At 45.1% G+C, this 1153433-nt stretch overlaps 2 protein-coding genes across 4 annotated transcripts in view; both read right to left on the bottom strand.

The window, feature by feature from the left end:
* Positions 1 to 353740, bottom strand: part of LOC144813848 (solute carrier organic anion transporter family member 1A2-like) — a 1137838-nt gene extending 784098 nt beyond the window's left edge. For 2 of the 3 annotated variants that reach the window (XM_078674057.1, XM_078674059.1), the window contains exons 1-5: positions 353559 to 353740; positions 124704 to 124824; positions 94683 to 94824; positions 47412 to 47544; positions 36556 to 36659 (exon numbers count right to left, since the gene is read on the bottom strand). In XM_078674057.1, the coding sequence (XP_078530183.1) occupies positions 36556 to 36659; positions 47412 to 47544; positions 94683 to 94824; positions 124704 to 124763 (439 nt within the window). In that variant the 5' untranslated portion in view covers positions 124764 to 124824; positions 353559 to 353740. Of the gene's footprint in view, positions 1 to 36555; positions 36660 to 47411; positions 47545 to 94682; positions 94825 to 124703; positions 124825 to 219653; positions 219732 to 353558 lie in introns of those variants that run through there. The other variant, XM_078674058.1, reaches the window with a different exon arrangement.
* A 290852-nt stretch (positions 353741 to 644592) lies between these two features.
* LOC144813832 (solute carrier organic anion transporter family member 1C1-like) lies at positions 644593 to 1135149 on the bottom strand. The gene is made up of 15 exons (XM_078674055.1): positions 1135036 to 1135149; positions 1121235 to 1121373; positions 1030574 to 1030715; positions 1001943 to 1002075; positions 993807 to 993928; positions 969115 to 969261; positions 835170 to 835268; positions 831768 to 832004; positions 820591 to 820755; positions 799693 to 799888; positions 748758 to 748923; positions 729346 to 729530; positions 683941 to 684005; positions 666638 to 666755; positions 644593 to 644975 (listed from the first exon to the last, which is right to left on the bottom strand). Exons 2-15 carry the CDS (start codon positions 1121352 to 1121354, stop codon positions 644762 to 644764), a joined length of 2109 nt encoding a protein of 702 aa, XP_078530181.1. The 5' UTR covers positions 1121355 to 1121373; positions 1135036 to 1135149; the 3' UTR covers positions 644593 to 644761.
* Between the last annotated feature and the right edge of the window lie 18284 nt (positions 1135150 to 1153433).

Here is a 1153433-nt window from a genome sequence, read left to right as displayed (position 1 = left end):
CCAGGATAGCTTGACTCAAGTGGCGCAGTGAGCACAGGACCCACGTCTGGGCATACCCTTCCCACATAGGGTGAACAGCAAAACACACAAGATGATGGACGGAATGTTGCACAATGGCAAAACATTCACCCCAGTGACAGATCTGGGTTTATTCCATCGTTATTTTGCTCACCAAGCCACCCCAGTTCAGACATGGCCATATGCAAATCAGTCTTGACCCTGTGCCTCATGGGAACAGTCCAGACTGAACTGCCAAGCCATGTCTTCCCTGGACCGGAGTCAAGCATCCTAGGACCGGTTTCTGGCTATCAGCCGTCTTCATCCAGAATAGCTTGACTCCAGTGGCGTAGTGAGCACGGGGCCCATGTCTGGGCATACCCTTCCCACATAGGTTGAACAGCAAAACACAAGATGATGGACGGAATGTTGCACAATGGCAAAACATTCACCCCCTGTCGTTTACTTTCCATATTCATCAAGTCTCACAACCTGCTCCACCCCTCACAAACGGGCTTTCCCCCACGCCTTATTAGCGGTTGTGGAAGAATCAAGAAAGATCCTGGACGCAGGAGGCTCCGACACAGTGAACCATCAAACTTTGATTCACCGTCTCTGGAGCATTGGTGTGTCCGGCACTGCCTTACAAATTTTTTTTAGAAGACAGACGTGTCCAGGATTTTGAAGGAGACACCTGTTAAAAACCCATCCCCCTCCAGTGTGGAGTCCTTCAGGGATCCTCCCTGAGTCCAACCCTTTTTAATATATATTTATATATATGTCCCCATTGGCAGAAATTACCTCCCCCTTTGAGATTAATATAGTGACGTATGCTGAAGGCACCCAGCTCGTTGTTGCACTAAACCAGCGCAACAAGACGCCCACTGATCTCGATTCTTGCCTCGATAAAGTAGCCGAATGAATGAGCCTATCTCATTTAAAGCTCAACGGTGACAAAACCCCACTGCTGCTGTTAGGCAACCATTTAAATTTCAAATTAAACACCATGTGGCCATCACGTATAAGTCCAGCACCATCCCCAAAAATAGGGATCAAAAGCCTTGGCATCTGGTTAGACCAAGAGCTATCATTTAAAGCACAAGCCAGGAAGACAGTAGCATCTTGTTATGGGCTGTTAAAAATGTCACGTAAGGTGCTTCCCCTCCTACCCAGGCAAGTCAAAAAACTGCTGGTCCAAGCTTTAAGTGTGTCCTGAATAGATTATGACAAACTTACTGAGCCGCTCACAAACTTACTACTGCCTGGAAAGGAACTCTGCACAGCATCGGAAGCGAGAAGCGCTTTTTGTGCAAACACCTGCCTTGTCTCCAGACTCCATCGAGGTCGCGCTGCTGGTGGGAGCTCTTCCGTGGTCGACGGAGTGCCTGTCAGCTCCCAGCGAGCGCTTGACCCCATTTCCATTGGCTGCCTGCACCGGGGGACTGCGAGGCCCAGAAGCCTTTGCTTCTTCCACCTGGTGCCTCTTCCCCCGGCGGTAACGCCCCCTATCTGCCGCCTTTAACTTTTCGCGACACCCGCTCCGCGGGTGCCGCTCACAAACTTACTACTGCCTGGAAAGGAACTCTGCACAGCATCGGAAGCGAGAAGCGCTTTTTGTGCAAACACCTGCCTTGTCTCCAGACTCCATCGAGGTCGCGCTGCTGGTGGGAGCTCTTCCGTGGTCGACGGAGTGCCTGTCAGCTCCCAGCGAGCGCTTGAACCCATTTCCATTGGCTGCCTGCACCGGGGGACTGCGAGGCCCAGAAGCCTTTGCTTCTTCCACCTGGTGCCTCTTCCCCCGGCGGTAACACCCCCGTGCACAAACCTCCCCTTAAATTAAACCGCATTACACGCAACGCGGGACGCGCGCGAGGAGAAGCGCGAGGCGAAGCCCGGGCCAAGGGCGGGCCCGTTTCAGCCCGTTCCAGACTGTGAGAGACTGGACTGGGCCACGGTATTTGTGTTTCCCCCTACCCATTTGTAGATCTGTGTTGGTAAAAATTTGTGGGGTCTTACATCCTAGCCAATATTTCAACAGTGAGACCTGTCTGCTCGTGACCTAGCATTTATCACGTCTGAGACGCACAGCGCGCGACTATGACTAGAGCTACTAGAAGCAAAAAGACAGATAAAACCACTGATATAACTGGTCCACTTGACTTATTTATAAATAAGGCCAATGCAGCCATTGATAATACCATCCAATTGATAGATCGACGGGTGTCTCATGAATTGGAGATGGCCAGAAAAAGATCGTCAATGGGCCCCTTGGCTTTAGCACAAACCCCAATCCATAAGGGTCCGATTATTCCCCTGTTGAATCAAGCAAGTGCACTAGTTCACACAGTTCCAAATACTGTGGACCTGTCGGCAACGCAATTGTCATTAGGATCTGATTCTGTGGAGGATCTGGAAAAAACACCGGACTTACATCTTATACAAAATCAAGACACGGTGTTAGAACCTAACTCCACGGGGGAAAGGGAGGGTGCTATACCTAAGAGGCTAAGCAAGGGATTGATTACACACGAGATCACACCGGTTCCACCTAATTGTGTGAACCTTTGCAACCTGAATAAGAATAGTAATAATATTGTAGTGCTCCAAACCCCACCATCCACCATCAGTGTGATCCCTAACATGCCCCCACAGATTAAAGCGCCACTGGGGAACCTGGATGCACTAGGTGCAGCAGGTGGTATACACAAACCATGCACCACATGTGTGACATTACATGACTTTCTCACTAATAGCATGGGGGAATTGCTAAAATACCATCTGAAACCCCTGGAAAAAAGTATAGGGATAATTGAAAAACAACTTGCTAAATTGAATACTCCTGCTTTCATCCAGAAGTCATTGAGTACCCTAGACACGGGGGAGGGGAAAACCAAACAGCCAGTTATACCGGCTAAACCGGCTCAACCACCTACCTTACCTGTGGTGTGTCCAAAGCCCCATGTACAAGATAAACAAGGAAACACCCAGACTAAAAGTATCAAACAAAATACACAAAATACCCCTAACCCCATAAATGTAGAGTGGAATGGCCAACTCAATATTACTAGCGATAATGCACAACCCACCCCAGCCCTAGTGGCTTTAAACACACAATTAGCCAATCTTAAGGATATGACACATAAACCACAAAAAACCCAGTCCTTCCAATCGCAGGGAAAACAGAGGACGGGTACTAGGTTCAGGCGGCCGTTCCATCTCCCACCTGAAGCTACCCCGTACACTGTTGTTCTAACAGGGGTGTCAGAACTGCCAGAGGGCTCGGAGGAGCCCCCGTGGTCACTAAGGAACAAAGTTCTGCAATGGCTAAGTCAAAATAGACCTATTCAGCCATCGCATCTTAGCAGAATAAATTCAGTCAGAAGAGTGTTTTGGATTGGGGACACGAAAAAAAGCCTACAGGGTGACTGTGTTATAGTCAAGTGTGACGATCCTGCCATGGCTGACTATATCGCTTCTTGGCCAGCGCTAGAAAAAAGGGGGGGGTGGACGTACAGCGTCTCTCCTTCTTTTATCCACCGTTAAATATTCCCAATTATGAGAATACAACTGGTTGGGATGAAGTCCAAGACTGGCCTTGGACACAGGTGGGGTACACTAATAGAAGCAGAAATAGGAACAACAATAATTACTGGAACAGAGGCTGGGATTCTCGCCCCTGGCACCATAGTAGAGGTAACCCAAATCCTGACTATTGGGGGGGGGTTCCCATAAGGAACAGATATGACTGCTTAGACATGGTCGATTGACCAACAAAGGTCATTACAGGGGTATCACAAGTTCCAGCCCCCCAATTAAAGATCTATGATGTCTCTTCCCACTTAGAAAACACTAACCCCATGATGATAGAGATTACATTAGAGCATGACACGGGTAGTGGAAACTTGTCAGGCCAGCATCTAATAGAAAAACTTAGTAAGCCACTGAATGAAAGCGGACTTGAGTTTACAACTGAACCCATCAGCACGCATCCATATCAGAGCACAGTAGACAAGACTAAGATTAAAATTGTAAATGAGATGGGAGCCCTGCCCGTGGGCATTGTCTCACTAACTAGTCAGGAAGAATCCAGTCCAACCAATGGGGAGAAATGTTCGTTAAAAATAACATCGTGGAACATTGCAGGGCTGGCTAAAAAAGTGCGGGACCAGCTATTCCTAACTTTTGTGGAAAGGCAGGACATAATCTGCCTACAAGAGTGCTGGGACTTAGAAGAGACCCACATCGAGGGTTTTAGCACTTTTTACGTTCCCTCGATCCAGGGCAACAGAGGCAGAGGTTCTGGGGGACTGTGTATCTTTACTTCTAACCTCTGTAACGTAGAACAGAGTATGCATGAGGCAAGCGGGCCAAAAGCAGGCGTAGGGAGCTTGTTACAAGGCCTGTTTATTAAATCAAATGGGCGCTCCGTTTATCTGGTCAACCTTTATAATAACGCGCCAAGAGTTGAGGTTAAAACCTTAATAGTGGAATTGGACTTACTGTTAAAGAGAGGTGGGCAGGCGGCAGACTGCTTACTTATAGCAGGGGATTTTAATTGTCACCTATGCCCCTATAGTCAAACAAAAAACTGTGGCATTTTTGACTTAAAAGGGGACCCTACCACGCATTTTGAACACTCCATAGGGGGAAATTTGTTAAATCAATTCATGCATGAATGGGATTTGGCTTTTGCTAATGAACTTTGTCAGCCACCCGTAGCGTTTCAGACAACTTTTTTTGGCCACGGGGCAGGCACTGTAATTGACTTTATTCTGGTCTCCAATAGAAATCAAGGCTGGGTGAGGGGTTTTAATACGGAGGATTTAGCAATAAGCGACCATTTTCCTATTAGCATCTCCCTTAGACTAGGGAAATCGGGGACTCAGAAAATAAGCACTATGAATATACTGCATGGCCGTTCAGTGGCGCTGGCCAGAAAAAATGGCTACGCCATCAAATGGGCAAAAATTGAACCCACAAACTTCTTGAAAGATTTGGTGCAGAAAGAATCTGGACAATTTGCCACCTGTCTGGAATCAAACACCGACCCCGAGCTAATAATACAGGCGTATGAAGGGATTAAAGCCACAATAAATGCCAAGTTAACTAAAAAACTAAAGGTAGGGGATGACACGAGATTATATGGCTGGTTTAATCGAGCCTGTACCAATGCACATAAAGTCCTTTAACAGGCTTTAAAGACCGTCCCTAGGGATACCGGCCGAGTTAAGGAGGCCAGACACGCTTACAAGCTGACCCTCCTGACCAGAAAGAAAGAACTAAAAAATGCAGCGTGGGAAGCCCTGTTAAAGGCAAGCGCCCTAAGGGATAATACGTCGTTCTGGAAAGAAATCAATGCCCCCTTCTTCTTGGATAGGAAGGTAGATTCCCTGGAAATAGGCATATCAGAAGACGTCTGGGTCAATTATTTTACCTCCCTTTATAAGAAAGAATCACTTGCTTTGGGAGATGAGATGGATGTGGGGCGAGAGGTTCTTTCACAGCTTCAGGGAAATTTCCCACTAAAAGTAATGTTTACTCCTGCAGATCTGGAACAAGCGATTTGCCAGAGTGCTAGTCTAAAGGCCCCGGGACCTGATGGAGTCCCCATTGACTTGTTCAAGGGGAATGTAGATCTTTGGGCCCCCTTACTAGCAAATGTATTGAACGCCTACACTAAACTAGGTTTCCCCCATACATGGAATGAAGCAATAGTCATCCCAATATTTAAAAAAGGGGACAGACAAGACCCAAAATGTTACCGCCCTATCTCCCTGCTAGACAACCTAATGAAAGTGGCAGGTAGGGTGTTGCTAACCAAATTGCAAACTTGGTCCAAGAGCAATGGGATACTTTCAAAATTCCAGTATGGGTTTAAGTCGGGTTTGGGAACAATAGAGCAGGGTTTAAATGTGTCCCTTATAATGAATAAATACATTGGTTCAAAAAAAGGGAACCTGTTCCTAACATTCGTCGACTTAACCTCGGCGTTCGATTGTTTGGATCATGGAATACTGTGGAAAACCCTGACCACAATGGGAATAGATAAAAACATTTTAAGCTTTATCCAGGAGCTGTATAGAGACGCAGGCGCTACAGTGAGATTTGGCAAAAATGGCGAGCGAACTAGAAAATTTCCAATAGCAAAAGGCGTTCGCCAGGGCTGCATTCTTGCGCCATTTTTATTTAACCTATATATTAACGAGGTAGCAGCTTTCTTAAATGATCTGGAGGTGGACTACCCCAAGATAAACGGTCTCGCTGTCCCATTATTGTTATACGCCGATGATGCGGTGATTATGGCCCGCACTCAGCGGGGACTTCAAAAGGCATTAATGGGCTTTGCAACCTTCATGAGCACTAGAGGCCTAAAAATAAACGTGGGGAAAACTTTCACGATGTCATGCACCACCAGAAAAAAAGCACCGGACTGCAAAACCTTTGTTAACGATTCGAAGATAGCATTGACTAAAACCTTTTCTTACTTGGGAATCATTTTTAACAATAGGGGGACATGGTCCACAGCGATTACCTCCCGGAACCTGGCTTTTGCCCGCTCAATAGGGGCGGTCAAGCAATTTGCTAAAAAGCTTGGCGGGAAACCGGTAGACACACTACTTAAGATTTATGCAGCAAAATGTGTGTCTACAGCTGTCTATGGGGCGGGGATCTGGGGACTTGCAGATAGCTCGGAAATCCAAAGGGTGGAAAATGCTTTCCTGAGGTATCTTTTAGGCGTCCCGCGCTCCACATCTACTACTATATGCCACAATGAACTTGACAGATCCCACATTAGTGATCTGATAAAGTTAGCGCCAGTCATGTTGTGGCACAAGATTTGGACATGCGAGGACATGACCTTTAATAGGGAAGTAATTCATGACTGCCTGCAGCAAGCTAACGGCGACAAACAGCCATGGCTGGCCTATGTTAAAAAATTTCTGAATTCTATCGGTCAACCAGAATTCTTTTTGAACCCAACCTCATGTGCCCAAGTGTCAAAAAAAGCATTAAAAGAGACATGTCTTGGTCTACTGGAGGAGAGGAGATATCATCTAGATGGGAATAAGCCTACCATCATAGCCCATCGCCAGATCCTCCATGATCATGGCCTTCATCCTTATCTGGGGCCTAATTTTGCAAGTTATCATAGAATGCTTTTAGCACGATTGAGGACGGATTCTTTTTTCAGGCTAATAACGTTCCCTGTCCCAAATGATTGGTCTGGGAAATTGATGAAATGTCCGTGTGACGGAGTAGCCACCCAGTCCAATATACATTGTATTCTTTTCTGCAAGTATTATCAGTGGGGGAGGAAAAAACACCTGCTGCCACTATTAAAGCTGTGGGGTTTGAGAAGCTGTAAGACTGCCCTTCATAGATTGTACTTGCTCCAAGATGAGCTCACTATCGTAGTGGTGATAAAATTCTTGTCGTTCATTATAAAATGTAGAGGAACCATGAGAAATGATTAGAAGGCTGAGGGTTTGTTGGAGTATTATATTGTGCCTAATAACATCACATAATACATAAATATGTCATATTTACCTCAACCCTCTTAATAATCCTAGGAATTTATTTTTGTATTAACTGTTTTATGAAATGTTTTTAGGGTTTTTAATATTAGGTTACTTGATTGACAAGTGTAACGAAGAAGAGCTTGTTGCAGTGATTTCCCTTTTTAATCCAAGTGTTAAAATGTTGTGTTCCTATTGTATTTTGTGGTGTTTGCTTATATGGTGTTTGTCAAATACCGAATAAAGCTATCTTTTGACTTTTTGACTTTGACTTTGATTATGGCAATGCCCTCTACTTAGGCGTCCCTAGCTCAGCTGTTATGAAACTACAGATCGTGCAGAACTCATCCGCAAGGCTGCTCACTGGGACCCCCAATCGGTGCTCAGCAAGACCTTCTCTGCACGCCCTCCATTGGCTCCCGGTGCAAGAAAAAAATAATTTTAAAGCCCTGTGTGTATCTCACAAGTCTCTGAGAGGAACTGGACCACCTATTATCAAAGCCTTACAAAGCTAATAGAAGGTTACCCTCAGATGAGCTTCACTTAGCAGTAATCTCCAAGATCAAGAAAGCCAGAAGCGGGGGACAGCTATTTTCTTACAAACTCCAGCTGAACCTCCGTAAAGAACCCACCACCTCACGTTCCGAAAACATCTGAATACCTGGCTTGTAGTGTAGTTCCTCCATTCCCAATAGTTTCTGCGCATTGGAATAATATATCCTATAGATTAGACGTAGGACTGAGGTCTACTAGGTCTCTATCGAATTTACTAGACTTAACTGTGAGTGTCAGCTAGCTCAGAGGTCACTAGAAACGTTCTCGAATTCACAAGAAGGGGTTAGTTTCTGACAACTGCATAAACATGACAACTTGGTTTCCCCAAGATAAAACTGATAATCAGAGTTGTGGAAACAATAGATATATATTTCACTCAGTCAATCGTGCATGCTTCGTTTCACCAGAGTTGCAGAGAAATAGATAGATGGGCGTTTTCAATAAAAAGATCTATTGAACAGTCTTCTTTCTCGAGCATAAGAAATGAACTGCTACAATCGTAAAACTGGTTGTAAAATATAACGCATACAGTATAAAAAGTATAAAAAGTAGAACAAAATAATACTGTAAGATCATTGTATGGTTCCTAAACTATAGAAAAATACATACATAAAGAACAGAGGCTAAAAGTACTCAACTGGTGCTTCTAAAATACGCCTACCCCGGTGTGCCTAACCTAAGCTTAGTACGAGGGAAGAAGTAAGTGAGGTGCAGCATAAATGTAGTATTCTTTTGCCAAGAATCTGTCCAAGATTTCTCTTAGGGTCTAATCAGCTCCGTACCTTAGTTTAGAATGGAGAAGGTCAGTCTCGGGACTCGATTTCCCAACAACACGCAAGGGTAGCTTGGAAACACTGGAACTGGATTTCTCTGCAGGAGGAAAGACAGCGACTCTCTCAGTGCGTCTGCTGGAGGGTCGGCTTCCTTCGGCACTTGCAGTAGCAGGGCGCGTCGGGCAAGTAGATAGTCGAACTGCTCCAAACCACCGAGTGTTTGCTATGGCAAGTGTGGGCATATTTATACCTTGAGGTTGCCGAGTTTGACGTAAAGATGGAGATAATAACGTCATTAAAGACTCTCGGTTCCTTGAAAACTCCATGAGTTCTTGGACAAGTCAGTTCTCGAGCAAGGGACAGTCCCTAGCTGCTGAAGCCGAGTTTTCCAAGAAATCGTTGTAGATTTTCGGAACTAGTGGAAGTAGCCCTGCCGTATTTGGATTGCATGAGCAATGCCTAATATGGTTATGATTTCTATGCCTATATAAGGATATGTTTGGTCACGGTAGTTCACACAATTCATAAAATCATTTTCAAGTAGCGCGAAAACACAACAAAGAAACAGGGTGGCTGTTCATTCCACTATTGTATTAATATATTCATACAATGGGTCTATGCAGTTATTTCCAAAGCATTGACAGCAAAGCCACAAAATTGCTCAATTTCTACTAAATATTCACTATTATACAGTGCTCAGAAGGTGAAGGGAGAAGGAATCAGGATAAGGTGATCAAGTGTGGAAGGGGGGACAGGGAAAGGTGATGGTGACATATATACATCAACGGAGTTTGTTGTATACTTTTCCGTGAGATATCACAATGTTCCCATTATTGTACATAACTAAAGGGGGCCCATATACAAATCGTATGGTGTCACAAGAGTTTATACAGTGGTAAAAGTTGACGTTTCGACCCCTCTAATCAGGACAAATGGTAATCCTTGGGGTGGGGTCTTCTTCAGGACAAAGGGAGCACCTAGGAATATTAAAAATGTGGGTGAGTCTGGGTGAAGTGGGATAGTGTTCGCTACTGATAAAAATGTAGAAAATACCTACTGATGGAGCGGACAGGGACCAGCCTCAACCGCATTCAAATTGGAAAGAAGGGGGTTTGTAGATGCTCCTAAAAAAAGAGGAAACACTATAAGAACGGTATCTGGATCTGTCCAGAAGTGTTGAGTGCGCAAAGCAGTAATTACTCACTTCCGTACACCAGTGTTGTGGATTAACTGGTGTCCATCTTAGAAATGGTTGTGTCAAAAAAGAGGGGACAAACTGCAGCACTGTCACGCTTGCAGGTCCTAGGGAGCAAATCCCTGATGCCTCTGTATAAAGTTAAAAGAGATCAATCAAATCATTATTGACCAATACCTAACAGTGGTGACATTAAATCAATGAAAAGCAATAGAAACGAGGGCGTAGGAATTGGGGCCCTGGTTATGTGAAAAAAAAAGGGGGTCGCATCGAGCCACTGGTTGTACTGGCGGTGGATGCGGTGCGAGGGCTGTGACATGATATGCCAGAACGCATTAAAGGGAGGGCCAGAGGTGACTGAGATCGTAGTGGGACTAATAGGATGCAAACTGGCCCATTCCCAACAAGGTGGGGAGATCGCTTACCTCTGGTGACGTCCGCGGCTCGTAGGAGAGGAAGCAGATCCGGCCCGGACTGACTCTGTATATAGCGTGAGGACGTTGAGACGCGCTACGCCATCTTCTCAGAATGGGGCAGCGTCAGTACAAGTTCTGGCTCTTGCAATCATGCGCGCGTCATGACAACGAGTAGAGTCAGCACATGTCCATTTGCAAGACTGTGTCGTATAAATCCCATGTATCTTTTGTACCTGATACTGGATGATGGCCACAGACCTATAGAGTGGTATACATTCTGTCGACAAAATTAAACTTCTGGAAACAAAGGCATACACTTGTGTGTCCGTAAGTTAAATGAACACTATTGAACCTGATATCTGATAAGGTCAATGTATGACCATAAACGGGGGTGTAGAAATACCCTGGCTAAACTGTATATTCAGTCAAATCTCATAAGTGTCCACATTCCTGATAGATTGTGTGATCATATGATATGTGAACCCCTGGTCCATTGTTGATTCTTAAACCATGCACATATAAACCAATCACAGAAATAGTCAATACATAAATGTTTCGTAATGGTTTCAGCATATTCATTTACATATCAGACAATTGTTGTTTGAACAGGTATACATGTAACAAGGAATGTACTCAATCAGTTCCTGGCCAGGTCTGCCAGCTGTGCATTAGAGCCTTCCAGTTCATTGAGTCCGTTGTTAATTGTATCAAACAGAAACATCATCTTAGATTCCCTGACATTCAGAATAGGTCCTATATCTCCTCCATTGGCTCCCGGTGCAAGAAAAAAATAATTTTAAAGCCCTGTGTGTATCTCACAAGTCTCTGAGAGGAACTGGACCACCTATTATCAAAGCCTTACAAAGCTAATAGAAGGTTACCCTCAGATGAGCTTCACTTAGCAGTAATCTCCAAGATCAAGAAAGCCAGAAGCGGGGGACAGCTCTTTTCTTACAAACTCCAGCTGAACCTCCGTAAAGAACCCACCACCTCACGTTCCGAAAACATCTGAATACCTGGCTTGTAGTGTAGTTCCTCCATTCCCAATAGGTTCTGCGCATTGGAATAATATATCCTATAGATTAGACGTAGGACTGAGGTCTACTAGGTCTCTATCGAATTTACTAGACTTAACTGTGAGTGTCAGCTAGCTCAGAGGTCACTAGAAACGTTCTCGAATTCACAAGAAGGGGTTAGTTTCTGACAACTGCATAAACATGACAACTTGGTTTCCCCAAGATAAAACTGATAATCAGAGTTGTGGAAACAATAGATATATATTTCACTCAGTCAATCGTGCATGCTTCGTTTCACTAGAGTTGCAGAGAAATAGATAGATGGGCGTTTCCAATAAAAAGATCTATTGAACAGTCTTCTTTCTCGAGCATAAGAAATGAACTGCTACAATCGTAAAACTGGTTGTAAAATATAACGCATACAGTATAAAAAGTATAAAAAGTAGAACAAAATAATACTGTAAGATCATTGTATGGTTCCTAAACTATAGAAAAATACATACATAAAGAACAGAGGCTAAAAGTACTCAACTGGTGCTTCTAAAATATGCCTACCTCGGTGTGCCTAACCTAAGCTTAGTACGAGGGAAGAAGTAAGTGAGGTGCAGCATAAATGTAGTATTCTTTTGCCAAGAATCTGTCCAAGATTTCTCTTAGGGTCTAATCAGCTCCGTACCTTAGTTTAGAATGGAGAAGGTCAGTCTCGGGACTCGATTTCCCAACAACACGCAAGGGTAGCTTGGAAACACTGGAACTGGATTTCTCTGCAGGAGGAAAGACAGCGACTCTCTCAGTTCGTCTGCTGGAGGGTCGGCTTCCTTCGGCACTTGCAGTAGCAGGGCGCGTCGGGCAAGTAGATCGTCGAACTGCTCCAAACCACCGTGTGTTTGCTATGGCAAGTGTGGGCATATTTATACCTTGAGGTTGCCGAGTTTGACGTAAAGATGGACATAATAACGTCATTAAAGACTCTCGGTTCCTTGAAAACTCCATGAGTTCTTGGACAAGTCAGTTCTCGAGCAAGGGACAGTCCCTAGCTGCTGAAGCCGAGTTTTCCAAGAAATCGTTGTAGATTTTCGGAACTAGTGGAAGTAGCCCTGCCTTATTTGGATTGCATGAGCAATGCCTAATATGGTTATGATTTCTATGCCTATAGAAGGATATGTTTGGTCACGGTAGTTCACACAATTCATAAAATCATTTTCAAGTAGCGCGAAAACACAACAAAGAAACAGGGTGGCTGTTCATTCCACTATTGTATTAATATATTCATACAATGGGTCTATGCAGTTATTTCCAAAGCATTGACAGCGAAGCCACAAAATTGCTCAATTTCTACTAGATATTCACTATTATACAGTGCTCAGCAGGTGAAGGGAGAAGGAATCAGGATAAGGTGATCAAGTGTGGAAGGGGGGACAGGGAAAGGTGATGGTGACATATATACATCAACGGAGTTTGTTGTATACTTTTCCGTGAGATATCACAATGTTCCCATTATTGTACATAACTAAAGGGGGCCCATATACAAATCGTATGGTGTCACAAGAGTTTATACAGTGGTAAAAGTTGACGTTTCGACCCCTCTAATCAGGACAGATGGTAATCCTTGGGGTGGGGTCTTCTTCAGGACAAAGGGAGCACCTAGGAATATTAAAAATGTGGGTGAGTCTGGGTGAAGTGGGATAGTGTTCGCTCCTGATAAAAATGTAGAAAATACCTACTGATGGAGCGGACAGGGACCAGCCTCAACCGCATTCAAATTGGAAAGAAGGGGGTTTGTAGATGCTCCTAAAAAAAGAGGAAACACTATAAGAACGGTATCTGGATCTGTCCAGAAGTGTTGAGTGCGCAAAGCAGTAATTACTCACTTCAGTACACCAGTGTTGTGGATTAACTGGTGTGCATCTTAGAAATGGTTGTGTCAAAAAAGAGGGGACAAACTGCAGCACTGTCACGCTTGCAGGTCCTAGGGAGCAAATCCCTGATGTCTCTGTATAAAGTTAAAAGAGATCAATCAAATCATTATTGACCAATACCTAACAGTGGTGACATTAAATCAATGAAAAGCAATAGAAACGAGGGCGTAGGAATTGGGGCCCTGGTTATGTGAAAAAAAAAGGGGGTCGCATCGAGCCACTGGTTGTACTGGCGGTGGATGCGGTGCGAGGGCTGTGACATGACATGCCAGAACGCATTAAAGGGAGGGCCCAAGGTGACTGAGATCGTAGTGGGACTAATAGGATGCAAAGTGGCCCATTCCCAACAAGGTGGGGAGATCGCTTACCTCTGGTGACGTCCGCGGCTCGTAGGAGAGGAAGCAGATCCGGCCCGGACTGACTCTGTATATAGCGTGAGGACGTTGAGACGCGCTACGCCATCTTCTCAGAATGGGGCAGCGTCAGTACAAGTTCTGGCTCTTACAATCATGCGCGCGTCATGACAACGAGTAGAGTCAGCACATGTTCATTTGCAAGACTGTGTCGTATAAATCCCATGTATCTATTGTACCTGATACTGGATGATGGCCACAGACCTATAGAGTGGTATACATTCTGTCGACAAAATTAAACTTCTGGGAACAAAGGCATACACTTGTGTGTCCGTAAGGTAAATGAACACTATTGAACCTGATATCTGATAAGGTCAATGTATGACCATAAACGGGGGTGTAGAAATACCCTGGCTAAACTGTATATTCAGTCAAATCTCATAAGTGTCCACATTCCTGATAGATTGTGTGATCATATGATATGTGAACCCCTGGTCCATTGTTGATTCTTAAACCATGCACATATAAGCCAATCACAGAAATAGTCAATACATAAATGTTTCGTAATGGTTTCAGCATATTCATTTACATATCAGACAATTAATGTTTGAACAGGTATACATGTAACAAGGAATGTACTCAATCAGTTCCTGGCCAGGTCTGCCAGCTGTGCATTAGAGCCTTCCAGTTCATTGAGTCCGTTGTTAATTGTATCAAACAGAAACATCATCTTAGATTCCCTGACATTCAGAATAGGTCCTATATCTCCTCCATTGGCTCCTGGTGCAAGAAAAAAATAATTTTAAAGCCCTGTGTGTATCTCACAAGTCTCTGAGAGGAACTGGACCACCTATTATCAAAGCCTTACAAAGCTAATAGAAGGTTACCCTCAGATGAGCTTCACTTAGCAGTAATCTCCAAGATCAAGAAAGCCAGAAGCGGGGGACAGCTCTTTTCTTACAAACTCCAGCTGAACCTCCGTAAAGAACCCACCACCTCACGTTCCGAAAACATCTGAATACCTGGCTTGTAGTGTAGTTCCTCCATTCCCAATAGGTTCTGCGCATTGGAATAATATATCCTATAGATTAGACGTAGGACTGAGGTCTACTAGGTCTCTATCGAATTTACTAGACTTAACTGTGAGTGTCAGCTAGCTCAGAGGTCACTAGAAACGTTCTCGAATTCACAAGAAGGGGTTAGTTTCTGACAACTGCATAAACATGACAACTTGGTTTCCCCAAGATAAAACTGATAATCAGAGTTGTGGAAACAATAGATATATATTTCACTCAGTCAATCGTGCATGCTTCGTTTCACCAGAGTTGCAGAGAAATAGATAGATGGGCGTTTTCAATAAAAAGATCTATTGAACAGTCTTCTTTCTCGAGCATAAGAAATGAACTGCTACAATCGTAAAACTGGTTGTAAAATATAACGCATACAGTATAAAAAGTATAAAAAGTAGAACAAAATAATACTGTAAGATCATTGTATGGTTCCTAAACTATAGAAAAATACATACATAAAGAACAGAGGCTAAAAGTACTCAACTGGTGCTTCTAAAATACGCCTACCCCGGTGTGCCTAACCTAAGCTTAGTACGAGGGAAGAAGTAAGTGCGTTGCAGCATAAATGTAGTATTCTTTTGCCAAGAATCTGTCCAAGATTTCTCTTAGGGTCTAATCAGCTCCGTACCTTAGTTTAGAATGGAGAAGGTCAGTCTCGGGACTCGATTTCCCAACAACACGCAAGGGTAGCTTGGAAACACTGGAACTGGATTTCTCTGCAGGAGGAAAGACAGCGACTCTCTCAGTGCGTCTGCTGGAGGGTCGGCTTCCTTCGGCACTTGCAGTAGCAGGGCGCGTCGGGCAAGTAGATAGTCGAACTGCTCCAAACCACCGTGTGTTTGCTATGGCAAGTGTGGGCATATTTATACCTTGAGGTTGCCAAGTTTGACGTAAAGATGGACATAATAATGTCATTAAAGACTCTCGGTTCCTTGAAAACTCCATGAGTTCTTGGACAAGTCAGTTCTCGAGCAAGGGACAGTCCCTAGCTGCTGAAGCCGAGTTTTCCAAGAAATCGTTGTAGATTTTCGGAACTAGTGGAAGTAGCCCTGCTGTATTTGGATTGCATGAGCAATGCCTAATATGGTTATGATTTCTATGCCTATATAAGGATATGTTTGGTCACGGTAGTTCACACAATTCATAAAATCATTTTCAAGTAGCGCGAAAACACAACAAAGAAACAGGGTGGCTGTTCATTCCACTATTGTATTAATATATTCATACAATGGGTCTATGCAGTTATTTCCAAAGCATTGACAGCGAAGCCACAAAATTGCTCAATTTCTACTAGATATTCACTATTATACAGTGCTCAGAAGGTGAAGGGAGAAGGAATCAGGATAAGGTGATCAAGTGTGGAAGGGGGGACAGGGAAAGGTGATGGTGACATATATTCATCAACGGAGTTTGTTGTATACTTTTCCGTGAGATATCACAATGTTCCCATTATTGTACATAACTAAAGGGGGCCCATATACAAATCGTATGGTGTCACAAGAGTTTATACAGTGGTAAAAGTTGACGTTTCGACCCCTCTAATCAGGACAGATAGTAATCCTTGGGGTGGGGTCTTCTTTAGGACAAAGGGAGCACCTAGGAATATTAAAAATGTGGGTGAGTCTGGGTGAAGTGGGATAGTGTTCGCTACTGATAAAAATGTAGAAAATACCTACTGATGGAGCGGACAGGGACCAGCCTCAGCCGCATTCAAATTGGAAAGAAGGGGGTTTGTAGATGCTCCTAAAAAAAGAGGAAACACTATAAGAACGGTATCTGGATCTGTCCAGAAGTGTTGAGTGCGCAAAGCAGTAATTACTCACTTCAGTACACCAGTGTTGTGGATTAACTGGTGTGCATCTTAGAAATGGTTGTGTCAAAAAAGAGGGGACAAACTGCAGCACTGTCACGCTTGCAGGTCCTAGGGAGCAAATCCCTGATGCCTCTGTATAAAGTTAAAAGAGATCAATCAAATCATTATTGACCAATACCTAACAGTGGTGACATTAAATCAATGAAAAGCAATAGAAACGAGGGCGTAGGAATTGGGGCCCTGGTTATGTGAAAAAAAAGGGGGTCGCATCGAGCCACTGGTTGTACTGGCGGTGGATGCGGTGCAAGGGCTGTGACATGACTTGCCAGAACGCATTAAAGGGAGGGCCCAAGGTGACTGAGATCGTAGTGGGACTAATAGGATGCAAACTGGCCCATTCCCAACAAGGTGGGGAGATCGCTTACCTCTGGTGACGTCCGCGGCTCGTAGGAGAGGAAGCAGATCCGGCCCGGACTGACTCTGTATATAGCATGAGGACGTTGAGACGTGCTACGCCATCTTCTCAGAATGGGGCAGCGTCAGTACAAGTTCTGGCTCTTACAATCATGCGCGCGTCATGACAACGAGTAGAGTCAGCACATGTCCATTTGCAAGACTGTGTCGTATAAATCCCATGTATCTATTGTACCTGATACTGGATGATGGCCACAGACCTATAGAGTGGTATACATTCTGTCGACAAAATTAAACTTCTGGGAACAAAGGCATACACTTGTGTGTCCGTAAGTTAAATGAACACTATTGAACCTGATATCTGATAAGGTCAATGTATGACCATAAACGGGGGTGTAGAAATACCCTGGCTAAACTGTATATTCAGTCAAATCTCATAAGTGTCCACATTCCTGATAGATTGTGTGATCATATGATATGTGAACCCCTGGTCCATTGTTGATTCTTAAACCATGCACATATGAATGTCAAATAAACCAATCACAGAAATAGTCAATACATAAATGTTTCGTAATGGTTTCAGCATATTCATTTACATATCAGACAATTGTTGTTTGAACAGGTATACATGTAACAAGGAATGTACTCAATCAGTTCCTGGCCAGGTCTGCCAGCTGTGCATTAGAGCCTTCCAGTTCATTGAGTCCGTTGTTAATTGTATCAAACAGAAACATCATCTTAGATTCCCTGACATTCAGAATAGGTCCTATATCTCCAACCCTGGGTCCCAATGTAACCTTTTCTATTACCAACCATTTGATTGATTCTGGTGGGTGACAGTGTTGTTTAAAGTGCTCTACAAGGGGTGCCCCAGGGGTATTACAATGGATCCGGCTGCAATGTTGTAGTATGAGTGCTTTTACGTTTTGTTTAGTTTGCCCTACATATAGTAGGTTACACGGGCACAGAATACCATAGATAACATCTTGGGAGTTACAGTTAGCGAGTGTCTTAAGGTGTATATCATGATTTCTGTAGGAAAAAAGTTTGGTCTCTATTGTCATCTTGCAAGCTTTGCAGTGCGTGCATTTGAAATGTCCAATTATGTTGGGAAGGTTCCACATGCTTGCTAATGTGGAACTTGGTGGTGTCTCAAGCAGAGAGCGGACAACATGATCACGTATGTTCATGCCCTTCTTGAAAGCGTGCATGGGTGGGTCAAGAATTCCTACTTCATCTGATATAAATTGCCAGTGGCCGTTGATGATTTTCTTTAAAATGTTGCTCAGTGTACAGTTCGTGGTGACACAAATCATTCTTTCCGGTAACTCTCTTGAGATTTTTGGAGTAAGAAGTGTTTCCTGATGTTGATACCAGGTTCTCTTTCTCGCACGTGTGACCAATCTTCTGGGATACCCTCTTTCCAGTAGACGGACAATGAGGTCATCGGATTCATGGAAAAAATCTTCCTTGCGGGTACAATTCCTCTCCTGCTAGGCCGTTTCCTCCGCATCCGGAGGAATTGTACCCGCAAGGAAGATTTTTTCCTTTCGGGTCATCTGATTTTTTCCATGAAACCAGTAGGAGCAGCATGACAAGCCCCCCTGTTGCTGAGACACGGAGGAGCAGCAGGCTCCATGGTGCTCCAACAGCCCACACACCCAGTGAGGACAGCCAGCAAATTTCATCTGGCACCGGTAGGCGTGGCCAAAAATGACTAATGCTGCCCACACTCCATGACCTTTAATGGGGAAGTGAGCCAGGACTACCATTATTAAATGGATAACATTTGTGTTGCACATTTGTGCCCTTGAGTACCTGGTAGTGCCAATGATTAAACTACGTTGGGTACATACTCCACCTGTCTGTGTCTCATTACTTACTCAAAAATAGTTCAGTGTGATCTCTGCCCATCTCTGTCTGCCATCTGTTGCTGGCGCAACTCCTGCTGTGTTGAGTTCAGGCAGTGCATGTTCATCATCGTGGTCCTCATAGTCACTCAATTCCACCTCTGTGCCCTTCTTTGAAGCAAGGTTGTGCAACATTGCGCAAGTAGCAATGATCTTACAGCAGATGAGTGGTGAGTACTGCCGTGCCCCTCCGCTTTTGTGGAGGCAGTGGAACCTGCTTTTCAATAGCCCAAAGGTGCGCTCCACAACGTTCCTAGTGGATTTGTGTGCCACATTGTATCGTCTCTGGCTCGGGGTTGAAGGGTTGAGGTAGGGTGTCAGGATGAACGAGCGGACGGCATATGCGCTATCACCTATTTGTAAATGAGAGAGCCATTCATCACATGCACACAAACACATACATCTGCAAAATCTATCAGGGTGTGTCACAGTGTTTTACCTAGCAGGTCGTCGTGCGTGTGTAGATCCCACTGTTCTGAAAGATGTAGGAGTCGTGGGTACTTCCTGGGAACTAGGCCACAATGTCTGTGATAATGTTGTTGGCATCACAGATTACCTGTACATTGATTGAGTGGGTTGACTTCCTGTTTCTATAAATGTACTTTGTGGCAGCAGGTGGGCATATTGGGACGTGGGTGCCATCAATACAGCCGATGACGTGTCTGAACTGTGCAATTTGATAAAGTCAGTCTTGGTCTTGAGCAGTTCCGCGTGTGTGTCAGGGAAGCAGATGTAATGATGCATTACCTGCATCATGGCCTCTAGGAACTTCCGGAAGAAACGGGACAGGCAGCTCTGGGACACCCCACCTACCGCAGCAATCACCCCATGGTAACTCCCAGATGCAAGCAGGTGTAGGCTACAGAGCACCTGCACATGGGGTGGGGGGTGTGCGCCCTTGGGGTTTGGTGCCCCAAAAGTGGGTGCAGGTCCCTGATCAAGTCCAGGATGGTTTGGGGGTGTAGCCTGTACCTTTGCAATATCTCTGGCTCAGTGAGTTGGAAGAGCGTTATCCTCTGTCTGTAGACTTGCTCCTCCCTTCTCCAGACCCTCTCTCTTGCTGCCTGTAGCTGTAGCCGCCTTGCTATCACGTAGAATGCCACCATTCTGGTCACACTGTTGCATTTTGGGGCCTTTTTTATAGCCTGCATCTGGTTACCACCTGCTTTCAATCCATGGTAATTACCAACTCTTAAATACCAAATTTCATGAAATTCGATATTTTAGAAGTTTCCTACATCTCAAAACTCATTTTTTACCATTTCTTATTTACCGATTCGGTAAATAAGAATTCGGTAAATTCCGAGTTAGTAAATTCCGATTCGGTAAATTACCGACTCCTATTTACCGAATCTGTCTTTTTTGGGCTCCTACATCTCAAAAGCCCAATACCGGTCAGTAACATCTGTAATTCGTTATTTACGGCCGTTAGCGACCGGTATTTGGCTACCTACATCTGGCCCATGGTGGTTTATACCTATATAAGGGAATGAATGGGGACATTTACAATAGTATCCTAAAATGGTTTACAACACCCACTCAACGCTATTATGTTCATCTAAGAGTAAATACTAAAACATAGAAGGCAAAGTACGTGTTTTTATTATCCCACCCAAAAAATACATGAAATGTATTTTTTAAAAAAAAGAAAAATGGTTGTACACAAAATGAGCATTTGTAAAGTATGCATCTAAAAAAGAAATGATTCATTGTAAGCATATGATATTATATTAGAAATGCTAACCAAATGAATCACAAAATTTATATTTATGCAATGGCTCTAGGTACAGAAGAGAAATTCGAGACCATCCCATAGCAGAATATCCAAGCTAGTTTGATTTGTGCATTAGATCAATGCCGCTGCGCTTGAAGAGACTGCGGACGCATTTACGGGGCTACAACTACTGGTGTAGAGTGTTAACTGACGTTCCTTTCCTTACCCGTGGTCTTGCTGGGTGAAAGTTCCGATATACAGCGCCCTGACTGCGAGTGGCGCTATCAGGTCATTTCCTGCCTTCCTGTGGGGGACTGCAAGTCCCAAGACTCTCTTTGCCCCAGCACACCTGGCCCGGACCTCCGCCACGCCCGCCGCTTCAGGCGCTTCAAAACAGCTTGCCGCACCCGCTGTCGCGGGTGCCGCTGCGCTTGAGGAGACTGCGGACGCATTTACGGGGCTACAACTACTGGTGTGGCGTGTTGGATTAACTGACGAACCTTTCCTTACCCGTGGTCTTGCTGGGTGAAAGTTCCGATATACAGCGCCCTGACTGCTAGTGGCGCTATCAGGTCATTTCCTGCCCTCCTGTGGGGGACTGCAAGTCCCAAGAATCTCTTTGCCCCAGCACACCTGGCCCGGATCTCTGCCACGCCCACAGCCTCAGGCGTGATTTAACGGTCATACCATCTCCATGTCGCGGGAGCACGCGGGTGCGCCCGGGCTAAGCCCGGGACAAGGGCGGGCCATCTGTGGCCCTCTGAGGCCGGGAGAGGCTGGGCTGGGCCACCCTCCTGTAATGTAAGACTTTGGATATTGGCCTTTTGTGCATTACATTTTGTATTTCTGTTATACCCTATGGCTGTAAACCGTAAGAACGCACAGAAAGCGGGGGAGGGAGTTGTGGGCACAATGGATGCCTTTCTGATTAGAGCTGAATCAGTCTTTCAACGAGAGATAGCCCTGACGGAGAAGAAATTATCGCTAGGTACAGCTGAGGCGCAGAAGAGGTCCTCCTTGGGTAAAATTAGCAATGCGAAATCCCCTGCAGTAAATCTTTATCCTGTAGCCCTTATCAACATGCAGGGTACCGAACTAGGACCTGGTAATGGACACGTTGTGGATATATCCGCTAAGGATACAAATGATCCCAATTCTAGCGGTCAGCCTAATGTTTCAACATCACCTCTTTTGGTCACAGCTCGCATACCTCCCCCCAGCCCAATAGAGGTTTCACCTAACATATCCCGTTTGTCTATTACCCCAACGACTCCTGTGGCTACTTCCTCTGATGAAGATAGACCCAAAACTAGCCCTACTCTGGCTCCCATAGACTAGCTTCAGTACACAAGGTACAAGATCAGGGACCGAAGAAAAATATGGTAATCCCTTTAATAAAGAACAAATGAAATAGCAAGGAAGTCGGGGGTGCTGGACCAAATACTGGGAATACCTATGTGAGGGGGAGGCTAATGGTCTTAACATAGACCATTAGCACACAAACAGACAATGGAAGCACTATGTGTGATATAGGGTTGGAGAGATGGCTTGGGACTTTAGAAACAACATTGAAGAATTCCCTCGAAGTAATGCTAAAGGAGAAAGTGGAGGGACTCGAGAAAGATCTGATAGCCAGCTTAATGCAGTTTACTGCGAGAATAGAACATTTGTGTGAGAAACAATGGAACGTAGAACGAACTACTAGCCGGGAAGGGATTAATCCCCCATCTCAAAACAATCTAATAGTAAGGGAAGTAGAAGGCTCAGTGATAGATTCTCACCCCCTCCTGAAGGTTGCTTGCCTGAATGAGGGTTGAAAGGACCACACAAATAAGACAGCATGTGGTAACAATGAAAGGGCAGACAGACTGACAGCCCATGGAAGCCCGGGTAAAACCCCAGGTATGACTAAAGTATATAGTCCAAAAGGAACTGATTTGATGCCAAATTCTGACGTCCTACAATTACCCCCGGCATCTTCGCCATATGTAATAGTTCTAACAGGGGTACCCTCCTTAAAAAGGGATCAACAAGAATCTTGGCAAAATCTCCGTAATAAGGCAGCTGACTGGTTGGTAAAATTCAAGCGGTTCCAGCTGGGTGATACCCAGGACATTTTGATGGTCCGCAGGGTAGGGTGGCTGGGACATTCACCTAAAGACATAAGAGGAGACTGTGTGGTTATCAACTTTAGGCGCCCACAACAAGTCAGGAGGGTCTTGCAATGTAAGGAAGAACCACAGGGTGGAAATACGCTTATTAGCGCACTCCCCTTGAGTTACTTCTACAAGGCAAAGTATGATGGGAACCGAAGACAGCAGTCTCTTCTTGTCCCCTTGGAGAATAGATTTGACGGTTTTACCAACTTAGAGGAGGTAGATTGACTACTTAAACATAGTTCAATTACGATTTCCCAGGAAGATTATAACAGGGAGTTTAAGTTGGGTAAGGTAACTGAGCCTTGCACTACTAAGCAAGTGCCAAATATACTGGGACGGAATGTCTTGGACTTTGATGATGACCCACTACTTCTATCCCGTGACAGCAGCACCGAGTTAGAAATAAATAGCATTATTAAAGTCCTAAAAGGAGGAATCGGTGGCACACTTACCACAGCAGAGGGAATAGCTGCTCAAGCCAGTCAAGTGGATCCACTACCAATAACTTCCCATGGAATCCCTGTTGTAAAACTAATGTCATGGAATATAGCAGGCCTATCCAGGAATCTCCGGGATACTGCTTGGTGTACTTACACCGACGATTATGATGTAATTCTCCTGCAGGAGACCTGGGCCTTAGATATCACACACAGGCTTGGTTATAAAACTTTCTATTGTGAAGCTATCCCCTCAGTAAGAGGAAGAGCGTCTGGGGGCTTAGTGATTCGGATAAGAATCACTCTGGAAATTGAAGTTACCCCTCTCTCTATTCCTTCCAAGGATCTTCTAGGTGTAACGATAGTGACAAAAGACAAAGAAATTGTATATATAATAAATATATACAATAGGCCAAATCCCCTAAATAAGGAATCCAAGGTGATAAAGCGATTGGACTCTTATTTAGATACACTAGGATTCAATATACAAGTGATTATAGTTGGGGATCTTAATTGTAGATTTGAGCCAGTACTGGGCCTTGATATTCTATTTGAGGAACAGGATAATGCAAATGACATCCCAGCTCTAGATAGTACTGGGGCAGTTAAAAGTACGGTGGCAGCAATACAGATCCTCCAGTTAACTGTGGCACATGACCTAAGGGCATGTAATGGCCGCTTTCAGACAGACAGACCATCAGCACCAACATTCTGTAAAGGTATCTGCAAGTCGCATATAGATTTTATATTGGTTTCCCTAAGTCTATGGCACTTAATCACTGATTTCAAAGTAGACTTTAGGACAGAGAGCGATCACCTACCGCTTCAATTATGTTTAGATTCCCAGCCTTTTTCAACTAAAACAGCTACAGATGCTGCGTTAAATAGTAATGATAGTGACCTTCAGGTATCAAATAATAGGCGTGCCCTGAAATTGCCTCATATTTTGGCTAAAGAAGCAACAATGGTAAATATTTATAACACCTTTTCAGACATTGTTGCATCCTGCCAGAATCTTTCTTTCGGTACCCAAGGTGTTCTAGATATGCACTATCAGTTGATAGATGCCTTAACACCTCTTTTGAGTAAATTTTATGATAAGGACAAGAATTTAAATAGTAGTCACTCAGAACTAGGTAACCCCTGGTATAATAAAGAATGCCGTTTAGCTAAGTCCCAGCTAATTCAGGCAGTTAAAACCAAGAACCCACAGGGCATAAGAGATAAGAGGCATGCGTATAATAAAATTCTTACACAAACAAAAAAAGTGTGGGACGAGGCCATTTGGGAAGATCTCCTAATTGCAGTTAAAATGAGAGATCATGGTACATTTTGGAGCCTAATATCAAAGGGAATAAGACAGGCAGATCATCTAAGGATTTTTACCTAGATGAAAAAACATGGTGTGACCATTTTTCCAAACTATATTCACAAAATGAAGAGGGTTTGTGTATAGAAGAACAAAAGGTCGATTCAGCCCCTAGCACAGTTTCTCTATATTTTAGTTTAGAGGAGACCTCTCAGGCACTTCAGGCTATTAAAGCAGGCAAAGCCCCAGGACCTGATAAGATCCCTGGTGATCTTCTAAAACATGATATGGAAGTCTGGGGGCCTTACATAAACTTTGTATGCAACTCCATAGTGGCAAGCACACCTATCCCTGAGTCCTGGAAAGGGGCGGATATTGTAACAATTTTTAAAAAAGGGGATCGTTATGACCCAGCCAATTACCGACCAATTAGTTTAATTGATCTTTTACAGAAAGTTTTTGCCAGACACATTTTAAATAGACTTTTAGGATGGATGGAGGAGACTCAGATATTGTCTAAATATCAGGCCGGGTTCAGAACAAAAATTAGCACTGTGGACAAAGTATTTAGGTTCACATGCATCTGTTGGAAATACATTAACATAAGGAAGGGCAGCTGCTTTCATGGATTTGAGGGCCGCCTTCGACCTTGTCCCTCGCACCCTCTTGTGGGACACATGAAGAAATATGGGGGTCCCTGGCGAACTTCTTATAGAACTGATTAGACTTCATACAGGGAATTACGCCAAAGTGAGATGGGGGAAGGGAGGTGAAGTTACAAAAGCCATACCCGTGAGACGGCACGTGCGTCAAGGCTGCGTGTTGGCACCTACGCTCTTCTCGCTGTATGTTAATGATATACCTACATATTTGGGGGATTGTAGCCATGACTCCCCGAAACTGGGAAATAAAGCGATTACGGCATTACTATTCGCCGATGACACAATCCTCATTTCTCCGACTCCGAAGGGACTCCAAAACTTGGTGAACTCATTTTACAGTTATTGTGTGGAAAAGGGACTGGAAATCAACTCATCCAAAACTAAATATATGGCCATAAACCCGCAAAAATCATTTAAAAATAACTTGGCCTTAAACAACCAAAACCTGGAATATGTGTGGAGTTTCAATTATTTAGGTATTACGTTGGATAGTAACCTATCATGGAAGTGGCATCTTGAAAAAAGTAGATTATCTTTTAAACAAAACTCGATGCCTATTCTAAAAGTACATGGTGGAAGCCTCTCTAAGGCTATTACACCAGCCTTGGAGGTGTTTAAGGCCAAGCCCCAATCAGCGGCACTTTATGGTGCTGAGGTTTGGGGGCCTTCCTGTAAGAGGAATTTCGAACGGGATGAAAACAACTTTATACGTAGGTTACTTAAAATACCGATTAGAACTCCCCTAGTTCCAGTGTTTTTGGATATTGATATTAAATGCACAGATCACCAAGCTACTTTAAGGCCACTACTTTATTGGGTAAGGATATGGACTACTCCAGAGTTGTGTAATTATAGAAGCAGTCTAATAGAAATCATGCAGATTGATGAGTACAAGAATATTGAATGGTTAAAATATATTTCATTTTGGTGCATTAGGCTAGGGCTATCCCACTTTTGGGAAGATCCTTTGAGTATGACACCTCATTGTAAAAAGCTTCTAAAGTTAACTTTCTGGTCCTACATTAATAGCGAAAGATTACATAGTTCATCTTTTGGTACTTTGACTCAGAAGTTTCTGATTGTAAAGGATAGTGCTTTCTTCGAACCTTTTAGGAACGAGATAGGACCACCATTAGCAAAATCTTTATATTTGCAATTTAGATATGGGGTCCTGCAGACGAATGCTAATACTTGTAGATGGGGGTGCAATAATGAGACTGACCTTTGTACCCTTTGTTCACAAAAGGCGAAAGAGGATGGTGTACATTTACTTTTCTTTTGCCCGGTTTACAAGTCTCCCAGGGCTCGATGGATCAGATCTTTATGCAACAATGTGGGCGTAAGATCCTATAAAGAAGCTGAACGTATAATTAAATCTAATACTTCACAACTGGTAGTATTCTGCATAAGTAGGTTTCTATTTAATGTATATCTGATTAGGAAGAAGCTCGGCCTCAAGTTATAGCGTATCTAACCTGTTTCGAGCCTCCTCCATTGCACATAGTATATTGAATGTTTTTTTAAGTAATGTATTTAAATGTTTTATACTCTGGCTTTTAAATTAAAATTTTTATTTTATTTATGTAATGAGATTGTTGGTTTTAGCGTGGTAATTGTAAATATGTATAAATTGTATACTTGTCTCTTTCCAACTTACTTTAGCTCGATCATACTTGTTAAAGGCATTGTGGATATATGCTTGTAAAATGTTTTATATTTTGCTTTTATGGCTAGATAGCCGAAACAAACAAGCATTAGATCAATGTTGTTTCCAAGTAGTCAAAGAATTCTTGTTCTCTAAGAATAGTTCTACTTTAAGCAGGTTACTTTGTGCCAAAGTTCAGTCTGTTTTGGAAAAAAACAAATTTAAATTGTAGTGAAATAGAGTTCCAAACTTGGAAGCTTTTATCTTGAAAAGAGTGAAGGTCGAATTTCAGGAGTTCCAAAAGAACGCTGTGTGATCATTTCAAAAGTTATTCTCGGTGTCAGGAGAAAACATTAAGTCATCAGGCTGGCAAAAAATCTTCTACCACAGTAGGTGAAAGTTCGACCACTTCATTAAGAAGGTCAATTGTGCCCAGATGTGAAGCATCACCATCAGCGTCATCCGCGTTAGCAATGTTCATAGCAGATGGTACCGGTGTGCCTGTTGGTCCGCATATCTCACCTCCAGTTGGATTTGCTGGTGAGAGCTCAATGAATTCCTTCATCAGGATTTTTAGCCGTTGGTCGCCACAAAACACATGAGCCATTACCGTACCCAGTAATGCGTCAGCATCCGTTGGCATAACTGACTGGACAGATATCCAACACACATTCCTCTCCACAAAGCAGGCATCGTAGAACAGGTAAGATGCAATCTTGCCAGATTGGTCTGGCTGACAGGAACCATGTGGTATTCAGATCTCTCAAACGAGCCAAGCCAAGGATCTGTGTTATGCATTCACGATACCTCATGGCCTGGAGCGCATTCTCCATGCTGACATGGGCATCTATGGTGGCCGGATTTGCCATAACGGAGCAGGAGAAATAAAAATAAGATCCCTGCTACGAGTCCAAAAACGAGAGGCAGGCCGCCAAACACAGAGTGTACGAAATTAGGAAAACTGCCCAGGACTGCTTCAAAGGGTGCTAACAGTCCCGAAAAAATTGTCTTAAATACATGTGCATCACCGCTGGTATCAGACATGTTAAAGATACGACCTAATATTTCTGAGAAATGTATTGGGCAGTTTGTTGATAATAATGCATGTATCTCTGCAGAAATCCTTGCAACTTGCAGATCATACGCCTCTTTGGACGAGGTCAGTGGCACAGTTTTTTGCAAAAGAATGGCTTTCATTCTGCTTAAAGTATCAATTCGTATAGAAGAGATGTTCAGTGAAGGCCATAGTGGCGACTCCCCGTCTGTCTTGGTTTTAGGAAACAATACTTGCATACAACAAGTGACCCTGGCTGACACTCTAACGAGATAGCCTATTCCTGGCATCATTCCACAACAACTGTGATCATTTAACATAATGTAGCTACCATTGGAAAGCTGCCTAAAAACTGGATGTATCACCGCTGTGAGCGAACCTTGCAGGTTGCAAGAAAGGTTATTGGAAGAACCCTCGCAGGCTCCGTGTAAATTAATACCTTGACATAAGAATGTACCTCTTAGTGAGTTTTTACAATTTTTACCACTAAGAAATACCTCCTTTCCCCCACTCCAACATTTGTGTGTATGGTAAATCCCAGGTCGACTTAATGTATTCTTTACCCAACCTTTCATACAGACCTGCTGGTATGTGTTTTAAGCATTATTGAAACTGGAAAGTGGTCACTGGTATCGTGATGGTGCCATGTATTATCCATTCAACTGATGGTTTCTCAGAAACGGTCAATGGTAATCTCTCAAGTTTTTCTATGCTCAGCACCGTATAGTCTGCTCCCCTCTGTGCCAACGAGATTTGTTTATCTGTTAGGTTAAACACAGTAAACAACGGCATAGTGTTGATTATACGCCAAGGCACATAGCCAGAACAAAGGTTTTGTAACGTCCAGCCTAACAGCATTATAGAACGTAATTGAGACTGGCCATGTTGTAACATTAGCAAATCCTGTTCCATTATGTCTAAGGCATAGGATACAATGCTGTCCAAAGAATATATTCTGGACAACAGAGTTGTTAACCCATTGTCAACTACAGAGAGTGATTTCTCTAAATTAATACGATCAATTTCTCGTATTCTTTCAGCTGTTTCAATTTGCGTGACTTTCCATGCTTCATTGTATGCAGCGTATATACCGGCGAATGTGAAACGTTTATGGCGTGGATTATGAGGTCCCAGTAAGAATTCTCGTAAATCAACGCCATCTTTAAGCAAAGATAAGTGTTGTTTTATTTCTGGAAGTGTGGATCTCTGCAGCCACTGAAGGCATAGTTTTCCTACACTATAAGTTGTTATTATCCTTGGATGTTGTCTTTGACTATATCTTGGATCTGGCCTAGTTACTGTAAACCCTTGTGTCTTGTTCAGGAATCTATCTTGACAGTTATTCTGGTCTGTTGGCCAGATTACCCATTTTTTCCATTCAGGATTTGTTCTGTTCTGTTGAAAAATATAGTTTACGTCTACCTCCACACCTGAAGTTAAATTACTATCAGGTGTGGGCTTCGGTATGGACGGTTTGTTTAAATCTTTTATCTTAGCAATGCCAAGACAAGATGTGTGTTGAACAGTGTAATTTAAAAACATAATTTGTTCTGGGATGATGCAGGCTCTGAACAATGCTTCTAAACCTTGAACCTGCCAGTCCTTTGTGCCCCAAGCAGTTTTTGTCTCAATGTTGTCTTTCCAAAAGTCAAAGCCTAAGATGGACTATTGAGCAAAAAAGGCTGCAGAATACATTTGTTTAGTATTTGTCAACATACTTTTCATGCCTGTCTTTTTCACATTTTTAAAGTAAAAACTTTCTGGGTTTGTAACATTAAAACTTGTAAAATATGGACATTTTCTAATAAATGTTTTAGAACTACCTTTTGGAGGTGTTGGGCAATGTTCCCACTGATTGATTATAAGTTAAAACATTTCTAGGGTTTTCAGATTTATGCAAGTAATGATGGCCAAAATGATTAAAACAATACATTTCTTCCTAATTTGATGAACCTTCTAAGTATTCATGTTTTGAAAATGTTGCTGACATTTCTAAGTCTGCCATCATGTTATTAACAGTTTCAAAGTCCCAATCATCAGAAAATGTGCTGGGTGAAACAAAGTCACTCAAGAAAACCTTAAATTGGTGTCGAATTTTCAGCAGCTCGACAGGGCCATAAATGTCATAATCAGTTGTATCCCACTCTACTCCACCTGGTAGAGGAACTGCTGTGATGTACACTTATGACAGGTCTCGTTGTTCACGATGAGATGATTTGTGCGGCTTCAGGAGCAAGTTGATGTTCTTACTTGCTGTGTCCATTTTAATGTGTTTTCCATCTATCAGCTTTCCCAGACTTAAAAAAAAAATGAGCCATAGCAGGAGAAAAAAAACACCTAACACAATCCAAAATTCAACACATGGTGAAACCAGATATGTTTTAGCAAGCTCTTGACCAAGTTCCGTTAATTTTTCCTTGAAGGTTTTATTTGCTGGCGAGGTTTCAGGTTCACTGGTATCCTCAGAAAAGTTATCAAAGTTGATCAAATAGCCAGAGGCAGTTCTATCAATAGTTGGTATTGCATCCGGATTCTTTGAAATCGCTGGAGTTGCTTGTTCCCTTGACATGTTTGTATAGTCTGATGCTACATCATTGTAGACAGGAGTTTCTTGAAAAAACGTTATTTGGGTTTCAAGAGGCACAAGTTCCATGGCTTTGTTAAATAGTCCTTCTTTTCTCACTTCAGAATCTTCAAAGGTGATGAGTCTTTCAGTTTGAACCTCTTGGATGGTAGCAAGATTTGGTCATCTGCTACATCTTGGGAGCCCACTGGGCCTACTACTTAATATTGGCCACATTGTGTGGTTTTACCAGGTCAATTGATACAGACAGGTTCTCCTTTCTTCTAGCAAGGGGAGGCAGTAGCACTGTTTTTCATCCGTGGATTGTTAGTACAGGTACTGGTTTTCTGTAAGAAGGCCCAAATTCCTTCTTGTCCGCTATTTTCTCCCTGACTAGATCCCCAACCTTTGTAATGCAGACAGGTCTTTCTGGGACAGGTGGTTTTTCTTCAGTGGTCGTTGGCTTTTCACTGGCATTGCTTAAACTTCTTCTTGTTTCATTTAAGTCCTGTAAAACAGCCAAACGATCTTTGATATTAAATGGTTTTTGTTCCACCACTGAAGTGTGACGATCAAGATCTTCAACCAACATTCTAGTACCAAAAAGGATTTCATATGGAGTGATTCCACCCAGAGAATTTCTTGGCAGGTTATTAAGACTACGTTGGACATTTATTAGATGTTTGAGCCGCCCATCGCCCAAACCTAATACCCTAGCTGTTATAGATTGCTTTATGTCACAGTTTTTTCTCTCCACAACCGAATTTCACTCAGGATGGAATGGACTAGAAAATTGCAATGCAACGCCCAAGCTGGCCATGGCCTCCTTATAAGCCCTAGAGCTAAAAGCACGACCCTGGTCAGAATGTAGGGTGCCGATTGCGTATGTGCCGATAAAGACTCGGGCGTCAGCTGAGCACTGAGGCCACATCCAAATGAATCTTGTCTTAATATTTGTGGAACTGCAATAGTCCATTCGGACGTCCTCATGTAGATAGCCTTATGCTGTCTAACAGTGGTGTCTGTACTGGGCTGGCTATGCTGTAGTCAGAAATCTGATGGTGTTCAAAGCTGTGGTATTTGTAACAGTCATCGCAATTAATTCCATATTCGTATACGTGAGCTTTCATCCCTAGCCACCAGTACATCTCTTCTAATTCTAATAGAGATTTAGAGATCCCTTGATGTATCTGACCCTCTCCCATATGTGCTTCGTGAATCAGAGCACCTCTCCAGTTCCTGTTTGGAATTACCCTATCCCCCACTCCCGGAATTCGAGCAAAAGGAACAGAGTTTGCATCAATTATGTATTTATATTTGAGTGGATAATTTAGCGGTAACGTGGCTCCGCTGCCTTTGCTCGTGGCATTGACAGCGAGCATGGTTTCACCGTCTATTGTTGTTTTTGAATGATTGATTGGAGCTACGGAAGCCGTTTGCCCAGCTGCCTTCTCGGCTTCATCAGCCAATGAATTCCCTGCAACGTGAACGCCATCACGCTGATGACTCATTGTATGGATCACGTGAGTGTTTTGTAGTTCTTTCTGCAAAAGAACTACTTGTTCCCAAAGCATTTTATGCTTGATTGTTCCACCTTTTGTGTCTTTAAAACCATTTTGAACCCAGTTCTGCAGATATTCATTGTAAGATTGGACGCAGTAATACGAATCGCACACTATGAGTGTGGGGAATTCGCGATCGGTATTTTCAAGTGTCATCTTAAAAGCTTGGAGTTCAGCTCGCTGAGCTGTACAGTCTCCGAGAGATTGAGCTTTTGTGACCATAGGTCTGAATTTACCATCGCGCCAGCTACCTTTAACAATCGCACACGCTGCACTATAAGCTTGTTTACCCCAATCGCGGGCTGTGCTGATCCATCTGTAAAAATTATACAGCCGTAATGTTCTAGAGGTAGAATGTTAGTAGGCAGAGGACATTCTTGTTCGTATTGGAGAAATTCTTGTGTCTTCAAGTAAGGATCAAAAATGTATTCAACGTCTGTTGCAGCAAGAGAATTAACCCATTGTATCCATCTTGGATGTAGAGCTTTTGCATTTGGAATGCTTGCCTTTGTCACTGCCTCTAAGTCAGGTACAGTTGTAACGACTTTAATGCGTTTATCCTGTGTGAGGGCTCTTTCCTTTGCTACATCAGTCTGAACCGCTGTAAGAATTTTTTCTGCTGAAGTGAATATCATTTCAGCTTGTGTGTACCTTTTCACCTTCATTAAAGATTAGGTATGTGAATCCGCATCTCCCTGGGATGATTCGGATTACAAGGTTGCGTACATTATCACGTGTTTGTAAATGTTTTGTTGCAAACATGTCTGTTTATACTGAACGCAAAATTTCGGTGTCTATTTGAGTCCAATTAGTTGGTTTGAAATCAGGTTTGATTAGTTCATAGAGAGGTTTAACCCTTTCTGCGTAATTTAAAATGTAAGTTCTTCCGAAGTTTAGGAATCCTAAAATTGACTGTAAGTTTTTCAGCGTTTTTGGAGGTTGGAGCAGCGCACATTTTTCTAGAAAGTTTGCTGCCAGGCTCTTGCCTTCACTTGAAAGTTCGTATCCTAAGAATAGGACATTGAGGTGGCCAATTCTTGTTTTTTTAAAGTTTAATTTATACCCTTCAGAGGCGAATCCAAGTATTATGGTGTTCACCCTGCTCAAGTGCCTGTCCAAATCATCATCTGTAAGATAGATGTCATCGATATAAGATAATGCCTCATCATAATACGTTTGTAATAACTCTGTTACTCTGGCTGAAAATAATCCAGGACTGTTCTTGAATCCCTCGGGGAGACAACAAAAGTGTCAATGTGTCCCCATTATTGAGAAAGCGGTCAAATACCTGCTTTCTGGTGCAATGTTTTGACAGAAGAAACCGTTTGAAATATTTAATGTAGTTTTATATTTTTTGCGAACAATGTTATTCATCAGTGCTGCACTGTGTGCATTTTGTACTGCAAAAGTTTTGGAACAAGAGTTTAAATGTCTAGACGATATGTATTGTCTGGTTTGGAGACAGGAAAAAAAGGATTGTTCATTTCACCCCTTGGTATTTAAGTTGATCTAAGATCTCCCTGACTTGTTTTTTAGCTTCCTGCTTTACTGGATACTGCCTCTGAGCAGTAGGTGGATTTTTCAACTGGATTTTATGGTGAGGAGAGTCCTCATCCCATCCCCCATGATTTTTATATAATGCTGGAGCCTGGGCCACAGCCCATTTCCTGACATACGTATTTGTTTTATGAATAGGAAAATGATTGGAGAAAGCGGGCATCATTATTTCTTCGCCATGTGGGCACTCCCTGACAAATTCAGGTGGCCAGTCTTTTTCATCCAGAAGGATGTCATAATCCTTAGACAGTTTTTCCCAAAAGAGTGATTTTATTTTTCTAGTTATGTCCCCCTCTATCCGGAGTGTTACTTCATATAACTTGTGGGGTACACTAACCCTGGTGTCGGCAGTTTCAACCGGAATGTATTCATTCAGATCCACTGTCTCCAGGTGATCTTTCAGGATCCTACGAGCTATGGTGACCTCAGCATTGTCTGGGCCCACTTCCCGTTCTTGAGTTGTGTCCTCAGGAACCTCGGCGTGTCTGATTTTAGTACTTGCTAACTTCTTTTTGGAGAATTGAGTTTTCTTATTTTTTGGAACGTGTTGATCGTCTTTGGACTTCACGCGTTCTTCTTTGTGTTCTGATCATCCTCTTCTTTTGGATTTCTGCGAGGAAGTCTGAAAGGTACGAGAGGATCGTGTATCAGTATCTTGATATCTATCAGGTTTTCTCAAATTATCCCTATTTCTAAGGATATACCTCTTTTCAGAGAGCTCCTTTTGAGCTAGCTGCTGAAGCCGAGTTTTCCAAGAAATCGTTGTAGATTTTCGGAACTAGTGGAAGTAGCCCAGCCGTATTTGGACTGCATGAGCTATGCCTAATATGGTTATGATTTCTATGCCTATATAAGGATATGGTGATTTATACCTATGTAAGGGCATGAATGGGGAAATTTACAATAGTTGCTAAAATGGTTTACAGCATGCTCTTCCTGTAGCGGCGGGCTCCCCCTCTGGTTACTGTCACAGCGCTGGGATGCCTCCGGGTAGCCATGCACTTTATAAAAACCCTTTTCATTTCATTCGTAGCATATCTATCTATTGTAGCATATTTTATATTTGAACGTTTCTTTTTATTAATAAAAAATCTTTTTATTTACTATAAGTCTTTTCCCTTATTTTTATCCTCTCTCTGTGGATATATCGATAGCATGCAGATACTCTTCAGAATGTCTGATTGATTGATTCAATAGTAAGTGGAGCTCTGCCTGATTTGAATTAATAGGAACCAAAGGGAAACTTCCTGTTTTTAACAATGATAGCTACTGCAGTGTCTTTGAAATTTGCATTATGTGGCCAATCGACATTACTGTCTCAAGAGAATATACCTACAGCACAAACAGACAATAAGGGGGATCTTGTCTGTAGGTTGTTGGACAGATTACATTAGTCTTTTTAGTGGTTTTTAGTGTCTGGCAAACTGAGAGCCCCAACCTCTTACTGTGGGCCATCACACCAAAAAACATGAAACCATGGCAAAGACCAAATTAGCAAAGCTAGTGGGTGGGAGACTTTCATCTTCACAGACTATTATATCATTACCACATTTCTGTCTGAGGTCACCCAATCAGTTTCGAATTTTTTTGAAATATTAAAACATGAAGGCTATCTTTAGGGTATACAAACTCAGTCATTAAAGCGTTGATAATGACATTATGGGCAGACAGCGCTTGATTGGTGTCAATAGTTGCAGGTTATGAGCATGGTCTCTCATTTATTGTTCTGCCAGGGACCTATTTTCATCATAAGACTTTGACCCACAAAGGAGGAAGCAAGGCAGAAAATTGAGAAATAAGGTGGAAAGCAACAAAGGGAGAAAACAGGAATATGAAGGAACCTGTAAGGGTAATATGAAGAAACTAGAAGGGCAGGGCAGTTGAAGAGAGAGACATGGATTTGAGTCAAGAGAGGTAGATATGGTATCTAGCAACTCTGGTGGTTGTGCATGAGTAAACTAAGCACAGACATAGTGTGCTACAAAAATATCATGTCACAATATTGAATATCAAAATATTGCAAAGGAAAGCAACTATAGGTAACTTTTAGGGGGTCAAATTTACAAAACGTTTTCACAACCCAGTGCAGTAAGTAAATTTACTGCTCTATGTTGCATTAATGGAAGAGGGCAGAACCTCACCATATCTACTAAAAAGTGGTGTAGTTCTGCTCTTTCCCTGCAGTGGCACACTTTTGGTAGCCATGAGCCAGTACAGGAACCCTCGCTCTCCAGCGACAGGATGTTTGTATCTTGGTCATCATATTTTTTGTGCAGTAAGGGGTACAACAACTATGCAGTAAAGAATTTTCCTCTCTGTATGTGTGCTGTAGAATGCAGTACACATTAAAAGAGTTAGAAAAAGAGACATTAAATCAATATTCTTTGTTACCCCTGCATTAGAGAGTCACATGTTTTTGGCACAAATCCCTAGGGATTTGCATTGAAACCGATGGGTGGTTGCATGGGAACGGCCATGCACCACCTTGGAACGCCCCTGAACGTAAAGTAATAAAAGGCAGTACAATGCATTGCATTTCGTTACTTTGGGTTACAATCCAACATAAATCACAATTTGCATTGGCTTGTAAATTCCCCCATTAGACTTTGTGATGGGTCAGCATTAAAAAAAAGTACAACAAACTCAACACAAAGTCTTTGTAAATCTAGGCTTTACTATTCTTAATGCCAAACCAATGTATTTGAATATTAAAAAATTGTCAACCTACATTCATTTGAAGGCACATAGAGTAAATCTACATTTTCCTATATATATATATATATATATATATATATATATTCCCTAAACTAAATATCCAGGTTGTATATCGACCCTGTCAAAGGCAGCTCCAGCACTGAACACACAAACACTTTACACAGAACTCTAATGCCGGTGATTTGACTTATCTCCTATGGTGTTTGATACATATAATAATTGTGCAATACCTTTCGATAACATTGGTGCATCCTGATGACTGTCATTTGCAAAACAAAGTGACATGCTGGAAGAAGAGTTGTTTGATGAGGTAACTGCTCTTTCATATTGATACCTGGAAAAACATGGATACAATATGTTATATACATTTCCTGTAGAAGATCAACTTCTGTGCATAAACAATAGTACACTTTCACATCGACAAACTATGCTTTAATAGACTATCAAGAAAATCACATAAGGGAAAAAACACAAGGTATAATTCACTGTTTTCTGCATCAAACACATTGGAATGTAATTTGTATGATCCTGATAATATCACTGCTCTCTCTGATCAGTTTTAAGTTGCTGTTTGTAGTGGGTATTGATTTACATGGGCATTCAGTTAATAGAATGTGAGGTATATTGAGCTAAAGTGTAGTCCCAGGTTTCCATTTTTATGCTAGACATGCAATGCACTCCACCTAGATATATCCTGTTACTTTGGCCCTCATATGTTCCGTGCCACCCAATCCTACTAAAAACCACTCATAGCAAAGCACAGTCCAGTAAAAAAGAAAACTGATGAATGCATCAAAAAAGTTGTGAAAGTGGTCTACATTCAAATTGTTTTCCAATATTCAAAGGCATAAACATATTTTAAGGCAAGACTACTGCTAGAGGAAGAAAAATCTAACAAAGCAAAACAAATTAGATGCATTTGATAATTAGTGCACTCTATAAGGTGCTTGCATTGTACAATTAAAGTTTAGTGTGGTCTTTCTCTTGCCATCCAATTACTCAATGATTTTCAGAGGACTGTAAAAATCGATGGTGGAACAACTATATTTCACAACAAGTATATGAAATGCAATACCATAGTTAGACTATCAATGCACATTTTCCTACGTGCTACAAGCACAAATCAAAACAGCAAACCAGTCCCCACTTAACTATTCTATCACTTGTTAGCTGTCAGCGCAACATTTGTTAAGCAAATCCTCACATTTAAGACTGCTCATGTGATTGTCTAGAACTGAAATATCTTCCTCAAAAGACTTCAAACTACCTTAGAAGGATCTGAAGGAAACAGTTTTGTCACTAGATTAAAGTGTGCTTGTTCCTTACTCACTCCAAAGGCTCATTTTTAGAATTTCTAACTGCTACAGAGGGGAAGATCAGGTTTAGACACAGATACCAGTGTATTTGTTAGATCACTCCTTTCCTCTAAAGTCCTGACTTCAGACAATCCAAAGGAAAAAAGATAGAGGGGGATTTAACTTAACAGAAAAGATCCTGCAACTATAGCTGATAAAATAACCTCATCCCTCAAGGTTAGCCCATGCTAACAAAGCAGTACTCAGAGTCCATACGAAATATGTTAGGCAAAAAAGGTAAAAGAATCACTCAGAAAATAACAAACAAATCAGCAAAATGGGATTAAAAAGACCTGATTTGTTGGTGCAACAATCCAACATTAAACATTTTAGGCACAGAGACACTCCTTCTTCAAGCCCCCATCATTCAAACGTGAATCACTACGGTGGTGCTCTAAGGATCTTGATTTTATCCCTCCAAAAATCAAGACCATATTCTTGCCCTAGTTATGACTTTACCTTAACCCTACAAGGTGTGCTTTCCCACCTACAGGTGACACCTGCGAACTTGGTTCAATGCACCAGTGATGAATGTGAAAGACAGGTTATTGTAGCCCCGCAAAACACTATTCAATGTCTAATGGATATTGAAGCATTGCTTTTGGGATACTAACAATCTATAAATGCATTAGGGCACAATGGAAGCAGCAACAAACCTTATTTTCTTATTCACCATATCACACACACTACACTAACAAGAATGAATACTCTTAAGCTAAAAGCACGTATCACTTCAGGAACAATCTGTTTCTCAGTACATCTAAAACAACCCAACACAGTTGTTAGAAATATAAGGTCAGGAGACATCTGCGTCTAATAGCAGCTATTCCCATAATACTGCATAAATCAGGAATGATGGCGATTTCCCTTGTTTGAGAGGGAAGATGGCGATCTTCATTAATCAAGATAGAGTTGAGACCTATATAAGAATGAGTCGGACCTTAGGGACTTTACAACAATATCTTCTTGGGATACATTTAAAAAAGAACTGAAATGCATAACTTCGCCACAACACCTCACAACTAACTGAGAAGCTAAAATGTAGATTAATTTATAATGCAAGCACTCCTCCCCTCACCTTTAGTGTATTTGATGTACCGTCGAAAGTGGCAAGGGAATGCCCAGATATGGGTCTCTTGCTCACTGTGCCAATGGAGCTAACCTACACATGACTGACGAGCCCTAATTAGGGTAAAACCGGCATTGGGGTGCTTATGTTCTGATTTAGAGATGACCTCACAGTACGGGCCCAACAGTCCCAATTGGAGAAGCATCAAGACTCATTTGCATGTGATTGCCAGTGGAAAGACAAATTGCAAATATTACCCTCAGCAACTTTTGTTAGTTGAATTAATATATACTGTTACAATTATTCAGCGCTATATCTATTATCCACAGCATATTATACTATATTTCACTTGCCTTGAAACCCCTCAGGTGAGCAGTCACACCTAACAAATACTGATTGATTGATTGCTAGACTTTATTCCTATTTTAACAGTCAAGCCCCCTTGGGCACCTGTAAGTGATGTACATTAGATACTAGTTTATGCTCTTTATTTATGTGTTATTTACTTTTATAATTTATGTAGTATCTTCATTGTAACCTGCTATTCGTAACATGCTCTAATGACCTTATGGGACGTTATCAGTCACCCTGTGAGGCTGGTCCATACTATAGAAAACTGTTAATAAACCAAAAAAACAAACACATTTCAAAAGGTTAGGCAATTTTGCATTTTCTACGGTAGAGAATAGCATTTTTAACTTATGGCGGAATAAGGTCCTAGCTTTAATGTAAGCTATTGCTTACCTCCCACAAAGTCAAAACAAAATAAAAGCAATCTAAATCTAATTAAGTAAAGAGTTTTCTGTGAGCCTGACAATTCTCAGAGAAATGTGCATGTATTACATGAACATCAATACCAAAACATCAATACATGATTACCTTTATGAAAGACGCAAGTGACGTTTCCCAAACCAGTCGAGTTAGAAAGACCTGAAGTTAATTATCAAAAAGACACAAAAGTCCTGATGTATCTAAGGGTTTACCTATTCTGGCTCTGATTTATGGTTTGAAGGAGGTACTCAATCCATCAGGGTAGTAGAGGACATTACATGTGGCATCATAATGGACAAGCATTCATCAAATTTAAAGATTCTGCTCTTAAAAAAAAAATCCCCATCATCATTAGAGTTTTTTCCAGGGTTTGTGGGGTTATTCTTTTCTGGCCCTCACCACAGGGTTTTTTCTGATGGAAACAGACTTAAAAAAAAGACATTACACCATACACTCAAACTAACGTGGGCAGTGTCATGTCATTCCTTTGACACTCCTTACTCAATCAGGCTGTCAGAGGAAAGTTTCCATTGGTGAAGCCAATAGGGTGACAGAAAACGTAATCTCCACCCATCTCTTAATGAGGCGGTCATTCCTAGGGTTTGGCAGACAAGGATTTTGTTCATATCGGCTATATAGTCTATCAAACTCAAAATCGGCCTCTCTGTGCATATGAATTAATTGAAAGTAGTCATTCAGCATTATTAAAAAATGAATTGAGGTGCTTTTGGAAGATGGCATATATGCCTTTGTTTTTGACGGTTTAATAAAGATAATTTACTACTCCCAAGAAATTGTAAACAGACACTCACTTACTCATATCCGAAAATCTTCTTGTTTAGAAGGCACCTAGTAAAAATGTCCACATCTTCAGGATTGTCTGAGTAAAATCTTTCCTTACACTCCAAAAGTTTCCAAACCTTCACTGAAGGTTTCTTGGATAAAAGGTCATAGATTCAATTATGAAAATATCCTTCAGGATTTGTGTCAGATCAACATCCAAACGTGCCAACATCCAAATGTGCATTAATTCCTGATTTCTTTCTAGATAGATATAGCTATCGCTGTCTTCAAGATATTCCACAATTTTCCAGCCTTAGTGGCGAAGTCCCAGCAGCATGCATGGGCCTCTAGTTAAGACCTATAACCAATTGTCCTCATGGGACAGCAATAAGCTGGCTCCTTTAGCCACCAGACTTTTCACATACACAGATTTGGGTAAAGCTTGGAAAACCTCTTCACAGTCCTTCACAAGGAAAATGAAAATTGTAGATGATAGCAGGCAGTCTTCATTTTATCTCTGTTTGAATCACTCCATTCCTCAATGTGAAGTAGTAGCAGATTATGAACAATGAACTGAACTTTTGTGTAAAAAATCTATTTAAATATCTTATACATTTTCCAAAAAGGTTTGCTTAAGTGCAACCTAGCTCTTGTTTCACTAAGATATCTCACTATAAAAACGATCTCTGATAGCTTTCTCTTCTTCTTTTCAGTTTTTACACTGCAAACTCAGATATGTTTTGAGAAATACCTGCTAGAATCTAGCAAATTCTCCAACCAGGTTAACTAGAGTGGGAATATGTTGCTGTCTCTCAGTGTACTGTGCTTCAGCTTCCTAAATTGTCATTTCTCATGCTCTTACCACCCCACCAAAGGCCAGCCAACTCTTGACTCCAGTGGATAAAAAAATCGACACCATCTTGAATATTTGTTCCTTTAGGTCTTGAAGTTCACTTTCTCTGGAATTAAAAAAATCTACTGGCATTTTAATGTCGATTAGGATGTGGCTGCACTGGCAAGATTTTCATTGTATGGAGAGGACGGTGGAGATTGCAAGGGAGTCACCTTTGTAGAGAGGTATAAAATCAGAAATTACCTCAGTGCCACCAAAGACCCCAAATAAAGAGACAGGATTATGTCACCAGTTGTGACAGGTCAAAGTCTTTGGCAGGTTTTTGACAATTTACCAAGAGTCATCGAGGCAGTATAAAGATAACATAACAAGACAATAGATTTCCTCCAGTTAGAATGTGAAGACACCATTACAGATGACTATTAATGTATGTTGTGCATAAAACAAGTACACTTGGCTTTCTATTATTACTTATGCTGAAAATCGATATCAATTAACTGGGGGCATGATAGCTTAAATTGTCTCATGGTCTTAAAGCCTTAAAAGCAACAACTCTTGCAGCACCAGCCCCATTTTGATGCCTAGAAGCCAATTCCATTCCAGTTATAACTATCAGAGAAACCATTGTGAACTGAAAATGTTTGCTGTATTTGGTTGTATGTCAGAATGTTAACAACAAATATATTGTGACATACAAATATTGTCCTCAAAATATTCTTAGCACAAATATTGATTTTACATGCTGTAAAGTAACGGAAAAAAGCTCTAGGATCACTTCCTTCTTTCTCCTGCAGTATGCCAAAAAGCCTTAACTTGTTACACCTTTGTCTGTTTTCCAGGTCCTCAATGTTACACTGAACAGAGGCCAGGAAACTTCTCTGCTCCTTTCTTGTCTTGACTGCTGCTGTTCCAACTTCCTCTGTCCCTGCTACTTATTGCCGGAGGTTAGCAACTTCAGACAACAGCGAGACAATCTTGCTGGTAACTTCCATTAGAGCTTGATGTATTACTAGATTGTCTGCTTTGCCTGGCACATAATGCTCAAGCGCTTCTGTCCATTGAATCTGCAAGAATTGAAGGATTGTGGTCAGCAAAGGCTCTCTACCTAGGGTGTCGATTCTGATCCGAGGCGATGGTGCCAGATATTCTAGATATTTCCTACCTCTCATTAATGAATGATCCAGGCAGGCTCAACGAAAGAGGAAGAAGGACAAGAAACTTATGAATCCTTGCCACATTCAGAATTCTCAGTATTGGTAAATCCAATCCCCCTCTTTGATATTCCATCAGTTTAGTGGCTAACTGACAGTGGGGATTTGAAAGAAGGGTGCATCTCCGTTCCAGTAAACACTAATAGGTCTACTCATGACTGCTAAATATACATCTTCACAATGTAAAAATTGCATCACACTAGCATCCGTATACGTATGAGAGCAACATCTGGAAATTTAAATCAGCACTCAACCACTTGCAGTCAAATTATTGTGAACGAATTATTTTTCATTTCCAATTACATGTGTATTATTTCACATCTGTCAGTTTCAAAGACAGAAATACAGAAAGAGAAATATATGTGGCGAAGAATAAAATGTCTTTAATTTAGAGGACAATTTAGGAACACCTCCCAGATATACATGCACACCAAATGTCCCTGACGACTATATTTTATTGCATTCCGTAATGTAATTACTGGAAACTCATGTTGCATCTTGCCTCAGTTCTGTTTTTAGAAGCATCCAAGTTCCTGGACAGTCACCAGGCAGGTTTCTGCCCTGCGTATTCCAACGAATCTCTGATCCTACCAGTCCTGGACGATCTTAAATGACAGGCTGACATTGATCACACTCAGGCTCTGATCCTCCTTGACCTGTCTGTGGCATTGACACCGTAAACCACAACATTTTGTTGGACCATATTGCTGCAGCGGGTCTTGGTTTGGGTCTTTTTTAGAGAACCGCAAACAATCGATGTGGCTCTCACCCCACAAATCCAACAATGTTGAAATGAGCTGTGGCGTCCCACAGGGTTCCTCCCTTTCGCTGATCATTTTTAATATATACATACATCCCCTACTCTCGAGTCTCGACAGATGGGGTAAAAATCTTTAACTACGCTGACGACATGCAGCTGATTTTTACGCTGAAGAACTCCACCGAATGCAAACATTTTGTTAGGAGCTCTCTGATGTATGTAAAAACCTGGATGGATAATAATCAACTAAAACTAAACTCTGAAAAAACTGAGATAATTATCCTGAGCAACAAACTTACTCACTGGACACTCTCTTACTGGCCACCTGAGTTAGGTGCAGCCCCGAACCCTAAACCAGCAATTAAGAGTTTGGGTCTTCACATTGATTCTGACCTCTCTATGAACGCCCAAATTAGAGCAGTTACTTCTGCCTGCTTTGTACAACTTCGTAAACTGCGTAAGATCAAATTCTTCATTAGTAAAGAGGTCAGCATTCAAATTGTGTTTGCCCTCATCCTTTCAAAATTAGATTATGGAAATGCCCCCTATCTTGGCATTCCAATATATCTGAGACACCATCTTCAGATGATTCAGAATCAAGCAACCAGAATCATCCATCTTAAGGATAGAAGATGTCACATTACTCCGCTACTTAAAGATCTCCACTGGCTTCCAGTGGAGCAGCGTGTGATTTTTAAAAGCGACTGTATCATTTTCAAAGCCATTCAAGAAACCGGCCCAAGTTTCATTCTCTCATGTATCAGTAAACACCTGCCTCAGCGTAATCTGAGATCGAAGCATCTGAATCCCTTGATGGTGCCTAAAATTAGACAGAAACGCATGGGAGGGACCCGGTTTTCCTATCTGGGCCTGAAGTTTTGGAACTCATTGCCTAATTCTATTAGGCTGGAGGCTGTTCTCCCTGGTCTATATTTAGCTGATCCTCTATCTGTTTTCCCTTTCTTTTTCTGCTTAAACTCATCAGCGCCAAGAGACCTGTAGGTGAACGTGCGCTTACATAAATTTTCATATAACATAACATAACATTTAAAAATGTATTTTGAATTTCTAATTTCTAATTTAAAATGCTTGTAAAGCGCAGCATACACCTTGCGGTTTCTTGGCGCTGAAGGTTCAGTGGCTGAGGGGAAGGAAGACCGGGGAGAAAATTTAGGCGGGGAAAGCCTGGCTAAATAGGAAAGTTTTCAAGTCTCCACGGAAAGAAAGGTACTGAGTTGCGGAACGGAGGTTATCAGGGAGAGAGTTCCAAAAGGAAGGGGCCAGAGTAGAGAAATTGGATCCACCCCATTTTTTGCGCGAGAAACGGGGGATCAGGAGAAGGGACTTGGAGGAGGACCGGAGGTTTCTTGCAGGGACGTAGGGTTTGATAAGTGAAGTGATGAAAGCAGGGGCAGTGCCCTGACGGGCCTGGAAAACCATGCACCCGATTTTGAAGAGGGAACGTTGTTTCACGGGGAGCCAGTGGAGTTTCTTTAGGAGGGGGGTGGAGTGGTGATAACGTGGGAGGCCAAATATCAGTCTGGCCGCCTGGTTCTGGATGGCTTGGAGTCTACGCAAACTATAGGCAGGGATGCCATGGAAAAGAGCGTTGGCGTAGTCCAAACGCGAGATTACCAGGGCGGCCATGATGGTCTTGAGGGCCTGAGGGGTGAAGAAGCGGGAGACAGAGCGGATGGTTCGAAGAGTGAGGAAACAGGAGGAGACCACGGAGCTGATGTGTGAGTGAAGAGTGAGCTGATTGTTCATTTTTACACCCAGTGTTTTGACAGTGGTGGAGGGGGAGGGTGCAGGGCCGAGAGAGGGGGGCCAGAAAAGAGAGTTCCAGGGACTGGACGAACCACCAGTGAGAACCAGCTCAGTTTTATCAGGGTTCAGTTTAAGGTGGTTGTGATTCATCCAGTCCCTGATGAATGTCATAGTAGACTGGAAATTGGAGACCGAGAGAGAAGAGGGGGACAGATCAAAGATGAGCTGGAGGTCATCCGCGTAGTTGAAGACGGTGACCTCCAGCTGCTGGAGAGCAAAGATGAGAGGAAAGATATAGAGATTGAAGAGAAGGGGGGAGAGGGAGGAACCCTGGGGAACACCGCAAGTGACAGGGAGGGGAGTGGAGGTGAAGTCGCCTAGACGGACCGCCTGGGTGCGGTCCCTCAGAAAGGAGGAGAGCCAGACAAGGGCTGATCCCCCGATGCCAGCCGCCTTGACACGGGTGAGTAGGATGGTATGGTCCACCGTGTCAAAGGCGGCGGAAAGATCGAGGAGGACCAGTGCCTGGTGGTTGTTGTCATCCATGCCCTTTCTGAGGTTGTCTAGGACGGCGACTACGACCGATTCTGTTGAGTGCCTGGGGCGGAATCCTGCCTGACGAGAAGCCAGCCCCCCATTAGCCTCAATGTGGGTGCTCAGAGCCGCGGTAACATGGCGTTCCATCACCTTGCCCAGAAAGGGCAGCAGGGAGATGGGGCGAAAGTTGGACGAGATAGAAGGGTCCGAGCCGGGTTTCTTCAGCAGGGGTACGATGGTGGCTGCTTTTAGTACCGGGGGCACCACACCCTGTGCCAAGGCGCTGTTAAGGAAGGCAATCGGGGGATCAGGGCAGCTAGAATAGATTTGCTGTAGGATGCGAGCGGGGCAGACATCCGCCGGGGACCCAGATTTAACTTTGGGGAGAATCGACAGAAAGGATTCCTGAGTGAGGGGAGGGATAACAGTGAAATGATTTTGTACTGGGGGGGGGGAGGGATCGACGAAGGTAGGCGAGGGTAAAGGGATATTGGCCTTGATATTGGTGATCTTATCCACGAAGTAGTTGTTTAATTGGTCGCAGAGAAGCTGGGAGGGAGGGATTTGGGGCGAGGCTCGATCTGAGAACGCCAGGTCGTTTACGATGTCAAAAATAGCCCTGGGTTTGTTGGCGGCCGACATTATTCTCGTAGAGAAGTAGTCGGTCTTTGCAGCTAGGATTGCTGATTTGTAATCAGCCAACAGTGTCAGAAAGTGGGTTTTTAATAACGGGCAGTAGTTCTTCCTCCACTGCCTCTCCGCCCTTGAATACAGTTGCTTAGCCTATAAGATCGATTTGCTTTGATCTGAATCATGCAAATATTCTTGGTAACAGTAGATATTCCTGGGATTAAAATAGCTTGTGAAAATGGAAGATGTAATTGTGATGTTTTGTTGCCCTACGTATGAAAGTACATCGTTATTAAGCCTACTTTGATCCAAAGTGAGGTGACAGAAGTGCCTTCAGGAGAATTTGGACGCTGCAAATGCTATTGCTGTGGTCTACCGGGTTGAACTGGCATGATAGAAAAAAAGTCTGAATTTCTATAAATATATTTACAAGATAAAGTTTCAAACCATTAGTAGAGGTGGACAGCACCATTTGATGCATAGAATGTTTGTATTTGAATGCATGGTTAAATCAAATATTTAATATAAGTTCTAAAATATTTCTTTGAAAAAAAGAATACAAATAATCCTTACTATTAGAATAATGTTTTTGAAGACAGGGTGAGCTGATATTAGAGAGTGAGATGAAGGAACTACAAGTATGAATGAACCAAAAGGTATGTTGTCAGAAAAGCTATGGAATACTCCTATTTTGAGTGCACTGTCCAAGATGGCCGTTACATAACAAAAAGAAGCAGTCACCAATGTGGGTGGGAATTCTAAAATGAAGCTTAACTGGAATCGCTGTATCTTATTAGTATAACTTTTTTAAATGAAAAAAACATGTTTCACAGGTGTTTCAAGATGACATTTTCAACATTCAGGTAGTAAAGGTGAATTAAGACTCCTGTGGAAATGCACATTTGTTTTTATATCTACAGCGGAGAACGATCCTCCCATATACACCCCACAAATCAGGAGGTGATCGGTATTTCTTTTCCACCCATTATTAGGATGGGACGAGATTGGCTAAATGTTTGGGAATGCCCACAAATGTGTGTGAGTGTGAGTAGTCCCAAACCTCCTCGACAAACCATGCCATGAAATGCTCACTTCCCACCTCTTGAGTGGGATTTACCACTACAGATTTCTCTGCATACGTGGAGGAGAAATCCACAGGAGTGAATGCATTGCAACTGCTAGGAATCCCTTTGTGAATTCCTTGCAGGTGTAAACAATGTTTTTTTAGCAGTAAACGTATATTTACGGCAGAAAATGTCTATGTAATTAGACCCCTTTGTCTTAATAGCACAACCCAAACCAGAAAGTGGTTAAAAAAGTAATCACAGAACACCGAAATATTCCACTTACCTTCCCATCAGCAAATGAGGTAATGCTGCCAAACAGCATCCCAAACACATAAGTAGGCATCCAAAAGCAATTATTCTTGGCCTGTGCAACTTTGCTCCGAAGTAGCTGACAAATGCTATCACCAACAGATTTCCTGAAATATTTTGAAGATTTGGAAAGAGAGAGAGTAAGAGAATGAGAGAGATAGAGAGAGAGAGAGAGAGAGAGAGAGAGAGAGAGAGGGCATAATGGTTACTTTAGAAAAACTGTTGTTTTGAAACAACCAAGTAATGGTGCTCACTCACTAACCCATTCTAAATACTATTCAGCTTTTTATTCTACACACATTAATATATGTTCTCCCACATGCATCCAACTCTGATTTGAACTGCTTCTTTCACTGCATCTTATTCCATCTATCTATTCATATGGATATTGTATGAATTGTCATATTCAATAAAAACAGTGATCCCCTTAAGTGGATGAGCCTAGCACCTGCAACAGGAATGGATCAAATTGGGGACAATGCAAAGACAAATATGGTCCCCAGTTTGATTAGTGTTCGGCACAAGAAGCATACTGCCGCACATCAGAAGTGTCGGAATGCTAGGTGGTGGGTGTGGTATGGATGCCCACAGATAGAAAATGTCTAGCATGTAAATGTAAGGAAAATGTGCGATTTTAGCCAACATTTAAGGCTTGCTATGAATACTGGGTAGGAAATCATAGTGGGAGACATACAAGTCACAACACCCTGGACAATGTATTAGTTTAGTACAGTTCTCTATCATTGGAAGGTTGATTATTTTCAGGGGTAAACATTCACCTACTGCTAGCAATAGATCCATCAATGCAATATAAGGCCCAGACAAGGTCTCAATAAATTATTCCCTTGCCCAACCTTTGGTAGCTGGCACTGAGCACACAGGTGTGTAGAACACCAATACACTAAATAAGTAATACACCACACACAATAGAAATCCAACACCAATTTATAAAAAATAGACAATATTAATATTTGTGCAGCTAAAATGCCACCAAAACCACAAAAATCCAATGCAGAGAATCGGAAATATGCATTTTGGAAAAAATAACCACTTTCTGGTGTCTATAAACCAATAGAGCGAAATCTGAATTCTGGTCACGCTTTATTTGAGACAAAGTCAAAGTTTGAGTCTGACCACGATGAAGCCATGGTGGGATACACTAAGTGGAGGCCCTAGTCAAAATGATACCTACACAATTAGTAACTTTTCTGGAATATTTTCTGTCACGCGATCCTCTCTAGCAGGCCAGATTCACAGTCACTTCATAGGCTTGGTTTAGCAGGTGCAGTCAACTCCTAAAAGTCTTGAGCTCCGGAACTTTCCGCGGGACCAACCTGAAATCTAGGACGTGTCGCAGTTTGATGTATTGGGATTGACTTTCGGCGTCGGGTCGGTCACCTCATGGAGCATTTTTTTTAAAGTTGCTCCAAACTTCTTCAAACTTCTGTAACTTCTTCCTGAAGTTCTTCTCGAGAGTTCAAAAGAGTTTGAAACACAAATCATAGGTTCCAGAGTCTCTGAGTTTCTCCTCAGAAGTTGGTCCTACACTTCCCACTATGCACCTGGCCAAATACTTTAAAGTCCAACTGAAGGAGGTCAGCTGGTTTCTTCTTGCTGGATATGATGCAGGTAGAGCTCTTTTAATCTTTCACTTTCAGGGAGTCCACTCTTTCTCTTTTTGAAGCAAGGCAAAGTTCTTAGGGCGGTAGTTCCTTAGTGTGCAGCAGTTGCAGTCATTCAGAGTGCAGTCCCCATGGTGCAGGCCATGGTTCTTCTTGTAGTTTCAGGCATGGGATCCTTTCTGTCCTGCTCTCTTTAAAGACCAGTTTGTTTACCCAACCCCCTTCCTGGTCTGTCTCTCTAAAGCTGCAGATCCACCCCACTGAGTATCCTCTGACTCAGTGTAGGCCTCTTATCACCTCATCAGAGCAATTTTGCTCAGCCTGTCAAGTCTGACCAATCAGGAGAGGCAGCTAAAAGGCTGGATTTTGACTCACAGGAAAGAAAGTTCTCTAACTCATTTTCGGTACTAGTACTATACTAATTCTGTACTTGTTATTTTCTGTACTAGTTAATTTAACAGTAGCAAGTTATTGGATTTATCGTTACCAATCTACTAAGTCTTTAAAATATTATTTTTGTTCACTCCTGTCAATAGTTATACTTTATTACAGTATTGTATGGAGCAAACATGCTACAATGGGGAAAAACTAAATTGGTAGTTTTCTCCCCCACTCGGGCATATAAAACAAATATTATCATGTCCCTGCTTACTTGTGCATGGCACCCTGCTCTGGGGGCAACCGGGTGGACCAGAGGGGTGATGTATATGTAGAAATAAGGTAGTTTTATACTTTGGGACTACCTTTAAATCCAAAGATGCACTTGAATATAATTTCAACTTAAAGGTAGACAGCAAAGCAGGCTGACTTTTAAAATGACCACAGACAACACAGCAGTGCATACTTGAGTGCATTAAATCTGCTGGGCCGCTACACGTACATGACCTACCATATAATAGGAACTTACAGGTAGGTTGTCAGTACAGATTGTAATTGCACAAAATTGCCATACACCAGTTAGTCAGAGCACTGTCCCTGGGCCTGGTTAGAAAGGCCCAGGCCACTGTCAGTTACCACCAGTACCAGTCAAAAAATTGGGCTGATCAGGGCCACAAAGGATACATATCTCTCACAGCCACCCACTCCAAAAGAAAGGTGATGGGTAACTAACCTACAACCTGATAGTCCTTATCAGTAAAGTGGACAAACCCGGATTGGCATGGGCAGTCCCAGGTCTGGTTTCCACAGTTAAATCCATCCCCTGTAGGGGAATGGACCACCTCAACAGCTTTGGATTCTCCCCCCTCATCTGCATGAGCCACCTGAGAGATCTGTGTTCAGGTTGAGCACAGAAGTGAGTGCCAAACAGGTATGGTCTTTTCTTCTTCAGGGACCAAACCATAGCAAAGGTACTCCATTTTGGGGGAAAGTTGCCGGCTAATGAAGGCAACTGACTGATCACGCCCCCCCATTTACTTTTGCCAACACTGCCCCAATCCCTTCTTCTGAAGCATCTGTATGAAGCACCCATTATTTTGTTTGGTTGGGAGCCAGTAATAATGGTGCTGAACACATAGCTTATTTCCGAGTGTCAAAGACCTTCTGACACTTTGGGGTCCAAACAGGGTGGAGAAGTGTGGCTCACTGGTTAGAGGAGGCAGACCCTGATGCAGAGGTCAGACCCGGGACCAGGGTTCAATTCCCGACGCGGCAGGGTCTTGAGCTCAAAATGTCCACGGACTCGATAATTCTCGCCTCGGTGCCTACTCGATTCATGGGTTCACACGGATGTATGACGTTACAACGCATACTTTTACCACGCATACCTTTACAACGCGGTTTTTACCACACATACCTTTACAACGCTTAGCGCTTAGAGGTGCTGGATAGTGGTAAGTATAATTTTCTATTCCAACTCCAGTCCCCGTGGACACTAGGGAAGGTGTTGGATAGAAAATTAAACTTATTTCCTATCCTAGAGCGCCCCCCAGCGCAATGCGTTGTAATGGTTTTCGTTGTAATGCCTGCGTTGTAATGGTAGTGCGTGGTAAAAAATGCGTGGTAAAGGTTGTATACCGTTCACACTCTGCAACTCTGGGCAATAGCTTGCTTAATCTCCACTATGGCCCCACTGCGATGGGATGCCTGGTCTTCACCTTGGGGATGCCCAGTAGGGGTTATCTCGCAGGGAAAGCCAGGACGGGTTCCCAAAGCAAGCGCTGAGAGACCTGTCAGTGATTTGGCGCTATATAAATCGAAATTAACATAACATAACAAACACCCTTCTAGGGCTGCATTTTTTGAAGTGAGTTCTGTCAGGGGAGTCACAGTGTTTCCATAGTTCTGAACAAATCTTCTATAGTACCCAGTCTGACCAAGGAATGCCCTGACCTGTGTCTGGGTTACAGGGCCTGAAGCACTCCCTGAAGTACTCCCTTCAGGTGGTTCAGTTGGTCCTCCCAGGTGGATCTGTACATAGCTATATCATTCAGATAAGCTGTACTGAACTGTTCCAGCCCAGGCAGGACCCTATTCACCAACCTTTGGAATGTGGCAGGTGCTTTCTTTAAGCCAAAGGGCATTACTTTGAACTGGTAATGTCCCTCTGGGAGAATGCTGACCTGTCTCTTGATCCTTGACTGAGGGTAATTTGCCAGTAGCCTGGGGTCAAATCAAATGTACCCAGTCACTTTGCAGACCCTAACCACTCAATGAGCTTGTCATCTCTAGATATAGGGTGAGCATCAGTCCTCTGTAGTCCACACAGAACCTGAACTCTTTATTTTCCCCTTAAGGACTAGGTTTGGGTAACAGCACCCCTGGACTGGCCCATGGACAGTCAGAGGGTTCAATTACCCCTAAATCCAGCATCTGAGCTAATTATGCCTTGATGCTGACTCTTACCTGGTCAGACGACCAGAACAACTTGTTCTTGATGGGTAGCCTGTCACCAGTTTCAATATCATGTACACACCAGCTGGTGATACCTGGGGTCAAAGAGAACAGTCTGGGAGAAAGTACAACTCCCCCCACTGACCTAGCTTTTAAATTGGGGGAGAGGACATCTGAAAGTGACCCAGTCATCTTCTCCCTTACCGCATCAGTGACCATAAATGTGGTCATGTCTGCCCTGTCTTGGTGGGGTTTCAACCTATTGAGATGCAGGATTCTGTATGGGTTCATGTGGGTGTTAAGGTCTAGCAAGTAGGTATCTTCACCCCTCTTCTCTGTGATTGGATAGGGTCCCGTCCACCTATCCTGGAGGGCTCTAGGAGCCACAGGATCCAACACCCACAACACCTGCCCTGGATTATACTCAGACAGAGTAGCCTTTTGGTCTTACCAGAGCTTCATGACCTTTGGTTGGCCTCATGTTTACTGCTTGCTTTGTACATGTACTCTACCATGCAGGATCTCATGCCTGGCACATATCCCAGCACATTGTCATTGGTTTCCTTGAAAGGCTTTTCCCAAGACTCCCTCATTGCACACAATGGGCCTCTTAAAGGGTGCTCAAACAATAATTCAAATGGGCTGAAGCCAACTCCTTTTGTGTGACTTCCCAGTATACAAACAGTAGGCATAGGAGGAGAATATCCTATCTCCCCCTGAGTTTGTCAGACAAACCCATGATCATGCCCTTCAGTCCAGACCATTAGTCTGATACTTGATATGGGCTGGTAAAACTGTAGGTAACACCACATTCACTTAAGATTGCTTTCAGATATGCAGAAATGAAATGTGTGCCTCTCCCTCTATCTGACACTACCTTTTTATGGAAGCCACTCTGGTGAAAATACCAAGCAAGGCCCTAGCCACTGAAGGAACAGTGACTGTTCTGAGGAGTATAGACTCAGGACACCTTGTGGCATGGTCCACTACCGCAAAGATATATCTGCTCCCTGAAGCTGTGGATGGGTCTAGGGTAAGCATGGGCTGAAAATTTGTTCCGCTTGCGAAATGTGCGGATTTTTGGCAATTTTGCGTTCCGCGAATCGCGCAAACTTGCTAAACAATCAGCAATTCGCAAGTTTGCGAATTTTTTATGCTTGTTCACGCTTCAAAAATACAATCTCGAGCGCGCTGTGTTGACTTACCTTGATTCTGAGTTTGCCGAGTTGTTTTCCTCCCGCGAACAAGATGGTCGCGCCCAAAAACGACTGAATTCGCAAATTTCGCCCATACTTAGTCTAGGGGACTAACATTGTCCAGCGCCACTCTCTCAAAGGGAGTCTCAGCCACAGGCAGTGGTATCTTTGGATACTATTCCTTTCCTTTTGTCTTGCTACCGGCCTGATGAGAGTTTTTTGGTTTTTTTATTTGTAAAGTGTTATTCAGCATATCATATACATACAACATATACATTACAAGTCATCAAATAGCAGCTGAGTAACATATAGTTAACTTCAACATAACAAAGCCTACGATCATATTTTTCGTTATAAAGGTATAAGCACCACTCATATTGTCAAACAAATTTAAGCGCCACAGTTTGCAATTTTCTCCCTCCTCAAACAGTTCAGGATGACACCGCAGGTAGCATAAATTACGAACTTTTCTGACATCATCATCATTATCCGTTGAGCTCATTCAGAATCCATTGCACTGCAAATCAATAAATACTCCCTCAGCGGTGCCCAGATGTCTTTTGGTTTAGAGGAAAGTGGGAGCTCTTCGGCATACACCTCCAACTGGTCCCTGCAAAATACCATATCTTTCAGCCATTTGTCTACTTTGGGGCACCTCCTACTGTCCCAAGTGAATAGTATGCATCGCTTTGCCAAAAGTAGGGGCACCTGAATAAATTTCCCTATCCTGCCTTTGAGCTGAGGAGCATGGGCTAGTAGACACAACGACAGTATATTCTGTAACGTTACCCCTGTCATATCAGTAAGAAGAGCTAACACCTTTTCCCAGTACTCGAAGACCGATCTACATTGCCATGCTAGATGAAGGAAGCCAGCCTCTCTCGCACTACATCGTTTGCAGTTATCAGTTGCCCTGAGGCCTATCCTCCACAGCCTCTACGGGGTGTGATATGTTTGGTGCAGGAATTTTAGGTGAATGATGCGGAGATTGCTGTTAGATGTTAATCTCCCTGTTATCGAGCATGCTTTCATCCAGTCCTCCTCTGTGATTCATGGATCTATCTCATTGTTCCAGCGTGTTAGACTGGCAGCAGTGTTGTGCAGCGTGTCTTTCTGTATGGCCTTATATAACTTGGTGACTAGCTTCTTTCTCGTTGGAGCTGTGATAATCAGTTGTAGAGCCGGCAGTGTCTCCGGCTCCTCCGGGAAGTTAGTGTAGTGACCCCCTATCGCCCTTCTCAGTCTATAGCTAGTGAATTGGAATAATAGTCTAGGGTTGCGTATATAAGATAAGTCCTCCCCTGTGAGGTATGTACCATCTGAGTATAAGTCAATCATGTGCGCAATGCCCGCTTCGCGCAGTGCCAGGACGGAGCTTCTGTCTTGAGCTACCGACAGTGCGGCATGTCCCTCAAACGGCATTGCAGGTGCATATAAGGGAAGTTTGTTCGTGCAGTTTCCAATTGCCTGCCAGGCTGCCACTGTGACATCAAGCGTGTTAACCTCAGCTCTTGGGGTATGTCGTTTGGTATGTGTAATGATACCTCGCAAGGGGACAGGGTGAGCGTCGCCTTCCTCTACCGCCACGTGTGGAATGAAGTTGTGTGGTTTATACCAATAGTATGCGTATTGGGCCTGACAACACAGGTAGAATACTTAGAAATCCGGTGCATTAAACCCCCCTTTCTCGTACGTTAGCGTGAGTGTGCGCCAGCTGATTCTTGCTTGTTTGGTTCCCCAGACAAGCCGCAGCAGCTGAGTCTGAATAGTCTTAAAAAAATGCTTAGTCAGTGGGACCGGCACATTGGAAAACAAGTACAACATTTTTGGCAACACCGCCATCTTTATGTTTGAGATCCGGTCCGCCAGAGACAGCGGGAGACGTTGCCATCGGTCTACTTGCTTGACTAGAGCTACATACGCCGCTCTGTAGTTTTCAGAAATAACCACTCCGGGATCTCTATGAATCCATACCCCTAAATATTTAACGGGGTCCGCAGACCATACCAGCGGGTATTCAACTGTAGGCGGCCCTGTTATTGTCATCAGCGGGATGATGACGGATTTGTCCCAGTTTATGGTGAGACCGGAGAAAAGGCCAAACTTAACATATTCTCGGAGGATAGGGGACAGGAATCGTTGCGGTTCACGGACATAAATGACCATATCGTCCGCATACATGGAGATCCCTACCGGTCTGTTGTTGAAGTTGAGGGCCGCCGCTCTGTGTAGCTGCCGAATTTTACATGCCAGGGATTCCAGCACAATGGCGAATAAGAGCGGGGAGAGAGGGCAACCCTGGCGTGTACCCCTACCAACATCAAATGGTTCAGATGTGTCACCTCCGACGAGGACCCTCGCTGATGGATCAGTGTACAAAATCTGGACCCATCCTAGAAAGACTGGAGGAACCCCATCCGGCGCAATATATTCAGCATGTACTGCCATTCTATGGAATGAAATGCCTTGGCGGCATCCAATAATACCGCTACGGCTGGTAAATCTGGGTTAAGCACATGCAACATGGCATAAATGGTGCGCAGGTTGAGGGATGTAGAGCGGTCTGGGATGAACCCTGCCTGGTCGGGTAGTACCAACAGTGGCAGTCTATAGGACGCCCACTTTCCAGCCACATTGTCTTCAGTTGTCTTAGTTAGGTGAGTTTCTTGTAGCAGCGCAATTTTCACATTGTGCCTGTCTAGTTGTGCCAGTACTTGCCTGATTTTCTGTGGTGTATTACGCCCACGGACATTCCATGTGGCATAATTATAAGATGATCCCATCATGTGTAGTGCGGTAGTACCCTGCAATGTCTAGCATGTGTAAAAGCATGGAAGCGCTTGAAACTTTCGGTATCTTGTAGTGCAGTGTTCTTAAAATAGAGTACCTTAGGCATACAACAAACATACCCTCCCCTACCTCCCCGCTCCCACTTCAGCATTCCCGAACTGCTAAAGACATATCCCTCAATCAACACCCATAATAACTTTAACTTGGTAACACACATTTTCCGTCGGGGAATACCCATCGGGGGTCGCAGTGGCTGCGTCCACTCCCAGTTAGCATAGGGAGAGGAGCCATCGATCAACAGTCAGTTCCTCCAACCCTGTAGAACACAGCATCCCATAATGGCATGCCATACATCTTGAAAAAAAAACTGTCTCGATTCCCCCCTCGAAACTGCTCCGAAAGAACATTACCACCCTCTCACATCCTCTGGTGAGCAGTATACACTGCCTCATGTGCTAACCCTCATGTACCCCCTTACTGTTCATTAATCGATGTCCGATGTAGGAGAGGAGGAGGAGCGCCGTCGCCGGTTCCACAGTGTTCGTGCATGTTCCATCGCGTGTTTTGGGTTTGCAAATATTTTCCCATTTTCCATTGTGCCAATTCGCAAACGTGCAGGGTAAAGCATTGCATAGGGGATTTCTTCTTTTTGTAGTAACTTCTTGACGTTCTGGAATTCCTTGCGGGCCGCTTGCACAGTAGCTGTGAAAACCGGGTAAAATGATAGTGCGTTACCTTGGTACGTTATTGAACCCTTCTGCCTGGTTTTGCGTAGCACAGTGTCCTGATCTCTAAAATTTAGCAGGCGGGCTATGATTGGCCTTGGTGGAGTCCCCGGTGGGGGGCGCGCTGCCAAAGACCTGTGCGCTCTTTCAATTGTGAATAAAGGTGACAGTTCGTCCTTACCACACACTTCTTGTAGCATCGATTCAATATAATTATCCAGGCGCCCCACATTTATAGTTTCCGGCAATCCCAGGACGCGAATACTGTTGCGGCGAGACCGCGCTTGGATGTCCTTATTATTGGCCTGGATGACTACCAGCAGTTTAGCAATATCCGACGTCTTTTCTGTTACCTGTCGCAGTCCATCTTCCGTGTCATTTATGCGTTGTTCTGCTTCCCCGATGCGTACTGCATGCTTGTCCAATTTTGTTGAGAAGTGATCGATCCTACCATTTAGTGCCTCAATCTTTCCATCTATGGCCTGAAGGCTTGCCTGTATGGCCGCCAGCGATTTCTCCAGCGCTGTGGAGGGTGGTGTCGCAGCTTCCGATTCAGTGTCCGATGCCGCACTCTGCCCAGGTTTACTTCCTTTGCGTAAGTCAAATGTAAGGCGAGACTGTTTTTTTTCTGGCTTCCCCATTGCGCCTGTTCTCCGTCGCTGTCCTCCTCGTATCGTGTGTGCTGCAAGGGCGCAGTAACAACCCCTGCTGCTAATCCCTGCAAACTCGTCTTTCAGTGGGTCCTGGGTGTGGCATACAGTCCGCAGTTAGCTGGCTCTTAAAAATGGCGCTGATCTCCCTGCCCAGGCTGGAATTTATGGGGCTTTCGACCCTTCCTACTCCCTCGCCAGCAGCCTGGGGCCTCAATTCCGCACTAGGATTCTCACATGTATTTCTGGTGCGCGATCTGCTCCCAGTTTCTAGTGTGTCATCCACTATCTATTTGCCCTTGTGTATGGCTTCTTCTCAGAGAACGGGGGGGGGGGAAAAGCGGCAGTCCGTGAAAAGCCTCCACTCTTCGTGTCGGAAGAGTTTACTGCCTTCTCTGTGTTCTCTCGCAGTCACTCACCGGCCTTTCAGATATTCTAGCGCAAGTGCCCAGGGGTTGATCATCCGTGTGCAATGAAGATTAGGCCCGGTCCAGAGGTAGGCCCGCTCTTCCACCCGGGGGCCGCCGCTTCTTTGAGGCACCCTCCCATAGGCACCGACCCTTTTCCGACCTTCGGCTTCACCAGGTCTGCATGCGGATCAGAGAGGAGAGGGGGGGGCGGACAGTGTGCGGTAGGCCAGCGGTCCGTTACTCTGCCTCGTCTCGGCCTGCTCAGTTCCCCCACGCCGGTCGCTTGCGTGATTGCGCTCTCCGGACCTCCCTCTCCACAGCCGCGTCCCCTCAGTGTCACCTGCCGTGATCCGGTGTGCCAGCTTCTATATCCCCAGCGCGATTCTTCGCCAGTCGAGCAGGTCGCTTTTAGGTCCTCTGTGATTCTCCGATGCTGTAAGCACCCTCCTGGTCTCCGATTCTGGTCACGCCGCTTACATGCGCGCCGCCATTACCGTCTGCCCTTATGCGGCCGCACGGTTATCTGAAGTCCGAACTATCGGATCGTGATGCCTCACAACGGGTATTTTCTGAACCCGCCTGGTCGCGGCAGTGCAGTCCCGGGGGGGAATTACTAAAATGTCAGGGTTGGGGCAGGATATTTGCAGGATGTCAAACTATGGCTGGCAGAGCTGCACTACAGTGCGGCCATCTTGCCGAGCTCCAAGCCACGCTCCCCGACCTGATGAGAGGTTGCATAGGATCTTCAGAACTCCTTTACTTTAATAGTCATATTGGCCCAATGGAAATGGTTAACCCAATATTGTCCATGTCTCACTCATACCCAATTGAACTGCCATGAGGATGTCATGGCTTAAAGTCATGAGGAGTTCTCTGTATTTCTGAGGGACCACCATCTTCCTGGTAGCCCCTTCTTTGAGACCTCTATCCTCAGTGTGGAGAGCTCCATCCTCCTAGTAGACTTTGTGAAAGGCACTGGCATTACCTTTCTCTTGTCTGGGACAATCTCTTTGTCCCTGTCATAACTTCTCTCTGGAATGCCCACCAGCACATTACAATTCCGCCAAGTTGCACAGACCTTGCAGGGGTGGAGTCCTTTCATTAGAGGGCAGATACTCTCCCTCAGGGTTAGATTCCACCTGCAGCTCTGGAGTTTTTTTAGCCTGGTTCCCCGGACCCTGTGCCCATTCTCTTGTCATTGGATGCTTGGCCCATTGTTCCAGGGTACAAGTGTCTAGAATTTCTCTTCTGTGCAGTCTACCATTTAGTCACATCACATACCCACAAAGGGAGATCCATTCTTGTGTGGACTGTTCTCTCCAACCCTGACCAGGCAAACGCTTCAAGATAATTGCCTACTAGTCACTCTGCTGGGAGTACAGGAGACACAACTACCTTCTTAGGGCCTGTCAAACCTCCCCATTCCAAACTCAGCATTCACCATGGGATGTGGTTTGGTTCAGCTGTCTGCACAGGTTACTTAGACACACCATGTATGATCTATTCTGGAGAAATCAGTTTCTCTGTGACTATAGTCACACTGGCTCCTCTATCTCTCAGAGCTTCCACTTCTCTCCCATTGACTTTAGGCTGCGTTCTACATGTCTCCAGGGAAACTAAGGTTGCCTCTGTGAACAGCTCACCAGTGTGGGGACTTATTTGTGCAGACAGCATCTCCACTTTTGTGTTCTGACTGATCACAGTCAAAACACTTCCCCACCTTTGAGGGATCAAATGCATTTCCTGCCTTTGCAGAGTCCCAAGACTTTCCTTGATACCCCCTTCCCTTGAGGTCTCCTCATTTCTTCTGATCACCCCCTGTTGTTGAAACCTGGGTTTTCACTCACTTATCAGCCATCTCCCCAGTTCCCTGGGACTAGACAGCTTAGAGTCCACCAAGTGCTGGTGTACCTTCTCTTGTACACATTGAGCCAGGATGGGCTCTTTAATTAATAAAATGTGCAGCCCCGCAGAAGTATTCACTTGATTACCTTGAATCCAGCCCTATAGTGCTTTCACTGAAATGTCCTCAAAGTCCATCCATGACTGGGTATGCGCCTTCCAGGTACCCCTGAACCTCACCCTCTACTGCTCTGGGGTAAGCCCAAATTTCCTGGCTAGACATTTCCTCATGTGCGGGTAGGATTCTGCGTCAGCCCCCCTAGGGTCAGGAGTCTATTCCTCCCAACTATTGTGATCAGCTCCCACAGGAGTGAACCCCAGAACTTGGAGTGGACCCTTATCATCTTAAGGCCCTTTCAAATACAGGCAGCCATTTGTCAATATCAACCCCTTTACCTACTGGGGAACTAACCCATTGGGAAGACTGGGATCAAAACAACCACTCATGGACATCTCTTCATTTCCTTCTACTTCACTGCCACCATTTCTTCTCTCTTCCTCCCTTGCACACTGCTTCTCAGCTAGGGCCAGCTTCCTCTCTTCCACAAGTATGTAACCTAACTGAGCCTCAAGTTTCTGCCTTATAAGGACCTTATCTGTATCCTCTGTGGAGGAGACTCAGGTACTTCTGATAGATGAGTGTCAGAAACTGGTACTACAGGGAAGGTACACTTTGTCATCTCTCTCCTCCTGGACGTTGTCAGAGGGGTCCTCTTCCCCTTCCCTTCATTATCTGGACCAGACTCTACCCAGGCCTTAAATTACATAACCATCTCTGCCTTTCTGATTCTATTAACAGCAGGTAGACCCCTCACACTACATTTCCACTAAGCTCAGCTTCTGTGAGGTTACCTAGATTACCCAGATCCAACTCCATAGTATCCCTTGTTTATTTTAGGTTACATAAAAACTTTGTAAACAGAAATCTAAAACTTAATTAAAAACAGTTTTGTCCAAATCTCAAAAATAAAAAAAATAAAAGGGTTTGTTCTAAGTATTTTTATAGATGTTATCTTTATTGTATTGCACCACTGCTACCAAATGTTGGAAGGTAAATTATTAGTAGGGATAAGTATGCACCTACCACTAGCTAATAAAGCCAACAACACAATATAAGGCCCAACAGGGTCTCAATAAATGATTCTCTTGCCCAATATTTGTTAGCTAGGACTGAGCAGGCAGGCTTAACTTAGGAGATAGGTGTGTAAAGCATTTAAAAACACCAATACACTAAATAAGTAAGACACCAAAATAACAACAATCCAAAGTAGGGAACCGGAGATATTAATTTTTAAAGAATAGCCACATTCTAGTGCTTAAAAAACGATAGCACCAAATTGGGTCATCTGGTCACACTTGAACAGGACAATGTCAAAGTTAGAGGCTGCCTGCGATAGAGCCCTGGTCAGAAACACTAAGCGGGAGGTCTCAGTCAAAATGTTACCTTCGCACTCATTAACTTTTCTAGAAGCATTTCTCTTGACATCGAGTGAACCTCTCTAGCAGGCGGGATTCACAGCAACCTCGTATGTGTGTTTCAACGATGGTCCCTGGTCAACTCCTGGAAGTCTTGTGATCCGGAGCTTTAAGTGGGACGAATCTGAAATCTAGGACCGGTCACGGATCGATGTAGTCGGTTTGACTTTCCACGATAGGTCAGTCACCTTATAGTGCTTTTTTCAAAAGTTGTTCCAAACTTCTCCAAAATACTGGAATTTCTTCCTCAAGTTCCGATTGGGGGTTCATGGTTTCCAAACCACAAATCCAAGGTTCTCGAGCCTCTGAGTTGCTCCTTGGAAGTTGGGACTGTAGCTCCCACAATGAACCTGGCCAAATCCTTTAAAATCCGGCTGAAGATAGTCAGCTGGGATCTTCTTGCTGGATATGGTGCAGGTAGAGCACTTTTAACCTGTCGTTTTGAGGGAGTCTAGTCCTTATCTTTTTTAATCAAGCCAAAGGCTGTAGTTCCTTAGAGTGCAACAGGTGCAGTCATTCAGAGTACAGTCCTCTTGGCACAGGCCGGGGTTACATTAGGGCAGTCTTTCTTTTTCTTATAGTGTTAGGCAGGGGAACCTTCCTATCCTTCTCTCTTAGAAGACCAGTTTCTTTTCCTAGTCCCATCCTTGTCTGTTCTCTTCAACTGCAGATCTCTTCTCACCAGATGTCCTTTGTCCCTGTTAAGTCCACCTATCAGCTCATTAGAGCACTTTTGTGCAGCCTGTCAAGGCTGGCCAGCCAGGAGAGGCTGCTAGAAGGCTGGATTTTGTCTCACAGAAAAGAAAGTCCTCTAACTTTTTTCTGTACTGTTTTTGACAAATTCAACAGTGGCAAGTTGTTGGATTTATTAGTACAACTTGTTTACGTCCTTGAAATATTATTTTTACTCATGCCTATACATAATTATACTTTGAGTATTACCATGTTAGTCTATAGAGCTGAAACTCTACAATGGGTAAAAACGAAATTAGTAGATTTTCCCTCATCAGGGCCTATAAAACATATTTCATCTTGTCCCTGCTTACTTTTACATGGCACCCTACCCCGGGGGCACCTGTGATAGGCCTTAGGGGTGACATATATGCAACAATAAGGTAGTTTTATACTTTGGAAGTACCTTTAAATACAAAGTCGAATATTTTCAATTTAAAGGCAGCATGCAAAGCAGGGCTGACTTTTAAAATGACCACAGGCAACACAGCAGGGCACACTTAAGAGCATTAAATCTGTTGGGTGACCCTTGACCCTGTTCACAGGATAGGCCGCTCCCCACGCTGCACAGCACCACCTGTGTATTCATGTTCCCATCCCACTGCTGCTGCAAGTTCGCCGCTACTGTTGGTATATCTGCTGTGTATTTCTCTGTTCATTATCTGCTCCTGTTTTGCCTTTTCGTCAACTGTATCTCTGTATTTATTGTTTACTCCTGTCTTGCCTCTCTTCTTGGTTATCTGCTGCATTTTTACTTTTTTTCACCCGCTCCTCTCTTTCTCCTGCCGTTTTTCCTGCCTCTGACACTCCTGCGGCCCGCCCCCTATGTGCCCATTCAACACCCCTCTCCCGCCACCCAGCTGCTCCTCCCACCCACCCCCCTTTTATGGCGGCCGCTGGCATGACTAAGGCAAGCCTGTCCGCACCCGTCCGCGCCTGGACCGCACCCAGTACCAGAACCCCTGGCCCCCGTGTATGCCACAACGCCTGACTCCGCTACAATGCCAGCACCCTCCATACACTCAACCCCAGACAGGAACACACCTACTACAGGGCCACCACGAAGCGCACCCAAGGACCCTTAACCTGATGGACCTGCTGCTTCACCAGCATCCACCCCGCCAAGCCACCGCCAAGGAATGAACCAAACCACCTCAGATGTATCCTCCTCAACATCCTCTCCGCCCGCAAATATGCTGTTGAACTCTGGGACCTACTCGACACTACCTCCCCAGACGTTGCCTTCCCGACGGAGACCTGGCTGAACCCCACCTCAGCACCCAACATCGCCATAACCATGCCGGAAGGCTACAAGATCACCCGCAGGGATCGCAACAACAGAATAGGAGGAGGAATCACCATCATCCAAAGGAACACCCTCAGAGCCTCGACCGTCACCGACAACACCCTCAGTACCACCGAACACCTGCACTTTCAGATTCACACCGACCCCAACACCACCCTCAGAGGAACCCTCATCTACAGACCCCCCGGACCCCGACCACAGTTCAGCGACTCCATCGCCGACTTCATCGGCACACACGCCCTCGCCTCCACGGACTACATCCTCCTCGGGGACCTGAACTTCCACCTCGAGAACAACAATGACACCAACTCCACCACCCTGACTGACAACCTCAGACTCAAACAACTCGTCACAACACCCACCCGGGCCGGCGGCCACACGCTCGACCCCATCTTCTTCGCAAGCTCCCACGTCTCCTTCTGCCACACCGCTGAACTCCACTGGACTGACCGTCGCTGCATCCACTTCACCTTCAGGAAGCCCACCACGCACCATAGCACCCAACTGCTGCTTCTGCGCGGCTGGAGCAAAGTCACCGATGACCAGCTAACTGCCACCCTTGCCCAGAGCCCACCTGCTGACCTCACCGACCCCGACACCGCCGCCCGCAACTTCGGACAATGGATCCACAACTGCGCCAACACTCTTGCCCGCTCAAGAAACCCTCCTACAATCACACCAGCAAGAAAGCCATCTGGGGGGGGCGTGGCTAGCCGACAGCCAAGATGGCCGCACTCTGAGAGAGCTCTGTGACTAACGAGCCTTCCTCTCAACATCCGACCATTTATCCGCCTTTTCAGCAGTAGCCCAATAGCGTGACCTGGTGTATCTAGTTCCCCGGTGCACTCGGCTGTAATCCGGATCTCCCGGCGACCTTCCCCTGTGAAGCGGCACTGTGTTGAACATTGCGTCCTGGTTTGGCGCCTAAGACCGGGGGCTCGAGTGCGAGACGTTCCCGGTAACGTCCCAACACATCAGCCACTGTCACCCTAGATGTATGAGCAGCGCCCCCAGGGCAACAGACGAACGTACCTCTGATCCGTCAGCCTACTGGAAACCCTACCCTGGTGTAACCTTCACCCACGCACGCTCCAGACCGCGCCAGGCGGGTGCCTGCAGGTACCAGCGCAGCCCCTGCGGCGGCAGGGGAAGGTAGCGAAGACAGGGTACAACGCGCGCCGCCGGCCGAGAGTAGACAGACCAGAGGGTGTACCAGCGGCCCCTTATCTCACTCTCCCTGTGCCCGGGATCCAGCGTGGAGATCAGCCGCCATAACAGCCCCGTCGCAGGGACCTTCCGCATCGGAGACACACTGCCTGGAGCCTTCCCACCCGCCTTCTCACACTTGGCGACCACCAGCGCCAGCATCGTCTAGCCCTCTGACACTCCCCCGGGGACGCCGCACTGGCTGGAGCGTTGCGTCCCGCCGGGGACTCGATTGGAAGACAGACCCAGCGGCAACCCAGCACCGCAACAGCGGCAAGTACACTACACCAAGAATAGCAGGCGAAGGCACTTCGCATTGGGCAGCCAGCCGGGAACCCCACCCAGACAGTGCCCCCACTCGACCACAGTCCAGAACCTGCAGAGGGGACCCGGAGGGGGTCGGTGCAACATCGGCAAGAGTTCGTCAACGTATCAGGGGAAGGGAAGAGCACACGGCACCGGTCAGAAGACACACACCTGCGACTGTACCGTAAGCCACTACTAGCACCCTCTCGTCACGTTCTCCCTGTGGCTGTGACACGGCGGTAACTTTACCTGGTGGGCACAAAATCACCGCAGCAGACCTATTCAGAGACTGCGGGAAGCAGGGACGGGGAGCAGGGACACACGCATTGCGACTATCCCACGTAGCGCCCCCGGCCACAGAAGGGGTGGGGGTACGCCAGTAGTGTACAACGAGATAATCACTCTGACCAACATCTATACCGTGATGAACGGTTGAGGTACAAGAGGCCAGCAGGCCCCGAAACTGGACAAATACGCCTACCAGAAGGCCCCGACGGACAATGCAAAGGGAGATACTCCCCGGACTTCGCCCCAGCCAACAAGGGAAACAAATACAGCGGACGAAGTTACCCTTCATGATGTCATGGCGGCCCTGAACACAATGCAGTCCTCAATGGGCACAATCACAACGGAGCTCTCCTTGATCAGAGCGGATTTTGCAAAAATGTCCGACCGAATGGTGGAGGTCAAAAAAACGACTACCGACTTAGTGGGGGACACATCTGACTTGCAGCGTAGAGTCCAAAAACTTGAAGAAGACAACCATATGCTAAAGACGAAGCTGGACGATCAAGAAGGTCGATCAAGACGTAACAATATACGCCTGATTGGCGTACCGGAGTCCGAACGTGGCCCTGCCCTAGACCTCTACGTTGAAGACCTCATCTACAAGCAACTAAAACCAAAAGGCCTGTCGAACTATTTCTCAGTTGAACGCGCCCACCGGGTACCGGGAGGGCAGCCAAAGCCCGGAGCGCCACCTCGTCCCATATTAGCCCGCATTTTCAACTTTAGGGATCGGGATGCCATCTTACATGCAGCACGCACTCGCCCGCCAATTAAAATTGACTACACCGAAATCCACTTCTATCCAGACTACACAGCGGCAGTAGCCCAACAACGACGAGGATTCACAGAGGTTAAAAAAGAACTGCGAGCTCGGGAGCTCAAGTATTCTATGATTTTTCCAGCAAAATTACGAGTGGAATCTGAAGGCAAAACTTGGTTCTTTGACTCACCGCAAGCGACTCAGGAGTGGCTGGAGGGTTGGAGGACGGCAAAAGGGTCTAGGAATCGAGATGTGCAACGGAACCGCGGAGTAAGAAGCCCCCACCTAACAGAAGACACAGAATAGGACTAATATGACACACAATGGACACCGATACTAACAGTCACCCCCGTGCAGCTGACCTCTTAGAATAAGTAAGTTACTTACTCCTTATACAAAGGAGAAAATCCTAATAGCACGCGGGGAGAAGATGCAACAGATAGCCGCAGAACGTGGCTTTCCAAATGGGGTGACACTCCGATCACGCACAAACAGATCCATGCAGGTAGGACGTTTGACTACAACGGGCACTGCATGTTCACTCTTGGAGGGGAGGGCTCAACAACGGACACAGAAGTCTTACCCCCAAGAACGATTTTCTTTAGTTGGGAATACAAGCACTCTGCTCAGTTGGGGAGGTGGAAGGTTTATTGTCCGCCGGGCAGGGAGGCAGGGAGGGGGGTATGGGATTTCATTGTTATGAGTTTACTATGTTTTAGTTTTTGTTTCATGTTTCTAACCTGGTTAGCTTTTCCACGGCACTTACCGCTACCACCCTGGGCCCACACCATACCCTTAGACACATGGCCTACACTGGAGCGACCGTACGAGAACATCCAAACACGGGCCATACGACCTGACACACATCATATCAGCAAACTAACACAAACCCTGGAAGCCACTATAGGCTTGGGTACGCACCAGTCCTCGATACTTGGACAGATCCAAAAGGCAATAATACATTTCCTGTCCAGAGACTATGGCTGAAGGACAGTTCAACACTCGATCCCCAATCACAACCATTGATATCCCCCCGCTAACGGTCATTTCGTGGAACGTAAATGGATTGGGCCATAAAATTAAACGTGGACTTGTCCTACAATATCTAAAGAGGAAAGTACCCACCCTGGCGTTGTTACAAGAAACACACCTAGTAGGTACATCAAACCAGGCACTTAATCGGTGGGGCTTCAAGATGTTCGCACACGCGGAGTTCTCCTCCGGCTCCCGCGGAGTGGGTATCCTCATCCAAAAAAGCGCTCACCTAGTGATCAAACACACCTGGGTGGATGACAGAGGGCGGTTTGCAGCGATCAATTGCCAATGGGAGGGAAGGCCTTACAATATACTATCGGTCTACATTCCACCAGCACTACACCAAGAGACTTTCCAGGACCTGGGTAAGCTACTGCTCGAACTCCCAGAAGGGGAATTCAGAATTGGAGGCGATTTCAACACAGTATTGAATACCTCTGTAGACCGGCAACCCCCGCGGGATGCTACAAGACCTGCCCACATATTTAAAGATTTCCTGGAAGCACTGGGACTGGTGGATATATGGAGAATTAAACACCCTCATGAACGCCAATACACATTTCATTCGGGAGCACATAATAGTTCCTCCAGAATAGATTACATGCTGACCCTAGCGATTCCCCCAGAAAAGATTACAGTCATAGAACACCTCCCCCGAGGGATATCGGATCATTCCCCGATACAACTCACCTACACGGCGCTACCCACACGGCGCCGAAGAGTCTTCCCGATCTACCCAGGGTATCTAAAAAATAGACAGATTTTGAAGACACTGATAACCTCCACCACACAATACTTTGACGAAAACTTACACTCAGTAGACTCACCATCAGTCCTCTGGGAGGCATATAAGGCAGTGATTAGGGGCCAAGCTATCTCCAACATTACTAAGCACAAAAAAGACCAAAGGGCGAACATTGAGGCACTAGAAACAGCTGTCCAAACTGCAGAGTTGGCCCACGCATCAGACAACTCGGAAGACACGACACGCACCCTAGCGCTGGCCTCTCAGGAATACAGGGCATACGCAGAGGACATGACCAGATCGAAACTGACTGACACAGTGCACAGGGTCTATGAATTGGGGGACAAAACAGGGAAAATGCTTGCCTGGCTTGAACGAAAGGAAAGGGCGAATAGATGGATCGCTACATTGGAGCTCCCAGACCGCACACATACGACCTCTCCCACACGCATAGTAGAAGAACTGGCCACTTACTACGAGACGGTATGTACTGCGCGCGGAGGGGTAACAGAGGAAGCTAGCACGACATTCCTCCAAGACGTACCTCTGACCACACTGTCCCCGGAAGACGCGCAAGCACTGGAGAGTGATTCAACAGGGGAAGAATTAGGGAAGGCCCTGGCAGCACTACATACTGGGAAGGCCATGGGACCCAATGGTCTGCCAGTAGAACTTTTTAAAACACTTGCACGACAGCTTGTCCCGCACATGCTCCCCATGTATCACGACTGTTTGGACAAGGGTACACTCACGGCGGACCAGAGACTGGCAACCATTGTATCGGTCCACAAACCTGGCAAACCACCTGACCTCCCGTCCTCTTATAGGCCTATCTCCCTAATGAACATTGACGCAAAAGTCCTGGCAAAGCTCCTAGCCCTCCGACTACAGCCCCACCTCACAACATTAATCCACCCGGACCAATTGGGCTTTATGCCCGGGAGAAACACGTCTTTGAACCTCCGACGAATCCATGGAGTCATGCACCGCATCCCTATGCTACGGGAAGACGCGGCCATTCTCTCCATGGATGCAACAATGGCCTTCGACCTCGTGGAGTGGCCATTCCTATTTGCAGTGCTTAAGAAAATGGGGTTTGGACTGAAATTTTGTAGATGGATTAGACTACTCTACGCCGAACCCCTCGCGCAAGTAGTTGCAAATGGCCATACCTCGCGTACATTCACACTGGGACGCGGAACAAGACAGGGTTGTCCACTATCCCCGCTCCTATTTGCCCTAATATTAGAACCCTTAGCGGTGAAAGTCCGCCTTTTCCCTCTAATCAGGGGGATAACTTGGGGGACGGGATGGGAAGACCGCATCTCTCTTTATGCGGATGACGTGTTAATCTACTTAATGTCCCCTACAGCCTCACTGGCAGCTCTGATGAACATACTTAAAAACTACGGAGAGGTGTCAGGATATGACATTAATTGGGCAAAATCACTACTATATGTTCTCCTAGGTCGGCCGCCCTTACTACCCCCCGGCTGCGCACTGCAAACGGTCACTAGAGGTTTCAAATACCTGGGAATATACGTTACATCTCAGGAATCAACCTTTGTGGAAGAAAACCTGGTTAAACCTCTACAGAGGCTGAAATTGGATGTCACCCATTGGCGCTCCTTACCACTAACGCTGCTAGGGAGAGCCGCACTATTTAAGATGCTAGCACTCCCGAGGTTTTTATATGTTTTACAAAATACGCCCTTTCCGGTCCCTCTCACATATTTTAAATCCATAGACTCAGAAATCTCCACCCTACTTTGGGACGGAAAACCGGCCCGCATAGCACAATCCAAACTGTGCCGCTCCTGGTATGATGGGGGTATCGCCCTGCCCTGTGTAAAATTATATTACTGGGCTTCACAGCTGATGGTAGTGAATCAATGGATCCATGCCCCACAACAGGACCCAGCCTTCCGCCTCAAGAGAACTGTCCTGCCCACAGACCAGCTGATGAAGGCGCTTTAAAACCCCAAAAGACGCCACAAATTATCGCGCCCAACTTCCCATACGGTTCGGATCTGGCACGCAGCACAGAAGGCCCTGGGATGGGAAGGGGTACTCAGAATGGCCACACCACTTTGGGACACACGTCGTCTGGGCACTCTGGCAAATACTAAGGGTTTCAGGCAATGGGACCTCATTGGCATCTCTAAGATAGGTGACCTATGGAAGAGGGGTGAAATAGTCACGTTCCCCACCCTTAAAGAACAATACGGGATGGCAGATTCTGAACGGTATAGATATACACAAATCAAACACGCTTTACAAAGTGCCATTCCGACAGGCACAACACTTGCTGAATCCTCCCCGCTAGAGGACAGACTCCTTACGGACTGGCTAGACAAGAAAGTGATCTCCCTCACATACTGAAAACGAATCAACAATCTCCCAGATCCCACGGTGGTTCTCCGTAGCAGGTGGGAGGTAGAATTAGGAAATATTGAGGACGAAGACTGGTTACATGCACTAGCATCGGCAAGAGAGGCAACCATACCATCACGGCTCAAACTAGTACAATTGAAAATATTACACAGAATATACTACTCCCGCACGCTCCTGCATAAATTAGGCCGTATCCCAGACCCTAATTGCTTACGGGGATGTGGCCTCCCAGGTATGTTCTATCACATCATATGGGACTGTCCAAGGGTACGCAAATACTGGGACCACGTACTATCTGAAATCTCGGAAGCATCGGAGGTGTCCTACAGAGAGAACCTAGATGTTGCCTACTAAATATTTGGTCCCCTACTGATATGGATCGAGGTATGCAGACTTGGGCGACGCTGGGTCTAGCTATTGCAAAGAGAAACGTCGCTAGGAAGTGGGGGTCGGGAGTATTGCCATCACGTACACAATGGGGAAACGATATGGACACAGCGATGGTGGCAGAAAAGGCTGTATATGTACATAGAGGATGCCCCAAAAAATGGTCTAAGATTTGGGGGAAATGGAACGAGTACCGAGGACACTTATGTGAACCACCACGAGACCTGTCTGACTGTGAAGCAAGTTCATAGAGGGAGGGCTCATTAAAGACTGTTGGGACATCGTAGTTATGATTTTTGAGGGAGGGGAAATGACATTACGTTATTGCCAGTCGATAGTATTGATTGCAGGGAAACATGAGTGAGGAAATGTAAATTGATAAGAACTGCCTCGAGGACCTCCAATCCTTCGAGACTCAAACTGGTGAATACCAAGGGTGCCGCACGATTAGAAGAAGAATTTGAGAGACAAGGTTATGATAACTAATATATGTAAATCTGTACACAGTTGAACTGATGAAATATCTCCTATGTAATGCATTTCAATGAACATGGTATTGTGTAACTTGATGGAAAACTCAATAAAATGTTAATAAAAAAAAAGAAAGAAAAAAAGAAAGCCAGCTGGTTCACCAAAGACCTCCAGGCCTCCAAACAGACATGCCGAAAACTGTAGAAGGGCTGGCTACGCGAATGTACACTGGACAGCTACGCAGCCCACAAGAACACCACCCGCAGACACCTTCACCTCATCAGAACTGCAAAAAAGGGCCTCATTCAAAGACCGCCTAGACAACAACGCACACAACAGCAAAGAGCTCTCCAACATCGTGAAGGAACTCTCCAACCCCTGCTCCAACACCAATGACATTCCAACCTTTGAAGACCTGTGCGACTCATTGGCCACTTTCTTCCACTGCAAGATCGCCGACATCCACGACAGCTTCAATGCCCCGACCACCCCGACAACCACCGAGACCCCCACCCCTTCGACCACCACCAGCACCAACCGCCTCCTGTACTGGACCACAGTAGGTACCCACTTTTCTTTTTGTAATACTAATAGTGGACTATGATTACTCAACCCAGTTATTGATTTACATCTACATGTTTTTAGGTGCTCACACCCCTACACTTGTCCTGAGGAAGACCCCAAAATGAGGATTAATTAACCCTTTACCAATAGGGGTCAAAACGTCGACAACACCTTTCAAGCAACATACACGATAGGACTAAAAGAAGCTATTACTGCCCTATGTGTAATGTTGTATTATGGGAACTCATGATCAACAGTAGACTGTAAAGGTTCCATCATAGATTACTGAATTGTGTTTTTATCACAAAGCCTTTACCCTGTCCCTCACTGACCTAACCACACCAATCTTACCTTAAGTACTTTCCTTTTCTTGCACTTCTAAGCACTGTATAATAGTGTATAAAAGACTGTGTATTTCCAAAAGTGTTTCTGATACAGAAGTATGTATTGACACAACCCACTGAATGAATTAAATTCAGGTTATATCAGAGGAACACATGTGTATATAGTTTTGTAGTTACCTATGGTCCACTGTTGAGTTGTTTTTATGAATGAACACTGCGCCGACCATTTCACATTTGTACTTCTGTACTGCACCAACATCAACCTGCAAGATCATGAACACCATCCAATCCGGATCACCGTCAGACCCATTCCCACGCCACTTGTTCAACAAAGCCAGCAAAACCATTGCACCCCATCTCCAGAACATAATCAACATCTCCTTCGAGACAGCAACCTTCCCAGATAGCTGGAAGCACGCCGAGATCAACCCATTACTCAAGAAACCCAAGGCGGATCCCGAGGACCTCAAGAACTTCTGACCCATCTCCCTAATCCGTTCCGGGCGAAGTTCATCGAGAAAACCATCAACAAACAACTGACCTGCTACCTCGAGGAGAACAGCATCCTGGACCCGTCCCAGTCTGGCTTTCGCAGCAGCCACAGCACCAAAACCGCCCTCATCACCACCACCGATGACATCAGGACTCTGCTGGACAACGGAGAAACAGCGGCCCTCATCCTCCTGGACCTGTCAGCGGCCTTCGACATGGTCTGCCACCACACACTACGAACATGCCTCCATGACGCCGGGATCCAAGAGAAGGCCCTTGACTTGACCACCTCCTTTCTCTCCGGCAGAACACAGAGCGTCCGCCTCCCCCCTTCCGCTCCGAGGCCACCGAGATCATCTGCAGCATACACCAGGGCTCATCCCTCAGCCCAAAGCTGTTCAACATCTACATGGCACCCCTCGCCCATGTCCCCCGACAGCTCGACCTCAACATTTTATCCTACGCCGATGACACCCAGCTGATCCTCTCTCTCACCAAAGACCCCCACACTACCAAAACCAACCTACACGAAGGAATGAAGGCCGAAGCCGACTGGATGAGGAACAGCCGGATGAAGCTGAACTCAGACAAGACGGAGGTCCTCATCCTCGGATCAACCCCTTCGGCTTGGGATGACTCCTGGTGGCCAACCGCACTGGGAACAGCTCCAACACCCACCGGCCACGCACGCAACCTTGGGGTCATCCTCGACTCCACCCTCTCCATGACTAAGCAGGTCAGCGCCGTCTCCTCCTCCTGCTTCAAGACCTTCCGCATGCTCCGCAGGATCTACAAGTGGATCCCCACCGTGATGAGAAGAACTGTCACCCAGGCCCTCGTCAGCAGCAGGTTGGACTACGGGAACGCACTCTATGCAGGAGCCTCAGCCAAACTCTTGAGATGGCTGCAAGGCATCCAGAACACCTCTCCACGCCTGATCCTCGACATCCCCTGCCACAGCCACATCACACCCCACCTGAGAGACCTGCACTGGCTCCCCATCAACAAGAGGATAACCTTCAAACTCCTCACCCTTGCACACACAGAACTCCACAACACCGGACCAGTGTACCTTAACAGACGACTCAGCTTCTACACCATCACCCGCCAGCTCTGCTCCACCGTCCTCGCCCTGGCCACAGTCCCATGCATCCAAAGATCGACCTCCTGAGGCAGATCTTTCTCCCACCTCACCGCCAAGACCTGGAACACCCTCCCAACTCACCTTCAGCTGACCCAAGACCTGCTGACCTTCAGAAGACTCCTCAAGACCTAGCTCTTCGAGCAGTAGCAGCACCCCCCACCCCCAGCGCCTTGAGACACTCACGGGTGAGTAGTGCACTCTACAAATACTTTGATTGATTGATTGGGCCTCCAAACCTACATGTCCCACCATATACTAGGGACTTACAGGTAGGTTTGCAGTACCAATTGCAATTTCACCTAATACCTTCGAATCAAGTCAAGTCAAATCACTGTATTCCATTTCTCATAATAAATCATAAAAGCACATACAGTTAATGAACATTGAAAGCATTAAAGATCAATTAATACATTTATCGGGAGAAATGGAAAACTCTTGCTAAAAACCAAGACTTGAAAACAAAGAACTGTATAACTGTCTAAAAATTGTAGGTAAATCAAAGCTGGTCTTGCTTGTGCAAAACCCACTGGTTGCAGTAAAAGGGCGAAAATATTTAGATTGTAATTTAATGGGGCAAATAAAAATGACATGTAAAGCGTCTAGTACGGTAATTTTATCACAGGTACAAGTTACAGATTCTGAGGGACTCTGCCGATGGACTAGTAACTGGGGGAACAGATGAAGTGAAAGATATTACTAAAGACACTTGTGAAAAAGCAGCACATCAAGTGTTGAATACAATTCACGTTCGCATGAAAGTATGACCACTATGTAATGCCGACAAGCTTTTTTGGACAGAGATACCTATGCCCTTCTTTCCTGCATTTACAGCATAGAAGACTCCTTGACCCAGCTCACATCGGATTTCAAGATTGTCTCCAGATGAGGGAACAACTCTGGATTACCTAGGGCCCCATAGTATCTTTTATGTACTGTACTCATGGAATTCAATGTCCATAATCCAACCCCAAGCAGTCTTTCAAAATTGTTCCATTAAATTCATGATTTTTTTTTAACCAAAGGGACTGCCATGAAAGAACAGGGTGGATTTGAATAAAATCTGAAATACAGCCCATGCCCGTTCCTCATGGACAACTTCTGTTGGAAACAACTTTGTTAATCTCGGAATCCTCCTGAGAAATGTGTTCTCTGCCACCTGAAGGGGGTTGCAAAGCTTATTTCCCCAGATCTCTGTGTCAAAGGATACCGTAGGCACACTCTTGGATTTCTAAAGAGCCAGAATAGATTTGACATGTGAACGTCCCAGCCTTCTTGCAAAAGCATCAATGCCATGGGTCGCTCTGTTAACCTCTTCCACGCTCGTGACGGAACGGTTCCGTCACGAGCCACGAGTGGGCTGTGCTGGTGACGGAACGGTTCCGTCACGGCCCTGCCGCCGCGCCTGTGCGGCACGAATTTTGCGCCTGCGCTAAAGTTCTGAAGAACGGGCGGGGCCGTGACGGAACCGTTCCGTCACAAGCACAGCTCACCCGCGAGCCGTGACGGAGCGGTTCCGTCACAAGTACGGAACCGCCGCGCGGCCGCCCCACCCCCTTAGCGCTGCGGTGGAATAGCCGCCGCAGCGAAGGGGTTAATGGATACCAACTTAAATTTTCATCTATCCAGAAGACTAAGTAAAAAAAATCATCCGTCCTGTTAAGCTGCTTGCCCATAATCACATGGTTTCTGGTTTTTGCTTTTTAAGGCCCCAACACCACCATATATGATATAGAAATTATTCATTTTTATTCCTAACTGCCCATAAAATCATTACTTTAAAACCTGTAAACTTTTCACTGTGTGACCTATAAGAACGGTGTTGTCTGCATATAAAAGGGCTGGCACCCTCTTATTTCCCACCCTTGGGACATCCTTGCATTGTGCTACTAAATACTGATCATATATAAAATAAAAAGCATGGGAGCTAGGATGCAGCCTTGTTGCACCCCTCTCCCTAGCCAAAAGTGCAATGTGTATTCTCCCAATTACCGAAATCTTACAACGGCTTCAAGCCCCTCGTGCAAATCAATCAAGAAGTAGATAAGAGGCCTCTCTACCCCCAAGAATCCGGGCACACACCACAGCTGGGTTCTATCTACTATGTCAAAGGCTGTGCTGAGGTTCATGAAAGCCAGATGTATCACCTCCTTTCTCACCTTGGTGTATTTGGATATTATTAAGTAAAGATTAAGATTCTGCTCAATCATCCCTTTGCCGTGCCTAAACCCATATTGAAGGTCAGAGATTAAATTTGCCTGCTCTGACTGGCCCTTCAAACAATTGAGCAGAACTCTCCCAATGACCTTTACTTTGGCATCCACTATAGAAATGAGATGATAACAGGCAGGGTCTGCACAATTTATGTTTTAGGTTTTGCATGCACAGGGCTTGCGCTGGGCTTGTCGAATGTCTTGTATTTAATATATCTTGAAAGGGGGCTCTTGTCCGTTCCCAAATCTGAACTGTGTTAATTCGCTTTTGTGTGGATCTTTCCTTTTAACTTCCCCTGGCTGCACACGTTTACGAAACGTCTACTAACACTATCACACTGTTTAAGCACCATTCACTGTCAAAGTAAGATCTCTACCCAGGAAAAAGGCAGATAGCTTGTAACAGTATGCTGGAATGATTGCTGTTTATTAATTAGTTGTGTAAAGCAAATACTTTTGTCTCTCAACTTCGTAGGCTTTGATTTTTTGAACTCAATCTATTTGGTCATTATGATCAAGTTCTAACTGTTGTAATAAAGATTGCACGTTATAAATAAAGTTAATATACAAGAACATTGCTATATTTTACTACTAAGCAGGCAGCTATACGTACAGTAACCTTGTTGACAATAGGGTCATGTGTGCAGCAGGTACAGTTGCACACAGCCAAAAATATGTCCGAACTCCTCTAACCACCTAATATTGCTATATTGTACTACTAAACATGCATTCACAATTGCAGTTACCTTGCCGCAGAAAGGGGCTTGATTTAAATGGCGCAGCAGGTGAAGTGGCACCAAGGCTAAAATCTGTCATAATTCCTCTAAACACCAAATATTGCTATATTTTACTACTAAAGAGGCAGCCACAAGTGCAGTTATCTTTCAAGCACTAGGGTCATGATTTGAATTGGGGCATGAAACGCTAGTGAAGCATGAACTGTAAAGGCTGAAAAGACATCAAGGCATGCTTTCCCTGAGGCATCCCAAGTCTCCTGGAGATAGACAATGTGAGAGGAGCTCAAAACTTTAACCTCATGATCAATATTGAGGACAGAGCTCACCCCTGCAACATTCCAGCTACGTAACCTAAGTTAGCTTGAGGAATTTGAACTCTATTGACTGCTAGCCCTCACCCTCTGCCTCCATAGATAAATCCTGTTCACTGAGATAAGAAAGGGCTTCAAACCTATTTTTAGGCTATATTCCTAGCTTAGTAGCTCATTGGAGGTGGGCCCCTTGTTCTGAGCTCCATGTCATGTTGTCTGGTATACACCAGCCCCTCCTCTGCTTTCTTGATGAGTTGAAATACTAGTCTAACAAAGAAATCCCTGACCTCTGTAGTAAATCATTAGAAAAATGTTGCAGAATCAGTTCCACCCTCCTAGGGTTCCTAAAATTGATCACAATGCATGATTTCCTTTTTTCTAGTTTCCCCACCCTACTCACTCTGCAAACCATGATGATCTCATTATACAACAAAGAATGAGATAAGCACAGCTGACCCGCAAGCCAATAAACAACTTTTTTGAGCACATTATAGCTCTCTGTAGCACCATAATTCAAGGAAGCACATTTGCCAAAACACAGACGAATGGTGTAGCTGCTGGGGGTAACTGTAGGGTTGTCTTGGCTAAAGATAAACCTTTGGTAGATAGCTCTAAGGGGTCAGATACCTGGGCAGAAGCATGCCCACAAGACTCTCGAATTCCCTACCCTGCCCATGCCTCCGCCCAATGCAATAGGGAGGGAAACACACCTTTCTCATTGGACAATATGTCTGAGGACTAGTCTGCCCTCTATCCTTCCCCTGCAATCCTTCCCTATGTGAACGTGGCATATTGTTGTCCACAAGAGTCGGATCAGATAGGTTCCGCTAACAGGGCTGACAAAAGGACGGGGAACCTCCTCTGCGGTGGTATAAGCATTGACTGACCCACTTCCAAGTTCCTTCTCTAGCAGAGGAGCGAGTAATAAGGGTAAAGTGGGGTCCGATTCTAACGAGATATTGCTACAATTGAGTTATTCCCCTGTGTGTCCTTATAAGGATTGTGCCAGCATACCCTTTCCATAGCACCAGGATTAGTCTGACTGCAAACAGTTACATAGGACTTGGGAAAATTCACCAATTGCACCTCTGTAGCAACCAGGTGCTCTTTGATTGGGTCTCGTGAAGGATTACGAAGAGATGTCTGCACAGAATCTCAAAACTTGGTATATCCCCTAGCGTGCAGATGGGACCCATGCCTGCTTTTGGCTTATTTTACTGTGATGTGGAGTGCAAAGCTCGGGTATTAGTTCTCTTGCGCTTGGCAGCAGGTTTAGAGGAAGAGTGAGCATTAATAGTGCTAGGAAGTGCCAAACAAACGTGTGGGTTGACCCCTGCAACTGAAGCCCTATTTGCATCTCCTTCATCTCCCACAGGGCAGGGAATAGAAGCCCCTTCTACTTTCCTCGCTACTCCACCTAGCGTAGGCTCACAGGTCTCGCCCTTGGTGCTGATAGTTTTTGAGGCATTATCTCCATGACCCCTTCCATTATCCAGGGAGAGTCTTCTCTCTGCCAGTGCCATCTCATTTCATACCATCCCAATGGTCCTCTCGAGCATGGCGTCTATGCTCGCCTGTCTATGGAATGATGTAGTATGGCCCATTGCATTGCACTTTTCCATAGCTTTAGTTGTGCCCGGTCAGCAAGGGAGACAGTTCCTGCACTTATATGTAAAGAGAAGCCCTGCTCTAGGCAATAACACCCATCCAAACAGCAGAGGTCATAAGGGGGAAAAAGAAAGCTGCCAGGGCCCACCCTGCTAAGTAGCGATGACCCGTCAGCTGAATAGGTTGGAGGCCTGTCGCTTAGGTGAGACACGATTAAAAGTGTAAAAATAGATCCTCAGAAAATTAAACATGTCTTAATCCTGGACGGTTGATGCTATAGGGGTGGCCCAGCCTGGGTGCATCCCACATGTGTCTCATGCCGAGGGATGACTACAGACACGCAGAAAGCGGTGAAGTCCTGGCCCCTCCTCTGGGGTGGCAAAGGCGTCTGAGACGTACAATCCCTTACATATTTTGGCCCACAACAATGTTGTGTCCTGTGCAGCAGGATGACTGCAAGAGCTTTGTAGCACTCCGTGTGGGAAACAGTGAAGTCCTGGCCCTTCTTCTGGGGTGGCAAAGGCGTATGGGACCTGCAGTTCCCTCCGTACAGTGGCCCAACTACGATGCTGTGTTCTGCACTGCGGAATGACTGCAGGCTCTTTGTAGCACTGCGCTTGGGAAGTAGTACATTCCTGGCCCCTCCTTTGGGGCAGAAAAGGCATGTTGGAACCGCATTCCCTTCTGTAAATTGGCCCAACGCAATGCGTTTTTAATCATAGCCCTGGCCATGGGTAGCAGAGACCAGGACACAGTCAATCAGTTACCACTAGTAAGAATCAAAAAATGGGTGTGATCAGGATAAAAGGGTAAAAAAGGATGACATTCTCTCACCTATTTGCCAGCTGACTCTGGGGCAGAATATTTTTAATCATTCAACATGGAAATTGAGAAGTAATTGGGGTTTATCCCCACTATGTCGACCTATATGTCAAAGATATATACAAAACAATTCAAATTTCCCCCTGCTTTCCATGAGGGATACAGTGGGCCTTATGTATGCAGAAAGATTGTTGAGGGTTTGGTGAAGGGGAAAGGACTGATTCCTGGCCATCCCATCCCATCCTTATATGAGTCCTTAAAAAATACATAAATTTATAGCTCTGTTATCTAGTGAGATTTCAGCTCTCCTGAGGGAAGATTCTTAGTAAACCATATAATCAGTCCCCCGGGAGTTAAAAAGACTGTTTGTTGGGGCATGCCCAATGAATGAGTAGTCCTCACCAACCCTTTTTCTTGATTACCAAGCAAAGTTGCTGGTGTCTAGAGGGCTTTGTATCTCCCAGGGGGAAGGATAAACTGGGGGCATACCTGAGTATGGGGAGGACTGGCCTTTGCCTTAGGGTCTTCTCCCCTCAACCTGACAAAAGAAATCCCTGGCACCACTTAGTTGGTCTTTAGCCCACCGGGGGCTGATTGGGGCAAACCCACTATCTGCTGCACTTTTGCGATGGTGGCATTGCTTGATGCTAGGGTGTATCAATGCTCTTTCTTTGGCTTTAAAGTATCTGGTGTCTAGTGAATTTCCGCTGCCCTAGAGGGGTAGATTGGGGGAAAGACTGTATTTCCCGTGACATTGGGAATCAAATGCCCTTGAACAGGCGGGGCTTCCCCTCTGCAAGAACGTAAGCTCTGGGGTCTGGAGTGGGTGGATTCCTACTTGCAGATCATCCTCTGAGGGCAATCCCCAATCTAAGATCCACTAGGGGAAACATAGTGCTGGAAAAAGGACATCGTCATATTTCCAGCACTGCCTCTTCTGCAGAAATCAGTACTATTGGCCAGAGTTATGCTCCCTAACACAGATCAAAGTCAAAGTAGACTGTGCCATTAGCGCAGTCTACTTTCACTTTGTTTTTCTGTGAACTTTGCAGTGAGCACGCTGGGGTTACGGCAAAACAAAAGCTCTTTCTGAAGTTGTGTCTTGACTTTCCTTTTTGAAAAGAAGTGCTTCTGTTTTTTTTACAAATTACATATTTTCTATTCTAGTTTGTGAGGTAATCTGAATGGTAGACTGTCAGAGATAGAAATCAGAGCCTTGATCTGATATGTCACCCTCACTGACTGTACAGAAAACTCACTAGCATAAGGTATTTTTGATCAAGAGTATTCTTTGATAGGAACAATGGAAAATGGAGAGAGGACATTTTAGAGAAATGTGAGTTGGAGGCTGGGTGCAACAAATCAACATTGAAGTTAAAGAAGTAAAGAACGTAATACAACAATCAAATGTATTTAAAAGGATGAACCTTTAGAGTGAAAAAAGCCACAATTATAAAGTTTAAGACTCTGGAGAGTGCTGCAGGCTACTGGATACAGTGAGAAACAGTTGTCAGTTAGCTGTAGGCATCTGGGGTCAAATCAATGCTCTGGAAGGATGCAAGAGCATTGAATGTTCAAAGGCAAATTGGATAATCTCAGTTGTGTGTTGGGTATTTTCTTGAAGGTTTATTTTTTCTGTGTGTATCATGAAGTGGTCAGTCAAGTGGCTACATCCATGGTACAAGCTCAAAGGTACATACCCTGACTATGATTTATTGAATTTCTTTAGCACCAACCACACCCACCTGGGAAGCACTGTTATACCTACGCCCTACCCAGCTTACAACGATGTATAACTACTGTGTAACAAAACAACTGGGATAGGATGGAATGCGATTGAACTTATGTACTGGGTGACTAATTACAGCACCCCTGTGATTTAAACTTACGGACTGTTATGTTATGTTATGTTATGTTAATGTTATTTTTATAGCGCACAGCTGCCCCAGCAAAGGGGCGTCCTGGCGCTTAGACAGGTACCGTAACATAACACACAAAATGCAAGAAGGAGAGGGGAGGCGGCTACTGGGAAAGAGGGAACAGGAAAGTTTTAATGGCCCGCCTGAAAAGGGACAAATCGTTCAGAGCTCGAATGTGTACAGGGAGGGAGTTCCACAACCCCGCAGCAAGAACCCAGTAAGAGCGGCCACCCATTCTACTGAGTTTGAAACGGGGGCAGACCGCCAGATGAAGAGCCTCTGATCTTAAAGATCTCAGTGGGATGTAGGGGGTAATCAAATTGGCAAGAGCCGGCGGCGAAGACATTTTTAGGATTTTGAAAGCCAGACAGAGCGCTTTAAACTTGATCCTCTGTCTGACCGGTAGCCAAAGTAGGGCCAGGATGGTACCCGAGACCGAGCAGTGTCTGGGAAGACCCACGATGGCCCGCGCTGCGGCATTCTGAACCCTATGAAGCCTGGATGCGTCAGCCTGGTTTACGCCTAGCATCAGCGCGCTTCCGTAGTCCAGCCGGGATAAAATCGAGGCTTGGACCACGAGCTGCCGAGTGGGAGGATCAAAATATTTCAAAATCGGTCTTATGCCACGTAAGATACCGTAGCAGGTGGCTGCAACCTTCTTCGTGTGTCCTGTGAAAGTGAGCGCGGGATCCAGCCAGATTCCTAGATTTTTCACTTCGGATGCTGGGATAGGTATAATACCCAGCTCTGGCGGCCACCATTGATCTCCCCATAGCTCAGCATGTTTCCCCAGGACCAACACTTCAGTTTTGGTGGCATTCAACTGCAAGCAGTTGGTCCGAAGCCAACTTGCGACTGCCACAAGTCAAGCTCGGAATCTGGGGGCCTCCACTTCTGGGTCTCCACTAAGTGTCACCGCCAGCTGCGTGTCGTCCGCATATGAGGTCATCGTCAAACCCCACTGTTTGGCGACAGCAGCTAGCGGTTTCACAAAGAGGTTGAACAAGGTGGGGCTCAATGAGGAGCCCTGTGGGACCCCCAGGTCCAAGGGATGAATGGCAGATTGGCAGGGTGGTATTGCCACTTTGAAGGTTCGATCAGAAAGGAAAGATCGAAACCACTGAAGGGCGGTGCCTGCTACTCCAGCTTCCTCTAGGCATTGAATCAATATGTGATGGGACACAGTATCGAAAGCAGCGCTCAGATCTAATAACAGGAGCGCTGCCGTGCGACCAGAGTCAAGCACCTGGCGGAGATGTTCGATGATGTAAAGCAAGGCAGTCTCGGTACTGTGTCCCGGCCGAAAGCCATTTTGGCTGGAGTCCAGTATCTGGTTTCGGGCAAGGTGGTCAGACAAGATCGAGTTAACGTGGGCTTCTGTAACTTTAGCAGTCCAAGGCAGAAGAGATATGGGGCGGTAGTTCTCAGGCAGAAGGGGGTCAGAATTTGCCTTTTTTAAGATAGGAGTAACTACCGCCTGCTTCCATGAGGAAGGGACCGTCCCAGTAGACAACAACATATTAATTAAAGTAAGTATTGGGGCACGACATAGCGGGGAAAGCATATTGAGAAGAGCAGGCTTCAGCGGATCCAGGGGGTAACCTGATTTAACTCTGAGGCTAAGTTTGTCAAAGGCCTCAGTAGACATATCAGGTAAGAGAGACAAAGTCTCATACCCCAAGGAATTAGGATCAGCTGGCTCTGGATTCAACCGATACAAGTCAAACCCTCGGTAGATTTTTTTGCACTTTCTCCAGAAAAAAGGTCGCCAAATTCTCGCAATGGGAGTCAGTGCAGATCTCTGCCGAAGTAGCTCTTTTATTCATAAGGTCTTTCAAGACCTTGAATATTAATTTAGAAGGGTTGGTGCTGGCATGAAATTCCTGAGCATAGAATGCGGCCCGTGTTCTGCAGATTGCCCTGTGATAGGACTTAAGTTTGGCAAAATACAGGGTTTTCAAATCAGGGTCGTAAGATCTTCTCCATTCCCTCTCCGCTTTCCGGCAAGTTTTTTTAAGCTCGGCGAGGGAATCACTATACCACGGGCTGGGTACCTTCGAGTTACCTTTCGACCAGCCTTTAGGTATAAGGGCATCAAGAGCATCTGAGATCCATGTACAGAACAGTTGGTACCCATGGTCCACATTCAGAAAAGCGCTCAGGGGTTTATGCTCCAGCAGACTATAAAACTCTTCAAGTTTAAGCTTATGCCAGTGTCTTTTAAAAATTGGTCTGTCCACAGGTTTGAATGGCTTTTCATGTAGAGAACAAAAGACTTCCACCAGCGAGTGATCCGTCCATCCCATCAACTTCGGGTCAGATACCTTCACCCTCTCAAGAGTGGAAAAAAAGGGATCAAGGATATGACCTCCAGTGTGAGTAGGGAGAGTGACTAGCTGGACCAGTTGAAGAGCTTCAAGATCCGCAAGCAAGGTGTTAATAGATATGGACGCCCTATTATCAAAATGGATATTGAGGTCACCCATGATGTTAAAGTTTGTGCAATTAAGCGCTAAAGAGCTTACCATATCGGCAAGTGCGGACTTAAAGACTGAGTCATTGCCAGGTGGGCGGTAGATGAGCATACTGCTGAAAGTAAAATGATGGCTAAAAGCTACTTTGAAGAGGGCACTTTCACAAGTAGGCAACCCAAGAACTTTCCATTCCGCAGGAAAGCAGGATTTAACTGCCATGGCAATACCACCTCCCCTTGTAGTCCGGTTCAAAGTATAAATCGTGTAATTCGATGGAAAGGTGAGATTCAGAATGGCAGCATCCGCGTCCTGAAGCCAGGTTTCGGTAAGGAGAAAAAGATCAGGATCGTCTTTTTCAATAAGGTCATGTACAAGCTGGTGATGTTTGACCAGTGATCTTACATTCAAACTCCAAATCCGAAGTCCCCGGCCAGCATTGATGTTGCGCTTAATAGGGGTAACATCAGCCAGGGAGCCGATCCTAATAGGGCTATCAAGAGACCATTTCTTACAGGCCCAGACATAGGGGCCAGATAGGGGGTCTACAGGATCGCATCGACAGACCTCAACCCTATTCCCGATAGAAAGCAAATCTGCCCGTGAATAGGTCAGCATTTGGAAATACGTGCCAGATGACAGTGGCCACGAATGCACAGAGCCCTACCGCGTTACTGTTGTTATATCACATGCAACTTTTACAACTGTCCACTCACTAACTTACCCTCACAAACCTTCTTTCCTACGATACTTTTCCCCCTTTCTCCTTCTCATGGGCACTAATATAAATGTGGATTATGTATTGCACATGAAATGTAATGACTAAGAGGATGTGAATAAACCAATTCCTCTTCAAACTCAGGGTACGAGTAATATGTATCTAAAGTTTATTAATTCTTCTGTGCATTTCAGTTCTAATTAGTCTGGGACCCCTTTCTCTGTACCACCTGGGAAGCACAGCACCTTACACAGAGGCACATTTTTCCATTGGAATTATTTTTGTGAGTATCCTTCAAATGGAATCTGTTGGAAACCGGCTATTTCGGGTAGGCTAAGGCTGACGCCAAAGCCAGGCCGAAACAACCATTCCAGTCAGGGCAAGGAAGTCACACGCCAAGATAACCCCGGCTCACCCTCTAGGTAGCATGGCGCGAGCAGTCTAGGCTAAACTCGGAGGCGATGTGTAAAGCATTTGCGTCAGCGCACAACAGCAACAACATACTAGGTACACCACAAAAGAGACTCCACACAAGGTTATATTAAAATAACTTTTGTATTGTAAAAACATATCAGATAGAAATTACACATGTACATTGTGCCAACTGGCACGGCAATATTCACAAGGGATTATTTACAAGACAGGGCCACATGGGCCACTGTCTGAATCAACACTTTGCAGATATAGAAATACTTGTCAGAAATTAGAATAAAAGTATATAAACTTCACTGTAACACCAAGTAACAGTTATAGATCACATCCAGTAACTACGGGGAACAGGTAAGTACCACCTACGTAACCCTAACCCCTTAGGAGACTGTCACGCAGGGGACCAGGACCTCACTAGGACCACCTGTACTAAAAAGAACAACCACCTAAGTATCACACAGCATTTAGGGGTCTAAGAAAGAACACATTACCCATGATGTATGAAACACATTCAGAGGAGTAGTAAAGGAAAACCACCTAAGTATCACACAGCATTTAGGGGTCTAAGAGAGAACACATTACCCATGATGCATAGATATACATTCAGAGGAGTAGTAAAGAGAAACACATAATGTATAAACCTGCACATTCAGCGGTGTTAAGAATAAAGCACATGATGCAATAAAATTACATTCAGAGGTACCAGAATAATACAGTAGCGCAATAGTCACATAATGTCTAAAAACATTCAGAGGTGCAGGAATAAGACATGATGCAAGAAATCACATTCAGAGGTGCAAGAACCATACAATTGCGCAAAACCTACATAAGCCACCACCTGTGGCAGTCCCTAGGCCAACTGGCCTTGTTGGGGCTAGAACGCCCTGAGTCTCAATGTCAGGGGCCTAAACGATGCAGGGGCCCACTACTTGCTGGGCACCTGGAAACACTCACAAGGGCCTAAACGCTGCAGCTGGCACTAAGTGCTGCGCAGCTGTGAAGGCCGGGCACCGCTGTGCCCTCGCTGTCCCACGCAGAGACTCTCTCCTGAAATTGCGCCTAAACGGTGCGGCTGCCCACTAATTGCTGGGCAGCTGGAGAATCATCAACACTGCGCCAGGGCCCTCACTGGCCCTCAGGCGCAACCTGCGCCACGCTGGAGCCACACAGGCTCTACACACACCTATGTCCACGTTGGAGCCACACAGGCTCTGGCATTACTCTGCGCAACGTTGGAGCCACCCAGGCTCTGCCACCACACTGCGCCGAACGCGGGAGCCTTCTGGGGCTCTTAAACAACCATGGTGCTTTCACTGGCACCAGCACTACACAAGCCCAGGAGGGGACGGGCATCGACAATATGCCCCGAGGTGTCCCAGGAGCCATCTAGACTCCTTAAACAAATATGGCCTGCGTTGGAGCCTCTCAGGGCTCGTAGGGGCGTCACCCACTCCGTTGGAGTCCCACTCGGGGGACTCAGGATTACGACATGCCCCCTGCGCCTCCCGGGGCGCTCAAAATAAATAGGGGCTTTGGAGCCTCAGGCTCCGTTGAAACCTGGGGGCGTCCCACTGTCAGCTGGGGCCGCCCTACCTCCACTCCCGCCCAGGTGCCACTCTCCGGCACCAACAGCAGCTGCACGGAGCCCTCCCCAGCCCTTCCGACTCACCGGGCTGTCTTGGGCGGGCTCCTCCGGGCGGCGGCTTCTCTGCTGGGCGGCGGCTCACTCTCGCCACCTCCTAGCAAGTCCGGTCTCCCTCTCCCCACGGGAGACCGGCGATGAGGCAGCCAGGCTTTCCCCTTCTCTCGGGGCTCCCTCTCGGCCACGGGAGCCCCGCAACGGCGGCCATCTTTTCCTCACACGCGGCACCGCAGCCTTCCTCAGCTTCCCGGGGCCGCCTCGACCGGCCAATCCCGTCGCGGCCCCGATGACGAGTCTCCTCTCCTCCTCCAATCACGGCCCGACAGGGGCCATGACGCTGCGCCGCACGGGCCTATCCCGTCGCGGCGTTGGTGAGGGGGCTCGGCTCTCTCAACCAATGAGAGCGCGGCGCCTTCCGTTCTGCAGGCGCTTCCAAGCCCGGGCGGCGGCGGTGACTGGGAGGCAAATGCCGGGGGGCACCGGCCAAAACCCACCAAGCGCCCCCCAGCGCTAGGACACAATAAAGCGCTCCTAAGCGCTATGGCCAAGGATAAAGCGCTCCTACGCGCTAGGGGGAAATCAAGCGCTCCAAAGCGCTAGCAAACAGGCAGAGCGCTCAGGGGGAAGCTCAGCGCCTCCGAGGTGCTAGAAACACAGTTCCAGCGCTCTCCACAGAAAAATGCAGCTTCTCCATGCTGCAGCCGCCCCAGAGCTTCCCAGGGGTAAGCCAAGTCCCCCCATCAGCCCAGGCAGGGCAGAGGGGTCCCCCAGGAGTCCAGGAAAGTCCATCAGGAGTCCAGGGGCTGAGCAGGACTCAGGGAGTCCCCTGAGCCCAAGCAACAGCACGCCCCTGGCAGATTCAAGTCAGAAAACAAGAACAAATTGGAAGGGAACAAAGCCCCTTCTTATACACAGAAAAGGCCTTGAAGTCTTTTGAAGTCTTTGTGTAAGCGAGCCCTAAGCCCTGGGTGTATCTGGTTTCCCTCTCCTGTCAGCCTCAGGTCAGAGGTGACAGTGGGTTATCAGGAGGGAGAGGCAGCAGGGTGGGCTGCCAGGCACGGCCCGGCACCACCAGAGCTCTTCCCTCCCATCCGTGACAGCAGATGGGGGCCTTTCATCTACGGCTGACTCAGACCCCCTCCTCCAGACAGTCCATCTACCAGCAGGCCCAGGCATCCAGGGCCAGGCCCATCAGCCAATCACGTGCTAGCAGACTCACTACACAATTATGCCAACTTCTAAAAGTGGCGCTTCTGGACTAGATACAGCCATGCCGCATATACCATTATGCAGCATTCACTCTCACGAGTTCACACATATCAAACTCGCCCCTGCACTCCCCACGCATCAGGAATCTACCATGGGCATACATATTCCCCATTCATTCCTATGGGAGGGCAGGGCGCTCACCATCCATACACAGAGAGCACACGCACTTTACACTGTACCACAGTGAAAAAGTGCGCAGAGGCCTAAAAATCACCAACCCAGGTTCCAAAAACAGGCTAGGAATAGGCAAAAAGTCACGGGGTGAACCTGCCCAAAGGACCGGGTCCAACACATCCCCCTTCCAGCCAAAACGCAGGGTAGACCAATCACTACACTGATGGTCTTCACTGCTTTGGGCGACAAAAACCACGGACACGGGCCTGCACGGCAGGGCCAACTTCCAGTTTTTTTCGCCACTCTGAACCCACATAGATTTCCCTCAACACAGCTCTCGGGCACAACTAGGATACCCCACTGGTACACACTAGTCATCCACAGCCAGGGCCAGGCCGTAGGCCGTCCAAAGATCACAGGTCCTAACCAATCCACAGAGTGGGGGCAGAAGCCCCTGGCACACAATAGCCAATCTCCACTCTCTCTCTCAGGGTAGCTACACTACCACTGATCCTACAACCTAGGGACCACACCCTCAGGCTGACTAGAGGTCACGGCAAGAATGCCCGATCCTACCTCTACTCCACCAATGTTAGAACTGGGGGTCTCTAGTTGGCAGAGGTAAGTACCTTAGACCAAGTAGGGACCCTTGCTTCCAGTCAGGGTGAAGGAATAACCCTCACAGGGAAGCACTCACCAGAACACAACTCTCCTACCAGATCAGGACCTCACTCCGTCACTGGTCTACCACCTGGAAACAATTCCACTTCTGAGGTACAAAGCATACAGCACAGTCCCTCTTCAAGCAGGTGGGGGGACACAGCACACAGCAAAGTCCCCTTTCCTCTACCTTAGTGGAAACAACAAACTGCAGGTGGGCCCCCGAACACACAGCAAGGGCAGCCCCCTCGGTCTCTTCAGCTGATCCACTTTGGTAGGGTTCCTCTTGACCTAGAAGTTTCCTAATCTCCCAACCTAGGATTTAAACCCTCAAGTTGCACCGGGGTCAGAAGTACACCGTCCTTCTGCACCCCCTTCCAGTTCCACGATTACAGGCCCAGTATGTCTCAGGCTAAACAGAGCACACGCCAGCGGCGTAGCAGCGACACACTCTCCTCCCACCGGGGTCAGAAGTAAGGACACCGTCCCTCTGCACCCCCCTCCAGAGTTCTGCACCCTCCCACCTGGGAGCGGTACCCCTGGAAGCCAACAACCGGTCAGGACTCTGATCACAGATGCCCTTCCCTCCATGTCAGGCTGAACCTGAACCTGGCCTCCCCCCTCCGTGGGGAACAACCTCCAGAGGCCCCCCAAAAAAATGGTCAAGCACTCTAGACGGTCAAATGCCCAGCGAACCAGGACTTCTGCACCCTCCACTTAGGAGCGGTACAGCCCAACACCAGGACCGCCGGAGTTCTGATTACAGACACTCCCCGTCCTCTAAACACAGGAAGATTTTCCTCAAATGACTTATAAGTACAGCCTAGGCCCCTGACCTGACGCTCCCTTAGGGAACCCTCCAGGCCCTGAGATACGGTTTCGGGCCAACGTGGGACACACCGTCCCACACTCACACTCCGCCTCCACTGAGACAGGACGTGAGCCCCTACACCCCTACCATCCTAATGGGACCTAGCTGGGCTACACATGAACCTCTTCACCTACACAGGATCATCAGATACACAAGCCACTACTTTTAGAATCACTCCCTAATGTCTCTGCATGACATCCAGCACACCGCCAGACATCCACCTTCTTGTCCAATGCCTCTGCAGGATCTCCTGCACACCACCAGAGGTACACCTCACGTGCAAGCTCCTTAAAAAAAACTCACACCAACTCCTCCAGTTCAACACAGCACTCATCCACACACTCCCCCTCCAGACTGGTGAGACAGTTCCTCACTGCCTCTGACTCTCAACCTGTCACCCTCTTACTGAGCACCAGGCACCATACTCTGGGACTGGGAATGGGAATTCACGCGCTGGACACATTTAAGCTGCCACCACTGGATCCTACCATACTGGGGAATCCAGACACACACACTACACTCAGGGAATAACCACCCTCCTGAGCAAGCAATTTCTCCTCCACCCTCCCTCTCTTCCATCTACCCACACAGAGACAGGAACGGGAATTGGACACTGGACCCAGCAAGGGATTCCTAATCTATGGGAACCTCCCCTCTCTACTGGCGTCCCGCCCTGTCATTTTCTCTCATCTGCCACTAAACATAAAGCGCAGGAACACCATCTGAAAATGACACTCTTGAGGAAAAATAAAATCAAAAACAATAATCCCAAATATGTGACTATCTGAAAAACGCAGAGTTTTTGTAATGTAGCCAGTTGTGGCTATGGCACTGGGCAAACGCAAGTCCAAATCCCACCGCTGCCACCAATGTTGGAAACCGGCTATTTCGGGTAGGCTAAGGCTGACGCCAAAGCCAGGCCGAAACCACCATTCCAGTCAGGGCAAGGAAGTCACACGCCAAGATAACCCCTGCTCACCCTCTAGGTAGCATGGCGCGAGCAGTCTAGGCTAAACTCGGAGGCGATGTGTAAAGCATTTGCGTCAGCGCACAACAGCAACAACATACTAGGTACACTACAAAAGAGACTCCACACAAGGTTATATTAAAATAACTTTTGTATTGTAAAAACATATCAGATAGAAATTACACATGTACATTGTGCCAACTGGCACGGCAATATTCACAAGGGATTATTTACAAGACAGGGCCACATGGGCCACTGTCTGAATCAACACTTTGCAGATATAGAAATACTTGTCAGAAATTAGAATAAAAGTATATAAACTTCACTGTAACACCAAGTAACAGTTATAGATCACATCCAGTAACTACGGGGAACAGGTAAGTACCACCTACGTAACCCTAACCCCTTAGGAGACTGTCACGCAGGGGACCAGGACCTCACTAGGACCACCTGTACTAAAAAGAACAACCACCTAAGTATCACACAGCATTTAGGGGTCTAAGAAAGAACACATTACCCATGATGTATGAAACACATTCAGAGGAGTAGTAAAGGAAAACCACCTAAGTATCACACAGCATTTAGGGGTCTAAGAGAGAACACATTACCCATGATGCATAGATATACATTCAGAGGAGTAGTAAAGAGAAACACATAATGTATAAACCTACACATTCAGCGGTGTTAAGAATAAAGCACATGATGCAATAAAATTACATTCAGAGGTACCAGAATAATACAGTTGCGCAATAGTCACATGATGTCTAAAAACATTCAGAGGTGCAGGAATAAGACATGATGCAAGAAATCACATTCAGAGGTGCAAGAACCATACAATTGCGCAAAACCTACATAAGCCACCACCTGTGGCAGTCCCTAGGCCAACTGGCCTTGTTGGGGCTAGAACGCCCTGAGTCTCAATGTCAGGGGCCTAAACGATGCAGGGGCCCACTACTTGCTGGGCACCTGGAAACACTCACAAGGGCCTAAACGCTGCAGCTGGCACTAAGTGCTGCGCAGCTGTGAAGGCCGGGCACCGCTGTGCCCTCGCTGTCCCACGCAGGGACTCTCTCCTGAAATTGCGCCTAAACGGTGCGGCTGCCCACTAATTGCTGGGCAGCTGGAGAATCATCAACACTGCGCCAGGGCCCTCACTGGCCCTCAGGCGCAACCTGCGCCACGCTGGAGCCACACAGGCTCTACACACACCTATGTCCACGTTGGAGCCACACAGGCTCTGGCATTACTCTGCGCAACGTTGGAGCCACCCAGGCTCTGCCACCACACTGCGCCGAACGCGGGAGCCTTCTGGGGCTCTTAAACAACCATGGTGCTTTCACTGGCACCAGCACTACACAAGCCCAGGAGGGGACGGGCATCGACAATATGCCCCGAGGTGTCCCAGGAGCCATCTAGACTCCTTAAACAAATATGGCCTGCGTTGGAGCCTCTCAGGGCTCGTAGGGGCGTCACCCACTCCGTTGGAGTCCCACTCGGGGGACTCAGGATTACGACATGCCCCCTGCGCCTCCCGGGGCGCTCAAAATAAATAGGGGCTTTGGAGCCTCAGGCTCCGTTGAAACCTGGGGGCGTCCCACTGTCAGCTGGGGCCGCCCTACCTCCACTCCCGCCCAGGTGCCGCTCTCCGGCACCAACAGCAGCTGCACGGAGCCCTCCCCAGCCCTTCCGACTCACCGGGCTTTCTTGGGCGGGCTCCTTCGGGCGGCGGCTTCTCTGCTGGGCGGCGGCTCACTCTCGCCACCTCCTAGCAAGTCCGGTCTCCCTCTCCCCACGGGAGACCGGCGATGAGGCAGCCAGGCTTTCCCCTTCTCTCGGGGCTCCCTCTCGGCCACGGGAGCCCCGCAACGGCCGCCATCTTTTCCTCACACGTGGCGCCGCAGCCTTCCTCAGCTTCCCGGGGCCGCCTCGACCGGCCAATCCCGTCGCGGCCCCGATGACGAGTCTCCTCTCCTCCTCCAATCACGGCCCGACAGGGGCCATGACGCTGCGCCGCACGGGCCTATCCCGTGGCGCTTCTGGACTAGATACAGCCATGCCGCATATACCATTATGCAGCATTCACTCTCACGAGTTCACACATATCAAACTCGCCCCTGCACTCCCCACGCATCAGGAATCTACCATGGGCATACATATTCCCCATTCATTCCTATGGGAGGGCAGGGCGCTCACCATCCATACACAGAGAGCACACGCACTTTACACTGTACCACAGTGAAAAAGTGCGCAGAGGCCTAAAAATCACCAACCCAGGTTCCAAAAACAGGCTAGGAAAAAGCAAAAAGTCACGGGGTGAACCTGCCCAAAGGACCCTTGTCCAACACAATCATAAAGGTCAATTTTATAGAGTAGATTAGAGGACGTAAATTGTGACAGTAGGAAGGACATACATAAACACAATAGTTTCCATAGTAATAATATAATGATTATGCTATGGGAGTAATTGTGACTTGATTGCAAGTAATTGGATGTTGCTTTAAGATCTTTTCATTACAAAAAAATGGTATTCAATTTCAAAGTCTTTTCAGCCGTAAAGTCTTAGAGGTATATCAAATTTGTAAAAATTAGGGTATAGTTCTGAGTTCACAATTGATTTCAGAGAGATGTTTTTGTGACCTGTTCATTATTTAGTCACAAATCCCATGTTATACTTAGTGACTGCTGCAGGTGAAGGGCGTAGCAAGCTCAGCAATACTCCCAAAGTTTGCTGCTGGGCATGCACTTTTACTGCATTGGCACCCTCTGATGTCATAGCAGAATATGTGTTTGTTATATGTGATGTCCAAGCAGCGAATATGTGGATTTTCTGTGTCCAACCTAAATCTCAGATTATCGAGTTGGAGGGGTATTCTCAGTAAGAAAGTATTAAAACTCTAAGCTCATCAACGCCTCTCTTCAACAGGGAGTCGTCCCCCCTAGCTGGAAAGCGGCCGTCGTTAAGGCGCTGCTAAAAAAACCCTCCCTAGATCCAGCTGAACTGGCCAACTACCGACCAATATCCCTCCTCCCCGGGACCAGTAAGGTTGCCGAGAAACTGGTGAATAAGAAACTCTCCCAATTTCTCGAATCCAACAAACTGCTGAAAAACTCGCAGACAGGCTTCCGCCCTGGACAGGGCACCGACATCGCCCTCCTGGCGGCAGTGGAGGAGGCCAGAACACTCTTAGACGAAGGAGGATCAGTGGCAGTGATCCTCCTCGACCTGAGTGCGGCCTTCGACACTGTCAACCATCGATTACTGGTCAAACGGCTCAAAAAGGTAGGAGTAGAAGGTACCGCTTTGTCCTGGCTCTCCTCCTTTCTGGCCCACCGTTCCTTCCAGATATGGGAAAATAACACCTGCTCCTCCGACACTTCCCTCCAATGTGGTGTGCCTCAGGGCTCCTCCCTGAGCCCCACATTGTTTAACATCTATATGTCCCCATTGGAGGAGATCGTCACCCCATTCGGAGTGAGCATTGTCAGCTATGCGGACGACACACAACTAGTCGTCTCCCTTTCCCACCCTAGCCAGCAGCCAGCGGACCTATTCAACTGCTTGAAGGAGATCCAAGGGTGGATGAACCATTCAGCATTAAAACTCAATGGTTCTAAAACTGACATTCTTCTTCTGGGCCAGAAAGGACTCACCTTCCCTGCAAACATCTGGCCACCCGGCCTAGGACCCCCCCCTGTCCCTAAACAGGAAGTAAAAAGCTTAGGAGTATGGATCGACACGGACCTTACATTCACCACGCAGGCAAAAAAAGTAGCAGGCACATGCTTCGGCCTACTCAAATCGATGAGAAAGATCCTGCCCCTCCTCCCATCCACTTCGCAAAGACTTCTCATCCAAGGCCTCATATTATCCAGGCTCGACTATAGCAATGCTATATACCTAGGCGCCCCCGAAGCCACCCTAAACAAACTACAGAAAATTCAAAACGCGGCCGCCCGGATTCTCATGCACACTCCCGTCAGAGCTTCGGCCAAACCGGCCCTGAAATCCCTGCACTGGCTCCCTATCAGGGAACGAGTAACATTCAAAGCCCTAAGCCTGGCCCACAGGCTACTGCAGAATCAGGGCCCCCCCATTTTGAGGAAATTTATACAACCCTACAAAGCCCCCAGATCTCTTCGATCAGACGAGGAGTCCCTCATTACCGTGCATAGATTCAGGAAGGTCCGCACGGGCGGTAGACGTTTTTCGATCCATACAGCGCGTCTATGGAATGCCCTTCCTCGAGACCTGCGGAAAGAACCGAACTACTTGAGATTCAGGAAACTACTCAAAACTCACCTGTTCCCTTAAACCATGACCCCCCCGACTCAATACCGCCTCTACCCATAATGATTATGTTAAAATCACTCCTGCCCTCATTTTCCCCCATGCCTCCTCTGGTTGCAGGGTTCTTCAGCGCTGGGATACCCCAGGGTGACTACGCGCTCTATAAAATTTTTTAATAATAATAATAATAACCAGAAGTCATAATTATCTTTACGTAATGGGCAAATTCGACTTTAATGTTTCTATCCTAAGAACCTTTAAAAGGAGCTTGATGTCATCTCAAACGTTAAAATAGCTATATTATGCTGCTAAAACATAAAACAATAGTACTAGACACACACACAGAACAAAAACACATATACATACACCACCCCAAATGCTATGGTAAATATAAGTGTGTCTCATATGAAAGTTGCACAATTAAAGAATTACCAATTTCAAAGCTTGCATCAATGAATCCAACAAGAGATGCAGGGATATTAAATCTTCTCTCCAGTTGTGTGATCATGTTTTTGGAGTAAACTCCTACCATTCCTTTTGTCAAATAGGCATACGATAGAGCCAGAAGAAAAACCTAGAAAATAGGAAACTACGTCAAATAATACTGTCATATTGATGTCAAACATCATTAGTCAGTGGTTTCAAATTAAGATTTAGTTTTCTCTAAAATCTTCAGCAAATTAATCAAAATCATACATAGATCATATGGACACACTTCAACTCAGTCATAAATAGTTACGATTATTGAGACCTAAGGTCTTTAAAACAATAAAGCAACCCATTCATAAGATACAATAAAACAAGAGGCACACATAAAAATCCATATTTTCTAATACATATCACAATAATATAGTAGCACCATTAAAATTAGACTAAGAATTTAACTATAGCATCTCTTCCTTTAAAATTTCGTCGACCACAGTTAAAAACAGTCCAATTGCAATTCTAAATATTTCATTTCTTTCACAAGCTCCACTGCTCATTTACACTCACATATCCCATAAGCTGCTAAAAACCTGAAACAATCTAATAAAACATGCAAATAGACACACTTTATAGTGAAGAATCACACTTTATATTCAGACCATTAGTACATTTTTCTTTGTCATTTAGTGCCATTAAGGTGCCATGTATCGTCTTTCCTGGTACAGCTTCAATACAAAACATGTAGCTCCCTTTCAGAGGTATTCATTTCAAGGGTGCTAGCCTCGAGTATTAAGGATAATCTTCTACAAGTTTCACCCAAACATTTTCTGCTTTCTTTCGCCCGGCTGAAATCACTGTGCCAAACTTAAGTTTTTACAGACAGTAGAGGTTTTTTATTTTCCCTCCCTCATCCTTCCTAGTCACATCTCACCACCCCAACATATGCTAAATAGTTCCAGGCTGGGAAACGGGTTCCATTCTTATGGCCACTACCACAAACGTAATGGTAACAATCTCTTTGCACACATTTTCCAATTTAAGTACAGCAATTCTGCTTCTTACTAGATATGAGGACATGATCATAGCAAGGCAGGCTATTAAGTTGTGGTATAGTGAGGATCCTCCATTGTAACTATTGAACTTTCTTAATCCACAAACGTAAGACTGAGCAATTGCTTTTAGGTATTCAATACGATCCTTCCAATTTAGGTTTACATTAAACCACACCCCTAAGTATTTATACTTTTTAACAATATATATTTTATTTCCCCCTGATGTTTAGACCATTAATTTGGTTTTACCACATTGACTAGAAGCTTCTTCCATGTACAATTCTTATGAAACACATTCAGTTTCCTTTTTCAGAACACCTCCATCATGTCTCTTACTACCAAATCATCAGCATATAAAAGACAGCGGATATGACAGACTTTCATCTTTGGGCATAATCCTTTGGCATCGTTTAGGGCAGTTTGCAAGTCCAGTAGCTAGGTGGCAAACTGGCTCTGGCAAACTGCTCGGCTGGACCCCCTGGGTTGGAAGTGGGGGGTGCGGCTGCGCTGTTTGCTAGAGCCGGTTTTGGCCGATTTTGTTACAGGGGCCGATATTGCCGACCACCGGTAGCAAATATGGCCCCCAGGGATCCAAAACTGGCCCCCACCAAGATGGCCCACCAGGGAAACGCCCAGTGCCCCTATGGTCAGTCCGGCTCGGTTCGATGTTTGAATTACCCTCATTAAAACCTCTGTGCTTTTGCAGGTTTATATTGTAGGTTTAAACTCAGACTTTCATCTGTTGCAGCAGGATCTTTGAAAATAACGTTTCACCAATATCTGGAAGGCTGATCAAGCCATAGTTTATCGCAATTGCAGCATTATCTTTCTTATAAATGGGTCTTATAATTGCCCCCTTCCAGCTTCCTTGGAAATTGCTGGACACTAAAACTCTTTGAAATGTCACAAAATGGAGTTTTGCACTTATTTCAAACATTTCTGTTCTGGGTACCTCCTCACTAACTTTACCATATAGTTCCTTTAGGTAACAAAACCAAGCACCTTCAACCACCATGCACTTTAAGCGCCCCATCATTTCCTAATCCTTCCTGCACCAACTGCCAGAATTTCCCAACATTTTTTGTTTCAATGACCTCTAGCATTTTGTTCCCAACATTTCCCCTGGTTTTCCTCTTTTTCTGATCTGTAGGATGTTATAGTTCCGTGTATCCCTCTGTAAAATACTATGTTGCTCTTTGTCAAATGTTTCCTGAAGTTCCTTTTTTATTCCCTTTCTGTTGTTTTAGCCTTCTGCATTCCATATCAAACCATCCATTTTTATTCCTTAACCTGCTTTCCTCTAAATTAACCTGTCACATTTTCTTTTTACTTCAACCAGTAAACATTCTACAACTTGGTTAACAATTGCCTTATGCCATGTTAAGAAATCCTTGGGCACCTCAGCCCCCTAATTAAATCTTGTTGTTGCTAAAAGGTACACCGAAATGTTATATGCTTATCTTATATTTCGAAGGTGAGGCACCTAGGGTATTCAACATGCAAAGGGCGAACTGTTGCTCTAAGTTCTCCTTCCCCTAGATTTATCACTAGGTGCAGTAGCCCCTTGTTAGTTCCCTTTGGCTTCAAAACTCAAACATTCTCCACTTTAAAAAGAATCACAATTAGATAAAGCCCCCTGATTGCCATATTTAAAAGTTTGCCTTTCGGGGCAATCGGTGTCAAAGAGACCATTTGTACTGAGCTGTCCTATTGATGTTAAACATTCTTGCAAAGCCATATCCCGGCATCTGAATTTAATCTTTGGGAACCTGGCTATGTTAATTTTGTAGTCACACAACCTATCTTTATGTAATAAACCACGATAATGGGGATCCAATTTATAATTGAAATCCTCCATTAGTACCACCATTTGTGATGTGTATTGGAGTTTAATCTTTCTAGCTCTGCCTTCATGAGCTTGAGCTGGAGCCCATATTCATCCCTGCTTAAAGGCAGAATATATCAATTATGGAGGCAACTTGTTTTTCATTGTATGTAATTCAACTAGACACATCAAAATCCATGTATTATTCACAGTTGTCACAGAGTTTTATAGCCAGGGGTTCTATGAAGAAGGTGAACAATAGGGGGGACAGCGGACACCCTTGTCTGGTCCCACTATTGATATTTACTATCCCTGCTTTGTTTGCATTTATCACCACTTGAGACTGGGTCCCCAGGTAAATAATCCTAAGCATTTCTATAACCTGGAAATGGACACCAAAGTTGCCCAGACCGTAAAAGAGTGCGTCCCAATTAAATAGGTCAAATGCCTTTTTGGCGTCCACCATCATAATAAGCGCTGGATTAGAATTTTTGTTAAAAAAGTCAAGAGCCTGAATTAAAACCCCAGTATTAGAGGACATCGACCTCCCAGGACAAACCCAGACTGATCTCTATGAATCACTTCCTGTGCTAAGGGAGTGAAACGCTGGGCGCAAATTTTCCTTAGAAGCTTGTAGTCAGCATCACAAAGCTTGCAATTATTGACTCTTTGAAGCTTGAGGGGACGACACCATCCATCTTAATATGATTAAACAGCTTCATCAAGAAGGGGATCAATGCCTTATAACATTTTATAGGTAGCCCATCATTTCCACAGGCTTTCGCTCCCACAAAAGAGTTCAGAGCTGCCAAAATTTCCGCGCCTGATATATTGAGTTGAATCTGTTCCGCAAGTGAATTAGATAAACTCGGAAGATTTACACTCTCAAAATATTCCTGAATTGAGTCCTGTCTAACTGCGTATTTGGTAGCATAGAGCTGTTCATAATGCTCCATGAAAACCTGGGAAATTCTATCCCTATCCATTACCGCAGCTCTAGTCTTGGGATCCATGACCTCGGTAATTAAGGCTGCTTCCTGTCTGGTCGTAGTTAACCCGGCTAACAGTTTACCAACCATTTGGCTTTTCTCGTACACCCGTTGTTGGAAAGTCCGAGAGCTATTTATTACTTTAATTAGGAAAAAATCCCTAAGCGCCTTTATAGCCCTTTCAAGCTGACTCCCTGCTACCCTGTCTCCCTGTAGGGTGGCATTTCTCTGATTCAAGGCACTGTTGTTAGCCTGCTGGAGTTCGACATTTTTGTTACGGCATATATTGGATTGAGCAGTCAAAAAGGCTATCATTTGCCTATGTACAGTCACCTTGATCCCCCCAGACTGAAAAAGGTTCTGCTGTTCCTTTATTGATCTTAAAATAATCCATGATCTACTATCCTAAATTAGTTACCTATGGAAAATCCAGGAGGAGGAGACGATCCATTTGCCACTTGGATCTCGTCCTCTTCCCTTTTCAATTTCCAGATTTAGTTTTACATAGGAGTGGTCAGAGAATAAGTTGGCCCCAATTTCTGCACCAACATAAGTCAAAGACCGAGATGTTAAAATAAAGTTGTTGCAAATAGCTGTTAGAAATTGAAGGGCGTGGCATGTATACTCATGTTTTGTGTGGTTTGCTTTAGGCCAGGGATCTATCATCTGATACTCCTGTCTTATGGCATCTAAGACTTTTATTAGTCTTTGATTTCAGTTGCTTCTTATTTGTGTTAGAAGTGTCTTTTCTCAGATCTTGGATAAAATTGAAATCCCCACCAACAATAATCTGCTTAGGCGCGCCCCTAAGTTGCTTGCTAACCTTCATTAAAGCTGAGAGATTGTCTATAACCGGGCCTTAGTAATTCACAAAATGTAATATCCTACCATTTAATTTCACCATGGCCGACAGCCATCTTCCATGAGGGTCTCTACAGACTTGAACAAACTCCCATGCCATACTTTCATTTTAGCTAGCCCGGCAGCTGCAAAAAAGGCATTTGAAAAGACTTTTGGGGAGAAAAAGCTTAGGAGAGTTTGTTTTGAGGTGGGTCTCTTAAAGAAATAACATGTGCGGCATAAAAGAGGCCAGCCACCTTATGAGCCCTCCATATTTTTGTTTGTTTAACTTCCTATTAACATTTACCGACATGATACAACATTTACTAAGCATTTCTAAAATTTAAATTGAGACAAAAATGCTTTAAATTCAGAACCCTGATTTCCTTGCCCCACTTGTAACTGCTGTTTTTGCTGCTATTCACCCCCCATTATAAGCCACAACCCCAACCTCCCCGAGTAATGTGGAAACCACCACTGGCCACGCTAGCCACATCTCACTCCCCTACTTCCCTGATGGGTGTCATGGTACTACATCCTGAGTGACCCGCCTCCCCCGGCAAAAAAGAGCTTTTACATCGAACTATATGTAGTTTAAATTTTGAGAAGAGATCTCTTTCAGCAAACTCTGAGCGTCCTCTATATTTGAAAACATATGCCATTTTCTCCTCACAAGGACACAAAGCTTGGATTGCTGGGCTACTGAAGCCTGAGCCCCATGAGCTTTGAAGAGATATATAAGCTTTAAAAATTCCTTGCGCCTGTGTGCGGGTACAGCTGACATATCAGAAAATATACCATCATTGATAAGACCAGTCGTGGAGTTCATACCAGCCAATGATGTGCCTAATGGTAGGGAAAACTCCATTTAATACAATGAAGGGACACAAATCCAGGTAAAATTAGGAGAAGCAGGAAAGAGCGAGTAGTGCAAAGGTATCCCAAAGCCTGGGCAAGTAAGACAAGCAAGAAGTTAGGTCTATAGAGGTTGGAGAGACCAAGGGGGTAGATAAATCATCAGCGCAGTGTCTCTTGATGGGCAGAGTCTGTTCATGTACTTTCCTGGCTTCTACTGTACAGCATGCTTTGTGTGCTGATACTGAACACACTGCTTCTGACATTGAGTTCATCCTGCTCGCTCGAAGTACTAAGCAAAAATTAACTTCTTCGATCTCAAATGTTTTAAAAGACATATTTGAGTCATCTTGCTGATTCTCACGAGTTGACATAACTCATGTTGGTCCTAGAGCAAATCCAGAATTATGTGAAGTAAGTTCTGGATATAGGTTTTCAGTATGTGGCACTGCATTTCTGTGTGCTTCCTGGCACTTTATGCCACAAGTAACTGAAGGCTGCTTGCAGATTTTCATTTCTCGAGGTAATCTAAGCTAAAAAAGCAGAGGAAAAAAAGAGGGCTTAGAACCAAGATATTTGTATTTTTTGTGACCCTATAAGACTTGCCATCCACAGCAAGGCTGTTTGTGGCAATGTGAACCTCTCATTTCTAGACGACTAACCCAGTGAAACACTGCACCTCATACACTTGTAGCTGCAAAGTTCTGTGACCCCTCACCTCTGACTGCACAACAAGGTCTAACACTCGGTGCTAGTTCCCCTCCTAGGGTGCCAATTACAATAGCATAATGCTCAAATAACATGTTAAAATAATAGATTTAGTTAAGCAATATTTTGGAGTCACTTAATTTGAAACTAATAACTAACACATGCCCTACTACATAATAAGTTAGAAACGATGGCATCCATGTTTCTCCTCGCTCTTTACTCATATCCATTACCATGTCTGTCCATGGGGCCACATTTAGAGAGATCTAGTCCTGTTAAACTCAAACCAGCTTCTTCAAGGGGTTCTCTCAATGGAGTGATGGCGGCATACTGGCGTACACGCACAGTGCTGGGCTTCTCATTTCCAGAATGTATTCATGCGGGTACGCCGCCCTCACCGCCCTCACTCCATTGAAAGAGAAGATTTGCATCATATAGCAAACCCTGACTGCCGACCTCGAATGGAAATATAGACCCCACGGCCAACTCACTATCAGCGCCTCTGCCGGCTTAACATACATCCCCTCTAGATTATTTTGGATTAGGTGCATATTTTATGACTGGTGATCCCGGCAATCCTGGGGCGGTAGCGCGTTGTCTTGCCCACACTGCAATACTACAGTAAATTACAGGCAATTGTTTTCAGGCACTATAACTGAAAGTCCTGTTGATGATCATATATCCTTGGTTAAGGATTGAAACGCCGTTGACAAAGTTGTCAACCTTATACACAGTGCTTTATATATGATAATATGTGTAAAGGGGTCCTTTTTGCAATTGTTGTTTGTTTTATTGTAATTATTTGATACAAACAACTACAAGCTGCCTGAGCCTTTCACCGTGTTTGTTTGCTATGCGAATTCATGGATACAGGCTTGTGTCCCACTGTAATTAATTCACATGTTTGTTTTATTTCATTTATTTGCATATTAAACTGCCCTTATCCGGCTGGATAATGGCTAAAATATAGTATAGATTGGGGCTATATTGATTTCAACTTTATTTCTCACTAACTCAAGGACCACTGTCTCTTATAATAATTCCAACTGCAACATAAATGCGAGACTGATTGCATTACTCTCGCATTTTTCAAGTTATAACTGTTGGCTTTGAAAATGACAATGTTTTTTACTGATGCTTTTTTATACCATTGGCAATAGTGCTGTGCACATATAATAGTTCCACTACAAATAAAAAAACAAAAGTAAAAACATTGTTATTTTCAATGCCAACAGCTCTAACTTTACGGTAACGACGCCAAAAAAAACCTGTGATTCTGGGCAAATCACTTAATCTCCCCGTGCCTAAAATGAAAGTGTGTCCTCATGTAACGTAACTGGTGCTATGTAAAGCGCTCTGATAACTGATTCGGTTCGGTTCTAGTTCGCGCTATATAAAACTCTGCAAAAAAAAAAAGCGAGTCCTATTGCATTGCAAATTCTTGTTTTTTTATGGATTCCCACGTGAATGGGAATCTTTTCCCTTGTACCTCTTGACAATGAGTGTTTAGAGCACTTTGTAAATATATATATAAAATGTAAAAACCTATTTGTAAAGCGAAACTACTCACCCTTACGGGTCTCAAGGCGCTGGGGGCCGTTGTGGAAATTAAGTGAGTTATTGCCCAGAGTCACATGGTGCTGAGCTGAGCTGCCGCTGGAGCCGGGGATCGATCCATGAACCCTGTGCTCCGAAGTCATCTGCATCACACCTCTCCACTTTAAAAACCTTCATTGCACCACTTACATCCATTTCAGTTAGGTGTACATATAGAAGTACCATGAAAGGTGGCAAAGGGCATTTCCAATAAGTTGCTATGATAGATGAGTGAGCTAAATAGTTGCTGATGTGACATTAACGTCCAAACTTCAAATCCCACCTAGTCCAAATCTGCCTCTTATCTTTTTAGGTCGATAAATTGAATACCATTAAATTGGGTAAATGATCTTCGTAGCACTAGGAAACTATAAATCTGTTAAAAATCAGATATAAAACAAGTTGATAGGTCTGGCTTTAATGTGCCAACACATGCAAACACAAACATGCATAAATGTATGCATGCCATTATTCGTACTGTGACCCCGTACACTGATCTGTGAAACTAAAAGTTTGTAAAATAAAAAACAGGCAACCGACACAGAAGGCACAAAGAGAGGTGGGTATCAGCCAAGAGACAAATAGTATGTGCACTTTATGCACATCTGTGTTTGCATGAGTTAGCATATTAAAGTCCGACCTACTAGCATTGCTAATACCTGCTATTTATTAGAGCAGGATTAGCATCAGGGACGATAGGTAGGCTTGAAAGTTTATGAGGACCAAGGAGAAGCAAATTTAGGGACTAGAACAGGATTATCTTCTGCATGGTAAACAGATGTGTAACCTTGCCCTGAGTGCCCAACTGATTGCGAGACTGATCAGCGCCAGGATGCTCCTTTTGGAGCGACAGCTGCGCTTTACAAATACACAATACAATACAATACAATACAATGCTAAGTGCCATACTAATCTAATGTGTGCACAGAGGCCTAGGCCCGTCCCTGGTAATACAAGGTTCAGAGTCTGTTTAGTGATCTGAAGGGAGAAACAAATTGCTCTCTCTTAACTACTGTCCATGCCTGCGGTGCATCACATAAAGTGGTGCTGACAGCGCACCACGTTTTGGGAATCAGTAATGCGATCAGACCTTTTTCAATGTGCCAGGGGAAGGTAGGTCTACTGGTCCCTTCCTAAAATTCCACTGTTATGTGAAACCCAGAACATTGCGCTGCAATCCCTTATGTATGTTGAAGTTGTGTTTGTGCAGTGAGTGTGTAGCACTTGTATAGTGCTTTTTGTAATGCATAAGTATGAGTTCTTAAGCCAGTGGGATCTATTTTAGAATTACGTAGTTTAGCTTGGCACAGGATAGAAGATCAGGGCAGATTCTCCCAAATAGGGAAAGTGTTTTGGCTGCATTCCTGTGGCTGATGATTCAAGATAATGAAGTAAGGGAGGATGGAGACAGAGGTATATCTAAAATTTCAATGATGGCCTTTTTAGCCAAGGACTGTTGATTGGTTATTCCTGAGCATTGCCATTTGGTAGATGCTAGGGGTGAGGAATGAGTCTGTTGTTCACGGTGAAGACATTTCTAGGATGACAAAGCCCTTTAGTCTGTCTCTGATTACTGCTATTAGCCAGGTGCAGAGATTTCACACTTCTTAGTGTCCTTGTTTTGTAAATTCCTGTTTGAAAGCAGTACTATTGTAACTTGCTATGAAAGCCATAACAATGCACCAAAGCTGTGTCTGAGAAAAAAGATTGAAAATTACATTTGAAATGGAACCAACCAAACCTGTTCTGAAACCTGATGAAATAGATACATACTCAGTTCAGTTCAGTTCAGTTCACTTTATTCGGATACAATAGTACCCATGAAAGTACAAATCATTAATACATCACAAACAATCCATACAAGTATAAAAATTCACATATCTAAAATGCATAGTGCAAAAAACGAAGCCATCATATTTACATAAAACAGTTAAAACATTTCCCAAATTATGTCACAAATGCTAAGGGATCCATCATAGACCTGCGTGTTCTGATGGCGATTTTAAGGAAAGTGCTAGTGCGGAAAATCAGTTCTACGTCATCTACAGCTAATATACACTGATATGCTACATCCAGAGTATTCGGTCTTCTTTTTTTAAAATAAGGGTGAAGAAACTGCTTAGAGTATTTAAAATAATATTTACAAAAGAATAAAAAGTGTATAATAGATTGCTCACTCCTCTCGTCACAGGGGCACAGGTTTTGGTTCAAATTTGGGCTATAGCCCAATGGAAAACAAAGTGCAAATCTAATTGTGCCTGCTCTTAATCTGAACAATAAGCTCCTCTCCCAACGGCTCATGGTTGGAGTCAAATACATATGAAGCGGGTGGCAATGCTGTTCAATAACCATATAGTTGTGCAAAAGTGTTTTCCCTGACTCCGCAACATCCCGTTCTCTGTTGTAAAGGGAATATAAAGCGTCCCGCAGTTCCTTCTTTGGAGCTGCTTCTGCTAAGATGGGATCTAGGAAGAGATTCTCTGTTTTAACACTACGCAAACTTTGAAGCACGCCTCTAAGCCATGGAATTTCCAGTCCTTAATCACATTTTAGACAATCAGTGATAATATGCCGTGTCAGGGATGCCGCTTCGTTCTTCCACACTGATATCCAGAAAAGAGCAGGTCATGCACGAATAAAATCAGTTATAAAATTAATGTTGAGCTCCTTATGACATATATCTTGAGGGGTTGAGATTGGGGTGCTCAGCAGTTTCCTACAAAACCTGTTTTCTTCCTGTTGAATACCTACAGGTTTAACTATTCCCCATATCTCTGCACCATATGTAGCCACCGGAGTGCACTGAAGTTTATATATTTTCTGAACTGCTAAGAGGTCCCCAGTAGTCTTAGGACGGGGCAAGCTCAAGATCGAATTGATGGCCTTCGAGAACTTGCTCCTGGAGTGAGCTGAATGCTCACTCCATGAGGCGTTCGCAGCAAAGGCCAACCCCAAATAAACAAATGATCTAACACAGGTCAATTTTTGGCTATCTATTGTAATAGTGCCTATCTCACGTTTCCCTGGCCCACTGCAGATTAAAAAAGATTTATTAAAATGTACCGGCAAGTCCAACTCTTTCATGTAATTATTAAAAGTTTGGACCAGGAGACGTAAAGAGTTTGGAGTGCGGCCTATAAGGACCGCATCATCTGCATAAAGGAGCACAGGGATGGGCTTCCCATTTATGTAGGGAACATCTTGAGTGGCTGTTTTCAAGGAGCTATTCAGCCCGTTGATGTATATGATAAAAAGTAGGGGGGCCAAGACACAACCTTGTCTGAGCCCCCTGCCTACATCAATAGTCCCCGAAACCTCACCTCCCATGCCGAGCCTTACTTATGCCTGGAGGTCTTTGTGTAGGTACGCTAAAAAATGTACTAATGGCTCATCCAACCCTCCGGCCAGAAGGATTGAACACAGCTTTGCCCTATTCACTAGGTCAAAAGCTGTGGACAAATCCATAAAAGCCATATAAATAGGAGACCTCCGTGCGATAGTATATTTCCCGACGATTAGATTTAGGTTGAGACATTGTTTAATTGTTCCAACCTTACCCCTGAATCCCAACTGACATGGAACTAAAATAGCATTCGCTTCTGTCCATACCAAGATTTTATTGTACCGAGGAATGAGTCTGTTGTTCACGGTGAAGACATTTCTAGGAAGGCAAAGACCTTTAGTCTGTCTCTGATTACTGCTACTAGCCAGGTGCAGAGATTTAACACTTCTTAGTGTCCTTGTTTTGTATATTCCTGTTTGAAAGCAGAACCATTGTAACTTGCTATGAGAGCCATAACAATGCACCAAGGCTGTGTCTGAGAAAAAAAATTGAAAATTACATTTGAAACGGAACCAACCAAACCTATTCTGAAACCTGATGAAATAGATACATACTCCTTGTCTGGGAAATGTGTAAAAAAGTGTGATTCAACCTCCCTACTTTGTTCCAGTGCTAGCTGCTTCTTGCCCAAAAAAGTGAATGCCTTTGGACATCGTCCTAAAATCATGTTAAAGGTGAATGGTTGTCCTACAACTTTTATTATATACAGTGGTGCGTTGATAAACATCATGCCAGCAGAAAAGTACAGAGAACTATCTCTGATATCAGGTCGCACACCATAGAAAACAAAGGTGTATACCTGGGCAGCTTCTACTCCCTTGCAGAGTCAAGATCCTTTGTAGCGTTCATGCAGCACCAGAAAACAGCAGTGCAAGTACCAATTAATGTCCTGCAAAGTACTTTGTTGAGTGCATGCTTATTAATGTTCGATACTGCTGCTGAGATGGAACTGATCTCTATTAACTACAACTTGAATTCCCATTCTGAAATAGTGAGTCAATTCATGATATTCTTAAATGGACTTGGGAAACTTAAGATAATGAAGGTGCAGCTTCATATTAATGAAGACATTCGCTCTGTTGCACAGTGACACCATCAAATTGCATTTCATTTACAGGAAGTTATTGAGAAAGAACTAGAAACACTGTTACAGCATGACATAATCGAGTGCTCTACTGGTCCAAAGGCATGAGTTTCACCCATTGTGGTGGTGCCAAAAAAGGACAGTGGAGGATCAGTGTGCATTTGTGTTGATATGTGAGAGGCCAACAAAGCAACTGAAAGAGAAAGACATCCAGGTCCACACATTGTCGACATGATCATGCAACTCAATGGTGCCAAAGTTTTCTCGAACCTTGACGTGAACAAAGGCAACCATTGACTTAAACTGGAAGAAAGCTGCATGTACAGAACTACTTTTTCAACTTATGTTGTTTTTTTCAGATATAAAAGAATTCGTTTTGTTGTGTCGTCATCTGCAGAAATCTTTCAAGATGTCATTTGTTGAATAATCCAGTCTGTCACGCATGCTTTTAACTACAGTGATGTTATTTTGGTGTTTAGGGCTATATGAACAGAACATGATAAAGCACCTACACAAGTATGCATCATGCAGGTGTCACGCTAAATGCAGAGGAGTGTGACTTTCACAAAAACAAACACATTTTTTGTTCATATTTTCTCTGAGAAGGGAATGACTCCAGATCCCTAATTGTCATCTACTTGCCCTATAGAAGAGGTAACTATGATGAACTCCGTCTTGGGCATGGCCAGCTACTGCTTCAGGTACATTCCAGATTTTGACACTGTGAGTGCCCCTCGAAGAGAACTAACAAAGCAAGATGTTGCATTTGAATGGTCATCCGAATGTGGCCAAAGTTTCAAGTAAATAAAACATGCAATCGAAAATTCAACTGAAAAGGCTCACTTTGAGCTGAAATTACATACAGAGATTGTGGTAGATGCAAGTCCAATGGGGTTGGGTGCAATTCTTGCTTAACACAATGGATCGCCTGATGCCCAGGGACATATTGTAGCCTATGCTATCCGCAGTCTATCTCAGAACGAACTTCCTTATTCTCGACCTGAGAAAGAAAGATTAGATGTAGAATGGGCATGTGAACACTTCCATGTGTTTCTATATGGAAAGCATTTCACCCTTGTCATGTATCATCAGGCATTGCTCACCATTTTTGGAAATCCAAAATATATAATGCTCCCTAGTATCGAGAGGTGGGGGTTGGGTCTGCAGGACTATGAGTACACCATTATGCATAAAACAGAAAAAGGAGCAACATCCTGACCCCAGGACACCCCCACGCCACATGGCCCACCAGCTGTAGGCGCGTCTCAGCCCCAGCGCCACAGGACCTTCCCTGACCTCGGTGCCCCCTCGCCGCTGCTCGTTCCTTTCCTCCCGCTGTTGCCCTTCTGCGCTATTCGTTTCTACTGTATTTCTATTGTATTTATTGTATTACAGTCTTTTTTCCTATGTCAGTAGGCTTGTGCACTTTTTTGTTATTGTACCCCTGGTGTGACCCCCCCTCCACTCCCCGCTTCCCGCCTCTGCTCCCTCGCGGCCCGCCCCCTTTTCTTCTGTTACCCATTGGCCGCCCCGCTCCCGCCTCTCAGCTGCTCCTCCCTCCCACTTCGCCATAAATGGCGGGGACCGATTGCACGCCGAAGGCGCGCCAAAGGCAAGCCCGTCTACGCCCATCTACGCTCGTCTGCACCTGGACCGCGCCCAGCGCCAGGACCCCTGGCCCTCGACGATGCCAGCCCGCCCGATGGACTTACGACGCCACCACCCTCCACACACTCAACACCGGCCAAAACACCGCCTGCTTCCAAGCCACTCCGAGGCGCACCCACGGACCCTTCACCTGCCAAGCCTGCCGACTCACCTGCCTCCGGACCTGCACCGCACCCGCCAAGCCGAGCACCAGCAACAACCACCTCAAGAGCATCCTGCTGAACACCCGCTCCGTCCACAGGCACGCCCTCACCTCCACAGACTACATCCTCCTAGGGGACCTCAACTTCCACCTGGAGAACAACAAGGACTGCAACACCGCCGCCCTGCTGGACAACCTCGCCAACCTCGGAATCAAGCAACTGGTGAACACCCCCACCCACTACGCCGGCCACACGCTTGACCCCATCTTCTCCTCCAGCAAGCACATCTCCTTCAGCCACTCCACCGAACTTCACTGGACAGACCACAGCTGCGTCCACTTCAACTTCAGGAAAACCACGACCCACCACCACCCGCAGCAGGTCCCCCGCAGAAGCTGGAGCAAGATCACCGCCGACCAGCTCACCACCACCCTCAGCCAGAACCCACCCACCAACACGACGGACCCCGACAAAGCAGCCCGCAACCTCACACAGTGGCTCACCGACTGCGCTGACAAACTCGCACCACTGAAGAACCCTCCCAGCAGACCCAGCAGCAGGAAAGCCTTGTGGTTTACCAACGACCTCAAAAACTCCAAGAAAACCTGCTGCACCCTCGAGAAAGCCTGGCGCCACGACCAGACAGCGGAACACATGACCACCCTCAAGAACGCCACCCACAAACACCACCAGCTGATCCTCAGCACCAAGAAGACAGCATTCAAAGAAAGACTGGACAACAACACCCACAACAGCAAGGAGCTCTTCAGCATCGTCAAAGAGCTCTCAAATCCCAGCGCCTGCAACACCGACAGCACTCCCTCGCAAGACCTCTGCGACTCACTCGCCTCGTTCTTTCACCGCAAGATCGCCGACATTCACAACTGGTTCGGCGCACAAACCACGCACCCAAACGCCAAACCAGCGCCCCCAACCACCACCCTCTGCACCTGGACCCCTGTCAGCACCCAAGACGCCACCTGCATGATGAACACCATCCACTCCGGCTCCCCTACCGACCCCTGCCCACACCACATCCTCAACAAAGCCGACTCCATCATCGCACCCCAACTCTGGAACATCATCAACAGCTCCTTCGCATCCACCACCTTCCCGGAGAGCTGGAAACATGCCGAGCTGAGCGCCCTCCTCAAGAAACCCACCGGGGACCCCACGGACCTGAAGAACTTCCGTCCCATCTCGCTCCTCCCCTTTCCAGCCAAAGTCATCGAGAAGACCGTCAACAGACAACTCTCCACCTTCCTCGAGACCAACGGATTCCTCGACCCCTCACAGTCCGGCTTCCGAGCAAACCACAGCACCGAGACCGCCCTCATCGCAGCCACCGATGACATCAGCTCCCTGCTCGACAACGGGGAAACGGCTGCCCTCATCCTCTTGGACCTCTCAGCAGCCTTCGACACCGTCTGCCACCGCAGCCTGATACAGCGCCTCAGCAACACCGGAATCCAAGGAGCGGCCATGGAGTGGATCATCTCGTACCTCGCCGGAAGACGCCTCCCCCCGTTCCGATCCGCGGCCACCGAAGTCATCTGCGGCGTCCCGCAAGGATCCTCACTCAGCCCCACCCTCTTCAATGTCTACATGAGCCCTCTCGCAGCCATCGCCCGCAAACACAACCTCAACATCATCTCCTACGCCGACGACACCCAGCTGATCCTCTCCCTCACCAATGACCACGCCACCGCCAAAGCCAACCTACAGGAAGGAATGAGAGACGTCGCAGAATGGATGAAGATCAGCCGTCTGAAACTGAACTCAGACAAGACGGAAGTCCTCATCCTCGGACCATATCCCTCTGCCTGGGATGACTCCTGGTGGCCCCCTGCCCTGGGCAGCGCACCCAAACCAATGGACCACGCAACCAACCTGGGCTTCATCCTGGACTCCTCCCTCACGATGACCAAGCAAGTGAACGCCGTCACATCATCCTGCTTCAACACTCTGCGCATGCTCCGAAAGATCTTCCGATGGATCCCCACCGAAACCAGGAAGACGGTCACCCAGGCCCTCTTCACCAGCCATCTGGACTACGTGAACACCCTCTGTGCTGGAACCACAGCCAAACTCCAGAAAAGACTCCAGCGCATTCAGAACGCCTCAGCACGACTCATCCTGGACATCCCTCGCTGCAGCCACATCTCCGCCCACCTGAAAGATCTGCACTGGCTCCCCGTCAACAAGAGGATCACGTTCAGACTGCTCACCCACGCACACAAGGCTCTCCACGACATGGGCCCAAAGTACCTCAATAGCCGCCTCACTTTCTACACACCCACCCTCCAGCTCCAATCCGCCAGCCTCGCCCTCGCCTCCATCCCACGATTTCGGAAATCCACCGTCGGAGGAAGATCCTTCTCCTACCTGGCAGCCAAGACATGGAACTCTCTCCCCACTCACCTACGGCTGACCCTGGATCACCTCTCCTTCAGGAACCAACTCAAGACCTCGCTGTTCGAGCAGTAGTAACCCCCCCCCCCTCAGCGCTTTGAGACTCTTACGGGTGAGTAGCGTGCTTTACACATTTTTGTGATTGATTGATTGATTGATTGATTGATTGACTAATTTTCCTGAGTGCTGCTACAGCGTCATAGTACAATGTCCAAAGCAGCTGAGGTCTACATCAGTCATAGTAAAGTCATGTGCACCTGCAGCTCTTTCTGTTTAACATATTATAGCAGCTACTAGTACTGACAAAGGCATGCTCAAGCTTAAAGAAATCCTTGCAACACAGTCATGGAAAACATTCTTGACCTCTAACTTTCTGTCACACTTTATGGTGTGATACTAAGAGGAGAGAGAGTAGTTATCCCTGTAAGTCTGAGGCAACAAATTATTAAACTGGTGCATGAAAGACATCATGGCATTGCCACCACTGAGAGAGCCCTCAGGGATCAAGTATGGTTCCGGGGCCATGATGAATGAGTTGAAAGGGAACTGAAAGCTTGTCATCTGTGCAATTGTCTGTCTCCCAAAACAGATCAGCCCCCTCTAAATATGTCTCACCTCCCTAAACAGGCCAGGGAGAGGATTGCATTTGACATCTTTGGACCCCTCAATAACGGACATCATCTCATGGCAGTTGTCAATGAATACTCATGTTTTCCTCTAGTGGAAGACTTATAGTCAATCACACATGACAAAGTCATCAAGAACCTGGATGACATGTTCACAACATGTGGTGTTCCTTCCAGTCTCAAATCTGGCAGTGGTCTACCCTTCAATATGAGAGAATTCAAAGACTTTCCTAATTATTTGACCATCAAACATCAGAAAAGTACATCTCTCTGGTACAGGCAAATGGCTTTGTTGAACTATATGTAAGTACTTTGGAAGGGTGGTTCAACGTGTTGCGCTGGAAGGAATCAACATCAAGTCAACTCTGTGCACAGCCCTCCGTGTCTCCCATTTTATTCTATATCCCATGACAGAAGATAGCCCTGCGACCTTGCTTTTTAGGAGCTATGGGCTAATGCATAATTCGCAAGATGACCAGTAAAAATCTCTCGTTCTCTCTTATCTGATTCCATTATTTTAAATGAACTAGGTTTAGTGGTAACTGGTCAGCACCAAAGTAACATGCTCAAAGTGACTCTGGGCCAGATGTAGGTCGGTCGGTAACGGCCGAAAATCGGTATATTCGGCCGTTACCAACCGGTATTTGAGTTTTGGTATGTAGGGCCACATATTTTACAGAATCGGTAAATTTACCGATTCTGTAAAATACCGAATCGGTATTTTTACCGATTCGGTAAACTTGAAATGTAGGTGGGACTCTTCAGAGTCCCACAAGCCGTACAGAATCGGTATTTTACCATCAAATCTATTTGATGGTAGAATACCGATTCCGGTGTGCATGCACACCTGTGCCATATGACAGGCAGACCTGCCCAGGCAGACCTGCCCTTAGGGCAGGTCTGCCTGCCACATGGCACCCGAGCATCTCTTGGGGGTGCCAGAGGGTGTCAAAGTGACACCCCCTGCACCCTTGTGTCAGTCGGTATTTACCGATTCGGTAAATACCGAATCGGTAATGCCCATTCATTCCTATGGGCTTCAAAGCCCATAGGAATGAATGGGCATTACCGGTCGGTATTTACCGAATCGGTAAATACAGATTTTTACCGATTCGGTAAAGGGAACATCTGGATGCTCCTACATGTCCCCCCTTCCTATTTACCGATTCTTATTTACCGAATCGGTAAAATTCGGTAAATAAGAATCGGTAAATGAGTCCTACCTACATCTGGCCCTCTATCTTTTTTGCTTTCAGTTAGTCATCTCCAAAAGAAAGCAGAAATTACCTAAATAAATTAGGTAAAGTGATCATGTTTTCTTCCTAGTACAAATTGGTATCTCTATCTGAGAATTCTCTCTGTAAACTCACCTTTTTTTTAAAGAGAATATGAGTACATTCTGTTCATGGTGGTTCCCACCCAACTTCTATTTGTACTGATAAAATCCACCATTTCAAACCCCTCAGGCATCTGGGAATGTCTGTACCTCATCCGGTGGTAACAGGTTCCTTGGACTTGCCTATGCTGGTGCTTTTCGATCTGTTATCAGTTATTAGTAGCAATATCCATGCACTTTACATTTGAAGGTAGCCTCACCAGGTTCATGGTATAGAAGGCCACAGCTACTTTTCCCTGCTGCATTTTCACAGCCTATTCACTATGCTTAACCATTTAATTCATGTGCTAGTGGCAAGGCGGCAAAAAGTGGTTCCCCACTTGTCGATTATTCCTGGATTGGGTAACTTGGGCATTAAAAGTATATAGGGGCACATGAATCTTATTCCACAATACTAGCCTACAAGCAGGAAGCCTTGTGTGGCCTTCTCCTTCATAAAGCTCTTCTGCCTAGAGGCAAGCTTATGGTACTCACTTGTGTGGAGCTACACTCTGTGACTGGTCTCTAAATATAATGGAACAGGATATACGATAGGCTGACAATGTAATAAGGAGTTGATTCAGTCCATGGACACAAATGATGATTGGCCAAGGCACTTAACTTCCCCTTCATCACTATTAGATCGCTGCTCTCCATGATTGATCATCACTTTGGGTTAAAAGGTTTAAACATATCGTCATGGAATGAGGCAGGTTTACAAAGGCTTCGGAATGACAAGGGTACTAAGAGGTTAAACATATTTATATAAAGGGGTCCTGTGACAGGGAGGCATTTATGAAGGTTTCACGGTGTCTTAGTGATTGCCACACATATCCAAAAATATTGGAGTATTGTGGGTAGATTGACATATGTGCCCACAAGCATAGACGTTAGAATAACGAAAGATACAGTGAGCAATGCCAATGTATTAGATGTGAGAATAAAAGGATGTGTCAGGTCCATTAGTATTGCTGTTGGTTAACATATATATTAGCCCTATTGACAGATATAAAACACATTGAAGGTCCAATTAACCCGATAGTTTATGTATTGTTATTGACTAATAAATGTTATGTTATGTTATGTTATATTATGTTAATTTGTATTTATATAGCGCACGGCTACTCCGACAGAGTGTCCCGGCGCTTTCCAAAAACAGCTCAATGCGTAATAACATAACACGAAACAATACAGAAAAGAAAGACCCCCAAAAAACAACTAAGCATTAAAAAGCCATGTCTTTAGGCTCTTCCTAAATTGAAACAAATTAGGAGTACTGCGTAGCGCCAGTGGTAAGGAGTTCCACAACTGAGGTGCCTTGAAGCCAAAGGAACGGCCCCCAGTGCGGGCCTTGTGCACGCGAGGAACCACGGCAGTAAAAAGAGCTGCAGATCGCAGTAGGCGAGCAGGGCGGTAAAAGACCAGCCTGCGCCGTAAATATCCGGCCCCAGAGCCAAACAGAGCCTTGTGCATCAACGTAAGGGATTTGAACATAATCCGCTTACGGATAGGCAACCAATGGAGCTTCTGGAGCAGCCCCGAGGCTCGCGATCGCCTATGCAGGCCAAAAATCGCGCGGGCAGCAGAGTTTTGCGCCACCTGTAAACGCTGGACCAGATAGTCTGGGAGGCCGAGGAAAAGGGCATTGGCATAGTCCAGCCTGGATCCAATGAGCGCCTGCACGGTAATCCGCCTATGCTCCGCAGAGAGCAATGGTAGAAACTTGCGGAGCATCTTCAGAACACCAAAGCAGGTGCCCACTAGACCAAGTATGTGGGCTCTCAATGACAATTTATTGTCAAGTTTAACCCCGAGATTTTTGGCAACCAAAGATGACTGTGCCGGGGGACTCATTTCAACCGGCCACCATTGTCGCCACTCAGGGTCAGTAGCACATCCAAAAAAGAGAACCTCCGACTTGCTGGAATTGGCCTACAAGTTGTTGTGCTGGAACCAATCGAATACCATGGCCAGACAGGCCCGAATACCCTCTCCATCAAATGGCTGATCTTTGCCACATGTGAAGAGGAGTTGCGTATCATCGGCGTAGGACACAATCTGGGCCCCATACGCCTCCACCGCCGCCGCCAGAGGGGTCATAAAGATGTTAAATAATGATGGGCTCAACACAGAGCCCTGTGGAACCCCAACCCCAAGAGGCGGCATCTCGGCGGAGCGCTGCGAGACCCAGATCGTCTGGCGGCGGCCTTCCAAAAAGATGTAAACCATTTGAACACCGTCCCTCTAATGCCGATGTCATGAAGCCTGGCGAGGAGCGCCACATGAGGGACGGTGTCGAAGGCCGCCGACAGGTCCAACATGACTAGCATGGCCTTGCCACCAACATCCAAAGTCTCCCTGATGATCTCAGAGACCTCCAACAGTGCCGTTTCCGTACTAAAATTAGGACGGAATCCGGATTGGGAAGGATGGAGCAGATGGTTTGTTTCTAAAAAGCTCGACAAGACGCCATGAACATGTTTCTCGGTGATCTTAGCCAACGCCGGCAAGAGTGAAATTGGCCTATAATTGGCCAGGACCTCAGCATCAAGACCTGGCTTTTTCAAGAGGGGGATGACCATCGCCTTCTTCCAGGTACAAGGCACCTTCCCTTCCCTCAAGGAGGCATTGAGGATAGGATTAACCAGAGGATTCACCACCGCCGCCATCTCAGCCAAAAATTTGGCGGGACAGGGGTCAAGTGGCGAACCCGATTTAAGGCTGGCAAGCAGCACCCGCGACGCCTCGCTCGTGACAGCAGGAAAATCTGTCAAAACAGCGACAGGCGTGGGCGGTAGCTCACATCCCGCACCGGGGCCGCAATCACTATCCACAGGGCTCTCCGAGAAAGAGGCTTGAATCGCCTTGATCTTATTGGTGAAAAAGCTGGCAAGATCACAAGCCCACGCCTCCGATGATACTAACGGGGGTGTCTGGGAGCTGGGGGACGTGAACTCCTTCACCACCGTGAAGATCTCCTTGCAGGAGTTCGCCGCTGCCTCAATCCTCCTAGCCAGGTATTCTTTCTTGGCCTCCACGATGTCACGATGATAGGCCCTGATAGCCGCCCTGTAGGCAAGTTTAGCCTCCCCATTATACTGAAGGCGCCAGGCCCGCTCAGCAACCTTACACTGGCTGCGAGCCACCCTCAACGCCTCTACATAACAGCTAGATGGATTTTACTACATTCAGACTGCCTCTTTTTCAATGCAGGATTTTTTTTGTTGCTTTTTTTAAAAATAGTGGTACATTTCAGAATGTCTTACAGCATCTAACACTTGGAGGATTAAGCAGTAGGATTCCTTCAGATCTCCATTACTGTTGACCCAACCTAAAGCCCATGCCCTGTGGCTCTGGTAACTTCTTTTGTTTATTTATCCTTTGTAAAACGGTATGAACATTTTAGAAAAGACATTAAAGCAATCAATTGCAGTAAATTATCACATTGCAACCTCCAGCTTAAGGAGAGAGAGGGTGCCGAGTCTTTTGAAGAGACAGAAAAGGAGAACTGCAACAGGGCTACGTTTTTATGACCTCAAGGCTGACTGGGCGAGCACCTTTATGTGCTCAGAGTACAGCGCCTTCGTTACTGATTTAACCCTCATATATTTATTATTATAATCAATCAATCAATCAATCAATCACTGTACTTCTAAAGCGCGCTACATACCCGTGAGGGTCTCAAGGCACTGGGGTGGGGGGTTGGGAGGGCTGCTACAGATCGAAGAGCCAGGTCTTGAGAAGTCTTCTGAAGGCCAGCAGGCCCTGGGTCTGTCGTAGGCTGGTGGGGAGAGTGTTCCAGGTCTTGGCGGCGAGGTAGGAGAAGGATCTGCCGCCGGTGGTGGCCTTCCGGATGCGAGGAACTGTGGCGAGGGCGAGGTTGGCTGAGCGGAGCGGGTGGGGGGGTGGAAGCTGAGTCGGTTGTTGAGGTATGTAGGTCCGGTGTTCTGTAGTGCCTTGTGTGCGTGGATGAGGAGCTTGAAGGTGTTCCTCTTGTTGATGGGGAGCCAGTGCAGGTCTCTCAGGTGGGATGTGATGTGGCTGCGTCGGGGAACGTCGAGGATCAGTCGTGCCGAGGCGTTCTGGAGTCGTTGTAGTCATCTCAGGAGCTTGGTTGTTGTTCCTGAGTAGAGGGCGTACCCATAGTCGAGTCTGCTGGTGACGAGGGCGTGGGTGACGGTTTTTCTCGTGTCGGGGGAGATCCATTTGAAGATCCTGTGGAGCATTCGGAGGGTGTTGAAGCAGGACGCGGAGACGGCGTTGACTTGCCTGGTCATGGAAAGGGTGGAGTCGAGGATGACCCCCAGGTTGCGTGTGTGGTCTGTTGTTTCCGGGGGTGCGCCTAGCGATGTGGGCCACCAAGAATCATCCCAGGCTGATGGGGTGGGTCCGAGAATGAGGACCTCCGTCTTGTCTGAGTTCAGCTTCAGTCTGCTGTCCTTCATCCAGTCAGCTACGGCCTTCATTCCTCTGTGGAGCTTGGCTTTTGCGGTGTGGGGGTCTTCGGTGAGAGGTATGATCAGCTGGGTGTCGTCGGCGTAGGAGATGATGTTGAGGTTATGTTGTCGTGCGACGTGGGCGAGCGGTGCCATGTAGATATTGAACAGCGTCGGGCTGAGGGAGGATCCCTGTGGGACACCGCAGATGATCTTGGTGGTTTTTGAGCGGAAGGGTGGGTGGCGGACGCTCTGGGTTCCGCCGGAGAGGAAGGATGTGGTCCAGGCCAGGGCCTTCTCATGAATTCCGGCGTCATGGAGGCGTGCTGATAGGGTTCGGTGGCAGACCGTGTCGAAGGCTGCTGATAGGTCCAGGAGGATGAAGTTGGCTGTTTCTCATTTGTCCATCAGGATCCTGATGTCATCAGTGGCGGCGATGAGGGCGGTCTCGGTGCTGTGGTTGCTGCGAAAACTGGATTGGGAAGGGTCCAGGATGTTGTTGTCTTCGAGGTAGCGGGTCAGCTGTTTGTTGACAATCTTCTCTGTCACTTTTGCCAGGAACGGCAGCAGGGAGATGGGCCAGGAGTTCTTGAGGTCTTTGGGGTCCGCCTTGGGCTTCTTCAGAAGGGCGTTGATCTCGGCGTGCTTCCAGCTTTCCTGGAAGTTTGCTGTCTCGAAGGAGCTGTTGATTGTTTTCCGGAGGTGGGGTGCAATGGTTGTGCTGGCTTTGTTGAAGATGTGGTGAGGGCAGGGGTCGGATGGGGATCCAGAGTAGATGGAGTTCATGGTTTTGATGGTGTCTTCGTCGCTGACGTAGGACCAGGCTGTCAGAGGGCTGGTGCGGGTGGTGATCGCAGGGGTGGTGGTCTCCGTGGTATGTGCGGGGGTGTCGGAGTTGAAGCTGTCATGGATGTCGGTGATCTTGCGGTGAAAGAAGGTGGCCAAGGAGTCGCACAAGTCTTGTGATGGTAGATGCCGTTGGTGTTGGAGCTGGGGTTGGAGAGTTCTTTCACGATGCTGAAGAGCTCTTTGGTGGTGTGGGCGTTGTTGTCTAATCGGTCCTTGAGGGTGGTCCTCTTGGCGGTCCTGATGAGTTGGTGGTGTCTGCGGGTGGCGCTTTTGTGGGCTGCGTGGCTGTCTGGTGTTCGGTCGTGGAGCCATTTCTTCTCCAGCTTCAGACAGGTGCGCTTGGAGATCCGGAGGTCTTCGGTGAACCAGGCGGCTTTCTTGTTGGTGTGGTTGGTTGTGGAGGTCTTGAGAGGGGCGAGGGTGTTGGCGCAGTCGTTGATCCATTGTTTGAGGTTGGTCGCGGCGGTGTCTGGGTCGGTGGGTTCGGTGGGTGGTCTCAGGGCGAGGGTGGTAGTCAGTTGGTCCTTGGTGACTTTGCCCCAGCAGCGACGTGGTAGCTGTTGGGTGCGGTGGTGTGTGGTGGGTTTCCTGAAGGTGAAGTGGACGCATCTGTGGTCGGTCCAGTGGGGTTCGGTGGTGTGGTTGAAGGAGACGTGGGGGCTTGTGGAGAAGATGGGGTCCAGCATGTGTCCAGCGGCGTGGGTGTGTGTTGTCACGAGCTGTTTGAGCCTAAGGTTGGCGAGGTTGTCGATCAGGGCGGTGGAGTTGACGTCGTTGTTGTTCTCGAGGTGGAAGTTCATGTTCCCGAGGAGGATGTAGTCCGTGGAAGCAAGGGCGTGGGTGCTGACGAGGTCGGCGATGGTGTCGCAGAACTGTGGTCGTGGTCCGGGTGGTCTGTAGACGAGTGTTCCTCGGAGGGTGGTGTTGGGGTCGGTGTGGATCTGGAAGTGCATGTGCTCGGCGGTGGTGAGGGTTTCGTCGGTGTTGGTCGAGACTCTGAGGGTGTCCTTGTGGATGATGGCGATACCCCCTCCAACTCCGTTGGTGCGGTCTCTGCGGGTGATCTTGAAGCCCTGTGGGATGGCTATGGCGATGTCTGGTGTTGAGGTGGCGTTCAGCCAGGTCTCCATCAGTAAGACGACGTCGGGAGCGGTGGAGTCTAGGAGGTCCCAGAGTTCGATGGCGTGCTTGCGAGCGGAGCGGGTGTTGAGGAGGATGCAACGGAGGTGGTTGGGTTCTCTGGTTGATGGTTTGGCGGGCCGGATGCTGGTGAAGCTGCAGTTCTGGCAGGCGAAGGGCCCTTGGGTGCGCTTTGGGGTGGCCCGGTAGCAGGAGTGGTCTCATCCGGTGTTGCATGCGTGGAGGGTCCAGGAGTCATAATGCAGTCTGGCGTTGCGGGAGGCGCGGGGTCCAGGGGTCCTGGCGCTGGGCGCGGTCCAGGCACGGATGGGCGCAGACGGGCTTGCCTTTGGTGCACCTTTGGAGCGCCATCGGTGCGCCCGCTTCGCGCGTCCGCTGCGCGGTCGCTGCGCGGTCTTCATATGATGGGCTGTGGGAGGGAGGAGCAGCTGGGAGGCGGGAGCGGTGCGGCGAATGGGAGCAGCGGGGACGCAGGGATGCAGCGGCGGGAGAGGAGGAACAGAGGGACAAGGGGGAAAGGACACGGAGGAAATACAGGGGTAGGGGGGCACAGAATGCACGAAGGGAGTACAAAATATGCCAAAAAACACAATGCAGCAAGACAACAAGGGGGCACAGAAGGCAAGGGGGGTACAAGAAAACGGCAGACAAAGTTCAATAAGGCAGCAAGAGAACGAGGGACGAGAGCAGGGGCAGGGGGGCTCACAAAGCAGCAATCAGCGGCGGGAGCAAGGCAGCAGTACAGGCGGCGACACAGGAGGACCGTGTGGCAGCTGGAGGGGCGACCTGCCTGAGGACAGGGTCAAAGGATATTTATTGCTTCCCATTTTTTTATTTAATCCTGGCACAGTATTGTAGGTGCCCAGAGAGGGAAGCTTTAGACTAGGAACCATGGGATCCCTGATCTACATCTTTCAACTGTGTGTGGTATTTGATATGGAATGCTGATAGCGGATTTAACTAATGTATAAAAAAACCAGAATATATAGGGGCAGATCTACAAGAAAGTCCTGCAGCGTGGCACTGCAAGCACTTTGGCTGTGCCACGCTGCGGCACTTTCAGAGCACAGGAATGCTACATATTTACAAGAATGTGTCACATTCCTGTGCTCTCCCCTGCGCTGGCACACAAACAGCTGCCAAGCGCCGGCGAAGGCACCCTTGCACCATGGTGCAAGGATGCCTGCACCATGGGGAGATTGTTTTTGTGCAGGAAGGGGCACCTCCCTGCACAAAAACAATCACTAACAGCTTTTCCCTCTTTCAATGCATGCTGTGGAATGCAGCACGCATTGAAAGAAGAAACAAGCATTGGCATAACAAATAGGTCTCGCTTTTGGGACCTTATAAGTATTTAGTTATGCAGCACAAAATCCTTGGTGCAATAACATCAACTGTTGCATGGCTAAAAACTTATAAGGTCCCAAAGGCGAGAGCTATTGGCTATGCCGATGCTTGTTGGATGTGGTAATGATACTAAAGAAGTTAAACTTTTGCCCAGACATTGCTAACGTGTAAAAATGAAATAAAAAATTAATAAGATCACAAAATATGTTGCATTAAGCCTCATTATGTGTTTCCTTGCCTCATAATTTAGTCAGCCCTACCGCATAATTTGGTCATCCCCTCCTGCATAATTCTAGTGGCCCAGCCAATAGGTGGTCATTGCCTGTATAGTTGTACTAAGTGAGGAAGACCAGTCTGAGCCATGTGTACTTTGGGGGTGAGCAGTTGTTCCTTCAAACATAATGTAGGTAGGGTGAGCGAGGGACTGCCACCCTAAACGTGGGTCAGTGTATCACTCTCCTGAACTATATCTATCAATTCGAACCCCGTTTGACACCATGTTCATGACACAGTGTTCATGGTTGTGAAATATCTTACCATGAGACGTAATGTTGTAATGGTTTTCCATGTATCCATTCCATTGTTACCTGGGCAGAAGGGAGCAGAATATTTTACATGTGGGTAGTTGCGTGGAGAGAAGGCTGTAAACTGAGGAGTCGGCGCTGCACCCTGTGATCTGCAGCATGCTACGGGTGGCGTGACCTGTTCGCCCTTTAAGTGCTCAGTGTTTACACCTGAAAGAAGACGTCAAGGTAGGAATGGAAGGACGGTCTGGCACTGTGGGTGACCCGGGGAACGATGACACTGACCACTACATCGGACCCCGACCCTAAACCTCAGTACCACTGCCTACCAGTAAGTCTCTCCGCATGCTGCTTAGGGGAGTTGGCCTGGGAGAGGTACTGGGGCAGCTCACGCTGTGATGCTCTGCGGCTTTAACACTTTGTTGTTCACACTGCCCACATAGAAGGCGGCCACTTCCGAGGAAGGGATTGAGAAATACCCAGTGTTGACTGTCATTTCGTCCAGCCATAGTTTCTTGTATGTTATAAGCCCAATTTGTAGAGTGTGCTTAGTCCAATCATGGACTGTAACCCAAAGCTGTTTTTTTATGCCCCTGATGCAACTGCACACATTTGCTCTCTAGTATATAAAAGACATGCAGATAAAGCCTTGTTTACAGTCCCTGCCAGGCAGGCCCCCGAACTGACCGCCCTACCTTTATGTTATCACATGCTTGGTGCAACTGGATGGACTGAAAGCAGTTGCCGTCATATGACAGGAAGCCACAGACTTCTGTTTAAAATATAGTTTGCTGGGCTTCTACTGTGTTCTTTCTATACACAACGTTACATCAACACCCCTCTTTCACTGTTAGGAAAAGCTTCTGCTAGCCGGATGTAATGGAGACCCTGGCCCCTTAGCAGTGAGAATTTCAGAGGTGATGGGGAACGTTCCAGCACTTCACCTCTCCCCCACTTCCGTTCCTATCTATGACGCCCCAGGTGTAAGAGACAAGGCAAAAGTACATTCCCGTATGTTTTTTCTCACCCTGGCCTCTGAAATGTCACTGCAAACCTGCTTTTCCTCACTGCAAGCGATTTATAGAAATGTAGCATGACCTTCAAGCTAGAGTAGAAAATCTGGCTCTGCAATTCCGGCGATTCTTTTAAAACTTCATTGTGAGCAGCAGAGCTTTAAGTAGGCTGTAGACTCACCAGTAATTAATAAGCATGCACCTGGCGCTGAAGGGGGGAAAAAAATGAGGCGAGGAGGAGGCAGCAGGGGGAGAAGAGAGGATGGGGCCTGGGCCTGTTTCCCTTGCGGGAGCGAACAGGAACCATATGTTTGTAATTAACACAAGGTTTGAAAGCTCGCTCCCGCAAGGGAATCGACAAACTTGCACGTGTTGCACTCAAAGCAATGCAATGCGTGCACGTTTTTGGCAGCAAAGCTGAAGCAATTGCTAAAGGTCTTTTCCTATTCAAAGCATGCGCACTGCATAGGTGTGACCTAAAGCGAGGAGAAATGAAAACATTTCCCTGGTTGCGCTTCCCTACGCCACCTCTAGGATGGCATAGCATTCAGACGCATCTCCAGATTTAACATTTCTCGTAAATCTGGAGATGTGTACTTGTTCCATGGGTGTTACATGGAAACACCCACAGCAACACCCATGGAGCACCCCTTCAATGCAAACTGCTGCGTGTGAAGGGGACGTATTTACAAGGAAAGGATAAGTCATGCAGGGTGGCTTTTCCTCACCTTGTAAATATGGAGGAACCCCTGTGCCAATAGTACGTCACGAAAAGTGACGTACTGGTGGCGTAGGGGGCTTGTAAATCTGCCCCACAGTGACAATGGTGGGCAGAACTTGCTGAGTTTCACTCTGCATAAACAAATCCATGAAGTCCCACGGAGGTCTGCCTACAATCGGAAATATGCATTTCGTGCAGCTCACACTGTATTTTAGCATAAGTAGCATGAACAGCACTGAAAAATCTGCATTAACAGCACCATGCAGTGGGCCATTCGAGTTGATTTTCCTGCCGCTCAAGTAGAGAACCTGCTGGAGTGGAATAAATCTAGTCAACAAGCATCCCTCTGACCTGGACCGCCTGCAGAAGAAAACGGCACCAGAGAACGCCAAATCTCGCTCGCATTACATTTTTGGAAATAAGTTTGCCACTTGCCGATTACCGAAATTTGGCTGGAATTCTGCATTACAAGAGCAATGTGGAGTTGCCAAATTCTGCTAATTCCGTAGGCGGAATGAAACATGGACCAGATTAGCAGAATGTCTGAGGGGGTCAAATCTGGAACTCACATGGCTCTTTATTTATTTTCCTTTCCACCCTAAACAGTCTCCCACCCACAGTGTAGTCACTTCCATAACTGCACGACCCTTCTTGTAAGACTCAATTCAGTGCCCATTACCATTCTCCTAAGGCTGTGTCCACGCTCCCACTTCCTTCTACCCCTTCGTCTACATTACCACTCTTAACCTCCCATAGTGAACTTGTAGGTGTTGCCACCGGTGGTATTGTATGCACTGCAGCGGTAACTGACCACTTCTGTACTGTTGATAAGCATTTTCACTGATGTGAATTTTCAGCAGTGCAAATGTATATTTACACATGCAAATGTATATTTACAAAGAGTAAAAGTGACATTTGAACTGAAGGAAAATGAAAACTTGCACTGGTCGATCAGCACAAAATTGCAAAACCAACAGAGCAAAACAACTTATTCGTCACTGTTAATTTGGTCTGAGAGCTGATAAATATGGGGTTGACTGAGAAAGAGGAAAATAAGTCACACAGCAGGAACCAGCATTTACAGTGCTGCCATTCCATCGTGTTACCTTTACAACACGGTCGTTACAATGTTCGTGTTGTAAGAACGCAATACCTTTACATCACAAGTCATTAGATCGACTTGCTGTAGGGGGCACTCTAACCTAAGGAAGAGTATCATTTACTATCCCAACACCTTCCCTACTGTTGCGCAGGCTGGAGTTGGAATAGAACATTTTACTATTCCTAAATCCAGCGCGCCCCCTACAGAAAGTCGATCTAGTGACTTGCGATGTAAAGGTATCGCGTTCTAACAAGGCGGTCGTTGTAACGACCGCGTTGTAAAAGAACGCGATATAATAGCATGCATTGTAACATGCTATATTCCACACAACACCATGTTCTACATAGAGGTGTCTACTTTATTGATATAATGTCTATACCTTTAGTTTTGAAATGCCCCAACTTCTCCGTTTTGAGGTAGATTTGTTTGTGACTTTCATCTTGATTTTCAGAGGAAGTGTAGATTTTTATTTAACGTATTCTTCTTTTCGTTGTAGAACTCTAAAAGAGAAAACATGACGTCATATATACAGACAATATAAATTACAGCTAGACTCAGAATCAAAATTCACAAAAAAGGACCAGATTTACATGCACTGGGGAAAATTAACTCTTTCCACAATGATAAGTGATAGACAGCAGAGCTTTAATGTAGAATTCCCGAGTAATGGGATTCATAGACCACAAGCAATGCACAACATTTTCTGAAATATGCCATCACCACTGTTCCAAACGCCTCGGTTTAAACTAGTAAGATCCTTTAATTGAACATATTTCATTGTAAAGCGAGCTATAATTGTTTAGATTTCGTGAATTTATTAAAAATGTTTTTCAAATGCAAACATCTGAGGTGGATTTAAATATTTTCTACAGATTTTAATTAAATCTGTGTCCTGCATTGATGAAGCTTGGTAAGCTGTTAAGGTCAAATGATACTTCAATGAGATAAGACCATGGGGCCTATGAAAAACGTATTTTGTAGTATGTTGTGTAGTACTACAACAGTACTACAAAGTTCTACAAAATATTATTCACTAACATACGTGAAGAGTTTTAGCCTCCAAACAGTGGCGGCTGATGACATTTCAAAGTGGTGAGTAAGGAGTAAAAGTTGTGGATGAGTTTTACGTAGTGAACGACCAAAGTGAGAGCGCCCAATTGACTAAATGGAAAGATAAGGGGGTTTCCTCTGAAGAAACCTTTGGAAAAAAGGAGGGCCAAATGTTTTTTTTTAAAGTTAATTTCAATAAAGAATTGTGTGAAATGCAAGATTTATCGTTCCTAATTTGTGGTCTTGAAATATGTCAAACCATTAAAGAAAGTCCCAAATCTTACTAAATTCTGCCTCAACAGCTGAGAAGCAATTGGAGTAGGTTTGCAACCCCTAAAGTGGGAGTTGTAGTCACAAAGAAGAGTAATGTACACGCTGAAGAGCAATAAAAGTGACTTCAGCAGTGGACAAAGTTACATTTCCAAATGTGGCAGCTGAAAGGGTCAAGGTCATGAAAACTTTTGTCAATGTCAACAGCATTGAGCCAATACTAGGGTGGGGTTGAGCACTAGAGCCAGTGTGAAAGGATAGATCTGCTAGCCATGCACAGGTTACTGAGGTCATACATGCTTTAATTGTAGATAATGTCATCAATGACACAGGCAGACAGTAGTTGTTCATATGCCAGTCAGTCTCTGTCTTACTAAACATGTTTCATCATTAAAAGTACAAGAAATCTTGATTGCACGATCAAAACAATGACTTTTTAATACAATGCCCAGGACTGAAGCCTGGTGACCTGACCAGAAAAATGATGTTGTGCAACCGAAACATGAATGCCGATGTTTAAAAAAACTAAATTTCAAAAGTAGCTCGGATGTAAATCAATCCAGGGTCATCCCAGGTACAAAAGGAAGAAGATACAGTATTGGTGTCAGAGGGTCTGTCTTACCACATGTGCTCTGATCCTAAACCCGGTGTGCTGTAACCGGCGCTGTCTTTGGGCTTATGGAATGGTGAAAGGATAAAGTAATGGATGAAGCCGGTCTGAAAAGTGGACGGTTCCATCATAGTATAAATATGCCTTGGGGGGGGGGGTTCAGAGTGGAAGAGGCCGAGTGAATCCCGAGCCAAGTGAAAGAAACCAGTGCGGAGGTTGAAATTAAGTTCAAGATGAACGAGTCATGAATGCGACACAAAATGTGAATTGTAAGCCGGCAGCCTCGCATCCTGTTGTTCAGAGATCATGCAAGTGTAGAGTCACATTTCTTTGTATACAGTCTGAAGAGGCAGCCCAGCTCCCTGAGGCAGAAGGCGCCTTTCAGAGCTGCCATTGCTATTCATTTAAAACATGATCACACCTGCTACCCCAACACACAATCAGAAACTTCCATATCAAATCCACTTGTAGAAAAATTATGCCGTGATACGAGGTTTGCATTTTCCATTTTTTGACAGTGTATGGCCTGCACAGGGCCTCCTATAGGTGACGACACAAATCATAGGTTGGACTCATTGCTCTGTACTCCCTGCTGACGCACTTAATGTAAACAGCTGACGTACATCATGTGTCTAGGAGGTTTTATTTATCTGACTGTTTCACCAACTGACAATTTTATGAGTAGCCGAAGTTAAACGGTGCTCTGTTGACTTTTTACAACAGACTTCGCCCTCATTATAACACCATCTTTGGAGTCGAGCCCTCTGGTGTCGCGGGAATAACTGCAGACAAGGGGGCAGATTTACAAGCCTCTTGCGCCACGTTTCCGTCAATTTTAACATGGGAAAAGTGACGCAAAAGTAGCGCAAGGGGCTTGTAAATCTGCCCCAAGGTATTCAGGTAGATAGTGATGGACCAGCGTAGCTTTACTGTGTTGTTGAAAAAATGGGCCTGTGAGATGTTTTTATAACATACTGAGACAAGCATTTGCAATGCTATCGGTCTCGCCTTTTGGACCTTCTAAGGGGCTTTAGCCATGCAGCATAGGCCGGCAGAGCTGTGGAAGAGTCAGTCATATGTCAGGCTTAGGTATGTAAGGCTGGCTGAGCTGTAGGAAGTGTCAGTTATATATTAGGCCACGCACTGACACTGTGCAGTAAAACGTCGTTACTCCCACATGGTACTTAAGATAGCCTAGACTGAAGTCTGCAGTTACAATGTGTTTTGTGATGAATCGACAATGGAATCTTGGAGAAGGGGCCACGGGGTGTGTGGTGGCTGTCGGGGTTTGTCTGCTTTTCAGTTTAGTCCACAGAATGATAACTGACAGGCCCACAATAAGCAAACTCAGCAGATCACAGATGTGAACAGAAACCTATTATATCGCACACCTGAGCTTACTGAGCATAACCTTATCCACATCTGCATCACTATGGCTACTCAGAAAAGATCTACGGGTTGATTGCCCCTGAAAAGATTTGCCTGACATTTGAAGGTCAGATGATTGCATGTTCTCTTTAATATTAATATAGTACCAATACTAGGGTGACAAAAACATCCAATATGTAGGCCGTGCGCTGGTTATGTGTACTATGTAAATGGCCAAGAATAATGGTGATAACAAATACCCACTAGATCTACCTTTTTTTCTAGGAAAATGTATACATATGATGGTTGCTCTTCATGTGAAGGTGGTGTTTCAGCTGCAAGTAAACTGCGGGCATATTCTCAAGCAACTATCACCGAGTTAACAGCACTTTATCGCAGCGAAAGTTGCGATAAAATAATCGCCTCATTCACAAGCTGGTGCTAACATTCCATATCACCAGTTTACCCGCGATAGCAGCCGCAAAAAACATCGCCACAGATGACCCCGGCAACTATTGCTAATGAGATGCAGAGTAGGCGTTCCCGTGCCAAATGCCGCGACAACACCACTCCGCAACATTCTCAACGACCTGCCAGATCGGCGATAAGGTGGTGAAGGTGGTGTTTCAGCTGCAAGTAAACTGCGGGGCATATTCTCAAGTAACTATCACCGAGTTTACGGCACTTTATCGCAGCCAAAGTTGCAATAAATGTATTGCCCCATTCACAAGCTGGTGCTAACAGCCCATATCACCAGTTTACCAGCGATAGCAGCTGCAAAAAACATTGCCACAGAGGACCCCGGCAACTATCGGTAATGAGATGCAGAGTAGACGTTCCCGTGCCAAAAGCAGCGACAACACCACTCCGCAACACTCTCAACGACCTGCCAGATCGGTGATAAGAGCACAAAAGAGGCGATAAGGCGCGTTAGAGGCAGGAAAGTAACACCTGCTCTGACCTGGTGTAAAGTCGAACTACAGCCTGCACCACAAACAGGAGCCCAGCCCAGAGCCACACCTAAAGGGCAACAGATGCCTTGGAGCCACTGATCATGCAGGCGGAACACCCAAGAAGGCCACAACACCCACCGCTACCGCCACCATCCCCAGAACCACACCTCAAACCCCCCCCTACCCCGGCACCCCCACCTCCCCCAGACAAAATACTGCACTTCAACGGTGCAAAATCATGAACAAAAGCACACGCCTGATGTCGCACAATTACAACAATCAACATACATATGAGTACAGAAAACCTGAATCATTAATTCACCATTGAAAGTCCAAACAAAATATCACATTCAAATTTGTTTCCAAACAACTATTTTGAAGAGTCATGGCGGGGCATCCCTGGACAATCTGTGAGTCACAGCCTGCAAGACAATATTCAAGATAAGAAGGTGTGTCAGGCACTCATCAAAGGACAGAGAGAGAGAGAAAGAGAGAGAGAGAGAGAGAGAGAGACAGAAAGAGCAAGAAAGAGAGAGACTGAACAAGGAGCTCAAGGCCAATCGGGCCCTTGGCTCATTCAAACATGCCAACTGCTGCGGGTGTATTGTAATTGGTGCACCCCAAATCACAGACATGACATCAAAGTCAGCGCGAGGCCACATCATATTCAAGAAATGCAAGCAGTAGTCAGACTAAAATTAGGTATGAAAGCCCCTTTGTCTCAATACACATGTTGGAAGGACAACCGAACCCCGGACCTTGGTCCTGAATGTAGCTGGCACACCCTGCGTGAGATACCATTCCAGCCTCCGAAGACTCCCACACCATGAACTGCGCTAATGAAAGACCAACATGTCCACATCCCACATACACTTGTCCCTGCTGGAGCTACACCTCCAAGGGATGCCCTTGACACATTGGTTAAAAACAACCCATACGTCCAAATGTTGCACACACATACGACTCATTGCCCAGAGCTGTGGCATATCGTCCACCCAACTGCCGCGGGTTTGAGGATTGCCGGTGCTACAAGACCAACAAACGCAACGGCAGCCCATCCGGGGCACATGCACAACCCCTGTCACGTGGAACTGTACCATGCCCAAATGCTGCCTCTGTTGAGATCTGTGCCAATGGCAGCGTTGCAAATCAGTTTCCGTCTGAGTTTCCGTCTTGCCTACATCACCTGCGTCCAGCCCTGGTTTCACTGTCGATCATGCACATTCGAGTGGCCAATGGAGGTCTGCCTATCCAATGTAACGGTAGCTGAATTGGATTATGACCTGACAGTGTGCCCCCTGTTGGCCCATGAACAGGAGTGTTACTGTGATACCCTTGCATGCGATGCACTGATCTTTGGTGTATGTGCTGGCAGTTGTGCATGGGAGATTGCACAACTCCTCGTGTCCAGTGACCACATCGAGACGCTCCCCCATTGGGCTGTGTTGCAGATTAGTGAAACAGCATTGACGGAGCACATCTGCCCAAACCAGTTAATGGATTGTCTCTCCCTGGTGTTCCTTGAACTCGACAACGACGTACTATTGGACCAAATTGCCCAAGAAGCTGCGCTCGCATGAGGGATAAAAATTAGATTTTTCATACATGAGGAGTATCGAACATATAAATATTGTATTACCATGATGTATCTATATATCCTCTTTGCTTAATATACACACAACATAACCCATATGTGCTTTAGCTGGTAGGAAAAGGTTTATTTTTCGTTTGTTCAATACTAATAGAGTAGGCCGAGAACCATACAGATGCCATCTTCTTTCCTCTGTGACAGAACACAAGCTGTGATCACGTATTACTCTCCAGTAGTTGTCAAGTCCCAGTTTATTTGAGTTACTGAGAGCAGCTGGAAGTAACTGTTTTCCCTCTTTCCTGGGACTCAAGGTCGCATCTGGCTTTGGGTGCGATAAGCGCATTCCTGGAGGCACCTTGCCTACACTCCCATTCACCAGGACGAAAGGGAGTCACCCCTCCTGACCTTCCCAGTAATAAATAGTAAAGCTTTGACCCAATCATGTGTGCCATATATGGTCCTTCCTTAGGGCCCAAGGGCCAAGTGGTGTTTTTCCACTTACGGTGACTTCATGTGTTGAACTGAAAGTATATATGTTTGGTTTTGACTGTAAGCCAGCAGTCTTCTCCGCTCACCTGATGGGTGAGGGTCGGAGAGGTTCCTCTATAGAGTATTTGCTTAATAAACAATTGATCCTTCTTCACTGCCAACTGACTGGGTATTTGGTAATGATATTGGGTTTTTTTGGTAGGTATAGCCCTTTATGTTTTTTTACTGTAGATCACGCCTTCATGGACGAGTAACTACATTCCTGCAGCCACATTGGATTATCACCCACAGCACAGGTCCCAACAACTTGTTGCATCTTTGGAAATGCTCACATATCCCACCACAACAGTTGACGTCTGCTTTCGTCTGGACTCCGAATGCATGTGGGTGGAACTACGCGTGTGTACCCACACCTGTGCAAGGTGATGCAGTTCCATGGTCGCAGCAGCAGAGTATCGTTTGGCAATGTTCCCAATTCGGGCATGCTGCTGGGGGGAGAGTACACACATGGCAATGTTGCACAACATGTGACCTTGTTGGACCCTTTCACCTGATCACTGTCAGCAGAGCAGGCAGTCGGCGCAGTCTGGTGGTACAAAACTATGCAGATCCCATTGGCTGAGAGTCGTGTCCCCTCACACGTGGCAATGAGCAGACGCCAAACATCACATGACTCTTCCAGCAAGGCAAGGTGGGCTGAGATATGTGCCATCCGTAATGATTGTGTGTACATTTGTGCCTCCCCATTTGTTACACCTCAACATGTTCCCATGCTGCGTGTAAGTGTCTTAAGCATTTCCCTGCATGTTGTGGCAGTTGCCTTGTCCGTACTGACACGCACATGCCGATAAAATCTACGCAACTTCACGGGTGTCTAACTGTGATGAGTGTTGATTAGAATGACAAATCGAGTGCCACAATGAGGATCGTCCCTACACTGGGAGGGACTGACTGAAGCATGTACAATGGGGTGGGTCCCTATTGACAGCTCCACCTCTGTGAGCCAGACATTGTGTTTGGGATAGATACTGGCAGACCTGTGCACTTACGTGTCTTCAGCAATGTGAGTATTGTGTCCTAACTCTGGCCATGTGGAGCAATTTTATACATTAAAAATAGAATGTGTCCACACAGATGTGTGTGAGTAGGTATGTGAAGTGACATTCTGTTGTCAGATGTAATGGAGGACACCACTTCTGGCCTGCTACCGATTTTGTCCTTTCTACACACAGCCGTATTTAATTCATGGCTGTGTGCCTATGATGGGGGGTTGCGAGATTGTTCATGTGCAATGAGGCCACAGCTAGTTCACACCTTCACAATAAACTAATTGGCCATGTAGCTCAGGGTCATACATGCACATTGATGTCATTTACCAGGGTGTACCTTCTTGTGCAATCAATGTCCCTACATCCATCCATACTTTAATACTTGAGTGAACATAGACATGACACATCTGAGTTATTTCGAATGTTTTATTCACATTCTGGTTAATGCCGGAGCTGTACATGGCCAAGCCAAGCCCACATTAAATGGTAGCCCAGTGGTGGGCCAACGAGAGTCCTTTGGGGATTGAAAAGTGAATTGAAAGAGGCAGAGTGCAGTCCGCAGCAGGATTGCTGTGTAAACGCCAACCAGTGAAGATATGGCAGTCCATGTCGGGGTCCAGGTGAATGTCGCAGAGTGTTCCGGGGGTCAGTGGGAGGTGTTGTCCCAGAGAATGCTGCATAGGACTGAACCAGGCAGGGACAGGCCATATGGTGGGGATGGATGCTACTACCTCCTTCCTCACACAGTAATTACCATCCACATCTTTCTTCTCTGATACTTCTTCTGTGTCCGGTATGTCCGGTGTGTCCTGTGTGTGGTGGTGTAATAGCTGATTCACTGCGTGCCTCTAACACATCAGGGTGTGAAGCTGATAGGGCTGCATCATTGTGTGCTACTGACACATCAGTTGTGTGTGTCGAAGTTCCCACAGCAGTTATTTGGGACAGGCTCAGTGGCAGCAATGGCAAGATGAGGAACTGCAATTCATGGAATATCCCAGCTACATCTCGCTGGTGTATACTTCTTGTATACGAGTAATAGCCCAAGCGATGTCAGCCATGGATTGTCGGGAGCATGGTGCAGACAGTGGGTGTCCATTAGGGACTCTTAGTTGTCCCTGATGGGACTCAGACACACGCGTATGGCATCAAGTTTGGCTTCCACGAGCTCGAAACCCACTCGCAGCTGGTCAGCCACCTCCACGTGGCCACCCAACACATGGAGTTGGAATCCCATGTTGTGTTCCGGGGTCCTGTGGGACAGCCATGCTGGTGTGTGTTTCCTGCTGTGTGGTCTGTGCAGGGGGTGGGTTCACCTCGATGCAGCTGGGCTGCCCTGCTCCTGGGGGTGGGATGTGGAGGCTGTCCATTTGTCTTTGGAGAGAGTCCTCTTCATCATCACTGATGAGATTTGTTGTCTGCTCTGCAGTAGGTGTTGATTGTCCCTCTGCAATGTAAAGGGGAGATGCAGGTTAACGGAGTGTCCCATGTATGTTGACGCTTTGTAGATGTTTGAATACAGACTGCATGACAATGTACATTCTGACTGTTTTGGTGGAGCTGGCTATTTGATGGCAGTCAGTGGGAATTTCGACTACATGATGGATTTGTGGTTGTACTCGTACATTATCATCTCACAGTGTCAGGCAATGCCAGATGTTAGTGGCCAGTTACTACACACAAGCAGAACCTTTTGTGTCATTTGTCCTGTGGGGTAGGTGTTGCACTCTGTTCCACATTGCCGTCAATGTTGATGTGCTGTGATTGCTATGTGTGTGTGCTGCATGGTGGGAGAGTCGCCCCTGCAGCTCTGATTTGGCATTCCCTTATCTATTTGCGCAGTGTGCCTTTGAATTGTGTGCTTTTCGGGGGCTGATATGTTTGCGACTTGGGTCTTTTGTGATCTTGGACAGATTTTGTGGTCCCCTGCATTGTTTGTTTGCTGATGTGTAATGGACGTCAAGGGTTGTAGATGCACAAGGACGTGTCAGAGTGGGACCTGCTCCTTTACGGATGTGATCCACACTGGGCCACTTCAATGTCGAATTGTGCACCATGTCCTGTGTTTTGACTACAGCCATGCTATCAGCCATGCAGTGTCACTTGCATAGTCAGTGTGGCTCACACAGATGCTACTTTTCTGGATTCTGCACATGTGCGTATGTAGGTTGTGTTAATGGTGATATGGAGGGGGCTCATATGTGCACATAGTGGATGGAGGCCTACTTGGTGTTTCTATGTGTGCTGCAGTGTGCCAAGGGTATCAGGGACATGTTCCACTATCATTGTGCGTGTGCAGTGTGCTACAAATGTTTGTGCATGTGTGCCATTGTGCCCATCTGCCCCCGTCACCCCAGTCCCTGGCGGTTACTCACGCCATTGCTTTTGGGTAAGGTCATATAGAGCTATGTGCAGTCCCCCAACTCCTGTCACCATCTCCACACTAGTGACTGTGGCCACCTCAAGTTCATCCAGCTCCTCCTGTGGAGCAGGACTCCCACCTCCAGTTGCCGTTGCTGCCTTCCTGTTGGTGGCGAGTTTCTGTTTGGTCTGGCTTTGCACATCATGCCAGCGCCTCTTCACCTCCTCCATTGGCCTCCTCGACACTGCAACCTCATTGACGTTATTGAAGATGGTCCGCCATATTTCCAGTTTGGGTTGCCTGTGCCACATTGGAGGTGATGAACAGTTGTTGGTAGTTTTCTGTCACCTCCGTGATGATGATCCAGTCTTCCTGCGGACTGAACCCTGTCTTCCTCTTCCTCTTCTCCTTGCCATTCCCCAACCACGGGTTCCTAGGCACGCCATACTAGGGGAAGAGGTACTGCCCATAGAGGTATCCAGGGTCTGATGAAAGAGACGATCCTCAAATAGGAAGAGTTTTTCTGTTAATGCAACTTTTTAAATATTGCTTCCATGCCCCCTTGACTTAACCATATATGAATCCTTGTGTTCTTTTAGAGGACACGCGCACAGCTCCCCAGTTAACATATGTACATACTGATAAAGTTTAATTCAAACCACTACCCCAAAGATGGCTGCTCCGGTTATCAGTCAAGCTCCCTGACGCTTCCGATGTTCCCTCGTCAACAAAAGCAGTGGAACCGGAAGTAGCCAGTACAGGGCCCAGAGCAAGGGTAGGATAGACAAGTGTCGGTTTGCCACCCATTCCACAGAGCAACAATGTGCTCTGCCTCCCCCGTCAGCCGTAGACTCTCATACTACGGGTGAATTCAAACACGCTGCTATGGATGTCCACACGACTTCAGGACATTAATTATTTAAGCATGGGCATCCACTGCTTTTAATCTTAATCTAAGTGTGTGCATTGCTTAGTTTTATGCACTTGCTTTTGTCCTGGTTACATACGATCAGTCAAGACTTTGCGGGTGTCTTTTGTCTGAATGTTCATTTTGCCGCTAATGCACACAGCAACATTTGGCACCCTATGCCATACATCAGCATGTATCACGTCGCTACCTGGGCATGTATAGAAGCAACATATATACAAACTGTGGCACATACAGCAGCAAAGTGCAAGTTTGTGCACTTCCCCGCATATGTGTATGACTGTAGTTTTACCATACTATTCCAGCTTGGTTAAACAACTTCGAGCACTTTCATGCACATTCTAATAACACCGGTGAGTACTTAGTCACCTACAAATGTCTCTACTAATGCCTAGCTATCATAACAGGCATACCTAGCCTGGTATAAGTCTACTAGGGTACATACTACTGCGCCTTGTCATCAGATAAAATTATGAGAACCAGACCAGCAGTAGTGCACTACTCACCTTTAGCTTTTCTTGGTCCTGATGAAGTGCCTCCTGACCTGTTAGGGGCAATGTAGGCACAAAACATGTTCACCCACCACACCAAGACAGCCCTGTAGGAACATTACATCCATTTAGGGTATCCACAATATTTAATTATGCCTGAGCTACCACAGTAATAAAACATAGGACAGATCTAGACTTATTTTAACCCACTTTCCTGTGCACTACCCAGCCCTCACACCCGCACGCACCCTATGGCTTCTTCAAAAGATCTCCGCCAAGAGCCCCGTTAATGGAAGCCCGTTGGGCATTGCAGTGCCGGCCCGACCAGGAGCTTGGCTTAATGATGAAGCACAGCATCCTTCCGGGTGTGTGAGGGCATCACAAAGAACGACCTCCCTTTCCCCGCCCCTCTCACTGGGAACTGCACACCCCCTTTATACACAGTTTACTTCGGAGCTCGTTTGCAGGACCTGTTTAAATACGGCTCCTGATCCCCCTTGCTTTTGATATACCCTTTTTAATCAACCTCATTTTGAGAGCATAAAATGGCGTTTATTTTAATCCTTTAAGCACTCTAAATGGCCACTAGTAATACATGTATGTCACCAGTTCAAAGAACCTTTCCCACTCCCCCAAAAATATTTCTCCAGCCTCTAACTTTATCCGATCAATCTACAAAACTAGAAATTGTCACTAACCTGGAGCCTGCATACAGAGTAATGAGGAGGGTCGGCCTCCAAAAGTAAAAGTTAGAAGTAACCTGGAGGCTGCATCGGTACAGAGTAATGAGGAGGGACAGCCTCCACAGCTAGAATTGGCACTAACCTGGAGGCCGAAGTAATGAGGAGGGCCAACCTCCTAAACTAGAAGCATGCACTAACCCAAAGGCTGCATAGGTACAGAGTAATGAAATACCAAAATATCACACTGTGGATCCTACAATACAAAGGTAAGGCAGACTTTTTCAGGTTTAAAACACAGTTATGTTTCTCCTACACAGAAACAATTCAACACTTGGAACATTTTCTGGGCAAAAATCATAACATGGGTTCCTAAGGGAAAAACGTAGTTAGCAATTGCAGGTAAGTAAAACAGTTTACAGTAGTGAGCTTTTGGGTGCTGGACCAGGGTCCAGCAAAGTTAGGTTCTACAACGAAACTGCCCTCAGCTGTACTGCGGTGGCCGGGCGCACATTGAAAATTTGGCACTGGGGCCAATGTTTTCCAATTGGGCTAGGGGCACCGTGTGTTGAGGCTGCTCACAGGCAGGCCAATCGGGCTACGGTGAAGATCTTCTGGGGATGTGTTGAGGGCAGAGGGGGACCAAAGGATGCACCAGTATTGCACCACCAGCGGAACAGGGACGGCCTGGTTCAGGGTGCTTGCACAGCTTCTGGCGCCCAATGCTGTCCTACGAGGATCTTCAAAATCGGTCTTGAGCTGCAGGCGTCAGTCAGAGGGTCAGACGAGGGAAATCATCAGCCAGGTACGTATCTTCAAATGCAGGCGGACATCAGGATCCCTTTGGAACTGGGCATTTGGACATAGGGCAGGAAGCAGCAGAGGTGCCTTTTGATGTTGGGTTTTCTTCTTACCGGTAGGTCGCAGGTGTCGACACTGGGCCTTGGAGGTGACACCCCTCGATGGTTTGGAGGTCAGGACCACTGGGGAACCACTTCAGGACCAATGGACCCTCTGGACACTGGTTGTGGACAGAGGGTGCAGATGTAAGTCCTGGAGCAGGGTTTCTTAGTTTTGCAGCGTTTTTACCTTCTTTTGTGGACATTGACAATATCCTCGGGAGTCTTGAGACTTTATTGAAGTTGGTGATCAGTCCTCACCAAGTCTGGGGGTTTCTGATCCTTTTTGAATCTGTTATTTTCTCTTGCAGGGATTTTGAAGCTTCAGGCAGGCCAGTGGGGCTGGAGCCAAGTCATTTGGGCCTGGAGTCTTCACAGCTGTGCCGTCGTCAGGTTCCAGTCTTCGTAGGTCATCAATCCTGCATTCCTAGGTTCAGGGTTGCCCTGAAATACTACATTTAGGGCGCGTTTTAGGAGTCTCAACATAACTACACACATGACATGCTCACCCCACGTTGGGGAGTGAGCACATTCCAGCACTCTAATTGGGCCTAATTCTCCAAACCAAGATGGAGAATTCTGGGTGAGAAGTTCACCTCTGCTCCAGGCCACCTCAGGGATGTGCCAAGCCTAGGTGAACACTCCTACCCTGTTTACCAAGTTTCCCACCTGTTCTGCTACCAAAAAGCGGGGCGAGGACAGGGGACGGAATCTCCCCTGTTTGGAGCGTCTCAGATCAGCATAACACATGGGGAAGCCTTTGAGGCTCACCAGGAGCACCAAGGATCCCATCCAAGGAGGTCAGAAATCTGTCTGTCGGGGGCTGGCTGGCCGTTTTTCAGGGGGGCATCTCTAAGATGCCCTCTGGCATCAGCGTGGGTTTATTATGCTGAGAAGTTTGACAGAAGTCAGTAAAGCCATTGTGGCCCTGTCGAGTTTGTAATGAAAAATCCCAAACCAGCGGCGGCCAGCACGGATCGGAGGTAGCAGCAAGGGTCGAAGGGGGCAGGATGCAGGGGAAGTGGGTATTAAAAAATAAAATAAAAAAACGTACCTTCTTCTCCGCTTCCTCATTGCGCCTCTATTCCCTAGTCCTCCCTGGCTGGCCTGATCAGGAAGCACACCCAGGCTCCCAGTCAACCAATCACAAAGCTAGAGGGGTGACTTACCTATACATAGGCTGTGGGTTCCAGGCATGGCACACATGTATGTCTGCGGGAATAGACCACCCTTGCTAAACTTGGATAGCATCAAAGGGTGTGCCTTTGGAACATAGAGCAGCGAACAAACTGCGGGAATAGAACACCCTTGCTGAACACCCCAGTACACATGTATGTGTGCCATGTTGACTCTTCATTTTTCTTTGCACCAAAACTCGCAGCCTGCAATGGGAGTGTGGGTGTTAAGGTACAGGGCCTCTAAGAGTGGCACAATATGTGCTGCAGCCCTGAGAGGCCGTCCCTGGTCAGTGGGCCCTTGGTACCCATGGTACCTTATACAAGGGCCTTAACTGTGGCCAAAGAAGTGCCAATTGTGGCAACAATGGTACAGTTTTAATTGAAAGAAAACATGCGCTGAGCACATGACTAGCAGAGACCCAGGGCACATCAAGTCAAAGTGCATCAGAAATCAGGCAAAAAGTGGGAAGGTTACTGCACTAGAACCCCTCTTTCCTACAATGGCCTAGGCTTGCCCAGTAATAGAGTTGATTCATAGTTCATAAAGAGAAATGTTTACTGTCTTACTGCTCAACCTGTTCTCTGTGACAACCATTATCTGTAGGAGTGAATCTCTTAATATAAACTGCAGTTTATATCTGTGTTTAAGCATGTCTTGTCTTGCTTCATTGCAAGGTACATTACACTGACGTCAACTGATGTGACCCACACACTACACAAAACCAAATATAAATAGATAAACACAAGGGATGCTTTACTGTCTACCTCAACTCCAGGCACAAAGCGTTCCAGAAGTCCTGCAAAGGCAGTCACATGTCAGGAGGGGCAGCTGGAATATCCGCCATTTAAAAGTCTGCCCAGCTGTGTGACCTCACTTCATGTCTGGCAAAGAGTGCCAGCTATGTCCACCGGGGGATATCTGACGAGAGGTTCCCGAGTGCACACGTCCTATGGTCACCAATGTATGACGTGGATGTAACCACATGACATGGAAATGTGGAGGCTTAGGACATGTAGCTTAAGGAAGGAAGTTACGCTACAAAGAATGCCACCACTGAACCTTTAAATATAATATTCATGTTTGCGTACGCCAGGAGCATCATTTATGGGCACCATATGGGTGTGTAATAAACATATTTAAGTCCCTGGCCTAGGCTACTCTTCCTGTCACTCATGCAATCATGAACTGCAGTGCAATGCATCTGTTGGTTTAGAGAATGCAAGAGTGCAAAAAAAGTATAAAACTGAACGGCAGTGCAGAGTGCACGTCACACACTCTGTGGTGGAAAGACTCACCTGTTGGAAAGGAACACAAGTATTTCTAGAGGTCAGGTGCAGTGCAGCTTTCTGATTGGTGTGATCCAGTGTTGGACTAATGGTAGATCCTGTCAAGTGTATTATTCTGTGGGGCAGACACAGAGGCCAATAGAAATCCAGGAAACACACACACACACACAGAGGACTGCCTGGGACATGTACTGTCCACAGCACAGTAATTCAACGCTACCATCTCATTACTGCCACTGTTTCTGCATTACAAAGATTACAGTGACAGTTCTACCAGCTCGCAGCACCACCCACAGTATTACAGGAATACCATATCACTGCACTCCCACTTCAGCCCTCACTGCAGCTGCAGGGCACTAACCTGCCAGCAAACTTTTTGTCAGAATTGTATATAGCGCAATCTCAATCGGAAGGTCTCAGAGCGCTTCACATGAGCACCAGTTACATTACAGACAAACACATTCATCATTTTTTTTGTTAGGGACTGGGAGATTAAGTGTTGTGCCCAGAATGACATGATATTGAGAATCGTTGCCAAGACTCAAACACCAGTTCCGCAGTGGACAGCTCTAACCATTAGGCCACATCCTCGCCCAAGGATGTAGAGCTTCATCACTACAGTATTGCCACTGCGCGTCTGCTACTACCATTTATACCACATATCTCTCAAACACACCATCTCTTCCACTAATACGCTACAACCCCCTCACACACACTACAACTACCAAGCAAAATCCTCTTCCGAGCATTATTCTCCAGACATCAGCACCACACGGAGTGCCACACACCAGCACCAGATTATTAGCTCCAAAAGAGACGCTACCATTGCCCCTGCACAATAACTACACCCTCCACATTCACTTAACTGTTGCCCACCTTCCCGAATTACCACCCACATCAGATGTTCTACTGAATTTCTACCCCAGCACCCAGCTACCACTGCCAGAACTACACTGCTAACCTCAGGGCCACCCTGCCGGCCCAAGGCATGGTATTACCCCAACCATACAGCTACTGCTCATTTACCGCACTGACACTAGTTCCACGCTATTACATTATGTTATGTTATATATTTAGTAGAATTAGCGATGTGAAATCAAGTTGGTTCATGTTGGCGCTGCGCTAAACCATTAAATAATTTACTCTGGATCAATGTTTTTCGTTTTAGCGAAGGACGCAAAAGTGGAGTAAAATGTATGAGGCAACTACTTTCGGAAGAATATCACTATGACGAATGGAATTGTCTCTGAATTTTCAGTTTTTGCAAGGAGTTAAAACCATTCTAAAGACTCCAGGCATCGGCTCGTTTCGGTGGATGAGAAAAGTAAGAACAAGCATTTGCAACGCAATAGCATTTACGCAAGACCTATTGCATTGCATCACGGACAATAGGGGGATCAAGGGCAACAGAAGTGTTGGTGGGGGGAGGGGGAGAAAGGGGTGGGAAGGCACAGACAAAGTAGGGCTCACAGTCTAAATAACACGTACCGTACCGTGTAACACTCGAAGTAAAGGGGCCAGTAGCCATTGGATGGTTCAAATGATGACATGGTCATAATGAGGAGGGACTAACAAGGCTCATAATCAATCAGTATGCAGCATTTACAAAAGACAATGAAAGAAGCCAATTAAAAATATGGGCAGCGAGTGGGCCGAGCTTCCAATCCATACTTCATTACTGCATGCCTCGCAGAGCGAGCAGCGCGTGTGTGCTGCCGCTATAGGCTCAACCTGAACATGACGGGCAAGAACATAGAGTCACTTGTGTCATCGTTTGCAGCCTGTTCATTCAGTGGGGTTTACCAGATTTAGCAAGATGTAGCACTGTAAACAACAAGCGCTAATATGATTCAATGTGGTTGATGACACACTGGCTTCGGCACTGGGTTGGCCACACAAAAGGAGGCTCCCCTGTAAAATTCAAATCTTACCTCTAAACATTTTTTTTTCTGTGAGGGGGTTTACATGTATGTTTAGGATCTGCATAGTGTCCACGATCCAATAAACAGTAAGGGTGATGGACAGCATTCTTGAATTATTCACAGACACTGGTGAGTGTTGTTCACTCCAACTAGTACTTACTTCTTTTGTAGCAGTTGCCCGAGCTCCCCAGCCAATCCAAGCACTGCTCTTATGCTGCATATGATGCTAAGCAGTGTAAGAGCAGTGCTAATATTGGCTGGGGCATGCAACCCTAACGCTCCATGAAAGACCGATGGGGCTGTGTCTTTGTTGACGCAGCTCCATGGTAGTCTTCAATGTGGAAGCCTGAACTGCGCGTATCTGGCTGGCCAGAGTGCAGTCAATTTGACATTAGCTGCTTTGTTTCAGCCTCAGCTGCTCCTCCCGTCCTCTGAGAGCTCCTTTGCCCTGCCCATAAGGAAATGAAATGAATGCAGATATGCAGGGAGCTAATTTGAATCGACAAAAAGAGCCTGGAAGGTAGTGGCTCGCAGTAGCATAGGGTCAACACCCCTGAGCCCATAAGAAGGCACTGCTGCTGCCTCCACCTCACCTTCTTTTTTCTGTGCTGAGATCTCCATCCCAACTGTGGAGTCTCAGCACATGCAAATATATGTTTTAATAGTTAGTGTGGGAGTGATGGGGGAGCGGCTGAAAAATCAGGAATGCTTACTTCGAAAGGACAAGAGTTTAGGGAGGGCTAGGGAAGGTTATAGGGAGGTATGTGTACCCAACTACAAAAGAATAAGCCATTATTATTTACAAACTGCCCTTCTAAAGTTGCTACAGCCAGAAATGGACACAACACAGTAACAAATTACTCCATGTCAGAGGTGAAAGTCCTGCACGACACATGGTCAACCACTGTGGAGGTATTGACTGAAAATAAAGGGTGTCTGAGGTTGAGTATTTATACCTGGTGCCTCCTGTGAACTGGGAAACGCTTCTAAATGCTTCCCTTTGAAGTGCACAGGGTTCCTGCCTCCCCTGTCCTGACTAACCACATGGGATTTGCAGCCTTTGTGTGAAGGCAGGATAAAGCCTTTTCAGGTGTAAGTGCGGCTGTACCTACCTCTGTTGTCCCATCCTGCAAGTGATGGTGCATCAGGCACATCTAAGCTCTCTATTGTCTGTGGCTGTCTAGCAGGAATCCATAAAAGCCAACTGCCAACTACATCCAGTAATGTGACCCAAAAACAGGCTGCAGGCACTGAATGCCTAAGGCAGGAAAATGCCAACTTTCCAAACTTGGGAGCTTTGGAGGTTCATAGCTTGAATAAATTTAAAAAATCTTATGAAGATTTTTAAGTCTTAGTGCTCACTCTGTGACGGGGCTCTACCCTGACCATAAGCATATAAATATTTAGGATTTCTCGTACCAATAGTCTAGACACAGTGTGTGCTAATATGTTCTCAATCTGGGTTTCAACATTATACAACAATGATAAACACTATTAAACAGAATGAACAATAAGCCCAAATAAAAATTATGCTCAGCAAACAATGTGGCGCACAGTTGACTGTGCCAATTAGATATCTTTAATCAAGTAAATTTTGTTCCAAAGTCGAGATTTTTGTACATGATTCATCCATATAACTGCTGGTCATAACTAAGCTTCCTCGAAAGAGACAGCCTAGAGCACACTCGGCTGGGAATCCAGTGTTTGCTTATAATGTATACCGAGCCATGAATACAGCTTTGCCGTACAAGCAGAGATTCGATCTTCTAAAGATACCCCTGATGAAGGGCTCTTGCATTGGCCCGAAATACATTGGGTTGGAATGAATTGTTAGTCTTACAAGACTGTTATAACCAGCACTTATATGGATTAATCATGTACAAGAATCTCATAAAAATGGCAGTTTAAAACTTCACACACAGGCTGAAATGGTAGGGCTGAGACATTTGTAGAGGGCTTCTTAACTGGGTGGCACAATCATTGGTGAGGGCCCAATAATAGCATTTCGATTTCATGCCCTGGTCATAAATAGACGCAGTTACCAGGGACATACAAGTGGTCTCGGGACCAACCGACCTCCATCGGCGATACATACACCTCAATTACAATGCACCCACACATGGTGCAGACTCATACTCCCATTTCTCTAAAGGAGCTTCTGCTGCGGCCATAAACCAGCGGTAGAACAAGCTCCCATAGAGAAGTGGGAGTTTGTGTAAACCCCTTCACTGTGTTGCAGGCACCTCATGGAAAGGCCAAGATAGGTTTGCTCTCAGAATGTAGCATCCTAATTCCGAAGGCGGAAACGTCTTCCTCACAGGATTGTGCAGCCTTTCAGAAGTCTGTCAGATTGATCGGCTGGTTTGAATTCCGACCGCTGTAATTGTAATACGGTGGTCGGAAGTCACACCAGGGATGTTGATTAGCCCCTTAGCATTTTAATTGGGTCTAGGCCAATTCTACCATGTTTTAAGGAGAGAGAACAAGCACTGTAGCAGTGATTAGCAGGGGTAAAGTGCACAGAGTCCTTAAAGTGGTGACCCCGCTACTTAAGAAACCCACACTTGATCCTCTCTGTCCATCAAGTTTTAGACCCATCTCCCTGCTTCCATATGCAATAAAAATCTTGGAGAGAACAGTTAGCAAATCAAATCTCTCTCCCACTTCCTGGAAGAAAATCATCTACTAGATGAGGCACAATTCAGGTTTCGTTCTGGGCACGGAACAGAAGCTTCCCTAGTGACAGTACTCGATAACATTAAAATGCGGGCAGACAAAGAAAATCTGACCGTATTGGTGCTATTGAATGAATGAATGAATGAATTGAGAATTTATATGGGCGCAACTTAACCCGAAGGCATCAAGGCGCATCAGATGGAAAAAAGCAAACAGCGGAGTGGTCAGAGGCAAATGAAAGAAGCAGATATTACAGGTAGGATTCTGCAAATAGCCAGGTATTAAGATTCTTCTGGAAAAGGGTAAGAGATGTCTGGCCCTTGAGGTCAGCGTGAAACGTGTTCCATAGTTTGGGGGCGAGGGAGAAAAAGGCTCTCCCTCCCCATCTGGCCTTGAGGATCCGGGGAGTCGCCAAAAGGTTTTTGTGAGCCGATCTCAGGGCCCTGCCAGGGGTGTAGAAGGATACGAGAGATCCAATATCCTCAGCACCCAGGCCGTGTAAGGCACGGTAGGTCAGAACCAGAACCTTAAAATTAATTCTGGCCTGGATCGGTAACCAGTGAAGACTTTTTCTGATTTCTGTAACAGAGCACGCCTAGGGGCATTCACCACAAACCTGGCTGCAGCGTTCTGAATGATCTGGAGGCGCTGAATAAGCTTTTTGAAAATGCCAAGATAGAGGGCATTGCAATAGTCCAGGCGAGGTGAGATGAGGGCTACTACTACATATTTCCGAGCCTCAGGGGAAAGGAAGTGTACTAATTTCCTGAGTATCCTTAAAACCCCACAACAGGTCGAAACTGTTTTGTTCACTTGTTTATCAAACGCCAGTGTGGTGTCAAAAGTGACCCCCAAATTTCTGGCGGCCAAGGACGGCTTGGGACAAGTTCCAAGGGAGGGAGGCCACCAATCATCCGACCATAGATCTTGTTTGCCACCAAAGATGAGAATCTCGGTTTTTCCCCCGTTGAGCTTGAGGAAATTTGCGGACATCCAACCTGCCACGGCTTCCATGCATTTCTTAAAATTAAGGGCCGTGGACTCCACAGAATGAGATAAGGAGATCATTATCTGGGTGTCGTCGGCGTACGATAGGACTTCCAATCCATAAAATCTAACAAGCTTTGCAAGTGGGGCCACATATATGTTGAACAGAGTGGGGCTCAAAGATGAGCCCTGCGGGACCCCAAAATGCAAAGGCTTGGGAGAGGAAAGGAAGTCACCCAATTTGACCTGTTGGGCGCGTTGGTTAAGGAAGGATGTCAGAAGACCGAGAGCCGGTCCTTCCACTCCCATCTCACCGAGCCGCCTAGACAAGATGGATGGGGACAGGGTGTCGAAAGCGGCTGTAAGGTCGAGCAGGATCAGGATGTTAGAATGACCTCTGTCGACCTTAGCGCGGATGTTGTTGACCACCACTGTGAGGGCAGACTCGGTGATGTGCGCCTTGCGAAAGCCATGCTGTGAAGAATCAAGCAGGCTAGCATTGTCAAGAAAGGCGCTGAGATGGTAGTTGAGGTGGGCCTCAAGCATTTTGGCTGGGGCAGGGAGAAGGGATATAGGGCGAAAGTTTTTAAGAGTACCCGGATCCAAAGTTGGCTTTTTTAATAAAGGTTTTACAATAGCCAGCTTCCATGATGCCGGGAAGACGCCATTAGAAATTGCCATATTCATTACTTTCAGGTAAAGGGGAAGGAGGACTTCCCTGCAGTCTTTCAATATTTTGAGAGGGCAGGGGTCCAAAGGGGAGCCCAATTTAAGTTTATCAAGAAGAGCATTTAAGCCTTCATAGGATTGGGGGGGGAAATTGGACAAGCGTCCTGGGGAAACCGAGGTCGGAACAGGGTGGGGCAGAGGATCCAACGGCAAGGCAGAGTCATGAATAGAATTGAGGGCTTCTAAAGCAGAGTGAATATCCACGATCCTGGTGTGAAAAAACTTGGATATCCGATCACAAAGTTCTTGGGAAAGGACAGTGGGGTCTGGAGAAGGGGTGAGGGATAGCGAATCCACAATTTTAAAAAGATCTCTTGGTGAGCTGAGGGAAGTGGTCAGGTCAGTGAAATAGGATTGTTTAGCCACTAGAATAGCGGCCTTATAGCCTGTTATAAGACTTTTATGTTTGATCCTTTCATCAGGGTCAAGATGAGCTCTCCAGAGTCTTTCTTGTCTCCTACATTCCTGCCTACGTAATCTAAGGGAGTCAGAGAACCAGGGGGCTGACGGGCGTTTCCTGGCGCAGTAGTGGAGTTTGACAGGGGCAAGAGTATTAACTGCTTCCGAAATGGTGTTAATCAGCTCCTGCGCTGCAGTATCCGTATCAGCTTTGGAAGAGGAGATGAGATTGGCAATAAAGGGGCTAAGGGTTACGTTGTTGAGGCCTCTATAGTTCCTTTTGAGAATCCAGGCATTATGTTCCTTTGGAGACAGATCCTGTTGCCCGGGATCGAACTCAAAGGGGACAGCCTTATGATCAGACCATGAGACAGAAATGGGAATGCCTACTTCCAATCTAGGGTCATTTGTGAAGACCCCGTCCAACGTATGGCCTGCTGAGTGGGTGGGATATCTCACTTTTTGTAGAAGCCCACAAGAGGCCAGGGAATCCACCAGCGATATGGTATCGGGCGAGTTGGAGCTTTCTAGAGGAAAGTTGAAGTCCCCAAGGATAGAGAAATTGGGCAGATCAATATAAGGTTCAAGGACTTCCAGAAGATTGGCATAAAAGGCCGACCTGGGACCAGGGGGTCTGTAAATTAAAACACCCGTGAAGGACACAGTGGGAGAGGGGCTAAGGGTAAAAAGAACGGCCTGGAAAGAGTTTAGAGGGGAGGGGAGGCATTCGATTCGGCAACTAGACGAGGTTTTATGCAAAATGCTGATGCCCCCACCTCCCCTCCCGACCCTATCAAGTCTCACGAGGGCATAGCCATCGGGAAAAGCATCAATCAGGTCAGGACCGGCTGAGTCAGAGCCCCAGGTCTCAGTAACAAAGACCCACGAGGGCATTCTGTCAGAGACAAAGTCACTAAAAGCGATATTATTTTCACCAAGGAGTGGGAATTTATGAGAAAGGCCGCTTCTCCAGAGTGGAGAGAAGGGGTGTGCATCTCAGCGACAGTCGTAGCGACCGGGGGTGTGGGAGAGGAAGTATGTTGCATCTTACTAAAACACTGACAGTTACATCCCTTAAGCAGATTCTCCGGCCGATGTTTATAATGACAGGATAACCTCGGAGGGCGAAGTGCTCTCAAGGTGTTAAGTGAATATGCTGTGTGTATAGTGAGGGAAGGACAAAAATCAGCAGTAGGACTGGCCCCTGGCGCCTCCTTGGCTCTGACGGGCGCAGACGGGCAGGACTCTGGCACGACTCCGGCACGTGACTGGCACGTCCGCTGCTCGCGTCCGCTGCGCGGAGTCATGGTCTTTCCCTTTTAAAGAAAACTAGAGCGCGTCACAGCGCCAATTCTATCCCAATATGGCCGCTAAGAATCAGAGCGCCCTGCCGAGACCGAACAGCCAATTAGTCGAACATGTCGGCAGCATTTGATACAGTGAATCATAGCATCTTGTTGAAGAGACTTGAGAATATTGGAGTGAAAGGATTGGCCCTGAAATGGCTATGGTCATATTTGACAGGCAGCAACAGGCGGTGACAATTCCTCCTTTTACATCCCCAGAGACTCCTGTGTGCCATGGGGTACCACAGGGATCAGCAATCAGCCCAATTGTATTCAATATCTATCTGCTTCCACTTATCCCTATTACCAAGTCCTTTGACATTAAGGTAGTCAACTATGTAGATGATACACAATTGGTGTTTTCTCCAGAAGGAGACCAGGTAGTCTCTCTGCATAAATTCCAGGAGTGTATGAAGTGTACAACAAAATGGCTCAGAAATAACTCCTTACAATTCAATGGAGATAAAACGGAGATTGTTTATTGCTCCACGACTAAAATGGTTCGTCCCTTCCCCTCTGAATTTAGACAGGTAAACCACTGACACCAGCCAGAACAGTATGCAATTTGGGTGGTATGCTGGATGATAACCTCCAGTTGGAGTCACAAGTTAATAAGACAGTGGGCACTTGTTTCTCCCTGATTAGAGCCTTACAAATGATCCTTCAACTGCTGCCCACTACTACCAGGTCACAAGTAGTGAGGAGTGTAATACTGAGCAGATGGGATGACTGCAATTCACTGTACCTGGGTGCACTAAACTCAGTAAGACTGAAGCTGCAAAGGATTCAAACTATAGCAGCCATACTGGCTATAAACAGGCAGCGTAGATCCTCAACATCGCTGGCCTACAAGGACCCTCATTGGCTGCCAATCTGTCAAAGAATACAATTCAAATCACTCTGTATGGTGTTCAGAGCAGTACATGGGTTGGGCCAGAAATCATTGCAGAAAAAATTCATGTGGTACGCTCCCAGGAGAAATTTCTGCTCATCAAGTGCAAATTTGGCGATCACTACGAGATTTAAGAAGACTAGGACTGGTGTTAGAGCCTTTGGCGTAGCAGCCTCACAGCTATGGAATGATCTCCCCTTAAATATTATACAAATCTAAACCCTACTCCCATTCAGGAAGAGGTTGAAGACTTGGCTCTTCTCGAGGGAGGAGTAATATGAATCGTCTTCTATTCTTTTGGTACGTCTTTCTGTATGCACACTGATAACAGGATAAGTCTAAGCTCTAGGATACCCGTGGGGTGACAGTTTTGCCCTATATATGTTCTTTTACATTTACATTTACATTACAAAAGTCAACAAAAAGTTTCAGAAAACAGGATGGTGAAAACGTTTGGGTATGACCCTGCAGAAAGGGGCCAAGCGCAGCACTCTATAATGGACTTTTTGAACTATTTGGGGGAAATCTAATACTATGCATCATAGCCTTCAAGGAAACTAGGCACATCAAGTCAAAAGTAGGGGTGGGCAGTACTCGTGGAGTTTTACTCTGGAGAATTCCATGGAGTTCTGTGAGAGGCGGAATTTCAGTACCTCAAGGTGCTCGCACTGATTTATAGCTGCAGAGCTTCTCCCATGCTGCAAAATCAGCGCTAACAGCATCAAGTGATGGCGGGGGGAGCTGCTTATTCCTGCACAATTTTCTACTCGAGCGGTAGCTTTCCCAATGTGAGTGGCAGCTTTCTCAATGCAAGTGTTGGCAACCTGCTGCAAGCACTCATGTTGAGAAATTGCACCGGTACTCATCCTAGCGCTCGATTTTCTCACTCACATTATGCAACTTAAGGTTGGTGAGCCGTGCACGAGATAAACTCATCCAAGTGGCTGTTGGCAGAGTTCTTCTGAAACTCTGCGCTAAAGGCAGCCTGTGGAATGGGCAAAACTCAGGAAACTCTGTTGGCAGAGCGGAGTTTACCGCCCACCCCTAGTCAACAGCTTTCTCTTGAACGTGCATTGTAGTGTCAGAAATATTTTTTTGCTTCCAGACACTATCATGTAGAATTTATTAGCATAAATTTGATGGGTAAATATGAACTACTTTTGTCCTGTTTCCACACTATCCTCCTCCAACCTTGGAAATCATGTTGCTTTAGTTTGCATATAGATTTTTTGCATATAATTTCGATAGAGTGAGAGGCAACATGCATCACATTTACGTCTACCCACATTTAGTTTTAGAAATATTATAATTAATTTCCCATCAACTTTTTATTTCTCAACATATTGACTCTGGAATATACAAAATCTTATTGCCAGAGGAAACATGGATTACTAAAAAACGAATCAACAAATGGGGCTCTATCCACACTGAATCTGAAGGGCCCGCAGTTTCCACGTCTAACTGGGTCAGCATATGGCATTCACCCTTCACAGTATTAGAAATCTAGCAAGCTGCTCTACCTGTATATTTGTAAAAACGCAGTTAAGTCGTTAGATGAATATATCACTCAGGCTAGGCCATGTATTTACACAAAAGAATAAATGAATCAATTATTGAGACAGCATTTTATTCTCCTCTCGCTATTGTTCAAAAACAGCAAATCAATGCAAAAATCAATTCTCATTACAAAAATATAATATATACACAACAGTAACACTGGCCCTAAGTTGTAACACTTTTCATGGACGACCTTGCATACAATATTCATACAATCAAACATTCAAATGCACACATTCAAACCGTGAACCAACACTCAACATTCATCATCAGTAGGTCTATCTTGGTCTGATACGGTGTCCCAAAATATATACAATAACAGAGCTAATATCTCCTCCAAAGGCAGTCTAATTAATCATGTGCAATTCACTGTTTAAGGGATTGAGCATCAAAACAATAATAGGGTATCTTTGTGAAGATGATTTGAGACCATAAGCTGAGTTGGCACAGGTTGGTTTTAACATACGTAAGGGACACAAGAAAAAAGAGAGACACGCCGACTACACCACAATCTCACTGGGTATCTTCACAGAATCACCAACCACTTTCATTAAACCCCAATGATGTGTTTCTAATTGGCCTGTCCGTAATCTTGGCATCAAAACAATAATTAATTGAAAACTCCAAAAACATATCAATGCACACATTGTGGGCTTAGCTTTGCTTTACCACAAGTCCTGGCAACATTCTATTCTCAAAAATACACCTAATCGATCCCTCAAAATGGATTTGGACTCTACTTAGCAGGAATGTAAACGTCATTGATCCAATTGCCATATAACACCATCCCAACAGCCACCTCCCACAACTGTATATATAGGTCAACCATGTTCCTCCCAACATTCCCTGCACATCAATTCATATACAAGACATCCGATCTTTGTCCCCAGACTGCCACCACACCACTTCCTCTGTTCTCCCACTGGTTCCTTTCTCTTCTGCCACTTATCATTCAAGAATTTCTCTTACTTTCGCAGCCATTTAAGTGGTGTACCTGAAAACAGTTGGCTCCCTCGTTTCTGGCTTCTGCTCCTTACCCCTTTTAAACCCTTGATGGGATACTGTTCTCCGAGTCATAGTTCTGATTCAAGCAATTTTCACACCAGCCTGTCCCACGGCATTGCCAATGGTAGCGGTACTTTCATTAATATGAAAGCAATCTAATGTTTTTTTATAGCATGACAATTCCAAATATCCATTAACAATGACTTAACAAATTTCCAAGTATGTATCCATTATCTTATCTGATTTGAATCTTGTTCATGAAACATGGAAAAGGGATTTAGATAATTGTTTCTACTAGCTTTTTCTGTATATTTAAAAATGATAGAGAAAATCAGAACTCATAGATTTTTCGTCATGCATGTACATTTTCAAAAGCTGTAATGTGAGTTCTAATATTTATGAATCGAAATTCCACCAGCAGTGCAGCAATGGTGATAGGATCAAATATCCATTGCCGAGTGCTACAAATACTATTTGTCCCAATAAAAAGGTTGGAAAAACACATATTTTGTGCTGGTGGAATCTCTACTACCTCCACCAGAGTACAGTAATGGGCAAGTACCATTCACCACAGAGCTACTGCCTCTACAGCATTAGAATGCCTGGCCCACTTAAGGTCAAATGTTTCTTCCTGGGTCTGCCATACAAGGCAAGGCCACCTGCAGTACGGATTATAAACTGTGTCTCCCACACTCTGAAAGAACTCACCCTGCATGGCACAGACACTGTTTTTTTCTCAGAAACAAAGTAGAGGCCATGGCATAGCAGCCCATCTTTCATTCATTTCTGTTGGAAGAGCTGCTGCTGTGCCAGGAAAAACACTTTGGGCCTGAATACAACTGTGGCAGTGGTGCCTGTGCAGGGTGCACAGGCACCGCTGTGGGACCTCCAAAGAACCACCCACCAGGGACAAAAAAATTGCATTCTGGTGGGCGGTGCACAGGGGTTTGGCAGTGCAGGAGCGGGTCACCGTTATGGTAATATCGCTCTACCAAACTCATAACCAGGCCCTTTGTCAGAACTGAACCACGTCTGCAGTAGTTCATTCTAAACAATGTAGGGTATCTAATGCAGGATGGGGGGTTTATTTGTAAGTTAGGTTCCTGCTCATTTAAGACCAAATCCACCATACCTAGAGTAGAAAAAAAGGGATATGTGGGGTACAGCTACTTTAGTGTTGTTAATGTCTAAGATCAGTATTCTATGTTTGCATTTGCTTCCCAGTCTGCTTACATTGAATTACAATATATTGTCACTGATTATAGCCTAACACAGCTCTTTGTGTTTTTAATACTCCTCTGACAGATGCAACTGTCGTGGCCAGACCGTGGGCACTAGGACCCTGGGTCTGGGGCAAAGGAAAGGGGGACACCGGACACCACTTCCGGTCAGGGGAGCAGGGCGGGACAAAAGATTACCAGCAGGGCAAAGGGCAAGACGCAGGTAGATGCTGTACCATAGAAGATAATAAAGTTACCTTATTGCAAGCCACCGTGTCCTGTGATCCTTGGGGCTCTAGGATACGACAACTGGCGACGAGGACACGCGTATCGAGTGCCCAGCAGGAGTGCAGGAGCTAGACCAGGAGCCCACCCTGGGTCGCGTCGAGTGACCAGCGACGACATCAGCGAGACCAGGAGCCCACCCTGGTTCGGGTGTAAGTGAAGAAAGCGGTGCAGGAGCCCACCCCGACCGCTACAAAAGAGGAAAAAGAAGCATCCCAAGATCACCAGTAAGCCGGATTGAATGAGCCGAGTGAGCGCGAACATCGAGCAATTTGAGGGCGAGCTCTTGTGAGAATCCCGGTGGCCATTTTGAAGTCAGGCGGATGGGCCAATCAGCGCGAGAGAAGATCAGGCGACCATTTTGAAGTCAGGCAACGCTCGGATTGGTCCCCAAGTCTCGCGAGAATCCCGGTGGCCATTTTGAAGTCAGGCGGATGGGCCAATCAGCGCGAGAGAAGATCAGGCGACCATTTTGAAGTCAGGCAACGCTCGGATTGGTCCCCAAGTCTCGCGAGAATCCCGGTGGCCATTTTGAAGTCAGGCAAATGAACCAATAGGGGAGCGGAAAAGACCGGCGGCCATTTTGAAGTCAGGCAAAAAAGGAAAAAGCCACAAGAGTGCCGAAAAGAGCACCAAAAGAAGGAAAAAGAAGCACAAGGCAGTGCAAATGAATAAATAAGTAAAACAAAAAGAAAAAAAAAGAGTGAAAAAGAAAGCACAAACAGATGCAAACAAGGGACACATTAAAATAAAAGAAGGATCAGAGAAGAATAGTGAAACAATAGAGAAGCAAGTGCCACCAAGAGCACAAAGAAAAGCAAAATGGCAGAGCCAAGGAGTGAAAGGCAGAGCGCCCAATTTCGCAGACCTCTCCCATTCAACCTGTCAGAGCCGCAAGTGGGTATAAGATGGGAGAGATGGGTCAGGAGATTCGAGAGGTACATGGAGGCCACGGATGTAACAGAGGCCAAACAACTTGGGTCTGTTCCTCAACCTAGTGGGCGAAGAAGTAGACGATCTACTAGTGACCCTACCAAAAGTCGAGATAACGACGTACAAGGGACTAATAAAGTGTCTAACGAACAAATTTTATCCGCAGAGGAACATTGATTTTGAGCGATATACCTTCACGATAGCGTTTCAGCACACGGAAAAATCGTTGGATGATTTTGCAATGGGACTGCAGAAACTAGTAACGCACGGCGAGTTCGACAAGTACGACAACGAGCAAGCGATTCACCTGCGCATCATTGAAGGATGCCGTGACACGGATATCCGTGCGAGAATCCTGAAGGAACCAACTTCCCTGGAAAAGATCCTGTCACTAGCAAGGGCCGAGGCAAGAGCGACAGTGCAGGCAAAGCAAATGGAGCGAGGAAAAGAACGGCTAGTTGAACAAGCCCACCGCATGACAGAGAGCAGCCGCACAAGCAGCTGGAAAAAAGGGCAAAATGAAAAGGCGACAAGGAAGCAACCTGAAACGACCAGCTACAGATGTGGGCTTGAGTTTCCACACAGAGGCACGTGCCCGGCATTTGGCCAAACATGCAGGAAATGCAACAGAAACAACTACTTTGCCAGCGTATGCCAGGGACTGCAATTTAGAAGTAAAAAAGGAAGATCGGGAAGACCGCGAATGATGACGAGTAGACATGTCAGACATGTCGAAACAGCAAACAGAAGCTCCTCAATAGAGTCAGGAGAAGAAGGGGAAGAAGAACAGTAGAACGACTCAACCTCATGTCAGACGTTGCAGCCATGTCCACAGATGAAGGTGGAAATCAAGAAAGCATTTGCCTTGTGGACAAGAACACAATAAAGAAGACGGAGTCCGTGACCATAGATGTAGGACCAGACAAAGCAAGGTTTGTGCTAGACAGCGGCGCAACATGTAACATCATGTGTGTGTCGGAATATGAGAAGATGGAAGTGAAGCCAGTGTTGAAGCCGTCAAGAGTTGAAGTATTTACATGGGGGTCAAGAAAACCAGTGACAAACATGGGAAAATTCACAGAGAACCTGACATGCAAAGCTCAAACGATCAAAGAAGAGATTCACATGCTGAAAGGTGACATTCCAGCACCGTGCCTACTGAGCAACGTCACAGCCCAGGTGATGGGCCTCCTCGAAATGACGTACAACATGTCAGAGAAGAAAAGCATCGTGAAGGAATACCCCAAGTTACTGCAAGGACTAGGGAAGCTAAAGGGGTGCCAAATAACACTACACATTGATGAAGCAGTAAAACCAGTAGCTCAACACCACCGGCAAGTGCCAATACACCTGCAACCGCAAGTAGAAGAAGAGATTGAAGCGCTGCTCAAGCAAGAGATAATAGAACCAGCAGAAGAACCGCCGCCCTGGCTGTCACCAATAGTGGCAGTACCGAAAAAAAACACATCCAAAATTCGTATCTCTGTCGACGTGAGAATACCGAACACAGCGATCGAACGTGAGAGCCACCCTGGACCCCATCTTGATGATATGATCAGTTGCCTTACAGGCACAAGACGCTTTTCCAAGCTAGATTTGTGCAAGGGATGTCATCAGCTAGAGCTCGACCCTCAGTCCAGGTATATCACAACGTTTTCCACGCACCTGGGTCTGTTCCGATATAAACGGCTGAGTTTTGGAATATCGTCCGCTGCTGAGATATTTCAGGAAACAATAAGGCAGGTAATAAGGCCAGTGAAAAATAGCCTGAATTACAGTGACGACATTCTGGCGTTCGGCAAGTCAGATGAGGAGCACGACAAGGCATTGCGAGATGTGTGTTCCCAACTAGAACAAGCGGGGTTGACGCTGGATGAGGACAAGTGTGAACTGGGGCGAGACAAACTGGTATTCTTTGGCCACATCTTTTCCAAAAAAGGAATGCGGCCAGATCGCAGCAAAGTGGACACGCTGGAAAGAGCAAGTCATCCAAGCGCCATCGCAGAAGTGAGGTCATTTCTTGGCCTTGCCAGCTACTGTGCAAGGAACATAAAAGATTTTGCCACAGTGAGCACACACCTGAGAGAACTGACAAAACAGGGCCAGAGCTTCACATGGACAGAAGAATGCAGCAAAGCATATGAAGAGATCAGGCACACCGTGACAGTAGTAGATCACCTGGCGTACTTTGATCCGCTGCTTTGCACCGAATTGACAGTAGATGCCAGCCCAGTGGGTTTGGGGGCAATACTGGCACAACACAGACCAGGCATAGACTCACCAAGGTGTGTAGTGGCTTATGGCAAGCAAGAGCCTATCAGACGTCGAAAGAGCATATTCTCAACCGGAGAAAGAGAGTCTGGCAGTAGTGTGGGCATGTGAACATTATCACATGTTCATCTACGGGAAACCGTTCACAATAATCACGGCTCACCAAGCACTAATAACAATTTATGGAAATCCCAATGCAAAAATACCGCCCCGGATAGAGAGGTGGGGGATACGGCTAATGAACTAAAATTTCAAAATAATACACAAACCAGGAAAGGAACACAACCCGGCTGACTACATGTCAAGGCATCCCCTGCCACATGCATCTGAGGCAACCACAAAGGCGGAGGAATACCTGAATTTCATACTAAAACACAACACGCCGGCATCAATAACGATGGAAGAACTGGAATGGGAAACGAAACAAGACGCTACCATGCAAGCAATACAGAAGGTGAGAAGACAACAAAGGTGGAGGCATGTCAATAACAACAGTATCTTGGAAGAAGGAATAATAAAAGATGAACTTTTGGCATTTAAAAAGATCCATGAAGAGCTCTCAGAGACAGAAAATGGCATAATGATGAGAGGAACAAGAATAGTGATGCCACGAACGCTGCGGAGACAGACGATAGAGCTAGCGCATGAATCACTCCGAGGAATGGTAGCAACCAAGAAAATGCTACGGGAAAAAGTGTGGTTCCTGGGACTTGACAGCATGGTTGAATCAACTGTCATGCACTGCCACATCTGCCAAGTGACGGGGCAGCCGCCCAAGCCGGAGCCACTTCAGATGTCTGAACTCCCGAAAGTAGTATTGACAGAATTGGCAGCTGATTTCTATGGGCCCCTGGAGACAGGAAATTACCTGCTGGTGGTAATAGACAAATCCTCCAGGTTTTCAATTGCAAGGCAAGTAGCGTCAACCTCGGCAAATGCAACATTACCAGTCATGGATGATGTTTTTGCAGCATCGGGCTCTCCGCAAACATTAAAGACTGACAACGGGCTGCCGTTTTCTGGAGAAGATTTCAGAAAATGTATGGAATATCTGGGGATCCGTCATCAGAAAATAACACCTCTGTGGCCACAAGAGAATGGGATGGCCGAAAGATTCATGGGAACGATCAAGAAGGCGATACAGCGAGCAAAGATAATGCAGATATCGATAGGGCAGGCTCTATGCCAGATACTAAGGGACTACCGGAACACTCCTCACAGCTCCACAGGCCAGTGCCCCGCCGAGCTCCTGCTGGGACGCTCGAGCAGGATAAGGCTACCGTAATGGAATGCGATGACAAGCGTGGAGAGAAGCAACATAGCTGCCAGAGACGAAGAAGCGAAAACAAAAATGAAGGCATACGCCGATCGAAGGAGACAGGCCACTAAAACAAAAATAAAAGAAAGAGACAGAGTTGTAGTGCGGCAAAGACAGCTGCGGAAATCAGATAGCGTGTTCTCAAAGGATCCACTGACGGTGACGGAAGTGAGAGGACCTATGATAACAGCATCAGCAGGGCGATATCACATCAGAAGAAACAGCTCACATTTTAAAGAACTAAAGACAAAAGAAGAAGAACAGCAGGCACCAGCGCTGGGGGAAGTTAAACAGGAGAAAGGAGCACAAGTGGAAAACGGAGAGACACGGCCGAGAAGGGAGTGCAAGAAACCCCAGAGACTGATTGAAGAGATGTAAAGTGACGGAGGCCTGTGAGGATATCTCTCTCTCTCTCTCTCTCTCTCTCTCTCTCTCTCTCTCTCTCTCTCTCTCTCTATCTCTCTCTCTATCATTGCTTCTCTATCGGTGACCACAGGCAGCGTCACGGGAAATATTGTTTTGCAACAAAGGGGGAGATGTCGTGCCCAGACAGTGGGCACTAGGACCCTGGGTCTGGGGCAAAGGAAAGGGGGACACCGGACACCACTTCCGGTCAGGGGAGCAGGGCGGGACAGAAGATGACCAGCAGGGCAAAGGGCAAGACGCACGCAGATGCTGTACCATAGAAAATAATAAAGTTACCTTATTGCAAGCCACCGCGTCCTGTGATCCTTGGGGCTCTAGGATACGACAGCAACCTTTTCCCTTTTTCTACTTCACTAAAACCCTAGCAACCTTTACGTTAAATCCGATAAACATATCATCTACCGTCATCACATAAACCCTCCCTTGGGGGGAACCCTTGCCTTGAGACACAGATGTCATCTCTTCCAACTATTCCCACCAAAGGTTTTGAAATACATTGTTTACAATAACATGACTTTTTTTGAAGGGGGCCTAGAAGCAAGTACTAAGCCCACACACATGCCTCCTTTTTAGGTTGGGTGGATAGATCAGCAGTTAACCAGATCTTTCAGTTGCAATGCACTGAGAGTGGGCTTTGGGTCTAGCCCTTTAAACATTGTTTTTTTTTACTGGCCTCTTTCCCGGGGCAGGTAAAGCAGCCACTTTACGTTAGGAAGGAAACTGACCAGTTGACTGGGGAGTTAATGACTTCCTGATGATTGCCGACTTTGCCTTGATGGGAACCTGAGGAGGAAGAGCAGCAGTGTCATAGTATTAAGGGAGCAGGGCTGAGAGTGCTGATTCGTGGGGGAATTATTGAAGAGAGGGGATTTAAAAAAATTAGGGAGGGAACCTTGGAGGAAGAAAATTATGCTGTGACAAATTCACTCCCTGTCTTATACCCACAGGCATGAGAGGGAATTAATATCTACATGGAAAGACCTATCTGACTGACCTACAAGAGCTATAAAAATGGCCCTAGGGAGGGTCTTGATGATCGGCGAAAACAAGACAAGTGAATCCTCAGAGACTTTACACATTGATGATTGCGTAAGGTTTCATAATTGTGTAGGTATGAGTATAATATTTTAAGAAGGAATATGTATTAGAAGATAAAATAAAAGAAGCATGTTAACACAAGCGCATCGTTACTTTGAGTGAATTATCACAAACTCCTTAGCATAAATTAAAGCAACAAATGCCAGCCAGCGGCGTAACTAAACTTGAGGGGGGCACCTGCAAAATATGCTGATGGGGTCCCCATCATATGTCTCACAATTCCAATAAATCCAGCAAATATCCCTATTTACCTATAAACCAACACACCTGACTTCTATTTATTATATTTCTATTTTGTTTTCAGGTACACAAAACAGAAAAGTAAATATTTTACAGAAAAAACAAATAAAACGGTCCAATTTAAAACACATGATATCTTTAACTACAACATACCACTTGAATACAAATGAATTATTTACGTAACAGAACCTAAAAACCAAACGATTTTGGATTCCTGGCCCTCTCTATTCACATAGTCATAAGGTTCGCTACCACAAAATGACTTTTTATTATGGACTAAACACATTTTGTAATTCAGTAAAGCCTTTCAGACTACCCTTTCAGCAATAATTCTCTTACTGCTGTCTGGCATTGCCATCATTTGCCCAATAGCATTGTGTGTTTCTTATCCTTCCTTGCAAGTCCGTAGACAATGATTTGGTATTTCGGACTGAGAGAGGGAGTGTAGTTTAGAGACTCAAATTGCAATGCTGCTGAACATTCCTGGTATTTCACTATGAAAACACAATCGTACTTTGTGGATACAATAAAGGAAACGGCTTTCATGCTGGATATGTACTAGAAATCATCCATTTGACCCTACATAGTGACCTCGCATTTCTCCATTGCAAGTGTGAGTAGTTGATATATTGCATTCTGGTTCTTGTGATCCTCTTTATAATGGGAAAGGCAAAATAACAAGAATCAAGTTGCAAAAAAAGATACATCAAGAGAGGGTGAGATTTCTTCTTTACAATCCAGCATCTTAAAATTGGTATGTACATATTGAATTCCCTGAGGGGTATATTATCAAGGGGTTTTATCTCCGCTTTTTTGGCTTTAAAAGCCAAGAAAGCGGAGATAAAATTATCTCCCTCTTACCAAGCTGTCGCTAACACCAGTTAGCGACAGCTAATAGGAGATAGCGACCATCATGGGCCCCACTTTGCATGTCAGTGATATTTATCACTAATGATATGCAAAGTGGGCGTGCCAAGATGTTAGCGACTGGAAACAGTCGCTAACATCGCTATCTCCTATTACCAACTTTTGGAGATATTTGCGCTAAGGGCGAATATCTCCAAAAGCTAACACCTGCCCTGAGCAGTTCTTAGCCATGTTATCCAATGGGAGGTGGATAACATGGCTAAGAGCATTTGCTCGATAATGCATGAATTTCGCTGACTTTTCAGCGATATTCATGCATTGCGGGCGTTTTTTATCGCATTTGCGATAAACCTTGCTAATAGCAAGGTTTATCTGCGATAAAAATCGCCGATGTGCGGCGATAATTTTTGTCTCTAAACAAGTTAGAGACAAAAATTATCGCTAGTTGTTCATAATATACCCCTGAATCTTTTTATATAACACAAAGGCAATCTGCTTTGTAGACTACTTAGGCATAATACAAATACACAAAGCGCTTGGAGATATTTAAGGAATACTGATCTCTTCTGTTGCAAAATGTTGTGCTTTTATTGACATATATTTGGCAATTATTTTTAAACTACCTGTATTGCATGTTGCTTTTAACTTTTACCTGACACCTTATTCAAAATATGCCTGAGGTAATTAACTCTGGGGTTCTATCCAGATCCTTTAATAGAAAATGGGAAATCACTTCGGAATGGATAGCATTTATTTTCCTGGTTTGTATTTTTTTCCTTTTATCAGAACATACCTTTAATAGTTAATGCAAGACGAAAACACTTTGGGCCTTATTTATGAAGGACTTGCGCTGCCGGTGCGTCACTTTTAACATGGGGAAAAGTGACTCACCGGTGGCGCAAGGCCTTCATAAATAAGGCCCTTTAAAACGTGTTGTCAGCTGCCCTAATTACCCCTGACTGATAACCCAAGTAAACAAAGACAGAAAGGCAATGATTGAATAAAAACAGATTATTTCATATAAAGTCCTACTTAATAATTACCTGCAGGCCTCTGCAAAATCTCAAAACCTGAAGAGAGAGACTGGCATTTTTCTCTGAGTAAAGTGGCAGCCCTACCTCTGCTTCAGTTAGTTCAGTTCTTTCTCTTCTCCTTCTAAGACCAGCAGTGCTCTGTTGAGAATGCTCTCTCTCAGGGGGCCCTACCGAGTCATGTAAGTTGCCTGGCAAGCACAGACTGAAGAGAAACAAGGTATTTTGTTTCTTTTCAGGCCTGGGTCAAAGCTGTGTCAGCTGAGAGTGGGCTGCACACTGCAGCTGCTTTAGTGGGTCATGCTGAACAAATATACTAAGGGGCCCCGTCAAGTACAGAGAACTCTGGCCCCACCACAAGCTGCGGGGCTGTTGTGGTGTCCAAATGCCATTGATGCCAACTCTTACCCCTTTCAAAACACACAAATTTGTAGAGATCATTCTCCACCCTCCATCCCTGTGCCTTTCAACTCCAGAATAAGTATTTTGATGGATCTGCATTTTAAGAATATCTTCTGTTAGTAGTCCATAACATAAAGAAAACATTATAGAAACAGCCTGATGGTAGTATCACACACACACACGCACCCGCACATACACACATTTGTGAGGAAACCAATGGTAATGAAACGTCATCTAAGTTACACAGATTAAAGATAGAAATGTATGCGTTATTGTACACCATCACGGAACACAGTCTCTATTCCCAAAGGGTTGTGGGTGTCTCCCTGTCTTTGTTTGTTACCATATGTAATAAATAATTCATAGAATTATTTTTCGAAATAATTGGACACATAAAAAAGTTGTGAAACCACATGACACAAATAAGTTATTAGTAAATTGCATTTTACTTCTCATACTACAAGTATTAAAGTGGTCAAGTGAATGAAGAAAAAATCAGATGACAAAGTGTACTTGCAATTCAGGTGAAGTCTCCACTTGTAACCAAAAAATGTTGTTGGCATCATGGGTGCCAAGCAAAGAGTTAATCCTGTAATGGCAATCACAACATTTTCCATAATGTTGTGGCCAGTAAATCAGATCTTATCAGATCTGGGGGGGCGGAAGATGGCCGCTTGCTGATCGCACTGAGCTAGCAGTCGGCATGTAAGCCTACATAGCCGTCATAATCCGAGTACCGACAGAGCATCCAGAGAGACGAGACTGCACCGGAGTGTGGCGGCGAGTGGCGGCCGAGTGTCCGGGCCGTGTGCAGAGAAGCAGCGAGCGGATTTCAGCAAATGCAAGAGGATAAGATGGCGCCCGCCGGGGAACAGTGAGTGGAGTCCTCCGATCCCACCTGGTCATTCAGCAGGGCAGAAGTGGCCTGGCCCCCGGGGCATTATTGGTGGTGAGACCGCTGTTGGGGAGACAGCAGTAGAACGCATTGGAGTGCGGAAGACCCAGTCGCCGGGCGGATCGAGCCACGTCCGCATTTCAATAAAGCGGCAGTGGTGGGCTCCAGCTGGTCCGGAACCCATGGCTACGTGAGCGGTGGGCCTGGCAAGTGCAGGCGTGGTCACCCTCCTTACGGTGGCGGATTCAGGCTGAGGCATCATGTTCCCTGGGTACACTAACGGGAGCAGGACGGTGTGAGACCCCTTCCCCATTGGCAGCTCGAGTGACTCAGAGGCAGCTGCAGACAGTAGGTACGTCCAAAGCCATTGGGGGGCACCTTTGCCTTGGACATTGAAACGTAGGCTGTGAAGGGAGAAGCGTACACCTCCGTGTATGGGAGTGGCATTGACAGTGCTTGGCGAGGTGCACGGAAGCAGCCGGGAGGGCCTATGATTGCTGTGCCGATTCGCCTGTAGTGTGTGGACACGAAGGCCTGCTGACACGCCCAGCTCCACTCCTGGGCAGCGTTCTGGGGCCGATGTAGCAAGTCCTCCTGGTGAGAACTCCGCTGACGCAAGGACCTCTCACCAGGGCAAACGTGAGGCACCCCTGGACTGGCATTGGGGGTGAGAAGCCGTGGCCTACAGTAAGCAATTGACCCTGCAACAACAGGTCCTGGCAGAGGCCTGGTCGATTCGGGGAGGAGTTCACGGTGTGACATCACTAAACAGTCCATACCCAGACAAGGCCCCTTCAGCTCAAAGTTTGCTGCTCGAGACACCTCGTGCCCTCCGTCATGGGCTGAAATAAAGCAGCAGCCCTGGCCAGGCTAAACCAAATAGACAAATATACAGTCGTCGTGGGATGCAATGAGGTGGCGACGGATGGGGGCCCACAGGAAGATCCAGAAGACAGTGGTCTGCACCCCTCCTTGAAGGACATAATGCGGGCCATCAGAGATTTTAGGGGGACCCTGGAGCCTAAATTGAACTCTGTGACAGAGGAGGTGAAGCTCCTGCAAGCGGACTTCAGGACAATGTCCAAGAATTGGGGGCCTACAGTCCAAAACCAAACGGCTGGAAGAACAAGTTGCCCCCTTCACAAAAAAACAAGCACGGCTGGAGGACCAAGAAGGGAGAGCCCAGCGTAATAACATCCGCGTAGTGGTGGGACCGGAGGGGATGGAAGGACCACCAATGCACTGGTTCATAGAGGACCTGGTGTTGAACCACCTGAAGCCCAAACGTCTATCGAACTTCTTCTCCGTCGAACAGGCTCACAGGGCACTGGGAGGCAAGCACTGACCTAGGGCCCCTCCCCACACATTCATCGCCTGCATCCTTAGTTTTAGAGTTAGAGATGCAATCCTCCAGTCTTCACGAGTGCATGGCGATCTTCAGCTGGAGAATGCCACCATCCGCTTCCTCCCAGACTTCACGCTCTGAGTTCAGCACCATCAACGCTCCTCCAATGGAGTGAAGGAGGCCCTCAGTGATCAGGGAGTGCAGTACATGATGCACTTCTCGGCCAGATTCAAAATCCTGGATGGAGGCAAATCGTATTTTTTTGATGCACCGGAAGAAGTCAGCGATTGGCTGGAGGGTTAGAGAACTGTTGGTCGTAAGGGTGGACGGCAACGCCCTGAATTAGGCCCAAATGGCCAGGAAACTGAGTTTGACAAAGGGCAGCTTTCTGGTAGCTGAGGCAGGAGCAGCGGACAGATAAGTGACCCTGGGGCAGTCAGAACATTGCTGAGTTTACACATTGTCTTTAAGCGTGCCTTTCCTACGGGTTCTTAAACATGGGGAGGGGGCAGTGAATAGTGAAGTTTCTGGGTGGTTAGGGGCCGGTGGTCCCCCAATTGACTCCGACAGAGACGCTTCACCTACGAGCAAAGGCGCAACGTTTGGGGGCACTGTAAAGGACTCTGAGGCCCAGGAGACCGCGGGGCCAACACCAGTCCGTAGCTCAGCCCCTTCTTCACCGGGGCTTCATCTACTGCTCGCGCCTCCCGCTCCGCGGGAGACGCTTCGCCTACGAGCAAAGGCGCAACGTTTGGGGGCACTGTAAAGGACTCTGAGGCCAAGGAGACCGCGGGGCCAACACCAGCACCGTAGCTCCGCCCCTTCTTCACCAGGGCTTCATCTACTGCTCGCGCCTCCCGCTCCGCGGGAGATGCTTCGCCTACGAGCAAAGGCACAACGTTTGGGGGCACTGTAAAGGACTCTGAGGCCCAGGAGACTGCGGGGCCAACACCAGCACCGTAGCCCCGCCCCTTCTTCACCGGGGCTTCATCTACTGCTCGCGGCTCCCGCTCCGCGGGAGACGCTTTGCCTATGAGCAGAGGCGCAACGTTTGGGGGCACTGTAAAGGACTCTGAGGTCCAGGAGACCGCGGGACCAACACCAGCACCGTAGCTCCGCCCTATCATCGTCATAACCTTAAAGGTCCGAACAGTGACGCGCAACGCGGGACGCGCGCGGGCGGGCGCCGGGCTATGCCCGGGCAAAGGGCAGGCCGTCTGTGGCTGTCCAGGGCTGACCGGGGCTGGGCTGGGCCATGGACTTTGGTTTTTCCTGCCCACACACACCCCAAAAACTGTGAGACTTTTTATGTTACGTATTTTGAATTATCACATGTGTATGCTTAGTAGTCACAATTGCTATCAGAGCTCGCTATTTGCAAAAGCTACGGTGCCTTTAAAATATTGTTCCGTAATTGTCATCTTGAAATATAATAATGTCCAAACTTAGATCGGCTAAAACCCCCCTAGTGACGAGCCCAATGGATAACTACTTGGTCAAAGTAGTAAGCAAAATTAACAAAGAAAGGCTCCTTTCACTAAACCGGGTAAGCCCTCCGGCTTCACCTACAAGCTTGTATGTCCCCCCAGATGCTCTTGTCTTAGATCGTAGCTGCACTGAAGGCTCACAAATAATTATTGATAATGAAATAACTGCTCCTCCAGTACAGAGCCAGGTAGTGCTGGATAACCCCCTGGATACTTCACTACAACTTTCCCCGACATCTTCGCCGGCATCCTCCCCGGTACGAAGAGTAGTAAGGGCCTGCAGGAAGTTACCGGCTAAGCGGGGGGGGACAGGAAAACTAAAAGAGCTGGCACACCCCCTATAAGCACAGGGGGAGTAAATGGGACCTCAAATAAGGCCGAGATGACTAACCTGAATCCTGACCAAATTGATTTGCTGGCCAGTATTATTGAATCCAAATTGGAACTTATGATTAAACCTCTTATGGCCAAATTAGATCAGGTTACAAAAGGAGTAACTAGATTGGGCGGCCTTTTGAATTCTCATTTAGCCATGACTAAAACAAATAAGAGCATAAAGGTTGGCAATAACGCAAACAAGGATGCAGCTGCCCCCTGCAATGGGGGAATAGGATCACACAAACTGAACAAACTGTACCAGCCACTCAACTACCCCCTGTTCCAGCTATTCAACCACCCCCAGTGACTCCTAGTAACCAACCGGCCACAGCAGGGGGGAACAACGAGGGGAGGAGTGGAGCAAAGAGAAGACCCTCAGTTAATCTCCCCCCAGATTGCGCTCCATACATAGTAGTATTAACTAATGTACCTGGGGTGGACTCCCATCTTACTGAGTCTCGGCTAGAAACCCACGACTCCCTGAAAAATAAATCAGTATCGTGGCTGAACAGAAATTGTGGGTTCCCTTTTGCTTTCTCAAATGACATAATATCTACCCGAAGAGTTAGCTGGATAGGAAACTCTAGGAAAAATATTAGGGGGATTGTATCATTGTTAATTTTAAGCATCCCCAGCATGTCGCCACAGTTCTGCTTAGAGCAGCTTCCCTACCAATTGCTGATAATACTGTATGTGCACGCCCTCTTGGTTTCTTTTATAATCATCTTAGTAATACTCCACACTCACATATTAATCAGCTCAAACCATTTTTATCTCTACCTAGGCGTGGTTTTGTTACTTCTCCCCAAATTGGAAATCAACCCCCAAATAGACTGGACCCATATTGTTATAGGTTGTTCAGGCCACATAATCAATTTGATCAAGCCCTCCCACTGGCCAATCGATATGCCCCTCTATCATCTCTGGAGGAAAATGACTGACTGTCAAATAATCCGAGGACTAATGTACAGCCCCCACACTCTACTTGTAGGATTATGACTTGGAACATTGCTGGTATTAAGGCTAAAGCAGGGAATGACACCTGGAGTAATTCATTAAAAACCTATGATATTATAGCGCTCCAAGAGACCTGGGACCTGACAAACAGTTTCTCTCTGGATGGGTAAAGACATTTTTGCATTCCAACAACTCGTAGTGTGGCAGGTAGAGCTAAGGGAGGCTTACTAAGTTTATTTAAACTTCACCTAAAGGGTACATTAACTCAGTGTAACTCAGGATGCCAAAATTGCCTAATTGTTGAACTATCTCCTTCTGACACCCCTAAGATTTTATTTATAAATTTTTATAATTCATGCGTCAATGAGTGCACCAGTCTTAATCTGGACCTATTAGAGAAATTTCTGTCAGTCTATAGCACTAATGTGAATACTTTTCAAATAATATTCCTAGGGGACTTTAACATCCATCCCTGTAACCAACCGTGTGCCAATATAGAAGAGGAGGGCCCCCCATATTCTTCACCCATGCATCTTGAACATTCGAAACGGGGGGAGGCCCTTGAACACTTTTTGGCAAGATGGAACCTTTTTGAGTCAGGTTGCGGGGAAGGTGGCTCTAGGACCCCCACATTCAAAGGAACAGACGATGGTACTATTATTGATTATATTTTTATGTCTTCTTTTATATTGTGTAAAGTTCTAAGGCATAAAACTGAGGTCTCGGTCTTCAGTGACCACAACCCGGTGTTAATAGAGATACTACCCGCCGACTTATTAACCCTCAAAACTGTGACTCATAAGGGTGGCCTAAACATGGTTGTTAAAGATCAAGGACGTAGGCTAACTTGGTCAAACATAGTCCCTGAAACTTTCTTGCAGGAAGTACTGGAAAATCGTAAATCAACCGCTATTTTCGGGTGAGGAGAATTCTCCCCTTGAGTCCAACATCCCAGACGAGAGCTGGATAACACATTTTGGGAAAATATATTCTACCCCAGGTCCCGAGAACCGCATGATTAATACCCTTTCTAGATCTGAGGGCTCCCATGTGATTTTTGAGGACATAGAGGTAGAAAGAGCGATTGAACAGACCCTAAAAAATAAGGCTCCATGTCCTGACGGGGTTCCTGCAGATGTTTTCAAATGTGCACTAAAATTCTGGTCTAAGATCTTGTGTAGTGTTTTTAACGCTCTGAACCAAAATAACATACCGGTGTCCTGGAAAAAATCTATCATTATCCCAGTCTTCAAGAAGGGAGACAGGCAGGACCCCTCCTGTTATAGATCTATCTCCCTAATAGATTCCTCGGTCAAAATCTTGGGACGGGTTATTTTGCACAAATGAATGGACTGGCTAGACGACAGAGGGGTTCTGTCGAATGTGCAATATGGGTTTAGATCGAAAAGGAGCACTTTAGACCAATGCCTTAATCTGCAACTGCTACTGGACAAATATACCAAGGCTAAAGAGAGGTCAATGTACCTGGGGTTCATGGACCTCTCTTCGGCATTTGACCTCGTAAACCGGACAAAGTTATGGCAAATTTTACTCAACATGGGACTTGATTGGGCCTTAGTTAACCTCTTGGCGGACTTACATTCTGGTCTATTGGCTTCCGTCAGGGTTACTGCTGAGGGGCGCTGCTCTAGCCATTTTAACTCAGAAAGGGGGGTCAGGCAAGGGTGCAGCCTGGCCCCTCTTCTTTTTACGGTATATATCAATGCCCTAGAACCTGCACTAAAGGAGGCAACTCTTGACATACCGCGCATAGGGGAACTTGGTATTCCAGTTCTCCTATACGCGGATGACGCTGTCCTTCTCTCACGGACAGGGGTTGGACTACAACGGCTGCTAGATGTCTTTAAGAATTTTATGGGATCCCTGGACCTTAAAATAAATGCAAAGAATTCACAAATTATGATTATGGGGAGGTGCTCTAGGAAGAAGCAATTTAAACATTTTTATTGCTGCGAAGAAGAACTCTGCAGAGTGTCCACATTCCCTTATCTGGGGATTACCTTTGATGAGAGAGGGAATTGGGGCCCGCAACTCAAAAACAGAAACATCTCCTTTGCAAGAACTACTTCTGCACTCCAGGGCTTCACAAAAAAACTGGGGGCAAGGCCAATAGCAGCATTAATGAAGATATATAAAGCAAAATGCCTCGCAGTAGCCACATATGGTAGCTCAATATGGGGCTACAGTGACCCAGATTGCCTACAGGTGACCGAAAATAAATTTATGAGATCTGTCCTATCAGTGCCACAGTCCACTCCCTCATATACTATCCATTCTGAATTGGGGGCAGGCTTCATTCTGACATGATAAGAATGGCTCCCTTAATATGCTGGATGAAGACCTGGTTGAACCAGGAAATCTCCTTGAACCATATTATCATGAAAGATTGTCTCCTACTAGAAAATTCCAGTAAAATTCAGTGGCTGACATACATCAAAAACAGTTTTCTTAAACTGGGGAGACCTGAGCTTTTCTCCTCACCAGAGTTAATAACATCTAAGGATATTACACAAATTAAGGGAGCCATGGTACAGATGTTGACTCTGGAGAGAGAGGAACTAGAACTCAGAAAACCCACTGTAAGGGCTAATCTCATAGTAGCCAGCTTACCAGGACCTGAAATGTACCTTACTATGGTGAACCGTCCCTACCATAGGTTTCTTTTAACTCGTTTTCGCTTTAACCTGATCCATTTGAATCTAGGTCACTTTTCTAATTGGAGTACCCCTGAAAATGCAATGCCGTGTTCTTGTGACAATTTTTCCATTCAGAACACAATGCATTTTCTGATGTTCTGTGGTCACTATACGGAATTAAGAATGAAATTCCTGGTTCCAATACTTAAGTCTCAAGTCAAGCCTGCTCTCTTGTACTTACAATTATTAAAGACCCCCCGGATCATCTTTCACGTCGCTAGTTTTCTAGTGGGCGCTGTCAGGATTAGGAACAGGAAAATGATTAATTGTACCCAAATGAATTTGGATGTAAATTAGAACGATGTTTGCACTGTAAAAAATGGTAGTGAGGGTAATTAAATTGGTTGATGCTTTTATTCTATTTATTGTTATTTTATAAAATCTCATGGAATTCCTGGGAAATTTTTTAGTAGCTTAATATTCTTCTTTTACTGTGTGTAAATAATGTATTTAATGTATGTTTTGTACAGTACCATTGTCTTTTTATGATATTGATTGACTGACTGACTGACTCCGACAGTACACGGCCTGCTTACTCTGGAGGATACTTCCGCAGCAACGGGGGGTTGGGTAACCCGGGTGGACTGGTGCTGGTGGGTGCTATTTCAAGGTTTGCAGTGGGGGCATGCAACTTTCGTTAACAGACACATAGTTCTTCCTGCTGAATGCAAGTCCACGATGCCTTACAAATGTTGTTTTTAGGATTATTGGGGCAACAGGTACTCTGCAAGTTTGGATGGTGGGAGGTTGGGGTCTCACCTAGCACGGCGTCAGGGAGGGGGGAGTTAGGCTATTTGTTTTTATTTTGTTCAGGGGGTGGGGAAGTTTGCTCAAAACTGTGATGTTCATCCGTTCCTGGGGTCTGATCCTGGGGACACAGCTGAGACGAGGGATTATCTGAAAATGCTGGGACCCCTCTGCGATTATGGGTGATCCAGCAAGAATTCATGTATGGACCTGGAACGTGAATGGGCTTGGTTATAAAATCAAATGACCACTAGTTCTACAACATCTAAAGAGGCACTCCCCAGATGTAGTCATGATCCAAGAATCACTCGTATGGGGGAAAAGGTGTAAGGCCCTAGATCGCTTTGGTTATAAAACGGTAGCCCATTCCGGGTTTACAACAGGGGCATGAGGGGTAGGAATCCTGGTAAGCAACACCCTGCCCCTAATTATCTCAGTCACATGGGCGGACCTCACAGGCTGCTTTGCTGGGGTGGCGGGAACTTACCAGTATTCTGCTCCTGTTACATACCCCTGGCCTACACTCCACAAGCCTTCCAAAGTTGAGTTCCTTTTTGGCGGATCTCCCCTCTGGTGTTCTCCTTATTGGTGGAGATACAAATGCAGTCATGAATCCGGAACTGGATCTTTTCAGTTCCTAGGCAGGCAGGCAGGGAGAATGTGGCCTGATTGCCTTCGTCACAACTCTGGGACTGGGCGACCTATGGCGGGCACATAACCCCTCACTCAGGCAGTACACGTTGGGTCCTTTTCCAGGATTGACCACTTCCTCACCCGCAACAATCCAATGGGGGACTTCACCAACCCTAAACATATGGCACAGGGGATTTCAGATAATTCCCCCGTCTGCGTCAATCTCAGAGGTCCGGTTGTTAACAGGGCGACATTCCCGAGGATAGATCCTTGGTGCCTTCGAGACCCGGTAATAGGGGAAAAGCTTTGTGAGGTTTCTCAGCTATATTTTGAAGGGAATCGGGGGTCTGTGGAGTCCCAAACAACACTGTGGGAAGCTTATTAGATGGTGCTAAGGGGATTGGCTCAGGCGCTGATTGGGGCACAGAAAAAGGAGGAGTCCCTCCAGATCCAACAGTTAGGGCGAGAGATTGAGCAGCTTGAAGGGGATAGTGCACTGGCCACATCTGTGGGCTTACACCACAGATTGACACTGAAACAAAGAGACCTTAGGGCCCTGACCGAGGGCGATGCATGGGCCTACGCGCTGGCCATACAACACCAGATTTATGATGTAGGGTACAAAGCACTGAAGCTACTAGCGTGGCTGGAATGCAGTGATAGAGATCGATCATGGGTGTCTGAAGTGAGGGATGCCTCTGGGTCTCTCTGCTCGACCAGTATGGATATAGCAGAGGCTTTGCTGCACACTTTGAGTGGGTACACTCTCCACTATGCACTGGGACGGAAAATGATTATGCAGAATTTTTACGGGACTTCGCACTACCCACACTGTCAGCAGAGATGTGCGAACGGCTCGAAGCAGCTTTTACGGAGGAGGAGCTTAACAATGCTCTAAATTCCCTGCAGTCAGGGAAAGCATCCAGGCCTAACGGGCTTCCAATAGAGATTCATAAAAGACAGGCCGCGATCGTAATAGCCCCTCTTCTTAAGATGTTCAATGAAGAGCGCAAGTCCAGGAGGCTCCCTCCTGAACAGAGAGAAGCTATTATTGTAGAGATTCATAAAACGGGAAAGCCGGCGGACCAGTGTACTTCGTACTGCCCAATATCTCTAATAAATGCGGAAGCCTAGGTCCTGGCCAAATTCTTGGCGGATAGGCTGGTATCCGCCATAACGGAGTTGGTGCACGTTGACCAATCTGGGTTTATGACCCTTAGAAGCAACCACCATAATTTACGGGGATTATACGGGGTGCAGTACATGACCAAGGATGTCGGGAGTACTCAGACTGCACTGATGGTGCTGGCCGCTTAAAATGGCCTTTGATAGCACCAAACGGCCCTATTTGTTTATGGTTCTCCAGAGGCTGGACTTCGGTCCGATCTCCTGCAGTTGGGTAAGACTCCTGTATGAACTACCCACGGCCAGGGTGCGGCTTAATGGGGCAATATCTAGGGCTTTCCCCTTGTGGAGAAATACCAGGCAGGGCTGCCCCCTGTCTCCTCTCCTACTCGCTCTTGCTTTGGAACCAGTGGCTCATTGGATTAGGAGAGACCCCGCGATGTGGGGACTTGTGGCGCCTGAGGGTAGGAAGAGCGTATCTCCCTCTACGCTGATGATATCTTTCTGTATCTGGCAAGACCATACCACTCAATAGCCCAAGTGCATCATATCTTCAAACTATTTGGCAGCTGCACCATTAACTGGTCGAAGTCAGTGATTTTCCCACTGTCGGGTCTCTCCCTCGGACCCCATCTCGGTGCTTGGCCCCGGTGGTCATCGAAGGTTTTGAATATTTAGGCGTTTACGCTACACGGGAGACAAGAAAGTATTTTTTTATAAGAATCTTTAGCCCCAACTGAGTTGTCTGGGCGCTGATGTGAGTCACTGGCGTACACTTCCACTTTCCCCCATGGACAGGGCGGCCTTATTTAAAATGCTCACATTGCCGAGACTCCTCTACATTCTGCAGAACACACCATACCTTGTCCCCCCGTGCGCTTTCAAACAAATATCAAAGGCGGTGCGAACCTTGTTGTGGGACCGAGGGTCCCAGAGAATTGCGTTGCACAAGCTCGACAGGGGAGTGTATGATGGAGGTCTGGCGCTCCCAGATGTCAAGCCATGCTACTGGGCTTTGCAGCTTCAGGTGATAAACGACTGGGTATATACGGACAGTAGTGAACCTACCTACAGGGTGGATAGGACGGTTATGCCTGGGGGCAGCTGTAAACCTCTCCTTTATGCCCGGAGGTTGCAGGCGAAGGGGCCAGGGTAGTACTGCAGTGCTGGAGAGAGGATATTAAACTCCTAGGGTGGGTGGGCAAACTGACTGGGAGAACCCCACTGTGGTTGGGGGAACAATTGCGGAAGGTTGCTACTTTGATGGGATTCAAGGGGTGGAAGTTGATAGAGATCGAAAATTTAGGTGTTGTCTGAAAAGGGGATTGCCCCCGCTTCTTTGAGTACCTACAAAGGGAATACAACCTACACCAGTCACAGAGATACCATCATATTCGACTCTTGCATGCCCTATGATCATATGTACAGAGTGTTACGTCTATTCCGGAATACTCCCCGATGGAGGATAGGTTGTTGCTTGACCCCATAACAGAGAAACCCACCTCCACGACTTATCGCAAACTGATAAACAACCTCCCTGAACCCCTAATCACTCTTAGAGGAGCTTGAGCCAAAGATCTTGGAAGCATAGACGATGAGGAATGGCAGAATGCGTTGCAGAGTCCCAGAGAGATTGTAATCCCGTTCTAGGTTCGGACTTGTGCAACTAAAAATCTTTCACCATACCTACTATCCCCGCATGCACCTCTAAACAAGGGGCAGGAGTCAGTTCGCTTTATGCATGAGGGGCTGCCAACAGGAGGGCACTTTCTTTCATATCTTGTGGTATTACCTGGAGATTATCTCCTTGTGGACAAAGATCACTGACACCATGTCTAGTGTGGTGGAGGAGGTGGTTCCATTGGAGCCAAAGTGGCTTTTATTGATGATTAAAGGTGACACTGAATGGTCTAGGTATGTGGAAATATGCTTGGTCCTGGCCGGGGGAGTGACAAAACAAAATATAGCTAGGGGGTGGGTGGCACAGACACCCCCACAATTGGAGGAATGGAAACGTGACCTAGACTGGTGCCAAAGAGGCGAAGAAACTGTGTACAAAAGTAGGGTGTGTACTAAAAAATGGAAGAAAGTGAGGGCGCCCCGACAGAAGTACAGAGAATCGGGGGCTGTCATGGAGGGGTAGGGGGGATGGAAATTGCTGATTGTCCTTGTTGTTCTCCAACGAATATTTTCCTATTAACCTTTGTGATATCTCCATGTGTGGTATATGGACAAGACGTTGTGCTGTATGGTCTCATGAGCATTGTTAATAAAAAGATTTAAAAAAATTAAATATTAATCTTATCAGATCTACATATCAAAATTGCTGACAGGAGAAAAAGTACACTTGGCCAATAGGATTCAAATTATTTTACAATTTTGCAACCTGAGAATATCCAGGAATACTTATTGGTCCAGACATCTTTGAAATGTAACCTTTTCATGCTCAACACAATCACTTATTTCTGGAAACTTGCCAAATTAATTTCTACCTAATCAACAACAGTACTGTCTTTGATGAAAATCTTATGTTCATGCCAAGTTTGTTGTAATTCTGTGAAGCCAGTAATTCTGTATCTATGAGCAAATTCCGATAGGAATTAAAATGGGAAATCTCATGTTCGTGTCCCATCCATTTTTCTTTGCCCTTACTTAACAGATTGGCATGAAAATTGCCATGAAAAATTCAAAATGGCTGAATGTTTCATGCAGATTCGCCAAATGTCAGCAAAAGTTATTAAGAACACAAACAAAAACACCTCTCCTCTGGAAACTCAGAGTGCACCTTAACGTCCTAACTGGAAAGTTTTGAGATGTTCCATTAAGAATAGGTTGAGAAAAGGGGGAAGGGGGCAAAATGTGTTTTCCCCCATACAAATCTCCCAGCTGGTTTGTGGGGACCTTTTGGACTTGGCCCTTTCTGGAATGACATCGGTAAAATTATTGCCTTCACCCTCCTCTGTTTTCTGAACCCGTTTATGTTGACTTTTAGGACTTTGATCCCTTAAGCACTGCTAACCAGGGCTGAGGTGCTAGGACTCACTCTTTAAAACATGGTGAAATTGGCTGTAGCCAATAGGCATGATTAATTTACATATAAGTCCCTATTAAATTGATACCACGTGTAACCCAAGGCCTATAAACTAAATGTGTTGGACTTGGCCCTTCTGGCAGGTTCACCCCTGAACTTTTTGCTTTTTATATGTGACCTGGGAAATGTGATTCTTGGTTTCTGCGCACTTTCACTGTGTCCCAGTGGAAAGTGCGTGCGCACTCTGTGCGTGTGGTGAGATAGGCCTGCCCTCCCATAGGAATGCATGGGGAATGTATGTGTTCCTGGTAGTTCCTGATGCGTGGGTTGTGCAGGCTCGAGTCTGGTATGTGCGGACTCGTGTGATTGAATGCTGCGCAATGGTGTGGGCAGCGTGTCTGTGTCTAATATGGAAGTGCCACTTCTAGAAGTGTGCCTGTCTGTGCAGTGAATGTGCTGGCTTGTGATTGGCTGGAGCTGGCTGGTGTGCCAGGCTCCATGGGTCTGCCCCGGTGGTGAGTGTTGAAATTAGCATGTGTGATGTGAGGGAGTGGTGCACCTGGGACCTGAATAGGGCTGGGCTTTCCCCACACAATGCTGGCTCCGCCTCCTGTGGTGCGACTTATGACCCTAGCCTGCCTGGTGAATGGAAAGGGTGGCTGAGGAAAACCAAGTACTCCAAAACCAGCTGCGACTGGTTTTTCCCCCACCCTGCACCCTGCGACAAAGGTTTTGACTGTATAAAAAGGGGCTGTGTCCCCTTACAAAATGTTTTTGTTTTCAACTCGAATCTACCAGGGGCGTGCTGCTGCTAGGGCCCAGGGGAAGGCTTGCCTCCCTGGGCCCTGCCCAGCCCCTGGACTGCTGATGTCCTGGACTCCTGAAGGACTTTGTTGCTCTCTGGTTCCCCCTAGCGCTGGAGAGCGCTTTATTTTACATTAGCGCTGGGACCGCTTCTACTTTTGAGCCACTAGCGTCTGGGAGCGCTTTATTCTGCACCTAGCGCTCTGAGCTCTTTATTTCCCCTTTTGCGGCTGCCCACACCACTCATTTCCGTGTTCCCCCTTTTTTTTACTATCCCCGGATAGTGCCCGTGATTATCGTCGCCTGGCCCGCAACAGGAAGTCAGGTAGGCCGGGGGCGGGACAGCGCGACAGACAGGATGCGGACGGGAACCCACCCCGCGCTCCTGTGACCCGGAAGTACTGAGGAGCAAACAGGAAGCGGACAGGAGCCCACCCCGCGCTCCGGTGCTTGGAGGAAAATTGTGGCAGCGTCTCCCGGGGCTCCTCTAGCGAGGGTAGAGCCCCCGCAGCCCAGGAGAGGAGCCGCTGCCTGGAGAAGCAGGTGGGGCTCCGGTGTGGAGAGGTGAGCCGCGGCCAGAAGACCGAGCCCCTGTGAATGGGGTTCCCCAACGCAGTGCGAGGCCAGAGGCGGCAACCAAAGAAGACCTGCAGCATACCGGAGCATGTGAGTACTGCCCGGTGTTGGTTATTGCAGAGGGGGCGTCGGGGCACATTGCCGGTGCCCGCCCCCCCCCCCCCAGTGTTCCCTCTCCGCGTGAGGGCCTTTGTGTTTCGAGCCAAGAGGCTCCTAGGGGCATTTCTTCTAAGCCCCGGCGCTCCAACAGGGGGGCCATTGTTTTCAGAATCCCCAGAGGGGGGGCTCCAACGACGCCGCATTTGTCTTTAGAGCCTGCGAGGCTCTTGGGGGACATTGAGGGTGGTAGAGCGGCCCCAGCTGGCAGCGGGCCGCTCCCCCCAGTTCCCAGTAGTATTTCTCGTGCCCCCCAGAGGGGGAGTGTTAGACCTGTCTGCATCTGGGGATACTCTAACCAACATTATTTATTTTTGTCCCCCTTAGCCTCCCAGAGTTTCGGTTTTTATTTTTTATATATGTCCACCAGGATTTTTCAGTGCTGTCAGGGGGCTAGGTGTTCCTTGGTTATGACGCCATTTTCCCCTCATAACCTGTGAGGCCTAGTTATGCCCCTTGAAAATCTAGGGACACCCAGAAACCTAAAATGGTGTCCACCAACTGCCATAACGGACACTACTGGAGAACAGGCCTATAGGCTAACATGAGGAACTTTCTAGAAGCATCCAGTGACTTCTGCAGGTCTCAGGCCACCCTATAAAAGGCCAGTGACCAGCAGCTATTTTGTAGTAGTCTCAGGAGTGACCAGTGAGGAGAGAGGCGACTTGCGGAGGAGGATTGCGCACCAGTGGTGACCAGATCGACCTGAGGGCCGGCTGTCGCGTGTTGGGAAGTGCCCCCTTTCAGGCTGACCGAACCCCACTGTCACACCAGCCCTAAAGTGTGACCAGAGACTTTGTAATTAATTTGGAGAGCCCGGGTCGTGTTGAAAGGAGACCTTGATAATCTACAACCCAAATCGACCCTTGTAAGCGTCCTGCTCACTTGCCCTGAAGGCTGTGGGCATCCTAAGTGAGCATCGGAACTGAGCTGTGCTGCACGGCTGAGGAGCGTATGTCAGCTTCATTAACCTGGTGACTGTCCCTCTACCCGTGAAATAAGGCAGTGACGCCGGCAGAGACTCCTACCTGCGTGAAGCGCCGTCTGCCCGACTGACCCACACGAGTGCAGAGTGTCCAGCTGACCCGACTGTTGTGGAGAGGAGAGGCGGTATCTGAAGCTGTGTGGGAGGACTCGGCGCGTCGGAAGAGGTGTGCCCAGAGGCGGTGTCTGAGGCTGTGTGGGAGGACTCGGCGCGTCGGAAGAGGTGTGCCCAGAGGCGGTATCCGGAGCTGTGAGGAAGAACCCGACCGCGTCACAGGAGGTGCGCCCAAGGTGGAGCTCCCATCTGAAGCGACGCGGGAAGAAGGAAAGCGCCGCCATGGTTCCGCCAGCGGAGCGTCCAGTCAGCAAGTAAGCTCTCCCGATTCCCCATCCTGGAGTCGACACTGCTGAGGCTTCGTCGTCGGCGCGGAGTGAGGAGAACTGAGCGAAGGGGTGGCTACAGAAGGATCCCTGCCCCGCACAAGTAAGCAGGGATAAAGGGGAAGCGGGAGGCGGCAGTGCCAGCTTGCCAGGAGCCCAGAAGCGGCCTCTATACACCGAATAACTGGATAATTGAGTTGCTGCTGGGGATTAAGACACAAGAACTTGGCCTCTGACTCACATAGTAAACTGGCATTGAAATTACCAAGTCCGACCAGAAAAGGGGGAAAACAGCAAACAAGGGGAATAAAGTGTTAAACTCCTATACCTGACAGAATAATAGCGCAAGATTGGGTAAAAGGGTGTCAGTAACTAACAGGGCCAGTCGCATCTAACCGACTAGTTAGACTTATGCCTAACAACAGTTCCCTTCAGGAAGGTGTAGTTATAGTTGGTATATAGGGCAACACTATTAACGTGCCTTATCTTTTCTAGCCAATTAGCTGGCTGCCTGAATTGAGAGAAGCGCGGCTGGGGGTGAAAACCTATTGAGCTGCTCTGAAGTCTGAGAGGAGAGGGTAATGTACAGGCCAAGTGGCGCATTGAAACTGTAATGTGAATTTTCCCTTCTGTAACCAGTGATTGAAGAAGTAAACTTGTGGAATTAACAGTAACTAATCTCAAATGTAATGTACCTTTGATTCTTATGTACTGACTAGGAAAAGTATTGGATGTGATTTGAGATCCATAAGAACTGTGTAAATTATTTGTGTACTGCTGTTATTTAAAACAAGAACAAGAGAGAATATTATTTTTATAAAAGGTACTGGTATTTTCCTAAGACTGGTGTAGTGTCTTTTATTTTAGTGGTCAATCATTGGGTTACTGTGAGTGAGTTTTGTAAGCACTTAACCAACGCCTGAGAGTTTAGCTATATCCACTACTGTGCCAGGCTACCCTATGTAGTCTAGGATCCCCTAGGTCTAACATAATTGGTGTTTCAGCGGTGGGATTGCGGATTTGTGCTTACACTCACTTAGTAGTAACGCAGTGCCTACCACGGGACCACACCTGGAGTTTTCTCCCTGCGGCCCTCCTAATCTGAATTTTGTTTTTTTCCTAAATTTACTCCTGGTGGTGGGTGGAGGTGACCCTCAGAGTTTCCTATCCTTGTAACTTACTTCGGGGTGGCTGTCCACACTCTTCACTGTCAAGATGGAATTCGAAATGTCAGAGCTGGAGACCTATACTGTGGCACAGCTCAAGGATTTCTGTCAGGAAAGGGGAGTGTTCGTTAGGCGAGGGGCCAAAAGAGAAGAGCTCCGTACTAGTCTGCGAGCCTGGGTGGAAGCGCACACGGAGGGAATGGTAGAGGAGGAGGAATCGGACAGAGGTACTGTCATTGATAGGACTGCGGAATGTCCCCCGGGGGTGGGTGAGATGTCAATCAGCCCCAAGGCAACCTCAAGGGAGGGCAGCAGTGTGTCATCGAGAGGGTTGTCAGAAACCGAGTTAGCTGACAGGAGAGAGGAAAGACTGTTAAGGTGGGAGATAGCAAAAATGGAGTTGGAAGAAAGGAGGGAGGGGAGGAGGTTGGAACACGAGTTCAAGCTACGAGAGCTCGAATTCCAGGCCCCTAACATCACTCCAAATGGTGGCAGCGAAACCAAGGTGAACACTAGAGAACCCAGACCCTATTTACCCAAAGATGTCATGGCAAACTATGTACCAAGTGATGATATTGCAAAATGGCTAGCCGCCTATGAGGTCTCATTGAGGGCCCATGGGATCTTGGAAGCCCACTGGGGGGGTGGGTTATACAAATACATGCCACCTGCTGGCAGGGATACCTTATTGGCCCTGGAGCAGAGTGAGCAAACCTACTACCCTGCCATGAAGGTGGCGCTGATAAGGAAGTTTGGGCTAATCCCTGAGAAGTATAGGCAGAAGTTCCGGGGAAGCCACAAACTGGGCACGCAGAACTGGGTGGACTTTTTGGACTATGCCCGAAAGGCCTTAGAGGGTTGGGTGAAAGGCAGCGAGGTAGGGGACTATGAAGGTTTATATGACCTCATACTCAAGGAACACCTACTCGAGAAATGTCTTCCCGAGCTACGACAGCATCTGGTGGACAGCAAGCTGACCAGCCCCAGGAAGCTTGCTGAGGAGGCGGACATCTGGGTTAGTACCCGGGTGTCATCTAGGGGGACTGGAGGGGATTCCCAGAAGTTTGGACAGGGCGCCCCCCAGAAGAAAGAGGGCGGGGATAATAGGAGGGAGTTCTCAAAAGGTCCACAAAATACTTCACAAGGAAGGGGCAGAGGATTCATCCCTAAGAGTAACCCCCCTCGCAACCCTAATCCTGGCCCAAGCCAGCAGCCAAGGGTTGTTCATTGTTTTGAGTGTGGTGGTGTGGGACACTATAAAGGAGATGTGAGATGCCCAAAAAGACCACCCCCTCCCACTGGAGGAAAAACCCCGGGAATAACTAGTGTAGTGCTCGGGGAGGAGATGCCTTTGGGTAACGGAGGGGAGCGGGCGGGTGTCACTTTAGTGTCCCTGGGAGATAAGGAGATGGTTCCAAAGACCCAACTGCCCTCTAATACTACTAAGTATGAGCAGTGGGTCACCATCAACGGCCGTAGAGGGGAGGCTCTGAGAGACACAGGAGCCAGTATGACTATGGTAAGGAGTCAGCTGGTGTCTCCAGAGCAAGTCATCCCAGATGTACTCCATCCCGCCGTGATGGCTGACGGCAGATTGGGCCACTACCCTGTGGCCGAGGTTCCCTTTGAGTGGGGAGGGGTTGCAGGTCCACTTCGAGTTGCCGTAAGCCCTGCCGTGCCTGTTGACTGCCTGTTAGGGAATGATATGGAGCACAATGCTTGGAGGAGGGTGGAGTACCAGACTCACTCTGAGATGCTGGGACCCCCTGACTGGACTTGTGTCAGCACAAGGTCCGCGACTGCCCGAAGGGGGAGTTCACTTACGCTGGAGCCTGGAACAATGGCCCAGCCGGCTGCCAGAGAGGAGAAGGACAGGAGGCCGGAGGACCCTGCCTCGACATCTTCACCTCGTGAGACAGACGGGCCACCTGCGGAGGTGGATCTGGAGTCCACAGGGGAGAATGTTGCTTCCCTGGAGAACCTACCCATCCCCACTGAATGGCATGTGGAGGGAGGTCCTTCCCGGGAAGAGTTCTGCAAAGCTCAGAAGGAGTGTCCTACTCTCGAGGGGCTGCGGCAACAGGCCAAAGCCCAGGCAGCAGGGAACATTGTAGGGAGCTACCAGATTTACTGGGAGGATGGACTCCTCTACAGTGAGCCCAAGGCACCTGGACATGGTTCAACCAGGGCCTTGGTGGTCCCTCAATGCTTTAGAGCCTTTCTTTTGGAACTGGCTCATGAGATACCATTGGCAGGACACCTAGGACAGGACAAGACCTTTGCTCGGCTTGTCCCCCACTTCTACTGGCCTCGAATGAAAGTGGCGTCTGATACATATTGTCGGACGTGTGTGTCTTGCCAAGCCAGTGGGAAAACAGGGGTGAAGCTAAAAGCTCCCCTGGAACCACTACCTGTCGTTAGCACCCCCTTTGAGAGGGTGAGCATCGACATTGTAGGGCCATTGGATCCACCAACTTCAGCTGGTCACCGGTTCATCCTGGTTTTGGTGGATCATGCCACCCGGTACCCAGAGGCAATACCTCTGAGGACCATCACTGCACCTGCAGTGGCAAGGGCCCTGATGGGGATCTTCACCCGAGTGGGTTTCCCCAAGGAGGTTGTGTCCGACAGGGGGACTAACTTCCTTTCAGCATACATGCGGGCTATGTGGAAGGAGTGCGGCGTTACCTATCGGTTTACCACTCCTTACCACCCACAAACCAATGGTCTTGTGGAAAGGTTTAACAAAACCTTGAAAGGTATGATAAGGAGTCTACCTGAGAGCCTGCGGAGGAAATGGGACGTCCTCCTACCCTGTCTCTTGTTTTCCTACAGGGAAGTGCCACAGAAGGGAGTGGGCTACAGCCCCTTCGAACTTTTGTACGGGCACCCTGTACGGGGACCTCTCAGCCTGGTGAAAGCTGGATGGGAACAGACTCCCAGGAAGCTTCCCCAGGACGTGGTGAGCTACATGCTGGCCTTCCGGAGCCAAATGGCTAAGTTGTGGAAGCAAGCTTCAGACAACTTGGAGGCCAGCCAAGCAGTTATGAAGGAGTGGTATGACCACAACGCTCACCCGGTGGAACTGGAGCCTGGACAAAAAGTGTGGGTGATGGAACCTGGAGAGCTAAATGCCCTCCAGGACCGTTGGACAGGCCCCTTTGAGGTATTGGAGAAAAAGGGTAAATCCACTTACCTGGTGGATCTTAAGACCCCGAGGCAGCCCCACAGGGTGCTGCATGCCAATCGCCTCAAGCCACATCATGAGAGGCCCGAGGTTGTCTTAATGATGGTGACCGATGGAGCAGAGGAAGAGGAAAGCGAACCTCTCCCTGATCTTCTCTCGTCCCAAGAAAAGGATGGGTCGGTGGAGGGAGTGATTCTCTCGCCATCCCTGACTCCTGAACAGCAGAGTGATTGCCGCCAGATCCTGGAGCAATTTTCTTCTCTGTTCTCCCTTGTCCCGGGTAGGACCCACCTCTGTACCCATGACGTGGACACAGGAGACAGCCCACCTGTGAAGTCTAAGATCTACCGGCTGTCAGACAAGGTGAAGGCCAGCATCAAAAATGAAGTCGCCAAGATGCTGGAGCTAGGAGTGATTGAACCTTCTAGTAGCCCTTGGTCTAGCCCGGTGGTTTTGGTACCAAAAGCTGCCCCACCAGGCACCACACCCGAATTGAGATTCTGTGTGGACTACCGAGGCTTAAATTCAGTAACCAAGACTGATGCACATCCCATCCCACGGGCGGATGAGCTTATCGACCGGCTGGGAGCTGCCCAATACTTAAGTACCTTTGACCTAACTTCAGGGTACTGGCAGATTTCCCTTACCGAGGGGGCGAAGGAAAGGTCAGCCTTCTCTACACCTCAGGGACACTACCAATTTCGTGTGATGCCCTTTGGGCTCAAGAACGCCCCTGCCACTTTTCAGCGGCTGGTGAACAGGGTCCTTTCTGGTATGGAAGCTTTTTCTGCTGCTTACCTGGACGACATTGCTGTCTTTAGTAGCAGCTGGGAGGACCACTTGCAACACTTGCAAGCTGTTCTGCATGCCCTGCAACAGGCTGGCTTGACAATCAAGGCCAGCAAGTGCCAGATCGGACAGGGGTCGGTGGTGTACCTAGGCCACTTGGTGGGCAGAGGGACGGTGCAGCCCCTCCAGGCGAAGATTGAGGCTATCATAGCCTGGGAGCCCCCCAAGACTCAAACTGAGGTCCGAGCCTTCCTGGGCCTCACTGGATACTACCGTCGCTTCGTGAAGGGGTATGGCACCATTGTGGCCCCCCTCACTGAACTTACTTCCAAGAAACAACCCCGACGGGTAGTCTGGACGGAGGCTTGCCAGCGAACCTTCATGACCTTGAAGCAAGCATTGTGTTCCGCTCCAATTCTCAAGGCCCCTGATTTTGCTAGAGAATTCATTGTCCAAACAGATGCGTCAGAACATGGCATTGGGGCAGTGTTATCGCAGCTAAATGATGAGGGCTTGGATCAACCCGTGGTCTTCCTGTCTAGAAGACTACTCCCCAGGGAAAGGAGGTGGAGTACAATTGAGCGAGAAGCCTTTGCGGTGGTTTGGGCTCTGAAGAAGCTGCGGCCATACTTGTTTGGCTCGCACTTCCTGGTTCAGACTGACCACCGCCCCCTTCGTTGGCTGATGCAAATGAAGGGGGAGAATCCCAAGTTGTTAAGGTGGTCCATCTCCCTACAGGGAATGGACTTTAGGGTGGAAAACCGGCCTGGATCGGACCATGCCAATGCAGACGGTCTATCCAGGTATTTCCGCCTTAGTGATGAGAACTCCCAAGGGATTGGGTAGCTCTCCCCACTTTCAGCTGGGGGGGACGCGTGTTAGACCTGTCTGCATCTGGGGATACTCTAACCAACATTATTTATTTTTGTCCCCCTTAGCCTCCCAGAGTTTCGGTTTTTATTTTTTATATATGTCCACCAGGATTTTTCAGTGCTGTCAGGGGGCTAGGTGTTCCTTGGTTATGACGCCATTTTCCCCTCATAACCTGTGAGGCCTAGTTATGCCCCTTGAAAATCTAGGGACACCCAGAAACCTAAAATGGTGTCCACCAACTGCCATAACGGACACTACTGGAGAACAGGCCTATAGGCTAACATGAGGAACTTTCTAGAAGCATCCAGTGACTTCTGCAGGTCTCAGGCCACCCTATAAAAGGCCAGTGACCAGCAGCCATTTTGTAGTAGTCTCAGGAGTGACCAGTGAGGAGAGAGGCGACTTGCGGAGGAGGATTGCGCACCAGTGGTGACCAGATCGACCTGAGGGCCGGCTGTCGCGTTTTGGGAAGTGCCCCCTTTCAGGCTGACCGAACCCCACTGTCACACCAGCCCTAAAGTGTGACCAGAGACTTTGTAATTAATTTGGAGAGCCCGGGTCGTGTTGAAAGGAGACCTTGATAATCTACAACCCAAATCGACCCTTGTAAGCGTCCTGCTCACTTGCCCTGAAGGCTGTGGGCATCCTAAGTGAGCATCGGAACTGAGCTGTGCTGCACGGCTGAGGAGCGTATGTCAGCTTCATTAACCTGGTGACTGTCCCTCTACCCGTGAAATAAGGCAGTGACGCCGGCAGAGACTCCTACCTGCGTGAAGCGCCGTCTGCCCGACTGACCCACACGAGTGCAGAGTGTCCAGCTGACCCGACTGTTGTGGAGAGGAGAGGCGGTATCTGAAGCTGTGTGGGAGGACTCGGCGCGTCGGAAGAGGTGTGCCCAGAGGCGGTGTCTGAGGCTGTGTGGGAGGACTCGGCGCGTCGGAAGAGGTGTGCCCAGAGGCGGTATCCGGAGCTGTGAGGAAGAACCCGACCGCGTCACAGGAGGTGCGCCCAAGGCGGAGCTCCCATCTGAAGCGACGCGGGAAGAAGGAAAGCGCCGCCATGGTTCCGCCAGCGGAGCGTCCAGTCAGCAAGTAAGCTCTCCCGATTCCCCATCCTGGAGTCGACACTGCTGAGGCTTCGTCGTCAGCGCGGAGTGAGGAGAACTGAGCGAAGGGGTGGCTACAGAAGGATCGCTGCCCCGCACAAGTAAGCAGGGATAAAGGGGAAGCGGGAGGCGGCAGTGCCAGCTCGCCAGGAGCCCAGAAGCGGCCTCTATACACCGAATAACTGGATAATTGAGTTGCTGCTGGGGATTAAGACACAAGAACTTGGCCTCTGACTCACATAGTAAACTGGCATTGAAATTACCAAGTCCGACCAGAAAAGGGGGAAAACAGCAAACAAGGGGAATAAAGTGTTAAACTCCTATACCTGACAGAATAATAGCGCAAGATTGGGTAAAAGGGTGTCAGTAACTAACAGGGCCAGTCGCATCTAACCGACTAGTTAGACTTATGCCTAACAACAGTTCCCTTCAGGAAGGTGTAGTTATAGTTGGTATATAGGGCAACACTATTAACGTGCCTTATCTTTTCTAGCCAATTAGCTGGCTGCCTGAATTGAGAGAAGCGCGGCTGGGGGTGAAAACTTATTGAGCTGCTCTGAAGTCTGAGAGGAGAGGGTAATGTACAGGCCAAGTGGCGCATTGAAACTGTAATGTGAATTTTCCCTTCTGTAACCAGTGATTGAAGAAGTAAACTTGTGGAATTAACAGTAACTAATCTCAAATGTAATGTACCTTTGATTCTTATGTACTGACTAGGAAAAGTATTGGATGTGATTTGAGATCCATAAGAACTGTGTAAATTATTTGTGTACTGCTGTTATTTAAAACAAGAACAAGAGAGAATATTATTTTTATAAAAGGTACTGGTATTTTCCTAAGACTGGTGTAGTGTCTTTTATTTTAGTGGTCAATCATTGGGTTACTGTGAGTGAGTTTTGTAAGCACTTAACCAACGCCTGAGAGTTTAGCTATATCCACTACTGTGCCAGGCTACCCTATGTAGTCTAGGATCCCCTAGGTCTAACATAATTGGTGTTTCAGCGGTGGGATTGCGGATTTGTGCTTACACTCACTTAGTAGTAACGCAGTGCCTACCACGGGACCACACCTGGAGTTTTCTCCCTGCGGCCCTCCTAATCTGAATTTTGTTTTTTTCCTAAATTTACTCCTGGTGGTGGGTGGAGGTGACCCTCAGAGTTTCCTATCCTTGTAACTTACTTCGGGGTGGCTGTCCACACTCTTCACTGTCAAGATGGAATTCGAAATGTCAGAGCTGGAGACCTATACTGTGGCACAGCTCAAGGATTTCTGTCAGGAAAGGGGAGTGTTCGTTAGGCGAGGGGCCAAAAGAGAAGAGCTCCGTACTAGTCTGCGAGCCTGGGTGGAAGCGCACACGGAGGGAACGGTAGAGGAGGAGGAATCGGACAGAGGTACTGTCATTGATAGGACTGCGGAATGTCCCCCGGGGGTGGGTGAGATGTCAATCAGCCCCAAGGCAACCTCAAGGGAGGGCAGCAGTGTGTCATCGAGAGGGTTGTCAGAAACCGAGTTAGCTGACAGGAGAGAGGAAAGACTGTTAAGGTGGGAGATAGCAAAAATGGAGTTGGAAGAAAGGAGGGAGGGGAGGAGGTTGGAACACGAGTTCAAGCTACGAGAGCTCGAATTCCAGGCCCCTAACATCACTCCAAATGGTGGCAGCGAAACCAAGGTGAACACTAGAGAACCCAGACCCTATTTACCCAAAGATGTCATGGCAAACTATGTACCAAGTGATGATATTGCAAAATGGCTAGCCGCCTATGAGGTCTCATTGAGGGCCCATGGGATCTTGGAAGCCCACTGGGGGGGTGGGTTATACAAATACATGCCACCTGCTGGCAGGGATACCTTATTGGCCCTGGAGCAGAGTGAGCAAACCTACTACCCTGCCATGAAGGTGGCGCTGATAAGGAAGTTTGGGCTAATCCCTGAGAAGTATAGGCAGAAGTTCCGGGGAAGCCACAAACTGGGCACGCAGAACTGGGTGGACTTTTTGGACTATGCCCGAAAGGCCTTAGAGGGTTGGGTGAAAGGCAGCGAGGTAGGGGACTATGAAGGTTTATATGACCTCATACTCAAGGAACACCTACTCGAGAAATGTCTTCCCGAGCTACGACAGCATCTGGTGGACAGCAAGCTGACCAGCCCCAGGAAGCTTGCTGAGGAGGCGGACATCTGGGTTAGTACCCGGGTGTCATCTAGGGGGACTGGAGGGGATTCCCAGAAGTTTGGACAGGGCGCCCCCCAGAAGAAAGAGGGCGGGGATAATAGGAGGGAGTTCTCAAAAGGTCCACAAAATACTTCACAAGGAAGGGGCAGAGGATTCATCCCTAAGAGTAACCCCCCTCGCAACCCTAATCCTGGCCCAAGCCAGCAGCCAAGGGTTGTTCATTGTTTTGAGTGTGGTGGTGTGGGACACTATAAAGGAGATGTGAGATGCCCAAAAAGACCACCCCCTCCCACTGGAGGAAAAACCCCGGGAATAACTAGTGTAGTGCTCGGGGAGGAGATGCCTTTGGGTAACGGAGGGGAGCGGGCGGGTGTCACTTTAGTGTCCCTGGGAGATAAGGAGATGGTTCCAAAGACCCAACTGCCCTCTAATACTACTAAGTATGAGCAGTGGGTCACCATCAACGGCCGTAGAGGGGAGGCTCTGAGAGACACAGGAGCCAGTATGACTATGGTAAGGAGTCAGCTGGTGTCTCCAGAGCAAGTCATCCCAGATGTACTCCATCCCGCCGTGATGGCTGACGGCAGATTGGGCCACTACCCTGTGGCCGAGGTTCCCTTTGAGTGGGGAGGGGTTGCAGGTCCACTTCGAGTTGCCGTAAGCCCTGCCGTGCCTGTTGACTGCCTGTTAGGGAATGATATGGAGCACAATGCTTGGAGGAGGGTGGAGTACCAGACTCACTCTGAGATGCTGGGACCCCCTGACTGGACTTGTGTCAGCACAAGGTCCGCGACTGCCCGAAGGGGGAGTTCACTTACGCTGGAGCCTGGAACAATGGCCCAGCCGGCTGCCAGAGAGGAGAAGGACAGGAGGCCGGAGGACCCTGCCTCGACATCTTCACCTCGTGAGACAGACGGGCCACCTGCGGAGGTGGATCTGGAGTCCACAGGGGAGAATGTTGCTTCCCTGGAGAACCTACCCATCCCCACTGAATGGCATGTGGAGGGAGGTCCTTCCCGGGAAGAGTTCTGCAAAGCTCAGAAGGAGTGTCCTACTCTCGAGGGGCTGCGGCAACAGGCCAAAGCCCAGGCAGCAGGGAACATTGTAGGGAGCTACCAGATTTACTGGGAGGATGGACTCCTCTACAGTGAGCCCAAGGCACCTGGACATGGTTCAACCAGGGCCTTGGTGGTCCCTCAATGCTTTAGAGCCTTTCTTTTGGAACTGGCTCATGAGATACCATTGGCAGGACACCTAGGACAGGACAAGACCTTTGCTCGGCTTGTCCCCCACTTCTACTGGCCTCGAATGAAAGTGGCGTCTGATACATATTGTCGGACGTGTGTGTCTTGCCAAGCCAGTGGGAAAACAGGGGTGAAGCTAAAAGCTCCCCTGGAACCACTACCTGTCGTTAGCACCCCCTTTGAGAGGGTGAGCATCGACATTGTAGGGCCATTGGATCCACCAACTTCAGCTGGTCACCGGTTCATCCTGGTTTTGGTGGATCATGCCACCCGGTACCCAGAGGCAATACCTCTGAGGACCATCACTGCACCTGCAGTGGCAAGGGCCCTGATGGGGATCTTCACCCGAGTGGGTTTCCCCAAGGAGGTTGTGTCCGACAGGGGGACTAACTTCCTTTCAGCATACATGCGGGCTATGTGGAAGGAGTGCGGCGTTACCTATCGGTTTACCACTCCTTACCACCCACAAACCAATGGTCTTGTGGAAAGGTTTAACAAAACCTTGAAAGGTATGATAAGGAGTCTACCTGAGAGCCTGCGGAGGAAATGGGACGTCCTCCTACCCTGTCTCTTGTTTTCCTACAGGGAAGTGCCACAGAAGGGAGTGGGCTACAGCCCCTTCGAACTTTTGTACGGGCACCCTGTACGGGGACCTCTCAGCCTGGTGAAAGCTGGATGGGAACAGACTCCCAGGAAGCTTCCCCAGGACGTGGTGAGCTACATGCTGGCCTTCCGGAGCCAAATGGCTAAGTTGTGGAAGCAAGCTTCAGACAACTTGGAGGCCAGCCAAGCAGTTATGAAGGAGTGGTATGACCACAACGCTCACCCGGTGGAACTGGAGCCTGGACAAAAAGTGTGGGTGATGGAACCTGGAGAGCTAAATGCCCTCCAGGACCGTTGGACAGGCCCCTTTGAGGTATTGGAGAAAAAGGGTAAATCCACTTACCTGGTGGATCTTAAGACCCCGAGGCAGCCCCACAGGGTGCTGCATGCCAATCGCCTCAAGCCACATCATGAGAGGCCCGAGGTTGTCTTAATGATGGTGACCGATGGAGCAGAGGAAGAGGAAAGCGAACCTCTCCCTGATCTTCTCTCGTCCCAAGAAAAGGATGGGTCGGTGGAGGGAGTGATTCTCTCGCCATCCCTGACTCCTGAACAGCAGAGTGATTGCCGCCAGATCCTGGAGCAATTTTCTTCTCTGTTCTCCCTTGTCCCGGGTAGGACCCACCTCTGTACCCATGACGTGGACACAGGAGACAGCCCACCTGTGAAGTCTAAGATCTACCGGCTGTCAGACAAGGTGAAGGCCAGCATCAAAAATGAAGTCGCCAAGATGCTGGAGCTAGGAGTGATTGAACCTTCTAGTAGCCCTTGGTCTAGCCCGGTGGTTTTGGTACCAAAAGCTGCCCCACCAGGCACCACACCCGAATTGAGATTCTGTGTGGACTACCGAGGCTTAAATTCAGTAACCAAGACTGATGCACATCCCATCCCACGGGCGGATGAGCTTATCGACCGGCTGGGAGCTGCCCAATACTTAAGTACCTTTGACCTAACTTCAGGGTACTGGCAGATTTCCCTTACCGAGGGGGCGAAGGAAAGGTCAGCCTTCTCTACACCTCAGGGACACTACCAATTTCGTGTGATGCCCTTTGGGCTCAAGAACGCCCCTGCCACTTTTCAGCGGCTGGTGAACAGGGTCCTTTCTGGTATGGAAGCTTTTTCTGCTGCTTACCTGGACGACATTGCTGTCTTTAGTAGCAGCTGGGAGGACCACTTGCAACACTTGCAAGCTGTTCTGCATGCCCTGCAACAGGCTGGCTTGACAATCAAGGCCAGCAAGTGCCAGATCGGACAGGGGTCGGTGGTGTACCTAGGCCACTTGGTGGGCAGAGGGACGGTGCAGCCCCTCCAGGCGAAGATTGAGGCTATCATAGCCTGGGAGCCCCCCAGGACTCAAACTGAGGTCCGAGCCTTCCTGGGCCTCACTGGATACTACCGTCGCTTCGTGAAGGGGTATGGCACCATTGTGGCCCCCCTCACTGAACTTACTTCCAAGAAACAACCCCGACGGGTAGTCTGGACGGAGGCTTGCCAGCGAACCTTCATGACCTTGAAGCAAGCATTGTGTTCCGCTCCAATTCTCAAGGCCCCTGATTTTGCTAGAGAATTCATTGTCCAAACAGATGCGTCAGAACATGGCATTGGGGCAGTGTTATCGCAGCTAAATGATGAGGGCTTGGATCAACCCGTGGTCTTCCTGTCTAGAAGACTACTCCCCAGGGAAAGGAGGTGGAGTACAATTGAGCGAGAAGCCTTTGCGGTGGTTTGGGCTCTGAAGAAGCTGCGGCCATACTTGTTTGGCTCGCACTTCCTGGTTCAGACTGACCACCGCCCCCTTCGTTGGCTGATGCAAATGAAGGGGGAGAATCCCAAGTTGTTAAGGTGGTCCATCTCCCTACAGGGAATGGACTTTAGGGTGGAACACCGGCCTGGATCGGACCATGCCAATGCAGACGGTCTATCCAGGTATTTCCGCCTTAGTGATGAGAACTCCCAAGGGATTGGGTAGCTCTCCCCACTTTCAGCTGGGGGGGACGCGTGTTAGACCTGTCTGCATCTGGGGATACTCTAACCAACATTATTTATTTTTGTCCCCCTTAGCCTCCCAGAGTTTCGGTTTTTATTTTTTATATATGTCCACCAGGATTTTTCAGTGCTGTCAGGGGGCTAGGTGTTCCTTGGTTATGACGCCATTTTCCCCTCATAACCTGTGAGGCCTAGTTATGCCCCTTGAAAATCTAGGGACACCCAGAAACCTAAAATGGTGTCCACCAACTGCCATAACGGACACTACTGGAGAACAGGCCTATAGGCTAACATGAGGAACTTTCTAGAAGCATCCAGTGACTTCTGCAGGTCTCAGGCCACCCTATAAAAGGCCAGTGACCAGCAGCCATTTTGTAGTAGTCTCAGGAGTGACCAGTGAGGAGAGAGGCGACTTGCGGAGGAGGATTGCGCACCAGTGGTGACCAGATCGACCTGAGGGCCGGCTGTCGCGTGTTGGGAAGTGCCCCCTTTCAGGCTGACCGAACCCCACTGTCACACCAGCCCTAAAGTGTGACCAGAGACTTTGTAATTAATTTGGAGAGCCCGGGTCGTGTTGAAAGGAGACCGTGATAATCTACAACCCAAATCGACCCTTGTAAGCGTCCTGCTCACTTGCCCTGAAGGCTGTGGGCATCCTAAGTGAGCATCGGAACTGAGCTGTGCTGCACGGCTGAGGAGCGTATGTCAGCTTCATTAACCTGGTGACTGTCCCTCTACCCGTGAAATAAGGCAGTGACGCCGGGAGAGACTCCTACCTGCGTGAAGCGCCGTCTGCCCGACTGACCCACACGAGTGCAGAGTGTCCAGCTGACCCGACTGTTGTGGAGAGGAGAGGCGGTATCTGAAGCTGTGTGGGAGGACTCGGCGCATCGGAAGAGGTGTGCCCAGAGGCGGTGTCTGAGGCTGTGTGGGAGGACTCGGCGCGTCGGAAGAGGTGTGCCCAGAGGCGGTATCCGGAGCTGTGAGGAAGAACCCGACCGCGTCACAGGAGGTGCGCCCAAGGCGGAGCTCCCATCTGAAGCGACGCGGGAAGAAGGAAAGCGCCGCCATGGTTCCGCCAGCGGAGCGTCCAGTCAGCAAGTAAGCTCTCCCGATTCCCCATCCTGGAGTCGACACTGCTGAGGCTTCGTCGTCGGCGCGGAGTGAGGAGAACTGAGCGAAGGGGTGGCTACAGAAGGATCGCTGCCCCGCACAAGTAAGCAGGGATAAAGGGGAAGCGGGAGGCGGCAGTGCCAGCTCGCCAGGAGCCCAGAAGCGGCCTCTATACACCGAATAACTGGATAATTGAGTTGCTGCTGGGGATTAAGACACAAGAACTTGGCCTCTGACTCACATAGTAAACTGGCATTGAAATTACCAAGTCCGACCAGAAAAGGGGGAAAACAGCAAACAAGGGGAATAAAGTGTTAAACTCCTATACCTGACAGAATAATAGCGCAAGATTGGGTAAAAGGGTGTCAGTAACTAACAGGGCCAGTCGCATCTAACCGACTAGTTAGACTTATGCCTAACAACAGTTCCCTTCAGGAAGGTGTAGTTATAGTTGGTATATAGGGCAACACTATTAACGTGCCTTATCTTTTCTAGCCAATTAGCTGGCTGCCTGAATTGAGAGAAGCGCGGCTGGGGGTGAAAACCTATTGAGCTGCTCTGAAGTCTGAGAGGAGAGGGTAATGTACAGGCCAAGTGGCGCATTGAAACTGTAATGTGAATTTTCCCTTCTGTAACCAGTGATTGAAGAAGTAAACTTGTGGAATTAACAGTAACTAATCTCAAATGTAATGTACCTTTGATTCTTATGTACTGACTAGGAAAAGTATTGGATGTGATTTGAGATCCATAAGAACTGTGTAAATTATTTGTGTACTGCTGTTATTTAAAACAAGAACAAGAGAGAATGTTATTTTTATAAAAGGTACTGGTATTTTCCTAAGACTGGTGTAGTGTCTTTTATTTTAGTGGTCAATCATTGGGTTACTGTGAGTGAGTTTTGTAAGCACTTAACCAACGCCTGAGAGTTTAGCTATATCCACTACTGTGCCAGGCTACCCTATGTAGTCTAGGATCCCCTAGGTCTAACAGGGAGGCTCCACCGTTCTTGGTCCCGGCCAGTTGTCGAGAGCCCACGAGTCTCGTGGGGGCATATTTGTGTCAGAGCCTGAGAGGCTCCTTAAGGCGCCGCAGTTGTCCCAGAGCCCCGAGAGGCTCAAGATGCCACAGTTGTTCTTGAGTCCCCCGTGAGGGACTCCAACGTAATCGGGGGCATTGTGCATTGTTCCTGGTGTGGTAGAGTGGCCCCAGCAGTCAGCGGGCCGCTCCCACTCGCCACCAGTTCTAGAGCCACGAGGCTCACAAGTGCTTTGGTGGCCAGAGCCTGCGAGGCTCCACCGTGTTGGCCACCTCTTGTCTTCTACAGCTGCCCAGCACTTAGTGGGCAGCTGCCACGTTTAGGCTTGTCCTTGGCTGCCTGCCCTGACATTTTGGACTAAGAGCATGTGAGCCCTTGAAATGCCAGTTGGCCTGGGGGACAGTTCTAGTGTTGGGCCCATGTGCACCTTGCACAATTGTAATTCCTGCACCTCTGAATGTGTTTTGATGCATCATGTGCCTTGCTCTTACACCTCTGAATGTGTTGTTTATGCATCATGTGTTCTCCTGTGCTGCACCTCTGAATGTGTTTTGATGCGTCATGTGCCTTGTTCTTACACCTCTGAATGTGTTGTTTATGCATCATGTGTTTTCCTGTGCTGCACCTCTGAATGTGTTTTGATGCATCATGTGACTGTTCTTACACCGCTGAATGTATGTTTATGCACCATGTGTTTTGTTCCCATGCCTATACCCCTAAATGTATGGTGATACTTAGGTGGTTGTTTTCTCCTAGTACAGGTGTTTCTAGTGAGGTCCTGGTTCCCTGCGTGACATTCTCCTAAGGTGGTTAGGGTTGCGTAAGTGGTACTTACCTCTTACCAGTGATTACTGGTTGTGTGCTACATGATTATTTGGTGTTTAACTATCTCCAAGGGCTTGATACTGAGCTTGCCCCCTGACCAGAGCCCCAGGACCAGTGGACTCTATTGTGCCTTCCCTGACAAATTGCTGGGACTTGTCTGATCTCCTTGGGCCACTGGGGCCTCGCCTGAAGTGTGCCTCGCTCACTCCCCGGCAGCTCGTGCCTAGCCGCCCCCGCCAAGAGCTGCACCGCTCCTTGTAAAGCCGTGCTCTGCTCCGCCTGGGCCACCCGCATCCTGCACCTCGGCAGCTTGTGCCTGGGCCGCCCTCATGCCTCGAGCCGCGCCGCTCTCCTCTGAGCCGCGTCCGCTTCGCTGGGCCGCCCGCACCCTGCCCACTCCTCCTCTGAGCCCACACCTTGGTCGCCCCAACCAAACGCTTGTAGCGTGCGGGTCGCTACCGCCCTCTCAGGCTTACTGAGGAGATCACTCGCATTATCCTGCGCAACCAGAACGGAAGGTACGGTCCGTATCCACCGCCAGTTATTATATGTTCTATGTTCTAAAAGTGTTACTTCTAAAAGTGCTTATTCCTGACAGTGGTCCAGGTGGCCCTGTCCTGTACATATCCCCTGTAAATTCTGCCCGTGCCTGTTGGCACATTGTAAAGTGTGTGTTTTTATCTAATGTGTTTTGGTGTAAAACAAAGGCTATTTTTATACATAACCTTGTGTGGAGTTTCCTTTGTGGTGGGCCTTGGGTGTTGTTGCTGGGGGTGCGTGCGCAAACACTTAACTCACATTGCCTCCGAGTTTAGTCTTACTGCTCGTGTCACATTACCAAGGGGGTGAGCAGGGGTTATCTTGGCGTGTAACTCCCTTGCCCTGACGTGGGAATGGTGGTCTTTGACTGACTTTGGCGCAAGCCCTGGCCAGCCAGGTATCCCATTTCTAACATTGGCTGGCAGCTGACAGGATCCGGATTTGTGTTTGCGCTGTACCCCAGTAGCAGCTGGCTGCACCACAAAACTCTGTATTTTAGATAAATCACATTTTGGGGATTATTGTTTTAAGTTGCTAAAAATGTCAATTCTGGGGAAATGTGTTTCTTGTGCACTGTGAGTTAGATGTCCCTAGCTCGGGAGGGTAGATCATCCCCCTAAGTGCAGTGTGTTTTCTGGATTCACCAGAAGGGTGGGATCCAGTGGTGGCAGCATAAATGTGTCCAGTACATGTGTCCCCCGTCCCTGTCCTGGAGTAATGGTACATGTGTCACGTGTGGTCAGGTTGAGAAATCAGGGGTGGTAGAAACTGCCTTACCAGTCTGGGGGGGACGTGTCTGGATGAATGGTGTGAGTTCTCTGGAAGGGGAGCTTGCTGAATACTTGTGTGCCCTTGTTTTGCTCAGATACCTAAGTTCCGGGTGTTAAACTTTTCCGAAGAACGTCTGCAGAAGTGGAGCCTGCTTTTGATTTCTGTTGTCTGTTTAGATACAGAATTTTGGAGTTGGTAAGGTTCTGGGAGGAGGGAGACATAGGGGATGGAGTGATTCTAAAAGGAGTGGCTGAGGTGTCTTCCAGCCCAGTGTGGTGGAAGAGGTTCAGTGTAGCCCAGCTAGGTCTCGGTGTAGGAGCTGACGTCCTGTCTCAGAGGAGAAGGAGTGGGTGGGACTGCGTGTCTGCAGGTGCCCGAAACCCAGTGTCAGGGCCTGGAATGTTTCTGAAGGGAACGTCAGGTCGGGGGCCTAGGCTGTACCAATAGGTCATTTGAGGAGGATCTCCCAGAGTGTTTGAAGAACGTAGAACATCAGTTAACAGGATTTCAGTAGTTCTGGTGTCTGGCAGTACCGCTCCAATAGGCAGGGTGCAGAAGTTCAGATGGAGGGGTGCGAGGGGGATAGGTTCCCCAGTGGAAGAACCAGTGGGTCAGGGGCCAGCCAGAAGGGTTGTGTCGCCAGGGAGTGACCATGGTGATGCCACTTCTGTCCTGAGTGTCAGGCAGACTTGTACACGACACATTAGTTGTGTCACCATCAAGGAAGTCCTGGTGCGCCAGGCATCTGACCAAAGGGTAGCGTCTCTAGGTTAGGGAGCCAGGTTCAGGTGTTTGCCTGTCCTGGACGGCAGGGCGACTGTAGCCAGTGTCCTGGCCGGTTTGTCTTCTAGGGGTACCCCTGTGAACACAGGTGGGGCTCATCTTAAGTGAAGAGACCCTGTGTTTCCCAGAAGAGGTGGTACAGGCCTAGCAGGTATCTTTAGGGTTCTTGGCTGAGTGTTGTGGTACTACCCTGGGAGCAGGTGGGGCCTACCTTAAGTGGAGGGACCCTGTTCTACAGTGGAAGGGTGCAGAACTCTGGAAGGGGGTCAGAGGGAGTCTGACCCCTGTGCATCCGGTGAATTTGGATCCCAGGTGGGAGAGTTGTGTTCTGGAGGGTGATTCAGAAGTAGAGGTAGGGTGGGGCATTCTTGCCCGTGACCTCTGGTCAGCCTGAGGGTGCGGACCCTAGGTTGAAGGATAAGTGGTAGTTTGGAACTACACTGAGAAGAAGGGTGGAGAATGGCTATTGTATGCCAGGGGTTACCACCCCCCACTCTGTGGATGGGCAAGGACCAGTGGTATCTGGGTGGCCTAGGGCCTGGTCCTAGCAGTGGACAACTAAGGAGTACCAGTGGGGTAGCCTGATTGGGCCTGTTTTTTTTTAAGTATGTGCTTGTCTTGTGGAACAACAGGGTGTAGAACCGGAGGGTGTCCCTGCAGTGTGGGCCAGCGTCCGTGTTCTATCACCCAAAGCAGGGAAGTCCATCACAGTGGTGATTGGTCTGCCCTGCGTTTTGGCTGGAAGGGGGGTGTGTTGGACTTGGCCCTTCTGGCAGGTTCACCCCTGAACTTTTTGCTTTTTAAATGTGACCTTTGGATAGCGATTCTTGGTTTCTGTGCACTTTCACTGTGTCCCAGAGGAAAGTGCGTGCACACTCTGAGTGCGTCTGCTGAGATAGGCCTGCCTTCCCATAGGAATGCATGGGGAATGTGTGTGTCCCTGGTAGTTCCTGATGCGTGGGGTGTGCAGGCTCGAGTCTGGTATGTGCGGACTCGTGTGATTGAATGCTGCGCAATGGTGTGTGCAGCGTGTTTGTGTCTAATATGGAAGTTCCACTTCTAGAAGTGTGCCTGTCTGTGCAGTGAATGTGCTGGCTTGTGATTGGCTGGAGCTGGCTGGTGTGCCAGTCTTCATGGGTCTGCCCCGGTGGTGAGTGTTGAGATTAGCATGTGTGATATGAGGGAGTGGTGCACCTGGGACCTGAATAGGGTTGGGCTTTCCCCACACAATGCTGGCTCCGCCCCCTGTGGTGCGACTGATGACCCTAGCCTGCCTGGTGAATGGAAAGGGTGGCTGAGGAAAACCAAGTACTCCAAAACCAGCTGCAACTGGTTTTTACCCCACCCTGCACCCTGAGACAAAGGTTTTGACTGTATAAAAAGGGGTTGTGTCCCCTTACAAAATGTTTTTGTTTCCAACTCGAATCTACCAGGGGCGTGCTGCTGCTGGGGCCCAGGGGAAGGCTTGCCTCCCTGGGCCCTGCCCAGCCCCTGGACTGCTGATGTCCTGGACTCCTGAAGGACTTTGTTGCTCTCTGGTTGCCCCTAGCACTGGAGAGCGCTTTATTTTACACTAGCACTGGAAGCGCTTCTACTTTTGAGCCACTAGCGCCTGGGAGCTCTTTATTCTGCACCTAGCGCTCTGAGGACAGAAAAAAGAGCACAAGATACAGAAGAAAAAGACAGTGGCAAAAGCAATGGCAGCGAGGGGGAGACAGGGACAAAAAACGGGCACAAGATACAGAAGAAAAAAACCATGGCAAAAACAATGGCAGTGAGGGGGAGACAGAGGCAATAACGGGCAGAAGATACAAACCTAGGGCCTACCATTGGCCACCAGGGATGAGGCGCAGGTGGTAGCCTGCGGGTGGAGGAGGGCCTTGACTTTCAGCAGCGTCAGGGCACACAGGCGGAGCTGTGTAGTGGGGGAGCGACCTACCAGCAGGTCAAGGGTCACTCTCCTCATCGCGCCGCGGCCCCCTTATATGGGGATGTGGGAGGGAGGAGCAGCTGGGAGGCAGGAGGCAGGGGCAGCGAATGGCAAAGAGGGGGTGCGGGGCCGCAGGGGATGCAGCGGCGGGAACGGGGCAGCGAGGGGGAGACAGAGGAGAAGAATGGGCACAAGATATAGCAATCAAACTGACTACATTGGGACTATCCTCTTAGCAAACATACCCTTCCTTCCAAAAACAGAGGTGTTGTGTCTGCTTGGTTTACGCCATCACTGGTGAGTCTGCAGTATCCTCTCTGCTCCATTTCCCAGTCAGGCCCTCGATGGACGAAAGACAACCTTCAGTCACAAAACTAGGGGCCCGATTCACAGAATGAACTTAAGACTCAATCCTAAACTTACTACTATTTTGGTATTCACAGAACACACTTACTACTTTTGGCATTCACAGAATGAACTTACTACTTTTGGTATTCACAGAAGTTAGGAGTTTGTCTTAAGTTTGTCTTAAGAAAAACTTAAGACAGACTGACAGACTTAAGACAAAATCCTAACTTCTGTGAATACCAAAAGTAGTAAGTTCATTCTGTGAATGCCAAAAGTAGTAAGTGCATTCTGTGAATACCAAAATAGTAGTAAGTTTAGGATTGAGTCTTAAGTTCATTCTGTGAATCGGGCCCAGTGAGGTCAACTATGCGACCCTCCTGCACTTTCGGTTGGCAATGGCACCTCGAGCAGTAAGACACCTGTCAGGGCTATAAACTGCACCTGCACGTTGAGGGAGAAATCCTTACATTGTGAGGTGCTGGGCACAAGGCACTGTGAGGAGAGAGGCAAATCTTTCAGATGCCATTCCGAAGCTGCACTTCCCCAGCATCACGCTGTCATGCTGGGCGAGCCCAGCTTTTGGCATATTTACACACTCCAGCCTTGATGGAGGAATTAGTCTCACACCCTCCTACCAGGCCGTGTAATTTCACGCACTTCAGCACGCTGGAGGAGGCCCTTGTCACAACGATGCTTCTGGAAATCTCGCTAGATACACTTCGCAGTCGAGTGTGACCAGGATTGCACACTCAATGAGTGACGAGGATGCCCACACTTTCCTTTCTTTGCTTACTACACCTGTCATGTGCCCCCCAAGCCTTCCGGGAGCAGCAAGCATTGTGCACTGCCCATGCATCTTGTATCATTGCATTATTTATTATATGGGAGCTCCAGGTTTAACAGCTGAGGAAGCGCTATTATGCATGACTTTGCAATTCAATGGGGTGGTGCGGACCACCACACTGAAATGCGTTAGTCTAACGCGTGATGTGTGCAGCGCTGCAACCTACTGGACGGCACTCCTGTCCTCCAGCCCTACAGTGTCCCTGAGGGGCTTCTGGTCAGGTCAGGCTGATCAGCAACAGGATGTTTTCATTTCAAATTCCTGTCAGAACAAAGAATTGTTTCTGCAGCTCGCAGAATTAATAAATTAAACAACCTCCATGGCCTCCTCAACAGTATTCCCCTCCCCTGGTCGAGCGGGTTCACGGATGACCGTACAAGTCATGGTGAGACTGAGAGCGGGCACATATGTCTAAAGGTATAGGGCACAGCTCAGAAAGCACGCCACGCCATGACCTCTCACCCTTACTAAAATCTACATACAGCTGCAGATGGTCCAGTTTTGCCCCCAGTGCATCACAACACTGTCAGATCACGTGTCTGTAGCAAGTGACCCCACAGACTCCAGTTACAGAGACCAGGCTGAAGAGCAGGAATGAATTACTCAGCACTTAGTTAATCCGTGGGTAAGTTTAAGATAACGCAGTGATTATTCATGTTCCTGCTACAGAGAGATCAGAGTTCTCACATGCAACTTTTGACTCCTTGGCAGCTATGTGTAAAGCACACTTCGTGCTTTTTGGCTTGCTGCAGCCAAGCCTCCTAAAAGTTATACACAGCAGTAGTTGCTGCCAGATTGTAAGCTGTGCATGGAGATAGGCTAAACGGCTGCTGCCAGGCTTTGCTGCATGCCGCTGACTATACATATAATGAGGGTGTTATCCTTGTGTGAAGAATTGAATGCAGGCAATGGCAGAAGTGTCTCCATGCAGATAATCCCTTTGGCTGAAAGCTGTGCCCTGGGCCTGCCCCAGATCGGTGCCCACAGCGGGCACTGACTTGGGGTGGAGGCATCATTTTTTGCAAGTATATTAACATTTTTAAAGCACCTGCGTGTTCCTGGCCTCCAGCAATTTTCAGGCATCAATTAAAATGTATAGATAACTCCAGTGATTAATCGTCTTCCTGGAAAGAGACCGGAGGTTTGTCTAGTGGAAGTTTTGACTCATCCAAAGGTCGCTCAGTGGGTTAAAATGCCTGCACAAGGCCAGCTCGTCATGCAGTTTACTGGACCTGTGCTTATGACGAGCTGACCTTGTCATGAACAATGGGGAATCTCAAAGCTCAGCACCCAGCGGGAATTGCCTTAGCATTGAAGGTGTTAAGAGAGTTCATTTTGTTACTTGTGGTGTATAAGTCAAAATCCTAATATAAAGCATTAAGCTATTAACTGTCATCAAACAGCTGAGTGTTAACTGCAAGTATTATGTTAGAGCAATATGTATTTTTGCCCAGTCTTTCATTATTCTAATCTTGCTAAAAGGGTTCATTTGGGTAAAAACAATTCTTGTTTTCAAAGCGAACCTCTAACAATGGTGTTATATTTTAAATTGTGAATTTGTACTTTTCCAGAATAAGCACTCTTAAACTATATTGCCTACTAGTATCCATGACATGTTACTTCTACACTGGACCTTGTAGTCTTGTCTGACGTAACACTTCCAATACAATGGAAAGAACTCTGGATAGTTCCCAAAAATTAGGGGGAGAGCTGTTCCTTTTGGAATTCATACACAGCACCAGTAGCACTCTAAATCTGACCACCTTAAATGTCTGTTGTTCCAGCAGAGTAGCAAAGAATTAGAAACGTCCTATCCATGCTGAAGTAGAAAAGAAACACAGCATTTTGCCATCCATTTTTGCAGCAAAGTCTTTAGGCATAGGATTAGCTAGTGCTGAAAAATAACAGCAGTCTTTTACCACTGTAGGCACAGTATTACAGGTCTGGAAATGGTAAAATACAAGCCAATTTATCGGATATTGACTGACTGACTGACAATGGGTCAGAATGTGACCAGTATACCCTCAGAGAAAAAACTCAACCTCTACCAATTGGGGGCATATTGGCATAAATCCGATTTAAGTCTCTAGCAACCCCAAACCTAAGTGACACAAACGAGCCAAATGAGCAATTTGCCAGTGCAGGATTCGGGCAAAAATCCATCGCTAAAAATCAGTTTAGAACTGCTTTCTTTGAATGTTGCAGGGGTCAGGTCCAAGCTAGGAGACATTGAATAGGGAACCTTTATTTACTAGCAAACTATCATCTTATTGCTAGAAACTTGAGCAACAGAACTAGTCTTTTGATCCGGGTACTTACTTTTCAACTGATTTTGTGAACGGGCTGCCCAACGTATCTGCCCAACTTGTTGTCCTACTAGAGTCTTATGAGCTAGATGTAGTGAATGGTGCCACTCCCTCTGATCTCCTGCCACATCCAACATTTAGGAGTGGCTTGTGCTTAAATAATTTTCATTACATTTTCTTAGACACCACACTTTGGTCCCATATGCTAGATAAGAAGGTAGTTCCTAGGCCAGACAACAACTATGACGAACTCAGAGCCCTCTTCCAAGTAGACACATTTAGGAACACTAAACTTCCATGTGATAAATTTGGTACAGAGCTAGAATATTGATTTATAAATATCAATGGACAGAAATATCGAAGTAAAAATATCGTGGGATAGAATATCGATGTAAAAAATATTGTGGTCAAGAATATTGATTGTTAGGTAAGTAATATTGATTGCAAAAATATCTAAGTGTTAAATATTGTTTACAAAAATAAAGTTGTTAAAAATATCCATTTATTATTAATGTTATGTATTTTAGTATTTTGTATGAGAATTGTTTGTAATTTTAGTATATCTGTCAAAATTGTAGTAGTTAATATTTTTAAATACAATTTTGCGTTTTTATTACCGTAGCGGGTTGTTGGTTTTATAGGGGAATAGGGTGAGAAGTAATTTAATTATATGAAATGTATTCAGTAATTCATATTTATTCATAATTGTATAATTGTGATGTTATTGGGTTAAATGTGTACATTAATGTATTTATAATTGTTTGATAATTAGTTATTGATGAATTTAAATTAAGTAATTATTAATTAATTATGGTAATTGTTTCATTAATTTTAGGTGTGTTTTGTGGTGTTTGTAGGTGTAAATGGTGGGAAGGGTGGGAAGGGTGGGAAGTAATTCATTTTTTAATTGATGAATTGATAATTATTTGTTAATTGATTTGTATAAATGAATTAGTAATTATTGATTGTAATTGTGTAATTCATTTTAGGTGTGTTTTGTATATATTATAGTGTTAAACAATGTGTATATTATAGTGTTAAACAATGTGTAATTAATGAATGTGTATTATCTTTTTTAATAATAATATATTTTAATTTCAATATTATTTATGTTAATAATGTAAATTAAATTTAATAAAATATTGATTTTGTTTTTATTGGTGTGGTATCCAGCACTTTCTCTACTGTTGCACTTACTGGAGTGGGAATAGTAATTGTTACCCCTCCGCTATCCAACACTTTCTCTACGGTTGAACTCACTAGAGTGGGAATAGTAATTTTTCCCCCTCCGCTATCCAAAACTTTCACTACTGTAGAACTCACTGGAGTGGGAATAGTAACTTTTACCCCTCCGCTATCAAGCACTTTCCCTGCTGTTGCACTTACTGGAGTGGTAATAGTGATTTTTACCCCTCCGCTATCCAACATGTTCCCTGCTATTGTAATTATTGTGTTGTGAAATGTATGTTTTTTTAATAGTTTAATGTGTTACTTAACTATAGGATGTTTTATTTTGAATTATTGATATATGTATATATTTTATTTTTATATAATTTAAAAAGTTTATAAATTAAATAAAGATAATAGTTAATAAAATGTATTTCAGTAAATATATGTATATGTACACATTTTTGTGTGTTTATATTTTTTATTACGTTTATTTGTTATATTTAGTTAAAATATATATGAAATGTAATTTAATTTGTTAAAAATATTAATATTATTTAATACATTTTGTTTGTTATATATATTGTTCACGTCGATATTTTTTACATCTATATTTTTTTATTCAATATTTTTGATTCAATATTATTTTACTTACCTGTTTAAGTATAGGGAATCAATATTTTTGTATTTGATATTTTTACATAGATATTTTTGTAAACTATCTGTTTTTACATCGATATTTAAACATGGAACTGATAAATATATAAGTTCAATAATAGTATTAATAGAAGATGTGTAAGATGGCCCGCACTAGCAGCTAGTACCAAAGTTTAGCCTCAAATATGCAATCTATTTGTGGAAAAATGGGCTCCTCTGAAAGCCATGGGCAAGGCCAAAATAAATTTTGTGAGCACCAACTATGAATTTAGGGCTTTCAGAAAAGTGGTGCAAAGGGGACACTATGCATCAAACCCTCCAGGATGGTTTACAGGAGAATGTAGGATAGCTAAAATGAAGCAGTCAAAAATGGTAAAAGAGATGAGTTTGCAGCCATAAAAGAGTATAGGACTACCATGACAAAGTAAAAAGACATTGGGAGAAAAAACAAAAGGAAGAATTGGCAGATGTCTTATAGGACAAAACAATATGTTTTTGTGGAAGCTAGTAGCCGAGGAATTTCCCACCATATTCAGAAACAGTGGTAGAACAAGAGCCCTAAGTAGCCCACTTTGGTGATCTCTATAGGTAATGGCACAAGGATGTAATTGAGAGGGTGTCTGATTTCAGGCTTGACCAGCAAATAGGGGCAGTGACACTGAGGGAGTTCCCAAAGACCTAGATCAGATGGAGATGACTTTCTCTATAATTTACACGACACCTTCTGCAGGGGGCAGCATTGGCGATCACTAGCTTTTAACGTAGAGGAAACAGAGAAGGCCTTAAAACAAATGAAAATAATTGATGGCACTGGGTCCTGATGACATTATTGGTGATATCTACCTACCACCACCAAAATTTGGATCCCCTACCTGAACGTCATGGGAAACACTATTGTCAGCAAAGAGAAGATATTCCCCCTCCAGGAAGGAAGCTACTTTTTTTTGTCCTCATTTGACTTCTTCCCACCCTTCTTCTAACGTAACCGACCCCATGTTTCAAGCCTCATGTACTGGATAGAAGGGGGGGAGTTATCACAAAGTGAGGTTTCCCACCAAGACACCCTCGTATTAGTTCAGGGAGCTCTCATCCTTTGTCTGACCACCGACCAATCCCCAAATCCTCCTGCTTGCTCAAGGAAGACTAAAAACTAGCTGAGGCAGATGAAAGGCTTAATCATTGAACCATTTTAAAAATACCCCAAGCATCAACCACACCAAGACAGAAAGGGAGTCCAGAATTCATATCTCTCATCTGATCCGACGTTTCCAACTTAGCATTGTTCTTCATCGATTGTATCCGGCCACATTCCATTGAAGAAGCAGAAGAGCCCCACAATTTACATATTTCTGTATGAGTCAAAAGTATAGCATAAAATACCAAATTTGCACCGTCCTTAGTAGCGCCATATTTTTCACAAATATTACCAGCTCAGCGCTTACATTGATCCTCACTTTCAGGAGATTAGACAGACAATTACTTGTAGTGAAGGCAGGGCCCTGCTTGCGCACATTGCTATGTTAGCATAGGCTTATTAGAAGTTGAAATGCCATTTTGCCTTTTTGCCACGTTTGCACACGGCACTGCATGTAGCTGTTGTTGTAAGTTTGACCGCCTGAATATCTTCACATGAGACTGGCTTGTTTTTAGCATCCCTAGACTTTCATAGCGACCTTAGTCTACACAGTGAGTGCTGAAGCCTTCAGGGTTATCATAACAATGTTAGCTGTTATTCTGGCTGATCGGCGCACTTGGAGAAAATCCATTTCCAGAGAGAGAGAGCTTTTGCAGATCGTGATGTTATTCAGCTCTGCTGATATTGGAGGTATGGGGTCCCCATTCAAGCCTAAGAGACCTTCTATATTTTATAAAAAAATAGTTCCTAGCTAGGGAGGGTGGCATACAAGGCACTATAGGACCTACTTCCACTGTCATTATTATATGATTTCTCCTTTTGTGTTTTATTGAATTGTAACAATGCTGATCGTATTATTTTTAATCATATGTCTGCTTATGTTAGCAAAAATACTGCGTCTTAGAGCACGTTCTTAAAATAAACGTTTTAAACTGTATTGTGTCCCTTTTTACCCATGTTGTGGGCTGGTATGAGAATAACAAACGAAAGAGTGTTCTTGATTCCCACCATTCCTGAGAGTAACCTAAGTCGCATGTTCTGAGTTGTCTAATCATTGGTACCTTTGCTATAGGACGAAGAGCTAATGTGACACTGATGCTAGTCGGTTAGGGTTTTTAGGTACTGAGGTGAGTTTTTGGTCCACCACAATTCACTGAGGTCCTGGGTCTCTGTGCACAGTTCTGTGTATGAGCAGAATCCCTGCAACATAGTGCAACCAACAATGTGGTCTTATTTTGAGACTCTCCAGCAGTGCTTATATCACTCAACGACACCCTTACTATTGTTTCCGGTTGACAGTGGTGACGGAATAACCTACCTATAGTTACATAGGTTTTTTCAAGTTTGATCATTTAAAAAGGTTCGTACTCTGAGTTATTACCCATTAGTGCTACGCTACATTTTCTTTGTACTCCTTCTCTACTGTGTCCTTATGGCTGACGTTGAGATCACCCATCATAGTAAGGTGGCCGTCGGCAATCATTTGCAGGCGTATGGCATCACTGTAGATGGCATGTCGGTAGTTTTCGTGGTGAGTGCTGAAGCGGCATACCCGATTGAGCTTTTCTATTCATGGGTTACCTTTCCTGCGGTTAATGTGGATTCTGAGCTGTTTCACATTTATACTCCCACATCTGTGCCTCAGAACTACACCCCATATAGGACGCTGGAGATTCCTATTCCAGCCTAGCAGCATCGATTTTGGTTTAATGGCACCCTACCCCAATTGGTATTGGCAGTTCAATTGGGCCCTTTGTCTATTCCCTGGGCCACGTGGCCTGTTTTGGCTGGTTACACACCGCATCCGCGTTACCTCACAGTCACTATAGATGAGTTACGTGTGCTCTATGCCTCCCTCGTCGTAGTGCATTGGGCTTTAGTGCAATACTTAACTCGCAACGTCCAGGTGGGGCCACCTGGTGCTGCGGCGCAACCAGCTGGACCGGCCCGGATGAAAATGGATCTTATCATGGTTAATTTGGTTATGAGCAAGCGACCCCAAGATAAGGATGATATGCCTTCTTGGCATGATCAGAAATTTGACTAGCTGGAAGCAGTATGTCCTAATGCAACTCCTGTTGAAAAACACAGGATTTTAACAATAAGTTTGCAGAAAGACTTAATACCTGAGGTGCCTGATTGTGAGACCTGGGGTAAGATTTTAGCGACAGTCTGTACTAAGTGCTTCGGCACTCCGTCTATGGCTGTCCTGCCCTCCGTCATTAAGCGTGTACAGGATGAACACGGTGCGGAGGCGGCTGTTGAATTGGGAATGAGACTCGTGGGAGTGTTTGAGGCAGTTTCCTATCTCGTCCTCGCTAATGTCAAGGTGTTTAATGCTCTATGCGATGTTACCAATGGCGATAACCCAGACAGTTTCCGAAAATTATTAAGGAGGCTTATAAGACCATTGGCCACAATAGTTTGTGTGTTAAGCTTTTTGCTAAGACAGCAGCCCAGAAGCCAACTAAGGTGGCAAGTTCAGATAAAGATGAACGCCCCAATTTTCCAAAGCAGAATTGGACTAAGAATAGGAAACAGGGGAAAAATCAACAGAAACAGGGGACACGTCCTGCCAATACCTGTGTCTACAGAGTGCACATATGATCGTTTTCAGATTCCTGAACAACGTTTTCCTCCCTCTTTGCCGGATACATCAGTAACACCAACTGTTGGAGGAGACAGCGGCAAAGGGTGGGGTGCCCAGCCAAGCCGTGAGCAGCCCTGCAATACTGAAGGGAAAGGCAAGCAAGACGACTTTCAGCATCATCGACCCCTGTTTCAGAAGAAGAAAGTTGCCGCTTTACCAGAGAGGTATGCCACGGATTGTGAGAACACAGTTTCTGTACCTGACATGGGCTCTGACTCTGTTAGACAGTGCAGCGGAAATTACAGTAGTGCGGGAAGCATTGCGTCCATTTCTGAAGGTGACAGCAACTGACACGTTCGTTGCTGTTGAGACAGCTGACACTAGAGTGGCTCCCCCTGAAAGACTCTATCAAATAGTTCTTTTGATTGAAGGTACACAAAACGTACTGTAAAAGGGGTATTTTGGGAGAATCTTACAACTACCTATGACATTTTGTTAGCGGAAGTTGATTGGCCCCTGCCTTTCATTCTAGCTGCTCCGCTAGGCCTTGCATTTTGCGGAAGAGTGGGCTAAGGTGCTTGCACCAGCAGTGTAACGTACTCAATGTGGATCGGACAAATTTTCACCCAGACATGAGATTCCATTGTGGTCTATGCCACAGCCACAGCCTCAACCCCAATACCCTATGCGACATGAAGCGAAAGCTCCCGTGGCAGAAATCCTTGAACAATTGGAATATCAAGGTGTTATTGAAACGTGTGTGTCTCTGATGAATAATCCTCTTTTAACTGTGACCAAGACTGATGGCTCGTACCCTTTGGTATTGGATTACCGGCACTTGAACTCCCATTGCCGGAACTCCGCGGTACAGAATGCTGACAGTTATGCCCTTGTGGATAGACTCGTACGTACATGGTTTAAAACCACACTTGACATATCCAATGGCTTTTTTAGCCATAACCTGTCCTCTATTAGTAGTCAATGGACAGCTTTCACCTGTGGCGGCAAACAAAAACAGTTTCGAAGATTCGCTATGGGCTATAAGAACAGTCCTGGCTTCTTTTCTGCCCACATAGTCTCTCTTTTGGAGAGGCTCGACCCAGATGCGTGCTCGTATGTAGATGACATTTATCTCACAGACGACGAATCATGGACGCATCTTTGTCACGTTGACCGCATCATTTGCATGTTTGCGGACTTTGGTTACAAATTTAACTTTGCAAAATCACACATTGCAGAGTACACAGTGTTGTTCTTGGACTATGAGCTCAACAATGAGGGTCGAGGTTTGGCACATCACTTCTTGGAGAAATGCGCACAACTGCGCACTCCTTCAACTCCGAAAAAACTACAATCTTTACTGTTTTTTTTATTTCGGGTGTACTTACATTCCCGATTATGCCCAGTGTATCAAGCCGCTTTATATCTTGGTACAACCTACTTACTCCAAATCATGCTGGCTGCTTGAACATTCTGCAATTTTGCAATCTTTGCAGTCTTATCTTCTTGAATGTAAATTCTTACTAACTCGTGACAACCACACCAACCTGGTATAAAAACTCGTACCTGGGGCGATGGGTTTCATGTACCTGACATTTAATGAGGGTGACACCGTCCCTATCGCTTACAAGTCACACGTGTACACTTTTGCTGAAATGCGATTTTCCTCTGTGGAAAAAGTTTTGACTGCAGAGCGCGATTCTAACAGGACGTGCCCTGTCGCAGGGGAAACGCATGTTGGTTGTTACACCATATCCTGCCTTGGAGGCAGTGACAAAAGCCAGTGTACCAAATTGGAAAGCTTTGCATCCTCTGTGGATTCAATGGGCAACATCTTTGACATCTCTGGATGTCACTTTCATTTTTGATTCCTCTTTGCAAACTCAGGAGTACTTGCAGTATGAATTTGTTCATCCGGCTCCTCTGAACATGCGCCCGCTGGAGGATTTTGATTGTATCATTTACACAGACGGATCGGGGCAACCCGGGATGGCGTCAAAACATGCATATTCAACGGCCTGCGCAATAGTGGTTGATACTATGGTGAATGGAGAATTCAAATCCGATGTCGTGCATACACAGACATTAGGGGACTGTACATCCCAATTGGCAGAGCTACGTGCTCTGGTTCCTGCACTTGAGTACGCTGACCCTTGTGTGACTACTCTTATTGTAAGTGACTCTTACTACTGTGTACAGTCTTACAACGACAACTTATTCTTTTGGACTCAGAATGACTATCGTGCTTTCAAAGGTAGAACAATTAAACACAAAATGCTATGGGTTTGAGTGGCTGAGCTTAAAGAATGGCTCCCACTTGTCTTTGTAATTCATACTCTTGATCACCAACGCGTGGGGGTACATGCTGTTGGTAACGGTCTAGCTGATGAAGCAGCAAAGACGGAAGTTGCGACAAATGTAGTAGCAGCAGTTACACGTTCCAAAAGTAATATTGATGTTGACATCTTGGCAGCTATTGCCGCTACCGAGAAGGTAGGTAATTACCCTAGAGGTTTCCCTTCTAAATACTCTTAGCATTTAATTCCCGATAAAGTTCCCTATGTGAGAATTACCGATGTTGGTACCAGGTTGATTCCCAACCCGGACCGCAGGCAAGCTTTGATAACAGCGGCTCACGAGGGCATGGCCTCGGCGCATGCCGGTGTGTCAGCTACTGTATCTCTCCTACAACAGTGTTACTGGTGGCGTGGATTGTACAAACAAATACAAGATTATGTCCTTCATTGTGACATATGTCAGCAGATTAAACCTTATACTGCTGCGCGCCCGCGCCAGACACAGTTGTACATATCTAATAAACACACTTGGGTGTGTTTATTTAGATCACTGCAGTCCTTTCTCCTGAGATACTGCGTATAAGTACATCTTAGTTGCAGTAGATTCGTGCACATGCTTTGTTTGGGTGTGGCCACAAAGGAGTGCTGATGCCACACTGTCATAAGGGATTTGCGTGTCTTTGTGGGAATTTTTGCATGTGGTACCCTTCATTTGGACCAGGGTCCAGCGTTCGCCTCTAAGGCGTACAAGGATGCCATGGCTTCCTTGTGGGTCCAAGTCAAATTTTTGTCTCCATAAAGGCCTGAAGTCAATAGTGTTGTGGAGCGAATGAACCGTGACTTAAAGCAATCCTTCACAGCTAAGGTTTTAGGTACAGGCCGTAACTGGCTAGCCCATCTCTATAGCATTCAACGTGCACTTAATTATCTCCTTAGAAGGTCTATGTGTGGGCGGCACCCATACGAAATGCTCTTTGGCATCAAAATGTTTGTTCCGGACTTGAGGGTTCAGACATGCTGGCATCTGCTGCATCCTTTGACGTAGATGAACATTCTGATGTTTTACAGAAATTACAAAAGACCAGAGACAGTCTTGCAAAGGAACACTTGCCCTCCACATCTGATGCTGCACTTCAGATTCCGGTAGTTGGCTGGCTACCCCGAGTTGGTGACCTGGTCTGTGAGAACAAGAAGGAGTTTGGCCACTCATATCGAGCACCAGTTACTGTACTTGGCGTTCAGGGCACAAGAAGAGTAATTTTACCTCCACTTTGGTCGCAAGGAAAGCAGGTACATCTCCATTAACAATGTCAAATTACAGCGAGTGGCCGATTCTTCTTAGTATGACACATGTGGTCTCTTATTCAGCGATGCTGAGGAATTCTGTTTTGGCTCCGGCAACCTACCACCAGGCCTGACATTGCCTTCGAGATGTCTTCAGTCACAAATCCTTTGTTGAATCCACTGGCTGGTGATCCCCTTGATGATACTGAGTATACTTACCCCACATATTTGTCAAAGCCTGATTTGCAAACACGTGCAGTTAACCAATCACACTTTTCATTTGACACTGACTATACTACATCAAAGTCCCCATCAAAAGTTTAAATTTTTGCTGTTTGTTTTAAAAAACATTTTATGATATCCCCATTGACTTACATTTAGCTGGCACTCATTTCAATTTTTTTATTCATGTTAATTGGATATGTGGTGTATTTTGTTCCGCTTTGTGAATGGTCATTATGTTAAAGAAAGATCTACAATGAAACTAATTGATGGACCTTTGGCACCCCACTCCTCATCGCATAGAATAAAAAGGGACCAGACTTTTGTGAATATCACTGCTTGGATGGGATTGTGTGGGATGCTGGTAAAGTTCAGATTCATGGCCCCACAGAGGTTGTAAATGTTCCCAAAGCACTACGTGTTTCAATGGGGGATGTGGTGAAACAAAATATATGCTCTGATGATTGGGATGTCCAAGCCGTGGAGGCTCTGTTTTCTGATTTGAAATATTATGCTGCCTTTGATGCTGAAGATTTGTATTTGGATTCAGCCAATTGTGCAGACTTATTTTGCTACCAACATTATGGCAATGACTTTCTGCATAAAGCTAACACGTTTAGAAATGTGGTTAATTACACACAATGGGAACATTGTCCCTCTCTCGTTGAAGGCAGCTCGAAAACTCTTTTAAATAATTTTACTTATTTTACTGATTTTAATCAGTCCAATCCTGAGGCATTTTATTTTAAGATGACTGCTAAGTCCTCTTCCAAAGTTAGACTTACCCACACTAAATTATTGTATTCGGAGTCCTTTATCAACCAATTGGCTATAGGCGGCTATGAGCTGTGGAAAGATACTGCTGATCTTAAATCTGTTTGGGATTCTAAAGGCTGGCAGGTACAAGGCACTGAGGCTTTGCATCATGCATGTCTCATCCCGAACCTTATGTTGTTTTTTAATTCAACTAGTTCACAAACCACCTGCTTTGGATTGGCTACGCCTAAAATCTTAAAGGCTCTTTCTCTTCCTGATTAGGGAGAATACCCTACTGGGTACAATCACACTGATAGGTCCCTTACTGAGTTACAATCTCCGATACCAAATTCCTCTTTTAAAATTTTCAGTTTTGATTCCCAAGGTTGGTTGCTATGGCAAAAAAGTTCAGATTTGTGTCAACATCATGTTCTGGGTCTGACCCCGGGCTATAAACAGGTTAGGGTGGATCCTCGTTTTGAAAGTGACCATACTGTTACTACCTATTCAGTAGGCAAATTATGTCAAAGGTGGCTCAAACATTCCACCTTAGCATCAGTTAAACTCCATTTGTCCAAATTGACTGAGGATGTTTATCTAAATGATTTTGTTAAAGGCCCTGCAGGTGGCAGGTCCAAATAATGGATTTATGGATTATATGCAGTTTACAAAGTAGTTTAGAAGCTATCTCAAATAGAAGCTACCTCTAGATTACATGCTATCGACCAGGCTAATTTATAAAAAAGTGCTTGCAGTTGTTGATAATAGTATGAACACCCTTTCTTCCCAAATTTACACATTGGATAATATTGTTTCATCTATTGTTGATATCGTACAGGATGAAGTGTCTGTTTTGTACCATGGTCAAAATCAATTTCGTTGAATCATGCAATTTGCTTGGACATTACAAATGTTAAAGGCTGGTAAGGTACCATGGGACTACATGAATACCTCTTCTCTATTTTTACCATTCAATTTGACTGTAAAACAACAATTTATGTCTATGAAAGATGCTACGTATTCACTGTTGCATATTGAAAAATTGGAACCTTTACCATTTTTTGTGGCCAAATATAATTCAGCTGTATGGCTCATTCATGGGTTAATAACGTTGCCTTTTCCCTCGTTCAAATTCAATTCATGTATGAAGTACTATGCCATAGGCAAATATGAACCTTTGTGAAGTGCCTATCTCCATGAAGTTTGGTCTCTGCCATTTACCTATAGATGCCTGAGGGAGGGTAAAGAAGTTTATTTAAAGGGTCAGGATTGCACTTCAACACCTGATCACTCATTAGTTTGCAGGAACATCCAATTGCACGGCTCTTGTAATTCTGACGCTCCGAATTTAGCATGCATTTTAAAAGGAAATCCTGTTCCGGCTATAACTCCGACTTTCACATTGAGAGCAAACGATAGTTATTTGCTTTTAAATAACGAAGATTGCTGTGGAATGCTGGCAGGGATTCCATACATTGTGACTGTTTCCCAAAGTGTAGTCTGTTGCAAAAATGTGCTATTCCCTCCTCCCCATGGGAAGCTCGATGTATCCATCTGGCCTTCCATTCCAACCTTGAAAGCAGAGTTCAACAAGATGAGTTGAATAAGGGCTCTATAGTCTCAAAAAGAAGTGGCCCTTACTTCTTTGAGTGAAACATTTGTCTTTCACGTGGCAAACACTAGCACCGAGGTGCATGCTCTTTTGAATACTGATCCCCCCCTTCATTTCGGTGCTTCAATGCCTCGTCGACCACAGGCTTGGCGCACTTTTTTAAGATAGTAGGTTACACGTACTGGACTCATGATTTTTATTCATTTTTTCTTTCTAGACATTATATGTGTTGAACGCAATACAACTCCTGCTGGGTTTTGAAATTTCTTGTGGTTACTAATTCTGAATTTTACTCCCAATTATCCAGTTTGGCAAAATTTTGAACTTGGTTCTGTCTCGCTCGAACTTGAACTCTTCGTTCCAAAATTGCCCCCCTTCCGGTGCATTTTCCAATCAAGGGGGGGTATAGTGAAGGCAGCGCCCTGCTTGCGCACATTGCTAGGCTTATTAGAAGATTAAAAGCCATTTTGCCTTTTTGCCTTTTTGCCGCTTTTGCACACGACACTGCATGTAGCTGTGTAAGTTTGACTGAGTGACTGAGTGAATATCTTCACATGAGAATGGCTTGTTTTCAACATCCCTAGACTTACATCGGGACCTTAGTCTGCACAGTGAGTGCTGAAGCCTCCAAGGTTATCATAGCAATGTTAGCTGTTATTCTGGCTGATCGGCTCACACTTAGACACAACATGCATGAAGCTGCACCTAACGCCTTTTAATATTGCACTGCATGCATGATTGATAGTCACTTGGAGAAAATCTGTTTCCAGAGAGAGAGAGCTTTTGCAGATCTCAATGTGATTCACCTCTGCTGATCTTTGAGGTATAGGTCCCCCATTCAAGACTAAGAGACCTTCTATATTTTATAAAACATAGTTCCCAGCTAGGGAGGGTGGCATACAAGGCACTATTGGACCTGTTTCCACTATCATTATAATATGATTTGTCCTTTTGTGTTTTGTGGAATTGTAACAATGCTGATCGTAATATTTTTAATCACATGTCTACTTATGTTAGCAAAAATACTGCATCTTAGAGCACGTCATTAAAATAAACATTTTAAACTTTATTGTGTCTCTTTTTACCAATGTTGTGGAGTGATCTGAGAATAACATACGAAAGAGTGTTCTTGATTCCCACCATTCCTGAGAGTAACCTAAGTCGCATGTTCTGGGTTGTCTAGTCCTTGGTACCTTTGCTATAGGACGAAGAGCTAATGTGACACTGATGCTAGTCGGTTAGGGGTTCTAGGTACTGAGGTGAGTTTTTTGGTCCACCACAATTTAATGAGGTCCTGGGTCTCTGTGCACAGTTCTGTGTATGAGCAGAATCCCTGAAACATACTCATGGCCTCCCAGAAGGAATGGATCTTCGAGCAGCATAGAAACATGTGTAGGTCATCTTCATTTGGACTGCCACACTTAGGACACACCACCACTCCTCCTGACCCAAATTTTGACAGCCTTAACTTAACTTAATCCCCTTAACTTTTCGGAAAGAGTGGTTCATAAAACTGCAAAGCGAAATTAGTTCATTTATTTGGGTGTCAAAAGGACCACAGCTTTCATGGAAAAAATTGAGAAGGAGATTGATCAAGGGGGGCTTAGCTCTGCTGGATTTGTTATTTCATTCATGGGCATTTCTTTTGAAGGATGGAGGCATGTTATTTGATTCCCCGACAACAACAGAGATAGGTAGGATGCTTAAAGAAATGCTGAGAGAAGAAGAGGGAGCAGAAATGGGATGTATGTTTAAATTTGCTGATCCGAAGTATTTTAAGAAAGTCAGATTAAAGGTGCTAAAATCTATGGCTTAAAAATGGTACAGAATCAGATGAGTTTTAAAAATTCCGTATTTAAGCTGGTCAGCCCCGATTTGGGATGCTCTCCAATGTGGACTAAGGATCTCTTGGCTCTACCACTTAAAGAGGCAGGAATTTTAAGATGGAAGCAGCTGTTTCCAGATGGACATCTAGTTTTGTGGGGCTGGTGTGAGCAGGAGTTAGGTATAAGGTTCTCAAAATATAAATTCCTTCAGATCCAGAGTTGGCATATGGCGACTGGTGAAGAAACAGGTGGTTCTAATTAACTTGAGGAAAAGCTTCTGCCCAGTTCTGTGTTTTAAAAAGAAATTGCACGTTGGTATTGGTTGCTGTTCGAGACGGAGGACAGAGCTTTTACATAACCTGAGAATCTGTGGGGAAGAAATTTGCCCGAGACTGCACTGGAAGATCAATGGCAAGTATCTATATCTATACAAAATAGTCAAACCTGCGTATCACAGGAGGAACCATTTCTTTACCATGCACAGGCCCTACTGGACCCCACAAAGGCTGTCGAAAGAAGGGAGATACTTTTGTACCAATCTACAAAAAGAGGAGGAGGGACACGCCATCTAACTACAGACCAATCAGATTGATTGACAATATTAAAAAATTCAGGCATGTGTTAGCACATACAATACTCTTAGGCTATTAAGCAGGATTTAGGTCAACATTTAGTACCATCGACCTAGTCTTTCATTTTGGAATGACCCTCTGGAGGTATGTTACCATCAGGTGGAACAGTCTTTATGTTGCCTTTATTGATTCAAGGGCTGCATTCAACTTAGTACCAAGGGACAACCTTCCAGAGGTCTTTGACTCCTATGGCATTCCATTTTAAGAATTTTATGGCTTTTACATATAGACACATATGCACAGGCTAAGTGGAACTCTGGAGGGACCTTACCCCTAGGATAACAATTAATCACAGGGTCAGACAAGGATGCATGCTTGCTCCCATGCTCTTTCGTTTGTACATAAACTGATCTCTTGAATAATGAGCCCAATGCAGATATGATGCCCCCAAATATTCAGAAATTAGCCTGCCAATACTGACAACACTATCCTTATCTCTATAATACCTTTAGGTCTCCAAGCACAAGTGGGTACTTTTTCTAAATTCTGTTCTGCAAGAGGCCTAGAGATGAATCCCTCCAAATCTAAATTCATGGTGATAAATCCACATCAGTTGTTAAGAAGCAGGATGATGCTGGACAGGGTGCCCTTGGAGCAAGTTAAATTCTTTGACATCTGGGGGATTAGCCTTGCCTATATATTGTCCTGGGTCCCCCAGGTTGGGAAAAGTTCAGTCCTTTACCAAAGGGAATTTGCCATAGCTAGGAAATGAAAGACCACTTCCAGTGGCGCTGTTTTCCCTGCCCTCAAAGAGTATGGGGCCACTGCTATCATAGGTGCCCTGTGTGAGAAGAGCTATGTTTATATACTGACTTGTCTGTGCTTACACTCATTGAAAATAAATGTATTAGGTCATTGTTCAACGTTCCCCAAAGCAGCCCACTTATCCCTTCCGTATGGACCTCTCCCTACAAAGAATTGACCATGTTCTCCTAAAACTATTGATATGCTGGGTGGGCCAATGCTCCATAGAGGATTTGGCTCTGTATAGGCAAGCACTGACTGAGTTGATTTTGACAAATGTGTACAAATCCAATGGCGGAGTCAAAACCAGTACTTAAGCAAAGCCATTCAGATTAGCTGCAGCAAACTTAGAATGAGCAAAAAGGGGGTAGCATTACAGAAAAGATTTTATCTCACAAATGTTTCTTTAGCTTTGACTCCTACCTGGATAGGATAAGCCCTCCCACAAGCAGAAACCTTTTATATGAAGTTTAGATTTGGTATCTTGCCTTTGGGATCCTTTACAAACAAATGGTACAGGAAAGAATCTATATCCCCAAATTGCCCTCTTTGCTTGACCTCGCCAGAAACATATGACTACCTTCTGTTATTTTGCCCAAACTACATCTTACCCCTAAAGAGGTGGATCATTCTTCTCTGTGCACATTCTTCTAGGCACAACTTATTTTTGAAAGTGAGCAGAATCCTTTGATGCAACACCGAAGAACACATTGTTTTTGCCGTCTCTTGATTTTTAACATAGAAATGGAGAAATTGCACAACCAAATTGGCTGGGAGGGGAAAGGGCATGATATAATCACTGTACTGGCTTACGCTGATAGTTTTTAGGTTTTAGATACATGGTAATAAATGTTTCATTGCATAAGTGGCCAGTGCAAAATGTTTTAAGAAAAACTTTAAAAAAAAGCTTGATACTCTTATGCTCTGTACAATTTTTTAAACATATTATATGCTGTATTTTACTCAGTTAAATGTTTTTACTCTTAATGTATGGTCTATGTATGGAATGCTTTAATGTTTTATACAAACCAAAATACAGATGCAATATATATGTTACCTACTGGCGGTCACCAGTAGGTAGTTATAGTTAGAATGCAGTTTCGCAAGGAAGAGCATTTTTTCATTTACCAATAACTCTGGCTTCATTTGACAAATCCTTGTGGAATTTTAAAAACTAATTTGATGGTCACTTCAGCCATTGTCTCGAAACGTTCAGGGTGATCCATCAACGGGGGGATGAGAAAAATGGTGGGCCCCAAAATGCTTTTTCTCCATGTTAATTTCCATAAAAAACTTTAGACAATGCTACAGCCCAAACTGCTGAACGGAATTACATCAAACTTGGCAAAAAGGTAGCAGTTTGCCAAGAAAGCGACTTTTTTGTTAAATGGTGTCAGCCTGTTCAGTAGTTGCCGAGAAATTTAAAGAAATTCCCAGTTATATATCTAGGGAAGTGAAGGATCCATTAGCCCTCCCGATCTCATGCCTGAGATCTGAATGGCTGCCAACACTTAAAAAAGTAAGTCTCCCCTGCAAATATTAACTCACTGCCCAGGAGAGGTGATAGTCCTCGGGGCTAAGGGGGGGAGACCATGAGGCCTCCCCCATCTTATTTTAATAATTAGATTTATGCCCCAGGAGGTGGCATCCCCAGGACAGCTGGGGAGATGCAAGGCTCCCTCGCATATAATAAACCTACTGTCCCGGGGAGTTGGCAGTCCCCACAGGAGCTCAAACTTGCTTTTTTAAAACATTTTGATGCAGATTTGCTGATCCACCTTACCCTGCCCCTACTTCTTTATTTTTCGTTTTTTTTCTAGGACTTAGCTTCAACCCCTATCTCAAGATGGCTGCCAACACTTGTTTGAATTGTTGACAGCCAATCAGATTTTAGTAGGATTCATGAGTCCATTCCAATGACTTGCACCCCTACATTGCTATATATTTTTTTAAGTTAAATATCTGGAAAACTATTGAATGATTTACACCAAATCACAAAAAGCACGCTTTCTGCCAAATTTGGTGTAATTCCGTTCAGCAGTGTTGGCTGTTGTTGTGTTCAAAAAATGAAAAATCCCCATAAACATAAAATGAGGAAAACACGGTTTGGGAACCCCCCTTTTTTCTCAGCCCCCACTTGACGGATCACCCAGAAACTTTCAACACAGCAGCTGAACTGTATTTCTAGAAGAGTTTTTAAACACAGGATTAGCTACTGCTATCCACGCTGAGTTAAACAATGGTTGAAGTCCTTTACTAATGCAGGCACAGCATTACTGATTTGGAATGATAAAATAACATCCAAGCCAACCTGGAATTAATAAAAGTAGCTCCTGACACATGTTTTTCTCTCTCATTAGATCTCATCAGAGAAACATACCTTTGTCTCAAGATAAGGGGGCCTCAATTATAGGTCAAAAGTGAACTCTCACAAATATACATCTAAAAAAAATGCAGAAATTTACCAGTTGTAGTTATCGGAGATTACTATAACTTGCGCCCCCCATGCACAGCTTATGACCTCACCTACTACATCACACATACACTTCTATGACATCACTGATGACATCTATAATGATATAATTTATAACATCACTGATAACATCACTCAGTTCAAACTGTTAATGTTGTCACTTACATATAATGCCACTTAAACTTTTGTTTTTTCAGTGAATTTCTTAAATTGGTTTTAAGCAAAAACAGAAATTTTTATCAGACTAAACAATAACGTTACTTTAACCTTTGTGATTTATTCAGTGAATTTAAATTTTTTTGTAACATAAAGTAATATTTTGTTGCCATACATAAAACCTTCCCCCTAACGCACAGTGAGGCCCAGGGGCAAACCCACCACACACAGCCAACACCACATTGGGCACAGCCTCCGTGAGCAGCCCGGATTTGGCCACATGACTTGGCCTGATGCCTGGCCCTATAGCCAAACACCCAGCAGGCTGCCAACCCTATTCTCTGCACAGCCTTTTGACCATGCACAGCTGGGGGTTGGACACAATGCTTGGCGTGCCACCAGACCCCGTGGCCAAACCCCCAGCACTGTGCCAACCCCAGGCTGTGCACTGCCTTTGGCGTGCATGGTGTAGGCTTGACAGTCGCGCCCTTGGGACCCCATCCCCTGACGCTAAAACATATATATTATCGGGAGGGGGTGTGCAGACCCCCTCTCTGAGCCTTAATTGGCCCATGCACCCCATCTCCCGGGGCCAGTTCCAAAAAAAAGGGAAGGGGAAGCATGGCCCGACTTTATCCCCTGTAATCCAATGAAAAATAAAACAGGAGAGGATGCTGCAAACCCCAATCCCGAAGCTTTATTGGCTACCAAGCGTTGCTGTTGCACTCAGTTTTAAGTTACTGAAACCTTTGGCTGGACGTGGCTGGACGTGAGGTGACGTTATTACTTGCAGAGGACTACCATCCACCCCAACTCATAATTCACTTTGTTGCAAGCAATGTTTGAAATAGCGACTCAGATGCCATGAAACCGCCAGACCGAGCCATTCACAAATATTGTTTAGAATCACAAACCACGCATATTTTATACATGAGGCAGTGATCATTGATTACTGTTATCTATACATGCACACACTACAACATACGTGAAAACCTAAGTAGGCATTTGTTAGCATTGCCTGTTAACATTTCAAAAAAATAATTACATTTAACATACTCACCGAATTCGGTACAGTCAGCCAATGAGCCTCCGGAAATAATTTTACAAAATCAAAACTCTGAGGCCTCATCTCACCTGCTCACAGAATTGTTTTCATGTGGCACGAAAGCAGCCTTGATCTGCGAGCTGGAGTACATTCATTAAATTCCCGAGGCTGTTAATGCGTCAGGAAACAGACTAATGAGTAGAAAAAGTAAGAAGCCGCCTTGTTCTCTCTTTGTAGTTTGTGGAAAACTATGCTCTAAGCTGTTTACAGGAAAAACAGCCTCCTGGGGTAGCACACTAAACCCCTCGGTAATTAATGGCACCCACTGGTCAGTCTCTGGCAATTAAGAACGTTTGAACGTTAGATGATGATTACGAAACACAGGAGGGTATTTTTTTTGCCGAAAGGAAGTTTGGGGTAACGACTGTGAGGCAATAGTACATGAAAGAAAAGAACAGTTACCGTACTATGAACAATTATGCTCCCAGAAGGACCACGTTATACAGGCTAAGAGGCAACACCAAGTGACCGCAGATAACCGTGTTTTTTAAGTAACGTTTTTGGATTACATCAACTCGTAGATGCATATTGGGAAGCCCCTTGCGACGCCAGTGAGCCACTTTTAGGGGCTGATTTACAAGCCCCTTGCGCCACATTTGTATCACTTTCAAAATGGGAAAAGTGATGCAAAAGTAAATCTGCCCCTCAATATGGGGAAAAGTGAGATACTTGCGGCGCAAGGGGCTTATAAATAAGCACCGTAGTTCTTACCAAACAAAATTAAAAAAAGCTTCTCCGCCACAGAAAACTGAATGGAGCAACAACGTATGGATTTTCTTTTAGCCCAATCATGAAATACATGAATTAATTTTGTTATCAGTTTTGTGGCCTAATTTTATACAACAGACACGTGATAAAAAATGTCTTGGTCATGGCACACTCTTTTCCAATATTCAAATTATCAGAAGTTCCATTGCCTACGCTTATGCCTACCGTCTGGGGATTCACCACAATTGGATGTATTTAAGTAAAGCTCATATTAACCTATTAGCAGTCTTGACTCTGGGAGTGATACCGATCCCAAATAGCTGTGCTAGGTATTGCTGGATTGATGCTGGATTAATGTGATATTGCCCCTGAATAGGAGTACCCCCAAGATACTGGATACACCATCCTACGATACTTTGGTATTACATATTAAGACATATCTCACCTTTCTCTACTCCCCTCCAACTCACTTCATATGACAAAAAATAGATTTATCTATGTCATTATTCATGAAAGAAAACATATCTGGCAACATTCACCAGTCCGAAAAAGGGAGTGCAATCACAACCCACCCACTACGCCGGCCACACGCTTGACCCCGTCTTCTCCGCCAGCAAGCACATCTCTTTCAGCCACTCCACCGGACTTTACTGGACCGATCACAGCTGCGTCCACTTCAGCTTCAGGAGAAACACGACCCACCACCACCCACAACAGGCTCCTCGCCGGAACTGGAGCAAGATCACCGCCGAGCAGCTCACCACCTCCCTCAGCCAGAACCCTCCCGCCAGCACAACGGACCACAACGAAGCAGCCAGCAACCTCACACAGTGGCTGACCGCCTGCGCCGACAACCTCGCACCACTAAAGAACCCTCCCAACAGGCCCAGCAGCAAGAAAACCCCCTGGTTCACCGACGATCTCAAGGACTCCAAGAGGAACTGCCGCACCCTCGAGAAAGCCTGGCGCCACGACCAGACCACAGACAACAAGACCGCCCTCAAGCACGCCACCCGCAAGCACCACCAGCTGATCCGCACCACCAAGAAGACAGCATTCAAAGAACGACTGGACAACAACGCCCATGACAGCAAGAGCTCTCCAACCCCAGCGCCAGAAACAACGACATCACCCCCTCGCAAGACCTCTGCGACTCACTCGCCTCGTTCTTCCACCGCAAGATCACCGATATACACAACAGCTTCGGCACACCAACCACGCACCCACCCACCGAACCAACGCCCCCTACCACCACCCTCTGCAACTGGACCCGATCAGCACCAAAGACACCATCCGCACGATGAACACCATCCACTCCGGATCACCAACCGACCCTTGCCCCCACCACGTCTTCAACAAGGCCGACTCCATCATCGCACCCCATCTGCGGGACATCATCAACACCTCCTTCAACACCGCCACCTTCCCGGAGAGCTAAAAGCACGCCGAGCTCAACGCCCTCCTGAAGAAACCAACAGCGGACCCCACCGACCTCAAGAACTTCCGCCCCATCCTGCTCCTCCCTTTTCCTGCCATCGTAATTGAGAAGACTGTCAACAGACAGCTTGCAGCCTTCCTCAAGACAAATGGATCCCTCAACCCCTCGCAGTCCAGCTTCAGAGCCAACCACAGCACCGAGACCGCCCTCATCGCAGCCACCGATGACATCAGATGCCTGCTCAACAACGGGGAAACAGCAGCCCTCATCCTCCTGGACCTCACCGCAGCGTTCGATACTCTCTGCCACCGCACCCTAATACAGCGCCTCAGCAACATCGGAATCCAAGAGAAGGCACTGGAGTGGATCATCTCGTTCCTCGCCGGAAGAACCCAGAGAGTCCGCCTCCCCCCCGTTCAGATCTGAGGCCACCGAAGTCATCTGCGGCGTACCAAAAGGATCATCACTCAACCCAACCCTCTTCAACGTCTACATGAGCCCCCTTGCAGCCATCGCACGACAACACAACCTCAACATCATCTCCTACGCCGACGACACCCAGCTGATCCTCTCCCTCACCAACGACCCCGCCACCGCCAGAATCAGCCTACACGAAGGGATGAAAGACGTCGCCGAGTGGATAAAGAACAGCCGCCTGAAACTGAACTCAGACAAGACGGAAGTCCTCATCCTGGGATCATCGCCCTCCGCCAGGGACAATTCCTGGTGGCCCCCTGCCCTGGGCTCCACTCCCAAGCCAACGGACCACGCACGCAACCTGGGCTTCATCCTGGACTCCTCCCTCTCGATGACCAGACAAGTCAACGCCGTCTCCTCATCGTGCTTCAGCACCCTGCGTATGCTCCGTAAGATCTTCCGTTGGATCCCCACCGAGACCAGGAAGACGGTCACCCAGGCACTCGTGACTGGACTACGGGTACACCATCTACGCCGGAACCACAGCCAAACTGCAGAATAGACTCCAACGCATCCAGAACATCTCCACACGACTCGTCCTGGACATCCCCCGTCACAGCCACATCTCCGGTCACCTGAGAGACCTGCACTGGCTCCCCGTCAGCAAGAGGATCACGTTCAGGCTCCTCACCCACGCACACAAGGCTCTCCACGACCAGGGCCCCAAGTACCTCAACGACCGCCTGACCTACTATACGCCCACCCGCCAGCTACGATCGACCAGCCTCGCCCTCGCCGCCGTACCACGCATCCGCAGAGCCACCGCCGGTGGAAGATCCTTCTCCTACCTGGAAGCCAAGATGTGGAACTCCCTCCCCATCCACCTTCGGCTGACCCAGGACCATCTTTCCTTCAGGAAGCAACTCAAGACCTGGCTGTTCCTGCAGTAATGTATCCCCTCCCCCAGCGCCTTGAGACCCTTCCGGGTGAGTAGCGCGCTATACAAATGTCATGATTGACAATGTTTCCCGTACAGCTAAGAAGGTAACTAGAATCAAATGCAACTTTACTTCTGCTGGTTCAGGGTTCAGTAAACATGGAAGATAATATTTATTACATCTAGTAATGTTTCTGCCTTTATTTTACATCTATGTGAGGCTTGCTGCCTCCCCAACATAGTTATAAGCTCCTGCCTTTATTCAGGCGCCTTATTTTGCTCTTTTTGTTACCTTCCCCGCTCACCCTTTACATAGTATAACCAATTATGCCACTAATTCTCTAATATCTTAGAGCAAAGATACCTCAACCACTCTGTGGTGGGTTGGAGAGAAGCTAGTAACTAAACGAGAACTAAAGGTCTAGATGTAATGAGGATTACTATATGTAATCTAAACATTACCCCTATGTCGTTTTTTAAACTACTTTATTCATAATAGGCAGCCGCGGTTTCGCCACGGGAGCAGGGGAGCGTTGCCCCCGCCCGCTGAGAGGTGCCTCTAAAACAATAAAATGGAAATTAAATAAATTATTTAGTTGCCAATTTATTTTTGCAACGTGTGGCATGCAAGCAGTGCCCGGAACCAAGAAAGTGAGGTGTCCTCAACTGCCTATTGGCAGGATAGAGTATTGGAGTTCTTGCCAGACGTTCCAAAGTGCCAGGTCATTTTGGCTGGCCGTCTTGCGACGGCCAGTCTGATATGCGCACTTTGCAGCTCTCCACTAGGTGTCTGAGACAGCTGGGTGGAGAGCAAGCATAGGCCTCCAGGGTATAAAGCAGCATCTGACCAACCCGCTCAACCCAATACTGGCGCTTCTCTTATGCAGCATGAGAGCTGCACCAGGATTGGTTAGGGGAGCTCCACAGCAGACTGTAGTTTCATCGAGGAGGATCGGACGACCCATGGCAGTCAGTAAGTACTGTTTATTTAACTTTTATTTAAAAGGTTAGTGTTATTTTGGATGGAGGGAGTGGTTGCTTTATATAGGCTTTTGGTGGGCGCAAGTGTATTATTTTGAGTTTTGGTAAAGGAGGTTTAATTATGGACTTTTGAAGGGAGGGAGTGCTTTAGATTTTTTGCTTTTGGAAGTCATGGGGCACTTTGCTCGCCCACCACTTTCAAAGATTGTCAGCTACCACCGATCATAGGTTGTGGTTTTGCAGTTAAGCAAAAAGCAAAACGGTCTCTGACATTTCGGGAATTTGCAAATGATAATGTTCAATACATATTAATGGTGTTGCCCATGTGGTTGCTTCACTCAAGTCTGAACATCCACAGTGAGTAAAAGTGTCCTTCTTGTCGGTATTTATTTTGTGTCAGGACTCCATTATTTTTGCATTGCCATTTCGTGTCAAACACCTCTGCACGACCCTCCTGGTCGTTTCTGCTGATGTCTGATGAAATTCTAACTGTCACGACCACCCTGCCCTACCTGCTCTTTGTGGTTGAGCCAATTTAAAAAAAGGGAACAAAGAATTGGCCTCACCACCCTCGGGCTGACCTTCTGCACACATCCACCCTGTTTCGCAAGACTTGATCACGCCACCGTCCCAGAACTTGTTTCTTTCACATATCCTGTTGTTCAAGATCTGTCTGTTCTCTCACGTACATATCCTGTTTTGCAAGACCTGTCCGTAATCTTTTGTACCATCTGTTGCAGCCCCGTCCTGCCTGAACAAAGAATGGTGTAACTGCATTTTGACTCGGGGGCGTGAAGACCCCACCAAAAAACTGGTTTCTTAAGATGGGAAATATGTATATAAGGCCTATAGGCTGTGGAGTGAAGCAGCAGCCTCCTATGTCTTGTCTCCGACGAGCTTGGGACTCTGTTCCATAGCCCGGGCTATTCGAAAAAAACTTGGTTCCTCCTGCGGAGGAAGCCTCCTGTGTCTCCTTTTTCTATATAAGGAGGGTATGGAAGACTTCGGTGGTTCCCCCGCCACAATGACCCAGTAAGTGGTTATAAACGGTTCTTCAAATGGCGCCTGAACAGGGACTCCATGAGCACGAAGGTCAGTCCCGGTGGATGCGAGGAGGTGCACGGAGAGACTCCAAATGGAGGTACCCTACCCGAGGGATTCTTGCAGTCCGGTAGCCGAACGACTCGCCCACTGTTCCTCCCCAGCCGGTCTGGGCCACATGACCGCGTCCTCGCTGGAGTCCCCTAACAAAGAGGTTTCTGGAACAGGACACAGCCCTATGTCTGCAGAAGAGAACTACCCCTGTCACGTAAGGGTAGACTGATCACCCACCGAGTCTGTATGATTCTGCTGTTATTGTCGTTTGCAAAAGCCAAGCTAGCGAGGTGAGTTTTTTTAAACCCGCTGTTGTCTGTTATCTGTTTACAAGCATGCCGGCCAGTAGTATGTTTAAGAAATTATGTTGTTGTATGTGTGCGCAGGACTCCCAGCTGGAGGCGGCCTCCAGAGGGGACCCCTGGTCACACCATGTATATTAAACATGGTCCTTTTGCTATAATGTTTTCCCCTTTTTGGACCAAATACACTAAACAAAGTAACTCAGAATTACAATGGCCGCCTTATGGGTCTTTTGACCCGCAAGTTCTGGCAAATCTAGAGGAACAGCTATTAAAACGGAAGATTCGTCCCTCGATGTTTGAGTCTGTCAGGTTGTGGAGGAAGGAAATTGAGCAGAGAGCAAAGTAGGAAAAGGCACTAGAAAGGAAGCTGGAGCGGATGTCAATGGCTGACCATGCTAGGGAGCACTTAAAGGACCAAATGGAAAAATCTGTAGAGATAGCTGATAGGGAACATAGGGCGCGGGTGCAGAAGTGCTACCCGGCCTGTGAAGAGAAAGGAAAAGGCTTTATGGAAGGGGGAGAAGAGGGCAATTCCCTGCTCGATACCATGTTGGAAAGTCCTCCTGCTTATGCCCCCATGTTCCCTGCGCTAAAACAGCCTGCCCCGCATGAAGCTCCACCAGCCGTGCTGCACACTCCTGCCCCCACTGCCCCTCCTACTGTCACACCGACCGCCCCTATTTTGACGCCTATGACACCGACTGCGCACACTACCAATGTCCTTGCCACGGGAATGACAACGAGTCCCCATCCGCCCAATCCCTACAGCTTTACCCCTGCCCGCCCCTTCCCTTCTTCCCAGTGGTCTACGGTTAAGCAGGATTTATATAGATTATTGAATTCCCCCCGACTGGCTTCCTTGCGCTCTACAGTGAGCTTTTCGTCCCTTCGAGAAGATGACCTGCAAAAACATCAGTGTGAATGTTGGGTAAATGGCGGGAACATTTATCCATTTAAAGAAATATGGTCCACTTTTTCTCAATGGACGATTATGGAACAGACCACCTGGGCTGAATACATGTGTACCTTGGTAATGCAGAGATTCGAGAATTCATTTATGCAGATACCTGCCGGATTAGTGGACATCAGGTCACAAATAAAAAGAGGCGATGTGCAGGGAGAGGGGATGTTTGGCGCAATGTCTGCTTTGATAGCTTACCGTGATATGACCGCCTCCCCCAAAAGCCCCTCTAGAGATAGCTATTCCAATGAGAGTGGTGGCCCCTGTCTTTGTTAACGCACTCACCGATGTCCAAAATATTGGCCGAGGGCCTGTTGAAGCCCTCTGGTGAAGGCTATGGGTTCATGTCCCTTGGAAAAGGTCGAAGGTAATGCAGTTGAAAGGGTAGTTACCAGATCCTCGAAAAAATCCAGCTGCCTTTTACAAAGAATTAGACCAGATAATGTCTGCTGGTACACTTATTCTTGAAGACATCGACTTGCTCTTTGGTACGGTTGTTCCTACTGAAATTTGAAATAAAATTCGACATACTGACCATGAAGTAGAGCTGGGAGGTAAACGGGCTAATCTGGAAGTTATGGAAGACGCAAGGGCAGGAGGGACTCAGCCCGAAGCTGCCATCCTGACTTTGCCCTGTAAAATATTAATGCTTATGAAAAACATTTTTGCCAGAAACAGTCATTAACTGGGATAAGATAAATGCCTGTAGGCAGCGAAAAGATGAAAGTGTAGCTGACTTCTTTACCCGTTTTGAAACAGAATACAAGGGACATAGTGGCTTGGATCCCCGGATCCCAGGCTGTAGCCCAGTATTTGTCGATAAGTTTGTCAGCAACTTGCTGCCTGAGATTTCTGGCAGGCTCAAGAAGGTTGAGAGTACATGGTCTGCCCAGAATATGACTGGTATCTTAGCTATGGCACAGTATCACGAGAATAGGGAGAATGAAGATAGAGAAAAGGAAAGTAAGAGGGCTAGGAATCTTAAGACTAAGGTACTTCTACAGCTGGCTTACCCTCCCTCGGGTCCCGATGCCCGCTGGAGTTTCAGACCACAGCCCCAACCCCCTCCGAGGGCTCGCCAGTCTACCCCCTCAGGCCCCAACGCACAGGGGCCCTCCAAACTGATCAGTGTGCTTATTGTAAAGGGTACAGCCATTGGATAGATGAGTGTCCCGTATTATCTGAAAACAGAACCGAACAGGGAAGACTCGTGCTCCTAGAGAGGGGAGGCCAACTAGGGACAATGGCCCGCCCCATCTGCAGGACAAAGAGCATTGATCCAGGGATGACGCCCCTATCCGGCAACGTCCAGCCAATAGGTTTGATGGATACGAAGCAACACTAACTCATTGCAATGATGATCATGATGAAGTTGATGAGACAGGGTTCTATCAAGCATAGGACAGCCAGGAAAGGGGTATTACTAGGGTGCAAATTCCATTGGATCAAAGAGACCCGTATGTTCAAATGTCAGTTATGGGGAACAATGAGACTTTTCTTCTGGATACTGGGGCCACCAGGTCTTCTATTGCATGTCTGTCAGTCCCGGAGGCACCCCTTTCTGGCAACATGAATGTCTCCGTGGGTTTTGCAGGAACACTTGTGACCAGCCCTTTCTCTGAACCGCTCCCTCTCGATATTGGCTCCGCACATGTTCATGCTCCCTTGGTCCTCACTACAGGTTGCAGTGAAAACTTATTAGGCCTGGATTTACTGAAAGCACTGTATGCGACCATATCATGTAGTCCCCAAGGTGTTTCCCTAACAATTTCCCCAACCACAGCCTCCCATATGTATCTGTCCGGTCCCCTCCCACCCAAGTTGCAGTCTTTATCTTCCTCCCTCTGGGCATCATCAGACACTGATGTCGGCTGTCTCAATATACCCCGTCATGTGGTACGTATTCAGCCCGGCGCCATGCTTCCCGGCCTTCAACAGTATTGACTGCCCGCAGAAGGAGAAGCGGCCCTTTTAACAATATTATCTAAATTGATGGACAAGGGCGTAATGGAGGAGACACGTGGTAATATCTGTAACAGTCCCATTATTCCGGTTCTTAAAAAGACCAATGGAGATGCTCTCCCCTAAAATGTACAGATTAATGATTGACAAGTGAGCCCTTAACAAAATAACGATCTGCCAATACCCTGTTGTCCCCAATATTACAGCCCTCTTGAAGATGGTCGCATCGTGCGCCACGCACTTTTCTGTCATAGACCTGAAGAATGACTTTTTCAGTATTCCTATACATTCTTACAGCAGACTTTTTTTTGGTTTCTCCCTTGGTGGGTGGAGCTTTAGATGTTGCAGCGCCCCTCAAGGCTTCACTGAGAGCCCCAGTATCTATAGCCAAGCTCTCGAAAGTCAACTAGATTTCTTGGAACTCCCTAATAATTCCACACTGCTGCAGTATGTCGATGACCTCCTCATTACTGCAAATTCCGCCCCTACATGTAAAGAGGCTACTCTCTGTTTGTTACGCCACTTTGCCCTCCATAACCACAAGGTCTCTTTAAAAAAGCTTCAATTTTGTCAAGAGAAGGTGACCTATTTAGGTAATCTCCTCTCGAAGGAGGGAAGGCAGCTCACCGCTGATCATGTAGCCGTTATCAATGCTATGGCGGCCCCAAGGACACAAAAGCAGGTGCAAGCCTTCATAGGTCTAACCTCATACTGCAGACAGTGGATTTCCAATTTTTTGGCCATGGTCAAACCTCTTTTTGCCCTCACCACTAAAGACATATCAGACAGTTCTTTTCCATGGACTAGAAAGCATACGCAGGCCTTCCAGGATTTAAAAAGAGCTCTGTGTACTGCTCCAGTCCTAGGTACTCCTGATTATAACAAACACTTTTTTATTTTTGTACAAGAGACAGATGGCTGTGCATGCGCTGTCTTGACCCAGATATTCGGAGGTCACCATCGGCCGTGTGCCTATTTTTCAGCCTCCTTAGATCCTGTTGCGAGGGCTCTCCCAGGATGCCTACGGGCGACAGCTGCGGCCGCACTCATGGTCCGTCAGAGTGCGGGGATCGTCATGAACTTCCCCTTGACTCTATAGTTCCCCATTCTGTGGATACCCTCCTTAATAACACCAAGACACAGTACCTCGCTAGCACACGACTCACAGGATATGAATTGACACACTTTTCCAGCCACATTGACATCAAGAGATGCACTGTACTGAATCCCGCCACCTTACTCCCACTGGACACTCAGGATGCTTGTTTAGATCCACATGACTGTATATTGAAGACAGAGGAGGAGACGAAGGGACGGGTTGACTTAAAGGATACCCCGATAGCAGACCCAGAAGGTACACTGTATGTGGATAGATCATGTCTCAGAGGGCCAGATGGTAACACATCAGCCGTCTACGCCCTCATGACATTGGAGCAAGTAGTAGAAACAGCTCAGATTCTGCAGTATTCTGCTCAGGCTGCAGAATTAGTGGCCCTCACTAGAGCCCGTGAGTTAAGCAAAGGAATAATGGTTAATATCTACACTGACAGTCAGTATGCCTTTGGGGTGGCTCACAACTTTGGGAGACTGTGGAAAGAAAGGAATTTCCTTACTTCACATGGGACGAAAATTCAACATGGCCCCCTAATTCACCGATTATCAGACTCCCTGACAATTCCCAGAAAGGTAGCTATTATAAAATGTAAAGTGCATAAGAAAGTGATGGATGATGTTGGAAAAGGCAATGCCCCGGCTGACCAGACAACCAGACAGACAGCTCTTAAGAAAAAGGAAGGAATGTATGTGGGGGGGTCCCGCCAGGTGGGTGGCAGAGGGGGGCATGGTTGAAGATACAGTACAGAGTGTGATCGAGTTATTCAGTCCCATGCTACCCCTGAGGAGCTGAGGATGTGGACAGAGCATCTAGCGGTAAAGGAAACAGATGGTTATTGTGCCTGTATCACTATGGAGAGACAATGGATGTTGCCCGACAGTCATGTGCTACCGGTAGTAACGATTGCCCATGGCCCTGCTCACATAGTGCGAAAGAGATATGTAAGTTGCTGGAACCCACCTGGTATAGCTCAAAAATACCAGCATATGCTGTGAGGATGGTCAAAACATGCATGATTTGCCTTATGTGCAACCCGGGAAAAGGTATAGTGACCCCTGGAGGAGGATTCTACCCCCCTACCTTTCCTTTTGAAGTCATCCAGATGGATTATATCCGGATGGACAGATGTAATCATTTAAAATACGTCCTGGTGATGGTCTGTACCTTCAGCCGATGGGTGGAGGCCTACCCTGTCAAAGACTGCACCGCTATCACTACCTCCAAAATACTATTGAAAGAATACTTCCCACGATTTGGTTTGCCCCGTTTGGTCTGGAGTGACAACGGGACAAGCTTTACGGCTCAAATAATGGAGTATGTCTGTTCAGCACTGGGTATGAAACAAATATTTCATGCAGCTAACCACCCCCAGTCAGCAGGTCTAGTTGCATCCTAAAGACTAAAATGGCTAAGATTGTAGGCGAGACAGGTGTCACTTGGGTTGATGCTCTTCCCCTGGCTCTGCTGTCTGTCAGGACAACGGCCCATACCAGGATAGGACTGTCTCCCCATGAAATTGTGTTCAGGAGGCCTGCCCATGTGTGGGGTGTTCCACAGCCTCAGAAACTGTCTGATGTTGAATACCCTGTGTTTACTGATTATCTGTACAGTTTGACTAACACCTTTCGTACTCTTTACCACCCGGTGCATGAGGACATACCTGATAAAAGTGAGGGCCCATGACACGTTATCCAACCTGGCGACTGGGTTCTTATTCACAACTTTCAATGTACTAAGAGCCTCGAGCCCCGCTGGACACAGCTTCGTCAGGTGTTACTGGCCACCTGCACTGCCGTGAAAGTTGAAGGTCGGAAGAACTGGATCCACGGGACGCATTGCAGACAAGTGCCTCTGCCTCTCCTTTATGATCAGTGGGTGAGAGAAGGACGAGGAGACTCAGAGACAGAAATAGTCCAGATGTTTGTTCCATTCAGCGACGCAAGATTGCATTTCACATCTACGGAAGCAGAGAGTGACAGTATACTAAAGGGAAAGGTGGAACTCTCCCCTCTCTCTGCTCAGCATCAGGAACAATTATTCCCTGACCATACTGATCCTACTTCTACCCGGTATAACTTGCAATCCAGAAAGAAGGCTTGCCCTTAACTTTGCTCAGGTACCTGTAGACTGTAGGGCTGTGATCTCCCGGCTAAGACCAGTGCTGGTATGTCAGCCTAAGGTAAGCCCCTAGGGCTCTTGGCACCTGCATCCAGTGAAGCAACCACCAATCACAGACAGCCGCTACTGGTCCCTGGCTTAGTACAATGGCAGCCGTCCAATACACCCAAGTCCAGAAACGATATGTTAGTCTCCTACATGGCAAGTGCTTCGTGGCCCCTGCGGTGACGCTGTTTGTCTCAATCATCTTGTCTATCATCGGTTGGATGTTACTGTCCTGTTATCCCTCCAACTCCTACCCCGACTCCTGCAGAGCATCAGTATTTCACGTTACCCGCCCATGAATTACCCGGCCGTGCAGAATTTTTCAATAATACCTTTGTCCAGATGTTACATCATCAGATGATCATAAATACTTCCAAATGTTGGGTATGTGGACTGATGCCGCAAGCTATGACACAACCTGTCCCCTTCTTTCCTTATCCTTTTTCCATTTCTGGGTCCTGTCTTGCATGGTGGATGTTGATGCAGGAGGCCTATACTATCAATGATACTGCCAATTCTGTCCTTGGAACATTTCGAGATGACTACTGGCAAAACAGGTCTGGCAATATCAACACCCCTTTTTGCCCGACCGGCTCATCAACATTGCTATTACCAACGGATGAACTCGGTGAGATGTTGGTATTTAACTCAACTTCTCGACAAACATTTACGTGCCAGTAGGCTACTACCTGATGTACGAAACCCTCTGAATGTTATAAATGTGCGTGCCGTGTCTGCATCCATGGCTGGGGACTAAGAAAGTTGGTACTAGTATCTGTGACATCATTAAAACTTTAAACTCTAGGTCTCCTCAAAAGTTGGTGGCGTCCCCACCCCTTATTTTGTCTGTGGCACAGCAGCCTACACTTGGCTCCCCCGTAACTGGTCTGGTACCTGCTATCTGGCCTTCCTCCTTCCACCAACGTATTCTAACCATGGAGATTACCACCTGTTGATGAAGGACACTTTACGCCGCTCACGTAGGAGTGTCATATCGGCTGAGGATACAGTAGGCCAGGAAGCCGGGGACTTCTTTAAGGGTTTCCTTCCATACAGGGGCCCCATGCCAAACAGTCGAGCTATACGAGGACTGACCAGGGTCCTTGAGGCCACCATCACAGAAACAGCTGGTGCCCTCTCCAACATCACTGCAGAGCTGCAGGCAAACCGCCTTATAACACTTCAAAAACGTATGGTCCTTGACATCATCCTCGCTGATCCTGGTGGTGTGTGTAAATTGATTGGCTCCTGCGGCTGTGTGTATATTCCAGATCACGCACCCACAGTATATGATGCCATCCAATGTCTGTATCGCCTTTCCTCTGAAATTCATCAGGATGAAGGCAACTGGTCCCTCACAGGCTGGATCTGGGGCCTCCTTTCCCAATGGGGATGGAGGGTCCTCATCTTCCTTGCCTTGGGAGTGGCTGTCCTAGTCTCCTGCTGTTTGTGCATTCAGTGCCTGCCAATGCTCTGTGCAACGTGTGCTCAGGCTCTCAAGCCTCAAGCCTCAACCCTCTAACATTCACGACACCAATATGAAGATGATGCTCCAACAAGAAACAGATGATCTCATGAATATCGATGTTTCCTAGGGTATTTGCCACTCAATGGCACAAGGAGGGTCTGAGGAAAAGTGTCCTTCTTGTCGGCATTTATTTTGTGCCAGGACTCCATTATTTTTGCATTGCCATTTCGTGTCAAACACCTCTTCATGACCCTCCTGGTCATTTCTGCTGATGTCTGATGAAATTCTAACTGTCACGGCCACCCTGTCCTTCCTGCTCCTTGTGGTTGAGCCAATTTTGAAAAAGGGAAAAAAGAATTGGCCTCACCACCCTCGGACTGAACTCCTGCACACATCCACCCTGTTTCGCAAGACTTGGTCACGCCACCATCCCAGAACTTGTTTCTTTCACATATCCTGTTGTTCAAGATCTGTCGGTTCTCTCACGTACATATCCTGTTTTGCAAGACCTGTCCGTAATCTTTTGTACCATCTGTTGCAACCCCCGTCCTGCCTGAACAAAGAATGGTGTAACTGCATTTTGACTCAGGGGCGCCAGGCCCCCACCCAAACTGGTTTCAAAAGGTGGGAATTGTGTATATAAGGCCTGTAAGCTGCGGAGTGAAGCAGCAGCATCCTATGTCTTGTCTCCGACGAGCTTGGGACTCTGTTCCATAGCCCGGGCTATTCGAATAAAACTTGGTTCCTCCTGCAGATGAAGGCACATATGTCTCCTTTTTCTATATAAGGAGGGTATGGAAGACTTCCCCCCCCCACCGAGACCCAGTAAGTGGGTATAAACGGTTCTTCAACAGGCAAAGCAAATAGGTCTGTATTGGCTGCCAGCTTTCTGGCAATTCTCTTTTTTTTTAATACTTTTTGCAAACCTTTATTGTTATCATTTTAGAAAACTCAAAAGGTCTTGGCTAACACAGCCTAAAATGACAAATAGTGTTGCATTGGCTGCAAGCGTCTTGTCTTCAAGAAGGAAGGAATGAAAGAAAGAAGACAAGAAGAAAGGCAAGACAAAAATGCAAGAAAGAAGGTAGGCAAGCAAAAAGAAGGTAAGAAAAAGAGAAGAAAGAAAGAAGGAAGAAAGAAAGAAAGAAAGAAAGATAGAAAGAAATAAAGAAAGAGAAAAAAAGCAAAAAGAGGGAAAAGAAAAGAAATAAAATGGAAATAAAGATAGAAATAAGAAAAAGAGAAGCTAAGAGATAGAAAGAGAGAAGGAAAGAAAGAAGAAAAGAGAACACATACAAAGAAGGAAGGAGGAAAGGAAAGAAAGAAAGAAGGAAATGAACAAACATCCAAAGAAACAAAAAAGAAAGAAGGAGGGAAAAATGCAAGAAGGAAAGAAAAGGTCATAACAAAGGAAGAAAATAAAGAGAGAAGGACACAATGAATTAGAGAAAGAGAGATAAAGAAACAACGCCTGAAGAAAACAGGAGGAAAAAAAAGAGAAGGAAAGAAGGATTGAAAGAAAGAAAGACTAGAAGAAAGAATAAGAGAGAAAAAAAATGAAAGGGAGAATGAAAGAAATAATATCAAAAAAGAAAAGAATGAAAGAAGGCTTAAATAAAAAGACAGAAAGCGGGAAAAGAAAGAATGAAGGAAGGAAGGAAATTAGGAATGAAGGAAGAAAAGAAAGAATAAGGGAAAGAATGAGAGAAAGAAAAAACTAAACAGACTAACTTAATTCAGAGAGTTTCAAATGGACACAATCTTGTATGCTGTGAAATAGAAGCAGTCAGAAAAGCAAATCACTCCAAAATGATTTTACAACAGCATTGGTAGGAGATGGGATATGAGAAAGATCAAATCTGCATCAGAATCGTCCTACTATGAGATCAGACTTTGAACACAAGGGCATCACTGATATAATTATAAAGTAAAAACAAAAATACTAGCAGTGAATGGAACTAGCTTGTGTGCTGATGTGCTCCTTGTAAGAGAGCAAAATGCAGTTACTAATAATGAAGTTAACCAATGGGCTGACCCACGGCTGATGTTATATGCTGTGGTGGACTAAAGGAAAATGTGAATGACACAACTAAATACTAATGGATGAAGAGTGGTGGCTGAAAGCTCTTTTATGTATGTATATTATACACATTTTAGTAAAATCAAAAGGACTTCGCTAATTCCAGACCTAAAAAGGAATCTCAGTTACTGAATCACAGGACATAGCCAGCCCCTAGTAGATGTACAATCAACCAAAGAGGGTAACTGTACTTTGGAACATATATCAGTCTTTGAAAAAGAAGAATATGAGTTCATCTGTTCAAGGGTAATAGTTTATGATTTTGAAACCTTCTTAGTGGGAACAAGTGAAACCAATCATGCATCACAATGGCAAAACCTTGTAGCCCTTTCAAAGTAACTGCTGCTTTATATCAACAGGAATTAAGGAAGGGTTCTGAGCATCATTCATTAGTGATTATAGTACCAGTCAGAATATCTTTATTCGACTTATTCCAAGTCATACAAAGAGACGCAAAAGAAAAAACACATTCAGACAAAACAATCATATGATAATTACATAAGAAACAATACTTAAACATACAGTATTCCTAAAAAGCATCTGCCTAAAAACAAACACATATTAAATACTATATACAAATTTAAGAATTCATTTTGTATAAGAAGATGCATTTTTGTTTCCCCTGAATGGGGGCATTTTTAAGAAAAAGAATTGCCAATGGCTTTAGCTTTAGCCCTTGCAGCTGCCACTAAAAATTTTGCAACACTAAAAGTAGTGCTAGGATTTGTCAAAAGCTGTAAGAAGAGCAGAGCAGGGCGCACCTGTGTGAACCCTGCTTCTTTCAAGATGGGGAGCAAGTATTTTTTTCTCTGCTCGTGAAACAGACTACAAAACATGACAAAATGCATTGTGTCCTGCACCGAAAAATTGTCGCAGCTGCAAGGAGCAGCTTGTTCCGGCTTCTGCCAGCCGTTAAAAGAACCAAGGTGAAAGTGTAAAAGGTTAAACCTAAATTTAATTAATAAAAACCTATGATAAGGGATTGTGACGTAGCTGAGATAAGGTGCGAGATGGGGTTCGCTAACCAAAAGGTAGTGTGCTCTGACTGCTGGCTTCTTCAGTTCGGCTACCTCACGGCAGGCTTCCTTCCTTTCATAAAATAGCGTTTTAATTAGACCTATGTCTTGGGCCCTGATTTTTTCTGGACAAAAGAAAAGTTCTGAGCGACCCAAGTTCGTGAAGGATTTAAACAAATACTCCAGCCATGGGATTTTCCTGTATTTGTCTAAAGATAGAACGTCCTTCAAGATACTGTGGTTCAATGAAAGATCTTCATTTAACCACATTTTCATCCACATGGTCAGGGGCGCTAAACTCAATAGGTCTGATAAGTACGCTAAACCCACCTCCTTATGGATAGAATAGGTTGGAGTTGACTGAGGTACAGATAAAAGTGATCTAATGAATCTGTTCTCGGCTCTCTGGATGGGGTCAAGATTTACATGTCCCCACACGGGGGAACCGTATAAGGCAATAGCCACAGGTTTGCACTTGTAGATATTTAACAAGGCTTCCATGGGTCTTGCTCCCAGCTTACTTGCAAAACCTAAGAGAGCTGAGGCTGATCTAGTAACCGCCAAGCGCTTTGCGCTTATCTGTGGGCCCCACGTCCCTTTGTGGTCAAACAAGACGCCCAGATAGGGAAATGTGGTGACCTTGGAGACTTGAGCCCCACTGCAAAAAAAGGATTTATGGCTCTTTTTTGCGCAATCCCGACCCATGACCATAGTGTGCGATTTAGACACGTTAATCTTAAGGTCCAATTTCTCCATGAAGGAACCAAAGGCATTCAGGAGAACCTGAAGACCGATACCAGTGCGGGCGATCAGCACGGCATCGTCCGCGTACAGGAGTGCCGGAATTTGGGTATCTCCTGCACGTGGTACGTCCGTGCCCCTGCCTCGCAGGTATGCCCCCAGGCCGTTAATATAGATCGTAAAAAGCGTGGGGGCCAAAATGCAGCCTTGCCGAACCCCCTTTAAAGATTTAAATAAAGGGGTACACCTTCCATTGTTAGACACTCGGACAGCTGCAAAGAGTTCCTGGTGCAAAGTGGCCATAAATGTGACCAACGCTTTGTCTATGCCTAGTTCCAATAGGATCAACCATAATTTGGACCTATTGACAAGGTCGAAAGCCGAGGAGAGGTCCATGAAAGCTAAATACACGGACCCCTCCTTGGCCACCGTGTACTTTGAAATGAGTAAATGCAAATTAATGCATTGCTCGATTGTGCCTTTTTTTTCTCTGAAACCATATTGCAGTTCTGAGAGCCCACCACAGCCCTCCACATTCTCCCTTAATCTATGCAGAAGGACTCTTCCCAAAATTTTTACAGTTGAGTCCAAAAGTGAAATAGGTCTATAGAATGCTGGGTCGTCCCGCTGACCTTTGTTTTTATAAATAGGGACGATGGTAGATATTGCCCATGATGCGGGTGCTGAGTTATCAGTAACAGCATTAAACACATTACACAAAACGGTCGACCATAGTTTAGGTGAATACATAAAGAAGTCAGCCGGGACTCCATCCGGACCGGGTGCCTTATGTTTTGTAGTTTCCTTAAGTGCATTTTCAACTTCTTGTGGGTTAAAGATGATAGGGTGAGCGGGTCCATTGTACAATAAACCCTTATTGCCCACATCCCCCTCGTCGGCCTCATATACACTTTTAAAGAAAGACAGCCATTTATCATCAGCAATCACGCAGTCCATGGATTCATTTTTACCTTCGGAGAATAAAGGCTGCTTGATAATCTCCCAGAACCTCCTACTATCCTTCAATACTGCCGCTGACTGGAGGTTTTCCCATGTTGCATGTTTGATGGAGTCTTTACAATTTTTTATTGCTGACTTATAAACTTTCCTTAGCCTCGCGATTTTATCTGTTGCCCTCGGTACAATTTTTAATGCCACCATCAGGTCTCTGTGGGCCTTCGAGCATGCTGTGTCGAACCAACGCTTGTGTCCTTTAGGTCCCTGAATCGGTTTAGCTAACAAGTCACTAGAGACCTGGACACATATCTCCTCAAAAGCCTCTACAATCTGTTTCCCCTGGGCATCTGGGTTCTGACAAAGCTCCACCTGTTCTTTTATCTTAGGGAAACATTTTTTGTAGAAATTGTCCGGGATCACTTTTGCCCACTTCAACCTTCTGTCTTGGTCAGTGGTCCTCAGGGGGTGTGAAGCTTTTACAATTGATGGTGAGACGCCCATCTCGGCTCCCCATGCCACTTCCAATAATACTGGGTTGTGATCGCTATAGTGGGTTTCTACGGTGCGATAAGCAATAGTTCGGTTGAGAATACCCATTGAGACAAAAATGTAATCTATCACCGTTCCATGATTGCCGCCCACAAAAGTTGGAGTTCTCATACCAAAGTCGGGTTCAAATAGATTATAGGTGGCGAGTAGGTCTTCAAGCTCCTGACCCTCTGTAGAATGTACAAAGTGAGGACCTAATGGTACCACATCATCCATTTCCTCAACTTCCAATCCCTTACAATCTAGGTTACACAAATGAATGTTAAAATCACCTACTAAAATAAACTCAGAAGCGGATACGATATTCTGTGAGACTCTGTTTAAAATACTGTCCAGACTGGCAATGTTACGGCCGGCATAATCGCTATTCCCAGAATTGTAAAAATTGACGTATAAAGTCCTGCTGGTTTTGCTGATCACCCTTTCTACTATTAAGATGTTGTCAGAATCAGTGGTGATCTGCCTGTAGCTTCCTTTTAGGTTCAGAGCAAAGAAGAGCGCCAGGCCCCCTTTAGCCCTGCCCGTTCTACCTGGAACTGCAGGTTGTATAAAACTAGTAAACCCGTCCCACCAGATATCACTGGATGTGACCCAGGTTTCTTGCAGAGCGATAATGTGATGTTCAACGATAAAGCTCCGCCAGACTGGGTCCTGATTTTTAGAATTTAGTCCTGCTACATTCCAGCTTATGACCTTACATGAATCAATAATTTTGCCTGGCTTGTTTCCGCCCTCACGGTCTCCTTGCGATGTAACTGGTGAAGGAAATGCCTCTCTAGTTTCCCCCTGACCACGACACTGTGTGTTTTCTCCATTGACACCCAGTTTCTCACTGACCACAAGCCCAGATAAAGTTAGTTGCTGGGTGAGATTTATAGATGGGTTAGACTCAGCCACCGCCTTACAGGTTTGCGAACTAGAGTATTTCTCTGTTATGATATCGTTGCTACTAGTTTTTTGGTTGCTGGGCCCCCGCTGATCTGCTCCTGTTGCAAGTCAGTCGCAGGTATTTAGGTCAGCTAAGGGGCCAAATCTGTTTCCTGTGGGGATACCCCACACGGATGGATTAGATGGCTGGTTATAACCGTTATAAGCTACGTTCCAACTTGGATATAAACTATTTGAGTGGTTCGAAAAAGGGTCCGATCTCTGCCACAGTGTGGGCCTAAAGCCCCACTCGTTGTGATTATATCCCAAAGGACCTGGCCCCCACCCGTTTGTTCTTATATCATGCTGCTGATCAAACTGATGATTTTGCTTGTACGGGTAACTAGGTCTACCTACGTCCCGATGTACCATTGGTTGGAACCACTCAGTTGGATGTTGTAGGCTAGTAGCCCTCCCCCGGCTACCAATACTAGTAGACTTGTGTTGCCTGATGGCATTTGGCACAGTGGCTGACTGAATCTCATCATAAAAGAACTTGAGAGTCAGTGGGATTATAGAACCACTGCGGCGTTGTGGTGGAAACACGTTGTTTAAAATGTCTGGGAGGACTTCGGCATTTGCAAAATTTAGAATAACACAGTCGCCTTTAAACTTTTTGGGCTTACTGCCAATCCAAGATACCCTCCTGGTGAAAACTATGTCCCCAGCCAGTTTATCTAGCCCTCCTTCAGCCATGTGCATGTTATTGGAGAGCCAGTGTAGGGCTTTGTCTTTTAAACCCTGATTAGACTCAATTTTGTCTTGAACAAGGACTGGAACATTGGCCAACACCAAAACTACCGGAGAGGCTTCCACAATAAATTGTGCTGCGGGAGCCTCTTGGTGCGCAACCACTGTTGCGTCGGTTATGCTAATGTGAGGGGCTCCGGTTTCAGCATTCTGATCCATGACATGTGGTGAAAGCAATGAGGGAGAAGGAACCAGCCCTTGTTGAATATTCTGAGTGGGCTGTAAATTACTTTCGGTGGGGGAGTCCTCCTCGTCCGTAGATATAAGGTCTGTTACGAGGGAAGAGAGATTCTCTACCTCTTTAACCAAAACATTCTGTACCCCACTCAACTTCTTCACTTCTGCAGTCAATTTGTCCACTTTCCCAATCAGAGGTTTGATTATGGTCCTGATTTTGATGTCGATCATATCTTGGATCCGATTGAAAAGAAAATCATCGCTTATTCGTTTGGACTCGGAATCCGCCTCGACAACAGTGTGTTTGGCCGCCCTCCTAAGGGGAGGTGTTGCGGGCTTTTTCTTGCCTAGATGCTTTCCCCCTCGTTTAGTAGGTAGCTTTCTACACGCTCTGACCGCGCGTGTTTCTAGCTGCGGAGATTGTTGGTCTTCATTCTGGGTGGCTGTCTGACTGTTTGAGTCTATGAGGGTATTGTCTGACAGATCTATCAAATCGTTTCTACCCATCGAGGACTCCAAATCATCGGTGGCCTCAATGACATTTTCTGAGGAATCAGGATCAGCCATAATAAGCGAAGAATTGGCTAGCAATGGGTCAGACATTGAGGTGCTAGCAGCGTCTATTGATGGACTTGCTTCAGGCAACACCGGTGATTGACTCAAACCCAGAGATTGTCTACGCTTATTATTAATACTACTGACAACTTGAACAAGATACGAGTCTAAAGTGTTCACGGCTTCAACTGGGGCAGGTACCAGTTTCTTCCCCATGCTATGAACTGTGCCTTAGGAGGACTATCGAAAGATGGCGATAGCACTATGCAATGTAAGTCATACAACTGTTATGTAAAATGACAAAGGGAGGTCTCTATGCAATAGGCTATGCCCAATATCAAAACAAATGCACAGTACCTTGGTATTCACGAGTTAGATGTCAGGGAACTGGCCTTGCCTGGCCTTCTCGTGCCTCTGAGGGCCTAAGAGGGCCCGCCCTTTGCCCGGGCTTAGCCCCGGGCGTCCCGCTCGCGTCCCGCGACGCTGAGGGCAGACAGCTTTGTACTGCCCCTCCCGGCGCTTGTGCCGCGTCGGGGAACGCGCCGCCGCTGAGCCTGATGGGAAACGTAGTCCCAAGGCGGCGGCGCGACTGGTGGCGGGATTCCGGTGCTGGTAGCTGGCGCAAAGACTCTCACTCTCCGAGCGCTCCCTCGCTCAGGCGCAGTCAGGTAGGGTTCTGGACAATTTGATTAGCTCCCCCCCGCTCCACCGAGGGCAGACAGCTTTGTACTGCCCCTCCCGGCGCTTGTGCCGCGTCGGGGAACGCGCCGCCGCTGAGCCTGATGGGAAACGTAGTCCCAAGGCGGCGGCGCGACTGGTGGCGGGATTCCGGTGCTGGTAGCTGGCGCAAAGACTCTCACTCTCCGAGCGCTCCCTCGCTCAGGCGCAGTCAGGTAGGGTTCTGGACAATTTGATTAGCTCCCCCCCGCTCCACCGAGGGCAGACAGCTTTGTACTGCCCCTCCCGGCGCTTGTGCCGCGTCGGGGAACGCGCCGCCGCTGAGCCTGATGGGAAACGTAGTCCCAAGGCGGCGGCGCGACTGGTGGCGGGCTTCCGGTGCTGGTAGCTGGCGCAAAGACTCTCACTCTCCGAGCGCTCCCTCGCTCAGGCGCAGTCAGGTAGGGTTCTGGACAATTTGATTAGCTCCCCCCCGCTCCACCGAGGGCAGACAGCTTTGTACTGCCCCTCCCGGCGCTTGTGCCGCGTCGGGGAACGCGCCGCCGCTGAGCCTGATGGGAAACGTAGTCCCAAGGCGGCGGCGCGACTGGTGGCGGGATTCCGGTGCTGGTAGCTGGCGCAAAGACTCTCACTCTCCGAGCGCTCCCTCGCTCAGGCGCAGTCAGGTAGGGTTCTGGACAATTTGATTAGCTCCCCCCCGCTCCACCGAGGGCAGACAGCTTTGTACTGCCCCTCCCGGCGCTTGTGCCGCGTCGGGGAACGCGCCGCCGCTGAGCCTGATGGCAAACGTAGTCCCAAGGCGGCGGCGCGACTGGTGGCGGGATTCCGGTGCTGGTAGCTGGCGCAAAGACTCTCACTCTCCGAGCGCTCCCTCGCTCAGGCGCAGTCAGGTAGGGTTCTGGACAATTTGATTAGCTCCCCCCAACTCATGTCATTAATGAAAGTTAGAAAACACTTTTAGCAAAAAGAATAGACTAGATCTAAAAAAAGAGGAACTTTTCCATATCATTAAGAAGGGAACAGTGCACAAAAAGCACCCTAAATACACCCAGATGCCTTAAACAAGAAAAGTCAATAAAGACTATTCAGAAAGCAATGTATCATCAGGTAGTTTCGTAAAATCTCATTAGGGGCCTCCCATACCTATGGTTATTCCCATTAAAGACCCACAAACTTTCCCTGGTGGATTTAAAATTAAAAATCTCTTCATTAGCAGGGGGATTAAATAAATCTGTACTTCTGAGTCTCTACAGGAAGAATGAAAGGAGGATTTGTGGCTGCCCACTGTACGTTTAATGCCTTAACAGTCAGATGAGTTTAAGCCCTCTTAGTTGAAATGCACATGAACTCCTGCACTGCCTCTGCATCTACTTAAGACTTCCCCGATTCATTAACAGCTGACTCCCAACAGCCACACTACTGATTTCATGCTAGTCAGCCTAAGGGGAGTTAAACTGTTGGTGGTATCCAGGCAGGGATCCATGAGCAGTTATGAAGGAAGACCCTCTGTCATTCTCAACACCAGAGGGAACCAACTCCTTTCTATCCTATAAAGCAAGATTATTAAGACCAATTATTCTTACCTCATCAATTTGAGGGGTATTCGTAGAGTTAAAGAAAATGGGGAAAATGCATATGGAAGCCATCTGGACCATGGTGTTAAATGGGTATCCACTCTCTCATGTCTCAACCAAATAAAAGGAACTACACTCTTCCTCCTATCAGCAAACTCTTCCATAACAGGATGCCCAAGCCACCACAGAGTAAGTATCCTGGATGCTCTGGAGATGATGTTTAGAAACTTTGATGAGTGGGTAACTGTTTAAAGAGTCCACAGTCAATTTTTTCTACTAAGATGTACTGCTTTGATTGAGTGATCTGACCTTGTTGCAGGGATTCTGCTCAGACACAGAACTGTGCACAGAGACCCAGGACCTCAGTGAATTGTGGTGGACCAAAAAACTCAACTTAGTACCTAGAACCCCTAACCGACTTGCTCATTGTCACATTAGCGCTTAGTCCTATAGCAAAGGAATCAATTATTAGACAACCCAGAACATGCAACTTAGGTGACTCTCAGGAATGGTGGGAATCAAGAACACTCTTTCGTTTATTATTCTTATACCAGTCCACAACATGGGTAAAAAGAGACACGGTGAAGTTTAACATGTCTATTTTAACGACGTGCTCTAAGATGCAGCATTTTTGTGAGAATAAGCAGGAGAAATCATATAATAAAGATAGTGGAAGCAGGTCCTATAGTGCCTTGTATACCACCCTCCCTAGCTAGGAACTATCTTTTATAAAATATAGAAGGTCTCTTAGGCTTGAACAGGGGACCACATATCTCTAAGATCAGCAGGAGTGAATCACATCAGGATCTGCAAAAGCTCTCTGTCTTTCTGGAAATGGATTTTCTCCAAGTGCCTAAAATCATGTATGCAGTGCAATATTAAAGGTGCCAGAATTTCAGTTAACTGCAGCTGCGTGTATGTTGTGTCTTAGCGTGAGCCGATCAGCCCGAATAACATCTAACATTGTTATCATAACCTGGGAGGCGTTAGCACTCACTGTGCAGACTAAGGTTGCGGTGTAAGTCTAGGGATGTTGAAAACAAGCCATTCTCATGTGAAAATATTCAAGCAGTCAAACTTACAACAACAGCTACCTGCAGTGTTGTGTGCAAAAGGACAACATGGTGTTTAAACTTCTAATAAGCCTATGCTAATATAGCAATGTGTGCAAGCAGAGGCCTGCCTTCACTACACCCTCCTTTGATCGGAAAACGCATAATATTGGGGGCAAATTTAGAACACAGAGTTCAAGTTCGAATGAGAGAGAACCAAGTTAAAAATGTTGCCAAACTGGATAATTGGGAGTAGAACTCTGAATTAGTAACCACAAAAAATTTCAAAACGTCCAACACATATAATATGTAGAGGAAGAAAAAAAATGAATAAAATCAAGAGTGCAGTACGTGTCTATTAAGTATGGGCGAAATTTGCGAATTCGCGGTCCGCGAATTTGCGCAAAATGGCAAAAAATCCACGAGTTCGCGAATTTTCCAAATTGCACAAATATGTGACCACGTGTGCCTGTAACTTTGCCAGCGCGCTAAAAGGCGCCCAGGTCCCTTGAGTGAGCTGGCCGTTATAGTGGGGTCGGGCGGGAAGACGTTTCCTACCGCTAGTGTGTGGTGGACGGGGCCAAACGGGCAGGTCTTCTATGCGATTTCACATGCATCTTGTTTATAAAGTGTCAGAGACCGAGCAGAGCAGCAGATGAGGAGAAAGCAGCCTCCTGGTCACAGGAGCTACACGGGGATGGCGCTCAGGAAACTCATGGCTGCAAAAATACGTTTGGCACAAACCCCCAGAATCCTTCAGATGTCCAAGATAGCTCTGCTGCGCGTTTTGATACAAAGCCATTCTGATCCTGCTCAGTGGGTTCAGGCGAATGCAGTCGCTGCTGCTGGACAATGTCCCATCTCATACTAAACTGCCCTGTTCAGGCATATGCTGGCGCTGGGCGGTAGGGTGTAGTGGCATGCGGGTGCTGCACGCCTGGTACATGTGCATACCGGTGCCAGGGGGGACACGTGTTTATTGATGATGTGTAGCAAGTTATGACTTTACATTTTGACTGCACCAGACGGTGGTACCACCTACACGGATTAGGAGCATCCAGGCACCAGACTTCATGGCGCAAGAGCATAATGGTGCTGTGCGGTACGGGTATATATGTACTGGAGGCAGGGGGGCAATTAGCACAATGTGTGTTTACACCCAGAGGGCTCCCAGGCAATTGAGCACAAATGATTTTCACACTGAGAGGGTTCCGGGGTAGTTCAGCAGTGCGGGGGCTCACACCCACTGGGCCCCGGGGCAGTTCAGTACCGCAGGGGCTCACAACCCCTGGGCAGCTCAGCAGCGCGGGGGCTCCTGGCAGTTTAGCAGTGCCACCCTCTGGTTCATCACTGCCACCCTCTGGTTCACCACTGCCACCCTCTGGTTCACCACTGCTACCCTCTGGCTCATCACTGCCACCCTCTGCTAAACCACAGCACCCTCTGGTTCACCAGTGCCACCCTCTGGTTCACTACTGTCACCCTCTGGTTCATCACAGCACCCTCTGGTTCACCACTGCCACCCTCTGGTTCACCACTGCCACCCTCTGGTTCATCACTGCTACCCTCTGGTTCATCACAGCACTCTCTGGTTCATCACAGCACCCTCTGGTTTACCACTGCCACCCTCTGGTTTACCACTGTCACCCTCTGGTTCACCACTGCTACCCTCTGTTTCATCACTGCCACCCTCTGGTTCACCTCTGCCACCCTCTTGTTCATCACTGCCACCCTCTGGTTCACTACTGCCACCCTCTGGTTCACCACTTCCACCCTCTGGTTCATCACTGCCACCCTCTGGTTTATCACAGCACCTTCTGGTTCATCACATCACCCTCTGGTTCACCACGGTCACCCTCTGGTTCACCACTGTCACCCACTGGTTCACCACTGCCACCCTCTGGCTCATCACTTCCACCCTCTGGCTCACCACAGCCACCCTCTGGTTCATCACTGCCACCCTCTGGTTCACCACTACACCTTCTGGTTCATCACAGCACGCTCTGGTTCATCACTGCCACCCTCTGGTTCACCACTGCCACCCTCTGGTTCACCACTGCCACCCTCTGGTTCACTACTGCCACCCTCTGGTTCACCACTCTCACCCTCTGGTTCACCACTTCCACCCTCTGGTTCATCACTGCCACCCTCTGGTTAATCACAGCACCCTCTGGTTCATCACAGGACCCTCTGGTTCACCACTGCCACCCTCTGGTTCACCATTGCCACTCTCTGGTTTACCACTGTCACCCTCTGGTTCACCACTGTCACCCTCTGGTTCATCACTGCCACCCTCTGGTTCATCACAGCACCCTCTGGTTCATCACAGCATCCTCTGGTTCAACACTGCCACCCTCTGGTTCACCACTGCCACCCTCTGGCTCACCACTGCCACCCTGTGGTTCACCACTGCACCTTCTGGTTCATTACAGCACCCTCTGGTTCATCACTGCCACCCTCTGGTTCTTCACAGCACCCTCTGGTTCGCCACTGCCACCCTCTGGTTCACCACTGCCACCCTCTGGTTCATCACAACACCCTCTGGTTCACCACTGCCACCCCCTGGTTCACCACTGTCACCCTCTGGTTCATCACAGCACCCTCTGGTTCACCACTGCCACCCTCTGATTCATCACAGCACCCTCAGGTTCATCACAGCATCCTCTGGTTCAACACTGCCACCCTCTGGTTCATCACTGCCACCCTCTGGTTCACCACTTCCACCCTCTGGTTCATCACTGCCACCCTCTGGTTAATCACAACACCCTCTGGTTCATCACAGCATCCTCTGGTTCACCACTGCCACCCTCTGGTTCACCATTGCCACCCTCTGGTTTACCACTGTCACCCTCTGGTTCACCACTGTCACCCTCTGGTTCATCACTGCCACCCTCTGGTTCATCACAGCACCCTCTGGTTCATCACAGCATCCTCTGGTTGAACACTGCCACCCTCTGGTTCACCACTGCCACCCTCTGGTTCACCACTGCCACCCTCTGGTTCACAACTGCACCTTCTGGTTCATTACAGCACCCTCTGGTTCATCACTGCCACCCTCTGGTTCTTCACAGCACCCTCTGGTTCGCCACTGCCACCCTCTGGTTCCCCACTGCCACCCTCTGGTTCATCACAGCACCCTCTGGTTCACCACTGCCACCCCCTGGTTCACCACTGTCACCCTCTGGTTCATCAGAGCACCCTCTGGTTCATCACAGCACCCTCTGGTTCACCACTGCCACCCTCTGATTCACCACTGTCACCCACTGGTTCACCACTGCCACCCTCTGGTTCATCACTGCCACCCTCTGGCTCACAACTGCCACCCTCTGGTTCATCACTGCCACCCTCTGGTTCACCAATGCACCTTCTGGTTCATCACAGCACGCTCTTATTCATCACTGCCACCCTCTGGTTCATCACAGCACCCTCTGGTTCACCACTGCCACCCTCTGGTTCATCACTGCCACCCTCTGGTTCACCACTGTCACCCTCTGGTTCACCACTCCCACTCTCTGGTTCATCACTGCCATCATCTGGTTAATCACAACACCCTCCGGTTCATCACAGCCCCCTCTGGTTCACCTCTGCCACCCTCTGGTTTACCACTGTCACCCTCTGGTTTACCACCGTCACCCTCTGGTTCATCACTGCTACCCTCTGGTTCATCACAGCACACTCTGGTTCATCACACCACCCTCTGGTTCACCACTGCCACCCTCCGGTTCACCACTGCCACCCTCTGGTTCACCACTTCACCTTCTGGTTCATCACAGCACCCTCTGGTTCATCACTGCCACCCTCTGGTACATCAAAGCACCCTCTGGTTTGCCACTGCCACCGTCTGGCTCACCACTGCCACCCTCTGGTTCTTCACAGCACCCTATGGTTCACCACTGCCACCCTCTGGTTCACTACTGTCACCCTCTGATTCACCACTGCCACCCTCTGGTTCAGCACTGTCACCCTCTGGTTCATCACAGCACCCTTGGTTCATCACAGCACCCTCTGGTTCACCACTGCCACCGTCTGTTTCACGACTGTCACCCACTGGTTCACCACTGCCACCATCTGGTTCATCACTGCCACCCTCTGGTTCATCACAGCACCATCTGGTTCACCACTGCCACCCTCTGGTTCACTACTGTCACCCTCTGGTTCATCACAGCACCCTCTGGTTCACCACTGCCACCCTCAGGTTCACCACTGCCACCCTCTGGTTCATCACTGCCACCCTCTGGTTCATCACAGCACCCTCTGGTTCACCACTGCCACCCTCAGGTTTACCACTGCCACCCACTGGTTCACCACTGCCACCCTCTGGTTCATCACTGCCACCCTCTGGTTCACCTCTGCCACCCTCTGGTTCACCACTGCCACCCTCTGGTTCACCGCTGTCACCCTCGGGTTCACCACTGCCACCCTCTGGTTCATCACAGCACCCTCTGGTTCATCACATCACCATCTGGTTCACCACTGCCACCTTCTGGTTCACTACTGTCACCCTCTGGTTCACCACTGCCACCCTCTGGTTCAGTGCTGCCACCCTCTGGTTCATCACAGCACCCTCTGGTTCATCACAGCACCCTCTGGTTCACCACTGCCACCCTCTGGTTCACCACTGTCACCCACTGGTTCACCACTGCCACCCTTTGGTTCATCACTGCCACTCTCTGGTTCATCTCTGCCACCCTCTGGTTCACCACTGCCACCCTCTGGTTCACCACTGTCATCCTCTGGTTCACCACTGCCACCCTCTGGTTCATCACTGCCACCCTCTGGTTCATCACAGCACCCTCTGGTTCATCACAGCACCCTCTGGTTCACCACTGCCACCCTCTGGTTCACTACTGTCACCCAATGGTTCACCACTGCCACCCTCTGGTTCAGCACTGTCACCCTCTGGTTCACCACTGCCACCCTCTGGTTCAACACTGCCACCCTCTGGTTCTTCACAGCACCCTCTGGTTCACCCTAGCACCCTCTGTTTCACCACTGCCACCCTCTGGTTCACCACTGTCACCCACTGGTTCACCACTGCCACCCTCTGGTTCACCACTGCCACCCTCTGGTTCATCACTGCCACCCTCTGGTTCACCACTGCAACCCTCTGGTTCACCACTGCCACCCTCTGGTTCACCACTGCCACCCTCTGGTTCACCACTGCCACCCTCTGGTTCACCACTGCCACCCTCTGGTTTATCACAGCACCCTCTGGTTCACCACTGCCACCCTCTGGTTCACCACTGCCACCCTCTGGTTCATCACAGTACCCTCTGGTTCACCATTGTAGATTATGGGGAGAAAGCACACCTGCCCATCCTCAACCGAGACAAATTAATTTGGGGCTGGTTAATGTGTTACTGAATTTGAGCTTCAAGTCAAGCACCTGCTTCCTTATCTGTAAGTGCTTCCTGTTGTGGTTTAATTTTTGTGGCAGGAACATTGTGCCATACTTGTAACTATTCTCTGACCCTGCTTCGAGGGTCAGAGCACGGTCAGAGAATAGTTGCAAGTAGGCAACGAACTCTGGAGGTGCCGCTCAGGAAGCACTTACAGGGTTACAGCAGGTGCCCAAGTTGAAGTTTGTTTCTTTGTAACCATTTTGTAAATGGTTACAAAGAAATTAGCTTCAACTTGGGCACCTGCTGTAACCCTGTAAGTGCTTCATGTACTTCAGTTTTGCAAAATCCGTTCCGCTCCCGATTTCGCAGAGTTTTCTGCAATTTCGCGAGATTCACGGATCGCGAAATTGCAGAAAATCCACAAATTCCGCGAGCGGAACTAATTTTCCGCCCATACTTAGTGTCTATGAAGTAGAAAAAAAACGTTACTTCAATCCAACAGCGTATAGGCACAGTACATTGCAACCGCCTCCAATAGGATGTCGTTGTTATCGTCAGTGAACATTTCAGCCATCCAATTCAGTAATGGAAAAGAACACACATGTTCTTCAACAGCCGGAGCCTCTAGCACCATCAGAGGACAACTCGGGTGTTCTTCGAGATAACTGCGTGCCAGAAAGTCATGGGCTGCAATCAATATGTTCCAATTACCTAGGACTCCATGCGCCACTGCACAGGCCATTATTCCGACACCAGAACAGTCTAACTCATGAGCAACTAAGGGACTCATTAGTAGATGATAATCCGGGTTAAGAGACACTGTATTGCAGAGACACAAATCCAGAGATCAATCTAAACTGCAATCCAAGCAATGGAAGACAGGCTGCACGCATGTAAAGTACGAAAACCGGAAAGATAATCCATACGCCACACTCAATGTAGACAGAGGTAGTGATCCACAGTATTCAAGCATCCGAATACGAAGTTGGAGCAGCTGGGGTAGGTTCTCGTGTGACACAGAATGTGCAACGATTTTTGAGCAAGCAAATTAACAGCAGTACACCGGCAGTCAAGGCGAGAATTAACGGTAAACCGCCAAAGAGGCTGGAAAAAATAGAATGAAATAATGCCGGTATCACACCAAATAGAGTTTGGAATGAGGTCACAAGGCCAGAACTTACTATTTTAAAAAAGTGCACCAAGCCTGTGGTCGACGAGACATTGAATATATTGTGAATCAAAGCACCGAAATGCAAGGGGAGATCAGTATTTAAAAGGGCATGTACCTCTGTGCGAGTCTTTGCCACGTGAAGGACAAATGTTTCACGCGAAGATGTAAGGGCGACTTCTTATTGAGACAAAAGAGCCCTTATTCGACAAATCTTGTTTAACTGTGCTTTCAAGGTCAGAATGGAAGGCCAGATGGATAAATCGAGCTTCTCATGCGAAGGAGGGAAGAGCACATTTTTGCAACAGACTACACGTTGGGAAACAGTCACAATGTACGGTATCCCTGCCAGCATTCCAGAGCAATCTTCATTATTTAAAAACAAATAACTACCGTTTGCTAGCAGCGTGAAAGTTGGAGTTATAGCCGGGACAGGATTTCCTTTCAAAATGCAGGCTAAATTCGGTGCGTCTGAATTACAAGAGCCGCGCAATTGGGTGTTCCTGCAAACTAATGAGTGATCAGGCGTTGAAGTGCAATCTTCACCCTTCAAATAAACTTCTTTACCCTCCCTCAGGCGTCTATTAGGTGAATGGTAGAGACCAAACTTCATGGAGAAAGGCACTTCCCAAAGGTTCATATCTGCCTATGGCATAGTAAATCATACATGAATCACATTTAAATAAGGGAAAAGCCAACGTTATTAACCCATGAATTAACTATACAGCTGAATTATATTCGGCCACAGAAAATGGTAAAGGTTCCAGTTTTTCAATATGCAAAAGTGAATATTTTCGCATCCTTCATATACATAAATTGTTGTTTAACAGTCAAATTACATGGTAAAAATAAAGGAGACGTGATCATGTAGTCCCAGGGAACTCTACTAGCCTCTAATGTTTGTAATGTCCAAGCAAATTGCATGATTGAACGTAATTGATTTTGACCATGGTACAAAACAGACACTTCATCTTGTACGATATCAACAACAGATGAAACAATATTATCCAATGTGTAAATTTGAGAAGAAAGGGTGTTAATACTGTTATCAACAACTGCAAGCATTTTTTCTAAATTAGCTTGGTCGATAGCATGTAATCTAGATGCAGCTTCTATTTGTGATAATTTCCACACTTCATTGTAAACAACATATAATCCATAAATAAATCTTTCCGACCTGCCACCTGCAGGGCGTTTAACAAAATCATTTAGATCGACATAATCAGTCAATTTGGACAAATGGAGTTTAACTGACTCTTAGGTGGAATGTTTGAGCCAACTTTGACATTGTTTGCCTATCGAATAGGTAGTAACAGTGTGGTCACTATTGAAATGAGAATCCACCCTAACCTGTGTGTATCCCTGGACCAGACCAAAAAAATGATGTCAACACAGATCTGAACTTTTATGCCATAACAACCAACCTTGGGAATCAAAACAGGAATTAATAAATGAGGAATTTGGTATCAGATTCTTTAACTCATTAAGGGACTTATTTGTATGATTGTACCTTGTAGGGTATTTTCCCTAATCAGGAATCGAAGGAGCATTTAATTTTGTAGACGTAGCCAATCCAAAGCAGGTGGTCTGTGAAATAGTCGAATTCAGAAACAACATATGGTTTGGGATGAGACATGCACGATGCAAAGCCTCAGTGCCTTGTACCTGCCAGCCTTTAGAACCCCAAACAAATTTAAGATCAACAGTATCTTTCCACAGTACATAACCCCCAATACCCAATTGGTTAATAAAGGATTTGGAATATAATAATTTAGTGTGGGTAAGGCTAACTTTGGAAGAGGACTTAGCAGACATCTTATAATAAAATGCCCCAGGATTAGACTGATTAAAATCAGTAAAATAAGTAAACTTTTTTAAAAGAGTTTTTGAACTGCCTTCAACGGGAGCAAGACAATGTTCCCATAGCGTGTAATTAATCACATTTCTAGACGTGTTTGCCTTATGCAGAAAGGGATTGCCATAGTGTTGGTAGCAAAATAAGTCTGCATAATTTGCTGAGTCCAAATACAAATCGTCAGCATCAAATGCATGATAATATTTAAAATCAGAAAACAGAGCCTCCACGGCTTGGACATCCCAATTATCAGAGCGTATGTTTTGTTTCACCACATCCCCCATTGAAACATGTGGTACACTGGGAAAATTTTTAACCTCGGTGGAACCGTGGATTTGAAATCTAACAGCATCCCATACAATCCCATCTAATACGGGCCAAGCAGTGATATTAACACAAGTCTGGTCCCTCTTCATGATGTGAGATGAGGAGTGGGGTGCCAAAGTTCCATCAATAAGTCTAATTGTAGATCTTTCTTTAACCTAATGGCCATTCACAAAGCGGAAACAATAAACCACAAATCCAATGGACATGAACAAATAAATTGGGAACAGCAGCAGCCAAATGTAAGTCCAAGTGGGTATCAATCATTTTTTTTTTAAACCAAACTGCAAAAATAGAAATCTTTTAGGGTGACTTTGATGTGGCCGAGTCAGTGTCAAATGAAAAGCGTGACTGGTTAACGGCACTTGTTTGCAAATCAGGCATCGACAATTCGTTAGGGTAAATATGCTCAGTATCATCGAGGGGATTACCAGCCTGTGAACTCAATAAAGACTTTGTAAACGTAGGCATCTCAATGGCAACATCAGGTCCGGTGTTACTCGCCGGAGCCAAAACAGAATTTCTCAGCATCACTGGACAAGAGTACGCAGGTGTCATACTAAGAAGAATCGGCCACTTGCTGTAATTTTACATTGTCAATGGAGATGTATCTGCTGTCCTTGCGACCAGGAAGTGGAGGTAAAATGACTGTTCTTGTGCCCTGCACTCCAAGTACTGGTACTGGTGCTCGATATGAGGGGCCGAACTCCTTCTTGATCTCCACCTTCTCAAGGACCAGATCACCTACTCGGGGTAGCCAGCCAACTACCGGAATCTGAAGAGCAGCATCAGATGTGGAGGGCAAATGTTCCTTCGCAAGACTGTCTCTGGTCTTTTGTAGATTCTGCAAAACATCACAATGTTCATCTACGTCAAAGGATGCGGCAGACGCCGCCATGTCTAGAACCTCAAGGTCCAGAACAAACATTTTGATGCCAAAGAGCATTTTGTATGGGGTCCGCCCACCCAGAGACCTTCTAGGGAGATAATTAAGTGCTCGCTGAACGCTATAGAGATGGGCTAGCCAGTTCCGGTCTGTACCTAAAACCTTAGCTGTCAAGGATTGCTTTCAGTCACGGTTCATCCGCTCCACAACACTATTGCCCTCAGGCCTTTATGGAGATGCAAATTTGCCTTGGACCCCCAATGAAGCCATGGCCTCCTTGTACGCCTTAGAGGCGAACGATTGACCCTGGTCCAAATGAAGGGTACCACGAAAATCCCTTATGACAGTGCGGCATCAGCACTCCTTTGTGGCCACACCCAAACAAAGCATGTGCACAAATCTACTGCAACTAAGATTTACTTATACGCAGTATCTGAGGAGAAAGGACCGCAGTGATCTAAATCAACACACCCAAGTGGTTTATTAGATATGAACAACTGTGTCTGGGGCGGGCGCACAGCTGTCGAATGTTTAATCTGCTGGCAAATGTCACAATGAAGGACATAATCACTCATCTGTTTGTACAATCTACACCACCAGTACCGCTGTTGTAGAAGAGATACAGTAGCTGACACGCTGGCATGAGCCGAGGCCATACCCTCGTGAGCCGCTGTTATCAAAGCCTGCCTGCGGACCACGTTGGGAATCAACCTGCCACCAACGTAGTTAATTCAAACATTGGGAACTTTATCAGGACTTAAATGATAAGAGTACTTAGAAGGGAATACTTTAGGGTAATTACCTCCCTTCTCTGTGGCTGCAATAGTTGCCCAGATGTTATCATCAATCTTACTTTTGGTACGTGTAACTGCTGCTACCAAGTATGTTGCAACTGCTGTCTTTGCTGCTTTATCAGCAAGACCATTACCAACAGCGTGTACCCCCTATGCGTTGGTGACCAAGAGTATGAATCACAAACACGAGTGGCAGCCGTTCTTTAAGCTCAGCCACTCGAACCCATAGCATTTTGTCTTTGATTGCGCTACTTTTGAAATCACGGTAGTCATTCTGAGTCCAAAAGAATAAGTTGTCATTATAAGACTTTACACAGTAGTACGAGACGCTCACAATAAGAGTAGTCACACTAGGACCAGAGTAGTCCGGTGCAAGCACCAGAGCACGGAGCTCTGCCAATTGGGTGGTACAGTCCAGTAATGTCTGTGTATGCAAAACATCGGATCTGAACTCTCCATTCACTATGGTACCAACCACTATTGCGCAGGCCGCCGAATACGCATGCTTAGACCTCATCGCGGTTTGCGCGATCCAACTGTGTAAATGATACAATGGAAATCGCATGGTCAGAGGAGCAGGATGAACAAATTCATACTGCAAGTACTCTTGTGCCTGCAGAGAGGAATCAAAAATAAAAGTGACATCCGGAGCCATCAAAGATGTAGCCCATTGTTTCCACAGAGGATGCAAAACTTTCAAATTAGGTACACTGACTTTCGTCACTGCCTCCAAGAAAGGATATGGAGTAACAACCAACATGCTTTCCCATGCAACAGTACACATTCTTTCAGAATTGCTATCTGCACTGCAGTCAAGATTTTTTTCACAGAGGAAAACCGTATTTCAGCTGAGGTGTACAAGTGTGACTTGTAAGCGATAGGGACTGTGTCACCCTCATTAAAAGTCAGGTACATGAAACCCACCGCCCCAGGCACAATTCTTATTACCAGGTTGGTGTGGTTGTCACGAGTCAGTAAGAATCTAGATTCAAGAAGATAAACTGCAAAGATCGCAAAATTGCAGAATGTTCAGGCAGCCAGCAAGATTTGGAGAAAGTAGGTTGAACCAAGGCATAAAGCGGCTTGATAAGCTGGGCATAATCAGGAATGTAAGTATGCCTGAATTAAAAAAAAACCAGAAAAGATTGCAGTTTTTTCAGAGTCGTTGGAACGTGCAGTTGTGCGCATTTCTCCAGGAAGTGAAGTGCCAAACCTCGACCTTCATTGTTGAGCTCATAGCCCAAGAACAACACTGTAAACTCTGCAATGTGTGATTTCGCAGAGTTACATTTGTAACCGAAGTCCTCAAACGAGCAGATGATGCGGTCAACGTGACAGAGATGAGTCGATATTTCATTGTCTGTGAGATAAATGTCATCTACGTACGAGCACGCATTAGGGTAAAGCCTCTCCAAAACTGAGACTATGCGGGTGGCAAAGATGCCAGGACTGTTCTTATAGCCCATAGCTAATCTTCGGAACTGTTTTTATTTACCACCACAGGTAAATGCTGTCCATTGACTACTAATAGAGGACTGGTTATGGCTAAAAAAGCCATTGGATATGTCAAGTGTAGCCTTAAACCTTTTGCGCACAAGATTATCCACAAGGGCAGAAATATGTGTATTCTGTACCACGCATGTCCGACAATGGGAGTTTAAGTGCCTGTAATCCAATACCAAATGGTACGAGCCATCAGTCGTGGCCACAGTAAAAAGAGGATTATTCATCGGAAACACACACGTTTCAATCACACCTTGATATTCCAATTGTTCAAGGATTTCTGCCACAGGAGCTTTCGCTTCACGTCGCATGGAGTATTTGGGTTGAGGCTGTGGCATAGACCGCAATGGAATCTCATGTCTGGGTGAAAATGTGTCCCATCCACATTGAGTACAGTACACTGCCGGTGCAAGCACCGTAGCCCAATATTCTGCAAAATGCAGGGCCTGCTCCTTTGGCACTGTGTGTGCGAAAGCAGGGAGGATTACCTCCTCCCCTTGCGGAGCGGCCAGAATGAAAGGTGGGGGCCAATCTACTTCTGTTAACAAAATATCATTGGTAGTTGTAAGATTTTCCAAAAATACCCCTTTTATAGTACGTTGTATGTCACCTTCAATCAAAAGAACAATTTCATAAAGTCTTTCAGGGGAAGCCACCGTAGTGTCAGCTGTCTCAACAGCAACAAATGTGTCAGTTGTTGTCACCTTCAGAAATGGACGCAATGCTTCTCGCACTACAGTAATTTCTGCAGCTCTGTCTAACAGCGTCAGCGCCCACGTCAGGTTCCGAAGCTGTGCTCTCACTATCCGTGGCATATCTAGCTGTTAAAGCTGCAACTTTCTTCTTCTGAAACTGGGGTCGAGGACGTTGCAAGTCGTCTTTCTTGCATTTACCGTCAGTCTGGCGGGCTGCTCACGGCCTTGTTGGGCAGTCCGACCTTTGCCGCCGTCTACTCCACCGCTTGGTGAGACTGATGTATTCTGCAAAGAGCGAGGAGAACATTGATCAGGAACCTGAAAATGATCAGGTGACTTAATTGTATAGTGGTCCCACAAAAAATAAGTGCGCTCAGTAGACACAGGTATTGGCAAAGAAGGACGGGACCCCTGTTTCTGTTGCTTTCTTCCCTGTTTCTTATTCTTATTATGCTTTGGAAAATCAGGGCGTTCGTCTTTATTAGACTTCTGCTCCTGAGCTCGCTTCTGTGCTGCTTTAGCAAAAGTCTTAACACCCAAACTATTGTGGCCAATGGCCTTATAAGCCGCCGCAATGATTTTCGGTAACTGTCGAGGCTTTTCGGCTTCGGGAACATTGCTCGGAGAATTAGTTACCTGGAAGTTTACTGTATCTCGCTTGACATTAGCAAGAACGAGATCGGAAACAACGTCAAACACTCCCATGAGTCTCATTCCCAACTCAACAGCCGCCTCTGCACCATGTTCATCCTATACACGCTTAAAGACGGAGGGAAGGACAGCCATGGTTGGAGTGCCGAAACAGTATAGACTGTTGCAAAAATCCTACCCCAGCTTTCACAATCAGGAACCTCTGGTATTAAGTCTTTCTGCAAGCTTATTGTAAGAATCCTGTGTTTCTCAACAGGAGTCGTATTAGGGAATACTGCTTCCAGCTGGTAAAAATTTTCAGCAAGCCAAAAAGGCATATCACCCTTATCTCGGGGTCGCTTGCCCATAACCAAATTAACCATGACAGGAAATATTTTTATCTCGGCCGGTCCAGCTGGTTGGGCCGCAGCACCAGGTGGCCCCACTTGGACGTTGCGGGTTGCGTATTAAACTAGAGCCCAGTGCACACCAACCAAAGAGGCATAGAGTATACCTAACTCATCAATAGTGACTGTAAGGTAACGCGGATGCAGTGACACGTGGCCCCGGGAATAGGCAACGGACCAAACCAAACCACCATTACCGATTGGGGAAGGGCGCCATTAAACCAAACTCAATGCTGCCAGGCTGAAATTGGAAACTCTAGTGTCCGATATGGAGTATAGTTAAGAGGCACGACCATGGGAGTATAAACGTGAAACAGACCTGAATCCACATTGAATGCAGGAAAGGTAACTCTGAAGTAGATAAGCTCAAACGGGTATGCCGCCACAGCACTCACCACAAAAACTACCACCAGGCCATAAACAGTGATGCCATACGTCTGCAAATGATTGCAGACGGCCACCCTACTATGTTTATTTATTTATTTATTTATTTGTGGTTTTTAGAGCGCAACACTCATCCCGAGGGATATCACGGCGCTTATACCAAGCGGACACTACTGTGGACTGAGGCAATAGGACCCTGGCCCCTGGCCCATCGAGGCCTCCCTGACCACCCACATCAATAACTTGGGACTGACAATCCCAGCTGCTCTTTCCACTCTACTTGACCCAACTCACCCGCTTCCGCTCCCCCCCCCCCTCCTGTTCCAATTTCCAGGCCAGCCCTAGGCAGACGCCTCTTTCCATTTACTACCTTAATACGCGTTCTGCAGTCAAGCACTGCCACAAACTTTTCGTCCTGCTGGATCTTCACAAACCGGACCTCCTGTTTCTTATGGAGACTTGGTTTCGTGACAGCTCCCTCCCCATCTTATTAGCATCTCTCCCTGCTACCTACTACGTCCTCCGAGCTGACCGGTCAACCGGCAAATCAGGCGGGGGTGTCGCCCTGATTGCCCGGAAGGAATTGCCGTTTCAACCTCTCAGCTTTCCCCCGATTGGCACATCAGACTTCCTAGTGGTTCGCTCACTTTCCCTCAAAGTCCCCCTCACTTGTCTACTTATGTACCGTCCCCCCCAACCTCCTCAAACCTTTCTTGACGGGTTCCAAGAACTTGCAGCCACCCTAGCAGTTAATAACTCCTCTGTCCTGGTGCTGGGCGACTTCAACTTTTGGCCCTCTGATCCAGCTGAATGCCCCACCTCTAAGGAATTCTCCGAAACTTTACGTTCCCTTAACTTCATCTCGCACATTCACTCCCCTACGCACACCCAAGGTCATACCCTTGACCAGATCTGGTCCCTCAATTGTCCTATTGCGTCCCTATCTGTCTCCCCTTGCCCCTGGTCCGACCACTCACTGATTTCTTTTTCCTCTCAAATCGGCGTGCCCACCAAGCCCTCACACCCTAAAAATATCTGGGTAAGATCCTGGGGCCGGGTGGATGTAGCCTCTCTAGCTTCCTTTCTTCCCGCTTCCAGTCCAGTCGTATCTGGCCTGTCCTCCTCAGATCAAGCCAACGTCATCAACTCTTGGCTTTGTTCAGTCGGTGAGTCCATCGCCCCACTTAGACGGGTCCCTTTAGACGGACGAACGATTCCAACCTCTGGTTCAACGATGAACTGAAATCGCTAAAACTTTCAGTTCGTCAAGCAGAACGGGCCTGGAGACGCCAGTACTGCCCCACTCTCAAAGCTCAGTACACCTCCCTCTTGTTGCAATATAAAAAACTTATTTTTTCCACCAAAAAGGATTACTTTTCTTCTAAAATTCTAGTCGCGGAGAATAAACCCAGAGAAATCTTCTCTATTGTTAACAAACTGGCCTACTCCGATAGAACTACCCTCAAGCCTTCCCCCTCTCAACTTTTATGCGACTCCCTGAATTCTTACTTTCTGGATAAAATTGCAACAATCAGAGCCAATACCCCCCCCCCCCCTTCCCCTTCTTTCCTCATCCCGCCCTGTACCCCTACAGAGGCTTGCCTTGATTCTTTCCCTCTACTAACAGAGGAATCTTTTCTCTCCCTCTTGCCTCTGGTTAAATCCGGGTCTCCACTTGACCCATGCCCTGCCCATGTTCTTTGTCACATCTTCACGTGTTGCCCACTTACCTTTCTCAACTGTTCCCTGTCCCAGGGCGTGGTCACCCCTGCTCTTAAAACCGCGATAATCTTCCCCATTCTCAAAAAAGCTGGTGCAGACCTCTCTGTCCCCGCCAACTACCGCCCTATTTCCCTGCTCCCCTTCTTAGGGAAAATCCTGGAGCGACATGTTACCAGAGTACTTACCACTTACGTGGAAGAAAACCATATCTTAGCTCCTCGCCAGGCCGGTTTTCGCCCAGGTCACTCCACCGAGTCAGTCGTGCTCTCAGTACTAGACAATCTTAGAGAGGGATTAGACACGAACATTCCCCAGGCCTTGGTGCTACTCGATCTCTCCGCCGCCTTTGACACGGTGGACCATTTGATCTTATTCTCCCGTGTCGGGGCGGAGAGGATCGGTGGCACGGCCTTGGTCTGGCTGTCCTCCTTCCTAAATGGCCGCACCCAAGCGGTCCGCCTGGGAGACTTCTCGGCCGAACCCCGGAAGTTGCCATGCGGGGTTCCTCAAGGTTCCTCCCTCTCTCCCTTACTATTTAATTTGTACATAGCCCCCCTCATCTTTGCACTTCAGCAAATGGAGGTATCCGTATATAACTATGCGGATGACCTCCAGCTCATTTTCTCGCTTTCTCACTCCCCTGATTCTAAATTTAATTTCCAATCCACTATGCTCTTCATCCGGGACTGGATGAATCATAACCACCTGAAACTAAACCCAGATAAAACCGAGTTGGTTTTGACAGGTGGTTGCTCCAGCCCCTGGTCTCCCCTCTTTTGGCCCCCTTCTCTTGGGCCCCCTCCCTCCCCTTCCCCCTCTGTAAAAACCCTTGGCATTAAACTCAATGACCAACTCATTTTGCATTCCCAGGTAAGCTCGGTGGTCTCCTCCTCTTTTTTGTCTCTCCGCACTATCCGTAGGGTCTCCCGGTTCTTCTCCTTCACGGCCCTAAAGCTTATCACACTGGCTATGGTCGTCTCTCGATTGGATTACGCCAATGCCCTCTACCACGGCATGCCTGCCTACAACGTACGACGACTGCAGCTGGTTCAGAACCAAGCTGCTCGCTTGGTGTACAACCTCTCCAGATCCCACCATGTTACTCCCCTTTTGAAATCCATACACTGGCTCCCCATTCATGAACGCTCTCAATTTAAGGTAGGCTGCCTCGTCTTTCAGGCCCAGCTAGGCTCAGCTCCTGCGTTTATCTCGTCAGAGATTAAACTTTACGCCCCCACCAGGGAACTCCGCTCCTCCTCCCAACACCTGCTGACCATCCCCCGATTTCGCCGAAAAAAATGGGGAGGCTCTAAATTTTCCACCCTTGCCCCCATTTTCTGGAACTCCCTCCCAGCCCACCTCAGATGTACTACCCAATATTCACTTTTTAGAAAGGCTTTAAAAACCTTTTTATTCGCCAAAGCCTTCCCCCAATGAATTTATCATTAGTCCCCCCTCCGTTATTCTTGTCTCTGAGGACTTGGTCTAGCATAGCGCCATGGAACCGTTCCGGTGAACGCGCGCTTTATAAATAATTTAAAACTCAAACTCAAACTTAACAATGAATATGAAAGAGGTGGGTTTTCAGCTTTTTCCGAAACAAGAGATAATTTGTGGTGTGTCTGAGGTCATCTGGAAGCTCATTCCACCTCCTGGCAGCCAGATAAGAGAAGCAGCGGCCACCTGTTCTAGCTTTATAAATGCGTTTCATCCTAGCTGATGCTGATTGAGCTGATCGTAGGTTCCTGGTGGGGACGTAAAATTCAATCTTCCCTGAGAGAATGGTGGGGCCCGTCCTATGCAGGACCCTATGGGCATGGCAAAGTAGTTTGAAAGCAGCCCTCTGACGCATTGGAAGCCAATGAAGAGTATTCAGACATTCCGATGCCGAGTCTAGCCTGCCCTTGTCGCAAATAAGTCACGCAGCCGAGTTCTGCAGTACCTGTAGTCGAGAGAATAGATGTTCATTCATCCCCACAAATAGCGCATTGCCGTAGTCCAGGCGGCTAACCAGTAGGGCCTGTGTTACTGAACGTCTACAGTCCAGGGGTATCGAGGGAAAAAGCCTGGCTAACAGTTTCAAAGTGGCAAAGCCTTTGCCACAGAGGGATTGCACATGATCTTTCATGGATAATTCATCATCCATGATAATCCCCAAGTTCCTAGAATGCTGTTTAGGAATAGGGGCTGAACCCAACAAGGGCGGCCACCATGAGATGTCCCACACTCGCTTGGCACCACCAAATAAAAGGATCTTGGACTTCCCCGCATTCAGTTTTAAACAGTGGGCATGCATCCATTGGGCCATTTCTGAAAGACAGCCATGAAGTTTGGTCTTGATAATATCCGGCTTCTCATTCAGGGCCACCGTCAACTGCGTGTCATCCGCATATGAGCAAATTCCGATGCCCCACTTCCTTCCAATGTCGGCTACTATGTTGGGGGATCTCAATCCACCTTTCAGGCCTATCGTCTCTACAAGGGGGTCTCTCCACGAACCCGTGGGGAAATTCCTAGATCGGCACCTTCAACTTCTAGTTAAGCAACTCAAGAGTTATGTAAAAGACACCACCGAATTTCTTCTTAAACTCTCCGAAGTGAGTATTAAAGAGGATGATAACCTGGTATTATGTACAGCAGACGTTAAGAGTCTATACACATCCATTCCTCATGGCGGAGGAATCGACGCAGTAGAGAAGATACTCTTAAACAGTGACATCCCTGATTCCATGCAGATTTTGCTCATGGAATTAATGATATTTACGCTATATCACAGATATTTCACCTACAACAACCAATGGTTCCAAATTGTCTGGAATGTCCATGGGCAATTGCGCCGCACCAACATACGCATGGCAAAGTTCGAAAAAACAAATATCTACGACAAACCCCAAAGGATGAAGAATTTGCTCATTTATGTTCGTTACATAGACGACTTATTTTTCATTTGGAAAGGCACTAAAGACAAATTAGAGAAGGCATTAAATGAGCTCAACACCAAAGATAATCGAATCCAACTTACTTGGAATATGAATGAACAAACCATCAACTTTTTGGATGTATCCATCACAAGGACCAACACAGGTTTAGAAACTGATTTATTTATAAAAACGACAGATCGCAATAATACATTGCACTTTTCTAGTTTCCATCAGAACCCACTCAAACGCCACTTGCCTTACAGTCATATGTTGCGAGTTAAACGGATTGTTTCGAACTCGGAAGTTTGTGCAAAACGTCTGACTGAAATGAACCTAAGATTCACAGAGAGAGGATACCCACCTGAAATTGTGAATGAAGCAATGAGCAAAGTTTCTAGCATCACCCGCGACAAAGTACTCACAAGAGCAAAGAAAAGTGAAGATACCAGGATGGTGGTAGTATCAAAATACTCCACACTCAGTGGAAGATATAAAAAAATGATATTGAACCATTGGAGAATTCTATCGTCAGAACCTGAATTTAAAGACCTTTTGAAAAAACCCACCAATATTCGCTTACACCAGAGCGAACAATATGAGAGAAATCTTATCTAGAGACACAGTTCAACAAACAACATACAAAGGAACAAGACCCTGTCTTAACTGCAACAGTTGCAACAACATCATCAAGGGCAACAAAATAAACCACCCCATGAAGGGCACAGAAATTAAAAACAAAGTAAATGCGACATGTGACTCTTCTAATTTAATCTATTTGCTTAAATGTCCTTGTGGGAAAATCTATATTGGAAAGACTGAGAGAAAAATAAAAATCCGCCTAAATGAACATAAGTCAAACATAAGGACCAAGCAAGAGAGATCCAGCGTGGCTATGCATTTCATGGAACATAACCATAATGTGGCACAACTAAAATTCATGGTGCTGGAAGTGATTGAAAAGAGAGAAGGAAAAGACAACAATAAAGTTCTTCTACAAAAAGAAACTGCATGGATTTATCGTTTGCAATCCCTGAAACCATTTGGTCTGAAGGACCGTATTGAACTTAGTTGTTTTTTTATGAGTACCCCATGAGATACATATGGACACGAATCTCTTGTGCAACTGTAAATTCATGTTTACACTATTTTTTATTTAGAATATATTAAGCATTTTCATTTTGAATATATTAAGCATATTTGTTTTAATACTGTATAACATTCAGCACATTTCAATGACACTTCTTTTTCACCCCAGTGAGAACACAACGAAAATCGCCGTTTTTTTTAAACCCACCACTGCATGGCTATTTGCACCTTCCGATCACCCCTTTATGATGGCCGACACATTTGGTCATAAGTCCATCAGTTCATGTCCATCATTTATGTTATTGGCGCACGTGGACGCCTTACTCGCACCTGAATAGCATTTCATTAGTCCTCTTTCTTTACCCATGAAAACGCCGTCGCATTAGAACGACACCTTCACGTTCAGTCTAATCACCTCTTTGCCGACCGTGATCGAATGGAGAAAACGGAGACTTTGCGTTCCCGTCAATATACTTCAGTAAGTTAAGCCCTACATGTACGTTAATCCTTGTGTTACCCTTGCTGATCTATGTATTACCCTTCGTTGCTGCTTTCGTGAAATCGACCCGAACTTCTAGACCATGTGAGCCTTTTTCACTTTAGACGTTAGAAACTCCCCGATCCCTCACACACCTTTATGCACTCGTCGCAAATCACGTTCTTTTGCCTGTTTTCTCTGACACCACCTGAGCACATTAGTACACCAAGTTTGAGCATGACCGATTTAATTTTTGGTTTACATTACATTATTTTTGTGTAAATATGGACACCATTGTTTATATCGTGTTTAGTGCATATCGGTTCTATGATGGGCTATGGAGCAAATGATTGCCGTTCTTATTTTCAGGGCTCCTTGAGAAAGGGCGACCCTTGCCCGAAATGCATCGGAGCACCACTGTTGATATCATTTAAGTATTGAAGTACATGAACTATATGGAATTTTGAAATGAATGTGATGAACTGAATCCACTTCGTTAACTTCAAATGAATTACAAATAAATCCAATTTGAAAATACAGAGGAGTCTGTCTTTTATGACGAACCTTAAGGAGTGCCCAAAGCTGGGATGTGCACATAATCTATGAGCACACTTCATTGACACTTGGATCTCAATGTCAGCCATAAGGACACAGTAGAGAAGAAGTACTAAGAAAATGTAGCACAGCACTAATGGGTCGTAACTCAAAGTACGAAACTTTTTAAATTAACAAGCTTGAATAACTTATGTAACTATAGGCAGGTTATACCGTCACCACTGTCAACCGGAAACAATAGTGAGGGTGTCGTGGACTGATATAAGCACTACTCGAGAGTCTCAAAATAAGACCACTACTTTAGGCACGCCATGTTGCAGGTATTCTGCTCAGACACTGAACTGTGCACAGAGACCCAGAACCTCAGTGAATTGTGGTGGACCAAAAAACTCACCTTAGTACCTAGAACCCCTAACCAACTAGCATCAGTGTCACATTAGCTCTTCGTCCTATAGCAAAGGAACCAATGATTAGACAACCCAGAACATGCGACTTAGGTTACTCTCAGGAATGGTGGGAATCAAGAACACTCTTTCATTTGTTATTCTCATACCAGTCCATAACATGGGTGAAAATAGACACAGTGAAGTTTAAAATGTTAATTTTACCGACGTGCTCCAAAATGCAGTATTTTTGCGAGCATAAGCAGGCATATGATTAAAAATAATACAAGCAGTATTGTTACAATTTCCTTAAAATACAAAAGGAGAAATCATATTATAATGATAGTGGAAACAGGCCCTACAGTGCCTTGTATTCCACCCTCCCTAGCTAGGAACTATCAGCCTGATTCATGTAGCCAATAGCGCTCGCAAAAGGGCCAGATTCTGAGAATCTGGCCCTTTGCGAGTGCGATTTTTGCATTTGGTATTCATGATCCCAAATGCAAAAATCGCTATTTAAGTGCGAGGAATAGCATTTAAGGAATCTCTATTAGAGATTCCTCAAATGCTATTCATGACACATTAAAAAATTGCGATTTTGCACTTTTGGGGCCGCTATTTACCGAGAGGTCAGACCTGTCGGTAAATAGCAAAAACTCAGAAAAATGCTTTTAAAAGCATTTTTCTAAGTTGCATGTTGCACACACACATGTCCTTTGGACATGTGTGTGCGCAACACCTGTTCAAATGTGCATTTTAGGGGTGCTACAGGGCGTCCTTTGGACACCCCTGGCACCCTTAAAATCGCTATCTTATTTGCGAGTAGCAAATTGCTACTCGCAAATAAGGGATACTCCCCATTCATTCCTATGGGCCTCTTGGCCCATAGGAATGAATGGGGAGTTTTTGCGAGTAGCAAATTGCTACTCGCAAATAAAGAACATGTAGGAATCGCTATTTAATTAGCAATTCCTACATGAATGCCGTTTTGCGTGTCCTCAATAGCGAGTCGCTATGATTCGCTATTAGGGCCACGCAAAACGGCCTGTACATGAATCAGGCTGTATGTTTTATAAAATATAGAAGGTCTCTTAGGCTTGAATAGGGGACCCCATACCTCTAAGATCAGCAGGAGTGAATCACATCAGGAGCTGCAAAAGCTCCCTGTCTCTCTGGAAACGGATTGTCTCCAAGTGCCTAAAATCATGTATGCAGTGCAATATTAAATGTGCCAGAATTTCAGTTAACTGCAGCAGCGTGTATGTTAGGTCTAAGCGTGAGCGGATCAGCCCGAATAACAGCTAACATTGTTATGATAACCTTGGAGGCTTTAGCACTCACTGTGCAGACTAAGGTTGCGGTGTACGTATTTTCATGTTGAAAACAAGCCATTCTCATGTGAAGATATTCATGAAGTCAAACTTACAACAACAGCTACCTGCAGTGTTGTGTGCAAAAGCAGCAGAAGGGCAAAATGCCGTTTAAACTTCTAATAAGCTTATGCTAACATAGCAATGTGCGAAAGCAGAGGCCTGTCTTCACTACAACCTCTCTGCCAACAGAAAGAGATGTTGTGCCAGACACAGCAGACTATTCACCCCAGTACACCCTGCATGTTGATGTGTGCCATAATCACATATTTAACTGTTTTGACTAACACCGGTACACCCTTCAGTAGAGGTGGCAATGTCAATAGAACCTTTCTGATCCCTTTCACTTCTTTACAATTTAAAATGTTTGATTTCTCGTTCAACATTGTTAACCTCATACTTCTTGGTCCATACATGCGGCACCCCAAGAGCTGACATTTGTTGTGTGATTGAACTTGGGGCTTGGCTTGACCCCACTAGGAATGGTAATACTTTGTAAATACCCTGAGAGCTGTTTCGAATCAGATGGGTAGCACAGTAGCAAAAAATTCCCGCCACACACAGCAAACCAGAGAGACTTCAGGTGTGCTAGCCAGTTTGGAGCATGCACATTGGCATCCTGCAAGTCCTTACGGCCAGACTTCCAGAGAATGGATCAAAGTTTTCACCCTGTGCAATGTTTCCCATTTAAAAGTAAGTTTAGGATTCACTTAAGATTTTTGAGATCCAGCATAAATCACAATCCTCCCTTCATATGTTGAAAAGAAGCCTGTTCTTCTTGAGGGACTGACGTGACTTCCATCTTGCATATTAGTTCAAGAATCACATCCCACATAATTCAAATTCTGTTCTAATTCCTGGAGACTGGAGTGCCCATTACTCTCGATTGCGGTGGATGGGAGGAAAAAGCAATTGGATATCCTCTTACACACAGTATTCAGATGTTCTTGAATAACTAGCACCATAAAGTCCAGAACCTGTGAATCAATCCCCTACCATTACCCTTGGCAGTGGGGTCTGCAGCCAGTCAGACTTTCCCTTTTTTGACTCAAAATACTTTTTGAATTAACCAAAACATTGAGAAGAACTGCTTCCAGCATGAGAACTAAAGTCTTTGCCAGATGCCGCATCTCATTTTGCACTGGATTTGTTTACAAAGGCAAAAACAACATTTCCTGTTCTTAAATGCCGTACACACCATATCTTCCAGTTCATTGCCAGTTTCTTTCTTCCAAAAGACGTGTAGCAATAAGCCCTTCTGACATGAATCAGTATGACAACCCCAGACCTTTTTGTTTCTTCTGAATGCTACTGTGGAGCCACTAGAAAATGCTGTAGCTTGAAAACAAATCAAAGGCCACGTCTGAGAGTAAATCCACTGGTTGTTCTATTGGTAATAACACCTCTGAGCAGGTTGAACCTCCCTACATTTGTTCAAAAGGGACAAAAACCTGTGCTTCAGAGATTTAAACACATATGCAGAATACATCCAGTTTACATAGAATGGTTTGCCCCTGCATATACTCTCTTTGAAGTGGAATCTGTCTTGTGATTTACTGAATCGCTTTTCACCATGTCATCAGCAGTGATTGGCATACAACCTGATAGGTTCAGGGCCATTGAATCAATTGGAATAACCTCAGAGAAATCTGGTTCCCCAGCATCCACTAGGTACATTTTAGCCATGAACTGTTGCATCAACACTTTCTCTGGATCTTTCGATTCTCTTACCAATACACGTTTCTTTGACTTGTAAAGAGTCAATACCGATGTATATATCATATTTATTGAAAATATTTTCACCCATCACATGATCACGAAAATGAGTCTCATGTTTTCTCCCACATGAAACAGTATTTGCTGCACAAGTTATTTTGATATAAAGGGATATTGAGGGTCTCCACAGCACAATCGGATGACAAAGTATTCAGCTTCCCTCCTTAATAACTCCCTTATTGATTTCTTCCTGCAATTTCACGTACGATCGAGCCAGGGCATTACCCTCCTCAACATGTCTCAGGCCTGCCATTGCAGCACAGTAGAGGATGATGATGTGTGAGTATGAAGCGGGAGCTACTTATTTATCCCGTTCTTCCCACCTCTGAATTATGAGAACACTTCCTCCTAAGCATGAGTTGTCACTAAAACCATCCTGTATGGTATTAACCTTAGCAATGATATACTCTTACAGACGCTTGCCAAAAACCTATCTGACTCCATGATATTCACAAATAAATAATGTGTTTTCTTAGCCTGCAGCTCTTGTGGAAGCCACACTACGTCTGGCTTCTGCACTCAATGGAGCCAAATGCAGCACAAGACTTAGGGGCTGTTTACAATGCCAGTTGGACTGCCATCTTCTCAGGACTTTTCCATCAACAGAGGCCGGGAAGTTTCCCCCTGCCAAATTATGAGGCAGCCGCTGCTACCTCAGTGTTCACATCTACATAGGAGCACACATCCCCGAATGTTGCTGCAAATGCATATGAAATCACAGAAAACACGTGCATTGTACACACATGCTTGACATATGTGGGGAAAAGCCATGTGCACCTTGTACCTATTGCTGGTGTGTAGTGGAATGTGTACAGTCTAGGCAATGGGGATACATACCGCATAAAGATTTACCTGGATTCTGGTCCCACAGGATTGGAGTCATTCGGATGCAACTGCTCAGGTGTAGAGGAGACCTGGAAGAAGGGATCCACAGTGGAGAATGCTGGAGAGAAGCATATTCGGGTGAGTATACAACCGAAATACATTGTTTCCGACCACTTTAGGTCGTTGGTTGGACCACCAAGGGCAGGTCATCAGAAAACTGCATAGTAATCTGGATGGTTGGCAGAGATCCCTGTACTACCCTATGGATGCTATTTCTCTCCGACCACCATCTTGCTTGTCGGAGAAAGGTCGTCGCAATCGGTGGTCTTTCAGTGGTCGGTCGTAGTACAGGATGCATACATCATAATCCGGTGGTTGGACTAATCACTTCTGATGAGACCAAGGCGGTCCAACTGCCTCTGACAGGACCACAGAAGTTGGTCCGACCGGCATCACAATCAGGCCCTTAGTTTGGGAATGGCCTAGCTCACCTCCCAAACTCCATCAATGGGACAACGTTGGCTGATCTTTTAAGGAAGATGGCAATGGTTGCCGAAAGACTGCCTTTTGCGAATTCTGAAAAGCATGCCTTTGAATTAATAAACATAATGACAGAAAGTGGAATTAGTGACTAGGGAAGGCTAGATAGTTTAACACCATGCGTGCGGCGCATTTTCCCGCTGTGCGCTGAAGTTTTTAAAAACCCGCGGTTCATGACGAGCTGAGCTCGTCATGAGCGTCGAAGGGGTTAAACAGCGGTGTTGGAGTAGGTAAAAACAAAATAGGGGCATGGGACTTATGAAGAATGTCAGGGGCCCTATAGCATCTATCAGGGATGCAATATCACTCAGTTATGAAATACACATAATTAATAAAGGATGTGGTGGTAAAAGATAGTATTTAAACTATGTATTTATTTTACACCATTTCATTTATGAGATTACTTAAGTTGAATGAGTTAAAATATATTATGTGCTGTAAAAAGTGTATAAGATTTTACATACGGTTATAGAGTTGGGATTCACAAAATATAAAATAAGGCGTTAGTTGCTGTGAAAATTATCACCTTGTCTGCACTACACATATTAAGTGTCTGGGTAAGGAGGGACTTTACTTTCCATTCATAGCATGGAGAACCTTGCTTTAGAAAACCTGGATTTAGGCAAGGTCTTGCCTCTTTGTTTTTACCTGTTTTAGTTTTATAGCATGCTTCCTAGTATTACCTTCTCTCCCCCCTATCCATTTGGAGATTCTAGCTGCATCATCCTTAAATAAATGTGGATGAATGTCTATATTTCAGTCTCAGAGTGAGAGGCCAGGAAAGAAACTCTTTAAACCTAATGAATAAATCATACTAAATAAAACAAAGGACAATCATGCTGGCATTAAATGGGCATGAGAGTTAAGCTGGTAACTTGCAATTTCCCGAGCTTGTCAAAAGAAATAAATCAGAAATATTCTAGTAAGTTTAATTGATATATTCCATTATTTTACATATGGCAGCTTTAGGGTGGTCTTCCCCGTACCTTTTGCCTTCCCCCTCTATTTTTGCTGATCGAAATTTTGCTAGTCTTGGGACTCTGCACACTTTACCACTGCTGACCAGTACTTACGTCCATATTCTCACTCCTTAAAACATGTAACATTAGCTTATTCCCAATTGGAATATTTAATTTACCTGTAAGTCCTTAGTAAAGTGATACACATGTGCCCAGGGCCTATTAATTAAATGCTACTAGCGGGCATGCAGCACTGATTTTGCCACCCACTTAAGTAGTCTTTTAAACATGTCTCAGACCTGACATTGCAGCATGTGTGTGCAGTCTTTCAATTGTCATTTTGACATGGCAAAATAAACCTTTTTCCAGGGCCAAGGCTTCCTTTTTGATACACAAGTAACCCCAAGGGTAGGCCCTGCACAGCCTAGGGGGCAGGTTGCAGAGCATTAAAAAAATGTGGACATGTAATTTTAAGTTTTACATGCGCTAGTTACATTTGTTTTTCACTACTGCAAGCCCTACCTCTCCCGTAGGATAACATTGGTGTTACCTTATTACATGTAATAAGCTATAATTTCAAAACAGGAGCAGGATACCAGTTCACATTTGGTGTCCTTGGAATTGTAATAAAAAATAATCTCTTATGGTAATGCCAAATTGTAAATTACACTTTTGGAGATGTCACTTTTAGGATGTAGACATTGTCCTGCCTTAGCCCATTAGTGCCTGAATCCTGTTTTTGAGTCACATGACTGGGTGTAGCTTACAGCTGGGCATTGTGTATTCCACCTAGACAGGCATGCACAATAGAGAGCCAAGTGTGCCTGCTTGGATGGGCCATCACTGTCATTGCTGTGCTGAGCTGCTACCTGATGTCCTCTTTCTTGGGTGAGAAGGAATGGACTTGTATCTGTTAAACCCAGGACTCAAAATTGACTCCAAGGAGCTAGTTGGCTGGCCTCCTGACTGGAGCCTCAGGGATTAAAGGCTCCACCAATCTTGAACTTAGCACCTGGGCACTGACATCTGTGAGTCCTACCCTGCCAAGTGGTGCCACCACAGTCCTGGGCCCTTAGAAGTAGACCTAAAGGTGCTCTGCCATCTCATCTGTGAATTGAGCAGAAATGATGCATCCCCTTTGCTGCCAGGGTTCTCCTGATGGAAAGTACTCCACATAGACCTCACAGCCCGCATCAAGGCCGTCAACTGTGTGAAATATTCCCAGTGCAGGCCCTCGCATGCCTCGTCAATGGCGGCCTCAACAACAGCGCAGGGTCTTGCATTGCAGATTCACAGCTCCTCGAAACCCACACATCGCCTTGACTGCACAACGCATCCTTGAAGCTGGACTTTGCATCCCAAGCCTTCATTGAGGGGATTCTTCACAATGATACAGGACTTCCTATTGCAGCCCTACAGCACATCAGAACTGTTGCAGCGCCTTGGCTGGGCGACACATCTTCGTGCGGAATCACACAATACTCCACAACCAGGACTTTTGGCACTTTTTTCAGTGGGCTAACTGGCCCTTCCATCATGGTCAGTCTCAAATTGTGACTCTGTCCTGGTGAGGCTCAACCAGATATCCACAGATGGCACTTTTGTGCTTTAAATTGCTATTGCTACTGAAATCTTCAAACTTGAATATCTGTGTTTCTACTGATTGGATCTTTGTCTTTTTGGTCTTGTTTTATTTATTAAAAATGACAATATTTCTCTGAACTGGTGTGGGATCCTATTGTGGTGTGTTTTCACTGTGTTACTTTTTTCACAAATACTTTACACATTGAATCTGAGTGTTGAGCCTCACTGCCTTGTGCCAAGCTACACGAGGGCTGAGCACAGCTTAATTTAGGGTTGCTTGTGACTTTACCTTGACAAGGATTTTGGACCGTGCTTGAGCAGGGTTTACCCCCTGATAACGAGTAACCCAGTAACCAGTAACACAATCTCTTGCACCTTTATTCAGTGGAAAGCCTTTCAAGCTGGTTTCTGACTGGGTGATAAAAGTAGCCTACATTAATTGTGTTAATAAATAGGGCTGATTTGCTCTTTTATTTGGAAAAAGTAAATATTCCATGTATACCTACATGCTTCAAATATAAAAAGGTAAATGAGTCAAGGCCTTAATTAAGAAGAACACTTGTCTGGCTTTGCTGGATTCCTTGGATGGTAAGACAGCAGGTATAAGATGCTAATGCTGAGGCTGCAACATGCTAATATATGACCAGTAAGAAACCAGCCAAAGAAGTATTGAGACCAGGATTGAGTAAGTTGTTTCTTTGGACCAGAAGTAACCAGAAGAAGTGATCTAACTACTGACTCTTGGAGTAGAGTGGAGTGGAGTCTACCTTCTTTTGGAGGATTAAAAAAATGCAAGAAAATTGGAGAGGGGTGGAATGAATACAACTCTAAAATTGAGAATAAAACTCCCTATATTATTATTATTATTATTATTATTATTATTATTATTATTAATAGGGACTTATAAAGCGCGACTTAACCCGTAGGCATCAAGGCGCTAGCGAATGGTAAAAGAAAAGCTCAAGAACTCAAGAGTCGCAAGGGGAAAAGTTACAGATAAGCTTCTTGAAATAACCAGGTTTTAAGGGCTTTTCGGAACAGGGTGTGGGAGGAGATCCCCTTGAGCTCACTAGGGAGCGCGTTCCAGAGTCTGGGTGCGAGAAAACGAAAGGCCCTCCCCCTCATCTAGCTTTAGATATTCGGGGAACAGCCAGCAGATTTTTACTGGAAGAGCGAAGTGCTCTACCGGGGGTGTAATAGGCCACAAGAGCACAAATGGCTTCAGGCCCAGACTCATTAAGGGCACGATGTGTAAGGCAGAGAGCCTTAAAATTAATCCTCGACTGCATGGGAAGCCAATGCAGGTTCATTCTAATAGCCGTGCCAGAGGAGCGTTTAATATTATATAATGAAATGGACAGTAGTCCAGAAAAGTGTTTGCAGATGTACTCAACTGAATTATACATTTTGAGATTTAATGAAGACTTAGATTACACATACTTATTTAAGCGAAAGCTACAAATATAGGTATACTTTACGTTGTCCTTGACTTCCTCATATGCCCTTATTTGTGATCAATTTCTCTTCCAGCAATCCACCATCAACAGTATGAACATTCACAATGACTGCATACTACTAGTGTCATGCTCATAAAATCACTCTGCAAATTAAATTGCATTATGTGGTTGCAGAGTTTGCACATGTGTTGGTTGGCACAAAGATTGCACAAAGATGCCACACTTCATCTGAATGCCCATAGTAATTGTCTAAAGGATCACCTTGCATTTCTGTAGTCTCAGAAACATTTGGGGCTAGATGTAGGTAATTATAATTTACCGACTCATAAATACCGAATTTTACCGATTCGGTATTTATGAATCGGTAAATTAGAAGGAGGGAGATGTAGGTAAATTTCTTTTTAGAATTACCGAATCTGTAAAAATCGGTATTTACCGAATCGGTAAATACCGATTCGGTATTGCCCATTCATTCCTATGGGCCTTGAAGCTTATAGGAATCAATGGGTACTACCGAATCGGTATTTACCGATTCGGTAAATATCGAATCCTGCAAGGGTGCAGGGGGTGTCACTTTGACACCCTCTAGCACCCTGAATACAGGCACGTGTAACATGTGGCACACAGACATGCCCTAAGGGCATGTCTGTGTGTCACATTGCACAAGTGTGCATGCACAGATGTGCATGCACACCTGTATTCGGTATTTTACCACCCAATAGGATTGGGTGGTAAAATACCGACTCTTAAGGGCCTGTGGCACTCTTAGAAGTGCCACCTACATCTCCTTTACAGAATCGGTAAATGACATGCCCCCTACATGCCAAATCCTAAATACCGGTCGGTAACGGCCGAAATCGGCCGTTACTGACCGGTATTTGGGTTCCTACATCTGGCCCATAGTATTTAAAAAAATCTAAGTTATTCTTGTCATTGCAATTAAAACAAGAAATTTGGCTAGGTGGAAATGAGAGAACCCCTTAACTGTCTTCCAACCTGCTTTCTAAGCAGCTTACTAGCTAGGAGCCCACAGATATGACTAGTACCTCAAAAGTACTTGGGTCCTTAAATAATTAGTTCAAGTTATTGAAGTGACAAATAGCATAATAGGCTAAAGCTTGCATTTAGAAATTAAAGGCAGCAGAGGACAGTTAAATAATGATCAGTGTACTGTCTTGTGAGTTACGATGACGGACCCTTTTGGCTCCTGATGGACTCATTAGAACTGTGATGTAACTGTTTGGGGTGTGGTGAATAGAGTTTATGATTAGAATGTTAGTTGCACACAGGGCAATAAAGAGACATAAGACCAAGCTCTGAGTGTGAGGTATTCATTTATGTGGAGCAAGGCTGGGGAGTACACTTCAACTGGCAACAAAATAGGGGCTAGGTAACCCAAAGATTGACGGTGCTCTCTCAGAGAGTTTGCTGTGGTCCTACAAATAGCTTATGTGTGTCATACGTGCCTCAGTTGAAGTGAAGATCTACGTTTCACATATTTCACATGTGTTTTAATTTTAAGTATGACTATGAAAGTTTTTTTTCTGGAAATTGAGCTAAAAGTTTGGCGACAGTCACTACAAACATGATACATTTAGATTAGAAAGGTTTTGTACCCGGTAGTCAGCTGCAGGACTTAACACACTAACTAATTGGCTCCCTTAACACAAGCCTGCTTACAATAATAACTATTGAGAAAATAAAAGCGAGTGACAAAGTCAATTGGACATACTTACAGAAGTTTGTCAAGACAATGTAGGCATTGTACAGATCTGATAGTGCTAGAATATTAATGAACACGGCTAGGAGAAAAAAATTACCTTTAAAGGAGGAACAAGACAGGTATGCCCAAATCTTACATTATAATATTTGCCCCATTACATCTCAGAGATTCCAAAATAAAATGTTATGATAGGCCGCCAAAATAATATTGTTAAGACTATGCCAGATGAAAGAATTTATCAGTAGCTTTGGCTTACTGTCTGGATACCAGATGAAACACGCAGAAGGCAATGAGAGGAATGCTTGAAAAAAGTATAACCACTGGCATTTGCCAATGGTTCATTTGTCCACAATGCTACCTAAGTTTAGACCCAGCCATATGCAAATTAGTCTTGAACCTGCTTCAGTAGGAACAGTCCGACCAAACTGCTAGGCCAGGTTCTCCCTGAATTGAAACACAAGCAACCCAAGTCCAGTTTGTCCCTGAATGGGGCTCTTAAGTCAAGTGTAGCTTGATTCCAGTGTCTCGGTAATCAAGGGACTCACATCTGGGATACCCTTGGCCACTTAGGACAACACCTAAAATCACAAAATGTCATGTATGGAAAGAATGCCATATGTCTAATCACTGGCAAACACTCAGTGTGGTATGAAGACAAAATATCAAGTTGGAAATGTAGACCTAAGCAAAAATCTATTTGGAAAGATTTTGACACAAAAATGTTGACAGCAAGAATATTGTGCTCAAGAATATCAAATTTAAGATAAGAAATATTATTGTCAAAAATAAAGAAGTCATTAATATCGCTTGCAAAAATATAGTTGTTTAAAATATCGATTTTTTACTTAGTGTTATGTATTTTAGTTTATATTTTAAATGTATATGATGTATGTTTTTTGTGTAAGTAGTGTTTATGTTTTTTTATATCTGTGTGAAGTTTGTTGTAGTTATCAATATAATTTTAATTAAATGTTATGTTTTTTATTTCCGTAGCGGGTTGTGGGTCTAAAGGGGAATGGGGTGGGAAGTAATTTAATTTTCTGAAATTAATGATTATCATTTATTTATTAATATTTATTTAATTGAGATGTTATAGTTTTAATCGTGGTAATTAATTTATTTGTAATTAATTATTAATTGGTTGTTAATTCATTTTAATTAATTGGTAATTAATTATGGTAATTGTGTAAAAAAATTGTTGGTGCGTGTTGTGGGGTTTATAGAGTTGAAGGGTAGGAAAGAATTTTTGACTATTTAATAATTAATTGTTAATTTATACTAATTAAATTATTGAACAATAATTATGGAAATTGCATAATACATTTTAGGTGTGGGTTGTGGAGTTTATAGGGTAGGAAGTAATTTAGATTTAATTCATTAATATCAATTTGATAATTTAGATTAATTAATTGATTGTAAATTCATTATGGAAATTGTGTAAATATTTTAGGTGTGGGTTGAGGGGTTCAAAGGGGTAAAGTTTGGGAAGTAATACATTTGTAATTAATTATTGATTAGTTGTTAATTAATATTAATTCATTAATTAAATATTAAATATGGAAATTGCATAATTAATTTTTAGGTGTGGCTTTGGGGGTTTATATGGGTAAAAGTTGGGAAGTACATTATGTTTAATCAATTAATAATTAGATGATAATTATTATTAATTAATTAATTGATATTTAATTTAGGGGTTTGTTTATATTTTTTGTGTGTGGGTTTTACTTTGTTAGGGGTAATGGGCGGGGAGTAAATTAACTTTACTTATTTTATAATTAGTTGTTAAATACCATTACTTTAAAAAAAATGAAAATAGGTTTTCATTTTGTAATTAATTTATTTACAGTTACATTTTAGCTGTGCATTGTGGGGATTATAAGGGTCAAGTGTTGGAAGTTAATACATTTTATTGACTTTAATTTGTTTTTTAAATAAAAATATTTCTTTAATTGGTAATTAATCATGTTAATTATGGAAGTGCTTTTTCTAAAATGTAGATGTGGTTTATGAATTGTGTGGTATACAGTAGGAAATATACTATGTGTAGGTATTTCTCATATGTTTTTAACATTATAATATGATTTTTTATATGTATTAAACATATTCGTATTTTAATTTTTAACATATTTATATATTTTTTTATTTATTTAGATTTTAAAATATTTTTGTTGCTGTTAATATTTTGTTTGCTCTTTATTTTTAACTGACTCTAGTGAGAATATTAAGGGCCCGATTTGGTTTGGAAAGCTTACCGACCAAATCGGTTTAGAAATTGTTTCCGACCCACTCGGATCGGGAGAGTCCGACCGACGGAGTACGATGCACCCGGTTGCTTCCAGATACGATTTGGTTGGACTCCTATTGACTTCAATGGGAGCATATGTTCCTAACCGCATCATAATTGGGTCCCGCGTCAGGAAGACACGTTCCCGATCAGACTTGGAAGCAGCAAATGCCGTCAGGAGGCCTTCCTAACTGCATCAGTATCAGACCCTAGGTGGGAATGCTTTCTTAACTGCATCAGAATCAGGCCCTAATTGTTACCCCTCCACAAACCAACAGTTCCCCTACTGTGGCACTCATTGGAGTGGAAATAGTAAGTTTTATCGCGCCACTATCCAACACTTTTCCTACTGTTGCACTCACTGGAGTGGAAATAGAAATCTGTACCCCTCTGCTATCCAACACTTTCCCTACTGTTGCACTCACTCCGGTGGTAATAGTAATTTTTACCCCTTTGCTATCCAACAATTTCCCTACTGTTTCACTGACTGACTGGTGAGGGAAATTGAGGTTTAAGGATTTTTAAATCATTGAAAGGACCTACATTTTGGGCATACACTTGACTATTTAGGGCATTACATGAAACACACAAAAAGTGATTGCTAGTGGTTAGACGAATTGCAATCATTACCTTTTGTGTGTCTGATGTAAATCCCTAAGTGGCCAAGGATATGCCCAGATGTGTGTGCCTTGCTCACTGCAACACTGTTTAACCTGCTGCATTAAAGAAGAACCACTGTTTTCCCCTGAACAGAATTGGTCAGAATCCTCAACAATTGACTAGGTTGGCAAAGGAAGAAGTAGTTCAGAATATAAAAGGTAGGTGTCCTGAAGTGAACAATATAGATATGTTTGTAAGTTGTTCGGGTCTGACTTCCATCTAGACTAAAGTGAGTAAAACATTAGTTGCTATTTTATGCTAGCCAATTAAGTTATTCCTTAATCGTAAACTTTTTGGAATTGATGAGTCAAACAATATATATCAACATGCTCAACATAGATGAACGACTTTTTTATTTCATATTCTTGGCCACATATTAAATTTGTAAACGCCCACCTTAAATACTGAATCTGTCAAGTCCAGAAACTCCATGTACGTGTTGGAATGGGAATGTTTTTAAACTGTAAGATTTTTCCAACACTATGCGATCTGCTTGGACAGTGAGAGCACAAAATCATAAATACCCTTGATTACATTTGCATGTGCAGAAGTGTTGTTGGCTCACCTTTAAAACAAATTAGAGACAACATTTTATAACTCCACTTTTCAGATCTTGCCAAATTTGATTCTAACAATCAGACAGTGAAATTCAATCTCGGTTTGTTTGTCTATGGGCTCACTAGTTAGCAGAACATTTATGATTCTTGGCAACTGGTGAAATTTCAGTAGTCAGAAAAATTATCAGCTGCACATAAAATTATTCTCTCTCTGTGGAGGTCCACTAAGAAGCAAGTTTTCCCAATACTTATTGGGAAGTTCAATCCAACAGGCACCATGAAGCAAGGGAAAACAGCTGTTTCTAGATCCAGACAATCAGGAATGCTTCAGATTTTCATGACTGCTACTGATGCACATTTTAAGCCAACAAGGCACAAAATATCTGATTTATCTAAACTAGTCTGCATCTTCTTTCTCTGCACTAGCATAACTAAGTCATGTGAGTTATAGTTTGAGTTAATCGAAATTACATTCCCTGAATACCACGATAGCAGAGGACTCTTTTTCTGGGAGGGACCTTGCTTTTCCTTTTACAACCACCTAATCTCCTACCAAAGGGAAGGGCATTTCTGAATATCAGTTAAGGGATTATATGCTTTTATGCTGCCTTGGAGGACAATAGTCCTACTGATTGGTTGGATATAAAAAGGATGGGCATTTGTGGCATGTGACATTTTGGACAATCATTTGTTTAACAGGCTTATTTACATTTGAGTTTCTCTATTAAAGGCTGTCCTGTGGTAAAATTATTCCTATAAAGATAGATTGCACTAAACCTTTTTCATGTTCTTATGCTTCATAGAAAAATGCATTAACCATCATATTGTGTTGCAGGTATGAGTCAAGACCAGAAATATCTTATATTCCTCTAATTCAATCTAAAGGTTTAGTAGATCCATGGCCTGCAGACTTTACTAGCAATGTGTCTCAATGGTTAGAGCGGCAGATCGTGATGCAGAGGTCTGGCCCGGGATCACGGTTCAATACCCGCGTCGGCGGGTCTTGGGCTCAATTTCCTCGGACCTGATAATTCTCGCCTCGGTGCCTATTCTAATCATGGGTCCCACTCTGCAACTCCGGGCAATAGCTTGCTTAATCTCTACAATGGCCCCAACAGCGCTGGGATGCCTGGCTTCACCTTGGGGGTGCCCAGGAGTGGGCATTTCACAGGGAAAAGCCAGGAAGGGTTCCACAGCGGTATGCGTGCAGTGCCAAGACACCTCAGGGTATAAGTGCGCCATACAAGTACGAATTCATTTAATTTCATTTCGTGTGTGCAGGCGGTGTCCAGCACACAATCTGATGTTCAATCTAGAAAGAAATGTTTCTCTTAATGTCAGTTTCCAGAGTAATTCAGTGCTTGACACGGCTATTTCCCTATCAAACAACTCTCTATAAGGTAAATGTTTGTAATTTAAAAAAAAATCCCTGTGTAATGACCAAAATGGTTAGCTGCACAAACTCAAACTACCTGTGTGGTTGTATGGTGGTGAAGTGTGTTGGTCATATGAACAAAATCAAATGTGGGTTGTGGCAAAAAAGTCACATTCCTCTGTGGGTCAAATATCAGTAGGCCTGCAAAGCTAAATGATGTTTTATTGCAGATCAATCAAAATAAATAAAGTGGATGTTTAAGTATACCAATCTTTTTTGCCGAATTGCAGAATGCCGATGTCCCTCACGAGTCAAATGCAAATCCTTGATGAAAGGGTTTCAATGGTTTTGCATTTTACTTGTGAGGGACATCTAGACTAGTAACGACTAGCGGAACTGCAGCTTGATGTAAGAATAATTTCAGTGCTTAACATTTGACTCGTGAGGGACATTTAGTAACGACTAGGTGAACTGCAGCTCTTTGTAGAATTATTTTGATATTGGATATTATAATATTCACTGCCCACTGCTAATCTCATCCCATAATGCTTTGCAGGGCCTTTGGTTGGGATTTTTTTTTGCCAATAACTGTGCTTGGGGTGGTCCTAAGAGGATGGGACCACCACTGAAGTTCAACAAAATTTGCTTTTTGTTTAGTGCTCTTTGTGTTCAAGGCATCTGCTTGGTCCTCCCCCTAGGTTTGGTGGACCCCAAATTCATCAGCTCTCTCATTGCCTAATGTTGTAATTGTAAAAGCTCATTCTTATGAATTGGTTATATGCTTTTAAGCATCTAAAATTGCTTTTTCAAAGCATCTGAGGATGTTGTTGATTTAGCTGTGGTGTGAATTAGTACAAACTTTGCATGCTCTGTTAGCGTTGCGTAGTATTATGCCCGGGGTTAATTTTTATACAAGGGTTTGAACCATTTGCTCCTTGAGACAGGCATAATGTTTGAGAAATATTAGAGAAGAAGCATTTCTGTTTGTTGGGATGGAAATCTCCGACACATGGTAGTAGACATGAACCCATGTCCTGAGTGTCCCATCAGTAGTGATATCTGGATCCTTGGTAACACATTTTTGTTCATGGACAAACATGGCTCATGTCTGTATTCCCTGACATATGCCTGTCTCTTGGATTTTGGTTTAGTTAGACCTGGAGGGGTGCAACACACTCTACCCTCGTAAAGGCAGAGGTCTACCACCCTTACTGGTAGCTGAGTAAAAGTTGTGTTGTAGACCTAGTGTGTGAGATGGTACATGTACACAGTGTGTGCATGTTTCAATCAACTGCACTATTAAGGGGCCGATTCCGATCTCGGTCGGAAGGGCACCGAATCGGGTTTGGCATAAGCGGATCCAATTCGGAGGCAGATTTTACGTCCGAATCGTTTCCGGGTCCGAACAGCTCCATACGACTCGGACACAGGCAAACTGTGGAAATGTTTTACGACCGAGCTAGAATGATGCTCGATTCGGACAGCCAGATCGAGTCGGAGAATCTGGCTTGCAATAGCTCCAGGAGTCGGACTTCGGGGGTCCGCATTGGACCCCCCGTCACCCGCAGCCTTACGACTCGGACACAGAGGGAGACCCAAGGTTCTCCCCAACACAGGCATGTACGGTACAGATGGCACCGATGCGTACCCACTGTAGAGGGCGCACTTGTCCGTGACATACCCATGCAGTCAATGGGAGCCCATATACGCCTCGTACGACCGACTCTCATTGATTTCTATGGGAGTATGGACGAACCGAGTCTGAATGCATACGGCCGCATCGTACTCGTCGGTCGGTCTGCAGGAGTCCGGAACGGTCGGAAAACACCCCGGATCCGGCTCGATCGGAGTGCTTTCCGACCCAGATCAGAATCGGCCCCTTCGTTTGTGAGCCAGTATGTGCTACAGTAAATGGAGGCACAGCATGCCTGTTTATAGGCATCACACTGTTATGTATATAGTCCCGGAGTTGTATAGTTCATAGAGGCCTATATGTATGTTTGTGAGCGGGACTATGGCTGAATAAGTGCCAGTGAATGTTACAGTAAATTAGGGACTGAGGGCTTCATATTGGGAACCCCAGAGCATGCTGGAAGAACATGTAGAATTAGAAGAGCCCCACAGACAGATTTGTGGATTGCTGCATTCATGAGAGCTGGGTTGGAGACGCACTGGAGGAAGCTGGAGTAGGGAAGGAAGATGTGGTGATCTGCACTGTCAGCATTCCACGTGATGTCATCTGTGGTAGTTCTATGTGCTGACGATTCCTTCCCAGTGTTCCCTGTTTGGCAGTTGCAGCTGCTGTGTTCTTCCCTCCGGCTGGACGGCTCTTTTCTCCTGAATAAATCCTGAGCCATGCTCTTTAGTACTCTTCGACAAGGCTCTTTGTTTTTGAAAGAGGTCCCAGATCTTAGGTGCCTGAATGCATCTAAGGAAGGAGATGGGGCTGATAAGTGAAGCATAAAGAGTAGAGTTGGGGCCTTTGTAACCCTTTGATGCATGCATCACTGACATAATATCAAAGCACACAATATTGACACACATAAATATCAGTAATTAAACATCATTAACAAAAATATGGTCTTCCTATACTATATTGATTTTTACTTATATCGAAAACACAAATTTCAGAACAAAAATATGGTTACCTTTAAATAAACATATGATATTTAAAAAATATTGCCTCACACAAAATCAACTATATTAACATTATCAAAATAATTACATTATCATGAACAACCATTAAAAACGTGTTTTCACATTAAACAAATAATGTGAAAAACCATTAAGCAAGATATACACACGTTTGAATAGAAAACAAAACATTACATCATCAAATGCATAACAACAAAGCAAAAAAGGTATTTACATTAACTACAAACATTTGTACAACTATCTAAATATTAATAAATATAATATATGAATACAATAAAAAATATTGACCTGCATATTGAACAATATGAATAAAACCAAGATTAGTGTTTATCATAAAAGGACATAACTGAAAACAACAACAATTAAAACTAAACTAACCATTAAAATAAAAAAAATAAACAAACTTAACCAATAACATCACACAAACAATTATTTCAACAAGAAAAAAGACACATTTTCTTAACTGACTATAATTCAACAATGACAAAAGCTAAAACATGAGGAAACTGCTGTATTCTCTGGCTAAAACCTTAAGAAGGAAATAAATACATCTCAACAACTGCCTCACAAAGTAAGTAAAACTTATATTTACAGTAAAATTCACTTATAATTAAAATTTAAAATTGTAAAATAGCAAATAATTGACAAAGCACTCTGCAATTGCCATTTATTAACATGTACTTACAAAAAGAAAATAATCTAACTACGAAAAGTGCTATCGGGTCAAAAAATCAACACCAAACACAAACCAGAAAAAGACATTAAAAAGTAAGTGCATATAAATTATGATAGCATAGAAACTCACTATAAAAGCAATTAAAATAAAACCTAATGACCTCAACCTTTACCTCTCTAAATTATCATCAAGTTAACCTTTGAAAAGAATGTGACTCTCTTTTTTATTCCAGAGCAGAAAAGAAAGCATCTGCAGCACATTTCAAACCCCTCAATTAAAAAGATGGGAAGAAATATGAAACATCTAGAAAGTATAAATAATAAAAGTAGTTGCATAATTTTATATGTAAATAGCGAATGCAGAAACATTTAAAAATCAGTAAATTATCTCTGCTATTATGCTACAGACCTCATTACGATGGTGTGCGGACCGTCACCAACAAGCCGTCGGAGGCCCCCTATGTAGGGCATTGGTCCGACTGCTGCATTACAATGCAGCTGGTCTGACCGCTGATGTGGGGGGTTAGTACCGCCGCCTCCAACAGGATCAATGATAGCGTCAAGACTGCGGTCAGATTCCTAATCCCTGCACTGCCGTAGGGATTAGGACATCCCTTTCTGACTGCCTGCTCAGGGCGGCATCACCACTATGAACAGGCATCCCGAAAGGGAATGTGAGTGCCCCTAGCAGGGCTCTCATAGCCCCTCATCCTCAGCTATGTGGCCTGGGGGGCACATGTGGTACCCACAAAATATCAATTGACCGGGTGCCTGGCACATGATGCAGGAATTTTTAAAACATGCCTTTTCCAATACTCACTTTAAAACATGTATTTGCATGCACTGAAAAAGCCATCAGTGATACTCCTCCTGCCCCTAGGAAATACCAAGTTATAGAAATACCAGTAAATTTAAAAATTGCACATAATGAGGAAACCTAAAAAATGATAGATGAATCCTAATCCTAACTTGTTAACATTAGGCCACTGACAAGCTTAGATGATTGATGGTCAAAATCTGTCCCTAATCATCCACTCAGATATACACCATGCATGGTTAATATCAAAACACAAATATAACTTTTACATATGCCCTACTACCACTCAAACATTGTAGATCATACTACAATCTCTTGAAACTACATTAAACATAAAACAAATAGCTACTAACCACAACAAATAAAGGTTGCAACAATCTGCTCTAAGGGCATCATTATGATGCCCAGCGGTCAGACCGCAAACTGCTTTTGTGGTGGTCCAACCGCCGTATTAGGATATGACAGCCGGGCAGGCGGTTGAAAAGTCGCCTGTCTCACCTCAGCAGCTTGGCTCAGCAATTTAGAAGGGCCACAGTGGATTCCACCCCAGTGCAATACCTTCTTCATGTCCGTGCACTGTGTGCCTTGCACAATGTTATGCATGGCACAAGGTAAATGGAGGTGAGTGAGGGCATTACATGTGCCCCCAGGGCCACGTTTTTGTGGCCTTTGATGGCAGGCGGCTGTGTTTGGGGCCCCCAATATCTCTTTCTGATAACCTTTTCATGGCAGGGTTACTGCCATAAAACAGAAAGGGATATCATAATCCCAGAGGCAGTGACTGCCTCAGCACCGCTGCCATTGTAGTACACTGCTCATACCGCCGCCCCATCAGAGTTCAACGATCCTGGTGAAACAGTGGTTTTGCATCCAACAGATTAGGGTCCAACCCCCTGTATAAAAATAAGGTGGTCAGACTGAAGGGATGTCAGCAGTCGGACTGCCATCGACGGTCTGCCGGTGATCTGACTGCCCAACATTACAGTCAGGGCCTAAGTTTAGAATATGCAACAAACATTCAATTTGCCTTTAAAATAAAAACAAAATGATAGCACTAGCATATGTCCATAATACTGCGGTAGCCCATCTCTATAATTTAGTAAAAGATAGCCCCATCTACCAATACAATTAACACAAACTATGCCCCCTAATGGATTATTTTGAAAATGCTTGTCAGACTACAACACTCCTGGGCGAGCAAAGGAAGAGGGTAGTTTTGGAGTTCTGGATGCACTTCCAATACCCTGCAGCTAAGCGCAACCTCTGCACCGACTGATGAGGTCTAGCAGATCATTTAATTAGGTTGGACTATCTTTTTACATATGAACAAGTAGGTACCTCCCTTTTAGAGGGGGACTGCTCCTAACGATTTATGTGTGGGATAGGCTTATTACCCTTTTGGTCCCAAAGAAGCGCCATGGGTCACTTGGTAACCAAAGAGGCACAAATCATATTGACTCATGTTTTTATTCACTGAATTACACAGAGCATATTGGGCACATTATAACCCTTAAATAGCAATAACATTTTCCGTTTTTTTAGCCTGACATTGGAGACTATATATTAAAGGTAAATCTGACATCCCCTATTCAGTTTTAACTCACTTCATCGCACAAATCACAAACCATTCCATTTGGACACCCTTGCACTCATCAAAAAGTGATAAAACTAAAAGATCTCCACTAAAGTGACCTTTGGGGCACCCATAGGACATTACAGCCCTGGCCTTATGAGGAGCACCCACCTAATAATGAGCATGACATCCCTATGGGTGTGTGAGGGCAGCAAGAGACAGTCATTGTGACTGTCCTTAATGTCCAGTCTGGAAACTAGATATCTCTTTCATGACTCTCTCTCTTAGGAACAATGACCCTCAATTTGATGGGATTATAATTTCAGAGTATGGGTACTGGACCTTAATTTGCTCCTAGTCTCCCCCTTTTTCTTTGCTAATATATACAATGCTCCACACACAGGTGCCAACCCAAATTCCAAAAACCTGGTTGAATGCCTATGACAGCACCTTGGCACAGAAAGGCTAAACGAACAGCACATTGGAAGGATGGCAAAATGCCTTCCAATCCACATTGGGCAGAACCAAACCTACTCTCTATAAATTTAGACACACTACATAAGGAGCAAAGCTATCAACAACTATGAATGGAGCAATCTGTAACCCAAATTCCAGCTAAACTTAGAAAACAAAACGAAGGATTTCAATTTAATTTCAAGGAAATGTCAACCTCTTCATAATTAACAAAAGAGTAGATTACTGAGGAATTAGCCATTCATAAAACAAATACTAACCTACACAACTCCCAAAAACTATAACATAATCTTAACCAACAAGACAAATAGTTTTTTATATAAATAATGCACATAATATTTTATTACTTCACTCAAATCATTAAATACAATTCTGATCCAAAATAAGACTGATATAATAAAATAGTATATACATTATTTTTATAACAATTCTAAGCCTCAAAGAACAGGCGCATCCATTACATAAAATAATTACAACACATAAAATACTAATTTCCAAATAACAATCACATAATAGTTACACAAATAATAAAATATAAAATTTTCACCCAAAATAACTAAATGAAATATGACTTACTCTTCTGTAGCTGCATATCATCCTCTGTCTCCACATTTATTTTATTTATTTATTTTGTGTTTTAAAGAGCGCAAACTTGACCCGATAGGGTATCAGAGCGCTTTACATAGTCATAGAGTTGTACAAAAGGCATGGAATCCCAAGAGAATACCATAGGTTGGAAGGGTGGGGGGTGCTGAGTACAAGGGGGAACATTACAGTTTCTAAGGACTCAAGAGGGATGGAAGTATACAAAATACAGTTAACATTACAGTTGCTGAAGACAGGCCCCAGGTTCCTTGGTGGGGCGAAAGGTCGACGGAAGGAGGTAATAGTCTCTGTGGAGGTTGAGGACAGGGTTTTAGACGAGGAATTTACTCATAAGGAAGGATTTGGCCTCCTTTTTGAAACGTGCAATAGAGGGGATTTTTCTGATGGCGGGTGGGAGGGAGTTCCATATTCTTGGTGCAGCCCCAGCGAACGCCCGATTATACATTTTTTTTTTTCCGAAAGCGTGCCGGCTGGAGTAGGAGGTCTCTGGCGGATCGTGGGTTTCTGATTCCACCAGATACCACAAGTTTCTGTGCAAGATATGCAGGGGAGTTTGAGTATAAGGCCTTGTGCGTGATGCATGCCAGCATGCATGCCTTGTGCGTGATGCATGCCAGCTTAAGCTGTATTCTGGCCAGTTTAGCGCTTTCAGGTGTGGAGAAATGCGATCGAATTTCCTTGTGCCGGTAAGTATTCTGGCGACTGCATCGAGGCAGGCTTTCGAGGGTGCAAGGGAGATCTTGGATAAAAAAGAGATAGGGTGGAACAGCCATATTCCAGTCTAGAAATGACTAATGCTTGGACTGCCATTTTTAGGTCGGGAGCATCAAGGAAGTGTTTCAGTTTCCATAGGCAGCTCAGGTGGAATCTGGCATAGTTGGCCATCAAGCTGATGTTGTCTTGCATGTTCAAGTTGCCATCCAAGGTTATTCCCAGTGATTTGGCCGAGTACACAACGGTCGGTGGACAATTTAAGGCTCTGATGGCCTTAATCCATATCTGAATCTCAGGGTCGGGTTTTGGAGGGGAAATTAGAAGAAAGAATTCTGTTTTCTTTGCATTGAGTTTGAGTTAATTGGAGGAGAGCCTTTGGACGGTCTGCTTCAGGGCCTCCATCAGGGAAAGACCCTCCTCGAGAGATGAGATTTTGATGTTGATCTGAGTGTCGTCACCGTACATATGGTAAGAGTTATTTGCGGTGCGAAAGACTTTGGCAAGCGGTTCTAAATAAAAGTTGAAGAGGGTGGGAGACAACGTTGAACCTTGAGGGACTCCAAACGCGACCGAAGAGTTAGCTGACAGTTTGCCGTTGATTAGGAATCTCTGAAATTGGTTTTGGAGGAAGGATCTAAACCATTCACGGACGGGGCAATCTAGACCCATCCTGAGGCTGAGACGTTCGAAGTAGCTTCCCATGGTGGACCGTGTCGAAGGCCGAGGATAGATCTAGGAGGATTAGGACGGAGACAGGTTTTGCCTTGGTCAAGTGTTTGGAGGGCATCATCAACAATGTGGAGCATGGTGGTTTCGGTGCTGTGTCCCAGTCTGAATCCAAATTGGAAGTCATCGAGTAGGTGGAAGTTGTTGATGTGACAACCTAGCTGCAGTTGCACACACTTTTCCAGTACTTTAGCTAAGAGAGGGATGTTGGAAATGGGTCTGAAATTGTCAGGGGAGGATGGATCCAGAGACTGCTTTTTCAGAGTAGGTGAGACTTGGCCCACTTTCAGAGAGTCAGGAATTAATTCCTGCCGGAGGGAGGCGTTAATTATCACAGTCCAGCTAAGAATAATGGCTTGGGGGATCGTAGCTAGGCAGTTAGAGGGGAGCGGTTCGTTGAAACGGTTGTTCGGGTTTAAATAGATAGATAGGATTTTGGAGACAGAGTCTTCATCGTAGAGTTGAAGTCGGTCCAGTGTGCTTGATTCTTAGGTGAAGCCTGTTCTGTTGGGGAGGCGTGGGTGGAGGAGGCAGGTTAGGGGGGTAGAGAGTATGAGGCAGAACTAAGTTCGTTACCTAAGGTTTTAATTTTGTCTGCAAAAAATGAGGAGAATTCCTCGGATGAAATTAGAAACTTGGGGTTTTCTTTCAATGTTTTGGCCAATTTGTTGGATAGGTGTTTGACCAGTTTGAAGAGTTTGCGGAGCCTGTTCTGAGCATTCCCCAGTTCCAATCTGAAGAATTCTTTTTTTGAGTTGAGGATGTTCTTGTTGTATATATTTCTGGCCTGGCGGAGAAGTATTAGGTGAGCGGCAGAGGGGTCCTGTCTCCAGATTATTTCTGATTGTCGAGGGATCTCCTCTCAATGTTGGTGAACCAGGGGTTTCTATCTTTGATTTGAGTTCTTTTTAGTTTTAGGGGGGCCAGATCATCCAGAATGTTGGACATAGTTGCAGAATACTGATCGCTGAGGTCACTGACCATTGTGATATGCGGGGGGGGGTAAGATTTGCATTGAGCCTCGAGTTCCTTGTGGTCTAGGTTCCTAGTGTCTCTGACCCAGCGTTTAGGAAGCACCGGCTGTGGTGCCCTTGTCTTGTGGGTGCCAATGGCGTGGTGATCAGACCAGTCACAGGGGTCTATAGAAATAAGCTTGACGGTTGCTTCCTCAGAGATGATCCAGTCAAGAGTGGCCCCTTTCAAGTGAGTTGGGAGTAAACAAAATTGGGCCAGGGCTTGATCGGTCAGTAGGTCCTTAATGGCGTTAACATGAGGATCCTTGGGGTCGTTTCAGTGTAAGTTGAAATCGCCGAAGAAAATGCCTTTAGCGTTGGCGGAACTCTGTGAGAATTTCCATGAGGTCAGTGAAGGAGCCGTTCGTGCCTGTGGGAGGTAAAAGATGTGCAGGTTGTCCGTGACAAAAAGGGTAGAGCGATAGATGCAGGTGATGCCGCCTCCTTTCTTGCTATGTTGTCTGTGCAGCTAGCAATGTTATAGTTGGCAGGGACTAAGAGGTCCAGGCATGGGGATGAGTAATCATTTAGCCATGATTCTGTTAGAACTGCTAAGTCAAACTTAATGTTCAGAATGAGAGCAGCAACATCATTGGCATGCTTTACTGCTGATCTGCAGTTGATTAAGAGACCAGTCAGGGAGCCGTCAGAGGGGGTGTCGGGAGTTGGGGCAGACAGATGTACAGGTGTTAGATTGCTTCTGGTCACACTTCTGTTGCATCGGGTGGCAGATCTGCAGGGGTTGATAGCGACCATGCAGATGGGATATTCGTCACTCACATCTGATAGACAGGGGGTAACTGGGGCTACATTGTGGTCCTGTAGAATGGCAAGGATTTATTTTTCAGTGAGGTCTAGCGGATTTGGTGAGGCAAGGGAAGGGTTGTAGGAGAGGGAGTGAGCTAAGGTTGCTTCTTATAAAAGGCAAGGGTGCCTACGAGGGCGAAGGTGCCTCAGGGATGGGGTAGAGGGTGTATGGGGAGCTCTGTACTAGGAGGGGAGGTGGAATTCAACCGGGGCTTGGGACTGGCGAAGGAGAGTTCAGCAAAGTGGAGGAGGTTTGTGAGATCCCGGATGGGGAAATTAATACTCTGAATGATTTTGGTACCTCTGGAGTGCAGATTATCGATATCCATATAAAGGGGGGTCGCGGTAAGGGTGCTAGGAAGGTTAGGATGGGCTGTATTGGGAGGAGGGGGGTAGGTGGTTTGTGTGTTAGCAGGGTTAACTTGACCTGCATCATAGTTCATTGGAGGCTTACTGGTCTCAGAGCTCGAGTGGGGAGCTAGACCGGAGGAGACCAGAAGTTGCGGCTCGATTGCGTTAGCAGGGCCGGTAAATGAGCTGAGGGGGTTGGGGTGACCTGTGTTAGAGACCTCCGGGACCGTATGGGGAGATAGAGGGGAGGAGACCACTAGAGGGAAGGAGATCAAGGGTCTTGGGGCGGTATTGTTAGCAGGGCCGGTAAATGAACTGGAAGGGTTAGGGGAATTGTGTTGGAGAACCTTAGAGAGGTGGTTTGTGGGAGGATATTCATACAAAGCGGGCAGGTCGGAATATCGTTGAGGGTGTTGGTCGCCCTGCTAGTGTCATGCACATGGTTACTGAGGAGGGTAAAAAGGTCCGCAAATTTATTAAGGTTTTTGGTTGAGGCTTAGATCAATACAATGCCGCTTTTGTAAAGAGTGATGGTAAGGTCAGCTCGCAGGGTTGCGGAGGGCGCTATTGTGAGCTTAGTGCCGTAAGGAATGTTCCTGGTTGAGCTTACATTAAGGAGGTGCGCAAAGGTATTGCGCCAAGAGGGGGTTCTTCTGGAGTACAAAACAAGGTCGTTGATGACTGTGCCGTTGTCCACACTGAAATGCAGGTCAGAGATCAGAGTCTCTGGGTGATTTTTAAGGGTGAGGTGCTTGAAATTTGTTGCAGCGGTTTTGGAGAGTGTAGGGGGTAAACCAGGGTGTATGAGTTTACACCAGTAGCGGTTAGGCCAGGACCAACTATGTTGACAAGGGTTGGGCACTAAAGGAGAGACCTGGGTCAGTAATCAGCAGAATTCCTTATATTCATAGTCATTAAGATAGTAACTTTTAGGAGATAAGAATTTGGCCGGGTCGTAAGTGAGATGAAATTCCCGGATATTTCCAAGGACCAGCAGGCTTTTGTTGATTACTAGAGCAGGTCAGTGCCACTTCAAGTTGGCTGCCACCTGAGCAAGCATGGCTCAGGGTGCAGTTGTAGGCCCTTGTTTGTTGTGATGGTGCAGTCCTCTTTCTGTAACCATTGCCTGATCAAGCTGGCTGGGGTACAGATGTGGACCCTTGTTTGTTTTTATTGTTCAGCCCTGTTTCTATAGCCATTACCGGGATGCTGTCATTTTCGTGGGTAGACTGTCTGAGGGGCAATTTTGTGTACAAAATTGCTGGGGCAACAAAGCTTCTGTTGTGCCATTGACTGGCGGCTTCGAGGTACCGCCAAAGCTCCGATATTAGACCCACCCCTGTGTCTGGACAACCCCATGTTCCTGCCAATTCGCACTGCTCACTCGGTGCAAACATAGGCAAACAGTGTAATCCACCAGAAATGGGGAATTATTTTCTAAAAATCCCCCCAAAATACAAAAATAAAACCAATCCAATTGAATCCCTTGAAGCAATCCAAAGTGTCTAGGAATCATAAAACCAAAAAAAGTGTTTAAAAAAGAAACACTCCTTGAAACACGAAAAAATAAGAAACTCAAAGTTAAAAAGAGTGGCTTATTATAAACCAAAAGAGATTTCTTAAAAAAAACAAAAGGTAAATCCAAATGGCCAAAGGACATGCTTGTAGAGAAAAACCTTCAAAGTAGAATAGGAATTCCACCGACAAAAAACATTACAATCCCAAAAGTACATATACATTGCACTATTGCACTCAATTATCATACAGCAAGATATATATCGCAATACAACATAACATCAGTACATTACTGAAACAGAGTACGAAACCCAAACCTACACACTAGTGAACAAAATATTAATAATACAACTAGAAGGGCCGATTATGATGCGGTCTAAAAAGGCTCCGACCGCTGGTTGGACCCTTTCCGACAGCATCGTAATATGCCAGTAAGATTCCTTTCCAACCACCTCATTACGATGGAGACTGTCAGAAAGGATTCTGAACAGTCATTCTGAGGGGCTTCCTACGGGCACAGAGAGCCCAAGTGCCAGACAGAATGCTGCCAGTGATCCCAAGGGTGGCTCCTTCCACCCTAGGGATTACAATGCTAGGTTTCGACAGCCTTTCCATGCTGGAATTTCCGACACAGAAAGGATGTCAGCACTGTACTTTGGGTGCCCCCAGCAGGGCCTCCTTGGGTGCACGGCCTATGGTGCCCCCCTGTTGATCCCTGCACCGCGTGGCAGGCACCCCAAGGTGCCAGCCACGGGGCGCTGGGATGAACTGCATTTCCTATTTTACAATGGAAGCATGCATTCCGGATGGTTGACAGCCGGAATACATGCTTACCTTGTAAAGTATAAGAATGCAACCGAACAGTGTTCGGTCGCATCCGAAGTTGTCAGTTGGTACCTCCTACTGGGTGTCGGTCAGTCCCATTCAATGTCTGATTCAATGTCTGGCATGGGAAACTCCCCCCGGCATCTTATTTAGCCTCTAAATGTACAAAAAGCCCTCAAATCCAATAACTAACCACTAGACCTCCCCACTAGATCCCACCTAGCCTCAAAATCCTAAAAATACCTTTAAAAAGGACTTACCTGTTATGATAAATAGCAGCCCTTACCTTGACATGGGTCCCGGAAATAGACTAAACATTAAAGAAATATGCTCCAAATAGAAGGTAGCTGTAAAAACTCAAAGTGGCTGTTCAATGAAACTAAAAAAAGATGATCGCCCTATGGATATGAATAGGAAAATACATAAAAATATTCAATTAATGTATTATAAAACTGAAAAAATTATACAAATGTTGTAAGAAAAAAATCTTAAAATACTGAAAATCATAAATTAAATAATAGTGTAAAACATGTAAAATTATTAAATATATGGAAAAATCGTATGTTAAAATGATGTAAAAATATGTGAATGAAACAATTTAAATGTTAAACAAAAGAATAACAACAGAAAACAATCTAGAAAATCTAGTACATGCAATATTACTAAAATACAACTAACTACTTTTTACATGATTTTTCTGAACACCAACAATAGTATATAAATGACAAACTCGACTTCTACATAGAAATACAATTTTAAAAAGGTGTTTCATACTAAAATGGTCAAATTAAATAATTAAACTCCAACGTAAACAATTTTGAAGGGAGTGTTGAACACTAAAGAGGTGACATTTAGGATTCCCACTCCAATCTAAACCAATTTAGAGAAGGGTTTTGGACATTAGGGGGTAACATTTGCTGTTCCCACAACAATCTAAACCAATTTGGGGAATGTTAGACACTAAAGGGGGTGCTACTTACTGTTTAAACCACAATCTAAAACATTTTATGCAAAGCTGTTGGACCCTAAGGGGTCTCCGTCCGTCATCGCCCGGGAAATGGGACCGCCCACTATGTGTACGGCGGTCCTGCATGTGCAATTAGGATTCGCCCGCCACACTGGCGGGTGCATTCCACATGTTTTGCATTTGCGATGTGGGGTGCTGTCAGCAGCACCCGCCTCAATCCAAAAAGGGCACATGTGCATTTAATGCACAATGTGGCAGGCACTGCATGTCGTCCATGCAAATGACCCCCCATGTGCCCCACCTTCCCCCCAACATCCTGGGAGCCCGGAATGGGCCACCAACTGAGGAATCTGCATGCCTTTTGTTGCCGCCACGGAAAGGCTGCTTCCAGCTGACATTCTAATATGGATGGCAGTGTCTAGCAGACACAGCTACCAAATTCAACCCTTTTCTGATGAGTCGACCGGGTGGAAAAGCGGCAGACGGTCTTCCCGTCCGCCGCGGTACACGCACCATCATAATATGGAGGGGAGGGAAATGAGAGTCGGGCGGGGGATGATGTCGGGCGGACGCCACCACCATGGTGGCAGTGGCGGTACGCCCGACATCATAATAGAACCCCAAATATTTTATATACATAATCAATACTCCATACTCATACATCATTTTTGATATACAAAATTATATAAAAATCACTTAAAAAACAACTCAAATTAAAAACAACATATTGGCATAAAAAATATGTTTATCACTATTAATAATGAATATATTTTTGTAATATTTACTAATATTCCAAAACATTCAAGCATAACAGCAATATATTCATCCTCCAAAAATGAAAATCATAAAAGTAAAAATAATATGAAACTAATTTCCAAATGAAAAAATAAAAATAATCTTGAAATTAAAATTATTACAACTTAGGAAGTAGGTTTCATACAAGAGAAGTCATTCTAATATAAAACATATAAAAAATGACCGTAATAAAATTTTGTGCAATACTTTTTTATAAAATATAAATATACTGTTGTACATCATAAATAATACATATTCATTCTACTTTCATAATTTAGTTAGACAACATTTCAAATACTTTATGAATCAATGCAAGTATAAAAATGTAATTTTTTTCCAAATGTTTTAGAGTGATATCATTTTCAATAATTAAAACAAATCCTTAAAGACATTTTACATTTTTAAATAATGAATTAAAATAATTAATATAACTTTTAAAATACAAATAAATGTATATTTATTTTTAGTTATCAAATCAATGTTTTGTGTATTTTAAATTGTATCAAATGTTAGATAATTTGAATACTTATTTTAATATTTACAATAAAAAGTAATTATAAACTGCTATCTGGACAAATTTAAATGTAACAAAATGAATGTATTCATTTTTCAATCATATTTTGCACACCAATAGCATAATGAACATAATTTTTAAGCATGGGCGTAAAATCCGTTTTGCGGGAGAATTTGCGGATTTTTGACGATTTCGCGATCCGCGAATGCACGAAATTGCCCAATAATCTGCAAATTCACAAGCTACGAATTATTTTGCTTGGTCGCACTTGAAAAATACAATATCGCGCGCGCGGCGTTGACTCTGAGCCTGCCGAGTTGTTTTTCTCCCGGTTTTGCGTGTGCTGCGCCATTTTTGATCTTGCTGCGTGATCGCGCGAGAGTTTTTCGAACGCAATTACGTCATTGCGGCTTGCCATCTAGCATGGCGAGAGTTTGACAACGCGAGTACGTCATAAATGCCCGTGGCGGCGCGCAGCTGACTTCCGGCGGGAGGTTTGAACAGCTCGAGTTCCCGAAATTGCAAAAATTGCAATTCTGCACAAGAAATCCACCGCAGGAAGCATAAACCTTGTGAAAATGATGATTTTGATCAGAATAACTCCTCAGATTGACATTTGGCTGAACGTTTTGGTGCAGGAGTCCATTTTTTGGGGTGGGGTGGGAGGAAGGAAGTGCCTCAGAGTCTCCAACTTCCTGTTCCTGTCCAGCAGGCTCCTCCCAGTGCTTTGTCCATGTACTGGCCACTTTTCATTTGGCTGTTGAGCTGAAAGGATTACTTTTTCTTGCTGCTGGTGGATTTTTGTATTTGAGGACTTTTTGGACTTTGGAGTTTGGATCACTTTTGGACTTGAGATTTTACAAGTAAGTTTGTGTTCTTTGTTTGGGGCATTGCAGTTGAGGCAACTCCAGTTCTAAAACTTTTTTCACAACTTTAACAACATATATATTGTGGTGGGTAGCTAGCCACAGTATCCAGTAGGCCCAGGGTTAGACATAGGAATTATCTGTGAGAAAAATTGTCTTAATCTTAATGAATTGTTCTTAATGGAGGAAGATTTGGCCTTTGTAACTGAAAAATGTTTTCATTGTAAATATTGTTCTATTTTCACTCTATAATGTGCACAAAAATGCTTTTATGGATTTCTATTATGAAATGCCGAATAAAGAAATTTACTTAGTCATGGGTGCATGATACAACTGTTTCTCTGATTTTTTTTAACTTAATGCTCATTTATTTCATGGAATTTTAGCTCACTGTTATATGTTTTTATTTTTTTATTTTTGGGTGCCTATAAAGCCTCACTAGCCAGTAGGCCCAGGGGTAGTTAGTGGTGCATGGACCAAGTCTTTCTGTGGTGTGTCTTGAATTTAAACACCATTGAGGGCATGGATGGCATGGGATTGTGGTGATTTTTATGTGTTTTTCGACTTTTTGGCGGTGTTGTTGGGGACTGGCCATGTGGGTGGGGGCCATTTTGAGTGCTGGTACAGGCAGGGCCTGGCCATGTGCTGGGGGGCAAGGGGCCACTTTGAAGGCAGGCAGTGTTCTCAGGCCTGCACCCATTTTGCCTAGCTTCCATCCATTATGCCCAGGGGTACTCAGTGGTGCATGGGCCTAGTCTTTCTGTGGGGTGTCTTGAATTTAAACATCATTGAGGGCATGGATGGCATGGGATTGTGGTGATTTTTATGTGTTTTTCGACTTTTTGGGGGTGTTGTTGGGGACTGGCCATATGGGTGGGGGCCATTTTGAGTGCTGGTACAGGCAGGGCCTGGCCATGTGCTGGGGGGCAAGGGGCCATTTTGAAGGCAGGCAGTGTTCTCAGGCCTGCACCCATTTTGCCTAGCTTTCATCCATTATGCCCAGGGGTACTCAGTGGTGCATGGGCCTAGTCTTTCTGTGGGTTGTCTTGAATTTAAACATCATTGAGGGCATGGATGGCATGGGATTGTGGTGATTTTTATGTGTTTTTCGACTTTTTGGGGGTGTTGTTGGGGACTGGTCATGTGGGTGGGGGCCATTTTGAGTGCTGGTACAGGCAGGGCCTGGCCATGTGCTGGGGGGCAAGGGGCCATTTTGAAGGCAGGCAGTGTTCTCAGGCCTGCACCCATTTTGCCTAGCTTTCATCTATTATGCCCAGGGGTACTCAGTGGTGCATAGGCCTAGTCTTTCTGTGGGGTGTCTTGAATTTAAACATCATTGAGGGCATGGATGGCATGGGATTGTGGTAATTTTTATGTGTTTTTCGACTTTTTGGGGGTGTTGTTGGAGACTGGCCATGTGGGTGGGGGCCATTTTGAGTGCTGGTACAGGCAGGGCCTGGCCATGTGCTGGGGGGCAAGGGGCCATTTTGAAGGCAGGCAGTGTTCTCAGGCCTGCACCCATTTTGCCTAGCTTTCATCCATTATGCCCAGGGGTAGTGAGTGGAGCATGGACCAAGTCTTTCTGTGGGGTTTCTTGAATTCAAACATCATTGAGGGCATGGATGGCATGGGATTGTGGTGATTTTTATGTGTTTTTCGATTTTTGGGGGTGTTGTTGGGGACTGGCCATGTGGGTGGGGGCCATTTTGAGTGCTGGTACAGGCAGGGCCTGGCCATGTGCTGGGGGGCAAGGGGCCATTTTGAAGGCAGGCAGTGTTCTCAGGCCTGCACCCATTTTGCCTAGCTTCCATCCATTATGCCCAGGGGTACTCAGTGGTGCATGGGCCTAGTCTTTCTGTGGGGTGTCTTGAATTTCAACATCATTGAGGGCATGGATGGCATGAGATTGTGGTGATTTTTATGTGTTTTTCGACTTTTTGGGGGTGTTGTTGGGGACTGGCCATGTGGGTGGGGGCCATTTTGAGTGCTGGTACAGGCAGGGCGTGGCCATGTGCTGGGGGGCAAGGGGCCATTTTGAAGGCAGGCAGTGTTCTCAGGCCTGCACCCATTTTGCCTAGCTTTCATCCATTATGCCCAGGGGTACTCTGTGGTGCATGGGCCTAGTCTTTCTGTGGGGTGTCTTGAATTTAAACATCATTGAGGGCATGGATGGCATGGGATTGTGGTGATTTGTATGTGTTTTTCGACTTTTTGGGGGTGTTGTTGGGGACTGGCCATGTGGGTGGGGGCCATTTTGACTGCTGGTACAGGCAGGGCCTGGCCATGTGCTGGGGGGCAAGGGGCCATTTTGAAGGCAGGCAGTGTTCTCAGGCCTGCAACCATTTTGCCTAGCTTTCATCTATTATGCCCAGGGGTACTCAGTGGTGCATGGGCCTAGTCTTTCTGTGGGGTGTCTTGAATTTAAACATCATTGAGGGCATGGATGGCATGGGATTGTGGTGATCTGTATGTGTTTTTCGACTTTTTGGGGGTGTTGTTGGGGACTGGCCATGTGGGTGGGGGCCATTTTGACTGCTGGTACAGGCAGGGCCTGGCCATGTGCTGGGGGGCAAGGGGCCATTTTGAAGGCAGGCAGTGTTCGCAGGCCTGCACCCATTTTGCCTAGCTTTCATCTATTATGCCCAGGGGTACTCAGTGGTGCATGGGCCTAGTCTTTCTGTGGGGTGTCTTGAATTTAAACATCATTGAGGGCATGGATGGCATGGGATTGTGGTAATTTTTATGTGTTTTTCGACTTTTTGTGGGTGTTGTTGGGGACTGGCCATGTGGGTGGGGGCCATTTTGAGTGCTGGTACAGGCAGGGCCTGGCAATGTGCTGGGGGGCAAGGGGCCATTTTGAAGGCAGGCAGTGTTCTCAGGCCTGCACCCATTTTGCCTAGCTTTCATCCATTATGGCCAGGGCTACTCAGTGGTGCATGGGCCTAGTCTTTCTGTGGGGTGTCTTGAATTTAAACATCATTGAGGGCATGGATGGCATGGAATTGTGGTGATTTTATGTGTTTTTCGATTTTTGGGGGTGTTGTTGGGGACTGGGCATGTGGGTGGGGGCCATTTTGAGTGCTGGTACAGGCAGGGCCTGGCCATATGCTGGGGGGCAAGGGCCCATTTTGAAGGCAGGCAGTGTTCTCAGGCCATCACCCATTTTGCCTAGCTTTCATCCATTATGCCCAGGGGTAGTGAGTGGGGCATGGACCAAGTCTTTCTGTGGGATTTCTTGAATTTAAACATCATTGAGGGCATGGATGGCATGGGATTGTGGTGATTTTTATGTGTTTTTCGATTTTTGGGGGTGTTGTTGGGGACTGGCCATGTGGGTGGGGCCCATTTTGAGTGCTGGTACAGGCAGGGCCTGGCCATGTGCTGGGGGGCAAGGGGGCATTTTGAAGGCAGGCAGTGTTCTCAGGACTGCACCCATTTTGCCTAGCTTTCATCTATTATGCCCAGGGGTACTCAGTGGTGCATAGGCCTAGTCTTTCTGTGGGGTGTCTTGAATTTAAACATCATTGAGGGCATGGATGGCATGGGATTGTGGTAATTTTTATGTGTTTTTCGACTTTTTGGGGGTGTTGTTGGGGACTGGCCATGTGGGTGGGGGCCATTTTGAGTGCTGGTACAGGCAGGGCCTGGCCATGTGCTGGGGGGCAAGGGGCCATTTTGAAGGCAGGCAGTGTTCTCAGGCCTGCACCCATTTTGCCTAGCTTTCATCCATTATGCCCAGGGGTAGTGAGTGGAGCATGGACCAAGTCTTTCTGTGGGGTTTCTTGAATTCAAACATCATTGAGGGCACGGATGGCATGGGATTGTGGTGATTTGTATGTGTTTTTCGATTTTTGGGGGTGTTGTTGGAGACTGGCCATGTGGGTGGGGGCCATTTTGAGTGCTGGTACAGGCAGGGCCTGGCCATGTGCTGGGGGGCAAGGGGCCATTTTGAAGGCAGGCAGTGTTCTTAGGCCTGCACCCATTTTGCCTAGCTTCCATCCATTATGCCCAGGGGTACTCAGTGGTGCATGGGCCTAGTCTTTCTGTGGGTTGTCTTGAATTTCAACATCATTGAGGGCATGGATGGCATGGGATTGTGGTGATTTTTATGTGTTTTTCGACTTTTTGGGGGTGTTGTTGGGGACTGGCCATGTGGGTGGGGGCCATTTTGAGTGCTGGTACAGGCAGGGCGTGGCCATGTGCTGGGGGGCAAGGGGCCATTTTGAAGGCAAGCAGTGTTCTCAGGCCTGCACCCATTTTGCCTAGCTTTCATCCATTATGCCCAGGGGTACTCAGTGGTGCATGGGCCTAGTCTTTCTGTGGGGTGTCTTGAATTTAAACATCATTGAGGGCATGGATGGCATGGGATTGTGGTGATTTGTATGTGTTTTTCGACTTTTTGGGGGTGTTGTTGGGGACTGGCCATGTGGGTGGGGGCCATTTTGACTGCTGGTACAGGCAGGGCCTGGCCATGTGCTGGGGGGCAAGGGGCCATTTTGAAGCCAGGCAGTGTTCTCAGGCCTGCACCCATTTTGCCTAGCTTTCATCTATTATGCCCAGGGGTACTCAGTGGTGCATGGGCCTAGTCTTTCTGTGGGGTGTCTTGAATTTAAACATCATTGAGGGCATGGATGGCATGGGATTGTGGTAATTTTTATGTGTTTTTTGACTTTTTGTGGGTGTTGTTGGGGACTGGCCATGTGGGTGGGGGCCATTTTGAGTGCTGGTACAGGCAGGGCCTGGCCATGTGCTGGGGGGCAAGGGGCCATTTTGAAGCCAGGCAGTGTTCTCAGGCCTGCACCCATTTTGCCTAGCTTTCATCTATTATGCCCAGGGGTACTCAGTGGTGCATGGGCCTAGTCTTTCTGTGGGGTGTCTTGAATTTAAACATCATTGAGGGCATGGATGGCATGGGATTGTGGTAATTTTTATGTGTTTTTTGACTTTTTGTGGGTGTTGTTGGGGACTGGCCATGTGGGTGGGGGCCATTTTGAGTGCTGGTACAGGCAGGGCCTGGCCATGTGCTGGGGGGCAAGGGGCCATTTTGAAGGCAGGCAGTGTTCTCAGGCCTGCACCCATTTTGCCTAGCTTTCATCCATTATGGTCAGGGCTACTCAGTGGTGCATGGGCCTAGTCTTTCTGTGGGGTGTCTTGAATTTGAACATCATTGAGGGCATGGATGGCATGGGATTGTGGTGATTTTATGTGTTTTTCGATTTTTGGGGGTGTTGTTGGGGACTGGGCATGTGGGTGGGGGCCATTTTGAGTGCTGGTACAGGCAGGGCCTGGCCATATGCTGGGGGGCAAGGGGCCATTTTGAAGGCAGGCAGTGTTCTCAGGCCATCACCCATTTTGCCTAGCTTTCATCCATTATGCCCAGGGGTAGTGAGTGGGGCATGGACCAAGTCTTTCTGTGGGATTTCTTGAATTTAAACATCATTGAGGGCATGGATGGCATGGGATTGTGGTGATTTTTATGTGTTTTTCGATTTTTGGGGGTGTTGTTGGGGACTGGCCATGTGGGTGGGGCCCATTTTGAGTGCTGGTACAGGCAGGGCCTGGCCATGTGCTGGGGGGCAAGGGGCCATTTTGAAGGCAGGCAGTGTTCTCAGGCCTGCACCCATTTTGCCTAGCTTTCATCCATTATGCCCAGGGGTACTCAGTGGTGCATGGGCCTAGTCTTTCTGTGGGGTGTCTTGAATTTAAACATCATTGAGGGCATGGATGGCATGGGATTGTGGTGATTTTTATGTGTTTTTCGACTTTTTGGGGGTGTTGTTGGGGACTGGTCATGTGGGTGGGGGCCATTTTGAGTGCTGGTACAGGCAGGGCCTGGCCATGTGCTGGGGGGCAAGGGGCCATTTTGAAGGCAGGCAGTGTTCTCAGGCCTGCACCCATTTTGCCTAGCTTTCATCTATTATGCCCAGGGGTACTCAGTGGTGCATAGGCCTAGTCTTTCTGTGGGGTGTCTTGAATTTTAACATCATTGAGGGCATGGATGGCATGGGATTGTGGTAATTTTTATGTGTTTTTTGACTTTTTGAGGGTGTTGTTGGGGACTGGCCATGTGGGTGGGGGCCATTTTGAGTGCTGGTACAGGCAGGGCCTAGCCATGTGCTGGGGGGCAAGGGGCCATTTTGAAGGCAGGCAGTGTTCTCAGGCCTGCACCCATTTTGCCTAGCTTTCATCCATTATGCCCAGGGGTAGTGAGTGGAGCATGGACCAAGTCTTTCTGTGGGGTTTCTTGAATTCAAACATCATTGAGGGCATGGATGGCATGGGATTGTGGTGATTTTTATGTGTTTTTCGATTTTTGGGGGTGTTGTTGGGGACTGGCCATGTGGGTGGGGGCCATTTTGAGTGCTGGTACAGGCAGGGCCTGGCCATGTGGTGGGGGGCAAGGGGCCACTTTGAAGGCAGGCAGTGTTCTCAGGCCTGCACCCATTTTGCCTAGCTTCCATCCATTATGCCCAGGGGTACTCAGTGGTGCATGGGCCTAGTCTTTCTGTGGGGTGTCTTGAATTTAAACATCATTGAGGGCATGGATGGCATGGGATTGTGGTGATTTTTATGTGTTTTTTGACTTTTTGGGGGTGTTGTTGGGGACTGGCCATGTGGTTGGGGGCCATTTTGAGTGCTGGTACAGGCAGGGCATGGCCATGTGCTGGGGGGCAAAGGGCCATTTTGAAGGCAGGCAGTGTTCTCAGGCCTGCACCCATTTTGGCTAGCTTTCATCCATTATGCCCAGGGGTACTCAGTGGTGCATGGACCAAGTCTTTCTGTGGGGTTTCTTGAATTCAAACATCATTGAGGGCATGGATGGCATGGGATTGTGGTGATTTGTATATGTTTTTCGACTTTTTGGGGGTGTTGTTGGGGACTGGCCATGTGGGTGGGGGCCATTTTGAGTGCTGGTACAGGCAGGGCCTGGCCATGTGCTGGGGGGCAAGGGGCCATTTTGAAGGCAGGCAGTGTTCTCAGGCCTGCACCCATTTTGCCTAGCTTTCATCCATTATGCCCAGGGGTACTCAGTGGAGCATGGACCAAGTCTTTCTGTGGGGTTTCTTGAATTCAAACATCATTGAGGGCATGGATGGCATGGGATTATGGTGATTTTTATGTGTTTTTCGATTTTTGGGGGTGTTGTTGGGGACTGGCCATGTGGGTGGGGGCCATTTTGAGTGCTGGTACAGGCAGGGCCTGGCCATGTGCTGGGGGGCAAGGGGCCATTTTGAAGGCAGGCAGTGTTCTCAGGCCTGCACCCATTTTGCCTAGCTTTCATCCATTATGCCCAGAGGTACTCATTGGTGCATGGGCCTAGTCTTTCTGTGGGGTGTCTTGAATTTAAACATCATTGAGGGCATGGATGGCATGGGATTGTGGTGATTTTTATGTGTTTTTCGACTTTTTGGGGGTGTTGTTGGGGACTGGCCATGTGGGTGGGGGCCATTTTGAGTGCTGGTACAGGCAGGGCGTGGCCATGTGCTGGGGGGCAAGGGGCCATTTTGAAGGCAGGCAGTGTTCTCAGGCCTGCACCCATTTTGCCTAGCTTTCATCCATTATGCCCAGGGGTAGTGAGTGGAGCATGGACCAAGTCTTTCTGTGGGGTTTCTTGAATTCAAACATCATTGAGGGCATGGATGGCATGGGATTGTGGTGATTTTTATGTGTTTTTCGATTTTTGGGGGTGTTGTTGGGGACTGGCCATGTGGGTGGGGGCCATTTTGAGTGCTGGTACAGGCAGGGCCTGGCCATGTGGTGGGGGGCAAGGGGCCACTTTGAAGGCAGGCAGTGTTCTCAGTCCTGCACCCATTTTGCCTAGCTTCCATCCATTATGCCCAGGGGTACTCAGTGGTGCATGGGCCTAGTCTTTCTGTGGGGTGTCTTGAATTTAAACATCATTGAGGGCATGGATGGCATGGGATTGTGGTGATTTTTATGTGTTTTTCGACTTTTTGGGGGTGTTGTTGGGGACTGGCCATGTGGGTGGGGGCCATTTTGAGTGCTGGTACAGGCAGGGCATGGCCATGTGCTGGGGGGCAAAGGGCCATTTTGAAGGCAGGCAGTGTTCTCAGGCCTGCACCCATTTTGGCTAGCTTTCATCCATTATGCCCAGGGGTACTCAGTGGTGCATGGGCCTAGTCTTTCTGTGGGGTGTCTTGAATTTAAACATCATTGAGGGCATGGATGGCATGGGATTGTGGTGATTTGTATTTGTTTTTCGACTTTTTGGGGGTGTTGTTGGGGACTGGCCATGTGGGTGGGGGCCATTTTGACTGCTGGTACAGGCAGGGCCTGGCCATGTGCTGGGGGGCAAGGGGCCATTTTGAAGGCAGGCAGTGTTCTCAGGCCTGCACCCATTTTGCCTAGCTTTCATCTATTATGCCCAGGGGTACTCAGTGGTGCATGGGACTAGTCTTTCTGTGGGGTGTCTTGAATTTAAACATCATTGAGGGCATGGATGGCATGGGATTGTGGTGATTTGTATGTGTTTTTCGACTTTTTGGGGGTGTTGTTGGGGACTGGCCATGTGGGCGGGGGCCATTTTGACTGCTGGTACAGGCAGGGCCTGGCCATGTGCTGGGGGGCAAGGGGCCATTTTGAAGGCAGGCAGTGTTCTCAGGCCTGCACCCATTTTGCCTAGCTTTCATCTATTATGCCCAGGGGTATTCAGTGGTGCATGGGCCTAGTCTTTCTGTGGGGTGTCTTGAATTTAAACATCATTGAGGGCATGGATGGAATGGGATTGTGGTAATTTTTATGTGTTTTTCGATTTTTGGGGGTGTTGTTGGGGACTGGCCATGTGGGTGGGGCCATTTTGAGTGCTGGTACAGGCAGGGCCTGGCCATGTGCTGGGGGGCAAGGGGCCATTTTGAAGGCAGGCAGTGTTCTCAGGCCTGCACCCATTTTGCCTAGCTTTCATCCATTATGCCCAGAGGTACTCATTGGTGCATGGGCCTAGTCTTTCTGTGGGGTGTCTTGAATTTAAACATCATTGAGGGCATGGATGGCATGGGATTGTGGTGATTTTTATGTGTTTTTCGACTTTTTGGGGGTGTTGTTGGGGACTGGCCATGTGGGTGGGGGCCATTTTGAGTGCTGGTACAGGCAGGGCGTGGCCATGTGCTGGGGGGCAAGGGGCCATTTTGAAGGCAGGCAGTGTTCTCAGGCCTGCACCCATTTTGCCTAGCTTTCATCCATTATGCCCAGGGGTACTCAGTGGTGCATGGGCCTAGTCTTTCTGGGGGGTGTCTTGAATTTAAACATCATTGAGGGCATGGATGGCATGGGATTGTGGTGATTTGTATGTGTTTTTCGACTTTTTGGGGGTGTTGTTGGGGACTGGCCATGTGGGTGGGGGCCATTTTGACTGCTGGTACAGGCAGGGCCTGGCCATGTGCTGGGGGGCAAGGGGCCATTTTGAAGGCAGGCAGTGTTCTCAGGCCTGCACCCATTTTGCCTAGCTTTCATCTATTATGCCCAGGGGTACTCAGTGGTGCATGGGCCTAGTCTTTCTGTGGGGTGTCTTGAATTTAAACATCATTGAGGGCATGGATGGAATGGGATTGTGGTAATTTTTATGTGTTTTTCTACTTTTTGTGGGTGTTGTTGGGGACTGGCCATGTGGGTGGGGGCCATTTTGAGTGCTGGTATAGGCAGGGCCTGGCCATGTGCTGGGGGGCAAGGGGCCATTTTGAAGGCAGGCAGTGTTCTCAGGCCTGCACCCATTTTGCCTAGCTTTCATCCATTATGGCCAGGGCTACTCAGTGGTGCATGGGCCTAGTCTTTCTGTGGGGTGTCTTGAATTTAAACATCATTAAGGGCATGGATGGCATGGGATTGTGGTGATTTTATGTGTTTTTCGATTTTTGGGGGTGTTGTTGGGGACTGGGCATGTGGGTGGGGGCCATTTTGAGTGCTGGTACAGGCAGGGCCTGGCCATATGCTGGGGGGCAAGGGGCCATTTTGAAGGCAGGCAGTGTTCTCAGGCCATCACCCATTTTGCCTAGCTTTCATCTATTATGCCCAGGGGTATTCAGTGGTGCATGGGCCTAGTCTTTCTGTGGGGTGTCTTGAATTTAAACATCATTGAGGGCATGGATGGCATGGGATTGTGGTAATTTTTATGTGTTTTTCGACTTTTTGGGGGTGTTGTTGGGGACTGGCCATGTGGGTGGGGGCCATTTTGAGTGCTGGTACAGGCAGGGCCTGGCCATGTGCTGGGGGGCAAGGGGCCATTTTGAAGGCAGGCAGTGTTCTCAGGCCTGCACCAATTTTGCCTAGCTTTCATCCATTATGCCCAGGGGTACTCAGTGGAGCATGGACCAAGTCTTTCTGTGGGGTTTCTTGAATTCAAACATCATTGAGGGCATGGATGGCATGGGATTATGGTGATTTTTATGTGTTTTTCGATTTTTGGGGGTGTTGTTGGGGACTGGCCATGTGGGTGGGGCCATTTTGAGTGCTGGTACAGGCAGGGCCTGGCCATGTGCTGGGGGGCAAGGGGCCATTTTGAAGGCAGGCAGTGTTCTCAGGCCTGCACCCATTTTGCCTAGCTTTCATCCATTATGCCCAGGGGTACTCAGTGGTGCATGGGCCTAGTCTTTCTGGGGGGTGTCTTGAATTTAAACATCATTGAGGGCATGGATGGCATGGGATTGTGGTGATTTGTATGTGTTTTTCGACTTTTTGGGGGTGTTGTTGGGGACTGGCCATGTGGGTGGGGGCCATTTTGACTGCTGGTACAGGCAGGGCCTGGTCATGTGCTGGGGGGCAAGGGGCTATTTTGAAGGCAGGCAGTGTTCTCAGGCCTGCACCCATTTTGCCTAGCTTTCATCTATTATGCCCAGGGGTACTCAGTGGTGCATGGGCCTAGTCTTTCTGTGGGGTGTCTTGAATTTAAACATCATTGAGGGCATGGATGGAATGGGATTGTGGTAATTTTTATGTGTTTTTCGACTTTTTGTGGGTGTTGTTGGGGACTGGCCATGTGGGTGGGGGCCATTTTGAGTGCTGGTACAGGCAGGGCCTGGCCATGTGCTGGGGGGCAAGGGGCCATTTTGAAGGCAGGCAGTGTTCTCAGGCCTGCACCCATTTTGCCTAGCTTTCATCCATTATGGCCAGGGCTACTCAGTGGTGCATGGGCCTAGTCTTTCTGTGGGGTGTCTTGAATTTAAACATCATTAAGGGCATGGATGGCATGGGATTGTGGTGATTTTATGTGTTTTTCGATTTTTGGGGGTGTTATTGGGGACTGGGCATGTGGGTGGGGGCCATTTTGAGTGCTGGTACAGGCAGGGCCTGGCCATATGCTGGGGGGCAAGGGGCCATTTTGAAGGCAGGCAGTGTTCTCAGGCCATCACCCATTTTGCCTAGCTTTCATCCATTATGCCCAGGGGTAGTGAGTGGGGCATGGACCAAGTCTTTCTGTGGGGTTTCTTGAATTTAAACATCATTGAGGGCATGGATGGCATGGGATTGTGGTGATTTTTATGTGTTTTTCGAGTTTTTGGGGGTGTTGTTGGGGACTGGCCATGTGGGTGGGGCCCATTTTGAGTGCTGGTACAGGCAGGGCCTGGCCATGTGCTGGGGGGCGAGGGGCCATTTTGAAGGCAGGCAGTGTTCTCAGGCCTGCACCCATTTTGCCTAGCTTTCATCCATTATGCCCAGGGGTACTCAGTGGTGCATGGGCCTAGTCTTTCTGTGGGGTGTCTTGAATTTAAACATCATTGAGGGCATGGATGGCATGGGATTGTGGTGATTTTTATGTGTTTTTCGACTTTTTGGGGGTGTTGTTGGGGACTGGCCATGTGGGTGGGGGCCATTTTGCGTGCTGGTACAGGCAAGGCCTGGCCATGTGCTGGGGGGCAAGGGGCCATTTTGAAGGCAGGCAGTGTTCTCTGGCCTGCACCCATTTTGCCTAGCTTTCATCCATTATGCCCAGGGGTACTCAGTGGTGCATGGGGCTAGTCTTTCTGTGGGGTGTCTTGAATTTAAACATCATTGAGTGCATGGATGGCATGGGATTGTGGTGATTTTTATGTGTTTTTCGATTTTTGGGGGTGTTGTTGGGGACTGGCCATGTGGGTGGGGGCCATTGTGTGTGCTGGTACAGGCAGAGCCTGGCCATGTGCTGTGGGGCAAGGGGCCATTTTGAAGGCAGGCAGTGTTCTCAGTCCTGCACACATTTTGCCTAGCTTTCATCCATTATGCCCAGGGGTACTCCGTGGTGCATGGGCCTAGTCTTTATGTGGGGTGTCTTGAATTTAAACATCATTGAGGGCATGGATGGCATGGGATTGTGGTGATTGTTATGTGTTTTTTGACTTTTTGGGGTGTATAACTGATGTTCCTCTGTCTTCCATTGCTTTTAGGTGCACAAGAGAACCACCAGTGCCAGGAAGAAGTCCTGCAGCGGTGTGTGCAGCACAACGTCACGCGACGTCACGTGTGGCCACAGACAAGGTAACTCTGCAACTCGTGCAACTGCGGCCTGCTGTTCTGACATCTGAAGAAGATGGGCCCAAAGAAAGGTGGCCGTAGCGCCTCAGCGAAGAAAGTTGCCAGTGCCACTGCCAGTAAGAAGGAGCAGAAGAAGCAAGTGGCACCACCTACCAAGGAGACGGGTGTGCCCACTTTTTTGGGTGTCCGCCGGGGACCAAGCTGGAAGCAGCACCTCCGCCTCATTGGGGTCAGTGCCACCACGCCAGTTAGGCCCAAGCCCATGAGTGCTGCTGCGGCAGCCACTGTGGTTGTTCAATCACCATCGACCAGTGATGTTGGCTCATCACAAGAAAGTACCATCCAATCAACGCCGGGTGTAACTCAGCTGACGAGTGTTCAACAATCACAGCCGCAACGACAACCACAAGTGCAAGTAGTACAAGCGCAAGTACATGGGCAAGGAGAGCCGCAAGTACATGGGCAAGGAGAGGCGCAAGTACATGGGCAAGGAGAGGCGCAAGTACATGGGCAAGGAGAGGCGCAAGTACATGGGCAAGGAGAGGCGCAAGTACATGCACAAGGAGAGGCGCAAGTAGAGGTGCATGGAGAGGTGCCACTAGAGGTTCATGGAGCGGCACAACTGCCTACAACGCTTGTTCCTCCAGAAGTAGGGGCACATCAGAAAATTGATATTCAAGTGGAAGAATCATCCGAGGAAGCCACTCCTCCTGAGGATGATCCATTGTCTTCCAGATCCCCAGCAAGAAAAAGGTTAAGGAGGGCTGCTACTACTACAAGTTCTTCTTCAAGCCCCCTTCATTCTGATGACCTTGATCCTGATTGGAACCCACCAATGCAGTCTGACAGTGAGGCACGCCATGAGCCGACAAAGGTAGCTAAGCCTAAAAGGAAGGTTCCCGCAAGGCTTCGACTTATGGTTGCTGACGACGAACAAGAAGAAGTGTCTTCTGGTGCTGATGAACAGTCTGACGACGACCCAGTCATCACAGACGTCACTCCAGCCACAGCGGGCATGCAGCAGACAAACATTTTAACCCTAGCCCGAATGGCTGCTGAGCGGGATGTGGTCGGCGTGGCACTGGTACCACCACCAACGCAGTTAACTACAACACCAACACGACCTCCAGCTTCCATATTTTCTCGTCAGAAGGGCCGGCAGGGACCTCCATCCAGCTCGACCTCCATTACCTCAAGTAGTGGTGCTGTAAGTGAACATCAGAAACAAATTCAGCCACGCCCATCCTCCACTTCATCTGGCATTGAAAGTCAAAGTAGCTCCTCCACCACCAGCAGACATCTCCAGTTCCCAGTTTGGGACTTCTTTACTGTTAGCAAAAAGGCGGAAAACATGGTCGTTTGTTCGATTTGTAAAGTATCAGTTAGTCGGGGTAAGCTTGGTACCAACTATGGTACCAGAGGCCAGAGAGGTCATCTCAAAAAACACCACCCTATCCAGAGGTATAAGCACCTAAGTGACATTGAGGAAGGCAAAACCAAAACAAATACAAATGTATCCCTTGATATTGAATCTGATGATGACGAGAGGCTGATCGTGCAGGGGGGAAGTGAAGAAGCGACAGACATTTCTTCTGGTACACCCAGTACCCCTGGCAGCAGCACTGCAGTGGTAGCGCCCACACCCTCAACCCCTGCAACATGTATGAGGCACACTAAGAGTCTGGGAGAGACACCAATGCAAAAAACTAAATAAATGAGTCTAACTGGTTTGAAGTCTGCATCATCATCATCATCATCACGTAAAACGGTCCAGCGCACCATTAGCAGCATGTTCTGGTCGGATGCGCCATTTGAACGCAACCACCCAACGGTGCGTCTGTATAACGCAAAGCTGGCTAAAATGCAAGCGCTGAACCTTCTCCCTTTCTCTTTCGTGGAAGGGGTGGGTTTTCGTGAATTGGTGGCAACAGTCTGCCCTAAATGGAAGGTTCCTAGATGGTCATATTTTGCAAGGGTTGCTGTTCCAGCACTACATCAAGATGTGCTGGAGGTGATTGGTGCAGCTATTCTGAAGAGTGCTGTTCACACTATCCACATGACAACAGACATGTGGACCAGTTGCCAAGCCCTTGAATACATGTGCATCACTGCACACTGGGTCTCTTTTGCACGGGTCGAAAAACAGTTACAACATAAAGATGTTGACATGGAGGAAGTTTTTCAAGCTATTCGCAAACATGCAACAGTAGGCATGTTTGCCATTGAGAAATCTCACACTGCACCTAACCTTTTGGTGGAGTTTAACAGGAAGGTCAATGAATGGCTGCATCCAAGAAACCGCACAGTTGGTTATGTTTCCACGGATAATGGCAGTAAAATAGTTAAGGCCATGGAGAACGGTGGCTATTTCAGAGTGCCGTGTTTGGCGCACTGTATTAACATCGTGGTGCAAGCCTTCTTGAAAACAGAAGAGCCAGACTTCAAAGTACTGACCACCTGCCGAAAAATCTGCACACATTTCAACCACGGTTCCCAATAAGCCACGCGGCTGTGCGGCCGCGCACTTCTGTAGCCCCGAGCGCGCATTGCCAGGTGTGGAGCACGCACACACAGTCCATCCCGCAAGAGTTTTCGCGTCGCCGCTTTTAAAAGGCGAGCAGCGCGAAAAACTGGCATTTCCTGATTGCGCTGGACAAAAGACAGCGAAAGTGTTCATCTTGAAGTGGCAGGTAAGTTTTACAATGTGGGCACTTGCTTTTGTGGCTAACTCCAGCAGCGAGAACCTGCCGCAGGCGCTTTTGTATTCAGCTGAAGGGCACAGAAAAGGTGACGCCGCCGCCGAGCCCATTTATATGTAATTTATTTCAACAGAAACCCAGCGGCCGTGATTGGTGAAGACTGACGCCCTATTGTATATAAACAGCACCGAGCAGTCTGAGGGCTCTTAGCACTCATTAGTGGCAGACATGAAGGAGGCCACGGGACAGCGGCGGGTGGTGCCGGGGGTTTTGTGGAGGGGGGGCTACTTTTCCATATGCCATCTGAGCAGGAAACAGCTCAAGGACTTTCAGTTGCATCCACGCTCGGGTCAAGCGGGTTCACGACCTTAAACGTAATTTAGAAGCCATCCCTCTTTTAGAACAACTCTAAGTATATGTACATTCGGGATTTTGTCCTTTACACAGTGCAGAACCTGTGCAGGAAGCAATCCTTAATGAGCGCAGAACGATCCCAACCCAAGTAGGCTTGACTGCCCTGATCCATTCCGATCTCTGGTTGGTGCTCGACACAGTCTTCCACACAATTCTGCTGTCTTAACATTATGAATGTGGAATGTATGCAAATGCCCTCAGCTGGCTAGAGTCTTATCTCTAAGAGCAGATTTGAGTGGGTCACATACCATCTTTTAAATCAGCCACTAAAATACTAGCCCAGAGGGTACGGATGACTCCAACTTAGATCAGTGTTTGTATAGCTGCTCTAATCATGCATATACATCTATCTGTTCAGCCGCTCCCACCTTCACAAAGGTTAAAAAAACGTGCATTTGTGTTTCAAATATCCAATCCTGCAGCAGCACACTTCCAAAGCCCATACATGACAGTAACCCGATTCAAGGCCCCATTCTCCCGGTTTCTTTTTTTAAAATCTCCCTCTTTGCTCTTCTGAAATGTTGGCATGTATGCAAATGAGCCCACTGATACGAACAGGTGAAGGTATTTCTGGGTTACTCTTATTCTGTTTCATCTGTTTGTGTAAAGGGCAGAGCATTGGGGTCCTTCCTTGATAGCACTTTCACATTCACAATGACAACCACAGAAAAATATGTCAGGCACAACAGTTGTTGGGAGTGACACTTTGCACTGAGGCTTTGCCTCCTCCATGGAATGCTGAGGTCACTTCCGCCAGGCCTGAGGCTTACAATACAGACACCTACTGATGCCTCTTCGATTGTGTTCTGAATTCAGTGGAGTGTGGAGTAGAGGCAAAAAGCCATTAATACTTCTGTTCCTTATGTTTTTGCACATGGTGGCTACCAGGCTGTTGCCATTTCATATCCTCGCAACCAATCTTTCTCTCTTTGTAACTCCCTAAATCGTTCGATCATCCAATTACTTCACATTGTCCGAAAAACATTCCAGGAGGTCGTCATAATCTCCTATTGGACTACAGATTCTCTCTGTACCAGGGCGTTCCTCACCGTATGACAGCAAGATTACAGGAGGTGCAAAATGCTGCAACTTGGCTGATCCAAACGGGCATTTTAAGTGGGATTAAAAGACAGTTGATTTTTTGGCTGTGCTGTTTGTACACAGGTTCACAGTGGAAGGTGAAACCCATCTAGACATCTTTTGGATTTATAACATTACTTCCCAAATCCAAACCTGCCATCCACTGCCTATTGCTTAGTCTGTAACTTGCCTGGAAGTTTAACTAACACAGAAATTAGCAGTGAGGTGGAGGTCATTGTGGTGCAGCAATGCTCAAAGTGAAGGGTGGGGGGGAGTGACCACATTGAGTACCGCCTAAAATGTGAGTTGTGCTGCATGGTTACACACACACACAGACAGAGACACACACACACAGACAGAGACACAGACACACACACACACACACACACAGACACAGACAGACAGACAGACACATACAGACACACACACACACACACACACAGACACAGACAGACAGACAGACACATACAGACAGAGACACACACACACATAGACACACACAGACAGAGACACATAGACAGACACACACAGACAGAGACACACACACACAGACAGACACACACACAGACACACACACAGAGACACAGACACACACAGACAGACATACACACACAGACAGAGACACACACAGACATAGACACACACAGAGACACATAGACAGACACACACAGACAGACACAAACTGACAGACACAGACAGACACAAACAGACAGACACACACAGACAGACACAGGCAGACAGACACAGACACACACAGACAGACACAGACAGACAGACACAGACAGACACAGACAGACACACACAGACAGACACAGACAGCCACAAACAGACAGACACAGACAGACACACACAGACAGACAGACAGACAGACACACAGACACACACAGACAGACAGACACATACAGACAGACACAGACACACACAGACAGACACACACAGACAGACATAGAAAGACACACACAGACAGACACACAGGCAGACACACAGACAGACACAGACAGACACAGACAGACACAGACAGACAGACACAGACAGACAGGCACAGAGAGACAGACACAGACAGACACTGACAGACAGACACAGACAGAAATACACAGACAGACATACACAGACAGACACACACAGACAGACACACAAACACACACACAGACAGACAGAGACACACACAGACAGACAGACACAGACAGAGACACACAGACAGACAGAGACACACACAGACAGACACAGAGAGACACACACGGACAGAGACACACACAGACAGACACACACAGACAGACACACACAGACAGCCACACACAGACAGACACAGACAGAGACACACAGACAGACAGAGACACACACAGACAGACAGAGACACACACAGACACAGAGAGACACACACAGACAGAGAGACACACACAGACAGACACACACAGACACACACACAGACAGACAGACACAGACAGACCGACACAGACAGACATACACAGACAGACACATACAGACAGACACACACACATACACACAGACAGAGACACACACAGAGAGACAGACACACACACACACACAGACAGAGACACACACAGACAGACAGACACAGACAGAGACACACAGACACACAGAGACACAGACAGACAGACAGACAGACACACACAGACACACAGACAGACAGACACACAGACAGACACACAGACAGACACACAGACAGACACAGACAGACAGACACACACACAGACAGGCACACAGACAGACAGACAGACACACACACAGACAGACACACAGACACACACATACAGACAGACACACAGACAGACACACACAGACAGACACACACAGACCAACAGACAAACGCAGACAGACAAAGACCCTTAACGTGGCACTGTATGTGTGAAAATGCACCATCTTTTCACTTTTTTAAGTAAACTTTTGTGTGACATTTGGCACTGCATGCACGGTCTGGCTCCTAGCGCACATAGCCATGGTTGCAGCGCACAGAGACCCTCCACTGCCGCACACAGAGGAAAAAAATTAGAGGGAACATTGATTTCAACCATTCTTTTAAGGCCCGGAAGCAGCTGAGGAGCCTTCAATATGAACGTAAACTGCCAGTCAAAGGACTAATGCAGGAGGTGGCAACACATTGGAACTCAACCTTTTACATGCTTGAGCGTCTGTCTGAGCAGTGGGAGGTAATACATGAGTTTGTCTATAAACTGGGTTCTCCTCACAAAGATTTGTTGCTAGAGTTGGAGGAATGGAAGCTAATTGCAAGCCTGACAGACATGCTTCGTCCTTTTGAGCTCTTCACGCGTGAAGTCAGCAGGGAGGACTGTTCTTTGAGCAAAGCTATCCCATTGTTGCGCATGCTAGAGCACCAACTGAAGGAGGTGTCCTCAACGTTCGGAGCTGATGGTGAAAAGTAAGAAGCATATGGTTTGGCGGAGAAGTTATTATGGTGCCTACTTGACAATGAAAGGCTTAAAAAGATACATACAGAACAACATTACATTTGTGCCACTATTCTTGATCCACGGTACAAAAAGGCAATGCCCACCAATACTTTCATTCCTTTTTCTGAAGCAGATGTTTCAAAGTACAAACATTGGCTAGCTGTGTCAGCCACTCGGTTCGAAAAAGACCGGCAGAACCTTCAAGGAGGCAGCACAAGTACAACTGAATCAGCAGGCCATCTGGCGTCAAGTTCAACTTCTGAATCCGTGGCCGAAGAGAGTCACTTTCCCTCACAGCCGTTAACGGCACCAGCAACCATATCATCATCCTCACCTGCACCAGGCCGCAAACAAATATTGTCGGAAGGGGATTGGCTAACTCATCAAGGGTTAGCTCGGTCCACTGATGAAAAGGTCGCAGATGGTACGCAAAGTGGATCAACCCTGAAGAACCTTGAGTCGGTGGAGCAGGCCTATCTGGATGACCCAAAAGAGGTCTGTCATAATGAGAACCCATTGGGATATTGGTATACGAAAAGCTAAAAATGGCGACTGATCACCAACCTGGCTCTGAATTATTTGTCTTGCCCACTCGCAAGCGTGTCTTCTTAACGTGTTTTCAGTGCTGCTGGTGCCATTGTTACTTCAAGGACCCGCCTTTTGCCCAAAAATGTGGAGAGGTTAACAATAATCAAGATGAATCAGCACTTCATACTACCCGATTACAAAATACGTGAATGCACGCAGGAAGAAGAGGACACCGACTTAGGTGACGACGACCGAAGTTCTTCTCGGTCACCAGACCTACTCTCGTCTCAATTCATAGACTTGGAGGACGAGCTCTGCTTCCTTGACACCGAGGACTGAAAATTACTTCCTTTTTTTCCGTACTTTTACCACAACAAAACTCTAATCACCTAATCACAATAAGTCCATCATCAGCACTGTCTTCATCTTATTTTCCTTATTGATTTGAAGGTCCCGCAGTCTGCATTCAGATGTTCACAAGTTCACAACTCAATCATGCTCCTCTATCCTCCTTCTCCAGACTCCCCCTATCCATTTCCCTCAAGGCAGACGGATAGATTATGGAGAAAAAACAAACGTTATCTTCGTAGACGAGTCCCCTCAAGTGGGACTGAAATAACTGACTGACTACATGCTTGCTGATTGTGGACAGACCTACTTCTGAAATTTACAGGAGAGGCTGCCCTGTGGGCCATCACTTTCCGAAGAAGATGCAGACATAAAGTAGAACAGGTAATGAATAATGAGAAGATGGCATGCAGTGGACCGCAATGGCTGTCTGTCTCTGTTGAAACCAATTGCTGTTTGTTTTTTGTGAACAGCGCAATTTGCCATGTTTTCAATATACCAGTATTGCAGGTTTTTGGGTTTATTTGGGGGTGTTCTAGATTTGCGGTGCTGGGTCGGGGAGTCTGGGAGCACTGCTGGCACAGTCTAATGTTGATTGCATTTGTTTTTCAGGAAATTCATGGTGGAAAAGGGGAGTTAGTGCCTAGCTGCAAAGTGCATTTGGACTGAATTCCAGGTTGGCCCGAAATTTGCTAAGTCTCACTTTTTAAGGTTTTGCTTTTTGGCTGTTTGGGGGTCTTCTACTTGTTTCCGCCTGGGTTGACGGGTGTGGGGGCATTGCTGGGAAGGTCTAATACCGGATAAAAGTGTTTTGGAGAAAATCAGTTAAAAAAGTGTTTGCCTTTTTGCTCACTATCATGTTTTCGGGGGGGCTGTTTGGGGGGGTTCCTGGTGTTTGGGGGTGGGTTTTGGGGTCTGGGAGCACTCCTGGGTATAGATACTTTTGATTGCAAGAGGTTTGAAGCAAGTCCATGGTGGCAAAGGGGAGTTAGGGCCTAGCTGCAAAGCGCGCGCGGAGTGATTTTGGAAATTTGCCTGAACATTTCTAAGTCCCCACTTTTGTATATTTGCTTTTTTCCTGTTTGGGGGTCTTCTACTTGTTTCCGCCTGGGTTGACGGGTCTGGGGCCATTGCTGGGAAGGTCTATACCTGATAAAAGTGTTTTGGATAAAATACATGGTTAAAAAGTTTTTCACTTTTTAGCGTTTTCTCTCACTTTCGTGTTTTTGGGGGCCTGCTTGAGGGGGGGGGGTTTCTGGTGTTTGGGGGTGGGTTTTGGGGTCTTGGAGCCACGCTGGGTATGGATACTTTTGATTGCAAGAGGTTTGAAGCAAATCCATGGTGGCAAAGGGGAGTTAGGGCCTAGCTGCAGAGCACGCACGGAGTGATTTTGGAAATTTGCGTGAACAAGTCCCCACTTTTGTATATTTGCTTTTTGCCTGTTTGGGGGTCTTCTACTTGTTTCCGCCTGGGTTGACGGGTCTGGGGCCATTGCTGGGAAAGTCTAATAGTGTTTTTGAGAAAATCGGAGTTGAAAATGTTTTTGCCTTTTTGCTCACTTGCATGTTTTTGGGGGCCTGTTTGGGGGGGTTCCTGGTGTTTGGGGGTGGGTTTTGGGGTCTGGGAGAACTGCTGGCACAGTCTAATTTTGATTGCATTTGTTTTTCAGGAAATCCATGGTGGAAAACGGGAGTTATGGCCTAGCTGCACAGCGCGTTTGGATAGAATTGAAAGAAGGCCGATTCTAAGTATGAGATTTTCCCTTTTTGCCTGTTTGGGGGTGTTCTGCTTTTTTGCGGGTGGGTTGGCGGGTCTTCTTGGGGCATTGCTGGGAAGGTCTAATACCGGATAAAAGTGGTTTGAGGAAAATCCATGCTGAAAAGCGTTTTGGCACTTTTTTTAACTTAGGGCTTGTTAGGGTTAGCACTGGCAGCAGTATTGCATGTGTTTGAGAGTGTTCTAGATTTTTGCAACTGGGTTCTGGGGTCTTAGAGCACTCGTGTGAATGTGTAATTTTGGTTGCAAATGGTTTGAAGAAAATCCATGGTGGGAAAGGGGGGATTTGGCCTAGTAAAAGAAAGCGTTTGCCACTATTCTTAACTTAGGGCTCGTTAGGGTTAGCAGTATTGTATTGCATGTGTTTGGGCGGGGGTTCTAGATTTTTACGACTGGGTGGGGTCTTGGAACACTTGTTGGAATGTCTAATTTTGATTGCAAGTGGTTTGAAGAAAATCCATGGTGGAAAAGGGGGTTTTGGCCATACTTGCTGAGTGCGTTTTGGCACGATTTAAAATTAGGCCTCTGCGAGGTAGCAGCAGTATTCTGCACGTTTTTGGGAGGGTAATGTGGGGTGTTCTAAATTTGTGGTTTGTCATCTCTGAAAGTGACAGTATCATTTTTGCACTACACAACGTGCCTTATATATTTTTTTCTCCGAGGTCTTTAACACTTACTGTTGTGTTTTTCCATCATCAATTACAGGCAGGCTTTTACCCTGTGCCATCTCAGGCTTACAATTAGCGATCCGCAAATCCGCATCAGGCAGTCAGTGGACAGTCAGTGTGTCTGGTCACCAAGATTGATCGACGGAGCATCCGATGGAATGAAGGAGTACCGCGAATAAGAGGTATCCAAAATTCTCCTTATCTTTTAAATGATAGTCTTGTGAACTTGAACTTACTTCTATGAGTGTGACTCTGTGCGTTTGTTTGATCTCTGCTTCAAATTCATCCCTCCAGCTATTTGATACGTCTTTGCTATGTTTAACACTGATTTAATGTTTTAAGTGTATATTCTCTGAGGGCAGAGAGCCAAGTGAAATTGCGTAATGACTGCAGCCTTTGTACTGCCAACTTGTTCCTTCGTAGTTACTAGTAAGTTGCAGTAAGTAGTAGTACTACTTTTCAGTAAGCTAACCATCCATTTACTAAACAACTTCTGGCATGCAGTAGTGCACTTCCTTTTTGTCCCTTTAAAGGTTTATCAATATCTTCAAATCCAAAGATTTGTTTCTCTTCATTTGTTGTTTGGCTGTCCATGCTGTGTTTTTTTCCTCTCTACCAAACTTTCCCAAAAAACCCCATTCCCATCCAAATTTCAAACCCTAACCCTCTTCCCCCGGGCTGTGTGGTATTTCATTGAGGTGTGACTGACAACAACAATAAATTCCACACACTTGCTGGGGAGGATAAGGTCAAAGCAACCAGAAGTTCATGTGCGCCATCGTGGATTGATAATAAGAACATCCTCCTCCTACACGACGTGAACAATCTAATGCTTAATGCTTACCTTACGTTGGCACTGCTTAGGCTACAATTTAGGGCACTGTTCTGTACCATACTATCTATTGTACTGTTTCTAATGCTACGCTCAGGCCACTCAATGTTTAATTTCCTCTTTTTTTCATATGGTGATACTGCAAGTGTGTACCACTACTGCTACCAGCACAACAATGATATTGCATCCGTCGAGGATTCAAGTCAACAACCAACCTTAATCACCATTTGCAATGCAGCCAGCCCTGGGGCTACCCCGATTCTCAAACACGAAACACAGGTAAGATAAGCATTTTGTAGAGGTAGAATAATGGGCTAGGACTGGGAGGAGAGCAGAGATTGCCAGTACTACTAGTAAAGCACTAGTAGGGCTACTGAATTCACTAACTCGGTTACTGGCACTTTGGTACATTTCAGGACTAGATGTTTCATTCATGCTGGTAAGTTGGAAGAAACCAAACATCCAGTAACCACCGCCCACCCCCACACAAAATAATATGTACGCGTATACTATGTTTTGGTATGAAAAATAATTATTAAGAAATATATTGAGGTAGTCAAAAAATGTAATAAATTAACCCAACTCACCCCCCTACCTAACCCCAACCAATGTCCAAAAGTCCCCTTTCCCAAACACCCAATTCCCACCCCCCCAACAGTCTTTAAAAAAGGGGCAAGGGACAGTAACCTCCTCCGGTGGCGTAGTTTTGCAAGCTGTTGCTTCATGTCCCGCTGCTCTTTGCGGGTGGTCCCGGAGCTGGCGCTGTTGTTTTTCGGCCAACCGCTCCAGGTAATCCACTATATTGCGTAGTCGGCGCACACGAACGATCCAGGAACTGGGGGGGGGGGCGCTGATGTTGTTGCTGCTGTGCGGCGGCGGCGGGAGGCTGTCGGGCCACGGCTCTGTTTGGCTGGAGGCTTCTGGCTGGTAGACCCGGGGGCAGTGGAGGAGGATGTAGATGTTGATGTCTCCTCATGCTCCCGAGCCCACAACCGCCGATACTCAACACAAATAGCCTCCAGCTTACGGGCCCTGGCCCGGACAGCCATCTGCTTACGGGTGAGCTTTTTGGGAGTAGCATCTATGAAGAAAGAAAGAAAAATACTGTAGCCAATAGTCTTTAACATAAAGTCAAAATAATTCAACGGAAGGTTGACACTCAGTAACACCAGCAAGTCGCAAACACAGTATAACATTTTGGCATGTATCTTTTCGCCGTCTTTGTAAGCCTGTGACACTGTGAGTTTCAGGAATTCCACTAGCAGCACTATAGGTAGACTCACTACTACATACATAGTCAGAGAATACTAAAAAAAGGCCTTTTTTACTTTTTTTTCTCTTGTTTTGCAAAAGAAATTACTGGTATGTGAACTTGTGGTAGCCGCCATAATGGCAGCTCACTCAGCTTTCACCCAAGAAATACAGAAAAAGGCCATGATGATGCAGACTCGCAGTACTTTAAGCAGTACATGCAGGTGGGGATAGGAATGTCTTACTTTTCTATAGGGGTGGCACTGCCACTGGCCATAGTTCATCCACTCAGCGTCGGCTCTACTACATCATACACCTCTGCTATCGACGACGAGGATAAAGAAGATAACATCCAGGCTTCTAAAGTACGTCTATGATTCTTCTTAATGTCTCAAATGTACCAACATTTCTTTTTGTCAAAAACCAACTAACACCCTTTTCATTATATTTTGGAAACCGCCGTTTTCTTTCTTATGTTGAATTGCATTCAACAAAACCATTCTTTACAGTCATAAATAAAAATTAAGACTCGCTCGTCCTTCGCTTCACCCTTCTTTAACTTTTCGTTCTTCACATCCCTAAACTACATCTGATCTGATATGACTTGGCTTTTCAATAAAAAATTGCCAGCTGAGTTCAAGTGAAATAGAGGGGGCCATTGGTTACCAGAGAAGTACCGCTGCTAATGCTATTACAAGTCAAGGTTGACTGTCTTCTCCGTGATAGCCCAAAAAGTAGTTCTAAATTAGTAAATGTTCTTGACAGTACAGTGTACTTATACTAGTGTACTGTGTACTACTGTACAGTACATCATACACTCCTTTACGAGCCTACTCAAAAAAAATTCAATAAGTAAGGAGTATAATAACTTACAACCATCCGCCGCCGCTGAGTCTTCCCCCCCAGCTCCTCCTGTTGGCGCCACCGCACCTAGAGTGGACCCCTGCGCACTGCTGGCCCCAGCACTGGTGGTCATCTGTGCCGCATCAGATGTTGTGACGTCTAGGAAAAACATGTCATAATTTCAGATGCCACACACAACCCCCTATTGTGTCTCGTAATGGAAGAAAATGTTACATAACACATTTTTTATTACTGGGATTGTAAAAAAGTAACAGTTTTGGGGAGGGTGTTAACCCCTTCCAAGCTCATGACGAGCTCAGATCGTCATGCACTACACTGCTTGTGTGCTCATGACGAGCTGAGCTCGTCATGAACAATGGAATTCAAGGATCTGCAGCACAGAGCATGAATTGCTGTAGCATTCATGTGGTTAACCTTTTATATGCTTATTCCATTAAATGCTACACTTCTTCTTATGACAACTGGTGAATGCTTGCTTAACGTGCACCATTTTTCTCATTACAGAAAGAAGATTCCATTGCCCTTCTGCCAGACGATTCACCAACTACTACTGAGTCATCACCAGTAGTACTTTAAGTACTTTAAAGAAGGTGGGGGCTCACGCACAGTTATTCTAATAATTTCCTGTGTCTCTTAACTATTATTAAGTTTGAGTCAGAAGGTAGTCTTCTTCTGTTCTTCTGGGTCGTAAAATCATTGGTCAGACATTCTAGAAAGTCGGTCAGGGGAATGGGGGTTCAACTTCTGTTCGGACTGAGGTATGTCGAAAGTCGAACTGCACCTATCATCAACAATGTCCTATTTATCTTGTCCATACTTCTTTGTGTGCAGAATAGTCCCTGAAACACTAGCGGTATGGGATGTGCTCCTCTCAAATCAAAAAGGCAACTGATACCTTTTACTTGGTGTAAACAATGACATTTTGTTGTTGGAAATTGTCAAAGCACTTACATTAAGAAGACTGGAATAGACAGCAAGGGCAACCCAGAGGACTGCACTCAGTGCCTAGAGCTATGGCTGTATCAGAGTTTTGTTTCACACCGTTTGCCGTATGGGCAAGCTTAGCTACCTACACAGACCGACTCATAATTGTAAATAGTAGTAGCACAGAGAGTGATGGTAGAGGCAGGATAAGAATGTAGAAAGTAGTCTACATTAGAAGAAGATCAAAGACTATTTTGTAAAACATAGAATTATTAGGAACCAGTTTGTAATGAATAGGAGCTGTAAAAGTTAGGGAAGTATAAGTATTAATATAACAATAGAACAACTTACTGGGGCCAGCAGAAGAGCCTGCAAGGGACTGAGCCTCTCCACCTTCTGCCACCGGAGTCTCTGTCGCCGCCGCCGCCTTGCCCCTGGGAGGTCCTGGTGATCATGAAATAATGAAACACAACATGGATGATTGTTTTTTGGGAAATATTTGATTTCTTTGTACTCAATCTAAAATTATGTCGGGAAACAAATTAACATCAATTGCATCTGATCTGGTCAACTAGGAGGATAGTAGTACAGTATTGCAGGATTCGCAGACCATCTAATAGGAAAGTTATGTAATTCACTAACTACATCAACAACAAAAAGGTTCTACTACGACTGCCATCACTCAGCAGCACGAGACGTCGCGTGACAGACACAGTCCATCATCATGATTGCAGACCACTAACAAATGTCCTATAACAAGTAATAAATAATATACTCAATGTATCAATCCACCACTATCTCTTCAAAGTGGCAGCAGCAGGAGTACAAAGAAGGACTAGACTTGTGTCTACTGTCTCTAGCATTACGCAGTAATGCTCTCAAATGACTAAAAAGTAGCAAACAAGTAAGCATAGTAGCAACGCCAATACCTGGGCGAGCATCTGCAATGACAGAAGCTATTTAAACATTAATTTACCTGCAATGTAATCGAATCAGCAGCATTCGTACTCTTCAGGAAAAAGAATAGATTAGCAATATAACAGAGCAGAAGGAAAAAAGTAGTTATTAAATAGCTACTTACCCAGGCCAGGGATCTCCACACCAAGCAGGTCGCCCATGTCATGCTCCCGAACCAAGATGTCACTCCACCGGTACGTCACTTGCTGGTAGGTGCGCCGGACCCCAGACTCCTTATACATGCGCCGGCACACCTTCTCCCACAGCTGGCGACTCTCCCGGAGGCCGTAACAGGAAGCAATCTGCCCACCTGCTGCCACGGTTTTAGGGAGGTGGTCTTGCACAAACACCATCAAGGCGGCCACCTCCACCGCGGAGAAGATCTCCCTGGCCTGGACTTCCTCGCCCCTCAAACGCCCGCAAGGAAGCCGGGTACAGGGTGCTGGGCCCTTCCCCTTGCCCTTGTCGCCTCCCTTAGCCATGGTCCTGGGCACAAGAAGAAGGAAAGAAGAATAGGTGTGAAAAAAATAAGAGAGAGAGCGAAAGAAATATAGTAGGTAATAAAGTAACAAAAAGTTTAAGAAAACACAAAATATAGATGTAGGAAATTGAAGAGAGAATAATAATAAACAAAAAAAGACAAAAAAAGTTCAGAAAAACATAGTATTACGAAGATGTGAGATGGATAGAAAGGTAGCATGCCCAAAACCATAGCAATGAATGAAAAACAAGATGGCCGCGCCAGTAGAGGACCGCGTGGGTAAGTTTGTGCAATATTTTCCCCGCGAGCACACAAAAACGCCCATGAACACTTAATAATCGCGCGCCGCATACGACACGAGCATGCAACAAGCGCCCGGAAACGGAAACACGTCACGCAAACAAGATGGCTGCGCCCATACACGATCGCATGGGCAACCTCGGGGTCGGTAGGGTGGCAGGGATGAACCAGAGGGTAGCAGGGATGAACCAGAGGGAAGCACTGGTAAAGCAGAGGGTGCTGTGATGAACCAGAGGGTGCTGTGATGAACCAGAGGGTCGCAGGGATAGACCAGAGGGTGGCACCGTGAACCAGAGGGTGGCAGTGAAGAACCAGAAGGTGGCACCGGTGAACCAGAGGGTGGCACTGGTGAACCAGAGGGTGCTGTGATGAACCAGAGGGTGGCACTGGTGAACCAGAGGGTGGCAGTAATGAACCAGAGGGTGGCAGTGATGAACCAGAGGGTGGCAGGGGTGAACCAGAGGGTGCTGTGATGAACCAGAGGGTGGCAGTGAAGAACCAGAGGGTGGCACTGGTGAACCAGAGGGTGCTGTGATGAACCAAAGGGTGGTAGTGAAGAGCCAGAGGGTGGCACTGGTGAACCAGAGGGTGGCAGTAATGAACCAGAGGGTGGCAGTGATGAACCAGAGGGTGGCAGGGGTTAACCAGAGGGTGGCAGTGCTGAACCAAAGGGTGGCAGGGATGAACCAGAGGGTGGCAGGGATGAACCAGACGGTGGCACTGGTGAACCAGAGGGTGCTGTGATGAACCAGAGGGTGGGAGTGGTGAGTGCTGTACCAGAGGGGGGTGAACCTGAGGGTGCTGTGATGAACCAGACGGTGGCAGTGGTGAGTGCTGATGCTGAACCTGAGAGTGGCAGGGGTGAACCAGAGGGTGTCATTGGTGAACCAGAGGGTGCTGTGATGAACCAGAGGGTGGCAGTGGTGAACCAGAGGGTGGCAGTGGTGAACTAGAGGGTGGCAGTCGTGAACCAGAGGGTGGCAGTGATGAACCAGAGGGTGACAGTGCTGTACCTGAGGGTGGCAGGGGTGAACCAGAGGTGCTGTGATGAACCAGAGGGTGGCAGTCATGAATCAAGAGGGTGGCAGTGGTGAACCAGAGGGTGACAGTGCTGTACCAGAGGGTGGCAGGGTGAACCAGAGGGTGCTGTGATGAACCAGAGGGTGTCAGTGGTGAACCAGAGGGTGCTGTGATGAACCAGAGGGTGGCAGCAGTGAGTGCTGAACCTGAAGGTGGCAGGGTTGAACCAGAGGGTGGCAGTTATGAACCAGAGGGTGGCAGGGGTGAACCAGAGGGTGTCAGTGGTGAGCCAGAGGCTGGCAATGGTGAACCAGAGGGTGCTGTGATGAACCAGAGGGTGGCAGTGGTGAGTGCTAAACCAGAGGGTGGCAGCAGGGGTGAACCAGAGGGTGCTGTGATGAACCAGAGGGTGGCACTGGTGAACCAGAGGGTGCTGTGATGAACCAGAGGGTGGCAGTGAAGAACCAGAGGGTGGCACTGGTGAACCAGAGGCTGGCAGTAATGAACCAGAGGGTGGCAGTGATGAACCAGAGGGTGGCAGGGGTGAACCAGAGGGTGGCAGTGCTGAACCAGAGGGTGGCAGGGATGAACCAGAGGGTGGCACTGGTGAACCAGAGGGTGCTGTGATGAACCAGAGGGTTGCAGTGGTGAGTGCTGTACCAGAGGGGGGGTGAACCTGAGGGTGCTGTGATGAACCAGACGGTGGCAGTGGTGAGTGCTGATGCTGAACCTGAGAGTGGCAGGGGTGAACCAGAGGGTGTCAGTGGTGAACCAGAGGGTGCTGTGATGAACCAGAGGGTGGCAGTGGTGAACCAGAGGGTGGCAGAGGTGAACTAGAGGGTGGCAGTCGTGAACCAGAGGGTGGCAGTGGTGAACCAGAGGGTGACAGTGCTGTACCAGAGGGTGGCAGGGGTGAACCAGAGGTGCTGTGATGAACCAGAGGGTGGCAGTCATGAACCAAGAGGGTGGCAGTGGTGAACCAGAGGGTGACAGTGCTGTACCAGAGGGTGGCAGGGTGAACCAGAGGGTGCTGTGATGAACCAGAGGGTGGCAGTGAAGAACCAGAGGGTGGCACTGGTGAACCAGAAGGTGGCAATAATGAACCAGAGGTTGGCAGTGATGAACCAGAGGGTGGCAGGGGTGAACCAGAGGGAGCTGTGATGAACCGGAGGGTGGCAGTGAAGAACCAGAGGGTGGCACTGGTGAACCAGAGGGTGGCACTGGTGAACCAGAGGGTCCTGTGATGAACCAGAGGGTGGCAGTGAAGAGCCAGAGGGTGGTACTGGTGAACCAGACGGTGGCAGTAATGAACCAGAGGGTGGCAGTGATGAACCAGAGGGTGGCAGGGGTGAACCAGAGGGTGGCAGTGCTGAACCAGAGGGTGGCAGGGATGAACCAGAGGGTGGCACTGGTGAACCAGAGGGTGCTGTGATGAACCAGAGGGTTGCAGTGGTGAGTGCTGTACCAGAGGGGGGGTGAACCTGAGGGTGCTGTGATGAACCAGACGGTGGCAGTGGTGAGTGCTGATGCTGAACCTGAGAGTGGCAGGGGTGAACCAGAGGGTGTCAGTGGTGAACCAGAGGGTGCTGTGATGAACCAGAGGGTGGCAGTGGTGAACCAGAGGGTGGCAGTGGTGAACTAGAGGGTGGCAGTCGTGAACCAGAGGGTGGCAGTGGTGAACCAGAGGGTGACAGTGCTGTACCAGAGGGTGGCAGGGGTGAACCAGAGGTGCTGTGATGAACCAGAGGGTGGCAGTCATGAACCAAGAGGGTGGCAGTGGTGAACCAGAGGGTGACAGTGCTGTACCAGAGGGTGGCAGGGTGAACCAGAGGGTGCTGTGATGAACCAGAGGGTGGCAGTGAAGAACCAGAGGGTGGCACTGGTGAACCAGAGGGTGGCAGTAATGAACCAGAGGTTGGCAGTGATGAACCAGAGGGTGGCAGGGGTGAACCAGAGGGAGCTGTGATGAACCGGAGGGTGGCAGTGAAGAACCAGAGGGTGGCACTGGTGAACCAGAGGGTGGCACTGGTGAACCAGAGGGTGCTGTGATGAACCAGAGGGTGGCAGTGAAGAGCCAGAGGGTGGTACTGGTGAACCAGACAGTGGCAGTAATGAACCAGAGGGTGGCAGTGATGAACCAGAGGGTGGCAGGGGTGAACCAGAGGGTGGCAGTGCTGAACCAGAGGGTGGCAGGGATGAACCAGAGGGTGGCAGGGATGAACCAGAGGGTGGCACTGGTAAACCAGAGGGTTCTGTGATGAACCAGACGGTGGCAGTGGTGAGTGCTGTACCAGAGGGGGGTGAACCTGAGGGTGCTGTGATGAACCATACGGTGGCAGTGGTGAGTGCTGATGCTGAACCTGAGAGTGGCAGGGGTGAACCAGAGGGTGTCAGTCGTGAACCAGAGGGTGCTGTGATGAACCAGAGGGTGGCAGTGGTGAACCAGAGGGTGGCAGTGGTGAACTAGAGGGTGGCAGTCGTGAACCAGAGGTGCTGTGATGAACCAGAGGGTGGCAGTCATGAACCAAGAGGGTGGCAGTGGTGAACCAGAGGGTGAAAGTGCTGTACCAGAGGGTGGCAGGGTGAACCAGAGGGTGCTGTGATGAACCAGAGGGTGACAGTGGTGAACCAGAGGGTGCTGTGATGAACCAGAGGGTGGCACTGGTGAACCAGAGGGTGCTGTGATGAACCAGAGGGTGGCAGTGAAGAGCCAGAGGGTGGCACTGGTGAACCAGAGGGTGGCCGTAATGAACCAGAGAGTGGCAGTGATGAACCAGAGGGTGGCAGGGGTTAACCAGCGGGTGGCAGTGCTGAACCAAAGGGTGGCAGGGATGAACCAGAGGTTGGCAAGAATGAACCAGACGGTGGCACTGGTGAACCAGAGGGTGCTGTGATGAACCAGAGGGTGGGAGTGGTGAGTGCTGTACCAGAGGGGGGTGAACCTGAGGGTGCTGTGATGAACCAGACGGTGGCAGTGGTGAGTGCTGATGCTGAACCTGAGAGCGGCAGGGGTGAACCAGAGGGTGTCAGTGGTGAACCAGAGGGTGCTGTGATGAACCAGAGGGTGGCAGTGGTGAACCAGAGGGTGGCAGTGGTGAACTAGTGGGTGGCAGTCGTGAACCAGAGGGTGGCAGTGATGAACCAGAGGGTGACAGTGCTGTACCTGAGGGTGGCAGGGGTGAACCAGAGGTGCTGTGATGAACCAGAGGGTGGCAGTCATGAACCAAGAGGGTGGCAGTGGTGAACCCGAGGGTGACAGTGATGTACCAGAGGGTGGCAGGGTGAACCAGAGGGTGCTGTGATGAACCAGAGGGTGACAGTGGTGAATCAGAGGGTGCTGTGATGAACCAGAGGGTGGCAGTAGTGAGTGCTGAACCTGAAGGTGGCAGGGTTGAACCAGAGGGTGGCAGTGATGAACCAGAGGGTGGCAGGGGTGAACGAGAGGGTGTCAGTGGTGAACCAGAGGGTGGCAGTGGTGAACCAGAGGGTGCTGTGATGAACCAGAGGGTGGCAGTGGTGAGTGCTAAACCAGAGGGTGGCAGCAGGGGTGAACCAGAGGGTGCTGTGAGGAACCAGAGGGTGGCAGTGAAGAACCAGAGGGTGGCACTGGTGAACCAGAGGGTGCTGTGATAAACCAGAGGGTGGCAGTGAAGAACCAGAGGGTGGCACTGGTGAACCAGAGAGTGGCAGTAATGAACCAGAGGGTGGCAGTGATGAACCAGAGGGTGGCAGGGGTGAACCAGAGGGTGGCAGTGCTGAACCAGAGGGTGGCAGGGATGAACCAGAGGGTGGCACTGGTGAACCAGAGGGTGCTGTGATGAACCAGAGGGTGGCAGTGGTGAGTGTTGTACCAGAGGGGGGGTGAACCTGAGGGTGCTGTGATGAACCAGACGGTGGCAGTGGTGAGTGCTGATGCTGAACCTGAGAGTGGCAGGGGTGAACCAGAGGGTGTCAGTGGTGAACCAGAGGGTGCTGTGATGAACCAGAGGGTGGCAGTGGTGAACCAGAGGGTGGCAGTGGTGAACTAGACGGTGGCAGTCGTGAACCAAAGGGTGGCAGTGGTGAACCAGAGGGTGACAGTGCTGTACCAGAGGGTGGCAGGGGTGAACCAGAGGTGCTGTGATGAACCAGAGGGTGGCAGTCATGAACCAAGAGGGTGGCAGTGGTGAACCAGAGGGTGACAGTGCTGTCCCAGCAGGTGGCAGGGTGAACCAGAGGGTGCTGTGATGAACCAGAGGGTGGAAGTGAAGAACTAGAGGGTGGCACTGGTGAACCAGAGGGTGGCAGTAATGAACCAGAGGTTGGCAGTGATGAACCAGAGGGTGGCAGGGGTGAACCAGAGGGTGGCAGGGGTGAACCAGAGGGTGGCAGTGAAGAACCAGAAGGTGGCACTGGTGAACCAGAGGGTGGCAGCGATGAACCAGAGGGTGGCAGGGATGAACCAGAGGGTGGCACTGGTAAACCAGAGTGTGCTGTGATGAACCAGAGGGTGGCAGTGGTGAGTGCTGTACCAGAGGGGGGTGAACCTGAGGGTGCTGTGATGAACCAGACGGTGGCAGTGGTGAGTGCTGAAGCTGAACCTGAGAGTGGCAGGGGTGAACCAGAGGGTGTCAGTGGTGAACCAGAGGGTGCTGTGATGAACCTGAGGGTGGCAGTGGTGAACCAGAGGGTGGCAGTGGTGAACTAGAGGGTGGCAGTCGTGAACCAGAGGGTGGCAGTGGTGAACCAGAGGGTGACAGTGCTGCACCAGAGGGTGGCAGGGGTGAACCAGAGGTGCTGTGATGAACCAGAGGGTGGCAGTCATGAACCAAGAGGGTGGCAGTGGTGAACCAGAGGGTGACAGTGCTGTACCAGAGGGTGGCAGGGTGAACCAGAGGGTGCTGTGATGAACCAGAGGGTGACAGTGGTGAACCAGAGGGTGGCAGGGGTTAACCAGCGGGTGGCAGTGCTGAACCAAAGGGTGGCAGGGATGAACCAGAGGTTGGCAAGAATGAACCAGACGGTGGTACTGGTGAACCAGAGGGTGCTGTGATGAACCAGAGGGTGGGAGTGGTGAGTGCTGTACCAGAGGGGGGTGAACCTGAGGGTGCTGTGATGAACCAGACGGTGGCAGTGGTGAGTGCTGATGCTGAACCTGAGAGCGGCAGGGGTGAACCAGAGGGTGTCAGTGGTGAACCAGAGGGTGCTGTGATGAACCAGAGGGTGGCAGTGGTGAACCAGAGGGTGGCAGTGGTGAACTAGTGGGTGGCAGTCGTGAACCAGAGGGTGGCAGTGATGAACCAGAGGGTGACAGTGCTGTACCTGAGGGTGGCAGGGGTGAACCAGAGGTGCTGTGATGAACCAGAGGGTGGCAGTCATGAACCAAGAGGGTGGCAGTGGTGAACCCGAGGGTGACAGTGATGTACCAGAGGGTGGCAGGGTGAACCATAGGGTGCTGTGATGAACCAGAGGGTGACAGTGGTGAACCAGAGGGTGCTGTGATGAACCAGAGGGTGGCAGTAGTGAGTGCTGAAACTGAAGGTGGCAGGGTTGAACCAGATGGTGGCAGTGATGAACCAGAGGGTGGCAGGGGTGAACCAGAGGGTGTCAGTGGTGAACCAGAGGGTGGCAGTGGTGAACCAGAGGGTGCTGTGATGAACCAGAGGGTGGCAGTGGTGAGTGCTAAACCAGAGGGTGGCAGCAGGGGTGAACCAGAGGGTGCTGTGAGGAACCAGAGGGTGGCAGTGAAGAACCAGAGGGTGGCACTGGTGAACCAGAGGGTGCTGTGATAAACCAGAGGGTGGCAGTGAAGAACCAGAGGGTGGCACTGGTGAACCAGAGAGTGGCAGTAATGAACCAGAGGGTGGCAGTGATGAACCAGAGGGTGGCAGGGGTGAACCAGAGGGTGGCAGTGCTGAACCAGAGGGTGGCAGGGATGAACCAGAGGGTGGCACTGGTGAACCAGAGGGTGCTGTGATGAACCAGAGGGTGGCAGTGGTGAGTGTTGTACCAGAGGGGGGGTGAACCTGAGGGTGCTGTGATGAACCAGACGGTGGCAGTGGTGAGTGCTGATGCTGAACCTGAGAGTGGCAGGGGTGAACCAGAGGGTGTCAGTGGTGAACCAGAGGGTGCTGTGATGAACCAGAGGGTGGCAGTGGTGAACCAGAGGGTGGCAGTGGTGAACTAGACGGTGGCAGTCGTGAACCAAAGGGTGGCAGTGGTGAACCAGAGGGTGACAGTGCTGTACCAGAGGGTGGCAGGGGTGAACCAGAGGTGCTGTGATGAACCAGAGGGTGGCAGTCATGAACCAAGAGGGTGGCAGTGGTGAACCAGAGGGTGACAGTGCTGTACCAGAGGGTGGCAGGGTGAACCAGAGGGTGCTGTGATGAACCAGAGGGTGGAAGTGAAGAACTAGAGGGTGGCACTGGTGAACCAGAGGGTGGCAGTAATGAACCAGAGGTTGGCAGTGATGAACCAGAGGGTGGCAGGGGTGAACCAGAGGGTGGCAGGGGTGAACCAGAGGGTGGCAGTGAAGAACCAGAGGGTGGCACTGGTGAACCAGAGGGTGGCAGCGATGAACCAGAGGGTGGCAGGGATGAACCAGAGGGTGGCACTGGTAAACCAGAGGGTGCTGTGATGAACCAGAGGGTGGCAGTGGTGAGTGCTGTACCAGAGGGGGGTGAACCTGAGGGTGCTGTGATGAACCAGACGGTGGCAGTGGTGAGTGCTGATGCTGAACCTGAGAGTGGCAGGGGTGAACCAGAGGGTGTCAGTGGTGAACCAGATGGTGCTGTGATGAACCTGAGGGTGGCAGTGGTGAACCAGAGGGTGGCAGTGGTGAACTAGAGGGTGGCAGTCGTGAACCAGAGGGTGGCAGTGGTGAACCAGAGGGTGACAGTGCTGCACCAGAGGGTGGCAGGGGTGAACCAGAGGTGCTGTGATGAACCAGAGGGTGGCAGTCATGAACCAAGAGGGTGGCAGTGGTGAACCAGAGGGTGACAGTGCTGTACCAGAGGGTGGCAGGGTGAACCAGAGGGTGCTGTGATGAACCAGAGGGTGACAGTGGTGAACCAGAGGGTGCTGTGATGAACCAGAGGGTGGCAGTAGTGAGTGCTGAACCTGAAGGTGGCAGGGTTGAACCAGAGGGTGGCAGTGGTGAACCAGAGGGTGGCAGTGGTGAACCAGAGGGTGCTGTGATGAACCGGAGGGTGGCAGTGGTGAGTGCTGAACCAGAGGGTGGCAGCAGGGGTGAACCAGAGGGTGCTGTGATGAACCAGAGGGTGGCAGTAGTGAGTGCTGAACCTGAGGGTGGCAGGGGTGAACCAGAGGGTGGCAGTGATGAACCAGAGGGTGTCAGTGGTGAACCAGAGGGTGTCAGTGGTGAACCAGAGGGTGGCAGTGATGAACCAGAGGGTGCTGTGATGAACCAGAGGATGGCAGTGGTGAACCAGAGGGTGGCAGGGGTGAACCAGAGGGTGTCAGTGGGGAACCAGAGGGTGGCAGTGGTGAACCAGAGGGTGCTGTGATGAACCAGAGGGTGGCAGTGATGAACCAGAGGGTGGCAGCGATGAACCAGAGGGTGCTGTGCCCATACACGACCGCATGGGTAACTTCACCATGCAAGCGGCCTGCGAACACGCGAAAAGACCCGCGAACACGCAAAAAGCCCCGCGAACACGCAAAAAAACAAAAAATCGCAATTTCGCACGAATTCGCTATTATGCGGATTGCGAATTCGCTTTCGCACGATTTCACGGACGGCGATTTCACAGATTTCGCCCATGATGTTGATGGGAAAGCCTCCGACCTGCGGTTATTGGCTTTCCAACTGACAACTTCGTTTTCAATTATGACTGCCGTATTATGAATACGGCGGGCGGAATTGAAACCATTTGGTAATTCCGGCTGGCTTCCGGTGTTCTTAAGTTAAGGAGCCTTTCGGCCAGTAATCTCTTAAGGATGGCATTTTCAAGGTCGAGATGACAATGTTGGTTTCCCACATGCTTTTCATGCTGGGCTTTCCGACATGAATAGTCTGTAAGAAAGCGGAGTTGGGGGTCCATAGCAGGGCCCCTTTGCAAAAGCGGCCTCTTGTTTCGGGTCTGGGGCGCACATAATGTGCCCCCCTGTCAATCCCTGCACTGAGTGGTAGGCACCATGTGGTGCCTGCCAAGCTGTGCAGGGATGAACAAAAAGTCAGATGTCTCTGTGGGAGGTGGTGCCTTGGCAGGCTTGAGACCACAGCACAAGCTTCCATAGAGAAATGGGAGTGTGCAACCATTCTAATACTGTGGTTGGGACCTTATTCCGCCCAACATTGTTATAAGGCCTTAAATGTAAATTTACATTTTCACTTTTTAAAAATCTATCCACCCTTATCCCCTAAATATGAGCCTCCCATTACAAAAATATAGATGCTTTTTTTAAACATGTATACAACAAAATAACCTTACACAAAATATTAAAAATATGAAAACAAATGCACCACAATATTTTCTTAATTCATATTTTTTACAATTTAAAAAAATGAGTTTCCTGCTGACAATATTTTTTTGAAACTCTGATATCCTTGACACAATGTTTTTGTATCACATTATTTCTTATCCAATATTTTGTCAAAACACCTGATGCACATATCCATGGGTCATTTGAATAATAGGGTGCAATGGGCCAGTGCACCCCATGGCACTATGGAACTATGGTATTATACAAGGGGCCTCAGACGCATGGGCGACCTCTTCTATAATACTGATAGCACTGGAACACATGTAGCGTTGAAGCAATCTTTGGAGGGCAAGTCCTCAATTGCATGTGGGCATGCCCCCATGCAACTGAGGGAATCACTTTGACTCTGCGTCCATGTCATATTATGGACTGTCATGCACCCACATGATTCCAGCTACGGAAACGATACTGGAACTGATGCTGGACCTCCTACCCACACAGGGCCAGACCTGTTCAAGGGATAGTTTCTCCCCAAACATGGTACGGCCCTTGGGGGGAAGAGGGGTTGGTACAAAATAGGAAAAGAGAAACTTGCAATACCGGTTCCGGACACCAACTGGGCAGCACAACATTAACTGGAGGTTCTCTTCATCTGCTAGGTAGATGTACACAGGACCATGACCTCTGGTTTTGAAAGAAGCAATGCGTTAGAAATAACAGGAAGAGACAATTACCAACAATACACTAAGGGCCTAATTACTAGATTAGCAGTGCTGGAGCCATCCTGGGGGTGGGCACAGCAAAACCTGTCAGATGGTTTATAAGTGCTTCTTGTGTCTGGCAGGGATTTTTTTGTGGTCCCACGGTAGTGCCTCTGAAAACGAGTGCCGCAATGGTAAGGCCCAAAAAATTCTAAGAACCCAGCAACAGCAGGAGCAAGGCAAGCTATTGGTTCACGTGTTCAGGGAATACTTGCAAGCTCCGGCGTAATGGAATAAATGGGAGAGGGGAAGCTCTGGCATGGAATCATCATGCACCATGAGATACCACAAGAGTGATTTAACATGAGCCCTACATGCCAGGCCCACTACACTGAGGGCAGTCGAGGGGGTCACGACATGGACATTGGAGCACAGGCAAACATGCCTTAGGCGGTACACTCACATTATGTTTCCCTAAAGCAGTCTTCTGGTAGGTGGACAGTGAGTCCCATGGACACCCTGGAGACAGGTGCAGTCACTAACTCCACCTTCCTACAGGGGGATTTCTAACCCCTCTTTAAAGCGCAGATGGGTTGCTGCCTACACTGTGAAACACAGAGTAGCTTTGAAGTTGCTGCTCAGTATTTTACTGAACTCACTGCAGTCCTGAGTGCAATACAATCATCATAATAAAGTGCACTGTCCCTGTTCAAAACAAGGACAGTGCACCATATTAGTAATACAAGCTCAGATGTGATTCTCCAGACAATCCCATTCATTGTGTTCAGGGCAGTTAGATTTAGAAACACTCCAGAAGACCAGCCAACTAGCCCTTGGAGTCAATTGAATAGTCCTGGTTTCATGAAGTGGAATAGGGCAGGCCTCCGAGGGTTAAAGGTAGGCTCCAGGTAGCAGAGCAGTCATTACAGGTGCAGCAAAGCAGTCTTCTGAAGTACACAGGAAGCCACAGCAGCAGGACCACCTCTCAGAGTCATTTTGCAGGCCCAGAAAGTGAAATGAATGTAAGCTTTAATGGTCCTATTTTTTTTTACTTAGTGCCTTCTTTGAAGTAGGAGAGGTATCTAGAGATCTTGCTTTCCTGTGCTTGGAATTTCACTCATCCCCTGTCCTGGCTCTAGCCCTTCTGCAGATAAATTACATTTTGTGAAGTCCTTTGTGTGAAGGCAGGTCACAGCCTATTGATTTGCAAGTGAGGCTGTGTCCCGCTCCACTCAGCCATCCAGGTACCACAATCTCTCCATTATGTGGCTGTCTAGGAGGAATAAACAAAGTCCAACTGGCAACTACCCCCAGTCATGTGACCCAGGAACAGGCTGAAGGTTACTTGCATGTAATAATTGAAAGGTTTAGGACTTGCCATTGGCAGTTTAGAAACTGCATTTATACTGTAAAGGCAGACCTGGGACCTGTTTTAAAGGGCTACTTAAGTGGGTGGCACAATAAGGGCTACAGGCCTACTAGTAAGTATACAAAACAGTGATGGATGGAATGTTAGAATTATTCTCAGCCACTGGTAATTAATCAGATTCACATCTCAATCTATTGCTATTGTTGCACACCATGCTACCTCAGTTTGGTCCCAGTTATGTGCATATCAGTATTGACCCTGCTCCAAAAGCAACCTATAGCAGTTTATTTACAGGCCCTAAGTAAATGGTCCACCACTTTACTAAGGACTTATAAGTAAATGAAATATGCCAATTAGGTATGAGCCAATTTGACCATGTTTTAGAAAATGGGCACCGGCACTTTAGCACTAGTTAGCAGTGGAAAAGTGCACAGAATCCTAAAGCCAACAAAAACAAATTCAGCAAAATTGGAGGGCGAAGGCAAAAGGTTTCAGGGAAGACCACCTTAAGTCTGATAGGTCTAACGCCATACATAGGCTTTCCTGTTTTCAGTTTCTATGGGGTCCAATATGATGACGGGCGGACTTAGTCCGCCCGCCATCACATCGGGACCCGGGACCGCCCGCCTTAAGGGCCATGTGTAAAGTGCACGTTTTGCGTTTCAAAGTGCAACATGACAGGCACCGCGCGGTGCCTGCCATGTTGCACTTTGAAATGCGGGGGGTACCATAGGTACCCCCCATGTGCAACCCCCCAAGCCACAGACTCCCAGGGGGCCCGCAACGGGCCCCCACAGGGAGTCTCCACATGCCTTTCCGTGGCGGCAATGCATTGGTGAAAGCCAATTGTAATATGGCGGGCGGTGTCTAACAGACACCGCCACCATGTTACAGGTTTTCCGCCCCGGCCGCTAGGCGACCGGGGCGGAAAACAGGCGGGCGGTGTTTCGCACCGCCACGGTCCCCTCCGCCATCCTAATATGGCGGAGGGGAATTGTGCTGATGATGCCGGGCGGGTTTCCTCCGCCAGGCTGGCGGTGGCTACCGCCAGCCTGGCGGAGGAAATCCGCCCAACATCATAATGGACCCCCTATTTTTGGTAAATTCTGGTGTTTTTTTTTCAGTGTTTTCAATATCTTAAAAAACAGTTGTTATCAGTGGTTACACATTTTCGCGCCACTAAAAACAACAGAAAAAGTGTTTTTCCGGTGTTTATGGAACGTTTTGCTTTTATTATTGCTTGCTTTCTGCACTGAAAGAACATGGTATATAAACAGTGTACATATAGTGTATATGAGGTCCAAATAGATTTTTGCAAATTAATCTTATTGTAGTACACCATACAATACTTCTTCAGTGAGCCTTTGCGTCATGTGCGCTCTCTCTCTCCTTCCCATGTAAACTTCTGTGAAAAGGCCCTCTCAGCATTCATAGCCCCTTGGGAGGAGAACCATCAGCTAAGGGACACAGTTGGGATGACTCTTTCTTTGATGCCACATAAAGCACAAAATGATAAATATTTGGGTTTTAGTTCCTGTGCATAAGAAAACAGTGCACCAGAATGGACTAAAAAGTCAATAGCATCCCTCATTAACTCTGAAGACTGTTAAGATGCTTTCAGCATACCATCTAACAAGTGGCAAGTATCTCCTAAAGGGAATCACTTCAGCTCGGGTCTCAATTCGACAGGTCATCACACAACTTTTTTATATACATTGCTGAATCACTGCAAATACAAACAATATCACTCCAATCTTTGTTGAACTTGGAAAGAACCTTTTTAGCAGAGCATTACAAGTGACACTGCATTCTATGTTTCCCAAAAGTCTGGTGTCATGTTTTCACCACTATCCCAGATGCTTGGTGATATATATACTTGTCACTATACCTTGCATTGAATGTTTAAAGCCTGAGGTGTTGGCAATTCACCTACTATCAATACTGACCCACAAGAAACTATGGTCTGATGTATTAAGGGTTTTTACCCATTCTCTGTGGGTAAATGTGATGACACATATTAGGAAAGATTTTTATGAAACCAGCCATTTTACCTATCAGTGAAAGAATCAAATGCAGCCAAAATATCAAATATGAGTTTGATATTTCCTGATTCTCTTCAGTTTATAAAATAATTAAACTACACCTAAAATATGAAACTAAACCCTGCATCTTTAGACCAAAGGCCACAAAACTGGAAAAAGTAAAAGGAAGAAGAAACCATATTTCAGTGGCATCCATAAAGAACAAAACTCAAGCAGAATAATGTTAGCCAATCTTTCTTACTGCTAGCTTGTATAACAAAGTTAAATTGTATTGACCTCTTTAGGAAGAAAAAAATGACTCTTTCACTCTCTTTTTCCTTTCTTTGATTGGCATTTAGTTTGTGGTTGTGCAGGTGTTTTTTTAGTGTTTATATGTTTTCACCGGTGAGGTCTATTTTTCTTCCAGTGGGGTTTTATCAGTTATTATAGGTTTAAACCTAAAACCCCACAGCCTAGCCATACATAAATGGGGATCAACCATGATCTTTAAAAGGAGAAGTGGCATTAGAGAACTTCCTCGGATACTGCTAGTGTGTCTGCCTTATGAAGCCTGAGTGTATTGTTTGTGGTGTGCCCTATTGTACTTTGTATTAGTAGATGAAGACAACTTTTTTCATCAAAGCAAGTATTGGACTGGACAATCATTGATTGGCTTTTGCTGGATTTATTTTGAGTTGTGAGCCTGTTTGCCCTGCACCTACCTTCTCCCGAAAAGATTTGGACTGCTCGACATGCACCAACACTGGTAGTCAGGTGCTGAAGGGGTACTTGTCTTGATCCAGTTGCTCAGAGCCCATAGTGGGCAGTTGCTCAGAGCCCATAGTGGGCTTGGTCGTGGGACATCAGGGGTGAAAGGCATCAACCACCATGGTAAGGGACAGTGGAGCCTACTTGTCAAGTGGCCCAGTGGCCCTCTTTAGGAGTTGTTTTTTTACACGGTACTTTCGTGCAAAACGTAACTGTTGCGGATTATCATTCTGAAAAGTCTCTGATTAACCTGCTATTGCTGACTTTTTTTTACCGCATTAGGTTTTTCTTTTGTAATAAAAACTCTTTATATAGGTAAATATTATTGCTACAGAATGTTCTATTAATTGTGCCTTTTATTCACATGCTGCATTATTTGCCACCTAAACTGAATACCCTTTTTGTAAAGTGCAGTAACCCAAGAAACATAATTTGGTCCTCCATTGCTGCATAATAAAAGTCGGCCAGGTTTTACTGTTTGTTCCAATTTATTGCAATATTCTTGATGATAAAAATAGAAACAATATAATGGTGTCTTTAATATAGAGCAGTTGGGGGACATGATTCAATTTGTAAAACAAAAAAGCAATTTAGAGATGAACAGAATAATGCTACAAATGGGGAGACAGCCATTACAACGCGGGCTTTACACTGCGCTACCATTATCACACAGCCATCACAACGCAAGTCGTTACAACGACTTGCGCTGGATGGCGCTATATACTAAGGAATAGTATGGTTTACTATTCCAACTCCTTCACTACTGTTACGTAGGCTGGAGTTGGAATAGTAAATCATACTATTCCTAAATCCAGCGCCTCCAGTGCAAGTCGTTGTAATGACTTGCGTTGTGATTGCTGCGTCGTAATGGTAGCGCTGTGTAAAGCCTGAGTTGTAATGACATACATCCCTACAAATTACTGTAGATTTACGATGTGTATTTGCTAATATTTATTTTGTCAAAATCAACCAGTTTAGGAATGAGAGTTTGGCCTGATAATGCAGTCTGTAATAATTAACAGTTTTGGTTCAAGTTACAGAACATGAAATCATTAAACAAAAGAACAGAGGTCATTAGACAAAAGGCATTGCATGAAAATGGAATTTAACTTATGCCCTCATTATGAAATCGAGCAGTCAGAAAACCAACATTCCGTCGGTGGCAGTCCGACCACCAACATCCTTTCTGTCTGACTTCCACAATATGATGCTGGTGGTTGGACCCAGAGCTGTCGGACGACTGGCTGCCACCTCCACCAGGATCGGAGATCTCGACGGAGTGGCTGCCGGAGCCTTGTCCCAGCATGGCGACGGTGCCAAGGCAGGCACAACCGTCGGGATTACAATATACCTTTCCAGCAGCAATTTCATGGCGGTAACATTGCCATGAAAATGTTGTTAAAAATAGATATTGGGGGTGCCAAAAAGGGCCCCAATCTTTCGTAGGCTATGAAAAGTGGCCCTGGTGTCACATGTAGGGCCCCACCTCACCTTTGTGCACTATTTGCCATACACCCAGTCAAGTGGCAAACAGTTCACAAATGTGAACCAGGTGCTGCTGAGTGGAGGCATGGGCTGCGGTCTTTACCATGGCTGCAGCATGCCCCGTTAGACCTGGCATCTTTGGCGTGGTTTCCCCCTATCTTTTTGCCTCTACCTCCTGTATTTTAGATGCTGTGCTGGATTTCGTTTTTGCTGGTTTCGATGTTTTGGGCACTTTGCACTGCTGTTCAGTGTCAAAGTGCAAGTGCTCCCTGTGTAAATTGTTATTATGATTGGTTATCCATTATTGGCATATTTTTGTCACCAAGAAGTCTCTAGTAAAGTGCTCTAAGTGTGCCAGGGTTGGTGATAACAAATGCTACTAGTGGGCCTGCAGTATCAAAGAGCACTTTGCCGACTACACATTAATTTATATCCTCACTTTTTAAGGAACAAACCAAGTGAAACTCCTAGGTTGATTGGGTATATTTTACTCTTACCCTTTTATTTTAAGTTTTCAATTTTTGAATATTTACATGTAAAAAAGGGACACTCTAACGTTCAGTTTCATTTACACATAAAGACTGTACATTTCTACAACACAAATACAACATTTATATATACACAAGTATTTTCTTTAAGTTTATACACAAGCATTTGTTTTCTTGAAAAGACAAGAGTCACGCTTTGGACTCAAAATCTAACTTAACAGCAAATAAATGCAGCCAAAAGAGTATATTGATATATACAAAAATAAACCATACATTTATTGTGTGGCTTATTAGGCAACTGATGTCTGTCTTTGTATAAGAAAGGGCGGCGGAGGAGAGCAAAAATGCCCGTGCCCTGGAGGAGAAGAAATTGCTTTTGGCTCATGAAGTGAGCATGAGAAAACTGGATATCAAAGCCAAGCAGGTGGATTCCAGTTCAAATGGTGGTACCGCACAGCCAGTGCAGGGGGGTAAAGTATATATTCCCAAGGATCTGGTACATAATTACCATAGGATTGAGGATATTTATGCCTGGTTTACTTCTAATGATATTACATTGAAAATGAATGGTGTGCCTGAACAGCATTGGGGGGCGGGCCTGTGGAAACTTTTTGAGGCTTCTGGGAGGAGTGCTCTGGAGCTTAGAGTTAGCAGGTACCATGACCTACCCCAATATGAAGGAGGCCTTATGTCTCAGGTATGGATTTACTCTAGAGCAGTGAAGACTGTAGTTTAGGAACTCTAAGAAGAGAGAGTCTGAGACTTGGATGGAGTGTGTGCATTTGTACTCACGTGCACTGGAAGGTTGGATGAAGGGCAGTAAAGTAACTGATTATAAGGGGTTGTTGCTTCAATTAGTTGGAAGCACTTGAGTAGTCTTTGTGTTCCAGAGCTGCGCCAGCATCTTTTAGACAGCAAGCTGACAGACCCCATTGAGCTTGCTAAGGAGAAGGAACGCTGGACCAGTACCAGGGTCCACAGAGGAAGTGTGGGTACCACAGCCAAAGGTGGGCAGGGTCCCCAGCACAAGAGTGGGGGGGACAAGGGTAACCAAAAGGAGTTCTCACAAGGGCCCCACAATAGTTCCCAGGGAAAGGAATCCAACCCCCTAGACCTAGACAGCCATGGCCCCCTAGGGGCAGGCGGGACAATAGAGACAACAGGAACAACAGGGATCCCACTACCTACTATCACTGCAATGAGGTGGGCCACTTTTCTCCTAGGTGTCCCAAGAAACCTCCAGCACCCACTGGTGCTCCAGCCCCAGGGTTAGCAAGTGTAGCTTTGGGAGAGGATTTGATTTCTAGTGGGGAGGAGGGACTAGCAGTTATGACCCTTGTCTCTTTAGGAGACCAAGAGATGGTCCAGGAAACCTTACTGCCCCCTAACACTAAGAAATACGGGACGAAGGTGATCATCAATGGGAGAGCGATAGATGCTCTGAGAGACACAGGAGCCAGCGTGACATCCGTGAGGTGTCAGTGGGTGTCTGAGGAGCAGGTAATTCCCGATGTACTCCGCCCTGTAGTGGCAGCTGACAGCTCAGTGCCCCTCTGCAAAGTGGCGTGTGTTCCCTTTGAATGGGGAGGGGTCTCTGGTCTCTTGGAAAGTGTTGTCAGTGATGCCTTGCCTGTACACTGTCTGCTAGGTAATGACCTGTAGAGTTCTCCATGAAAGGATGTGGAACACCGAACTCATTCGGAGATGTTGGGTTTGCCTGCGTGGATCTGTGTGACCACGCGTGCTATAGCAGCCAGTAGGGGTGATTCAGCAGAACTGGAGCCTGAAACAGTGGCCCAGAGACCTGCCAAGAGCGGAAGAGGTAGGGGGCGCGGAAAACCAGCCCCAGCCATTCCCACGGTCAAAGAAAAAGCAGAAACTGAGGGGGATTCCCTAGAACCTAGAGGGGAACAGGTGGCCGAACTGGGCGACATGCCTGAGCTGACCCATTGGCAGCAAGAAGGTGGGCTCTCCAGGGAGGAATTCTGCAAGGGGCAGAGAGAGTGCCCTTCCCTCATTGGTGTGTGGCAACAGGCTGCAGACCAGGCAGCAGGTGGAGCATCCAAAAATCATTTCCTTTACTGGGAAGATGAGTTGTTGTATAGTGAGCCTAAGTTTGCTGAGCCCGGTGCAGCCCGTGTGCTGGTGGTACACACGCGCTTCAGGAGTTTCCTAATGGGTCTGGCTCATGACGTGCTCTCGCAGGACATCTGAGGCAAGACAAGACTTTCCAAAAGCTTGTCACCCACTTCTACTGGCCCCAGATAAAGAAGCACATTGGTACCTTTTGTAGAACTTGCCAAACATGTTAGGCCAGTGGCAAGAGCGGAGGGAAGTGCAAGGCACCCCTTCAACCCTTTCCTGTGGTGAGCACCGCTTTCGAGCGGGTGGGCATCGCCATCGTGGGGCCCCTGGACCCCAAGACAGCCTTAGGCAACAGGTTCATCCTGGTCTTGATGGACCATGCCACCTGGTACCCGGAAGCAGTCCCTCTCAGGACAATCACAGCACCCGTGGTGGGCCGTGCATTGATGGGGATCTTTTCCCGAGTGGGGTTCCCCAGAGAGGTGATTTACGACCGGGGTACCAACTTTATCTCTAGGTACATGAAGTCTCTGTGGGAGGAGTGTGGGGTAACTTAAAAGTTCACCACTCCTTAACACCGTCGAGGAAATGGGTTGGTTGAAAGGTTCAACTGCACCCTCAAAGGTATGAATATGGGCCTAGCGGAGCCCATGAGACGGAAGTGGGACGTCTTTCTACCATGCCAGTTGTTTGCCTACAGGGAGGTGCCTCAGAAGTCCTTAGGGTTCAGTCCCTTTGAACTCCTGTATGGCCACTCTGTTAGAGGACCTCTCACACTGGTGAAGGAGGGGTGGGAGAAATCCCTTGGGAAGACACCCCAGGATGTGTTCAGCTACGTGCTGGCCTTCCGCAACCAGACACAACGCTTCAGGAAGCTCGCACAGGAGAACCTAGAAGCTAAGCAGGAAGAAATGAAAAGATGGTTCGACCAGAAGACCACTCTGGTTGAATTTCAACCTGGGCAGGAAATGTTGGTAATGGGGCCAGTGGAGCCTTGTGCGCTCCAAGACAAGTTGACTGGGCCATATGAGGTGGTGGAGCGCAAGAGCGAAGTAACCTACCTGGTTAACTTGAAGAGTCCCAGGCAGCCCCTGAGAGTCTTGCATGTGAACCGCCTCAAACCCCTATTTGAAAGGGCTGAAGTGACAATGTTCATGGCCATAGATGTTGGAAGGGAAGAGGATTATGATCCTCTCCCTGACCTCCTGGCAGCCAAGGAGCAAGAAGGGTCAGTTTATGGGGTGGTCCTCTTGCCCACCCTGACCCCAGAACAGCAGAGGGACTGTCGCCAAGTATTGGGTCAGTTCGCCTCCCTGTTCTCCCTGACCCCAGGTGTCATCAATTTATGCGTCCATGATGTGGACACTGGAGATAGTCTGCCTGTGAAACAAATTTTACAGAGTAGCTGACAAGGTCAGGGCCAGCATCAAGGAAGAGGTTTCCAAGATGTTGGCGCTAGGGGTGATTGAGCCCTCCAGCAGCCCCTGGGCTAGCCCAGTGGTCTTAGTACCAAAAGCTGCTGCGCCCGGTGCCACTTCAGAACTCCGGTTTTGTGTGGACTACCATGGGCTCAATGCGGTCACGAAGACTGACGCACACCCCATCACCAGAGCTGATGAGCTCGTGGATCGGTTAGGAGCTGCCCAGTACCTCAGTATGTTTGATTTAACTTCTGGGTAATGACAGATTGCCTTAACTGAGGGGGCCAAATAGAGGTCTGCATTCTCAACGCCAGAGGGGCACTTCCAGTTCAGAGTCATTCCCTTTGGGTTGAAGAATGCCCCTGCCACATTCCAGAGACTGGTTAACCAGGTATTGACTGGGCTGGAGGAATTCAGCTCCGCATACCTGGATGACATTGCTGTGTTCAGATCCACGTGGGAAGAACACTTGCAACACCTCTGTGAAGTGTTGAAGGCTCTGCAAAGGGCAGGCCTCACTATCAAGGCCAGCAAGTGCCATATAGGGCAGAGATCTGTGGTGTACTTGGGACACCAGGTAGGGAGCGGCCAGGTGGCGCCCCTACAGGCGAAGATTGATACCATTCTGGCTTGGGAGCCCCCTAAGACCCAGACAGAGGTGAGAGCCTTTTTAGGTCTCACCGGGTATTACAGACGGTTTGTCAAGGGATATGGCACCATCGTTGCTCCCTTGACAGAGCTGACTTCCAAGACGCAGCCCAGGAAAGTGAATTGGACCAAAGCCTGCCAAACTGCTTTTGATGCCCTGAAGACTGTCATGTGCACAGCACCGGTGCTCAAAGCACCTGACTTCTCCAGTGAGTTCATAGTGCAGACAGACGCTTCAGAGCATGGTGTGGGAGCAGCACTCTCACAGATCACTGGGACCAACCTGTAGCTTTCATTAGCCGGAGGCTACTCCCCAGGGAACAAAGGTGGAGTGCAATTGAAAGGGAAGCTTTTGCTGTGGTCTGAGCTCTGAAGAAGCTAAGACCCTACCTGTTTGGGACTCACTTCCGTGTTCAGACAGACCACAGGCCCCTCAGATGGTTAATACAGATGAGGATTGAGAACCCAAAACTGTTGAGGTGGTCCATCCCCCTACAGGGAATGGACTTCACTGTGGAACACCACCCTGGCACAGAACAAGCCAATGCTGATGGTCTGGCCAGGTTTTTATGCCTTAGTGAAGAGGACTCCCAAGAGGGTGGGTAGTTCTCCCCATTTTCAGCTGGATGGGACACGTGTTAGACCTGGCATATTTGGCATGGTTTCCCCCTATTTTTTTGCCTCTACCGCCTGTATTTTTGATGCTGTGCTGGATTTTGTTTTTGCTGGTTTAGATACTTTGGGCACTTTGCCACTGCTGTTCAGTGTCAAAGTGCAAGTGCTCCCTGTGTAAATTGTTATTATGAATGGTTATCCATGATTGGCATATTTGTGTCACCAAGAAGTCCCTAGGAAAGTGCACTAAGTGTGCCAGGGCTGGTGATAACAAAGGCTACTAGTGGACCTGCAGCACTGATTGTGCCATCCACATGAGTAGCCCTAAAATGGTGTCTCAGGCCTGCCACCGCAGTGCCTGTGTGCAGTCTGTGAACTGCCATGTCCTCCTGGTCTGTGTCCCCACTGGCCAGGCCTAACCTTTCCCTTTCTGTATACATTGGTCACCCCTATGGAAGGCCCAAGGTACCCCCTTGGGCAGGGTTCATTGTATGTGAAAGGTAGAGCATGTACTTGTGCAGGTGACATGCTCTGGTAGTGAATTACAGCCATTTTTGTTTTTCACTATTGTAAGGCTATCTTGCCCCATAGGCTATCATGGGGGATGCTGGTTACAGTGGCTACCAGCACATATTCCCATAGGAGCAAGATAGGACATAAAAGTGTGGAATCCCTGAACTAAGAATTTAATAACACATTTTTTAGGAAAGGTTGTTTTTAAATCCTGTGTTTGAGAACAGCACTTTTAGAAAGTTGCAGTTCTCTTGTCTGACCCTTTTGTGTGCCTTGGCCTGTTTGTGAATTGACTGTCTTGTTTGTGAGTGTCAGGGGCTGGGTGGCTCCCAGAGTCTGAGTTGGCCATCCCTAGGCTGAATAGCTCCGTCTGCATCTAGAATAGTGGGAGGAGGTAGCACCTGGGCCTGAATAGGGCTGTGCCTGCCTTCCACAATGCTGGCTCCACCTCCTGCTGGCCAGGCCTAACCCTTCCCTTTCTGTATATATTGATCACCCCTATGGAAGGCCCAAGGTACCCCCTTGGGCAGAGTGCATTGTATGTGAAAGGTAGAGCATTTACTTGTGCAGGTGACATGCTCTGTTAGTGAATTACAGCCATTTTTGTTTTTCACTATTGTAAGGCTATCTTGCCCCATAGGCTATCATGGGGGATGCTGGTTACAGTGGCTACCAGCATATCTTCCCAAAGGAGCAAGATAGGACATAAAAGTATGGTATCCCTGAACTCAGAATGTAATAACACATCTTTTAGGAAAGGTTGTTTTTAAATCCTGTGTTTGAGAACAGCACTTTTAGAAAGTTGCAGTTCTCTTGTCTGACCCTTCTGTGTGCCTTGGCCTGTTTGTGAATTGACTGTCTGGTTTGTGAGTGTCAGGGGCTGGGTGGCTCCCAGAGTCTGAGTTGGCCATCCCTGGCCTGAATAGCTCCATCTGCATCTAGGATAGTGGGAGGGGGTAGCACCTGGGCCTGAATAGGGCTGTGCCTGCCTTCCTCAATGCTGGCTCCACCTCCTGCTGGGCGGCAGACAACCCTGCCCCTCTCTCTGAAAGGAAAGGGGAGGCCAGGAAAACAAAGTGCTCAAGGAAAACCCAGAACTGGTTCAGACAGGGCTCAGAGCCCTCCTGCACAAAGTGATCAAAGACGTTTAGGGGTATAAGTACAGGACCCCTGACTACAGAAAATGAGATCATCCTGGAATCAAGAAGGACCCTCTGCCAAGGAGAAAGCTGAAACTGAAGAAGGAAGGCTGTCCTGCTGTTGCTCTGCTGGACTGACCTGCTGTTGCTTTGCTGCCAAGGAGAGGGGAAGGACTTTGCTTTTGGTGCTGTGTCCCCTTGCTTGAAGGAATCTCCAAGGGCCTGAGAAGAGCTGGCTCCCTCTTAAGAAGTCCCAGGAACAAAAGGACTTCACCCGAAGCTTCCCTGAACTCAGCTGAGAGAGTTCTGTCCTTCCTAGAGTGCTTGGGCCAGATGTGGTGCCTCTGGAAGTTGTACCTGTGTTGGGAAGCTGGAAACCAAGCTTTGAAAGACTTTATGCAAGTTTTGTCGCATCGCTCGCTTGCGGAGTTCATCCCCGTCAGTGCGAGGAAATTCCCGCCGCTTTGAAGGTCGAGATCGTTGCAGCGCCTGTTGCCGCTGCCAGAGTCGTCGCTTCATTCGTTTGCAGGATGCACCTGACCGGTGCGGGAAGATTACCATCGCTGCGAGTGTCGTCGCAGAGCCTGTTGTCGTTGGGTGACATTGTTGCACCGCTTGCTTGCGGACCGCATCACGTCACTGCGAGTGTCGTCGCAGAGCCATCGCATCGAGGAGCTGCAAGAGGAAGATTACCGCTGGTCCGCGCATCATCTCCCCGGAGATAGTCGCAGCCCCAAAGATCATTGCATCGTGCTTTTGCAAGCTTTTCCACTACGGAACCTCCGCACCGGGATCCATACAAGGTATCGCATCCCTCCCCATACAAACCGGAGACACCGCACCACGCCCGCTACATCCAGCGGGGCTGTCGCATTGCCTCCCCAGGGTCTCAGGAGTGACGCATCGCTTGTTTTCCACCGCACCAGTTTCTGTTTTGGAACTTTTCCGTATTTACCGTTGGCTAAACGTGACACAAATGTGAACTTTTCACACAACTGTGGATTAAGAACACTTTTGAAACCATATTCTTGAACTGTGTATGTTGGATTTTTATCATTTAGGTTGTGTGTAGTTTAGATGAAATACCTTTATTTTTCTAAACTGTGGTGGAGTCAGTTTGTGGTGTTTTCACTGTGTTTCTGTGAGTGTTGGTACAAATACTTTACACATTGCCTTTGATAAGCCTTGACTGCTCGTGCCAAGCTACCAAGGGGGTGAGCAGGGGTTATCTAAAAAGTGTATCCTCCTCACCCTGACTAGAAGCAAGGGTCCCTATTTGGACAGTGGTACCTACCTCTGCCAACTAGAGACCCCCAGTTCTAACACCCCCACTGTGGTGCATTTCCGACTGCCAGCCCAGCGATCACATCGGAATGTGGTGGAAAGATCATCTGCACGCTTGTTGGCAGTCTTCTGACTACCGCTATTGTGGCTGGTGGTCTGCCCGACTGTGATTGTATTGCAGGCCTTAATTACCATGGTATTGGAGCCTCTGCAGTATCCCAGATAACCTTAAAGTTTAGACAGAGAAAGAGCGATATAGATGTTAAATCCAGCAGCATTAGCAGTGCTGTCTGACAGCACTGCTAATGCTACTGGATGAAACATCTTTAGTGCTCTTTCTCCATCTGAACTTTAAGGTTATCAAATAATGCCAAAAATTAGTCCGTTTTTTACAAACTGCTACTATTTTAACACAACATATTATGTATTTTCACTGTCTGTAAATTTTTCAACTTGAACTATATGACATTTTCAATGTAATACTATAGTGGGTACAAAACGTTTGGAACAGGTCAAGGATTTTTTAACACACTAAATATATGAAAATATGTGTTTACTTTACAAAGTTTAAATGGTGTCCTAATAGCCCAGCAGCATGCAAAGAGAACAGGATGAGTCTTAATTCCTTTAAAGTATTTCCAAATAGCCCAGCAGGTAGTGAAGTACACACAAGCCAGATGGATTCTTAATTATAAAGTTTGATGGGAACAAAGTGGGTTCAAACAACACAAAACTCATTATGTTTGCTTTATGTTGTTCATAGTCATACAAGGTCAGTCATACGCTTGCATGTTTCAATGTGACTGCCAGCAAGGCGGTCGGAAATTTGCCTTTTTCAATTGCAGCTTGTGCTACGGTCCGGAAAATGGCTGCAGCACAAGCTGAATTTGAAAAAGGCATATGTTTAAACACCCATGGTGCCAGGCACCATGTGGTGCCTGGCACCTGGTGCATGGACGCTTGGAGGAGGCACCTCATGTGCCCCCAGGTCCCATATTGGAGGCCCAGGGAGGACAGGAGCCCTCCTAGGTCAAACTACCATGTACTGGCTGAGAGAAATGGACATCCTAATCCTTATGGTGATGCCCGAGTAGGCACCATCCCCATTGTAGGGATTCTGGTCACACCGCTGCACTGAAGGGCTCCTTGTGACTCAGCCTGATGCCTTCGACTGCCGGATCATAATCGGCAGTCAGACCGCTTCTGTGGATATAGATTGGCCCCCCACTGACGGTCTTGTTGATGGCAGCCCATCAACATCAGAATAAGGACCCTAATTTTAAAACACCCTAGGGGATGCTCCCTCTTTAAGTATGAGTTTTTGATTTTCGCAACCATAACCCTTTTCTGACCCTCGGCTAGGAACCCTCCTCGAAAAAAATTCTAGCACTTCTTTGAATTTAAAGTCTTGAAATAAGTTTAGTTTATTTACTAGTGAATAAAAGGTACCATGTAATGAATGTGTGTTGGACATTAGAGCGTGGAAACATGAACTGTCCTATTCACACTAAACGTATACATGTAGATTTAATTATGTGTAACTTTACTCTTCCTTCTAGGTGTAAATCTACACGTTTTTCCTATTCACCATTCTGAGCACATATTGAAATAATTACAATATAATATTTCCATTCATAAATATTATTTTGGAAACAAAATGTAAAAGACACCCTCACTAGCATTTTTATACTAAATTAGTATTTAGTAAGTTTAAGTTAAAGTTGTGTTTTTGCATTAACTATGAAGTTAATGATTACTTTTTAAAATTAAAAAAATGTAATTAATCTAACAGTTAAACATGTAATATGGTAAAGAGTTGGAGCGCCTGTGTTGTGCTACACTTAGACCAAGGCTGACCTAGAGTACATTTACTACTGTCTTGGAACCTTTTGTGCTTTGGGATGTAGTGTCTGTAAAATTGTAGTTTGTGAATGTCAATGGTCTTACTCTTTTGTGGGTGGGCGCTTGTATTAGCATGCCCCATCTTACTCCTCCCTAAAACCCTCAAATGTACTGGTAAATATTGGAAATAAATTCCCCTTTTTCCATCCACTCCCCCCTTGGCCCTCTCACATTTAATACAACAACATATAACTCCACAGGCAGAATCCACTGAATGTGGAAGGTCTCCTAACAGAACAAAATTCAGAGATACAGAGACAGAGGTTGCTATGTGTAGAAGTAGGAATCACATTTTGTAGTATGTGAGTAGTATTAATGCAGTTCTACTTTACATAATACAAAATGCAAATTGTGAATAGGAACCATAGTGACTACCAGAACGTTGTGATTCAGAACTATCAAGTTAATCCACACACTGTACTGAACACAATTGAAAATTGAAAATAGATGCACCCCTCTGGTCTGCACATTTATGGGGTTTATGAGAAGGTCAAGAATAAGTTGTGATGCCTCCAGCTCAATGACCAATTTACACAGTTCTGACTTAGTGGATGCAGAGAAAACACCATGGGGGAAATTAGGGTGTCAGGCGGACTTAAGTCCGCCCGCCATCCCCGCAGTGTTGGGACCGGCCGCCAGACAAGCGGCGGTCCCCCACCGTGAATTAGGATGCGACTGCCACCCTGGCAGGCGTATTGCGCAGTTTGACTTTGCAGCGGGTGCTGCTAAAAGCAGCACCTGCCGCAACGCCAAATAGTTATGTTGTGCAATTCCATGCACAACGTGGCAAGCACTGCGTGGTGCCAGCCACCTTGCGCATGGAAATGGAGGATGACTCCCCAAGTGCACATCCAATCCCCACTACCCTGGGGGCCTGCAACCGCCCCCTAAAGCAAATCCTCACCAGCATGCCGCCATGGAAAGGCCTCACACCGCATACGTCCTAATATGGATGGTGGTGCCTGATAGGCACCCCCACCATATTAGTGGCCAACCGGCAACCAGAACAATTGCCAGCGGCAATGCAGCGGACGGACTTTCCGTCTGCTGCGTTACCCACCGCCATTGTAATCTGGCCTTGGGTAAATCAGGTTGCGATGGTGGGCAGATCGTCACAGCCGACCAAGGTCCAGGATGGACTGTTCCCATGAGATGCAAGGTCAGTACTGATTTGCATCAGTTGGGACTAATGGCGATAGAGTAACCTGCCCCCAGACTCAAGGTTTGCCCACCCGATTCCGAGTCGGGCAGAGAGCAAGTTTTACTTTTTCAGTGTAAAACCTACTCCAAAGGCCCGACGAAGTAGATGTCATAAAAGGTAAGCCAATCAACCATCCTCCCCATGTAGAACGGATGGCCGAATTTCTTTTTAGTTTTCACTGTCCATCACCACCATGTATATCCTAATGGTAAGAACAGTAAATAAGAAAAATTGCCCCCTACACCATGGGAGAAAACGAGAGTGGGAGTCATTAATTTTCTTTTTTTAATTATTTTTCAAAACAAACTCCCTCTTTGTGACTTTGGAAAAGTTTACAGCCAACCATAACTTTTGATGGGGCCGTCTGTTAAACTTTTCCTACATTGACAGGAATGGCCATGATGGCAGCTCCTGCTAAGGAATGGAGATATCCACTGGATAGTCAAAAATCTCTAAATCTGGCAACGAGATAAAAGTAGTTAAGTATTCTGCCAGCCTGTCTACCTTTACTTCATCTGCAAAATCCTAAATCAGGCCCTCTGACTAGAGTGGCACGGAGGTGAAAAACAACATATTTGAGGGCTACACCAAGGGATTGCCAGTGGTTAGACTATTTGCTAGCACTCGTTCTATCGCCATTTGCATGTTTTATTGCCAGTGAAATGCCTGGAAACCTGAGACTGGCATAGCTTTCCAAGCTGCCTACTGCCAATGTTTGGGAGTTCTACAAAATAGTACATTTGCATCCGTTCAAGGAGTACTTCGATGGGTGAATATGTGCTACTTTTTATGGTAAACTGATCACTAAAGGCCACACGGTAATTCTAACAACTTGCAAATGTGCATCCATTTAAGGAGTTCTTCGATGGGTGCATAGTTGCTACTTTTTTGGTAAACCGGTCACTTACAGGCATGTTTAGGAAGAAATGGTGTAATGAAGCGCGGGAGCACTTCATTGCGTCACCTGGAGAAATAACACCTGCACCATATCTTCACAGAAATGGTGAAGTTCTGCTCTTTCCATGCATTGGTGCACTTTCAGCTGCCTAGCACCAACACAAGTACTCTTGTACCATAGTGCCAGAGTGCCTGTTTCATGATCTGGATAATATTTTTGCTGGAAAGGGTACCTTCCTGCAAAAAATCTATCCTTGGAGACTTTTCCTATTTGCATGTGTGCTGCGAAATGCAACACACGTGCATAGAAGAAATAATGAAGAGAAATTGAAATATTGCTCCCTCTTACACCAGCCTCAGGCAGGATAACCATGTTGGTGCAAACCCATGTCTACAACTATTTGTACATATGCGTTTGCATCAAAATCCATGCATAAATGAACAGAAATGCCCATGCATCACTGTTGTAAATATGGGTTTGTATCAAAATCCATGAGTGACTGAACAGGAATTCCAAGCACCACCTTTGGAACACCTACCTGATGCAAAGTAAAGCAAGGCAGAGAAATGCGTTGTGCTATGATATTTTTTTCTTGCAAAGCCACTCAAATTGAAATTTGCCTGGTTTTGTAAATACCAAAATGGATTTTGCATCTAACAAGCCAAGAATATATTAATTTAGGAGGGTATCAACCCCAAACAGCTCCAAGCCCCCCTGCCCCCTGGAAGCTGCGCCCCTGAGCTCATAGCTCCGTTCTGCTCCTCTGCACATGTCGATGCTATAGTCCCAAATTAATATGCGGTGAAGATGACAGGCAGTTCATAACAAGTGTGCGTCGCTGGAATCTGGTCTTCGGACAATTAGCAAATCATGCTGTGGTCTAATGATTGTTCCCCTCAACATGTCATAATTAGTTTGAACATCAAAGCGGCGTGAAACTTCCGTGGAAGTATTAGAACTCCTCAAAACCCACCAGGTAACACTTCAGTCTGTTGCCGCAGCACACGTGGCAGAATTGTGCAAAAAAACCATACACAGACGAGCGACATCAAGCCTGACCTTGAAAAGACCCTGCAAAGAGTATAACTAGAAAGTCGCTGTATTCCCTGGGTGACAGGGAAATCTGGAGCTGTGCAGAAGAGTAGGAAACGCTCGAGTTGGGGGGAATAGATGAGAGAAATTAAAAGTAAGCCCTCACCTGAATGTAGATGATTGGTATGGCACCTCCACAAACACCCTGGCTAGGCAGCAAAACCAGTAGAGCGTGGGATTGTGTCGCTGCGAGAGAGAAGACAGTCGGCTGCATAACCTACACGTCTCCCATTCATATGAAATAATGAAACGTCATTTAGAAGAGAATGAGAAAAAAGAGGAGGTGAACTTGGCTCAGGAGCTACGGGGACGAACGGACACGTAGTGGCAGAGGGCAGCAGCTGCCCTCACGAGACGATAACTGTGGAAGGTGATGATGGACCAGGCTGTCCGTTTGCTTCATCAGGACAAAGAACTTTGGACTCCTTGGCGCTCCGCGGCTCATATAACTTCAGATACCACAACACTCGAAAATAATTTCGGTGTAAACATTCAAATGTTGCCCTATTAGCAGGACTCGCTAGGGTGTGCACATTTGCCTCAAAAACAGAAAGACACGTGCACAATAAAGATGACTGAATGCACATAATCCTTGCACCGGGTTGTACAGCTTTGACTGACATATACAAAATAGACTCTTTATGAGTAATGTTGAAAAATATTGACTATGAACATGCTCAGGGAAATCTTTTCTTCACACAGTTTTTTTTGCACCCCACTTATAGGATTTCCTCCTTGCAGTGGGAAATTACCTGGAATATATGTATCTGTGGTGGGTATCAGTGCACAGTATTCTCCTTAAGGCACAGTTTGTGTCATTCAGTTTCTCCCATGCAGCTGCTTGAGTTGATTTTGCTGGTGCTTGCGTACATTTTCTACTCAAGCTGCATACTTCTGAACACGAACAGGCAAGACTGCATGTGATAGGAAAATATCTCTGGATGGCCATCTAGTGACTGGAAATCACACTAGGGGACCCCAACTGTCCCTCAAGTCTGCCAACTTACTTTCCAGAGTCACATGTGAGAAAAACCTCCGCCACGCAGTGATTGGCGAGTTTTTGCCAGGACACTGCATCACAAATGTAACACAGAGTCACCAAAATTCCAACAATTCTGCCAGCGGAACGGAATATTTCACTCACTTCTATCTGTGACCTAATAGGAGCCCTGAAAGACTTGTACTGCCACCTCTTAGACCCAGGACAATGCAGTTGACTCCAAGGGCCAGCTGGCTGACCTCCTGTGTAGCTACATGGACACAACAAGTTGCAAGAGGCATTTTGCTGGAAGTTCCCAACTTATCAGCAACAACTAGACCTGAGTAGATACCTGTTTTAGGATTCTGCCTGACACCCTTTGAGTTTCTAAGTGCTTTCTCAGAGGTCCTAGAGGCATTAGAAGTTCACTCCTGTGGTTGTTAGAGCACCAGAAAAAAGTTTAGATCCTTTTGAATCTTTTCATCCAGACCACTAGGACTTAGAACCTTTATCGTACTTTCCTACTTCCACACTTTCACTGAAACCAATCCACCTGGTGTGTCCAGCCCAGGCTCCATTGCGCCGATCTGAAATTGCACCTTGCTCCAGGTCTACCACGACCATTGACTATCATTGGTACTTTAGTTTTTCTTGGCACTACCTTTATTTAAAACTTTAAATATTCTTATCTCTAGTCCCGCTTATTAAATTTGTTTTATTTGATATCAGGTTTTTTTTATTACATTGTACCCTATTTTTCTAATTTGGTTTGGGATTTTTTTTGTTTTGCATTTTGACTTGATTACAGTTTTGATAATGCAAAAATAATTTACACACTCTATGCCTTAACTTCCAGGGGGTTTAGCTCAGGCAAATTTAGAAACTTTCAGTTTCACTGAGTCAAGAGTTGCGATTATTCCAGGAGCGGGGCAGTTGCCCACCCGAATTAATAATTCAATATGTTAAACAACCTCTTTTAACATTCGACAGTGTGCAAAAGTGCTTCAATTTGATTGAACATCCTCATTGCTTTGCTGACTATTGTTGCTGTTTTTTTTTTTTTTTATCACTGGTGTACTGCTGTCAGGTCCAAGTGTAAGTGCTATAACTTTTAAAACATGGTAAAAGTGTTTAAATCCTAACTGGTCTCCTTAACCTTACAGTAAACACTTAGCATATTTGTAAGAAATTGGGTCACTGGTTGAGGGAGATGATGCTCTTCTCAAGCAGCAACCACAATTATTTGCAGGATGAGGTCACAAGAAATCCCAAACCAACCTGTGCTGAACCTTCTGGTAGCATGGCACTAAGCAGTCTTGCATAACTTAGAGGCAAGGTGTAAAGTATTTATGCAAAGCTTCAAACAATAACACATTAACACACCACAGAAGGATCCTACAACATACTTAACAAATAGAGTATTTTGAATCAAATAAAACAAGACCAAAACGCCAAAAAAGCAGTAGAAAGAGAGCTATGCAGGTTTTAAGGTTTCAGTAATATTAGCACCAAAAAAGCACAAAACACGAACAAATTTGGCTGCCCTGGACAAAGTCACATCAGTTTAGGTTGACCACGATGGAGAATGGGCTGGCTACAGGGACCCAGTTAGACCCACTGAACAAAGTACCTTAGTTCCTGGTTGCAGAGCATTGCGAGGTTCTGAGCCAAGGATGTATTGGCAGCCGAGGCAATACATCGATTCCAAGGTGTTGCAGATCTGTGATCTGAGGTCCTGCGTCATTCACGAGGATCTCGTCAAAAAGGGCTTGTGATGCAAAGTCCTGCACCAAGGATGTGTTGAGCAGCCAAGGCAATGCATTAGTTCTGAGGAGCTCTGACGCTGCGATACAAGAACCTGCATAGTTGTCAAAGCTGTCATCGATGAGAAATGCAAGGGCATTCATCAGGAAAGTTTCACACAGATAGCAGTCCTGATGTGGGCTGCAAGGTTGATGCGGAGTCCTTCGCGTCGGAGGACCCTTTAGGGAGGCGTTGGTTCTGCTCCAGATTGCGCCATGCAGCAGAGGAGATGCACCAGTTCTGCTGAATCCACAGAAAGGGCTGGCAGAGCACCTCTATGCCCACTTCCAAAGGTCCAGGACTGGAATGGAACCACTTGGCAGGGTAGGACTGACAGCTGGTAGAGTCCAGGTGCTGCGTTCAAGGTTGTTAGAGTCTTCTGTCCCTGAGGCTCTAGTCATGAGACCAGTCAGCTAGCCCTTTGAGTCACTTTTGGTTCCTGGGTTCAACAGATACAGGCCCAGTCCTTCTCACCCAGACAAAAGGGAAACAGGCAGCAGGTTAGCAAAGCAGAGCACCAGTCCTTCAGCGCAGCAGTCCAGCAGAGTGGCAGACCTTTCATCAGCACAGCATTCTTTATTTCTGGAAGAGTAACCCCAGGACCAGCCGGGTATTTAAGAGGTGGTGTCTGAGGTCCAATATTTATACCTGGTGCTCTTACTATGGAAGGCCTGAAAAGCTACTAGAGATTTGCCTTTGAAGCCCCCAGGGATCCTACCTTCCCTGCCCTGGCTCTGACCTAACTCGTGGGGGTATGCTAACTAAAACTGGTATGCAGTTCTGTGAAAGTAGACAGGTCACAGCCTATTCACGTATAAGTAGGGCTGTGCCCAGCTCCGCCCTCCCATCCTGTCAGTGATGGCCCATTCAAGCAGACCTAAGCTGTATATTGTTTGTGGCTGTCTAGGAGCAATACACAAAGCCGAACTGTCAGCTACACCCAGTCATGTGACCCAGCGACAGGCTCCATGCACAACATGGGTAATGCAGGTAAAGTTCAACTTTCTAAAACCGCCATTTTCAAAATTGTAATTTAAAACCCAATTTTACCATCAGATAACATTTTTCATTATGATTCAAAAGACACCAAACATGAACAGGTCACCTACCTCCATTTGGGAATTACAGCCTATTAAATGTATTAAGGTAACTACAATGCTATCCTATCAAAGAGGTAGGACTTGCTGTAGTGAAAAACAAATTGAAGAGTGTTTCACTACCAGGACAATTGAAACGTAAAATTACATATCCTATTATTTTAATACACTTCACCCTGCTCTGTGGGCTGTCTAGGGTCTACACTAGTGTTGACATATGTATTAAAAAGACGGTTTTGGCCTGTGAAAATGTTTAATTTGTGAGATCAAAATGGTAGTTTAAAATTGCACGTGCAGGCTGCAATGGCAGGCCTGAGACATGTTTGCAGGGCTACTTAGAAGGGTGGCACAAAAAAACCATACACAGACGAGCGACATCAAGCCTGACCTTGAAAAGACCCTGCAAAGAGTATAACTAGAAAGTCGCTGTATTCCCTGGGTGACAGGGAAATCTGGAGCTGTGCAGAAGAGTAGGAAACGCTCGAGTTGGGGGGAATAGATGAGAGAAATTAAAAGTAAGCCCTCACCTGAATGTAGATGATTGGTATGGCACCTCCACAAACACCCTGGCTAGGCAGCAAAACCAGTAGAGCGTGGGATTGTGTCGCTGCGAGAGAGAAGACAGTCGGCTGCATAACCTACACGTCTCCCATTCATATGAAATAATGAAACGTCATTTAGAAGAGAATGAGAAAAAAGAGGAGGTGAACTTGGCTCAGGAGCTACGGGGACGAACGGACACGTAGTGGCAGAGGGCAGCAGCTGCCCTCACGAGACGATAACTGTGGAAGGTGATGATGGACCAGGCTGTCCGTTTGCTTCATCAGGACAAAGAACTTTGGACTCCTTGGCGGCTCCGCGGCTCATATAACTTCAGATAACACAACACTCGAAAATAATTTCGGTGTAAACATTCAAATGTTGCCCTATTAGCAGGACTCGCTAGGGTGTGCACATTTGCCTCAAAAACAGAAAGACACGTGCACAATAAAGATGACTGAATGCACATAATCCTTGCACCGGGTTGTACAGCTTTGACTGACATATACAAAATAGACTCTTTATGAGTAATGTTGAAAAATATTGACTATGAACATGCTCAGGGAAATCTTTTCTTCACACAGTTTTTTTTGCACCCCACTTATAGGATTTCCTCCTTGCAGTGGGAAATTACCTGGAATATATGTATCTGTGGTGGGTATCAGTGCACAGTATTCTCCTTAAGGCACAGTTTGTGTCATTCAGTTTCTCCCATGCAGCTGCTTGAGTTGATTTTGCTGGTGCTTGCGTACATTTTCTACTCAAGCTGCATACTTCTGAACACGAACAGGCAAGACTGCATGTGATAGGAAAATATCTCTGGATGGCCATCTAGTGACTGGAAATCACACTAGGGGACCCCAACTGTCCCTCAAGTCTGCCAACTTACTTTCCAGAGTCACATGTGAGAAAAACCTCCGCCACGCAGTGATTGGCGAGTTTTTGCCAGGACGCTGCATCACAAATGTAACACAGAGTCACCAAAATTCCAACAATTCTGCCAGCGGAACGGAATATTTCACTCACTTCTATCTGTGACCTAATAGGAGCCCTGAAAGACTTGTACTGCCACCTCTTAGACCCAGGACAATGCAGTTGACTCCAAGGGCCAGCTGGCTGACCTCCTGTGTAGCTACATGGACACAACAAGTTGCAAGAGGCATTTTGCTGGAAGTTCCCAACTTATCAGCAACAACTAGACCTGAGTAGATACCTGTTTTAGGATTCTGCCTGACACCCTTTGAGTTTCTAAGTGCTTTCTCAGAGGTCCTAGAGGCATTAGAAGTTCACTCCTGTGGTTGTTAGAGCACCAGAAAAAAGTTTAGATCCTTTTGAATCTTTTCATCCAGACCACTAGGACTTAGAACCTTTATCGTACTTTCCTACTTCCACACTTTCACTGAAACCAATCCACCTGGTGTGTCCAGCCCAGGCTCCATTGCGCCGATCTGAAATTGCACCTTGCTCCAGGTCTACCACGACCATTGACTATCATTGGTACTTTAGTTTTTCTTGGCACTACCTTTATTTAAAACTTTAAATATTCTTATCTCCAGTCCCGCTTATTAAATTTGTTTTATTTGATATCAGGTTTTTTTATTACATTGTACCCTATTTTTCTAATTTGGTTTGGGATTTTTTTTGTTTTGCATTTTGACTTGATTACAGTTTTGATAATGCAAAAATAATTTACACACTCTATGCCTTAACTTCCAGGGGGTTTAGCTCAGGCAAATTTAGAAACTTTCAGTTTCACTGAGTCAAGAGTTGCGATTATTCCAGGAGCGGGGCAGTTGCCCACCCGAATTAATAATTCAATATGTTAAACAACCTCTTTTAACATTCGACAGTGTGCAAAAGTGCTTCAATTTGATTGAACATCCTCATTGCTTTGCTGACTATTGTTGCTGTTTTTTTTTTTTTTAAATCACTGGTGTACTGCTGTCAGGTCCAAGTGTAAGTGCTATAACTTTTAAAACATGGTAAAAGTGTTTAAATCCTAACTGGTCTCCTTAACCTTACAGTAAACACTTAGCATATTTTTAAGAATTTGGGTCACTGGTTGAGGGAGATGATGCTCTTCTCAAGCAGCAACCACAATTATTTGCAGGATGAGGTCACAAGAAATCCCAAACCAACCTGTGCTGAACCTTCTGGTAGCATGGCACTAAGCAGTCTTGCATAACTTAGAGGCAAGGTGTAAAGTATTTATGCAAAGCTTCAAACAATAACACATTAACACACCACAGAAGGATCCTACAACATACTTAACAAATAGAGTATTTTGAATCAAATAAAACAAGACCAAAACGCCAAAAAAGCAGTAGAAAGAGAGCTATGCAGGTTTTAAGGTTTCAGTAATATTAGCACCAAAAAAGCACAAAACACGAACAAATTTGGCTGCCCTGGACAAAGTCACATCAGTTTAGGTTGACCACGATGGAGAATGGGCTGGCTACAGGGACCCAGTTAGACCCACTGAACAAAGTACCTTAGTTCCTGGTTGCAGAGCATTGCGAGGTTCTGAGCCAAGGATGTATTGGCAGCCGAGGCAATACATCGATTCCAAGGTGTTGCAGATCTGTGATCTGAGGTCCTGCGTCATTCACGAGGATCTCGTCAAAAAGGGCTTGTGATGCAAAGTCCTGCACCAAGGATGTGTTGAGCAGCCAAGGCAATGCATTAGTTCTGAGGAGCTCTGACGCTGCGATACAAGAACCTGCATAGTTGTCAAAGCTGTCATCGATGAGAAATGCAAGGGCATTCATCAGGAAAGTTTCACACAGATAGCAGTCCTGATGTGGGCTGCAAGGTTGATGCGGAGTCCTTCGCGTCGGAGGACCCTTTAGGGAGGCGTTGGTTCTGCTCCAGATTGCGCCATGCAGCAGAGGAGATGCACCAGTTCTGCTGAATCCACAGAAAGGGCTGGCAGAGCACCTCTATGCCCACTTCCAAAGGTCCAGGACTGGAATGGAACCACTTGGCAGGGTAGGACTGACAGCTGGTAGAGTCCAGGTGCTGCGTTCAAGGTTGTTAGAGTCTTCTGTCCCTGAGGCTCTAGTCATGAGACCAGTCAGCTAGCCCTTTGAGTCACTTTTGGTTCCTGGGTTCAACAGATACAGGCCCAGTCCTTCTCACCCAGACAAAAGGGAAACAGGCAGCAGGTTAGCAAAGCAGAGCACCAGTCCTTCAGCGCAGCAGTCCAGCAGAGTGGCAGACCTTTCATCAGCACAGCATTCTTTATTTCTGGAAGAGTAACCCCAGGACCAGCCGGGTATTTAAGAGGTGGTGTCTGAGGTCCAATATTTATACCTGGTGCTCTTACTATGGAAGGCCTGAAAAGCTACTAGAGATTTGCCTTTGAAGCCCCCAGGGATCCTACCTTCCCTGCCCTGGCTCTGACCTAACTCGAGGGGGTATGCTAACTAAAACTGGTATGCAGTTCTGTGAAAGTAGGCAGGTCACAGCCTATTCACGTATAAGTAGGGCTGTGCCCAGCTCCGCCCTCCCATCCTGTCAGTGATGGCCCATTCAAGCAGACCTAAGCTGTATATTGTTTGTGGCTGTCTAGGAGCAATACACAAAGCCGAACTGTCAGCTACACCCAGTCATGTGACCCAGCGACAGGCTCCATACACAACATGGGTAATGCAGGTAAAGTTCAACTTTCTAAAACCGCCATTTTCAAAATTGTAATTTAAAACCCAATTTTACCATCAGATAACATTTTTCATTATGATTCAAAAGACACCAAACATGAACAGGTCACCTACCTCCATTTGGGAATTACAGCCTATTAAATGTATTAAGGTAACTACAATGCTATCCTATCAAAGAGGTAGGACTTGCTGTAGTGAAAAACAAATTGAAGAGTGTTTCACTACCAGGACAATTGAAACGTAAAATTACATATCCTATTATTTTAATACACTTCACCCTGCTCTGTGGGCTGTCTAGGGTCTACACTAGTGTTGACATATGTATTAAAAAGACGGTTTTGGCCTGTGAAAATGTTTAATTTGTGAGATCAAAATGGTAGTTTAAAATTGCACGTGCAGGCTGCAATGGCAGGCCTGAGACATGTTTGCAGGGCTACTTAGATGGGTGGCACAATCAGTGCTGCAGGTACACTAGTAGTATTTAATGTACAGGCTCTGTGTACTTCTAGTACCATCTTACAAGGGACTTATAAGGAAAATAAATATGCCAATTGAGTACTAGCCAATGTTAGATTGTCTTAAGGAGGGTGCACATGCATTTCAGCACTCGTTAGCACTGATATAGTGCGCAGAGTCCTAAGGCTAGCGAAAACAAGATCAGAAAAAATGGAGGAGGAAGGCAAAACCTTTTCAGGTAAGTCCACCCTAAGGCTGACAGGACTAACAATATTGTACAGGAAATTATATTAGCCTCCTGGCAGATGGCCATGCAAGTGCTTTCTCTTAGTGAGATGTAAAAACTGCAATCAGAGCAGAAACAATATCGTAGTCCTTTTCACAGGAATACATAAATGTGAGGTATGTAACACATATCAGCTTAGGAAGAGAAGCTGGGGTGTGCAGGAACATCAATATCCTGAAACAGACCAGGGTGAGACATGCCTATTCACTGTTAAGTATAAATGTAGACCTGGGAGACATTATTTGTCCCCAAGGCTCTCTGTAGCCAGTTTGGCCCTGCCAAGTAAGAGGGGGAGCTGGTCCCAGAATATGTTTGGCGCAGTTGATGAGGAGAGGACTGCACATTTCCCTAAATACACCCCCGGGTGGCACACAAGTTCCCTTCAGGGACAGAGTACCATGTTGGATTTGCCTTAGAATAGTGCACTATTGGATAGTTTGCACTAAGGGAAACAAAACGTGTTGCAAAAGTAGGAAGTATCCCCCTGGGAAGTATGTAGTAACTTAGTCGTACACAAGATGAAGCTTGAAGTAGCTTTAATCATGAACAGGCGCTGCGCCGCAGCTCAGCCTTACGAAGCCAACAAAAACCGTTACCATATTTAAAACCACGTTCCACTAAGAACATCGAGTTAGAACACAAAGGGAGAATTCCAGAAAGACTAGAACATAACATTACATTATCGTCTCTTCTTTAATAAAAAAAAAGGAAAATAAACCAAAAGAAAAGCGAGAAAACATTTGCAGGATAAGAAAACATTTGCAGGGTAAAAATACTTAAATACTTAACGATACCTTGCTGGTATAGAACGCTGACGACAACTCCTTCGTAGACCCTCAGGATGAGGAAAGTGAGAAGGAGACAAATCATCTGCGCGCACAGTATCAGAAGACAAAGAGTCACTTCCACTAGAAGCGGAACTTAAAGTAGGACTCGTATTTTTGACACATTCATTAGCTTTAACAACTCTGGCAATATTCCACCAATTCTTCATATTAACCCTGACAGCATTACCACAGACTTTATCAATAACGAAAGGTTCAGAGAATTTGCCACTGCCTTTGGTGGTATGCACAGGTAACTTAATACGTATTCTATCGCCAACAGAAAACTTTTGAGCCACAACTTTTTTCCTAGAGTCAAAATCAAGTTTCTGTTTGGACTGGGCCCTCGTAACATTACTTCAAACAATCTCATCCACATTGCTCAGGGAATTTAACTTTACCCAACGTGACATCCAGCCAGGACAAATCTTAGAACAGGGTTTTCTCCCTCGTAACAATTCATAAGGAGAAACCTTGGTCGAGGAATGCGGTGTGGTACGATAGAACCACAACATGGATCTGACCGCATTGGGAACATGGCAACGTTGAGTGATAGCCCATTGAACGCAGTTATTCAAGACTCTGTTCATGCGCTCCACTAAACCGTTAGTTTGAGGGTGATAGAGAGCGCTCTTCAAATGATTAATCCCACTCTGACACAAGAAAGTGTTAAACTCTTGGCTAACAAATTGAACACCATTATCGCTCACTATAGTGGAAGGAAAACCCTCCCGTAGAAAAAGATCTTTTAAAAAGTCAATGACATTCTTGGAATTGGGGTCACCAACAAAACGAACCTCTGGCCATTTAGAATAATAGTCGACAGCGACTATGGCAAATCTTGAAGAGGAAGGGAGCAAATAAAAAGGCCCAACCAAATCAATTCCTATTTTCTCCCAGGGTCTGTCAGGAAGAACAATAGGTTGCAAAGGAGGAGAGCGTACCTTCCAACTCTTCTCAGCACTTAAACAAATCACACACTCCTCAACAACCGTATCAATATCCTGATCCATCTGGGGCCACCAGAAGTGCTCCCTGACCCTTCTCTTTAGTTAGAGTTTTACCAAGGTGACGTTCGTGTGCACCTTTGACAATTCTGTTCCTGAGGTCAACAGGGGGGATCAGTCTATCACCACGCATTAATAACCCTCCTTCAATAGAAAGTTCATTAGAAACCTTCACAAATGTTTGCAGAGAAATATGAACATTTTTCTCTCCAGGCCAACCCCCTGTCACACATCTCATAACTTCATTAAGAAGAACATCTTTTGATAGATGTTCCCTCCATTCAGCTTCACAAATGGAAAACATATCATCCATACCAACCGAAGCAACAAAACAGTCATCCTCATCATAGTCCTCCTCAACATCATTCTCACTACCAGTATCGATGGGATTCCTAGAAAAATAACCAGCCCTAGTATTTTTGCTACCAGGAATGTATGTTACATCCAAGTCGTATTGAAGTAACTTGGTAGAAAGTCTAGCTATCCTTGGTGAATGCTCTTTCACTCTAACACCAGAAAGAATAGAAACTAATGGGCTGTGATCAGTCCTTAACCGGAAATGCTTACCCCAGATATAGGGGTTAAACTTCCTTATCGCCCACCAGCCCGCTAAAAGTTCTTTCTCAATTACTGCAAAGTTGGATTCTGGACCATGATGAACTCTTGCAGCATAACCCAAGGTTTGTTCAACTCCATCTACTTCCTGAGTTAGAACAGCACCTACGCCTAACCCACTAGCATCCACAGTAATCGTACACATGGCATTAGGATTGAAAGGCTTCAACACTTTTGAACTCACTAATTGTTGTTTAATCCAAGTAAAGACTGCCTCACAACGAACATCCCAAACAAAAGGAACATCCCTTTTGAGCATGTTCGACAAAGGCTGCACCTTAGTAGCATAGTCTGGTATAAAACGAGAATAAAATTCACACAAACCAATAAAAGATTTCAACTCACTTTTATCCTTAGGAAGTGGGCTATCCACAATGGCTTTAACTAAACCAGGTCTTGGCTCCACACCATTTCCCGACAACACATGGCCAAGATATTCTACTTTCCGTGCCCTGAACACAACTTTTCCTTCTTCAAAACTACCCCAGCATTACATAACGCCTCTAAAACTTTTCTCAAAATCTCGTCATGCACTTCACAGGTGATCCCTTGAATCAAAACATTGTCCTGGAAGACGACGACTCCCTCGATGTTTTTTAATATTTTAGACATGATCCTTTGGAAAACTGCTGCCGCAGAGGCCAACCCAAAGGGCATGCGGCAGTATTGGAAAGAACCTACGGGGGACACAAAAGCAGTGAAGTGCCGGGATTCAGGATCTAAAACCACCTGGTGGTACGCAAACGCTAAGTCTAGTTTGCTGAACCATTTAGACCCATTAATGAGCGACAACATGTCAGGAATTTAGGAAGAGGAAAGGAATCTATCCAAATGCTCTTATTCAGACTGCGTAAATCAACACAGACGCGAAGTTCGCCATTTTTCTTCTTAGCGACAACTAATGGAGAGAGCCAAAGTGAAGATTCGATGGGTTCAATTATCCCTTTCTTACAAAGACCATTCAATTCTGCTTCCAGTTGTTCTCTTACACTAAATGGGACATTCCTCAATCTATGCTTAACGGGGATGACATTGTCTTTTACTCTAATGGTGTGCTTGAACCCCTTCACCTCCCCTAACCTGTTGCCAAAAACAGTGGGACAAGTCTCAACTAACTTGCTAACAAAATCATCAGTTTGCACAACAGAAATAGGGTCTTTTGTGCCAGGTCGAAGAACCATTTTAAACAATCCCTGATGGAACCAACCGAGAATGTTTAACCCTTTGATAGAAACATAAATTTTACCAAAGATCTTCCTCCCTCTAAATTCAAGAGAATCCTCAAAATACCCCTTGAGCTCTATCCTCCTACCTTCATAATTGACAGGGGATCTGTCAGGAGGAAAAAGTTTACGGTCACCCCACACCACCTCAAAAAGTTCTTGGGTCAACATGGTTATCCTCGCTCCTGAGTCTACTAACAGGCAGACAACCTTGTCACCAATACCGATATCAGTGTAAGGGTCAACACATTCAACTTCCGAATCAGCCTCACTGTGCAAATTCCCCACAATCGCAACCATATCTCTTAGATCATCCTGAATGCTAGAAGTATCATCTTGGTTGTATTCAGAAACATATGCGCCAGAAGATGAATTGCCCGAATTATTCCACTGTTTGTTAGACTGTACTTGTGACACATTGCGTTTAACATTCTGACACACTTTCGCGAAATGACCTAATTTTCCACACAACCTGCACGTGACATTTCTAGCTGGGCACGGACGTCCAGATTTAAAATGTGGAAAGTTACCACATTTAAAACAAATATTACTTTGTTTGAAAAACTTATTATCTGCACGCCCCCCTGAATTAACTTTAGCCTCTTGCATTTTCACAACATTGACACTATCTTCCTTAGAAATAGAAGGAGAACATTTTGCATCAAGTTCTTTGACAGACAGTTTTGAAAACTCAATACTTTTAGCCACATATACAGTTTCTTCAAGTGACGGATTACCCAAAGAGAGTAATTTCTGCTGGATACCTTTGCCTAGACACTTACAAATGTATTGATCTCTGATCATCTGATCTTAAAATTTTCGAATTCACATTCTGCACTGAGTATTCTCAGCGCAGAAATGAAGTCTTCAACCTTTTCCCCCTGTTTCTGTTCACGCTTATAAAATTTGTGTCTGACTACAACCACACTAGGCTGAATGTCAAAACGTAATTCTAGCAACTTGACTGTTTCTGCATAATCATCTAGGTCCTCTTCCTCAGGAGGACGCACCAAAGGAGGTAAGTGTTTGAAGATTGAACGACCTTCAAACCCAAGACTGTTTAATAAAAGGTATTTTTTCCTCTCAGCTCTATACCTAGAAGCCCCAATAGCTCTGAGATAAGTGGTAAAGGCATCGAACCACTTTTTCCAAACAATAGGTGGTTCACCTGGGAGATCAAGGAAAGGGGGTGGAGGAGAAACAGCTTGCATGCTCATGCTTCAGGTAAACCTTAACAAAGTATAAGTACAGTTAAAATATAATTAGTGTAGACTTCCTTTCAAGAGCAAATCCTACAATGTCAGTAAAATAAATAGAAATAATAAGACAATCCTTATGACATTGCGAGGTTACAGATTAAACACCTCATTTGAAAAGTGCGTATTTACTGCTTTACGCTCTTAACACACAGAAGGTGTGTGTATCACCGTGAAGGCAGAGTCACAACAAGTGCTTTTAAATAGGAACCTGTTCAGCTTCCAGGCGCACGTATCACCGTGAAAGTACACGCTTTTCAAAACAACAACATGTTGCAGGTGCGCGCAGCACCGTGATATTAGTATCGAGATACACGCTTTTCAAAGAAGCAAGATGTTCCACTTCTGACGCGTGAAGATAAACTCTTTCAGTCGCGTGATGATACGCTCTTCATTTTACTCAAAATGGATCGTAATGTGAAGTTGCGTTGCAAGAGATGTAGTGCGTTCCAGATACAACAAAATGGTAACCACGTACTCAAATCAACGCTGCGTTGCAAGCAAACACGTTGCGTTCCACTCTTCGTTGTGACGTCACAAGTAATTTACATCCAAGATGGCCCCCGTGAATTAGTTAATACGCTAACTCCAGGCTATACGTCACACGAACTGGCATCCAAAACCAAGAACAATAGCTGCTGCCGTACAATCGATAAGAGTACCTTAAAGATCCAACGCCGAAAACCGGAAATTCCTCACACGTCTGGAGAACAGTAGGAATATTTTCAAGGTACCTCTCTTGCGTTTCCGTGCAGTGGAATTTACTTTTCCTCGACCTTCACCTCTGATTAGTAGATATAACATTTACATTTGCGTGGGTAGCATACACCTGTAGATCGTCGCCACGTTTTTCTGTAGTAACTTAGTCGTACACAAGATGAAGCTTGAAGTAGCTTTAATCACGAACAGGTGCTGCGCAGCAGCTCAGCCTTACGAAGCCAACAAAAACCGTTACCATATTTAAAACCACGTTCCACTAAGAACATCGAGTTAGAACACAAAGGGAGAATTCCAGAAAGACTAGAACATAACATTACAAAGTATTTTCTCATTGGTTAAGGAGTGTCCAGGAAGCACCCAATCAACTGGCTATTGACATCTACAAAGCTGGCACCTTAGTCATGGCTCAGGAGAAAACCCTCTGGACCTAAGGAAGAACCAAAGAGGGCTGAACCTGCTGATTGAGACCTTTGTGGAGATCCGAAGGGTTGGACCTGCTCCCATTTTGTATCCAGGACTAAGAAGTGGTCTTGAAGAGTCAGTTGTTTCACCTCCTTTGTAGCTACTAGTATATATAACGATCTGCAAGAGGCCTTTTTCTAGATGTGCCTACCTGAGCAGTAGCAAATAAACCTGAACTGGACACTGCCGGTGGCCTCGGCTTGAAGGAGTCTCGGCCACTAATTGTTATCCCTGATGTCCTTGGAGCCTTAAAAGTGACCAAGAGGAGATGCTCCAACATTTCAGAACATTTGGGAGTTAGAACATTTTTAGACTTTCAAAACCTCTGGAATATCTGCTGGACCCCCACAGCAAAGGTGTTCACCTCCTGAAGCTTTTGATGGAATTTCATTGGATACAGCTTCAAGCTTTGCCATGCTGGTGGATTTTTGAGCTCCATAAAAAAGAATATGGTCCTCATTTAGATTTTGGCTGATTGCTGACTCAATCACAAGGTGACAGATATCCCATCCAACCTATTACTAGCACATTATATCCTATGGTGTTTGTAATAAGGCAGACAGAATCCATTTTTCTCATCCAAATCTCCTAGCAATATTGATATGCCGAGGCAACTCTAGCCCAAATAGGGGAAGGGAAATGGGATGCAAGAGACACTGCTCCCATTAACTGCACCATCTGCTGCCCTCTCTATATTTTGTCTGTGAATATTGGCCCATCACCAGTCTCCCAGACACCCATGATCTCTGTGCTTTAATAGAGAGTTTTACCATATCCACCTCCCTCTATCCCAGAATATTGTAAATGTAACTGGTCATTCCCTCTTTCCCACCTGCACTACTTGCTAACTCACAAGTGAGTTGTTGGGAGGAGATACCTTGTAAACACATGAGTCGTAATCAATGGGTGCGCACCTGACACACGAATGATCTGTCGCCACCTAGTACATTAGTGAACTATGTACATAGCACAATTATAGTGGCTGTCATTGCATATCTCTAGACCGTTCTGCAATCATGTGATGCTAATCATACCAAGTACCAAGGTGGTTAATCTCTTGTATATAAACAGTAACATTGCACATGTATGCCCCCACACAGTGTTAGGATCTATGCTTTACATCAGTAATACATATTCATTCAACAAAGCAATAGTTCAACATCGTGCTTGCTGTTTACAGGTCCTAGTTACACCATCACGATGTCCTCAGCACAATATCAGTGTAGTTAGCACATCAATCTATGTGTTATAGCATGTTATCAATTAGTCTTTAGTCATGAATGATATATCACTAAAGGCAATCATAATCTCTCTTCTATTATTACTGGTCTCAAATTTTGCACCCGGAACTCAGAAGTGAAGGCTCTGAATCAAGATAAGTACATTATGCATGCACGCGCGTTGCGTTAATGCCTTAGCTTTGTTCTAATCTTTATGTTTACTTTCTTTTTCTTTTAGGGCGTCAGATGCCCAGAATCCTGGAAAGTATTCCTTGTGGTGGAGTCAAAGTCACCCCAATTAATAACCCGCCAGGGCCAGTGGAATTATGCTGAAAAGCAGCCGCGTGCATCCATTGGGGCGTGGCGGCGTAGCTCCACAAGCCCCATGGACGCACTGCTGCAATAAAACAAACTGGTGACTGGTGTTTAAAATGTTCGAGCGAGCGCCGCCGGGAATCCGGGAAGCACCCGAGTTCTCCAGGAGTGGGGAGTGCAGGGGGGCTGGTCTGGTCTGCTGCGCAGCTTGAAGGACAGTCCTCGACTACGTGACGCACTCAGCTGCAGCAGCAGACAGCCAGCCAAGGTATCTAGCGCGCAAGTGATGCTTGGGGCAGAAACTTGCCCACGCATGCGCATCAGTGTTCCCCCATAGGGGGGTGCTTGTTTAAGCTGGCCGCAGCCCCCGGCTTTACAAAGGCGACACAGGGCGAGCATTCATGAGCCCCCCTAGCCAATCCTGGCGCTGCTTGCAGCGCCAGGATTGGCCGGTCACCGCAGGGAAATCCATTATTGGATGCCGCTCGTGGGTGGTGCACACACACTGCATAATGGCCAATCACTGTGTGTGACTTCATGTAGTCATGCAGTGATTGGCCATTTTGGGGTGCGCGGCTGACCTCTCTAGTCTCTACTCGCGATTGTGCATACGAGAGCTAAGAATGCGAGTATTCCTGGCTGAAGGAATTGGGACTGGCCGAGGAAAACCATGGGGTGTATAACGGAGCTTGGGGAGGGAGAGACCCAGGGAAACACCCATCGAGCACCGGAGAGGGTAAGGAAAACAAGAGAATTAATAATTGTACTTGAATCATATCTGTATGTAATGACAGAAACAGAAAAATACAAGTCGGGCGGCACACACTGCTAAGCACAGATTTTTAGCTTATGTGTCTTTCAGCCACGCCCTTAATTACATTAGCCACGCAACTTTGAGCCCCTCCCCCCCCATTCCCCAGTTTTCTCATCCCACTTAAGACCATGAAAATAACCATTTTATTCCCCCTTTAAAACCTGCTCAGCTTCTGTAAGACTTAAATGGGAAAAATACAAGAATCCCAATTTGTGGCCAACTACCCCTTAAGTGAGGCTGACATTTGGCACTGTGGCACATTGGAAAACGACTGTGGCATTTTAGGTAAGCAACTCACAAAGAAGAACATTGGTTCGTACGGAAAGAAAGAACTGTGAACCACGGAGTAGCAAATGGAGTTAGAAAGAATAAAGAAGTTACGGCTAATAATAACGGCCCGCTCACGCGCATTTACCTTCAGCTCCTCGAAGACCCGCACAACTGCTGCCTGGGAAGGAGCGCGAGCCTCCCTAATCTGTTTGATTATCACGGGGCCGCATTCCCAAAAGCCTTTGATTCGCTCCAATGAGCGTGAAGGCATCAGTGCACCCTCCTCCCACACCCCGCTCGGGACCACTGCACCCCACAGGACCCCTGAGGGTCTCAGTACATTCATCACTGCCAACCAATTATATTTTAAAGAGAGGAGGAACAGTTCTTCAGATGTGTTACCTCAATTGGGCACACTGAAGCGAACCAGGACTACAATTACCAGAATGCACTTAATTACGAATGGGCGAGGACGTGGCGTAACAACCGGAGCTGCTGATTTTGGAATTGGGTTCCAGTCTCGACGTCGCCGCTATATGGAAGTGCCAAAAAAGAGGAAAACTCAGAACCTAAGCACTAACTCTTTATAAACATTGTCTCATCCAGTAACTGTAGTTGAGATGCAAACTCTTTTATGTAATTTGCGGTCATTGTAAATTGAAAGCAAATAGATCACGGGCTCGGATTTTTGCACTCCGTTACCACCGATGATGTGCTGAGAGAAGTGCAAACATCTTGAATGGGCCTTTAAATGAGGCCCGTGGTGTGGGAAGTAGCGCCTTATTCTGAGTGCGACATGGGTTGGCACTACTTCAGCATGCATTCAGTCAAAATGTGACAGCAAGAAGTTCCTGAAAATATAGGCTGTCTCTGCGGTGCTACTTGTTTCTGCTACTTTTCACTCCACCCTCATGCTAGTGGTAATACTGAGGGAGTCACCAAGAAGCACCGTGTTAATGCGCTGTCAATAATCTGAGGTAACGGTATAGATGTGCGGTAACCCGATTACCACATATTTTTACCTCTGCATTCCTTTTCTGCTGCCCTCTAAATGAGAGGCGTTCTCAAACAGTAAACCTTAAAATATACAAAAGCCAAACCTGGTGGCTTTGTCAATGCTTGTTTAAGGAGGGCGTTAATCTTTCTGCTGTGCCAATGAGGCGCAAGACTTCCAACAGGCAACATTTAAAGTACAGGTACACCTGTCAGAAGATCTAAATGTATATTTTTTATTTGAAAAAGACATATATTTGCAATAGGGACAGAAGTGTGTTCTTTTAGAAGGGAATACAAGAAAGGTTTAAGCAAGGTGTTTTTATCAAGTAGGGTCCAGGGTAGAGACATACAGGGTTTAAGTGGAATGAAAAACTGGAGGCCGATGTAATTAAGGGCGTGGATTTAAAAAGAAAAGGAAAGCCAAAAATCTGTGCTTAGCGTAGGGTGCCGCCCGACTGGTATTTTACTGTTTCTGTCACTGTATCCAGATACATAATGCAACAAGTAGCATCATACCTACAACAGGCCAGGACTATTCGCTTTGGGTTGTTAGTTGCATAAAATAAATAAGCCATACATATAGCTTTGTTTTATGTAATATTGAAAATGTTTCAGTTCTGAAATGATGAGACTGTAAAATAACTATAACGAGTCTCTTTGAAGTTACCTCAAAGGCACTGAAGGGTGGCACTGCTGCAGAGTTAAGATTTTTTTCACCCTGAGGTTGAGGGGAAACATGGAGAGCCCGAAAAATGGAGAGCCCTGGCAGGAACCCGGCCCACTTAAAGCCCTGGAGACATACATTGAAACCCACTGTATGGGGAATGTTCACCCTAATCAATCCAACAGTTTTATGGACCTCCTGCCGAATGAAAAGTGCTGACAAATCAGTGCACACGTGGAATAAGTAAACAGAACTGGGGTTCACTTCAATCCGAAGAACGCCTGATCAAATGCAGATGAAAGATGAACAGAGGCAAACTATAATGTCGTTTTCTAGCATGTTCTAGGGCGAAACTAGTATCCCTGGGAAGTGAATGTTATCTTTTTTAATTTTAATTTTCCAGAGTATTCAGAAAAGATTCTGCTTTCAACAAGAAGGGTTTATTCTCTTCATGGCCAGCTCTCTGGGGAGTTGCTGGTGGCTGTGGGCTTTCATCGGCTTCTAATGACTCACTAGTTCCATAAAAGCTTGGATATCATTTTTAAAGATGTGCATTTAGCTGGAAAGGGAATTTCCGCCCCAGCTGTTACATTTGGATGGAAGGAAAAGGAAAGGGGCAGGATCCCCTGGCAGCATCAGATTAGGGGCTGGTATTTGGATGTGACTAATGCATGCCTCCTTGCTGAGTTTAGTCATAGCTGGAAAGTGGTCCAAAGTCACACACAACATTTTTTGTCACTTTTGATTTTTTGGGGTCAATACAATTGCTCTGCTAGGACATTAATGTCTGGAGAAATAATACCTGCAATTAGCAGAATACAAAGTTAAGTTCGGTGTGCACTAGATGGCATTGAACCCGTTGGCAGGTATGAGAATGTGGGATGGAAATACAATCCTAAAATAGGGGTAAACTGTCTTTACCAACAATGGTGCAAGCTGTGTTCAGGGCATCTGCCCCTCGTCTCCTTAGGTGCCTGGAACAGTTATTTAAGACTTGCTGAGTGACCTAGCACCTCTTACATGGAAGGAATTACATTCTGTAAATATTGGAGGCAAACGGGAAAAAAGTTGTAGAGTGTACAGGCGATTCACATATTTGTGGTGAGCAGTCTGACATGGCCGCCTATAATGTTTCACCATGCCTACCCTGTTCCCTTTATTTCTTTCTTCTACTGTCATTCATTCTTTGATACTCAATCTATCAAGTGGATTTTCCTTGCTCTCGTGGATGAGTTATATCAGTGTTTTGATGGCAGTAGTGTCAGTGCTCTCACGTCATTGGATCTCTTGGCAGCATTGGACAAAATTGAACATGCCGTCTTGGTCAACTTTTTGGCAACTTTGGTGGTAGGGAGAACATTTTTCAATTGGTTTAGTTGTTTTTTGACTAATTACGCAAGGAGGTAGTGCTTCTCCCTTTCTTTTCACACTCAATTTACCTTTTCTTTCTGAGGTACTCAGATCGCCTCCTTAAGCACTGCTATATTCAATGCTAGTGTCAGCTGTTTTTCCTCATTTCTATTAACTGATAAATCACTTTTGTCTCTGCTTCATTATATCTGTGGTTGACACCCAGATTTTCTTTCGTATTGATGGGGTGGTTTGACAGTCCCCTGCCCCAGTAAAGTTCCCTGCCAGCCATCCATTCCTGGATGCAGGCAAACTATCTCTAGATCAATGACTGTTAAGCGGCAATCCGAATCTGTAAGGCTCAATCACAAGTTTGGACAACCACCTGGTCCAATATATTAGGTTAACGTCCTCTGGGTATTGGAAAACCACCAGAGCTTGGACACAGACACATACATGGATTCTGAAAGATCACACACTTTAGTTACAATAGAGAAGACAAGAAAAGCACTTTTGATTTTGTGGAAATACAGGCGATGTCTTAGTTTTCTACCTTTCTTCTCGTTTCTATTGGCTTGATTTGCCATTTTTTCCCCCTTGTCCTATTCCTGCATTATTCCTGCTTTTCTATGGGGATGACATATCTAATCAAGGAAAAAACATTTTTGGATTGGGCCCTATACTCTGATTATAAGACCGTCTTTACCACTCAGAAAATATTAATTCCAAAGTTAGTGTTCATGTACATTTTGAAAATATGCAGTTTGTAATATCTATATCGAAAAAGGTTACATAGTAAAACAGCAGGGTTGTAAATAAGTGTTATGGGGGGGGGTCCCTACCTGTTTGGAGTGCTGCTCCTGCTTTTCGTTCTTCTCCGGCCACTTCGCCACGCCTCGCGGCCCCCGCTCCGCGGGAGCCGCTCGTAGGCAAAGACTTTGGTATTTGTGGACTTAGCCTCCTGTCCCTCGACGTGCATTGAGCACCAACGCGCCTTCAGGAACCAACAGCTGACCACCAAGGGCAGAGGCGGGACTGCGAGGACCAGCGTGCCTAGCGGCACGGATTGGCCGCAGCTGGTCCTCTTCCCGCCCCCTCCTCCCAATAAATTCTGAACGGAGTGAGTGCGCCTTGGGTCCCTACCTGTTTGGAGTGCTGCTCCTGCTTTTCGTTCTTCTCCGGCCACTTCGCCACGCCTCGCGGCCCCCGCTCCGCGGGAGCCGCTCGTAGGCAAAGACTTTGGTATTTGTGGACTTAGCCTCCTGTCCCTCGACGTGCATTGAGCACCAACGCGCCTTCAGGAACCAACAGCTGACCACCAAGGGCAGAGGCGGGACTGCGAGGACCAGCGTGCCTAGCGGCGCGGATTGGCCGCAGCTGGTCCTCTTCCCGCCCCCTTCACCTGCCTCTTCTTAGATAAGCAGTGGCAACAACGCGCACGCGGGACGCGCGCGGGGCTAAGGCCGGGGCGAAGACCGGGCAAAGAGCGGGCCGTTTAAGGCCGTTCAAGGACGGCAGAGGACGGCCCTGGCCCTGAACTCCTGCATCTTCGCCCTAAATCCATCAGCAAGGTAGGCGGCACTGATTACCAACTTTTCTTTAAACATATAGTGGCCGCCTCCTAGCCCTATCACTTACCGCCTTTTTGAGACCCCATTTTGCATCTGGCCCAGCACCACAGATGTCAGCTATGCGCAATAGAACTAGAAGCTGTACCACAAAAGCTATGGGGGAAGCACAAGTGACTGGTCCTATAGATCTTTTTATCTCACGAGTGAATGAGACCATCGATAAAAGTATTGTATTGCTGGAAAAAAGAGTCTCCCTGGACCTCATGAACGCTAGGCGCTCTTCCTTGGGCTCTCTCGCAAATGCAAATTCACCCTCCCAACAAGCTTTGAACAATTGTTCCCTACCCCTACCCTTGACTACTGCTGGCACAGTCACAGTACCGAATGCTGTTGACTTGTCAGTCACCCAATCCGACTCGGATCCGTCCTTTGTTGATCTTGAGGCTACCCCAGATCTAGAAGCCTGTCAGACATCTGAAGAGACGGAGCCAAGCCTAGATGGGCAAATGGATAAAGTAACACCTCATGTACCTATCGATTCTGGGGGAAGGGTTATTATTCCTACAAAGGTAGCGTCCAAGACGAAGTCTAAGGAAAAACCCAAAGCTAAAGCCAGGAACCACAACTTGATATCGCCTACTCCGCATCTGGCGCCAGGCATACCCTGCTGGGTTGAAAACATGGTAACAGATCTCAAACAGGACCTTGAGGCCACAATAGCAGCACAAATAAAGCCTCTAGTCTCTAAACTTGACAGACTCACGTCGTTAATAAATTCGAAGTGGCCCAATAAGATGAATGGGCCTGGGTCTGTCCAGTTACAAGGGATTAAAGAAACGCTTCCCAAGCCTTCACCTTGCGTTAAGCTGCCTAAAGATGCATCTAACAAAGCAACAATACCATCAGTCACCAAGGATTTAGCTGCACTACACTTGCCCCAAGCAGGGAATAATTCTGCTCAACCCCCACTTCTATCTACTCCGAAGGCGGTGGGTCTTACTTCGACCTTGCAACAATCAGCTGGTGGAAATAAAACTACCATCTTACAAGCGAAAGATCTCGCAGGAAAGCCTACTAACCCTGCAGTTCCTCACTCTACAAACAAGCCTGAAGGCTCTAAGCAAAAGCAGGCACGTTTTAAGTCAATTAGCCTGCCACCGGAAGTCTCTCCTTTTGTGGTTGTATTGACAGCTGTTCCCCCACTGAAGGAGGGAGTAAAAGAAACCTTTGTAGAGTTAAGAAACAAATGTGCCCAGTGGCTTCAACTACACAAACCTTTACCTAATAATATGAGTGGTGAAATTCTTACTGTGCGTAGAGGGGACTGGGTGGGTAGGAGTAAGAAAACAATATCAGGGGATGTAATCACAGTTAACTTTAGGGATATAGGGGTAGCCAGTTACATATGTAACACACCCAACAGTGGTTCTACTACCCAAATCAACCCACTCCCCTTGTCTTACTTCCTCCCCATGCCGCCAAGACTAAATCCCCATCGGCTTGCTCTTCCAAATAATAGAGGGCCTGTGTATCCCCCTCAACATATCACTAAACACTGGCAACAGCCATCACATTTCTCATCTTTATTTCCACACCATGCTAGCCTTCAGTGGCAACAACCTTTCCAGCATCCACCACCCCTATATCAGTCTGCTCAGCAGTGGCAGCAATCCCTTCAGCCCCCACTATCTGCTAACCATCAATGGCAACAGCCATGGCAGGATTTGCCCTCTTCTTTCGACCCCTCATTTTCACAATTCGTCCATCCAAATAGGTACTGTGTGTTAGATGAGGTAGACTGACTCAATTTTATGGAAGGTCCAGATACAAATCTTGCTACCACCAATAACGACATGGAGGATGTTTCGCCAGCCACATCCTTCCCCATATGCCCCGAATTTCCAACAGTGACACCTCTAATATCACTCCCTCACACATTAACTAAGGACAGTGTAGATCCACCAAATTCTAAAATTATTGTCATCCCCGACGGTGATCCAACACATGGTGAGATAAAAATCCTTAGTTGGAACCTTGCGGGGATTTCTAGGAAATTAGGCCTCCCGGAGTGGAACGTCCTGATTGACGCCCACAAGATTTGTGTATTCCAAGAGACCTGGATCACCGAGCCATTGCATCGTGTCGGGTTTGTCACATTTTTCACACCAGCTGTAAAACCTATTGCAGGGAAGGGGCGGCCATCAGGGGGGCTCATCATCTGGGTAAGCATTTCGCTCAACTGTCGGATAACTATAAAGAAGGCAGGAAACCCAGATATCCTTGGTATCTCTCTATCGGGCCAACGTGGGGGACTACTTGTAGATCTCTACGATGTCTACGCTAGAGGTTCTAAAAATGGGTGTATCTCACCAACAGTAGCGGAGCTTGAGGCTCAACTAGGGGACCAGAGCGAACCTGGCCATATCATAATAGCAGGAGATTTTAACTGCACATATGAACCACTCCCTTTAGAAGGAATACCTGATTTAGGAGAAGAGGACAGTAGGTGGGGTATTCCCATCCTCTCTATTCCACCTATCAAGCGATGGACTCGCAGTGCAATACAGCTTAATGCACTTACCTTAGAGTTTGGATTAAGAGCAGCCAATGGCCGTACACGTTCTGACCAGATGGGTGCCCCAACGTTCAACAGAGTTCGTCACTCCACAAGGATAGACTATATTCTGTTGGACCGGGGGCTCTGGAGTTTGGTCATCGATATGGTTGTTATTCCTACCATAGAGAGTGATCATAACTCACTTTCCTTAACCCTAATGAATTTTTGGTCCACTGGAGCGCCGCTAGCACCACCGAGCTGTCCACAGGAGATTACTGTCTCCTCTTGTGGAAGACGCCTTAAGTGGAATAAGATTTTGTGTAATACTGATAAATTGTCCACTATAGAAGAGGTAATTAAAGGCACACAGGATGAAATCAGCTCCATAGATTTATGTATGGCAGCAGATAAGGTAACAACTATCTATGAAGTAGCCATAAAAACTATAGGGGACCTTTTTTGGGTAAAAGGGACTATAGGGAAATCGAAACCTCTAACCAAACCCAAAGGCAGACATGATTGGTATTCTGCATTATGCAGAAAGGCCAAGGCACGTCTAATTGAGGCAGTTAAAGGGAAGTCCCCCTTATCAATCCAAATAGCTAGAAGGGATCATAAAAAGGTCTTGTGGTTAGCCAAAAGGGAGTGGGAAGATGCCTACTGGCTAACCCTTAAAGAAGCCAGCTTGAAAAAAGACTCTAAATGTTTTTGGGACACTATAAGGGCACGTAACAGACCAGACAGTGATCTGTTAACCTGCAACATCTCAAGCCAGGTGTGGGAGGATCACTTCTCTAAACTCTACTCCTGTCACGACGGCTCTAACGGGAGAGGGCCTGTCATATTTCCGCTTACCACTAATTATGTATCTTGCCCCAGTGACTTCGACTTTACGCTAAAGGAGGTGGAATACGCAATAAGCTCTATTATTCCACAAAAAGCGGCCGGACCTGATGGGATTCCTGGGGATCTGCTAAAATCCGATAGTGCCAAATGGGGTAAATTGATTCACTCCCTCCTTGCTGCCATCTGTAGGGGTGCCCCTATTCCCTCATCGTGGAAGGGGGCGGAGGTGGTCCCCATCCATAAGAAAGGTTCGAGGGATGACCCATCCAACTATAGGCCGATCAGCTTGCTAGATACCAGCCAAAAAGTCGTCGGCAAAGTCCTGTTACTCAGAATCCTTAACTGGGTAGAAGAAAATAAAATCCTTTCCGACTTTCAGGCGGGTTTCAGAGTGGGCACTGGAACGATTGAGCAAGCTTTCAGGCTCATGATGGTATATTGGAAGGTTGTGGTAATAGGCAAGGGCAGTCTTTATCTCGCATTTATCGATTTAAAGACTGCCTTTGACCTCGTACCTAGGGACCTATTATGGAAAGTACTGGCTGACATGGGGCTGCCACATTATTTACTATCTCTACTAGCCAGACTACACCAGGACAGCTTTGCCCAAGTCAGGTGGGGCCCTGGAGGGGAGAAAACGGGCAGTATTCCGGTCGAGAGAGGAGTCCGCCAGGGATGTGTTCTGGCTCCCACCCTTTTCTCTCTTTACATCAATGGGGTGGTCGAGCATCTCCTTAAACATCCATCTGATGAGCCATCCCTGGCTGGCGAACGTATACCAACCCTCCTCTTCGCGGATGATACGCTTTTAATCTCCAAAACCCCAATGGGACTCCAGAGACTTTTGGACAATTTCCAATCATTTTGTATCGTTCAAGGCTTGGTCATAAATACAAACAAAACGAAGTACCTTGTCCTCAATCCACCGAAACAACATGTGCGTTCCCCCACCCTAAACGCTGAGCTCCTGGAAAGGGTGAAAGTCTTCGATTACCTTGGGATACGCCTTTCGGACAAAATGGATTGGATGCCACACCTAGACAAAATGCTGTTGAGCCACAAAAGGATTACAGGCGCCATTTTGAGAGAGCAACGTTCCAGTACAACAAGACCTATAGGAACAGCCCTTGAGATTTATACAGCTAAAGGTGTTAGCTCTGCCCTTTACGGAGCGGAACTTTGGGGCTTTTCGTCCATCGACGCTCTGCAAAGATCTGAGAACAAATTTTGCAGAGAAATAATGTCCCTTCCACAAGGCACCCCGACACTTCCTTTATTCATGGACCTTGGCTGTACCCAGATTGGCGAAATTGCGAAATTTCGCCCGTTACTACTATGGGCCCGTATTTGGCGGGTAGAAGAACTGAGTGGATATGCCAGAGGCCTTAAAGAAATTATGTCATCACCAAGCTGGCATAAAATCAAATGGCTAAAAGATATGAAAAGCCTATTAACTAAGGTGGGCCAACTTGAATCATGGCTAAGTAGAACTTCACCCCCAAAGCAAACACTTAAAAAGCTTTATTGGGACTGGATTTGTTCTCAAAGGCACTCTAGCACATCCCTAGGTAGGTTAACAGAGAACTTTCTGATGTTCAAAGACTGTCCCAGGCGGGAACTATACCTGGATACAATTGGAAAACCCTTTGATAGGGCCTTGTATTTCAGATTTAGAACGGGAACCTTACCACTTAACACCTTCACTAAAAGATGGAAATCTTGTATAGAAATGTCTGATTTATGCCCATCGTGTCTTGCTAAACCGGAGACATTAGCACATTTTTTGTTTGTCTGCAGCGAGTATGCTACTCCAAGGAGGGTCTGGCTCAAAAACCTATGCCGGCAGTTGGGGACTAGGAGTCATGTTGAGGCACTCAGGATACTTATTTCGGACAGTAATGTACCTTATGCTTGTGCCCTAGCCAAATTTCTATCTTGGGCCTGGGCTATTCGAGCCAAAAAGCTAAAATAATTTGTTTAATTTCTTTTTAGAAAAATTTCTTAAACTGGAAATGCTGCTATAATTGTTTTACCTTTATAATTTAACAAACTAGCTGGCTATGTTTAATTGAACATACATCTTTTGAAATTATTGTTTGAAACAGAGATATAGAATCTTTTTAAAATTGTACTTAACTGTAATTTTTTATACAATTGATATGCTTTTATGATAATGACTTTTATCGAAATAAAGCTTTTTGACTTTGACTTTGACTTTGAATAAGTGTTATGTTATCAGCATTAGTATTGGCCATTTCTGCCTCACAGATGTTTCAGTAGTGCATGCTTGACTTTCTTCACAGTTTGGGCTTTCCACAGACAAAAGCCACAGTAGTCAATTGTTTTTTGATGGGTCAATGGACCTATAGATTTGTTCTGTGTTGTCCTTAGTGACTGTACCTGTTGGGTTAAAGGACCATTACAGTATTGCAGTTGAGTTTCCACTGACTCTTTACAGTTTATATTTTGGGTGGTTGAGGGTGTGAGTGAGCTATAGAACTTTTACATTTATGTCATTCACTGAGGTTGAGCAATTGTCTACTGTTCAGTCAGTTGTGTGTGGGATGCTGAATTCAGCACCAGAGCATAATAGGACGGAATGCATGAAGCTCTGTGGTTATACTGAATAAGCAGCTACCTATGTTATGTCATCTATTAATGTAACAACTGCACTTTCACAATTGCTTTATTAACCTTCCTGCTTTCTCAAATTTGCTTGAAAATGCAAGATTTTTCTTCTTTTTTTTCAAAATTTTCTTGGGGGGGGGGGTAATCCTCCCAAACCCCCCTTTTGGGGTTCAGGCTCGCTCACTGCGCTCACTCGCTACTGTGCAGTATGCTAATCACTTTGCGCCCCACCACTTTCAAATGTCACCCACCGCCCCTGCTGAAAAGGAAGAACAAATTATGTTGCAAGGCTGATAAAATGATGCAGCGAGAAATGACAACATTTGCGGTGTAATGCAGCATAATGTGTGACAGTATTGTGTCAATATTTTGACATTTTGACAGCTACTCATGCTGTGCGGGCAAAGTTGCATTGCTTTAGCACTAGTTTTACTCCTTAATACTGCAATCTGTTATTGATAGCGAACTAGTTCATCTTGTAAAAGGGTCTATAGTGTGTAGAATCACGTGCTACTTTTCTTTTAGAGCTTTTGAACCATCTAAGCTATCATAATGTTTGTTAAAACTGTAAATTTTGCAAGAAATTGTGGATTATGCACCAAGTTCATAATTTTTCAGAACACTATGTAGCCACAGACTTGCATAATTCTGGTGCCCCTGGCTGTAACTGGCTATATGACAATGCATAGTAACATTCTGTCCCTTATATGACAAGCAGCAAATACATATCTTCATCAGTGCTTTGACTGACTAGAAGTGACAGTTTTTTTTGCAGCGAATCCTTTTTTAGGCTATGGCTTTTTGGAAGAAAGTGACAGGGAGAGAGCAGGAAATAGCCATATTGTTAGATTATGACACTATCCTGCTCTCTTCCTAGTGCCGGCGCACAATCAGGCTGCCTACTTTTCCCACTTGGGAAGTGTGCTGTACAGTGTAGCACACATGTAAAGTGGGAAAAGTTAGGAGAAATACAATAATTTCTCCTTTTCCTCACCAGCTTTCAAGTGATGTTAATTTTTGGTGTAAACCCTGTCTACCATTGTTAGAAGATTGGGTTGTGCGTCAAAAACCTGGGTGTTTGCCAGGAAAGCCCATGTACCACATGTAGAAGGTCTCCTTCACAGAGAGTAACTCAAAGCAGCACTTAACACTGCTTTGCGTTACTTTTTCCTACAAAAACAATGCAAATACCAATATGCGTTGGTTTGTAAATCCCAAAAGGGATTTTGCATTGGGTCATAGTTTAAAAAAGTAACAAATCAAATGCAAAACCTTTGGAAATATGGACCAATGTGTCATCTTCTTAGGTTTTAAGCTAATGGCGTTTGGGAAAACAATTATTGCTACAAGACGCAATCCCAGAGCATGGCGTTCATCGCTTTGCTGAAACAATGACATAGGTAGCACTGGAGTTTGATTAGGATTGGCTCAGGGACCCTACCAATCGTAAACTCATTTACCCTATGAATCAAACTGATTGAGCAATTGTAAGATGATAGCCCATTTAATCTGAAGAAGAAAATAAAAGTTTCATGCTTGTGGCACAAAAGAAAAAATATCCTCCTATCGGAGTGTTTGAGGAGGTTGTCACTAGTTCTGTCTGCCCTGAACATTTGTCTCCAGAATTTCTTTCCAGAACAGGCAGTGTCTGTTTCCTGTCTGGTGACACGTAGGGATATCAGGATCATTTTGGTGAGTAAAGCCTGTCTGCTGAAAAAACGTGCTCAAAAAGTGTGGATGCTACAAAGCTGGGAAGATCGCGTTTGTAGAATGGTGCTAAGTGGGCTGAGAAGAGCCTATGTGGAAAGTGAGTAATAGAGAGACACACTAACACTGAAGAAATCTGGACGTATCTAGGGGATTTTAATACCTAAGCTTTTAATGTGAAGTATTTCAGCAACTGAGGATCTTCGTGTCAAGCCAGTATTGTGTAAGCCCACAACTTTTTAATCTGCATTGAGTCTGTACCAGTGGCGGCTGGTGAACTTTGAAAGTGGTGGCAAGTTAACCTTCTTCAAATTTGAATAAACAAGCACACAAACCTAGAGAGCACAACCTACTTCAAGGATTCTTCGTTGCAAACATTTTGTAAAATATTAGAACAAAATGTTCACTTTGGATCCTAATCGCACATTAATTAGCTTGAATTCTAGAGGTTTGGAAGGACATTGATGACATATTTGAGTGTTCTTGTGATGTGCTTGTATGCCTTGGCTTTTCTAGGTTTAGAAGGACTAACCTGCTTCATATGTTTGTACTAAGTACATCATGCTATATTTTTGCCCTTTATCATTCATTTCACTAGGTCAGTTATACCAGGACCAACTCGGCCCTTCAGCTGTCTGATGACGTAACAATAGGTGTTGTGCATGAGTCAGAGGACATCCCTCTCAGCGCTGCGTTGGTACATAGTACAGGGGGACAAGACAACAGGGAGAGTTTGCTTGGATCTCAGAGCCTGTGCACGAGCCAAGCGGTGAAAATATATGTTGTGTAAATCACACAACAAATGACATAAAATATAATAAAATCTCTTATAAGTTCAAAAAAGTGTAATTCTATAACATGTTGAAGCTTTGATATTAATAGGGCACATTGTAGCACGGCTCTATTAAAAGTGCTAATTTTGTACAATTGGTAGCCTGAACACACATATTCGAAAGTGATTTCTTACATATAAGATAATGAGGTAAAATTAGTTTTGGTGAAATAAAATATTTGCCTAAGAAGACACAATTTAAGGTGGGAAGACACGATTTTTCCAGGTTTTCTGGTTGCACTCTGTACAAATCATCCAGTAAATGGGCATATATTTGTCATTCCTTATGTTAAGGTTTGTTTTGACCGCTTTGTGAATTCTTCAGCAGTTTGTAAATTACGTATTATATGCATGGTAAGCTTAAGTAAAATGCTCAGAATCACATGAGGTTGTCTTGTCGAGCTGACGCGGAGACTAGAACCTGGTTCCGAGTTCCATAGTCAGCAGCTCTTCCTATAATACTACAGCTCGTGTTCAGGGAGGGAACCAGAGGCCACGTAAAACCTAACAGAGCCCCTAACTGAGCCAGAACCAGGCTTGCGCCTGACTCGACTTTCAGTGGCTCGCCAACCTCTAGTAAAAAGTAAAAACAAAATCTCTTTTTAGAAAGAAAGGTAAATATGATTAGCTTCCTATAGAGGTTAAGTGGGGTCACTGCAGACTTTCAAAGTTAACATTTCAACACATTACAGAAAAAGAAAAGTAACTTTCAAAATTACTTCATACACTTTTCATGCACTCTGCCATTGCCAAGGAACACTCTTAAAATCGAATTTAATGAAACTAACCTGAATTCCACCTTTTCAGTCTATTTTCTGCAGGCCAGATTTGTCACAAATTCTCTCCTCTGCTTCTACAGACATTGCAATTCCAAAGCCATGCATCTGGAAATCAGGAGCTGATTTCAGAGGGCCAAATCAAAAGGCTGGATGCAACTGGGGGCTGACCCTTCTTTACACGGCTGTATCCTGCTATTTGACAGGGCATGGGGTGACTGTGTCAAAAGCACGTCAGCACCCGAGCAGGATGCTGTATTCACACATGATGCACTCCACTGGGCATGCGCACCATATGCAATGGTTTGTTAATGTGAGTCGGGAGCCGAAATGAAAAGCGCCCCTCACATGTGCAGACCATCTGGACTCCTGCTCTCTCCTATCCTGCGTGTGTTGACATGCGCACTTTTATATGTTTGAAACGCAGGCATGGAAAAGTAAACAAACGAATAGTGAAAGCTGTCAATTCATCTGTTTACATTTCTGTTGCCCGAACTGCAGTGACTGAGCAGTTTCTTATTCTATAGATGCTAGTGGGGTGGCACTCCAGCACCCCTATGCACCAGCCGCCACTGGTCTGTACCTAGTCTGAGACTTCCTAATGATATCACTTGGAACTCAGGGGCATATGTACAAGCCCCTATCGCCACAGGAACGTCACTTTTTCCAACGTTCCTGTGGTGATAGGGGCTTTGCCCTATTTACAAGGCAGCGTTAAGCGACTTAACGTGACTTAAAGCTGCCTTGTAAAAAAGCCCCCTTGAAGAGGTTGGCAGTTCGTGCTGCAGTGGGCGTTACACCGCAAAACCCACTGATTTTGACGCTGCCCCCTATTTACAAGGGCGGCGTATATAAGAGGCAGCACCAAATTAAGACCAGGGAAAACTTGGCTTAACTTGGCGAAATGAGGAGAAACGCTTTATTTACCCTCATTTTTGCTTTTTACATGTGTGCTGCCTTGTGCAGCAAAGATGGAAAAAGCTAAATGCCTTGGATTGTTTATGTGTAGGAAGGTGTCCCTTCCAGCACATAAACAATGTTTAAAAAAAGGACATTTTGTAACTTCCATGTGTGCTCCATTAAGCAGCACACGTAAAAGGGACTCTATGGCATTTAAAGATTGTTTATTTGCAGGAAAGGGACCCCTTCCTACACATCAACAATCTTCGCTTGTACGCAAACACCTTGCACTATAGTGCAAAGGTCCCTGCATTGGCGCCAGGCAGCTAAGTGTAGTGCCAGCACAGGGGGAAATGCAAGGCTGCACCATATTCGTGTAAATATGTTGTGAAGCCTTGCGTTTTGAAGTGACGGAGAGAGTCGTTAAACCATGACAGCTAAAGCCTCCCTCCACCACTTCTTTGTGCATATGCCCCTCAAAGTCTTCATGACTTTTCACACTAAACACCTTGGTCATTCTGTCATTCTTCAGTTTTCAGCCAACTCCACACTCTTCAATCTGATGTTCTACTTTTATGAGTCAAAGACACATCTTGGACATTCGGCTCACTGTCCTCTCAGCTGTGCTTCAGTGGATGGAACAGCATGGTTTGAACTTCTGATTGAATTCAAACTTCGAGTTCTAGACTTGCTGTGAAACACCCACTTGCACCCACTGTTTCATATTTTTTCCCAAGGCTCTAACAGGATTCAGTTTATGAAATGTTAATCTTGGTAACTAAAGGGCACATGCATCTAGCCATTTTTGCGATCTCAAACAGTGTGATTCGTAAAAATCATCTGTTTGCGATCGCAAAGTGGCCTTTTCTGATGCTTGTAACTTTTGGGTAATTCCCAATTTAGGTAATCAACATTTTTTGTGATTCCCTAAATTGCGAATGCAAATAGGGAATCCCAATTTGCGATTCCCTAATGCCGATGCAGGAAGCCTTTCTTAAATGCGAACTGTGCATTTAGGAAAAACTAATTACCATCAACTTCAAGTTGATGGTATTATGTGCATACTTTGAAAAATTCACAAAAATGCATTCTTCAAAGTGCCATGTAGCACACACATGCCCTTAGGGCATATTTGTGCTTTACATGTGCATATTTGCATTTTTCTTGGGGTGCTTCAGGGGGGCCCTGGGCCCCCGGGAAGCCTTGGCTTTGAATTTGCGATTTGCTATTACCAATTTGGTAATTGCAATTAGAGGATGCAATACCGTTAATCCCTGTGGGCCTTTAGGCCCATAGGAATGAATGGAGTCACAGTAGCTAATAGCGATTCCCTATTTGCGAATAACTATCAGGTAATGATAAGGAATTACATTTTTTTTGCGAATCCTACTTGCATAGCATTTCGCGATTCCCAAATAGCAGATTGGTAAAATTCGCTATTTGGGAATCGCAAAATACAGGCTTAATGCAGGCGCCCCTAAATCCTTAAGATCTTTGTATCTTAAATATTTTGCTGGGAGTCCATATTTTTGCAAACCCGAATAGCCGTATCGGAAGTCACTATGTCATACTCCAAATTAGATCTGCAAACTTTAAAGGAAAATGTAACCCATTTTTGCAATTACTTTGCTAAATTTAGCACTACATAGGTTAGTTGTCATCCTGCTTTGTAGCTGTATAGTGTTCCAATGTAAAACATATAGGCTGTGCACACTTGAATGTTTAAAGTTCAGGGCCAGCTTTAGGGGAGTGCATCTTGTGCCTCCGCACTGGGAGCTGACCGTGGGGTGGGGAAGCACTGTGTTTAGCAATAACTTACTATTTAAAAATACCTTCAGCCGAGTTCCTTATGCATCCATTTTTTAGGCAGCATAGATATCTCTTTGATTAATGTTCCAGCTAGACAGAGAGATCAGCGTTTTGTCTAGGGGCAGTTTTGAATCTTCAGAAATTAGCACAGAGAGTTAATAGGCCTGCTGTAAAGAACGCGTACCGTGCAGATCACAGATGTGTTTCTATGAGGATAGCTGAGTGGACTACTGATTTTGTCGCAGAGATCTTTTTGTCACCACAGTGCAAAGTTACAGCCCTAATATAGAATACTGACTGTTACGAACTGTCATCAAAGAGCTGCATGCAATCTGCATAAAATAGATTAGAACGTTCTCTATTTAGGGGCAAATTCACAAGCCCCCTGCACCACCAGTACATACTGGTCGCGCAGGGGGGTCCTCCATATTACAAGGACAGGGAAGCCACCCTGCTTGACTTTTTCTCTCCTTGTAAGTACAGCCCCTTCACACGCAGCACTTTGCGTTGAAGGGGCTTTCCATGGGTGTTGCTGTGGGTGTTCCCACGCAACACCCATGAAACAAGACACATCTACAAGAAAGCGTAAATCTGGAGATGCGGATGAATGCTACGCCACCGTAGAGGTGACGTAGCGAGGCGCAACAAGGAGACATTTTTCATTTCTCCTCGTCTTTTCCTCTTTCAATGCATGCTGCATTCTACAATCTCAATCTCCCCACGAGAGCAATCTCCCCACGAGGCAGGCATCCTTGCACCATGGTGCAAGGGTGCCGGCGCATGGCTGTAGTTTGTGCGCCAGCGCAGGGGGAAGCATAGAGATGCAACCTATTCTTGTAAATATATTTCATCCATGTGCTTCGGAAGTGCTGCAGTGTAACGCAGCCAAAGGGCTTGCAGTGTCACCCTGTGGCACTTACTTGTAGATCTGCCCCTCAGTCTTTCATTATGTATTCCTAATGTTGATGAAAAGTGTTTATTCGGGTAGAAATATATTCTTATTTGTAAAGTCAGCCTTTAACAGTGCTTTAAAACAAATAAAATGTATGTGAGAGAGGGGCTATGGAGAGATTAGGGGCACCTGTTCCTGGTGGTCTTGAGGGAATCTGTGGAGATGGTCATGGGGGGTGGGGCGCTCAAAAATATTGTTGCACTGGGCAACATTAGCTCTAAAGCTGGCCCTGTCAAAGTGTCAGTATGGGCAAAATCCCCAGGTTGCAAAGGAGGGTGCAGGGATTTACTACTGTGGATTTCACTGTAATGAGTGAGGAGAAATCCACAGTAGAAAATCCATTTTTGCCCTCCAGGAATACCTTTGTAGATTCCGGGTCAACCCTTGAAGAGCACAAACATATAAATATATACTAAGCTGGAAAAAACTCTCAGTTCACGTATGAACAAAGAAGCTAATCCAAAAACACTATTCCGCATTTCATGTTCCCATACATTTAATTTCTTGAGGTGGGGGAAATCATGTAATTGCATTTATTTGAAGACAAAATTCCAGGTGAGCTAAACATATATTACACAGAAGAGAGGTATTTAACAAATCTGATGTCTATATAGGACATGTATTGATGAAAAAACACACACCAAGCAATTAATTGTTTATATGGTTTTAGTTTACATTGGTTAATATTAACTCATGCTATTTGCAGTACTCCTAAAGTTGATGGGTTCATGAACAAAGGTAACAAGAGTAGAAAGTGTATTTGCCACGTTCACTCTAGTATTATGCAATGACCATGCCAGTGATCAAAATACTCCAACCACAAACTTCTGTTGTCACAATGTTAAACCTGTCTTCCTTTACATGGTTCCTCTAACCTTTTACCTTCTGACCTCCTGTTCTTGCTGACTTTATTTTTTTCTGACCTTAGGAATCTGTGCATGTTACTACAGCTAATAACTGCTAAAGTGCTTATGCTCTTTCCCTAAAACATAATAACATTGGCTTACACCCAAATGACATATTTAATTTTTATTTTTAAGCCCCTCATAAAGTGCACTACCTGTGCCCAGGGCCTGTAGAATAAATGCTGCTTGTGGACATGTAGCACTGATTGTGACACCCACTTAGGTAGCCCTTTAAGCATGTCTCAGGCCTGCCATTTTGCAGTGGTAGTTTAAACTGCCATGTGGACTGACAAATCAAGCTTTTGCCAGTCCCAAACCTTCCTTTAAATACATATGTCACCCTTAGGGTAGAACCTGAACAGGCCAGTGGGCAGGGTGCAATATATTTCAAAAACAGGACATGTGCTTTTGAATTTTACATGTCCTTGTAGTGTTAAACTATTAAATTTGTTGTTCACTAGTGCAAGGCCTATAACTTCCATAAGATAGCATTGGAATTACCTTATTACATTTTATGAGTGTAATTTCAAAATGGGAAGATATCACTGGCTCAAGTTTTGTGTCTGGAACCCTAATTTAACACCTTAACCTATGGGGAAGTCACATTTTAAATTACAATTCTGAAAAGGCCACTTCTAAAAAGTTAACATTTTGTTGCCTTAGGCATTTGGTGCCTGCAGCCTGTTGCTGATCACATGGCTGGGTGTAGTTTGAAGTTGGGCTTTTTGTATTCCTCCTAGAGAGCTTCACACAATGGCAGCCTAGGTGAAATTGAGTTGGCTATTACTGGTAAGATGGGAGGGAGAAGCTAGGGCCAGCCTCACTTACATCTGAATAGGCCTTATCCTGTCTCCACACAAATTCCCGCATACTCTGAATGCAGGTCATCTGTGCAGTTCAAAGGCATGGCTCTAGAAGCTTCTCCCCCCTTCAAAGGCACAATTATGTATAAAAGAAGGACTTCAGGCACCACCACTTCAGTACACTACTGGACCAGTAGATACTCTGGAGGAAGCAGGACTGCTCTGCTGTTTAAAAGACTGCACCTCTGCTGGACAGCTGCTCTGAATTTAAAGCTGCATTGCTGTGCTGACCTGCTGCCCTCTTGCCTGGTAGAGAAGGACAGGATCTGAATCTCTTGGACCCAGAGTAACTCCAAGTCCAATTTTGCTAGCCTGCTGATCTGACGCCTCAGGGATATAACAGGCTTCCAACCTCCTTGCATCTGCACCTGGACACTGCCATCTGTCTGTCTACCCTGCTTACTGGTGTCACCCCAGCCCTGAACGCTTGGAAGTGGGCCTAAGGTGCTTGCTGGCAGAATTGACCTATCTTCTCTGTTAAGTGGCACATGCCCTACCAGAACCAACACATTTCCTCAACTGAGTGGGGCATCTTCAAGAAACCAATGCATTGTCATTGCTGCGTGGATTGGACCCATTGCAAAAACATGTGTCAGCCCCACAGACCTCGGAGCCGATGTTTCCCCCTTTGACTCAGTGTAACTACTGGCAGATGCTCATATTTCTCATCAACAGCAGCCTGGAGTTTGAGCAGGCTAACCTGGAGTCCTACACTGTGGCCCTGCTCAAGTAGTTCTGCAAAGAGAGGGGGCTTCCTGCAAGGAGCACTACCAGGAAGGTAGAGCTGCAAAAGGTGCTGAGGGCCTGGGCAGAACTTCATCAATTGCTGGCAACAGAAACAATTGAGGGGGAAAGCAGGATGAGGAAGGCTCAGAGCTGGACCAATAGGAGGATCTTGGACTGCTGAGGATGGGGGTAACCTACTCCCAGGATTAGAAATCCCTTCATCTGCAGGGAAGAGTGTTTCTTCTGGCAACCTCTCCCCAGAAGTGCTGGTGGAGAGAAAGGTGGAAAGGAAGTACAGGCTGGAAATGGCTACGCCCCAAATGGAGGAAACTAGATTGGCCATAAAGGCAGAGCAAAAGAAATTGGCCCTGGAATAAAACAGGTTGGCCATTGTGGCAGAGCAAAGAAAAATGGCCCTAGAGTAAAAGATGTTGGCCATGGAAGCTTAGCAAATTAAACTGGCCACGGAGGAGAGAACTGCTTGGACTGTTTGATACATGATAAGAGCCTTGAGGAGCTGGATATCAAGGTCAAATAGGGAGGGTCCAACAGTGATGGTGGCAACATTTCTTCAATGCACTCTGGAGACAAGATGTTCCATATTCTCAAAAGACTGGTGCCTGACATTGTTGTGGGAGCTGATATTGATAAGTGGGGGGGAGAAGCGATACTGTCCCTAGAGATGGAGGAAAGAATGTTGTATCTGCCCATGAAGGAAACTCTTGTCAGGAAATATGATCTGACCCCAGAGAAGTACAGTGATACAAACAGAGTGGTCCCAGATACTAGAGCAATTAAACCAATATTAAATAATCTCTCAACTAAATTCAAAAAAGATATCACAACATTGTTTTTAATCACAACGTGTACAAAGATATTCAATAAAACACTGGTCATAAAACACATCAATATTTGATCATAAGTAATGCCCCTAACAGGATGGAGAGGGAAGAGTAGTGATTGGGAAGTGAAGGAACTATACAAATAACAGTGGTCACTTAGACCTCAATGAAAAATTACTAATAATAGGTTAACACAGGCTAAAGATCACAATTCATAAATTAATCAAACAAGCTCATGCCTTGCAAAATAGAATCACAAATGATAAATGGGGAAGAAGGCTGAGGATGGAAAAAGTGTTGATGTTTCGACCCAAATTGATGCAGGTATGCGGTAGAACCTTGCTAGAGGGTCTTCATCAGGACAGGGATGCAGGGGGGGGGGCAATACATTGGAAATGGGGTGTCGCAGATTAAACAGCAATCGGATGTGTCAGATGTACACCGTTCAATCTATCTCATCAATAAGGCACGGTCATATGGTAAGCAAGGAGTCCGCCGCATGGGTCCGGATCCTGGAGTGGAAAATTAATCCGCTGGCCCAGGAGGGGGGGGGGGGTTGTTTGGGGTTGCTGAAACACTATCTTCAATTGCGAAACTGCCGTATAGATCGATCCAATTTCTGGAAAAAACTGTTTCCGGGACTTTCACGGGGGTCTGGTGTGTGAAGTACAAATACACGAAGGTCAATTTAAAACGGCCAGACAGAGAGGTCCAATTTCTGTGAAAAGGATTTATGAAGCTGTCACGGGGGTCTGCTATGTGTGTTTTAGGTTCAAGAAGGTCAATATCTCTAATTATGAAATGGATTACAGAGACCCCCGCGAAAGCTCTGGGATTACTTTTTCAGAAACTGGACTGACCTATGCGGCCGTTTCATAATTATAGATATTGACCTTCTTGAACCTGAAACACACATAGCAGACCCCCTTGACAGCTTCATAAATCCTTTTCACAGAAATTGGACCTCTCTGTGTGGCCGTTTTAAATTGACCTTCGTGTATTTGTATCTAAAATATTTTGCTGGGAGTCCATATTTTTGCAAACCCGAATAGCCGTATCGGAAGTCACTATGTCATACTCCAAATTAGATCTGCAAACTTTAAAATAAAATGTAACCCATGTTTGCAATTACTTTGCTAAATTTAGCACTACATAGGTTAGTTGTCATCCTGCTTTGTAGCTGTATAGTGTTCCAATGTAAAACATATAGGCTGTGCACACTTGAATGTTTAAAGTTCAGGGCCAGCTTTAGGGCAGTGCATCTGGTGCCTCCGCACTGGGAGCTGACCATGGGGTGGGGAAGCACTGTGTTTAGCAATAACTTACTATTTAAAAACACCTTCAGCCGAGTTCCTTATGCATCCATTTTTTAGGCAGCATAGATATCTCTTTGATTAATGTTCCAGCTAGACAGAGAGATCAGCGTTTTGTCTAGGGGCAGTTTTGAATCTTCAGAAATTAGCACAGAGTTTTAATAGGCCTGCTGTAAAGAACGCGTACCGTGCAGATCACAGATGTGTTTCTATGAGGATAGCTGAGTGGACTACTGATTTTGTCGCAGAGATCTTTTTGTCACCACAGTGCAAAGTTACAGCCCTAATATAGAATACTGACTGTTACGAACTGTCATCAAAGAGCTGCACTCTGTCTCAGCAGGCGAGAAAACAAGTTGTGGTTGCACTTATTGGCTCCCGTCTGGACTATTGCAATGCGCTGTATGCGGGACTAAACAAGGGTCTGCTACAGCGCCTGCAGGTGGTCCAGAACGCGGCGGCCAAATTTGTATTAGATCTGCCCAGATGTGCCTCTGCCACCTCCGCCAGAAAATCGCTACACTGGCTCCCCATTGAAGCTCGGATTCTTTTTAAAACTCTGTGCATGACTTACGGGGCCTTGGCTAGAGGCAGTTCTACTGGGATTGGATCCATCCTGTCCCTCTATAGCCCCTCTGGGAACTTGCGCTCCACCAACAAACTTTTGTTATCAGTTCCACGCACCCGTAGAGCTAAATGGGGTGGCAAGGCTTTTTCCACTCTAGCATCTAAGTCGTGGAATACTCTTCCGGTGGAACTTAAGTCCCTTCCCACCATGCAGTCATTTAGAAAGGCTCTGAAAACCCGGCTTTTCGCGAAGGCATATTTGTAGTTGTGTTCTGCCTTTCTGTTTTTGATTTGTTTTGTTAGGCGCCTTGATGCCTTCGGGTTTTAGTTGCGCAGTATACATTTTATTTCATTCATTCATTCATTCATTCATTCATTCATTCATTCATTCATTCTGCATGCAATCTGCATAAAACAGATTAGGACGTTCTCTATTTAGGGGCAAATTCACAAGCCCCCTGCACCACCAGTACATACCGGTGGCGCAGGGGGGTCCTCCATATTACAAGGACAGGGAAGCCACCCTGCTTGAATTTTTCTCCCCTTGTAAATACAGCCCCTTCACACGCAGCACTTTGCATTTAAGGGGCTTTCCATGGGTGTTGCTGTGGGTGTTCCCACGCAACACCCATGAAACAAGAAACATCTACAAGAAAGCGTAAATCTAGATATGGGGATGAATGCTACGCCACCCTAGAGGTGACGTAGCGAGGCGCAACAAGGAGAAATTTTTCATTTCTCCTCGTCTTTTCCTCTTTCAATGCATCCTGCATTCTACAATCTCAATCTCCCCACGAGAGCAATCTCCCCACGAGGCAGGCATCCTTGCACCATGGTGCAAGGGTGCCGGCGCATGGCTGTAGTTTGTGCGCCAGCGCAGGGGGAAGCATAGAGATGCAACCTATTCTTGTGAATATATTGCATCCCTGTGCTTCGGAAGTGCTGCAGTGTAACACAGCCAAAGGGCTTGCAGTGTCACCCTGTGGCACTTACTTGTAGATCTGCCCCTCAGTCTTTCATTATGTATTCCTAATGTTGATGAAAAGTGTTTATTCGAGTAGAAATATATTCTTATTTGTAAAGTCAGCCTTTACCAGTGCTTTAAAACAAATAAAATGTATGTGAGAGAGGGGCTATGGAGAGATTAGGGGCACCTGTTCCTGGTGGTCTTGAGGGAATCTGTGGAGATGGTCATGGGGGGTGGGGCGCTCAAAAATATTGTTGCACTGGGCAACATTAGCTCTAAAGCTGACCCTGTCAAAGTGTCAGTATGGGCAAAATCCCCAGGTTGCAAAGGAGGGTGCAGGGATTTACTACTGTGGATGTCACTGTAATGAGTGAGGAGAAATCCGCAGTAGAAAATCAATTTTTGCCCTCCAGGAATACCTTTGTAGATTCAGGGTCAACCCTTGAAGAACACAATCATATAAATATATACTAAGCTGGAAGAAACTCTCAGTTCACGTATGAACAAAGAAGCTAATCCAAAAACACTATTCCGCATTTCATGTTCCCATACATTTAATTTCTTGAGGTGGGCGAAATCATGAAATTGCATTTATTTGAAGACAAAAGTCCAGGTGAGCTAAACATATATTACACAGAAGAGAGGTATTTAACAAATCTGATGTCTATATAGGACATGTATTGATGAAAAAACACACACCAAGCAATTAATTGTTTATATGGTTTTAGCTTACATTGGTTAATATTAACTCATGCTATTTGCAGTACTCCTAAAGTTGATGGGTTCATGAACAAAGGTAACAAGAGTAGAAAGTGTATTTGCCACGTTCACTCTAGTAATATGCAATGACCATGCCAGTGATCAAAATACTCCAACCACAAACTGCTGTTGTCACAATGTTAAACCTGTCTTCCTTTACATGGTTCCTCTAACCTTTTACCTTCCGACCTCCTGTTCTTGCTGACTTTATTTTTTTTTTACCTTAGGAATCTGTGCATGTTACTACAGCTAACAACTGCTAAAGTGCTTATGCTCTTTCCCTAAAACATAATAACATTGGCTTACACCCAATTGACATATTTAATTATTTATTTTTAAGCCCCTCATAAAGTGCACTACCTGTGCCCAGGGCCTGTAGAATAAATGCTGCTTGTGGACATGCAGCACGGATTGTGACACCCACTTAGGTAGCCCTTTAAGCATGTCTCAGGCCTGCCATTTTGCAGTGGTAGTTTAAACTGCCATGTGGACTGACAAATCAAGCTTTTGCCAGGCCCAAACCTTCCTTTAAATACATATGTCACCCTTAGGGTAGAACCTGAACAGGCCAGTGGGCAGGGTGCAATATATTTCAAAAACAGGACATGTGCTTTTGAATTTTATATGTCCTTGTAGTGTTAAACTATTAAATTCGTTTTTCACTAGTGCAAGGCCTGTAACTTCCATAAGATAGCATTGGAATTACCTTATTACATTTTATGAGTGTAATTTCAAAATGGGAAGATATCACTGGCTCAAGTTTTGTGTCTGGAACCCTAATTTAACACCTTAACCTATGGGAAGTCACATTTTAAATTACAATTCTGAAAAGGCCACTTCTAAAAAGTTAACATTTTGTTGCCTTAGGCATTTGGTGCCTGCAGCCTGTTGTTGATCACATGGCTGGGTGTAGTTTGAAGTTGGGCTTTTTGTATTCCTCCTAGAGAGCTTCCCACAATGGCAGCCTAGGTGAAATTGAATTGGCTATCACTGGTAAGATGGGAGGGAGAAGCTAGGGCCAGCCTCACTTACATCTGAATAGGCTGTATCCTGTCTCCACACAAATTCCCGCATACTCTGAATGCAGGTCATCTGTGCAGTTCAAAGGCATGGCTCTAGAAGCTTCTCGCCCCTTCAAAGGCACAATTATGTATAAAAGAAGGACTTCAGGCACCACCACTTCAGTACACTTCTGGACCAGTAGATACTCTGGAGGAAGCAGGACTTCTCTGCTGTTTAAAAGACTGCAACTGCGCTGGACAGCTGCTCTGAATTAAAAGCTGTATTGCTGTGCTGACCTGCTGCCCTCTTGCCTGGTAGAGAAGGACAGGACCTGAATCTCTTGGACCCAGAGTAACTCCAAGTCCCATTTTGCTAGCCTGCTGATCTGACGCCTCAGGGATATAACAGGCTTCCAACCTCCTTGCATCTGCACCTGGACACTGCCATCTGTGTGTCTACCCTGCTTACTGGTGTCACCCCAGCCCTGAACGCTTGGAAGTGGGCCTAAGGTGCTTGCTGGCAGTATTGACCCATCTTCTCTGTTAAGTGGCACATGCCCTACCAGAACCAACACATTTCCTCAACTGAGTGGGGCATCTTCAAGAAACCAATGCATTGCCATTGCTGCGTGGATTGGACCCATTGCAAAAACATGTGTCAGCCCCACAGACCTCGGAGCCGATGGTTCCCCCCTTGGCTCAGTGTAACTTCTGGCAGATGCTCATATTTCTCATCAACAGCAGCCTGGAGTTTGAGCAGGCTAACCTGGAGTCCTACACTGTGGCCCTGCTCAAGTAGTTCTGCAAAGAGAGGGGGCTTCCTGCAAGGAGCACTACCAGGAAGGTAGAGCTGCAAAAGGTGCTGAGGGCCTGGGCAGAACTTCATCAATTGCTGGCAACAGAAACAATTGAGGGGGAAAGCAGGATGAGGAAGGCTCAGAGCTGGACCAATAGGAGGATCTTGGACTGCTGAGGATGGGGGTAACCTACTCCCAGGATTAGAAATCCCTTCATCTGCAGGGAAGAGTGTTTCTTCTGGCAACCTCTCCCCAGAAGTGCTGGTGGAGAGAAAGGTGGAAAGGAATTACAGGCTGGAAATGGCTACGCCCCAAATGGAGGAAACTAGATTGGCCATAAAGGCAGAGCAAAGGAAATTGGCCCTGGAATAAAACAGGTTAGCCATTGTGGCAGAGCAAAGAAAAATGGCCCTAGAGTAAAAGATGTTGGCCATGGAAGCTTAGCAAATTAAACTGGCCACGGATGAGAGAGCTGCTTGGACTGTTTGATTCATGATAAGAGCCTTGAGGAGCTGGACATCAAGGTCAAATAGGCAGGGTCCAACAGTGATTGTGGCAACATTTCTTCAAGGCACTCTGGAGACAAGATATTCCATATTCTCAAAAGACTGGTGCCTGACATTGTTGTGGGAGGTGATATTGATAAGAGGGGGGGGAGAAGCTATACTGTCCCTAGAGAAGGAGGAAAGAATGTTGTATCTGCCCATGAAGGAAACCCTTGTCAGGAAATATGATCTTACCCCAGAGAAGTACAGTGATACAAACAGAGTGGTCCCAGATACTAGAGCAATTAAACCAATATTAAATAATCTCTCAACTAAATTAAAAAAAGATATCACAACATTGTTTTTAATCACAACGTGTACAAAGATATTCAATAAAACACTGGTCATAAAACACATCAATATTTGATCATAAGTAATGCCCCTAACAGGATGGAGAGGGAAGGGTAGTGATTGGGAAGTGAAGGAACTATACAAATAACAGTGGTCACTTAGACCTCAATGAAAAATTACTAATAATAGGTTAACACAGGCTAAAGATCACAATTCATAAATTAATCAAACAAACTCATGCCTTGCAAAATAGAATCACAAATGATAAATGGAGAAGAAGGCTGAGGATGGAAAAAGTGTCGACGTTTTGACCCAAATTGATGCAGGTATGCGGTAGAACCTTGCTAGAGGGTCTTCATCAGGACAGGGATGCAGGGGGGGCAATACATTGGATATGGAGTGTCGCAGATTAAACAGCAATCGGATGTGTCAGATGTACACCGTTCAATCTATCTCATCAATAAGGCACGGTCATGTGGTAAGCAAGGAATCCGCCGCATGGGTCCGGATCCTGGAGTGGAAAATTAATCCGCTGGCCCAGGAGGGGGGGGGGGTTGTTTGGGGTTGCTGAGTCACTATCTTCAATTGCGAAACTGCCGTATAGATCGATCCAATTTCTGAAAAAATAGTTTCTGGGACTTTCACGGGGGTCTGGTGTTTGAAGTACAAATACACGAAGGTCAATTTAAAACGGCCACACAGAGAGGTCCAATTGTGTGAAAAGGTTTTATGAAGCTGTCACGGGGGTCTGCTATCTGTGTTGCCGGTTCAAGAAGGTCAATATCTATAATTACTTATGATCAAATATTGATGTGTTTTATGAACAGTGTTTTATTGGATATCTTCGTACACGTTGTGATTAAAAACAATGTTGTGATAAATTCTTTTAATTTAGTTGAGAGATTAGTTAATATTGGTTTAATTGCTCTAGTATCTGGAACCACTCTGTTTGTATCACTAATTCACCCAGGTCCCAGCGACTTATTGGGTCAACCCTTGTTTTTACAGCCCAGAGAAGTACAGGCAAATGTTCAAGGACAACCAGAAGCTGCCCAAGCAGTCCTAGATGGCTCTTGAGGATTCCTTATTCAAGGCACTGGATAGTTGGGTGAAGGGCAGTGAGGTTAATGATTACCAAGGATTGTACAATCTGTTTGCATGAAAGCACATGTTCAGCAATTGATTTACAGAACTACACCAACACTTGATTGATAGTAAGCACAGTGACCCCGTGAGCTTGCTAAGGAGGCAGACAGCTGGCTCAGCACCAGTATCTATCAGAAGGGACAGTATCTATCAGAAGGGATCTTGGGAGGATGACTAAAAGGGTTGGCAGGGTCTCTGTCAGAAGGAAGGGGGGAAAACAAGTAGTTCTTAAAAGGGCCAGAAAATAGTTGCACAGGTCATGACACCCATCCTCCAACTGAGAATATTAGATGGTTCCATGACAGTAAGTCTTCAGGGAAGGAACTTCCCAAGTGCAATGGGGGATGGCTAGTGTACCATCTAGCACAGCCCCCCACCGGTTGTCACTGGGGTTGGCTAGTCTAGCGCTTGTGGGGGGGATTGTCCCAGGTAGTGTAGGGGACAGCGTAGAAGTTACCCTGATGTCCCTAGGTGATGGACAGATGGTGCAGAGAACTCACATGCCTAGTAATAAGCAGGCACTGGGTCACCATCAATAGTCAGAGGGCGTTGGCTCTGAGAGACACTGAAACTAGCATGACAGCTGTCAGATGTCATCTAGTGACCTCAGAGCAGGTAGCTTCTAATGCATTCTGACATGTTATTGCTGCTAACAACCATGAGAGTTACTATCCAGTGACTCCTAAGTATGAGTGGGGAGGGTGGTCTCAGCACCTTAAGGGTAGCTGTGAGTCTGGAACATGACTACTGGAAGGAGGTGAAGATCAGATCCCACTTGGTGATGTTAGGATTGCCTGAGTGAACGCACCTGACCACATGGTCCATGGCAGCCCAAGAGGTTATTCAGGAGGACTTTGAGCCTTTAAAATTGTCCTAAGTGCCTGGCAGGAAGTGGAAGGGCAAGGGCAAGGGGCATGGGCAACCCCTTCCTGAAACTTCTACGGTTTGGGAGAAGGCTGAGGGGATGCCCTGGAACCTACAGGGGAGGATGTTGCTGAACAGAGAAACCTGTCTGCGTTGGCCAACTGGAATCAGGAAGAGGATCTATGAAAGCAGGGCAAGACCCAGGCAGCTGCTGGCACCTCAAGTAATCACCTGATTTACTGGGAAAATGGACTCCTGTATATCAAGCTTAAGGTTCCTGAGCCTGGTTCAACTTGTTTGTTGGTGGTCCCCCAGTGCTACAGGGCCTTCGTACTGGAGCTGGCTCTTGATGTACTCCTGGAAGGTCAATGGGGCTAAAACAAGAAATTTGACAGGCTTGCCTCTCACTTTTACTGGCCTCAGATGCATTCTGTAGGTCCTGCCCTACCTACCAGGCCAGTGGCAAATCAGAAGGAAAGTGTTATAAGCTCACCTGTAACCTTTTACATTAATTGGCACCCCCTTTGAAAGGGTGGGCATCAACATCAATGGGCATTTCAATCCCAAGACAGCCAAAATCCATATGTTCATTCTGGTCTTGGTGTACCCTGCCAACCGGTACCTGGAGGTTATCCCTCTGAGAACAGTGACTGCATTCACATGGTCCAGGGCACGGATGGGAATCTTTACTCATGTGGGCTTTCACAAGGAGGAGTTATCAGGCCGTGGCCCCCACATCATGTCAGGGCACATGAAGGCCATATGTAAGGAATGTGGGGTAAACTACAAGTTTTACACTAGCGGTTATTGAATCCTCCAACCGCTCTTGGTTCAGCCCACTGGTGCTGATCCCCAAAGCTGCCCCTCCAGTTGTGACTCCTGAACTTCAGTCCTGTGTAGACTACTGTGGGCTAAATGTAGTCACCAAGACTGACACACACCACACCCTTCGAGCTGATGAGCTCATTGATTGGCTATTAGCTGCCAAGTTCCTCAGATCATTTGATCTAATATCGGGGAACTGTTAGATGCCTTGAATGAGAAGGCCAATGAGAGGTCCGCAATATTGACCACAAAAGGTCTTTTTCAGTTCTGGGTGATGCCTATTGGGTTGAAGAATGCACATGCCACCTTCCAAAAGTTGACCAAACCAGATCCTGGCTGAGTTGGAGAAATTATGTGGCATCTATATGGACTACACTGTGGTGTTCAGTTCTAGCTGGGAGGACAACCTATTCCACCACAGAGAAGTGCTGCAGGTTCAGAAGATGGCAGACCTGACTAACAAAGCCAATCAGTGCCAGATAGGGCAGATGGTCTCTGGTTTACTTGGGTCACTAATTGGAACAAGCAAGGTGCACCCCCTACGTGCAAAGATCAAAACCATTCTGGCTTTAATTTCGGCCCACCTCTGACCCATTAAGAGATGAGAGCCTTCTTAGGCCTTACTGACTTTTACAGGAGATTGGTCATGGTGTATAGCATCATTTTGCACCCTTGACAGAGCTGACTTCCAAGAAGCAGCCACGTCAGGTGAGCCGGACTAAGGCATGCTAGAACACTTTTGACACCCTGAAGGAGACCCATATGCACATGGTGGCATTCAGGGTGTCAAAAGTGTTGTGACATGTCCTTCTTGGAAGTCAGCTCCTTCAAGAGTGGAACAATGGTGCTACACTGTGCTCAAAGCCCCTAACTTCTCCCAAGAATCCATTATGCAGCTGGTCATGCTCTCATAGCTCTAATACATAAACAAAGAAGGCCTGCAATAGCCTGTAACCTTCATCAGTGGTAGGGTGCTAATCCGAGAACAGAGGTGTAGTCCAATTGAGAGGGAAGCCTTTGCTGTGGTCTGGGCACTGAAGAAGCACCGATCATACCTGTTCGGTGCTGACTTCTGGGTGCAGACAAGGTGCTCAATATAATATGGAAAGTTCTGAAAAAGACCACGGAGCGGAGTTTGTTCCTCGCTCGCCAACATTACGTTGGTGAGCACGAGAAAGGAAAATCTTTATCCAGACCACCTCCCTGCGAGATTTCTCAATGCGGGTAGTCACAAATGGTCGCTAACGCTCACATTGAGAAACCTTCTGTTCACTTTGAGGGAGCTGCCACTTGAGTAGAACATCTACTCAAGCTGTGGAAAGAAGCAGCACCCTCTTGTGCATGGGTCTGTTCATGCTATGAAACTAGGGACAAACACACAGCGCTACAAACTTCACCTTAGGGCGGGTGAGTTTTTTTTTTTTTATTTACCGTGAACTCTGTCAAGCCCTAGTTCAGACAGACTACAGACCCCTCAGATGGTTGATCGACATGAGAGGTGAGAATATCAAACAGTCCTGGTGGTCCATCTCCCTTCAGAAAATGACTTTAAGGTGGAACACCACTCTGGAACAGACCACTCCAAAGCTGATGGTTTCTCCAGATTCTTACACCTTAGTGAAGAGAACTCCCAAAGGGTTGGGGAGTTCTCCACACTTTCAGCTGGGGAAACAAGTGTTAGACCTGGCATACTTGGCATGATTTCCCATTTTTGCCTTCAGACGTCCTGTGGTTGAGGAATTTGTTTTTGGTGGGTAAAGAACTCCACACACTTCTTCACTGATAACCAATGCTAAAGTGCATGTGCTCATTCCCTAGAGCATGGCAGAATTGGCTTTTACCCAATTGGCATATTGGATTTACTTATAAGTCCCTAGGAAAGTGCACTACCAGTGCCCATAACCTGTAGATTAAATGCCACTAGTGGGTGTATAGCTCTAATAGTGTCACCCACATAAGTAGACCTTTAAACATGCCTTAGACCTGCCATTGCAAAGTCTATATGTGCAGTTTAAACTGCCATGTCAATCTGCCCCAAAAAACTTTCAATAGGCTTCAACCGTCCTTTCCTATATATAAAACCAACCGATAACTCTCTCCAAAGCAATCCAAGGACACAACGGGGTACTTTATGGGAATGCATTTTATTCACATGTTGCAGAACAGCATAATGCATTTAGACAGTTAGGTCTTCTACATATGTGGCTTAAAACAGGATTTCACCTCCTCTCTCCTTTGAACATACTTTGGCGCTCCCATTGGTGGGAGATCAGCTGACCCTGCTGCAATCCGGAAAGCTGTAGTTTAATGCACAACTACAGCTCCCAGCATGCGCTTGATGGATAAGTTCGGCAGCAGGATTAAATATTTGCTCATATGAGTGCTGGAATTGCCTCGCAAAGGGGGGGCCATGTAGCAGCTGGTGACCCTGTTGATATCGTCTCAAAAGGCTACCTCGCCCCCCAAAGTCTAAGCCTCAAAAATTGGAAGCAATCCAGGCCTTGAAGTGAGTTGTAACCACCTCGCTTCCCCATGAAGTCACAGGCTGCCAATGACAGCGGCCGCTAGCCTGGCCCGTTCCTGAGGCGGTCATGGAATCGATCAGTACCTTGATACAAACAGTCACCATGCCAGTCAGAGTTCCAGGACTCTTGGCGTACGGGTCCTTGTATCATGCTCATGGCAGACGCAAAATTATCACCAACCGATCGCTGTCTCCAAATCAATCCAAGGACACAATGGGGTACTTTGCTGGAAGCCTTTTTCTCACATGTTGCAGCACAGCATAATGCATTTCAACAGTTACATCTTTTTCAGATACGGCTTAAACCCGGTTTTCACCACCTCCCTCCTTTGAACATACTTGGTCGCTCCCATTGGTGGGATATCAGCTGACCCTGCTGCAATCCGGCAGCTGTAGTTTAATGCACAACTACAGCTCCCAGCATGCACTTGATGGATACGTTCGGCAGCAGGATCAAATATTTGCTCATGTGAGTGCTAAAAATTGCCTCGCTAAGGGGGTGCCTGTAGCAGCTGGTGACCCCGTTGATATCGTGTCAAAAGGCTCCCCCGGGTCACCAACATTCAAGCCTCAAAAATTGGAAGCAAACCGGGCCATGAAGTGTATTATAATCAGCTTGCTTCCCCATGAATTCACAGGCTGCCAATGACAGCGGCCACTAGCCTAGCCTGTTTCTGAGGCGGTCCTTGAATCGAGCACTACCTTGATCCAAACAGTCACAATGCCAGTCAAAGTTCCAGGACTCTTGGCGGACGGGTCCTTGTATCGCGCTCCTGGCAGACGCGACAATATCACCAACCGATCACTCTCTCCAAAGCAATCCAAGGACACAACGGGGTACTTTACGGGAAGCCTTTTTATTCACATGTTGCAGCACAGCATAATGCATCTCGACAGTTGCGTCTTATTCAGATGCGGCTTATAACTGGATTTCACTTCCGCCTTCCTTTGAACATACTGGGACACTCCCATTGGTGGGAGATCAGCTGACCCTGCTGCAATCCTGACAGCTCTAGTTTAATGCACAACTACAGCTCACAGCATGCACCTGATGGATACGTTCGGCAGCAGGATCAAATATTTGCTCATATGAGCTCTAAAATTTCCTCACAAAGGAGGGGTTGTGTAGAAGCTGGTGACCCCATTAAAATGTCTCAAAAGGCTCCCTCAGGCCCCCAACGTCCAAGCTTCAAAAATTGGAAGCAAACCGGGCCGTGAAGTGAGTTGTAGTCAGCTCTCTTCCCCATGAAGTCATAGGCTGCCAATTACAGCAGCCGCTAGCCTGGCCCGTTCCTAAGGCGATCCTAGAATTGATCAATATCTTGATCCAAACACTCACAATGCCCGTCAAATTTCCAGGACTCTTGGCAGAGGGGTCCTTGTTTCGCGCTCCTGGCAGACGCGAAAATATCACCAACCGATCACTCTCTCCAAAGCAATCCCAGGACACAACAGGGTACTTTACGGGAAGCCTTTTTATTCACATGTTGCAGCACAGAATAATGCATTTCGACAGTTGCGTCTTATTCAGATGCAGCTCATAACTGGATTTCACTTCCTCCTTCCTTTGAACATACTTGGACATCCCATTGGTGGGAGATCAGCTGACCCTGCTGCAATCCGGACAGCTGTAGTTTAATGCACAACTACAGCTTCCAGCATGCACCTGATGGATAAGTTCAGTAGCAGGATCAAATATTTGCTCATATAAGCGCTAAAATTGCCTCACAAAGGAGGGGATGTGTAGAAGCTGGTGACCCCGTTGATATTGTCTCAAAAGGCTCCCTCAGGCCCCCAACGTCCCAGCTTAAAAAATTGGAAGCAAACCGGGCCGTGAAGTGAGTTGTATTCAGCTCGCTTCCCCATGAAGTCATAGGCAGCCAATTACAGCAGCGGCTAGCCTGGCCCGTTCCTAAGGCGATCCTAGAATTGATCAATACCTTGAGCCAAACACTCACAATGCCGGTCAAAGTTCCAGGACTCTTGGCGGAGGGGTCCTTGTTTCGCGCTCCTGGCAGACGCGAAAATATCACCAACCGATCACTCTCTCCAAAGCAATCCAAGGACACAACAGGGTACTTTACGGGAAGCCTTTTTATTCACATGTTGCAGCACAGCATAATGCATTTAGACAGTTACGTCTTCTTTAGATGCGGTTTACACCCGGATTTCACCTCCTCCCTCCTTTGAATATACTTGGGTGCTCCAGTGGTGAGAGATCAGCTGACCCTGCTGCATTCCTGACAGCTGTAGTTTAATCCATATATATAATCTATATATATTACCTACTGGTGGTCACCAGTAGGTAGTTATAGTTCTAACCTAGTTTCCATAGGAAAAGTGTTTTTGATTTGCTAATAAGTTTGGCGTCGTTTGAGGAATGTTCACGAAATTCTCTCAAAAAGAGGTCTATCCAGGTCAGCTCCTATCCTGAAAGTTTAGGGGTGATTCGTCAAGCGGGGGATGAGAAAAAGGGGGTCTCAAAAAGTGTTTTCTCCATGTTAATTATTTAGCATAGGTAATTTTATTACAGGCTACAGCCTGAACTGCTGAACGGAATTACACCAAATTTGGCAAAAAGGTAGCGTTTGGTTTAGAAAGTGACCTTTTTTTTAAATGTTGTAAATCCGTTAAGTAGTTGTTAGGAAATTGAAAAAATTAAAGTCTAAAAATCAATTTCCCACAGGAAACTTTAGCCAAGGCACAGCCCGAACTGCTAAACAAAATTACACCAAATTTGGCAAAAAGGTAGTTCTTTATTCAGAAAGCGATTTGTTCAGTAGTTGCTGAGAAATTAAAAATATAAAAGTTTTGATATCTATGCAGCGGTGGGTTCGCCACCACCGGGCTTTGATTAAATATGCAGGGGGGCCTCCGGGCCCCCCGAAGCCCCAGGGACCACCACCTCCTTGGGGCTTTGACTACTTATCAGTAAGGTAAACCCATATGTGACCAGTCCTGCCTTATATAGATTTGGTTGTGCTGGGAACTGTGTTGTTTTGGAGGTGTTCGACTGCAATACTGGGACTTTCAGAAAGTCACGAATAACACCGCAGAGTTGCCAGATTTTGCTTCTTTACTCTAATATCAAAGAGAAAATCATTTGCATATAGGAATATCACATGGATGTCATCTCAGAGTGGGATACTTCTATATTTGCCCTCCATACGAGCCGCAGTCACCAATGGTTTGATCGATATGGCAAATAGTAGTGGGGATAGGGGGCAGCCCCGTCTGGTACCATGGAAGATGGGGTGTAAGGGTGAAATATGGTAGCCTGTTTTAACACATGCAACTGGTCAAATGTATTATATCTTTAAACCACCTCCCCATTTAGTAGCATATTGCTGCTCTAAGAAAGCTCCAGCTATATTGTATTAAATGCTTTCTCCAGGTCAACTGATGCCACTAGTGCATTGAGGAAGGCCTTTCTGTCTGTTTTGTCCTATACTCTATATAGCTGCCGCAAGTTTTGCGAGGTATTTCGTATTGTCTTAAACCCATTCTGGTTGCTATGAACCAAAGTTGACATATAAAGGTAAAGACTGTTCACCAATACCTTGAAAAGTACTTTGAAGTTTAGATGCAGCATGACAGGTGTCTGTGTGAACCAACTACATCTTTGGGTTCAACTGGTTGGATCAGAGGTATCTCTACAACTTCCTAGAGGAGTATATGAGCATCCTTTTTGTAACGTCCACCCTGTAGACCTCAACCAGTCAGGGAATTATTAAAGCGGGCAGTTCATCAAGTTTCAGTCATTTCCCTCTGGCCAGCTCTTTGATGACTCCCCTGAGTTTGTTTAGGGTAATTTAATCACCACATTCTTCCCTGACTTCTTGGGTCAGTGTGGCAAGGGGTGCCCTATCTAGAAATGCTAGGATCTCTTCAGGGGCTGTCTCTAAATGTGGGTCTTATAAGTTTATATAGTAATTATAGGCAAATGCCATTAATTTGTTCTAGTTCATTCACCATAAAATCTACCTCAGTTTGAAAGTAAGGGATCATAGACCCTTCCAACTCGGATTAACTGAGCCAGCAGCCTTTCTGGTTTACTTTCACCATCATGTACCTGATCTAATTTTTCACAATTATGATGCCAACATAGTTGTTCAATAGCCTGGGTGTGTTAACCTTCACTCACCTGAAATTCAGGTTGTTCAACTTGAGAGATGAGACGCTAATTTTCTTCCGCCCCAAAAAAACTATACTAGCTAAACTGGATGTACCACTCAGTTTGGCAAGAATAGATTCCCAGGGGAAAGGGGAAAAATTGGACAAAATAATAAACAAAAAAGAAACACTCCTCTGGTTATGGCTCTCATTTATTAGACGTCACTCCTTTCTAACTTTAAAGGGAGTTGACAAGTACATCAGAAACATAAGCGAATATGTTTACACACTTCTCTTATAAAAACCATGTCTTGTCTTTTTCTCTATATGTTTATAACATTAGTCAAGAAGATACCTTTGTAAAAAACGTGATTCTGATTCACCATAAGGAGTTTTTATGACAAAATGCTATTATCCTTATTTTTAAATCTGTGGAAATAAAATGACAACAATCACTGACCTGCACTGTTATTCCAGTACACTATATATAGGCTTTCCTGTTTTCAGTTTCTATTTTTGGTAAATTCTGGTGGGGTTTTTTCAGTGTTTTCAATACCTTAAAAAACAGTTGTTATCAGTGATTACACATTTTCGCGCCACTAAAAACAACAGAAAATGTGTTTTTACGGTGTTTATGGAACGTTTTGCTTTTATTATTGCTTGCTTTCTGCACTTATAGAACATGATATATAGACAATTACGTAGAGTGTATATGAGGTCCAAATAGAGTTTTGCAAATTAAACTTATTGTAATACTCCATTCAATACTTCTTCAGTGAGTCTTTGGTCATGTGCGCTCGCCCTTTCCTTCCCATGTAAACTTCTGTGAAAAGACCCTGTTAACATTGGCACTTGAGACGGGCAACTCCAAAACAGCCAGTCCACAATTTGTTAACTCTGGCCACTGACATAGCTTTCCCTGCCAATACTGGTTGCTGTGCCAAAGTCACTAAAGGTGTCGCCCAGCCTACTCTCAAGGAGAGGTTTCACATCTACACCAATTATGCTGAACACTTGGCAGACAAGGCTTTTTTCAAGCTCTAGTTTTTTTTTTTTTATGTGCACTACAGAAGTTATGTTTTCCTGTATAAATCTAATAATGCAGTAGAGTGCACTTTTTTCACATCACTATGTTTATGCGATCAAAGATCCTCACATTTCTTGCCTTTGGCACCATCACTCAGCAAACATTCTGTAAACGGTTGCCACATGATAATATAGCATTCATTGCCCCTTCGAGTGAGAACCATCAGCTAAGTGACCCAGTTGAGATGTCTCTTTTTTTGATGTCACACAAAGCACAAAATTATAAATCTTTGCGTTTTAGTTCCTGTGCATAAGGAAACACTGCACCAGAATGGACTAAAAAGTCAATAGCATCCCTCATTAACTCTGAAGATTGCAAAGATGTTTTCAGCATGCCATCTAACAAGTGGCATGGATCTCTTACAGGGAATCACTTCAGCTCAGGTATCAATTTTGACAGGTCATCACACAACTTTTTCATATATGTAGCTAAATCACTGCAAATAAAAACAATATCTCTCCAATCTTTGTTGAACTTGGAAAGAACATTTTTTGCAGAGCATTCCAAGTGACACAGCGTTCCATGTTTTCTAAAAGTCTGTTGTCACGTTTTCATCAATATCCTTGATGCTTGGTGGTTGCACTCTTTATACATATACTTGTCACTATACCTTGCATTAAATGTTTAAATCCTGAGGAGTTGGCAATTCACCTATTGTCAATACAGACCCACTAGAAACTGTGGGCTGATGTATTAAGGGATTTTACCCATTCTCGGTGGGTAAATGTGATTACACATATCAGGAAAGCTTCCTATGAAACAAGCCATTTTACCTAACACGTTGGTGTCAGCATGGAAACCCTGCCGAAGCTGGATCACCGCCGAAACACTTCTCACGCTGGGAAGGTGCCTTAAAAGCTGCAGAGGAACACACAGGACTGGAGCTGCTCTGGAAATCAGGCGAGGAAGAGGATTCAACGAGCACAAGCCAGTTCTGTTGTAATGTGGGGCCTTTTATACTGTTTCTTTGGGTGGGGTTCTCCAGTTAGGGTGTGGTTAGAAAAACATGGGAAGCATGCTTTAACTGCCATTGAGGCAATGTGCTGAGTATGCAAATGAGCCCCTGTGCTCAAACTGAATATCCAGTTTATTCCTGGATTAGGTTGTACAAAAATGTTACTTTGGCCTATGCTTGTGCAAAAGGAGCCAACTTGAAAACCCCTCTTTGTAAAATATAAAATAAGGAACATTATTCATGACAAAGTAATAACAAAAGACACACAGGGCCAATCCTCATTACACAGTATGGGGCTGGCCTATGTTCTTAGTACAAACCCTAACAGTCGCTCCCCTAAAAGGCCGCCCTAAAGGGTGAGGTTTCTGTGGTAATCGCAAGTGAAATTGTTTTACCAATTTGGGAGAGTGAACAAATGAAGCTGATTCCCAGGAATTTTCATCAGCAGAGTAACCTTTCCATGCTATCAAAAAATGAAGTTTACCTTGTAGTCTCTTAGCGTCTAAAACACTACGTACTTCATATTTCAAATGGCCATCAATAGGGATCGGTGGGTGTAGTGTAGTTCCTATATTCCCAATAGGCTCTGCGCATTGGAATAATTTACCCTGTAGATTATACGTAGGACTGAGGTCGACTAGGTCTCTACCGAATATACTAAACTTAATTGTGTGTGCCAGCTAGCTCAGAGGTCACTAGAAACTTTCTCCAATTCACAAGAAGGGATTAGTCTCTGACAACCGCATAAACATGACAACTTTGTTTCCCCAAGATAAAACTGATCTTCAGAGTCCTGGAAACAATAGATAGATATTTCACTCAGTCAATCGAGCATGCTTCGTTGCACCAGAGGTGCAGAGAAATGGATAGACGGGCGTTTTCAATAAAAGGATTTATTGAACAGTCTTCTTTCTCAAGCATAAGAAATGAACTCCTACAATCGTAACACTGGTTGTAAAATATTTATTTATTTATTATATTTCTTAAGCGCACTGTCACCTGGCAGGCATCCTGGTGCTAACCCCTTCAGAGATACACAATTATAGGGCCGTACTGTAAACAACTAACTAGATCTTGGAAACAGCCAAGTTTTTAACCTTTTTCTAAAAGGGAGAAGGTCACTAACTTGTCTAAGTTCCAGGGGCAAGGTGTTCCAAAGCTTTGCAGCTGCCACCTCAAAGGATCTGCCACCTGATCTCACTTTCTTGAATCTAGATACCTTCACTAGCTTTGCCTCCGACGAGCGCAAAGTTCTCATGGGGGCATACCAAGCAAATTTCTTTTGGAAGGATACGGGCCCCAGCCCATTCAGTGCTTTAAACACTAGGCAGAGAGATTTGAAGTACACTCTTTGCCTCAGTGGAAGCCAGTGTAATTCTTCTAAAGCCAGGGAGGAGGAGAACCTTCTAGGACAGCCAAGAACTAATTTGGCTGCCATAGACTGAATCCTCTGCAACCTATCAAATAGAAAGTTGGGAGACTCCAGCAACAAGGCATTACAGTAGTCTAATCTACTGAGAATGGTACTGCGTGCTATCAGTGTACGAGCCAGAGGGGGCAGCAGAGGAAAAATTTTCCTCAATGATCTGATGATAGCTAGGTAACAGCCGACTGTTTTCGACACCTGTGCTTCCAGAGTAAGTTTGCTATCGAAAGTCACATCCAGGTTACAAATTGTCTTTACAGGCTGAATGGATAAAATCTAATGCATACAGTATAAATAGTAGAATACAATAATACTGTAAGAGCGTTGTATGGTTCCTAAACCGTAGATAAAGACATACATAAATAACAGAGGCTAAAAGTACTTAACTGGTGCTTCTAAAATACGCCTTAACTGGTGTACCTAACCTAAGCTTAGAACTAAGCATGGGCGAATTTAGCAAATTCGCGATTCGCGAATTCGCGGATTTGCGAAGCTGCCATAGACTGAATCCTCTGCAACCTATCAAATAGAAAGTTGGGAGACTCCAGCAACAAGGCATTACAGTAGTCTAATCTACTGAGAATGGTACTGCGTGCTATCAGTGTACGAGCCAGAGGGGGCAGCAGAGGAAAAACTTTCCTCAATGATCTGATGATAGCTAGGCAACAGCCGACTGTTTGCGACACCTGTGCTTCCAGAGTAAGTTTGCTATCGAAAGTCACATCCAGGTTACAAATTGTCTTAACAGGCTGAATGGATAAAATCTAATGCATACAATATAAATAGTAGAATACAATAATACTGTAAGAACGTTGTATGGTTCCTAAACCGTAGATAAAGACATACATAAATAACAGAGGCTAAAAGTACTTAACTGGTGCTTCTAAAATACGCCTACCCTGGTGTACCTAACCTAAGCTTAGAACTAAGCATGGGCGAATTTAGCGAATTTGCGATTCGCGAATTTGCGGATTTGCGAATTTGCGATCTGCAAAATTTGCGAATTTGTGCGAATTTGTGGATTTTTATATTTTTGCGAGTTCGCGGGGCGCTTTGCGTGTTCGCGGGGCGTTTTGGCATGTTCGCGGGGCGCTTTGCGTGTTCGCTGGTTTTTTTGGGGGGCGAGACCGTGATGCACCCTCTGGTTCATCACTGCCACCCTCTTGTTTTTTATGCCCTTCTGCCCTCTGTACCACTCGTTTTTGTGCCTTTCTGCCCTCTGCCCCACTCGTGTTTGTGCCCTTTTGCCCTCTGCCCCACTCGTTTTTGTGCTCTTCTGCCCTCTGCCCAACTCGATTTTGTGGTCTTCTGCCCTCTGCCCCACTCGTTTCTGCCCTCTGTCCCACTCGTTTTTGTGCTCTTCTGCCCTCTGCCCAACTCGTTTTTGTGGTCTTCTGCCCTCTGCCCCACTCGTGTTTGTGCCCTCTGTCCCACTCGTTTTTGTGCTCTTCTGCCCTCTGCTCAACTCGTTTTTGTGATCTACTGCCCTCTGCCCCACTCGTTTGTGCCCTCTGTCCCACTCGTTTTTGTGCTCTTCTGCCCTCTGCCCAACTTGTTTTTGTGGTCTTCTGCCCTCTGCCCCACTCGTGTTTGTGCCCTCTGTCCCACTCGTTTTTGTGCTCTTCTGCCCTCTGCCCAACTCGTTTTTGTGGTCTTCTGCCCTCTGCCCAACTCGTTTTTGTGATCTTCTGCCCTCTGCCCCACTCGTTGCTGCCCTCTGTCCCACTCGTTTTTGTGCTCTTCTGCCCTCTGCGCAACTCGTTTTTGTGGTCTTCTGCCCTCTGCCCCACTCGTGTTTGTGCCCTCTGTCCCACTCGTTTTTGTGCTCTTCTGCCCTCTGCCCAACTCATTTTTGTGGTCTTCTGCCCTCTGCCCCACTCGTTTCTGCCCTCTGTCCCACTCATTTTTTTGTGCTCTTCTGCCCTCTGCCCAACTCGTTTTTGTGGTCTTCTGCCCTCTGCCCCACTCGTTTTTGTGCTCTTCGGCCCTCTGCCCAACTCGTTTTTGTGGTCTTCTGCCCTCTGCCCCACTCGTTTCTGCCCTCTGTCCCACTCGTTCTTGTGCTCTTCTGCCCTCTGCCCCACTCGTTTCTGCCCTCTGTCCCACTCGTTTTTGTGCTCTTCTGCCCTCTGCCCAACTCGTTTTTGTGATCTTCTGCCCTCTGCCCCACTCGTTTCTGCCCTCCGTCCCACTCGTTTTTGTGCTCTTCTGCCCTCTGCCCAACTCGTTTTTGTGGTCTTCTGACTCGGTAGCAATCGGTATCGTGAGTCGATACGTACCGATTCGCCAAGTACCGAATCGGTATAGCCCGGATCGGACACTTCCGAATCGGTAAATAAAATAAAATAAATAAATAAAAATGCGGAACCTACCGATTCGGTAAACGCCGATTCGGAAATAGCAATACGCCCCGTGGGCCAAAAGGCCAATAGGAACGCATAATACATACCGATTCGGTATTTACCGAACATATTCGGTATATTCCGAATCGGAAAATACCGAATCGGAGAATTCCGCTTCGGTGAATGCCGATTCGTCGAGCAGGTTAACTGACACTGAAGACATCAGCCAATGAGCTGGAAGCACCCTCCCCACCAGGGAGTGGCAACCCAGGCAGGTGCAACTCATCAGAACTTTCTGGAGAGGCTGCCTGAGCTGAGCAAACAGTGAGCAGCAGTGTTAGCAGGATCCCTGTGAAACATGGCAAACAGCTCTGAGAGCCAGAAGGCAGAGCGCAAGAGGAAGACCAAATTCAGCACCATGGAGCTGCAAACGTTGGTGGAGGAGGTGGTGAGGGTGCACAGGCAGCTTTATGGAAGGCTGTCCCTCACTGTTCCGGAGAGCACTAAGAGGAAGCTGTGGATAGACATTGGGGAAAAAGTCAACGCTGTTGGTGTCACCCACAGGAGCCAGGACGACCTCAAGAAGAGGTTCTACGATATCCGTGGTGTGACAAAGAGGAAACTGGCTGACCTGCACAAGCAGGCTGGACTTACTGGTGGAGGCACAAACCGGGCGCCACCCCTCACTGAGCTGGAGGAACTAGTGGCGACCACCATTGAGAGAGCGAGTGTTGTGGGAATTGGGGACCTGGATAGCTCATTCCGAGCTACAGCTACAGGTAAGAAGCATGCGCAACTTGACACACCATACCAGACACCTCCCCTATAGACCCAATGCACAGCCAAACCCCAGGCCAGTACTGCTAGCAACAGACATGAGCAATGCATCTTGCTAAATGTAGTCAGCAAAAGTACCCAAAAATGGCACTGCAGAAGCATAAGAAAAATAACAGTAATGCTGCATCTACGTTTTAGTAATGAGATGTGCAATGATTTAATAGTAGTGACTGGAACACAATAGCACTCAGTTGACAAATGCTTCTTTATACCTAGGGGCACCATCAGGCGGGGGAGCAGCACCAACTCAAGCACCAGCTCCAGCACCAACAGCCAGTGCGGTGGCAGTGGCAAGCACCAGTGTAGTAGCACAGGAGGAGGACAACAGCAGTGCCCTGGGCAATGAGGAAGACACTGGACATTCCCTCACATATCCACACTCCCCCCAACTGTCTCTGTCTCAGACGCCCCCATTGCATTTCTCCCCGGAGAACACACCACCACAGAGCCACCCTGCACCTGCCACATCCCCTGCCAGGAGGAGAATTGTTGCTCCATTAATCATCATGGAGGGAGTAGCGGGTCAGGCTCCAGCACAAGACCCTGTGACACCAGCGTCACCCCAGCACACACAGCAGGGCAGCAGAAATCCCCGGAGGCCACGTGCAACCAGCAGTCCACTTCAAGCACAGGGGGGCAGCGTCTTCGTAGGGCTGGAGACCAGTATGGTGACGATTCAGAGAATGCAGGCAAAATCTTTCTTGGCCTGCCATCGCCAGTTGCGCCTGCACAACCTGCAGATGGGGGAAATGGCACAGGGATTCAAGACATTTGTAGATAGCAACAAGGAGATTGCAACTTCTCTTGGCCGAATGACCACTGCCATCACCCAGCTCTGCAACAGAATGGATGACCATGAGCTATGTCGTCGCAGGGATGCCCGTGTGCAGAATAGGTCCCTCAACCGCCTTGCAGCTGCGACCGCCCAGCTATGCCAACGTGGGGCAAACATGGAGGCCAGCCTCACACAGAACATGTCAGAGGTCACTAGGGGCATGGGCCGCATTACCACCGCCATGGAGACACTACTGATCTCCAACACTGTCGTTAATCCCGTCCTGGGTGAGGCTGGGGACAGCAGCAGCCGCAGCAGCCCGGCCAGCGCAGTGTCAGAGCCGCGCCGGAGCAGCAGGCGCTCAGCTGAGGCTGCTGGGCATTCAGAAGGGAGTGAGGCACATCCTAGTGGGGCTGCTAAGCGCAGCAAAAAATAAGACTGGCAGTGCGGGTGAGGCAACCCGGACAATGGACATTTCACCACTTCTTGTTTACCTTTTCTTTTGTTGCACATCAGTGCAGTAACGTTGTTGCAACATTATTAAATTTTTTTTTTGAAAACATACATTGACCTGTTTGTGCATCTGTACTCACTCAGAAATAGTTGTCTGTTATCTCCTGACGCCTGTATCTGCCGTCAGTTGGTGCAGAGACTCCAGCAGGTTGTGGTAGTGGCACAGCATTGTCATCGTCAGGGTCGTCGTAGTCGGACAACTCAACCTCAGTGCCTTTCCTGACTGCAAGGTTGTGCAACATTGCACAGACAGCAATAATCTTGCAGCAGGTGATGGGGGTATATTGCCTTGCACCTCCGCTCTTGTGCAGGCATCTGAACCTGCTCTTCCAGATGCCAAAGGTCCTTTCCACTACATTCCTCGTGCTTTTGTGGGCACGGTTGTACCTCCTTTGGCTGGGTGTTGAGGGGTTGAGGTAGGGGGGGAGAATGAACGAGCGGAGGGCATATGCACTGTCGCCTAGAAGGAAAAGGGGTAACATTACTCACATGCATACATGTACTTCACACTGCAATTTTGGTTATGGGGGTCTGACACTGTGTCTTACCTAGGAGGTATCCTTCACCAAATTCCCCTGCCATCAGCCGTGCATAAATTCCGCTACTCTGGAAGATATAGGAGTCGTGGGTACTCCCCGGAAACTTTGCAACCAGGTCAGTGATGACACACTTAGCATTGCAAATCACCTGCACATTTATGGTGTGCCGTGACTTCCGATTGCGGAATACGTATTCCGTGTCAGCAGGGGGGCAAATCGGAATGTGTGTGCCATCAATGCAGCCAATGATGTGGGGGAATCTTGCCATCTGATAGAATTCAGCTTTTGTCTGTACCAGTTCTGCATGGGTGGAAGGGAAGGAAATGTAGTGGTCCATCCTCTGAATCATGGCATCAAGGAACTTGTGGAAGAACCTTGACAGGCTGCTCTGGGTCACCCCTCCTGCCACAGCAACTACACTTTGATAGCTGCCAGACGCCAGCAGGTGTAGGCAGCATAGCACCTGCACATGCACAGGGATTGCGTGTGCCCTTGGGGTGGGGTGCTGCAACAGGGGTTGGAGGTCCCTAATGAGCTCTCTGATGGTCTCTGGGTCCAGCCTGTACCTCTGTTGGATCTCTGCATCTGTCAGCATGAACAGGGTGACCCTCTGTCTATAGACCTGCTCCTCTCTCTGCCATTCCCTCTCTCCTTCCTGCTGTAGCCGTAGCCGTCTTACTATGACATAGAAAGCTGCCATGTTGCAAGTAGAACTGCATTTTGGGTCCTTTTTTATAGGTTGCACCTGGTTACCACCTGATTCCAATCCATGGTAATTTCCGACTCTGAAATACCGAATTTGAAGCAAATTCGGTATTTCAGTGCTTACCTACATCTCAATCTTCAGCTTTTCACATCGATTCGGATTATCACCGAATCGGTAATTATACCGATTCGGTACGTTCACCATTCTGTTAAAACACCGAGTCGGTAGAATTCCGATTCGGAAAAAAGTAGGAATCTGAAAAATCTCCGATTAGGTATTCTACAGAATCGGAGATTTTTCAGATTCCTACTTTTTTCCGATTCGGGATTCTACCGACTCGGTGACTTTCCGATTCGGTAAAATCACCGATTTTGCCGGATTTCGGCCTCCTACATCCCGTTGTCTCAATTCCGATCGGTAACGGCCGAAAATACCGATTTTCGGCCGTTACCGACCGACCTACATCGGGCCCTTAGTGCTGTGGGAGCTCAATACCTCCATTACCAAATGTGTATCGCAACACAGAAAATGTTTGTGTAGGACAACTTATTGAGCACACTATCCTCATGCAATGGCAGAACTTACCTTTTCTATTCTACATATCAGGCATGGTTGAAAATCCCAATCAATCAGCAGTATGACAGTAGCTTGTACCTAGATGATGACGTTAATTACTCAAAAGCTCTTAAACATTATAAGCATTTAAGTGCCTTAGCTAAACTTAAATGTAAAATGCTAAACTACTATACCAACCTACACTATTCTACCTTATGCTAATTCTACTAAACACTAACCTAATTTCCTTATCTTAATCTATACACATAACAACATATATGAAACAGCAGCCCCACCTCCCCCTTGAGGCAAATGTGGAGACTTGACAAAAAAAACTTAACCTAAACTATACCTCAACATATTTCCTAAACCAAATATAATTATTTTTGGAGGGAATTTTTTTAATAAACATGTACAAAACATTAAACCCCACCCCCAATCAAAGGAAAAGAAAACTTAACCCAAAGTCTGTAAACTACTGTAAAACCATACCTACAGCTAACACTAACCTAAATCTACTCTAAACCTACACTTATCACTACATTGTACTATATCTGATTTAGGTAAAAAACAAGGATTAAAGGTACTGTATTTGGGCATTGTCGAATCAGAAGTGGCTCAGAAAGGAAGCCCCGGGGCATCCTTAATGTTCTGAAGGTAGTTTAACTCCTTCGCCATTTCTCTTACATTTAGGGCCAACAATAATCTGCGGTCATCCAAGATGTAAAATGTAGTCTGTCTCTGTGTGGCCAGTGGGGCTGGTACAGCTGCAGTTGGTGGGGAAGGTGGTACCTGTGAAGCATATTGTGCAGCTGACGTTGGTGCGGCAGGAGGAGCAGGTGCGGCAGGGGCAGCATGTTGGATACCTGCTGATTGCCTCTGTCACTCTGGTGCCTTGATGTGGCAGGCAGCACATCACTTTGTCTTGTGGCTTGTGGGGCACCCTGGGGAATGGCCTTCCACCGACCTGCCACCCTTTCCTGATTGTACCTCTTCTACACTGCATGGCACCTCTTGGCAACTTGGCGGATATGGCTGTATCTGTATTTGCTCTGCTGAAATATTTTGGCTGCCTCAGGTGACACGTTGTCTGTAATGAAAGACACATATTACAAGATGTAGGAAACAAGACAAAGAACAAGGCCCAGAAAGTATTTTCCACACTTGTGTACAACAACAGGAACTTTTCACTCTTATTAACTGTTTGCCACATTAAGCATGATATAGCAAGTCACATGTGAAGCAAAACACTAATAACCACATGACATTGATACCATCATGGTAATGTTTGGTATGGCACATAGCAATAGCAGAGTCCAACAAAACAGTAGAAGGGCAGCTAAGTTGAATAATGGCATTAACACATACTCAGACAGAGTCTACCAGGGGAATGTACCCAAGGAGACCGAGTTACAGGCCCCTTGTAGACCCAGTGCATGACATTTACCCAAAATCATAGGATACACTGGTTGCAATAGGGGCATACTACTAAGCACCAAAGTTTTACTCTTATACAACAGTCACCCAACTCTTAAATCCTCCAAACACTACATAGTAGAATGTGTCACCACAGCTACACATCCAGGATTCATGCTGTATACATTTACTTGAAACATCTGAGTACTTGTATGTCACAAGGCAGCTAGTTGAAAGACAACATTTCATAAATTTTGCACATTGGAAGTAAGTCAGGGAACAATGTTGGAAAGTGTTGTTGGCCACATCACAATATATAAACCTTGTATTTTCCTATTCTAACCAGTTGTAGGTCTTGGTTAGACCACTCATCCAACATTGTCATGTGCAACAGATCCCCTCTTGAGTATGAAACTGCCTCGTTGTAAAAATAATTGTCACTGACAAGTTTCGCTGCATTGCTCTGACCCTCAGTGACTGTTACATCATGCCAGTGTGTACATGCATTCCCTGTCTGGTCATATATATCACCAACATCCAGCTAACATATTGTTGTCTGTATGTACACTGTGAAATTCAGATGCATAGGATGAAGTAACATAGCCAATGTGCACATATGGACACGATAAAAGTGCTACAGGAAGTACACAAGATTTGCATACTCCCAAAGTCATAACAGCCTACACCATGTGTAACATTTCTTCTGTAGCCATACAACATGTGCCAATGCTGTCATGTTTTATAAAAACAGAGTTCCTCTTCCTGAGTTCAATACGTCATAGATGGTGTTAGGATCCCAAGGGGGGACGTTTACATCAATGGGAGGGAATTAAATGTTGCACTGGTTACCAAATTTACAAATACGTGTATGTAGGGCCATGAAAAACATAAAACAATTTTTATAAAAACATTTTTCATTTATTTATTTGGAAAGTTTTAAAATTTGATTATAACATATTTTTGCACTTAAAATCATATACATAAACGTTTTTCATAAGTTTCAGAAATTTAAAAAACATACAGTATTCTTTAAAAATTGCTGATCTAGCAATATTTCACACAAACATTACAACTTCATAATTACTAATCAGTGGATTTTCATAGGAACGAAATTGTCGACGTGGCGTTTCGGTGCCTCTTTTTTCTCCTGCACCTTCTTCAAGGACTCGTTCGCAGCTTAATTTAATCTACAAAAACATATCATAATACATATCATTAGGCCCATGCTATTTTTTACAACATTTGCACTTAGATTTCTATAACTGTTTGACTTATATCCTAATATTTGGTAACCCCGAACATTTTGCAATCCCAGATATAGTTCTTCCTGGTAGTCTATTACTACATTCCCTCATCTTAGAGATACTGAGGGCAAAAGTATAACAGGCATAGTGGTTCCTCGCTGATATACAGTGTCTTAATGCTATTTCCTAGACACAAATAAGCTTTTTTTTTTTAAGTTCATAAAAAAAGGGGAACAGCAGATTTTTTAAAACATTCTTTACTATTATGTCCCACTCATTGGTTTCATTTAACTTACACAGGTGAGATCTTTCCTGGTTCTGATTTATAGATTTCGATGAGCACGTATTACATCCGCTCATATTTCTTATATCCTTTTATTCTAAAAAGGGGAGTACACCTTGTTTTAGGCTGCGCTATTGACTATACATTTATTCTACCTTTGATGAGCCAACTCGCACATTTTTACCTTGTATGTAGATTTTATCCAGACTTCACTCGGTTTAGGAATAAAATGGACCAACTTCAATCCTATTGGGATGATACATATTTATTGTGAGAGTTGTTTGCTTATTTACTATTTACATGATTTTCTATACTTGATTTTGGATTTTACAAGGTTTTTAAAGTTTCATTTTACCTCCACCCCTAATGGGTATTGGTACACCAATTGACATGCTAACCCTAGTCATATATTGGCAGAAGTATTGTATTTAGAACATTCCCTTCTTAAGTTATTTCTAAGCTTGTTGTCCATATATATCACTACCCCGCATCTATAGTAGTTTTAAGAAATAAGATTTTGAAAGGGCTTACCAGTCCTATTTTCTTATTCTCTGCGTTGGTTGGGGGGACGCCTCTGGGAGCTACCTTACGCTGTTGTCATCACCACTTTCTCTGAGGAACAATTTTATCTCTTAATTTTTGATTGATTTTAATTAACTTAATATTAACCTGAGTATTTGTCATGGGGATCTTACCTTTGTGGTAAAAAGAAATTTGCTTTGTATTTGATCCTTGTGTGCTTATCCCCATACAGTCAAGGGTCACTTGCTTGGAGCTATTTTTTAGAATTAGCTGTCCACTCTAGAGGAAGAAATAGAGTTTTGTATTTTACAACTCTTGGCAGTATAGTATGTACCTCACATCTATCAAGGTATAGATTGTGGTGAAGAATCCCCCCTCTCTTGCTTACTTGTAGCTGGTAGCTGAACTGCACGGCGTCCTCCTCCTTCCCGGGTTGTTTGGAAGTGATTTACTCCCTTTCGTTGTCTAGTATAAGTACTATCCTTAATTTAAACTGTCATGCACACATGCTACTCTACCAAGAAGGAAAACTCCCTTAGGGAGATGAAAAAGAAGTTGCAGTTGACTTCACAACACTATGCCCAATGCAGGTACATGGTGTAACAACTTGACACAGTATTACGGTCTGTAGAAGTAACATCAGGTCACAGCATCAATTGCCATATTGAAGGATGGACCCAATGGGTATCACAGTAAATGTAAATTAAATGGATTGAGACCAGGGCCGGACTGGCTACCGGGCAGTTGTGTGTGCTGCCGAGCTGGGGGTTAATTTCTCTGTGATGTGGGCTTATTTCGTTGATGGGGATGTGCGTGCGCTTTGAAATAAAAAAAGCAAAACGGATTTCGTTTTGCACACATAGGTCCCCATCAACGAAATCATCCCCCTGCTCGGCAGGACACACAACTGCCCAGTAGCCAGTCCGGCCCTGAATGAGACATCCTTTGAAAAGACTGGTGTAGGGTGGTGATATTTAATTTTAGTTGGAAATCTGCTCCAACATGTAAAAAATGCATGGAAGCAAGGAATGTGCTATATTAAGGGGCACCGCAGTGATTTTCAAAGACAATAATGCCATCTATTGCTGCCTAACACCAATCGAGGCACTTTTGCACGATGGTGCAAGAGTGTCTGCCTTTTCGGTAGGCAGGTAATATTAAACCAGTGCAGGGCAAGACGCAGGATTGAGCCATATTGTTGTAAGTGTGGTACAGGGCTGCATTTCAGAAGTGGCCAAGTGCCGCTTTAAGCCAAGAAGACTAACGCCGCACTCCATCACTTGATTGTAATTATGCTCCAACATCTTTTCATGATGCTGCCTCATCGTGGTAGAGGTGATATCCATGTCATGCACACCCAGAGTTGGTTCAACAACATACCGGACCAATTATCACAAACAACCACTTCTGGAAAGCAACATATATGGACTAAGGCACTCACCAGTGGGGTGGAGGCTCCCCAAAGGCATTGACGTCCCCTTGGGTGATTAATGGACATCCAGCTGGAACACAAGAAAAAGGAGTATGCATCAGTCATGGGGTGGCACATTTGTCATGTTCACTATTGAAGTCATCTTTACAAATTCAAAACAATTACATACATATGTCGGTTCATGTTGCCTACATGAAGGGATGTGAATTGACTGACTGACACACAACACATGCAGGATTGTGGAGTATGAGAAGATCTTGCAACAATAGATGATTTTATTGTGGCTACAAACTGAGAGTGGCAGTCACATCCAACCTTGCTTAACCACCTATTAACAGCTGAGTGTCTGAAAACACCAAGCCTACATCACTCTTATGTCAGAGGTCTTGTATCTTTCAATCTCACAAGCTCATCAGACTATATGGGGATTTTTTACAAGACCCTTGGTCAGCAGTTGTGTATGTTTAAAATGGAAATAAATGACGTACCAATGGCGCAAGGGGCTTGAAAATAAATCTCTGACTCTTCAGTCTATCATTGTCCTACCATACTTGGATGTCTGTTAACGATTTCAAAATACCTCCTTTATATGGCCCTTACCACAGTAGGGCTTTACAGCAAAGGGCCAGGCAATACATTCATTAGTGGGTATAGAACCACAATATCCATTTTTCATGACCCAAAACCTGATGATTATGTGCGAGAAGACACACCTACATGCTCATTAACACATTTTCCCTACAACACAGCCCCCGTTGCATAATGTTGCAAGAGTGCCTGCGTTGATGCTAGAAAGGCTCATTTTGCACAAAGGCTATGGCAACATCTTGTTGCGTAAATTATTTTTTGGCAAGGAATACAATTGTTTCAATGGAACAGACAGAGTGAAAGTAGATAATTTGTCATTTACTTACCACCTTTCCTGCCTAAACCATTTCCAACAACTCCAAGTTGGAGGTGTTTGGATGAACTGCAAGTTCAAATGTTTACTAATAAACAGATCATGTGCGCAACATATGCATATTTAAAGCTGAAACACAGAAATTTGCTTGATTTAGCATTATACTTGACTTTTAATGCAGGAAGGTGTACTTCCCTGCACATTACAATCCATCACTACCTGATAAATAGCAACATCTAAGTGTATGACATGTAGTAGCCCACGTAAAAGATAACTGCAATGTTATATTTTGTTTATGTGCAGTAAGACCCCCCTCCCTGCTCATTAACAAATTTTCCCAACAAAACAGCCACCATTGCACAATTGTGCAAGAGGGCCTGTGTTGATGCTAGGTAGGCTCATTTTGCAAATAAAGGCTATGGCAACATCCTGTTGTATAAATTACATTTTAGCAAGGAATACAGTTCTTTCAATGGAACAGTCAGTGTGAAAGCAGATAATGTGTCATTTACTTACCACCTTTCCTGCCAACGATGTTCCCCAGATTATATAATAGGTCGCCCTCACAGCCAACGCAAACCTGACAGTTTTAACTGGTGGACAGTCATTTCCACTCTGAATATCCGATGCATGTGGTGGCCGATGCGTTCCCACCTTAATTTCCGGACCTTGACGTCATTCCCCTGCAGTACACTTTCCCATCTCTCAACCATTTTCAGGAAGTAGAATCTCCCACAATACAACTAAACCCACTATAAAAAGAAAAAATCAATTAAATAAACAGCAACTATAAATATATAATAAATATACCCTGTAGACCAACACCTGAATAGACAAGTTCATAATGGCAAGAAACACGAAATAATAGAGATATAGGACTTGACAAGGACAGTGGGGACAGCAGACTAGATACCAAAAGTACTCCCTCACAACACAGTTTTGCTAGACTCCTCAAAACACATCCACAAAGCTCAATAGACACTAACAGTGTGATAAAAGTGAAAGTGAAAGTGTACAGCACTTTTTTTATAAAACAGGATGCATGCTGACATCACTTCTTATGGGTTTGCTGCCTGTTTTATGAATTTGCATGATTTCTTTTCCCACTGAAGGTTTAGCAGGAAATTTCCATTGTCAACATAGGTACTTTGCGAATGTTTTCTATAGCTGGACTGTAAAAAATAATGCTTATGTGAATAGCGGCAAAACAATTGTCGCTAAGTAGTAGTTGATCTGATATTTTTATGCTATTGGATGACTAGCAACACGCTATTGCTATGGCATGTGACCTGTGTTGTGTATGTTACTTTCCTTTATCTGATATATTTTGATCTAAGAAAAATATAGACTGTCAACATGCACACCTTCAGACATTAATGCAAAGCCACATTTAAGAATGTTTGATAGGCAATGCATGCATTAGTCATAGTCATACTAGTTACCATTGGTTGTATATGCATATATATATGAGGCAGTTACATCCCCTATTGCAGTAAGGTGTGTACCACTGTCATGGGGTTGCAACATACTCTAACTCGTACAACAAGCATTCACTACTTTTGTTGAAGATTTATATTACTGCATTCAAAGTAAATTTTGTCAACAGAATCTCATTGGATTATTTGCTTAGGTGGAGGTAATTTCATGAACATTTGCACAAGTTTGTGTAAAGAAGGCATCCAAGGTGGATTAACACCACTTTGTCCATTTTATACTTGCCACATCAGTCCACTGCAATAACTTGGTGTGACATTGGTGTGGATTTGTCCAGTTAGACATGACTGGCAGATTTGTTTATGGCTGTCTAGAATGATATGTCAGGGGCTGTGTGGTCTTTGACTTCTCTGTCAATGCAACCTTAAAAAGCCAAGAGCAGTTGACATGTAATGACTACTTGTGATTTAGATATCAAGTGTGATGCATTATGCAGCACTCATGGATGAGGTAATTCTAATTTCATAAGAAAATGTGCTGGAAGGTATCCCTTCTTGCATAAAGACATTCAAATATGCAATCCAGTCACCCTTTGTAGATGGTACATATGTGCCTGCACAGTGACTGCCCTGATGGTTCAACACCACCACAAAGGCATGCACATAGAAGCCCCATATATCTTCGTTACATATGCCTCATCCCTGTGTGTTAACACAAGACAAAGTGCTATGTGATTAAATGTTACACACCTGCTTCAGACGTTTCCTCATAGATTAACCCTAACAAAGTGTTAACTGAGGCACCATTGGTTACACCGGGAATGGCGGACGAACTGTTGGATGAGTAGACCTGTATAATACTGGGAAGAGGTGGGGTTGTTGGAAGGGGGAGATGGCTGAATGGTGTTGCAGTTTTCTTGATGGGCCTATTGGACTTATGGTGGAGAAGGCATTGGGGGCGGAGCTCGTAAGGATGGACCAGTGCAAGGGTTGTGAAGTTATGGAGGTCTGGAACAAGATCCGGAGGGGGGACGGGGGATGGGAATGTCATGTTTTGGAGAGGGTGTGCAGCGGGTTTCAAATCGGAAAACACAGGGTCACAGACCGGCTCTGAGCACCCCCCGTTGCCCTTAAGGCAGGCCATCAGTGACGACTGGTGGAATACGAGACGATTTAGTTATTACAAGGTTTGGATGGGGGCTAGCAATGTTGTTCTAGGTCCTGTTCTTGGGAAGGGGCGGGGTCAGGGGAGTTGGGGAATGGGAGGGAACAGGGGGATCACCAATGTGTCGGATGTGAGGAGCGAAGCATTAAAAGCGGTACTGCGCAACAATGGGGACAACACCTGTTTTAAGATGTCTAACCTGGAATGTGAGGGGCTTGCACATGATGACAAGAAGGCACAAAATACACGCCTATTTGGTTAGGAGGGGAATACACATAGCGCTGCTCCATGAAACGCACCTCACTAAAGCAGAGGGGATAGCTCTGCAACGCAGATGGAGAGGGCAGGTATTCAGCACAGAATACTCAGCATTTGCTAGAGGAGTACTGATATGGATACGGGCGGGGGTGCCATTCCAGGTCACAAAACAAACTATTGAACCTGAGGGCAGATTCGTGGCGGTAGAAGATAAGTTGAGAGGGAAGGACGTTGCGCTATGTAGTGTTTAGGCTCCAAACATGGAGCAAGCGGGCTTTTTTTAGCGAATGTCTGGGTCACTGGCACACTATATTGCAGGGCCGGTAATAATGGGGGAGATTTTAACTCTATTGTTGATGTGACCATGGATAGGTCACACCCACCTTTACTGGACTCTCCGGTCCATAGATTAGCGAAGGGGCGCCTGAATTGGTAGACAAAATGGGGCTTGATAGAAGTGTGGGGCACACAACATCCGCAGGCCAGAGAATACACATACTTTTCGGCAGTTCACGAATTGCATGTTAGGTTGGATGTGGTTTTGTGCTCGTCGCAGATGGCTACCTCAGTGGCTCACACAAACATTATCAGACCATAATCCACTGTTATTTGACGTGCGTTGGATGACAGCACGATCGGACATTCCGACGTGGAAGCTTCGACCTGAAACGTTGGAAGACCTGGTGTTCCACAGTGCCATAAAAGAGGGTATATCACATTATTTTTACGAGAACACAAACACAGCCACCACGAGAGCGATAGAGTAGGACGCATTTAAAGTAGTGATAAGGGGGCTTTGCATCTGTAAACACATGGGGGTAAGAAGGATCTTGTTATAGGACGTAGAGAACAGCTGAATTAGCTCGACCAGGTAATCCTGACAAGCAGGAGGAGGTGCTGGCAGCTAGGGAGGCTGTGGCGGGGGATGTGGAAAGACTGAGGATCTACGACTATAAGGCCTACCTTACACGTGCATACGAGGAGGGTGAAAAGGCAGGATCACTGCTGGCATGGCTAGCCAATCTAGTGTCATGGGGTTCACCGATCTTGGCCTTAACGGATTGAGGAGGTGACACGGTGTTTACGCAAATCGAGATTCTGCCCAGGTTCTTAGCCTAATATGAGAAGCTGTATGAAAGCGCACTGGAGGACACGGAGTCAGATATAGAGACCTTCTTAGAGGGCGTGCCCCTACCGCAGTTAGTCGAGGAACTAGCAGACTGTTTAGGTCAGGAGATAACGTTGGAAGAGCGCCATTAAACACATGGCCCGTAATCAGATGCCGGGTGTGGATGAGCTGCCGATAGAATTTTATATGCAGTTTGTTGACCTCTTGGCCCCCCCGACTCCTGTTATGTTATGTTATGTTATTTTATTTTTATATAGCGCAAATTACCACTGGTCTCTAAGCACTTAAAAGAAGGAGCAGGGCACTGCATTACTGCCGGACGGAGGATTAAACAGATGTCAGTTTTTCTCTAAACAGGTGGGTTTTTAACAACTTTCTAAAGGGGAGGAGGGCTGATTCCTTGCACAAGGACTCTGGTAGGTCGTTCCAGATCCGTAGCCGGAGGACCGAAAACGCTCTTCCCCCTTTGGTCTTAAGGTTGTATCTAGAGGAGGCTATTCTACTCCCTCTGAGGAACGCAGAGCCCGTCCCGGCACGTACTTTTGTACTCTGTCTTTTATATATTTTGGCGCATCTCCATGTAGGGCCTTATGGGCTATACACAAGCTCTTAAAGTGCACCCGCTGTTCAATAGGCAGCCAGTGCAGTTTATGCAGTAGGGGGGTGGCTCTCGTACGCCTAGGGAGGCTAAAAATTAACCTGGCTGCGTCATTTTGTACCACATGCAGCCTCCTCAATAGCTTCTGTGGAATGCCTAAGTAAAGGGCATTCCCATAGTCTAGCCGGGAGATGACCGTAGCTGATACAATTGATTGTAGGACCGCAGTGGAGAGGAGTGGAACAAGTTTCCGTAATTGCCTAAGTAGGCCCATACAGATACCCACCACTGCCGATACCTGGCTAGACATTGACAGATCAGAATCGATCTTCAAGCCCAAGCTCTTTACTACTGGTACTGGGGTCAGTGCCACACCTAGCTCTGAGGGCCAGAACAGTTCACACCAAGGGCTATTTTGGGCTGGAACAATAAGCACCTCGGTTTTATCCGGGTTGATTTTTAGTGAATTGGCTGCCATCCAGTTAACAGTGAACCTGAGAACATTTCTCACTGTTTCTTGTACCTGGCTGGTATGCTCAAGACGGAAAAGGAGTTGGGTGTCATCAGCGTAGTTAAAGACCTGGCAATCCCTGCCTGTGAGCGCCTCCACCAAGGGCTGCAGGTAGATGTTAAATAGGAATGGAAACAAGGCAAAACCCTGGGGACTCCACAGGTCAGGGAGCCCAAAGTCGACATCTGGTCACCCTTTGGGTGCGGTTGGTCAGGAAGGATCTTAGCCACTGAAATGCTTGCCCCTTTAGGCCCAGATTCGACAGACGGCACAGCAGGATGTCATAGCTGACCGTGTCGAATGCTGCTGACAGGTCTAAAAGAATCAGGGCACTCGGATGTTTAATATTGGCTCGGACTCTAAGCTTGTCCAGCACCGACACCATCACCAGCTCAGTGCTATGATGTGTCCTGAAACCCACTTGTCTGGAGTGGAGCAGATGATGGTCATCTAGATATTTTGCAAGGGATTTCAGGACATGTTGTTCCAGTATTTTAGCAAGAAAAGGGAGTTGTGAGATGGGCCTATAGTTTTTTAAGGCTGACGCATCTGCCCCTGGCTTTTTCAAAAGGGGAGTGACCCTTGCTTCCTTCAACATTGCTGGTAAATAGCCTAGATCTAGAAACTCGTTAAGTAGTTCCAGGGCCTGCTTTTCCACTCCCGGCAGGGCCATTTGAAAGAGGCTCGGCGGTGGTTTATAATGAAGCAAGGGAGTTGGGTTGTCTCCTGAGCACCATGAGAGAAGCGCTTGTTGTCCCGTTACTAAAGCCTGAGAAGGATAGCACAGATATTGCGGCTTATAGACCATTGTCCATGTTGACCACAGATTATAAGGTTTTGAGCAGGATACTGGCGACCCGCCTGCTGCAACACATGACTGGTCTGGTCCATGATGATCAAGCGGGGTTCATTCCGACAAGGAATACAACCAACAATATACGGAGGCTGATACGGATTATGGGAGAGGTACACCCAGACGATACGAACCCGGTGGTGCTGTCGGTGGATATAGAAAAAGCCTTTGACAGCCTGAAATGGAGGTACCTGCATACGACATTGGGGCGTTTTGGACTAGGAGAAGGCTTTGTGAACTGGACATGGGTGTTATATAGTGATGCGGTAGCCAGAGTGAGAGTGGGGGGGGGCCTGATATCGCCTCAATATGGCGTTGCACGCGGTACGAGGCAGGGATGTTTGCTCTCACCATTGCTGTTTGCTCTAGTAATAGAGCTCCTGGCCGTGAGAGCGAGACTGGGCAGCCACTATGAGAGTCTAACCTTCAGAGGAGATCAACAGTATATTTCGCTATACGCGGATAATCTGCTGATGTTTTTGGGTGACGCAGAGGCGGCGATGGCTGGAGTAGCGGCCCTGTTGTCGGGGTTCGGGGACGTGTTGGGACTCCGAGTAAATTGGGCCAAGACATGCTTGTTCCCGATAAGGCTCGGTGGACGCCCACCGGAGAGACCGGGTGTAGCGCGTTGGGAGCCGACGTTCCTGGTGTACCTCGGAGTGAATGTATATCATGAGATGGTGGACATTTTGTAGGGCAATATAAGACGCTGTGTGAGAGCCTTAAAGGGTAGCATGGCTTTCTGGTCTACGCTGCCGATATCGGTGATGGGCCGCATCGCGCTATTGAAGATGGTAGCACTGCCGCGACTGCTGTACTATTTTAGGACCCTGCCTGGTATATACCGAGCTTGATCTTTAAGTCCTTACGCTCCTTGATAATAGGCTTTCTGTGGGGAGCAGGAAGGAGACGGGTTGCACTGGCCACATTGATACGTCCGAAAGTTGAAGGGGGCCTAGCGGTTCCGGATTTTGAATTATATTATTTGGCAGCACAGCTCCAGGTGCTAACACAGGAGGTAGTGAGAGAATTTAGGGGCCCCGACCATAAGAGAGGGAAAGGGATACCGTGGCATGTATTGTCTTATATAATTTTACAGCAGAAGTTAGACCCTGTCGATCTTATCCAGGAAGAGAAAACACTATGATTGTGTTGGAATCGCAGCCAGCGCAAAGCGGGAGTGCTACGTCATTATGCACCAGAGATACCGTTGGGGATGCGTACAGCGCTGCCACATGGGAGTGACTGGACGTCTTTGATGGATTGGGAGCGAGCTGGGATACAGATGGTTGGGGACTTGTATGAGGACGGGGAACTACTGCCATACAGGACCTTACAGGACAGATATGACCTTCCCAGGGGAGGGTTCTTGCTACATGCGGCGGTGGCGCATGCCATATGGCAGCAATGGCAAGAAGGGCCAAGGGAACCTAAAACGACGAAGGCATGCCAATATGTAGTAATGGCGGCAGGAACTTTCAAGGCGGTAACGTGCTTGTACTCTACACTATTACATGAGGGTCTGGCGCCCCTGGAGGGCCTGAGCGCAAGGTGGGAGGTAGGAGTTGGGAAACCGTTCCCAGAAACGATGTGGGAGCACATAGTGCGTAAAGCATGGAAGGGCACGAAGAATGCACGGTTCCAATTTGTGCATTTTTTCATATTGCACAAGGCATACCTGACGCCCTGGAAAATTAAGAAATATTTCAATGCAGAAGAGGCAGTGTATCCCAGATGTAACATGGAAGAAGTGGAGCTGGAACACATGATGTGGGAGTGCCCGAAGATAGGGGATCATTGAATGAGGTCACAGACAGGAATTTAACTTATGATATGGCGACTTGCATATTACAGTGGTTTCTGCACACATCCAAAACAAAGCTGACTAGTAAATTTGTGGACATGGGACTGCTGCTAGCAAAACGGGAAATAACGAGGTGCTGGAAAGCGAAAGAGGGACCTTGTAGTGGGAGATGGAAAGCAGAGATTCAAAAGTGGGCCAGCAGCGATAGTACTATCAGATTCAAATAAAGAAAAGGACTTAGAAACAGCACGGGCCTGGGAAATGATGGTGCAAGCACTAGTTGATATTCACCAAGAGGCAGATTAGGATAAAGCTGCTAGGAATTACGGAACCCAGGCAGGTACAGGTTAGGAAGGACTACGCACATACACAGAAGCCAAATGCAGCTTGTATTGGATGATCATAGCGCGACACACCGGGGACGGAGGGGAGGGGGTGGGAGCGGGGGGGGTTCCAAGTATAATAAGTAGAAGGTTACAGGGTAGTCCATGGAGTGCTGCTATGTAAGAGGAGCAGGAGGAGGGGTAAGATCAAGGAAGGGGGTTGAGGGAGGTGGGGGGGATGATTGGAAATGGATGCACTGGTACTTTGTAACTGTTTGTTCAGAAAATAATAAAAATTGTTTAAAATAAAAGTGTTAACTGAAAATGATGTGTCAATGTGAGCAGCAGCATCCATTCATCCTTTTCTTAGAAAACGGAAAGGTGAATGCTATGTATTTTTCATTTTATCACTCTTCTTAAGCCTGTTTTTCCGAGCCATTACATGTTTGGGTACAGTCTCAGATGACTACATCTACTTTAGCATCATCAGGCTAAGTATGTTGAAGCATAAGAGCCACTTCAATACCTTTTGCATGCCCTTTCATGCTAAGTGGATCATGTGTATGTGCCTAACATTGATTGCAACATCCAGTCACACTATGTTTCTTAACCCCTCTTTGAAAATCAGTAGAGTGTGAATTTTACATCAAAACGTTACTAACAGTGACATTCTGCTTGAGGTATGCACTGATAGTGTAAATTTTTGCTTATGTCACACAATGTGTCAGAGGCCATATGTGCATGAATGTGTGAGTAAAGGGTGGGATTGGATGATTTGACAAAAGACCTGGGCGGAGTACACGGAACTCCGCGAAGTGACAAAAAAACGCAGCGGAGTTCCCCAAGTGGCAGAGTATGGCACGAACTAGCGTTCACACTGATCTTCCTGCAGCCAGGGTAGAAATTCTATCTGGGAGGCAGCTCGCGCTTGTCATCTTTCCATTGGCGATCAAGGGCAGGGAAGCTAATCTTCCTGCCGCTCACACAGAAATTCTACCCAAGCAGCAGCTCTCGCTCGCCAACCCACCGTTAGAGATCGCGAGCAGGGAAAACTTGGAGTGGAGTTTTCTGCAATTCACGAGCTCCGTGGAGCATGGAGTTCACCTTTCAGGGTTACTTGACACACATGTAAAATCTGGGTTTGTGTTCAAGAGTGTTGTGTACATTCCTGGAGATATACAACAGTATGGGACATGACCATTTCCTATAAGATGGATGCTCCCATTTGTGTACTAATATGCTTGCAAATAGTGTGATATGTTGACATGTGTAGTTGTAACGAATACCTAGATTACACGCATTATCAAACCGACATATAAAATGTTGTTGTGGCATTACGGAGGTAGATTATGCCACTTCATTGTTGTACCATATTTTTTTGTGGTAGGTCTTAAATTCATTAGCTTTTGAGGCTGTGATTAGTTGCAGGTTACTTGCATGTATTGGACATGCTTAGTGGGATCCCAGACTTTACTCATGCGTCTGGCAGATTTGTTTGGTTGGTTGTATACACACAGTAAGTGTGATGGGATGAGGACAGTGCCAGTTGACAACCTTAATTGCCATGCCACACTCATGGTGGTGGATATGGGACATCCACAAATTGTTGTCATTACATTGACATCCTATTTGGCCTTTGTACACACTAGTAAGTGCTGATGTTTTTTCAGTTGTCACATGGATAACCTAGGTGTCAGTCTTTGTGCTGTGAGTTTGATAGCAAAGTAAGGTCAGTACAGTGTTGAAAGATGAATCATACACAGCATTAGTAATGCAAGACATTTACATATGTATCATTACAGTGACATGTGGGGGGTATAGTGGTAATATCACCTGCAATGCCGTACAATATCTGCATGATTGGTGTAACATGCAGTACCTACAATGTATTGATTCATCTGTTAGACTGGCTCCCTTATCCTTTCATTCTGGCTCCCTTACCCTTTCCACCACTAAGTTGATCCTGATCACATTTTCATGCATGTTTGGGAAACATTCGGAACATATTTGATCAGTGTGGCGGCAGCTACACCGAAGCACCATATACACATTGTCTTGACTCCATATCGTATGAGAAGATGGACCTGATGGTGCCTAGGGGAAGACAACAAGCACATTGTATTTCACAATGATCGTCCATATACAATCTGTAGGCCTTATGCACCAAACATTTTAGCATTCCAGGTCATGGTTTAGTTATTCTCTGCTAGCTGTCATTCTGTGTGATACTATTAGTTGGACTACTTCACTTTTCCTGATTCTTCACCTTCTAATTTCACCAAACAAGCATACAAGATATTGACGAAAAGGTACATAAGTGTCTTATCATGATGTGTTTTTAGAAAAACATTATTTAACTTTGTGTCCATTGTCCAGCATTGTACATTCACCTTGCACACAGTGCGGTACATGCCATTAAACTGCATCTATGCCATAAACTTGCTGAGTGTTAACACTATAAACATTACTACACTGCCATTGGCACAGTCCTCTGTGATACCTCCATAGTGCTTCAGTCAGGATCTATGGGTACATTTACAAACATGTGTCAGTCATCATCCTTATGATCACATGGCACATGGCAGTAGCTGTAGGATTTACTTCCATTTGGGACAAAATATAGTTACACTTTTGTTCTGGATGTAAAATTTTCAATGTGTCAGGCATGGACATGAAAGCGAATGTATGTGACCCTGTGAGTTGATATCATAGATTATTTACTATGGGAAACAAGTATTTAAGGAATCTTAATTTAGGAATTGCAATTCCTTATGCATGTGGGGATCGCAAAAAAATTGTGATCTCTACACATTCCTTAATTGCAACTCACAAATTGTGAATCCCAATTAAGGAATAACTTCCCATTCATTCCTATGGGCCAAGAGGCCAATAGGAATTAATGGGAATTGCATGCGCAATTTGCGAGTACCAACTAGGTACCCGCAAATTTCAAGGGGGCAAGGAAGCCAAAAGGACACCCTGAAATTGCCATGTGACCACATGTTGCGCATACACATGCCCCAATGGCATGTGTGTCTGTAACATGGAACTTTGGAAAATGCACTTTAGTGCATTTTCCAAAGTTTGCACAAATTACCATCAACTTTAAATTTATGTTAATTTGCGATCCCTAATTGCGAAATTGCAAGTTGAAATTGCAACATGCATTGTATTTAGGGAATCTCAATTTGCGATTCCCTAAATGCATTCGCAATTTAGGTAATCACGCATTTTTCAATTACTTAAATTAAATTGCGAATTTGGATTTGGGTTGATGTATCCCAAATGCAAAAATACTGGTCGCAAAGGGGAATATTCTGCTAATTTGCCCCTTTGCGACCGGTATTTAGAATGATTCACGTGTCCCTATATGTGTATGGAGGTTAGATATTATTATTGGCACAAGAGTACTGCATACACTGCATGGCAGAACACCTTTGTGCAAATGTATGCCATATCTTTGCCACTGTTTGTTATCCATTTGTTGTGAGTTTGCTCGGGCACCAGCAGTGCTGATTACCACTGTGACACATACAATATATATTTGCGATCCCTAATTGCGAAATCGCAATTTGAAATTGCAACATGCATTGTATTTAGGGAATCTCAATTTGCGATTCCCTAAATGCATTCGCAATTTAGGTAATCACACATTTTTCGATTACTTAAATTAAATTGCGAATTTGCATTTGGGTTGATGTAGCCCAAATGCAAAAATACTGGTCGTAAAGGGGAATATTCTGCTAATCTGCCCCTTTGCGACCGGTATTCAGAATGATTCACTTGTCCCTATATGTGTATGGAGGTTAGACATTATTATTGGCACAAGTGTACTGCATACACTGCATGGCAAGACACCTTTGTGCAAATGTATGCCATATCTTTGCCACTGTTTGTTATCCATTTGTTGTGTGTTTGCTCGGGCACCAGCAGTGCTGATTACCACTGTGACACATACAATATACACCCTTGTAGATGTTGTTATTAGTTCTGATAGGAGATGTATTGAGTGTATGGGGAGAGCACCTTGCCGCAAAGGCTGGTCACTTACATGAGAGCTAGGTTGATTAAGCCAATTGTTTGCCTGTTGTGTACTTTGTAAGTCATATGCACATTTGATGTGTAATGTTAAGCAGCAATTTAGAGCGTGACTATTGCAGTACTTGTGTTTGTGATTTATTTGGTTACTCATAGAAGTGACAAAGATTCATAACGGGGATGGTTTTCTTTCAAATTGTCTAGTTGTAGCTGTTCAATATAAAGTGTGTTTATATGAATGTCCTGGAAAATATCTGGATGTGAACATGGTTCCTCATGATGTGTGGTCTGCCAGTGTACATCGCTGATATACAAGGCTGAGTTAACCTGAATGCAGAGGAAAGGGTTGTTATGTAGTTTACATTGACATACACAACGTCCATGTTGTTCAGGTTCAAAATAATGAATACATAATGTATTTGCCTGACTGAGCAACTGCAATTGCTGCTTTGAGGACATGTAATCTTGTTATCTGGAGCTGACATTAGGTTATGTAGTACATATGTCACAAACGTTTCAATGTAAGCTGAGTTACTCCCTCTTACAATATGTGAGACAGTTTACAGGTACTAATCATGGTCTAGATGAGGATGACCCCTGTGCTTCTGTATCCTCAGTTGTGATTTTGTAGGGTGGCACACCACTTGCACACTGTGGCATGGATGCACTAAATTGAATGTGGATGATGTGGTTTTGCTCTCAATTTGTTTTTAGTGTTGAGGGGTAACAAATTGTCAGTGGAAGATAATGTTGCCATTTGCAAAGTGTGTGATGGCCTTTGTAGTGGGCTGCCTTACAGCTTACCTATTGGTATTTGCAAGGCTCGGCCTAATTTCTTGACATAAGCAGGTAGTGGGAAAATAGCAGTGTCCTCCACTGTAGCATCATGCTAGATCCACATGCTAGATCATGCTTAATGTCTACATGTGTATTGGCAGGGCATAGGGTACCACACTCTATATAGGATTCAGCCTGGGATATTGGGTCAAATGTGTTGTACACCCCATTCTTACGTGTCATCTGAGGCCAGACTGTCATTATAAGGCCAAAGGCGTAACTTAACAACAGTGGAAGCATTTCGTATAAGGCTACAATTGTATTACAAACGTTTTTCGGCATGTCATCCAAACACAGGATTTATGAACACTTGCTGTATAAACTTTTATTAGTTACAGAGACATAGCAACAGCAGGACAGAATGATAGCAGACTGAATGAGTGGAAAAGAAAAGCTAATTGAAGCAGGATAGAAATAAAGTACACATGCAACATAGGTCATGGTTAACTAAAAGTAATGTGAGGGATGGAAAGACTAAAGCTTGGAAACTGGTTTAGGTGATGCACATCTTATTACAAATATAAGTTTATGTGATTACAAACTGAATTGGACTAAGTAATTTGGAAAGCTGGCAAATCATATTTCACATAGAACTGAGTGATGGATGGAAGGGCAAGGGAATGAAAGTTGGCAAAGTCAGATTGAATGAATGGAAGGAAAAAAAAAGGTAACGTAAGATGTTAAAAAGAGACAATGGAAGAGATTGAGGGATATTATCCAACTGGAAATGCCAAAGTTGATTAGATTTATAAATTGTGAAAGAGCTAAAGAATATAGGAACATGAACAATGAGAAGGGCAGAAAGGTAGGAGGTGAACAAAATATTGAGTGAATGGACCAAAGTGAGATATGAATTGAAAAAGTAGGCACATGGAAGTGGAGGACATAAATCAAATGTTGGATAAAATAGGTAAGGTATGAAGCAAGAAAATGTCACTAGTAAATGTGCAGTTTTACTACTGGGGTCTTAGTAAGGGAAACTAAGACCCCAGGCACTTGAATGGTAAGTGTTGATATCAATGACTTTTGGGGAATATTTATTCCTTGAGTGACAAAGTGGGTGTTAATTCAATTTCCTAATTACTCCCTTGGTAGGATTTGTTAAGTATACAAAGTAGTTTTTAAAATTATACGTTTGTGGAATTGAAGTTGGCACAGAAACAATATATGCACAATGCTATTTCCTACATGAACAAGTAGACATTGTTGACCTACATGATTGAGAGCCTTGAGGTGTGTGGTGTGTTAGGGTTGTACTTACCAGCAAGTACTCCATTTCCTGCTGGAACTGCTGGTTAATGACACATTGGCAGAAGATAAAGAAATCATGGACACTGCCAGGGTACTTGGACACGATATTGAGGAAGACGTCAACATTTGTCAACTTTTGCCCACATGTTCATGGAGTATTTTCACTTTCTGTTTTGGTAAATGTGTGCAGTTTTCGCAGGAGTTGCGCATGGGTGAAGTCCATTGCCCACAACACATGCAAAAAGCCAGCAATGGCATTAAAGCCTTGCTTGTTGGTGAGTTGTCCTCGCACAGTGTTGGGGAAGTGGAGGTACGGCGGCGTCAGGCTGATGGTGGCATCCATGACAGTGTGTAGGAACCTGGAGAAGAATGCCTGGGAGACTCCACCTACTCTGGCAGTGTTCAGTTGAAAAGTCCCTGAGGCCAACATATCTAATATCACAAGTAGCTTTGTCTGTGCAGGGATGTTGGTGCAGTGCTGGGATGTGGGCTGCATCCTTGGCGTAACCTGGTTGAGGAGGTAGATAATGGAGCCATTTTTCAGCCTGTAATGGGATATAGCCTCCTTTGAGTGGACGTGTATGAGGGTGATCTGCTGTCGGTAGATCCGCTCTCTTTTCTAGCGCTGCCTCTGTGGTGGTGTTCATCTTGGTGCTCCGACATGCAGTACCAGAAGCTCCATGGCGCTGTTGAAGTTGCCAAGCATGAACTGGGATTGTCTTTCTTATAATATTAACCTCATTTTTAAGACCAGATAATTGCTGACATTAAAAAACTGCTGCTAACAGGACTTAGCAGCAGTTTTTCTTTTTTAACGATGTACAAGGACATCATTGGAAATATTGTGTTGTGTATTTTTGCAGGGGTTTTTATGCGGGAACGCCTACCTCGCTTCTCATTTTTGGTAAGTCACGCTAACAGAAGTGGCACTGTGTAATATTCACGTTAATGCTGGTAAAATAAGGTTAACTGGACTTTGTGGCAACTTGTACATACAGCGATAAAAAAAGCTGCTGTGGCGTCAAAGAATTAATGTTACGGCGGCGTTAACTCCTTGTAAATATGCCCCAGTGTGCTCCGCTTTGAGTAAATAGGAGCATTTTGCTCTTGCATGCTTAAAGCGGAGCACACTTAGCTTTCTTGCACAAAGGGAGCTACATGTCAGTGGGAGCTGGTTGGGACTGCGGGGGCCTTCAGGCTCCTCACACAGTCCATAATGTGGAAAATGTGGCTGCTCTGGGCACCCACACTACAGACAGGATCCTCAGGGCCAAAAAAGGCTGCTTGCTCCCTACATTTTGTCAGCCTGGATATGGAGGCCACGCAGCCCCCTCCCCTTAAAAAAAATATACATATAAAGGCCTAGGCCTGGAGGATGCGGTCCCCAGGGCCAGAATCAGCATCGGGAGGGGGATCGCATAGATAACTCCCTTTTTATAAAAATTGGGGCAGGCCCCAGGAGATGGAGTCCCGGGGCTGAAATCGGCCAGGAAAAGGGGCCAAGTTTCTTAAAAAAGAAAAAAAAGAAAAAGTCAGCAACTCGCTGGAGGCCTGTCCCCTTTATCCACTACTCTTCAAACACACCTCCTGGTGCTCTCCTGCTTTGGGGATGAAGTCCCCTTTGCCGCTGAGGGTCCTTAGTGGACAACTGTTACCTCCAGTAAGACCCACAAAGTGGGATTGCTGAGAGGTGGTCAGAGGCCATGCCCCCTTTCTCATCCACTCTGCAAACCCATACTCTCTGTGCACTGGTGGTGGGGGGATAAGGTCCCTTTGCCTTCTGAGGGCCTTAGGGCTAAAGTTGACTTCTTCCCCTAATGAGTAATGCGCCAGGAGGTGGGTTTGACGAGTGGTGCAGAAAGGGTGCGTGGCCTCTGATGATCTCTCAGCAATCTACCAGTGTTGGTCCTACTGGAGGGCTAGTTGCCCCCCAAGGGCCCTCATGAGCCATGGGGACTTCATCTCCCAACTAGTAGTGCACCATGAGGCACATTTGTAGAGTGGTTGAGAAAGGGAGCATGTCCACAATCCTGCTGAGTGGGACTTACCGGAGGTAATAGAAGGGGTAGTTGGCCCCCAAGGACGTCCTTGGGCACCAACTAACTCTCCTGTTTTCTCCAATAAGTCCCACTCAGAGGGATTTCTTTGTGTACTTTGGAGGCCACGCCCCTTTTCTCCACCGCTCTGCAAAAGCTGCTTGTGGCACATTGCTGGTTCAGAGATGAAGCGCTTTTATATGCTGATTGTTCTTGGGGGACCAGAAGCTCTCCTCTTATCTCCAGAAAGTCCAACACAGGAGGATTCCTGAGAGCTGGGCTGAGGCCCCACCCCGTTTCTCAACCACTCTGCAAGCATGACTATTAGTTAAAAAAACACAGAAATTCACTTAAAAAAACAAAGGTTACAGGGATGTTATAGTTAATAAATAGAATTTGAAAAACCTTAGAAATTTGCTTAAAAAAACAAAGTTTACAGGGACATTATAGTTAGGAAATGTAATTTAAACAAACATAGAAATTTATTGAAAGGTTGCAGAGACGTTATAGTTAGGTTGAGGTTTCACTCATACAAAACCAGCTTTACCAAACAGCTACGTCCTGGGTGTGGGAACCCCGGGACATAGCGGGATCTGGCCCCGGGGGGTGGCAGTCCATGGGTCTGCGGGGCTGTGCGGCCTGCCTATCTAAATGTGAAGATTTGCCCCAGTCCGATGGCGATCCCCTGCAGGCCTCCCATATTCATTTCACTTTAGCCCCGGGAAGGTGGCGATCCCCGGGACTGTGTGGGGCCACATGCCCCGCAACATTTTCATATTTTTCCCCAGGGAGGTGGTGGTCCCTGGGGCTGCAGGCTGGTCATGGGGGCCCTCCGCATTAATACAACATTTGCCTGGGGAGGTGGCTTTTCCCATGTCACCAGGGTAGTCAAGCAGGAAACCTTGACATAAATTATTAAGACTGGCCCGGGGAGGTAGCAGTCTCCAGAACGTTTGAGTTGCTAGGAGGGGGGCCCATGCACCCCTCCTACATACATTTACATTCCCCCAGGACCTGGCCCATCCAGGGGCAAATTAGAAACTAAGCGTGGAAGCCTGCATTAAAGTTTGTTTTTTGTCATTTTTGTTGAGATCTGATGATCCAGCGCTACTCCCACCACATATTTTTTACTTGAAATGCTTTTTAGCCCAATGGGACACCCCTGCCCCAAAAAAAGGCCTAAGGGGTCAGAGTGTTTCTACTATTCCAAGAAAAAGGGGGGTCCCAAAATTTAGAGGGCCTGGTACACAAAGATAAAGTTAGACAAAAGTCTAACTTTACAGCTTTTGGTATTCACAAATGGCATTTACTACTCATATAAATGCCCTTTGTAAATACGGAAAGTCTAAATGAATGACTTTCTGTATTCACAAGTAATAAATGCCCTTTGTGAATACTGAAAGTCATAAAGTTAGACTTTCGTCTCACTTTACCTTTGTGAATTGGGTCCAAAATCTCCAAGCATTTTCCATAGACTTATTTAGGACAGGTTTTAACAAAAAATGCTGAACAGAATTACACCAAATGTGTCAGTAAGCTAGACCTTGGTTCGCAGGTTGTGCTTTTTGTGATTTAGTGTAAATCAATTCTGTTGTTTTTGAGAGACGAAGGGTCAAAAATAATTGAATATTTTCGCAGTTGGGTTCTCGAGAGTCCCACAAGCCTCCTGCGAAACCACAACATCAAAAATGGAGCCCAGTGATTAATCAAGAGTCACGTTTTTCCCATGAGCCTTCACACTCTCACTTGAGCAAGAGAGTCCTGCACAAGCAGCACTCTGATCGGCTTGCTGTTGGAATGTTTAAAATGAAAAGGACCCATTACTGTTTACTGTGAAAAATTCGAGGTGTTGTGGGAATGAAATAGCAAAACTATGTAAGGGGGCAGCAGAAAGACATGCTGCCCTCCTAAGTGAGGAGGTGTCTTAGGGATACCTACTGTGAAGAAAATAAACGTTTATTGTTTTTACCTAATTTTTACAATCTTGTGGGACTCATTTGGGATTGTGTATAGTAAACACAATCCCAAATGAGATTCTGAATACACTCCATTAGTAGACATGCATATTGTGGTCATTGTTTTTGAGAGGAAGCATGTAAGAGATAAGTTCTGTGATGAGTCGATGGTTAATTCCTATCTTCCCCAAAATGTTTCAATCTTCGACTGGATCGTAAACTGTAGAAAGAAGTTGGTGATCATTTAATACAGTGTGGTATGCACACTTACTACTGTAGAAAGGCATCTTTCTGGAGATGTTTATCAGAGTCTACGATTTATGCTTATCGGCTTTGCAAGAGTTGAGAGTAGAGTCTCTTCCTACACCATTCCATGCACACCTATTATCAGAGAGAGGGGTATTAGCAGGGAGAAGATTTCCTGGACAAAGTATACTATCCACACCTGTCATCTAAGCGAGAGGTCTCAGTAGAGGGGGCAGTCTCTCTCCACACAGGACTATACACATCTGTTAACTGAGACAGAGGTCTGCTCACTAAGCTACTGGAGTCAAGCTATCCTGGCTGAAGACGGCTGATAGCCAGAAACCGTTCCTAGGATGCTTGATTCTGGTCCAGGGAAGACATGGCTTGGCAGTTTGGCTGGACTGTTCCCATGAGGCACAGGGTCAAGACTGATTTGCATATGGCCATGTCTGAACTGGGGTGGCTTGGTGAGCAAAATAACGATGGATTAAACCCAGATCTGTGACTGGGGGTGAATGTTTTGCCATTGTGAAACATTCCGTCCATCATCTAGTGTGTTTTGCTGTTCACCCTATGTGGGAAGGGTATGCCCAGACCTGGGTCCAGTGCTCAGTAAGCTACTGGAGTCAAGCTATGTTATGTTATGTTATGTTATGTTATGTTATGTTATGTTAAATTTAATTTAATTTCTATAGCGCACGGCTACTTGAGTGGAGTGTCCCGGCGCTTTGTTTGGCAGCTTAGAGAGAAAACATAACACCATAAAAACATTCAAGACAACAGAAAAGAAACAGCAAACAGGAAGCACACTAAAGGGTAAAAAGCCAGGTTTTAAGGCCCCTCCTAAAAGACAGAAGATTGGAGGTACCGCGTAAGGCCAAAGGGAGAGTGTTCCAGAGCTGTGATGCCCTCAGTCTAAAGGAGCGCCCCCCGATACGGGCCCTCTTTACTCGAGGAAGCGTCGCCAGAAATGAAGACTCCGAGCGCAAAGATCGGGCCGGGCGGTAGAAGACAAGCCTGCGCTGCAGATATTTAGCTCCAGAACCAAAAAGCGCCTTATGGGCCAGGGTCAACGCCTTGAAAATAATCTGCTTGCGGATCGGCAGCCAATGGAGCGACTGCACAAGGCCGGACACTCTGGCTCGCCTGTGAAGGCCAAAAATCGCGCGAGCTGCAGAGTTCTGCACAACCTGCAGCCGCTGTAAAAGATATTCCGGAAGACCCAGATAAAGGACGTCGGCATAGTCCAATCTCGAGCCAATTAAGGCTTTGACCGTAATCCTCCTGTGCTCTTCTGTGAGCAGATATTTACAACAAGGGGTGGTGAGGGACAGAGTCTCTGAATTAAGCAGAATACTCTCACCCAGTCAAGAGATCAGGGCTAGATCCAACACCGTTTTTTAGCTCACTGCACCATCCCAGTTTCAGAACCTGGCTGTATGCAAATTAGTCTGTTCCTGTCCCAGTGCATGATGGGAACAGGGCAAACCAAACTACAAAAGCCAATTCTTACACTGGGAAGGAAACAAGCTTCCGGGGACCGGTTTCTGGCATTACAGCCGTCTTCGGCCCGGCTTGCTTGAATCCTGATGGTGCAATGAGCAAGGGACTCATGTCTGAGTATACCCTTCCACGCTTAGGGTGGACAAAAATATTTACAACAAGGGGTGGTGAGGGACAGAGTCTCTGAATTAAGCAGAATACTCTCACCCAGTCAAGAGATCAGGGCTAGATCCAACACCGTTTTTTAGCTCACTGCACCATCCCAGTTTCAGAACCTGGCTGTATGCAAATTAGTCTGTTCCTGTCCCAGTGCATGATGGGAACAGGGCAAACCAAACTACAAAAGCCAATTCTTACACTGGGAAGGAAACAAGCTTCCGGGGACCGGTTTCTGGCATTACAGCCGTCTTCGGCCCGGCTTGCTTGAATCCTGATGGTGCAATGAGCAAGGGACTCATGTCTGAGTATACCCTTCCACGCTTAGGGTGGACAAAAATATTTACAACAAGGGGTGGTGAGGGACAGAGTCTCTGAATTATGCAGAATACTCTCACCCAGTCAAGAGATCAGGGCTAGATCCAACACCGTTTTTTAGCTCACTGCACCATCCCAGTTTCAGAACCTGGCTGTATGCAAATTAGTCTGTTCCTGTCCCAGTGCATGATGGGAACAGGGCAAACCAAACTACAAAAGCCAATTCTTACACTGGGAAGGAAACAAGCTTCCGGGGACCGGTTTCTGGCATTACAGCCGTCTTCGGCCCGGCTTGCTTGAATCCTGATGGTGCAATGAGCAAGGGACTCATGTCTGAGTATACCCTTCCACGCTTAGGGTGGACAAAAATATTTACAACAAGGGGTGGTGAATTTTGTCCACCCTAAGCGTGGAAGGGTATACTCAGATGTGAGTCCCTTGCTCATTGCACCATCAGGATTCAAGCAAGCCGGGCCGAAGACGCCTGAAATGGCAGAAACCGGTCCCCGGAAGCTTGTTTCCTTCCCAGTGTAAGAATTGGCTTTTGTAGTCTGGTCTGCCCTGTTCCCATGATGCACTGGGCCAGGGACAGACTAATTTGCATACAGCCAGGTTCTGAAACTGGGATGGTGCAATGAGCTAAAAAACGGTGTTGGATCTAGCCCTGATCTCTTGACTGGGTGAGAGTACTCTGCTTAATTCAGAGACTCTGTCCATCACCACCCCTTGTTGTAAATTATTTTGTCCACCCTAAGCGTGGAAGGGTATACTCAGATGTGAGTCCCTTGCTCATTGCACCATCAGGATTCAAGCAAGCCGGGCCGAAGACGCCTGAAATGGCAGAAACTGGTCCCCGGAAGCTTGTTTCCTTCCCAGTGTAAGAATTGGCTTTTGTAGTCTGGTCTGCCCTGTTCCCATGATGCACTGGGCCAGGGACAGACTAATTTGCATACAGCCAGGTTCTGAAACTGGGATGGTGCAATGAGCTAAAAAACGGTGTTGGATCTAGCCCTGATCTCTTGACTGGGTGAGAGTACTCTGCTTAATTCAGAGACTCTGTCCATCACCACCCCTTGTTGTAAATTATTTTGTCCACCCTAAGCGTGGAAGGGTATACTCAGATGTGAGTCCCTTGCTCATTGCACCATCAGGATTCAAGCAAGCCGGGCCGAAGACGCCTGAAATGGCAGAAACCGGTCCCCGGAAGCTTGTTTCCTTCCCAGTGTAAGAATTGGCTTTTGTAGTCTGGTCTGCCCTGTTCCCATGATGCACTGGGCCAGGGACAGACTAATTTGCATACAGCCAGGTTCTGAAACTGGGATGGTGCAATGAGCTAAAAAACGGTGTTGGATCTAGCCCTGATCTCTTGACTGGGTGAGAGTACTCTGCTTAATTCAGAGACTCTGTCCATCACCACCCCTTGTTGTAAATTATTTTGTCCACCCTAAGCGTGGAAGGGTATACTCAGATGTGAGTCCCTTGCTCATTGCACCATCAGGATTCAAGCAAGCCGGGCCGAAGACGCCTGAAATGGCAGAAACCGGTCCCCGGAAGCTTGTTTCCTTCCCAGTGTAAGAATTGGCTTTTGTAGTCTGGTCTGCCCTGTTCCCATGATGCACTGGGCCAGGGACAGACTAATTTGCATACAGCCAGGTTCTGAAACTGGGATGGTGCAATGAGCTAAAAAACGGTGTTGGATCTAGCCCTGATCTCTTGACTGGGTGAGAGTACTCTGCTTAATTCAGAGACTCTGTCCATCACCACCCCTTGTTGTAAATTATTTTGTCCACCCTAAGCGTGGAAGGGTATACTCAGATGTGAGTCCCTTGCTCATTGCACCATCAGGATTCAAGCAAGCCGGGCCGAAGACGCCTGAAATGGCAGAAACCGGTCCCCGGAAGCTTGTTTCCTTCCCAGTGTAAGAATTGACTTTTGTAGTCTGGTCTGCCCTGTTCCCATGATGCACTGGGCCAGGGACAGACTAATTTGCATACAGCCAGGTTCTGAAACTGGGATGGTGCAATGAGCTAAAAAACGGTGTTGGATCTAGCCCTGATCTCTTGACTGGGTGAGACTACTCTGCTTAATTCAGAGACTCTGTCCATCACCACCCCTTGTTGTAAATTATTTTGTCCACCCTAAGCGTGGAAGGGTATACTCAGATGTGAGTCCCTTGCTCATTGCACCATCAGGATTCAAGCAAGCCGGGCCGAAGACGCCTGAAATGGCAGAAACCGGTCCCCGGAAGCTTGTTTCCTTCCCAGTGTAAGAATTGGCTTTTGTAGTCTGGTCTGCCCTGTTCCCATGATGCACTGGGCCAGGGACAGACTAATTTGCATACAGCCAGGTTCTGAAACTGGGATGGTGCAATGAGCTAAAAAACGGTGTTGGATCTAGCCCTGATCTCTTGACTGGGTGAGAGTACTCTGCTTAATTCAGAGACTCTGTCCATCACCACCCCTTGTTGTAAATTATTTTGTCCACCCTAAGCGTGGAAGGGTATACTCAGATGTGAGTCCCTTGCTCATTGCACCATCAGGATTCAAGCAAGCCGGGCCGAAGACGCCTGAAATGGCAGAAACCGGTCCCCGGAAGCTTGTTTCCTTCCCAGTGTAAGAATTGGCTTTTGTAGTCTGGTCTGCCCTGTTCCCATGATGCACTGGGCCAGGGACAGACTAATTTGCATACAGCCAGGTTCTGAAACTGGGATGGTGCAATGAGCTAAAAAACGGTGTTGGATCTAGCCCTGATCTCTTGACTGGGTGAGAGTACTCTGCTTAATTCAGAGACTCTGTCCATCACCACCCCTTGTTGTAAATTATTTTGTCCACCCTAAGCGTGGAAGGGTATACTCAGATGTGAGTCCCTTGCTCATTGCACCATCAGGATTCAAGCAAGCCGGGCCGAAGACGCCTGAAATGGCAGAAACCGGTCCCCGGAAGCTTGTTTCCTTCCCAGTGTAAGAATTGGCTTTTGTAGTCTGGTCTGCCCTGTTCCCATGATGCACTGGGCCAGGGACAGACTAATTTGCATACAGCCAGGTTCTGAAACTGGGATGGTGCAATGAGCTAAAAAACGGTGTTGGATCTAGCCCTGATCTCTTGACTGGGTGAGAGTACTCTGCTTAATTCAGAGACTCTGTCCATCACCACCCCTTGTTGTAAATTATTTTGTCCACCCTAAGCGTGGAAGGGTATACTCAGATGTGAGTCCCTTGCTCATTGCACCATCAGGATTCAAGCAAGCCGGGCCGAAGACGCCTGAAATGGCAGAAACCGGTCCCCGGAAGCTTGTTTCCTTCCCAGTGTAAGAATTGGCTTTTGTAGTCTGGTCTGCCCTGTTCCCATGATGCACTGGGCCAGGGACAGACTAATTTGCATACAGCCAGGTTCTGAAACTGGGATGGTGCAATGAGCTAAAAAACGGTGTTGGATCTAGCCCTGATCTCTTGACTGGGTGAGAGTACTCTGCTTAATTCAGAGACTCTGTCCATCACCACCCCTTGTTGTAAATTATTTTGTCCACCCTAAGCGTGGAAGGGTATACTCAGATGTGAGTCCCTTGCTCATTGCACCATCAGGATTCAAGCAAGCCGGGCCGAAGATGCCTGAACTGGCAGAAACCGGTCCCCGGAAGCTTGTTTCCTTCCCAGTGTAAGAATTGGCTTTTGTAGTCTGGTCTGCCCTGTTCCCATGATGCACTGGGCCAGGGACAGACTAATTTGCATACAGCCAGGTTCTGAAACTGGGATGGTGCAATGAGCTAAAAAACGGTGTTGGATCTAGCCCTGATCTCTTGACTGGGTGAGAGTACTCTGCTTAATTCAGAGACTCTGTCCATCACCACCCCTTGTTGTAAATTATTTTGTCCACCCTAAGCGTGGAAGGGTATACTCAGATGTGAGTCCCTTGCTCATTGCACCATCAGGATTCAAGCAAGCCGGGCCGAAGACGCCTGAAATGGCAGAAACCGGTCCCCGGAAGCTTGTTTCCTTCCCAGTGTAAGAATTGGCTTTTGTAGTCTGGTCTGCCCTGTTCCCATGATGCACTGGGCCAGGGACAGACTAATTTGCATACAGCCAGGTTCTGAAACTGGGATGGTGCAATGAGCTAAAAAACGGTGTTGGATCTAGCCCTGATCTCTTGACTGGGTGAGAGTACTCTGCTTAATTCAGAGACTCTGTCCATCACCACCCCTTGTTGTAAATTATTTTGTCCACCCTAAGCGTGGAAGGGTATACTCAGATGTGAGTCCCTTGCTCATTGCACCATCAGGATTCAAGCAAGCCGGGCCGAAGACGCCTGAAATGGCAGAAACCGGTCCCCGGAAGCTTGTTTCCTTCCCAGTGTAAGAATTGGCTTTTGTAGTCTGGTCTGCCCTGTTCCCATGATGCACTGGGCCAGGGACAGACTAATTTGCATACAGCCAGGTTCTGAAACTGGGATGGTGCAATGAGCTAAAAAACGGTGTTGGATCTAGCCCTGATCTCTTGACTGGGTGAGAGTACTCTGCTTAATTCAGAGACTCTGTCCATCACCACCCCTTGTTGTAAATTATTTTGTCCACCCTAAGCGTGGAAGGGTATACTCAGATGTGAGTCCCTTGCTCATTGCACCATCAGGATTCAAGCAAGCCGGGCCGAAGACGCCTGAAATGGCAGAAACCGGTCCCCGGAAGCTTGTTTCCTTCCCAGTGTAAGAATTGGCTTTTGTAGTCTGGTCTGCCCTGTTCCCATGATGCACTGGGCCAGGGACAGACTAATTTGCATACAGCCAGGTTCTGAAACTGGGATGGTGCAATGAGCTAAAAAACGGTGTTGGATCTAGCCCTGATCTCTTGACTGGGTGAGAGTACTCTGCTTAATTCAGAGACTCTGTCCATCACCACCCCTTGTTGTAAATTATTTTGTCCACCCTAAGCGTGGAAGGGTATACTCAGATGTGAGTCCCTTGCTCATTGCACCATCAGGATTCAAGCAAGCCGGGCCGAAGATGCCTGAAATGGCAGAAACCGGTCCCCGGAAGCTTGTTTCCTTCCCAGTGTAAGAATTGGCTTTTGTAGTCTGGTCTGCCCTGTTCCCATGATGCACTGGGCCAGGGACAGACTAATTTGCATACAGCCAGGTTCTGAAACTGGGATGGTGCAATGAGCTAAAAAACGGTGTTGGATCTAGCCCTGATCTCTTGACTGGGTGAGAGTACTCTGCTTAATTCAGAGACTCTGTCCATCACCACCCCTTGTTGTAAATTATTTTGTCCACCCTAAGCGTGGAAGGGTATACTCAGATGTGAGTCCCTTGCTCATTGCACCATCAGGATTCAAGCAAGCCGGGCCGAAGACGCCTGAAATGGCAGAAACCGGTCCCCGGAAGCTTGTTTCCTTCCCAGTGTAAGAATTGGCTTTTGTAGTCTGGTCTGCCCTGTTCCCATGATGCACTGGGCCAGGGACAGACTAATTTGCATACAGCCAGGTTCTGAAACTGGGATGGTGCAATGAGCTAAAAAACGGTGTTGGATCTAGCCCTGATCTCTTGACTGGGTGAGAGTACTCTGCTTAATTCAGAGACTCTGTCCATCACCACCCCTTGTTGTAAATTCTTCTGTGAGCAGAGGCAGGAACTTCCAGAGCATCTTAAGAATGCCAAAGCATGTGCCCGTCAGACCGAGGATCTGCGATCTCAGCGTCAGACCATTGTCGATCTTGACTCCCAGATTTTTTGCCAACTGGGACGCCTGTGCAGGGGGGAACATGTCCGCCGGCCACCATGCCTGCCAATCAGGATCTGAGGAGCAGCCAAAAAACAGCAGCTCCGATTTATTGGAGTTGCATTTGAGGCTGTTCTGCAGAAACCAATTGAAAACTGCCCCGAGGCAGTCCCGAATGCTCTCTCCGTCAAAGTCCTGATCTTTCCTACACGTGAAAAGAAGCTGGGTATCATCAGCGTAGGAGACGATCAGGGCCCCAAAGGACTCCACCAGTGCTGCCAAAGGGGTCATAAAGATGTTAAAAAGAGTCGGGCTCAACACAGAACCCTGTGGAACTCCGACTCCCAATGGCGACATCTCAGCGGAGCTCGAGGAGGCCCAGACCGTTTGTCGACGACCAGCAAGAAAAGATGTAAACCAGCTGAACACCGTCCCCCTCAGACCGATGTTATGAAGTCTGGCGAGGAGCCCCTCATGGGGGACGGTGTCGAAGGCCGCGGACAGATCAAGCATGACAAGCATGGCCTTGCCACCTGAATCCAGAGTCTCCTTAATGGCCTCTGACACCTCCAAGAGTGCCATCTCCGTACTTAGATTAGGACGGAAACCGGACTGCGTGGAGTGCAGCAGGTCATTGGATTCTAAAAAGGCCGAGAGCACGCTATGCACGTGCTTCTCCGTAATTTTAGCCAGCGCAGGCAGGAGGGAGATGGGCCTATAATTGGCCAGCACCTCAGGATCAAGGCCAGGCTTTTTGAGGAGGGGGAAGACGGCTGAAGATGGCTGATAGCCAGAAACCGGTCCTAGGATGCTTGATTCTGGTCCAGGGAAGACATGGCTTGGCAGTTCGGGCTGGACTGTTCCATGAGGCACAGGGTCAAGACTGATTTGCATATGGCCATAAATGAACTGGGGTGGCTTGATGAGCAAAATAACAATGGATTAAACCCAGATCTGTGAATGGGGGTGAATGTTTTGCCATTGTGCAACATTCAATCCATCATCTTGTGTGTTTTGCTGTTCACCCTATGTGGGAAGGGTATGCCCAGACATGGGTCCCATGCTCACTAAGCTACTGGAGTCAAGCTATCCTGGCTGAAGACGGCTGATAGCCAGAACCCGGTACTAGGATGCTTGATTCTGGTCCAGGGAAGACATGGCTTGGCAGTTCGGGCAGGACTGTTCCCATGAGGCACAGGGTCAAGAATGATTTGCATATGGCCATGTCTGAACTGGGGTGGCTTGGTGAGCAAAATAACGATGGATTAAACCCAGATCTGTGACTGGGGTGAATGTTTTGCCATTGTACAACATTCTGTCCATCATCTTGTGTGTTTTGCTGAAAGGAAAGCCCAGCCCATGCACACACCCTACTAGGCATATCGGCTATATAGGAGAGAGGTCTGGAAGGAGATGTCTGCCACTCACCACACCTTACTATGTACACCCATCATCTGAGACAGAGGTCTGGAAGGGGAGTCTAGTCCATGTATTTACCCTACTACTCCCACACATAATCTGAGAGAGAGTTCTGAGAGAAGAGACAGCCCCTCCCCACACCCTACTACACAAACCTGATATCTGAGAGGGAGGTCTAAAGGAGAGGAATTTCTCTCCCCACACCCATCACCTGGAAATAGGTCTGAAAGTACAGGCCAGTCCCAGACCAGACCCTACTTAGCACATCTGTCATCTAAGAGAAAGGTCTAAACGGAGAGGCCAGACCCTCTACAGAATGTAGTATGCACACACATAATTTTAAGGAAATGTCTAACCAGAGAGGCCAGTCCCACCCCAAGCCCTGCTATACATATTCAACATCCAAGAGAGAGATCTAATGATAGGGGCCAGTCCCTTCCCACACCCTACTCAACACACTAGTCATCCCAGAGAGAGGTCTCAGCGAAGAGTCCAATACCTCTACACACACTACTACATACACCTTTCATCTGAGAGAGAGCTCTGAAAGGAGACCCCAGTCCCTTTCCACTCTCTTTTACTCACACCTGGTATTACGGAGAGACATTTCAGCAAAGATGATAGTTCTGCCATACACCCTACTACACACATCCGTCATCTGAGAGAGAGGTCTCAGAGGAGAGGGCACTCCCTCCCAGTACCCTACTACACACATCCATCAACTGAGAGAAAGGTCTGATAGGAGAGCCCAGTCCATCCCCACACTCTAGTATGCTCAACCACTATTACTGAGAGAAGTCTCAGCAGAGAAGCTAGACTCTCCTCACACAATACTACAAACACCTGTTATATATGAGATGGGTCTCAGAGGAGAGGATACTCCATCCCACATACTACTATTTCTTCATAATTTTTTTGCGATCCCTCAAGACTCTCACGAGACGTGCAAATGCTCGAGGAGCTCGCAAGACCCACATGGAAAATTATTGGACCTGCCACACGGTGTTTGATGATCCCACAAAATTCTGGCAAGATCATACGGGAGGAAGTAAAAAAAGAGCCTATTATCAAGCAATAGTTACCATTCTATTTGCATGGTTGAAGGAATGCTGTGATGTGATTGGGTGTAGAACCATGGATTGCTTGGATTGTGCTTGGTGATTTGGCATGGAAGTAAGCCTACTGGAGTTGTGCTCAACAGAAGTAACTGAATTCGAAACTGAGACAGACTGGTGTCTTCAGCTGCATATAAAAAACTGCTCTAATTTCATATAATAGAAATATACTTTATGAAGTCTGTTGAGAAGTGTCTGTAAGCACACTACTGTTAGTAAACTGATTTTATACAAGGTTTAGTGAGTCAAAAGCTTTTTGTAGAGGTACATGTTTATTTATATAGGTTTGGGGAGGTATACTTTAAAATGTGAAGAGATATCACCAAGTAATGGAAGTTGTGTTTAACAATAAAATGTTCCATCTATATGTAGTTATAAGGGAAAGAGGCAGTGTTTCTAAAATTATAAAAGAAAGCAATTGCAATATGTTAATACAAGGCCTAGGGATTTTATGAACCTTACTGGGCACATATTTTACCCCTATGCGATATTTGAGTGGTGATTTTGCTATTTGTAGGGTACAACACTGTGCTCATTTTTAGGAAAGGTGTGTAAATAGGAATGTGTTACTTTACACATTGTTATGGAACCATGTTTGAAGGCATGTTATAACTTAATTGTGAATAAAGAAATGCAGGGTTCGTGGCTGTGGAGATTTTTTTAACAGAAAGGAGCATGAAGTTAGTGGTGCAGTATATATAAATATGTAATTGCAAATGAAAAATGTAGAAATCTTCAAAGAATGGAGTGCTGTATCATTGTTGTCAATTACTTATTATGTAACCTTATATTCTTTGATTATTTTGTATTTTTTTAGGTCAAAATTGGAAAGCAGAAGCTATAAGAAACAGAAGTACCATGTCACATAATATATGGAGGGAAAAAAAGATCACTCTAGAAGAAAGATGGAACAGTAACTGTGTGGAAATTCCGGAAACAAATGTAATTACACAACTGATGTTTTTCCTACTGCCTATGGCAACATTTATACCCCTGGAGAAGCTTGTTCTGAGTAGCTCTACACTACTTGTTTTGATGACAAAATGATCTGCTTCATTAACCAGCAAAAAAGTGCTTTATTTATATAAAGAGGGTTGTTATCTGCTTGAGCATTGAGTGCCTTGGGAGGCACAGTGTCACTGGGTTCAAAAGATAATGACGCAACTGAGGAGTCATCAAGCTCTACAGCACCAGTTTACTCAGCCCGAACAAGGTGCTGAGGATGTATAGCTCTCAAATGTCATCACATGCCAGTGGTAGTCATGGTGTATTCCTTGTTCTTGTTGTCCGCCTTAACTCCTTCTTGTATGTTTTAAAAATCAACAAAGATAAATAATAATTTGTAAAGTTTGTTCTTTTTACTATTGTTGTTGTAGATTATTAAAATTGTTATAGTTTTTTATGTTCTTAAATATTTTATTTTAATTCAAATGTTTTACTACTGATTTCTTTCCCTAATAGCTTTTAAAGATTTAAAATTAATACATTTTTTTTATGCTGACTTAAAGTGGCAGTTTATTCTTCAAGAACTGTAACTGTTCTCTTGCATGTATATGTATGTTTAGGAACTATAGCACCCCTAACACATTGGGCAGACTGGGCCCCACTCTTATTGTATCTGAAAAAATAGAAATTGGTTTGTGTTCTCTACTGTCTGACCGACTCTTCATTTGGCATGGAAGGCTGAGAGGTGGTCGTGAGTGACCCGGATGACCATATCTGGGCCATTTCCTTAAAGGACACAGTTGTCAACAGAGTGGATACTCCTTTTTACATTCTATGGTTCTATCCCCTAAAAGTGGTGTCAGTGGGAAAGTTAGTGCTTGTTACACTTAATGGTCGATTCCATTTGGAAATCGAACCGATCGACACGGACCGGGAACGGAGTCCGACCGACACGTACATTTGCCGTACGAACTGTGTAGGATGATGCAATGCCCATGACATACAACCGACCCGTACGGAATACAAGCGGTACGACCAAGCCGTACGGAAACCAGTGATTCCCCCCGAAATAGGACCCGAGTCACATCGACCGACACAAACCAGTATGGAACCCGACCGACATGTGTCCCCGATGTCCAACCCGCACAGTACAATGCAATGCGTGTGAAACCTGACCAACTCGCAGGGAGCCCAATCCGCATGACCGACACACACAGAAAACAGGGACCTAAAGCAATAGAGACCTCCGCGACTGACGCGTATGCAACACAGAAGAAATTCAGTGTGAAAGACTCTGAGAAGCCGCAGATCTAACATCAGCGTCGGAGTCGGTCAGAAGAACGTCTCCTACATGCCTAAAAAACACAAAGGAAAAAACACAAAAAAAGGATGAAACAAGTAATGACAAAGTAAATAAATACTCAAAAAAAACTTGTAACAAAGACACACCCACAACTCCCCCTATATAAAGGCTAAAAATCACTACCATGATCCTTTGCAAATACAACAGATTAGCCAGCACAGAACACCTTCAGACAGCAACCACAGACACACTCACAACTCACTGATCACACAACCTTCACACCATTAGCACCTGTCAAAAAGCACTCTCACATACACTCAGCAAAACTGACACCCACCCACCTTCACTTGCACCCTCACACACACATCACTCCCCACCACCACCCATCACCATGCCCCCTAAGAAGAATCCAACGTTCACAGATAGTGAGTTAGAAGTCCTGGTAGATAAAATCCTCAGAGTGGAGCAAAATTTGTTTGGTACATTGGTCCAAAGGACCCCATGTCACAGAAAACAAAGATGTGGGCAAGGATTGTGGTCAAGGTGAACGCACAAGCACCAACGTTGCACACAAAGGACGACATCCAGAACAGGTGGTATGATGTGTGCATGAGGGTCAAGAAGGTTCTCGAGAAGGAATACGCCTTGAGTCAGCGCACTGGCGGTGGCCCTCCTGCCAAACCAGTATACTTCAGGTCCTGGGAGGAGAAGGTGTGGGACATCTTACCACCAGAGGGCATCCATGGCTGAGCAGACATACCAGAGCCTGGTGAGTACACAACCAATAGACTCAATATTGTGTTGCAATACACACACAACACTGTCAAAGGGACAGTGAAACCATGCACCAATAGCAAAGCCAAAGTAAACAAAAGATAATCATCCCAAGATGTGTTTGCTAGTCAGACAAACACAATACCTGCCACCTCATAGTGATTTGTAACAGCACCATGACATGGACAAACCTACCAACAAATAGAGCAAGGCAGTGGTAGAGATCTAAAGAGACATGTTGCCACCACAAACACTACCTCACAGTGAAGCTGACTGACAGGGAGGAATATTGGGTATGCTGGTAAAGTGAATGTATCCAAAAGCATGATGGGGTTTGTAGTCAAAGTTAATGCTCCCCCTTCCAATCGGCCCATCAAGACCACTCTGAACCATGCTCACATCACAGGGAGTGGAAAATAACTGACAAGATGGCTGACACTGGGTTCTGCTGTGTGGAGCTCAAGGCTCTGGTTGGGGCTGTGATCAAATCAGAAGCAGCACACCACTGTCTGACATCCTGAAAGCCAACTTGAACGCCCTGCAATAGAAGCATGTTTCATGGTGGGTGGGAAGGAGGACTGACAGCTCTGACCATACTTACCAGCATGTTCTGTCACTCACACTCCTCAACACAAACTCCACACAACTCACTAGGGATAATGCATTGCCTCACAATCGAATTACATGTCACCCAATAATCCACCACACTGCGTTCTGCTGTGTGAAGCACAGGGGCTCCTTTTGGACTTGTAGAGAAACAAACATGAGGACTGCACTGTCAGCCATCTTGTCAGCACAGGCACACTCCCTCACAGGGAAGCAGAGTCAAAATGAGGGTAGTAAGGGCATACTGGGAAGGGGTGTGTAGCCAAGAGCATGGTGGAAGTTGCAGTCACTGACAATCCCCACCCACCTACATGGCCCAGCAAGCTCATACTGAACCATGCTCACCTCACAGGGGGTGGAAATGGACTGACAAGATGTCTGACACTGGGCTCTGTTGTGGGGAGCGCATGGCCCTGCTGGGAAATGTGCACCAACAAACAACAGGACAGCACTGTCAGAAATCTTGTCAGCATAGGCACACTTCCTCACAGGGAAGCAGAGTCAAAGGGAGAGAAGTAAGAGCATGCTGGGTAGGGGGGTGTAGCCAAGAGCATGGTGGGAGTTGCAGTCACTGAAAATCCCCACCCACCTACATGGCCCAGCAAGCTCACACTGAACCATGCTCACTTAACAGGGAGTGGAAATGGACTAAAAGATGTCTGACACTGGGCTCTGTGGTGGGGAGCACAAGGCCCTTCTGGGAACAGGGCACCAACAAAACAACAGGACAGCACTGTCAGCCATCTTGTCAGCACAGGCACACTTCCTCACATGGAAGCAGAGTCAAAAGGAGGGAAGTAGGGGCATGCTGGGAAGGGGGGTATAGCAAAGAGCATGGTGGGAGTTGTAGTCACTGGAAAAGAGGGGGGGTGGGACGGGGAGCCGATATTTATGCAGGTCCTGCACACAAGGCTTAAAGGGGTACGTTTAGCAAAGGAGTATGCAGTTCCTATAGTAAGTGTGGGAGAGGGAGGGTAAAAGACAGGTTTTTTTTCATGATGCCCTCACACACCCTGAGAGATGTCATGCTTCATCATTGGGCCTTGCTCCTCATCGAGCCGGCGCTGCAATGCCCGACGGGCTCACCGTAAACGGGGCTCTTTGCCGGAGATCTTTTTAGAATAAGCCATAGGGTGCTTGTGGGTTAGAGGGCGGTAGAGGTGTGGTGCACGTGAAGTGAAATCTAAAATAAGTCAGAATCAGTCCTATTCTCACAAAACTTTATTGATTTAGGTAGATCCAGCCTAAACAAAAATGAATGGACACCCTGTGGGAATATAATGTTCCTAACGGGCAGTCACAGAAAGTGGGGTCGACGTGTTTCATGCCCGGTTGCTCATGAGGAGTCGCATGGCACTTCTTCAGTACCTATGTGATAGTGTAGTGCACAAGTAATGGCAGGCTCCAAATATTTTCGAAGGTAGCCTGGCGCAGGGCCCTAGTAGATTTGTACTGGGCGGTTGGAGACCCGCAGTACAAGAACTACAGCCCGACGGGGGTGTAAGAGAGCACGGTGTTGCTCCAATCGGCTGGGTGAACGGCAACTTGCTTGCTTCCTACCCTCGCTCTGTGTCCCTGACAATCCCCAACGACCTACATGGCCCAGCAAGCTCACACTGAACCATGCTCACCTCACAGGGAGTGGAAATGGACTGACAAGATGTCTGACACTGGGCTCTGTTGCGGGGAGCACAGGGCTGGGAACTGGGCACCAACAAACAACAGGACAGCACTGTCAGCCATCTTGTCAGCACAGGCACACTCCCTCACAAGGAAGCAGAGTCAAATGTGAACAGGGATGACACACCTGTGTCAGCCACGTGATGGCCCGTGAGTAGCAATGGCCATGTACAGTCAAATCCATACATGAGCTGGTCATGCACACATTTCCGCATGCACATTGGAATGCTTCATGTTGGTTGGACAATGTGTCACAACAATATCAATCTCCGTCCGTGACAACTTAGGACAATGCAGTGTACAGGCACGCATCCTGACATACAGTTGTAAATGACATGTATGTGAACCATTGATGCCTGTAGAAACATAATTGACAATGTGTGCCTCTTCCAAACACAGGTAGTGCTGGGGACAAGGCAGCAAATGAAGAGGAGGCCCTGGCCCAGACTCTGGTGGAGCCTGAGCTCTCTGGTGTGGATCAGTCTCTGTCCTCTTTGGATGACGAAGAACCACCTGGCATCTCCGGTATGAGTCATCATGTAGCCCCAGCAGTACAAACATCTGCACCCCCTGCACCCAAGTCTACAACATCTGGCAACATACCAAACACCCCCGCCAACACGGACAGACCAAGGACACAGAGTTCCAACAGCACAGGGACACCGGCCACCCAGGAAGCTACGGACAACACCACCAGTAGCAGCACCCAAGGGGGCCCAGGGTCACCTGTGCGTGCCACCGCAGGTCCTACCTGTGTGGCTAGGGGTTCTGGGAGGGGTGGTAGGCAGAGGTCATGGCTTGCAGAGGGGTCTGGACTGCATGATGACCCCCAACTGCAATTCATCATAGATGCGTACCATTATAGCACTAGAGAATTCGGCCAGGTAGTGGGGAACCTCAAAGATATTCAACAGGAGCAGGCTTGCCATCATGCCTTTCATGGAGGCCAAGTGGAACGAACTTACTGTGGTGCATAGGGACATACTTACATGCCTCCGCCAGATCAGCACCAACATGTCCACACCTCCCTGTGTGCCCACAACATGTGTTGCTGCAAGATTTGCAAATGCCACAGGGAGGGAGGATGACTCTGTTGGAGAGTCCTCTGCACCTTAGACGCCTGCACTTGAGGATCCCCCCAGAAGAAGAGAGGTTGTCCGAAGAAGGACAAGTGATACACAGATGGCCATGCACATCCCCCAGAAACACAGAACCTGTTTTGGATTTTGTTCTTCCTATGCAAAGCGTTCAGCTTGTTGCATATGACACAACTCACCAACATGACATGGAGGATTCATGTTGGTCTAATGTAGCAGAGGAATGTGGACTTTACTCTGGATATTTGAGCTACCAAGACTTCCAACTCATCTGTGAACTTTCGATTCCAAACCTAAAGTACAGCACCCACAATCCTGTGCACTATCTCCACACATGTATGTAAATAAACTCACTATTACACTATACTTGCCTCTGATGTGATTCAACCTTGGTATGTGTCATGAAGATGATGATCTGCTAAAGAACACAGTGCATGCTAACTACTACAGCAACGTGAATACCATTATGTGAGTCATGTTGATGTGACACATATGAGGGAGAAATACCACTAGGGTACCACAAGACATACTCACCATGGCCATGTAACCCATTGCCTACAAAGATGTTGCCCAGAAATAGAGTGGAATGCACAGACACCACACCACTCCACAGTCAGTTGTAACAAGCCCACAGGTGAGGTAAGCAAATGTCAGTCAGATGTGTGAAGACAGCCAACACACACAACTAAGTGAAGCACAGGTTCATTATACATCATTATCATGTTTAATACACAACTGTTGCAAGGTAATTCCAAGTGACAGTGGGCACATGGTCACCAAGTGTTATTGAGGTTCCGGGGTGTGTGGTACATCACTTGATAAGAATTGACAACTTCCACCCTGGGGTTGGATTCTGGGTGCTGGGGGTCAGAGTTGACCAAACAACAGGCAAAGTACCCTGGGAAGGACAGACATAAGACACAGCAGAACAGGATAGAAAAGGATGGAAATGCAATACACATGCACAAAACATGTCACAAGAAACCTACACAGAAACCTACACAGAAACAAGTTAGCATGTCGACACTATTGTGGACTACGGACCATCTGCAAGAACACATAACTGCACGCATCTAGTCAAGTAGCACACAGACAAACTCAAACAGCAACTGAGCAGCGCCAACACATTTCAGGCTAACTCAATACATTGACATAACAACCCTGTAAACTCACATTCAGCTGAAGAAGTTGTTGATGAGCTGTGTGCGGACATCACCCTCATCATCATCGTCATCACTGGCATCGTGGCCCAGGCCAGGATCCTCCACAGGTGGCGGATGTAGGTCATCGTCATCCTGGATGAGTGGCAGCTTCTTCCGCACTGCCATGTTGTGTAGCATGCAGCATACTATGATTATTTTGCACACCTTTGCAGGGTCATATAGGAGGGCCCCTCCAGTCTTGTCCAGGCAACGGAAGTGGCTTTTCAGGAGACCAAAGGTCCGCTTGATCACTCTCCTGGTCTGACCATGTGCCTCATTGTAGCGCATCTCGGCTGCTGTCACAGGGTTCCTGAGGGGTGTCAGCAACCACGGCATGTTGGGGTATCCAGAGTCACCTACATACGAAGAATTACACATTAGATGAGTTTTGAAAGAGGGTGGAATAAAACATTGCCAAACACACACAATGGTAAACAGTCAGTACACGCCGACAAGCCAGGCACACTGGTTTGGCATCTGTGACATCATCATTGCAATGCTACTACTCCTCATGATGTAGGCATCGTGTACAGAACCGGGGAAATGTACACACACATGTGTGATACACATGTCCGCTAGACATACCATCAGAGCTTTGATGGAGTGGAAATGTTTCCTGTTCCGGTATGTCTGTTCATGTGCCCGTGGTGGTACCAGGGCCACATGTGTACCATCAATAGATCCAATGACGTTCAGCACCCTCCCCAGTGTATAAAAAGCATCCTTTATGTCAGTGAGTTGACCTGGGCTAAGAAACTTGATGTACAATTCAAGGAAATGCAACATCCCCTTCAAGACATCACGAAGCACACGGCTGAACATAGTTTGTGACATCCCACAAGCAGTAGCCACAGTGTACTGGAAGGTACCAGTAGCAAAGAAGTCCAGGGATGCCATCACCTTCACCTTTCGGGTCAGTGCTGTAGGGCAGTTTTTTCCCAAACTGTGGTCCGCGGACCCCCAGGGGTCCCTGAAACATTCCCAGGCGGTCCGCAGTTTTAAAAGCACTGCAAAGTATCTTGTATATTTAGCAGTTTTCAAAGAACAATATAAGTGTCAAGATAACACCAGTGATTAATGTCCCTGCTGGAGAGAGACAAGAGTTTTGTCCAGTGGCAGCTTTGACTTATCTAATGTAGCACAGAGGGTAATATGCCTACTGCAAAGAACGTGTACCATGCATTTAAAAAAACTGTATTTTATATGCATAGGTCAGTGGGTTACTGTTTTTGGCACAGAGATTCTTTTGATACTGTGCAGTTCATCAGTGACAATCGTAATCTAGCACAGTGACCTATAAACTGTCATCAAACAGCTGCTTGCAAACTGCAAGGTACAAGTTAATGACTTATGTTTATTCCCAGTCTTTCATTATCCTGATGCTGCTAAAAAGTTTTGTTTGGGTGGAAATATATATTTTTTTGTTAAAGTCAATGCTAACCACTGTGTTATGTTCTAAATCCTGCGTTTGTGCTTCTCCAGACCAAGCACTCTTTTGAAAATACCTACCAGTATGAATGACATGTGAATTCTACACCTTGTAGTCCCCTTTGCCTTATGTAACATTTTGTATTCACTGATCTACACGTATGATTCACTGTCTCTATATGTGTGTGATGTAAAGTGCTCTGACATCCTACAATCGTATGACAGATGCTACAAAAAATGAAATACACGTGGCAGAGGGGCTATGGAGAGATGAGAAGCACTGTTGGACGGTGATAGTGGGGGAATCATTGAAGAACCCCCAGAAAGATTGTTGTATTCTGGTGCATAGTCAGGTCTTCATTTACTATTCTTTGAAAGCTAATACAATTTAATATATAATGATAAATGTGTTGTAGACTGCACCATTGGTTCCTAATTTTTTGGGGGGGGATATTCTCCCAAAGCCCCCTTTATAGTGGTCAGGCTCACTCACTGCACTTGGTGTGCACCGTATGGGGACTGGTCTGAAATCATTTGCCAGGGCTGCTTTGGGTTTCCAGTCTGGCCCTGGCAGGAGCAGGAGGCTTGTACTGCGAAATAAAACCAACAGTTGAAAAGTTAGTCACGGAGATGCAGCACCAACCTTCCCATTAACTTTTTTCATTTTCTTGCAAATTCTTTCAATATAAAATACAACAGAAGTGACAAAGAGTGTCATTAGCCTCCTTGGCTTAAAAACACACTCTGCCACTTCAGAAAAGCAGGGCTGCACCATATTTACTACAATATGGTGCAGCCCTGGGTTTCCCCTGAGCTGGCGCTACACTTAACAGCAGAAGATTGTTTATGTACAGGAAGGCCCCCCTTTCTGCACATAAACAATCTTGAAATATCGTTTTGCCACTTCTATGTGTGCTGCTTAATGCAGCACACATGGAAGTTACAAAATGTCTTTTTTTCAAAGATTGTTGATGTGCAGGAAGGGGCACAAGGGGCATTTCTTCTTGTTTCGCCAAGTTAAGACCAGGTTTTCCCTGGTCTTAATTTTGGCGCTGCCTCCCATTTACGCTGCCCTTGTAAATAGGGGGCTGCGTCAAAACCAATGGGTGTTGCAGGGGAAACGCTCACCACAACACCCAGTGGCTTAACGCTTTCCTTGTAAATAAAGTGAGGCCCCTATCGCCACAGGAACGTCGCAAAAAGTGATGTTCCCATGGTTATAGGGGCTTGTAAATATGCTCCTAAATCCTTAGTAATTTGAGTATTTGATTTGTTTGCACACGTGTGTTAATTTTTTTCGAATGACTCTTTAATGTTTGAAACTTAAATCCTACAAATTGCTTGGGGGTCCCCTGCTTCCAGTGGTGACTCAATGGGGGTCCTCAGGAGTCAAGAGTTTGGGAACCACTGCTGTAGGGTATGTCCATCCAGGTATCAGATGTGGCGCCAACTGCTCCGCCAACTCCTCAATCAGTGGCCTGGTGAAGCTGTTCAGTCGGATTAAGTCGCGTTCCACCATGCTTTCAAGGTCTGGGAACGGTCTATGTACAGCTGGTGCCCTGCAGTACAGAAATGGGCAAAGGAAGATTTTACAATAATCCACCCATGTGGCTATGACCAAGCAAAATATCACATGATACATCATGGCAATACACAATGAACTGAGGTCTGTGCTGTTGGGTATGGACACATATGCCACCTTCATGCCCATCATCTCACACATCAAGCCAACATGTGTACATAAGTTCCATGGAGTGCAATGGTAAATCATTGGGCTGTGTCACAGTACCTATGTACTGCTGTCACGTTCGAAACACACACCACAGTGACAAGTGAGGACTGATGTCTCCCAGGCATAATGCCTTTATGACAGGGAGATACCCATTGTCCCTGTATTGCCACATGGACACTGGCATGACATGGTGTATCTTGTACACCCAACAAAAAACCATGAATCCCACAGGTAGTGGTCCCTGTGGTCTCTGTAGGTCATACTTAGATGTCTATGAGACACACACACAACATCAATATTGATGCACAACCCACATGGATATGGAGACTGACTCCTATTCGGCACATGGAATCAGAGACATCTGAGACACAAGGATTCTGTCCCCATACACCCATGCCCAGCCTGGGAGTGGCTGCACCAAGGTGCCACACAACAAACCAAATGTTGCTCCCATACACACAAAGGTAATGCAGACTTAAATGCCATGGGATACAGTGGCACATGCTGTGGTTTTGCAGGTGTGTACTTGAGTCCCTGGCAAGTAATTGTGTGTGGAATCCATCTAAAAGTCACACCAACGTCAACCGACGCGGGTGACTTCTACATAGATGCGTCGTACAGTTGTGGACCGAGTCATGCGTACACCTTGGCCATGACATGAGCAGCACACAAACACCCAAACCAATGTCCAAACGTGCCCGCAAGCAACCACAGGGGACTGATACCACACTCACAGGGGATGGTTTGCAAACATACACACAGGCATCCACAACCACTCCGCAGTCCTCCAATCCCTCACCCTCCAAGAGCCCTTCCCTTGCCTCACCTGGAACCCCATCTCCCAAGAAGTTCTTCCTCTATGACCTTGGCCTCCTTTCCACCGATCCAGCAGATCCAGGGTACAGGGGGAAGAGGAAGTCCCCACACAAAGAGGGGAGTACCCTTCATACCCGGGAACCCTCCCCCAGGTACAGGCAGACTGAAGCCCCCACCTGCCAGTCCCCCGTACCCAGAAGAGCAAGATCCCACTCCCGCAGCTCCACTGCACAGTCTCCTTCCTCCATCCCCCAGGCCAGCATCCCACAGGTTCCCCAGCCACACCTTGCCCCAGGTTCCTCCACCCACAGATACACCATCCCCAAAAAGCTCAGGCCCTCCCCCCTACCACTTGCTCTTCCACCACTAATCCCAGTCAGCCTGTTTGTGCCACTGGTGTGGGGACCGTGGCTCCCCTCTCTCCTGCCGACCTCACCTGAACACCATTCATCTCCCATGAAGTTAGGCACTGCAGTGGAGTCCACAACCACCCAGTCTGACTTGGGGACCGTGTCCATTACATCTGACCTGCCCACTGCAGTTGTTCCCACCCCATCAGACTTGTGCCCCACAGTTGTGACGACACACACCATGTCAGATATCTCCACTGCTGTTGCTGCTGAGCCTTGATCCGGTCCCTGTGGTGCCTGGCCTGCCCCCATGTATGCCCCTCAGAGTGAATGTCCCCTGTCCTTAGCAGTGCAGGCAAGTAATGGGTGACAGGTATCACTCACACCCTATTTGGACTTTGGCTATGGACTGGACATTGGCCTTTGTTTTTTATGGACTTTACCTTTGTGTTTCAAATTAGCTAAATAAAGCATTTATTGTTATCCTTGTGAATTTGATTTAGCTGTACATTTTGTTGATGATATTTACCATGACCTTGCTGTTATGATGCAGGATTTTCAATGTGGAATACTGACGTGTTGATGTGATGCACTCCATGTGGTCCATGAGATATGTATCCTATTCTGGTCGGTATCCATGTCATCCTTTGCAGCTGACTGGGTGTGTCATGGTTAACTAATTTTGCACAAGGATGTTAACATTTCATTTGCATGGTCATATCTGTGGCTTGCACCTATGCACATATGATGTGCTTCCCATTGTCCAATTTGTCTATTTCCCTGACTGTGGGCCCATCTCCACTGGACATGCAGGTGTGGGCATCATTGGTGTAGGAGTCAACGGTGTCCTCTGTGCAACTTGCTAGACATAAGTATTGAGTATGCGCAGATCACTTAAGGGACACTCCCATACCCAGGCTGATGTGACCAGTGCCTACATTGGTTGGTAAATAATGGTTGACTGAACAAGTGTTGTGCTGACATGACTATGACCTGCTGGAACTGTGTATGGCACAGCTGTGCTTCCACAGGAGTTGAGTCCCCTCAAGTTAGTATGTTGTTCTGTGACATTGCCTGGGTCCATGGTGTGTGTTTTGTGGGCATGTCTGTGTGTGTTCTCATCCCTTTTTCTACACAGGCTTTGTTCCCTTAAAATGTTTGTGTTGGTGAGATTTGTGAGTTGTCCTGTGTTCATAACATATCTTCGTCTGGGCCTTCCAGATATGTGGGTGCATAACACACTACTGTTCATTTGTGTCTCATCATTATGATTTGTCAGTTCCGAGTGGTGATGATGTGGTCAGACACAAATGGTACACAGTCAGGGCTCCCTAGGGCACTTGTTTGTTCGCAATATCATGTAGTTGTTCATAGGTGGTACCTTTCAGTGATTGAGACATGTGTATGTGTGTGACTGCTCCCACTCATCAGGTTCAGAGGTGCAATGTTGGCAGGTTTCAGCATGTGTGCCTTGTGTTTCTTCTTGGCTTCTGCATTGTCCTGGGACTGGGCAGGGATTCCAATGGTTACTGGAGCTTTGACGTCATGGCCATGTACCGCATACTGTGCAGTATGTCTGACATTCACCATGGTTGTAGACTGTCCTTGTGTGATAAGTCTGTGCATCTTAGATCCTCCCAATATTACTTTGTTTATCATGGGTGCCTGTGCAATGTTACCAGTCCATGTGGTTTTCACTGATGCACATTGGTGCAGTTCAGTGTGTGTGGTGTTTATGGTGGACAGATGTGAATGTTTTCATGGCTGGGCCCCAACCGCCCTTTTGTCCCTGGTTGACGGGCCATGCTGAGTTATTTGTATTTGTGTAGGTGTGATGTACGTTTGTGGCACAGGACACATGTCTGAGTTTCCAGTTTGAACAACATCTCCCTTTGGCATCACAGTGGACGTTTCATGCAGGTTGTGTCACCCCAATTTATGGTCCCTGTGGGTAGTGCTGTTGTGGGTCTGTCTCCTGCTGTTTTAGTTACTGTTCATTCCATCTTGTGTCACATGTGTCTGTTGGGATCCCTCTCCTCTTATAATGCCTGATTGCCCACTAAGGTGTGCCCAATTGATGGGTTACTTTTGTATGGCACTGTGTCCACATCTGTGCCATTGTGGTTCAGCCCCCCCCCCCCACATGTGTTGTGTAGTTGCCTGGGGATACTGAGACACAAACAAACGCATGTTGTGTGAGATGTGCAGTGTGAGGTTGCCTGTTTGTGTTTGTGCATCTGCACCAGTGCATTGGTATTGCTGTTGTGGGCAATTGTCTGGATGTTGTTTAAGTGATTTTCCCTGCTGTCACCGTGAGTCTTATCTCATCATTCTGCACGTTGATCCTGGTTGTTAGGTCACATTGTTGCCATGGAATGGGATATTTTGACCTGACACCTACAGTCTACACATGATGTATTGATTTGTGTGTTTATTTTCGATATGTGTGTATGCATTATGATGGTCACTTCTGCTTTTGTGTCATTGTACACTGTATACAATATCAGCCCCCATGGGTGGTGCTTGTCTGCACATGGCCAAGAGTATGTTTTATTTTCACAGCACTGGTTGCCTCACCACATCTCTGTGGGTATGTGACACAACCACTACTTTGCCACAAAAGTGTTTCATGTGTTGAGACCAGGAATCTTATATGCTGTTTGGCATTTGCTGCTTTGACCATGATGACACTTACCTTTTGGTCACTGTGATGATGTGGGGTTTATCTCCATTACCACAATTCTCAACATTTGCTGCAGTTTGGAACCACACAATTTACATTGGATCTACGCAGTGATGGGGGGTTAGAGCACATTTACACAGTGCTATTGTGATGCTTGACTTGTGTAGTCCACACAGTTTTTGGTCACACATGTGATGGTAGTTACATTGTATGTTCTAAGTCATATTAACTGTTGGGGTTATTTTTCAAAGACTACACACTGTTGTCATGATGTTCGGGGAGATGTATTTTGTTGACATACCTGAGGTTGATGTATGTTGGATGTGTGGTGCATCACCCATCCAATTGGTGGGGGTGTTGATGTGGATAGTCACACAGCCCCCTATGAGTGGGGGTGGCAGTAGTGATAGGTAACATAGCCCATATGAGTGGGGAAGGCAGTAATGATAGCCAACATAGCCCCTATGGGGGGGGTGGTGGCAGTAGTGATAGGCAACACAGCACATATGGGTGGGGGTGACAGTAGTGATAGGCAACATACCACATATGGGTTGGGGTGGCAGTAGTGATTGGCAACATACCACATATTATGTGGGGTGGCAGTAGTGATAGGCAACATAACACATTTTGGTGGGGGTAGCAGTAGTGATAGGCAACATAACCACGATGAGTGGGGGCAGCAGTAGTCATAGGCAACACAGCCCCTATGAGTGGGGGTGGCAGTAGAGATAGGTAACATAGCCCATATGAGTGGGGAAGGCAGTAGTGATAGCCAACATAGCCCCTATGGGGGGCCGGTGGCAGTAGTGTTAGTCAACACAGCACATATGGGTGGGGGTGGCAGTAGTGATAGGCAACATACCACATATGGGTGGGGTGGCAGTAGTGATAGGCAGCATAACACATTTGGGTGGGGGTGGCAGTAGTGATAGGCAACATAGCAACTATGAGTGGGGGCAGCAGTAGTCATAGGCAACATAGCTCCTATGAGTGGGGGTGGCAGTAGTGATAGGCAACATACCACATATGGGTGGGGGTGGCAGTAGTGATAGGCAACATACCACATATGGGTGGGGGTGGCAGTAGTGATAGGCAACATAGCCACTATGAGTGGGGGAATCAGTAGTGATAGGCAACATAGCCCCTATGAGTGGGGATGGCAGTAGTGATAGGCAACATAGCCCCTATGAGTGGGGGTGCAGTCGTGATAGGCTACATAGCCCCTATGAGTGGGGGAGGCAGTAGTGATAGCCAACATAGCCCCTATGGGTGACGGTGGCAGTAGTGATAGGCAACATAGCACGTATGGGAAGGGTTGGAAGTAGTGATAGGCTACATAGCCCCTATGAGTGGGGGAGGCAGTAGTGATAGCCAACATAGCCCCTATGGGTGGCGGTGGCAGTAGTGATAGGCAACATAGCACATATGGGAAGGGGTGGCAGTAGTGATAGGCAAAATAGCCCCTATGAGTGGGGGTGGCAGTAGTGATAGACAACATACCACATATGGGTGGGGTTGGCAGTAGTAATAGGCAACATAACACATATGGGTGGGGGTGGCAGTAGTGACAGGCAACATACCACATTTGGGTGGGGGTGGCAGTAGTGATAGGCAACATACCACATTTGGGGGGTGGCAGTAGTGATAGGCAACATAGCCCCTATGAATGGTGGTGGTAGTAGTGATAGACAACACACCACATCTGGGTGTGGGTGGCAGTAGTGATAGGCAACATAGCCCCTATGGGTGGGGTTGGCAGTAATGATAGGCAACATAGCCCCTATGAGTGGGGGGTGGTAGGAATGATAGGCAACATAGCCCCTATGGGTGGGTGTGGCAATAGTGATAGGCAACATACCACATATGGGTGTGGGCGGCAGTAGTGATAGGCAACATAGCCCCTATGAGTGGGGGTGGCAGTACTGATAAGCAGCATACCACATATGGGTGGGACTGGCAGTAGTGATAGGCAACATACCACACATGGGTGGAGGTGGCAGTAGTGATAGGCAACATAGCCCCTATCAGTGGTGGTGGTAGTAGTGAAAGGCAACATACCACATATGGGTGGGGGTGGCAGTAGTGATAGGCAACATAGCCCCTATGAATGGGGGTGGCAGTAATGATAGGCAACATATCCCCTATGAGTGGGGGTGGCAGTACTGATAATCAGCATACCACATATGGGTGGGACTGGCAGTAGTGATAGGCAACATACCACATATGGGTGGAGGTGGCAGTAGTGATAGGCAACATAGCCCCTATCAGTGGTGGTGGTAGTAGTGAAAGGCAACATACCACATATGGGTGGGGGTGGCAGTAGCGATAGGCAACATAGCCCCTATGAATGGGGGTGGCAGTAATGATAGGCAACATATCCCCTATGAGTGGGGGAGGCAGTAGTGATAGGCAACATAGCCCCTATGGTGAGGATGCAGTAGTGATAGGCAACATACCATATTTGGGTGTGGGTGGCAGTAGTAATAGGCAACATAGCCTCTATGAGTGGGGTTGGCAGTAGTGGTAGGCAACATAGCCCCTATGGGTGGGCGTGGCAATAGTGATAGGCAACATACCACATAACGGTGGGGGTGGAAGTAGTGATAGACAACGTACCACATATGGATGGGGGTGGCAGTAGACATAGGCAACATACAACATTTGGGTAGGGGTGGCAGTAGTGATAGACAACATAGCCACTATGAGTGGGGGTGACAGTAGTGAAAGGCAACATAGCCCCTATGAGTGGGGGTGGCAGTAGTGATAGGCAACATTCCACATATGGGGGGTGGCAGTAGTGATAGGCAACATAGCCCCTATGAGTAGGGGTGGTAGTAGGGATAGGCAACATACCACATTTGTGTGGGGGTGGCAGTAGTGATAGGCAACATAGCCCCTATGAGTGGGGGTGGCAGTAGTGCTAGGCAACATACCACATATGGGTGGGGGTGGCAGTAGTGATAGGCAACATATCCCCTATGAATGGGGGTGGCAGTAGTGGTAGGCAACATACCACATATGGGTGGGGGTGGCAGTAGTTATAGGCAACATCACCCCTATGAGTGAGGGTGGCAGTAGTGATAGGCAACATAGCCCCTATGAGTGGGGGTGACAGTAGTGATAGGCAACATAACCCCTATGAGTTGGGGTGGCAGTCGTGAAAAGCAACATAGCCTCTATGGGTGGGGGTTTCAGTAGTGATAGGCAACATAGCCCCCATGAGTGGGGGTGGCAGTAGTGATAGGCAACATACCACATATGGGTGGGGTGGCAGTAGTGATAGGCAACATACCCCCAATGAGTGGGGGTGGCAGTAGTGATAGGTAACATACCACATATGGGTGGGGGTGGCAGTAGTGATAGGCAACATAGTACATATGGGTTGGGGTGGCAGTAGTGATAGGCAACATACCACATTTGGGTGGGGGTGGCAGTAGTGATAGGCAACATAGCCCCTATGAGTGGGGTGGCAGTAGTGATAGGCAACATACCACATATGGGTGGGGGTGGCAGTAGTGATAGGCAACATAGCCCATAATCGTATGGGTGGCAGTAGTGATAGGCAACCAACCACATTTGGGTGGGGGTGGCAGTAGTGATAGGCAACATAGCCACTATGATTGGGGGTGGCAGTAGTGATAGGCAACATACCTCATATGGGTGGGGGTGGCAGTAGTGATAGGCAACATAGCCCCTATGAGTGGGGGCGGCAATAGTGATAGTCAACATACCACATATGGCTGGGGGCGGCAGTAGTGATTGGCAACTTAGCCCCTATTAGTGGGGTTGGCTTTAGTGATAGGCAATATCGCCCCTATGAGTGGGGGTGGCAGTAATGATAGGCAACATACCATATATGGGTGGGGGTGGCAGTAGTGATAGCCATGCGATCCCTAGAGTGGCCTGTTGCAGTGGACCGGAAATGGACCCCCTGGGTGTGTGTGACATTTGGCAGGTATGTGCTGTTTGTTTGTGCGGTGGGTGTCTGACTTGCCATCTGCTGCATCCGCGTCAGTTCCTGATCTGGTCACAGATGTACAGTACTGGTATGACCTGCACGATGGGATTAACAATGTGTTCATCTCATACACACTGCTTGTTTCGCCATCTCTTACCCATTGCTAGCTGGTCCGGCTCGTAGCAGTGTATTGTGTTCTGGCGCGAATCGTACCTGATATGCTGCTTTTCCGGATGATGTGACGTGCTGTACGTGGCGAACCGTCCGGCGTGTAGGAAGAACGCATCATACTTGACCGGCCGGAAATTGCAGTGATAATGATACAGTGTGAGTCGACTTGGGTGTTTACGGATCCGGCTCGTACGGAAATTGTGGATGGAGTCATAGCGTACGTGTTGGTTGGGAATTTCACACTTTTCTGTATCCTACTTCCTCGCCCGGACGGCTCCTGGAACGATTCGGTCATGAGGTAAGGCTACAGGCAGCTCTCAGTGAGCTATACGACCGAGATCGGAATCGACCCCTAAGTTTGGAATATTGAGGTCCTACATGTATGGAGTGTATCATACCCCTTCTTCTACCCAGCCTGGGAAAGGTATGAATGGATACGCAGTGTCTCTTTATAGCCTACTCTACACACTGATAATCTTCATGCAAGAATTCAGTGGAGAGGGCAGTAGCTCCCATATTCTAGTAGCGAGAATTATAAGTGGTAAGTATTGCAATGAAGGAAAATGTAAATAGTTCCTCTAAAATATTTGTATGATCTCAAAAGAGTCTTCCGGGATCACATAAAAACGGGGTAGAAAGATTTCTGGTGTATGTAAATTATACCTATTACAACAGGATAAGTTGAGTGAAAATGCAAATTCCATTATATAAGTGTGCTGTTGTGAGATGCTCATGAGCGTCCAGCGGCAAAAACTGCCCCCTCAGACTGGGCGTGGAGGACTCTGCGCCTGACTCTCGCCAGAGGCTTGCAAGAGTCCACCATGGTATGTATGAGAGCATCATGGCTCTAGTAAGTGTCTTGTGAGAGTCATCAAGAAGGGGCAAAAGGGTACATATTACAAACAACATACACAATGAAAGTATATAGTAGCTATGAAAATTGCTTTTTCAAGTATCACTTTCAACAACTGTAACTGAGAGCAAAACAAACTACATCTCCTTTAAAAGAAAGAGGAGAACATTTTTGAAAAACATGTTTTTAAAAAACCTAGTGCCTGGGCTGGCATTTATGAGCATGGAAAAGCCTATTCCATGCACTCCTGCTTGTCTCAGAAGAAAATATGATTTCCTTGCAGAAACAGCAAAAACGGGCTTTGTTCATATAGGTATATTTGTTATCTGCTTCAGTGGGGAGTTACCAGGGCAGGGACAGTGTCATCTGGTTGGAAATAGATAGATGCCCCTGATGAATTATAAGGTCCTGCAGCATGGGCTAACTGAGCCTGAGCAAGGTGTTGAGGGTGCAAAGCCCTCAAATGTCACTGTATCCCAGTGGTATTCATGGAATTTTGCTTGTTACGGCTGCCCCTGCTGGATTCTTTTTTGCATATGTTACAAATTACATATTTGCTAAATACTTTCTTCCCACCAGGCCTCATCTGAAATAAAATGCCAGACCAAGGACTCCCTGGGTGGCTGAGGTGGCTGACTTGCAGGACAGGAGTAGGGTTCTCACCTAAATCAAATAATTGCATTCTGATCACAGAAAATCAGCAAAGTCAGAGAGGTAGCCAACAAGATCTCATCACAGCAATTCCCATTAGGTAAATGAAGCAAAAAGTAAGGAATCTTTATTTACATCCTTATGAATCAATCACAATCCTTTCTTGGGATGTGTTTTCATACCTGGGCATCTTGATGGTGTCTCGTGAGAGGCCCGCAAGATTGTAAAAACAGAGGACTTTCTTAATATCTCAAATGCAACAGCATATCAACTGTATTTCTAGTTTAAGCAACACTTCCCATGTCTTAGTTTCTTCATGAGTGACAAAAATGCACTGTTATGAACTCTATTCCAAATATACAGTCTTGTGAGCTGAGCTGGACAAGAAGTAAAGCCCCTTCATTGTACACGCACAGATTTTGTGTTTGACTGCCGCAGTCATCTTGAAAGTAATAAACAAAAAAATTAATACAGAATTCATACTGTACTGACTTTATTATGAAATATTCGTTTTCAACAATAAGGAACTACCTGATAATCACCTCTGTACAATAGATCAGAATGAAATATCTAGATCTACGATCTTGTTGTAGGTTTGGAGGACAGTCCGGCCGTGTTGGTTCACATTTTTCCCCGCCATCTCTGCTTTATCAAATGTTCAGGATTGTATCTTGGCCGCTTTGTTACCAATTTTTTGGACTGCTTGGAAGCCAATGTTTCACTTTTAGAATTTACCGAGAGTTGATGGAATAATCCGAATTCCAGATGCACTTGTGCTTGGGACATGTGTTGTGGTAGTCGAAAGTTGCGTTTGAACAGGACGGACTCAAGTTAGTTTAGGTTGGTTGCGTCCTTTCCCTTTAGAAGTTCCATGTCATAGGTGAGAGAAGGTAAAAACTTAGCAAACTTAGCTCTGATGACTTGTAACAATTATGAGCTCCTCATCTTTTTTTGAAGTAGGTTGAAAGCAAAGTGCAACTTGTTGGCTAAAGTCCTTCTTTGTACTAATTTCTTTTTGAAAATGTAATTATGAGTCCATTTCCATCCCTAGATAGTTATAGGAACTGATCAGGTGTAGGTTGTTCCCTGCTGCTTTCCATTTGAAAATGATGTTATGTGCACTGATTTTTGATGAGAAGCAGATTACTTTTGTTTTACTATAATTTAGCCTTCGGCCTAGTGATTCTGTGAATTTGATTAGGTTGGTTATTAGGTGCTGAAGGCCGATTGGGGTCTGACTGCATAAGACAATGTCATCCGCATATTGTAGGCTACACACTGGTCGATTTGTGAGTTTCAGTGGATCACTCAATGCTTCTGATAATCATGTGTCCATGTCTGTTGCGTATATACTTTATAGGCAAGGGGAAGGAAACATCCTTGCTTTAGGCCAATGTGTATAGAGACCTTTCTGGTTGTTCTGTCGCCCTTGCCTATATTGTACAAGTTAATTATGGCTTCAAATAGTTTCGGGGGGGCACCCGATCTGGACATCTTTACCCAAAGAAGGTCCCTCAGGACTATATTGAATGCTGCTTCGAAATGAAAAAAAGCAAATATGTAAATTATAGGCTTTGTGTTTTTCTTTTACAACGAGAGGTCTGAGGGTAAGCAGATTGGTCATTGTGCTCGTACCGGCCCTGAATCCCATCTGTGTGATCGGAATGATGTTTTCAGATGATACCATGTTTCAAGTGCTATTATTAAATTGGGAGCATAAAGTTGAGCTTTGACATTGAAGGGAGCGATCAATCTATAGTTCGCTGGGTTAGTCCGCGAGCCACAATTGAAGATGGGATAGAAGACACTTCCTCTCCAAGATGCGGGAATTAAATTGGTGGAGAAAGTTAGATTAAATATTGGGGTGAACTACGAGACCCAAAAAGCTTGATCACACTTAAATAGGGCACTGGGAAGCGATTTGGGCCTGTGGCCCCTCTTAATCTCAGTTTCTTCAGGGATTTCTGGACTTCCGTTTCTTTCGCCATTGTCCCTCTAGCGGTTTGTCTAGTGTTTGCTTCTTGTCCTGAAGGGGCTGCTTCAATGTGGGTTACGTATGTTACAAAAACTAGGAAGTTGATCATTCTCAGCACAAACATTGTTGGAGTAGATAGTTTCTCTGTTTTATAAAATGTATCTTTATTTAATTTTTTAAACCTAGAAATTCACTGAAAAACCAAAGATTAAAGTAACATTATAGTTAGGTGTAATAGAATATGTGTTTTCAATTTAAAAAATGTTGAAATTCACTGAAAAAAATAAAGGTTAAAGTAACTTTATAGTTAAGTTAATTTCCCATTGACAACATGAATGTTTTGAATGAAAGAATCCATAGAAATTCAGCAGTTATATTTACCAGTATTAACTATAACTTGTGCCCCTGCCATGCACCGCTTATGACCTTATGTATGACATCACTCATGAAATGTTCTATGACATCATTTCTGACATCACTGATGCCATCTTAAATTATACATAAATATTATCTGCTGACGGCTGCCAGTAGGTATTAAGAGTAAGGACCTAGTTTCAATAGGAAAAAGATTTTTTGACTTGCCTTTATCTTTGACTTAGTTTTGGCAAATCTTCACGACAATGTCTAAAAAAGTGTACTGGTGATTCTTGTTGTGCCTGAAAAGTTTTGGGGTGATCTGTTAAACAGGGGGCTGGGACATTTTAGACATAATTACAGCCCGAACCGCTAAACCAAATTATACCAGATTTGGCAGAAAGGTAGCTGTTGGTCCAGAAAGCGACCTTTTACTACATTGATGTAAATCTGTTCGGTAGTTTGGGAGATATTAATTCTTTTGCTGCCAGTTCTTTCCCTTGTGTCACGACTTATTTTTGGCAATTTGGGGTGGTCCGCACTTAGGCCTTCCTAACATTTTTTCCACATGAAGTATCCACACCAAATTTAAATCCTATCCTTCCAACATCTTGAGGATTCCAAAGGTTACCCAGTGTTTGTGGATTTCCCTGTACAGGACCAAGAATTTACGCAAAATACATCAAAAGTTTGAGTTTTGGCAAAAATGGGAAAAAAGTGCTGCAAAAGAAAGCATATGTTTTTTTCCCTGCAAAAGGTATCAATGAAGGGTTTATGATGCTAAAATCCACTTCTTCCCAACTTTCATAAACTAGCAGATTTTTGTCAAAAAACAAACATCTTCTACACAGTTTTGCCATTTGACCTATTTTTTGTGCTTTCAACCTCATTCCAGTTACTGATAGAAATGGGTATGAAACCAATAATGGATACCGGAAAGCTATACAAGCTATCGTGGGGTAGGAGTCCACTCTCTACAGATGTAGGGGTAATGTCCTTTCCCCTTGCCTTTGTATTCCTGGAATCCCCCTCCCTGGTTAAATGACTCACCAAAAAACATCCTTGCCTTGGACACCCTGGAAGAAAATGGCTTCCAGCACGTACCCAGCTGCACTTCATGACATTGATGTGCCATGAGCATGGAGTGAGGGTAGGGGATAGCAGCGGAAATGAGTCTGCTGCCATCCCCAGTGGGGGGCATGTGGGTGGGTGCCCCACGGGGAAAGCGCCATCACATGGGTATGTGTCTGGATGTAATGGTTACGTCCGTGGCACAGGAGCACTACAGCCAAGGATGTAACCATTAAGTCCAAGGCACAGAATGGGATAAAGAAAAAAGACTTTTGCATATCTAGGGTTGTAAATGCTCCATGCTGAGATCTGATTGGCTGCCAATACTTTAAGCAGGAACTGTTGGCAGTCATCTGCGGACTCGATTCAGCTGAGTCCAATAAAAAAGTTTAACAAAAAAGAAACAGCGGCAGGGTAGGGGGCCCTGACCCCTTAGTTCTGGTGGACCCTACCCGGGCAAAAAGCATTTTTTTCTTTTAATTTTCACCATAAATCGAAGCAGATCTGCGACTGCAGTGAAAATTTAAAAAAAATAAAGCACTTGTTTCCACTCTTATTTTCCTGGGGGAATTGTTTAAGAAAAAGAAGAAGGCACACAGGGCCCACTCCTGTGGCTCTCGGAGCCCCAGGGACTACAATCTCCCTGAGGCTTAAGTTATAAAAAAGGAGGGGGTTACATGGGCCCCCTCCTGAGTCTCTGTAAGCCCCAGGGACTACCTCTCTGAAGCTGAAGAAACAGTAATGGGGTGGCCATGCAGTCCCCTGAGCTCTGGGGATGACCACCTCCATTGGGATAAATAACACCTACTGGGGTGCCCAATTGGCCCTGTGGAAAATCCCATCCTTGGGGTTAAATACTTTTAAAGCAATGGGAGACGAGTCACATGGCCCCCCTCTCAGACCAAATACGGCCCCACAGACCACCACCTCCCAGGGACCGGCCCTGAAAAGTAAAGGCAGGGGCCTATGGCCCCCATTCTGGAGCCATTATTGGGCCTGGGGACTGTCAACCCCAGTACCTGCCCCTTCTATGCCCCGTGTGTGCCCAATCCCAGCCATAGCAGTTTGCTTCCCAGCAATCATAAATAAACACTCCAGTTCCAGCGGGTGAGAACTGTCAAAGTGCTCCCACCTGCTGGAAGCGGAGGTGTCATATCTTTCCCTTCCTGCTGTCATGGGGGTAAGGAAAGAGAGATGAAACTATTGCTCCTGTGCACAGAGATCTGCATTTTCAGCAGCTCCCTGCATGCAGCAACAATGCCGGCTCCCTTGAGGCTAACCCCACAGTTCTGATCATGCACACTGGGTACCCTGACTAGGACCAAGGCACCCAGAGATACATAGCAGGGCCGCAGGGGATGGGGTCCATGGGGCCGAGATAGCCCAGGGAGGGATGATTTACAGCTCCCCTCCCCTATTCAAATAATGCTGGGCCCCTGGGAATGTGGTGCCCTGAGCCTAAATCTGCACGTGGTGGAGGGCCACATGCACCCCCCTTCCCTGTGCAGAAAGGACAGAAAACTGAGCAGAAAAGGCAAACAGAGGTCAGAAAATAAGCAGAAAATGCAAAACAGAGGGCAGAAAAAAGAGCAGAAAAAGTCAAAACAAAGTGTAGAAAAATAAGCAGGAAAGTCAAAACAAAGCAGAAGCAGGCAAAACAGAAAGGAGAAAAACGAGAAAGAAAGGCACAACAGAGTGAGAAAAATGAGCAGGAAAGGCAAATCAGAGGGCATAAAAACATGCACAATAGACAAAACAGAGCAGAAGAGGGCAAAAGAGAGAGCACTCAAACAATCACACACCCACTCACAGACCAACTCAGAGAACCATGCACCCAATCACAGATCCACTGAGACAATCATATACCCACTCACAGACCCATTCAGAGGCTCATGCAACTAATGATAATGCTGAAATGTGTAATGTGGGCAATGGCATTGACAAGAGAAGTAGGTGTTACATGAGGTTATGTTATGATTTGCCCTTTGTAAAGTTTTTTTTAAGTGTGCTTTTAATCCTGTATGATGTTTTAACATATAATGTGCAAAAGAGACTTAGAAAATGTTACGTTAAATTATGTCTGCTTTTGATTTCTACAAGGACTAGCGCCTCTGCTAGGGTTCTTGGACCCACAAACATGCCAGCTTTTTATCCAGTCCTCTATACTTTCTAGACTGGATTATTGCAACTCTTTGTATCTGGAAGCTAACAAATCTGAAAATCCAACCATTACAGAGGGTTAAAAAGGCTTCAGCGTGAACTCTTTTTGCACTCCCTTAAGCCTGCTTAGTGCCAAAACTCATTCTCAAATTACACTCACTCCCTGTGGACAAGAGAATCCACTTCAAGACTTTGTGCATTGCCCACAGAATTCTTACCTTCCTAGCGCCCCCTATCCTATCCAATTTACTATCTCTGTTTGTCCCACTCTATGAGTTGCTCTCGGCGGACCTTCACCTGGCCTGTGTTCCCTGACTCAGAAGAGCAAGACCTGGAGGGTGGTTGTGCCGAGCGATGGCATCGGCCCTCGGGAACACCCTCTCTGTGACAATCAGGAACATTCAGAATCACTGGGCCTTCAGAAAGACTGTGAAGACTTGGTTCTTTCAAGCCTAATCCCCAGTCCTCTACAATCTGGTTCTGGAACTAGCGCTGGGACGTTCCATTGCTGAGGCAGCAATGCGCTTTACATGACATAACATAGTGAGTGCTAAAATATTATGAGAACCCTATACTTACATGAATTAATATCAATTTTTAATGAAATGACAGTGATATGCTTGCTTTAAGAATGTATGTACGGTACTATGTAATGAGAGATTCATATTTTAGCACAAATTCACTGTGCATGAGCTGTTTTTCATGAAGACCTCAGAATCAGCTTTCTTTCTTAGTATGATCTTATGAATTGAATAGTCCGAAGCCTTTGGGAACTTTTCATGAAGTTTCCACTTGCGTTCTAACACTGAATCATCTTCTTTCATGTTTGTAGCTTACTTGACAAGATTTGCAACAAAAGTGTTACTTCCTAGAGCAATGCTTGAAAATAGACGATGAGAGCATGAATTCACCTACTTTCTAAATGCAATAAATGATCATGTGACAAAAATACCTTGGTCCTAAGGAAACTGCGAGTAATGGATTACTTAATCCTTCCAGATTTGTATACTTTGTACTTACTACATCATCTCATCCTATTGAGAGCAATCAATGAAACAGAGTGTTCTGTCAAATTTGGTGATGTCAAGGGATGCAAACCTGGAATCGATGGAGTACAATTGCCTATATTTTTACTCAGGGGCGTCACCACTTTTGCTCATCTTGCGGCACAGAGATAGATGTTTGGGGCTTCCAGAAATAAAGCAAACTGTGATGAAATACTCTGTTTGCTGCTGACTGGTATACTATTGTAGTGGGCATTCGCATAGCCATTCATAGATCTACTCATATACTAACGCACCCACTCCCAGACCTACTCAGAGACTCATGCACCTACTCAGTCTTCTACTCAGAAGCTCATGCACCCACTCACACTCACAGACCCACTTAGACATGTATGCACCCACTCACAGAGCCACTCAGACACCCATGCACTCACTCACAGACCCACTCAGAGACTCACAGACACACTCAGAGATGCATGTCTGTTTGCAGATTCACTGAGAGAGCCACATACCCATGAAGAGAGCCACTCAGATACTCATGCACCCACTCACAAATCTACCTATAGACTCATGCACCCACTCACAGACCCAGTCAGAGACTCATGCACCCATTCACAGATGCGCTGAGAGAATCATACACCCACTCACAAACTCATGTACCTATTCATGGACCCACTCGAGCATTCGCCCACTCACAGACCTACTTAGACACTCATGCACCCATCCACAGACCCACTCACATACTCATGAACGGACTCACAGACCCAGTCAGACTCATGCACACACTCACAGACACACTCAGACTAACACACCCACTCACAGAGAATCACACACCCATTCACAGACCCAGTCACAAACACACACAGATAATCATTGCAATCACACACCTACTCAGAGACTCATAAACAACCTCACAGACTCAGTCGGGGACTCATGCTCTTACTCACAGGTCCACTCAGAGACTCATGTGCTCACTCACAGACTCACTCAAAGACTCCCACTCCCACTCATGACTCACTGAGAGACTTACACACCCACTTACAGACCCACTCAGACACTCATGCACTTACTCACGGACTGATGCACACTTATGGAGCACTCGCAAACCGACTCACACAAACACTTGTAGACCCACTCAGACACTCACACACCTAGTCAGGCATTCATACAACCACTTAGACAGCCAGTCAGACACTCAAGCACCCGCTTACAGACTTACTCAGACACTAATTCACCCACTCGCACACCCAGTGAGAAACATATGCAGCCACTCCCACACCCACTTAGACATTCTCACACCACCCACAGACCTACTGAGACACTCATGTAGTCACTTACAAACTCAATGTCAAAGGTTACTGGTAACAGTTAGGGAATACAATTTTAAAAACCTTAGGAATTTACTCACAAAAACAAAGGATACAGTGTCAATATAATTGGGAAATAACATTAAAAAACAAAATAAATCACTTGAAAAAACAGAGGTTACAGAGACGTTATAGTCAGGAAATAGATTTGATTGGTACAAAACCATATAATTTCATATAATTATATCTTATACCCTCATAATGAACTGCTTATTACCTCATATATTATATCACTCATGACAAATGTAACAGTGACACCACTGATAATATCACTTGTGACATCTCTAATGACATCACCAATGATAACATCCACAGAAACACTCACACCTCATGCAGCCTCTCATACACCCACTCACACATCCCCACATCCTTTCACATACCCATTCACAAAACCATACAAGTATATGCACAGCCACTCACTATTCCACAAAGTCATTCACATGCCTGCTCACTCACTGATTCAGCCACTCACACAACTGCTCCCTCACCCATACAGCAACTCATACAACCAATCACTCACCGGTACAGCTAGTCCATAGCCACACACTCACCCATACATCTACACACACACACAAGTATTTAACTGTACAGCCACTCATTCATCTTCTCACTCACTCATACAGCCTCCCAGCTCAGCTACTCACTCACCCATACATTTACTCACACACCCACACAACCACTTACATATCCATTTACACAGACTTCCAATTGCTCACACATTTGCTTACTCACCCACACAGCCATTCAAACAGATAATCCCTCTATAGAAGAAGAATTCTTTATTTGTTTTTTACAACCATAAAAAAAACACTTAGAATTATTAAAAATGTAAAATTAAAACAAATCCACAATAAAGTGCATCATTATGTCATAATATGTACATTTTTTTCCAACAAATTATTAACCATGTTCCCAGGTTCAAATATAAGTTCAAACAATTTCACGATAAAGTGCATCAATAGGTCAAGATATGTCTAATTTTTTTTTCCAACTCATTAACAACCATGTTCACAGGTTCACAAAAAGTACAACATGATGTCTGTATATGTACAGGATTTTTCAGCTCATTAATAGCCAAGTTCACAGGTTCAAAATCCACTTTTCTTAAGAGTGTGTCAATCAACGTTAAAAATATTACCCCTCGACAAATTAGATATTTGATGACTCCCCCTGCCCAGTGAGTAATAGACTGCCTACAAGTATGAATGTTAAGGTCTTTTAAAATTGGTTTTGAAAGCGATTTTCTTGCTTCGTTGACAGTAGGACAGACACACATCACGTGGCATAGGGATTCATTATGGTATCCACATAGTCTACAAGTTGTGTTAAGATATTTCCCTTTCCAACTTGGTTGCAAATTCTTGGTTTCTTGTACTCCAAACCGATACAGCATACACTTCTTCTTTAGAAACAATCTGAAGTGCGCTTCTAGATAATCTTGAGGTTTTAGTTTTGCAGAAGAATTTATTACTGTCCAAGAATGTCGTCTTTTTGCCACTGTGTTTTTTTCATTTAGGAAAGATAGTTTTTTTGGGGCGCCTTTGCACACTCTATTAAACGCCATCCTCTTCATCTTACTATCCCATGCATCTTGGATGTCCAACTCCACCAGGATCTATCTTAGATGTTCACCCCATGATTCCAAGTTTTTTTGTTCAAACTAGGCCTTTATTTCTGTCCAGCATAGATTGTTCAAGGTGTCGGGTTCCGAGGAGCGAAGTTTCCAACATAGTTTCACAAAAACCGATTGCCTCTGGAATTTCTGATTTTGTAACCCAAATTCCAGGTGAATCTGTGCCGGTGATACTGCTCTAGGGAGGTTAAAAACAGCTGTATACACTTTTGTCCGTAAATCATTTAAAAATGCCAAATTCCCGACCATGCCATATTTCCAAACCGTATGCCAGTGCTGGAAGTAATTGTGCAGCCATTGTTTTCAAAAGATGACTATAAGACGGGCAGCTCAATTTCATTCGTAGCTGTTTGTATGCGAAAATTAAGGTTTGTGCCTTTGCTCTTATTGCATTTTTTTGCTCAGTAAAAATACATACATCGCCCTAAATTAATGCCCAGATACTTGTAGGTGCCAACTTCCTCTTTTCTTTACCCTTGGCAAATCACTTACATTTTTTGGGTCTTGGTCCTACTACTCGCACCACCTTTGTTTTTTTCCTATTTATCTCCAGCCCCTGACAGTCAAAGTAGCTAGTCAGGTAATCAATGACTCTGTGCAAGCCAATAGGGGTTTGGCTAAGGACCACTATGTCATCTGCATATTGTAGATACTGAATGTGGTCCTCTGCCAATTTTGGAGGATGGCCGTTTACTTTTGACAAATGGGTGTGCAAATCAGCAAGGTACAAGTTAAAAAGGCTTGGTGCCAGAACACAACCCTGTTTCAGGCCATTTTTTATATCGATCTTAGATGATGCTATTCTACCATCTCCCAGCTTTACCCGGGCCCAGGTTTTGCTATGGAGGGCTACTATGGAGTTAATGAGTTGTTGTGGTACACCCCTTCCTTTCAATTTTGTCCATAGTCGTTCACGTGGGACTCTATCGAAAGCCAATTTTTAATCAATATAACATACAAATAGACCTGATTTCTTTAAAATTGCCTTTTCCATAAGGAGTGCTAATGCTGCCAGGTTTGTGCTAGTCCAAAACCGGTTTGATATTTGGGAATTATACCTTTCTCCTCATCCATTCCTGTAGTTGTAATAATAAACAGGAAGCATATAGTTTTGCATCAACATCCGTCAGGGCTATGAGCCTTTAATTTCCGGGCTCCTTTGCGATTAACATTTTAATATATTGGAGGAAATATGCTCCCTCTCCAAGAATTAATGATCTTAGCTTGAGAATACAAGTAGTTGAAGACTGGAGTAAGAAAATTTGCCCAAAATTCTGCATCATGTTTAAAGATTGTGTTCGGAAGGCCATTAGGCCCAGCCGCACCCTCCATTTTCAATTTTTTTATTAATTCTTTTAGTTAGTTGTTGTTAATTAAAATGTTTGAGCCATTATGATTTAGTTCCTGTGACTTGTCTTCGGTTTGATCTTTATCGTGATGAACTATGATTTCTTCAGGTTGCACTATTTTTCAGAAAATGGGGCTGATGTAAAATTTTGCATGCTTGTTCTACTTCAGAATATCCAGACCAGGTTCCAAATTCATTTGCATTTCGTGGTTCGTATTATTGTATACATTTTGGATATGTTGTTCCCATATCTTCTCACCTCTTCCTGATATTTGAGACATTCCTGTTCCCTTAGTTAACTTTTTTATTATGCCCCAGAAATCACAACTATTAGGCAATTTGCTGGCCCAGAGTAATTATTCCCAGAGTTTTTCCATACGTTCCCTTTTTGCCACTCTACACCTCTCCCTATAATTCTTCCTCATGTCTCTAATATAGTTGTTTGTTACTAGATTTCCGGATCTTATTGAAGAAACTGCTTTTCTCGATTCCCTAGTGATTTCCCTTTTTAGGTTACGCAGCTGTATATTGAACCATGGTTCAAAAGTTGTACTTTGTGTACCATGACGTCCCGGGAGAACCGCAAATTTATTTAGAAGAAACTTTCCCAATTGTTCCCAACTATCTTACGGTGACTTGGTACACTGTGACCCGCCATCAATTATTTGTGAGACATTCGTACCGTGCTATTTTAGTTTCTACAGATTGTATATTACCGGGATTTCTGACAATACAGTTATTTTCTCTTTCTGAGACAGTTTTGCGTTGATGGTCAAAACTTGCGGCAAATGGTCACTTTCCATTTCCATTCTATATAAAATGAGTCAATTGTAATGTATAGTTCATTACTGACCATGGTATAGTCAATGGTTGATTGTTTCTTCCCACTTAGGAAGGAGACCCTTGCTGGTTGATCTCCCTTTATTTTACTGTTTAGAATGTATAATCCCAAAGTGTCCAAATCGTTTTTCAGTTTTTTAGCCGCCAACTCCTTTTGACACATTCTCCTATTTATCTTGCTCCCTATTAAGTTGGAATTAAAATCACCTGTGATTATCATCTCACAATTTTGATGGCTTTTCTGCAAAACCTTGATTAGGTTAATCAGGCATACCAGTTTTTCATTTTTCAAGTTTTTGTTGGGGTGGATATATAGGTTTAAAATCAGATGCTGCCAGGGCATTTTAATTAGTAGGTTGTTGCTTTTTAATTTCACAACCTGTATCTGGTTTTCACAGGTGTCAAATTCTTCTGTATGCCAGACTAATTTTTCTGTTATATAGGTAGACAACCCACCCCTCGGATGACCATATTTATAAATTTGTTCTGCCAAAAATATGAAATTCCACATTTCCACTAATGGGTTTAGAAGTCAGATTCCAGGTTTCCTGTAACAATATGATGTCAAAGCTTTGTAGAAAGGCTTGCATCTCAGGGTCTTGCCCCATTTCCTTGAACCCACGGATGTTCCATGAACAGATTCTTATCTTGTCATCCTTAGGCGTGCCTGGGTATATCACTGATGGCTTTAACCTATTGGGATCATTAAATTTATCAGGATCGTTTATGACTCAAGAAATGGGGAACCCACGACCAATTGTGAACTTCTTCTGGCACTTTGTTTATTCAAGCTTGGTTTGGATTTGTTTTCTCCAGTGTCTTATTTGCCAGATATGTTTTTTTGGGAGTTATTGCTTCTGGCCCCCCTTAAACAAGTTGTTAGACAAATCTCTTTTCCAGATTTAATCGGGCTCACTATATCCGATAAAAGTGGGTATGGATATTTGGGTTTGTTGGATAAGGTAGAGAAATTCCCCAGGCATCAAAATTTGCACTTTCTGAGAAAATCAGAGCTGTTAATTCCTTTGAGGACCAAGTTGTAAGAGTAACCTCTTTTCCTGATATTTTTTCAATTTGCAAGAACTCAACTGTCATGAGTTCTGATGTTGTGACATTTCGCAGCCTTGGTATCTCCTTAAACAATCTCATTAGTTTTGCCCGGTTTAAAGAATCTAATCTGCCCTTAGTTTGATACTCTGGCTCAAAAATCAGTTTATTTGATGACTTTTCAGGTTCACCTTTTCGAATCCCTGTTTGGTGGGAACTCGTCTGTGTGTTATAGACTTTGTTTCCGCTTTACCCTATGTGGTCAGGAAAGAAGAGTATACAACGCAAGACTTTGAGCATGCCAAACATGAAGTAAGCCCTCCATTGAGTTCTTCGTCGTGCCCGAAATATGTGTGTCTTAAATCTGTATACTCTTCAGTTTTATTGAATAAAAAAATGATTTTGAAGATAATCAGTGGCGTAGCAACGATGATTTATGTTGTAGTGCGACCATGTACATCGCCAGCTTTAGCTGGGTAGTAAAATGTAGATGTAGTTGGGATTTATTGGTAAGATCCTGGTGCATCTGCACCTGCTGCACAATTGACAGCTGCTTACTTGAAGTTACTACAGCACGCGAATCACAACCCAATCCAATTCATGGCATGGTGCAAACGCATCTTGACATCTTGACTAAACATAACATATCTCTACCTAAAATGACATAACCGAGTAACGTTTATGTTACCCCGAGAAGTTCTGTGGCGGACGCTTTGAAATATTTCTATTTCATGGAAAATGCTTTTTATGTGGTGAAAATGTTATGGTTACGTAAGCCAAAAAACTCTTTATTTAGTCTTGCTAAGGAAGGGTTATTCCTCTCTTTAAAACACCGCATCTTGTGAAGTGCGTGTGTAGAATTTTATCGGCACCGGGGAAAAGTTCTTTCAGCAGTTGTTTTCGTATAAGATACTGGGACAAAATCTGAGTCCCCTTCAACGCGAGAAAGAAAGAGACTTACTCTGTTCGGATAATTCTGCCTCTGATTTGAATTTCTCCATAAAATATATGTAAGTGAACAAACCTTACTCCTGACCAGGGTTATTCTCTGAAACCAAATGACCAAATTATACTCAGACTCCCTGAAGTAGATATGCACGTCGACAAAAATACGTTAGGTTGATAAGGTTGGATGTATAATACCACTCCTATGAGATCACGTGTACAAATGCGGGCAGTTTACTGGGTTCAACGGGGCTGTTTTTGGCATTAGGCACACCTGGCATGAAACACCACCTATGTTGTAACACATACGACTGGAATAACTTAAATCACAACATAGAACAGGCCGTATCAGCCATAACATAACGTCCCATCAACTTTGCAGTATGGCTAATGTATAACATTACATCATGCATGAGGCTGCACTTACATAACATAGATAAAGATAACAGAGCATCACGTAGGAAATATGGTTGGACTAACATGATAACATAAGCCAATTCTTTAATGATACACAATACTGTGTGAAGCACTACTGTAAAAAAATAGCACAACATTTTTTTTTTAATAGAGTTTTTAAGTCATTCAAACAGTGGTGCTAAATATAGACATACTAACCTCCAACTGCTCAGGTAAAATAACAAAACTTCTAAACCGACAGCTTTAAAACCATAGAGGCCGTTTCAGTGTTTAATGTTGTGTCATTTACGTAATTGTGCACTGTCCTTTGTTTGACATAATGGCACTCATGAACACTGATAAGATAATAATTCTTTATTGTATAGTTAATAAAAACCGTTACAATATAGTAATAAGTAAAAAATACTTTCCTATGCAAGCTGTTATACAGTAGAATACAAATTTTAAAACAACCGTTAATTAAAATGCTAAAAACACAGGTATTCTTGGAATCCTTGTAGTTTCGGAGACCTATTCTAAATTAGCCAGGGCAAATTCAAAGTTCAAAAAGTTCAGGCTTGTGTTGGCTTTTCAGTATCTTTTTCAAAATTAATTACATATTTGAATATTCGACAAATGAATTGTGGATCCGCTGAGTCCAACGCATGTAATATCGCTGAGCGGCATGTGCGAATTCCTTTTTCGTTGAACTGTACCCTAACTAGATTCCGGCAATCACGATCCATTACTGGACAAATGCAGATTAAGTGGATGATGTCTTGTACTGCCGCACCACATAGAGTACAGTCCTTCGGGCCCAGTGTCCTCCAGCCGGGTTGGTCAGCATTTGTTGGCAGTTTTCCCATGCGTAGCTTTAGATACTTTAGTTTTAAATGCGATGGAAAAGCAAGGCCTAGATAGGGAGCTGGTACCGGCCTTTTGTAGGATTGTATTATCATCCATGCATGTGCTCGGTGTCTTAGAGTTGTTTTGTCTTCGATCAACGAGTGCATGTTGACTGCCTTTTTGACGGTCTGCTTAAAAGATGTTACTGGTAACTTCCTTTTCCATATTGACTCCATCTCGGTAATTTTCAGGGAGGAGTTCAGGTACTACGCGTACTGGGATTTGGAGTTGCTTTGCAGAGCTTCCCAAATAGCAGAGTTAATTTCTATTTCGCGACTGGACCAGATGTTATACCAAAATTTGATTGTCTCGTATTTTTTATGTAATATTTGGGTCTGTAATCCAAATTCGATACATACCTGTGCTGATGAAGCATCACAAAGTAAGCAGAATACACGTTTGTACACTCTTGTTTGGATTTTATCTAGTAGCGGTGCACTTCTTCCACCATGTACCACACTGCCATAAGCTATCGTTGGGAGAAATTTGGCTTTAATGCCTGTAAGAAGGGGTGTAAACAGAGGGCCTTTTAGCTGCTTGACAAGATGCAAAATGCATACAGTAAGGCTTTACCTTTCTTTTCGATAGCGTCAAAGTGCGTGGAGAAGGTGAACCGTCTATCCAGATATATCCCTAGGTATTTGTAGCTATCGACTATTTCCAGATTCTTGTTATCAATTGTGAAATTCAGCTGTTTTGTACGACAATGCGGTATTATCATGGCCTTAGTTTTTTTACTGTTTATTTCCATTAGATTCCGTTGAGTATCTTCAGCCAGTTCATGCATGAGACGTTGTAGTCCTATTTTAGTTTGACTGAGGAGGACAACATCGCCTGCGTAGGATAGATGCGTGAGGGGCAAAGTTCCTAGCCGTGGAGGATGTGCATTGATCCCATCTAGCCTTGGTGTCAAATCAACCATGAATAAATTAAACAAATGGGGCGCCAAGTCGCAGCCTTGTTTTAATCCTTCACTGGTTGTGATCTTCTGTGTTAGCCTTCGGCCATTGTCGACCTTAACCTGCATCCAGGTTTTGGTGTAAAGGTCCATTATTGGGTTTAGGATTGTATCCGGCAGACCCTGCTGCTTTAGTTTGGCCCATAATGTTTTTCGGCTAACACGATCAAAGGCCGCCATGAACACTGTTTTTCGACTTGAAATGAACGGGAGTCATAAAGTGCTGAAAACCATTCCGCTTTCCTTGTTGATAGTCATTGTTCGCGTTTAAGAGGGGTACATTTTGGCTATGGACCGTTAGGGGAGGGGAGCACGATTCATTTTGCCTGGAATTTACCAAAGATTATGCATAATTTAAGAGTCGCAGTTTGTAAAAGACGAGGTTAAACTCTGACAGGCCACATTGCAGTCATTGTGGCATGGATACTTGATTATAATATACTTATGTGTTTTGGTTTCCACGGTTTTAGGAGGGAGTGTCTGTTATCTGCCAGGGTTCTAGGGGGACGGGGCTGCCACTGAAGGGCCCCTACAGCTAGCTTCTGAGTCTGTCTGTGCTTTGCAAGCTAAGCCCGGGTCCGATTGCCAACCAATAACTGCAGAGCTGCCGAGTGCTAGAGGTTCCTGTGCCCGACATTTGAATGTTTTAGTATGTGTATATGGGACACCTTTTTGGCAGGGCTTAAGTCCTATAAAAAGAAGTGGGGGGTCTGCCCAAGTTAGGCGTATGCAAGTGTCATCATGACGCGTGCCATCTACGCCTTAAAACAATAGACACCAGTAGACAAAGCTAACAGTGAATTATCGAGAAGACAAGTGTGTTTCTGTTTTCTATGTTTGCAACCTGTCTCCTCTGCACTCATCAGCAGGCAGAGTTGCTATCATTCCCAGACAAGCATTTTTTACGGTTGCTACACACTCTTTGCCACATTTTATTTGTTTGACACCTTCATTTAAGTGTACATTTCTTTTTTGTATACATAAGGATGTATCACATTGCAAGGAATTATCAAAACCTGCAACTTGATCTTGCAAATAAACCATAGATCCACATCTGGTTAGTTTTAGGGCTGTACAATTGTGAAAATATTGCTTTTTTTCCAGACCACTTTGTTTATTCACGTTAAGCCTGGCCTTACAAGTTCTTTTTCTTTGTCTTTTTGTTAATCCACAATTTTATAGACTAAGTGTAGAAGTTATTTCATGGACGGTTTGTGCCTCCCCTGATAATCCCTCTATAAAATAAGCCTCTCACATACCAATTTACTGAACCAAACACCGAGTCAAACATCCACTCACACACCCATACAGCCACCTACACACCCAGTGACTCAATATTACAGCCATTCAGATACTCATTCACCCATACAGTCACTCACATACCCACTCCCTCACCCACCCATACAGCCACTCACACAGCCAGTCACCTACCCACACAGCTATTGACACACCAACTCACTCACCAATACAGCCATTCACACAGCCACTCACTCACCCACACAGCTACTCACACACCCACTTATACATAAATACAGCCACTCACACTCACACACCCATAGAGCCACTCAGACACCCACTCACACACAGATATACACAATCACACAGCCACTCACATAATGTATGTTAGAAATATAGGCATTCATTAGTAGAACATCTAGAATACTAATATAACTTTTGTAGTAGTTTAGTATATATGTTTAACAATCATAAACTTTTACAAACACATTCACAAATCCATACAAGCACTCGCACATCCGCTTGGTCGCGCATACAGTAATTCACTCAGATACTCACTCTCTAAAACAGTGACTCACACACCAAATCACTTAACAAAACACCCACTCAAACAGTCACTCACTCACCCATACAGACACGTACACCCAGTCACTCACGCATAGAGCCATTCAGACACCCACTCGCTTAACCATAGTCACTTACTCACCCACCCATACATCCACTCGCACAGTTGCTCACCAACACAGCTACTGATATACCCATTCACTTACCAATATAGCTACCTACATACCCTCTTACGCAACCATATAGCCACTCACCCACCCGATCCAACACCCAAACAGCCACTCAGAGACCCACTCACACACAGATGCACACAATCACACAGGCACTCACATAATGTAGTCTAAAAATAGTGTCACTCATTAGCAGTACACCTAGTATTCCAATCGATATATATATATATATATATTCATTGAAAAAAACATAGGTTTCACACACGTTATAGTTAGGAATTAGCATTTAAAAAGCCTTAGAAATCTATTGAAAAAAACATAGGTTTCACACGTTATAGTTAGCTGAACATTTCTCTCATACAAAACCTTTGAAATTCCTCCGTTATAGTTATAGTTAGCTCAGCTAACTATAACTTGCCCGCCCGCAATGCACTGCTGATGACGTCACATATTACATCACTCATGACATGGCAGTGGCATCACTCATGACATCACTGATGACATCTCAAATGACATCCCTGATGACATAATTTTTTAAATGCTAATTCCTAACTATAACGTGTGTGAAACCTATGTTTTTTTCAGTGAATTTCAAAGGTTTTGTAAATGATAATTTATAAATGTATTAATTATTATGTCTTTCTTTTTATACTCATTTCTTATATTTTTAATATACGTATTTATATTTATTTTATTTTTTATTTTTTAGATTATATTTCATATTCATATTATAAAATAATAACAAAACTAAATTGCAAAGGAATTTTTGGATTAATAATTGCTTGACGTCGGTTGCAAGTATAACACAGCTCCACCAAAGCTCTTGGGGCCCTATACTCACAATGCTGTATCAATCCTTATACCTGCTTCAAGCATGTGCAAGGTTTTGACACAGCATATGCTCAAAAGTGACTGAATAAAATGTTATACATTTCACTCAGTCACTTTTAGGAGGCGTTGCTGCACCCCCTTCTGCACAAGAAAGCCTCATCTGGCGCAGCGCTTTACAATGTAATACACCATCCAGATGCGTTACATTGTTAGTAGCACACACCATGGCACATCTTTTGCACCTCCGCTGTGTCAAAAAAGTGACGCAACAGGTGTGTAAAAGAGGCACAAGGGGATTGTAAATCCGCCCCTAACACATACAAATTCACCCAGGCAGTTTCACCAGCATCGCAAATTGAAGCATAGATTTTTAACATATTTATGAACTATGTTACATTCAAGTGCTTCGGACATACTACAGTATACTATAGATAAACACCTTATAGATTTATGCCGTAGCAGTTCCTTACAGTTCTGCACTTTCACATTCTCCATACACTAGTATCATATTCATTCATTCATTTATGAACTACACATTCATTCTGACAAACTAACATAGAAATATAGTTATTTCTTTGACCAGTGAAGGTAGTTCTAAAAAGAACAGTTTTTTTTGTTTTGAATTTTTTATGTGTTTTCTCAACAAATTACAAGCGGAACAAAAGAATGAAAATAAGAACAACTAATGTCGAGGACAGCAATGATCCTGTGTCCTGCGTTTCATCAAGTCTGCAGACTGTTCCCCATAACACAAAAGTTTATCGCAATAATTGCATAGAATTTTAACTTTAGCAAAGTCAGAATAAATATGTGGGTGTGGACTGCTTGCTGAAAATCCTGCTGCCGCAGTTGATGTGGTTGGTGTAGCAGCAGGTGGGTTCTCGTGCAACCTCCCTCTTGCAGCTCGAGCAAAGTTGTTGGGGTGCAAATTCGTCACGTGTCGCACCACATTTGCTGTGCCAAAGGAGTATTTTTTACATGGGTCACCCATTGAAAGAGTTGTTTCGCAAATTTTACAGGTTACTTTTGGAGCATTAACCTTTTTTTGACCTTCTGGAAAAGTGAAAAACTTCCAAATTAGAGCTTCTTTCCTCTTCTTTGGACGTTCTTCAGGAATGAAATCACCTCTGAAGAACTGCTGCAAGATGACTCCATTGCTCTTATTATTGTGATCTTCCTTCTATTTGAGAAGATTCTCAGAACAAATGCTTCTTCTTAAAAAGTCAAAGTCGAATAATTATAATGGGACAGAACTTTCAACAGTCGCATTAGGAAAAGTTATAATCCAATCAAATCTCTACTTTTTAAGTCACATGGCTTTGCGTACGCTTATGATGCGCTTGCGCAGCTCTTTCAATAGGAGGGCGCATGATGTTCTACCGCGATTTGTGTAATTCTTTTTAAAAGTAATATATGATTATTACAAGTATTACAAAAATTCATAGTTATCCCAAATGTCTACCCTTAGTATGTACATTAAATACATACATGTTGTAAACCAAGTAGAAACATTGCCCCCTTTCGCGAACTGAACGCCGTACATGATGTCACACCAAAGCTTTAATGCGACGCGTAACGTCAAAGCATATTCGTACCGTATGCGCGGGTACACGCTGAGTATAATAAGCAGTACAAACTATGGTGCGATCACCTTTCAGTGACAAATCAGAGCTCAGGGTGCGCTAACTGAATGATTAGAAGTGCTGACTCATTGCAGATCCGATTCTGGGCCTGCCTGCTCCCCATCTCTCTCTGTTGTTAATTGTTGGTGCACACACTCATACTTGCACATGCGCGGTGCACGCCGGCCCACACTACCCACATGCCACCACCAAGCATGCTTGCTATCATTTAGCCTGGAAACGAGTACATTACCCAATGGCATGTCCCCCAGAGGCATCATTCTTATAGACCGCCAAAATGCTACCAATGACGGCCCTGGGCTTGGTTTGGTCAGCCCCTGTGGTTCCCATATAATGCGGGCACTGACGTGAGCATGCTCTCTTTTGCCTGCCTCTACTGCGATAACAGACAGACTGTCGAAAACACCCCAGACTCAGCGAAACCACAGCCTTTCAAGACACGACAAAAGACGACAGAAACAACATTGGCCTCCACTGTAAATTGTATATGCATAATACTATTTTTTTATCCTTCGTATGGCTTTCCTACCCCTCAATGGTTTTAAATAGTGCTTACATAATTGAAATATTTCTTTATAAGTCACGAGGTCCTATACATCTCTAATCTTAAAAATTGTGCGCGCATACATTTCTGTGTCGTATTTCTGTACTACGCCACGTGCTTAGGCCTCTATTATTATTAATTAAGTGTCCATGATAGTATTTTTTTTTCTGCGTCACGAGGCCGTCCCATGCCTTTATTAACGTATTGATCTTCCTTTGTTTGCTGGAGCTGCAACAGTCTTAACTACGGAATATTAAGAACCCACATTAAAATTCACTTTTGATAGTAGTTAGGCAACTCAGTTTCAATGACTAATCAAAATGTCCTTTTGTTTCCTTCACCAAACATCGTTGAGAAGCAATCACGGCCTATCGAGCAACAGCAATGGAATTCTCGGCAACTTATTGAATATACTTTGACGTATAGAAGCAGAGTTCAAGTAGAGTGGTGAACTCCGGTAGCCGCACTCTTTATACAAGGTAAGCACAGCAGCCTAGATCTTCAAAGCCTTCATAGCAATGCATTAGAAATAAGTCGCCATAACAGGGCGTCAGTAACGCAGTAGGCACTTCCATATAGACACCACTTGAACGCGGCACTATAACAAGTAAAATGTACCAGGTACACTGCACTCGTAAAACTGTAGTGTAACTTTTATTTATGAAAGGAGAGAGGGCCATATTATCAACCCTTGGCAACAAAATTATCGCCACTTTATCGGCAGGAAAGTGGCGATAATGTCTCATAATATGCTCTATGGAATTCAATTCCAATCGAAGCTTATGTTAGATGTGAAGGACATCTAACATGAGCTTCAATTGGAATTCCATAGAGCATATTATCAAATCCATTATCGCCACTTTAGCGACACTTTCCTGCCGATAAAGTGGCGATAATGTTGTCGCCCAGGCTTGATATTATGGCCCAGAGTTTTAATGTTTTCTCTCTCTCTCACTCTCTGTGACATCATTTCTCTTTCTCTCTTAAACTTAGACACTGCTGTCTGCTTGGACGTGTAGAAGAATTGTTGAAATTAAGTTGTGAAGTCTACTTCCTTATGTGTTTGGCCGCAAGGTTTATACAACGGTAAGCACAGAAGCCTGGATCTACAAATCCTTCATAGCAATGCATTGGAAATAATTCGGCATAACGGGCGTTAGTAACGCAGTAGGCACTTCCATATAGACACCACTTGAACGCGGCACTATAGAGTGGCCATAATAGGTTTGATAATATACTGAAGGACATCTAACATGACCTTCGATTGGAATTCCATAGAGCATAATATCAAACCCATTATCACCACTTTAGCGACACTTCCCTGCCGATAAACTGGCGATAATTTTGTCGCCCAGGCTTGATATTGTGGCCCAGAGTGCGTAGTGTACAGCAGCTTCTCTGTAAAATCTATAATTACCTCCAAGCAGTGACAACAGATACGTTACAACAGTCTGACAAACAAATCCACAACCTTATTACGCCACTTTTGAGTCATTTTTTAACACTTTTAATGTTGTTTTCTCTCTCTTTCTCTCTCTCACTCTCTGTGACATCATTTCTCTTTCTCTCTTAAACTTAAACACTGCTGTCTTGGACGTGTAGACGTGTAGAAGAATTGTTCAGTATAAGTTGTGACACTAACTGCCTGTTTACCCGCAAGGTTTATACAACGGTAAGCACAGAGGCCTACATCTACAAAGCCTTCATAAGAATGCATTAGAAATATTTCAGCATAACGGTCATTAGTAACGCAGTAGGCACTTCCATATAGACACCACTTGAAAGCAGCAGTATAACAGAACTGGAATGTACGAGTCACACTGCCTGCACACGTAAAACCGTAGAGTTACCAAAACTTTTAGGGGCATAGTATCAAGAACGGCAATAAAATTATCGGTGTTTCAGCGACAAGAAACTGCCACTAAAGCGACGGTAATAGGCTTGATAATATGCCCTTGTGAATTCCCATAGTAGCCCAGGTTAACACCAGAACCTGGACTGCTATGGGAATCTTGTAAGGAGAGCTATGAAGCGTGCATGGTACACGCATAGGGAACATCTGTTTGAGTCTAAAAAGAAAGAGCCCTTAAAAAGAATAACTTGTGTAACAACTTTCAACACTGTTAGTAATAAGATCTGTAAAGCCATTAAAAAACACTGGCCTGTTCTAGCTCCTCTTGAACTCGAGACAGGTATCCCCTTATTTTCTTTTAAAAGGGGCAATAACTTGAAAGATCATCTAGTGAGAGCCGCTTGTTGTACTAAAAATAAAAATGCAACTATAGAGACCTATCTGAATCTTCCACCAATTATAGGGCACTATAAATGCAATAACTGTACTGCATGCGTGTTCACGAGTAATACGAAATTTTTTGAGTATGAAAATTGCAAGTATAATTTAAAATCTTTTACTAACTGTAACTCAAAAAACGTTGTATATTGCATTCAATGCCCCTGTAAAAAACTGTACATCGGCCAGACTACACAACAAATCAGGATGAGAATCTCTCAACATCGGAGCCGAATACGATGTAAGGTACTTACTGCGCCCCTTGTTGAACACTATGTGGAATCTGGACATTCAGAAAATGATTTGTTGTGGCAAGTGATTGACCATGTTGTACCTAATGTAAGAGGAGGCAATCAGCAGACAATTTTGAACCGCCTGGAGTGCAAATGGATTTTTCTATGTAAAAGTATTGAAAAAGGACTTAACACTCTGGATCAATGGAACAGCTGTGGTTAGAGAAATAATTTTCAGTATAACTTTCATGGTAAAAAAACTGTTAAAAAACTGTATTGTTGATGATGGTTGCTATTTGTAAATACAAAATATATCTGTGCATGAAAATGTAAATAATTTAGGTTTGTAAGTTTTGTTTCCTGGCTTAAAAGAATCACTGGCTTAAAAGAATCACAGGAATATGTGGCCTGCCCCTACAATGATACCAGAACTTACTTACTAGCTCTGGAAACTCTAAAAACCACTAATTAGACATGGACTCGCGCGAGTAACACTATCATCTTAGACATGCGCATTATTAGGACGAGACCACGCATGCGCGCAGTTAGATCTAGTCGACGCATGCGCTTAAATACACCCAGGAAGCAAGAGAGTAGTGCTCGAGAGAACGCCGGATTAGTGAAGTTATCTGCGCGACCGGTCGGCATAGAACTAAGCGGTGTTTAGGTAAGTGCTGGCACTAGGAGAGATACGCCCGGTCCCCGTCCCCTTCTTTAAATGTAATCGCCAGGATACACGATCCTAACTGTCGTGTATTATTTATTTTACTGTCTTTTGATTAGCTCCCGCATTGACGCCGCCTGTGAGCGAATGATACGAGCAATTGATTCCTCGCATCACGTAACGTTTTCCTGCTACGGAAACTATACCTGGCCCAGGGAATAACACGGCCTCTTCATTTCCAAACCTGAATAGGTAAAAATGTTTAAAAGAATAAATGTTATAATTTGGTTTACCTTAAAAACAACTGAACATATGAGTCATACAATTGGTTTCCTGCTTCTTTTAGATAACCCTTTGGAAACGGAGACTACAAATACAAACAGCATTAGCCTCTGCAATTTCTGGCGCTTATTGCATAGACTTCGTGTAAGTGCTAAGTTTAAATTAACTTGTTTGGGCCATTCGCTGTATCCTCCTTAAATGTAATCACTTCCTTTTTAATTTTAGAAAGGTAGATTCACGACACCGGCCAAATTAATTTCCTCGCCGCCTAGGAATCACAGTTGATACCTCTTTAAGTAAGTTTACAGGCAAAGTAAAGCGCGTAAACTAGTTCATAACTGGCAAGGTCCAGTGCTATGACTGCCAATTGTTCTTGTGCAGCCTTAAAAAATGTGTGTAAATACTTAATTTTGAAATGACTTTGGGCAATTTAATAACGCCTAACAAGTATTTTCATCTGTTGAACTTTGGGAGTACAAATTAATTTACTGCTCTGTCTTGTACAATACCATAGGACTAAATTTAATTTTATTAATAGTTTCAGGGAAGCTCACGTCCTGATGATGATCTAAAACAAACTAGATCGAAACGTCGTCGACAAACTCAAGGAAAACTCCCCTATTTTTCATTGTATATAATTTTTGTGGGAATAACCTTGTGGTGACATCTTTGTAAATACATGTATATAATTGCTTTTTTAATATATTCACTAAAGTCACTTTAAGCACTTTTGTCACATATGTGAGCACCTGATAAGAAAGTAATTATCGTTATTACTAATTTTTTGTATAACATTGTAATAAAATTGACCTATATGGTATTCTACTAAGACTCTCTCCCTGAACTAATTTTATGAATTAATTTCATAATTAACAGTACTCTCCTCAGGACCTCGTTGAGGCCACCAAAAACCATTGTAATTTTTGCAAATGGGAATTCACAACAGCATATTATCAAGCCTATTACCGCCGCTTTATCTGCAGTTTCCTGCTGCTGAAACGGCGATAATTTTATCACCGTTCTTGATAATATGCCCCGTAATGCTTCAGCTCCTTTACTCACAACTACATAATTCTAAACTCTAATTTTCTTTTTTCTTTTGCAGATTACCAATCGGACACCTTTTGGAATCCATTTCACAATTTGTTTATAACATTGTTTGAGTTATTTTTCCAGTTCTGACATAGTTATAATTGAGTTTCGTTTATATTTATTGTTTAATAAAAGTTAATTAAAAAAAACCGACATACTTCTTTTATTTTGTGGAGGAAGGGTATGACGGCTCACAATAAAAATAATGTTGTAATACTATAGTAAGATAGTCAAGACTAGGATTGAAAACTACTGAGTTCTAACTAACAGATATAATAAAAACCACGTTGAGAAAGTACTAAAATGGCGGTGGACGGAGTACGTAATCAACGTTTGGCGCCTCGGCACTACCTTTCAAATAAATAAAAAAAAAATATGACTTAATACTGTACAAAAGTACAGCAGCGGATGACACACGACCCGGGAAAAGAAAGCGACAGATTTACTAACTGATATAAAGAAAGGTTACCTTGTTGAACTTGAAGAAAAAGAAAACGTGGGCTTCAAAACGACGCTGAGCATGCGAAGAGAGTACAACTGCTACACCAAAAAAAAGGAAAGCTTTACATAATAGCATAGAAATGAAGGAGCATATTATAAACAAAAGGCGATACATTATTGCCGCTTTATCGACAGGAAACTGCCGATAAAGCGGCGATAATGCGCTTGATAATAGGCCCTTGTAACTTCCCATAGCAGCCCAGGTTCTGGTGTTAACCTGGGCTCCTATGGTTATTCACAAGGGCATATTATCAAGCCCATTATCGCCGCTTTATCGGCAGTTTCCTGCCGATAAAAGCGACGATAATGTATCGCCTTTTGTTGATAATATCACTCATTGCTCTTTCTTTGACCAGTAAACTTAGGTGCATATTATCAAGGACCAGTGTTACAATTATCACCGTTTTATTGGCAAGAAACTGCCAATAAAACGGCGATAATGAGCTTCATAATACGGCCTTGTTATTTCCCATAGAAGCCCATGTTAACACCAGAACATAGGCTTCTATGGCAATTACCAAGGACGTATTATCAAGCCCACCCTACCAACATTAATAAAAAACCATAGACACATGTAAATTCCCATAGCAGCCCAAATTCTGATGTTAACATGGGCTGCTATAGTTATTCACAAGGGCATATTATTAAGCCCATTATCACCGCTTTATCGGCAGTTTCCTGCCAATAAAAGCGACGATAATGTAACGCCTTTCTTTGATAATATGGCCCGTTGCTCTTTTTTTGACCAGTAAACTTAGGTGCATATTATCAAGGACTGCTGTTAAAATTATCGCCGTTTTATTGGCAAGAAACCGCCGATAAAATGGCGATAATGAGCTTCATAATACGGCCTTGTTATTTCCCATAAAATATGACTATTAATACTGTACAAAAGTACAGCAGCGGATGATACACACGAACCGGGAAAAGAAAGCGACAGATTTACTAACTGATATAAAGAAAGGTTTGCTTGTTGAACTTGAAGAAAAAGAAAACGAGGGCTTTGAAATGACGCTGAGCATGCGAAGAGAGTAAAACTGCTACACCAAAAAAAAGGAAAGCTTTACATACTTTCATAGAAATAAAGGAGCATATTATCAACAAAAGGCGATACATTATCGCCGCTTTTATCGACAGGAAACTGCCAATAAAGCGGCGATAATGTGCTTGATAATAGGCCCTTGTAACTTCCCATAGCAGCCCAGGTTCTGGTGTTAACCTGGGGTCCTATGGTTATTCACAAGGGCTTATTATCAAGCCCATTATTCCCGCTTTATCGGCAGTTTCCTGCCGATAAAAGTGACGATAATATACCGCCTTTTGTTGATAATATGGCTCATTGCTCTTTTTTTGACCAGTAATCTTAGGTGCATATTATCAAGGACGGGTGTTACAATTATCGCCATTTAATTGGCAAGAAACTGCCGATAAAACGTCGATAATGACCATGATAATACGGCCTTGTTATTTCCCATAGAAGCCCATGTTAACACCAGAACATAGGCTTCTATGGCAATTAACAAGGGGGTATTATCAAGCCCACCCTCCCAACATTAATAAAAAACTCCAGACAATGCAGGTACCTAGTGCTGGAAGGTCATTTTACATATCACTGCCCCAGAAATGTGGCATTCCCCGCAACGTGTACAGGGAGAGAGAGAGAGAGACCTCAAAACATGTTTTTTTTTTAAAACCCGAGGGGTGGCGCTCACCGAGAATGCTGGGAGTAGGACCGTAACCCCCCACCCATACTACAAAATAAAACCAGAGGAGTTCCAGTCCCCAGTGCTCGGGGCACCTTACAAGCCCCCATTATGCAGAAAAATTGTCCCCGTAATTTGCCCCCCCGGGACCTAATGAATAAAACGGACTTCTACTTTTTTTTTCACCTTTTCCACCACGTACAAGTATTGCACGAGCACCCCGCCATTTTTTATTTTAAAAAAAAATAAAAAATGAGCCTAAAGATCCATGTACCACCCCCTGACCAAGACTATAGGCTCAGAATGTTTCTACCCTGCCCGTTTCCTTATTGCTCAACTTTGTTTTACTGTTTTCTTGTGACTCTGCTCTCCCGACAAACAACATGGCTGCCAACACTTCCTGGCTTGGAGCATGCAGCTCCTGCTAGTAATTGTACGTATTTCCATACGCGTACGCCGCGATTTTTCTTACATTTAAAAAAAAAAAAAAATAGAGCCTAAACATTTATGTACGACCCCCTGCGCAAGCCTAGAGGATCAGAATGTCTCTACCCTACCCCCTTCCCTTATTTCTCAACTTTGTTTTACTGTTTTCTTGTGACTCCATTCTAGCGAGTCACAAGATGGCCGCCAACACTTCCTGGTTTTGAGTGTTGACAGACAGTTCACAGCCAATTAGCATTAGCATGCAGCTCGCGCTCGTAATTGAACAGATTTCCGTACGCGTGCTAAACTCCGTCTCTAGATATCGCTATGATTTTACTTGCAATTTTCTCAGAAACTACTAAGCGGATTTACACCATTTAACAAAAAGCACAATCTGCGAACAGACCTCTACCTCTCTGCCACATTTCGTGTAATTCCCTTCAGCCGTTCGGGCTGTAACCCTGGCTAAAGGTCCCTATGAAAAATTGCATGGGGAAAACATGTTTTGGGACCCCCCTTTTTTCTCAGCCCCCACTTGACGAATCACCCCCAACCTATCAGGGAAGGAGTAGAACTGAGCATGCCATTTTCTTTGAGAAATTCACGAAGATTCGTCCTCCAGCGCCAAAGTTATTCGAAATAGAATGTTGTGGATTTCCTATGGAAACTAGGTCCTAACTATAACTACCTACTGGCGACCGCCAGTAGGTATTAGATATATATATATTATATATATATATATATATATATATATATATATATATATATATAATATATATATATATATATATATATATATATATCCAACCATAACAGGTTTTCTCATTCAAAGGTCAGCCACAGGATTTTCCATACACGCTGTTTAATGGCAGTATTGGAACAGCAAACCCGGACAGGTAGTCACTTCAATGTTCACGCCAGACGCGTTTCAAGAGCTTGTGCTCTCTTCTTCAGTGGCGTTTGTTGTTTGTAAGCAGCAGCGCTGTTGCAAGTGCAGTCTATGTAATCGCCTGTTCGCTTGGGCGTGGCCTAACAGCAAGGCCTTCTGGGCGATGTAGTAGTAAGCGCGCTGCTATTCAGTGTACAACTTCAGTAAATCCCAAATGGGCTTGAGGTCACCAGGCTGCCAGGTGAGTGCTTAATCTCGAACTGCCATCGTGAGATGAGCGGGCATCACCCTGCAATGACGCCGGTTCTAATCCTTCCTTAATGTTCGACCCTTAAAAAGCGTCTCACCAGGACTCGTTGGTGGCGGTGGGCTTCCTTTGCGACCGAGAACCAGCCGCTTCTTTATCCAACCATAACAGGATTTCTCATTCAAAGGTCAGCCACAGGATTTTCCATACACGCTGTTTAATGGCAGTATTGGAACAGCAAACCCGGACAGGTAGTCACTTCAATGTTCATGCCAGACGCGTTTCAAGAGCTTGTGCTCTCTTCTTCAGTGGCGTTCGTTGTTTGTAAGCAGCAGCGCTGTTGCAAGTGCAGTCTATGTAATCGCCTGTTCGCTTGGGCGTGGCCTAACAGCAAGGCCTACTGGGCCACTTATACACAAAGTGAAACACTCATACATATATTTAAATATTTAAACATTCTCGCTAATATATGTATTCACTAAGATAAACTTAATAAGCCAGTTAACAAATCAATTTCATTTTTAAAAAAACATCCATTTAGACACTTATTTAAACATTTATTCTTCCATCGACCTTTACATATACATATATAAAACATATTTATTTTTCAGAAAGACGCACATTCACTGGATGGTGTCATCAGTGATGTCATGAGTGATGTCACTGACCATGTCATGAGTGATGTAATATGTGACGTCATCAGCAGTGCATTGCAGGCGCGCAAGTTATAGTGAGTCCAACTAACTATAACGTGGGAATTTCAATGGTTTTATGTCAGTAAAATTTCCAGCTAACTATAACTGGTGTCAAACCTATGGTTTTTTCAGTGAATTTAATAGGTTTTTTAAAGGCTAATTCCAACTATAACTGGTGTGAAACCTATGGTTTTTTCAGTGAATTTCATAGGTTTTGTAAATGCTAATTCCTAACTATACATAGGGCCTCAAACCTATGGTTTTTTCAGTGAATTTCAAAGGTTTTTTAATAGCAAATTTCTATAGCTATGAAATATAATATTTTTTATAATGAATCCTATATTGTATATTTATGTAATACTATTTTTTTATGTATATTGTTCATGTTTATTTATTTATTTATTTATTTTGCCCTGGAGCGCTCCCGGTGCGCGTACCGGTGCGCTCACCTGTAAGCGCAGTCTTGCAGGTGAGCGTCCCGTTAGCGCTATTGCCGCGAACGAAAACATCATCATGACGTATCGCGTAGCTGCGTGATGCGTCTTATGACGCACAGCGTAAGCGGACCCGGAAGCGCCCGAGCACATACGATTGCGCTACGTAAGCGCCCCCGGGCGCGCCCCGGGGTGCGTAGCGTAAGCGCTTCGGGTCATGTGACCTGAAAATAACACTTTTCATTGGTTCAGAACAGTTATTTTTTTCCAAATGATGAAAGCCCCCACCTTTTTTCCTCATTCTCACTTAGTACTTTAACTGAGGAAGACCTGTTTGCAGACCTGTTTGTAGTAAGTGAGAATTGGCTACAGTAGCAGCAGCAGCAGGAGCATCTCAACCACCACCACCACCACAAGGACCACCACAACACCACAGTGGTGGTGAAGAAGAAGAGGAGGAGGAGGAGGAGGAGGAGGAGGAGGAGGAGAGGCAGTTCCTGCCTGAAGATAATATCCCCTATAAACCCAAGGAGCACTTTGTGTGGGTGGTTTTTTAAAATCCCAAGGGGACAAAAGAAAGTCAACGCTCCAAAAGTCACATATCTCATCTGTGGCACTGTACTTTCCAGGGGGAACCCTGCAAAAAAGTATTCATTTGGCAACCATACAATGATTCGCCATATGCAACGCAAGCACCCAAACAACCATGCTGCGGCAGAGGTCAGAGAACTGACAAGAAACCCTCTCCAATCTTCTCCCAGCACCTCCAAAAGAAAACAACCCACTCCATTGGGTCCAGAGACAAGGGAGATGGTCCCAAATATCCAACCCCAGTTTGGAGATTATAAAATACTTTGTAAATTTTGCGGGACTACAATTTCCTATGGAGAGCAAAGTATCAAACTGATCAACCGTGCTGGAGACAACCACAACTGCAAAAAGAAACCTTAATTTTTTCCTGATATTTTTTTCTCCAGTTGAGCCGTTTACAATTCCCTGTTTTTTGTTAGTCTCCATAAAAATTACAAAAAAATATAACATTGTTCATAAAATCCAAAAAAAGTAAAAAATGTTCAAAAAAACAATAAAAAAAATATAAAACAACAAAAGGAATAAAAAAAACAGTTCTTTTTAGAACTACCTCCAATTTATAAAAAAAATGCTACATTTTTAAAAAACTCTGTCATTCTTTTTTCTCCTGGGTACGCGTACCGGTACGCGCACCGGGGCGTGCACCCAAAAAAAAAAAATAATGAAGCACTGAGCATGAGGTAAGGGGACAGAGAGAGTGATGTTAAGAGAAAGAGAGCTAGAGGGAGCAACACAGAGGGACTGTGTAGTAGATAGTAAGACAGAGAGAAGGTGTAAGAGGGTGTAAGTGAGAAAAGGAAAATGAATAAGGGAGCGAAAGAAGGGAAGAGAGAGGAAGAAGACTAAAGCAGAGTTACTGGGAGAATGTGAGTGGGTGTTGAGAGTAAAGGGAAGGAGAGTAAAGGATGGGGAATGAGGGGTAGTGACGGAACCGGAGTAAAGGAACAGCGATGAGGGAGGGTGAGAAAAGAGCAGTGAGTGTAAGTAAAGAGGGGTGAAAGAGGGTGGACAAAAGTGAATAAGGGTAAGACATGGGGAGTGACCGGAAGAAAGGACAGAGAGAGTAAAGGAAGGAGTGACAGAAATGGACTGAGTGAAGCAGAGCAAAAGGTATGCACTCCAGACACTGCAACCATGAATGGCACAGAAAACCTCTAATTCTACACACATATCCCTCATGTTAACCAATTAAAACTCTTCCCTCACTATTTCCAAACCAACACCCTTCCCCCCTCAGCCCTTTCTGCCTGTTACCATAGCAACTCCCTCCTCACTGAGCTCTCAGGTTTAAAACTTTATTCTACAATGTTGCAAATGAACTCAGCAAGGATGTTTGACCTCTCAATACACCAGCTTATCCAGTGCAATGTTTCTTTAAATGACTTTTTCTTAACCATTCAAATTACTTCTTTCACAGAACAGAACCATGCACCCTAACTTTCAGTTTTCAACTATCTGAATCCACCAATCATTGTTCGTGATTCAAGAGCACTGAAACTCCACAGTTTTATTTTTGCAAACTCCTACTGTTCCAACTGCCATTCATTCCCACACTTCATCTGACTGCACCAGAACCTCCTCTCACCATGTATTCTGTCTGGATTATTGGACATAGCTACATCCACTGGGCTCAAAGGTACGCAGCTATCAGAAATTTTCACAACCTTGATTTACCAAATGTGGACATCAAGTGGATTGGCCAGAGAGGATTGAGATGTCACCAATTGATACCATTGGTGAAAACCTTTTTGCATCTGCCACACCCTGACCTCATAATTCTGCACTGTGGTGGAAATGACCTAGGCACTTTGACTGGGGTAGGTCTGGAAATGCTTTTAAAGGACACCTTTGGGCAATTGATGACACTTTTTCCACAAACTGCCTTGGTATATTCCAATATATGCCAAAGACAGAAATGGAAGTGGTCCAACCAATTTTGTCCACAATTTGAGAAAGCACGGAAACATGTGAATAAATCTGTTTCTGCTTACATGAGAGACTATGGAATGGGTTCAATATACAACAATAACTTGCGTTACAACATGCAAGATATCTACAGAGGAGATGGTGTGCACTTCTCAGATGAGGGGAATGGAATATTCCTCCTGAATTTAAGACTGTGCATTGGAACCTACTTGTAGGTACCTAAATCAGCCACAGAACTCAAAAGCTCTTTTCAGGGCTACCCTACCTCTGATCACTCAAAATGATTATTTTACTCTAACTTTTTTCACTATTTTTCACCAAAGTACGCTCCCCGGTACGCTCCCCGGTGCGCGTACCAGGCGCTCCCCCCGTGAAATAAAAAAAAAAAAATGTTTTGGTCTATATGGGCATCCTAAGCCCCCCTCAGAAAACCTAGGGGGTCAGGGGGTGTCTACCGTGCCCCATTTTACCCATTCCCAACTTTGCTTTTCCTCCATCTTGTGTCTCAATTCTACCGAAACACAAGATTGCGGACTCCCGTAGCGCTGCCGGTGCGCGTACCGGGGCGCGCACCGGTAAGCGCTCCCAATAAAATTTGGAAGTTAATTTACATAAAACCACTGGAGAGACTTTCACCAAATATAGAATAGGCCCTACTACATACCAGTCCCTACCATTTTCCCAAATTTGGTGGAATTCCATTGAGCCATTTGGGCTGTAGCCCTGTCTAAATATCCTGAGGTAAATTACATGACAAAAACACATATGAAAGTGTTAGAATTTACAACCAATTAAAATGTTACTTTCGTTTTGTATTTTTATGTGCTGACATTTGATTGGTTATGTACATGAATATATATGGAAAATGAGAGGGAAACATGGCCATTTTGACTAGTACTACCTGAGGTACATTTATAAAGGATTTTCTCTCAAAACTTCAACTGCTTTCTGAAAGGTAAGTTGTTAATTTGTAAGGGGAACTATGTTGTGCACTTTAAGTTAATTTGGAAAAACGTTTTCTGTTAGTTATTTTCTGTCCCTCTGTTATAGTTATAGATTGAGATAGACTTCTCTGTTATAGTTATGGATTGAGTTAGGCTTCTCTGGTATAATTATGAATTTACTTAGGCTTCATCACATGCACTTTTTTATATTTCTACTTCCTGCCTGATACCATACACTGCCCAAAGATAACTTCACTGTTAAAAACTCAGAAGTACCTCTCTGAACTTAAACCCAACAGTGCCCTAACTCTACTGATATAGTTATTTTTTATGCAGTTTACAGCAAGAAACTGGAAGGTAAAGAAGAGACCATTAATATTTCTTTTGAAATTATGGATGAGGACATTCTTGAAGAAGATTTTCTTGACTTGGATTTCATGGATGAGTCTCTGGACCAAGACTTGATTGACTGTTTAGAAACCATTGAATCATGCAATCAAAATTTTGAGGAGATTCCAGATAATCAGATGTTGGAAGTTCTATTAAATTATGAAAATTATGAACAATAAATTTATATTTAATAATTAAAAATTGTTTGAGACATTAATCATTTTTATATGTAATTCATGAAGTAGTACCAAAATGATTATAATATAAAGTGAGACTTACAGTATACTGTGCAACTTTTTTGTGTTACATAGTAAGTTTGCTCATAGTTACTTCCTTTCTCCCACTATATTATCTGCAATGTGTATTTGACATCTCTTTTTCATCTCCTGCCTCCTTTCTCTCACTGTCTGTCTCTAATGCACCATATCACCGCCAATTTTGTGTAGATTCAGAAGAGAGTAAAATGTAATACTTGAAAACATCATAAGGGAGCAGGGTAGACTACCCATGATCCCCTAGGCCTTCTCAGGGAGTGCTTAAAGGATCTGTTTCTGCTTTCCTGACAGACTATGGTATGGATTCCATATACCACAATAACTTCTGTAACAACATGCAAGATATCTACAGAGAAGACGGTGTACATTGAATTTAAGACTCTGCATTGGTACCTACATGTTGGTACTTAAATCACCCACACAACAAAACAACTCTATTCAGAGCTACCCTACCTCTAAGCACTTTAAATTATTATTTTACTGTTTTACTGGGTTTTCCCCACGGTACGCTCCCCGGTACGCTCCCCGGTGCGCGTACCGGGCGCTCCCACCGCGAAAATCGAATTTTTCTTTTTTTTAAATTGTCCCGCCGGGCCCTTTTATGGCCCCCACATCAAACCTGAAGGGTCAGGGGGGTCTACCCTGCCCCCTTTTGGTCATTTCCCCCTTTGTTTTTGCCACCTCTTGTGTCTCGATCCTACCGAGACACAAGATGGCGGCCGCTCCGGACTATTTGGAATGTTGACAGACACCCGAGAGCCAATCAGCTTTCCGCTCGCGTACTCGCGTAGCGCGCTGGAGCGCGCCCTGGTGCGCGTACCGGGGCACGCATATAGATATATATATTTTTTTAACCTAAATTACTCAAAATCCACTGGAGCACATATCTTGAGACATAGCAAAGGCACATCGGGCTACCAGTCCCTACAATTTTGCCAAGTTTGGTGGAAATCCATTCAGCCGTTCGGGCTAAAAGTGAGTCCAACCGCCCTATGGAAATTAACATGGGGAAAACACATTTTGGGACCCCCTTTTATCTCGGCCCCCGCTTGACGAATCCCCCCAAACTTTCAGGGAAGGAGCGAAGTGGAGCTGGCCATTTTCTTGGAGAAATTCAGCCAATTCCGTCCATCAACGCCAAAGTTATATTTACAAAAGAATGTTGCGGATTTCCTATGGAAAACGATCCTAACTATAACTACCTACTGGCGACCGCCAGTAGGTAATATATATATATATATAGATGTATTCAATGAAAAAACATAGGTTTCAGGGACATTATTGTTAGAAAATAGCATTTAAAAAACCTTAGACATTCACTGAAAAAACCATAGGTTCCAGGGACGTTATAGTTAGTTGGACATTTCACTCGTACAAAACCAGAGAAATTCTGCTGTTATAGCTAGTTCAGATAATTATAACTTGCGCCCCCACAATGCACTGCTGATGACATCACATATTACATCATTCATGACACGGTCGGTGACATCACTGATGACATCACTGATTACATCTCAAGTGACATCACTGATGACATCATCCAGTGACTGTGTGTTTCTGTAAAGTTCAAATATGTTTTAAATATATGCCAATGTGTATTGGAGAATGAGTGGGTGTATAAGTGTCTGGATGGAGGATTTAGTAGGTGCGTGACTTACTGTATAAGGGTGTGATTAAATGTGTCTTACTGAATGCATGGGTTAGTGACTCAACTGTGTGAATGTCTGTATCAGTCTGTCTGTTGTTGTGTAAGCTACTTCATGGGTTGGTCAGTAGCTACATGAGTGTCTATATTGGAACTCGGCTTTCTTTCCTAGTATGAACTTATGAACTGAATAGTCTGAAGCCTCTGGGAACTTTTCATGAAGTTTTCACTTGTGTTCTAACACTCAATTGTCTTCTTTCATGTTTGTAGCTTACTTGACTAGACTTGTAACAAACGTGTTATTTCCAAGAGCAATGCTTGAGAATGGACTGCCAAGGAATGAGAGCATGAATTTGTCTACTTTCTGAATGCAACAAACAATCATATGACAAAACTACAGTGGTCCTTAGGTAATTGTGAGTAATAGATTATTTAATTCTTCTGAATTTGTATACATTTTACTAAGTCCATCATCTCATCCTATTGAGAGCAACGGATCACTGAAATAATATCGAGGGACAGAATATCGACCATCAAAAATATCGTTGAGAAAATATCGACAGTCAAAATATCGAGTTTCTATCTACAAACAGGTAAGTACAAAAATATCGAGTTAAAAATATCGTTTACAAAAATATAGTTGTAAAAAATATCGTATTTACTAAAAACAGTGTTAAATTAAATTAATATTAATAATTAATTACTAAAATATACTTAAAATTACTTAAATTAACTTATAATAATTAAATAATTAATGAAAGTTAAATACATATTTTTTTATTTCATATTTATTAAAACATATATATATAGTAACAAAATATAATAAAATAATACCCAAAAACTGAAAACTGACCCTGAACCCTAAAAATACCCCTTTACCCAAAAACCCAAAACTGACCCTGAACCCTAAAAATACCCCTTTACCCAAAAACCGAAAACTGACCCTAAACCCTAAAAATACCCCTTTACCCAAAAACTGAAAACTGACCCTGAACCCTAAAAATACCCCTTTACCCAAAAACTGAAAACTGACCCTGAACCCTAAAAATACCCCTTTACCCAAAAACTGAAAACTGACCCTGAACCCTAAAAATACCCCTTTACCCAAAAACCCAAAACTGACCCTGAACCCTAAAAATACCCCTTTAACCAAAAACCCCAAACTGACCCTGAACCCTAAAAATAAAAACACATTTTTTTACTATCTATATTATATACTTACATATTTTCACTTTCTATATTATTTACAGTCGATATTACTTCACTTACCTTAAAAACAATATTTTGGCTGTCTATATTCTGTCCTGTCGATATTTGGTCCTAACGCTATTTTGGAGTCGATATTATGTCCAAACGATATTTTGGAGTCGATATTATGTCTGTGCACCGAGAGCAACCAATACGACAGAGTGGTCCGACAAATTTGGCGGGATCAAGGGGTGTAACCCTAGAATCTATAGAGTATAATTGCCTACATTTTATACTAAGGGGCATCACCCTTTTTGCTCGTCTTGTGGTGCAAAGACTAACAATTGGGACTTCCAGAAACAATGCTAACTGTGACAAAATACTGCATTTGCTGCTGGCTGATATGCTATCGTAATAGAACCTTTTCGGTTGAAAGGGTTCATAACAGAGCAGATGTGGCTTTGATTATTTATTTTGTCACTGTAATTATGCACCTTGATTTGGTTCTTTTTTTTACTTTTACAGCATGTTTGGCACCTTGGTTTAGTCTTTCCTCTACCTTTACATACCATTTTGCACCTTCCAATATGGCCCCCACTTGGATTTAGAATATAGTCCTTTCACTATTGCTAATTACTAACACGCCGAATAGCGATGAGAGAAGACGCTGGTTCGTGTCATTCTCTAGTAAGTTTATGTTTTATAAGCTTAAGACCCTCATTTATTAACCCCTTGCATGCTGATGATGGCCCCCAGCCGTCATGCATCACGGTGGGCGTGTGCTGATGACGGCTGGGGGCTGTCATGATCCCGCCCACTCTTCAAAACGTCCGCACAGCATGAAAATTCGCGGCGCATGCAAGGGTTTAATACACGGATCATGTTTGTTTTGAACTTAAAAAGCTGCATGATATTTACGAGGTGGCATGACTGCACTGATTTTAATCGCGCACATACGCGACGCTGTGTTTGAAATAAACACATAGAAAGTGGTTATCACCCGATTTTTTCAATTTCAATCGCAAACACTTTTCAAAAGAACGTATCATGCACATTAAGAGAACTCGCAGCACTTATTATCATTGAGCACATACACCGCCCCACGTATCTAATTGCATATTGAAAGTTATAGTTTTTTTTATTTCACCACGAAAATAACACGTTTTGAACGAATCATGCACGTTATAAGAACTTGATATCGGCTTCACATTAAACCACAAAACACCACGTTTATTCAAATCCATGCATTGATTGTAAATGCTACCCTTTTATTGCGAGATTCACATCACTATTAGTTATCCAATGAATCACACTGGTTCTTACCACAGTTCCATGTACTTTTTGAATCCTCGTGTATTTATAGTACTAATTCATTTACAGAATACAGTTCCCTGATGAAGGCTACTAAGTAGCCGAAATGCATTGGAGAGGAGACTGGAGATTGTAAATATGATATAAATGATACCACAAGAGTAAACAAACCATTGAGTGAGATTAAACTCTGGAAAAGAATGAAATAAAGTATAAATTCAGGAAGCAAACTGATGTGTTAATTCATTGAAAATACTTGGCAACCCCAGGAGGGGACAGCGCACTGACCAGGGGACGTTCCCCAATTAAAGGGCGCGCAATGGTATAATTGCAGTGCACACAGAGTCAGACAACTCTGTCCATGACCTGTAACAGGTCATTTAATATATGCTGAACTTTCGTAAACGGTTCGTTTACAATTCAACTGATTTCTTGCTAATTCACTATTCAATAAAATCTCCTTGGCTGAGGAATATAGCTCTCTCACTTCTGAATCTCACAGAATTTGCAAATACTTATTAAACATGATCTAATTTGAAATTAAGGCTGTGTGCTAATTATTTGATACTTTAACAAAAAAAATGTTTAAACTATATAAAGATAAAATATTCTGTTGATTCGGCTTCATTCATTTGGTTGTGGCTAAATTGGAAAGTGATTTGATGAACAACTACTTAAATGTGGGTTTTACATAAGAGATTTCTTCTATTATTGAATATTAGTGCTTATATATTCCATGTCCTCATATGATAATCGCTCATCCCCTAAACATTCCAGTCCCTTTCAGCACAGAACAAGATCCATCGGAGGACCTAGAATATTTGGTATGGTAGCTAGGTTATTGTGGGAAAAAGAAAATATCATAAATAAAAGAATTGAAGAGCCCATCACGTTTACGCTACAACACAGCTAACCAATGACAAGCAATTGGCTGACCCAATAACCATTATATGTGTCGGTAAAGTACATAACAGGTCTTATATCAACAGACAGGCAAAACCTAAAGATCTGATTTTCCTTCTGCTGTCATAAGTTAAAGTCTGTACTACAACAAATAGCAAAAGCAGACAAAACATTTTGATTTATTCATGGATACATTATCCCCAATGGACAAACTCCCTCCCATACACTGGAGTAAATCTCTAAGTTCGCTATGCTGAACAAGCAGTTTGTGAATACTGAAAAATAAGCCAGTTTATTGGCGCTCACACATTTCTACTCACATGGTAGCCTCTGTTCGCCATGTGAGTATGTCTACTCCTAAGCTATGTGCTCCATGAAAGTCCCTAACTTCAATACTTGTCACTCCTACCAAGCACACAGGCAGAGTCATGGTATATAAGAGCGATATACCATATACTATTGTACCAATATGTAATGGAAGACGAATAAAGACATGCTAACCAAGTACTATTTTTTAACGAACATATGTGTATTAGTATCAACTACGATGGTTTGAAACATTCAGAGTTTACACTTTTTTCAAAAGAAAAAAGGAGGCTTTTTAAGGGTATTGAAACAGAGTCCTCGAATATGTGATTTGAATGAAACATATGCACCGGTCATGGTCAGTTGTGTAAGACATTTTCGATCCTCACAGCTTTCATTTCTGATGCTGAAGACGGTACTATGATCTGCCTGCATGTTTATGAAGTTACTTTCATTAATCTCCATTGCTTTTTTCCACTTACAAGTCAGGAACAGACTGAACAGCTAGCACAATTTCCAAAGCATTGAAGGAGCCGAAGACAATATTGAGAAAGCCTCCAACTGTGCGTTAACCTACAAAGAAAAATCAAGAGGGATCTTTGGCATGAGGCCATGAGAGTGTTCAACAATTGGGCAGATGAAAGGATAGTCCAGTGTCCTTATAAGGTTATTTAAACATGTTCATGTTCTTCTCAAAATAAAACATCTGATCTCAGTCAATGATCTAAAAAAAGAAAATAACACCCTAACTGCAAAAAGATCTATGCAATGAGCCTTACAACAGATGCTTAAATGTTCTGAAATGAAAGCTCATTCAATAAATGCCGGCAAAGTATCAAAAGAGAAAGATATTTTGTGGCAAAAGTACAGTATTTTCCACTTTTATCAAACAGAATAATTTTGCTTGCACAATCCATTTAGGACTCATCTGCTATTAATACATGTCTACTGGCATTGTGAGGTCACAGGAGTGTTGGTTAACCCCACATTAGTTAGTTAGAGAACAATATAAACAACCATTTGCAATGCAATTGGTCTCGCCTTTGTGACCATATACGTTTTTAACTAATGTGGTTGATACGTGAGTCTATTACACACATCTGCAAAAAAATATTGATATTTTATTAGCTGCTGCTGTGTTAATATATTGAAAACACACAACTGTGAAATGGTAAAAGGATAAAAGAGCCTCAAATTACTTGGTATGGGATCTCGGCACCAGCCCCTAACATAATGAGCGGATGCGGAGAGAGACCACGGTGGGGAGGAGGGGAAAGCTGTAGCTGCAAGAGGAGTGAGCATTTGCAGAGGTGAAGAGCAGCTGTAGTTCACATACATTAATGAAAAACATAATAGGCCAATACTCTAGGGGGGAGTAAGATACAAAAAGGTGGGACATATACCCACAAGAAACCATAGAGAAGAAAGCTTTTCCGAAGGACACACACTTTACCCAATCACAGCAAGGGTTTGGCCAAAGCCAGTAGAAGTGACTACAGTATGCTTCGCAGAACAGTGACTGCAAGCTGCTAAGCTCAACCTAAGAAGGATTAAAAGGGTCCAGAAAGCACTCCAAAATAGTGTCTTGTTTAAACCATGGGTCACAGAACTAAAGTACCCACATACTGTAGATATACACAGAGGCACTCTTCAAATGTCAACAAGGAGTACACAGAAGGTGAAGAGGTGTTTGAACAGAACAATACATTTATACTTAAATGTCAAAATTCAAGTCTGGACTGGGTTTATGAAGATATACAGCCCAGTAGAAACAATAGTGTCAAAAACCCTAAAAAACACAACAGAAATTAGCAGGACTGTTCCTTCAAAAAAGACCCTCAAGAAAACAGCTGATTGATAATCTAAAGATATAGAGGAAGATCAATGAAGGGAAGATGAGGACAAAGGGCCTTCCTGCTGCACTGCCTTATGGCAAAGGAAAAGGACACATTCCTGTCCTTTTCCCCTGCGTTGGCACACAATGAGCTGGTGTGTGCCAACACAGGCACCTTTGTACCATGGTGCAAGGGTGCCTGTTTGTGGGGATGATTGTTTTTGTGCAGAAAGGGAAACCTTCCTGCACAAACACAATAACTTGCTGCTTTTTCCTCTTTCTATGAGTGCTGCAAAACGTAGCACACGTAGAAAAAGGAAAAAAACGAGGACAAATGAAGATATTTCTCCTCTTGGTACCTCCGTTAGCATGTTTTTGCCGCTGCCTCAGATTTGTGATTTTCATAAATTGAGTGCAGTGTAAAAATGCCATGGATGTTGCTGGGATCCCCCAAGCAACACCCATTGCAAGACAATGTAATGCTGAAAACTGTGTTAAAGGCAACAATATTTATGAGACAGCTTTAAGTAAAAAAAATGTGGCTTAGTGCTGCCTCACAAAAAGTGACATTCCAGCAGCACAAGGGGCATCATAAATGAGGCCCTACATTTGAAAACACTATCAACTCAAAATTGGAAGCTGCTTGAAGCAAAGGTGATGAACAACTATGTAAAGGAGAAAAAGGAACCAAGTACTAGAATACCTAGAGTACAAACTAAAGATGACTTAAACTACACACTTGTGGACCAAGTACATTAGCAAGTCTTAGGTTCCCGCTGGGATTTTAAAGTTATGCCATACAAACGAAGGACAAAGCACAAAAGGCCTTAAGTTCATTAAAAAAAAGTTTAATTTTAATAAGGGTGTGCAACACCATTTAGAGGCTCTGTTATTTAAGACACCTGTTAAATTACTGTTGATTTTGTTTATCAACATGCTGTTGGTCCAGAATATTGGCTGTAGCTTCCTTGCAAACCAACTTTCTAGGCCAATTTTAAGACTTTATGTAAAGGTTATAAAAGGTTGTGCATGAATGTGCTTTATGCAATGTAACTTCACTGAAAACAGACTTTAAAGCAAATATTATTTCCAAACGTATTTTTTTAACTACAAAAAAGATGCAAGAGGCAACATACCTCAACTTGATAGTAGCTTTGCTGTTAAGATATCTAAGGCTGCTTTTTGTTGCCTCAGCTGCCTTCTTAGCAGGAGACCAGCTCCTCGTTTACCCTTTTAAACCCTCCCCTTAAAGTTTAAATATTTGTGAGATATTAAAAAGCTAATTACAACTCATGTGAACAGTCCACCTCCTGTGCTGATTCAAACTGGCAAAAATATGAGAGAAAATAGACACTAGTTAGAATGATGTCCAGTACTCTAAAAAGTAACTCCCCATAGGCGTCACTAGCCTGGTACTGAAACGTAGAAAAATGGAAAGCTGTGAAAATATTGTAAAGCTGAATCTGATTTCTTTCAAGAATCTCTACTGGCTGCTTTCTATGCCATTTACTGCCTGAGAATGATGCTGCACTAAAGCAGAATTGCTACCGCACTAGGACACAATCAGGTCAGGTCAGTACTCCTTTGCATCGAGTCTGCTGCCCGTCACAACTCGCACCATCTCGGTACCATTGAATGACCACTTGTTCACGGATAGTAGAGAATCTGTCACAGGCCCTTTTTCTCACACTTCCTTTAGCACATACAACTGAAATAACCTATTGCTATTCTACTCCACTTTGACCGAAAGAGCCCCAGCCCAGGACTCCTGATGCAGAGGACCAAAACCAACTCCCCCAGTTAGGTAACCTAAAAGCTTCAACGGAACCTGCTCTACTCTCCACCCAATCCATTCCCCCAACTTGCGATGATGTTATACAAAATTTGGAAGCACGGGAGACCAGGCACGTTGTAAATATGCAACTTCAGTATCCAAATGTGAACCAGCAACATCAACAGAGTACCAAAAGTTATACATCCCTCCCTCTTCTTATCAGTTTAGACATTCTTTAAAAATCAAGTTGAGATCTGCAGTAGTCTACCCCTCTCTACCAATTTAGCGTGTTGCATACCATTAACCCTGCTGCTTTCTGAGTAGCTGATAAAACCTTAGCTCCATTCTTCATCCTGCTGGCTTCCCATTGGTTGCCAAAGGACTCGAGACAATGGCAGTCCTTCTCTCACACAGTCTCCCTCCCCTGACCGATTCATAGCAGGCACTGCTGCGCTTGTGCATTTGCGCATGGGAAACATCACTGGGGGGCCACTCCTCATGATTTCGATGAGTTCAGTTGGATTAAGGAATGGTTTGTGAGGACCCCCTGCAAATGTGAGGAAGTTTCATCACAGATGTAGTGAGCCAGCGGGCTACTGATTTACTTTGTAACACATTTCAGCCTTCCGGGCCGGATTCAGTCCCGAGTTAATAAATAATTGTGCAACCAGCGTTCATGGTTGAATGCACGTAACCCAACCTGTGCCCAGCATTTTCCGTTACCAGTTCCCCCAGTTAGACCCCTGTCACTGGTGCACCCCTAAATATACTGGCCCTCCACATTGGCGACAAGGTAGAACAAGCCTGTCGAGTGTACCGCCCTGGGGCAAAGAAAACATGCATTGGCAAAGCTAATAGGTCTTGACTTTGGGACAGTATAAGTGTTTAGTTATCCAGCAGAATATCCATGGCGCAACAACATCCACTGTTGCATGGCTAAACACGTATAAGGTCCCAAAGGCGAGACCTATTGGCTATGCCAATGCTTGTTCTCTATCTATCTTAACTGGTTTGGGAATTTTACTGTGTGTTTTTGACTTCAAAATTGTCATGCAGCTTGAATTTAACTTGCATCTCTCATGGGAATTACGGCTTGTGCCAAACCTACCAGGGAAAAAGCAGTTTCACTCATACTTGTGTGGAGGCTTAACTAGGATGTATTTATTAAGCAGTTAAGAATTTCTGATTCTCTGTTCAATAACCCACTTACTGACACTATGCTTTTTTCTGAGCTTTTCCTAGGAATCGCTGAAGTAACAGTAATCGAGGACAGGCTACTTCATGGTGAAGAACCGGAATAACCCACTTACTGGGTCTCGGCGGCGGGGGAACCGCCCAAGTCTTCCATACCTTGCATACTTAGTAAAAGGAGACACAGGAGCCTTCGTCTGCAGGAGGAACTCAGATTTATTCAATAGCCCGGGCTATGGAACAGAGTCCCAAGCTAGTCAGAAACAAGACAGAGGAGCTGATGCTTCACTCTGCAGCTTACAAGCCTTTTATACTTTTTCATCCCAGTCTTTTGGCTGTTAGTTCATTGTTTAATCAGGGCAGTGTTTGAAGTTGATAACCAGATCCAGACGATGTTTGTAGATGGTGACCTGGTCAAGGCTTGGTACACAAATCATTGTTCACTCGGCTTTGATCAAGGCTCAGTCTTCCAGGTCATTGTTCAATTGCCTTGATCAAAGCCCGGTCATGCAAGTCATTGTTTAATCACCCTGATCAAGGCTCAGCAGTCAGACCATTGTCCAGATAACCTGATCACGGTGTCAATGATGTTTACCAGGCTGGGAGCAGTAGATGAAAAACAAATCATTTACTCAGGGTGTGAGTGTCTCGTGGCTTTCTGGTGAACTGCAAAGAACAGGGGGGGTTGGGTGTGTGACAGTTCCTGTGCAGAAATGCAGGCTGCAAGATGGTTTTTGTCGTGTCAGTTAGAGTTTTTCTCAGGCATCAGCAGGAACGACCAGGTGGGTCGTGTGGAAGTGTTTGACACGAGATGGCAATAAAAAAGCAATGGAGTCCCGGTACAAATGATGCAGATCAGAAGAACACCTTTCCTCAATGGGTTCGTTTCTTCTAGTCAAAAGGAGAAGGTGCTCACTTGTCCTCAGATAAAAGAAATGGGAATTAGGAATATGAAGGCATTTGCTCAAGTTCACACATTATGGGCAACTGGGAAAAAAGATTTCTCCTCGATTCTCTTATCGCCACAGTCTTCGTCTGCGTGAAAACCTGTGAACTTTCCCTGGAGTATGTGTTAATTTCTTACACATTTGAAATCAGTGTGTTTGGTACTAAAAGCATATTGTCCAAACTTCCACTGTGGCAAACCAAAAGGCAGAAAGATCATTCGCACCATTTGCACTGCTTGCGGAATGGAGCTCACAGATGTTGCTGTAGTGCCTGACTAGAGATTTTAGCTGAGGAATTCTAGAACATTAACAAACATTTTAAAAGGATATAGGAAACCGATTTTGTACATTTATGATGTTTGTATATTTAAAATTGGATAAAAAGTTGTAGTTGAAAACTTAGTTGCATCGTTCACATTTGAAATGCGAATAAAAGATGGTATTTTATTTCTTAATAAGTAAACGTAGCACAAATGATATGAAATTAGTTTACCCCATGTTTTTTTCAGTTGCGAACATCATTCTCAATTTATTTATTTTACACGCAATAACATTGGTGTATATAGTTTTGACTGTTATTTGATTTTTTTTGTACCAGGGCACATGTGCAAACTCTAAGTAGATAAAAGTGTCAAACTGATCTTATGTTAACCCAGGTGTAGCAGGGACATGAATTATAACCAGTGCTTAATTAGAGCCGGTCGTGGGTGTCGACGGACGCATAACCAGCGCTCATTTTTTCCTTAATAGACTTCGATCAATAAAAAAGAAGAGAAAAAAAAACAGAAGAGAAAACATGGGGGAAAGAAAAACTGAAAACCCATGACAAAAGGAGAAGGCAAGGATAAACAAGCAATGCGAAAACCCTATGTTTAACTGAACAATATTAGTTCCTTCATTAAAAAGAACATATAGATGTATATTTCAAATGCACAGATGCAAGGGAAAGGCTTTTACAATACTTGTGTGCATACTCCATACAAATGCAGTTTTTAGGTCTCGCTGTAGCCAATGCCCTTGCGCATTGCTTCTGCGAAAAATTATGTAGGGGCTCCAGGTAGGCCTAACAAAAGGGATTTGGAATGCGTATTATGACCAGTGTATGTGAGGAATTCAAGCGCGAAGCTGGCATCTGTCTGGACTGCTTTCGCCAGCGCGCGCTCGGCCTCATTTCCTGCTCCCCCTCTTACTTTTGTTATCGCTCACACCCCATATGCTCGTTCCCTCCCACCCTTCCTTTGATGCCAGAGGGCTTTGGAATGCAGATTATGGCCAGTGCATGCGCCTCAGCAGTTGCTCCCCCACCCCCCCATCAGACTTCAAAGGCTGCCGCTCCCCCGCCCCCATCAGACTTGAAAGGAATGCACTCCCCGCTATTTTGTTCTTTTAGCCCTACACTCGCCATGCATTAGCTAAAGCTCACCAGTGGGCCTTTTTCCCCTCACTAAAAGCTCCTCTCCTCACGTCTCTTTCTCGCTCTCGCACCCACGCTCTTTCTGTTACTCCTTGCTCTCTTTATCTCCATCCCTCCCCTGTAGTTCTCTCTCATTCTCGCGCTCTCCCTCACTCTCCCTCTCGCTAACCTACTTTCCCATTCAGTGCTGAATATTGAAAAATATAAGCAGTCGCCAGGTGTTTTTAACTAATTTTTTTTCCCTTTGTACGTGCACACCACTCGTGTGTTGTTTTTTCTCCTCCTACCCCTCTCTCTACGTCTCTTTCTCGATCTCGCACCCAAGCTCTTTCTGTTACTCCTTGCTCTCCCTCCAACTCCACCATCCGACTCTAACTCCACCCTCCAACTCGAACTCCACCCTTTAACTCTAACTCCACCCTCCAACTCCACCCTCCACCCTCCAACTCCAACTCCACCCTCCAACTCCACCCTAAACCCTCCAACTCCAACTCAACCCTCCAACTCCATTCTCCAACTCCACCCTCCAACCCCAACTCCACCCTCCAACTCCACCATCCAACTCCAACTCCACCCTCCAACTCCACCCTCCAACTCCACCCTCCAACTCTAACTCCACGCTCCAACTCCAACTTCCAACTCCACCCTCCAACTCCCAACTCCCAACTCCACCCTCCAACTCCACCCTCCAACTCCAACTCAACCCTCCAACTCCAACTCCACCCTCCAACTCCAACTCCACCCTCCAACTCCAACCACCAACTCCACCTTCCAACCTCCAACTCCACCCTCCAACTCCACGCTCCAACTCCAACTCCATCCTCCAACTCCAACTTCCAACTCCACCCTCCAACTCCAACTCCCAACTCCAACCTCCAACTCCTCCCTCCAACTCCATCCTCCAACTCCACCCTCCAACTCCACCCTCCAACTCCAACTCCACCCTCCATCTCCACCCTTCAACTCCAACTCCACCCTCCAACTCCACCCTCCAACTATAACTCCACCCTCCAATTCCAACTCCACTCTCCCACTCCACCCTCCAATTCCACCCTCCAACTCCACCCTCCAACTCCAACTCCACCCTCCAACTCCACCCTTCAACTACAACTCAACCCTCCAACTCCAACTCCACCCTCCAACTCTAACTCTACCCTCCAACTTAAACTCCACCATCCAACTCCACCCTCCACCCTCCAACTCCAACTCCACCCTCCAACTCCACCCTCCAACTCCACCCTCCAACTCCACCCTCCAACTCCAACTCCACCCTCCAACTCCACCCTCCAACTCCAACTCCACCCTCCAACTCCACCCTCCAACCCCAACTCCACCCTCCAACTCAAACTCCACCCTCCAACTCCAACTCCACCCTCCAACTCCACCCTCCAACTCCACCCTCCAACTGCACCCTCCAACTCCAATTCCACGCTCCAACTCCAACTCCACCCTCCAACTCCAACTCCACCCTCCAACTCCACCCTCCAACTCCAACCCCACCTCCAACTCCAACTCCGCCCTCCAACTTCACCCCCCACCTCCACCCTCCAACTCCACCCTCCAACTCCAACTCAACCCTCCAACTCCAACTCCACCCTCCAACTGCACCCTCCAACTCCAATTCCACGCTCCAACTCCAACTCCACCCTCCAACTCCAACTCCACCCTCCAACTCCACCCTCCAACTCCAACCCCACCCTCCAACTCCAACTCCACCCTCCAACTTCACCCCCCACCTCCACCCTCCAGCTCCACCCTCCAACTCCAACCACCAACTCCACCTTCCAACCTCCAACTCCACCCTCCAACTCCACGCTCCAACTCCACGCTCCATCCTCCAACTCCAACTTCCAACTTCCAACTCCATCCTCCAACTCCAACTCCCAACTCCAACCTCCAACTCCTCCCTCCAACTCCAACTCCATCCTCCAACTCCACCCTTCAACTCCACCCTCCAACTCCAACTCCACCCTCCATCTCCACGCTTCAACTCCAACTCCACCCTCCAACTCTACCCTCCAACTCCACCCTACAACTATAACTCCACCCTCCAACTCCAACTCCACTCTCCAACTCCACCCTCCAATTCCACCCTCCAACTCCAACTCCACCTTTCAACTACAACTCCACCCTCCAACTCCAACTTCACCCTCCAACTCTAACTCTACCCTCCAACTCTAACTCCACCCTCCAACTCCACCCTCCACCCTCCAACTCCACCTCCACCCTCTAACTCCACCCTCCAACTCCACCCTCCAACTCCACCCTCCAACTCCAACTCCACCCTCCAACTCCACCCTCCAACTCCAACTCCACCCTCCAACTACACCCTCCAACTCAAACTCCACCCTCCAACTCCAACTCCACCCTCCAACTCCACCCTCCAACTCCACCCTCCAACTTCACCCTCCAACTCCAATTCCACGCTCCAACTCCAACTTCCAACTCCACCCTCCAACTCCCAACTCCACCCTCCAACTCCAACTCTACCCTCCAACTCCAACCCCACCCTCCAAATCCAACTCCACCCTCCAACTCCAACTTCCAACTCCACCCTCCAACTCCAACTCCCAACTCCAACCTCCAACTCCTCCCTCCAACTCCAACTCCATTCTCCAACTCCACCCTCCAATTCCACCCTCCAATTCCACGCTCCAACTCCAACTTCCAACTCCATCCTCCAACCCCCAACTCCACCCTCCAACTCCAACTCTACCCTCCAACTCCAACCCCACCCTCCAACTCCAACACCACCCTCCAACTTCACCCCCCAACTCCACACTCCAACCTCCAACTCCACCCTCTAACTCCACCCTCCAACTCCAGCTCCACCCTCCCTCTCCAACTTCCAACTCCACCCTCCAACTCCAACTCCCAACTCCAACCTCCAACTCCTCCCTCCAACTGCAACTCCATTCTCCAACTCCACCCTCCAATTCCACCCTCCAACTCCACCCTCCAACTCCACCCTCCAACTCCACCCTCCAACTCCAACTCCACCCTCTAACTCCACCCTTCAACTCCAAATCCACCCTCCAACTCCAACTCCACCCTCCAACTCCACCCTCCAACTCCAACTCCACCCTCCAACTCCACCCTCCAACTCCACCCTCCAACTCCACCCTCCAACTCCAACTCCACCCTCCAACTCCACTCTCCAACTCCACCCTCCAACTCCACCCTCCAACCCCAACTCCACCCTCCAACTCCAACTCCACCCTCCAACTCCAACTCCACCCTCCAACTTCACCCCACAACTCCACCCTCCAACCTCCAACTCCACCCTGCAACTTCACCCCCAAATCCACCCTCCAACCTCCAACTCCACCCTCCAACTCCACCCTCTAACTCCACCCTCCAACTCCACCGTCCAACTACACCCTCCAACTCCACCCTCCAACCCCAACTCCACCCTCCAACTCCACCCTCCAACTCCAACTCCACCCTCCAACTCCACCCTCCAACTCTAACTCCACGCTCCAACTCGAACTTCCAACTCCACCCTCCAACTCCCAACTCCACCCTCCAACTCCAATTCAACCCTCCAGCTCCAATTCCACCCTCCAACTCCAACTCCACCCTCCAACGCCAACCTCCAACTCCACCCTCCAACCTCCAACTCTACCCTCCAACTCCACGCTCCAACTCCAACTCCATCCTCCAACTCCAACTTCCAACTCCACCCTCCAACTCCCAACTCCAACCTCCAACTCCTCTCTCCAACTCCAACTCCATCCTCCAACTCCACCCTAGAACTCCACCCTCCAACTCCACCCTCCATCTCTACCCGTCAACTCCAACTCCACCCTCCAACTCTACCCTCCAACTCCACCCTCTAGTTATAACTCCACCCTCCAACTCCACTCTCCAACTCCACCCTCCAATTCCACCCTAAAACTCCACCCTCCAACTCCAACTCCACCCTCCAACTCCACCCTCCAACTCCAACTCCACCCTCCAACTCCAACTCCACCCTCCAACTCTAACTCTACCCTCCAACTTTAACTCCACCCTCCACCCTCCAACTCCAACTCCACCCTCCAACTCCACCCTCCAACTCCAACTCCACCCTCCAACTCCACCCTCCAACTCCACCCTCCAACTCCAACTCCACCCTCCAACTCCACCCTCCAACTCCACCCTCCAACTCCACCCTCCAACCCCAACTCCACCCTCCAACTCAACTCCACCCCCCAACTCCAACTCCACCCTCCAACTCCACCCTCCAACTCCAACTCCATGCTCCAACTCCAACTTCCAACTCCACCCCCAAACTCCCAACTCCACCCTCCAACTCCAACTCTACCCTCCAACTCCAACCCCACCCTCCAACTCAAACTCCACCCTCCAACTTCACCCACCAAATCCACCCTCCAACTCCACCCTCTAACTCCACCCTCCAACTCCAACTCCACCCTCCAACTCCAACTCCACCCTCCAACTCCAACTCCCAACTCCAACCTCCAACTCCTCCCTCCAACTCCAACTCCATTCTCCAACTCCACCCTCCAACTCCACCCTCCAACTCCACCCTCCAACTCCAACTCCACCCTTAAACTCCACCCTTCAACTCCAACTCCACCCTCCAACTCCACCCTCCAACTATAACTCCACCCTCCAACTCCAACTCCACCCTCCAACTCCACCCTCCAACTCCACTCTCCAACTCCAACTCTACCTTCCAACTCCAACTCCACCCTCCAACTTCACCCTCCACCCTCCAACTCCACCCTCCAACCCCACCCTCCAACTCCAACTCCACCCTCCAACTTCACCCCCCAACTCCGCCCTCCAACCTCCAACTCCACCCTCCAACTTCACCCCCCAACTCCACCCTCCAACCTCCAACTCCACCCTCCAACTCCACCCCCTAACTCCACCCTCCAACTCCACCCTCCAACCCCACCCTCCAACTCTAACTCCACGCTCTAACTCCAAATTCCAACTCCACCCTCCAACTCCCAACTCCACCCTCCAACTCCACCCTCCAACTCCAACTCAACCCTCCAACTCCAACTCCACCCTCCAACTCCCAACTCCACCCTCCAACTCCACCCTCCAACTTCAACTCCACCCTCCATCTCCACCCTTCAACTCCAACTCCACCCTCAAACTCCACCCTCCAACTATAACTCCACCCTCCAACTCCAACTCCACTCTCCAACTCCACCCTCCAATTCCACCGTCCAACTCCACCCTCCAACTCCAACTCCAACCTCCAACTCCACCCTTCAACTACAACTCCACCCTCCAACTCCAACTCCTCCCTCCAACTCTAACTCTACCCTCCAACTTTAACTCCACCATCCAACTCCACCCTCCACCCTCCACCCTCCAACTCCAACTCCACCCTCCAACTCCACCCTCCAACTCCACCCTCCAACTCCACCCTCCAACTCCACCCTCCAACTCCAACTCCACCCTCCAACTCCACCTTCCAACCCCAACTCCACCCTCCAACTCAAACTCCACCCTCCAACTCCAACTCCACCCTCCAACTCCACCCTCCAACTCCAACTCCACCCTCCAACTCCACCTTCCAACCCCAACTCCACCCTCCAACTCAAACTCCACCCTCCAACTCCAACTCCACCCTCCAACTCCACCCTCCAACTCCACCCTCCAACTGCACCCTCCAACTCCAATTCCACGCTCCAACTCCAACTCCACCCTCCAACTCCCAGCTCCACCCTCCAACTCCAACTCTACCCTCCAACTCCAACCCCACCCTCCAACTCCAACTCCACCCTCCAACTTCACCCCCAACTCCACCCTCCAACTCCACCCTCCAACTCCAACTCAACCCTCCAACTCCAACTCCACCCTCCAACTCCAACTCCACCCTCCAACTACAACCACCAACTCCACCTTCCAACCTCCAACTCCACCCTCCAACTCCACGCTCCAACTCCAACTCCATCCTCCAACTCCAACTTCCAACTTCCAACTCCACCCTCCAACTCCAACTCCCAACTCCAACCTCCAACTCCTCCCTCCAACTCCAACTCCATCCTCCAACTCCACCCTCCAACTCCAACCCCACCCTCCATCTCCACCCTTCAACTCCAACTCCACCCTCCAACTCTACCCTCCAACTCCACCCTCCAACTATAACTCCACCCTCCAACTCCAACTCCACTCTCCAACTCCACCCTCCAATTCCACCCTCCAACTCCACCCTCCAACTCCAACTCCACCCTCCAACTCCACCTTTCAACTACAACTCCACCCTCCAACTCCAACTCCACCCTCCAACTCTAACTCTACCCTCCAACTTTAACTCCACCCTCCACCTTCACCCTCCACCCTCCAACTCCACCCTCCAACTCCACCCTCCAACTCCACCCTCCAACTCCACCCTCCAACTCCAACTCCACCCTCCAACTCCACCCTCCAACTCCAACTCCACCCTCCAACTCTACCCTCCAACCCCAACTACACCCTCCAACTCAAACTCCACCCTCCAACTCCAACTCCACCCTCCAACTCCACCCTCCAACTCCACCCTCCAACTGCACCCTCCAACTCCAATTCCACGCTCCAACTCCAACTTCCAACTCCACCCTCCAACTCCCAACTCCACCCTCCAACTCCAACTCTACCCTCCAACTCCAACCCCACCCTCGAACTCCAACTCCACCCTCCAACTTCACCCCCCAACTCCACACTCCAACCTCCAACTCCACCCTCTAACTCCACCCTCCAACTCCAGCTCCACCCTCCAACTCCAACTTCCAACTCCACCCTCCAACTCCAACTCCCAACTCCAACCTCCAACTCCTCCCTCCAATTCCAACTCCATTCTCCAACTCCACCCTCCAATTCCACCCTCCAACTCCACCCTCCAACTCCTCAACTCAACTCCACCCTCCAACTCCAATTCCACCCTCTAACTCCACCCTTCAACTTCAACTCCACCCTCCAACTCCAACTCCACCCTCCAACTCCACCCTCCAACTCAAACTCCAACCTCCAACTCCACCCACCAACTCCACCCTCCAACTCCACCCTCCAACTCCACCCTCCAACTCCAACTCCACCCTCCAACTCCACCCTCCAACTCCACCCTCCAACCCCAACTCCACCCTCCAACTCCAACTCCACCCTCCAACTCCACCCTCCAACTCCACCCTCCAACTCCACGCTCCAACTCCAACTTCCAACTCCACCCTCCAACTCCCAACTCCACCCTCCAACTCCAACTCTACCCTCAAACTCCAACCCCACCCTCCAACTCCACCCTCCAACTTCATCCCACAACTCCACCCTCCAACCTCCAACTCCACCCTCCAACTTCACCCCCAAATCCACCCTCCAACCTCCAACTCCACCCTCCAACTCCACCCTCTAACTCCACCCTCTAACTCCACCCTCCAACTCCACCCTCCAACTCCACCCTCCAACCCCAACTCCACCCTCCAACTCCACCCTCCAACTCCAACTCCACCCTCCAACTCTAACTCCACGCTCCAACTCCAACTTCCAACTCCACCCTCCAACTCCCAACTCCACCCTCCAACTCCAATTCAACCCTCGAACTCCAACTCCACCCTCCAACTCCAACTCCACCCTCCAACCTCCAACTCCACCCTCCAACTCCACCCTCCAACTCCCAACTCCAACCTCCAACTCCTCTGTCCAACTCCAACTCCAACTCCATCCTCCAACTCCACCCTAGTACTCCACCCTCCAACTCCACCCTCCATCTCTACCCTTCAACTCCAACTCCACCCTCCAACTCTACCCTCCAACTCCACCCTCTAGTTATAACTCCACCCTCCAACTCCAACTCCAACTCCACTCTCCAACTCCACCCTCCAATTCCACCCTCCAACTCCACCCTCCAACTCCACCCTCCAACTCCAACTCCACCCTCCAACTCCAACTCCACCCTCCAACTCTAACTCTACCCTCCAACTTTAACTCCACCCTCCACCCTCCAACTCCAACTCCACCCTCCAACTCCACCCTCCAACTCCAACTCCACCCTCCAACTCCACCCTCCAACTCCACCCTCCAACTCCAACTCCACCCTCCAACTCCACCCTCCAACTCCACCCTCCAACCCCAACTCCACCCTCCAACTCAACTCCACCCCCCAACTCCAACTCCACCCTCCAACTCCACCCTCCAACTCCAACTCCATGCTCCAACTCCAACTTCCAACTCCACCCTCCAACTCCCAACTCCACCCTCCAACTCCAACTCTACCCTCCAACTCCAACCCCACCCTCCAACTCCACCCTCCAACTTCACCCACCAAGTCCACCCTCCAACTCCCCCTCTAACTCCACCCTCCAACCTCCAACTCCACCCTCCAACTCCACGCTCCAACTCCAACTCCATCCTCCAACTCCAACTTCCAACTCCACCCTCCAACTCCCAACTCCAACCTCCAACTCCTCTCTCCAACTCCAACTCCAACTCCATCCTCCAACTCCACCCTAGAACTCCACCCTCCAACTCCACCCTCCATCTCTACCCTTCAACTACAACTCCACCCTCCAACTCTACCCTCCAACTCCACCCTCTAGTTATAACTCCACCCTCCAACTCCACTCTCCAACTCCACCCTCCAATTCTACGCTCCAACTCCACCCTTCAACTCCAACCCCACCCTCCAACTCCACCCTCCAACTCCAACTCCACCCTCCAACTCCAACTCCACCCTCCAACTCCAACTCCACCCTCCAACTCCACCCTCCAACTCCAACTCCACCCTCCAACTCCACCCTCCAACTCCACCCTCCAACTCCAACTCCACCCTCCAACTCCACCCTCCAACTCCACCCTCCAACCCCAATTCCACCCTCCAACTCAACTCCCACCCCCCAACTCCAACTCCACCCTCCAACTCCACCCTCCAACTCCAACTCCATGCTCCAACTCCAACTTCCAACTCCACCCTCCAACTCCCCAACTCCACCCTCCAACTCTACCCTCCAACTCCAACCCCACCCTCCAACTCCAACTCCACCCTCCAACTTCACCCACCAAATCCACCCTCCAACTCCACCCTCTAACTCCACCCTCCAACTCCAACTCCACCCTCCAACTCCAACTCCACCCTCCAACTCCAACTCCAAACTCCAACCTCCAACTCCTCCCTCCAACTCCAACTCCATTCTCCAACTCCACCCTCCAACTCCACCCTCCAACTCCACCCTCAAACTCCACCCTTTCAACTCCAACTCCACCCTCCAACTCCACCCTCCAACTATAACTCCACCCTCCAACTCCAACTCCATCCTCCAACTCCACCCTCCAACTCCAACTCCACCCTCCAACTCCACTCTCCAACTCCAACTCCACCTCCATCTCCAACTCCACCCTCCAACTTCACCCTCCACCCTCCAACTCCACCCTCCAACCCCACCCTCCAACTCCAACTCCACCCTCCAACTTCACCCCCCAACTCCAACCTCCAACTCCACCCTCCAACTTCACCCCCCAACTCCACCCTCCAACCTCCAACTCCACCCTCCAACTCCAACTCAACCCTCCAACTCCAACTCCACCCTCCAACTCCCAACTCCACCCTCCAACTCCACCCTCCAACTCCAACTCAACCCTCCAACTCCAACTCCACCCTCCAACTCCCAACTCCACCCTCCAACTCCAACTCAACCCTCCAACTCCAACTCCACCCTCCAACTCCAACTCCACCCTCCAACTCCAACCTCCAACTCCACCCTCCAACCTCCAACTCCATCCTCCAACTCCACGCTCCATCGCCAACTCCAACTCCATCCTCCAACTCCAACTTCCAACTCCACCCTCCAACTCCCAACTCAATCTCCAACTCCTCCCTCCAACTCCAACTCCAACTCCATCCTCCAACTCCACCCTCCAACTCCACCCTCCAACTCCAACTCCACCCTCCATCTCCACCCTACAACTCCAACTCCAACCTCCAACTCCACCCTCCAACTCCACCCTCCAACTATAACTCCACCCTCCAACTCCAACTCCACTCTCCAACTCCACCCTCCAATTCCACCCTCCAACTCCACCCTCCAACTCCAACTCCACCCTCCAACTCCACCCTCTAACTCCACCCTCCAACTCCAACTCCACCCTCCAACTCTAACTCTACCCTCCAACTTTAACTCCCACCCTCCAACTCCACCCTCCAACTCCACCCTCCAACTCCACCCTCCAACTCCACCCTCCAACTCCAACTCCACCCTCCAACTCTACCCTCCAACTCCACCCTCCAACTACACCATCCAACTCCAACTCCACCCTCCAACCCCACCCTCCAACCCCAACTCCACCCTCCAACCCCAACTCCAACCTCCAACTCAAACTCCACCCTCCAACTCCAACTCCACCCTCCAACTCCACCCTCCAACTCCACCCTCCAACTCCAACTCCACGCTCCAACTCCAACTTCCAACTCCACCCTCCAACTCCCAACTCCACCCTCCAACTCCAACTCTACCCTCCAACTCCAACCCCACCCTCCAACTCCAACTCCACCCTCCAACTTCACCCCCAACTCCACCCTCCAACCTCCAACTCCACCCTCCAACTCCACCCTCCAACTCCACCCTCCAACTCCACCCTCCAACTCCAACTTCCAACTCCACCCTCCAACTCAACTCCACCCCCCAACCCCAACTCCACCCTCCACTCCACCCTCCAACTCCAACTCCATGCTCCAACTCCCAACTTCCAACTCCACCCTCCAACTCCCAACTCCACCCTCCAACTCCAACTCTACCCTCCAACTCCAACCCCACCCTCCAACTCCAACTCCACCCTCCAACTTCACCCACCAAATCCACCCTCCAACTCCACCCTCTTACTCCACCCTCCAACTCCAACTCCACCCTCCAACTCCAACTCCACCCCCTCCAACTCCAACTCCCAACTCCAACCTCCAACTCCTCCCTCCAACTCCAACTCCATTCTCCAAGTCCACCCTCCAACTCCACCCTCCAACTCCACCCTCAAACTCCAACTCCACCCTCAAACTCCACCCTTCAACTCCAACTCCACCCTCCAACTCCACCCTCCAACTATAACTCCACCCTCCAACTAGAACTCCACCCTCCAACTCCAACTCCATCCTCCAACTCCACCCTCCAACTCCAACTCCACCTTCCAACTCCACTCTCCAACTCCAACTCCACCTTCCCATCTCCAACTCCACCCTCCAACTTCACCCTCCACCCTCCACTCCACCCTCCAACCCCACCCTCCAACTCCACCCTCCAACTTCACCCCCCAACTCCACCCTCCAACCTCCAACTCCACCCTCCAACTTCTCCCCCCAACTCCACCCTCAAACCTCCAACTCCACCCTCCAACTCAACCCTCTAACTCCACCCTCCAACTCCACCCTCCAACCCCACCCTCCAACTCTAACTCCACGCTCTTACTCCAAATTCCAACTCCACCCTCCAACTCCCAACTCCACCCTCCAACTCCACCCTCCAACTCCAACTCAACCCTCCACCTCCAACTCCACCCTCCAACTCCCAACTCCACCCTCCAACTCCACCCTCCAACTCCAACTCAACCCTCCAACTCCAACTCCACCCTCCAACTCCCAACTCCACCCTCCAACTCCACCCTCCAACTCCAACTCAACCCTCCAACTCCAACTCCACCCTCCAACCTCCACTCCACCCTCAACTCCACGCTCCATCGCCAACTCCAACTCCATCCTCCAACTCCAACTTCCAACTCCACCCTCCAACTCCCAACTCCAATCTCCAACTCCTCCTCCAACTCCAACTCCATCCTCCAACTCCACCCTCCAACTCCACCCTCCAACTCCAACTCCACCCTCCATCTCCACCCTACAACTCCAACTCCACCCTCCAACTATAACTCCACCCTCCAACTCCAACTCCACTCTCCAACTCCACCCTCCAATTCCACCCTTCAACTCCACCCTCCAACTCCAACTCCAACCTCCAACTCCACCCTCCAACTCCACCCTCCAACTCCACCCTCCAACTCCACCCTCCAACTCTAACTCTACCCTCCAACTTTAACTCCACCCTCCAACTCCACCCTCCACCCTCCAACTCCAACTCCACCCTCCAATTCCACCCTCCAACTCCACCCTCCAACTCTCACTCCACCCTCCAACTCTACCCTCCAACTCCACCCTCAAACTCCACCATCCAACTCCAACTCCACCCTCCAACTCCACCCTCCAACCCCAACTCCACCCTCCAACCCCAACTCCACCCTCCAACTCAAACTCCACCCTCCAACTCCAACTCCACCCTCCAACTCCACCCTCCAACTCCAACCTCCAACTCAAACTCCACGCTCCAACTCCAACTTCCAACTCCACCCTCCAACTACCAACTCCACCCTCCAACTCCAACTCTGCCCTCCAACTCCAACCCCACCCTCCAACTCCAACTCCACCCTCCAACTTCACCCCCCAACTCCACCCTCCAACCTCCAACTCCACCCTCCAACTCCACCCTCCAACTCCAAACTCCAACTCCAACTTCCAACTCCACCCTCCAACTCCAACTCCCAACTCCAACCTCCAACTCCTCCCTCCAACTCCAAATCCATTCTCCAACTCCACCCTCCAACTCCATCCTCCAACTCCACCCTCCAACTCCAACTCCACCCTCCAACTCCACCCTTCAACTCCAACTCCACCCTCCAACTATAACTCCACCCTCCAACTCCATCCTCCAACTCCACCCTCCAACTCCAACTCCACCCTCCAACTCCACCCTCCAACTCCACTCTCCAACTCCAACTCCACCTACCAACTCCAACTCCACCCTCCAACTTCACCCTCCAACTCCACCCTCCAACACCACCCTCCAACTCCACCCTCCAACTCCACCCTCCACCCTCTACCCTCCAACTCCACCCTCCAACTCCAACTCCACCCTCCAACTCCACCCTCCAACTCCACCTTCCAACTCCACCTTCCAACTCCACCCTCCAAACTCCAACACCACCCTCCAACTCCACCCTCCAACTCCAAATCCACCCTCCAACTCCACCCTCCAACTCCAACCTCCAACTCCACCCTCCAACCTCCAACTCCATCCTCCAACTCCACGCTCCATCGCCAACTCCAACTCCATCCTCCAACTCCAACTTCCAACTCCACCCTCCAACTCCCAACTCCAATCTCCAACTCCTCCCTCCAACTCCAACTCCAACTCCATCCTCCAACTCCACCCTCCAACTCCACCCTCCAACTCCAACTCCACCCTCCATCTCCACCCTACAACTCCAACTCCAACCTCCAACTCCACCCTCCAACTCCACCCTCCAACTATAACTCCACCCTCCAACTCCAACTCCACTCTCCAACTCCACCCTCCAATTCCACCCTCCAACTCCACCCTCCAACTCCAACTCCACCCTCCAACTCCACCCTCTAACTCCACCCTCCAACTCCAACTCCACCCTCCAACTCTAACTCTACCCTCCAACTTTAACTCCACCCTCCAACTCCACCCTCCAACTCCACCCTCCAATTCCACCCTCCAACTCCACCCCTCCAACTCCAACTCCACCCTCCAACTCTACCCTCCAACTCCACCCTCCAACTACACCATCCAACTCCAACTCCACCCTCCAACCCCACCCTCCAACCCCAACTCCACCCTCCCAACCCCAACTCCAACCTCCAACTCAAACTCCACCCTCCAACTCCAACTCCACCCTCCAACTCCACCCTCCAACTCCACCCTCCAACTCCAACTCCACGCTCCAACTCCAACTTCCAACTCCACCCTCCAACTCCCAACTCCACCCTCCAACTCTACCCTCCAACTCCAACCCCACCCTCCAACTCCAACTCCACCCTCCAACTTCACCCCCAACTCCACCCTCCAACCTCCAACTCCACCCTCCAACTCCACCCTCCAACTCCACCCTCCAACTCCACCCTCCAACTCCAACTTCCAACTCCACCCTCCAACTCACTCCACCCCCCAACCCCAACTCCACCCTCCAACTCCACCCTCCAACTCCAACTCCATGCTCCAACTCCAACTTCCAACTCCACCCTCCAACTCCCAACTCCACCCTCCAACTCCAACTCTACCCTCCAACTCCAACCCCACCCTCCAACTCCAACTCCACCCTCCAACTTCACCCACCAAATCCACCCTCCAACTCCACCCTCTTACTCCACCCTCCAACTCCAACTCCACCCTCCAACTCCAACTCCACCCTCCAACTCCAACTCCCAACTCCAACCTCCAACTCCTCCCTCCAACTCCAACTCCATTCTCCAAGTCCACCCTCCAACTCCACCCTCCAACTCCACCCTCAAACTCCAACTCCACCCTCAAACTCCACCCTTCAACTCCAACTCCACCCTCCAACTCCACCCTCCAACTATAACTCCACCCTCCAACTCCAACTCCATCCTCCAACTCCACCCCTTCCAACTCCAACTCCAACTCCTCCTTCCAACTCCACTCTCCAACTCCAACTCCACCTTCCATCTCCAACTCCACCCTCCAACTTCACCCTCCACCCTCCAACTCCACCCTCCAACCCCACCCTCCAACTCCACCCTCCAACTTCACCCCCCAACTCCACCCTCCAACCTCCAACTCCACCCTCCAACTTCACCCCCCAACTCCACCCTCAAACCTCCAACTCCACCCTCCAACTCCACCCTCTAACTCCACCCTCCAACTCCACCCTCCAACCCCACCCTCCAACTCTAACTCCACGCTCTTACTCCAAATTCCAACTCCACCCTCCAACTCCCAACTCCACCCTCCAACTCCACCCTCCAACTCCAACTCAACCCTCCAACTCCAACTCCACCCTCCAACTCCCAACTCCACCCTCCAACTCCACCCTCCAACTCCAACTCAACCCTCCAACTCCAACTCCACCCTCCAACTCCCAACTCCACCCTCCAACTCCACCCTCCAACTCCAACTCAACCCTCCAACTCCAACTCCACCCTCCAACCTCCAACTCCACCCTCCAACTCCACGCTCCATCGCCAACTCCAACTCCATCCTCCAACTCCAACTTCCAACTCCACCCTCCAACTCCCAACTCCAATCTCCAACTCCTCCCTCCAACTCCAACTCCATCCTCCAACTCCACCCTCCAACTCCACCCTCCAACTCCAACTCCACCCTCCATCTCCACCCTACAACTCCAACTCCACCCTCCAACTATAACTCCACCCTCCAACTCCACTCCACTCTCCAACTCCACCCTCCAATTCCACCCTTCAACTCCACCCTCCAACTCCAACTCCACCCTCCAACTCCACCCTCCAACTCCACCCTCCAACTCCACCCTCCAACTCTAACTCTACCCTCCAACTTTAACTCCACCCTCCAACTCCACCCTCCACCCTCCAACTCCAACTCCACCCTCCAATTCCACCCTCCAACTCCACCCTCCAACTCTCACTCCACCCTCCAACTCTACCCTCCAACTCCACCCTCAAACTCCACCATCCAACTCCAACTCCACCCTCCAACTCCACCCTCCAACCCCAACTCCACCCTCCAACCCCAACTCCACCCTCCAACTCAAACTCCACCCTCCAACTCCAACTCCACCCTCCAACTCCACCCTCCAACTCCAACCTCCAACTCAAACTCCACGCTCCAACTCCAACTTCCAACTCCACCCTCCAACTACCAACTCCACCCTCCAACTCCAACTCTGCCCTCCAACTCCAACCCCACCCTCCAACTCCAACTCCACCCTCCAACTTCACCCCCCAACTCCACCCTCCAACCTCCAACTCCACCCTCCAACTCCACCCTCCAACTCCAAACTCCAACTCCAACTTCCAACTCCACCCTCCAACTCCAACTCCCAACTCCAACCTCCAACTCCTCCCTCCAACTCCAAATCCATTCTCCAACTCCACCCTCCAACTCCATCCTCCAACTCCACCCTCCAACTCCAACTCCACCCTCCAACTCCACCCTTCAACTCCAACTCCACCCTCCAACTATAACTCCACCCTCCAACTCCATCCTCCAACTCCACCCTCCAACTCCAACTCCACCCTCCAACTCCACCCTCCAACTCCACTCTCCAACTCCAACTCCACCTACCAACTCCAACTCCACCCTCCAACTTCACCCTCCAACTCCACCCTCCAACACCACCCTCCAACTCCACCCTCCAACTCCACCCTCCACCCTCTACCCTCCAACTCCACCCTCCAACTCCAACTCCACCCTCCAACTCCACCCTCCAACTCCACCTTCCAACTCCACCCTCCAACTACACCCTCCAACTCCACCCTCCAACTCCACCCTCCATCACTCAGGAACACCACCACATCACTCAGGGATATCACCACATCACTCAGGGGCACCACCACATTACTTAGAGGCACCACCAAATCAATCAGGGACCCCACCACATCACTCGGGGACCCCACCACGTCACTCGGAGACACCACCACATCACTCGGGGACACCACCACATCACTCGGAAACACCACCACATCACTCGGGAACACCACCACATCACTCGGGAACACCACCACATCACTCGGGAACACCAACACAGTACTCAGGAACACCACCACATCACTCGAGAACACCACCACATCACTCGGGGACACCACCACATCACTCGGGGACTCCACCACATCACATTTTCAAAGCCAACACATATTAAAAACATTTGTCATTTGCAATACCAAAAGCTCACACTTTCCTAATGCGAGACCTATTGCATTGCAAATGCTTGTTGCGTTTCTGTTTACAGCAGCAGCACCCCTCCTGCCCTCGGGCACTGCCCTATTCCACAGTGTGCATCTCTGGCCCTTCAGTAATAGGACAGTGACATTCTCCAGGCCCCCTGTATCTGCGTGGGCTGCCCCCTTACTCTGTCAGGCCATCTGTCTGTCTGTCTCGTTGATAGCACTATGGGGTGTTAGCCCACTCTTATCTATTCAAGGTATGCCCTGGCCTTCTGTCCGGCTGTCTGTCTCTGTGGAGTGTCTGCCCTGTCACTCTGACTGGCTGTCCGTCTCTCTTACAACAGAATTTGTATATACTCAGTAACATAACATATCATCCTTATATGATAATTTATAATCGGCACCAGGGACTTCCAGCAGAGACAGATCTTGGGGTGGCCTTACAGGCAGAGGCATTTTAAGGGTCAGTTAATCGTACCAAGCACCATACGACATTTATGGACTCATGTCAGATTCTTAAATCCCACTCGTGCCTTCACACTGTCAGCCAATGGGAAGCTTTTCTTAAATGGGGAGCACTATTGTCCGTGCCTCAACCGAGAACAAGCCAATCCACGGGGTATGGACCCAATGAAGCCGCGTCAGTTTAAAGTCAGGAAGGCCTGTTCACAGAACATTCCAGAAGCACAGCTTGGAGTCAATAGGGGTACCCCAGGATCCAAGTAAGGGACCCTGGAAAGGTTGGACGGAGCTGCACCCAGAGTTCGAGCCAGCACTCCTTCACTGTTTATCAGTGTGCTGTGGCTCAGTAGGAGGCCACCTCGCTTCATGACACTGTTTTAGTCCTGGGCTGTAATATGGCAGCCACGTGCATATGGGGTATTGAAGTCCACGTGCATCCATTTAGTCACTGACACTCTTCATACCATTCATTTATGGATTTGAAGCACAGGGCTGAAAACAACGTCCGTGATGACATGAATTCAGTGCTTTAAATGAGCAGGTCCATCAGGAACTTAGTGCCCGCTCTTTAATTTGAAAGGGAAACTTTTCGATAGGAATGCAGTACTTTTGAATGGGAGAGTGAGTACCAGCGCCTCTTAGCAGCAAACAGGTACACTGGGGCAAAGAGTACACGCTCTTTTTATATTCGCATTTCAAGCACTGGTCTTTATTACATTGAGTCCTGACTCCTAGCCCCCCGCCCCCCTGGGAGAGACAAAGGGGTCATGTGTCTGATTGGGGGCAGTTTTGGCCGGACGTCAGCGTTGGTCTCTGCATGGACTCCTCTGTGGGTACTGTCTGCTTGTCGCTTGTCGCTGCCCTCTGTTAGTGTGGTCTGTCTGGCGTGGTGCTGTTGAACCTCTGGTTGCCGGAAGTGCAGCGCACATGGCTCACCTGTCCAGGGAGGGGCTGCACCCAAGGCCCCACCCTTTGTTGCACCGCTCAGCAACTCACGATTCCCAGCAGTTGGACTGACGGAGGAAACACATCAAACTACAAAGGTAACAAGCTATGTTCATTTCCCGAGGACAGGGCCATTGTAGGGTTTAAACTCCCTGTAATGACACTGCCAGGGGTGCGGGGGAGTGTGTTGTGTGCAGGAGTACACTCGAACTTTCTCCTCCACATGGAGAAAAAGTACAGTCACCCAGACTCTCCTGCAAACAAATAAAAAGTGCAACCAGTCAAGCAGACTTTACCCTTCATAAGGCTAAAAGGTGTAGTCACCTTGACTCTGTCATCCATACGGATACAAAGTTAAGTCACTGTGGCCCTCTCCTCCATAGGGAAAAAGGTGGAGTCACCCTTACTCTCCACCACACGGGTGAAAGGCGGAGTCACCTGGCTCTTTCTCTTCTCCAAGGGGAAAATGGTGAATCTCTTTGGCAACCCTCTTAACTATGTCTCGTTTCCAGCCATGGTTTGAAGTAAGGCTAGGGCTATTGGTGATGTCTGTGGGGGCACCAGCCCAGGGTTTAAAGACCAAGGGTAATGGGACAGAAGAGAGGCATATGCCCAAGTGGTCTCACGTCATAAACTCGCCCCCTCAGCTGGCCCTGGCTTTAGTTTACTCTGTCAGGGCGGGCGCAGGCCTGGCTCCAGGAATTTTTATTTGGGTGGACCAAGGGTGCTTTCGGGTGGGCCACTGCCGGCCCAATTTGTCACTTCTGGAGGTAGTCTACAAGCTATAGATGACATCATATCTACTTGCCAACAGTCACCAAGATACAAGGATTGCTTCTGTGTGTATACAGAGCATGTGGAGAGTTATTTATTGGCGCCCCACCACTAACCTCTTTCTCTGTGGATACCTTTACTACCATCATCTAACAGTGCACTCCATCTCTCTGTAGCCCCTCCCCCTCATGACCTCCTCCTCAGACTCCCTCACTACCACCCTCCACCAGTGCCCCTCCTCTCTCCATATCTCCCACCCTCCCCAAATGACCTTGTAATGAAGTAATAGTCACCAAAGATAGATACTTCTAGAGGTATGTTTATTGGTCACAGCTGCAGCAGATCCCAAGTAAATGTCTCACATAGAATTCCTCAGACAGGCAAAGCATAATACATTCCAGATTCTCATGACATAGATAATGATGTAATGCAGCCAGATCACCACAATATCTCCCTTCTTTACACAAAAGTGAATAAATTAAACAAAACAATTGTGTGGATAAATAACACAACAACAATAAAATACTACATAACGTGAAAAACCTAAAAAATATAGTTAAAAGGAGACATTAATCACGAAACCTCAAGGATCTGACTATATTTCTCCTAACGGTCCTACGTACAGATAATGTATAGGAGTTAGACCTTGGTACAGGAACATGGAAATCAGGAGAAGAAACTGTAGGAGGAACAGTTTTGAAAGATGTCTTGGATAAAGCACTGGAATCATGTAAAGAAACATCATGACCCTGAGAAAGAACATCATGCATATGTACCTTGACTACTCTTCGCTTATTCCACCATTTATTTCTATTAGTTCTCACTGCATTCTTTGTCACTACCTCAATCCTGACCGGAGGTTTAAATTTCGATAAACCCTTAGGAACATGATTAGGATCCTTAATGCGGACCCAATCACCTACCTTAAACTTGTCCTCCACAGGTTTTACCCTGGGGATAGTATCATAATGACTTTTCATTTTATTTTGATATTCTTCCACTTTGGGTCTCACAACTTTGTCCATGTTTAGTATATGATCATTTTGGTTTTGAAATTCTCTCAACCAAGCAGGACAAAGTCTTGAGGCAGGAGGCCGTCCTCGTAAGACCTAGAATGGTGAGATACCATAAACCACATTTGGACAGCATCTATGAGACCACAACATTTCTTCAACAGCCTTGCAAATATCAAACTTGTTTTGGATTCCCCATTGAATACATTTAACTAAAGTGCGGTTCATTTTTTCTACTAGACCATTGGTCTGAGGATGATACAAGGCCACAAACCTATGTTTGATCGCATTATTGTCAAGAAAACCTCTCATCTCTTTAGAGACAACTGGATACCATTGTCCGAAACAATCTCTTTAGGGAATCCTTCTCTTAGAAATACGTTTTTCAAAAACTTAATGACACTGAGGGTATTAGGTTCCTCCACGAATTTTACCTCCCACCATTTACTGTAATAATCAACCACTACAATGGCAAACTTCAATTTCCTCGGGAGTGTGCCAAAAGGACCAATGAAGTCTATAGCTAATTTCGACCAAACTGTACTTGGTAGGTCAACAGGCTGTAAAGGAACCGCATCAGTTTTTAAACTTTTGTCACTCGTTGCACAAACTACACAACTACGGACACTGGCAACAATATCAGCATCCATTCTGAGCCACCAATAACTATCCCTGATTTTTCTCTTAGTTATAGTTTGACCCAAATGACCCTCATGGCCATACATGATGATTCTCTCTCTCAACGAAACAGGAGGAATGAACTTGTCTCCGCGTACTAACATCCCTTTACCTTCAATAGACAATTCATCGGCTATCTTGAAATAGGGTTGCAAATTTTGCGGAAGAGTTCTTTCCTTTGGCCAACCAGACATAAAGTACTCTTTTACATTTTCCAATTCCATATCTTTCAAAGATTCTGAAAACCACTCCTGTTCATTAAAAGTGGTGTCATGACAAACATCAACACTCGCAATCAAGCATTCTTCATCATTTTCATCACCATTTTCTTTTAAATCTGTAAAAACTAATGGGTGAATGAGACAAATAATCCGCCCTTATATTCTTACCACCAGGAATGTACTCAATGGAGACATTGTATTGTAATAATTTTGAACTCAAACGTGCAATTCTTGGCAAATGATCCTTTATAGTGATGCCACTCAAAATACAGACTAAAGTCTTGTGGTCGGTTTTAAGCACAAAGGGCCATATTATCAAGGAAGCTGCGGTAGTTTATCGCCACTTTACCGGAAGGAAACTGCCGATAAAGCAGCGATAATGGGCTTGATAATATGCGATTCAAATTTCAATCGAAGCCCAGGTTGGATGTGTGAAATTCGAATCGCATATTATCAAGCCCTTTATCGCCGCTTTATCGGCAGTTTCCTGCCGGTATCTGGCGATAAACTACCGCAGCTTCCTTGATAATATGGCCCAAAATTCCTCCCCAAATGAAACATTTAAATCTCTCAACTGCCCAACAACCCAAAAGTTCCTTTTCAATAACCGAAAATATTTTTTCATTTGGTCTCAATGACCTTGAAGCAAACCCGATGGTTACTTCACTTTTCCCTTTCATTTGTGCAATAATGGCACCAAGCCCATCATTACTCGTCTCTACAGTAATCATGCAACCCTGGGATGGATCAAATGGCCCAAGAACCCCAGCTGAAATAATCTCTTTTTTCAAATCATCAAACTCTACCTGACAATTTTTCTCCCAGACACATTTTTGTCCTTCTTCAGCAATTCTCTTAATGTTGCTGTTTTTGCTGAAAATATTTTGATGAACTTAGAATAAAATTCAGAGTCCTAAAAATGAAGCCACATTCTCTTTTGTTTTAGGTGTGGGAGCCTTAGATATGGCATCAATTAACCCTGGTCTAGGTTCTATTCCTTGTTTTGATATCACATGACCCAAATACTCTATTGAATCTTTTGCAAATTCACATTTTTCACAGTTTGCAACAACATCATATTTTTGCAATCTCTCTAACACCATGAGCATGCAATTTTCATGAATAAATTGATTTTCTCCTGCCACCAAGATATCAACTTGGTAGGTTACTACCCCGTCAACTCCTTCTAAAACATTCTCCAAAACACGTTGGAAAATGGATGCCGCTGATGACAAACGAAAAGGCATCCGTTTAAATTGAAAAGAACCCATGGGAGGAACAAATGCTGTGAGGTGTCTTGAAGATTCATTGAGTACAACCTGATGATATGCAGATGCTAGGTCAATTTTTGAAAACACACTAGAACCTGCAAATGTACTGATGATGTCATCAATTCTAGGTAAAGTGTGTGAATCAACCCAAATTACTTTGTTCAAGCTCCTCGGGTCAACACACACTCTTAATTTGCCATTTTTTTTCTTGCGATAACCAATGGACGTAACCATAAAGACGATTCGATAGGTTCTATCACTCCATCATCACACATTTTTCTAAGGATGTCCGCTAAATCTTGATGAACGCTAAAAGGTACGTTTCTCAGCTTGTGTTTAATTGGTGTCACACCATCTTGTACTTTTATTTTATGTTTAAATCCTTTTATTTTACCCAGCTTATACTCAAAAACCTTGGGAAAATTTTTAAACCATCTACTGCTACTATCATGTTTCTCAATGGAATTACTGTTCTCATATTTCTCAATAATATCCTCAATTTTCTGGTCATCAGTTACTAAGGACTTGTACCTTTCTTCCAGGTCTGAGTGTCATGCCAAACAGGCCCTGATGATACCAGCCAAGTATATTTAATCATTTTTTAGCAACATAGACCTTCCCAAAAATTGAACGTCCCTTAAATTTAAGTTCACACTCAAAATATCCAGATAACCGGATTTCTATCCGGGACAAAAAGACTACGTTTACCCCAAACTTCATCAAATAGTTCATCAGTAATCATTGTCATTCTGGCACCAGAATCTATAGGCAGTCTCAATTTTTTCCCATCAGTTTCTATGAACTCATAAGGATCTACACAGTCAGATTCGTCATCTTGAACCACGACTACCATGTCTCTAATACCTCTAGAACAAGACTGTTCTTTCTCCGAGGAATCACTCTGATCATTTTCGATGACAGAGCTTATTTTATCCTTGGGAGTCTGACAAACCTTGGCAAAATGCCCGATTGTATTGAACAATTTACATTTAACACTCCTCGCAGGACAAGGTCTACCATTAGGGGTATGCTTTGGATTTCCACACCTGAAACAAATGTTTTTTTGTGCGAAAAAATTGTTTTTGTTGGGAAAGAAACTACTATTTTTGTTGTCTTTTTGTTTATCATTTTTCCTCGAATTATATTTTTCTTTTGAAACTGAACCTTCGTTTACTACAGACACACCACTGTTTTCCTTTCGGGAAAGTTCTTTGCGTGCTTTACGAGAAACCTAAATTCCCTTAACAATATCAATTGTTTCAGCAAGATTAGGATTTCTCAAAGTGAGCAGTATTTCCTGGACTTTTTCGTCATAACAACGCACTACAATCTGTTCACGAATAAGCTGATCAGTGAAGTTCTCAAATTCACACTCTGCTACTAGCATACGTAAAACAGCAACATAAGCAACAATGGATTCATCTTGCAACTGCTGTCTTGTAAAAAACTTGTGTCTGTTAACAACCAAACTAGGTTGTACATCAAATTGTCTCTCTAGTTTCTTTACAGCTAGTTCAAATTCATCCAAATCCTCCTGATCTTGTTGAACTACATATGGTGGAAGATGCTCATAAATAGACTGACCCTCAAACCCTAAATTGTGTTCCAGAAGAAACCGTTTCCGTTCAGGCTGATACCTATTCCCACCAATTGCACCTAAATATTTAGTAAAAGCCATGTACCAATTCCGCCATGGAACTGGAGGGTCACCAGGGGTCTGCAGAAAAAGTGGAGGTGCACCGACATTTTGCATTGTAGCCATGACTCACTTAGTAAATAATAAATAAACCTGCTATAAGATAAAGTTATAGGTTACACTCCTTAAACAGACATATAGTATTCAATAACAAGAGCAATGTAACTTACCAAAATAACTGTGAATGCAAATTCAAACAGGTTTGACAATATTCACTTAAAAGAAAATTAATGCTCTATAGTGTGTGTGTATCACAAATATTTTTGTTTTTGCAATAATAAAACCACTTTTAACTTATAACAGATGTGCAAAATCTTCTTACTCTAATCTGCAAATGCACAAGACAGATGTGCAATTTCCTAATTCAAATCTTACACCTGTAAAGAAAAAAAAAGTTAAGCTATAAAGAAAATTATAATAGTGTTCTGCGTGTGCACATCACAGATGTGCTATTTCCTTGTAAAACACTCCTTACTCCTTCTTAAGATGTCCCTCAGTTGACTGAGGTTAGCCTTGTAGTTGTTTAGTCCTTCTTCAATTGACACTCGACTTCCTGATATGTTTAATCCAATGAAAGTCAGCGTTATAGTTGTTCAGTCATTCCTCGATTTTTATTCTTCCAATGTTACCCAAGAACTGCTCAACAAAACGATTGTGAGAATGAGGAGTGATTGTCCCTCACATGAACCAACTCGAGGCTTGTAATTAGACTGAGTGAGTAAAAGCCATTCAACTTTTTAATTTCTTCGTGTTCTCCTCTTTACTTTGCAGTTTCCCTTCATGTTTATTTAATCAGGAGGTTTCCTTTGAACAGTGCGAGTTACCGTTAACCAGCTGCTAAGTAATACTTCCTCGTGTTTTTTGAGTTTCCAAGGGTCCTTTTAGCTGGGCGCTTCACTGTTTATATTTAATTATTGACAAGCTGCTTACAACGCGCACATCAACCACGAGCCTTTTCACGCTCGAATGCACGCGCAGCTATTTGGGTTCAACTTGTGGCTTCCGTTCTTAACCACGCGCACTTCGAACACAAGCTTCTTCACGCTCCAGTGCACGCGTGATTAAAAGTATTCAATTAATCATTTAAATCCTCCTCTTGAGTCACTGCAAGAACTATCTTCATGCCTGGTTGCACATTGACACACGAAAGTACTTAAGATTGAATAATGCTGCTGAGAAACGAACTCGATCAGCCAACTGTGTATTTTTGAACTACCATCACCATCAATTATGCTAAATACAGATTCGTAATACTTTTCAAATCTTGCTGAGGATCAAGCATAGAGCATGTTTAAATATCTGAACTGTCATTTGAACAAACACACTCTAATTTCCACGTGCTTTTCTTCGTTTTAAAATTAAAGCTTTTCCATTCACTTTAAAGATTTCATTTGACAATTGACATATGCAACTAGTTGATTTGAGCCAGATACACTGAAGGCTATTCTTATGTCAAGAACACGAGAGGAAACAGGCTTATAAATGTACTTCTAAGAGGCAAATCTCACGTAAGGCGAGTTAAATAATTTCTTTGGGTTCAGCTCTCAGCTTGAAGTATTTGTCAGTCATTAACAATTATTTTGCGCTGAGTTAGAGCATAAAAAATGAAAGTATACAAGCCTGTTCCACTTGATTTTAAACGAGTTTGTCCCACGTTGTTGATAAAGCCATCTTCTTCTTTTTAAAATTCTTTCTTGATGTAAAAGTATTCTTTTTTGATGCGTGGATTCTTTGCTGTTCCCATCCTCGTCGCCAATTTGTAATGAAGTAATAGTCACCAAAGATAGATACTTCAAGAGGTATGTTTATTGGTCACAGCTGCAGCACATCCCAAGTAACTGTCTCACATAGAATTCCTCAGACAGGCAAAGCATAATACATTCCAGATTCTCATGATATAGATAATGATGTAATGCAGACAGATCACCACAGACTGCTCCTCGGATTCCCTCACTGCTACCCTCCAACAGTGACCTTCATCTCTCCAAAGCCATTCCCCTTCATGACTTTGTCCTCAAATCCCCTCAGTACCACCCTCCAACTGCACCCTCCTCTCTCCAAAAGCCCTCCTCCTTATGACCTCCTCCTTGGATTCCCTCAATTCCACCCTCCAACAGTGACCCTCATCGCCCCAAAGCTCCTCCCCTCATGACCTCCTCCTTGCATGCCCTCACTGCCACCCTCCAACAGTGCCCCTCACAATCTCTCCATAGCCCCTCCCCCTCATGACCTCCTCCTCAGTCTCCCTCACTACTACCCTCCTTGGATTCACTAATTGCCACCCTCCACCAGTGCCCCTCATCGCTCCATAGCCTCTCCCCCTCATCACCTCCTCCTCAGACTCCCTCACTACCTCCCTCCAGCAGTTCACCTCATCTCTCTGTAGCCCCACCATGACCTCTTCCTTGGATTCCCTCACTGCCACCCTCCACCAGTGACCCTCATAGCTCCATAGACTCTCCCCCTATTGACCTCCTCCTCGGATTCCCTAATTGTCACACTCTAACAGTGTCCTTCATCTCTCTGTAGCCCCTCCCTCATATTCGATTTCATTTGTTGTGTAGAGCTACTCATAGTGTAGGGTGTCACAGTACTTAAATCATGCATAGACAATGAATCATACAAGTATGTAAATCAGTCTATAGGGAATGTCACATAAGCCAATGAGGATTACAAGGTGTAGGTATCACATGTCATCCATACTGGTGGGCAGCATGTTTTAAAAGGGTTTGGTCTGGAGAAGCACAAACACAGGACTTAAAGCATACCCAAGTGGTTGCGGAGTTGGCTTTACTGATTAAAATGTATATCTGCCAAAACAAACTCTTTATAGCAACATTGGAGTAATGAAAGACTGGGTACATTCTAACTATATTGCAACACCAAAAAAATATGTTCTAATTATACCATTCAGGTTTTTATGCAGCTCTCTGATGTCAGTTCATAGGTCACTGATCTTTTTTAGGATTGTAACTTCTGTACTGCAAGTAACCCACTGAACTATCCACATAAATAAAGTTTATCTGCATTTAAAAATTAGGAGCAGACAAAATATTGCTCTCCAGCAGGATCATTAATCACCAGAGTTATCTGGACATTTTAGTAGTTGTGTCTTGCCTCCGTCATGATAACAATACAAAGATATAAAATATACATACACCAAGTATGTTTCATGCTGGGCCCTCATAGATTAAAAAAAAACAAAAAACTAATATACACACATCCTCGAAGCGAACATCTGGGCCTTTGCAGATTTAAAAAATGGAACAATGGCCACACATTCTCTTAACTGCTCCGTTCAAACTCTATGGAACAGCCAAATCTCATAAACAGCTGAAGTGGTCAGGAAAGCTGAATCTGGATCAACAAACTCTTTTACTCCAGCGCTGAAATATACACGCAGTCGGACAGTGCGCACACATTACCCAGTGCCAAAGAGAATTTCTCCCCATCGCCATGCCCCCTGTTCCTGTACAAGTGGCCAGGGACACAACCCACCTTCCTAAAAGGAGATGCGAGATTGGGGGTGCCAGTGAGAAAAAGCCCAGGCCCAATCACGCAACTTCTAGAAAAATAAAGTTCAAATGAACGTTTTAATTGCCATGGCCATTTGCTGTTGCCCCCCTGACAACGGGCCCACTGTTCATGTTTGGGTGGGCCAGGCTAATGTTTGGGTGGGCCTGGCCCACCCGGCCCACACGCTAGAACGGGGACTGGGTGGGCGCGTCCGGTCTGTGGGTCTTACGGACAGAAAATACAAGACCCAAAATGCAATGGGGTTATAGTGACAAAATAGTTAATCCTGGCAGCGGCAAGGTGTGCTTCGTCGGCGTCTCATCCCCCTAAATCTTAATGGAAACTACAGAAACAGAGAGCAGAGGTGGGACTGGAGGCTGAGGGTGCGGAGAGGGGAGAATAGACAGGAGGGCTGGGGCCAGAGGGAGGGGAGGGCTGGGGGGGTGTGGTGAGGGAGGGAGGTGAGAGGAGGGATGGGGCCAGAGAGTAGGAGGGCTGGAGCTGTGTATGGTGAGAGAAAGGACAGAAGATACAGGGTAGACAGGGCTGAAGCAATATAGGAGCACAGCAGGTTTATATTTAGATGCTTCTAAATTTAGAACTTGTGCTGTCCCCGGCCTCACTGAATGTGTCCCACCGCTCAGCAAAACTCCTACTCACACATTTTAGACAATTACAGAAACAGAGCTGGAGCGCTTTCGTACACCCCTCTTAAAACGTGGGTGGAATGGCCTCACACCACATCAGAGCACTTCATAATGCCCTGGTACTATCTGACTCTGGAGGAGTGAGGTCACTAACAATGCAGCAGGCACACCTGACAAGCAAGCAAGGGAAGAATCAATGGGACACAGCGCGCTCTCGCCCAAACTTCCATTTCGTATGACGCGGGACACCTTTTCCGTGTTCCAAAGGATTTTGCTCGGATACCATTAGCAATACATTGGGAGGCATGCTCAGCCACATCCAAACGATGTCTGAAACAAATAAGAGGGTGAGACTAGAAATGGACTGCCTGTGGAGAAACTGAGGTAATGCTTGACTGGCAGCTGGCTCTAAGGTGGACATGTGCAGAGGAAGTAGTCGCATGTCCGGCCTTCCTGACATATGAGGGATCTTCAACAGCCCCGCCAGCCAGTTAAGCAGATACAGTGATTGGTGTGTCAGGGATGTCTCAGTGTTACATAAACAGCCCCTCTCTGCCATCTCTTCACAGACTGGGCCCGCCCTCCTGCCCCTTTCGAATGAGCCACAGTGAGTCAGCAAGCCTGTCACCCCCCTCCCACTGCAGTGTACCTGTCTCCTGCTGCAGGGTGGAGCGATGACACAACCCCCCCCCCACATGCACGAGTGCCCTGGCATTATCACAGCGGGCTGTCATTCTGTTATTTGTCACAGAGAACAATGCTCCGTGCCGGCGCTGCCTGGATAACAATCCCCAGTGATAGCACTAAAAGCATTGTGTGTGTTTGTGCTGGGAGGCGGTGGGCTAGGGACGGGAGGGGCGATGCCACAAATTGTTTCACGACTCCAATGCGTTGGTTAAATAACAGCATATCAGAGAATGTGAAATCAAAGTTAATTCAACTGTATACAGATCTCCTCAGCAGGAACGTGAACCAGCAAAGCTGTCTAGACAGCTAGAAGATGTTGCAGCCCCCCACCTTCCCTCCCATTTCGAATGGGGAAGAGCAGGAGTGTCTGTACGGATAAACAAAGTTGCCAGGTGAGAGGAGGGGGTGGAACTGGGGGAAGATGGAGAGAGGGGCAGGCACTGCATGGCATTACCGCACTCTCCGTGTCACTGATGTGCGACCTCAGAAGATAAACAGGGCACAAGTCCTAAAGAAAGAAGTGGGGGGAAGATGACGTCATGACAGGAAGTGACGTCACAAAAGGTGGCTTGCACCATCAGACTCATTACCTCCCCTCACTCACCCCTTAGATGCGATTACATCAGAGAAGCCAGCACGTGAGCAGCGTTCTGAATGAGCTCCGATCTTGCCCCAGAGAGGCCAAAGAGTGAATGTGTTGCTCCATTTGCTCCAGTTATCGATCTCCCGTTAAAATAAGTGGGGGGTCGCCGTCCACTCGCGTGGTATCCCAACTCGAGCCCTGAAGATGACCCTCCCTCTGACCACCTCCTACCTCCTGCACTAACAGCTCAGCATTTAAGGATTCTGTGTTAATATTTTTTTGGGGTGGGGGGATAATTGTGAGATGCGTGCCAGTGCCTGTCTTTAAACGAATATAAATAGCCTTTTTCAGCAGGGTTTCAGGTGGAGTGAAAACACGTTTCCTTTTGTGACCGACAGCGCCTCGAATCCTGGAAGCAATATTTAAATTTTACTATTTCACTCTTATTAATAAATATTATTACACTTATTGTGAGTGAGCACAGACAGTAATAACGTTCAACTGCAGTGATGCAATATTTCCATAGCACTTAGTAACACAGGGATGATTCTTCGAAGCACTGCCTTTCCTCCGTCTAAAACCGTAGGCGGTGGGACAAATGGAAGAGAGCAATTTAGAATCTGGTAAAGTAGCCTTCTGGGGTGAGTTCTAGCTACAAAGACCCGCGTGTATCCTGCAGATTTTAAACCACGCAATGCAGGCTCTGCCTTTTATCTGCCAGACATCAATTAAATAAATACCGTAGAATGGAACATTAACCTACTGTGAGAAGGGTTACAAAGCTGCAAAATTTTGACAGGGTAGATGCTGCAAGAGGGGGAAGACACTGCGTGGGAGACAAGCGTGCCACTGCCCGCACCTCACGCTGATGAGGAGAGGAGGAGGCACCAGGGGGAGGGGAAAGAGGAGGGGGCCAGCGGCTGTTTCCCTTGCGTGAGCCAGCTTTGAAACCATCTGTTAATTACTAACAAATGGCTTTAAAGCTTGTTCTCGCAAGGGAATAGTGAAGCGTGCATGCGTTGCCATTAAAAGCAATGCAACGCGTGCACGTGTTTGCCTGAAAAAGGCAATCCATGGCTATAGGTCTTTTTCCTAGGCAGCGCATGTGCGCTGCTAGGTCGAGACCTAAAAAAGAAGCAAAGCACTCACCGCCGCTGACCATAAATCAGCACTGGAAGCAAGTCGGAGACCGTAGGGAAGCAGTCTGTGCATTGGTGCGAGGGGTCACATGTGGTAACAGCATCCCAATCGAGGAGGGTTTCTACAGAGCAAGGAAGCGCAGAGGGAGGCTGGCAGTAAGCCAGAGTGGTGAAGGCCCAGCAGCGCAGAGGTAAGCTGGGTGGTTGGGAAGCTGGGTGATAACAGCTGAGTCCTGTGACTGCCATGTGACCAGGACTGGACACCAGTGGAGAATGCCACAGGAGTACTACGAGACTGGTGTGAGGTGAGTGATAGAGTGCAAGTGTGCCGGCTGTTGTGAGCCAGCGATGGGCTCTCCCTGGTGGTGGTGAGAGGAGAGTGCTAAGCCCTAGCACGTGGAAGTGAGGGCTGCCTGAGAAAAAAAAGGACTAGTTAAATTAAACATACATACAATATTAAAGGATCACACGAGGTGCAGCCAAAAGGAGGGAGCTCCCCAGTGGCATAACAAAGACAAGAGGGACTGGAACTCCCACAGAGTAAGCACATCCGATACCCCCACATGAACACTTAACCCTGAGGGTGGTGAGGTGCAGTGCCAACCAAGATGTAATCCTGAATAATGGAGAGAGACAAGGTATCGTGGGCAGACTACATGGCTCATCTGCACGAGGCCACAGTAAGGCGGCACAGTAGGGTGCCAGGAAAATTGAACATTGAAGAGCCAAATACTGGCAAGGCGAAACAGACCAAAGCGGGGAGGTGTTCCACAGAATAAAGGTAAACCATGTTGGTGAAGGCCCTGAGGAGGCGGAGGGGTTAGCAGAACACTTCTCCCATGCCATTCTGGCAGCCCTACCCCTATTTTGTCAGTCGGCAGACCCGGCCACGGCAGCACCGAGGTGGGTGGAAGAGGATAGGATGTCTGGAAAACTATTTCCTTGCTGCTCGCAAGACCAATGGTGCAGTTAAAAGGTCGACAATTGTACACATGGGAGGGGATGAGCTGTACGAACTCTATCAGGTCCTGCCTAACACTGGGGATGTGCATGATTATGAAGAGGAGGTAAGGTCCCTCAATCAGCATTTTGACCCCCAATTAAATCCTGATTATGAACACTTCAAACTATGACAAGCTAGGCAGCAGGAGGACTGTCGATATGTTTTTGCAAGGTTACACAATTTGGCAAATTCTTGCATGGGCATTGACAAACAATTTGAAATCAGAGCTCAATTAATCCAGGGGTGCAGGTCATTTGAACTGCGGAAGCACATACTATGACAACCTGGCATCATGTTGGATAACATACTGATATTTGGCAGATATCACAAGCTGGAGGATGCCTGAGCTGGGAAATGGAATCAGCGTTGGCACAAACAATGTCAGGATCACAACAGACAAGCTCAGTCACTGTCAAACAGGAAAGGGTGGAGCCTGTTCAGAAATTGCCTGGAAAAGGAAGAGGGACCACCAGCACAGGTGGGGGTGCTAGCCTATGGAAATCCATGCCTGAAGTGTGGAAAACCTCGCCATTTCACAAAGTTGTGCCAGAGTGCATCTCGAACAACAACTGGAGGAGGAAAGACCAAAAAGTTTGGGCTAGTCAAACAGATCATAAGTAGTGTGGAAGCCCCAGAGCACCTAGATACCTTGTCCCAGCCGATGCGCTCACTAGAGGAGGATGAGAAAGAGGAGGTTTTTGTCATCTCCTTGCAGGGTGAACAAATCAGAAGAAACGTCTCCCACCAATGTGCCAAATACAAATTGCAGACAATCAAGTAACCATCCTCATAGATACAGGAGCTTCGGTAAATGTCTTGACTCAGAACACTATTGCAAGCTAAACCCTTGCCTGAAATGTATGGCCACGAGAGCAAAACTAAAAAAATTCACATATGGGGGCGACACACCTATTCCTCTAAAAGGAGTTATTGAAGTAGAAGTTACACATGGCAAAATCTCATCGCAAAGTAAATTTAATGTGACCCAAGGCAATGCAGAAACATTACTCAGATGTCACTCAGCTGAGGACCTGGGGTTGGTAACGCTTCCATGTTAAGTCCACCAATCCCATGCTGTTGAGATCATGTCAGAGTTCCCTGCTGAACTTTTTGAAGGACGATGGGCCCGATTCACAGAACTAACTTAAGACAAAATCCTAAACTTACTACTATTTTGGTATTCACAGAAAGCACTTACTCATTTTGGTATTCACAGAAGGCACTTACTCATTTCGGTATTCACAGAAGTTAGGAGTCCTAAATTTAGGACTCCTAAATGCCTTCTGTGAATACCAAAATTCTTAAAGTTAGGATTTTTCTCAGTTTAGGAGTAGTAAAGTGACTCTTAACTTTACAATTATTTATACACCAAACAGTACATTTCTACCTTCTCCCAAATAAAATGTATCACTTAATATATGTGACAAGGTAACCCACAGTTAGTTAATGATAGGCCTCAAAGTAGTGAAAAACAAGTTTTTGAGTTTTTCTGTACTAGGACATGTAAAACCTAAAAGTACATGTCCAACTTTTTAAATGAAATGCACCTTGCCCTAACCGTTGTTTATGGCCTACCCTAGGGTTGACATATATGTATTAAAAGGGGAGTATTAGGCTTGGCAAATGGTTAATTTTGCCAGCCCAAATTAGCAGCTTAAAACTGCATGCAGGCTACAATGGCAGGCCTGTTTTGAGGAGCTACTTAAAAAGGTTAGACAATAAGTGCAGCAGGTCCATCAGTAGCATTTAATTTACCTGCCTTAGATATATGAGGTACCACTTTAATAGGGAATTTGAATTAAAATAATTATGCCAATCAGCTGTAAGTCAATTTTATCATGTTTTAGTGTATGAATATAAGCACTTTTGAACTGGTTGCCAGTGGTAAGATTCAAAGGGGCCTAATGCCAACAAAAATGAAATTAATAAAACAGGAAGGGAGAAGGCAACATAAGTTTGGAGGTTACCGTGCAGAGAAGTCCAAGTCCAAAACCAGTCCTGCATGCATACTTAGTGATCAGATTTTCCAGTTCTATTTCAAGTATTCATACTTTGTGTGCTTAAGTTCAGTCCTGATCCTATTCTGTGAGTCTGCTAATACTTTCCCCTTTGTCCCTTTCTATATTCAGTATTTCCTGCTCTGTCTCTTATAGTTCTGTTGTGCGTCTTTGTCGAAACCTTGATTGTTAGCAAGGGTTCTATTGAGATTCCAAAGACACACAATGTTTATGTCAGGGCTGAAATATGTTAACAGTAGGAGTACTGTTAGGAAGATATTATAATAGTACCAAGCTTCTCACACTCCTTTTTGTTTTTAAGATTGCATAGGATAGCATCTGTGAGCACTTAACTAATAAAATGTATACTGATATAATTTATCCCAATGTAGTCTCAGGAGCTACCCTTTAGCAGTTTCACCTTATTCACCTTATTTTTACTCACTATCTTACACAAAAAATACTTGAAGAGTTCGGATAATAGCCAGCTAAGCACAATAATAGTGCTGGTGAAAGGAGCAGCCAGGGAGGACCTGGTTGGCAAATACTGATCACACATGCACTTCTGGCATAATGAAATTCTTTAATGTGTGCTGCATAATTTCCTAAGCAATATCTCCCACATGCCACGTATGAGGAGGCTCCTGGTGCACCAAAGTCACCTTCACTCCCCTTAGAAGAACTGGTATGTTTCCAATGGCAGAACTTTCATTGACTTTTCTGTGGAAAACGTATGATCAAGCAACCCATCTACCATAGCACCACTGGACCAGCATGTCAGAAAACCCTGCTCTCTGGACAGTAGAATGTAGCAACGCAGAGAAATACACCTTTTTTGAACTTGGCCTGACCTCAGTTTTTTGCCATTTTCTTGGCCCTATTTTTAGCTGGTATTAGGACTCTCTGCCCTGTGACATTGCTTTTCAATGTCAGTGTGTGCCAGCACCCTGAAAAGGCATTGCACAAATTTCGCCCAATTGTTCTGTATAATATTCCTGTAAGGCCATGACTCAGAAATTGAACCCGTGGCATGGAGTGAAAATTTCACATGTTTGCTACAGTGTTTACTTACACAGCCCACACATATGGCTAAAATATATGGTTGTGATTCTGTTGTGCGGCAGGAAAGGACTACATAATAAATAGCATGGAAAAGTGCCCTGGTCAGGTAAGAAACCTGATTTTCATTTATTGAAAGCTTACCCCTAAGTTGTGCCTTGTAAGCCCGCAAGGTGGTCGGAACATCTAATACATAAAAGGTGTCCCAAAACATATTTGACAGAGATGCCCATGCAGTGACTGAAAGCCTAAAAGCTATTTTCACAGTGTAGATTTGGGTAGACGTTTATGGATAGGTCTATATTTGATTATAATTGTGAAATCGAATTTTATATGACTTTAGCAGAAAAGTAATTTTATCAAAATGTACTTTAAGCTGCCTGAGCCATAAGTGCCTTAAAACCAATTCTACTAAACAACAAAAGAGAGATGCCAGTACTGATAGACTAATTAACAAGCCCTTTTGTCAACCAGAAAAAAGTATACTTCAAAACTGGGAGGTGCTATTGAATAGCTGTTTTTATTCTCAAAGTATCATCAGATAAGTTAAATGATTTAAACCTTATTAGGTACAGTCAACATTAACGGAATTTTGTGACAAGAAAAATTAAATAAGGACACAAAACCAGATAAAATATCAGTATATCAGTCATAAGTCAACCATATCACAGTCATACCACATACATTCATACATTCATACAGGAATACTTCACACACACACTGGAGAACTAATACACCAGTAGGGGAAGTAATGGATCTGCTGTAGGTTTCTAGAAAATTCAATTCAACATAGCACACTCCTTTAAATCAAAACAAATCAATTATTTCAGATTATTTACAGAAGTGAGTGTACTGTTGTCAGAACTAGTGCACTATAGCAATGGAACTACCAAAGGCAGACCCAAAAACAGAGGGGGGCCTACGCGTTTCGAATCCCCAAAGGTCGGTGGGATTCTCCTCAGGGCCAGGGTATTCTGTAAAGAGAAAAAGGAACCTAAGTATACAGGTTTCAAAAGTAGGAACTGAATTGCGCTACAACACCCATAAAAACCAACCGGCTTACCAATAGGAATCTGTCCACCGGATCAAATTCATAGGTAAAGGAAAAAACAACCTGTGCAGAATAATAAAAAACAATAAAAAACATGTGTGTCAGTGTCTACTTCAGGGGAAAGAATCTAGAGCAATCGACCGTGGAGTCCAAAAAAGTTACCTTGATCCTCGTAAACAGTGTATCCTGTGTAGTTGAAGAAAAGTGTAGTTGAATACCACGGGACCTGTGGGGCAATGTGGCATTTCAGTAACGAATTCAATTTAGAAATGAGTGCAGTATATCGTACTACACTTACTGAAGTAGAGCGCATCTTACCCGGGGTCCCGAGGTGATGGAATCCTGGTCTGATCTTGACCGCCAGGTTCCTTATTAATTCGCCACGGGAGCCTTACTGCGGGAAGATAGAACGGTCTGTTAAGATACAGATAGATGCACCCATCAGCCGGTTTAATCGCATAGCAAGAGGGAGGTTCCATGCATGTACTGACCTAGATTGCAACGGTCCGTCCAGTCGCCTAATCCTTCGGCGTGGAAACCAGCACTAATCACTTAGCGCATGCGCAGATCAGTCGGGTTTGCAAAGTGTAGTGTTCCTATATGCTAGACCCTGTTCGTTGGCGCAGTGCTGGTTTCCACGCCGAAGGATTAGGCGACTGGACGGACCGTTACAATCTAGATCAGTACATGCATGGAACCTCCCTCTTGCTATGCGATTAAACCGGCTGATGGGGGCATCTATCTGTATCTTAACAGACCGTTCTATCTTCCCGCAGTAAGGCTCCCATGGCGAATTAATAAGGAACCTGGCGGTCAAGATCAGACCAGGATTCCATCACCTCGGGACCCCGGGTAAGATGCGCTCTACTTCAGTAAGTGTAGTACGATATACTGCACTCATTTCTAAATTGAATTCGTTACTGAAATTGCACATTGCCCCACATTTCCCGTGGTATTCAACTACACTTTTCTTCAACTACACAGGATACACTGTTTACGAGGATCAAGGTAACTTTTTTGGACTCCACGGTCGATTGCTCTAGATTCTTTCCCCTGAAGTAGACACTGACACACATGTTTTTTATTGTTTTTTATTATTCTGCACAGGGTGTTTTTTCCTTTACCTATGAATTTGATCCGGTGGACAGATTCCTATTGGTAAGCCGGTTGGTTTTTATGGGTGTTGTAGCGCAATTCAGGTCCTACTTTTGAAACCTGTATACTTAGGTTCCTTTTTCTCTTTACAGAATAACCTGGCCCTGAGGAGAATGCCACCAACCTTTGGGGATTCGAAATGCGTAGGCCCCCCTCTGTTTTTGGGTCTGCCTTTGGTAGTTCCAGTGCTATAGTGCACTAGTTCTGACAACAGTACACTCACTTCTGTAAATAATCTGAAATAATTGATTTGTTTTGATTTAAAGGAGTGTGCTATGTTGAATTGAATTTTCTAGAAACCTACAGCAGATCCATTACTTCCCCTACTGGTGTATTAGTTCTCCAGTGTGTGTGTGAAGTATTCCTGTATGAATGTATGAATGTATGTGGTATGACTGTGATATGGTTGACTTATGACTGATATACTGATATTTTATCTGGTTTTGTGTCCTTATTTCATTTTTCTTGTCACAAAATTCCGTTGATGTTGACTGTACCTAATAAGGTTTAAATCATTTAACTTATCTGATGACACTTTGAGAATAAAAACAGCTATTCAATAGCACCACCCAGTTTTGAAGTATACTTTTTCTGGTTGACAAAAGGGCTTGTTAATTAGTCTATCAGTACTGGCATCTCTCTTTTGTTGTTTAGTTGATTAGAGTCAGCCTTACTGATTAGAGCCAGCCCCAGTTATTTCTTGTTAAAACCAATTCTGTCACTCATTATGGACACAGAAGCCAACACATAGGTATATCTGGAGTTTACTCCTACTGCCAGAGGACAATAGTGTGTTCTCTGTTCCCAGTAATACCATTCTGCAACTGGCCAATTACCATGGAGTAGTCCATTAAGAGGGGTACAGGACAGATGTTGAACAAATGACAGTCTTTTCATTTGATTTGATCATTTCATATAGGGCTGGATCTACTCCCATCCATTCCTGCAGCCTCCCTATGCCTTTAGACTCTAGCCCCAGCAGGAGGAAGTACCAGTTGATACTCTCGCAGAGTGGAGGAGAGCTCATCCACATATTGTAGAAGCTAGAGACCTGACCGTAGTTCTTTCAAAGACTTCTGGCATTTTTTTTGTAGTAGAGCAAAAGGTAAGTGCTTCAAACAAAGGTGAGCATACAGATAGAAAATAGCTACATTTTCTAATAACTGGCTGTTGCACAGGATAAGACTTGCTTCTCAACACCAACTTATCAGAACATTCACAATCTTGGGAAAACTACACCTGAAAAAGGCAGCCCCACCGAAAGAAGGACTACAACTGAAGTAGAAAATTTTGTGGATCAAAGAAGATTCTTGACTGACTCGTCTGGCACCCAGGGACTGGAAGGTGTCTTTAGGGTTTTGACTTCTCCAAGAACACAAAAAACATAACTGTTGACCACAGAGTAATCTCACTCTGAAACGGAACCCTTGGTATCAAAGGGAACTACAACCCTTGGACGAGATGGAGACCGCTGCATCCCCTTGGTGGCATTCTTGTTTTCTTCAACTTTGGCGTCGATTCCGATCCGGTAAAATAATCCGCCGTACGAATCGTATTCGTAGCCGAATCCGTACGAATGGGAAACTACCGTCCTACCTGCGAATTCCGATCCATTTCCGTCGATTGCCGTACGAATATCAGTGAACCGTACGAACCACAGTCGATGACCCGTACGAATAAGCATCGGGAATCCTACCGTACGATTTGTAAACATGCGGTACAAACACACTAGTACGATCCTGTACGAAAAGCCTGTCCGCGATTCATACGGCCCAAAGTATTCGCGCATGAAGAATGATTCGTACGGGATTATTCGCCTCACAGCAAGGGGCATCAACACATACCACACGTGTACCCCTAGATCAAGCCTACGCGAACCCTCCCACCCGCCAACGGCCCGTACTACTCACCGGCACGCACAAGTACGACACGCACACCCCCCTCGATCAAGCCCACGCGAACCCCCCCACGCGCCAACGGCCCGTACAAGTCAACCGCATGCACAAGTACGACACGCACACCCCCCATCAAGCGACCAAGAACGCCCCCACCCGCCAACGGCCCGTACAAGTCAACCGCACGCACAAGTACGACACGCACACACCCCCATCAAGCCTACGCGAAGCCCCCACCCGCCAACGGCCCGTACAACTCACCCGCATGCACAAGTACGACACGCACACCCCCCATCAAGCCCACACGAATCCCCCATCCGCCAACGGCCCGTACAAGTCAACCGCATGCACAAGCATGACACGCACACACCCCATCAAGCGACCAAGAACCCCCCACCCACCAACGGCCCGTACAAGTCAACTGCACGCACAAGTAAGACACGCACATACCCCCATCAAGCCCACGCAAACACCCCCACCCGCCAACGGCCCGTACAACTCACCCGCACGCACAAGTACGACACGCACACCCCCCATCAAGCGACCAAGAACCCCCCACCCGCCAACGGCCCGTACAAGTCAACCGCACGCACAAGTATGACACGCACACACCCCCATCAAGCCTACGCGAACCCCCCACCCGCCAACGGCCCGTACAACTCACCCGCCTGCACAAGTACGACACGCACCCTCCCCCATCAAGCCCACGCGAACCCCCCACCCGCCAACGGCCCGTACAAGTCAACCGCATGCACAAGTACGACACGCACACCCCCATCAAGCGACCAAGAACCCCCCCACCCGTCAACGGCCCGTACAAGTCAACCGCACGCACAAGTACGACACACACACATAACGCCATCACCTAAACCAGCATAAAGACTTTGCTAACGAGTCGCACACAACACTGAACATGTCTCTTGTGTACACACCATTGAGAAACAATGTCCTTGTCACAGCCAAACAGGCAAACAGAGGTCAACACTAACACCCACCCCATATAACACACACACCACCAATTCAAATTAAGCCACACCCACAAATTGACCAATAAAAGGGTCCGCACATACAAACCATCATCCTTTGCAACATACCCATTCTTGCAAAGACACAGACATCTCACCAACAATTGCAGCCACACACCTTCACACATACACCCTATTTCATCTACACCCACACCACCCCCTTCACAATCAGACCCACACACCCTCATCCATACACACCATCACCCCCTCAATCACATACACCCCATACAATGACCACACCCAAGAATCCAAAGTTCACTAACCCGGAGAATGAGATACTTACAGGTGAAGTCATCAGAGTCGAGCCACACCTGTTTGGCGCATTGGTCAGACAGACCAGCATGGCTGAAAAAACACGCATGTGGGAGAGGATCGCTGACAAGGTCAATGCTGTTGCACCCATCAGGCGCACCAGGCAGGAATTCCAGGCCAGGTGGTATGATCTGCGGAGGATGGTGAAGAAGAAAATGGACCAGGACTACGCCAATGCATACTACACTGGAGGTGGTGACCCCGCAGACCTCCTGTATACCATCCCTGGGAGGAGAAAGTCATGGCCCTGCTGCCACCGGTGGGAGTACACGGAATTGAAGGAGCCGTTGAGTCTGGACTTACAACAGTGACCAGCAGCATGGGGTGGGTGGCCATGAGTCCCAGCAGTACACAACAGAATGGGGGTAGTTGCAAGGGGGAGGCACAAAGGGTGGAAGGTGTAGGGTAGGAGGCTGCTCTCATCCCGTATGTCCCAGGGACACACCCAAGCACCATGCCCAATGCACAGGGATAGGGAAATATCACACAAGATAGTAGACCACAGCTTCTAAACAATTTCATGTTGCTGACACACCTTTCGGAGATGCAAGTCAAGTCAAGTCAAGTCATAAAATTTATATAGCGCACTACATACCCAGGGGGTCTCAAGGCGCTTAGGGAGGGGAGGAGGATTACTTGTCAAATATCCACGTTTTAAGTTGCTTTCTGAATGCTAGGTGGTTATGGGTAAGGCGAAGGTCAGTGGGAAGTGAGTTCCATGTTTTAGCTGCCAGGTATGAGAAGGATCTACCTCCCATGGTGGTCTTGTTGATACGGGGTACAGTGGCGAGGGCTTGGCTGGAAGATCGTAGTTGGCGGGAGGGGGTGTAGAAGGACAGTCGTGAGTTGAGGCATTCTGGTCCGATTTCGTAGAGTGCTTTGTGTGCGTGGGTTAAAAGTCGGAAAGTGATCCTCTTATTGACGGGTAGCCAGTGGAGGTTTTTCAGGTGACTAGAGATGTGTTCGTTACGCGGGATGTCTAATATGATCCTGGCTGAGGCGTTTTGGATTCGTTGGAGTTTTTTCTGGAGTTTAGCCGTAGTACCTGCGTAGAGGGTGTTTCCGTAGTCCAATCGGCTCGTGACCAGAGCATGGGTGACTGTTTTTCTGGTTTCGGTGGGGATCCAGCGAAATGTTTTTTTGAGCATGCGAAGAATGTTGAAGCAGGATGAGGAGACGGCGTTGACTTGTCTGTTCATTGAAAGTGAAGAATCCAGGATAACACCTAGGTTCCGTGCGTGGTCTGTCGGGATGGGTGCTTTTCCAAGGGCTTCCGGCCACCAAGAGTCGTCCCATGCAGAGGGGGAGGTGCCTAAGATGAGGACTTCTGTTTTATCTGAGTTCAGTTTCAGACGGCTGTGTTTCATCCATTCGGCAACTTCTTTCATTCCTTCGTGTAGGTTAGTTTTGGCGGTGCTGGGGTCATTGGTGAGTGAAAGGATCAGTTGAGTGTCATCCGCGTAGGAGATGATGTTGAGGTTGTGTTGGCGGGCGATGGCCGCGAGGGGGCTCATGTATACGTTGAAGAGGGTGGGACTGAGTGAAGATCCTTGTGGTACGCCGCAGATGACTTCAGTGGCCTCGGACTTGAATGGTGGAAGTCGGACTCTCTGGGTTCTTCCGGTGAGGAACGAGGTGATCCATTCAAGTGCTTTTCCTTGTATTCCGATGTTTCTGAGGCGTTGTAAAAGGGTGCTGTGGCAGACTGTGTCGAAGGCTGCAGAGAGGTCGAGGAGGATGAGGGCGACTGTGTCTCCATTGTCCAGTAGAGTTCGAATGTCGTCTGTTGCTGCGATGAGGGCGGTCTCAGTGCTGTGTTTTGCTCGGAAGCCAGACTGTGAGGAGTCGAGGGATTTGTTGGCTTCGAGGAAAGCGGCGAGCTGGTTGTTGACAGCTTTCTCGATGACTTTGGCCGGGAAAGGAAGGAGCGAGATGGGGCGGTAATTTTTGAGTTCGGTGGGGTCCGCTGTGGGTTTTTTCAGAAGGGCGCTGAGTTCAGCGTGTTTCCAGCTTTCCGGGAAGGTGGCGGAATTGAAGGAGCAGTTGATGACGTCTCGGAGGTGTGGTGCTATGACGGAGTCTGCTTTGTTGAAGATGTGGTGGGGGCATGGGTCTGTGGGGGATCCTGAGTGGATGGAGTTCATCAGGCGGATGGTATCCTCAGTGGAGATTGGGTTCCAGTCGTTAAGGGTGTTCAAGGGGGGTGAATGTTCAGCATATGGTTGGGTGGGTTGGTCGCCGGGTTGGTTGTCAAAGCTGTTGTGGATGTCTGCAATTTTGTTGTGGAAGAATGAGGCTAGGGAGTCGCAGAGAGCTTGAGAGGGGGTGATGTCGTTGGAGTTGGCCGAGGGATTGGTAAATTCCTTGACGATGTTGAAAAGTTCCTTGCTGTTGTGGGCGTTGTAGTCTAGTCGATCCTTGAGCGCTGTTTTCTTGGCCTTTTGGATTAGTTGGTGGTGTATGCGGGTGGCGTTTTTGAAGGCGTCCTTGGTGCTGGTGGTTGGGTCTTTTTTCCAGGCCTTTTCAAGGGAGCGGCAGAGTTTCTTGGACTTCTTAAGATCCTCGTTGAACCATGAGGCCTTCTTGCTGCCAGGTTTGCTTTGACGTTTTTTCAGTGGTGCTAGGATGTCGGCGCTGTTGGATAACCATAGGGTGAAGTTGGTGGCGGCTTGGTCTGGGTTGGAAGAGTGGGCTGGGGTGTTTAGAAGGAGCGATGAGGAGATCTGGTCGCTGGTGATTTTGTTCCAGTTTCTTTGCAGAGTCGGTTGGGGGTGGTTGATGGGTTTCGGCTTGTTGTAGGTAAAGTGAACGCAGCTGTGATCAGTCCAGAGGAGAGCCGTAGTGTGGCTGAAGGAGACGTGATTGCTGGAGGTGAAGATAGGGTCGAGAGTATGACCTGCTATGTGGGTGGGGGAAGTGACCAGTTGTTTGAGTCCAAGGTTGGCGAGGTTGTCCAAGAGGGTGGTGGTGTTGCGGTCGTTGTTCTTTTCAAGGTGAAAGTTGAGGTCTCCCAGAAGGATGTAATCTTTGGAGGGGAGCGCGTGTGGAGTGATGAAGTTTGTGATGTCTTCACTGAATTTTGCGCGGGGTCCTGGTGGTCTGTAAAGGAGGGTGCCTCTGAGTGTGGTCTTGGGGTCGATGTGGATCTGGAAGTGAAGGTGTTCAGAGTTGGCGAGATTGGCGTCAGAGCTGGTAGAGATGTGGATTGATTTTTTATGGACGATAGCGATTCCTCCTCCTGTGTGGCCGGTACGGTCCTTGCGTGTGATCTTATAGTCTTCAGGGATGGCAATGGTGATGTCTGGGGCGGAGGAAGCGTTCATCCATTTGCATCATTTTGTGACACAGTAAGGCAGTGTAGTAAGCGAGGGAGCACAAACAACCTGTCTCCATCCCTCTGTTGCCCTCCTACCTCTGTCTCCCTCCCTCAGTCTCCCTCCATCCCTGTCTCCCTCTCCCTCTGTCTCCCTCCCTGCCTCTGACTCCCTCCATCCCTGTCTCCCTCTCCCTCTGTCTCCCTCCCTCTGTCTCCCTCCCTCCCTCTGACTCCCTCCATCCCTGTCTCCCTCTCCCTCTGTCTCCCTTTCCCTCTGTCTCCCTCCCTCTGTCTCCCTCCATCCCTGTCTCCCTCTCCCTCTGTCTCCCTCCCTCTGTCTCCCTCCCTCCCTCTGACACCCTCCATCCCTGTCTCCCTCTCCCTCTGTCTCCCTCCCTCTGTCTCCCTCCCTCCCTCTGACTCCCTCCATCCCTGTCTCCCTCTCCCTCTGTCTCCCTCTCTATGTCTCCCTCCCTCCATCTGACTCCCTCCATCCCTGTCTCCCTCTCCCTCTGTCTCCCTCTCCCTCTGTCTCCCTCCCTCTGTCTCCCTCCCTCCCTCCATCCCTGTCTCCCTCTCCCTCTGTCTCCCTCTCTCTGTCTCCCTCCCTCTGTCTCCCTCCATCCCTGTCTCCCTCTCCCTCTGTCTCCCTCCCTCTGTCTCCCTCCCTCCGACTCCCTCCATCCCTGTCTCCATCTCCCTCTGTCTCCCTCCATCTGTCTCCCTCCCTCCCTCTGACTCCCTCCATCCCTGTCTCCCTCTCCCTCTGTCTCCCTCTCCCTCTGTCTCCCTCCCTCTGTCTCCCTCCATCCCTGTCTCCCTCTCCCTCTGTCTCCCTCCCTCTGTCTCCCTCCCTCCCTCTGACTCCCTCCATCCCTGTCTCCCTCTCCCTCTGTCTCCCTCCCTCTGTCTCCCTCCCTCTGACTCCCTCCATCCCTGTCTCCCTCTCCCTTTGTCTCCCTCCCTCTGTCTCCCTCCCTCCCTATGACTCCCTCCATCCCTGTCTCCCTCTCCCTCTGTTGCCCTCTCTCTCTCTCTGTCTCCCTCCCTCTGACTCCCTCCATCCCTGTCTCCCTCTCCCTCTGTCTCCCTCTCCCTCTGTCTCCCTCTCTCTCTGTCTCCCTCCCTCTGACTCCCTCCATCCCTGTCTCCCTCTCCCTCTGTCTCCCTCTCCCTCTATCTCCCTCTCCCTCTGTCTCCCTCTCCCTCTGTCTCCCTCCCTCCCTCTGTATCCATCCCTCAGTGTTCCTCCCTCCGTCACCTCACCCCAGCTCCCTGGGCACACACACAGTTGCACCCGAGCACTGCACAGGCCTTATAAAGACCATAGAGCAGAGTGTCTAGGGATGTCTCCTAATTACCAGCAGTCATGTACTAAGTGCCTGCGACACACCCACCATTTGCAGGAGACACTGTACTGTGTCAGGACACACAGTTTGGAAAGCTCTGTAGTACACAATGGGCCCAGGTGTAGACAGCACAAGTCCCTCCTGTGATCATTGCAAACACAAACACCAGGATAAGGTCACACATCCTGTGCATGAACCCACAACCACGATTATGCCAGCATGCTACATGAGGGGACAGACAAATCATGAAGGATGGACGCTTGGAAATCACACTCAAACTACTAGCATGGCCTGTCATACATTGCCTGACAGAAACTCATCCCCTGGGGACAGGCAATGGAGTCCAACACTGTCCCAATTGTCATGTACCACAACTAAATACCCACTCATATGAATACGCATACAACTTTAACATGCACATTGCAGATGCTCCAGTCCATTGTGCCTCTCACACAATGCACGTGCCCCATCTCATGAACGTTGAGGATGCACTTAAGTACCAACATGGACATGGGTATTGACAAGGTGATGCGTCTTGGAGAAGTGCCACGTTCTAAAGCCATGATCTAGAAGTGGATGTACAGGTGCTGGGGTGTTGGCATTGGTTGGCCATCACGGAACAGCAACACTTATCCAAAGTTGAAGAATTTATCCAAATAAATAATGCTCTGTCTCTTACATAAACATGCTGCATCTAAACTCTGTGCATGCTTGACACTGGCATAAGGATTTACACTGTATCCTGGATGTTGCGTGAACCAGAGCACTGCTGCATATGTGTCGTGCCGGCAAGACAAGGCACAGCAATGGCTGTGTCAGTCATTGTGTAAGTACTGGGACACCAGTTCTCCGGGGGGTAGCTTGGCTCGAGCAGGAAGTCGGCCAGGGGCTTACGTGTAAAGCAGCTACTCAACACACGCATCCACTGGGACACGAAGTGGGCGCAATAATGGAGACCACACCAGTAGTTGTGTTTGAAAATCAAGTTCTTTTATGTAGGCTTTAGAGCAAAGCAATTAATGCATTAGCAAATCATTAGCATTTCATTAAAGTATCTCATTAAAACATTTCATGAACGCCTTACAAAATGCATTTCCTGTAAAAGGGCAAAACATTTCATTAAGTACTCTCAGTACAGCAGAAAACTCCAAATAACACAGCCTGTCGCGTTATACTATACAGCGGGCTAAAAGGGTACTTTCATAAACCCTGGACTAGCATTCAGGAAGCAAATATAAACATTTACTCTTGTAAATATCAACCGTCTTGCAACCAAAATCAGATCATTAAAATAGCATGGAATAAATCACTAAGGATCAGAATTCGACCCCATCAGGAACTGTAGAAGCCCGCCCCAGCAAGAAATTCAGTACAGGGAAAAAGATCACCATTTCATTCGCAGACTTGAAAACATTTGAACAGGCATGAGCTGTATGGGCAGCATAAGGCTGCCACCAGGCACCAACAGTCAAGGAAGCGAGTGATCTTGTCCCATGGGCCGGCAACAGATAATGTAGTATAGCCTGCTCTCCAGGCATCCACAGTCAATGGGCCAGAGTCACCTAGACACTCAATTAAGGCCTCCCAGTCTTGCAAGGCTCAGGCGGGGCCAACGGGGCCCAGACACCACTTTTCCCGGGGGAGGGGTGAACTCGGGGCCAGAACCGGCCTTCCGCCCTCCTCCCCTGGGTTACCTGTTGTCATCGGCTCCTTCGGGAGCCCTTGCGATGGTACTGTGGCAGGCGAGAGGGGCTCCGGCCCACCCGTGGCCTCACTCGGCCCGGCACGGTGGAAGCGGACAGCAGTGGGGCCCCTCAGCTCGGGGCGGCCAATCGGAGGGGGGCTTCAGGGCTCCACGGCCCCCTCCGCGAGGAATCGGCGCTTCCCCGGGTGCCGGGCCTCGATGCAGAAGGCCCGATCTGGGCAGCCAATGGCTGCGCGGCTTTGGCGGGGGCATGGCCAATGACGAGGCCGGAGTCCCCCGTCACGTGCTGCAGGCAGGGGGAGGCTTCAGGCCTAGTGCGGCCTGGTGTACTCAGTGCGGCGGCCCTCTCCTGGCATACGGGGGCCGCCGAGGAGGCTCGATGACAACGCAGGGCCCGCTGGGGCACCGGGGCACAGAGAAGCAGGGTGACTTCGGCCCAGCGTGGCCTGTGGAGGATTCCGGCGGCCCTCTCCTGGCACACGGGGGCCGCCGAAGGGGATGCAATGCTGGTGCTAGCGCCACAGCCACCAGAGGGGATTCCGAGGTGCTACAGGGGGGCGCAAACGGCTCCGGGCCGCAGTGGTGCGTCACCCCCGGCCAGCGCGCTCAGTTGCCAAAGCGCTAGGGGGCAGTTTCAGTCAGCGCTCACTCGGGGCTTCAGCGTGAGGGCAGTCAAGCGCTTGAGGGGTACTTTTACAGCAGGTCTTGACAGGCAGGCACTCTCTGACACAGCGCTTGAGAAGGGGACCACTTATAGCGCTTTTCAAGTTAGGCAGCCAGCAATGCAGGCAGAATGGAAGACAGAGAGAGTCAGTCAGGGGGGGAGACAGGTGGGGCTGATAGGCCCACGGCAGGCAGGGGGTGCGCAGAGCAGCACAGTCCAGTACCTGGTTGATCCCCCAGCAGTCTCTGTTCAAAGCAAATAGTCTTCTTGGTGCTTGGATGGTTCTGCGCCCTTAGATGTTGGTTTCTTGAAGTTGAAGGGGGGGGTGAGTTGGAGGCTGGATGAATTTTCCTCAGTCCCTGCAGATGGACCCTGGGGTTCCCTACCGCTGGGCCAGATCAGGGGGCTAGTCTAGGACACCTCACCCAGCTTAAGAGGCAGCACCTAAATCCTGTCACTCCCAGTAGCATAGGTTCCTAACTAGGCCCTCCCACCTAAAACTCCTGCGTGGGTTCCCCAGGTCAGTGATGCCCCAACTGACTAAAAAAAGTTCCCTCCCTTGCTTAAGTATGACCAGGTCAGGTGACCACTCTCTAAGGCGGCAAAAATCAACTCCGCATTTCTTCTGGAAGGTTCCAGGAGCTTCCCCACTCTACCTATGGACAGGGGATGGGTGGCTGGTATTGCAACATTGTATGGGGATCCAGACAGCTCCTGGCAGATAGGGTGCTACACTAAAAAGACCACGCTGCAGTAGCAGGGGCCAGTGGCAGCCATGTTTGAAGTAGAGAGCACCTGCACCCTAACATAGATTAGCCATGAAAAGGTGCCCGAAGACCTAAAGGCCAACAAAAAGAAGGTGGGAAAAATGAGGCAAGGGCAAAAAAACACAGGGAAAGACCACCCTAGGGCTGACAGGTCTAACATGCGTCCCCCCCAGCCGAAAGAGGGGAGAACTACCCAACCTCTAGGGAGTTCTCGTCGCTAAGGCGGAAAAACCGGGAGAGACCGTCAGCATTGGCGTGGTCAGCTCCGGGCCGATGTTCCACCCTAAAGTCCATCCCCTGTAGGGAAATGGACCACCTTAGCAACTTGGGATTTTCGCCTCTCATCTGCATGAGCCAGCGAAGGGGTCAGTGGTTGGTCTGAATTAAGAAGTGAGAGCCAAAAAGGTATGGCCTCAACTTCTTCAAGGCCCAGACCACAGCGAAGGCTTCTCGCTCAATGGTACTCCATCTCTGTTCCCGAGGGAGGAGTCTTCTGGAGATGAAGGCCACAGGTTGGTCTTGGCCATCATCGTTGAGTTGCGACAGCACGGTGCCCACGCCATGCTCTGAGGCATCTGTCTGCACGATGAATTCTTTTTGGAAGTCCGGAGTGGCCAGCACCGGAGCGGTGCACATCGCGTGCTTCAGTGTTTCAAATGCCTCCTGGCAAGCAGCCGTCCAGATGACCTTGCGTGGCTGCTTCTTGAACGTCAACTCGGTCAAGGGGGCCACGATGGTGCCATATCCCTTGACGAATCTGCGGTAATAGCCAGTGAGGCCGAGGAAAGCTCGGATCTCAGTCTGAGTTTTGGGGGGCTCCCAGACCATGAAGGGCTCAATTTTGGCCTGGAGGGGTTGCACCTTACCCCCGCCCACCAGGTGTCCCAGGTACACAACAGATCCCTGTCCAATCTGGCACTTGCTAGCCTTGATGGTGAGGCCAGCACGTTGCAACGCCCGCAGCACCTCCTGGAGATGCTGCAGATGGTCCTCCCAGGTGCTACTGAAGACAGCTATGTCATCCAGGTACGCCGCTGAGAAGGACTCCAGGCCAGATAGCACCTGGTTCACCAACCGCTGGAAGGTGGCCGGAGCATTCTTGAGCCCGAAGGGCCTCACTCAAAATTGGAAGTGGCCCTCGGGGGTGGAGAACGCTGTCTTCTCCTTCGCCCCATCAGCCATGGCAATATGCCAGTACCCTGATGTCAAGTCGATGGTGCTGAGGTACTTGGCTGCTCCTAGCCGGTCAATCAACTCGTCCGCCCGTGGTATCGGGTGAGCATCCGTCTTGGTGACAGAGTTCAATCCCCGATAGTCCACACAGAACCGAAGTTCTGGTGTGGTGCCCGGTGGGGGCGCTTTCGGCACCAGCACAACCGGACTAGCCCACGGGCTGCTGGAGGGTTCGATCACTCCCAGCTCCAGCATCTTGGTCACCTCACCCTGGATGCTGTTCCTCACTTTCTCTGACAGCCGGTAAGACTTGGTTTTCACTGGCGGACTGTCCCCTGTGTCCACATCATGGGTACACAGATGTGTAATTCCAGGCGTGAGGGAGAACAACGAGGCGTGCTGCGCCAATACCTGGCGGCAGTCCCTCTGTTGTTCTGGGGTCAAGGATGGGGAGAGGACAACTCCCTCCACTGAACCATCCTAGAAGGTCACCATCCTAGCTAGAAGGTCAGGAAGAGGCTCACTTTCCTCCTCCTTGCTCCCATCCGTCACCATGAGGAGAGCAAGCTCTGATCGCTCATGATGAGGCTTCAGGCGGTTGACGTGGAGCACCCTATGGGGCTGACGGGGGGTCTTCAAGTCAACAATGTAGGTGGTCTGGCCTCGACGCTCCACAATCTCGTACGGACCAGTCCACCGGTCCTGGAGGGCACTAAGCTCCCCAGGCTCCATGACCCACACCTTTTGTTCAGCGTCCAACTCTACCGTCCGAGCGTTGCGGTCATACCACTCCTTCATGACGGCTTGGCTAGCCACTAAGTTGTCTGAGGCTTCCTTCCACAGCTTGGCCATCTGGCTACGGAATGCCAGCATGTAGCTGACAACATCACGGGGAAGCTTCTTCGAAGTCTTCTCCCACCCCTCTTTGACCAGACTGAGGGGACCCCTAACGGGATGGCCATAGAGCAATTCGAAGGGGCTGAACCCGACTCCCTTCTGGGGTACCTCGCGGTACGAGAACAGCAAGCAAGGGAGGAGGATGTGCCATTTCCGCCTCAAGTCTTCTGGCAGGCTCCGGATCATTCCCTTCAAGGTCTTGTTGAAGCGCTCTACGAGTCCGTTAGTCTGGGGGTGGTAAGGAGTGGAGAACTGATAGGTCACTCCGCACTCCTTCCACATGGCCTGCATGTAGGCAGACATGAAGTTTGTGCCCCTGTCTGACACCACGACCTTGGGGAATCCCACTCGGGTAAATATCCCCATCAGGGCCCGCGCCACCACAGGTGCAGTATCGGTCCTCAGAGGGATGGCCTCCGGGTACCGAGTGGCGTGGTCCACCAACACCCGGATGAAGCGATGTCCCGCAGATGTCGGAGGGTCCACGGCCCAACGATGTCAATACCGTCCCGCTCGAAAGGGGTCCCGACCACCGGGAGTGGTTCCACTGGGGCCTTCACTTTGGTCCCCGTCTTGCCACTGGCCTGGCAAGTCTTGCAGGTCTTGCAATAGGTGTCAGAGGCAACTCTCATCCTGGGCCAATAAAAATGTGGGACCAGCCTCGCAAAGGTCTTGTCCTGGCCCAGGTGTCCGGCTAAGGGTATCTCATGCGCCAGTTCCAACAAAAAGGCCCGGTAGCACTGGGGGACCACTAAGGCCCTCGAGGGTCCATGCACCAGAACGCTTGGCTCACTGTACAGGAGGCCATCCTCCCAATACACGTGATAACTGCCGGTCTCTTGGTTAGCCGATTGGGCTTCGGCCAGTCGCCGCATGCCTTCAAGCGTGGGGCACTCCTTCTGCGCCCGACAGAATTCCTCCCGGGTAGGTCCTCCTTTCACGTGCCACTCGGCAAGGGTCGGCAAGTCCCCCACGGGAACGACATCCACCTCCACGGACTCCGGGGTTACCTCCGCAGGCTCCCCATCCATCACACGGGGTGTGTCTTCCACAAATGTAAATGTATGTAAATGTATAGGCATTTATATAGCGCACTACTTACCCGTAGGGTCCCAAGGCGCTTCGACCGCAGCGAAACCCTTCCTGGCTTCCCTGAGAGATGGTCCCTTAATGGGTATCTCCAGGGTGAGACCAGGCATCCCCGGCGGTCTGGTGGGGCCGTTAGTGAAGATGAGGCAAGCTAATGCCCAGAGTTGCCGAGTGTGAACGCTGATCAGAGTGGGCACCGAGGCGAGAGAATTATTGAGTCCGCTGACCCTGGTCCAGAAACCTGCCGCGCCGGGAATCGAACCCTGGTCCCGGGCCGTCCTCTGCTCTCGGGTCTGCCGCCTCTAACCAGTGAGCCACACTACTTCACAACACTCTCCTCTGAATCGGCACTGGGTTGGGCCGTTGTCTGAGGCTCCAACACTGGTTGAGCTTCTTGACGGGCAGCCATGGGCCGCGTGACTACGCAAGTCCACCCTGGTAATCCCAGCATCTCAGTGTGGGCCTTAAACTCCACTTCCTTCCAGGCGGTATGTTCGAGGTCATTACCGAGCAGACAATCCACAGGCAAGGCAGGGCTGATCGCAACTCTCAACGGGCCTGACACTCCTCCCCACTGAAAGGGAACTTGAGCCACGGGATAGTAGCTCATTCTGCCATCAGCCAACACAGCCGGATGGTACACATCAGGTACTACCTGCTCAGGGGACACCAGCCGCCTCACTACGGTGGTCATGCTGGCTCCTGTGTCCCTCAGAGCGTCCACCTCCTCCCCATTGTCCTTCACCCTCTGCTGGTACTTAGCAGTATTCGATGGTAAGGGCGTCACTGGGACCATCTCTCTATCCCCAAGTGAAACCAGGGTCAGGCCTGTCCACTCCCCTTCCCTATCTAGGGGCAGCTCCATCCCAAGCGCTACGCTAGCCACCCCGGGACTCCTGCCACCAGTGGGGGCTGGGGGTCGTTTGCGACACTGGGCATCTCCCTTGTAGTGTCCGACCTCTCCGCACTCATAGCACCGGACCACTTTTGGCTGCTGACTCTTGTCAGGGTAAGTGGGTTTTGGGGAACGGTTCTGAGGTGGGGTACCTACTCCTTTCCCAAACTGTCTAGTTTGTGGGCCTCGTGAGAACTCCGGTCTTTTATCTCCACTCTCTTTCTTCTGGGGGGCGCCCTGCCCGCCTTTCGGGCCATCTCCCCCGGGGCCCTTGTGTGACACCCGGGTGCTGACCCAAGTATCCGCCTCCTCTGCAAGCTCACGGGGATCAGTAAGCTTGCGGTCCACCAGATGTTGGCGCAACTCCGGAAAACACTTATCCAAGAGGTGCTCTCTCAAAAAAAGGTTATACAGACCCTCAAAATCACGCACGTCACTGCCACGCACCCAACCATCCAGAGCCTTATGGGCATACTCAAAAAAATCCACCCAATTCTGCGTGGACAGCTTATGGCTGCCACGGAACCTCTGGCGGTACCTTTCGGGGGTGAGGCCAAAATGTTTAATGAGTGCCTCCTTCATGGGGGAATACCTAAACTGGTCTGCCTTGTCCAAATACAGGAGGGAGTCCCTGACGTCAGGAGGTATAGCGGTACAAACCACCTCCCCAATGTTTCTCGAGCACCCCATGGGCAGTCAAGGCCACTTCATACGCCTCCAACCATCTGGCAATGTCATCCCCCTTGGTGTAGCTCGCTATCACCTCCTTAGGTAACCAGAATCTGGGCTCCTGCTGAGCCTCTGGTATGCTGCCACCATTCGGACTTCCTGGCGCACCCAACTGCAATGCTTTCAGCTCCATTTCCTTGAGCTGAAGCTCGTGCGCCACTTTCCTTTCCTCCATAGCTAGTCTTTCTCTCTCTAAAGCCAGCTTCGTATCTTCTCTTTCCCTCTCCCTCTCGTGCTCTAAATTGGCAAGCTCCCACTTCAATCGCCTCTCCTCCCTCCTGTCCTCGTACTCCTGCGGCGACACACTCTCCCTAGATACACTACTCCCTGCCCTGGAACGTCTTCCTGGCAATACATTGTCTGACATGTCAATGTTGAGTAGGCCTGGGTCTTTGTGAGTGTCCACCTCCCCATCTGTGTCCTGTTCCTCTGTTTCCTCATCCTCTCCAACCCCAGGGTGGGCCCTTACCCATGCCCTCAAGGCGGTACGGAGCTCTTCTTTGACAGCTCTCGTCCCCACAGGCACCCCCATCCCCCATCGAGGTCAGCCAGCTGGAACTCCATTTTGTCAGGTGGGGACCCAGATAACCTGAAAGAAAAATTCTAGGACGTAGGCAACAATGCTGGGTCAACACAGGTTCCTACACACTTTGCAGGCTAGACAGTGGTGGGCAATTGAGTTAGCTTGTAGGCACCACAGGTGTCCAATTAATTGCAGCGCACTCTGTCCCACTGGAGGGTGTTAGGTAGCTACAGGTCCTGGATCCCACCGCTCGCCAACAATGTAAGAACTGGGACCACCAGATCTCCGGGGGTTAGCTTGGCTCGAGCAGAAAGGCGGCCAGGGGCTTACGTGTAAAGCAGCTACTCAACACACGCATCCACTGAGACACGAAGTGGGCGCAATAATGGAGAACACACCAGTAGTTGTGTTTGAAAATCAAGTTCTTTTATGTAGGCTTTAGATCAAAGCAATTAATGCATTAGCAAATCATTAGCATTTCATTAAAGTACCTCATTAAAACATTTCATGAACGCCTTTCAAAATGCATTTCCTATAAAAGGGCAAAATATTTCATTAAGTACTCTCAGTACAGCAGAAAACTCCAAATAACACAGCCTGTCGCGTTATACTATACAGCAAGCTAAAAGGGTGCTTTCATAAACCCTGGACTAGCATTCAGGAAGCAAATATAAACATTTCCTCTTGTAAATATCAACCGTCTTGCAACCAAAATCAGATCATCAAAATAGCATGGAATAAATCACTAAGGATCAGAATTCGACCCCATCAGGAACTGTAGAAGCCCGCCCCTGCAAGAAATTCAGTACAGGGAAAAAGATCACCATTTCATTCGCAGGCTTGAAAACATTTGAACAGGCATGAGCTGTATGGGCAGCATATGGCTGCCACCAGGCACCAACAGTCAAAGAAGCGAATAATCTTGTCCCATGGGCCGGCAACAGTTAATATAGTATAGCCTGCTCTCCAGGCATCCACAGTCAATGGGCCCGAGTCACCTAGACACTCAATTAAGGCCTCCCAGTCTTTCAAGGCTCATGCGGGGCCAACAGGGCCCAGTCACCACTTTTCCCGGGGGAGGGGCGAACTCGGGGCCAGAACCGGCCTTCCGCCCTCCTCCCCGGGGTTACCTGTTGTCTTCGGCTCCTTCGGGAGCCCTTGCGATGGTTCTGTGGCAGGCGAGAGGGGCTCAGGCCCTCCCGTGGCCTCACTCGGCTCGGCACGGTGGAAGCGGACAGCTGTGGGGCCCCGGCGCTCGGGACGGCCGATCGGAGGGGGGCTTCAGGGCTCCACGGCGCTTCCCCGGGTGCCGGGCCTCGATGCAGAAGGCCCGATCTGGGCAGCCAATGGCGGCTTTGGCGGGGGCGTGGCCAATGACGAGGCCAGAGTCCCCCATCACGTGCTGCAGGCAGGGGGAGGCTTCAGGCCTAGTGCGGCATGGTGTACTCAGTGCGGCGGCCCTCTCCTGGCATACGGGGGCCGCCGAGGAGGCTCGATGACAACGCAGGGCCCGCTGGGGCACCGGGGCACAGAGAGGCAGGGTGACTTCAGCCCAGCGCGGCCTGTGGAGGATTCCGGCGGCCCTCTCCTGGCACACGGGGGCCGCCGAATGGGATGCAATGCTGGCGCTAGCGCCGCGGCCACCAGAGGGGATTCCGAGGTGCTACAGGGGGGCACAAACGGCTCCGGGCCGCAGTCGTGAGTCACCCCCGGCCAGCACGCTCAGTTCCCAAAGCGCTAGGGGGCAGTTTCAGTCAGCGCTCACTCAGGGCTTCAGCATGAGGGCAGTCAAGCGCTTGAGGGGTACTTTTACAGCAGGTCTTGACAGGCAGGCAGTCTCTGACACAGCGCTTGAGAAGGGGACCACTTATAGCGCTTTTCAAGTTAGGCAGCCAGCAATGCAGGCAGAATGGAAGACAGAGAGAGTCAGTCAGGGGGGGGAGACAGGTGGGGCTGATAGGCCCACGGCAGGCAGGGGGTGCGCAGAGCAGCACAGTCCAGTACCTGGTCGATCCCCCAGCAGTCTCTGTCAAAGCAAATAGTCTTCTTGGCGCTTGGATTGTTCTGCGCCCTTAGATGTTGGTTTCTTGAAGTTGAAGGGGGGGGTGAGTTGGAGGCTGGATGAATTTTCCTCAGTCACTGCAGATGGACCCTGGGGTTCCCTACCGCTGGGCCAGATCAGGGGGCTAGTCTAGGACACCTCACCCAGCTTAAGAGGCAGCACCTAAATCCTGTCACTCCCAGTAGCATAGGTTCCTAACTAGGCCCTCCCGCCTAAAACTCCCGCGTGGGTTCCCCAGGTCAGTGATGCCCCAACTGACTAAAAAAAGTTCCCTCCCTTGCTTAAGTATGCCCAGGTCAGGTGACCACTCTCTAAGGCGGCAAAAATCAACTCCGCCTGTCTTCTGGAAGGTTCCAGGAGCTTCCCCACTCTACCTATGGACAGGGGATGGGTGGCTGGTATTGCAACAGCCAGCTCCTGGCAGCTAGGGTGCTACACTAAAAAGACCACGCTGCAGTAGCAGGGGCCAGTGGCAGCCATGTTTGAAGTAGAGAGCACCTGCACCCTAACATAGATTAGCGATGAAAAGGTGCCCGAAGACCTAAGGGCCAACAAAAAGAAGGTGGGAAAAATTAGGCAAGGGCAAAAAAACACAGGGAAAGACCACCCTAGGGCTGACAGGTCTAACACATTGTCAAGAGAACGGAAGAAGGAAAATACCCCAGAGTACATTTCAATTTACTACCACTACATACACAACTGAACAATGACAACAATGTAAAGCTTGTGGAACTGTGATGCTGATAATGGCTAACTAATTAATATGTCACTTGATAGTGCATTAACATTGTCTGTCTCTCCCACACACAGGGCAACGTGTGGAGACCCCCCACAACCAGGGGGGAGAAGGATCCCAGTCCCAGGCTCAGCAGGACCCTGACCCCACCGACAGCGACGCCACTCAACGCACTGTGGATGACCCCAACCAACCTGGCTCCTCTGAATCCCAAACCCCTGCAGCAACTGTACCAGCAACATCTGTGCCAACCACCGGAACCATTCCCACCACATCCCAGCTGACAGGCCAGAGCCCTTCCCATGATCCAAGAGAGCCTGTCTGAAAATGAGAGACACCCTTTGTCGGGCACCCCTGAGGTGGCAGACAACATCCACCCTGCCAGCACTCAGGGGGCCCGTCGATCGGATGTGCCCACAATCGCAGGCCGTGCTCGTGTGGGTCAGAGGGGTGGGAGTGGCGCAAGGCAGAGGCGAGATTCTGGCCAGTCAGCTGCAGGGCCCGGTATGCCTGAACTGACTAACATCCTGGAGGCATACCGGCGGGACACCAGGGAGGTAAGCCAGCTAGTGGAGGCCCTCAACCAGGTAAAAGAACAGCAGGCTGAGCAAAATGCCAGGCAAAACAACATTATGGACGGGTGGAGGCAAGTCTGGCTGAGCTCTTGACGGTGCATCGGAAAATGAGCAAAAGACTACGTCAGATTGTTGCCAACATGCAGCACCCTCCCTGTGTCACCAGGCCAGCTACATCAAGGCAAAGTGCAACACCAGCCACAGGGAGGGAGGAGGAGGAGGAGGAACTGCCTGACGTAGCGTCCCATGCATCGTCCATGCCTGCACCTGAGGGTCCCCCAAGGAAGAAGGGTCGTCCACGGCTAAGACGTTGAGAGGCAGTGGGCCATGCACAACTCCCAGGACACCTGGAATCTATGACATAATATCGAAACACACATTATCGTAGTACAAAATTATCGACACAAAAATATCGACATCAAATATATCGTCATCCTATACTTATTTAATCACATACACAAATATCGAAATTAAAATATCGCAATACATAAACATTGACATCAATTATATCGACCCCATATATATCACAATATTTAAATATCGATAATTAAAATTTATAAACAGTACGTTAAAAATATCGAGAGTAAAAATATCGGCTACAATAATATCGTTATTTAAGCAATATCGAACAATTTTATTATTATTCTATAACACTTTTAAACATTAAAAAAATACTATTAGCACTACAATTCACATTTTACAACAATTTATAAATACATACATTTTCACATTTAAAAATAAATGATTTACACATGTATAAATTATTTCTTTAACATATTATATAAAGGTATGTATGCTCAACATTAATTAGCGTTTACCATATATGGTAATTAATTACACCAACAGTTTTTCAAAAATACAAACCAACGAATCAAAACAGTACAAACATAAACTCACCAATAGCTAACTAATTACTAACTACAAAACAATATATAAACAATTACATCCAACAAACAAATTACCTGAGAAAAGTACAAGACAGGAAAGAATACTGTGGATACATTTGACGACGCCTACAAGAAAACTAAGATTCAACCTACCATTAAGAGGATTGAAAGTAAGTAACAAAATGTAACTTAATTAAAGGAACTGCTAAAATTACACATTTAGTAAAAAGGACAAATTACTCATACATATGTATTGTATATTATCTCCTACCACTACAGAAAACTTCACTACTAAAGAACAGAAAAAACTAAGAAGAAAACTACGAAACTACTAACAAAGTAATCATTTTATATTTTTTCTCGAACAACATTAATTAATTGAAGCTTTAACATTAAAACAGCAAACAGACCTGCTTCTAAAAATATGTTTATAAATATGGATTTTAATGAATATTTTTTTTTTTACAGATAAAGACATCAAAGAAAATACAGGCAACAACTGAAAATTGAACAGATTGCCTTACACCTACAACAGCATTAAAACTCTGCATAACAAGCAACTAATACAAAGTAAGTCAATTAAATGATGTGACAAACAGTGACTCCTAAAGAATGAAAAATTGCTAACATATTGTAATAATTTATGCATATATCCTTCTTTTTTTCTAGCACCACTACAACATCCACTAACAACAAATATCAAAGAACAGAATTCAACAAACAAAGATACAACTACCAAAGTAAGTATATCCAAACACTTTTCAAAAAGATAAAATAAGTAAAAGCTTTAACTTATAGCAAAACATGTAAAAGCTACCCAAAAAAATATAACTAAACAATTAACACAAATAAATGTTTTTTTTCAAGCAAAGAAACACCAGAAAAGACAGACCACAAGGAAAAGAGTAAAGAACATCAAAATCACAGACTAAACTTCAACCAAAGGTAAGCATGCACAATATAAATATTTATAATTCCCACTTAAAATACATATAACTATAACTATATTAACTATACCATATATTTCTGATAGATTTAAAAAGGAGAAAATGACAGAAGGAGCTGAATTTGTTACCAGTCAAAAAGGGAAACTATTACTCTGCTACATGGGTTATACTTATACCCAAGAGAAACAATTTGGGATGAAAGTAAATTGGAAATGTTGCAAATATTACTCTAACAAATGTTATGGAAGAGCAACAACTAGAGAAGCAACTGTCCTTTACACCAGGGAACACAACCACCCTCCAAATGTAACAGAAATAGAAGTCAGAACAGCATTAGAAAACATTAAAGAAGCTAGTACATGCTCCCAAAAACCTACAAGCCTAATTTTAAAAGAACAAATTCCACAAATCCCAAAAACAGCCACTACCCAAATGCCTAATATAATTTCTCTCAAAAGAACAATATCACGTACCAAAAAAGCAACTACTACTACCACTCCACCTCCTAAAACATATAGTGATATAAATTTAACTCATGACCAAACTATGGGGTCCATTAGGATGTCGGGCGGTGGCACTACCGAAACGATGGCGGGGCGGAAAAACAGCTTTTTCCGCCCGCTAGCAGTGGAAATCACGTCCGCCACATTAGGATATGTAAACACAGGTCATTTCCCGTCCGCCGCGGAGCGCCTCGCTCCGCCATCAAGCTGCGCCCGCCACCGCGGCGGCTGCAGCCAATCGAGACCCTCCGCCGCGGTCGATGACGTCCGCCCCGCTCGACAAATTAGGATGGGCCAAACAAGCTGACGCACCGCACCGGAGACACCGCACAGCTCTAGCAGGCGGAAAGTCTACAGCGGAGCACGCACGCCGAGATCCGACATGAACCCCATGGACCCAGCCCTCCACATGCATCCGGTCATGTACCTGCTGCAACACTATCGCCAGATGGGCCACCGCGGACGCCGCCGCAGGTACGTCACTACACATATACACCACACAACACACATGCCGACACAGGTCCCAAGCACCACACTGGCATCCTGCTGGGGGGCACAACACATCCACATGGGCACCCACACATCACCCACCTCAGAACAAGGCACCCCACGGCATCCGGAACACACAACGTCGGCCAACCTGCAGCAACGTCACGGTCACGGACACGTCACCGCCGCGGTCAACACATGCGCACAATGCAGAAGGCAGGGCAACACCAAGGCATGGACACATTCCAAACATCACAGCGACACACCACCCCGACCAACACTGCACACCACCCGAAGTAGTCACAGGCCAGGTGCCAATCCCGTGCACCCCCTTGCACATCAACAAGCACTGTAACAACAAGCACAATACACACACACTGCGACACACAACCAGGGACAAAGGCACAGCAGGATTGCCTGACAACGGACACACAACACCAGTGCACTCCCCACAGCCCACAAAATTGTATACAAACATCCACACAGGGCAAGACAAAACATACAACAGGCATACAACTCCTGCCTGACACATGTGTGTCTCACACCATACAGGGGCACACATACATACACTACAAACTAACACCCTTCACACTGCACACCTCTGCCACACACATGCCATGTAAGCCATGCCACCAGGACCAAGGGCCAACACAAGACGACCATACACATACACGCCAGGGCACACAGAAAGGGAAACACACACCTCATAAATATCTACTACACCACAGCACAGCTGCACACCCTGTGCTGCCAGTGTCCCCCAAGGTGACCTGTGAACAGTGTATGCAGCAATAGCAATTCACCCACACGAAAACTGCATGGCCTGCCAAATAACCATCACAGAGTACAACATCAGCAGGGCCACAATGGACTGAAGAACCTGTCCCCCTGTCTAAAAATCATATGGCCACATAGAACCTTGCAATGGTGATGTACAAAATAGACCATGGAACTCAGTCAAACAAGAAAATGACTTTAATCAGTAAGGAGACAGAGAAAACACACCATAATGTACTGTATTTATTCACATATTGCACAGATGTAGCTACACAACATAAGTAGACAACAGCAAGTCTCAAAATCATGTGCAAATGCCATAGACTATGCACTGGTGAATCACAATCGGGAAGTGCAAAGTCCTTGGCAGGGCAGGGTACAGCACATCAGAGCAACAGGCCCAGTGTCCTTGGCAGGGTACAGCACATCAGAGCAACAGGCCCAGAGTCCTTGGCAGGGGAGAGCACATCAGAGCAACAGGCCCAGAGTCCTTGGCAGGGCAGGGTACAGCACATCAGAGCAACAGGCCCAGAGTCCTTGGCAGGGTACAGCACATCAGAGCAACAGGCCCAGTGTCCTTGGCAGGGGAGAGCACATCAGAGCAACAGGCCCAGAGTCCTTGGCAGGGCAGGGTACAGCACATCAGAGCAACAGGCCCAGAGTCCTTGGCAGGGTACAGCACATCAGAGCAACAGGCCCAGTGTCCTTGGCAGGGCAGGGGAGAGCACATCAGAGCAACAGGCCCAGTGTCCTTGGCAGGGGAGAGCACATCAGAGCAACAGGCCCAGAGTCCTTGGCAGGGTACAGCACATCAGAGCAACAGGCCCAGAGTCCTTGGCAGGGCAGGGTACAGCACATAAGAGCAACAGGCCCAGAGTCCTTGGCAGGGTACAGCACATCAGAGCAACAGGCCCAGTGTCCTTGGCAGGGGAGAGCACATCAGAGCAACAGGCCCAGTGTCCTTGGCAGGGGAGAGCACATCAGAGCAACAGGCCCAGAGTCCTTGGCAGGGGAGAGCACATCAGAGCAACAGGCCCAGAGTCCTTGGCAGGGCAGGGTACAGCACATCAGAGCAACAGGCCCAGAGTCCTTGGCAGGGTACAGCACATCAGAGCAACAGGCCCAGTGTCCTTGGCAGGGGAGAGCACATCAGAGCAACAGGCCCAGTGTCCTTGGCAGGGGAGAGCACATCAGAGCAACAGGCCCAGTGTCCTTGGCAGGGGAGAGCACATCAGAGCAACAGGCCCAGGAACACACCCACATCGCTAACAATGGTGTACTGTAGCACACCTATGTGTGGCACAGGCGTCTGAGGGTGTTGACAACTCACTCCTGGCTGTCATGTGGAGTGGAACCTGGCTGTGTGTCAGGGACTGCAGGTCGACTTGACTGGTGTGACAGAGGGACATGTGGTGTGGCTATAACAGAGGGCCTGCAAGGTGGAGGGCTGTGCGGACCAGGTGGCACCGTGGCACGTGGAGGTGGAGTCATGCACGCCCTTGACACAGTGTGGGTGGGAGAGGTTGGAGGGGTGCCCTTCCACTTCTTTGGAATGTGAATTTGCTTCCCTGTCATGGGGTTGATGGGAAGTGGCGTTGACACCACCTGCACACCCCCCAACTGTTCCACTTCAGGGGCAGACACTGCCACTCCCTCTGGAGAAGTGCTTGATCCTGCAGTACGCTTGTGCTGGCTATGCCTCCGGACCACTTTAGCCTCTCTGGAAGGTGTACCCCCCACAGTGACCACTTTCCACTTACCCCAGGGGTGGTGTCTACACTGCCCTCCTGTCCCTTCTTGCCAGGGATGGCCACTACACTGCCCTCCTGTCCCTTCTTGCCAGGGATGGCCACTACACTGCCCTCCTGTCCCTTCTTGCCAGGGATGGCCACTACACTGCCCTCCTGTCCCTTCTTGCCAGGGATGGCCACTACACTGCCCTCCTGTCCATTCTTGCCAGGGATGGCCACTACACTGCCCTCCTGTCCCTTCTTGCCAGGGATGGCCACTACACTGCCCTCCTGTCCCTTCTTGCCAGGGATGGCCACTACACTGCCCTTCTTTGCCACAATGACTGGGTTGGTCACGACAGGGGTCTCCACTGCCACAATGACTGGGCTGGTCACAACAGGGCTTCCCTCCACCTGCCTCGATGTACTTTGTTCTGGGGTTGATGTGGTAGGTGGGTGTGTCCCTGTGTTCACCCCAGGTGTAGTCATGACATCCCACACATCCTCTGTGGGCATAGCAGAGTCAATATCTGGTGATGGCTCAGCAGCATGTGAGCCTGATGTCTGACACAATGTTCTTCTGGCCTTGCTCTTCTGTGACTTCACCTTGTCTGTGCATATTGGGGGGTCCCTGCCCTTCTTTGGGGATGGAGTCTGTGGACGGGATTGTTTGCTTTGGGTCTGAGCTGTGCTCCTAGTGTTGTAACGTTTACTTGATGTATGTCCCAAGTGCTCACTGTCATCTGATGTGGCCACTGACTGGGTGGACGTCACAGGCACCTGAGCTGCAAAGGGGGCATGTTGGAGGGCTGACGTCACTGTACCTGACAATGACAGGAGTGTACGATGTAGGCCACCCACGTCAGAGTGTATGCCCTCCATGAATGCCAGAACCTGCCCTATTTTGTAATCGTGGGCACTGAAGGCATTCAGCAGGGCGGTCTGGCCCACGCAAAGTTGCCGCAGGAGCTCTACGCACTCTGCACTGAGGGCAGCAGGGGGGACAGGTGCAGGTGCTGCGGTGCCATGTGTGAATGTCACACGTCCCCTCTTAGTGACACGGATACGGCCAGCCCCAGAGGAAGTGGATGGGAGGGTGGGCAGTGGCCGTTGGTAGTCAGATGCAGCAGCAGAGTCCCCATCCCCTGTGGCTGCTAACAGGGACTCATCCCCCCGCCATCAGATGAAGTGGTACTCTGTGTCTCAGCCACAGATTCCTCATGCATACTCCTGTCACCCTCATCAGCGCTGGTGTGGTCAGTGTCACTTTGCTCCGTCTCACCCTGCTCTGCTGCCGCTGTCGTGCTGGTCTCCCCACCACTTTCAGGATCATGTTCCGCCGTGGTGTCTTCCGAATCTGTATTAGTGACAGAAACATGGTTGTATAAGTGTCATAGTCTGGTCACACGATATCAGAGAAATGCAGCACATGAGAGGCCTAGAGCTACATGGTAACCACCACACCCTCAAATCATTGTGCTGCTACACACCAGTTACACCACAACTGTGCCTGTCATGCGGACAAACAGGCAGGAGTGGACCAATGTCGATGACACACAGCACTACACCCTGGCCATGGATGGTGTTCCCCTAGCCCACATGGACCTGCCCCACGGACATGATGTAGCCACAACTAACATCACCACTTCCAGAGCCTAAAGGGATCCAGAGGGGAATACACACACCTGTTTTGTCTACACATGCCACATTGTCAAATAGGCCATTACAATCACCATGTGCCAATGTGGGTTCACATTGTTGTCAGATGTGTGGGCCACTACCATGCAGGTGCATGCAAAGTAGACTGACATGGTGTAACACTCATTAAGTGGACACAGCTGTACAGCATAATAGGGACTACACCCACCATCACAAAGAAGAGTGACCATGTGGACAACAAAATATATGTCAAGGACTGAAAACTGCAGCCAGGAGCTGCAGAGTAAGGCCATGGTGGGCCAATGCCTCATACAGACACACATCACAGTTGCCACTCACATCACATATCACAGCATGGCAGCACACGCACATCACATGTGTCACCGCAGACACAGGCACTCTACACATGCATCCACTCCCAGACAAACTCTCCCTCCCCGGATACTCACCATCTCTGTCTTGCTGCTGAAGCCCCTTCAGACGTGCATCCAGGTCTGGATAGGTCACTGCCAGTATGCGTGCCATCAGCGGAGTCATGGTGCGGCGTGCCACACGCCCTGTGCGTGGTACCATCCCCAAGTTAATCTCTGCCACTTGCTTAGCCAGCCGGCTGATGTCGTCCCACCTCTTGTGACAGTGTGTGTGTCGTCTGTTTGATACCCCCAGGGCTCGCACCTTTGCTGCTATGGCCCTCCAGACAGCCTTACGTTGGTGTACTTTGAGCTGCAGGTATGAGAGTAAAGAAGGACTAATGAACATTTACACATTGTCATATGTCAGCATCTATCAGTACAGCAGCCAGACACTGAATCTGGACGCACAGTGACCTCCCTCCCTCCAGAACTGGGGGTACCCTCACAAGGCCACTCTGCATGGCATAAACATTAGTGAATGCATGCACACATTGAGCTTCGTAGTCTCCATGATTATCACACTGAAGAATGATGATTCAACACAAATGCATCGACAGCACTGTGTAAATCATACATTGTACAGGGCATTGATGTGGCATATCCACTAATCAGTGTGCAGCAACTGTAGCATGTAAGTTGGCTGATGGACAAACTTTGGAAGGGCAGCCACTGAACCTACTCTGTGGGGCACACTGACTATGACTACAGGGGCACCCTGAAATTACATCACAAGCGGACACTGTCCAACCAGCTACAACGCAAACAACCGTTGGTCATGTCTGCCCCAAAAAGTAGCACATCCCACTCACACATACAAGTATTGGCCTAGGACAGAGTCATAATGCAAAACACACACTCCCACCACCTGCAAAAATCTTGTCTGTCAGTGTTTGTCTGCACCACACATCCAAAATAACATACAGCTGCATCATGAATACACGTCTGACACCACCCTGCCCTACTGCTCCCTACATGGTGACTTACCACGACATTGGGGCCACCAAACAGCCGTGGGTACTGTGCCAGCACCTCGTTCACAAGGACATCCAGCTCCTCACTCGTGAATGGACTGGCACGGATCTTATCTGCTCTTGACATCCCTGTGGATATGGCAGACCTGTGGCGGAAGTGAGTTGTGAGGTGTCCCAGGCAGCAGGCTCTGTGAGCAGCAGGAGAGGGTCCCAGGCAGCAGCAGGAGAGGGTCCCAGGCAGCAGCAGGAGAGGCTCCCAGGCAGCAGCAGGAGAGGGTCCCAGGCAGCAGCAGGAGAGGGTCCCAGGCAGCAGCAGGAGAGGGTCCCAGGCAGCAGCAGGAGAGGGTCCCAGGCAGCAGCAGGAGAGGCTCCCAGGCAGCAGCAGGAGAGGGTCCCAGGCAGCAGCAGGAGAGGGTCCCAGGCAGCAGCAGGAGAGGGTCTCAGGCAGCAGGCTCTGTGAGCAGTGGGAATGTGTGGCTCACTCCCACAGATTTATAGGCCCATGGGGTCGTTAGGAAGCTGATAAGGTGCTACAATTGGTTGTCTGGGTCAGCCTTATTCAAAAGCATCCAATGAGCGGCTCCGCGGCGGCGGCGCGCCGCTTCCGCATTATTCAAATCTGCATCATGCCACATTGAACACCCATGCCATTGGCTGTATGCAATGCACCATGGCGGTGACGCACCGCGGGTGTCCGGGGTGCGCTACCGCGATGGTGCATCATTCAAAAGCATCCAATGACCGGCTCCGCGGCGGCGGCGCGCCGCTTCCGCATTATTCAAATCTGCATCATGCCACATTGAACACCCATGCCATTGGCTGTATGCAATGCACCATGGCGGTGACGCACCGCGGGTGTCCGGGGTGTGCTACCGCGATGGTGCATCATTCAAAAGCATCCAATGACCGGCTCCGCGGCGGCTGCGCGCCGCTTCCGCATTATTCAAATCTGCATCATGCCACATTGAACACCCATGCCATTGGCTGTATGCAATGCACCATGGCGGTGACGCTCCGCTGGGGACCGGCGGTAGGTACCGCGACTGATGCGGCGGAGCCTAGCCAGCGGCATGGACACCAGTCCATGTGCCAATGGCTACCTTGGCTGGGTAGATGGTGGTGCTGGGGTCACACCGCCGGGGACCGGCGGTAGGTACCGCGACTGATGCGGCGGAGCCTAGCCAGCGGCATGGACACCAGTCCATGTGCCAATGGCTACCTTGGCTGGGTAGATGGTGGTGCTGGGGTCACACCGCCGGGGACCGGCGGTAGGTACCGCGACTGATGCGGCGGAGCCTAGCCAGCGGCATGGACACCAGTCCATGTGCCAATGGCTACCTTGGCTGGGTAGATGGTGGTGCTGGGGTCACACCGCCGGGGACCGGCGGTAGGTACCGCGACTGATGCGGCGGAGCCTAGCCAGCGGCATGGACACCAGTCCATGTGCCAATGGCTACCTTGGCTGGGTAGATGGTGGTGCTGGGGTCACACCGCCAGGGACTGGCGCTAGGTTCTGGCATTTTCGTACACATTGCTGTGTATGTCAATCATGGACAATGTATAAGTGCCATGCAGCTACATGGTGTAGGGCACATCATTGTACACACGATGCCACAGAGCCATTGCATCCACAGGAGGACGCACGTTCAGTCTGAGCCACTTTAGCATGTGTTTGTGCCATTTTAGTAAGGCTTTTGATGGGTGATGATAATTGACAGACGTCAGGTGCTCTACATAGATGTAGTGAGGTTTAATGTGTTGTTGGTCAGTGCAGACCTTGACCAGGCTGGTGGCACTGCATTGTATCGTACCTGACTTGTGCATTCAGAACTGATCATGCACACAACCAGAAGTGTCCCTGCTATTGTGATCATTGTGTTGATGAATGCTTCCACAATGTACATGATGCATTGAGGTCTGGCAGGTACGGCAGATGGGTATGACAGACATGTTAAGTCACATTAGATTTGTGGCTCTTGTAGCTCCATGTCTGCGCATGTCACTAGTTTAATCATTGTATCCACATTATTGTCACTTGGGTATTGTCACTGGAGAGGCCTGCCCTCTGTGTGTAGCTATTGGGCAGCCATGTAACCAGATGTGCCATGCAGCTTTCTGGCCATTGTTTTTTACCCATTACATCATTGATGTTTTGTGCTATGGCCATCTCATGATGCTTGTCATTGACCTATTGTTTTTAATCCTAAACTAGGAGGAGGCCAAATCTCCTACGTCAGGTGATTGTGCTTGAGGACATGGAGAATGAGGCAATCATCAGGAAATTCCGGTTGGACAGACCGACATTGAAGATCTTGTGTGATCTATTGGAGCCCCACCTGCAGCCTCGCCGTCACTATCCTACGGCATTCACACCCGCCCACAAGGTAATGGCAGCACTACACTTCTTTGCGACTGATTCCTTCCAGGAGACCGTGGCTAACGCTGGGGGAATGTCGCAGCCCATGTTCAGCATGGTGCTGAGGGATGTACTCGAGGCCATGATGATCTATCGGAATCGCTACATCCATTTCCCCCGGGGACGTGAATTGGCTGCCGTTAAGGGGGACTTCTATCCACTTGGGCACATCCCACATGTAGTCGGTGCGATAGATTGCACCCATGTGGCTCTGGTGGCACCGCAGGCGACGGAGCACATTTTTCGAAACCGGAAACACTACCACTCCATGAATGTGCAGGTGGTGTGCCTTGCAGACATGACAATTTCACATGTGTGTGCTAAGTATCCCGGTTCGGCACATGACTCTTTCGTCATGAGGAACAGCATGGTGCCACGGATGATGGAGAATCTGCATCCCGAACGTGCCTGGATTGTGGGTGAGTTACACAACTGCTATCACGTGCTGTGTGTCACTGCCTTTACTGTGGCCGTACAACATTGCAATGTGTATTTTTTATTCACAGGGGACTCGGCTTATCCCAGTAGGCCATGGCTGTTGAGCCCACTCCGTAATCCCCAGACACCTGCAGAGATCCGCTACAATGAGGCCCATGGCAGGACACGATGGGTAATTGAACGTACTTTTGGGCTGCTGAAGGCAAGGTTCCGGTGCCTTGACAGGACTGGAGGCGCACTTGCATACTCGCCTGGGAAGGTGTGCAAGATCGTTGTAGCATGCTGTATGCTACACAACCTGGCCATCCACAAGGGGGTCCCCCTGCTCCTGGATGACGGTGAGGAACCAAGGCCACAACCTGCTCAGGGACCTGAATCCAGTGATGAGGAGAGTGGAGAGGAGGAAGGAGTTGACCAACGGCAGCAGCTAATCCAACGCTACTTCACTTGAAGGTGTGTGACGAGTTACAACGTCTACATAGTCTAGTGTCTTAGCTTATGTTGTGAATGGTTATGCGCAGATGTTCCCAATAGCCACATGTTCTGTCACCTATGTATGGGATTGTTGGAATGGACGTTACGTCCGGAGATGTATTATGGACGGCATTACAGCATTTCAGATAGACACTGTGTAGGGTACCTGTGATAATTAGGATATTTGTGGATCAGTGATCTGTGTGTGTTGCCACGATGAGACCAGTGACTGTAGTTCTGTTGTGTCTCCCTAGGTTCTCCAGCGTGTTCCTGCCCTGCATACTGTACATCATGTTTACATATCATGGACATTATCATCATTGTAAATTATGCACTAAAGAATTCACTACACAAAATCTGGATTGTAAGGTATTTTATTTACGGGGTGGACATGTGAATTGTGCATGAATATTTACAGGAAGGTGGGGAATGAGCAGTGAGTTGACAGTCATGGTCGCTGAGATGCAAGAGTAGACACCACATGAATGTGGTGACCCAGTCCAACAGACAGGTGCCATTGCCAAGGCAATGTGGGGAAAGATAGTCCAAAAGAGTCAATGCAGTTGGGGAGAGGGTTGTCTTCAAGGCTGGCTCCGTGACTGGCGTGTGGCAGGTGCTTGGCTTCCAGAGACTCCCAGGCTCTTCTTTGGACGCCCCCTAGATCTTTTTGGCGGTGGGGGGCCTGCTGAATGGCCAGCGGCGTCAGAGGACTCGCCCCTCTCTGTTGGCGCAGGGGAGGATGGTGGACTGTCATCCTGCTGCACAACAGGAGGGGATGGCGGTGATGGTTGGGACACAGGCCTGTCCCTCTGCAACGCCACTTGCTGGCCCATGAGGTCCACCATCTGTCCCATGTGGTTATTGATGGACCTCATCAGCAGGATGAGCTCCCTGAAAAATTCGTCCGACCGGCCACTTTGTCCCTGGACCTCTTGATAGGCATCCACAACTCTGGTGAAGTGGTCCAGGGATGGTGTCCACTCCGCCCGAGGTCTGGTGTTGGCCCTGGCCCTCCCACCTGCTCTGCTGCCACGAACCTCTTCCCTCGCCACTGGTGCGCCACGCACTGGCTCCCTGCCCTCCACAGTTGTTGGTGTGGGCTGGTCATCCCTAGGGACAGGGAGGGTGCTGCAGGTGGTACTGGTGGTCGTGGTGGTGTTGGTGGCAGTGGCTGCGGTGGTGGTTGCGGTGGAGGCAGAGGCTGTGACAGCAGGGGTCTGCTGCGTTGTCGTTGCAGCAGAGGTGGTGGTGGGGAGGATGGGGGCCTGGGACCTCTGGGTGTGTGGAACACCGGATGGGCCGGCCTGGAGCTCATCGTCCATACTGTCCTGGGAGTCTGCATCTGTGAGTCCATGTGCCGGAGGTGGAGACTGGCTCTGCGGGTCGTTGGTGTTGTCCCCAGCAGTGAGTTCTTCATCACCTGTGGAGTAGATGGGGAGTGGTCAGTGTTTGTGTCATCTGTGTATCATCAGCTGTCTGTACACTAGTGCATTGTGCTGTCATCAGTTGTACAAATCATGGCAACATCGTGTTACATTACATAGTGGATAGTTAGATCATGGTGTCCTAAAGGTTGATTGTCTATGCATTTTGTACTATAGTAAATAGATTAATACACACACACTTCATGAAGATAAACGGTAGTTACATACCTGTAAGGTGAGCGTGCAGGGTATAATGGCTGACACTTGCTCCTGGGTGGGGGAGGCCTCCATGCTGCTGGGCTGTGGGACAGGGGGCATGCTGGGAGTAGTGGTACAGGCCTCACCCCCACAAACACCCTCCAAGTGCAGATGGCTACCTACCTGTAAGTTTGTTTGTTAAACTGTGCAATGGCTGACACTTGCTCCTGGGTGGGGGAAGCCTCCATGCTGCTGGGCTGTGGGACAGGGGGCATGCTGGGAGTAGTGGTACAGGCCTCACCCCCACAAACACCCTCCAAGTGCAGATGGCTACCTACCTGTAAGTTTGTTTGTTAAACTGTGCAATGGCTGACACTTGCTCCTGGGTGGGGGAGGCCTCCATGCTGCTGGGCTGTGGGACAGGGGGCATGCTGGGAGTAGTGGTACAGGCCTCACCCCCACAAACACCCTCCAAGTGAAGATGGCTACCTACCTGTAAGTTTGTTTGTTAAACTGTGCAATGGCTGACACTTGCTCCTGGGTGGGGGAAGCCTCCATGCTGCTGGCCTGTGGGACAGGGGCTATGGTGGGAATTGTTGTACTGACATTCCGGCCCCATACAGGCCTCCTCAGCAGAATGGCTGGCTACATCTTGCTTAGGGATGGACAGTGTATTGGTGGTTGGGTATTGCAAGGAGGTAAAAGTCAATGTGGTTGTCTGTACTTACCAGCCTCCGCTCCCCCGGCTACTCCTGTGAAACTCTCAGGTAGCAGGATAGCATGCACCTTCTCCTCCCATGGTGTGAATGTCTTCAGTGGGACGGGAGGGCCACTGCCAGTCACGTTTGCCAGGGTCCAGTTCTTGCTCCTCTTCTCCTTGACAACCCTCTTGAGATCATGCCACCGCTTCATGATCTCCTTCTTGGATCTTGGGGTGGCCCCAACTGCATTCACCCTTTGGACAATCCTTTCCCACATTTGTGTCCTGGTGGCTAATGGTGTCTGTTGGACTAGGTTCCCAAATAGTTGTGGTTCTACTCTCACAATCTCGTTGACCATGACTGTCAACTCACTCTCTGTGAATTTGGGCATTTTTTGTGAGGTCATGGTGTGGGGGTGTTGAGGTGTTTGTGGGTGCAGGGGTGTGTGGGTGCAAGGGTGTGATGATGAGGTGTGTTCTGTGCTGGGGGTTTGATTGTGATGGTGTGATGGTGGTGTTGATGGTGGTGGTGGGTGTTGTGTGCGATTTTGCCTCTCTCAGATGTGGTGTGTGGCCTTCTGTTCTGGGAAGATGCAAAGGATTGTGGTGAGTGGAGGGTGTGGATTTGTACTCAGCTGTGTGGGTGTGTCCAATTGGATAGTGGTTGTCAGGTGTGTTGTGGGTGTGGTTATGTAGTATTGTGTATTTCTTTGCCATTTCTGTATCTGTGTGTGTGTGTTGTATGTATTTGTGGCTGGGCTACTTTGTTTATGCAGTATTTTGCATCGCTGCGGTGCTTTGACATCGACCGCGATGGATTTCGTGTTCGTCCGCTGCGGTGACTTTGCTGGTGCTTGTCCGTCATTTCTCCCATGCAATCCTGCCTTCGACCGCGGCGGTCGGTGCCTGCCGGTCCGGCCGCGCCACCCTCGGGGATATCGTAATTTCCTGTGCGGTGTCTCCGCTTTCCCTGTGGGCGGTGTTGTATTTCCAGCTGCTTTTCCGACCGCCGCGGTCGGAGTTTTGTCATCACCGCACACGTCGGGCGGTTTCATTTTCACCGCTACCGCCGCGGTCGGTCTCTAGTGGCGGTCGATCCTAATTTGTCTGCCGGTTGCACCGCCTCCATGGCGGCCGGTTGTTTCCCGCATCCATGGCGGGCGGGGTGGTTTTCCGCCCGCTATCCTAATGGGGCCCTATAACTTTAAACAAAATACCTTTTATGATTTACGACAATAAAAACAATGAGAAAAGAATAATAATCTTTGGTACTGCTATAAATTTAATAAAACTCCAACAATGCCAATTTTGGATGATGGACGGTACTTTTAACATCTGTCCCAGACCTTTCTACCAACTTTACACAATACATGGCTTATATCAAAACTGTAACATACCTCTACTATATGCACTGCTTCCAAATAAAACTAATTCAACATATATGGATTTATTAAACATTATCAAACAAAAAACAAATGACTATTCCCCTGAAAAAATTATACTGGATTTTGAACAAGCAATGCTCTCAGCTATTTTAAAAATACACCCCCATACCTGTATCCAAGGCTGCTATTATCATTTTAATCAGTGTCTTTGGAGGCATTTACAAAAAACTACTCTAAGCATAGAATATGCTACAAGCTCATCTTTTGCATATCAAATAAAAAAATTGATTGCACTAGCTTACGTCCCTGAAACAGATGTGGCCGAACACTACAACCTTTTAATAGACAGCCAATTTTACAAACAAAATGAAGCAAAGTTAACTCCTCTCTTAGACTACTTTGAGGACACTTGGATAGGTAGACTCCATAGATCTGGCCACAGGAGAAATCCTAAATTCTTAATACCCTGTTGGAATGTTTACAGAAGCACCTTAAATGGAGAATCTAAAACAAACAATGCAGTTGAAGGTTGGCACAATGCCTTCCTCCAATCAACAGGCCGAACTAAACCAACATTAGAAAAATTCATTACATGCCTCCAAAAAGAGCAAAGTTATCAGGAATTCAGAATGGAGCAATCCATTACTGAACTAACTCCAAAAACATCCAAACAAACAAAACAAATGCACAAATACCTAGAGCAACAAGTAAAGCTGTACCCTAGCACAACAGGCATGGAATACCTCAATATAATAGCCAAAACACTACTGTAAACTACTTTAAGCCACAAACAATCTCAATAGAAAAATGTTCTAATACAATAATATTACATTCATATAATTTATCTCGAAAAAAAATAATGTATGGAATATATATTATATAATTAAATATATATACGCACATTAATTATGTTTGAAATAAATAAAACTAAACAATATTCATTAAAACATTACCCACCCACAATTATAAAAATGTAAAAAAACTTACCAAAGATATTCCAAATGATGTAGAATCCATTTCCACCAAAATAATCCAGTTTCGAATACCAGTTACCCAAAAAAAAAAATTAAAAAATACAACTGTCCCAAAATAGATAAATCCATTCCACGAAGCTCTTTCGAAATACCATAAAAAACCCGAAAAATGTAAAAATGTGGAAAAAACGCTCCAGGAAAGCCAAAAATTTGAAGAAGTGTCTACAAACTATTAGTTAATAAAACTAACGAACACTTCTCCCCCCAAAAAAACGCTTCCTTCGGACATCAGGAACTCCTGCAAGTGAAAGACATAAAAGAAATATTCCCACCCACATAAAATAACACATACACTCCTACTAAAAGTAATAGCAACATAATATTTCGAATAATAAACTTAAACATCGAAACACTAACTCTACACACAAGGCAATACAACACTAAAAAGTACGTTAAATGTACATCCGCAAACACAACATATCATAATCGCCAATACAACACATTTACTTCTAACAACACTAAATACGACCAAACTACTCTCAAAATTAATTCAAAACACAGTTAAAACATATTAAATAAACCTTACCTTCAGAGACGTGAAGTGTTTCCCAACCGCTAGCTGAACTTCCTCAAAATGACACAAAACGACCTAAAGCGGTTACAAAATAAAGGACCCAAAACTAAAGAAAATGATAGAAATTACACACTTATTATTTAATGCAAGCAAAGTATTTGTTAATTTAATAAACCAAGGAATACTATGAAAAAAATAGTAATTTTTTATTTGTATTAAATTACTTAGAAAAATGTACACAATTTGTAAAATTATAAAAATAAATATTATAAAATACATAATATTTATTATTATAATTGTAAAAATGTTGAAATGGTGTAAAAAAAATTAACAAAATGTTTAACAAAATGTATAAAAATAAATCTGTTCTACAATATTTTCTTCAATTAAAATGTTTGTTACAAAATGTAATATTAATATATTTATATTAATATAAATACTAAACTATTGTTTACTAACAACATGTATTTGAATATATACATTGTATATGTATTTTTCAAATAGTATATTTTATTTGGATGTATGACGTTACAACTCATACGTTTAGAACGCATACCATTACAACGAAATTTTTACAACGCAAAAACTTTTACAACGCATGTATTTACAACGCATGTTTTTACAACGCAGATACCTTTACAACGCATACCATTACAATGTAAGTATTGGTAAGTATATAATAATTTTGTTAATTTAAATTAATAGAAAATAATATAATTTAATTAAATGTAATATAATTTAATGTAATTTAATATCATTTAATTAATTTAATTTAAATTTCAATAATTAAAAATAATATAATTTAATTTAATTTAATGTAATTTAATTTCATGTAATTAAATTAATTTAAATTTAAATTTATTTTATCCCTGTACCCCTGTACCCCAAAAACCCAAAACTGACCCTGAACCCTAAAAATACCCTTTTACCCAAAAACCCAAAACTGACCCTGAACCCTAAAAATACCCCTTTACCCAAAAACCCAAAACTGACCCTGAACCCTAAAAATACCCCTTTACCCAAAAACCCAAAACTGACCCTGAACCCAAAAAATACCCCTTTACCCAAAAACTGAAAACTGACCCTGAACCCTAAAAATACCCCTTTACCCAAAAACTGAAAACTGACCCTGAACCCTAAAAATATCCCTTTACCCAAAAACCCAAAACTGACCCTGAACCCGAAAAATACCCTTTTACCCAAAAACTGAAAACTGACTCTGAACCCTAAAAATACCCCTTTACCCAAAAACTGAAAACTGACCCTGAACCCTAAAAATACCCCTTTACCCAAAAACTGAAAACTGACCCTGAACCCTAAATATACCCTTTTACCCAAAAACTGAAAACTGACCCTGAACCCTAAATATACCCCTTTACCCAAAAACTGAAAACTAACCCTGAACCCTAAAAATACCCCTTTACCCAAAAACCCAAAACTGACCCTGAACCCTAAAAATACCCTTTTACCCCAAAACTGCAAACTGACCCTGAACCCTAAAAATACCCCTTTACCCAAAAACTGAAAACTGACCCTGAACCCTAAAAATACCCTTTTACCCAAAAACCCAACACTGACCCTGAACCCTAAAAATACCCCTTTACCCAAAAAACCAAAACTGACCCTGAACCCTAAAAATACCCCTTTACCCCAAAACTGAAAACTGACCCTGGACCCTTACAAATATCCCTTAAAAAAAAAAAAACATATAAAATTTAAAATATTATTATATACTTACCAATACTTACGTTGTAATGGTATGCGTTGTAAAGGTACCTGCGTTGTAAAAAAATGCGTTGTAAATACATGCGTTGTAATAGTTTTTGCGTTGTAAAAATTTCGTTGTAATGGTAGTGCGTTGTAAAAGTTGCGTTGTAATGGTTGTTTCCCATTTTATTTACCTTTAACAATACTTATGTTTATTAAATATGTACTCTTTGAATTAAGTAATATTACCAATATTGTTTGAAATGTTTAATAAAATTTACACAAATTCCACTAATATATTAATAAATATAAATGTAAAAAATATATGTTATACTAATGTTTATTGTTGTTCTTTCTCATGTTAATAAAAAATTTAATTTGTTCCAAAAAACACTACAGTATTTAATATTTTACTTCACTAAAATATTTATTTAATGACATTTCAATCTACATAACTTTACTATTCCCACTCCAGTCTACATTAATTTGGTGTAGGTGCTGGACACTAATGAAATATAATTTACTATTCCCACTCCAGTCACCATTAATTTGGGGTAGGTGCTGGACACTAATTAAATATAATTTCATTTTCTCACTCCAGTCTAATTAGAGATAGATGGTGGACACTAATTATATATAATTTACTATTCCTACTCCATTCTACATTAATTAGGAATACTTTAGCACACTATTTACATATACTTTTAAATTCCCACTCCAAGGTACATAAAATGCATGTATATATATGTTTAGTTAAATAAAAATACATACCTTAAACACTATATACAATAATAATGTTTAAAAAATAATCTTTTCTAATTAATAATTTTTATTTTCACTATTCAAAGGTAGTATAATATACAAAACTGAACAGCAATATAGATTGTTAACAAATTTACTCACTCCATACACTCAACAAACAAATATACTTATTCTGAATGTGTAAATATCAAATAAATGTAAAAAAATATTCCGATTATTTATATAAAATAAATTGTTAAACATATTTTAAAGTAGAACAATATTGTAAAATGTTATAGAAAAAAATTCGCAATTTATTTAGCGAAATTCGAAATTTTAAATTTGTATTTAATGTACATATTGGTTTTATAAATGTTTTGACATATTTTAACAAAACATTTTAAAATATATATTTTTAAATTATAAAATATTTTGGTTTATTTTTTTTAAATTTTCCCAATAAATGTAAAATTTAAAACACTTTTTTTATGTAGAATTATTTAACCATTTAAAATTGTTTCTCTTATTTAAATATATTTATTTATAAACATTTTTTATATTATATTATTTTAAAATAATTATTATAAAATAACATCTATTTCATATATTTTTTAAATTTTGAATTATTTTAAAAAATATTACGTTTTTAATTTTTAAATGTTTTTTTAAATTTATTATATTTTTTTTAATTAAATAAAAAAAAATATATAATTTTTTTTAAAACACTCCCCACCCTTATCCCCTATAAACCCAACATCCCGCTCCTAAATTTATATATCAATTAATTAATTTTTATACACAATTTATATTTAATTTTTTTTAAATATATTTTCTAATTAAAATAAAAAATCTGCAATTTAATATTTATAATATATACATTTTTAATACACTCCCCACCCTTATCCCCTATTAACCCAACATCCCGCTCCTAAATTTATATGTTTTATTTTTTTTATTTATTATATTTTATAGGTACACATTACTATTAATAAATTGTAAATATTATTAATTATTACACAACAATAACACATATTACTACATAATTATTACTATATATTTTATTTCGATATTTTTACTATATATCGATATTTCTTTACAACGATATTTTTACTTAGATATTTTTGTTATTGATATTTCTGCACACATACTTATTACGATATTTTTGTAATCGATATTTGTGATTCCGATATTTTTCATCATCGATATTTAAACTTCGATATTATGTCACTTCGATATTAAAAGTTCGATATTATGTCTGCGTACCGGACACCTGACCTGGCATATTGCCCTTGGGAGCAACAGCATCACCTATGAGACTCTCCCACATGGACTTGCTGGTCACAGTCTGCCCAATGATGCCAAGCACTGTGGCCTGGACTCTGTTGACTCAAACTGTAAGGCATCTCATTTCCAGCAGTGAACTTTGGATTCCCCCCATTTCTGTACAGCACCTATTCACGTTTCCTGCACAAGATCACCCAAGAAATATTCTAAACATCATACGCATTTGGTGAGTTATCTTGTACCCACAGTATAAATGAATATGTGTGTGCAAATGTATGAAATTCAAGGGTATTCAACAAACTGCAGCCATCCACACACTTGGATCTGAGTCCGGGTGAGGACACACATAGGTCACAAATTCCTAAAAACTAGATACATGGATGGAAACACACACCTGTGAGGGATAGTAAATGCTGGAGGGGGTTTGGATCACAGAACTGCAATTACAGACAGGCACAGGAGAGTCACTTTGAGGTGTATAGATCAGTGTGAAAAAACTAGTTGTCCACGTAGGGAGTACCTACATCTGTGTCCTCAGGTATGTGAACTATCATCAGCATGCTGCTGTACTGTGGATGTGATGAATGGCGCACAGGACAAGGGTGGCAGGACAGACTGTGGGCAATGGGCTGTAGCACTCTACCCAAGCTCACCTGATTGTGTGACCTCCCCCTATGGAGCTACAAGTACTAAACTCCTGTGATGGGTGCAACGCATCCAGAACAACTAGCCACGTCTGACAATTATCTACACCAGAACGGCCAAATCACACCACACCCAAGAGACGTGGTCATGGTGTGTGTCCCCTGTGGCTACTTGACTGACTGTGACGGCTATGGTGAAGGGGTGTGACCAGGTCGTGTACTGCCACGTGACTGTAAGGAAGCCGATTTTTGCTGCTCTGGTGTTGACAAGGTAACCCTGTACAATAGTGTGCCTATGGAAGGTGTGTGTGTGCTGTACAAGGCACATGACCTGGTGGTATGTAGACACACTGTCATGTGGCTCAGCATAGTCTTGCCAGTATGTGTTGCACACACAGGCATAGAAGCTGTAATGGGTGAGTTTGAGGTATCATGATACCAGGAGGATGATTGTCTGGTGTTCTCTGTGTGTAGGGTGGCTGGATCATGCTCTACAAATGGATGGAAGGAGGGGTATCCTGTAGGCGTGTGTGGTCCTGGATAGTGTGCGCTGCATTGTGGCTGTGTATGCAGCAGCAGGATTGAGTGAAGACATGACGGCAGGAGTGGTGTGACAACTTGCAAAAAAACACATACCATAAGGGCATTGGCAAGCCACAAAGTGGCATGTGTATGTGAATGCAGGAGTGTCTGCTTCACTCAGGGTCACTGCAAATAAAATGGGACACTAATCACCAAAGATCACGGTCACAGGATCAGGCCCCTTAGGGACAAGTGGGGCACAGGACACACAGCGTCAGCAGGTGTAGACTACAGCTAGTGTGTTCCAAGCTAAACAGCAGCTATACAGCCATCTACCTCACACACAATATAGTACTTTAGCCTTAACCAACACCATGCATGTAGTCACTGTACACGTAAACCCATACCAAGAATAAGCTTACTTCATGCCATATAGTATACATGCACATTAGAAGGACATGTGCGTTGACATCAAGGAGGCACAATATTCAGTTGAAATCACACGTCATGCACAACATGATGATTTACCTTGTGAGCCCATGGAGCATTATCAAACATACATGGTCATTGGCATTGGCAAGAAGACAAAAAAAGTCTATGAATGATGTCACCTGTAATGCAGCAGAACGATTCGCTACAAGCCTGCCAGGGACTGGCCGTACCTTTCTTCATCAGAGTGGTGTGATGCTCAAAGGGTTCCACCTCCAAATAGCCCCTTGGTCTGAGTACAAATGACAGACACAAAAGGGTGATCAGGCGAGGGAAGGAGAGGATGGGAACTGCAGGGAGGGAGACCTGAAACAGAGGCAAATAACCATTAGGAGTACTTTCTCATGTCACTGACACTACAAATACCTCATGAGATACACTGTACCAGTCACACCTGTGAAGTATAACGACTGTAGCCAATTTGAGATCACTCATTATGCTATCACATGAGATCCGATGCTGTAACACGGACACATAAAACCTAGGACAGTCTGTCATCTATTTGAGTCTTGTGTAACGCTCACAAGTCAGCTACTATGCAATGAGATCTATGTGGACAAAACATAATTCACAGTGTCTGATGATGTGGATCCTACAAACAAATTAAAATATATGGCAATGCTACTTACGCAAAGTGTAATATCTGTATTTGTTTATGTGTACCCGTAAGGGCCATGTAGGCAAACTTGACATCACCCACAACAGCTGTAAGAATCACGTATGATGAGGAAGCTAATGACCTACATGCAATGAAGGCACTCTGTAGCCAGTCATTTGCTCTATCAACTTTGCATCACTATGCTAAACATGACAAGCAGGTTTAAAATGAACTCAACAGCAAGTGATGTTGATCCAAGCCACATAATGAACCCTACCGTCGCACAGAAATGCTGCACGGGACAAGAGAATCATGTGAATGACTGCACTCCACTGGTGCAACACAATAATACACATAAGCATCATCCCACCATTGTCATGTCTAATGCTAAACATACATGGCATCATGTGAATTAAAACAGAACTGCTACTCACTGTGAAGGCTGGCGTAGCAGTATTCTCAACCTGCACTGAGGTAACGACATGACAGTGACATGACATACTGCATCAAGGGGCAATGCATCCATGCAAACAGAATCACAGGACAGTTGTCTTAACATGTGGAACATACACAGGGCCACACCTACACAACATGGTTTTTTGGTAAACAAACTGTACTGGCCCACAAGTTTGAGGTGAGGAACCAGACACATTCTAATGCACACAGTGAGGCTGCAATCCCCCACAGAGTCCGTGGTTGTGACCTCTAACACAATGTCAAACCATGGTATATGCAATGTTGCAGTGTCAATGTCTACACACATTGATGCATTCACCAGAGTCTAAAACTACAACAGATGACTGTCAGATGGGGTGACTATCCTGTCATGGGAGTGGGCCTACATGTAATAAGAAACATGATGTTGTTGCATGTGTGCATGGTCTGACAACATGCGCATGAACATGTACCACACAATTGAAACCATACCAACGCTAAACAGCCTCATATGAGTCCTTACCCAAATTGACTTTTCCACATGTCCATGCATGCTCCATTGATTTGGCTGATGTTGCAATCATAATGAGCAGTAGAAGGCTGACCACGATGACACCAACGGACAACAGGTAGGGCGAGCTGGGGATGAGAGGCACACAAGGGGTCAAGTTCCGTATAATGTCATTCTGACATTGTCCTGTTGAATAGCCTGATGTTGTAGTACACCTGTACATTCCAAGTACACACATAGCACGTATGTGTGTTGCATTACATCTGCACCTGTGTGACACTGCACAACAAACATCCAAGTGCATACAGTCAGTTGCATACACAGCATGCTACCCATGCAACTCTATAGTACATGTTTTACCAAAATGCACCTATGATTCACCATTATGAAACGAAGTTGCCGATGAGGTGACTCCGGATATGATCTTCATCCTCCTTGTCACTGGCATCCTGGGCAAGGCCTTCATCCTCAACGGGCGGATGTTCCAGCTCATCAGGATCAAGGTAGAGTGGCACGGCCTTCTCCACTGCCATGTTGTGTAGCATGCAGCACACGGTGAAGATGTCACACACCTTGAGTGGGGTGTATTGGAGGGCTCCGCCTGTCTTGTCCAGGCACCAGAACCGGCTCTTCAGGAGTCCAAATTTTCGCTCGATCACCCACCTGGTCTTCCCATGAGCCTTGTTGTACCGCTGGTCTGCAGCTGTCCTGGGGTTGCGTAGCGGAGTCATTAGCCACGGCATGTTTGAATATCCTGCGTCACCTGCAAATTGACATCATAGAAATGAGTGTGTAATATGATGCAGTCCATGAAGTTTTGACATATTGACATACATGGCTGACAGAGTTTACCCACCAACAAGACATGCCCGATGGTTGTGCAGCTGCAGCATCATCTGTGGTACCCTGCTATGCCTCATGATGAATGCATCATGACATGATCCTGGAAAACGTGCACAAACATGTGAGATAAGCATGTTGGCAAGTTACACCACCAGGGCATTTATCGAGTGGTAGTGTTTCCTGTTGCGGTACGCTTGCTCCTGAGCCTGTGGTGGCTCCAGAGTAACATGTGTACCATCAATTGCACCAATTACATGTGGCATGCGTCCCAGGGCATAGAATTCCCCCTTGACATGTGTCAACTGTTCTGGAGTAGGGAATGTAATGAATTCATCTATGTGCAGCAACATAGCTGCCAATACATCGCTCAATACCCGGCTAAACATTGTCTGAGACATCCCTCCCACATCAGCTATGGTAAATTGGAACGTACCTGTGGCAAAGAAATGTAGGGCAGCCATCACCTTTACCTTGGGTGTCAGCGCAGTTGTATACCTGTGTCGTGGTTGCAGGTGTTGTTCCAGCCTGTCCATCAGGTCCTTGATCAACTGTCTGCCGAAGCGGTAACGCCGTATGCAATTACGTTCCCTCATGGCTTCCAAGTCTGGCAACGGCCTTTCCAGAGGGGGTGCCCTGCAAACCATATTTAGTAGAAAATGTGTACAACTGTCAGACAAAGACAATAACAATGTACATGGCACAAGCAACACTGCTTCAACAAATCTAGACAATTTTGAGTGTGGCGTGGGATACACACTGAGGAAACATGTGCCAGCTGCCAGCCGCTCCTCCGTGAAAAGTAAAAGACCTGTGGTCTGTGGAATGGATATGACATGCATACAAATGATCTGATGGGAAGGTCTGAGTGAGCATGACAATGTATCACGTCAGTGACACACGTCACGTGAATTGCATTAGGAGGTTGTCTGCACATCCAGACAGCTGACAGCAATACACACACCCACATCACATGTGCCATAATTTGCACAGATCTGACATATTCCTATTGTGGTGTGATATTTCCAAAACTATTACATGGACATCATCAGCCAGCAGAAATGTTTGATTTGTGACAAATAGTCTGTGATGCCATCACACATATGAGCGGCTCATTTGCACAAGTGGCATGGTGTGCGTACATGTGAAACCCTGTCATCACGGCAAGGACCCATCATAGATGCTCCTACAGCAGATATACTCAACAGTATGAACAAGTTACTTACCTTTTGTAACGAAATATCTGTAAGGAACAGTAGTTAGTACCATATTCCTAACCTATGCAACAAATCGCCTCCGTAAATGCCATCGCTCTGCTCAGTGAGTCGGTGCTATCCAGCCCACACCGGATCGAATACCGTGCCGCAGATCGGCATTCTACAAGGGCTTGGCCAAGTATTGCCCGTACCTACAACGCGCACTCTGGCAGCAGTTCCACAACCGTGTCCCACAGAGAGTGTGTGTAGCGGACAAAGAGGCATGTGATGTTGGAAGACCTCAGTCCCAGACTCAGGGAGGATGATACCATCTTTCCGTACTGCTCATACCTCTTGGATACCCTGTCCAGCGGAGCAAACGGGAATGCGGTCTGTGATTTGGAGGCCTGGATGCCCATGCTCTCTGGGGTGGGGTGGGAGGACAGGAAACATGGGTCGTCCGGGGAGGGGTGTAGGCGTCTGGCAACGTGCCTATCTACAACCAAACCTGCAGCGGGCCTAGACATAGTGGCCAAAATAGTGTCAGTCAATGCCTCATGAAACGGCTGCAGAGGGTCAGCGGAGCTTGACTGCAGTTTAAGGACCTCAGTGAGGAGGTTGGTCCTCACGGGCGCAACAGGGAGATGAAGGGGCAAGGCTATGGCCGCACACGTAAACACTATAAACAAGAAAAAATTCCTTTCTGTGCTATTATGCTTCCAATAGGTGACCGAAAGGCCTACACAACGATCATGGTTGACTTTTATGCCATAATCATGACACAGATATTTAATACTACACAACACAAGTAATTACTATTTGTATCTCTGGTTTTATTTTCTTTAAAAACGTTTTTCTTTTCAAATTAAAAAACATAAACTCCTGAAACATTCAATCTATATTGTGATTAGGATCCTGTGCTCTGGTACATTTAAAAAAACTTATCTAACAATTCCAATTTACGGTATCTATCTCAGAGTCACGGAACCAGATGTTTTACTCAAAACTTTAACTCAGATCACAATTTAGTAGACAAACCCAAAATTACAATCAATTAAAACATAATACATAAAAAGGCCTTAGTCGACGCGTTTCGGTGCTTTTGTAGTGATGTAACACCTTCCTCAGGACAGACGGAATTAAAAACAGGTATAGTCTTCTTTCTATGAAAGGAATGCACATAATTAATTTGAGTTTATTGAAGAGAACGTGTAGTAAAACAGGTTGCGTACTGTTCATGTCAACTTTAAGAGGATTTAATTATTTTATAAACTAACGTGCTTACTTTAGTTAGTTGACTATTGGTCCTTCTTATCATTTAGGGCCAGATGAAATTCAATTTAAAACAGGAGCCACTCTAATGGATGCTCTCAGGATTTCTGTAATTCAAAACCACAACATTGTAATGATTGTTCACTACCTTAATTTAATCAATGTAAAATTGGATTTCATGCCTACTTACTTAAAAACAGGGAGAATCGTGTTTACGGAGTCTATATTGATTGTTGCTGCGTCTTTCAATCTGCGCAGAACAGCTGATCTGTTCTAGTACACCTGTCACCTGTATGAGTTATTCAAACATTATTCTCAGAAACTTTATATTAGGTTCTACCTCAACTACCAATCTGTGACTCCTGATCTGTGTCACTACATACCTATGAGTTGAAGGTATATCGCCTACTCCAGCTGAATATCTTCTCACATGGAGTCGCATTTGCTTTGAAGTGTCACTTATTTCTGTGCGACCTAGGTAATAGAGTTTATTTGTTACAAATTTTTATGGATGCCTAATAAAGAACACAAATGTATTCGTCATATTCCTGTGACCAGATTTTCTAACATTTGTAGTTCATCATGTGGGCCCTTTAGTAGGCAACCCACAGGCATGATTATATTTAACAATCAAATATTAATTTAATGTATTATTACCTAATATTTACAGCCCTTTTGTGACACTCTATAGTTAAATTAATTCACACAAAAGACTTTCCATGTCTTAGCTTCTAACTACCTCCTAGGGGCATTAGCTATTCAGACGTTTAATCTGTATACATTTTAATTTTAATTTTACAAAGAACCATTGACAATGAACGGAGCTTGTACTTCGAATGTCTATATTCTCTGATCAAATATACCACAAGGTCGATGACAGTGGAAGTCCTGATTCAAAGTTCTAAGTTCAAAATTAATTATACCCTCCCCATCCCGCTCACTTCCTCAATACTGTTATGCTGAAGAATAATGGCTGATGTTAAAATCTTTAAAGGAGGTGGTTCTCGGGCGTTTCATATCTACATTCGTTCTCCCCACGCTCCTTAGCGTGTGTACTCGTACAGCTATCTTTTCGCACCTTCCTTCTCCCCGTGCTCGAACCGCGATAGTGAAACTTCGGGGCTTTATATACCGACCTCCCTTTCATCAAATTGCTTAATTCGAATTACCCGCGGAAAAGAATAGATCGCACCGGAGCGTCTTCTGTGGTCGCCATGTTTGTAGTTTCATAAAGAGACTAAATAAGTTACGCTATATCCGCCTTTCCTGTATCGGCGCCTACACGACATTTTGGTAGTTTTTACTGTATTTAAATCGCGCCAGTAATTTGCACAGTAAACTCCTATTAATATGTTACAGTTCAATGATCATTAATATTCATATTTATATTTAGGGATCTTCAAAAAAAACGAAACATTTTATAATCCTTTTTGGTCACTTCATTTTTACACGGCACAAATTTTTTAATATCCCTTATTGTTATAAAACTTCGACCCAGATTACATTAGCCTCTCACTGTTTTCTAAGCGGGGCAATCCTAGTTTCTGTTAATATGAATATGAATACATAGATTACTGGAGTTTCACCGAATGCGATGTCCCTCTTCTATTTCTCGTGTTCCCTTATCGGTGCATCCACTGCCTTCCTATTTGCGAACTGCTGTTATCTTACATGTATCTTATTTCTTGCTAAGACCCGAGATGCGGGTGCACATAAATGTACTTTTAGGCACAAACATGAACATTAATACCCGCAAAGATGATTTTTGCATCTGTCTTATTTGTTATGAAATGCAAGCGATCTGGGTACACATGAGTAAACATTGCGACATACATATACAAAAACCATAGCAAATCATTACAAAGTGTATAATAAATTCATCAGTATTCTCTTTACAAAAACCTTTTATAGAAAAAAAAATTTATGTTGTCAAAGGATATACGAGAGCCCAATGGCCAAAGACTATGCAATTTATCAGAATCTTATAGTCTTGGTCATGGAGAAGTCATATAGTTTATATTGATCTCAACACTCTTCTATCATGTCATATGTCCATCAGTATTTCTTTATCTTTATGCTTAATTACACATTGAATTTCAGATACTATAGGGCATAAATCTCACTTGGTAATGTGACACGGAAACACAACACTGGACGTTGCCCGCTCCTCCAATGACACGGTTGGATTAGGGACATTACCAGGGTCTAGCGAGGTGTCCAGACCACTCTCATCCCCCAGTCCACCTGTCCAGTCATCTTGGGACTGACACTCACGTGTCAGTGGGTCTTCAGAACCCTCCCAATACTCCTTATCACCCATTCCCTGATAATCAGGGTTGTCAAAAGTTGTGCCCGGCTCGTTGAAGTTAAACTCCCCATGCGGCTTTCTGCCGCACCGTTCCCACGCTGGAGCCGTATAGTGTGTGGTATCGGGGACATCAACACCTGGTGAGGTCGTGAGGTGAACCAGCGAGGACCAGGATCACCAATCGGATCCAGTGTGGCCCAGCGGTGCCGGGACAAAGGCGCCGCCAGCGTCAGAGCCAAAGCAAGAGACGGCGTCGGGGCCAAAGCACCAGACCCGCTAGTGCCCCCAGACGTGTCCGCTGGGCCCTAAGCCGCGGCGTAGCCCGTCGGTGGAGTGAGGGACATCATGGCCCTGAGGACGCGCACTAACTCCTCCTGCGTCGCATGCTGGCCAGGGACCGGAGGTCGTGGTGCAGGCTACGACGGCTGCAAATCTGACGGAGCCGCGTGGGCGGTGTCACCCAAATCCCGTGCAGCATTGCACGTGCATTGTGGTGAGTTTGAAGTGCGATGACGTCTCTTTGACTTCTTGTGGTTACCTGACAACTTTGCCCTGGAGGAGTAATGTCAAATCCCAGGGCTCTGATGGCTCGGGCACTCGACCTACGTCCAGACCACGAGCTATTGTGGTGCAGGGCCAACTGCTGGAGTCCGAGCCGCTTGCGGGACCACTCCCACCTAGCTTCATATGTCTGGGCCCGGCAGTCGGAGCAGCTCTTGTTGCCGTGCTTGACGTCGAAACAGTGGAGACACCGATGGTGAGGGTCAGTCACTGTCATCAGTCGGTCGCAATCCTCACAGGCTTGGAAACGGCCATCCCTTTTGGCACCATCCTGAGTCGTACAATCCAAGTTAAGTGATCAGAAGTGATCGTACTATGAGTTGACACAAAATGAGTAAGGTTACACTTATACGGGAACTGCGCTGCTGGCGTGAAAAAAGAGGACCTGACGTGAGCACGCGGAGGCGACGTAGAAGTACTCAGACAACGTCGTCACAGTGCACACAACGCCTACGACACACAAGGGTACTGCTAAGCCGAAATTGGCAGATCCAGTCTGACGCTTGGGGATATTCTAAGGTGAGGAATATAATACTGACCTGTTTCTTTCATATGCAAACAGCATGCACAATGTCGCACATGGCACACACATGACGTGGTCACACAAGGTCATGCTGCGCGTCAATTCGACATCTGTGACAGTGGGCATGTTGCTGTCATCATGTGACAGTTCCCTGTACTGAATGGTGTGGCATTCCAGTGTTGATGTGCATCACAATATGTTGCAGACGTTACTCAGGTGCGAAGTGTTGAATGTATGTGATACACATGTGCACAATGATTAATGACATGTCTCAACAGCTCTTCACACATCAACTGAGCCACAGGGTCACAGTCCCTGTGCTTCTTCAATGTCTGCCACACCTGGGGCCTGCTGATGTAAGGATGCCATGCTGATGTATGCATCCACATCGTCAACATGAGTCTAGACTACATCCCTGCAATGTGATTTCCTGGGGTCACTCTCCCAATGGTGACATGAAGGAGGTCAGGAACGCAGCCTACACAAGCGTTCACTTGAGCATGTCTGACACACTGTACCCCAATGGTACGTGCGTGTGTACGCCTCATTTCCCTATTGCATTGTAGCCATACCCGACCACAGCGTACCCCAATGGTAGGTGCGTGTGTACGCCTCGTTTCCCTATTGCATTGTAGCCATACGCGACCACAGCGTACGCCAATGGTACGTGCATGTGTACGCCTCGTTTCCCTATTGCATTGTAGCCATACGCGACCACAGCGTACCCCAATGGTACGTGCATGTGTACGCCTCGTTTCCCTATTGCATTGTAGCCATACGCGACCACAGCGTACGCCAATGGTACGTGCGTGTGTACGCCTCGTTTCACTATTGCATTGCAGCCATACGTGACCACAGCGTACCCCAATGGTACATGCATGTGTACGCCTCGTTTCACCATTGAATGGGTTGCATTTGCAAGGGCAATCGCACCGTACTTGTGTGGGTAATCAAATAAATAAATAGGGAACATCTAGGGGAACAGTGTAATGATCAGAATGCAGCCAGGCTGTCATGGATACAGAGAGTTTTGAGCCTCCTACAGGTGTTCTAGAAAATTCAGTTGGGCAAAAGTATACAATGTTGCAAAAGTTGTTGTTCAGCTCTGGCTCAGTTTTCAAACCATGCATATGTGTGTCATGGCCTTATGTGTGACGGGATTGGATGAAACATAGGATGCAAACTATGGTGGCCTAACACACTACTCCTTGGACACACAGACCCTCTGCAGCACAAATATAAGGCAGCATGTGGCTGTGGGAGGGCTCTTGCCTGCACAACATTGGAGTGGAAAACACAGCTGCTGTCTCTGTATCCTCTGGACCCTGATTAGCTGAGCATGGAGAGGGCACCTGCATTCAGTGATGGTGAGAACAAGGCCCTGCTGGATGCCCTCCTGCCTAACTACAGCAAGCTGTATGGGAGACCAGAGGAGCAGGTGAGTGATGTGTGCACTACCTTGGAGTGTGCACCTGTTGTGTGTGTGACACTATAGCCACTGTGTATGTATAGTGGATAGATGCTATGTTGTTGGGAGTGAGTGCCAGGGTGTAAAGTGTTGTGTGAAGAGGGTTCTTTGTTGTAGTGGGGTGTGTGACAGGGGTACACAGTCAAAATATCGAGTAGTTAATTTCGAATAGCCCTAATATCGAGTCTAAAAACTCGATGGTAAGAAATATCGAAGTAGTAAATATCGTAGTACTTAATATCGATTTTAGTGTAATGACAATAATATCGATTTAAGTAATGTCGAGATAAGAAATATCGATGTATCAAATATCGAAAAGTAAAAATATCGACATGTAAAGAAGTGTTTTTGTAATAGAAATTAAAATTATAAGTGTGTAATTTTTTAGCTATAATACTTTATATGAATAATTAATAGTTAAATAATGTATAATATTTTTTTAGGAGCGGGATGTTGGGTTTATAGGGGATATGGGTGGGGAGTGTTTTAAAAATATATATTTATATAGTTATAAATAGAAGATAAAACATTATAATTATGATTTATAAAATAGAAATTTAAAGATAATGTAAAAGTTTAGGAGTGGGATGTGGGGTTATAGGGGATAAGGGTGGGGAGTGTTTTAAAAATATATATAGGGATTTATATACATTTTACAAAAAATTTATAGAAATTAGAATTTTTTTTTGAAATTAGAAAATATTTCGAAATTTGTAAAATTAAAAAAAATTAAAATAGAATTTATTTTGAAAATTGAAAAAAGATACATTTAAATATTATAATAACTATATTTTTTAATATTGGGATGTAGGGTTTATAGGGGTTAAGGGTGGGGAGTGTTTTAAAAATATATATAGGGATTAATATAAAATTTATAATAAAATATTTAGAAATTAGAAATATTAAATTGAAATTAGAAAATATTTCGAAATTTGTTAAAAAAAATAGAAATTTAAAAAATTCTAAAATAAAAAATTAATTAAAAAATTGGGATTTTATTTTTGAAATTTTACATAAATTAAATTTTTAAATATTGTGATGTAGTGTTTATAGGGGATAAGGGAGGGGCGTGTTATAAAAATATATATAGGGATTAATATACATTTTTAATAAATTTAATAAAAATTAGAAAAAATATTTTGAAAATCGACAATAAATTGAAATTTGTAAATAAATTAAAAAAATACAATAAAATAAAAATGTAATAATAAAAAATTGTTCGAAATTTGAAAAAAGACAAAAAATATAAATTCGAAAGAACACATTCAATTTATAAATTATTTAGAAATTGGAAATTAGATAATAAATAGAAAATAGAAATTTAAATTTAAAATTAGAAAATATTTATAAATTTAAAAATAGATAATAAATTGAAATTGTACAATAATAATAATAGTTAGTAGAGGGATGTAGGGTTTATAGGGGATAAGGGTGGGGAGTGTTTTAAATATATATATAGATATTATTATATTTTTATGAGAAAAAAAAATTTGATTTAAAAAATATTAATTAAAACATTTATCCAAATTGGATTTTTGAAATATTACATTATTTTTGTATAGTTTTTTTTTTTTAGTTGGGGGATTTAGGGTTTCTATGGGATAAGGTTGGGGAGCGTTTACAAATTATTAAATGTATATGGGAGTTGGAATAGTAAATTACATAGGTTCAGTGTCCATAACCTACCGTAATTAAATGTAGATTTGTGTTGGAATAGTAAATTAAATAGGTTAAGTGTCCATAACCTACCCTAATTAAATGTAGATTGGAGTTGGAATAGTAAATTAAATAGGTTCAGTGTCCAGCACCTACCCTAATTAAATGTAGATTGGAGTTGAAATAGTAAATTAAATAGGTTCAGTGTCCAGCACATACCCTAATTAAAAGTAGATTGGAGTATGAATAGTAAATTATATAGGTTCAGTGTCCAGCACCTACCTTAATTAAATGTAGATTGGAGTTGGAATAGTAAATTAAATAGGTTCAGTGTCCAGCACCTACCCTAATTAAATGTAGATTGGAGTTGGAATAGTAAATTAAATAGGTTCAGTGTCCAGCACCTACCCTAATTAAAAGTAGATTGGTGTTGGAATAGTAAATTAAATAGGTTAAGTGTCCAGCACCTACTCTAATTAAATGTAGATTGGTGTTAGAATAGTACAATAAATAGGTTCAGTCTCCATAACCTACCCTAATTAAATGTAGATTGGAGTTGGAATAGTAAATTAAATTGGTTCAGTGTCCAGCACCTACCCTAATTAAATGTAGACTGGAGTTGGAATAGTAAATTAAATATGTTCAGTGTCCAGCACATACCTTAATTAAAAGTAGATTGGAGTTGGAATAGTAAATTATATAGGTTCAGTGTCCAGCACCTACCCTAATTAAATGTAGATTGGAGTTGGAATAGTAAATTAAATAGGTTCAGTGTCCAGCACCTACCCTAATTAAATGTAGATTGGAGTTGGAATAGTAAATTAAATAGGTTCAGTCTACATAACCTACCCTAATTAAATGTAGATTGGTGTTGGAATAGTAAATTAAATAGGTTAAGTGTCCAGCACCTACCCTAATTAAATGTAGATTGGTGTTGGAATAGTAAAATAAATAGGTTCAGTCTACATAACCTACCCTAATTAAATGTAGATTGGAGTTGGAATAGTAAATTAAATAGGTTCAGTGTCCAGCACTTACCCTAATTAAATGTAGATTGGAGTTGGAATAGTAAATTAAATAGGTTCAGTGTCCATAATCTACCCTAATTAAAAGTAGATTGGAGTTGGAATAGTAAATTAAATAGGTTCAGTGTCCAGCACTTACCCTAATTAAATGTAGATTGGTGTTGGAATAGTAAAATAAATAGGTTCAGTCTACATAACCTACCCTAATTAAATGTAGATTGGAGTTGGAATAGTAAATTAAATAGGTTTAGTGTCCAGCACTTACCCTAATTAAATGTAGATTGGAGTTGGAATAGTAAATTTTATAGGTTCAGTGTCCAGCACCTACCCTAATTAAATGTAGATTGGTGTTGGAATAGTAAATTAAATAGGTTCAGTGTCCATAATCTACCCTAATTAAAAGTAGGTTGGAGTTGGAATAGTAAATTAAATAGGTTCAGTGCCCAGCACTTACCCTAATTAAATGTAGATTGGAGTTGGAATAGTAAATTTAATAGGTTCAGTGTCCAGCATCTACCCTCATTAAATGTAGATTGGTGTTGGAATAGTAAATTAAATAAGTTCAGTGTCCATAACCTACCCTAATTACATGTAGATTGGAGTTGGAATAGTAAATTAAATAGGTTCAGTGTCCAGCACCTACCCTAATTAAATGTAGATTGGAGTTGGAATAGTAAATTAAATAGGTTCAGTGTCCAGCACCTACCCTAATTAAATGTAGATTGGTGTTGGAATAGTAAATTAAATAGGTTCAGTGTCCATAACCTACCCTAATTAAATGTAGATTGGAGTTGGAATAGTAAATTAAATAGGTTCAGTGTCCAGCACCTACCCTAATTAAATGTAAATTGGAGTTCGAATAGTAAATTAAATAGGTTCAGTGTCTAGCACCTACCATAATTAAATGTAGATTGGAGTTGGAATTGTAAATTAAATAGGTTCAGTATCCAGCACCTACCCTAATTAAATGTAGATTGGTGTTGGAATAGTAAATTAAATAGGTTAAGTTTGTAGTATGTATATAAATTAAATTAAGATTTAAATGTGAATATTAAAAGGATTAAAATATTTTACTTAATTTTTTTCAATGTATAATATATATATATATAATATTTTTATAAAATTATTTTTATATAGTGTTAGTAATAATTTTATAATAGGTAGTAGACAAACATCCCTCAGTTTTCTTTACATAAAATTTCTTTATTTGTTCATATAGTACATAAATTAAATTAGAAATGATTGGATAAAGCATGTATAATATTTAAACAAATAAATATAAGTACAATGTTAAATACAAATATAATTTTTAGTTGTTCAGTACAGTAAATTTTTTGGAAATCAAAATAATATAGTACATGAAAAAAAATTGAAGATAACAATCAGAGAGTACATACATTTAGAGATAAATAAAAATATTTATATATTTTTATTAAATGAAATGTAAAAAAATTTTAACATATTAATGTGCTGTACAAATTATGTTATATAGATTTCAATATTTTGACATATCAACATTGATATTCAAAAGTTTTCACATCATACAATCAACATTTATATAATAACATTATTAAATTATAATATCATTTAAATATATTTAATTTGTCATTATTAATTATATAGTGTTAATAATAGTAAATTAAAATATTTCTGAAAAAATTCACATAAATACAGAAAAAATATACATTTAGTTTCACAATTTTTAACAAAACCTGTTCTCATAATTATAACATTAAAATTTCAAAAGTAATAATATTTAATGTTAAAGAAATTAAAAATATGATTATAATAAAATAGTTATTGGAACAAGGATAAATACATTGTATTAATGTTGCAAAACAAGTACAACAGTTTTATTAATTTTTTACTAGTAAAATAAATTATTTAGACATTTATTTCACTATTTTTGTGATTATACTATTATTTGGGTCTTTTATTTTGTAACCGCTCATTGTCTTTTTGGGTTATTTTGGAAGATTGAAGGTCGCGGTTGGAAGCTACTTCACGTCTGAGCAGGTAAGAGTGGTTTTCATTATATTTTAACTATTTTAAGTAAGTTTTGAAGGTAGTAGTTTGGTATTTAGTGTTTGTGGACTATGATATTAAGATTTAGGTAGTATGTAGTTGTTTATGTACGGTTTCCCGATTTCGTTGCGTTTTGTCGTTTCACGGCGTTGGACTTATTGTGTTTTTGGCATTTTATTGACTTTTGGTTAAAAATATGTATGTTATGGTTATTAATTATGTGTCCTTTTCAGTATTTTGTGGGTGGGAATGTTTCTTTTTCTATTCTAGGTTTTAGGATACAGCCTTTTCCGTTTCCGAGTTGTAACTTTTTTTTTTTGAAAGGAAGTTTGTTTCAGTTGTTTAACTGAGATGTATTTTACACTTCCTTTATTTTTCGGGTTTCCTGGAGCGTTTATTAAATTTTTAAGACATTTTCGGGTTTTTGTTGGAATCGGAATTATCGATTTATTTGGATGGTCGATGGATTTACCACAGTTGTATTTTTTCATTTTATTGGGCCATTTTTTTATGTTTTGATTTATTACTACATGGATTGGTAACGATAATTGGATTTTTCTACTACGTTCCTGTGAAAGGTAAGTGATTTAATGACAATATTTTTGTGGGTTGGGAAATGTGTTATTATTAAACATATTTATTTTAGTGTGATATTTATTTTGTCTATATATTAAAAAATTATTAAATATATTAGACAAAATAAATATCTTATAATATTTTATGGGGATGTGTGGTGTTATATTTTATGATTTTTTAAGATTTTGAACTTTTTATATGGTTAGTGATTTTAGTTGAGTGTTTTGGCTATAATTTTCAAGTATTCTAGTCCTCTTGTTGTAGGGTAAAGTTGTACTTGTTGTTGTAAATATTGGTACATTTGGGCAGTTTGTCTTGATAGTTTGGCTTTTAATTGTAAGACAGATTGCTCCATTCTTAATTCTTGAAAACTTTGTTCTTTTTGGATTGCTGTTAGAAGTTTGTGTAGTGTGGGAGTTGTTCGGCCAGTTGAAGATAGGAAGGCATTATACCAACCTTCAACTGCGTTGTTTGTTTTGGCTTCTTTGTTTAGTGTTGGTAGATAGACATTCCACCAAGGTATTAGGAATTTTGGTTGGCGTCTGTGGCCTGACCTGTGTAGTCTTCCCACCCAGGTGTCCTCGAAATAATCCAAAAGTGGAGCTAGTTTTTGTTCATTTTGTGTATAGAAAGGACTTTCTATTAAAATGTTATAGTGTTCAGCCACATCTGTGATTGGCACGTATGCTAAGGAAATTAGGTGTTTTATTTGGTATGCAAAGGTAATATTGGTTGCATAATCAACACTAAGGGGGCCATTAGGCAAAGCCCGCCCGCCACCCTATCGGGAAACGGGACCGCCCGCCTCGAGGGCGGGGGTCCCAAAATGTGCATTAGGATGCGCCCGCCACACAGGCGGGTGCATCCTGTATTGTTGCCATTGCGGCGGGCGGAGCAGTAATCTCCGCCCGCCGCCTTGTTAAACATGCACGTTGTGCATTTCTAAGTGCAACTTGACAGGCACCGCGCGGTGCCTGCCATGATGCACTTTGAAATGCGGGGGGGGTACCATAGGTACCCCCCATGTGCAACCCCCCAAGCCAGGGACTCCCAGGGGGCCCGCAACGGGCCCCCGCAGGGAGTCTCCGCATGCCTCCGCCACGGAAATGCATTGGTGTAAGCCCATTGTAATATGGCGGGCGGTGTCTAACAGACACCACCACCATGTTACTCGTTTTCCACCCCGGCCGCCAGGCGACCGGGGCGGTAAACATGCGGGCGGTGTTTGTCACCGCCGCGGTCCACCCCGCCATACTAATATGGCGGGGGGATTTGGGCTGTGGATGTCGGGCGGATTTCCTCCGCCAGGCTGGCGGTGGCCACCGCCAGCCTGGCGGAGGAAATCCGCCCGACATCCTAACGGACCCCTAAGTGTAGATTTTTGCAAATGTCTCCATAGACATCGGTTAAAATGGAAGTAACATCCTTGTATGGATGTGTGTGGATATGTTTTAAGGATGGAATTAATCATTGCTTGTTCGAAGTCAATTATAATTTTTAGGGGAAAGAAGTCAGAAGTTTCTTCTTTTATTTTGTTTAATATTTCTGTGTAAGTAGATGTTTGTTTGTTTGGTAACAAACAATAGATGAATGGAATATAGGTATTATGGTATTGCCCATGTATACTATATAATTGATAGAATGGTTTAGGGCATATGGTAAAAGTGCCATCCATCATCCATGTTTGACTTTCTTTTAATTTTTTTAGGTTGTTGTTTGTAGCAAACATTATTATCCTTTTATCTTTGTTGTTGTTATCGTAGAAGATAAAAGGTTCTTCATTATGTGTTATGGTTAGCTCTGGTGGGATTATGATTTCTTCAAACGTTTTAGGTATTGGTATTGTTGGTCTACTGGATTTTTTTGTTCTAGCTATGGTTCTTTTTATTGCAGCTATTGTTGGTAACTGACCTCTTGCGTCTCTAGGTACTCTAGGTATTAATTCTTTAAGTATTACACTAGTTGGTAGGTCAGAGGTTTTGCTTAATTCTTTAATATTGTCTAGAGTAGATCTAACCTCTATTTCTGAGAGGTTAGGTGGATGGTTATGTTCAGTGGTATTAATAACACTTGTTTCTCTGGTTGTTGCACGACCATTGCATTTGTTAGAATAATACTTAGTACATTTCCAGTTAACTTTAAGGTCTTTTTGTTTCTCTTGAGTATAAGTATACCCCATATAGCACAACAAAAATGTTCCTTTCTGAGATATTACAAATCTTGCTTCTTCTGTCATTGTTGTTTTCTTAAATCTAGAAAGGGTGTATTAAATATTATTAGGAAAAGTATAAACTTTAAAAGAAAACATATTTAATTATGTACAATTTGTTGATTTAGAAAGTCGAATGTTTTTTTGCTTGATACTTTTAAAGGTATTACTGTTCTGTTGAAAGAAAGTGAAGAATATTTTAGGGAATGATTATATGTGTATTTTGGTTACACATTTGGTAGGGTGCTTTATTTTATTAAAAGAAGTTATGTTTATTTAATGAAAATTAAAAATATTTACTGAAAATACCTTTATACAATTTAATAAAGTAACGTTCTAAGATTGTCGCTTTTTAATAGCTAAAAAATAGTACATGTGTATGATTATATACTTACCAAGTGTTTAATCTTAGTTGTTGAATGTATATTCTTGGTTGATATATTGCAGCTTTGTAATTTTCAGTTATCTGTAGAAAAATAAAAATGTGTGAATAATAATTTGTTCAGTATTTATAATTTTAGTAGCATTTAAAAACAAAATTATACAATTTTTTGTGTCTTTTAAACCTGTGTTTACTAAGTAAAAAACATTAGATAGTCAAGTTGGATTTTATTACAAGTTTATAGATTTTTAGATATTAATTTAGATATTCTTCAGTGTTTATAAAGAGATTTTCATATACTTACATTGTAAGTATGTTGTAGTTGTTCTGTAAAAACTGTTCATCTGTTATATAAAGTAGAATCTGTAGTGGAAAAATGTAGAGATAGCAAGAAAAATTAGTTATAAAGTTTTGACTATGATTAGTAGGTTACATTTGTTTTAACATTTTATTCAGACTAATAAAATTACTTACTTATTGTAGTTTGTAGTCTTTTCCTTGATAGAAGAATCTTGAAGGTAGTTGAAAAGTTTGCAGTCTAGCTTGAAGCTGAATAATTTCTGCTGGTTTGAGGAGCATGTTTTACGTTTCTTTATATAGGGTATGTTTAATTAGTGTTTGTTTCTGATTGGTTACATACTTTGCAAAGTGTTGGTATTGGTTAGTTTAAATTTTTTTCAGTTAATTGATTAGGTTAAGTTGCCAAGTCTGTTAAATGTTTATCCTGATTTGTAGTGTAGTTGTAAGTATATTACGAATACTTTTTTAAATTTGTATAAGTTGTAGAAAAGTGTAATATTTATTTGCTAATGTGTATATATTAAATATGTGGTGTATAAATGTTCTTTATTGATGTGTTAATTTTAAGTAAATATTTTAGGGATATTTATGTATATAAAAGAGTTTTGTATGTTAAAATATAATTTTATGTTTTTATTTGTAATTGATTAAATGTGTAGTATGTTTAAAAAACTTATTTTATCATTTAGAGTTGTCGATATTTAGATATAGTCGAAATATTAGCTGTCGATATTTGTGTAATTGATATTATTTTAAAGTGCTCTTTTTAAACCTAGATGTCGATATGTTATATTTCGATAAAAGTGCTATCGAAATTAGTGCTGACGATATTTTTGTATATCGATATTGTTTGATCGATGTATTTGTATTTTCTTAATTAAATATAGGGTGTCGATATAAATGTCATCGATATTTGAGACACGATATTTCTATAGGTCGATTTTACTGAAATCGATAATTTGTCAGTGATTCGTGACAGCATGTCACGTGCTGCAGTGCACCCAGATGTAGCATATATTGCTCAGTGAGTGCCATGCTCAAAGAGTGGTTTGCACCCCTTATATCATCTGTAGCCTTTAAATGGTATGTAGTGCAGTTCTGTTTGCTCACAGGCCACATACTCCTGGACAATGATGCAAATGTGTGGAGCATCCGATGCCCTGTTGTCCTCAAGTATTTTGTGCAAATATGTGTGTCTTTGGAACATGGACCAGGTGTACTGATGTTCTTTAACTTTACATTCGTGACAGGTATCTGCCTATGAGAAGGGTGAAATCTGGGTGGCCATCGCCAGGACTGTCAGGAGTGAGGGGGCCTCGCAGGAGGCTCAGAAACATCAAGAAGAGGTGGCAGGACATCCGGTGCTGGACCCGTCGCATCGCCAGAGTACAGCTGAAGCTGGAAGCTCCACGCCGGCGTGGCGGCACCTGCCACCTCCCCCCCCACATGCTCCGGGTCCTGGAAGTGGTGTTCCCAGACCTCCATAGGCAGTTTCAGGAGGGACAGCAGCAAGAAGGGGGTAGGTACATGTCTGTTTGTTGTCATGTGTGTCACATGCTACCTGCAGTGCTCCGAGGCATGGTAACACTCCCATTGTTGGAGTGGTGTGGTCAGAAAGGCACTTTATGCATTGGCATAAGAATGACCCAGTTTCAGCAGATGCTTCTTTACATGCCTTGCCCTACTCCACATTTGACCAGAGCTTTGGCTAATGATTGTTTTTCACATGTACTCCTATGGTGCAATGTCTTAGTATGCATCTTCCTTTGCACATCATCATGTTGGAGGGGGGTCTGTGACACCTGTTGGTACCTTACATGTAGCACCACATGTGCACTGTGTCTGCCCTTCTTCATATTTTGGCACTGATCTTGAGTATCAACATGTGTTTTCTGCACGAGTCAGCCTCAGTGGCCTTTGTCCATGGTACACTTTCTAATTGTCATGTTTTAGCTACAGGTGCACACTGTACATGTGCACTAATTTTGGCTTGTGCATACTCACACTGGGCAGTGCGTGTGTGCATATTCTCAAAATATGTTGCATGTTGTTTGTAAATAATATTGATGGCCAGCCACACAATGTGACTTTGGGTGTAGACAGCTGTGATGCCAGTGTGAGGTGATGGAACACTTGGTTCAGGTCCCAGGATGGCATCACATGGCAGTTCAGGCAGGACTTTTCCCCCATGTGGCACAAGGTCAAAGCAAATCAAACATGACCAGGTCTGGAATTGGGTGGCAGGGTGGGCAAATGAACTGTGATTCATCATCAGCTATCCTGTTGTCAGGCAGTGGCTCATCATTGTGTCTCTCATACAAGTTTTTCCCTTGAATGTTACTTGTATCCTACTATACATTGAGCGTTGTGTCTCTTACAATTGGCCAAGACTAGGCTTGGCATTGTGCAGAGTTCAGTGGCATGTGACTCATGATGCATGACATGTTTAGAAATGTGCCCAAATGATTTGTAGCTGATATGTGTGATGTGTACAGGTGACTGATATGTTTTTCTTATTCTCCTTGCCAACAACATTATCACCAGAATCTGGAGGAGACACAGGCGCGGACCAGGCAGAGGGACCCAGCGACAGTGCCACCTGCTTTGAGGAGTCAGAGGGAGGCAGTGTCCCCTGCTGCCCTCAGTGCTGAGTCTGTGGACCTACTCCGGTAGATTGTGGTAGGTCAGACATCCATGTTGACTGTCCTCCATGGACATACACGACTCATTACACAGTTGCTGTCGTTCATGGAGGGCATGTCATCTGCCATGTCTGATCTACGTCGGAGTGTGGCTGCCATAGAGTCAACACTGATGGCAGCTCTGTACACCCAGCAGCATCTGTCCCCCCATCCTTCAGATCCATCCACCTCAGCCTCTCCCATACCTACCCAACATACACTTCAGACGCCACAGGTCAGACACAACAACAGACACACCCAGCACACCCACACGGCAGAAAAAGCTCAAATCTCCACGCACCCAATCTCAAGGGGATGTAGGCACACCCACAGGGAGAGAGGACACACCTCACACACGCATCCACAGACCCAGGACAACAGACTCACATCCCTCTACCTCCACCCCCAATGTGTCCCCGGGTTCAGGTGGTAGTTTTTCCGAACTGGCTGAAGTGTGCAGCCAAGTTTATCTTGCTACTTTCTGCGATGCATCGGCCAGTGTGGATGAATCCACAACACCTGCACCCACTCCACCTGTCCTTCCCTCTCCTGTCCATGCGGTGCCGGAGGATTCCACAGATGATGCCCCCAAAGTTTCCACTGCGGATTGAACTCCATGTGCAGGCAAGTTTGGGTGTGAGAACATCCATAAAGGCACAAACTGTTTTTCTGACTTGTTTGGACTGGCCATTGGACTTCTGTGAGACAGGACTCTTATTTGCGTTTTCAATTTTGAACCAGCTGATTAAAGCTATTTTTTTTCCCTTTCTGTACTTTAGTTTGTCTGATAATGTCTGTGACTGCTGTGTGCCTGGGAGCTGGTGTGATGTTCAAATATGGGTATTGTGACATGTGTCTATTTCCTGATGGTAATGAGGTTAACAATGGTATGTTTTTGCTTTAACTGCTGGGCACTGCTGGGCACTGCTGGGCACTGGTGGGGGTCTTAGCCACACACACACTCTAATGCTGGGCACTGGTGGGGGTCTTAGCCACACACACACTGTAATGCTGGGCACTGGTGGGGGTCTTAGCCACACACACACTCTAATGCTGGGCACTGGTGGGGGTCTTAGCCACACACACACTGTAATGCTGGGCACTGGTGGGGGTCTTAGCCACACACACACTCTAATGCTGGGCACTGGTGGGGGTCTTAGCCACACACACACTCTAATGCTGGGCACTGATGGGCACTGGTGGGGGTCTTAGCCACACACACACACTAATGCTGGGCACTGGTGGGGTCTTAGCCACACACACACTCTAATGCTGGGCACTGCTGGGCACTGGTGGGGGTCTTAGCCACACACACACTCTAATGCTGGGCACTGGTGGGGGTCTTAGCCACACACATACACTCTACTGTTGGGAACTGCTGGGCACTGGTGGGGGTCTTAGCCATACACACACTCTAATGCTGGGCACCTGGTGGGGGTCTTAGCCACACACACACTCTAATGCTGGGCACTGGTGGGGGTGTTAGCCACACACACACTCTAATGATGGGCACTGCTGGGCACTGGTGGGGGTCTTAGCCACACACACACTCTAATGCTGGGCACTGCTGGGGACTGGTGGGGGTCTTAGCCACACACACACTCTAATGCTGGGTACTGGTGGGGGTCTTAGCCACACACACACTCCAATGCTAGGCTCTGGTGGGGGTCTTAGCCACACACACACTCTAATGCTGGGCACTGGTGGGGGTCTTAGCCCCCCACACCCTATGCTGCTTGGCAGTGCTGGGTGTGTTTTCTACACACCTCTTACACTTACACTGACATAGCAGAAGTATGTCCCACACGTCTCACTGTTACACAGGTGATGTGCGGTGACGTACCGTGCCACGAGGTCGATGACGTAGGTGCGGCACATCTCTGTATTACACTGGTGATGTGCCGTGGTGTACCGTACCCCGAGGTCGATGACGTAGGTGCGGCACGTGTCTCCGTATTACACTGGTGATGTGCGGTGACGTACCGTACTCCGAGGTCGATGACGTAGGTGCGGCACGTCTCCGTATTACACTGGTGATGTGCGGTGGCATACCGTACCCCGAGGTTGATGACGTAGGTGCGGCACGTCTCCGTATTACACTGGTGATGTGCGGTGACGTACCGTACCACGAGGTCGATGACGTAGGTGTGGCACGTCTCCGTATTACACTGGTGATGTGCAGTGACGTACCGTACTCCGAGGTGGATGAGGTAGGTGCGGCACGTCTCCGTATTACACTGGTGATATGCGGGAGTGTGTGGCACAACGTACCCAGACATTACAGTCGTGCAATGGAGATGTGCGCATGTGGCACCACGTACAGGTATGTTGGACTTCGTTGTACTCACCGTCTGCGCCGTCGTCGGTTTCTATGTACGAGGTGGTGGCCGTACAGGATTGGGTTGACACGGACGATGGCGTTCATGTCTTGCTTGTCGCGTACCGGGGTGCGGTTCGTGCTTTGCGGTAGTTTTGAGCTCTCGTAGCAAAAGAGCCGTACGGAGTGTGTTCAACACGGATCGTACTTCCTGGTTCAGAAGACGCGGTCTATTTACGTTCGGACGTAGCGTGGAGCATCAGCCGACTGCAAATTAACCCTGGGCGTAGTACTTCGCTACGCCCACGGAGTGGGCGTAGTGTTGCCTACTTTGCCATTTGCAAAGTAGGCGTAGCAGGCAACACTACGCCCACTCTGTGGGCGTAGCGAAGTTGCCCGCCACCCGCCTCCCTCCCGCCCTCCCTAAATACTTAAATAACCTTTTTAAAAAGAATAAAAACCACTTACCTTGTCGGCTGAGTCCCTGGGGAGGGCGGGAGGGGGGCAGGTAGTATTTAGGGAGGGCGGGAAGGAGGCGCGTGGCGCGTAGTGGGGCTACGCAAAGTGCATAGGTGGACGTAGTTTCTTGCCTACTTCGCGTAGCTTCGCGTAGCTTCGCGTAGCCCCACTATGCCTACTACGCCCAGGGTTACTGCAAATCGTATGGACTTTCAATTTGCACGTTTTTTTTTACGAGGCGTACAGAGTGACGCTTTTTGTTGGGATTGTACTAGCTGATTCGTACGGGGACGCTTACGGGTACGATTCGTATGGGGAAAAACACTCCGAACGGCAATTCGGAGCGCTTTTTACCGGATCGGAATCGACCCCAAAGTATGGACTTATAACAATACCAAATAATAGGCTACAATTTAAAATATATAGTGCACTCAGTTAGGCACTCGTTCCTAAAATGTGGTCGGGAAGGTCCATATGTAATACATTGTTTGCTCAAAGAACAATATATTATTTTTAAATGTAAAAGACTGTTCACATCCGTTGGAAATTTCACTTATACGTAAACACATTTTTTTTTTACGAGGAATGGACTCCTCATCTGTTGATAACGCTTGCATATCAGTGTCTAAAAACAATGGTTCTGGGGAGATTGTCGTTCACCTAACAAAGAGCTTACATATTTAGTTACTGTAAGTGATTCAATCCAATTTTGTAGTTATACACAGCAACTACCAACACAAACATTGATAGTTTTGTTTAATTGGCAAGACGCTATCAAGCTCTTGTATGTGAATCTTAATAAAATGACACGCACAATTTAATTGTTGTCAACTCAAGATTTAGTATTAGAAACAATCAGTGGATATTATAAAGCTTGAGCTGCACAAAGTAAGCAGAAGAGCACATATATTACAAACAACATATCCACCTTCAATTATTGAAGGCTTAGAAACAATGTTTCACATATAACACAACTGGCTTAATCACACATATTAATATAGCAACAGAATGCTCCTATTATTTGAAGAAACATTCAGGTCAACTTTACAAACACTAGGGTATATATTTTCAAATGTTTTCACCAGATTGCCTCCAGTCTTAATAACAGTTTTGAACGCATAATTTGTGTTACTAATAATGAAGAACAAACTCAGTAGCCGAAAGACGGTGTTACAAGTCTGGGTAAGTCCAAACTGGGTTAGCCCACAACCAGTAGCAACAACTATCGGCAAAACCAATATATTTCGCCTTTGTGAGAGCTACTGGTTTTGGCAATGTGCTTTTGTCATGTTCTACACCAGCATGGCTAAAAATTATTAGTGGGGAAGAGAGTAGTTGCATGGAGTGGCGTAGATCCACTGTAACAGTTAGATAGGGGAAACATTACTTTATGTAAATTCTATTCATCGAACACATGTGACATCGGAAGTGTTCCCAATGTTTCTGTGTTTCGTGGTAGAATTTATAGGAAGTCCACCAAATCAGTGACCATTAGAATCTAGATTATTCATTCCACACAGTAAAAATGCACAGAGCAGAACACTTCTCAACAATTTCTACATTATTATTTGTTAATGATTGCATCTTACATAAAACAATTTTACTAAACCCAGGATCTCCATTCTTGCTTTTTTCTACTTGATATTGTCCTAATCCAAAATTGACTGACAACCAAGCACATCAAAGGTGCCCTCGTGATTTTGTCATTATTAAAAAGAAATTCTAGATTATTTCCCTATCCAAGTTGAAAGGTCAGCCTATCCTCAAAGATCTTTCTTGGCCTTCTCCAAATCAGTGAGCATTAGTCAACTAACAAGACCAAACATTTGGATTTGTTAAACCTATAACATAAATTTAATCAGGCATTTGTTATCTTAATCTCGCCTGTTTAACCTATGGTCAAGATGTAATGATAATGCCGCTAATTGCAATGCTGCAACAGTTTAAATTATAATTACTTCCACATCTCTGAAAGAGAATGTAAATAAGAGAAATACATTGGTAATGTTGTACTCAAAATATCTAAATGGGTCATTTAGTGTTTGGCAACTGAGTTGATAACTGAGTTGATTTTTTGGGAATCAACACAGCTCCCACTTCAGCAAAATAGATACATTTAAATGCATAAATCCAATACCAATATCACTGTATGTATCCACTTATAAAAGTGGAATATACTTACAGAGATGATAGGAGTTTGCTGTTTTTTTAAAGAAAGACAAAGGTTTTGAAGATTCTCTTGAACCACCTTCTAATAACTTCTATCCAGTTGTAGGCAGAAAATCACCTGACAAATGGGACTCATTTCAAAGAGATATATTAGACAGAACTTGCAAAAATAACCTCTAAACTCAAACTGTTCACCCGCGCCTCAGATCCCATATAGGTTATCTATTCTAGTCAGGGACATGAGGAACTTATTGTCATACTAGACTAAACTCAACAGTCTTTCCAAAAGTGTGTTCCTGGACTACTTCAAACTAGGGAAGCCTCTCCTCTGCTAAACAAATCTGCTGGTTTGGACATTCCTAATTCCGTATACCCAGGCCCGAGTCTCCACTTGTCACCAAAAGACCCTTGAGAATTCTGTTAACTATCAGCTGAAACAGTTTGTAATGCAAATGTACGAAATGAATATTGTTGTTAGAAAGCTGGTGTACTTTGCTTCATGAATAAGAAAAAAAGTTTAAAAAGTGCCTTTGTGCCCCCAAAACATCTTTGATCAGATCAGTAGGGCAGGACATTCCAGACACTTTTTTTGAGGGAAAAGGTCTGAAGTTTTTTCAACTTTAAATCTGGCAACAGGTAAAAAAAATTAGGACCCTCAAACCCACTCTTCAGTTTACTTCTGGACCTGAGCTGGGCTCTCAGAGGACTGCTCGCTGTCTGCGGCCTGCTGTGTACTTAAAGTGACATTCATGCTGGTCCAAGAGGACTTCCCTGCTGCCTTAAGCCTTCCTTGTGCCTTCAGACGACTGTCTTGCTGCTTAAGACCTGCTTTCTGCTTGAATATATGATTTCCAGAATGACTCTAATGGATAGTCGACTGGCCTCCTGGTCAGAGCCTCAGAAACAAAAAAAAAGCTCACATTTTCTTGAAACCACACCTGAGTGAGTCCTGACCCTCCAAAAAGTGTCTCTCCAGGCCTGTGCTCTTGGAAGTGGTGCTGAAGGTGCCCAGATAGCCCAAATAAGTGCTCTGAGTACAAACTGAAAGAAGACCTGCTCACCTATCTGCCCAAGGTACATTGCCGGTTTGTCTGACTTCTTAGGAGCTCCACTACATTCTTCTCCACAGCAGCAAATCCTGTTCAGTGGATCCTCCCAGAAGAGGTATCTGGCCTTGCGGAACCCTCACCAGTTAAAGCTTGCAGCTTCGTCCCACTTGAATTATCTACTTCCAAAAAAGAGGATACATCTAAAAGCAGAAATATTCTCAGCAACGTCTTCCAGGGGCTCCCTGATAACTAAAGCTCCCCCTCTGGCACCACAGACTGCCTTGCCCTGCTAAAAAGTTTCCTTCTCAGAAATTTTTCTTCAAAAATTCAACTAAGTCTGAAGGTGTGCAGAGACTGAGCTCAATCTACTTTGTGTATATGAACTGCGCTTCATTGCAGTCTGGCTTAACTTTTGAATTTGCCCCTTGTCTTGCGGAACTAGATGTCACTGACTGGCGCTTTGATCCGTGAGGCACTATTTTTCACTTTATTACTATTTGTGTTCTGCATAAATACTTTACACATTGACACTAAATTAAGCCTGACTGCCTTCGTGCCAAGATACCAGAGAGGTATGCATAGTTCATTTACTGACTTTTTGTGGTTCATCCTGACTGTGGCTGTTTCATGGTACACATCAGGAAGTGAGCATGAACATGCGAGCATGCTATACTGTCTTACATTGATTACATTTTGATAATAGTGAAATTGATGTCATAATCTTGTCTGCGCCACAGGTCTTCTCAAAAATGTATTTACGTATATTGATACTTAGAGAAATATAAGTGGCTGGGAGTAACACAAATGAACTCATAGATCAAAACCCCTGTCACTGGGTAGGTTAGGTTTTATGGTCCTGAAGAAAAGCAGCTACATATTTTACCTGATTAAATTAGGCTTGAAACATGTCGACCGTCAGCTACCTTAAAAGATCACTTCTATTAGGTAGCACCACAGATTTTTACATAGGCAGTAGAATTCCATCATTAAAATATTTCTGTAGAGTACCCCATCCTATTTGTATCCTACTCTTTCACACATGTACTTAAAGTACACCAATCTACTATTTTACCACACTCCCACACTTCACCATACAGCTTATAAAATGATCTCTGGTAAAGAGCCCCCAATGAGGGTGCCCGTCGGGCATTTCAGTGTCAGCCCATGTGGAGCAAAAGCCAAATGATGAAGCATGACACCTACCTAGGTGTGTGAGGCCATTTGTTCCTACAGAGTAATGCTCCCTGCAGACTCTGTTGAACTTAACTGACCTAAGCAGACAAATCTGTACTTACTAGGAACCGCATACCCCTATGATCTTGATTAGCTAATCAGAGCATGAATTCTGGACCTTTATGCACTCCGTGTCCATCTCTCTTGATGTATATAAGAGGTTTATCTTGCCAGGTAAAAGTGTCATTGTAAACCGCACATACAGGCCCTGCAGTGGCAGGTCTGAGCCATGGTTAGAGGGCTACTTAAGAGGGTGGCACAATGAGTGTTGCAGGACAATTAGTAGCATTTAATTTATAGTCCCAGGGCACATGTAGTGCACATTACTAGGGACTTATAAGTAAAATAAATGTGTCAATTGGGGTTAAGCCAATGTTACCATGTTTAGGGGAGCGAGCACAAAATCTTTAGCTCAAATTAGTAGTGGTAAAGTCGTAAAGATAGCAAAAACGAGGTCAGAAAAATGGAGGGAGGTAGGCAAAACATTGGGGGAACACCACCCTATTATTATTGCGAATTTTGATATAGCGCCTGGTTACCAAAAAGGCATCCCTGCGCTTATCCAGACGAAGGCGAAGTCACACCAGCACAGGCCATCAGGCAGGAAACAGAAATGTTTTCAAAAGTTTACGAAAACGTGGAAAACTTGCTTCCGACCGTAAGTACAGCGGGAGGGAGTTCCACAGGGTGGCCACCTTTATGGAGAATCTTCTTCCACCAGTTCTTTCTCTCCTCACCCTACTGACTTGCAGCAAGTGTTGATGGTCGGAACGGAGAGTGCGGGGGGCTTTGTATGCTTGGACCATATCCTTGAGGATAGGTGGTCCTTTCCCCTGTAAGAGTTTGTGAGCTATACAAAGCAATTTAAATTTAACCCTCTCTCTGACGGGGAGCCAGTGTAGCGCCTTTAAGGCAGGGCGAGCGGACTGGCGCCTAGGGACATCCATCAGAAGCCTGGCGGCCGCATTCTGCACTTGCTGCAGTTTGTTTAATGTACCTTCTGGGGCACCCAAAAAGAGGGCATTACTAAAATCCAACCGCGAGATAATAAGCCCCTGAATAAGTAACCTCCTAGAGGCTGCTGGCAGGAGAGGTAGGATCTTCCGGGCTGACCGGAGCAGGCCAAAACACACGCCTGAGATCTTTTTCGCGTGCGTTTTAAAGGAGAGGTCCTGCTCAAGCCACACTCCGAGGCTCTTAATCTCCCGTTTGGGGGTGGGCGCAGGTCCCAGACAGCTGGGCCAGCTGCTGGGGGGCAAAGAAGGTGAAGAATTCCCCAGCAGCATCAGTTCCGTCTTGGAGCCGTTGAGCTTGAGGGCTGAGCTACACATCCATGTAAAGATCTTCTCCAGGCATGTGTGCAGCCGGTCGGGATGATGGATCAATTGTGGGAGGCCTACTACCAGCTGGGTATCATCAGCATAGCTGATGATCTTAATACTCAGAGGCAGTACCACACTCTCCAGCGGGGCCATGTAGGTGTTAAATAAGGTAGGGCTCAGTGAAGAGCCCTGTGGCACCCCACACTGGAGAGGTACTGAGGATGATTTCTCAGGGCCTTCCCATACCTCAAATGACCGCCCTTCCAAAAAGGATACGAACCACTTGAGGGCCACCCCAGAGACCCCCACCCCTGATAGCCGTCGGAGAAGCACCTGATGGTCTACGGTGTCAAAGGCAGCACTGAGGTCCAGGAGGATCACTGCCACTGATCCCCCTGAATCCAGAATGCTCCTTGCACTCTCCACGACAGCCAACAGGGCGGTATCGGTCCCCTGACCGGGACGGAACCCGGTTTGAGAATTGCCCAGAAGGGCGTTGGACTCCAAAAAACGTGACAGGCGGCTATTCACCAGCTTCTCGGCCACCTTACTGATGCCGGGGAGCAGGGATATAGGCCTAAAGTTGGCAAGGTCGGCTGGATCCAAATTAGGCTTCTTTAAGAGAGCCTTCACCACCGCACCTTTCCAACTAGGGGGTACTACTCCTTGGGCAAGGGACAGATTTATGAGGTCCGTCACAGGCCCGCCGATGGTGAGAGCCACCTGCTTCAGATATTTCATAGGGGCAGGGTCTTTCGGAGAGCCACTTTTCATAGATGTTAACACTGTGAGGACTTCTTCCACAGTAACCGGACCGAGGGAGTCCAACTCCACCGGTCGCGCCCTAGGTTGAGACCCTGGACTGTCACTCGAGGAAACATCCTCGGTGGGGCAGGGAAGGGAAGCAAGAATGTTGTCAATTTTGTTTTTAAAAAAGGTGGCTAGCTCAGAGCATTTCTCACGTGGGTCCTCGTGAGTGACCTGAGGTTCGGGAGCTTTCAACAGTTCTTTAATGACCCTAAACGATTCCTTCGAGGAGTTGGCCGCAGAGCCAATTCTCTCCGTGAAGAATCCAGTTTTGGCTACCCGAATAGCAGACTTGTAGGTACTAAGAGCCGCCCGGTATTCTTTACGGCTTGTTTCGCTCCAGTCTTTCCTCCAGTGTCGCTCCAGCCTCTTGCAACCCTTCCTTAGCGATCTCAATTCAGGTGTGTACCAGGGTGCGGATCCTACTCTCTTTCCCTTAGTGAGTTGTTTTTTTTTGGGGAGGAGAGCATCCAGTGAGTTGGTAAGCCAGGCGGTAAGGTTCTCATCCGCCACACATGGATTAAGCCCAGAGGGAGGCCGTGACGCCTCCAAATGTTCCACCCATGTATTCACTGGGAGCCTAGACCAGGCTCTGTCCACAACAAAAGCTCTGGGGGCCAGAGCCACTGGGATGTCAAACTGCCACTGGGCAGGCACCATAAAGTGGTCTGTCCAGGGTAGAGCCAATGATGGAGATGCTCTAAGGCCCACCATGTTGGAAAGTATGGGGTCCAGCAAGTGGCCTTTATCATGAGTAGCCCCCGAGTTGATCAGGTGGATCCCAAACACCTTGAGGTCACCTAACAAGTCCACTCCTACGGTATTAAGAGGGTCGTCCAGATGGATGTTAAAATCGCCCAACAAAACAAAGTTGCCCGTAGAAGAGGCAAGGAGGGCAGTGGTTTCCAGCAAAGCATTGAGAAAATTTCCCAGGGCGCCCGGAGGGCGATAAATGAGCAGACCCGCCATTGATGCGGTATGGGATAGGCGAAGGGAGAACTGATAGCTCTCACAATCGCTCACCCCACCCTCCCGGACCTTACAAATTAATGAGTCCCTGTAGAGGATGGCGACTCCTCCTCCCCTCCCTACAGGCCTGTCCTGATGTAAAATAAGATAGCCAGGAGGGAGTGCTCTAACTATATCAGGACCCGAGCTGGAGGAGAGCCAGGTCTCCGTTAAAAATAACACATCCAGCTCGTGGTCTAATATAAGGGAATTAATCTCAGTCGCGTGCCTAGACAGCGACCGACAGTTCAGCAGCGCAATGGCGAGCGCTGTTGAGACGGAGGGCGACTTCTGGCATGCACTGCAAGCCCTACACGACACAAATGGTGACAATACTTCCTGGGCATATTTACAGATGGTTGAATGAGGCATCCGGCGTGCCAATAGGTCATCCCTGTCGTACCTGATACAAATTCGTGGAGGCTGTAGCGGATCTGGCATAGGGGCCAGCCCTAAGCCCGTCCGGGCCCGGACGGGCACAGACGGGCTGAACTCTGGCGTAACTCCGGCGTCAGTCCGGCGTCCCCGCTGCGCGCCGGCATGCCTGCTTTTATCCTCACCTGTGTGAAATGGAGAGCGGACTACAGCGTGCGGTCTGTACCCCTCACCCAAGATGGCCGCAGACAGGAAAAGGGCCAGGGACCCGCCAAAGGCGGTGGTTTTCACAATTATGTGCAGGTAAGATGACACCTGTGTGTTTCTGCGTGGCCAGGCTTAATTAAAAGCAAGGGAAAAGTGCCCAAAGTAAAATAACAAATAAGAAGGAAAAAAACGGGAGGAATTAAAAGAATCACGGCTCAAAATCGCCAGTGACTACTGCCAAATGCAACCGCTTCTGCAAATAACGTGCTCAGGCTGGAAAGACCGAACCGGTCAATTTGCCTGCTTTTATCCTCACCTCTGGGAAATGGAGAGCGGACTACACCGCGCGGTCTGTACCCCTCACCCAAGATGGCCGCCGACAGGAAAAGGGCCAGGGACCCGCCAAAGGCGGTGGTTTTCACAATTATGTGCAGGTAAGATGACACCTGTGTGTTTCTGCGTGGCCAGGCTTAATTAAAAGCAAGGGAAAAGTGCCCAAAGTAAAATAACAAATAAGAAGGAAAAAAAACGGGAGGAATTAAAAGAATCACGGCTCAAAATCGCCAGTGACTACTGCCAAATGCAAGCGCTTCTGCAAATAACGCGCTCAGGCTGGAAAGACCGAACCGGTCAATTTGCCTGCTTTTATCCTCACCTGTGGGAAATGGAGAGCGGACTACAGCGCGCGGTCTGTACCCCTCACCCAAGATGGCCGCCGACAGGAAAAGGGCCAGGGACCCGCCAAAGGCGGTGGTTTTCACAATTATGTGCAGGTAAGATGACACCTGTGTGTTTCTGCGTGGCCAGGCTTAATTAAAAGCAAGGGTAAAGTGCCCAAAGTAAAATAACAAATAAGAAGGAAAAAAACGGGAGGAATTAAAAGAATCACGGCTCAAAATCGCCAGTGACTACTGCCAAATGCAAGCGCTTCTGCAAATAACGCGCTCAGGCTGGAAAGACCGAACCGGTCAATTTGCCTGCTTTTATCCTCACCTGTGTGAAATGGAGAGCGGACTACAGCGCGCGGTCTGTACCCCTCACCCAAGATGGCCGCCGACAGGAAAAGGGCCAGGGACCCGCCAAAGGCGGTGGTTTTCACAATTATGTGCAGGTAAGATGACCCTAAAGTTGTCAGGTCTAACAAACACTGAACTCACTGGACTAAAACAGTTAAAAGCTCAGGAAAAGAGCACAAGTGCAGGGAGAGAGCCAGGTGCAAGGAATACACCAGGTGATAGTAATCCGGGAACCACCAATGTTGGGAATGCTGAATTGGGATTCTGATGGGGGAACGCCAGGAAAACTAGCAGGCAAAAGAAGGGAAACAGAAAAGCCTAGAGCAGAAGTGAGGATCAGTGACCAGAGGAAGTAAAGTCCAGAATGCATTTATGAAAGGGTCAAAATAACCACAGGTTTCAGCAATCATGATAGTGCATAGAACTCTATCACCAGAATCTGATCTATGCAGAGTTTAGCAACAGAACCAATAACAAAGGGCATGTTTTGTCAGACTGGAGGTATGGAAACCTGGAATGGAATGTGAAGCGGAGCGAGGAATGCAAGGTGTAAAAGACCATAATGTCATGTGCTGGTGTAATAGCAGAATGCTACGGGCCTTCGTAACACCACGTAATGGCAAAAGGGGAAAATCCTTACTTAGTTCGAACACCTTATCTGTTATTTGTTAAACTCTCAGGATTGCAAGAGGAAAAACACATGCATTAGAAAATTGTCATAAAAGTATCGAATATCACTTACCACAAATTGATGCTTATGGTGAAAGCAGCAGAAAATCACAACATTCATGTTGACATGGCAAACATGACAGTTGGTACTGGCTAATGCTCAACTAATTAATTTGCCCTTCCTGCTCTGGAGACAGAGGCAAATAACACAGTACTCACCCCATACCATATGTTGTACGTGCTGAAAGATAAAAAACACAACACAGCATAATTTGAATGCTACATATATCTTCCTTACTATGTTTTCAACACCAACCTCACAGACATAGGGCATGAGGTAGTGCTGATCATGACCCCAAAATCATATCAGCTCAATCAGAGGCTAGGATGGCTGAAGATGAGTACTTACATGTCATACTAGCACAACAGTATGAATGCATGATATTGATTAAATGTTAATATAGTGAAGAGCTGAGTAAAATGAGAGTGTTTAGAGGAAGGTGACTGTTCCATGCTGAGGACATTATACATTAAAAGGACCACACTGTTAGTAGACCTAATTTGTAAGTGTCCTTTGCTTCATATTGTTACTTACCCCAATCGCAGGGAATGCATTCTTAGACATATTCATTTCAAGAATGCTGTGGTTTAATGCCATGTAACCACTGAACATAAATAATCCTAAAGGCCATGTATTTCTATAAAGTCATGGGCCTGTGGAGGAAAATAACAATGGTTTTCAATCAAAATACAGCCGAAATAAGGCTAGATTGGGGGGATTGGTAAACGTTGCAGTGTTAACTACATTCAAACATTATGTGTATGAAAGGTAAATATAGTACAAGGACTATAATACGGCCAAGTTGTAAGTGATGGAAGGAGATATATTGTGCCATGTCACATACCACTGTTTGTCTTGTTCTGTGTGGTTTCAGCATTGTTTAAACTGCCCACAACACACAGATCCTGCTTGAAATGCTGGGCCTGAGAAAAGCAGGCATCAACTTGAATAGCATGGCAGTCAGCAATGGTTTGGTGTGACTTGTCGTCATGTTAGCTTATGAGGCCATATAGATCTCAACGTAAGAATGTAAGTGCCACTGTCAGACTCTCGAATTAGTAGTTTAATTGATTGGGACAGATAGTCCCTAATTCAGGAACACAATTCATTAAAGTTATTGTTGGGAGATTGTAAATATATTCTGGTGTTGAACTGTTAAAATCCTGATGAGACCGTTTGATCTCTTCAAAGATTGAAACACTGTCGACAAATGTACAAAGGCAAACTTTTCTGTGATACAATTATTTATTCCCTGTGTCTTGAATTGTATTCAATTTAAAGTGCTGTCCTTTGATATAAAGCAACCAATACACCGGTTATGTTCACATTTTACTTCACAGGTCTACTTTGACTTTTGGTTTTGGTTTGCCTTTACATCTAGGGGCCACCCATTTTTTTCTTTTTTCTAAACTCTTCTCATGGTATTGAGATACACCTATGAAGTGTTGATCTGAATAATCTTTGTTAAATAAAACTTGGTTCGGCTGAATCACAGTTACTCACAAATACTGGCTGTGCTGTATTCCTTTGTTATTAAAAAAAGGTTGATGTTACAAAGATTTACTTTACACAGAAAGATCTGTGATACTTAAGAAAAGTTTCCGAAATGAGTTCTATGTGAACGCCTGTTCCATGGATAACTTGATACTGCAGTTCACATGGAATAAGGGTCGCTCTTGTTTTTGTTATATGTTAATCAACAGGAGGGCTTGCAAGGGAGGGCTAGGAAATCTGGAAACCAGTATCTCGCCCAATCCATGGTTTAATTACTTTTCATCACTGTGCAACGTTGTCAGTAACAGAACGTCCATTACTATGACAAATTAACCCCATGGCTGACAGTCAAGGAATCATCCCAGATGGAGACCTTAAGGCCCCCGAAAACATGTCTACAGGGAATGTCTGTCATATAACGAATGTCCTGAAGGGGAGGTTTGGGCAACAATTTTTGGCAAGAAGCAAATCAAGGCTATGCAATTGAGTCCATTCTGGGTGAAAAGCGTAAAGTGGCAAGTACAAGAATCCCAAAAATTAACTCTGTCTATACAAAAAAGCAAGGAGGGGCTCAACAAACAAATAAACAGAGGTCTAAATCCACTGTGGATTATCCTAGTGTAGACCAGGGAATTCCACCCCCTCAGTCAGAGGCCATTAATTTAAATGTATCCACCCACATTCAAGCATCTGGCCACACTCCCTTAGGCAAGGTAGGGCCAATAGGGCCATGGAAAGAAGGGGTTGGGCAGAGGGCTTTCACGGTCATTTGCTTTAATAGATATTGACCTCTGGCTTCAAAGTAGGTACCTGGGACCAATGCAACAAATATGCAAGCAGAAACTATTCCTACCCAGGTACCTCCATCATAGAAGAAACTACTTTCAGGAAGGGAACTACCTGAATGCTGTAATATGCCACGGATTGATAACCTCACCAACCTCGGACTAAAGCAACTCGTCACAACACCCACCCACTCCGCCAGCCACACGCTCAACCCTGTCTTCTCCTCAAGCCCGCACGTCTCCGTCAGCCACACCACCGAACTCCTCTGGAACGTCCACTGCTGCATCCACTTCACCTTACAGGCACCCACCACACACCACCGCACCCAACAGATCCCCCGCCGCTGCTGGAACAAAATCACCGAAGAACAACTACATGCAAACCATCTCTCTCAGCCCACCCACTGAACACTCCAACACCGACGACGCTGCCCACAGCCTCAGACACTGGATCGAAGACTGCGCCAACACCTTGGCCCTGCTGAAGAAACTCCCCCACAGAGACACCAGCAAGAGAGCCAGTTGGTTCCCCCCCAGAACTCCTAGCCTCCAAGCAAGCCTGCCAGAAACAAGAGAAGAAATGGCACAGCGAACAAACTCCGGACAACCGCGCAGCACACAAGGAAGCCATCCGCAAACACCACCACCTCATCAGGGCCAACAAGAGAACCACGTTCAAAGACCGCCTGCACAACAAAACACACAGCTGCAAGGAGCTCTTCAACATCGTGAAGGAACTCTCCAAACCCAGCTCCAACACCAACGACATCCGGCCGTCACAAGCCATGTGTGACTCCCTCGCCACGTTCTTCCACTGCAAGATAGCAGACATCCACGACAGCTTCAACACCCAGACAGACCAAACAGACAGCAACACAACAGACCCTCCGCACACCATCGACCACGACCCCCTGCTAGCCTGGGCCAACGTGATTATCGATGACACTATCAAGACCATGAGCACAATCCACTCCCACAAGATCCCTTCCCGCACCACGTCTACAACAAAGCAAGCAGCTCCATCGCACCCCACCTGCGCAATGACATCAATCTCTCCATCAAGACCGCGACCTACCCAGAGAGCTGGAAATAATGCCGAGATCAACACCCTACTGAAAAAACCCAAGGCTGACCCAAGAGACCTCAAGAATCTCCGGCCCATCTCTCTGCTCCCCTTCCCAGCCAAGGTCATCGAGAAAATCGTCAACAGACAGCTAACCCGATACCTCGAAAAAAACTGAATCCTGGACCCTTCCTAGTCAGGTTTCTGCAGCAACCACAGCACCGAGACCACCCTTATGGCTGCCACCGACGACATCAGGACCTTGCTGGACAACGGTGAGACCGCAGCACTCATCCTCTTAGACCTCCCTGCCACCTTCGACACTGTCTGCCACCGCACACTACGCGCACGCCTTCCCGGCACAGGGATCCGAGACAAGGCTCTTGAATTGACTACCTCCTTCCTCTCCGGCAGAACCCAGAGCGTCCGCTTGCGCCCATTCTGATCTGAAGTCCCCGAGATCATCTGCGGTGTACCCCAGGGATCCTCCCTTAGCCCGACACTGTTCATAATTTACATGGCCCCGCTCACACACGTCGACCGACAGCACGGCCTTAACATAATCTCCTATGCCGACGACACTCAACTGATCCTCTCCCTCACCAAGGACCCCATCACCACCAAAGCCAACCTCCATGAAGGAATGAAGGCCATCGCCGACTGGATGAAGACCAGTCATCTAAAGTTGAACTCGGACAAGACGGAGGTCCTCTTCCTCGGCTCCAATCCTTCAGCCTAGGATGACTCCTGGTCGCCGATGGCACTGGGAGCAGCTCCGATACCCATCGACCACGCATGCAACCTGGGAATCATACTCGACTGGCTGCTCTCAATGACCAAGCAGGTCAACACCGTCTCCTCCTCCTGCTTCAACACCCTCCACGTGCTCTGCAAGATCTACAGATGGATCCCGACAGATACAAGAAGGCCAGCCACTCAGGCCCTCGTCAGCAGCAAACACAACTGCCATTGTGATCCTTAGAAACATTTTTTTTGAAGAAAATGTTGTTTTATGGATAAGAAACCTGTTAAATTAGCAGTTTTAGATTTTCCTGCTGCTCCTATAACATGAGAGCATAGTCCTAAAATGTACAATGTGGGTGCTTTTTATTAAGAAGAATCATTTTAGAAGTGTCTGCAGTCCTGTACAAGTACTGTAAAATTTATGAGCAAAAGTGTAGAACATTTCCTTTTTTTTAAAGAGTTTTCAGCAGATAGACTTCCCACGTAGCTAACTACCCTTAAATGGCAGAGGATAATGCTCTCACATTGAAGTTAGTGAGGATAATGAAGAGTACCCAATTGAAGAGACTAGAAGTACTGCTGTCAGATTCAGTACCTTGTATTCCAACGATTTCCACAGAAGCTGAACGGCTGAAGAACCTCGATGAATATTTCCCAACTCCCCAATATCTCTGCACCACAATCTCTCTGAATAACAGAAACAGGGTGGAAAGGGGAAGTGGAATGAAAAGAGATACTGCCACACCGGTATCGTCACTGGACTTCTTCTGGAGGACTCCCGACAGCACCTGTAAACAAACACAGTTACTACAGGCAATTCTCTAATTGCCACTGAATTATTGATTCTAGCTACTGAATTAAACACTATATACCTTAACTAGTGTGGAATGAAGCTCTCTCTACATATGGTGTTGAAGGAATGCACATCTTGTGGTAAAATAAAATAATAAGAAGGTCTTTGGTTTCTGATTCTTCTGAAGAGAAGCTCCCTCGAAGAGAACGGTGGTAAGTATAAATATATATATATTTGCGCCTACTTGTAGACCATTGTAGATTGTTGAGAAACTGAAGCTTCCCTATAAACACTGGGTTCTTCAAAACAAGTCTTTGTATGCCTCTGAATTGGAATGACTAGTTCTTGTGAGCAAGAGGCAAGTAAATATAAACTAACAGAACAGAAAAAACTGGATACTGGCTAAAGTCTTCCTTAGTAATTGTTGGAGAAAACGAAATGCCCAATATATATATCACAGTTCTCAAGTGCTCTCTGAAAAAATGCTGGAAAATCGAGTCAGGCGCTAAAATACTAATGCGCCTGAAAGCTCTGCCATGCGGACCTTCAAATAAGGAAAATTCACCTCACCGGAATTGGCTGGAAGTGAGAATGCCTCAACGAACTCGGGAATTGCTGGGTAAATGAGCTGCATGCGGTTCTTCGGAAAACGGAAAATTCGCCACAAATCAAATGACTGCGAGCGGAAAAACCCTCGCTGAAACTGGAATAGCTGTACTTGGAGTTTTGACAACAAGAAGCTCCCCTCAGGTAAACAGGGAAAACTTTCTCATACACGGACTCAGAAACGCGGTCACACGGCAAGAAGCTTCAGTTGAAGTGCGCCGTTATTCTATCAGCGTGAGCAGATTACAGCTGGCTATCAGAAACGGGGAAAACACTAGAGCGCTAACCGCTGGGAAACCTCCATGATAGATGAGGAAGAAGGGTAAATGGTACAGGGCAAGTCTAAATGTGTGTCTGCATAGCCTGCGCCACCAACTGACTCCACATAGCTGGAAAACGGTGCGCAGTGCAGCCTAGTCTTGTCTTGAAAATGGGGGAATGGATCTTTAGTGGATGGGAATCTTGGTGAAACCTGACAACTGCCTTTGCCTTCGAAAGTGACAGTGTATTCTAGACCAGAATTGTCCCATGGCTTCTGGCCACTCCTTTGAAGATTGCAGGCCATCTGCCTGCAGTCCCAATGTTAAATACAATTAATTGTTTTTGCACTATATTGAAGGAAACTAACAGCTGTTCCAGGTTTTTATATCACTAGGTCTGCAGGATCTTTCAGAATAAAAGGAAGAGTCATAATAACCTGCAGAACGATGATTAAGATGAGTCCTAATTCCCATCAGTGACAGCTACAGATGAAGGGCAGACGTCTTGGACCTACACTCCCAGCACCCAGAAAGTAGCAAGGCTGGACAGCGATCGCCAGCACGCCATCAATGGCATCTCCAAAGCATTGGGTTTGCTCCATCAGACAGTGTTGGACATCAGACAAGAAGGAGGAACTGGTGCCCTGTTTGCCACAGAACCAGAGTTTCAGTGCAAAAGAGCGAAAGAGAAGGATCCCTGTTGTTGATGGCAGGGCTGGTTTGAGGCTTTAGTTTTCTAATTGTCATGTGCTGGTAACCTCTGACAGCGCGCGTTCCTTGAGCCCCTTGGCCTGAATTTTGGCCACCCCCCTTTTCTTTGCTTCAACGGAAGGGCAGTGCACCGGAGGATCCAAGATTGTCAAAAGGCACTACATTGTGGTACCCATGTTGAAAATAAAAATAAAATGAAAGAGCAGCCCGAGCGTCCTCTGACACTGAATAACGAGTGTTGGAGCCTGAGAATGTAGCTGAACATGAAATGTTATTGCTTTTTCTGTTTAAGCAGTACCCGGATCTGCACAAGATGATCTGTGCCCACGACCAACGAAGAGCACAATATCTGTAGTGCCTACCGCAGAGGAGAGACACTGGTGCTCTGCATTGAGACATTGAGACTTTCGAGTGAGCTGTGAGTGTTTGCCAGGAGGGTACTTTAACAGATACTGAGAAGCATTATTTTCATGGAAGGCCTGAATCGAGACGCCCAATGCGGAAGAAGACAACGGAAGCAGATTTGATGGACGATAGAAGCCTACCAAAGAGGCTTAGAACGGACTTCGGCATAGTTGGACAAGTATTTCCAGTGCAATTGTATAAAACGGGTGTTGGATATGTTCCCATTTGACTGAATTGCCATGGAAGAGGAATAGCCTCTAGTGGCTCAGCCCCTAGCATCCAAAATGGTCCACCAGAAGTGAATTTGTGTGACTGTTCTTTCTGTTCTGCTGGCATCGTTTTAAAATAGTGTTCTGTCTCTACTCTGATAAAGGGTAATCCCATTTCACCTGAGAGCATTGATAAGGATCGCCACTGTCTCACCTGAGTATATAATATTCACTGAAATGCATAGGAGCCCTGAAAATGTTTACAAGATGATTTTAGGATTTGCTTTTGCTTAGGACTAGGAAAAATTATAATTCTATTTGTAATAGTGGTCATTACTTTCTCCTGCTATCTGAATGTTAATTATGACCCGATGCTTTGTTCTCTTTGTATTCCTGCTTATAGCTCAGGAAAATGCCCACCTAGCAATGAATTAGGAAATTGATAAAATTATGAAAATTAATGTGTAAATATTTTCTATGTTCCTACTGGATCATAGGAATGTCTTCAGCTAATGCTAAAACGGTCGTCTGTCGTAAATTGACAGCAATGGGTTAGCATTTAGCTGAAGCCATCCTGTATTTAGAAGTTATCTTATCCGTTTTGTGAAAGCCATTTTATATTTCTGGCAGCCATTTTGTTTTCCATGTGCTTGCCATGTGCTCTATCTTACCTCTCTGTTAACTGCTCTTGAAGTCTGCCTGGAGACAAATTATATTTAGCATCTTCCACCTTCGCACATGCCCAGAAGGGCCTAGCTAGTAGAATGCACCTGCTTCTATAGTATAACTGTCAGGCTATTTTTGCTGCTGCATGGGGAAGTAACTCTCCTCCCACTTTGTTGAGCAAGCATATCTTGTATGCCCATCTTGGTCATGTTGCATGCTTACATGAGCCAGGAATGCCCCTTGCATTTATGCTCACTATGTAACTCTAAGCATAAATAAAGCCCCAGTTTTCTGTACTCCTTAGACTGCCTCATTCAGTTGCTAAGGCTTCTGTGTGACGTAGTCTCACTCATTTGAGGTTAATAAACAAGTACTTTTACATTTCAGCTTCTGTGCCAATTTCCTCTTTGTTGGTTTAAAAGGACCAAGTATCAGTGAGATCCTTAGGAACCTTTTTTGATTTCATCAGTACTTATACCCCTAAAGTCTTTGTTTCCTTTGTGCAGGACGGCTCTGAGCCCGGTCTGAACCAGTTCTGGGCTTTCCTTGAGCACTTCGTTTTCCTGGCCTCTCCTTTCCTTTCAGAGAGAGGGGCAGGGTCGTCAGCTTCCCAGCAAGAGGTGGAGCCAGCATTGTGGAAGGCAGGCACAGCCCTATTCAGACCCAGGTGCTACCCCCTCCCACCACTCTAGATGCAGATGGAGCTATTCAGCCCGGGGATGGCCCACTCAGCCTCTGGGAGCCACCCAGCGCCTGTCACTCCCAAACCAGACAGTCAATTCCCAAACAGGCCAAGTCACACAGAAAGGTCAGACAAGAGAACAGCAACTTTCTAAAAGTGCTGTTCTCAAACACAGGATTTAAAAACAACCTTTCCTAAAAGATGTGTTATTACATTCTGAGTTCAGGTATGCAAGACTTTTATGTCCTATCTTGCTTTTATGGGAAGATATTCTGGTAGCAACTGTAGCCAGCATTACCCATCATAGCCTTTGGGGCAAGATAGCCTTACAATAGTGAACAACGACAATGGCTGTAATTCACTCCCAGAGCATGGCGTGCAAGGGGGTACCTTGGGCCTTCCACAGGGGTGACCAATGTGCACAGAAAGGGAAGGGTTAGGCCTGGTCAGTGGGGACACTGACCAGGAGGACATGGCAGTTCACAGACTGCACACAGGCACTGTGGTGGCAAACCTGAGACACCATTTAGGGATACTCATGTGGGTGGCACAATCAGTGCTGCAGGCTCACTAGTAGCATTTGAATCACCAGCCCTGGCACTCTCAGTGGACTTTACCAGGGACTTCTTGGTAATACAAATATGCCAATCACGGATAACCAATCACAATAAAAATGTATACAGGGAGCGCTTGCACTTTGACACTGATCAGCAGTGGCAAAGTACCCAAAGCATTTAAACCAGCAAAAACGAAATCCAGCACAGCATCAAAAATACAGGAGGTAGAGGCAAAAAGATAGGGGGAAACCACGCCAAGGATGCCAGGTCTAACAGACCCATAATATACAGCACTTTAGAGCTGCTATGTAATAACGTATAATGTGTGGGTTCATTGTCTCATTGGTGCAATGACTTCTCCAAAACAATGACCTGGGTACCGCACCACAGATAAACTGGCTACTGGTTGCGTCATACCAGTGCAAGCACTGATGGGTGACACACAGGAGAGCCCAAATAAAATATGTGCTCTGGAGATGCTGTTAAAAATAAAACAAATTTTGGGAAGCCCAAATTCTAACTTGCAATTAATGTAATATGCAAAAATCACAACACATAATTAAAAGACAATTGTCATTTCAACTGACCAGGTCTCTCACTAGAAAAGGATCAGTCAGAGCATAATGCTAACATAATCACATTTAGGTCTGTTTATATAGGTTTCCTCTTACTTCCATCAAAATTGTACGTAATTAGCAAGTAGCTGGAACTTCTCCCAACGGAAGCCAGAGCGATCCTTGAGGAGAAAATATCATTCATGAATACAATACTAAGCTCATTATTCTTCCAAAATCCAACTTCCAGTTATCAATACTGGAAACAAGGTCATTCCTTCCAGTAATGTGGAAATGTACTAGCCTGAATCAAGTGGCTTCCGAACCTACTTGTGAGTTATTAGCATAAGATACTTTTTACTACAGTAAAGTTTTAGAGGTGCCCTTGAATTTAACCTACAAGGCTAACATGTATCTTCTAATTTTTCTGCCTCTTTTGTTCTATCATTAATCATACAATTTCGATCCATGAAATTTAGCAGGCATGTCTGAGTCTAAAAGATACTTCAAATCAATAAAACACGACATCCATATTCAATTAGATATTGGTACACACATCATGTAAAACAATAACACCCCAATTCATAGGAATATGTGATTCATATTTCTCAACTCAGAAATTTGACTTCTTGGAGTCTGTGTCCCGAGAGGAGCAACTCTAGCAGAAACATCTTTGGTACCTGGCAGTAATCTGAGGTCTATAGTAAGACAGAGGGTGGTAAAAGGAAAGTGAAAGCTGATGCTGCACTGCTGATGGGACTCTGGGAAACAACATGGGAGCGACTTCAAGTTGCAAAAGTTCCCACTAAAACAAGTGTCTACACAAAGCAGACTGGCCAATATCTCTGCCATCGGTTATTGCTGTCCGGTCAATGGGCTCAATGCAACAGACAACGAGAGACAGACAGGGAGGGGCCAAGGAGGCCCGTGTCCTCACATCAGTCACATCTATGGCTTCTCTCTGGAGAAAATTTACTGTTGATTTAAGCACTGACTTAAGTAAGTGACTGAACTGAGAATGTAGTAGTAGGATGTACCAACCATGGACGCTGTAGGTAGGTGCACGGTAGGTGCTGTAGCACCCCCAAGATATCGATGATACGGTGTGGAATGTGAATGAACAAGAAAGAGGCCTTATTTTGTTGCATATGACTGAGGTCAAATGTCAGGATATGTCTTGTGGCAAATTGCAGAATTTTCCTTCAAAATGGAGACTGGTGCTGTTCTGTACTTTTTCTGATTTCAAAATAAGAGGACTTTGTAATGTGAGCTATGTGACAATGTTGATGGGGTACAAGGAAACTTGTAAGATGTCCAATTTTTTTCAACACAACTAAATGTAAATACTTAAAGTTTAACTGTTCAAATATTTCTAAATATACCAGCATCAAGAAAGACACGCAAGTCTAATTGGTTTATTTCAGAATTCTGGGTGTGGTAGATTTTAACAATATGAAACAAATCAGGGCACTGTACTTGTGTGTTATGCAAATCATACATATTCGCTGAATCATGATTTCCAAGCATAGTTTGGGCACCATACAGGTTTACCAGTAAAACTGTGTATCTGGTGCCAATTTAGTGGTCATTTCAGGAGACCATTTCAATACAAACTATGCTTTTGTGTAAATGTCAGTGCAATACTACACCGTGTTTTAGTGATATATTTGCAATACTTTGCTCCAAAATGAGCCACCCTCTACGTACTACACCCTTACCATTTTCCTGTTGAATGGGCGTGGTTCATTTGCTACACTGTTGTTAGTGTGAAGCTTGGTTTTCACAGTCACTAAGACTTCCTTGATGTAACATTGATGATCCCACTCTGAAAGTTTTTCCAGCACCAGTGTGTTTCACCCACATACCCTCAATGCCCCCCACCCCAAGAGCACATCACAGGTCACCTGTAGGCTATGTTTTTCGCTTAACTGACTTTAGTTTTAAACAGAAATCTCTCAAAATTAATGTGACAATGAAAGATTGTCTTTCAAAGTCTAACTAAAGGAACAATATCATAGCCCCCACACAGCCCACCGTCCAACTACCCATGAAAATGCTCCACTGCACTGTGCTGGCACGAATTGTCCTTTTTGGCCCACCCTGGACAAGACACTTGATTTATGTCTGTGCAGAGCCACAGGGAAATGCCAGTGAGGGAACAGTGTAGTGGGACCTTTCCTCATCATGGCTTCTGCACACTGGAAACCTAAAGGGGGTCCCGATGAGCACAAATAAATGTCATTGGGGCCACCTGCAACCACGGCCACGTATTAACTGCTGGAAAGGTTCTATGTAGAATAGAAATAATATGCTATACTTATCAATGTCAATGTGTGACTGCACTACACAAAATATATACCTATTGACTTTGTCAGTGCTTGTTATTTTTTGGAAGTAGCTTTCTCTGCAATGGCTTCTCATATAGTCCATTTGAAGTTTTTTTATATTTCTGCTTAGCGAGGGTTGATGTTAAATCTGGGGTAAATATTTCATAAGAGATATTTTAATTTAACTGGATGGTTTAAGTGTTTACCTATTAGTCTGGGCGGTCTAACATAATTTGGTTGCACGATGCATGCATTCTGTTCAAAGATACTTGTTCTGAAACATTCAGAAAATATGTTATCTCCAAAAAAACCACTACCATCTCGCACCCTAATGCACAATACAGCCCTCCATACCTACCGTCTGGTTGGAGATATCTATGGCTAAGCCCTACAAAATATAAACTAGCACGAAATTCCATAAACCCTTAAACGTATAAACAGATAATGAAAACGTCATCCAGCATGTGTCTCAACTGGCAAATAATAATGCGAAAAATGAAAGATTACAAGCAACACGTACTGCCCATTGATGTAAAAATAATCCGTCTCTTGCATCTGCTGCACTACAGATTCGTGGTCACACAGCATCAGAAACCCTAAATAAACAGTAAGGGGCAGATTTATGATGACTGGCGCATCCCCAGGGATGCGCCATTTATTTTGCGCCGCTGCTCCGCCACCCATGGTGCACCGCATTTACAATGCGGCGCACCATGGGGCAAAAACGGCACAGATGCGTGACGCATCTGTGCCGTACAGGTGGCGCATTGCTGGAGTTGCGTCGCAAGCGCGACGCAGCTCCAGCAAGGCTCGAGGGTGCCCCATCTTTACAATGCTGCGTCAAGACCTACGCCTGCTTCAAGCAGGCGCAGGGTTTTGACGCAGCATTGGCCTGAAAGTGACTGAGTGAAATCTTATAGATTTCACTCAGCCACTTTTGCGAGGCGCACCTGCCCCGGAACGCCCACCCTGCGCCGGAACGCCCACAAGTGGCGCAGGGCTTTACAACGTGACGCATCTGCCCAGATGCGTCACTTTGTAAATGGGTCGTAGGGATGCGCCACATTTACGCCGCTGTTGCGTGACGCAAACGTGGCGCATTCCCAACATAAATCTGCCCCTAAGTACATTGTTTCAGATTTCTATCAAGCTATGTAGGTGTAAATGATGTTTCCACAAATGTTTCCGTCTTGTCGGCACCAGAGAATGAATATGATGTTCATGTTCTTACCATGCTTTCACGAGGACCCCTGTGTCTACGGGACTGCATTGCTTGATGCATATTAGGCAATGTCAGGAATCATTGTGAGATGCGAGTAGAGAACATCGGCAATTGAGCCGGTGGGGCAGTAAAACCTTTGGACTATAAAAGGGTGCTTTATATCATTTTTTCAGCCCTATAGTTTTAGGTCACACAGTAAGTCCTATCAAGATGTTGTCACTGCACTTTCCAGTTTGAACCAATGACTTGTTCTCTTTCCGTTATCTCCTTCTGAATCCACAAGATTGTTGCATTGATTCGTTATTTTTTGCTTATACTGAAAATGCACATTATTTTGTCTTTAAGGTTCCCCATCCGATAGGCACGGTGCTATACATGGACGTTGCATATTTCGGACATGGCCTTCGAAGGATAGTGACATGCATTTGTATGTTGTTTTCATTGGTAATTTGCCACAGGGATGTCACAATAAATTGCTTCAAAAACACAAAAAATTCGGAAAAGAAAATATCATTTATTTGGTTTGACGTTCCGATTTTGCAATGTGTCACAAAGGTCTCCCAAACTTAAATTCCGGAAATAGGTCCATTGCGGTTTTAACCATTTGTGCAAATTCATTCTAACTTTTAAAAAAAAATCTAGATCAGTGAAATATCAGTCATTTTAAATATGAGTTTCTTTTACTTTAATAGGAACTTCAGAACATTCATTACTTTTTAAAGCAACATCTTCTTTTGTGAAACCTTCTCCTTTTTCAGTATTCTCTGCTGGCTTTGCATTTTCGTTACCCCAATGTCTCTTAACCATAAAGAAGAACACAATCCATAGAAGATACGATGGTGCTCGGAGCCCTGTAATTAAGCCCAAGTATGTATTCCTAGGTAAAAAAAGAAATAACGGATTAAGGAATTGTTCATGTATTTTAAAGAACTATACAATAATTTATATAGGTACCTGAAATACAGAATAACACTCAGCATATTGAATATAAATGCTCATTTATATTAGTGTGTGTTCTGGTAAAGTATTTCAATTGACAATTTTTTGCCACATCTTTGCATTCTTGCCATTATGAGATACTTTGCAGTGTTGTAAAATCCCAAAGACATATTCCATTTTGAGCAGGTTAGGTTAGACTGCCTGCCTTTTGCCTATATGTCCTATATCATTATATTTCCCAGGTCAAATCATCCAAACAATGACTTCGTTAACATCGAAGGTGACAAAAGCCTACCACTAGTTCCCCAATATCTACATTCAAGATCTGATAGTGAATGTGTAAAATAAACAAGTAGTCTGAATTGAGATATTTTCGTATTACTGGTTCATACCTGCTGTGTCTCAGACTAAGTGGAAAGTGTCTCAGTGTAGGGTAAACATCATTGGTCAACCTTATAAGAACACCATGAATTGACCACTGATACTGACAGATATTCTCCCCAAGTTAATGGAAGAGGTCCTGCCAGACTGCTGTACTGACATTTTTATGTTGAGAGCCTCTATAGAGAGTAGAGAAGCTAAGCACAGCTGATGTATGCTTTCCTTTGATAGGCGCCCTCTCTACTGGCCCAATTCACATCATCTCCACTGTGAACTGGTATGATGTGCACTGATTCCCAAGATGCTCTAGATGCAAGTTAGCTTCTCCATTAACTACTCACATAGAATTAGTCATTGGGGTGTTAGGCTGCCAGGAGAATTCCAATCATGTCAGAATGTTCATATTATTCTCGCTTGTTAGTGACACACATTAGCACTGTTCTCGATGTATTTTATGTGGCTATTACACATGTACTTAGCAATAGAATGAGACTGTTGAAAGAAACACTTTCAAATATATATAGTGTCTTTTAGTGCAGTGTTTGTGTGTGTTATTCTAAAGAATGAAATTGGGATTGAAATGACAATGCGTCCCTGACCCCTTTTTCAGAACTGTTAGTAACCCAGAAAGCACAGACACCACAGCGGCCATTATGACAAGTGGGCTTGTATGGGGCTTCAACAACCTGGAGTTTCATGCTCAAGAAAGGCCCACAGAACTAAATTCAGATGGAAAAGCCAAACCTAGTAGAACTACAGACACATATACATTGACTATTAAATGACAATGTTTCTCGAAGTTATTCTACATTTATTACTATAAATGTGCACAAATCATACGCTGAATGTTCGTCATTGAATATTATAATTTTAATTATTTAGGTTTTTCTAACGTGCTATTAAACATGCTCTGTTTTGTGGCGTGGGCACATGCTAAGATTGGGAGGTATTAAGACAGTATTATATAAAACTTGGTGATGTAGTACAGTATAGTTCAGCAGGTAAGCATGGTGTGTAGTGAGGACATCCATCATCTGATAGGCCCAAAATCAGTACAAAGCCTTAAAAAGTACAGAGGCTTTAAAGCCAACAGTAAAGAAGGCATACTAGTCTTAGGTGTCTGGAAAGTATAAATTCAATAGTGATTAAAGGGGGTCCTTTTAAACCTATTGAAGATACTATGAGCAGTGATAACACTTGCTAAAAATATCAGATAGCGGAGAGTACATGCTGAAAATATCAATAGGAGGGAGAGAGAAGACAGAAAAATCTGTGTCCCACTCCAGTTCACAAAAAATGCATCAAATATCAAAAAGAGTGTGACCAGGTAGTATCGCACAGGGTTCACTTCAATCCCCACTGACATACTAGTAACTGGTATCATCATCATCGGGTCTTTCCTCCACCAAGAAGGCATCTCAAACAGGAAAGAGAGGGTACGGTATCCGTTACAACTAGATTGTGATGTAAAATTACCTAAGTTCTAACCCAACGCAATAGGAATTTATCAAAAAATGGGAAGGGGGAAGGTTAAAAACAGAGGAGAAATGTGTCTAGGGAAATATATTGTGTGCCTCACATCAAAATACATATCCAGTCAATATGTGTCAGCCTCCTTGCACCCAAGTGAGTCGATGGCTTTCATCAGGAATGTTAGATTAGATGGATACATCATTTAGAGGACAATACATGTAACATGTCCTTCACAATGAATTATGATTTCCCCAAAATACAGTTTCTAGATGTGGAACTATATGTTCAAGACTGTCAATTTATGAGTAGGATATTTAGAAGAGACATCATGCAATGTGATATTACATGCAGACAGAGCTCATCCTGTACACCAACTCAAAGCTATACCCTATGGTGAAATGGTTAGAGATAGAAGAAACCAGTTGTGATACATAATTCGCTAAGAATTTGAATGACATTACAAACAGGTTCCGGATCAGAGGGTATTATGAGCAAACCATTAACAAGGCATACACGCGGCAAAGGAACTAGAGAGACACAACACATTAACAGATAGCGAACCCAAGAAAGACAGATGTGCACAGATCGTAATACCAATTATGACATATGCTAACAACATTGCAGAAATTAACACAATATTACAAAGACATTGGCATTTATTACCTTGGATGTATTATCAGCACACAAATTACCAAACACCTTAATATTACCTTTCAGAGGGGTTTAACATTGGGGGTCATGATCAGCCCAATCTATCCACAGTCTAGACCGCAAGGAAACTACTGGAGGCCCCCAAAGACATCATTGGGGGCCAACTACCCCTCTTATTACCTCCTGTAAGTCACACACAGTGGGACTGCAAAGATGTCTTCGGAGGCCATGCCCCCCTTTCTTCACCACTCTGCAAACATACCTCCAGGATTGATTATATCCTCCTCGATTTAAATCTCTGGCAGTATGTCATGGACATGGTTGTAACACCCAGTACAGATAGTGATCATAACTTCCTCTCGCTAAGTCTAAAGCACCTATGGCTAAGTACCCCAACTTTACCGTCTGTTAATAGGACAACATCGAGTATTACCCTGTCTAACTGTGGTAGGCGCCTTAAATGGCGGAAAGTGGCCCTAGATGAATCAAAACTTCAGGCCATGGATCAACTCCTGGAAGCCTCATTAAGTGAGATGGCAACATTCTCCTTAGAACATTCTGGTATATCCAGAGCTACGCCATTGTTCCAGGAGACTATAAACTCGATAGGTAATTTGTTTATGGTACGAATGCATGAAGGTAGGCCAGTTGGTCATCAGAAGCCAAAAGTAAAGCGGGGGTGGTATACACCTAAATGTAGAGAGAAGAAAGCGTGCCTCATTAAAGCTGTTAAGGCAAAGTCACAGCCCCTTGTTCTACAAGCCAGAGCAGAATATAAACGAGTGAGTGAAAGTGCTAAAAAGGAGTGGGAGGATGCCTATTGGCAAAACCTAAGAGAGGCAAGCGCTGGCCGGGATGCAGCCCGCTTTTGGAGCACCATAAGGGCAAGGAACAGGCCTGACAGTGAACTCAAAACCTGTAACATAACTGGGCAGGTTTGGTTCTAGCATTTTTCTACTCTATATTCATGCCAACAAAGGGCCCTTGCCTCTCCTGCGCCCTATAGATCTCCAGTATTCACTGGAGATGAAACGTCAGCCCCATTTACACTCAAAGAGGGGGAATATGTTATCAGTTGCATTGTGCCCCATAAGGCAGCTGGTCCCGACGGAATTCCGTGGGATCTGCTCCGTTCCAACCTGCAGAAATGGGGGAAGTTTATCCACATCTTACTCACTGCGATTGATAAAGGTGCCGCCATCCCCGACTCTTGGAAGGGGGCAGAGGTTGTCCCTATTTTTAAAAAAGGCTGGAGGGAAGACCCTGCCAACTACCACCCAATAAGTTTACTGGACTCAACCCAGAAGGTCGTGGGTAAGGTGGTGCTGGAAAGAATCCTCCAATGGGCAACTGAAAATGATATCCTTTCAGATTACCAGGCTGGTTTTAGGGCTGGCACTGGCACGATAGAGCAGGTCTTCAGGCTCCTATTACTATATTGGAAGGTGGTGGTTATAGGCAGAGGCAGCCTTTATTTGGCATTTATTGACCTGAAGACTGCCTTTGACCTTGTGCCCCGAGACCAATTATGGGGCATGTTGGCGGATATGGGGATTCCCCCAAATATTCTGTCGATCTTAGTGCGATTGCATGATGGTAATTTCGCACAGGTGCGATGGGGCACTGATGGGCAGAAAACTAGTAGGATACCGGTGGGGAAAGGGGTACGCCAGGGATGTGTTCTTGCCCCCTCCCTTTTTTCACTTTATGTGAACGGGGTTGTGGAGCACTTACTTAAACATCCTTCAGAAGCACCATCCCTGGCAGGGGAGAAAATTCCCACTCTTCTTTTTGCCGATGACACGCTATTAATTTCAAAAACACCGGCGGGTCTCCATGGCCTTTTAGTTAATTTTCAGACCTTTTGTGACCAACGGGGCCTAGTAATAAACACAGACAAAATGAAGTATTTGGTTTTAAATCCCCCAAAAAATTAGGACGTCCCCCTGTACTTAATAAAACCCCTCTGGAAAGGGTCACCGTTTTTGATTACTTAGGCATCCGAATCACGGATACTATGCAGTGGACCCCCCATCTGCTGAAAATGTTGCTCAATCATAAAAGGGTCACAGGGGCACTTGCTAAAGAACAGCGCTCTTCTTCAACTAAGCCCATCGCCCCTGTTATGGATATTTACAAGGCGAAGGGTGTTAGTTCCGCCTTGTATGGCGCAGAACTTTGGGGTACTTTTAACACCGATCTTCTAACCAGGTTTGAGAATAAGTTCTTGAAAGGTATTATGTCCCTCCCACAGAGCACACCTACGCTACCCCTCCTGCTATACCTTGGATGCCAACAAATTAGCGATGTTGCAAGACTACGACCATTACTTCTATGGGCTAGGCTGTGGCGTGTCCCTGAACTTGCCAAATACGCTAAAGGCCTAGCGGAGGTGATGTCACTGGCGGGGTGGCACAGGATAAGATGGCTAACCGATGTTAAGGCTTTGCTTGGTAAATTGGGACTCAGCGAAGCCTGGGAAAGTCGGTCCTCCCCCCCGAAAGCTGTCCTAAAAACTTTGTATTGGAATTGGGTCAGCAACAGAACCTCTACGGACCCATCTCTTGGTAGGATCACAGAGGAATTTTTAATTCACAAGGACTCACCTTATCGGGAGCCCTATCTGGATATGGTTTGGAAACCCTATGATAGGGCCCTGTATTTCAGATTTGGAGCGGGGTCTCTTCCTGTACGTGCCCTAACAGCCCATTGGAACCCACCGTACCAGTCAATTGCATCTTGTCCCTTCTGTGGCACCATCACGGAGTCAGTAGAACACTTGTTGTTTGTCTGCCCGGCCTATGCACGCCCAAGGCAACTGTGGCTCAAACCTGTATGTAGGGCCATGGATACTAGGCACTCTTCCGTGCCATTGCGAATTTTAATATCAGATACTCGGCCCATGTATGTCTTTGGCCTTGGAAATTTTTTGTCATGGGCAGGGTCCATTAGGACAAAACGGCTATTAATTACTGTTTAATTGATGAATTTTTAATTCTATGACCGATTGATCAATGGTTATTTCTTTTAAAGTTTATTGGGATCCTGTTTTATGCTATGGAATTTGGCCATTTTTAAATTTATATTTGTTATAATGTTTTTTAATGAATGTAAATCTCTTTTAAATGGATCCATGTTGCACTTTTCATGTGTTGCTTTTATGATGTAACAATTGAAATAAAGCCGTTGAACTGAAGCCTCCTGGCAGACTACGGGAGGGGGGATGAAGTCTAATTTTCTCCTGAGGGACTTTGGGGGCCAAGAAGCCCTCCTGGTACCACTAGTCACGCCATGCAGCAGAATTCCTGAGCCCTGGTAGGAGACCCAGCACCCTTTATCCACCACTCTGCAAACGCGACTACTAGTTAAATAAGTGTTTCCATTTGCAAGAATTAGGGCTATGTTGTGGAGTGGTAACACCAGGTTTAGTCTTCCTCGTTTCCATAGAAGCTCACCCATGAACTCAGAGAGACAAAAAAAGACGGAATCACTTAGGAGCACTTGTGGACCTAGTCAGAGGTATGAGCAGAGTCACTGGAATTATGTGACTGTTTGGCTGCACCGGCATTCGCACAATTATACATTGTCTGCATTAGCAACATAACTCATAATATGCACCCTAATATGCAGATTTGAACAAAAAAAGCTTTGTTTCTAGTTCAAACAGCTCAAACATTAACAAAAATGCAGCAACAAGTGTTACAGCGTGGTAGAGTTCCCCTTGCAAACCTAGAATGGTCACCTGTTACTTATTGCTAAATGTGGGTGTTAAATTGGTACTAATGGTGTGCAAGCCACTCTTGCTTCCCTCTGCACGTCTCTTGCCTATTTATGCATTTCTGTTGCTTCTTTCTGCACGTTTCTTTCTTTTTCTATACTTCTCTTGCCTCATTCTGTAAATCTCTTGTAGTTTCTGCACCTCTCTTACATCTTTCTGCACGACTGTTGCCTCTTTCTGCACTTCATTTGCTTCTTCCTGTATCCCTCTTACATCTTTCTGCACCCTTTTTGCATCTTTCTGCACCTCTATTCCTTCTTTCTGTACTTCTTTTGTTTCTTTCTGCACCCCTCTTGCCTCTCTCTCCATCCCTCTTTCTGCACTTCTGTTGCTTCTTTCTCCACTTATTTTGCTTCTTTCTGTACTTCACTTGCCTCTTTCTGTACCTCTATTGCCTCTTCCTGCAGTTCTCTTGCCTCCTTCTGCGCTTCACTTGCCTCTTTGTGTAACTCTCTTGCCTCTTTGTGTACCTCTCTTTCCTCTACTGCACCTCACTTGTTTTTTTTGCACCCCTTTTGCCTGTTTCTGTATCCCTCTTTTCTCTTTGTGCAACTCTCTTGCTTTTTTCTATATCTCTATTTCCTCTTTCAGCACCATTCTTGCCTCTTTCTCTACCTCTGTTCCGTTCCTTAATTTTTCACTTGCTGTGTCTCTTTCTGCACCCTTCGTGCCTCTTTTAGCACCTCTGTTGCCTCTTTCTGCAGTTCTCTTCCTCTTTCTGCATCCCTCCTGCCTCTTTGTGTATCCCGCTTGCCTCTTTCTGCCCCTCTCCTACCCCTTTCTGCACACCTCTTCTCTCTTTCTGTACCCTCTTGTCTCATTCTGCACTTCTGTTGGTTCTTTCTGCACTGCTCTGACTTCTTCCTACACATCTGTCCCACATTTCTGCATCCCTCTTGCCTTTTTCTGCACCTCTCTTCCTGTACCACTCTTGCCACAGTCTGCCCACCTGTTCCCTCTTTCTGTTCCTCTTTTGCCTGTTTCTGCAACTCTCTTGCCTCTTTATGAAGTTCTCTTGCCTCCTTCTGTAACTCACTTGCCTCTTTTTGCACCTCTGTTGGTTTGGTTCTTTTGCACTGCTTTTGTTCTTTCTGCACTAATCTGGCAAATGTCTGCACCCATGTTGCCTCCATTGCACCCCTTTTCCCTGTTTCTGTACCTCTCTTGCCTGTTGCTGCAACTCTCTTGCCTTTTTCTGTAACTCTCCTGCCTTTTTCTTCAGTTCTCTTGCCTTCTTCTGCACCTCTGTTTCTCCTTTCTGCACTTCTCTAGCCTCTTTCTGTACCCCTGTTGTTTCATTCTGCACTTTCCATGCTTCTTTCTGCACCTGTCTTGCTTTTTCTGCAACCCTGTTGTCTCTTTCTACACTCGTCTTCCCTCTTTCTGTACCTTTCTGTACTTTTCTTGCTTCTTTCTACACCTCCGTTGCTTCTATCCTTACCTCTGGTGCTTCTTTCAGCAATTCTCTTGCCTCTTTCTGAAGTTCTCTTACCTGTTTCTGCACCCCTCTTGCCTCTTTCTGCAGCCGTCTTCCCTCTTTCTGCACCACTCTTGCCTCTTTTTGTACCTCTATTGGTTCTTTCTGCACTTCTGTTGGCGAAATCTCTTGGAATAACCCTTGACGGCAGCCTGAACATGCGTGGCCATATAAACTTGATGGCCAAAACGGCCAGATTCCACCTGAGTTACCTAAGAAACCAAAAAACCCTTCCTCGATGTGGCCGACCTTAAAACGGCAACCCAGGCACTAGTCATTTCCAGACTTGAATATGGACGCTCTACTCTAGCAGGCCTACCCAAGAACTCCCTGGCCCCCTTGAAAGCCTGCCTCAACACTGCCGTCAGACTCCTAACTGGCTCAAAGGAATTCGACCACATCTCCCCAATCTCAAAGCTCTGCACTGGCTTCCCCTAGAGGCCAGAATCCAATTTAAACTGGCCTGCATTACTCACAAAGCCCTTTTTTCCAAATCCTCTTCATTTCTCGCACAAAAACTCGTGGTATCCAGAGGAGCCAGAAAATCTCGTTCTGCCAAAGACCTGCTGCTGCAACCAGCACGCTTCCGGAAGAACAAAACCTACAATTGGGCCTTTTCTGGGGCCGTGCCAAGAATTTGGAACTCTCTCCCACCCGCAATTAGAAGACTTCCGTCCTTGGCACACTTTAAGAACCAAAACCTTCTTAATGGGAAAATACCTTGCCGAACGAATCCTTTACTGTCATCACTTTGACTTGCCCCACTCTCCACCTCGCAATATCCATGGCTACGGATGATACCTATTTGGCACTCCTGGGCATCCCCCCAAGAGCTGAGACTGCGTGCCTACCTGTTTTAATTTTTATATCACATGTAGCCTGGACTTTAAACGTGCAGCATGCTTTTCCTGTATAATGTATCCCCTACCTTTCCCAATTTGATCCCTCCCGTCCCTACGCTTGTATACTACCCCTTAATCATGTAAAGCGCTCTGATACCCTCACAGGTCTGGTTTGCGCTCTATAAAACTATAAAATAAATAAATAAATCTTTCTGCACCCTTTGTGCCTCTTTCAGCACCTCTGTTGCTTCTTTCTGCACATCTCTTCCTTATTTCTGCACCACTATTGCCTCTTTTTGGACTTCTCTTGTCTCTTTCTGCACTCTGTGTGCCTCCTTCTGCCCCTCTGTTGCTTCTTTTTGCACTTCTTTTGGTTCTTTCTGAACTGCTCTTGCCTCTTTCTGCATCCCTCTAGGCTCTTTGAGAACCTCTTTTGCTTCTTTCTGCACCTTTCTCTCCTTTCTGCACCTCTCTTGCCTCGTTCTGCATCTCTGTTGCTTCTTTCTGCACTTCTATTGCCTATTTCCGCACCTCTCTTGCTTCTTTCTGCACACCACTTGCTTCTTTTAACACCTCTGTTGCTTTTTTCTGCAGATCTCTTGCCTCTTTCTGCACCCCTCTTTTCTCTTTCTGCACCTCTCTTGCCTCTTCCTGCACTCCTGTTCCCTCTTTTGGCACCTTTCCTTCCTGCCTGTTTCTGTTCCTCTCTTGCTTCTTTCTGTAACTCTGTTCCTCTTTCTGCACTTCTCTAGCTCTTTCTGCATCTTTCACGCCTCTTTTAGCACCTCTGTTGGTTGTTGCTGCATGCTCTTGCTTTTTGCTACACCTCTTGCCTCGTTCTACCCTTCTCTTGCTTCTTTCTACACATCTGTTGTTTCTTTCAGCATTTCTCTTGCTTTTTTCTGCACTTCTCTTCCTTCTTTCTGCACCCTCCTGCCTCTTTCTGTACCTCTCTTGCCTCTCTGTGCTCCCCTCTTACATTGTTCTACACCCCCTTGCCTCTTTTTTGCATCTCTGTTGTTTTTTCTCTACTGCTCTTACTTCTTTCTGTACCTCACTTGCCTCATACTGCACCTCTGTTCCATGTTTCTGCACCTTTCCTGCCTGTTTAAGCACCTCTCTTGCCTCTTTCTGCACCTCTGAGTTAGAGGTAGTTTTAATACCCCTGCCCTTTTATGTACTATGGCCTTACACAGGTGGTCATGCCAATCACAGGGGTACCCCAACCCATAGAGTACCCTAGTGTAAGTAGGTGGTGTCACTGTAATTTAAGTGTCTTTCAGCATAGCACTGGCTCTGGGCCTGGTTAGTCAGAGTCAGTTACCACCAGTACCAGTCAGTAAAAAGTGAGGGGCACAGGATGACTTTGCAACAAAGCCTTTTTCTGCATCTCTGTTGGTTCTTTCTGCATATCTCTTGGTTCTTTCTGTACTTTTCTTCATCTTTCTTGACTTTTGTTGCCCCTTTCTTCATTTCTCTTGCTTCTTCCTTTGCCTTTCTTCCTCTTTCTTCACATGTCATACCTCTGTAGGCATAGTTTGAAATTATAATTTAAAAAACCTTAGATATTCAATGAAAAAAACATCTGTTTGAGGGCTGTTACAGTTAGAATTTTATCATTTCTAATCTCGAATTGAATCTCAATTGCTGCAAACAAACAGAAAGAAACTTTCAGAATACTGAAAGAACTTAGCAAAACATCTGAGCAGAAATTGACTGCCGCACCCATTGACTGCAATGCTTTCCAATCCTTCTTTTTCCAGAAGGTCAGAGATATTCTCTCCGAAGTTGATAACACCCCTATTAATCAGAGTTCCTTGGTCAGCTCCAAGTCCCTCCCCCCCTGTAAGTTACTTACTACTTTTCCCAAATTAGGGGTCTACTACATGGCGGAATGGCCAAAGGGACTGCCTGCCATATGGACGACGGTCCCGTCATGCCTATTAGGATGCGCCTGCCACACAGGCGGGTGCATCCAGCATTTTTTACATTGCGGCCGGCCGTGCTTTCAGCAGCTCCCGTCGTAATTTAATAAAGTTTATATAGAAAACAACGGTTCCAGTGGGACAATATATGTACGTTCTTTAGTCAGTAAAAAGCATAATAGCGATGTCAGTTGAGGGTTTAGAGGGGATGTTAGAGAGAGAGATAAAGCTCATGACACCAGGGTTCAGATTGGTTAAACACAAGGGGGTGGTATTTAGGCCTGTATTGCTTATGATCAATAAGCTCCTCTCTGCCCCCACAAGGAAGAGTACTAGAGTAAATTGGCAGTCAAGGTTGCACCAGGAATATACTTTTGAGGAGTGGGAGAATTTCCTATGTATTTATGACACCTTCCTTCATGAGGCCAAGATTACATTTCACTAATTCAAACGTTTGCACAATTGCTACTGGCCCCCAAAGGTCACATAGATTGGGTCTGCTGCTCCAAGAGAATAAGAGAGGTCATGTTCGGGTTTGCCAACAACATCTATAACTCTGGAGGTTTGGAAATTTAGAAGTGGTTCCATTAATTAGCCCAAAAAACATTTACTGAATATATATGAAGACTGATGATCTGATTTAGATCTTGTCAGGCCTACCGTTGTTCCTCCGTGGCAGCATTTACAAGTACTCCATTGAGCTGACGGACTCCTACCTGCCACATTTACATGTGTGCTGGCTGATCCGCTGTTCACACTGACAGACTGTTTTCTGTTGTGTAAGTGGCTCACTGCTGTCAACACCATGGACTTGCCTGCTGGCTAACATTACTCCATTGCCATCAGGGAGGTAGGATTGCTCCAAGCCTATTTAGATGTTACACTTGTGCAGGTGTTGACCTAGCGGTAAATTGCTGATAAAGGGAGTCAGTCACACGTTCAACATTGCACTATTGGTGTAGCTTTTGGATGGATGCTAGCACCACACACCTGATGTGTTTTGGCCACTTTTTATCACCTTCTTACCAGACTATAAAAAACACTCCATTTCAGACCATGATCCGTTGCCATTCCACTGCAGCAGAACATTGTTAAGGAGAACTGTTTTCAGTGAATTCAGATTTTTTGTTGCTTTCCCTGAATTCAGATTTTTTGTTGATTTACGTTTAGTTTTCTATACATCTCAGGGAGGAGAAACTCCTGTTTTTACTGAGGGAGAATTGTCAGTCGTGGTAGATGAAAATATTGGTGCAGAGCCAGAATTGTTTGGAGCCAAGTACAAAATACAACTATAGCTCACAAAAGGCAAAGGTGGGACAATAGAGTTGACGGAGTGAATGCTGCAGCAAGCAATCTCTCACAAAGTAGGAAATTAGGAAGAGGTGGAAAGACCTGCGGGAAAGAGTGCATTCCTTGGCCTCCAAGCATCACCTGGAAGCCCACAGGACTGCTGGTTGTTATTCCAGCCACCCCTTGCAACTACTTCCCTGGGAGGAGAAAGAGGAGAAGGTCTTACAGATCCTTCATCCTGAAGGCCTGACAGGAATCCATGGTGGAGTGGACATTGGTAAATTATAATTTTGAATGTGACACTAAACCTAAAGGTCGTTTTTGCTTTTAATTTAGTTGAAGCACCTTTTTTAAACATATAACCCTTTATATAAAAATATGTATTTTTGTATTTACAAAATATGTATCATTATTGTTGTTTCTCTCGCTTTACCAATTCTTTATATGTGTTGTCAATGTCTGTGTTTTAATTCATGTTACATGTTTTAGTTTTCTTTTGTCTTGCTTGTATGTTTGTTTGAATGTATTTAGCATTCTCCATTACATGTCATATGATGTTATTGTGATTGTAAGTGTAAGGGGATACCATCCCGAGCTGCGTGGCTCCTGGCAAGGGCAGTACACAGCTCTCAGCGCCGTGAGGGCAACGGTGGTAGTTCCCACCCAGGAACTACATTACCCAGCAGCCCCGGGGCCGGCGCACATCCTCCAGCTCAGCAGCGTGCCCGGAGGCGCTTCATAACCCGCGACCCCGACGAGGCACAGGGGGATATCATCTCGACCTGCGTGGCTCCTGGCAGGGGCAGTACACAGCTCTCATCGCCGTGAGGGGAACGGCTTGGTAGACCGGGAGCGCCGTGAGGGCAACGGCGGTAGTTCCCACTCGGGAACTACATTACCCAGCAGCCCCGGGGCCGGCGCACATCCTCCAGCTCAGCAGCGCAGGTGCTTCATAACCCGCGACCCCCACTCGCCTCGCGAGTCGCGCGCGGGAGCTGCCCGGGACAAGGGCGGGGCAGTCTTTGGCAGTCCGAGGCAGAAGGAGGCGGGGCGGGGCCACCCCCTTAACAACTACTAACAATGGGTAAGCGCAAGAAAGCTCATAACTGTGATGAAGAAGGGAAAAGCGCTAAAATGCCCAGACACTCCAAGTCCATACTGTCTTATTTATCATCCGCGGTGGGGGCTCTCACCAAAGAAATTGCCAAAGCTGAAGAAGAACTGGGCCTGACACCCTCTGGCTTGGTAGAGTCGCCCACAACTGAGGTCCCACGCATAAGTATAGAGGGCCCTTTGAGCGTAGCCCCCCCTTACCCTTGGAACCCTTGGTGATTATTACAACTAATCCTACCCCCCCGGCCACATTGGTCACCCCCGTTAGTGCTCCGGTTGAATTAGCGCAGCATTCCTAGCCGGCCGCCCAACCATCGAAGCGGGACAGGGGCAAAAAAACTAAAGCTGTATGTGCATCGAACACACCCCCTGACTCCCTTGGCGATCAATTTGAGGCCCTTTTCGTTGCCAGAATTGAGCCAATGTTAGTAGGGATCGCAAAGGGCATTGTCGACACATTGAACACTTGCCTGTCCGACCTTCTCAAGAAATGTTCATTGTTGGACAAAATCATCACCTCCTATCCTCCGCCTGAGGAGTTGCCCAAGAGGTGCCCAATGCCCCGAGGTTTGGGCAGGATAGTAGGGGCAAGTCTTAGCTCTACAGCCCCCTCACAGAGGGATGTTGGTTTAGTTTCTGGTGGTCAGTGCCCTCCTGGCGCCTCCCCCGTAAACCAGGAAGGAAATACACCCACTCCTCCTCCACGGATACATCCAACTATGCCCCTAAGTAGGAAAACACTACCGAGCAAGTTCAATCTAAGCTTGCCCCCGGCAGCTGCCCCCTTGGTCGCAGTGTTCATAGGGGTGCCACTGTTAAAAGAGGGGGAGTGGGAATCTACAAACGAACTTTTATCCATAGCGAAAATCTGGTGTGCTGACTCCTCTAGCGGGGTGGACTCTTCAGGCTCGCTTATCTTTGCAAGGAGGGTGGGGTGGGTTGGAAAAAAACCAAAGATCACCCAGGGGGACTGTGTGGTAATTAACTTTAACAGGCCCAACGTGGCAGACAAACTCTTTTGGGATGGTTCAGCCATCACAGCAAAGGACCATGTGAGACCTGTACCCCTGGGCTTTTTCTATCCCCCTACGGAGAGAGCCTATGCCAGACACCATCATCCTACCATGGGAACAACCTTGAAACCACTTCCAAGGGGGGGCACCTCTGCGGGTTTCTCCCAACGCTGTGTTCAAGGGCTAGAGGTCGCATTATTGCCATCTTACAATCAGGTGGCGGGCGACGCACCATCGGGTAGTGGGTTAGTAATTAGTAACCGCTTTGCACCTCTGTCAGGCCTGGAGGGCACGGAGGGCATGGAGGGCATTGATTGACCACTAGCCCGTGAGCGGGCCCCTCCAATAGGACCCCCCGAGTGGGAAGAGGCCACGGCATGTAAACTCCTTAGCTGGAAATGGCAGGTATTAAAAACAAGGTATCGAATGAGGATTGGGTGAGTCTGGTTTCTTGTTATGAAGTTATAGCCCTCCAAGAGACATGGAACACTGCAGATAGTTTCTGGCTGGATGGATTTACCAGTTTTGTCATCACTGCCTCCCCAAGCAGAGCGGGTAGAGCTATGGGAGGCCTCATAACCCTTTTTTCTTTAAATCTTAAAGGGTCAACAATCCTTCACCAAACTTATTAATAGTCGAAAGGTCATTTTCCCCTTCCAAGAGCACTTTTTATATTAATGTTTATAATTCAATGAGTAAGGATATCGGAAACAATAGTTTAGCCATATTAGATTCCTTTTTATCCTCTGTCAGTCAAAACACATGTTTTAATCACAAATGTATTCTCTTGGGAGATTTTAATATTCATCCTTGCAATGGTTTGTGTGGCATAACGAATGTTGAGGACTATGCAGGGTTAGAAGGACCACACTTTGAGCACTCTGCAGCGGGTGAAGAGTTAGAAGAGCTGCTGGCCAACTATAATTGTTATGAACCAAACTCACCTGAAGGCAAACCCAGAACTCACACCTATAAAGGCACCATCCCGGGGTCCATCATTGACTATATATTCATGACTCCAGGGATCCTGAACAGGGTAATCTCATATAATACATTGGCAGGGTATGCTCAGACGTGAGTCCCTTGTTTACTTGGCCACTGGATTCAAGATAGCCTGGCTGATGAGGATTATGAATCCGAAACCGGTCCCAGGATGCTTGTTTCTGGTCCAGGGAAGACATGGCTTGGCAGTTCGGGCTGGACTGTTCCCATGAGGCACAGGGTCAGACTGATTTGCATATAGCCATGTCTGAACTGGGGTGGCTGAGTGAACTAAAGAATGGTGATGGATTAAACCCAGATCAGTTGACTGGGGGTGAGTGTTTGATTTGTTCAAACGCTCCGTCCATCATCCCCTTTTGTATCGCTTTGTTCGCCCTAAGTGTGGCAGGGTATGCTCAGACGTGAGTCCCTTGTTCACTTGGCCACTGGATTCAAGATAGCCTGGCTGATGAGGATTATGAATCCGAAACCGGTCCCAGGATGCTTGTTTCCGGTCCAGGGAAGACATGGCTTGGCAGTTCGGGCTGGGCTGTTCCCATGAGGCACAGGGTCAGACTGATTTGCATATAGCCATGTCTGTACTGGGGTGGCTGAGTGAACTAAAGAATAGTGATGGATTAAACCCAGATTAGTTGACTGGGGGTGGTGAGTGTTTGATTTGTTCAAACGCTCCGTCCATCATCCCCTTTTGTGTCGCTCTGTACATAGTGACCATAATCCTGTGGTATTGGAGGTGACCTGGGGGCAGCACATGGGGCCTAAGCCCCGTCCACTAGAGATACGGGCCACAGTACGCTCAGTGGATCAGGGGAGAAGGCTTAAATGGGCCTGATACTTTTCACGCAGAGCTCCTACCCAAAATTTACGGCCATATATAGGTCTGTCAAAATCCTACGGCCCCGGTCCATGATATTACGGGGGCCTTTGAAGCAATTTGTAACCAAAGCGCGACTGACCTCACGGCCAGTGCGAGGAAGGGAGCCAGCAAGCCTCACCGTTGGTTTGATGCAAACTGCTCCAAAGCACACAGATCATTGATGCGTGCTCTTAAAAACACACCGAGGGATAAGAAGAATATAGCGTCCCTAAGGAAGCTATATAAGTTGGCCATTAAAACTAGGAAAGAGGAAATTAAGAAAATAGCCTGGGATAATCTACTAAGTGTGGACGTTTTGAGGGACAGTAAACAATTCTGGACTATAATAAACCAGCCCTTTTTCTACGAAACTTCCAACTCAGATATGGACTGCGTGATTTTGCACGATAAATGGATTAGCCATTTCAGCGCAGTTTATGACGGAGAGTCTGTGGACTGCTCCTTAAGTCCGCCTGCTGCCCCCGAGACAACCCCTATGAGTTTTAACAAGGGCCAGGTGGAAAAAGCTATTCATGATACCTTATAGAACAAAGCACCAGGCCCCGACGGGGTGCCGGCCGATCTATATAAACATTCCCCAGGTCTTTGGGCAGGCGTTTTAACTAATGTATTCAACGCGGCTATTGGCAGCTCCCACCCAACCTCCTGGGCAACCTCCATCATCGTCCCAATCTTCAAGAAAGGCCACCGTGATGACCCAGTTTGTTATAGGCCTATATCCCTCCTGGACTCTGCCGTTAAGATCTTAGGCAGAGTCTTGTTAACTAAGTTGAGGGAGAGCGTTGAGAACTGCGGTGGGCTGGCCAACATCCAATACGAGTTTAGGGAGAAGAGGGGAACAATGGAACAGTGCTCCAATTTGCACCTTCTGATCGCTAAGTATACGGTGGCTAAGGAGGGGTCATTATTTCTAGCCTTTATGGACCTCTCCTCGGCCTTCGACTTGGTGAACAGGTCCAAGTTGTGGGCCATGCTGTTGAGGATTGGGATAGACGGGGCCCTGGTTAGGTTCATGGCCTATTTACATCAGGACTTGTCCGCTATGGTCAGGGTCACCAGGGAGGGAAGATGCAGTCCCCAGTTTAAGTCCATGCGGGGTTACGGCAGGGCTGTATATTAGCCCCCCTACTGTTTACCATATATATCAACAGCCTAGGGAGCTACCTGGAGGAGGCAGGGGGGGACGTTCCGCGTGTAGGAGAAGCTAAGATTCCTGCTCTCCTATACGCGGACGATGCAGTCCTTATAGCCCGCACCGGCAACGGCTTGCAGACCTTGTTGCACGCATTTGGTACCTTTATGGACGACCTGGACATGAAGGTCAATGCAGGTAAATCCCATACAATGGTAGTTGGAGCCCATGGGCGCAAAGGCAAGATTAAAACCTTTACGTGTAAGGGCTAAGAGGTCTCTAGAACGGCAACTTTCCCATACCTGGGGGTGCTCTTCGACGAGAGGGGATCGTGGGGCCCACAGGTTAGGGCAAAAAGCCTATCAGTGGCCAGGTCAGCGGCGGCCCTTATGGCCTTTTCAAAAAGATTGGGGGCCAGGCCGATGGAGGCCCTATTAAAGGTTTACAGCACGAAATGTGTCCCAATCGCCATGTATGGTGCCCCAATCTGGGGATATTTACATCTTGAGCCTATACAGAGAGCTGAAAACAGGTTCCTACGCTCTCTATTGTCAGTCCCATCATTGATCCCAACATATTCTATTCATGCGGAGGTGGGTATGGATTATATTACAGATAGGCTCAACTTGGCCCCTTTGATCTTCTGGTTAAGGATGTGGCTCAACAAGCAGTTAACCCTGAACCACTCGATTATGGAGGACGTGATGACTTTAGATCATTACAAAAAGATCCCCTGGCTGGATTACCTGAGGAAGTCCTTCACCCAATTAGGGAGACCGGAACTTTTTGAATTTCCTTCATGCATTAGAAACATGGATGTAGTTTTGGTTAAGAGGCAGTTTATGACTCTGGCAAGATCTACCTGAGAGGAAAAAGGACTTCAGAAGCCCTCGGTGAGGTCTCATTATATATTAACAAGCTCCACTGCCATGGAACCTTATCTTAGTATCGTCACTAGACCTTTTCACACGTTCCTCTTGCCTAAATTTAGATTCAATCCGATCCATTACCATCTGGGCAATTATCAGTCTTGGGCCAGACCAGAGTCAGCCCCTCCCTGCTTCTGTGACAATTTCTCAACTCAGGACACCATGCACTTCGTCATTTTTCTCAGCTCCCCGAAAGAAATATTTGCTCCCAATTCTGAGGGAGGCTGGCTTTACACAAGTCAGACCAGCACTCCTTTACCTTCAGTCTATGAGTAACATCTGCATTATATTTTGTATGGGAAATTATTTGGCAGCAGCAGCACACATTAAATCCAGCCATGTTATTACTGATAGCACTCAATGACTATTCTCCATCTGTAGTTTACATTGATATTTTGCACAGCTTTTTGCTCTTTGCACAAGTTTCCTGATCAACTGTTTTTATTTGATTGTAGTTGTAATAATCTTTGAAAATGTATTTTTAAACTCTTTTTAATATGAATATACTGGAAGCAATTTTGGAAACGCTCTTTTGCACTTTTTGTATGGAATGTATGTCTTTTTATGATTTTATCTAAAATCGAATAAAGTATTTTGACTGACTGACTGACTGATTGTAAGTGTCTTTTCACCTAATAACATATTTCATATATGTGTTTTATATTCTAAAAGTCTGTCCATTTTTACTGCATATTTTCACGAGGTATGATAACATCTACTGTGATGCCTTGGTTTTGGGATTAAAATAATATTGCAATGATAGTTTGGTAATTCTCTCTTTTCTTTCAGATGTTCCATGTGTAAAGTGTTATGTGTTCATCAATCTCTATTTTCTGCTATGTTTTGAAATGGTTTGGGTTGTAATGTACTATAATTGTCTTGTTATGTTATTGAATTCATATTATTTGTTTTACAAATCAGTTATTTTACATAAAAATGTTAATCTATTTTAATTTGATATGCTTAATATATGTTTTTTTTTAAATAAATGTACTTTGCAATGCTTACATGAGGCCTTGGATTTTTTTTTATATTTCTCCTCTATACTATGTGGTGTTGAATGTATGGTACAAAATATGTATACTTTCTAATCTAGTTTTTCCTTTCTGGACATCATTTTACCTGCTTTTTAAAATTGTATTATGTGTAAATTATACTGTTTTTTAATTTCTTACAATGCTACTGAAAGGTTTACTAATCAAAATAATGTTATTTTTCCATTTAGGTTGCTAGATTTTTTGCTTCAAACTCATTTGATGTATAATCCAGACTTTTAAAATGTATATCCTTTGTTTATTTTTCTATAGATCCATTACCCGGAGTATGTGGATGACCATTCAGGCCAAGTTAGTGCTATATAAAAATTTCATCAGTTATTACCAGGTCATTCGTTCTTTATTAGGATCTATTTGGGTAATTATTTCATAAAATATTTAATTTATAATAACACACTTTTCTTTTAAAAACATTAGGAGTGTGGTTGGTGGGAATGGGTGTTGGTAATAGCCCTGTTGGCCACCATATGGAGTCCCACATTGAAGTGGTACTCCTGAAGATCATTATTTTGATCTTGCATGTATTTGGCTTCAGAACATTGGTCGTCATTTGGGGGCAATTTCAAATTTGGTGTGTTAATGACTGGCTGGGTGTTGGTCCTAGCTCTGTTGGTCAGCAGCTGGAGTCCTACAGTAAACTGCTCTTCATGAAGATCACTGTTTCAGTCTTGCCAGGGTTCAGCTTCAGAACATTTGTCTTCATCCAGTGGGTAACTATTCCAAGGTTGGTGAGGTGGCGGTCAGCCTGAGCTCAGTTGGCCTCCTGTGGACTTCCACAGGGAAGTACTCTACTTGAAGATTAAAATTTTGTTTGAGTCAGTGTTCAGTTTCAGACAACTGGTCTTGGTCTTTATCCAGTGGGCAAAAGCAGTCTTGCAGACACTGAACCGGATCTGGTTATTAAGCATCTAGTCTATGAGGTAGAGAATAAGTTGAATGTTGTTTGCATAGGAGAGGACTTTGGTCTAATGAGAGCGGATGATACTGGCTAGAGGGATCAGGTATCCATTAATGAGGGTTGGACTAGAAGAGTCTGGTGGAACTTCGCAGATGAGATTGCGGGCATCCAAGGTGTATGGTGCCAGGCTGACTTACTGAGTCCTTCCAGTCAGGAATGAGCAGATCCATTTGAGTGCATTTTCTGGGTTCTGATGTGGTGTAGTGTAATTCAACTATGAATATACTCTTTTCAACCGAAGCCACCCCCTCCATACATAACTTGTAGTAGGACATTCATTTGCTTCACTGAATTTCTTTCTTCACTGATAAAATCCCATACACCGGGACACTTAAGTTATATTTGCCTTACGTCAAAATATAGAGGTTAGCAAATATTTTTTTAAAACACTACAATTGTCACACCTACAAAAGTCTTAAGATCTGAAATATAATTTATAGAGTAGGGCATTCTTGTACAGACACAATTTTAAATAGATGGACAGCAAGTAATGAGATTTAGCTGTATCCATGTTTCTTCTTTGCATCTAACTTGCCTATACATACAATAGGTTGAACTCTATTTAGCCTTTAATAGCAAATCTCTAAATGGAATATTCCATTTCACAGGACACATAGTTTGATAAATTTAAAGAGTGTGCAACACTTGCTCCACTTCCAACTAAAACCTATTAAGATCGAGATTTATAAAAGTGCTGTTAATGTCAAAATGAACAGCTATGTAATTTTAATTTTCCAGTCTAATTGCCTATCCTAAGCCTCCTGATATAAAATAGTCCATTAGTTCAGCCACAGATTAAACCAAGGAATAAGGGTTTGAGAGCAGCCACATAGTCCATTGCACTGACAACCAGTTCTTTCTTGAGTAGGATTAGGCGGTCAGCCATTTTATTACTCTGAGGTCTGTACACATTTCTGCATGAAAGATTTGCAACTTTGTTGGTGTGGTGCAAACTGTTCAAGTCTCAAGCAGTACTATCTTCAGCATTGTCTTATACTTGGTTAAATGGTACTTTTTTCAAGGGAGCAAAACAAAATGCTCTTGAATGCACGATTCATTTTTCAGTTTCAGGATCTGAGCGTCTCAGAAGAACTATTGAAAATGATAATGGTTATTAAAATGCAAGTCTTTTCAAACTAAGGTTTAGCACCTGAAGCTCGGTTGCAAAGTTAGTAAACCAATTTAAAGAAAACCCGACTTTAAACAAATATGTGATGTAACAACACGATCAAAATGATCGCAGTTTTTACAACGCAAGTCGTTACAGCGGCTTGCGCTGGAGGGAGCTGGACTTAGGAGTAGTAATATTTACTATTCCAACACCAGTCTACGTACAGTAGAGAAGGTGTTGGAATAGTAAATCTTGAAATTCCTTAGGTTATAGCGCCATCTAGCGCAAGTCGATGTAACGACTTGGGTTGTAACGACTGCGTTGGAAGTGCATCGGGGTGTACTCACCGCGATGTAAAGGATGTTTAAAACTTTGAACCAAGTCATGAAATTTTTTTTTTTTCATGACGTTCTCTTTAATGTGTTTTTACTAATGTTTAGCTTGATGGATCCTCATATACACTTCAAAATATTGTTCTGCAATAAGTACATTCTGTCTACACGTTTATAATCGTTTCAAAAGTTCTAAGCCATTTATTTAATCATGTATTTTTACAATACACTTGTGTATTTCTATGGTATCAAACACCTTACCTGTATAAGGCAGAGTCGTATATTCGACAAGCACCTCGACCTCCGCAGCTTTTTGTCCCCCATTTCAAGCAACTCCTATCTATTAAGGCTCCAAAATAAATGGGTGCTGGGATTCCAGCTATAATTTAAAAAACAATAATACAGGAATTTAGTACAGAACCATTTCTTTCCATTTAGTATTGCGTTTTTTACTTGGGAGAAAAACATCATACAGAGGATATTGATCAGGATGTCATTTAGATTTGCATGTACAATTTAGAAACACTGGCATTAATTCCACTAAGAACTGCTTGGAAGTGACCTACATTCCCCACCCCCATCGTGCCCTCTAAGTTCAAATATGAATAAGCAAATGCATATTGAACATTCTTTTTCTTGTTCTTGAGGTATATTGTAAAAAACATATATATTGCAAATATATGTGCGCTTAAAAGGAGACAATTTAAGTGCAATTATGATATATTTATTCATACATGCCACAAAGCCAAACTCTTGTTGATTTTATATTATGGAATATCCTCCATCAGGAGAGTCATCGCCTTTATGAGCTGATGCCCTAATGGAATGCCATTAAAGATCTGCTTTTTTAAATACATTTTGTTGAATAAATTGAATTGGATTGTTAGAGTTGTTTTTTTCAGTGGCAGTGTCAACTGATGTGATCCTGCGGCAAAGTACTCTATAGAAAAAATATTTTAATATTGGAACATACGTCAATTTTCCCCATAATAAATATGTACGTATAGAAAAGTACTCATATCTCCATTGTTGAATTTACCCTATGTGACCTCCCCCACAATCCTGAATCAGAAGAAATACGAAATTAGGCAGGCCCTGTGATTCCCCCCAGAAGCAGCTGATTGCCAGAATTTGAGTGGTGGTGACACGTAAACCTTAGACAAACATGCGAACAGGAAAAATCTAGATCGATCCCGAAGACAGGCAGCAACAATACAACGGTCCCAGGAGATTGGACCCAATAAATCACGTTTGGCCAGAGGGGCGGGTGTTCCCAAGAACCCACAAAGTCAGATGCTGCATTACAGCAGACTATCTACCCTATTAATGTGTGTCTCTTGTTTACTCTTAGTGCCAGTTGTAAACACATAGATATCGAGCTAAGATATCAAAGGCTAAAGGAATGGAGAATGCTACACCTATGGAACTTTTCGGTCTGGTGATCAGAATGTATATGGATGTATAAAGGTGGTTAGTTTTTCGATGATTCACAATTCCATTGCAAATTTGTACTTGCTTTTCCTTGACCGTGCTTTATTACATCTTGCCAATGGGAGACAATGTGTGCCATACTAATTAAGGTGGGGGGCGTTCACAGAGTTTCAGTCCATGGAATTCTGCAGAGGAACTTGGAAACCATGCAATTCCACGTAGTACCAGGAGCAGGTGGAGTATTGCTGCGCCCCCACCCACAGCTGGAAAATATATTTTTAGTCTCCTGCTGTGATAACACTGTGGATTGCCTTCCTGTTTGTTTACCCAATTCACACTCATGCACCCCTTCAGCCTCATACAATTCTGCCTTGACAGCTGGTTATTATTAGTTAAAATGATACCCTTAACTTATCTTGGTGGTCTACGGGAGATAAAGAGGTCCATCTCTGTCCCCTCCAGTGTGTGGCTGCTGCTGGCTGACCGTGGGGGAGGAGAGGTTCTTCTCTGGACGCAGCCTGCATTTGGAAGCCTCACTTACATGCAGCAAATACTAGAATGCTAACCCATGGTTGAACGGGTAAATAAGACAGCCTTTGTGGATTGCTGGGCATCGTGGAGGGAAATGCTCCAAGAGACCTTCGAATTTGCACATTGGTGAGTCCATAGGTTTCATTATAAGGGTACTGTAAACAAGTTGCTCCCGACGCCATGTCTATTTTGGTAAAGTTCAAATAAAACTAGTAACTAATTACAAAGCAGTTTCATCCTGGATGCATGGGAGATAATAAAAGACGCTTCAAGTGGTCTGCACAGGTGACATTGCAAACCAGAACTGTGGGCCTCATTTATTGTGACGTTTTGTGACGTTCTGTGGCGCAGAAGCCTGCGTGATATTTATCAGGCAGCACTAAGCCACTTTTTTTGGCTTAATTCTGCCCGATAAATATCAGTTCCTTTAATGCAGTGTTCTGCATTAACACCTTGGCTGCAATGGTAATTCCGCTGCGGCACTGGGGGGGGGATGGGGGCGGTTACACGGAGCCGCCGTGCTGGTGATATAACCGCTCCATCACAAGCCATGGGAGTGGTTCCGTCATGGCTCCGCCCACTCACTAATTGGCCCGCACAGGCGGGGAATCAGTGCCACGTGGGCGGAGCGGCCATGGCATGACGGAACCGCTCCGTCATGAGCACACGCCACTCGTGGCTCATGACGGAGTGGTTCCGTCACAAGCATGGAAGGGACTAATGGCGTGCAAGGGTGTTGCTGGGGGCATTTCCAGCAACATCCATGGCCTTTTGACACTGCCTCAGATTTATGGGAAATCGTGAATCTGAGGCAGTGCCAAAAATTTGCTTACGCCTCAAGGGAGGCGCAAGGGGGCGAAATATCTTCATTTCTACTCGTTTTTCCTTTTTCTATCTGTGCTGCATTCTGACTAGAGCACATACCTTAAGGGGGAATGTGTCTAGACAATCAAATAATAGGGGGTACTAAAACCCAACTGAATCTCACTCACTGATTGACCACGTCAGTAAGTAGTCTACATTGGCCATGTCATGATTCGAATATATTCTGAGACATAAATGAGTTACAGAGCAAAACGACTTGTACGTCTTTTGTCTGATTTAGTAGTCAGTATGGGTTTAATAGACTCAAATTCAGATACAATACAGGTAAAAATTTATAGAAAACAAATGTCAATGGTGATTTAACAAAAGGTTAAAAAGTCTTTAGGAGTCTTTATGTAGTTGACTCGATGTACAAGTTGGAAGAGCAGACAGCTGACACATGTTTCGTCATTTGGTATGACTTTTTCAAGGCTCCGAAGTATTCCTATAGCATTGGCTCGAAATGTTCTTTAGAGAGACCCCGTGGAGTTTTCTAGGGATCCTTAGTGCACTTGGATCATTCAAATAATTTTTCTAATTTTTTATGGTGCATCCCAAAAAAAATATTCACCACCGGGCTGCCTCATGATCTTACTGGCCCATCTGTAGTGCTGCACAACCCAAGTGACACTCCCACCTTGTAGCTACCTCTACTGTCATCCACACTCGCTTGCCACACCAGATGCCCTTACGACTTTGACTGCCACCACTGCTGATGGACTGGCCATCAACAACAGGCCTACTCAGCGGGAGAGGCTGCCTCCCCATAGGCCTGAATATACATGTATGACACAGGGCACAGCCAAGGGCCCCTACTCACCACCCCCCAGTGGCTCTTCTCGAGGCAGGCCCCACCATCACTCCGCAACAAGACTGGGCGGACCACCTAGAATCCTCCAGATGGAGGCCTCTCCTTAACTCTCCTGCATCAACGGCAAACTCCCTTAGCCCTTTGCAGCAAACCCCCCCCAACGCAGACCAATAACAGCCTCAACTGCATAGTAGGACTGATGCAACCATTGCACTTGCACTCTTCCCTTAGACTGTTTCACACTCATTTACCCCCACTGGCGAGTACATTAGAGACGCCAGCGGAGGGATGCTCCCATGTGCTTGAAGAACGCCACGGACGAGACAGGGGTGTCTTCCGGCAAGGCGCAGAAAAGCCTACAAGACAACTTTTCTTCACGGAAGCACTTACCAGGGCAGCCCCATCTCAGGTGCACAGTGCTCCATCCCCTTGGCACTGAAACCACCAAACCACCAAACCCTACGATTTCAACCTCACCATCATGGAGCGGATGCTCCAGAAAATCTCTGCTGTGGGCCGATGGCTGGAGGGCATGGAAACATCCATCTGCTCTCACAACTACTAAATCCATTTGTGCAGACATCACCAGATTCCAGAACTAGGTGGACTGTCTCACCACACATGTTACCACAATGGAGGACCGCCTCAATACTAGACCAGACCGGGATCAAAAACTTCTCTTTCTCAGAAGTAAAGTGGTAGACTTGGAAGACAGGAGCCACCTGGACAATGTTGGCTTCTTTGGAAAAGGTGGATGGGCCGGATGCCAATTCCTTTCTCAGTACCCGCTTACTTGTTATGCATTACTTGTTATGCACTGTTTCTCTCTTTTTTCCCCCTCCCTCTCCTCTCTCTCAGACATGTACTCATTGTAATGTCTAATTGCCACTGTTCAGTTAATTGCTTGAATGCACTTTTTACGTTTACGTTGTACAAACTATCTCCTTCCTGTCCCATCTCTCCGAAGCCGCTCAGCATGCTCTCTCATAGAGACCAGGAACAACATATGTCTTTTCTTGCAACAGCTTTCTTACCCCACCCCTGACCTGCAGTAGAGGCCCGACGCTTGAACGCCCCCATCAGTACTGGGCCTACACAGTGTATACCCCCTCTTCCTAACTCTACTCTCTTCCTAATTCTCCTTTGCTCTAGCTCACCTGCTATGCTTCCACACTGCCCCCATTCCCTCATAGCTGTAATCCTTACGCCTCCCTCTCTGTTTCTCTTCTACCCTTACACTCCTTGTCCGATCAAAGAGGTTTCACTGACTTCTTACCTAACACATGGACCACTGACTCCCTCCCCATCCCTCCTCTTCCCTTGCACAGTGGACTGATCACAATCCTTAACATTGACAACGCCCCGCCACCCAAAGGCGCTCCTCAGATACGTTATAGGCTGAAACCTTAGACCTGCAGAGCACAGCCCTACACCCCCAGAGCAGCACCTCTAACGTGCAGCACACCAACCTTTCCTGTCCTCCCCTTAACAGCTTCTCTCACTCCTAGCGCCCGCCCCCTCCCCACCTATGATCCCAGACACAAACAATTGTCCCCTTCCCCACAGCCTCACAACTAACCATGGGACACCCGAGAGTAGCTTTACTCCCATCTCTGGCCCCCTTGCCCAGATCCCCTCATTCCCTCTCCTCCTCATTATCCAGGTACCGATCCTACCTCCATTCCTACATAAATTTGTCCTTGCCACCTCCCTCCTGCATAGCATTCGCCACTCTACCCATTCTCCTAACTCCATCCCCTCCACAACCCGATGCCTTCTCTGCCACTCCTCATCCTTCGGTGACCAATTAACTCTAACAATCTTTCAGTCTTTAGGTTGTAGATGGCAGCGACTACGACTGCTCCCTACCACCTGCTGCACATCTCCTCATGGAATGTTAATGCCCACACACACTACACTAAGAGAAAGAAGGTGCTCTCCTGGTTGCAAACAAAATGTTGCTCTCCTACAGGAGACACATCTAGATGCTTTGGAATCTGCCAAACTACTTCGTGAATGGGTGGGCTATGTTATCCATAGTGGCTTGACAACACAGGCCTCCGCCGGGGAGAGCCACCCACGGAAATGCAGAGTAGGTAAACTTCTCTGAAAATCCCTACCTATGACAACTGTCAAAACATGGGCTGACCTAGACGGCAGATATGCCTTCGCCAAGCTGAGACTCTATGACAGATCCTTATGTGCTGGTTCAGTATATGCCCCAATGGGGACCAAACACTCCTTTCTCCTCCGCTTGAAATGCCTGCCAGTGGAAAATGGGGTGTCTAGTTACGTTATTGGTGGAGACTGGAATCTTGCCCATGACACAGTCCTAGTTAGGACGGGCCCCCTGGACAAGGGCAACGAGGGAGACAGAGTCTTACTAGGAGACACAGCATCGTAACCTTTGGTCTGGGGGATCACTGGCACCTTTGCCACCAACGGACAAGGAATATACTTTTCTCTCATCGGTCCACAGCACTCAGTCCAGGATAGACTACTTCCTCGTACCCCCATCCTGTAGACACCCACATACTGGAAGATGCCCTTTTCAACCACTCCCCGGTATTACTTGCTCTTGACATCTGTCTGGCCTCCCCAGGCCGTAAACGTTGGTGGCTGAACATCCAAGAATACTGCTCGCCCCAGGGAAAGGCTCAACTGCGGTCTCACCTCTCTGTCTACCTGACCAACAACAAGACATCAGTTAACTCCAGTATGGGTGGCTGCAAAATAAACCATCCAGGGACAACTGATGAGAGATGAAGAAGTGGCCAATAAGACAGAAGGTCTCTCTCGTTTCAAACTCGAAGATCAGATTACCTCCCTTAATGCTCTTCCCACCCCACAGTGCCCAATCGCCGATGCCTAGAACTAGTCCAGTTGGCCCTCAATAGCACATACACTTCCAAAGCTGAATATGCCCTTCAGAACAAGTTGAAAAACCAGGCTTTCTACTGGCAGCACAGTTAAGGCAACGTGAGGCAGTGATGGCTATCCCTGCCATTTGGACCGAATCAGGTGCGGTCCTCGCCAAACCCCAAGACATAGTCAAAGAATTCGCCTCATTCTATGAGAGACTCTATACTCCAGAGGCTCCTGCTACCTCAGAACAACTATCCCCTTACCTTGTGGGTATTGAACTATCATGCTTCGAAGGTAGAGAGTTTTTAGAGGGAGACATTAGTAAGGAAGAAATCCTGACAGCCATTGCCGAATTACCCTAGCGCAAATCTCTGGGGGAAGGCGGATTCCCTATGGAATACTATAAATGGTCTGGAGAAGATGCAATTGATACTCTGCATACTGCCCTACATGAGGCTGAACAAATGGCATCCCTAGACCCTATCTCCAATAGGGTGATGATGATTGAGGTCACACCCAAACCGGGCAGAGACCCACTCTCTTGTAGAAGCTATCACCCCATTACCTCATAAATGGAGATGTTAAGATTTTGGCCAGCATACTGGCAGCATGATTGCGCAAGGTCATCCCATCCCTTATTCACCACAATCAGGTCATCTTTGTCTCGGGTATTTCCTACAGAAACCATCTGCGTATGCTGTCTCACACTGTGTAGGCCTCAAGGGATCTACCAGAAGACACGGTTGCCCTTTGTCTGGATGCAGAAAAGGAGTTTGATCACATTGACTAAGGCTACCTCTTCACTACCATGAAACGCTTTGACCTAGGTGATCAGTTTATTTCCAAAGTCCGTCTGCTCTGTGACAGCCTCGCAGCCCCGGTCAACTGCAGAGGATTTATATCAGACTCCTTTCAGATTCAAACAGGCAGCTGTCACGGCTGGCCCCTTTTCCTGCTGGCTAGTGAACCCCTCGCCTCCCACATTCACCATTTGCCGCAGATAAAGGACATGTTGATTGCAGGAGGTATATCCAAACTATATCTCTATGCCGACGATATTCTCCTCACTCTCAGTGACCTCCCACATTCCCTACCCACCTTGCTAGAGATCATTGACGGGTTTGCAGCCCTGTCTGGCTATAAGGTGAACTGGGATAACAGCAAGGCCCTCCCACTCTCATCAAATACAATGAAGGCATCGATCCATGTCTACCCCTTTCGATGGACTTTGTTGTGACTAAAGTACCTTGGAATTCTGGTTAACCGAGGCCTGGAAGGAATGGTCGCAGATAACCTGATACCCCTCATTACACAAATGAAAATAGATTTCGCTAAATGGTTCCTCCTGGGATTCTCCATGTGGGGCAGAGTGCAGAACGTAAGAATGGTCACATCGCCCCACTTCACATGCACCCTGGGAATGCTGCTGATCATGGTGCATTTAGCTATTCTGAGCCGCATAGACGCCTGTATACAGACCTTTGTCTGGGGATCCACCCACCCCATCTAGTCGCAGCTAAAAGTACAGCCCGCCGCATCCATGGTGGCTTGGGTTTACCATCCCTGGAACACCACTCCTTAGCCTTTCACCTTTCACAGTTAGCCTACTTACTCCCTGGTATGCTGGGACACTCCCTCCTCAGCTGCGATAAAGGCCTTGACTTCTGTTACAGAGACCACACCCCTTGCTGTCCCCCCCACACCATGTGATACAGGTTACATATTGCCTTTTGAGAGTAATCCATTGATTACACTCCAAAGCTCTACTCTGCGGCAATGATAGTATCAAATAAATGGGTGAGCACTTCACTTGCCTAGTTGGAGAGTGGGAGGAATCCAGACTCTAGATCAGGTCAACAAGCCTGGCAACACCTACAACTACAACACTTCTTGAGATGCTGCCTTGGCCCTCATCCTTGGACTCTGGAACCCTTGCCGATATTGGACTATCTCCTAGTATGGGGATGACATAAGGGAGTGATGTCAGGACTGACCAATCACTTATACTCACAGCCTCTCCTTAGCGGCCATCGCGAGAAATGGCAGACACGCCTACAGATTATCATTGAGGAAGAGGACTGGTCGGTTACCTTAGGAGCCCTGGACAAAGGTACCCAGAAAGCTCGATTGAAATTCTGCCTTTTTAAAAAGTTACAGAATTGGCACTGATCACCTTTGAAGTTGCAACAAGCAGGCCTTCTGCTATACTCCAAGTGCTGGAGATGCCTGGGAGTGAACTGCGACCTCCCCCACATCTTATGTGACTGCACTTCTATACAGCATTTCTGGTCCTACATCAGAGACAATCTGAGAGAGACAATGCCCCTCTGCCTCCCCCAAACACCCTTTACCATTCTATTACACAATATCAAAGACTCAACCAACCTTAAGCGTCCGCAACCCCACCTGTTACACACAGCGCCCTCTACAGCTAACATATGCATCCTACTGCAATAGAGGTTGTCCCCCATCCCTCGCAGGAGGACTGGATCGTGGGAATGGTTCAAACAGCATCTCTTCCCTCACTGCCACCTGCAAGTCCCATCCATCCACCACCTAACTCCTCCTGCCACCCTCCTTCTACTCCTTCTGGTCAAGGAGGGCAACACCCAACTCATTTTTCCACCCCTGGCGTAACCAACCCCTAAACATACCTAATACTTCATATGTCCAATCTCATCCCCCCTTTGAGACTCACCCCGACATGTCCACCTCAAAAGTCTGGTTGCTGAGGGTTGTTAGGGAAGGCACACAGCAAGGTCCCACCCCAGCTAAGCCATCGGGACACTTGTTTACCCCCACATCTCCCTCCTCTCCCCTTCTCTCCCCTGATGTTCCTCATTTGAGGGGAATTGCCACCATCACCTACCGCACAACTCTCACAAGTTGGTACTCAACACCCTGAACCGGTCTACTACCTGTCACATGTCATAATATCAGGATCTACCCAAGTAAAATCAACCATAATGTCAAATACTATGAAGGGTGTCTACCTCCTTCATTCGGATATGTACCCCCTCCTTACTACCTCCCTTTCTCATCCCTCCTCTTCCTCCTTGTTCATTTCGTATCTATTATCCCCCTCTCCCTCCCTTCCCTCTGTTTAGTTTTGTTTTGCAACAGTACAGATGTACATGTAATGACACTAGACCCCAGCGAGTGTGTAATGCTGAGTCACCTGCAGTATTATTGTCTTCTTCAATTTTCAATAAAAAATTACAAAACAAAAAAAAAGAAATATATATATGTATATATTATAATTTATGTTTATGAAGGAGCTTCCCACAAAGTGCTACCACGCACTGCTGCTTACTCATTCACTGCTTGTATTGGATGCCTTCCAACAATGGGTTTTCCCACACTGCATCATTAATTCACTTTTTAAAGATGGTCATTATGTTGAAAGTTTATAGGCTCTTAACTTATTTGATTTACCATTCAATCGTGGCAAACATATTGCTGCTAAAAGTATTGACCATTTTGGAATGAAAACGAAGTAATGTAATATGACAGGAGCAATTTAAGATAGTGACCTTCGGGTGCAAATATGGGCAGCCTCTTCATAGATTTATCGTTCCAAAGTGAATGACGCATAGCATAGCTTTTAACACTTTGACCAGCTTGGAACTGTAGTCTAGCAATAAGTATTTCAACAAAAAAAGAAGAGTCAGGTCTATGATTCTCACTATTCCTTCCTCCCTACGATTAATCACAGACCAGAAAGTGGCGCAGTGAGATACAAGTAGCAAATTAATTGATGTTACTTAATCGATGTAGAGGAGATCCATCTTTTTGGAAAGGATCCCCTCGTCCAAATGTTATGGCATGCTTCATCATCGATTTTTCCCTCATGCTCGATGTATCATTGCGTCCGTATGGACACACAGTGGGTGCTCAGGATATTATGATTAGAGATTAGAATTTTTCAAAATAATACACAGGTTTAAAATGCCTACGTCATTAGGCAATTCACTGTTTTTATTGTTGGCAGCCCTGACAAGATTAAAAGATATAAGACAGAATGGTTATGTGGTTATATTGATCCTCCATCCTCAAACATCAATCTGTCAAAATATTTGGCCATGTCTTAAGGGCTAGACCTGGGTCGCCAGGACTTGAAGATACTGGCATATGGTCCTGCCCTGTTAACACATTTGAAAGGTCATGAGCTTGGGCCCCGGCTAGTTAACATGAGCTTTTCATTCATATATAAAGCCATCAGAAAATATTATTACATAATGAGCTAGACATGTGATGCCTGCTAGGTTAATTGACTCCATGGATACTCTTGAAGGGGCGGTCATTCGAGCAGGTAGCAAAGACATTGGGAAAGACTATCATCCACCAATTCCGTTCATCCCAATACAATATGCGACTGAGTCTCATAGTTAGAAAAGCTGCCTTACTGACATTACAACTAGAAATGCATAGTATCTGCAGGTCGTATTTTTAATTAGAGTTTGGCCAGCTACTACAAGAGGCCCGACTCTGCAATTCCTGACTGAGATCCACTTTTGTATCACATTGATATTTCTTGTCTACTCATTCGCCATGCACTGGACTCGAGCTAACAAGCATGCCACAGGGAGATACTGAGGATTTCATTAGCAACATATAATGGTTTAAATCAGTTTTTTTGTAATTTATTTTTTACTGAAACTTTTATGCTTATTCACAACATTAATTGATGCTTATCTACTGAAAGGTTGTTTTTAGAGGGTCATCTACTGAAAAGATGTTTTCTAGAGGGCCATCTACTTAAAAGTTGTTTTTAGAGGGTCATCCACTGAAAAGTTGTTTTCTAGAGGGTCATCTACTGTAAAGTTGTTTTTAGAGGGTCATCCACTGAAAAGTTGTTTTCTAGAGGGTCATCTACTGAAAAGTTGTTTTTAGGGTGTCATCTACTCAAAAGTTGTTTTCAGCGTGGTTTTCGGTTGACGAATCTGTTGTAAGAATGTTACCACATTTAACATATTTTTATATTAACATAAATCATCAACATACAACAGTTAATTGCCAATTGCATATTTCGACATGGGAAAGGCAGTCAAATGCAAGCATTTGTAAATGCATTTAGGTTTCGCTTATCTGATTAATAATGAGCTGTTTTTTTATTGTATGTTGTAGCTTACTGAGTAGTTGTACAATATAAGTTACAAAGTCTGTTAAAGTGTTATGATTTGTTTATGTACAAAAAGGCAATATATTGTGCTGTTACTAGTGGTGTAGTGTGGGTAAGAATGAGCAACATTCTGGAAAATGAAATGAAAGAGGGAAATACATTGAATTAACTGATGTAATAGCAATACTATATGTTTAGAGGAGTTCTGACAACTTTGGGCAACTTTGGGCACGGTGCCACTGCACTTTCTGCACCATTTCAATCATGCTTCTAGTGCCTGACTGCAAGGTAACTGCATTTGTGACTGCCTATTTATGAGTAAAATATAGAAATAGCTTGTGTTTAGAGGAGTTATGGCAACGTTTGCCCCCGGTGCCACAGCACCTGCTGCACCATTCAAATCATGAACCTAGGTAACTGCACTTGTGAGTTCCTGTTTAGTAGTCAAATTTAGCAATATTCTGTGTTTAGTGGGGTCCCTTGAGCTTTTGGTCTCAGTGCCTCTTCACCTACTGCACCATTCAAATCAAGCCCATTTTAAGTGCAAGATAACTGCAATTGTGTCTGCCTGTATAGTAGTAAAATATAGCAATCTTAGTTGTTTAGAGAAGTTCTGACAACTTGTGGGCCCGGTGCCACTGCACCTGCTGCACCATTCAAATCATGACCCTGTTGTTTGTAATGCAACTGCCTGTTAGTAGAAAAATATAGCAATATTAGGTGTTTAGTGGGGTGCCTAGAGCTTTTGGTCCTGGTGCTTCTACACCTGCTGCACCATTCAAATCATGACCCTATTGCTTGCTAGATGAATGAACTTGTGACTGTCTTGTTTAGTAGTAACCTTTAGCAATAATTTGGATGCAGTGGGGTCCCTAGAGCTTTTGGTCCCGGTGTCACTGCACCTGCTGTGCCATTGAAACAAGCCCTTTGTAATTGCAAGGTAACTGCAATTGTGACTGCCTGTTTTGTAGTGAAATACAGCAATATTATGTGTTTAGTGGAGTTCTGACAACTTTAGGGCCCAGTGATACTGCACCTGCTGCACCATTCAAATGATCACCCAGTTGTTTGCAATGTAACTCCCATTGTGGTTGCCTGTTTCGAAATAAATTATAGCAAAATTAGGTTTTTAGTACATCACAGTAAGGCAGCAGGTCTTTCAGAGTAGTAGTCCAGCAGAGTGGCAGTCCCTCCAGCAGCACCACCGTCCTTTTTCCTGGCGGAGTATTCACAGTTCCAGAAATGTACTGAAGTGGTGGTGTCTGGGGTCCTTCTTTTCAAGTCAAGTCAAAAACAAAGTTTATTTAGACCATTGATCTATAAACCACAGTTTGTCTTTTATATATTGGAGTCCTGGTACTGGAAGGTGGGATAAACTTTTAGAAAGTGGCTTTGAAGTGCAAGGAATGCCCTGCCTCCCCTGCCCAAGCACAAAGCTGGTTGAAGTGACAGTGCAGGGTCATTATACATCTAGAGGCTGGCTTTGTTGTGGTGTCTGGAACCCCCAGGACACCATAGCTTCCCTGTCCATGAGAGCAAGGGCAAGAAAGTCTTAAGTGCTCACACCTAGCGGGAGCAGAAAGTGGCTTCTTTTGGGCATGTGTATAAACATTTATCCCTGCCCTCACTTTCACAGGCAAGGAAACACAGAAGTACTTTTGCCCAGCTGGAGCAGAAAGATAAGCTGCTCGCACGGGTAGGAGAAAAGCTGGCTCCTACTACACATTGGGTGGCTGCTTTGCAGTGGAGCCAGCTCTGCTGCAGGGGCATTGGGGGTTTCAGTGAAGCCCCAAATATTAGCAATGCCCCAGGCAGGCACCAGAGTACCCTAGTTAAAAAAAAATGCCTGTCTCCTGGGCACTTCATTTTCTATAAAAGGAAGCAGGTGTGTCAGCAGGAGCCCTTAGGTTCCCTCTCACTGCCCTTAACCAAAATAAATAATAATATAGGAGTGTCAGGAGCTACTCATTTATGTATCACTGCTTTGTCTGCATATGTTGAAATAATGACTGAGATGATTCTTCGTAATGCAGAAATTGACTTTACTGTACCTCATGAACTGTATATAACAGTGGCCAAAAACTTTGTCAAACTAGAGAATTTGAGCAAATGCACTCTGTTGAGGCTCTCCCAGCCAAGGAGTTTAATTAAACCAACTTGTTCCTGTTTTGCCAAACGCCTCTTGTCTTTTAATTTACTAAAGCTTAGCTCAGATCCGAGCAATTTGGGGGATTCAGCCATTCTAGTCCTCCTTGATCTGTCCGAAGCATTCAACATCATCGCACATTTTTTGATTATGCGAAAGCACTCAGCAGAGTTGGACACTTTTAATTCTAGAACTATGACCTTGGGAAAGGGGGTACCAGAAGGATTATCTTTGAGTTCTACCCTTTTAAATATATATGTGGCCCTCTATACAAAATAATAAGATCCTGCGACTTTGAGTTAATCTCGTATGTAGATGACACCCAGTTAGTCATAACCATGGGATCCAACCCAGAATCTATGAAACACAAGTTCAGGGATTGTATGACCAGTATTGCCTCTTGGATGTCTATCAATTTCCTTCAGCTGAACTCCAGTAAAATGTAGTTTCAGTCCAGTAACTGGGGGCCTCTGGAATTGGGAATTACTCCCACTGCAAAAAGAGTAGTTACAAATCTTGGTTTCCTAATTGATGAAAACCTCTCCATGACAGAACATCTGAACCTCGATCTCAGGCACATTTATTGGCCTGCCGAGCAAGCTTAGAAAAGCTGTACCTAATGACTACCTCTTCAGACTAGGAATTCACTCACCCAGGCACTCTAAATTAGTCACCAGGATGACAGAAATGCTCTGATGGTTGCAATAAATGAAGACCTTTTTGCCAAGCTCCATGTTGTACAAAGTACGACAGCCCATTTAATGTGTAGCCTTCCACCCCACTCTCCTTCTGAATCCACACTCTAAGCCCTACACTGTCTTCCCATTTAGAAGTGTGCTCTTGTTGGACCTGGCCCTTTTGGCAGGTTCACCCTGGAACTTTTTGCTTTTTCCTAGCCTGTTTCTGGAACCTAGTGTTGATGGTTTTAGGCCTTTGTGCACTTTTTCACTGTGGTACAGTGTAAAGTGCGTGAGCTCTCTGTGTATGTGTGGTGAGTGACCTGCCCTCCCATAGGAATGAATGGGGAATATGTATGCCCATGGTAGTGCCTGATGCGTGGGGAGTGCAGGGTCGAGTTTGATATGTGCAAACTCGTGAGATTGAATGCTGCGTAATGGTGTATGCGGCATGATTGTGTCTAGTCTAGAAGTGCCACTTTTAGAAGTTGGCATATTTGTGTAGTCTGTGGCTGGCGTGTGATTGGCTGGTGAGCCTGGCCCAGGAGTGCCTGGGCCTGCTTGTGGATTGACTGTCTGGTTTGAGGATGACAGGGGCTGGGGAGCCCCCAGGAGGTTGTCTGAGTTAGCCCGTGGATGAAAGGCTGCATCTGCTGCCAGGGAAGTGGGAGGAGATAGCACCTGGGAGTGAATGAGGCTGTGCCTGCCTGCCACAATGCTGGCTCCACCTCCCCACTGGGCGACTGTCACCTCTGTCCCTGACAGTGAAAAGAGTTCCCTATAACCAGTTCTAGCTGGTTCTCACACTGCCTGCACAAAGACTTCAAAGACTTTTCTCTCTATAAGAAGGGGCTGTGTCCCCTTCCAAGAGGTTCTTGTTTCTGACTTGAATCTGCCAGGGGCATGCCGCTGCTTGGGCCCAGGGGAATCCCTGGGCCCTGCCCAGCCCCTGGACACCTGATGGACTTTCCTATTCTGGGAGCTGTTGTACTCCCCCTTATGTCCTGGACTGCTGAGGTCCTGCACTCCTGGAGGACTTTGCTGCTCTGTTTTGGCATATAGCGCTTTGAAGCGCTTTATATTCTCCCCCAGCACTGGAGAGCGCTTTATTTTTAACAGGAGACCTTCTTTTGCTGGACTGTGGACTTCCCTGAGCGCCTGGGAGCGCTTGTTCTTTGTCCTGGCGCTGTGGAGCGCTGTGTCCTGCCATTCGCGCTTGGGAGCGCTCTGTTTTGGCTGGGCTGTGCGGTTCCTGAGCGCTTTGTTTGTGTTTCTAGCGCTGAGAGCGCTGCATTGGCCCCAGTGCCTGGAAGCGCTTACTTTAACTTTGCCCGTGTTTCCAACCTTCTTTTTGATAGAGGAGCCGGTGCCCACCCGGCATTTGCTGCTCTGTTCCCCCCGCCGCAGAGTGCCCGAAGAACCCTGCTCCTGGCCGCTGTAGCGCGACCAGGAAGTCAGGCACGATTGCGAGGGACATGGGCGGGGCTTCCCGGACGGAAGGAAGCCCCGCGAGAGAGGAATGCGGCCGGATGGAGAAGCGGGCGGAAGGAGAAGCGGGCGGAAGGAGGATGGCGCCTGCCTGTGCGGGGCTCCCATGCGAAGGGAGAGCACTGCAGGCACCAGCCGTGATGTCCAAGAGCGCTCCGAGGTTTGGGCGCTCTTCCGCTGCACGGCCAGGATCCCCGGTGGACTGGAGAGGATCCCGGCGCCCGTCCTGCATCTGAAGGAGTGTTGTCGGGCCAGGGGGAAGCTCTGTGCGGTGCGGGTTTGAGGCACTTGAGTCAGGGCGGCATCATGTGTAATGTGTTCTTGCTTATACCCCTAAATGTAGTTTATTCTTAGGTGGTTGTTCTTTCCAGTACAGGTGGTCCTAGTAAGGTCCTGGTCCCCTGCGTGACATTCTCCTAAGGTGGTTAGGGTTGCGTAGGTGGTACTTACCTGTTACCAGTAGTTACTGGTTGTGTGCTATTCTTGCTAATTTGTGCTACAGTGATTTTATATCTTTTTATTCTAATTTCTGACAATATTTCTATTTCTAAAAGTGTTGATTCTGACAGTGGCCCACGTGACCCTGTCCTGTAAATAATCCCTTATGAATATTGCCCGTGCCAGTTGACACAATGTACATGTGTGATTTCTATCTGATGTGTTTTGACAATACAAAAGTTATTTTAATATAACCTTGTGTGGAGTTCCTTTTGTGTTGTGCCTTGGATGTTGTTGCTGTTGTGTGCTGGCGCAAATGCTTTACACATTGCCTCCGAGTTTAGCCTTACTGCTCGTGCGAAGCTACCAAGGGGGTGAGCAGGGGTAATCTTGGCGTGTGACTTCCTTGCCCTGACTAGAATGGTGGTTTCTGCCTGGCTTTGGCATCAGCCTTAGCCTACCAGAAATAGCCAGTTCTAATAGCTCTCTTTCAGCTCCTATGCTTGGTCTTATCTGGCAGTTGCCCAGGGCATTTGCAAATTAAGTTTCTGCCATATATACCAAATGGCAACCTTAGATCCAGGGAACAATTCCTTCTATGTCCTAGCCGCATCTGTTCAGCCAAACATGGAGGTTGCTCTTTCTCTTTTTTGTCAGCCACATATTGGAATCAGCTATCTTTGCAGCTTCACTCTTGTCTAAGTTTCATTTTATTTGAAACATCTAATAAAACCTGGCTGTTTAACCTCTAACTTATTTTAATCTGAGTTGTGGATGTGCTAGAGCGCTGTGAGAGCCCTTGTGTGCTTAACAAATATAATTAACATAATATAACATAACAAGTATCCATTATGTTGTGTTTGTTGAATAATAAATACCGTTGGATTATTTAGTACTAAGTTTTATTTATGTTTTAGTAAACATTGTTGCCACACAAACATGCACAAACAAATGATCAATGCATGTATTTGGCAGACCTCAATTAAATCAGGAACTGAACAAAATAAATATCCTATTATGTTCCTAACTGAAATTATGCAATATTGACATGTACCATTATGCACACGCTGGGCAATAAAATCCTAAAATGAAAAGGTCATTGATAGCTTTGCTACAATCGTTCAACATGTTATCTCATTTACTCCATAAACCTACATTTTCTAATACTGGGCACATCACTTTTTGTCTTACCTAGCGTTCTCATAATGAGTGTGTGGATGCCCACTGCAAGTGATTTAAGATCTGGATCAACACATCTACAACAAAGAAACACAACAAATAAATCATCGCAAGAAAATAATGTAACAAAGTTCAACTCTAAGTCTTACTTGCAAATACTTTGTAAATTGCTTCTCTTGATTATCACTTAGAACACAACGGGTTCAGTTTTAGCTTTCCCTAGGGTAAGAAAAAAATAAAAATGCATGCTAGGAAGGGCTCTGTGACTTTTCTGTCTATTACTTTGTGGTACATGAACCCTTTTAAACCAATGTAATTATTATTCTACGATTTGCTTACGATAGTGTAGCCATATTGTTTTGTTGACCTCACATCGAAAGCTATACAATAAGAAAAGACATTCACCATTCACATTTTTCTAATTTTATATCATTATTGCTCATGAATTCATGTTAGATAGTCTGGTAGTGTTTACTTCACATGTGTATAGAATGCTATCATAATCCAACTGTTACCACTTTTAATTTACATTAAAGACCATATTTACCTTTTTTGATTTCACATTTGTTCACTTCACCAGCTCCTCAAACGACATCCTTTTCTGTCGAATGTACAGCACCTGTATGGCCCCCAGGGTGAATAGGACTTCACCCCCAGCTTCCCTGAACTCTGCTGAGAGAGTTCTGTCCTTCCTAGAGTGCTTGGACAAGTCGTGGTGCCTCTGGAAGTTGTACCTGTATTTGGGAGCTGGAAATCACACTTTTAAAGAACTTTCTGCAAGTTTTGACGCAAACCCGGCAGAGCAAGAAAACTCCTGCAGCTACTGAGGCCGAGATTGTCGCAGCGCCTGTCGCCGCGGCCTGGAGATGTCGCATCCTTCGTTAGCGGGAAGATTTCCGCTGCTGCGAACATCCTCACAGAGCCTGTCACCGCATCACGTTACAGAGCCATCGCATGGAGGAGCTGTGAGAGGAAGATCGCCGCTAGACCGCGCATCGTCGCCCCGGAGATCGTCGCAGCCCCCGAGAATCATCGCATCGTGCATTTGCGAGCATTTTTCACTATGGAACGTCCGCACCGGAATCCATACAAGTCATCGCTTCCTCCCACACTGACTGGATTCGTTGCTACACGCCGCTACATCCAGCGGAAAGGTCGCTAACGCCTCCCCAAGGTCTCAGGTGTAACGCATCGCTTGTTTTCCACCGCACCAGCTTCTGTTTTGAAACTTTGTCGCATTCAAAGGTACTGTTGGCAAAACGTGACGCAACTGTGAACTTTTCCTGCAACTGTGGATTATTTTAACGCTATCATTAAGAACTCTTTTGCAACCATATTCTTGAACTGTGTATGTTGGATTTTTGTCATTTTGGTCGTGTGTAGTTTAGATTAAATACCTTTATTTTTCTAAACTGTTGAGGAGTCAGTTTGTGGTGTTTTCACTGTGTTACTGTGAGTTTTGGTAAAAATACTTTACACATTGCCTTTGAGAAGCCTTGACTGCTCGTGCCAAGCTACCAAGGGGGTGAACAGGGGTTATCTCAGAGCGTTTCCTCCTTACCCTGATTAGAAGCAAGGGTCTCTATTTGGACAGTGGTTCCTACCTCTGCCAACTAGAGACCCCCAGTTCTAACATTGTGGTCAGCGGTGGGATTTGAACTTGTATTTGTACTAGACCCACAGTGATTGGTGTACATCACTAGTGAGTGCAGACCACTATGCCACTGCATACTACTGTTTTTTTTGGTTGTTTCTATTTTTGAGTAACTCGTCAAAGCTTCATATCTGTGAATGGAAAGGCACCCAGTGAGAAGGCAGAATTGGAGTTTTGCATTGAGGATTTGTATTCCTACAAGGTTACACAGCTTAAACAATTCTGCAACTAGTTTGAGTGCCCCTTTAAAAGCAGCCTCAGGAAGGAGGACCTGCAGAGCATCTTGAAGGCCCATGGGAGGCACAAGAGGGAAATGTTGCAAGTAACGGGAATGGTTTTCAAACCACAGATCTGCCTGTGAGCAGATCTGGCTCAAGGCCTGGCAGCAACCATTCCAGTCGGGGTTTCACTCAGGAAGAGTTAGAGGAGAATCAAAGAGTGAGAGAATATGACTTGGAAGTCCGGAAGTTAAAAATGAAGCAATTGGAAATGGAGAAAGAAAGGGCAGCAGAGGAGAGCAAAAATGCCCGTGGCCTGGAGGAAAAGAAATTGCTTTTGGCTCATGAGTTGAGCATAAGAGAAGTGGATCTGAAAGCCAAGGAGGTAGATTCCGGTTCAAATGGTGACAGCGCACAGCCAGTGCATGGGGGTAAAGTATATATTCCCAAGGATCTGTTACAGAATTACCATAGGAGTGAGCATATTTATGCCTGTTTTACTCCTTATGAGATTGCATTGAAAATGAATGGTGTGCCTGAATAGTATTGGGGGCGGGCCTGTGGAAACATTTTGAGACTTCTGGGAGGAGTGCTCTAGAGCCCTTAGAGTTGGCAGGTGCCATGACCTACCTCAATATGAAGGAGGCCTTATGTCTCAGGTATGGACTTACTCCAGAGCAGTATAGACTGCAGTTTAGAAACTCCAAGAAGAGAGAGTCTGAGACTTGGATGGAATGTGTGAATTTGTACTCACATGCACTGGAAGGTTGGATGAAGGGCAGTAAAGTAACTGATTGTAAGGGGTTATTGCATTTAATCAGTTGGGAGCACTTGAGTAGTCTTTGTGTTCCAGAGCTGCAACAGCATCTTTTAGACAGCAAGCTGACAGACCCCATTGAGCTTGCTAAGGAGGCGGACAGCTGGACCAGTACCAGGGTCCACAAAGGAATTGTGGGTACCACAGCCAAAGGTGGGCAGGGTCCCCAGCAGAAGAGTGGGGGGCAAGGGTAACCAAAAAGGAGTTCTCTCAAGGGCCCCAAAATAGTTCCCAGGGAATGGAATCCCAACCCCCCAGACATAGACAGCCATGGCCCCCTAGGGGCAGGCGGGACAACAGGGACAACAGGGACAACAGGAACCAATGAGGCCCCCCTGCCTGCTATCACTGCAATGAGGTGGGCCACTTTGCCCCTAAATGTCCCAAGAAACTTCCAGCACCCACTGGTGCTCCAGCCCCAGGGTTAGCAAGTGTAGCTTTGGGAGAGGATTTGATTTCTAGTGGGGAGGAGGGTCTAGCAAGTTAAAACCCTTGTCTGTCTAGGAGACCAAGAGATGGTCCAGGAAACCTTACTGCCCCCTAACACTAAGAAATACGGGCAGAAGGTGACCATCAATGGAAGGGAGATAGAGTCTCTGAGAGACACAGGAGCCAGCGTAACATCCGTGAGGTGTCAGTGGGTGTCTGAAGAGCAGGTCATTCCCAATGTACTCCGCCCTGTAGTTGCAGCTGACAGCTCAGTGCGCCTCTGCAAAGTGGCGCGTGTTCCCTTTGAATGGGGGGGGAGTCTCTGGTCTTTTGGAAGTTGTTGTCAGTGATGCCTTGCCTGTAGACTGTCTGCTAGGTAATGACCTGGAGAGTTCTCCATGGAAGGATGTAGAACACCGAACTAATTTGGAGATGTTGGGTTTGCCTGCGTGGATCTGTGTGACCACGCATGCTATGGCAGCCAGTAGGGTTGATTCAGCAGAACTGGAACCTGAAACAGTGGCCCAGAGACCTGCCAAGAGAGGAAGAGGTAGGGGGCGTTGGAAACAAGCCCCAGCCATTCCCACAGGCCAGGAAGAAGCAAAACCTGAGGGGTATGCCCTGGATCCTACAGGGGAACAGGTGGCCGAACTGGGCGACCTGCCTGAGCTGACCCATTGGCAGCAAGAAGGTGGGCCCTCCAGGGAGGAGTTCTGCAAGGAGCAGAAAGAGTGCCCTTTTCTCGTTGGTATGCGGCAACAGGCTGTAGACCAGGCAGTAGGTGGAGCGTCCAGAGATCACTTCATCTACTCAGAAGATGAGTTGTTGTATAGTGAGCCAAAGTTTTCTGAGCCCGGTGCAGCCCGTGTGCTGGTGGTACCCGCGCACTTCAGGAACTTCCTAATTGGTCTGGCTCATGAGGTGCCTCTCACAGGACATCTGGGGCAAGATAAGACCCACTTCGACTGGCCCAAGATGAAGAAGCACATCAGTACCTTTTTTAGATCTTGCCAAACATGTCAGGCCAGTTGCAAGACTGGAGTGAAGTGCAAGGCGACCCTCCAACCCTTTCCTGTGGTGAGCACCCCTTTGGAGCGGGTGGGCATCGACATTGTGGGGCCCCTTGACCCCAAGACAGCCTTAGGCAACAGGTTCATCCTGGTCTTGGTGGACCATGCCACCCGGTACCCGGAAGCAGTCCCTCTCAGGACAATCACAGCTCCCGTGGTGGGCCGTGCAGTGATGGGGATCTTTTCCCATGTGGAGTTCCCCAGAGAGGTGGTCTCCGACCGGGTTACCAACGTCATCTCTAAGTACATGAAGTCTCTGTGGGAGGAGTGTGGGGTAACCTATAAGTTCACCACTCCTTACAACCCTCAAGGAAATGGTTTGGTTGAAAGGCTCAACCGCACCCTGAAAGGTATCATTATGGGCCTAGCGGAGCCATGAGACGGAAGTGGGACGTCTTCCTACCATGCCTGTCATTTGCCTACAGGGAAGTGCCTCAGAAGTCCTTAGGGTCCAGTCCCTTTGTACTCCTGTATGGCCAACCTGTTAGAGGACCTCTCACACTAGTGAAGGAGGGGTGGGAGAAATCCCGTGGGAAAACCTCCCAGGGTGTGTTCAGCTATGTGCTGGCCATCCGCAACCAGACACAACGCTTCAGGAAGCTCGCTCAGGAGAACCTGGAAGCTAGCCAGGAAGAAATGAAAAGATGGTACAACCAGAATACCACTCTGGTCGAATTTCAACCTGGGCAGAAAGTGTGGTTGATGGCGCCAGTGTAGCCTTGTACGCTCCAAGATAATTGGACTGGGCCATATAAGGTGGTGGAGGCAAGAGTGAAGTAACCTACCTGGTTAACTTGAAAACTCCCAGGCAGCCCCTGAGAGTCTTGCATGTGAACCGCCTCAAACCCCACTTTGAGAGGTCTGAAGTGACAATGATCATGGCTACAGATGCTGGAGGGGAAGAGGATCATGATACTCTCCCTGACCTCCTGGCAGCCAAGGAGCAAGACGGGTCAGTAGATGGTGTGGTCCTTTCACCCACCCTGACCCCAGAACAGCAGAGGGACTGTCGCCAGGTGTTGGGTCAGTTTGCCTCCCTGTTCTCCCTGACCCCAGGTGTCACCAATTGGTGCGTCCATGATGTGGACACTGGAGATAGTCTGTCTGTGAAACAGACAGAAATTTTACAGGGTAGCTCACTAGGTCAAGGCCAGCCTCAAGGAAGAAGTTTCCAAGATGTTGGCGCTAGGGGTAATTGAGCCCTCCAGCAGCCCCAGGGCTAGCCCAGTGGTCTTGGTCCCAAAAGCTGCTGCGCATGGTGCCACTCCAGAACTCTGGTTTTGTGTGGACTACCGTGGGCTCAATGCGGTCACCAAGACTGACACACACCCCATCCCCAGTGCTGATGAGCTCGTGGATCGCTTGGGAGCTGACAGGTACCTCAGTATGTTTGATTTAACTTCTAGGTACTGGCAGATTGCCTTAACTGATGGGGCCAAAGAGAGGTCTGCATTCTCAACACCAGAGGGGCACTTCCAGTTCCGAGTCATGCCCTTTGGGTTGAAGAACGGCCCTGCCACATTCCAGAGACTGGTTAACCAGGTACTGACTAGGCTGGAGGAATTCAACGCCGCATACCTGGATGACATTGCTGTGTTCAGCTCCACTTGGGAGGAACATTTGCAACACCTCTGTGAAGTGTTTAAGGCTCTGCAAAGGGCAGGCCTCACTATCAAAGCCAGCAAGAGCCAGATAGGGCAGGGATCTGTGGTGTACTTAAGACAATAGGTAGGAAGCGGCCATGTGGCACCCCTACAGGCAAAGATTGATACCATTCTGGCTTGGGAACCCCCCAAGACCCAGACAGAGGTGAGAGCATTCTTAGGACTCACAGGGTACTACAGACGGCTTGTCAAGGGATATGGCACCATCGTTGCCCCCTTGACAGAGCTGACTTCCAAGAGGCAGCCCAAGAAAGTGAGTTGGACTGCTTTTCATGCCCTGAAGACTGCCTTGTGCACAGCACCGGTGCTCAAAACACCTGACTTCTCCAGTGAGTTCATAGTGCAGACAGACGCTTCAGAGCATGGTGTGGGAGCAGTACTCTCAAAGATCAACGACGAGGGCTGAGACCAACCTGTAGCTTTCATTAGTAGGAGGCTACTCCCCAGGGAACAGAGGTGAAGAGCAATTGAAAGGGAAGCTTTTGCTGTGGTCATGGGCTCTGAAGCAGCTGAGGCCCTACCTGTTTTGGACTCACTTCCGTGTTCAGACCGACCACAGGCCCCTCAGATGGTTAATGCAGATGAGGGGTGAAAACCCAAAACTGTTGAGGTGGTCCATGTCCCTACAGGGAATGGACTTTACGGTGGAACACCGCCCTGGTACAGAACACGCCAATGCCGATGGTCTGTCCAGGTTTTTCTGCCTTAGTGAAGAGTACTCCCAAGAGGGTGGGTAGTTCTCCCCACTTTCAGCTGGAGGGTACACGTGTTAGACCTGGCATCCTTCGCGTGGTTTCCCCCTATCTTTTTGCCTCTACCTACTGTATTTTTGATGCTGTGCTGGATTTCGTTTTTGCTGGTTTAGATGCTTTTGGCACCCTGCCACTGCTGATCAGTGTCAGGGTGCAAGTGCTCCCTGTGTAAATTGTTATTGTGATTGGATATACCTGATTGGCATATTTGTATCACCAAGAAGTCCCTAGTAAAGTGCACTGGGTGTGCCAGGGCTGGTGATGGCAAATGCTACTAGTGGGCCTGCGGCACTAATTGTGCCACCCACACAAGTAGCCCTAAGGAGAGAACTCAGGCCTGCCACTGCAGTGCCTGCGCACAGTTTGTTATACTGCCTTGTTGTCCTGACAAGTGTACCCACTAGCCAGGTCTTACCCTTCCCTTTTTGCGCACATGAGACACCCCTATGGTAGGCCAAATATGCTCCCTGAGCATGGTGCAGTGTATGTGAAAGGTAGGACATGTACTAAGGTGTGTACCATGTCCTGACAGTGAAAAACTGCCAAATTTGTTTTTTACTGTTGGAAGGCCATCTTGCCCATAGGACAGAATGAAGAAGGCTGTGTACTATGTTTCCAAACTATCTTCCCATAGTTTTAAGATGGAGAGGTGATGTTTAGTGTGCCTGAACTCACAATGTAATAACACATCTTTTTGTGATTGTGGTTTTTGAATTTGTGTAGTGGCTGGTTTCTTTGTTCTAACAATTCTGTTTGTCTCTGCCTGGATGTGGATTGACTGTCTGGATTTCAATGTGATAGGATCTGGGAAATGTCTTGATCAAGGGGAGGAATAGGTGAGACAGCCACAGTTGATTTGCATTTGGAGTGTATGGTGGAGGAGTAGCCCCTGGAGGTCCCTATTTGGGCTAAGGTACCTATCTCAGCCAACTAGAAACCCCCAGTTCTAACAGCCCCAATGTGCCCCAATGAAGGCATAGGTGGCTATACAACCTTTTACCTACATTCATGCTACCTTGCGCTACATAATGGTTCTGGTGCTGACCTTTTGCCTAGTTATGTGCTGAATATCCCCATTTATTATGCATGAGGATTCCTAGTATCACATGTTAATCCCCTGCCCAGGATTTACACAGGAGCATTACCATCTTCTGTATAATATCTCTGTACAAATTCACCACTAATGTCATCCTTGGATGACAGGTCTACTATACATAATGGAAAGCCATTTGATATCTCGGTAGAACCCCTGAGGGTAATTTGTGAGTATAAAACAACCACATCTTTACGGGGAAACAAGAGGAGAAGCTTTCACACTCACTCTAGGCTCTGAGATCCCGGCCTGTAGAAGCTCCAGCATGCAGTAGTCTGACATCCCTTGCAGGGTGTCCAACTCAATACCAAGACGGTGTCCTTCGTTCTCTCCCATCAGGAAAGGGGGTTTACTTTTTCTTAGGGGGAATCTTGGCTTTACACCCATATACATGCTAGGTATACTCAGGCACACCTTGTTAATGAGTACGCTTGATTACTGCCGTGTATCGATATGCCTGCATATATTTCATGTTTCAGAACCATGGTAGAATTCTACCTTTTATTTACTCGGTCGGTGCTTGTAATCTTATAAATCTGTTTTTGTCTAATTATTATAGCAGCAAACATGTTTATTACTAGAACGACGCTGGTTGAGTAAATGCTTAATGAAAACGCCCCATTGTTTATTCTGTATATGTCTCTGAGACCAAGTAGGCACGATTAACTGAGCAAAAAGTACTGCACTGTTTCTGCGATCCCTGAAGGATTAAGGGTTGTCATGTTCAATAGTTGCCAGAAACTATTCGCTCCTCGGTAAGGTTTGGGGGCTTATGGTGGCAATATGAGCTAGCTGAACTAAAGGCTAACATGTCCTTTGGGGTGTACGGAATCAGTCTGGACACCAATCCCTTAGTTTGTGTTGTCTAAACGTGCAGATCCTATGTATTATTAGAAACTACACAACATATGGTTTAATTTAATCTTATTGGACACTGAAAATGGGTGTTACAATTTGTGTCCTTACAGGTTTATATCAACATGTTCCTAAAGTAGATAGATTCTTTCTCTTAGACACATGTCTGCTGATTTATAGCTGAGAATACCTTCCAGTTGGAAATTACCTATGCCTAAATGTGAAAGCTTCATTCTTATGCATTGTATTTTCTCATAAGAGCTCTTTATTAGGTTTCTGAACTGACACCTTCACTCCGGTTTAAATTGCAGTTGTAATCCTTAATTTAAGAAGGGAAATTCTTTTAGGGAACATGCTTGCTGTCTTATCTGAATATTATTTGTGATATTTACAATTTATTGGCCTCATTACAGCTCTGGTGATCTCGCAGCGGGCCTCATTCCAGTGCCCTTCTGCGAGACTATCTAAGCGGTCTGTGTTAATCCTGGTCTGGCTGGCAGTGCTTTGGCAATCCCATGGCTGTGCCTTAGAAAGGCGCTGCAGTGGGAGTGCCAAACCACATTACTTCACAGCATGGACTGGGCAGTCCATGCCATGCAAGAACTGGAAGTGCATGTATAATGGGGGGCACAACAGGTCTCCCCGCATGCATCCCCTGGCCCAGAGGCAACAGGGCTTATCTTCCACATCACCACCCTTTTCATGGCGGGCTCATCACCATGAAAAGGGTGGATGTGAGGACATTTTTAATATGCTTTGCAGTGCTGCAGCAGCCCCACCAGCATATTGCGGCCTCACACCCCTGCACCGCTGCCGAGGGATCACAGATCACTGACAGTTGCAGTGGTCCTTTAATGGTCCAACTGCCAAGCTCGTAATAAGGCTGTCAGATCGCCGGACCGTCGTATTCATAATGAGGCCCTTAATATTTTACCTTGTTTTGACATTACAAAGGGATTATTTGACTTTCTAACAATGATGACTACAGACTAATATTTACTACATAAACAAACTGATGTTACTGGAATTGTTAATAAACCCTTTCACTCACAAGTCCCTTTATTGATTATGAAAAGTGCTTAATGATTCCAAAGAATATTAAGGTTTGGTGTAAATGATTGCTGTTAGAAGTGGGGGTCTCTAGTTGGCAGAGGTAGGTACCAATGTCCAAATAGGGACCCTTGCTTCTAGTCAGGATAAGAAGGATACACTCTTTAGATAACCCCTGCTCACGCCCTTGGTAGCTTGGCACGAGCAGACAGGCTTATCAAAGGCAATGTGTAAAGTATTTGTACCAACACTCACAGTAACACAGTGAAAACACCACAAACTGACTCCACAACAGTTTAGAAAAATAGAAGTATTTAATCTAAACTAGACAAGACCAAAACAACAAAAATCCAACATACATAGTTCAAGATTATGCTTTCAAAGGAGTTCTTAAGGTTACGTTAAAATAGTTCACAGTTGCGTCACGTTTAGCCAACAGTACCTTTAGATGCAACAAAGTTCCAAAACAGAAGCTGGTGCAGTGGAAAACAAGTGATGCATCACTCCTGAGACCCTGAGGAGGCAAAGCGACAACCCCGCTGGATGCAACGGACGTGTTGCGACGAATACGGTCTGCATGGGGAGGGAGCCAATACCTTGTGTAGATTCCGGTGCGTAGGTTCCGTAGGGAGCGTCTCGCAAAGGCACCGTGCGACGATCTTCGGGACGGCGATGATCTCAGGTGCGTCAGCGATGCGCGGCGCAGCGTCGATCTTCTCCTCTCTTGGCCCCTCGATGCAATGGCTCTGCGACGATACTCGCAGCAACGTGATGCGGTCCACAAGCAAGTGGTGCGATGATCTCACCCAGAGATGACAGGCTCTTCGACGATACTCGCAGCGATGGTACTTTTCCCGCACTGAGGCGATTCTTGCAGCGGCAACAGGCGCTGCGACGATCTCGATCTTCAGGCGGCGGGAATTTCCTCGTACTGACGGGGATGCGATCCGCAAGCGAGCGATGTATACAAATTTGCAGATGGTCTTAGTTTCTTGTTCTTCAGCTTTCCAACCAGCAGCCACAATTTCCAGATGCACCTCAGTCGGATTCAGCACTCAGGAAGGGCAGAACTCTCTCAGCAGAGCTCAGGGAAAGCTGGGGGGTGAAGTCCTTTTGTTCCTGGGACTTCTTTACAGGAGGACAGCTCACAACAGGCCCTTGGACATCTCTTCAAGCAAGGGGACCAAGCAACAACAATGTCCTTCCCCTCTCCTTGGCAGCAAAGCAACTGCAGGTCAGGCCAGCAAAGAAACAGCAGGACGGTCTTCCTTCTTCAGTCTTCCAGCTTTCTGCTTGGCAGAGGTTCCTTTTTGATTCGTGGATGATCTAATTTTCTTTAGTCTGGTTTCCTGTACTTATACCCCTAAAAGTCTTTCTTCCCTTTGTGTAGGAGGGCTCTAAGCCCGGTCTAAACCAGTTCTGGGTGTTAATTGAGCACTTTATTTTCCTGCCTCTCCTTTCCATTCAGATAGAGGGGCAGGGTCGTCAGCCGCCCAGCAGGAGGTGGAGCCAGCATTGTGGAGGGAAAGCACAGCCCTGGAGCACTTTGTTGACATGATTCCTTCTCTCCTTTCACAGTGCAGGGCAGAGACATCAGACGCACCACATGGGGTGGCGCCAGCACTGTGGGGGGGGCAGGCACAGTCCTATTCAGGTCCCTGGTGCAATCCTCCCTCCCATCTAGATGTAGATCTCTCTATTCACCACTGGGCGGACTCATTCTGTCTCCTGGAATCCCCCAGCCCTGTCACTTACAAACCAGACAGTCAATTCACAAACAGCCAAAGCACACAGACAGGACAGACAAGAGAACAGCCACTTTCTAAAAAGTGCTGTTCTCAAACATAGGACTTAAAAACCACCTTTCCTAATAGATGTGTTATTAAATTCTGAGTTCAGGGATACCAGACTTTTATGTCCGATCTTGCTCCTATGGGAAGATATGCAGGGAACCACTGTACACAGCATTCCCCATTATAGCATTTGGGCAAGATAGCCTTACAATAGTGAAACACTAAAATGGCTATAATTCACTACCAGAGCATGTCACGTGCACTAGTACATGCTCTACCTTTCACATACACTGCACCCTGCCCAGGGGGGTACCTTGGGCCTTCCATAGGGGTGTCCAATGTGTACAGAAAGGGAGGGGTTAGGCCTGGTCAGTGGAGACACTGGCCAGGTTGACATGGCAGTCTACAGACTTCACTCAGGCACTGTGGTGGCAGGCCTGAGACACCATTTTAGGGCTACTCATGTGGGTGGCACAATCAGTGCTGCAGGCCCACTAGTAGCATTTGAATCACCAGCCCTGGCACACTCAGTGCACTTTACTCGGGACTTCTTGGTGATACAAATATGCAAACCATGGATAAACAATTACAATAACAATTTACACAGAGAGCATATGCACTTTAGCACTGATTAGCAGTGGTAAAGTGCCCAGAGTCCTATTGCCAACAACCACAGGTCAGGAAAAATAAAGAAGGAAGAAGCAACATGTTTGGGGATAACCCTGCAAAAAGGGCCATTTCCAACAATTGCTCTTTTTAATTTCACCATGTTGACGAATAAAGGTGCATTCGACCAGTGGTAGGGGTTATGTAATGAGTACACCTGAAGACTTAGATGCAAAGGTCCCCATGCCCTCAATGGTGATAGAAAGAAAACTCCGATGTGCGTCTACTAAACTGGCAGTGATTTAGCAATGGAGTACATATGCCATGATTCTTCTTGTTTACATGGTACACCTCTTTCAGATAGAATGGCAGTGAGAAGACTCTTCTGCTATCACCCTCCTTCCAATCCCTTTATCGTATTTTTTGCCATAGTTGGCCCATGTTACTGCCACTTTTCCCTAACAGATACATATTTGATTTATTTGACCAGGTTTTTCCATAGTAGGTGTAGTCAAGTGAATTAAATGTTCTGCATTTATTTAGTATGTAGTTTTTGTAACAAAGCAGCACCTACAATATAAGCCTTTCACCATTTGTTTAGGGATTGAGATAGTTGTGACAATATCTGATCTATCATATAAAAGAGTTTTTTGCAACTCAGCAGTTTTGGAACAGCCACCCCAGGCCAACTAGTAGGTGCTAAGAATAGCAGCATGTGTGCCTTTTACATACATGAGCTGTTTTAAAAAGTATGCTTTAACTTTGCACCAAGAAGCTATAAGAGGAGTGTGTAGTGTTTACCGGTGCGCAATGTGCATGACTCCTGTGGAAAAGTAAATTTTGCCATGTTCTGTGTCCCTACGCCTCATCCATCATATGTTATGTGTGCATGACCAATATGCATATGTTATTCCCCATGTCCGATTAAAGACGCAATTACAGTTGTGTCCACCTCTGGTATGTCATTTTCCAGTCCTCGTGAATACTACGAATATCAGGCCTATGTAAAGTAATGTTGCCACGTTTCCCAGTGTGCACGTTATTCCATTGTAAAGTCCCCGTTTCCAGGCCTCAAAAGGGCCCGGACCACAGATTCAGCTCCTGTCTCCTGAAAGCCTCGCTGAGGAGCGATACAGCCCCCACCTGTATCCTCGACCCTTCACTTACTTCCTGCCTTGCAGTGCCCGGTGCAGCTTGGCTCTGCCTCTGAGTCTGCCAAAAGTATGTTATAGTTCCAGTTATCAGTTCAGTCCTCCTCTTCTGCATTCCTAAGCTACTGAACTGTATCAATAGTTTCCGTCATTGTCTAGCCTTCTCGTCTCCATGTTAGAGAAATACTGTATTTAATGGTCATTTAGTATTCTTCATCACGCACTACATGTAGAATAATGCATGGTCCAGTCTTAGAGTCAAGTTAGCCTCTCCCCTCATGACTTCTAGTTCATATCAACATGTTCCCTAAACATTAGATACCAGATAGGGTTTAGGTACATGTCGCTCCGACCCTCCAGACTCTAGTCTCTGCTCCTAACACAGAGTTCATAGCCCCCAGCTTCTCCTAGTAACACGTCATTGCTAGTTTTCGCGCACCATTAGGTTAGAGGTCCCGGCTCCTTAGGTAGCCCCCTCCTATGTTTCCGCCCATTCATGACATATTCTGTTACGTTTGCACCACATGTCTATGTATACGCCCAGTTACACCTCTTTTTACTGTTATCTTTCGCGACTGCTACGCGTCACGCCTTCTGCTCCACCCACTGCTACGCCTACTGCAATGTAATGCTATGTGTTCGCGCTATGTATATATGCCTGTGTTTTGTTATTGAATGTTAGCGCGCTCATCCCAGACCCGGCCCCAGCAGCTGCTGGGTCATCCTATGCAGGTTGTCCTGATCCTGTCCTTATGCTGTAATAAACCTGCAGAAACTCCTACTACCTCGAATCTTGACTCTTATTTTATTGAGCTATCTGTTATTCATTCATTCATCCAAAAATAGATCCGGTATTATTTATTTATATACCACATAATGGCGCCCGAATAGGGACTTGCCCTTTCCCCACGCGTCGGTGAAGCCACGCCGACCCCCTGACCCTCTGCAGTCGTGACGGAACTCTTCTGCGCAGTGGCAGATATTTCTGCTCAAGTATCCCTCAGGCCCACGGAGGAGACGGAGGAGGCGGTCCAGCATCCGAACGAGACGGTGGAGGAACGCGGCGAGTCCCGACCAGAGCCCAAGCCGAGAGTCCAAGGTCCGAGGTATCCGGAGGCCCACCTGTAACTGAAGTCCGAAGTCCGAAGTTCGTCGTCCGTCGTCCAGTCCAGTCCGAGGCCTTCCGTTCCGTGCTGCCCGGTGAGTACCATTGCTGGGGTAGTATCTAGACAGGACCAATCTAAATTGACTCCTGGTCCGTGGGTTGGTGGTGCCCAGACTCACAAACGAAGTGTTCACCTAGGTGGATACGGGTCCTGATGTGTCCCTTTATGGGACCGGTATGTTCCGTACTGTTACAGCAGTGCATCCAGTAACTCTAGTCTGTTCCGTTCTCGAGAAAATCTGTTCTATTTCTGTTCTCAGTATTCCAGGTAAAATCCTGTTCGAACTGTTATTTATAATGTTCTTCATGTATTTTACTGTTGTGGTATGAGTGCGATGTGATTTCGTGTTTTTATTGTGTATTGTATTGTGTCCAGATTACAGTTCAGTCATGCCTATATTTTCCAAGTTACGTCAGTTAAAAACTAGAAAGGGTCTGTTAGAGGAAGCAGTTCCTGTCCCGCCTAGGGACAGTCCAGGTCATTTTATGTATCAGAAACATGGCATAAGCGCCATAATGTATCTAGATTTATGGGTAGAGTATACCAAACAGTTAGAAGAAAAGTATAGATGGCCCGTATCGGGTACATGGGATGCTGAATGTATCATGCGAGTAGAAGAAGCATTATGGAAAAAGAAAGCCAGACAGTCACAGAAAGATGCCATCGAGTTATGGCGTAAGGAAGCGCATAGAAGAACGGAAAAGGAAGTCAGAAAGTCAGAATTAAGTAGAGAATCCCAGGAACGAGCCCAAGAAAGAGAATTAATCGAGATAGGTGAACAAGTCAAAGCCGAACAGTCAGACAGACAGAGGCATGCCCTTATTAAGGGTATGTATCCTCTTCTTGCCGAAGGTGTACCAAAAGCGACCCCAGAGGCATCCAGTAATTTCCCGCCACCATTAGTTCCGACCAAGCTACGTCACAAACCGACCGCAGCTGATATTTTTATTTCGTCCTATTTGGACGACACAGTCCCCGAATATGCCAATCCTGTTCGCGCTCCGCCAGTCCCTGTAAACCAGGTAATTCATGCTCCTCCGGACACCGGAGTACCTGTTACGATACCCCCGGTCCAGCCTACAGTTCCATTTCCCACTCTGCCAGGACGTAGAGCCTCAGTAGACGACTCCAGTTTAGGGGCCGCAGGAGGAGCTACTCCTCAAACCCCGCCGCCACACAAGCGTTTATCGGCACTCGAATTACATGCTCAAGCATCACAGCGTACTCCTAAAAGTAATAAGTCTGTCACAGAAATCAGGCAAGCCCTTAACGAATGTGTCTATGATCCAGTTCCAGGCGAAAATACTATGGTTTTATATTCCTTACGTGTAAGGAGAGTGACCGAGTATCTAGTCACCTTGCCGAATATGAAAGAAGATCTAGACAGAATATATCGTTTCATCCGTACAGGGGATGATCCAGAAAGTATTGGCGAGATTATGTCTCAAAGGAAAGCCGAGATTCAGCTCATGATATTAAAGTTCCTGATCAATTGTCTAATAAGAGAACAAGATTACCCGTCTAAAGATCCCGCCGAAATGAGAATCCTGACAAGGTGGAGTGATAATATAGCCGAGGGTAAGCACAAGACCGTCAGTGCCATGGAGAGTATGTACAAGAAAATTCGTAAAGAAATAATAAGGTTACACGACCAGCGTAAAGCAGCACAAGTAAGTGAGAAAGAAAGTATCTCTGATCCTGAAGAGGAAGACGAGAATCCCGCCAGAATAGCGTATGTAGGAAAATCTAGATTTCCAGATCGCCATTTACGCCTAGAACCCAAGTCTGTTTTTCATCATCCAGCACCAGAACAAGGTTCTCTAGAACAAGTATTTCAAGCTACCGATCACATTCTGAAATCACGAGTCGGTTATAGTGAGTTAAGTACCATGCATGAACAAGAACTAGCCCGATCAGCAGTCCGATGGATTACTGATTCTACCACTTTTCCAGACGAAATAGTGGCACAAATGTTTCTGAAACTGCCCCCAGCCGAGCAACGACTGGTGGGAATGTATATGATCCAGCACCTCATTACTCTGTATGAGGGTCAACATTCTGATCCAGGTCCGTTGCATGATATTCTGAACGAGTTACTCCAGTATAGATGGAGAGGTTTAGGTACTGATTTAATTAGTGTCATTCTAGAACAGCGCCACAAGTATAGAACGTTCCTGAACCCGCATTTTGTTCATGTCTCACCTCCAGAAAGTAAATCGTTTTACATAGACAGACAGAATCCGTTACGAGAAGTCCACCCAGTCCAAGGGGCGGGTGGCGTAATGCAACGAGTGTTTGTATACACTCCGATTTCAAAGATGGAACTTCTTGAAATGAAGAAATTAATTCCCTGTCATGACAAAGATCCAGCAGGGTTCCATAGAGAATTAAAAGACATGCTCCGTATGGGAGAATACACTTACCCAGACATCATTAAAATGTTGAAGGTCCTGTTACCCGCAGGGGTGTATGAAAAGTTAAAGGAAAAAGAATGGGAGGTGGGAGAGAAAAAGATCGATTGGGCCGCTCTAGAAGCTGAAGACAAGGCACGAGTACCAGGTACCGGTCTTGGAGATAAATGTAAAGAATTACCAGAATTATTGATTCAAGTTTTACCCAGATTATTGACAACTAGGAAAGAAGACTGGGATGCAATCTCAGCCTGTAAACAGAAACAAGATGAAGATATTAGTGATTTTTATTCTAGATTTGAGAAATGTTTCAGTATTAACAGTGGTCTCAAGACGAGTAGTGAGTCATACCCTCATCTTTTCGTCATCAAATTAGTCGAGAATTCAAGTCCGCAAATTAAAAATCGAGTTTTGAAAGTCGAAAGCACCTGGCAAGCGAATACCCCGTCCCAGATGCTCCAGATGCTCCAGTATCACCAGAATAGAATCAGAGAAGAGCAAGAACACGAGAGAAAACGTATGAAAGACACGAAAATGAAAGTGCTAGTTGCACAATCTGTTCCTCAAGACAGTCAGAAGAGGGGTCTGAATCAAGCCAGTCATCCTGCAGCTCCCGTTAAAGGGAACTGCAATTATTGTAAACAGCCAGGTCATTTTATAAACGAGTGTGCAGTTCTGAAACACAACATAGCTACTGGTAAGACTAAAGAAAGACCACGTCCGCCTAGACAAGAACAAGTTTCACAGATTCCTCAGCCACAGAATGCACAACAGACAGTTACAGTACCACAGCCTGTTGCTGCAACACAGCATGTTACATCGCAGATGTACCAGTATGCGCAGTCTGAGTATCCAGAGTACCAGCCATATTCATGAAACAGCCTAGAGAGGGAGGTAGGCTTGCCTCTCATCGAGATACCTGTAGATCAAGAAGGTCCCTATGTTCACAGTCAAGTATTAGGGAAAGACAGAAAGTTTTTGATCGATACAGGGGCAAGTAGGACCACAATTAGTCACGCCGAAGTTCCAGGGGCTCCGCTCTCAGGCTCAAGAAATGTTTCCCTTGGATTTTCAGGAAAACCAATAGTTAACGAGATATCAAAGCCAGTCACTCTAGAGGTAGGTCCATTGTCCCGTACTACTGACCTGTTACTTACTAAGTCATGTCCAGAAAATCTATTAGGCATTAAGACACTGAAAGAATTAGGTGCAGTTATTTGCTGTTCCCCAGAGGGAATACGTCTGTTCCTACGTGACTTTAAGGGTCACTATGTATTACGAGATTTTGATTCAAGATTGTCTAAAGTACCGCAGCATTTATGGGCGCAAGGTCCAACTGATGTAGGTTATATGCAAATCACACCCCATCGTGTGACTCTTAAACCAGGTGTAGTGTTACCCCGAATCAGACAGTACAGATTGCCACCTGAGGCTGTAGCAGCCTTATCCAAAATTATTGACGAGCTCATGGCTCAAGGAGTAGTTGTAGAAACTGACTCCAATGTATGTAATTCTCCGATTATTCCAGTCATGAAACGTACTGATCCAAATGCACCCCCAGTATATCGATTAGTGATTGATTTACGAGAGCTTAATAAATGTATTATTCCTCAGTACCCAGTTGTCCCAGATATTTCTTCCCTGTTAACAGCCATTGATTCCGAAGCCATGTTTTTCACTGTCATAGACCTCAAGAATGCATTTTTTAGTGTTCCAATTCATCCAGACAGCCAGTTTCTTTTCGGATTTTGTTTAAATGGAAGGAGCTATATGTTTACACGCGCTCCTCAAGGTTTCACAGAAAGCCCTAGTATTTACAGTCAAGCACTCAAGAGACAGCTAGACAACATTCACATGCCAACTGACACTGCCCTGCTCCAGTATGTCGATGATCTACTGATCACAGCCCGTTCTGAACGTGACTGCGAGCGAGCATCCCTTACAGTTCTGTATTTCCTTGCCGAGATGGGGCACAAGGTGTCACCTTCGAAGCTTCAATTCTGTGTCCAGCAAGTGGTATACTTAGGACACTTGCTGTCCAAGAGGGGTAGGCAGTTGACACCAGACCGTATCCAGTTAATAGCGAGTCTTCCCCAGCCCAGAACCCAGAAGGAGGTACGTGCCTTTATCGGCCTTACTTCTTATTGTAGACAATGGATTCCCCAGTATGCATTTCTAGCCAAGCCACTGATACAGTTAACGACACAGGAGGCAGCCGTATCGACTGTCCTCCCTTGGACATCTGAACATACACTTAGTTTCAATGAGTTAAAGAAAGCCCTATGTCAAGCTCCAGTTCTAGCCACACCGAACTATAGTAAGCCTTTTACACTTTTTGTTACTGAACGCGAAGGTACAGCATTGTCTGTTCTCACACAAGATCAAGCAGGACAATACAAGCCCTGTGCTTATTTTTCGAGCACATTAGATCCAGTCGCCCAGGCGTTGCCTGCGTGCCTCAAGTCAGTTGCAGCCACAGCACTAGCTATCAGACAAAGTGATTCCATAGTTTTAGGACATTCCCTGACCGTACAAGTTCCACATTCAGTAGAAGTTCTTTTAAACCGAACACAAACTCAGCACTTGACAATTGCACGTTTAACAGGTTATGAATTGACACTGTTTCAGCCACACATAGAAATTAGACGCTGCAACGTTCTGAATCCTGCTACACTGTTACCATCAGTTAATTCAAATCCAGACCCACATGATTGTGTGGAAGTAGTTAACATTACGACAAAGCCAAGACAAGACCTGACAGACATTCCGTTACCAGATCCTGACCTGACACTTTATGTGGATGGTTCATGTATGAGAACTAGTACAGGAGAACTAGTCGCCGCGTATGCAGTGACTACTGACACTGAAGTTATTGAAACACACCGTATTGACACCCTGTCCGCTCAAGCAGCAGAGCTAGTCGCTCTGACACAAGCCTGTATACATGCCAAGAACCTGAAGGTTAATGTTTACACAGATTCACGTTACGCATTCGGAGTTGTACACGACTTCGGAGTGCTCTGGCAGGAGAGAGGTTTCATGACTTCTCATGGAACCAAGATTCAGCATGGTCTCCTTATTCAAGCCCTGTTAGATGCCATACATTTACCGACATCTATTGCTATCATGAAGTGTAAAGCACATACGAAAGTTACTGACATTATTTCCCAAGGTAATGATTTAGCAGACCGCACAGCCAAGCTTACAGCACAGACTCCAGACATTTCAGTTAACATGATACATACTCCAGATCCGATTACATGCATGACAGTTAAGGACCCTACACAAGATGTCATAGATATACAGTTACATGCTACTCCCGATGAAATCAAGAAATGGTCTGAACAAGGAGGGGTCCAGACAGATCAAGGATGGTTAACGAAGGGTAGAGCCACATGGTTTCTCCCCGATTCTATGGTTCAAGTCATTATCAATACCGCACATAGTCCAGCACATTTAGGAGAAAAAGCTATGTTAGATAGTATCCAGAACATTTGGTTCAACAAGCATTTACGAGCTGCAGCCAAGCAGAAAGTCCGTACCTGTATGATATGTTGTCAGTTTAATCCAGGTAAAAGTGTCCCGGTGGAACAAGGTGGTTTCCAGCCCCCTGACCACCCTTTTGAGGTCCTCCAGATGGATTATATTCAGATGGAGCGATGTCGAGGTTTCAAGTATGTCCTTGTAGTAGTATGCGCTTTGTCCAGGTGGACAGAAGCATATCCAGTCCCAGATTACACAGCCGCGACCACTGCCAAGCAGTTGGTTCGTGAATTTTTCCCTAGATACGGACTCCCTAGAGTCGTATATTCTGATAACGGTCAGCCATTCTCCTCAGAGTTAATGAAGCACGTTTCCCTTTTGTTAGGGTACCAGTGGAAGTTCCATTGTGTACGCCATCCTGAAGCAGCCGGTCTCGTAGAGAGACATAATCAGACTCTGAAAATCCGCATTGCAAAAGTCTGTAAGGACAAAGGTGTGGACTGGTTAGTAGCTCTGCCAGTCGCTTTGTTTTATATGCGCATGGTCGCACATTCCAGATCAGGTCTGTCCCCGTACGAGGTCGTATTCGGCCGCCCCCCTAACATGTGGGGCACTCCTAGACCCCGAAGTATTACCGATGTTTCATGTAATATGCTGACAGATTACCTAGCTTCCTTGATGTCTGCCCTCAACTCATGTCGTTCACAGGTTGCCGCCGCATTTCCAGACAATACCGAGGTGGCACCGCACGAGATCGTTCCAGGCTCCCTTGTGATGGTCCGAAATTTTGACAGATCAAGTCCGCTGGAACCACGTTGGAAGGAGCCACGTCAGGTCCTCTTGACCACCCGAACTGCCGTCAAGTTGGAAGGCAGGAAGGGGTGGGTCCATCTTTCTCATGTAAAACTTTTCAATGGATTGAAATCAGTCTCCAAAAACATTTCCAAGGATTTCCAGGATTCGAAAGACTGCCAGAACATTGTTTTAAAGGACTGTCCCGCACAAGACATTATTACAACCCCTCCCTTGTTAGAGAAAACTCCGCAACAGGAGTATAAGCTCAAATTAAGGTCTAGTAAAATAAGTCAGTCAGTTTGATTGTATAAGTCCTCCCCTAGGTGAAACGGTTAGATTGTTTCTGACATGTATAAAATAGACCCCCATAGTGAGAGAGTCAGTCGAAGTTCACTTCAATGTATCGTTTTTCTAAGTTTCATATTGTTTCTCAGCATAATGATTTCCTGCACCAGCTACGCATTTTTCCTGTATTTACCAGTTCCTCATGTAAATATGTCTACTAATGCTACAGTAGAGCACACGTTTAGTGATCTGCCTCCTCACGAATATTCTTACCGCCTCGCTATGCGTAACAACACATTCATCCGTATGTTACATTATTCACACCAGACCAGCAATGCCACTAATTGTTGGGTGTGTGGTCGACTCCCCCCTTTCCAGACACCGAAGGGAGTTCTGCCACTTTTCCCTTATCCATTCTCACATAATGGTTCGTGTGGAGCATGGTCCACGTTAACGTCATCCTCAACAGATATGTCTTTTCTTAACAGTACATGTTTTCCAGACAAGAAAGGTTTCTCCCACAGAACAGGTTTAGATCTAGAAAATGAAGTATATAATTTAGGTAATTATTCGTCGAATTTCATGGTCCTGAATGTTCAGTCTGATACTACTCCAGACTTACCTGCTATTTCAGTACTACCTGTCAAAGGCGAATTATGTGTCCGTAGTTATGGTTCCGTACATGTAGGTCATAGTGAATGTACTACTGTTATCCAGTATAGTGACAGTGGGAAATCTATTTTCAAAGCTTCACGTCATTCTTATTTTATTTGTGGTCAAACTGCATATGTCCGTCTGCCCCTCGATTGGGAGGGAACCTGTTACATTGCTTTCCTACTGCCACCTGTTTTTCTAGCCCCATCTGATTATCACAGAAACACACATCTAGTACACATTAGACATAGAAGGGAGTCCCCAATTGTCGATTATACTGAAACTACTCTAGAACAGTATACAGATTTCAATAAAGGTTTCTTCTTCTTTGTAGGACCTGTCCAGAATAGTAAACTGATCCGTAGGTTAACAAGAACCCTTGAAGCTGTAGTAAATGAGACTGCCTCTGCTCTAGGTAACCTAACCGAAGAACAATCTGCTATGAGATTTGTTGTTTTGCAAAATCGTCTCGTCCTTGACGTCATACTGGCCGATAGGGGCGGGGCCTGTAGAGTCATCGGATCTAGTTGCTGCATTTTCATTCCAAATAACGCGCCGTCCGTTTATTCAGCTATAACCAGACTCCATAAAATTGCCCATCTGTTACATCAAGATCCAGGCACCTGGACATGGTCCGGTTGGTTCTGGAATATGATTTCCGCATGGGGATGGAAAGTCCTGTCCTTTCTAGGTATAGCAGTAGCGATCATATTTAGCTGCTGCCTCTGTATACAATGTGGCCCTGCGATTTGCAGCATGTGTGCTACCTCTTGTATTCCTAGTCCCAAGCCCCGTTCTAAATCCCGTTCCAAGACAATTCGAGACGAGCAAATGGTACTGTATGAAATGATAGATGGTATCATGAAAATTGATGTTTCCTGATGGAAACGTAGTGACAAGGAGGGAATGTGGAAAAGTAAATTTTGCCATGTTCTGTGTCCCTACGCCTCATCCATCATATGTTATGTGTGCATGACCAATATGCATATGTTATTCCCCATGTCCGATTAAAGACGCAATTACAGTTGTGTCCACCTCTGGTATGTCATTTTCCAGTCCTCGTGAATACTACGAATATCAGGCCTATGTAAAGTAATGTTGCCACGTTTCCCAGTGTGCACGTTATTCCATTGTAAAGTCCCCGTTTCCAGGCCTCAAAAGGGCCCGGACCACAGATTCAGCTCCTGTCTCCTGAAAGCCTCGCTGAGGAGCGATACAGCCCCCACCTGTATCCTCGACCCTTCACTTACTTCCTGCCTTGCAGTGCCCGGTGCAGCTTGGCTCTGCCTCTGAGTCTGCCAAAAGTATGTTATAGTTCCAGTTATCAGTTCAGTCCTCCTCTTCTGCATTCCTAAGCTACTGAACTGTATCAATAGTTTCCGTCATTGTCTAGCCTTCTCGTCTCCATGTTAGAGAAATACTGTATTTAATGGTCATTTAGTATTCTTCATCACGCACTACATGTAGAATAATGCATGGTCCAGTCTTAGAGTCAAGTTAGCCTCTCCCCTCATGACTTCTAGTTCATATCAACATGTTCCCTAAACATTAGATACCAGATAGGGTTTAGGTACATGTCGCTCCGACCCTCCAGACTCTAGTCTCTGCTCCTAACACAGAGTTCATAGCCCCCAGCTTCTCCTAGTAACACGTCATTGCTAGTTTTCGCGCACCATTAGGTTAGAGGTCCCGGCACCTTAGGTAGCCCCCTCCTATGTTTCCGCCCATTCATGACATATTCTGTTACGTTTGCACCACATGTCTACGTATACGCCCAGTTACACCTCTTTTTACTGTTATCTTTCGCGACTGCTACGCGTCACGCCTTCTGCTCCACCCACTGCTACGCCTACTGCAATGTAATGCTATGTGTTCGCGCTATGTATATATGCCTGTGTTTTGTTATTGAATGTTAGCGCGCTCATCCCAGACCCGGCCCCAGCAGCTGCTGGGTCATCCTATGCAGGTTGTCCTGATCCTGTCCTTATGCTGTAATAAACCTGCAGAAACTCCTACTACCTCGAATCTTGACTCTTATTTTATTGAGCTATCTGTTATTCATTCATTCATCCAAAAATAGATCCGGTATTATTTATTTATATACCACACTCCTCCTATCATTACCCCCCACTACGGTGTACAAAGTAATTAGGGGCAAATTTACTAATAGTTCACACAACACAGGGCAGGAAGGCAAGTTGCTGCATTGCATGGACAGGAGAGAGCTAAGCATCGCTATATTTACTAAGATTCCCCAATGTGCTGGTGTACATGTTGCTGTCTAGCAATAGCGCAGGCACATATCTCTGGGTTTGTGTCAAAATGTATGGGTAGATGAACAGGAATGCCCATGCTCCATCCATGTAACGCCGACCCATTTCAAAATAATGCACTTCAGAGGTAAGCACTGCTACTTGTGTTAGTCTGTAATTTAAACTGTGCAAAACTACGTAATCAACTTTGCATGGCATACTAAATGCAAAAATGGATTTTGTTTCGGGCTGTGCTACAAAAGGGACACAACCCACACTAAAATGTACTAGGTGTGTACCTAGAATCTGTCACTTGCAACTTATTACAAAACATGTGTATACAACTACGGTAAGTCCCGGCCAGTGCGGTGGGCGATGGAGTGGGGCAGGGGGAAGTAGACTGACGACAGAATAGGTTTTATTTATTTAATTAATTTTAACTATTCCATTGTGTCGACTTCTACCCCCTAACCCACCCTGCCCGCTCCCACCCCATCCCACCCTGTCTCACCACGCTTATCTTTGCCGGTTGCCGCTGTGGCATGCCATGGCAAACTCGTGCTGTAAGCATTACTTCTTTGAGCTACATTACCTTTAACAGATTAGGCTACTACAACAGAATGGCATGACAAATGAGTGGGAGCCGGAAATCATAACACTAGAGCAAAGTGCTGAGCTTCTTTGCGCCAGGGCCGGACTAGCCATAGCGGGCACTGGGCGTTTCCCACGTAGGCCGCAAATTGCTTGGCTGCACTCCCCTTACCCCAGGGAGCAGGGGCTGGGGTAGAGCTGCGCTGAGCCAGCCTTGAGCCAGCCTTGAGCTTGAGCAGAGTCGGAGCCCGGAGACCGGAGACCTGGAGACCTCGTAGCTCGCTCACAGGCAGTACCTAAACTCCACGAAGGATCAGCAGAAGCTTCCAGCGGCATCCTGCGCAACTAAAGCATCTAAGCGGCTAAAGCGGTGAGGAGCGGCCGTGGGCTGAGAGGGCACAGGCTGTGTGCGAGAGTGGCAGCAGTGGCTGTGTGTGGCTGAAGTGGAGTACGGAGTAGTCAGAGTGTGCAACAACAGAGCAACAACAGAGCTCGTCCGTGTCCACGGTCACAGCCACAGATTAGACCAGACCCGCCTAGCTCACCATCTCACCATTCTTTCTTTTCGTCTAACAACCATTGCTACTGCCACCCTCAATATCTCCCCTGTGCACAGGATCAAGCACATGATTAATTGGCAGTTTGCAGTAGTCTTGCGCCAGTTTCACTTGGCCCGCCCCTCTCATTGATCTACCAGGCTAAACTAACAGAGATAATTGGATTAGTATTACTCAAATAGGCCAAATGGCCTCAGACCACTGAATTCCGTACAGAGCATATACTGGACAAGCTGAAGACGTTCCTTCCAGGCAGAAGTAGAGGCAGGCTGATTTTGGGGGAAAAAATTAACAAAATCAATCCCCCTACAGCCCAAAGGAGCCATAGGGCAGTAAGAGGCCCCGACGTCAAGCCCTTTGGAACAATGAGGTCGGGGGACACACGAAGGAACCCATCGCAACCCACGAAAAGGAAATCCAAAATCAAAACATCCATCAGTATTTCTGAGGATAAAGTAGCCAATTCTCCTACCACCTCATTAATACCACCAATCTACTCGATATTCAGCTCTATGAACCCCACTGGCAAATTCTCATTCTTGAAGGACCCCGTAACAGCAATTTACACAATGCCAGCAACCCCAAACGGACTTCAAAAACCATTGACTCCGAGTAAAGTAACCACACAGTCGGCAGCTGTACCGACTCACCCACCCCGTCCAAACACTAACTAGGCAAGCGTATGCAAATAGCCCAAGGGGCTAGTAGGCCGAACAGCCTGGGGAATAATAAGTATACGATCCAAACACAAGCTCAAGTACATATGGAAATCAGTAGTCACGACCAGGTGCTAGAACAAGTAAAACACCTAACGCCGCCAGGCGCCACTGACAGGATCACAGGCTGCACTACGGAAAATCCATCAGAAAAAAGCACATTGCACAAAGCCAAACAAGAACAACAAGGATAACCACCTCGCCAGTACTATCATTAAGCGACATAAATTTGGACCTGTCAGGGGTTGGGAGCCCGCCAGGCACAGGCAATGACCAGGGATGCTTTAACATCAGTAATTCAGATCCAGCATATAAAGAACAACCAAACAATCACTCGACGCCTAGACAAGAGTCATGACTAAGTCAAATAAAGCTTAATCCCAACAAAAAGTGTGAGGTGCGTAACTCCTGGTTGGATTCCCAAATCTCCCCTGACAAGAAGGAAATCCCACCAGCTCAAAGTATCACGTCACACTACAAAAAACAAGACAATAATACAAGTGCAATTGAATCTAAGCAAACAAAACCATTTAATAAGTCTGTAATAACATCGAATGAGGTGCAAGAAAAACCCTAGATAGTCGCCACCCAAACAACCAACTGATCCTGGAACCAGTAAACAAGAACATAATCGAGATATCTAGTGGGTCGGAGCAGGAAGTACAAGCCCACGTACCCACAGATACATTCAATAAACCAAGTGCGTCAGTATTGCCCGACCCAGTACCCCCAAAATCCTTTGGAAAAACATGTCTCTTAAACAAACAAAAAGTGGAACACCAAGCAACCATGGCAGGGGTAACAGTCGAGGAATATTCACGTTGTATAGTTAATACACACAATAACAAGGTCAACCAGTGCCAACAAGCAGGAAAGCATGGTCTTAACCAAAACCTAGAATCCATAATTAAATTACATAGTGCGCTCGGCAAAATATTGGAAACTTCAATCAAATCGCTGAACATGCAGTCTGATAAACTCGATATTCAGATACATCTCATGAGTACAATCGCTGAACATATATCAAACATAAACAAAAAACTGGATGCCATGGCCAACACACTTGAAATCTTTCAGGACTCGAATAATCCCCGGGTATCGCCCTCAAATTGTACTTGCAACCCTATACTCGAAAAACGAAGGGATTTGCCATTAATACTCACAAATATTTTACAGGAATGCAAACGTGCAAACCAGGGCACCAACAGCACAATTAATGAAAGAGACCTCATTACCTCTGCCCACCACAAGGTCATGTTTAACGAGGAAACGGCCATACTTGGAATGAGGAGCGCAAATCCCCGAGCAGAAGCTGTACAACAAATAATAGATCTAAAGACTAATCAAAAAAAGTCAACAAAAACAAATACTGGTGAACCAACAGAAGAAAAAAAATCAACAGGGGTCAAACCCCCCGATAAGCCAAATAATAGCCACGGGATGCCAGAAAACGAACAACCGGAACAGGATTGGTCAAAAAATACAAACAACCAACAAGTCCTAACCAAACGGCAGAAAAAACGCGCAAGAAAAAACAGAAACCAACAACTAAACCGCATACCTACCAACAAGCAGGCCTTGACCAATTACCCAATTTTTAACCTTCCAAAAACTTTATCAAAGCCCAAAACCAAAACAGAAGAGGGTGTTCATCAGTCAACCATAATGGCCAAGAACCTAAGAAAACCTCAGATTTACAGCACAAATGAGGAAGAATATCAGCCTACCACAATGGAAGTATATTACCACGACATAGCCCATGCGTCAAGTTCAAATACACCGATACGCACAGAGGAGATAGTCCATGCGTCAAGTTTAAATACACCAACAGGCATAGAGGAACCAAACATTGTTGAACACGCGACTCAATCCATAGAATCAAGTAGTGCAGACTGGAGCCTTGAGAGTGCTGATTGTGACTCCACACAAACAAACAGAATTTTAGGGAGCCCACAGGGCCAATCAAAAAATAACGGGAACAAATCACGACAAAAAGTCCGGACTTCCCACCCAGAACACAAACAGCCCATAAGAGATCAGGAGCACAGTAGGTGTGAGTTGGGCAAGCAGGGATGCCGAAGGGTGGTCACTAAAGCTGCCGATAATAAACATAAAGTATCTCTTACCCTGCACACAACGCTTAGCCCCACTATCACTCTTAACAAAAGGGCCAAAAAAAATGTTAGGCTAGTTACAGCAAAAGCAGACAAGAGCACGCAAGATCAATTACAAGTCAAGATAATCACGGACCAGGATGTTCAACAACTGACTTTTGGACTAAAATATTATACAATGCAAAAAAACCCGATCCCAGAGCATTCTTGGTTGCAAGTAAATTCACTGAACAGACCTGTAAATTCAACAAGTATGACTTGCATCACTGAAATGGCATGGGTGCAGCATTTAATTGATACCTTTTCAATAAATTCAATAACACCTCTGATAACAGCAGTAACTCCTGCACATAAAACATCAAATGCAGTGACTCCGACTACTATCATCCTTGACCTGATAAACATCTCAAACAATAAAAAGAAAGGTCCAGTTCACTCACCACGACCATATGAGGAAGTTGAAATATTACAAATAATAAAGAAAAGCAGGCAAGACAGTGCACCAGGACCGAACGGCGTCCCGCAGGCAATTTACAAGGAAGATCCCCACTTTTGAGCCCTCAACCTTAACAACCTGTTCCGGACGATAAGTAACACTAGTCAGATTCCGGAAAGCTGGAGAGGGGCGATCATCAACCCAATATACAAAGGCAGAGATCGCAATAATCCAGCTAACTATCGCCTGATAGCACTCATTGACGCCGAGGCCAAGTATTATGCATCCCTGGTGTTAATTGATCTCACAAAATGGTTCGAAGACAACAGTAAAATCCCGGTAAACCAGTCAGGGTTTCGCCGTGGCATAGGCACCATGGCCAATGCCATGGCAATAAGCTTGATAGCCGAAAAAAGTCTGCAAAATCATCAAGCACTATACTCATGCTTCGTGGACTTTAAGGCAGCCTTTGACCGTGTCAGTCGACAACTACTCTGGTCCGAACTAAAACAACAGGGCCTGCCGGACTCGATCCTAAACCCAATAATGGACCTATACACCAATACCTGGATGCAGGTAAAGATCGATAACGGCCATCGGCTAACGCGGAAGATCAGAACTTGCGATGGATTAAAGCAAGGCTGCGTTTTGGGCCCCCATCTTTTCAATTTATTTATGGTCGATCTGACATCAAGGCTAGATGGGATCAATGCTCACCCACCGCGGCTAGGAACATTGCCCATTACGCATCTCTCTTATGCCGACGATGTGGTTCTCCTCAGTCAGACGAAAATAGGACTGCAAGAACTGGCTGGATACACTAAACAGAGCCTTTTGGAAATAAACAGTAAAAAAACAAAGGTAATGATAATAACCCATCGCCGCAAAGCACCGCCAAACTTCGTAATTGATAATAAGAAATTGGAAGTAGTGGAAAGCTATAAATACCTGGGGATCCATCTGGACAGACGGTTCAATTTTTCTATGCATTTTGATGCCATAGAGAAGAAAGGAACAGCTTTGTTATACGCATTCAGTGGTTTATCCAAGCAATTAAAAGGCCCCCTGTTCACCCCCCTCCTAACAGTCATCAAAGCTAAGCTACTTCCAACAATAGCTGACGGCAGCGTGCTACATTGCGGAAGGAGTGCACTGCTCTTAGACAAAATCCAAACGAGAGTGTACAAGCGTTTATTCAGGCTACCGTGTGATGCTTCTCCCACACAGGTCCGTCTCGAGTTCCGTCTGCAGTCTCAAATACTGCACAAAAAATACGAGACTGTTAGATTTAGTTACGGCATCTGGATGAACCGCGAAACAGAAATCAATTGCGCTATTTGGGAAGCAATGCAAAGCAGTCCTAACTCTCAGTACGCCAAGTACTTAAATTCCTCCCTTTAAATTACTGAATTAGCGTAATTGTGGGAAATGAAGCTACCCGTATCCACATTTAAACAGGCAGTAAAAAAGGCAGCAAACAGGCATTCATTGATCAATGACAAGACAATCCTGAGGCCCCCGCTCACACGCTTGGACAACAATACAATCCTACAATAAGCCGGCACCTGCTGCCTATCTATGGCTTGCCTTTCCATCACACGTCAAACTAAAATACCTTAGCCTAAGGATGGGCAATTTGCCAACAAACGCCGATCAACCCGGCTGGAGGTCACCAGGCCCCAAGGAGTGCGACTTATGTGGTGCTCCTGTACAAGACTTTGTACACCTGATCTGCATTTGCCCTGCACTGGATAAGGAACGCCGGAACTTATTAAAGGCGAAATTCAATGATAAAGGAATTCGCACATGCCGTTCAGCGATCCTACAAGTCTTGTGCTCAGTGGACCCACAACTCATTTGTCGAACAGTTAAATATGTTACTAATTTTGAGAAAAAAAGAGGAATTCTCACATAGGGCCGACACACACTCTAATCTCAAAGTTTTGTAATTGCCTTCCTTTAATATTGAATCAGCTCTTCAAAGCATTAAGGACATACCTTTTAATCAATGGTTTTAATTCTTGTACAAGAATGTACTTCCTGACATATTTTAAAATACCACTGCATTTCATCTTTGTAATGGTTTTTAATAACTTTCTTTCTTTCCCTCACCTCAGGGGAGGAGGGGGGGGGGGGGGACAGCTGAGCAGTTTGCCAGGGCCGGTTTCTGTTCCCAGTCCGACCCTGCTTGGCGCTCTCGCCAGAAGTAATCCCTTAGTAAAACTTGCATTCTCTTTGTTCAAGGCATACCATAAATATAACACTCCAAATTAACTTTCTTCTAGTCTGTGCAGAGTTGCATGGCAAAAACCTCAGGATTCCTTACTACTGAATATTGATAAGTCCCGAAAGAGTGCTATGTGTGGGACATGAATGGGGGCAAGTGAGTAGCAAGAAAAAAAACTTATCCCCCCACTTTTAGACCTGAATGAGCGTCCCCAAGCATTTCTATGAAGGCCTGTAGGAATTGTTCACCCGGAGAAAAAATTATGCACTAATCGCACGATTTTAAAAGAATTTGGGCAACGGCTGCTAATTTAATTAATTATTTTCTTTCTTTTTCCCAACTTTTTTCCTTTCACTCCATCCATTTTTATTTTTTATTTTATTTCTCTGTCATTAATTCCTTTCTTTCGATCTTTTCTCTAACCTTTCTTTCTTTCTTTCTTTCTTTCTTTCTTTCTTTCTTTCTTTCTTTCTTTCTTTCTTTCTTTCTTTCTTTCTTTCTTTCTTTCTTTCATTCTATATTTGTTTCTTTTCTATATTTGTTTCTTTTCTTCTCTCTATTCTTCTTTCATTACTTTCCACCATTTTGCTAACAGTTTTTATATGCAGATTTCATTGTATTGCCTTCTTCGCACTTTCCCTTTATTCTTCCCTTTCCTAAGTCAATATTTTGTCTTCCTTTATTATCATCTTTCTGTCCACCTTTTTCCCCATCCTTTCCGATACTCTGTGCCTTCCTTATTTCTTTCTTCCTTTCTGTTTTTCTTTCCCTCCTTTAATTGCCCTTCTTTCCTTCCTTTTTTCTACCTTCCTTCCTTCATCTCATTCATTCTTTCTATAATGTTATCTTTTCCTCATTTTGTTTTTCCTTCCCTTTCACATCTTTCAATTTTCGTTTTTATTTTTTTGTTACTTCCTTCTTTTCTTCTTACAGTCATTTAACATCTTTCGTTCATTCCTTCTTTCTCATTTTCTCTTTCCATCTGTCTTTCCTAGTATCTCTTTCTCTCCCCTTTTCTCTTCTTTGTTTCTTCTTTTTATTTGTTGTTAGTCCTTTTTTATTTCTTTTAATCAAGTTTCCCTTCTGACGATCTTTTTAGGTCTCGCCTACGCAGCACGCATGCGCTGATAGGCAAAAATACTTTTTGCAATCGCTTTGGCTTTTCAGCCAAAAACGTGCATGCGTTCCATTGCCTTCAATGGCAACGCGTGCACGGGTGGCGATTCACTTGGGGGAGCGTGCAGCGCCATAAGGTAGCAATTAATGCGCTTGTTTTTTGACTGGCATGACCTGCATTTTTCTGTCCTGGTCGGTACAAAAAGTAGAGAAATCGTGTAAAGCCGGTATTTTTTCATCATATCCTTTCACGCTTTAAAATACCAGATAGAAGCAGGAAGCACTTTAAAATGTGTAATAGAGCTGCCTTAATGATCCTTGAGTAGCACAATATCTGGATTCTTCTGCTCGCGGAGAATAAGTCATTCCAAGTGTGAAGGTAGAGCCCTTTTTGCCTGAAAGTACAAGAAGTGCCAGATTACATGGCGGTTGACGAAATGGCACACTTTTGAGCTTTTGTATTCAAAGGGAGCAGAGAAGAACTCGATTCCTTAAAACGTGCAAACAGGTGTACTATTAGCAACATTACACCAGAGCCATAATTCGTGAGTTTCGACGCCCTATATTATTCTTAGTCGGACGGCGCTGTTTAGGTGAGATTTCCAAAGCACATGGAAAAGCAGCATGAATTGATGGCTGAATAACCACGTTTAAAGCACGCCAGAAAATTTGCAGCAAGCAGCGGATGCATCTAGCTAGAAAACGTTACTTGCTGCACTGGCTGCTGCTTCTGCTCGGGTGTCTGCGCACCTCTAAACATTTACAGTTAGACCCTTTCCATGCTCTGCAGCCTGCACGTCTCTGGGCTGCAGTTCTCATGCCGGGTTTTGCAGAATTCCACAAGTAAAGGTTTGTGAAAGTCAGGCACGTTATTCTTACATCCTAAAGCTCATAGGCTGCAGGCGCCTGTGCATCTCCCCGCCTCAGGTTTCCTTGCAGTGTTTAACAGGCCGTAAAAAACTTACTAGAAAAAGCTGCAATGTTCCTTTGTGAAACATTCTAAATAGACACATTTAAGAATTAATCTGCACCATAACATTAACAGCCACATGCCCAAATGTAAACTATAGCAAACTTACTGTATAGTCTCCTTAGAGCGCTCCGAACGCCCACCTACTTGAGAGAGTTTCTTCTTCAGATAAATTCCACTTGAAGAAGAACACAACTTGCACAGGATGCGCTGGGAGTGTGATTTGAGGTTGGAGAACCTAACACGCCAGTTTTTTTTGACTGAACTGAAATTTACATCACGTAATCTCTGGGACAGCCTCAAATCTTATTTTAGGGCTGAGAGACCCTCCTTTTGGAAACTGACATCCAATCAGCAGGTCAGGGAGTTTCACAGATGGTGAGATAGCAACAACAAAGCATGCTCTCAGGTGTCTTCAAGCACACATGGCAGAGGAAAAAGCAGAATTAATGCACACGTTGAACATCTTGACCAGAGAACGAATGGTTAAAGTAACACAGGTCTGGGACATGCGGGCAGCAGTGCTCCTGCAGTGCTTGTTAACGCCCTGGCAAAGCACTGCAGCTCACAATTACAAGAGCTAATTTTAACATAGTAGACCATGTGAGATGAAAATACAACACTAATCTGTGCTAAAAATTAGATCATTCATTTTGTTGTTTTAAAATATTTCGAAATGTATTCATTTTACTTGGAAAGGAGCGTGTGGGATGATGAGAAATTATTTGGCAGCGTTTTATCCCCAGTGATGGCGCAGTATTTAGAAAAAGAGCCATATCTGAATTACACCAATTAGTCATGAAGCATTAACGTTGTGCACATTCTTACATGTTCCTGGAGGATCGTGTACCACAATTGCCATCAGGCTCGAGAACATGAGCAGATAAACTCTGCACATAGAGATATGCAAATCTGGCCCTAGAGCTTGTATTCCTGGCAGGGTGGCCAACTCTGTGAATGGCAATGATTCGGCGAGCAAATACATGTTCATGCCCATTGTAACAGGCACGTGAAAGAAAACAAGCCTCTTGCAGACCCCAAATTGTTACTGTAGGCTCTTCCTAAGAGATGGTACCCATAAAGCAAGATACAAGCAGAAGTTTCAGAAACATATCAGGTGGCATCTGCAACTAAGAGTGGACTATTTAATGCTGCCAATCATCAGCTGGCAAAGGTTCATCATGCACATCTCGTGAGCCATTAGACATTGTAGGGAATGGCCAATTGCATCGGACAAGGCACACCGTTGCATGGAAGGTTCCCTGGCGATAGTGGGCACACCATTCCACTGTTTTGTAAAAATGCTTTTGAGGCAACCCCTAAAACTTCCTCTCATTGCACTTCATGGCCTAAAACGTATTCCCGTTAGCCTCAGGTTGGTAAAGTGAGGGAGTGGATCAACTGGACACGGAGGAGGGGCAAATTGTCATTTCACAAAAAACGACTGCAAATGTCCAACAAGAGTTACACTCTTTAATATTTAGGATAAGCTGAAGAAAAAGTATTATGCATTCCGCACCTCTGTACAATGCCCTTCCAGGGTGATGGTTAACTATTGGAGGTGCAACTGAGACCATGCAGACACCAATCAAGACTCCATAAAGACATACCCTTTGTGTCTGAACTAATAATAAGCCATCTTCTTGGTTACTACTTACTTGCAGAAGTAAGCGTCAGTGCTCTGATCATGCATTATAACAACATGACTAGTGAGCATGTGAGAGAGTTTGATAATGGAGGAACAGCACATTTGCAAACAGTGCAATGGCTAGTCCAGCAGAGGCAAATTCCAAGGTCCCTGACTCCTTCCAGGATTGGATGAACCAGATCGGCTTCTCCTCGCGTTTGTCTGGTCTGAAAAGTGGACACGTCTAACTCTACACATCTTTTCCTGTTCTTGCATCACACAGTCTACTTCAGCCAGTGTGATCCCTGGCTCGGCAAAAGCCCTGAGCTCAGCCAACCTCTACCCGATGAATAGAGATTCCAAACTGATTTACTGCAGGACAGTTTAGGTCACTTTAGGACTTCAGTTTTCCATGTCAAATTTGTGGGCTGCTGGCTGCAGACATGTTGAATGGGCTATTATCATGGAGAACTTAGTTCTTTGTTTTCGGGCCCTAGTGCTGTCGCATTATTGCACATTCAAGTACACGACCTAAGAACTGTTCTGAACCAAATAATTTAAAATCCTCTTTTCCCTATTGAAGTCTTCCAGCTCAAACTAGCTAAACCTGTCTATATTATATGCCCAGAGGAATCAGGAAGTCTGCCTTGTGAAACACATATTAACTGGTCATACTGATAATGTTTTGAAGAATGGATCTATCCCATTCTTTCTGCTCTCTAACAGAACATCGTTATTTAGAGTCAAGAAAAGTTGTTTTTCAGAGCCACACTGTGCAAGATCTGCTAGTAATATTTAGAAAGAATAGGCAAGTAATCTCTACAATATGAACAAAAATTTCAAGATTTGGGTTGTTCACTGTACTTTCATATTCATAGAGAAACAGTGGAATGATTTTAAACTAGGGATTCTCCTAGTTGAATTTTTTTTAGATCCTTTACAACATTGTGATCCCCTGTTAGACCTACTGATGTTTCTCATTGTACTAAAAGTACATTTTCGCTTTTGGGACCTTATAAGTATTTAGTTATTCTGCACAATATCCATGATGCACAACATCAACCGTTGCATGGCTAAACACTTATAAGGTCCAAATGGCGAGACCTATTTGCTATGCCAATGCTTGTTTTCACTTATTTGCAATCTTCTGCCTTTTCCTATTTCTTGTTCTCTCACTCCATTGGGTTCTTGCTTGTTTTCTTTGCCATTTTCATAATTTTTATTTAATTCTGTGAAGAGTTTGGGCCCTTTGGTACCCCTTTACTTCCAATCCACAGCTCTGTCAGGTTAGCTTCTTTCCTGCCACATTTATTAGCCGCTATCTTGTGGCCTGAGTTCCCAGCTCAAAGTATATTATAGACCAATAAGAACAAGTTATTGAAACCCAGTTGAAGCTGCTATAGCGGGTGCTTCACTACGCCCTCAAGTGTTGGTTAAAACTCACATCAGAACCTTTTTTTTTTTTTTTAAATGACGATCAAAACCACAATTCGAACAATTACTCACAAACAAATGCTTAATAATTGTTTAGTGTAAAGAAGAGTTACCTCTGACACCATAAATTAAACAAGCAAATTACTTCCCTAACGATTTATGAATTATCTTTGGGGTATATGCATTTGTGTTTGTCTTATTTTTTCATATTAGATTTGCAAAAAACAATCGTACCTGTCACTGGGCAAACTAGACCAACACTTTCTTTGTCTTCTCTTCTCAATATGTACATATAAACAATGACAATTTGTTTTCAGAAAACAGTGTGCCCATCAATTATATACAGTGCAACATAGATTCAAAAAAACAGTGCTTTATACAACAAACAGTGCATCAAAAAGTGATTCATAGGTACATATAAAACAGCTGAATATAATGTCCGGTGGAAAAAATAGTCCTATTAACTTCTGTCACTGTGGACAGGGGCAAGGGCAGATTACTGCGTTTTACTGTCCTCAGGCTTCTCTGCTTTTCTAGCCAGGGGAGAGGTCTGGAATGTTACTTGGAACTCGAGGGTAGGCCCTTGTTTTTTTAAAAGAAAAAGGGCTATTTTAGTCCGGTTTTGGGACATAATTTAAGCTCGGTTCAACATGGAGCCTCTCTCGGGTGGGGCCAACGCGTTTTGGCCTTCTGGTCCGAGACTGCAGATGATATAGTTGGGGGGCCATCTCCAGAGGAGAGTGGTTCATTGAAGTCAGCTCAATCCCATCAGGATTCCATACAGTTCCTCTTCTGCCTCAGATGAGGCAGGATCGATTGTGCCTTGATAAAATACCACCATGACAAGTCTCTCAGCTTGATCCACTGGAAGGCTGCCACACCTGCCGCTCCGATGAAGTACAGTAGCTGGGGCGTCAGGTCCCACAGTTACTTGGTAGCTCAGTGCAGTTACAACCTAAATTAGAGGCCTGATTGATTGAGCCACTTGATCCAGGCCCTCCTCCCAATCACTAACAGAGTGATCTGATAAGGAAACTAAACCTCTTGGCAGTCGGCCCATGCTCCCCCAATGAATGCCTGCACCGGTTTGCCTGGATACAAAAGCTGAGAGACTTGTAGAGGCTGCGAATTCAGAGTCTTAGAGGGCCCTGTCTCAAAATGGAGGGAATACCTGGAAAACACAAACACCTCTGGTAACATCAGCTCAGGTAGTGAGAAGGAAATAGAGGGGTTTGACTTGTTAACAGTTATAACTTCGGGGGCGTGGCTTGACCGCCGGCAATGATGGCGGCGTAACATCGGAGCTCCGGACCGAACCTCCTCTCAACGCCAAAATTTAGCAGCAATGCGGAGGTTTTCTTTCACCTGACAGTTTATTCGCGGACCGGAACATGAGGTGAGCTGCGTGCCCTCTTGTTTCCCGGTCCCGCGCTGTTTCTTCGGTGTTGTTCGGCGCTTCCAGTTATTGCGCAACCACCCGCCATTTTACCCGCAGAAGAACCTTAAATATGTTTAAACGGAATCTGCTGTTATAAATTTGGACATTTCCGGAGGGTGAGCCTTCACAAAGTTTTATGATGGATTTTGGTCGTTTCTCTTCCCCCTTGACTTTGTGACCTGTTAATAGCAGCTGTGTCCGCCATTTTGTGGAGTTTCTTTCTCTCACCGCCTCATAGCTCGCCCTGCCTGTCAGCTGGGCCTACACATCAAGCGCACTACGGAGCTTCTACTCCTCTGGGCTTTTCCTCATGCATTCAGCTTAACCAACGCATATTCCCCACGCCTGTGGTTGTCATCCCTATGCCGGCTGCGACTCCTTGAAGGCGGCCGGCTCGTGGAACCCACGAGGTGTCTACAGCAAGTGTGGTTGCTACAACTTTCAAGGAGGACAACTGTTTCGCTTGCCATAGATGTGAGCTTTTCTCACCATGTGTCCTTTTCCACAGGAGGCTGTTTCCTACACTTTTAACCACGGTTGTGCACTGAATATGCTCCCTATTGTAATGCTCCTCCTGTAACCTGCTTCACATCTCAACATTCTCCTCTTTGGATTATTTACGGTCTATTCTCCATTCATCTGTGCTCTCTCTCCTCCCTGCTGGCCTTGTTTTTTGACCTACCACCGTCAATCTTGCTATCTATGAAATCGTCCTTCATGGCCACCACTGGGTTTCCTAGCACACTTCCGTTCTTCTGCTTTACTTCTACATGACTGTGCTTGTTCTTGCATCATGTTTCCTTTATTTGGACTTGAGGTGATTCCAGCTTGTATCTGGCACTCAGTATTATTTTTCCTGTTCGCTCGTCGTTGACTTCTCCCCTTCTCTCAATTAACACTTTGACCCTTTCATGGAGGAGCCCTGTGGTTTTCTACTGGCCGCCACTGCTCAGTTGCCTGTTGGCTCAGACTCAGACTCTCCTCTTCAGGACTTGGAGAACAACATGGCTTCAAAATCAGCTCTCCCTCGTGGAGCCATCCCGAAAGCGCGTAACAGGGGCAAGTTGGCGTCTACCATAGCTTCCTCTAAGCGTCTGAAGAAGGATCCACCATCACCAGAGAGCAACTCCTCATCCTCTTCCATGGATCTCATCTTGGAGGAACTTCGTGCATTCAAGCCCTTTATGGAAGCCACCACTAAGAGCATGCAGGCTATGCAGGAAAAATGGTCATCTCTGGAAACACGTGTCCAGACGTTGGAACTTTCCACAGACTCCTTGCAATCCTCTTGTTCCCATATCCCGTCGATGGAGGCGGAGATACTTATACTTAAACGCCAGACGGAGGATTTGGAAAATAGGAATCGTAGGAACAATATACGCCTATATGGTCTTCCAGAGCTTACAGAAGGGTCATACCCTACCGTCTTCTTTCAATCCTTTCTTGCCAAGATCTTAGATGTCCCGGCCTTAACGTCTATTAACATCCAAAGGGCTCATCGCCTTGGACCGAAGGTTGCTAGTAAGCCTAGAGGTGTCATTATGTTATTCCTGCAATATACTGACCTCCTGCAGGTCCTCTCAGCTGCCAAACTCAAGAGGCAAATCATGTGGGAAGGTCATCGCCTCTATCTTTCACAAGATGTCTCCAAGGCTACTGCAGATCGACCGAAGAAGTTTTTGGACATGAGACCTCAACTCAGGGCCCTGAATGTTAGATACGGACTTCTACATCCTTGTCTCTTCAAAGTCACATATAAGGACAAAACAACCACATATGAGGATCCTGCAGCCCTGCAAGCGTTCCTCCGACGGCATCGCCCAGAAGTTATGGATGTATCCAAACCTGGTTGACAGGACCTACTACTTCTTTTAGGAATTCGTTGTGCTATGATTCTGTTGTCTTTCCATCATTGCTGATGTTGTGCATTCCCTACTGTCTCTTCTCACGATGGTCGTCTCTTTCTCATATGTCCCTTATGTAGTTCAATTGTAGTTTTGTTTTTTCATGTTCTCCTATGACAAGTCTATCCATTTAATTGTATATCTCTCTTGTTTTTACAGAGGTCTCCTCCCTCCCTCCTACCCTGATGTGCCATTCTGTTCTTTATTTGCTGCGTTTTGGATCCATGGTAGTTGAGGTTTGGTGTCGATTCTGGTTGTTGTCGTCGTTGTCACCCGGCACCACCACCCCATCTTTGTTCTTGAGTTTTTTCGTTCCGTAAGTATGTTTCACAGTCGTTCGTTTCGAACGTGTACTGTCTTCTTGTTTGTTTTTGTTTCTGTCCTTTTTCATACACTTGACCTTTTCCCATTTGATCTTTCTTCTCTCTTTTCACTCTCTTTCCTTTCTCCTTTCCCCTTCTTTCTCTTTCCTTTCCCTGGATTCAGTATCATATTCATAGTGTTTCCTTCCTTCTTTTCCTTTCCTTCCTTTCTTCTTTGCTTTTTCTCCTTCTGCTCTCTCTTCATCATCAACCTGTTTACCATTCTCTCAATTTTCTCAAGTTATTTTTATGAAGTAATAAGCATGTTGCTCTTAGCTGTTTTTCTTTGTTATTCCATTCCGTGTTACGTCATGGAACGTTAAGGGATTAAACAATCCCATTAAAAGGCAAAGGGTTCTATCACATTTAGCGAGACTTCAGTCTGATGTTGCCCTCCTTCAGGAGACTCATCTCTCTGAGTCAGAGGCTCTAAAACTCAAGCGTTGTTGGGTGGGTCATGTTTTTTGCTCCCCCACAGTTTCCAAGAAAAATGGTGTTGTGATTTTATTACATAAAAAGTTAAATGTTTCATCAATCTCTCATGAATGTTATGTTAATGGTCGCTGGGTTATTGTCACATTGCTTATAGATAATATTCCTATCACTTTTTTTAATGTGTATGCCCCAACTGGGATTGACAGATTATTTTGGCCCTCTATTTCAACTAAGCTGTCCTCCCTTCCTGGAGATTACATTCTTCTCGGGGGAGATTTTAACCAAGTTGTTGACCCTTTCCTCGATCGTCATTCAAATGTTAAATTTGTTCCCTCTAGGATGCACTCACAATTTGTTAACACTTTTCAAAATAATGCTTTGGTAGATATCTGGAGATTGTGTAATCCTGACCTTAGAGAATACAGTTTTTACTCCCCTCCACACCAATCACAGTCCCGCATTGACCATATCTTCCTTAGTAAATCCCTTTCCCAACGCGCTATCCGCTCTGACATTGGGTCCATCCTACTCTCAGACCATGCTCCGGTTCTTGTGGACCTTGACCTCCTTCCTTCTTCCCCTCACTCTGGCAGATGGCGTTTCATCAATGTTCTTCTTACGGAACCTGTTTTTTGTTCTGAATTTAATGCCTTTGCCAATGAATTTTTCCTTCTCAACCATACCCCTGATTTCTCTTTTGTCACAGTTTGGGATTCTTTTAAAGCAGCCTCTAGGGGTTTTATTATTAATTTTGTAGCCCGACGAAAGAAACTTCGAGAAGCTAAATCCGAGCGCATTTTAGCTAATATTAAAACTTTAGAGCTTGAATATCACGCTTCTAAATCTGAGACTTCTCTTAAAAAGCTTATTGATGCGAAAATCTCCTTCAATAAGTTCACAACTGATGCCGCCTCCAACCTTTTGCTAAAATGTAATTCCAGGTATTATGGGGGTAAGAACAAAATGGGGAAACTTCTAGCCAATTACTTAAAGATAAGGAGGGAGCGTACAAAGATTGAGGCCATCAAGACTTCCACTGGGGACTCTTGCTTCAAAGATAAAGACATTCTTTCTGAGTTTGTCAAATTCTATGACAGTCTTTATACCCCCGAACATATACCGGAGACTGCGAATTTTCATTCACTTCCTTCGCCCCCGGCTTCTCACGTTGATTTTACTGCCCTAGATCGGGACATTTCGCTTTCTGAGATCTCCCATGCTGTTTCTCAACTACGACTCGGTAAGTCTCCAGGCCCTGACGGTTTCACCATCGAATTCTATAGCCACTTCGCCTCTTTCCTTCTCCCTAAACTTTTACTATTATTTCAATCCTTCCTTGTAGCGGGTTCTTCCAGCGGGTCCTTCCAACAAGCTTTAATCTGTTTAATTCCCAAAGAGTATAAGGACTACTCGTTATGCAAAAATTACAGACCAATATCCCTGGTCAATACGGATTATAAAATTCTGGCTAAAATTTTGGCTTTGCGCATAGATCCCCTCTTACCCGATCTCATTGGTCCTGAACAATCAGGCTTTGTCAAGGGCCGTCTCTCATCCGACAATTCCCGTGTTTTTCTTAATATACTTAGCAAGGCTTCCTCTCTATCTCTCCCTTTCGCGGCTATTTCTTTAGACGCGGAGAAAGCCTTCGACAGGATTGGATTTTGGATTTTATGTTTCAGGCCTTGCGTTGGATCTGCTTTTCTTCCAAATTCATCTCTACTGTCTCCCTACTCTATTCTAATCCTCAGGCTTCCATTTTCGTCAACGGGATGACCTCAGATTATTTCTCTTTACATAGGGGAGTGAGACAAGGTTGCCCCCTGTCACCCCTACTTTTTGTTTTAGCTTTGGAGCCTTTCCTTACCAAAATTCGTCTGGACAACAGTATTTCTGGTTTCAAATATGGTTCACATCAGGTTAAACTCTCGGTCTATGCTGATGATATTCTTTTTTACTGCTCTGATCCTGTGTCCTCTATTCCCTCTTTTCTTCAGCAAGTATCTTCATTCTCCGCGGTCTCTGGTTATCGCCTAAATGCTGATAAATGCGAGATTCTACCTTTAAACCCTATTTGTCAAAAACATCTTTTTTCTCAAACGGGTTTCTCATGGCAATCATCTAAGATCAAATACTTGGGTGTTTGGTTTGCTCCTCTCTTATCTGATATTCTCAAATTTAATTTTGATTATGTCTTCAAGAAAATGGAAACGGCTATTCAGCGCTGGAATCCATTCTTTCTGTCCTGGTGGGGTCGGCTTAATTCCATAAAAATTATGTTATCCCCTCTTCTTCTTTATACCATTTCCATGCTTCCTGTGCACATCCCAGTTTCTTTCTTTAGACGGATTGACTCCTTGTTGCTGAAATTCTTATGGAATGGCAAGCGGTCTCGGATAGCTTTGGCTTCACTGCGTAAGGATAAGGCCCAGTCTCTTGTGCGCTTTCCGGATTTCAGGGCATATCACCGAGCCTTCTCTTTGAAGCAAACGTCCCGTTGGTTCTCTTCTGACCTTCCTTATTACCCGCCTGTCTGGTTAAGTATGGAATCTTCCTTTCTTACCCCTTTTACCTTTCGCGAGTTCTTATCCTTCACATCTTCTTTAGTTCGCCTTCGTACACCTGTTATCTCTCATTCCCGTAATCTTCTCCTACCTTACTTAACCTCATCTTATCCCTCCCTCCTTTCCATTCACGAACAGCCGATCTGGCACAATTCTCATTTCAAAATTCGTAATCGCACCATCTTTTGGAAGACATGGCATTCTCGAGGTTTACGTTGGATTTCTCAATTAATCTCTCAAAATACTCCTCTCTCATTCCAGGAACTTCAATCCTCTTTCTCATTGCCTTCTTCTGCTCGGTCGCAATATAATGCCCTTCTCCCAGTCCTGATCTTATATCTTCGCTCCTTGTCGCCGTCTACTGACATTCCTTTGGATCGCAAAGCTACTTCTTTACTATTGGAATCCTCTCCCTCAGCTTCTGCTATTTATAACTCTTTCCGATACGCCATTGACAGATTGAAATCTAAAATTGAGACTGCATGGTAGTTGGATCTTTCTCAGGACTGGCCAGTGCTTTTTTGGGACAAAATATGGGCTAAGATTCATAAAACCTCTAGAGCTGCTAATACTACCCAAACCTTATATTTCATTTATAACAGAACTTTATGTACTCCATTTGCTTTATCCCGTTTTTCACCTGACACTTCCCCCTTTTGTTGGTCCTGTTCTTGTCCCGTTGCAGATCTCAAACACATGCTGTTTGATTGCCCTCCTATCTCCAAGTTCTGGCATCTAGTCTGGACGCAAATACAAAAGATATTCCAGTTTCAAATCCCTTTTTCTCCTTCACAAGTTTTTCTAGGTTCCCTATCATCGTCACTTCCACAATCCTCTTCTCATTATCTATTACTTGACCTCTTAGTTGCTGTGGCTTTCCACACCATTACTTCTAATTGGAAACAGGCTGCAAATGTCTCTTTTCAATCCTGGTGGAATGCAGTTTGCTTCCATCATCGCCTAGATACTAATTACGTATCTCCCATTTCACTTGCAATTAAGCGCGATTTGATTTGGCTCCCTTTGGTAACATATCTCTCCTCCTTTGCACCAGCACATGCCTCGCCAGACCCTAGCACAGTTGGGGTGCGCAAACCACCATGAGTTTCTTTCTTGTTTCTTTAATGCATTTTTCTTATGACATTACGTTCTGCTATATTTTATGGTACCTTTCATTCATATACGTAGGTGATGTTCATATAACCTACATGCTTGTTCTATTTGCCTTTAATGAGAGTTTTTATTGAATTGCTTATTTTATGTATATGTTTATCATTACGATGATTGTATCCTTTTCCCCTTCCCTCTCCTTCCCTTCTTTATTTCTTCAATAAACTCAAACTTAAAAAAACAGTTATAACTTCGTTTAGGCCGGAGGAAGAGCCTCTTCTTAGCACATTACATATTTTTAAAATATAAATATAGTAAACAGTTGAAGAAATTAAGCCTGTGAAGAGCATTGTAGTGAACATTCAGCTTGTGAAATTCGACAAATTAGCAAAGCTAATATGTCTTGATTTAATATGCCAACACATTCTGACAGCATGTTAGCATGCTTGTGTAGTCTCACATAAAAGACAGGCTTGCAGGAATGGTAACTGAGTAGCACATTGACACCAGATCCATTAGCTTTTGCATTATATCATTTTGGTATGGCTTGGAAATCGCAGTAGGTATACGGCATATCTTTCAATGCATGCTTCTATAAACAGGTTTGGGGATATTCAAGAGTCAACACACATTTTGCTGGTCTCTCACTAACACCAGTAGAGCTGGGGATGAGTAAGACATATGCCACATCTGGTTTAGACAAAGATAAAAGGATCATATTAATAATATATATTCATATTTTTCCATTTGTTTTGTGATTAGATGTCTTTAACTTCTTATTTTGGGTGCACTGTGTGATATCCGATGATGGACAAAATAATTTCTCATTGGGAGAAAGGTAACACCAGTTTTTACCATTGACAAATTTAAACATGCAAACGTGGTAGATCCTGACATTTGGAGGGCATTCTTGTCTTGTTGCTCTCCACTACTAAATAATGTTAATGCTGGCATGAGAGTGGTAATTCATGATTTTCTGTAGACAGTCTTAGAAAAATGAACGATGACATTGGTGTAATGCTTGAACTGGCATAATTTCTGTAATTGGTAATATAATTTGTGGATATTTGCAACATATTGGTTTTGCCTATTTAGATCAACCTTTACAGTACAGCTTCCTGCAACACTTGTTGTTGATTGGGCCATGGCCCCACACAGGGTAAACCTCCTGCTACTGGCTGTTTTTTATACTTTTCAATTGTGTATGGATTAGTTGCACTGTAAGGCATGGAGGACAATTTTATATACATAGAATCATCAGACATTACAGACATTACATTATTTTCAAATGAAATAGGCATTTTAAATGTTTTAGTCATGATTCGTGTTAACAGTCAGACATTTTAACTTCGCCAATGTTTGTATTTTTCCCTGTCATTAGCGCTTAGTGTTTCATCACTCTACCATCTAACAGTGACTCACAATCCAGCCTTGGCTGGAAATGACAGATATTGTTTATTTGTGATTTTTGACCATTTAAGACAATCTCCTATTTTTGCACAGTTTTTATAATTAGTTTGATATTTAGTTTAAACCACAAAGGTACAGTGACCTGAAAAAGTATTTTACCATGAACAAATGCTACAAATAATGAAACCTCTGATTTGTTTTCACTTACCTAAACAAAATAATGTAGGAGGAGGCTCCACCCAAGGCATATACGAATGCACCACAGACTTGTGAGATTACATAGTAAAGGAACATTCTGGAGCAATCGTCTCCCCGTGGACACTGGCCCAAAACAACTGAGACATTTCCTGACTGAGAGCTCTCTGCTTCAATACAGCTACAGTTTCCATATGACTAAAACAAAAAGCAGGAAGGATTATTTTCTTTATTCATTACTAGATAGACAATATATTTTGACATTTCTTTAACTGTAGTAAAGGAAGAAATTACACTGCAGTGCACCTTGAAATCTCGGATTTATCGTAACATATCTTTATTGCTATTCTTTCCTAAATTATGGGGGCTTTGGGGCAGTCATATTGGATACAAGGTAGACATCAGAAAGGGGGTGCGTCAAGGTTGCATTCTCGCCCCCTTTCCTTTTAATTTTTATATTAATGAGCTCGATAACGTATTGCAGAATGTGAAGGCTGACTGTCCCAGAGTTGGCAGGCGGTGTATTCCTGTCCTTTTATACGCAGATGATGCGGTTCTAATTTCTAGAACCGAGAGGGGTCTTCAAGCTTTATTAAATGCTTTTAAAATGTTCATGACGGATAGAGACCTGATGGTCAATATTTCTAAATCCTTCGTCATGCAAGTTGGCCAACAACCAAGAAGGAACTTTTTTTTTAAAATAGATGATGTAGCAATCCCCTCAGTTGGGGTCCCCAGCTTGATAAAAAGAAAAGGGAATTGGTCAGGGTGAATGCTTCTATTTTTAACTTTGCATTGAAACTGGGGAAAAAACCTAATACTGCCATGATGAAACTGTACAATGCAAAATCAGTGGCGACTGCCGTTTATGGTAGTGAATTATGGGGCTATGTGCCCGGAGAGCAGCTGCAGATTGCTGAAAACTCTTTTATGAAACGTCTCCTGTGTGTCCCAGCAGGTACATCCAATTTTGTAGTACATGAAGAGTTAGGGTCGCAATACTTGGGTGATAATTTCTCTTTACGCCCGCTGACCTGTTGGCTAAAACTGTGGCTGAATCAGGGCATTCCACTGACACATCTGATCGTGAGAGATTACCTGTATCAGGATAAGGCAATGGGCACCCCTTGGTTAAAATATTCGAAATCTAGTTTTCCAGGCTCGGCCGTTTGGATCTGTTTGAACACCCGAGCGGGATTGTAAAGGGTGATGTGGAGGCAACTAAGCGAGCCTTCCTTATGGACAGAAAGGTTAAAAGAGAAGGTGAGGAGCTCCTGAAACCTAGTGTAAGAAAATTTGTTATGCTAAAAACATGTGAAACGATGGAGCCCTACTTGACGGGCTCGCTGACGTCCCAGGAGAAGTTCCTGTTAACAAGGTTTAGGTTAAATCTCTTTCGTCATCTGCTGATTAGACCAAAAAATGATATTTTTAATAAATCTGCTGCATCCTGTGGCTGCGACGGAAAGTCTCCACAGGATATGCTGCATTTTATATTTTTATGTAAATTTTATGAATACCCGCGCAAACGCTATCTGGTAGATCTTTTAAGGAAAATCAATTTTAACCAGATCAGACCAGCATTAATGTATCTGCAACTTTTACATAGTGACAGTATTCTCCAAGTTACTGAATTTTTAAAATTGTCTGTTAAGTTGAGAAATTGTTTGGACCAGTGATGGTCCTTGCTGACTGAATTGTCTTTATAATGAACTTTTATGTATGGAATACGCTTTATTTTTTCACTCTTGCACTTTATCCATCATGTTTTAAAAACTACTGTGTTTTAAATTGCTAATATTGTATATCTACTTTTGTGGTTTGAATCAAAACCGAAATAAAGTCTCTATTGAATTGAATTGATACAAGGTATTGTTCCAAATCCTGTAGGCATAGATGAAAAATATCTGCTAAATTGTTTTTTATCTCTGTTACACTTCTTAGCTTGGTACATCTTATCTTCAGTTCTGAAAAGACAACTATGCACAAAATCTGATGTCAGACAATGTTGATGACAACACCTGTTGCTAAGTCTATGAGTGTAGCTGGAAAACCTATGCTAAAATCCATTGCCACACTGCGCCAAAATTTGAGAACCTAGGTAACAGCCTTTCTTGTAGCAACAGTATCACTTGAGGGGGTAGGAAAGTGCTATACAAACGCTACATTACAATACAACAACATTACAAAGCACTTTCACCACTCCCTATTGCATCCTTCTGTTATGTAATCTGGATCCAACTTGACCAGACATGCACAAATGCTCTTTGAGCTGCACTTTACATCTGAATGTTCTCTGAACCACATCTAGGAGTCAGGAATCGCTCTGTATAGGGTAAGGAACCAGGGGGACCCAGATTATATTGTAGGTGAATTCAGTACAATTAATTGTGGATTGTAGAGAAATGAGTTCCATATGGCATGCAGCAATATTAATGCTAATCGGCTCAGCCAATGAAGCCTGAGAATTGACCCTCACCACCTCTTTCAGTGGTGATAATACCTCTCACAGAACCATCCTGCTGGTTATAGTGTGTATAAGGCATGGCAAAGGTTTCCAATTACATTATTTGTGCTACTTAACACAGTGTATTGTTTATTTCCTGACAAATCCGAACTAAAGTCACTATTATTTTGTTTTAAATGGTATAGAGCAGAGATGTTTATCCAGTGTCTAAACTGACACAGTACATTTCCCAAAAAATGAGGTGGGTGCCTTCGAATCCTAGTATCCCCACTTGACAAAACGTAGTCAACTCACTGAACTTCATTGTTCTAAGTTTCCTTGATTGTCACATCTGAGAGCACCTTGATTAACATAGGGGTGCCGCTCGCAGCAGTGATTTGTGGGCTCATTGTTTAGCGTTCTTTGCCTTCCCTTACCTGGATCTGCATTCCTGGAGGCCCTGGGGAACCCGGACTGAGTACGGGACTGCGAGGACCAGCAGCAGTAGCGCAAATCCATCGGACGCAGCTGGGGACTCTTCCCGCCCACTCCTTCCTGTCTCCCATATAACTGCTTGCGGCCCCCACTTCGCGGGAGCCGCTCGCAGCAGTGACTTGCGGGCTCATTGTTTTTTAAGCGTTCTTTGCCTTCCCTTACCTGGATCTCCATTCCTGGAGGCCCTGGGGAACCCGGACTGAGTGCGGGACTGCGAGGACCAGCAGCAGTAGTGCGAATCCATCGGACGCAGCTGGGGACTCTACCCGCCCGCTTCCTACCTGTATATAGTTTTAGCTACTACCGCGCATCGCGGGACGCGCGCGGGTGGGCGCCGGGAGAAGCCCGGGACAAGGGCGGGACCGTCTGAGGCCATCCGAGGCCACTAGAGGCCGGGTTGGGCCCCCCCCTTAATACTTGAACTGTAAAGTGAGATTTTATGTGTAAATACCTTTTAGTTATTAAGTGTATGTTTTAATCGCAAATCTGGTCATAAGGTAACTGGTCGTAGCTCCGCCCCCTCAGCCTATTTTATTCTCTCCAGTGTTTCCGGAGCACACATTCTAATGGCATGACGCTCTGGGAAGGGAAGAAAGGCTACGGCCTCTACTATTGGGGGGACAGTAACTGGAACGCTTGATCAGTTTATTACCAGGGCCGCTGCAGTACCTGAAAAAGAGATAGTTCTAACTGAGAAACGACTCTCTTTTGACCTTCTACATGCTAAACGCTCTTCTCTTGGCACCATTAGGTCTGTGGTTACACAAGAACAACCACGGGAAAATGTTGCCATTGGAGATCCTAGCCCGAGATCCAGCCTGATGCTGGCAGGATTTGAGGGATCAGTGGTCTGCACTTCACCGACTACTACTATCGGTAGTTCGCCCCCTTCAGGTTTAGGCGAAGGAAATCAAAATCGCCATTTTTAAATAGCCCAACCAACATTAATTTAATTCCTGATTCACCAGTCAGTAAATGTACCAAGGCCAAACAGTTGCTGGGCAAAAGAAAGAGAGGAGGTGGGCCCCAAAAGGGAAGATCAGCCAAGGTATCTAAAATCATCAGACCTACCCCCGCTCCAACTACCACTGGACATCCCCCACACTCCCCTTAAGCGCTAGATATCTAAATCCACAGCCTGCACAATGTGCCGCTAATGGTATAAATGAGGGTCTCTTAGCTCAAATGGAGCAACTTGTGAAATCACTGTTGTTACCACTCTTGGAGAGAACCAAATTAATAAATGCTAACTTGGAGAAACTAGAAAAAATAGTAACAACAAACTCTAGTATGTTGAAACAGGTAGTGGAAGGTTTTGTGGACTCTAAGTCTCGAGTTTCCGAAACCCAGGCCCCCGGATAAAGTACGAATATCATGGTTCGTCCCCAAGAAGTAATCAGCCGTGCCAAAAATCAGAATACTTTGTCCTGTGTTGAGCGGAGTATAGATCCAGGCAAATCTCCACGACACATTGTGGATGGTGACAAGGGGACGAGAAAAGGAGGTAGAAATCCAGCTTGTATCCCAAGACCAGGAAGGAGTGAGGTCAACACAAAGGAAAACAGTATTGGGTAAAGAGGGTGGAAATAAGAGGTGGCCGTGTATTGACCTCCCCCTAGAGTCCGTACCATACACGGTAATTTTTGCAAAAGTCCCTGGGGTTAGCAAGAAAAAGCTGGAAACCCATAGAGAGCTGAAAAATAAGGTCTCCTTTTGGTTAAATAGGAATAGAACACTCCCACCATCTACAAATGCAGAAATTCGAAATGTCAGAAGGGTGAGTTGGGTGGGGTGTAGACAAAAGGACATAGAGGGTGACAGCATAATCATAAATTTCAGAGATCCAAGGGTGGTCAGATACATATGTTATGAAGCAGGGTCTGGAGGAGTGGGTGATATTCAATTGCTCGATTTGAACTATTTCTATGTCCGAGCTCCACCATGCCCAACCACTTATCCCTGCGATGGTTTCATTAAGAGACCATATAGCTTTAACCCATACGTTAGGGTTGAGCCCCACCTCTCTCTGTTAAATTGGTACGAGGTACTTTCTGGGCTAGAGGAGGTGGATTGACATGAGAACAACATTAAAGGTTCTAAGGCGGTCCAGTTTTTGGGTGAGGAAAAAGCAGGTCGGTGGATCTTGATGGTGGGTCGATTCATTTAAATAGCGATTTTCCAGATTTGGATTAGGATGAAGTCATTCTGCTGAGCAAAATTCAGGGCTCTCTGGGGAGTATAGCTCAGTGAACACCATGGGAGGTTGGAAGGATGCTCAAAGTTTGGTGAGTACGAACATAGAGCCCCCCGATTGTGGGTCATAATAGGATCAAATGGCCTGTAAATGTATATAAACCGACAACAAAATGGATGACTCCCAAACGGTGAAAAATGCCTCCTGGAATATAGCAGCGTTAAAAAGTAAAATATCCATTGCTGAGTGGTCGGAATTGGTGGACGACCAGGACATCCTGATTTTCCAGGAGACTTGGGCAGTGGATCCCATCCATCGCCTTGGGTATTTGAATTTTTATAAAGCAGCAATAAGCGGGAAAAAAGGCAGACCTTCCGGTGGCCTAACCATTTGGGTTAGGCAATCACTAAATTATAGACCCCTTGAAGTTGTGGTAGAAAGCCCAGATATACTCGCCTTGAAGTTGAAACGGCCTAATCAATTAGAGACTCTCATTGTAAATGTGTATGTTAGAGGCCAGCCGGGAGTGCGGGGATCGGGAATTCCTAATGAGTTGGCTTCCCTTTTTAATACTGTTGGGTTGGACTGTTATGTGATTGTGGCAGGGGACTTTAACTGTACATTTGAACCGCTAATATATGAAGGGGAAAACATTTTTGCGGAGGAGGATGCTCAATGGAATATTCCTAACCTTGACTTGAACCCAATAAAGAGGTGGACCGAAGCAGCTTTACAGTGGATGGGTTTCTGCCTGGAGTGGGGTTTAAGAGCAGTAAATGGTCGTTCCATCTCAGATAAAATTGGCAAGGCAACCTTTGATAATGGTTTTAGTACAAGCCATATAGATTATATCCTTATTAAGGTCGAGTACTGGTCTATTCTCAGGGATTTGATAATTCCTGACCGTCCAGAGAGTGACCACAATCCGCTCCTATTGAGTCTAAAAATAGAAAGGGGTCTTGAGAGAAATAAACCATCTGAAATATACACTGCGGAGGCTTTGCTAACTAACGCCTTGCGCAGGGTACGGTGGGCCAGGGTAATTGACGATCCCTTAACCCTAGATAAAATCTCCCATGATGTTTCCCGCACTCTGTGTGCCCTGCAAGCACTCCCATCCCAAGTAGAGATAAATGAGAAGACTATCTTACTCCATGAGCAGTTGTTCAGGGAGTTGAAATTCCACTTCACTAAAAGCGGTAAACCCACTAAGTTGCCACCCCAACCACCAGGGAAATCATGGTACAATAAATTATGCCGTGATGCACATGGCTTATTGGTGACAGCTATAAAATCTCGAAATACCCTGGAGATTAGGAAGGCAAGGCTAGCCTATCGTAAAATCCAAAGCAAGTCCAAAAAAGACTGGGATGACCAGCACTGGCAAGAGCTTCTTGAGGCCAGTAGATTGAAAAACCAGACTAAGTTCTGGCATATAGTTAAATGGGGGAACTCTGGCTATTCACAAGTCCCTGCTAATAATGTGACCTCTGCAGATTGGGTTGAGCACTTTCAGTCTCAGTTTAGGGGACTAGAATTAGAAACAGAAATCGCCCATGGCACTATTTCTCCTAGACCAATGACTCTCAGTCAAACTTTATTGTAAAGACGTAGAGGATGCATTAAGAAAAGTCCAAGGTGGAAAAGCACCTGGAATGGACTGCATTCCGGCAGATCTTTTCAAATATGATTTAATTAACTGGGTACCATACATTACATTCTTAGCTAATGCCATCTCAAGGGGGGCTGGTATCCCGGATTCTTGGCATGGGTTTGAGATCCTGCCCATATTTAAAAAGGGGGACCGTTCTGTCCCGGGGAACTACCACCCGATAAGTCTGATAGATGCCATCCAAAAAATAGTTGCCAGGATGGTGCTTGCAAAGATCCAGAGTTGGATGGATTTAGAGGACGTTTTATCCCCCCTTCAAGCTGGATTTAGATCTCGCAGTAGTACGATTGAACAGGTCTTCAGGTTTATTTTAATATATTGGAAGGTTGTTAGTCTGGGAGGGGGCACTATCTACGCCGTATTTGTAGACATTAAGTCTGATTTTGATTTAGTCCCCAGAGCCAAGCTATGGGATGCTTTAAGAACCACGGGGATGCCCCAGGAACTTTTAAAACTGGTAACTATATTATATGAAGCTACTTTTGCACAGGTCAGATGGGGCAACAAGGGCAGGTAACCAAGAGATCCCCGGTGCCCCCGTGGTGTCCGGCAAGGGTGCGTACTAGCACCGACCCTGTTTTTGTTGTTCATTAACAGGGTGGTGCAGTACTTTGCAGCATTTCCAACTGACGCACCAGCCTTAGGTGGCACCAAGTTTCTGCTACTTATGTTTGCGGATGATACCCTTATAATGTCTAAAACTCTGAAGGGTCTCCAGACAGCCCTAAGCAAATTTGAAGAATTTTGCCAATCAAATGACCTAGAGATTAATGTATCAAAAACTAAATTCATGGTTTTATCAAAAAATAGACCAGTGGTTGCGCATGTTTCCATGAATGGATCTAAATTAGAACAGGTGAATGTCATGACATATTTAGGGGTCGTTTTGGAAAGGAGGATCAGCTGGAAACCCCAGATTGATACTCTCTCTCTTAAGTTTGCGCAGCTATCGGGGTGCTTAATTAAGAAACAGAGAACCTCTCTAACTAAAAGGATAGGTCCCGCTCTGAAAATCTACAATGCCAAGATAAGTTCAGCGATCTTGTACGGTGCGGACCTCTGGGCCTTTGCGGACCTTTCCCCGTTAGTTAGACTCCAAAATAAATTAATTAGAAACCTTGTGGGCCTCCCCCCTTCCAGCGCCCTAAAGCCTTTGTTATTGGACCTGGGCTGCCATGAAATAGACGATGAGGCACGCTTTAAACCAGCGGCCTTATGGAGGAGAATATGGACCACTCCTGAATTGGCACTTTTTGCCAAAGAAAATATGGGTTTGAGTAACTTATGGACCGACCTGGCAAACAATTCCTTTCCAACAAAGAAGGACTTTAAGGCATTATACTGGTTGACAGTGCGTCAAAAACACATTAATATGATAAACACCTCCTCACTGTCCAGTAGGTTCCTGGAACATAAACTTGATCCATCCTTAGAAGACTACTGGGATATAATCACCAAGAGTATTGACAGGAAGCTTTACCACCAGCTTAGAGTTGGTTCCCTCCCAATAAGATCCTTCACTAAAAAATGGAAAGGACAGGTGCAAGAGCTTTGCCCTTGTTGTAAGGATAAGAAGGAGTCTCTTGGTCATATATTTTTTGTATGCCCTGCCTATTTAGCCCCCGAATGAAATGGCTTAAACCAATCTGTAGAAACATGGTAACGCGGGTGGGTCTGGAGGCTCTAAGGATTATGAGGACTGATACAAGGGAACCAATGGTAATTGCAGTAGCAAAATTCCTGGGCTGGATATGGATAATCAGAGCCAACCACTTAGATAAAGGCCTAACAGTAGTTACTTGAATTGTTTTAATATATTTTCTGAGCTCGCTATTATTTGCTTTTTTAAAATAGCTGCTGTTTTACTTTGGTAGTTGCACCCTTTCTGCATATTATATTTTGTACCTCACTAAGAAATGAAATGTTTTTATCAGCTTTTATGGCTATGCTCAAGTATTTATTGTTATGCTTAATTATTTTTTTAAATTATTGTGTAATAAGATTAAGGATGATGTTTATGTATATTTTTAATGCTTGTCTTTTATGATGAATCAATCGAAATAAAGACATATTAACTGAACTGATTAGCATAGGAAGTGCCTTTTACAAAAACCATTTAGGTACAGTGTTCAGTGTATAATATTGCCGCTCCATCCAAGAAAATGTTGGACATTTTCAAGAGACACGTCAATCTGCCTCATGGTTCAATAATGGCATTGTTGTTGGCTTTTAGGAACAAGACAGACCACTGAAGCTCTATGGGTTAATTTGATGGCTTGTCAGGTCTGCTGGCTCACTGCATAATGCATCCACCAAAGGGATCTGTGCTTGACTTCTTGGTCAAAGGTTTGAATCCTGACAAGTCCGCTCAGCCTTTCACCCTTCCAAAATTGATAACATTAGTACTGTGGGGTAACATATGTTATTCTAGTGCCATAATACAATTCCTGGGGAGGAACAACCTACTGGACCCCTTCCAATTAGACTTCAGAAACAACCACAGTGCCGAGACAGCTCTAATTGCCAGAACAGATGACATTGGCACCCTACTCAACAGATCCTGCTTCTCTGTCCGCAGCATTCAACACCATCTCCCATAAAACACTCATCAATTGCCTATGCCAGATCTGCATCACAGACAATGTGATTAAATGGATGGGAACCATGTCTAGCAGGTTTGACCCCCTCCCTTTACATTGCAAGACAAGCACAACTTACGCTGCGTTCCCCAGGGCTCATCCCTCAGCCCAACCCTCTCCAATGTCTACATGATACCACTTGCAGACATCCTCAGACGCCCAACATCAACATCATCTTGTGTGCCGACGACACCCAGATTGTCCTATTGCTCCCAGCGGACCCCACCATGATGAAGACTAACTTCCACAACTGTATGAGGAATGTCTCAGTCTGAATAAGGGACAACTGTTTTAAGCTTAACACGGACAAGACGGAAGTCCTCATCATTGACAAACGCATAACCCTCTGGAATGACTCCTGGTGACAATCAGAGACCGGACCCGCCCCTATGCAAAAAGACAACACCTGCAACCTCGCCATCATCCTCAATAGTGAACTATCCATAATATGTCAAGTCAACGCCATCTCCTCAGCCTGCTTCCACATGCTCCTCCAGATATTTAAGTGGCTCCACGCCAGGAAGGCGATAATATAGGCCCTCATCACCAGCCGACTGGTCTAAGGCAACACACTATGGGCCCTATTAGGATGGCGGACGGACCTGCGCCGTCCGCCACCCCAGAGGTGGAAGGACCGTCCGCAGGGGCAGCGGCGGTCCCTCCGTGCAAATTAGGATGTGACCGCCACCCTGGCGGTCATATCCTGTATTTTTAACATTGCGGCGGGTGCTGCTTGAAGCAGCGCCCGTCGCATTGTGAAAACTGCATGCAGTGCATTTGCATGCACAGAGCGGCAGGCACCGCGCGGTGCCTGCCGCTTTGTGCATGCAAATACAGGGGGATACCATAGGTACCCCCCCATGTGCACCCCCACCCCCCCTTCACCCTGGGGGCCCACAACGGGCCCCCAAAGAAAAGACCGTATGCCTTTTCGTGGCGGCATTGCCGCCGCGGATAGGCATATCACAAAGTAAATCCTAATATGGCTGGCGGTGTCTGATAGACACCGCCACCATATTAGAGCTTTTCCGCCGCGGTCTCGCGACGGAAAAGTGGCGGACGGTCTCCCCGTCCACAGATGACCCCCCTGCCATCCTAATCTGTCGGGGTTTTTTTCGCTCACCGCAGCGGTGAATCCGCATCCTCCGGGCCGGCGGTGGCTTTCGCTGGCCCGGAGGATGCGGATTCACCGCAATCGTAATCGGGCCCTTTATGCAGGTACCACCACAGAACTCATGCAAAGATTCTCAAGTCGATATAGAACACAGTGGCCATACTGATCCTCAACCACATCTGCCAATACCTAAAAGACTTCCACTGCCTCCCAGGTCAAAAGAAATGCCACTTCAAACTTCTGACTAACGTCTACAAAGCACTCCATGACCAAGGACCCACAACATGAACCACCACCTACACTTCAACCTACCACCCAGGAACCTTCGCTCTGCACACCTCGCCCTGGCAGAGATCCCTCGCGTATGCCACAGCCACACTGGAGGACGTTCCTTCTCCCACCTCTCCGCCAAAGCTTGGAACACCATCCCCATCCACCTCCATGTTGCACCCTCACTGACCAACTTCAGGATGGGACTCAAGACTTGGCCTTTTGACTACGACCTGCAGCAACCAACTGGAGAGCCTAACGGCTGACAAGCAGACCTATATAAATACAATGTGATTGATTGAATTTAGGGTGAATGTGTGCTTTACAAATGTTATTTCTTTGGTATTGATGACTTTACAATAAATTGCTCAAAGTACTACGATGGTGGGTGCAGCGTGTTTCGTAGCATGAAGATAGATACATAGCGATTTCTGTAACCTGAGAGTGAACAGGGAAGTAACATATATATGCCATCATCATTCACCAAATCATGGGCTGCCAAGTCCCTAGAGCAATAGTTGTTTCCCTGCTCTCATTTCATTCTCATGACACAGCAATGGCTTTATCTATACAGCTACCTTAGGACAATCAATAACTGTGGATTACATGAAAAACTCCTCTCTCATGCCAGTATCAATACGTTTGACACCAGTGTAGCATAACAGTGGCACCCCTTGACATGATTTCAACCAGACACGATTTCATCCTGGAGTAGGGAACAGGGGACTGGAACCAAATGCTGTGGAGGAAGCCTTGGGGAAGGACAGAGACATGGAAATACAATCAGGATATGTTGGTAGCTTGACAAGATTACAGATTTCTGTATTAAACATTACAGAATTAAGAAAGAAGACTGGCTGATATCTAGATATCTCTTGATTGTACCCTAGGTTTGCCACCTGGCTCTGTTTTTCTGGTCTGCCCTGTATTTTTCAGCCCAGACGGAAGAAATATTGGAAAATGCAACAAAATACCATATTTTTCCACGTCTGAAGCATAAAACTAAAACTGCATGCATTTGAAGAACTTAGTTATAAACAAGACATCTATTATAATGATTGTGTGCTAACTATTCTGAGCTACAGTTATCTATTCGAGGTCCCTGAGGATTCTTGGGTTTCCCTTGTTGCATATAAATTAAAACATCTCTGGGCAGAGGAGGGAAAATGTCTCCCAGTCCTTCTGGTGCTTCGCATTCAATAGAGGAGGTGCTTTTGCGTACAGGTCCTACTGTCTTCTGCTTTGAGTCTCTAGACTCATGCCAGAGAGTTGCAAAGGGGGAGCTAGAGTAGCAAATGGTAGCCCCTCAACTCAAAATTGTTATTTATGGGGTAGCCACTGCTGATTTTAGCCTTTCATTGTCACATGTTCTGACACATAATGAAATGGTTTTCTTGCACTTCCCTTATGAGCAGGGCCACTCGAATCATGTGGCTTGGGAGAAACAAATTATGCAACAGCATACACTAAATTATTCAGCAAGAAAATGCAAATTAAACTGCCTAATCCAGCACATTAATTATTTTTCATTTTATTCACGTTATTAATGTTAGGGCATAGGTTCCACAGCATTAGTACCAGTTGAAGATCCAAATACAGCAATAAGTAACTGAGTCAACTTTTATGAAGAGCCGTCCACTGCACAGCAGTATGGGTTCATGTTCTTTTAGTAACGTTTGATCTGTTTGAGCTAGAAACAAATTTTGTTTTGGTAAAACCTTTAGGATTTGCAGCAGATGGTGGATTACTTGCAAACGTACTAAATCCATATTTATGCAAACAACTATATTCGCTGCATTCCATAAATCTATTTTTAAATAAACAAGGGCCTGAGGGTATACGCTTGAATTTGCCTGCAAGTGTTGAGAACAATTTTGTATATTGCGCTACAGAAGAGTGAGAGTTGGTTCTGTCTTATATTGTAATTGCCAACTCAGTTAAGGCGTAGGCACCTTGTACCAAATGAAGGGTTCAGTGGCTTTTTACAGCTTTTGCTTGTATTCTGAATCCCTGTGTTGGACTTGGCCCTTTTTGCAAAGTCATCCCTAAACTTTTTGCCTTTCTCCTAGCCTTTTCTCTGACATGGTGTCAGTGGTTTTAGGCCTCTCGGCACTTTAACACTGCTGTCCAGTGTAAACTGCGACCTCTCTCTATGTTACATATGGTAAGATTGATCTACACCTGTTTGGTATAGTTCATTTATCTGTCAGTCCCTTGTAAAGTGGTATCCCATATACCCAGGGCTGGTAAATTAAATGATACTGGTGGGCTTGCAGCGCTGATTGGGCCACCCTCCAAAGTAGCCTTGCAAACCTATCCCAGGTCTCTGCCATTGCAGGGTCTTTGCGTGCAGTGTCTCTGCCGGTGCGACATGGCACCTAAAGTAGGTGCCATGTCTGTGACCCCCTTTTTTCTAAATGTCAGTCACCTCTAAGGTGGTCCCTAGCAAGCCCTATGGCAGGGTGCATAGTAGGTAAAAGATAGGACATGTACCTTAAGTATGGGACATGTCCTGGTAGTGATGAACAACCATTTTAGTTTCTCACTACTGTGGGGCTGCCCTCCAATAGGAATGCATTGGGGATTTCCTGAAAAGTTTTTCACTGGTAATTCCTAATATGAGAGGAGCAGCGTAGTGAAGTTTAGTATATTTGGAATTGTCATAATAAATGCTGCGCAATGAGGGGAGGGCAGGTTTATTATAACTATTTTAGAAATGCAACTTTTAGAAGTTGGAATTTCTGTATGCTATGTGTCTGTCTGCATGATGTGAAATGCATGTCTGGCTATTGATTGACACGGGCTGGGAGAGGCGTGTGGCTCCAGGAGGGGCAGGCTGAGTCAGCACTAGGCTGAATGGGACATCTGCATTGGAAATAGTGGGAGGAGTAATCCCCTGACCCTGAATAGGTCTGTGCCTGCCCTGTACAATGCTTACTCCGCCACCTGTGGTGTGTCTAATCAAAAAGCCCCCACCTGACAAAGGGAAAGAGGAGCCCAGTAAACAGAGTGCTCCTTACCCAATTCCCCCCTGAACCAGTTTTTGCTGGTTTCACCAAGCCCTGTACTGAGGACAAAAGAGATAATGAGTATACCTGTAGGGGCTGTGACCACATGAATTGTGATGCTGTTTTGGACTTGCTGGGGGCTTGCTGCTGCTGGAGGCCCAGGAGAAACCACCACAGGTGCTTGCCTCCCTGCTGGAGGGCCCTGTGTGCTGGCCTCCCTGGACCCAGCTATTCCCCATGGACCTCAAAGGACTTTTTGGACCTCTAGCACCTCGTGAGCAAGATAATTTACTTGCCCCAAGAAAGAGGAGAGCGTGGGCTGCACATCGCTGAGCTGCCATGCTTTTTAGAGGGAATCCACCTCATAGGGATTCCCCCATGCCGCCTCATGGAGCGGGTGCCCAGTCCACTTTTTGATTATTTTTCGAAAGAGGATCCCCACCCCGCATTTTACACTACCGACCGAGAACCTACTGTGCTTTTTGCATAGTTAAACAGCAGGTGCCCACCCCATGTTTCTGCCGCTTACAGTGTTAGGCGGGTGCCCACCCTGCCATTGCTTGGTCCTGGGTGGCTGCCCAACCTGCATTGCAGCTGTGTTGGAAGGTGCCCACCCCGCACTTACTGGAGGAAGACAGCGCCGCATTGCTGCAACGGGAATGCAACCCGGAAGTCAGGCAAAGGTTGCCTGGTCTGGGGCGGAGCTTGTCCCAGAAGGAAGGTGGGAGCCTACCCCACCTCCATCAAGCTGGTCTAGAGCCCGAGGAAACACATCTGGAGCCACGCAGGCTCCACGTTGAAGTCCCAGGAAGGGGGACTGGGCGAAGTCAGGAGACCCACAGGACCATGTTACTGAAAGTCCCAAGAGAGAGGAGTTGCCAGTGCAGACGGAAGAAGTCCCGCAGACCACAGTGAGTGGGGTCTACATTTCCCCTGTAATTACGAAGCTAGTACACCCCAACCAGTCTGGCTTTATGCCAGCCAGGAATACCTCTCTTAATCTGCGGAGATTGCACGGGGTGCTAGATCGGGCCACCACGATACATGAAGGCACAGTGGTGGTGTCACTTGAGGCAGCCATGGCACTCGATACCATCGAATGGCCATATATGTTCGCAGTACTGAGAAAAATGGGGTTTGGCCCGAGCCATCTGTGATGGATACACCTCCTATATGCGAATCCGCTGGCTCAAATAGTGGTTAATACCCGAGTATCCTCAACTTTTGTGCTCAGAAGGGGCACTCAACAGGGTTGCCTCCTCTCCCAACTACTTTTCGCCCTCATTTTGGAACCTCTGGTGATGTGGATAGGGAAATTCCTGATTATTTGAGAGCTAAGCTGGGATGAGGAATTGGAGGTCCGCATTTCGCTGTATGCTGATGACATTTTATTATACCTGACATCAGCGGCGTCCTCCCTTAATAGAGTACTTCATCGTTTTTGGACAGTTTTCTGGCTACTCTATTAACTGGTCTAAGCCTGTTCTCTATGTCCTCAGTGGTAAATCGCCAATCTTACCCAGAGGGTTCGCTATTGTCGAAGTCACACCAGAATTCAAATACCTGGGCATCCATGTGTCCAAGGGCCTGATGCTTTTTCATGATCAGAATATCCTCCCCCATTGCAAAGACTCAGGAGTGATGTCTTGCATTGGAAAATGCTCCCACTGACCCTGTTGGGGTGTGCAGCCCTGTTCAAAATAATGTCCCTTCCATGCTTCCTCTACACCTTGCAAAACATGCCACACCCAGTGAAAGCAGGCTATTTTAAATCGATTGACTGCACTCTGAGAGAACTCCTATGGGAGGGGAAGCCGCCTTGGATATCAAGTCCTAAGCTCCCTAGAGGCTGATATGATGGGGGTATAGCCCTCCCGGACATTAAAAGATATAACTGGGTGGCTCAACTCACCGCAGTAAACCAATGTACGTATGGACCGCAGAGCGATCCGGGTTTTAACAAGAATGGATGGCTTCTCCCCCGCAGAGCTTTTAAGGGCGCCCTGTATGCTAACCCCTCCAAATTGAAACGGACAGGGCCCACTGACAATGCCGTTCAGGTGTGGTGGACTGCCACAACGAGTTTGGGCTGGAAAGATAAGATCACGCTAGCCTCTCCACTCTGGTATGCTGCACTACTAGGCACTCTAAGATTCACTGGATGCTTTGATTGGTGGGACTTGATTGGTATTTCTGTGGTTGGGGACCTATGGAGGACGGGGGGTAATTTCCTTCGCCCAATTGAAGGCAGAATATGAACTAGTTGATACAGAACTAGTCAGATATTTACAGATTAGACAAGCGCTACAGGCATCAATACCTGGGGGGAGAACCCACCAGAGTTATCCCCGCTAGAGGACAGGATACTAGACGAGCCCCTTCCCAAGATGGCAATTTCACTAATCTACAAAAAGCTTGTTTATAACATGCCTGACCCCTTTCTCCATCTCAGAACCAAATGGGATTATTGTGTAGTGGGACTGGATGACGGGGAATGTTTTGAGGCTCTTGCCTCGTTTAGGGAAACAGCCATTTCTTCCAGGTTCAGGCCTGTACAGCTCATAATACTTCATTGAATTAACTCTCAGGGCCGACGCTTGTGAAGATGGCCTATAGGATAGACGCAGATTTTCCAAAGAGATGTGGGCAGGGCGGCACAATGATACACATGCTCTGGGAATGCCAAGCAATCCCACAATTTTGGGCGGGGTTGACGAGTTGTATGATGAGAGTAAAGGGCATCACAACTGATTGTAAAATAAAGCGGTGTCTTTATAATTTGGGGTCCCACTGACCTAAACACCAGGGATAAAATGTGGGTGTCCTTGGGGATGATGATTGCTAAGTGGAATATTGCACGGTTGTGGGAGGCACAGGAACTGCCGTCCTTGAGACTTTGGGAAAATGAGATGGACTACTGTATGTTTACCAAAATGATAGTATATGTCTCAAAAGGATGCCCCAACAATTGGACACAAACATGGAACAAATGGAACAGTTACAGGGGGAGATCTGTCAACCACCATTTGCTAGATAAAGGCATGAATCGGAGTAATGTGCTCCAAGTTGATCATAAGGTGCAATGTTTTCACTTTGATTGGTGAACTGTGTACTTAGTGGGAACGGTGTTGATTGAAGTACTGCAGAAAAACATGCCGTAACAATGTTTTTACCTGTGATACTTTGTTCCTAATAAAATGAAACGTTAAAAAAACAGGATTCCAAATCTAGAATACTAAATCCATGTCTTTAGTTATGAAGAAAAAACATTAACATATTGGCATTATCAATGACATGAGCAGGAAGTGCATTCTAATATAATACCTTATTTTCAGCAGACCTGAGAAACCAGGACCTGTTTGCCGTCCCCCCCCCCCCTCTTTCTGCCCCCATTGTGACTACTTGGTGCTGGTTTTCTGACTCTGATTGGGCACTGGGCTCTGCTAACCAGACCCAGGGCCTGCTCTCTGAATAGAAGTAGATGGTTAGGTATAACTATACTTCGCCAATCACAGAACCCTGTAAGTCCCTATTATATACAATAAGTCAAGGGGGAATAAAACTACCTATAAATCCATAGTATCTAATAGGGCAGGGAGGTTTAGAGGCCAAGCAGATTTCCAGCACTATAGTGTGCACTGCTGAGTTGCCTGCTGTCATTTTAAAATCCAGCTTTGCGGACTGCTTTTAAATTGTAAAATATATGCATATTCAACTTTGGAATTAAAGGTACTTCCAAAATCTCAAATTGCCCCAGGGTGCCTTGTAACTATAAGCAGGGACATTTTAAAAGATTTTTTCTAAGACCTGGTGAGAGAAACACTGCTTATTCAGTGTTTCCCCATTGTAGTGAATAGCTCCATGGGTAAACATTGAGATATTTTATTAAAGTATAAATAATGACAGGAGTGAGCTAGAAATATCATTAAAAGACTTGATGGTTATGTCAAATCCTCAACTTGCCACTGGTAGATTTATAATAACTATTACAGAAAACATGTTATAGAAGTTTTCTTTTCTGTGAGCTAAAATCCAGTGTTTCAGCTGCCCTCACCTGATCGCTAGCATTTACCAGGCTGGGCCAGAGCTGCTTGATGAGATGTGCACTGTCCTGTCAGAGTAGACAATGGACTTCGTGTGGGTGGAGATCTTTAGCTGCAGAAGCCAAAAGGCTGGAAGAGGGTAGAGGACCTAAACTGGTTTTCAAACGGCGAATGACCGTTTGGGACAGGAACAGGCTGACCCTCACAACCTACACCCTTAGCCACACACAAGTCTCAGTAATTAGATTAGTCAAGGTGTTGGATGGGGTGTGTTTGTGAAATGGAGCCTCATCAGTGGATTGGATTAGCCAAATAGGTCACTTTCTCCATGTTGTACTTTGAGAGAATAGTGGGGACAAGAATATGCCACAATTTGGAGGAAGTGGTCATACACCTGGGTGGCTCCCTGCATCCCATTGGTCAGTGGTGGTCCTGCTTGGTGACCAGAAACTGTGAATAAATATGTGAGAGATATGTAACTCCTCTGCTGGCTGAAACTACAAGGAGAAGAAGACCTGCCCTGCTGGAATCTGGATCTGCACCCAAAGTGCTACACTCTGAAGGACTGTACCTACTGCACAATTTTGTACTACATCCCTAAGGACTTTTGCTTGCTTAAAGAAGGATTAAGGAGTGGACTCCTGCAAGCTACAGGTTAACAGAGCACACCTGCATCATCTACGCCAAGAGTCCCCATTATTTTATGTGTCCAGTGGACGTTTAAGGATTTTGTCAGGTGCAATGTGGGAATTGTAGTCCAGACATCCCAAAGACCATCTAGGATATTCCAGACCCTTGGATTTGTGTTTTGGACACTTTGAACCATCAGAAGGAATGTCAAGAAAAATTTCCAGAAGACTTAAGAAGTTTGGGAACTTTATGTCAAAAAGCTCCATAAGGTGACTGACTCGACGTCGAAAGTCAATTTGGCTACCTTCAACTGCTACCAGCCTTGCATTTTAGGATCGTGCTCCTGAAAATTATGGTCTGGAGGTAAAATTTTTACTGAGGCCTCCGGCTTAGTGTATCCGACCGGAGCTCTATCGCGGTCAGCCTCAAAACTTTGTCTTTGTCCCGGTCATCACGACCAAATGTCCCAAAGTGGCGCTCTATGTTTTTAAGCGCTAGAAAGTGTTTATTCTTTTAAAATTCATATCTCTGGTTCCCTACATTGGTTTTTTGTCGGTTTGATGTGTATTTGTTCATAAGAAGATAATCTATTTTAAAGAAATTTGAAAAGTGTTTTGTGTCTCACTTATTTAATGTATTGGTTTTTTTTACTGCCTCACACACCTGTCTCCTAGATAAGCCTGCCTGCTCGTTGCCAGCTACCAAGTATTGAGCAAGGGAATAATTTATTGAGACCCTAACTGAATCTTTTCTTGTGTTTGTGGCCTTATTACTAATGGTATGTCACTACTTATCACTACTAATAATCCACTTTTCAACAGCAGGTCCCTGTCAGCAGAATGACCTAAATACAAGATGTTCAGAGAAAAGGCAAGGGATGTGGAAATTTAGATGACATAGAAAGATGTGCTTACTCTATTTATCCCGAATCCAGCAGAAGTTCTACAGCCAGCAAAGCAAGCAGACATGTATGTCATTCCGTTGTCTCCACAAACAGGATCCCATTGGCTTGATGAACATTTGCAGTCTGAGTTGCAGGTTGAAAACAAGGAGTTCTCTTGAAATGCGTTTAGGCTGCTTCTAAAATAAATCACAGATTGACATGTTAGAGACATTGCACTGCTACATTTTACAGAAGGGAACCAAGTAAGATAGAATTTGAAATGGATAACAGCAGTGGATGTGCTTATGTAAATCAATTAGCGATGTGGTCTACCATAGGTGGCTTTAGGTAAGCAGTCACAAAAGAAAATTAGTTGGTATCACCCGTGCAAATATAAAAATATCATATAAAGGCCTTGATTCTGACTAAAAATTGGCATCATCAAATTGCACTGAAATGTATTTAACTTTATATAAATTTCCATTGAATGTGAAAAATTGATAGACTAGTGGATAAATGGTTTAGTGTGTTTGACAGACATTTCTTCATGGACCTGGGACTAAAGTTTTTAAGGTGGGCAATACATGCCTTTTTTCTAAGGATTTGCCTATGGAGAGGGACATGTTAATATCTCACTTTTAAAGAGGATACATTAATGTAATGAGCTGCAATAATTTCATAGAGGAACTAGCTAATCGAGATACAATAAACATCTTTTAGACTGAGAAACCACGATGAAGCAAGTACCTGGAGCTTTGGAGCGCCAAACTGTTAGACCTGACAGCCTTTGATGTGGTCTTCCCCCAAACCTTTTGCTTTACCACCTCCTATTTGTTGAAATGTGTTTGTGTTGGCCGTAAGACTCTGTGCAGTTTGCCACTGCTAATCAGAGAGATAGTGCTTGCGCTTACTCCTTTAAACATGATAAAATTGGCCCACACCCAATTGGCACATTTAATTTACTTAAAGATCCCTAGTAAGGTGGTACTGTGTGTCCCCAGGCCCTGTAAATTAGATGTTACTATTGGGCCTGCAGCTTTTATTGTGCTACCCACTTAAGTAGCCCGTTAAAATACGTCCCAGGCCTGCCATTTGCAGAAATGTGTGCAGTTTTAAACTGCCAATGTGACTTTGAAAAATAAACAATTTGCAATCCTAAATATATATGTCACCCATAAGGTAGGACCTATACAGCCCAAAGGGCAGTGTGCAGTGTATTTAATAGACCTGGGTGTAGTTTGTGTAGCAGCACTATACGTAACTTCACGTAGTATACTTAGAACTTCACGTAGGACACGTAGTCTGGGCAGCGTAGCTGATGACACTGTGTACTTGTCTGCACAGTGAAAAAATTGCAAATGGCATCCAGCACAGTACCAGTTATGATAAAAATAAGTATCTCTATCTTTAAATGCTGAAGTGCATATAGTACTTTCACAAAAGTGAAACTGAAAAATTACCACGCAGTGAGAGAGGTGATGATTTTGGGATCCTCCCTAACCTAGGGGGACTACCAAACAGATGCCTTGAAAACAAAAAGATTCAAAAGGGGGTGGTGATGGACAGAGTATCTGAATTAAGCAGAACACTCCTACCCAGTCAAGAGATCAGGGCTTGATCCATCAGCGTTTTTTAGCTCACTGCACCATCCCAGTTCAGAACCTGGCTACATGCAAATTAGTCTGACCCTGGCCCAGTGCATCATGGGAACAGGGCAGACCAAACTACCAAGCCAATTCTTTACTGGAAAGGAAACAAGCTTCCGGGGACCGGTTTCTGGCATTACAGCCGTCTTCGGCCCGGCTTGCTTGAATCCTGATGGTGCAGTGAGCAAGGGACTCACATCTGAGCATACCCTTCCACACTTGTGGTGGCCAAAACGATTCAAAAGGGGGTGGTGATGGACAGAGTATCTGAATTAAGCAGAACACTCCTACCCAGTCAAGAGATCAGGGCTTGATCCATCACCGTTTTTTAGCTCACTGCACCATCCCAGTTCAGAACCTGGCTACATGCAAATTAGTCTGACCCTGGCCCAGTGCATCATGGGAACAGGGCAGACCAATCTACCAAGCCAATTCTTTACTGGAAAGAATACAAGCTTCCGGGGAGCGGTTTCTGGCATTACAGCCGTCTTCGGCCCGGCTTGCTTGAATCCTGATGGTGCAGTGAGCAAGAGACTCACATCTGAGCATACCCTTCCACACTTGTGGTGGCCAAAACGATTCAAAAGGGGGCGGTGATGGACAGAGTATCTGAATTAAGCAGAACACTCCTACCCAGTCAAGAGATCAGGGCTTGATCCATGACCGTTTTTTAGCTCACTGCACCATCCCAGTTCAGAACCTGGCTACATGCAAATTAGTCTGACCCTGGCCCAGTGCATCATGGGAACAGGGCAGACCAAACTACCAAGCCAATTCTTTACTGGAAAGGAAACAAGCTTCCGGGGACCGGTTTCTGGCATTACAGCCGTCTTCGGCCCGGCTTGCTTGAATCCTGATGGTGCAGTGAGCAAGGGACTCACATCTGAGCATACCCTTCCACACTTGTGGTGGCCAAAACGATTCAAAAGGGGGTGGTGATGGACAGAGTATCTGAATTAAGCAGAACACTCCTACCCAGTCAAGAGATCAGGGCTTGATCCATCACCGTTTTTTAGCTTAGGTTCTGAACTGGGATGGTGCAGTGAGCTAAAAAACGGTGATGGATCAAGCCCTGATCTTTTGACTGGGTATGAGTGTTCTGTTTAATTCAGATGCTCTGTCCATCACCACCCCCTTTTCTGATTCGTTTTGGCCACTATAGGAGTGGCAGGGTATGCTCAGACATGAGTCCCTTGCTCACTGTACCATCAGGATTCAAGCAAGCCGGGCCGAAGACGGCTGCAATGCCAGAAACCGGTCCCCGAAAGCTTGTTTCCTTTCCAGTAAAGAATTGGCTTGGTAGTTTGGTCTGCCCTGTTCCCATGATGCACTGGGCCAGGGAAAGACTAATTTGCATTTGGCCAGGTTCTGAACTGGGATGGTGCAGTGAGCTAAAAAACGGTGATGGATCAAGCCCTGATCTTTTGACTGGGTATGAGTGTTCTGTTTAATTCAGATGCTCTGTCCATCACCACCCCCTTTTCTGAATCGTTTTGGCCACTATAGGAGTGGCAGGGTATGCTCAGACATGAGTCCCTTGCTCACTGTACCATCAGGATTCCAGCAAGCCGGGCCGAAGACGGCTTCAATGCCAGAAACCGGTCCCCGGAAGCTTGTTTCCTTTCCAGTAAAGAATTGGCTTGGTAGTTTGGTCTGCCCTGTTCCCATGATGCACTGGGCCAGGGAAAGACTATATTTGCATATAGCCAGGTTCTGAACTGGGATGGTGCAGTGAGCTAAAAAACGGTGATGGATCAAGCCCTGATCTTTTGACTGGGTAGGAGTGTTCTGTTTAATTCAGATGCTCTGTCCATCACCACCCCCTTTTCCGTATCGTTTTGGCCACTATAGGAGTGGCAGGGTATGCTTAGACATGAGTCCCTTGCTCACTGTACCATCAGGATTCAAGCAAGCCGGGCCGAAGACGGCTGCAATGCCAGAAACCGGTCCCCGGAAGCTTGTTTCCTTTCCAGTAAAGAATTGGCTTGGTAGTTTGGTCTGCCCTGTTCCCATGATGCACAGGGCCAGGGAAAGACTAATTTGCATATAGCCAGGTTCTGAACTGGGATGGTGCAGTGAGCCAAAAAACGGTGATGGATCAAGCCCTGATCTTTTGACTGGGTATGAGTGTTCTGTTTAATTCAGATGCTCAGTCCATCACCACCCCCTTTTCTGAATTGTTTTGGCCACTATAGGAGTGGCAGGGTATGCTCAGACATGAGTCCCTTGCTCACTGTACCATCAGATATAAAAGAGCCGGGCCGAAGACGGCTGCAATGCCAGAAACCGGTCCCCGGAAGCTTGTTTCCTTTCCAGTAAAGAATTGGCTTGGTAGTTTGGTCTGCCCTGTTCCCATGATGCACTGGGCCAGGGAAAGACTAATTTGCATATAGCCAGGTTCTGAACTGGGATGGTGCAGTGAGCTAAAAAACGGTGATGGATCAAGCCCTGATCTTTTGACTGGGTATGAGTGTTCTGTTTAATTCAGATGCTCTGTCCATCACCACCCCCTTTTCTGAATCGTTTTGGCCACTATAGGAGTGGCAGGGTATGCTCAGACATGAGTCCCTTGCTCACTGTACCATCAGGATTCAAGCAAGCCGGGCCGAAGACGGCTGCAATGCCAGAAACCGGTCCCCGGAAGCTTGTTTCCTTTCCAGTAAAGAATTGGCTTGGTAGTTTGGTCTGCCCTGTTCCCATGATGCACTGGGCCAGGGAAAGACTAATTTGCATATAGCCAGGTTCTGAACTGGGATGGTACAGTGAGCTAAAAAACGGTGATGGATCAAGCCCTGATCTTTTGACTGGGTATGAGTGTTCTGTTTAATTCAGATGCTCTGTCCATCACCACCCCCTTTTTTGAAAACAAAAAAGCACATCTTATTGAACGATTTGGTGGTGGTCCCATCCTCTTAGGACCACCCCAAGCACAGTTATTGGCAAAAAAACATTCCCAACCAAAGGCCATGCAAAGCATTATGGGATGAGATTAGCAGTGGCCAGTGAATATTATATAGTATCCAATATCAAAATAATTCTACAAAGAGCTGCAGTTCAACTGGTGGTTACTAGATGTCCCTCACAATTTAAATGCAAATGCTTGATGAAAGGGTTTCAATGGTTTTGCATTTGACTCGTGAGGGACATCTAGTAACGACTAGGTGAACTGCAGCTCTTTGTAGAATTATTTTGGTATTGGATACTATATAATATTCACTGCTCAATGCTAATCTCGTCTCATAATGCTTTGCATGGCCTTTGGTTGGGATTGTTTTTTTGCCAATAACTGTGCTTGGGTGGTCCTAAGAGGATGGGACCACCACTGAAGTTCAACAAAATGTGCTTTTTGTTTATGCTCTTTCTGTTCAAGGCATCTGCTTGATCCCTCCATAGGTTAGGGGGGGCCAAAATCAGCAGCTCTCTTATTGCCTAATGTTTTCATCGTAAAAGTGCACTTTTGCGAATTGGTTATATGCTGTTAAGCATGTAAAATTGTTTTTTCAAAGCATCTGAGGATGTTGTTTATTTAGCTGCTACGTTACGTGAGTGATTAAGCACAGTTTTGGTACTGTACTACGTACAATTTGCAAAGTGTGAATTAATACAAACTTTGCATGTTCCCTTATTGTACTGTAGTATTATGCCCAGGGTTGGTATCTAATAAGTTGGATATGTACGTTTAGGTTTTACATGGCTTGGTAGTGAAAAACTCTCAAATTTGAATTTACTACTGCAAATCCTACCTCCTCCATAGGAAACATTGGGTTGCCTTATTCCATTTAACATATGCTAACTTTTGATTGGGAACAGGTAGACAAATCATGTTTGATCACCAAAGAATTGTGATTTAAAATCTTTTTTATTGGCATTTTCGGATTTCACGTCACAGTTCTGAAAAGGGCCCTTTAGAAAGTTAGCATTTTCTTGTCCTAACTATAGGAAGCTGGCTCTCTATATCATGTACTAAAATGAAGTACACTGTGCAGAGAGTCCAGTGGACCCCTTACTGATACACAGAGGTTAAGGTGGCTAACACTAATGCTCTTTATGTGGTAGTATGGGCGAGCAGTTAGGCTTATCAGAGAGTAGGGCTAAGCATTTGTTGTACTCATAGAGGCAATACATGAGAAATCCACTCAATAATAAACCAAAGACCAATTCATAAAAATAATATCGATTTTTACGTATTTTTATAAGACCAAGAACTTTGATCTATGGTAAGTATTTTAGTCGTTATGATTTATAAGAGTTCGAAAAATATATTACTTTTGTGCACCATCACGCAACTTTGAAGTCAATGGAGAAAAGCAGAAAATTCATATAAAACCAGTCAAAACCTTCTGGTGTTAGGTCGATAGCAGGACCAGGTCAAAAGTTCCAGCAGCAGAAGTTCGGGAGCATCCCAGATTCTGCTGGGAGTAGGTGTTGAAGGAGTTGGTAGCTGTTGCACTATGATGAAGGGAGTCACCTGGAAAGACACTGCACAGGAGGTTAAGTCCGATGAGTCCCACTCGAGAAAGGGTGCAGGACCTTCGTCCGCTCTCTTTCGTACTGACTCTGTGGCATAGAGCAGTGCTGTCTCAGTTGAAAAGGGTGATCTAAAACCTGATTGTGTTGGATGCAGTAGGTCATGTTTCTTAATGTGTGCCCCTAATTGTATATTGACCGCTTTTTCAACAATTTTTGAAAAATAAGGTAGTATTGAGACTTGTTGCAGATTTTCCATTACGTTCCCGTCAGCTGTCGGCTTTTTTTTCAGTGGGCCAACAATGGCTTGTTCCCATAAAGCAGGTACCTTCATGTACTGTCTCAGCTTTAGCTTATAAACCGTCTTATCAGAGTCTAAGAAGCCCTTCCTCCATTTACGTTTTAGCTTTTTACACGCCTGTCTTGCCATCCTTAAATCCTGGTTATTTTAAGGTGCAGTCTTCCTGCTCCTGCACGGGGTACTGGTTGCCCACGGGGTACTCGTTGCCCATGGGGCAACCACATCCAGCGCACCTTTGATCCAGTTATTTACTTCCTGACTCTCCTGGGTCATGTCCGTCTTTAAAAGGGGGGTATTTGCTAACGGAGCCTGTGTAAAGCTGTTTCCCTAAAAATTGCTCCATTTCCTATGTCTGCTGTTATATGACGGCTCCTTTTTTTGAGTGATTTTGTTAGAGGGATTGTAAAGGCCACTAAATAGTGGTCCGACCCTGGCAGCTTGAGAAAATGGGATCTAATAGATGCTCTAGTTGATGTGTTATCCGTGAGGATTTTAGTTCTTGTTGGAAGCCTGCTAAGTCCTGGCTCAAGGCTTGCGCATCTCCACATGATTTGTTGTCAAAATGTAGGGTTAGGTCCCCCAGAACTAACAGGTTGCTATAGTGTAACGCTGACTCGATTAAGAAATCAATAAGGCTTTCTCTGAAACCTGAAGCTGACCCTGGAGGTCTATAAATCAGAAAAACATTTATTATCTGCCTGGCATTAGCTTTTATTGTGAAGGAGGCAGCTTTGCAGTAGTCTATCTCTGCCTCTTGCATCAAGCAGTCTATAGATAATTTATAGATCATTTCTATACCCCCTCCCTTTTTTATCGAGCGATCCACTCTAAGGATCCCATATTGTGGTGGGAGTGCCTGTAGGACGTCAGGTGCTGAGAATTCATCCAGCCAGGTTTCTGTTAAAAATAGGATGTCCAAATTATTTTCTATGATGCAATCACGTATCTCAGTTTTGCGTTTACTTAATGACCTGCAATTAATGAGTAGGCAATTCAGCCGCATGCCTTCTTGTTTTGTAAGAGTAGTTAATGTTGTAACTAGCTTGAATGCGCAATATGCACACCTCTTTACTCCTTGGTCTACTAATAGGTTGTATCTGCATTGTGCTAGGCCACTGGGCTCTAAATTTCTGAGTTTACTGCTCGAGTATTTTAGACTTTGACCATTCGAAAATTGGCCAGCATTCGGGGCCCCTGGCCCCCAACGGCCGCGGAAGCGGACGGGCCTTTGGCGTGGCGAGGTGCCCGCTGCGTGCGTCCGCTGCTCGTTCTTGCTGGCATCTGCTTACGTATTCACTGTTCTGTAGCACTAGACCCTGCCTAACGGAATTGTTTCAGTGGAAGTGAGTGAAAGTGGCCTGCCCCAACCCTCCGCTCAATCGGCACATGCCGTAATGGAACAGGGCGTATCGGGCAGGACCACGGGTGAGGGTGTTTACAATTGTATTAGTGCGTGCAGTTCTAAATTCCGTTCTAGCGCTGGTAGTAACGTATCAGTACTTCAATTTTAAAAACACAAACTTAAAATCACAAATTCCAGTAAAATGCAGTTGCTGGTCACAGCGCTTATGCAGCCAACCAACTTGATGCTGTCTTTGCTCGTTCTTGCTGGCATCTGTTCAAGTATATTCACTGTCCTGTAGAACTAGACCGCTGCCTAACGGTGTGTTTCGGCGGAAGTCAGTGAAAGTGGCCTGCCTTAGCCCTCCCCTCAATCGGCACTTGCCGTGATGGAACAGGGCGGATCGGGCAGGACCACAGGAGAGGGTGTTTACAATTGTATTAGTGCATGCAGTTCTAAAATTAATTCTAGCATTGGTACTTACTTCTCAATACTTCAATTTTGAAAACACAAACTTAAAATCACAAATTCCAGTAAAATACATTTGCTGGTCACAGCGCTTATGCAGCCAACTCACTTGCTCCACCTGTTATAAGCACTTTCATTGATGAAATGTTGGAGAGGTGGGTGTGCTTAATTTTCAATGAAACTGCCCTATCTTTGTTCCTTGGTTCTGGTCCTGCTCCTGCCCATTATCTGGTTAATATCCCCTCTACCTTGGCTTCTCTTCTTATGAATTCCATTAGTATGCCTGATTTCTGTCACCCGCCACTTACAGTCACTGTTATGGCCAGCTCTGGTTCTCCGATGGCCAAAAGAAAAAAGAGGAAGGCCAATGTTTCTTGCTGTGTGGAATCGAATCAATTAAATCAAAGGGGATTTTGTCTGGACACCAACTTCATCCAGGTTTTTACCAAAACTATAGTGGATGTTTCTGACTATTCTTCAAGCAGAACTATGCCCGATTGTGGATCACCTCCAGGGTGTTGAAAACCTACTTGAGTTTCTCCCACTTTCTCATAGTGCAGTTATCTCCAGGAAAACGTTCCCAGCTCTAATGCAGGACAGTCTCTGGTTTTAGGAGGCATTTTCGATGTTGCCACTGCTACGGCCTTTTCACCCAATCCAGGCTTGCTGGAAGGTGCCCCTCCAAGTGCTTTAACCCCTCTACGTTTTGTAGGCTGTGAATGGCACCCGTATGAAGACATCTAGCAATGAGGTTCTACAGCGTACATCTCAACTATCTATCCCTGTAAATGTCAGGAAGATGAAGCTAAACAGCTGGGACTGGGTAGAGCACTGAGTTTGGGCAGGAGTCTTGTATGGGCTGTCAACATTAACCTCCCCACCAGATGGCTATTCCTGGGGGCAGGGTAGGAATAAGGATGGTGATACTCCTTGATGAAAGTGTGACAACAGGAGTCGACACCTCTGAACAGACTATGTGGAACAGGGCCTCTCTGGGCTAGGTAAATTTACCTAACAACTTGCCAAAGAGAGGTAGATCCACTTCACATTTCTTTATACTATCATGTTAACTGATATAGTATATGTGCCCTGATGAGTAAGCCCACCTCATCCAATTTATGTAATTGCCAGGATTTAGAGTAGGAAATTAGGAAAAGACAGATACAATCTCTTGAGGGGTACCAAACACTTTGAGTGCCTTCCATTCATGTTATCACGTCATTGTGTGTTTAGACCATTAACCTCCTCTTCCTCCAGCTACCTGTCCCTATGTTGCAGTACATATAGGGGTCCCCCAACTTTTCTATGGTCAGTCTAAGACCGTTGAACCACTTACCAACAAGGTGTTGAACTGGTTGGGTAGGTACAAAGGATTCACATTTTCTGCTGCTTTGGGGATCATTATGTTATGTAGGGTGGGCTGAATTGATGCATCCCCGAATAACTGTGAAGGGGATAGTGTCATCATCAATTCTAGCAGCCAGAGATGGCCCACAGTTAGTTGACCTGTTCTTTTCATCGTGCACATATTGAAAGCAAGATTATGATGATCCCGTTGGGTTATTTCTATAAACCAACGTTTGTTTTTGCCCATGTCAACCTCTGTACATCCCAGTACCCTCAGGGCCTATTGTATTGCAAGGTAGCAGTTGTAACTTTAACCTGAACCCTGATTAGCATGTTGCCACTGGCAAGTATGTACTCATCTTGAGGCGCCCCATTAGCTAATCATTATGCTTTTCTTCCAAATTGACTCACTAGTTACTTATCCACTAGAGGACATAGCAAAGCCTGTTCCTGTTATTTTTTCGTTAGTGGGAAATCACTCCGGGCCCGGGAAGTGCCACAGCACTCGAGTGCCCTTTGCTTTGATGCCCTCCTTTTTGTACTGATTAATTGGAACATTGCAGAGATTCGTTAAACAATATTATTCCAGATCGGTTGGCAGCTAATGGTCGTTTTGATAACATTCTTTTCCAAGAGACCAGTGCCAATTACCCTTTATCCAGTGATGGGTTTACATGCTTCTCAGTTCCCTCTTCTCGTGGTCGAGCTAAGGGCGGCCTTTCAATTTGGATTAATCTGTTTCTTAATATTTTGGTAGCTGAATTAGATACCTGTTTCTCTGCCTTTCACTATCTGCTGATTAAAGACTCTATGGGTGCTTTTTACTTTTATTTAATACATATTTACAGTGATGAATTTACTAATGCAGTCTGTGCTAATTTTGCTAAATTGTTTTCTTTCATAGAGGAACTTAAGGTACCAAGGTATGGAAGGAAAGCACACCCAAACTGTATTATATGTGGTGTCTTTAACGTTAAACTAAGGTTCAATACCGTGAGCTTGGGAAGTGTGATTGCAAATGGCCATGTTGTAGACTTGGAGCGTAGAGGTGCTCAGCTAGCATCTTATATAGCAGTATGCGATCCTATTAACATCATTCAGCTTTTTGACAAAGATGATTCCCCAGTGCCAACATTTAGGGGGCAGTGTCACCCTTCTACCATTAACTATATTTTTTCTACACATAATTTGCCCTAGATTTTCAATGAGGGCTACACCCTAGCAGCTGACTGGGGTGACCATAGTGTCTTAGCGGTAACAGGGTGGTTCCAAATATTAAAAGTGCTTTGCCCCACTAGGCTTGCAAGGAGAACAGGAGTGTGACCCATAAACCAATCGGGATTAGGGTACTAGGTATAAAGATAAAACAATATCCCAAAAGATATAAATGTAAGGACAAATTATAGTGTATGCACCAAGCATTACATAAATCAGAAAAAGGAGCCACCTATTCAAATAATTTTGGAAAAGTACATTTTTAAGTAGATTTGATATTCAAGTAAAGATTGCAGTTTTCAATTACACATAGTTATACACAGCACATAATCAAATGCTTAGGGTGACAACCCGAAGAGAACTTGGTGCACAGTATATACAAGTGAGGTGTGGCAACTCAAGTGAAGGCGTGAGCAGCGACGAACGGCGCAAAGTGAGCAAGGTGAAATATTTACAGTGAATAGCTCAGAAAGTGACATAAAATCAGTGACTTTCTATAGTACAATTTTTAGTTTCAATTGGAGTCACAACAGAATGCGCCTGTGGTTTGCGCTGAGAGGTCGACGACGTTTCGGTCCTTAACCCTTGCTTTGGGAATGGGAGTTTGAGCGCCATCTTGGAGCGTCCATGTGATCTGGGATGCGGAGAGCACGCTATTTAGGGCGAGCACTACGAGGGGACAGCCTGGTAAGGTATCCTGGGGCCGAGATTTGCTTCGGCGCCTCGCTGCTGGTCGCCCTGGTCGCGCGCTCTTAGTGTATCGCACTGTGACTTTTTAAATAACCCGTTTTTTGGATTTTATTTCATTTTTCTTTTTACTTATCCCCTGTTCTTATCTCCGCTCCTGCCCCCTACCTTGCACCATAATTTTCTGGAATAACCACCGCTGTTCGGCGGGTCCGGTTTCCCGGCAGGTTGTGGGTGCCGAGTGACATCTTGCTTTGGGAAGGGGAGTTTGAGCGCCATCTTGGAGCGTCCATGTGATCTGGGACGCGGAGAGCACACTATTTAAAGCTCGCCTGTAGCGCGCAGCGGTGACGCGCAGCGGAAGCGCCTTCCCTGCGCCTGAGTCGTGCCAGAGTCATGCCCGTCTGCGCTCGTCAGCGTCTCAGAGGTGTTTGGAGGTGGGACTCTGGCTCTTTTTATCTTGTAATCTTGGTTTGTTTGTTCTTTCGCTCTTTGTTTGGAGTCATGATGATCGTTTACAGCGTTGCTGAGCTGCTTGCTCTGCGTAACCATTCTCCTCTGTGCCAGTGTGTATTTCCCGGAGGACGCCTCCTGAGGAAAGGTTGTACGACCTGTGGGTGGCGCCCTGTTGTGTCATTGGTAACGGTGCTGCCACCTCCTATTCAGTACTGTCAATGTGCTCTCTTGAACACCAGATCCCTTGTCAGACATTCCACGGACATCTGGAATCTACTCTCTGACTCTAAAATTTCCTGCCTGTTTTTAACAGAGACTTGGTTAGGGGAAGGCTCAGGCCCTGATTTGGCCAGTGCCTTACCTCCGAATTATACCATCTTAAGGAAGGATAGAGTTGGGGGTAGGGGAGGGGGAGTGACCCTTATAGTGGACAAGGATCTAGTGTGCACTTCGTTTCCTGTCGAGAACATCTCGGGCTGTGAAGCCTTGGGCTTTACACTTGGCCTTTCGCCTTGTCAGACGTGCACTGGGATCCTCGTTTATAGACCGCCAAGGCCCATTGGTACGTTTTTTGATGACCTGCAGGCAGCACTCTCTATACCTTGTATGCGATCGGCGCACTGTGTTTTGTTAGGGGATTTAAGCCTTCATATGGACTTGACAGCGGATCCTGATGCGTCTAAACTGCAGGATATTACTGCATTGCTTGGGCTTGTTCCCTATATTGACAGCCCTACCCATAATAAAGGCCATACACTTGACCTAATCTTTTCTACTAGGCAGATTGCCGTGTCTCCGTCACTTCCAGTGTTATGGTCGGATCATTTTATAATAAATTTTGGCATCCCTTATGTGACCAGGATTGGCCAGAGAGTGCAGAAGGGCGCGATCCGACAATCAAGATCTTTTCATCTAGTTACGGCGGAAATGTTGTCGGATGCCCTTCGCCTGTATCCCTGTGTGCTTACAGACGATCTGGAATCTAACCTAGATTTGGTTCATAAGTGGTTGAAAGCCAGATTTGATGAGTTAGCACCAGTTAAGCCAGCCAAATCAGTGTGTGGCGGCGCAAATATGAGTTAGAGGATAAAATTAAATATCGTGACGCTATTAAGCTTTATCACAAACATATTTCCGAAGGCAAAAAAGAATATCTTGAGCGCAGAATAGATGAAGCGGATAACATGAGTAGGGAACTCTTTAGAATAGTAAAGGAGTTTGCTTCCCCAGCTGCTTGTTCACCTCCTCACTCTCATACAGAAGAGTGGATTAGTCAGCTTGCAGACTTTTTCGCACTTAAAATTAAGGCTATTCAGGAGTCTTTTCCCATTGTGGATGCCAATGCGCCGTCATATAAACTGAGCTCTTTACCTTCATTAGTGGAAGAGACAGGGCCCATACTATCGGTCTTTCCGCCGATGTCCTGTGCCACATCTCATAATCTGCTGTCCCGGCTTCAGTCTGGCTCACCTCTGGATCCATGTCCAGCGAAATGTCTGTGTAGAGTGGTTCCTGCAGTTAACATCTTGCTGAATCCCCTGCTTAATCTCTCCCTGAGTACGGGAGCGGTTCCGCGGGCATGGAAACACGCGCTGACTCTGCCGTTACTCAAAAAGCCTACATTAGATCCCCTGGTGCAGGCTAATTATAGGCCAATCTCCCTGCTTCCTGCTCTGGCGAAGGTGGTTGAGAAACATGTACAGCTCTCGATTACCAACTTCATCGAGAGCAACAACATCCTCCATGATTCTCAATCTGGTTTCCGTGCTAATTATAGCACGGAGACAGCCTTCCTTGAGGTCACCGAAGCTATCAGGGAAACTCTTGATCTAGGGGGAAAGGCTATGTTAGTCATGCTTGACCTGTCGGCGGCATTCGACACCGTCCCACATGACGGTCTCCTTTTAAGACTCTGGGAGATTGGGCTGCGTGGGACGGTGTTGGATGGGTTTCAATCCTTTCTATCGGGTCGTCGACAGGTGATCTGGGCACCTCCGTTCTCCGCTGAAATGCCGCCGCTAGAGGTGGGGGTTCCTCAAGGGTCTATTCTGAGCCCCACCCTTTTTAATATCTATATGGCCCCTCTGGCAGAGGTAGCGGAGGCTTTTGGAGCCCAGATCATATCTTACGCTGATGACACCCAGCTCCTGTTCACTTGCAGGAAGGGAGAGGCTTTTGATGGGCCAGGATCAAAGGCTGCCTGAGTGCGGTCTTTGCGTGGTTTCAACGGCACAGCCTGAAATGCAACTCAGATAAGTCTGAGCTGCTTTTCTGTGGCTGTGCTCCTGATCCTTGCTGGAAATCTTGGTGGCCCCAGGACATGTTTCCTCCTGAGAAGGCGTCGACCCAAGCTAAGAACCTTGGTGTGTTGTGCGATGACGGCCTTTCTTTCAGACCCCATATCATTGGGCTGTCCGGGAAATGCTTTGGCATCCTGAAGATGCTTAGAAAATTTTTTCCGCTGCTTTCCTTGCAGTACAAAAAAATTATTGCTCAGGCGTTAATTGGGTCGCGACTCGACTACGCCAATGCCCTATATTCAGGATTGCCTAAATACCTGTTGGCCAGGCTGCAAATAGTGCAGAATTCAGCGGCAAGAGCTATTTTTGGGCTTCCACGGAGAGCAAGAGCCTCGGATCTGCTTAAAAGGTTGCATTGGCTGCCCATCTCCAAAAGAATCGTATTTAAGATTCTTACTTTGGTGTTTAAGGCCCTTCATTCAGTTGGGCCGAACTACATCAGGAAGCGCATGGCTTTCTATGCGCCGCGGAGGATGTTGCGGTCGGCTGGGTTGGCTAAGGCCGATGTACCGTCTATTAGACGTGCCCGGATGGGAGGACGGTCCTTCCAGTACTTGGCGGCATGCCGCTGGAATGAGCTCCCTATTACCCTTCGTAAAGCCAACAGTCTCCTTTCTTTTAGAAGGGAGCTGAAGACTTGGCTTTTTTCTGCATAATTCTTGTGACTACTGTGAGCTGCCGTGTTGTGTTTTTCGGTTTCAGGTCTCTTTGCCAAAGCGCCGGGACACCCTTTGGGGTAGCCGTGCGCTATAGAAGAGATAGTACATAACATAGTACATAACATAACCAATGCGGACCATCTTCAGGACGGGGTTGTCTCGTTACAAGTGCTGGAAGGGAGAGTGTCTCGGCCTGGATCGACGGGATCTGGCGGTCTGTGTGTGACTGCCCAAAGGCTGAATCAATACTCCGGTGGAAGAGGGCGTCACAAGGTAATCAATACTCAATGAGATTCCGGCGGTCGGGGACCTGATTAATGTGTAGGATCCAATCGGCGTCGCACAGAGGTCGCCGCAAATTAGAAAAGTCGGAAGCAAGGGACCTGAAAATTATGTAGAGTCCCAGAAAGCGTCAATAGACGATTGCGTGGGTCAGTTCAATCGAAGGCCGGGGACCTGCTCAGTTGTTGGGTGCAGGGGCGCAGTCAATGCAGTCTGGCGTGCCGGCCAAGGGTCCGGGAGCCTTCTGATAGCGCGTGAGTCTTCTTCTAACAATGGGCAAAGGCTATGTTGGTCCCTGTTGGCACCTAAACCTTTTCTTGTTCCCCTATTGCTAACAACCAAGGGATCTTTCTTGCCATTGTAAGGGGGGATGATTAGTTGGCTCATTGTGGGAAGCTTTGTCTATGTGTTAAAGAAAGCTTAATGAAGCCAGAGAAGGTTGTTCCTATTCAACCTAGACTGTTCAGTCTGAATGCTCAGCAAAACTCTAGGAAGGTTTGAGTGGCCAAGCAGATTGGGAACAGACAGAGGCTGCAGAGAAGAACAGTAAAGGTTTCTGGGGTTTGTTAATAGAATTCGTCAGAAGGATGCCGCGGCCAGCACGCTGTGATTCAACATTACTGGCAGTGAATGGTTTTCATGATTTTAGGCTATTTATCTCGCAAAGGTGGATGAGAGGTTAACCAAATTACTACTAAGTATGTTGGGGATGCTACATGCCTGTTATTTCTTTTAGCTGATGTCACCTTGGCTATTAAGCTAAGTCCAGGGGGCAAGGCACCTTGCCTGATGGTATGCCCATTTACTGTTTTAAGTGTAAACATGAGGTCTGGGGCCCTTCTGCTTGCCAACATGTGTAACACCTTTTTCAGCAACAAGTTACCACACTCATGGTCTCGCTCGGTGCTCATTCCGATTTTTAAGAAGGGTGACCTAAATGCCCCAAGGTCCTATGGACCCATTTCACTGATTGATTGAATATTCTAGGCAGGGGTGTATTTTTTTCTCCTTAAATTCTGATCTAGAGAAAATGAAAATATTTACCCCTGTCAGCATGGTTTCAGGTCAAGCTGGGTACAGTATAGCAGTGCCTTAATTTGCATCTTATTTTGGGCGCTGCCACTGTACCTCGCCAGTATGAACCTGTCAACTGCATTCAATTGTGTTAATGTAACCAAGTTGTGCCACTCTTTTTGGATGTGGGTGTTTTAAGTCTCTTGTGTTCTTTACATACTCTTCTTGTTAATTTGTCAGCCAGAGTATGTTGACTGACACTTTCAATCTATCTCGGGGAGAACATCAGGGTTGTATCATGAACCCATTATTATTTAATATTTATATCTATAACCGTATCCTCTGATGTTACGATGATGGGGAAGACCCACATTCCAGCATTATTTTATGTGGATGATGCAGTTCTTAATGCCCGTACACCTAATGCTCTACCCAAACTTGTAAGGTCCTTTGCATCTTTTATAGGGAACTGGAGCCAGTCAACGACTTCATTAAGTCCCATATTATGGCTTGTGGCCCAGGCAAAATTAGCATTTTGAATTTACCCATTGGTGGTAACATCTTGACAGAGGTTAACAGTTTCCCACAACTAGGTAGATATTTTGAGTCTTCGGGGAGTTGGTGCACTCAAGTGTAGAAGGCGTGTCTGAAGATGTATAAGTCTGCATAAGTAACACTTAACCTTCCGCAGTCCCAAGCCACAGAACTATGATGAATGTTCTCTGTTTATAAAGCTAAGCATGTTCCAGCTGTTTCATATGGGGCTGGTGTGTGGAGCTACTCTGAACCACCATTGCTCAAGTTTGAGGAAAATTGATTCTGTAGGGGACTCCACTCACTCCCACAAGCCAGCTCACACTAGATTATGCACACAGAGTTATCATAGCAGTATGCTTCGGATCTAGTGTGTCTTGCACCTTTCATGCTTTGGATTTCTTTCCAGACCTCACAGGAAGCAGGATTGAACAGGGAGATCATTAAGGACTGTCCTCTAGCTTGTAAGCAAAAGCTTAGGCTAGAGTGGCTTCCTTATCTTAATGATTCCTTATGTGACTTTTTGTTATATGCCAGGCTACCTTTCTAAAAGCGATAAATGGAATGTCAAGCTTACTTTGTTGGCATTTAGTCGGACGGTGAGGGTAAGGTATGAATGAGAGAAGCCTTCTGTTAAGGATTATATCAAATTTAGGGAAATTAATGTTACTATTCTGTTTTTACATTTCCCTTTAACTCGGTGAGAAAGGTCCCTTTTAGTTCACTTTAGTGCAGGGACTGTTTGGCAATTACTAAGATTTAGACTTGGACCTGAAATGTTTCGTGGCAGCCCGCAAGTTTGCCCATGTGATGATGCGTCTCTCCAGGCCTTACTACTTTTGATGTTTTTTTGTATGTTGTTTAGCATGTATTTTGATTTATTAAAAAAATGTTTTTAAGGCATTTAGTATCCAGGCAGTGTACAATTTCGTTGCCTAATTTGCAACTTCTAGATAACGCTGAGGTGTGCTTTACAGTTAGTTCCTTTTTGAAGGGAGCGGATAGAGGATGTAAATCTATGGAATGATAACTGCCCTTCAATTTTGCGTTTAACTGTTCTATGTCCATTTAGTCAGATGGACCCTTAGAGGCTTTCGAAATTAAAATTGATGGTGGGTTCTTTTGTCTTTTCTGTAACTGTTATTTATTATAAGTATTCCACACACTAAAACTGTACATTGTGTATTCCTTTTATCATGCTCCCTGGAATACTATTTCATTGTTTTATGTATGATGTATTTTGTAAATGCGTTTTTATGGTTTTTCCTATAACCAAAACAAGGTTTTCAAAACTGAATTATATTGACTATAGGTCGAAGATAGCCATTATGAGGCATGTAGATGCAACGCGACTGCATCTCGGAAGTATACAAATCAGCATTCTTGGAACATTATTTTCTATTGTTCATAAATGCCTGCCACGTTGGGTGTACATGCAATGTGGTGCTATTCATAGAAGTTTAGCAAATATTGTTCCAAGTTTCCAGCCCTGTCGCATGTTCATGCAATGTTGCATCCATTGTAGAAGTACAAATGTAGCATTCCAAGACAGATGAACCTTCATTTCTATACTTTCAATGTGACGGCCAACTTGAAAGTATTTAAAGTAAAATTACGAGACTGCCACCCATTACTATTGACTATGTTATGTAAATAAATGTCTAAAGCGCTCGAATGCTCAGAGGCGCCTTGGTGCTGGCTTCACTATTATAAGATGAGAACCCAGCAATGTTAGAACTAGTCAGTATTATATAACCAGTTTTCCAAAACCTTTCTAAAGGCTAACAGGTTGGGCATGGTTTTGATATGCAAAGGGTAGAGTTCCATGCTTTTGCTGCTCCACTCACAACATTTCTGCCTCCCCAGGAGGAATGCTTATACCTGGGTAATACAGCAAATTTGGCTGTTGTGGACCATAGTGTCCTACCTGAGATGTACCAGTTAAAACTACTTTTAAGAAAATCCAGGCCTACGCTCTGCATTGCTTATCAAGCAATACAGAGGGCTTTAAAGGTGAGCCTTTGACTAATTGGCAACCAGTGCAATTTCCTGATGGATTTGGATAGGATATGCCAATTCTGGCTCAATTTTACGAGTTCATTCCCACAGCAACAGTGGTGGAGAGAGATGGAGGAGGATCAAGCGAGAAGGAAAGACTTTGAAGCCTAGAAGCACTCATGTCATTGATGTGTCAGTAGAAATGTAAGAAATGGTTAGAGATAGAAATACCAAGACAATTAAGAGTGGGTGAAGAGAACAGACCACACCTCTAGGAAAGAGGAGCAGGAGGTGCTTATGCAAAAAACTAGAGCCTGTGAAGCCAGACTCATGCTTCAGAAACAGAGATCATCAAAGAGAAAATAGCAGAACATATACTCCCGTGGAGTGCCAAGTCACATATTTTTATAGGAAACAAATTGAAAACATGTTGTTGACTGGTATCCGCAGTTGAAGGATACAGTGAGGAAACTCAAAATGAGGGTAAAACCTAAATGCTTCATGGGCAAGACAAACACAACAATAGATCGAAAACCATTGATTCAAGAGCAGGGGACTGAGAATGATGAGAAGGCCAGCCGTTCATAAGCAAGGGCAGACCCACAACTCTCACTAAGATGTATTGTTTACAATGCTGTCTGATAATAGTAGCTACAGCTGTTTGAAGTGAGAATGCAATAAGAACCTGATATTAATCTTATAAAACATACAAGTCAACACAAGATGACACTTATGAAAAAGATGGATGTATTGAATCCATCGCACCTCTCCTGGTGGGATGGGCATTAAAAGGCATCAATCATGAATGTGTGGCCAGTTTGTAGTAACACTGAGAGGCACAAAAAGAAATGGACACGAGGTCGTGTCCATTGTGGAGAAACGATGTATTTAAATAGTAGAGATTAACACACAGAACTAACATGACAAGATATTGGGGCACAACATGACTCCATTGGAAGTGACAAAGCAGGCAGAGGGAAATAAGATGGCAAAGTGAACCAATGTTTGATCGGTTTCTGACAGATAATTAGTGTCCTGCAGGAATATCTTACAGTAGAACATAAACTTATAGGTCCATTTTGGACACTTGTTCTGTTAGATTTAAATATCTGATTATGCACGCGAGGCAAGCATGTGGATTTTATATAAGTCTGGAGCTTTTGTGCTTCAGAGGGAAACAGAAGTTTTAGTCATGAGCACAGTAGGCATTTGTCTTGGTCCCCACCTCTCCCCCCCACGCTTTCCCCCAGTTAAAGGATCTAGACAGTCCCATAATAAAGCTATTCACTTGTGTTATACCATTTATTTCATTATGCTTTGTGAGCCAGTTTCAAGCGTGGTTTACAAAACATTAAAATATGTGTATAAGGATTCTATGGCTTGAGCCTGTAAGGCCTTTGCAACCTTAACAATTGTTGAATGATCCTGTATGGAAGAAAAAACATATGGGTTAGCTTTACTTTGCATAGCCTGTTACACCATTGCACCTTATTGATAATTCTGTCCTAGACTTTAGCCTGTAAAATCACTACATTTAGGACTCAGTGTGCTGTATACTGTCTGAGATATCAGGAAATGAGATACCTCTGCTGTGAAATATCTGGGCCTGTAAACTCTCTTTAAACCAAGAGGCAGCTCTACAGCCTGGACCTATATTATCTCTGTATAGACTGCTACGTGAGCCTATAAGATTTTTGTAACCCGAGGGATAGATTATCTGCAAGAAGCTTTAACCTTTGTTTATATATGTAAAACCAGAGCGAACACTCTTCAGTCTTCACGCCAAACTCTATCTCACTAGGCTGGATGATAGATATGTTCTCATAGGTTGAAGCCTTTGATATCTGTGTTGGCCTCAAATATTTTTAATGTTAAAACACTGCCCAGAGGTGGGAACTGAAGACCAGCCCAATGCAGGCAGAAAAATACTACCATTACTGTAACTTACATTGTTGGGCACCAGCAAATCCATATCTGTATGCCAGCCCGATAGCCTTCATAAAGTATATAGCCTATATAATCATAAAATAACAATCTGTAAGCAGGATCAAAGTGACTATACACAGCCTTAAAACTTGACTATAACCAAGAGATCTCCACTGTTGTCACTCAAAGTTGTGGGGTGCAGGTTAAAGATCTGTGATGCAATTCTTCCAAATGAATAACCGTAAAAAGTGTATCTGAAATAATGTTTGAGTAATATGTTTATAAAATGCATAGTTAACAAATTGCTCCTGATGGTGTTGCAATGTCACATACATTTAAAAATGATTAGGTCTGACTTAAATACAGTTTTAGCTGTTATACCAATCTCATGTTTTCTCAAATAGTTGTAATAAACATAGGTAAATACAGAGGGGCTTTTAGTCCCATCTTTTTATAAACTGCCCTGCTCAACCATCAGTCACGATATGCTCCCTACCACCACAGCAGACAGTATGGGAAAATTGGTCAGCCCATGTCAGCCACTAGATATCTTCACTTCAAGTGAATGTATTTTTTTGTGAACAAGTATACACCCACTTAAAAAATATTCCCCAAGATTAGACATTGGAAAACAGTTGTATTTACCAGTGAGAACTGGTACATACGTATTGCAGCATATTACCAACTTCAACAAAAATAAATACATTTAATGAAAGCTGCAATATTGAATTATCATCATAAACCTCGTTTTGTGTATTTATTTATCATGTAGAAATTAAAATACCAAATATGTATATGCAAATGGATGTGTTAAAGACACAACCATGCATGTGTATGTATGGACCTTTGATCAAATGTATTTAACCATTGGTTCTTTCACTTGATAGTGGCATTTTGTATTCTCCTACCACAGCACCTAAGTTAGGGCAATGGATCAGTACAGTTCCTCCACAGGTTGTTGTAAGAAATTGAGTTATTCATTTTGAAGGGTGTGAGTCCGCAGTTGTCTAACTAGTAACAAGTACCTCGTTATAGTACTTGATTCTCTCAGGGTAGTGAAGAGGAGCAGTCCAAGGCCTACTCAGGGGAGGTAATGAGGGCTAGTAAGTAACTCCAGCTCACTTGTACACAACAACAACACACAATAAATTATTGTTCCTTCAATGCTTTTTCCTTTAAAAATGAAAAGTACTTTTATTACACACAGTACTAAATACTACATGCTAGATTTCATATATATGCAATCAGTTTGATTGAAATACCATTGGTGACACCCTCATATTACCTTACATGGTAATTACCGTGGACCCTATTACCACAATTGCCTCCACCTATACTAGATGGAACATCACAATTTAAGGGAGTGTCATCAATAACGTGTCATTATTAATAGAGCAGAACTACTGCCTTTGTAAGGATGTCACCATATCAGTAAAAACAGCTGCTTGCTTTAGTACACCAATACCACCACAGAAATCAATAGGGACAGTATCAATATCCAATAGTATTAATTTTACTGTAGAACCTAACATTATATTCATTGTATTAATAAAGCATTATGTTGAAAGCACTGTGTTGAAAATTGGTCCCAGAGTCTTTCTTGTACTCCACCAATAGATGTCCCTGCACCCTCAAGGCTGAGGTTTAGAACAACAAGAAACTCTTCTCGGGGTCAGGCATTCAATTCCCTATGAGTCTTAGGGTGCCTTCATCAGAAAACTCTTCTGGAGGGCTGCTGCACTCCTGAACACCCCACCCCACAGCACAACACTTCCCATATCTATTAGTGTAATAATATTCATAATAATAATAATAATCAACAAATTTGTAAAACACATGGTTACACTAACTAGTGTGTCCCGAGCTGCAGCAAAAGAAGGACCCTGAGTGGAGCAGAGAAGAGATAACAGAAAAGGAGTTAGACGGGAAGGCTTAAAGACAGTAAAAGCCAGGTCTTGAGTTTTTTCTGAAAGATTGACTCAGAGGACTCCAGCCGGAGACCTAGGGGTAGTTTATTCCAATGTTTGGCCGCCAGAAAGCGGAAGGAACTGCCACCCATTCTTACTGCTTGATGGCCGGAACACTGACCTGCCCCATCCAACTTGACCTCAGCTGGCAAGTCGGAACATAGGGGGTGAGTAGGTCATGCAGATGGATAGGATGCGGTGGCTGACACACAGGGCTTTAAAGAGAATTCGTTCCCTTACCGGAAGCCAGTGAAGGGAGGCTAGGGCTTGGATAGAAGGAGCTCTCCTGGGTAGCATTAAAACGAGCTGAGCCGCTGCATTCTGAATGCATTGGAGTCTTCGCATACATTTGCTACTCGCCCCCTTATAGAGAATGTTCCAGTAGTCCAAGCGTGACGTCACCAAAGCATGGACCATAGTTTTCCTAGCAGTAACAGGAAGTACATCAAGGGTTTTCCAAAGTCCTCGCATTACCCCAAAACATTTCCCCGCCACCAACCTGGTGTGGGCCTCGACGGATAGTATCCAGCCACATCCCTAGGTTCTTAACCTGTTCGCAGGGGGGTGGGGTCGGTCCCAGTGTCTGAGGCCACCAAGCTGAGGACCAAATCGATGGGGCTTTGCCTAACACTAACACTTCTGTTTTGTTGCCGTTAAGTTTCAAACAGTTATTTGTCATCCAAGATGCCAGTTCTTATAGACGGGTCGAGAAATTGATGGCTGCCTCATCGTAAGCTCGTGTTAGGGACATAACCAGTTGTGTGTCATCAGTCTATGACACAACAATGATGCCAAAGTTTTGTATAATCTCTGCCAAAGGGGTGATGTTGAGATTAAAGAGGGTGGGCCTGAGTATGGAGCCCTGCGGGACCCCTTGGGCCAGGTTAACACTCCTGGAATAGTGAGGTCGCTGGGATACCTGAAAACTAAGATCGTGTAAGAAGGATCTCGGCCATTCCAGGGCTCATCCCTCCAAACCTCCTTTCCTGAGGTGCTGCCCCAGGGTAAGGTGGGCTACAGTGTCGAAAGCGGCACTGAGGTCCAAAAGGACTAAAGCTACCATCTGTCCCTCATCTACTTGTTTACGGATGTTTTCTGTAGATAGGAGCAGTGCTGATTCAGTAGAATAGGTTGCACGAAAGCCCGATTGTGAAGGATGAAGTAAACTATGTTTGTTAATATGAGCTGTCATTTGAGTATTGACCACCTTCGATGCTATTTTAGCAAAATACGGCATAAGTGAGATTGGATGCAAATTCTCCAACTGACTCATACTAACATTCGGCTTATTTTTAAAGGGGAGGATGATCGCCTCCTTCCATCTTTTTGGGACTGTCCCTGAGGCAAAAGAGAGTTCAAGGAGGTGTCTGGTGTAAGGCTCTAATACCTCTAGGCTCCCTCTTGGCACCTTGGGAGTGGTGGGGTCTCTAGGTGAGCTCGACTTGATGCTTAACGCTATATCTGTGAGATTGTCACATGGTGGAACAACAAATCCACAAAGAAATTCCACCTCTGCTAAGTCCGATGTCCCGTCAGTACTAGGGCACCCATTAGGTGCTACCTCTGGTAAGGTGGAGTAGATCTTTCCTACCTTCTCCGCAAAGAAGTCTCCCACCAAATAGCACTACTCCACAGAGCTGATGTTGGAAGCAGTGGTCCTTGCTACTGACGAGATCTCTTTAAAAATAGTGAAGAGTTCCTTCGAGGAGTTCTCAGCTGTCCCTATCCTGTCACTATAGTAAGTGGCCCTACCTTTCCTAATAAAGGAGTGATAGTGTTTGAGACCGAGTTTGTATTCAATTCTCCAATGATCTGCAAAGTCCCTTCTCCAAGCTCTTTCAAGGCGCTTACAGGCGGATTTAGCTGTCCTGAACACACTGTTAAACCATTGTGAAGTTTTCAATTGTCTCTCAGGTGCCCTCGAGGACCATGGAGCCTTACTATCTAATGCCTTCATAATACATGTGTCAAGAGCGCTACAGGCAGAGTCAATATATTACCACCAGCTGGCCTATCCTGTTAGAGTGCCAGATTAAAGTTAGCTGGTGAGAACCGAGCCCACCTTCTGTGTGCTTCCCTGGTGCTAGACATCTTGGGTATATATGTCTGTAGCAATAAGGCGCTGAAGGAAACCACATAGTGATCAGTCCAAGGGACTGCGATCGGGGGTTCAGTTTCTAAGGTAACCCAATTCACAAAAATCAGGTCCAGCAGTTGGCCTAGTTGGTGAGGAGGGAGTCCCAATTGTAGAGTAATCTGGAGGGCACCCAATTCCTGACAAATCTCCTGCACTCTGATGTTCGTCATGTCCTCAAAATGAAGATTCAGGGCCCCCAACAACAACCTTTTCTCATAACGCAGGGCGGGTTGCATTATCTGCTCAATAAGGCTGGATGCAAACCGGGTGTAGCCCCTGTCCTTCTTTTTCTAAATGGGGTTTGCATCATACAACAGCAGTTTTTGTACTGTGATCCAAAAAATTTAGTTTACTACATCACATGCCCATGCAATCTTCAGTACAAAGGTCAAACAACACAAGAAGTTAAGAAACGAATAGCATAGGACAGATCTCAAATTAGGTGCATCAAAATAGGAATGTTTCTGTCCTAACATTCAACAGGCTAGGAGGCTCAATAGAGGTCCACCTATCCCTTGAGGAAAAATGATCGAACAAACGGATACTAAAAAAAAATGGCTCCATGAACTTGATGAAATCTTTGCATTATTGTGGTATTGTACATTGTCTAGCGGGATGTATAGCATGGGCATTCATGTATAGTTCCTGTGAACCCTTACTTATATAGAACCAAAGGATGAACCATAGCTGGAGCTTATGGTCCACTACTTTGACCGATCACTCCATATTAGAAGAGAGCCCCTGTGTGGGTTTCTTTTCTTACATGACAGCCTCACATCCCACCTCAAGTTTTCTTTTGATGTGTCCCAGTCCTACCCATGATACCCAGGAGCTAGCTGTTGGGGGCTGTAGGAGGCAACTGGGAAGCCCCAGGTCCCCCCATGATCCTGGCCAGCTCCCTGGGTGCCTCCCAGGGAACAGCACGGGAGTTAGCACCACTCTCCTATGCTATCACCTTGGGTGGGAGCTTGGAAATAGTCCACATTTGTAAAGCGCACAATCACCCGTAAGGGTCTCTAGGCGCTGGGGGCCGTCGGGAAGATTAAGCAAGCTATTGCCCAGAGTCACATGGTGCTGGGCTAACCTGCCGCCGGAGCCGGGGATCGAACCCTGATCCCCAGATTCCAGCATCAGTCGCCCTGGCCGCGGCGCCACACCGCTCCCATGGAGCCCCATGCCACACAGACAGGAGGCAATTGGCAGGCACACCCTACCACCCCAGGCATAGGCATGGGGGACAGACAACACAGCCAACAGTGTGGTTAATTATGCTTTGCCGTGGGACCCAGGGCATGGAGCCTGAGGCCAAAGATGTGCTCAGGAAATGAGCGTCCGAAATAATATCGAGTTGGGAATGTTGACTTACACAAACATCGAGTTGGAAAATATTGTGATTCAGAAATATCGACAGCAAGAATAATGTGGTCAAGGATATCGAATTTAAGGTAAGAAATATAATTTTTTTAAATATACAAGTCATTAATATTGTTTGCAAAAATATAGATGTTTAAAATATCGATTTTTTAAATTAGTGTTATGTATTTTAGTTTATATTTGAAATGTAAAAGAGGTATATTTTTTAATATATGTGTTACATTTTTAGTAGTTATGAATTTTATTTTAATTAAATTTTGCATTTTTTAGTTCACTAGCAGGTTGTTGGTTTATTGGGGAATAGGGTGGAAAGTAATTTAATTATAATTTAATTTTTTTTTTTTATTTATTTAATTTAGATTTTATAGCGTTAAATGTGGGAAGTAATTAATTTGTAAATAATTAATAATTAGCTGTTAATATATATTAACTAATTATTTGATAATTGAATATGGTAATTGTGTGATTTTTTAGGTGTGGGTTTTGGGGTTTATAGGGTAAAAGGTGGGAAGTAATTTATGTTTAATTAATTAATAATTAGTTGTTAATTAATATTAATTAATTGAACAATAAATATGAAATTTGTGTACTTAACTTTAGGTGTCGGTTGTGGGGTTTATAGGGGTAAAGGTTGGGAAGTAATTTTTGTTAATAAAAATGTAGTTGCTCATTAGTATTAATTAACTCATTCATATTTATTTAGGGCATTTGTTTATTTTTTTGTGTGTGTTTAATTATTATAGAGGTACAGTGTGGAGAGTAAATTAACTCTACTTAGTTTATAATTAGTTGTTAAATCCTATTCGATTTTTAATTGAAAATAAGTTTTAATTGTGTCATTAATTTTTTTACAGTTTAATATTAGCTGTGGGTTGTGGGAATATCGGGTGAAGTGTGGGAAGTTAAATCATTTTTATGAGTTCATGTTTGCCCTGAAAAAGTCCCTCTAATGGACAAAACGTATTGGCTGTCATCTTTGTTCATACTGAAAAATGTATTATAAATAGAAATGAAAAAAATAAAACCAAGAATGATGATTCTGCTATTTGACTATTGTTGTGGTGCATCGCTATGTTTTTATTGCAGGTGTTACAGAATTAATTTACATTCACTTATTGCTTAAGATGTGACTGCGCCGGGGGGACGTGGCTAGGTGCTAAAGATGGCGGATGCAATCCGGTGAGGCTCCGGACCTCGGGCGGAACTATCCTGCGGTTCGCCGACTTGTGGAGAAGTGTGGCTCACTGGTTAGAGCGGCAGACTCTGAAGCAGAGATCAGGCCCGGGACCAGGGTTCAAGTCCCGATGCGGCATGGTCTTGAGCTCAATGTCCGCGGACTCGATAATTCTCACCTTGGCACCTACTCTAATCATGGGTCCCACGCTGCAACTCTGGGCAATAGCTTGCCTAATCTCCACAACGGCCCCTACAACACTGGGATGCCTGGCTTCACCTTGGGGGTGCCCAGGTGGGGCTTCTCACAGGGAGAGCCAGGAAGGGTTCCACAGCGTTATATAGCGCCGGGATGCTCCGTTGGGGCAGCTGTGCGCTTTACAAAATACACTACATTTACATTTACATAGCACTACCCTAGCAGCGGGGGGGCTGCCATCGCGGACTCTGTAGGAGAACTGTGGCCCCCTGAGTAATAGAGAGGCGCTGAGATGGCTGGTTGTTGCATCGGGTGGAAGCCAAGGGAATAGCGGCCTTCTAGGAAAGTGCGTTGAAGGCGGAGAGCTGCGTCCTGCGCCCTGGTCAATCTATGGACAGCTGTGGCCCTCGGACGACCCTGCCCGTCAAACGGCTGGAGCCAGCATCTAGAAAGGCCGTGCTGGAGATTGCCAGGGTGAGGCCGGCTCATCAGCGCGACGAGGCCCATAGGGGAGGACGACTGCCGGTGAGGTGGTGCTCTATGGCAGGCCCTGTGGTGGCGGGGAAGCTGCCAGTAAAAGGGCCTCACGGGGTGAAAGCTTACTGAATAGGGGCCCGTGATAAGCTGGGACTGTCCCTGCAGGGCAAATCGTCAGACTGAGTGCGGTGGGGGGCGCCTAACCCTATTGGGCAGAACTGTGCGGGGCCCTGCGCCCCCCCTCCATTGTTGCGCAGCCTCAGCTAAATTGCAGGGATAGAATCGACTGGGGGCCCAACAAACCCCCCTCTCCTACTGGATACAGTGTCAGTCTGATGCGTGGGAGGGATCACTGACTAAATATCGAGTGACAAAATATAGACTACCCAAAATATAGATTCCAAAATATCGACAGACAAAATATTGAATTCATATCTGCAAACAGGTAAGTACCAAAATATTGAACCCAAAATATCGTTTATATATATATACTTTGTAACAATATCGGATTTCTTAAAAATAATGTAAAATGAAAAAATATTAAAAATAAATAGCTAAAATATACTTTAAAATACTTAAATTACCTTAAAATTATTAAATAACTAATTTAACTTATAAAAAAATATACAATCATATCTGTTAAAACATATATATATATATATTAACATAATATTAATAAAAAATACACACTATTATTACCGTAGTATAGCGTAGGGGTAAAAATTACTATTCCCACTCCTAAGAGTGCAACAGTAGGGAAAGCGTTGGATAGCGTAGGGGTAAAAATTATTACTCCCACTCCTGAGAGTGCTACAGTAGGGAAAGCGTTGGATAGCATAGGGGTAAAAATTACTATTCCCACTCCAGAGAGTGCAACAGTAGTGAAAGTGTTGGATAGCGTAGGGGTAAAAATTACTATTCCAACTCCAGAGGGGGCAACAGTAAGGAAAGCGTTGGATAGCGTAGGGGTAAAAATTACTATTCCCACTCCAGAGAGTGCAACAGTAGAAAAACGTTGGATAGCGTAGGGGTAAAAATTACTATTCCCACTCCAGTGGGTGCAACAGTAGGGAAAACATTGGATAGTGTAAGGGTAAAAATTACTATTCCCACTTCAGAGGGGGCAACAGTAGGGAAAGCGTTGGATAGCGTAGGGGTAAAAATGACTATTCCCACTCCAGAGAGTGCAACAGTAGGGAAAGCATTGGATAGCATAGGGGTAAATTTTACTATTCCCACTCTAGTGAAAATAAATTAATATAATTCACATAATTATCAATTATTCAATTAATAAAAATTAATTATCAATTAAGAATTAATTATCAATAAAAAATTAATTAACAATTTATTCAAAATAAATACCAATAAATTAATTAACATATTTAATTAATTATAATTAAATTACTTCCCACCCTATTCCCCTATAAACCCACAGCCCGCTACAGAAAATAAATTAATGTAATTCACATAATTATCAATTAATCAATTAATAAAAATTAATTATCAATTAAGAATTAATTAATTTCCAATTAAAAATTAATTAACAATTTATTCTAAATAAATACCAATTAATTAATTTGCATATTTAATTAATTGTAATTAAATTACTTCCCACCCTATTCCCCTATAAACCCACAGCCCGCTACAGAAAATAAATTAATGTAATTCACATAATTATCAATTAATCAATTATTAAAAATTAATTATCAATTAAGAATTAATTAATTACCAATACAAATTAATGAACAATTTATTCTAAATAAATACCAATTAATTAATTAACATATTTAAATATTTATAATTAAATTACTTCCCACCCTATTCCCCTATAAACCCACAACCCGCTACAGAATTAAATCGCGCAAAAATTAAATAACATAAAATGTATTACTTAAAATAAATTACAAAAATATATACACTTTTCACACATATACTAACATACAAAACACTTAAAAGAAATCGATATTATAAAAAATTCGATATTTTTCATAAACTATATTATGTACTTCGATATTTTGACTGTCTATATTTATAAAATCCATATTACATTACTTACCTTCAAAACGATATTTTTGATGTCTATATTCTGTCCATTCGATATTTTGTCCATTCTATATTTTGGAGTCGATATTTAGGTTAGTCTATATTTTGGAATCGATATTTTGACCATTTACCGTGTGGGAGATACGAGGGCTACATCGCCAAGGAGCCATAAACTTGCTCAACCTACTAACCTGTGCACCCTGTGGCTGGACTCTGCTGCGGGTGGTGGCGAGGGTACTATTGAGACCTCTAGGGTGGCGAGGACAGAGTGGTGCTGGCCCAACGTTTAGGAGTGGGGGGGCTGCTGCCCAGGGTCAGACTGGCCGCTAGCGCTGACTCTGCCTGAATGTTCTGGTTGCGGGAGAGTGGACTGTTGGAGAACTGCGGCCAGATTTTGGATGTAGCTGCACATTGATGGCCTCTTGCCTAAATAGCCCCCTAGACCACTGGGCCTGCCACTGTCATCCGCTGGGACTGCCAAGTTTTAAGTCATATGGTGAACGACAAACAGAAGACCTCCATTTTTATCTATAGAGAATCCCTTGGCAGGTCAGTGTCATTGGGTTGGTGCTAAGAAGACCTGCATCTTTTATACTGTTCTCGCCCCTAAAGTGCTGGCGACAACCACTGATCCCTGGCAGTTATCATGGGACGGCTTAAAGGGAAGGTGCAAGACGCTCCCACGACTGCCAGGTGGCCCCCTGAAATGACTGGGGATACGTCTAGGCCCCCATCGCCTAGGGCCTCCTCCTCCGATATGGGCACACTACCCCCCGGACAAACTTGACCTGATTCTGAAGGAGGTCAGAGATTTGCATAGAGCGATAGAACAGCAACTTGGGTCGCTCACGACTGGCCTCAATCTCCTTCGAGCGGCCATGGGAAGCTCGCTGATACAGTCCATGATCAGAAGAAAACATTGTCCACCCTCGAACCTAAACTTGCGGAACATGATACACAATTAACACAGTTACAGCAACAGGTCGCTGGCTTGCAGGAACGAGTGGAGGACGCGGAGGGAAGAAATTGATGCAATAACATATGAGTTCTTGGTCTCCTGGAACGCAGCGAAGGTACTAAATCGGCAGATTTTATGGAAACCTGGTTCTGAGAATATGTGGCCCAAAATGGTCTCTCCCCGTATTTCTGCAAAGAAAGGGCACACAGGATTCCTACTGGAGCACCAAGGTGAGAGTGCCCCCCAGACCGCTAATTGTAAAAATACTTAATTACAGAGACCAAGATGTACTCCTGCAAAAGGCGAGGGAAAAACAACAAATCTAATATGAAAACCAGAAAATCTTGTTTTACCCTGACTATACCATGCTAGTACAATGCCAACGGGCCTCCTATCAAGCAACTAATACAACACAAGACCTATACTATTAAAGCACTTGAAAAATTCCACCCTTATTTAGGATATTTCGTTTGTTGCATTCTATTTGCAAGCCTTACTCCCCTCTTAAGCATTAAATGGGGTAGCCGATATACCTAAGGGTAGTGCTATATTCAAACAGTTGCCTGATTCTCAAACAAAACTAAAATACAGTTGTGAGACCATCCATGCCACACCTAATCTCGTGTCCAACATATATAGTGCTAAACCGAAAAAAAGTGTGCAAGAGCGAGATGGCACCTCACGGGCGCACCACCAAACAGGAACCTGACTGGTACTCGCCAGGATAGCCCTGTTGTCATCATCGGTATCATCAAGCTCGAAACGAAAAGATAGTGTCCAAACACACACAGGATTTGTGAGAAAGTGCAGTGAACATAAAACAAGAAAGTGACCAGTACAGTGTCAGTCAATACATTAAAACACTCATACTACAACACAGACAATACAATTTTATTCAGTTTCTTTGTGTTGTGTATGGAAGGATAAAAAAAAAAAGTAGATGTGGTTATCACCTATTTAACCACTCATACTTTTACTTGCCGACATGTTTCATTGCCTTTTGAATTTTAGGCAATTTCATCAGGGCGTCATATATATTAAAGCCACTGCAATTGGACTCGAACGTCTTCACAACCTCATTTGGCCCTAGGTGCTCCTACCAGCCGGGAGGGACGAGGTTGTTGTTCAAAATGACAGGAAAAATCGCCATGAGTCAATTATTCACTCCTCCCTTTTCAATTTACGGATGGTGGAGGATCGTCAGCCGTATCTCAGCCCATGCATCAAGCAGTCAAGAAGAAATTATGGGATGTCCAACTAAAATACCCACTCCTCTTCCCAGCACGATTGAAAATCATCCATGACAGGAAAACGTATTTCTTCAACAGCGCGACGGATGTGGAGGAATGGCTAGAGGTGATGGACCTGGACACTCTGCCTCATCACGACGTGGCCTCACGAAATCACAGAAAAGTGGTACGCAGCGCGAATGGCAAATCCAGCTCCGAGATGGTGGGCTTAACGTGGGATCAGAGGTTGACGTGTAGAGCGGAGGTGCTGGACTTTGCTGGACCCTTTCGGGAAGACCCTGCCAAGATCCTATCGGACTCAAAAGACAGTAACACAGTCCATTCGGATTCCAACAATAGTATCACCCTATTTCCCTGTACACCCCAAACTGGAGATGGTCTGACAGACAATTGACAACACCCACTATGTCGTCTCGACGGAACTAGATGGAAAGAACCACAAACGCAACTACAGCAGGACTATGTAACATATTTGTATCCTTTTGGTTTTAGTCTTTTTATTTTATATGTTGAAAGTCTGAGACTGATAGGAGACTATGGCTTGTCATGAGGTATTGCTCCTCCCCAATTTTGTGTAACCGGAACCTACCCGGCCTGGTAATGCCAATTGACACTTGCGTAGGATGGAGCCCACCTCTAACAGGTCCCCGCCTAAGGGGCTCCCCCTCTTACTAGGCGACAATGAGTATTCATTAATAAGTCATATTATACTCCCTGAGTTCTGTCGAGCTGATGGAGTTCGATCCCTGACCACAACTATCATGGCTGGTGGCGAGGACCCCCCACATTGCGAACGCACCACAGTACTGTATATAAATGTTGTTGTTAATTGTTTGGCCCAGCACTGTTCAACGGCTGTGCCAAGTGTTTTTGGTTTCATGGGGAAAGAGTACTCCTGGTCTGCAAGCACTACTAGGCTCCGAATTGTGGGGAGTCCTGTCCACCTTACACATTTATGCCCAATTGCATCACTACTTTGGGTTCTTATGACCTGTTGACCTGGAATGTATGTGGTCTGGGGGCAGTACATAAAAGGCATCATGTCCATGCCTATCAACTAAGGCGGAAGGCCCATATTGTTTACTTCAAGAATTACACCTCTCTGCTTCTGAAGCCTTGAAGACTCGCAAAAAGAGGCGGGGTCATGTATTCTCCACTAACTATACAGCTTTTGCACGTGAGGCGACAATATGGATTTGTCATGGGAACCCCTTCACAGAATTGGATCGCTGAGTAGATGATCAAGGCGGGTACATATTGCTGAGGGGTACACTATACGGGCTACCAGTGGTATTGGAGAGCATCTATGCCCCGAACTTTGATCAAGACACATTTTTTCAACGGTTGAGCATGGCCCTAGTGAGGTGGGATACAATTCCCTGGATCCTGGGTGGGGATAGCAACACGGTTCTTGACATGCACTTAGATAGATCCCATCCATCTTTACATGGCGCTGGTACACACAGACAAGCTGATCTCCTTACGACTTGGTTGAATGGTTGGGGATTGGCGGATATCTGGTGATTATTACATCCTACACATAGGGAATATACCTTTAATTCACCGGTCCACCAACTCCACACCAGGATTGACAGGTTCTTAGGGTCCTGTATGCTCACCACGCAAATTCACCACTTAGCTAAGAGCTTCTCTGACCAAAACCCCTTGGAAATCACACACACATGGGGTAGGGTCCCCACCCTGGTCCCCACTTAGAAATTATGGCCTCAGCTCCTAGAAGATACCCCGTTCCGTGCAACCCTACGCACGACCATCACAAATAATTGTTCTTAAAACTGGAACACAGCCTCTTCTAATCTCATTGACTGGGACGCGCTCAAGGTGGAAGTGTGGGGTTCAGTAATTGGGACTACTGTAGGGGCTAGACAGGAAATACACAAACGTCTCCTTGAGACAGAAGCCCAGATGACGGATCTGGAGCAAGGGTGCAGGAAGGTACTAGAAGACCTCAGGGTCATTAGATCATCGGGCCTTCACACAGCGGAAACACACTAAGGCCGACAAGTCTGGCACATTACTGGTTTGGATTCTGAGGGACACCCCGGAACTGCCCTTGATCACCAGTATTATGACACCTGTGGAAAATTAGTACGGTTTGGTAAACATTATCTGCGCCATCTTGCCTTTTCCCCTGATGCCACACTTTTTGTCGTGCGCACCCGCCATTTTAGGTGCCTCGATCAGAACCACCCTCTGCACGCCACTGGCCCCCTGCACAGCCCTTCGCCCTCACAAGCCCCCCCCACGCACTGGCCACCCCCCCGCTCTCACATGCCTTGGGTCATAAACCCCTCTTCAGCGCAGCTCTGCCTCAGAACCCCATCCTGTTCCCAGCGCGACACCTCCCTTCGTTCCTTTCATGGTCCCAGACCCTTCGATACAAACCCCCTTTTCCTGTGTGCCCGTTTGTCTTCCCCGTTCCCAGGCCGCCACCTGGCCCTGCGGATACTGTTTATTGCCCCCCCCGTACAGTAGGAAGCTTCCCCCATTAAAGGACCCTCGAATTGATCAAAGCCCCCACCCTATGATATCCGATCAATCAACCCCACACATTCCGTGAATCGGCGGAATGTCCAGCTGCGCGATAATCATCACCTATTGTGACCGGGGTGGGGACTTCAACTGTAAATGTGTGTGGGAACGGGCCTGAAGGGGAGATTCCGAGGATGTCCTTTCATACTTCAAAGCATTGCAAGAATGTGTTACCTGCAATAAAGATCACAAAACTGTGTATAAGAGGCCAGGCCTCAGAGATGCGGTTAGAGCACCTCGTGACGATACTGGCTGTCCGAACTGATGTGTTCTCCTCCGGAGAGAATAAACCTTGTTTCCTGCCTTCCAGTCTCCAGCGCCTGCCTCTTCATTGATTAATATTTTGTGGGTTAAAGAGGCGATACCGCCGGGCAAATATTGGTTGTCCTTGACCTGTTTTTACAATTGGCGCCCAACGTGGGGCGCCCATCAGCGACACGTGGATCCAGTGGGAGAGGTCCTGACGACAGAGTGAACGACTGCAACGATCGGGAGAGCTCTTGCCCAATAGACCCTCGTCTGGCAGCCGATCATCCGAACTTCACTGGTTCCGAACAGACCTCTCTCGAGTGATCTACGGTCCTGACTGGGAACCATCAGGAGTGCCGCGAGGAATACGAGGAAAAGAGGACGATCGGGCGCTGGATTCGGAAGATAAGAAACTGTCCATACGGTCCGGGTAAGGTCGTGTAAACACGACGAATTGCGAAATGATTGTTTAATTGATCGGAAAATACTAGTATTACTCTTTGTTGACTTGTTTGGAGATTCACTGTCTGCAAACGGAGAAACAATAGGCTCTCTCTCTTTGCAAACAGTGAAGGATAGGTAACGCAGCCATCGTGCCTATCTTTCTCCCCCACTGATTGATTGTTTTGAACTCTCGGGAGATTTCCCTCTCCCACACTGATTAATTGTTTTTGACCCCGAACTACTGTTCGCGGATTGTTTTCTGGAGATTCTCTGTCTGCAAACAGGAAAGAACAGGTTCCTCTTTGCAGATAGTGAAAGGGTAGAGGACGCAGACCTTTTTGCGGGCCTACTTATTCTCCCCACTGATTGTTTATTGACTTTTTGATATTGGTTCATGAGGTATTTACTGCCTGCAAACAACGTAGAATAGAAATATTCTGTCTAGTCTTTGCACGCAGTGATAAGATAGGCAGTGCTGACTTTTTGTCCTCGTTGTGAGCCGTCATGTCTGTCTTCTCCCCACTGATTGGTAGTTGGTTCAGCCCGGACCGTTTATTAGAGGTGGACCATCTAGCTCCGCTGGAAGGCACCCCTACTAAAGACATGTTCACAAAGTATGGATTAGTTACCATAGCCTATAGTAAGCTGTGGCACAGGTATACCAAAGAAAATCAAGAGAAACAGTGGCCACTGATAGGATCCTTCGATCTTGATAAAATAGAAACGTTAGAAATAGCCCTTTGTAGTAATAAGACAACGCCTATTATGCTCGACAGTCTCGGTATGTGGCGCAAAGAAGCAATGCAACGAAAGAAAAGAGACGAAGTCAGAGTAGGTAAAGGAATATATCGACAGGACAACCCCAAGACACAACGACCCGAAAGTAATCCCCCGACACTACGCACAGGACGACCAGACTTAGGGCAAAACCAATGTGCTTTTTGTAAATTTTCCGGGCACTGGAAAGCCCAATGCCCGACTCTACTGAACGAGGGTAAGAGCAGAGGGCCGACAGAAATAACAGGCCGGCAGAAAGGGAAAAGGCGTGAGACAAAGATAAATCAGACTGACGCGGACAGGCCAGATAGAACCACCACGTTTGATTATGCCCGATGGCACAGATTTCGCCAGACCGATTTCAGCGACATGTTTGAGTCCTCATAGATCGAACAACACTAAGACGGGAAACCCAGTCTAGCTCTAAGTTACCCGGTGACGAACCCCGTACTACTGCTACTGTTCCCTAACACAAAAAAAAGCCACCCTTTTCGGATAACCTACAGAAACAATACACAGAGTAGTCTCGGACAGATTAGTATACATTCCATTAAAGAACTCAAACTTCGAGTGCAATGGGACTGATTACTCTCTGCTGCCCCCCTCACTCTGAAAAGAAAAGGAGCAATTACAGGCCTGCATAGACAACCCCCATTACCCAGACATGCCTGTCCAAACAAAACACCTACCCCCACTCCAGAAGTTCCCGAAATGCCACAGGTCACCGGTCACGCCCATCCGGAAGGTGAAACACACAGCACGTGTGGGGCGGAGCCTGCTGACAGCCATCGATCGAAAAGATCGCCAGATGTCCAGGAGGCATCACAGGCCCGGCATGAAATGGCCTTCCCATCCCCTTCTTCCTGGGGTGGCGTCCCCCGGGACACGAGTAGGGAGGGGGCGAATGCAGATGACCCCCTCCCTCGTATCTTCTGGTCCGGCCATCACAAATACCTCCGCTGAAACTGGTACAGGGTGGGCTGGGAGGGAGAGGCGACGCGGACGAGCCTCTCCCACCTCCCCGGATAGGAGGTTTCCCAGCCCCAGGCCCGGCGCCGAAATCCTCCAGCCGGGCGGCGCCCATACTTGCGCAGCACCGGACATGCAACGGCGGCGCCCATACTTGCGCAGCACCGGACATGCAACGGCGGTGCCCATACTTGCTCAGCACCGGACATGCAACGGCGGCCATACTTCCGCAGCACAGGACATGCACTGCAGGCGGCCATACTTCCGCAGCACAGGACATGGGATGGCGCCGGCCATACTTGCGCAGCACAAGACATACGATGGCCCTCAAGAGTACTTGTGGAGCACGGGATGTGGGGTGGCCATCATGTATGCCCGTGAGAAGGGGCGGCGTGGGGTGCACTGGGAGAGGGAGACGGCGCGAACGAGTCTCCCTCGCCCCCCCAGGTGGGGGCGCCACAGCTGCACCTTAGCCGAATGTCCTGCTCCAACGGCAAGGTGTTCCATTTTTTTCACCCCAAAGGGCCTCTTCCACTCTTGCAGACTTGACGAAGGGCGGCTGTTGCAGGGCCTCAAAATGGCGTCTGGGCCCCCTGGAAGGCGGGTCTAGGCCGCTAAAGTAACTCTGACCAGCAGTGTAACTCGGACGCTTGCCCACCGGGGCACGAGCCCCCACCTCCGACAGCATCCCCACAGCCTTGAAGATTCTACAAAAGTCCCCGGAGCCCTCGGCCCCTGCAGGCTTCCGATGAGGAACAACTGCCTTGATCGCTAACGAAATAACCACGACATAGCCACCCCTTCTGTTAGCACGAGTTTTTTTGAACTGCCGAAAAGGACTCTGGTCCAACCGCCGGTTGTGGGAAACATTTTGTCCCTGATGCTACTTCCGGACTAACCCGGCCCCGCCCAAAATGGCGCCGGTGTCAATAAGAACTTACGAACACCTCGTGGTGTTTTTAACTAATAAGACTTGATGTTCTGAGATATGTATATGATCTTTTGTACACTTGACGACAAAGAGGGAGGGTTCACTCGACGAACATGTAAAAGGACCCTGTTAAAAAAATGTTGGTTTCAATGTACGATTTATTATGATATTATTGTAACTGATACATAACCTCGCTTGTGACACACGCCCACGGTATGCATTTAGGAAATTTGATTACAACTAGTCTGACTGTGCTTCCAATTATGAAATGAATGCCCCTTGATCCCTCACCTATTGATAGACCTTTTTAGTTTCCTGCAAATGAATAAATAAACCCTTTTAAATGTTTTTAATGCTGCAAAATACCCCCTTACTGTACGTGCTTCAGCCATCGCCGTGTCCGGCCAAATACGATTGCACTCTCATATCTACATGCTGAACGATTGTGCAAATAAAGGTTTTCCAAACTATGAACAGGTATTGCATGCTTTTCTTTAAATATGGGAACAGCGGGAGAGTTTTTCTGTGTACCCTGCTTTGCTCTCTTTTTAAGGTTATTAGAAAATGGTTGCTCAGCCCCGGATGGAGGATCGAATCTAAGACACGATACTCTGCCTCCAAGTATGCGACTGGCTCAGGAACTAACGCATGGAGAAGGACCTCGACTTCTGAGGACGGGTAAAGTGAAGCGGTGTAAATGATAGAATGTTATAAAGGTACGGCACTCAAAGGTACTAGGGAACAGAGTTGGCCGAAGAGCTGATATGCCTTAGAACATCACAGCGTTGAAAAAGATTTAAGGACCCCGATAGCTAGATACATCTACCAACTAGATACCTCGCACTAAGTGCCTCTGATTTTTTAACGTTTCCCTACACACGGCCTAATGCTCGTCCGTCCCAAACTGCATGCTTTCAAAATTCTAACACAGACCCGTAATGTCTCATGTTGTGTAATGCGCTGAATAGCCTATCTTAATACACGGCCACTCCCCATGTCGCACGTGTACTATTTAGCCTATTGTTGCACATCTCTCTCTCTCTCTCTCTCTCTCTCTCTCTCTCTCTCTCTCCTCCACACTCTCACTCTTCTGAACGACTAGCACCTAATTGGCAAACCGCCACCCCTGGTGCACCACCCAATTGGCTCCAGCTACCGCAAGTATTTGCGAAAATTTGTCTTAAATAAAAATCACCTTGATGCCGTGTCACTACCTCTCCTTTCTGCTAAATATTGATGAAACCTAGAATTGGCCAAAAAGGAAAGGACAGGTAAGACGACTGAGGTTCCCTAATCTGACCCGTAATAAGGGAACTACATGTCAGTGGCTTCTATGATAAAAAAAAAAATGCCTCAGATAACGCGACCTTCCCCGTCCCGAATTGTCTCAATACCCAAACAGTAAAAGTGATCGAAACATCCCCATCTTCCCAGAACGCCCTCAGTTTTGTATCAGCTGCCCCGGACGAGAGTTTTAAAAATGTCCCTCACCCCCGGTTGTAAGAGATGGGTCGACTTACGACTAACACAGGCCAGCCGTTGTTCCTAGAAATGATTTGTTGATGAGCAAGCTACAGAGTTTAGAATTCGAGAAATGTCACTGAACGCTTACCAACTGAACTGTGGCCTTCTGCTAGATAACGCCCTCATGACACAAAGCAAGACGATAGTCCCTCACCACAGTTTGCTATGTTCCTAGTTGTTTTCCATAAGACCTCGGTTTTTTAATGAAGTCGTCAGGTTGTAAGAGACTATGTAGGAATTAGAATGATGTTTGCAAAGTTAAGATTAGACCAAAATGAAGAAATTGTTGCAATAAACCCTGTTAGAAGTAAAATGTTTAGCTGAAAGGTAGGATGCATTGATCGAATGGAAAATTGTTTAGCCTATGTTCGTTCCTCAGAAAGATACCTATCAGACCATGGTGGTAGCACGTTGCACTTTTTCGTAAAATATAAAGCCCTGGAGAACGGTATAGCTTCGTAAGGCTCGTACTAGGAAAGTGGGTCTCTGCCAGAAGAACTGATGTGACTGTAATAAACAAAATGCAATGAATAGGTACCAGATCTCGTACCACGACAATGAATGTAACACCAACAAACACCAAAGAAATAGTTACGAAAGAAAGTTATAGGAAATCCAGCAAGCCCATCATCAATTATTTATATGTTGGTTGTGAACCCCAATGTAACGAATGTTTCTCATTTGCTTGGAGCTGGGAGAGAAATAGACTTATGTGATTACCTTCCTCTGCCAATTCTCTAAAGACTGTCTTTTCAAACTCATTTAAGGGTACCACTGTCGGAGGAGAGAGAGACCGGATGTGGGAGCACGCGGCCTGACTACAGATCGTGGAACATCTGCGACATTGGCCAAGACGAGACCGCAACAGTAAGGAGTCGCAGGACGAGGCACTGTTTCCGACAAAATGAGAGGAAAGGGCTGACCTGATGCCCCTGCTCGATGATCAACATGTGCCGAAAAGTCCCCGCTCTCTGAACTCGGTCATGGGCCCACCTACCTAAAATTTTCCGTCCCCCTGGTCTGTTCCCGATCTGGCCCTGCTCCATCCCCCTTTTCCTCCGACCTACCCTAAGGACTACTCACACACCCCCCTTCTTCCACATGAACTCTTTGACAATCGACTCAAAAGGACACAGGGCGAAAAGGACCTTTTTGACCAGGAAAGCGAGGAAAAGGTCATGCCCTGCAACGCGGGACCTAGAACAGAGCTGGACACGTAGCTCCACCGCCGGTGCTCCACAGTGCCAACAGAAGACGACAAAGAATGCTGAGAACTCACTAATAATGATCCATGACAATAGGACTTCCCCTTCGAACAATGACACCTCTGATTATCGTTTTTACTACGTCTCATTTCTCTCCCAGCCACCATTGTATTGATTATGCTCCAACCGAATACAAAAAGAACTCACATATGTAATAACCTATCCGCTCATATTCCGAATGACTGTAAGCATCTATGAAATGTACCCAACGCTCTCACTACAGAATCGTTTTTGTCCGATATTGCATTACTATGACTTTCCTGCAAACGAGCTTATCGATAGGCCCGCCTTCTAAGACGAAAGATTTTAAATGTAATGTTTATAGCTCCTTCACCTGGGTTCCTACTTCTTTACTTATGACCGCCACAGTAGACATGGATAGGAAATATGCCAGCAAGATGTCTTGGGAATGTTAAAGGGAGGACTGTGGAAAATTAGTACGGTTTGGTAAACATTATCTGCGCCATCTTGCCTTTTCCCCTGATGCCACACTTTTTGTCGTGCGCACCCGCCATTTTAGGTGCCTCGATCAGAACCACCCTCTGCACGCCACTGGCCCCCAGCACAGCCCTCCGCCCTCACAAGCCCCCCCCCCACGCACTGGCCACCCCCCCCCGCTCTCACATGCCTTGGGTCATAAACCCCTCTTCAGCGCAGCTCTGCCTCAGAACCCCATCCTGTTCCAAGCGCGACACCTCCCTTCGTTCCTTTCATGGTCCCAGACCCTTCGATACAAACCCCTTTTCCTGTGTGCCTGTTTGTCTTCCCCGTTCCCAGGCCGCCACCTGGCCCTGCGGATACTGTTTATTGCCCCCCCCCCGTACAGTAGGAAGCTTCCCCCATTAAAGGACCCTCGAATTGATCAAAGCCCCCACCCTATGATATCCGATCAACCCCACACATTCCGTGAATCGGCGGAATGTCCAGCTGCGCGATAATCATCACCTATTGTGACCGGGGTGGGGACTTCAACTGTAAATGTGTGTGGGAACGGGCCTGAAGGGGAGATTCCGAGGATGTCCTTTCATACTTCAAAGCATTGCAAGAATGTGTTACCTGCAATAAAGATCACAAAACTGTGTATAAGAGGCCAGGCCTCAGAGATGCGGTTAGAGCACCTCGTGACGATACTGGCTGTCCGAACTGATGTGTTCTCCTCCGGAGAGAATAAACCTTGTTTCCTGCCTTCCAGTCTCCAGCGCCTGCCTCTTCATTGATTAATATTTTGTGGGTTAAAGAGGCGATACCGCCGGGCAAATATTGGTTGTCCTTGACCTGTTTTTACACACCTACTGGGAATTTGGTATATACGCAAAATGAGATTAATGAGGCCTTCTGCAGTTACCTCTGTGGACTCTATGCGGCCCCACACACAATGATGACATGCTGTCAGAGGACTTCTTAAATGACCTGCCATTTCCCACTATCACAGATGACGTAAAGGAAGAACTCCCTGGTCCGATTACTCAACTGGAAATAAGAGCGCCAATTAAAGGCATCAACCAAAATAAATCTCCCGGGCTCGAAGGCCTGCCCATTGAGTTCTATGAAACCTATTCTGATATTCTAGTTCCAAAACTGGAAGAATTATATAGGACGCCCCTAGAAATCGGTCACCTACCACACTCTACCACACAAGCTCTAGTCGGCTCCCTCATTAAACCGGGATGAGATGGTACTGATTTATCCAGTTACTGGCCTCTATCACTCTTAGCGACCGAAAACAAAATCCTTAGTAATGCATTGGCCAACCATATCATACATACCCTAAATACCCTTATACACTGGGACCAATGCAGATTTCTCCTGGCCCGTAGTACTTCCTTGAACACCAGATGACTACACCATGTTATGGCGGCTACCCCTCCAGATTACGTAAATGCGTGTGGCATAGCATTAGACCTTTGGCAGGCCTTTGACTCCATATCTTGGGAATACATGCTTACAGCCTTGAGTCAGTTCAGACATCCTCCAGGATGCCTCCGATGGATACACCTACTCTACACTAATCCCACCGCCAGATCATGTACCGGGAAGCATATCTCCCGTGAAAACAACATATATAGGGGCACACAACAGGGATGCCCTCTTTCCCCCATTCTGTTCGTCTTGGCGCTAGAACCCCTAGCGATAGCACTGTGGCAATTGGCCAGTGGACACCACTGGATGGTACCGCACAATTAATTTTGATTTATGCAGATGACATTCTTATTTATTTATGCAATCTGTGAGCTAGTGCGGAACCCCTTCTCAGTATATCTTCTGCCTTCGAGGATGTCTCGAGGCTCGCAATTAAAGAAGGTAAGTCAAATGCCTTCTATTTTAAAGATGGACCGTGCCCAGACATGCTCTCCTTTGGCACCTACATCTTGCTGATTGCGCACAACACCTTTAAATACCTAGGGATCCGGGTGTACAGGACCCACTCTGATCAACTTGATGGCAACTTAATGAGGGCAATCACTGCCATACGCTCAAGTATATCTTTTTGGACCTCCCTCCCATTATCAGCGATGGGACGGATTACCATTTCCAAAATGGTGATGCTTCCCCGTCTCTTATACTTTTTTGTAAATCTACCCCTATTAGTCCCACAGGCGGTATTCCGAACATTGGATGTGCTTCTCCTAAAGCTGAGATGGGGGATGGGTAGGCATATGATTAGCCACAAGAAACTACAGTTAGAACCTCGCAAAGGAGGATTGGGGGTCCCAGACTTCAGGGCTTATTATTATACATGCCAACTACAGTGGTTATCCTTTTGGACGGAGGGTAGAAACCTGCAGGAAATATGATATGGCCCCCATGACTTAGAAAGCGGACACTCCACAGACTCCTACTCCCCAAAATCAAACTCCCGCCACAGGGTCCCCCTTTGCTGACAACCACCCCTCAATGTTGGAAGAAGGCTATCCACTGTACCTCGGGGGCAGTCCCGTACGAGAGAAATATCCCATTGTTAGGCATGCCACTCCCAGGTGGGAGACTAACTCAGGTGAGACTACAACATTGGAAGGAGGTGGGAGTGGAAGACGTGGGATCGCTCTTCGGAGACGGCACTCTTCTGAACCATGATATGTTTGTGCAGGCCATATGTGCAACGGACCGCCACTACCTATTGTATGCTGCTGTCGCACACTACACTAAAGAGACATGGGCACCTCAGCGCATTGAACCACCTCAAAATGCACTAATCCACCTTCTGTACTACATGGAGAGGGGAGGACACCTAGTGAAATGGTTGTACACTGGTATTGGGGCGCAGGTCTCTATTACACTCACTGATCTTCAGACAAAGTGGGCAGATAACACAGGCATGGTCATAACTGACAAAGCATGGACGAGTATTTTGGATCACCCCAAAAGAGTGTCCCAGAACGCCCGCCTTAAATTCATACAAACTATGGTATTACATAGGTCATATTTAACCACGAAAAGAATCCAACGTATGTTCCCTGAGGCCCAGAATAGTTGCCTCAATGTAGGGCTGAGGAAGCGGGGTTCCTTCATATGCTCTGTGCTTGCCCCTGCCTCTGCGCTTATTGGGGCTGAGTACGGAGGGCACTTGAGGAGAGCACACAGTTAACGATTCACGACAACACTGTGGAATGTCTGCATTGGGCTGCACAAACGTACTGGCACCCTTAAGATCCAGCTGCAATCCCTTGACTTAGCTCTTATCTTAGCTGTACGGGGGATCACCATGAGATGGAAATCTCCCTGTTGCCTCCATTAACACTATGGCAGGAAGAGCGCTGCTATTAGACTGGAGGAGGCGAGAGGGCTACGAAAACAACCAATCTCCCTAGATTGGTACCGTATGCTTGAAGTGTTTCGACATTTAGATTTTACACCTAGGCCTGTCACACCTACCCCATAGTACAACCATAATGCCACAACGTATGCGCTGTTAATCAACTGAGACTATCTTGCTACCCAAACAATGCGGCACCAACAACTGGAACCAAGGGATCATAGATAGAAGTGCAGTAATAGGCTGTAGGACACGATAACAAAACGCAGACCAGGAGGGAGGGAGGAGGTAGGGTATGGGGTTGTTATGTAAAGGTAATAGTTTAAATTGCATTTCAATTGTAACTGTCATAGGCATAACTTACATAATATTCAGGCAAGCATTATTGGTCGGACATATGACCAGTTTTCATTCTGTTGACTCTTGAGTCGCACACAATTGAACTACCCTGTAAGATAGAATATATTCGACGAAGACGTCTCAACAAAAACAAAATGAAAATGCCAAGATATATTTAACACTTTCATTGTACAGCTCATTGGTATGCAATAAAGTTTGTTAAAAAAAAAAGATGACACTGCACCGATAAGACCAGTGGTGGCCAGCACTGATCAGGCTGGTGGGGGGTGGGGGACGTAAAAAACCAAAAATAAATTACTGTATCTTTGCCGCTGCGTCTCTCCTCCATGTCAGGACTCCGCTGGTGCCGAACAAGAACCAGGAAGCACCCAGGCTCCCCTGACCATTCACAATGCTGCAATGCAGCGTTATGATCGGTATGAGTGCCTTGGTTCAGCACTCAGACGGGGATTGGGGGACTGGGCATGTTCTCCACACAGGCTGTAATGTAGCCTATATGAGGAACATGCATAGTGTGCAGCGCATGACTGTTTCGGCCGCCCCACTCCTCCCCTGCCCTACTCTGAGAGCAGAACAGGCCCCCCCACCCGCAAAGCAGAACAGAAACATGCAATGATAATAACTTTGTTATTATCATTTTAAGTTTTCTTTATTTACACTGCTTAAAAGCAGTGAGGCGATGCTCCTCTGCCTTTGCTGAGGTGCCGCCACTGGATAGGTTGTAATTCTTTTACAGAGGTTTTGAGATTATTTGGTTGAACCTACATCACCGGAGATATTGTCATAGGGAGATACAGAAATTACCCCTGTGCCACATAAGTTCCAGGCAGACAAAAGGATTAAACTACAAGTTTAGACTGAGCAACATGAGCAATTTGTGTGACAACTTTAAAAAGATTTACTTAGGCAATTGAGATAATAAACATTCAATGTGTCAATTAATTTTCCTTTCCATAATTGCCTATATGTTGTATGAAAATGTTTTCTCTAGCTATTTCTCAGAAGCTAACAATTAAAGATTTAAAATTAAAAATATCACATCATGTGGGCAAAACTATCAGACTATTTTCACTTTGGTCTTGTAGTAGAGAACATATTTTAGCATGCAACTATGCTGCTTTCCACACTAGTAAAAATGTGTTTAACCTCATAATGCACATTTTCAGTAGACTTCTAGGGCCTAATTACGATGCCGTCGGACATCAGGTCGGAATGGAAACTGACCGACTAGTAGTCGGCAGTTCCATCCGACGGATTTGGATGCAACCCTGCACGAGGTTGTCGGAAACAAGCCGCATTGGGAAAATGAATGTTTACAAACATCCACGCCCCGCGTGCCATACACCATGTGGAGCCTGACACGCAGTGCATGGATGTGTGGGAGGGCACCACGGGTTCCCCACAGGCCTCACAGCAGAGGCTGCAGAGTGATGGGAGCTCTGATAGGGGCCTCCAAAGTCCATTTCCAACAGCCTTTCAATGGCTTTTGGACCGCTATTGAAAGGCTACCTTAAAGAAAGGGAAACTGTAATCCCTATGGCGGTGCCTGAGCAAGCATCACCCCATTGTAGGACATTACTTTCCGACCGACGGTTGAGCGGGCTCTTTGCCCCAGTCGGACTCGTTGGTCGGTCCCTTCGCATGCTGCTATCGACCGCTGTGCATCTTAATGCAGCGGTCATACCACAGCACTAGATGTCAGTCTGACTGCAACCGACAGGCCACCGGTTGCACTTCGATCGACTTCTTAATGAGTGCAATAGTGTTAAATCTTTTGAATAGGCAGACCAAGCTTCTTTTGTTACATGGGTATGCACAAGACCACGTTGCAGTTTTTGCCTGAAGTATAAGTGGAGTAAAGTTCTCTATGTATTTTCATTTAGAATTAATCAATCTAAGCACTCAATATTCCTAACTTACAAAATGTCGAAGAAGGCCATTTTAACATCAAAATCTTCCTTCGGTTTTGCGAAGGACACATGAGGTGAGAGCTGTCTATCAAGTCCTAAGTTGCCAATTAAATACTTCTTTGGTGTGGGTGGAAGTGATGCAAATCTCTTTCTACGTATGTTTTTGAGCTGAATTTCCTTGCTATTCTGCTCTCCTTTTGTGAAGTATAGCACTCATTCAGTTGGGAACAGACAGAAGTTTTCCTATTTTTGAGTTAGTATTCTAAGTGGGTGATGTTATACAGTTGCACTTCTAGCAGCTGTGGAGCTAGTGGAAGCATCTTTCAACTCTTAAATGATGTTATGAGCTTCAGCCTCCGTAATGATAACCCGGTGAATATTTTCTCATACATTTTAAATTTCATTGCTCACTATTCCATAACCTCCCTTTGGAGAAAGTATGAATATTTCAAGTCTAGGCATGGGATTACCTATATCAAAATATATTTCATGGAAAAAAATACTTTGAGAAACCAGATGATGAATTGGCACTGATGAAAGACAGCCAAGTTAAAATGTTACATTGACTACTAACAAATCTGAAGATAAACAAGATGAAAATGACTTCTGCTTTGGTATAGAATCCCAGGTCCATAATCTAAATGTTTTCCTAAAAAATTGTAAAACCTACGGCATTTCTTAAAATAATCATTATTGAAAAATAATGTAATATTCAGGAAAGCACTCATCAGCAGCAGCTGATGTGGAAACAGGAGGAGCAGTCCCAGTTTGTAGGAAAAGTATAAAGTATGCCAGTAGAGAGCAAGATGGAAAAGGGGAGAAATATATCAAAAAAAGTACATAACAAGAACAAAGTGGAGGTCACTAGCAAAGGAGGTAAAGTGATTCTGGATGCAAAACTTAGATATTTGAGGGTCACCTCTGTTAAAAATGATCAAAATAATTGGATGATGAAAATGAGAAGTGGGAAGGAAAGGCAGATGGTGGAGTGGGAGGAATGTATTTGCCTATCGATGGAAAGAGGGAGCCTAGGTAAGGGATCACAAAAAAGATGAACAGAGGGAGACAAATTTGAATATACAGAATTGGTAATGGCAGATACATGAGAAAATCTACCAGCCTAGTGGTTACTCCGTTCATATGTTTAACATCAGGGTGGGAAATTGGTATTCCTTCAAAAGGGTCATGTGATGGGCATTTTGTCAGCATTCAATAACACTCCAAAATTATATTTAATAAAATAGTGGGGAAATAATTAGGGATGTCAAAACTGTGAAATTTGAAGCAACAAGTTGAGTTTGTTTTTCAGTTTCCAGGGAGATTCAAGAATGTAGTCAGGAAAAAATAACAGGGTTTTTCAATGTTTGAATGGTCTTGTCATATTTCATTATCAGGATGAAAACGTTTTATAATTATTTAAAACTCTGTTATTGAGATGAATTATTGATAATAAATACTCTCTATGGAGATGTTGCTGTAAGGTTTCATTTACCTTAGTAATATAGTGAAATGCAGCCTCTGCCAAGACGTTAAGAGCCTCATTACGATGCGGTTCGGACTGCAACCAACAGCTTGTCGGTAGTGGTCAGGACCGCATCTATTGCTCCGGTCCTAAAGTCAGGATTATGATGCCGGTTTCTGGCAGCCTTTCCATGTCAGCCTTTCCGACACAGAAAGGCTTTCCGAAAGTGACTTCGGCCCCTCTGGCCTTTGGCAGTTGCGGCCCACCGCACATGGACCCATTGCAAAATGGATATTTACGACCATACCATGTGTGGTTGCATCCTAATTGCAGGGTTAGAACCGCCGACCTGAGGCCGGTCGGTTCCCAATCCAGAGCGATGTTGGTCGGAGGCAACTCCGACTGACATCGTAATCTGGGCCTAAGTGTCTTTTCCTGATGGATAAGGATCACAAAACAGCCTTTCTGGATTTTTTGTTATTTATCTTTTTGGATTTCGAAATTTGACAGACCAAAAAAACTGGATTTCTAAACATATAGATATGTGTGACAGCTCCGATTCCTCGAAAAATACCCAGCCGGGTCAGAAGAATACAGCACTCTCGGGGTTTTTTAGCTTTGCAGCACGGGTTTATTTCACAAACAAACGCGTTTCGGGAGAAACTCCCTTAGTCAGTGTTTACATTTGAACGCATTGCGCGGCTCCATTATATGATTTCAATCTGGGTAGTTGCAACAAACATAGGACTATTGTGGCCATTGATTTTTACGCGCCATCTTTAAATGTGCATTAAGTTCGCAAAGATGCTATTTTTCATGAATGATTCTTGCCCATAACAAATCATGCAGTGTATCGACAGAACATGCAACTTAGGCCATTCTTTTCGAAAAACAATTCATAGTATTCTGGCAATCATGGACCCCTATGTACAATAATTGTCTGTACATAATTGTTCTAAGAAATGATGTACTTTCCATTGGGACATCGCATTAAACAAACGATATCGTTAAGATATAAAGTATCCACATATGATTTCTATCAGGCCACAAAATATTCCAAATGCAAGCACTCAAACAATTGGAAAGCCTCACACAGCGTGTTGTTTCGTACTTTATTGGCCGCATGCAGGATTCACACACAGGATTCAGGCGCAGTGTGCCTCATTTGCCATACGCGTTTCAAGACATCAGTCCCTTTCTTACTGGCTGGGCAATTCAGAGCTGGGGAGGCATGAAGTGACGCTGCACTCGCAGCGTGATTATAAACGTTCTGCCACAGTGGGCATGTCATCAAGTGCATTGTGGTATTTCGAGTTCCGTTATTTCAAGACCCTTCGTGAGTTACCTCCCGTTGTGCTCCTAATGCTTTCTCCTCCTTTAGTAGGTTCGCATAAACACTGGGTAAGTAAACTGCCTTCTGTTTCGCAACCAAAAGTTCCACGTTGCTCTCCTGGCACTTACCTGACTTGTCAGTGCCTGAGACTCACGATTATCAGCGAGGGGGCTTTCCGTGACTGAGGCAGGCCACAAAATATTCCAAATGCAAGCACCCAAACAATTGAAAGCCTCACACAGCGTGTTGTTTCGTACGTTATTGGCCGCATGCAGGATTCAAACACAGGATTCAGGCGCAGTGTGCCTCATTTGCCATACACGTTTCAAGACATCCGTCCCTTTCTCACTGGCTGGGCAATTCAGAGCTGGGGAGGCATGAAGTGACGCTGCACTCGCAGCGTGATTATAAACGTTCTGCCACAGTGGGCGTGTCATCAAGTGCATTGCGGTATTTCGAGTTCCGTTATTTCAAGACCTCCCCACCAAAAGTTGAATGGACCAGCACTCAGGTTAGTTAGATCTTCTTATAGATTTAGTGGAGAAAAACTTTGAAAACAAACGTGTTTTGGCAATCCTGCTTTTGTCAATGTCAGCGGCCACCGCTGTCATGGCAACATTTAAACATGTGATTCATCAAGACTAGACAAAACTGTAATTGTGCTACTGCGGGTTCCATCTTGGAACGTGTTTGGTGTTCATAGGATTCATTGTTGAATATACAAACAGTCTACGTGTATTACATCATACACAATATGATCACACTGATTATTCAGATTTTCAATTCATGATAGACAATCTTATGTACAATACTTACTGTATTGACACACACCATTTCCTGTGTATGCAGTTGGTCACTTTTGTTGCTCAGATTTGACATACTGTTGTCCTCCTAGGGATTATTCCCTCCATTCAGGCTCCTATGGTAAACATTAAGTATTATGCCCTGAATGGGCTATATATATATATATATATATATATATATATATATATATATATATATATATATATATATATATATATATATATATGTATAGATAGATAGATAGATAGATAGTTAGATAGATAGATATAGATAATATAGATACTCAAGTATTTGACATGAATACTGCTGTTATTCTGCACATTTTTAAATGTACATATAACATACCGATATGTGCACTTTCACGATACTGGCCAAACACTTTAAAACTATCTTGAGGTTATAGATACTTACCCATTATAGGAAGCAGTGATCCCAGCCACATTATTGTTTTGGCACCCCAATACAAAAATAAGCAAACTTAAAAGAAAAGCCACAAACGATGTCCCAAATGCCAGCTTTGCAGTTGCATACATGCCAAGTTTGTATTTCTTCATGAACAATCCTCCTAAGAACATTCCAGTGGCAACAGCTGGTAAAGATGTTGCTCCTGAAAAATAGACAAACAGTATTACTTTCACTTTTAAAAGTGACCTAGACAAAGAAAGACACAGGAACAGAACATGTTTGATGGTTTGAGAGCGTACGTACTGGGATTGAAACCTGTAAATCTATTGCAGTGGATACATGTGAGCAACTTGGTAAAAGCTACTCTGAAACCCTTGTCTACAAGCTCCATCTCTCATAGGTGCCTGTACTAGCGTCACCTATGAGAAAAACACAACTAGCTGGTTTCCTATCCGTATTAAGAACTCACTTCTGTTGATTATTATTTGCCCATACCTCAATCTCAGGGAGTTACTTTTCTGTCCCAGAAACAATCCTGAAATCTTTTTTAATGATCCTAAAATGTGGCCATTGGATTTAGAATGGACACTCAAATGGAATTCTGTATAAAATAATCAGTACTTCCTAATACCAAGATAGTAAGGCCCTGCTAAGTGCTAAGTGACGTGACGTATATCCAGTCTCCCATATGACAAGTGCCATAGGATTCAATGGACTTGTAGTAAGGTGGAATAGGGTGATGGAGTAACCCATCTACTGAACTCTAAATCAGGCCCAAAGTCATTTGGTAAGAAAGGCATGTAAAATATTTTATTATTGAATACAAATCTCGGTTGTGCTTGTGTTGAACTGGCCAGAGCGTTCAATAAAATAGACAAACAAAAAATGTTTGAAATGACATTCAAATGGATAATTGATATTCAATGCTAAATACAATCTAAATACTTTATAGCCGCCACTGAACTTCCTAGTTTTTTTTATAAAAAAGTTTTCCTAAGTTATAGGGTTTACTGTACAAGTGGTATGAAGTAGGGATGCGCCCTCGTCCTTATCTTGGTCAATATTTACATGTCAATTTGTAAGAGTCCATGATGTACTTGCAGATGATAAAGTGAAAGTGGACCATATATTCCATGGCCTACAGGATGGCAAGAACACCATGATTTCAAATCGAATTGTTAATAAAAAATAGATAAGCATTAGAAGGAGAAAATAATGACACTTAATCAATTTGATAACCATACAATTTGGGCTGCTCATAGCAACTCATTAGAAGTGGTGGGTAGATGCTGCTGTGTTTAAGTAATTTCTCAACAGCCATTGGTAGGCACCCTTCTCACAAATGCTATGACACAAGCAGCAAACTTTGTAGCAGAATATAGAGGTTGCTGTACTGAACCTTATAAGCAGTATAAAATACATTTTCACAGTCACTGCCGACAGTGTAGTGGTCTAACATTATTGGCCACCAATCCAAGGAGCAGATTTCAGGCAATCCACCTAACACCATTGCAGTTTCTGGTTGCATAAAAATCCAAGAGGTTAAAGTCAGCAACCTCAGAATCATTCTCAATTCATTCTGAACTGCGATGAGTGCCATGCCCTTTGTTACAAGGGAGTCATTGATGACTGATGAATGGTTAGGGTCTACTTGTGGTGCTGCAGATATCAAAATCAGTTAATTTAATGTAGCATATTGTCTTCTTTTTGAAGATGTTCTTCATGTTTTGTTGAGTGATCTCATGATCTGCAAGAGCTGTGATCTCTGATATAGCTTCTCTTGACTTAGGCTGATATGCATGTTGTTTGTGTGTTACTGGAGTACCCGGTGAAGACTGCTTGAATTAAGATGAATGGGTGACCTTCATGAGTGCAAGACAATCCACTTTGGCTCAGGGAAAGTAACTCAGGCTGCAACACTGAGTACTGACATCAGTGGTAGGTCCAATATGGTGACAAGCATTTTCACATATGCTAAGCATAATCAATGTGGTTGTTTCTCAACTACGCTGAGGTGAGACCATCTGATGGGTGCAAAAGTGGCAAAAAGGTACAACGCGTTGATCGATCCATTCCAGGTCTAAAGGAGAAACACAAGTGAGGGTCAGCAGGGAAGATAAAATCAGGTCAAGTTGTTTCCTTTGAAGTGAGTTGGAAATGTGAAAATATGTTTGTGGTGCTATTAACAAAGTTGAAGAAGGGTTCTTTCCAGTTCTTCATAACAATGTGTCCTGGATAATGGGGGTCATCAAGAGTTAATGTAGTGCTTAAGTAAAGCCATGGTGATGAGGATGCAAACTGTGTTGTTCACGGTTGAGCTGCCTCCTTGGGACCTGTAGTTGAAGGGAAATGTGACTGCAGCTGCGGTCCGTGCAGGTAACCCTGATGGGGCTGTCTAAGGAGCTATTGCGTGTTACGATGATGAGGGAAAATTAATTATTTGTTTTTCCTCTGCATTGTGACTCGAAATCTCCCCTTACACTGCCCCACTGCGGTTACCTGCACGGACCGTGGCTGTGTGACTGTGTGTGTTGCAGAAATCAGGTCTGGCAGGCTGATAGTTTGAATAACTTGACTGAAGGCTTGCTACAGATTGCAGAATCCTGTGCACCTGTGGATGACTGCAAGCCCACTTACTGTCTTGTGAACTTAGTCAAAAGGATTGTATGCAGATCCAGATGGGTCTAGGGTGTCAGAGATGTAGAAGGAGTAGGATGAAATCCTGATATGCATGATCAGGAGTGCATCTAATCTGTAAGTTATAGTGTTTTAATGTCAGATACATTTTCTATTATGGATTGTGCACTGCTAAAGATATGATAAGCACATTGTGATATATGTGCATGTTATGAGTGGATGTGTATGGGATTTTTTTGAGTTAATTTGGGATGGCTGTGTGTGAGCACAGTATTTGTGGATCTGAGCAATGGTAGTAATTGTGTTGGGTACAATGGGTAGCAGACACAGAGTAATGGAAGATGTGTAGTGAATGTTCTAAGGAGTCCTTTACCATAGTTGTGGGCTATGGCACTTTCAAGGCCTAAAGAGGCCATATAAGAGACTCTTGTATTCATCTAACCTTTGCTGAGGATGCCAAGTGAGGATGTGCTGGAAACAGGAAAAGGGGAGGAGTAAGCATGGGCGGATTTTACGAATTGGCAATCCGCGAACTTGCGTATTTACGGATCCGCAATTGTGTTCGCAAGGATTTCTGCCAGTTCGCGAGGGTTCTGTACCAGTTCGTAATTGCGAACTTACTTGTCGGCTCGCAACGGCCACGACTATGTTGTTTCTACATCTGGTTCATCATCACAGGTTCACAGCACCCTCTGTTTCACCACTGCCACCCTCTGGTACACCCATGCCACCCTCTGGTACATCACTGCCACCCTCTGGTTGGTTTATCACTGTAGATTATGGGGGTGAAAAAAAGCAAGCACACCTGCCCTGCTTCAACTGACATGAATTAATTTGGGGTTGATTAATGTGTCACTGAATTTAAACTTCCAGTGTGGCTGGCACCTGCTTCCTTATCTGTAATTTGCTGAACTCTGAAGGGGCCCCTCAGAAAGCACTACAGGGAATGGTTACTAATGATAAGATTGAACTTTTGCACCTGCTGAGTGCTTTCAGTTTTGTCTGTAATTGCTTTCTGTTGCAGTGTAATTTTTTTAACAGGACCTTTGTTGTATACTTGTAGCTATTCTCTGAGCCTGCTGTGAGGGTCAGAGCAGGGTCATAGAATAGTTGCAAGTAGGCAAATGAACTCTGAAGGGGCCCCTCAGGAAGCACTACAGGGAATGGTTACTAATGATAAGATTGAACTTTTGCACCTGCTGAGTGCTTTCAGTTTTGCAAAAATCCAAATATACAACAGCATCCACAAAAGTAATCATTCCAGGTCAAGATCCAAATCAAAGTGACCAGCACATGAAGAAAGCACTGGGAGGAGCCTGGTGGACAGGAACAGGAAGTTGGAGACTGTGGGGCACTTCCTTCCTCCCACCCCCACCCCCCAAAATGGACTCCTTGCAAAGAAAAAGTGCAGGCAAATGTCAACCTGAGGAGTTATTCTGATAAAAATCATAATTTTCAAGGTTTATGCTGCTTGCTGGTGGATTTCTTGTGCGAAATTGCAAATTTTGCAATCTCGCAATTGCGAGATTGTCGCTGCCCGCCGCATCTATGTGTTCGCAAGTATTTACTCCCGCGAAATTGTATAGTATTCTAGTTGGCAAGTGCGACCAAGCAAAAAATCCGCTTCGCACGGATTTTAGGAATTTTCGGCAAGTTCGCGAGAGTTTGCGGATTGCGAATTTACCGAAAATCCACGAGCGGAACGGATTTTACGCCCATGCTTAGGGAGGAGCAAATCTCATGAAGTCTGGGCAATGGCATCTGGGAGTCAATAGTCCAATAAGTACTGCATGAGCGCGAACTCCTTAGCTCAGGATTGCAGTTCAAGGTAAATAGTTGTAGAGCAAATTCACTCATAGTTGCTTGCCTGACATCGAGTCTTATATGCATAGGCTTTTCACTCCTACTTATTTCGCCCACCTGACCTTACATCCCACACATTTCTTGTTTCCTTCCTTCCCAGTTCACCTTTTTTGAGTGTACATTGCCCTTGAGTATTTTTGAATTTTTTTTTGTTGGTAGTATATTTTGTCTATATATTTTCCATCTGGCTGCTGCTCTAAGAGCTCTCATCTCTTTGGCATCCCAGGGATCAGCGCTGGTATCCTGGTTGACGTCTTGTCTCATTAATGTCCCTCCCGCGCTGGATGAAGGTAAGATACTCACCCCAAAATGCAGCACACATGCAAAAAGGAAAGAATGACACAAAACAAGCCTCAGTGCAAATCCATTCTTTTGTAAATATAGGTTTGTGTCAATATCCATGGGTGGATGCATGGGAATGCCCTACACCACCCATGGAATGCTCAATAGACACAACGTAACACATGGGAGTGCAATGCAGTGCATAGCATTACTTTTTCTTACAAAGCCATGCAAATTGACATTTAGGTGACTTTGTAAATACCAAAAAGGGGGGCGTGGCTTCGGTGCGAGTCGGAATTGCTGCCTCTTGAGGGAGCCCCGCCAGCCAGAAACGATATCTGATGAATACCATCCGAATGAATCGCCTGTGCGCTGCCTGGACATCGTGGAACGAGCCCTATGGGCCGAGTGCCCAGGGGGGGGAGGGTGGAGAGTTCGCTCCTGCGGTCACTGTGGAATGACCTAAAGTAACCATCTCTGCTTCGGCATGGCTGCGGGGGAAAATGGCGTCCGCTCCAAACTAAGCTGTTGGGGCGAGAGCGGACGATTGGAGAGAGCGGGGACTGATCTGGTGTGGTACGTCGTTGAGGCAGAGGTCTGCACACCGCTGCCTCGATGGTTCATCTGCTTTGGATGCTGCGGTGAGGGGGTGCGCGGCAGACCGAGGCATGGGCAGCCGCAGTGACTTGGTGTGCGAGATTGCATATGAAGCTCCAGATGGGCACCACAAATGTAGGTCCTGGTACATGCGGCATTCTGTGAGGAGAGAACAGCTGACACTTTAAGGAGAGATCGGCTGCAATTACTAAAGTGGAGGCTGACTGGTGCTGTGCTCGGCGTCTCTGGAGCAATGCAATTAGAGACTGAAAGTGAGGACTGCATCGGAAACGGCTTCAGTACACCAAGGCTGTTTGATAGCTCAACCGGACGCTGTGCACAGTCCCATTGAGGAGCCTGGTGGTGTTGGTGACGGACTTGAGATGCAGTAAGTGGGGTGTGGGATGCAGGCTTGGCCCGGTGCGGGTTGGGCGGTGCAGCCCTATCTGGTCGCCCTAGTGCCTCTGCGTGGTGGTGGCTGGTGGGACAGGGACTGTCCGGCTCTCTGGGGTGCCAGGAGCGCAACACATCTGGGGCGAGGACTATGGCCAGCGGGTCTAGGGCTCTGCAGTGGGGGTACTGGCCGGGGCACCTCTATATTCCAGTTTGCCTGTTTGATTGGGCCGGTGGGCGCGGGGCGCTGCGGTGGTCCCTTGGCTGCTGAGCGGTGGGTTGCGGCGACGCCCTGCATCTCTATGAAGTGCTGATTAGCCTGTAGGTCTCCTGTGGCTCCGGTTGGTGGTCTGGGGAGTGAGTGCCACGAGGTGGAGAAGATTGGACCCCTGCCCGCTGGGCAGGACTGCGCTGTGTCGGAATCTGCCCAGATTGAGGCTGTGACTGAACGCTTGTCTATGGGCTGGTATCTGCTCGGCCTGGTCATGAGAGCAAGCGAAGCTCACGTGCCACTGAAACTATGGGGAATCAGACCGGATCGCAGGAGGCCACGGGATCACCTGATGATGCAGAGGATGACACTAGAACTATCCTGTTAGAGCTGCGAGCCGGCATGAAGTCGATTGATAGCTAGATAGACACGCTGGTGACTGGACTAGACGTTGTTAAGAAGAAGGTGGATAAACATGAGCACAGGCTTGATGTACTGGAAAATAGATTATCTGATATGCAAGATTCACAAGCCAAGTCTAGAACTCAAATCTTGCAGATGGAGAAGGTTTTGGAAATTATACGAGCAAAGAATGAGGACTCGGAGGCGCACTCTAGGCGCAACAACCTTCACATTATTGGCCTGCCGGAGTCCACCACCATTTCCAAAATGGAGACCTTTATAGACAGGATGCTGCGAGACCTGTTTGCTTCAGTGTTGCCCTCCGTGATGATAGTGGAGAGGGCGCACCGTTTGCTGGGCCCCAGACCTCAACCGGGTGCGCCACCTTGCCCATTCATCGCCCGTCTCCTGAACTATGCTGATAGGGACACTATTCTGCGGGAGGCTCAGGCTAGAGCACCGGTTATCTATAAGGTGACACGCTGTCCTTTTTCCCGGACTACACCCCAGCAGTGCAGGCAGAAAGGAGAGAGATTGTACCAGCGAAAAAACTTTTGCAAGCTGCTTCAGTGCCCTACGCTATGCTCTATCCGGCCAAATTGAAAATAACACATGAAGGACAAGTGCACTTTTTTACTGTCTCAAAGTTTGGCCCTGAAATTAATAAAACATGTTTGCAAATCTAAACCTCGGCAAGGAGGGGCAGAGCACACAGCAAAGACATCGGGATTGGAGGAAGCGGACTGACTGTGATAATGATGTCTGTCATTGGATGTATATAGACAGGTCTCCATTTATTGTTTGTTTTTTCAAAACAAAATGTTTTCCTCCTCTCTCTACTAGCCCTCATAGGGATGGTTGCTATTCAATATTGGTTAATTTTGTTGTGACAAGTTTGTGGGGGGCGGGGGATGCTTCCCTCTGTGTGAGTTAGCGGTCTCATGGGACTCTACTTATCCTGCATTGCTCAGGCTAGAGAGTATTGATTATATACTGTTTTTGTTCCTCTTGTTATTGTGCACAGGCAAACCACATAGAACTAATCTGCCGATCACACCTTGGTGTGAATAGTCATTGCCAATCCTCTTCCCCTAGTGGGGGTTCCCCAAATGTTGCATTGTATGGTTAATGGGGGTGATGTATGGGAGGGGGGTTGTTATCGATCTCAACATAATTGGGAGGTTGGAGGCAGAGGGTGGGGGGAAGAAGTATGTTTTGTGGTGTTGTATTGTTTTTGTTCTAAATTTTACATAAGAATCACTGAAGTCGGATGGAGGAGGATATTCAAATTGTGTTGGTGTACCTAGATATGTTAGCTCCATCCCTTTACAGTCATTCGGGGTACTGCTGGATTGGCTGGATGTTGCTAAGAGTAGAGATAGGTGACACCTTTTGTATGTTGACATGGAATGTGAGAGGCCTCAATTCACCTAAAAAAGTAAGACAAGTGTTGGCCTACCTAAATCGGCATGCAATTCATATAGCCCTGCTGCAGGAGACGCACTTGACTAAGCACACTGAACGTGGAGTTGCTGGGAGATGTGCGGGCTTTAAACTGGCGGTCTCATTTTCATCCTATGCAAGGTGTACTATGATATTGGTTAAAAGAGGTGTGGCATTCCAACCAACCTGTACATATGTAGATGAGGAGGGCAGGTGCGCTATGGTACAAGGGAAGCTAGGGGGCTCCTTGGTTACTATAATCAACATATTCGGCCCCATTGTGGATGACCGTGTATGCCTTTCTCGGATTTATGGTGTAATGAGAGCCTGGCCGGAGGCCACTTTACTATGGCGGGGGGGTATCCAAATACATATTTAAACCCCGACTTAGATAAGTCCAACCCACTGACCCACCGCTCTCCCAAAGTAGCTAGAACTTTTGCCTGCGCTGTTGAGGAATTCGGCCTGAGTGATGTGTGGTGAATAAGGAACCCCCTTGCAAAGGAAGTGACCCATGTGACACCCTTGCACGGTAGCTGGTTCAATTTGGACTATTGGTTGGTGGGAGGGAAGGCCATGAACTGGGTGCGGAAGGTAATACATTTGCAATGTACATTTTCAGATCAGAACCCCGTGCAGTTAGACCTTGAGATCCCTACGGCTTTACATCGCCCATTCACGTGGAGGCTGCACTCTGAGGCACTGCTGGACCCAATCTACGGCAACATGGTGAGAGAGGGCATTGAACAATATTTTGTCATAAATAAGGGTTCAGTCGACAAGGCCTCAATATTATGGGAGGCTTTCAAGGTCACAGTTAGGGGTGTGTGCATTAGCACTGCGGCGGGCATACTATGGGATATTAGGACACAGTTACAAAATAAGGAGGATGTCCTGCGCGAGTTAGAACGTGACTATGCCACGTCTCCTGCGGCAGCTACACTGACCCGCATAAATGAACTGTTTACAGACTATGAGGCACTGGCTGACTCAGAATTAAAATACTTGTTGCGCAGACACACGGCTCGACGGTACGGTGAGGGGGATAGGCCGGGGCGCACATTGGCTAACAAGATCAAAGATCAAATGGAGCAGACGCATATAGATATGATAACAGACGCTCATGGGGGGGAACATCATCACCTACTGGCCATCACGGAACAATTCAGAAGTTTCTATGAGGTGTTGCATACTGCAAAGGGGGTGCAACGGAGGCCGAGATGAAGGATTATCTGGAAGATGTGGCGTGCGTCTGGTTATCAGACGCACACAGGGAATATCGTTGCATGCCTATAGATGAGCAACATGTCAAGGCAGCTATTTTGGCGTTGTCAAATGGTAAAGCATTTGGGCCGGATGGCCTCATGGTGGATTTTATAAAAGATATGCAGATTTACTTGCACCTTATTTATTGTAGATGTACGCTGAGGCGCACGAGTCCAGGAAACTACCGCTGACACTGCAACAAGTGCCGATAATTACTCTGCTTAAAAAGGACAAACCCCTGGTCAGATGTGACTCTTACCGCCCTCTGTCATTGATCAACATAGACGCGAAGATATTGGCTAAAATCTTAGCAATTCGATTACAGTATCTGATGACGTGCCTGGGGCTGCCTGATCAATTGAGCTTTATACCTGAAAGATCCACGTTGCATAATCTCCGGACTATCTTCTCCATGTTCCACATACCTGAGCCGCGTATGTCGGCTGCGGCTGTGCTACTAGGCGCTGCAATGGCGTTTGACTCGGTGGAATGGAGGTATATGCTTTTTGTTCTGAGTCGGATGGGATTCCCGCCCTTATTTATACAATGGGTAGTGGTGCTTTATGCGGCACCGTCGGCCAGGGTGTGTGTCGGAGGGTTGACTTCCCGACCGTTCACCATAGGGAGGGGCACCCGTCAGCAATGTCCGCTAACCCCAATGCTCTTTGCGATCATAGGGGAGCCATAGGCATGCGTTATTCGACAACGACATAGAGAGAAGGCACTTCATTTTAATTACTGGCCAGTGGCTATTTCATTATACGCGGATGACATGGTACTGTTTGTTCGCGAGCCCTCCCGCTACTTGGCGCAACTACTCTGAGAGTATGTCAGGTTTGGTTGCCTATCGGGGCTCTTTGTCAACTGGGACAAATCCATTATTATTCTGATAACAGAGTCCACCTTGCAGCCTGACGTATAGTTCCCACTGGTGTGGTCCACGGATCCGGTCAAATATCTAGGAGTGTGGGTTCACAGAGATCCAAACATGGTGATACGTGAAAATTATGGGAGGGCATATACTAAATTGGAACAGCAGGTGGATATGTGGATTTTACTGCCATTATCACTGGTGGATCGTATAGCTTTGATTAAAATGGTGGTGCTGCTACGATTTTTATATCTGTTTATTAACATCCCGGTGATACTCACAAGGGAGTTTTTTTAATAAAGTTTGACGTGTGTTGTTACGGCTAGTTTGTGGTGGCAAAACTGCCCGTGTGAAATGGTCAACTCTCACCAGTCGATATGATAGGGGGGGGTTCAGAGCACCAGACTTCTACATTTACTATTTGAGTGTGCAGGCTCAATGCTTATATGACTGGCTAAGACCACATGCATACACTCCACATGTTGTGGTAGAGGAAGGGGATGTGTTTCCCCAGTTACACTACACAGCATGATTACGAATCAGACGAGAGGCACCCCAAAAACTGAAATAAATGCTGTAGCTGCGACCATAGCAACCTGGCAGGCTATTGGGCGTTTGGCACAAAAGCTTTCACTGTATGCGCCCTCCATGCACATAGAACATCACGCTGCGATGTTGGTGACTCATGAAGCACCGTCTATGCGATTAATCCATGAGGCAGGCTTTCAAAGGATGCAGGACATATACCCGAACGGGTTGTTTATAACATCCAACGATCTTCATTACATTAGCAATCAGACATTGTTATTCAGGTTTGCGATGCATAGATTGCGGCACGCAGCCAAAGTGCACTATACTAGTTACCCTCTGGAACCACCCATGCTCTTATCGTTACAGTTTGTTCTCACTACTCTCACTAACAAAAAGCTGATCTCCAGACTATACAAGATGATTAAAGAAGAATGTACGACTGCACCAGACAGGTGTTGGGAGAGATGGACTGATTGTCTTTCTGAGCCGATTGTGGAAAGGGATTGGAAGCATATATGTGAGATGACAGGGACATTCAGTATGAATGGCAATTTGAGCATCATGCATTTTAAATACATACACCAGGTATACTACACGCCTGCGTGATTGCACACATTTGGGTTGCAAGACTCTGATTGCTGTGTGCGCTGTGGACAAGATGGTGCGGACTTCTTACATTTGGCTTGGGGATGACGATAGGTGCATGAGTTTTGGCAAGAGGTGGTGAGAAATCTGGCAACCATGACGGCGGTGCAGCTCCGGTGCACTCCTCTTGTCTGTCTGCTTTGCTGTATGCCACACCTCAGGGGTGCGACTGGGAGATTTGTGAGATTAGCGTAATTGATGGCTGCGTGCTGAGTGGCGGTAGTGTGGGGGAAAAGGTACAGTCCGAAAGCAGACCAGTGGTTAAAGGATCTGGTTTACTGGAACGAGAATCTGGTAATTTAATGCAGAAGAATTGCCTACAATGTTGAGACCGATGGATATCTGGGAACCGCTGCGTGTATTTCTATTGAACAGGGTGGCTGACGCTGAGTAGCAAGGTACATATGTGGGATTGGGGGAGCGGTGCCGAGAGGGCAGGAGAGGGGGCTGGTAAATGGACCAGGTGATCCTGCATTATTCCAACATGACTATTTAACTCATTACTAGGTTGAATGAGCAGATGTTTGTTTTTTGTTTTTATTTAATTGCTTTTCTTTTTCCTTTTGATATCAGCCGTCAGATTGTAGAAGATTTGGTAACATTGATGTAAATAAGTTTTTGTTTTTTTGTCATGTGTTGTATGTGTTTTTGTAAAGGGGTATGTATTGTATTGTCATTGTTTTTTGAAAATCAATATAAAAATAAATACCCAAAGGGATTTTGTGTCATGCCTTGTCAAAGTCGTACTGACTGTTGGACTTGGCCCTTTTTGCAGGGTCATCCCTGAACTTTTTGCCTTCCTCCTATATTTTTTCCGACCTGTTATTGGCTATTTTATGACTCTGGGCACTTTACCACTGCTGACCAGTGCTAAAGTGCATATGCTCTCCCTATTGTAAATGAATGTATTAATTAGTGATTCAATAATTGGCTATTTGGTTTACCTGTCAGACCCTAGTACAGTGCACTGAGTGTGCCCAGGGCGTGTAAATCCAAATGCTGCTAGTGGGCTTGCAGCACTGGTTGTGCCACCCACAGAAGCTACCTTGTAAAACGTGTCTAAGTCCTGCCATTGCAGAGCTTGCGTGCAGTCTGCGTGCTGACTGGACAAGTGCACCCACTTGCCAGTCCCTAAACCTTCCCTTTTCTTCATATTAGTCACCCCTATGGTAGGCCCAAGGGCAGGGTGCATTGTAAGTATAAGGTATGACGAGCCCTGATCTGTGTGGCATGTCCTAATAGTGAATTACAGCCATTTTCGTTTTTCTCTATTGCAAGGCTACCTGTTCTCCATAGGCCAAAATTGGCTGTCAGAATTATTGCAATTTATAATCCTAAAAGACTCAGAGAACATGGTAGAAATTCGAGTTTAGTATGCCTGGACTCAGAATAATAAAATACATCTTTTAGTGAAGTTTATTTTAATATTCTGCTTGGGGGATTGGCCTGCAGTGGTTGCCTGACTGCCAAAGAGAGGAGAAAGAACTTTGTGGACTTTACTTTCAACTTGTGCAAAAGATCTCCAAGGGCTTGGAAGAGAGCTTGCTCCCTGACCGAAGTCCCAGGACCAGTGGACTTCACCAGCCTTTGTGAATTGCTGCTGGAAACGCTGTTTCAGTGGCTAGAGAGGCAGGGAGCTGTGACCGACCCTCACGACTGACCCGGTGTCCTGTAGGCACCGCATCAAGCAACGTCCGCCTCGAACAACGCGAGCTCTGAGCTCACTGACTCCGTCCTGACGCCGTCACCGAGCCATAGCCTCCACCGTGACTGGTGGATACCGCGACATGCAACGCCTCGCTACACCAACTCGTACGGTCTGACCAAAGCGGTCCCTGCTGCTGACTCCGAGTCCTGTGACCACACCAGAGTTGGGCACTGCCTCGCACACTTTGCGATGCAACGCCCAACTCGCACTGTTGTCCGGACTGATCGATGCCAGCTCCCAAACTCCGGCTCTGTCGCCTCACCGCAAGCTGCAAGCACCGCAATGAAGCACCGTATCACCCTGCAACGCACACCTTGGATCCACCGACTCTGTCAACGGACCGCTGCCTGCACCGCATCAAGGGACAACGCGTCTTGCAACGCTTCCTTTCTGCACCGCGACGAACACTGGAACCGGCTCGCACATCTGTGCGGGCCGCCTCAAGTAAAAGGTACTGTGACTGAGTCTGTCGACATTTAAGTGGGCCCGTACCGACGCGGTCCGCGGGATTTGCTAGACTCTGTGTTATTTTCAACAACGCTGTAGTCGGACCAGCCTACCGACGAGCACAGAACCTTAATTTAAGCCGTTTTACAAGAACTCTTGAAATGTAATAGTACTGTGGATTCTTTTTGTTGGTTATTGGTCTTATGGTAACTCTATATAAAATATACTTATTTTTTATATAAAACCTTGTGTGGTGTCCATTTGTAGTGTTGTCACTGGGTTACTGTATGTGGTCACAAATGCTTAACTTACAACGCCTCTGAGATAAAGCCTTGCTGCTCATGCCAAGCTTCCAAGGCAGTGAGCGGGGGTTATTTTAGGAGTGTAATCCCCTTATCCTGACTAGAGGATAGGGTCCCTATTTGTCACAAGTACCTACCTGTGCCAACTAGACACCCCCAATTCTAACACTTACTTACAGATTTTGGAACTGAGATTGTACAGACTGTTATTCTTTTCCCCCTGAGGAAGCTCCCAATGTGAGAGCGAAACGCGTTGGCTGATATCCTGATCTGAGTGGTCTTAAAAACATAACAATTTTTCAGTAAAGAAGTGACTTTTTCATACAACTTTGGCTTCCTGGACTTTGTCAGCTATGCACCCCCAACTTAGTCTAATTATCTTTTGATCTGGAGCACAGTTGCGCCACCCAACAGCTGGCAAAGGGGTTGTTTGCATGGTAATTTGAAAGAATTTTTGGGAACTGGCGTGAGGTGCAGCATCAAGGGCCCACTGTTGCGTCTAGTGCTCTTGTTCTTTCCTACTAAGTCAAGTGTTCTTTGCAAAGATCATAGTCTTGGGTTTTCACTTCTGTGCTTCCATTCACTTTCCAATGGCAACTTTTCAGCTTTAAAAACAAATAGAGGAAATGATGTGCATCCCGGCTAGCAAAGGAACAGACACACTGTTTTAAAAATGGAAGAATCTATTTTATATATTTTGTGCACACTACGTGTCAGAATTTGCATTACTGCTTGACTGGGGTGTGAGCCATAGTCAGGGAGCAACCACAATCCTATTTAAGGCAAGGCATAAGCAAACCCAAAATTAACCTGTGCTCAAGCCCTTGGTAGTTTGGTGCAGATCAGTCAAGCTCAACTAAGAGGCAATGTGTAAAGAATTTGTGCAACACTTCAAACGGTAAAACAGTGAAAACACCACACAAAACGATCACACGTCACAGATGGTGGTCGGCGCGGCACGAAGAGCTGGTCGGCGTCACATATGGATGGGCTGGAAATTCTATTTGGCACCCTCATGGGTGATTGATGCTTGCTGTGTGAAGAGATGGGCTGGTGGCAGCACATAATGAATTTCGGTGCAAGCTGTGCGGTTCCGATACAAACGGACCCGTCCGCGGTCACTAAAAACCCATGAGCCCCACCAAGGGTCCAGAACCTGAGACTCACCACTTGGGTGTCAGGAACTCACTAGAGCTAGGTCCAGGAGCTAGTTGAGGAGCCTGTTATGTCCTTGAGGCTCACATCATGAGACCAGCAGACTAGCTACTTCAGTCAGTCCGGGGTCCTGAGTTCAAGATGAAGTTCCAGGTCCAGTTCTTCTTCCCCAGGCAATAGGGAAGCAGGTCAGTACCGAAGGGCAGCAGTTACTTTAGAGCAGCAGTCCAGCAAAATGGCAGTCCTTATAGTAGCATAGCACTCCTTCTTCCTGGCAGAGTATCCACAGGCCCAGACGTGTACTAAAGAGGTGGTTGCTGAGGTCCTTCTCATATACGCAATTATGCTTTGAAGTGGGGACAAGCTTCTAGAGGCATGCCTTTGAAGAGCACATGTGCCATGCTTTTCCTTCCCTGGCTCAAGACTAACTAAAGGGAGTATGTAGCCCTTTGTGTGGAGGCAGGACACAGCCTATTTAAGGGCAAGTGGGGGCGTGCCCACCTCCTCCCTCTGATCTTGCCAGTGATGTCCAATCCAGTCGATCCTCCACTCACATTGTGTGTGACTCTGTAGGAGGAATTCACAAATCACATCTGTCACCTACATCCAGTCATGTGACCAGCGACAGGCTGGAAACCCCAAATTTCTAAGGCAAGTAAATGCCAACTCTCTAAAAGCGGCATTTTCAGAATTGCAATGTAAAATCTGACGTCCCCATAAATTAGTATTTTAAACTGCGATTCCAGAGACACCAAATGTTAATTGGTTATCTCTTCCCATTTTTCACTACCAGGACATGTAAAACTTAAAAGTACATGTCATCTGTTTTAAATACATTGCACCCTGCTCTAGGGGCTGCCATGGCCCACCCTAGGGGTGTCCTATATGTATTTAAAAAGAAGGTTTGGGCATGGCAAAAGGTTTATTTTGTAAGATTGAAATGGCAGTTTAAACTGCAAACACAGACTCTGCAATGGTAGGCCTTATACATGTTTAAAGTGCTACTTAAGTGCATGGCACAACCAGTGCTGCAGGACCACCAATAGCATATAATTTTTAGACCCTGGGAATATCTAGTGCCACGTTACTAGGGACTTATAAGTACATTAAATATGCCAATTAGGTATAAGCCAATCAAACCATGTTTTAGGCCGAGAGCAAGGGCACTTTAGCACTATTTCCTAATGCCATCAAAAATGAAAAAATGAATTCAGCAAAAATAGGAGTGAGTGAAGGATAAATGTTTGGGGATGGCCCTGCAGAAAGGGCCAAGTCCAACACTATGCAACACCATAGTATGCAAATGTGCTTACAGTGATGTGAAGACATATCAGACCTTCGCATCCATGTCTAATATAGACTACTCTATTAGTTTGCTCAAAATTGAACATTTTAAAAGTATACAAACAGAAGGAGATGTAGTCTTGTGTCTAAATTGCATGTTATGGAACCAAGAAAAACCAGGCTAAAATGTCAACTTCCCAAACCTGACTTAACAGTTTGATCATAGGCTAATCATGTGATTGTGGGCAAATCACGGGGTTATGTGCAAATCCCTTTAGCTCTGTAAGCTGCATTTCCTTAATTAAAAACCTTAGGAGCACAATGTATTCTTGTTATAAAAAAATACACGTTTGAGCCAATGAACTGTAATGTTACCCCACACATGATAAGAATGCACACCCAAACTGAATTGCCGCTACGCATCATCATTTAGGGCAACAATGATTCAGATCAGATACAAATGCCTTTTTAATCACATTTCTGCACTCACCATTAAATAAACACATACAGCAATCAATATTCTCTCTGTATCTAGTCATTACAGAGTGTGATATAGGGGAGAACAGCAGAAACTTTGCATGAGTGAAAAATAGGAATGCACAAAATAAATGTGGCTTGCCTATGGCTTCAAAATCTCTTGAGCTGGTCTTGAGGTGCCTTAACCACATCGCTGCGGCGGCTATTCCGCCGCAGCGCTAAGGGGGCGGAGGGGCCGCGCGGCGGGCCCATGCTGGTGACGGAACCGCTCCGTCACCAGCCGCGGTTGAGCTGTGCTGATGACGGAGTGGTTCCGTCATGGCCCCGCCCGCTTTATAGAACACGCGGGCAGGCGCATCGGGCGGGCCATGACGGAACCGCTCCGTCATCAGCACAGCGCCACCGCTGATCACGGAGCGGTTCCATCATCAGCACAGAAAGAGTTAAGAACCATCTTCCTTTAGGAAGACATTCAGGGCCAGATGTAGGTCGGTCGGTAACGGCCGAAAATCGGTATTTTCGGCCGTTACCGACCGGTATTCCAGCAATGGTATGTAGGGCCCTTAATTTTACAGAATCGGTAAATTTACCGATCGGTAAATTTACCGATTCTGTAAAATACCGAATCGGTATTTTTACCCATTCGGTAAATTTGAGATGTAGGTGGGACTCTTCTGAGTCCCACAAGCCTTACAAAATTGGTATTTTACCATCAAATCCAATTTGATGGTAAAATACCGATTCCGGTGTGGATGCACATGTGTGCATGCACACCTCTGCCATATGACAGTCAGACCTGCCCTTGGGGCATGTATGCCTGCCACATGGCACCGAGCCTGTTTTGGGGGGGCCAGAGGGTGTCAAAGTGACACCCCCTGCACCCTTGCTAAAATCGGTAATTACCGATTCTGTAATTACAGAATCGGTATTGCCCATTGATTCCTATGGGCTTCACAGCCCATGGGAATCAATAGGAAATACCGATTCGGTATTTCCAGATTCGGTAAATACCGAATCTTAAAGATTCGGTATTTACACATCTGGAAATACCTACATCTCCCCCCTTCATATTTACCACTTCTTAAATACCGAATCGGTAAAATTCGGTATTTAAGAAGTGGTAAATAAGAATTACCTACATCGGGCCCTCAGTTTCCTTTTTCTCATAGTAATCTAGGGCCCGATGTAGGTAGGAATCATTTACCGATTTTTAATTACCAAATTTTACCGATTCGGTAATTAAGAATCGGTAAATAAGAAGGGGGGGTATGTAGGAACATCCAGATGTTCCATTTACCGAATCGGTAAATTTCTGTATTTACCGATTCGGTAAATACCGACCGGTAATGCTCCATTCATTCCTATGGGCTTTGAAGCCCATAGGAATGAATGGGGCATTACCGGTCGGTATGACAAGGGTGCAGGGGGTGTCACTTTGACACCCTCTAGCACCCCCAAAAAAGGTTTGGGGGCCATGTGGCAGGCACCTGTCATATGGCACAGGTGTGCATGCACACATGTGCATGCACACCTGAATCGGTATTTTAACATCAAATTGAATTTGATGCTAAAATACCGAATCGGTAAGGCTTGTGGGACTCAGAAGAGTCCCACCTACATACCAAATTTACCTAATCGGTAGAAATACCGATTCGGTATTTTATAGAATCGGTAAATTTACCGATCTGTAAATTTACCGATTCTGTAAAATATGTGTCCCTACATACCAAAGCTCAAATACCGGTTGGTAACGGCCGAAAATACCGATTTTCGACCGTTACCGACCGACCTACATCGGGCCCCTAAAGTTCAGTACCAGGATTGCATCCAGTCAAGAGGCCACTTTGAGTAATATCTTATGCCAAGCAAACATTTTAATAGCAAGCAATGACAAGTAAAGTGCATATTTACAACTAAATGTTGGAGCGTGGAGCTGCGCCAAATTTGGCAGCAGCGCACTCTGACATTTTCAAAACAAAGGGATGCGCGGTATTTACAACAATACAGCAAACCCCTGTGTTTTCCATAGTGCTGGCGGTAAAATTAGCTGTCTACCGCCAAGACAGGCACCCTTGCACCGTAGAGAATGCTTTCTACTGAAATATATGTGAAAGATGCCCTTTATAATTAATTAAACAAGTGCAAAGTCATTTGTTCCTCTGAGCCATCACTGCAATGGATCTTGGTGTGTGCTCTCACAAGTGGACTATTATAACTTCTTGCACCTACGTCTTTCAGATCATGCGCTGAAGAAATTACAGAGCAAAACCTTGCAGTCCAGAAGATTTGCAACCGTAGGAAATTCAATCATGCTTCACGAGCCGTCAGACAGACGCCGTGGCCTAAAGAGTTTAAAGTAAGAGGTTTAAAACACAATGCACTACATTTGTAGAGATTTGTACAGCAAGAATGGCCCTACTCTGATGACTAAGGGCCATATGTATCAAGATACCCATTTGCGATTCTCAAATAGCGATTTTTAAGAAATCGCTATTTGAGAATCGCAAATGGATATGTATGTACAAAATCGCATTTTTTTTGCGATTTCTTAAAATTCCTTAATTGCGATTAGCAAATTGAGAATCGCAATTAAGGAATACTTTCCCATTCATTTCTATGGGCCAGGAGGCCCATAGGAATGAATGGGAAGTTATTCTCATTTTGCGATTCGCAATTTGCTATTCGCTAATCGAGAATCATTTCAAGGGTGGAGGGTGTCCAAAGGACACCCTGTTGCACCCCTGAAATATGCATGGGTGCACATGTGGCACACATACATGCCCGAACGGGCATGTATGTGGTCACATGGCACTTTGAAAAATGCAAAAATTTGCATTTTTCAAGGAATTCGCAACTTACCACCAACTTAGTTGGTGGTAATTTGCGATTCCTTAAGGACATTTTGCAAATTTTTTTTGCTTCATGCATTGCATTTAAGGAATCGCAAAATTTGCGATTCCTTAAATGCAACTGCAAAATAAGGAATTGCAAATTTTGCGATTACTTATTTTGCACCAGATTTTGCTTAATACATACCATCGGCCTTTGCGAATGCGAATTTGCTTGATACATATGACCCATATTCTCTGTCTAGCAGTCCATGTGCAATTTCCTCCCTAATTTCAATGTATTACTATTCGTGCTCTGCGTCAATAAGGCATGAATTAGAGCTCAGCCTTATTTTTCACCGTAGCCTTAAACCGGAAATCTCCTTTCTCTACAGTGAGGGCCACACAAAGTTCCTGCTATTTAGACAATCCCCGGAAACGTTTCTGTTTTGCTGATTGTTGTTCATATAGTTTGCTTTTCGTATTACCACCTACTCACCACAGCACCAACATGTCTTGGTTTAATGTTGCGTTTTTACAAATAAATGATGTCAGGTACCTGTCTATAATGAAGCAAATCTCTGGTGAAGATTTCAACCCATTTCCAAATATTGTCAGCTGAATCCACATCCGAGGTGCTTCCAGGCTCCCTCAGTGGTGGACAGATCTGGCCAATGAAGCCCTTCCTGGATCCTGAAGACTCTTCAAACTGCGGCCCAAATACACACCTACCAGTGGTAGCAATGGTCTTCAGGCCAGCATCTCAGAGGCACGCCCATTCCCTGGAAGAGTACCCTGCATACAGCAGCCTGATTAAAGATCCCAAGACTTATAAAACACTCATTTACCCGCCTTCTGCACACTTCACTGGCTCACTCTGCGTGCCATCTTGACCTTCAAGACCTATTGAGTCCTTTACAAAGTGGCAAACGCAGCAACCTAAGGTACCAAACAAGCAAGAACAATATCTCCATAGTTTCTCAATATGTCTCATAGTCTCTCAAGATCTTACAGAAATCAGAGAATGTAGTAATGGCCTTCTCAGGCTGCGGGCTAAGAATCTAGGATACCTTATTTACACGGGCATGCAGATTAATTCCGTCTTCCTCACGTGATAGACCATTCTTTTAAAATAAGATTAAAGAACTTCCCCCTCCAGTCTTTTCCCATGTTTTCTTCTCCAGTCTTCCCCTTCTGCTTTCATTGTTATTCTCTCGTTTGTTGACCCTTTCATAACGAGCTGTGTTGCTTTGTAGCTAACTCTGCATTAGGTACATCTCATACATAGATGTCACCACAGTGCAATTCTTTGGAGTTATAAGCAACAGTACCCAGGGGTACTACACCTTCATTGCTGGTCAGACTCCTGTGGAACGCTTGGGTTCCAGGCAGCTGTGCAGACCTTCATTTAAAATTCCCTGAAATGGCTGGGAACACTTTTGATTGCATCTGCAGTTCTTCTCCATTCCTGGATATCCTTAGCTCACACCACAACACAGTTTCATTAAAACGCAATCAACAGTGTGTACTTGCTGAGACAAACAACAGGCACTTATGCTTACCAGTTATGAAGTTTGACCTGGATATGGACAGTCCATACTGCTGTTCCATGTACTTTGGCTTGTATGTAATAAACCCAATAAAGCCACTGAACTGCAAAAGCATAAGGCAAATAAAGAGAATGTACATTCGGTTGCTCATTAATCTTTTTATAGATCTCAGGAAACCTGAAAAAAGGATGTGGAAAAGAGTTATTTAGACACTTATGAAACTTATTACTGTAGCTTGTATCTTTCGGCACAGCATGATGTAGGCTATTTCATCACAAAAGAATAGACGCTGTTTAAAAGTAGAAATGTTCAGAAGTGCTTCGCAATGCCAACTTCGGGTTTCATTTGGCACTAGGTCCATTTTGTGATGCACAAGTAATTATGGTATGTCTCGAGGATGACCAATTGTAAATATATGATTACTTTTAACTCTGAGGTCACGGTGTCCCTGCTGCAAATAGAGAATATTTTCTGCTCCAATATAATATTATTATATAACGGCTATTTTCATGCAGAAAACACCGCAGCCAGCGGCTGACATTTCGTTGCCGCCAGTTCCAAATTTGGACTAGGGTTCTAATGATAGAACTGTGCACCTAGAGCAGCAGTGGGCGTGGGGGATACTGAAAGGTCACAATTACTATTCTGAATCCAGTCCTAGAACATTTGTGGAAAGAGAAACTTTCCCCCAAATATTCCAGCCGGTGTATTTAGTATTACAATTCCAGTCCTGGAATATTTTAGGCACAGTTATAAATTATTTAAGTATTTTTAGGAATTTTTGAAAAATAGTAAGTGCTGCCCTGAGGGCACAACTCAGGCCAGAAAACTAGGAATTCCCAAAAATGTGTAGATGCACCAACTGTTAGCATATAATGCTTGCGGTTGGTGTATTTTTCATATCCAAAATGTTTTTTGAAATACAAGTAAATGTTGTTTAAATGTTACCATAATCGGCAGGCATCTCACATGATTTTCATCTGAACATAAATGGCAATTGTATTCAATACCATACTGATGAGCGCCAGTTTTAGCTACTTTCCTGGCTTTTTCTTTTATTGAAGTTTTGGATTTACCTTTACCTTCTCGATTGCAAAGTTTTACTCTGCATAACAAATTAATTTTAACTGCATAATGAGATAACTGGCACTCTACTCGAGCGCAGTTTAACTTAAATTAACGTTTGCAGAACTTTCATCTTCAAGCGTACCTGCTGCAGAGCAGTTTTGAAATTAGAGTAAAGGTTCAAGAGTTGTGTCCCGACCAGTCTACTCTTCTTATGAATGTCTGATATGGATGATTACTTATTTGTAATGTTCAATTCCCAGTTATTTACCGAAATGGAGATTAAGAAAAATGTCCCTTCTGATGGGGGCTGGACAGGCTAGTGTGGTATACAACCTTTACAACGAAACTTTTACAACGAACTACCATTACAACGCAACTTTTACAACGCCAACTATTACAACGCATTGCTCTGGGGGTCGCTCTAGGATAGGGAATAGGTTAATTTACTATCCAATAACCTTCCCTAGTGTCCACGGGGACTGGAGTTGGAATAGTAAATGAAACTATTCACTATCCAACACCCAAAAGCGCTATGCGTTGTAATGGTATGCGATGTAAAAACCGCGTTGTAAAGGTATGCGTGGTAAAAGTATGCGTTGTAACGTCATACATCCGGCTAGTGTCAATGGCACCAGCCTCCATCACTGAAGCGTTCAATGAGTTAAAGGCCACATCAGAAAGGAACTTCGCCTCAGTCTCCATGTTATACAACAGTTGAGAATAGTCCTCACTTACCCATTACTTAAGGAATGGGATTAGAAAGAGTATGAGGAGGCTCTAATCTGTCTTTCTCAAATGATGCTCACCTTGTGACCATGCACTATGCTGTTTCCATGACAACCGATGGTTCCATTATTAATCACTTGAATGCCTCCCTTGCAAGCAAGCATTTATTCATACAGAAATCATTTGTATTTAGTGTATTAAGAGTTATCCTTGGAGAATTTCACTTTGATCAGTAATATTACTGTCAAAGTGAACATTGGAAAGAAGAGGAAAGCCATCGAGTTCATTATAAACAATCAATTACAGACAGTAAAAAAGTGCACAATTACGATGGATTGGGATGTGACACAAGTGAAATGGCATGATTGATTACCAGTGGCTAAGATTAAAAGTACATGGTTAGGTATAATTATAATTGGCAATGAAAAACCCCTGTAAATCCCTAGTATACAATAAGACAAGGGGGATTCAAAGTAATGAAAAATCCCTTGTAGACATTAGGGCAGGGAGGTGTAGAAGCCCAGTCGACTTCCTGCACTAGAGTGTGCGTTGCTTTGTTGTCCACTATCATTTTAAAAGTCTGCCCTACCTTTTAAAATTTTAATTATATGCAAATTCGACTTTGGAATTAAAGGTACTTCCAAAGATTAAAATGACCTTATTTACACATATAAATCACCCCTAAGGTCTCCCCTAGTTTGCAATAGTAGTGAATGGCTCCATAGGCTAACCTTGAGATATTTCATTTAAGTTTGAATATTGACATGAGCCACCTAAAAATATACTTCCCACTATTATATTTAAAATAATTATTACAGAAAATAAGTTATTAAACTTTCCTTTCTGGAAGCCAAACGTTAGCTTTCCAGCTTCCCTTTCCTGATTGGCCAGCCTTTCCCAGGCTGAGCCAGAGCTGTTTTATGAGGGGTGAAGTGTCTTGTCACAGGAGACAATGGTGGAATGGTGGGTGGGGAGCTTTAGCGGCAGAAGCCAAAAACAGGAAAAGGTTGGGGAGCCAAACTGGTCTTCAGTGGGAGAATGACAATTTGAGACTAGTGCAGGCTGACCCCCACATTCCTGCACCCCCAGCTATACAGGAGCCTCGGTAATTAGATTAGTCAGTGGGTTGGAAGGGGTGTGTTAGTGAAACTTAGCCACACCAGTATGTTGGCTTAGCCAGATCTAACCCCAAAGGAGAGACTTTCTCCATGTTGTATTTTGGAGAGAATAGTGCTTCCTGAGACAAGAACATTCCACACTTTAGAGGAAGTGGTTATACACCTTTGTGGCACCCTGCAACCTAGTGGTCAGGGGTACCCTCTGCTTGATGGCCAGAAACTGTGAGTAAATATGGGAGAGCTGCATAGTTCCTCTGATTTGCTGCCTAATACTACACGTAGAAAACGGACTGCCCTGCTGCACCCAAAGAACTGCACTCTGAAGGACTGTACCTGCTGAACAATCTGGTACTACAACCCTAAGGTCATTGCCTTGCTTCAAGCAGGATTAAGGCGTTAACTCCCTGCAAGCTACAGGTTAACTAAGCTCACCTTCATCATCTCAATCAAGAAGTCCTGATCCTGGAGTGCGTCCACTGGACTTTTAAGGATTTGGCAGGGTGCATTGTGAGAATTGTAGTTCAAACATCCAAGGACCATTTCAGAGATTCTAGATCTCTGGATTGGTGTTATGGACACTGTGAACCCTCAAGGAGGAACTTTAGGAAGAAGTGCCAGATATTCTTGCAGAAGATTGGAGCAACTTTTGTAAAAAGAATCTCCATAGTTTGACCATGAGCATTGTGGAAGTTGTAGTCCCAGACCCAAGAGTCAAAATAGAGCATTTGAACCTTTGTCTGGTGATAAGGACCATTTTCCTGCATCAAGAAACCCTTCTGGAAGCAAGTGTAAAGAACTCTTGACTTTTTCCTTGTCCAGCATGTCCCATTTTCAACCAGTTGAGTGCTATTTGCTTCCTAGTGCTAGTTTTACTTTAAATCTGTGAAATTTCCATTGTCTGGTTCCCTACCCTGTATGTTTGTCGTTTTGGTGTCTATATGTTCATAAAAATGTATTCTATTTCTATGAATTGAGGGTGGATTTTTATTGTGTGTTGTGTCTTACTTATTTAATGTATTGGTGTTTTTAAATGCTTTATACACCTGTCTCCTCAGTTAAGCCTGCCTGCTCATTGCCAGCTACCAAGGGCTGAGCAAGCAATTAATTTAGTAAGAACCTAACTGAAACTTGTATTGTGTTTATGGTCTTATTACAAGTGATAGTCACTGCTTATCACCACTAATAAACAACTTTCTAACACAAGATGAAAAATCTTATTGAGATTATGAACACAGGCATCTCTCTTTTACCTCAGTCAGGTCACCAAATCCTTCTTCACTATGAAGATCTTGCAACACATGTTCATATACTTTCACCTTCCCCACAGGGAACAGGCTACCCTACCATCAATTTGGTCATTCACAACTAGATTATGCTCCTGGACTATACCTCAGGGCACCATTCTTTATCTTATACTGATTGCATCATAACCCAAATAATACTGCCAAGTCTTAACCACAGAGGCCTTCATATTGTACAACACTTCTGCTTCACAGTCTTATCCTACTTGCTTTCTTTGTGGAAGACTAGGCTACTGTGTTTCCTACACTCCACAGATTTGCAATGTAGCATATCTGGGCATTTTAGAGAAAAGACATCTCAAAGCATTGTTGGAACTATTTTATATTTACTAGCTCTAACAAGAGAGTGGTTAATTGGTCCTGCATGGTTATAGATTACATCTGCAAAATATCACTCAACCAACTTAAATGTTTATACAGCATGGACAACCCCCAATGAGTGGCAGAGAACTTTACATAGGAGCCAGCTTTTACAAAGGGAGGTAACATATAGTATGTAAAATCTAAACATATACTACACCAAATTATATAAATACAATACTATGCATCAGGTATATAGGATAAGTAGAACTGACAGAGTGAGTAGCACACATTAGAGTGCAAACATTGTGAAATGCAGTATCTATTATTTGGCACAGCAGACAGACTTAACTCGGGAACATAACACAATCAAATCACAGAATTTCTAAAAATCAAGAAAATATTATTAAAAGAACTACACATAAAAGTCCAATCAGAGTTAAACCGCTGGAAAGGTCCGTCAGGGACAAGTTGTAACTGGTCACTCAAGGAAAAGGACCTCTTGCAGTTTTTGATGTCCCTTATTGCCACACAGGAGATGAGCCAACTGACTCTGGGAGCACGTTACTCCTGCTAACCAGTGGTAAATTGTGTGTCCTCTCCCTTTTAAACATGATCAAATTGGCATACCTCTCACAGGTACATTTAATTTACATGTAAGACCCAAAAATATGAGATACCATGCACCCAGGGCCTTTAAATTAAATGGTACTAGTGAGCCTGCAGCACTCATTCTGCAAACCAAGAAAGTGGAGCTGTAAAACATGCCTGGAGGTCTGCTATTGAAGCCTGAGTGAGCAGTAATAAACTGCCACTTTGAACTGGCAAAATACATTTTTGCCAGACCTAAACCTCTTTAATACACATAAGACACCCCTAAGGTAGATCCTAAACACCCAGGGCAGTGTAAATAGCATCTACAAAGTAGGAGATGTATATTTAACTGACCAAAGTCCTCATCATTCGCTCCAACCCATCTGCCTGGGACGACTCCTGGTGGTCTGCAGCACTTGGAACCTCCCCCACACCCACAGAACACACACGGAACCTCAGCATCATCCTGGACCCCTCGCTCACCGAGGATCACCATATCAAAGCCATTTCATCATCCTACTTCCACACTCTACCTCTGCTTGGAAAGATTTCAAATGGATCCTCAGTCCAGAAAGACAGTCACCCACACACTCATCAGCAGCAGAATCTAATTTTGCAATGCTCTCTATACTTGCATCACACAGAAACTCATCAATAAACTGCAGAACATCCCGAACGTCTCCACCAGACTCATCCTCAACACCCACCATCTGCCAACCACCTTAATCTACTAAGAATGAAGAGATACGCTTACAATAGAAAGATCAGATGATCTAAAGCAGACTTCTTCAGTCATCAACTAGACCAGGCCAAGAATTGCATCAAAAATCTTTTCAAGCTAATCAAATTACAATAAAAGGATGCACCTCATCCCTCCCATACCGACATAGGCTCACTACCTAACTGTGAAGCGTTCGCCTCATTCTTCACTTTAAAGACTGAAAATATAAAGAAGGACCTACTCAACGATTTAATCATATATACTGACTCACATACGGACTCTTCATCATCCCTTACAGGAGTCCCACACCAGAGCTCACCAAAGTTCAACCTTACAAATAATGCATCTTGGTCCTCCTTCAACACTTACCATGATGAAGATATTCTGAAATTGCTCATGGCTGTGAATACCGCCAATCACTTCACTGACCCTCTTCCCGCTAACTGCTTAAAAGACTTCATCCCATTGCTACTGCCTCTTTGGACTAAGAGTAAAAATACTTCTCTCCTTCAAGGATCCATCCCAGAAATCCTCAAATCTGGTCACGTATCCCCATCCTAAAGAAACCAACGAATGACCCTGCAGAATTTAATAATTACCGCCCAATATCCATTATCGCCACCCTGGCCAAACTCCTAGAAAAATGTGTACACCTCCAGCTTGAAAAACATATTGAACACTTCAATCTGCTCAACCATTTCCAATCCAGCTTCTGTGCAGGACACAGTACCGAATCAGCCATGACGCACATAATTAACGATTTTCCACAGATACTAGACCAAAACGAAGCCTGCCTACTGATCTTGCTCGACTTCTCTTCGGCCTTCGACACGTCAAACATGACAAACTACTTGACCTTCTGAAACACAGAATGGGACTGTCCGGATCCATTCTAAATTGGTTCACCTTGTTTCTCCAAAACAGATCGCAACGATTCAAGGTCAATCAGGCCCTGTCCAAACCCGTCCTAGTCACCTTAGGCATCCCACAAGGATCATCCCTCTCTCTGACATTTTTCAATTTATTCATGGAACCACTCACTGAAGTTCTCAAGTCCTCTAACGTACAGTATCCTATGTACGCAGACGATACACAACTATACCTAAAGATCCATTCTCTGGAAGATATCAAATCTCTCAACACAACTCAAACCTGGCTGGGTGAAAACCATCTAAAACTGAATAAACGTTAAAAACAGAATTCCTCCTAATCTCTCCTCCTTCCCTAGTAAGCATAATGCAAGATTGGTTGAAACACCTAACAGCACTCAACTACCAACCTCTTATCGTCGATTCAGTGAAATCTTTGGGAGTGACTCTGGACGGAAACCTAAATATGCAGAAACACATCAGCACCGCAACAAAATGAGCAAACTTTCAGATGAACACATTGAGAAAACGAAAGCATTTCCTGCCTGAAAAGTGCTTCAAATTGGCAGTACAGGCTCAGGAGTGGAATATGGGAGCGTCTCTCTCTGCGGCCTTCCCAGATCCTCAACGGCCCACTAAGAGCTACCACCAACGCAGCAGCTAGACTTATTACTGGCTCCAAACGGAACTCCCACATATCCCCGGACCAAAGATCCCTTAATTGGCTACCTTTTGAAGCCAGAATCCAACTAAAAATTGCATGCATGGCCCATAAAGTCATTCATCATAACACTCCTAGCTATCTGGCACAGAAATTTGTGCCGTCTTGTGGTAACAGAGCGTCCAAAAGTGGCAGTAACTTTTTACTGAAACCACAAAGATTCATCAAAAAGAAAACATACAACCGAACTTTCTCGGGTATGGCTCCCAGGATCTGGAACGCTCTGCCCCCTGAAACTAGACTGAATACCTCTACTACATCCCTCAAAAAAGAAGTCAAAGCTCTTCTCATGGCTAAATTCACCTGAGCTAGGGTGATTGCGTTTCCGTGACTCTTGATTTGTATGGAACTTTATGGTTTTTACTTGATGCCTATGTGTCCTCCATACTTACCCTGCAAGGCTTATTGTGATTATGTGATTCTGCTTATTGTGATTATGTGATTCTTGATTTGTATGGAACTTTATGTTTTTTACTCTATGCCTATGTTTCCTCGATATTTACCTTGTAAAGTGCTCTTATACCCACAAGGGTCTTGTTCGAGCTATGTAAAACCCTCAAAATAAAAAATACATTAAAAAAATCCTCCACCGCAGCCACTTCACTAGCCAACACAGAGACCTCCTCTGACTTCCAGTCAACAAAAGAATCACCTTCCAGCTCCTCACACACACCTACAAGGCCCAACTTGATGAGGAACCTGCATACCTCAAACACCACCTCGCATTCCATGTACCCACCAGAGATCGCCCTTCTGCCCAACTGGCCCTGGTTACCGTCCCACAAATCCACAAGATCGCAGACGGAGGAAGATCCTTCTCCTATCTTGCAGTGAAAACCTGGCACGCTCTGCCTCTCCACCTCAGGCAATCACCGTCACTGCCACAATCCATGCTGCACCTCAAGACCTGGCTCTACAACTGATCCATAGCACCTTCAATGGACCGGCAGCCCACCAGCACCTTGAGACCCCTAAGGAGGAGTAGTTGCGTCCTACTAACCACTGATTGTTTGAACGGTTTACATGTTCTGGCAACTAAACCATCTATATCACCTTCCACTAAAACTACTTACAATGCTTTATTTTACTTTAGTAGCAGCTAGAAAAATGATTCAAGAAGTTTTTGGAAGAGAAATGTAAATTCTAACTTGATGATAAAGTCAGATTTTATATTACTATTTTGAAAATTACACTTTTAGAAAGTTGGCAGTTTCTTGCCTAATCCAAATGTGCCTTTCTGCCAGTGTCACCTGACTGGGGAATTGCTCCGGTGTGGTGAGATGAAGATTGCTCACAGACAGTGGACACAAGGCTTAAGTGTGGGAAGGTGTTTTTCTTCCTTTAGCAGGGTGAGCTGTGGAGTTGTGCCCAGCCCCTCCCTGAGCTTCACATGGTCCTTACCGTGTCACTGGTTGATGTAGCTCACACCTAGGCCTGCTTCTCTTTGTCTTACAAGTCATCCTGGCTCCAAACCCAGTGGAAGGGAGAGCTGCCCCAAAACTGGTTTGGAGTGAGCCCAAGGGAGGGTTTGCCCATTATCTTAGCCACACCTCTGGGTGGGCACATGGAAATTTCAACAGGGGAAGAAGGGTTCTGCCATGTTGGTTTTAGGAGGAGAATGACACTGTGGAATAGCTTACGGTAAAGGACACATGAAGTGTTGAAAAAGTAGGTAGGTTCAACCCTGCAAAATGTTACCCTATTGGTTAGAGGCCAGGAGTTTGGCACTGGGCATAGAGGTAGCACCCCCGTACTGTGATTAATCAGAAGAACCTGAAGGAAGGCTAGACTTGCTTGCCTTGAAACCACAACCTCATAAATTACTCCAACTGTTAGTTGGCTGACCTCCTTTTTGAGCTGAAGGGACACAACAAGCTTCCAGAGGCCTTTCCTGCAGCTGTCCAGCTGACCATTTCCAAAGCGACCTTCTCTGGACCCTATTGCTGGACTCTGCTAGAGTGAAACGTGACCCTAAGATCCTGGACTACTGGCTGGCGTCAAAGTGTTTCTGAGAACTGATGGTGTACTGGAACAAACTTACTCAGCCAATCTGACAAATGTGCATTGCTGCTGAACCAAAGTTCAGGTTGTTCCCCCTATATTCTCCACAGCAGCAATTCCTTATCCAGCGTGACTTAGCAGAGAAGGGGTCCGGCCTTGTGGTGCCCTCTTTGGCTACAGCTTGCAACCTTGCCCTGCTCCAAAAAAGTGACAACATTTGAAGGTTGAAATCAGTGGCCTCACTGAGACCTTGCCAGTGGCTCTCCGATGACGTGGATGTTAAATGTTTGAGTTGTCTGCAGTTCCAAATCACATTAGGAAATACAAATTATATTAACCCCCTTCATATGTATTTGCAATCATATTTCACCTCAGAAGAGAGGGCTAGGATAGTCTTCACCACACTCATAGCCACACCCCAAGAATGACAGGAGCATGTTGCTACTAACTACTACAGCAGTGTTCCCGTCAGTGCCCCACTTGCAGTAACTCTATGGCACCCTGATCTTGTTGATAATATCAACAATGAAACTCTTGGACCCGGAGACAGTAGGTACCCCCACTTCTTGGAACACTCCTACCATACAGCAGTGTTCTGGGATACCCTGCATTAAAAGGATTTTGGCTTCAAAGAGAAACCTGCTTTTTACCTATATCCACACATTGGATAGACTTCAGAAGGGTCAACCCACATTTCTAATTGCCCCCAATAAGGGACTTCCTAAGGCATATGCAACATTAGCAATTCAAGTAGATACCCTAAACTTAGGGAGATTAACAGTTACCAACTGATGTACTATTTGTGCAACAACATAACTCACTATATGTTAAATTACATTTAGGGCACATATCCAATTATATCTCTGGGCACCAGTGTGAGCTGCATCCACATTTCTAACTGAGCTTCCTTGAGGATCTAGCAGCTACCTCTTTCAGCTTCCTGCAAATGCATTGAAGAGATGTGAACATTCCACCACAGGTTGTGTTCCATGTCCAATCTTTATTGGTAACTGGGAGCCTGCCTCTGTATATCTTGACGATTATATGTGCAGCACCACCTGCATCCTTTTGTAGTTGTGCATGATACATGTTAATGGTTATGGTAAAGCTGGTACCCCATGCTTTACCTATCATATGCTTTCAGATGTTTTGTATTACTTTGGGTGACTTTGCACCAGTGCAATGTCTCGATAAATCTGCCCCAAAAGTGTCAAATAGCTGCTTAACTACTAGCTCACTTTAAATTATAAGTCTTTCTTCAAATTAACAATTGCTCTTAATTTATTCATACTTAACTCATCTTTCTCACAGTTGTTGCCTGCAAAAAAGGGGGCCACTCTAGCACTTATAAGCTTTGCTTTCCTGTTCTATGACGACGATGCTGCACTAGCACCCCTCAGAGCCAGCTCGCTGATCCGCCTCCGAGCTGATGGAAGATGTCATAGATAGTTGGATCTCATGTTCAGGCCTTGTGGGATCTCAGACACAGCTCTGTCTCATAGTCTAACAGGCAAATGTACTACAGGTCAAAGGTTATCACCCTCACAAAAAGCCCAAGAGATAGGATCTTAGGAATACTACGTCCAGTCTAATTTCTGAGATATTTAGGTTAAACATGTTTAAATAGGGTATTTGAATTATTTTAATGTGATAATCAGATATGATGTTTTCTAGTCTGAAACTCAGAAAACTCAGAATCGGGAGTCAATAAAATTGCGTACCTGATTTTAAAATGTTAGCTGTTTTTAAAATCTTCATTTTCAAACTTGCCTTTTACATTTATTGCCTCATGAGCATTCTCTTGTTCAGTCATTTTGCTTCCTTCTTCTGTAGATGCAGCAGGTTCCTGTGTGCTTTTAGTCGTTGATTTATCTCCTTGTTTTATCAAAGTCCTAGGAAGGAACAAGAATGGAATGGCGGCAAGTAAGCTGACGACCGCGCACAGTAGAAAGCCAATCCACCAAGCGCCAACCCAGCGAGAATCTTGTGGAGTTATTGCCACGCTCTCTGGAACAAAAGGAATAAAAAAATACAGTTCATGTTGGAGCAAAACTATCGTGGAATGATGAGTCAGTGCTGTTCTTATTAAGTGGTATCATGGAATGTAATTATGTGATAAAAGAAAGATAATACCCCTTCCACCTAGAGCAAAGCGCGTTGGCTTGGTGGGATTGGGCAGGCAGCATGTCTGTTTTGTTGGTCCAATGCCCTCCAACAGAAAAATTACGCAGCTCACGATCCCTGCACAAATTCCCTTCTGCACCTAAAATGGAATTTCAGTTCGTGGTGATTCCTGTATTCCTAAAATGTTTCCATTTCCCGTTGGGCCAGAAAAATGACCGGGGCAATGCGAAATGTATAAACTTCTCAAAAGAGACAAAAGATGTGGAAATCAGGTGCGCAAGCCTCTTTCCAAGCAGGAGAACTTCAACTTGATGCTGAAGTATCTCCTATACTAGGCACTGCAGCTGGTGGCAATTGTGTTTACCGGGTGCACAATTGCCACACGGGATTGTGCTGGTGGTATTGTAAAGAACCCCAGTATGGTAGAATGTAAAAGAGCTCTTAACGTGTTTTGCAATGCTGCCCGCTGTAATAGTTTATTCTACTGCTTAATTTGAATTAATTGAGGTATTTGTACGTAGCACTCTGAGATGTTTTCAAACACAACCACTGTTCGTGGGAACAAGTCTTTAAACTCTGGGCAGGATTCAGATTAGGTGAGTGTAAACACTTACATAGGCTGCTGAAAAGAGATGGATTATTTAGGTGCCATAGACAATATTATATAACAGAATAACTTCATAATTACACTGAGACACGTCCACCATGGTATGGTGTTACATTTTGAGCACTTCATGAAAGAACCTAATGCCAAAGAATAAAAGCCAATGTGCTTACATCTTGAAACTAAACGGCCAGCCTACCAACTTTGGAACCTTGTTACCTGGTTTGTCATCCTGGCTTCAGCAGATGACAAAAAAATTGTAGGATTCTGGGCAAATCACGTTTTTTCTATCCCCAAAATCCCAAATATGTAAGAAAGTGTTTGTGAAGTCATTGAGCAATGCAAAAGTTTAAATTCCGAATTGATGTACAACAACTTGCATTGTCTCCCAGAGACCTCCATTACAGTATAGCTTGAATATTCCAGCGGTAACACCCACTATGATGTTCTGCATTGATTATGGAAATGTACCACATAAGCTACTGACAAAATATATGTTTTCTATGTCCTCTTGCATATAAAAATGTTATCATGTATCACTTTTATACAGTCTTGTCAAAAATTAAAAGACTCAATTTTTATGTACAGCTTCTATTGAAAGTTTATTTTATGAGTACCATATTCCAAATCCAGTTATTTACTGCTATAATAATGTCACACCAGACAGTGGATAAACAATGTCTATTACCACTGGTACATGTCAAAGGGAAGCACTTGCCTCCCTAGTCTTTATCTGGCCTCACCCAGATCTTCAGAGACCAGAGCAATGTAGCAGGTGATGTATTCACTTGCCTTCTTGTGCCCGGTCTTGTCAGAAGCCTAAGTGTCATCTGCGCAGGGGATCAGGATCTGGGGCACATACACACAATTCAATCGTAGAATTATAGATCAGTGAATAAGGGAACATGTTAATCTCTGATTTTAAAGAGACATCGTTGACAACTTGGCCTTACGTTTGTCTATTTGATGTCACTCAAAACCAATCAGTGAAAAGCATCTCCTTTACTTATAATTACTCATATATTGTTTTGTAAGATAATTACAGCTATCATGGCGAACCATTAAATGAATACTTGATACTGAATATGATTATTCACTGCTATGATGAAAGACAAGGACAAGTGGGAACAAAAGTTGTTTCCTACTATTGTTACATCATAGGAGGAAGTGCTCATTTCTCCCATATCCCCTTGCGTCCGTCAAGAGAAGTGGCAGAAGGGCAGGTGGCACATAACATCTTTCTGTCTCCTTCATATTTGCAAAGATATATGGGAGGCAGAGAAAATCAAGGGGCACCCGTCCACCACCAGCTGCCACATTCTCTCTTCCAACAGAAAAGAACATGCTGTCCAGAGGGGAGTAGTAGCCCACACTGGGTTCCATGCAGTCCCAGTGTGTATGGAGGGGACATTATGATGAAACATGTCACCTCTGGGTGAGTGAGGGTTCCCATCCAAACAGAATAGTGCTCCTGTATACGTCTCTTTTTCTTCTTTCTTTTTGCACCAACCCACGTACATACATAGTGCGCGTTATAGTATTCACAAGGATCACATGTGCCAAACACAAACTGTCCACAACCTTATTTACAACTGCTGAAATCAGATGCCGCAGCTCGAATAATAGATTATTGACGTGCTCAAACATAATAATTCTGTACTAATTATTTGATTCCCTTGGCTCAAATTTAAAAAGTCTCTGATCGTTGGTAAAAAAAAATTGACTCCTGTAGGCTAATGATTACATTTAAATTACGTTTCTGACTTTTATTGGAATTCAGAAGGATTTCCAGGAGCACTCCTGGATATTTGCGACAGTAGTAGACTTGCAGGAGTTCTAACACGTATAACTATTTACACATTCGAAAATGCAACCTGATCACATTTCTATATGTGTAAATTTTAGAGAAATGCCCATCTGCATTTTGAAACCTTTTCTTTTTGAAAACATGATAAATAAATACACCCTCATTAACCTTGGAGGTGGTCTCTATCATTCCAACCCTGAATACGCCCTTACTACTCCCAATGACAGGCATTTATCTATCTATAGGTGTATGTTTGGGGTAGACTTCCTGTAAATGGTTTCTGAATACATTTTGAATTTAAGGATGTTCTTCATATTTTCAGGATTCATCCACTAGAATGACCACAAACCTGCTCTTATGAGCTCATTCGAGAATTACACGACAGAGGTAGAATTTTATGTGCGAAAAAATCCAGTTTGTTCTGGCAAAAGCCAACCAATGCAGATTTCAACAGTCAGTATTTGGACTTTGCTCTCAACATAGGTTCACAAATAGCTCCCGTGCCTACATTTCCTTTTGTCCCAAACTGAGAGCACATGGAAACAACTGATAAACAGTACTGCTCACGGTATAAATACTCGACATATATGACTGAAAGTGCATTAAGAACCAAAATGTAAACTTTTGCATACCTTACCTAGATCTACAAATCCAATGTCGACGTATAATCTGGCACAGAGGGATCCCAACATAAAGCCAACAAGAGGTCCAAAAATTGCAACTGTATGTACACATGCTGTAAAGAATGTTGAGATACAACATTTTAGATGTTGTTGTTTTGAATCCACAGAGAGATATTAATTTTTCCTAGAATAAATGTACTTTTTTTGGTATCACTTCTGACAGCTTCAACAGTCGCACACAGCATTGTATAAAATAAAACATTAAATGGGGTTTGGCTCAGTCCATTGCTCCTCATGGTTCCAAGTGATAAGATCGCTCCAAGAATGACAGCAGGTGATTTGGCGTCTGCAAGATGACCTTTTGAGATACGATTTTGCGCATCTGCAAACCATTTGTCAAATACTTGTGTTAATAAAATGATGAAAATTGAACAGTATGCATTTTACACATGTAATTCAATTTAATTTTCAAATACATTTAATTTTGAAAGCGCAAAGCCTAAAAAGAAACAGTTATCCAGTACCAGAATGCATGAATATGTGTATGTGTATGTGTATGTGTATGTGTGTATATATATATATATATATATATATATATATATATATATATATATATATATATTTCTTAGATTCTCCTTACTCCGACCCTCCCAGCAGGAGTCACAGCACAGCAGGCAGGTAGGATTTTACAAAAAGTTATTTTTATTCACACACCATGTGCAATATAACGTGCATTAAATCGGACGTCCTAAGCGTTTCGGCAACAGCTTGCCTTCCACTGGACCATAGAGTCCCTGGTGTCTAGACCATTTTTAAAGTGCTCATTGCAGTTTCACCTTTTTCCCTTTCCATTGTCAATCTAGACTGTCAACCTTGCTTACAGGTTCTGGGTCATTAATGGTCGCCATTTTTGTAGGTTTATAGTTCAGATTGTATGTGTATACATATGTATAAAGCTTCCACAGTAAAGTACTAGTTATGAGCTATACACCGTATGTATATTTTACACCTGTATATTTACAAACTATTTACATTTCTGCAAAAAACGGGTGAAGATATTCTACATGCTGTGGTTTTATTGAACATTACCTCAAGCAAAAAGCCCCTCTCCTAGAACAGAGGACTACAGATCCCAGAAACGCCGCCCTGATTCTACATGCCCAGGGGGCGGGGACTCATTACATATGGGGCAGCTTCAGTGATTAATGAACTTTGCCACTGACGAAGAGAGCCTGGGCTCTCGAAACGCGTTTGGCAGCATTTCTGTGAGGACACGAGTGCTGAAAACCTGCCAGCAAGCTGAGGAATCAAGGATTTGGATCCATTTCATGTGTGGCTGCTCCCCGAAAGGGTTCCTGCAACAGCTTTGGATTTGATGTACCGGCCGTGGGGATGCAGCCTGCTGCTCTGAGGCAGAACCGAGGTTGATTTCACATGAAGACAACCATGGACACGAAACGTGCTGGGGCTCTGCAGGGGTGCCCCATCACACTCTGTCTTCAGCTGAGAAGCAGTGCAGGCAAACAACACAGATGTACTTTCACACCCACTGTGGTTTTATTGAACATCACCTCAAGCAAAAAGCCCCTCTCCTAGAACAGAGGACTACAGATCCCAGAAACGCCGCCCAGATTGTACACGCCCAGGGGGCGGGGACTCATTACATATGGGGCAGCTTCAGTGATTAATGAACTTTGCCACTGACGAAGAGAGCCTGGGCTCTCGAAAAGCGTTTGGCAGCATTTCTGTGAGGACACGAGTGCTGAAAACCTGCCAGCAAGTTGAGGAATCAAGGATTTGGATCCATTTCGTGTGTGGCTGCTCCCCGAAAGGGTTCCTGCAACAGCTTTGGATTTGATGTACCGGCCGTCCCGGTCGTGGGGATGCAGCCTGCTGCTCTGAGGCAGAACCGAGGTTGATTTCAAATGAAGACAACCATGGACACGAAACGTGCTGGGGCTCTGCAGGGGTGCCCCATCACACTCCGTCTTCAGCTGAGAAGCAGGGCAGGCAGACAACACAGATGTACTTTCACACCCACTGTGGTTTTATTGAACATCACCTCAAGCAAAAAGCCCCTCTCCTAGAACAGAGGACTACAGATCCCAGAAACGCCGCCCAGATTGAACACCCCCTGGGGGCGGGGACTCATTACATATGGGGCAGCTTCAGTGATTAATGAACTTTGCCACTGACGAAGAGAGCCTGGGCTCTCGAAACGCGTTTGGCAGCATTTCTGTGAGGACACGAGTGCTGAAAACCTGCCAGCAAGTTGAGGAATCAAGGATTTGGATCCATTTCGTGTGTGGCTGCTCCCCGAAAGGGTTCCTGCAACAGCTTTGGATTTGATGTACCGGCCGTCCCGGTCGTGGGGATGCAGCCTGCTGCTCTGAGTCAGAACCGAGGTTGATTTCAAATGAAGACAACCATGGACACGAAACGTGCTGGGGCTCTGCAGGGGTGCCCCATCACACTCCGTCTTCAGCTGAGAAGCAGGGCAGGCAGACAACACAGATGTACTTTCACACCCACTGTGGTTTTATTGAACATCACCTCAAGCAAAAAGCCCCTCTCCTAGAACAGAGGACTACAGATCCCAGAAACGCCGCCCAGATTGAACACACCCAGGGGGCGGGGACTCATTACATATGGGGCAGCTTCAGTGATTAATGAACTTTGCCACTGACGAAGAGAGCCTGGGCTCTCGAAACGCATTTGGCAGCATTTCTGTGAGGACACGAGTGCTGAAAACCTGCCAGCAAGTTGAGGAATCAAGGATTTGGATCCATTTCGTGTGTGGCTGCTCCCCGAAAGGGTTCCTGCAACAGCTTTGGATTTGATGTACCGGCCGTCCCGGTCGTGGGGATGCAGCCTGCTGCTCTGAGGCAGAACCGAGGTTGATTTCAAATGAAGACAACCATGGACACGAAACGTGCTGGGGCTCTGCAGGGGTGCCCCATCACACTCTGTCTTCAGCTGAGAAGCAGGGCAGGCAGACAACGCAGATGTACTTTCACACCCACTGTGGTTTTATTGAACATTACCTCAAGCAAAAAGCCCCTCTCCTAGAACAGAGGACTACAGATCCCAGAAACGCCGCCCTGATTGTACAGGGGCGGGGACTCATTACATATGGGGCAGCTTCAGTGATTAATGAACTTTGCCACTGACGAAGAGAGCCTGGGCTCTAGAAACGCGTTTGGCAGCATTTCTGTGAGGACACGAGTGCTGAAAACCTGCCAGCGAGCTGAGGAATCAAGGATTTGGATCCATTTCGTGTGTGGCTGCTCCCCGAAAGGGTTCCTGCAACAGCTTTGGATTTGATGTACCGGCCGCCCCGGTCGTGGGGATGGAGCCTGCTGCTCTGAGGCAGAACCGAGGTTGATTTCACATGAAGACAACCATGGACACGAAGCGTGCTGGGGCTCTTCAGGGGTGCCCCATCACACTCCGTCTTCAGCTAAGTAGCAGGACAGGCAGACAACACAGATGTACTTTCACACCTACTGTGGTTTTATTGAACATTACCTCAAGCAAAAAGCCCCTCTCCTAGAACAGAGGACTACAGATCCCAGAAACGCCGCCCTGATTGTACACGCCCAGGGGGCGGGGACTCATTACATACGGGGCAGCTTCAGTGATTAATGAACTTTGCCACTGACGAAGAGAGCCTGTGCTCTCGAAACGCGTTTGGCAGCATTTCTGTGAGGACACGAGTGCTGAAAACCTGCCTGCAAGCTGAGGAATCAAGGATTTGGATCCATTTCGTGTGTGGCTGCTCCCCGAAAGGGTTCCTGCAACAGCTTTGGATTATATATATATATATATTCACTGAAAAAACCATAGGTTATAGACCATATATAGTTAGGAATTAGCATTTAGAAAACCTTATTTTACTCACACAAAACCATTGAAATTCCATATATAGTTAGTTGCACTAACTATATATCGCGCACCCGCAATTCACTGCTGATGATGTCACATATTACATCATTCATGACATGGTCAGTGACATCACTGATGACATCACTGATGACATCTCAAATGACATCACTGATGACCATGTTAACGCAGGCCTTTGCCCCCGTTGTAATCCATCGTGCCTGCTTCTCTCTCCATTTGATTGATTGTTATCCAAGCATTTACTGTTTTAGAATTGGTTCTCTTTGGTTCATTCTCTATTTACAAACAAGCACAGAGTCGCAATACTCTGTTTAGTCTTTGCAGATAGTGAAAAATCGTGTAAAAAAACAAAAGGAATCGAGCAAAATCAGTAGGCCACTAATGGGATCTCTTTTTGACCTCGCTAAAATAGAAACATTAGGAACAACCCCTCATGAGAAATACGAAACTAGTGAGATGAACTGAGCTCCACACCATGATGGCTGCAAGACAGCTCGGCTCCGCCACCCACCCCGCCCAAAATAACGATAAACTCTATACAAATATTACAAATATATACAACACACCAGCAAAGTAACAGGGTAAAACATTTTATTAAATAACTATTTACATAACTATTTTATACTTTTTGGTGCCCGATCCGGCTAGCTCAATCGATCGAGCATGAAACTCATGCACTCTGATAGTTCAAAGTTTTGAGGAGTGCTTGTAACACTGTTTGAAGCTTATTTGCACTTGCTACAGCTTCACTATTCTCAATGTAAGTGGGGGCTGTTTGAGGACGTGACTGCATTTGAAAACAATGTGATGCGGTGCCACCCTGAACCGCTTGACGGAGGCCCCCGAGGGACGGTGTGATGGCGCGGACTCGGAGGGGGCGCTTGGCTCCGGCCCCCTTCTGTTGTCATTTAACAGAACTATTTAGCCTGCTGAAAGGGGTTGTGTTCCGACCGCTGGTTGGTGGAGACATTTTGACTATATTCTGGACCTGCGTTGTCGCGTAATGCGTCATATGACGCGCCGCGTCAGCGCATCCGGAAGTGCTGCGGTGCGCGAAGCGCAGCTTCCCGGAAGCGATCCGGGGCGCGGCGCGCAGCGCGTAACGTAAGCATAACAGGTCATGTGACTTGTTAATAAAACTTTTCACTGGTTCATTTACTTTTCTTATTCTAATGATGAAAGGCTTGGTCATATGACCTAAAAATTACGTTTTTTATTACTTTCGAACATTATTTTTTCTTAAACATATGTTATAATGTTCCAGGCTAATGTACTTTCCCGGAAAATTTACAACTGTTCTGCAAGTAAAATATATTCCTTTTTCGAGAAAAAGGGCGTTTCTTCGTCCCATGACGGAGCCGTTGAGCAAAAGAGGCTCGGCCTGCTGTCTTAGTCGCCGATACGCCTGAATATCAGATTCTTATTGATCACTTTATGTTGCAGGAGTAGAAAACACAACAGCCCTTGACCATTTATCTTTACTGCGTTCCTGCGTATTATACCTTTTACCCTTCATGTAATTGGACTGCTTTATTTCACTTGCCTTTTACTGATTCTAAAACAGTGACTATTATTAAAAACTTTACCAATGTAAATACTACTACCATGTTTTCTTTTAAAAACCTTTATTGTGAAAATGTCAGTATACAAATACGGGCCTATAACCACGTGGGCCGGCCACGGAGCATACTGTAATCGTATATGATGAGTAGACATTTACACTGTAGAGGAACGTAACGGGCGGGCCATTAGGTTGCAAGAACTAAGGTGTCTAACAGTTGCGGAATCGGTGGACGTACATTTTATAATTAAAATACGACAGGGCCAGTTACAATAAAATTATCTACATATACATTTGCGGGCAAGTACCATGGGTGACGTTAATTCGAACTTTCAATAGTACAGTAATCAATAACACATCAGAACTTAATATCAATAGGGATGTCGAAATATTCAATCAATTCTCGTCCCCGCCCGCCATGTGCTTCAAAACTGCATACGTATCTCGTGATATCAAGGTTCTGCAACCAGTACACAACAAGGAGTTACGAGTCCCATTTATTCCGGCGCCATTTTGGGCGAGGACGGGCAGGTCCAGGATATAGTCAAAATGTCTCCACCAACCATCGACTATGATGATGTTCATATGCTGTATTTATTAGAGTAAGACTCATCTGTCCACATGAAATTAATTTGCCACAATCTAAACATGTCATTTTAATCTTTCCAAAGTTCTTCTAAATATTTGGGACCGTTTCCCTTGCCTCTGATGCTGTCAGTGCCACTTCTTTGGTGAATGTACTGGCAGATCGGGGGTTCTCCTCCAAATCTCTCTTTTGTGCAGCACTATAATTAATTGGTGCCACCTCTCCATATGACGATGCATGGTATAATTACCATAACTATATATTTTTTCGGTTCCTCTGGAGAGTACATCGTGGCAGATGAGGCAGGTAACGTACCGGGCATTTACCTTTTTTGCATGTAGAGGAAAGGAAAAAAAATTCGAGCGTCCGAGTTCTAGGGTGTCCCAGGGCCATTTTAGTGGACCAGGCCATAATCCAAAGAACAGGCCGCCATTTTGAGAGTCCTGTTGCAGCCGCCTGTCGCTGTAGCATCAAGAGCGGCCTAAACTCAGCTGAATGGCAACTGAAACGGTAAAGGGGCGCCCCACTACAGCAGACGAGCCTCCACCTGGGGAGGCCCGTTCACGCCGCCTCCCCCCCCCCTTCGGGCACCCCACGCTGTTATTCGGAGCAGCATTGTAGGATGGCCACACCAGTGCGGCAACTTGCTAGACACCACCTCGGTGCCAACCGAATCTCAGCGCCTTGTGGTGTCTTCCATTCCGAAAATATTGTTGTGCTGCCTTCGGCCTATTCGCCGCAAGTGCGCACGCAACTCAGCTGCATAGCGAGTGAAACACCAAGGGGCGCCCCACTGCAGCCGAGGAACCTTCATCTTGGGGGCGACGCACAGCATCACATTGCTTTCCAATGCAGTCAGATCCTCAAACAGCCCCCACTGACTGACGCCGCCTCACAGGCCAACGGGGCGCCCCACGCCGACTTTCGGCGCAGCATTGTAGGATGGCCACACCAGTGCGGCAACTTGCTGGACACCACCTCGGTGCCATCCGGATCTTGGCGCGTTGTGCTGCCTTCGGCCTATTCGCACATCGGTCCGCTACTGACGCCGCCTCACAGGCCAACGGGGCACCCCACGCCGACTTTCGGCGCAGCATTGTAGGATGGCCACACCAGTGCGGCAACTTGCTGGACCCCACCTCGGTGCCATCCGGATCTTGGCGCGTTGTGCTGCCTTCGGCCTATTCGCACATCGGTCCGCTACTGACGCCGCCTCACAGGCCAACGGGGCGCCCCACGCCGACTTTCGGCGCAGCATTGTAGGATGGCCACACCAGTGCGGCAACTTGCTGGACCCCACCTCGGTGCCATCCGGATCTTGGCGCGTTGTGCTGCCTTCGGCCTATTCGCACATCGGTCCGCTACTGACGCGAACTCACAGGCCAACGGGGCGCCCCACGCCGACTTTCGGCGCAGCATTGTAGGATGGCCACACCAGTGCGGCAACTTGCTGGACACCACCTCGGTGCCATCCGGATCTTGGCGCGTTGTGCTGCCTTCGGCCTATTCGCACATCGGTCCGCTACTGACGCCGCCTCACAGGCAAACGGGGCACCCCACGCCGACTTTCGGCGCAGCATTGTAGGATGGCCACACCAGTGCGGCAACTTGCTGGACCCCACCTCGGTGCCATCCGGATCTTGGCGCGTTGTGCTGCCTTCGGCCTATTCGCACATCGGTCCGCTACTGACGCCGCCTCACAGGCCAACGGGGCGCCCCACGCCGACTTTCGGCGCAGCATTGTAGGATGGCCACACCAGTGCGGCAACTTGGTGGACACCACCTCGGTGCCATCCGGATCTTAGCGCGTTGTGCTGCCTTCGGCCTATTCGCACATCGGTCCGCTACTGACGCCGCCTCACGTGCCAACGGATTTTCTACGCTTTTTATACCCTATGCCGCATAACAGGTCATGTGACTTGTTTATAAAACTTTTCATTGGTTCATTTTACTTTTGGTTTCCTAATGATGGAAGGCTTGATCATATGACATAAAAACGCCCCACGCCGTTTTTCGGAGCTGCATTGTAGGATACCCAAAACCAGTGCGGCACCCAGGCAACATCACCTGGGTGCCGTCCAGAACTCAGCACGTTGTGCTGCCTTGGGACTATTCGCACAAAACACAGCTACTGACCATTGTTGCTTCTTTTTTCCTAAAAATGCTTAAATGTTTTTACTGTTTTTGTTGCGTTGTATATATTTATAAGTTATTAAAGTTTTATAATCCTACTACTTTGTTGGAGTGCTATATATTTTTAATGTGACACATAATTGTAAAAACTTTGATGTACAAAGAGGCATCCCTCGAATCTTCCGCTTCAGGCTCGGTCCCCTCCCCAATCACAATACAGGATGGTTTTCAGATAGTAGGAACGCGTGTGGTGTGACGGATCTCATCGGGTGGGGGCCTTGATCTACTGTAACTCCTTTGAAGAGGGGTGATTCTTTACAGCTGGGGCCATAAACTACATCTGCAGGGCTAGGTGATAGCCTGGGACCGGCCTGGACAATCGGACACAGAGGAAGAGGAGTTTCAGAGGGTGCGGTAGTGAATAGGGCGAAAGGGAGGTGTCGGGCGGGCACAGGGTGTGATTCTCAGGGAAGAGCAGCGCAGATGGGGGGAGGTTTATTGCCCATGCATAAGACAGAGAGCGGGGGTGACCAGTGCCTGGGGGAGATGCTTGCGAGGGTGGGGAGCCATGCTAAGGATCGACAGCGTGCAGAGAGTGGGTCTGGTCAAGGCATCTAAAATGGCTGCCGTGCACGACAAAAGTGTGGCATTTGAAAAAAGGCAAGATGGCGCAGACAATGTTTATCAACACTTCCTGATTTCCTTCGAATCGAACGTTAACAGACGTTATCTCTCCCACACTACCGGTCCTCCTCGGCTTAAACGCCGAGATGGTAGGGACTGCATCTTGTGGAGATAGGCCGAGACGTCACTCAGCAGAAAAAAAAGAAAAAAAAAGTCTATAAACATACAATAAGTTAAAAGTCAATCATTCTTGTTTCCTTGTAGTACGCTCCCCAGTCCGCTTCCCGTTACGCGAACCGGGCGCACCCCACGAAAAAAAAAAGATTATTTTTTTATTTTATTTTTTGCCCCGCGGAGCCCTTTTAAAGCCTCCACATCAAACCTAGGGGGTCAGGGAGGATCTACTATGCCCCTTATGATCATTTGCCCCTTCGCTTTGGCCTCCTCTTGTCTCTCGATCCTACCGAGAGACAAGATGGCGGCCGCTCCGTACTGTTTGGAATGTTTACAGACACCGGAGAGCCAATCAGCTTCGCTTCGCAAAGCTCCGTAACGCGAAATGTACGCGAAACGAAGCGCTACCCGGGACGCTGTCACAGATATATATCTTTTTTTAAACGTTAATTTCTCAAAATCCACTGGAGCACATATATTGAGACCCAGCAAAGGCACATCGGGCTACCGGTCCCTACAATTTTGCCAAGTTTCATGCAAATCCATTCAGCCGTTCGATTATTTTTTTTTTTTTTGCCCCGCGGGGCCCTTTTAAAGCCTCCACATCAAACCTAGGGGGTCAGGGAGGATCTACTATGCCCCCTTATGGTCATTTGCCCCTTCGCTTTGGCCTCCTCTTGTCTCTCGATCCTACCGAGAGACAAGATGGCGGCCGCTACGGACTGTTTGGAATGTTTACAGACACCGGAGAGCCAATCAGCTTCGCTTCGCAAAGCTCCGTAACGCGCAAAGTACGCGAAACGGAGCGCTACCCGGGACACTATCACAGATATATATATTTTTTTAAACGTTAATTTCTCAAAATCCACTGGAGCACATATATTGAGACCCAGCAAAGGCACATCGGGCTACCGGTCCCTACAATTTTGCCAAGTTTCGTGCAAATCCATTCAGCCGTTCGGGCTAAAAGTGAGGCCAACCGCCCTATAGAAATTAACATGGGAAAAACGCGTTTTGGGACCCCCCTTTTTTCTCGGCCCCCCCTTGACGAACCCCCCCCCAATTTTCAGGGGCTGCTCAGAAACAAAATGTTCCATTTTCCTGAAAATTTCAGCCAATTCCGTCCACAAACGCCGAAGTTATTAGACATAGAATTTTCAAAAATCCCATAGAGAAAAAATCCTAACTATATATACCTACTGGCGACTGCCAGTAGGTAATAGATATATATATATATATATATATATATATATATTCACTGAAAAAAACATAGCTTTCACACACATTATAGTTTGGAATTAGAATTTAAAAAACATTTGCAATTCACTGAAAAAACCATAAGCTTCACACACGTTATAGTTAGGAATTAGCATTTAAAAAACCTTGCAAATTCATTACAAAAAACATAGGTTTTACACATGTTAGTTTGTTAGTTTTGTCTTTTATAGCGCGCGGCTACTCCATAGAGTGTCCCGGCGCTTTTATTAAAAACCAATCGCAGAGTAACACAACACAATAGAGCAAAGTGGATCAGGAACAATCAAAAGAAAAGAACTACTGGGCAAAAAGCCAAGTTTTGAGACCCTTCCTAAAAATCAGCAAGTTAGAGGTGCTGCGTAATGCCAAAGGCAACGTGTTCCACATCTGTGGCGCCAACAACCCGAAAGAACGGCCCCCAATTAGGGCCCTTTTTACTCGAGGGACCACCGCAAGGAACAGTGATTCAGATCTCAGAGATTGGGTCGGATGGTAGAAGGCAAGCCTCCTTTGGAGATATTTTGCCCCAGAAGCATGGAGAGCCTTATGGGCCAAAGTCAAGGCCTTGAAAACTATCCGTTTCCGGATAGGCAGCCAATGGAGCGACTGCAGGAGTCCCGAAACTCTGGCACGCCTATACAGGCCAAAAATGGCCCGCGCGGCCGAGTTCTGGACCACCTGCAGACGTTGCACATGTTATAGTTAGCTCGACATTTCATTCATACAAAACCTTTGAAATTCCCCCGTTATAGTTAGTTCAGCTACCTATAACTCGCGCGCCCGCAATGCACTGCTGATGACATCACATATTACATCACTCATGACATGGTCAGTGACATCACTCATGACATCACTCATGACATCTCAAATGACAACACTGATGACATCACCTCTGTGATGGCTAGCACCTCAACTGCACCACCACCTCCTGCGAGCAGTCCGCATCCCATAATTGTGCCACAGTTTGCAGAACTCACTTTTCATTGTAAATATTGCAAAGAATTACTTTGCTATGGTGAGCAGTCTGTTGACCTCATTGTAAAGAGGCAAAAAGAGCACCGTTGCTCAAGACATACATTTTTTTTTTCTTTTTTGTTCCTGTTCCACAGTTTTTTTGTTTCCAATTAAATTTTTTGGGTTTTAAAAAAAAACTAAAAAAACTAAAAACTTGTTGAAAAAATACAAAAAAATAGAAAACTAAAAAGACAAAAAAAACAGTTCTTTTCAGAACTACCTTCCCTGGTCAAAGAAAGAACTATATTTCTATGTTAGTGTGTAAAAGTTTATCAGAATGAATGTGTAGTTCATAAATGAATGAATAAATACATTAGTAGTGTATGGCGAATGTGAAAGTGCAGAACTATAAGGAAGTGCTACAGCATAAATCTATAAGGTGTTTACCTATAGTATACTGTAGTACCTCCGAAGCACTTGAATGTAACATATGCACATAAATATGTTACAAGTCTATGCTTCAATTTGCACTGCTGGTGAAACTGCCTGGATGAATTTGTATGTGTTAGGGGCGGATTTACAACCCCCTTGTGCATCTTTTACACAGCTGTTGCGTCACTTATGTGACACAGCGGTGGTGCAAAAGATGTCCCATGGTGTGTGGTATTTACAATGTGACGCATTTGGAAGGTGCATCACATTGTAAAGCCCTGCGCCAGAAGGAGGCTTTCCTGCACAGGGGGGGTGTTCTGGCGCAGGAACGCCTCCTAAAAGTGACTAAGTCAAATCTATAAGATTTCATTCAGTCACTTTTGGGCTTATGCTGCGTCAAAACCCTACACCTGCTTGAAGCAGGTGTAAGGATTGACACAGCATTATGAGCATAGGGCCCAAGGAGCATTGCTGGAGCTGCATTGCGCTCCCAACGCAAGTCAAGCAATGCGCCATCTTCACTGCACGGATACATCACATATCTGTGCCGTTTTTGCCCCATAGTGCACCACATTGTAAATACGGTGCATCCATGGTGGTGATGTCATAGTGCACAATAACTAGCATATCTTTGGGGATGTACCACTTATTGTACATCTACTGATTACTGTTTTAATGTAGTGAATGTCTTACTACACACCGATCAATGAGTCACTACAAAACTATACCAAGAGTGACAGAATGTTTGGTGGAAGTGTAAGGATAGAGACTGGGGAATTCAACATATAAAAGGCAAATTTGCAGGTGCATAGAACAGTGTATGCATAGTCTATAGGGGTTTGAAACACTCCATGCCATTAGGACCACTTTGCACCATGAGTACTTGGCTACTGACTGAATGATTACAATTCTGCAAGGAGAGTGTCTGGCTGAATGTGTAGCAGCTTTACTTTTAGAACAGTGTATAAACAGTAGTGTGAGACTGTTTGGTGAAAGTGTAACGATACAGACTGGGGAATTGAAGGTATAAAAGGCAAGTTTGCCGGTGTATAGAACAGTGGATGCATAGTCTATAGGGATTTGAAGCAGTCCATGCCCTAAGGCCTACTTTGGTGCATAATTACTTGGGAACCGACTGAATGCTTACACTTCTACAAGGAAATTGTCTAGCTGAATATATAGCACCTTCACTTTTAATACTGTGCATACATAAGAACATACTGCTGTATGACTCATTACAATACTAAAATAGCAGTAGCAGAATGTTTGCAGGAAGTGTCAGGATACAAACTAGGTAATTCAAAGTTTAAAAGCCAAGTTTGCAGATGTTTAGAAAAATGCATTTATTATATATAGGTGTTTGAAGTAGTCCAAGCCCTTAGGCCTACTTTGCTGCATGACTACCTGGGTAGTGGCAGAATGATTACACTTCTCCAAGGAGAGTGTAGAGCTGAATGTATAACTGCTTCACTTTTTGTACAGTGTATAGACAAGCTTATATTGCTATATGGCGCAGTACATTACAGAAACAGTAGTAGGAAAGTGTTTGGACAGAGTATAAGGATAGAGACTGGGTGATTAAAAGTTTAAAATACAAGTTTTCAGATGCATAGAAGAGTACATGCACAGTAAACCGGAGTTTGAACCAGTCCATATACTAAGGCCTACGTTACTAGACAAATATTTGGGTACTGACTGGATGATAAGACTTCTGCAAGCAGTGTCAAGCTGAATGTGTAACTGCTTCCCTTTTAGAACAGTGTATAGATAAGTACAGCAATGTCAGAGTGTTTGCTATAAGTATAATGATATAGAGTGGGGAATTGAAGGTATAAAAGACAAGTGTGCAGGTGCATAGAAGACTGCATGCATAGTCCATAGGGGTTTTAAAGCACTCCATGGCCTAAGCCCTACTTTGCTCTATAATTACTTGCGTACTGACTGTATAATTACACTTCTGGAAAGAGACAGCATGACAGAATTTATAAGAGCTTAATTTTAGCACAGTGCATACATAAGGACATTCCGATGAATATCTCAGTACAATACTGAATCAGCAATGATAGAGTGTTTGCTGGAAGTGTAAGGATAGAGACTGGGGAATTGAAGGTATAAAACACAAGTTTGCCGGTACATAGAACAGTGCGTGCATAGTCAAAAGGGGTTTGAAACAGTCCATGCCCTAAGGCCCACTTTACCTCATAAGTACTTTGGTACTGGCTGAATGATTAGAATACTGCAAGAAAACTGTCTGGTTGAATGTATAGCAGCTTCACTTTTAGAATAGTTTATAGATAAGCACATAGTGCTGTATGGCTCAATATATTACTGAAACAGTAGTGTGATAGTGTTTGCTGCAAGTGTAAGGATACAGACTGGGATATTGAAGGTATAAAAGACAAGATTACCAGTGCATAAAAGACTGCATGTAAAGTCTATAGGAGTTTGAAACAGTCTATGACCTAAGCCCTATTTTAATGTATGAGTACTTAGATACTGGGTGGATAATTACAGTTCTGCAAAGAAAATCCCTCCCTCAATTTAGAACAGCTTCAGTTTTACCACAGTACATACATAATGAAATACTGCTGAATGGCTCACTACAACATTGAAACATAGAGTGAGAGTGATTGCTGAAAGTCTAATGATACAGACTGGGGGATTCAATGTATAAATGACTAGTTTGCTGGTATATAAAAGACTGCATGCATAGTCTAAACAGGTTTAAAGCAGTCCATGGCCTAAGGCCTACTTTCCACCATGAGTATTTGGGTACTGACTGGATAATTACAGTTCTGCAAGGAAAGTGCCTGACTGAATTTAAAATAGGTTCATTTTTAGCACAGTGCATACATAAGGACATTCTGCTGAATAGCTCAGTACAATACGGAATCAGCAATCACATAGACTTTGCTGGAAGTGAAAGAATATAGACCTGGAAATAAAAGCTATAAAAGACAAGTTTGCTGGTGCATAGAAGAGTGCATACATAATCTATAGGGGTTTGAGCAGTCCATGCCCTAAGGCCCACTTTGTACCATGAGTACTTGGATACTAGCTGAATGATTACAATTCTGCAAGAAGAGTCTCTCAAACCATTATTATTTGTTAATCATACATTTATTCTTGTAACATTTCATAATTTAATAGAGCTTCTAACATGATTTCATCTGATATTTAATTTTTTTGATTATCAATTTCAAAAGTCATATGATGAAACTCGATGTCCTCTAATGCTTGCACAAAATTATCATCCAATGTTTCATCTAAAAAATTGCAGCTGATATCTGCAGCACCAATATTTTCATCTTCATTCTCGCTCCCCATGAAAGGTTTATTAAGCTCCTCTATGAGAGTGTTACTAATTTTGAAACTGTCTTCTATATTGTTCTGTTCTTCTTCCATAGTGAATTTTTTTATGTTGTTGTTCCTTGTAGAAAAACATAAACACTTAATTTTGTTGTTTTTCCAAATACATAATACAAAACTAGCTTTATCAACTATTTTGCCCTTTAAAAAATATTATGCAAATACCATGCTCAACTACTTTATAAGATTATATCAATAAAATTGCTTATGTGAATTTTATAGTTATAACATTTTCTTACATTTTCAAACCAGTCACTCCTTATCACTAAAGGGAAAAACTAAGGCTATTATAATAAAATGTAGTACTAAAAAAGTACAATATATCTATTCACCTTACCAGTTCCAAAGTAGTAGATGTGTTGTAGTAAAATGCAAAGAATACAGGTACCCTCAGTATATATTTTTTTTAATTTCTTCAAATATGTTTAAAAGATACAAACCATCTTTACATACTTATGTACTCCATCCACGTTCTGTTACTACAGCTCTGTAGAAGTACATCCCATCGATCATTTTTAACAGTTACTTATACTTACCTTCAAAATAATAAATTAAAAAGATAATAATTATTATAAAATTAGCATCTGTAGAAGACAAAAAATTACAGTTACAATTTATCTTTTACAACACATAATAATTTGTAAAGCATTTTATTTGCCTTTTTTGCTGTTCTCAGAATATATTGAATTTCACTAGAAACAGTGAGTTCAATAGTACTCATCACATAACAGCAGGCAAAAAAAAGACAATCAAGAAGATTATCTTAAAAAAAGACAAAGAACAATCTCAATCACAATCCAAAAAATAGAAATAAAAACATATGTTAAATGTTTTTTTCTAAGACCAATTACTTTGTAACTATGAGGTATGTCAAACAATCTTGAAATAACAAAACACAATCATTAATTTATTTCCATTATAAATAATGTTACTTACAAATATATGCTGACAAAATTTACAACAAAAAGTCCTTAATGGTTTCACATACTTTTTCCCATGGCCAAATAGTATGTGTGAAATTCTTAGTTTGAAAGTTGTTCAATAGTAACCCTGAGCATCTGCCTCCCAGCCTTCTGATCCAAAACTACTGACATCATTTGCACCATCCCCCAGTGCTCATCCCTCAGCCCAACGCTATTCAACATCTCCATGGCCACCCTCACACAAGTGGCCTGCCATCCCAACCTCAACATCATCTCCTAAGCCGACGACACCCAGCTCATCCTCTTCCTCACCAAGGAGCCACATAACACAAAAAACAACCTCCACGACACAATCAAGGATGTCACCAACTGGATAAGGATCAGCTCTCTAAACCTGAACTCGTACAACATGAAGGTACTCATCCTCAGACCCACCCCCTCCGCTTCAGATGACTCCTGCTGGCCAACTACACTGTGAACAGTACCAACACCTACTGACCATGTCCACAACCTACGATTCATCCTCAACTTCTCCCTCTACATGTGTAAACAAGTCTACAGCATTTCCTCATACTGCTATAACACCCTCCACATGCTCCGCAAAATTTACAAGTAGATCCTAACCAAAAGAAAAAGAACATTAACAAAGGCCCTCATTAGCAGCAGACTACACTGTGGCAACACACTCTACACAAGAATTCCAGCCAAACACCTACAACGACTACAACAAATCCAAAACACCTCCACCTGACTGATTTTCAATGTCCCCTGCTGCAGCCACATCACCCACGACCTGATACACCTATACTGCCTGAACATCAACAAGAGGATAACCTTCAAGCTCCTCACCCTCAGTTACAAAATACTCTACAACATAAGACTAATCTACCTTAACAGCAGTAATCCTGAAATGCCAAATTTTGTTCTTAAAAGTTTGGCTTTAAAAATATTAGGTAAGAATTTGGTAACTCTTTAGGCAAACGTTGCTTAAAAACTAATTGACTATCATTACAATGTATCCAACCTTTCAGACATTTTAAATAAACAGTGTAGTGTCCAGATGTTGCAGAAGGTCCATCATGAAACATAATTGCAACAGCTACAAAAGTTCTTCCTGATATTGATACTTGAGTAGCTACAACATTTTTAATTAAAGTTTCCAATCAGCTCTACAACGTTGCAGCATTAAAATTACATACTGTCCATATCTTTGTATGTATAAATAGTGTTGATGACTTTTCTGATTTACATTGCTACACTCCATGTTTTGACTTGCTCCTCTGATTCATAGTCTGGTACAGTCAAATATATGAATCTTTCAGTATCTATGTTAGTGGTACATGTAAACAAACAATTTTCACAGTCATTTTGCCATTTATCAGAAAGGAAAACAAGGATTTCAATATCTATACCTTCATCTTCCAATACACCAAGCATAAACATTAAAAATTCCTGACAATCTTGCTGAATATTCTGTGTAAATTGTAGAACCAGAACATATGTCCAAAACATTTTGAATATCAGAAGCACTTTGTATTTTACTTTTATCACTACTATATTTCTCATAAACAGAATACAACAATGAACAGAATCTTTCGTCCCGATTTTCAACAATTTGCTGTTGCAAACTTTCAAGAAAAAAAACCCAACATTAACAACTACATTAGCATAGCAGTTGACACCACAACTATTTTCAAACCGATAACTAACATTCTCTTCAACACTGTCCTTTTTCTTTTTCCTTGCAGGCACAACTTCATCTTGTTTTTTCCCTTTCTCTACAGTTTCACTACAGATATTCTCAAATCTTCTTTTTCTATCTACCATATGCTTTTCAAATACTGGATATTGACCTAAATAGGGTGCATATTTTTTTCCTAACCTATTATATTCTTTCACACAATTTGCATTTGCACTAACCTTTGTCTCATCAAAGTCAATCAAGTACAATCCAGATAAAGTTCTCACTCGAGACAAAGCAACATATGCCATACCCTCTTTAAACACGGTACTTCCAAAATTCACTAAAGCATTATCTACACTTAAACCTTGAGATTTATGAATGGTCACCGCATATGTCAAACAAATAGGAAACTGTTTTCTGCGTACATACAACTCTTTTACAAGCAAAAACCGAGTTGAACAACGACTAAATTGTTGTACCACAGCAATTTCATCAAATTTGATTTTCAAAAATTCAATCCCATCTCTATTTACATAATTAACAAATTCAACAATTTTACCCATTGCTCCATTTACTAAACCTTTTTCCACATACAAATTACGACGTAAAATTACTCTACAGTTTACACATACATACAAATTATTTTCTAAACCAGCAGTTTTACCTATCTATTTCTCTATAGAATCCAATTTCCTCTTCAACTTTTCAGTCAAAATAATGATGATTCCTTCATGTTCTATTTTATCAATAGCTTGCAATTTTATAATTTTTTCATTTTCCAACTTTAACGTTTCTTCATTGAATATAGAACATTCACGCAGTGTTGGCATTAAGCAGATTACAGATTTGTTTTCTGCAATTCTCCTATATACTTCCTCAGGACCAACATTTTCATTTGGAAACACATTGGGAAGTAATCGTCTCTGTAAAGCTTGTTTGCCATGTTCTGTCACTTTTCCAATTCTTATATCTTGAAGAATATTTCCATAATCTGCATCATTTACCTGACGTATATTTGTAATAAGTTCCTTATATTGAAAAAAAGACCAAATGTTAACATTTCCAATACTCCCCAAAGACTTTCTGGTATCTTCATGTGCCAGTGTTTTAAACACTGGTTGTCCTTTTACAGGAGAAAGTTGTAGTAGATCTCCAAAAACTTATGACGTGTTTTCCTCCAAATAATACGGCATACTCTGTTTTAAGAATTTGCAGCATTCTTAAATGCACAAAGGCAAGCATTACATTTGATACCATGCTTACCTCATCAATAATGAGAAGTTTCATTTTCCTCAAGACTCTTGAAACTTCACAACAAGCTTCTCCAGATAGCTTGTGGTACTCCGATTCATTTTCATGCTCTACTGGTAGCATTAATAAACGATGTAAAGTAATTCCTTTAATATTGTGGGCTGCTAATCCAGTTGGAGCAGTGACAACACAAGACAAATGCAACTCAGTTGTTTTCTGCAGAAAAGTTGTGATTACTTTAATTAAAAAACTTACCTGTTCCAGCTTGTCCACACACGTACATTCGGATAGGTTCAAATGATGAGCAAGAGAACTCTTTCTTCTCATGAAGTAATCCATGGTGAATCTGTTCTCTCACTTCCTCATATATTTGTTTCTGCTCAACATTTAGTTGTTCTTCCAAATTTCCTAAGTTTGTTACATCTCCTTGAGCTTGATACATTGCTGTTTCCACCTCTTCCATAGCAGTTGCTGCTTCATTTTGAACAATTGGTTCTCCTAGTGGGTCCTAGTGGCAGAGGTTTGACTGTCTTGAGAACTGTCTCTAGCAATCTCAGCTGCAATTGTAGCTTCTTGCTCTATTACATCGTTCAACATTTTCACATAATTAGCAAAAACAGGACATTCTATAGTATCTTTACTTGCGTTGAAGGAATCTTCATAGCTCTCGAAATCTCCAAATAATTCCAATTCTAAACGTCATGGCTTGAAAAGTTGCAAAAGAGCTAAATAGTAAAATTCCCTTTTGTGAGGTGTTTCACAACTCAGTTCATGGTGAATAATCAAATGTCCTTTTCTTTGTTTCACCAAACATCCTTCAGAACCAATCACGGCTTATACCATTATTGATGTTTTTGTAATATTCTGTTTAAAAATATAGTTTTGCAGAACTTCTTAGAGACAAACGTTATCACGATGATGACTTCTATTTGGATAATATGTATCCAACATATTTGTTTTCACAATATCTGTACTTTCTGGCTCTTTTTCAGCTAAATATTCAATTTGTTGTACAGATTTAAGTACTTGGTTTCGAGTTGCAGCAAGACCTAGAGTCACCCAAATGATTCTTCTAGATTTGGAGTATAGACTTGCAGATGATAAGCGATCCGAGCATTCAATACTCCAATTTCTCGATGAGATAACATCTTCAAACTGTAAGTATATCATTTCTTACTTAGACTCTTCTTGTGAGAAATCTCTTCCCACATTTCCTTCAATTCCATCTTTTCTGATTTTGTTATGTACAATGTTACATATCGAGCAACAGCAAAGGAATTGTCCGCAACATATTGAATATCCATATTAGCATTCCACATGGACAAAATGACTGGATTATAATCATTTATATATTTTGACTCTTCATTTCTTCTTAAGTTGTAGGTATTTTTGGAGACTTTCTTTGTGATAGTATATCGCAAAGAATACATAAAACTGTTCACTCTTCCTTTTGATATTACAGGTTGTGGAAATGCAAAACGGCATTTGGTGTAGAATTTATCCTTTCGACAACAGTATTTCCCACAACGATGGTTTTGGAATCGTAAGACTTGTTGTCTTAAGTCCTTATCTTGTGTACTTTTGGGTACATCACATGTAGCATATTCTTCAATAAAAGACAACACAGTATCATCTGAGTCTGTTCCAAATTTGGGAGCATCTTTGATCCATATCATCATATGTATGTGAGGAGCACCTCTTGCTTAATACTCCTTTCTCCAAAAGAAGTCCAGAACCTCTCCAAGAGAAGGATTTTTTTATTGGTGATAAAAGACATCATAGTTTCAAATCTATGATTGAATGGTCTGCATACATTAACTGGATCCAAAGAGCACAATTCTCCAGGTGTCTTGTATTCAATATTTAGTATATTTGGATTTGCCTCTCAAAGAAATTGAAATAAATCATCCCAGGCATATCCAGCACAGCTTAGAGTAAAGAACCATGTAGAAGTTCCTAAGTTCCTTAGCATACATTTAAGTTCTCCATGACGATGATACCAGTACTCATTAGTACCACGCTGACATGCCATGAGATTAATTAGCTGAGATTCCAAAACATTATCTTTCTGGGGTACTTTATCCATAAATTCTTTTGCCAAAACGTTTTGCAGATGTACACCTGTTTTCAATATATGATTTACTGCATAAGAAAGTCCAGACAAATCACTCTCAAACGAAAGATGAAACAAATATGGAATACATTGTCGAAATCTTGGATCTTCTGCATACAATCTTGATGTCCGGTATTCAGATGCAGGAATCTGCACAGGTCGTTCATCATATCATCCTCCTTTTCCTGTGGGAAACAACTGAGGGAAACAACGAGCTTCCAAGCTTTTTTCCCATACACTAATGGGACTGCCCTTTGCTTCTTCATTTGGAATAACTCTATAGTATTCCCCATCACTCCTTTAGAATGAAGTCGATGAACACTGTAATGTTCGTAGATTTCTTCAGTTCTGGGCACATCCACTTTTTCAATTTGTCCAGATGGCAAATCACTATCTTCTTCTACAGTTATTTCTTCTTCTCTCACAAACACATTTTTATAATATTGATTATTTTTTACCAGATACAACGTTGCCTTTTACACTTTCATAACATCCACTAATTACTGCCAGATTTTCTTACTCTTAGGGGTCGATTCTGATTCGGGAAAAAAATCGTCCATACGATTCTTATCCGGAGCCCTCTCCATACAAATCGTGAACATGCCATATGAACCGACGAGTACGATCCGGACCGGGGGGTGAGGATGCAATTCGTACGGTCCACGTCAGGTAAGGGCGATTCGTATGGAAAAGCACACATTCACATACAGACCGAACGGTGCGTACACCCCATGATCGCAGGGGTACGGTGCGTACCTCTGCGATCATGGGGTGTACGCACCGTACCCCGCGATCGCAGGGTGTACGCACCGTACGCCCAGCGAACATGGGTACTGTACGTACGCACCGTACCTGTTTCGAGGTGAACTCTGCTTCTCTAGATGTTTTCGGCTCCCGTAAAAAAAACGTCGTACCCGACATGATTCGTACTTGCTGGGTTGGAAAAACCAGCCGCGAACCGTACGGATGTGGCGTACAGTGGGTTCCGAGGGAGATTCGTACGGGGATTTGATTCGTACAGACTCTGTACGATTCGTACGAGTCCTGCTTCTGGTACAAATCGTACTTCATCGTACGTACGGGGGACGTTGCAGGGTACGATTCGTATGGGAAAAATGCTCCGTACGGCTATTCGGAGTGGTTTTTCAAGAATCGGAATCGACCCCTTAGTAGGAACGCCATTAACAAGAATAACTAAAGGTTCATCTTCTACATTTTCTACACCAATTGTTTCAATATTTTTCTTTAAATCTAGAGGCAAATATACAACTCTTCCCTTTAATCCTCTCTGTAAATGTGAAGGAGGCAATTTCCCTGTCTTAGGCTCCATACAAACAATAGCCTGAAAAGGATGCACACATTGAATAAGAACAGACTCATAGGTATTTAAATCTATCAGTTCAGAAGGAATATTTACCAACTCAAGATTATTATGCACAGCTCTAGCAGGCATTTTGTTCTCGTCTAATTTGTTATAACAATATTTACAAATACGCTGATCAGAACCCAAATCAAAACAATTTTCTACCAACAAATAAGTTGCAAAATCCTTACACTCATTATTATTTTCCTTTTCACTTTTTAAATACAGATCAACAGTCCTGGTCTGAATTTTATAATGAGTTCGTCGACAACAAATACAAGAATAATTTGGCCTTTCACCTGAAATCACCTTAAACTTTGTAATTTCTTGCTCAAAATTTTCTACAGCACAACATTGTACATTCTCTTCCACATTTTCTTCTATTAATATCTCAGTTTCTGCACTGTCTTCCTGAGGACCAAAGTAACTAAGCTGAATTTCATCACAAACATTCGTTACATCTGATACAGATCCATGCAAAAGAGCACTGTTCAACTTTTTTAACATTAGTGCTTGACTTTTTGCATAATACAACCTTCTGACTAATTTCCTCATTTCAGTATGATGTACTGCTAACATCCTGAAATGGTGAAAAATACTTTGACATACTTTTTTAGAAAGACAAGCCAGAAAATGACCTTGCAAACCAGTATTTTCGCTCACTCTGCAAGGGTCTAGTCCTTGCAACATCTTAATCTTTTGTTTAACACTTTTCTTAGTATAGTTACATAAGAAATTGCATAAAAAATCAATAGATTCCTGCCGTACACTACAAATACTACTGCAATTCCAGGTGTACACTGAAACTTTAGGACGTCTCCCTAAAACTTTATCAGCTAACACCTCTTCTGCATTTCTAGGAACAATTTTCTCTTTCTCAATCGGACAACCATTTCTAACCTCATAAGCACGACCAGTAGTGTCAACTGCATGCAACAAATCATTACTCTGAAGATAACTCTCTTCATTAAAAAAAGGCTCAGAACTTGAACTATGTTTCCATTCACCCAAAAAAAACTCAGAAAAATTACTTCTGTTAATTACTCTTTTCCACTTACTTTTGGCCTTCATTAAATGGATTGGCTTATCTAGTGATCGAATTCTATTGATGTCTAAAACAAACAGTTTTCTTTTCAATTCAAAAGCTTTCTCAATTACTTTTTCAATACATTTCTTTTTCTTAAAAAATGCTGTTTTGTTTTTTGCAATTCTTTACTACCATAGTCAAATTAGACAATTCTCTATTATAGAACATCTTCTTCCTTATTTCCTTATATTGGTATTTCCTCCTTTTACTCCATGGTTCTTCTCTTTCCTCTTAGTTGCAGATACAGTAATACTATTTTTGTCTTCGTGCACACTACTCTTAGTGTTTAATAATTTTCACAGAAAAGTCTTGGGGCCAGATGTAGGTAATTCTAATTTACCGATTCATAAATACCGAATTTTACTGATTCGGTATTTATGAATCGGTAAATATGAAGGAGGGAGATGTAGGTAATTCTCAAATTTGAATTACCGAATCGATAACATTCGGTATTTACCGATTCAGTAAATACCGAATCGGTATTGCCCATTGATTCCTATGGGCCTTGAAGCCCATAGGAATCAATGGGCAATACCGATTCGGTAATTACCGTATTGGTAAATACCGAATCCTGCAAGGGTGCAGGGGGTGTCACTTTGACACCCTCTAGCACCCAAAATACAGGCATGTGTGACATGTGGCACACATACATGCCATAAGGGCATGTCTGTGTGTCACATGGCACAGGTGTGCATGCACAGATCTGCATGCACACCTGAATTCGGTATTTTACCACCCAATAGGATTGGGTGGTAAAATACCGACTCTTAAGGGCCTGTGGCACTCTTAGGTGTGTCACCTACATGTGGATTTACCGAATCGGTAAAATTACCGATTCGGTATTTTACAGAATCTGTAAATTTACCGAATCGGTAAATTTACCGATTCTGTAAAATGATGGCCCCTACATGTCAAATCCTAAATACCGGTCGGTAACGGCCGAAATCGGCCGTTACCGACCGGTATTTGCTCTCCTACATCTGGCCCTTAGTTTTCTTACCAGGACCTTTTTTCTTTTTATTAACACATTGTTCTTCAGGTAAATCTTGTAGATGACTTCTCTTTAAATAAACTGCTTTCTTTCGTTTTTTCTTCTTTTCAGTTTTTGTAGGCATGATGACTTTTTTTCAGTGTTGATCAAAAGAATCTATTAAAAATATATATATATATCACTTTAGAAAAATAAATATATGAAATACACTATTATATTACTTAAAAGAAGAGAGGGAAGATTATCACAACAAACGTGGGAGAATGAAAATAGACGGAGTTACAACAAGAGAAAGAGGACTATGAAACAACAAGAAATTTAAGTAGAAAAAAGAATATTAGCAGACACTGCATTATAAGGGGATAAAGAGACTATGAAAAGACTGGAAAGTATGAAGAGATAAGAAGGAGTATGAGGGGAAAGGTGACAGTATGACGAGAGAAGGGAGAGTATATGAAGAAAGAGACAGACTGTGAGGAGACAGGGGGGCAGTATAATAAGAGAGACAAGGACTATAAACAGAAAACAAGGAATATGTGGAAACAGGCACTAGTATAAGGACAAAAAAAATATAAGGAAAGAGGGGTGAATATAACAAGAGACAGAAGAGTACCAGAAGAGAGCAGGGATAATATGAGAAAAAGTGGTGCATAAGAAGAAAAAGGGTGTACAAAAACAGGATACACTATGAAGAGAAAGGAAGGAGTATAAACAGATGGTGGATTATGAAGAGTGAAAAGAGTATGACAAAAGAGGGAAGAGTATGACAAGAGAAACAAATATAAAGAGAGAGGTCAGTATGAAAAGACGGGAATAATGAGGAAAAAGCTGCAAAGTATACACAGGGAGTCAAGGAGGAGTAAGAGAAGAGAACAGGCAACATGAACAGAAACAGGAAGTATAAAGAGAGACAAGACAAAATGAAAACAGAAAAAGAATATGAAGAGAGACAGGACAAGACGAGCACAAAGAGAAGGAGTATAGGACAAAAAGGAATATAAGAAACAGGGAATAGTTTGAGGAAACAGGGAGAAGTAAGAGAAAAGAGAGGAAAATATGTAAACAGGAGGGAGTATAAGGACAGGGGTGAGAACAATAAGACGAATATGACAAAAAGAAAAGAGAAGAATATCAGGACAGAGTCATGAGTATAAGAAAAGAGAGAAGTGTAAGCAGAGAGAGGAGAGTATGAGAAGAGAAAGAAAAATAAGAGAAAAGAATGTGAAGTATGTGCAAAGAAGAGCGAGAATAAGAAGTAAGGGAGAAAGGAAAAAAGAGTATATATGAGAAAAGAAGAAGGAATATAAAGAGAGAGAGAGAGAAAAATGTGGAGAAAAGAGAAATACAAGAGAAGACTGAGTGTATAAGGAGAGAGATAGCACTATTAGGATACAGTAAAAACTATGATGACAGGGATGAATATTAAGACAGGAGAGATTCTGAAGAGTAGGGGAACTATGCAAAAAGAAAGGCATATATGAAGAGAAAAGAGAATAAGGAGAGAAGAAAAGACAAGAAAAAGGAGGTAGTATAATCAGAGAGGAAGGAGTAAGAGGATAGATAAAGGAGTATGATAAGAGAGTGTAGAAAATATGACTAAAGGGGCAAATATAATTCCTTAATGTACACAGAGACACAGTGTGATATTAGACAAAAAATATGACACCATGCATATTACTATTTACTACTATATCCTAGGGAGGATTAAGAAAACAGAGGAGGGAGTATAAAAACAAGGGAGACTATTGGGAGACAGAGGAGACAATGAGGACAGAGGGGGACTAAGAGGGCAGGAGGGACTATGAGAACAAGCAGCACTATGAGGAAAGACAAGTGAAAATAAGGAAAGAGGGGAAATATCAGAAGAGAGGGGCAGTGTAAGCAGAGAGAGGTAGACTGTGAGGAGAGACAGGGGAGATTATGGAAAAAGGTGCAAGTATAATTCCTTAATTTACACAGTTGCTCAGTGTGATTCTAAGCAAAAAATTAAAAACCATACATTTTACCAAAACACATTTACCACACTGAAACGTTTAAGTGACTGAACACATTCCATGTATATAACTACTACATTTCAGTGGACAATCATGACTCATTTTGCAAATACATTTCCAATTTGCTCCATTATCTTTTTGCCAACATTACATCCAAAAATGAGACACAATAGAACAAGAAAGAGGCCTAAGGGGCTTGTAAATCTGGCCAAGATTGTATGCAGCAGTCTATGTATACTGACTGGGGAATTGTTATGTGGAAAAGTATGATGAGACAGGGAGGATTAAGAGGTCAGAGGAGGGAGTATAAAAAGAACGGGGACTAAGAGGACAGGAGGGACTATGAGAACAAGCAGCACTATGAGGAAAGACAAGTGAAAATAAGGAAAGAGGAGAAATATTAGAAGAGAGGGGACAGTATAAGCAGAGAGTGTGAGGTGAGACCGGAGAGATTATGGAAAAAGGTGCAAGTATAATTCCTTAATTTACACAGATGCTCAGTGTGATTGTAAACAAAAAATGTAAAACCATACATTTTACCAAAACACATTTACCGCACTAAAACGTTTAAGTGACTGAACGCATTCCATGTATATAACTACTACATTTCAGTGGACAATCCTGACTCATTTTGCAAATACATTTCCAATTTGCTGCATTATTTTTTTGCCAACATTACATCCAAAAATTAGACACAATAGAACAGGAAAGAGACCCAAGGGGCTTGTGAATCTGCCCAAAATGGTATGCAGCAGTCTATGTATACTGACTACAAAATTGTAGATTTAGAACACATGCTTAATTCTAAACAAGAAACACTGTTAAGTATTCTACAACTAAAAAAGTGACTGCACACATTCTACATTTTTTAGTACTGCACTTTATTGCACAAAGGTGACTAACTAAAAGCATTAACTTACTAAATGATTTTATCACAACAGTTATCCAAATGCAGACAAACTCAGAATATGATTCTACAAACTTTACAAGGATAAACACATTACTCTTACTATAAATAAAATGCACCACATACAGACCTTTACAAGTTATCAACTCACCTTTCAAACTGATTGTAGATTAAGAAGAATGCCACTCACAGAGCAGATAGTTTTACACATAATCTCTCTGCTTCAGTGCTTGCAGCAGAACCAAGAAATGGCACATTTTCCCTCTCAATTTACATATATACACATTAATAACAAATAACAAATCAAATTCCTTCACACAATAGTTCAAAACCAAACACACATTTCTATTGGTTCAACATTTCAAACCTTTCCAACTGACATAACGTTCCACCCTACCCCCAACAGATCATGCAAAAGTCAACTGTCAACAGAGGTCAAAAGTTCAGCACACTATAAAACACTGCTCCTCAATAACTTTAGACAATGCATAAGTACTTACCTATAAGTAGTAATAAAGAGCAAAGGTTTTATTAGAACCAACCAACACATAAACACATAAACTTGATAGATATCTGTAAAATATATTTTTTTAATTGATTTTTTCTTGCTGAGGTACGCTTACAGGACGACTTACAGACTTTGCACCGTACGTCGTACGTACGTGCATGGTAAGCGCATGGTGAATCTACAGTGAAAAAAATAAATAGCCGGTATTACTAATTTTTTATAATCCCCAGGGACCGCATCCCCCTGGGGGTGAAATATAATGTTGGGGACCGTGGGGGGAGTCCAAAAGCCCCACGCAAACATACAGTTAAAGCCGCGGGGGATGGGGTCCCCGGGATTATAAAAAATCAGTAATAGAGGCTATTTTTTTTACAGTAAATTTACCATGCGCGTACCATGCACGTACATACGACGTGCGATGCAAAGTCTGTAAGTCGTCCCATAAATGTACCTAAGCAAGAAAAAAAAAGATTTTGAAATTGGGGATCATTGTAAAAGCCCCTAAGCAACCCTTGGGGGTCAGAAAGTCCCATAGCAAACATCAAACATTTCATGTCAATCTACACTTTCAATCTACACACATATACAAATAAATAACAAATCACAATTATTCCCACATTAAATCAAAATGAAACACACATTTCTATTACTTGAACTTTTGAACCCTTTCCACCTGACAAAACTATCAACCCTTCCCCATTCCACATTCTGCCAGTTACCATAGAAACATTTCAGAGAACACCTACCTGAGCACACAGGTGAAAAGTTCATCATACATTGTTGCAAATCAAAACAGCAAGTGTGCTTGACTTGTCAATATACCAGCTTATCTTAAGTAATGTTCTTTTCTATCACTTTTTATTCACCAATAAATAACAGGCTTTTAAAAAACAGAAAATTGCACCCTAGTTTTCTATCTAAAAATTTTCAAACAACCATTCATTTCTTTGCTTTTTCAAAAGTTCACTTATCTACCATTTTACAGAAAAAAATTCTTCAAACTGCCCTTTCATTTACAGAAACCATCTGAGTGCATCCAGACCTCTTTTCAAGATGCTTAGCGTGTGGATTGTGGGACACAGCTATATTTTCTCGAGTGAAAGGTACGCAGAACACACAGGAATTCACAAAGATCTAGGTTTACCAAATGTAGACATTAAATGGATTGGACAGAGAGGGCTAAAGTGGCACCAATTGATGCCATTAGTGAAATCCTTTATGCATCTCCAACACCCTGACCTCACAATTGTGCACTGTGGTGGCAATGACCTAGGCACTTTGACTGGGGTAGGTCTGGAAATGTTTATGAAGGACACCTTCACAGAGCTGATGTCACTTTTCCCCCAAACTTCCTTTGTCTACTCTAATATAGGTCAAAGGCAAAAATGGAACTGGTCCAATCAATTTTGTCCACAGATTGACAAAGCTAGGAAACATGTGAATAAATCTGTTTCTGCGTTTCTCCGACTCTATAGAATGGGGTCCATTTACCATAACAATCGACGCTTCAATATGGATGGCATCTATAGGTCAGATGGTGTACATTTTACAAATGAGGGGAACAGAGTCTTCCTCTTAAACTTAAGACTCTGCATCGGTACTTACAAGTACTAAAATCTCCCCATAAACACAAGGGCTCCTATTAGAGCCACCCTTCATGTAAACACATACACTACATAAATATCTAAAAGTATTTTTATTTTTCTTGCTTAGATACGCTTACTGGACGACTTACAGACTTTGCACTGTATGTCGTACGTACGTGCATGGTACGCGCACGGCAAATCTATCGTAGAAACAAATTAGTCGGTTTTACTAATCTTTTTAAATCCCCGGGGAGCCCCAAAGCCCCCATGGTCCCAGCCGGCTCACTGCGTCCTTTGCAGGTTTACTGCTCTCTCTTTCAAAAATGAAAGCAGTTTACAATGGTAGGGCGGGAGCCGCTAACATAGCAAACAGCAGTGTCCCGGGGGTAGGCACCCCGGGACACTGCAGGAGCTGGCGCTGGGAGGTGGCGGCCCCCAGGGCCATTGAGGGCTCCAGGAGGGGGGCTGCGCGTCCCCCCTCCCAACAATTGTAAAGCCCCGGGAGGTGGTGGTCCCCGGGGCTGGGGGGTCCATCACGGACCCCCCTATTTTATATATTAGAGCCCAGGGGAGGTGGCGGTCCCTGGGGCGTGTGGGGGGACTTCAGCCCCCCACAGGTGTTTTTTTTTGTTTTTGTTTTTTAAAAAGCCCTGGGGGTGGCAGTCCCGGGGGCTGCGGGGGAGCCGTGTGCCCCCCCTGCTATTATAATTACTTTTCCCCGGGGGTGGCTGTCCCCGGGGCAGTGTGCAGGGATTGGGCCCCCCACACTTTTTGTTTATTATGCCCCCGGGATTTGGTCTCCCCGGGGGCTAATTGCAAAAGAAAACAGACCGGGTTTTTTTTTACCACCGGGTACACGCACCTACACGTGGCCTTGGGGGTCCTTGTGGGACCCCCTGAGCAGGCCTAGGGGGTCAGGGTGTTTCTACCCTGCCCCCTTTGCGTGTTTTACACGTTTGTTTCACTGCTTTCTTGTGCCTTGGTTCTACCGATGCACAAGATGGCTGCCAACACTTCCTGGTTTGGAGTGTTGACAGACAGTTGACAGCCAATGAGCATACAGCTCGTGCTCGTAATGGTACACTTGACCATACGCTAACAGTACGCGTACGGTAATCGCCTATATATATGATTTTACTTTTGATTTTCTCAGTAACTACTGAACGGATTTACACTATTTAACAAAAAGGGTAATCTACGTACTGAACTCTATCTTTTTGCCAAATTTGGTGTAATTCCGTTCAGCCGTTCGGGCTATAGCCCTTGCTAAAGGTCCTATGGGAAATTGCATTGGGACCCCCCTTTTTCTCAGCCTCCGCTTCACGGATCACCCCCAAACTTTCAGGGAAGGAGCAGAGTAGACCAGGCCATTTTCTTGGAGAATTTCACATGTATTCGTCCACCAGCGCCAAAGTTATTCCAAATAGAATGTTGCGGATTTCCTATGGAGACTAGGTCCTAACTATAACTACCTACTGGCGACCGCCAGTAGGTAATATATATATATATATATATATATATATATATATATATATATATATATATATATATATATATATATATATATATATATATATATATATATATATATACCTGCCTCTATGTCTAGGCAGACTACAGCATGCTCGGGTTCACAAAAGAACGGTTTTATTGGCTCACCAACATCAGGTAACACTTTTTAACAGCCGCAGCTGTCACAGTCAAACCTTCTGAGGTCTCCATTTTTGTTTACTTTTATACATGTTCCCAGAGACTTAAACAAAATTAAAATAACAGTGCAATATTAACCTTAAAGTGACGAATGCTCTTTGATGCCAATGATGCATTGAACTATATGCACAAACATAATTTTACATGCAGCATTATATTCAACCATAATAGATTGGACAAAGATGGCCAAGGACTTCCATGGAGGGGTCACATCAATGAATCATTAAGAAATCACCCTCACTAGTAATTATAAAGAAGACCATGACATAATAAGGGCAATTGCCCAATGCCACACCGCCATCTACAAACACTTTGAGAAAATTTAACTGTAATGTTATGTCAGCTTTGTGATAAAAGACCTTACACTGGACTACTCGGCCCTAGTTTATAAGATAGTGCATATATATATGCATTTACTATACATTTATATATATATATATATATGCGTGCAGTGATCGGACAGCAACTGAGGGTTTGTGGTGCATGCTTCATACGCACCCGCAGAGCATTTTCAAATATTCATTACATTCTTGCAATGTACCTGCACACAATATCTGTTCTTCTGTAATCTTTTATTAGGCTGAGGCAGGACCTATGCATTTTGGTTATTCCCAGCCCTGTTCACGATACAGACATCTTGATTTCGCTGCTTTTTATACAGTACTGCCCTCCCAGTTACCAGTGCAGTAAACATTAGTGAAGGAATAACTTAAGTCAAAGTGAGCACCATCTTGTAACATGCTAAGCTTTCCAATCTAAATGTTACAAAACCATATTTATCTTTTAACTAATAACGCTACTCATAAACATAAAAAATATAAACAAATATATAAGCCAAACTGACCTACTTTCTTCAAAGTTATATTCATAATTATCCTAAATCCTCTAATATCATATACAATAATATTCATAATTAATTAAATGGTCAACACAGTGTGCTCAATACCCGAAAAGTGTTGTACTCAGACTTCTCAAAAGGTACTCCATTATAGTATACGAATTCATTATTATTGTCTTCCAAAAGGGGCCTCATACATATCAAAATTATGTAATTCAACTCATCAAGATTTTCATGTATATTTTACTGCTTCATTCTCACTGCCTGTTTGATAGTAAACCCCAGTGTGTAAACTAATCACTCAAATTTGATCCTCAATTGTCAGTCTCTGCAATAAATGAAAATACAAGATTAGCATAAAAACAATTAATGTGATTTATTCAATGTCTGTGGCATGATATGTAGGATAATAGAGCTATACACAATAAACTATCAAAAAAAGTGTGTAATTCTTCATCAAAATTCAACCTGAGAGGAGATTTACAATTAATACCTAGAATGAAACTAGGTTCTATTTTCCTCAATTCTCGTTCTCTGTCTGCCCCTTTTATTCCCAGATATCTCTGCTACACCACTATATTGTAAATTCAATTCATGACCATTGTGAACTTTTTAAAAATGTCTTGCCACTGCTTAGATCCATTGTGGGTTGAAAACTCAGCAATAGCTGAAAACGGATTTACATAATCAAGATGGTTCAGGATCACTGATAAAATGGCTGCCATCACATCACAAGCCACTATGGCATAAAATGTGCATACGTTATGAGCTTTAATATCTCTGAAACTGCTGAACGGATTTACACCACATCATAAAAGGCACGCTTACTGGGCCAAGTTCTAGCTGTCTCCTAAATTTGGTGTAATTCCATTCAGCTGTTTTAGCAGCAGTTGTGTCTAGTTTTCCTATGGAAAATTGCAGGGGAAAACCTGTTTTGGGACCCACCCATTTTCTTGGCCCCCGTCACCCAGAAGCCTTCAATGGAAAAGCTGAGGTAGATGAGACTTTCTTTGGAAATGTTTTGTGAAGATTATTCAAACTGTACCAAGATGATTTTCATATAGAAATGTGGTGTAGTCCCAATTATTACTATTCTACAGAGGCTCTTGCCAGCTCTATGATTTTCTGAACTCAGTTAGATCCCTCTGTCAACACTCCCCTGAGCCACTGAACTGCCTCATGTGGAACCTTTCTCCTCATCTTTGGACCCCATCTTTAAGACTCCTAACCTTAACTTACTCACAAATGCATGCAGTAAGCAGGCACTACCCCATGACCAACAGAGTGGTGTGGCGTATTCTTTCCCTTAGAGTAGATTTCTGTTGAAACCAAGGAAACTATTCAAAGGGACAACAACTAACAGCCGCCACTGACAGCTGTCAGTGTCAATGGTCATGCCTGGGTCATCCATTGTCAGGTGGAAGCCCCAAGCCTCACTTCCAGCCTTTGGGCTGGCAATGAGTCCCATACTCTCCTTTGAGGTTACCCTGGCTGCTGAGCTTTCGCAGATTGGAGGACAACAGCCCCAGGTGTTAGGTGCCCTACTTTTACTGGTATCCTGAGACTGGCCTTTCAGTCCAGGACCAGTACTCTGAGGATGCACAGGTGCCTGGCAAGACAAGACTTCCTAAGGGAAACTACCATCCACTTTGAGGGTGGCTGACTCTGTTTGTGTCATGCAGAGGTCTACCTGGTGAATGTTTCTTGTCATCTGTCTCTGTGACACCACAGTCAGCACCTGAAGTCGAGAAGTGGCCTCACCAGGGTCGGTTTTGGGGTGCTCTTCTGTCAGAACTGCCAATCCCAGAGCCACTGGTCCTCCCACTTTGGACTGTCTCCATTTCCTCCCCCTCCACTTGGGCTCCAGACTCTCTTTGGGAGTAGCACCCCCAGAATCCTGAGCTTTCAATGCACCCAGGCAGCAACACCTATCGGCTCTTCTATCAGTGGATGCATCCCAGGATGCAGTAAATGTGCATCGGGGGCCTGATTTTGCCCATTCTCTGGGCCACTTCCTCACTCCACTCCATTCCAGGGATACCAGAGGCATAGAGACATAGGGCAGAGGAAGTCCTGTCCATGGCCTTGGCTATCCTACACATCTCTTATTTTATTTTATTTATTTATTTTATTTTGAAGGTTTTATATATTGCACTAGCTCGACCCAAGGGTATCCGAGCGCTTTACATCAGCAATGAAAGCACATAATAAAAACAATCATGGCAGTTGAACTAAAACGGGTTATACAGGTGCTCAAACCAATAAAAAATACAGGGGGTACTTTAAGGAACACAGTGATTAGAGGTACATATAGATGGAGATAGAGAAAGAGAAGCAAGTTGCCTGAACCAGGATGATTACTGAAAATAGTCAATTTAACAGTATGTCGAGGAGGGTTCAAAGGACAAAGTAGGTAGTGGGGGGAGAAGAGAGGGAGGGAGAGAGTGGTGTGGCAAGAGAAAAAGAAGGAGGTGAATGTGGGAAAGGGGAGAAGTCTAAGTAGGGAGAAGGAGAGGTAGTCATAAAGGAGATCTGGGATTTAATTTCCCCAAAATGTTGTGAGCAAATGACTTTTAAGTTTTTTTTTTAATCTAGAGTAGGAGGGGTTGCAACGAAGGTCTTTGGGTAGGGCATTCCAAATGGTTGGGGCCTTACCAGAGAAGGAGCGGGATTTCGAAGCAGCTTTTTTGAGTAGGGGGGTATGAGAAGAAGAGTGTTGGTGCTGTTCAGTGTTCGGGCAAAGCCAGCTTTTTTAAGTTTAGTTGAGAGGTAGGATGGGGTCTTCTGGTAAAGGGCTTTGTGAGTAATATAGGCAATTTTATAGGAGGATCTGCTTTCAATGGGGAGCCACTTGAGGGACTTGAGGGCAGGGGAGATGTGGTCAAAGCATCGACAGTTTGTTGTTAGCCTGGCGGCGAGGTTGATGGGGGCCAGGTGGATTTTGGGGGTGCCAGAGAGAAGAGCATTACCATAGTCAATTTTGGATAGAACAAGAGATAGTTAATTTAAAGTCTTCAGCTGGGATAAAAGGTTTGATTTTTTTGAGAAGTTGGAGAGTGAAAAGTGCACTTTTTGCTGAGTTCTTGACATGGGAATTTAGTGTGAGTTTATTGTTGATGGTGATGCCGAGTGATTTAACCGAATCGGCGAGGGAGAGAGAGCAGTTTAGCGAATTAAGGTTGGCGATCCACGATTGGATGGGGAGAGGGTTGTTTTTGGGAGATAAGAGGATGATCTCAGTTTTGTTTGGGTTGAGTTTCAGATGATTGTTGTGGAACCAGGTTTGTATCTTGGTTAAGGCTGTGTTAAGGTGCAGGATATCAGCATGGGATTTGATGTTATAGTACAATTGGGTATAGTCAGGATATAGGTGGTAGTTGATTTTTTCTTGTTATTCTTGTTATTCTTGTTGTTGATGTTTTCTTGTTATTATCTGGGTAAGGGGTTCCATAAAGAGGTTAAAGAGACCGGGAGAGAGGATCGATCCTTGAGGGACTCCAAGGGAGACAGGGGTTGGGTTAGAGAGGCAGTTTTGAATTTTAATTTGTTGGGTTCTTTGTTGAAAGTAGGAGGTGAACCAATTAAGGACAGTGCCACTGAGACTGAAGCGATATTTGAGTGTGTTGAGTAGGGTTGGGTAGAAAACTGTATCAAATGCCGCAGAAAGGTCGAGAAGGATGAGAAGGTAGGTCTCGCCCGTGTCCAGGGCTAGGTGAATATCATCGACTATATTGAGAAGCGCGGTTTCCGTGCTGCACCCTTTGTGGAAGCCAGATTGAAGGGGGTCAAGTAGGTTGAACGTGTCAATGTGTTTGTCCAGTTGGAGGAGGGCACATTTTTCCAGGGCTTTGGAGAGGAGGGGGAGGTTGGAGATAGGACGGAGATTATTAGCGTCGGTGGGGTCAACTTTGGGATTTTTGGGGATGGGAGTGATTTGCCCGAGTTGAAGAGAGATGGGCACAGTCCCTGTTGAGAGGGAGGTGTTGATGATGTTGGTCCAGTAGGAGACAATGACATGTTTGAGATCTTGGATGAGTGCGGAAGGAAGTGGGTCTTTGGTGTGGGAGGAAGGTTTGATTTTGGCTAAAATGTTGAAGACCTCCTGGTCAGATACAGGGTGGAAATTAAGCCATGAGGCGTTATTTTTAAGCGGAAGGGAAATGGGTTTCAGTGTGGTAAGAGTAGGGAGGGGGTGAGAGGGGGTCAGGGAAGTGTTCAAGGGTAGTGGGGGAAGAGGTGTGGTAATCAGGGGTGGTCGAGTGGTGAGCGAGGGTGGAGTATCGAGGAAAGCGCAATCTATTTTTGTGATTTTTTTCACAGAAAAAGTTGGCAATTTATTTGCATTTGTTAATGGAGGCCACCAGGTTAAGGGGTGCAGGGTTGGTTTGGTTTCTGATAATGTTGAACAGTTCTCTGGGTCTATTTTTGGCGCGAGAGAGTTGAAGACGAAAGAATGACGCTTTCTCTGAAAAGATGTGTTTTTTGTAAGAGGATCTCGCAGTTCTAAGGAGGGCAAGATGGGATGGGGAGGGGTGTTGTCTCCATGTTCTTTCCGCCTGTCTCAGCAAGTGTCTTTCTTTATTAAGGTCTAGGGTGAACCATGATTTAGAGGGGGCAATTTTTGATGTCTTAGTTTTCAGAGGTGCAAGTTGGTCTAACACCTCCGTTACAGTTTTGCTGAAATGCTCCGTGAGATCATAAGCATTTGAAGAGGGAGGGGAGGGACTAAGTTGGGATTGGAGTTTATGTTCAAGTGCGCCAGTAGGGATTTGCTTAAAATTTCTAGCAACAATTGTAGCTTTTTTTATTTTTATAGAGGCAGGAGGGTCTGGGGGGGATATTGTGAATAAAATGAGATGGTGGTCAGACCAGTCAATGGGGATGATGTTGGATAGGGATGTAAGATTTGGGTTGGAGATGATTGTGTCTAGGATAGCTCCTTTGGCGTGGGTAGGGGAGAGGCAAAGTTGCTTGAGGTCGCTAATCTCAAGGAGATTATTGATGAGGGTGATTGTTGGGTCATTAGGTTCGTTCCAGTGGAGGTTGAGATCTTCAAGGAAAAGGTTTTTGGAGCTGGAGAGTAAAGATTTAGTTAGGAGGTCGAAGAATTCTTCTTCAAAGGGAAGTGGTTCCCCAGGGGGATGATAGATGTTATGCATTCGTATTGGGGGGGAGCATTTCATTTTGAGTTCGACACCTAAGTATTCAAACGTTGAGTAGACAGTGTTATTAATAGGGGAGAGTTGAAGTTCTTCTCTAAAGATAATTGGTGGGCCACCCCCTATTTTTTCAGGTATATCCAGGTGAGGTCAGAAGGTCAATGATGGGTGTCGAATGGTCTTTGAGCCAGGTTTCAGTGAGGAAATATCTGTATCTTCATTAATAATGGTTTCAGAGATTTCTGTCGCATGTCGGACAGCTGAATGGCAGTTTACGAGCATACAGGTAACGGGTTTGGGTTTGGAGATAGAAGGGGGGAGTAATTGAATACTAGTGAGTTGGGGGGGTCTTGGGGAGCTCGGAGGCTCAGGGATTCTGCTGGTCCCCAGAATAACAGGCATTTTGGAGTGAGAGGGGGAGATTCTTTAAGTAGGGGGTTGTTAAGGTAGGAGAGGTAGAGGGCAGGGAGGTCAGGGGCGGAGTAGGTATTAGAGGTTCGAAGGGGTCTGTGAGAGCAGGAAAGGAGTGGGGTTGTTAACCCATGTTTGGGATCTAAGTGTTTTCGGGGTTAGCATAAAGGGGGGCTGGAGGGGTGGGCAATGGGTTTGTAGGATTTGAATCAGTTGAAATCTTTTCGGAGTAGGGTAAGTGTGGTAGCTAGGGTTACGAGATTATCTTACAAGTTACAAAGTGTCTGCCAGAGGTTAAGGAGGAGGGAGGTGGTGGTGGTTTGAGTGGAGGGGGTGTTAGGGGCAGAGTGACTAGAGAGATGAGGTTGGCATCTAGGTTTGAGCGGTTCATCCAGGGGGATTGGTGTGTGTAGGTCTGTGTTTAAATGAGGAGTCTGGGAGGCCAGGGGAGGGGAGGGTAGTAGGGCCTGGTGTTGGAGGGGAGGGATGGGAATGATGTGCAATGGCTTGGTGGGTGGTGGGGAAGGGGGGTTGGCGAGGGGAGCATGTGGGGTGTGAAAGGGGATTTGGTATAGGCGTAGTGGGTGGGTGAGAGGTAAGAGGAGGGCGGGGTCAGGACCTGGGGGAAACGGTCATAAGGGGATAGTTTAAAAAGTGAGGGGGGTGTTAGGGAAGTGATAGGGTGTTGTAAGTGGATGGTCATTTGGGGATATGGGAATTTGAAGGAGCGGGTTAGCGGAGAAGGGGGGGATATTTCCAGAGAAGTGGGTATAACCGGTGCTGCAGAGGGGGGATTGTCATTATAGGGGGGAGTGTCGTGGGGGTGTGGCGTTAGTCTCTGGGGGGTGGAGGAGTGTTGGGCGTAGGCGTGAAAGTAGGCGTTTGGGTGAGGGTGACATAGAGATGCCATTTGTGGAGGAATGGGCCAGGGCATGCACGTGGGGGGCTTTAGTCGTTATGGGACAGTTTAGAAGGGGGGGTAGGGTACTGGGAAGGTGGTCCGGTGCTGGAAGAGGACGGTCGTTGGGGGGTATGGGAGTATGGAGGAGGGTCTTAGAGGTATGTAGTAGGGATGATGTCAGAGTGGAGGGTGGGCAAGGAGTTAATGAGAAGGGTGAGTCAAAGCGGGAAGTAGTGTCAACGGGTAGTAGAGTGATTCTCTGGGAGGTGGAGGGGATTTGGGCGTCGATGGGGCTAGAAGCTGGACTCGGTGGAGATGATAGTATTACGGTAGGGGAGGGTTCACGTGAGGGTGCCAGAGTGGTAGTAGTTGCCAGTGGACTGTCGTTAGGGAGAGGGTTAGGAGCTATGGCGGTTGAGGGGTATACTGAGGGATTGAGGGACTGAGGGGGTGTTAAAGGGGGAGAGGGTAGTGTCAGCTGGTTAGAAAGAGTGCTGAAGAGGAGTTCAAAAATTGTGATATGTTGTTCAGAGGCTTGGATCAAGATATTTCCAGTTTTGTAGATGGAGATGGTTATATCAGCAGGGAAGAGCGAGGAAGGAGAAGTGGCAAGTTTGAAACCTTGGGGGATTCTGATTGCGCTCGATAATGGGAGGTGGTGTAAAAAGGTGCTCTTCCATTTGGAGGGGCGTTTGGTGAAGAAGATATAGTTTGTTGTAATGGGGGACGTGGGGCTTGGGGTGTTGTTTTAAAACTTTATGTTTAAGATTCTTATTGGCATTTTTTGAAAGGTTGGGAGGATATGGAATGGTCCAAGAGTTGAGTCCGTGTTTAGTGAGGGTGGACTGTTTGTCGGTTGGGGTCTGAGGGGTGCGTGGCTGGTATTGAGGCGGGACATGGTGGTAAGGTTTGGCTAGAAGAGAGAAGGAGAGCAAGCGATGAGGTGGGGGGAGAAATTATAGAATATGGGAGCTAAGGGTAAGAGCTTAGTGGGAGAGGGAAACATTTTAAGAAGAAGGGGGCTAAATGTAAGAGCGTGGAAGGAGACGGAGAGGGAAGGAGGGAGGGGTTGGGGGTTGAACAAGGCGAGAGGAGCGAGCGGAGAGAGGTGGAGGTAGGTGACTAGGCTAGTAAGATAACAATATATCACACATTATATATTGATCGACACTGATTAACACATTAAAAAAGGGTTGGGAAAAGCGAGGTTAGTGGGTCCTTGCAGTAAATCATTCACGAATTATAAAGTGACAGTCTCACTCTTTTGCGAGGTAGTTGATCGTGAAAGGGTTCTCAGTGTGCTCCAATGAAGTACTGGGTTCAAGAGGTCTCAGCGAGGCGCATAGAGCCACTGCTCAGACCAACTCATCAGCTCGCAGGCCTGGAACCTGACTTCTGGTCAGTTCCGGTACGATGTAGAATATCACCAGTACAATCTTTTTCTCAATGCGAGTGGGAGGTGGCCTAATATAGGGGGAACAATTTAATATTACTACGAATAACACTCCTAAAGTAGGGGAAGTTGTATGATACTCCGGGCTATGCATAAAAGAACACAATTACATCAAAAATAAAAGAATAAGATTTAGGAGAAACATCAGCAAAGGCAAAAGCAAATATTTTTTTTTACAAAGGTAATGAATCACCTCTCACCTGACCTGTGATAGGGATGAACTGGCTAGCCTTCAAGTGCTAATTGTGGCTACTAGATGGAGCCCAAGGATAGAACAAGAATGCTATCTCTCTATCACAAATGCCCTCATGTAGCTTAACAGAGTAGTTTGCTGTCATATTTATGGGCAGGGGGCAAGCAGGGAGCTCTATGTGCTTAGTTTGGGTTTGGAATTGTTTATCTGGCAGGTGTATAAAAAAGGGCCAGAAGATCAATCAATCAATCAATCAATCATACCATTTGTATAGCGCACTACTCACCCGGGAGGGTCTCAAGGCGCTTAGGGGAAGGGGTATGCTACTGCTCGAACAGCCAGGTCTTGAGTTGTCTCCTGAAGGCGAGATGGTCCTGGGTCAGCCGAAGGTGGATGGGGAGGGAGTTCCATGTCTTGGCAGCCAGGTAAAAGAAGGATCTTCCTCCGGCGGTGGCTGTTCGGATGCGTGGTACGGCGGCGAGGGCGAGGCTGGTGGACCGTAGCTGGCGAGTGGGCGTGTAGAAGGTCATGCGGTCGTTGAGGTACTTGGGGCCCAGGTCGTGGAGAGACTTGTGTGCGTGGGTGAGGAGCCGGAACGTGATCCTCTTGTCAACGGGGAGCCAGTGCAGGTTCCTCAGGTGGCTGGAGATGTGGCTGCGTCGGGGGACATCCAGGATGAGTCGGGCGGAGGCGTTCTGGATGCGCTGGAGTCTTTTCTGTAGTTTGACTGTGGTTCCGGCGTAGAGGACATTCCCGTAGTCCAGTCGGCTGGTGACGAGTGCCTGGGTGACTGTCTTCCTGGTCTCGGTCGGGATCCAGCGGAAGATCTTGCGAAGCATACGCAGGGTGTTGAAGCACGATGAGGAGACGGCGTTGACTTGTCTGGTCATCGAGAGGGAGGAGTCCAGGATGAAGCCCAGGTTGCGTGCGTGGTCGGTTGGCTTGGGTGCGGTGCCCAGGGCTGGGGGCCACCAGGAGTCGTCCCAGGCGGAGGGCGAAGATCCCAGGATGAGGACTTCCGTCTTGTCCGAGTTCAGTTTCAGGCGGCTGTCCTTCATCCACTCGGCGACGTCTTTCATCCCTTCGTGTAGGCAGGTTCTGGCGGTGTCGGGGTCTCTGGAAGATGGCGCTGCTGCTTCATTTTTTATATTCTTGATTCCCTTTTTCAACAATGTGCAATGCTTTCGAAACGATGGGGGCCAGCGTTACTTGGATGTTGAACTCACAGATGAATTTACAAAGGATGATACTCTCAATTGGCAGACCAGCTGTTTAGAAATTGCTCGGTGTATTAGATTCATCGAAGCAATGCAGACAATTAGTGTTGCCTCATGTAGCTCCAACTTACTGTACTATGTAAAGAATTCCGTTTATTTTGAAGAGTTCAATTAGTTTAGTGTAATGTTGATTGCAGAAAGGTGAGCTGCAGCCGCAGAGTTGTAGTCCTCTTTCGACCTCGTCTTAAACCAATATTAGGCAGAGATAAATCCATCAGGGCTCTTCGGGAAGTCATTGATGACGGAGTTGCAAAATGTTGGAATGCTGATTGAGACTGCAATATCCAACACAAGGGACCGCATCTCGCGCAGTCTGTATGGTGCGGAGGTCGTAGGGAGACACCGGCAACCCATGAGGTTGATCCAGGGCCAGCGCCTCAGACCTCAGCCTGCTGGCAGCCTGAGGGGCGGGGATGCCCTGAATCCCGACTTGATCCGCAATTCAGTCGGGACCAAGGAGATGCTCGACAGGCACAGCATACTGGAAATATTGCCCCATGAGTCTGCCCCACCGGAGCTGTTTGGCGTTCACTTATGTAAGGTGGACTCTTTTGCTGTGGGGGGGCGGGGTGAACCTCTTGCGATCCCCCCGGGTAATGCCACGTACAAAGCGGGCTCGGGCGCGATGCTAGGTAAGAGGAAGCCTCACCGAGCAAAACCTGCGGCGGGACTCTGCGACCTCATTGCCAAGCCATGGAAGGGTTCGAAAAGCTTCTTGGGACCAAGGCCGTTTCAGGGAGGGGTCTTCGTCAGAGCAAGTCTTTAGGTAAGGATTCTGGACAAAATCTTTCCTTTCCACGGATATGGCTGGGATTGTTGCAGAGCCGTTATTCTTTGTTCGTTCTTTGAGTGGAGTACAAGGGTGGATGTGGGGCATAAACAGGGAGATTCACCAAAGAGTGATCCCAAGCCCCGGAGCTACTATGGCGAGCTCCAGCACGGCGACCATCTCTCTGGCGTACTACTCTAGTGAAATGAGTCCCCCCACCCCTCCATCATGGTATGATAATCATAGGTATCCATTAGGACAGAAGGGGCATGAGAACCCATTTTACCCACCTTAGGTAAATCCAGATGTCCGTATCCTTTACAAGTTCCTTGGATACACAGAGCTTGATATCGATCCGCTGTTGGCGCAAATCTGTAAAGCAGTTACTGAGCATGTGCTCTCTCATGATAAGGTTTAACTATTCACCGCAATCTCACATTGCTATTGCACACCCAACCAATTAGGGCCTTACTAGAGTACTCCCCAGAATCTACCTAAGACTGGTTCGAGAGCTTGTGACTGTCCCTAAACCTCAAGTTGTACTTCTCTGTGTTGAAACCAAACTTGGTGATAAGTACTGCTTTCATGAGGTCATAGCTTATCTCGTCAGATACATCTAGCCCATCAGGTTATCCTTCCCCTCAGCTGGCATGTGCCTCTATAAACAAGATGTTCAATATTCCTCTGGGAACCTAGGTATCCTAAGGGCTACCTCCTAGGCGGCCAAATACTAATTAATATCACCCTCACCATATAACTGGTCACCAGGAATGTGGACCCTTTTCTCCCCATTGTATACTGTGCTGTCACTCCTATTATTGTTGCTGGACCCTAAGAGCTTTTTAGTTTTTAGCTCCAGCTCTCTCAGACTTAGTTCATGAGCTAGTAAGATCTTCTTCTCCTACAAGGCTCTGTCAGCCTTCTTTTACTCTACCAAGTTCTCCTCTACCTCTTTCTTTTTCTCTTCCAGGGCCAATTTAATTTCCTCATTGCAGGGACCTCTTCTTTGGCAGCTTCCAATTTCAGCTTGGCAAGCTGCAGCTTGAGCTCTCTTTCAGCTTTACTGTTTCCCATTTCCTCAGGGGACAGGTTTTTGGAAGACACATTGCTCATGACAGGGGGCCTTGCTCCCGTAGGCAGGTTTTCCTCCTCCTCCTGCTGCAGCCCTTAGCCTGTGGCAATGCCTTCTGCCTCCTCATCCTTCATCCTCATCGTCATCCTCCACATTCACCTCCTCCTCCTGAGGGTCATTAACCTCCCACTCTCTTGTTGCAACATGCATCCTGTGGACCTCCTTATAGACTCTGACTAATATCTGAATGTCAACTTTTCTGGCTCCCCTACTCCAAGTTTAGCCTTCTCCCCTTGCACAGCTTCTTCAATTCTGCCATCTTGAGGTTTTCGGTGCTGCCAAACTCGAACTCCATTTTTTTTAAACAGGTATCCCACTTGGAACAAATGTGAGACAGGAATTGAGTTTCGAAAAAAGAAGAAAAATTATAGCCAATCAAGGATAATTTGACAGAAATTGATTCTGATGTTAGATTATTATTAGGGATTTGTAGTTTCACACAAATCACTCTGTGGTACTGCACAAATACAAGTACTGGATCCCACTAATGAACATCACTGTAACAAATATTGGGCATCATTTATTAAAAGTGTTGCATCACTGCGGGGACACGATGCACACTTTTCAGTGCACCATCCTCATGACACCATAGATGTGCCATATTATACTGTATGACTCTCCATGTCACGAGGGTTTGCAGATACGTCAGTGTTCCTGACGTATCTGTAGGTGCAACATTGGCACATTGATGGAGTGTGTCTGAAAACAGATGCAAATCAAGCAATGTGTCTTTTCACTTGGGGTAAGTCCGATGTTAAAAAAGCCCATAGTCACTCGCAGGCTTAAGGATTTGATGTAGTGATGCCCTAGAAGTGGCACAGTAAAACTCATGGATTTCACTGCATCACTTCTACTGGCTTTGCTGCGATCGAAAGCCCACCCTCCATACATTATACCTGATGCAGGTATAATGTAGCGCAGGGGTTTACAAAGTGACGTATCATCCTAGATGTGTCAATTTGTAAATATGGCAGCGTGGCACTTTTGTTTTATGCTGCCTCAGTGTCACAGAAAGTGATACAACGGCAGTGTAAGTACCTCATAAATAAGGCCCATAGTTCTTAGTTGAAAATGGTGGAAGCCCACTCGAATAATAAATAAAATCTTTGTAAAGGTGAACCACAAATGTTACTAAATTAACCAGTGTTTAACCCTCTAGTAGCTTGGCAAAACGTAATCAGACTTAACCTAGAGGCAATGTATAAAGTATTTATGCAGCACTCAAGCAGTAATAAAGTGATACCCCAACACAAGAAAAATCTGAAAACAATTTAGACACATAGAGTAAATAAAAAATTACATCAAAATAACAAAAATCCAATTAGTAGTACCAGAGTTATGGCTTTTTAAAGATTTAGGAGAAAATAGAAGCTAAAAGCACAAAGCACCACTCAGTGTGGGGAAAGTCATGAGTTCAGGCTGACATCAATCAATCAAGTGCAGGTCAGGTACAGGAACCAGGTCAATCAGGCTGCATAGTTAGCTTCTCAAGTCCAGCCCGAAGGGTGGGTTTTGTGTCTGTGTGGGCCGAAATGTGTGGGCGGCAATGAGGAGCTAATCTGTTTGAGGAGCAGGTTGGGCATCAGGGACAGTTGCTGCTGTAATTCAAAGAGACAGTCTTTGTTGAAGATTCGTGTTGGTGGTTGACGAAGGCTGTTGGCATTAAGAGCAGGGCCTGCTGGAGCTTTGCATTGGTGGCGGTTGCAGGCAGTTGATCCTTGAATCAAAAAAGTCATTTTGCCATCTGGAGGAGACAGAAGATTCTGTATCTTCAACTTTTCTTCAGGACAAATACAATATGATGCAAGCCAAGGGTCAAGGGCCTGAGGGTTAACTCGTGGAGATCAGGACTTATTGCAGCAGGTTCAAGAGGTATAGCTCAGGTAGGTCTAGGCTGGGGCAGTTGGTGCTGGTATCCTGGACAGGTGCAAGTATGCCTCTGGAAGCTTATTGTGTCCCTGTAGCTCAAACGGAAGGTCAGGCAACTTACCCTTGAAGTCAATTCAGGGGAGCCTGGGTTGAAGGCAAGCATGACCAGTTTTTCTTCTTAAGACATTCTTCTTTCTGAATCTGCCACAGGAGTGGTTCCCCCTTCCCCGGGTTTGGCTCTAAATCATCTAGGGAAACCAAGATACGTGCAGGCCTGGTGCCAGGTTCCTGTGAGTGAGCTGCAGGATTAGCCATCTGAAGTGTAATCAGAGCATGGAACTGCTCCCCCAGCTATCCTGTCAGGACGACCCACTCCCCTCACACTTAGGCCTTCTTTGTTCCCATGTCTGGAAAGAATACACAACCCACAACAGGAGAGTCATTCACAACCATGTGACCCAGGATACTGGAAATAAAGGCACATTTGGTTTTGTTGGAAAAATAACAACTGTCTAAAAATGGCATTGTCACAATAGTAATTTAAAATCTGACTTTGATAATAAAGAGGATTTTAAATTACAATCCATTTTGACTGTAAACAGCATTTCTTTATCTGGAACCCAAATTAGCACTTATTAAGTGTAAGAGGGTAACCCAGTGTTAGTACATGGGAGAGATTGCATTACAACAGTGACACTTTTTATTGTAGGAGTCTTTCAGTGCCAGAACATGTTAAAAAACTTAAACATGCATGTCCTATGTTTTAAATACCATCTAAGCATATAAGGTTGTAAAATGTACTATGATGTTATTTGTTCCCTGCTATCCTTGATCCTCTGTTTCAAATCTGTCGCTTGTATCACATACTTCTACTCTCTGAATATTCTCCCAAGTATGATCACCTGGACTAAAACTGATCTTTTGTAACATAAGTAATGCACTCCCTTCGGTTCTTAACACGATTCTGAACAGTAGACATATGTACCACTTCTCACTATAAGGACTTTTATGAATTTATGTCTAGAACCACATATTTTGGAACTTATATGACCGTTTTCTTTTTTTTGCTGTCTTTCTAAAACCTGGTCTTTGATTGGATTTGAGGAATTTTAAACAATTGGTACTTTTCTGGAGATTGACTATATAACTATTGACTGGGATGTGCGAAATGTTCAGATGAGCTTATCTGACTCAACATATCAGATGGTATGAATCTTTATCTACATGGTTTCCTGCATCACTACCAGATTACTACTGAATGACTTGAGGTTTATCTCCTTTTGGAAAATATAAATGCTTGTTTAGATACCGCGGGACATCTGTCTTTAGATGTCCTACTTTTTACATCACATGCTGACTGGATACTTACTAGAATGCGCATACCATTTGGGGTTTCTCTGGCTGCCTCGTCTCGCCCCTGATTTCTTCTTATGCACTTAAATGGGTATATGTAATGTGGCTTGGAATATATACTTATTCCGCTTGTACATAAATTACTGTTCCAAGATGGTGGCGATACAATTTGCTATATACATATGCCAATATGGTTTTATCAATAGTTCTTGTCTTATATTTCTCAACTATAATATGATCTTTTGAACTTATTTTCAGGCATTTATATGGATAAACATTATATGGCCTGGGTAATTAACTATCATCCACCTATGAATTATGACTTATATATGGTGAGTATATATTTTTAGGTATAGAAAGAATGTTGTTAGCAGTCTTCTTCCTAGGTGGGATACACTATTTTGTATACACTGGCATGAATATATTGGGGGTGGCTTTTAATTTGCTAAAGATGATAGGATCAGAATTATATATTGATACATCTTATATTCACACTACAAGATGGCGGCCACGTAATGACGGGCTTTTTTGACCCTCCGTGTAACAGGTGGGAATACGATCGTTTTCAAATTATATAAGGAAGAGCACTTGACATAACGGTAACGAGACGCTGGTTGCAGATGGGAGTACTCTGCACTGGAATATTCAGGTGAGATGAGAGTCGTTTTTTTCGGACAGTGGTCAAGTTTTTATTACTTTGGAATTGTTGGGCTGACTGTACTTATCCTGTCAGTAAATTTCGATTTTTCTGAAATGCCATATTTACAATCATGTTAGGACGCTGTTCAAACTTTTTAAATTGATATACATAGTACTTAGATTTACGGGTTTGCTTATTATCTCCATGGGACATGGTTCAATGTCTTTTCTTAGATTGATATACATGAAATTTGGCCTCAAAGGTCTGTTTCTAATGTGCTGCTAAGACACAAATAAATGCTACGTCTGTAAATATTTGTGGCGTGATTATGCTGCTCCTCTTACTTAGGGGAGCATTATTGCCATTTCTAATGACAGGCTTTATGCTGACACCATCCCAAATCTCTACTTTCAAGTAAAAAATGTAGGAGTTAGGAGTCCTAACTTTACACTACTAAATGCCTTTTGTGAATACAAAAAGTAGTAAGTTTAGGATTTTATCTCGGTTTAGTAGTAGTAAAGCTCGAAGTCCTAACTTTACTATTATTAAATGCCTTCTGTGAATGCCAATAGTAGTAAGTTCAGGATTTTATCTCAGATTAGTTCTGTGAATCGGTCCCAATGTTTGCTATAGTTTGAGATAGCCATGCACCCCTAGTAGCTTTTTTAAGAGCATTCAGTACTGGCAACAGAGGTGCTCACATCACAGTTTCAGGGTATTAAGACGTATTTGTTTTTTTCAAATATTTTATGTGTCACTATAGGTCATCTGTTAGGCTGATTACATTTTGCATGCATCTTGCACAACATATATCAGTGAATATTCGCAACAGTGCAGTTACAACTTAGGTAATTTGAAACTCATTGTAAACTGCACAGAATGACAATGATTTAGTCACATGTAGTCACATAAAATCCATAACTACTGTGTCCCTGGACAATAAGACTTTTTCCCAGTTTACTGGTGCATTGCTGACCCTTACCACATGTAGTTGTAATTTGTCCGGCTAGTTTGTAAAGAATATCTTAGAACAAAGGTGTAGTCAGAAAACACTGACTTTCATTGTCAGATTTTCACAATTACAGCCATTGGTTTGAAAGAGTTAATACACCTGCTGCAAGATTTATGTCAAGCGCTAAGGCCATAGCAACAAACCAGGCAGCCTAGCTCAAATTGCATCTGTTTGAACTGGGTAACAAGATTATTGATGAACTAGGTAACAGGAAAAACTATTTGGGATAGTGCTTCAAGGTGACATAGCACTGTTTCACTGTGGAACTCTGAGTAGAATCTTTAGTGTCTCTTTGCCTTATAATATTGTGAAATATTTGCATTATATATTTCTACCTTTTGCCTCGCATTAGATGAGATATCCCTACCTTTGGGTGTCATTACTGTATTTGTCCTCTTAGTGGAACCAAACTAAATAAGAAACAGGCCTTAGCTGTAAAATCCTGGCTCTCGTTGAAATGTGGGTGATTGGTTGTACTGCAAGTGGGTGCATGAATGCACGGGACTGACTAGAAGATTTATGGATGTGACTGATTTCTTGCTGTCTGGTATATGGCCCTTGTTGTGTTGGATAATTTACCAATAGATTATGAAAAATCTGAAAACATGATCTATTTTACTTGTCCTTCTCCTAAATCCTACCTTGAAGTCTAATAGTATCCTGTTCTCAACCATATAACTTATGAACAATCTGGCAGTAGAATGTATTGTTGCAAACTGTCAATTAGGCTGATGGCCCTGAAATTGCAAGGAGTATCGTAGATGCTTTCTAAGTGTTGTGCACTTCATATCCCACTAGTACTCAGTTTGAGAAATGATTGATGTTGGGAGCCCATATGTGAGATTATAAGGCCATAATTCATTGATGATAATTCCATACTTTTAGACTTCCAAACAGGATTCTGTCCAGGAATAGGTGCAGAATCTTCCCTCATTGCCATCTGGGGTGACCTTAAGAACACAGTTGACTAGAACGGGGTAGCCACACTACTTCTTTTCGATCCCTCAACTGCCTTTGTCACAATTGACCATGACACTCTAATAAAAAGACACTACGAAGCCGGCATAATGGCAACTGCTCACGACCGGATCACATCCTACCTTTAAAACAGAACTAATGTTATCCATACCCCCTTCTCATCCAAACTGTACTTCACAAATGCACGGGTCCCTGAAGGCACTATCATCTCACCCATGCTTTTCAACAACGACATGAAGTCATTATCAGCATTGATAAATGAATTCACCTCACATGCTATAACTATACAGTTGACACACAAACTCTCCTTAAACTGGAAAACCCCAAAGACATTGGAAATTCACATTTTTTCAGCGGCCTCAGAGCAGTTGATCAGTGGATGACATGGAGCCATCTCAATGTGAATGCTGACCAAACTAAAATACTCACATGTGTCGATTGGAAATATTATAACCCACTTGCTGCCTGACCCGACAATTTGGAAACACCGTCTAAAGTATCTAAGGAAGTAATAAACCTCGGAATTGCTATGGATTCCTAGCTATCAGTGAATGCCCAAGTGAATAAACTAGCAAGATCCAGCTTTGTTACTAGAAAATCTCTGCACTGCATCTTCCCAACCTGGGATTTCCACAAAAGGTCCATGCTATTATCTCTCTTGTTCTGTCTAAACTCGATTACACTAGCCTCTGCCACAGATCATGTTCAACAACTATGAAAAGACTATTATGGATTCAGAACTCTGCTGCTAGGCTAATCTTCCATACAAAGTCAGAATCACACAATTCCCATGCCTTTAAGGCCCTACATTTGTTATTGGTTGCCAGAATATCCACATTCAAGCTGCTTTGGATCACCCTAAAAGCGATAAATGGAACAGGGCCACTCTTCGTCAGGAATAAAATAACCAAATACATTCAATCAAGGAACCACATCTATAGAGTCGCACCTCACCTCAAAATCCCACCATGCAAGAAAGAAACCATGGTTGGCACATCCTTCTCTGGAACTCTTTACTCCCAAACATAAGATCCATGGAAAACGACCTTAACTTTAAAGGCTACTCACCAGTTTGATCTTCCCTGCATAGCCACCTTATTCAAACATAAATATACAGCATATTCCTGGGCATTTAAGCAGGTATTTGGATTATATATGTATACCTGTAAGAAAGTGGCTCTATATATAATGAACCAAAGTCAGATACAGTGTGTATAGAGTCCCAAATCCCCGGTGGTATGACAGAGGTTAAAGTCAGACCTGACATTACTCTCTAAAGTGGTAGCTTGGTCGAGCAGTAAGGCAGTACCAGAGGACAGTGTAAAGTATTTGTTGTACACACTCAGCTGGCAAAAGGTTTCACACACTCAAGAACTGAACTCTAGGCCAATTGTTTTTATATCCAAAGATATAGTTGTTTTATTTTAGAACCAACATGTATCAAAATATACTTTTCTCAAAATGAGTGACTTTAGGTAATTACTTTGCAAAATGGCAATAGACTTGGTAAATACAATAGTTACTGGGGTTGCAATAGGCAACGCAATTCTAAACACAATTTAACATTGAGCTCAAAGGGTTTTTCTACATAAATGCAGGTGATTACTTTCAGGATTACTTTTCTAACCACAGGACTGGATCCTAGATTCAGTCCCGGGACCTAAGCTGTAAACAGTTAAGTAAAAGCGTTTTGGTTACAGGGGTAATTTGCAAAGGATTCAAAAGTGTTTTCAAAGTTGACACCGAAACTTTTCAGAGAAAAACTAGCAATGTTATCCTATGGAAGGAAATTCAAGTCACAGGTAAAGTAGGTTCTCGTTACTTTTGTAATCCAGTACTGGACTCCTAGGTTCAGCACTGGGACCTCTACCTAAGACATGTAAGTATTTGCGTTTCAGTAGTTGGTACGATTTTTAAAGAATATTTGTAATTTGCAAAAATCGACACTTAGAAGAAATTTCATGGTAAATGGTTTCCTATGGAAGAAAATACAAGTTACTGGTAAGTACAGTTAAGATTACTTTTACGGTTCAGTACTGAACTAGAAAGCACAGCACTGGCTTCTCTCCTGATCCCAGGTGAGTATTTCAAAAGTCGTTATTCGGCTGATTTTAGAGGAATATTTTAAAGTTTCAAAACTCCGCAATTTCAGAGAAAACCAGTCAATGTTAGCCTATGGAAGGAAAGTGAGTTATCGGCTTTCAGATGAGTACTCGACTGGTGAGGTTAAGGTTCTGGGCATGGACTCAGGGGTCTCCCAGGGTCGGAAAGGTACAGTTGTTACACCCTCAGTGGCAAAGGGGCAGCCGGGTGCAGAGAGAGTAGGCCCAATGCAATCCAATGGAGGTTAGGGGGCATTTAGTTGGTGGCTGCAAGCAGGCAGGCCACGCGGCTGTGGGAGCTGAGCTCCTGGTCACTTACTCGGCAAGAGGGGAAGTTTTAGGGGTGTTATAGTTAGCTGGACATTTCACTCAAACAAAACCATTGAAATTGCTCCTATATAGTTAATTGTACTAACTATATTTCGCGCACCCGCAATCCACTGCTGATGATGTCACATATTACATCATTCATGACATGGTCAGTGACATCACTGATGACATCTCAAATGGCATCACTGATGACATCACTGATGACATCATCCAGTGTATGTGGTTTGCTTCGTTATTTAAATATGCATTATATATATAGCAATTTGCATTGAAGAATGAGTGGATATATACAAATAAATATTTGGATGGAGGATTTAGTAGCAGTGTAATTGACTGTTTACTTGACCAATTTATAGTGTCTCACTAAATATAGTGGATAGTGACTAAACTGTGTGAATATCTGTATCACTTTGTCAGTTGTTGTGTAAACTGGTTCTCCAGTTGGTAACTAGCTATGTGAAAGTCTATATTAGTTATTGATTAGTTAACTGAGTATTTGTATGGGAGAGTGAATGTGTGTGTGGTTCGGTGGGGGGTGTGTGACTGCCCAAAGATGTGTGAATACTTGATTCACTAGATATATGAAGTTAAACTACATGTTCTAACTGCTGTTTGGGTGAGTGAATATCTTTATGGGTGGGGTGATGAGCAAATATATGTCTCAATGGTACATGTCCAACAAACTAGAAAAATAAAAGGCAGTGTATGTGTCAGTTGTTGTATATAAATAAGTATACATAAGACTCAATGATTGTGTGAGTGACTGTATGGCTAACTGTATACTTGTAATAATGATTTTATAATTCACTAAGTATGACTTACTTTCTAAATGAATAGATGAGGTTGTGTTTGTATAAGTGTGTAGCTAACTAAATATGTAAGTATGATCCATTGTTTGCATAAGTGAGTAGGATGACTTCATATGTGAATAGGATGTGTTCTGGTGTGTAATGTCGATATAGGTGTATAAGTATTTTTGATAGTGTTCTATTGTTCATTGACAGCCTGTATGAGTGAAACTACAGGCAAGTGATTAGATGTGTGTATACATCTATGAATCACTGAGTGGGTTTTTAGATACTTGTATTGCTGTGACAATGGATTCAAATATGATACTCTGTATTTTACAAAGAGTGATGAAAGATTTTACTAGTGTATGAAAAGGTGTATGTGATTGTCACATAGATGATGTCATCAGTGATGTCATCAGTGATGTCATTTGAGATGTCATCAGTGATGTCACTGACCATGTCATGAATGATGTAGTATGTGACATCATCAGCAGTGGATTGCGGGTGCGCGAAATATAGTTAGTACAACTAACTATATAGGAGCAATTTCAATGGTTTTGTTTGAGTGAAATGTCCAGCTAACTAGAACACCCCTAAAACTTAAAGTTTTTTGAGTGAATTTTAAAGGTTTTTTAAATGCTAATTCCTAACTATATAAGGCCTGAAACCTATGTTTTTTTCAGTGAATTTCAAAGTTTTTTTTAATGTTAATTCCTAACTATATAAGACCTGAAAGCCCACCAGGAATCTCTAGTATGCGCCAAGGGACTGCATTGCAGAGAGGTGTAATGAGGCCACGCCCCTTTTTACACCTCTCTGCAACGCAGCCCCCCTCTGCGTGTTTGCAGAGGGGAACTAATTCCCCTTGCATACTGGGGGTCCCTGGGGGCCAACTAGCCCACCTTGAACCTGCAGTATGCGCCAGGGGGCTGCATTGCAGAGAGGTGTAATGAGGCCACACCCTTTTTTACACCTCTCTGCAACGCAGCCCCGTGCATATTTGAAGAGGGGGAACTAATTCCCCTTGCATACTGGGGGCCCCTGGGGGCCAACTAGCCACCTGGAACCTCCAGTATGCTCCAGGGGTCTGCATTGCACAGAGGTGAAATTAGGCTATGCCCCTTGTTACACCTCTCTGCAACGCAGCCCCCTGGCGCGTTTGCAGAGGGGGAACTAATCCCCTTGCATACTGGGGGTCCCTGGGGGCCAACAAACCCACCAGGAGCCTCCAGTATGCGCCAGGGGGCTGCATTGCAGAGAGGTGTAATGAGGCCACACCCTTTTTTACACCTCTCTGCAACGCAGCCCCCGTGCATGTTTGAAGAGGGGGAACTCATTTCCCTTGCATACTGGGGTCCCTGGGGGCCAACTAGCCCACCAGGAGCCTCCAGTATGCGCCAGGGGGCTGTGTTGCTTTGCCCCGGAGGGCGGCGGTCCCCGGGGCAATGTGGGGGGAATTGGGCACCCCCCACACTTCTTTATCACTATGCCCCCGTGATTTGGTCCCCCTGGGGGGTAATTTTTAAAAAAACATACAGGGTTTAAAAAAAAAAATGGCCTTGGGGGTCTTTGTGGGACCTCCTTAAAATGCCTAGGGGGTCAGGGTGTTTCTACTCTCTCCCCTTTTTGTGTTCTACATGTTTGTTTTTCTGCTTTCTTCTGCCTCAGTCTACCGAGGCACAAGATGGCTGCCAACAATTTCTGTTTTGGAGTGTTGACAGACATTGGCAGCCAAGCAGCATGCAGCTCAGGCACGCGAAGGTCCGCGCACGTCCGCGCACGTATATATAAATATATATATATTATAGTTAGCTGGACATTTTACTCATACAAAACCATTGAACTTCCTCCGTTATAGTTAGTTGTACTCACTATAACTTGCGCGCCCGCAATCCACTGCTGATGTGGTTTGGTGGGGGGTGTGTGATTGCCAAAAAATGTGTGAATAGTTCATTCAGTAGGTATATGAGGTTAAGACTACATGTTATAACAGTTGTTTCAGTGAGTGTATATGTTTATGGGTGTGGTGGTGATGAAATATTTCTCTCAATGGTACAGCTCCATTAAACTTGAAAAAAAAGGCAGTGTATGTGACAGGTATATCTAATTAAGTGTGCCTAAGACTTAGTGATTGTATGAGACACTATATGGATAACTGTATACTTGTAATAGTGATTTTATAAAACACTAAGTGTGAGTTACTATCTATATAAATAGATGAAGTGGTGTTTGTATAACTGTGTAGGTGAGTAAATGTAAGTATAATCATTTGTTTGCATAAGTCAGAAGGATGTCTTTATAAGTGAATACAATGTGTGCTGGTGTGTAATGTTGAAATAGGCGTATAAGTATATTTGATAGTGTTCTATTGATTATTCACTGCATATAACACTGAATCTATAGGTAAGTGATTAGATGTGTGTATAGTTCTATGAATAACTGAGTGGGTGTTTAGAAATTTCTATTGGTGTGTCAATTAAGCATGGGCGTAAAATCCGTTCCGCTCGCGGATTTTGCGGATTTTCGGTAAATTCGCAATCCGCGAACTCTAGCGAACTTGCCGAAAATTCGTAAAATCCGTGCGAAGCGGATTTTTTGCTTGCCAACTAGAATACTATACAATTTCGCGGGAGTAAATACTTGCGAACACGTAGATGCGGCGGGCAGCAACAATCTCGCAATTGCGAGATTGCAAAATTTGCAATTTCGCACAAGAAATCCACCAGCAAGCAGCATAAACCTTGAAAATTATGATTTTTATCAGAATAACTCCTCAGGTTGACATTTGCCTGCCCTTTTTCTTTGCAAGGAGTCCATTTTGGGGGGTGGGGGTGGGAGGAAGGAAGTGCCCCACAGTCTCCAACTTCCTGTTCCTGTCCACCAGGCTCCTCCCAGTGCTTTCTTCATGTGCTGGTCACTTTGATTTGGATCTTGACCTGGAAGGATTACTTTTGTGGATGCTGCTGGATATTTGGATTTTTGCAATACTGAAAGCACTCAGCAGGTGCAAAAGTTCAATCTTATCATTAGTAACCATTCCCTGTAGTGCTTCCTGAGGGGCCGCTTCAGAGTTCATTTGCCTACTTGCAACTATTCTATGACCCTGCTCTGACCCTCACAGCAGGCTCAGAGAATAGCTACAAGTATACAACAAAGGTCCTGTTAAAAAATTACACTGCAACAGAAAGCAATTACAGACAATACTGAAAGCACTCAGCAGGTGCAAAAGTTCAATCTTATCATTAGTAACCATTCCCTGTAGTGCTTCCTGAGGGGCCCCTTCAGAGTTCAGCAAATTACAGATAAGGAAGCAGGTGCCAGCCAGACTGGAAGTTTAAATTCAGTGACACATTAATCAACCCCAAATTAATTCATGTCAGTTGAAGCAGGGCAGGTGTGCTTGCTTTTTTTCACCCCCATAATCTATAGTGATAAACCAACCAGAGTATGGCAGTGATGTACCAGAGGGTGGCATGGGTGTACCAGAGGGTGGCAGTGGTGAAACAGAGGGTGCTGTGAACCTGTGATGATGAACCAGATGTAGAAACAACATAGTCGCGGCCGTTGCGAGCCGACAAGTAAGTTCGCAATTGCGAACTGGTACAGAACCCTCGCGAACTGGCAGAAATCCTTGCGAACATAAAAAAAAAAAATCCGCAAATTCGCGAGAGTTCGCGGATTTTGCGGATTGCGAATCCGTAAATACGCAAGTGTGCGGATTGCCAATTCGTAAAATCCGCCCATGCTTAGTGTCAATGGTTTCAAATATGGCACTTTCTATTTTACAGTGAGTAATGAAAGATTATAATAGTGTGTGATGAGGTGTATTTGATTGTCACATGAATGATGTCATCAGTGATGTCATCAGTGATGTCATTTGAGATGTCATCAGTGATGCCATCAGTGATGCCATCAGTGATGTCACTGACCATGTCATGAATGATGCACTTTTTGTGACGTTCCGGTGGCGCAGAAGACTGAGTGATATTTATCAGGCAGGACTAAGCCACTTTTTGTGGCATAATCCTGCCTGATAAATATCAGTCCCTTTAACACAGTGTCCTGCGTTAAAGGGGTGTGCAATGGGTGTTGCTGGGGGCGTTCCCAGCAGCATCCATGGACTTAAGTAATTTATAGCATCCTCAAAGTCAGTCTTTCAAAAATTCCAAAGTATAGGACATGATAATACAAATCCAAATCCAAATGTTTCTCAAGAAAAGTCATAAACCGTGTCCGTGGGTCATATCTGTCCAAACGCCGATATTCCGAATGATTGAAAATGACTTTTCTTGAGAAACATTTGGATTTCGATTATCATGTCCTATACTTAGGAATTTTTGAAAGACTCACTTTGAGGATGCTATAAATTACTCAAGTCTGCCCGAATTGTGTGGGTAAAATTGATACCTAGTCACTTTGAATAAGAATGTGTTTACGTCTCGTCTAACATTTGGAAGAAATATCTAGTTATATGACAACAGGATACCGACATAACTTGAAGGAAATTAGAACGCCCTGAAGAGGTTCTGTTGTACACAACAAAACGCGTCGGCTGGCTGTGGTACATAAACTTAAGGAAATTAAAAGCATTTGAATATACACCAAGATTCAGCGCTTCAATAAGGACTCTAAGTGATATGATTTTACAATGGGTGTTGCTGGGGGCGTTACCAGGTAGGTCGCCCCCCTAGCCACCGCGTGGTCCTCCCCGTGTGGCCGCTACGCTCTGACTGCTGCTGCTCAGTTTCCTTCGTTTTGTCTCCGTGGTAACCTTGTGCCGTTGTCGTTTTCCCCTCAGGTCCCCTTGCCTTCTGTGACTGTGTTAGGTTTGTTTTTGTTTCCCCCCTTTTTTGCCTTCTGTATCAATATTGTATTGTGACCCCCTCGCTCCCCCTTTTGCCACTGTGCCCCCCCGCTTCCCGCCTCGCCCTCTGATTCCCGCCGCTGCTCCCTGCGGCCCCGCCCCCCACCGCTCCCATTCGCCACCCCGCTCCCGCCTCCCAGCTGTTCCTCCCTCCCTGAGCCCCTCAGATGGAGGCCGCCCGGCGAACGCGCAGCGGGCGCGCAGCGGGCGTGCCGATTGTGCGCCAAAGGCAAGCCCGTCCACGCCTGGACCGCGCCCAGCGCCAGGACCCCTGGTCCCTGACGAGGCCAAACCACACGACGGACCTACGACGCCGCCACCCTCAACGCGCTCAACGCCGGCCGGACCCCTGCCTGCTACAGAGCCACCCCGAAAGGCACCCACAGACCCTTCACCTGCCAAGCCTGCCGATTCACCTGCCTACGGACCTGTACCACTCCCGCCAAGCCAAGCACCAGCAGCAACCACCTCAAGTGCATCCTGCTCAACACCGGCTCGGTCCACAGACACGCCGTGGACCTCTGGAACCTGCTCGACACAACATCACCAGACGTCGCCTTCCTCACAGAAACCTGGATGAACACCTCCTCAGCGCCCGACATCGCCATCGCCATCCCGGAGGGCTACAAGATCCCCCGGAGGGACCGCGTCAACCAGACTGGAGGAGGCATCGCCATCGTACACAAGAACACCATCCGCATCACGACCAACACCTCCACTTCCAGATACACACCGACCCCAGAACCACACTCACAGGCACCCTCATCTACAGACCCCCAGGACCACGCACACAATTCAGCGAAGACATCGCAGACTTCATCAGCCCGCACGCCCTCCCCTCCGCTGACTACATCCTCCTAGGGGACCTCAACTTCCACCTGGAGACCAACAAGGACAGCAACCCTACCACCCTATTGGACAACCTCGCCAACCTCGGACTTTAAACCTATTTGTTTGACCTGTGATTTTAAAACTTGTGTGTTTACCACTGCTGCGCCGCCATCGCCCACGAGACGATTGGCCACGCCCCTCGCTACAAGCCACGCCCCTTTGCACTATAAAGCGCCGTGCTGAACTACAAGCAGGCGTCTTTACTATTCTCCTGAGGCGGAAGCCGGGAGCCTCTTGCTGCTATATTTTAAACATATTTGTTTGACCTGTGATTTTAAAACTTGTGTGTTTACCACTGCTGCGCCGCCATCGCCCACGAGACGATTGGCCACGCCCTTTGCTACAAGCCACGCCCCTTTGCACTATAAAGCGCCGTGCTGTACTACAAGCAGGCGTCTTTACTATTCTCCTGAGGCGGAAGACGGGAGCCTCTTGCTGCTATATTTTAAACCTATTTGTTTGACCTGTGATTTGAAAACTTGTGTGTTTACCACTGCTGCGCCGCCATCGCCCACGAGACGATTGGCCACGCCCCTTGCTACAAGCCACGCCCCTACCTCCCTTCTCCCTTATAAAAAATGCTTGCCATCCGGAAGTGCAGCGGACGAGCGCAGCGGGCGCGCCGTCAGCGCGCCGAAGGCACGCCTAAGGCAAGCCCGTCTGCGCCCGTCCGCGACCAAGACGCGACAAGCGCAGACTACTCTGCCCAAACTCACACATGGTTCTGTGCCTCCCCCCCGCTTTACAGCTGTGAGACCTTGCTCAATCTGAGAGAGTATGCACACGAAGGTCATCTTACTCTCACTGACGCTGCCTTTCCACTGCAGGACTTCGCTATTAGGGGCCTGCTCCTGGGAGGACTTCTTAATGTCAGATCACTGCCAAAGCATGCTGACGAAATTCAATTATTAATTGATACTCATCACTTGGATGTTCTTTTTCTAATCGAGACGTGGACCCACGCCGACTGTGAAATTGAACTAGACTGGGCTTGTCCACAGGATTTTAAAATCCTGCATCTTCCCAGACCCAAAGGCCGCGGCGGTGGAGTAGGCATTATCTACAGAGCCTCATGGCTCATCACCATCTTAGACATGGATCTGGTCGTTGGAACCGAGCTCCTTAGCCTCTCCATTAACAGTCACACAGGAGCTACCTTCACGGCAATCATTTGTTACCGACCTCCTGGGACCTTCAGCTCCCAACAACAACAATCGCTACTTACCTCCATTACCAACATGGCGACCTCCCACAACAAGCTTATCTTCTTAGGTGATTTTAACCTTTGGCCGAATGGGACTCTGGACACGCAATTGAACAATCTACTGCTCTCCTGTGAAAGTGTGGGACTCCAACAACTGGTCAAGGAACCCACTCACAAAGCAGGGCATCGACTCGACCTCATCTTCTCTACCCCTCAGCTAGTACACCTGAATGATATCCTGCCTATGAGCTGGACTGATCACTCCCTTCTTACATTCTACATTACTAGTAAGGGGACTAGAATGCCGGCACATAGTACCTCTTCGGAATTTATGTATAGAGATTGGAAAGCTCTGGGAAGGCTGAAAACTACTGGTGCCGTGTTTCAAGTGGAAGACAGTTTCTCCCCCTATAACCCAGTAGAAGACAACTACGAGGCTTTCTGCACTAGGATATCCACAACCACTGATTCCCTTGTTCCCTTAAAAAGATGCAAAACTAAGGGCAGAGCATCAGCCCCTTGGTTCTATGATTCCCTGAAGGCCCTTAAATTAGCCTGCAAACAGGCTGAGAGGAAATGGAGGCAAGGATATTCCGACACTAACAAGCTGATCTGGAAAAACAAACTCCTGGAATATAAATCTGCAATTATTAAATGTAAATCCACCTACTTCTGCTCCACTTTAGCTACTGCCGCCAACAGCTCCAAAAGTATTTTTCAGATCCTTAACAGCCTCACCCACCCTGACTCTGTCAAAAAAACCATCCCTCCCACACAAGCACTCTGCGACAATCTCGCACTGTTTTTCAAGGACAAAATTGAGACCATCATCCATAACCTAAGCACCAGCCCTGGAGCTGATACTACTGACTACAAAAAGGTAAGCCGAGGGTATTTTTCCACTGACTGCTTGCGGGAATTCCCTCCCATTTCGGAGGCGGATTTTGATAGTTTGGCTCGTGGGATCTCCTCGGGTACCCCTCTCGACCCTCTGCCCCCTAATACCTGGAAAGTTTTCGGAGTGGATCTCTTCTGCACTCTTTGCAGGATCTGCAATCAATCCCTGCGTTGCGGACTTGTTCCGGCTCCTTGGAAGCAGGCTCTCATTACACCACTGCTGAAGAAACCCTCCTTGAACCCCGAGTGTTTACTGAACTATCGGCCTATCTCCCTTTTACCATTCCCGGCGAAGATCGCCGAGCGCTGTGTGAGCTCTTGTCTTTCTAAACATCTGGAGCTGAACCACATCCTGGACGAAATTCAATTTGGGTTTCGCCCGGCCCATGGCACTGAAACAGCTGTTCTCACTGCCATGGAGGACCTCCGTATGCGTGCAGACAGGGGCCAGGCAGTAGCCCTGATCCTGCTGGACCTGTCTGCCGCATTCGATATGGTCAATCATGTGATTCTGCTGGAAAGACTGAGGGAGGCAGGGGTTGATGGCACCGCCCTGCTCTGGTTTCACTCTTTCCTGCGGGATAGGAAGCAGGCTGTGTCCCTCCCCCCGTTTCAATCTGCCTTCTCCCCAGTCCCCCATGGGGTGCCTCAAGGCTCGTCTAGCAGCCCTATTTTATTTAACGTCTACCTTAAACCTCTGATCACGTTAATAAAATCCCATCAACTAAAAGCCATAAACTATGCTGATGACACTCAGTTCATCCTCTCTTGGGAGGGGGAAGAATCAATCCCCCTGGAATTATTTCACGACTGTCTGAGAGACACAGCTGGCTGGCTGCACAAAAACTCCCTGCAATTTGACTCCTCTAAAACCGAGGTTCTGTACTGTGCCGGTAGTCGGATCCCTCGCTTGTAACCAGCCGATTTTTGGCCATCTGAAGCCCTGGAAAAGCCTCAACCGGTCACCACCGTCCGCAATCTAGGAGTCATGATGGATGACAAACTCAGCATGGAAACTCAGGTTGTGAAAACAGTGTCCATTTGCTCGGCCCTCTTGCGTTCCCTACGCAAGATCATGCCACTTCTTCCTTCACAGGCCCGGGCGCTAATAGTCAGGTGTACTATTCTCAGTCGCCTTGACTACTGCAATGCGCTACTGCTAGAGGCCCCAGTCGTACTGCTAGACCGACTCCAATGAGTTCAATCTGCCGCTGCCAAATTAGCCATTGGCTGGACAAGGAGATCTTCGGCTACTGCGGCTTTGGCCGAGCTGCACTGGCTTCCTATGAGACAGCGAGTGGATTTTAAATCACTTTGTCTCGTCTTCAAGGCATTACACGGAGTTGGGCCCAAATCCCTGCAATCCATGTTCTCTTGGTACATCCCTACCAGAGCCCTTCGCTCCTCCACAGCCTATCTGGTTACAGTACCAAGATTCTACAAGGTCAGGACAGGGGGAAGATCCTTTAGAGTTGCTGCCACAAAACTTTGGAACAGCCTGCCCCTTGACATTCGCCAAACAACTGAACTTCTCCCTTTCACAAAGCGGATTAAAACCTGGCTTTTTCCCTAAATGTTAAAATTTGGTTACATTTATCTGTTGTGCCCCACTGCCTCCACCTCAGGAGTTATTTTTTACAGCGCCAGGATACCTGCAAGGTGACAGCTGCGCTATATAAGTGTTTTAAATAAATAAATAAATAAATCATCATGCTTCAACACCCTGCGCATGCTCCGAAAGATCTTCCGATGGATCCCCACCGAAAGCAGGAAGACGGTCACCCAGGCCCTCGTCACCAGCCGTCTGGACTACGGGAACCCCTTTCTATGCTGGAACCACAGCCAAACTCCAGAAAAGACTCCAGCGCATCCAGAACGCCTCAGCCCGACTCATCCTGGAGATCCCGCGCCGCAGCCACATCTCTGCCCACCTGAAAGACCTGCACTGGCTCCCCGTCAACAAGAGGATCATGTTCAGACTCCTCACCCACGCACACAAGGCTCTCCACGACATGGACCCGAAGTACCTCAACAGCCGCCTCACCTTCTACACACCCACCCGCCAGCTCCGATACGCCAGCCTCGCCCTGGCCTCCGTCCCAAGAATTCGGAAATCCACCATCGGAGGAAGATCCTTCTCCTACCTGGCAGCCAAGACATGGAACTCCCTCCCCACTCACCTACGGCTGACCCAGGATCACCTCTCCTTCAGGAAACAACTCAAGACCTGGCTGTTCGAGCAGTAGCGACCCCCCCCCAGCGCCTTGAGACCCTTACGGGTGAGTAGCGCGCTATACAAATTTTATGATTGATTGATTGATTGGTTGATTTGATTGGACTTGTTGTGCAAGTGGTGCTGTGCCAAACTTTGGAATATTCTCAACTACTCTCTACTACTCACTCTCTACTACTCCACTACTCTCTAATACTCACTCTCTACTACTCATTCTCTACTACTCTAGTACTCTCTACTACTCTCTCTCTACTACTCACTCCCTACTACTCACTATCTACTACTCTCTACTACTCACTCTCTACTACTCTCTTCTCTCTACTACTCACTCTCTACTACTCTATCTCTACTGCTCAATCTTTACTACTCACGCTCTACTACTCACTCTCTACTTCTCACTCTCTACTACTCTCTACTACTCACTCTCTACTACTCTATCTACTACTCTCAACTACTCACTCTCTACTACTCACTCTACTACTCACTCTCTACTACTCACTCTACTACTCACTCTCTACTACTCTCTACTACTCACTCTCTACTACACTCTCTCTACTACTCTCTACTACTCACTCTCTACTACTCACTCTACTACTCACTCTCTACTACTCTCTCTTTACTACTCTCTACTACTCACTCCACTACTCACTCTCTACTACTCTCTACTATTCTCTCTCTCTGCTACTCATTCTCTACTACTCACTCTCTACTACTCTCTACTACTCATCTCTACTACTCACTCTCTGCTACTCTCTACTACTCACTCTTTACTACTCTCTACAACTCACTCTCTACTGCTCTCTACTACTCACTCTACTACTTACTCCCTACTACTCTCTACTACTCACTCTCTACTACTCACTCTCTACTACTCTCTACTACTCACTCTACTACTCTCTACTACTCACTCTCTGCTACTCTCTCTACTGCTCTCTACTACTCTCTACTACTCACTCTCTACTCTCTATTACTCACTCTCTACTCTCTACCTCTCTCTACTAGTCTCTACCTCTCTACCTCTACCTCTCTACCTCTACCTCTCTACCTCTACCTCTCTACCTCTCTCTACACGCACACATATACACATATATATATGCATATATATGCATATGCATTTATATATGTATGTGTGTATATATATATATACATACATGTATAAACATATATAATCTGCATATCTATATAAATACAAATATAAATGCATGCATACATATACATATATGCATACATCTGCATGTTATTTACACGAAAGTTTGAAAAACACTAATAAAAGCAAAGCTAAAAAGCCACCTCATTACAAACAGAATGGCTTTAACTTAAACGAGGGCGAGATCTATTGCATTTTCAATGCTTGTTTACTTTGGTTCCATTAAGAAGGCATTCAGATGTGTCACACATTTTCCATAAATTCTGAATGTTAGCACTCTAGTTGCTCATTAGATCACTGTAGTAAAGCTACTGCTCACCAGGGAAGTCTGCTGCTGGTATTCAAAGTGCATGTTTCAGTCTGCATGTCAGAATTTTTTTAATGAAATAGAAGAGGATTTGAGAAGTCACTCAAAATGTGCCCTAATTTTTCTTTCTGAAGCACTAATCATACTTTCTATGGCAAAATGACCCCCCTCATTTTGCTCCTTTTTAAATTAAATGTTTTCAGACTTACCACTTAATTCCAATCAAGATGGCTTCTGGTGTGACATACTTTTGTCATAAGTAAGACTGTTAGCGCTCTAGTTGTTCTTAAGAACACTCTGGGACATTCTGTCATTGGGCTATACTTGGGCTACATCTGGGTGATATTTGGGCTACATTTGGGCTCTTTTGTCTCTGGTGGCTATCTTGGGAGACTGCATGTCAGAATTTTTTAATGAAATAGAAGAGAATTTGAGAAGTCACTCAAAATGTACCCTAATTTTTCTTTCTGCAGCACTAATCATACTTTCTATGGCAAAATATACCCCCTCATGTTGTTCCTTTTTAAATTAAATGTTTTAAGAGTTACCACTTTATTCCAATCAAGATGGCTTCAGGTGTGCCATACCTTTGTAATAAGTAGGACAGTTAGCGCTCTAGTTGTTCTTTAGAACACTCTACGAGGCTGCAGTAGAAAACAAAGGAATCAACTGACAGTCTCTGTCCTTGTTGGATGTACATGTTTTACTGAGAATGTCAGACTTCATTCTCACATGACTGAGAAAGATAATGTGAATTTACAGAAAATATGCTTTCAGTTTAGCTTATAGATGCCCTTCCAAACCACTGTGGGAAAAGCATTAGATAATAGTTTTCTTTCAAACATGATTCATGATATCCCAGCAGAAGGCTTTTTCACATGGTAAAATCACCTTAGAACACACCACAATTCCTAAAATGAGTATGGTACCATCAACAAATGATTTATAATGTCACTAAAGTCCTAAAACCTTCTATTAACTGCAATGCTTTTTAATGAGGTGCTAACATGTATATTGGTCCCAAGATGGCTGCCAACACTTCTTGGATGAAGTGCTGACAGTCAATCAGATCTCACGATGAGATGTGTGGTTAGGCTCCGCCCAGATATATATATTACCTACTGGCGGTCGCCAGTAGGTATATATAGTTAGGATTTTTTCCCTATGGGATTTTTGAAAATTCTATGTCTAATAACTTTGGCGTTTGTGGACGGAATTGGCTGAAATTTTCAGCAAAATGGAACATTTTGTTTCTGAGCAGCCACTGGAAATTTGGGGGGAGTTGGTCCAGGGGGGGCCGAGAAAAAAGGGGGGTCCCAAAACGTGTTTTTAACATTGAGTTTTCCATAGGGCGGTTAGCCTCATTTTTAGCCCGAACGGCTGAATGGATTTGCACGAAACTTGGCAAATTTGTAGGGACTGGTAGCCCGATGTGCCTTTTGTAGGTCTCAATATATGTGCTCCAGTGGATTTTGAGAAATTAACGTTCAAAAAAAGATATGTATCTAGAGCCGCGCCTGGAGCGCTCCCACGTACGCGTACAGGGGAGCGCTCCAGGCGCGCCACGCGATCTGCGCACGGCAAGCTGATTGGTTCTCGGGTGTCTATAAACATTCGAAACAGTCCGCAGCGGCCGCCATCTTGTGTCTCGGTAGGATTGAGACACAAGAGGTGGCAAAAATCAAAGGGGGAAATGAGCAAGAGGGGGCAGGGTACACACCCCCTGACCCCCTAGGTTACATGTGGGGGCCATAAAAGGCTCCCGCGGGTGAAAAAAAAAATAAAAAAAAATTCGATTTTCGCGGGGGTGAGCGCCCGGTACGCGCACCGGGGAGCGTACGGGGGAGCGTACCATGGAGATTAAAAATGACAGACTTTAAAAAAAATAAAGCTTCTTTTTAAAAATTGGAGGTAGTTCTGAAAAGAACTTTTTTTTTCATTTTGTTGTTTTATATATATTTTTTTTTTGTTTTTTTTGTTTTATATTTTTTTAGACTTTTTAAAACAATTTTATATTTTTTTTGTATTTTTTTCAAGGGAAAAACAAAAACAAGGATTCCAAAACTGCTCAACAGGAGCAAAAAAAATTGAAAATTTAGGGACTGGAAGAGCAGCGGTGTTGCTGTTTCTTTAGGGCAATCAGTTCAACACTCTGCTCCCCATAGCAGAGCAGTTCGTCACACTCTGCGCACAAAAATTTGATGCCCGCAAACACCGGCTGAATGTTAGGGATCATTCTTCCACGGGGTGGTCCCGAAGGTGTTGCTCCACCAGTGGAGGTGCTGCCGCCATCTGTTGGTACATTCCGTGCCAGCTCTCTGACACTCTCCCTGGCAAAGTTGTTAGGGTGTCTTCTTTTGACATGCCGGATCAAATTGGCATTGCCAAAACTATATTTTTTCAGAGGATTGCCTCTGGATAAACTACTCCCACATATTTTGCATGTTACTTTGGGAGCGTTCACTTTTTTCTGTCCTTCTGGGATGTCGTAAAATTTCCAAATGAAATGGGTTTTTTTCTTTTGCTGAGGAGGGTCCTCATCCAAAAATCCCTCTGAATCACTGCTGGATGACTCTCTTGCAGCCATTGCTGGAGATCAGAAAAGTAGGAGATAGAGTAGACACAACAGCTCTTGCTCTCTCCAAGTACAAAGCAATAGTGAGAGAAATGGGTGGGTTTCACACAATTTGGAAAAAAAAAAGTTCTGAACCAATGAAAAGTGTTATTTTAAAGTCACATGGTTTGACGCGCTTACGCTACGCGCCCGGGGCGCGTCCCGGGCGTGTATCGTAAGCGCATCGGGGCGCTTACGTTGCGCGATCGTATGCGCTTCCGGGTGCGCTTACGCGGTGCGTCATAAGACGCATCTCGCGGCTACGCGATACGTGTCTTATGACGCAAGGCGTGGCGGCTACGCGATACGTCACGATGTTGTTTTCGTTCTCGACAATAGCGCTTCCGGGACGCGCATTAGTACGCGCCTCGGGGCGCGCCGCCAGATTGCGCTTACCCGTGCGTTCACCTGTCCGCGCCCCGGGAGCGCACTAAAAATAATATTAAAAAAAAATAAAAAAATTATAAAATATAAAATTAGATTTAAAATGTATTATTTTTATAAAGATTTGCTATTAAAAAACCTATGAAATTCACTGAAAAAACCATAGGTTATAGACCATATATAGTTAGGAATTAGCATTTACAAAACCTTGAAAATTCACTGAAAAAACCATAGGTTATAGACCATATATAGTTAGGAATTAGCATTTAAAAAACCTTATTTTACTCACACAAAACCATTGAAATTCCATATATAGTTAGTTGCAGTAACTATATATCGCGCACCCGCAATCCACTGCTGATCATGTCACATATTACATCATTCATGACATGGTCAGTGACATCACTGATGACATCACTGATGACATCTCAAATGACATCACTGATGACATCACTGATGACATCTCAAATGACATCAGTGATGACATCATGACACACCAATACCAGTTACTACATACGCACTCACTGATTCCTACGTCTACACACACATTCACTCATTCACCCATACAATCACTCATAAATACAGTCACTCATTATTACAACACTATCATATGCACTCATACACCTAGTCAGTCCTGTGAAGAATCAATCACACTTCGATTTCCTCATCTATACAGTTAAACACAGAACACCATACTTTTCACACATAAACTAACACATACTTACTCTCTTATACAATCACTGATACAAGTACACATTGATATGCACAGTCACACACCTCCCAGCCAGCCACACACACACTCAGTCTTCCATACATCCACTCATTCTTCAATATGTAAAACATATTTAAACTTTACAAAAACACACAGACACTAGATGATGTCATCAGTGATGTCACTGACCATGTCATGAATGATGTAATATGTGACATGATCAGCAGTGGATTGCGGGTGCGCGATATATAGTTACTGCAACTAACTATATATGGAATTTCAATGGTTTTGTGTGAGTAAAATAAGGTTTTTTAAATGCTAATTCCTAACTATATATGGTCTATAACCTATGGTTTTTTCAGTGAATATATATATATATAAATATATATATATATATATATATATATATATACATATATATTTTTTCTTTTGATTATTTTCTTAGGAACTACTGGAGGGATTGATACCAATTTACCAAAAGCGTGATCTGCGAATCAGATTCTACCATTTTGCCAAATTTCTAGTAATTCCGTTCAGCCGTTCGGGCTGTAGCCGTGTCTAATCGTCCTATGGAAAATAACATTGGGAAAAAACGTTTTGGGACCCCCATTTTTTCTTAGCCCCCACTTGACGAATCCCCATCTTCTCTTCTCTACCCCTCCTTGCATCATCTCAAACCTCCATTCAGATCTCACAAACAAGCCTTTCTAAACCTTTCTCTCTAATGTTCCCCCCTCTACCCATCCCAAACCTCCTCCTGTTGAAACCTCGTCCTGTTGCTATGATCTCCAAATAAATACATTCTAGACCCTTCCCTCTTTTATTCCTCCACTATCCTTTTCAATCTACCTAACAGACTCACATATCCATGCTCAAATTAATTTCATATTTCGCTGTACTAATTTACCACTAATTCTGTTTGGGTTTTGGATTAGCCTGCTACTCGACGAAAAGCAGTTTGATGCCTCATCAGGGTCCCCTCATCCATCACTACACCATCGTTTTTCAATCAACATAACAGCCTCACATATCCATTGCTTAAATGTATTTTATATTTCCCTATACTAACTCACCACTCTTCCTTTTTGGGTTTTGGAGTAGAGTGCAACTTGCCAAAAGGCGCGTTGATGCCTCATCAGGCGTAGTAAGTTCTACATAAATGCAATTGTAATCACAATATATGTATATATATATATATATATATATATATATATATATATATATATATATATATGACCTTTGCAGGCCCTGGGCTTTGCCAATAATTATCACATTGACCCGGTCACTCCACTACCGCATGGCCCCCGTGTGCCCGGATTCTGCTGCCGCTGCCTGCTTGGCCCTCTTGCTGCCGCCTCTCCTTAGGGCCTCTGCTCTCCAGGCTTGCCCTCGCTCTCCAGGCTTGCCCAGGCTTGCCCTCGCTCTCCCCCGCTACGCTTTCCCGCTCATTCCAACACCCCTCTGCTCCCCGCCGCTGCTCTCCTGCGGCCCCGCCCCCTTCTCCTGTCTCCCGCTCCCCATTCGCCGCCCCGCTCCCGCCTCCCAGCTGCTCCTCCGTCCCACTTTGCCATAAATGGCGGGGACCGCGCGTACGCGCAGCGGCCACGCGCAGCGGGCTCGCCGATTGCGCGCCAAAGGCAAGCCCGTCTAGGCCCGTCCATGCCTGAACCGCACCCAGCGCCAAAACCCCTGGACCCCGCCAGAGCCAGCCAACCCGACTGAGCTATGACGCCACCACCCTCCACGGACTCAACACCGGCCGACATCCAGCCTGCTACCAAGCCACCCCGAAACGCACCCACGGAGCCTTCACCTGCCACGCCTGCTACTTCAACCTGCACTAGGTTCTGCACCGCGCCAGCCAAAACAGCCACCAACAACAACCACCTCAAGTGCATCCTGCTCAACACCCGCTCCATCCACAGGCACGCTGTCGAACTATGGGACCTTCTGGACAAAACGGCACCAGACGTCACCTTCTTCACGGAAACCTGGATGAACGCCTCCTCAGCCCCCAACATCGCCATTGCCATCCCGGACGGCTACAAGATCATCCAGAGGGACCGCGTCAACCTGACCGGAGGAGGCATCGCCATTGCCCACAGAAACAATATCCGCATCACGACCAACAGCGACAACACCCTTGCCACCGCAGAGCACCTCCACTTCCAGATTCACACCGACCCCAAGACCACCCTCATATATAGTTTAGTGACTTTTTACCCCAATAGTTAAGCCCTCCAGCAATTTTCCCAGCCCTGAGGAAACTCCTTCCATGAAAAATTAGTATAGACTGTTCTAAATGCCCAGACAGTGTAACAGGTCTCTTGAAAAATACAATAACTGGTCTATAAAGGTTCCCAAGACTGTGTTGCCAAGATTTGTTCATAGATGAACTATGTTCCATGACATTATGTTCAACAACGGTAGGGAGATCGGGGCACTGCGCTGATTACAAGCGTTGTCGCCTGATGCTGTTATTATGCTGAATGTTGTAAACTGAATTTTAATAACTGTTTTAAAAAAATATTTGCTTCTAAAATCGAAAATTACTATTGCCAAGACTTATAATTGTGTTTAGTGTTTACTGGTTCCCCGCTGATCATGGTGCCCGTCTGTCAGAGCGGACCCGTGTAGTGGTCTAGTCTATCCCTCTTCACACTCCCCTTCCGGCTATAATTACCAGATGCTGCGTCCGCGCAGCGGGGGTGCCGATGGCGCACCTGCAAGCCCCTCTGCGCCCGTCTGCACCTGGATCGCGACCAGCGCCAGAACCCCTACCAAAATTCCCAGATTGTCCTATACATGTGATGAACTCCTGAGCCTTAATTGCGGTGAGTGCCCGGCTTTAAACACAAAAATAGACCCTATCAATATGTTTCAGGTGTCCTGCAATCAGTGCAAGATTAAGTCAAGGTCCTCTAAGGCGACCTGGCCTAGCGATGTCACACAATTGAATAGCACCAGGGGGCTTAATGTTATGGAGGACGACTCGATGTAAACCTTTCAAACCTCATTTTAAAAAGTCATCTATTAATAGCCCCAAGTCTATCAAATATGTCCTGTTCAATGCCAGGTCAATCATGAAACATAAGAACGATCTAAAGTGTTTTTATTCAAGCTGAAAATACTGATCTGATTTTCTTAACTGAAACGTGGGCTGATGATACTAGTAACCCCGATTGGAACTGTTGTGCCACCTGACTAGTTTGTTACTAATATGGACAGGATGGGAAAAAGGGTGGGGAGGGATCGTCCTAATCGATCGAGCCTGCTATAAGGAGAGAATGTCACCAGAGCCACTACTGAATGCTGAGGCTATGTTTTTAAGTATAAAATTAAACAATATGGAATTCTTTCAAGGAATACTATTATACAGAACCCCTGGTCCCAGGTCATCTTTTATTACTACTGTGCAAACTTGCGTGGAGTCGTGTTTTAATGAGGAATCCTTTACACTTTTGGGGGATTTTAACTTTCATCTTGAGGTAATGAATAATTCCGACACTTTAAATCTAACAGATATCATAGCTAGTTTTGGAATGAAGCAAATTGTGCCAGAACCCACACATCAGGCAGGCCATATTTTGGATGTCATTTTCACTAATAGTGCCCATATTGAGGTGATTAGCGTGCTGCCCATACTTTGGTCAGATCACCATGCTGTCAACTTTATCATTAATATTCCCAATAATAAAGTGTGCAGTAGAAGTCGACCCCCTTTGAGTAAGGTGCGTGCCTGGAAGAAAGTTTCTCAATAAGAGCTAACTAGGGCCTTGAAAGTGAATCTAACCTGTAGTGCAGACCCCAACCAGGCCGACATGGATTTTAATAACTGGGTAACCCAGGCAATCCATCCATTGGCACCCTAAGTCACAAAGACGACCATGAAGAGACTGGTATCCTCCTTTTGGTATTCAGCAGAGTTAAAAACAATAAAAATAAAATGCAGACTCAAGGAACGCATTTGGCCATCCTCATATAGCTTAGCACATGAAACGGAATATGGCTCTGCACTAAAAGAATGCAAGGAAGCAATAATTTTAGCTAAAACAGCCTATTTTACATCAAAAGTTTTAGAAGCTACAAACTCCCCCAAAGAATTGTTTAAAGCAGTTACAAAGCTGTCTCGCTGTCCTAGAGATACTGTCTTTGCTCCTGACCAAGCATTCGTCGATAACCTTGTGGTCTTTTTCCATACAAATGTCACAATGGTTTATGAGGAGCTCTTGAATTCAGCAGAAGCTAACAGAACAAATTTATTACTGACATGGGTTACCACCCTGGCCAAAGTAGTCTAACACAATTCACCAGTTTGGAAGAAAAGCAAGTGGTAGACATACTCTCATCAACTAAGTCAGGATCCCCACTAGACCCCTGTCCCCCATATATCCTACATCTAGCCTCAGATGAAGTTTGCGCATCACTGACTCCTCTACTTAATCAAGTTATTAGAACTGGGATCTTTCCAGCAGGATGGAATAGGCCTGTATAAGGCCTATTTTAAAAATATCTTCTTCTGAACCTTTGGAGGCCAAAAATTACCACCCCATCTCCTGTTTACCTCTCCCCTCTAAGATCCTCTAGAAGGCCATTAATATGGAACTGACTGCTTATCTTGAAGAGAATGACATTCTTTTTTCCACCAAGCATGGGTTCAGAGCACAGCATTCCACGGAATCCGCTCTGATCCTGGCTACAGAGGAGATTAGAAAGGTGCTGTATGAGGGTGGTAGGACGGCTCTAATACTGCTAGGCCTCATGGCAGCTATTGACATTGTAAATCATACAGTGTTAATCAATAGGCTGCAGTCCGTGGCAGTCACCGGTAAGGCCTTGTCCCTTCTCTCTTCTTTTCTCGAGTCCAGAGAACAAATAATATACTGGGAAGGTCTTGGATTGGAACAGCTCATCCTTCCAGGTGGAATCCCATAGGGCTCGGCACTTTCACCCACCCTGTTCAACATCTATGTAACACCATTGGCAAGACTAATTAAAAGTCACGGCCTAGCGCTTTGTGTCTTACGCTGATGACACACAATTGGTAGTGTCAGTCACTCACACTGCACAGCAGGAGTATCAGTGGCGCATTTTAGAGCTAAGGGGGCTCACTTCCTCCCCTGAACCAATCACAACGCTGCAATATAGCGTTGTGATTGGTCTGAGCTCCATGGTTCGGTGCTCAGACAGAGAATGGGAGACTTTGGCTGAGTAATGCAGCCTGGTGGAGTACATGCAAAGTGTGCAAGACTGTTTGGCCGTCCAAGAGGGCGGGACAAGCAGTTGTGCCCAATTAGGGAATGTAAACCACTCCTTCCCCTGCTCTAGCCAGCCCTGCCCCGCCCGAGATCCACTGATGAAATAGGAAAACTAAAATAATAATACCAATAGTTTTTATCATTTTATTTTTTATTTTGTTCAGAGGGGCGACGCTCCTCCACCTTAGCGGAGTATCTGCCACTGGCGCTTCCTCCCGGTGCAATTGATATTGGGGCTTGGAGTCCACAATTAAATCAGCAGCTTTCTGCATTGCAGGAGTTACAATGGCACCTTGTAGCACGAAATGGGCCCATATCCCCCTTTATTGTGCAACCCTCCTCCTGTTGCGATGGATCTCGGATCTTGGTAATCCCAGCATCCATTTCAGAATGGGTAACCTTTGACATATCAGAATCATTGAAAAGTCTATTGGGCCTCTTCAGTCTGATATGTGCCTGACCTGTCTCCTGCTCTAGCAATATTTCCTAAGTAGTAGCCTGCAAGTAATTGATCCAACATGCCGTGCCCTTGAAAGGTAGGCCTTAATTCTGAGTAACTCTTACACAATGCTACGGGTGCTTTAGAGAAACTGGAATGTCAAACAATTGCTTTTTTCCCACTTACTTAAGTAAGATTCTTCCACTTTTAACAGGTAAGATTTTTGGAGAGACATTGACTGCTGGACAGAGTTGCATGTAATATGCATGTCACAAATTGTAAGTGCTAATCACATAACACCGGGAGGTGAGCAATTTACTGCCGAGAACTATGTACCATCTGGGCATACGTTCAAAATTTTGGTAAACTGCTCAGAAGATTAGGTAAACAAGTGTAAAGAATTGTGTGTGACCCTAGAATAACTGCTTTCCCTCCCTCAGGCATCATTAATCCCCTTCGCCGGCAACTACAATGAGGAGACAGTAAAATAAACGAATGATCCCTGCAAAGAAGAAATGAGTAAAAATGAAAGAAATGGGAAGAAAAGAACAAATGCAAGGAACAGGAGGAGAAAAATGGCAGAAGACATGGAACAAGAAAAAGGGATGAAAGAATATGAAGAAAAAAAAGAAAAAGGATTGGAAGAAAGGTGGAAATTAAGAAATAAAATTGAAAAAAGAAGGGAGACAGTAAATAGGAAATCAAAGAAAAATAAAAAGAAACAAAAAATGAATGAAATGGGAGGAATAGGGAAAGAGAAAGTAAGCAATGAAGAAAGAGAAGATGAAAGGAAAGATACGAAGACATAAGTGCAAAAAGAGTGAGGGTGAAATAATATAAATATTATGAGAAGTATATGAGAAGAAAACAAAATTCATGAAGAAGCTTGAAGCAGATTAAAGAGTGATGCCAAATAGAAAAGTGTAAGAAGAACAGAAGCATGAAAACATACAAAAGAAAAAAGTAATCATGAGAGAAAGGGCAGAAAAAGAACAAAAGAAAGGAGGTGTAATAGTGTGACAAAACAGAGAAAAAGCAGTAAGGAAATTAACCAAAATGATGATGTGGACCAAATGTCTTGGTTTAAGAGTTTGATTATGAGTTTGAGCAGTTGCGCTGGCTCTTCCCCGGCACAGCTGCACCAAACCGGCACAAGGACCGCCCACCGTATTATGAGTAGAACTTGTGTACGGTGGATGGTCCTTCGCCTTTCCCATGGCAGTGCCTGAAAAATAGGCACCATAATGGGAACAGCAAACAATTTCCAGCACAGCATGGAGGTGTCATGTTGTGTCCCCCTGAATGTATCCCCATGACAGGGGGCCATGGTGTTCCTCCACTGCCAGTCTTTTAATAGCTGGGCTCCTACCATGAAATGGCTGGCGGTGGAGGATAATGCATTATGTTCAGGGGGACTGCGCCAGTCCTACTGAGCATCTTACATTGTGGTGCAGCTGTGCCACCACCAGGGAACGACGGCTCCCTGGCACAGCCAGTGGTCCTCCGCCGCCACGACTTTTGAAGTCGTAATGCGGTGGACGGTGGGCCGCCACCATGACTCTGGCAGTTGAAAGAACACCAGATTCGAAATCATACCCTAAGGCATTTTGGGGGTGAAGGAGTAATTAATTTAAAACATTTACAAACTGTCGTTTAGGTAAATTGAATTTATTTCAGAAGTTTAACCTGGCATTTGATAACACAAGGCACATATTTGCAGAAAACGTAATGCACATGCTTGGATATAAAATTATTGCATTTCCTATATATATTTAAATCTGATAATTGGGTGATCTCTCATTCTGAAGACATAAATCTCTGAAAATTCAATTTGGTTATCCGGAATACTCAAACTGCAGTGGATTGCCATCCAAACGTCAAATATTTTGACAGAAAACTGCCCTGGTTTCCTATGTTTTTCTTACTACATGAATATCAGGTCTGTCTGGCAAACATTGAACTTAATGCAATACTCCATGGGTGGCCATTTAGAATTGTGTATGAATAGTAAGGCTTACGTTAGTTTTGTTTGAAAGTTGTGTTTAAAAAAACCTCACAATTTAGACCCATTTTTAGGTCGTGCCTAAATAGCACTTGCGCTGTAGGCGATCTTTTTTATCTACTTTATGACGTCTGACTCCTCCTTTATTTAGGATTGGTATTTGTCTGTGTCCTTAAAAAATGGTGGCTTGCAAATGGCTAACATTTGCTGCATGTCTCACCTTTTCTCTCACGTTACCGCCCATGGAGTATTGGCTCGGGGATGAGCAGCTACGGGCACGCAGTCCTGTTCCCCCTGCCTTCGCATGTCCAGCACAATGTCTGTCTTTGCCATTCGGTCGCAGTCATGCAGCGTGCACTATACAGTGCCCCTGGGGCACAAGCAGGGACTGACTAGAGTGCTCCTGTATCCGCAGGCACTATAAAGCCCCCCGGGGCACAAGCAGGCATCCACTCCAGCGCACCTCTGTTGTTGGGAACCCCATGTGCCTAGGGGTTTCCCAGAGTTGATCGAGCTGTCCCTTTTATGATGGCCTCATCACAAGAGTTATGTTGAAGGTGAGCCTGCTGACAGGTTCACACCATAGAGCAATTTTTCTATCCACGTGCCTAAAAGCAGTCTTTGTAGCATGCTTGGCATCCTCCTCTGCTTCCTAAACGGCCTATGGAGTCCACTATTAGACCAAGACCGAACTCTCAGAGTAGCTTCTGACAGCCTTTACCCATGCGGGAAAGAGAAGTGATGAAGAGGAGGAATATCAGTCCTGTCAAGCGTCACGCAACAGGTGTCACACTCACGCATTTCAGTACTGTGATCCGCATCACCGCACTGAAATGCATTGTCATGCATTTTGCCACCAGTGCCAGGCGCGCCACCAGCGGCGCCTGTGCCCGGGCTCCGACTGCTGCTCGAGACGCACGTGTTGTGCTGCCTGAGCCCGAGTTCCTAAATAGTTAACTGCTCTCAGCCTCTGTGGAGTGGCTGAGAGCGCTACAGTGTATCTGCATTCTGCCCAGGCAGGCTCAGCTGTGCCCTGCAAACTGAATGCGGCGCCGGAGGCTCGGGCATACTCATCTCACACTGCAGGGGGACGATGATTGATAGCAGTACTATCGAGTCTGCTGAGAGGGGCTGCCCTCTCCCAGCAGACTCGATAGTACTGCTATCAATCATCGTCGTGGCACCATGGGGGCCAGGATTTTATTCGGATGTGCCGTCACGACCGGAAGAGGAAGTAGGCTGGAGAAGTGGCGGGGAATGCTAGTGAGCAGCAGGCAGCACGAGAGACAGACTCGAGTCTCATGGCCACCCGCCGCCGTGCAAAAGGAGGAATGAATCGATCGCAACACTGCTGCCTGCCCAGCCCCACCTTGATGACCTAACACAGTAAGCAGGGCTTCTGATAAAACTCACACTGCTAATTCCTTTCTTAAACGTTGCATTACCCCCCCTTGTTACAACTCCTACTTCAGAAAGTTGCATGATGTTTACAAGGACAGGTTGGGGGTTGTAGGGACAAGCATCCGACCTCCACTGAGCTGCTCGGCTGAGCCGAGCGTTAACGCCCACGTGGCAGGGCCGTTTGCCCCAGGAGACGAGTCAGTCTTTGCGGCCACTTGGCGGTCTGTTAAAGCGAAATGCCACGGCTCGCAAGGGGAGTCAGATTTGTAATAGAAATGTCCTCAGTGCAATTCACACTTCTAATGTCGTGCCTGGCTCGAGGCTGCATATTAATTACTGCGGTGCCGCAATTACCCAGGGGGGTGGGGGAATGAGTCTACCCTCTCAGCAATGGTTGCTAGTCACTGTGGCACACCATGGGGGTCCGGGATCACCCGATTTGACTGTACTGGTGCCGTCACCTTCAGAGGAAGAGGAGATGAGACCGAAGCGGCGGGGGACTGTCACCTGGCAGATTCGTAGTGGGTTTACTTCTGGCTCATTTCCATTTAACAAATCCTCGGCTCGTAAGTGCAGGTGAGGATTGAGGCGCATTGACAATGCCCTCCTGAGCCCCAGTACTCACAGGACACATCTGAAGATTTAGATGCACTGACAGCTCTATTTACAGGGCAGACGTGCGAGTGGGGAGCTTTGACAATTACAAAACTGTGCCGAATCTCAGTACTTGTATTTAAGGGTCGGATTACGTAAAGGTGGTATTTCAAACCATGTTACATGCTGTAAATTGCTGTTTTTTTCAACTCAGAAGCACAGGCTACCCTTGCTATATGAAGCACTGTGAGTGTCCTATGTGTGTTAGCACCACCGGAGCATTATTATAAGAGGGACATAATGGACAGTGAGGGGTATGGGTAGGCCCCAGTTGTCTGGAACAGCTGGTGGCACTCGTGTGGATCGAGGTGCACTGAGAGTTCTGGAAATAAAACTGAAGAAGCACATGGTGCACCAGCTCCGACCTGTACCGAGCCCCATTCCCCTACCAGATCAGTAGGGGGCGCAACATGTAAAGTCTTAAGTATCCCCGCAGAGATGTGTATGGCTACCAGTACTGGACGAACAGAGAATGTTGCAGATCAGAATTATGGTGCACTGAGACGGCGGTGGGGCTCCTAGTGTGGTAGGTCAGCTGGTTAATGTAATCACTGCAGCTGTGTGTTTGTAACATCGTTGACAGATAATGGAACCCTGGTTGATGCACTGGAGATTAGTGACATGTGTGCTAGGAAGCCCCAGCCTCTTGCAGCACTATAAATATGCATGTCACTATTTTCAAATTGTATTACACAAGGTGAAAGATAGGCTGTATGAACAATGTGCACTAATAACCAGGGACTATTTAGTGTTTGGCAGGGGCATAACTACACCCCCTCTACCCTCGGAGTGCGACTGGGCCCCTGGCTCCTAGTAATGAAAGTGTCGCCTTAGCAGATGTATGCATTCACGGTCGTGTCTGGTGTGTTAAATGTTAAGCATTTTCTCTAGTCAGTGAGTTCTCGTCGAACAGAAATGAAAAACAAAGTTAGTTTCTCTTTCAGTTTATCCAGTCTCAGAGAAGCCCGATTTACGGTATAAGACACTCAGGGCCAGATGTAGGTAATTTTATTTTACCACTTCTTAAATACCGAATCATACCGATTCGGTATTTAAGAAGTGGTAAAATAGAGGGGGGGAGATGTAGGTATTTCAGATTCGGTAAATACCGAATCGTTAAGATTCGGTATTTACCGATTCTGTAAATACCGATTCGGTAATGCCCATTGATTCCTATGGGCATTGAAGCCCATAGGAATCAATGGGCATTACCGAATCGGTATTTACAGACTCAGTAAATACCGATTTCAGCAAGGGTGCAGGGGGTGTCACTTTGACACCCTCTAGCACCCCAAATACAGGCATGTGTGCCATGTGGCACACAGACATGCCCTAAGGGCATGTCTGTGTGTCACATGGCACAGGTGTGCATGCACAGATGTGCATGCACACCTGAATTCGGTATTTTACCACCCAATTGGATTGGGTGGTAAAATACCGAATTCTGAAGGCCTGTAGCGCTGTAAACAGTGCTACCTACATCTGGGTTTTACCGAATCGGTAAAATTACCGATTCGGTATTTTACAGATTCGGTAAATTTACCGTTTCGGTAAATTTACAGAATCTGTAAAATATTGCCCCCTACATCTCGAAAACCAATTACCGGTCGGTAACGGCCGAAATCGGCCGTTACCGACCGGTAATTGGAGACCTACATCTGGCCCACAGTCTGTTAGTGGCCTTCCATTTCTGGTGCTTTGTAGTTGTTTTAAGATCTTTTTAGAGGTCCTCGTTACTCAAATGAGTGTAATTAGTGATATTTATATGTAGTTTCCCCTCATGTTCACTGCATGATTTTGTTCGCGAGAAAGTGTCACTCATAGTTGTTGAAATGTCACTCATAATTGCAATGAAATTATGAAAATGTCACACACTGCAATCTGAAACCTTGGCAGCTATGGAATATGGTGTAACACCCAGTCAACTGGGGTTTGCTGGATAGCGAATCCGACAAGGTGTTCACCAAGAACTTTCGAGTCAGCGACGGGGACTGGATCTGCCGGTATAAAAAGTGAGTGCAGCGTGGAAGGATGCAAACCTGCTATTACAGATAATTATCATATTGACTCTTGCCGGTGTTTAGGCCTAAAGGCCTGGATTGTCAAGAGAGCTGGAATCCTTCGGGTACCCCGTGAACGTAATCTCGTTGAGTGGTCAATTACCAAGTGCCTGTTTATTTTTAAATAAAATGAGGGACCGGTTGCCACTGCTCATTAAAAACGTATGGCTTTCCTTGGTTATTAAAGTGGAATGAGTGGCCTCTGGGAAGCCTTAGCACAGCCATCCAAATCAATTTAACATCACTTGCTCTGCAGTGCAAGTGCATTTTAGAGTTCCTGCTTTTATCTTTTTCATGGTTTATTCTAGATGGTAGTAACTTGTGGCCATGAATGACGCAGCTATTTGGCATTATTCCGAGTGTTAATCTGGTCTGTTCAAGCAGAGCAGCTGATCCTCTCAGAACAACATTACTAAGTTTAACCCATTGACCGCGGCACAAATTCCCCCTCTGTGCGGGTGATTTAATGAGTGATTTAATGTACTGTTTTCTCTGGACCCTGTTCTCTCTGACGCACAAGTTAGTGCTCCCCAATGATTTTAGCAGTCAATTTAATCGTTATTATCCTTATCTTGACCCAGCGAATGGTCTCGGTTACAAAGTTTCAACAATGCATAGAAAATCTTATGGGTTGGAGCATGTCCAGAAATCGTACAAAGTTCAGGGATCATTTCAGGTGTTGCTTGTGAACAGTCTAGTAACCACAGAACGTGCTGCTACCTGTGATGCAGGTGGTATTGAACTTTACTTGGAGCAAAGAAGTAGAAGTGCCAACCTTCGTGGCCGCTTCATTTTTTCAGTGCACACTGTGCCTCGCTAAATGTCCCCATGCCCTTCCCCACACCACTCACCACTCCCACAACAGTGCATGCCCGCCGCCCAATGCTTAACATTATTTAAATGAGCGCACAAATTTACCTTTTTAATTCATATTTCTCGCTAGTTTGTACATGGTATGCGCCCCGTTTAAAACCTGAAGTAGGTTAAGCACCAGCGCAGAGGATTCACGCAGGTAAAAAGAACAGAGAACCACAGAGAAACCTAAAATGCATGAATAAACATCTTGTTTCATAAAATGCTTAATTTTGCATATTTGCGTTTCCAAGCTTTGTAATTAGCAGATTATTACTATTGCTAAATGTAGGGGTGTTCAATTTACTTAGAAGGATGAAGGACTGATTCTGTCCCCTTGGGGTTCGAATTAGTCCTTCAGCTCATTGCAGATGTCAGCAGCGATTATTAAACTAGCTGAGCAATCCTGCCTCTTGTACGTTTGTTAGTATACAAGGTCTCCGTTTTTTTTGCAGATTTATATAGCGTAAACCCGACCCAAAGGTATTGGAGTGCTTTACATGATCACCAGTTTCGTTACACAAGGATATATACATTTTTTAGGTAGGTGTGGGGAGATTAAGGGGCAGATTTATGAGTTCTGGCGCATCTCTGCAAATCAGCAGGGATGCGCCAGAACTGATGCGTCACGCAATTCCTTCCTTGCGGCACCACAGATGCGCCACATTTACAATGCGGCGCACCATGGTGCAAGGAAGGGCAGATGCGTGACGCATCTTGTGGAGTACAGGCTGCGCATTGCTGGAGTAGCATCGCAAGTGCGACGCAACTCCTGCAATGTACAGAGGCCACCCATACATAACGTGGTGCGTCACTCCTCAAGCAGGCGTAAGGATTTGACCCAGCAGCGTCGTAAAACTGACTCAGTGAAATCTTGTAGATGAGAGAGCACAAATCTGGAAAATGTAGAAGTGCACCATATTTACAAGCACGTTGTATTAGTCTAGTAGATAATATACAAGAGTGTCAAACTTATATAGAGAAAAAATATACATGAGTGTTTAATTAGAATAGGGATACGTATATCGGTGTGAAAAACTAATGTAGAGGTGTAGAAATGTTAGAATGATGTTGGAGTCTCACGTTATGGGGCTGTGTGAAAAAGAAATGTAATTCTGCAAACCATAGAAATGTGTAGGCCACATGGCATTTCACAAGAAACGAAAGATGCTGCTACACTTTTAAGTAACTTGGATTCTAATGTCATTTTACTATAGAGTATTGTTAATCATAGAATTGAAATAATGTTTTAAATAGATGTGTTACATTATAGTAATGTGTGTTAGTTAGAATACTGTTTAAACAAAGAAATTAAATGTGTATATTGCAGTGGCCCGTTTCATGTAATTCTAGTAGGCCTGAATAGATAAAGTCGCTTCTTTGATCTGCATGTGCTCGTTAAGGAGAGGTCGCATAGAGCACGAACGAAAAGTCTGTAACATGGTTTACGACTTTAAGATATGGTGGAAGGCCGGAATTTGGGGCCTACCGAGAAAGTGTCTGTTTGCAGGTGCGAGGGGGGCTTTATCAGAAAATGATGAATAGACTTTTGTTCAGAGACGCCAGGCACAGGCCTGTAGGAGTCTTCAGGAATTTTAGGGGGTACCGCCTGGTCGGAGAGAAGCCTGGGAAGCAAGGTCAACTTTAATGAAGGGTCCCGAGGAGCACCAGCATGGAATTTGCCGCCAGAAACTACACCACGTGAGAGGCGTCTCCAGGGGCGTTCCTATTGGAAATGTGATTTTGTATTAGGGACAGCACCCCGGGGTGGAGTTAGAGCAGATGATCTGAGGAACCTAAGAGAGCGGATGGGTAGGCAGATAGAGAACTGCAAGACTTCAACTTGAATTAGAGACTAAGGGAAGTGTGTGATCTTCTTTGGAAGTCACCACTGCTGACACCTTTTTAGGTAAAGATCTTGTTAAGTAGGGATGTCACTTAGTCTAGTGTAGGGACAGTCTAACCTGTATTTTTCCTTTCTGTAAATGACTCTCAAGTTGCAACTCATAGCGATTCTTGCAACTCTCATGGTATTTGAGATATTTTTGATAATTTCCTTTTGCCGATTAGGAGCATTCAGAGAATATCTTTTTATATTGATACCTGTATTTCTTTTGAATCTTATTCTGAGATGTTTGTATCTCCAGATACTTTTGGCTTTATAATAAACTTTTAAACCTTTTCTAGTGGTAAGTGGTTCTTTAGAGTGGTGTAAGTTCTTTCTTGATTAACCTAGAAGTGGATTGCCTTTTACTCAATGACAGGTACCAACGATTCAGTCGACCTGAGCTGGGATCTGGTAAGGTAACAATAGACCAGAAATCCCGCGTTAGCAGTTGGTAGCAGAGTGAGGATGGTTATCTTCTTGAGGAAGGTAATCTAGGCTAGGTTAATTTACCCCAAGGTCCCTAGAGTTCGAGAGGTGGCCTGCCGAAGAAGGCACTGACGGAGAGAGAAAAGCAGCAGTATCGGACGAGAGTGAGTATAAAAAGGGTCATGCGTGAACAGATTGCGGTGTTTTGTGTTGTATTTGTATTGTAATGTCATGCGGAGTTGAATGCCTGTAGTATGATTGTGAGAAGGTTGTGAGCGCGGGCAACCTGGTATAATCTTAAGTTCGGGGTAGAGCTTAAGTGGTTCGGGTGTATCGAACATCCAGAGTAATTGTCGACCAGAGTAAGGAGGTCATGAGGTACCATTGACCGCCGCAGGACCGAGATAGGGGGAACGCAAGAGTGTATGTGTGAGTAACGGACGCAGGTCGAAAGTTACTGTGTGTAAGTAACCTATCAGAGAAGGCGATTGTCTGGACGTAAACGGAAAGACATTTCGTCAGTTAAGGTGACAATTACAGATAGACTGTGGGCGTACAGTCAAAGAAAAGTGATCGCTTGGACGGAAGTAATCATTTTTTGGAGTATGAATGGGACGCGGCATGACCGCTGAGACGAGCTGAGAAAGGAGGGGAACTGCTGAGAAGGGGGACGAGTGACGTCAGCGAGAGTCGCGCTGAGATAGGCCGGTTAGTGAGAAGCCGTGCCGTGATAGGGCGGTTGGTGTGACGTCAGTGAAAAGCCTCGTTCTGATAGGGCAGTTAGCAAGAACCGTGCTGAGATTGGTGGATTGTCATCAGGAAGTAAACAGACGCGGAGAAAAATAGAAATTCTGTAGGTTTTGAACATGAAGTGTTTTAAATGTTTGAGAGGGATTTTTAAGAGAAAAAGAAGGGACTCTTATTACGGGGAAGAGGCACCGCCAGAGGGTACACCAGCTTACTATATGGCAACGAATGTTGGCTTGCATACGATACTATGGATTAGTGAATGGAGTAAGATTTCCGAAGGGAATGAGGAACTGACGTTTCCTAAGTATGGAACGTTCAGGTTAGAGGCGTTACATCGGCTGAAATCAATTATGTCCTCATTGAATCCTCCGCCTAGACCAACACAGTTTGAGGCCCTTAATGCGTGGCTTAGGGCGGCACACGACAGAAATCTGAACAGGCGCCAAGAAAGGTTGAAGCGATCAGTACGGGCAGTGCGAGATGCCCAATGGGAAGCGGACGCCAAGAGATGGAGGGTACAGGCTATTGAGGTGGACAAGTTATACCCAGTGAGAGAGGTGACAGGAGAACAGAGGCTCATGGAAGAGGATGAGGAGAGCGAGTCGGAGGACAACTTGCTAAATAGGTTGCTGATAGATAGACCGCCTCCGAACGTTGGGAGAATGGAGGATAGGGGACTCGCAAGGGATGATGGGGCTGCCATAGAGGGGTATGTACCACTCCCTATATCAGAGTGGACACCTGTCAAAGGTGAGGAGGCACCTCAACATAGTACAGTACCAAGAGTAGTCGGAAGGTTTGTGGTGCAGAAGGTACCGGAAACAGAGAGGGTTGAGTCCTATGGGTTGCCAGACGCTCTACAAGTACCCGTTACCATAGGTCCTATAGTATCGATTTACAACCCCGAGAGAGACAGAGAGGAAGAACAGATGAGGTTAGATAGAGAGAGAGCTGAAATGGAAAGGAGAAATAACACGACAAATGCCTGGAGGCAATTGCCAGGACCAGTACCGTGGAGCACCCCATTTGACTCAGCAGAGGGTCCCACAGCAGAACAGGGGGGCTAGAGAGGACCAATGGACCTGAGGTGACCACGGCCGAAATCCTTTAAGGAGCTGAGAGCTGACTTGAGAGAATGGGATGGGATGGGTCCACAGAAGCACCAGCCCACAGGTCAAGAACAGGGGCTGAGTGGGGAAGTCGAGGCAACGGAACATTGTCTCACTGCGGGGCTAGAGCAAGTAGTCAGGAGTGGGATGGTAACAGTCCGGAGAGTAGAGGAGTTATACGTCATACTGATGGTGGGAATGAGCAAGAGAGACGGGAGAGAAGTACAGGATGTGGAGAGATGTCCCGTCTCATAACCAGTGAGGGAGACAGAAGGACACAAGAATACAGGGATAGGTTTAGATGTACTCACCATGCACCTAATGATAATGTACAGCACTGGAGTCGTGGGAGCATGGGGAACAGTGAAGGATCTTGCCATGGGTCGAGAGATCAGAGGCCACCGGCAAAAGACGAAGAAAGGGGGAATAACGGAATGTCTTACCATGCATCTAGGGAAACCATGCAGGATGGGACTTGTGGGATTATGAGAAATGGGAAAGTGTTTCACCATACACCCAGAGAGGATGGAACTGCATGGGACCTGGAGAGATGGGAAAATGGGAGGACTCCCCATAACTCGCCTGAGCCTAGACGTAGGACTCGGAGCTGGGATGGGAGAGATGTGAATGGACCCCCTAGAGCTAGCATACTGAAAGCTGCAGTAAAGGCCAGAAGACTTGATGTCACTAGTTTAAAAAATGATCTGGACGAGATAATTGATGGGACGTTAGCCTTAGAAAGGATTGACCTATACGAACAAGATGAGTTACTGTTTATAGCAAAAGATATTACCCGAAAGGCAAGAGCAATTCATGAGAAACTGTCTGAACTGGCAGAGAAGTATATGGTGGACTTGTCCAGAACAAAGACATTACAGAGTAACCATAGGTTGCAGTATTCAGACCAAGACTTAGATGAGAAGAGAACTACAGGATTAAAGACACACATAAGGGAGCTGATAACAGGAATAAGAGCTTGGAGAGATCTGGACAAATGGGAAGAGAGGTGGTCCAAAAGGGGTACTGTCAGGAGGAGCACGAGTGTGATGTCTCCGGAAGGAAGGGTAATGCAGATGGAGGCATTTCCTTTGAGAGAAATATCGAATGGGAACTATGTACATGTGCCCTGGAGTAGAGGAGATTTGGCTGCATTTACCAATTCATTTCCGAAGTTAAGGGACAATCCCGTTGAGTGGTACAAGCAGGTAGAAAGGTTTGTGAAAATCTCAAAGGTATTGTGGATTGATTTGAACACCTTGTTTGACATTGTGGTGCCAGGAGATTTGTGGACAGCATGCAAGACTAGTGTCGAGTGGCCAACTGTAGAACCAGAAAGGAATGCTGCTACAAATGGACCGTCTGAAACTGTAATGTTAAAATATGAATGAGTAATAACTTGGCTGAAGGAAAAGGTCCCACCACAAGACATAGATTGGGTAAAAATAGACTGAACAAGACAGGAACCCAAGTTCATGAGTTTTATGAGAGATTGCTGAAAACATTCAAACAATACAGTGGACTCGATGTAATGGACCCCAAGGGCATAGGGCAGTTTGTGTCAAAGTTTGTTTTGGGGTTGAGACCTGATATTTGTTTGATGATTCAGCAACATTTAATTTGTTGGCAAAACAGACCATTAGATGAGATTTTGAGGTATGCAAGGTACTGCAGTGACGAAATAGATTCCAAAGCAAAGAAGCTAAAAGAGAAGCTGATGGTAGTACAGATGCAGTCAGCTGGAAAGGGTGGACAGCGCCAACAGGAAACTGGGACAATGGGACGAAAACCAAACGGACAGAATAGAGACAGCGAGGAAAACCCGAGACCTAGAATAGACCTTGCTACGTTGAAGAAAACGACAAAGTGCCACCAGTGTCATCAGGTGGGACATTGGAGACGCGAGTGTCCCTATAACCCTGAAAACGGAGAACTAGAAGTAGAGGAGGAGGTTCCAGAGGTTCCAGTTCAAGGGGTGCCAGTGCCGAGAATCAAGGTGGCCAAAGGGGGGACTTCGGCTCCACGAGCTCAGTTTCCGCAGCCACCAAAGATTTCAACAGGGGGAAAGGTTTTTAGACAAATGCCTCTTTTCGTAGATGAAGAAAAATGTTACTACATTGATCCATTGACAGGACAACGTGTAAGCAAAGAAGAGGACTGCACCCTCGGGGCAGTTCTGGAAGTGGATCAAAGAGGACCATTTGTAGAGGCAGAAGTGGCAGGGTGTCCCACAACATTCTTGGTGGATACCGGAGCTACTCGATCAACTTTGAGATCAGCAGTGGTTCCGGATCTACCAATGTCGAGGGGAAACAATTCAGGTGGTAGGAGTCGCAAACAAGAGAATGACTAGCCCTTTGACGGAACCAGTGTCAGTGAAAATCGGAAACTACATGAATGAACATCAGTTTGTGGTGTGCGATTCTAGTCCTGTGTGTCTGTTAGGAAGGGACTTATTGTGCAAGCTGAACTGTACCATATACTGCACACCACAGGGAGTAGAGGTAGAGACGACAGATGATGATGCTACCTTCAAAATTGTGAATTCAAGAACATGCATAGAACTGTATCCCACTCTGACTGTGGAGGACCTTCCTTGGGACTTACGCGAGGCAGTATCATCAGAAGTATGGGATTTTACAGGAGAAGAGATAGGATTGGTCAAAGGGGTAGAGCCAGTGAAGATCATAGTGAAACCAAATGTTGATTATCCAAGAACGCCACAATACAAGCTGTCTCAAGAGACGATTGCAGGAATAAAACCCGTGATCGACTCTATGATTAAACAGGGAATACTGAAGGAAATCGTGGGAAGCCCATGCAACTCCCCAATTATGGGTTTGCAGAAACCTAGTGGGAAATTTAGGATAGTACAGGACCTTCGAAAAATTAATAACATTGTTGTTTCATGTTGTCCAGTGGTACCGAATCCATCAGTGATACTGTTTCAGATACCATTCCAAGCTGAGTGGTTCACAGTGATAGATCTTTGTCAGGCTTTCTTTTCAATCCCATTAGACGAAGATAGCCAGTATCTTTTTGCGTTTAAAATGGAGAGTCGCGTCTTAACATGGTGTAGAATCCCACAAGGGTTCACAGATAGCCCTTCAATCTTCAACCAGCTGTTGAAAAAGAACTTTGAAAGTCTGGTACTGCCCCAGAATTCGGTTCTGGTCCAGTACATAGACGACCTACTTGTTGCGTCAGAAACAGAAGAGGCTTGTAAGACAGATACCATCGCCTTGCTGAACCATTTAGCTGAAAATGGACACAAGGTATCCCCGAGCAAATTGCAGTACTGTCTGACAGAAGTACAGTACTTGGGTCACCGGATAGAAAAAGGAAAGCGCAAGGTGTCACCAGATAGAATAGAGGCAATTATGAAGATGAACTCGCCTACAACACAGAGAGAAGTTAGGATGTTTCTAGGAATGGTTGGTTATTGCCGACAGTGGATAGCTAACTTTTCACTGAAAGCAAAACCCTTACAGAAACTGACGCACAAGGAGGTGAGAGATCCGGTACCATGGGACAATGAGTGCTTGATGGCGTTCCTACAGCTGAGAGATGACTTGTGTCGTGCTCCGGCTCTGGGGATGCCGGACTATGAGAGGCCATTTTCCCTCTATTGCTGCGAAAGGGAGGGCTGTGCTTTGTCAGTTTTAGTGCAAGTCCATGGAAATGCCCGTAGACCAGTTGCTTACTTTTCGGCTACCTTAGATCCAGTAGCCGCAGCGTTGCCCGGATGTCTCAAATCCGTTGCTGCAACAGGTGTCAGCATTGAGCGTTGTGAAAGCATTGTGATGGGACACCAGTTAGTGGTGTATGTACCTCATTCTGTGGAACTGTTAATGACCAGGACCAAGACCCAGCATTTGACTAACAGTAGGCTCACGCGCTATGAGCAAGTTATTCTTGCTGCAGAGAACGTGACCCTTAAGAGGTGCACTGTCTTGAATCCTGCTACACTGATGCCACTTCCTAATGACATTGAAAGCGAAGACTGTGAAGAACACGATTGCCTTGATGTGACTGAACTATGTACGAAGCCAAGACCAGATATTGTGGATGAACCATTGATCGACCCCGATGAAATTAACTTTGTCGATGGTTCATGTTTAAGAGATGATACTGGTCGGTTGAGAGCAGCTTATGCTGTTTGCACCATTACTGGAGTTGTGGAAGCCGCTTGCCTGGAAGTAGTACACTCCGCACAGGTAGCAGAAATCGTTGCATTGACACGTGCCTGTACAGCAGGCAAGAAAATTAGAGTCACCATATATACTGATAGCCAATATGGTTTCGGTGTAGTTCATGATTTCGGGCAATTGTGGTCTCAGAGGGGTTACATGACCTCCTCTGGTTCGCCAATCAGAAACGGAGAATTTGTGCGGCTGTTGTTAGAAGCATTACAGGGTCCAGCTGCAATCGCGGTTGTAAAATGTGTAGCCCATACGAAAAATACAGATTTTGTGTCACAAGGAAATAGATATGCAGACGAAGTTGCCCGCTATTGTGCGGAGCATGGTTATTCTTTCACAGAGGTGGAAGTAGGTGGGGCTCAGGAAAGGACAGAATTAAGCATGATGTTAGAAACGGTTGATACTTGGGAAGATTTGAAACAAATGCAAGACAATGCACCTGAATCTGAGAAGCAGGCATGGGAAACAGCAGGGTGTGTGAGAAGCTAAATGGATTTTTGGGTTTCAGCAGATGGAAGGGCCGTGTTACCTGAGGAGTTAGCGAGTCCAATGGCACGACAGATACATGGTCCAGTGCATTTGGGAAGAGATGCCATGCTGAGGGTGTTCAGGCAGACTTGGTATTGCCCAAAATTTAGGATTGCAGCAGAAGCAGTGTGTAAGCGATGTGTTACTTGTCAGCAGTTGAACATAGGGAAAAGAACACCAGTTACACTGAGTCACATTGGGAGGTCTGGGGGGCCTTTCAACAGAATGCAATTGGATTTTATTGAAATGCCAAAAGTCAACCGCCTTAGGTATGTTCTGGTGGTAGTATGCATATTTTCCAGATGGGTTGAAGCATACCCTACACGCAGGTGCGATACACTCACAGTAGCAAAGTTGTTGCTTAGAGAGCTGATACCGCGCTTCGGGGTGCCTGCCTCTTTGGAATCGGACAGAGGAACACATTTTAACAGCGAAGTTGTGAAGATGCTTTTCTCTGCATTGAACATTGATCAGAAATTGCATTGTAGCTATCGACCAGAGGCTTCAGGTATCGTGGAGCAGATAAATGGGACGTTGAAATGTCGAATGGCTAAAGTGTGTTCATCAACTTCCTTAAGTTGGCCTGATGCTCTTCCTTTGGTCCTTATGAGCATGCGTAGCACACCCGACAGGAGGACAGGTCTCTCTCCACACGAGGTGTTGATGGGGAGGGCAATGAGACTTCCAACTGTCCCAACAACTGCATTACTGAACATTACAGATGACCTGATCCTGGATTATTGCAAGGGGTTGTCTGACGCCATTCATTCTGTGTCTCTTCAGGTACAGGCCGCAGAAGTTCCACCTTCAAGAAATCAGTGCCACGACCTGTGCCCAGGAGACTGGGTGCTGGTGAAGAAGCACGTCCGGAAGAACTGCTTGGACGTGCGCTGGAAGGGGCCTTACCAGATAATCTTAACCACGAACACTGCCGTGAAGTGTGGAGGACTGCCAAATTGGATCCACGCTTCCCATACTCGAAGAGTTCCAGCCCCTCTTGAAGAAACAGCTCCTCTCACAGACGAAAATCCAGTAGTGGAAGAAGAATCACAGGAGGGGATCGGTCAAGCTGTGGGGGTGTCTGAAGAAGTTGGGAGTGTCACAGAAGACGAAGAAAGGCAGGACGGCAGTGAAACTGAAGTTGCCACTGAAGGAGAAAGCTGTTGTGAAACCAACTCAGAGACAGAACAAATCCAGAGTGATCAAGAACTGAGTGAACGGACAAGAGATAGGAGAACAAGGCGTGGAGCAGCTACCTGGCCTGAAAGAAAAAGGAGGCCAAGCTTGAAGCCAGCTCGAGAGGAAACTCTTGCTCCTATATCCGAAGACTCAGATCCAGAAGAAAGTGCACAAGGACAAGAGCAGGAAGGTCCGAGAAGGTCAAGGAGGGTGCGAGTGCCTTGCAGAAGATACGCTACTCCCGAGTGGACCTACCTCGCTACAGATGTCCTCAGCGGGACGCAGAACTGGGAGGGTGAGGAAAGTGACCCTGACCAGAACTGACCCCTTCATAACAGTGGAAGTAGAGTTGCTGGTACCAGGAGTGGAGGTCGAGAGACTGCTGACACTTAATATCGTCTATCCTCCTCTCCTGAGCGGAATAAGAAAATTGATTCTAGAGACAGTTGAATTTCCATGTTGTTGTTCAAGGTGTCCAATACTTGAGGGAATCCTTCTTCGTATGGAAATATTCGAGCAAGTGGGGGAAGTTCTTGGAACACGTATAGTTTCGGATTACTAAAGACTTTGAAAAGAACTTTGTAAATACAGATTGAGAGATAACCTAGTGCCAAGAAGAAGAAGAAGAAATTAGGGATTTCCATTTTAGAGGATGGAGAAGGACTAAGGTTGCCTGTTGCTACAGAACTCAGAGACTGTTTTGCGGAGGGGATTTTTTCAGCTTCCAGGTGTGGTTCGAAAGATTGGAGAAGCAAAGAAAAGAGACTTGTACTGTGAAAGAAAAACAGAACTACACTGTTTTGAGACCATGGAGGCTGGCAACCCGAATCGCAGGGCAAAATGCATAATAGGCACACTTTTAGTGGTAGTGATTTCCCTTATAGTTCTAGTGGTTACTGTATCATATGTAGTGGGACATGAAAATTATGTGAAAGCAGAAAAAGAAGCAAAAAGTGCATCAACACAGAAGCCTCCTACGGCTGGCAAACAGGGGGAAAACACAGCGAAGGAGAATGCTTTGTTAGATGCTGAGATAAAAAGATTACATGCAGATGAATCACAGGGGAATTTTAAAACAAATGCTTATGCCAAATTGCTTTATGAATATATTGATGTCATGGAGGCGAAGAACTGCTACGTCTGTATGCAGTTGCCAGCTTCTGTAGATGAAGGCATCAGATATCACCATTTTCCATTGACCTATGGAATATCATGTAGTTTATTGCTGAGCATATTTTATGAACGTGAGGGGTTTGAGTATTACTTCTCGTACTTCGATTCCGTATTGCCAGAGGTGCCGAATTATAAACACCTAAATAAGTGGGATCATTATAAGTGTGAAGACAGGTTACAGAAGTTTTTCCTTCCATGGAGAACTTTAGATACTTCACATGCCCGAAGAAATAATTTGACTTGTAAAGTGTCAGAAGTTGAGAAAAAGTTTATAGGGCAGGTGGATGATCGATATAGGAGACAAAAGATCCTAAAAGCTTCAGGACAATGGAAAACAGATTGGACCCAGGAAGAAAGAGAACACCAAAGAAAGGGTAGCAGTGGTCCAATAGCTTTAGACCGAGAGAAAAGGGGAAAGCTATGTATACACAGAAGTCAAACATATTATGAGAATGTGTTTGTGGGAGCAGTCAGTTGTGAACATGCTTTCCAATTGGAGTATTACTCCAAGGATTTCCTAAGGGGAATGCAGGCGATCCCGAATGTGTATTTTGTTTGTGGAAGAAATGCATACGTGAAACTACCAGATAATTGGTATGGATCATGTTATTTAGCTATTGTCTTCCCCAAAATATATCATGCGGAGGACTTAGAAACCAAAAAGAGAGGAAAACAAACTAGAAGAAGAAGGGATGTAAGCGCTGAGGAGGTAGTTGGAGATGTATTTGGTGCTATGTTCCCTATTCTGGGAATAGCACTAAATGATGTTAAGATAAGAAGATTGGCAACAGTTGTAGATAGACTATCCGCCAGTACTGCTAGATCTTTAATGCTGGTGGAGGGAGAGATGCAATCGATAAGGGCAATGGTTCTTCAAAACCGACTTGCTCTAGACGTTCTGTTGGCCAAAGAGGGCGGAGTCTGTAAGGCTTTGAAGGTCCAGGAATGTTGCACTTACATTCCAGACAATTCAAAACCTCTAGAAAAGTACATTCGAAATATTACTGAAATACACCATGAGATAGAAGATTTGACTAAGGTAACAGTGTGGGAAAAAGTAGGTCAAGGAATGGGTAAAGTTGGAGGTTGGTTTGCCAACCTGGGAAAGAATATCATTTGGTACATACTGAAACCTATCATCATAATAGTGATTTGTATAATCACTTTGTGGGGATTGGTGAGACTGTATAAATGGTATCGAGCAAACAGATTGCAGAGATCCATGCGAGAGCAGGGGAGGAGACTAGCTGCGATGCAGGAGAATCAGTACCGGAGTCTGAGGGCTCTAGAGGAGATGAAATGAGGGAATCTTGCAACGACTTCAGTTTGATACTCTATACCTTAGAGGGGGTGTTGTGATGATGATGACTACTGTAAGTCATCAAAGGGGGGATTGAGAGAGCACAAATCTGGAAAATGTAGAAGTGCACCATATTTACAAGCACGTTGTATTAGTCTAGTAGATAATATACAAGAGTTTCAAACTTATATAGAGAAAAAATATACATGAGTGTTTAATTAGAATAGGGATACATATATCGGTGTGAAAAACTAATGTAGAGGTGTAGAAATGTTAGAATGATGTTGGAGTCTCACGTTATGGGGCTGTGTGAAAAAGAAATGTAATTCTGCAAACCATGGAAATGTGTAGGCCACATGGCATTTCACAAGAAACGAAAGATGCTGCTACACTTTTAAGTAACTTGGATTCTAATGTCATTTTACTATAGAGTATTGTTAATCATAGAATTGAAATATTGTTTTAAATAGATGTGTTACATTATAGTAATGTGTGTTAGTTAGAATACTGTTTAAACAAAGAAATTAAATGTGTATATTGCAGAGGCCCGTTTCATGTAATTCTAGTAGGCCTGAATAGATAAAGTCGCTTCTTTGATCTGCATGTGCTCGTTAAGGAGAGGTCGCATAGAGCACGAACGAAAAGTCTGTAACATGGTTTACGACTTTAAGATATGGTGGAAGGCCGGAATTTGGGGCCTACCGAGAAAGTGTCTGTTTGCAGGTGCGAGGGGGGCTTTATCAGAAAATGATGAATAGACTTTTGTTCAGAGACGGCTGGCACAGGCCTGTAGGAGTCTTCAGGAATTTTAGGGGGTACCGCCTGGTCGGAGAGAAGCCTGGGAAGCAAGGTCAACTTTAATGAAGGGTCCCGAGGAGCACCAGCATGGAATTTGCCGCCATGAACTACACCACGTGTGAGGCGTCTCCAGGGGCGTTCCTATTGGAAATGTGATTTTGTATTAGGGACAGCACCCCGGGGTGGAGTTAGAGCAGATGATCTGAGGAACCTAAGAGAGCGGATGGGTAGGCAGATAGAGAACTGCAAGACTTCAACTTGAATTAGAGACTAAGGGAAGTGTGTGATCTTCTTTGGAAGTCACCACTGCTGACACCTTTTTAGGTAAAGATCTTGTTAAGTAGGGATGTCACTTAGTCTAGTGTAGGGACAGTCTAACCTGTATTTTTCCTTTCTGTAAATGACTCTCAAGTTGCAACTCATAGCCATTCTTGCAACTCTCATGGTATTTGAGATATTTTTGATAATTTCCTTTTGCCGATTAAGAGCATTCAGAGAATATCTTTTTATATTGATACCTGTATATCTTTTGAATCTTATTCTGAGATGTTTGTATCTCCAGATACTTTTGGCTTTATAATAAACTTTTAAACCTTTTCTAGGGGTAAGTGGTTCTTTAGAGTGGTGTAAGTTCTTTCTTGATTAACCTAGAAGTGGATTGCCTTTTACTCAATGACAGGTACCAACGATTCAGTCGACCTGAGCTGGGATCTGGTAAGGTAACAATAGACCAGAAATCCCGCGTTAGCATAGATTTCACTGCGTCAGTTTTACGGGGCTTTCCTACGAGGGAACGCCCACCCTGCGACAGAACGCCCACATGAAACCTGACACAGGTTTCATGTAGCGCAGGGCTTTACAATGTGACGCATCTGCCTAGATGCGTCACGTTGTAAATAGGTCGCAGGGATGCGCCACGTTTCCGCGCCGTTGCGTGACGCAACGGCGGCGTAAACGTGGCGCAAGTCTGACATAAATCTGCCCCTAAGTGATTTGCCCAGAATAACAAGATGTGAAGTCGACCCCGAGGCTCTAACCTTGGTTTCTCAGCTCCAAAGTCGATAGTTTAGCCGTAAGACTACATCCTCTCCGTTAAACTCTTGTGTGTATTTGTGTGTGGGTTTTTGCTTCTCAGTAAACATCGATTCAAAACACATGGGGGTGAGGCAGGGGTTTGCTGTGCAGCTTTTTTCCATGCTTGGCCACACATCTAACTTTTGGTATTCCTGTAGGAGTGTATCCTGGCTGCTTCGCCACGTCTCAGAGCCTTTAGGCTGTAAGTGCCGCGCCGGGATGCTCCTGGGTAACTGAGCGCGCTATAAATTTTGTATAAATAAAATAAAAAATAAGTGTGAGTCTGCATCTCCCCTCTGGTGCTTCGCATGACATATGATGAAGAGGGCAGAAGAGTTAGCCTTGCAATATAATGTTTTGTTGGTTGTATTGATTTTTTTTCCTTACATACTCGTGCTTTCTGTGTGTTTTGATGTGGACGTCAACAGGAATTTGCGAAAAGCGCACCCGGGTTTTTACAGTAAAGTACTTCTATTGTGGCAGCGTACCTCAGAGTGTGCCCAGTTCCATCTGGCATATGGAGTGTTTTGCAGCTTTTGTGTCGGGGGCTAGGCATACTAGCTCAGTGGTCTTTTATTTCTTAAAGATGGACCATGGGAAGGCTGATTAGGCCTTACTGGGCTTCTAACCACTCCTCCCCAGTCTATTATGCAGGGGATGCTCAACCAACTGAGCTGTTTTATTGGCCCTGGTAGTTGAACTCTGTTTTGTTAGCCACCCGTAGGCAAAGTGGTAGACTCCTTGCAAGTGTCTGACGAGGTTGATTTTTGGTTTCTACACAAAATGAAACACGTATTGACAATGCCAATAGCCAATGCTTGCATTTTGAGGCCTGCTGAAATAAAAAAAAATAAAGACCACTGTTTTCTATTCACATAAAAAATCGGATAAGAATTTTAAAATGTATTGATTCAGTGTACGTTTGAAATGTAAAATCCCCCCCATGCTTCATATGGCACAATTATCTGAAACTAGTGCTGTAATGAGCCTGATATTTTTCTGTTACTGTACAAGATGTGAACATTTAAATCCTGTTTGCAACATGCTCATATACGTATGTGTGTTACAGTATTAAAGTTTACATATATAATAAAAAATGCACTAATGTTTTATGATAAAACAGTAGTTTCACAGTAGTTTGGAGCCGCCAGTAGCTTTGATTACGCTTACTAATGTCCATGACTTAAGTAGGTACGGAAGTTATGTTATTCAAAGTTGCACATCTTCAGATTCCCAAGAAGTGTAACCTTGCTTTCAAACCCGAACGTGGCAGCAGGATTTTACAAAAATTGTTGGACATGGCATTTTCTGCAGGGTCATCCTCTGACTTCTTACCTTCCTCCTCCTATTTTTGCTGAATTTTTTTTTGTTTGCCTTAGGGCTCTGTGCACTTTACCACTGCTAACCAGTGCTAAAGTGCTTGTGCTCTCTCTGTAAAACATGGTATAATTTGCTTATTTTATTTATTTTTATTTATTTATAAAGTTTTGTATATCGCGAACATGACCCTAGTGGGTATCAGAGCACCTTACATGACAAGAAGTAGCGTAACAGTTAGACTGGTAAACAAAACATGCATGAGTCAAACATATCAGAAAGTAAATATGATTTTAAAAAAAGAAGGCTTGGTCTACGGTGGTTGTTCATCCCAAGATAGTTGATATGCATACATTTCATTGTCACCGATATTTTGCCTTAGGGTAAAAACTCAGTTAACAGAAAAGATTTTGCTTCTTTTTTGAAGGAAGCGGTAGAGGAGATTGGGTGTAGGTCCGGAGGCAGAGTTCCATATTTTAGGTGCAATAACCGAGAATACTCTGGCACCCATTTTCTTTTTGTGGGTTTGTTGGAGTTTCAGAAACAAGGTGTGCGCAATTCGTGAGGATCTGCTGCCCCCTGATTTTTCGAGCTTTTGAGCCAAGGAACTGGGGGTATTGAAGTGTAACTTTTTATGAGTCATGCAAGCAATTTTCTGTTGGATTCTTGCTTCGTACGGTAACCTGTTTAAGGATTTTAGAGCCTGGGATATGTGTGTATATCTTTTAGTTCCGAGGACATTCTTGCTGCCGCGTTGAGAGAGGCTGTTAGAGGGGTCAGTTTGTATCGACGTAAGCCACATAGTGTGGCACTACCATAATCCAGTCTGGGCAAAACAAGAGCTTGAACCACTTATTTTAGGTCTTCGTGTGGAACGTGGGGTTTAAGTTTCCGCAGATTGCTCAGTTGGGAATGTGCTCCTTCGGTGGCTGTGCTAATGTGATCCTGCATATTTAGGCGTTTGTCTAGTATAATACCCAAGGATCTAGCGGAGTCAGTGATGAGGGGTTGAACATTTGAGGGCTGCAAGATGTTTCAACCAAAGCTCAATCTTGGGGATGTTATTAGAATGTAGCCATGGTGGATGCCTCGCCTAATTAGGTGTGCTACGTGAGAGATAGGCCCTACAGTGGTAAAAAAGAATTTGAGACTTTTTCACTACCAGGACATGTATAACTTCCAAGTATATGTCCTACCTTTTCAATACCTTTCACCCTGCCCTCTGTGATGTCCAGGGCCTACCTTAGGGGTGACTTATATGGATAAAAAGGGAATGTTTGTGCTTGGCAAGAGGTTTATCTTGCTAGATCGAAATTCCAAGCCTGGGCAAAAGTTAGTCAACTACTTAAGTAGGGGGCACAATAAGTGCTGCAATCTCACTCATAGCATTTCATTTGCAGGTGCTCGGCACATGTAGTGCACTTTACTAGGGACTTATAGGTCAATTAAATATGCCAATTGAGGTTGAGCCAATATTGCCATGCTTAGGGGAGAGAGCGCAAGAGCTTTAGCACTGGTAACCAGTGGCAAAGTGCAGAGAGTCCTAAAGCAAGCAAAAACGAGGTTAGAAAAACAGTAGGAGTGCAAAATGTTGGAGTGGGGAGACCACCCTAAAGCTGTCAGGTCTAACACATCCTGACATGGATTGCAGTTGCTGCTTGATCAGGGCTTGCACCCCAGTCAACCAGTAACCCAATTTCTCACACTGTGTTCAGTGGTGACAAATGGAATTCTCTTTGTGCAGTGCCACACAGTGATTTGGTGTAAACTGCCATACTATATCTAAGACCAACTTGAGTTTAAATTCCTCCTGATTGGGCTTTTTGAGTTTTCAAACTTTTCTCTCTGTCTGTTGTTCCTATATTCACTTCTAGAAAGTTGTAGTTTGTGCTGGCAAAAAAGGATTCCTATACTGTGGCCCAGCTCAAGGAGTTCTATAAGGAGAGGGGACTTCCAGCCAAGAGCCCCATCAGGGAAGAGAAAACGTCAAAAGACACTGAGTGCCTGAGCGGAAATCCACCAGCCACTTGCTACTGCAAAGGAAGGAGATGATGAGATAGACAGGCAAAAATAGTATGTGGATCTCAGTAATGAGAGGCAGCAGCCTGCTGAAGGGGAAGTCTTGACGACTCATTTAGAGTTCCATGCCAGAGCATGGAGTGGTGTATCTTCCTGCTGAGTGACCCCAGAGGAGCTGGTGGAAAGGAGAGAGTAGAGAGAGTAAAGGCTACAGATGGCCAAGCTCAGTATAGAGCAAAGGAAACTGGCAATGGCGGTTGCCAAAAGAGAAGGCTGATGCTGGGAGGGCCAAGGAGCAAAGGAAGCCATCAATGAAAGACAAGAATATCTTGTTGGCTCACAAACTGTGACTTAATGAGCTGGACATCAAGGCCGGACAGGCAGAGTTCAGCAGTGATGGTGGCAGTATACCTGCAATGTTTGAAGGAGACAAAAAGGTCTGTATCCTCAAGGATCCGGTGTCCAGTTCAGGTGTTGGGAGATGGCGTAGACAAATGGTTTTTGGCCTACGAGGTAGCCCTGAGGGTACACTAGATACCAGAAGAGCACTGGGGAATTGTGGAAACACCCGCCTACAGTGTGGGGCATGTCTTACTTTCGAGGTTGGGGACCATACCGGGCATGCCCAAAGGTTCAGGGACAGCCAAAAGCTTCCCAACCATTCCTAGGTGGATTATGTGGATTACCTTAGCAAGGCACTGAATGGTTGGGTGTGGAGCAGCAAAGTTATTGACTACAGTGAGTTGTACAATGTAATTCTGAGAGATCACATGCTCAGCATTTGTTTTACAGAGCTTCACCAGAACCTAGTAGAAATTAAGATAACTGCCCCCAAGAAGCTTGCTGAGGAGACAGACCTCTGGACCAGTCCCAGAGTGTCCAAGAAGGTACTTGGCAAGTGGCCCAAGAAGAATGGTTCAGATTTCCTCCAACTGAGTGAGAGGGAGGTTAAAGATGACGCAGACAAGTCCCAGAGTAAGGCAGGGGTAAAGGGCTCCCAAGCCCCTTCTGGAAAACAAGGGGTGGATATGGTGGCGGTGACAACCTCACTGCTTCGAGTGCTCTCAGTCAGGACACAAGCATGGGGGGTTTTCTACCCAAAGAAACCACCCAGTGGAGGGACCTCTTTAGGGACGGCCAATATGGCAGTCCCCAGAGGAAGGTTCTAGATCATGCCATGATCTCCCCTAGTTGGGCGGTAGACTCAGAAGGTAAGCCCTCACTTCCACCAGTTGAAATTGAATGGGGTCACTGCTCTGAGGGACACCGTGGTTAGCCAGATCAAGATAGTCAAAAGGTTAGTTTCCCTAGAGCAGTACACTAGCTGGGTGTGTAGGGTAACTCAGGGCCATGGGCAGGTCTTTTTCCGCCCTGTGGCCCTGATATCATTGGAGTAGGGTGGGGCGGTGACCCAGAGGAGCATCATAGTTAGTCCGCAGATGGCCATAGACTGTATTCTGGGGAATCAGTTGCCCCCTGGTGTCAGGAGAACTAAGAGGGGAAGCCAACCAGGGCGCCATGACCGTTCAGTTTTATGGGGTACCACTGCCAAGTGGAGGATACGGGAGTCCAGATGTATATGCAAGGTGAAGGAGGACTCACCATTAATCAGTGTTCAGTCTCAGGGTACAAACTCTGGGCTAAGTGACAGTCTCAGAATACCACGCCTAAACCGTTGGGATGTAGAATGGAAGCAGGATGCCTAAGACCATGGCTGTTGCTCCTCAGAGGTCTGAGAACAACCTTTAGCCCATAGGGAACTCCTTGCCAGTCCCAAGGCTTGTAGAGAGGAGTACCTAATCTCCCTGCTTAAAGCCTTCACTTGGCAGTGCATGGCCCTGGCCTGGCTCCTGACACTGACAGCCGTCAGTGGCCTCTGTTGGTTTCTGTCCTTATGAGCAGAATTTTCCTTGGGTTGGGGAGAGAAGTCGGATCCAAGGGTGGAATGGGCCACATCACTTTGTTGGCCATGGTGGTTCTGTTTGCCTACTGGGATGCATGTGTGAGCAAGCTAAGGCTAGGTGCTGCACAGAGGAGGTCCACAGCTGAGGAGAAGAGTTCCCCATGGGTCAGTTTAGTGGCACAGGAGAGTTTAGATTAGGCCTGGGCGGTGACCTCCGCTCCGCTCACAGAGTATGCATAGTTTTCCGCACTCTGCGTTATGCAGAGATCGTGGAGTTCAGAGACACTCCGCTTCGCGCAACAGAGCAGAGTTTTTTCCTCACTTGCATTCACCAACGCCAAGTTGGCGAGCGAGAGCGAGGAAAATCAACTTCCCAGTGAAATTTTTCCCCGTTCGCGATCGTCAACATCTAGTTGGTGAGTGTGAGCTTGGAAAATAAACCTACCAGCAAGATTTCTCAACGTGGAGGGTCAGGTTTCTCATTGCGAGTGGTCGTGTATGCTCGCAACCGCTCGTGTTGAGAAACTACACTTTCGCATTGAGTAAGCTGCAGCTCGAGTAAAAATCTACTCAGGGAGCAGAAAAGGAAAGCCTGCACTGTGCATGGTGCTGTTTGCGATAATCGCACAGTGCGGACAAACATCCAGCACTGTGCAATCACAGCGAACAGCATTTTTCTATCAAACTCAGCTGCTCGTGGAGATCCGCGTAGTGTGGCTGAGTTTTTTTACCACTTTGCGGAGGTACATGTAGCATAATTCCACAAGTTCTGACCAGGGTTAGTATAGATAGAGGGGTAAAACTGGATTCAGAAAGGCGTGGAACTGACAAGCGCCCCTGCAGAAAAGGGCCATTGTCTACATTCTATCTCCTAAGCAGGGAAGTCTATCAATGTATCGATTAGTCTCCCCAACTTTAGACTGGAGGGATGTTGTGTTGGACCTGGCTCTTCCTGCAGGGTCATATCCAGAGGTTTTGACTTTACCTCTGCTAACCAGTGAAAAAGTGCTTGTGTCTTGACCCTAAAACATGGAACAATGGGCTTATTTAATTTACTGGTAAGTCTCTAGTAAAGTGGCACTACATGTGCCCAGAACCTTTACATTAGATGCTACTAGTAGTCCTTCACTATTGACTGTGCCACTCACTTAAGTAGCCTCGTAAACGTGTCACAGGCCTACCCTTACTGAGCCTGTGAGCATAGTTTTAAACTGCTGTTTTGACCTGTTAAAATAAGCCTTTTGTCAGGTCCAAAGCTTCGTTTTTAATACATATTAGACATGCCAAGGTAAAGCCCTGGACAGCCCAGAGAGCAGAGTGCATTATATTTAAACAGCAGGACATGTATTTTTAAGTTTTATATGTCGCAGTAGTCGAAAACTCTGAAATGTGTTTTTTATTACTGCAAGGCCTATCTCTTCCATAGAATAACACTGGTGGTGCCTTGTTCCATTTTACCAGGGTAATTTCCATATGGAAAGAGATTACCAGCTCATGGGTGGTGTCTCTGGTGTCACAATTTAAAAGCTTAACTTATGGTGCAGTCTAATGTTAAATTACAATTCTGGAAGTATTACTTTTAGAAAGTTGGCATTTTCTTGCCTTATAACTAACAAAGGAAAGAGAGAGAGAGAAGGAAACTATTCCATCTTTCCTGACCTACAGCAACAAAACAAAAACAATGAACTGCTACCTACCTAACCAAACTCTAGAGGGGTATTTTACTCAATAACAAGGGGAAAAGGGAAACCCAGGTTTTGTCAAAGAACTCTCGCTCACCAACCTAGTTGGTGTAATGCTTCATCATTGGGTTCCCACCCTGGGTGCCGAATGCCCTCATGGTGTGCATCAATGCCTGATTGCAGCAGAGCTGGTTTGTTTGCAAAGTGAAAGTAGTTTAACATTTTTCTCAAGGCCTCCTACCTCAGGGGGTGTTTTAATAGTGGGCGCTTTGGGCAAGTTTGAAAACTGTAGTGGATAGCTCTGATATATTGGTAGTCTCCTGTATTCATAATCCCATGCAACCTCTGATATATGGGTATGACCACCAGGAAATTAAAAACATATATATGTGATAATGGCAATCATATATGGTGTAAGCGAAATAACACAAAAATGGCAGACCTTCTCCTAAGAACTGGACACACAACAAAGGATATATAGTGGTTGGTAATAGAGCAGATTGAACAAACCACAATAAACACAGAAGAACTGCTCTTGGAAAAAGAGCAACAATGGATATATCTTTGCTAAAACCATTAAAATTGAAGACATCCATTTTTTGCAGATTGGATTTTTGTCATTTTTGTTATGTTTTATTTATTAAATTAAGCTTATTTTTCTAACCTGTTGTGGGATTCATTTTGTGGGGTGTTTTCACTCTTTTACTGTTTGCACAAATACTGTAAAATGTCTCTAAATTAAGCATGGCTGCTCAGTGCCAAGCAACCAGAGGGCTGATCACAGGTTAATTTAGAGGTGGCTTGTGCCTCACCCTAACGAGGATTGTTGTTGCTGCTTGACCACAACTCGCACCCCAGTCAACCAGTAACCTAATTTCTTACAAAAAGCATAAACCTAGTATTGTAGTTATCATAGATATTCTCACTTCAAAAATGTTATGTGCTTCCATTGGGAGAAGATCCTGCCACCAGCTCATGTGATAGGTTTTTGCTAAATGTAACAAGTTTCTGTCACATACTTAGGGCCTGATTAAGATCTTGGAGAATGGGGTACTCTGTCACAACGGTAAAGGATGTCCTGTATATCTAAAAATAAATACGTTTATATATCCCATGGGATTCATATTTTGGCTAATGGGATATCTGTCACCGTTGTGCCGGAGTAACCTGCCGGCCAAGATCTAAATCAGGCCCTTAATCTCCATTGCTATTGCCTTGCATTGAGAAGCCAGGTGGTCACCGATGCTAAGTCGCTCTTAGAGAAAATTGAAAAAGAAATTCAATCTTTTAGGGACAACACTATTACAGACAAGAATAATAGATACAAACGCGACGTCAAGGCATTTACAATTGAGCTGGTATATCTGTTTTTGCGAGAGGACTACTATTCACAGCAGGACTCCCGTCAGGCTTTGTCAACCTACCAAGGTAGATCGAGAAACAGATTCACCACGTTTTCAAGCATGTCTTCTTCGGACTCCTCAGGGTCTGATAACAGAAATCAAAAGAAAGGTTTGTCTTTTTTAGAGAAGGGCAAACAAACAAAACCCAGGTACAAGGTACCATGGGAAATGCGAACCAGGAGCAGCAACTACAAGTCATAGGAAGATCAACAACTGTAGTCAATTTATCATCTAGAGTATTATCCATGGAAGAGGAAGCGGTACTGAATCTTGGGTTAAAATGTGTACCCAGTAAAAACACTGATTATACCAAGCTCAAAATGGAGGCAATATAGTTTTGCCGCAAGGTCAAACTGAAGGCATTTTTTGCCAATACCCCATTTATTGAAAGCACAGAAACAACTGGTCTTAGGAACAAATCCAAGTTCGTTCCTTACACTAATATTCCAAAACAAGTGCAAGCTTTTGAACAAGTACTGCTGTCTTCCATTACCAAGATGGAGAAAGCTAAGACCTTTACTCAACAGAATATGAATAAACATCAGAGAGAGGTAATTGGTTCGCTAAAGAATGACCCTTCTATTGTCATTAAACAAGCCGACAAGGGCGGGGCTATAGTCATCCGGCCTCGCTCTATGTACTTGGCAGAGGGGGAGAAGCAAGTGAAAAACACCACCTGGTATCGTGCATTAACGGAGGACCCTACTAGAGACATTCAGGGCCAAATTTCCAAAGTTTTGGACTTTGGCAAAGAGAGTGGTTTCCTGGGCAATAAAGAATACGATTATCTTTCTAAGAAATGCCCAAGGACCCCTGTCCTTTATCTTCTTCCGAAGATCCATAAGAGCATGCAAGAACCCCCCGGACGCCCCATCGTTTCCGGGTGTGATTCCTGTTTAGAGCTGATTGCGCAATATGTAGATTTTTTCTTGAAACCGTTTCTGGGCCAAGTCAAATCATATTTGCGTGATACGACTGATTTTTTGCTCAAAGTGGAAGGTACCATCTTCGATCCCAGATCGCAAATCATGGTGACAATGGACGTTACGTCCTTATAGACCCAAATTCCCCAAGTAGAAGCCCTAGAAGTCATGCAATTATATCTGGACCAAAGAGAAAGACCACATCGAGTCCCTACTGGTTTCATTTTGGAACTTGCGGCAATAGCATTGAAGAGAAACTATTTTACCTTCAATGGCCATTATTACATGCAAGTGAAGGGCACCGCCATGGGATGTCCTTACGCCCCAGAAATGGCGGTGCTCTTCATGGCGCAGTACGAGGAGAAGTTCGTTGTTACCAATAACCCTTTCAGGCAACAAATTAAAATTATACAGTGGTACCGGTACATTGACGACGTCTGGCTCCTGTGGCAGGGGAGCCTGACCGAGTTAATGTCTTTTCACGGATGGCTTAACACAAGGCACAGAGACATAAAGTTTTCAATAGAAAATAGTGCCAGTTGCATGTCATTTTTGGATATTGAGTTAAGATGTGAGGACGGACGGTTGATAACATCATTACATAAGAAAGACACTGATAGGAATACTATCTTGCACCATAGGAGCTCACATCCGCGTAGCTTAAAAGCTAATCTGCCCTATGGACAGTTACTCAGAATCAGGCGCAATTGCTCAGATGTGCAGGAATATGAGCGACATGCACGAGCTTTTTGTTCCGATATGCAAGAAAGAGGCTACCCTAGGAAGCTCCTTAAGCATTCGCTCAAACGTGCCAAGTACACTCCTAGGGAATGTCTTTTGCAACCCAAACAACGCACACCGTTGAACAAACTCGTGTGCGTTACAACTTTCTGTCCGGACACACACAAACTACGACAAGCGGTTTTAAAGAACTGCCATTTATTGGAGGGGTTGAATTGCCCGTTTCCCAAACCCATTTTTGCCTACAGAAAAAATCGCAGTATTGGTGAAGAACTCATTAGGGCGGACATCGCTATTCCAAAGCCTAAAAGCGATCTACTTGCGCAATGGAACCTTAAGCCGATTGAAGGCCACCATAAGTGTGGAAATTGCGTCGCCTGTTCCAGTACAATTGAAGGTGACGAGTTTGTTCACCGAGGCATAAAGTGGAGACACAAGCATTTTTCCAATTGCAGAACTAAGAATGTTGTCTACATGGTATTATGTCCGTGACAGTCCCTTTATATAGGAAAAACCAGTCAACAAGTGAATCAAAGAATCAGCCAGCACCGATCCCGGATTAAGAAGCAGGTAATGTCTGCTCCAATGGTAGAACATTTCTGCGAAAAGGGCCACAACGAACAACAACTCCAATGGTCTGTACTGTACACCATGAATCCCAAGTCTAAATGCCATGACGTTGAGCGAGTTCTATTACAGAAAGAAGCATATCTTATTCTAAAGTTCAACAGCGCACAGACTGGCCTCAATAGCCTGTCTGAGATAGCGCATATATAACACTTGTCTGGTAAAATTCATCAGAGCTGACCTACATCGGTTTGACATCCCTGGTTTGACCTGTGGTCCTTTCGATCTATTTCGATAATTTAAAAAATTGTGGTCCATGGCCATGAGATGTGTTGAGAATATTATCGTATGATGCTCAAGTTGCAATATACTTCAAATCTTGAGAAGTACCTTTAGCATGGGGTTCAGTACCAATGTGCTTCATAATTTATCAGCGCGTACACCAAAAATTTCATTAGTTTGATCGCATTAGCACGATAAAATGGATAGGCAAACATGTCGCGTATATATGTGTCTCCATGGCGCCTAAAATATGCGATTTGATTAAATGCGACTACAAGTCCCATAATGCAATTTTGCACCAGGAAGTATAAAACAAGTCCCATAATGCAATTTTGCACCAGGAAGTATAAAACAAACAGAAAAGTGCGGCGGCCATCTTTATTGAAAGAAAGCAGACTCGAGCGCGGGCGTGCTGTGGCAGAGGAGCAGGTATTTATAAACACCGCCTTATCATGGTCTGAGCATTCATTCAATATTTTGGAGAGATCTTTTTTTGAAATCGGCGTTTCGTTCTATTACAGGACGGTGACTGCGGTTTCTCTCTTTAAATCTTTAAGAACAAGATACTTCAGTAAGATAGGCTAATTCTTCTGTGAGTTATATCCACTCACTTAGAATGTTTTGAAAAAACCACATGATTGAAACCTATGCCATTACTGTTGTAGAATTACACCTTGATGGTGACATCGTACAAGCAAAATTCGCCGTGCTACGGCAGTTCACAAAAAATAAGGTACGCTTCTCCCCTTTTTTTACATCTTTGACTGGAGCTTGATAATTAAAAGACCCGAGTGGGTTAAATTGAAAACAAATTTCCCATCTTTTTTAGACATCTCTGTCTGGCCACCACAATAACTAGCGAGTTGGACCACAAGAAGATTAACCATCACGCCCCTCTTTAAAACAATTTTGGTATGTAGCTATCCTTTATTATCACTCCTTGCCCACGATTGGAGAAAGGCACTCACTATGAATTTGCCTGTTAAAGTAAAACAATGTCTTTGCATCTTTCCAGATACAAAGAATAAACAGCCTTGATGATAGACCAGTGACTTTGTGCCTGGTTCTTGAAACGCGTCGGCAAACTTTCTTAGGTGGAATAAATTGTCAACTTCACGACACTAGGACCGGCTGGTCCAGTATTTAAGCGTTTACAAGCTATTAAGTTGCTTATACCCCCTTGGAAATCATTTTTCTTCATGTTTTTTATTGTAATATTTGTTGGTTGTGATGTAATTATAATTTTTTGTAATGTTTGATGCAGAAACGTTTTTTAGTGTATAAATAATGTTTGGTTTTTGATGTATGTACAAAGTGTAATTAGTCTTGTAAATATTCCAATACGTAGTCCTTTATTCTGTTATGATTTTTGAAAATTTGAAAAAAAGCATAAAATGATAGACACTGAGTAATGCTGTCTAAGGGTGGTTACAATAAACTGGTTTCTTACCCTTCTTAAATATTGAATGAGTAATTGTGGTGTGGGCACGGTGTGTTTTTGCAATTTAAATATAAGGTCTAACCCCCACTACGTGTTTATGGACCTATCCCCTTTTGGTTCTCAATTGCATTGAGAAAGAGCATATATTTTATAGTGTAGTTTGTTTTTTAGCATGAATAGTTATTGTCTTGCATGTAATAAGTACTTCAAATCAAGTGCACAGGAATACTCCTACATGCCTCGACATTGACATTATGCGATCCATACCATAAATCCTGTTTGCAACATGCTCATGTACGTCTGTGTGTTACAGTATTAAAGTTTACATATATAATAAAAAATGCACTAATGTTTTATGATAAAACATGGATGTTGTTTCACAGTACTTTGGAGCCGCCAGTAGCTTTGATTACGCTTACTAATGTCCATGACTTAATTAGGTACGGAAGTTATGTTATTCAAAGTTGCACATCTTCAGATTGCCAAGAAGTGTAACCTTGCTTTCAAACCCGAACGTGGCAGCAGGATTTTACAAAAATTGTTGGACACGGCCTTTTCTGCAGGGTCATCCTCTGACTTCTTACCTTCCTCCTCCTATTTTTGCTGAATTGTTTTTTGTTTGCCTTAGGGCTCTGTGCACTTTACCACTGCTAACCAGTGCTAAAGTGCTTGTGCTCGCTCTCTAAAACATGGTATAATTTGCTTATTTTATTTATTTTTATTTATTTATAAAGTTTTGTATATCGCGAACATGACCCTAGTGGGTATCAGAGCACCTTACATGACAAGAAGTAGCGTAACAGTTAGACTGGTAAACAAAACATGCATGAGTCAAACATATAAGAAAGTAAATATGATTTTAAAAAAAGAAGGCTTGGTCTAGGGTGGTCGTTCATCCCAAGATAGTTGATATGCATACATTTCATTGTCACCGATATTTTGCCTTAGGGTAAAAACTCAGTTAACAGAAAAGATTTTGCTTCTTTTTTGAAGGAAGCGGTAGAGGAGATTGGGTGTAGGTCTGGAGGCAGAGTTCCATATTTTAGGTGCAATAACCGAGAATACTCTGGCACCCATTTTCTTTTTGTGGGTTTGTTGGAGTTTCAGAAACAAAGTGTGCGTAATTCGTGAGGATCTGCTGCCCCCTGATTTTTCGAGCTTTTGAGCCAAGGAACTGGGGGTATTGAAGTGTAACTTTTTATGAGTCATGCAAGCAATTTTCTGTTGGATTCTTGCTTCGTACGGTAGCCTGTTTAAGGATTTTAGAGCCTGTGATATGTGTGTGTTTCTTTTAGTTCCGAGGACATTCTTGAGAGAGGCTGTTAGAGGGGTCAGTTTGTATCGACGTAAACCACATAGTGTGGCATTACCATAATCCAGTCTGTGCAAAACAAGAGCTTGAACCGTAATCACCATAAATTCTAAAGATATATAAAAAACGTTCTATATCAGATCAGCCAGTTTAGTATCAAGAATCACAACTATCTAACCACCATCCAGTGGCATCCAGTCTCCATCCCACATAATCCACTAGTAATGACACCCATAAGTCAGACTCACCATATTGCAAGTAAGTTATGAGAGTGTCTTCTCATCTTCTTATATCTTAATACAATTACCCCCGGTAAAAAACTCGTTCTGGGGATTAAGAAGAAACATTCTCAGTTGTACCATATTTCCATTATGTTACAACCTGAAAGCCCACAGTATAATCTCACCTCAGTTTTTCACGAAGTTCCAAAGTAATTACACTTACCCAAAATCGACCCCAACACACTTGTACGTGTTCTAAAATCAAATAACAAATAAGAAGATTATCAATCCACCCATAGGTCCCCCTAAGGCTCATAGCCCCGGTGACTGTGATTACCTGTGTGCTGTATCGGCAGTCAGCACGAGTATCGGCGTTCCGCGTCGACGCAATATTTGATATCCTATTTATACTACAAAACCGTGAGCGTCATCTTGTAATGGCTAGTCCGTCCCTGTATAGTGTAAACCTGCTATCTATTTAAGTCAGTAATCACACATTGCTCCATAAAAGGAGAAAAAAGGGGGAAGAAAACTCATGCATAAGAGCTATAAAACACAAAAAGAGTAATTCCTGACATATACGTCAGAATACGATTGCGTGAGTCCCGTAAAACCCACTTCCAATCGGAGTCACAAAATCACATTTTACACTAACACTAAATTTTAATTAGACATAGTACGTATTTAAGCGTTACCAGTAACTCAATTCATCATCCAAAGGGGAAAATAAACAGTTAGAATAAAGTTATGACATCTCGATCACACAAGTCACGTGACACCAATAGCCAATGGTACATAGTCTCTACGCAACATATGAACCATGGCTCGTATAAAGTAAACAACTCGTTACATTAATAACGATAGGGCAGTAGCCACCTTAAATACCATTCACTAGTAATACCAATTAATGATCCGTTTCGATCGTTACCGTAAATTGTAGCTACTATAAACTCACGGTCATGTAAGTCACGTGACATTAATGAAGTAAACAACACCATTGAAGTAAACAGTTCGTTACATTAAAATCAACGATAGGGCAATAGCCACCTTAAGTACCATTCACTAGTAATATCAAATAATGATCCGTTTCGATCGTTACCGTAAATTGTAGCTAATATAAACTCACGGTCATGAAAGTCACATAACACCAATAATATTAAATAAATGGTGTCAGCCATACAAAGAAACTATATTTGAAAGAGGTAATCACCTTGTCACCATGAGGATAAGCGAAAGGGAAGTGTCCTCTCTCAGTCTCACTTACTAATGCCATCCAATAGAAGTCCAATATTATCATCAGTAATCTAACACCAATAATAATACAAATTTAACAGTAAAAATGCGCTAAAGTGGGAGAGATCCAACTCTCCGGATGTAGCCCATTTATAAGCATGATATCACCAACATAACTGCACTGTTACATCATATTAAGGTAAGGTAGTGCCACAGACAGGGAAAAGTGTGAAGTGAATTAAGAGCACAGATAGAGAAGGGATTGGAAGGTGAAGTATATTCACGGTAAACATCACATCCTAATATGAAAAAAAGTTTAAGGCACCCCTGAATTCTCTAGTAATCAGAAGGTGCTTAACGCAACAACAGTATCTAATTTATTCTTAGAATATGTTCCACATCAGATCACAAGCATGGTATACATATTATAACAATATAACATCCTATATTTACATAGGCGTAACCAGTAACAGCTAATCCTAATCTTGTCTTTAATCACAACACATACATCCACAGACAACCAAAATTCAGTCTTGGCCTAAATAGTATTGGAATTCATTGTCAATATTCATGCCCCGTTCCACGGCCCTGAGTTTCATTAACCACAGTACCTCTCGTCTCCTTAACTGTAATTGCCTATTAACCCCTCTAGGGTCCTGTTTCACATGATCTATACCGTGGTAGTTGAACACATGTTGTTCTCTCTTATCACAATTCTGAACAGCATGAGATGCAATGGGGTAGCGAGTATCACCATTTTTGAGGGCTCTAAAGTGCTCCATCATTCTGTCTCTCAATCTTCTAATAGTGCTCCCTACATAGATCTTATTGCAGGAGCACACTATGACATATACCACATATGTTGTATCACAGTTTATAAACATATTAATGGTGTTATCCCCCGACTCATTGTAATTAAAAGTAGTCACCTTGTTCCTAGCACATCTACCACATTTATAGAAACCCTTCAGTCTATTCTTCAGCCAAATTGGATTCTCAGGTTTCCTTGGGTAGCTAGGGCTAACCAGGTTGGCCAATGTAAGGCCCCTCTTAAAGATCAAACCTGGTTGTGTCGTTAAAAAAGGTAACAAGTCATTACCCGTCCGGAGTAAATGCCAATGTTTTCTCAGAATAGAGTACAATTTACTACTTTCAGTACTGTAGTTCGTAATCACCGTATCTTATCCACCCCATGTTTATCACACTTTTTATTTTCCAAGGTACTAGTATGTTTAAGGGTCCTGGCTCTCCTTTCTGCCTTCCTGACAATATTTTCATCATATCCACGCTTGATAAATCTACGGGACATATCCTACAAGTTACACTCAAAGTCGTTATCATTCGTACAATTCCGTCTCGCCCGTACCATTTCACCATATGGTATGGCATTGATCTGACTGCTAGAGTGGCAACTCCTAGCATGAAGACCAGCATTACAACTAGTAGGTTTCCTATACATCCTACTGCCTAGCCTGTTACCTTCTACGAATAATTCTATGTCAAGAAATGTAATGCGATCTAGTCATATTGTGTAGTAAACCTAACGTTAAACTCATTATCATTCAAGTAGTCGAAAAAGCTTTTAAGCTCTTCCCCTGGTCCAGTCCATATCAACAGACAGTAGTCTATAAAACGACCCCAGTAATGTATATGTTGTATCCATCTTTGCCCTCTATGGCCCCAGATCCACTCCGCCTCAAACCAACCCATAAATAGGTTGGCGAAAGACGGAGCGAACCTGAAACCCATAGCAGTCCCAAGGCGCTGCCATCAAACAGAAATACATTGTTCCTCAGCAACATCTCTGTCATTTTCAGAATCATCTGAGTATGTTCATAAAATTCAGCCGGTCTCCGACTGAAAAAATAATCCAATGCATGCACTCCTAACCGATGATCTATACTCGTATATAGTGACAGTACATCTAGTGTCACCATAATCATCCCATCTTTCCACACCAAGTCATTCATTATATTGAGTACATGTTTAGTATCCTCGATAAACGAGGGCAAGTTGTGCACATGTAATCTTAGAAAGTTATCCACATATTGGTCTACTTTTAATTTGATTTCTACTGTTGAGAAGTAAACAAGGTGGGTAGATGGTAGTTGCCTCTTTGCATGTGTTACACTTCATTAGTTAAATTATATTTATGACCTCCTTTCGCCATTTGGTTTTACGTTGTGAGGTATGGACTCTTTGTACTGGACAGACTTTGGGTGTTATCACTTTGGAATTTGGTTTGACCTTGACTCTCTTTCATTTCATATTAGAACCTCGATCACAATGGGTGGTTTAAGGGTGTATTCCTTTTATTTTATGATATATTAACCATGTTGTACTAAGGTACGCTGTAGTGTTTTTGTGGGAATATTTTACTTTGCCTTATATACGTTTATTTGGTTTGCAGCCCTGAAGAAGTCTAATGTCTTGTACTGACTAGACGAAACACGTGTTGGCTGTATTTTCCTTGTGAATTGAACTGGATTTTCCTGATTTCTTTGGAGAAATAAACTTGGACATTTTCAACTGAAAACAACATTTGGAGAACTTCTATTTATTAATTACTGACTTTGAGTGCTTGGAAGAATTATTCTTTAAATTGTTTAGCACACCCTATGGTGGGTTAATTGTGGGGTTGTGGTAACCGACCCTATCTTCTTGAAGCACCATTCTGGACTTTGTTTTGTTACTTACCTTGATTTGCTGTGCTCTCTTTCTAAACTGTTACCACATTCTAAATAAGAGCTTGAACCACTTGTTTTAGGTCTTCGCGTGGAATGTGGGATTTAAGTTTCCGCAGATTGCTCAGTTGGTAATGTGCTCCTTTGGTGGCTGTGCTAATGTTATCCTGCATATTTAGGTGTTTGTCTAGTATAATACCCAAAGATCTAGCGGAGTCTGTGATGAGGGGGTGAACATTTGAGGGCTGCAAGATGTTTCAACCAAAGCTCAATCTTGGGGATGTTATTAGAATGTAGCCCTGGTGGATGCCTCGCCCAAATAGGTGTGCTACGTGAGAGATAGGCCCTACAGTGGTGAAAAAGAATTTGAGACTTTTTCACTACCAGGACATGTATAACTTCCTAGTATATGTCCTACCTTTTCAATACTTTTCACCCTGCCCTCTGTGATGTCCAGGGCCTACCTTAGGGGTGACTTATATGGATAAAAAGAGAATGTTTGTGCTTGGCAAGAGGTTTATCTTGCTAGATCGACATTCCAAGCCTGAGCAAAAGTTAGTCTACTACTTAAGTAGGTGGCACAATAAGTGCTGCAGTCCCACTCATTGCATTTCATTTGCAGGTGCTCGGCACATGTAGTGCACTTTACTAGGGACTTATAAGTCAATTAAATATGCCAATTGAGGTTGAACCAATATTGCCATGCTTAGGGGAGAGAGCGCAAGCGCTTTAGCACTGGTTACCAGTGGCAGAGTGCAGAGAGTCCTAAAGCAAGCAAAAACGAGGTTAGAAAAACAGTAGTAGGGCAAAATGTTGGAGTGGGGAGACCACCCTAAAGCTGTCAGGTCTAACACACCCTGACATGGATTGCAGTTGCTGCTTGATCAGGGCTCGCACCCCAGTCAACCAGTAACCCAATTTCTCACACTGTGTTCAGTGGTGACAAATGGAATTCTGTTTTTGCAGTGCCACACAGTGATTTGGTGTAAACTGCCATACCATATCTAAGACCAACTTAAGTTTAAATTCCTCCTGATTGGACTTTTTGATTTTTTAAACTTTTCTCTCTGTCTGTTGTGCCTATATCCACTTCTAGAAAGTTGGAGTTTGAGCTGGCAAAAAAGGATTCCTATACTGTGGCCCAGCTCAAGGAGTTCTATAAAGAGAGGGGACTTCCAGCCAAGAGCCCCATCAGGAAAGAGAAAACGTCAAAAGACACTGGAAGGAGATGATGAGATAGACAGGCAAAAATAGTATTTGGATCTCAGTAATGAGAGGCAGCAGCCTGCTGAAGGGGATGACTTGACAACTCATTTAGAGTTCCATGCCAGAGCATGGAGTGGTGTATCTTCCTGCTGAGTGACCCCAGAGGAGCTGGTGGAAAGGAGTGTGGAGAGAGTTCAGGCTACAGACGACCAAGGTCAGTATAGAGCAAAGGAAACTGGCCATGCCGTTGCCAAAAGAGAAGGCTGAGGCTGGGATGGCCAAGGAGCAAAGGAAGCTATCAATGAAAGACAAGAATATCTTGTTGGCTCACAAACTGTGTCTTAATGAGCTGGACATCAAGGCCGGACAGGCAGAGTTCAGCAGTGATGGTGGCAGTACACCTGCAATGTTTGAAGGAGACAAAAAGGTCTGTATCCTCAAGGATCCGGTGTCCAGTTCAGGTGTTGGGAGATGGCGTAGACAAATGGATTTCAGCCTACGAGGTAGCCCTGAGGGTACACTACATACCAGAAGAGCACTGGGTAATTGTGGAAACACCTGCCTACAGTGTGGGGCATGTCTTACTTTTGAGGTTGGGGACCATACCAGGCACGCCCCCATGAAAGCCATCTTGATCACTAAGTTTGGGATGACCCCTGAAAGTACCGCCAAAGGTTCAGGGACAGCCAAAAGCTTCCCAACCAGCCCTGGGTGGATTTTGTGGATTACTTTAGCAAGGCACTGAATGGTTGGGTGTGGAGCAGCAAAGTTATTGACTACAGTGAGTTGTACAATTTAATTCTGAGAGATCACATGCTCAGCATTTGTTTTCTAGAGCTGCACCAGAACCTAGTAGAAAGTAAGATAACTGCCCCCAAGAAGCTTGCTGAGGATACAGACCTCTGGGCCAGTCCCAGAGTGTCCAAGAAGGTACTTGGCAAGTGGCCCAAGAAGAATGGTTCAGATTTCCTCCAACTGAGTAAGAGGGAGGTTAAAGATGACCCAGAAAAGTCCCAGAGTAAGGCAGGGGTAAAGGGTTCCCAAGCCCCTTCTGGAAAACAAGGGGTGGATATGGTGGCGGTGGCAACCTCACTGCTTCAAGTGCTCTCAGTCAGGACACAAGCATGGGGGGTTTTCTACCCAAAGAAACCACCCAGTGGAGGGACCTCTTTAGGGACGGCCAATATGGCCTTGGGGTAGGTAGTCCCCAGGGGAAGGTTATAGATCATGCCATGATCTCCCCTAGTTGGGCAGTAGACTCAGAAGGTAAGCCCTCACTTCCACCAGGTGAAATTGAATGGGGTCACTGCTCTGAGGGACACCGTGGTTAGCCAGATCAAGATAGTCAAAAGGTTAGTTTCCCTAGAGCAGTACACTATCTGGGTGTGTAGGGTAACTCAGGGCCATGGGCAGGTCTTTTTCCGCCCTCTGGCCCTGATATCATTGGAGTAGGGTGGGCGGTGACCCAGAGGAGCATCATAGTTAGTCCGCAGATGGCCATAGACTGTATTCTGGGGAATGAGTTGCCCCCTGGTGTCAGGAGAACTTAGAGGGGAAGCCAACCAGGGTTCAGTTTTATGGGGTACCACTGCCAAGTGTTGGATACGGGAGTCCAGATGTATGGGCAAGGTGAGGGAGGACTCACCATTATCCAATGTTCAGTCTCAGGGTACAAACTCTGGGCTAAGTGACCAGTCTCAGAATAGCACGCCTAAACCGTTGGGATGTAGAATGGAAGCAGGATGCCTAAGACCATGGCTGTTGCTCCTCAGAGGTCTGAGAACAACCTTTAGCCAACAGGGAACTCCTTGCCAGTCCCAAGGCTTGTAGAGAGGAATACCCAATCTCCCTGCTTAAAGCCTTCACTTGGCAGTGCATGGCCCTGGCCTGGCTCCTGACACTGACAGCCGCCAGTGGCCTCTGTTGGTTTCTGTCCTTATGAGCAGAATTTTCCTTGGCTTGGGGAGAGAATTCCGATCCAAGGGTGGAATGGGCCACATCACTTTGTTGGCCGTGGTGGTTCTGTTTGCCTACTGGGACGCATGTGTGGGTAAGCTAAGGATAGGTGCTGCACAGAGGAGGTCCACAGCTGAGGAGAAGAGTTCCCCATGGGTCAGTTTAGTGGCACAGGAGAGTTTAGATTAGGCCTGGGCGGTGAACTCCGCTCCGCTCACAGAGTATGCAGAGTTTTCCGCACTCTGCGTTATGCAGAGATCGTGGAGTTCAGAGACACTCCGCTTCGCGCAACAGAGCAGAGTTTTTTCCTCACTTGCATTCACCAACACCAAGTTGGCGAGCGATAGCGAGGAAAATCAACTTCCCAGTGAAATTTTTCCTCGTTCGCGATCGTCAACATCTAGTTGGCGAGTGCGAGCATGGAAAATAAACCTCCCGGCAAGATTTCTCAACGTGGAGGGTCAGGTTTCTCATTGCGAGTGGTCGTGAATGCTCGCAACCGCTTGTGTTGAGAAACTACACTTTCGCATTGAGTAAGCTGCAGCTCGAGTAAAAATCTATTCAAGCAGCAGAAAAGGAAAGCCTGCACTGTGCATGGTGCCGTTTGCGATGATCGCACAGTGCGGACAAGCATCCAGCACTGTGCAATCACAGCGAACAGCATTTTTCTATCATACTCAGCTGCTCGTGGAGATCTGCGCAGTGTGACAGAGTTTTTTACCACTTTGCGGAGGTACATGTAGCGTAATTCCACGTGTTCTGCCCAAGGTTAGTATAGATAGAGGGGTAAAACTGAATTCAGAAAGGTGTGGTACTGACAAGTGCCCCTGCAGAAGAGGGCCATTGTCTACATTCTATCTCCTAAGCAGGGAAGTCTATCAATGTATCGATTAATATCCCCAACTTTAGGCTGGAGGGGTGTTGTGTTGGACCTGGCTCTTCCTGCAGGGTCATATCCAGAGGTTTTGACTTTACCTCTGCTAACCAGTGAAAAAGTGCTTGTGTATTTGCCCTAAAACATTGAACAATGGGCTTATTTAATTTACTGGTCACTAGTAAAGTGGCACTACATGTGCCCAGGACCTTTACATTAGATTCTACTAGTAGTCCTTCACTATTGACTGTGCCACTCACTTAAGTAGCCTCGTAAACGTGTCACAGGCCTACCCTTACTGAGCCTGTGTGCATAGTTTTGAACTGCTGTTTTGACCTGTTAAAATAAGCCTTTTGTCAGGTCCAAAGCTTCCTTTTTTTATTATTTTTTTGTATTTTTTTAAAAAAAAACCTTTATTGTTCAGTTCTGTAAAACATAATGTCAAGCCTACAACCCAGGGGCCGGCAGACATACTCAAAATTGCATCAATGAACACAGCCATTAAGCCGACAACCCTGGGGCCCGGCGGCGTGATGAAATTGGGTGTATACAGAACCATCTGTCTCACCAAGGATATACAACGACTTGGTTTTTGATTTTTAAATGAAACAAGAAAAGCAGAGTTAAATATCAGTCGCGTACACTGCAATACACATAGCGTCAGATACAAAGCACTCAATGTCACTTCGTTACAGTAAAGGACCTCTCACATGGCCATCCCGGGACATGGCCAATTCCGCCGTAGGAGAGTCACAGAGCTCCCCCTTATAAGCGTTCCAATGTCCCCATTTCTTGTCCCACAGTTTGGGGCATCCCCGAATCTTGTATACTGTCTTTTCCGCAATCATGCAGCGATCCATTTCGGCCACCCAGCACACCACCAACAATCTGTCCGGCGAGCCCCACTTCATTGCTATGGAGCACTTGATTAGTAGGAAGCCTAAAGCCGCCCATTGCAGCTCAGGACCAGTCACATCATTGGCCCCCCAAATGTTAAGGACACACTCCTTGGGTGATGGCAAGAGCGGTTTACCCAGGGAACTACTCATTTTTCGGATTGCCCCAGTCCAGAACCGCTGCACCACCGGGCAGTCCCACAAAACATGGTAAAAAGTACGAGGGAAGCCACAGCCCCGCAGACACAGGGCATCGGGGCATCGCCCAATACTGGCCAGGGTAAGGGCAGACATGTAAGCTCTGTGCAATACTTTTAATTGGATCAGTCTGAATCTGTGGCAAATAGCCGCTTCCCTCGGGGACATCAGCGCCGAACGCCAGTCCTCGTCGGCTAGGGAGCCCAAGTCAGCCTCCCATTTAGAGCGCAAGGACTGAAAGGAGTCAGGGAGATTATTGCATAGCTTACGGTAGGTGAGGGAGATGGCCTTCTCAGGGAGGGGCTTCGATAGTAGCCTATCCTCAAGCGGAGAAGACATCGGAAGGTTGGCCAGGTCTGGGACAGCAGTCAGGATAACATGTTGAATTTGCAGATAGCGGAAGAATTCGGTGGGCACAAGGGCATATTTGGACTGTAGGTCGGTGAAGGTCATCAATTTACCCTTATGGACAAGGTCTCCCAACTCCGAAATCCCCAGCACGTCCCACTTATCAAAGCCTTGACAGAAGCAGAGGGATCCCAGGCTCTTCGCAGACCACAAAGGAGTTGCTTTAGTAAATGTATCTGCCCATCCCAGACATTTAGTAGCCTTATGCCATACAGCCACTGGGTGTGTCATCGGACCGACATATCGAGACCTGGAAGGCCGACCATAGAGAGCCCCCAGGTATCCCTCATGCCCAGTCTGACATCTGTCTAGAAGAAAAGCTGGGTTAAGAGGCGAGCCCTGCACCCATTGGTTCACAGTCACTAGTTGCGAGGCCCAATAATAAAGACGGAGGTTAGGAAGGGCGATACCTCCGTCATACCACCCCTGAAAAAGTTTACAGAGAGCAATCCTAGCGGCTCCCCCATCCCAAAGCAAGAGACGAAGTTCGCTCTCAACCACACGAAAGTAGGAATCTGGCACCAAGAAAGGGCAGTTCTGCAGAACGTATAGGAAGCGTGGGAGCGCTAGAATCTTAAATAGCGCAGCTCTACCCGGGAGCAACAATGGGAGGGAGCGCCAGTGGACGACTTCACTGCGAAGTCTGCTCAGGGGGGGCAACAAATTGCGATCATAAAACACCTTGGGGTCTGGCGTAACAAAGATGCCAAGATACATGAAGCCCGCCGTGGCCTCTGTGATAGCGAATCCCCTGGGCAGTCGAGGCAGGGGGCCATGCAACATGTATAGCACGGACTTGGTCCAATTTATAGAATATCCCGAATACTTCCCAAAATTTGTAAGGACATGATACAGGCTGTTGATAGAGGACTGAGGGGATGACACATATATTAGTATGTCGTCAGCATATAGGGAGATTTTGTCCGTGATCTCCTCAGTCCAGTGTAGGCCTCTGATAGAGGCATCAGTGCGGATCCAGTGAGCCAGGGGCTCCAGGGTAAGGGCAAACAATAGTGGGGAGAGGGGGCAGCCCTGCCTGGTCCCTCGGTGAAGCGGAAATTTCCTGGATGTGTGTGTATTAACTCGGACTTTACCCCAGAGATCCATGTAAAGAAGTCGCACCCAGTTAATGAACTGGGATCCAAAGCCGAAGCGGCGGAGGACCTCGAACAAATATGGCCATTCGATAGAGTTGAATGCCATCGTGGCGTCAAGAGACAAAATGGCCGCATCTTGTTGCAAAATGGGCCGACGACTGATGACGTTGAACACTCTTATCAGGTTTAAGGCCGTATTTCGGCCCGGGAGAAATCCAGATTGGTCGTCATGAATCAGGGAGGGAAGTTCCAGGAGAAGGCGAGTCGCCAAAAGCTTAGCCAAGATCCTTGCCTCCGCACTAATCAGGGAGATAGGCCGGTAGGACCCGCAGTCCGTGGGCGGTTTAGCGGGTTTGAGAATGACTGTTATAGAGGCCAGCCGTTGGGCAAGCGGAAGGACCCCGATCTCTCGACTCTCTATGAACATATTCCGAAGATGAGGGATTGCGTCCGGGACCATGCCCTTCAGGAATTTGATCGGGACCCCATCCGGGCCCATGGCTTTGCCGGAGTTAATGGCAAACAGCGCCGCCGTCACTTCCTCAGCTGTGATGTCAGCGTCTAGGGCCACTCTGTCCTCGTCCGACACCACTGGGAGACGCATCTCGTCCAGGAGCTGCCTGGACTCATCCGACGTGTATCCCTCGCCCGCTGTGTAGACCTTCTCTAAGTGGTCAGCAAAGGCCTCCGCGATATCCTGAGGGTTCGTCACTGTGGAGCCATCTGACTTAACTATTGACGAGACCCATCTGGACCCCTGATCCCGGCGCTCCAGCCAAGCAAGCATCTTACCCGCGCTGTCTCGAAACTTGTAGACCCGATGGCGCATGTGGAGTAGCCTAGCCTGTGCCCTCTCCTGGGACAAGGCCCTATAGGCCAGTTGTTGGGTGTGGAGTCTGGCTGCAGTAGTCTCTGATGGTGCGTCGTTGTGGGACTTCTCAAGTTCGATGAGCTCCGACTCAGCCCGAAAGATCAGGTCATTATGCTTATGCAGGTGTCCTGCCTTCAAGGCTAAGGCCTCTCCCTTCATCACCGCTAAATATGCCTCCCAGAGTGTGACCGTCGAGTCTACAGACCCAGTGTTTTCCGCAAAAAAAAGTTTGGTGCGTTTCTGCAACGCCTCCCGAACGTCGGGAATTTGCATTAGCCAAGGGTTAATGACAATGGGGCCTCGTGTGAAGTGGCGATTGTAAGTGAGGTCTACACTAAGTGGTGAGTGGTCGGAGATGCCGCGAGGGAGGCCTCTTGAGCGGACAAAGCAGCCGATGTCCGAAGTGGGGCAGAACAGATAGTCAATCCTAGACATACTATTATGAGCGTTGGAGTAGTGAGTGAAATAGGGCATGTCTGGGTGGTGGAGGCGCCAAATGTCAGTCAGTCCCATAGTGCGTGCGAAGTCTGCCAAGTCTGTGGTATGGCGATGGGAGCTATGTTTGGGTTTACGATCAACGTCGTCACACATCGTCATATTAAAATCACCCCCTATCAGAAGAGTACCCGGAGGGAGGCCCAGTAACTGGGCGCCTAGGTCCTTAAGGGAGTCTCGGATTAGTGTAGGTGGGAGATAAGCTGAGATAATATTTAGGGGGCGCCCTTCCCAAGCGGCTTCGGCGATCGCAAAACGGCCCAGCGGGTCCGCCCAGGTCCGAGTATGGGTAAGATCGAGAGTTTTACGGACCAGAATCCCCATGCCACGGGATCCCGAGGAGAACCCCGCATGGACCAGTAGTTTGTACCCCCCTCGCTGGAGTGCCCGGCAGGTGTTACCAACTAAGTGGGTTTCCTGGAGCAAGACGATGTCAGGGGAGTGGTGCCGAAGAAATTGGAGGACTACACTCCTCTTTATTTTATGACCCAGCCCTTTGACATTCCAGGAAAGGACATGGAGGGTCCTAGTTAGTGTTTGTGCCATGGGAGCAGGAATAATAGAGTTGATAGGAGCAAGAACCGTGGGGGAGTCGTCCGTTGCGACGGAACCCCGGAACTAAACGGATCACAGGACAAGAAGGAGCCCCGGCCCCTGGGGGGGTCGGAATCCAATCAAGGTGGCCAAACTATCAGGAAGGGACCATGTGTGAGCAGGAAATCACAACCAAAAAAGACTCTGCTAAATACAAAAAGAAGAAACAAAACAACAACAAAACAACCCCACATCCCTTCACTCCTTCCCTCTTCCCCCCTCCCCGCTGCCCTGCCCGCGGACTTAGAACTATCCACACCCCAACTAGGCGGAGTGCCTGTCACCCTCCCCATTAGAATCGGGGTACTTGGTCGCCCGATTCTTAAAGCGAAATAGGTATTATACATGTGTAAGAGTACAATCATACCTCGTATAGCATTCACAAGTTCGAAAGGTTACTTGTTGGTCAGCTGGTGCAGCCCGATTGGGGCCAAACTGGCAATGGTGAAGAGCAGGTGTCCAATGGAGTAGCGAGGGCAGCCGCCCCCGGCAGTCACAAGAAACAAAGGGGAAGTCAGCAGGAAACCACTCAGCAGCCGTCCAATTGTCCCCCACGGACCCGAGAGTCACCCCTGCCCATCCTCGGTGTTCACAGTAAACAGTTCTTTGCTCTCCGGCATATGGTCCTCTCTCGGAGGGTCTTCCAGACCATTGGTGTGTCGCGGAGATCGTCTCGCTTGGCGCCAGCCCTCCAGCCAGTCCCGCACTTCCTCCGGCGATAAGAAGAACCAGGCCTTGCCATCCATCTCTAGGAGGAGTTTAGCAGGAAAATGCATGGAGTACTTGATTCCCTGAGTTGGGAGAGCCTTCTTGACCTCGAGAAAGCTGCGCCTCCTCGCCTGCACCTTCATGGTAAAGTCCGTGAAGATCGAGATACGGGCGTTGTCAAGGAGAAGAGGAGGCCCAGCTCGGGCAGTCTGGAGGATAGCGTCCCGATCTCTAAAGTTAAATACCCTAGCTATGATGGTGCGCGGTGGGGCCCCTGGCTTTGGTTTACCCCCCAGAACTCTGTGTGCCCGTTTGATGGAGAAGTAGCCCGAGAGTTGCTTGGGTCAGAGATGTTTCGTGACCAGCTCCTCGACCAACAGGTCCGCCGCCGGCTCCTCCATTCGCTCCTGAACTCCCAGGATTCGGACATTGTTCCATCTCGCCCTCCCTTCATAGTCATCCAGCAAGTCAGACATTTGTTTCTGTTGTTTCTGGAGTTGGGCAACCTGCTGCTGAAGCGTTGAGGTGTCGTCAATGAGGGCCGCCGTTTTGACCTCCATGTCTTTGACCTTAGTGTCCATTTTGCGCAGTCAGCTCTCAGGAGGGTCACCTCAATATTAACAGAGTCAATTCGGGTTTCTAGGGAGGATCGGACTGCGATCGCCTCAATGACATCCTCCAGTGTGAGTGACTTAGCTCCTTGTGACGGGGATGCCGATTTTGATTCAGTGGTGGGGGCAGCGTCTTTAGCCTCTGCTCTGGAGCCCCAAGAATTTTTATTCAGCTGCCTCTGCGTCAAGGGCCTGCCGCCCTTGCCAGATGACATTGCCGCACAGCAAGTGGGTCTCTAGATCGTCTAGGCCCAACCAGAAAGAAAGTATATCCCGCCACTCCGGGGAGCCCCCGAGAAGTCCAGCTCAGAGTGTTGCAGGGTGGGGGGCGCTGCGCGGGGCACACTCAAGAGATGTGGTTTCGTTCAGTGTATGCCACTCACCGCTGCCCTCGTAGATACCGCGCCGCCACGGGCAGAGGAGCCACCCTTGGGTCCTAGTCGGGTCCACGCCACGACCCTAATAGCGATCAGTCAGGTCGAAACTGGGAGGTTCTGTGCCCCGCGCGCAGGTCAACACATGGACAGGCAGTAGTCCCCGAATGCCCAGTCTCGCAAGGGTCACACGAGGAGGGGTTGCGGCATCACGCAGGCCAGGGAAGCCGGGGGGTCACGTGATCGGCTCCCCCATGGGTCGACGCGGTGTTTCCTGTTCAACAGCCGGCACCCTCAAGCCAGAGAATAGGCACGGGGGACACCGAAGCAGCAAGGAGCAGCGGGAGTACCAGGATTTCTGAAGGGTATCTCCGCTCCCTAGCACCCGATGGGGCCCACCAGTCAAGACCCGGGCACCAACGCCATCCCGCGAGCCTCGGCAAGGACGCAGGTTTTTCACTTTTTCTTTTTTTTTTTTTTTCCCTTGTCTCTTTTTTGCCCCCTCAGGGCGGCAGCTCCGCCCGGCCAGCAGGCAGCCAACCCGCCGCTATCAGAGGACATCAGTGGTGTTAGGCCCCACAAGCCGGGGCATCACGTAGCCGGCAACCTGGCAGGTCGGCAAGATGTCTCCCGGCAGTCCACAAGGCATTCACAGGCCCCCCAGGGGCCCAGGGGGTGATCCGATATCTGCCGAGGCCAGCGATCAAGGCGAGACGGTACCCAACAGAGTTTATAGGGTTGCCGGCAGGGTCGGCTCGCCCCACAGCAGCAGACGAAGCGCTCGGCTCTGGGCTAGGTCACAGGCGCCATCTTGCGAGCTCCGGGGGGGGACCCCCAGAACGGCAGCTCCGTCTCCGGCTCAGCTCCCCCAATCGGGCCAGCACCTCAGCCAAGTGCTCTACGGAGGTGAAGGAACAGGGGCCTCCCTGTGACAAGGGAGCCCCCAGCTTAGAAAGCGGATCTTTTTTTCGGATATACGGGCGAGGGCCGGGAGTCGCATTAACGAGCGACCAGGCCCTCCGGCTGCTAGCCACGCCCCCCCATAGCTTCCTTTTTAATACATATTAGACACTCCAAGGTAAAGCCCTGGACATCCCAGACAGCAGAGTGCATTATATTTAAACAGCAGGACATGTATTTTTAAGTTTTATATGTCGCAGTAGTGGAAAACTCTGAAATGTGTTTTTCATTACTGCAAGGCCTATCTCTCCCATAGAATAACACTGGTGGTGCCTTGTTCCATTTTACCAGGGTAATTTCCAAATGGAAAGAGATTACCAGCTCATGGTTGGTGTCTCTGGTGTCACAATTTAAATGCTTAACTTATGGTGCAGTCTAATGTTAAATTACAATTCTGGAAATGTGACTTTTAGAAAGTTGGCATTTTCTTGCCTTATAACTAACAAAGGAGAGAGAGAGAGAAGGAAACGTATCCATCTTTCCTGACCTACAGCAACAAAACAAAAACAATGAACTGCTACCTACCTAACCAAACTCTAGAGGGGTATTTTACTCAATAACAAGGGGAAAAGGGAAACCCAGGTTTTTTCAAAGAACCCTCACTCACCAACCTAGTTGGTGTAATGCTTCATCATTGGGTTCCCACCCTGGGTGCCGAATGCCCTCATGGTGTGCTTCAATGCCTGATTGCAGCAGAGCTGGTTTGTTTGCAAAGTGAAAGTAGTTTAAAATTGACTCAAGGCCTCCTACCTCAGGGGGTGTTTTAATAGTGGGCGCTTTGGGCAAGTTTAAAAACAGTAGTGGATAGCTCTGATATATTGGTAGTCTCCTGTATTCATACTCCCATGCAACCTCTGATATATGGGTATGACCACCAGGAAATTAAAAACATATATATGTGATAATGGCAATCATATATGGTGTAAGCAAAATAACACAAAAATGGCAGACCTTCTCCTTAGCACTGGACACACAACAAAGGATATATAGTGGTTGGTCATAGAGCAGATTGAACAAACCACAATAAACACAGAAGGACTGCTCTTGGAAAAAGAGCAACAATGGATATACCAGAATTCGACTCATAAGATAGGGCCTCTACTGAACTTGTCACTTGTTCCTGTCAGGCACGACCAGATCTCCACAGTTGTGCTAAAACCATTAAAATTGAAGATATGCATTTTTTGCAGATTGGATTTTTGTCATTTTTGTTATGTTTTGTTTATTAAATTAGGCTTATTTTTCTAACCTGTTGTGGGATACATTTTGTCGGGTGTTTTCACTCTTTTACTGTTTGCACAAATACTGTAAAATGTCTCTAAATTAAGCCTGGCTGCTCAGTGTCAAGCAACCAGAGGGCTGATCACAGGTTAATTTAGAGGTGGCTTTTGCCTCACCCTAACGAGGATTGTTGTTGCTGATTGACCAGGGCTCGCACCCCAGTCAACCAGTAACCTAATTTTTTACAAAAAGCAGCTCACGTGATAGGTTTTAGCTAAATGTAACAAGTTTCTGTCACATACTTAGGGCCTGATTAAGATCTTGGAGAATGGGTTACTCTGTCACAACGGTAAAGGATGTCCTGTCTGTCTAAAAATAAATACGTTTATATATCCCATGGGATTCATATTTTAGCTAACGGGATATCTGTCACCGTTGTGCCAGTGTAACCCGTCGGCCAAGATCTAAATCAGGCCCTTAATCTCCATTGCTATTGCCTTGCATTGAGAAAGAGCATATATTTTATAGTGTAGTTTTTTTTTTTAGCATGAATAGTTATTGTCTTGCATGTAATAAGTACTTCAAATCAAGTGCACAGGAATACTCCTACATGCCTCGACATTGACATTATGCGTCCTTTTAATGGATGTATGACGTTACAACGCAGGCTATTACAACGCCTGCCTTTACAACGTGGTTTTTACATCGCATACCATTACAACGCATAGCGCTTTTGGGTGTTGGATAGTGAATAGTTTAATTTACTATTCCAACTCCAGTCCCCGTGGACACTAGGGAAGGTTATTGGATAGTAAATTAACCTATTCCCTATCCTAGAGCGCCCCCCCAGCGCAATGCGCTTGTAATAGTTTGCGTTGTAATGATCGCGTTGTAATGGTAGTGCGTTGTAAAAGTTTCGTTGTAAGTGATGTTTCCCCCTTTTAATACCTAGTGTGAGCTTTTGATCCATACCATAAATCCTGATTGCAACATGCTTATATACGTCTGTGTGTTACAGTATTAAAGTTTACATATATAATAAAAAATGCACTAATGTTTTATGATAAAACATGGATGTTGTTTCCCAGTTGTTTGGAGCCGCCAGTAGCTTTGATTACTAATGTCCATGACTTAATTAGGTACGGAAGTTATGTTATTCAAAGTTGCACATCTTCAGATTCCCAAGAAGTGTAACCTTGCTTTCAAACCCGAACGTGGCAGCAGGATTTTACAAAAATTGTTAGACATGGCCTTTTCTGCAGGGTCATCCTCTGACTTCTTACCTTCCTCCTCCTATTTTTGCTGAATTGTTTTTTGTTTGCCTTAGGGCTCTGTGCACTTTACCACTGCTAACCAGTGCTAAAGTGCTTGTGCTCTCTCTCTAAAACATGGTATAATTTGCTTAATTTATTTATTTTTATTTATTTATAAAGTTTTGTATATCGCGAACATGACCCTAGTGGATATCAGAGCACCTTACATGACAAGAAGTAGCGTAACAGTTAGATCGGTAAACAAAACATGCATGAGTCAAACATATCAGAAAGTAAATATGATTTTTTTAAAAGAAGGCGTGGTCTAGGGTGGTCGTTCATCCCAAGATAGTTGATATGCATACATTTCATTGTCACCGATATATTGCCTTAGGGTAAAAACTCAGTTAACAGAAAAGATTTTGCTTCTTTTTTGAAGGAAGCGGTAGAGGAGATTGGGTGTAGGTCCGGAGGCAGAGTTCCATATTTTAGGTGCAATAACCGAGAATACTCTGGCACCCATTTTCTTTTTGTGGGTTTGTTGGAGTTTTAGAAACAAGGTGTGCGCAATTCGTGAGGATCTGCTGCCCCCTGATTTTTCGAGCTTTTGAGCCAAAGAACTGGGGGTATTGAAGTGTAACTTTTTATGAGTCATGCAAGCAATTTTCTGTTGGATTCTTGCTTCGTACGGTAGCCTGTTTAAGGAGTTTAGAGCCTGTGATATTTGTGTGTTTCTTTTAGTTCCGAGGACATTCTTGCTGCTGCGTTGAGAGAGGCTGTTAGAGGGGTCAGTCTGTATCGACGTAAGCCACATAGTGTGGCACTACCATAATCCAGTCTGGGCAAAACAAGAGCTTGAAATACTTGTTTTAGGTCTTCGTGTGGAACGTGGGGTTTAAGTTTCCGCAGATTGCTCAGTGGGTAATGTGCTCCTTTGGTGGCTGTGCTAATGTGATCCTGCATATTTATGTGTTTGTCTAGTATAATACCCAAGGATCTAGCGGAGTCTGTGATGAGGGGGTGAACATTTGAGGGCTGCAAGATGTTTCAACCAAAGCTCAATCTTGGGGATGTTATTAGAATGTAGCCCTGGTGGATGCCTCGCCTAATTAGGTGTGCTACGTGAGAGATAGGCCCTACAGTGGTGAAAAAGAATTTGAGACTTTTTCACTACCAGGACATGTATAACTTCCAAGTATATGTCCTACCTTTTCAATACTTTTCACCCTGCCCTCTGTGATGTCCAGGGCCTACCTTAGGGGTGACTTATGTGGATAAAAAGGGAATGTTTGTGCTTCGCACGAGGTTTATCTTTCTAGTTCGAAATTCCAAGCCTGAGCAAAAGTTAGTCTACTACTTAAGTAGGTAGCACAATAAGTGCTGCAGTCCCACTCATACCATTTCATTTTCAGGTGCTCGGCACATGTAGTGCACTTTACTAGGGACTTATAAGTCAATTAAATATGCCAATTGAGGTTGAGCCAATATTGCCATGCTTAGGGGAGAGAGCGCAAGTGCTTTAGCACTGGTTACCAGTGGCAAAGTGCAGAGAGTCCTAAAGCAAGCAAAAACGAGGTTAGAAAAACAGTAGGAGGGCAAAATGTTGGCGTGGGGAGACCACCCTAAACTGTCAGGTCTAACACACCCTGACATGGATTGCAGTTGTTGCTTGATCAGGGCTTGCACCCCAGTCAACCAGTAACCCAATTTCTCACACTGTGTTCAGTGGTGACAAATGGAATTCTGTTTGTGCAGTGCCACACAGTGATGTGGTGTAACCTGCCATACCATATCTAAGACCAATTTGAGTTTAAATTCCTCCTGATTGGACTTTTTGATTTTTCAAACTTTTCTCTCTGTCTGTTGTGCCTATATCCACCTCTAGAAAGTTGGAGTTTGAGCTGGCAAAAAAGGATTCCTGTACTGTGGCCCAGCTCAAGGAGTTCTATAAGGAGAGGAGACTTCCAGCCAAGAGCCCCATCAGGAAATAGAAAACGTCAAAAGACACTGAGTGCCTGAGCGGAATTCCACCAGCCACTTGCTACAGCAAAGGAAGGAGATGATGAGATAGACGGGCAAAAATAGTATTTGGATCTCAGTAATGAGAGGCAGCATCCTGCTGAAGGGGATGACTTGACGACTCATTTAGAGTTCCATATCAGAGCATGGAGTGGTGTATCTTCCTGCTGAGTGACCCCAGAGTAGCTGGTGGAAAGGAGAGAGGAGAGAGAGTTCAGGCTACAGATGGCCAAGCTCAGTATAGAGCAAAGGAAACTGGCCATGGTGGTTGCCAAAAGAGAAGGCTGAGGCTGGGAGGGCCAAGGAGCAAAGGAAGCCATCAATGAAAGACAAGAATATCTTGTTGGCACATAAACTGTGTCTTAATGAGCTGGACATCAAGGCCGGACAGGCAGAGTTCAGCAGTGATTGTGGCAGTATCCCTGCAATGTTTGAAGGAGACAAAAAGGTCTGTATCCTCAAGGATCCGGTGTCCAGTTCAGGTGTTGGGAGATGGCGTAGACAAATGGTTTTCAGCCTACGAGGTAGTCCTGAGGGTACACTAGATACCAGAAGAGCACTGGCGAATTGTGGAAACACTTGCATACAGTGTGGGGCATGTCTTACTTTCGAGGTTGGGGACCATACCAGGCACGCCCCCATGAAAGCCATCTTGATCACTAAGTTTGGGATAACCCCTGAAAGTACCGCCAAAGGTTCAGGGACAGCCAAAAGCTTCCCAACCAGTCCTGGGTGGATTTTGTGGATTACTTTAGCAAGGCACTGAATGGTTGGGTGTGGAGCAGCAAAGTTGTTGACTACAGTGAGTTGTACAATATAATTCTGAGAGATCACATGCTCAGCATTTGTTTTCCAGAGCTGCACCAGAACCTAGTAGAAAGTAAGAAAACTGCCCCCAGAAGCTTGCTCAGGAGACAGACCTCTGGGCCAGTCCCAGAGTGTCCAAGAAGGTACTTGGCAAGTGGCCCAAGAAGAATGGTTCGGATTTCCTCCAACTGAATGAGAGGGAGGCTAAAGATGACTCAGACAAGTCCCAGAGTAAGGTTGGGGTAAAGGGTTCCCAAGCCCCTTCTGGAAAACAAGGGGTGGATATGGTGGCAGTGGCAACCTCCCTGCTTCGAGTGCTCTCAGTCAGGACACAAGCATGGGGGGTTTTCTACCCAAAGAAACCACCCAGTGGAGGGACCTCTTTAGGGACGGCCAATATGGCCTTGGGGTAGGTAGTCCCCAGGGGAAGGTTATAGATCATGCCATGATCTCCCCTAGTTGGGAAGTAGACTCAGAAGGTAAGACCTCAATTCCACCAGGTAAAATTGAATGGGGTCACTGCTCTGAGGGACACCGTGGCTAGCCAGATCAAGATAGTCAAAAGGTTAGTTTCCCTAGAGCATTACGCTAGCTGGGTGTGTAGGGTAACTCAGGGCCATGGGCAGGTCTTTTTCCGCCCTGTGGCCCTGATATCATTGGAGTAGGGTAGGGCGGTGACCCAGAGGAGCATCATAGTTAGTCCGCAGATGGCCATAGACTGTATTCTGGGGAATGAGTTGCCCCCTGGTGTCAGGAGAACTATGAGGGGAAGCCAACCAGGGCGCTATGACCGTTCAGTTTTATGGGGTACCATTGCCAGGTGGAGGATACGGGAGTCCAGATGTATGGGCAACATGAGGGAGGACTCACCATTATCCAATGTTCAGTCTCAGGGTACAAACTCTGGGCTAAGTGACCAGTCACAGAATACCACGCCTAAACCGTTGGGATGTAGAATGGAAGCAGGATGCCTAAGACCATGGCTGTTGCTCCTCAGAGGTCTGAGAACAACCTTTAGCCCATAGGGAACTCCTTGCCAGCCCCAAGGCTTGTAGAGACGAGTACCCAATCTCCCTGCTTATAGCCTTCACTTGGCAGTGCATGGCCCTGGCCTGGCTCCTGACACTGACAGCCTTCAGTGGCCTCTGTTGGTTTCTGTCCTTATGAGCAGAATTTTCCTTGGGTTGGGGAGAGAAGTCGGATCCAAGGGTGGAATGGGCCACATCACTTTGTTGGCCATGGTGGTTCTGGTTGCCTACTGGGATGCATGTGTGAGCAACCTAAGGCTAGGTGTTGCACAGGGGAGGTCCACAGCTGAGGTGAAGAGTTCCCCATGGGTCAGTTTAGTGCCACAGGAGAGTTTAGATTAGGCCTGGGCGGTGAACTCCACTGCGCTCACAGAGTATGCATAGTTTTTCGCACTCTGCGTTAGCAGAGATCGTGGAGTTCAGAGACACTCCGCTTCGCGCAACAGAGCAGAGTTTTTTCCTCACTTGCATTCACCTACGCCAAGTTGATGAGCGAGAGCGAGGAAAATCAACTTCCCAGTGAAATTTTTCCTCGTTCGCGATCGTCAACATCTAGTTGGTGAGTGCGAGCGTGGAAAATAAACCTCCCGGCAAGATTTCTCAACGTGGAGGGTCAGGTTTCTCATTGCGAGTGGTCGTGTATGCTTGCAACCGCTCGTGTTGAGAAACTACACTTTCGCATTGAGTAAGCTGCAGCTCGAGTAAAAATCTACTCAAGCAGCAAAAAAGGAAAGCCTGCGCTGTGCATGGTGCCATTTGCGATGATCGCACAGTGCGGACTAGCATCCAGCACTGTGCACTCACAGCGAACAGCATTTTTCTATCAAACTCAGCTGCTCGTGGAGATCCGTGTAGTGTGGCGGAGTTTTTTTACCACTTTGCGGAGGTACATGTAGCGTAATTCCACAAGTTCTGCCCAGAGTTAGTATAGATAGAGTGGTAAAACTGGATTCAGAAAGGCGTGGAACTGACAAGTGCCCCTGCAGAAGAGGACCCATTGTCTACATTCTATCTCCTAAGCAGGGAAGTCTATCAATGTATCGATTAGTCTCCCCAACTTTAGGCTGGAGGGGTGTTGTGTTGGACCTGGCTCTTCCTGCAGGGTCATATCCAGAGGTTTTGACTTTACCTCTGCTAACCAGTGAAAAAGTGCTTGTGTCTTTGCCCTAAAACCTGGAACAATGAGCTTATTTAATTTACTGGTAAGTCACTAGTAAAGTGGCACTACATGTGTTCAGGACCTTTACATTAGATGCTACTAGTAGTCCTTCACTATTCACTGTGCCACTCACTTAAGTAGCCTCGTAAACGTCTCACAGGCCTACCCTTACTGAGCCTGTGTGCATAGTTTTAAACTGCTGTTTTGACCTGTTAAAATAACCCTTTTGTCAGGTCCAAAGCTTCCTTTTTAATACATATTAGACACTCCATGGTAAAGCCCTGGACAGCCCAGAGAGCAGAGTGAATTATATTTAAACAGCAGGACATGTATTTTTAAGTTTTATATGTCGCAGTAGTGGAAAACTCTGAAATGTGTTTTTATTACTGCAAGGCCTATCTCTCCCATAGAATAACACTGGAGGTGCCTTGTTCCATTTTACCAGGGTAATTTCCAAATGGAAAGAGATTACCAGCTCATGGTTGGTGTCTCTGGTGTCACAATTTAAAAGCTTAACTTATGGTGCAGTCTGATGTTAAATTGCAATTCCGGAAATGTGACTTTTAGAAAGTTAGCATTTTCTTGCCTTATAACTTACAAAGGAGAGAGAGAGAGAGAAGGAAACGCATCCATCTTTCCTGACCTACAGCAACAAAACAAAAACAATGAACTGCTACATACCTAACCAAACTCTAGAGGGGTCTTTTACCCAATAACAAGGGGAAAAGGGAAACCCAGGGGGCATATTACCAAGGGCCTTATCGCCGCTTTAGCGGGAATTTTTCCCGCTAAAGCGGCGATAATTTTATCACCTTATTACCTAGCTGTCGCTAACACCAGTTAGCGACAGCTAATAGGCGATAGCGGGCATTTAGGGGCCCACTTTGCATGTCAGCGATAATTATCGCTAATGACATGCAAAGTGGGCGTGCCAAGATGTTAGCGACTGGAAACAGTTGCTAACATCGCTATCCCCTATTACCAACTTTTGAAAATAATCGCGCTAAGCGCGATTATCTCCAAAAGCTAACGCCTGCCCAGAGCAGTACTTAGCCATGTTATCCAATGGTAGATGGATAACATGGCTAAGAGCATTTGCTCGGTAATGCATGAATATCGCTGACTTTTCAGCGATATTCATGCATTTCGGCCGATTTTTATCGCTTAGGAGATAAACCTTGATAATATCAAGGCTCCTAAGCGATAAAAATCGGCGAAGCTCGGCGATATAATTTTGGCCGCTAACCAAGCTTAGCGATAATTATCACTATAGCTTGGTAACATGCCCCCAGGTTTTTTCAAAGAACCCTCACTCACCAACCTAGTTGGTGTAATGCTTCATCATTGGGTTCCCACCCTGGGTGCCGAATCCCCTCATGGTGTGTTTCAATGCCTGATTGCAGCAGATCTGGTTTGTTTGCAAAGTGAAAGTAGTTTAAAATTGACTCAAGGCCTCCTACCTCAGGGGGTGTTTTAATAGTGGGCGCGTTGGGGAAGTTTAAAAACAGTAGTGGATAGCTCTGATATAGTGGTAGTCTCCTGTATTCATAATCCCATGCAACCTCTGATATATGGGTATGACCACCAGGAAATTAAAAACATATATATGTGATAATGGCAATCATATATGATGTAAGCGAAATAACACAAAAATGGCAGACCTTCTCCTAAGAACTGGACACACAACAAAGGATATATAGTGGTTGGTCATAGAGCAGATTGAACAAACCACAATAAACACAGAAGGACTGCTCTTGGAAAAAGAGCAACAATGGATATACCAGAAGTCGACTCATAAGATAGGGCCTGTACTGAACTTGTCACTTGTTCCTGTCAGGCACGACCAGATCTCCACAGTTGTGCTATCTTTGCTAAAACCATTAAAATTGAAGATATCCATTTTTTGCAGATTGGATTTTTTTCATTTTTGTTATGTTTTATTTATTAAATTAAGCTTATGTTTCTAACCTGTTGTGGGATTCATTTTGTGGGGTGTTTTCACTCTTTTACTGTTTGCACAAATACTGTAAAATGTCTCTAAATTAAGCCTGGCTGCTCAGTGTCAAGCAACCAGAGGGCTGATCACAGGTTAATTTAGAGGTGGCTTGTGCCTCACCCTAACGAGGATTGTTGTTGCTGCTTGACCAGGGCTCGCACCCCAGTCAACCAGTAACGTAATTTCTTACAAAAAGCATAAACCTAGTATTGTAGTTATCATAGATATTCTCACTTCAAAAATGCTCTGTGCTTCCATTGGGAGAAGATCCTGCCACCAGCTCATGTGATAGGTTTTTGCTAAATGTAACAAGTTTCTGTCACATACTTAGGGCCTGATTAAGATCTTGGAGAATGGGTTACTCTGTCACAAAGGTAAAGGATGTCCTGTCTGTCAAAAAATAAATACGTTTATATATCCCATGGGATTCATATTTTGGCTAACGGGATATCTGTCACCGTTGTGCCAGAGTAACCCGTCGGCCAAGATCTAAATCCGGGCCTTAATCTCCATTGCTATTGCCTTGCATTGAGAAAGAGCATATATTTAATAGTGTAATTTGTTTTTCAAGCATGAATAGTTATTGCCCTGCATGTATTAAGTACTTCAAATCAAGTGCACAGGCATACTCCTACATGCCTCGACATTGATATTATGCGTCCTTTTAATAGCTAGTGTGAGCTTTTGATCCACACTATAAATCTCGGGCAGACTCCAACAGTTATACAAATTTTTCAGCTATCTGTAGAACATTTTTAAGCATAGCAAGCACTGAATTACATCAAAATTCCCTAACTGATTAACAAAGGGATGTCTAATTCATTAGATGTTGTCATTACCTATATAAAAAGGAGTGTTTTCATATTTTGAATAGTCATCCAGGTACGATAGACCCAATGGTGTTATTGGTGTTTCTCCAACACCACGAAGAAGATTTCCCATGAGCACATATATCCACATATTCGTTCCAACTTCCTTTTCACAATCTGTAAAAAGAAAATAGACATGATAAACAGCACGTTGAAGACATCCCATTTTAATTGTCTACACCAATCTCAGCTTTCTGAAATACAGAGAGTCAAATCTTCATTGAGTCAGCCAGCAGCAGCCCAGATCTTACATAGTGAACTTCGCTCTTCTCATGAGCAAATCAACATCTAATTAAATTACACCTGGCCATGTCTTATTTACAGGGACTATCATGGTGTATGTCTATAATTTATATCTCACGCCTTTCAGAAATACGTACCTACTCCTTCATTCCGATCTTATCACCTGTCTTTGCTAAAAGTTTCCAAGATTCAAAGTGAACCAACTACTGGGCATGCTCTCTCTTTTTTCAGAAACCAGAACAGTGACTTCCAAACACCATCCCAATTTAAGAACACAGTCACTCATCCTATTTTCAGAAAGATGTTAAGTGCATTTCTTTTTCTGATCTACTTAAGTCAGGGACAAGCGAAAGCAGCTGGTTGCTTGGGTTCCCACGCGGAGAGCCTCACTCACATTTGCAGGATGTATGACGTTACAAAGCAGGCTATTACAACGCCTGCCTTTACAACGCGGTTTTTACATCGCAATCCATTACAACGCATAGCGCTTTAGGGTGCTGGATAGTGAATAGTTTAATTTACTATTCCAAATCCAGTCCCCGTGGACACTAGGGAAGGTTATTGGATAGTAAATTAACCTATTCCCTATCCTAGAGCGCCCCCCAGCGCAATGCGTTGAATGGTTTGCGTTGTAATGACCGCGTTGTAATGGTAGTGCGTTGTAAAAGTTTAATTGTAAAGGTTGTTTACCGCTTTTGCATGCTACTCACTCCTAGTTCTCTTTGCCCACTAAGGCCTGTGTGGCATCCTATGGGAAGATAAGTAGAGGGCAGGGTCCAATGAAGAAGCTAAGTGTTTTTCTGAATGTGCACCCTGATGTGTGGTCCTGCCGCTTCTTAAACTGAGCTGGTGGTTGCAGGTTTGATCTAGCGGTGGAAAAGATTAACATATATTTTAGAAAATAATCATGTTAGAATTGCATCTTAGAACACGTTTAAATGCTATTGAAATGCTTGCTTTAGAAAATGACTTACAAATAAAAATGTGAATGTACTTTGTTAATTTTAATAAAAAAACTGATATTTCTCATTCAAGCTAATATAGAAGTGGGAGATGTCATTAGAAATGCTTCATTTATAAATATGCGTATTTCAAAATGTTGCACCAAGTAACATGGCTTTCCTTTCGACCTTTGGACGTAGTAAAGCATTCTAGGCACCTGCCTAGCATTGATTTCATCTTTATAAATGTGCTGTCTCTAATGAGTGATTTAGTTCCTCACCCCATGTTAGGTAATTTCACTAGAATATAATGAACCTTTTAAAACTGTATGGAATAAATGGTGACATATACTGTTCTAAATGTTTGCTTCAGAATAACATTGATATTTGTTTTTACATCAATGACTAGCTTTGTGTATGCAACAAGCCTACACTGCATCTTTTAGTTTAGGAAAGAAGATTCTCATGGGAACCTTCCCTCTTGTAACAATTATACTAAGAAAACTGTATCAAACCTGATGACACGAGTGCATGACTGACGACACCATCTTGTGAACTGTTCTGATTGGACATCAAGTAGAGACACCATCAAGTTGATACTTGTGTGAGAAAGCTATAATAATGAGTTGTTCTAGCTAGTTAGATCCACCTCTTTATTTCCTTTACCCGTCCAGTGGTCCTGCTGTTGGATTTTCCTTTGCCCCGAGACTCTTCATTATGGATAGTTGGTTCCTTTTAGCTATCCTTGAGGTTATTTGCCTTTATCAACTTGTGGTAGATGCTATTGCATAAATCGCTATTCTAAATATATTTGGTATTGCAACTGTAGGAAACTCATTTGAGTTTTCCAGAGCTACTCTTTATAAGAAGTTCATTCCTCCTTGTTCTCTCTTTACCAATAGGACTCTTAATGGGTACTTATATAGAATAGGTATCCTAGCTAGTTTATTGGGTTTCTTTAACCACTTTGTTTATTTCTGTAAATTACTCAACTGAATAAAGATAATTATAAACTCTAAACTTATGACAGTGGTGGCTGGTGAAATTTGAAAGTGGTGATGCTTATAAGGGTGGAATGAGTGCCCTGTGGCGAGCGTATCGAGTGCGCCCAACATTCATAAGGGAACTTGGGGGGTTCTCCACCCAGTCAATTATTGAAAAAAAAGAGTGGGCAAATGGTGCATTTTTAAGCATATTTGAGAAAGCAAGAAGGTTAATAAAGCAATTTGAAATGACATTTATAAAGTAATTTCATATTCTAATGACGTAAGTAGCTACTTATTCACTATACCCAGAGAACTTCACTTTACAATTCCCCAAATACACATCGCATCAACTCACCTTTAAGCACTCTATTTTTATTTACTTTTGCCTTTTTGATATTTTATCAACTGTGTACCTCCATCACACACAGTTGCACAGAATCACAATTGCAACTGTGTGTGATGGAGGTACACAGTTGATAAAATAACTGAGATTCGTGTATCTGGCTAATTAACTGGACCCCTCCTGAGGCGATAAGCCGGGAGGTAGACTGTCACTGAATTTTGTCTGTTAACTTGCTGAATGCGAGCGTATGTTAACTGCATTTTAAACGGCGATTTTTAAAAACTTGTTTTCATTTACTGCACCTACTTAGAATTCTGCCCTCACTTTACCTTTTCCCTGCACATTGACGGTAACTGCCGATTTTCGGGCTGAGTACCGAGTTCAAGGGAACATACTCCCAAACGGCATACATCTTAGGTGGGAGGCGTGAGCTTCGTCAGCGCTCTAGCCATCCCTACATAAGGAGCCCTTTGGAAAGTAACACGAGATTCGTGTATCTGGCTAATTAACTGGACCCCTCCTGAGGCGATAAGCCGGGAGGTAGATTGTCACTGAATTTTGTCTGTTAACTTGCTGAATGCGAGCGTATGTTAACTGCATTTTAAACGGTGATTTTTAAAAACTTATTTTCATTTACTGCACCTACCTAAAATTCTGCCCTCACTTTACCTTTTCCCTGCACATTGACGGTAACTGTCGATTTTCGGGCTGAGTACCGAGTTCAAGGGAACATACTCCCAAACGGCAGACATCTTAAGTGGGAGGCGTGAGCTTCGTCAGCGCTCTAGCCATCCCTACATAAGGAAACGATAATCCTCTGCGATAGCGGACGCGATTTGTGGACGCGCGTTCTTCATCGCCGGAGTCACGCCAGAGTCAGCCCGTCTGCGCCCGTCCGCGCCTCGGACGAGCCCGACGGCCATGGCTCTGAATCTCTTGCATCCCAGATACTTATCACATGTCCCAACTAGTAAAGTAATAAATATACCCGATACAACTCCCTGTCTCATAAAATATAGTCCCGAGAAATTAATGGCTCTGAGACCCCCTATACAACCGCCCTGCTGTCTTTTTGAGTTAGCCAGAGAGAATAATGTTTGTCACAACTGTACTCCTGCTATAAACTCTGCTGGGACCAAAAATATGGAGGATAGAATCCATAAGAATTATCCTAATCCTGATTCTGGATCATTTACATTTCTTAGCCTGAATTGCCGTTCTCTACCAAAACACAAGACTGAGATATTTAACCTACTACTAGATGAGGCTCCTGATGCCTTGTCCGTAACTGAAACCTGGCTTCAGGAAAGCTCCGGACCTGATGTTGTCATGGCTCTCCCGGATTCATATGCGATTACACGACTTGACCGGATAAATAAGTTAGGTGGTGGCATAGCCATCATTTTTTTAAAAATCTACAACTGTGATTTCAAAAAATTCCAATGCTCCGGGTGCGAAGGTGCCATATTTAAAATCATACATGCCCCTAATTTCACCTTTTCAGGAGCTCTTATTTATCGACCGCCAGGTGCGGCTTCAAACTGGTTGACCAATATGTCAGAACTTATTGGCCCCTTAGTAATGAAGGCTGCTAATTTCACAATTATCGGTGATTTGAATCTACATCTGGACAAAGATCACTGTATAAATGCCACCAAATTGATTGCTGATCTTGCGTCTTTTAACCTAACCTTGAAAAGTTCTGGTCCCACGCACATCGCCGGTCATCTATTGGATCCAATTTTTTCCAATATTACTAATTTGGACACTTCCCCTGCCTTACCCATTCCTTGGTCAGACCACTTTCTCATTAAATTCTCATTTCGAGTACAACTGTTAAATAAGGACATATCACCGGTTCCAACCCATGCTGTTAGGAAATGGAAAAGATTGGATATTAATATTCTGAATACTTTTTTAGAAGACACTACACCTTGCACTAAATCAAGAGTGCAAAGTCTTTCAACATCTGTCCAAACATGGCTCATGACAGCCATCGACTCATGTCTGCCCAAAACGAAGCTAAAAGGTCAAAATCAGCACCCCCCTGCCCTATGGTTCAATGAATCTTTAAAGCAAGAAAAAAACAAATGTAAAAATGTTGAACGTCAATGGAGGAAGACGTACTCCCTGGAAACCAAGAAGGAATATAAAATAAAACTAACACATTATCAAATGATGTGCAGCAAAGCTAAAGCAGAATTTGTATGCACCAAAATTACACAAGCCTTAAATCAATCTAAAACACTTTTTAAAATAGTGAAAGAGCTGGCTGGCTCAAATACTTCACAAACCCCACTTGACCTCAATAAAACACAATGTGACCAACTAGCTACCTTCTTTGTAAACAAAGTGGATAAAATATATCAGAGCATCGAGCAAGCACAGAATGAACAAAACAAAGCTAATATGGATGTTCATAATTCTTCCCTTGACAGACCGAGCGATCTTACTGATATACTAGGCCCTAGTGTCTGTGACATTCATACCGCTTCACTAGAAAATTGGCCCTTGCTCAATATCGATACGGTTATTGACCTAATTAATACCATCAAATCAGGCTCACCAAGAGACCCGTTACCATGCCCTATCCTAAAACTACTTAGTAGGAAAGCTATGTCTATCATCACCGACCTCTTAAATACATCCCTGCAGGAAGAACATGTGCTGGATGAATGGAAACATGCAATGATCCATCCACTGTTAAAAAAAGCTGATGCTGATCCAAACCTGCCTTCTAACTTCCGGCCAATTTCTCTCCTCCCCATTTTTTCTAAGATTCTGGAGAAACACGTCCACCGATCTCTCACGGATTTTATAACCACGCACGACCTGTTGCCCTCCCATCAGTCAGACTTTCGTGCAGGCTTCTCTACTGAGACTACCTTGTTGGGTGTTACAGAGAGTATCAGAGCTTTGATAGATAGAGGAGAAACGGTGGCACTTGTGCTTCTTGACCTTAGTACCGCATTTGATACGGTATCACATGCGGTACTAATGCGGACACTCTAGTCGATAGGCATTCGTGGCGCTGCCTTAAATTGGATCAAATCATTGCTAGAGAATAGAATGTTCCAAGTCTTCTCTCAATCTGCCTGCTCGGATACCCTGACCTTCAAACACGGAGTACCACAGGGCTCGATTTTAAGCCCACTACTTTTTAACTTGTACATGAGTCCGCTCGCAAAAGTAGTAGAAGAGACTGGATTGCTGATGTTCTCTTATGCTGACGACTCTCAGCTTCGCTTTTCTCTTTCCTCTGCGGAAAGCAATAATCCCTCCACCTTAAATCTAGGATTGGGAAAGATTGCAGGGTGGATGCAAGAAAACTTCCTCAAATTAAACGGTGATAAAACCGAGTTAATTGTCCTGGGAAAAAACAAAGAACTTTGGGGGCCCCAACATTGGCCATTAGAAATGGGTACTCCCCCGATTCCAACTACACAGGCTCGTAATCTAGGTTTCATTGTGGATGACTCGTTGAATATGCACCAGCAAGCTGTGAAAACATCGGCCACTTGCTTCGCAATTTTGAAAAAGGCTAAAAAAAATATGTTGGATGCTACCTTAACACACCAAAAATACGGTCATCAATGCCTTAATAACATCCAGGCTTGATTACGGCAATGTGCTATATCTGGGGGCAAAAAAGGCTACGATCCGCAGAAAGCAGACAGTGCAGAATGCAGCGGCAAGACTGTTAGGGAAAATTCCCATCTTCTCATCCACCTCCAAATTCATCCGAGAACTGCATTGGCTGAGAATAGAGAACCGGATCAAATTCAAATCCCTATGCTTCATGCACAAGATCTCTACCAAAAAAGCCCCCAAGTATTTACAAAATCTGGTCCGCCCTTACCATCCTTCTCGGAATCTAAGATCTACAACAGCCAACAATTTTGTTATCCCTAAAATAAAACTATTATGCATGGGTGGCAAATCCTTTGCTTTCCTTGGACCCTCACTGTGGAATACTATGCCACAAGCTCTGCGCTCTGAGGTGAACTATATGAAATTCAGGAAAGCCTTAAAAACTTGGCTATTCAACATCTAAATTGGTTGCCCTGTCATTTACTACTGAATCATAGTGCCGGGAAACCCTTTGTTGGGTAGATGTTGCACTATATAAGCTAAATAAATAAAATAAAATAAGTAACCATTGCTCTGTTTGTTCAGCAGAGAGGCAAAGAAATGGGTGACCAAGTATTCTGAACATCTTTGTGACTCACTAACTGGCACTGTGAGAAATTTGCAATACATTCAGCCTTTGCTCAAGACCTCTCAATGGTGGCCGGTTAAAACTTCCATGATGGCATCTTTGTTTAAAGTATGCACTGTACAAGAGAAATATTCTACACAAAAAAATACAGAAATACAACATCCTGGAAATAGTGAGCAACACTCTTAAAGAATGCAAAATAACATAACATGTGAAATATAAACAGGTACTTAAGCACTACCACAGAATACCTTAACATTGTATAATATATATTCATTGTTCAGAAATCGATCATGTTATTTGCCAGTTGTGGATGGGTAGATTGGTGGATGCATGCATGCAAGTATGTATGTATTTATGGATGGGTGGATGGATAACTGGTGATGTGGATGGATGAGTGGGTGAGTGGAGTAATGTGTTTGAGGAGGTGGATGGATTCATGGGCAAATGTGCTGATGGGTGAACAAATGCATGTGTGGTTCATGGATGGATGAGGTTGTGGGTCAGCCATTGGCCTCTGTATATGACTGTCTCTTCAAAGCAATGTAAACAGTAACCATGCTGTAAAACCATCTGCTTCATTCAAGGGAGCTGTTTGGATTACAGCACATTGGTATGTAACAGTCACAGTGCCCCAAGGACTGGCTGTGCTCATTATGCATCGCCTGCCCTAATAGCAAACACAAGTCATGCCTATCATATAAAAAATAAAGCAGAATTGGCTGCTTTATTTTTTACTCACCACTTATCACCAGGACCTCATAGAAACAATGATTCTGTTATATCCCATGGTTAATTATTATTTCTGTTTATTCATTATTTTGTTTTACTATTCATGTATCTTTAACTATGCTGTATTGTTAATGCATCTTTCAATTGATAGAGCTTAGCAGTTTAGAATGTTGGACTTGTACTAGCCAGTATGAGCTGTAGCTGATTGAAGAAACACTCTGCCTGGATCTCAGTGCTGTACTTGTTTAAGAACAAACCGTATTCTTATTTACAATACCTTCTCAACTCTTCATTGGATGCAACATAAATTTGGCGACGAGGTGGTCAAGTCAGCACTCTCTGGACCCATCGCTTTTGGCCTAAAGAAGATCCTACCTGCAGACCTACAGTGTTTCATTTTCTATGAAAATCTACTCATCTTTAAGAAGCTCATATTCTTCATTTTGAGATAAGTGACTTTGATAAATATATATGAACTACCTTCAGCAAACAAGCTTTTAAATATTTTCTGCGTATTTAAATTCTACCCTACTGCACTTTTATTAATTAATTCGATGCAGGCTCGTAGTGTTTAATCCTCAACTTGAGCTCTGTTTATTTGTTTATTCATTTCATCTCAAGCTCTATATATATGGATTAATATTTCACTACTGGGAGCTTTGCTGCATTTATTAAATCATTTTTCCTTTTTGAGACTGTCATCCATTGATACTTTGCCCTGAAGATTAATGCCTTGCTTTCATTTAGTCGTTTTTACTTCTTTCATTACTGCCAACCTTTGACACTTTGCTCTGACCTCACAGCATAAATTGAGTGATTTACAACTTCACATGTCATCTCCTTTGGATTTCACTTTTTAACCTTCATTATTTTCATTGCATCTTTTAAAAATTGCCTCGAGTCAGACTTTCTATCCTGAATGACATCAGCTTTGACGGAGACATCAACCGGCATTTTTTGACACAGCAGAAGTCTACACAGAACTTATTATTTACCTTGCATCTTTTAAAATTTCCTCGAGTCAGCCTTTCAACTCTTACTGACATCAGTTGTGACGGAGACTTCAACCGGCATTCTTTAACTCAGCAGAAATCTACAAGCTTGAAAACGCTGACTTCGTTTGTACTATTAACTCCTCCGTAGCTCTGTGACGTTGCACGTTTTCACGTCCCTGCTCATTTCTTCAGCCAACTTCTGCCGATTTGCCGTTTTTATCATTCTGCAATGGACTTTATGCGTGTTTACTCACATCAGTGACACGCACACTCTTTCATTAAGGTCTAGTTTATTATTTTTCATGAATTGCTGGTTTTCTTCATTCCGCGCTGGAGTTTATGTGTGTTTATCCATATCAGTGACACGTACACTTTTACATGAATGTCCAGTTTATTCTATATTTTTAATTTTGCGTCTTTACTGACACAACATTATCTTCACGCTCATTTTTACACTAAAATTAATCATTTTCCATACTTATCATTAGAGTTACACAGGTAGTGATTATTTAATTCACTTATGTAAGGTAGTTTTGCTTGTCATTAGAGTCACACAGGTAGTGATTAATTTATTTCACTTATGTAAGGTAGTTTTGCTAGTCATTAGAGTTACACAGACATTGATTAATTTTAATTCACTTATTTAGGGTAGTTTTGCCTTTTATACATTTTACATTTACATTCATTTTATTATATTCTGAAGAGTTATTACTTATTTACCTCATTTACTTTATTTATTTATTTCATTATGGCTTCACAAACTGCAGTTCTTCCTTCACCTTTTCTCCCTGAGCCTGGCACTCCTAAAATTAAATGGGTTCAATGGTTTAAAGCATTTAATAGCTATATTATAGCCATTGACGGAGTGAACTTTCCTCCCATCAGGAAAAATGCCATGTTATATAGCGCCTTGGGCGCAGAAGGACAGAGAATTTTTGATCATCAACCTCCAATATTGCGTCCACCTTCCGATGATTGGAATGAATATACTGAAGCAATTGCTAGATTGGAAAAACATTTTAAAGATCAACCTAGTATAATCTCTGAAAGACACAAATGTTATACTAGAAAACAAAGGGAACATGAAAGCATTGACACTTTCTTAGCTGAATTAAGAGTTCTTGCTGTTTCTTGCGAGTTTGAGGGTCCTATTGAACAATATCTAAGGAACCAACTTGTAGTATATTGTTTTAACAATGAGATTCAGAAAAAAAATTTATGCTGTAGGAATCCTTCACTTGAGGATACCTTAGAGTTAGCAAGAGGCATTGAGAGATCTGTATCTGCTTCAAAAGAACTTAGTATTAACCCAGTTAAGCCTACTATTTCTGAGTCAATAAATAAAGTGTCTCAACACTTTACTCAGGTTCCTCATAAAAACAAACCTTTCAACAAAAATGAGACAAAGAAGGCTGAAAGATCTTTTCAGTGTTTCAGGTGTGGTTCGAAAACACATCATGCTAACTCTCCTTCTTGCCCGGCTTTAAAGAAACAATGTACCGTTTCTAAGAAAATTGGACATCTTGCTTCTGCATGCAAATTTTAGTTTAAAACGATGTATCTTGAAACAGAGAATTTAAATGAGGTGGCATTGTTAAGCACAGTGAATCTATTAGGAAGATATTATTATTATCCATTGATATGGTTGATTCTCTTCAAGATTCCAACAGTGGTGATCCTGTATGTAATATGAAAATTGGAGAAATTCCTGTCAAAGTAACAGTTTACTCGGGTTCTCCTGTCACTATCCTATCTGAGATATTTTTCTTTAAAGAATGGAAAAATGTTGATTTAATACCCCCTGACATTCGCACAGTAGCCTTTAATGGACAGGAGATTGTCATGATGGGTTATTTTAACGATAGTCTTACCTTTGAAGATAGGGTCATTGAATCTAAAATATACATAGCAAACAAGGGTTATAATATCCTTGGTTGGAAGGATCAAGGGAAGTTTGGCATGGTATTAAGACCTGGCACTGATAATCCTATTTCTCTTGATCGTTCCAAAAATGTGAGTTCTGTGTTCTCAGATGGTTTGTCAATAGAAGCTGTGATTGATAAACATCGTGATGTCTTCTCTGATACTTTAGGTTCAGTCAAAGGCTTTGAACATAAAATAATTTGGAAACCGGATGCCTTTCCTACTATTCACAAAGTTAGACATGTTCCTCTCAGTATTAGAGATAAGTAAAGAGAACATCTTGATCAATTATGCAATGATGGAGTTATTGAGCAAATTGATTCTTCACTCTGGATTTCTCCCATTGTAGTCGCTCTTAAAAAGAATTGTGATGAGCTCAGACTGTGTATTGATCTGAGATCATTGAATAAGAATATTCAAATTGATTGTTTTCCATTACCCCGCATCCAGGACATGTTAGCTCAGTTAAAGGGAATGAAGATGTTTTCCACCATAGATTTAAGAGCCGCATACCACCAAATTGAATTGCATGAAGACTCCAGAGACCTGACTGCATTTAATACGCCATTTTTTTTTTTTTTTATATAGCGCGAACTAGAACCGAATCAGTTATCAGAGCGCTTTACATAGCACCAGTTACGTTACATGAGGACACACTTTCATTTTAGGCACGGGGAGATTAAGTGATTTGCCCAGAATCACAGGGGGTTTTTTGGCGTCGTTACCGAGACTCGAACCCAGATCCCCAGGTCCGAGGTCGAGCGCCTTAGCCGTTAGGCCAACCCCTCTCCCCATTTGGTGCTTTCAGATTTCTGAGGTTGCCATTTGGCCTAGCCTCTGCGGCTTCTGTTTTTCAGAAGTTAATGTTCCAATTGTTTGGAGATGTTAAAGACGTCTTGGCTTATCAGGATGACATTTTGATTTCTACCAATTCAGTACAGGAACATCTTACCAAACTAGATCAGGTTTTAGGCATATTACACAAATATTGTATGACGGTAAAGAAGCAAAAATGTAAATTTCTGCTAGATCAGGTTGAATACTTAGGTCATGTCATTTCTCAAAAAGGTATTAGTCCCAAACAGGATTTGTTAAAGGCTATTCGGGAATGTGCTAGACCTACTAATAAAGATCAATTGAGGTCTTTCTTGGGGTTGAGCGAATTCTATTCAAGGTTTGTACAAAATTTTGCACTGTTGTTAACAAGGAACAAGGTTAAATTCATGTGGGGCAATGAACAAACTTTGGCTTTTGAGAAACTCAAAATGTGATAATTACTGCTCCAGCTCTCAAACCCTTTAATCAAAATGAATCTTCGTATATTACGGTTGATGCTAGTAATTGTGGATTAGGTGCTGTCCTCAGTCAGATGGTTGATGGAAACGAAAATATAATTGCATTTGCTTCACGTCAACTATCTTCGTCTGAGAAGAACTATAGCACTATAGAAAAAGAGGCCCTAGCTTGTGTGTGGGGTGTTAAGCATTTTTCCACCTATGTTTGGGGTAAAGAATTTATTTCGGATCATAAGCCCTTAATTTTTATGTGGAATGATAAAGGGACAAGAAATGCTAGTCCCAGGCTGGTTCGCTTGTTTTCTAAACTTTATGATTTTAATTTTGTTATGAGGCACATACCAGGAGGTAAAAATTTTAAAGCAGATTTTTTATCCAGGTGTCCCTTACAGGAATCGGCACTTGATTCTGTGTTGGATGATAAAGAAGTTGTAATCAGTCTGGTTGAAGGTTTAAACTTTATGGAGAATGTTATTTCTCAATCTGATTGGGTGGAAGCTTCAGCAGAAGACCCTTCTCAAGAAATTCTTAGACGATTCATATCTGTGGGATGGCCAAGGGAGAATCAACTTGATAAGAATTTGCTTCCTTTTTCTAAAATAAAGGATGAATTGAGTCTTGAAGGCAATTTCATTTTAAGAGGTTCTCTACTCATTCCTCCAAACTCAGTCAGAGATAAAATTATTACACTAGCTCATAAAGGTCATGGGGGAATCACTAGCACTAAGAAAAGATTGAGGCTACTGGTGGCCTGGTATGGACATTAGTGTAGAGACTTTATTAAACAATTGTGTTGAATGTTCTCATGCTGAGAAATCTCTTCGCACATACAATTCTCCATTATCCCCAGTTGACTTTCCAAAGAATCCTTGGGAGAAGTTAGCAATTGACTTTTTGGGTCCTGTGGGTGGCTTGAATCAAGGTTTCAGATTTATTTTGACCATTGTTGATTACCATTCCAAATGGGTGTCTTTCAAATTCATGAAGGATCCTAATACTGAAAATGTGGTCAAATTTTTGAAGAAACTGTTCAGATCAGAAGGGGTTCCTGTTTATCTGGTTTCAGATAATGGTGTACAATTTGTTTTGCATGTTATGAGAGATTTTGTGGGTACTCTTGGTATAAAACATTTAACTACAGCCCTTTACAGCCCACAGGGAAATGGTTTAGTAGAAAGAGTAAACCGTGTAGTAAAAGATTCTGTCCAGTTGGCTATTTCTTCTGGTCTGTCAGTGCAAGAGGTTGTTGGTGACAGAATTTGGTCATACAATAATACTCCACACTCTACAACTGGAAATACCCCTTTTGCCATGTTGAGAGGGAGAGAGTCATTTAACGAACTTTCCCCAGAATGGGTTGTGAGTAAAACTCATTTTGACAGAAGTGTACCTAATTTGGAGTTAGTTAAAATTAATGTGAAGAATTCTCAAATTAAGTCTAAGGCTAGATATGATGTGAATAAACAAGTCAAAAATGAAGAATTCATGGTGGGTGACAAAGTTAGAATTAAAAGACCTTTTAAAGTTAGAGGGTCTAAATTATATTCTGATACACCGATTATTAAAGTAGGAAAACATTCTGTCATGGTTGAAGGTGGAAAATGGTGGAGCTACAGAAATGTTGCTAGAGTGGACAAGTCTGTGGAAATGAACTCTAAGAAGCATTCTATTCAGTCCTTTCATTGTCCATCTAATCTTAAGTCAGGTTCATCCTCTAATGTAAGCGATTTTTCTGTGTATAATGATTTTTACCAATTTTCTCTTGATGGTGGGCATACCCATGATGTGGGGCATAAAGCTTTACATAATCTTGTATCAATTTCTGATGTGCACACTGGAAATGATTCTGTATCAGTTTCGGATACACAATTGGCGAACAATGTCATTTCTTCTCCAGATGTATCCAGTTCACAATTGGCGAACGATGTCATTTCTTCTCCAGATGTATGCAGTTCTTCTGTTACGTCTAGCACTAGGTTGAAGGTTACACCTAAATATTTGGAGGATTATGTCACTTAAAATTTTTAGATATTGTAAGGTGAGGAGGTGTGTTATATCCCATGGTTAATTATTATTTCTGTTTATTCATTATTTTGTTTTACTATTCATGTATCTTTAACTATGCTGTAGTGTAATGCATCTTTCAATTGATAGAGCTTAGCAGTTTAGAATGTTGGGCTTGTACTAGCCAGTATGAGCTGTAGCTGATTGAAGAAACACTCTGCCTGGATCTCAGTGCTGTACTTGTTTAAGAATAAAACTTATTCTTATTTACAATACCTTCTCAACTCTTCATTGGATGCAACAGATTCCATCATGGAATTCATAATCTTTGTGATGTGACAGCCATGCAGCTGCTTCTCAGAATGGAGAGGACCTGTACCTGGGCATTACCTCCCGGCGCTGCCTCACTGCACTTCTCTACCATCTGCTTGCCGGCTCCCATCCAGGGATTACTCAGACAGATCAAACTGCAAGTTCAAGTCCAGATTGATGAGAGTTTGAACGAGGGAAGGCAATTACTTGATGGATTATGTGGATCATTAGAGAAGAGGGCTCTGTATGGATCCTACATTCCAATAGTACTGAATTTGAGGCAAAGGAACAGCAAGGGAAGATTCCAAAGTTACACTTTGCATTTAGTTATTTCATACATTGACATAGGTTGCGATCTGATTGAAGACACTTCCAAATACAACATAATAATCAGGAAAATGGCTTCCAAATTCCAATAGAACCGCAGTTGAGGCAAACGAACACCATTGGAATATTTTTGCATTTTATTTAATTCTAACATTGACATAGGCTGAGATCTGGCTGAAGACACTCCCAAACACAACATCATAATCTTCCAGGGAGGTTCTAGCTGTTTTTAGTTGCCCCGGGCTCCTACGCCTCATTAGTAGAGTTAAGATTTTCAGCATCCGAGAAAGAAAGCATTTAAGATAGAAGTGAATCAGGTAGAAGCAGGGACTTCTGGTGTGAGAAAGGGAAAGCGCCAGAGAGACAGGTAGTAGTGGCTTTCTGTTACAGAGCTGCATCAACAAATGGCATAATGCTCTATTTATTGAGGTCAACACAAACACAAATGACACTTTCACTGTACCTGGAAGTTGTCCCCTCATGGGGCAATATCTCTGCATCTGCTAGTTTCACCTGGCTATTTTTATTTTGCTTCAGTCAGTGCTGGAATTTGGAAATTGCTAGAAACACTCCCTGGACAATGGAGATGGCACATGCTGCTGCTGCCCTCTTTAGTAATCCCATAATTCTGGATGAGCAGCCCTTCGCCATTGTTATGTCACTGCTTCAAAAACAACCAATCTGTGCATTGCTCTCATGCTGTTTTTACTAGTAAACAGAACAATAGCAAAGTGAGGGCTGGTGTAAGCAGCAGAACACAGCACTCCTATGGAGACTGGGGCAACTGTGCTGCAATTTCCTCTGGCTCATTGTCAGTGTGATTTAGAAGCCTAAAGTACGCATGTCTGGTTGGCCAGAATAAAAGACCTGTCAACCTGACATGGGTACTAGGTTTTAGCTCCTGACTGCCAATCAGCAGCATTGGCCATGCCCTGCAGTACTCAGACATGGGCGCACAGGAAAAACATGCGACTGCCGAGGTAAATAAATATTATTAGGCAAATTGGCACTTTCAATTGGCAATGGGGGCAACAGGTGCGGTGGGTCAACGCCCCCACAGCCAAATGAAGAAACTGCTGCTGTCTTATGATTAAAAAAGATTTTAAAACTATCCCAATCTCTCTCCATTGACTCCTTGCACATTCTAAATATCCATGATGTTTTAATAACTTTCATTAGAAAAGTTTTAATTCCTCAAAGGGTGGAAAAGATTCATTGACCTCTCCAGAGCCCTGGGATTCTCCATGGCGACATTTGTAAGTGGGTGTATGTTGAAGGTCTGAACCATCTTGATGAGTCCTTTTTGGGCTCCAGCACTTTCTGGTAGCATATTGATGGTTTTACACCTAGAATAGAGCTTCAAAATTATACCCAAATTATATTTTAATAGCATCCAGCGCCAGTTGCCATTGACCGATTTGGGATGGCGTGATGAGCAGTTATGGTATTGGCGATTGCAGTTTGGAGTTGTGAGTGTCAATAGGGAGAGTAATGCTGTGGCTGTGAGAGTAGAGTGAATGAGTTATAATTGGATGAATCAATATTTACATGAATAGTATTAAAAGGTTGTTAATGCGAAGATGTTGATTATGGGCCCCAAGAAGTAAAAAGATTCTGGGATATTAATCTTGGTTTGCAAAAAGATCAGTAGATGTGGAGTGTGAGGTACCATCACTTCCATCAGTAACAGTAGGGACAAGTGTTGGTGAAACCTTATTGTGCACTAGGGTGAAGCTGCAGTGAGAGTGAATCTAAATATTTTCCCTAAGAAAGGAGTTAAGGAAACAAGACTGGTTAAAAATCGTTGATCGAAATAATGGAGAAAAATTGTGAATGCGGGTGGATGCTACTAGGAGTGAGAGGATGACATCATAGTGTTCGCGCTTTGATTGGCTGGTTGGTGTGCTTCACCCTGGTATTGGTTGATTGGCGTTTCTTGTCGCACTGGGTATTGGACATTGTGAGTTTGACTTTGGATAATAGATTGGATAGAGGACTACTGAAAATACATATACAGAACAAAATCAGAACATTTGGTTTAACGGAAATGATTCAGTCAATTGAGTTGCTTAAGTGAAATGTTCAAAGGATTTCAAGAAATTTTTGAGGGGAGATGTTACTATTCCTGTTCGGAAAAGTGAGGAGTTGCCTCCTGAGGGTAATCCAGCTTACATAATGACTACTGAGCATGGATTAAATATGTATTTGTGGTTGAAACAATGGATGAGAATTACAGAAGGTAAGGGTGCATTGTGTTTTCGTAGTTATGGAACTTTTCACGCCAGAGTTTTAGATCATTTGAGGGGAACATTTTATGAGATAAAGCCATCACCTTGACCAGTTCAATATGAAGGTTTACAGATTCAGGAAAAGGTTACAAGAGAGAAGGAAAAGGAAAAATGTCAGTGGAGAACAGGTAGAGCAATGAAAAAATATACAAACGCCCAATGGGATGAAGAGCATCATTGATGGAGGAGGGGAATTTCTGAGGGAACTCATCTGTATGCAGTTCTTACATCAGAAGTTAAGGAAAGGGATAAAGATGCCGTAAAGCGAGAAGGGGAAGAATGAGACACTGATTCAGGAGATGAGATACTGGAAGATCCCACCTCTTGTGACCCATACTGATCAAGGAGAGATCAACATCAGTGCGAGTCAGATTGTGCCGACTGCTCCAGTACAACCATAATTACCTTCCATTGAACAACCTTTATAGGTTTTACAAATTGCCCCATTGTTAATGAGGTGACAGAGAACTGTGGTCCCCATTGACTTTGACCCAGTTGTGCCACAAGTAATCGGTACTGCACCACCCCAAGTCGAATGAAGCTTAGAGGTTATGACCACTTTAGTGGTTCGAAGTACCGTCTACACAGAATATTCAGCTTGTGTTGTGGAGTTCTCAACAGAATTTACAAGCCTTGATAGACGAAGGAGGAACTTTGGTCTTTACAACCCCTTTTGGTTCTAGCGATCTACCTGGAAGAGGAGATGGTGGATTAGTTTGGATTGAGGAACTGACTAGGGAAAGAAGGGTTGAAGCTACAGAGCTCAGAAGGGTACAGAAATTGAAAGGATACATCTTTGACATTCCAAAAGAACACATTTATTTGGAGGAATTAATCAAGGGATGTTTTGGTCATTCATATCACTAGAAAAGACCTGAACATACCTTTTGATGTAAAAAAAATTATCTACAGAGCAGCTACTACACACGATTATTTAGCAGGAATAGCAAAGAAATATGATGTGGATCTTACAAGTAATGTGAATTTGAATTCAAATTATCAAGTTGAATTGGATGACCAAGCTATTGAGAATTTGAGGGTTGTAGGGATGCAAGTTCATATCATGGAATTGGTAGAATGCATCTGCAGATGGAAGGATGTGGAGAATTTAGAACTTGAGTGGACAAGAAAGCATGAAAAGAAAAAGAGGGAAATGGAAGGAAGACAGGATGATGTCGGAGAAGTGGCAGAATATCCATTGAGAGAAGTGGTTGGGGGTAGTTATGTAAATTTTTCATGGAATAGAGGTGATTTGACAGCATTTACAAACAACTTTTCAAAGCTGAGAGATTAACCAGTGCAGTAGTATGATCAGGTGGAAAGGTTTATTACATTTTGAAGGTGTTGTGAAGGACCTGGAAACAGTCTTTGACACTGCAGTTTCAGCATATTTATGGGCTGAGTGTAAAATGTATGTAAAATGGCCAAAAGCTGAGCTCCATAGTGAGAAAGGAACAGGTGCTTCGTCACCTCTAATGATGGATACATATGAGGCAGTAATAAAGTTCCTGAAGGGAAAAATTCCTCCAAGAGATATTGATTGGTTATAAATTAAGAGAATGACTCAGTAACCAAAATAAACTGTCCATGAATACTAAGAGAGGTTGTTGAAAGCTTTCAAACAGTTTAGGGGAAGGGAATGCCCTGAAGAGAAGGATATGGGAATTTTTGTGTCACAGTTTGTTCTGGGACTGAAACCTAAAATTAGTTCACAAAACACACATAGGGGTCAATTCCGATTCGGTAAAATGCCCTCCGAATACCCGTACAGAGCTTTTTTTCCCATACGAATCGTATGCAGAACTGTACCCTTACGTACGATGTAGTACGATGTGTACCCAAAGCAGTACTCCGTACGAATCGTACCAAAGACCGTATAACTCACTAATCCGTACGAATCGCATTCCGAACGTGCAGTAAGCGATGTCCGTACGGATCGAAGCTGCATTTTCTGACCCAGCAAGTACGAATTAAATCGACAACACTCCGTACGACTTTTTTTCTACGGGAGCTTAAAACGTCCATAAAAGCAGATTTCACCTCGAAATGCGTACGAAACTGGCCCCCCCCCGGGTATGCTGCGTACGAATTGCTCATACGCGTCGTTTACCGTACAAATCGCGTACTGATTCCCCGGTCCGGATCGTACTTGGCGGGTCATACGGCATTTTTACAAATCGTGCGGTTCACTGTTCACTGATGTCGTACCCTTTCACTTTGTATTTGTTTCATTTGCGTTTGTATTTTTAAAAAGGAAACTGTGTTTTTAATTGCTCAAAAACCTGATGCTTGTACAGTAACGCTTTACATACCTTGCGAATCCAGATCAACCAGTAGCCGGTCCGCCACGGCAATGCCGCTTGAGGGGAGGGACCTGAGGCGATCTGTTCTGTTGCACCTGATTGGGGATTGCGTCACCACACTGGCCCCGCCCCCCTCAGCCACTTAAACCCGGAAAGGGCGCGGATGCGCGCAGCTAATCCAGATCAGCCAGTCCCCGGTCCGCCACGGCAAAGGGCGCGGAGGCAAGTAGCTAATAGTTTCATCTGGACGACAGAGGTCACCAGCAGCTCGCGCTAGAATCACTTCGTATTTGTTTCATTTGCGTTTGTATTTTTCAAAAGGAAACTGTGTTTTTAATTGCTCAAAAACCTGATACTCGGACAGTAATGCTTTACATACCTTGCGAATCCAGATCAGCCACGGCAAGTGCCGCTTGAGCGGAGGGACCTGAGACGATCTGTTCTGGGGATTGCTTCACCACACTGGCCCCGCGCCCCTCAGCCACCTAAACCCGGGCAGGGCGCGGACGTGCACAGCTAATTGTTTCATCTGGACGACAGAGATCGCCAGCAGCTCACGCTAGCACCCTCACCAGAATCACTTTGTATTTTTTTCATTTGCGTTTGAATTTTTAAAACCAAACTGTGTTTTTAATTGCTCAAAAACCTGATACTTGGACAGCAACGCTTTACATACCTTGCGAATCCAGATCAACCAGTAGCCGGTCCGCCACGGCAATGCCGCTTGAGGGGAGGGACCTGAGGCGATCTGTTCTGTTGCACCTGATTGGGGATTGCGTCACCACACTGGCCCCGCCCCCCTCAGCCACTTAAACCCGGAAAGGGCGCGGATGCGCGCAGCTAATTGTTTCATCTGGACGACAGAGATCACCAGCAGCTCGCGCTAGCACCCTCGCCAAAATCACTTCGTATTTGTTTCATTTGCGTTTGTATTTTTAAAAAGGAAACTGTGTTTTTAATTGCTTAAAAACCTGATACTTGGACAGTAACGCTTTACATACTTCGCGAATCCAGATCAGCCAGTCCCCGGTCCGCCACGGCAAGTGTCGTTGAGTGGAGGGACCTGAGACCATCTGCTCTGTTGCACCTGATTGGGTATTGCGTCATCACACTGGCCCCGCACCCCTCAGCCTCTTAAACCCGGGCAGGGCACGGACGCGCGCAGCGGAGCGCCGGCAGCGCACCAAAGGCAAGCCCGTCTGCGCCCGTCCGCACCTGGCTGCCGCCAGCCGCCAAGACCCCTGCTTCAATTCTTTCTGCTACGTGAGTATCTGTATACCATGCTACGCTACTCCAGTTTAGAGCCACGATTCCTAAATCCCCTAGGCTTTCTAGCTCAGGCACCTCCTCCGCAAACAGTCAATCCCCGAAACCACTTTCCACCCCCTGCCCGTAACTGCCCAATAGCATCTGTCTCCCCTGGTAATATCACTGCTATTGCTGCCACTAAGATAAAAACGAAAACAACTCTAAAGCAACTAAAAGCCATGTATCGCAATGCCAGATCCATATCGTAGCATGCACTAGAACTCTGGACCCTCCTAGAGGCTAAACACCTGATATCTGTTTCATTACTGAGACATGGCTTCATAGCCAGGCCTCCCCAGATGTCACTTTAGCATTTCCCCCTTAGTACCACCTAATTAGACAAGATAGAGAGACTAGGAGAGGAGGTGGCATCGCAGTTGCCACTAGAGCCCCTTGTGAGATTAAGGTATTAGAGTCTTCCTCCTCTACAACGCTAGAATTATTGATATTTAGGTGGAAAACTCCCGATTTGAAACCTGGGGAGGAGCCCTGGTCAATAGACCTCCAGGCACCAAAACTAAATTCTTCAACCTACTTTTAGAAGCCATAGCGCCACACATATTGGCGGTAGATAACTTTCTTGTAATAGGTGATTTCAACTATCATGCCGAAATAGCCTCCGATCCGGACACCAGACACCTAATTCAAGCAATGGACTCCCTAGGATTAAGACAGAAGTCAGTTGGCCCGACACACCTAGCCGGACACACGCTAAATGTAATATTCACTAATACATCCAAACGGACAACCGAAGAACCTTCTCCACTTCTATGGACAGATCACTACATTCTAAAGTTTGGCATGTCAATTAACCTCGATAGAAAATCACAGTCGAAGAGAGACACTCTAATCCGCCCCTGGCTTAAACTTTCCCCAGCCATCTTTCTATCCCATTTCAAGCCACAGCAGATTTCCAACTCAGATACAGTAGAACAGGCCACAAGTATGAAAGAAACATCCATTATAACCGCCTTGAACAAAGCCGTACAGCTGACCAAAGTAAAACTAAAGAGCAAAGCATCCCCCTGGTTCACGGACGCGCTGAAAATTTATAAACAATTAAGTCGAACAGCCGAACGTCAGTGCAGGAAAACCAAAACTGACAATGACCAAAGTAGCTACAGGATAGCCCATCTTTTCTTTAAAAAAAATATCAAGCTAGCAAATAAATCTTACCTCTCCCAACGAATAAACAACGCCGCTCATTCCAGCAGGAACTTTACAAAATTCTAAAGGTATTCACCTCCCCATTGGTGGAACAATCTTCCTTCTCCCCAACCCAAGGGTGGGTTGATTTAATTTCCTCCTTTTTTCACAAAAAAAACAAAACAATCTACTCCTCTTTCACTTACCAGGACCCAGACCCTCATTATTCTATCAATTCCATGCCCTTGACGTCAGTACCTATGACATCTTCATCCACGGGAATAACCAATGTCCCAGTGTTGCATGAATTTGAACCTTTTGCCACCACTGAAGTATTGGAAGGCGTAATCAAGATCAAATCCGGCTCCTCAGATGACCCTTTTCCTCCCCGAGCCTGCTCTAAGATCATGCCCCTATTTGTAGAGGCCTTAACCTACATTTTCAATATGTCGCTAAGACAAGCCAATGTTCCAACTAGATGGAAACAGGCCCAAATTAAACCCATTCTTAAGAAACCCTTGGCAGACCCCAAGCTATTGACTAACTACTGCCCTATTTCCCTGCTACCCTATTTTGGGAAGGTACTTGAACACATAGTGAATAAAAGGCTCACCGCCCACCTTGAGAAATACGGCCTCCTCGACTCCTCTCAGACCGGCTTTCGGGACGCCAACAGCACGGAGACTGCCCTCATTGAGATTGTTGACAACATTAGGCTTACATTGGAAAAGAGGGAATCAGCCATCTTGGTCCTCCTAGATCTGTCAGCCGCCTTTGATACCATCTTCCACAGCATACTGAAACATCGACTGTGGGAGGTGGGTATCAGAGGAAAAGCCTTCAACTGGTTCGAGAGCTATCTGGCAGATAGATCCACCTCTGTTGTAGTGGATACCATCACCGCATGTAAGCTTCCAGTGACCGTGGGGGTCCCACAGGGTTCGATACTGAGCCCCATGCTGTTTAATCTTTACCTAACTCCTTTAGCGGGCATCATCAGAGCATACGGCTTTGAAACCGTGTCCTACGCCAATGACACTCAATTACTTGTCACCTGTGACTCCGATCACGCTGGCACTCAATTTCGCTTGAAGAACTGTATGATCCAAATAAATGAATGGATGAGCAGCAACAAGCTACAACTGAACAGCAATGAGTCAGAGATCATCTTGTTCGGAAAAGCTGAAGACGTCTGGTCACATGACTGGTGGCCTTCGGAATTAGGAACGTGCCCTCCTCCCAAGCCCTCTGTCCGAAACCTCAGCATCACCATTGACACTTCCTTGTCCATGAAACCCCACATCGATAAGGTCTTAGGGGTATGCTACGGTATCATGGGCAGTCTCGGCAAGATTTTCAAGGGCTACCCATTGAGGCAAGGAAACCACTGGTGCAGGGCCTTATCATTAGTCGTTTGGACTACGGTAATGCCCTGTTCACTGCCCAGAATGCAGATCTGCTTTCCAAGCTCCAGATCCTTCAGAATACGACAGCTAGGCCTGTCCTTAATCTTCCCGGCAGATCCTCATCCACTTCGAATCTACGGACCCTTCACTGGCTTCCGATCCGCCAGAGATGCCATTTCAAAATCCTAAGCCTAAAAAAAAAACTTAAATGGTATGTTCCGGGAAGATCACTAAGGTCAGGCTCTAAATTCCTCCTTGCTCAGCCCTGTATCCGGACTCTGTGTAACGGAGGCCGCTCTTTTTCCTACCTTGCCCCTTTGCTATGAAACAAATTACCTGTACATATCTCATCCTCAACTGATCACAAATGTTTCCGCAAAAAACTCAAAACCTGGCTTTTCCCTCTAGCCACCAATTAGACGCGGCGCGCGGTTTGTCCTCCATTCTTTAGCTGCTAACGCCATGAGACCTCACGGTGTACTGTGCGCTATATAAGAATGTATGACATGACATGACATGACATTTACCCTTCATTTTCGTATGGTTCCCAATGATTCGGACGTATTTTCTCGCAACGGATCGTACTACACGATTCGTACGGAAACAGCTACGAATACGAATCGTCTTACGGATTTGTTTCCCGAATTGGAATCGACCCCATAATGTCATCTTTTGGCAATCAAAGTCGGTAGTTGGAAGTCCTGCTGTGCGCAAACTATTGCAGCGATGAAATGGAAATGAAGCAGAGGAAAATTAAGGAGAAATTCAACTTGGCTCAGACGAAGTTGGATCAGAAAGGGTTTCAAGGTCTGTCGATGGCTGGAGGACAAGGTATGATGCATGGGGTTGTTGTCCCACAAGCTAGATTCATGACAGAATGCGAGTGTCTCAGGGAAGACGTAGAGGTGTACCTACTGGTGTGGGATCCGGGACCGACATTGCCACTTTAAAGAAAGTTACTGCCTGTCACATATGGAATAGAGTGGGACATTGGAAGTGAGAATGTCAAGCATATTTGGAGTTTCTTCATCACCACAGTTTTCATGGCAGTGAAGCTGTCAATAAAACTGTGGTGGTTAAGAAACTTAAGGGGCTCTAAATGGCCCCCTTTTGCCTCAATGCCATGGGGTACCTGGAGGGGGCATACCTTGTGCCCCTGTGTGCAGTCCCCTTATGTTCCAGCACGGCATGGACTTTACAGTCCACCGCAATTTTTCGTTGCAGCGGGTGTATTTGGTGATGCAGTGAGCCCAACGAAATTTGTTTTATTTATTTATATGTTTACTTACCTGCATTTGGCCGTATTTCATAGTTTACTACCCCCCACCATGCCCCTCCCCCACCCCACATCACCGCCCGGCAGCACCACCACCACTGACCGCTACTGCAAAGTGGCCTTGAATTGAACTATGGAGTAATTCTAAATGGCATTAACTTTAAGCACAGAATCTATAGGGGCAGGTGGCAGAGCCATATCCTTCATTAGTAAGGAGGAGCTGAGTAAATGAAAAAGGCTAAACAATAAAAAGACTGCTAATGCATTTTGTCGCACAATGACATGGCCTAGATGCCAGATGCTATACCGGAAAGATGATTGTTGATTAGCATTATAAGCATTCATTCTGTTTGTAAAGTATTTTCCAGCTTGTGTATTCAAATATTTTATTTAATTTTCTTGACTATCTGATTGCAAATCTCTTGCATGCCAAAGCAATTGCAAACGTTTCATTAAACACTAATGTTTCCAGGTCATAGAAAGTAGTGTTGATGTTGAAAAAAAACTAAAAAGGGTGTTCGTTGGACTTGTGACGATATTTTGCACATCTGTCTATATTTGTTTTTAAATGACCATTGTATATATATTCAACACAGTTATGAAACATTTTCTTACCTATCACTTTCCTACTGGTATCTGCTACAGTTGGTTCCTGTAGATCAGCAAGGCAGGGGGATATGTTTGAAGTGGAGTTACTGGTGGTTGATTCAAGCGTCATTGATGTCTCATACTTGTAACTGTGTATTCAGACAATAGGTTTTTGTTACAAATATCTGAAATCATCCAAACATTGTATTACAAGTATAAAGAAAATTATCAGAGTTACGAAGCTGAGTGATGCTGCGCAAAAATAATACTGAATGAGTTATATTTCGCAAGACATTGTTATTAATTTTAAAAGTTTCCTACGTTATGCAAATCATATTTCATTAACAGATTTTTGATATTCTAAATGAGACTTCATAACCGTATGTGAAAATGTATTTGTTTTTTCAAGTTTTTATTGATGTTATCATTGAGGTTTTTTTCTTTAACCTACTAGGGGCTTTAAATGTTAGACGACCTTGAAAGAAAGCATAGTGTTTTCGTTATTTCGTTATTTCAGAGACTAACAGTATTTTTAAGTTGTCCTTTCACTGAGTAAAGAGGTCAAATAAAAACAGAAAAAAGAAACCCGTGCATTTATATAGTGTTTTTAAACATAAACGTTTTAACCCAACGGCATCATTCAGTGTGTCTCCCTAAAACATTGCGTTTATTTTCTCCCAGAATCTATATACCACCCTAACTTGTTCAACCTGGACATAAAAGTTGAATCTTTCCTAACAGTCTTTCATTGCTTAGCACATGAGCACTACTATTCAACCAGCTAATCACATAAAAAATAATGCTTTGATGGTCAAGATGTACTGAACTCACCCATACTTACCTCCAGCCCAAAAATGTCTACTGCGTTCGTTTTTTGCTGGAAGCCACTTGCATTTAATAAAACAAGGTGTAGGTTGTAGCAGCTACTGTACCCAAATATTTCCTGATTTTCAAGGTCCTATAGCAATACGGTTGAATATTCTGTACTTATTGCATGGGACACCATGCACAGCAGGCCCAAACTAAAAAGCATGGGCCACCATCTCTTTTCACTCATTGCTTACTTGTTCCTTCCGTGTAGATGCCCGTGTGGATACTTGCGACTCACGCTTTGCTCCCCACTTGTTTCTCCACATCATGTCCCTACTCATGAACAACAGTGTAGCAGGTCTCTTGGCCAGCTGCTAGTTTCTCTTTTTCCTTTACCTCACAGCCATCATGTTGTGCTGGTGGCTGGCTTTTCATTTTTCCTGGCTTTTCATTTACATATTGTATGCCTCTCCTTCCTTTCTACCACTGTTGCTTCACTTTATTTGGAAACCATCACTTATCTGGCTCTATTCCTTGCTCCTGTGATGCTGTGTTGTGCATTTGGTGGTGCTTTCTGTTAGGGAGTTAAAAATGGCAGGAAGACGATAACATCTGTGCAGTGTGTTTGTGACAGATAAATATCCAATAATGTGCTGCTAAGGCTAAGTGGTCAATAAACAGACATGCATGAGGTCAAAGGTTAATATGGGTGCAGTGACATTAAAACTAAATGGTCAAGTGTCCTTGGGCACAAGCCAGACACTCCGCACCAGGACAGGACATGGTAGCTAAATACTCCTTTTATTCCACACTCTATGCTCTGAGTGATTGCTTAGTAATTTCAATCAAAGGAGAAACATGTTGCAACACCCAATGAGTTGTATCAGTGATTTACAGGTCACCACACTGGCATTAAGCATTTACTTGTGCCTGTCAATGGTTGGTCGGTGCAACGAAGTTCATATGCCATGAATAGCACCCATAAATGTAGACCATTAAAGCAGTAGGAAATTATAAATTATTTAGGTATTTAATTTTTTGTTCTATGGGGCAAACATATCCATAATTTACAGGTAAGAAAATTAGATTTTTCTAAAATATTTTTTTTTAAATGGTCTAACTTTCTTTTCGGAATCCTGTTGTTGTGCTAAACACGAAGGGGCTGATTACGATGGTGGTAAATCCGCGACCGCCGGCCCGGAAGTGAGGAGCGCCGCGCCAACGGTCACGGATTTACCTCCATCACCTTTAAAATTCCCACTGCCAAATTAGGATGGCGGTGGGAAGGGGAAAGGTACCTCGGCGGACGGAAAGACCGTCCTCCGTGGCCCCGCCAGACCAGGTACAATGGGGCAATAGAGGCAGTGCCGTGCAGGCACCACTGTGGGTATTAGGATGCCTGTCTTTTGCAGCGGAGTTTCTGCCGCGTAAAGACAGGTAGAAAATGCCTTTGGGGGGCCGCTGCAGCCCCCCAGGGTGTTGGGGGGTGGGGTGCTGCATGTGGAGGGTACCTATGGTACCCCCTAACATTTGCATGTACAAGGTGGCAGGCACCACACAGTGCCTGCCACCTTGTACATGCAAATGTGAAACATGTATTTTTACATTGTGTCGGATGCTGCCACCCGCCACAATGTAAACATAGAGGATGCGCCCGCCAGTGTGGCGGGCACATCCTAATTCGTTTTGCGGGACCGCCACACCTATGGCGGGCGGTCCCTTTGGCACCGACAATGGCGGGTGGACTTTGTCCGCCCACCATCGTAATCGGCCCCACAGATATTTGTATGGCATTGTTTGAAAATTCTATTGCTGAGATAGGAGTGTTTTTAAGTGTGCATTTGCATTGAAATGTGAAGACACATAGATTTTCCTACTTCTCCTCATTATCTAGAGTGGTTTAAAATTAGAAGGCTTCTCTGGAGAAGCACATAGGGGCATATTACCAAGCAATAGCGATAATTATCGCTATTGCTTGGTTAGAGACAAAAATTTACCGCTGAACTGCGGCGATTTTTATCGCAGATAAACCTTGGTATTACCAAGGTTTATCGCAAATGCTATAAAAAACGGCCGCAATGCATGAATATCGCTGAAAAGTCAGCGATATTCATGCATTACCGAGCTAATGCTCTTAGCCATATTATCCACCTCCCATTGGATAACATGGCTAAGAACTGCTCAGGGCAGGTGTTAGCTTTTGGAGATATTCGCGCTTAGCGCGAATATCTCCAAAAGTTGGTAATAGGAGATAGCGATGTTAGCGACTGTTTCCAGTCGCTAACATCTTGGCACGCCCAATTTGCATGTCATTAGTGATAAATATCACTGACATGCAAAGTGGGGCCCAAGATGGTCGCTATCTCCTACTAGCTGTCGCTAACTGGTGTTAGCGACAGCTAGGTAATAGGGAGATCATTTTATCTCCGCTTTCTTGGCTTTTACAGACAAAAAAGCAGAGATAAACCCCCTTGATAATATGCCCCAAAGTTCATTGTTCCATGTCACATAAGTGTATTGATTACAGGGATGTTGCAATGGAATTCCCATTATTATTCTCAATATAAATACTAAAATACTACTCATATACTGCGTTTCTGTAATATCTACTTAATATGGAGTCTATCTGGATGGTGGGCGGATCGTCACCGCCGGGCCGGCGGTGGAGATCCACCCGCCAAATGACACCGTTACACCCCCCACCATATTACTATGGCCAGGGGCACCACGGCGGATGGAAAAACCATCCGCCGCTTTTCGGTAGGTGGGATTGCCGGCCGGGCGGAAAAAGGAGTCAATATGGTCAATGTTATTATGCCTGCCTTTCCATGGCGGAGACTCCGCCATGGAAAGGCATGTGGAGATGGGTATTGGGAGCCCATTGTGGGCCACCGGGGGTTTGGGGGTGGGCGGTTGCACTGGGGGTACCTATGGTACCCCCCTACATTGGCATACACAAGGTGGCAGGCACCGCACGGTGCCTGTCACGTTGTGCATGCCAATGCACAATATGCATATATTGCATTGTGGCGGATGCTGCTCACAGCACAGCCCGCCACAATTTAATAAATACTGGATGCGACCGCCAGGGTGGTGGTCGCATCCTAATTGCAATAGCGGGACCGCCGCACCTCTGGTGGTCGGTCCTGAGTACCATTACCGTTGCCATTGTAATGATGCCTTAAGTTTGCAAAAGCCCATCTTTATGGTGTTTATTCTGAGCTCTACCTCTTGTTCCTCTATGATATTTCTTTTTGATTCGCTTCATCCAGAAAGGTTTCTACTGTCGTCAGTAGGCAAACAGATGACTATTCTCACCATCTCCAACATCACATGTAAACTTTTGTTGACTTTACACTGAAACATTTTCAAAGAAGTATAATAAAAATGTCCTACTAACTTTATGATGATGAAGCTTCAAATGTGCCACTCTCAACACCTCTTGACCTGTGTTAATAGAATGTGCCCAACTGCTCGAAGGAGTTTCTATATTCAGATTCCGCCTGATCTCTGGTCTAATGATTTCATACCACATCCACTATCTCAGTGAACAGTGAGTAAATTGTACGACTCATTCCAACTTTGAGGCTTTACATAAAATATTAATAAAATATTGGATCCAAAATTATTTTTTTGCCCGTGAAATACCTGTCAAGTAAGCTTAAATTTGCAAATACTAAAAAAGCTTTTTCCTGGCAGCTAGTACTCCTCTTTTAATTCTTCAAATGAGGATATGATAGCATGATTAAAGAAATACCTGAATTGCCCTCATCCTTCAAGCTGTGTGTTGGGCATGGTCTTTCTACATGGTCATTCTGACACTTTTTCCCTTCAGCCTCCTATTTTCTGAATCATTTTTTGTTGTCTTTTAGACTCTACACACTTTACCCCTGCTAACCAGTGCTCTCCCCTCTAAACATGGTAGAATTGGTGTATTCCCAATTGACATATTTAAATTACATTTAAGTCCCTTGTAAGTGGCACTACCTGTGCCAAGGGCCTATTAATTAAATTCTACTAGTGGTCCTGTATCACTGATTGTGACACCCACTTGTGTAGCTCTTTGAAAATCACTCAGGTCTGCCATTGCCCCCTATATATGCAGTTTTGTATGCAGTTTTAATCTGCCATGTTGACCTGGAAAAATAAACCGTTTGCAAGGATAAAACCTTCCTTTCTAATACATGTAAGTCACCCCAGGGTAGACCCTCGGCACCCCAGAGAGCAGGGTGCAGTGTATCTAAATACTACTGCAAAAGAATAACATTGGAGTTACTTTATTACATTTATAAGCTGTAACTGACAAATGGGAACAAATAACCACTGTTGGGCTGACAGAGATCGATCAGGCCCACTTCCTAAAGTCCAGTACTGGGATGGCACATTTGACGGGATAAACTCACATCTGTTCACGTCGAAGGCATGCGTCTAGAAGCTTCTCACAACTTCAAAGGCACAACTCAAACACCAGCTCTTCAGTTCACTTCTGGACCTGTGGATACTCTGCCAGAAGGGAAACGGCCTCAACAACGAATCAATAACAACGTGTGTACTAAACAACGAATCCTCAACAACGACCTTTACCCGAACCACGACTTCATTAACCACTACTGTACATAAACCACGGCTTAACAAACCAAAGGTAAGTTTCAATAATTAAATAATAAATCTAAAAAAGCATGCGTAATTATATTACAATTTTAAACAGGTTTTTGATGTATTAGTCTTTATTATAATTTAATGTATTAGGCCAGTAGATGGCAGTGTTGGTTTGTTATTCAAAGATAGGTGCAAAATGCGACTGGTTGACACATTTTAAATGGTGACAAAATGGATAATGGGCATTTTTAAATTGTTTTAATTAAGTCAGAACATTTTACAGATTAAAAAATATTAAACAATCCCTTTTGAGAAAATATATAATGTCGAAAAGAACTTGCTATTTTACTATAGTTTAAATTAGTGCATTTGGTGTAATTTTAATTTAGTTAGCATTCTAGTCAAAATCCGAAAAATGATGGATTTAGATTTTATTGTTATTTAGCATTGATTAGTGTCAATTTGTAAGTTATTCAAACTTTGTAAAAAACGATTTTAAAGAAAGATAATTTAAAGATTAAATACATAAAAAAGTATTATTAAAAAGACATGTTTAATAAAATTACATCTTTGTACCATGTTTTAAACATGCATTTAAGAGAATGTAGTCTTAGATTCAGGTAATATGGAAATTGATCATTTTTCGTGGTTCAGTAAGTAGTTGTAAAGAACATAGGGGCATATTATCAAGGACAGGCGATACATTATCGCCGCTTTTATCGGCAGGAAACTGCCGATAAAGCGGCGATAATGGCCTTGATAATATGCTCTATGAATTCCAATTGAAGCCCATGTTAGATGAATTCCAATTGAAGCCCATGTTAGATGTTACATCTAACATGGGCTTCAATTGGAATTCATAGAGCATATTATCAATGCCATTATCGCCGCTTTATCGGCAGTTTCCTGCCGATAAAAGCGGCGATAATGTATCGCCTGTCCTTGATAATATGCCCCATAGTGGTTTGGCTTAGGTAGTGGTTTATCCTTCGTGGTTAAGGCATTTGTTATTAAAGTGGTAGTGCTTTAGTTATACATCCCTGCCAGGAAGAAGGATTGCTGTTCTGGCATCCAAAGCCCTCATCAACGAGATCCTTGATGATGACACACAACCTTGCATCTGGAACCAACACATCACCGCGCTGCACGACGCATCCTCTAGGCGTGACCTTGCAATACTGCTCAACCAGGATTTAAGGCACTCTTGTTCAGCAGGCCTTATTCAGCTGGCTCCTTCGCGTCGGGTTAAACATGTGACTTTGTCCAGTCCAGCATGACCAGATGTCCACAGTTGCCGCTTTGTGCATTTTGGTGCTATTTTCACTGAAATGTTTAAACTTGCATTTCTCTGGTTTTCCTGATTGTATTTTTTTCATTTTGGTCTTGACTTATTTATTTATGAGCTGCATGTTTTAGGCAGGTTTCAGTATTCTGAAGTTATTTTTGTTTCATATCTATTAAACTCATTCTCCAATTCTACTCATGGTCTTTTTTTTTTTTTTTTACTGATTCAGAGCAAGGGTTATATTTTTCATATTCTTTGCTTTTCTCAATATTTCATTTAAATTCTGATATTATTTACATTTTTCTTTTTATTGCTCAATTGTGTGTAACTGCATGAAAGTGTTAAAATAAACTCAGCTCTCTTCTCTGTAAATAATAATTATGATTTAATATAACTGTAATGTTTGGTTTGACCACAGCTGAATATCTTGCATCTCATTTGTTACATTGATCTTCCCCAGCGTGTTCCTATAGGTTCCCGAAAACTGGATTTATATAAATAATAGTTACAAAATGGAGATTTGAATAATAAAGGAAGCAGTTTCAAGTAAGTAAATCAAGCCTATACTCACACTATTTCTAGGGGTCTGCAAAGTTCTACCTACAACATTACGTAATTTTCGCTAAAACGTTGCATGTTGCACACTCTTTTCAAAGGTTAAGAAGTGAAAAACAATTGACACATGTAGATTATGTAGGACAAAAATGTCAGCACTAACTCTCCTTAGCTCCCAATTATGAGTAGTCTTGGAAATGGGCAGGATTTTCCAGAATACTATTGGTACTGGTAATTCAAGGGTGTGGAAAATCCATCAATTACAAATTAGGCACTCAATATCCACTCAAAAAACGAAGAATAAGCAGGGTAGTCGGTAATTCTGGGTCTAGTGCTCTCCAGTAATTTCTGTTTTTCCTCAGTACTTGCCCACAGATCGTGTCTGTTTTCAGCAGGCAAAATTTCCATATGAAAGTAAAGGACCCATGGTGTTTTAGGAGATCTCACAACTCCAGTGTTGTTACCATCCTCATTGGCATAAAGAGGCGACTCATAATGACGGCCTTCCTGGTGGTACCACTATTGTTTCCTACCTCTTCACCTGTAAATACCCGGGTTTATCAAACTTATATTTAGAAACAGTGAACATGTTTCATGTAGCAAGTGAATTGCCCCAAAGTTTGTATTTGGTAGAGGTTTACTTCTTTTGTAATGTTCTAATTTATCATCGACCAGTTAAGATTGTTTAAGCCATAAATAGATGCACTCTAAACAAAAAATACTGCTTGCCTGAAACCACAGTTAAGGGAAATTAAAATAGTGATTGTCAATATTTCTTCCTAAACAAGAAAATAGGCACAAGGGTTCATTCAACAATTTGAACAATACGCATCCTCTCCCACGCACAAGCAAAAGCATACACACCTAAGCCTTTTTATGATCGTTGCTGGGAGGCCGGTAAATTATTTACTTACTGTCCCATGAAGAAGTGCGGCATGGCAGTTAAAAAGCTTCCTATGGCCATTAAGAAACAGCCAGCTGCAATCACTTTCGGTCTATGAAATTTTGCTCCGAAGTAGCTTACAAACGCTATTACTAATAAATTACCTATGAAAAAACAAAATAGAAAAAGTTAGTTTATTTTCTCCTTAACCTGAAAGCCTTAACAACTTTTCAGATTCATTAGGCTAAAAGTTTCAGAAACATACATGTAAACAGTTCAAAACATTTATGTGAGAAAGTGGCTTATCATTTGGGGTGGGCTGACGTCGACCACAAGCAGGGCTGGAACTTCTGGGGCCCCGGGCGAAAGGGAAGATGTGAGGCCCCTCTAATTTGCATGAAAAATCCAGTCGCGGCTAGCATGATTCACGGGTGGGAGGTCTCGCAGGGGTTTTAAAAAAAATAAAATAAACTTACCTTCCCAGGTCTCGCGTCATCTCTGCTACTGACCTGCTCTCTTTCTTTCCTGCCTCTGGCAGGAAAAGGAAGCAGGCAGCCTTCCTCCCCAATGGCAGCATTGTGATTGGTTGGGACGCCGACCAGCCAGGCGCCTATGGAGAGGCCGTTTTCTCCATGTGCGTGACTGGTTAGGTCGGTCCCGGAGGGCCGACCAAACAGTCAGGGCCCTTAGCAGGGGGCAAGGCACTCCTCCCCTGCCATAAAGCAGACCCGCCTGCCCCCAACCAAACACTTCTGCTTTCTCGCAGTGTGAGTAGCAGAAACATAAAATGGTAATTTTTGCATTTTATATTTCTGCTTCTCGCTCTGCACGAAAGCAGTGGGGTGACGCTCCTCCGCCGTAGTGGAGGAGCCGCCCTTGGTAACATCACAAGAAGTGGCATAACAGAAAGTTATACCGCAGGACTATTGATCTTATTTGGCATCTCTGAAGAGACCTAACATGGATAGCAGTAACATGGACAAAAAAATAAATATACAAATTAAATAAGTCCATATATTTTAAAACTGTATTAAATGGATTAAATGTGTCACATTGGATGGAAAAGCTAGGTGCAGGTCTCACAAAGATGCATATTATTTACTCCTCGTTAACTGATTTGGCTAGGGTTGCCACCTGGCTGATTGTTTTACTGACATGACCTGTATTTTAATATCCTGGCCGGTGTTAAAATTAAGAAAAATGCGGAAGTCTCTATTTTTTTCTCTGATCAGTATGTAAACAGTCAACGTAAGTTGAAAGCACTTTAAAATATGTTCCTAAGCTGCTTTACATAACTATGACTAGTTAAACTAAAGAAAGACAGATAAGACATGTTAAAAATAATATGGATATTTATATATAAATAGTGCTCTCTAATTATCATGCTCTGGCTGTTGCAGAATCTTATAACATAAATAAGTCGGCGTTTTATTTTCTCTTTGCTTTGAACGCTTTGCAGCATTCTCTTCATAGACAGTTTCTGTTCCTACACTGTCTCACGCAAAAACCAGTTAATTTTACTCATAGGCAACAAACATGCAAAGTAAAGAACAAGCATTCTGACTTTTTGTTCACGTTTTATTTTTGTTAAAATACATAGTTGGAGAATAGCAAAGGCCAGTGAGGATAATGCATGGAGTGCTATGTGCCAGGTGTATATGCAAATCTACATACGGTGCTATATGCATACATCAACACATTGAGCACAAAACAAACTCAAGCAAACTCAAGGCAAGTGGAAACTATGGCTTGGGGATTAAACTCCTTGTTGTTGCAGTGTGAGCCGATCAGACAGTTAGTGTGCATTAAAATAGCTGGAATTAAGTAAAGAAAAATGGCTTTTTGCGATCGGTCCGTGATTTTTATAGTTTACATAAGGTGAACTCGGTGCTAGGGCATTGGGGTGATTTACATGGGCAACAGTTACACTGCACAAGATGAAATGTATTTTTACTTTAATCTTTGGTGAGATGAAGTGATTTGCCCAGAATGACAGGATGTTGAGCTGATGCTGGGACTGGAACCTGGTCTCCGGCAGCTTAGGACACAACGCCACATCCTCTCTAGTTTAATAAAAGCCTAACAAAGGTTATCTCACTGCGAGGCCCATGTAAATACACCCACACCCTCCTGGAAGGCCTATCATAGTTCACTCCTTCCCCAGCCCTCCATTTCCTCAGGCTGATGACCTTGCAGGGGAGGGGATCAAGAAAAAAGACACAGCTACTGCTGCTACCGTGGAGGCTAAGGTGTCAATTGCCCATAGCCAAAAACCTGCTCCCTCAGTGACGCCCCCCCCGCATACTCCCACCTGCCCCCACCCACCATTGCCTGGCAGGGGAGCGGTCTGGGGCAAGACACTTCTTTGTGGCCCCAATGGGGGGCTGAGGGGAGAATGACACAACACTTGGAGCAACACCTGGCCTCAATTAAGGCAGATTGCCACACTTAACACCTTCGCCCCGCACCCCATAGCCAGGAGTGTGATGGCCTGGGAGGCAGGAATGAAGCTGAGGCCTTTTAACAACTGGCCCACATGTCACAACTTTCAGGACTGCTTGCTCTCGCAACCCGACCCTGTCCCCAATTACAGGACAAAGCTGCAAATGCAGACGCGCCTCGCACTACATGTGGGCTGCACAGCCCTGGGAAAAGGGCCCCCCTCGCTGGGGGTTAACAGCCATTAACCAGTGCTGCGAGGCACAGGGGAGGGGGGCCTCTTCTCCTATTCTTACACATGCTTGCGAAGCCCAGAGGAGAGGCAGCCCTTCCCTGGGCCATGCAGTGCTCACCACAGGCGCGAGGCTGGTGGGGAAACACCTTTGCGAGGCCCCATGTTGGTGGGCTGAGCTCGGGGCCCTGGGCAGCCGCCCATGCTGCCCATGCCTAGTGCCGGCCCTGACCACAAGTAACAAAGATACTATTTTGTTAGGTCCAGTTTTAATTCAAACCTGAGCGCAAACCCTGGAAGTGATGGCACAGAGCAGACAGGCTTAACTTGGAGAAAATGTTTAAAGCATTTAGAAGTACTAAAATGGTTAACATGTTAAAAACATAATACTCTAAAAATCCCACTTCACTGTATAAAAAGAGAGTAAAATGTAATGGACTAAATCACATCAAAACATCAGATATCCAATAGTTTGCCTAAGTTAGTCAGCTGTTGTGCTAAACCAGTACCTAGAATGATTTGAGGCTGACCACGAGGGAATGTGGGTCAAATATACCAACAAGGTTTGATGATGTAGGAGATTTAAGCTTGGAACTTAGGGCCTGATTAAGAGTTTTGAGCAATGTCGCCACCTCCACTCTGGCTCCGCTGCGCCAAACCCAAGCAAGGACCGCCGACCATATCACAAGTTGAACTCATGTTACATGACTACCTCTCAAGACCTCTCAAGATACGGTTGGTGGTCCTTTTGCCCTTCCCATGTCAATGCCTGGATAACAGGCAATGCAATGGGAACAGCAAAAAAAGTTCCAGTACGGCATGGACGGCGACGTCCATGCCGTGCTGGAGCCTTGTGCCAATATAGACAGGGGTTGGAACCCAAAGGAGATAGGTCTATGAAAACGTGGTTAAGGCTAGACCCTTATTAAGCATACAACATGAAAATTGCCTCAACCACTCTTACTTGAACGAAAAACGTTTTCAGGTTAGAAAAATATTTATTACATCCCAACCAGGCATGCTTATTCACTGCCAATTATTTTTAAATTTTAGAAATATATTTTAACATCAATAGGCAGAAATAAGGGCTGTACATTCAATTTATATACAAATGGTTTGATACACATAGAAACAAAACAGTGTCAAAATGATATTTAAACATCCAACATCCTACAAAAAAATTAATACCTAACAGAAAACAAATGTCGCATACATATAGATTCAATGAATGAAAAAATCAAAAGAATGGGGAATAGAGAACAACTGAATGACTCAAAATTGATAATATCTGAACTGGCCAAGCCTAATATTGTTTATTGATAATGCTCTATTCCCCCAAAGGTGCCGACGCGTTTCGAGACCAGGATAATTGTCCCTGGGCTCCCATCAGGGCTTTTATTGTTTGTGTCTGAAAGATGCAAAGACAAAAGCGTTTCACCATTTTGTTGAAATGAAAGCCTCAACTTTAAAAAGGCATTCACTAGTAGTATGTACATAAGGAGAGTCTACATACCAGGCTCTTTTTCTAGGAAGGAGCAGGCTTGTGGGACTTGTAGTCAGGGGAAAGGGGGGACCAAGGGAATCAATCGTTTTCAATGGGCAGACAATTCAATCTGAAAAATCAGGGCATGATTTATTAAGATAAACTGAGCGTTTATATTGGTGCCATATCAATATATAAATCAATATATAAATCGACTGCGTAGCTCTCACCAAGCACTAACCTTGTATGTGCCGCCAAACAGCGAGATGGCTTGTACAATATGACCATCCGTGTGTTTTCCTGCCAGAAATAAACTGAGAGCGTATAAATCGATTTGGGAAAAAAAACAGAAGGGACAGGGCTATGCCGTTCTCTACATATTTAAAGGGCGCTGTGGTGTAACAGCAAAAGCCTACCTTGTGCAGGCTTCGTTATTCTTAAATTGAAAATGGTCCAAACACTTGTGTTCCTGTCAAGTAAAAGGAACACTTGTAAATGATTCAAATACAAATAAGTTCTTGGCTCAGAGGAATGACCCTGGGATTAAAAAGTTACCTTCTCCAAAAGTGCTTCTGCAGTAACCGGGTTCCTCGAGGTATGATTCAAAATGGTTTCTATGTGTATCAAACCATTTGTATATAAATTGAATGTACAGCCCTTATTTCTGTCTATTGATGTTAAAATATATTTCGAAAATTTAAAAATAATTGGCATTGAATAAGCATGCCTGGTTGGGATGTAATAAATAATTTTCTAACCTGAAAACGTTTTTTCGTTCAAGTAAGAGTGGTTGAGGCAATTTTCATGTTGTATGCTTAATATAGACAGGGGGGGCACATGTTGTTCCTCCCTGAATATATCCCCATAGCGGGGTGGGTATGGGAGCCCTCTATGGCCCCCTTTGTACCTGCACACCCTCTATGGTCACCCTTTGACAGCCTTTTTATGGTGGGACTCTGCAATGAAAAGACTGGAGGTCCAGAAACACGTAATATGCTGATCAGGACTGTGCTAGTCCCCGCTCAGCATAGTGAATTGTGGCTCTCCTGCGCCACTTCCCTGGTGAAGCAGGCAGTCTACCACCCATACGACTTACAAAATCATAATCAACAAAACAGTGGACAGCCACTCCTGTGCCACCGCAAATCTGGTGGTCGCAAGACCGCCAGTCGTGTAATCAGGCCCTTAGTCTTTGTTTCGGAAGGCGAAATCCTTCAGCAAGGGAAAGGAGTAGGCTCTATCTCAGGAAGAATCACAAAGGCAGATAGGCAATGGATGACATAGTGCTGAAGCAGTTGGTTTTGTCAGGAAAATCTTAGAGTGTTAGAAATTCAAATAACACTCCCAGGGAAGTCCTCTCCATTATCAGATGATTTTAATGCATTCAGCTGTTAATTATTTTTACTTTCAGACTTAGTCTCTTTTTTAGAGCTTGGAATCCTTCAACATGGCAAGGGTGCAATTGTATCCAAAGTTGAGTACAACAAGGTCAAATGCCATCTTGCAGAGGGCTCGGTAAGTTAGAATTGCTGCTGTGGAGAAGCTTCGAGCAGGAGATACCTAGGGGCATATTACCAAGCAATAGCGATAATTATCGCTATTGCTTGGTTAGAGACAAAATTTTACCGCTGAGCTCCGGCGATTTTTATCGCAGACAAGGTTTATCGCAAATGCGATAAAAAACGTCCGCAATGCATGAATATCGCTGAAAAGTCAGCTATATTCATGCATTACCGAGCTAATGGTCTTAGCCATGTTATCCACCTCCCATTGAATAACATGGCTAAGAACTGCTCAGGGCAGGTGTTAGCTTTTGGAGATATTCGCGCTTAGCGTGAATATCTCCAAAAGTTGGTAATAGGAGATAGCGATGTTAGCGACTGTTTCCAGTCGCTAACATCTTGGCACGCCCACTTTGCATGTCATTAGAGATAAATATCACTGACATGCAAAGTGGGGCCCAAGATGGTCGCTATCTCCTACTAGCTGTCGCTAACTGGTGTTAGCGACAGCTAGGTAATAGGGAGATCATTTTATCTCTGCTTTCTTGGCTTTTAAAGCCAAAAAAGGGGAGATAAACCCCCTTGATAATATGCCCCCCACTTTTTTAGCCCAGCAAGGTTGCGGCTTGGTTAGATAGGCTGAGGTGACTTGTCACTCTCATCCAGAGTACTCAAAGTCAATAACCTTTTTTAGTCTCAGGTGTTTAGGAGTACTAGAAACCAAGTTAGACACAGCAAAGGGTCCCTGGAACTAAGGAACAGCCATTGGATCGTGACTGACTCCAGCAGAGGCCACCAGCGGGCCCAATTAGTACTGGTCACCTGAGAACTTCAGGAAAAGGCCTCTTGCAGGTTTTGGTAGCACAGTAACTACACAGGGCAGCCAACTGACCCATGGAGCCCACTTCTTTGTCTTGGGTAGACAGGTACAAGTCTTTAGCTTTCCTCACAGGTCACAGAGCGCAAGTTCAGTGCTTCTATTCCTCCACAGATTGGAAAGTGTTGTGAAGAAGGTGTCAGGGGATGCCACATTTATGCGTAGCACTTACTAAGTGGTTTGGGATTCTTCTGGCCCCTCCCTAATCAAAAGGTTCAAAGGGGCAGATTTACAAGGAACTAATGCATCTGTATAGATGCGTCAGTTTCCCTGCGCCTGCGTGAAAATCCCTTGCGCCACCATAGATGCGTCGTATTTAATTATTTTAAAAAAATATATTTTTTAATGAGACATCAAAACACAAAAGAAATAAAAACAATACAACAAATACAATACAAGCAATACTGTGACTGATGCTCAAATTGTATGCTTTTAACCCCCACCCCCACCCCCACCCGCGTTGTAGATCCAGCCTTCTAGAAAAAAAGAAAGAAAGAAAAAGAGAGAAAAACCACAATCATACCACTCAGTCAATATACTAGTGCGTAGATAATAATTTGCTAAACCAGACATGTTCTGAAGGGGGGTCTGGGTCAAGCTATGCCGAAGCCACACACAGACGAAATACAGCCGTTGCGATAAACACCATTTTCCTGTCGGTTTCCACCATAACTTGATTAGAAATCCCCAACATTATAGACTGGGGAGTCAGTGAAACTAGATAGCCCGATTCTATGACTAAACAACTACTGCCTGAACCACGACTCCCTAATCCAAGAAAGCTAAATAACAAATAATGCTTAACAACTATTTTTTTAACAACGATATCCTTTACCACGAAAATACTTTAAATTGCATTAATAATTGACCCCAGTATGGTCTTTTAAATACACATGTTCAAGCTGTGCCCATCAGCGAGCACCATCAAGCAGAGTGAGATGAAAGGCTGTGCTTATCTGCTTATCTGATTAAAGTGTGCCCCTCTGCTCAAGCACAATCAAGGACAGTAGACTTTTTAAGGCTGATAGAAATTTTGCATGTGCTAGTTTTTTTTTTAAATGTATTAATAGATGAATATTTTATATATTTTTTTTGTGATAATTCCTTAAATTAACATATTTTCCAAAGGAAAGCCATACTTTTAAACTCCACACTAATTAAAAAGTCAATAATTCACACATAGAGTCACAATATTAAAATTCTATTATCTATTTTTACACAGCTGTCTGCAATGATCTATAAAATGCCCTGGGCATAACGAACTGAAATAAGAAAAGAAAAGCACTTTTTAAGTCGATCACATTAATCACATTCACACTTTAGTAAACATTATTTTAAAAAAGGATTGCAGAAATATTTTCATTCTCAAAATAAGTAATCAACAATAAAGCTTATAAAAAATGGACAACCTCCATTTTGATGCCATTTTCAACTGTGACAGCCATAGAGTTTCATTCGTGTTGAGAAGAGAAAGGCTTCAGCACAGTGAAATACAAACCAACAATGCCATCTACTGGCATAAAAAGGTAAATACATTCTGAACCTTTTTTAACAACATAAATTAAGATAACGTGCCACTTCGTTGTTAAGGACTTCGTTGTTCCGAAAAGTCGTGGTTCTGGACTTCGTGGTATAAGAATCTTCGTTGTTCAGGTAAATCGTTGTTTGATCTTCGTTGTTTAGGATGTTTCCCAGATAGCCCAATATAGATTCTAATCATCTTTCAATTTTGAGCAACACTTGAGAAAGACCTGGACAGGTAGCAAACATATGTGTGCTATCCGTACTCAACAACCCACACCGTGAACAATGTATCCTCGAAGTGCTCCCCCATCGACGAATATGTGCAGGGGTTACATAAAGATTACACCAGGTTTTAAAACATTGCACCTGTATATTAGCTGAAATACAAGCTGTTTGACTGAGCAGTAGGGAGTCCTCACACTCCCCCTGTCCAGATTGTAAGCTAGCTTGCCATCTTTCAAAATGCCTGACAAGATCATCTCCCATTCTTTCATTAATTAATTTATATACGGCTGAGGTCAGCGGTTATCAGCGGTTCTTAATCAGATCTAATAACGGGATTCGATTCCGGTTAAAACATCTTTAGGCCAGAAAATCCCGAATTTGTAAGTACTTAAAAAAATCTCTATTCCCAATGCCAAATCTTTCTTTCATGGCATCAAAAGAGAGCAATTCAGTACTGCATGTAAGATCCCCTATATATTTTATCCCTTTTTCTGCCCATCTTCTAAAATAAGCATCGCAGAAGATTTCCGGAAGTAGGGGATTATTAACTAAAGTGGAGTACAGATGAATCCGCCCAATCTCAAATCTTTTCTTAACTGCAATCCAGACTATTTTAGCGCCAAGCAAGACCTTTAATTAGACCCTTTTATGCTAGGCAAAATCTATCTGCCGCATTAAGAGACCCCGTGCATCCTCCCCATAGATTAATTGGTAAATTGATATTTCGCGACCTCCTGGATTGCCCCCATTCACCAGCTCCCCCATATGCTTCAACATAATCGCCCAGTAATATATTTGAAAGTTGGGGACAGACCAGCCTCCTCGTTCTCTTGGCAACGTCATGTATTTTAGTGCCCGTCTGGGGCGCTGCCCAGCCCATAAAAACCACAACACAACCTGGGCAAACTTCTGAAATCACATCTTACTAAATTCCATAGGAATTTTTGGGAGGAAAATAATTTTAATGTCTTTGCATCTTCCGATCAATGTCAGATGCATATTATTCATTCTACGGGCGTCAGATTTCATATTACATAGTAATGGTTGAAGATTCAGCTTTACAATATTTTCAGGCTTAGCTCTTATCTCAACACCTAGATACCTGGTATTCGACACAACGCGCTGATCTACTAATATGACCTTGTCATTAATTACTATTTGCGTCATGCTGTCATTCAAGTGATAGCCAGAAACCCTTCCAAATATTGAAGTTACAATACCTATTTCGTCTAAGGCCTGATGTGGTGCAGAAGTAGTGATAGCTAGGTCATCTGCATACCCAAAGATTTTCACATCTCCCCCGCGGGCACAAATTGGCTGGATTATCTGGTTCTCCTGGATCAATCGTATTAAAGGGTCTATATAGACAGCAAATAACAAGGGAGAACAAGGGCACCATTGTCTTGTACCTCACATTATTTTGTTCTCTTCCGACTGTGTTCCCATCAGTGCAATTCTGGCTATTGGATCCTTATACATACTTCAGACTGCTCTTAAAAACCCTCCCCAATCCCATAAGGCCTCATAACTGCCCATAAAAAAGGCCAGGAGACCCTATCAAATGCATTTTCAGCATCTAATAAAATTAAGGCCATAGGGTCTCCTGTAAACTTGGTATTGTCAAATAAAGTTATTGTCCTACGTATGTGATCTATAGTTTCCCGACCAGGGACGACACCATGCTGCTGAGGAGAGACAATTTTTTGGATTACTGACGAGAGTCTATTTGCTAGCAAATAGACTCTCGTCAGTAATCCAAAAAATTGTCTCTTGGAGTTGGTCTCTTGGAGTAGATCTTAACATCATTATTTATAAATGTAATGGGTCGATAGGCCCCTAGATCCGTAGCCTGCTTCCCTTTCTTTAGAAATATACTTTTTTTTGCATACCTCCAAGATTCAGGTGGAGGCTCCCCACTCTGCATCAAGCAAAACATTTCTAGCATAATGGTGCTAACTGGGTTCGAAAACTTTTATAAAATTCACCAGGCAAAAAATCCGGCCCAATTGCTTTTCCAGATGGCACAGAGTATAAAGCACTTACAATCTCTCCTAAGTTTATCGAAGCAGCCAGCATTTCACAATCTTCTAAGGCCAGCTGATCTACTTTGACCTTATCAAGATATCTAGAAATTTCACCCTGCAGCCCGGATGCATCTCTGTCTTCTTCAGAATATAATTTCTGATAAAATTTCTGGAAAGCAACCAGAATTGCACTGGAATCAGTTACTAAACCAATGTCGGGATCGTTAGTTCCTACAATCCGGGTTTGTGCTTCCTTTTCCCTCACTCGCACTGCTAAGGCATGCCCTACCTTTTCATTGCTCTCATAGAGTTTCGTCCGCCAAGCAAGATATCTTCCTGCAGCTTTAGTGAAAGAGATCTCTGTTATAGCAGATCTTGCAGTTAAAATCCTGGTTTGAGCCATTTCAATGTCCCCTCCTTCTGATATTGTATTGACCAGATTTAACTCAGCTTTAGTCAGCGCCTCATACAGGTTTCTTAGCTTGTTTCGCTCCTTCTTCTGTACCTCCAACCCAAACTGGGTGGTCTCCCCCCTAATGCCTGCCTTCAGAGTGTCCCAGACATTCTGAATATTGGTGCTGCCCAGGTTCTCATTCAAACATCTGGTAATCCACATAGCCATATGGGATACCACAGGACCATAAAATCAGCTGGAACCCATCCAACTCCATAATCTTACTTCTACCGGCTTCGATGTGGGTCTCCTGGAGGCAGATATTATCTGCCTTCAGGATACGGACATCTTCTATTATCCTGAGGCGTTTCACAGGGTCATTTAATCTGCAAATATTGATAGTGGCTATCCTAACAGATCCCATAGCTTATAGTACATGCATGTATCCATATTCAATGACCCATGACACACAAAAAAAGAAAAGACATATTTCTAGACACCCCCAAATATTATTTTAGCCTTTCCCTTAAAGTGGACCCACCACCCGCCCTCCCATCCCCCCACACCCATAACTAAGGAAAAAAAGGTCCTCAGACCTTTCAATCAATCAATCAATCAGTCATTTGTTAAGCGCACTACATACCCGTGAGGGTCTAAAGGTGCTGGGGGAGGGGGAGGGGGGAGGTGGGGTCCGCTACTGATTGAACAGCCAGGTCTTTAGTGTCCTCCTGAAGGTCAGCAGGTCTTGGGTCTGTCGTAGGCTCAGTGGGAGGGTGTTCCATGTCTTGGCGGCGAGGTGGGAGAAAGATCTCCCGCCGGCGGTTGTTCTTCGGATGCGCCGAACGGTGGCAAGTGAGAGGTCGGCGGAGAGTAGCTGGTGGTTGGGGGTGTAGAAGGAGAGCCGTCTGTTGAGGTAGGCTGGGCCGGTCTTGTGGATTGCCTTGTGTGCGTGGATGAGGAGCTTGAAAGATATCCTCTTATTGACGGGGAGCCAGTGTAGGTTTCTCAGGTGGAGGGTGATGTGGCCGTGTTGTGGTACATCGAGGATCAGTCATGCCGAGGCGTTTTGGATGTGTTGTAGTCGATTGATGAGCTTGGTCGGGGCTCCCGCGTAGAGGGCGTTTCCGTAGTCGAGTCTGCTGCTGACGAGGACCTGGGTGACTGTCTTTCTTGTATCTGTCGGGGTCCATCAGTAGATCTTGCAGAGCATGCGGAGGGTGTTGAAGCAGGAGGAGGAGACAGCATTGACTTGCATGGTCATTGAGAGCATTGAGTCGAGGATGATTCCCAGGTTGCGTGCATGGTCGGTGGGGGTCGGGGCTGCTCTCAGTGCTGTTGGCCACCAGGAGTCGTCCCAGGCTGACGGGTTGGAGCCGAGTATGAGGACCTCCGTCTTGTCCGAGTTTAGCTTCAGACGGCTGATCTTCATCCAGTCGGCGACGGCATTCATTCCTTCATGGAGGTTGGCTTTGGCAGTGATGGGGTCCTTGGTGAGGGAGAGGATTAGTTGAGTGTTGTCGGCGAGATTATGTTGAGGTCGTGCTGTCGGGCGACGTGTGCAAGCAGGGCCATGTAAATGTTGAACAGTGTCGGGCTGAGGGAGGATCCTTGGGGTACGCCGCAGATGATCTCGGAGTCTTCGGAACGTAACGGGGGGAGGAGGACGCTCTGGGTTCTGGGTTCTGCTGGCTCTGGGTTATGCCGGAGAGGAAGAAGGTGGTCCATTCCAGACCCTTGTCTCGGATTCCTGCAGCGTGGAGGCGTGCGCATAGTGTGCGGTGGCAGACGGTGTCAAAGGCGGCAGAGAGGTCTAGGAGGATGAGTGCTGCAGTCTCCCCATTGTCTAGCAGGTTCCTGATGTCGTCGGTGGCAGCGATGAGGGCGGTCTCGGTGCTGTGGTTGCTGCAGAACCCTGACTGGGAAGGGTCCAGGATTCTGTTCTCTTCGAGGTATCGGGTTAGCTGTCTGTTAATTATTTTCTCGATGACCTTGGCTGGGAAGGGGAGCAGAGAGATGGGTCGGAAGTTCTTGAGGTCTCCTGGGTCTGCCTTGGGTTTTTTGAGTAGGGCGTTGATCTCAGCGTGTTTCCAGCTCTCTGAGAAGGTCGCGGTCTCAAGGGAGAGATTGATGACGTTGCGTAGGTGGGGTGCAAAGGAGCTGCTTGCTTTGCTGAAGACGTGGAGCGGGAATGGGTCTGACAGAGAGCCGGAGTGGATTGTGCTCATGGTCTTGATGGTGTCATCGATGCTCACGCTGGTCCAGGCTAGTAAGGGGACGTAGTCGATGGTGTGCGGAGGGTCTGTTGTGTTGCTGTCTGTTGGGGCTGTCTGGGTGGTGAAGCTGTTGTGGATGTCTGCTATCTTGCAGTGGAAGAAGGTGGCGAGGGAGTCGCACAGGGCTTGCGACGGCAGGATGTCGTTGGTGTTGGAGCTGGGGTTAGAGAGTTCCTTCAAGATGCTGAAGAGCTCCTTGCTGTTGTGTGCATTGTTGTCGCGGTCTTTGAAGGAGATCTTCTTGGCAGCCCTGATAAGGTGGTGGTGGTTGCGGACGGTATCCTTGTGTGCTGCGTGGCTGTCCGCAGTTTGTTCACTGTGCTATTTCTTCTCTAGTTTCTGGCAGGCTTGCTTGGAAACTAGGAGTTCTGCTGTGAACCAGCTGGCCCTCTTACTGGTGTCTCTGTGGGGGGGTATCTTCAGAGGGGTGAGGGTGTTAGCGCAGTCCTTGATCCAGCATCTGAAGTTGTGGGCAGCGACGTTGGTGTTGGAGGGTTCGGTGGGTGGGCTGAGAGCGAGGTTTGCATGTGGTTGGTCTTCGGTGATTTTTCTCCAGCGGCGGCAGGGGATCTGTTGGGTGTGGTGGTGTGTGGTGGGTTTCTGGAAGGTGAAGTGGATGCAGCGGTGGTCGGTCCAGAGGAGTTCGGTAGTGTGGCTGACGGAGACGTGCGGGCTTGAGGAGAAGACGGGGTCGAGCGTAGGGCCGGCGGAGTGGGTGGGCATTGTGACAAGTTATGTCAGTTCGAGGTTGACGAGGTTATCGATCAGGGTTGTGGAGTTGTTGTCATTGTTGTTCTCAAGGTGAAAGTTCAGTTCTCCAAGGAGGATGTAGTCGGTGGAGGTCAGGGCGTGCGTGCTGATGAAGTCGGCGATTGGAGTCGCTGAACTGGGGGCAGGGTCCGGGGGGTCGGTAGACGAGGGTGCCTCTGAGGGTGGAGTTGGGGTCTGTGTGGATCTGGAAATGCATGTGTTCAGCGGTGCTGAGCGCGTCGTCTGTGCTAGTCGAGACCCTGATGCTGTTCTTGTGGACGATGGCGATTCCTCCTCAGACTCTATTGGTGCGGTCTCTGCGGGTGATCTTGTAGGCGTCTGGGATAGCTATGGCGATATCGGGTGTGGAGGAGTTGTTCAACAAGGTCTCTGTCAGGAAGGGGACGTCCGGGGCGGTTGTGTTGAGCAGGTCCCAGAGCTCGACAGCGTGTTTGTGTGCGGAGCTGGTGTTCAGTAGTATGCATCGGAGGTGATTGAGGTCTTTCTTGGCGGGTAATTCGTCGGCTCTGTGGCTGGTGTAGCTGCAGTTCCGGCAGGTGAAGAGCCGGTGTGTGTGTTTAGGGGCGGCCTTGAAGCAGTTGTGGGTCCGTCTGGGGTGAGAGCGTGCAGAGTGCTGGCGTCATAGTGGCGGCGGTCGTCATAGCGGGTGCAGGGGTGCTAGCGCTGGGCACCGTCCAGGCACGAACGGGCACAGACAGGTTTGTCACGCGCCAGTGGCTTGACCGCGCAGCTGCCGGCATGTATGGGGAGGTGGGAGTGAGGAGCAGCTGGGAGGCGGGAGGCTGGGGCAGCGAATGGGCAGTCAGGGGGGCGGAGCCGCAGGGGATGCAGCGGCGGGGGCAGTGAGGGGTAACGAAGGAAACAGAAACAGGGCAGAAAGGTCACAAAAGGGCAAAAGGTCACAGAAAACGGGAGAAACAAGTGGCACAGAAGGCAAAAGATCACAAGAAAAGGGCAGAAAGGTCACAAAAAAACGGGGGAAATGAGTGGCACCGAAGGCAGAAAGGTCACAGAAATGCAGGGGCAGCTAAGCAATACAAGGCAAAAACGGGCAGCGAGACACGGGGGCAGTGAGGGGAGCAGAAGGGAAACCGGGCGGAGAGACATGGGGGCAGTGAGGGGAACAGAGGAAGAGAACGGGCATAGACCACATACAGGCAGTGGGGGAGAAGACAGCAGTCACAGACACAACAATTAAAATGCAGTCACTACAACGGGAGCAATGAAAGAAAATACAGGCAATACAATGGTGGATGAGCAAACCTACGGCCTACCACTGGCCACCAGGGTTGAGGCGCAGGTGGTATCCTGCGGGTGGAGGAGGGCCTCGAAGTTCATCAGCAGCGGCAGCTGGGGCAGGGACACACAGGCGGTGCTGTGCGGAGGGGGAGCGACCTACCTGGAAGGGTCAAGGGTCGCTCTCCTCACTACGCAGCAGCCGGCCTATATGGGGAAGTGGGAGGGAGGAGCAGCTGGAAGGCGGGAGGTGGGGGCAGCGAATGGGCAGGCAGGGGGGCGGGGTCGCAGGGGATGCAGCGGCGATGAGCGACGAAGGAAATAGAGGGCAAAAGGGTACAACAATTGATGGGGTAACGAGTGGCACAGAAGGCAGAAAGGTCACAAAAGGGTAAAAGATCAAATATACAGGGGGAAACGAGTGGCACAGAGACACAAATGTCCCAAGAAAGGGCAGAAAGGTCACAAAAAACGAGGGGAAACGAGTGGAACAGAGGCACAAAGGTCCCAAGAAAGGGCAGAAAGGTCAGAAAAAGCGGGGGAAACGAGTGGCACAGAGGCTGAAAGGTCCCAAGAAAGGGCAGAAAGGTCACAGAAAACGGGGGAAATGAGTGGCACAGAGGCAGAAAGGTCCCAAGAAAAGACAGAAAAGTTCACAAAAAACGGGGGGAAACGAGTGGAATAGAGGCACAAAGGTCCCAAGAAAGGGCAGAAAGGTCACAAAAAATGGGGGGAAACGAGTGGCGCAGAGGGCAGAAAGGTCCCAAGACAGGGCAGAAAGGTCACAAAAAATGGGGGGAAACGAGTGGCACTGAGGCGCAAAGGTCAAAAGAAAGGGCAGAAAGGTCACAAAAAATGGGGGAAAATGAGTGGCACAGAGGGCAGAAAGGTCACAAGTAAGGGCAGAAAGGTCACAAAAAAACGGGGGGAAATGAGTGGCACAGAGGCACAAAGGTCACAGGAAAGGGCAGAAAGGTCAGAAAAAAACGGGGGGAAACGAGTGGGACAGAAGGCAGAAGAAAGGGCAGAAAGGTCACAAAAACAGGGGGAAACGAGTGGCACAGAGTCACAAAGGTCACAGGAAAGGGCAGAAAGGTCACAAAAACAGGGGGAAACGAGTGGCACAGAGTCACAAAGGTCACAGGAAAGGGCAGAAAGGTCACAAAAAAGGGGGAAACGAGTGGCACAAAGGCACAAAGGTCACAGGAAAGGACAGAAAGGTCAGAACAAAACAGGGAAACGAGTGGCACAGAAGGCAGAAAGGTCCCAAGAAAGGGAAGAAAGGTCACAAAAAACAGGGGGAAACGAGTTTCACAGAGGCACAAAGGTCACAAGAAAGGGCAGAAAGGTCAGAAAAAAATGGGGGGAAACGAGTGGCACAGAAGGCAGAAAGGTCACAGAACTGCACGGGAGCCGCGAGGGGAGCAGAAGGAAAAACCGGGCAGAGAGACACAGGGGCAGCGAAGGGAGCAGAAGGGAAACCGGGCAGAGACACGAGGGGAACAGAGGGAGAGGACGGGCACAGACCACGTACAGGCAGCAGGGGAGATAGATAACAGCAGTCACAGACACAACAATGAAAATGCAGTCACTACAACGGGAGCAATGAAAGAAAATACAGGCAATACAATGGAGGATGAGCAAACCTAGGGCCTACCACTGGCCACCAGGTATGAGGCGCAGGTGGTAGCCTGCTGGTGGAGGCTGGCCTCGAACTTCCTCAGCAGCCGCAGCTGGGGCAGGGACACACAGGAGGTGCTGTGCGGAGGGGAGCGTCCTACCTGGAAGGGTCAAGGGACCCTTGGGATGCCTTCCATGCTGATGCGCCCCGTCGCTCCCCGACCTATAATAAACAAAAAGAGCCAAGACCTGCCAGCCCCCCCTTATCACCCATAATTACATTCAGTAACTTAGACTTATATTTATAGATTTGTCCCTTTTGCGTTTTTCCCGATGAGTAGCCTGCCCCAAACCCCTAACCCAAACCCCCCCATTAAAACAAATAAAGAAGGAAAGAAAAAAATGGAAAAAAGGGGGATCAAACAAGGCATCACGACCACAGCCCGAAGTTTTCACACACAACAATGGCTCGCCTAGTCACCAGCTATCTCCTTTAGATTATTCCCCTCCTGGATCTCAGAGGTAAAGACTCGAACCCACCCCCGATGTATAACTTTCAGCCAAGCGAGAATAAACTTCACAATCAATTTTCTGCCTAAGATGCCATCTTCTTTCAACAGTTGTGTGACAAAAGTCTGGTCGCACGAAAAATGTCTGCCCTTCTGCTACTTTCTTGGCATCTGGCCAGGTCTTTTCAAATATTGCTTGCAGCAATACAAAATTCCCCAAAATTATCAAAATTGCTCGTGGTTTTGAGTCTGGGCCAGGATTATTCTTAACCTTTAATGGAAATCTATGAACACGTTGGATTTCAGTCTCCCAGTTCCAGTGTGAGAGTTCTGGGAAAGCAGATTTAAAAAGCTTAAGCACAAAGCCATGTATATCCCCACCTTCGGCTTTCTCCTTAATGCCCAGCAGGCGCAGATTGTTCCTTCGTTGTCTATTTTCAGACTCTTCGAGCTTCCACATTATATCCATCAATCTGGCATCGTTGGCGTATGTTTTTTGCTCGGTGTTTTCCAACCCAGCCTCTAGTACCACTACACGCTCATCCAGGGCAGTCGTCCGTGCCATAACTTCGGTACAAGCTTTTGTGGGTTTGCGGATAGTCCCCTGTATCTTCTTCGTCGCCAATTGAGCTCTTTTAGGCTCCTGCCGAGCCTCCGCTTGCATTGCCTCGAGAGTTCATAGATTAGGGACATTGAAGGAGCCTGTTCACTCTTGGTTCCTGCGGCACATAGATTTTCTTCCTGAAATCTAGGTGCGATGCCCCCCTCATCCCCCCACCTCCAGGATTAGTAGTAGAATAGACCCATTGGAGATGGGTGTTAGGGTCCGAGTATACACTCTCATGCCTGGAGCCTGTGTGTTTTTTTCTCCTAGAAACTTTTCTGAGCATGTCAGCAGTTGTAAGGGCGCTATCTGTGTCGCTATCACCAGCCGAAACATCTATATCTGTATTAGCCAGATCACTGTCAATAACAGAATCTGACTCTTTAGCCATGGAGAAAAAATTCTCTCCATCCGGGGTACCTGGTACCTAGCCCCCTTCTTCTTTTTTCTTATCAAGCATATTCTGAGAATTAGAGTCATCACCCGTGCCTGGGCCCCCCTCCAATTCTACTTTGGCCAATGGCTCCGATAATATGACAGCGTGAGAATCCACTGCCTCCTGAATAATAAACACATAATCCATTCTCGGTATATTACCGGATTTGCTAGAGGCAGTGGCAGGATTACTGGGGGGAGAAGTAGCAGTGGCAATGACAGATGGAGTAGCAGATACAACTGTGGTAGAAACAGAGCCTGTGCTTCTCAGCTGAATTGGTGTTCTCTCAGAATGTAAGTTAGACTGGTAGCCAGGTTTCCCACTTACCGACTTGCCAGAAAACATCCCAGGAATCGTCTGTTTTTTTTCCTTTCTCCCTTGTCAGGCGAAACCCGCTCAGTGTCCGGAGTTCCTCCCTTATCCACAGCCTTCTCTGCATTCTCCCCAGCCCCCTGTTTGGAGATGAGGGCCACTTCCGAGTCTTTCGCCGTCATTTGTTTTCTAGCTGCAGTGTTCACCTTTGGGTTCAGCGCCCCATCTTTGGGGACCGCTCTACGAGGCAGCATTACTCTCCCATTGGTGAGCTTCCCCTACGGCTTATCGATGTTCCACGTACGCCATAACCGCAGCAGCTGACACGCTCAGCCTCACGGAACCCGGAGGCGGAGTTCCGTTGAGCGGTGCCAGATCCTGCAAAGTCCACACAGGAGAATCATCCAGGGCTCCGTGGGTCAAGTGGAGGTAGGTACAATCCTTAGAAGGCACAAAGGGCCGAGGCTAGCAGGGCACTAACTCCAAAACAGACATTCAGCAAACGGAGCGGTCGAGGAGCAACATCCACACAGTTCACACAGCCGTCATATTGCCTATAATGCGCCCTATTTACAGTACGGATGAACTGTGGTTATGTTATGTTATGTTATGTTATTATGAACTTCTAGAGCGCATTATCACCCAGGGGTATCTAAGCGCTATCCACGGACACACACCACCAGTGAGAAACACAAAACCACCAGCTCAGAGGGGCCCCCAAGCCTCTAAGAAAAGCACAGTCTTCAAATTCTTCCTAAAAGGGAGGAGATTGATTTCCTTCCGGAGTTTCACTGGAAGGCGGTTCCAGGCTTGAGGGATGGTACTAGAAAAGGCTCTGCCGCCCATAGACGCAAGGTTGAACCGGGTACAGACCAAATTGCATGCCTCAGCTGACCGAAGGGCCCTCCTTGGCACATAGTTAATCAGTTGGTCCTTGATATAACTAGGAGCTGAGCCATAGATGGCCTTATGTGCTATGCAGAGGCTTTTAAACTTAGTTCTCTGGGTAATTGGAAGCCAGTGTAAATCCTGAAGTAAGGGCGTGGCCTGAGTGCACCTGGGCTTTTTGTAGATTAATCTGGCAGCATCGTTCATTACAACCTGAAGCCTACTACTACTACATCAGAAATTCTGACGTATCTGTTGGCGGAAAAATCACGCATTGCTGGAGTCGTGTTGCAAGCATGATGTAACTCCAGCAATGCATGTTGTGGCCTATTCCCAACACACTGCATCACTCCTTACACCTGCTTCAAGCAGGCGTACGTTTTTGACGCAGTGGCGTCCTAAAAGTCACGCCGTAAAATCTTGTACATTTCACTGCGTCACTTTTACAAGGCTTTCCTGCGTGGGAACGCCTACCCTGCATCCATTATACCTGATGCATGTATAAAGTCACTCAGGGCTTTACAATATGATTCAACATCCCAAGATGCATCACATTTTAAAGTGATGCACCGGCAGTGCAAAAGTGTCGCAAGGGGCTTGTAAATCTGCCCCATAATTCCTTGGGGCAACCCTCACACTTTTGCAGCAGTTCCAACTTGGTCTCCTGCAAACAATCCCACAGTGCCCCTCCCCCTCAACATCCAAGATCTTGTGCAGAGCCTGTGTGTCCACCCTGGGGTGTTGCCAGGGTAATGAGAAGTGCCCTCCTTCTTGGTCACTTCAAATCAATTCTGGGGATAGCTTTCTAGATTTGGTGCATGCCGGCGTGGAACATAGAAGCTGGGTGTCACCTAACATTTGCTTGTGACGGGGAAGGCTCTTTCAAAGTAAATTAAGATCCTATGTACACCCCAAATGGTCTTCCTGACAGGGGAACAGAAAATTCCTCCTCCCGCACAAGCCATTGGCTATGCTCTGGGAGCAGTTTGTACATCTCATCTGCACTAAGCATTCACTTGGCTACTGCTTGAGAGCTAACACAAATTTGCCTCTGGGAGCTTCAGACAGGGAAATTAACTTTCTACGAGTTACTTTTCTCAAAGGTGTAGACTTGTATCCCATAGCTAGCACCCTGAACGCGCAACAGTCCATAACATAGTTGCAACACATAGAAATACAATTAACGACAGGCTAAATTAACCACCACAATCACTAAAGTTATAGATCATTGATTGTTTGAATAAGATGCAAGAATACACACACAAACAGTAGTTATTGCCAGAACGAGAGTGGGAGGCGGGAAGAGGGATAGATGGGGTATGTTGGCTAACAGCTTTGTTGAACATTTTCAGATTGCTTAATAGAGGAATAGTACTGGGCAGATGCTTGACGAACGATGTCTGTGATGTTGACGCTATTGAAGATTACGGAATGGATCACAATACTGGATACTATGACATGTATCATTAATGCTTGATTCCGTTGCATGTCTAGTCATACCGACTTATTTTTTATTTTTTTTTATTTTTAAATGTTTTTATTTATAGTATTACATTTATTCCCCCTCCCCCGATCCCCCGTATGACAGACAGGTAAACATACGCACATTAACGTCATAAGCATTACATTGTTTTTTCTTTTTGTTTTAACCCATCATTACATAAACCAGACTTGAGAGCAAAATTCTATATACATTACAGCATTATACATACATTTGATTATGTTTGTGAATCCCGCCATAGTGTAAGAGGGGTCCAGATTTTCATACCCCTTTTATGCCGTTGTTTACCTTTTCGTTGGTAAATGGCTATCTCAATATTATGTACCGCTAATAGCCTAGCTAACCACTGTTGGAAAGAGGGCGCTAAGGGGTCGAGCCAAGCGGAGGCTAGGCATAACCGCAGGACGGCCATCGCTACGAATATGAACTCTTGGCCACTTTCAATGTTATCTGGTTCGTCTGCCCCAAGTACCATTGCCTCTTTTGATAAAATCACCTCTCTATGAAGAACAGATGATAAGAACCTCTCTATGTCTTGCTTTAAAGGAATTAGCCCAGGGCAGGAGGCAAAAATATGTATGGAATCGGCTTTAGATAAGTTGCATCTCGGGCAACAGGTCCCTTTGCCGGTTCCCCATTTTGCAATCTTGTCAGGTGTATAATAAAGAAAAAAACAGGTTTTGTAGAATTGTGCCTGAAGTTTTGTAGAGATCAGAATAGATTGAGATAGTTGATAGGTGTATAGAAAACCTTTGTTTGAAATCTCAAGTTTGCTTTGCCACTTCATTGATGTTTTATCAATGTCGTCCGGGAATAAGGCTAACAGCAGCGCGTAAACTCCACCTATAGAATGATTTTTAGAGTGTATGATCATCTCTACTAGGGTAGATTCTTCCCCCAATGTCCTAGCCCCCAGTTTGCGAGTTAAAAAGTCCCTAATTTTGAGGTATTAGTCATACCGACTTATTAATGAAAATTAATAACGTTTGTTTTAAAAAACAAAACCGTGGGGCTGATTGTTTAGCTTGAAAGGATTGTATGATGGTGATGGGTGCCAAGTGATTGGTATTGTTGCGGATCCGGTCATTAGTGGGCTCTGCATCTGATTCTGGATCCCCAGACAAAGCGAGTGGGGTCTGCTTCTAGAGCACTGCGTAAATCATTTGTGAAATGCACTGTTCATAGTTTTTATTACTTACAAGCAAGGCTAGTTATTCTTGAATATTAGCAAACTGAACTCGATCAAGTAGAGATCCATTCAGGCCTTAGGAAGTGAGTAGCAGTTACAGTTATAATGTTAGAAAAAGCGAAGACATCATATCTGAAATGGAGGATACCTTAGGTTCTGCCCATTTATCAATGAGAATATTAAAGACTACTAATACCATATGAATATATTTCAGGGACCATGAGGCTAATGCCTTATTCAATCATCCCAGAAACTGGCCCATTTGTCTAGGGGGAAGACAGCAAACAGCAGAAGCCTAGACTTTCGACGCCCTCAACTTCATCTATAGGAAATGGCGTGCACTCACATTTACTTTTATATATAACGGCTACCCCTCACCCCTTGTCATGATCTTTCCAGAGGATTTTATAACACCTGGGGATGGATTAGCTATTGTTGGGTTTAAGAACTCATTAGGCCAGGTGTTTGTAAGAAACATAAGGTCTGGCTTTTCATCCTTAAGCAATATGTATTTTGTGTTTCTTAATTGAACGAGCATTCAGAAAGACCACTGAATACTTCTTAACCCATCTATAGACGCATTAGTGGCAGACTTTCTTGTATCTGGAACTTTCATGGTCCAGTTGCACCTAGTGCACAAAAAAATCATTGCTCAGAATGGTGGGCAGACAGTATGGCATGCAGGGTTGTTTAGAGGTAGGCTGCATAGAAAGAAACTGGAGTAAGTGATTTGAGGCATGCCTTCTGCAGAAACACCGGCAGAGTGGCAATGAAGGATTCAGGTACAGAAATTCTTTGTGACAACTTAATTGCAACATTCTATTCACCTTTTGTGTGCAACTGTGACATTCTTTATATTTGGGGACCATTTCCTTTTCTAAAGAAAGTCACTGCTTTGACCTGAGTAGCCACCATAGCACCTGGCCTCTAAGCTAATGCTCAACTTTGGGTAAGAAGCTTGGAAAATGCTCTATGAAGGTATTTTGGTACAGATCTGTATTGTATTTGTTGCACAAAATGTTCCCTTGTATTGGGTGAGCAGGAAGGTGTGGGTAAAATTGTTTAGTTCTGGGTTTTACGTATTTCCAGGTGGGAAATGAGCAGGGTCACCTATGGCCTTGAGGTATATTTTTCTCTTGCTAGTGGCCCTTAGGCCTTGGTAACTGATTTCACAGCAGTTCTTATCACTTTCTTTCCACTTTATTTATTGCGGGGCTGGTAGTATCAGCTAATATTGAGATGAGGTGGCTTCAAGGGAGTCATTTGCCCAAGTGATAACTTCAGTTTGGGAGCAGATAGAGAAATACTTCTCCACCCATTAAAATGTAATATTAAATCCTATCTCTTGGTAAAGATTGATTTCAAGTTGCTTTTCCAAAACTACCACTCTTACAAAGTTGGAATTTTTCTGCATAACCCAAATGTACCTTTTTGTTAGTGTCTGTAGTTACATGACTTTTAATGGCTCTCCTGTATTCTTTTCAGGCATGTGGACTAAAGAGCTATGAGTGTGGGCTAGGATAGTCCTCTCAGGAGCAGGATGGCCTGGGGTATGGTATTTCGACCTGACTTAGCTTTCAAGAGTAGCTTACTAGCTGAACGTATCCCCTTTCTGACTTCTGAAGCTCCACACCTAGACCTGCTGTCCCTTTGTCACACCAGACAGTTTGGATTCAGACCCAGGGGAAGGTGCAGAACAGACCAGAACAAGTTGAAGGGGAAGGTAAAGAGAAAGACCCTAACACACATTCTGACCCTGGGAAAAAAGTGGCATCCTCAAAACCACTCATCATGACACTCCTGGACCTGTGGAAGATTCAGAATAAGGACTGTCCTGCTGTGTGAAGAAGGAAGAGTGACTTGCTTGCCTTGACCCAAGAAAATCATAAGTGGCTCCAAGGGTCAGTATTCTGAGCTCCGGTTTGAGATACAGGGTCACAACAATCTTCCAGCGGCAACTGCCCAACACTAACTGATCCTGCTTGAGCCCTGCTGCTGTCCTCTGCCAGAGTTCATCCTGAACCCCAAAAGGTGCCTCCCCAGGTGCTGGACTCTCAGCTGGCCTCAGAGCGTGCTACTCCTACATTAAATATGCAAGAACTGAATTCCAGCTGAAACATTCAGTCATTGGGGGCTCCTTGTAATGGTGAATGACTGCCTGACTCTTCTACCAATGCAAAGAACTGACAGCAACCTGCTTTCCGTTTTAGCAATGACTGCCCGCAAATCCCACCAATGAAATCTCCAAATGCGACCTGCTCTTCATGCTAGCAATGATCTCCCATTGGCTCCGGCTAATGTAAAGCTCAGGCCAAGGATCCTCATGTGGAACTGGACTGTATAAGAAGGTAAACTCCTCAGTGGGACAAACCTGGTCCCTGTATCTGACTCGTGATTCAGCCGGCACTTGTGACTTTAACCCAGTCCAGTGCAACCAACTTACAAAGAGGGGTGTTTTGTGCTTCTTGTTGCTATTTTTACACAAAACTTTTACATTTGGAACACTGGTTCTCCGTATTGGATTTTTTAACATTTGTGTGTCATTTTATTAAAATGTATTTTCCTTAATTGATTTGGGATTTTCTTGTGTTTTGTTTTTACTTTTGTTAAAACGATGTAATGGGGTAGTCATCTCTTGTAGGTGGTATAAGTAGGTTTAATCGGGTAGAAGTCAGCAGGTACACAGTTACAAGAAGATCCTTAATAAATCAGTTAGTTACTGGTAAAGCCCCACCAGGAGCAAGGTCCACTCTGCTCAGCCCATCTCACCAACTGATCTTGCCACATACAAAGCCACCTTAACATTCCACATGACATCATAGCAGGCTGAGCAGGCAGAGAGAGAACCAAAGAGGGGAGACATGAAAAAGGCAATAAGCACATTATAACACATCCCCCTCCTTAATAACTGAACAAATAAAGGAAGAAGAAACAGAGAATGTATTAAAACATAGAATCAAAATATCCTCTATCCATTCGAAAGAAAGGGAGAATAAGAGAATGCATTAATAAACGCAACAAGTGGAAGAAGAGAGAATGAACTAATAAAAACCAAAAGGAGAAGAAGAGAAATGTATTACCTAATGTAACAAACTCAACTCTCCCAATGGATAGTGATCATAATTACTAAACGAAATGCCCAGATGGAAAACGCATTTCTAACAGAAAGAAGAAGACACAGTATTAACACAATACAATACCTCCTTCTCCCTGAAAATGATCAAAAATAAACGAAAAACAATGTAAGATAATTCATTCTAAAAACCAATAAATCCAAAACTATGCCTAAAACTTAATGTGCCATTCACAAAAACTGCGAAAAACAAAATCAGCACAATATTAAATCTGGATAAACTGGGGCAAAACAGGGAATACAATCCTTAAGTGTACTTTCCTACTATTTCAGTGCTGCAAAATACTTTACACTTTACCTCTATGTCAAGACTGACTGCTTTGATGCCAAGCTACCAGAGGTTTAAGCACAGGTTTATGTAGTGCATTTTGTAGTTCACTGTAGAAAATAGTTTTTCACTAAATTAACCTGTACCTAATACTCTGGGACTTGGCACAAAAGCATTCAAGATTAATTGGAAGCAATGTGTTAAGTATTTGTGCAGCTTACATACAGTAATACAATTTTTAAAAACAACTCAAGAAACATCCTACACTAATTTCGAAAAATAGAAATAATTTTAATGAGAAACATCCTACACTAATTAGGAAAAAAAATAGAAACAATGTTAATACATTTTTTGACATCAAAACAAAATTAATTCAATTAGTAGAAGTGGAGTTATGAATTTCCAATGTTTATAGTAAAATAGTACCTAAAATATCAAAGCACCATCCGGGGCCATCTAGTAGCATGAGACTAGGGCAAACTCGAAAGTTATGGTCAACCATGATTGAGCACGGTTTTGGGCCTAATATTAGCTTACCTTCCTACTTAGAAAAAATAATAAAGAAAAAGTTGCTAGGAAGGTTAGGTTCTGCAGGGCAACGTAACCAGCGGATGAGGTTTTCGTGAGGATGTCTACATTCGGACTTTGTCACTTTATGTAAGTCAAAAATCTCCAGTGGTACAAAGCTCCAGGCAAGCCAATGAGGTTTCCACAAGACCAGATACCCTTTCTTAGAGGACCAACTAAACAGGATATGTTCCTGTAGAGAAGAATGTAGCAGCAGCTATGGCAAAGTCTGGATGAGCAGAGATGCACCTTGGGTAGACCAGCAAGCAAGTAGGTCCAATTCTCCTGTGAGTTCTAGGCCGCTTTTTAGTGGAAAAATGTTTAATTCCCATTTTTCAATTGTTGGATGTTTGGGCACATTTAGCATCATTTTCAAGAGTTGAAGAGTCCCAGGGAATCACCTGGAGGAGAGGACTCACTTTAGGCAGGGTCCAGATGTAGGTTCAAGGCTGTTGTAACTTGTTGTGTTTCTGTAGCTCAGTACAGGAGGCCAGCCAACTATCCCTTGGAGTCACTGATATAGTCCTGGGATCGAGCAACAAGACAGGCGTCAAGCAGCAGGGCAGTCCTCTGAAGTACAAAGCTGACCTCAAGCAGCAGGGCAGTACTCTGATGCACAACGCAGTCCTTCTAGGTATCCTCCGCAGGTGAACTGAGCAGTTGGTCGGAGGGGCTAGTATTTATACCTGGTCATAGCCTTTGAAGTAGGAGAAACTTCTAGACTCGCTCTCCATTTGGTTCTGGAATATTCCTTTCTTCTACTGTCCAGACCCCAAGATGTCAAGGCTGACAAAGGGATGATGTCAAGTTCTTTGCGAGTGTGCAGGAGTCAGCCCTTTGAAATCTAATTGGGCACAATTGCCAATCCTACCAACAGCTAGTCCTCCTTTTTCTTACTATTTGGGAGAAATACACAAATCCAAAACTGCTAACTATTCACAGTTGTGAGCCAGGACACATGTGGAAGGTGCCAAATGATTAGATCAAGAAAGTGGCAGCTTTCTAAATTTGGCGTTTTTCAGAATATTGACTAAATATTCAATTTTACCATTAAAGATTTTAAATTACAATTCTTTTAAGACCAAAAAGGACATTTCAACTTGTTCCCAATCAAAAATTAGTATTTATTAAATGTAATAAAGTAACTCAATGTAATTCAATGGGAGAGGACGTCTTCCAAGTAGTGAAAAACGTATCAAAGAGTAATGCTTAAGGTCATGCTTAAGGTCGTCGATGGGGTTGAGATGCGAGAAGCTAAGGGTTGATACATTGGCCTCGAATCGCAGGATCAAAGGTTATGTTTCATCATTGAGCTGTGCAAATCGGAGATGCTTGATCGTCAAACCAAAGGATGTAAGCGATGCGTCGGGAACAGAAGGTGATGTGCCGCAGAATCTGTGATGCAAGGTACACGGTCCCTGAAACAGCGGCAATGCATTGCCATCAAGGGTTATACACCAGTTCTGATTGCCACCTCGTTGTTGATGTGTTGATTTTCAACAGCTACATCACTTTATACCCACTTCTAAGAGCCCAGGATTGGATTGGCATCACTTGGCAGGGCAAGACTTGCAACAAGCAATGTCCAGGTGCTGTGGCAAATAGATGAGAAGTATTTGAAGTCTGATTTGGTGGGGTCAGAGACACGCTACTTATGCCTAGTTGTACCTTTGAAGCATAGGTGACTTCAAAGAGGGGTTTTGAAGTCCACATAGGTCCTCCCTCCCAGCTCTGGCTCCAGACTCAGTACAGAGGGGGATGCAGCCTTTTTTGTGGGGACAGGACACAGCCTATACAGGTGTGTCAGCTCCTCCCACCTATCCTGTGAAGGATGGCCCATCAGGATGAGGATGGCCACTCAGTCACAACAAAGCTCCCTTTGAATGTGGCTATTTAAAGGGAATACACAAGGTTCAGCTGTCGCCCACCCGAGACAATGTTGGCGAGCTTCTGGTTTCTGTGTAGGCCAAAGGTGAAAATGGGCTATGTTCCTTGCCCCTTCTTGGTTTTGGATTAGATACATGTTTCTTTCAAAGGAATTTACCTTACTCACTGATGTTTTTTTGCAGATATTAGGACGCGGGCCTTTAATTAGACCACCTGATTAATACCTTTTGTGGTGTTTAGGTAAAACTCATTGATTTTCAGACTGGATCACATCGTCATTTCTACTATCAAGGACACCGTTTTGTAGGGGGCTGCGTGTTGTGCTGGGTGCAGTGGTTGTATAGCTTTTGAAGTGTATGACTCTTCATTGGCAGGTGTAGGGGAAGGCTTTACTCAATTTTCAAATAAGCAATGTTACTGGCACTATTTATTTGTTTTGTGTTGCAAAAGTTGTATGATTTTAGATGAGGACTCAAGTTGTTGTTGTTCTTTAATTAGATCATATTGACGCGATGCCATATAAACGTTTTGAGGAGTAACTATTTTGTGAAACAACAGTGCAAAGATTAATAGATCATTTCTTGTTTACTGTGTTATACTTCTAAGGTAGTTATATGGTATACTGTTCTACTGGATAGAACAAAAACAAAAACCTAACTAGCAAGTGAAGTTACAGAGAAGCTGAGTAATAAATAGTTCAAGAGCCCAGCAGATCACACCCCCATACATTGCCCAGGCAGAAAACAAGAAATTGCACACAGTTTTTACCTATTTCAAAGCTTCCATCAACGATGCCAACTACAGAAGAGGGAAGGTCAAATCTTCTTTCAATCTGGGTGATAGAACTTTTCATATAACTTCCTGAAAGGGCTTTGGCAAAGTAAGAGAAGGAGAGCGCTATTAAGAACACCTGAGGAAGCAATACATGAATAAATAAATATATAAATAATAATTGACACTGCTAATCAAACATCAAGGATCTTTGAAAATTAACAAATCAGCAAATGTTTGTCTCAAAATAGAATGTCGCTAGATGAACGTAGAGTCTTTAATATGTGGTAGAAAGATTATTTCTTTTAAGACATAGGCCCTGATTTTGGAGTTTTGCTGAGCAGTACTTCGTCACATTGAGATATGATGCACTTGTAATAAGGCAGATGGGGTCTCCATTACGTTTCTGAAGGGATGCCCGTCTACCATCTCTAAATCAGAGCCTTAGTTATCAAGTTCAATGCAAAAACCCCATCTTAGGTAACATGCCAATATTATGGTTTCTTAGTAGGAAGCAAAACTGAAATTATATTTGGTGTCATAGTTAAGGTCCTCAATTAGACATACTCATTTTATATTTGAACAACAATAATACATGCACAAACACCATATCGGATGAGGAATTATGACTTTAGAGATGCATATGCAATGAAAGCGCAAATTACCAATTGTGTTGTTTAAAAAACATCTGGTGCAATATGAAATCCTGATCAGAAACAAATCAAGTAAAAACGAATGTCTGTATATTAAGCTGTAAAACACACTTGTATGTAATCACTCTAGCCATTTTTAGGTCTCGCGAAACAGACAGCTTTAGTTTTAGCTCTCTGTGGGTTTGTATTGACTAAATACAAGTGTGTTTCACAGCTTAACATACATTAATTTGTTTCCATCAGTTGATTCTGATCATGGCCCCTTCATGCTAATTATGCTCAAGGGAGTGCAATGTTTGTCACTGGCTTTGGGCCATGGTATTTTGTAGACAGTTATAACAGCGTCCATTTGTATTCTCTTTAAGTTTCGATGATAGGTATGGTTTTATGGTAATAGTGAAGTCACCTCCAGTATCTCTCAGGCTCTTCATTTTCCTTTTCCTCATCCCATCATTCTCGTCTTGTTCTGAGCCTATTACATCCACTTACGTGAAACAGGAAGAGACCTGTTCCACTCTAGAGATATGTTCCATCTCCTCCATCTGTTGCTGTTGTTCCTTTTACGGGTAACGACTGGACACATTCAAGGGTGACCTCACATTACGACGGCAGTGGTGGCAGCCTGTAGGACCTCTACTAACAACTTAAAGTAGAGCAGCCGGCTTCAAGAGACCTGTAGTAATGGCTTAAGGGACCTATAACCTGCTATAGCAAAGATTCTTGTGTGTGTCTGATAGGACCTCAAGTGACAACCTAACGTACCGTAGCTTAAATGAGAAAAGCGACGATTTCAACTTTTAAAGGACATGCGGCTCTGATCTTTAAGAAAGAAAGGCATGTTTACTTTGTATATGCTATATTACACATGCATTTGCATGAATGTCTAGTTTCATGTCAATCTATGTTGTATTTTCAGACATATTCGATAGTTTCATCAAATACTTGTAATGTCTTTTTCAGTAGTTAATTATGTGACTTTTGTATTAATCACAACTACTCGTCAGATATATGCATTTTTTTTCACAATGATTTAACCCTGAATGAGCATTATTTGACCATTTTTATTTCACTTGGTACCTTACCTTTGAATTCCACCCTAAAGTATATTGCATAGGGGCATATTATCAAGAACTTCGATAAATTATCGCCGTTTTAGCGGCAGGAAACTGCCGCTAAAACGGCGATAATGGGCTTGCTAATATGCGTAATAGAATTCCAATTGAAGCCCAGGTTAGATGTGTAGGACATCTTACCTGGGCTTCTATTGGAATTCTATAACGCATGTTAGCAAGCCCATTATCGCCGATAATTTTAACGAGGTTCTTGCTAATATGCCCCTTAGTTTGTAAACAGTATATCATGGTAAAGTCATTTTAACGGTTTGGAAACTTCAGTAGGACGACAAGTGGGACTTTGAGGTGGGCAAATTTAGGATATATCACAACAAGTCAGAGTGCAGAATACAAACTTGTTGCTGACACTTGGGGCCAGATTTATCATCAGATTACATTGCCTTTGCATCATGCATGATTTCGCAAGGTCAACACAATCCTTAAATCAGATTCATCAATCAACACAAGGCCACCTTGTGAGGCCCTGCCATGCTTGTTAAATCTAAAGTAACACAAGGCAGCGAAAGTCACAGCTTTGCATTTCAAAGCCCTAGGAAGGCGCTCCATGGGTGGAGCATGTGGGTTCCACTCAATCATCCATGGGTTTTGGCACATTCCTGGATTTACCAGTACAGAGGAAAGAGAAAAAAGCCTCTAAGGATTGCAAGTGTCCCTTCCTGCACAAAAACAACCACACTACTTGCAAGGCATGTTTGCATTGATGCTAAGCAAACACAAGGAGATGGAGAACGCTCCCCCCCAGTCACAGATCTGAGTTGAATCCATCATCGTTCTTTAGCTCACGTAGCCACCCCAGTTCAGACACCGCTATGTGCAAATCAGTCTTGACCCTGTGCCTCATGGAAAAAGTCCAGCCCGAACTGCCAAGCCATGTCTTCCCTGGACCGGAAACAAGCACCCTGAGACCAGTTTCTGGCTAAGAGCCATCATCAGCAAGGCTAGCTTGAATCTAGTGGCAGAGTGAGAAAGGGACCCACATCTGGGATACCCTGACAACTTAGGGCGAACAAAGCAAATACAAGGAGATGATGGACAGAACACTAAAACTTTTCAGACACTCAACCCCAGTCACAGATCTGGGTTGAATCCATCATCGATCTTTAGCTCATTTCACCACCCCAGTTCAGACACAACTATATACAAATCACTCTTGACCCTGTGCCTCATGGGAACAGTCCAGCCCGAACTGCAAAGCCATGTCTTCCCTGGACCCGAAACAAGCATCCTGGGACCGGTTTTGGGCTAACAACCCTCAACAGCCAAGCCAGCTTAAATCCAGTGGCAAAGTGAGCAAGGGGCCAACATCTGGGCATACCCTGCTAACTTAGGGCGAACAAAGCAAACACAAGGAGATGATGGATGGAACAGTGATACTTTTCAGACACTCACCCCTAGTCACAGATCAGGGTTGAAATCATCATCGTTCTTTAGCTCAGTTCACCGCCCCAGTTCAGATATAGCTCATGGGAACAGTCTAGCCCGAACTGCCGAGCCATGTCTTACTTGGACCGGAAACAAGCATCCTGGGACCGGTTTTGGGATAACAGCCTCAGCAGCCAGGCTAGCTTGAATCCAAGCGGCAAAGTGAGCAAGGGACCCACGTCCGAGCATACTTTGCCAACTTAGGGCGAACAAAGCAAACACAAGGAGATGATGGACGGAACCTTGAAACTTTTCAGACACTCACCCCCAGTCACAGATCTGGGTTAAATCCATCATTGTTCTTTAGCTCACATCACCACCACAGTTCAGACACAGCTACATGCAAATCAGTCTTGACAATGTGCTTCATGGGAACAGTCCAGCCCGAACTGCTGCACCATGTCTTCCCTGTACCAGAAACAAGCATCCTGGGACCGGTTTCGGGCTAACACCCTTCATCAGCCAGCTACTTTGAATCCAGTGACAAGGTGAGCAAGGGACGCATGTCTGGGCATACCCTGCCAACTTAGGGCGAACAAAGCATGCACAAGGAGATTATTGATGGAACGCTGAAACTTTTGAGACAATCAACCCCGGTCACATATCTGGGTTGAATCCATTATCGTTCTTCAGCTCAGTTCGCCACCTAGTTCAGAAATAGCTATATGCCTCATGGAAACAGTCCAGCCTGAACTGTTAAGCCATGTTTTCCCAGAACCGGAAAAGAGCATCCTGGAACCGGTTTTGGGCTAACAGCCGTCTTCACCCAGGCTAGCATGAATCCAGTGGGAAAGTGAGGTAGGGACCAACGTCTGGGCATACCCTGCCAATTTAGGGTGAACAACGCAAACACGAAGAGATTATGGAAAGACGATGAAACTTTTCAGACACTCACCCCCAGTCACAGATCTGGGTTGAATCCTTCATCGTTCTTTAGCTCCAGTCCCCACCCCAGTTCAGAGACAGCTATATGCAAATCAGTCATGACCCTGTGCCTCATGGGAACAGTCCAGATCAAACTTCCAAGCCATATCTTCCCAGGACCGGAAACAATCATCCTGGACTGGTTTCGGGCTAACAGCCCTCATCAGCCAGGCTAGCTTGAATCCAGTGTCAAAGTGAGCAAGGGACACACGTCTGGGCTAAATTGCCAACTTAGGACAAACAAAGCAAACACAAGAAGATGATGGACAGAATGCTGAAACTTTTCAGACACTCAACCCCAGTCACAGATCTGTGTTGAATCCATCATCGTTCTTTAGCTCACTTCGCCGCCCCAGTTCAAACACAGCTATATGTAAATCAGTGGTGTCCATGTGCCTTATCGGAACAGTCCAGCATGAACTGCCAAACCATATCTTCCCTGGACCTGAATCAAGCATTCTGGGACCAGTTTCGGGCTAACAGCCCTCTTCAGCCAGGCTACCTTGAATCCAGTGGCAAAGTGAGCTAAGGGACCCACGTCTGGGCATACCCTGCCAAATTAGGACGAACAAAGCAAACACAAGAAGATGATGGACGGAACGCTGAAACTTTTCAGACACTCACCCCCAGTTACAGATCTGGGTTGAATCCATCATCGTTCTTTAGCTCACTTTGCCACCCAAGTTCAGACACAGCTATATGCAAATCATTCTTGACCCTGTGCCTCATGGGAACAGTCCAGTTTAAACTGCCAAGCCATGTTCATTTCTTCACTGGATCGGAAACAAGCATCCTGGGACCAGCCTGAAACCGGTCCTAAGATGCGTGTTTCCAGTTCAGGGTGGACCTTGCCTGGACGTTTTGGCTGGATTGTTCCTATTGGGCGCAGGGTCAGGGCTGATTTGCATATGGCTGGGTCCAAGCTGGGATGGCATGGTGAGGGAAAAAACGATGGATTTAGGCCCAGATCTCTGTACTGGGGTGAATGTATGACAATGTTCTGCATTCTGTCCATCAAATATTCTTTTTGCATTTATGAACCCGAGTAGGACGGGTATGCCCAGACGTGGTTCCCGTGCTCTCCATGCCAGAGAGGACCTGGCCTGGCAGTTCGGACTGGACTGTTCCCATTGGGCGCAGGGTCAAGACTGATTTGCATACGGCAGGGTCCAGACTGAAATGGCATTGTGAGCAAAAAAAGAATGGATTTAGGCCCAGATCTCTGTATTGGGGTGAATGTATAACATTGTTCTGCATTCTGTCCATCAATTGTTCTTTTTGCATTTGTCACCCCGAGTGGGACGGGTATGACCAGACGTGAGTCTTGTGCTCTCCTTACCACTGGAGTCAAGCTATCCTGGCTGATCAGGGCTGAAAGCCCGAAACTGGTCCTTGCATGATTGTTTCCAGTCCAGGGAGGACCGGGCCTGGCAGTTCAGGCTGGACTGTTCCCATTAGGCGCAGGGTGAAGAGTGATTTGCATATGGCTGGGTCCAAACTGGAATGGCATGGTGAGCAAAAAAACTATGGATTTAGTCCCAGATCTCTGTACTGGGGTGAATGTATGACATTGTTCTGCATTGTGTCCTTCAGTTGTTCATTTTGATTTGTCACCCCAAGTGGAACAGGTATGCCCAGACGTGGGTCCAGTGCTCTCCATGCCGCTGGAGCCAAGCTATCCTGGCTGACGAGGGCTGAAAGTACGAAGCCGATCCTAGGATGCTTGTTTCCAGTCCAGGGAGGACCAGGCCTGGCAGTTCGGACTGGACTGTTCCCATTGGGTGCAGGGTCAAGACTGATTTGCATATGGCTGGGTCCAAACTGGAATGGCATGGTAAGCAAAAAACTATGGATTTAAGCCCAGATGTCTGTACTGGGGTGAATGTATGACGTTCATCTGCATTCTGTCCATGAATTTTTCTTATTGCATTGATGCTAGGCTGCACTGAGTGAGAGAAGTAAGTACGATTTCTCAATAGATATGGTGTATTGCTGTACTCTCCATTTGACGCAGTGCAGCGCAGCAAGTTGTCTTGCAGTGTTGCTCTTTGTTAAATTTGATAAATCTAGCCCCCAGTGAGCAGGTACTGCCTGCTATCATTGGGGATCATTACTTACTAGGGTTTTTAGAGATTGTTACTGCTTGTGGACCTTGATGTTCGGTACTGCCCATGGTCATTAAGATCCATTGCTGCCCATGGTCATTAGGATTCATTGCTTACTATGTGTATCAGCTGGTGTTCATTTGTGCTTGGGGTTATTTATATTCACAATTGCCGGAGGCCATTCGGCATCATTATTAACATGCACCATTGATACTCAGTAAATGCTTAGGGCCATTGAGGCTTGGTACGTGTGACCATTGGTATTCATTACTATAACCCATTGATGCTAATATCTGCTCTTAGGCATTATTGATGCTCATTACCGGCTGTGGGAATTGGTGATCATTAATGATTCAAGGAAGCCAATGAGTTGTATTACCACTTTGGGAAATTGGGACTCATTAAGGCCTAGGACCAGTGAAAGTCATTTGCTTGTGTCATTGGGATCTTAAATGATGTCAAGACGCACTAACATGGAAATCTAGATCCAACAGGAACATTGCTGATTTCCACATTTCCCCAAAACCACAACAGTCTCACATTGCTATAGTGGAGTAGGAGTTTTGATATGTACAAAGTGAAAAAAATCCTTACAATCACTATAGTTTAGACCAATGGTCACCAAACGTATCTGAATTAAGAGGTACTTATGTTCAGTGAAAATCCTCCTGAGTTACTACTAATTTTAGAGATGTAATACTAAGTACAGAAGACGAGATAACATTAGTAGCCATTAAATGCAACATTGTCAGCTGTGATCACCTCAGCGTATCAGGCATGGTTGCCAGCAATAGTGTAAAAATTGCTTTGTCAACGTGGAATGCCTCTACATATGTAACACATAATAGCCATAGCTGCACTGCTCCTAACACCTACTTAATATTATCAGTAAAAAGTCTCTCCAGAAACGTTTGTTTTTTCAATCTAATATAAGCATTCAATATATTTTGGAAATTCGACCATCCCAAACATTCACCTATGAGTTCTGAAAATAAACACATTTTTATCTCGAAACACATGCTTTTCAATTTTAATATGCATACATTACTTCAACCAAGCAAGACTTCAAATGTAGTTGACTGGGCTGCCCACAGGAGAGATACTTACAGGTAGCTGGAGAGCTACAAGTAGCTCAGGAGTGACTCAATGGAGAAGCCTGGTTTAAACAACATAGTTTTAACTCTAAATATTGTTTCTAATACACCTGCCAATACTTAATTTCACTTTCTAATATAAAGTGAAACTCAATATTTTTCTGAGTTAAAATGCAATGAAGGTTGATAAAGTATTTGTGAGCTGCACACAGGATTACAACAGTCTGTTTGCTAAAGAGAGCGACCTTCAATATTAGGATATACAATCTTGTGCTTGCTTTGCTTATGAAAGGCGTTTAATAACGTTACATGTTTCAAACCCCAGTCAATATATATTTTGTAATAGTGATGTCTGCGTACCATACAATAATCCTGTGCCAATATTTTTCCCCTAAGTTTTACAGTGCGACAGTGCAGTCTTTCCGGCCTGGCCCAGCTGTAGCATTTCCATTCACAGTATACCCACAATATTAAGATTTGCTCTCTTTCAGATTGCTCCTTTTATTGCGGCTAACAACTCCACGTACTAAAATCCCTGTCCATGTATCTGGAGTCTCATCATCTACTTCATGAACGACAGGCAGGGTTCCGAGCACATCACAGCACCGAGTTGGTGATGCTCTCGGTGCTGGATGAACTGAGAGGCCTGGCTGACGGTAAAAAACCGAGCGCCCTGATCTTGTTAGACCTCTCAGCGGCGTTCGATACCGTCAGCCATGCTCTGCTTCTGGAAAGAATGAGGGACTTTGGCATCAAAGGCCTGGCTTTCAGCTGGTTGCAGTCCTTTCTGTTAGGAAGGACCCAAAGAATACAACTGGGGGAAGAAACTTCCGCAGTGGGGAAATTAGAATGTGGGGTGCCCCAGGGCTCGGCCCTGTCCCCACTTCTATTTAACCTATACTTGCAACCTCTGATTGCCTCTCTGGCGCACATGGGCTGCACAGTATTCAACTACGCGGACGACACGCAGCTGTTGCTGAGTGTCGACAACACAAGTGCCGCACAACTTCAAACTCAGAACATCTTGAGATACACGGTCCAATGGATGACAGGAAATCTCTTAAAAATCAACCCAGACAAGACTGAGGTACTGGTGATTCCATCTGCCACCTCACCATGGTGTGACCTCTACTGGCCCGCAGAGTTAGGCCCGGCCCCAAAACCCAGCCTGAACGTGAAGAGCTTGGGGATTAAATTAGACTGTGACCTATCAATGGCCAACCAGATCTTTTCAGTGGTGGGTAGCTGCACTAACATCATCCGACAGCTACGAAAGCTAGTACCCGTCATCTCCCAATCTATGCTGCGCTCTATTGTCGCAGCCACCGTGATATCAAGGATAGACTACGGCAATGCCCTCTACCTTGGCCTGCCAAAAACCTTGACAAATAGGCTACAGGTTGTGATGAATGATGCGGCTCGTCTTATTTTTAGACTGCCAAGACGAGCCAAAGCATCTCCCCTGTTACAGAGCCTTCATTGGCTCCCTATTAAGGAGCGAGTTGAATTTAAAAGTTTGTGCATTGCTCACAAAGCCATTTATGGCATGGCGCCCGCATACATCAAAGATCGTGTGGCGGTGTACAGCCCAATGAGAACTCTCAGATCCTCCGACTCTCAACTACTGGTCTGCCCGCAGTACAAACTTGTTACCAAGGGAGGAAGAGCCTTCTCGGTGTTAGTTCCTCAGTTATGGAACTCACTACCTGAGTCGCTGCGCAGGGAAGAGAACCTCCTACGCTTTAGAAAGGGGTTAAAAACGCTGTTGTTCAGGAGGTCCTTGAGTGCCAACTAGGCTAGTGGACGCTTTTCTCTGTGTTGCTAAAGTTGTTGTTTGTACCATCGATTCCCGAGCGCTTAGAGACCTGCAGGTGATTGGGCGCGTTACAAATCACAAATAACAATAACAATGATACACATTAATGGCAATTACATCGCCTGACGCTTTTCGGACCTCTCAAGTCCTTTTTCATAGGCTGCATGAGCGGCCAATCACAGAGAATTCTACAATGCCCATATTTACAATACCGTCCCATCATGGGCGTTTCAATTGAAAACAGTGCATCTTGGGAATAGAAGTTAAAGAATCTGATGCCAAACATTTAAATACCAGTGTCTCTGATAAACCTATCAATGTTTCATACGAGAGTCATTACAAACAGTGCTGGCGATTTGGCAAATCTTCTGTTTCATATGAGGATTTGCTAAGTTTCCGACCTCTGACCCGCTTTCAGTCTTTGCGGCAGTGCAGTCTTCCCGGCCTGGGCCAGAAGTTTCAGCAGTACTGTTTTTAATGACTCTCATTGTTTGGAACTTTAGATGTTGCCAAAATCCTACTGCAAGAAGTTTATTGGTTGAGGGAAGTGGAAGCCTCACCCAGGCAAGAACCACAATCCTTGTTAGTGTGAGCCACAAAAGTCACTAAATGAACCTGTGCTTAACCTTCTTGTGGCACAAAAACTGTCAGGTTTAGCTCAGAGGCAATATGTAAATTATATATGAATTAATTTGCATTTATATAGCGCATGGCTACCAGAAGGATTCCCAGCGCTAGGAGCAGAGTCATCAAAAGGATTACAGCTAGTCTTCAAGGAAACAGAAAGGTTTTAAGAAGTTTTTGAAAAGACAGATAGTTATCCTCAAGAAGGATATGATTAGGTAGCTGGTTCCAACATTTTGCCACATTGTAGGAGAACAGGCGTCCACCACTCCGGGACCTTTTTATCCTGGGACCAACTGCCATATGCTTATTACCGGAACGCAGGGACCTATTGGGATAGTAGAGAGAGATGGTGGACCGGAGAATTGGTGGACCCTTGGAAGACATGGTCTTATGGACGATACACAGTGCTTTAAACTGAACTCTTTCCGTGATTGGAAGCCAATGTAGGATGGCGATAGACGGTCTTCCAGATTCCCGATTAGGGGCCTGCATGAGGAGGCGTGCTGCACAGTTTTGTACAGTCTGCAATTTTTTAATTGTTGAGCATGGAGATCCTAGATAAAGAGCATTGGTGTAGTCAATTCGCGAAAGAATCAATGCTTGAACCAACAATCTCCTAGCACTGAAAGGCAGCAGGGGAAGGATCTTCCTTATCATCTTCAAAATCCCATAACAGGTACCTACCACCTTCATGTCCTAAGTGTGACTGATGTGCCTAGATGTGGGTCCCAAGCTCACTGTGACATTAGAACCAAGCTATACCAGGCAGATGAGCCCTATTAAGGGCAACACCTGTGCTGGGTTTCTTGTGCTTCTTGTGTTCTGGTTCAGGGAGGACCTGGCCTGGCAATGCATGCTAGACTGTTCCCTTTGGAGCAGGGTCAAGTTGGATTTGTTGTCTAAACTGAGATGGCATGGTGGGTGAAAAAGTATTCATAGGGATGCAGATGTGTGTGAACCTCACTGGCTGAGATTAATTAAAGAATTCCAACTATCACCTTTTTGTAATGCCCTATGAGTGGCTGGCACGCCCAAAGTGGGGCCTGTACTCACTGTGACACTGAAACCAATCTATACCTGGCTGATGAGCTCCAATAAGGGTGATACCTGTGCTAGTCTGTTTGTGTTCCAACAGTGGCGGCTGCTATTTAGCGGGGCAGGTCGCGGGGTTGTGGGGGAATGAAACATTTAATTAAAACTCACTTACCTGCCTTCCAGCCACGGTCTCTCGGTCCTCTTCGCCAACTTCCAGGACTCTAAAGGCAGAAGCAGGAACAGGAACCATCCAGACTCCCCAAGCCAATCAAAGCGCTACTGATAGCTTTCAGCAGCATTGTGATTGGCCTGAGCACCATGGTTCGGCGCTCAGAGAGGTTCTGGGAGGCTGGGCATGTTCTCCATCAGTCTGTTCAATAAAACCTGGTGGAGAACATGCACAGTATACATGACTGTTTGGCCGGTTCAAGAACCCGGCCAAACCATCATGTACACTTACAAAGTGCTTACCGCTCCTCCCCCGTCACATCCAATCCTGCCTCTAACCAGCTGAGCAATGAAGGAAAATAAAATGATAATAACAATGCGTTATTTTATTGATTCCTTTTTGACTTGCTCACAGAGCAGTGGATTGATGCTTTTCTGCCTTAGCGGAGGAGGCACCCCTATGTTGTGGTTCAGGGAGAACCTGTACTGACAGTTCAGGCTGAACGTTCCTACTGAAGCATGATCAAGAATGATTTGCATAATGCTGGGTCCAAACTGAGGTGGCATGGTGGGTGAAAAAATATGGATAGTGTTGCAACTGTGTGTCAATACCAGTGGCTACGATTAATTCAAGCATTCCATCCATCACCTTTTTTGATGCCCTAAGTGTGACTGGTGTGCCCAGACGTGGGTCCCATGCTCACAGTGCCACTGGAACGAATGTGGAAATTGCAGAATTTACTGTTAGCAAAAGCTGAAGCCATTTTGTTTGTGGCATCCATTTGTATTAGCCATGTGTTATCCATGTGCTTTTTCCGTCTTCACTGTTGCCTGCTTTTCTATTCCTCTTGAGTCATCAACTATAGTTAACTCCTTCAGTACTGAGCCAGAGCACTGCGCGTGCCTAGAAAGGCCTGTCGCTGCTAGAATACACCTGTCTTGGAGTGTAACTGTAAGGCTATTCCAACTGACATAAGCAGTAATATCTTCCCTCCCACTTTGTGGACCAAGCAATTTATGTATGCCCATGTTAGTCAATAACTATTCCTGTATATGCCTGTACCTCCTCTTTGAGTCTCCATGCATACTCAGCTGTAAACTGGGTATATAAGTCCCATGGCCTCTGTATTTTATTGACTACCTCCTACAGTGGCCTGAGGGTACTGGATTGACGTAATCCCACTCCTGACAGGTTAATAAACGTATTTCTTTGATATTAAAGCTTCCGTGCCAATCTCTTCTTTGTTGGTTTAAGAACCAGTGGACAGATAAGGGTGAATCCCTGCACCGATGGGGCCCCAAAAAAGGCTCATTTCCACACTAGGCTATACCTGGATGATGAGCCCAAATAAAGGTATAACTTGTGTCCCAGTTTAGGGAGGAACTGGTCAGGTATTCATAGTGGACTTTTTACATTGAGACAAGGTCAAGACTGATTTGTATATGGCTGAGTCTAAACTAGGTTGGCATGGTGGGCAAAAAGCAAAGAATGGAATGCAGCTGGAGTTATTGCCAGTGGGTGAGATTAATTCAAGCATTCCATCCATAACCTTGTTTTTTGATGCCCTAAAATCACAAAGCATCTCTCACTTTTTATTGGTAGAGCTAGACTGAGGGAAAGTCACAAGTTCAGACTAACAACAATGGAGCAAAGGCTGGATACAGGGGCCAAGTTAATTCTGTTGAAAATGTACCTTCTAAGTCCAGAGTGAGGTGTTCCATCTGTGTCAAAGGAGGTTGCAAGAAGGTCGCACAGGGTCATTACTGCATTTGTGGGAATTCATCACCGCAGCACAAAGAGCAGGTCGGGCATCATGAATGGCCGTTGCTTTAGCTTAATTTTCACGGTCGTCAAGGCCTGCCTTTGCTGTACTGTGAAGTGCTGGTCTTGCATTGCCTGTCACCATTGACTGTTGTTGTCAGCGCGAAGAACACATTTCATCAGAGCTTTGCATTGGTGGTTGTCACAGTCAGCAGAATTTGTGCAGCCATGGGCCGGTTCCCAGTCATGAGGAGCTCAAACGTCAGGATTTTCTGCTTTTTTTTAGGAGTAGACAACTCTGATGCCAGCCAAGGGTCAGGGAAACAGCTCTTGGAAATCAGGGGTCTCTCCAAGAGATACCAGCATGGCTCAGAGAGGTCCTGTTGCAGGTCCAGTTGCAGCAGGGCAGCAGGACAGTTGCAGGTAAGCTTTGAAGCTTGTTGTGTCCCTGTAGGTCATGCAGTAGGTCAACCAAATAGCCATTGGAGTCACTCAGGTTAACCTGGGATGAAGGCAAGCAGGTCCAATGTTCCCTCTCAGACAGCAAGGCAATCATTAAAGCAGCAGCTCAGTACTTTGGTTACAGGGCAGTGATTCTTCTTCTGTAACCTCTACAGGCCCAGGAGTGTTTCGATGAGTGGATCTCAAGGTTCAAAATGTATACCTGTTGCCAGACTTTGTGTGGAGGGAATCGCTGCCCTACCTCCACATCTGGAAAGCAGTTGCTCTTCTCCTATCTAGGCTCCAAACTGCTTGGGGATGGCAAACGTCATGACAGGCCTAGTGTTGGGTTAGTTTATGTGTGCAGGAGGCAAAGCTGTTTGAAGTGTATGTGGGACTGAGTACAGTCTCTCCCCATTCATCCTCTCATGATGGCCCATCCTTTCCAGAATTAAGCCCACTTTATTTTATTGTTTGGCAGCAATACACAAACTCCACCGGCATTCACAGGCATGTGAGCCAGGACACTGGCAGAAGGCACAAATGGTTGGTACAAGAAAATGGCAACTTTCTAAAAGTAGCATTTTCAGTATTGTGACTTTGCCATTAAAGAGGATTTAAAATTACAATTAATTTGGGTATAGGCTGTATATTTCTATCCATTTCCAATATAGAGTTTGCATGTATTAAATGGAATAAGGTAACTCATTCTTAGTCTATGGGAGGAATAGGCCTTACAACAGTGAAAAATGACTTTAGGAGTTTTTCACTGCCAGGACAGTTACAGTTAAGTACAGATATCCTAATTTTTAAATACCGTGCTCCCGGGCCTATGAGCCTGTCAGTTCTACCTTAGGGGTGACTTAGAAGTATTAACAAGCATTTGCAATGCAACAGGTCTCGCATTTACGAGACTTTGAACTATTAGCACTGTAAATGCTAATAGCATAAATTCTCGCGAATGCAAGCCATTTTGAATTGCAAATATTGTTTGTTTACAAGCGCTACACGCCGCACTTGCACGTAATAGAGGTCACGCCCCTTGTTTAGACAAGACAGAGCTAAAGAAAGGTGCGTGGCCTCTATTAAGTGCAAGTGAGGCATGAGGTGCGTCGAAACAACCCACAAAAAAATATTTGTAAAGCAGCAGGTGTCATATTTGCGAGAGTTTAAGCTATTGTCATTTACAATGCCAATAGCTCAAACTCCCCCAAATGAGAGACCTATGGCATTCCAAAGAAGCGGCCGCCATTGTCCCGGATGCTTGGAAAGCGAAAGTGCACTTGGCGCGCTGAGTGTTGCTGCAAAGCGCATTGTGTCTCCAGTAAGACAAAACTCACTAAAGAAATAGTGCTTGCAGACTAAATAACACAGAAGGTGTAACTACAGAAGTAACAAGCCATGAACATCAAAACTAATGAAGGTCTTTAAAACGAACACAGACAAAACTGGCAAAGCTGTTTACACAATCTGAAAGGCTCCATCAGCAGAGCATGTGAAATCACACGGAGAGTAAACATTGTACACTAAGACCTTGAAACCCTGCTACTTCGTTTTACAAAACTTAAACTGTACCGGAAACTTAACAGTAATCAACGTAACAGAGTGATTTACCTGGTTCTGACTTCAGTGTTACTTGTGATTGACACATCTTTGACTGGTGAGGAGGAGATAAGACACCTGTTTCTGTGGTGCATACATGCAGAACGTTAGTAGGACTACACGAGCACAGGACACATATATATAGGGGAACTACATTTGTCAATTGGGGTTGTACTAACCCATACCCTAATCTGTCACTTCACTGTAGAATTTAAATGTCCCTATTAGTTATGTGAATATACACTGGCACTCTTTACGGCACTTCCGCAGAGCTCATCCTGGTATATCTACACATACCCATACCCAGTACAAATGCCAACATGTACAGCAAACAGCAGCCTCTTAGAGTGTGTGTTACACTGTGCCACATTCACAAACTTGTAATCTTGTTTTCTTGATAGAAATCAACTGGCCTACAAATACCAGAATGCACATGTACATTCTGAACTAAATGCGTCACGCACACATGAATATGGGACTCTTAAGAGCTCTATATTACTGGCAACCAAGTGACCAACCCCTAAGCCATATGGCGATGTGAGCTACCCTGAGCTGTTAGATTACCAATGTAAAATAATCTACTAACCTCCTGGCATTGGCTCTCTGCATGGCTTGTAATGTCTGTATGTCAATCAGGCCCTGTTTTCACACACTTTGCTGCTGCTCAAACAGTGCTGGAATCTCTGGACTGTGGGATATTCAGATTTGTGAGGCACACTGGAAACGTATTGCCAACCATGGTCTCCTCTGCTCCCACTCCATGCAAACCTCGAGGATGGCGGGTCACAGCAGGTCATCCAGGCACTGGTGAAGTCATTAATCAGTCCAGGCCTGGTATCCTGATGCCCAATGTTCGTTCCCCTTGCCCAGCTCAGCAATTGAAGTGTGCGGCAGCGGCTTAACGCTAAATTGATGGTGCCAGACTGCAGAATATGCGAAGAGACTCACCAGTTCTTCCATATGTTACAGATTGTTTAGGCCTAGATAAATGGGACGCCATACAAGGTGTGAGGCCAGCAGGCACAGCCCTAAGCAGAATGCTAATAGGAGGAGTTGGGGTGCTGTGAACCATGAACACCACATGTCTGGCAGTTGTAGGCAGCAAAGCGAAAGAAAAGTTTGCGTTTTTACTTTTTCCTCACATGCCTTTACGTTACGTTTGCCTGTGGTCTCACAGCCTACCTTGCCTACGTTTAGCAATGATCCAGCCCTCATCTGAAATCATCCAATAGGAGGGCAAAGACAGGCTGCATCAAGCAAGGGCATGGATGATTGGATGCGCAAACCCTGCTCTGTTTATTCACTAATTGACGAGGGCCGAGACAATCACAGAATACAAATACACACTCATAATGCCGGAACAGTAACGCGGTGGTGGGCCAGTCAGTGAAAGCGGTGAGCCAGTCTGTGGAGACATATTAGGAATTCCCTCAGGCAGTATATTCGCAGGTATGTTTATTTTATTTTAAACACTTATCCGAACTTTTGACCGCAAAAGAAGGAATTTATACTCCCGGCCCTCTGAATTAACTGCCAGCACCGGCACAAATTAAGCACTGAAAATGTGTTTCAAACTGGGCATTTCTTACGTAGTCATTGCTCCTTATTTTTTTTAATAGGCTACTAACATCACACCAGTCCATGCACACTCCTGCCCGGTACCGTATCCCAACCACACATACAGCGCACTCCACTCCTGCACCCCAGAAATCCTCAGCCAGGCCAGGACTGCAGGTGTAATCTTAATATCAGCCCTACATCAACCGTGCAAGGGCAACCAGTCAACATGTCACATGCACAACCAGCATACCACCAGCACAGCCGCCAGCTTCTCACAAGGACAGTCAACATGACACACACACAGCTAGCATGTTACGGGTGCAGAGAAAGCAAGTCACAGGTGTAGACACAGCATGTCACGGGTGCAGACACAGCCCTCTTCTCACAAGTCAATTGAAAGCCGAGATTCAGGGGTGCAAGGACAACCAGCATCTCGCAGGTGCAGACCTAGAGAGCGCCTCACATGTGCTGCAAAGCCTAGATCTCACAACTGTAGGCACAGGCAACATCTCAATTTCCAGCAAACCTTCACAAATGCAGAAGCAGAGAGCATCTCAAAGTGCAGAGACAGCTAGCACCTGACAGGCGCAGAGACAGCTAGCACCTGGCAGAGACAGCTAGCATCTACTAGCATCCTGCATATTGATTTATATACTTGCACAATAACGCCCAAAACCTTTAAGAGAACATCAGGCCAACGAATGTTGTTCGCAACAGCACATGAACCCATCCGCCCAACACCGAACATTTTGCAACTTGCTTTTCTATGGTGTATGCATAATTATACATTTGCCACACTTGCCCCATACCATCATCTCCTGAATATTTTTCCTTTTCTCGCAAAATTTAGCCAACCCTGCCACTTAGACTATAATAAAGTAAACAAACTAAACAGTTCACAGAAATTACCCCAGTAAGACAAGCGTCTTCAAATAGGTCGTGCCTCCAATTCTCGCAAAATTTAGCCAACCCTGCCACTTAGACTACAATAAAGAAAAACAAACTAAACAGTTCACAGAACTCACCCCAGTAAAACAAGCGTCTTCAAATAGGTCGTGCCTCCAATTCTCGCAAAACTTAGCCAACCCTGCCACTTAGACTATAATAAAGAAAAACAAAGTAAACAGTTCACAGAACTTACCCCAGTAAAACAAGCGTCTTCAAATAGGTCGTGCCTCCAATGAATGTAGCTGATTCGCCTTTTAAAATGTTCAGTGCTGCACGTTTAAATAGAGCATGCCGCCCTAATTATGCAGCCTTTATGACTACTGAAGGGTGGTGGTGGCGCCAGTAATATGCCTGCTCTATTATCACAGCATGCCGAGAGGCGCCCCACGCTGCTGGAGCACTCAACTGTGCATTAATTATAGTTGAGTGCTCCAGCAGCCTGAGGCGCCTGTTGACATGCTGTGATAAGTGGGTCTCATGCTGTGATAATTGTTGCAGCGCCTGAGGAAGTGAAGACTCCTGCTGGGATAATTGGTCTTGCTGGCTGAGATGGAGACTCCTGCTGGGATAATTGGTCTTGCGGGCGGAGGTGGAGACTCCTGCTGGGATAATTGGTCTTGCTGGCGGAGGTGGAGACTCCTGCTGGGATAATTGGTCTTGCGGCGCCTGAGGAAGTAGAGTTTCATGCTGGGATAATTAGTCTGGCAGCGCTTGCGGCGCCTGACATCCAACAAACGTGCACAAGCTGCTCAACCTTGAAGCGCGTTCACAGACCTGGGTCGGCTCGTGCCCAGGTCTGTATCGGGCTCGTTCACAGTTGTGACTCCCTTGTTAGGTCTCAAGGCGGCTATAAGTCTCGTTGGCGGCAGGGCTTTGCCCTGCAACGCCAGCGAGACCTAAAAAGGAAGGTTTAGGCCTAGCAAAAAGTTCATTTTGCTGGGTCGAAAAGTCAGTTTAAAACTGCACTACAGGCTGGAGTGGCAAGCCTGAGATATGTTTTACAGTGCTAATTTAGTGGGTGGCACAAGGAGGGATGTGGGCCCACTAGTATCATTTAATTTATAGGCCCTGGGATCATATGGCACCTTTTACTAGGTATTTACAAGTAAATTGAATATGCTAATTAGGTGTAGCCCAGTTTAACCATGTTTTAAGGAAAGAGCACAAGCACTTTTAACACTGGGTAACAGTAGTAAAGTGCAGAGTGCTAAAGCCAACAAAGACGGATTCAGCAAACAGGCGGGGTGAAGGCTAAACATTTGGGGGAATACCACACCAAGGATGTTAGGTCTAATGTCTACCTTTTTATTTAACGTATGATTAGTTAAAAATCGTAAGTTAAACTAAAAAGGCTCCTTGGTATTTCTTCCTTAGAACCATACAATAAATATAATTAAAGCCACAACTATAAGTATAAACAATTACTGCAATACTCTCCATTCTGCTCAGAATAGAAACTCATGAAAATTGATGAACAGTCTTTCAGCTACGCTAGCACCTGTCTCTTGACAAACCTATGATAGTGAGCCAGTAACTCTTACTCTTTCCTGCTCCCTAATGGAATAGACAACAAAATACAATTATTTATGACTACTGCATATAGAACAAGTCCCCATGTTAAATAGGGAAACAGCTACCAATGAATGCTCAAATGGTCACAATGATCAGTGGAGCAGACAACATCGCTAAAGGCACAAAAAGCTATTTCTGTGTGGACTGTGAGTTCTATAATGTTAAAGGACTAGAACAGTGGAACTTCTCCAACTCATAGTAAAATGCGCTAACATATAACAAAATATTCCAGAAGTATCTCCTATTTCTATATTTTCAAATATAAAATCAAGTCTGGTATATCTCAAGATTACAATGGTGTGCATCCTTTCTATCGCAATGTTTGCAAACGGTCCGCCTAGGGGTGTTTTGATCCCCTGCCGAAACCATCCATGAGAGTGTGCCACAGGGTTCAGACTTGAGTCCAACGCTGTTTAATCTATACATGTCTATTCTGGAAAGACTGATTGATACCTTTGGTAAAACATTTTTGCATATGCAGATGACATAATCTGGATGGAGATACTCAGCGATTATCCCCCTTTATGGTAAAAGTTACCGACTGGATGAGAAGCATCTCCCTCACATTAAGCAGAGACACAACCAAAGTGGGCGTCTTTGGTAAACCATCTTTATGGTCTCAGGCATGGTGGTCTTCAAAAGTGGGTACACAGCCAAATACAACCAACCCAAGTAAAAGCTAACCCCAATAAAAAAGGCAAGAAGTCTAGGAATTATATTTGACTCCTAGTGGACTTTCAGTACACATGCTTACCACTACATGCGTTCCCCTGATGGTTGCAATTTTGAAACATTTCCCCCCTTCTCCCAATACCCTCAAGAGTTATAATGGTTCGAGTGACTGGACTATTGTAACTCCCTATTGGTTGGCCTCCCAAAATAATTGAGTCACAACTCCAGATTGTTAAGAGTGCATCAGCTACGGTAGTTGTTGGACTAGACAGGAAATCTACAATCTTAAATCATTTGAGGTAGCTTCATCGGCTACTAGTTGTGACTATGTTTCTGCCATAAAGCGCTTCATGAATCAAGAATGGAAAATGATATGGTCTAACTCTTGTACGCTATCACAAACTTTGAGGTCTGCATGCCAACATGTACTTGCATAGCTAAACATAAAACACTGAGAACAGGGGTAAGATCTCTTTCAGTGATTATAACTAGGGCTTGGAACACCATGCTTTTTTCACTGAGGATGCAAAAAACCTTTTTACGTTTTCGTTAGCTATTGAAGACTTATCTTTTTAATTCAATTGGGTGAGAGAGTTGGTCTTTGTTTAGTTTTTCTTTCATCTTACACTAGTAAACACCTGCATACCTCTTGTTGAGAGTTTATGAATGCACAATACAAATGGTCATCCTTACATTCATTCATTGATTAGTCCATCCAGTTCTCCAGAGGAAATATTAAGAATGAATATATTAGTTGGTCTACTTATTGTAACTGGTTTTCATTATCAACCATATCTGTCATGGATTTAGTATTTAACAGAGTGTCGTAATAAAGATGCATTTCTGTTTGGCTGAACGTATGAGAAACACTAAATAGCTTTAGAAGACAAACAGCTAGGGGTAATAAAAAAGGTCATAAAAAGAACATCACTGCACAGTGCCACCCCAATACTCAGTAGTGTACTTTTGGCTTCTAGTGTCAGCCTGAAAATATCAAAATGTGATTTACTTATCTCTGGAATCCATCATTGTCTGTGGATTTGTTACCTACAAGAACACATCTAATCATCTAATCATTTTTCAAACCTATCATCACGGACGCTAGTCAGAGTTGGATCAAGACCACGACATTTGGAAGCTCCAGTTTCTGCATAGAAATACTATAGAAATAGAGCATCATGCCACCTTCCATTAAGCTCCGGGTGGTACTCCAATCTTCCGAAATGCATTCTGCTAGTTCTCTGAACATTCTCAGTGGAAATATCCTTCAGTACACTTGCTTGGCACATCCGGCTAGCCCTGATGTTGCTAGAATTATTGATTGTGGACATCACTTGAATGTGTGTCCCTGCTGGACCTGGCCCAGGCCCTATCTCCACGGTTATCTCAAAACCTATTGCCTTTACTCTCCTATTTGCTCAACCCATTTATGTTGGCATTTAGGACTCTGCTAACCAATGCGAAAGTGCTTGTGCTCTCTCCCTTAAACATGGTGAAATTGGCTTACACCCAATGGCACATTCAATTTACTTGCAAGACCCTAGTAAATTGGCATTCCAAGTACCCAGAGCCTGTAAATTAAATGTTACTAATTGGTCGGCAAGGAAAATACAAGGAGATTGTGATTGGAGAACTTAAGCTTTTCCCAGGATGCTAGTTTCCAGTACAGGCAAGACCTAGCTAGGCAGTTTGAGCCGGACTGTTCCCATGATGAACAGGGAAGACTGTTTTGCATATGGCTGGGTCTGAACTGGGATGGCGAAGTGAGCTAAAGAACAATGAATGATTTAACCCAGATCTGTGACTGGGGGAGAAAAGTTTCAGGGCTCAGTCTCCTTGTGTTCGCACCAATAGGTTGCAGCACTTAATATACCACCCTTGTCAGTAGCCTTTTAAATATGTCTCAGGTCTGCCATTGCAGCCTGTGAGTTCAGTTTAAGCGGCTATTTTGACTTGGCAAACCTAAACCTTCATTTTTAACACATCTAAGTCACCTCAAGGGTAGGCCCTACATAGACCATAGTGCATGGTGCAGTGCATTTGAAAATGAGTAAAATTGTATTGACGTCAAAGTTGGCACCAAGGATAAACAGTGGAACTTCTCACCAACCCCTCAGTATTCACCTGGACCTGTGGAAAACTCAGAGGAGGAACTGCTGTGCTGCTCTGCTGCACGTATAACTGCTACTCTGTTGTGCTGCTGCCCTGATGCCTAAGTGATAAGGACAGGATCTGCATCCTCATCCCAGGACCACCAGAGTGACTCCAAGAGCTAGATGACTGGCCTCCTGATCAGAGCCCTACAGAGAAAAAAGCGCCAACCACCTTGAACACACCACCTAGACTCTTTCTGCCTCGAGTTCAACCCCCCAATTGGTGCCACCCTAGTCCTCGACTCTTGCAAGTGGGCCTGAAGGTGCTCAGCCAGCCAATCAGTAGTCACAGCAGAACCGGCCCAAAGCGATGCAATGCCTCACAGCTCCACTTGGGAATCACCACTGCACAACACATCTTTGACACAGGACCTCACAGCTTACAGAAACCTGCCTGAAACATCCACAGCACATGCCCTCGCATCACAGCCCTGAAGCTCCCCTGAACCGCTGCGGCAAGCCACATCTCAACTCCGAACCTCGCAGTGCCACAGCTCCACAAAACATCCTCTCCATGACACATCCTAGAAGCAGGACCTTGCATCACAGCCCGCAGTTCCTCAGAAGCACTGCTGCACCCCATATCCTTGGTACAGGACCTTTAAATGCTTCACAACTGTTATTTAAGGTACTTTGTTCAGTGGGCCTAACCTAGTCCCTGCATCCGGCTCATGCTCCCTCACGGTTGACCTGAACTTGTGACTTTGTCTACGTTATAACAGAAAATGGGTCACCAAGTATTCCAGAGAACAAAGGTAGTATAGCTCAAATAAAACTTGGTTCTCCTATGAATCATTCAATCATATTTTTAGCCATATGCCAAAGTAGAAAAAGATCCAACAAGAATGATGATAAGTAGTGTATATGGATCAGGTGACTAATGGGTTGGGACTGATTGTACACATTGTAAACATATATTTTTGATCTTAAATGTCTGTCTTTTTGTATGGCTCACTGAATTGTACTTGCACTGCGCTGTAACCTGGAGCACCGGCATTGAATCTGATTACTTTGGATTACCATTGTATTTCTTTATGAGAGATTGTCATCTAAGTTAAGCCTCACTGCTTTTGTGCCAAGCTAACAAAGGGTTAAACAAATGTCAAGTTGTGGTTTGCTTGTGTTACACCCTGACAAGAGTTTTGGTTGCAGCTACAGTTCCAAAAGAATCTTGATTAAAAAACAGCATTTAAACAGACAAGCATAATAGATAAACAGCCAATTACATATCACATTTAGTAGACTGATCAGTCAGTCATTACTAGAACCTCAGAATTAAGGCTTGGATCCTCTCCAACAACTGATGTATCTCTCCTATTTGCAACCTGTGATAATCTGTGTAGAACAGTAAATTGTATTTTTGCAAAACGAAGTAAAAGATAAACCGTAAACATATGTAATAGTGTCATCTGCATGTAGTTTATATAACATTTATAAAACAGTTTAATGGCAGTGGTGGACAACTATACAACTGGCCTAAACTAGTGTTTTCTGGATTGCTATGCCAATCGTCTTAAATTGGAATGAGAGAGTCTAAAATCGTCAGGATTCTGCCATCAGGTTGCCCTAACAAAGGCCTGATGGGGTTTTGTCTTTAGTCTCTCCACCACATTGCATACCTTACTCAAACCAGTCCTGAGTTCAACAGCCTCACAGTGATGTATCCTGTTCCATATAATTTCTTTTGTCACCAAACCTCACCTAGTCTTAGATGTGAGCTTCTTTCAGTATCACGGTTCCTGGTTGATATGGATATTCTGATCCATACATACATGTTTTTTCGACTTTTCCCTCTTTTAGATTTGATCTGCTCCCATTCCTACTTTTGCTGTTACCCTTGTTGTGTCTTCTGGTTTTCCGGGGTTTTCCTCCTCCAGGTGCCAATAAAACCTTCCCTCCATTGTTGAGTCCACGGCATCTAGCCCCTATAAAATTACTCATGCTAGGGTCTCTCCCTGCACTGTTTTTTTGACTGAGATTACAGTTACTTCTGTAAGCTCAGTGTACAGCGTTCTCACAACCTTCCTTAGTGCTGAGACTCTGCATAAACAAAGCCGGTCTGCTCTTTTTTGACACACCACTCCTCTGCCTTTTACCTAGGTCTGTGCTAAAAAATACCACATACGCAAGGCTTGTTCCTCAATTCTATGTGCTTTAGGCAGTCTTTGTTTCTTGTTGTTCTCACTTCCTTTATGGTTACATTACATTGGCTCCTCTGTCCCTGCTCCTTGTTGACAGGACCCCTGTGTCCATGTTCCTGTTGTAAACAGATTATTTGTCTTGTGCTTCAGTTCCTAATTCCGCCTGCATGTTCCTAATCACTCGCTTGATTGGGTGCAAATTCCAATCCTTGTATTCCAGATTTCTTTGACTTGAGTACTTTATAGTCCTGGCCTTGGTTCTCCCAATCCGACCCAGGTTTTTCTTGAAGCTTTTTTCTATATTCAATTCCGCTTGCTTTATCTCTGTGTCCTCTTCTGTGTTTATATTGAAACTAATTGTAACCCACGGTGCCAGCGAGTTTCTAAGGGTTGGTGCCCATCGCAAAGAGACTCACCCAGCACACTTCTTCCATAAGAGCTGCTTGGTGCTTGTGAATTAAACTGTTCTTTGACCCTTTTTCACAACAGATAGTTCAGAGCATAAAAACCATTGTTAATGAGTCTATTTCTCTTCTGCTCTGTACTCTCTTATTGCCTTACTATTGTGTGTTGTACTGTATATGCCTTGTGTATCCAGTTTTGTCTCCTATAGTCATATTAACCCCTTTCCAGACCATTCTTTAGATTGCATAAAGTTCTAGTCGTCTGCTTTGGTCCTGTCTTTCTCCTTCTAAGTTTTCAAAGACTGCATAGTGTGTGTTAAACCCCTCCACCTAAAATCATTTATCCCTAGATAGTCTAGTCCCGGTCTTAGCAGAGAACATTTTAGAATTGGACCAATATCCTCACACTTTATGATAGCATGCAATGTGTCCTAAGTTTACAGTCTTTTCCCTATATTTTCCAATCAGTAGGTAAACAACGTTTCTGTCGAAATGACCTAAAGCTTAATATGAACTTATAATAAACAATTAAGGGCTATTTAAAACTGGTTAAGTAAGTTTTCCTTTAATCATTATACCATTATAAGCCATTTCGAAACACTGTATTTAAATTAAACAAGTAAAGGTATGGATATGTTTACATCTTTACATAAAAGTACAGATGTATATATGATAGCATTGAAAGTTGAAAGTATTTGCATAGGTGCAATGTCTTATAGGCATCTTAGAAGGAACGTACTTTATTTAGACACAGTTGGCCATTTGACATAAATGGTATCAATAAAAACAACAATTTGAAAACAATGTTAAAAAGAATAACAAGTATTCCTTTACACACTCCTTGGAAAACATCCCATCATTTTTACAAGTTAATCGATGTGGAGAAGATAAATATATTAGAAACAGTTGGTTGTTCTAATTGCAGGTTCTTCAAAAGCAGGTTTACATACTTCTTCCTCTCACACATGACTATCGGACACAGTAATAAGAATGTATGGTATAATTTGGGAAACTTTTTATACAATTATATATTTTGAATTGCCTGGATTGTCAAATAAAAGGCTTAAGTGACACAACAGAGCACAATCTTTGTAGGACAAATGATATGATAAAGTAGTATCTAACATAATGCCTGGTTTTGATTCATGGTTGTGGAGTGCCTCAAACGATATTAGATATGAGACTTCACCGTATGATAAGCCCTAGGCTCTATTAATAAATCTCCCCTTCTCATGTGTACGGTGGGGTAAACATGAGACTAAAGCATGCTACTAAAAGTTTGTAACTTAATTTTCAGTGAACTGTTTCTCCAAACTTCAGACCATTCACATTGTTGTTTTGATCCAGTTGGGCATTTTATTGCTGACCCTTGTGTGTTTAAATCATCACTATGAGTTGTATAATCAATTGAAAAACATGACCTATGCTGTACCAATTGAACTTTACCCTGGTATTTCCACATGTCAATGTCCCTCTTATCTAAAAACAAATATCCCCTTGACCCACTGAGCTTTAGGGCTTAAGTAAGGTTATCGTGGATAAGCAAATAAAAGGAATCAATTCCTTTCATGATTCTGTTACTAAGGTTTTTACTTTTTTTTTTAAAGGGACCGCCTAAACTAAAGAGCAAAAGCAGAAAAGTTCTATTGGCACTGCAGAGGTGAAAGCATGGCTAAGGTTTTTTATTCATGCAATCTGTAGAATGCCGCACAGGAGCCGCCTGTGCAGGTAAGAGCAGTGGGGCAGTACTCAACAGATGATTGCAAATTAAATAAATATTGGTTTTTTTTCTCGTCGTCATCCATCGACTCCCTCCCTCCCCCCGTTCTTACCTGCACTGCTATACCCAGAACTAAATGCTGTATTGAGACAAACCTAAAATCTCCACAAACAAGCTGGCTCCTCCTTGGGTATCAAAGAGAGAGATCAAAGACTGGGGACCTTATTAGAGTTTGGCAGGTGGGAATATCTGCCAAAAAGTGAACAGTTTCCAAGTGTGGGTTGAGTGAAAAGCAAGGCCGCTTGCATTAAGTCAGATGGGGTTTGCGTGTTAGCGCTGGAGAACCATGTTACCATTAGAATTTGACAATTTGTGTATGACAATAGCCTTCATTTTTGTTTACTGCTTAGCTAAATCCTAAAAGTGATCTTTACAATCAGATGCAATGTAGTGGGTCATGGTGCAGTGGTTTTCGGGATTAAAATGTGAAAGCAGGTTGTCTTAAATGTGAAGGCTTGGGAGGTTTTGTCTTTTATTGATTGCAACTGGAAGCTTTTTACAGACATTCAATAGGCTTTAGACCATTTAACATTATTGGGCACTAGTAATGCAACTTATCTCTCCAAGGAATACCATAGTAGTTCGTGTGTGCACTTTGTAAACAGAAATGTAGGAAGGACTATTCATAATTCTTGCTTTATGACCAAACTCAACTTGACTTGTGAGTGCACACTTCTTTCCTCACTGCTAGATATCTGGTTTGGAATAGGAAGACATGAAGGAGTATTTGGGTTTTTGGTTTCTGTGTGCTCTTGGACCTTACAATTACAAGCAGTGGGACACAAGCAGGGTACCAAAGGCATACAGAGCTTCTTGTGGTGTTTGACAAAAAGCTGGCGTCTCCAGCTAGCTCTCATGTGCAGTTGAATCTATAAACGAATTTGATGAAAGTGAGAAAAACTGTAGTTTTTTTTACCCAGAAACCAGGTATTGCCTACATGCCCTTTTAGTACAGTGTGACTTCTAAAAGCTGCAAACGTTGCTCATTTAATTTGGAAATGTTGGCAACTTGTAAACTGTTCTTCCTTCCACTTCCAAGATTGTGGAGGCTTTCACTGCTTGTAAAGATCTGATTTCTTCTTTCCTGCTTACTGCAAAGGGAACTGCCTCTATAAGCCAGAAGAAGCTAATGGAAACCACCGAGTAGGCTTGTAGAAATAGTTACATAATTATGTTTATGGTTTTTGCCTACAGGGAAAAGACAAATATTAATGTGTTAAACAATCAACAGGACCCACTCATTCCAGATATAAATGATACATTTGCAGGGCTATGTATACTGTGTTAGTTAGGATAATCTGTAATTCTTTGGTTTGTTGGGACAGGAGCTCAAGTACATTGACAACACGTGTATCTCAACATTTTAAATGAAAAAGTTGCCCCAATATATATTTATATATTATTTGTAAATCCGCCTTTTGACCTAATAAACTCATACAGAACGTAACAAATTAATCTCAAGAGAAAACAAAAGTGCATAAATCTCCAAGAAGGCAAATCCACGTAATGTGAAAATGAAAGTACAGAAATAATTGTGTGTGTATACCATTTCTACAGCTTTCAGTACTCCATATTGAAATGAATGTCTGGAATACCTGTGACTTTCTCCAAACAAGGTATAGTATGGACGTGGCACTGAATGCTATTTCAAAGGGATTTGGAAGTGCAGAGGTGCATGAGAGGGAACATGGGGCTTTCGTCTCTGGACCATTCCTTGTCAAATATTCCATAAAAATACCTCTTGCGAGGCTAATCCCAGAGAGGGCTACCTGCTGAACCCTGTTTACCGCCCCATGGTCACTTGTTTAGTCATCTGGGTAGAGTGGTTAGAATACACATGTTCTTGCACAGTACATTGAGGGAGAATCCTTTTCTCTAAATATTTGATCTGACATCTATCCTTTATCCTTTACAGACTACCATATGCCTTCCACTAATACGTTATGTTTATACAATGACTCAAGTACATCTTGTATTCGGTGTTTATATGAGCGGAAGGAAACACTCTGGAGCAGACACTTTACTCCTTATCAACTTTGCATTAAGAATGCAATGCAAAGACAATCCTCAATCCAGCCTGAACTCCTTTTACTCTTTGAGTTTCTGCATGCATTTGACTATGTATGGCGTTACTCTGACTTTTGGATAGGTTGTAGTAAAGAAATACCATGTACGTAATATACATATACATACAGTTTGAGGAGATTTTGTTTTTAAGAACTGCTTTCAAAGTGTATTCTTGGGAACAGCTTCTTTTCACCACAAATCTAACACACTGTATTAACTGGCATAGAAAATGATGTAAAATATAGTTCTCCTCAGTGACATACATTTCTACAGAAGTAACGCTGGATTAAATCATAAGCTTCTGTTTGCATTCATAGCCTCACAGTTCTGCTCAATCCACTATCATGGTAGAAACCCTCGTGCAGAAGATTTTATCAAGATAAAGAGCCATCATTTCCCCATGCTTAGTCCTAAGCTAAATTATTCTATTTGCCAGTACTTAAAAACGTCCTGCTATAATAGTTTGAAAGCAATCCATAAGGGCGGCCTGCTTTAGAGTGGTGCAACCGGTGCCACTGCACCTGGCACCGAGCTCAGGGCACGCTGGATTTTGAAACGTCTGATAGAGTTAAAAGAAAGCCACCTGTTGCAGAGGTCCTTGTGCCCCCAGCAATTTTAAGGCAATTATAAAAATGTCCAGATAACTCTGGTTATCAATGTACCTGCTGGCCAGAGGTCGAAGTTTGTCTTGTGTAAGTTGCCATAAAGTAGCACAAAGGCAAACTGTACCAGCTACATATCAAGGGTACCATGCAGATCGTTCAACTGTGTTTTATGTAGACAGTGCAGTGGTTTACTCCCTGTGTCACATTGATCGTTTTTTTTTTGTTACTTGCAATCCATAACTCACAATCCTAATACAGCACAGTAAGCTATAAAATAACATCAAAGAGCTGTAAGCAAACTGCAAAACATAGGTCAGAGACCTGAGTTTTTTTGTCCAGTCTTTTCTTATCCTATGGTTAGTAAAGAGAGTTTGTTCGTGTAGAAATACATCCACAATACAAAACAGCCTCGCATGACAAACAGGGAGGAAGTGACGTCCGTGGAGCACAGGAAAGGCCACACCCTGGAAGCCTGCACAGCTATCGCAGATCCCAAAGGTGTGTGGGAAAATGAAAGGAAATACGCTGCGCCATTGATTTACCTGTTTGCCGCTGACCGGGACTACACGGACCAGAGAGCCGCGGGGGCTGCCTGGAGACCGCACCGCCCCTCCTCTCCCTGCCAGACCGGAAGTACTTAGGGAAGTATCTGCTTCCACAGCGGGACGCGCGCGGACGTGCACCGGTCGAAGCCTGGGCCAAAGGCGGGCCCGTTTGAGCCAATTCGAGTACGGCTCGAGGACGGGACAGGACTCCTCTCTAACATCTCTATTGGAAGGTTAGTGTGAGCTTAATTGATATTGGCTACCTGTATTGCATAATAGTAGCCAAATTTGGTATCCTGAAGGCATCGACTGTATTGCATCATGGCAGCCACTATGGATAGGAAAGGAAGAAAATCTACCGTAGATGGCTCTATAGTAGGAACTCTCGATCAATTTCTAATTAGAGCCTCTTCTGTCCTAGCCAAAGAAATTATACAGACTGGAAAAAGACTCTCGATGGACATTGCCTTTGAAAAACGTTCTTCGTTGGGTACCCTGGCCTTTGCCCAATCTCCGCCACAATTGCAGCCTACTGACCCTACTGAGCCGGGTCGTAACAACGAAGAGCAGGAGGAAAGAGTATTACATCTAGGAGAAAGTCCGTCTCCTCCAACCCCTCCTGCGTCTGACGAAGTAGACGCTAGACCTTGAGATGTTCTGTTCCCCCCTCCAACTACGCCACAGGTACCATTGGCACCACACGTTAAGACACGCTCCGCATGTTTGTTTATGTTTATGTTTAGGTGATTTGTATTGCGCGCAAATACCCTGGGGTGTCTCTGCGCATAATGACTATGTATCTGGACATGGAGACACCGGAGCGGACTTACTGATTAAATAGCCAGGTCTTCAGGCATTTCCTAAAGGTTGTAAAGGTGGGAGAAGTTTTGATGGAAAGGGGAAGGGTGTTCCAGAGTCTGGCGGTGGCCACTAAAAAGCGTCTGTCTCCCCAGGAAGACGTTCTTGTGCGTGGGACTGGTAGGTGGAAGGCGGTGGAAGAGCGGAGGGATCTGATGGGGGCATAAATACGAAAGGCGTTCTTGAGGAACTGGGGACCTAAATTATGAATGGCCTTGTAGGCAATACAAAGCGCCTTGAATTTGATCCGGCTTCTGACACGTAGCCAGTGGAGCTGCCGAATGGCCGTAGAAGTAGAGTTATTTTTGGGGATGCCGAGTAGAACCCTGGCTGCCGCTTTCTGAACGGATTGAAGCTTATTCAGGACCTTCTCATGGGCATTGAGGAGAAGGGCATTACAGTAGTCGATCTTGGAGAAGACAAGGGTGGTGACAAGGGTTTTTCCTGCCGAAGCTGGGAGATATGGCATTACTTCTTGATTTTTCCTAGGGTGTTAAAGGAGGAAGATACCACATTGTTTACGTGATGATGAAAAGTACGTTTGTCATCAAACATTACCCCGAGATTTCTGACCTTAACGACAGGTTGTGGAGGGGGGCCCATTTCATTGGGCCACCAGGTGGATGACCAGGCAGGGGATAAGGTGCCGAAGGTCATGACCTCGGTCTACTCCGAGTTTAGTTTTAAACAGTTCATTGACATCCAGTAGCTTATAGCAAGCATGCCCTCCTGGAATCTGGATGCGACAACTGCCCCATCTTTGTGCACAGCTAGCACCAGTTGGGTGTCATCGGTGCAGGTGGTTAGCCTCAGGCCGTATGATTTAATTATCCTCGCCAAGTCCGAGACGTATGTACTGAATAACGTAGGGCTTAGCGAGGATCCCTGAGGCACCCCGCAAGGAAGAGTAAATATGGGGGAGTAGAAGGTGCCTAGTTTTACGGTTTGAGTCCGGTTAGAGAGGAATGATACAAGGAGGTCCTTAGCAAGATGGTTGATCCCTATGGCTGTGACACGGTCGATCAAGATGGAATGATCGACCGTTTCAAAGGCGGCAGATAGATCCAAGAGTATAAGAACCGCCATCCCACCTTGGTCCAGAATTGCCCTGATTTCATCCGTTGCTTTTATCAAGGCGGTCTCAGTCCCATGCCCTTGCCGAAATCCGAATTGGGTATCATCTAGGAGATGGTTCTGATTGATGAAATCAGACAGCTGTCTGTTCATTAGACTCTCTAAGATCTTGGAAGGGAACGAGAGACAGGCTATCGGTCTATAATTGACTGATTCCCTTTTGGTCTAGGGAAGGCTTTTTAAGGAGGGGTTTTATTGCCGATTTCTTCCACGCGGGGGGGTAGAGCCCTGTAAGGAACGTGGAATTAAAGATATCCATTAGAGGAGGTGTAATAACCTCAGACATCTGTTTGAGTATGGACGGTGGGCAGGGGTCTCGGGGGGAGCCTGACCTAGTGGACGCAATGAGGTTACTGATCTGTTCGGAAGAGACATTGTGAAAGATAGGGAAGGAATGGGAAATGGACGGAGAGGGGGAGAAGGGGATCGGAGCGATAGGGTGAGGGTGGGAGGTGAAAGCTGTGTATATCTTCGTAACCTTGGTGGCAAAGAAGTCGGCTAAAGAGTTGCAGAGGTCTTGGGATGCCTCTGTGGCTTCACATATTTGGGGGTGGAAAGGGTGTTGACTACCTGGAACAATTTCTTAGCAGAGTTCTGGGCGGCCTTAATTTGAGAGGAGAAGAAGAAGATTTTTCGGGAAATGATTGCACGCTTGTATATGGACAGTGCACCCTTATAGGTTTGTTTATCCAGAGGGTTGTATTGCTTCCGCCAGTGTCTCTCCAGATTTATGCAATACTGTCTCTGGAGTCTGAGATCCTCTGTAAACCAGGAGGCAGAAGGGGCGGAGCGATTGGGAAAGGTATTTTTAATTGGTACTACCTGATTACAGGCGTCCTGGATCCAGTCCTGGTACAGGTTGGATGCTGTAACTGGGTTGGGAATGCTATTAAAGAGAGAGTTTGAGAGAGTCTGAGCGAGTAGCGGTATATCTGCGTTATTCCATGCTCGGGTGAACTGAGGCGTATGTGTCTTGGACTGAGGTGGATTAGGATTATGAGCCTTAATGGTGAACAAGACTGCTGCATGGTCCGACCAGGTAACAGGAAGGACCACTGACAGGCTGATATTGGGATCGTTGGTGAAAAGGCCGTCAAGCGTGTGACCAGCTTGATGGGTAGGGGAGGACACTATCTGATGGAGTCCTACCGAGTGTAGATCGTTAATGATTTTAATAGAGTCTATATCACTGGGGGATTCGAGATGGAAGTTAAAATCTCCTAATATAGTGTAATGCGGGGTTTCCACAAGGGGTCCAATGAGATCATCTAATGATGCCAGAAAACGTTTGCGGGAGCCAGGTGGGCGATAAAGAAGGGTGCCTCTAAACACTTGATTATTGTTAAGTGCGAGGGAGTAGATAAAGGCCTCACAGTCTGGAAGATGCAATGGTTCTATTTTAGTGGCATAAAAGGCTTTGTGGATGATGGCTAACCCACCGCCCTTTCCCATGGGTCTGTCTTGTCTAATCACACAGTAGCCGTGAGGAGTGGCCGAACAAAAGTCGGGACCAGAAGAAGCATCACCCCAGGTCTCAGTGATAAATAGGATATCTAGATCTTTGTTGATAATGAGTTCCATATATCTAGATTGTGCTTGGGGAGGGAACGAACGTTACTGAGCGCTGAGCGGAAATGGGAATGGTGAGTAAATGGGGCCGTGTTAGGGGAGGGGCGAGGGGTGGAAAGAATGAATGAGCAAGTAGGACATTGGGCTGGTCCAGGAAGGGACATATTTGACAACGACATAGTGGCACAGTGCATGTCCTTAGCGCCGGCATTAAATGCTTGTAATTGTGCTGATGAGTATCTTATAGTGATAGCACTGGATCCACGATTTGACATAGTAGGACCAGGAGGGGGGTGGCCCTGGGCCCAGTCCAGGCGCGGACGGGCCTTCGGTGCGACCGTGGCGCGCCCGCTGCACGCGTCCGCTGCGCGTCTGTGGGGGCATGTGGATTTTGTACCAGTGGAGGCAACAGCTAGACTGCTGACCTCGGTGGTAACCGGAAGTGTGAAAGTGGCACTTCCTGTAATGGCAAACGATCCCTCCACAGCAAACTGAATAATTCAGTGGTGGAACGGGGATCTGGCCAAAGAACACAAAGGTAACTTGTAAATCAGTAACAATTGTGCAAAATTAAAACATAATGTGCAGTGCAAGTGAAGATTGAAAAGCGCTAGGACCCCTTCGAATCGAGCGTCCTTCTGCTATTTAAAAACACAGCTCAGATAAATGATTCATACAGTTTAGCCCAGGACCTGGAGTGGTTAGAGAATCGAGGAGCCTGTTCACGGCCCTGCGGTGTCCAGAAGTCCGAGTGCTCTTGGTGCCAGAGAGGACTTTATACCGGTGGAGGCAACAGCTAGACTGCTGACCTCTGTGGTAACTGGAAGTGTGAAAGTGGCACTTCCTGTAATGGCGAAAGATCCCTCCACAGCAAACTGAATAATTCAGTAGTGGAACAGGGATCTGGCCATAGAACACAAAGGTAACTTGTTAATCAGTAACAATTGTGCCAAATTAAAACATAATGTGCAGTGCAAGTGAAGATTAAAAAGCGATAGGAGCCCTTCAAATCGAGCGTCCTTCTGCTATTTAAAAACACAATAGTAAATGTTACTCTGAACAGGGGCGGACACAACCAACGATAAGCCAGACACTCAAAAGGAATCGTGGGGGCGTAAATGCTAAAGGGAAGAACCCGAAAAATCGGAAAATGAATAAAGTCGAGAAGGACGCTGATCTTCCGGTGCTCCATAGCCCGGACCCTGGCTTACATTCCAGTGAAGTGATAATATTGCCCTCGACTCCTGGTGATAAGCTACCGGCCGAGATGGGATCGATTTTTGGTTTAAACTTGAATCTATCTTTAAAAACACGTGCCTTCCCATCTACGACAGGCTGGACATTATTGAAAATAGACTAGTCTATCTGGAACTGTCATTTGCATCGGAACAGACAAGGTCCTTACCCCGGGCCAAAGGACCCGCTGGAGCCCAATTAAATTTGCCAAATGATGAGAATGGGACAGGACATTCCAAGGGGCAACTAACAGTGAATATTAATTCTGAAGTTGTTCGTCAACCGGTTGTTACACTACATAATCCCCCTCTGCCATCTCAGGGAAATCGGGGAATAGAGGATGTATCTAGCCAACTTGTAACAAGTGGAGGGACCGGGATAGGGAGAGCCAAAAGGGTGTCACAATATAATCTCCAATCAAACATGGGCAAACACAGCGTGCATCTAGCAAAAAGCTTACCGCGTATTGACCTCCTTCCAGAATCCGTCCCCTATGTGGTGGTGCTTGCGGGTGTGCCAGCCCTAGGAGACGGAAAAATGGAAGAGTACAGGGACTTAAAGAATAAGTGCATTCACTGGCTTAATTCTAACCGCCCATTGCCAGGGAACATATCGGCGGAAATTCTCTTCGCAAGACGAGTAGTCTGGGTGGGTGAACAGAAAAAGTCAATAGTGGGAGATTGCATTGTTCTCAACTTTAGGGACAGAAGGGCAGCGGAGCACATCCTCTATTGGTATGGGGTAAGCTCAACGTCGTCAATACGGCCCTTACCTGTTACCTATTTTTATCGAGCACTGCACAAACCCACTGAAAAGATCCAGCATGCAAGAGAAATCGAGTACAGGGGCAATAGAGGGGGTATAAGGTTGTTTAATAGATTTGAAGGGCTGTCTGGGTTGGAGGATTGCGATTGACAGTCCTCCCCCTTTTGGAGTGGGATAGGCCATATGGAGACTATTCAGAAAAGAGCAGGTATGGAATTAAACAACATCGTGGCCAGTACTAATGGCCAGGTTGCCAGTGTAATACCTCACCCCAGTGGAAACGATCAGGCCATTGAGAATATCAGCCAGGATCAGATGTGCGTAGTAATAACACCATATAAGCACACAAGGGAATTAACAACCAAGGTCCCACTCCCAGGTTCTGTTCATGCAAGCAGCCAAGGGGATCTCCCAAATGGCCAGATCCCTGGCGGTGGACCATCCCGCTTGGTAGGGGGCACTTCCATGATATCTTGGAATCTTGTGGGCATGGGCTCTAAATTAGTGTCACCTCAGTGGTCTGACTTCATTGAAACTTTTGACATTTGTCTTTTTCAAGAGACATGGTCAACGGACCCTGTTTTCCGCCTGGGTTACCTTAACTTTTATGTATCGGCGGTTAAGAAGGATAGAGGTCGTCCAGCTGGAGGTTTGGTTATATGGGTCAGGCAGGACCTGAACTGTAACATTGCACAACTTACATCTAGTAGTAATGACATCCTTCTAGTGAGATTAAGGGGCAGATTTATGAAGGCCTTGCGCCACGTTTACGCCGCTGTTGCGTCACGCAAGGTGGCGTAAACGTGGCGCATCCCTACGAACGATTTACAACGTGACGCATCTAGGCAGATGCGTCACGTTGTAAAGCCCTGCGCCGCTTGTGGGCGTTCCGCCGCAGGGTGGGCGTTCCGGGGCAGGTGCGCCTCGCAAAAGTGGCTGAGTGAAATCTATAAGATTTCACTCAGTCACTTTCAGGCCAATGCTGCGTCAAAAGCCTGCGCCTGCTTGAAGCAGGCGTAGGTCTTGATGCAGCATTGGTCAGATAGGGCACCCCCGAGCCTTGCTGGAGCTGCGTCGCGCTTGCGACGCAACTCCAGCAATGCGCCGCCTTTACGGCACAGATGCGTCACGCATCTGTGCCGTTTTTGCCCCATGGTGCGCCGCATTGTAAATGCGGCGCACCATGGGTGGCGGAGCTGTGGCGCACTGTGGCGCACATTAACTGGCGCATCCCTGGGGATGCGCCAGTTAACATAAATCTGCCCCTAAGTACCCCATCAGGCACTAGTATTGACATTTTTAATGTCTACGCCCGAGGCAACACGGGGGGGGGAAATTCGGAGGTACTAAGGGCTAGATGTAGGTAAATCTAATTTACCGATTCATAAATACAGAATTTTACAGATTCGGTATTTATGAATCGGTAAATTAGAAGTAGGCAGATGTAGGTAAATTTTCTTTTACATTTACCGATTCTGTAAGATTCGGTATTTACCGATTCGGTAAATACCGAATCGGTATTTTCCATTGATTCCTATGGGCCTTGAAGCCCATAGGAATCAATGGGAAATACCGAATCGGTATTTACCGATTCGGTAAATACTGAATCCTGGCCTGGGGAACGGGGTGTCACTTTGACACCCTGTAGCACCCCAATTGCAGGCTTGTGTGCCATGTGGCACACAGACATGCCCTAAGGGCATGTCTGTGTGTCACATGGCATAGGTGTACATGCACAGATGTGCATGTACACTTGAATTCGGTATTTTACCACCCAATAGGATTGGGTGGTAAATGCCGACTCCTAAAGGGCCTGTAGCACTCTTTGAAGTGCCAGCTACATCTGGATTTACCGAATCGGTAAATATACCGATTCTGTATTTTACCGAATCGGTATATTTCCCGATTCGGTAAATTTACCGACTCGGTAAAAATTATGCCCCCTACATTAGAAAACCCTAATACCGGTCGGCAATGGCCAAATTCGTCCGTTACCGACCGGTATTAGTGCTCCTACATCTGGCCCCAAGTGCCCTAGAAGAGTTGCTGTTGATCATGCCCTCTAGCACCTTGCCGCTTATAGCAGGAGATTTTAATACTACGTTTGAACCTTTAGGGCATGATGACGAGCGCCTCACAGAGGAGGAAGACTCTAGGTGGAATATCCCCCACTTGGAATTGTCACCTGTAAAAAAATGGACGGAAGTGGCCAGCCAACTGAAAGGCCTTTGCCTAGGTAACCATCTGAGGGCTGCTAATGGTCGTACACCTTCTGATAGCCTGGGAAATAATACCCATGACAATGGCCACAGGAAGAGTAGTATAGACTACGTGCTTGTCCATCTAGGATTGTGGCGTTATCTTAGGGATATGGTGGTGATTGCCCGGATAGAAAGTGACCACAACCCACTTACATCTTTTTTTAATTTGTCACTAGTGAATAGTGTCCCAGTACAACATGAGGCTATAGTACCAGAACTCGTATTAGCAAACAACATGCGCCACTTAAGGTGGAGTAAAATAGCTGACACCCCAGCAATCCTAGCTGAAATTAAAGGGGATGTAACCAACGCAATAGCTGCACTGGAATTCAATAATGCTGGAGTAGTCTCCCACCCCTTCGTGTCTGAGGTCCATACAATTCTTTTTGATCGACTAAAAGCCCAATTTTGCAAGCCTAGTGCGGGCAAGAGCAAAAAGGGCAAAAGAAGGCAAGACTGTTGGTACAACGAGAATTGTAGAAATGCACGGACTAGTATAGGCAAAGCCCTAAGAACAGGAGAAACGACCAAAGTAAGGGAAGCACAGGGAAGGTACAGGAAGATCCAGGCTGAGGCAAAAAATCCTGGGAGGAGGCCAAGTGGCAGGAACTTAAGGAAGCCTGTGTGGCTAAGAACCCCAAACAGTTCTGGGACATATTCAAATGGTGCAGTGGTGGTTGCCCGGACTGCCCCCAGAATAATGTGCCCCAGCATGCCTGGGTTGATTACTTTAAACCAGAGTGTGCCACGAGTAGTGATGAAGAGTCCCAGGGCTTATACGAGTATACTCACTACAATGCAGCGGTTTTCACCCCGGCAGAGGTAGATAGAGCACTAGACACAGTATCGAGGGGTAGAGCACCGGGTATGGACTGCATCCCGGCCGACCTCTTTGTAAAGGACAGAGAATCATGGCGATTATACATTGCCCATATTACAAACGCTATAGCCCAGGGAGCCTGTGTACCCCCGTCATGGAAGGGGGCAGAAATTATCCCAGTGTTTAAAAAGGGAGATAATTCGGAAGCAGGGAACTAGAGGCCAATCAGCCTAATAGATTCAGTGCAGAAGATTATGGGCAGAATGGTCTTATCTAAGGTTCAGGCCTGGATTGACGATAACGACATCATGAGTCCAATGCAGGCTGGCTTCCGTCGCCTTACCAGTACGGTCGACCAAGTCTTCCGTTTTACCAATCTGTATTGGAGGACAGTGGTACTGGGAAAAGAGGCTTTGTACCCTGTCTTTGTTGATCTGAGGGCAGCTTTTGACCTAGTTCCGCGTACGAAATTATGGCAGGTTTTGGGCGAGTTGGGGTTGGCCCCGGAGCTGTTGTCACTTATCGTTCGGCTTCATGAGGATAATTTTGCCCGGGTACGGTGGGGGGTACGGGGAGAGGTTACGGATGCCTTCCCCGTTGGGAGGGGCGTGCGGCAGGGATGCGTTTTGGCGCCGACCCTGTTCTCGCTCTTTGTCAATGGGGCTGCTGACTATCTCTCCTTGACCACCACGGATGCTACGGTGCTGGCAGGCACTAGAATCCCAATCCTCATGTTTGCGGATGATACTTTGATTATATCAAAGACTCCGAGTGGTCTCCAAAAGGCCCTTCACGGTTTTGAAGAATTTTGCCACCTACGTGGCCTGGAGATAAATGCTGCCAAGACCAAGTTTATGTCTTTTAAGGATAACAAATCATATAGAGGCAGCGTGTATATGAACAATTCTCCCCTAGAACAGGTTGAATCGTTTACATATCTGGGTGTTACCTTACAGAAGGATATGCGTTGGAAAAGCCAACTCGATCTGGCTGTTTTGACGCACAGACAGCAAGCTGGTATCCTTCTAGGGAAATTTAAAACCTCCATAACTAAACCAATCAGCCCAGTATTAGATATCTTTATTTATTTATTTATGAGATTTTTATTGCGCATACAAATACCCGAAGGTGTCTCGGCGCAGGTATGAGCTAACAGAACCGCAACAACAGAGTTCACTGGTTAAACAGCCATGTCTTTAAGAGCCTCCGGAAACTCAGCAAGTTGGGGGCGTTTTTAATACCCAGTGGTAAAAGGTTCCAGAGTTTTGGTGCGGCGACCAGAAAGCGTCTGTCTCCCCAATTTACCGTCCTTGTGCGCGGTACTGGTAGGAGGCAAGTGTTGGCGGATCTCAGTGACCTTTTGGGAATGTAGAGCTGAAAAGCCTCAGTCAGAAACTTAGGTCCGACGCCATGTACTGCTTTATAGGCAATGCAGAGGGCCTTAAATTTAATTCGGCTCTCCACTCTAAGCCAATGAAGCTGGCGAATGGCGAGAGTGGTGGGCTGGCGGCGAGGAATGTGTAGAAGAATTCTGGCAGCCGCGTTCTGTACTGACTGTAGCTTAGACAGCCCACGTTTCTGAGAATTAAGAAAAAGGGCATTTCCATAATCCGTTTTGGAAAATACCAGAGTGGTAACTAGGGTCTTCCCGGCTGAGATAGGGAGGTAAGGCAGCAATTTCTTAATTTTCTTTAAAATAAAGAAAGCAGAGGAGACAACCTTGTTGACATGAAGGTTAAATGTCAGCTTGCTGTCAAAGATGACTCCAAGATTCCTCGCCTTTTCCACTGGTACTGGTGGAGAGCCCAGCTGGTTAGGCCACCATGTGGAGGACCATTCTGGGGAAAGATTACCAAAGGTCATAACCTCGGTTTTATCCGAGTTAAGCCTCAGGCAATTAGAAGACATCCACGAACTAACATCAAGCATAGCCTCCTGGAAATTAGCTGCCACCGCTGAGCCATTCTTATGGATCGCAAGCACCAGTTGGGTGTCGTCTGCGTATGATGTTAATCTGACCCCATGGGCCTTTATTACCCTCGCTAAGTCCGCTACGTAGATGTTAAATAACGTGGGACTTAGCGAGGAGCCCTGTGGTACTCCACAAGGTATTGCAGAGACAGGAGAATAGAAATTACCCAACTTGACTGTCTGGGTGCGGTCGGCCAGGAAAGATGAAATAAGGTCTCTGGCCGATCCGTTTATCCCCAGAGCTGTGACACGGTCGACCAAGATAGCGTGGTCGACCGTGTCAAATGCTGCGGACAGATCCAGTAAAATCAGAATGGCCGCACCGCCCTGGTCCATAATAGCTCTGATCTCGTCGGAAGCTTTTATTAAAGCGGTCTCTGTCCCATGCCCTTTCCTGAAACCAAACTGCGTTTCGTCCAAAAGATGGTGGGTATCGACGTACTCCGAGAGTTGTTTATTCATCAGAGCTTCGCAAATTTTGGCAGGAAAGGGAAGACAGGCAATAGGTCTGTAACTGACCGACGCAGTAGGGTCCAGGGAGGGCTTCTTTAAAAGAGGCTTAATAACAGCCTTCTTCCACGGAGCTGGATAGTCGCCAGTTTGAAAGGCGGTATTACAGATTTCCATAAGCGGGTAAGATATTATCTTGCTTAAATTAGCCATCAATGAAGGGGGGCAGGGGTCCAGAGGGGATCCAGACTTAGTGATGGAGATAAGTTTGCAGATTTGATCTTGTGTGGTAGAGCCAAAGGACAAAAGGGGGTCATGGTCCATGTGAGATATTTCCTTGCTGCTAACAGTAGGTCTAATCCCTGCATCCCCACCAAAAGATGCATAAATATCTGCCACTTTAGTGATAAAAAAAGTGGACAGGGCATTGCAAAAAGGCTGAGAAGGTTCAACTCCAGGGCCAGAGGGAGGGGTAGATAGAGAGGTGACCACTGAGAACAATTCTCTGGCCGAGTTCTTAGCATTCTCTATTTGCGTTGAAAAAAAGACCGTTTTCCGAGCAGTGATAGCCTTTTTATATATAGTTAAAGCATCTTTGTAGGATTGCTTAGCTATGGGGCAATAATATTTCCTCCAATGTCTTTCTAAGTTCCTACAGTGTTGTCGGTGAAGTCTAAGCTCTTCTGTAAACCATGGCGCCGACGGAGATGCTCTGTTGGGTCGAATGGATTGTTCCGGGGCTACCTGATCAGCAGCATTCCTAATCCAATCGTGAAAATCGGAAGCTGAAGGGACAGAGTTGAATCCTCTGGTGAGGGAGGATAATGTCAAAATATCTGCCATCTTGGGGATGTCAGCATTCCTCCAGGCACGAATTCCTACCCTGCTAGGTGGTCTGTAAGGGGGAAGAATAACTGGCCGAGTGTGGATGCCAAAAATAATGGCTCTGTGGTCAGTCCACGTGAGAGGTAGAATATCTAATATAGAAATAAGGGGGTTATTGGTAAATACACCATCCAATGTGTGTCCCGCCTGATGGGTGATTCCCTTTACCAGTTGTTGAAGTCCTAAGCTTAGGAAATCAGCAGTAAGTTGCATGGTATCATGGTTTCCCTGCTCTTCCAGCGGGAAGTTGAAATCTCCGAGTATTGTATAATTGGTCGAGCCAATGATATAGTCATTTAGCTCCGAGAGGGAATCAAGAAAGCAGCTCCGAGATCCGGGAGGTCGGTATAACAGGATACCTCTAAAGGTTTGTTTGCAATTAATGTTGATAGCAAATGTTATCGCTTCACATTTAGTGGATGGAATAGGCTCAAGCGTGGTACGATACAGATTTTTGTAAATAATAGCAAGTCCTCCCCCCCTTCCTGTTTGTCTGTCATGTCTCACTATACTATAGCCATCAGGAGTAGCCTGACAGAAATCTGGTCCCGAGCCCGCATCTCCCCAAGTTTCGGTGGCAAAGAGAAAGTCGAGATCGTGAGCAATGATAAACTCACTGACATCCAGACTGTGGCATAAAAGGGAGCGAGTGTTAATGAGCGCTGCTCGGCAACCCAGGAAAGGAGTGGTGGTTATGTCCTGAAGGCATATATTAAAAGGGGGATCTGACGCTAATGAGTCAGATAAGCGAGGAGACGGCAATTGATAGTGGCACCCAATACATGGGGCGGGGTCGATACCCACAGCTATGGGGGGAGATAGGGGAATACAGCGTTGACTCGCATGGCCAGGGTTCAGCAGTCTAAGTTGTGTTGAGGAATAACACAATGGGAGGCCAGGGGTCATGGCCCTGGGCCGTGTTCGGTCGCGGACGGGTGCAGATGGGCTTGGCTTAGGCGCGGATTCGGCGCGCCCGCTGCGCCAGCCCGCTGCGCCGTCTGTTAAAAGTGCTCATTTATAGGCCGTTAGGAGGGTGGGAGGCCAGCGCGACTAGAGCGCAGCCCCAGCCCACACCCAAGATGGCGCCCGCCGCCGCCTGCAAACAGTGAAAGCGGTAAGGCGAAATAAAAGCTGATATAGCGTGGAGAGGGGTGTTAGAGTGCCTCTGACTAATTCCCAATTAATATAATGTCATAAAAAGCCCCCAGAAGATTTTTCAGCACGAAATTCAAATGCAGTAAAAACGAAGTGCAAGCACAGTTTAAAACACAGCAATCACAATTATTGGTCTCAGGTAGCTCGCAGCCCTAGTGCCCACACAGGGAGAGCATGGAAAGGCAGCGACCGACTCAAAAACGACAAGCTAAATAGTGTAATATCTACGAGATGAAGGTGCTGAGTTCAACTCTATATGGAGCAGAGTTGTGGGGACTTGAAAACTTACATTGTTTGACTGCATTGGAAAATGCCTTTCTAGGTAAGGTGACTAGCCTCCCCCAAAGTACCCCCCTAGGGCCTTTATTCTTGGACCTTGGAAAAAAAACCTTGGTATACCTAGCAAATCTTCACCCATTATTATACTGGAGTAGGCTGTGGTGTACTGAGGAATTATCACACTACGCCGAGGGTCTCATTAGTGTCATAAAAGCCGATTCCTTTCATAAAATAAAATGACTGAAGGACATCCGATCTTTGCTAGTGAAGTTGGGGATGCTAGAACTTTGGGAAGACCCCATAAATGCAAAGTTCCCACCCAAGAAAATCTTGAAAGAAAGATATTGGGAATTAGTATATATGGTAACGATCCAACAAGGTCCGTCCACCCACCTTGCTGGTCGCTTTCTTGACTATAAGTCCTGCCCACAATTTGAGAAATATTGGGATCTGATCGAGAAACCACACGACCGCAAATTATATTTCCAACTCAGGGTGGGTGCTCTCCCAACACGAGAATGTTTGATCCATCGTGAAACAGTGGCTCACATTATGTTTGCATGCCCACTATATGCTGCTCCAAGGAACATGTGGATAAAGCCTATCTGCAAGCTGATTGGCATTAAAAGCCATGCTACAGCCCTGTGGATTTTGAGTACTGACCCATCCCCTCCCTTAGCAATTGCTGTGGCCAAGTTTCTGTCCTGGGCATGGTCTATCCGCTCAAAAAACTTTAACATATAGGGAAGGATTGAGTGTTTATGCATTTCCTGGCGATATGATGTTTCGATGCTATTGTAGTCCTGCCAATCGGAACAATGCTATGTCTCCTTTGCTAACTTTGATATTGTCTCTAGATCAGGAGCCATATTCTATTGCACAATGAAATGATGACTGGTTTTATATATCCTATTGTGGGAGATTCACCGATTTTAATAAGCTATTCGATAGTTATACGTAGGATTTAATTGCATCTTAAATATTTATCATCTGGTTTTATATGTAAAAGTTGTTTTTATGCTGTACTTTTATGACTTAACTGTCGAATAAAGTTTATGAATAGAATCGGAAATACATTCTTTTTGGTAAAGTCAACCCCAAATTCTGTGTTGCATTGTAATGTTATCAGGGAATATACTCTATTAGTGCTGTATCCTTGATATTCAGGATATCTACAAGTTATCTACCACTTCCTTAAATTAAAGCCCATCATAACTGATGAAAGCGAGACCAAAGGGGATAATGGACAGAGTGCTTGAGCAAATCAAACACTCATCCCCAGTCAACTGATCTGGGTTTAATCCATCATCATTATTTAGCTCACTCCACCACCCTAGTTCAGACATAGCCATATGCAAATCAGTCGGACCCTGTGCCTCATGGGAACGGTCCAGCCCGAACTTCCAAGCCAGGTCTTCCCTGGACCGGAAACAAGCATCCTGGGACTGGTTTCGGAATCATATTCCTCATCAGCCAGGCTATATTAAATCCAGTGGTAGAGTGAGCAAGGGACCCACGTCTGGGCATACCCTACCAACTCAGCGCGAACAAAACAATACCAAAGGGGATGATGGACGGAGTGCTTGAGCAAATCAAACACTCACCCCCTGTCAACTGATCTGGGTTTAATCCATCATCATTCTTTAGCTCACTCCACCACCCCAGTTCAGACATGGCCATATGCAAATCAGTCTGACCCTGTGCCTCAAGGGAATCACTTGGTATCACTTTCATCATAACTGATGGGCACACATCTAACTAGGAGTCATTTGTTCCCCAAGTTTTACTCCCTACTCCTCCTGATACAAAATATATTGATGGCTACACACAATCCAATGGGAAATTCGAAAACACCGCAAGTATGAACAATCTCAACTTTCAGGAAACATGGATTGCAGTTTTTAAGAAGAAAACTACACCCTCTTTATCCCACAACAAATTTCACCTCCAGCATAGAACATTTTGCACCCCATAACATGTATGTAATATGAAGTTACGAGACGGCCCTTTAGGCTGGAATTTGAAGGTAACAACAGGAGACGTCTCACAAATGATGTTTTACTGTCATTTAGCGGAAGAGTTCTGGAAAAATACTGAGGACTCCGTGCAAATTAGAACTAAATGTGCTTTGCTTACCTACTAATGGCTCCACATGACCTACTCATTCCAGATATAAATGATAGATGCCTTGTCGATATAATTCTCACTGGGATGTAAAATAATTTTTAACAACTGTAGAGGCACAATAAAGTCTCATTTCACACTTGGAAAGAATTGCTATTTTTTACTATAGGGCCAAACAAAGTAACACTCCAACACTTTCAATGGAAACCCAAGACGTGGCAAGTTTGGGAAAAGTTAGACTGCTACCTGGAAAAAGCTAACCCTCCATGAATATGTAATCTATCACTCCGTGTTTCAGCAATCAATCTGTCATATAGTGACATATTGATCTGCATGCATAAACTCCTTACTGTCATACATGTTGATCTCTTCTCTTCTTTATTCTTCACTCTTATTTTACTCTCTCTCTTACTATGCTATTACCCTACTTCCCTCATGAGATGGTGTAGTTTACTTTTGTTACATTTCATCGTGTTAATATACTTATCGAATAAGGATTTTCAAAAGTGGAAGTCTTGATACTGTGTATAATGATCTTATTCTTGTTTTTTACTGAAACTCATTAAAATGTTCTGAAAATTAAAAGCAAACTTTGATATTCTGAATGAGTATCTCACTTGGTATTCTTTCAAGTTCAAATATGTCTTTACATAGTGTCATCGGCGTCTATTCCTCGTAGTATAATAGTAGCAAAACTGATAGCAACCTTTGACCTCCTCAGAGGATATCACAGAAGCTACCTTTAACTCACCATTGAGGCAAAAAGCCTCCAGCTTGCTGCTGGGTGGCCAGGGGAAGGATTTTGTGTAGAAACAACATTTAAAAAAAGGGTAGTCAGACCTCTATTTAATTGCTCTTCCTGCCCCCACCTCTCTATCCCTTGAAGACCAAGGTCTACAAGGAAATGCCAAGGTTATCAAAGGGCAAGCTACGGGTAACAATTGATGTTCTGAATTGATGTTAAATTGATGTTAAATGTAATATATTTCACAAGAAATCTTGTTGACCATTTCAGTCATTGATTTCTAAACTTGTTGAAATATTGTGACTAGTCAGTTTTATTATGTATTATTTTATATTTTATGTGGCGAAGCTAGAAGTCAACACATTTCTGATGGCCTACTCCATAACAAAACTTTTGTTATGGCATGATATTTGTAAAATGCTTTCACCCACCTTTAGGAATATAGGGCCAGATGTACATAGCTTTGGCCCACATGCATCAAGCATTTTTGGAGTCGCAAACGGTGCGATTCCTTAAAATCGGCCGTTTGCGATTCCAAAAGTGCTTTTTGGGATGCATGAAGCAATTTTAGAATTCGTAACATTTTTGCGAGTTCTAAAATTGCGATTGCTTTTAAGAAGTCGCAGATGTGCGATTTCTTAAAAGCAATGCATCATTACTTTTAAAAGTGCAAAATCGCAATTAGGGTGTCAAATTTACCGAGTGATTGAACCACTCGGTAAATTTGGAAAAAGTGTTTAAAATGCTGAAAATGTTTTTTTTTCAACATTCATGTTTCACACACACATGTCCTTAGGACATGTGTGTGTGAAACATGATGCAAAAAATACATTTCAGAGGTGCATGGGGGGTCCTTTGGACCCCCCCTGTACCCATGAAATTTTCAAAGTGCCACTCGCAATTTGCTAATGCCTTCCCATTGACTCCTATGGGCCTTTTGGCCCAAAGGAATCAATGGGAATTGCGAAAATTAACTTAAGAATTCGGTATTTATTTGGGATTCGGTAAAAATTGCGATTTTTACCGAATCACAAATGAATACCGAAAATAATGATACATAGCATTTTGCAATTCTTAATTTGCGATTCCTTATTTTTCGCAAATTAAGAAGTGCAAAATGTCTCAATGATGCATGTGGGCCCATGTGTTTACGATTACTTAATAGCAAAGGTTTGCGATTCGCTATTAGGTAATCCTAAACAGTGATGTACTAAAGTGTGTTTTAAACTGTTTGCTATTCCTAGTGGATTGCAAATTCACCTACCTCATTAATATTCATGAGAAAGGTCGTACTTCGTGATCCATTGGGAATCGCTAAAATCACTGGGATGGTGGCCTGCTGGCGTCAGCAGACCAACATGTCTGTGATTGCTTTTGAATAAAGCAATGTTTTTTTTTTAATGCAGTCCGTTTTCCTTTATGGAAAACGGGATGCATTTCAGAATCCAAAATGAAAAGTTTTCTTTTCATTTTTAAAGAGTAGGCAGTTGTCCTTGCGACCACTGCCTGCTTTTAAGAAACATTTTTGCCTACAGTGACAAAGGGGAAGTTCTGGTTTGCGAATGGGTTGCCACAAACTCGGTGTTGGCAGTGAAATAAGAATGTTTTGTGACCTTGTTTCAGTCACAAAACATTCATACATACCACTGCGAGTTGCTATTAAGAAGGGACGCCCTAAACACACCCCTTTCTAATATTGAATCGCAAATCCATTTTGTAATTCAGTGACAGGTTACAGATTCGCAAAATAGGGTTTTGAACAGATAAAAATGCTTTTCTTGCAGTCTCAAACAGCCCAATTCTGCAAATCAGGCCATTTATGAGCTAAAAAAAGCTAGGTACATCTGGTTTATAATATTGAAAATACATTCTAGACAGGTCAGGTGAGGTTGACAAGAAAGTAATCATGTTCTAACAAATTGCTTTTGCCTTCCGCTACATAGTTACTGAGAAGTCACATTGATTGGTGTACTCTAAGGGCTACCTTAAATGCAATGGGTATTCTTCCTTTCGCACTCTTAAAACAAGTTTTAAACTGGAAACTGGTAAAACTACTTTGGAATGGTTAAAAAATCCAAAATGATTACCATTGAAAATAGTGTAAAACAGCGTTCTTTCTCACTTCGAATATATTTAGGGCCTGATTGCAAATTTTGGTGGTGCAGGAGTGGGCAGCACTTCAACTTCCCAGTCTTGCGCCACCGAAACTCCCCCCCCACCCATCTCCCAGAATTCAAGTATTTTTATGGTCTGGTGGGTGGGCAGCATGGTGGTCCCACAGTGGTGCAGTTTAAAGGCTCATAGTACATGTTCCTGCATGAGAAAGAATGAACCATGGTGTGTATTTCTTCCAGTGCAGGATCTCGGGGTGCAAAACTACAGGGCTAACAACTTGGGCCTCCTTGAGACCGTTAGTGGTGAGGAAAGTCGTATTATGCTTGGCGGTGCCTCAGCGCACTCACCAAGCATATTGCAGCAGTCGAACCGCAGTGCAGCAGTGCAATGGCAGTCCTACTGTCCAAGTTGTAATAGGAAGGTTGGACCACCAGTGCGGCAGTGGCTGGACTGCCACTACAATGCCATCGTGGGTTTGACAGTCCTCGAGCTGCCAAATCCTAATCGAATTTTTGGCAATCCCGGGTTTCTGCCAAACGCAAAATTACCCAAATTCCGCGAGCGGAACGGAATTTGCTGCCCAGGCCTAGGTCAGAGGAGCAGACAGCAGAAGGAAGAGGGAGAATGGCAGTGGGAATAAGAATTCCAGGGGAATCTGGAAGGCCAGGATATGCAGACCCTGAACACGGCGGAGGTGCATGTACTATGCAGTTATCAGACTCTCTTACAATACCACTTACAATTGGATCTGTGGTTTCGATCTATAACCCAAAAGACAGAGCAAGAGAAAGTCAATAGCAGACTAGAGAAGGGGAAGAGACTATGTCTGGCAGCAGTCTTACAATGAGTGGAATAGGAATGGCTCAGATGCCAGTGGAAGCTGGTACTCAACTGCCAGCCACGGCTGATCCATCCAGAAAGGACAGTGGGTGAGAACGAAGACGAATAGGAGCTTTGGCAAATTCTCAGTCAGACCTCAGAATGTGGGTTCCGCCAGTCAGGGAGTCAATGATACCAAGAGAGGAGCTGGAGATGAGACAAGAGGCACCTAGAGTACTATTTGAACCACAGGGCTTGTATGAAGGTAACCATTGGAGAAGTCAAAGTTGTGAGAGGGAAAGTCATCCAGTGTTGAGAATGGAGGAGAGTGCAGGTCTAAGGAGGGCACAAAGTTGTGGCAGGGAAGAAACAGGAAGTGAGAGGGGTCAGAGAATCATAAAAGTGGCAATGAAGGCACCATTGTTAGATGTGGTACAATTGAAAGTTGAAATAGATGAAGTGATAGAAGGGAATCTGCCATTGGACAGGAATAAAACATATGACCAAAACAAGTTGCTATTCGTAGCTAAGCATGTTACTAAAAAGGCAAAGTGAGCTCATCAAGCATTGGTACAGTTAGCATGAAGGTATGAGGTGGATTTGACTAAGAAGAAATTGATGCAGGGAATCTGCAGGTTGCACTATTCTGATCAAGACTTGGAAGAAAAGCAAACAACAGGATTAAAGATAAATTAGAGATTTGAATACAGCAATGTGACCATGGACAGATTTGGATAAAGGGAAAAAAGATGATAGAAAAAGAAAAGTGCCAAGAAAGTGTTAGGAGATACTCCGCCTCTGGGTGGAGGAATGGGAGCAGCAGGACATTACCCTCTGAGAGAAGTACAAAATGGAGGGGATGTACATGTGCCATGGAGCATGGGTGATTTGGCAGCTTTCACTAATGATTTTCCTCGGCTGATGGAGAAACCTGCCGACTGGTATAAACAAATTGATTGGTTTGTCAAGATTCCGAAGGTGTTATGGATTGACTTGAATACCTCATTTGACATAGTGGTCCTGGGTGATCTATGGATGGCATGTAAGGTTGCTGTTGATTGGCCTGCTGCAGAACCGGCTAGAGATGCGGTGACTAATGGTCCTTCGGCTGAGGTAATGAAGAAATATGAACAGGTGTTTACGTGGTTGCAGTCTAAAGTGGCCCCGCAGACTTAAAATCGATCGTCCTACTCAAGATCCTAAAGAGTCGGTTCCAGACTACCATGAGAGACTTTTAGTGGCCTTTAAACAACATATGGGGTTGGATACCGTTGAGCCAAAAGATATGGGACAGTTTATTTCGAAGTTTGTGTTAGGATTGAGGTCTGATATCAGTTGGATGATACAGCACCACTTGATATGTTGGCAGAACAAATTTGTCGATGAAATCTTGCGTTATGAGAAATACTGCAGTGAACAGGTGGAGGCAGCTCAAAAGAAAACAAAGGAGAAATTAATGTTGGTACAGTTGAGGAATGCCAAGAGGCCTGATTGGGTTCAAGGGGTTGGAGAATCGATGGGTCGAGGAAGAGGAAGTGGTAGAGGAATAAACCAACAGACGTTATCACAACCAGGTCAGGGAAGAAGAAGGGGTACGGATGTCAGTATGGGAAGTGATTGGGTAGCAAGTCATAATATGGTCACAGCGTGCCACTATTGTCACAAAAACGAGATTTGGAAGCATGGGTGTCGATTGAATCCAACAAATCAAATGCAATATGAGGGAGAGAGACAGATGTAAGAAGGTGTGAATAATGAGACAAGACCCAGATCCATGTATGGGGGAGTTTGTGAGTCCCAAAGGAAGATACCTTTGCCTCCAAGAATACCCATCAGTAATAAGGTATATCATCAGATGTCTTACTTTGAGATACAAGACAGATTAGATCAAATACAAGGTCCTCATGAGTGTCAGAGTGATCGAAGTGAACCGTTCGTAGATGCAGAGGTGAATGGACATCCTATAACCTTTTTGTTAGACACTCGAGCTGTGCGCTCCACAGTAACAACAGAAGTGGTCCCAAATGTATCCCATCAGGAAAATCGATTCAAGTGGTTGGAGTTACTAATTTGAATATGACTACCCCGTTAACAAATGAGTTACCTGTGAGAATAGGACCATTCCAGGATGAACACCAATTTGTGGTGTGTGATTATTGTCCAGTCTGTCTAATGGGATGAGATCTTTTGTGCAAGCTAAATTGCACCATATCTTGCACCCCGAGGGGTGTGGAGTTGCAAACCTATGATGACGATGCTGATTTTAAAATGGCCAATATGAGCTTGTGCGCAGAGCTGTTCGTGGTTCTCACAATAGAAGACCTACCATATGATTTGAGAGAATCAGCTTCTCCGAAGGTGTGGGATTTCACGGGTGAGGAGATAGGATTGATTCGAGGAGTTGAACCGGTTAAGATACAGGTAAAACCGAATGCTGAATTCCCACAAGCTCCACAGTATAAATTGACTCCAGAAACTGTGGCTGACATACGACCTGTAATTGAGTCCATGATTGCACAAGGCATTCTGAAGGAGATAAGTGGAAGTCCCTGTAACTCACCTATAATGGGATTACAGAAGCCTAGCGGCAAGTACAGAATAGGCCAGGATTTGCGCAGGGTCAATGAAATTGTGATCCCATGTTGTCCTTTGGTACTGAATCCAGCTGTTATATTATTCCAGATACCATGTGAGGCGGAATGGTTTACAGTCATCGATTTGTGTCAGGCATTTTTCTCTATACCACTCCATGAGGATAGCCAGTATATTTTTGCATTAAGGATGGATGACGGTGTGTTAACATGATGTAGCATCCCTCAAGGGTATACAGAAAGTCCCTCTATCTTTAGCCAGTGTTTGAAGAGGAATCTTGAAGGGCTGGTGATGCCCAGAGCTCAGTCCTGGTACAGTATATCGACAATCTTTTGGTCACTTCAGAGACTGAGGATGCTTGCAGCGTTGATACAGTGGCTATGCTGAGTCATTTGGGAGAGAATGGACACAAGGTGTCCCCAAATAAGCTTCAATATTGTCAAACAGAAGTGCAGTATCTGGGTCACCAAAATGAAAAGGGAAAACAAAGGGTGTCACCAGATCACATAGAAATGATTCTGCAAATGGGAACTCTGAAAACACAAAAAGAAGTCTGCATGTTTTTGGGAATGGTCTGCTATTGTCGACAGTGGATCCCAAATGTTTCCTTGCAAGCAAAGCCACTCTTGAAGTTGACTTGAAAAGACATTAGTGATCCGGTACCATGGGACAGTGACTGCTTGATGGCCTTCTGTGAGCTGAGAGAGAGCCTATGTCACGCTCCAGCTCTGGGAATGCCAGATCACAATGAAGTGTTTTCGCTTTTCTGCTGTGAGAGAGAAAGATGCATGTTAGGCTCATGGATGTGCCCGAAGACCTGTGGCTTATCTTTCCACTACGTTAGATCCTGTAGCTTCTGCATTGCCCGGATGTCTCAAATCTATTGCTGCAACAGGTGTCAGCATTGAAAGATGTGAAAGCACAGTGATGGGTCATCCACTTATTGTTTATGTGCCATATTCAGTAGAACTGTTAATGAAAAGAACAAAGACACAGTATTTAATGGATAACAGACTTACAAAGTATGAGCAAGTTATATTGGCCTCTGAAAATGTTACTCTAAAATGCTGTACTACTTTGAATCCCGCGACATTATTACCTCTTCCACAAGAAGAAGGAGAGGATTGTGTAGAGAATGACTGTCTGGATGTTACTCAACTGTCTACCAAACCCAGACCTGACATTGTCTATGAACTTTTACCTGAATCTGATTTGATCCTTTTTGTTGACGGTTCATGTTTAAGAGACAAAGAAGGGTGTTTGAGAGCAGCTATTGCTGTCTGTGCCATCTTGGGGGTGGTTGAAGCTGCCTGTTTGAAAAGAGTATATTCTGCTGAGGTGGCCGAAATTATTGCTCTGATACATGCCTGTACCATCGCAGATGGAGTCTGAGTGACTAAGTATACAGACAGCCAATATGGGTTTGGAGTGGTTCATGATTATGGACAATTAAGGTCTCAGAGGGGATTTTTAATATCTTCAGGAGCCCCTATCCATACTGGAGAATATGTACGTAAATTATTGGAAGCTTTACAGAAATCTAAAGAAATAGCTGTAGTCAAATGTGCATCCCATGAGAAGGGAGAAGATTTAGTCACCAAGGGTAATAACTATGCCATTGAAGTAGCTCGTTTTTGTGCAACACATGTCTGTGTTTTCAATGGGGAATATGAAGGAGAGAGCACAGAAGAGACCAAGCTCAGCATGATGTTAGCTGTGGCCGATACATGAGATGAGGTGAAGCAGCTGCAGGATGCGGTCTCAGAGGAGGAAGCTGCATCAGGGGTTAGAGCAGGCTGTGAAAAGAGAGAAGATGGCATTTGGGTGTCAACAGATGAAAGGGCAGTGTTACCCAACTGTTTATTGAGCCCAATGGCAAGGCAGATTCACGGAGCAGTTCATCTTGGGAGAGATACCATGGTGCGAGTGTTTAGGCAAACATGGTTTAATCCACGATTTTGTGTGCATGCTGAAGCAGTCTGCCACAGGTGTGTTACATGTCAACAAATGAATGTAGGAAAAAGAACTGTGGTTGTGATGAGCCACATTGGAAGATCAGGAGGTTCTTTTAATAGGATACAGTTGGACTTTATCGAGATGCCGAGATGCAATAGGCTAAGATGCAATAGACTGGTGGTGGTGTGTATCTTTTTACATTGGGTTGAGGCGTATCCAACTAGACGATGGGACAGTCTCACAGTGGCAAAACTGCTCTTAAGGGAACTGATACCACAATTTGGATTTTTTTCCTCGGTGGTGACAAATAGTGGAACACATCCATAATGAAATCATGAAATTGTTGTGAACAGACTTGAAAATTTATCAAAGAGTGCACTGTAGCTATAGGCCTGAGGCTTCTGTTCTTGTGGAACAGATAAATGGCACAATCAAGATGAGGGTGTCCAAGGTGTGTTAGTCAACTTCATTGAAATGGTATTGATGAGTCTGCGTGGTACTCCTGATAGGAGGACAGGGCTCTCTCTCTCCCCACAAAATATTGATGTAAAGAGCTATACGATTGCCTATGGTGCCAGCTACAGCATTGATAAATATCACAGATGATTTGGTTATGGATTATTGTAAGGGACTGGCTGCTGTGATTAATTCTGTGTCCCACAAGGTCGAGGCTGCGACTGCATCCACCTCGAGAGACCTGCATGAACTTAATGCTGGTGACTGGGTGCTTGTCTGAAAGCTCGTGAGGAAGAGCTGCCTTGATGCTTGCTGGCAAGGACAATATCAAGTGCTTTTGGTCACAAGTACAGCGGTGAAGTGTGGAGGATTGCCAAACTGGTTCAACGCTTCACATATTCGCAGCATTCCAGAACCTGTTGAGGACACGACTCCCCTTGTTCCAAGAAGTGCAATTGAGAGTGCAACAGAAACAGAAAGAACAAGGCAGATTGCAGGAACTCTTGATGAGGCGGAACAATCACCCGAGCAAGAAAGAATAAATCAAACAGCTCCCAAAGTGAATTCAGATCCAGAAATAGACAACATTGTAGAGGTGAACTTTGAACCATAGCAAAGTGAACAGGCTGGTGCAGAAGGATCAGATCAAGAGGAAGACAGAAGAGCAGACGCTACAGAAGCAAAGTGGCCAACAAAGAAAGAGAGGCTGAACATAAGGCTTGCATCTGAGAAAAATATCGCTCTGATTCCTGAAACATCTGAATCCAATCAAAGTGAAGCTGTAGAAGACCGGATGGTCTAGGAAGATCCAGAAGGGAGAGGGTACCGTCAAAAAAGTACTTATCTCCTGAGTGGACATATCTGGTTGTAGATGCAGAGACCGGAGAAATCTGGGAGGTTGGGGTCACAGAGAGAGCACCTGACAATTGGCATTCAGTTAATAGTCCCTGGAGTTGATGCCTTCGGAATTCTAACTCTGACTGTTCCCGATCCACCAACGCTGAGTCGGTTGCGCTTTTTGATCCTCAACCAGGTTGCTTTTCCTACTTTTGATCGACAGCCAACCGCACAGGAAATGGGAGAAATTTGTGCTGAAATACTACAGCTTGTTCTTGCAAATCTTGGATCTAATATCATAAATGATGAAGTTCGAACTGTGAAAGAAAATCTTATTAGCCTTAGAAAGAAGATAACCTAGTCCCAAGAGGAAGAAGATTTAAAATAGGGACTTTTCAATAGAAGAAGAAATGAGGATTAGGGCTGCCTACGTCTCTTCAATAGGTTTAGTATTGTCAAATTGAACATTGCAATAAACGAATGGGAAAAGGAATATGAAAAAGACATTGTAAATAACCAAATTAAGAAACATAAAGCAGAACAGAGACTATGGTGAATTCACTTATGTTTTAAATCAAAAACAGTGGTTCAAAATGCAGTCTGAAACGTCAGGACGCAAGCAGAAATGCATAATTGGTGCCCTTATTGTTGTGGTGCTTATTGTCATAACTGTATTGATTGTTACATCTTTGGTTGGGTCTCACAATGCTGAAATGAATAGCGAACAAGCGACATCTACCCCCTCTACCTCAGACATAGAGGCGGGTGCACCTGCCAAAGATAAAGATATGATCAGAGAAACTAGTCGGATGCTATACGTAGATTGGTCATAAGGGAATTTTACGCTAAATGCATATGCTCGTTTATTGTATGAGTATGTTGATACAATGGAAGGGAAAGATTGTTATGTGTGTATGCAATTGCCAGCATCAGTAGAAGAGGGGATCCAATATCTTCACTTGCCTTTGACTTATGGTATCACATGTAGTGTGTTGCTGAGCATGCTTTACAGTAAGGCCCATTTTTTTTCTTTTTTTTAAGTTTTATTTTTGAGAAAAACAGGAAAACAAGAACGGCCACCGAGGTGCCGCACATTTCCCCACGCAGGGGGTACATTCCGGGACCATGAAACAGCATTTTCTCAAAAAGGACACATGCAAGCAGGGCCGAAATCACACCCTCATAGCCACACCTGCGCGTAGGGACAGTTCTGCGAGGCCATCAGCAGGCCTGAGTGTCGTAAAGTCCAAGCAGGAATGCTGTCCGGTCCATGGCCCACACGCCCAAACTAATGAAGCTATGGTCCCAGTTACAGGCACCCCGGTGAGTCGTGAACCAGGAAAGTAACACTCCCTCCCTCCCTCCCCTCCCAGGGTGGCGACACCATTTATACCAACTCACATTCTATCATGCAGACTAGACTTGAAACAGGTGGAGTGACCGCAAGGACGCAGGGCAAACTGCTGAAGGCAACCCCTTAGAGAGGAAGGCAACCAAGGGACCCCACTGATAGCGAAAGTTCTTGAAATTGCCGAGAAAGATATCCGCCATTCTTTCCAAACTTAGGAGCTTCCAAAGTCTCGCGTGCCACAAAGAAATTGCCGGCGCCTCCTTCTGTTTCCACGCGGCTGCCAGCGTGAGCTTGGCAGCACCCAGACACAGCCATAGTATTTTCTTGTCCGCCCGGGTCTGATGTTCAAGGTTGGGGTCACGCAGGCCCAACAAGACAGAAGCCATAGAATCCTCTATGGGGTACTGGAGAATATCCCTAATGTGTGAGAGGATTTCCTCCCAGTATGGCCGGATCGCCGGGCAGTCCCACCAGATGTGGCGGAAATCCCAGAGGGAACCACAGCCCCTCCAGCATTTATCGGAGGTGGCCGGGTAGATGCGGTGAAGCCTGGTCGGACATAAATACCATTGCATAAGGGTCTTAAGATGCGCTTCACGTAGGTGCAGCGAATGGTTAAACATCGTCAGATCCCGCCACAGCGCCGACCACTCAGTATCAGGGATATCTCTCCCTAGCATCTCTTCCCATTGCTCCATGTAGCGAGGCCGAGGTGACATTGCCGATTTAAGCAAGAGCTGGTATAGGAAGGAGATGACACCCTTCATTGCGGACGTCCGTAGAAGGAAGGCCTCGAATGGCGACGGAGGCCTGGTAGCCGCCTCCCGTACCCCTGGGGACGTGGCCCAGTGGATCAGTTGCGCGTAACGATAACGGTCGGACAAGGGGACCCCGTAGTCCCTCACGCAATTAGCAAAAGTGAGGGGATCCTGTCCGTGAAACAGGTGAGTCAAGGCCCTGCAGCCCCCTTCCCTCCAAGCGTCAAAGGCTCCCTCACGACCTGCCGGCGGGAAGGACGGGTTAAAGTGCAAGGGCGTGAACGGCGATGGGAACGTAGTCCACCGTTCGTCCGAGGCCAATGTGTCCCATACCTTCAGAGTGGTACCCGTGGGGGTACTGATATAGGCGTTCAGGGGGCGGTCCTTCTTCGGCTTCCATGCCAAGTCCCAGACCGATCTGCCAGCCATGCTCCGGTCCATATGCAGCCAATGTTTTTCTGACGATTGCTGCGACCACTCCACCAGGACTCTCAATTGTGCCGCCTTATAGTAGAGCTGTAGATCCGGGAGTCCCACTCCGCCCTCGGACCCCGGCCGACGCAATACCGCGAAGGAGAGTCGTGCCCGTCCCCCCTGCCACACAAAGCGCAATATCTGAGTCCTGAGACGTCGAAAATAATTGCTGTCCAGGGGAATGGGCAGTGCTTGGAATAAGTACAGAAATTTAGGGAGGAGAACCATCTTCACAGCATGGATTCTACCCAGCCAGGACAAAAATTTCGGTTTCCACCTGTCCAAGTCCGCTCGGGACTTCGCTAGCGCGGGCGGGAAGTTGGCCGAAAACAGCTTGCCCACTGTCGGGGTCAGGTGGACCCCCAAGTAAACAATGGAACCATCCGCCCAGGCTAAAGGCGTCAAGGGCCGCACGCGGTCCACCGCAGCCTGTGAGAGCGTAAGATTCAGGATATACGATTTGCTATAGTTAACTTTGAAGCCGGCCACCTCTTCATATTGCAACAAGATCTCCCTGATACAAGGCAGCGAGTGTTCCGGGTCCGCTACAGAAAATAGAACATCGTCCGCGAAGAGCGTGATAGTATGTTGCTCTCCTGTAAACGGGAGGCCCCGAACTCCCTCATGCTCCCGCACCGCCACCGCTAAAGGCTCTATGCTCAACGCGAACAGGAGCGGGGAAAGGGGGCACCCCTGCCTAGTGCCTCTGGTGTGCTGGAAAAACCCCGACACGTGGCCATTTACCGCCACGCGAGATCTAGGGCCGCAGAAGTTAGCCCTCACCATGGTGATAAATGCGTCCGAGAAGCCAAAGGCCGTCATAGTGTGAAACAAGAAGTTCCAGTCCACACGATCGAAAGCCTTTTCGGCGTCCAGCCCCACCAGGACCGCCGGGATGCGGAACCTGTTCGCTTTTTCAATTAAGTGGACCAGCCTACGGGTGTTATCGAGAGTCTGGCGCCCTTTGATAAACCCCGACTGGTCAGGGTGTATGATTGCCGGCATTAAGTCCTGCAGCCTACGCGCCAAAATCGCAGAATATAGTTTAGCGTCGATGTTGAGAAGCGCTATGGGGCGAAACGAGGCACATTGGGTGGGGTCCTTCCCAGGTTTCGGCAAAACCGCTATCACCGCCTCCGCCAGAGAACCGGTGGAAGAGCCGGTCTCGGCCATGCTATTAAAGAGGGATACCAAAAAATCACAGAGATCGGTAGCGTATGTTTTGTAAAAAACTGCGGTATAGCCATCCGGCCCAGGGGCTTTATGTAACTTGAGATTCTTGATGGCATCAAACACCTCCTCCCTGGCAATCGGGGCTCCCAACAGCTCGTTCCATTCTTTGGATACCTGGGGGAGAGGCAGGCGCCGCAAGTATTCCCTCTGAGCTCCGGCATCCAACCTGTCCCCCGTGTAGAGGTCCGCATAAAAGCGGCCAAAAACGGCTGCCTTTGCTTCATCCCGATGTTGTAGTACCCCCGCCGCATCACGTATCCCGCCGATATATTCCCGTTCCCTCCTGTCTCTCAATTGACGCGCCAGGTGTCTGCCTACTTTATTCCCACAGGAGTAGGACTGTCTCCCCAACCGCAGTAGAGTAAATTCGGCCCTGTTATTGTAGTGGGCCCTCAATTTCCCTCGGACCGCTGTCAGGGGTCGGAGGGTCACCCGCGAGGGGTTGAGCTTGTGGGCCTGTTCGAGTTTCGTCAATTCAGCCTCTAGGTCCTCCCGATCCTTTCGCCGCAACCTATTGAGGTGCGCACTGAGGCCTAGGCACGTGCCCCGGACTGACGCTTTAAAGGCGTCCCATGTGTTGGAAACCGAGGTGTCGGACACGGGATTTAAGTCAAAGAAGTCCCTGATAGCTCCCCGCAACGCCTTATTGGAGGTATCGTCCCTTACCACTGAGGCTGGGAAGTACCATTTCCGTTGCCCGGCACCAGACGACGTCCAGCGAAGGCTAAGCACCAGCAAACTGTGGTCAGAGACTGAGATCGGATGAATGGCGGAATCAAGAACATCCCCTCTAAGAGCCTGGCTAAGGAAAATGTGGTCCAATCGGGAGTAGGAGTGATGCACATGGGAGAAAAATGTGTAATCTCGGGAGGCAGGATGGATAAAGCGCCAACCATCGAATAGCCCCATCTCCTCCACCAACTGCTGCGATGAAGCAGAAAACAGCCCAGTATCTGTCCTATGAGCCCCAGAGCTATCCAGTATCTTGTCCCACACCAAGTTAAAGTCCCCCAGAAGGAACAGATGCCCTTCAACAAAGTCGCCCACCTTCTGCAACATGCTCTGTAGGAATTTGTTTTGGCCAGCATTAGGGAGATACACCACCACAAAGGTACAGAGGCGCCCCTGAACGAGCCCCTTCACCATCAGCCAGCGGCCATCCTTATCGCTGCGCACGTCAACAGGCTGGAAGTGCAGCGCAGCGCGGAACAGGAGCGCAACCCCCCTGTGTTTTGTGGACGCAGAAGATCTGTATATAAGGGGATACGCCCTAAGCTTGAGACGCAGCTCGTCCTTGCGCGCTAAGTGGGTCTCCTGGAGCCCCACCACATCCAACTGGTGATCAGTCACATATTTCCATACTTTCTGTTGCTTTTGCGGTGAATTCAGGCCCTTAACATTCCAAGTCCCTATACTAACAGGCATATTGGAGTAACAGAGCAGAACGCACTACAGTCTCCCCAGGAATCCCCCAACCCACATGCAATAACCCATCAGACAAACGCATCGCGAACAGGCACCCCAAACCTCTCCCCCGGCCACCATCCACCTGGCAAGTGGCCGTCAGTGACCGCGGCATCAGACCTCCCCACAGCACACACTCCACAGTCACCCCCATCCATCCCAGCCACACAAACCAAAGAGCACCCATGTCGCCACCCTCGAACCCCCAAGCAGCCCCCCCCAGCCCCTCCACCCCCGAACCCTCCCCCCAAACAAAAGAACAATAGGAAAGAGCCCAAGGCAATACAACCCAGCGAACTTATCAAGAAGAAAAAACCCAAAACATTAAAGATAAGGATAATACTCATCAGGTCCAGTAGTCCAAAGTTCGTGAAAGTTCTTCCAGACTGGAGGGGGGGTAGGGGAACCAACTTGATGTCCCCCACGGCCACGGTCCGGGGTGTCTCCACTAAAAGTACAACCATACCCCAGGACCGAAGAGCCGACGCCCCTCCAGCGCCGAACCGCCTTTAGAACCGGTGTCATGCTGCTCCGGAGCTTATTTGGGAATCTGCCAGAGTAGCCGAAGCCACCGAAGCCACCGCGGCACCCCTTTCCTGCAAGCTGGTATGGTCATCCGGTCGCCGCCGGTCCGGGGATGCGCCAATCCTGTGCCACGATGAAGAGCGACAGCGCCTCCGCAACGGGGATGTGTTCGCTCCCTGGGAAGGCGCAACGTCGTTCAAACCCAAAAGGTCCTTTGCCACCTGGAGAGATCGAATCTGTGCTAGCCGATTCTGCCAGCGAAAGATGATCCTGAATGGGTGACCCCAGGAGTAGGCGATGTTGCGTTCCCGCAGGAAGGTAGTCACTGGACGGAACTCCCTTCTCTTCTGCAGCGTAGAAGCTGCCAGGTCCTGATAAAGCTGAGGGTGGTGGTCCCTGAATCGCAGTGAGGTGATGGCCCTGGCCTTGCGGAGGATGCGCTCTTTCACCTGAAAATCATGTACGCAGACGAGGATGTCCGGGGGGGGGCCCCCTCCTCGCCTGGGCAACCCCACTCGATGTACTCTGTCCATTCTAATTTCCCGCACATCCTCTTCGTCCAGAATCTGCAAAAACAACTCCTGTACGTAGCCACACAAGTCGCCCGCCTCACCATCCCACGGCACTGCTCGAATGCGGATGTTGTTTCTTCGGGACCGGTTTTCCAAGTCCTCCGTGTGGGCCTGCAAGTCCAAATTCTGTTCCGTGAGATGGATGATATCTTGCTGCAGCTGGTGTACATCATTGGCCACACTCAAATCATGGTCCTCCAAGGTCGCCACCCTTTCGCCAAGTCCATCCACATCTCTCCGCACTTCCCGGAGGTCAGACGCCAACTGCGTACGGAGCTCAGAAATATCTTCCTTGATGGAGGCAAAAAGCTCAGACATAAAGGCCTTCGTTACAGGGGCTTCATCGTCCGAGTGCTTCGACGAGCCACTGGCCCCTGGGTATGCTGGCTGCTGTGAGGATCTAGATGCCCCATCTTTCCCTGGACGCCCCTTGCGTAGCGCATTGGACATTGTGGCGGGCAGCCCCCAGCCCGGATGATCCTCCCTCCTCAAACACTCAAGGCAGGATGCTATGGTATAGGGGACCACGGGGGCCACAGGTATGGCAACTGTCCCCGCCGATCCTCCCCTCTCTGTCCAGGATGCCCTCACAGCCGCCCCATTCGCCAAGGCACCAGGCGGCAGACCTTTAGCGAGTATTCCACAGTCAAGGGTCAATGGGCGCCCGACCCCCGATGGCTGCACCCCGGAAGGTAGAGCGTGGAAAGGCAAGGTAGCTTCCTTCAATCCAGGCGCAAGTGATAGCCAGACAAAATGGCCCGCGATGTCCTCTGCCTGGGTGCGCTCCCAGGGTAGTCGGTGCAGGGCTCCAGTGACAGCAGCCTACTATATCTCCGACCCAAAGTCGAGGTCCGTGCTCCCAGTGCCCCTTCCTCGCACCCTCCAGACCGCAGTCCGTGCTGCGAGGCGTCCCAGTCCGCTCACGCGGCCCACAGGGCCGTACAGGCTTCCACGCGAGTCACGCTTCCCACCGGCCGGGGCAGGTAGCACCCCGAAGATCCATAAGCTGAGGCCGGGCGGCCAAGTCGCCGTAGCTATCCCCAGGCCGCGTCCTCAATGCGGGCCGTCAGCGCTCAACGCAGTCCACCGGCCGGGCCCTTCCCGCCGGCCCAGGCTCCACTCGCCTCCTCCCATGTCCAATGCGGGCCCGCTAGTTGAGCCAACTCACCCCCGCAGCCGTCGTGAGCGCCGCCACCGCCAGCACTCAGGCGCCTCTGGCCGTCCCCCGGGCGGGCGCTGCGGCGTTTCTGTGCTCCGTCGCCTCTGGGCCTCCTCTCACACCTCAGGCCAGTATCTCCCCCGGAGCCCACTGGCGACCAGGTCCGGCCCACCACCGGCAAGGAGCGCTCCTCCTCTGTCGGACGGCGCAGGGGAAAATTGTGGGCGAGTCGCGGGCGGGTCCTTCCTCCTCCACAGCGGGCGCCGCGACCCACCGAGCCGGCCTCCGATCTACGCAAGGCCGGGGCTTCGTAGGCCTCAAAGCGCTGCTGCTCCTGCGGCCGCCACAAACGCCGCTCAGCCCCACCGATGGCACCGGACCGCTCCGCTAGACCTCGGCAACCTCTGCCAACCTTTTGGAGCCAGGCAGCTCCCCCAGCACCGTGCTATTAGAAGCTGTGTGGAATCGGCGCCGGAGAGGCTCGGAAAGGCGACCTACTTCAACGCCATCTAGGCCACGCCCAGCAGTAAGGCCCATTTTGAGTAATACTTCTCAAATTATGATGATGTGGTGCTCTCAGAAGTTCCAGTCCTTAAGTACATGAATAAGTATGATTACTATAAGGAGGGAGAGAGGATGTCTATGTAGTGTGTGCCTACTATTACTTTAGATACATCATATGCTCATAGACACAATTTGACTTGCATGTTGACTGATATCAAAGAGAAATTTTTAGATCAGATAGACGATTGGCATAGATAGACTTTATTTAGACCAGACCCAAATCATAAGTGTATCCCATGGATACAGGATGAATTAGATCATAAGGCAAAGAGACGTTCTGGTCCAATAGCTTTGGACTTTCAGCAAAAAATAAAATTGTGCATTAGACACCCATAAACATATTATGACAAACTATTTGTGGGTGAGAGTGATTGTGAACACATTTTCTTAATTGAGGAGGCAATAAGAAAGGCAATATTGGATAAATTAATCATAGTTCCAAATGTGTATTTTGTGTGTGGAATTGGTATGGTACATGTTATTTAATGGTGGTGTTTCCTAAAATCTTTCATGTAGATGATCTATGGCCCTTGGAGGGAAAAAGCGTTCACAGAGGAAAACGTGGTGCAAGTGCTGGAGAAATTGTTGGAGATGTATTTGGAGCCATGATACCAAGTGTCGGTGTGATCTTGAATGATGTGAAAATTAGAAAGCTGGCAACAATAGTGGATAAACTCTCTGTGAATACAGCTCAAATCTTATTACTCATTGATGGGGAGATGGTCTCGATAAGGGCTATGGTTCTTCAATATCGTCTTGCTTTAGACGTTCTATTAGCAAAAGCCGGAGGAGTCTGTAAATTACTTTAAGTTCAACAGTGCTGCACCTATATTACTGACAATAGTCGGGACATACGAAAATATATCAGTAATATTTCAGAGATACATCAAGATTTACGTGATTTGGCTGCAGATGGCATTTGGGAACAAATTGGTAAAGGATTTGGGAAGATTGGAAGCTGGTTTGGAAGTCTGGGACAAGGAATAATAATGGAGTACAACTTGAAACCTATCATAATAGAGGTCATTTGTATTATTGTGTTATTGGGCGCCATCAAGGCTCATAAATGGCAAAAAGGCATGCCATAATGAAAATGTTTTGAAAAAACAAGAGCAGCAATTGGAATGACTGCAGGATAGTCATCCTCAGCACCTAAAAGTGTTTGAGAGATTTAGATTGGTACAGCAAGCTACAAGTTCTGTTGAGGTCGGTCTCTTCTAAAAGGAGAAAATTATAGCTGGGAAGATGTTGGTGTTATGACACTAGTCATAAGAGGGTGCGACTGATAGAGTGCTTACTGCACTCTTAATTGTAGGGGTGCATTATGCTCATGGTTTAAACACACTCACATATATTTGTATGGTTTGCAGTGATTTATACTTAATAAGATGCATTTATTCACGCTATATAAGTATTGAAATGTAGTGTACACATTTAAGTAGGATTTTACATGTATTAGAGACCATTATAATTCCTGTATGCATAATGTGCAGGTTGACATTATAGCCATATAATGTAACTGTGTGTCTTTTAGGTTGCCTGCACTGTAGGCCCAGAACTATGGGTCATTGTCGGTTTAGAGCTTTGGTTGCTCAATAAATAACTAAATGAATCCTTTATGTGTTCCAGACAGTATGTTCTCATCCTTCTGCAGGTGCAGAAATCCAACCTTGTTATTCTTAGTTTAAGGAGATACCCGGAATGCCTTTGAAGAAGTCTATAAGGCGAGAAGGGAGGATGCCTTCCGTGCCTGGCCTATCTGAACCTCAATGCCGCTAGAAGACAAGAAGAACATAATTAAAGTGTCTATGGAAACCTACAAATAGAATATTTCAAATGAACAGTTCATCATGTGATACATTTGGGGACGGCCGAACTGTCTTTTTGTATGATGCGCAGGGACAGAAAAAGGACACTTCTAAGTTTTTCGGAGGAAAAGGAGTATCTTAGAACGAGTTCCATAGCCTTAGGCTATCTGACCCATTTGACATGAGTACTTCTTAGGAAGTCAATACATGCTGACACCTTTGGGGTATGATATAAGGGAAATAGGAAAGACCCTCAGAGAGAGCAGTGTAGGGAAAGATAACCTTTGTTTTTCTTCCTCATATAAAAGGATTTGGACTCAGCTTCAATTCTCGGTTGGATTTTTATTTTGGAGTACATCACATTATGCCTTTTATGCCAAATTAATTATATTTGTAGGTTCGGCTCTGTATTTATTTTTATGTACCTATATTTTCTGATTTTAAGGAGTGTTTATATTTAACTATTTTTGGTCTTATAATAAAATCCATAAACTGGAATTCAGTGTCTATGGTCCTTTAACATGCCTAAATTGTAAGTACAATTTTGAATTGTTTACTCCCCTCAACCACTTTCAGCAGACAATTAAAAGACCATCTGTGCTGAATTTAGTAGGGAATGCAAGGACTACATTTAGCATAATCAAATGGTAGCATTTCCTCCTAAATATCCCTATTCTTCAGGAAATAATGAATATGACATAACAACATTCAGTCTTAGAGGTCAAACAACTGTAAGCCTGCAATGGTTATTCTGTTGACTGTATAACCAAACAAACTGTGAGTGAATTCTTAGTATTAACACAGGCTCATACAAGGGAACATAGATCCATGATGGTAAAGGTGTAGGTTGTTAAAAATATACCCATAACTCCATTGTGCGTAAGAAAACTTAATCAGACGCAAATGCAGAGGGACACCCATTACCAAATCCAGGAAACTGGCTATGATATTTTAAAGGTTCGGCAGTGGGTTACCTTTACCTTTAATTAATCATCTAACACTTAAGCTTTACTAAGGCTACTCTTCGATCCTAAATTGTGATGTGATTGAATGCCCAGTAGCTTGCTTAATATGCAAACGCCACGCTGAAAACAAATTTGCCACCAAAAACAAATTTACCACTGCCAAATTGCTTCTCACCTGTTGCTTTATAGTAGGGAAGGATTAAGATGTGGACAAGAGGTGTAAAAAAATTATATGCATACATGATCGAAAACATTTTATGTTTTTTTTCCAATAGTTATCTTCGAATATTAAAAATAATGCCTAAAAACAATACACAAACAGCAACTTCAGCCAGGGACCATTTAATTTGAGCAAAATGTTTGTGAATTTGATGACTAAACAATGTGTGGTGGGTTCAGTTTCGGACATAACTTCTCTAAAAGTCTTCGCTGTGAAGCTGATCAAGACATTGTAGGAATAAGATAAAAGATGGATGGTTTTTATGTGATGTGAAATGGTCATTACCTCCTCCTCCACCTTACTTTAATTCATTAAATAGTGAGGCAGTACTCCTCCTCAGGGTCACCAATCCAAAGAAAAGCAATTTGGCAGTATCAATAAGCTTCCATTGCCAACACTTCCTGTTTTTGTTGTGTCTGTCAGCACTACCAGTTTGAGGTTTCCAACCACTTAATGAAAGCAGCTGCGTTGACACGCAGGTAACTGCAATCGCTCTAGCTGCACTTTAGTGATTCCTTTAGGATCTGAGCATTGCACCTTATTACCAGATTCTAAGTTAGTATCATTCTTGTTAAAATGAAACTTTAAATCTCACTACTTGCTCTAGAGATTGAAAATTGTTGAGACTCAAAAAGTGCAGAGGTGGGCAGAGCCAGTCAGAGCTCCTCGGCCATTTAATGAAAACAGCTGTGCAGACACGCCCAAGGTGGGCCAAAGCCAAGCCCCACTGCACCAGTCCGCAGCTGGCCAGGGCATGGGGCCAAAGCCATCAATTAGACCCCCTACTTTTACTAAAACAAAACAATTTAGGGTTGCTAAATAACATTACTACAACCGCAGTACTGACCAGTCCAACTGCAGTACTGGTCACACCAACTTAACCATCTGTCACCACCTAGCTAGAAATTCTAATCCTACAAGGGTAATATTATTATTTAGCTAATGGTCACCTAACTCAACATTCGATCCATTGTCAAACACCAAACTGAAATATTACACTAAATAGACATTGGCCCACATGCATCAAAGTAAAAACCGGTCTTAAACGGGCAGATTCTCAGAATCTGCCCCTTTGCAAGAGGTATTTTTGCATTTGGGATGCATCATCCCAAATGCAAAAATCGCAATTTAAGTAATCTCTAAATTGCGATTGCTTAAATTGCCATTGCATTTAAGGAATCACAAATTGAGATTCCTTAAATGCAATGCATTAAAGTAAAAAAACTAGCGATTTGGCTAATAGGGGGAGCAAATTACCATGAAGTTGAACTTCATGGTAATTTGCAAAAACTTTGAAAAATGCACTAAAGTGCATTTTTGAAAGTTCCATTTTACACACACACATGCCCTTGGGGCATGTGTGTGTGCGCAAGATGTACTCATATGCAGATTTCAGGGGTGCAACAGAGTGTCCTTTTGACACCCTGGCACCCTTGAAATTGCATTCTCAATTTGTGATTCTCTAATTGAGAATCACAAATTGTGAATGTTTTCCCATTCATTCCTATGGGCCTCTAGGCCCATAGGATTGAATGATGAGGTATTCCTTAATTGTGACTCGCAATTTGCGAGTCGCAATTAAGGAATGTTTGGAAATCGCTTATTTTTTTAGCGCTTTATACATGCATAGCCTGTTGCTATTCCTTATTAGCAAATCCTTGTTTTTCGCTAATAAGGAATCGCAAATGGCATTGTTGATGCATGTGCCAGTAAATCACATAATATTTTGGTCTTAACTGAAACATGGCTTACTGACGAGTCCTATCTTAGCTTCCTTACTCGAAGGCTACCATCTACTCCAAGCCAATGGACCGGCATGTAAAACAGGTGGAGGTGTAGCAGCAGCAATAAAGGAACATCTCAGTTCCTCTAAACTCACCTCATTCAACAGTCTGGCTGTCAACAGCCTTTTGATTAAACTATACTCTCCGATTTCCCCTCTGACATGTTTTCCTATGTACAGACCTCTGGGTTACCTGCAACATTTCCCGCAACTTCTTGCTAAGTCACTTCCATTCTGCTCATTGACCTTGCAAAAATATTGCTAGTTGGTGACCTCAAACTACTGAGAAAATGAGGAAAATGGAGTATAATCATCCACACATATGACTGACCTGCTCTGCAGCATAAATATGTAACAACACATGTTCGCACCCACCCATGTTAAAGGCCACACCCTAAACCAAGTTTGCTTCACTAATCTATCTCCGTCTAATGTACCATCTATCCCTTCTTGTGGTCTGACCATCATCTGATTACATTTTCCTTCATAGAGCCTTTCCAGAAACTGGTTGACGACAGACCTGAATTAATTTTGTGACTGGTTAGCAAACACCCTACCTAATGCAAAAAACAATGTAGATCTCTATGGAGAAGCCATCATTGACTGGCTAGAAGAAGTCAGCAACACATACGTCCCTCTCCGCAAAGCCACACTGGCCAGACGTCACAATGATTTCAAATGGTTCACAGAAAAGCTAAAGTTAATTAAACTTGAACTATGTCACAGTAAACACAAATGGTGGAACAATTATTCGCCTTATACAAAACAAGTTTATGTAAAACATCTAAAAAAATACAGAATGCTAATTATGCAAGCTAAATTTACCTTCTTCTGAAACAAAATCTTGACTTCTGCCAAGTCAAAGGGAATCTTCAGAATTGTCTCTAATCTCTCAAACGCTGACAGTCACCTTACCCATCTCACCTACTCAGAACTTATGCAATGCACCTAACGCTTTCTTCATTGATGATTGATTCAAAGTTAGCATTCTCCCTAAACTCAGACCTCAATGAAACACCCTAAGAAGACAGAAACCCAGTCCCCCCTTCTTTTTTCCCCACTATCAGCAAGGATTGCCTTATGGACTTTCTGTCCAAAGTTAAATTAAGTTGAGCTCCCCAAAGGATACTTGCCCATTTGGTGTTCTTAAAACAGAATATTCTCTTTTTCTTGATCCAGCCATTTTCCCCTTATCCTGCCTCTCAGTTAAGGCAGTGTTCCTAGCTCCTTTAAGAAGTCTATAGTGTACCACTACAAAAGAAAGCTGATGAAGACCGACTTAAACTGAAAAACTATCATCCCATGTTGTTACTTCCATACCTAGAGAATGTACTAGAGGCACACGTTGCTCAAAACCCATTGTTTTTTTCGAGAGGAGTCCAATTTTTTTTACCCTTACCAGGTGGGTTTTCGTCCGGCTCACTGCACTGAAGCTGTCATCCTCTCTGCAGTGGATGACATGTGAGAAGAAGCGGACAGGGGCCCCACCCAGGTTCTGTTCCTCCTCAACATATCAGCGGCCTTGGACACATTCAAAAATAATATTTTGGTGGACTGTGTTGGAGCTGCACATCACTCACACTCTGTCCAGGCGTCCCCTTTTAGCTCATCCAAAGTTCATTTGAACTGTGGAGTAGCTCAGGAATCAGCCCTCTCTCCTCATCTTTTTAATCTATGCGTACACCCCTTAGCCCATACCCTCAAAAATATGAATGTCAATATTTATAACTCTGCAGATGTCATGCAGTTAGTTACTCTTCTCTATTGACACTCCCTTGAATCAAAGAAGACCTTCAAAAATAAGAGGCTGTTCATCAGTGACTGGATGCACAGCAATCACTTAAAATTGAAATCAGACACAATGGAAATTGTCATCACCAGAAGCAAGTCTGATTTCTGAAGTATTTTATTCGGTCCTCCTACAATGGACATTCCTGCCTCACCCAAAAAATCAGTAAAGAGCCTTGGGGTCCTCATCGATGAGGAACTCTCTATGAAACCACAACTATGAGCATTTAATTCTTTTTGATATCTACTACTCTGTAGAATCAGGAACATTTGTAAATTCCTCACTTTTGAGGCCCTTGTTCAAATTATAATTTCCTCTCAAGATTAGATCAGCTTCCAACTATATGAAATTCAGACAATCACTCAAAACATGTGTTCTTCAGACAAGTTTTTGATTAAACCCTCTGAATGTCGCAGCCTGGTGCAGCAGATGATCAATGAAGCTGTCTCTAAATCACTACAGACACAGACCAATGCTGCTGGGAAAGGAGGGAAGTTCAAAGCAGGTAGATTGGTTATCCATTTCCTTTTAAACCACCCTTCTTCTGATATGCTGAGTACCTCTTTCTCTAGCAAATATGTACGAAGATAGGAAATGCCACAATTGTTGGATCACATCAGAGGCAAGTTGGCATTTGATCCAGTCCCACTACCTGATGATTCTGAAGATCTTTTTCCTGAATATATCAAACTTACATCCCAAGATTTCTACAAAAGACGTGTGAACTAGCGGAGTCAGAAGAGTTTATCTGGCATAATGTTCAAGTGGACGTTTGATTGGAAGATCACTTGTAAGTCCATTGGACTGCACTCTAAATTATGCAGTGAACCACAAGATTGATAGTCGGTTGAGGAAATCATTAATCCAGTACTTATGCAGCCTTTACATCTCAGTCACCAACAGCTGGCATAGGTATTTGCGGTGGGACGGGGTGGGGCAGGGTAAGGATGAAATCGACAGAAAATGGATGAGGAATAATGAAATAAATAATTAATACATATTCCATCATCTGTGGACTTCCCTCCTGCTGCGCCTTGCCCCACCCCAATACGCTTACCTGTGCCCGCCGCCACTAGTCACTAGTTTGAGAATTTTGAGTTCCTAGCATAACGACTCAGAAGAGCACAGACAGTTCCAATCTGCACAGTCTACTTACAATACATCGCCCTACCCGGAATCTTAGATCCTCTGGTACGATGATGTTTAAAATTCCTAAGATAACCAGAGCCAAGATGGGTGGCTCTTCGTTCAGATACCTGGCTGCCAAAGGTTGTAACGAACTCCCCATCGAGATGCGGATGGAACCCTCGGAAATAAGATTTCGAGGAAAATTGAAAACTATCCTCTTCCCCCGCATCTGATCCCTCTTTCTCCCCTTTGACACTGTCCTGTATTCATTCCTCCAGGCTCCTTTGCAGTTTTCAGCGCGGGGACACTCTGTTTAGAGTAACCATGCGATTTATAAATGGCTTCTATTCTATTCTATTCTATATCTAGTTCAGATGGAGCAGGAGATCAATTTTATTGCAGTTATCTCCTAGACCATTTTGAGATCAACAGCAGTCTCTCTAGGCCCAACATTCTGGCAAGTGGGAACCTATAGATGAGGGACGGGAAGTCGGATTTTTCAGAAAAATCCTTCTTACATAAAATTCCTCTTTGAGGGTACAAAGTTGTTCAATGATCAACTGACTCAATGACCAAAATAGCTGTCAAAGATAAGCAATGCACTCTACCATATAAAGGATGTTCTGTCCCTTCCTTTAATCATAGAGCCAAGACTCCTCTGACACCACTAAAAGAAAGTTAAAATCCTATTCTTCACAGAGAAAGAAATTCCAGCTGAAGAAGTGTAATGCTCAGGAACCTACAACAGTCACTAAATCATCAGATCGCAAATTCTGACAGTTGCTCTCACCTTTCCAATGCGTACCCTGTGGGAGGAAAGTTCTAGATCTTTTACATGGTATGACCAAAGAGCATTCAGGGCAGATGGGTGCTGAAAAGGGTAATTGGGCAGCCTTTGATGCCTCCCCTCCAGACTCGGGTCTCATATCTATGCCTGTTTCCAATAATTCTGTGAAAGGAGAGACCCTAAGGGATAGTGTATTGGCATTCCTGGAAAAGAAAGCCATCATTCTGGACCTCAAGGAAAAAAAGGTTTCTGGTAAGAAAGGCCTCATGAGGTGACACTACCAAAAGCAGTTCTTATATTTCAGGGGAAGATTTGCTGGCTACAATTTAGCGTTAAGATGCTTACCTTCATATTCCAATGTAAATGAAGCATTAGAGGTATCTACGAATTGCAAAAAGGGATTAACATTTTCAGTTCAGCGTGATCACATTTGGATTAAAGATGGCCCATTGAGACTTTACCAGGGTTTTAGCTCCCTTGATGGCTATATATCTTCTCCACAATTTTGCTAAAATTATTTGTGTGGCCTTAGGACTCTGTGCACTTTACCACTGCTAACCAGTTCTAAAGTGCTTGTGCTCACTTCCCTAAACATGGTTAAATGGTGTATACCCAATTGGCATATTTAATATACTTATAGGTCCCTTGTAGCATGGTATATCATAAACTCAGGACCTGTACATTAAATGCTATGAGTGGCCCTGCATCACTTTGTGTGTCAACCACTTAAGTAGCACCTTGCAGCTTGCATGCAGCTTTAAACTGCCATGTAAACCTGACAATAAAACTCCCTTGCCAAGCCCTAAACTCCACTTGTATTACATATACGTCACCCCTGATGTGGGCCTTAGGTAGCCCATAATGCAGGCCGCCTCGTAATCGAAAGGTTGGATGTGTACTTTTAGTTTTACACATCCTGGTAGTAAAAATCTTCTAAAATCATTTTCACTCCTGTGAGGCCTACCCCTTCCATAGTATAACACTGGCGGTTCCTTATTACATTTAATATGCTGTAATAACAAGTTGGGAGCAAGTGGCTATATCATATTTGATATTGTTGGAATTGTAATGAAAACTCCATGTAATGCTAAAGTCGTTTATTTTAATTTCAATTTTAAAAATGCCACTTTTAGAAAGTTTAATTTTTTTTCTGCCTTTAGCCCTCGTGTTCCTGCAGCCTGTCTTGGGTCACATGACTGGTTGTAACTGACAGTTAGACTTTGTGAATTCCTCCATGACAGTCACACAATAGAGGGATTAGGTGTCCCTGAATGGGCCATTTGCTGGAAGGATGGGGGGTAGAGATGAGAACAGCCCCACTTGCAACTGAATAGGGATTGTTCAGCTTTCACACACCAGACCTATCACCTCCACATTGTCACTGTAGCCAGCGTGGAGCCAGGGCAGGAAAGTCAGATCATTCTATGCACTTCAAAGCCACTGTCTAAAGGCTTCCCCCAATTTCCAGAAGGAGGGTAGCAGGGAATAAAAATAGAACCTCCGTCAACAATTCTTCAGTTCACTCCTGGACCTGGAGGACTCTCAGAGGACTGCATGGTGTTCTAAATTGGTGTGGAATTTTTATTGTGTTGTGTTTTCACTTTATTACTGTTTGTGTGCTGCATATGTACTTTACACCTTGACTCTAAGTTAAGCCTGACTGCTTTTTGTGCCAAGCTACCCAGAGGTCCTCACTTCTGTACAAGAACAAAGGAGAGCAGGGCTGGATAGTGGACACAGTATTTTGTCTTTGGTTAAAGAGGCTACTTTATGACTTCTATATGTTCTCTTGATTCTAATCTTTTCAATCAGATTGAAGAAAAAGAGGGCTGTCACTATTCTGACTGTGCCCGTGTTGCCAAAGTCTTTTTAGTATCCTTTTATGACATGATTAAGAGTGAGTTGGAGTGGTCACAGCCAATTGCTCTTTCTGCCCTAGGATGAGTCTTTCAGATCAGTTAGCCAAAACTATTCCGTGTTCAAGGTGGTTTTATAAATTAAAATCCTATACTTACTCTTTGGATATGTGTAGTAAATGGTGCATATCTAAGAATTTATTCCCTCAAACCACTGAGTTGGTTCACACCCGTTGTTTCCAGTGGAATGAGTTTGCGTTGGAGCTTAAAGTCTCAACGTTAAATATACAGTAGGCTTCTATAAGAGCAGTCAGGGATTGTTGGGACAACCTGTCAGATGAACAAGGATCGGTTCTAAGACAGTTTAGTAGGTTTAGCAGCATCACCATTCAGAGGAATCTTCATGTCTATCTTGGGCCTTTCTTTCGTCCCAGAAGCTCGTCACCCCTTCAAACCTCTGAAGAAAGTGGGGATCAAATTATTAACATGAAAATGTTCTTTTTGTTTGCTATCACTTCTGCCAGAAGATTAAGAGAATTAGAGTCTTTATTATGTAAATATCCTTTTTGGAGGGTTTTTGAGAACTGAATCATTTGGCATCCAGGTAAATTCTGCCATCCAAAAGGATCAGGAGGTAGTTCTTCCAGTATTTTATCGAAAACCAGAGAATCCATAAGAAATTAGATTTATTCTATAGATGTTAAAAGGGCTCTCTCAACCTATCTTGACAGGGTTGGACTAGCTTAGAGGCAATTGAAACCTACAGTCGAAACCCTAAGTAGGTGGATAAAATCACTTATATCTATTGCATAGAAGGAATTCAGTCATTCTTCTCCATTTGGTGTCGACTAGAGGAATGGCAACTTCTGTAGCAGATTCAGGGAGCATCTTTGATGGAGATCTGCAGAGTAGCTACATGCGCCACCCCTTCCATCGCTGAAAAACGTTATAGAATAATGCAGGAAGTGGATGTAAAAGATACTTTGGGATTCAAAGTTATTTCTTCTATTTAGTGAATAGGAGGCATATCTTTATGTGGATTAAAAGTTTATGCATGAATTCACAGTTATACTGGTGTTTTACTTGGGTAAAGCTCACTATGTAATGAATTTAAGTGAGGGTGAGAAGGAGGTAATGCCTCTATTTCTTATCAGAATTGGATTACTCTGACTTCTGCCCTCACTTTAATTCATTGTTCAACTCCCATCCATTCCTCCGTGCCCAGAAAGACCCCTCAGAATTTAGATGCATGCAGATGGGTGATCAGAATGCAGATGCATGCAGATGGGTGCTCAGAATGCAGATGAGTCTGACCTTCCTGTGTTTGTGGCTGTCTAGAGGTAATGTACAAAGTGTGGCTGTCACCCAACCCAGCCAGCTCCAGGTTCTAAAAGTGAAATTTCTAAATCAGTAATGTTAAATCTAACTTAGATCTAACGGGGAGAGGAGTTGGCCTAACGGCTAGGGCGCTCGACCTCGGACCTGGGGATCTGGGTTCGAGTCTCGGTAACAACGCCAATACCTCCTGTGATTCTGGGCAAATCACTTAATCTCCCGGTGCCTAAAATGAAAGTGTGTCCTCATGTAACGTAACTGGAAAAATATGTAAAGCGCTCTGATACCTGATTCGGTTCGGGTCTAGTTCGCTCTATATAAAACTCTGCAAAAAAAAAACTTCACTACTTTATTAAGGAGGATTTATCATTACCATTCCAAAGATGTGAAATATGAAAAAGCTGCTCCCCTCTGATCAGGAATTACAGCTTAAAAGTGCATTAAGGAATTCCCAATGATGACCTATAAGAGGGGTAGGCCTCACATAGTGAAAAATGTAATAGGGTGTTTGTCACTACCAGGACATGCAAAACATAAAGGTACATGTCCTACCATTTACTTACAAATCACCCTGCCATTGGAGTTACTAAGGGCATCCTTAGGGGTGACTTATGTGTAATAAAAAATTAGTTTAAGACTCGGTGAGTAGTTTTAAATGCCAAGTCGAAGTGGCAATTAACTGCACGTACAGGCACTGAAGTGGCATACATGAGGTAGGTTTGAAAGGGTACTTCTGTGGGTGGCACAATCAGTGCAGTAGCCCACAAGTGGCATTTGAAGTACAGGCCCTGGGTATGTTTTTTTTGTTGGGGGAGTTTTACATAGCGCAAACTTGATCTGAAGGTATGAGAGCACTTTACATAAGCACCAGTTGCGTTACAGAAGGACACATTAATTTTTTGTTAGGCACTGAGAGATGAAGTCATTTGCCCAGAATCACAAGATGTTAAGCATCTCTGCCCAGCTTCAAGGTTGACTGCTCTAGCCTCAGGGCCACATCCTGTCCCCATACATATGTATATGGTATACCACTTTACAAGAGACTTACTAGTACAACAAATATGCAAATTAGGTGTACACCAATGTCCTCATGTTTAGGGGAGAAGCACATGCACTTTAGCACTGGTTAGCAGTGGAAAAGTGTTCAGAGTCCTAACGTCAACAAGAAGAATCAGCAAAAAATGGGAAGCAATAGTCGAAAAGTCTAGGAAAAAAACACCTTCAGGATGACATGTCTAACACTCCCCACTCAAGGGTGCAGCTTTTGCACCTTGCATTGAGCCCGATTAGGCTTTCAGAAACATTGTAAACATGTTTCCATTTATATCGGGATAAACATAATTCCTTTTTTCTATGAGGAAATAGAGACATATGCAGCTAAAATTGTTAATGATGCCAAGTGCTAATTGTAAATCAATTAATTAAGTGCAACAGAAAAATTCATAACTGGCGATTTTGGAATCTCACATGAAATTCACTACTGGGGGAAATACTTGTGTTCATTAAATAAAGATAACTTTTTATTTACTGGCTCGTGCCACTGTCATTCGTCTGTCTGTTGTGGTATACTTTATCTAGTGTAAGGACTGGATTGTAAGATTATGTATAACCAGGTATGATCTATTTTTAGAATTTCAGGATTTAAAAAAAAAAATACAAAAGAAATGTGCCCACCTTTGTATGAGTAGCTTGAGTGGATATCTCAAATCAATAAAAAAACTTTAAGAAATAAAAGAGTAGTACACAAATTGTGTGTCCCTTTGATCAGGAATGGGGTTATTAATTTGGGAGTGGGCACCTCTACTTAAACAAATTGGGTTATTTGTTAAGGTGGGTGGAATCCCCACTCAGGCAACACCACAATTCTTACCAGGGTGAACACTCACTAAATTAACCTGTGCTTAACCCTAAGGTAGCTTGGCAGGCTTGGCAGAGAAGGCAGGCTTAATTTAGATTCAATGTGTAAAGTATTTATGCTGAACACATTTTATTTATTTTTATTTATTTTATTTTATTTATAAAGTTTTATATATAGCGAACTTGACCCAAGAGGGTATCAGAGCGCTTTACATTTAGGATCATTGCCTTACAAGATACATCAGATACAAGAGCATAGAAAGGTACAGTACACATAAACAATGTTTCAATATTTCGTACGAGGGAGTGGAGGAAGGAGTAAAAGCGGGGGGACGAGGAGGAACAATGTACGGCCGGGTAGGTGATGGTCAAAGGGGAAAACCAGGGCCAGACTCCTCATTAGCTGTCAAGCAGCTCCACCAGTCATCAGCCATGTGGCTCAGGTCTCAGCGTTCAGGAAAAACAGTTTTAGTTTATTTGAATTTGCGATGGTTATATATAGCGCTATCTAGACCTGGAGGTATCAGAGTGCATAACCAGGGGAACGTTGCATTAGAAGATACATCAAAAGGATTATAAAGTGCTGGCTAGACCCATAATTATCAGAGCGCTATAGCAGAGGAACATTGCATTACAAATGAAATCAGTGACAATAGCGTAGTAAGGTACATAAAACAAACAATGCAGTTGATAGAATTTATAGGAAAGGAGGGGAGGAAGGAGCCATAGCAGGGAGACGCGGAAGAACTGTGTCCAATGTCCAGAGAGACAAATAGAGAGAGAAAGGGGAGAGAGAGAAAGGGGAGAGGTGGAGTGAGAGGACAAGGGGAAAGAAAGAAAAGAGATAAAGGGAAAGTCAGCCCCGAGACCAAGTGGGTAGGTGACGCCCAGGGAGATAATCCAAGGCTAGTCTCCTCTATAGCTCTCTAGGAAGCTCCAACGAGCATCGGTCAATGGAAAGAAAGGAAACAAGGAAAAGGCAGAACGGCAGAAATACGCAGGGGGGAGGGCGAAACAGGGAAAAGGGGAGAAACAGTGTCCAGTGTCCGGCTGGGCAGGTGGCGGTCAGGGGATAAACCAAGGCCAATCTCCTCAATTAGCTGAACAGAGCAGCTCCACCGGGCATTGGACAAAATGCTCGAACTCCGCTGTCCGGGTAGGGGTCAAGTGTACTTAGGGGCATGTCAGAATAGTGCAGGTGGGGGTGAAGCCATGGTCCGAGGAAATTCCAAACGTCCTCTTGAGGTCAGGCACAGTCACGGCAGGGCTTTGTGAGTAAAAGTAAAGGATCAGCAAGGGGGGAAAAAGGTCACCACTGTCAGCCATGTTGTGGCATCCTGGGACCCTTTTCCCTGCCGTGAATGTGCCGAGAATGACAGAGGTTAACAGGGAAGGAAGGGCCAGACACCCAATAGTTCTTAAAAAGAACACTAGGTCTCACCATTGCCCTCAACAGGGGATGGAAGGGGGTTTGATGAGGTGACAAAGGGGCAGAGAAACGCATCTTCCTACACTGGTTCGCATTCCACCCCTCTGGATGAAAGCCTCCCAGGAACTGTTGAGACAAGTGGGTAGTGTGCTCCCAGGGAGCCTGGCTTGTGAAATAGCTCACACTGTGGGCACCCTCTTAGGGTCAGGGGCCTGCAATGTGTCTGTGTCCTTAAGCCCAAGAAGCCAGCGCTCTAGCTTTGCTGGTCAGGATAGGTTAATTGAGGGGTGCGGCGCAGCCCCAAGTGCTCCATCATGCAGCATAATTATATAGAGGACAGGCTAGATTGTATGGCAAGGAGAAGGACCTTCAGGTCATCTGTGGACGTCGGTTGATCTGGGGTGCCGGTATGTTCTCCGTCCATTTCAGCCTGCGTTCTTATGGACTTCCTGGCCTGAAAGTTAAGTTTGGGCTGCTTGCCTAGAGTTCCCGCAGACAGCGACCACATCACAACATCAATCTGACCAAAGGCAGGTGGAGAGGCCAGTATCTGGAGTGGCAGGGAATACAGCCTGACCCAGCAAGAGAAACCACAAGCACGACGAGGTCCTCAAAGATTAGAGGCATCCGCCATGAGGGAATGCTGGTTTCCAGGAGGAGGGCAGTTATAAGAGTATTTCTCTATAATGAGAGGTAAATCGATACTGCTTATATTTCTGGAAATGTAGAATATATTAGAATGGGTGACTGAATCATGGCTTTTGTGTTTATGATTTATATAGCTCAAGGATACATGAAATACCTGAGCAAGGCATAGTACGTGTAGTAACCATTTGAAAGGAATCAAGTTCAAAAGAAAGGTACGATGAAAAAGCTGCATCTAAAAATTTAAAAAGTGATGCATTCAGTAAAATAAAACAACTGAAGGTTTTGTTTACTTAAAATGAGAACCTCATGAAGGACCTCTATACTTGTTATCTGTTAACTGTTTTTCTTGGTATACGAAAAAAAAGCTCTGGTATTCCAGGCAAGTGGTCTAGCACAATTATATTTGCATAAAGCAACAAGTAGCGTAAAACTAGGCAAATGAGATGAACCTACACAACAAATATAAATACTAAAATGCTCTCATTTACTTTAAGAGAAATTGGAGTCAAATGTTTTAAGGTCCTGAAGAAGGTGTCAAAAAAGAAAAAAAGCACCAAAACGCTGCGTCGACTGTTTTTGTAACTTTGACTTGTTCATTGTATTTTTTATATGACCACGTTAGGTGGTGTTTTTAACTATATGTGTGTTATTCTTTTAGATTGTAACCCAATTGGGAGGTAAACAATAAATTCCATGATCATTTTTAACATGACATAAATCGGTTGACTGGTATATTCATCTGTGTGTTTAATTTTATTAATTTTCGGTTCAGCTGTACATTTTGCCTAGTGTGTAGTTTAGTCCTTTGTATGATGATATAGGGAATTGTCCCTCCGAAGCTAGACCAGGTCTACTAATATTAATCTAGCTATTTCCAATCTGCTATTCTAAGAGTCAGGGACGTTTACCTTTTTCTATTTCCAGGAGGAGGGCACCACCAACTGCCAGGCCAGCGAGGAGGCAGCAGGGTCCAACCAGCCACAACAGTGCAGGGGGCCGCCAGCAATAAAGAGTCTGTAGTGGTGGTGGCGTTACAGGTGGGGTGGTCAGCTAGGCCCCGGGGTGGCCAGGGGACACCTCACCCTCAGGAATAGGTGCGGCAGGGAGGAAAGCTATGCGATGGGGGATCGGGCCGAGCCTCCCAAGCAGGGCCCAGGGACGCCGCCGTGCAGAGCCCAGTGAGGCCCAGGAGGTCGAGGTGGCAGCTAGTGCGTTCCCATGGCATAGGCCGGGGGAGTAGAGCAGGTGTGGAGAGTGAAGGTGCTGGGGACCGCCAAAGCGTGCCTGCTGCCACATGCGGTGACTCACCAATGCATAGAAGTGGATTTGTGGGGCCGTCCAGAATGATAACAGCAAGCGCCAGAGGCGCGGAGGGGGAAGCGGGCCGCTCGATGTACGGCAATCTGCCAGACGCTCCAGCAGTCAGGCTCTCAGCAGCGCGGTCCAGAGCTCCTGGCCTCTCTGGCGCATGCCCCCGCAATCGAGGCAGGCTGGATGGGTCCCCGCTCACGCCTCAATGTCAGCAGCTCCAGGTGGTGGCAGCAGGCAGCTTCTCCAGACCTCCCGGGCCGGGGGCTGGCCGAGGCCTGGGGCTGTCTCCAAGCCCAGCCCCCACACACTCAGCGACAGTCACCACAGTCCTCGCAGAGCGGCCCCCAGGGCGTGCAGCGGGCGTCAATGGGGCAGGAGTACAGGACGCCAGGCTGATGCAACAAGCAGCAGGTATTAAGCACAGTGGCAGTGGGTTCAGGGCGGCCAAAGCACACCTCTGCAATCAGTAACAGAGCAAAAACACAACGCAAGAAAATTCTCAAAGCTTTTTAATACATGTAGGTACATTTTAATAAATAAAATAGCACCAAAATCAGCAAAACCAAAGTTAATATTTTTTTAAGTTTCTAGTAAGCGCCTAACGATCAAAGTGCCATCCATGGGTATCTGAGGGCATAAGATGGGGTCAAAGTCAAACATTAAGGCTGACTGCAATAGAGCGCAGTTTGAATGCAAGAGGTAGATTGGGCCCAGTCACAGCTTGCCTTTGGACTTAATGATGGTTTGAAAAGATGGATATCCCAGCCGAGGAGGTTGACATCGTTGATGGGGAGCTAGTCCTCATCAAGCCTAATGAAGATTTCGATCTTCCACCTTTAAAGTTTTTCTGGCGCTTGGAATCACCAAGCGGGACAAGGATGCAGGCCAGATACCTTAACCAATAGGTCCAGCTGAAGAGGATTCACTGCTGAGGAGAAGAACATAGTGAGAGTTACTGCGAAGTCAGGCTGACGGCGATGCACTTTGGGTGGATTGGTTGAAGGTAGGTCCTAGTCTTCTGTGGGTTCTTCCAGGTTTTAGGATTAGGCAGGAGCCCATTTCAAAGGGTCCAGGTCTTGGTGGGGGCTCCATTTGGCGGCTTAAGACCCATTTCAGCAGAGGCTGGAAGCAGGGTTCAAGGCCTTAAGAGCTTGTTATGTCTCCATAGCTCACACAGGAGGCCAACCAACTAGCCTTGGGAGTGGCGCTAGTGGTCCTGGGTTCATGGACCAGGTCCAGTTCTCCTTCATCAGACAGCAGGTCAACAAGGCAGTCCATTCTGCAGTAGGGGAGAAGGGCAGTTCATCTTCTGAATCTCCTACAGAACTAGGAGTTTACTGAAGAGTTGTTCTGGTGATCCAGTAATTATACCTGGTGCCAGCCTTGGTGAGTAGTAGACACCACACCCTACCCCCACATCTGGTTCTAGAAATGTCTTCTCTTTCCATGTCCTTGTTGCAAACTGCTGTGCTGTTATGTGCAGTTTGCTTCCTTTTTGACTTGGCATATAAAACTAGTTACCAAACTTTAAACTCCCTTTTATTACACATGTCACTTCTAAGGTAGGCCCTACATCTGGCTAGTGCCAGGTTCCTTTGTGTGTTCTTGAGTCAAACCCTATGAAGTACCATATCGCCTTGTTTATCCTGAAAAACAGAGTGTGTTATCCAAAACCATCACCCTGAAGCAGGCGGAACCTACCCCTGATGGGCCAGTGACCACAACAGTCAGGGGGGGAAATGCAGCAACAGGGAATGTTGCTGCACCACATGCACCTGAGGGGCAGAACCCAAGGACTGCAGGAGAGTGGGGAGCTGAGAGAGTGAAAGTGGGGAAGCGCCTGTGGCACCCTAGTGCAACACAGTGAGGCTCATCTGAGGCAAGCAAAGCTTGAGCCCTCTGAAGCGATATGGAAGGAGGACCTCATCGTGACATGGCAAAGTTGCACAGTGATGGCGCCATGAAAGTTGCCGGCACCAAAGGTGAGGAGCGAGTTCAGCAGTCGGTGGAGGATCGACTGGGCAGGCCAGTGCATCAGTGCAGGGGGTGCCTCAATGCTTAAGGGAGCAGTGAGAGAAGGAGAAGCAAACCTCTGCCCCCACCACAGAGCAGAGCAGAACTGGGAGATGGCCCACCTTGGCCGCGTAGGCTCACTGGAATAGGCCAGTGCGATAGACTGCGAAACAAAGGCGGTGCAACTAAGCAGGCTGAGGCCTGAAAGTCGCCGGCCCCGAAGGTGAGACGTGAGACCAACAGAGGCGGGGGATCGACTGGGCGGGCTGGTGCTGCAGAGCGGGGGCCTCCTCCTCGATGCTTAAAGAAGCAGTGACCAAAGGAGGTGCCCGCACCCACCCCAGACTGGAAAAAAATAGGGAGCCGGCCCGCCGCGGCTGCGCAAGCTGCAGGAGAGGGCTGGTGTGGCAGGTGATGAAACAAAGACATTGAATCTGGGCAGGCTGAGGACTATTCTGGGCCTGTGCTGGCCTGGGATTGCCCCCGGAATGCAAGTGCCCCGCCCAGACACCACCTGGGGAACACACGCATCCTGAAGTCAGCAACTAGATGCCTGTGATTAAATATAGAGTCGCCCCACATTAGACCAACCCTGAGAATCAAAGCAGCAGTGCTGAGGCCGCACCACAGGTGTCAGGCAGCAAATGAACAGGCCTGGTGTTCCGCTGGAGGAGACAAAGGGAGAGACGCCAAGAATCATGGGTAACGGCCCTGTAGACATGCAATGCCTCCCCCAACCAGTGTGCTGAAAAGAGACCTGGTGTGGCAGCTCACTGGCAGCAGATATCGTGCACAAGATGAAGGCGCACCATGGGAGGCTACCATAAGCCTGGGCCCTACCTGGTGCGTGCCCGCCAGTCTACACTGCCACACATAACCTGACATTGGAGACAACCCCAGCACCAGATGAGAGATTGAAGGCGACACAGTGTCCACACAAGGGGCATCTGAGATGCTATGGATAAGGCACTGGCACCATACCCTTGAGCGCTGTTTCCCCGCCTGACAACACAAGGCGAGACCCAGCAGAAGTGCAACACATGAAGTGCACGCCATCTACCAGAGGAGCTGTCTAACTCTCTCCTGGAAGCGATATTGGCACTTGGGAGTGACGGAATCGGAGGAGAATAAGAAAAGGAAGAATCAGCACACACGTGCCATAAAAGAATGCGGACTTACTGACAATAAGTAAAGGACACCAGTGAGACTTTGAGTCTCTCTGACCTCGCACAGTCAGGGATTGCCCTAATTCAAAAAAAGCCTGTGCACGCCATCTACCAGAGGAGCTGTCTAGCTCTCTCCTGGAAGCGATATTGGCACTTGGGAGTGACGGAATCGGAGGAGAATAAGAAAAGGAAGAATCAGCACACACGTGCCATAAAAGAATGCGGACTTACTGACAATAAGTAAAGGACACCAGTGAGACTTTGAGTCTCTCTGACCTCGCACAGTCAGGGATTGCCCTAATTCAAAAAAAGCCTGTGCACGCCATCTACCAGAGGAGCTGTCTAGCTCTCTCCTGGAAGCTATATTGGCACTTGGGAGTGACGGAATCGGAGGAGAATAAGAAAAGGAAGAATCAGCACACACGTGCCATAAAAGAATGCGGACTTACTGACAATAAGTAAAGGACACCAGTGAGACTTTGAGTCTCTCTGACCTCGCACAGTCAGGGATTGCCCTAATTCAAAAAAAGCCTGTGGACGAAAGCCCAACTGAGCACCTGCATGCCTCTGCGCAGTAAACACTGGGGTGTACTTCAACACACAGAGTTGCACAGCACACCCCTCCCACAGTTAGACTTATCAAACATGATAGTTGCCACTGCTTGGCCTTACAGTTTGGGTGAGCATTGACTGCGAGATCACCCTCATAATATTGCATGCAACTTAGTTGCATCCTTAACCCCTTATAAGTTAACTCCATCTTCAGAAGCTCTAGCTGGCATCTCAGCCATCAATACCATTCTCAACCCCCCTACAAAGGGTACTACAAGATGCACTCATGGCACAGACTAACACTATATAATGGAATGTGAGGGGCATGCATACACCTACATGCAGGTACTTAGTATATGCATATCTCCAGTGCAGACATATACACATAGATTTTTTACAGGAAACACACCTCACCCAAACTGAAGCATACCGCCTCCATAAACGTTGGCGGGGACAAGTATATAGTACAGATCACTCTTCCCAGGCAAGGGGGGCACTGATATGGATAAAGGCGGGTGTCTCGCACATAGTAAAAGAAGTGGTCACAGACAAGGAGGGGAGAAATGTATTTTTGAAAGGCAAACTAAATGGGCAAGCGCTGCTTATGAGCTCCGTGTATGCCCCGAACATGGATCAAGCCTTATTCCTTAGAAAACGTACAGGAGTGCTCGCTGGATGGAGTGGACATCCCTGGCTTATAGGGGAGGACTTTAATGCAGTCCCAGATGTAGAATTAGACTGGTCACATCCACCCCTAACATGCACCACAGCGACCTCCAATGTGCAAACCCTGTTGGAATGGCTCACAAGCTGGGTGCTGATGGACCTCTGGTGAACTCTTATCCCCACTACACTAATTTACTCATACTACTCCCCTGTTCATGATATGCATGTCAGACTTGATAGCATTGTGCCAGCCCTCCTCCCACCCATCAAACACATCAAATACCTGGGGTGAACACATTCAGATCATGATCCCCAATTCCTACAGCTTACATGGGACACAGGAACCCCACAATTCCCATGTGGTGCCTATACCAGCAGGGTTAGAAGACCAGGCGCTCCACTCCTCCCTAGGGAAGGCAATACACAAGCACTTTGAGATCAATGACCATTCCACTGATGACCTCCTCCTCGAGAGGGATGCCTTTAAAGCAACTTTAAGAGGGCATTGCCTGGGGGCCACCTGGAACATATGTAAACAACTAAATGAAATTCTCAGCATAGTAGAAAGGCAGCTAATGTGCCAGGAGCTAAAGCAGTTAGAGGGAAGCAGGAGTACAAGAAAACTTGACACACTACGGGCAGAACACACAGACCTGCTAGAACAGCTTTGGTGCCACAACTATAAAGTGCAGTAAGCACCTGCACACACCACAGCATACCATGTGGGTAAAACACTACCATGGCAATTGTGCTTGGAGCAAGCACACCATCCTATAGCTGCCCTGAGAATTGAAGCAGATTTGACTGTGTATACACAAAACGAAATACACACTGCAATGACGCACTTTTATACTACATTGTACCTGTCCGTGGGGTCCCAAGAAGAGCGGCAACTCACCACGTTCTTAGAATCAGTGCACTTACCAGTAACCTCATGGGAACAGAGGGAGCTGTTACCCCATACACACTAGCCCTGCCACTGGAGGGTATACCCAAAAGCACCATAATCACTACAGTGATCCAAGAAATAGGACACCTATACTGTGAGGGCATGCTAATCTCATACTCGACTCTGGTGGAAAAGGAGGAACTGCCCCCCACTCAATTTCTGCCCTACCACTCCCTCTTGGAGGCGCTCACCACTAAATGGGGAAACTTTACCACCACACCAGTGACACACCTCACCATACAATATATGCACATTATGGGACGAGGGGGTCAACTCACTAAATGGTTCGCCGCATCACTCAGGCACCACACTCTGGCCAACATGTCGACCCTCTGTCGACCCTCTGTCAGCAATGGGAAGCGGACATTGACTGCCAGCTCACGGACTCTGAGTGGTCCTCGGTACTAGCAAGCCCAACACAAGTCCCCATGAACGAAAGCCTATGCCTAATCCCATTCGATATCTCTCACGGAGCATATGTCACACCCATGAAAATTAGACAATACTTTAAGCGCCAAGATGCCGAATACCCCAGATGTACACAAACCGATACAGACCTACTAAATATGCTGTGGGAATGCCCCACCATATCTGACTACTGGACAGCAATAGAAGACTTCCTATCACAATGCACAGATTGAACCCTTTCATTCGAATGGCACACATACATTCTACATCTATACCATTGAAACCGTAACAACAGAGTCACCTCCAGGTTGCTTGACCTGGGGATGACAGTAGGGAAAAGATTAATCAAAAAAAAGGTGGAAAGCCCCTGAACCCCTCGCGCATACTAATGTGGAGACACTTGATGCTCAGCAGGGCCAAAACGGAAAGTGTGACACTCCACTGTGAGGACACGCTAGGGATTCACAAGGTCCCTCTTGCCACTAGTTAGGACGCAATATTGACTGCTCTGACCCTTGTCCAGAATGACAACACACCACTTACGACCCCAGTGGATGCTATGCTTAAATACATACACTACTAAAATGGGAATGACATGCCAGGAAGATAGAGAACAAAAACACACTCACACACATGCCCCTCACCAGACAAACAACCGTTGCCTAAACACCAGCCAGCTGCATCAACTCCAGGAAAGTTACGACTGGGGTGCCGCAGATCCAGTTCCATGGTTTAGATCCATTCCCTATTAAGAGTTAATTTGTCACCATTTCATTACAATCAGCCTCCACAGTTCACAGATGTGCCAAACAATATGCAATCAAAGCACAGACATGTAACATAAGCCTCAATAACCGCAGTATGGTTGCATCAACTGATAATCTATGAGGCAGTTCGGCCAATTGTAGAAAGCATTGTGAGATGCAAACTAAGGCTGCAAATTGTATGGAAAACTGTGGATGAACCGATGTAAAGTATATGGTATGTCTAAACGATTGCTATAAATTTTGGGGCAGATGTAGGTATCCAAATACCGGTTGGTAACGGCCGAAAATACTGATTTTCATCCGTTACCGACCGGTATTTGGATACTGAGGTGTAGGGCATTAAAAAATACAGATTCGATAATTTTACCGAATCAGTAAATTTACCGAATCAGTAATTTTACCGAATCGGTAACATTACCGAATCTGTATTTTGAAATGTAGGTAGCACTGTAACCAGTGCTACAGGGCTTTAAGGATTCGTTATTTACCACCAACTATTAGTTGGAGGTAAATAACGAATTCCTATGTAAATGCAAATATTTGCATTTACACCTGTGCCATGTGACAGACATACATGCCCTTAGGCCATGTATGTGTGCCACATGGCACACAAGCACTAATCTGGGGTGCAACAGGATGTCAAAGTGACACCCTGCCACCCTTTACTTTTTCGGTATTTACCGAATCGGTAATTACCGATTCCGTAATTGACATTCATTCCTATGGGCCTCCAGGCCGATATGAATGAATGGCAAATACCGAATCGGTAATTACCGATTCCGTAAATCTCAAATCTTACCGATTCTGTATTATTTGCCGAATTATTATCTACATCCCAAATACCGATTCTGAAATACCGAATCGCCAAAATTCAGTGTTTTAGAATCGGTATTTTCGGATTACCTACATCTGGCCCTATATGTTAGTAATTACGTAACGCAATATTTCAAACAAATTAACAGACTACGTATGGTTAATATGTTCTACGTTTATTGTGTGATTACTTAAAATCATTACAATTTACATAAAGATAAAATATCATGAAATGCTCAACGAAAATTGTCACTGAACTATAACAATCAATGTTCACGAGGCAGTGACAGACAACATATGATTAATAAAATACCAACCGTATAAAATGTGATACGCAAATGGGTCTTGGGCTAAAGTGCTGACTGCTGTACCGCAGACGAGAGTTCTTCTGAGTTCTTCAAGTATCATAGTAGCGCTTCCCGAACAGACATGGATGTCTTTCTGAGTGCCATATAGCCTTATAAGAATTCTTAAACAGCAGCCATCAGCGTTCGCTGCTTAGTGGAGCTTAGTCCGCACAGTTAATCTGAAGGTGTTGCAGTGACTCAAGTCACTTATTTAAAGTGCTGAAGTACCTAGAAGAATTGGGCCTGTAAAGTGTATCTGTTTAATAAAAACAGATTTAAAAAAATGTAAGTGCAAATGTGGCAGGGCACATCCTGGCCCTAGTCCTTTGTGTCACTGTCTGTGTGGAATACATAAACTATGAAAGCAGAGCCATTCACACTCATGTGACCCAGTACACTAGCAGAAGGCACAAATGGTTAGCACTAGAAAATGCCAACTTTCTAAAAGTGCACAAAGAAAAAATGATGGATGTAATGCTGAACAATGTCAAACGCACAACAGTGTAGAGATCTGGGCCTAAATTAGTCAGTTATTTGCTCACTATGACATTCCAGTTTGGACACAGCCATCTGCAAATCAGTCTTGACCCTGCTCCCCATGAGAACTGTCCCGCCCAAACTGCCAGGCCAGGTCTTTCCCAGACTGGAAACAAGCATCTTAGGACATGTTTTGGAGTTCCACCCCTCATCAGCCAGGATAGATTGACTCTGGTGCCATTGTGAGCACATGACCCAAGTCTTGGCATACCCGTCCCACTTAGGGCAACAAATGCAAAAGGAAAAAATGATGGACGGAATACTGAACAATGTCAAACACTCACTCCCAGTTTAGACATCTAGGCCTAAATCCTTTGTTTTTTTCTCTCCTTCTAATTCCAGGTTTGGCCCATCCATATACAAATAAGTCTTGACCCTGCTCCTTTGGGAACTGTAACATCCAAACTGCCAGGCCAGGTCTTCGCCAGACTTTAAAAAAGCATCATAAGCCCTGTTTTGGTGTATCGCCCCTCTTGAGCCATGATAGCTTTACTCGGGTGGCCTAGTGTGCATAGTAACCACATTTGGGCATACCTGTCCCACTCAGGGCGAAAAATGCACAAAGAAAAAACAATAGACGAAATACTACATAATGTAAATCACTCACTCCCAGTGCAATGATCTGGGCCTAAATCCATTGTTTTTTTGCTTGCCTTGTAAGTCCAGTTTGGACCAAGCCATATGGAAATCAGTCTTGATTTTGCTTCCCATGGAAACAGTCCACCCTGAACTGCCCGGCCAGGTCCATTCCAGACCAGAAACAAGCATCCTAGGGTGGGTTTTGGAGCATCACCCCTCATCAGCCAAGACATCCTGACTCTGGTGACATGGTGAGCAGGGGTCTGTCATCTGGGAGGACCTGACTTGTGACTAGACTGGGGTGGCATGATAAGCAAAAGAACAATGGATTTAACCCATATCTGTGACTGGAGGGTGAATGTTTGATATGCTCAACAATCCGTCCATCATCTTTTTGTGTGGCTATAACTTTCTAAAGGGGGCATTTTCAGAATTGTGACTTGAAAATCTAACTTCACCAGAGGATTTTAAATTCATTTGAGTCTAATCAGCATATCTCTATCAAGCCAAAGTTATGACATATTAAATGTAATAGGGTATCCTTGTGTTAGCCATTGGGAGAGATAGGCCTTACATTAGTGAAAAAACATAGGATATTTTCACTGCCAATTTGAACTCTTGTGTTCTCTTTTATAAATACAATGTACCTTGCCCAATGAGCCTTTAGGGCTACCTTACTGGTGACTTATAAGAATTCAATTAAAAAGGATGAGTCTAGCATGGTAAAAGGTGTGTTTTTGCCAAATCAATTGGCAGTTTATAACTGTGCTGCATGTTTTAAAAGGCTACTTTAGTGGATAGCACAATGAGTACTGCTGCTCACTAACAATATTTAATTTATAGACACTAGCTACATATAGTACCATTTTCTGGGGATTTACAAGTAAATTAAATGTGCCAATCTGGTGTAAGCCACTATTACAATGTTTTAAAGAGAGTGCATAAGCATGTGGGTGCTGGTTAGAAGTGGTAAAGCCCTATAAGCCAACAACAATTAATTCAGAAAAACAGGAGGGGTTGAGGCAAATAGTTTGGGAGTGAGCCTGCAATAAACCTATTCTGTTTAAGTTGTATTAGAATCTATGATCAACTCAATGGCATAAGCAGTTGGTAATCCTCAGAGGTGTATTGTAAGTTCAAGCATTATAAACTTATTTAAGGTAAAAAACACAGCACAATAAAATTCCCAAATCAATTTAGAACAATAGACAAAATGCTAATGAGTAAAATGACATAAGGATCAATAAAATAGTTGACAGCCAACTAGAGAAGTGAATTTTGTAATACTTTTGCACAAAAAGGGCCAAGAAACGGTACAGTGCCAAGTGCAACCAATAATTTGCGGTTGACCAAGATCTAGGCATGATTTCATGCTAAGCACTACAGAACAGGGTGTCACAGGCAGTTTTCATCTTGGGAATTAGTCCCTGAAATAAGTGTCAACATCTTCCACCTGAGCCAGGTACAAGAGTGTAGTTGTTGAGGGTCCTTCAAATTCAGATACATCATCATCGAGTTCCCAGTGACTCTGTTGATTTGGTGATAAACATTCTGAGAGGGACAAACCTGTTTTTCATAGCCATAAGTTCCCTTCACAGGTCAAACGAATTTGCCGGCTAGCACTGTTCTGAGGTTTCTACATTTGAACATGGGGTCAAATATACTGTTATTTCATGCAACACGAGTGCTGTTTTGTATGAAAGGGAGAAAACAGGACAGCAATATAGCTACAAAGATATGGCCATGCTGCTCTCTTTCCAAGCACTGGTACACCGTCAGGCTGCCTAGTGTCACACACACCTTTGCACACAGGCGCGGCCCGTGGAGGGAGTTGCGGTGGAGCGAAAGGCGGCACGGGGGAGGGGCAGGGTGGGGGATGCTAAAAACTGGAGTATGGATAATTGGAGGTAAGTAAACAATTTAATTAATAAAACGAATTTCGTAGCGCGCCCTGCATCGCAAAATGTGATGCAGACATAATGAAAAACCTTTTGGAGTTTATTTCACTCTAAGAGCACACTGATCTCACTATGTAGCATGCCCGATTTGCTATATGTGCTCAAAGTTCTGTGGGCTAAAAAGTCACATTTTTAGGGTTGACTTACACAAATATAAAACAGGCCTTGCCTACATGACGAAGGGATACCGTGGTGCTCCTAGCAGACACACACATGTGGGTAGTTTAAATACACTCTGCTGCCGAAATGCGATACATTGCATGCCATGAAAGAGGTGCATTTAGGCACCATTACAATGGACATCTGAAAATTAGAAAGGCCAAAAATGATCTTCCAAAGTAGAGTATATGTTTGGGAGGCAGCACAAGTGCTTTAATACTGTTTATCAATGTTAAAGCACATAGAGTCCCAAAGCTAGCAAAATCAAACAAGACAAATGCTGGACCATGACAAAAGGTGGGTTATTTTTCACACTGCTATATTGTAAGAATGGAACTCGGTTTTTGATGACGCTGTGGTTTCCTGTATTGTAAGTCATCATGTAATTATCTAGGCATTATTATAAGAATTTTATCACATGCATGGAATTCCAAGTTCTGCATATAAGTATTTCTGTACTAATGCATTGTACCTTTAAACTATCAAAGCAGGAAGTTTTTTGCTTGACTTGGTCTTCTTTCTGGTTTTGACATTTCAAGGGGGAATCCAATGCTGGCTCGCTGCCATTATTTGAGTCCATTTCCACAGTCATGATCTCTTGATGTAGATATCTGGAAACCAAACGCACATAGATGTGTAATGATGTTAATCCTTACAAGTGATATGTTATCCAACAAAGTAGAAACACACATTTTAGAAAGTTCATGCAAAGTATTTAAACACAATCGAACATACTGAAATTCAGTTCAGCATTACTGCATTGATGTACATTTGATTGTGTGGAAAGTGATAGGAGGTAAGGGCAGGCGATATGGCTGTTTAGTGGTATGTAATGGATACACGTGGAAGTTAATGTAATCAGGTTAGAGGGTTTCAGTAAACCTTTATCACTTTGAACATATTTCTAGAAAAAAAACGTTTTAATCTTCGGGAAGTACCCAATAATATGAGTGACTATTTCCAGTTACTTTTTTATTTTATTTGTGTCAATTATTTAGAACTGATACAACTTTTCCTGCAATAAAACAAATTATTAGAACAGTATCACAATAACTGCATGAAACAAACTACCCAGAATAGTGCAAATCAATATAGAATTGCTCCAAGGCACACAATTATAAAATCTCATAAGTTAATAGAAAAGTTAAGGAGAAATTACCATCAGCCAAGTTTCCTATTAACAATTATGAGGGTCATTGTGAATTGAATGTTTAAAAAATTATGTTAAGAAATTTCCCAGAGTGTGCCACGTACATGGGGGTTGTGGTAGTCATGCAAAGCTTGAGCAAATTAATGTATGTGGACACCCAATTCTAGTAGTCGTGCAAAGGTTGACCACCTTAATGCATGGGGGCACCACATTCTGCAAGAAGATAGGTTTTAATAAAGTGTGACATGCAGTTAGGAAATCTGGGCTACAGCATAGTAGGTACTTCATGGACTCTCTCCTGCAGTAACTGAATGGCAGGGGATGATACCAGCACTTGGTGCCCAGTCAGAGGGATGCTTGTAGATTGGAAGAACATTAAGACGCATAGAAACATAAGTTACAATAGTGTAGGTCAGGGGGCTCCAACCTTTTCTGCAGTGAGAGCTACATTTGATTTGTGTAAATCATTGTGAGACACTAAAGGGTAATCAAGTAGCACATTGTTAACAGACACCCTCATGCCCAGCTCCATTGACTTTAAGCCTAATGTCCATGAAACCAGATACTATCATTTGAACAAAATACTTTGACCAGTGCCCCTATGACGGGACTGCCATGTGTCAGTGAGAGTATGGTCTTTAGTGAAGTATGAACATGTGTGCATGTGAATGGGACAAAAGTGTATGGGTCACTGAGAGACTATGTTGTATGTACTTGTGACACTGTAATACCTTTCGTCATATGTGGAACAGTTACTTGTATAATAAACACATATAACTCTTTTTTTTAAATGGGAGCAATTCGAAGAGTAGAAAATGTTCTGCAAAAAAGTTCATGATATGGAACATTTTTCTGCACTTTAAATTTATCCCACTTAAAATAGTGGCTGTATTTTTCATTTACGAATATGGCCCTTTGTCTACCAGCCACTGGGAGCAAGATGCCTGCTGTGTGTAAAGGCAACACTTTGAAATGGTAGAAAATCAAACTGAAGAGTTAACTTTATGTTTACATGGATTTCATAGGACTCATCACTTAAATATAATCCCATTTCCAAGAAACACATTTGCAAATACAACGAATCTTGCACCCAGTGACCAGTAGACAAAATACCACATTTATAACAGAAAAATCCAGCCACATGTTTAAATGGGAGGAATTTAAAGTGAAGAAACATGCCTCATAAAACATTGAGGCCCTGATTTCGATCAGAAAGCCTCCGACCACTGGTCGGAGGCTTCCCGACCGACATCGTAGGTTTGAACTCCGACTACCATATTGCAATGACGGCAGTCTGAGTTCATACTGGCCGGTGAATCCAACTCAGTTTCGATGGGCTCAAAGAACCCATCGGCAGTCAGAAGTGTCTCATAATCCCTAACGGACGGCGTTTTTGCCGTTAGGATTATTATGCCACTTTCCAACAGCAGTTCCATGTCAGCCTTTCCAACATGGAACTGCTGTCGGAAGGTGTCTTTGGGGGCCCCTAGCAGGGCCCCCAGCCCTCGGTTGTGACCTGGAAAACCCAGTACTGTTTTTCAGGCACATGGTGCAGGGATTTACACAAACTCCCATTTCTCAAGCTCCCAAAGAGAATTGGGAGTTTGCGACCACACCATGTGCGTTCGCATTGTAATTAAGTGTGCGGAACTGCTGAGCTCTGTTCAGTAGCTTCCCCCACCGAAACAATTTCGGTCGGAAGCAACTCTGACCAACATCAAAATAAGGCCTAAAGACTTAATTGGCTTAAATGAAGGTGGAGAAAAATATTGAGGCTTAATATTTCATAGAAATATTTTTCTTCACTTTAAATTTCTCCCATTTAAAAAAGAAGACTGTGTTCTTCAGTAATAAATATGGCACAGTGTCTACTGGCTACTTCAAGCAAAAGGCCTGCTGTTTGAAAATGTGAGACTTTGAAATGGGAAAAAAATTCAACGAAGAGTTAACTTAGGGCCTAATTGAGCTAATTACGAATTTTAGGTGCGATGAGAGTCGGCGACCACAGCATCAGTGGTCCCACTGTTGTATTATGAGTACGGTCGTCGAGCCGCCATAGTACCGCCACAACTGGCAGGCATATTACAGGTTGCCTCATCGCCAGCAATCTCCTGGCAGTGATCACTCCATGAAAATGCTAGCTCTGAGGAAACTCAGGGTGGCCTACAGAGCCCCCTGTTGCATCAGGGCCTGGGGGTGCATTCAGGGGGGCACATGTTGATCCCCGCTGTCTGTATGCACCTCCTGTCCTGTACAGTATGTACTGCATGACATAGTGCAGTTCCATGCAGGAACGGTCTACGGCAATCCCACGGCTCTGCCTTGCTAATGCTCACACATGACCCTTAGCACGGCGCTGTCATGGGACCACCAAAACACCACCTGCCACACCATTTAAATAATTTGTAATCTGGCGGGGCCGGCGGTTGAATTTTGTGGTGTTGCAGTGAGGCACTGGCGTGGTGGCCTGCTGCCACACCGCCAAAGTAGTAATCAGGCCCTTAATCAAGGTAACTTTCCATTTTAATATTCCATTCACACTATTTAAATTTATTCAGAAACATAATTTTGTTCTTACACTCCAATATTGAGTTGTCAAAGACTTATTTAAGAGTTAAAACCTCAGTGCTTCAGTTCATCACCTCTGTGACCTGGGTCATAACTCTGACTCCAGCACTGCTCATTATCAGGCCCTGCTATCTGTAATGTGAAATACATAATGTAAAATAAGCACAGCCGTCTCTTAACTTTAAAAGTAAAATAAATAACCCTTTGCTAATATTAAAAATGATCTTAAGGCTGTGATCTACACTGAAGGTGTCTAGAAGCTTCTGATAGCTCATTATCGACTGGTTGGAGACACCTGGTGTGGGGATATAAAACCTTTGATAGTCTATGGTTGTGAGGAACCATAATAAACTGTATCAATCAAAGTTATGATTTAATATAAAAGGCCTTATTTAAATCACGGGCGAGGCCTGCTGTACCACCATGGGGACAGAGAACATTACCTAGTCCACATAGGAGCTGCACACCTCATTTGTAAATGACAGCCAAGCAGGGGGACATTTTTAAAAGCATTGACAGTAACCACCATCACAGCGGTTTCTGTCGCAGCACACATCGCTTCCCAAACTCTCAACCTCGGAGCAGACCCTCTAGTCTCTCAGATGACAACACCAGACTCTGCATTACAGCCTGGCAGCTCTTCGGAACTGACGAATCACACCAGCTATTTGTTGCATCCTCGATACTGGACTTTGCAGTGCAATCCCCATCTATGGGATCCTCGATAATGACACAGGTCCTTGCACTGCAGCCTCACCTCATCTCGAAACTGACGTATCGCTTCAGCTGCAGATCGCATCTCCGATGTGGATCCATGCAATGCCCCACAAACCAGGATTTAAGGCACTCTGTTTAGCGGGCCTTGCTGCTTCCCTGTAGATGGCCCATGCTCTGTCACAGTTGGCCTGAACTTGTGACTGCATCCCGATCCAGGACGACCTGATATCCAGAGTTGGTGCTTTACGTCTTAAAACACCCTTTTTTCTAAAGACTTTGGAAATTCAATATCTCCAGTTCTTCTAATTGGACTTTTGGGGTTTTAGCATCTATATTTCCAACCTATTGTGGGATCTATTTTGTGTCATGTTTTCACTATTGTACTGTGTGTAACTAAGTGTTACACAATTACTTTACAGATTGCCTCTACATTAAGCCTGACTGCTCTATGCCAATCTATCAAGGGTTGAGCATAGGATTATTTGGGGTTTGTTTGTGCCTTATCCTTACTATGACAATTTCTGCTGCTTGATCATTGCTCACACAATGAACAACTGCTGAAGTATCAGAAAGTCATTATTGGTCAACAAACATTAATTAATTGGTTAAAAATGTGTAAGTGAAATTCATAACAATGTATTTTGCAACTTAGAATTGTTCTCTATGATGCACTGTGAGAAATTGGGTTGTTGGTTAAGTGGGGTGTTCACCCTGCTCAAGCAACAGCCACTTTGTCTGTCAAGGTGAACCACAAAAGTCACCAAATTAACATGTTCTCTACTCTCTAGTAGATTGCCACAAAAGCACTCCGGCTTAACTTAGATACAACATGTAAAGTGTTTATGTAGCACACAAGGAGTAATAAAGTGGAAACACAACAAAAAATAACCCCACACAAATGTAAGAAGTACATTTTTTAGAAATTATTTGACACCAAAAAGACAAACATCCAATCAGAGTAACAAAAGTTATGAATTTTTTAATTTTAAGCTAAAATCTACTACCTAAAAGATTAAAGTGACAACTGCGAACATTTAGTCGCGCAAGTACGGGTGAAAGTCAAACTATTTGGCTGACCACGATAGAGCTTGGTTTGGATACAAGAAGTGGATTGGGTGCAGCTGCCATTACCTTTGGATTTAGGAGAAATTTCAACAAAAATGGTCTGAGAAGCTAAAGTTTCAGCGGGGCAAGGCTGCTGTCGGTGTCCAGGAGGTGTTGTTGTGGCTGAGCCACTGACGAAGTCACCATGAAGATTTACACATTGGGGCTTAGTCTCTTTTTTGAAAGTCGACAACCTTCAGCTGGACGATGCTGCAAGCTGTAACTGACAAGGACTCTCGATGCCAAATATGCCATTTGCGAATAATCACTGAATAGGATTTGCTGCTGTGGAGAAGAATGTAGCAGGAGCTACCGCAAAGTCAATCTGGCCTGTAATGCACCTTGAGGGGATTGACGAGCAGATAGGTCCCAGAACAACATGTTCTAAGTTCCAAATTATGGATTTGGGTTGTCTCAGTGGCGTCACTAGGGGGGTGCGGGGGGTGCGGACCGCACCGGGTGACACCAATACATGGGGTGACACCAATCTGCACTGCAGCCTCGCCTCTGCTCTCACCTTTACTGTCGCTCCCTGTGCAAGCTTGTCCCTCATGCTGTTCACACTCGCCAGCGTCTCGCAGGAGATCTGCAATGCTTGACTGCAATTTTTTTTGCTCACAGTCACAAGTTAACTCTATAGCAGCCTAGCTCATCTGAGGGTGCATGGTTTCCTATTTTTCAGTATCTTGCACAGTCTTCAGTTTTCCAGTGAACCAGTTCCAAATTTCAGCTTGGTCGTCAGTACAGTGCCATCTGTTGTTCGCACTCTTGTTTAATCAAATCCAGGGAAGACAGATGGAGTAAGAGAGAGAGGGGGACAGAGGGAGTAAGACAGAGAGAGAGGGAGATAAAGGGAGTAAGACACAGAGAGAGGGAGCTAGAGGGAGTAAGACCGAGAAAGAGAGAGCTAGAGTGAGAAAGAGAGGGAGCTAGAGTGAGAAAGACAGCGATAGAGGGAGTAAGACAGAGAGAGGGAGACAGAGGTAGCTAGAGGAAGTAAGACAGAGAGAGAGGGAGCTAGACAGAGAGAGGGAGCTAGAGGGAGTAAGATAGAGAGAGAGGGAGCTAGAAGGAGCAAGACAGAGAGAGGGAGCTAGAGGAAATAAGAGAGAGGGAGCTAGAGGGAGCAAGACAGAGAGAGAGGGAGCTAGAGGGAGTAAGACAGAGAGAGGGAGCTAGAGGGAGGAAGACAGAGAGAGAGGGAGCTAGAGGGAATAAGTGAGAGGGAGAGGGAGCTAGAGGGAGTAAGACCGAGAAAGAGAGAGCTAGAGTGAGAAAGAGAGGGAGCTAGAGTGAGAAAGACAGAGATAGCGGGAGTAAGACAGAGAGAGGGAGACAGAGGTAGCTAGAGGAAGTAAGACAGAGAGAGAGGGAGCTAGACAGAGAGAGGGAGCTAGAGGGAGTAAGATAGAGAGAGAGGGAGCTAGAAGGAGCAAGACAGAGAGAGGGAGCTAGAGGGAATAAGAGAGAGGGAGCTAGAGGGAGTAAGACAGAGAGAGGGAGTAAGATAGAGAGAGAGGGAGCTAGAGGGAGGAAGACAGAGAGAGAGGGAGCTAGAGGGAATAAGAGAGAGGGGGCTAGAGGGAGGAAGACAGAGAGAGGGAGCTAGAGGGAGTAAGACAGAGAGAGGGAGCTAGAGAGAGCAAGACAGAGAGAGAGGGAGCTAGAGGGAGTAAGACGGAGAGAGAGGGAGATAAAGGGAGTAAGACAGAGAGAGAGGGAGCTAGAGGGAGTAAGACAGAGAGAGAGGGAGACAGAGGGGGCTAGAGGGAGGAAGACAGAGAGAGGGAGCTAGAGGGAGTAAGATAGAGAGAGGGAGCTAGAGAAAGCAAGACAGAGAGAGAGGGAGCTAGAGGGAGTAAGACGGAGAGAGAGGCAGATAAAGGGAGTAAGACAGAGAGAGAGGGAGCTAGAGGGAGTAAGACAGAGAGAGAGAGAGCTAGAGTGAGAAAGAAAGAGAGGGAGCTAGAGTGAGGAAGACAGAGAGAGAGGGAGCTAGAGGGAGTAATACAGCGAGAGGGAGACAGAGGTAACTAGAGGAAGTAAGACAGAGAGAGAGGGAGCTAGACAGAGAGAGTGAGCTAGAGGGAGTAAGATAGAGAGGGAGCTAGAGGGAGCAAGACAGAGAGAGAGGGAGCTAGAGGGAATAAGAGAGAGGGAGTTAGAGTGAGCAAGAGAGAGGGAGCTAGAGGGAGTAAGACACAGAGAGAGGGAGCTAGAGGGAGTAAGAGAGAGAGGGAGCTAGAGGGAGTAAGACAGAGAGAGAGGGAGCTAGAGGGAGTAAGACAGAGAGAGAGGGAGACAGAGGGAGCTAGAGGGAGTAAGACAGAGAGAGAGAGGGAGCTAGACAGAGAGAGAGGGAGCTAGAGGGAGTAAGACAGAGAGAGAGGGAGCTAGAGGGAGTAAGACAGAGAGAGAGGGAGCTAGAGGGAGCTAGACAGAGAGGGAGCTAGAGGGAGTAAGACAGAGAGATAGGGAGACAGAGGGAGCTAAGGGGAGTAAGACAGAGAGAGAGGGAGACATGGGGAGCTAGTGGGAGCAAGAGAGGGAGCTGGAGGGAGCTAGACAGAGAGAGGGAGCTAGAGGGAGTAAGACAGAGAGAGGGAGCTAGAGAGAGTAAGACAGAGAGAGGGAGACAGAGGGAGCTAGAGGGAGTAAGACAGCGAGAGAGGGAGCTAGACAGAGAGAGGGAGCTAGAGGGAGTAAGATAGAGAGAGAGGGAGCTAGAGCAAGACAGAGAGAGAGGGAGCTAGAGGGAGTAAGAGAGAAAGAGGGAGCTAGAGGGAGCAAGACAGAGAGGGAGGGAGCTAGACGGAGCAAGACAGAGAGAGAGGGAGCTAGAGGGAGCAAGACAGAGCAGGAGCTAGAGGGAGTAAGAGAGAGGGAGCTTGAGGGAGCTAGAGGGAGTAAGACAGAGAGAGAGGGAGCTAGAGGGAGTAAGACAGAGAGAGAAGGAGCTAGAGGGAGTAAGACAGAGAGAGAGGGAGCTAGAGGAAGTAAGACAGAGAGGGAGACAGAGGGAGCTAGAGGGAGTAAGACAGCTAGAGGGAGCTAGACAGAGAGAGGGAGCTAGAGGGAGTAAGACAGTACCTAGCGCCGTACATTCCCGACAGAGGTGGTCCATGCGGTAAGTCGTGAGGGGGTGACATCATGAGTTACCCGCACCGGGTGACACCAACCCCAGTGACGCCACTGGGTTGTCTAGGCACCTTTAACACCACTTCCAAGGGTCCAGGGCTGGAAATGCACCACCTGGAGGCTTAACACTCACTCAGGCTGGGTCCAGCTCTGAGTTCAAGATAGCTGGAGCCTTTTCTGTCCAGAATGCTGGCAAACTAGCCCTTGGAGTCTCTCTGGATTCCCTGGTACGAAGAGGTGGAACAGGGCTCAGGAAGCAGGGTAGGACTCTGAGGGTTCAAGTCCTTTCAGGTGTAGAAAAGTATTTTTCTGAAGTACTCAGCAGGCACTCCGCTGATAGTCCTTCCACAAGCCAGAAATAAAACTGAAAAGTGAGTCTCACTGTCCTATTCTTATACCTTTGCCTTCTTTGAAGTAGGAGATGCTTAAAGATTATTCCCTTTGAAGTGTTTGGAGTTTACTGCCTTCCCTGCTGTGTCTCGAGTCTGAGTTCATGCACAATGAGGCAGTGTGAAGTCCTTTGTGTGAAGGCAGAGCACAACTTAATGACTTGTAAGTGGGGATGTATCCAGGTCTGCACCCCCATCCTACCAGCAATGACCCATCCATGCACACCGAATCCCTTTATTGTGTGGCTGTTTGAGAGGAAAAACAAAGTCCAGCTGCCAACTACACTCAAGTCATTTGACCCAGGAACAGGCTGCATGCACACAATACCCAGGGCAGGAAAATTGTAACTATAAAAATGGCATTTTTAAAATTGTAACTTAAAATCCGATTTTACCATTAAAGAGAGTTTGAAAATACAAAGCCTCAGACACCAAACATGAAATCTCTGCCAGTTCCCAATCAAATGCTAGCATTTATTACATTTAATAAGGCAAGCCAGTGTTATCCTTTGGTAGTGAAAACATTAATTTGGGAGTTTTTCACTACCAGGACATGTAAACCTAAAAATACATCTCCCACCTTTTAATTTGAATGAATCCTGCGCGATGGGTTGCCTAGGTCTTACCTTACAGGTGATTTACATGTAATAAAAGGGGAGTTTAAGTCTTGGCAAGGGGTCACTTTGGTAAGTTTAATTGGAAGTTTAAACTGCATTCAGGGTGCAAAGGTAGATTTTAGACATGTTTAAAGAGGTTATCTTAGTGAGAACAAAATATCAGCTTCAAGCTTACTTGTAACATTTAATTTACAGGTTGTGAGTATATGGTATGCCACTTTACTAGGGACGTATGAGTAAATTATATATGCCAATCAGCTGTAAGCCAAAGTTCCCATGTTTTAGGGAGTGAGCACAAACACTTTAGCACTGGTTATCAGTCCAAACTCCAGCAAAAACAAGTTCAGAATGATAGGAGGCAAGACGTTTAGGTAAGACCCCCCTAAGGCTGACAGGTCTAATATGCACTTTTGAATCTGAGTTGTCCTTTACAGTTCAAGACAAAGTGCAGTTCTGAATGGCCTCATATTAGACCAAGACAATGTAGTTCCAGGAACGACTCATATGTCAAGTGCTCTTAGAAAAGATAATTCTAGAAGCAACAGAAAAGGTTCCCCTCTAAAAGATGCACAATTCTAATTAGAGGCAGGCCACTCTGATCCACTATACAACAATTTAGAAATTCCGGCTAATCATTAAGACTGATTATCTGAATAAAGATTAAACTGCTATTTAGAGGGGAGATGGGCGATCTTGACCAGACTTCTCCTTGAGGGTGCTCCCACGTTCTCACGCTCTCACTGTGCCAAAACAAATGACTGGAGGCAGAGATGTAAAATCCCCTCCATGGTACCACTGGTGCAGTCTGTAATTTCAATAGAGTGTATGTAGATCTGAATGGAATTAGACTAGCATCAAGCGAAGTGTTTCTCTGAGAAGCCCTTATGCCTCTGTCACGGTCCTGAAATGTTCAGTATTCTCTGATCATCTTTATTATAGAGTTCCTAGGGAGCTAAAACTGATGTAGACACATATATGTCTGATATCAAGAAAAATAGGGGAGGAAAAATGCTGCTACCTTACCAACTTAAATGTTGCCATGTGAGGCAGCCAGTTAGCAAATGTTACCTTCTTGGAAAGGATGTTTCATATTTGTTGCTCACATTCAAGATCATTGGATAGGAAAAATGAAGTTGTTAAAAAACAAAACTCTTAAAATACATATGACTTTGCTATGTTTGCCAACTACCCTGTGATGTGTATGTCTGACATACATTTCCTGCGTTGCCTTCCCAACATTGTTGTTGATTTCTGTACACAAAACTCGTAAATTGCCGAGTTTTGATAAAAGCGAAATCCTATTCACTCTGTCTTCCGTATCTTGATTCTGTAAACAAATATATAGATGGATGTCTATGCCTTTTCTCTTTGAAGAATAGAACACACGTGTGTGTATAGATTGCATGCAGGTTTTATCTATAGCGTTACTCGCAGGTCTCAATGGTTAAACATGTAAAATACAAAAACACTTGCTGTTGCTCAAAAATAAAATGAAATTAATTAATAAGTAACCTCTGATTTTAGGAATGAAAATTAATTCTTTACATGGAAATAAAATGATAAATACACAAATAACTTGCCCAGTAACCAAGTGATCTAATTCAAAGCGTAATATCGAGAAGTCAACTGTAAAAAAAAGCACCTCACCCTAGCACTACTTGTTATCAAGGTAGAGATATTTATATCTTTTTAATGAATGTATTTTAATATGTATACAAGGTGCTAATACCACCAATGGATCCTTATGAGTGCTGATGCTCTGGGTAAAGGAGGAGCATATTGCAGGCAGAGTGGACATGGATTTCCGATTTACTGCCTGGTGTCTAAGATGGTCCTTCAGATGGTGAGACAAAATGTGCACTAAGAAAATTAAAGAAAAGGTGATGAGCAGTGAATTGCAGTGTATTATATTAAACAAAATTAATAAAAGAATACATTATAACATTGCCTGGTTTCTAGGGGATATTATCAACGGATTTGTCAAACGAAGAATGTTTTCTTCGGTAGGAAATGGAACAACAGCAGCTGGGATTACAGCTGTAATTGACCACGTGGGGAGCGGCAGGGTGGATCGCACAGGATTGGCTCGTCTGACAAGATTACCTGAAATCTACTCAAAGTAAACGAAGACCGTAACAATGTGTGGAAGGCGTGTGCATAGCAGGGGGGTAGATAAATCCTGAAAGAAGTAATTATCTGTTCCGAAAAAGATAGGCACCACGCCATGAAAAATAAGAACCCATTAAAAGAAGCAGGAGTTTTCAGTTCAGGGAATTAAAACATGCTGGTTAACTTTAAACTGAAAATCAGAAAGTGTATATTTCACTCAGAACTGGATACACTCACGGGTGACTAGCAGCGCTCTACACATCTACTGATGATAGAGTACTGGACGAGGGAGTGAGTTTGCTTCTGGCCGGCTACATCAGAGAGTGTAGTAGATTGACACACATTGTCCCAAATCACTGTTTGTTTCCGTTCTTAAACGGACTCCAAAGTCATGAGCAGTATATACTGCACACATTTGTCACTTTAACGTAGTCTTTAGAAGAGATAAAGGTCATTTTGTGGTGGAAAACGTGAGATTCGAAAAATAATAGGAGTTACGTCATCAAGAGAGAGACCTGTTGCTAAACATCGTTGTCCGTTTGCAAATGCATTTCCGACTTGCAATTCGCATGTGTGGGTCCTTCAAGCTCTAATGATGAAAATGTATTTCCGTGTGTCACTGGACTCGTAAGAGACAATAAATAACAGAGCAGTAGACGTGCTTCCGCTGATTTTTAGGTGTGGTGTTATACTACACTTTTTGATTATACTAAAATTACAGCTGTGGTATACTTATAAGGGGTTCAGCTCGCATTCGCCATTCTTTGGTCTGTTGCTGCCCCCTTCATTACAGCATACAGCTGGGTATTTTTTTTTTTGTAGAGTTTTTATATAGCGCGAACTAGACACGAACCGAATCAGGTATCAGAGCGCTTTACATAGTACAAGTTACGTTTTTACATGAGGACACACACTTTCATTTTTTTAGGCACGGGGAGATTAAGGGGCAGATTTATGTTAACTGGCGCATCCCCAGGGATGCGCCAGTTAATGTGCGCCACAGTGCGCCACAGCTCCGCCACCCATGGTGCGCCGCATTTACAATGCGGCGCACCATGGGGCAAAAACGGCACAGATGCGTGACGCATCTGTGCCGTAAAGGCGGCGCATTGCTGGAGTTGCGTCGCAAGCGCGACGCAGCTCCAGCAAGGCTCGGGGGTGCCCTATCTGACCAATGCTGCATCAAGACCTACGCCTGCTTCAAGCAGGCGCAGGCTTTTGACGCAGCATTGGCCTGAAAGTGACTGAGTGAAATCTTATAGATTTCACTCAGCCACTTTTGCGAGGCGCACCTGCCCCGGAACGCCCACCCTGCGGCGGAACGCCCACAAGCGGCGCAGGGCTTTACAACGTGACGCATCTGCCTAGATGCGTCACGTTGTAAATCGTTCGTAGGGATGCGCCACGTTTACGCCACCTTGCGTGACGCAACAGCGGCGTAAACGTGGCGCAAGGCCTTCATAAATCTGCCCCTAAGTGATTTGCCCAGAATCACAGGAGGTTTTGGTATTGCCTAAATGAGCCACTTGAGTAGTTGACTACATTCATTGTGAGTGACATCTTTCTGCTGTTTCAGTTTCACAAGGTGCACATACACACGTTGTTCATTTCCCTGCCAGGCACTACTATACAGACGTGTGCTTTTAGAGGTCAAAATATATGTTTCCATTAAGCTGATGGCTTATTTTTTATATTTTCAAGGCCAGAAGCTTCCCAAACAATCACGTTTGCAAAGCACCCTAACAAACGCAGCATTGACAGAACAACAGAGCTATTGGCGTTGCCAATGTGTTTATGTTGATGCGTGCAGGGCCGGGATATGCCTGGCCCTTTCCCGGTCCTCAGTCTTGAGAGGAAGGTGAGAACTGTGGGCCCGGAAACCGCAGTCGCACATTTATGACGGGCGTTTTGCTCTTACAATTCTGCTGCCTAGGTTTTGTGTTGCGCAGATGTGAATTTACAGGGCAGAGGATCAGTTTCTCCTGAAGTGCGCAGCTTCAGTCCCCAGCACCTGTAAGTGAAGTCTCGGCAGAATACGTTACCAGCTGCAACTTTCTCAAGCTGTGTTGAGAAGTGCTGACAGACATCTTCGAGGAATTTTCCTTCAAGTATGTAAGCGACCTCGTTTCCAGCTTTCACATAATGGCCATTATACAAAAACTAATCCGATTACGCTGCAAGGGGAACATAATTTTCTGTTTCCAGGAATGCAGAACTCCGGTAGCTAATATATGAGTTGGAAAGCATGGACATAATGTTCGTACATGTAATAGGTGTGTTACAAGAAACCTGCACTTCATTTTACAAAATATAACGCATGATGTACCTTAACATGTAAAATAACCTGTAGGACAAAAAAAACCTCAGCAGTATTCCAACTTTCGCTACAAGTATCTTTCTCACAAGTTCACATTAATATACTACGATATTTATCACAAACATGTCATTTTACATATTTGTGGGATTTTAAAATAGACATACCTGGAACCTGCAAGTAGTTTCCAGCTGCTCCTAGTCCATCAGTGTGATGCAAAGAGACGTCTTTGAGCAAGATGTGCTAACCTTTAGCAGCTCACAATGATTAACTCTCCTTTAACTGATCTTTGCCCAAAACAAACTGAAACAGGACCCGGGCAAACAGTTTGCATCGTTCCTACCCCCTCTTCAAACGCACCGCCCCCCAACATGCATGCGATCAAAAACATGTTGCTCTTCGAAAGGTAAATACAATTATCTGGAAAAAGTTATTTTATAAGGGTGCCACACAAACAAAATACCTCTACAACCCATTCAAACAATATAGGAGGAAACCATGACTTCGAGCATCTCATATTAATTAGCATTGGAACACTAGCCATCTACACAAACTAAGTTGCCTTGAAATGCTTTCTGCCTTGGTGGGATTAATGCACAGCAGAAGCAGAATCGTCGAGTTTCCCCTTTATGCCATTGTGGGGGTTATTTTAGCACTGCCCATACGCCACACAATGGCCTCTTGGCGTTGGTGACTGAGAGGACTAGTGTTACTGTGACATCAGACATATGACGTGAGGGAACACAATCCCTTTATGTGGCACGATAATATAAGGCAGGGCTCGAGTCAGGGTACCACGCGGGTGGACGGCGTCCCCCCACTTATTTTACCGGGAGCTCGATAACTGGAGCAAATGAAGCCACACATTCACTCTTTGGCCTCTCTGGGGCGAGACCGGAGCTCATTCAGAATGCTGCTCAGGCGCTGGCTTCTCTGATGCAATACAAAAGAGGGTGGTGATGGAAGGAGCATCTGAACCAATCAAACACTCACACCCAGTCAAAAGATCTGGGTTTGATCCATCACCGTTCTTTAGCCCACTCTGCCACCCCAGTTCAGACATGGCTATATGCAAATCAGTCTGACCCTGTGCCTCATGGGAACAGTCCAGCCCGGACTGCCAAGCCATGTCTTCCCTGGACCGGAAACAAGCTTCCGAGGACCGGTTTCTGGCATTACAGCCGTCTTCAGCCCGGCTTGCTTGAATCCAGTGGCAAAGTGAGCAAGGGACTCACGTCTGAGCATACCCTGCCACACTTATGGCGGCCAAAGTGGTACAAAAGAGGGTGGTGATGGAAGGAGCATCTGAACCAATCAAACACTCACACCCAGCCAAAGATCTTGGTTTGATCCATCACCGTTCTTTAGCCCACTCTGCCACCCCAGTTCAGACATGTCTATATGCAAATCAGTCTGACCCTGTGCCTCATGGGAACAGTCCAGCCCGAACTGCCAAGCCATGTCTTCCCTGGACCGGAAACAAGGTTCCGAGGACTGGTTTCTGGCATTACAGCCGTCTTCAGCCCGGCTTGCTTGAATCCAGTGGCAAAGTGAGCAAGGGACTCACGTCTGAGCATACCCTGCCACACTTGTGGCGAAGGAGAAGCTTCAAAGGCCTGTTGCCTTTGTGAGCTTCCCCAGGCCACTTGCTGCTTTCAGCTACTGGTCTCCACTGGTTCTGACCCCCACTGTGGGCGTGAGAACTGACAGGAAAAACAAGTGAGGAAGAGAGGTGTGTCCACCTCTGCCAACTACACCCTTCAGGTGGGGGAGGCAAGGTGAAGCACAACTTTCAGTCCTCGCCATCTTGCAGTTGGAGAGACCCAGCCAACCAGGGAAAAGCCTACGCCCCTTCCCACTGGAGGGTGGTATAATAGGGTGTGTACCCACCCCAGGGAAGGGATCCACTGTTCCCAACCTTTTTACCTACATGTAATGCCCCTAAATCTAGTATTTAGGGGCACCCCTGAACCTTGTTTCTTCAGACAAGAACCTGCAAGAAGAAAAGAAGAAGAAGGATCGAATAGCCGCGCCAAAGCTACCAAGAGAAGAACACCCACTGACTTGGCCCCAGCCCTACCGACCTGTCCCCACCTCAGACTTGCTCCAGCAAAATCTGGTGTGACATGCAGCTAGCAACTTCAAGAAACACCGAGGACCAACCGGCCTTCAATCCCAAAGACTTTGTCTCCATGAACACCGGATTTGTTCAAACCCTAGACTCCAGCTCGGCAAGTATCCGCAAGTTTGCACCACTCTGCACCTGACGCCCACAGCCCAAGTTTGAGTTGCCCAACACCACAAGGAGGTCTCCCGGGTGATCCTGATCTGAGAACCAGTGATCCTTGACCTGCCTCCAGCCGATGCCTGTAGCCTCAAACAGGAAGGTGCCCCGAACTGTGACCAAGAGCTGGTAAGAAGATCCGACCCTAAAAGGCACCCGTGCGCCCGACGCCCCTCGGGCTGGGGTTGCCCAACCGACAGTGCCTAACCAACCCCCAAGATCCCAACTTACCTCTCCAAGTGTTAGTTCCACCTAGAATATCTTCATTCCCAAGCCTGCAGTGCTTTTGCAAACCGGAGACTACCCATTGAAAGCTACAGGGCTTCTGACGCCAAAACATCACTCTGCACCCGGTCACCTCAGTGCCGCTCAGGGTGCATCTTTTGTGCTGGCCTAAACCCCCAAATGCCCTGGGCTTAAGTCCAGGAGCTTTGCTCCAACAACCCAGTGGCCTGCTTGTCAGCCGCCACCAGCCGGAGGTCCCCTATCCTTCCTTGAATAACTTTGGGCCTCAGCACTCTGCCGCTGAGGGTGTAACAAGAGTACATCCTTGACCCTGGGGGAACCCTGAGTCTAACAGCAGAATATCAACTGCCTCAAAAAGTACTTATCTTTAAACAGATAACACTATTTTCCTCCATAGGTTAACATTGACGGTTTTTCTATGGAAAGTTTTTAAGTGTGGAGTTGGAAAACCTAAAGAAATCGTTTTAAATTGTACTAAGTAACAAAAATGCTTTTACTTACCTGTTTTCAGGAAATGTCCAAGAGCAGTATCCAAGCATGCTGCACTGTGTAAGAAAAGTAATCTCAAAAGTAACTAACCTGTAATTTTACTAAAAATCCTTTACAAAGTATATGTACTGTATTCTGATATGCATTGCATTAACAGTAACTCTACTGTAATCAAATTAAAGTACATTTACAATTGCAATTCAAACTATTTATAAACTGCAATCATATTGTAAAGTATCTATTGCTTACATGTGCCAGGCTTGCTTGGTTCTAGAAAATAAAATAACTAAAAGCATATTTTTTTACAAAAACAATTGGTCTGAAGTTCAGTCTTTGAGTGTGTGAATGCATTTGCTGACTTAGTGTGTACAACAAATGCTTAACACTGTCCTCTGATAAAGCTTTACTGCTCGACCACACTACCACAAATAGAGAGTGAGGTGCAATCTACGTTACCTCTGCCTACCTTTTGGGTTGCACTGGACTCTGTGCACACTACACTTCACTTTGGTATAGTATATACTCAGCCAGCTTCCTACAATGATGAACTGAAGTAATTTCATTCTGTGATTATAAGGTACTAATCATTGATCCTTCCAAAACTGGTCTCTTTTGTGTATGTTTCAGAAAAAAGAGAAAGATACTTCATGTTTGTCACTGTATTCTTCATCAAACAATTGATCTTGGGCTGAGGGCACTGAACAAACCTCTTCTCCATGACAGGGCCTCTATGTTATTCTTAGATTTTCCAGCCTTAGGGCGGTCCTCCCCCAAATGTGTTGCCTTCCCCTTCCATTTTTCAGTTCTCGTTTTTGCTGGTCTTAGGTATCTGTGCAATTTACCATTGCTAGCCAACGCTAAAGTGCTTGTGCTCCCTTATGTAAACATGGTAACATTGAATGATCTCCAAATGGCATATTTAGTTTACTTGTACAACTGTAGTAAAGTGACACTACGCATGCGGCTAGCAGTGGTGGCTGGCATCTATGGGGAGCAGGCACGGGTGAGCACAAATAAAATAAATAAATACAATATTTAACACTTACTTCCATACCTGCTCCGCTTCTTTTTTTAACTGCAGCCCGACCACCAGGAAACTGCCGAGATTTTCCAGCCTTAGGGCGGTCCTCCCCCAAATGTGTTGCCTTCCCCTTCCATTTTTCAGTTCTCGTTTTTGCTGGTCTTAGGTATCTGTGCAATTTACCATTGCTAGCCAACGCTAAAGTGCTTGTGCTCCCTTATGTAAACATGGTAACATTGAATGATCTCCAAATGGCATATTTAGTTTACTTGTACAACTGTAGTAAAGTGACACTACGCATGCGGCTAGCAGTGGTGGCTGGCATCTATGGGGAGCAGGCACGGGTGAGCACAAATAAAATAAATAAATACAATATTTAACACTTACTTCCATACCTGCTCCGCTTCTTTTTTTAACTGCAGCCCGACCACCAGGAAACTGCCGAGATTTTCCAGCCTTAGGGCGGTCCTCCCCCAAATGTGTTGCCTTCCCCTTCCATTTTTCAGTTCTCGTTTTTGCTGGTCTTAGGTATCTGTGCAATTTACCATTGCTAGCCAACGCTAAAGTGCTTGTGCTCCCTTATGTAAACATGGTAACATTGAATGATCTCCAAATGGCATATTTAGTTTACTTGTACAACTGTAGTAAAGTGACACTACGCATGCGGCTAGCAGTGGTGGCTGGCATCTATGGGGAGCAGGCACGGGTGAGCACAAATAAAATAAATAAATACAATATTTAACACTTACTTCCATACCTGCTCCGCTTCTTTTTTTAACTGCAGCCCGACCACCAGGAAAATGCCTTGGCCAATTCTGATGCTGCTTACATGCAGCATTGGAGCAGCGCCCTAATTGGAGGGAGCAGCCTCACTCGGAGCTCCACAGCACTCTGGAGACCTGCACTTACTCGTACGAGATGTTTAATGTGCGCATATGTGTCTTGCCGTCACAAGACAGCTGGCCAAAAAAAATGCACTTTTTAAACAAGTGCAAAAGGCAGCCCACACTCTGCCCTGCTGCTGTCCCATAGGAGCAGCCATGCCCATGTCCTGACACTCTGTTTGGAACAGGGGATTAATTACCATTTTATATTTAATCTCTGGGGCTTTGGGAGTAATTAAGTGGGATGACGCTCCTCCGCTCCAACGGAGGAGTCTCCCCTGGTGCTGAGGGCCTGTAAATTAAATGCCACTAGTGAGCCTGCAGCACTGATTGTGCCACCCACTTAAGTAGCCTTTAAACATGTCACAGGCCTGCCATTTCATAGCCTATGTGTGCAGGTAACTGCCATTTCGACCTATCAAAATAAACCTTTTGCCATGTCCAAACTTTCCATTTTAATACATATAAGTAAACCCGAGGGTAGGCATTGAACAGCCTAGAGGACAGGGTGCAATGTAATTAATAAGTTGGACATATACTTTTAAGTTTTACATGTGCTGGTCGTGAAAACATCTTACATTTCTTTTTCACTACTGCAAGGCCTGTCTCTGCTCACATGACTGAGAGTTGAGCTTTGTGCATTCCTCCTAGACAGCCACACACAATAAGGTGCGTAGGTGTGCCTAGATGGGCCATCATTGGTAAGATCGGAAGGAGGAGCTGGGCACAGCCACACTTACACCTGAATAGGCTGTGTCCTGCCTCCACACCAAGTGCTGCATACCCGCTGTGTTTAGTCCGGAGCCAGGGCAGGGAACGCACAATGCCCGGGGACTTCTAAGGGAACCTCCAGAAGCTTCCCCCCACCACAAAGGCACAACTGTGTATACATATTGGACCTCCGACACCAGCACTTCAGTACACTTCTGGACCTGGGGATATTCTGCCAGGAAGAAGGACAGCTGTTCTGCTAAAGGTCTGCCACTATGCAGGACTGCTGCTCAGCTGGATTCCTGCTTGCTGTGCTGACCTTCTCCCTGCTGCCCTCTTGCCTGGGTGAGAAGTACTGGGCCTGCATCTAGAATCCAGGGGCATGTTTACAGAAGAATGGAGAAGCATGGCATTAAGCAAACATTGCTAATTCTACACTTCCACATTCTGAAAAAGCAGGGAATGCCGTAGTCACAAGAATGCGGCACACCCCTGCATTTCCCCTAGTGCTGGCGCTGAGTTCAGCTGCCTAGAGCCATTGCAGGCACCCTTGTACAATAGTGCAAAGGTGTCTATGTTGAGAGGAAGATTGTTAATGTACAGGAAGGTCCCCTTTTCTGCAAATAAACAATCTGTAAGTGCTGTTTTGTAACTTCTGATCAGAGAGGAAGAAGAAAAAGTGGACAGAAGTATAGAAAGAGAGTGGATGGATAGAGAGGAATAGAATGAGGGTTGAAGGCAGGGTTTGTTTGAGCATTCTTACCAGGGCTACTTTTATTTCCTCAGTCTGGCCCTTCACAGGACTTCTTAACAGGAAACTAAAATGTACTAGACATAATGGAAATCTGCAGTTTATCTATCATATCCCTAGCATTTCAAAAACCAACAAAGACAACCACTGTAAAATTATTCAACACTGTTAGATCTGACATCCTTGGCATGGCATTCCCCCATTTTGCATTCACTCACTGATTTTTGCTGAACTTTTTTTGGCATTAATACTCCTTGCACATTATCCATTAACCTGTGCTAAAGTGCATGTGCATAAAACGTGGTAAAATTGCCCTACACCTAACTGGTACATTTGGTTTACATATTAGTCCCTAGTAATGGGTATTCCATCTACCTAGGGCCTGTAAATTAAAAGCTGCTTGTGGGCTACTACACTAATTGCACCACAAACTAAAATAGCCTTTTAAACACAGAACTCAGGCCTGTCATTCAGCCTGTAGTGCAGTTTTATTTCATATTACCCTGGAAAAAGAAATCTTTTTCAAGACCTAAACCTGCCTTTTTATCACTTATAAGTCACCCATAAGATAGGCCCTAAAGGTTCATAAGGCAAGGTGCAAGGTATTTAAAAAGTAAGAGGTGTGTTTAGATTTTACATGTCCTGGCAATGAAAACCCCCTAAAGTCATTTTTCACAGTTGTAAGGCCCATTTCTCCCATAGACTGACACGGTGTTACACTTAAGGAGTGCTAACTGCAGATAGGGAGTAGATAGAGATATGCCGTATACAATCAAATGAACTGCAATTTAAAATCCTCTTTAGAAGTGAGGTTGGATTTTAAGTTAAAATATTGAAAATGCCACTTTTAGAAGATTGGCATATTCTTGCCCAAGCCAACTGTGCATTTCTGCCAGTTTTCCAGAGTAACATGACTGTGAATGGCTCTGCGCTTGTGGGTTGTGTAATGTCTCCAGGCAGTGAGACAAAGTGAGCCTAGGTGTGAGGGGAGATGGTCTCCCTGGCAGGATGACTTTTTTCACCCTATTCAATTTAAAGCCAAAACCAGGGCAAGCACTGTTCAGAACCAGGTTTGAGGGTAGGTCAGGGAATTCACCCACACAAAGGCTGGCACAGGTATAAAGAGGATGCCATACGAACACCTCTGGCATGTGGAAGATTCAGAAGGAAAGTCCTGCTGTCAGAAGGACTGTCCTGCTGCTGAAAGGACTGCCTTGCTGTCTAAAGAAGGATGATTGCACCTGCTTGCTTGATCACATGCCACCCACAGTGACTCTAATCAATCAATCAATCAATCAAACATTTGTAGAGCGCACTACTTACCCATGAAGGCGTTGGGGGGGTGCTGCTACTGCTCGAACAGCCAGGTCTTGCAGAGTCTCCTGAAGGCCAGCAGGTCTTGGGTCTGTCGTACGCAGATGGGGAGGGTGTTCCACGTTTTTTCGGCAAGGTGGGAAAACAATCTGCCGCCAGCGGTTGCTCGATGGATGCGGGGGACGGTGACGAGGGCGAGGTTAGTGGAGTGAAGCTGGCCGGTTGGGGTGTAGAAGGTGAGTCGTTCATTGAGGTACGCTGGTCCGGTGTTGTGGAGTGCTTTGTAAGCATGGGTGAGGAGCTTGAAGATGATCCTCTTGCTTGCGGGGAGCGAGTACAGGTCTTTCAGGTGGACTGTGATGTGGCTCTGGCAGTCTGTTGTCTGTCCTCTTGTGTACTGCAGGGATACAACAAGCTTCCAGAGGCCTCCCTGCACAGCCTAGCTGACCAACATCAACTGGGCCTATTTGGACCTGCCTGAGCCTTGCTGCTGGTCTCTTTGGCGTCCTGATCCCCAAGAGATGCCCCCGGGCTCTGGAGCCTTCATAGGCATCACTGTCAACTCCTCCTTAAGAAAAGGAGAAAATCCTGAAATGTGTACTCCGCAAAACTTCAAAGTGACCTCTATGTGCTGAGACTCGTCCACCTGTGACGACCTGTGCTGCCTGTAACGACCGCCAATGTGAAGCTCCCACAGGACCTGAAATTCACATTGACCATAAGCGATGACGGAAAAATGCGAGAAATGCGCTTAAGGCAGATAGCGACTGTGTGTGTGATGATGAACCTCATGTGAAGCGCCATCAATGGCCAGCTCCTTGTGCTACAGCAATGACCGTCTGCAACACAACATATTGTTTGCACCAAAAGCCTACTCCTCTTGGACCCCAACTTGATTAGAGCTCTTAACATCAGATTTGAGAAGGTATATCTTCAACAGGACTAACCTGTTCCCTGTTTTCAACCTGCACTCTATCTGACTTTACCCTGGTCTAACATGACCAGATAATTGTGAGTAGCGATTTTTGCTTCTTAGCACTATTTTACAAAAAAACTTTAAGCTTCATATCTTTGGTTCCACTGATCAGAGGATGTTTATTTTGTTATTTTTTAAAAAAAACATTGTACTCTTTTTTTCAAAGTTGTTTTGGGGATTTTTCTTGTGCTGTGTTTTGTCTGTTGCATACATACTTTACACATTGCCTCAAAATGAAGCCTAACTGCTTTTGTGACAAACTAATAAAAGGTTAAGTACAGGTTAATTTAGTAACTTTTGCAGTTCACCCAGACAAGTATTGTATTTATTATTTTAGTGGGACTGCCACCTCTCTCAACTAGTAATCCAGTAACCTAATTTCATAAGATACTCTAACCATAAATAGTGCTCCAACATCAATGCCTACAAGCTCAATACTTACACATCTCGAATAATACAAAAAAAGTATTTGATTATATTGATGTAATTAAGTCAAGTTTGATGCTTTAAATTCAAGTGCATGTAATATCACATTTTATGCCCTTATTTAATAAGCTTTAAGCAGCATTGCAATTTGCCAAAACGTAATTCATGAAAGTTGGACTTAAAATAAAAGCCGTACTACAGAAGTGTATGTAGAAGATTGTGAAAATAGACATATTATACAAAATAAAAGTTGATGTTATATGTACACATGAAAGTGGAGCATCAAACATATATTTATTAAATCAAATAAACAAATAGAAATATGTTGAGAGCAGAACACTTTATCAATATGTGTGAGCTTATCTCGAGATCCGCTACACAGAATGCTGTTAAGAGCAAACCATTGAACAATGCTTTTTTTAACTTTTGAAGGAAATTGCACTTTACTTATGGGAATGGGTGGAGGGTGGGGGTGTGGAAGAATGAAATGACAAATAAATTGCATTTATGAAAACAATATGAGAATAAAATTCTGAATAAATAAAACATATATTGTTTAGATTAAAGAGTGACTTTGTAGATATTGATGTTGGAGTATGGTTTATGATAGAGGAATCCAGGGTATTCATCTTGTTGATTTTTTAGTATCTATACCCAGAATGTTAGTCCTTTTCAAAGGAGATGGGTCCCTAAAATCATTTATCTAATATTGAAGCATACAATATCAAAACACAAAAATATCAGAAATTTAATATTAAAAGCAAAGCATCAACATCCTATCCTTAACTAGTAAAAACACAAACATCTCTTCAAACATCAACGATCATTCCAAGCAGATCTTCCCAGGTGACCTCAACATCCATTGAAATAATACAAATAACTTGCTCGTGAACTGTTTCAAATCCTTCCTTGAGTACTTCAACGTCACCCAAGCCTTCATCGGTCCGACCTATAGGAGAGAAGCCACCCGTGACCTAATCATTGCTACCAAGAACACCCTTGAAGTTGGCTCTATTCTTCCTTGAAACTGGACTGACCACCACTGCATCACCTTCCCCATAAATATGAAGGCAATCACCTTCAAGGGCCAACCTAAGCAAACCAAATATTTGATCCACCACATCCATGACATTAACTCCCTTTCTATATGTACTGCTGGTTTACAATACTTTGCTCCCGTCTTTCACCATGACCGAAGCCCAATACCTCACTGATCACTATTTCAATTCAATGTCGCACATCATGGACACCATAGCCCCTAAAGAACTAAAGAAAATCTCATCCAAACTATCTAACTCTTAGATCAACTGTGATCTCAACAAAGAACGCCAACTCCTTAGCCTGGCTGAAAGAGCGTGGAAACACACCCCCTTCTTGGTCAACCTCAAACTCCTGCGTAAAAGACGCAACACCTACAAGAGACACAGTAGGAATGCCAAAGCATCATTCTTTCAAAATCAGTTAGACACTGCTACTAATAGACCTAAGAAACTATTTGAAATGATCTTAAACCATGCAACCTGCAAAAGCGATCATGCTTCCATAAAAAAAAAGTACCCCATACATGTGAAACCTATGACCGCCGTTTTCGCAGAGAAAACATTGTTAATCACCAACAATATTCAGACCGCTCTTTGGAAGAACGTGCGCTAATCATCGCCAAAATAGATTAATGCAATTTTTCATATCGCCGTCTGTCGTGGTAAAAGAACTCAGTAATAACGTCCTATTCACAACACAGCAGTAACATACAATAGTCTTCCTATAACGCGTCAAATGTCCGCGATAAAATCACCAGGACGACGATAAAAATCTAAACCCGAACGTGAAAAAAGTTGCGATGGGCCCAACTGCGAGAAAAAATGCAGCAATAAGCAGCGTCATGCCTGCAAGTCCCACAAGTCAGATGGGAAAAATCAATATAAAAGCGGCAACAATAAACACAAACAAAACACATACAACTGCGAAGCACAATGGAGGTAGCCAGAGCAAGTACCGAGGACAACCAGAACCCCTCAACCCCCACGGACGACCAGCCATGGACCATCATTGGTTGTGTTTACCTATGTTTTTGCATGGGAACGCCTACTCTGCATAGCATTAGAGTTAGTTGTCACTCTCTTCCATGGCAATGTTTTTTGCGGCAGCTATCGCTGGTAAACTAGTGATATTGGCAGTTTGCACCAGCTGGTGAATAGGGCGATAAATCTATCACCACTTTTGCGCCGCTAAAGTGCCAATAAATTGGCGATAAGTCCTTGAGAATATGCCTTATAGTATTCTTCCCGCAAACCTGCAGACAACACAACAGACCATGAAGCTCGCCTGTACAACCGCCTCTTATCGCGCAAAAAAACGCCACCTGGTCTTGGTACTTAACCCTTCATGAGATCGGCACTCTAAATCTCCTGACCTCCCTGAAATATTTCAACAAATTCATTGATCCCCTCCCCCCCAAACTCCTAAATGAGTCCATTCACCTCCTACTCCGACTATTGACTGAGCTAATCAATGCTTCTCTCTCCCAAGGCTCCCTACCAGACTGCCTAAAAATTGATCAGGTTATCCCTATTTAAAAAAAAACACTAGTCAATTCAACCCTAATAGCTACCACCCCCTCTTCAACATTCCTACTCTGCCCAAACTCCTAGAAAAATGTGTGCATTTTCAGCTCTACAATCACATTGAACAATTCCAACTCTTAGAACATTGCCAATCTGGCTTCAGATCAGGTCACAGCACTGAAACTGCCATGGTCCACATTGTCGATGATGCCCTAAACTTGCTTGACTAGAATGTATCTCGCCTCTTGATCCTACTGGATCTGTCAGCAGCCTTTGGCACCATCAACCATACTACCCTGCTAGATATTGTAGAAATTGGGATGGGCTTCTCCAGCTCTGTGCTAAATTGATTCTCCTCCTCTCTACACAACAGGCCATACATTTCCTAATTAATCACACTCTATCCAAGCAGGCTCCACTATCGCTAGGCATCCCCCAAGGCTCTATTCTCTCTATGACATAGTTCAACCTCTACATGGAGCCCCTGATCTTTATCCCCATATGCTCTGACATCTCCTATTATATGTTTGCTGATAACACCCAACTCTACATGAGGACAACCTCACTTGAGGACATCCACACCCTCAACAACACCCTAACATGCTGCTTTTTGTTTATATATCTCTCTGCATATTCTTTACTCTTTCTGTTTGGTGTTATATATTTTTACTTTCTCTCTATGTACCTCAGTTTATAGACGTTGTACTTACTCTTTAAAGTGCTAAGATGTCATGAATGTAAGTGCCAAGATGCCCTTTCTGTTCACTACATGGAGGAAATTCTGTGCCTCTACTCTCCTCACCCTGGCAACTCCCTACCATAACAATGGGACGCAACAAGTTAGGCTTCCTCAGTTCCTGTAAGCAGACAGGCAACTTTAATTGTAAAATACTACTGATAGAACTCGGAGCGTCTGGTAAAGGGCTCCACTGCTGCTTACGCGCTATTCACGATCCAGCGCTTTGATATCTGCCGCATTGCTCACTGTTAGTGAATTTTAAACTTGCACATCTTTGCCCTTTCATACAATTGTTTTTAAACTTCTTCACTGCACCGTCTTGAATTTACTCACCCCTTTTCCCCGGTCCACCGCTGAGCTCGCTCAGATTAATGTGGAGGGAACTGTGAATTTTTAGTGCTAGCCGGAAGTGATTGCTATTTCCGGGGGTGGGAGGGTGGTTATCAGACTAGTGCTCTCCCCCTCACCACCTTTATAAACTGATGCTTTCCCTCGCGCAGAGGACGCAACAAGTAAGGATTCCTCAGTTCCTGTAAGCAGACAGGCAACTTCAATTATAATATACTACTGATAGAACTCAGAGCGTCTGGTAAAGGGCTCCACTGCTGCTTACGTGCTATTCACGATCTAGCGCTTTGATATCTGCCGCATTGCTCACTGTTAGTAAATTTTAAACTTGCACATCTTTGCCCTTTCATACAATTGTTTTTAAACTTGTTCACTGCGCCGTCTTGAATCTACTCACCCCTTTTCCCCGGCCCACCGCTGAGCTCACTCAGATTGATGTGGAGGGAACGGTGAATTTTTAGTGCTCGCTGGAAGTGATTGCTATTTTCGGGGGTGGGAGGGTGGTTAGCAGACTAGTGCTCTCCCCCTCACCACCTTTATAAACTGATGCTTTCCCCCTCACACAGTGGACACGCGCAGCGGGCGCGCCGGCGGCGCGCCAATGGCAAGCCCGTCTGCGCCCGACCGCGCCTGTCCGGGACCAGGGGCCATGACTCCTGGACATTCATCCCTGGAAAGATTGACATTCTCATCAGAACAACTTCTGGCACTCCGTCATCCACCTCCAAAAGAATGTAGAACTCTCTCAGCCTATCATACTGGTAAGGAAACATGTTACAACTGCAATCTCTCCTTTCTAAACTTTCAGCCCTATCCCCCTATTAATATCAGAGACACAGCACCTAAACCTAAGACAATCTCCCCCGCTGGCAACTTTCTGTTCCTTAGTGTTAACTGCCGTTCGCTACCCAAACACAAATTAGATACATTCAACCTCTTCTGTGATGAAAAACCTGAGGCCCTTTTTCTCACTGAGACATGGTTACTTGAGAGCGCTGGGCCTGATATAGCCACGGCACTTCCACCGAACTATGCCATTACATAGAAATCAGAACCTCTCTTTAAATTATCACTCAACCCGAATTTCACACTTTCTGGAATGCTTGTCTTCCGGCCCCCTGGGAACCCGACAACTTGGGCAACCACCTTCCCTAGTTACATTACCCCACTACATAGGAGTGCTTGTAATTTCTCTCTCATTGGAGACCTAAATTTACACCTAGACGATCTCTCTAACACAACATGTAGTAATGTCATCGCCGATTTGGCTGCCCTCAACAAACCTTCTTAATTCAGGCGCCAGACATATAGCAGGACATTTGCTGGACCCTATTTTTTCCAGCCTTTCCGAAATTAGGTGTAATCCGGCATCTCCCATTACCTGGTCTGACCACTATCTCCTCAAATTTAGTCTTACTATGGCAACCTCCTGCACTCCCCCCCTTTCTCCTCGGAAGGTCCCTAGTAGGAACTGGAAAAATCTTGACCCTGAGGCCCTTAATAATGCTCTATGCCTCGACGCCCCTCCCGCTGATCTTCATATCGACATCCTTGCCTCAGAGACACAGAACTGGCTCCTCAAAGCCATAGACCACTGTCTTCCTCTATCACACAAAAAGCGTAACATCCATCGTCCTCCGGCACCTTGGTTTAATGACCATCTAAAAACTGAAAAATCCTTATGCAAAGACTTAGAAAGAAAATGGCGCAGGAACTATGCTCCCGATCTGAAACTCGTTTACAATAAGGCAAGAAACAATTCCCACAAACTCTGCAATCAGGCCAAAGCTGCCTTTGTTTCTAAAACTATTACTGAAGCCACCAATCGCCCTAGAACACTTTTTGGTTTAGTAAAAGAGCTGACGGGCTCTAAAACAGTCGCCAGCCCTCTACCCCTCAACCACCAGCAGTGCGATAATCTCGCCCTTTTTTTCACTGGAAAAATTAAAAAAATGCAACAGGATTTAGCCAAATCCAACTTAAATAGACCACAACTAGACCCCATTACTACTTCAATCAGTGACCCACATGTCACCTCTACCCCCCTAACTTGGAGCTCACCTCTACTTCCACAGCCCATCTGGACCATTGGCCTGTATTAAATATGGAAGGACTAATAACTATCTTAGGTAACATCAAATCTGGCTCACCTAGAGATCCCCTTCCTATTTCCATTATGAAATAATTAGACACTCCCCATCTGCAGGTTATTCTCAACACCCTGAATGCTTCTTTGATAAATTCCTCCATACCGTCACTCTGGAAACATGCGATGGCTTCTGAAAAAACCTATGGCAGACCCTAAAGTTCTGGCCAACTATAGACCCATCTCCCTTCTGCCCCTCTTCTCTAAAATTCTGGAAAGACATGTTCATTCTACTCTCTCACGGTACACTGAAACCAATAATTCTCTCCACCCTTCACAGTCAGGCTTCCGTACAGGTTTCTCCACAGAGACAGCACTATTGGGAGTCACTGAGAGGCTTTGTCAACACCTCGATGCCGGACAAACTGTAGCACTCATTCTGTTAGACCTTAGTGCAGCGTTCGATACCATCTCCCATGAAGTACTTATTCAAACTCTAAAATTGTCTGGTATATGTGGTGCTGCCCTGGATTGGATCACCTCCTTCTTAAACAACCGTACTTTCCAAATTACCTTGGCTGTAGCATGCTCAAAACCCTACACCTCCCCGTATGGGGTTCCTCAGGGCTCAATACTCAGCCCGCTACTGTTCAATTTGTACGTCAGACCACTAGCTGACATTGCTGAACAAGCTGGTCTAACCCTCTTCACCTATGCGGATGACTCTCAGATCATTTTTTCCCTCACCAACTCGGACCCCATAGCACCCTCCTATCTTAAACAAGGCCTCAGTAATATCTCCTTGGATGACTCCGAATCATCTAAAGCTTAACGGTGAAAAAACGGAGGTCCTCATCCTAGGTTAGCAGAAAGATCTTTGGTGCCGTGCTCACTGGCCGGCAGAGATGGGAAACCTCCCCACACCTAGTAGCCATGTTCGGAATTTGGGCGTCATTGTTGACGACTCGCTTTCTATGAACCAACAAACCGTCAAAGTTACTGCGCTATGTTTCACTATCCTGAAATGGCTCAGGAAAATACTATGGATGTTGCCTGTTTCCACTCAAAAAACAGTGGTCCACGCCCTAGTCACATCACGACTTGACTACGGCAACATTCTTTACCTAGGCTCAAACAAAGCTGTGATCCGGAGACTTCAGTTAGTCCAGAACTCTGCAGCCAGACTTCTCTGCAAAATTCCCAGGGCCTCTCCCATTTCTGGACATCTTCGCAACCTACATTGGCTCAGGGTGGAGAACCAGATTAAGTTTAAGGCCCTGAGTTACATGTTTAAGATCAAGACCGGTACTGCCCCTCACTACCTTCAAGCACTTGTTCGCCTCCATTTTCCCTCCCACCACCTACAGTCCAGTAGCAGGGCAATTTCGTAGTACCCAGAGGTAAACTCTCCATAATGGGAGGTAGATACTTTTCTTACCTTGGCCCTTTGTAAAGAAACTGACTATGTCCATTTTCGCCGAACACTTAAGACCTGGCTTTTTAATCAATAATTCAAACTGATTGCCCGAGATGTTGATCCACGTCCGTTATGGCACCGGGAAACCCTTTTTGGGTAGCTGTGCGCCTTATAAATCCAATAAATAAATAAATAAATAAAATAGCAATCTCAGAACGTACTGGGTTCATTCATCCAAATGTCTTTTGGATTCTTTTTGTGACTAAATTGCTATGTATTGTCACTCTGTGTAACTAGGGTTCTTGTTGATATTGTGTTTACTTATCCAATTGTATACATTTTGTTCTACTGTTAGCATATATCTCTATCTACTCTCTATGTAATGCATGTTATTGTTGTATTTACTTATCTCGTATAACTTTTTTTCTACTGTTAGTATATATCTCTATCTACTCTCTGTGTATCGCATGTTATTGTTGTTGTGTATCACTGTAAAGCGCTCTAATACTGCTATATAAAACTCACAATTAAAATATTACCATTAACTAAAAACATTTAAACAGCACTATATTTTTTATTAATAAATATATAAATACATTTATATTCAAAACTGTAAACTATATATCATGCATTAAATAAACAAAATTAGCATTTACTATAGAGAAGCATTACTAATAAAAATAATTCAAACTCAAACTCAACCAACCAATAAAATTAAAGTATAAACAACTTTAACCAATCAAATCAGACAATTAACTCAACAATTTGAAATGCACACTCACTTAAACAACTAAATACTTCTAAAATGACAAACACAGCAAGATTAGGAAACTGTGCCGGACTCTCTCACCTAACTATTAAATTAATAATATAAACATCTCAACAACTACCTAACAAAGTAAGTAAACTGAAATTTAACCCAAAATGTACTTGTTAACTAAATACAATTTTGTAAATAACAATTAATTTCTCAAAAATCTCAAACTTCCATCTGGTTACATACAAGACAAAACTAAGACTTGAGAAATCGATAAACTGACAGAAAAAGACAACTTCGATAGACCAACCAAACATCAAAATAAAGTAGGTATACATAAATGATTGCAAAATTGTAAACCTATCCAAATAGTGAGTAAAAATCAATCTAACAACCTAAACCCCTACAAACTAGCGCCACATTAACATTTACAATAAAACTAACATTTTTGTTTCCATTCAGCAGAAAAGAAAACATCTGCTCTACATTAGAACAAAAAGCTGCAAAACTCTGTGAAACATATTAACAGAACATGCATGAATTTCTAAGGTTTTGTACAAGTGAAATGTCCAACTAACTATAACGTCGCTCAAACCTATGTTTTTTTAGTGAATTTCCAAGGTTTTTGAAATGCTAATTTCTAACTATAACATACCTGAAACCTATGTTTTTGTAGTGAATATATATATATATGTATGTGTATATATATATATTCACTGAAAAAACCATAGGTTTAACACTCGTTATAGTTAGGAATTAGCATTTAAAAAACCTTTGAAATTCACTGAAAAAACCATAGGTTTCACACCAGTTATAGTTAGCTGAACATTTCACTCATACAAAACCATTGAAATTCCCACGTTATAGTTATTTGGACTCACTATAACTCGCGCACCTGCAATCCACTGCTGATGATGTCACATATTACATCATTCATGACATGGTCAGTGACATCACTGATGACATCTCAAATGACATCACTGATGACATCACTGATGACATCATCCAGTGTCTGTGTGTTTCTGTAAAGTTTAAATATGTTTTACATATTGAAGAATGAGTGTATGTATAAGTGTCTGGATGAAGGATTTAGTAGGTGCGTTACTGACTATACGAGTGAGTGATTAAATGTGTCCTACTAAATGCATGGGTTAATGACTAAACTGTCTGAATGTGTGCATCAGTATGTCTGTTGTTGTGTAAGCTGCTGCATGTGTTGATCAGTAGCTATATGAGTGGCTATATGGGTTATTGATTGGTTGAGCAAGTATTTGTATGTGAGTCTGAGGGTGTGTGTGGGTGTCTGTGAGGTGTGTGACTCTGTGGATAGATGTGTGACCAGTTGATTCACTAGGTGTATGGGTTCAAGAGTGCATGTGGAAACAGCTGTATGGGCGGTTGACTGTGTACATGGCTGTGTTGGTGAGTGAATGGATATCTCAGTGCTACATGTCCAAGTAAGTACATATGTAAAACACAGTGCATGCGAGAGTTGGCATATATAAATGATTATACACGAGAACCAGTGATTGTGTGAGTGGCTGTATGGATC

This window comes from Lissotriton helveticus, chromosome 1_1 (genome assembly GCF_964261635.1).
Source record: "Lissotriton helveticus chromosome 1_1, aLisHel1.1, whole genome shotgun sequence".
Classification (NCBI taxonomy): domain Eukaryota; kingdom Metazoa; phylum Chordata; class Amphibia; order Caudata; family Salamandridae; genus Lissotriton; species Lissotriton helveticus.
This window is presented reverse-complemented; position numbering and strand designations above follow the sequence as displayed.

What these genes read in the sequence shown, in the direction of transcription:
- LOC144813832 (XM_078674055.1), bottom strand. Translation starts at nt 1,121,354, where the DNA reads ATGACTGTGGAAATGGACTCAAATAATGGCAGCGAGCCAGCATTGGAT. An exon ending in CCTGCTTTGATAGTTTAAAG is followed by an intron (nt 1,030,716 to 1,121,234) that starts GTACAATGCATT and finishes TTGCTTCCTCAG; the next exon opens with GTGTTCTTAATAGCGCTCTC. An exon ending in ATCACTGCTTCCTATAATGG is followed by an intron (nt 748,924 to 799,692) that starts GTAAGTATCTAT and finishes GATTTATTTTAG; the next exon opens with AAGCAGCCTAAACGCATTTC.